General features: G+C 40.4%; 3 protein-coding genes, 2 long non-coding RNA genes and 1 other non-coding gene across 16 annotated transcripts; 2 read left to right on the top strand and 4 right to left on the bottom strand.

The window, feature by feature from the left end:
• Positions 1-203,935: 203,935 nt before the first annotated feature.
• On the bottom strand, positions 203,936-204,023 carry MIR1289 (microRNA mir-1289). The gene has a single exon (NR_032950.1). It is a non-coding gene; the product is annotated as a microRNA mir-1289 (primary transcript).
• Positions 204,024-231,351: 27,328 nt separating this feature from the next.
• On the top strand, positions 231,352-907,190 carry PTPRG (protein tyrosine phosphatase receptor type G). Of its 6 annotated transcripts, none has more exons than XM_023621201.2 (30): positions 231,371-232,302; positions 402,746-402,850; positions 620,339-620,518; positions 634,209-634,357; positions 697,171-697,266; positions 747,159-747,225; positions 768,116-768,273; positions 778,124-778,316; positions 799,564-799,748; positions 803,103-803,211; positions 808,905-808,954; positions 810,762-811,542; positions 826,867-826,996; positions 839,727-839,813; positions 852,464-852,555; positions 863,621-863,712; positions 871,199-871,295; positions 876,933-877,015; positions 877,204-877,338; positions 878,383-878,517; positions 880,506-880,678; positions 882,650-882,785; positions 883,385-883,531; positions 885,753-885,846; positions 886,741-886,817; positions 887,310-887,438; positions 890,882-891,028; positions 891,770-891,912; positions 902,002-902,137; positions 902,699-907,190. In XM_023621201.2, the coding sequence occupies exons 1-30, from the start codon at positions 232,218-232,220 to the stop codon at positions 902,843-902,845; spliced, it is 4,338 nt and encodes a 1,445-aa protein (XP_023476969.1). In that variant the 5' UTR covers positions 231,371-232,217; the 3' UTR covers positions 902,846-907,190. The 6 variants fall into 6 exon arrangements, with proteins under 6 accessions (XP_023476970.1, XP_023476969.1, XP_023476968.1 ...); XM_023621200.2 differs by having other exon boundaries at positions 826,864-826,996; XM_070238718.1 differs by lacking the exon at positions 231,371-232,302 and adding an exon at positions 297,348-297,620 and having other exon boundaries at positions 826,864-826,996.
• On the bottom strand, positions 900,067-901,884 carry LOC138918221 (uncharacterized). The gene is made up of 2 exons (XR_011427264.1): positions 901,829-901,884; positions 900,067-900,999 (listed from the first exon to the last, which is right to left on the bottom strand). It is a non-coding gene; the product is annotated as an uncharacterized lncRNA (long non-coding RNA).
• On the bottom strand, positions 906,773-933,361 carry LOC138918220 (uncharacterized). The gene is made up of 3 exons (XR_011427263.1): positions 933,335-933,361; positions 915,912-915,960; positions 906,773-907,618 (listed from the first exon to the last, which is right to left on the bottom strand). It is a non-coding gene; the product is annotated as an uncharacterized lncRNA (long non-coding RNA).
• CEP15 (centrosomal protein 15) lies at positions 932,375-948,439 on the top strand. Of its 5 annotated transcripts, none has more exons than XM_003363109.5 (6): positions 932,375-933,489; positions 934,136-934,246; positions 934,869-934,952; positions 936,361-936,484; positions 946,038-946,112; positions 948,031-948,439. In XM_003363109.5, exons 3-6 carry the CDS (start codon positions 934,900-934,902, stop codon positions 948,160-948,162), a joined length of 384 nt encoding a protein of 127 aa, XP_003363157.1. In that variant the 5' UTR covers positions 932,375-933,489; positions 934,136-934,246; positions 934,869-934,899; the 3' UTR covers positions 948,163-948,439. The 5 variants fall into 5 exon arrangements, with proteins under 5 accessions (XP_003363157.1, XP_014587048.1, XP_023475928.1 ...); XM_014731562.3 differs by having other exon boundaries at positions 933,363-933,489; positions 934,872-934,952; XM_023620160.2 differs by having other exon boundaries at positions 933,363-933,489; positions 934,872-934,952; positions 946,038-946,170.
• Positions 948,440-982,117: 33,678 nt separating this feature from the next.
• Positions 982,118-985,911, bottom strand: FEZF2 (FEZ family zinc finger 2). Of its 2 annotated transcripts, none has more exons than XM_070238716.1 (5): positions 985,721-985,911; positions 984,451-985,369; positions 983,969-984,103; positions 983,652-983,784; positions 982,118-982,769 (listed from the first exon to the last, which is right to left on the bottom strand). In XM_070238716.1, the coding sequence occupies exons 1-5, from the start codon at positions 985,768-985,770 to the stop codon at positions 982,510-982,512; spliced, it is 1,497 nt and encodes a 498-aa protein (XP_070094817.1). In that variant the 5' UTR covers positions 985,771-985,911; the 3' UTR covers positions 982,118-982,509. The 2 variants fall into 2 exon arrangements, with proteins under 2 accessions (XP_070094817.1, XP_023475926.1); XM_023620158.2 differs by having other exon boundaries at positions 985,732-985,872.
• Positions 985,912-1,005,471: the final 19,560 nt, after the last annotated feature.

Here is a 1,005,471-nt window from a genome sequence, read left to right as displayed (position 1 = left end):
GTTCTCTTTTTTCGTGGTGTCCTTGTCAGGTTTTGGTATCAGCGTGATGTTGGCCTCATAGAATGTGTTAGGAAGTGTTCCATCTTCCCTAATTTTTTGGAATAGCTTGAAAAGGATAGGTATTAAATCCTCTCTGAAAGTTTGGTAGAATTCCCCAGGAAAGCCATCTGGTCCTGGGGTTTTATTCTTTGGGATGTCTTTGATTGCTGTTTCAATCTCTTTCCTTGTGATTGGTCTGTTCAAATTGTCTGCCTCTTCTTGAGTGAGCTTTGGGAGATTGTAGGAGTCCAAGAATTTATCCATTTCCTCTAGGTTATCCATTCTATTGGCATATAGTTTTTTGTAGTATTCTCTTATAATCTGTTGTATTTCTGCAGAGTCTGTTGTTATTTCTCCTCACTCATTTCTGATTTTGTTTATTTGAGCTTTCTCCCTTTTTTTCTTTGTAAGTCTGGCTAGTGGTTTGTCAATTTTATTTATCTTCTCAAAAAACCAGCTCTTTGTCTCATTGATCCTTTCTACTGCCTTTTTCGTTTCAATAGTATTTATTTCTGCTCTGATTTTTATTATTTCTCTCCTTCTGCTGACTTTGGGCTTCATTTGTTCTTTTTTCTCTACTTCAGTTAGGTGTGCTTTAAGGTTGCTTATTTGGGATTTTTCTTGTTTGTTAAGATGTGCCTGTATTGCGATGAATTTTCCTCTTAATACAGCTTTTGCTGTATCCCATATGAGTTGGTATGGCATGCTATCATTTTCATTTGTTTCCAGGTATTTTTTTATTTCTTCTTTAATTTCTTCAATGATCCATTGCGTGTTCAGTAGTGTGTTGTTTAGTCTCCACATCTTTGTGCCTTTCTCAGCTTTTTTCTTGTAATTAATTTCTAACCTTATAGCACTATGATCTGAGAAGATGCTTGTTATTATTTCAATTTTTTTAAATTTGTAGAGGCTTGAAAGGCAAGTTTTATAGAAGTTCAGGGTGCCTTCAAGAAATGTTTGAGAAGACGGAATCAGGCAAACGGAGACTGAAAGATACACTTTGGTATTTATGAAGGATGGCATGCACACAACTGCAGCCAAGGAGAATCAATAAAATTTGTACAAAAGCTACTTTGATGAAATTATCATCAGAAGACACATCATGATGTAAAGGGTCTTAAGAGAGCAGAAGTGTAGTTGCCATGTGAAGGACTGGAACATGTCGCATGCGGACAATGACAGGAAGACCCAGCAGAGTGCTGATCACAGTAGCACTCCCATTTTCAGGAATGGAACACCCCATCCATCTCCTGCCTTCTCTCTAAGCAGACTTTGTGAGTGCTGCAACCAAGTGGGGAAAGGTATGCAAGACAAAGAGAACAGCACACCAAAAGGAAAAGAAGTGTAAACTATTCTACAATTGGTTAATGTTACTGCCAAGAATATGGAAGAGAGGTTAAAAATGAGACTGGAAATTTAGGCAAAAGCCATATTCTCAAAGGCCTGGTAAAACATTCTCTAGATCTAGGGCTTTACCTGTTAAGCAATGGGGAGCAAATGACTGGCTTTAGCAGGCAGGTGATATGATCAAGTTTGAATTTTAGAGAGAAATCTCTCTAGCAGCCCTCTAGAGACTTGACTGGAGCAGGATATGACTCCAGGAATATCAGTGAGGAGGTCACTGTTAACAATTAGACAAAATTTTTTGACCTGTCAAATTACTAAATTAAAACAATAATAATAGTAATAATAATAATAATACCCTGGTGGTATAATAAATGTGTAAATTTCCAGAAAGCTATTTGCAATATGTAAATCAAGTAAGAACTTTTTTAAAAGGGTAACACAAAACAAATTCATGATCTTTGACCCAATCATTCTATTTCTAGGAATCTACAGTAAAAGAATCGAGATGCAGACAAAAGTGTATGCTCAGTGATGTTCCTTCCACAGCCTTATTTCTGAAAAATTAGAAACCATTTTAATGTTCAATGAAAAAAGTAATGGTTAAATACATGAAATATGTCACTGCCATTTAAAACGTTTCTTAAAATGTTCAACGACTTGGAAAATTGCCCAAGGAACAACATTGAATGAAAAAGCAGAACACAAAATTAAGTATATGGTATGAGCCCAGTCTTCAGAAAGGTATACACATTTAAAAACTGGGAAATATATAAAAATGTAATTGCTGGTTATCCCCAGGTGGTGGAATTGTTGGTGATTTTTGTTTTCATCTTTCTGTTTCTTTGTGTTTTTGATTTACTGTCATGAACATATATTACTCTTATAAACAAGTGTTAGGTTGAACCATTTGAAATTGCCTGCTATGGACTGAATTATGTCCCATCAAAATTAATATGTTGGAGCCCTAACCCCCAACGTGATAGTATTTGGAGATGTGTGCACAAAGAAGAGGTCATGCCAGCACAGTGCGATGATGGCCATCTAAAACTAGAAATAGAGTCTCCCAAGAACCTGACCTTCTAGCACCCTGATCATGGATGTCCAGCCTGCAGAACTGTGAGAAAAAAAGTCTATTGTTTAAGCCACCTAGTCTGTGGTATTTTGTTATGGAAGCCCGAGCTGACTAATACGCAGCTGAAACTGACTCCAAAAATGAAAATTCCGTATGATTTAACATACTTAAAAGAGAAATAAAATAAAACAAGAGACAGTCATTGAAAATGCCTTTGCAAAGGATGCTAAGGGCCAGAACTAAAGCAGTAAATAAGATAAGAAGATCAAAGACGCAAAGGGTATTAAGATGATAGATTCTGAAGTTGGTGATTGACAGGACTGATAGGATAGTATTAGTGATTAAGAAAGAGCATCTAGAAAATGAATCCAAAGTTTTCACATTAAGAAACTGGGTGAATATTCAAGACAAGGAATATTCAGAAAAACCTTTTGGTAGCTAGCCTCTACCCTGGCCTCCAATAATCCCAACCCCCTGGTATTCACACCCTTGAGTACTTGCCTTCTTTGTGAACAAGTTGTCAGTATTCTACCTCATGTATAATATTGCAGAAGTGACAGTACACCACTTCAGAGATGAGCACTCACTCTAGAAGAAGGCAGCTGACACGTGAGGGCATTCAGACAGCCTATGGAGAAGTCTACATGTTGAGGAACTGAGGCATGCAGCCAATAGCCAACAGGGAGCTGAAGTCTGACAACCACACCAGAGATTGGGAACAGATCCTCCAGCCCCAGTCAAGCCTTCAGTTGACTGCAGCCTTGGTGACACCTTGACTGTGACCTTATGAGACACTCTGAACCAAACCACCCTGCTAAGCTGTGCCCAGATTCCTGACCCACAAAAGCTATGAGATAATAAATATTTGTCATTTTAAGCTGCTAAGTTTTGAGGTAATTTGTTACATAGCAACAGATAACTAATACAACAAGTTTTGGTTAATTTGCTGATCTAAAGAGCTGACTATGCCTTGAGGGCAGGAGTCATGTCTTAACATTTAACGCCTCTTGTTGCATGTAGCACATGGTAGATTTTCAGTAAATATATATCACAAGCTGGAGAGGTAGAAAGGAGACTGGAAAAGCTGGCAAAGTAGTTTGGACACCTCCTGTTTGGGACCCACTAAATGGTCATAAGATATAACCATCCAGGATAAAGATGTGTTTGAAAAGAAATGTGGTGAATGACTTCAATGCTTGATACTACTTTAAGGACTTGTATTGCTTGTAAGTGTACTTTAATAATCTTATGTGCTTTAGAAGCCCATAAATCCAAAATGACTCCAAATTGCAGAGTTTTAAACCTGTAACTTATTTTCTCTTATAGAAAAAACTTTGGGAAAATGTGGACCTAAAAATTTTTAACTGTAGAAATGTTTAGCAAGATATTTTTCTCCAAATTCATCTCAGTACCTTAGGTAATTTGTAGCTAGCAATTTTCTGCTGGATTTCCTTTTTACTTTGGACTACTGTTGACCTTGATTTAAAGTCTAGAGTTAGTGAAATTCAAATTTTTATAGTATATTTTACAAATTATATGATGCAATAGTCAATCCAAGAAAATTCTATCGTCTGTACTACATCCATAACCGTTCTTTATTTTTCTATAAACAACTGATTGGTCCCATTAATGCTTGGGCACCTGTTAGAACCAAAGAGAAACAGAATGCAATGGATGAATGTTTGTGTTCCCCCAAAATTCTTTGTTGAAATCTAACTCCCAAGGTGATCTTACTAAGAAGTGGGACCTTTGGGAGGTAATTAGATCATGAAGGTGGAGCCCTCATTAATATGATTAGCACTCTTATAAAAGGGCCTCTAGAGACCACTCTAGTCCTCTCTTTCCATCATGTGAGAGTACAAGGAGAAGTCAGTGGTCTGCAAACTGGAAGGAAGCCTCACCAGAACCCGATCATTTGGAACTTTCCAGAATTGAAGTTTTCCAGAACTGAAAGTTCTGGGACTTTCAGCCTCCAGAAATGTGCGAAATAAATTTCTGTTATTTATAGGCCACCCAGTTTATGGTACTTTGTTATAGCAGCCTGAACTAAGACACAGAAGATGTTATAAAGAGGATCAGTCCGTTAAACCTGAGTGTACAGACAATCATATCTGGTCTCTAACTAGTTTGTTAGTGAAATAATCCCATATATACACACGCACACACATCCAAGGTTTTACAAAGCCAACTCATACTCTTTTCATCCCAGGGCTCAATGACAAATAGAGGGAATTTGTGAGTGTCTGGAATACACTGTATGCCTGGTGAGAATGAAATCAGGAAAGTCTGGGGTCCTCTTCAGGGATCCCTTTATTAAACAGTAAGAGATGAAAATCTTCCATTCTAGCCAAATACAAGCAAAGGTTCATACGAAACTTTTATGTCTCTGCATAGAACCACAAAAGCTGAGAAAGAAGAGGCAGAAAGACCAACTAGTTAATCCACTGCTCATCTGAGAAGGGACTGAATCTTGCAACTCTCTCATTTACTAGGGAGTCTGGTTCCATTTGATCTGGCCTCAACCACCCAACTCTCATAGCTCTGCTTCAAAGACTACCTAATTAGGTACAGCAAATAAGAATTTCCCTTCCAGAGCATGACTGGTTTTTCTTTATTTTATGTCATTTCATTATTCACTTTGATATTCCTTGTACTACTTCCATATCATTTGCAACTTTCAAACACTGGAAAATAGTTAGTATTACGATGTAAATTTCATTTAACTAAATCATAGTCTGGCAGCTTTTACCCCCTTTAAAAAGAAATGGCAAGAACATCTTTGACCTTATATCTTAACTGTAATTAAGATATCATCTCCAATGTTTTCCTATAGCAAACCAATAAATAAAATATGAATTGATACAACAAATTCATTCATACTGAAAAACAAATAGAGTATTCCTCATCCTTCTGTTGCAGTCAAACAGAAAGATTCCTGGTTGTATGACCTTTAGAAAAACATTGAACCTTTCTATGCCTTTGCTTCCTAATCTGTAATAGAATAATGGTTCCTACCCTTAGGTTTGTTGTGAGGATTAACTGAGATTGTGTGACTCTCTCCCAAAAACATGGTAGTATTATTGTAAGATCTCCCAGGCAGGAATAGAATTCTTTGGACTTCCTTTTCAAAAGGAGCTCCTGTTATTTCATTTGTACCTCATCACCTACAACACGCGTTATAAAAGGGTTTTTGTTGAATAGTTTTTAGATTTTGAATTATAAGCTGCTACTGAGTTGCAGCATCCCAAGATGCAATGGGCAACACCATGAGAGGAGGTATGGAGAAATATACGTGTATGCACACATATATAATTTTATATATATAACATTTGCATATATGCAAAATACCAACAACAGCATGTGGTAGAGAAAGGCAGAGATATTTATATTGAGGCAGATTACTTGTGTATTTATATATTTTGTTGTTCTGGTGTGAAGAAGACATGGTTATTCATACATACAACCATGGCTAAGAAAAAAGTGGTGCATCTTAGCACCTCTGAGCTGCCCTTTCCGCTGCCAAAGCAGCTATTGCAGACAGTTTATTCCTTGCCTCTTCCCTTTACAGGCTTACTTCCCACTTCCCTGAAAGAAAGCTTGAGCTGAATTCATGTGAGGCAGAAGAGTGAACTAAAAGAGTTCAGACTCTGAAGCCCCTTTGATTTGCCTTCAAATCCAAACCCTGCTACTTCTAGCTGTGAAACCATGGCGAAATTACTTACCTTCTCTGAGCTCAGTTTACCCTTTGACAAAATGGGAATAATGAGACTACCTACCTCAATCCAGTTGTGATGAGGGTTAATGAGATAACACATGTACAGCATAGTGCCTAGCATACTGTAAGCACTTAACAAAATGGTTGTGGCGGTGGTTCTTGTTTGAGACAGGATATAGGCTCTACCTGCAAATATAACAAAGGCTTAAACAAGACAGAATTCTATTTCTCCTCTCTCAGAGCTGATCTGGCAGCTCTATGGTGTCAGGGACCCAGCCTCCACTTATCTTGTTACTTTGCCATAATCAAGTGGTAGCTTCCATCTCTGAGTCCAAGATGGCTGCTCCAACTTTTGCCATCTTATTCACACCCCAGCTAAAGGGAAGGTGGAAAGAGGTTGGGTAATTATTTGTTCGTTTATTTTTCTGGCTACATATTTTTGTGTAATAAATAGACCAAAAAGCTTAGTGACATAAAACAAAAATTTGATCATCTCTCATGGTTTCTGTGTCACAGGAATTCAGAAAGGGCACAGCCAGGATGGCTTATCTCTGTTCCACAATGGCATGGGCCTCATCTGGGAAGACTCAAAGGTTGGGTGTGACTCAATGGCTGAGGGCTGTAGCCATCTCTAAGGCTTCCTAACTCCCATATCTGGTGGTTGATGCTGGTTACCAGCTGGGACCTCAGCTGAGGTTGTTAACTAGAACACCTATATGTGGCTTCTCCACATGGCTGCTTGAGCTTCCTAACTATCATGGCTGAGTTTTAAGAGAGAGCAACCCAAAAAGAACCAGGTGGAAGCTTTGTCAACTCTTTATGACCTAACCTCAGACATCAAGTAGTGTCACTTCCACTGCAGTCACAAACCTGCCCAAATTCAAGATGGGGGTACATAAACCCCACTTCTCAATGGGAGGATTGTCAAAGTGTAAAAAGATCATATGAGAGGGAAAACTGTAGTGATCATTTTTGGAAAATACTGTCTGTGATAATTGGCCTATGATTGATATAACAACTTTATGGTAGTAATTATTTGTTCATTCATACTTTTAACAAATAGTTTTTAAGTGTGAGGCACCATTCCAGGTTCTAGGAATACAGTGGTGAGCAAAACTGAGTCCCTGCCCTCATGGAAATCATATTCTGGTGGGGGAGACAGACAATAAATAAATATATAATACATCATTGGGTGGTGATGAATGCTATGAAGAAATTAGAGCAGAGTAAGGTATAGAAAATGGCAGTTTGTAAATATTATTTAGATAGCATGGTAAAGAAAGGACTTTCTGAGGAGATGACATGTGAACACAGACTTCATGGTCAGATGAACCAGCCATGCAAGAGCTGAGAAAAGAGCATTCTGCACAGAGGGAATTGCCTGAGTAAAGATCTGAGGCAGAGTGCTCCTGGCTCATTCATAGTACAGCAATAATAAACATTGTGACTGGAGTATAAAGGTTCTGTAAGTGAGAGTCAGAGCCTACCAGAAAGAACTTTAGGCCAAGATAACGAGTCTAGATTTTATTCAAGTTGTTTTAAAGCAGTGAAAGTGATGAAACCAACATATTGGTTTTCCGTTTGTTTGTTTTTTGCTTTAAAGCTCATTCTGGCCACTGTGTAAGAGGGTAAGAGTGAAAGGAGAGCTTATTACAGTAGTCCAGGCAAAAGGTAGGAGAGTGTAAACCTGGAGATGCAGAGAAGTAACCAAAATTGAAATCTGTTCGGAAGGTAGGGGCAACAGGACCCACTGATGGATTGAATGTGGATGTGAAAGAAAAAGGGAAATAGAGGATGGCTGTTAGATTTAAGGCTCTGGTCTGCATCGGCAGTCTCCCCAGCACCCAAACCTAGAGGTAGTATGGCACAGTGGTTCGTCTGCCCCGACGGAGGCTCAGGTTCAAAGCATGAAGACTAAGACATCCCAGCAGTAACCTTGAGTTCCTCCCATTCCCACCAACCAAGGGCAGAACCAGCCCCACACACTGAAGTTTAGCTAGCAGGAGGAGATTAATCTTCCCAGATGAGGAGAGAAGAAGGAAGCAGGGGGGTGGACCAGGAGAAGGAAGATTATTTTTGCAGTAGCTGTGGCACAAAAGAATCAGGCACTCCCAGAGCAAAGCACAATGGACCCCTGAGGAAATCAGGCTTGGTAATTCTCTCAGAATCGTGGCCTTTGCTTCATTTATGCCAGCTACCCAGTGGGCACTCCCTAAACACCATTGACCACAAAAATGGTGTTGTTGACTGGGCTGCACTGCCCCTCATCTGACCAATTATTTATGATCGTTCAGCTGATTTCCCACTCTGGTAATAGTCTTCAGTTTTACTGCAAACACAATTAGGGCATGCCAACACAAATGCTCTATGACCACAAAAATAGATCTTACCTCCCACTGGATGCCTTTATGCACTAAATTTGTGGCTAAGAGACCCACTTTCAAAGTTCCAGGCAGGGTTCCCCTGCCTGCAGATGAAGACAGTTGTAGGAAAAGTCAATAGACTGAGGTCAGCCCTACCAGTGTAGGATGGAGTCTTACATTTTCCTTCTTAGCAATCTTAGTCCACCTGCTCCTCCCCATCGTTTTATTATAACCTCCTAATATATATATTTTTCATTTAAAAAACCAAATCTCAGTCTTAATTCTGGGATGGCAGTCATTACTATTTTTGCTCTCTCTCTCTCTGCCTCTCTCTCTTATGTTTCACACTCAAGTCAAATTGAGAAAAAAGTTGAACTTACATCCTTTTTCAAAGTCATACAATTGAACATTTTTTCTTTAGAATGTCTATTTTTCCCTTTCCACATCTTGCCCTGGTGTTCATTTCTTCAATATGCTTATGGAATGTTGTTCCTCGATGCCACAAAATTTTGCAACTGAGATCCTATACATATCACTACCCTTCTCCACAAACCCCAACTGATGGAAAACAGAATGAGACAAGTGCAAATCCAGAATAGTAAAGACAGGCTGGCTTCCCTTTGTGTCACATTGCACTCACCCACCCCCGCTCCAATCCCCTTCATTCACACATAACCAGGGAAAGCAATCTCCCAATAATAACTCCAGAACACATTTCAAACAAAAAAAGAACTGTGAATTCTCTAAATGATAATTTCCAGGGCCAAATGGAAAAACAAATTGGGGATAATGCAAACACCCTCAATTATCACAGCTAATCAATATTTGATTTATATTTCTCTGAGACATTCCAACTATAGATTTTCTTCCCTATCTTAGAGATCTCTCAAACACAACTTTGCAAAATTGCCCTATGTGTGACAGAAAATCTCAAGTCTTTCTCCTGGATGTGATGGTCTAAGCCTTTTTTTCCTATGGCTTCACTAGTCCTCATTTAACTATTTTTGGTTTTATTTTTAGGTCAATGATGAAGGAACACCTTGTCTCATTAAAATGGATTTATTAAATATTTACCAGTGAATAAATAATTTACTGATTCTTTAATCTTAGATACTGAAGTCTTACTTGTTTTAACAAATAGAGACTCTAGTCCCTACCCTCTTCTTACTTTCCTGCTACCTAAGAAGTAACTCTTATCAGCTGTACTGAACTATCTTTGCCCTTTAAACCCTGTTTCACTTTATTCATTTGTCCCATGTCAAAATAACACTAAACTAAAAGAGAAAACACGCAGCATCAAATTGCATTTTCCAGAGACTGTTGTAGTTTTAAAACATGTCCACATGTTTTGACATTCCTCCTCTGAGCGTGGGCTGGGCTTAGTGACTCACTTCCAACAATAAAATATGCAGATGTGTCCGTGTGACTTTCAAGATCAGGTCATGAAAGTTATTGGAGCTTCTACCTTGCTCTCTCTTGGATCACTTCCCCTGGGGGACCCCAGCTGCCATGTCATAAAGACACTCAAGTAGTCATTTGGAGGGGTCCAAATGACAAGGAACTGAGGCCTCCTGCCAACAACCACGTAAATAAACCATCTTAGAAGTGAGTCTTCCAGCCCCAGTCAAGCTTTCAAATGACTGCAGCCCAGGCCAATGTCTTTATTGCAACATCCTGAGAGGCCTGAAGCCAGAGCCACCCAGTGAAGCTGCTCCCTAACCTCTAACCCACAGAAACTAAGATAATAAATGTTTGTTGTTTTAAGCTGGTAAATTTGGGGATAATTTGTTAAGCAGCATAGATAACTAATCCACTGATTATTTCACGGATGTATTACCCTCTTCTCTACTTGATCTTACATTGGTAACTGTTATGTTACACTTGCATTTCTATAAGTCCTTCTAATCATGACAGTTGATTATTGTACAGAATGTCTGTGCACCATTTAATTGATTCAGAAGTATATGGTAATCTGTGTATCTTTTAAATAAGGAAAATATTTTTTAAAGTGTCATCTCTCTGATGGAAAATATTTATAGTAACTCTCATTTATTCGCTACCCATATGTGTGAGACAATTATATTGACATATTATATAATATATAATTATACATCATAAACTACATTATATTTATATAGTATGTAATATAAAATGATATTTATTATATTATAAAATTATTTTATTTCACACTTAGCCTTTGCAATTGACATCTATATCCCCATTTTATAGAGGATAAAGTCTTAGAAAAGTTGAGTAACTCAATAAACAGCAAAGTTAGAACTCAATGCCATAGCTTGTAAGACTGAATTTTAGCTCTTGCTATGTGAGCACAAAAGATTCATCTTTTAAAAATTTCCACCTGAAAGAATAATCCAATAAACATATGTGGAATTTGAACTTAAACATATATCTTATCATAGAAGGTATCCCACAATCCTCCAATAACATAGTAATCAAGAGCCTAAATTATTATATTGTCTTCATACATTTAGGTTATTTTTGCATCCTTGTTAACACATTAGAACATATCAAACTGATGTGGAAATTTTTCGTCTCCTCTGTGCCTCGAATTTTCCTCCTGCGGTGAAATTCTTTTACATTATAATGGCTTTACTGGTACCATTGCTTACCAATTTCATTCCCTATCACTCTCACATAAACTATAAAAATCTTAGCAAGTTTTTGGGAAAAATTAATTCAAACATCTATGTCATTAAAGGTAAAATAATGTTTCCATAAAAATCTCTCTCAATTTCTGAAATAAACTATGTGGAAATACCCTCAATCTCAGCCTCGATAGATGTCTTTCTCACCATCAAAATGATCTTTCAGATAATTTAAATCAAAATAATGCAACAAAAATTGAAATTATTATTAAAAAATGTGTTTTTAAACTGCTATTTTTTTCATATCAATACTGACAATTAGCAAAGGTTCCCTACATTCACAGGTGAAAAATTTTCCCTAATTTCTAAAAGAAGTGACCCACAAGAAATTATTTCTGGAGAGCTATGTTATTGTGTTTGTTTCCCTAACTTCACATTTTCTTAATTCAGTCAAAGGCTAAAGGGATTTTTCAATTTCTCCTCAATGGGTCTTGTTGTCTTATATTGTTATTGATATGATTCTTCATAGTAGCAGATTTTTTCCTTTCACATTTTCAATTTGACACACCAGACTGTTCAATTTGTTGAAAGACAGAAGGCTTAAGAAACACATTAATCTGTTTTTGTAAAACTGTGGAGCTCCTATAGTCTCCTCTTAAAATATGCATAATAAAAAGTACATCTGTAGTATTCCTGGGAAATAAAAATATTTTCCAATTTAGCTATTAGGCAATTTCTTCTACACCTTTTATTACAAAAGAACTTAATAACTGGAAGATCAAACCAAGAAAATTCAGTTATTACGCAGTAAATCTCTCTACGCTTTTACTTCCAGTTGGTCTTTGAAGGACACTTACCATCTTATATCTTCCTATAGAATTATTTGTATAAATGCCTTATTTTCTTCTCTAGTGCATTATAATCACTGTATAAGCAGGGCTGTTCTTTCAAATGTTTGGATCTTCTTTAGATCCTAACTCAGTCTCTCAAATCTCTCTCAAATTCAAAAGATCTTTTATGGGATTTTTAGCCCTATAGGATTTCAGACACAATGTTAACAAATGATTTTGGTCTCTATATGAAACTTTTGAAATTTGCCACTTACTCATCCATTCTTCAAAGGTATCTATGGTAGATTAAATTATTTGGTTCCAGTTCTTCACTCTCCTGTGATAGAGTTATACATGTAATTTTACATTTCTCTTTTATTATGAGTGAAACATATTTCTTTGCCTTGATGATATCAGACTTTGTCATTGACATACTTGCTTTAGTCAGTGCAATGTTAATAGAGGCCATAACTGTGCTTGCCTCTTACATTCTTGTTATCCATCAAGAGAGGAACATTCAACAGGTAGCTGCTGGTTGGAAAGGGGATGAGAGAAATGTGGAGTAATCTGGACCCAACATGTATAATGGAATGAAAGTCAGTTGATGCTAACTAAGCACAGCTGGTTAGCTACCAAATATAGATCCATAAGCAAAATAAAATTAAATGCTTACTGTTGTAAGGCACTGAAATTTGGGGTAGTTTGTTACACAGGGTTATTGTAACAATAACTATCTATTACAGTGTCCTCCCATTAGTTTTTCTGTATTTGTTGAAAAGATTAAATAAGTTAATACATTTCCAGCACTCAGTAAGTATCAGTTGTCATTATTCGGCCTAGCCTTACATATGGATATAAGCTACAAATTGAGAGATATAAAACTCCAAATGTGCAAAAATATGTTGCCCCCTGCTCTGCCATAGTAGTACTATCCACTCACACTCACATGTGGTGTAGTGCATGGCACAGTTGCTTTCAGAGACAAATGAATTTCATTACAGGAAAATTGGGATGTAGCACAGAAAAAATCTAAGTCCAACTCAGCTACTGAGAAGAAACTTTCTTGAAATCACAGGCAAGCACATTTTGTAGGGGAAATAAGAACGTTAAAAGGCAGGGCATTGATATGATTCCATCTAATTGTTAATTTAGCTTCAAAAATCTATCTGCAAAAAACAAAGAGTTAATTTCTATCCCAGCTGTGCACGAAGATTTATCTCTATAGTTATCTCAGCATTATTTTAGAAGCAAAAATATTGGAAACAACATAAATGTACAACAGGTAATTAATGAAATAAATTTTCATATAGTTATACAATAGGATAGTATGAAGCCATTTAACTTCCCTGTTGTAGAAAAATATTGTATAATATGGAAGTATGCCCGTTATATGTTACTTAAGTGAAAAAAAAAAGAGTTATAAAATGGTATTTGCAGTTTGATTGCATATTTTTTAAAATATATACTTAAAATGTGACAAAATACTCAAGGTCATGCATTTATGAGAAATATAAATTAAAACATCAAGAACCATTTTCATTTATCAGATTGCCAAAGACCCAAAGATCAATAACACATTGTATGATGAGGGGTTAAGGGAGAGGATATGCTTATCCATTGCTCATGAGAGCTGTAAATTAGTGCAACCTTTATGGAGGGTAACTTGGCAATATCTATAAAAGTTAAAAATGCACATAAACCTTTGAATCAGCTATTCAAATTCTAGAAATTTATCCCAAGATACACTTTATTAGGTGCAAAATTACATACTCAACAGGTCTTATAGGCTGAATTGTTTCTCCTAAAAATTCACATATTAAAGTCCTAGACCTCAGTACCCCAGAATGTGACCTTATTTGGAGACAGGGTCTTTAGGAGGTAATCAAGTCAAAATGAGATCATCAAGTTGGGCCCTAATTCAATACAATTAGTGTCCTTGTAAAAAGAGGAAATTTGAACACAAAGGGACAACATAGAGGGAAGATTATGTGAAGAGACATAGAGAAAAGATGGCCATCTACAAGCCAAGGGGAGAGGCCTGGAACTAGATCCTTCTCACAGCCCTCAGACGGAGCCAACACTGCTGACACTTCCATTTTAGATCTCCAGCCTCTGAACTGTGAGACAATGAATTTCTGTTAAGCCACACAGTCTGTGTTATTTTGTCACAACAGCCCTGCTAAACTAATGCACAAGATCACTCACTGTAGAATTGCAAAAACAGAAGATTAGAAACAACCTAAATAATCCTTAATAGTGAACTGGTTAAATAAATTAAAGGTAAATTGAATTTAATTATATATGTATATATATTTATTATATTTATACATATATATTGAACACTATACATCATTTTTAAAAGAGGATGTTTTTTGTACTAATATGGAAATATCTCCAAGATAGATTCTTAAATGAAAAAATAAGGCACAGAAAAGTTTGAATATTACGCTACCATTTGGGTGTAGGAAAAAAAGGAAAAAATATACATATAATTATTTGAATTTACCTAAAATATCTCCATAAAAATAGAGAACAGAGAACACTAGGGGCCTCTATGGGAAGGAACTGGACAGCTGAAATTCTGAAGGAGGAAGATTTTTCACTTTTATAACATTTTTATCTTTTGAACTTTGACCCATGAGACCATATTACTTATTCAAATAAAATTCATGTGTATGCGTGTGTATGTATATACATGTATTAGAGGAATTAATTGAAAGGATATAAACGTGTAATCTTAGAGCACTGGGATAAGAGTTTACTTTTTTGTTACCCTTGCGATTAAAAAAATTCACTTCGTCTTAAAAATATTATGTCATTTTCTAAAATAGAAACATAGAGACAATAAGGAGAGGACTATTTTGTTTTGCTTTGCTTTTTAATCAACATGGCAGCAGGAAGCACATTAATAGAAGGACTATAGAAAGAACCTGCCAGCCATATTTTGGCCTAGAACCGGAAACCAAAAGCAATATTAAATAATCTTCATGGTTATTTGAAGTTCCACTTATACTAAGTCAAGGAGAATTATTTTCTTTCAACAAATCCAATGCAACAACACAGTTTCATTCACTTGCTTGAAATATATAACCCATCATTCATTAGGATGCCATTAAAACAAAGCCTATACGTATCTACTCTGAGACTTAGTCTACTGAGAACTAGTAATAGATCTCTAATTGTGAAGAAGCAGGTGCCTTACCATCATATGGAGAACAGCATTAAAAAACTGTATTATATCTGAAAGACTGTCTCTCAGAGGAGAGAAATGAAATTGAGGCAGCTAGTTGAGGCCTTATCAGTTCGTTAATGAACTAGCGAACTCTTCTGTATAATAGATAACACCACAGGGCCAACCGAACTAAAGGCAGCAGTGATACTATTGTATGTGAGGCAAAACAGCTCCTATAGGCACGCTCTAAGATAAACCATGAAAAAGAAAGCCCTGAATAATGTGAATTTTAATGTTGACTTTGAAAAGATTTCATTTTCCTATAGAATAATCTAGGTCAGCAATAGACCTTTACAGATTTGCTAGTATTAAAGGTCTAGAGAAGGAAATGGCTTCTCAAAAAAAAAGGCTGCACGATTTGTATTCTCTTGATTTTACAAAGCAGACAACATATCATTCATGGCCTCATATTTATCTTTAATGTGTGCCTATTCAAAAACGAGGTAGTTCAAATGGGTTTTTCATTTGCTAGGTTAAAAATAAAACCTTGTCAAACTCAGTAGAGAATTTACAGAGTGCTGGGTAAGATTGGTTTTGCATTACAGATGGATTTAACATCCTAATTTCTCAAGTCAGATCCAAAAGCTTCTCAGTTGTTCTTCTCTCCCTACTGCTATTGGAATACAATTCTTGCCTCTGTTTCAGAAGAGAAACAATACATTGGTATTTGAGGCTGGGCCTCAGTGAGGAACACTGAGGCAAAATCAAGTCACCATAACTCCCAGTTTTATGAGGAATATTGAAGTATCTGGACAGTGGATACTCCTAGAAATTACCTTGGGTAAGAAGAGGAAGATATTTCCAAGCGCCCACTGAAGACCCCTTGTGATGGTTTTAAAACAAGTGTACAACTTTTTTGACACTTCTCCCTTGAGACATGAGGATCTCTATCTCCTCCCTTTGACTCTGAACTGGTCTTAGTGACTTCTTTGTATCCACGAAAGTGGAAGCAGTGCCGCATAATTCTGAGGCTAGATCAGAAAAGACGATGAAGCTTCTACTTTGTTCTCTTGGGATGCCCACTCCGGGGAAAGCCAAGTGCCATGTAAGAAATCTGACTGCCCTGAGACCACCATGCTGGAGATGCCATGTGTAGGCAGTCAGGTAGATGGAACTGCTGAGCTCCCAGCCAAGAGTCAGCGTCAAATGCAGCCGTGTGATTGAGCCATCCTGGATGTCCTGCCCAGTCAAACCTCCAGATAACTGCAGCCCCAGCCAACACCTGACTGTCACCACATGAAAGACCTCAAAGGAGAACTGCCCAATTAAGCTCTTTTTCTATTTCCCAAGCCACAAAATAGAGAGTGAAATAAAATGATTATTCCACACCACTCAGTTTGGGGGTGATTTGTTACATAACAATAATAATCAGAGCACTCCTTTACACAAATTATGAAAAAATAGACACATAATACTTCGGCCTTTTAATGTCTATATGGTCTAGGATCAGCAATCAACCTTTATTCCTTAAAAAACATTTGGTAGCTTTCCAACCTGCTCTGATGCTTCTGGGTTCTCAATATTCCACTGATACTCAAATCTAGAGTTTAGATTGGGCTAGAAAAGATGCAGCTGAGATGCCAATAACTTCAAGAACAATTGTTGGTCTCATTTACCAGCCAATACAATTGATTATTCATGAAAGCTGAAGAAATGCTGCTGCATTGTGAAATCAGCACAGAGGAAGCCATCGCTCAGGACATGCTCAAGGGTCTGAGAATATCGACCACATAGAAATACCTCACTTGAGCCTAGACATTATGCTCATGTCTTTTCTTGTCCGTAAACATTTTTCCTTCTTTCTCTATATTATTCAAGATTACAGGGGCCGGCTTCGTGGCTGAGTGTTTAAGTTTGTGCGCTCCGCTGCAGCGGCCCAAGGTTCGGATCCTGGCGCAGACATGGCACCACTCGTCAGGCCACGTTGAGGCGGTGTCCCACATCCCACAACTGGAAGGACATGCAACTAGGATATACAACTGTATACAGGGGGGGTTTGGGGAGATAAAGCAGGAAAAAAAACCAAAAAACAGAGGAGCTATCTGATTCAGCCATCAACCGAAAAGCAGGCTGACAAGTGCTACAGGAATTCAAACAGCCTTCATTGTGAGGATGCAATGAAAATTTCGGTAAAAAAAGAAAAAGATTACAATAAAGTTTTGGGGTTTTGGGGGGCTTTTTTTGAATATTGGCCCAACCAATGGTTGTGTAAAAGCACAACAATTTCTAAGGGTAATAACACAGGGTACATCTAGAGATGGCAAGGTTTGTGATAAAACTTAGTTAATGGTCCATGGTACATCATATAACTGATTGTTGCAGGACATTTAAATCCCCAAACCTAAATTTATCCTGAATAAATGTGGGATGGTTAGATAGATTCAATGAGCTTCAGTTCTCACTTGATTTGCCAATGAAGTTAAGAACTTCCCAGGATGGGTGAGCATTCTCAAATGATAAATGACAAAGCACCTTGACCACATCCATTTAGATAACCTCCACACGGCGTTAGGATGAACTCGGGCAAAACAGACTGACTGAATTTTACAGTTCTGGGTCCATGACACTTGTCTCATCATAATGATAAATTCTCAAGCAGATAAGCAGGGGAGCCGTACCTGTACTTCAGCTAAGGAATGATTTTAAGAATCTTTCCTGAGTTGTAATATTCAATATGAATAATTCACTGCTTCGAAGATGTTCTGTTGCAAAGAAAATTCCAATTTCATCCTTACAGACATTTTAACAATTTTCAATCAGCTAGCCTCTTCCTGGATCACTTTATCTATATATTAAGTGAAATTCAAGTTACTGGTTAAAGAGGTTATTCAAAATTATTCAAAAGAATAGGTTAATCAAAATTATAAATCAGTTTTGGTAGTTGGAGACTTTCAAATAGAGAGCCCTGTGTGATGTCTCTTACATGCTCATCACCCTTAATAAAATAAAGTCATTTATTGAGTGTCTATCATATGCCTCGGATAGTTGATGAAAGATGGACGTCTACTGTGTTTTCTTGACCAGCACCCAGTTTCCTTTATTCTGATAACAGAACCCTAATTTTCATTGGGAAAAATTCTCCTTTCTTCATTCATAGGCCCTGCATTTTGTGCAAGGTAAACCCCACCCCAGCCCCATTTCCAAGTGTGGGCACATGATCCAGGTCTTGCCAATCAGAACATTCTAGGAAGGGGGTAAGAGAATCACAAGTAGTTGGTAATAAATAAACAGTTCCTTTAAAGGGCTAGACACAGGTGAGCACAGAATGAATTCCATGGGGTGTGGAATTCAGGGGAGGAAGTGGGAAAAGGGAAGGATAGGGGCCTTGGATGCCTGCTGATGATTGGAATTTTTCCTGGGAGCTCTCTCAGGGCTTTAGGTAGGAAAGATAGGAGATCATGATTGTGTTTTCCTAAAGTAACTCAGTCTTCATTGTGGAGAATGAGTTTTAGGGACCCAAGATGGAATCAGGGAGACGGTTGGGTGATTGCTGTAGAATATCAGCATGTGATAATTATATTCTGAACCAACATTGTGGTAATGGGGAGGGAGAGAAGGAATGTTAAGGAGGTCAAAGCTGACTGCTGATTGGCTGAGGATAGAAGTAAGTAGGAGGAAGAGGGAGACACAGGCTGCGGATGTGCAAACCCTGTGTTACGTTGCAAACATTTTGGGTTAGGACCCATGTATGGTTCATTTCAGTATCTCTCACTCAGGGAGGCCTTGTTTGAATCCAGTGTAGTGTGATGGTTAAGAGCCCAGATTCCAAAGCCAAACAGCCCTGTTTGAGTCCCAGCTCTGCCACTTACTAGCTGTGTGACTTAAGCACTTTACCAGGACCCTGTTGCCTCAGTTTCCTCATCTGTAAAATGCAGGAAAGACCTGTACCTACCTCATAGAGTTGTGAGTGTTAAGTGAGCCATTCCATGTATAATACCTAGGATAGCTCTGGAACACAGAAGTACTATATAAGTGTTAGCTCCTATTGTTAATACAGTATACTCTCAATAAATATTATAATAATCCATTGGCACTCCCCCAAAATACGTATATTCCAGGGAAAAATGAAAAGATGTCTTTTGACATAATTTATCTTAGTTATCTGCTCCTCGGTGCTGAAATTAAGAAAAGTTACAAGCTACTTTCTGTTTAAAAAAATATTATATCAATATCTTAACAAGAATAAAAAAACCTGACAGAATAAAAAATAACTGTTAACAGGCCAGAGTCAAATTGGGAAAAACAAGGGTGCCAGAAGGCAAAAACTGGAGCACATACTATTTAATATCTTTATTAATGGTCTGAAGCACAAAGTAAATTGTGCATTATTCTTATTTGCAGAAAATCATAAACAGTGAAAAATAGATCAGCACTACAGAATAATCTAGAGACCTTGGGAAGGCACACAAGTTTAAGTGTGATGAGTTCAATTTACAAGAACATAAAACAATACACTTTGGGAAAAATACTATGAAGCACAGACATAAACTGAGAATCTTCTAAAGAGCAAAAAGGCTTAAGAGGATTTAGGGGTGATAGTCGCTAACAAATTCACAAGAGCTTACAATGTGCTGTGAGTAGCAAAAAAAGAGGCAGAGGAGGTAAGTGTTCTAGAAGAGGAGCAATACGAAATCACTAGTACCGAGAGAGCAGAATAATAGATGTGGTAATCTAAGTTATCTATACCTAGCAATATATCCCTCACTATGAAAATGTACATCTTCATCTCCACACTCCTGAAACAGCAAGGAAACATAAGAAATAAGCCTGAGCAAATGGAAATAAACAGGACTCTTTCACAGTGGAAGTAGGGCTCCCAAATAAAAATTGTCCTTTATTTTAAGGAACTTGGGTGAACAATAGTAGAGCACTATTAGAAGTTAGTTAGCTTTTAAAAAGATGGTAGCTATTACAGACATCAGGTTTTGCCATAGGGGACACCAAGGAAAAGTACCTCGCATTCATTCACTTACTCATTCAGTAAAATTTATTGAGAAATAATATAAATAGTAATGAATCCAAGCGTTGTGCAATGCCTAAAGATACAAAAGTGAATGAGATATAATTCTCCGGCAAGAAACAGATCCTTAAGCTGATCACTATAACCCCACGTGGTAAATCTAGTGATGGACATGCATACAAACAGGAACCCACAGGATGAGAACTCAAATGCCATGTGGCAGGGAGAGCAGTGCAGAGCTAAGGTGGGAGATGCTCTGAGCCATTTGTGAGGCTGGAGCATCAGGTCCAGGCTGAGAGAGGTGAGAAGTGACACTGAAAAATCACCAGGGCCTTAAGGAGTCACTGAACAGTGTTAGGCCAGTAAGGATAAGAGCCAGTTTGGGTTTTATGGGGATCACTCTGGCAGCCAATGTGGAGGCTGAATTTGGTAGAAACAAGTTTGGAGATAAATGACATCAAAGAGTCCAGATGTGGGGTGCTGTGAGTAACATCTGGTGTTTTTACCTGGGCTGCATCCATGGGTGGCCCCTTTACTTTAGAAAGAACACTTGTATTTCCCTTGGGGAAGACCCTTCCCCACTGGCTTCAGGCTTGGTGGGAAGATGTGGGCAGGAGACTCAAGCTAGTCTACTCATACTCATCCTTTCTCTCTCCCTGAAATTTGAATCTTGAGCCAAAGGACAAATGGACTGAAAACAAACAGAGCCTCTTTATTCCTACCTCAGTGTCCTCAGGTGATCACACTATTTTCTGTCCCCTACATCCCCTGAACCCTTTATTGCCCTTCTACACCGTTGCTTGTCCCTCCTGAGGCCTCAGCTTTCCCCCTGGATTCTGAGACCCTCTCCTCCTTTTTTTTCCCTTAAGTTAGCCAAATTCCCATTCTGTTACTTGGGGCTAAAGAAGTCAAAGGTCTGAGAAATAGTTGAGTTAAAATAAGCAAGGCACAGTTATATTTCAAACTATTTTTTGATTAAGAAGTATGGCTAGGAATATAATCATATTCATATATATACATGTAAACACATATACATAGTGTTTCTAAAAGAGTATGTACCAAATTGCAAATATTAAAAAGTCCTAAACACTGGCAAAAAGAAATTAACAAGCATTTGTAACTACTCCAGATAAATCATTCCAGAAAAAATTATTTGTGAAATTCCTATTTTTAAGGCACGAAGTAGTTTAACTTCCAAAGATATTGGGTTTCCCCAACCAGCATTTGAAGATGTTTAAAGCTCTTCTCCAAATCCCTTGAAAACATATGGAAAATACACATAAAATCCAGTCATGATATCAGGAGAACTATTGGTGGGCTCCCCATGCATTTTCCCTTAGGAAAAATGGGTAGAGTACTTAAAACGATTTTTTCCGTTAGGTATAGCAATGAATCAATTTGAAATTATCGAGTGGCCGACATTGTAGCAGAGAGGAATAATGTTCTGGAAGTCTTACTTAAATTACTGACATCAGATATTTGAAAATGAATGACTATGAAATCTGCCTACAGGTAAGACACCGTGTATGCAATTATTCTTTCAATTTCATCTAGAGAGACATGCTTTTAAAAGCTTAAAATGAAAGATTTTTTTAATTACATTACCCATTGTATGTATAATTGTACAATCATACACACAGGGCTCTTTTCTTTCTCCAATAATTGGAGATTGTAAAATGAGAGCCACCCCCACCCAGGAGTTAAGTAGAAGCAAGATGCATAACATCAGGCCATGCTCCTGCTCAAAAATCTTTAAGGATTCTCCATTTCTCTCTGAAAGAGTCCACGCTCTATATGCAGCTTTCAGGAACATCTGTCATCAGTTCACAAGGTCTTCTAAATTTTGAGCTGAGGCGCTGATCAAAATATGCTCAATCCTACTCTACTCTCTTGCCCTTGGATCCCTTCCTTGTGTACCCTCGCCTGGTACCTGCTACCGCCATTTTCATCTGTCTTTCTGTCCACATCCGGCCAGTACTGAAAGATTGCCTCAGAGCTTAGCTCCCCTATGAAGATCATTGCAGCCAACCAGACCACCATTGGTTTACTCCTCTTTCAGGCTCCTCCTCTCAGTCATTAGCATTGAGCAAACATCATTTTGTGTCATTACTCTTCTTGTTATATGTGCATCTACCATTTGCATGACTAGGGCATTCGTTCATTCATCAAATATTCCCTGAATTCCTATATGTACAGACGTGATCCTCCATACAGAGGATCCAACAGTGAGCAAATCAGACATAGATAGAATTCAGCTGGGAGGTGAGGATGGCTGATCTTTTTATTAATCAAATGATCACACAGTTGAGGATGAAATTGTGTCCATTAAGATAGCTCCAGCTTCAAGTAATAGAAAATCTTCACCTCAGATTGGCAAAAACAGTACGGACATTTGCTACCTGTCATGGGAAGTTGGGCAGGAAGGTGACTCCACTTGCTTGCAGTTGTCTCAGGGCTGCCCACCTCTTTCTGTGGTCTCCATCCACAGGCTGGCAGCAGGATGACTGAAGTGTTCCAGGTAGCTCATTCTGATGAGCAGAGGCAGAAAATGGACTGTTTCCTTCTGAATCTTCTTCTTAACAGCAAGAAATACTATCCCCACAGCCACCTGGCACACATCTTTTGTTTCATAGTCCCAAGCTTGGTTATACGCCCACCCCTTAACTAATCATTGGCAAGGAGATTTACTGTGAGATGGAAATAAGGCCATTCTCTCTTAAGTCACATGAGGAGGGGCAGATACCTGAACAAAATTCAGGTTTTGTTACTAAGGGAAAGGTGGAAATGAATGATAAGCAGGCAACTAGCTGTGCCTGATACAACTGCCTACCAACTATCGACTAGGTGTTATGAAAGGAAGAAACATGATGAGAGTAAGTAACAAAGGAACAGGACATAGACTGCAGTACAATGGAGACAAGTGGTCAGATTTGCAAGATATATAGGAGGTAAAATTGACAGGCCTTAATAACAAATTGGACAGCATAGTGAAAGGATGGCAGCATCAGCAGTGACCTCCAGTTTCTGGCTTGCATCTGCCTTGAATAAGTCAGATAGATGTTGGGGCCATTTCCCAAGCTAGAAAACATTAGAAGCAGACTAAATTTGGAAGGAAACTAAATCATAACCCCCCGTTTAGCGTACGCGCGTTTTTATCCTTTGAGATATCCAAGAAGCAATATCCATGAAGCAGCTGGGCATATGGGTCTGGAGCTAGAGGAGCAATCTGGGCTGAAAATGTAAATTTTATGAAACATCTGCTTATTAGAGGTCATTGGTTATTGAAGCCATGGACATGGATGAGATTTTCCAGATGGAAAAAGTAAAGACTGAGGAAAGGAAATGACTCAGGACTGAGTCTTGAGGAACTCCAACATTTAATGGCCAGAGATAAAAGATAGCTGAAAGGGAGACAGACAAGGAATTGCCATAAGGTAAGTAACAAGTGCCCTACACATGGCAAGCATATCATATCATATTTCATATTTCTTGAATGGCTACTATTACTCTTTCCATTTAAACTCCATTAATTAGTGATTATCACAATTAGCACCTTTTAAAAAATACCATTATTCTCAACTTATCTTCAGTATACAATTTAGCACTTTGTTTTACCCATATATATTGCAGCCATAGAGCACTGCACATCTACAATATACTTCTGTTTCCCTAGACAGACCGTAAGCTCCCCATTGGCAATCATCAGCTCTTATATTTCCTTTGTTCTCAAGATCACAGCACAATATTCTTCCCACAGTAGTCATTCAGCAGATAATTAAATTGAATCTGACACTTCCCATACATTTATAATGTCCTTAATTCTAGGCTATGGAATAGGCTTACTGTTTTTGTATTGAGTTTAGTGTCAGGCCTACCTCATGTTGCAGTAAAAAGAACTAAGATGAGGAACCAACCAGTCTATTTCTAATCCATACCATCACATTTCCAAGGTCAAAATTATCAAAAGGCGTTTTTTACTAACTATGCCTTTGTCATTTAATCTGCAGCTCCTCATTATTTTTCTAATAGAATGGTTAATAATTTACAAAGTACAAAAATGAAGATTGTGACTTCGAAGAAACAGGGTCCCCTCCCTTTTTTAACTAGATAAGAATTGCTAATAACATTAGACTGCTGTCAATCAAACTACACCATTCTAATTGTATGCTCCTAAAATGCATTAGAATTCTTTTATTCTCTGTCCCTTTAATGGCCAACATTTCAAATTAATTTTAGGAACTCAATGGATAATGACTGTAAGCTGTCCTACTTCTCAGAAGCTGGATCTTAAACACAACCTGTGGTCATCCAGTGGACATCTGTCCACTTTGGTATCTCCAGACAAGACATAACAAAAGCAGCTGTCTTTTGAGCCTGTAGAATTATTTTAAGCAGAGTAGCAAATAAATGCCTATCCAAATGGGCAGCATAAAAATGTCACTCCCTGAATATCAAGAGGGAAATGTTTTCACACCCATCATTGGGAAAACAAAGGCATGACATAGTCATAATGAGTAAGAGTTGGTGACCATCAATAGCAAGTCTTGCCATGAAAACAGCCAAACCAGAGGAGTTCTTGCCAAGTCTGCTGGAATTTCATGGCAACATCTTTGATGTTTTCAGTAGGAAAAAAACCTGGCTCATACTTATATCATTTGTGAAGACCCAAAACAAAAGAGCTGGGTATGTTATAAGGTGCTTTGTACCAACCGGTACAATTTACCGGCTGTGTATCCTAAAGCTCTGTGCCCAACAGACCATCAGTTCAGCTGTCAATCAATCCACAAACCCATATTGAGAGCCTTCTGCAAATCCATGTGGAGAGGAGGCGAGGCAGCGGAAGCAAGCTTTCCAATCTGGCACTTTCATTAAATTCCGGAGTCACTTGTCTTTGTCTCTGTATTAAAAGAAATGATTTCATGTCCAGTCCCTCTTTTAAAAAGTGACAGAACTCAACCATGCAATATTCATTAGTTCTTTTTGGCAACTCCATTTAACTAATGGAAAAATCAGGTACATTCTTGTATAATTATTAGGTATTGAAAAATTAGAAAATGTCCAACTTTTCTTTTTACAGCACACACAGAGTCCCAGGTTTTACTCCCCAGTTGTGAAATAAACACATGCAGCTGCAACATGTCAATAAACCTTTGTATAATTGGCAAGTTTTCAGTTTGCTGCATCTACATGGAGTGTGATAAGCAGCCGGTTAGAACTTCTTTATCATTTTAACTCTGCCATACTTTTTCCAGCCAAGTTATGCACGGACTAACCACAAATTTACCAAAAGCAGGAGAAAGTTTAGGAGGGTGACCAGAAGTGAGAAACTGTGCACCACTTCTACGCTTTCTTGACACAGCTACCAAAAGGGCAGTGATTGGGAGAGAGGTCTGCATTGGTGGTTGACAGCGCTCACTCTGGAGTCATCTGGGGTCACCTATGTGACTTGGAGCAATCTGCTTCAGGTTTCTGAGCCTCAGCTTCTTCATCTGGAAGATGGAGATAATATCAGTATCTAGGCTGGGAGTGGAGTATAGCAAGTGATGCACTAGCCTCAGGAGCAAAATTTAAGAAGGCACCAAAAACTCAGCAGTGAAGATACATCTTATTTTAATGCCATGTTTTAAGAAATTGAATTGGCAATTGACAGCCACTGTTTTTTGTAAATAAAGTTTTATTGGAACCAGGGCCAGCGTTAGGGTGAGGTGAGGGAAGCAGGGTCATGCAAGAGCAGGGTTGGATTCTGTCTTTATTTTAAATGCTGGCATTTTGTTTAGCATAATGTTTTTCATTAATTTCGAGTTTTTTAAGTATTGCATTAAAATATTATTTATCTTGATTACTGAGTTTTTTTGGCAATCACTCACCTTACCCTAGTCCCAACTCTCACTAGTACCTACCTCATGGCATTACTGGGAAGATTAAATGAGACAATGCATCTAGATATTGGCCGCTCTGTCTCCTCATGCTACTGCCCGTTGCTCCGCATCCTCTTGGTCCACCCCTGCTGCAGTGCCCAGTCTGCCCACATGCTGACATCTTCCCATCTTACCTGCCCAACCTCTCTCCTTCTCTGCCTGGGAGTTTTCTCCCACACCAGGGGAGCTTACATAGCCTTTCAGCAAGGCGTTCAGAAATGCCAGGAATTTAACACCTCCAGGGGGAACGTCTCATCCAACGAGGACAGTAGTTGGTGAATAAATACCCCCATTCATCAGATGGAACTTTCTTCTCAAAGGCTGTTGACAAGCAGAGACATAACAGGACTCGGGTGAGGCAAGCGAGGTGCTTGTCCCAGGTGCAAAATTTAAAGGGGTACCAAAAACTCAGTATCAGGATAAACAGTGTTTTAATGCAATATTTTTTAAAATAACAAACTGTAAATTTTAAGGATAGAAACTAAGATTGTTTGATTTGAGAAAGGTGCAAGTCTTAAGCACCACATATCATCTGAATCCTGAAAGTAGAACTAGAAATTTAGAGTTTCAGAATTTAACAGAAGAAAGTAGTGGGGAAAAATAATGAGAAAAAAAGTCCTATCTAATATGAAATGAACACAAAGTTTTGACTTACCAGGGACTCTCTTAATTTTCCATTCCCAACATCAAAACACTTTTCCCTAAGAACGGATTACTCATTACATATGAAAATTACAACTACAATGTTTTTGCAAAGCAGACGATGAGGTATAACCAAGCATATTTAGCCCAAAACACATTTTTTCCCCTTAGCCAAAAACTATTTTTTACTTCCTTGTTAAGAGAGGGGAAATAAATTCAAATATGTGAAGCAAATAAAAGATCTCTGTGAGTGTTTTAATTAATTAGTGCCTCCAGTTTGAACTAGTTTTTAAAGGGAAGCCAAGTAGCGTGTGTCAAGTTCAGTGTCTGTTGGAAGAGCGAACTCTTTTCTTGTTTATACTCAACACGTTACGACTTAGAAAACCTCAACATAAAATTTTTCTCTCCATAATCCTTCACAGCGGCACAAGATTTTAATATCTCTCTTGTCCTCGCCAGTTTTACCTCACTCCTTCACGGAGCCAAGTGCTAGGGAAAATCAGTGCTTTTACTGCCAAGGGGGATTGGCGAGGCTGTCTGGAACAGAGATGCATGGGAACTGTAGTTTGTTTTGTATTTAGCCTCAAGGCTTCCATAAAAGCATTTTACCCTAAAAAAATAATCCTGGAGGAATGGGAATGCAAAGTATATATCTTTGCTCTGTCAGAAGTGCAGCATTGTCTGTTGCTTCTTGATCTTAGTGCTATTTCCTAGGAGAACCTACGTGCCCTCGAGTAACACCTCTCTGAGCTGTTTCTGTTCAGCCTGGGACATCATCTTCCTCACTCCTCTACTGGCTTTCCACCACGGCCACCTTCGTAATTATAACACGCCCCAGCCAGCATTTCTTTCAACTCTACACATAGCCACCAGTCAAGCAGATAGTAGCTTCATCCCATTTGCATCTAAAATCTGAAGACACATTCCTAAGAGAGCCCATGCAGAAAGCGCTGATGAAAGTCAATAATAAGTAAGAGTAGTTGTGATGGGCCACTAAATTCAGCAATGCTCCAGCAACCTTCCTGAAAATAAATGCAGACTGCAAGAGAGTATTTTTTTCTCCAAGTAAATTTCAAAGTCTTTTACTGAAACTCCACGCACAGCTCAACAAGAAATTAAAAGATGGACAAGATTTCTCTTTTTTTCTCAGCAAATATCATATCCTATTAAGCTACATTAACTTAATGTCAAACGAGTCCTATTTTAATACGTTAGACGTCAAAAATACAGAATTTTTTTGGGTCGGCCCAGGGGCGCAGCAGTTAAGTTCGCACATTTGGCTTCGGCAGCCCGGGGTTCGCTGGTTCAGATCCCAGGTGCGGACACGGCACCACTTGGAAAGCCATCCTGTGGTAGGCATCCTACATATAAAGTAGAGGAGGATGGGCACAGATGTTAGCTCAGGGCCGGTCTTCCTCAGCAAAAAGGGGAGGATGGGCAGCAGATGTTAGCTCACGGGTAATAGTCCTCAAAAAAAGAAAACATAAATTTTTAAAGGACCTATGTTAGTCAAAGTGCTAACTACACTGTGTGAAACCCAAGGAGGTGCTTGTTGGATATTTAAAAGGCATAACATTTCAAGGAGCTTACCCAAGCTCAAATGTTGCCTCTGAAGGAAATATTAAACAATTACACACCTTGAAATGTAAGTCATTCCAGTGTAGTTTAAATCATTTCTGGAGAAAACCAGTTGGAAAATTAGTCTTAAAAGCAAGTGATAAATTAGTGCTATTAGAGTAAAATCTGAAATGGAAGAAATTGACCAGATTTGTAGAAGATTGAATAAATATGGTCATATTGAAAAACTTGCGTTTGTTGCTTAGCTTTTGTGCTTTCAAAATTAGAATTTCCTTTAAACATTCTTAAAGTCTCTTGTGAAATTTTTCAAAATACATTAAGGGATGGATTAACCAGATTGCTTCAGGAATGACACATTCTGGTTAATGTAATTAACCAGAAAAGCTTCTCGCTCCGACCTTTGTTGTTGAAATTCTTACTGGAATGCCTGTTTAAGGAAAGTGTGCTGAACTTCATCTTCCCTTGAGGATCTGTCATCTTGGATGATTGAGCATCACACACAGCTCTGAAAGCAAAGCAAAGATTCAGCTGCATGCGTGCGGGTATAACGCCCTATTGGGGCAGGGGGAATACAGGCACACTCTTGCTCCATCTTCTCCCTTGTCCTATCGAGATATAAAAAGCCTGCCTAACCTTGTTGGGATCTGACTGAAAAATAGGTAGAAGTGGAGGTAGTGGTGTATTAGTCAGGGTTCTCCAAAGGAACAGAACCAATGGAACGTATATGGAGAGAGATTTATTCTAAGAAATTGGCTCCTGCCATTTTGGGGGCTGGCAAGTCCAAAATCTGCAAGGTAGTCAAGACTAGTTGGAGATCCAGGGAAGCACTGATGTTGCAGCCTGAGTCAAAGGCAGTCTGGAGGCAGAATTCCCCCAGAGGAGATCAGTCTTTTGTTCTCTTAAGACCTTCAACTGATTGAGTAAGGCCCACCTGCATTGTGGAGGGTAGTTTGTTCTACTCAATGTTTACTGATTTGCATGTTAATTTCATTGAAAAAATACCTTCATGGCAACATCTGACCAAATATCTCAGTACTGTGGCCTAGCCAAGTTGACGCGTAAAATTAACCATCATAAGTAAGGTGGAACATTCTTGAAGAAGTCACAAAATACTCAACAGGATAGTGAAAAATACACGGAAGAGAGTTAGAGGACAAGCTCCTCTACTTTACCTGAATATATCACGGCAAGAGAAGAGAAGGGCAGAAAGGTTAATATTATGCATATTAGCTAAGTTCTTTTTTCTTTTAATCAGCTGGTTTAAATGTCCCCTTATGTGCCCTGACATCAGGTCCATGTTGAGTGTTCTAACACTCCATAACTTTGCTACGGGAACTTTGTGTAATGCCTGGGAGGTGGTAGAAAGATATTCTCATAGGTAATAATAACTAATAGTGATTGAATACTAGACACTTTCCATGCGTTATCTTGTTTCATCCTCCTGACAACCCTCTGAAGTAGAGAGTAAAATATCCCCAGGTCAGAGATGAGGAAACTGAGGACCAGATAGGTAAAGTGACCAGCCTAAGATGATCCCACAAGGAAGGGGCAGAATAGAGACTCCTAGTCAGGTCCATAGTGTCCCAAAGCCCATATTCCTGCAGTCTGTAGTAGACTGCATGTCTGTTTTCCTTCATTAATTCTCAAGCACATATCAATTGTGTGCTACAAATAAACCGTGTGTTATTTGGGCTACAAATAAATAGGAAATGACAAGCTGAGGATTGTCACTGGTCTGTTTCTTACCTCTCTTTCTTCTGCTTTCCCACTTAAGAAACACAGCCAAGCCATCTACTGCATGCCAATTGTGCGAACTTACTTCCTTATACATTTCCTTGAATGGTTACTGAAAAACAAAATGAAACTATCATTCAGGCGCAGAAAGGCAATTTAGGTATAAACAGCCAAAACAGGAAATATTGATCAAGGGAGGTAAATGTAACATACATGGCATGGGATACTATACATGGAAGGGTATAAAAAATGCAATCACCCAAAGTTTAACTCGCAAACAAATGTAAGTAGTTACACTCCTTAAGCGTTCACGTAAGAGTGACTCAAGGAAACAATGTGCTCTGTGCTCTCAAGAAGCTCGGACTCTCACTGGAGAAACAAAACTCTCCTGGATGAGCCAGTAAGGGCAAAAAAATCATTCAAACCTAATTAAGTACCATTAACAAGTGTTTCAGGGGTCTCTGAGTGAGAAAGAAAATGTTGGTTAATAATTGGCCTCAATCATCTAGCTCCTCTAAGAAAACGCTAAGAAAAACTGGACTCCTGCCAAGAGACAGTGAAAATCAGTCAGTGGCACCTTTCAAAATAAAGTCCTGATAACAACCTGTTGTGGCTTTCCAAATGGTTGTCTTCACAAGCTTTGCCTCCACAAGTGGCACCTAAGGAAATGATAGCGACCATCAGTTTCACCAACGTTAAGTAATAACATGGCCAAGTTGGCAGCGGCAGCTGGCTCTGGTCTCCAGCACCTGTGGGATTTGGACACAGTTCAAGGTGTCCTGCCGTTGGGCTTCTACGCGGTCCCTGATGGCAGGATTTGTGTCTGGTTCGCTCCTGTGTCCCTAGAGCCCAATGCGTTGCCGGCGGATGCTCAATAAATCAAGCAAATGAATGAAACTACCCAATGTGATGAAAAATTCTAGGATAATTCTGTAGGTTCTTCCTATATTTTTATGATTCTCATTTCAAACAGAAAGCTAGACTTTGAGCTTCCTTGTCTCTGGAGAGCTCTGAATTCAGCAGCAATTCCCACCTTGTATCCCAAAGTCACTGAAATGATTATTATGGATTTTCTGGAGCTAGTGGAGAGAAAGGAGTGCCTTTTAATGTCATGAGAGGGAAGAGGGAGGCATTTCTCAGGGAAGCTGGAAAAGAGGAGAAATGTTGGGAATGCTCTGAGTAACCAGGACCTAAGGCCCAATCGTGGTAGCACTCTGGGAGCACCAAGACCTGAGAGGGGACCACTCTCATGTGCTTGAGCAGGCTAGAAGCTAGCCATGCAGGTTGCACCTCTGCCCCGACCCAGTGCCCCAAGCCCGAGAAGGTCATGCAGTGAGGTGGAATGATACCCCAAAGTTTCTTTGGGGCCATGTGAAACCCAAGAGGGCTTTGCAGAGCACCCTTGGTGGAGGGCGGGGGCAGGGAATACAGAGAAGAAAAGTGTCCCCATCCCAGCCAAGGTTAAAATTGGACCCACTCTGGCAGGATGAGAAAACTTAAGCAAAGATTTAACAAAATAAAGAAACACAGTCTTTCTTCCACCTGTGGGATTATGGGTAGAGTCATGCCTGCTACAGCAGCTTGGTTCACAAATTGCAAACAGTCCTCAATTGGTGATGCATTTATCATCCAATAAAGCCTGGTGAGTTGGTAAATATCACTTAGCAGGAAGCTCATCCGTGCAGAGCTGGGCTAAGACATGGGGACGCCAACATGAACCTGCTGTGGGATGGAACTGACAGAGGGCCCTGACCTTGGTCACATGGGGTTCCAATTTGCAGCCTCAGGGCAGGCTACTCCACAGGGGCCACATCCAGCAGTTCCTTCAGCCGTTTCTTGTCTGACTACTCAAGTTATACTTCAGCTCCCCAGGATTTAGACATTCATTTCAATGCTGGGATTCATAGTTTAGATTTGTAGCCATCCCACTACCTAATGATCAGCACCCAATTCCTCCTCATAAGAGCAACAAAACCAACAATAACAACGATGAAAATAACAAAAACAATAGTGATAACATTACTGCCTTCTTACTCCCTGCCAGAGAACGTACTCATCTCTCTATGTGGATGAATGAGGTGAAAAACAAAACAAAACAAAAACCCCCTTATGTTACCATTTTACAGACGAGAGGATTAGTATTATCTCCATTTTACAGATGAGGAAGTGGAGATTTAGAACAGTTGTCAAGTTGCCCAAGGTCCCAAAACAAGTGGGTGGAAAAGGCAGGATTCTGCTCTAGGCAATCTGATGGCAGAGCCCACGCTTTTCCCTATTACAGAATATAGCCTTACTATCCAGATATCAACAAATAAATAGGTGCTGAGTGTTCAAAGATGGTCCCAGGTTCTGAGTAATGTTCTCTCCAAAACACAAAGATCCAGACAGGCCAAACCTTGCCATGCCCATGGTGTGCCAGTTTCCTGCCACTGGAGAAAAGGCAGCGACTGACTACCCACCTTATCGCCCTGCCTCCAGGGAAATTCGTTCGAGCTAAACACTCTTTCCTGTCCAGGCACGCACTGCAGCATACTGACCAAGGGGGCGCTGTTCTGCCCATGACTCAGCTATTCTGCTGCAGGGATGCCCAACAGGGGCTGGGGCTCCCCTGGGAAGACATGTCACGCCTGCAGGAAGAGGAAATTTGGTACATACAAATATATTTAAAACATTTATATTTATATATAAATATATATAATACTTTATTATAAAGGTAGCTTGAAATATAAATGTAACATTTTTATTTGGAAAAGTACAAATTACATGTTGATTTATAATATAACCTATGTGAAAGATAATGGAATCATCTTGGGTGGTATGAACGTGTGCAAGATGGGTGATTTTCAAAGAGGAGGAGAGTAAGTTTTGATAATGAAAGCTAACTTATTTGATCTTCAGAACACCTCTATGAGGTGAGCCCTTGTCATAGTTTGGGCTCCCAAACTAGAATTTGTGTGGAAGGGTTCCATGGCTGGTGGGGGTGTGGAGGGATGTGAGCAGCAGGACAGGGAAGGGAAGGAGAGGAAGTCAAACAAGGGTGCCATCCAAGCAAAGTCCTATTATATAGGGCACTGGTTCAATCCCTCTGGGGAACTCTGGAGATGGCGTAGGTCAGTGATTCTCAAAGTGTGGTCCCCAGACCAACAGCAGCAACATCATCTGGGAATTTGTTACAAGGATAAATTCTCAGACCCCACACCAGACCCGCTGAATGAGAAATTGGGGTGGAGCCCAGCATGTCATATTTTAACAAGCCCTCCTGGGATTCTGATGCACACTAAAGTATAGATGTAGCATACTCCTGAGGGCTGTCCGGATTGGGCAATGGAGCCAGAGTAGTTAGACACCACACCTGTCAATCACTGATTCAGAGCTGGGCAGTTGGGGTTGGGAGAATGTAGATTCAGAGACACAGGTGCTGTGTGGTGGGAGAGAAACCCACCGCTAGCTGGTGTTCATGACAATGTAAGAGATCCAAGAGGGCTTTGGGGGCACTGACTGTGTCTGCTAGAGACCAATTACCCCTTCTTTCCAAAGAGGTCAGTGAGGCCAGTGAGGGCATGAGTAAAAAAGATTGAGACGTGCACACTCCTACAGCATCTCAGGGCTGCTTTCTCTCTCTCCCTCCCCGGGTTCTTTTCCTCAAGTAAACATTCTCACTGAATGAACCAGTCACTTGAGTCAAAATATCAATTAAATAAGTTAGGGTACCGACCTGTCTATCAGCAATCAAGCTGCATCCCTCACTGGGAGAGTGCCATGGTCTCTAACCTAACAAATCAGTAAAGGCATAAGAACTTTTTTCTTAGAATTTTCTGTGAATAACACATTCTGAACAGGATATCAAAAATGGAAAGGCTTACCTTCTAGTCCTCTCTGTAGTGGTGTCTATTTATATACTGATGAAAGGAAGCATGTGAAATGAAGATTATATAAATTTGTTTTGAAAGTAATCCAATATAACTGCTGGGAAACAATCACAATCTATGGAAGGTTTTCTAAATAATAGTCTTTCTTTCACTAATGTACCAACAACCTGGGAAACTGGGAGAAGAGCTACTTCATAAATGTGGATTATTCAGTGCAACTGATTTACAAACTGCCGTGAAACACGCAGTGTACTGTCTCTCAGTTTGGGTTTCCTAAACATCCCAAGTGTACGTGGAGTTTATCTTGAAGTTCATGAGTTATACAAATATTTTATATTTTCATCTAAAATGTAATCTAAAAAATTTTTACCTGTTATAAAAATAAAACTGGACTTTTGTGTGATATCTCCTAATTGAAAGACAGTTTAATAGAATTAGAATCTACTTTATCATTGTGGTTTCTGCACGTGAGGTCCTCAAAGGTATTGCTGGGGGTCCACCACTTTTTCCTATACAAAGAGTCCATAAAATACTCAAGAATGGGAACCATTGTGTAGTGGATTAGACCCTTACTACTCAAAGTATGGTCCCTGGGCCAGTAGCATCAACACTCCCGGGGGATTATTAGAAATGTAGAACTCAGGCTCCACCCCACATCTCCTGAATCAGAATCTGCACTGGATTCCAACACAGCACTGGGATTGGATCATAACCCCAACACCTACCAAATATGTTATTTAACTTTCCTGAGCCTCAGGTTCCTCGTCTTTAAATGAAGATAGTATAAACTCTAACCTCATAGGTTTACTGTGGGGATTAAATGAAAGAATGCACACGAAAGATGTTACTCATACAGTGTAACCCAAAGCACTTAATAAATATTAGCTATTACGATATTTCCCTCAAGACAATAAGGATAAGAAAATCTTATCATAAAAGTAGTTTTCTATTTTAGCCAATAAAATGATGCATCTCCAAAAATGCTCATGGCTGGCACTGCCTTCAACACTCCGATTTCCTACTAATTTGTTAATGGATGATAGACCCATTATTGATTTGCTTAATGGCAATGTGTAATCTGATAGTTTATCAAATTCTCTGTGCAGTGAAAGTAGATTTCCAGAAACAACATTTAAGCTCCACTTCATAGAAAAGTACTTCTGTTTGATGGAGAAATGAGGAGAGTAAACTGGAAACTCTCCTACTGGCAGACTTGCACTCAGAAGAGAACTCGGCTCATACCATTCATATTTACACCTTTTCTTCAAAACCCCTAAAATACTGACTCACATTTTAAAACATGATGTCAACCCATTTCAATGTGACTGAAATTAAGGCACACGGACAGCCTCATCATGTTGTTATGGCAACTTCTCACACAACTGTCCTTTTAGTCATTGAACAATTGCTTATTTCCTTGCTTTGCAAGGAAGCCCCAAGTTGCTTTCTCAGAAGACTCATTCTGTTATCAAAGGAAACTGCATACAATGATGATAGAAATGTTCGCTACAAGAATAATATTTTATTATTAGTCACACTTTGCATTTCAATTTGTTTTCCTCCTCAGCATGCCATTCGTGGTGTCCATGATTTCCAACAGTTCAGCAGACTTTAGCAATAAAAAATGACTGGTTGGAACTTTGCTTTCCTTCTAAAACACAGACTGGCACAAAACACCAAAATCATCTATAACCTGAAAGTGACTTTACATCCATCTGTGGTTAGAAACTGAGCATCTTAAAGGCTGAAATGGAAGCTCTCTCTGCTCTGTGTCCTTCAGTCTAGCTAACGTGATTATTGGGTAAACAACAGAGAATCCTTGAAGTCCTAAGGTGTATTTTAAAGTTATTTTCATCTTTTCCAGAGTGCGTAAGAATTATTTTAATGTTTCACTTTTGCAGAGCTCAAAAGGAATAACCTATGAAACAAATTAGGTATTTGATGAGTAGTTGTACCTAGAACCAAGCTTGGAACTTGTTTAACTCTAGGTGAAGATGTTTAAAACAAAGACTTTTATTTATGGAACACTAAAAAGTCTGAAGATTTGCTCTAGATTAAAGGAAACGAGAAAACCACAGAAGTATAACTAAATACAATGTGGGATCTTCAATTGAATCCTAGGTTCGGGGTGGGGGGGGGGAGGAGTTATAAAGAACATGATCAGAACAATTGGAGAAATTTGAATATGGATAGAATATTAGATGATCTTAAATTAAGGTTAAATGCCCCAAATACACTCATTGTATGGTGGTTATGTAAAAGAATTTTCTTGTTCTCAAGAGATGATTGTTGAAATATTTGTTACGATGTCTGCAACTAATTCTCAAATGGTTCCGAAAAATTGTGTATATACATTATACACACATGTGCATACACTCATTTATATACATATACGTATATAGAGAAAGATAAAGAAAGCAAATGTGGCAAGATTTTATCAATTGAATTTAGGTGAGGAGTATAAAGTCGATTGTTGTGCTATTCTTGCAAATTTTCTGTTAGAAATAAAAAGCGGGGGTGGGAGTTCTTTATGATAAAAAACTTCAAATCTATAGGGAGAGAAATGGCAAAAAATAAAGACGTGGTAATTGGGTAACAGGAGAATATGATGCTCTGAAAGTATATGAGTTGTACAAAAATTCTTTTGAGATCAAAAGCATCCACATAAGATGACTCTCCATAGAGATAATGTTGGACCCTAAATATATAAATAGATTTTACTACACATAAGAAAATACCTTTAAAATAACAGAACTAAAGTGAAATGAGCCAGGACAGCTAGAGAAGTGCCAGAAATAGCCATTAAAGCAAACCAAGAGAGAGGAATGGATATCTTGGAGCTGTCTTCTTAAATGACAAGTCCATAGATAGATGACGGGCAGAGCTGGGAACCTCGGCTTTCAACCAGTCCTGGAAGGACTGGCACCAATTGCACAACCTCTTGCAAAAATGCCTAATACCATGCAATCATTGAATTCGCAACTCATAAGCTTTCTAAACAGCAGGAAAGATCCAATAAACCAATATTGTTTCTCAAATTCATCTTAATAATGGATGCAAATCTGACAAATACGTCTTCTACTCATGTCCATTGTTCTTGTAAATTGTTTACAGATTTTAAAAAATTGATCAGTCTATTTCTTCTTTTACTTATATTCTTCAAAAATCATTAAAACGCAGAATAATAGACTGTAAATGGTGTGCGCTCTGAAGTCAGACTACCAGAGTTTGAAAATTACAAGCTATTCGATTTTTTTTGTTAAAGATTGACACCTGTGCTAACATCTGTTGCCAATCTTTTCTTTCTTTCTTTCTTTTTTTCTTCCTCTTCTCCCCAAAGCCCTCCAGTACATAGTTGTATATTCTAGTTGTGAGTGCCTCTGGTTGTGCCATAAGGGATGCCGCCTCAGCACCGCCTGACAAGCGGTGCCATGGCCACACTCAGATCCTAACCAGCAAAACCCTGGGCCATCAAAGTGGAGCACGCAAACTTCACTACTCTGCCACGGAGTTGGCCCCATCCGACCTTTTAATGAATCTTAGCATCCTCATCTGTAAAATGAGAAAAAGAAAGATCTGAATCTCACAAACTTCCTGTGCTAATTTAAGGTGTTGCTTTGGGGTAAGACCAGGTTTACCAAACAAACATCAGCTAATATTATTTATAACTCATTTCAATGTATCTACATTCACTTACTTCCTAAAACAAGAGAAAGGAATATTTAAAACTGCACATAGCAGAGTACCATACCTATAGTAAAAAAGAGTAAGAAAACACTAACCCATGACCACCTAGGATACCTAATTTCTTCTCTTTAGCTATGCGCTTTTTGGCTACTACTTAAGATCTTTCTGGCTCTACGTCCTCATCTGGAAAATGAGAAAAGCATCACCATCCGTTTACTGAGATGACAAACTGTGAGCACAATGCCTGTCACATTGCAGGCGCTCAGGAAATGGTGGCCTTGATCATTCTCCTTCCACCAGCCTCTTGAGCAGGAAAGTGTGTCCAACAGCCAAACATATGTGGATATACACCAACTTTAAAAAAATCGTATTTCAGATCACCTCAGACATAGTCCATAGCTACCGCAGGTATTTATTACAGCTTTTAGCAACTGGCTTTGTAAACATGTTAATTGTTTTGTTTTGTTTTACTTTTTTATTAAGGTATAACACACACAGTAGAGAGTGCCAATTTTTCTAAGGGCACTAATCCCAAGTGTTCAGCATGATCAACTTTTACACATATCCATATGTACACATTCATGTGCCCACCACTCAGATCAGGATATGGAACAATTCTGGCATCCTCAGGCCCTTTCCAGAGGTAGCTACTATTCTGACATTTATCGCCACAGTTCAGTTTGCCTATTCTTTAAATTCACATAAACGTAATGGTACAGTGTGTACTTTTTTTTTATTGTGATAAACAATGCGTGCTCTTTTGAAAACACATTAAAATTTCCAATGTGTTTCTGATGAGGTATATTCCTGGACTCTTCCCCTTCATATTATTATGTTTTACTTGTAATTGGAAATCCCTTGTCTTGGTTTCATATTTACTTGCTGTTTGTTTCAGATCAATTTTCTGGACATGCTCTGAAATTAATGGACTGCGTCCAACCATCTTTCAGGAACTAAATGATTACTACTTGTGTTGTTCTATTGAGAAGAAAAACATGGGTGTGGGCATTCAAGTACATCCTCAAGAAAAAGAACACACAAGTGGCTGGTGGGCACTATTATAGAACTAACAAGCATATTCTGCTATATGAGGCTTAAAGCATAAATGTTTCCTTTTGGGGGAAGAAAAGCAAAAATCCAATTGTATAGAGTTTGGAGAAAAGAATACACAATATGAAGAAAATATAATTGCAGGAGATGGCTGAAAGGAGAGAATAAGAGAAGCGAAGGAGCAAGAAATTATGGCAAAGCCTTCTAAAAATACGATACAATGTTATGCCCAAGAAAACAAAGGCTACTTTTGCTAAACCAGGGACGAGAACATATTATGAAAGATGCAAAGAAGACCGAATTCAGAACCACTATTTCGTCTCTGCCTTTAACACAAAGAATGAAGGAAGCAGGAGCTCGGTAAGATAAATATTAATGAGTCTCTGGGAATATCAAGAAACAGAATTAATAAGAGGCAGGTAAAAGAATACTTATACAATTTAAATATTTATAAATCAGCAGAGCTGGATGAGATTCATTTGAACATACTCAACGAACCGGCTAAGGCAGAACATACCTCCAACACTAGTGTTTGTCGTGGAGACTTATGTACCAGGGAAATTTAAGCAGGCTGATTTAGTCTTGGAGATAAAGCAGCCAAAGCAGATCCGGGAAAAGGTAGGCTAGTTAGCGTATCCAAACTACCAGTCAAAACCTTAAATGAAATCATAAATCAGTCCATGAGCACCTTGAGGAAAATAACATGGTAAGTAATAGCCAAAGAGCTTCATAAAAAACAGAGCCTGTCAAAGCAACTTAATCCATTTTTGGATATGCTAAGAAATTTGGGGAAGGTAATGGATGTTATAGACATAGTTTAGGGAGGCCCTGCAGATACCACCAGACAATTCGTTTCATCCCATCTCGTTGATGCAATGGCCATTGTTCTCACTCGTTCCAAAAAAGAAGAGTGATTTCACTTGCACACTTAATATGTGGGGATGGGACTCTATTTATTCCCCATGACACCCCAGCATGGAATTTAGTTATCGGCTAAATGCAGTCAGTGCCCAGAAGTACAAATTAAATGTTACCCAAATGAGAGTGAGAGATATTGCTAACACTGCAGCAAATTGGACTGACATCTTTTGGAAAAACTGTGTGTGTGTGTGTGTGTGTGTGTGTATGTGTGCACGCACGTGCACACGCGTATCTGCAATTATCAGCATTATTCAGGCAAAAACAAATATTTTTGCTTGAATTGCTCATACAATCAAGGAAAATATAAAAGAATGTGAAAACAAATCCTCTTTTAAAAATGTGCAGATCTGATTACATCACCAGGTATTGCTGAAACTGTTCGATGACTTCCCATCATTTTTAGACCAGAATCTTTAGCCTGCTCAAGAGATCTGCCTCTTCTGATCTGTGCTCACCTCTCCAGCTTCACTCACATCACACTCCTCCTCCTTCAGGGTAAGCCAGCTCCCCTGGCCTTTTTCAGTTCTCCCACAGTATCCTGTTGTTCATGCCACTGGACCTTTGCACATACTGTCCTCCCTTTCACTTATTTATTCTTTCTTCAGCTTTCTACTCAAATCCCACTTTCAGGGGGAAACCTTCTTTAACCTTCCAGATTGTATGATCTCCACTGTATTTTGCTCTAATAAAATTACATTTCCTTCTCAGAAGTGTTTATTTCAGAATGTAATTTGATACTCATTTAAAATAATTAACATAGTCCTTTCCTACCAGACAATAAGCTCCACAAGGGGGTGAGCTTCTTCAAGATTGCATCCCCAACAGCCAGCGCAGTACCAAGCACGATACATATTTATGATCAGATCAAAAATAATCAGGAATATATACCCTCCATAAAGGGTTAACTGGAAAAAAACCTCTCTCCACCCTGAATATTATAATATTCTCTTCAGTTTTCTTTTCAAGTAAAATGATGGGAAAAAGTCTTTAATGAGGGTCTTGTTGACAGAGGTGTAAAAACATGAGGCAGGTAAAACTCGAATTGTTGAATTCTACATTTGCATGTTGTATTTACCTCTGATGTGTTCCAAAATTTCATTTCATGGTGATAATGAATCTGTGGGAAATTAGCATCCTATCGCTCTTCACTTGCGAGTGTTAGTGAAGGTTTTCCAAGCCATGTATCATGAAGAAAACGAAATGCTTCTCGGGTAACTACCTTTGTAACACGCTCTTACTGCTTCAACAGTGTTCGTCTTACACCTCGGAGTGATCCAAACCTAGAATTAGAGAGAGCCACGAAGTTAGAGAAAAATGTTTTATTCTGAGCTCAGTCACTGATGGAAATTTTCTCCTTGTACAGTAATGCTTTGATATTGAGATTTTTTTTAAAAAATACAAATTTGTAAGTTCCTAAGTAACCAGACCCCTATATGCAAGGTTTTGATTTAATCAAGGTCACACAGAAATTAGTGACCCAGTGGGGACTAGAACTCAGGTTTCTGGTTTCAGTTCATTGTTCTTTCGTTAGTTCCTTCTTCATTCAGCAAATGAGACCTGAAGGGCTCCCCCGAGTCTGGCACTGTGCTAGGCACTGGGGAAACAAGAAGAAGCTCCCGTGCTTGTCCATGCGAAATTCACTATTCCATGGGAGAAAGCAAGCAAGAAGGAATGAGTACAATACAACTGTGATGAATGTTCTTTGTAGCAGCCACTGTTGGGGCCCCAGGCTGAGTGCGCTCAGCCCTTCTCTGACTTCAGCCGCAGCTGTGGTGGACAGTTCCACGCCTGCTGACAGCTTCCTTCTGCAGTAGCTTGTTCAGCTCAGCCAAGGAAGGGGCCGCCCAGAAGGTGGGGGTGTGACGACCCCTAAGAGCAACCTTCCACCGGAGAAGGTTGGGAGTTGGTGGATAAATGTACCCCCCTGCCACCATCCTACAGAAGGACAGGTCTGAGGGACGTTCTACACGATTCCTTGGAGAGTCCCCTCGAGATTGGGCCCCAGGTGTCCACAGCAATCACCAGCTCAATAATGTACCTTTACCGGCTTTTTCTCCGTGCCAGGCTCACTGTTCTCACTCCGTCACTCCTGCTTCCTAAGGTCAACTCCCAAATACATTCCCTGCTCCCAAGCCCTTGTTTCCAGCTCTGCTTCTAGAGGAATGATCCCACTACACAATATCAGTGAATGAATGAATGATTGAGTGGATGCAGAGAAGACACTAGGGCCACGGTTGCAAACTGAAGCATCTTTTGTTGGCTATCCATAAGGTCACTGTCTGTGGTGCAAGGATTTTGAGTTTTGTTATCATTTTAACTTACTTGAAGATCATCTTGTTAAGTGTTGGGAGTGGGGATGCAAGACTGGAGCATGCAGGTCAGAGCTAAATTGCTTTCCTGAAGAAATAGAGATACATGCGTGAGAGGAAGGGAAAGATCCAGGAGCAGAGAAGACTGGACTAACACGCCTGTGGCCTAGGTAAGAAAAGACCGGAGAGGGAAAGTGGTGAGCAGAGGAGAGGGTCGAAAAGCTCTGGGTGTTGGGGATTGCTTTTGGAAGAAGGAGTGTCGTGGTGTGATATACAATCCCCTGAGCTGTTTCTAGGCATAGACTGAGCCCCAGTTGCCTCCAAAGCTGCTGGGACTCGGCACGCAGGACCATGGTTTCAGAGTCACTTCTGCAGCTCTAATCTGAGCGCCTACTCCTGGGAACTGCTGATGCTCACAAAGATCCCCGTCAAACAAAGGACAGTAAATGAGAAGTCGAACAGCACAGGTGAAATAAAATGTCCGGCAAGGGCTAACATTCCTTAAACTTTTCTATGAAAACCACTACTGATGTACAAGTTGTGCCTTACAAGGCAGGAATAAGTTTCAAAGGGAGAGAAATATTCCCAATCAACATAAATCAGACCCAGTCACTCCCTTATGATGCTTCCATTGTACTGAGAGGATGTCGGCATTGGAACCCCAGCACCCAGCATAGTGCCTGGCACACAACAGTCCTCAATATCTATTCATGAGAGAAAATCAAGAAAAAAAGGAAGAAGAGGCAGAATTAGATAGTTAGGTGACCCATCAAGGCACCATCAATCAAAATATTTTAACAGTGGATTAAACTCAGGATCAATGCCCAGAACCCAGTAAATTAAATCTTTATGAGGATGAAGACATTAACATAGTTCAAGATCTCCTTGGATCCTTTGGCTGAGGATGGAGAGGGGGTCTGGGGAGTGGGTGGAGAGAACATTATGTTCCCATTGAGGAAGTAGAAAAAGTTATTTTTTTCCTTCAGAAAACATGAGTGGGTAAGATGATGCTCTCTTACTGGTAATGAGATATGGGCTTCCTTCCAGAGAGTGACAGAGATCCTTCCAGCAAATCTTGTGCCCTTTCATGTGAGCACTGCTGAGAAAATACCTTCAGCTGAGCAAGGATGGAAGAGAAATTTGAAGAAGGCATTTCATGTTCTCTTCTGTTTCATCTTTGATGTACACAAAGGATTGAGTCCTAGAAGATGACACGTTATCCGTTTCCCTTCTCCCTGAGGAGAGCTTTGTTCCACATTTCCCTGTTAGGGCATGACTCTGGTGAGTGGGTGACAACTAACGATAGGATATTCTCATTATCCAAGTACTCAGTCCGCAAGTCCCCAGAGGCAACAGGTTGCTTAGAAAAGTAAAACAGTAAAAGTTATCACAACAAAAAATATTTACTAATGAACTCAACATTTATAATATTACCCTTCACTTAAATATTCCTTGCCAATTACAAACATCCATATTAAATTCTGAATTCAAAACAAGTCAACTGCTAAGACAAATTGCAAATCTTCTACAGGTTACATCATTTCATGAAGCCAATAAAAGTGATCTCAGAGAAGTGCTCCAAGTACAGGCAAAGCCTTTAACAAATGACAAATCTGCCAGTTAAACTAGTCAACAGACCCCACAAAAAAAGAAGCAAATGGGCAAAATGTGTGAAGGGGGTCAAAAGGTACAAATTTCCAGTTATAAAATAGAGGCATCACGGGGATGTAATGTACAACGTAGTGGCTACAGTTAACACTGCTGTATGATATATAAGAAAGTTGTTAAAAGAGTAGATCCTAAAACTTCTCAGCGTAAGAAAAATTCTGTAACTACGTATGGTGACAGATGTTAACTACACTTATTAAGGTGATCACTTTGCAATGTATACAAATATTGAATCATTATGCTGTACACCTGAAACTAATATGTCAATTATACCTCAATTTAAAAAAAACATAAGGGGGATGACATAATAGTACTTCAAAAAGAAAATGATCTGATTCTCAAAAGAAGATACCTTTGGGAAAATTGACAAAGACCAGTTATTTACCCCAAAATGATCTTTGCTATGAACTGGCTGCAGAACTTCAGCATGAAGTGAAAGGTGTCATTATCATACTACCATAAACTTCAGATTGAAAGTTATGCCTCCCAAACTCCTGATTTATCCTTCATCTCAAACATCAGTTCATAATTGTGATTATAACTTAAATAACTATTTATAATATTAAAACAGGGATTTAAAAACCAATTTCGGTTTAATTTTTCAAGTTAGAGTCTCTGTCAAGTTTTTTGCCCTCACTGTTTACGTGAAAAATTGGTCCCTGTGTTAAATGGCTTTACTTTCAGTGACCTCTCCCAGGTGTCACTTATCCTTGAATAGAAAAGACTTCCGCTATTCTTGAGTCTGTCTCCTTCTCCCACCCCTACTGTCGCTTCCTTAATCCAGACCACCATCATTTCTCACTTGGGTTATTACCACCATCTCCTATTGCCCCTGCCTCTTGGCTCGCCCCTCTCCAGTGCTTCCTCCCTATTGCAGGCAGATAGAGACTTCTAAAATACAAATATAGTGATGTCACTTCCCTACTTGCAATCCTTTCATGGATCCCATCTGCCCTCAGTGTGCATAAGCCATAGCACGTCTTGCAAAGCCTGCATGATACAACCCCTTCCAGCCTCATTTATCTCTCTCCAACATCCTAAGCCCTCACTCCTATATTTTAGGAGCACTTCTTATTCTAGCTTCTCATCATCCCCCAATTTGCTATCATCTCATAGCTCTGGTTGTTGCATCAGCCTAATGCCTACTCAGCTTTAGTCCTCAATGAAGAAATCACTTCCTCTCAGAAGGCTTCCCAGATTATTTGGGTTTGATGTCCTTCCGGTATGGTCCCACAGTATCCTGCCCTAACTGACTATAGTGAAACACTTATGACACAGTATTATAATTGTCTATTAAGGATGAGAGCACTGGACCTGGCGTTTTAAGAGTCTCCAGCACCTTGCTTAGTACCTGGCCCAGAGCAGGTACCTGGCGTGTGCTTAATGAAGGAATGAAGGAATGAACAGATGAATGAATGCAGCACCAAGGAAACTAAAGCAAAATTAATATTATCATGAAAAAAGTGAAGCCACTCAATTAAGCTGAAACATTTGCAAGTCTTGTGGGTAAAAAATGTGAAAGTTAAGACATCAAAACTGTTTCCAGTGGTTATTTCTGGGGAGTAGGATTGGGGAAGTGTGAAGAGGAAATTTCATTTTTTACTTTACACACCTAACAATTGTTTGACATTTCTTTAAGAATGCATTACCATTATAGCAAAATTTTTAAAAACAATAAATACCCAAAACCAAATATTTACTGTTAGTTTTAAAACAGTGTCTAATTACCTTCTTAATTTGAATATTTTTGTTTGTTTTTTAAGTTGTTTGAAAATAGGAAAACTTTATTTTAAAAAGCTGTCTTAATGAACAAAATCTTCCAGGCATTTTGAGCTTACCTGTTATGTGATGTTTATACAGGATCTCAAAGATTTTTACCTATCATGGATGCTTAGAATGTTCTTAATAATACTGTGTCCTGAAAATTTACTGTTGTTTCTTCAGGAGAGTGAAATTGATTGGGGGGAAGAACAGGGTACATTTAGAGGGAAGGGATTTCTAGTTTTCACTAAAACCCTTCCATACTGTTCAAAAATTTTACAAGAAGATCATACGACTTTTATAATAAAATAAAAATGGATTCAAAATTCAAAAGCAAATATGGGAAAGCATTTTATGAGGCTTTTTAAAAATATACTAAAACTCCTAGTAACTATGCAAGGTAGAAATTATTGTCATTTTAAAGATGAAGAAACTGAGACTCCAAGATGTTCTGTGACTTGTCTAAGGTCAAAAAGGTAATAAGTGGCAGGTTGAGGTCTCAAACACAAATCTGATCTTAAGGCCAAGGTATAGATCTTTAAAAATGTAATACACCGTGTTTTCTTGTTTCATTAAACAAGCAGCTAGTGGTTTGCTTGGAGGATAAGTGTGTTACCTAAGGGATGGAGAGAGATTTGTTTTCTTGGTTTAGGGCAGTAGTAAAGCTTAGGGATTCAAAATAAATGCTTTCCTGGACTAAGGTACCTAAAGGGGAATGATATTAGCTGCCAAATTGAAAACAAATTTCCTCCCAACATTATTATTAGCATCTTAAACATTATCATATTTCCTAAATATTGTCTCTCAGCTTTGGCAACAATAAAGCTTTAAACATAGAGGCTTGAATATAGGAAGCAATCAATATTAATTTTAAATTTGTTAAAGTATGAATGTGTATGAATATTTATATACATATAAATATGTATGTTTTCATATGAGTGTGCGTTGTATGTTGCAGAAATGTATACACGAAAAGTTAACTGTTGTACTTGAATGATGAAATTATAAATAAATTCTAATTTCTCTGGAATTTTCTATACTTTTTCAATTATCTAAAGTGGATATTTAAAAACTTTATAATAAGAAGAAAAAGAATGGAAATTGTTCCACAAGATAATGAGATTTATTAAAGTCATAGTAACCATGTTTATTGGTTCAGGAATAGACAAATTGACCAACAGAACGGGATAGGGAGCCCAGAAATACATATGGAAATTTGATATATGAGAGAGGTCATATGGCAACAGTAGGGAGGGTGGGGAAATAATTCAATAAATTGAGCTGTAATAAAACTGTTGCCCATAACAGAAAAATATGATTTTGGATCCCTAACTCAAATCATACTCAAAAGTCAATTACAGATAGAATAAGGATTTAAATGCCAGAAGGAAATAAAGAAGATTGATAGAAATTCTCAATCAAGATACAAAGAATACTAATCAATAAAGAAAAGATTGATAAATTCAACTCCATTCAAACTAAGAACTTATGCTAAGAACAGCCCAAAGAAAGTGCAAAGACAAGTCATAGCAGGGAGAAAATATTTGCAACGATACAACCACTGTGTTAGTCACAGTTCTCCAATAGGAAGGAGATATGTATATATGTGAAGAGCTTTATTATAGGAATGGGCTCATGTGATTATGGAGGCTAAGAAGTTTCACAATCTGCCCTCTGCAAGCTGGAGACTCAGGAAAGCTGGTGATGTAATTCAGTCCAAGCCTGAAAGCCTGAGAACCAGGAGCACAGATGTCTGAGGGCAGGAAAAGATAGACGTCCCAACTCGAGCAGAGAGCAAATTTGCCCTTCTCCCACCTTTTTGTTTTATTCAGGTCCTCAAAGGGTGGGATGATGCCCATCCACCCAATGAGGGTGAGCTTTACTCAGTCTTTGAATTCAAATGCTAATCTCTTCCAGAAACACCCTCAAAGACACACCCAGAAATAATATTTTACCAGCTATCTGAGCTTCATTTAGCCTAGTCAAGTTGGCACGTAAAATTAACTATTACAACCACCAACAGATTAGTATAAAAAAATTATCAAGGAATTCTACAAATCAATAAGAGAAAGCAAACAATTCAATAGAAAAACAGGCAAAGGACATGAACAGACATTTCACAGAAAAGGAGACATTTATGGTCAATTAATATAAAAAGAGATTATCAACCTCATTAGTAATCAGAGAAATAGAGATCAAGGCCAAAATAGCATTTTATACATAGTCGCTTAGGAAAAATAAGAATTCCAACATAGGAGAGCATGTGGCTCAACAGGAAGCTTACCCATTCTGGAGGGAGTAGAAACTATTCCAGTCGCTTTGGAAAATATTTTCCTATTACCTGGTAATGTTGAACGTTCACATTCTTACAACCCAAAAGTTCTGCTCCTGAGTGTGTGTTCCCAAGAGAAAATCCTGTTCATGGGCCCATGAAGACACGTTCAAGAAGGTCCATGGTAGCGCTCTTCATAACTGCAAAAAAACTGGAAATGACTGAAAGGCCCTTTGACAAGAAAGTACGTAGAAGTAGGTATCTTAGATATTGCCTTGCACATAGTAAACACTCAACAAATGGTAGTCATTATCATTAGCCCACAGTAGCAGTTTCTTCATGCTTAATATGGTAATAACACCTATTTTACAAGATTGTATAAAGAGTTACATGAGAGACATATGTGATACACATTACTGCCTCCTTACAGACCTCACTGAGGACTGGGAGTGAGCCATTGGGTTGGCAACGGAAGGGTGTGTATGCTGCCACTCAAGGCCTGCCCTCAGCAGGCTTCCAAAGCTAGCTGGTTTTGTTTTGATTAGATATTTTAATGCTTACTCTACTCCAGGAAAGCACCTTCTGTGGAGGTACTACCATTATCCCCATTTTATACATTTGGAAATTGGGCCTTGAGAGCTGAGATGACTTGCCTCATAGAAGTAGATCTGGATTTGAACTCAGGTTGTCTGATTCACTCTTAAAACCACCACACTACTGCTTTCCAAATGCTACTAGGGCTAAACATCAACTCTATCAGAAACTCAAACAAAATCTCCACTGGCAGAGATTCCAGGATACTCTTTCTATTTCCTATCCCCAACCAAGCGTGTGTGAGTGTGTGTGTGTGTGTGTTGTGTGTGTGTGTTGTGTGTTTTGGGAGAGAGGGGAGACCCATTCTTGACAACCATTGCGAGACCTTGGAGCAAATATCAGCTTGGACAAACAAAAGCCACAAATGGTTAACGGCATTATTCCCCGAAGGGCACCAGAAAGTCAAGTAAGCAATTCTTGACCTTTCAGAAGCTATTATGAGGAAAACATAAAGAAACAATTCTGCAGGCTTAATGAAGGAACACTGTGAAAGTGTAATGGGCTATTTGCGCACATCTCAAAAGCATCATATAATTTGGCACAATCGGCAGTCTATTCTCCAGCATGACCACACAGGGTGTTGCTACTTAGGTCCAAAGTGCCTTGGCAAAGCCTGGTCCCCACCTCCATCCCTTCTCTAAAACCCAGGGTGTCTATGATTTAATTTCCAAGGCTTAAATATCAGCTGCTGAAATAAAGTGTGGCATAGGCTCATTCATTTTCCCCAAATGCAAAAATGTGTTTTATGCTTCAAAATATGAGCCCAATTTTGGTTTTGTTTTTTTCCTGCTACACATACAGAGTTCTTTTTTTTAAATTACATTTTCAGGCAATTAGTTCATTGCATTGACTCAGCTCTTCATGATTTTGGCGGGGGCTAGTGGAAGAGTGAGGTGGTAGAGTACTTCATTATTTTCAAAAATGGTTATTGGCCACGTTCGGTTCCCATATTTCATTCCCAATTTCATAAGGGCATTTAATATGCAGAGTCTCTGCATAAGATCATCAGCTGCTACATTAGCACAATGGCTCTTTTGGAGCCATAACAGTCTACCATGGAAATGATCCGTGGATTATATAGGTTTATAAGGTCTGATGCACTTACAAACAAAGATTTTTTTCACCCTTTTCCATTATTTATTCCTCATTAAGCTTCCCTCTTCCTCTTTTCTGCTCTTTAATATAAATGCAAAAATAACACCCAAAGCCAGGAAGAAACACTCCCAAGTATGTTTAACTAAAGCTAAGAGAAGTCTCAGGAAACGACTCCACAAAAACAACGATTTTAAGTTAACCCTGGACTTGAGCCTACGTTGTGTTCCTACAGTTCCTTTTCACAGTTCATAGTGCCTTCCAAATAAAGGAATAAGTGTGTAACTTTGAGGGCCAGGGTTTTCTAGCTTTTTATGGTAGTTCCCACAGTCTGGAGGACTGCTGTGTGACTTCCATACAGTGTTGCTATGTTGGCCATGAATGATTTGAGTCTATTTCAGGTTCTTGATCATTCTAAAACTGAGTGGTAAAAGTAGGAAGCAAAACTGGTAACTGTGTATTTGGAAAATGTGGGCATTTAATCAACTTACTTAAAAGACAGAAAGCTTCGTCTTAGGCTGGCCGAGACCAGTAGGCAGAGAGCAGACTGAAATATCTTCAGGGACGTGAGCTATGCCAGGATTGGAGCCCATGTTTGCTAAAGCCATAAACAAAAGCAGCAGTGAAGTGAATTTAATGATAACAGAAACATGCCCTGGACAACTGTCACTGCTCATATTTGATTTAGATAATTCTTTACCAGGAGTACAGCCTTGCCCTTCACTTCTGACACCAGAGAATAGATTGTTTTCTTAGAAATGGAATATTCAAGTGAAAGGTATTGTTAGATATCTGTAGAAATGCATCCACTAGGAACACAGGGTGGACCACAAGCATTTATCATCTCTCCTTGCCAAGACCCAATAAATGATAGTAAAAGAATGAACCCATAACCAAGACAAGCACAGAAGGGAGGGCATCAGTGAATAAGGCAACTTGACAGATTTCTGATAGATGGGTAGAGGGTGGAAGCCTGTCGGTGGATGAAGGAGAGGGAGTAAGGAAGTAGCTGCACAGTAGGTAGGAGGAGACTCCGTAGGAGGAAGGAGACGATTGGCTGGGGGAGCCCTAGAGAACTGCAGTCAAGATAGGCAGAGTCAGGAGAGGCTAGGAATGAGAAAGAGGTTCATTAAAATCCCCTTTGGAAGGACTATCTCCATCAAGTTCCTCTCTCACCTTCCGCTTCCCAGTCCTGCTGCAAGCAGTGCAGTGCTTGGTTGATGGAGCAACTTTGGCTCCCACACTCTCATCCCAGTTCCCTCATCCCCAAGCAAGCAAAGCGGGGTCTCACCCTACTACAAGCACGTTCCAACTCCAGGCTGAAAAACCAGATGCCTCTTGTCTAAAGCAGCTGAGTAACTGCCGAGAGAGGAAGGAATGCTGGGGTGGATGCAGGCTCCCCCACAGTATAGACCTCCACCTTCTGGCATTTGAGAGTCTCCTGCTTAGAATCCAGCTTCCTGCTGCTGATTTCATTCCCCCTCTGAAGTGAAATCAGCTAAGCAGTAATCCTTTCCCTCTAACTCAGAGCTCCCAGGCAGCCTGCCCATTCACAGGCTAACAGTACAGAGACCTACCTGGCCAGAGGCAATAGTCATCCTTGGAGTTGTCATGATGTTGTTGTTACCACCACCACCACCATCATCATCATCATTAAACACTTATTGAGCACTATTTGGTATCACTTCTCAGATCTCTCATAGGCATTGCAAACTCTTGTCCCAAACTTGGCTGATCACATTCTCCCCCAACTTCCTCCCCAAACTCCTCCTCTTCCAATATTTCCTCTCTCGGAGAATGGACTTACCAACCATCATGATTAACACTTACAGAGCTCTTACTCTATGCCAGGCACTATTCCAAGCACATGATATATAATAACTCATTTAAACCTCACAAAAACCCTAGGTGAGAGGGGAAGCCAGGCTGAAATCAACAAAGACCCCCTACAAACATCTCAGATCAACTGGATAAAAATGTCTCAGAAGAAAGAGACCTGAATCTTCTAGACTCTGGTTATTTGCTGTGATTTTTTTCTCTTATTCTAAATAAATTTCATACCAAATTTTGCATGAGTTTGTGTGTGTCTAGTTTTGTGGTCTTTTTATGTATACATTTTTGATCCCCAAATCTTGGATTCATCCTTGGGCTACCTAATAAAACAAGAGTCAGACTTAAGTGGGAGTTCTGGGCAGCACTGATACCTGACAAGCATATAATAGAGACAACACATAGAGGCTGTATACTTACAATGGACAGGCTCTGACTAAAGTGGACCATGTATATTAACTCACTTAACCTAGTTCCCCCATTTTACATACAAGGAAACTGGAGTCCCAGGGTATTTCACTGAGCTGCCGAAGGTCCCAGGTAGCCAGGCTTGGTGGCTCAACTGTTAACCACTACAGGACAGTCTCTTGGGTGGTTGGAAAGTCTACGCCATTAAGGAATTATTGTCAATGCTTTAAGTGCACAATAGAACTGTGGTTGTGTTTTTTAAAAGTGTGTGCTCACCTCAAAAAATTAAACATAGAATTACCAAATGATCCAGTAATTCCACTTCTGGGTATATACCCAAAAGAACTGAAAGCAGGGGCTCAAACAGATACTCATATGCCCACGTTCATAACAGCATTAATAACAGTAGCCAAAAGGTAGAAGCAACCCAAGTCTTCATTGATGGATGAATGGCTAAATAAAATGTGGTACACACACACAACGGAATATTCTTCAGCCTTAAAAAGGAAGGAAATTCCGATGCATTCTTGGATGAACCTTGAAGACATTATGCTAAGTGAAATAAGCCACTCACAAAAAAACAAATATTGTATAATTCCCCTTACATGAGGTACCTAGAGTAGTCAAATGCATACAGACAAAAAGTAGAATGGTGTTTGCCAAGGCCTGGGGGGTTAGAGAGAATAGGAAGTTATTTTTTAATGGATCAGAGTTCCAGTTTGGGAAGATGAAAATATTCTGGAGATGAATCGTGGTGATGGTTGCACAACAACATGAATGTACTTAATACATTGAATTATACACTTAAAATGGTTAAAATGGTAAATTTTATGTTACATATATTTTACCACAATAAAAAAACAACCAACTAACAAGTCCACAGAAAAAAATAAATATAATAATTTTTTAAGTGCATGCTCATTGTTAGAAATAAGATCTGAAGTATTAATAGATTAAAGAAGATGCTGTTGGAGATTTGCTTTAATATAATCTGGGGGGGAGGGGTTGAAGAATGGAAGAGAAATGGGGGAGGGAGATTGGAGATGAAACAAGATTGTCTAAATGTAGGTCATTATTAAAGCTGGGTGATGATAAATATGGGGCATGATGTGAATCTCTTTACTTTGTGTATCCTTGAAGTTTTCCATCAAAGAAAAAAATGTTTTAAAACTCTTACTCCAGTAGATAAGGGGACAACAGCTGCCATCATATTTATTAACCCATGACAAGGTTATGACAGGGCCACAGAGAGAAGCAGCCCCTACAGCCCATTCCACAAAGCTCCTGAGAAGACCTGCCTCTTCCGCATACCCAACTGTCCACCAAAAAGGATTTCCACCTCATTGTCCCTTAGGGAACTCTCAGAGCCTTCGCTATCAGCAGCTGCTCCGCCACCATAATCTCCAGGACTGGGAGAATGAAAACTAGCTCTTTCTGGACTATTATGTGCAGAAAACTGTGCTTCCTCCTGTAATACAAAAAGAAAATGCCAGAGAAGGCCCACATTGTCAAGAACCTTACCTACAAGCAACATCTGCATCATGTCATGGGACTTGCGACCTCTCCAACAAAAGAAATATGCATTTTAAATTATAACATTAAGGAATCCATTTTCTCCAGAGCATTATGAACGCTTTTTCTGAGCTTTCACATAGATGACAATACACACGCACACACACACACACACACACACACACTTCTACCCGAGTCAGACAACCATAAGGGTTTATTGGTCACCCTGAGCAAACGGGGAGCACTCTACACATCACTTCACTTATTTATGTTTCAAGAAGTATCTACTGAGTACCTACTTTGTATAAGGCATAGTACTAGGTGCTTAGTGATCTGGAGACCCACTCAGACTCTCACAGTTGATATGAAGATTATTTTGAACTAAAAACATTTGAGATTCAACAGATCCAGAAAGAAGCCTTTTTGGAACTTCCTTTATCTGACTTAAGGCAGAAACTTCTGGGAATGAGGCTGCCATAAATCCCCTCTTTGGGGCAGTTTCACTCCCAGGAAGGAAACTGAGAGTAAAACTGCCATAAATCTCCTCTCTGGGCAGTACCGCCCAGAGAGAAGAGCAAGATGAGGACTTGCACCTGCATAAACAAACATTATCACAAACTTTCTTATCTCCCATTTCGTTCTCCTAAAAGCTCATTTGTCTTTCCTAAAGAAACTCATTTGTTCTTCCCATAAAAGCCATTTCTCCCTCCTCCTTTTCCCTTTATTAAGCAGATATATAAGCCCCTATCTTGGCTGTTTGGTGAGTCACATTTTTCTGTGAACTCCTGCATAGTAAGTGAATAAAAATCTCTTTTCTTTTGGTAATCTTTGTCAGCTTAATTCACAGGCCTTCAATTACTGAACCTAAGAGGGTAGAGAAAAAGTTATTCCTTCCCAACAGTGACAAAGACAGAAAAAATCTTTCTCTCATGGAAACTGCATCCTACTGGGGAATATATACCAAAAGAACAAATGCACAAAAACATAAATATTTACAGATTGTAATTATTGCTATGAATCAAATAATCAGGAGGGTCAGCAAGAGCTGGTGCTAACCTGATTAGTCTCAATATGAGGATAGCATTTGTTAATACCGGAGTCTGCTCTGATGACTTGGTACCTATGCCTAAGGATGGTTAAATACTTAGAACATCACTGTTGGTGGTCTAGGAAGGCCTCTCCAAGGAGATGACACTTAGGCTGAGTCCAAAAGCATGAAAAAGAACCAGCATTGGGAAAAACAGGGAAGAACATTCTAGGCAGAGGGAGGAGCCCATGCAAATTGTCCCTGCCCATTAGAGCTTAAAATGCTCAAGTGTGAGTAGAGCAGAAGGAGGGAGGGTGGAAGGGTAGGCAAGGCTACATCATACGAGATGCAGCAATGTCTTTGTTTGTTCAGGATTTCAAAATTTTCAAGGGTCTCCATGGGACTCATCATTCTCCATGATGGCGAGGGGAAGGAAGCGGCGCTTCCAGACAAGCAGAGAGATTTCAAGTTAAAAGAGACACAGGACTTCTAGGGTCAGAGATTAATTAAGCATTAAACAGTCAATTCAAGAGCAAAGACCAGGCAGTAGCTACAGACATCAATTAAAAAGTAGAAGCTATCTGACCCTTCAGAGACTAGAAGAGTGGGGAGTTGGGGCGGGGAAGAGTCCCAATAATAATTTTGGCCACTTCGTCTCAGGGCCTTACATAGTTGGCTTGAATACTGGAAAGGGGGCGGGTGAAGCTGAATCCAAAAGCAGAAGTATAGAGACCAATTGCATATATCAACCATATAATATGGTTCCCCAACATCCGACCCACTGTTGTGTTCTGTTTTGGTTTTTTACAGGAAGAGTATAGAAAGACAGGGTCACACATTAATTTCTGGACTCAAGAGAAATAACGTTAAAAAGGTCTCTCTAACCTTCATCAGGTAAACGATGTCCTGATTTCCCCCTAGAGACAGGCCCTAGCAGCCAGGGCCTCCTACAAGGCAGGCAGGGCGGCTTTCAGCAGTATTTCCATGCAGAAGGGAAGAACGTCCAAAACGACACGAGTCCAACATTCCTAGAATTCTGTCTGGAGTCATTTAATGAAGATTTGGATTTATCTTCTCTGAAGGAGAGTGAGTTTTATGTCATCCTCGAGGAAATACAATATTTAAAGTTAACCTTATTATAGGAGGGATTCCTGGAAAGATGTAATAAAATCCAACAGTTGGTGGATTCAAGCTGGAGGTCACTCTAATTAAGAAAGTAAAGAGTAAATGGAATGCAAACAATCCTATTTCACACTAAACAATTCAACGTGGGGAATCATTTTAACATAATGACTCAAGGGCGATTACATTCTCCCCTGCCCAGGCACAGCCCCCATGGACTACCACTGCAGAAGCTGATGCACAGCTACAAACAGTCGGGGCCTTGAGGCTGGTGAAATAAATTGTGCGAATCAATTTAAAATGCAGCCAGATGTTTTTGACTCAGAAAATACAAAGACACAGGATGGGAGAAAAATGCACAGATAGTCCACGTGACAGAAGACTGAGGTGCAGGCAGTTTTAAAAAGTCAGCCATAAATTGGCTAGCTTGACCTCTTTTCCTATCTCGCTATCATTTTATTCCGTTTAAGGAAGAATGCATACCAATACATTATTTCATTTGATAAGCATTTCAGAAGGCCTCCTCATTTTAAAGCACTCTAAGGAAAACAGAGATGGATTGACCCAAATGTTGATCTCAGGAAGCTCAAAGTTTGGTTAACAGGAAAAATGATTTGTGCGTGTCCAAGATGAAACAAGGGAGACATTCAGAAAATAATCACAGATGTGTGAAAAAAGTTACCTACAGGGATTTCATGGGAGCATTTTTGGAAAAAAATGTCCTAAATAGAGAGTAGTTAAGAATGATACTATTTTTAAGATGTACCTATTAATAATGATGGAATAGTTTGCAACCACTAAAAAGGATGCTGGAGAAAATATTTAAGAACTTGGAAAACCGCTGATGAAATATTAAGTAAAAGAGCAGCTAAGAAAATATTATGTACAATGTGAGTCCATTTTGAAAGAAAAAGAGTATTTTTAAATTGGTTTGTTGGTACAAGAGAGGAAAACAGTATTTACCAAAATATTAACAATGATCATCTTCTGGTGGTAGAATTATGGGTGGCTGTTTATTTTTACTTTTTTTTTTGATGGTCTATATTTTCTACAATAAACATACATTTTTTGATAGCTAAAAAAATATATTAAAGTGAGAGTTCAAAAAGAGGACAGAAATACAACATAGAGAAATTTAAAAGACAGAGAAAATGTCAGTTGAGATGGAAATAGAAATCAGGGGTGGAATTGGAGGAAGTGACATTGGAGCTAGTCAATGGAGGAGGAAAGGACTGAAGCTAAAATATCCAACAATGATTTCTGTCACCAAATTTCCAAACTTTCCCTTTTTGTGACCTTACTATAGAAGTACGGAGGGCCACTATGCCACACAAACCCTTAACGGGTACCTTTGGTATTGCAGTCCATGTAAATGATGCCCCTAGAGTGGCGCTACCTATAGCCCTGTAGACAAAATTCTCTTCTTTATAGGACTTGTGGTCCTTGCTCTTAAGAAAAGCAGGAGTGAGGGAGAAGCCAGGGGGAAAACTCAGCCCCTTTATTGGTCTAGATCAGTAGAGAATTCCCCAAGATGTCTCATGGGCATCTGCCAGAGATAGACTTACTAGGTGGGATCCTGGACTTTTCTAGACTCCTCCAGCTCCACTTCCAAGGCCAGCTACACAGTTTACAGGATTCAGTGCAAAATAAAAATGTGAGACCCCCCTGCTCAAAAAATAGGAAAAAAGTGCAAGTTATTTGAAAGGACCCAGAATATACTACTGTAGCATAAAAATAATTTTGAGCTGAAGACATTTGAGAATCTACAGATGCAGAGCTCTCTCGGGTACTTTTTGGGTTTTTTTTTTTCTTTGCTGAGGAAGGTTAGCCCTGAGCTAACATCTGTTGCTTGAGGAAGTTTCATCCTGAGCTAACATCTGTGCCAATCTTTCTCTATTGTGTATGTGGGTCTCTGCCACAGCATGGTTGCTGACAAGTAGTGTAGGTCTGTGTCCAGGAACCAAATCTGGCCTGCCAAAGTGGAGCATGCTGAACTTAACCACTAGGCCATGGGGCTGGCCCCTGTCTTTTCTCTTGCTAATCTGCTTTTTTGTCAGTTTAGTTTGCAGGCCTCCAAGTGCTGATAGGGTAGAGGAAAATTTTTCCTCCTCAGCAGTATTAAAATATAAAACTCTCCTCTTTCTGCTGTGGTTTCTCTTTTGACTTGTGGTAATGCTTTCTATTTACTTTTTAGTGCTGTTCTAGGTAAAGAAAAATTAAAGATTTAAATTATTAGCATGAACTGTACCATTTACCTCATGGGGCATCTTCTGTCAATGTATGCAAATGACACCAAGAAACTGAAAACTGTATATCCCACCTATCTCCTCTGCTCATGGGCATGCGCCATTGTCCCCTCAGACTTCACTTACAAAATGTAAGTTCAAAAACAAAATTAGTAAAAATTTTAGGATGGTGACTGCAGACCTTTAAACCATGGGGGCCTTCTGAATGTGGAAACTTGTACAACCTCACAGGTCACACACCCTTGAAGCTGGCCCTGCCCACTTCTGCTAGGACAGTTTCACACGGGGCTCCACTTAACATTTCATTTGAAACAGATTTTTATATAGTATTAAAAATATTAGTCTAGGATGCCAGCCCGGTGGCATAGTGGTTAAGTTCACAGGCTCCACTTTGGAAGCCTAGGGTTCCCAGGTTTGGATCCCAGGCATGGACCTAGCACCACTTGTTAAGCCATGCTGTGACAGCATCCCACATAAGGTAGAGGAAGATTGCCACAGACGTTAGCTCAGGGCCAATCTTCCTCAAGCAAAAAGAGGAAGATTGGCAACAGATGTTAGGTTAGGGCCAATCTTCCTCACAAAAAAATACATATATATATATATATAAGTCTAAATTAAGAGGCAAACTCAAATACCTATGGAACTAGGAAGGTAATGGAAAGGAATCAAGCAGACTTTCTCAGTCTCTCTTTTCCCCACTATTGAGAGACGTTGGGAGGCAAGGTTATTTCCATTTCCTCTTAACTCTACCATAAAAAAAGCAGCAATGCACGTGTCATGATAAATGGCAGCTGACCCTCAGCTTCAGTGTCAGGAGACACTGGGGATTGTTGGAGACCATAGGAAAATGATGGACCAGCACTCCTCAGGGCCAGCTGTTGGCTGCCCTGGGGGAAAACAAGCCCAGTGCTGTCAGGTCTTCCAATGTTTTAAGTGAAGCTGGAAATCCAAACTGTTACGTGAAACCTCCCAATTTTCAACATTGTCAACTAATTAAATTGAATTGTGTATAGGGGAACTTAACATACAGTAACATACAACTGTGGGGGACACCACAAATCAATGGGAAAAAGATGGACTGCTTAGCAGATGGTGTTGGGAAAACTGGTTCATCAAATGGCGAAAAATAAAACTGAATCCTGGTGTGACACCACATATAAAGGAAATGAAAGCTAACCCGATAAAAGTAATAGGAGAAAATGTAGGACTATGTCTTTGTGGCCAAGGCATGGAAGATTTGTTTAACAAAACTTCAAAAGCACCAACCATATGGCAAATCATTGATGAATGTGATTAAAAGAGAATTAGAAAAGAAATAGAAACAGATAAAATTAATTTTAATAATGTATTTTATTTATATCAATCTTTTCAACATGTAATTTTTGTACTAATTATTGCTGAAATGTTGTACTTTTTTATGCTAAGTCTATAAAACCCCATGTGTATTTTCCATTTACAGTGTATCTCAATTCAGACTGGCCATATTTCAAGTGCTCAAAAGGCACATGTGCTTTTCGGATGAGCACAGGTCTAAAATTCACAAAGAATTCCTTCAAGTCAATAATAACAACTCTTAATGTCAATTCCCTTAGAAAAATGGGCAAAGAATATGAAAAGGCAATTTGCAGTAGAGAAAATACTGCTCAGATACAAAGAGACGCTCAAAATCATTACTAATTAGGAAAAAAATCAAATTAAATCTCTGAGCCCAGAAAAATCATGAAGTTGGATAATGCTGAAAGTTGATGAAGATATAGGTGTAAGACATCCTCATTTACTGGCAGGAGAGTAGACAGGTGCAAATATTATGAAGAGTGATTTAGTCAAGTCAGATAGATGACAGCAATGAATTCTGCTGTGTGGTATTTATCTAAAAATTACCTAAAAAAATTCTGACACAGCATAGACATTTATTTTTCTGTTAATTATCTATCTTCCCTACTGGACTATAAGCTCCTTGAGAGCAGGGACTTTATTTTGGTCATCTCTGGAACTCCACTGTTGGAATCAGGGCTGGTATATAGTAGATGTTCAATAAATATTTGTAGAATGAATGAATGAATGCGATAGTCATCACAGAAACCCAATGAGGTATGTGTTTTATAGATGAGGAGAAAGAAACTCAAAGCGGCCATTCCTCTAACATCACATGTCCAGTCTCCAGCAGAGATGGCATTCGCATCAAGTGCAACAGCCCAGGCTGACTCCCAGGCATCATCCATTCACTATTTCAACATTTCTTATTGAGCATCTCATAGGGAAAGTCAGCCTAGAAGTAACCGGAGAGAGCAACCACATAGCCACACTTTCAGGGTTTAACTTAGAGCATGTCTACATACAGAAAGGCTCTGCTAGGCAAGGCTTCCTCTACCCGTCTTGGTGGGTTCTTGGGTCGTGCCTTTTCCAAGAGATGCTGCTTTTTAAAAAAGAAGAAAAAGGGAAGGAAGGGAAGGAAAAGAGACTGTCTGATAGATCTAAGGCTTTTGTTTTACTATACATGTTTAGCCATTCGGGAACAAAACAGGCTGTCTCAGAGAGAATCAATTCACAGTTTTATTTTACAGCTTTAATGTTAAAAAGGGTTAACATTTACCCACCAGCTTGCACGCTTTTTGGATTTTGCCTTTCCCTTTCTCACCGTAGCTTTGATGAGCTATCTTCAGAAGATAATTTGAGTGCTTGCTTCAGTTCCCTCGGTTCTTTTTGGCCATCCATTTCCTGGCAAGTCTCACCTTATTTGGGTATAAGTACTCCGTCTACATCTCTTCTCCACCCGCTATTTCATGAATCAAGTGTTAACTAACTTTGTAGCAAAACAAATCCATCTGGAAATTGGCATTTCTGCGATGTGTTCTTAAAACTGCTGTTCTTAATTCCCGGTGTGTGCACGTGTGTGAAAAACTCAGCATACATTTAAAGCAGGAAGCACTGGAAAGGCTGGGTGCACATTTAGAAGCTGAACACATGCCACGAGGGGAGGGCGTGCTCTGAGAGCTCTGAAGGCTGACGATCGCTGGTATCAGGCATGCTAAATATTTGACCATTTTGACTAAATGCTATTAGTCTGAACATGTTCCACCTTCTCTATTTACCCAAAGATTATTCCCAAGTTGCAGAAAGGATTACAGTTATACCAAGTCAAAATACATAGCCCTTTTTCTTCATTAGTTAATTTGTTTATACCCAGTCCTGCTTGTGGTAAAAGGATTTGAGGTAGCTCAAACACAATTTGACAGACTGGATTATCCGGGGAAGCATTCCTGTCCTATGCTGACTCCTACTTCCAAACGGATAATAGCAGTAAAATCAATAACAAAGTAGTGATTCAGAATCACCAGCACCATTCGAGTGCCTGCCACGTGCCAGACTCTTTGCCAAGTACTTTGCATACATTTTCTCATTTAACCTTCCCAACAACCCTATGAGTAGACACTGTTTTTGCCCCCATTTCATAGATAAGTAAAAAGAGGTTTAGCAAAATGGAGTGCACGTCAGCATTTACTTAGTAACAGGTGAAACTGGGATGAATGCAAGCCTGTTTCAAGAAATTCCCTCCCTACCAACCCTCATCCACTACTTTTCTGGTGGGAGGTGTCCTGGCTCGAGAGAAAGTTCCTAATCAGTTGCTTGAGTCCAGAGGATCCTTAATGACAAATGGGAGGAGATGGATGCCTAAGGCTGGAGGTCCAGAGATAAAACGTGTGACAATCTCAAATTGCTCAGATTCAGTGGGAGAATATAATGAATTCTCACATACTGTCGTGCCCAAAGTGTCTTCCTGGACTTGAGGGCAGTGACAATGTCTATTATACTGACCAGTCTATCTCCAGTTCCTAGCACACTGGTGTTCAGTGAACATTTTTTAAATAAATGAATATACCATTGGGTTCACCAACTCAGAAGAGAAACCTTCTTAGGAGGTGAGAATGTCTAAAGAGCAACTATCTTCAGAAAATAAATAATGGAGCAGGAAGATCAGTGAATTTCCCTGTAGTAGGCCACCTCTATGACGGCCCCCAATGATCCTGCCTCCTGACGATCACACTCTATGAAATCCCTCCCCTTCACTGTAAGACAGACTTGTTGGTTGGCTTATAACAAATAGAATATGACAGAAGTGATGGGATGCCATTTCCAAGATTAGATTATAAAAAGACTGTGTCTTCTGAATTCATCTCTTTCTGGCCCTCTCTCTTTCTCTCTCTCTGCTATTAGTCTGAACATGCTATTAGTCTCAATCTCTCTCTCTCTCTCCCTCCGAGATCACCACTGTCAGGCAGCCTATGGAGATGTCCACATGGAGAAAAACTGAGGCCTGCCTGCAATTGCAAAAGGGAGCTTAGAAGTAGGTCTTCAGAGGCCTGCCAACAGCCATGTAAGTGAGCTTGGAAATGGGTCTCCAGGCCCCCATATGAGCCTTGAAGTGACTGCAGCCCCAGCCAACAGGTTGACTGAAACCTCATGAGAAACCTGAGCCAGAAGCACCCAGCTAATCTGTGCCCATATTCCTGACCCACAGAAACTGTGAAATAATAAGCATTTATTATTTTAAGCTGCTAAGCTTTAGGGTAATTTGTTATGCAACAATAAGTAACTAATACATTTTCTGATAACTTCCAATGAAACAAGGACTATAAATAGGAATTACAGCTATGAAAATGGTATAAGACCACTTACAACTGTCTTGTTTGTTACTTCCTGGCTGATTTCCCCATAGCGATTATCTGTAAACATCTTTACAATAGAAAGGGACCATATGCTTATTTTCAAGAACAGCAAAGGACTTGGGAGGGCTAAGGACCCTTGGTCTCATTTCACAGCCAGTCCTAGGAAGAGAGGACCTTCAAGAAAACGAATGTGGGGGCTGACCCAGTGATGCAGCAGTTAACTTCGCACGTTCCACTTCTCAGCGGCCCGGGATTCGCCGGTTCAGATCTCAGGTGTGGACATGGCACCGCTTGGCACACCATGCTATGGTAGGCGTCCCACGTATAAAGTAGAGGAAGATGGGCACGGATGTTAGCTCAGGGCCAGGCTTCCTCAGCAAAGAAGAGGAGGATTGGCAGTAGTTAGCTCAGGGCTAATCTTCCTCAAAAAAGAAAAAAAGAAAAGAAAAGAAAACGAATGTGTAGTCACTTTGAAAAGGGAAGATAGCCAGGCATGGGGATGATGTCCATGAGTAACAGTTGACTCTCTGGAAAATTCGTCTTGGTTCCCCAGCACTCGTAAGACTGAAGTTGGGTGATGTGTCAATTAGGATTAGTTTCAGCTACAGAAAACAGGAAACCCCCAAGTAACACTGGCTTAAAGGAAAATGAGCGTATTTCTCTCTCATGTAGGCGAATTCTCACATAGGAGGAAATTATTTGAGGACTGGTCTAGCAGCTCTATTATGTGATCTGAGTCTAGGTTCCTCCTATCCATCCTCTAGGAGATGCCTAGAGAGCAACCTCACCCTCCCAGTCCAACACGGCTGTTTGATCTCTGCACGTGTGTTCTCATTTCAGCAGCAGGATGGAGGAAAGGGCAAGGAAGAACACGCCCATCCTTTTAAATAGACTTCCTAGAGTCCCACATGCCTCTTCTGTTTATTTCTCATTGACCAGAACTTATTCACACAGGCACGCCTAGCCGCAAAGGAGGCGGTAAAATGTGCCCAGCTAAACCTCAAGGTTCTGTTATTAAAAGGAAGGGGAGAACAGATAGTGGGGAGGCAACTAGTAAACTCTGCTACAGGGAACAAGACTGACAGAGCACCAGATGGTTTGTTATTCCAAGATTTCCACAATCTGACTCATCTCACATTTTCAGCTTTATTGTTCTTCCTTAATTCTATCAAACAGGACTAGATACTACTCTTTTTGCCTTTCCATCTTCATACCTTTGCCTATGCTGGTGCTGCTGCTGGAGCACCAACCCCACCATCCACACTCACACAGCCCCATCCCACTTCCTCTGTGATTGTTTTCTCAATCTTCTGCTTCCTCTGAAAACTCACAGCACTTATTCGTACCTTTGTCCAATTAAATTAGGGGAAAAACTAGTATCACATACTTTTTAACTATGTAGGAATACAAACGTGAATAAGATAAGGAACCAGCCCCAGAAAAATGTATAATAGTCAGTCGATAAATGTTTGTTAAATAATGCATGACCAATCTGCTTCGAAGTCTCATATCAAGCTTTGATTACATATGGTTTTCATAATCACATACATAACAAAGGCTAGAATGTGGATATCTATGTCAATAGGATCTCTTCAATACTTCCCATGTGCTTGGCATTGTGTTTCACACATGATCCTTCCATCTTTCATTCACACACTTAATATCTACTATGTGCCTCATATTGTGCAAGGCACTGGACATAAACAGAAAGCCTGGGGCCAGCCCAGTGGCATAGCAGTTAAGTTCACACACTCTGCTTCAAGGGCACGGGGTTCATGGGTTCGGATCCCGGGCATGGACCCACACAACACTCATGAAGCCAAGCTGCGCCGGCATCGCACATAAAATGAGGAAGACTGGCACAGCTGTTGGCTTAGGGCCAATCTTCCTCAAGCAAAAAGAGGTAGATTGGCAAAGGATATTATCTCAGGGCCAATCTTCCTCACTAAAAAAAAAAGAAAAGAAGAGAAAGACCTGATCCCTTCCCTCAGGGACTTGGGGAAGAGACAGACAAATAAATAGATTATTACAATACAGTATTGTAATACAATACAATACAATGCAATACAATAAGAACTAGGTTGGAGACAGCTAGAGAGTGATAAAAATACTAGCCTGGAAGGGTTAGAAAGCTTCCACAAGGAAGTGGCACTTGAGTCTGAAAGATAAATAGAAATCGGCCATGCTCAGAAGAGAAGGGATAGCATTGCAGAGTTGAGGGGGCATCATCTACAAAGTCCCAGTGGTGAAAAATACAACACGATGCTTTTACAGTGCAGGAAGTAGTTCAGTATGGTCAGAATTTAGGATACGAAGTTGGGAAGGGTAGGGGATGACATTGGAGATGCATGAGGTAGGGAGCTGGATCAAATCAGTCAGGAACTGTATTTGCCTGTGAGTAACAGATCCCCAAAAGAGTGCCTTAAACAGAGAAAAATTTCTATTTTTCCCTTCACTTATTTACTATTGTTTAAATTTATAGAAGTATAATTGGCAAGTAGAAATAGTTCATATTTAAGGTGTACAACATGATGTCTGGATATACATATATACTGGGAAATGTTTACCGCAATCAAAGTAAGTAGCATATTCATAACTCACATAGTTACCTTTTTTTTTTTTTTGGTGAGAACAATTAAGATCTACTCTCTTAGCAAATTTCAAGCATACAATACGGTATTGTTAACTACCCTGTTGTACATTAGCTCCGCAGAACCTATTTATCCTTCATATCTGAAATCTTGTACTCTTTGAACAGCATTTAAAAGCTGCTGTTTTTCTAATACAACAATTATTCCCAGGGTAGGCAGTTAGGGCTGGTACAGAAGCATGGCAGGGTCATGAGGGACTCAGGGCTCTTCTATCACTCAGCTTGGCACCCTTAGCATGTACTTGACGTTGTGGTCACAGGATGGCTACTCCACCTTCAGCATCTCATCTGCATACCAAGTGGGAAGAAAACAAAGGCAGAGGGCAAAAGTTATGTACCAGCCAAATCTGCCTACCTTTTCTAGAAGTCTCATCTTACTATTTATTCCGTATTGGCCAGAACTATGACCCATGTACCCTGCTGGGGACAACTGCTAGAGAGGCTGATAAACAGAGTTGGGCCCATTGCTGCCCCAAACCATCAGGGCTCTGTCCCTAAGGAAAACGGGTGAAGAGGGGTGGGTAGACGACCACCCATGTGGGCTCCAGCAGGTCATGGAGAGCCTGGTCTGCCCCCATAGCAGCTTAAAGACCATCCTTCTGGCGTTGGGAAGGGAGGGACCTGAAAGAGTTTAAACAGAGGAGCAAAGAACTGAAAAGATACCTATTTTAGAAAGTCCTGAAAATTAAGTAAAGGGTGTATTAGGGGTGAGGAGAAAACAAAACTGAAGATAGAAAGATTACTGTCAGGAGGCTATTGTAGCAAGGGCCAGAACTTAGAACATGATAATGGGATGAAAAGGTCCAAAGTGGGTGGAATAGTACCCCTCCTCATTGCACGGCCCCCTGGAACCTCAGAACATGATCTTATTTGGAAATAGGGCCTTTGCACATGAAATTAGCGTAGGGATCAAGAGGAGATCATACTGGATTAGAGAGAACCCTAAATCCAGAAAGAGTGTCCTTATGGAGAGACATAAAAGAATATACAGAAACCCAGAGAAGAAGGTGATATGAAGGTAGAAGCAGAGACAGGAGTGATGAGTCTAGAAGCCAAGAACATCAAGGATTGCCAGCAACCACTAGAAGTTAGGAGAAAAGCATGGAACAGTTCTCCCTCAGAGCTTCCAGAAGGAATTGAACCTTGCTGACACCTTGATTTTGAGTTTCTGGCCTCTTGAAATGTGACATAACAAATTTCTCTTGTTTAAGCCAGTTTGTGGTAATTCATTATGGAAGCTCTAGAAAACTAATTCAAGGTTTAAAGAAACATGAAGGAGACTGAATCAACAAGACCGAGTGGGCATCAAGGAAGATTCCCTGATTTCTGGTTTGGCCAACTGGGCAAATGATGGTGTTTTCACTGAGATGAGGAACACATGAGAAAGGACGGAATGGGGAGAGAAAAAAATAGGTTCTTCTGTAGACACGTTGCTTTGGAGGTTCCTAGGGCACATGGAGGTGACGGGTCTGGGATGTAGATGAGATGTAGCAGCACTTGAAACCGTTAGAAAGGGCCTGCCCCATGGCTGAGTGGTTAAGTTCACGTGCTCACCTTCAACAGTCCAGGGTTTCGCTGGTTCGGATCCCGGGCGCGGACATGGCACCGCTCATCAGGCCATGCTGAGGTGGCATCCCACGTAGCACAACCAGAGGCACTCACAACTAGAACATGCAACTATGTACTGGACGGCTTTGGGGAGAAGAAGAAAAAAATGAAAATTGGCGACAGATGTTAGCTCAGGTGTCAATCTTTAAAAATAAAAAATAAAAGAAACCATTAGAGAGGATCTTGTCCACAAGTTGACTGACATTTTGCCAGGGGGATGAGACTTTCCCGTGTGAGACGATTCAGGAACATTCCAAGAGAGTATGTGCTAAACTGCCAAAATGTGGATCTTTATTTCAGGAAGCTTGAATTAGAGGAAATCAATGTAAGGTGGGAAAAAAATAGCCCCCATTTCTATACTAATGAGCAGTTTTTTCATCTTTTTTCTTAATTGGCATAAACCTGCATTAGCCTCTGACCAAGCAGGCTGTACCAACTCAGAGACCGGTTTTCATCACACACGTGGATGCTCGCAGAATGTTAGAACCGGAGAGGATATAGCCTGTCCAACTTCCTCCCCTTACAGATGGAAAAGCAGAGGCTTTGAGAGAGAGTGACTTGCCCAAGTGAGTAAGAGGACCAAACAAGATCCCAGCACGAGCTTGGCCTCCACCACGAAACTCACCTAATAAAGTCAATCATGAAAAACCTCAGCTGAAGAAATATGAGGTGTGTTTTGACCTATAAAAGTCGAATGATGAGGAAAATGAGCAGATGAAAATATTGTCCATTTCCAGAGTCAGAAAGACCTGGTTTCAAATCCAAACACCAGCCAGGCATATCAATAAGGATGTTTTTTGTTTAAAAAAAAATCTCAACAATAAGAAAATTATTAGTTGGCATAATTGGAAAAGTCCAGCAACAGGGAGGGTTGTGAGAGTTGTTTGAGCAGGGCTCCAATTTTGTTTCCACTGCTTTCTAGGTTCTCCTCTGGCTCTTTGTAGCTTCACCCTCAGACTGGTTCCCCACAGCAGCCTTGTGTGCTCACCACCCAGAGCACACAGCATCTGTACAGTGGTGTACAAAGGGCAGGCAGCAGGAAGTGGTCCACTGTGGGTGCAGACAATAGGGGACACATTATCTGTGGAGAATTTTAAAACAATAAAACCAACAAAGTGCGTCTGTTATTATTATCACGACACAGTGGCAATTTGAAGGAAGATCAGTGATGAAATGCTTCTCCAAGCTAGGCCAACTGCAACCACACCCAATGCTTGGCATGTCAGTAGATGTGTACTCCAGAATTCTAACAAAGGTCCCAAGAGCCACACCGATTGGACTAAATTATGTCAAGCGCCCACACTTAAACTAATCCGGCCAGCAGGAGCATGGAGTGTGCTGATTGGCTGAGCTTAAGTCACTGGCTGGTTCCAGAGGTGAAATCACCTTTCCCAAACTCCTAGAAATTCCCACTTGAGACCTGGAATGGATGAATGGGGAAAGATGAATGGATGCTGGTGAAACAACCATCAGCTGTTCACCACACTTGTTACCTTAGGCAGGTTATTTGACCCAAGTCTCAGATATGTGCTAGAAACTGTCGTAGGAGCTCTACCATATATGTAAACTCTAACAGCAGGAGGTAACCTCTCTGATCACCCCCATGTATCAGTCAGGATCCTAATAGAAAACAGCACCCTCAAGTTAAAGCACTTTGAGGGGGTCTTATTCGCAAAGAGATTATTTACAAAGGTGTAGGTTAGGTGGAGAGAAGTACAAGGGAGAGTGCAGGGACCTGAGAGTAGAAGCAGCAGAGATGTCACCACCCCTAGGCCTACAGGGACAAGGAGACGGAAGAAGCAGAAAGAGAGAGTTGCACAGAGATGGTCTGTGCTAAGAGCACAGTTAACCCAAGGCGACATCACAGCATCAGAACCCAGGAAATAAATACCCTGCCCTCATTCTCCTTCCTCCCAGCTATGGCCAGAGCTCCCCACTGGCCAACCTGAACAGGAAGCTTGTGGTGCCATAGCCTGCTGAGGACATCCACACAGCTAGCCCCTTGGAGCAGAAATCACGGTAGAAAGGGGGAGAGATGTGGAGGGAGAAGGAGAAGATATCCAACACGCTCCATTTTACAGATGAGGAAACTAAGATTTGGAGAGGTTAACTCACTTTTCTGGTCCAGAGCATGTACTCTTTTGTTTCCCTTTTTCTTTTCTTTTCTTTTTTCTTTCCTTCTTTTTTTCTTGCAGCTTTATAGAGGTATAATTGCCAAATCAGAGCATATTCTTTTAATCACAATCCTATACAATCTCTCAGAGCACGGAAAGCACCAGGCAGAGCGCCGGATACACAATATGTGCTTCACAGATGTTATTTTTCCCTTCATTTTAGTCACCAACAGCAAAGAGAAACCACTGATAAAATCAGAATGTCCAGATCTTCCGCAGGCAGGCAGCTCCCTCTGGCCAATGAACCAAGGCTCGCTCCCAGGGAACCGGCCTACATCTCACAGTCCACGCAGTTCTGAAGCCCCCGGGAGACCACAATATAAATGTAAAAGACATGCAGCTTTTCCTCTCTGCATTTCTAAACTAACTTGAATCGCTGGCTACACCACAAAGATAAATCAAAATGTGAGAGTCTGTGAAGAGTTTCCATTCAAGGTGCAATTGATTTGTTACACAATGCACACGGCAACCAGAGCCACACAGACTAAGTAAACAGGGTGTCTGACAATACGCATGTACTCTAGCAGGCAGGGCCTCTCTCCAAGAAAATCAAAGTGTTCGACTAGCTTCTTCTTAATCCAATTCATGCTCGCCTCGCTCTTGTCAGAAAGGTGGGCGGCAGATATTATTTATCATTCCAGTGTCACCAGTGGGCTCAGAAGGGTGACATGATTTACCTATTGTCAAACGAGTTTTCATAACAGCCTAACTCCGTTTGACACATTCCTTTCAGCAAGCCAAATCTGCTGTCGGTCCATACCTTGAATGTGTCAAAATAATTTGCAAGTGACACCCACATCCCCATCCCATTTCATGGAGTTGGGTTAGTCACTTGGAAGAGTTGCTAGGGAGGTTATTCAGAAAGGAGAAGTGCCAGAAAATTAGAGCTTCAGGGCTTTGCCTCACATGGACGAGGCTGATGATTAATAATAATACCAACATGTGAGAAATGACTGTGGGCAGAGCAGGGCTGCAAAGCCCCGTGCTCGCGTGATCTCATTTAATGCTCACAAGCACCCAAGGAGGGGGCACTACTGTCTCTACAGTTTGACAGAGGAGGCATTTGAGTCTAGAGAGATTAAGTAACTCGCCTGGAGGCAGGGCCAGCTTCTTGGGAGTGCAACTTTAAAAGGGACCAGCAGTTGGTTCAATGCTGTGCTGTCGCCATCTTGAAATTCTTAATAACTTTTGAACAAATGACCTGCATCTTCATTTTGCAAAAGGCCCTGAAAATAATGTAGCAGGCCCTGCCTGGAGGCATCCAGCCTACACATACTTACTTAGTATGTACCAGGTTCTGTAGCAGGCAGAGGGGGGTCAACAAGATGTTCAAGGCCCTGCTCTCATGGAGCTACCATTCCACTAAGGGAGAAAGATGACAATGAAGGAAACAGCGAGATAACTACAGGTTATCATGAGTGCTACAAAAATAGTAAACGGGGTGGTGAGATAAAGTAAATGGGGTGGGTGAGGTGCTACCTTATAAAGGGTGGTCACTTCTGAATAGGTGACACTTAATGAGGCCTGAGGCTGAGGAGGAGGGCGTCATGCCAAGGAAGGGCAAACAGCAGCAAAGGACCAACGGAGGCAGGAGTCGGACATGCTGAAGGGCCAGAAAGAAACATCAGTTACCTCACCTGTGTGAAGGGAGCTGAAGCAGAGACAGGGAGAGGAGACGTGCAAGGTGAAGTTGAGAACTAGACAGAAACCAGAGCACACGGGGCCTTTTAGGCCAAGGTGAGGAGCTTGGATTTGATGCTCCTGCACTGGGAGGACAAGGAAGCATATTAAGTGAGGGAGCGAGAGGAGTTGATGCATATTTTAAGATCACTCAGGCTATTGGGTGAGGAGCAGACTAGAGGATGGCAAGAGACACGGGAGCAAATCGCAATGATAGCCCACTGTCACCCACCACAGCTTCCTACAGGACCAGTTAGAAAGAATGCGAACATTCCATGAAGGCCTCCGGGGAAACCACACATAACTGATTCACATCTCGTGTGCATGTGCGTGTGTGTATTAATATGTATATACATATGAACGTTTATAAGACATACAGAGAATACACATATAACTGATTGTCATTTCATTATGTGTGTATAAATATACATATACATATACTTTAAATAAAATGTTTAAAAAAGCCAATATGTACTCACAAATATATCATATTCCAAATTTACATCCAATATATTAACTTGTGCATCTGGATTAATTTTTGTATATAAACCTGAGATTTAAAATTCCTTTGCCATCTCCACTTATTTGAAGAGTCCCCTAAAATTGCATGATGAAGTGATTAACAACACCATCATTATTTAAAATCATTATTAGGTGCTTCCTAATACAGTGTAACCAAAACAAAATAAATAAGATGCTGGGACCAATAGAAAACTGTAACTATTAGCTAAAGTCCACAATTTCACATTTGGTGTTCCCCAGGTTGTCACTGACTATCTTTAAAGAAAGTAAAATGCTATAAATTTAAAGGCATACTTGTGTTTTGTACTCTTAAAGACTAATTTGTCTAATGTTGATTCAGCAATGCTGACACACAAGGCAGAACCTTGTTCTAAAGCCTCACATATATTCACTCTTGCAACCTGACAACAGCAGAAAGACTCTATTATTATCTACCTTTTCACAGGTAAAGAAACTGAGCTACAGAGAACTTAGTAACTCCTCATATTAATAACTTAATAACAAGGTCACACAGCTAATAAGTGGCAGTGCCAAGATAAACACCCAGGCAGTCCAGCTGTCAAGTCCATACTCTAAACTAGAGGTTGGCAGACTGGATCAGCAAACTACAGCCCACGGGCCAAATTCAGTCCTTTGCCTGTCTTTGTAAATAAAGCTTTATTGGAACAGCGATGCCCATTCGTTTATGTGTAGTCTATGCCTGCTTTTGCTACAACAGCAGAGTTGAGTAGTTGTGGCAGAGATCATACGGCCTGCAAACTCTAAAATACTTACCACGTGGTCCTTTACAGAAAAAGTTTGCTGATCCCTGCTCCAAACCACCATCCTGTACTGCACCTAATATGTGCCAGCCACTGTTCTAGGCACTAGATAGAGTACCAACAGAACCAATCAGAGTCCTGCTCTCATGGCGCTGGTACTTATATAATGGGTTTTGCAAGATTTTGTGGGGGCAATGTTCTGCAGCTGAAAGTTTTGATACTCAAATATAGATGATGTTCCCTTACATCTTATTCCTTTGTTTAAAAAAGTCTAGCAGTAGCAGAGCCTTGGGCATCTTAAAATTGCCTTGGAAGGGAAAGCAATTGATATGATGCTAGGGCCTTCTGTCAAAGGCAAGTTAAAAAGAGCATGGCTCTGACCCAGCAGGGTAATTCTCATATATAAAATACACCTGCCTATTACAATTGTACAGCTGGCTTGTTCTTGACAAGTATGCCAATAAAAGGATAATTAATAGAAACAAAGATTGCTAAAATTGATAAACATTTATAATAACCGAATCTGAGCAGGCAACTGAAAAGGAATGCTGGCTAATATGTCAGGAATTAAAATATTTCTGAATCAAAACTTTACCTGCAATATTTATTTTTCCTCACATCCTCAGTAGTGTCTATTAAGAATCTGTGATTGTCAGCATTACCATGGCAACATGTTTGAGAGGGGCTGCAGAAAGATGCACCTCAGGCATCCCTATAGCTAATACTCACCAATAATGTTCTTTGACTAAATGAGTGAAGCACAAACTCTTAATGTAACCAGCATCCTATATCAAAGCCCTTGATTTTTTTTTTTTGGCAGGTTATCAGATAATTAAGAAATTCATTGAATTCCTAATATGAGCTGAAGCCTGGTAAGATTTCACATTTGTAATCAAAACATGGTGAAAATCCATCAATAGAGAACAGTTTGCTGATCATATTATCATAATTGTTGATTGAGTGATAGATGACATTAACAGTCTAAACACAGATTTTCTTCTCTTTTTAAAATTTCACTCTTAATTCTAACTTGTGGCCTTACCTCATGAATTCTGAAGCCACTAATTTGGAATTTGTGATTCAAATTCAATCAAAATGTATTGAGTTCCTAGCAGGTGTTTCACACGCATCTTTCATTTAATTCTCTTAGTTACACGACCATTCTTGGAAGTAGATATTATCACACCTATTTTGTAGATGAGCAAACAGAAGCTCAGAGAGGTTAAATAACTTGCCCTATGTCACCCAGTGAGAAAAGGGCAGAGCCATAAGTCAAGCACTAGGCTGCTTATGATATTTCCAGGCCTAAGATAATGTCTTCCATTGCTTAGCAATATTTTCTTCATATGGGATGGGAGGAAGGGCAGATATTAACATAAGTGAGGCAATTATTTTCAAGGAGCTCAAGCTCTTTAAAATCTAACATCTCTATTCAAATCCTTACATGTCTGATGATTACAAATACCTCTCTTACTTATTAATGTAGAGATTATTCTAGAAAATATTTGGCTTATAGCTGAAGTTACTGGATAACCTTGAAAGAAACTGTGCTGAATACTCTCCATTTGTCCCTTCAAATTCACTCTCCATCATTCTCCATCCTATTCTACGCTCTGGAAGCCTTTATGGAGCAACAAGTCTTCCTTGTCCTCTTGCTTCCTTTTGGATTCAGTCAGTGGGCAGCACCATAGGAGATCAAGGACAGAAAGAGAGAGAATTCAGGGTATTTATTCCCGTGACTCCCTTCCCACAAGTTGGCAGTGGCTGCAGTCTTCTAACAAATGCTGGGCTCCCCCAAGACCACCTTATCCCAAAGCTGCAGTTCTCACCAGGTTTCAGCAGACACTCCTTCTTCTTGTGCATCAGGCTTAAAGGGTGGTAGTACTTTCTACTGCTGCTACACTTGGTGTTTCACCATCCCGTGTTAGTTTCCTTTAACCCTGCCCTGACCTTTATCAACAGTCCCTTCATTGAGCACTTTTCAGTGTAGGCTCTTGAAGTGAGAGCTTAGATTAATGATTTGAGACCTTTCCTTTTTTATAATATAAGCATTAATGCTATAAATTTTCCTCTTAGCACTGCTTTTGCTGCATTCCACAAATTTGATATGAAATATTTCGTTCAGCAAGCTCGGTTAGAGAGGCAGATTTTTCCTCATCCGATAGATCTGACAAAGGGAACAGCGCAGTACGTACTGTTCCCCAAGTTGTTAAGATATGTACATCCTTTAAAAGACCATGCTCAAAGCAAGACTTTAGTGCCTTGCCAGCCCTTTCCCACAACTCAATGTCCAAGGTGCCATCCTCAGGGAACCAGGGGCAATGTGAAGATATTGCCAGCAACAGCTTCTGTAACTCGGCGGGAGAAACCGAAACTGAAATCGCCTTCAGCAGCTGCTGAAGTGTCCTAAAGTATAATTTCTGCTGGGTCATCGATTGTTGGCCCATCGTTCTCATGGCGGACTGCCAAAAGGTGGTTGAAATTCCCCGATACCGTTACTCACCAATAATGCCACCGATCTTGGATCACATCGGGGTCACCATATGTCGGTGTCACGATCCAATGTACACACCAGGATAGATGCAGAGAGGGCTGATGGCCACTCTGAGTTTATTGTAACCAGCGTTTCAATATATACATAGCTTACATCTGTTAGACGTACACAGGTGTTCTGGATGAAATAATTAGCAAATGCCAAGAATTCTTAGTGATTTCTCAAGGAGCCCTCCCTCGGCGTCTATTTTGATATTATCATATTATTGCTGTGCTCGTATATTTTTGTCTCGGAGCATGCAAGGTGTCTTAGGCAACGGTCCCTCCTGCTCCCGATATCGATATCGTTCCTCCATCTGTGCCCCCGGGTGGCCGCTGCCTGTCTTAGGTTGCCCCCCCAGGGGGTCTTACCTGTCATTGGCTAACCGGCCTTCTCACCTCCGGGTCACAGTTTGTTGGCAAGCTTTTTCGAGTGATTATTAACCCTTCCTGTGTCAGGGGCGGCTACAGTTGTTTTTTTTTTCTCTTGAGACTTTCTTTTTTTGGCCCATGGATTATTTAGAAGTGTGTTGTTTATTTTCCAAGTGTTGGGAGATTTTCTGTTATCTTTCTGATGTTGGTTTCTAGTCTCACTCCATAGTGGTCAAAGAAAACACTCTCTATGGTTTCAGTCCTTTTAAGCTTGTTGAGGTTTGTTTTGTTTTGTTTTGTTTTTTGAGGACGTTTAGCCCTCAGCTAACATCTGCCGCCAATCCTCCTATTTTTGCTGAGAAAGACAGGCCCTGAGCTAACATCCATGCCCATCTTCCTCTGCTTTATATGTGGGATGCCTACCACAACATGGTTTGACAAGTGGTGCCATGTCCGCACCCAGGATCTGAACTGGTGAACCCTGGGCCACCGAAGCAGAACGTGCGCACTTAACCGCTGCACCAACGGGCCAGCCCACTGAGGTTTGTTTTATGGCCCACGCTATAGTTTATTTTGGTATTTGTACCATGGGCACTTGAAAAGAATGCGCATTCTGCTCTTGTTGGGTGGCATGTTCTTTAAATGTCCATTAGATTCTGTTGGTTGATGGTGTTGTTGAGTTCTTCTATATCCTGGCTGATTTTCTATCTAGTTGTTCTATCAAATAAGTTTTCAACTATGACGGTGAATTTGCCCATTTCATCTTTCAGCTCTATCATTTTTGTTTCTCTTATTTTGCATCTCTGTTGTTTGGCACCTTAGTTATAGCCCGGTGAGGATGGGGCTTGACTCCCACTCAGTCTTTGCAAGTGGGGATGAGGTTGGGCCAATAACTTTTTCTATGTAACAATTGTTTTCTAAAAGTTTTCTGTTGCTAGGCTGCCCTTTTCCTGCTTCTGTGGTTAGAGAAAGCAAGCTTTGACTGGGGCTTGTTTTATCTGCACCCCCTGGTGGTGTGGGGTTGCCAGTTTCTCCAGTATCCAGTCAGGGATGTATGAGACAAAAAGAAAACCCAAGGGACTCACTTCTATGTTATTATTTGGGTCCTGAGGTCCCTAACCAGTCTGCCTTTTCTCCACCATTTCACAGTCTTTTTATACTTATATATACACAGATACATTTATATATAATATAGAATATAGATACATTCATATATTACATATATATTACATGTTTATATATTATATATCCAGGGATTTTAGTTATACTTAACAGGAATAGGATAATGCGTATCTATTCCATCTTCCCAGAAGCAGAAGTCTTCATATCAGGTAGTTTGAAAAAAAACTAGATACAAAGTTTGGATGAAATGACAAGCCAAACAGGGAACAGTGAGGCCACCCAAAGATTCCCAATAGCAGAAAGTGGCTACTACCCTAGGACTGGCAGCACACAGATAGTAGGTGGTATTACCAGAGCCCAAAAGCTAGAGCTGCCTGATGGGAGATTAGACTAAAGAGGGAGGGACTGTCCTGTAGAGAGCATGGACCATGAAGGAGATGCAGCCAGTGATGGCCTCCCACCCCCACCCCAGGTAGAAAGAGAAAGAAAAGTACATTGGCCTCTTCCCTCTTCTCTCCCTCCAGTCCCTTTCCAGGGCCTCTTAATAGCCAAACCCAGCTGGAAGCCACTTGTCAAGGGAGCCAGGGAAACGTCATTTGCAGGGATCAGTAATCTGGACACTGAGCAGAGCAGAGGGAGGCAGGGAGCAAGTATGAAGGGAAACAGGCAAACGACTAGCACATTGATGAATGGTTATTTGAGAGCTGTTATGGATTTGGAGTCGAGACTCCCTAACTGAAGTATGAGATGATGGCAAGAACGCAGAAAACATGTCAGAGGCCACAGGAAAGTATTATTTTTGGGTGGCCCAGTGAGTGTTAAGAGTAGGAGGAACACCAGCCTGGCATACCCTAAAATATCCAGGTAATTTTCTGAAAATCCATCCACTTTCCTCTGGCTATAACCGCCTAGCTTTAAAGACAATAAACCCTAAATATTTATTCTTGTGGCTGTGCTTTCTTTAGACTCCAGTGTTCTGATAATTGGGGAAAAAATAACCCTAAAGTTATTAGATGTTCCTCCCTCACTGATTCTTCTTCATTGGGCTACATTCCATGTGATGTGTTTTCTTTTCATTCTTTAGTGAAAACGACTGCCTACATAGTAGTGTCCATGCACCTAGGTGATTCACGTAGAAGCTGGCTATGCTTCCACTTTCAGATGGATACATGAATTCAAAAAGAGTATTAAAAAATGTTCTGTTTGAACGGAAAAAGTCAACACTACTACAAGTAGGTGTTTCATGCCTGGAAGTCCCATGTGTAGATCAATCAACAGTCTTCAGATGGACAAATGCCACTGCATCAGAGGTGCTAATTTGGTGGCAACCCAAGTGAAATTTCTTGGAAAGGATCTGGGAGAAAGTTTAACTCAGCAGAATCTGTGAAGTTAACAACAAAGACTGATGAATGGAAGGACGTTAGCCAAGTACTTTAAAGAATGATTTCAAAGACTCCATTGTAATGAACAACTACTGTATTCATCAAAATTCTTAGCCTTTTACTATAGTTTGGAAACATATTTTGGAAATGTATTTCTAAACCTGAGAGACTAAATCAACATTTCTATGAAAATATTTTATAACTCAGATTTGTTAGCATACTTCTTTCAATGGTGTGGGGGGTTACTTTTAAACTATATGAAAGAATTTATGTGCAGGACAAATAAGCTATGTCTATTCTCACAAGTGAGTAACTGCTTTGATTGACAGTTTTTTCCTAATTAGCATAGCAAACTATAGCTGACTATACTAGTGTTGCAAGCCCAGTACGATAAATTATCCTTCAATTGTCATTCAAAACAAAGTTCAGGAAAGAATTAAACATCACGCAGGGGGCAAAAAGCACAGTATGCATGGTTTATTAATAATGTACAAAGATGGCCAGCATAGTACTCGAATGAGATGGAGGTGACAAAAGTCAATTAAAATCTTGAGACAGTTTTTGAGATTTGGAATATTAATTAGAGAAAGCAACTGCGGAATACTGGCATAGCCAGGCACACGTTTGAAATCTTGTTTATAGTTCAAGAAGCCATTTTTTAGAGAGCACTTGAGAGACTGAAAAGATACATCCAGAAAAGAAAGCAATTAAAATAATTCAGAGCTGGAAGACGTTAGGTCAACCTGGCATGTGTAGCACAAAAGAAATAGTGGTCAGCAGGGCACTCCAGGAAAACTACGAAGACAGCTACTTCACTGGGACTCCTTAGAGTTTTTATTTTTTTCTGGCAAAGGCCACTTTAAAAACACAAATGTGAGAAAGTTACAAATGTGTAGTGTTGCAAACTATTATGAATTGCTTCTTTCAATCATAAGTGAAAGTAAGGCCATTTCTGCTCTGGTTAAGCAAATCATATTTGTCTACAATAGGAGGAGAGATACCACAGACTGAGTAGCTTGGCTCTATTTCTGTGACAGGATGTCTACCCTGCAAAAATAAAAATAACTAACATATTTTGAGAGCCTCCTTGTGTACCAGGCCCTGCAGCAAGCTTCTAAATGCTTTAGTCGCTCCAGAATGTAAGCTACAGAAAGGCAGGAAAACTTGCGTGTTTTGAACATTATTGTTCCCCCATGCCTGGCACAGAGTAGGCACTCAGCAAATATTTTCTCAATGAGTGGTGTTTCTCAATAGTTGGATTTTATGTAGGTACTACTTTTGTAATCAGAAAAAATTAAATCGTGGTTTACCACCTCTTTGTAGTCATGGCCCTGTGTAAGTCCCTCTCCCGGAGGGTGGGCTGGATCTAGTGGCTCACTTCTTTTGAATAAGAATACAGCAAAAGTAAAGGGATGTCACTTCTGAGATAAGGCAAAATGACTCAGATCTCCGTCTTGCCTTCTATTGCTTCCTCACTTGCTTGTTCTGTTGGAAACCAGCTGCCATGTTGTGAGCTTCCCTATGAAGGGACCCACGTGGCAAGGAACTAAGGGAGTCCTCTGGCCAACAGCCAGTAAGGAACTAAGACCCTCAGTCCAGTGGCCCAGGGGGAATTGGATCCTGCCACTAAATGTGAGTGAGCTTGGAAGTAGATTCTTCACCTTAGTTGAGTCTATAGATGGCTGCAGTCTTGGCCATGCAATCTGGTGAGACCCTGAGCCAGAATCACCCACCCAATTCATACCTGGGTAATACCTGACACAGAAACTATGGGATAAAAAGTATTTTTTGTTGGGGCCGGCCGGGTGGTGCAGCGGTTAAGTTCACACATTCTGCTTCTCCGAAGTCCAGGGTTCGCTGGTTCAGACCCGGGGTGCGGACATGGCACCGCTTGGCAAAGCCATGCTGTAGCAGGCATCCCACATATAAAGTAGAGGAAGATGGGCACGGATGTGAGCTCAGGGCTAGTCTTCCTCAGCAAAAATAGGAGGACTGGCAGATGTTAGCTCAGGGCTAATCTTCCTCAAAAAAAAAGAGAAAAAAAAGTATTTGTTGTTTTGAACTAAATTTGTGTAATTTGTACACAGTTATAGATAGCTAATTCCTAAATATATGGAAAAGTGTTTTTTGGGTTTTTTTAAGTTGCTGTGTTTGGAGGCTTTTTTCTAATGGCATTATAATTTTCTACTTTCGGCTCTTAATAGAATGTACTAGTGTTTCTCAAAACTTGGTCCTGCTTTGGCAATGTGGTAACAGCTACTTCTATGACCAAAGGATAGAGGTAATATTACAATTGAAAATTTATTTTCCCATTCTAATATGCTACCCTAGCATATTGACAAAAGGAGATCGAAACAGTTCCCCTAAAATTGTAATTAAGTCAAAGTTTAAAAAAATACTTTAAAATCCATTAGGTTCATTCAACACAACATAGTACATATCATAATGATACTAAATGCTAAAACTGATCTTCAGACACTTCCTATTGAAGTGAGGAGGGATTCTCTCTATCTGGTTCCGTCTATGGTATAGTGACATCCACCTGTTTTCTTTTTAATAGCCAGACAACAGCCGTACAAATGAGTCCTAAGGATTCACACCAATTCACCATTCTATTCTAAATCTAATTAAAACCCTTTTGTCTGGCACCCAAATTCCAGTGATATCTACACATTATAGCTTACTCTTACACTACAAATACACAAACCCTTAAATTCTCTAAGATACATCTAATACTACAATGGAACCAAAATAATCTTTGAAATTGGAAGGATCTTATGAGTTACTGTTATGAATAGCAAATATTATTCTATTCAATTAATGTGGGCTGTTTATCACGTAGCTTTATCTTTATCTGTAGTCCTTTTACTTATCTACCCAGACTGTAGGCATTCTGTTTTATCACTAAGAAGTACCTGGCATATTGTAGAAACTGAGAAGTATATGCCTAATGAATCAGTACATGAACACCACCCTTATTTATTCATTCAAAGATACTTCAGCATGGTCCTAGCTCTGAAGCGTTGATGGGGAAGGGAAGGAAATACACAAACAATCATGATGTAAGACAGTAATAATAATTACTTTGACCAGTGTTCAAAATGATATTGGAGATTTATAAAAAATACGCAAGTCCCTGGGCCCCAACCCCCAGTTGAAAGTTTAATTTAGTATGTGAAGTGTGTTGTGGGCAAACTTTTTCTATAGAGGGTCAGATAGTAAATATTTTGGGCTTTGCTGGCCATATTATCTCTGTTGCAACTACTTAGGCCTGTGACTGTAGTGCGAGAGCAGCCATAGACAATACATAAATAAATGGACGCGGCCACATTCCAGTAAAACATCATGTGTGGACATTGAAATTTGAATTACGTACAATTTTCACATGTCATAAAATATTGTTCTTCCTTTGATTTTTTTCAACCATTTAACAATATAATAACCATTCTTAGCCCTTGGACTGTACAAAAACAGGCAGCTGGCCAGATGTGGCCTGTGGCCATGGTTTGCCAACCCTTGACAGAGAGGAAAGAACACAGACTCTGGAATCTTCTTGACCTAAGTTTGTATCCCATATATGCTCTTTACTAGCTGGTGACTTGGGCAAGCTGCTTACCCCAGGTGAATCTGTTTCTTCACCTGAGAGATGAGGGACTTCAGTAACAGCTACTTCATTCTCGAGGTGGCAAGCGGCTCAAAGATTAAAAAAAAAAAAAGAGGCTAAAAAGCTTGCACGCTAGAACAACGACTGTGCTACTTGAAGTATCATAGTAAACATGTTTTCTTTTTACATGCCAATCAGGAAACTAATTTGGACATGGGATTTAATTAAATGCAGTTGGCTGCTTCACTAATATACTCCTCTCTCTTCATCATGTTCTATTACACAGTAGTCACTTCTTTTTGGCATTTCTTATTGTAATGTGATGAGACCTCACCATAACGTGTCATGGAGTGCACCAGGCAGCATCTTTTATTTTTATATGACTAGGTTTTAATGGGATTTTACAATTTAGCTCTAGGATGTCTAGCCTGCCAAATCATTCAGCAAACGCTAAGGAAATTGTCTTAACTAGCACACTGCAAGTAAATGGTTCAATTTAATACATCATAAAAATAATAAAAAGAGGAAAATAAAATGGGTAGGAAAAAAATCATTTTGGAGAAAAGCCTAGCTTTCTCCTGAATTAAGATGTTAAGAAACAAAGTTTACCTTTTATTTTTTCCATTTAAAGAGGGACAGGCATTATAGCTACTGCGATCATGATACCCTGCTCCCCCGCCCCCCGCAAAAAGACACATTCTCAGTTTAATTACATGTATTTTACACTGTGCCTGACAAGCGGTCAGTCAGCCAGCCGCATTTCAACAATCTGTCCCCAATAAAGGGGGAATCTTAAAGGAATAATGCCTTAACCCAAGAGAATGAATATCTAAACAATAGAATATTAGCCATTAGACTAGAGGCGAGTGGGTAGTGGTGGGGGCGGTGAGGCAATAGAGCTGTGGATAGAAAACAAGCCCCCTTCTGTTATTTGTGGGACCCAGAGAAAGAGTATCAGTGGAGACCACATAGCATGTTGGAATATTTGGAAGTTACAAATCAACCTAGCCTCCAGCCAGCTCTCACCCAAAGCCCTACAGCCCAAAATCTGGGACTAGCCCTCCAGCCTGGATGCTCAAAGCCTGCCGGACTGCGTGGTAGCACATATAGGCTGGGCAGTGCGGGATGTGAGCTAGATCACTGCTCCAGCCCAGGACTTCTGGGTGGTAATTGGACTAAAAAACCATTAGAACTCATGATCAAGTTCAGCAAGGTTGCAGGAGGATACAAGATCAATATACAAAAATCAATTGGGTTTGAACAGTCCAAAACCAAAATTAAGAAAACAATTCTATTCACAGTAGCATCAAAAAGAGTAAAATACTGAGACATAATCTTATGAAGTGTAAAATGTATCCTCTGAAAACTATAAAACATTTTTGAAAGAAATTAAAGAAGACCTAAATAAAGAGAAAGGTATTCATGGATTGGAAGATTTAGTATTGTTAATGAAGCCAGTTACCTGAGGGTTACTGTAGATAATCAGTAACAACACGGTTGCCTTTCAACCTTGTTCCCAACACAGACATAGACCAATCTTGTCAATTTGCTATTTTCTTGTTTAACTTGAGGGGTGACTCAGGGGTCCTGAGGATTTGTGAGCTTGTTTTGCAGAAGAAAGAGAATGGCTTCAGGGAGGCCATGATCACAGGATGGTCCCCAGCAGCTGTTGAAGCCCAGAAGTCAGATTGTCCAGGGCCTTACCAGGAGTGAACCCTTTGTTTCTCTGAAGCTCCTCCTGCCAAGTAAGTCCCTTAGCTCTATAAAACCCCCTGTTTTCTGCTCTTGTGAAGGTGGATTTCAGTGAACCCATGCTCCCACTTTCTCGTTTTGACCAATTCAAATAAACCTTTCTCCATCTCCAAGCACTGATGTCTCAGTGTTTGGCTTACTGTGCAATGGGCACATGAACTCCAGATTAAGAGGTTCAGTGTTATTAAGATGCAATACTTCCTAAAATGATCAACAGATTCATTGTAATCCACATTAAAATCTCAGCTAACTTTTTTGCATAAATTGACAAGCTGATCCTATAATTCGCATGGAAATGCAAGGGACCCAGAATAGCCAAAACAACTTCAGAAAAAGAAGAACACAGTTGGAAGACTAATGCTTCCCAATTTCAAAGTTAACTACAAAGCCATAGTAATCAAGACAGTGTAGTATATGTCTATAAGGATAGATGTATAGATCAGTTAAATAGACTTACAAATCCAGAAATATAACCTCACATTTACAGTCAGTTGATTTTCCACCAGAGTGCCAAGACAATTTGATGGTGGAAATTGTAGTCTTTTCAGCAAATGCTATTAGGCTATCCACAAACAAAAGAATGAGGTTTGATCCCTACCACATAGAAAATTAGACTCAAAATGGATCATAGACCTAAATTTAAGAGGTAAAACTATAAAACTCTTAGAAGAAAACTTGGGAGTAAATCTTCATGACCTTGGGTTAGGCAAAAACTTCTTAGATACAATACCAAAAGCACAAATGAAAAAAGAAAAACAGATAAATTAGACTTCATCAAGAATTAAGACTTTTTGTGCTTCAAAGGACACAATCAAGAAAATGAAAACCCACAGAATGGGAGAAAATCTTTGCAAATCATATATTTGATAAGGGACTTGTATCTAGAATATATAAAGAACTCTTACAACTCAGTCACAGAAAGACAAATAACCCAATTTTAAAATGGGCAAAATGCGAATAGACATTTCTACACACACACACACACACAAAAAAGGTCAACATCATTACTCTTTAGGGAAATATAAATCAAAGCCACAATGCGATACCACTTTATACCCACTAGCGTGGCTATAACCAAAAAGATATATAATAAAAAGTGTTGGCAAGGATGTGGAGAAATTGGAATTCTCGTACATTTCTGGTGTGAATGTAAAATGGTGTAGCCACTTTGGAAAACAGTTTGGCACTTCCTCACGAAGTTAAACATAGAGCCATCACATGACCCAACCATTCCACTCCTAGGTAGCCACAAGAAGTGAAAAAACATGTCCACACAAAAACTTGTACATAAATGTTCATAGCAACATTATTCTTAACAGCCAAAAAGTGGAAACAACCCAAATGCCCATCAACTGATGAATGGACAATGGAATATTTGATGATAAAAAGGAGTAAAGTAGTAATATGTGCTACAACAGAGACGAGCCTTGAAAACATTACGCTAATTGAAAGAACTTAGTCACAAAATGTACATATTGTAGGATTCCATTTACATGAAATGTCTAGAATAGGCAAATCTCTAGGGACAGAAGTTAAAGCAGTAATTCCCTTAGAGCTGAGGGGGTTGGGAGGAAATAGGGAGTGACTGCTAAATGGTATGGGTTTCTTTTCGATGTGATGAAAATGTTCTAAAATTGATTTTGGTGATGGTTGCATAACTGTGAATATACTAAAAGCCATTGGATTGTATGCTTTAAATGGGTGAATTGTATGGGATGTGAATATATCTCAAAAAGCTATCCAAAAAAAATTATACCACCCAGTTATCAGAGGAACCCAGTCTGTCTAGACATCTGCTTAGGGTGACTCAGGGCAGCCAACTTGGAACAAAAGCACAGAGGCTGTGATTTTCTCTCCCCATCCCCCACCTCCACACTTGCAAACCCTTGGTCCTGCATCCAGGCTGTGGGGACCCAAGTAAGTTCAGTCAGTCTTCCTTAGCTGCTGTTCATTCAATTCCTCACTCAACTCTCTAACAAGAGTGAAAAGAAAAATGATCTTTGTGCTTGGATATTTGTAATACATGGGGTCCTTTAAAACTTGGGTTCTTCTCTTGCCTGTGTCTAGGGGTAGAGCCAGAAGAAACTTTTGGGAGGCTTACTACAACACAGAGAGGGCGGTCAGGAAGCTCCTGGACACTCAGTTACTTCCCTTTCCCACTCAGAAACGTGAAGACCTGTTACTGTCCTCCTCCAGTTTGAAGGCTGAGCATGGCTGGGAAGATTAGTTCCCTTGACCCCCACGCTACGCACTCAAGAGCATGGGTGAAGATTTCAATGTACTTTAACTTTAAAAACTTAAGGTTCTGCGAAGGTCTTCTCTACGGCAGTTAATCTAATGAACTTAGCTTTGCTTGATCAACAGGTTTCTCAGGTGGTCTTTTTGAGGAGTCTGCAGTCAACAATCCAGAATGGAAAATCAAAAAGTAGTAGGAAATGAATGTCATTTAGAGATACTACCCTAATCACCTGAAAACAGAATTAGTCTGGTGGTGGGGAGGGGTAGAACAGGGGACAATTGCATTTCATGGTGTCTTTCTGTACAAATAGCTTTTTAAACCATGTGTGCATATGGCTCTGATGAAAACATATTTAAGTGTTTTAAATATTAGTAACAGTAACACTGGCTGTCAGGCCATTTCTGCAACCTTTATGTATACCAGGAAAGCTGACATCCCTCTTTCTGGATTTAGCCCTGAAAACATAATATAAGACTGAGCTAACAAAGAACATTACAAGTTATGTCCATCTTTGTTGCACCGACATAAAAGACACAGCATAATAGGCATATTCTACAGGCATAGAGACGAGGCTGAGAGAATTGAAAATATTACCAGAGTCCACAAGGCACCCTTCACCTGCTGCTATAGGACTTCCTAGGTAATGGTTATGGCTATGAACTGATTTTAATGAGTTTAGGATTGGGACGCCCCTGTGTGGGTCCCCCTGTGTGGGCGCCCCGGGGCCCAACAGCTCTCACTACACACAGTCCCAGCCAACTCCTACTCTTAACTCACCTTCATTAAGAAAATATCACAAGGGAACAAGTCATTTTTCTTATAGGATAGACCTTTTTCCTGAGCCCCAATTATTTTTTAATCTTAAACCTTAGAGAGGAAATTACCTTTTCAGATTGGAAACCGCAGTTTCTGCCTAGCTCCAGCTTGAATTTACATATGAAGTACTTTGCTATGAGGGCACTGTGTTCTGAGTAAGCATTGGGAAGGCTGATGGGAGAACTTAGAGGGGGCTTATGGAAGTCATTTGAGATCTCAGCAGACCAAATGCAAACACACTTCAGTTCAAAGAATAAATATGTATGTGAAGAACTTCTTTGAAAGTATGTTTCTAGATACACACATATACACAAATATCACGTGCAAAGAGCCTCTTTTCTCTATCAAAGACCATAAAATAAGTTGAGTCTGGATCTCAGGATGTCCTCTTCCCCAGACCTTGGAACCGTAAGGAGCTACCCACCAACTCAAGCCCCCACACTTCAGAATCCAATCCCAGAATTGGCTGAGAGACATTCATGGCAGCATTATAGCTTATTTTTTAAAAACTTCCACTGCTGGTTGGGATGGGGACTAGTAGAAATACTAATAAGTGTTCACTCAATAATCATTCATCCAACAATATCTACTGGGCGTCTCCACATGCCAGGCACAGTTCTAGGCACTAAGGATGGAAGTGAGCAAGACCAAAGTCCCTGCCCAAAGAATGTCCCAATCTGGTACTTTGCACATAATAGGCACGTCACAAATATTTGATGATTAAATGAATGAATGAATCAACCAATAATTAAGTCAAAAGATACAAAAATCACACTTGAGTTAGACTTTTCTAATTCTCTTAAAATATATTTTAAAATGCCAATAAGAGGTAAATAGTTTGGGAAAATATTCAATGGTGGGAAATAGCTATGATACTACCTTAGGGATAAAAGACAATACAAACCCTATATGCAGCTTCATTTGTTAACAAGACAATAATATATACATATAGTTCCCTTGGAGGGAAAAAATCTGTATGCTACAATCTGAAATGTTAACTGTCATTTTCTTTAGGATTAGAAATTATTTGTTTTTATATTTTTACTTTTCTATTTTTTTCAATTTTTCTATACTAAACATACATTCTTTGTACAAGGAGGGAAAACTATTTTTAAAGGAGAAAAAAATGTTATGGTAATTCTGCACTTAGCAGTGGAACTAAGAGATCTTCAGAAAACACACTGATGGACCAGGTACCTAATTTATACCAACTTTGTCCTCGCTACCACAAGACAACTTTATTTTTGTTTTCCAAATCTTATCTCTGTGTGGTGAGGAAGTTGCTAATCCACAAAAAAGGGACCAGCAACTCTGTCTCCAGGAAGAAAGCAGAGAATCCAGGAAACAATGAGGAGCTTGTTTAAGGCAGGTACACCTGGCACAGAGGAGCATCTAAAGTCACACCTGGCTGGAAATGCCATCAAATGACCTCTTGTTATTTTTATTTCATCAGCGCCCTCACTCATGAAACTCGTAAGAGTATATTTCATATTTAGGTTCTATAGAAAGAAACTTTCCTTAAAACACAAATGGTAGTCATCATGGAACAAATAGACACTAACAATGACAGTAACAGTTCATATGCCAGTTGCTGTGCTATCCAAAGTACATGCGTTATTTCATTTAATTCTCACCCCCTTGAAATAGGTACCCTTATGTATCACACTTAGAGATGAGGAAACTGAGGAGAGAGATGGTAAGGAATTCACCCAGGATCACAGTGCTACTTGGGAGAGGTAGCCAGCCTCAAACCCAGCTCTGGCTGCATCTCTTACTCCTGATGACTAAGATTCTTTGCTCTTTATTATTCTTCTCTTCCTCTACCACCAAGAAATTTTCAGGACACGATATTAGATTTTTTTTCCCAAAAGCTGGAGTGGAAAATGCAAGGCTTAAGCTTCAGCAAGCTCAATTCACCCTTTTACCCATCTTCTCTTCACTTTTTCAAGAAAGTGAGGCTTTGAGGAAGGAAACATGCTGAAATAATTTCTTTAAGACTGAAAACTAGCTGTTACATATTATTTGATCATTTCCACATCACTTTTTGTCTTGTGTCTTATACTGGAAAAAGACATGCCATACCATTATTCGGTATTTCCACCAGTCTCAAGGGGTCCTATATAGAAAACCACGGAGGCAGAATATTATTCCTTCTGATTAACTTATTGCTTCAACTTAATATTTAGAATGTAGTAGAAAAAATCACTGGGCATATACTCTTCTTGGGAGTCATAAACATTTATTTAAACCAACTCAATGTTTCTTTTGTGTATATTCGACACATAAACAGCTTGAAATCGGTTGAAAAAGGATATATATCCCTTAAAATCTCAGATGAAATAATAATGAGTGGGAGAGGGATTGATTGAGAGAATAACAGCACGTACACACTCAAGGAGCATTATTCTCTCCTATCATTTGATATTTGGGTAAAGTTGGCAGGTTGGGTTTGGATAAAATGTCACACATCTATTTGTGGTCATTAGAGCAAAGAGTAGTGCTTCTCAACCTCAGGGTCCTTAAGAAAAATTGAGACACAGCCTCCAACTCAGAGATTCTGCCTGCTCTGGGCATCTGGGGATCTCTACTTGAAAAGTCTCCCCTGGGATTTGCATGCAGGTGGCACATGACTCATACTTCAAGAAATACTTCTGTGAATGACAGTGAATAAGAGCATGGGCTCAAAAGCCTGCCATACCCGTTTGTATCATGGCCCTTCCACTTATGAACAGTGTCCTTAGTAAGCAGTTAATCTCTCTAAGCCCCAGTACCTTCATCTGTGAAAAGGGAGGACAGCTAGAGTATCTTTCAGAGATGTGAAAATTTTTTTAAAAGATTTTATATATATATAGCATATATATATAATTATATATATGAGTGAGAGAAAAACTTACCATAGTGCCCAACACAAAACAAAGGCTCCAGAACTGTAGCTTGCTGCTTTTACATTATTATTTTAGAAGAAGCAGCCCCAAAGCTCTCCAAGCCCCGCAGGCATGCTCTCTTTACTTCTCAGCCTCCTCTCAGGGGTATTCATTCACATCCGCATTCTCCCTTCCTTGGATCCTCCATGAGTATTCATCTTAGCTTGCTTTGATCACAAAGTCTCCAAATTTGTGAAAGCATTCAAACAGTTCCCTCTACATTTCAAAATATTAGAACATCAGGAGAGTCTATTGCCTAATTTGGCCTTAGTTGGTACAATAATTGTAACTGGTCTCCCTGGATCCGTTCATGCGGCAAATGAAATAAATCCCAAATCACAGAAGACCAATTAATTAGTTATCAGAGTACTGTGTAGATGTTCTCTACTAAGAACATTTTATATATATATATATATATATATATATATATATATACACATATATGTTTGATTTTTAGGGGATACACACATGCATACAAGAATTGGCATTAAACTCTTTTTTTCCATTATCTTTGAATAATATCATAGTTGGGTTCTCTGTTCCTAAACTTTACAGGGTTTTTGTAAAAACATTATGCTATAGTTTGCATTATAAAACAGAATGAAAACATGTTTTAATATTGAAATTCAGATTTCCAGGGGATTTGTGCTTTTGACTTTTTACTGATAAATAATATTCACACAGTTAATTACGCAAATCTTAAGGGCATGCTCAATGAACTTTGACAAAGTAAACAAAAACTTCTGTAACCACTAATGAGATCGAGATTTAGAATACCACCAGCACCACAGAAGGCTCTTGCCCCTCTCAGTCATCACCTCCCCAACAGGTAACCACCATTCTGACCTCCACCTCCATTGATTAATTTCATCTACTTTTTTTTTTTTGAGGAAGATTAGCCCTGAGCTAACATCTACTGCCAATCTTCCTCTTTTTGCTGAGGAAGATTGGCCCTGAGCTAACATCTGTGCCCATCCTCCTCTACTTTATATGTGAGATGCCTGCCACAGCATGGCTTGCCAAGTGGTGTGTAGGTGTGTGCTCAGCATCTGAACTGGCGAACCCCGAGCTGCTGAAGCAGAGCACATGAATTTAACCATTATGCCACCCTGCCAGCCTCTTCATCTACTTTTGAACTTCAAATAAACGAAATCATAAAGTATGGATTTCCTCTTGAACATTGTGAGATTCATCCATATTTTTGTTTGAAACAGTAGTTCATATTTTTTTCATCAATATATAGTATTCTGTTGTATGCATGTGTCACAAATTATCTATCTATTTACCTATGGACGTTTCCATTTGAAGCTGTTATTATAAAGTGGATCTGAACACTCCTGTTCCTGTTTTTTAGCACACATGTGTACTTAGAGCAGAATTACTGGGTGGTAGGCGCATGTTTAGTTTTGGTTAACACTTCCCCCAAAAGTTCAATACAGTGATTTTATCAATTTACACTCCCACCAGCGCATATAAGAGTTCCAGTCACTCAATATCACCAATTGTGGCATTCTGTCTTTCGCTTTGGTAATGTTGGAGAATGTGTAGTGGTAAGGCATCGAAGTTTTAATTTGCCTTTTCTCATGATGATTAAGTTGGTGATCTTTTCTTGTCTGTATTGGATATTTGGATATCCTCTGAAGTTTTTGCTCATTTTTGTATTGAGTTAACCACCTTTTCTTTTCTTTTTATTTTTAATAAATTTGGGTGGGAATAATTTTGGATTTATGGAAAAGTTGTAGAGCTAGTACAAGGCCTTCCCATGTACCCCTCAGCCACTTGCACCAACTGTTAACATCTAACATCTTACACTATCATGGTACATTTGTTAAATCTTGGAAACCTACTTTGGTACATTATTATTAACTAAACTCCAGGTTTGATTTAGATTTCTCCAGTTTTTCCACTAAATATCTTTTTTTTTTCTCTTCTTTAATCCAAATCAGGATAGCACATTGCATTTAGTCATTATGTCTCTTTAGTCTCCTCTGGTCTGTAACAGTTTCTGAGTCTTTTCTTGTTTGTCATGACCTTGACAGTTTCGAGAAGTATCAGTCAGGTATTTTGTAGAATGTCCCTCAATCTGAATTTGTCTGATGTTTTCTTATGATTAGATAGGGATTATGGGTTTGAGAAAGAATAATTTAACATTTGTCAACACTTGCCTTATGACTCAGACGATGGTTTATTTTAATAAATGTTCCATGTGCACCTGAAAAAGAACATTTATATTTTGCATTTGTTGGGTACAATGCTATACAACACACACATACACACACAGGTAAGTCTGTTAATTGTATCGCTCAAATATTCTATTTCTCTACTAAATTTTCTGTCTGAGAGAAATGTGTCAAAATCTGTCACTATGATGATTATACATTTGTCTACTTCTGCCTTTATTTATATGTTTTTGTTTTTATATATATATTTGAATCTACGTAATTAGGTGCATACAAATTTAAGATTGTTATATCTTCCTGTTGAATTACCCCTTTAATCATTATGAAATGATCTTTTTTATCTCTAGTAACAGTTCTTGCAAAAGGCTTTATTTTATCTACTACTGGTATAGAGAAACCACCTTTCATTCAGTTAGTGTTTGCATGTCATGTCATTTTCCATCTTTTTCATTTCAGCTTTTCTACGTCCTTATGTTTAAAGCATCTCTCTCGTAAGCAGTATGTAGTTGGGTTGTTTTTTAAATCCAGTCTAACAATCTCCACTTTTAATTGAAATGTTTCACCCATTTACATTTAATATAACTATTAATATATATGCATTTAAATCTACCACCTTACTATTTGTTTTATATTTGTCCCATCTCTTTTGTGTTTCTTTTTTCTCCTTTCTTGCATTTTTTTTGATTAATCAAGTAATTACTTTGTCATTCCATTTTCTCCTTTTTGTTATAGTGGTAGTCATACATTCCTTTTTGTTCATTTAATATTTATTCTAGATACTGCAGCATACATCAGGACCTATTAACCTACCTTGAATTGGTAATTGTACGTCTCAGATAATGCAATAATCTCACAATACTTAAAGTCCAATTATCTTTCTCTTGACGTTTGTGATATTGTGGTCATGTATTTCAATTTAATTTCAGAATTCAATTTCAATTCAATTTCAGAAATTTCAATTTATGCATATAGTTTAAGCCCACTAGACCTTGTTTTAAAGAGTCCATATTTATTTAGACTTACTCATATATTTATCTTTTCTGTCGCTCTTCATTCCTTCCTGCATTTCAACGCTCCGTCTAAGGTCATTAACTTTCTGCTGAAGAACTCCCTTTACTGTTTATTTTAGTGTGGGCTTTCTAGCAACGATTTCCCTCCACTTTTATTTGAATGAAATGTCTTTGTTTCATCTTCATTTTTGAAGGATGTTTTCACTTGGCATAGAATTCTTCTTTGGCAGTTTTTTTTCTTCAGCAGTTTATATACATCATTCTATTATCTTCTGGCTTTTATCATTTCTTTTGAAAGGTCAACTGTCAGTTCATCATTGCTCTTTTAAAGGCAATTTGACTTTTGTTTCTCTGAATGTGATTCAGACTTTCTTGTTATGAGTGTGAGCACTTTTTGCTATGGTATTTTGTATTTATTCTGTTTGGGGTTTGTAGGGCTTTGTGAATCTGCGATTTGATATCTCTCATTAGTTTTGGACATTATTTGGCCAGTGTATCTTCAAATATTTCTTCTGTTCCATTTTCCCTCTCCTTTCCTTCTGAAACATCAGCTATACATATAGTAGACATTCTTACAAAGTCTCATCTGTACCTCTTGCCCCTGACTTTATTTTCCATTTATTTTTCCTCTCTGCTTTTCTAACTTAATATTTTCTACTTGCCTACTACTTTCAGCTCACTAATTCTCTATTATGCTATGTCTAATCTGCACTTAAACTCATCTTTTGACTTCTTAATTCTTTCTGCTCTAGAACTTCCATTTGATTATACTTTCATAGATTCTAATTTCTGGTGACATTCTCTATTTTTTATCTACTTTCTTTAACATATCAATTATATATTTATTTTTAAACTATATTTCTGTGAACTCCAATATTTGTATTACCTATTGGCCTATTTCTATTGTCAATTGTTTTTCTCTTAGCTTTTGTCATTTGGTCCTGTTTCCTCGCATACCTGGTAATTTTGGATTGAACGCTGACACTATGCACAAATTGTTGTACAGGCTATAGATGATATTATATTTTACCAGAGAATATTTTATTTTCCTCTGCCTGACAGGCAAGAAACCTTGATCCAATTAGAGACTGAAATAATTGGAGGCTATTTTTAAGACTTTGTGAGGGTTGATCTATTACTGACTTATCCCTATCATCAGCCATAAAACTTCAGAAGTCTATTTTAAAAGCCTGGGGAATTTACTGGGATTTCTTTGCCTCGGCAGGTTCTAAATTATAATTTGTGTCTCTCCTTAGTATTATGAGACTGCCAAAAGCTCTGATTAGCTTTTTAACTCCTTAGCAACTACTTTTTTCTGAGTTTCTTAGCCTCTCATTCCACTCATGCCCAGTTTAGGAGTTAGCTAATGCTTTGAGGGGAAATTGCATAGAGAATTCTGGATCATTTCTCTGAAGTTCCCATTTCTTAAAGATCTTGGCACCGTAAGTCTTGGCTACTTTAATAGCCCTGAAGTTAAATTTCGGGCTCCCCATTCTAGTGATATTGCTACAAGCTCTAAGATTTTCTCTTCAGTCTCTATGTCCCACAAGGCAAATTAGCAAATGTTCCAAAGGCAGAAGTATCAGTAGACATAGGATTCACCTTATGCTCTTCCCTTCTCTTTGAGATGCTGTCCCTTCAAGTTTGGGCAACTTGGTTATTGTCTGACGGCTTCAAACAGCTATTATTTTCTATTTTACTGAGATCTTATAGTCGTTCTCAGTGGGAAGATTAGTCTAATCCTAGGGAATTTGGTTTTAATTTACCTTACTACTTGCTCAATCACTAATGAAGTTGAAATCAACCTTTAAATAGGGTGATACCATACATCCCAGTTTCCTTGGGATGGTTCTGATTTATGGCTCTTATCCTGGAATAATTATTACTAGTGCTCCCTTTCACTCTCAAAAGTGTCCATTATGTGTAATAAATTATATAATTGCCTTACTTCTAAAGGTGATTTTATCCTTCTTCCTGCCTCTATTAAAATAACAATTAATTACTTAGTTTTTAAGAATAAAGATTGCCATATGATAAAAATGAACAGAGATTTCATATGTTATTTGTGTGTGTCTTAGAATTAGTATTTCTTCTATTAATTTGCACATCTGACACACCATTCTGAATTTTTTTAAAGTTTCTGTTTTTAAAGACCAAGGACATTTCCACATCTTAAGGTGGATGATGAATTCCAGTGTCTAAAACTCGTAATATCATGCATATAAATATAAATATATATATATAAGAATACCTTGTGCTCATTTACAAAATTTGACTGATTTTCCTACATGAACAACTTTTATAGTCTTTTAATATTAGAAGAAAACTTAAGATGATTGAACTCAGCCATATATTCCTTTTACAGATAGGGACATTGAGGTACCAAAATTTAGGGTGATCTAAATGATTTATCCAACATCACAGGTAGATTCTGAACCCTCCTGACTCCCAGTCCAACACAATTCCCTCTCTGCTTTATTCCTATTGGCAAACCTTCCTGCTTCTACAACAACAAACACCTTCTGCTCCTATATCCTGGTGCATAAGGATAAAAGGATTTGGGAATCCTTTCATATCGGCATATAAAGGGTGAGATTTAGACCTTTTATACTAGTATATAAAGGGCAAGACATCTCCTTCCTGTGAATCTCATAAAGTAACCATTTGTGTCTTTAGTCACTAAACATTTGCCAGAATACCTATTGGGTAGCCCCCAAGGATTTGAAGTTGCAGATGGTTCATTAGGATTCTTTGTTTATTTCAAATGGAAGAATTTACAGAGTACATGATTTATTAGGTAGCTGCAGCAGACACATCTGGTGCCCTGAGTCACATCCGCCTAGTTTTATGTCTGATTTTAGCCAGGCTGGAATAGATAATTCTATACAAGCTTAGATTTTCTTCATCTTATAGCATCCCACCTGTAGCCCACACTGAATATCTTTACTTTCTGCCCATGGCTGTCTTGGGTCTTACATACGTGCGGGGAAGGAGCAGGGGGTAATCTTGACCAACGGGCAGGAGCTAATGGATAAATACTCTTGCCTCCTAACCATTGTGTGGACAATTCTTGGAGGCATTCTGTGTGCTTCTTAGGAAGTTTCAGTAGAATTAAGCCCTGTTGCCCACAGTGGCAGTCTAGAAACATCACTCTTATGTTTCTCCTTTTTCTCCTTTGCAATCTCATTCTTCCTGCTCCCTCATTCCCACCCCCAAGATCACCTCTCAGGTAAACCTGCACACATGTCTTTGTCTTTAGGGTAAGCTTTTGTAAGAAGCCAAACCACATAATACTCAAACATTAAATTCTCCCACTTACAAAAGGTCCCTATTTCAAAGACCTCTCAACTTCAGTTTCACATGCGAGGCTACTCCTTAGATCCTGTTTCTATGGCATGTCTTCCTAGATAGTAAAGGATAATAACCATAATGAATGTGTTCTATTATAGTGCCATCTAGTGGCAAGGATGAATCAAAGCGCATGGCATCTAAGTGACCATGTTGTAAATATTAAACTCAAAACACTGGTAATTTTACATTACATGAGACAGATGGATGTATTCAAAGTGGGCAATCTTACCACGATTCCACTGAAGGTCAAAAAGATAAATGTTTGTGACAGGATATTAAAAGGTTGGGATAATTTTATGATACATAGGTAACACAAGCTAAGACAATGATAAAGATAATCAAATCTCAAGCATGAAAAGGCAAAAGCTAATCACTGACAAGGTCAGGTAGAGCCTCACCTTTGTGCTTTGATTCAGCTGAGTGTAAAGCCATACTAAACACACAGTACAGTAGACAAAGTTGGTTCGCACAGACGTACGCCCCAACAGCCAGCGCTAAAGAGATCTCAGGATAAAAACGAACAGTAACATGAAATAATAATAACAGCAGCCACCATTTAATGAGTACTTCTTATGTTCCAGGCCCCGTGGTAAGAATTTTATCCATGTGATCACATATAATTTTTACAACAGCCCTAGAAGGTAAGTACTACTGATAGCCTTATTTTTCAGGTAAAGAAAAGGAGGCTTAGAAAAATTACTAAATTTCCCAAGGTCATACATCCAGCAAAGAGCAGAGGGCGGTTTAAACCCAGGCCTGTCTGGCTACAAAGTCTGTTCTCTTACCCAGTTCACATTTGATGCTGCATCAGAAATCATGACTAATTTTATGCCAAGTCCATTGTTAGTGATCAACGTTATCCACGAAGACGCCTCATTTTACACTTGGAGTGCTGAAACAGTCATGGTTAAATATCTTGCCTCAGGTCAAGCTAGAAATCAGTGGCCTACTTGAATTAAGACTCTTTGGTCACTGGACTCTAGTCAAAACATATATTCTTTCTCTTGACTGACTTCCGCCAGCAATTAATTTATATCCCTAAGCAAAAGATCTGATGGCCTTATCTTAGATTGCATAACTGAAAATGCTATTATTAGGTAAGATATTCTACAGAACTATGAAAAAGTCTATCCTAGAGCATTTAACACTGTGCCATCTTCTGACAGTGAGTTTCACAGTTCAACCAAGTTTTGGATGAACCAGAACTCAATGGTGAGCATATGTGGTCCTAGTAGTTCATCCTAACGCAAGAATCAGAGATGAGATGGATTTACCATCAAAGGATGGTAAGGACATGGAGCTTGATCATGATAAAAAGATAGAATCTCCCAACTTATAAGCATGTCTCACTTAAGAAAGACGAAAAATCTTCTGGTTTCTGTTAAACAACTATTAGCATAACCTTGGCTGGGATATTTAACCTTTCTGGGCCTCAGCTTCTCATATTTAAATAAGAAACCAATTTCATAGTGGTGGCAAAGATTTATCTACATAAGTAACCAAGAATAATACATGATACATTGTAAAATCTTAAATGATTTTGCTTTTATTTAATTTTCTTTGTTTCATAAACAATGTTAAATTGCTTGTGAAAATAGTCTCTAAGAATGTCCTCCCTCTGGTCCAATAAAGAAAAATTCTTGTAGCAAGTTGAACACTGTACAGGACTTGAGGAACGAGTGCTTTTGAAATATCTGGGCTTGTCAATAGAGGAAAATTTAGCAAGATTTAACAACTTACAAATGTGAATACTGCTTAATCTAGCAATTCCAGCAGTGGGAATTTATCCTACAAATAAATGATTTATGTACAAGGCTATTCCTTGTAGCATTAATTTTAACAGCAAAATATTTTTAAAAATCTAAATGTCCATCAGTAGAAAATTGGTCACATAGATTATAGTACATGGTACATCTATACAATGGAATAATATGCAAGCTGGAAAAAATTCCAGGATATATTTTTTAAGGGAGAAAGTAAGTGTAGAACATTATGCATAATATACTTCTATTGTATAAAAAAGGAGAGAAAATAAATACATACTAATATTTGCTTGTATGTGCATACAGAAACTCTAGAGAGACACCAAAAAAATTGTGGTTGCTGGTAAGCAGGGTGGGGGAAAAGTGGATCCATAGGTGAAATGGGTGGAAAGGAAATTTACATCATATTTCACTTTTTCTTTAACCAATGGCAAAAATTTGATAAATTAATTAAATTTTAAAAATATTTTAACTGAGCTTGTACCCACTTCCAAAATACAACATCTTGAAGTTTCCCATTTTATCTCAAGTAACTTCTAACACACAAATGGATGAACCGAACCATAAACTACTAGATTTTTCCATGTAAAGATCAACATCACATCCTGGAGACACAGAACTACTCACATCTATGACTATTTCCACTATTTCTATTTTGGTCACTATTTTATTTTTCTGGTACTCTTCCAGTAACAGAACCATATGGTAGCCATTTGTAGGTGGAGCACAGTTTCACTACTGACTTTTGGAGTAACTGTCAACACACGCCACATACCCTTTACTTTCTCTTCAGGCAAACTTACGACACTTAATTGAACTGTGAATCACATTACTAATTTTTGAAATGTCAAAATCTTGCACATATAATCAAACAGAAGTCAGAGAACCACATGATGAACTCTCTTCCAATGGTGTTATATTTAGTGAGCACTTCCTTATTTGAACTCTAAGTTTTCCTTGTCATGTGTATACTCCAGCATAAAGAAAATTAGAATAATAATTGCCTTTTAAAATACTAGACGGAAGTCATTCCCTAACTTTCATGATACACACTCAACAACATGATTTAAATGCCAAAACTGACTTCTTTATTTCTCACGTTAAGTATGCTACTACCCAAGCATTCCCCCCTCACAGCACATCACACTACCATTCACCTAGGTGCTCAGGCCAAAACTCTTGGAGTCAACCTTGATTACCTCTTTCTCTCATACCCCACATCCAATCTATCAGCAAAACTTGCCAGCTCTACAATAAAATGTCAAGAAAGGAGCAAATATTTGTAAATTAAACACCATACTTCTAAATAACACATGTATCGAAGAGGAAATCTCAAGGGAAATTAGAAAATATTTCAAATTGAAACGTGAAAATTTGTGGCATGCAGATAAAGCAGTGCAGAGAGGGAAATTTATAGCTTTATAAGATGATATTAGTAAAGAAGAAAAGTCTAAAATCAAAGACAAATTTCTATCTTAAGAATGTAGAAAAAAGAGCAAATTAAGTTCAAAGTAAATAGAAGGAAGATGACATTAATGACAAGATAAGAAATTAATGACATAAAAAAACAGAAAAATAGAAAAAAATAACCAAAAGAAAAGTTGGTTTTTTGAGAAGATTGATCAAATTGATAAACCCCTGCCAAGACTAACCAAAAAAGAAAAAAGCCCAGAAATTATCAACATCAGGAATGGAAGAAAGGTTATCACAATGGATCCTATGGACATTAAGAAGATAATAAGGATTTATCACCAACTTTATGTCCATAAGATTGACAAGTTATGAAAAGAACAATTTTCTTTAAAAACACAACTTATAAAAATTGGTGGAGAAAATATATAAATATTGGAATAGCCCAATAAGTAAGTAAGCACAAAAGTAAAACTATTTATTCACAGATGACTTGATTGCCTATGGAGAAAATAAAAAACAATTTATTTTTTAAAAATTATTAGAATTAATAAGTGGATGCAGCAAGATTATAGGATATGAAGTCAAAATTCAAAAGCTAGTTGTATTTCTCTATACTAGTAACAAACAATCAGAAAATTAAATTTTAAAATACCATTTGTAATAGCATAAAAAAACAAAAATACTTAAGAGCAAATTTAAGGGGGAAAAAAATTATGACCTGTCCACTGAAAATGATACAACATTGCTGAGAGAAAGTAAAGAAGGCATAAATAAATTAAGAAGCATACCATCTTCATGGATTAGAAGATTCAATACTGTTGAAATTTCAGCTGTCTTCAAATAGATCTACAGATTCAACAGTCCCAATTAAAATCTCATCAGGATTTTTCTTGTAGAAATTTTTCTTGTAGAAAATAATTCTAAAATTTATTCACAATTTCAAAGGGTTTAGAACAACTAAAACAATCTTTAAGAAAAACACAACTAAATTAGAGGACTTATATCACCTGATTTCAAGACTTACTATAAAGCTACAGTAATTAAGGCAAAAATAACAAGATAATTCAATGGGGAAATAACAGTTTTTTCAACAGATTGTGCTGGATCAAAGTATATTATATGAAAAAAAATGAAACAACTTCTCTCCCGCACTGTACACAAAAGTTTACTTGAAATTAAACATAGACTTAAACATGAAACTAAATTATGACACTTCTAGAGAGAAATGTAGAATACCTTCACAAGGTTTTGAGGTAGGCAAAGCTTTCCTAGACAAGACAAAAAAAGGATTAATCATAAGGAAAAAATTAGTAAACTGGGCTACAACAAAATTTAAAACATAGCTCTTCAGAAGATTCTGAAGAGACATTGAAAAGGCAAGTGCCAGACTAAGTGGAAATATCTGATTAAGACCCTGAATCAAGAATATTTAAAGTATCACTGAACTATACACTTTAAAATGGTGAACTTGGGGCCGGCCCTGTGACCAAGAGGTTAAGTTCGCACACTCCGCTTCAGTGGCCCAGGGATTCACTGGTTTGGATCCTGGGCACGGACATGACACCACTCATCAGGCCACGTTGAGGCGGCGTCCCACATGCCACAACTAGAAGGACCCACAACTAAAATATACAACTATGTCCTGGGGGGATTTGGGGATAAAAAAGCAGGAAAAAAAAAAAGATTGGCAACATTGTTAGCTCAGGTGCGGATCTAAAAAAAAAAGGTGAATTTTATGTTAGGTATATTTTATTACAATAAAAAAGGCAAAAAAAAGGATATATAAAGAACTCTTAAATCTTAATAATAAAAAGATAAAATGGGCAAAAGATTTGAACAAACACTTCACAATAGAAGATATACAAATGGCCAATAAGTACATTAAAAGATGCTCAACTTTATTAGTCAATAAGGAAATGTACATTAAAATCACAACAAGATACTATTGCACTCCTTGTGGAACGGCTAAAACTGAAAAGACTGACAGTACCAAATGTTAACAAGGAATTGGAGCAACTGGCATTCTCATACATTGCTACTGGGAATAGAAAATTGCACAGTTCCATTGGAAAACAGTTTAGAAGTTTCCTTGAAAGTTAATCAAACATCTAACCCAAGTTTTCTCAACCTCAGCACTCTTGATATTTTTGGCCAGATGGTTCTTTGCTGTGGAGACTGTCCTGTGCATTGTAGGAGGTTTAGCAGAATTCCTGGCCTCTGCCTATTTGATCCCAGTAGTACCTCCCCAGTCATGACAAAAATGTCCTCAGACATAGCCAAATATCCCCTCAGGGGCAAAATTGCCCCCAGCTGAGAACCACTTATCTACTCTAGGACCCAGCTATTGTACAACCAGTTATTTATGCAAGAGAAATGGAAACATATGTCCAAAAAGAAACTTGCACACAAAAGTTTATATCATGTTTATTCCTTTTTTTTTTTTTGCAGGAAGATTAACCCTGAGCTAACATCAGCCCCCAATCCTCCTCTTTTTGCTGAGGAAGATTGCCCTGAGCTAACATCTGTGCCCATCTTCCTCTATTTTATATGTGGGATGCCTGCCACAGCATGGCTTGATAAGTGATGTGTAGATCCACACCCAGGATCTGAACTGGCAAACTCTGGGCCACCTAAGCAGGGCATGCAAACTTAACTGTTACACCATCGGGCCGGCCCCCATGTTTATTCTTAATAGCTAAAAAAATTGAAATAATGCAAATATCCCTTAACAGGTAAATGCATAAGCAAATTGTAATATATTCATTCAATGGACTAATTTGTGTATTTTCTTCTCTGTTCCCACCTCTCACCCTACCTACTCCCCTGCATAAATGAAATCTCCATGAGAAAAGAGGTGGCCAGTTTTGCTCATCACTATATGCCCAGTACTACAGCAGTGCTGTAACATAGTAGACGTAGTAACATAGCAGCACTGTAACATAGTAGATACTTACTAACTACTTAATTGAATAAATGAATATAAGTTGCAACCAATTTTATGGGTTTTGCTAATCTTTCTCCTTCAGGACTTTACATGTATTTCTCCCTCTCACAGAGCAGTAGCTCTGAAAATCTGCAGACCACTGGCAATCCATAAGGTAAAAAGAAATTTCGTCATAATACTAAGAAGTTATTTGCTTTCTTCACTGTATTGACATTTGCACTAATGGTGCAAAAGCAGTGGTAGGTAAAACCATTGGTGTCATACCATGAATCAAGGCAGTGGCACCAAGCTGTACTAGAAATTATTGTTTTCTTCACTGCCATACAATGAAAGTTTTTAAAAAAGCCACTTTCAGGGCTGGCCCAGTGGCCAAGTGGTTAAAGTTCTTCACACTCCGCTTCCGGGGCCTGGGTTCACAGGTTCGGATGCCAGGCAGGGACCTACTCCACTCATCAGGCATGCCGTGGAGGCATCACACATACAAAAAACAGGGGAAGATTGGCTCAGATGTTAGCTCAGGGCTAAGCTTCCTGAAGCAAAAAAAGAGGAAGATTGGCAATGGATATCAGCTCAGGGTGAATCTTCCTCACCAAAAAAAATGTGTTTCACTTAAGAATGAATTGGCTGAAAAAGTATGAATGATTAGTTTTATTAAATCTCGACTCTTGAATACAAGTCTTTTTAATACTCTCTGTGACAAAATGGGAAAATATGCATAAAGTACTTTTGCTGCACGATGGCCATGTCTGGGCTAGGAAACAGTGGTGTGATCGTTCGAGTTGCAAGCTGAACCAGCTGCTTTTTCCATGGAACAAATTATGGTTATTTAGACTTAGATGTTTGGCAGACACTTTGTCAAAACTTTTCTCAAGAATGAACAAAGAGAGCCTATCTCTTCAAAGCAACTGACAGTATTTGTTGTCAATGATAAAACTTGAGTTTTCAAGTAAAAAATTACAATTTTTGGAAAACTGTATCCACCATTGTGAGTTTAACAGCTTCCAGGACTTTTCTTATGAGATTGGTGGTGATAGTAAAATATGTGATTTTTGGCTTATACTATGCAATGAAACTTGTCAACATTTGGAAGATCTGCAAAAGTCAGTGAACCACTATTTCCCAAATACACAATCCACGATGTTACATAATTATGCATGAATGAAAAATCCTTAAAGTACAAGATAGATCAATGGACTGTAATGGAACAGCATACAAAAAGTTCATTGATAGAACATCCAGATTCTACATTGCTACTAACCCTTAACAAACTACTACTTGTCCAGTTTTGACATAATACCTCCAAAAAATACCCCAAACTATCTGAACAGGTTCTTAAAATATGCCTCTATTTCCTAAGTACATATCTCTACGAAGCTGGTTTTTCTTCTTCTATTTCAACAACAACAAAAAATCACAATAAGTTGAATACAGAAGCAGATATGAGACTCTGGTTGTTTTCTTTTAAGCATAGACATTAAAGATATTTGTAAAAGTGTAAAGTCATACCACTCGTCACTATTTTTTTTAATTTTGGAAACATAATTATTTTCACCAAAGATGTTTATGTTACTATGCAATGGGTCTATTATCTTAGTCAGCCCCGGTGGTCTAGTGGTTAAGATTCAGCACTTTCACCACCATGGCCCAGATTTGTTTCTGGGTCAGGGAACCACACCCCCCCGTCAGTTGTCAGGCTGTGGCGGTTGCATGCTGCTGTGATGCTGAAAGCTATGCCACCTGTACTTCAAATGCCAGCAGCGTCACCCATGGTGGACAGGTTTCAGTGAAGCTTCCAGACTAAGACAGACTAGGAAGAAGGACATGACCACCCACTTCCAAAAGAATTGGCCATGAAAACTCTATGAATAGCAGCAGAGCCCTGTCTGATACAGCACCGGAAGGTGAGAGGATGGTGCAAAAAGATGGGGCAGAGTTTCGTTCTGCTGTACACAGGGTCGCTAGGAGTCGGAATCAACTCAATGGCACTAACAACAACAACTATTATTTTATTTTTCAATGTATTAATAAATATTTTTAATTTCTCAATCAATTTTGAAATCGGTAAATATAGATAGATACAACTCACATCAACAAAAGCTCTGTGGAGGTCTCAACTTTTTTCCTAATTGTGGTAAGATATAAATAACATAAAATTTACCCTTTTAATCATTTTTAGGTGTACAATTCAGTGACACTAAGTACATTCACAATGTTGTGCAACCATCACCACTGTCCATTTCCAGAATGTTTTCGTCATCCCAAACTGAAACTCGGTACCCATTAAACAATAACTCCCCATTCTCCCTGCCCTCCAGCTCTTGGTAACCTCTATTCTACTTTCTTTCTCTATGATTTTGCCTATTCTAGGTACCCCAAATAAGTAGAATCATATAATGCTTGTCCTTTTATGTCTGGTTTATTTCATAGTTCCTCCAGGTTGTAGCATGTGTCAGAACTTTATTCCTTTTTAAGGCTGAATAATATGTCATCATATGTATGTACTGTATTTTGTTTATCCATTCATCTGTTGATGGACATTTTCATGAATAACGTTACTGTGAACATTGGTGTACAAGTATCTGTTTGAGACTGTACTCTCAATTCTTCTGGGGATATACCTGGAAGTGGAACTGCTGGATCATATAGTAATTCTGTTGCAATTTTTGAGGAATCCCCAATAAGTTTCAAGGCTATAAAAGGGTCTGAGACAAAAAAAAGTTGAGAATTGCTATTCTAGAACATCCCAGCTTTTCCTGGATAACTCCTGCTTGCTATTCAAGATAAAGGCAGGCATCATTTCTTAAGAAAAATGTCAAGTCCAACCCCACGTTGTGTTATGAGGTCCTCCTATGTGTGGCCTATGCGTGCCTCCATCTTGGCTCTTAGTACCCTGTATTTTAATCACCTCTTAACTTCACTTTCCCCTCTCTAAACTGTAAGCTCTTTGAGGGTGAGATTCAGATCCCTTCTATTTGTGTGTCTTCCCAATGCTTGGAATATAATAGTGCACACGAAATATTTGTGCCATATTCTTGAAGGAAATTAAAGATGATTATTTGAAATGCTCTACAGGAGGATTGATAAAGATCTCACTCATATGTCACCCCTAATCGCCTAGTCATGTACTGCGTAACGTTGTCTCAGTCAACAACAGACCACATATATGACAGTGGTCCCATGAGATTAGTACCATATGGCCTAGGTGTGTAAGAGGCTATCTAGGTTTGTGTAAGTACACTCTATCCTCTTTGCACAACAACAAAATCACCTAATGCATTTCTCAGAAATATCTCCACCATTAAGCCATGCATAACTATAATGGCTGCCTGGAGGTCTGTATTGAGAAGGATTCTGAGGTCATCTAGAAGCTTAGCAGGAAGGAACACAGGGACTAATTAGCAAAGCGGGATGTGGAAAGATCTATACCTAGACCAGATGCTAAGTCCCTTTCAGTTCTAACATTCCATGCAGCGAAAGGCAATTATTTTGTCTTCAAATCTCGTCCTTATTACTTTAGTCTAAAAATCTGATACCTCTTTTAATAGTAAGTGAAATGTGACTATGTTGCAAAATCCACTGGATAAAAAGCACAAATATTCCCTCTTCGGTCTGCGTCCCCACCCCTGGATCCTGCTAACATCAAAAGTTCCTTATAGCATTCTTCATGGATTTTTACAAATATATCAACGCAATTTTATGATAATATGAGACTGTTAGATTTGAAATGACTCACACTGCTTTCATCTGGGGACTCCTTCCTTACTTGAGTAGCATTCAGAGACAAATATACACAGCCTATTTTCATTTTATTTCTAGTTTCATGTCTTTGGTTTTATTTATAAAAAGCTACACACTGTTAGAAAATGAAAAACATTCAAAAATGTATTATTACATTATTTCTCCAATCTCTTCTATTACAAACGGACAGCTATTGGAGTTAAAGAAATTACTGGGTAGGCTAAGAAAAATTAATGATGCTTTAGCAGAAAGACTAACAGGATACATTTGAATGAGGAGACTGAAATCGTTCTGGCCTCCATTTTCAGAAAAAAAGGAGAGACCTCTATAAATTAAGTGCGGATATGTTAATATCCACGTGCGTGACATATTATGTTGGTATATCACAGTATTAACTTATCAGCAAATTGATCCATAGATGTTCAAATTGGACTGGAGATGTTACTCCCAGAGAGATCCTTTCATTTGTGCTGTTTAGATCTGCTCAAAGATTACTAGGCCTCAGAGAGTGAGCTATGTACTTATCTTACACTCACCCTGGATGGAACAATAAGTGAGGAATTGAGAATTTCATGAAAATCTAAGTGACATTACCTTCATAAAGGAACAGAAAAAAATTTTCTAATTTCTTGAAGATAGAGAAAGAGGAAGATAAATGCTTTTTTCATTTGCACATATGTGGAGAAGAGCTGATAAACAGTGAATGTGATAGAAAACAACTTTGCAACCAAGGCACAAAAAAATATTACCTTGAATTTTATAGCACTTTTTGCTTTTTAAAAACACGCTCACATCCATTATTTCATTTTATCCTCCCAAGAAAACTGTGAGGTAAGTAAGTCAAGTTTCATTATCTCCAAGATTTGTCTAACACTCTTGCCACTGCTATTTTATGATAGGGCTCATGGATCCAGAGACAAGTATTCCTTATATTATGGCCATACCTGGTAACTCACAAGAATTGCAAAACTGAATTAACGAGTATGTATTACGAGGAACAGGGACACTCTTTCCTAACTTGGGAGTAAATTTTCTCTTATAAATATTCCACCAGCAAAATTAGCAATAAACAACATTTGTTCGGCTGTATTGAAGTGGAGATTTCCAGACAAACTACTTCTGACTGACCAGCCCGGGGGGACAACTATAAAAGGGGACCCCAATGACTCTGTGCACAAAATCACTGGTTCATAATTTCTTACCCCCTTCTTCACTCTTTCTCTCATTTAACTCTTTTTCTGGCCTCTAAAAGATCAAAAATTGATAGGAGGAGAAAGAACATGTTAGGCGAGACAATGACTAGAAATGGCACTGTTTCTATTTAACAGAGCCCACATTTCTATTTAAGTTCAAGCTAATGTAAGTATTTTTTTTATTCTATGCCTTATTAGAAACATAAATGAATAACGTTTATTGAATGTTAGTAATATACCAGGCAGAGTAAAGAAATTTGCTTCTAAAACACCAGCTTAATCTCGAAGCACACTCTTCGATTACGGTGAATAGAAGCATTTCTTTAGGCGTAGGGGCCAAGCAGGGCTGCCTGTCAGCTGTGGTTATCACACTTGTCAATTGTTTATGGCTAACTTTCTTCTGGCTGTCTGATGACTGGTGCCTGTTAAACATTTTACATACTGTCCCTGACATAAGTGTTTGCTATTTTATTCTCTTTACTTTTGTGCATACTTAAAATTATTCACACAAACACCTGCATATGCATATGTGTGTATGTGTGTATATATATATATGTAAACAGACATATATATAATATGTATATCTTACGTATTTTTTAAAGAAAAACAAGTATCTATAAACCATTTCATCTGGCTTGTAAAGTGGAGGGGACTCCTGCATCAAGGGGTCCCTACTCCAAGGCCCGCTAGGTTCTGATCTCCACAACCCCTCTCACCAAGTTCATGTCTTAGACTAATAGGTAAGAGTCTGTCCTCTATGCCGGGTGTTAGAACCAACCTCTGTCCTTGCACTGATGGCTTACCTTTTTTGAAGGCAATGAGAATGTTGGATAGTATTATATAGTAAGACACAAACTGAAATTCAACAATATTTCAGGAAGCTTCTACTGACTGTTGTTTCACTGTAGTGGAACAAACTTGGCCATAAGCTTTTCTTGCTGCCGCATCGTATCCCTCTCAGTTCAGGCTGGTTGGACAACGCTGTGTGGAGAACACAATGCAGCTAGAATTGGTTCCAGTTATCAGCAATTCAATCTTAACAAGAGGGAAATGCCTCCTCTCCCCACCTCCACCCCACTCTGATTGATTGCCTGACAGTTAGAGCCTCAATTCTGGAGTCACATGAGCCCAAAATTTGTATTCCAGCATCTCTCCTTTCTGAGTGACACTAGAAAGAATAATTTATGTGGGCCGTAGTTTCCCGATTTGCAAAATGAGGATACTGAAAGGACTTACCTCAAAGGGTAGTTGTGAGAATTAAATGAGGTAATACTTTAGACACAGCGCCCTGAATAAGTACTTGATGTTAGGAGGGTATGTTTATATAGTTGTAAAACATGACTCTTGACCCTGACAGCAGGCAACTTTATGAGAGGTGAAATACACTTGTTTAAAATTCTTATTTTCTGACACCTTTTCACACAGAATCTAAGGCGGGTACATACCTATATTAGCTTCTAAAGCCATGCTAAAATATTGCCTTTTTATATGTTTTAAAATTATTTCCTGTCTCAGTTCTACCATTGTACCTCACACTCACATGCATGTCATCCTGCACGATTATTTGTCCTGTCTCAGAGAACAGGCATCCGGAGAATAGGAATCTTTTATTTAATACCTCCACTGAAATGTTCTTACATTGACTGCCTAAGACTTCCCTGGTGGTGACAACCAAAATATCTTGCAGTGCAGATTTTCTGGGTCTATTTCTCCATTGGACTCAGTTGACTACTTAAGTCTTCTGGAAACTTTCCCTTTCCAAGATGTTACTCTTGACTAATTCTGCTCCTACCTACCTCTGTTTCTTATTCTCAGCCCAACCGCCGAACACTGGAATTCACATCGGGTAGCAGCTTACAAGAAAGAGGTAGTTCTGTATGTGCTGATTCAGACAGATTTCCAAAATACCTAGTGAAATGAAAAAAAACAAGGTGTTTTTACTTATAATTTGCTATCTTTCCTTATTTTTAAATATTTAACTATGGAAACACGTATGAGTTTCTTAGGGCTGCTACAAAAAAGCACCACAAACTGGATGGCTTAAACAACAGTAATTTGGGGCCTGCCTGGTGGTGCAGCGGTTAAGTTCACACATTCTGCTTTGGCGGCCCGGGGTTCGCCGGTTCGGATCCCAGGTGCGGACATGGCACCACTTGGCAAGCCATGCTGTGGTAGGCGTCCCGCATATAAAGTAGAGGAAGATGGGCACAGATGTTAGCTCAGGGCCAGGCTTCCTCAGCAAAAAGAGGAGGATTAGCAGCAGATGTTAGCTCAGGGCTAATCTTCCTCACAAAAAAAAAAAAAAAACCAAACCCAGAAATTTGTGCTATCATCATTCCGGAGGCTGGAAGTCCGAGATCAAGGTGTCGGCAGAGTTGGTTCCTCTTTGGAGGCCCTGAGGGAGAATCTTTTCCTTGCTCTCTTCCTAGCTTCTGGTCCTTGCTGGCAATCCTTGGCATTCTTTGCCTTGTAGACTCATCGCTCCAATCTCGGTCTCTGTTGTCACGTGGCCTTCTCCCTGTGTCTCTGTCTTTGCACAGCATTCCCCTGTGTGTGTGTGTCCAGATTTTCCTTATTTTATGAAGACCCCAGTCATTGGATTAGGACTCACCCTCCCTAAGCCCTTAAAATCTTTTTAATATTTAAAAATAATTACAAGTAAAGCATAGTGTTATGTGTTGAATCGTATCCCTCAGAAAAATATTTTGAAGTCCTAGCCCCTAGAACCTGTGAATTTGACCTTATTGGGAAATAAGGTCTTTGCAGATGTAATCAAGTTAAGATGAGCTTACACACATGTACACACTATATTTTTACATATTATATAATGTTAGCACCCTGTAACTTTCTATCCTGACTTTTCCTTCTCTATTGCCATCCTGCCCAGACACACCCTAGCCGGAAACTGGGGAGTCCTCCCTCGAGGGCTCCTTCTCACCACCCTGCTGATTCTGTCTCATTAATATCTCTCAATCCAAGTCCTCCTCTCCAGCCTCCTGCCATTGCTTAAGTCCAAGCACTAATTATCTCTTACCGGACCATTGCAATAGCTTACTAATTGGTCCCTCGGCATCCAGTCTTGACCCCTTAAATCCATCACTTCCTGGGTAGCTAGAGTTATTTATGTAAAATGCAAATTAGATGATGTTGCTCTGATGCTTAAAATCAGTGCCTCACTTTCCCTTCCCTCAGGGTCCTCAACCTGCACACCACCCTCCATTACCTGTCCTACCCAACCCTTCAGCCTTAGCTCTCACTTCTCCTTACTTTCAACACTACACTGCTAACATCAGTGGCTTGCCGATCCTGGTTCACACTTCTCTTCCCCTGCTGTGCTAGTCCCTCTGCCAGGAATGTCCTTTCTTCCTCTAACTTTTATCAACCTTCAGGATGCATTCCAGGTGTATCATGTCCTCCATGAAGCCTGTCAGACTCCCAGGAGAGGCAAAGTCTTCTTAGTACATGTGACCAGGGCACCCTGAGTACACTGCTCTCTTAAACTTTCCCATGTATATCCAATACCACCTTCTGAGTCTGTCTCTCTGACTGTAAGCATTTGAATGATGAATATCATGTATTTTAAACCATGTATCTGTAGTGCCTAGCCCAGTCCCTGGCATGAAGTAGGTGCTAAGGAAATGCTGGTTGAGTGAACAAAGGAAGATACATTTTATTATTCAAGAATTTCCACAATCTGTTCATTAACAAAAGAACAAATGACCGTTTACTTTTATTTTAACAACATCTCAAAACACTTTATAATTTTTTATAGACCAGGGTTTCCCAACCTTGGCACTATTGACATTTGGGCTGTCCTGAGCATTATATGATGTCTAGCAGCATCACTGGCCTCCACCCAGTAGACATGAGTAACTCCCCAGTCCCCACTTGTGACAACTAAAAATGTCTACAAACATTACCAAATATCCCCTGGTGGAAAAGAGAGGACCACATCGTCCCCAGTTCAGGAGCACAGGTATAGAGCGATGATCGATATGGATTTTGAATTCCATAAGACCTGGGAAGGTAAGAATTCCCATAACACTTCATTTGGCCCCTCAGGATACCAGTTATTCCTTACAAGAGCAAATCTGCCATAGTTTATCCTATGTTTTCAAAAGCATTTAAATCAACTGTATGCAAAACTTTTACGAGTTTTTCTAATATAATTACCTTGTAAAAAGATGAGATCATGCCATTTATTATTCTATAAAAATGTAGGTTTTTTAAAAAAAAAATAATATGTATGTGCTGATTCTCATTTAGAAAGTAAGAGGTCTATCATTTAATTTGAAAGATGCTCTCCTCTGGCTGTGAGAGAAGGAGAGAAGGAGAAAGATAGGAAAGGAGAGGGGTGAGGAGGAGAGGATTGTGTTAATCCAGAATTTGAGGGGCTTTTCATGTTAACTCCCCATTTCTTTTGCTCTCTGCATGTCTCTAACCCACCGTTATTGACAAGCGTGGTCAACATTAAACAAAGAGCAGTGAACTCTATTACACAGCCTGGTCAGGCAAAGGTCAATCCAATATTCTGGTTGACAGAGCTTCCAATATTCAAAGTATTCTACTATTCACAAACACAGTGATCATGAAAACTATACTAAAATATTTTAGAAATTCTTTGAGTCAAAAGGAGCACCTCCTATGGGTCAGGAACTATGGATTTTTCTTAAATGAGCCAACAGTCATGATCTCTATTCTCAGAAAGATTACCGTCTAGTAGATGGATATTAAAATTAATGAAACAGTCACATTGATGGGGGTATAATTAGAAATTGAATAAATGCTATGAAGGAAAGTAATTAAAGAACATGACCTGAACTTGAGGGAGTGACATTTGAGTTGAGATCTGAAGAAGGAATCTAAGGAATTAAGTAAAAGAGACAGAAGAAGAGCAGCTTCTGGGGGAGGGGATGGCAAGACTAGATGCCCTTGGCTGGAGCGAGCATGTCAGGAAGCCGAAGGAAGAGAAGAGAGGAGCCTGATGGAGCTGGGGAGGGAGGCCAGGGCAGCCAGGCAGGGCCTAATCAGTGATGTTGAGAGCATATGGAAGGGCATCAACTGATGTAGGTGTAAAAAATCATTCTGGCTGTGGTCTGGAGAATGGATTGGTAAAGCAGGAGAGAAGGGATGCAGAGAGACTAGCATCTTACCTATAGCAAGATCCTCATGGTTCCTTGAAAACTCAGGCAAAGGATTTCCTGTTCTACAACATGAATGAACCTCGAAAACTCTACGCTAAGTGAAAGAAGCTAGTCGCAAAAGGCCACATATGATTCCATTTATATGAAATGTCCAGAATAGGCAAATTCATCGTGCTAGAAAGTAGGTTAGGGATTGCCAGGAGGTGAGGTGAGAGGAGAATGGGGAGTGACTGACTGTTCATGGGTACCAGGTTTCTTTATGGGGAGATAAGAATGTTTAGAATTAGTAGTAATGGTTGCACAACTTTGTCAACATACTGAAAACCAATGAATTGAACACTTCATAAGGGTGAATTTTATGGCATGTGAATTATATCTCAATAAAGATGTTACCCACCCCTGCCCCCCAAAAAACCTCATTGTATCTTGGGTAAAAACGACCTCTAACTTCCTAAGTAAAAACAAGGTTAAGAGCTGACTTTTTAAATTCTTAATTTTAAAGTCATGTTCTTTAAAATGCTCCTTGCATTCTATTAGCCAAAATTTAAGAATTATATTGAAATAGAAGCATTTAAACAAGAACACCTGATCAATGATTTAGAGAGAACCCCATAAATCCCAAATCATAGTCTTTGTTAAGAAAAATTGTAAAAGCACCAGCCACTGGGATTTAGATCAAATTGGAATTTTACTATTTTGTCAATTCAGTCAAACAGTAGATTTCAACTTTGAGCACAATTTTCATTTTCATTTCACAAAGTCACTTAGCAGATATGTGATATCAATCTTGATTTCCAACCTCAGCTTTCTGCATGAATTTAATGGGGGAAGTAATTGTGCAAGAACGTGTTTTAAAACACAAATCTCAACTACCCTATTATTACATTTACAGCTGATTACCATGGGAATGGCTTTTATGCTATGCTAGAATATCACTAACGCTGTTCTTTCAAGAGGTACAGTATAAAGTACAGGATATATGAAAAAGCCTCTCATAAAGATGACACTGGCTAATATTTATCTTTAACTTCAGATTTACATTAAAATTATTGTCTAGAAAAAAGGAATCAATGTGTGGGATCGTTTTCTACATCAGGACTCTTTTTGGTGTAAGTGACAGAAAATCTAACTCAAAACAACACAAATGAAAATAGAATTTATTGGCTTTCTCAACTGCAGAGTTCAGCGGTGGTGCTACCTTCAGGTACAGCTGGATTCCGGGCTCTACAGCCAGTTTTCTGTTAGATTGGTTGCATTTTCATACTCAAGGTTGTCTCTCCTAATGACAAGATGGGAGCAGGAGCTCCTCCTGTACCTCCCACATTCTTAGCAAAAAATTCAGTGTGTCTCTTGGGTTCTTATCAAGCCATGTGCCCAGTCTTGGATGAACCACCATAGCCAGCAGGACCAGGCATGGTGATTGACTCAGGTCTGGATCACAGGCTCACCCCTGCACAGGCTCCCACTCCAACCATATGGACTGACAGTAGGGGAGGGATAGAAGGTATTGCTGCTAGAAGAAAGGACAATGCAGGCTGACAAGGAAAATAACAAATGTCCACCAAAATGTCCAGTTAAAAGAAGGGCCAAGAGCTAGGACCAGCAAACTGACAAGGAGCCGCAAAGCAGATTGGACCCTGCTGAGGGTATCTTTTCAGCCAATTACCCTTCTCTGGGATTTCTCCATGTGTTTCACGGTTTGAGCCAGATACTTTCCGCTCATCCCTCTAAACCCACTCTGCACCCTTCCACTCTGTTGTCTGTTCCAATGGCTGACTTGAACAGACAAGAGTAATCGTCCTGTACCCTCTGACTTCTGCTTGTGTTTGATGAGTGGGGAACATCCACAGGAGATCTAAGGGAGGGAGGAAGGGGTCTTTTCAGTCTAGCTACATCCCTCAACCAACCATCAAAGCCCCCTTTCATTTCCCCAGCTTTACTGAGATATAATTGACATGTAATATTGTGTAAGTTTCCGATGTATAACATGATGACTTGACACACATATATAGAGAGAAATGGTTGCCACAATAAGGTTAGTTAACACATCCTTCACCTCACATAACTACCTTTGTGGTGGTGGTGGTGGTGGTGGTGGTGAGAACATTTAAGATCCATTCTCCTAGCAACTTTCAAGTATACAATACAGAATATTAATTACTATCACAATAGTATACACCCATCATAGCTCCTCTTTTATGACTGCTTTCTCTACTTGAACTTCCCTTCCTGGCTCTAGTAACCACTCCTCAACTTGTCCTTTTAGGTATAGAGATGTAAGGGCTCCTGGGATACTGTACTATTCTTTTGTGGGGTTCCCTAAACCCTGAAAATAGTCCCATAATTAAATCCTTTTTGAATTATCAAAGTTGAATGCACCATCTGTTTCCTGCTGGGACCCTGACAGATATATGTATTGAATATGGCAGATATGCATTTACTGTATGACTTTAAGTATTATCCGAATCTTCCCGTTTATTCTATGAGATAGATATCCTTCATCCCTATTTGATAGATGAGGGAACTGAGGCTCAGAGAGGTTATTAACTTGACCAATATCCCACAGCTAGTAAGGAACCCAGCTGACACTAGTCTAATTTCTCATTCTTTATGTCCAAGCTGCATCACCTCTCGCTTGGACCATGACTTCCACTCCTGCCTTCTTATAGTTTTTCTCCACACGGCAGCCAAACATCATCTGTTCTACGGATCTGCCAAGGTTGCTATGAGGAGTCAATGAAATAACAAGTAATAATACTTAGTAAAGTGCCTTACAAATGTAACACTGTATATGTAGATCCTCTGGTCACTTTCATAATTAGATTCCTTGAAGTTGGAGGATCTAGAGGAGATGTTGGAGGAATTGAATCTAGGGATTCAATCCCTCTGGACTCAGCTCACCCATCGTCTTCTCTAGGAAGTCTTTCTGATACTTCAGGATGGGTAAGGTGCCCACTCTGAGCTCCCACAGAACTTACCCCACCATAACACTTAGCCCATATAGTGTAATTATTATTTGCTTTCTTTTCTCTATCCCACATTCTACTGCATTATAATCATCCATTTACTTCTCTGTCTTATTCTAGACTACAAGTTTCTAGAAGGCAAGAGTCATATCTAGTGACTCTAATACTAGTGTCTGAAACACATCTTTAGATAGGTGCTAAATGTGTACCTGTTGAACATAGTTCTGAACAAAAGATCATGCCAAGAGATCCCCAAGATGGGCTGTCAGGGACGATATTGAGGAGATTCCCTCAAGAGGAGGAAGATGTACTGTGACTGCTGGGATACAGCCAAACTCTAAAAGTCCATGATTCTGAATAACAGAGCTGTGATCTAGTCAGGAAATGTGTTCCTCTCTAGAGTATGGGTTAATAACTTTAAAACCACCATACATAATTCCTACTAACATTGATTAAATAACTAAATATACTGTAAATAATAAGACCCAGGCTTTTCACTGTGGGAGAAAAGACTTTAGTGGGAGAACTGATGGAAATCAAATAAAGTCTTTAATGTAGTTAATGGTATCACACCAGTGTTAATTTCCTGGTTCCAATCATTGCATTATGGTTATGTAAAATATTAACATTAGAGAAGCTGGGTGAGGGATAATGAAATTTTGGGGACTATTTTTAAAACTTTTCTGTAAGTCTAAAATTAGTTCAAAATGCAACTGTCCTATAATACATTCTTTTAAAGCCATACTCTTAGAATCTAATATAGGTAATAAAATTTCACCAAGGAGTTCACAGGGGTGTAACACATTTTTGGCTTGTTGTGATATTCAGAATCACAGAATTTTACAATTTGGATGTAATCTTGGCAGTGGCGGTCCACTGTTCTATTCTTGAGGGCACTCCCTTAGTACTGTCCCCTACAGCCTAAAGCCTTTGCTGGGACATCTCCAGGGGCAGAAGTACATCATTGCCCAAAAATTAAATTGCTGGAAGAAGAGCTTGAATTGCTGGAAATGTCTTCCTCCTTCTACCCGCCAAGCTGAAATCGGCCTCTTGTTGATTCTCTGGACCCACATGGTGACCCTTCAGACACATGGAGAGAGTCAGAATCATCCCTCCTGTGTTTTTCCTTCCTGAAGCAAAACATTCTCAATCCATTTCCAGATAACCTGATGATGTTTTAGGAGGGGGCTCCGATGCTTCGATGCAGCCATTTCTGAACTTTTTCTTCAGCCAAAGAACACTTTGTTAAAGAAATTCTTACGTGGAAGTCAGTATGTGAAACAGATGTAAGTAAAACTTCTCTGCTGGAAGTGGCAGGTGAGGGACCCAAGGACTATTTGATCTCTTCACCCCTTCCCTTCTCAAATGGTCCTTGAAGTACAACCTTGGAACCTTTAAAACTTCCAGAATATACAACAAACACTTCCTTAAACCAAAGGTTTGAAAGGACATGGGAACCTCAGATCCCAAGGAGCATTGTAGGAGAGAAGTTTTGTTTTGTTTTTTAAGATTTTATTTTTTCCTGTTTCTCCCCAAAGCCCCCTGGTACATAGTTGTATATTCTTCATTGTGGGTCTTTCTAGTTGTGGTATGTGGGACGTTGCCTCAGTGTGGTTTAGTGAGCAGTGCCATGTCCACACCCAGGATTCGAACCAACGAAACACTGGGCTGCCTGCAGTGGAGTGCGCGAACTTAACCACTCGGCCACGGGGCCAGCCCCTGTAGGAGAGAAGTTTTTGAGCACATGCTTTCTACTGTCCCTAAATTATATGGATAATCCCTGACTTAGCCATCTGTAGGATCACACATAGTGGTGATCACAAGAACAACTAACACTTTACATGTACCAACTCAAGAACTGTAGGATGTAGATATTATGATCATCCCACTTTATAGATGAGAAAACAGAGACATGGAGGTAGACCAACTTATTCAAGGTCAACAGAAGTGGTAGAATTGGGCTTTTAACCCAGATTTCTGTGACTCTGAACCATGCCCTTAACCTCTGTACTCTCCTGCCTCTCTGGAACAGAAATCTAGAAGGATTATGGGACTCCAGCTCTCTTATCTGGCATCCTCACCTGTACAATAGTCGCTTTACAGCCTGGAAATTGTCCTGGAGTGGATTCAATAGGGAATCCACTGCAAACAGTCTGTCCCTGACATCCAGCCTCTACAAATACAACCTGCAACCCCTCCCCACAACCCTTCCCTCACATACACCTAAGTTCTCATTTAAGCAGCATCACCTGGGAATTTAGCTGCTCTGAGGTCCTGAGGATTAAGCATTCTTAGAATGGCATGTCCACGTGTGAGGAAGGGTCGTCTGCAGGTACGCTCAGGCTAATGCCCAGCAGAGCGGTGGTTTGCACTGAGCCTGTGCGCCACTTGTGGCTCTGACCTGTGGCTGTTCTATGCTTTCATGCAGGGCAGATGCTTGGTGAACCTCAGTCAGCAGCCTCTCCTCCCCAAGTGAAGGCTGGGGTGGTGGTCATCTGTTCTTGGTGCCTATCTGGCTCCCATCCTCCTTTTGCTGATGACAACACGTTTCCTTTTGGTGGAAACCCTCCCACCCCTACCCTTCAGTATCTGGGATTTGGGTGGGCAGACCTCACTTCCTCAGCTCTACCCTGGGGCAGACACCTGGCTGAGCCTGGATAATCAGCAGAATCCCAGTTCCACATGATCCAAGCTGGACCAGCGAGACTCAATATCAGTACAGTTGTTGGAACCACTGGAGAAGATATCTCTCTTTTCTCCCTAGAGGTTCTCAGTTGAGAGGTTGTAAATCCAGCGGCCATCTTGTTACCAGGAGACTCCCAGCTGGATGTTGAAGCCAAGGAGAAGAAAGCGAAGCCAGGAGATGAAAAGAAACAGATTCTAGAAATCTTCACTTCAGACACAGCACCCAGCTGTGCCTAGGGATGGACTCTTTACACTTCCGTGAACTAATAAATTCCCTTTGTAGTACAAACTGGCTCAAGTTGGAAATATGACCTTCGAATTCTCCTTAGGCCTCTCCTGCTCATCCTTGATAAAATTATAACCCTCACCACACCCCGGCACTCCCTAAGCCCCTTCCTTCATTTATTTTTTTCCCTAAATCCTCATCTAACACACTATATATTTTCCTTATTTGTCTTATTTATTTTCCATCTCCCCAACTAAAATGTAAACTTCATAAAGGCAGAGCTTCGCTCTATTTGGTCATAGCTGTACCTTGAATGGTACCTGGAATGACCCTGGAACACAAGAGGTACTCAACAAATATTTGTGGAATGAATGAATCAGAGAACTTGCAACTGAAATAGTCCTAAATGGTTTATTTGGAAATACTTTTTGACCCTTATAGAAAAGTCCCTGCTGGAGAGAGGAAGGATGGAAACTTTCCCTGTGCCTAACATAAGGCAATCTCTCTCCCAATTTCAAATATCTAGTCAATAAACATTTATTGAGCACCGACCTGTGGGAGTCACTGTGGTAAACACAAAGATAAGTAAAAACACAGTCCCTGCCCTCCAGTAGGTTTCACCCTAGTACTACAGTCTTTACAACAGCAAGTAGACATGGTGGGAAAACAGCCAGCTTTAAAGTAGGAAGATCCAACCACAGGAAGCCAGGGCGCGTGCTCGCTCATGCGCCCTCTCCCTCTCTCTCTCTCTCCATATTCCATATTTATAGGTTGACCTGCAAACTCAGAGTGAAGAGTCACAAATATCCCAGACTGGAAACTTGCTAGACAAGCTAGAAAGAGAAAGATACAACTTACTTACTTAGGAAGAGAGGGGGAGAAATAAAAATTAACTAAAAATAATGACAATAAAAACTAAACTCAAGTTTATGCGGCAGTGGCGAAGCTGACTAAGTATCTGGCATCCGCTCCCTTTAGGTTGCATGGAAGCTCTTTCTACTAACATGAGAAGATTGTAAGCATACATGCGGCAGTGAGGGCCACAGGAATCAAAAAGAACAGTAGATCTGATTGCTGGTCCTCATGGGACTGAACTATGCCTCCTTCAGGACCCAAGGCAGCTTAGCCATCTGCTTATCTGTGGCCTCCTCAATGCCCCCTAGAGCTCTGCTGTTGGCATGACTCAGTCATTCTTGGTCTCTACTTACCTTGGCTGGCTTGCTTTCTTCCTTCCTTCTTTCCTTTCTTCCCTTCTCTCTCTCCTTCTTTCCTTCCTTCCTTCTCTCACTCTCTCCCTCCCTCCCTCACTTCCTTCCTTCCTTTCTTCCTTCCACCTCCCCTCCCTTCCCTTCTACCCTTCCTTCCTTAGCTTCATTGAGTTATAACAGACATATTTAAAATTCACAGTTTGATAAGTTTTGACACATGTATACACCTGTGAATCCATCACCACTATCAAAAGAGTGAATATACCTGTCATCCCCAAAGTTTCCTAAACCTCCTCTTATTTTTTAAATTTTTTAGTCCATTCATTCACTCTTCCAGCAGTTTTTGCTGAGGGCCTACTCTGTGCCAAGCCCTGTTCTAGGCACTGGGGATACATCAGTGAACAGAACAGATGAAAATCTCTACCTCCTGGAGCTGATATTCGAGTGGAGGAAACAGACAGAAGAAAGAGAAGTAGAATGTGAATCGCATATAGGGCTATTTAATTTGAGACTGGGAGGTGGAGTAATTCAGAGGCTCTCAGCTTGCTTCTCTTCACTGCTCCTCCCTCGGTGCCCCCATGGCCCCTCCTCTTCCCCCTGTCAGCAGGGACTACCTGGGGCTCTGCTCGCTGGTGTCCCTATGTCTCCCACATCAGCGAATCACAGGAGGTACTCATTAAGGGACAGTTAAGTGAATGAAAGAAAGATCAGGTGAGTTTGGTTGTTTCCTGCAGAGGGACACTCCTGCCCTCAGCATGGCCAGCAGTGGCCATCTTGCTATTCCTGTCTCTCCAAGGCCATATCCCCTTTTTAAACCTCTCCTCTGCCCCTCTCTCCTCTCACTCCCCAGCCCCAGAAAATTGCTGATATCTTTCTGTGACATAGGTTGTATTTTCTAGAATTTTTTATAAAAAGAATCATATGGTATATGTTCCTTTTCTCTGGTTTCTTTTACTCAGCATACTTATTTTAAGATTCATCCATGATATTGCGTATATCAATAGTCTATCCCTTTTCACTGCTAAGCTGTATTCCACTGCAGGAATATACCACAGTTTGTTTATTCATTTACCTGTTGATGGCTATACTGATTGTTTTCAGTTTTTGACTATTATGAATAGAGCTGCTAGGAATATTTGCATACAAGTGTCTCTATAGACATATCCTTTCATTGCAATTGAGTAAATAGCTAAGAGTGAAATGGCTGGCATTCGTAGTAAGTACACATTTAAAATTTTAAGAAACTACTGAACTGTTTTCCAAAGTGGTTGTACCATTTTACATTCCCACCAGCAATGTAGGAGACTTCCAGTTGTTCCACATCCCCACCAACACTCGGTATGTCAATCTTTTTAACTTTGGCGATTCTAATACATGTGACGGTATTTACTCGTGGTTTTAATTTGCATTTCTCTAGTGAATAATTATATGGAGCATCTTTTCATGTGCTTATTTGCCATCCACATATCTTCGTTTGTGAAATATCTGTTCAAATCTTAGGCCCACTTTTTTATTGTTACTTGTTTTTCTTATTATGCTTTGAGAATTCTTTATACATTCTGGATACAAATTCTTTATCATATATGTGATTTGCTAATATTATCTCCCTGTGGTTTACCTTCTCACTATCTTAACTGTGTTTTTTAAATAGAACATTTTAATTTTTATGGAGTCCAACTTATTAATTTATTATGGTTGTGCTCTTGATATTATATCTAAAACATTTGCCTAACTCAAGGTCACAATGATGTCCTCCTGCTTTCTTATAGAAGTTTTATAGTTTTTGGTTTTCCATTTAGGTCTATGAATCATTTTGAGTCAATTTTTTTTATATACTGTGAGGTCTGGATTGAGGTTCATTTTGTTGCATGTGCATATACAATTGTTCCAGCACAATTTGTTGGAAAACTATTCTTTCTCCATTGAATTGCCTTTTGAATGGCCTATGTCAAAAAGACTATTGATTAGATATGTGAGGGTCAATTTCTGAACTTTATTCTGTTCCATTGATCTATTTGTCTGTCTTGGCACTAACACCATACTGTCTTGATTACTACAGCTTTACAGTAAGTCTTAAAATCAGGTAACATTAGTCATCTAACTCTCTTCCTTTTTTTCAAAGTTTTCTCTCTTTTTAATCTCTTAAACAAAACAATATGTTGGAATTTTGATTGGGATTGCATAAACTCTATAGTTTAATTTGATGAGAATCAGTCTTTAATCATGAGTCTTTCAATTCATGAATATCTCTTCATTTATTTATATCATCTTTAGTTTCTCTCAGCAATGTTTTGGAGTTTTCAGTGTACAAGTCTTAAACATCTTTTGTCAAATTTATCCCTAAGTATTTCATTTTTCTGACGTTGTTGTAAATAGCACTGTTTGTGTAATTTTAATTTCCAATTGTTTGTTGCTAGTGGAATTCCTTTTTGTTTCTTTGTTTCATTTCTATTTAGGGCAGACCTTACAAAGCCAGGCCATCTCTTAAGGTGCTGGCCTAAGTGGTTATTGTAGGTGAGGGATAAGCCCAGCTAATCAGCTGTAGCCAAGAGTCCAGACTCATACGGGAGAGTTCATGCCCCTTGCCCTCTCCAATATTAGCCTCAGGTCACTGACTCTCAGCAAGGATGGCCCTTGATTAACTCAATCCACACACAGGGTGAAATTATCACTGAGAAATCAGTAAAATGATTTGAACCAAACGTTAATTTTGTGCTTTTAAATTTTGCATAAGAAACTTCACTATGGCTGTGGCAGAGGACCAGCAAAAAAAGAATCTTACACTGGAAGTCAAGTACTTATTTCTGCTGGCATCTCTAAATACAACCATATGGTCCTCGAGGCCAGAGTGGTACAAATTCCACCTACCACAGGAAGATCTAAATTCCTAGGAGACCATATGTTTAATGATGTATCCCAGGCCTTTAGTTTACACTTTGGTCTGTCAACAACTCTGCTTTTAACTGGTCTACTAAGCATAAAAGGTAGTAAAGTCCAAGAGATGCTCAGAGTAAATTGGTATCTCTGGTGAACTCCTATCATTAAGGGGACTTAGAACTTTGTGACTAGGCCACTGCCCACCAAAAAAGGATGTTTAAAGTCCAAAGCAATTTTAAAAGAAGGCATTTTTAAGCTCGATTTTCTTGGTGAATTATGATGTTTTTCAGAACAACTCCTATGCCTTAGTTTTGTCTCTTATTTTCTTTCATTCACTTATTCATTCATTCATTCATCTTTTCATTCAGTAGGCATCCATGGGGAACTGCTTTGGGTCTCAGTGCTAAGGTGGTGGTAAAAATGGGAGGAAACACCAAGATTCACACTACAGGATTCCTGCTCATAGGTAGGGGAAACACACACCAATACAATAAGAATAAAGATATAGAGTGAAATATTTTGCACTTGATTTGTAAAATATAAGGCAGTATTCCAACATTTGTTATTTTACAGCTCAGGAGAGGAGACAGCACTGTGGAGAGTTGAGGAAGGCCCCACAGAGGATGCAGGGGGATTGGATTTAGTTTTATGGATGAAGGGGCATTCCTTCTTCTAGGTGAGAGGACAGAGAAGAAGTTTCTGTTTTGCCTATTCACTTCTCCAAAAAGCTTAGTGTATTATGTTGGAGGGAAACTGGAGAAGAAGATCTGGTAGGCGTCATCTAAAGATGACCACATTCCCCATTAAGAGATGGAGTCCAATGCCCTCCTCTTGAATGCAGGCTGGCTTTACTGACTGCTTCAACCAACAGCATATGGCAGATATACACCATTTGCAAGATTAGGTCACAAAATTTCATTTCTGCCCTTTTCACCAGAACACTCCTTCTAGAGCTCTGAGCTGCCATGTAAGCACTCCCACTGCCCTGAAGATGCCATGTTGTTAGGAAGCCCAACCTACCTGATGCAGAGACAGCAGAGAGAAGCTCTGAGCTACATAAGGAGAAAGAAATGCCTGGTTGGCCCCCAGCTGCTCCAGCTCCAGCCATCTTCTGCCTGCAAGTACATGAGACACTCCAAGTCAAAACCACCCAGGTGAACCCTTCCCAAATTACTGATCCAGAGAAACCACAACCGATAAGGAAATACTTATCATTACTTTAAGTCATCAAGCTTCGAGGTGATTGGTTCCATAGCAATAGATAACCAGAACAAGGAGCTAAGAAGTAACTTGGCTATTTTCTTTTTTCTCATTTCTCAAACCATGTTTGGGTTTGGTGTAACCAGCTAGACATGGGTTGACTTGGACCTGGAGATGAGCCTGACTCCACAGTGCAAAAGAGGTAGTCAAGGTATACTCAAGAGTAGGAGCAGAATCTAGACAATTGGTCAGTGAGATAGTAGAGGACCAGGCCCAAGAAAGCCTGGGGGACAAGACAGAACCACCATCAAAGCAGGGCTGCTAAAGTGAGAACCAAAGCAGGGACTCACAGGCAGGGGGCAAAGGCAGGGACCTCGCTACTCAAATTAGTGACAAGATCACAGGAAAATAAACAAGAAGTAAAGCTTGAAGATGAATAAGAAGTATGACTTGACACTGAATTGTGAAGCTTCGGCTATAGCGTTTCTCCCAACTAGGGAATCTAGAATGTTCTCAGAGCCTGGAGTGAGGTGGGACCTGTGATTGCACCTGTGTGGATAAGATGGAGGCAGGATCAGGGGCTGGGGGCCAGTCCAGTTATTTGTTCCCAGCCAGTCCTGATAACTGTGTATCCCACTCCACACACCCCCCCCCCCCTCCTTCCAGCAAAAGGGGAAAAAAAGAAGAGGCCACTAAAGAAATCTAAAAGAAAAGAAAGTCAAAGGAGAAAGATGAAGGGATTATGGATGGTCTTCTGGAATAGTGTGTGTCCACCGAAAAATCAAAGTTAGGTACCCACTCTTAATTTGGCAACATGTTTCAAAACATGCCTGAAGATATTTTTTGAAGACAGAACAGCATGCAAACACATAACCGAAGAATGATGGATTTGACCCAGTGTTTACAATAGCTACCTCGACACCTAAAAGGGAAACACCCAACAATCTAATTGTCCAACGGACTAGCTAAATTGTAGAATACTGTGGAGACAATTTATAAAAAAAGATGTTTGATAACATGAAGAAATATTCCAAAAATATTGTTTAAAAAGTTCCATAGCAGCAGGATCTGGGTCTCTGTACCTTTAAACCTGCCTGTAACAATTCCTTGTACCAGAGGTCTTCAAGAAACGTTGGTTCAATAAATGAATTCTATAGTTAATTTTCAGTGAAGACTTACCATATGCCAGGCATAGTTTTAAGTTCCTTCCACATGTAAATCTCTTTCACCTCCACATAACCCCAGGAGGTAGACACTAGGACCATCCCTGTTTTGAACAGGTGAAAACAGGGACAGAGAGGTTAAGAAATTTGCCCAGCAAGTGGTAGCACTGGGAAAGGTAGGGACAGGCAGCCTGGCTCCATCACACTGATCTAGTCATCTCTTGATCCAGACGACTCCTAAAACAAGCGATCTGGAAAAAACGTCAAAAAACTAAAATTTCATTTTGTCCTTACCAAGACTTTATCCTCAAATCATCAAGAAGAAATAGCACTTACTAGGTCTCATGATTATTGGTAACAAATCTTTCAGACTACAGACAAGAAGAACGGTAGCAAAGATTCCAGAATTAAGGAGGAAGGGGAGGGATCAAGGATATTTTTTATTTACATTTTTCTTTTTTTTTCCACTGGCCAAGGGAAATAGAGAAAGCAGAAGGGAAAAAAAAGAAAAACAAGTTTGGGGGCTGACCCCGTGGCCGAGTGATTAAGTTCATGTGCTCTGCTTCGGTGGCCCAGGGTTTCGCTGGTTCGGATCCTGGGCATGGACATGGCACTGCTCATCCAGCCATGCTGAGGCGGCATCCCACATGCCACAACTAGAAGGACCCACAACTAAAAATACACAACTATGTACCAGGGGGCTTTGGGGAGAAAAAGGAAAAACAAAATCTTTAAAAAAGAAAAAAGGAAAACACGTTCGTTATTAGGTAATTTGGTATCATCACATAGGAAAGAAAGATGTCAGTGAAAATACTTTAAATGCATTACTCTGGGGTCTTCTACTTCTGGATCCATTTTATCTTTCTACCTATCTGTATGCATTTGTTTCAGTTCCTATTACACAGGCATAATTTGTCATAAACTACTTTAAGTCTATTCAGGAAATTTTAAAAATTTTACCATCAAGAATTAAGATGAAATGAGACTAGACAAATAGCTGATAACCCCCTCCTCAAGAGTCTGCCTCATTCTGTTTCTCAGTTCTCGCCTCAGGTTTAGACCCCCAACTCTGAAACAGGATTAATGCTACAAACACATTTGCCACTTGAAATGGGGAGGGCACCAGCCAGTCGCTATTTCCTTCCCACACCTCCGCATTCCTCTGACAGCACTGGGAATTCGGACTGATCTGAAGTGTGGCTGGTGGAAGAGTGGGAGGTGTTAACCAAAATTCCCCCTCCCCCATCTTCTACACTGCGCTCTGCATATATTATAGCACCCTGCCGCTCTCCAAACCGTCCAAGGCAAGAGCATATGGAGGAGCTTCGACATCTGTTTTAATTCATCTCTCCCTTCATTCTCTCTCTCAGAAGGAAATGGGTAAGGTTAGACAAAACCGCTACTTCATAAGGGGTTACTGAGTGTGTAATTGCTCCCAGAGTATTTTTAGAGCCATAGGCTGCTGGTCCGAGCCAAGCTTGCTATGATGAAGCTCACTAAACTGCCCAAAGACTGTGATTCCATTCATTTGTGGTTGAGTAACACACCAAACATTAAGGAGCCTCATTTACTAAAAGCCTTTTCCTGCTACCTCATCTCAAACAGGTCAGCAAATTCAAGTTCAAGGTTGTGGAGTGAACAACAGGTCCTGAAGTGAGTGCTGAGGTGACTCCAGAACCTTCTTTCCTGCAGCAGAATTTATTAGCAAATAGATATGATCTTTGAAAGGGTTCTAGGCAAAATCACACCACCGAATAATTTTTTTTATTAAGATTATGATAGTTAACAACCCTGTGAAATTACAGTTGTACATCATTATTAGTCATGTTGTAGGTACACCACTTCACCCCTAGTGCCCTCCCCCCACCCCCCCTTTCCCCTGGTACCCACCAATCAGTTCTCTTTGTCCATATGTTAACTACCACCTATGAGTGGAGTCATACAGAGTTTGTCTTTCTCTGTCTGGCTTATTTCACTCAACATAATACCCTCAAGGTCTATCCATGTTGTTGTGAATGGGATGACTTTGTCCTTTTTTATGGCAGAGTAGTATTCCATTGTATATATATACCATATCTTCTTTATCCAATCATCAGTTGCTGGGCACTTAGGTTGGTTCCATGACTTGGCTATTGTGAATAATGCTGCGATGAACATTGTGGTGCATGGGACTTTTGGAATCAGCACCAAATAATTTTTTAAAGCTTACGAGATAGATCTTAATCATCATGATTGCGTTCACCTGCCCTATTTCACAAAGGAGGTCACCCAGCTGGGAGTGGAAGCTAGTTCTGCTGAATGCTAACCTGCTGCTCTTCTCATTTTCTCCTAGGACACAGGCTTGGCAAAACCAGAAAAAAGTGTGTGGTGGCCCAAGAGGGAAGGACACAGTCTGACTTCTGCCCAAGTTGACACAGTTCTCACTTGGTATTGTTTCTCTTGATGAAAACTATGCCAGTTTTCCATTGTCCCATAATTGGTGTGAGTTCCACCTCCCCTCCCCCCAACACATACAACCTGTAGCTTCTAAGGTTTTTCCTTCAAGTCTGTGGCCTTAGGGTGCCAGGGGGAGACTGGCCACGCCTCCTCATTTTCCCATGGACGCTGCTGCAGGTGGCACAGGGCTGCCGTTGGAACCCCTCAGCTGTGCGCTCCTCTCTGATGTGGTTAAATTACCTGAACGCACTTGGCCTATCCGTCCGAGGAGCCTGGCCCATCCCGGAAGTGGGTGTACTCAGACTTCCGGCATTTCCTCCCACCTGGTCGTGGGACTTTAACTTTCTTGGAGAGGCAACCAGCCAGTTTCATCCGTTTCGCCTGCTTTCCCAGTGCCATTTCCAAAGCACGTTAGTCAGGAGAGCAACAAAGGCAAGGAGACTTCTTGGTGCGCCTCCTGCTCTAGATTGGGGGGTTCGTGAGCAGTCTCAGATTCTGTAGACTTTCCAACCTGTGGGGAGTCGGACAGGATTAGGGCCTAGAACCCCCCCCTCTCCATCTTTCCAATCACTGTAAGATCTTAGAGCGGCTTTTTTTTTCTTTTTTTTGCTTTTGGGTTTTTTTTCTCCAGGGCCACCATTCTGAGGGTTTTATTACCTTCAGAGAAGTAAGCTTCTCCGGTTGTTCGGTTGCTATAGGTAAATTACTTTTGCTTAATTTTGCCGTAGTTTGTTCCGCAGGCCTTCGAGAAAGGGTTGGCTGTGGGTCAGGTCTCCAGCAGCCATCTTCACTGGGGCACTGTTCACAAGGGAAATAACACCATCAAGTGTTAATATCATCCCTTTTCTTGTATCCATTTTGTGAACTATCTACATACATTTTTAATCCTTCTATGTGACTCAGGGTGACTCTAGGCTCCCACCCATGGGAAAGCTCACTGAGGGCAGGCACCTCCTGTTCACCTCATCTTTCCAGTGCTGTGGACAGTGTCTGGAATAGGTAGGCAGTTAACAACTGTTTCTTGAGTTAATAATCGTGAAATATTGCAAGGATATGAATAATTATTTTTTAATCATTACAAAGTGAACTGTGAAATTTGAGAGAAGGCGGCAATCTGGGAGTTTGATTTACACATTTCATTTTTTACCTTTACTAATATTCATAAACATTATCTATGTGTCCCTAGTCAGAAGGAAAATATGATAAATAATGGTCAATTGAAAAGGCCTGCTTACAAGGACCTAAGAGTGAGAATGCTCACAAAATGATCATGAGTTAGCATTTTAGCTGTTTTCCTCAAAGCTCTTTTGATTATAAGCCACAGAAATCTACCCAAAGTAGTGAAAATGGGAGGTGGGAGTTATTTGTAATGCTGCAGGATCCTTACAGAATCCAAGAAGAGGAAGCGAAGTTTAGCTGGACATCGTGCAAACCAGAGAACGGAGAGCAGAGCAGCCAAGATTTCTCTACATGGACTTTCTCATTTCTGCATCTCAGAGTCAGCTCCTTCCTGCTTCTCTCACCAGGCTTCTTCTGCCTCTTCTCCTAGGCACAGTCCCGCAGCAATATCCTCAGACCCCAGATGACATGACTTGCCTACTGTAGTGCCCATCTTCTATGACAACCCCTCTGAGAGGGTATCTGAGCAGCCAAACTCATCTGACTTTTGACAGTGCTTTAGAAGTCATAGATAGGTGGCCAGTCAATGGAGTGGCCACCTTTGAGTCAGGTGTTCATCTCTAGTTCAACCTGCAGTGGCTAAGGGCAAGGAAGGAGGAGGATATATTACCCAGAAAGCTTCATGAGTAGGTCAGACAATGAAACATATCTAGCACCTTTGTACTTCTAGTAGTCTGTGAACTCCTTGGTTTTAGAGATGTTGTTTTATTGTTCTTTGTACACTTGATGCCTAGCACAGGGGCTGGTACATAGAAAATATTCAGTAATTATCTGATGAATGATTGAATGATGCCCGGATGGGAAGGAATGCCCACTAAACTATGAGAAACTGTGTTACACACACAAGAATACAGACGGTCCTTGACCTACAATGGTTTAACTTAACAATTTTTTTACTTTATGATAGTGCAAAAGTGATACACATTCAGTAGAAACCATACTCCGAGTTTGGAATTTTGACCTTTTCGCAGGCTGCTGGTATGTGGTACGACCTTCACTTGTGATGCTGGGCAGTGGCAGTGAGCCACAGCTCCCAGTCAGCCATGTGGTCACGAGTGTAAACAACTGATACACTTACAACCGTTCTGTCCCCACACAACCATTCTGTTTTTCACTTTCAGTACAGTGTTCAATAAATTACATGAGATAATAACGCTTTATTATAAAATAGGCTTTGTATTAGATGATTTTGCCCAACTGTGGGCTAATGTAAGTGTTCTGAGCACGTTTAAAGTAAGCTAGGCTAAGCTATGATGGTTGGTAGGTTAGGTGTATTAAATGCATTTTCGACTTACGATATTTTCAGCTTACAGTGGGTTTATCAGGACGTGACTCCATCGTAAGTCGAGGAAGATCTGTATCTATGATCTAAAAGACACACAATAACAGGTGTTGACAAGGATGTAGAGAAAATGGAACCCTCATACCTTGTTGGTGAGAAGATAAAATGATGCAGCCTCTTTGGAAAAGAGTTTGGAACTTTCTTAAAATATTAAATATAAATCTACCATGTGACACAGAAAATCGCCCCTAGGCATCTAACCAAGAGAACTGAAAACATATGTCCACATGATGGCTTGCACGCAAACGTTCATAACAGCATTATTCATGATAACCAAAAAGTAGAAACAACCCACACACGTCTGTCAACTGGCAAGTGGATAAGTAAATGTGGTATATTCATACAACAGAATACTATAAAAATGAACCAAGTATTGATTAATGCTACAATGTAGATGAACCCAAAAAATATTATGCTGGGTGAAAAAAACAAATACGAAAGACCACATATTGTATGATTCCATTTATGTGAAATGTTCAGAAAAGGTAAATCTATAGAAACAGAAAGTAGATTAATGGTTGCCTCAGGGTGGGAGTAGAAATAGGGAGTGACTGCAAATGGGCATTTCTTTTGGGAGTGATGAAAATGTTCGAAAATTAGATTGTTGTCATGGTCACACAACTGTAAATTTGCTAAAAATCATTGAATTATATGCTCAAAATGAGTGAATTTTATGGTTCATAAATTATACCTCAATAATACTGTTTTTAAAATTCTATGAAACTAGGCGCTGGCCTGGTGGTGCAGCAGTTAAATGCGCACATTCTGTTTCATCGGCCGGGGTTCGCCGGTTCGGATCCCAGGTGTGGACATGGCACCACTTGGCACGCCATGCTGTGGTAGGCGTCCCATGTATAAAGTAGAGGAGGATGGGCATGGATGTTAGCTCAGGGCCAGTCTTCCTCAGCAAAAAGAAGAGGATTGGCAGCAGTTAGCTCAGGGCTAATCTTCCTCAAAAAATAAATAAATAAATAAAATTCTGTGAAACTAAAAGTAGCCACGTAGGTTGTCTAAGATAACCAAAACCCTTTTGCTGACCTCTAATTTTCTTTCTCTGTTTTCTGAACAGATTTGCACCCAATCCACTGTTAGTTTCACATTCTCCTTGCAATCTAGCTCGTGCAAAAATGATCCTGGCAGAATCAGAGTCGTCAACCCATTCATTTTGAGCTATAAAGTGTAGCAGAACTGTGTCCAAAGAACATCACCAGCTAAAGCTAAGATAGCATTGATTGTGGGAGCCTCTTCTTCAACTTCATGGCCTGCATGACCGGGAAAACCATTCCTCGCAATATAGACAATTTACTCATCTGAGGAGGTATTACACACTGTTTTATTATGGGCTGTTTGCTTGCTCTACAAAATAGAGCCAGCTGGTCATTTTAGGTATCCACAAAAACTATAATGTAATTGCTCAATACAGAATGTAACATCACTGTATGGAGAGTGCTTAATGTTACATTCTTCGCCAATACATGTCGTGATGCTTCTAGAATCTCGTTAACATAAATAATCCTTCCATGTGGAAGGGTTCAGCCTGGAGATGACATAGAAGTATAAGAATAGTCCAAATATTTCTCACCCACCAGTATCCTGCTCTCTCCTGAGTGGTAAAGGGAAGATGATGTTGAGTAAATAACAACTTAAAAAATAACAGCATAGCTAGGTATTGTGTAGATACTTTTCTAATTCAACAACAAAAAGTTAATCTTATACATTAAAGTGATCGTATTTCCATCCTTGCCATTCACATGTTGCTTGAATGCATGATCTGAAGTAAGGAATCACCCAACTGGCCTAATCTTTCTACCCTTTTCCAAGTGGACTTGTGCTCTAAAATAAAATTTTTAAGCTTTTGCCCAATCTTCTGGATGGATTATAAATTATGCCAGGTATGATTTAAAGAAAACTGACTTTTTAAGTTTTTTTTAATACACAGTGGATTCTCTAGTCAAGCTGATTGGTTAGTTTAAAATTTTTTAATGCATATATAAATATGCATTGTGTATATATGTAAATGTTGTATTTTCTTTACACAACTGCTCCAAATGGTATGATATGGGTACCTCTGAGATTTTCTTCTCTAATGATCAAATTGAGCCAGTAAATGTTTGATTAATTCCTATAGTGAACCTTTACCACCATAAAGTACAGTCATAGACAGGAAGAAGAGTGGTAAGAGTTGCCTCTTGAGGAAATTGTTCAAGGCAGTAGAGTAGAGCTAGAGTCAAGCAGAAAAGAAAAGAATTAGCACCAAAAAGAGAGTGAAGACCCAAAAGTGCTGGCGTAGTCTCTAGAAATGCACAGCAAAAAAACGAGTCAAGGATTCTTAAATACAAAGCCAAATGATAGAATGTTTCCTAATCAACCAGAGCACCTTGTAGGTATTGATTATAGCTTAGGAAAATAATAAACTTGTGCATCATAAATCAGGCAGAACATATGCCTTAGGGCATGATGGATGCAAAAGAATGGATTGAATTTACTAAAAGTTCATTGCAAAAATAAAAGGATTTTGATGGTAAACTGTTTATACTTCCTGCTTATCATATGATCTTCCTAAATGAAATAGATCTTGAAACACATTTTTCAGAAGCTGAGGTACTAATCTTCCTGCATTAATAGGAAAAAAAAGAAAAAAACATCAATCAGGCCAAAACATTACATGACTCAATGTCTTAGGGACATAATGGGATTATAAACAATGAGAATTTGCTACCAATATTTTTTTAGCTGTAAACAGAATAAAGTCTGGAATTAAGGCATCTGTCTTTAAGGGTTTATATGCAAGATATTTATCTTTATCTTGGTCCATTTAAATATTCCTGAGCTTAAAATGGAAGAGCTGGGAATAATCACATTTTTGGAAAACTAAAGTAAGAAAATAGCTTTTGAATAGTGTGGAAACGTAATAATAAATATTCAAGAGTTTGTATACTGTAAAATAGCACTAATTTGGATTAATGAGGATAAGGCCAGTCTAAATTAGTAAAATGTGAACAGAAAATATTTGGAAATAAAATAAGTGCCGTTGTTTTTCTAGTACATGCCCTCAAAATGAAAAAAATGGTTAGCAAAGTGCTGGACCTGATGTTAGGGCTAGTTTTAATTGGTAAATGAGCCTCATTTGTAAATGCACATTAATTGCTTCTTTTCACCTATATTAATCAACAAGTATTTACTGAGCTCCTTGCTCCATGCCCACCCATGTGCAAAAGGCTAAGGAGGACACCAAAGAAATACAAGAGGACTACATAAATCTGGCTTTCTTAGGGGATCAATTAATTTATTGAGCAGCCTACCTAACTACAGGTCAAATATTTTGAAAATAGAGACCCCTCCAAGATTATAAAAGAACATATTTCATAAAGGGTCATGATTATGGGCATTCGTGTTGGCCTGTCCTATCATTCAGCGATACTTGCAGGAACTGTCAAGGAGCAGACAGTCCTTGAAGGCTTCGCTCACTCTCCTCAGCGTCTTCTCCCCCTGCTGCCGGTGGCCCTTCCAGAGCACCCTGCTCCCTCTCACTTACTGCTGATTCTCTCCATTGTAATGGGAAACCACATCATTTCCCATTTTATTTTCATTTTAATCATTTTCATTATCTTAAATCATGATTTCATTTTAATTTATTTTCATTTTAATCATTTTCAAAGTAATAATTATGATAACAACAAACATTCTTAGATGCCAGCCTCTGTGTTAACCTGCCCAGGTGGACACCTCATTCTTGTTTACTGGCATCCATTTCTCTTTCTTTTGGGAATAGGATCCAGATTTTATATTGAGGAACTCATTGCACTTCCCACACCTACACACACACACACACACACTTATAATCCATTTGGTTTAGATGAGTGGGCGTGTGATCCAGGCTGGACTTCTGAAAATATTCCTTCTCCCTAATTATGGTCATTGATCAAGGATGACCCAAATTGATCCAGTGAGAATTGGTTCCAGTTTTGCTGGAATTGTTGGGAGGGAGATGTCTCTTTCTGCTGTGGTGATTAGCTGTAAGGATAATAATGTAAAACTGGAGAGGGCTCTTGAGAACAAAGCCACCCCAGAAGAAAAGAAAACCTAGAGATGAAACAAGAGGCTGGATCTTGATGACATTAAGTCCCCTGGAATGGACTCCTAGGCTTTTCAGTTATATGACCCATTATAGCCTCTTTTTTGCTTTATGACATTTTGGATTCTGTTTCTGACCCTTGCACCTGGAGATATCTGCTTAATAGACATACTCTATCTCGTTTGATTTCTATAACAATTCTCTGGGGAAGAGTTTCTACATTTTATGTATCCGAAATCTGGGGCTCAGAGAGATTAAAAACTTTGCCCAGTGAATCAGCCGTTAAGTGATAGAGCCAGAACTCAAACCCATGTCCATCTGACACCAATGTCCATGCTTTAACCCCTGAAATCATCTCCCTCCATACCTCATTTCTCTGTCTCTCCAGCATTTCATACAGACTCTGACACACATTTGATGTTCTGTCAATGTTTTATGAATTGGTTGGCATTAGAGGAGAGAGGAACAGGCTTTCCTGCCTAATGGACTAAGACATATAATAAAACAGCATGGAAGAAAATTAATTGGGGAGTTGGGGATTGTAGGGGGTGGGGGAGAGGAATGAGACAAATTTGACCAGAATAAAAGTTTTACAAGTTCCTAGAAACTGGTCCAGTTAAATCCTATAAAAACAGTTGATTCTCAAGAGTGGGTTAAACATTTACCTGAACTATCTTATTTATCTCATTCATTTACTTTATAACCCCATACATCATAAGTAGTACAAAGGTAAACTTCAGAATGGTTAAATTTGCTCAAATTCCTAATGGGTAAAGGCAAATCAATGTATTCTTCTCCATATTTAAGATAAGCTTTTCCACTTTGCTACTATACCATGACAGAGCTTTTTTTTTTTTTTTTTTAACTTGCACAAGTTAATGATCCTGAAAGGGCCTACTTCCTGCTCATGTCCAAGGGCTGTGATGCTTAACCGAGGACAGACCTCTCACAGAGTTCAACGGGAACTCTGCCCTCAGATACGCTCTGTGGAATTGCATAGCAAAACAAGAAACAGCCTCTTAAATGGGCATGGAGACACATCTGTCCTAATTAAATAATACCCTGTGTAGCCCCTGGCTTAATCATATCACAAAGCATACCCCAAATATCATTAGCCCCAACGTATGCACAGACATATGAGAACCAGCGCTGCAGCGTGAGGCAAAAATGGACAGTATGAAAATGGCTGCTAAATTATATCCATGTCATGAATCTCTGCCAAGAATGGCTGACAAGCCTCACCTGTCTGGTTCACTCAGCCTTTGCAGGTCTGAGTCCATTAGGCAGATGATGGGGGAGTGAGGCTAAAGCAAACTGAAGATATTAAGACCCCATACATCCACAAAAATAGATGATTTCACAGAGATTCTATCCCAAGTGATCGCCCGGGAGGCAAAGAACTCATGGAAAAACTCCCATCAATTGTCCTTATTACTTAGCATATGTAAAATATGTGAAATCACACAGTAGCTTCAACTCACAGAAGGCTTGCTGTAGTCCAGACAGTTTGCTAAGCATCCTGCTTCCCTTATCTCAGCCTCATAACCACCCACGGGATTGTTGCTCTTTTTTTTTTTTTTTAAAGATTGGCACCTGAGCTAACATCTGTTGCCAATCTTCTTATTCTTCTTCTTCTTTTTGTTTTTTTTTTTTTTTTTGCCTTCTTTTCCCCAAAGCCCCCCAGTACACAGTTGTATATTCTAGTTGTGGTTGCCTCTGGTTGTGCTATGTGGGACGCCGCCTCAGCCTGATGAGCAGTGCCATGTCGGCGCCTGGATCTAAACCCACGACACCCCAGGTCGCCCAAGCGGAGCGCAGGAACTTAAACGCTGGGCCGCCGGGCCAGCCCCTGTTGCTGTTCTTAATCATGCTGATACCCAAGGTAGGGAAGGCGAGTCCCAGTGAATAAGTCACCTGCCCAAGGTCGCACAATTCGTCAGTGATGAGGCTGGAGTTCGATCTTACAGCTGGCTGGCTGTCTCTGGAATGAAGATCCATATCCACCATGTTACACCACTGCTACAATAGACCACACAGAACATTAAAGACGTCCTCTGGAATGCGATTTGGTTCAATAGCATTTATCTTAATGTTTTTTATTGTGGTAAAATATACATAACAGAAAATTTACCATTATAACCATTTTTAAGTGTTCAATTCAGTGGCATTAAGTTCATTTGCAGTGTCGGACGACCGTCGCCACTATCCATTTCCAGCACCTTTTCATCCTCCCAAACTGAAACTCTGTACCCATTTAGCAACAACTCCCCATTCCTCCTACCCCTGGGCCCTGATAACCTCATTCTACTTTCTGTCTCTATGAATTTGATTATCCTGTGTACCTCATATAAGTGGTAACACACAATAATTGTCTTTTTGTGTCTGGACTATTTATTCAGCATAACATCTTCAAGGTTCATTCATTTTGTAGCATGTATCAGAATTTCACTTCTTTTTAAGGCTGAATAACATCCAACTATATGTATATACTACATTTTGTTCATCCATTCATCTGTCAGTGGATGTTGTTTCTATCTTTTGGCTATTGTGAATGATTCTTCTGTGAACATCAGTGTACAAATATTTGTCCAAATCCCTGCTTTCAATTGTTTGGGATATATACCCAGAAGTGAAATTGCTAGATGCTGGATCATGTGGTAATTCTATGTTTAATTAATTTATTTTTTTGCTGAGGAAGATTTTCCCTGAGCTAACATCTGTCACCAATCTTCCTCTTTTTTTTCCTCTTGAGGAAGATTAGCCCTGAGATTACATCTGTGCCAATCTTCTTCTATTTTTTTGTATGTGAGTTGCCACCACAGCATAGCTAATAAATGGTATAGGTCCACATCTGGAATCCAAACCCCAGAACTCAGGCCACTGAAGTGGAACGTGCTGAACTTCACCACTATACCACAGGGCCAGCCCCTCTATGTTTAATTTTTTGAGAAACCACCATACTGTTTTCCACAGTGGCTGCATCATTTTACATTTTCTCCAGCAAGGCAAAGGGTTCCAATTTCTCCATATCCTCATTAACAATTGTTATTTTCTATATTTTTGGTTGTTTTCTTTTCTTTTCTTTTCTTTTCTTTTTTCTGAGGAAGATTAGCCCTGAGCTAATATCCCTGCCCATCTTCCTCTGCTTTATATGTGGGACGCCTGCCACAGCATGAATTGATGAGCAATGTGTATGTCTGTGCCTAGGATCCAAACTGGCTAACTCTGGACCACCAAAGCAGAATGTGTGAACTTAACTGTTATGCCACTGGGCAGGCCCCTTCTTTTTTTTTTTTTTTTTTTTAATAATAGCCAGATGGCTATTAAATGAGTGTGATTTGCATTCCCCCAATGATTAGTGATGTTGAGCATCTTTTCATGTTCTTATTCACCCTCAATATATCTTCTTTGGGGAAATGTCTGTTCAAGTCTCTTGTCCATTTTTGAATTGGGTTGTTTGTTTTGTTGTTGTTCTTGAGCTATAGGAGCTCTTTATGTATTCTGGATGTTAATCTCTTATCAGATAAATAATTTGCAAATATTCTCCCCCATTCTGTGGTTTGCCTTTTTACTGTGTTGATAGTGTCCTTTGATGCACAGAAGTTAAGTTCAACTGCATTTTAATGAAAAAATATTTATCACCCGGTTACACAGCATTATGGTCAGAAAGAAAGGCTAAGATGGGTGACGAAGATCCCCTGCATCAGAGACTGAAGCAAATAAGAGTCATGATATGATTAAAGACCTATGGGGACATAAAAATAAAAGTGCTGGGGGAAAGGGACAGAGAGAGTGACGGCTCATATCAATGATAGGAACCTGGAAAACCTTCTAAGAGTCATCTTAGGAGGAAATAATTACCCAAGAAGTGAGGCTGGAGAAGGTAGAGACCCTTGATGACCACCTGTATATTCCCTAAGGGAGAAGGAACAGGACCCAGCCAGGGAGATTGAGAAGAAATGAGAGGAAAAGAAGGAGATCTGTTGATTGCTGAAAGATGTCAGTATGTACATTGGGCAAAAAGTCTTGGTATCAAAAGACCAGCATTCCAGTCCTGTCTCTGCCAGATATCAAGGATCTGGAACGAGTACTTAATATTTCTGAATGTCGGTCTTACCTCTACAGTGGGGGCAACAGGACCTGTCCTTTCTATATTCACCTGTCCTTCCTATATTCACGTTTGCTATAAAGATTAGATGAGATCATGTAGCTGTCATAAAGTGCATATACAATTATGTTGTTGTCATAAACTGTCCTTATAGAATTATGAAAGCCAAGAAAAGAGACATCAAGCTGGAGGGCATGCTAAGCTATTTAAAATTTGGCACAGTATAGAAGAATTTAAGACAGAGGTGTGGCAGTCTGGAGGTCCTTAGTGTCCAAGAAAGCCTCTTTAGTGGCAGGGGAAGAATGGGGACCAGATTAGTATTTGTTGAAGAGTGACCAAGAGAGGAAGGAGTCAAGTCTGCAAAAATGGAGAACGCTTTCAAGCTTTTAGGCAGTGGTAATTTGAAAGGGAAAGGTCATGGGAATGTCATGTTGTTCTGATGGGGATGGTAAATTTATGGGATCCACTCTCCACAGCTGCCCCAGGAAAGCACGGCTACAAGACTTTGGGCTGGCTGGCTCATCAGAATATCCCACGCATTTATCCACAGTGGTTGACCCAGGATAAGCATAAAAGCCAAATCAATCTGGTTGGACAACATTATATTTGCAGGTATTGGAAGACAGAAGAGGCACTCTGTCCTGAGTGGTAAGGTAGGGTTCTTGTTGATCTCATTCGCCATCCCACCTCCACTCACCTGGTCATGTGGAGGAAGTCCATCTATAAGTGGAAAAGAATGAGATCAACACCAAAGGAGGAACAGAGCCACGTGAGAAAGAAACATACAGGCAGACACCAACACCTAATAATGCCTTCTGTGTCTAGAACATGAGTCATCAAACTAACATCTAAAGGTCAAATCCAGCCCTCCACCTGTTTTTATTTGGCCTGTGAGCTAAGTATGGCTTTTAAATTTTTATATGGTTGGGAAAAAATCAAAGGAAGAATATTTCGTGACACGTGAAAATTATATGGAAGTCATATATAGTGTCCACATGAATAAAGTTTTATTGGAAAATAGCCATGCTCACTCATTTATACCTTGTCTGTGACTGCTTTCATGCTTCAACAACAGAGTTGAGTCATTGTGACAGAGACCTTAAAGTGAACAAAGCCGAAAATATTTGCTGTCTGGCTATTTACAGAAAATGGTCACTTATTCCTGCTCTAGAGTAAGGCCAGTGCATCCCTGAATTGTTATGTGAGCCCCAAAAAATTTAAGCTAGTGGGAGTTAGATCTCTGTCACTTACAACAATGTGTTTCCCAAAAAATATCCTCTTGATTTTAAAAATAAGAAACATGAAGTTTAGAGGGAATAAGTGATTGGCTTGGTCATATAGTTGGTGACAGAATTAGACCAGTACCCTGATATCCTGTCTCTCAGCTCACTGCCATACAGGCCGGCTTCATCGGTGTGCAACCTGTGCAGTCACACAGGGCCCCCTGCTTAGGACTCTGCTCCTGGTTTATTGCTCTGTTATCACAATCTTGAGAGTCTTAATACATTTTGCACAAGGGGACCTGCATTTTCGTTTTGCACTGAGCCCCACAAATTATGTAGCCAGTCCTGGTGCCACCCACACAGCCTCCCCACCCTACAAACCTTACCCTTTTCTAAACACATTCCACATCTACAGTATAATTTTCTATCACTCTAACACATTAATATTAAAGTATTATTATAAAAGCCTCTATTTTTTAATTCCAATATAATTTACATATAGTTAAAAGCACACATTTTCTCATCTTTCTAACAAAATAAAGTTTCTCCATGTTTTGAGTTAAATAGCTGTAATTTTATTTTTCACTTGATTTAATCATTCTTATCACCATCATTGTTTTGTATTTCTTTTTGTATTTCACCTGTACTGTGGGTGTGGTGTGGCACAGGGAATGGATTCAGTAATTTTGCAAGTTCACAAATTCTGAACAAGATTTCAAATATGGTGCCTGTCATTGAAGCAGCTGGTTGCAGTGATAATTAAAATGAAAACGTTTATAAAGTGCTGAGATATCCCCATAGCAGAGCGTCGTAGGGGTCAGGAAATTTACAGCACAGGGCAAACCACAAAGTTTAGTTACCTCGTCAAAGCTGAATCTGTATCCAAAACAATTAGGTCTGCAAAAACGAACCTAGGATGTACAAGAGAGGAAAAGTTAAATCACGTGGTACAATATTGTTCTCCATTTTTTCAAACATTAACCTGTTTAGGCTCTGTTGGGTTTTTATGTTCCCTGTGGTCCTCATTTGCCTTAAAAGACTTTAACTAGTTCTTTCTTTCCTTCTTCCTTTCTTTCCTTTTCTATCTCTTTGTCTCTCATTCTCTGTCTCTGTGTGTGTGTCTCTCTCTCCTTTCCTTCTTTCCTTCTCTTTTTTGTAACTTTTACCGTTTTTGCAAATCACCCAAGTGATACATATTTATTGTAGGATATTTTTGAAGCAAAGGTAGGGAAAAATAAGAACATAAAACCATCATCATTTTGCTACCCAAGGTAGCCGTGGGTAACAATTTTTGTCATTGCTAACATTTAGAATATGTCTTTTCTAATCAATTTTCTATGCACACATGGAACTTTTAAAAATGGAATCTCACTGTATACACTGGTAGGAATTTGCTCGAGAGCATTTTTCCATGTCTTCATTATTCTTCCTCATTGCCATTTTAATGACTACATTCTGTATCATTGTGATGGTTAATTTTATGTGTCAACTTGACTGGGCTAAGGGATGCACAGATAGCGGTAAAACATTATTTCTGGGTATATCTGTGAGGATGTTTCTGGAAGAGATTAGCATTTGAATCAATAAACCGAGTAAAGAAGATCTGCACTCACCAGTGTGTGTGGGAGTTGTCCACCCTGCTGAGGGCCCAGAAAGAACAAAAAGGCAGAGGAAGGGCGAATTCTCTTTGTCTCTTCTTCTTTTTTTTTTTAAAGATTTTATTTTTTCCTTTTTCTCCCCAAAGCCCCCCGGTACATAGTTGTATATTCTTTGTTGTGGGTCCTTCTAGTTGTGGTATGTGGATGCCGCCTCAGCGTGGTTTGATGAGCAGTGCCATGTCCGCGCCCAGGATTCAACCCAACAAAAGACTGGGCTGCCTGCAGCGGAGCGCATGAACTTAACCACTCGGCCATGGGGCCGGCCCCCCCTTTTTTTTTTTTTTTTTAAAGATTTTATTTTTTCCTCTCTTTGTCTCTTCTTAAACAGAAATGTCTATCTTCTCCGGCCCTCAGACATCAGAGCTCTTGGTTCTTGGGCCTTTGACCTTGGATTAGGAGATAAACTGTCAGCTCCCTTGGTTCTCAGAACTTGTGCCTTGAACTAAATTATACCATCAGCTTTTGTGATTCTCCAGCTTGCAGACGGCATATTATGGGACTTAATTGCATGAGTCAATTCCCATAATAAATCTCCTTTTATCTCTTTCTCTCTCCCTCCGTCTCTCTCTCTCTCTCTCTCTCTCTCTCTCTCTCTCTATATATATATATGTCTCCTATTGGTTTTGTTTCTCTGGAGAATCCTGACTAATACAATAATTTATTTAACAAATTCCCTATTGTTGGACGTTTGAGTTGTTTCCAATTTTCGGCCATTCAAAACAAGACTGCAGTGAACATCCTTATAGCTATATTGATGAGTACACCCGTGTTTCTTTCCTTTTTTCATTTCACATAAAGGCTGAGAGAAATGATCCTTTAGCTCTATGATCATGCAGCTTTTCACTTCCATAACACTATTGACAAGGCACTTGGATGAAAGTGTATGTATGTATGTAATTTCAAACAGTTGCACAGCACAGTGGCCTATATACAGTATTTGCTCAACAAATGATGGCTATTAATAGCTCCAAGAGAGCATAGCCTCTGTGACATCAAATTCAAAGGGGAGTTGTCCTTCGCTGCCATTTATAAACTTTGACACAGCCTTTTTTAAGTGACTTAAACGTTTGTTATACCATCCCTCAGAAAATGGGTTCCATTAGGTTAGTACTCATGTAAAAAAATAGATATTATTTTGTTCCACTTATATTTCATCGAACTCTTCATCCGATTATTTCACGATTGGATAGATCCATTGTTAAAAACTCAAAATTCATATAGAACTTACAAACTCCTAGGGATGCATTGTTTGGAAAACAGAGTTCACTAGTGTTCTTTTAAAAAACGGATTATGATACTTTTAGAAACAAGGATCCAATCACATCAATAGAAATTAACAAATGGGACTAAAGATTTTCACTTTTCATGTTAAATACTTCTAAATAGATCTATTTTATTGTAACTGGAAGGTCATTTTAACTTTTAAAAATAGATTAAAAACTATTAATAATAGAGCAAAATTTCTTCCCTACTTGGTTCAATATCCTACAAGGGACTTGTGTCTTTTAGACTTTCAAATAACCAAGCTTCCAATGTGGCAAAGCTTCATTCAGATGTCAGCAGAGAATTCCTGTATATTGCAGGTTTTCAATGCGTGTCTAAAATAATCACCACTCTAGGCACATTAACAATTAACTTGAATAGTGTTACAGCTTAGCACTCAGCTTAGGGCCTGGTAAATAGGTAATGATTAAAACTTTATTAATAAATAAGTGAATGAATCAATGTCACCAGATATTGCCTTTGACCATTAACATTCAAGACAACTTTTATTTCTCCTCTTTATTTATAATCACTGTTGATTCATAACTTCTCTTGCTTCCTTTATCTGTAAAATGGGAATAGCAACAGTGCTTGGTACAATTGTCGTGACGGTTCAGTAATGTCGTGTGTGTAAAGCACCTAGCTTCCAGGATGGCACCTGATAAGCCTTCAACAAATATTAGCTGTTCCCGTTAACAGTAGCATAATGGTCACCATTATCCTCACCATCGTCATCATTATCATTCTGGAATGCAAATGCCATCTATCCTACTGTCTTTTTACGCAGGCATGAGCCTTATTTTCTCCTTAAGAAGGTCATTCTACTATCCTTGAGTTGCCAGTATATTCCCCACCTGAGGGTACGATGTGGAAGGGATCAGAGTGAGAGTTGGAGGAGAAAGGGAGGCTGTTAATTTGGGGAAAGCAACATGTTCCTGAAAACCTTGGTCTAGTGTATGAGAAAAACGGATTTAGCAATTGCAACTGTTATGAAACTTGTGTTTTATGAAGCCAGAGGCTGGAACTGTTCAATAAAACAACTTCGAAATATCAAAAGACCACTTTGGGTGGCCTGCCTGTGGATTATAGACATGACTTTTATATTGAGAGGGTTTGCCTGGCACTGAATCAGAAGAAATATATGGTTTGAACAGCAGGATATCAGTAGATAGTTTGGGCTTAAATAAAAAAGTCGAAAGTGGCAAATCAGTACAGCATAAGCAAAACCTAAGAGATTTGTCACGTACAGTGCAAAGGAAGAGGGAGTTCTGCAGACACCCAACTCTGGAGGAAAATGCTGGAGATTTTTCTTTAAACCATTTCTCCCAGCGTGCTGAAACCCTTCAATGACTTAATTGATTTTTAGAAAGATATTTAACATTGCAATCTGTATAGGAACATTCTTCGAGTTAATTTAAAAACAAATTTTTCGTAAAAGCTAATTTTTCTAATTATTGAGGAGAGAGTAAAAAAGATTTCAAGTTGGAGAGAGACATGGCAGAGTCCAGAAAAAAAATCTCTCCAATTTCCTACCACAAAAGGAGAAAGGAAGTGCAGAAATTGTCCTCTGTTGAAAACCACACCACAAAAGCTAATGAGAACATGGCATCACTATGTCTGTCAACCACTGATGGATGATAAGCAACTAGTCTTATGTGTTACAGTTCAAAGTGGAAACAAAAGCATGCACAATTTTTACCCATAGTTGGTCAGAAAATTACTAGTGCTTCCAGAACTTGGCAGCTTGCTGCTTCCTGTCTTCAAGACAGATTACTGATCCACATGCCATTCAAGTTCTAAATTCATATTTGCAGCCACCATGGCCATTCCTCATCCATTAGAATGCAACTTATACAAATGTGCAAGGTGGCAAATGGAGTTATGTCTCAGGATGCTTAGGAGCCAAGCCTTCTGTTAAAACAGGGAAATTACAAAATAAAAGAGGACACTAGTGCTAAAACTGAGCACAAACAATGTATCATTGCTCCCTGGAAACTTTCAAAATGATTTTGCCAATGAGTTACTCCATTCTAACAAAGAGGAGACTTCTGGGCTTGTAAGTGATGTTCCTATATCTGCAGAAAGCTGTCTTCAAGAAACGGATTTTTATAACATTAACACATTTGAAATGTTTGTGATTGGAGTCTGGTCCACCCAGGGGATTAAAAATAGAAGGCCTTCACATTACAATCTTGTTTGCTACGACATCCTATAACAAAACCCGGTTAACTGGAGATCCAGCCATTGGCCTCCCAGTCTTTCTAGAGAGTGTCTGAATGACTCCTTGATCGCAGCTAATTATATATACAAATCCAGCCCAGACTCTTCTATTGATGTTGGAAAAAATCAGAATTCTCCTTCTAAACTTTGACTAATCTTTCTGTCCCCAGCCTTACCTCCTTGGATCCGTCCTCCACAATGTCATCACAGATACCTTTTGGAAACATAAATCTGATACTGTCAGAACGCTGTTTTAAAAATCTTCAGTGGCAAACCACTTTCCTCCTGGATTAAGTCCAAAATGCTTATAATAACCATTAAGAAAACCTATATGCTGGGTATTTCATTTAATAGAATAACAATTTTGATATTTTATAAATTATTAAACAAAGATTTTTTAAAATTTCTCTTAAATGATGTGTCCTGTGGCTTTTACTCTAGTGAGTAAATGGTTTCAATTTTTCCTGAGTAGAGCAGATACACAATAGAGCAGTGTTTTTAACCAGGGACGCTTTGTCCCCCAGGGGACATTTGGCAATGTCTGGAGACATTTTTGAGTGTCACAACTGGGTGGAGGCCAGGGATGCTGCTCAGCATCCTACAGTGTACAGGACAGCCCTCCACAGCAAAGAATTCTCCAACCTAAAATGTGAATCATGCCGAAGTTGAGAAACCCTGGGCTAAAACAATAAAAAATATTGCTCAGCTATGACCATGAAATTCAGATTTGGGGTCTCATGCTACAGGAGCGGTTCTCAGAGGCTGTGGGTGGGTCCTTCTGGGAACTGACCTTTGTTTCGTTCAGGGTTACAGTGAACACCAAAGAAGGAGTTAGGACTGGATGCCACAAATGTATATGACACACCTGGTAGGTCAGAACCTCTAGATAAGGCAGGCAGGAAAAGAGGTCAGAGGATTAAAGAAAAATTAGAATGGCAAAGGAGCATCTCATAGCTGGCAGACCCTCAGCGCAGGTAATATCATTCATGGTTGTAGGTTCTTATGATGAAACTGAGGGAACTGAGAAGCCATCCCTCTGAGAGCATGCAGTGACAAATTCTGCTCTAGCTAACAGTCTGTTTCTATCTCCTTTGCCATTTAAGACTCTTCCATCTTCCAACTTCATCTGGTGATGTTTCCATTAATCACCATCTCTTTAGGACAATGACGCACCAGCAAAGCAATGATTTTAGAAGCTAGACTGAGTTGAGCCAAAAAAAAAAAAGCAATTCTAAAATCTCCCTTGAACATATCAAAAGTAAAGCTTTAAAATCTGAATGTAAATTTTTTGCCACAAGCCATGGGAACCTCGAAAGGGGAATATGACATAAAGAAATTTCCCGGCTGCCCTGACAGGAAGTGCAGGGTATTTGCATGGTATGGGAGTATGGGGGTAATGTGGAGGAAGAGGAAAGGAGGCCAGAGGTCCGGCACAAGGGTACTGACTTCCCTTCAGGGTCAAGAGCTTGGGTCGAGTTGAGTGAAAGGCATGAGAAGACAGCTGAAAGCTTCAGGAATTTGGAACCTACTTTCCATTTGTAATTCTGGGAAAAGACCACCTTCAGGGTTTCTCTGATAAATGTGAAACAGTGGCAGAAAAGGAAGCATGGCATGTTTTTGACAGAGATGGCATGGAAGGACTCCAGATGATTCCACATGTACCAGTGAGGAATACAAAAAGATAACTATTAGGTTGAGAGTCAGCAATCCAATGAGAGGTGACTTTGTAGTAGAGGCTAGGAGTGGACAATCAGAGCTTGGGCTCAGATGCAGGATGTAGTTAAGATTCAGGGGATCTGCAGCAAGAAGGGGCGCATCAGCATGGGAAGTGAGGAAAATACACCCAAGAAAACAAGACAAACGTCAGTGGTAATTATCAAGTGGGACAAAGGACATCGTTTTTTCATTTTTTATTTTTTTATTGAGATCAGAATAGTTTATAACATTGTGAAATTTCACTTGTCCATTATTATTTGTCAGGCACCATATATATGTGCCTCTTTACCACTTATGCACCCCGCCCAACCCCTTTCTCCTCTGATAACCACTAGGCTGATCTCTTTGTCCTTGTCTTTGTTTATCTTCCACATACGAGTGAAATCATATGGTATTTGTCTTTCTCTGTCTGGCTTATTTTGCTTAACATAATACCCTCAAGATCCATCTATGTTGTTGCAAATGGGACAATTTTGTCTTTTTTTAACTGTTGAGTAGCATTCCATTGTATGTAAATACCACATCTTCTTCATCCATTCATCAGTCAGGGGCACTTCAGTTGCTTCCACGTCTTGACTATTGTAAATAATGCTGCAATGAACATAGGGGTGAATAAATCTCTTTGAATTGTTGATTTCAACTTCCTTAGGATAAATACCCAGTAGTGGCATAGCTGGGTCATATGGTATTTCTATTTTTAATTTTTTGAGAAATCTCCATATTGTTTTCTATAGTGGCTGCACCAGTTTGCATTCTCACCAGCCGTGTATGAGGGTTCCCTTTTTTCCACATCCTCTCCAACATTTGTTATATCTTATCTTAGTGATTATAGCCATCTTAACGGGTATAAGGTGCTATCTCATTGTAGTTTTGATTTGCATTTCCCTGATGATTAGTGATATTGAACATCTTTTCATGTGCCTGTTGGCCATTTGTATGTCTTCTTTGGAAAAATGTTCACATCCTCTGCCCATTTTTTGGTCGATTGTTTGTTTTTTTTGTTGTTGAGTTGTATGAGTTTTTAAATATTTTGGAGATTAACCCCTTGGGACCAAGGATATCTTCAGGAGGCCAGCAAACATCTGGAGGGACCAGCTTTGTGGACCAGTGGTCCAGGCTTCAGTTCACGACAATATATGTAATATATATACACAGACACCTACTTAGGAAGAAGAGGAATAAAGGCAACCCTTGGAAAGCAGCAGAACTGAAGATCTATCCAAATGTCCAAGCAAGGTTAAGGGAACGGGCACTCAAGAAGTTCAGATAAATTGTGGGAAATAAAGAAGCTATAATTTTTGGCACTTCTAAATTATAGTATTTAAAACATTGATGCTCATTTCAGTAGAAAACTCCTGCTTATAGGGTATAATTATAAGGAAACTGAAACACAAAAAATTAACCTAACTGGCCCCAGTTCACAGAGCCAGTAGGTGAGGGAGCTCTGCCTCCAAAGACCACGATCCTTCCACTGTGCCTCTCCTCATCACAACATTCCAGTAGACCCTTGGCAATCTGGCCCACCCGAAATCACCATCCTCATTTACCACTATATTCCTCATATTCTCTTTGTTTCAGTCTCAGGATTATTCCCCAAACATGCCATGCATTTTGCTCCTTCCTGCTTTTGAACAAGGTTTTCCTGCTGCTTCCATGCACATCCAAACCACCATTTTCTCTTCCACCCAACTTAACACCTTTGGGTAGTCTGGAACTCTCTTTGTTGATAGCAAAAGGTGGGAAATACTGAGAAACAAGCTGACAAAACTTAGTGACCCAAGCCAATTCCCAGAGAAAGAGTGCTACTGTCTCACCCAATCTTGTCTCTTCTGAGCAGAGGCTGCCGGGTCAACGGCAAGGCAGCATGGGTTTACAACCGCCTACTTGATTTTCACTGGCTGCGGCCATGTCAACGGAGTCACACCAGGTCTGCAATACCTAGTAAAGTCTCAAGCTCAGAGACTTGGTTCAACCATTCTGTTTACAGCCCCACCATCCCCTTGACATTTCATCATTGTTTCTCTGGCACACAGCCCTCCCCAATTTCCCCCCAACTTTCCTCCCCTATGAAACTAGCCAGACCACCCACAATTCCTGTTTATCTCATTTCGCGTGGCTTTTCTCCTTATAATGTCATTAACATGAGGTGAAAATACTTCCAGCCAGGACAATCAGAAGTGCCTCTGCTTCACTTGGTCTATCTCCAACTAGATCTAAATACTCTGCAACCTCTCCCCTTACTGACCCTCACTGAGGTCTTCCCATAACTTTCTGATCAGTTCATGTTCTCCTCAGGCCAGTTAGGTTAGTACAGAACTTTCCAATAGAACTTTCTGTGATGAGGAAACATTCTACATCTGCGCTATCCAATATGGTACCACCTAGCCACATGTGGCTATTGAGCCCTTGAAATGTGGTTGGTGTTACTGAAGAAGTGATTTTTTAAATTTTATTTAATGTTAATTAATTTAAATGTAAATGTAAATAGCCATCTGTGACTGGTGATACAACAGTGGACAAACATAGGGTAAGAACATTCTATTTCGACCAATGTAACATACAGAATATTTCCCAGCATATATTCAAGGCATGCATGATATATTTATATACCCACTAACCAAATACATCTCATATACTTAATACTTAACCTAAAATATATTCCTTCCTCTAGTACATTAGATTTCCCTTCAGTAATAGCTATCAGCTATTATAACCAAGACCAGAATTACCCCCTCAGCAAAGCTTTCCCTGTCACCTCCATAGAAGCAGTCACCACTCCTTTTCCAAGACTCACCTAGTACTTCATACATATATCTGTCATAGAACCCATGCCAGCGTATTAGTTCATAGTTTACATTTTTATCTCCTCTTCTGTTAGAATGTGCTCTCTCTAAAGGAGGGAAGAGACTCTTTTATTCATCTTTGATTCACCAACACGTAGAGCAAAGGGGACATGGTAAGCATAGAACTGTTGGACAAGTGAATGAATGGAAAATAACTGAATGGAAGACTGGTAAAAAGGTGACGACTATTGTTTTTTTTAATGAACATGGGTAGGATAAAATCTAGCTGGGGCAGAGATAATGAAAGTATCATCTGTTTTATGTCTTTTTCTTTCACATTTCTTTTCATGAAATCACTGTGATCTATTTGAGAGATGATGTAGAATTCTAATTGCTAATGAGGCCTCTGTAGAGGCCAGCATTAAACAGTATTTGAGTTGTCAGCTATCAAATGTTGGTGATAGATGGGAGACAACATGCCTGCTGGAACAGTTCTCTGCACAGTTGTCACCTGCTACACACACCAACAACGACATATCTCTGCAGACTTCTGAGTCGCAACGAATACAAGGGAGTGTTGCCATCAATCCCTTCAATCCCTTTCCTAAACCACCACTTCAGTCGTCTTTTTAGATGCAAATGGGTTGGATCATATCCCTGATTAAAATCCATTGCTAACCAAATTCCTTAACATGACCTGCAAGACCCTACGTGATCCGACACCCAACCCAACTCTCCAGCCACATTTTAGACTGCACTTCCCACTTCCTTGCTCCAGCCACACTGGCCTTTCTTCTGCCTGTCCTTGGCCTCTCCGTCTCCACTGAGTTCCTTCTGGCCTCAGAGCATGTGCACATTCAGCTCACACTATCTAGAACTCTCTTCCCTCTCCTTTTTGCCTAGTTATTGTCAACCCATCCATCAGCTCTCAGCTCAGGCATCATTTAGTGGAGGAAGACTTTCCTGATGTCCAGACAAGGCCAGATTCACTTTTATAAACCACATATACCTCTCTTTAGTAACACTCATCACAGATGGTTTTACACATATCTATGAGTATTTGATAAATGTCCATCTTCACCTGCAAATGCTTAGCTCCATGTAGACCTGAGTGTGTTTACTTTTGTTCACTATGTGGCTCTCTGGCCCCTAGCATGGTCCCTGGCACAAAGTGAATGCTCAAAAACTATCTGTTAGATGAATGAATGATTGATACAAAAATCTCCCATAGGAGTATAAGCCCAACTAATGTGATCTTTAATTATTAAAGATCACAACTCAAGTACCCAAAGGTCACAAAGATTAGGCCCCCAATAAAGAATATATCACCCATGGCCTGAATTTCTTGTAGTAAAAACAATAATAGTGATGACTCTCAAACAAAGCGTAGGATGCTAAGATCACTTAACAGATTCTATCTCATTCTAGGAAGTGACCCACCTAGAGGTCACTAAATCACCATCTGCAGTGACCAGCAAGATGCGTCCAAGGATAATTAGAAGCATTGATGTTAAAATATCCACAGATTATCATTGTGGAATTTACTTCAGGTATCAAGGATATAGACTTTTTAACTCAAATGTTTCCTGGTCATTAAGACAAGCCAAGGGAAATGGTAAGTTTCACTTTTCACATTTTGTGTCTAGTTTTGGATATACTATGTACTTTATAACATACAGTAAAACACATTGATTACATACTAATATTCACTTGTTCGTTCATTCAACAACTATTTAGTGACTCATTAATATTATCCGGCAGTGGTGGACAAACACAGCATATCTGGCCTCATGGAGCCTATGCTCCAGTGGATGATAACTTCTAATATTTATTGAGCATCTACTCTTGTTCCAGGCACTGTGCTAAGAGCTTGACATGCAGGATCTCATTTTAATGCTCACAAAAATCATATAAGTTAGTACAATGGGGCTTTTTTGTCTGAAGACTGCCCAGAATCCACAATTCTTAACAGCCACTGTTTCCCATGAGCAATTATTCTTCCCAGGGATACTCTCTAGTTAGGACTGTTAGATGAGGCTCTGTGCTCCCCAGCCACGTGTCAAGGTGTAACCTAGGCTGCTAGGCCAAACAAGCACTCCCTCCCTAGAAGCTGAATATTAGGCAGAGAGAGTATGAGACTGAAAGGGGCTGCATTCAGACCAGACTCCTCTGCCAGGAGACATTTTGGGGCTTCCTTCTTCTTAATATCCCATACATGCTGCCTTCAAATCCATGAGTCCCTGATATCCTTCTAATAAACTATTTTAGCTTAAGTTAGAGTCAGTTTCTGTTGCTTACAACTCAAGAATATTAATTGTCATTGAAAAGATGACAAATGGGTTGAGAAATGTATCCAAGTTCATGCAGCCAGAAAATGGTAGAGTTAGGATTAGAAACCATGCAGTCTGATTCTAGAACTCTCCACTACTGAAAAAGAAGATGATGTGTCCATGGGTGCTTGGGTTCATCAGGTAAATTCCAGCAGGTTCTATGCTGTCCTACCTTGATCAAGGCTTTACTGATGTGCCGCCATAAGCCCCTTATGGGTCCATGGCTCACAGTCTTTATTTGAAGTGTTGGGTGGGCCTCCTAGAGCAGAAACATGGAGGTTGCCTACAAGAAATGAGTTGGTGGAAGTTTGTGAATAGAACCAGTCAGAGTCTCCAGAACACCTTCCATTATCACTTCAAGCTGGACACAGTGGCAGATGGGCTGGCTACTGAAAGTTAATGGTTTCCCCTAGACAGCACCTGAAATGATGTTGGAACTGAGTCAGCTTTCAGTTTGAATGGTGCCCCCTTCTTCTTTCCCCTCTTCCCTAGCCAGAGGCTTACTAAGTTCTGGGGAGCAGAAAAATTCGCCCAAAAACATGCATCTAAAATCTTTGGGCCAGAAGCCTCTTTCTCTGATTATTCAAGTCTTTGTTCCAGCTTCCAAAATGAATGACTCAAGCCTGGGGGAAGAAAAAGGCCCTCAGAAAACAAGTGAGAAAGCACGGGGGTAGGGACACCACCAACTTGGAGTTATAATTCTGCTCCATGACATGGCCCCAAAGGAGCACAGTGATAAACGATCCTTGTAAACTCACGCGAGAATGAAATGTGTATAAATATGTTGTTGGAGTCCAGTGGGGAGTCCAAGAGTATTTCTTTGACTGTGTTGGTTGTGGATTTCTCACACATGCAATAACAAGTTTCTGGCTTCCCCAGCACATATGCTTGAGCAATGTGTTGCTGTATCACTGACAGTTGGTGACATTTCCTTTGCAGTCAGCAAGATTCGTACAGAGGCTGTGTGTCCAATGAAAAAATTAACATCCTGAGTCCTTATATTTACTATTAGTCATCATTTGTGCCGTCGTCCAAAAAATAGTCACGGACCACCTATTGTGTGCTCAGTCCTAGGGAGCACAAGGATGAACCTGAAGCAGTTACTTCTCTCTAAAGGAGACAATGCATGTACTTGGATAACTGTATAACCCAGTGATATTATTAATTCGAACAATTGCAGTTAACATTTATTTGAGGATTACATCATGCCAGGAAATGTTCTAAAATATTTTGCATGTAATATCTCCTTTAATCCTCGCAGTAGCTCTGTTATTATACCCATTTTATAGATGAGAAGCAGGGACAAGTTATATAATTTCCCCAAGATCACAAGTACAATAAGAAGGTGGGCAAAATGCTTCCGGACTCTAGGAGAGAGATGTTAGTCATGCAGAGAAGTACCAGGAAGTGTTTGTAGTGGAGACAGCATGGGAGCTGGTCCAGTTAGTCTATAGTCCATTAAGCTGGTGTGAAAGAAATGTGATCCTATTTCTCTCGTGATTCTCGCTCTCAAGAATCATTGTTAACACACATCCCTCATCTGAGAGTTACTTGTGAATCTGCACGTACTGATAACAGACTTAACATGAAGACTTTAGGCTTATATCGATCTCTTTTCAAAGCTTGAAAAAGTACATTCTATCGGTCTGTTGTGTTCAAGATCTGAGAATTCAGTAAATCGATTAAAAAATTAACACAGAGTAGGAAGATCAATTAAAGAAACTGATACCTTGATAGATTTACCTATTGGCCCAAAGACCATTAAACGATCAGAATTTTTCACCTGGCTGAGATCTTAGACGTGAACTGATCTATCACTTTTCATTTAAAAATGAAAGAATGACAACACCTAGAAGTAAAAAAGACTTTGTCCCAGGGCATACACAGACTTTGTATAGGAGCCAGGACTGGCTCCCTTGCCTTTCAATTTATAATCCACTGTTCTTTTTCATTTCAAACAATTTTGTTGAGGTATAATTGAAATACACTAAATCACATATGTTTAAAGTATACAATTTGATGCATTTTGACATATATATTCACCTGTGAAACCATCACACAATAAACATAAATATTTCCATTGCCCTCAGAAGCTTCCTTATGTCTCTTTATCTCTCCCTGTATCTCCATTCCTAGGCAACCACTGATCTGCTTTCTATCACTGAAAGTTTTCATTTTCAACAACTTTATATATGGAATCATAGAATATGGACTCTTTTTGGCTGGCCTCTTTCATTCATGTAATTAATTGAGATTTATCCATGTTGTGTGTATCCAGAGTTCACTTCTTTTTCTTGCTGAATAGTATTCCATTGTATCGGTATAACACAATTTGTTTAGCCATTCATCTGTTAATGGACACTTGGGTAGTTTCCAGTTTTGCACTATTGTAAATAAATCCACAATAAACATTCCTATACAAGTATTTATGTGAACATACGCTTTTATTCTCCAGATTAGATATCTAGGAGTAGACTGACTGGATTGTATGGTAGGTGTATGTTTACCTTTTTAAGAAACTGCCAAACTGCTTTCCAAAATTGTTGTACCATTTTACATTCCCACCAGCGGTGTTTGTGAATTCTAGTTACTCCGCATCTGATCCAACGTGTAGTACAAATTTTCTTTTCACTATTATTTTTATTAGCTAGTGACAATTCCCATCACAATTGACAAGTAAATTATCATTATTATTATTATTATCATTTTCAGTGGAAGATTTGTCCTAAGCTAACATCTGTGCCAAGCTTCCTCCTTTTTTCTTCCTTCCCTCACCTCTCCCAAAGTCCCAGGATGTAGTTGTGTATAGTTGTAAATTGTTCTGGTTCTTCTACGTGAGCCGCCACCACAGCATGGCTGCTGACAGATGAATAGTGTAGTTCCACACCAAGGAACCAAACCTGGGCCACCAAAGCAGAGTACGTCAAACTTTAACCACTAGGCAACTGGGGCTGGCTCACTAGTAAATTCTTTAATGCTACCCTAGTAGAAGAATACCTTTCAGGTGCCTGAGGCCTGACATGATTTTCTTACTTTCTCATCATTTTCTTTTCTCCCCTAGTCAGTTTTGGAGGGATATAGTTTTTGGTCAGAGTAAAAAGAGTAGACATTTTTAAAGGATATGTCAATATGAAAAGTGGAAAGGTTTGACTTCTTGGAGGTGTGCCCTTTGGTGAACATGAAGAAAGAGAAAGCTCCCTCACTCAGAGCACAGGAAGAACATGGCATTACCACCAGGCTGGAGGGGAGCAGCACTCAGAAGTTCAAGGACCTGATGCCAGGACCCTGAGAGAGCCAATGAAGGAAAGAAAGAAGGAGACCACTGAGGAGGCCCTCCATCTCCCATTCTGGGTGGCTCTTTATGGACCACAAGCTGACCTTCTCTTTCCTTCCCTAGATTCTTTGAGAGTGGACACCTTCTCTTGGTCATCCGTGTAGAAAATCCATAAATATCTTGTATTAGTTATTTAATCATAATAGCTACTGTTAAATTAGCAGAGACCTCATGTCAGGAACTGTGTCAAGAATTTTACATGCGTTCTCATTTTAATTTTCAGAAAACAATGTGAGGTTGGTATTACTACTCTCATTATACACGTGAGGAAAGTGAAACATAGGGATGTTAAGGAACTTATCCATGATCACCAAACTAGTAACTGGCAGAGCAGAATTTGAACCCAGTTCTATCTGATTTCAAAACCCAAGCTCTTAACTACTCAACTCTGCTACCTTTTCAATGATTGAACATGGATGTTGAGAACGTAAGTGAAGAATAAATGAGTATGAAACTCCTTCCAAGCTTAACCCTCAATGAGTCTATTCTGTAATATCATGGATTGATTACTGGCATTGCATGCCAAAGATTCAAAGAACTTCTGCAGTCCTCAAATGTTCACGTAGAATAGGTCCTTCACGCTCCCTAGAAAATTGGAGGGACAGGGGCATCCAACTTTAGAAATCTGATCACTAACTGCACAGTCTTTTCTTTTCTTTACTGCCTGCCCATTCAAGCTGGTGTTTCAGCAACTGCTACAGTCTTCAGATGTGTGTATATGCACATACCCTCCCCCACAACTTCCAGTGGTTCTCCACCTTTGCTGTATGTAAGTCTCACCTGAGGAGTTTATTAAAAACAGAAAAAGTAGGGCTTACCATTCTGAGATCCTGATTAGATAAGATTGGTTTTGAACCCAGCATCCGTATTTTCAACAAGCACCCTAGGTAGAGAGACAATTGTTGCCTTGTAGCTGCCCATCATCCATTCCCTGACCTAAAATCAACCCAATTTTATTTGGGGAAATTGCCTCTCCCTTGCTGGGTTGGTCCTGATGGGAGGGCAATTTCCAGGCACTATCCTCCATGGAAACCAAACCCCCTTGCCCATCAATTGGTTTAGCCAAAGAATTGACATGTGAACTAAGCTTAGCCAATCATATGTCCTCTCCCAAGACTTTGAATTTTGAGTGAAGGAACAAGTGGAGATGATGCGGCTCAGCAATGATGTTCTATTCCAGTCGTGAGGCAATTGTGTGCTTATTGCTTCTTGGCAGCTTCTTGGTACCTAGCCTGTCCATCAGTTCTATGAACCCCCATCCTACTTGCCCAAATATCTTTTCAACAAATACCTTTTTGCTCAAGTTAGCTGGTCAGGTTCCCATGCTTGCAACCAAAGTGATATTCCATGATACCTCACGCAATTCTGATGCAAGAGATCCAAAGGCCAGCCTTGAAGATTTTGGGAAAGGGCATGTTACCTCTACTAGTTATCTCCAGCCATCATTCCCACATGAGTAAACTTGTCAAATCTTTTCAAAAGCATAAGGAGACCCTATTTACACAATATTTAATTCTTTCCCTTTTGCATACTGTGCTTTTAGTCTCTGCATATAATAAGGATCTTTATCCTCACTATTAAGTCAGAACTCCAGAATGCTGTTCTTAGGCTAGTAAACTCAGAATTACCCTCAATAGCTTTTCTTTATTTGTGCACCTCAGGAGCCTCTGTTAGCCTAAAAGTAGAGGAAGAGTTGATAGAACCAAGTGGACGTCTGACAAGCCACTAATTAGCTGCCTGGTAGTGTGTTGACGTGGGCCATGACCTCAGGGAACTGAATGCAATGTGAAGATCCATAGGAAAGCATGGAAAACCAAAAGATCACCATTATTAGAAACTCCTAATGAAATGATGACATTCCAATGATAACAATAGATGCTAATTGTCCCCTCAAAGGAATTTTCCATGGTAATAAGCCTTTGGTCACAGATTTATAGCTAAAGAGTTAGTCATTGCAGAACAAATTGAAGCAGAGCAGAATAATGGCTGTGACCCTCTTTAGCCAGCTAAGGCAATCTTATGTACTTTGGTGTTTTGTAGCGTTGTTAGCAAACTAGCTCCAGATGCTGCAGTTATCTTGATCTTCAAAAGAATGGACTTCCCATGGAGAACGGACCTCTGAGGCTTTTGATTGGCCAGCATCATTATTATTCCCCTTTTCTGAGGATGGCAGCCCAGCATGCCTCTGGAAGATCTTCATTTCCCCATCATAGTCTGTATAGTTTCAGTGGGGTTGACACCACCTCCTTAGCTCCGGGGATGGGGGAGGCACAGAAACCTAGGCCTGGCCAGTCAGGGCATTCAATCTTCCTGGCCACAGTGATGGATCCAAGATGCACATATGACACAAGCCAGAACAGTGAGACTCAGACCTAGCTTTTGCCAGAGCCATTGGGAAGAAGGTTTTTTCTGCTGAGTTTGTTAAGCTAGTTAGATCCAGGCCATTTTTGCCACCATTAAGGGAGAGCCAATTTAAGAATTGAACCAACTCAGAAGAAAACAAAGTCATAAGACTAAAGAAGACAGATTCCTGATATGCCTATGTGAACCCTTGAATCCAGCCGTGACTAAAGTAGCACTACCCACTGGGATTTTCAATTACATCAGCCAATAAAGTCCTTTTTGGTTTTGCTTAAGTTATTTTTGAATTAGGTTTCTGTCACTTGCAACAACAAAAATCTTGACTAATACACATGGGAAGCAATAGATTGACCCCCACAAAGATTATTTGATGAGGTTGTTAATCCATTCATCTGGAATTCTCTGAGCTACTCTTTCTGGTCTAGGAGGAAAAGCGATACAGGCAGGAGGGAAGGACAGGAAACTCTTATAATTGAATCCTTCTGCTACAAACACTTGCCTACACATTTCCTAAGCTATGAGGCAAAATCTCGTTTCCTTGCCTTCCTTCTGCACAATGTTTTCAAATTCAGAACATATGCTGAGACATTCCAAATGAACTTGACTTCTGCTGTTTCTCTTTCTTCAGGAAACGGTTTCATTTTGTGTGGTCTCCCCATCACCTTCATGCTTTTCTTCCAGTTGTGATTTCTTTAAGAAGCAAGAACACCTTCCTACCAGGCCAAGGTCATTAGTCCTAGCACCGCCACCCAATGCTTTGAGCAAGTTCTCCATCAGAATGAATCACAGAGAGAAGACTCAAAGAAGACACTTCAGGGTTGCCTCCTTGAACTCATCTCGGTGTGCACACTCTTCTTAATGTGTTCACAACCCAGTGAGGGACTCTAGTCCATTAATATTTAATGGCCTTTCTGATGTGATGGGATGGAACTAGTGAGTATCCCAACATGCCTCATTGGTGTGAAGTTATAAAGTCAATTTGCAGCTTACCTCCATCCTTGACTCTTCACAAGTAATTTATTGCCAGACCCTGTGATCTCTGTTTTCAAGGACCTTAAAAATGAAACTCAGATTGCTTTAAAAAGACACACGGGGGGGCTGGCCCCGTGGCCAAGCGGTTAAAGATCGCGCGCTCCGCTGCAGGCAGCCCAGTGTTTCGTTGGTTCAAATCCTGGAGGCGGACATGGCACCACTCATCAAACCATGCTGAGGCAGCGTCCCACATGCCACAACTAGAAGGACCCACAACGAAGAATATACAACTATGTACTGGGGGGCTTTGGGGAGAAAAAGGAAAAAAATAAAATCTTTAAAAAAAAAAAAAAAAAGACACACGGGGTTTTCAACACCACGGGACCGGGGTGTGGGTAACCCAAAGATCCTCTGCTTTAGATATGTGACAAAAATCATCTAAAACCTTGCAGAGATTGACTAGAGACAAAGGAAAAGATTGAGGAAATGTGAAGGAAAAAAATAATAAAATCTAGCAAAAACTGGATGTGTGCATACAAAGAAAAAGACAAATTGGAAACCATGTTGGAGTTTTCTTGCTTAGAAAGTTAGACATAAAGTAGAAAATAGTCATGGATTAGAGGTAGTAAATTAAAAACTATTACTTTTGGGGCTGGCCCTGTTGCCGAGTGGTTAAGTTCACATGCTCCACTTCAGTGGCCCAGGGTTCGGATCCTGGGCACAGACATGACACCACTCATTAGGCCATGTTGAGGCGGCGTCCCACAAGCCACAACTAGAAGGACTCACAACTAAAATATACAACTATATACTGGGGGGATTTGGGGAGAAAAAAGCAGGGGGAAAAAAATGAAAAAAAGATTGGCAACAGTTGTTAGCTCAGGTGCCAATCTTTAAAAAAAAACTATTACTTTTTTTTTTGCAAAAATAGTACTAGTTTATCATAGAAATGGAAGTCACCTGTAATCACACTGCCCAAAGATGAACACAATTAAAAATGTAATGTGTGGGGCCGGCCCGGTGGCGCAGCAGTTAAGTTGGCATGTTCCACTTCTAGGCGGCCCGGGGTTCGCCAGTTCAGATCCCGGGTGCAGATATGGCACCGCTCGGCAAAAGCCATGCTGCGGTAGGCATCCCATGTATAAAGTAGAGGAAGATGGGCATGGATGTTAACTCAGGGCCAGTCTTCTTCAGCAAAAAGAAGAAGATTGGCAGTAGTTAGCTCAGGGCTAATCCTCCTCACACACACACACACAAAATGTAATGTGTTTTTTTTATGCCTAGACATACATATGCATTTACAAAGTTGGGATCATATTAGTGTTATTTATTACAACCTGTTTGTTTAAATGCAATATTTTATGATTATTTTCCACATTATTAGAAATTCTAAACATGGTTTTTTAAATTTACTTTTTCAGTTAATTATTCAATATTTCAGACATATGAAGAGGTACAAGGAATAAGATCATGAAAATCCTATACCCACCACCCAGCTTAAGAAATAGATCATCATGAACACAGTTGAAGCTTTCTATACATGCCTCTGGAGTGACATTCTTCTCTTCTGCCCACTTACCCATTAAGTATAATTTTTTCCTGGCTGCATAATGTTTCTTCAGAGAAATGTATCATAATCTATTTAACCAATTCTTTATTGTTAGAAATCTAGATTACTGCCAATTTTTCATTATTATAAATAACATCATTACAGTCGTCCCTCAGCATCCATGGGGGATTGATTCCAGGACCCCCCATGGACACCAAAATCCACGAATGTTCAAGTCTCTTATATAAAATAGTGTAGTATTTTCATCTAGCCTACACACATTCTCCCTTATACTTTAAATTATCTCTAGATTACTTGTAATACCTAATGCGATGTAAATGCTACGTAAATAGTTGCTCTATTGTACCGTTTAGAGAATAATGATAAGAAAAAAAGTCTGTACATGTTCAGTGCAGATGCAACCATCATAGGCCTTTCCATCCATGTATGTGGAACTTGCAGACACAGAGGACCAACTATACATATACTTTTTTGTGTACATATCTATGATTATTTCCTGAAGACTAATTCCTAGAAGTAAAATTGGTTTTGCCCAATGGTAAGAACATTGTGCTACATATTGCTAAGTTGCCCTCCAGAAATGTGCTAACCGAGTACACCCCATCCCACCCCCAGCATTGTCTGAAGAGCTTATAAAATAGCTGCATGTGGAACACTGGGGAAGCATCATGAGATTTGTTTCTAGTCCGTCTTTTTTAACTGACTGACAGAGCGTCTGCTCCTAGGCACAGGCTCTGTGCTGGGCACTGAGGATACAGAGCCCAGTAAAGCCCTGTCCGTCCAGCAGAGGACTAGTGCAGCAATAGGAGGCGGAGGGTGTGTGTGCTGGAGAGGCAGCCTAGCGAAGCGGTCTGAGCTCCGCTTTGGGAGTCAGATCTCCTCCTTAGGCAGGTTATTTAACTTCTCTGGGCCCCAGTTTCCTTATCTATAAAACAAGGTAATCAAACCTGCCTGGCATAATCCATACATTTAAAGCTAAAAAGACGATGCATAGTGCCACTCTCTTGGAACGCAGTGTTAACTAACTCTCCTAGACGCACAGCATCTTACGAAAAAGCAGGGATGGAAAGGGAGGGGAGGGTAGCAAGTCAGAAAATAGAAACAAGAAGGAAGGATGAGCAGGGAGGACAGCAACGAGGTTGTGCTCGTGGCACAAAAATACAATTACCTTCTGAAGCAAGAGTGTCCAAGAAATGCTCCGCGCCAGTTTTTCTGTGTCCCTGCCTGCATGTCGCCCCCAAAACAGATTAACTAAATGGTTTATGACTGTGATCCACTCCGCCTGCCTGAGGCTACATCTAAGCCCGAGGGAGGCAGGTTACTACAAAGCCCTTTGCTGCTGTGAAGAGGGGTGTGTACTCTGTTGCCAAGAAAGAGGGAAAATACTCTCTCATCACACATCCCATATAATCTCCGTGTATTATGTACCCCATATATCATCATGTAGAAAAAAGCATACTGCAGACAGTATGTTGCATAAGATCCCATTTACATACATATAAAACTATAACTCGCTAAAAAGTATTTACTGAGGGTTTCCTCTGTGCCAGGCCTTGTGCTACATGCTGGGGGATGTAACGAGGATGCGGTCACTGCTCCAGGGGAGTTCGCATGCCAGCAGCAGAGACTGACATGGATATTTTATATACTTGTATACTTGCCTATTGTTTGATATTTTTTTAATAATGATTAGGTATTACTGGACTCATCTGACAAACTAACTTTTTTGCTTTTGGAATAATGAATGAGCTGCAACAGCTGGAAGACAGAGACAGATAAACAAATGAAAACACTAAATAAAGCAAATAAAAACTAAACCGGGTCAAAGAAAGCTGAGAAAAATCCACGATAGAAAGGAAAGCACAGACCCTTTAGGAAGGGCAGGGGACAAAAATGAATCTGCTGTTCTTAAGAATCTCGTTTAGAATACATTGGTAGTTACTAGGGGGAAGAGGGAAGTGGGGGGCAAAAAGGGTAAAGGGGCGCATATGTGTGGTGATAGGTGGAAACTAGATTTTGGTGGTGAACACCATGCAGTCTATGCAGAAGCTGAAATATAACGTTGTACACCTGAAATTTGCATCATATTATAAACCAAGGTAACCTCAATAAAATAAAGTAAGAATCTCGTTTAATGATCTACTGTAGAACAGGAGTCAGTAAACCTTTTCTGTAAAGGGCCTGATAGTAAATATTTTAGGCTTTTCAGGCCACACAGCCTCTACCGCAACTGCCCAAGGCCACCATCGCAGCATGAAAGCAGCTGGTGACAATACGTTGATGAATAGGTGTGGCTATGTTCCAAAAAAAGTTTATAGACACGGGAATTTGAATTTCATATGATATTCACATGTCATGAAATATTCTGTTTTAAAAAATTTTTTTTAACCATTTAAGCTATAAAAATCATTCTTAACTGGTGGGGCAAGTTTGGCCTATGGGCCAAAGATTGCCAACCCCTAATTTAAACAGCTACATGACAGTCCATACCCTGGATATTCCAAAATACTTTTAACAAATCCCCAATCGGTGACATTTAGATTGTTTCCAGTTTTTCCCTGTTACACACTGTGCTGTCATGAACACCCTTGTACGTGCATCTTTGCATCCTTGAGTGTGTAAATGACTATCTTCTACCTGTCTCTGAATTGACGTTCATGTCCCCAGCACGAGCATGAAAAAATTATATGGGAGGAGTCCTTGAGACAGTCCTGCTGAGCTCCAAATGCAGAGGATCATAATGGCTCTTTTATTCTATTTTTAAAGGGCTGTCAAATTGCCTAAAATGAGTTTTTCCATATGAAGCCTGCTGCTTGTTTTCAACGATCCGTCGTCCTCAGTGTTTGAAGAAGAATTCTCAAGATGGCCTTCAGGGTTTCCTCCAGGAGGCTGTCAGAAACTCCGCAGCCATTTGCCAGGCCACCCTGCCGGGCTAAGGGACCCCTCCTCCCAACATCTCTCACCAGGCTTCTCGCCCTGACTTTGTTTTAGACACTCAGTCAGTTTGACAGAAGATTTCCTTCCTACCTCCCCTGGAACTCAAATACTCGAATGGGTGTTTGGTACATTTGCAGACTTTTTTCCCAAAAATCCTCAACTTCTGTTTATACACAGTTATCTCCATCCTGTCCACAATTTCTATTTTTTCCCTTTGTTTGCATCACTTCAAGTTTTTAAAGAAAATGTTTATTTTAAAATTATTTTTTGCAAAAGGAATATAGGCTTGTTGTAAGAAAAACAAATATAAGCTCATTAAACTCGATAAAATAGGGTGTGAAAGACCTCCCTTCTGTGTCCACTAGCAACCCCTACCCCCAGAGGCAGCTATTATTCTCAGACAGATGGGCTCTAGCTGCAGAACTGCTTAGCTGTGTGATCTTGGACAAATCACTTAACTTCTCTGAGCCTTAGTGTCTTCATTTGTAAAACGAAAGTGACCATTCCTATTACCACAGCTGGAAAAGTTGCTTATAAAGCATTTAACACTTAGTGCAGTGCCTGACCATGGTAAATGCTCAAGAAACAATAGCTATGTTAGTATGATTGTTATCAACACCCTTACTTTATAGTTCCTCTGTGCAAACGTAGTTGTAATTTTTAACATAACATATAATTTTTAACATAAATGGTATCATCCTATGCATACGTTTTTAAAAAAAAATTTTAGTCACTTAATTTATCTGGGACACCTCTTATTCTTTTTAGTAACTTATAGAACACCAATGCATTGCTATTCCATTATTCGTTTAATCATTCCACTATTGATGGTTGTTTAGGTTTTCAATACTGAAAGGAATGTCCTTGAACATACAGGTTTGGGTTTTTGTGGGAGTATTTTTTAAGGATGAAATCTCAGAAATGGAATTGCTGTGTCAATAGGTATAGATATTTTTATTTTAATAGTTATGGCCTATGGTAGACATCTATTCAGCTCCCAGAATATTTCCAGCTCTCTGCCTTCCAGGGCCTCATAGGACCGACCTCCTGGTCGCTTTGCCAGTAGAACAGCCATGTGACTTGGCCAATAAGTTGTGAGTGCAAGGGACAGATGTCATCACCATCTTATTATCAGCTTGAAGCCTTCCAGAACCTTCTTCATCTTCTGCCACAGTGACCAGCAATATTTCAGATAGAGGCCACTCCACCACAGTGAGGACAATGTGGGACAGAGCCCCAGCTGACTCACCACGAACACGCAGCGTGAATGAGAAATAAACATTTGCTGTTTTAAGCCACTATCATTTGAGGGGTGTTGGTTACCGTGGTATAACCTGATTGATACACTGCTAAATTTCGCTCCAAAAAAGTTTTTACCAATTTATACTCCTACAAAAAGTAAGTGAAAGAGCCTGCTTTACCACACCTCTTTTGCAATTTTTCTTAATTTTATAGATTTTTTTCCGTTCCATTAGTCTTTTTAGAGATGAACAGAAAAAAAGGTGTGTAATGCCTTGGCCACTCAGCAAGGCTTTGTTAATTTCACACCCCTCCTTATTTATGAGCAAATCTCTTTTTTTCAAAAATACCCTCCCTGCTAAATATACAACTAAAAGCCCTTCTCATGCTCTTTAATTGCTTTTTTCTGCCACATTACCCAGTGCCCTTCTTGCCGGCCTCATCTTATGTTTACCACCCTCAACAAGTGTTCTATAATCTCGTCCATGTCTCTCCCCACTATCTTGATTTTCTTAAGAGATTTTTTCCCCTCATAGAGAAGTGAGCAGTCATTCTATTTCATATGTGACTATATTGAATGGTCCTTTTGAAAAAAGTCACGTTTACAACTCCATATCTATTACCTTTATTTGTAATTAGAGGGAACCAAAGTGTCTATCCCAATCCTAGCCACTCTTTAGGAACCAGCTCAAATACCACCTACTTCGTTAAGCCATTCCTCATCATCCTCAGCTCCAGATAATGACCCCCTCCTCTAAATACCCACGTACTTTTCTCTGTCTTTTTCAGTACACTCACTTTGTTGAATTGCAATTAGAGGGGTCTGCTTTGTGACCTGACCCTTCCTGTGTCCCTTTTACAGCATATCAATCATTTATATGCAACCTATTTTGTTATCACTGCATTACAAAGTTCTATCGCTGGGGAGCTGCTCTCATTGGGAGAGACGGAAGGCATGTGATCAGAACACCAGTGTGAAAGCAAGACCTTCCCAAGTGGTACTGTGGAAAAAGCCTAGAACCCTTAAAATCTGAAGGCTCAAACTCTCAAACCCCAAGTGCATTCTTGTATTTTTTTCTACAAGTTCAATGATTCTTCCACTGATAAAACCCAGAAAGAAGGGAAGCAGAGGATGTGTTTTATGATAACCATTGGCATCTGATGGGCTGTATTCTCTGCTGGGATGTGTCTATCTCTGACTTGGAAGGAAGTAGTAGGGCAGTGTGAACAAACTCAGGCCAGTTTGGTTAAGTGCAAACTACTAGATTTTTTTTAATAGAATGTAAGTTCCTAAAGGGCATATAGTAATTGTTCAGTAAGGAATTGTTTAATACATAGTTAGAGGTAAGTCAGTATAAACTGCCTCCCCCAATCCTTGCTACAATAAAAGTGAGTCTACTACTAAATTCTGTCACGCGACCACTTGTTAGACAAGCATTTATCAGCAAGCAGGCACGAAAACAGTCACATGCCTCCAAGCTCGATGACATCCCAGCTCTCTGTCCTTGTATGTGCTCCTACCATTCTTTGCGTGAGAAATTCTCTTGAGACAGACACAACAACATCCTTGAGGCAGGATTCCAGTTAGCCTGCTTGCCAGCGCCAGGTAAGCAGAATCGTCTAACTTAGTGGAGGGAGGGAGGACCATAGTAGAATGAAGCCATAGGCGCCCTTCTGAAAGTTGGAGAGTAAAAGACTCACTAGAGTTTTCTGTCCTGTTTGTGTAAGTTTGGGAAGGGTCTCTAAAATATTTTGGCCAGTCTACACACCTTGAACACTAGTCATTTTACCAATGAAAACCCACTTCTAACATCTAGCGTGCTAATTAATAAGACCTTTGGTACCAGTCCAGGATAAATGTAGTTGAAGCACTTGTGGTTAAATACATCTGGAGTGTGGTCTTATGAATAAATGCAAAGTGGCCATTTCTGGCGAACATTCCCCATCAGAAAGGCTGACTGCCCCTAGGGTGTAGCTTAAAACTAATCAACCACATATTTAGATCATACTGTCTCTGCTGGCATAATTTAAAATCAATTACATATTTCAAAACACAAGAGGTCACTCGTGTAAGATTCTAAAGTGCAAAAATTAGGGTATTTAACTCAGCTCTTGAAACCTGGGGTGGAGATGAACAGTAGGCTCAGTAGGCACTTCTCTGTGTATCTCCGGTCAGAGCAACTTTTGTGACAGTGTCATGAAAAGGAGAATTTGATTCAGCAGGAAGACATTTCTCCTGGTCCATTGCCTGTGTATACAGTCGGCCCTCTGTATCCCCGGGTTTCACATTGACTGATTCAACCAACACAGTCTGAAAGGCCAACAGTGGTTGCATCTGCACTGAACATGTACAGACTTTTTTTCTTGTCATTATTCCCTAAAAGAAATAGTATAACAACTATGTACAAAACATTTACATCGTATTAAGTACTATAAATAATCTAGAGATGATTCAAAGTAGTTAGGAGGATGTGCATAGGTTATGTGCAAATCCTACACCGTTTTATGTAAGGGACTTGAGCATCTGTGGATTTCGGTATCCGAGGGGGTCCTGGAACCAGTTCTCCATGGATACTGAGGGATGACTGTAGTGGGAACAGCTGAGAGGTAAGCCTCAGCTCTCCAAATTTGTCACGGAGACTTTACCCCATATACCTCTCCCCATTCGCCCTCCTGTCTCATCACAAGCATTGGAAGACTTCTAACACACGACTCTAAGATTGGGCACAAAAAGCAGTAGATGTTTTATTCCTTCCTTATTGTCTTTAAGAAGGATATGAAGGAGGCAAGACCTCTGCTGGCCTTCATTGAACTTCTCCTTCTTACCCGCCATCTGCATCTCACCTCCCCAGTGCAGACGTGAAGTTGATGCAGATGTAGAGTTGAAATCCTCTCCCTCCCCCTCATCACTTCCCTCACTGAAGGATACATTTTCGTGGCCTTGGTAGTTTGTGCAACTTCTTACTCCGTCCATGTAATTCCCCTACCAAGCCAAGGGTCAACATTTTAACTTAGAAATGATTGCACATGGCCTTCTATTATTCCTTCCATATTTACATAATGCTTTTTAAGTGTCTTTTTAAATGCATTTTAGGTCAGTGTTAATGGATAAAAAGTGTTAAATGGTAAGGCTCTGAGTATGCATCCAGATTTTTTTGCAATAATTTTTATTGAAATAATTTCCCATTATAAGTCTTTGCACTGTAAGTTGTATTTTTCCTGAGATGTGGACTTGACAAGTGATACGGCTCTCTATGTTCTCAGGCATGTCTTACCTCCCCATTAGCACTCCAAGTGCAGGATGTATGCCTCTTTCATTCTTGTATGTCCAGCATTTAGCTCAGTGCAGTGGAACACAGTAGCACCATGAGTCATTCATTGTAGATACAGCATATTTATTCTCTAGGCTGCAGAATTCATTCTTTCAATAACTATTTATTAAGCATCTCCTAGGTTCTCCACACTATATACATAGTATAATGATGGTTGACTTCCTCAGCAAAGAAGCTAAGAATAGGTAGCCTTAGAAGCCATTCATTCATTCATTCACTCTGCTAGGCTTTGAATAAGATTTCAAGAAGTTCACTAACAAAAGAGGAACGCAGATATGCAACTAAAGATTTGGGATAAACTATGATAAGCTCAACCATAGACGGGCTCAAAAGTTGCAGAGCCTCTGTTCCAGATTCTGAACTCTGGGTAGCTTTAGTTTAGTGAGCACCTTCAAAATATAAAATATAATGTTGTGTACTGGCAGAAGAGGATTCAGAAAAATACAAAGTAAGCTTCCTGACTTTCAGTAGTTGATAGCTGACATAAAGAAAAAGATCCTATGCACACAACATGTCCAGTATTTGTCCCTTAATTTGGTAGTTGACCCTTTTAAGAATTCTCATAACTTACAGCATCTCTCTGTCATGTAGTCATTTACTCACGCCTTCATTAGTTAAGAATGTATTGCATATCTACTATGTACCAGGCATTTTTGTAGATGTTGGAGAGGTAATCATGCATAAAATGGGCAGGGCCTCTGTTCTTATGAAGCCATATAAACAAAGAAACTAACTTTGCATAACAATGAACACCTAAAACAGGGAGATGTGACAGTGTGGTCAAGGAAGTCTTCTCCAAGGCATTGATATTTGAGCTACGACCCAAATAATGAGAAGGATCCATCAAATGATGGCGTAGAACAAGAACACAGAAAGCAACAAATGCAAACACCCTAAGGAAGAATGACCATGGCTGTGCTGGTAAGAGCAGGAAGGATGGTTCAAGACAAGGTAAGAGATATGCAAAAGGCCAACTCACAGGGTGCCTCATAGGCCTTGGTGAGAAGTCAAGATTTTAAACAAAACTTATCCATCTTATAATTATTTAAAATCTGCTTTCCAAACTAGAAAATAAGATCCATGAGAGCAGGTCTTTGTTCCTTTTGGTCTCCATGGTATTGTCAACACCCAGAATAACAAATGGTGTAGAATTGGTACTCAATGAGTATTTGAGGGATGATAAAGAATAAACAGAAGTAAGTCTTTTAGGAATTGTGTCATTCTGATTGGGATTTTTGATACGTATACTCTCTTAAAAGTTCATTTTGACATATTTATTTTTAATATCTTTTTCTCCCCCCGACTCTCAATTTTAATCATCTATCTGTGCTTCCATGGAAAAAAGTTATAAAAGGTAGATGGTGGTAGGATAAGGGGTTCCTGCTGAAAAGTGTAAGTTTTAGAATTTGACTTAAGTAAGGAAATGTATGGTCCTCTCCCAATCTGAGATTTTAAGAGTCTAATAAACATTCAATCCTTGGGTTAATGTAATAATAAAGCCCCAGCCCTGGGGAGTCAGGTAATTCTAGATGTGTATCCTGGCTCCACCACTTGGACAACCTACTTGACCTCTCTAAGCTGCAATTTCTTCACCTGAAAAATGAGATTAACATTATTCAGCTTCTAGAGCTGTTGTGCTGATTAAATCCAATAATGTATGCCATGGCAAACATGGAGATGGGCTACCCGTAGCCCCCTTAAAGGGAGGACTTACCGTCCAACTGCAAAAAGGGCAGGCAGCAGATAGTCCTGCTGTCAATTCTCTCTGAGTTGGCCTCAGCTGTAGAGAGCCCCTCACTCAAGGTCATGCCCTTCCTGGGGCAGTCTACACCTTGTGACTGAGTGAGGCATGAGTATAAAGGCTTGACCTTTATATTTCAACCTAATGCAGGATACCATGATGACCAATATTCACCTTAGAATTCCACACCAGCTTGGCTGAGAATTTTGGAGGCCCTTTTCTCTGCCTAGTCTTGCTTCCTCCTCCTTTCTTTCAATTGTTCCTCCCTAATAAACATCTTGCACCCCAAACTTCATCTTAGAATTGCTTCTGGAGAACCCAATCTGATGCATATGCCAAGTGCTCAGCACAGTTCCCAGCATATGGATCAAAAACATTATTATTATTAATACTATTATTATTAATGGCCGTAGTGAAGAGAAGAGTGAAACTGCTTGCTTATTCTCAACATGATGTTCTACAACAGTACTGAGATGAAAATTTTTCAATGGTGTTGCTGGGACTTTTGAATCGAATCCTCTCTCTCTCTCTTTCTCTCTTTTTTTCTCTCTCTCAGAGTGCATGTGGGTTTATTCATTTATTCTAAATAGTGGATGACTACCATTGGTCAGGCTCTGAGCTAAATGCTGAGAATAAGAATAATACAACCAGCCTTGCAAGAGCATTTTAACTGGCCTCAACTAAACTCAAAGGTGAGAGCAGGACTAGGCGCCCTCGGTAAGTGACCTCGTAAATGAAACAGGGGTCCCCATAAAGAATGGGAAAGAGGAGACAGTCCAGCTGTTCCACAGAGCATGACAACAGCAAATTATTCGACCTCTGTTGGCAGAAAAAGAAAAGTTATAGTCAGCCAAGATAGGTGCATCTTTCACAACTTCCATCAGTTTTCTCTCAAGCTTATTCACAGATGAAGGGAAACACATAACTCCCGGAGTGGATGGAAATTCTGGCTCCAACTATGGCCCAAACTGAGGAAGAGTAATATGGAAATAGTCAAAAATATACAAACAAGATGGTGAAAGAGAAACACTTCTAAGGCAATTGGTTATTTTATTTAATCATTTCCCGAGCAAGCCGGGTGCAAAGCCCATCTATGATGCCAGGGGTAAGAGACACAAATAAGGAAGACAGTCTCTAGACTCCAGAAACGAAAGTCCTCTGAGTAGAAGCTAAGACCCATACAGACCAATTCCACAGAGGGCAGAGTATTCTAATGAGTGTTTGTGCAAGAACACCACATATATATGAATATAAGGTAAGTTTTTATTTTCTCAAATATTTATCCACCAGAAAGAAGAGATTTGCCTTATGTTTGAGTCCTTACCAAGTCTCTCATTACAGGACATACACCCAAATATTTTAATTTGAAAAACAAATTACTGAACCACAACCAACTTCAATAATGCTGCTTTGGGATGATTACGGCAGTCATCTGACACTGTTTTAAAAAATAAATTAAAAGATGGAGAGATATAAGACAGATTTAGAAAGGATTTCTAAATGTATAACCTCACAAATCCAACAGTCATGTTATTTGTAAACGAACCTCTAAAAGACCATTTGAGAAAGCAATTCAGAGCTTTCACGTCAGCAGGGCAGACGTTAGATAAACAACACTGCTGAACGAAACAAGTAAAAAGCTGGATTAAAAATATAAAAACGTCTGTTTAAGTGCTTCACTGGGCTGGGATGGAAAGAAGGATTCTCCAGAGGCCAGGGACAGAAAAGCAGAGCTCCTAGGAGACATTCTTCTGAGATTAGAGACCTTGAACTTTGGCACTGACGGCTGCTCAGAGTGGATGCTTGAGGGGTGGGGTTGGGGTGCAGAAGGCTGCTAATTTGGTACTCCCACATAAAGTAGAGACCCAAACAGGCTGTACCCTCGGTGCAAGGAGCAAAGAGAAATAAACCGCGTGTACCGAAAGGAACCAGAAGAAAACAGCTCTGGGTAAGAGAGGGAAAAAAAATCTCCCCTGGGAATTTGTAGCTACAAGCCAGCTTTCACCCAGCTTTGCAGGCTGAATTCTACCTGTGTGATCCCACAACACTTCCAGAGCAAAATTTAATGTGAAGTAGGACAGGATAATTTAAAGACTGTGTCTCTTCATCCATAGCACTACAATTTTTAAAAAACATTCATTTCTTTTTACACAGGTACACTTAACTACCATATTTTTTAAAACAGAAAATACAGAAAAGAAAAAAAATATGAACACTTTTCAACAAACTCTTTGTATTCATCTGAATGAATAAGAAGTCGCAGAGAGTTTTAAGGATAGCCATCCAAGATAGCGATGGTAAGAGAAGTCTTACAAGTAGCATAGTGTGAAGAATGACTTGTTTTAACTATTTCCTTAACTCTTCTTTTTTGCTCTTTTTTTTTTCTTTTTTTTTTGGCCTTTCATGTGAAACAATTGAGAAAAAGCTCTTGGAGATATTTTGGAACAAAGTGATAGGAGGCTCCTTTGTTAATTTGCTAAAGTAATGACAGCTAGTAGTTTTCTTTAATTATATCAATATTCAAGCTCGCCAGGAATGATATTAGACTTCCCCTGGACTCCATGGGACTTAGCCAAGGATTTAATGTTGGGAAGATATTTATAAGACAATTGGGGAGGAGGAAAAGAAGGTAGATCCTGGTAAGTATTCAGCTCACCTGGGAAAAGTACTGTAAAGAGAAAAGTTATCTTGACATATCAATGTTTTCCTCTGGTAATCAACCTCACTCTTCTACATATTGAAATTTGCTTTATTTGTTCAATGGGAACCAAAGAAGGCCATAAAGCTCATCATTTAAAAAGTCAGGCTCCAAATTTCCTCCAAATTGATTTTTTTCCCTCTATTACATGATTTCTCACCCTTCAACATTACTTTTTGCAGACATCTGTACTATATATAATTTCAAGTAATTCAGGCATTGCCATAAACTTAGCTGTTGATAGACAATGAGATGAGGCTAACGCTCACCAATGCCTAAATAATTTGTAGCTCTGTTGTGGGAACAGGGCTTGGTAGTCAGGCTGGAACTATTTTAAATCCAAAATCAGGATGTCTCAGCATGATTCCCTTTGAACTATGAAAATAGGCCTGCTGCATAGCATTTCATTAAACATAAAGACACTGCTTTAATAAATCAAAACAAATCTCATCTTCCAGATGGACGTCTTCAATAGGAAAAGCTAGAGCCCACCCTCTTGTTTCTAAGGCAGTCTAGAATAAGTAGGTGGATGACTGTTCTCTAACCAAAGTCAGACATCCAGCCACCCTCACCAAAAACTAGCAAAAAGATTCTATGGCAGTGAAATCTAGAGAAGAACATAAGATAGTGAACCTCAAAAAGAAAGAAGCATCTTGGAGAGAACATTTGTTGATTGCCTCCCCTGCATACTTTCTAGCTTCCTCTCTTTTTAATAGAACCCCAAACTTCTCAGTCATGAGGTTTGGCTGGAATTGAACTCTCCTGAGAATCCAAGCAAGGGCTCTGACTGGCTTATGTCAACCAGTATTTCCTTCTTCCAGCCAGAGCGAATGGCTTTTTGGAGGAATTCTGAGAAAGAACCCTCTTTTCTTTTCTCTAGAATCTACCAGAAGAATTCATCCTCCTCTCTACTAGAACAGAAAAGTGTGGCTGTCAGCCTCTTGTGGCCATGAAAGATGCCAATGTTTAAATGAAACTGGCAATGGGGAAGACAGCATGGAGAAATAAAAAGAAACTGGGCTCCTAGGGATATGGTTGAGCCACTAGATTAATCTATACCTGAAGCCTGCTCTACCACTGGACTTTTCAATTAAATAAATTGATAAATTCCTCTTATTGCCTAAGCTAATCTAAATTGGGCTTTCTGTTACTTGCAACCAAATAATTACAAGTAACAGATACTTGCAACCTAGTTAATTAGCAATGAAGGCTGAAACCAGATTAGAAGACAGGCATCCTTTAAAAAAAAACAGATCTGGATACAGTTATCCCGATTCACAGCTTAGACAGTGTGCGGCATCTAACTTGACAAGCAAATGTAGCCTGGTGTTTAGTAACATTGAATGTATTACAATGAAAAGATCTTAACACTAGTATATAGAAAAGTCTATTTTTGCTGATAGAGTGGCAGATTTTGTTAAAATACTTCAGTTCACCGTGGAAAAAGAGCTGAGTCTAATACCTCAGTCCATTCCTGTGCATAGGCTGTGAAGAAAAAGAAGAACAAATGTATAATTTCCTCCATCATCTCCATGGCAGTTTGCAAAATCTCCATCATGTTTAATCCGAGAACGCCACTTTGTTTTTTGTTTTTAAGATGAAAGATGAGAAATCACACAGATAATCTTTGGACTACCAAGACAAGGCTGGTTGTTTGTTCATTTTCATTTTTCTCTTTTCCTATTGAACACCACCATGAAGTGGAACATTTAAAGATTTCCTTGGTGTATTGTATGCTTCTCAGTCTGTCTGGCCAGTGTCCACCACCTATGCCCCTTTCCTCTGTCCACGTGGTTACAACATAGGGCCCCTGGCAGCCATGATTAGTTAATAGGTCCCTGCCTACTGGATTCAATTTATTGGACCAGGGAGGGATGCTGTTTCTGCTAAGTCAAGCAATCTCTTCTAGAAATTTGGATTTGGAACCAAAAGAATGTCAAGTTAATTTGTTCTCTGTGGTTGGACCAGGAACATATAAAATCAGTAGGATTGAGTGGTCATTCTAACCATGTGGATTGGAAAGTTAAGAAATCAAGTCTGCAGTGACATATTGTATCAAGAAGAAGAATTCAAAGACCTAAAAGTTAGTGAGTGCTTAGTAAGTAACAGACACTGTCATGAGTTCTTTACGTGTATCACTGCTTTATGCTCAGAACCACCTGTGAGGAAGCCACTGTTATTAGGCTCATTTTACAGATGAGCACACTGAGTGATTAAGTAAATTGTCCAAGATCAGAGGGCTCATGGCAGAGCAAAGATTCAAACTCAGATGGCCTGTATTCGGAGCATTTGCTCTAAACCATCAAGTCCCATCCCTCGTGCCATTTTATGCCTAAGGTTCAGTTGCATCTCTCTCTCTATGAATCCTGCAAAATCCAGCATTTCTGTCATAAAGTTTCCCTTTTTCCTATTGGTTTCTGTTTCTTGCAACCAAAAATGTCTTAAGGAGCACATTAGTGACAGTCAGAGATCAACAATTATTGTTCCCAGGTACTCAATGAGCAGTGAGTAAACAAATAAATGAGCAAATTAATGTCTCATTACCACAAAGCCCCATCTCCAGTGGGCTACTGGGCATCTTAATTCTTGACAACTTCGGACTCAGATTCTCTTAGCAATGCCTTTTATTTGTGCCCTGCACACAGCAGATGCTCCATCCCTGGGCATTTTGTTAGTAGGTGGATAATTTCCTGGAAGTGGAGTGAGTTCTTCATGTTCTTAAGAGGTAGCACAGACAATACCCTTCTCTGCAATCTTGGCATTTTGAAGGACAGCTGTAGGACTCAGGCAGCAGTTAGATGCCAGGAGGAAATGCAATTAGGTTAAATTTTTGAAAAATAAAACCATATTGCTTATTGCAAGATTAACTCAAGGCTGAGACTTGAGCTCTAGAGTCAAACAAATCTGAATTGGAACCCCTATCAGCTCTACCCGTTGCTGCTTTGTGACATTGGACAACCTTGTTAATGTTTCTCTTTCCAAAGTTTATGAATTTTTAAAACATTAGTTTGGGAATTGAAAAAGCACCCCAAAGAAGTACAAAGAAAAAAATAACAATTAACCATATTTACCCCAGAATTAATTGCCATTATATCTTGGCTTATTTGCCTCCATTTCTTATGTTTGCTTGCTAGCTAGTTGGTTGACTTGTGAAAAATCATACAACGATATTTGTAAAAATGATATAAATTCAATATAAAAAATCCAAACAATGCAGAAAAATCAAAGGAAGCTTATTCTAATCACCCCAAATTCCACCATCTAGATATTAGTTATTCATATTAGGTGAAGATAATTATGAAAATATTTCTATATATGTACAAAGAGAAGGTTGGCTACATAAACAAATTGTTTGACAAATATATTAGATAGATGGATAGAAATACTTTACTAAAATAAGATACTTTAGGTGGCTTTTAAGTAAAATATTACATTTAATTTTATTTGACTTTAACAGAAAAAAATAAACTGAAAGGACACTAAAGGTATTATTCCTGAAATTTTTTTTTCTTGCAGGGGAAGATAAGCCTTTCATGAACATCTGTTGCCAATCCTTCTTTTTTCTCCCCCACAAAGCCCCAATACATAGCTGTGTATAGTTGTAAGTTCTTCTATGTCTTCCATGTGAGCCACTGCCACAGCATAGCTATTGACAGACAAGTGATGCTGTTCCTCACCTGGGAACCAAACTCAGCCTGCCAAAGCAGAGCTCACCAATCCCTAACCTCTAGGTCATCAGGGCTGGATCTAATCCTGAAATTTTTAACTTCTAATTTTCTTAGTTAAGACCCCAAGTTCCAGCTGATGCTGATGCAAATACCCATACTCCCTCACATCTGTGTATCCTAAATTTCAAAAGAAAGAAGACCTTTAGATCATCCCACAGTGGGATTTTTTTTTTATTGTGGTAAAATACACACACCATAAAATTCACCATTTGAAACTAACTATTAGAGGCATCTAGTACATTCACAGTGTTGTATAAGCACTGCCTCTATCTAGCTCCAAAACATTTTCCTCACCCCTAAAGGAAATCCTATACTCTTTAAGCTTTCAGTCCCCTTTCTTCCTCCCTCCACTCGGGGCAACCACTAATCTGCCTTCTGTCTCTATGAATTTGCCTCTTCTGGACCTTCATAAAATGGAATCATACAATATACGGCATTTTGTGTCTGGCTTTTTCATTCAGCATAATGTTTTCAAGCTCGGTCCATGTTGTGCACGTATCAGTACTTCATTTCTTTTTATTGCTGAATAATATCCACTGCATGGAGATGCCACATTTTTTATCCACTCATCAGTTGATGAGCATTTAGGTTGTTTCCACCTTTTGGCGATTGAGAATAATGCTGCTACGAATGTTCACATACAAATTTTTGTTGGGAGACCTGTTTTCAATTCTTTTGAGTACATACCTACGAGTGGGATTGCTGGGTTATATGGTAATTCTATGTTTAACTTATTAAGAAACCACCACACTTTTCCATATCAGCTGCAATATTTTACATCCCTGTGTTTATTGTCATCACTCACTGCACACCTTCAGAGGCTTCCTTTTGAAAGAGGTTAAAAAACAGTAAGGCCGGTTTTGATACCTTTTCAACCCTGTTCTGCCTATTGCTCTCTATCTTACTGGAATGATGCAGTCAAAGTCCTTTAGGCAATTCTTAAGCCAATGGATAACCCTTTGTCTATCTAATAGCCTGCCTGAGGCATGCATTGCCAATTGATCAGCCCTCTCTCTAACACAGAAAGAGCTTCAGAACTCCCAACCTGGTACCACTTCCAATCAGACAAAGAGGAAACATAAAAAGTAAGCATTTGCCCCCATTGCCTTAAGCCTCCTCGCATCCCCTTATTGCTTAGGCCATCTTGCTAACTTGGAAAACCCTACTCATTTCCTTGGAGTATCTGATAGCTACTTGTTTTTAAGACCAAGATCAGATTTTATTTTCCATGAGTACCCCAGACCCCCTCCTGTGAACTCCCAGAGCTGCCATATTGTCTGTGTCCCGTAGTTTGTGCCCATTTTGTATCACTTAGTATTGTAGTCTGTGTTTGTATACAAGGATATTCTCTCAACTCGTGTGCTCCTTGAGGATAGTGAGTGGGAAGTAGACAGGCAGAGTGAACAGAAACTGAGTCACATAAGGCAGACAGAGCAGACTCAGTTCACACTCCATTTAGCTGAGGACACAGGGCTGCCTCCACTTCTTCCCTATACAATGAGGGAAAATGCTGACACTGCAGGGTTGTTGTAATGATTAGACATAATGCCTATAAAGCACGTAGGAGGTGACTGGTAAATTGCCAAGACACAGAGCAACACAGTCTACGTTTTCATGTATATCTTGTATCTACTATGTGTCACTGACAAGCACTACACAGAGTAGGAGCTCAGAAAATATTAGTGGATTATTGTATTCATTCCACACTTACCCATCAGCCTTCAGTGAAGAGTGAGAACCAGGCAGAACCTCTTTCCTTCTTATATTTGTTAGTATTTTGTGCATATTTATTTTCTTATGTATTTATACTCACTTCTTTCCAAAAAATTGATGAGACATAAATATTCTCTAATCTAGATTAGCTCTTCCCAAAAAAATCTCCTCAAAATAGTCATGGACACAGAAAAGTGCCAGAAGGTCTGTTTTACAGTCATATTGGTTAATAGGTAATAATTCAATCGGACAAATGTTAGCTCCCATTTACTAAGTGGTCACTGTGTGCCAGGCACTGACTCTGCATTTCACATGGTTCTCCTTGAATCCTCACCACAACCCTATAATCCGAGAGGCACTATTATCATCACTTCCAGGTGAGGAAACTGAGGCTGAGGGCAGGCCCGCAGCTTCTCAACAAGTGGCAGGGGTGGAATTTGAACACACCATCTGTCCGACCGCCAAGTCCACGCTCTTAACTCATACACCACTGTCCTCTCCCTTCAGCCCATGACTGACCCTCCAGAAGGAGCAAGTTTTTTGTTTTGTTTTGTTTTTTTAACCAAGAACTTCAAAGTCTCAGGCATGTTTATTGCTGATAGATGTGTTAGTTGTTAACAGCAAAGAGAGGAGATTTTTCAGGCCTCAACAAGTCTTTTAGAATTCTTTAAATTACATGATAAACAAACAAACGAAAACGTGACAACTCCATACCCTCTAAAAAGAGAGGCAGGAGGATCCCCAGTTTAGTCAGCTACTGCTTCAATCTTCTTTTTTCACTAAAGTATAGTTGACATGCAATATTATATTAGTTTCATGTGTACAACTTAGCGATTCGACATTTTATATGCATTATGAAATGATCACTGTGATAAGTCTAGTTACCATCTGTCACCATACAAACTGATTACAATATTATTGACTACATTCCCTATGCTGTGCATTACATCCTCATAACTTTTTATTTTATGACTGGAAGTTTGCACCCCTTAATCCCCTTCACCTGTTTCACCCACACCCCTACCTCACTCACCTCTGGGAACCACCAGTGTGTTCTCTGAATTTATGAGTCTGTTTCTGTTTTGTTTTGTTTGTTCATTTGTTTTGTTTCCTTAGATTCCACGTATAAGTGAAATCATACAAAATTTGTTTTCCTCTCTTTGGTTTGTGTCACTTACCATAATACCCTCTAGGTCCATCCATGTTGTCGCAAACAGCAACATTTTTTATGGCTGGGTAATATTCCATTGTGTATTCCATACCACATCCAGAAGGAGCAAGTTTCGAAGCACGTGGGATTTCACTTTAACAAGCACAATACAAAAGTGAGTAAAGAGAAGAGGCCTCAGAGAAACCGGTTTGAGTGTGTTAACAAGGAAGAGGTAAAATGACATGCCGTCAACACTAATATACCCAACTCATGAGCTTCACCAGAAGTTAGGTGGTACAGGTCAAATCATATTATCTCCAAATAAATGATAAATGAAGTAAGAGCTTTCAGCCCCATCTCTTGCCGACATGTTCAACATTAATAAAACCTGATGTGACTACGCAGTCTTTTAATCATTTAACAGCATTCATGGAACAACACTCTGTGCCAGGCATTGTGCTGGTCATGTGATACTTTTGAATCTGTTGAAAGAGAATTTATTCCACATATTTAACTATCACATGTGCTGCATGTTTCAAGAAGACCATTGAAGGTGCTGTGAGCATTGCTTTGTTCTTCTGGATGGACCCGGGAATTAGCTACTAGGAATGAGGTTAAAGAGGAACTTGAGTTTGTATTTGAAACTCTATTGCTGTCTCCATCAGTATTATAATTTGATTAATCCTTATCGCTTTTCTAATGTGAAAATTAAATGTCAGCTAAGCCTAAGAATTTCACGTTCCAAAAAAAAAAATGAGTCAAGGTGGAACAATTCAAGCATGTTATCAGAATGTTATCACACATTCTGCACATTCTTATGCCTGTGCTGCGGGAGGCAGAATAATGGCCCTCGAAAAATGTCCACATCCTAATCTCCTGAATCTATGAACATGTTACCTTACATGGCAAAAAGGACTCTGCAGATGTGACTAAGAATTTTGAAATGGAGAAGTTGTCCTGGACTATTCCAGTGGGTCCAAAGTAATCACAAACGTCTTTATTAAGAGGGAGGCAGACAGATCAAAGAAAGAAGTAAATATGGTGAAAGAAACAGAGGTTGAAGTGATGCAAGGCCATGAGTCAAGGATTCAGGCAGCCTCTAGAAGCTGGAAAGACAAGGAAATGGATTCTCTCAGAGTCTCCAGAAGGAATGCAGCCCTGCCAACACCTTGATTTTAGCCCACTGAGACTGTGGATCTCCAGAAATGTAAGAAAATAAGTTTCTATTGTTCTAAGCCACTAAATTTATGGTAATTTTTTATAGCAGCAATAAGCAACTTGCAGACAGACCTTGCTGAATCATATAATGGTCAGACGTTAAATTACCTCTAAATGTAAGATATGGCATCATTTAAAAAGAGAAAAAGGAAGTGTCTTTTCATACTAGCCTTTTTTAAATCTTGAGAAAAATAAACAGTGTCCCTTTTGTGAAGGCAGAATGGTACAATGTGCAATCTGACCTTTCAGAGAGGTCAAAGCATTGTCTATAAAAATGGAGACAATGTGAATTCCAAAGACTGTTATGAGCATAACCCATATAAAAGCTACACAAACCCCTATCACGTGGTCCAATTTCAACACAGAGTCACTTTCAAAGAAACAGCAACCAGACAGAGAAGCACAATTCAGAGCAACTCAAATCTTGATTCAGACTTTCAAGAAAATTCTAAAGGGGAAAATTCACTCTTAGTAGATAACTTCTCAAAAATCTTTTTGAGGATTCTCTCATTCTCTGTAGCAGTGGCTCCAAGAAAATTCTCCTTTCTCTCCCTCTCTACTCCCCACAATTGTCCTCATCACCCAGCTCCATCACCTCTCTACTCTAGCTCCCTTCTCCCCTCCAAGCCTCAACGCTTAAACATGTATATCTGTGATTCTCGAGTAGGGGCCAGGGATGCTGCTAAACATCCTACAAGGCACGAGCCAGACCCCAAGGCCCCAAAACAAGTATTTGGAAGAAAACATCAAGGTGCTGAGGATGCACATGAACTGCATCTCTCCCTCTCTTAACTTTCTTTTCATTTTGGAACACCTGAGTCCTGCACAACAAAGACAGCTCCTCGGCTAAGGCACTAGCAAGACTCCTTCCTTTTTAGAAATGAGGGGAGAAAAACACTTGCAATCTCTCTCTCTCTTTTTTTTTAAGGAAGATTGGCCCTGAGCTAACATCTGCCGCCAATCCTCCTCTTTTTGCTGAGGAAGACTGGCCCTGAGCTAACATCCACATCTATCTTCCTCTATTTCATATGTGGGATGCCTGCCACAGCATGGCTTGATAAGTGGTGCCATGTCCGCACCCAGGATCTGAACCTGCCAACTCCGGGCCACCGAAGCGGAATGTGCGAACTTAACCACTGCGCCACCAAGCCGGCCCCTGAAGTCTCTTATAATCCAGTATGTTTTCTTTTAGCCCTGACCCATAAGAATTGCATGCAATAACATATACAAAGTCGGCAGCATGGTTGCTCAAATCATAGATGCTAATGCGTGCTCAAAAAATTTTTAGTTCCCATCCCTTTTTCCAGAAGAGAATGAATAATGTAATTTTCTCTTAATATGGTGGTCCCAAGATAATAGGATCTCTGCCTACTGTGTCCTACCTCCCCATAGCCAACTCAAATCTTTGAATATTTAGATGATAGCAATTGTTCACCCACTATAACATTCCCCAGGAGAATCAGGTTTTAGAAAGAAGAAGATCAGAAAAACAGCAGAGAAGAGCATTATTGAAAGCGTTCAACTGTTGAGTACTAATGGTTCCAATTAATATGTTTCAGTATCTAAAATAAACAAAGCTTTTATTAAGTAGCATTCATGATGTGTAAGAAGGGAAATGGCTTCTACTTGTTTTCAAAAATACCTCATTTTGGGGCTGGCCTGGTGGCGCAGTGGTTAAGTTCGCACATTCTGCTTCAGTGACCCAGGGTTCACAGGTTCAGGTCCTGGGTACAGACCTACACCGGCTCATCAAGCCATGCTGAGATGGCGTCCCACATATAAAATAGAGGAAGATTGGCACAGATGTGAAATCAGTGACAGTCTTCCTCAAGCAAAAAGAGGAAGATTGGCAATAGATCTTAGCTCAGGGCCAATCACCCTCACACACACACACACACAAAAACCTCATTTTTATTGTGATGACAGCGAAACTCTTTGCATCTGGTTGAATATATAGAATTTCAATTTATCTGTATATATGCTTTTTTTAAGTTGTGGGAAAATATGTGTCATAAAATGTACCATTTTAACCATTTTTAAGTGTACAATTCAGTGGCATTAAGTATATTCACATTGTTGTGTAACCATCACCATGATCCATCTCCACAACATTTTTCATCTTGCAAAACTGAAACTCTGGACCCAGGAAACGTAAGTCCCCATTCCTCCTTCCCTCCAGCCCGTGGCAACCACCGTTCTACTTTGTGTCTTTATGAATCTGAATACCCCAGGTACCTCAGATAAATTGAATCATGCAGTATTTATCCTTTTATGACTGGCTCATTTCACTTACCATAAAGCCCTCAAGGTTCATCCATGTTGTAGCTAGCAGGTGACAAGATTTTCTTCCTTTTTTTTTTTTTTTTTTTTTTGAGGAATATTAGCCCTGAGCTACCATCCACAGCCAATCCTCCTCTTTTTGCTGAGGAAGATTGGCCCTGAGCTAATATCTGTGTCCGTCTTCCTCTACTGTATATGTGGGACACCTGCCACAGCATGGCTTGATAAGTGCTGCATAGGTCTGCACCCAGGATCTGAACCTGTGAACCCCAGGCTGCTGAAGCGGAGCATGTGAACTTAACCACTATGCCACCGGGCCAGTCTCCAAGATTTCTTTCCTTTTTAATACTGAATAATATTCCATTGTATGTATATACCACATTTTGCTTATCCATTCATTCATCAACCGACACTTGGGTTACTTCCACCTTTTGGCTATTGTGAATAATGCTGCTATGAACGTGGGTATAGCATATATGTTTTTTAAATGCTCAAATCATGGTGATTGAAGGGCTCATCCACGTTTACTTTAGATTTATACATGTTTAACATGTAACTCCTATTTTACTTTTACTGACCTGTGAAAATATTGCAGCAAGTTAAGCTTTCTAAAGCAAAATTAGTTAAAACAACAACAAAAGATGACAATCATAGTAAGTCAAGACTGTCTATACAGTATTGCAAGTGTTGAAAGCATGGTGCTCTTTAGACAATCTGGCTCCATGCAAGTCTGGGCAAGTAACTTAATCTTTCCATAATAGGCTTTATCATTTATTGAGTACTTACTAAACACCAGATATTGAGGTAGGCACTTTACATGTGTAACTCATGAAATGATCATAATGACGCTATGCAAAGTATATCGTTATTTTCCCAGTTGTACTTTGCCTAGCAGTTAAGAGCATGTGCTGGACCACATTACTGAGGATCTAATCCTGGCTCCTCTACCTCCTAGCTATGGGACCTTGGGCAAGTTAATTAACTGTCCATTAATTTCCTCAAATGTAAAATAGAAATGATGCTATCTACTTCCGAGTGCTGTTATAAGGATTGAGATGACTTTGTGAACTCTTATCTCCAGACCTTGCATGTAGTTAGTACTCAATAAATATTGCATGTTAATATTTGCATCTACTTTTCACGCAATACAATCCAGGTACATTTCTTCCCCATCCTTAATGGTCACCTCTGAAGAGTAAGCACAGAATTTACAACCTGATGTTAACATCGGCTTAAGTCAAACATAATTAGAAATGCCTTGATTCTCAATGTTGATATTTGTGCAAAGCACTAATCATCAGAGCTATATCAACCCCATCTTTTGGAAAGTGCTTTACCTTTGGGTCCAACCTAACAAGACTCTGCTTAAATCAAGGCAGGATCGTGCCCTAATTCCCTCAACCCTGTTCAACAGAGAAGAAATGTATGCCCAGTAACATGCGCAAGGCAAAATCTTTTCTTTTTTTTTTTTGAGGAAGATTAGCCCTCAGCTAACATCCGTGTTCATCTTCTTCTACTTTATGCACATGGGACACCTGCCACAGCACAGTTTGATAAGCAGTGTGTAGGTTTGTGCCCAGGATCCAAACCAGCAATCCTTGGGCCACTGAAACGGAGGGCACAAACTTCACCACCACGCCACTGGGCTGCCCTGCAAGGCAAAATCTTTATGCAGGGACTGGATTCTATCGAGTGAGTAAGCTATTCTTTGAAAAAGAATATCTCCTCCCTCCAATAAGAAGTCTCTAGATGGCTTCTGTACAGAGGTGACTCTTGGTCAAACATATCAAGTGCTTCCTATGTCTTCACCATTATGAATGAAACCAATGGCACATTGAAGTTTTGCTGACAAGAAGACCCTGCACATAGGCCATGACAGATAGATTCGACTCCTTTCTGACTTTCTGACTTCCAGGCCTTTGCATGTGTTATTTCTAGGCCTTTGCTTTTGCCATTTCATCTACCTGGCATATCCTTCCTTCCTTTGCCATCCATCCTTCAAGGTCCAGATCAAATATCATGTTCCTACATGAAATGCTCTAGAGTCTAGACGATTGTAAGATTCTGTCCCTCTTGAGCTCCAATAGCATTAATTCATACATCTCTATTTATCTTTATCATATACTTCTTTGCTTTATTTGCATATGTATGTCTAGCAACCTTAACTGTTTCATCTCTGGAATCTTCGTAGCACTCAACGTGGCACCTTACAGATGCTCAACAAAGATTGACTAGTTGGATGCTACCTATAGACTATAGCATCTACCTGTAGATGCTACCTCTGAGATTGAATCTGATCATTTAATGCACATGTCTTGTTTGTGTCCCCTACAACCACCCTCAGAGTAGAAAATATTGGATTGATTTATCAGAAGAGATCATTTGTTTTGCATTACCTTGACACTTTTTAAATCTTCTTGATCAGAAAATGTAAGAATGAAAAACCCAGAAAATCAAATAGGAGCATCTTTGTTTATTACAGATGGAAAAAGCTTCTTCTTGTACTTGATTTGGTGCTGTCCTTAATGCCCTGCTGGAAGGAAAAACAGGTTTTGACCGGGATGACTTCAAGAGTGTGATGTGAAGCTTCCTGAAGATAAACAATCGAAACACACGATTTCAAAAGTCATTATGGATGATCTCAATGGACGCTAAACTGGACCAAATCTTATTGCAGATAAACAACTCTGGGAAGGAAGAATGGCTGGAAACACACAAACGTGGACCAACACCAATTTGTAGCTTCTGTGAAGACGAAGTGGATGGCCTTTTGGGTTTACCAAAGCTATTTATAAAAGTCCACAAGGCTTAAGAATTAAGAATTCTTAATTAAGAATAAAGTATTAGAGAATTGGCAAGACATAAAATTCATTGGCTGATGAAGCCCAGAACTAAGGAGTTCATCTTAAATATTGAAAGGGGTCCCTCTGTTTCATTCTGAAGAACTGAGTGATACATAACATTATAGAAAGAGAAGTCACACGCCATCAAAGATTCATCAGATTCAATATAAACAAAGATGTCAATTGGCAAGCTATATTTGCCATGATTAATTAAATCCAGGATTGGCTGAAGCCAGACTCCAAGTAATTCCTTGATGTAAAACCAAATGCACTGAATAACCTCCAGGGAAGTTCCCCATATGTTAAATGGAAATCAGAGTCCCAGGATTCTGGACCTTGCTCTTGGAAAGAGGAAAACCTGGCTACATTCCTGATGTTATCACCAGAGAGTCCCACTCAGTAATTTAGATGTCCAGTCTTTCTTTTTTTCTCAAATTAAAATCATATAAATACAAAATGGTCATTATTTTTAACCAGCTCAACACAGTTTACTGAAAACATTTGCGCTGTGTTAAGACAAGAGATGGTTAAGACATGGTCCCTGGCCTCAAGGAGCACACATTATGGTAACAATAATTCCAGGAAAACGTGATGAATACAATAATAGAAATAGTATAGAAGTCATCTTATCCAATGAAGCGTGAAGCCTCCAACCTTGTTCTATTTTATTGCTTGAGCAATTCTAGGTCGTCTGCATCTACATTTAATTTTAAAAACTGTTTTCTTGGCGCCAGACCTGTGGCCTAGTGGTTAAGTTCAGCACACTCCATTTCGGCGGCCTGGGTTCAGTTCCCTGGCACAACCTACACCACTCTCTGGCAGCCATGCTGTCATGGCAACTCATATACAAAATAGAGGAGGATTGGCATAGAAGTTAGCTCAAGGCGAATCTTCCTCAGGAAAAAAAAAAAAAAAAAAAAAACTGTTTTATTTCCATTAAAAAATGACAAATTTTGATTGTGTTTAATGACTAAATCAACTTGAGTGAATTGGCATCTTAACAATATTTAGTTTTACAATCCATGAACATGGTATATATATATATCTCCATTTATTTGGGTCTTCTTTAAAATCTCAGGAATATTTTCAGTGTATAAGTTTTAGAAATCATTCGTAGATTTTTAAGTATTTTGCATTTGGGGACACTACTATGCATGGGATTTAAACTTTATTTACTTATATGCAGCTAGTATATAAAAATACATTTTACATATATATATAAATATATTGTACATTGTAAATATATATCATGACTTTTCTCTTGTAGTTGTTGATATGGTAGATTACATTGAATGATTTTCAAACATTGAATCAGCCTTGCATACCTGGCATAAATTCACTAGTCATGGTGTATAATTTTTTTATATATTGTTGAACTTGGTTTGATATTTTGTATAGGATTTTTACATTTGAGTTCATAAGAGATATTGGTTTGTAGTATTCTTTTTTGTACTATCTTTATCTGATTTTGGCATCAGGGTAATATTGGCCTCATAAAATGAGTTGGGAAGTGTTTCCTCTTCTACTTTCTGGACTAGATTGTATAAAATTGGGGTTAATTCTTCTTCAAATGTTTCATAGAATTCTCCAGTGAAACCATCTGGGCCTGAAGATTTCTTTTTAGGAGCTTTTAAGTTAAGAAATCAATTTCTTTAATGCTTATGGGGCTATTCAAATTGTCTGTTTCGTATTAATTGAGTTTTGGTAGTTCGTGGCTTTTGAGAAATTGTCCATTTCTTCTAAGTTGTCAAAATAATGAGGATAAAGCCGTTCATAGTAGTCTCATATTATCTTTTTTAATGGCTGCAGCATCTGTACTGATAGCCCCTTTTTCATTCCTAATATAGGAGATTCCTTTCTTACACTTTTTATTGTTGTCAATCTTACCAAAGTTTTAATCCATTTTATTGATTGTTTTTAAAAGGATCAACTTTTTCTTTTTTCATTGATTTTCTCTTTTGTTTTACTACTTTCAAGTTCATTGATGTCTGTTCCTTTCCTTGTTATTTCTTTCATTCTGCTTGCTTTGAGTTTATTTTGATCTTCTTTTTCTAATTTCTTGAGGTAGGAATGTAGTTTATTGATCTTAGATCTTTCTTCATTTCTAATATGTGTTAGTGCTATAAATTTCCCTCTCAGCACTGCTTTTGCTGCATTCCATAAATTTTGCTATGTTGCTTTTATTTTCATTGAGTTCCAGGTATTTTTTTTTCTTTTGAGACTTTCTTTTTGAGTCATAGATTATTTAATAGTGTGTTGTTTAATTTCCACATGTTTAGAGATTCTCCTATTGTCTTTCTCTTATTGATTTCTGTTTGATTCAATTAAGGTCAGAGAACACACTCTGTGTGCTTTCAATTCTTTTAAATTTGTTGAGGTTTGTTTTAAGGCCAAGAGTATGGCCTATCTTGATGAATGTTCTATGGATTCTCTTTTTTTTTGTTTTCTGGGTGGAGTGTTCTATGAATGTCAATAAGATCCTGTTGGTTGATTGTGTGGTTGAAATAGTGTGTGTAGCACATGCTGAGAGGGGATATAATCATGGCTTTGTCTATTTCTCCTCTCAACTCTATCAGTTTTTATTTCGTGTGTTTTGAGTCTCTCTTGTTGGGTGCATACACATTTAGGATCATTACATTTTCCCAGTGGATTCATTCTTTTATCATTATGTAATGTCCCTCTTTATTTCTAGTAATTTTTTTCCGAAATCTTGTTGTTGTTAATGATGTAGAGTTGATTCCAACTGCTAGCAATCCTTTATACAGTAGACCAGAGCTCAGTCTTTTTGTAACATCCTCTCACCTTCCAGTGCTGTATCAGACAATGCTCTGCTGCTATTCATAGGGTTTTCATAACCAATTTTTTTGAAAGTGGGTGGCCAGGTCCTTCTTCTTAGTCTGCCTTAGTCTGGAAGCTCCACTGAAATCTATCCACCATGAGTGACCCTGCTGGTGTTTGAAATACCAGTGACATAGTTTTCAGCATCACAGCAACATACAGCCACCACAGTATGACAGGTCCTTGAAGAGCTTTTTATCTATTTTTTTCTTTTTTCTCTCTGTTGTTCAGATTGGATAAGTTCTATTGTTCACTGATTCTATTCCCTCTCATCTCCACTCCACTTTTGAGCCCATCCAGCAAGTTTTTAAAATTTCTGTCATTGTGTGCTTCCGTTCTATGAATCCCATTTTGTTCCTTTCTATAACTTCTATTTCTCTATTGAGATTCCCTACTTTTTTCATTTTCATTTTTTGCAAGAGAATTTGTAATTGTTGAAAGCTTTTTTATGATGGATGCTTTAAAATCTGATTTATCTCAGTTTTGGTGTCAGTTGATTGTCATTTCTCCTTCTAATTGTATGTTCTTGGTTCTTAGTATTTTAGGTGATTTTCAATTGTACTCTGCATGTTTTGTCTATTTTATCAGGAGACTATGAGTCCTACGTAAATCTGCTTTTAGCAGCCCGTCACCTTGTTTAGGTTTAGCGTGTAGATCTTGGACTGTGATTGCGGGCTGTGGTTTCAACAGTGGTTTAACTTTCAGAGACTTTGTGATGTCATTTTGGTCTGCTTGGTTTATCTGATGCCTCTGCTGCTGTCTGAAGGAACAGAAGAGGTTTTCCTAGGCCAAGCCACCAGATGTCTCTTGATGAGGGAGAGGCGTGGGAAGATCTCCCCACGGGTCACCTCCAGCTGCTTTGGTGTCTTTGGGTGAGGGAGGAGAGTTTTGAGCCCATGGAACGAAGAAGCTTCCTGAACCAGGCACCTGATGTAGTTGAGGCTCTCCTGCAGGCCTCCACCTGCCTGCTTTAGCATTTCTTGGCAGAAATGGAAAGTATCAGGCCTGGCGGGGAAAAAGAGACATCAACTGAGTTTTGGTTGTTTTGTTTTGTTTTGTTTCGTTTTTTAAAAGATTGGCACCTGAGCTATCATCTGTTGCCAATCTTTTTTGTTGTTGTTGTGGGGTTTTGGGGGTTTTTTTCCTTCTTCTTCTCTGCAAACCCACCTCCCCCCAGTACATTACATAGTTGTATATTCTAATTTTGGGTCCTACTGGTTGTGCTATGTTGGACACCACTTCAGCATGGCCTGACGAACGGTGCCATGTCCGTGCCCGGGATCTGAACTGGCGAAACCCAGAGCCACCTAAGCAGAGTGTGCAAACTTAACCATTCAGCCATGGGGCAGGCCCCTAGTTGAGTTTTTAATATTAAATCAATCCCACATTCCTGGAATAAACCCTACTTATCATGATATCTCATCTCTTTTTAGATAGTTACATTCAATTTGCTTGTTTTTTTGCTAAGGATTTTTGCTTCAATGTTCCTGAAGGATATTGATCTATAACTTTCTGTTTTTGTAATGTCTTTCTCGTGTTTGGGTGTCAGAGTCACACCGCCTCCTAAAATGAGTGAAGAAGTATTCTCTCCTCTCTTTGCTAATAAAGATTGTGTACGGGCCAGCCTGATGGCATAGCAGTTAAGTTTGCATGCTCAGCTTCCATGGCCCAGGGTGGGCCAGTTTGGATCCCGGGGGCAGACCTAGCACTGCTTATCAAGCCATGCCATGGCAGGTGTCCCACATATAAAGTAGAGGAAGATGGGCGTGGATGTTAGCTCAGGACCAATCTTCCTCAGCAGAAGGAGGAGGATTGGCAATGAATGTGAGTTCAGGGCTAATCTTCCTCAAAAAAAAAAAAAAAAGATTATGTAATAGTGGTTTTGTATCTTCCTTGAGTGTTTGATAGACTTCAGCAGTGAAACCATCTGGGCCTGGAGAGTGGTTTATTTCTGGGAAGGTTTTTGATAATGTATTGAATTTCTCTAATAGACATAGAGCTATTGAGATTTTCTGCTTCATCTTGTATCAGTTTATGTAAGCTGGGTTTTTCAAAAAATTTGCGGGTTCATCCAGCCTGTTGAATTTGTTAGCATAAAGTTATTTATATTATTATATTATCCTTTTGATGCCTGTAGGATCTATAACAAACACACCTATTTAATTCCTGATATTGGTGATTTGTGTTTTGTTTCCCCCTTGATTGTTCTAGCTAGAGATCTGTCAATTCTGTTGCTCATTTCCAAGAACCAACTTTTTGATTGGTTCATTTTCCTTATGGTTTATCTGTTTTTATTTTATTGATCAAAGATCTAAGAATCTTTATTATTTTTTTCCTTCTCATTTTGGTTTACTTTGTCCTTCTTATTCTAGCTGCTTCTTCTTTCATCATTTGATATAAGCTTTTAAAGTTTTATCTTTCCTTCTAAATGCTGTTTTAGTTTCAACCAACAAATTCTGACATGTTCTTTATCATATAATTCAAAATATTTTCTAATTTCCCCTGTGATTTCTTCTTTGATTCATGAATTATTTAGAAGTATGTTAATTTATAAATTATAAAGGTTTTCCTTGATACTATATTGCTATTAATTTTTAATTTAATTCCTCTATAGTCAGAAAACATATTTTGTATGATTTAATTCCCTTTAAATTTATTGAGACTTGTTTTATGGCCTGGCTTATGGTTTATTTTTATAAATGTATCATGAGCCCTTGAAAAGAATGTGTATTCTGTGGTTCCTAGTATAGTAGTCTATAAATATCAAACGGATCAAGGTGGTTGATAGAGTTGTTCAAATTTTCCAAGTCTTTACTCATTTTTTTAGTCTAGCTTTTCTATTAATTCTCATGATAGAGTATTAGAATCCAGCACTATAATTGTGGAATTATCTTTCTCCCTTTAATTCTGTCAATTTTTCCTCCTGTATGTTTAAGCTTAGAAGTAGGAAACTGGGGCAGGCCCGGTGGTGCAGTAGTTAAGTGCGCATGTTCTGCTTCTTGGCAGCCTGGGGTTCGCCAGTTCAGATCCCGGGTGCAGACATGGCACCACTTGGCAAAGCCATGCTGTGGCAGGCATCCCACACATAAAGTAGAGGAAGATGGGCATGGATGTTAGTTCAGGGCCAGTCTTCCTCAGCAAAAAGAGGAGGATTGGCAGCAGTTAGCTCAGGGCTAATCTTCCTCAAAAAAAAAAAAAAAGAAGTAGGAAACAGCAGGATATAGTCAGAAACCTGCATTCAAAGGTGGGTAAGGCTGGACATGGAGCAATGTTGGAGCTATTGCTTTTCGTCTTTATTAAATAACGATTGCATGGGTAGTATTAACAATATTGTTATGCTGTTCTCAGCTCATGCTATAAGACTTTATTACAATTAAAATAGTGTTATCAGGAGAATCTGCAGGCACTTCCAGAACAAAATATCCTTAGATGGAGTTTAAATGAGACTCTTTATAGAAAAGTATCTTAAAATGTATAAACACAAGTAGGAGTTATCATAATCATCATCATTATAAAATCATAGAGTTCTCATCTACCCAATTCCATGCTAGAGAAGGCTGTGTTCTGTCAAGACTTTAGTATTCCTTAAGTTTATTAGAGCTATTTTAAAAACTCTTTAAAGAGTCATTGTAGTGTTAGTCAACGGGAGCTCTTTTCTCTGAAAAAAAGGGGAGTGGGAGATAAAAATATTGTGAAAATTGCAAAAGACATCGTATGGAATATCGTGATTAAAAAATAAATCTATACATAAACGTATGGAAAATTGACTAGGATATATTGTTAAGTGAAAAAAAGTTGTAGTACAATATGTAATGTGTTTTTAAAAAACACACAAGTCCATAGGTGTATATGCATATTTGTATAGGCCTAGGTCAAGAATGAAATTGTAAACTGTGGACAACTCTGGGGAGGGGTATTTCAGGATAGGAATTGGCTGAGGGGTAGAGGATGTTGATGACAGAGGGGCACTTTTGCTTTTTGTTTTCTATAGTTTTATATCATCTGTACATATCTTCTTCTACAAGCAACACGCATTGTTAAACAATAATTACTTTTTTTAATTAATTTTTCTTTTTTGAGGACGATTAGCCCTGAGCTAACACCTGCTGCCAATCGTCCTCTTTTTGCTGAGGAAGACTGGCCCTGAGCTAACATCCATGCCCATCTTCCTCTACTTTTTTTTTTAAAGATTTTATTTTTTCCTTTTTCTCCCCAAAGCCTCCCAGTACATAGTTGTATATTTTTAGTTGTGGGTCCTTCTAGTTGTGGCATGTGGGACGCTGCCTCAGCGTGGTTTGATGAGCAGTGGCATGTCCCCGTCCAGGATTCCAACCGAGGAAACACTGGGCCGCTTGCAGCGGAGCGCGCGAACTTAACCACTTGGCCATGGGGCCAGCCCCACCATCTTCCTCTATTTTATATGTGGGACGCCTACCACAGCATGGCTTGCCAAGCAGTGCCATGTCCACACTTGTGATCCGAACCAGCGAACCCTGGGCCGCCGAAGCGGAACGTGCAAACTTAACCACTGCGCCACTGGGCCGGCCCAATATAATTACTTTTTTGTGTGTGTGAGGAAGGTTAGCCCTGAGCTAACTACCGCCAATCCTCCTAATGCTGAGGAATACTGGCCCTCAGCTAACATCCGTGCCCATCTTCCTCTACTTTATATGTGGGATGCCTGCCACAGCATGGCGTGCCAAGCGGTGCCATGTCCGCACCCGGGATCTCAACCAGCAAACCCTGGCCTCCGAGATTGGAATGTGCGAACTTAACCACTGCGCCACCGGGCCGGCCCCTAATAATTACTCTTTTTAATTGGAGCAAAAAGCAAGTGACCCAAAAAGTGGAAAATATGCAACAAAGTTAAATTTTCTAATATTGGGACAGAGCAGAACCTTAAAGTAAGACGAAGAGGCACTCAGTGAATTGACTTTTATAGTGCAAGGCTGGCTAAGATTACTGGGAGTATTTTTTTCCATAAGTGCATGAAAATAATCTGCTCTGAGATTAATGATAATTATACATTGTAACCTGTTTGTTTTATTGGGTTTTTAACCAAACTTAAAAAGAAAATAAGCAAATACAAAGCTACCTCCTGAGCTTTGTGGCAGAATAGCAGCCTTCTCTTGTGCTGTCCCTTATTAGATTAATTAAATTAAATTGGCTCTTAGGGGATCACAAATTCTACAGAAGCCTAAAGGAAGAAGATGCATAGGGCTCCCTAGCCATAGTAACAATGAATCAGGACTCAGTTTGATGGGGTGGTCAGTGAGAGACACAAGGACTTGCTTGCAGACTATAGTGTCTTTAAGCAAATTCATTTTCTCCCAATAAGATATGCCAACCTGCCTAAGTGTGGTTGTTTAGAACGTAAAGTGATCATATAATGGAAAGTGGTGTTACCACTGTGTCTAAAAGCAGACACGTTTAGTTGCCAACCTAACAGCCATTTTCCTACCCATCTTTCTTGCCAGCAGAGCCCTTCTCATGTTCCAAGGGGAGCTGAAAATCCAGATACTCAATTTCTGAGCCTCCTGGAAGTTAGGGTGTGGACATGTGACTCAGCCCTGTCCAATGAGACTTGAGAAGGAAATTTTCTAGGATAAAAAAAGAAATGAATGAGAAAAATCTCTTTCTCTCTCCCTTCCTGCTTTTGGGCATTGTTGCTTTGCTACTGCAGCAGCCATCTTGTAACCTTGAAGGAAGGTAAGTCGCTGACACACTGTGGATGGAAGAGCACAACGATGGAAAGAATCTGGGCCTATCAATCAGCTGGAAACCCCAACCTGGAATCGTTTACTACTGCACATCTATGTTCTTTGCCTCAGCACCTGGAGAGATTGAGCAGAAATTTGGGGCAAAGAAGTGGGGTCAAGTGTGATCCACATCTTCGGCATAGCTAAGAGGATGGACACAGTGTTACAGCAGAGCTATTAAGCTTGTGAACAAGGAAAGTTTGTGAGTCACCCACTGTGCTCTGGGAAGGTGCTGGAACCATGGCAGCTGGAAATGGAAAATGAAGTCTTCTCTGGGCGGCCTGTTGCCCCTCCCCTAGACAGAGCCACATTTACCAGGAAGAATTGCATCTGCCAGGCCAACCAGTGGTGAGATAGAACCTACCTACCTGCTTGTTTAAAGATGTCCAATCCATCCAATATACCTCCTGTGCAAGTCATTCTTTGTGCAGAATTTCTCAGTATCGGTATCAAGACCACACATCCTCCACGGTTCCTCCAAGAACCCTTCTTCAGAGACTTCCTCCTCCAGCGCCCCAAAAACTTCTGTATCTCACTGTTACTTCAGCTAAGAGCTCTCACTCCTGAGCAATAATAATAATAATATTATAAGGAAATAGCTAGCATTTAGGGAGCATTCACTGTATGCCAGGTGCTATTTAACTTACAATAATTCTATAAAGAGAATACTATCACTTACCCTATTTTACAAGTGAGGAAACTAACACGCCAAGTAACTTGCCCAGTGTCTAGTCTCTAGTAGGTAGCAGAACTGGGCTACAATCCCTGGCAGTTGGGTGCCAAAGCTTGTGGGCCCAATCCCTACACAAAACTGCCTCTTAGAAATAAGTTTCCGGGGCCAGCCCCGTGGCCGAGTGGTTGGTTTTGGGCACTCTGCTTCGGCGGCCCAGGGTTTCGCCAGTTCGGGTCCTGGGTGAGGACGTGGCACCACTCATCAGGCCATGCTGAGGCGGCGTCCAACATGCCACAACTAGAAGGACTCACAACTAAAAATATACAACTCTGCACCTGGGGAGAAAAAGGGAAAATAAAATCTTAAAAAAAAAAGAAAGAAAGAAGTTTCCTTCAGAGTCGAAGGGAAGAGGCCAAAGAGAGGAATTAACCTGGAGAATAGATATATAAGAAGAGCGAGAGAGGCCACAAGTATAAGAAGGAACACTGAAAAAATGATTAACAATGTGGGAGACTTTCCTTGTGTCACCAAATCATTCCAAGCCCAATGCCCCATATTTCCATCTTTTTTCTGCAAAAGCAGAAAAGGCATCATTGTAGTCAAAATATCTCCCTCACTAGCCTGCCAAGGTTACCAACCTCTTCTCCCAAAGCTCCTGCTTTTATTCTATCCATTCCTTCATTACTTCTAGTTTGCTTCTTTATTTAACAACATTTTTACCACTTAATAGACTTGAGCTTTAGGTTGCTGTTTTACTTGTCCTTGTTTTGGAGACAATGGACTGTTACCCTTTTGGTGGCATATGACAAGGACTCAGTTTCAGCTTCCTTAGACAGAAAGGAGCCACAGGAATGAGAAGAAATCCAAGAAAAAGATCTCTTTTTCCTAGTGTTCCTCTCCCCAAACAGTGCTCAAAGTCAACATAAGACTGGACTCCCAACATTACATCTCTGCACTGACACCCGCTCACAGCCTCGTTTCCCAGCAGGGATCCTAAAGCACCAATGAGACTAGATCAGAAGTGCTTTCACTAGAACTTCCCCTAAGACAGTGATTCTCAACTCGGGGTCCAGTTAGAATCACCTGGGGAGCTTTACAAGAAAACCCAGTGCCCCTGCTATGCCCAAGACCAATTACATCAGAATCTCTGGAGGTGGGACCCAAGAGATAGCATTGTGTAAAGTTCCCCAAGCGATTCCAGAGGGGTTGAGAACCACTTCCCTAAAATAACTTATAATCACATTGTTAAAATATAATTTTCAAAAAGGTGTAATCATGACTCACATGCAAATATAAAATGAATGTGTCAGATTTGTTCAACTCATCAATAAGGGAGCCAGTAATAATGGTAAAACCAGTTCAAAGAGCATTTGAGGAGCTAGATATTTATTGGCAATGTTAGTATAAGACTGTTGTGTTAGATACAAAACTAGCTAATGTCACCCCCAGCCAAAGCAATCTACAGATTCAGTGCAGCCCCTATCAAAACCTCAATGGCCTTTTACACAGAAATGAAAAAGCCAATCCTAAAACTCATATGTGAGGAACACTGAATAGGCAAAATAATTTTGAAAAAAAAAGAACAAAGTTGGAGGACTCATGCTTGCTGATTCTAAAACTTATTACAAAGCTATAATAATCAAAACAGTGTAGGACTGGCATAAGGAGAGAGAGAGATCTATAGAATCAAATAGAGTCCAGAAACAAACCCATACATCTACAGTCAAGTGATTTTTGACAAGGAGGCCAAGATCATTTAATGAAGAAAGAACAGTCTCTTCAACAAATTGTTCTAGGACAAATGGTTATCCACATGCCAAAGAATGAAGCTGGACCCTTAACTCATTCCAAATACAAAAATTAACTCAAAAGGGATCAAAGACCAAAAGAGCTAAAACTATAAAACTTGGAAGAAAACATAGGAGTAAATCTTCACAGCCTTGGATATGACAGTGGTTTCTTAGATATGACACCAAAAGCACAAGCAACAAAAGAAAAAAATTGATAAATTGGACTTCACCAAGAGAGGGAGAAAACAACTCACAGAGTGGGAGAAAATATTTGCAGATCATTAAAAAGGATTTATTTAATATCCAGAATATATAAAGAATTCATAGAATTCAACATCAAAAAGACAAACAACTCTATTTAAAAATGGGCAAGAACTTGAGTAGACAGTTCCCCAAAGAAGATATACAAACAGCCAACAAGCACGTGAAAACATGCTGAATGTCATTAGCCATTAAGGAAATGCAAATCAAAACCACAATGAGATCATACCCACCAGGTTGGCCATAACCAAAAAAAGGAAAATCAGTGTTGATGAGAATGTAGAGAAACAGAACCCTTATACATTTCACTTGAGAATGTAAAATGGTGTAGCCACTGTGGAAACCAGTTGGCACTTTCTCAAAAAGTTAAACATAAAATTACTATATGACCCAGCAATTCTGCTCTTAAGTATATACCCAAAGGAACTGAAAACAGGTATTCAAACAAATACCTATATGAGAATGGTCATGATATCATTGTTCACAATAACCAAACGGTGGAAACAAACAAAATATCCATCCACAGATGAATGGATAAACAAAATGTGGTATATCCATACTGAGGAATATAATTCAGCCATAAAATGGAATGAAGTACTGATACATGCTGCAACATGGATGAACCTTCAAAACATTATGCTAAATGAAAGAAGCCAGAACAAAAGGCCACACATTGTATGATTCCATTTACATGAAACATCCAGAATAAACAAATCCGTAAAGACAGAGGGTAGATTAGTGGTTGCCAGGAGCTAGGAGTATCATGCAATGGGGGGTAACTGCTTAATGGGTACAGGGTTTCCTTTCAAGGTGATGAAAATGTTTTAAAACTAGATAGAGGTGATGGTTGCACAACGTTCTGAATGTACTAAATGCCACTAAATTGTCACTTTAAAATAGTCAATGGTTAACTTTACAGTATGTGAATTTTACCTCAATTTTTTAAAAAAATTGATTAAGGGGGCTGGCCGGATGGCACAGCGGTTAAGTGCGCATGTTCCACTTCGTGGCCCGGGGTTCACAGATTCGGGTCCCAGATGCGGACACGGCACTGCTTGGCAAGCCATGCTGTGGTAGGCATCCCACATATAAAGTAAAGGAAGATGGGCATGGATGTTAGCTCAGGGCCAGTCTTCCTCAGCAAAAAGAGGAGGATTGGCAGCAGTTAGCTCAGGGCTAATCTTCCTCAAAAAATAAAAAAAAGTTGGTTCATTTCCAACAGGATCATAAATTGTAATCTTTATGGTTATCTGTTCCACCAGATATAATTTAATTTCATCTGACTAAACCCTATTAGACAAAAATCTACGAGTTAACCTCTGCCTCCTATGAGTTGTAAAAGGTCCCTGACAATATAAAGTCAACCCAGCACTTTACTGAAGAACATCTAGCAATTTCTCCTCTATTTCTAAGTTATAGATATTTTTTCTGACGTTATAGAGAGTCCCTGTTACCAATTCAGACTTCGCCCTTACTGAGAGTTACTTTCACCTGTGGAGAGGGCTGCCATTTTTTTTTTCAGTCAGGGGCCTCAACTTAGGGCCTCCCCAGTCCAGTAGAAACACTGTACTTAAACTGAAAAGGGAAGGTATTGGGATCTAGCTTTCTTTCCTCCCTGAAGACTTCCTAGCCCTTATGCAAATATGCCCACCTCTTGCCCGCAATCAACAAGCCATGTGTATGTGGGTCTGTCTACCTGCTTATCTATAGGGTTTATTTCTGTGTGTCACTAATGGCTAAAGGCATAAGAATAGAGGCCTCTGTGCTTACAGAGCTGCATTTTCAGCCCTTTGCAAGTCAAGAAAATAGAAATCTTTTGCCAAAAGATTAAAGAGAGACAGAAACAGAGAGAGACAGAGACAGCGAGTCAGAGAACTTTTCTGTAGCACTTCAATTTTTACTAAATATTTTGGGGGTGATAGAATCCTTTGAAAATTTAAAGAAAACTGAGGACTTTTCCCGCAGGAAACATGCATGGATACATAAACACAAAGTTTTGCAGACGATTTCTAAATTTCAGGTCATTTTGTACTTCCAGAAAGGTTTCCAGGTAAAGAATTCCTACTCTGGGCACCCCAAACCATCAGAAACGGCCAAAGTAAATAATTTTAAAATGCTCCCTGTGATCTGACTAACTCGTCTGAGGACCAAGCCTCCAGTCTGTAGCTTTCATCTTATTGCAAAGATCCGCAGAATCTATAAAATTACTCCCTTTATTTGTAGGTTCCTGAAATGAAGAAATAAAATTGTGAATAGGGAAAAAAATATCAAAGAGGAAAACTTCTTCATAGGCTTGCTTTTTGGAGTTGTTCCCTTATTTCAACTAATTAGCCAACTACTGTTAAAAAACATTTATTTTGCAAACTGTATTTATTTTGCTCCACCACATTGACTTGCTCAGTGTCACTCTTCTATACATAGATTACTGGTTAATGGAGTTTGGAACAGCCTTATGCAGTTTCAGTTTTAGGCTAAAAATGCAATGAGCTCTTTATATCAACTTCTAACTGAAATTAATCTTCTTCACTTTTCCTCAGCTTGAGTACTTTTTATAGGCCTTTCCTCCCCTCCCATTCACAAACCCATCATTTTCATCTGCTAATTTACTTTTTAATTATTTATTTCTACCATACTATACAATTGTATTCAGTGGTTCTTGATTTAGTCCACCCTGGGCTGTTTCGGAAAAAAATGTCAGAATGGTATATTTTCTTTTTGGGTCTAATTTAAAAATAAGATTGACTTTGCATGTACCATTAAAGGTGATAAATCTCCCAGCTTTAGTTAAGAACAGAACAGCATCAAATGTCATAGAAATTCCTTTTTTATGCCATTTGTTTCATTATGAAATTTAAAGGAGAATTTAAGGCCTTTTTTAAAATGTCATAGAGTTGATGAACAATGCTTCTGCAAAGAGCTACAAAACCAGCACTGGTATTCAGTTGCTGTGCACCAGCACCCAGTGTGGCTTTTTACGTCATGCATGCCTTCTCTTTGGGCCAGTGTCTATTCTAACTGGTCAGGCATCCTTGTTTGAATGGCACTTCCCCAGTTTTAGCACTGAAAGCTCAGCGTCCTGGAAACCCTTTCAGTTTTGGGGAGAGTGGGACAGCTGGTCAACACTAATGAACTCTTTCAGCAAAACCCAACATTATTAATTTAAAAACATCTCAAGTCCACATTTTGTAAACAATTGACCCTCTTCAGATTTGTAATACACTCAGAGGTTTTTTTTAAATACTCAACTTAAAACACATTTAAGACCAGAATGGAAATTACATGAGTATCATGTCAGAGAAACTTGGTAGCAGAGAGACTAATTTGCATTGGCATTTATAATGAAGAGAATTTACATATTACTTGTGGAATTAAAAATAAAGTGTTTTTTTCAAAAAGAGATAGATTTGGAAATATGCCTAAAAGATGTTACCCTGAGAAGAGTATAGAAAAGAATTTCTTCTGCAGCTGAGATTTGTTATTGTTTTATTGTTTTTAAATTTGAATTGTATTGATTGGAACAGGTATAAATTTACATAGGGCAAAGGTTCAAAAGGAAGAAAAAAGAGTATGTACAATGAAGCATCTTCTTCCCATCTCTGTCTCCCAGCCATTCAACTGCTCAAATGATTGTTATTAATTCCTAGTATATTATCCAGGCATGTTCTTTGCAAATATAAACAAAGAAATAGAACTTTTAGAGAGTGAAATGATAATTACTGAGGATGGGATCAGTGGCGGGCAGAGAGGCTGAGTTTGGAGTTGAAGAGTAGGAGTTAGCCAAGCCACAAAGGCAAGAGACAGCAAAGGAGCAGCGTGGATAAAGGCACAGAGTGTGGGGCAGCTTAGAGCATTCAGTGAACTGCAAGCCATTCAGGTCAGAGTTAAGGGTACAAAACCAGAGGGGACAGTCAGAGATTAATCTGGAGAGACAGGCAACACCAGCACAATTTTTTCAGTATGAAAGCGCAATTTTTGTTTTAAATGAGTGTGAGCCAAAGAAAAGCAGATTAAATCACCATTGGGGTAGGGATGGGGGGGCAGCGACAATCAAAGGTCTTGTTAGGCAGTTCTCTTAATGCCTAGCTCAGTTTGGACCAACCTGTGGATAACGTTTTAGATGACATAGTTTGGGAAGGAAAAGATATCTACATTCAAGACCAAACTGAGTTTCTTGCAAGACTGATGTCCATCTCTGTGAAGTGAACCATAGCGAGGCTTTGACAAAGGTAGACGTTAGGGGACATTATTTCAGCAAGGGCTCCTACTTCTACCGAGCCTGCGTTGACAAGCTGTGCGTCTTTAGATTGTTGGAAAGGGCTGCTTTAAACAGCTCTCATCAGTCCTGCCTCCTACAATCTTAGCTCAACAGATGTCAAAGCTGTGATCTTTAGAAGGCGTTCTCTGTGGCTGAAACTCTCTGTTGGAAAAACTTAAGAAAGGGTGTCCTCAATTGAGCATTCTCTCTGCACATCAATTGACTTCTGGCAACTGTAAACATGTTCCCAGTTGCTGAGCCAATAAATAGGGACTCCCCTTCTAGAGAGAATGACTTGCACCATTGCATAATAATTCCTAAGAAAGAGAAGAGAGAACTGACATATGCAAGGCAGGAGCTCTCTAACCTGGCTTTTAGGAATTAAAAAAAAAAAAATTCAGGGCACCAACCTTGACTTACTAAGTGAGAATGGGGGAGGAGTAATAAAAGAATCCACCTTTTTTTAAAAAATGGCCAGGGTTATAATGATCAACCAGACTGGGGAGACTCCATCTGCTAATCCAAAATGACAGAGTCCTCAAACAATCTTTTGTAATCACAAACTCATTTCAAATGAGCCTGATTATGCTGAGGGTGTTGAAAAGCTTCTAATCACTTAGGTTGGGAGACTCTTTAACTCCCTGGCAATTTGTTAGTCTTCACAGCAGAGGAAATGGCCAGTAGAGAAGAAAGTCCTTGCAGAAACGCATTGGTGATGGGTCATTTAACTGAATTGGTGTACCTTAATGCCATAGCTGTGGTCCAGAAAAAAAAGTAAATAAATCAAAATTTTATAAATGACATTTTTTAAAGTGTATTAGGAGACTTAGAGATTTAAAGGGATCTTGTGGGGCATTTTTCAAATCAGTATTTTATTTTAAATGTAATACATACTCATGGTTTAAAAAAAAAATTCACACAGAGTAGAAAGGAAAATAGTATGAGAGGCAAAAGTCACTTCCCTCCGTTCCTCCTCCCCCCAAATAAACAATTTTAACCCTTTCTTGTCTCCTAGTCATTTTTGCTACATATTCCAGCACGATTTTATAAAACGTTTGCTTTTTTTTTTCACTTATCAATACACGATGGACTCCACTCCACGTTAGGAGACAGAGAGCCCCAGGCATTCTTGAAATTGCAGATGGATGGATGGATGTACCGTATATCTATGATCTACGGAAGTATTTCCCTCCTTGTGGAAATGTAGGCGATTTCCTCTCTCTCTCTCTCTCTTTCACACACAACAATGCTCCAATGAATATCATTGCACATATATGCAAGTATATCTATAGGATAATTTCCAAGTGAAATTGCTGGATGAAAGAGTATGTGTATTTCAAATTTGGTAAATATTCTCAAAATGTATTCCCACAAGAAGTACACCAACTTTCACTCCCAACAGCAGCGAATGGCAGTCCCCACCTTCCCACTTCCTCACCTCCTCTCTGTACTGTCAAACTCCTTCGTCTAGGTCGATCTCATTGGTGAAAAATGGTTTCTCATTCTTACTTTAACTAGTATTTATTTTATTATAAGGGAGGTTGAGTATATCTTCCTGTGTTTACTGACCACTTAGATTTTTTTTTCCCAGTCTACTGAGAATTCTTTTGCAAAGCAGAGAATCACTTTTCAGTGTGATTCTTCAGCTGCCATGATTTATCCCTTTCTAAGTCTGGGTCATCACAAATCAGCCTGAAGAAGCCATTTCCAAGGGACAGCCACACAGAGGTCACCCTTATTTTGAAAAAGCCGTTACTTGATCCTGCTTGCATCCCATTTCTCTCCTTTGCTTTGCTTGCCAAGAGGTTGATTCTTATTTCCTCTCCAACCACACCTTCCTCAGTCCCCAATTCTGGCATCTGTCCCCACCACTAGAATGAATGTGCTCCCTGGAAGGTACCAAGGGCCTCCTTACTGCTAAACCCACAACCTCTGCTCTGTAATTATTCTCCTCCATTTGTGGGGGCACTTGGGTGCTCCTTGACTCTTTAACCTCTCAGGGCCTCAGCTTCCTCAGGAGATACTAATAAGAATAGCCTTTCTGTCTTGAGTTTCTTAGGAGGTTTAAATGAAAGCATACAAATGTGCTTTGTAAGCTATAAATACGATGACACAAATCGTTACTATTGTTCCCCTGGGCCTCTGCAATTCCCAGCACAGGCCCAGAGCTCAAGAGAAAATACTTCATTCTCATCCATCAGCTGATGCACTGCCTCCCTTAGCTCCCCCACAAACCCAATTCCAAGAGATTGACCTTCATTAAACTCCTACTATGTGCCAGGCAACATGTGGGGTGCTGGGGAAACAACGGTAACCACTTTGGGGAAACCTTCAATGAGTGCTGACAATGTGCCAGCACAGTGCTTAGAGGCCCACAGGGATAATGATGTTTAATCCTCCTATCAACTCTCAGAGGCAAGTATCATTTCTACCTCTGTTTTAAAGATAGGAATCTGAGACCCAAAAAGGTTAAGTAACTTACCCAAAGCTACACAGCTAGGAAGTGGGGAAGTCGGGATTTGAACATAGATCTCTACAGCTGCTTCATATAATCCTCATTCCACTACATCTTGTCTTATACGGCTATTGGGAGAGTTACATGAGATCCTGTAGATGGTTAATGAGATGACGTCGATGGGGATGAGACAAGTAGGTGCTTAATCAAGGTAGACTCTTTCTAACTGCAGGACCAAGGATGTCAACATAGTTAACTCCAGGGAGAGCAGATTTCAGACAGGCTTGACACGAGTCAGCACACAGGCCTGGGGGCACTCTGATTTTCCAGGTGTGCACAACAGTGGCACTGCGTGATGATCAGGCTGTGTCACAACCAATTACCTATCTCCTCCTCCGCCACAGGGGTCCACAACAACTCAGTCTTAGTCACTCATTTATCGACCCCTTGCTGGAGGGAACAACAACGAATCAGCTGTCACGCTACAGTTCTGAGCCCCAAGAAAGACTTTTGAATCAGGTCCCTGCGGGCAGCAAAAGCAGTCTGCTTTCTCGGGAGAGGAACTTAAGCACTTCCTTTAAGTGTGAGGATAGTATTCTCCCGAAGCAGCCCCCCAGAATTAGGGATTCTGAGTCATCTTTCAGATTTATCCATAGGTCAAAGAGAAACAAAGTTCATTGGCTAGCCGTCATTCCAAAAAATGAAAAAATTACCTACGCATTGCTAAATGGTTCCATCAGAGAATACACATGCTGCTGTGGTACAATAATCCAAGTACTATTATGACAATGACTGCTGTCATTTCTCATCCAACCTAAAATGACATCAATTGGAGAATATTCTACTTTTTAATGTGCCACCAAGAAAAAGTGCTGCCAATTAAACTGTGACATGCCACCAATTGTAAGACACATCCTCGTTCCTGAAGAGGTTAAAAATGTGAAAAACTATGGCCATCTAAGAATTGATAAAACCGCTAATATTAAGAACAGCTAAAATGTTAGTGTTTTCTATCGGCTCTGGGCAGTCTTCCAGGTCCTTTCGCCCCTTGTCTCATTCAATCTTCAGAGCCTGTGAAGGAAGCTTACTCTGCCTCTTTCGCAGGTGAGGACGCTGCGAGGCTTGGAAACATGCTCACCCCACACACACAATCACAGAAGTGCAGGTGGAATTCAGATCTGTCCACGCTCAAGTGCTCTTTCTGTCGCCACCCTCTGCCAGTTTGGAAAAGGTCAGCATGTCCTTCACAATGCCCAGCAGGTGACATGGAGTCTCTGAGACCAAGTTCAAGAATGAGTGGCGGTGGGAACAGTGCCCAGAGCTGCCACCTGCCAAATGAGCCTGGGACGTGCTGCAAAAGACATGTGTGACTCCCTGAATGGTTTCACCAAGGTCATCTAACATCAAAGAACACGAGAAAAGTTCGAGACAAGTTCTGGGATGTAGTTTACCAACAAGCCACTATTAATCTCAGGCAGTGAGCTGACATAGTGAGAGTGACAGCGAGCACAGTGGCTGGAAGGGACTCGCTCAGCCCATCCTAACTGCACTTCATGTAGCTGAATTCTGGCCTGCTAGGAGCATCCACAGACGACTGACTGGTCACAACAGAAATGGAAGGAAGTGCTCCTTTTTTTAATGAGGAACATTGTGGCTGAGCTAACATCTATGCCAGTCTTCCTCTATTTTGTCTGTGGGACATTGCCACAGCATGGCTTGAAGAGTGGTGCATAGGTCTGTCTCCAGGATCCAAACCAGTGAACCCCAGGCCACCAAAGCGGAGGGCATGAACTTAACCACTACACCACCAGGCCAGCCCCAGGAAGTGCTCCTTTTTAACATATTCTCTGAGAAACCTCCAAAGAATGCTCGAAAATCCCTTGTTATAATTGTATACATTTCCATTATTAAACACCTGCTCTTAGCTCAATCTTCTCACACCCTCACATGGAGCTCCCTTATCTTCATTTTCACAGCTGAGGAAGTGGACAAGGAGTTCATCTAAGTGGGGGTCACAGTGAAACAAAAGTCAGCCCTCTGGCTGCCCAACCCCATTCACACCAGTTTTTCTCAGGAGAAGAAAACAGCTGGATATTTTCACAATTGAAATCAGCTTTGTGCTTAATAAGGGACAGCGATGCCCTCAGGCAACATTCCCAACCTGACCTAATCTTAGGGCTCCCCTGGGGAATCTCATTTAAATTTCTGATGCCAGCACCCTCTCCTTTTAGACATACTAAATCAGATTATCTGAGAATAGATCTAAAATTTGTATTTTTTTTTAAAGTAGCCTAGGTGATTCTTCTGAGCCGGATAGTTTGGAAAACTCTGCCCTGAGGGCAGTTCTCATTTCAATGGTTGCAGCACCACTGAAATAGGCATTATCTGGGTAGGCATATTGCTGGGATGTACATTACCGCTTAAGACAAATGGATAATTGAAAGGTTGTTGGTTCTTACCTATTATTTTCTCTAAAAAAAAATCTTCCTTCAGGAGATTGCCTGGACATTGATAAGGATGAGTTGCACCTTTAGTGGCTACAACATAGGAAGGAAACTAAGAAGTGAGGATCAGGGACTGTATTTTAATGGATATTGCTAATCTTCCTGAAAACAGTAGTTGGTGTGCTCTGTTATTCCCATTTCACAGATGAGGATTCCAAAGCCCAAATAGGTTAGTAACTTGGTGAAGCGTCGAGAATGAATGAGGCAGATGAGAGCTGAAGAGATAGGAAGGAATCTAAGCGTGAAACTGGCATTGAAGGAAATCCAATCTCAATTTGGAAATGTCATCTCAGGCTTTTTAAAAATAATTAGGCTTTGAATTTAGAGGAGTAAACCCTACTCTAAAGGAAATTATGTTCCAACTTCTGCCATTTAAACTCGACCAAAAGGAGTTCTCACAGTCCAAATAGTCTAAATATTCTACAGGTGTTACTGATGAGGTTTTTAAAAAATTGGTCCACTGTCTTACCATCCTTATTAATAAGGATGGAAAATATATTCATTACACTTCAGCTACATCCATTTGTGGTTCTAAATGTGAACAGGTGAACTTATAAGAAAGGGCTTTGACTTCTATGCAAATCTACACAAGGCAACTCTGTCCTTGCAAGTGTTGTTAAAATAATTCCATAGTTCTGTTGATAAAACTTCAATGGGCAGAAGAACCTCTTATGTAGCTTGTTAAAAATGCAGATTCCTGGACTCCAGCCTCTGAGATTTTAGTTCAACAGATTAGATCTGGGGTAAGTCCAAGAAATGCACATTTTAATAAACTGCCCAGTTGAACCTCATAATGGGGACCCATTTATAAGATTCTGTATTAGTAAAACTTACTTGTAACTGCTTTCCACTCTTACTGTTCTCTTTCACTCCAAGGGAGCCTGTTTTTATGTTCAATTCAGAATTGTCAAAGGTGGCTGAAAGAGCTCCGAGTTTCAAGAAAAACAGGTGAATTACCAGCAGAGTGATTTATGAAGTGAAATAACTCACTCATTTAGGCAAATCGGCTCCCCCTTGTGGAATGTGTTCTATGGCAGGTACAGCCTCATAAATGAACCATAGGTCTTGGTGCTGAGCTGATCGACACAACTCAACCAAAAATATTCTGGTGGTTGTCGGGGCTGGGATTCTGGGAAAGCCGTTGGCTTCCTGCATGCTGCTTCACTTGATTTCTTGCATCTGATCCGATGCTCGGAGTTCCTGTTTCACTGATGGCATGAATAGAAATTAATTGAATTAGCCAGTCTCCAATTTTCATTTGCACAAACCCACTTAGAATTTAATTCTGCAATGTCTGCTTTCCTCAAAGCCCTCTCTTTTAGAGGTAAAATCCCTACATAAACAAAGCACCGAAAAAGCCCAGATTTTTCCCTTGGCTATTTCCAAAGATAGATAAGCTAAATGAATTTTATATGATAAGTTCCATCAGCATTTCTAAAACCAATATTTTTTTTGAAAACCTCTTAATTCTATGATAATCTCTTGTAATGTGTGTTTGCTGTATTATTTAAGATTATTCAATTCTGCGATGGAAAATGAGAGAAGCCAATAGGGAGAAGAGATGAAATTAAACATAGAAGCAAGTAGCTTATGAGACACATTAGACACAGATAAACTAAGTAGAGGAATCCATGTGCCAAACATAGGTAGGAAGGGATGGAAAAACCAAGAGGCACCAAATATCCCTGCTATACACAGAAAGGACAAGGTTTTCAAAAGCGATGTTGTGTAGGAAATTACATTAACACAACGGTTGCCCCCAAGTACATAAATCATGCAATATTCAATCTACAAGGTGTTAAATTGGTTCCTATTAGTGACAGTCATCTTGGTTCTGGGTTTTCTGCCCAAGAAACACCGCTGGCTGCTCATCTAGCCCTTCGGCAAGCTACAGATGTTGACCAGGGGTACTCGCAGATGTGTCTCCAATAGAACAAGTGTTATGGTCCAGGGACCTTTCGTATGTTGGGTGCCTTGCTCAAACCTCACTTCTGGTCCTCGTAAACACACCATCACTGGGAAGACTGATGTGGCAGAGAGAGAGAATACATAAATATCCCCAGAATTCAGATAGGGTGGGCCTCACCCTATATTAAGTGTGTTAACCTATGCCATCTCTTCCCCCTTGCTTTGCAATGTTTGTTTTAAAATGCTTCAATAAACCATATGATTTGAACATCTTAATTTGGTTTGTGAGCCTTTCAGTTAAGTAACCTCTGAGTTAGCTCGCCTGATCGCTTATTTGGAGGCTATCATTGTATCAAGGTAATTTCCCAAACAACATCTCTTTTTTTCATATTGTCTATAACTTGGTTCAAAATACGTCCATAGAGACATTAAGAGACATTAAGACATATGCGTTCTGTCTGTGCACCACCCTAGGTGTGGTGAATTACCACTCAAAGTGCCCCAATCAAGAATCCACACGCGGTCAGCATCTGAAGGATCGCAGTCAGGAATCGACACCCCAGAGAAGCCCCTTCCCCAAGAGCTTCAAATATCCCCATCTGAATCCGCACCAGAAGTTTTATTAATTAGCATAAGAGATGTTAAAAATAAGTTTTCATGTGTGAAATGATGTGGAGTTGGCAGGAAATTTTGTACAGGCATCTTCCTTCTAGCATGGATGAGGTATAATTATCTGGTGAGCCCAGAAGCCGAACGCCTTCTGAGTGACACCTAAAGTTTATAACTCAGTTCAGTTCTGTGTCGTCTCAACTTACTTACTGGAGGATTCTTTCATCTGATTGAACTAGAAGGTTAGCATATCCTGCCATTGCAACATGGTCACATTTGTCTCAGAACAAGTCTTTCACACAAAATGCTATCAAAGGGCCTAAATGGACAAAGAACTGGGACTTCACTGAGTTCACAGAGTGGACATGCGATTGTTTTGAGCCTGCTTCTTTGCGTGGCAGAATTAGGTCTGCGACTTGCCACTGTTTTTTCATTCAGTAATATTGTCAGGAAGAAGAACATGAGCCCTCACTTACCCTAATTATTGGAGGTTATCAATATCCATCAAAAAGAACACATGAATTGTGAAAAACTAAAGTTATTAGGCTAATTTGAGGCACATATTAGTTATCTATTGCTGCATAATGTTATCCCAAAACTTAATGGCTTAAGAAAACAAGTGTTGATTCTCTCACAGATCCCATGGGTCGGGAATTCAGGAGTGGCTTAGCTGGGTGCTTCTGGCTCAGGGTCTCTTATGAGTTTACTGTTAAGATGGAGTTGGAGCTACAGTCACTTGAAGGCTTGGCTAGGGCTGGTGGGTCCACCTCCAAGGTGACCCATGCACATGCCTAGCAGGATGATGCTGGCTGGTGACAGGAAACCTCAGTTCATTGCCATGTGTGTGACTCTCTCTATAAGACTGCTTGAGTGTCCTCAGGATATTGAGGCTGGCTGTCACCAGAGTGAGTGATCCAAAAGATAGCAAGGGGAAAGTGGCAATATATTTTAAGATACAAAGTCAAGAATCACACATACTGCCACTGCCACATTCTATTCACTAGAAGTGAGTGATTAACTCTGTCTCCCACTCAAGGGGAAGGGAATTAGTCTCCACTTTTTATAGGGAGAAGTACCAAATAATTTGTGGACATATTTTAAAACCTCCAAAAGGCACTTATTTAAGCCTTATCTTTGCAAGCCAAATGGAATTTGTTCTATCTTCTCCAAATTCTTGAAATAAATATTTATCAAGCACTTACTAGGTGCCAGGTTTTGCTATAGACATTAAGAATAACAGATGTGGTGGAGCAGGATGGAGGAGACAGTCAATGACAAACCCAAGTGCAACAGAAGAGAGTTGGTAGATGAGAGAAGAAGGAAGAGTGGGGACTGGTGAAATGTGGAGTACTTAACCTGTCTAAAGCAGACATTCACCGGGCCGGCCTGGTGGCATAGTGGTTACGTTTGCACATTCTGCTTTGGCAGCCTGGGGTTCGCAGGTTCAGAAACCAGGCATGGACCTAGCACCACTGGTCAAGCCACACTGTGTGGCATCCCACATAAAATAGAGGAAGATTGGCACAGATGTTAGCTCAGGGCCAATCGTCCTCACAAGAAAATAATAATAATAAAAAAAATTTTAAATAAAGCAGGCATTCACTACCAAGTTGTATGAGGGAATATGGCTCAGTATACCTAGACCTCCTGATTTTTCAAGAGAAGGGGGAAATATGTATATGTGTGTAAAACTTCCAGAATTTTAATGTTAGTCATTAATTCAAATGTTAACACAACACTGTGAGGGAAAAAAAAGTCAGGGTACCTAATTCAATCAAAATTAGCCATTTTATAATGTCTAAACTTTAAAAAAAAAAAATCTGCTGATTTTGGGAAGCAAAAGTAAGAAAGCAACAAGCAAGGTCTAAATGATAAAGTAACATTTAGCCAAGGGTTGAAAGATGAGACCTTCATATGTAAATATCAAATAGACAAAAGTATTCTACTACTCTCTAGTATCCTGTAGTATGCTAGTACTGTACGACTACCACAAAAAGCTCTACTGTTATCATAGGTAATAAGATACTGATGAGCTTCATGCTAATAGATACCTATATTTTAAAATGATATTAGTAATTTTTTTAAGGTTTAAAACAAAAATCTCTGAGAAATAGAGTAGGAGAAACAAAGTATAGTGGAGGAAATTAGAACTGTCTGTATTTAAATAAAATGAATTTACAATCAAGTATGCAATATCCTGGATAACTTCTAGCCCTTTCTTTTTACTGAAAATAAAGCAATCATGGTATTTAAAAAAATAAATAGATAGAAGTAGAAATGGATACAGATACTCCCTAAACCTAGCTTGTTGCTTTTGCTGATTTAAAAATGAGTTCTCAATACTCTTAATTGATCAATGCCTCTGTCATTCATTTTATCCCCAAATTATTTATTCTGTTCTAAGATGCAACTTACAACTGAGAAATAGAAATAATGATGTAGCATGTCTTGTTTTAATAATGTAAACTTTGAAGTCAGTAAGATTTAATCTGCTAGGCTTTCAAATTTAAATAAGAAATCATTATGACTGGTACATCCTGTAAATGAACCAGAGTGCATATAGATATTTGGTTTTAAGAAGGTGAATGACTTCAGCAGATATAATCACAGGGTTAACATCAAGAGGGTATTGGTTACAACTTGAGTTTTTAGCTTCACATTCTTGGTTCAAATTTTAGCCGTTGACCTTAGACAAGTTATTACATCTCTCTAAGGTTTTTATTTTTTAATTTGTGAAATAGAGATGATAAGATACGCACCTCAAAGTATTGGAGAGATAATAAGATCATGTAAGTAAAGTCTCCTGCACATTGTCAGTGCTCAGGAAATGTCAGCTATTGTTCTCACTGGGCCACTTGCCTTCCATATGGCTGCTTCGTGGGAGAGAAGTCACGCCACCTCATATAGATCTTCCTTACCTTTAAAATCCATGGGATTGCTTGTAGGCCTCAATGTGGGCCAACAGTTACTTTCTTCGAAGGTAGTTTAACATCCCCAGGTGGGTATTTGTTAAATCCCTGAAAAATTGCCTTAATGGTCTTTGTACAGATTCAAATCCTGAAATTCTGTCTGTGACCTCCTCTCTCAGAAAGAGTAAATCACTTAAACTCTCAGCTTGTTTGCCTGGAGAAAAGAATAAAAAGCCACTTTCCAAACTGTGATATTAATTAGTAGAAGGAAAGTGTTTTAGAAATTCAGAATATGGTTAATTTTTAAAGGGTAAAACATAAATATTAAGGGCAATGGAATTTTATCACACTGTGGAGGGAACGCAACTGTTTTTAACACTTTTTTGCAGGAAAACGTTAGATGGTGGTGATAACGCTTAGCTTTCAGAGGCTTGGGTTCAATTTGAGCCGAGCTAAGAAGAGCCTTGGGAGATGAAGCAAATTTTTCAAAATTAGAAGTGAAAGAAAAAAGCACTGGGAACTTTATAGGAGTGCTTTTTCTATGAGATAGATCCCTTTAGTAAAAAGGAATTTGTTTCCAGTAACCAAAGATTTCCACCACTGAATATCTCTAGCTTTAACACGGGCATAATAGCACTCAAATTTCCTCTTTGTCACGAAGGAGCTCTCTGTTGAGTATTAAATTGCTCATTTTACTTGTGGAAGTGAGGGTCCCTGAGTCACCAAATCAATGTAATGGATTTTATGAGCTGGTTTATGTCAGTGAGGTGTTCTAGACTAACGACTTGTTCAAAGAACTATTTAGCTTTTCAAAATGGAGGTGTTATCCATTTGACCAATAAAGGGCACTTAGAAATCCCAAATTGGGGAATAATTGTCATGGCCCACGTTGAAATAAATGTTGCCCATGAACTAGGAAACTGGCTTATTTTTATTTTTTAAGAGTGCTGATTTTTATTTGTTTTTTATCCCAGTCTTTAAAAATCCCCTGTGGGGAAGAAGACAAACATTGTCCCTACTAACTGGAGGAGCTTGGGGCAGTTGGGCTTGGTGATTTTTCCTGAGTTTGTGTGGAAGCAAATGAAAGAGCCAAAATTAGAGTTGCTAAGTTCCTGCATGCTCTCCTTGCTCCATTCCAGGCAAAAGTGCTTCACTTTACGGTTTCCTGTCTGGTCTCAAAGGATGTCAGCTCCTCCCTATTCTTTTTTCTTTTGTCTGACCTTCCAAAGACAGGAACATTTATCAAGGCCCTGTCTCCAAATGATCTGCCTGGCACCAGCCACTTTCAGATTTACCATAAAGAACAGGCTGGTGACACCTCAGCAGTTAATGAATTTGTTTGGGGGGACAGCGTGCCTCCGAAAAGGGGCTGACCATGAATGGGAAGGGCTGGGAGATGGGTCCTACCAGACAAGGATGGAATTAGCTGAGAAAAGGAAAACAAAATCTAAAGAAGGCCTAGAAGAGGAAATACTAAGGAAAAAGAAAAATAGTAACTGGCATTCTACAGCGATTGAGAACAGAGCCGGAAATCAAAAGATTCAAATTGCAGGAAAGAAGTTAAAAGTGGAGGAAATTTTCTGTTTCCTGGCTCTGCACAAAAAGGTGGATAGCTTGACCATGATGATGATGATGATGATGATGATGTACTTAGAGAATTTGAATGCAATGCTGCCTGAAGCAGGAGAATGGACTAAAGGGGTCTACTGAGGCTCTTTGAGCCACGGGGGCTCAGACGGTGCAAAAAGTAAAGGATGAGAGCCTGAGAGGCAGGCAGAGGCACAAGGACTTTGGTCAAATGCAGAGTCTAATCAGTACCACATTTCTAAAAAGCTCCCAGAGGATGCTGTTGCTTTGGTCAGTGGACCACATTTTGAGTAGCAAAGCCCTAGAGCTACGCTGTTAAATAGAAATATAATATGAGCCACATATGTAATTTATGAATTCTAGTAGACATCTTACAAAAAAGAAAGAAATTAATTTAAAGAGATTTTATCTAACCCAATATGTCTAAAGTATTATATTTTACCATGTAATCAATATAAAAATTATTGATGAGAGATTTTACTTATTTTTTCCTGTACTAAGTCTTTGAAATCTGGTGTATATTTTACAGTCTATAGAACATCTCAATTTGGACCAGCCACATGTGGCTGATGCTTTCTGTATTGGGCAGTGCAGGTCTAGACAATCCCAGAAAAAATTTAGCCCCTCCAAATGCTATTGGCAAGCTGAGAAGAATTATGCTTTCAGTACTGGAACCCACTTGAGTGGGAACTGAAGAAGCCCAGGAGCATAATGAATTCTGATATGGAGCAGAAGTCCTCAAGATTTAATTATTCACCAGGATCCCCTGAGGACAGGGTTAAAATGCAGATTCCTGGGCTTCACCCCCAAAGATTAAAAAATAAAACTTTTTGTTGTAAAAACAATGTGAACAACTTTAATGCCATTGACATGTTTATTAGAGAAACTGGATTGTCCCTCCTTCTTGATTTGGCTGATTGCTTCCCCATGGCATTATTTTGCTTGTTCTTCTATTCCCTGTATTTCCTGCAAACTGCCATTTGTTGCTGAAGAACGGATGAGATTCAGGTCCCAGAGAATCTAACTGGAGTGGGGGTTTTCAACTCTGGCTCCACGTGGGAAACACCTGGAGCTTTACAAATTCCAGATGCCAGGGTCCCTTGCCCAGAGCTCCTGATTTAATTTGTATGAGGTATGGTCTACACATCAGGATTTTTAAAAGCTGCTGGGTGGTTCCGGTAGAGCAAGGGTGGAGAGCCACTAAATTGAACTAACTGGCTTGAAAAAAGGCAAGTGCTCCATAAAGGCCTGAAAAGAGGCCTTCTCTACCTCCTAATCACTCTGCCCTAAACAGCCTTGTGAAGGAGCCTCAGACAGTGCCATGCTAAGAATTAGAGTCACCTGGGGAGCTGAAACTACTACCAACGTCCAGACTCCACCCCCAGAGAATCTGATATAATTGTTCTGGGGTGGGCTCTGGTATCTTCAGTTTTAAAGTCACTCCCAGTGATTCTAACGTATAGCAAGGATTGAGATCCGAGACCATATTTCCCAAATTTTAACAAGCCTATGAATCATCTGAGGATTGTGTTAAAATGCAGATTCTGATTTTGCATGTCTGGATTGAGGTTCTTCATTCCTATTGATCTCCCAGAAAATACTGATGCTGCTGGGACCACCATTTGAGCAGCAAGTGTGTAGATGGACTGACTATATGCGCTATGGAGCCAGAAAGAACTGCCTTTGAATTCTGCTTTTGCAACTTACTAGCTTGTGTGGCTTTCAGCAAGTCACTTCACCTCTCTGAGCCTTTTTCTTCACCCACAAAATAGAGATAATAATGCCTCCCTTTATTATTAGCAGATGGGAACAGCACAGGGAGCCTAGCTAGATGTTGCATCTCTCTAAGCTCTTTTCCCATTGATGCTAGATCATTTTGGGGGAAGTTTGTTTTGCCTTCTAGCTGATCTTTTGTTTAAAAGTGACAGTTCAGGGCATTTAAATAAGTATTCTGAGGCCAGCATCCCTATTCCTCTGCTTGGTGCCAGACTTTCTGCTTGGCAAAGCGGAATTTGATGTTATCCATGACCTGTCTCTTCACTTCTAGTCCTCATTACCTCTGATGGGTTTCCCTGCTCTGCTTTCCCCAGCACTCTGGATTAACTGTCTTTGTGTCATCGTCAGTCACAGCAAGCACCACGTGTTTCTATGACTATGTTGAAATAAAAACCCTCTTTTCTCACCATCTGCCTGGCTAGCCCGCACGTCTGAATCTCAGCGGGTTCTTCATGCCCTGACTTTCAGCGCTCAGAACACAAGCCAAGAGGAATGCATCCATCTTGAGGTTGAGAAAAGAAACTCTCCTGTTAACATAACTTGTGAACTACAAATTCAGATCCTCTATTTTTAGCCATATGGAACAATTTGGAAATGTATAAATCACACGACTATGTAAACTAAACCGAAACCACCGCTTTTTCGCATTTAAATAAAAGCTTTTATTTATTCTGTTTTCCGAAGCTGACAGACAAAAAGAAAAGTGTTTGTTGTGGCTTCCTGACTTCACAAATGTGCCTTCCAGGTACTTTCAGCATTGTTCTGCGTGTTAACAGTTCACAGTGGAAACTGATTAACACGGTTAATAGTTTTCCAGTTCAACAGTCCTCTTCTACTTGAATTACTTTTAATATTTGTCTGTTTCTTTCCATGTGCTCCCCATTCAGGCACCTGACTTCCTATCAATTTCAAGTTCCCATTATGTCTTTTGAGGGATCAAATAAATTAAAAAGCTTTTTTATTTGTTTCCCAGTAGAGATGCCCTTATGCTAAGTAAAGTGACGAAAAATGTGTTTTCTATTCAAATGAGAGGAGGAAAAAAAGATACTCTTCATATCAGTATTTTAAAAACAAACTATTTATTCACTGATTCCATAAGCAATTATTGGGTGTCTGCTGTGTTAAAAACCCCATGCTGAGTGCTGGGGAGGGAACCCTACAGAGACGAAAATAATGAAAATATAAAATCTCTATCCTGAAGCACCTGAAAATCTACAAGGGGACAGAAATCTACATATATGAGCACCTATAATAGAGCACAATGTGGAAGATGTTTCTCAAAGCCTTCCCAGGTCCACTGGGATTTTCCTTGTACACTCTATTCACAATACAAATATTAACCATCGTGTAATAATTAGCTGCCTACCGTATGTCTCCTTGGTAGGGCTGTAAGGACTCTGAGGTCAGAAACCTTATCTCAGTCTCTCTCCCCGTCTGAGCAGATTCTAAGGTGCTTGATGAATGAATGAAAGGGAAGGGGAGGAAGAGAGAGAGAGAAAGCGTGCGCTAACTTGGCAGTAAGTTAGGTAAGAAATGGCGTCTGTGCCATGACATTCAGTGCTCATGGAGGGAAGTGAAATTTAAGTTAGGTCTTCAAACCTGGTAAAAATAACATTGGGTAAAAATGAGGCAGAAGACATGCAGGCTTAAGAAGTGATATGAGGAGAAGAATGGAGGCAGGAAAGGCAGGGTCAATCTGAGGAATAATTCCTATATTTGCTGTTCCTACTAAGTCCAAAACAGAGACAATGAGGGAGATTAGGAAGTAGAAACCCTCAGGAGTGGAAATGCCAATGACTGAGCTGGTAAAAGCCCTGGTGGCAAAGCCGTCCCTCTTTTGTTCATTAACCCAACATATTTAATTGTATGTATTGATCTGTAATTGTGTGCATGTTCTGTTCCATGTTCCAGGGGCCCAGGGGTCAGCAGTGCACATATGAGAGCTTCCTGTCTGCATGAGGCTTCTACTCCAATGGAGTCAATAAACCAACAAAACTGCACCCATACACAATGTGATAATTTACTGTGAAGGGGAGAGGGTGCAATGATAGAAAGTGACCAGTTGGCTAGAGTGGTTAGGGGAAGTGTCTCTGAAGCTGAGCTCAGAGGGATAAAAGTGGAACAGCCACACCAAGAGTTAAAGGAAATAATTCCAGCAAGAGCAGTGATCTCAACTGAGGGTGATTTTGCCCCATGGGGGGCATTTGGAAATGTCTGGAGACATTTTTGGTGGTCACATCTAAGGGGTAGGGGGCGTACTAGTGGCATCTACTGCATAGAGGCCCAGGATGCTGCTAGACATCGTATAACACACAAGACAGTCCCCTCACAACAAAGAATCATCAAGCCAAAAATGTCAATAGTGCCCAGGTTAAGAACACTGAGCTAGAGGTTCAGGGTTTGTAGCTGCAAAGACCCTGAGGTGGGAAATACCTGTTAAGTCTGAGAAATAGGCAAAAGGCTACTGTGGATGGAGCTTGCTAAGACCTGGAGGAGTGGAAAATGGTAAGGGAGAGAGAGATGCAAGGGCCAAATCATGTGGGGCCTTGTTGGCAGTGGCAATGAGCGCACCTAAATGGTGGTACTTTAGAACAATTAATTTGGACCTCACACCTGCTACAAATATGATCTTAGGTGGATAAATTATTTCCTTTAATAACTTCCAAATAATTCATTGTTTTTGGTTGCTTTTCCTAGTTCTCTGCTATTCCAGTAATACAGCAAAAAATGATTTCAGTTCAATTTTCTTCTGAGAGCTTGAAGAAAAAGCTTCCAAACAATTGGCCCCTTCATTCTGTGGATCAACAAAATTCCTGCAGTGAAGAGGGACCCAGAAAATGGAATCTTGCTTTTTAATCCAATTCTCCAGTCTTCTGTCATACATCTTCATGGCTCTTATGCCCACCCAAATTGCTAATGTGGAAAGAAAGACACCTTCATTACTGAGAACTCAGACATGATGGATGATGATGTAATGATTGATTTGCCGTTGTTGGAAAACCAAGCTGTACATGTTAAAACCTCAGTAGAGAGGAGCAAGATTAAACAAGAATGTGGCTATTAATGTAGTTGCAGAGAAACATGAAATAAAGTGCCCTTAGAGGCTTTTGATGTATACACAAGTATATAGTTTCATAAACATACTCATAAATGCTTAGTTATCAGTCATTCTATCGTTCATGCATGCTACTAATACTATTGGGCACCTACCATGTAGAAGAAAACATGTATGGCGTTGGATGCTAAAAAGAAAAATAAGGCAGCATCCTTGGTTTCAAAGAATTTACAGTTTATGGGTAAGGTATCACATAGACAACAAAGTATATTATAATCCAGAATTAAAGAAATGCCAAGTGGAAGCCAGAGACATCTATAGTTTCTGTCTGTCTAGCATATATTGTCTTTATTCTAGTAACAGCAGCTTGATTTTTCTTTGGAGAACAATATCTCTCATATTCTCAGTCCATGTTTGACCCTCACTTAGGCTCATTCCACTAGAGGTGGGCACATGACCCAAGACCAGCCAATCAGCATATTCCATTCCTCTGGCCACAAGCTGGAACAGTCCATAATTCCAGGATGGACGTTAGACCCAAGTTGGTCCAATGACAGTCAGTCTCATCAAAGGGAAGGCCAGACTTAGAATAAATCCAGGCAGGAGTAAGAGAGACAAGAATTGGAGCAAGGCTAACTCTTGCTGACATTGTTTAAGTCCCTGGGTTTAACCATTCCTGAAGTCAGTATTCCCAGAACCACTAAAGTCTCATTTAAAAAAGTTATTTTTACAATTTACATACAGTAAAATTGACTTATTTTTGGTTCATAGTTCTATGAGTTTTAAATATGTATATAGTCAGGTAACTACCATTACAATCACGATATGAGGACAATTCCATCACCCCCAAAAATTCCCTCTCTCATGCTACCCCTTTATAGTCAAACCCTCTCTAGACCCCTTATCCCTGGCAACTACTGACCTGTTCTTTATTCCTATAGTTTTAATCTTTTCCAGAATGTTACATAAATGGAACCATACAAATGTAACTTTTTAAGACCTGTTTCTTACATTCAGGATAATGCCTTTGAAATTCATCCAAGTTGTAGCATGTACTAATAGTTCATACCTTCATATTACTGAGTAGTATTCTATTGTTTAGATGTACACCATTTGTTTATCCATTCTCCCATTTGAGTTGTTTCCAGTTTTTGGTGATTATTAACACAGCTGCTATAAAGATTCACATATAGAGTTTTGTGCAAACATAAATGTCATTTCACTTGGGTAAATACCTAAAGTGGAATTGCTAGGTCGTATGGTAAGTATAAATTTAACTTTATTATGTTTTCCACAGTGATTGTACCTTTTAACACTCCTTCCAGCGATGAATTAGAGTTCCATTTGCCATGCATACTACCCAGTACTTGGTATTGTCAGTCTTTTTTGTTGTTGTTTTTAAGCCATTCTAATATATGTATAGTGATATCTTATTGTGATTTAATTTGCATTTCCATAGTGGATTATGATGTTGAATAACTTTTCATGTGTTTATTTGTCCTTTATGTCCTCTTTGATGAAGCGTCTGTTCATATCTTTTGCCCATTTTTGCTTACTTCCTTATTGCTGAGTTTTAAAAGTTTTTAAAGAAAGTCTTTTGTTGGATATGTGATTTGCAAATATTTTCTAAGAATCTATAGCTTGTCTTTTCATTTTCTTAACAGTATCTTTGTAGAGTAAAAATTTTTTATTTTGATGAGGTCTTATTATCATTTTTTTCTTTTATGGATTGTGCTTTTGGTTTCTTATTAAAGAACTCTTTGTCTAACTCGAGATCACAAAGATTTTCTCCTATGAGTTCTTCTAAATTTTTTATTGTTTTATGTTTACTTAACATTTATGATCCATTTTGAGTTAATTTGTGGGTAAGGTGTGAGGTGTATGCTAAGGATTATTTTTTTTTTTTTTGGCATATGGATGTCCAATTGTTCCAATACCATTTGTTGAAAAAAACTGTCCTTACTATTATATTAAATCGCCTTTGCATTTTTGTAAAAATCAATTGGCCCGATTTGTGTGGGTCTGTTTCTGAGTTCTCTATTCTATTTTATTGTTCTATGTGTCTGTGCCACCACCAATACCATATTGACTTGATCAATGTAGCTTTGTACTATGTTTTACAATTGGGCAATGCATAACGCTTTCAACTTTCTTCTTTTCTGTAAATAATTGGCTATTCTATTTCCTTTTCCATAAATTTAGAATCAGCTTGTCTGTATCTACAAAAAGTCCTGCTTGGATTTTTATTGGTAATGCATTAAATCTATAGATTTATTCAAAATTGAGATCTTAACTATAGTGAGTATTCCAATCCATGAACATGGTCTATCTCTCATTTATTTAGGTCTACTTTGATTTCTTTCATAAGCATTTTGTAGTTTTCGGTATACTAATCCTACACATGTTTTGTTAGATTTATACCAAGGTATTTCAATTTTTTTGACATATTGTAAATGATTACTTTGAATTTCAGTTTTCAATTATTCACTGCTTATATGTAGACATACAAGTTATTTTTGTAGGTTGACCTTGTATCCTAGAACCTTGATAAACTAACTTATTAGTACTAGGAAATTTTTGTAGATTCCCTGGGATTCTCTATGCAGACAATCATGTCATCTGCAAATAGGGGCAATTTTATTTCTTGCTTTCTAATATGTATGTCTTTTTTGCTTGCCTTATTGCACTGGCTAGGACTTCCAGAATAATGTTGAATAAGAGTGATGAGCGTGGATATCCTTGCCTCATTGCCAGTCTTGGGAGCAAAGAATTCAGTCTTTCACAAGTAAGTATGAGTTTAACTGTTGGTTTTTTGCAGATGCCTTTTATTAGTTTAAGGAACTTCCCTTCTGTTCCTAGTTTGCTAAGAGTTTTTCTCATGAATAGGTGTTGAATTTTGTCAAGTGCTTTTTCTGCTTTAATTGATATGATTATGTAGTTTTCTTTAGTTTGTTAATATGATGGAGTATACTGACTGATTCTTTAAATATTGAGCCAGCCTTGTATTCCTGGGACAAACCATCCTTGGTCATGGTGTATTCTTCTTGTTATATATTGCTGGACTGAATTTGCCAATATTTTATTGAAGATTTTAAAGTCCAATTTTTTGTTTAAGCTAGTTTGCGTTGGATTTCTATCACTTAGAATTATGAGTCCTGACTAGTATTTATAGGTTCAAACAAGAACTGTGAAAATTCAGAAGAAAGTACAGCAATATCTGAATGTTATGAACAGAGGAGATTATACAAAAGAGGTATATAAGATCTCTCTTATTTCACAAGTAGTAAAAATAGAAATTATATAATAAAATTAAAAAATTACTGCATAGGTTCCTATACTTGTTTTAGTAAATATTTCTGGACTTATATCACAACAGTAAATTGTTTTTAAAATGGAAATAGCCTTACTTTGGGGGGATTGCACATGTAACATACACAAGTTGTAAGAAATTTAAATAACAACAGAGTGTGAAAAATGGAATATGTAAATTACCTATAATATGATTAGATATAATTATATACATTATCACACAATGACATTAATAAAATTTTGTATGTATCATCTATTACAGTATTTATCAAACTTTGCTGCAAATTAGAATCACCTAGGAAGCTTTGAAAATATTGATGTCTGTATTCTACCTGTAAAGATCATATTTAGTCAACATGGGTTGTGGCCTCTGACTCAGGATTTTTAAAAGATTTTCAGCGATTCTAGTATGCAGCCAAGTTTGACAAACAGTGATCAAGAACTTAGTTTACATGTACCCAATGACATACACATTTGCTTGTTATTTTCTAAAAATTGAATCAACTATTCTTTAACGTTCAACAACTTACTGTTTAATAATTAAACTTTTTATTTTGAGATAATTGTAGATTGATATGCAGTTGTAATAAATAATACAGAATTCCTCAAAATGCTATACATAGTGTTACAATATGATCCAGCAATTCCTCTCATCTGTATATACCCAAGAGAATTGAAAATGTGTCTACACGAAAATCTGTATAGAAACGCTCATGACAGCATTATTCAAAAAGTGGAAACAACCAAAATATTCATCAACTGATGAATAAATAAAATGTAGTGTATCCATACAATGGCATATTATTCAGCCATGAAAAGGAATGAAGTACTGATACAAGCTACAAGGCACATGAACCTCAAAAATATTATGTTAGGTGAAAGATATCAGACACAAAAGGTCATATATCGTGTGATTCTATTTATATGAACTATCCAGAGTAGGCAAATCCATAGGACAGAAAGCAAATTGGTGGTTGCAAGGGGCTGAGGTGATGGGGATGGGGAGTGAGTACTTAATAGGAACAGGATTTCTTTTCAGGGTGATAAAAGTCTTCTGGAATTAGGTAGTAGTGATGGTTGTATAACTTTGTGAATCTACTAAAAGCCACTGAAAGTCACTTGTACATTTTTTAATTTAAAAATTTATGATATGTGAATTATATCTCTATAAAGCTGTTGTTTAAAAAAAAGAAGAAAAGAAGTAACACAGAGTGATGCCAGCTACACTTTTACCCAGTTTCTCCCAATGGTAACATCTCATAAAACTACAATACAATATCTCAACCAGGATATTGATGGTGATATATTCAAGATACAGAAAAATTCCATTTGCCATCTGTATATCCTCTTGGGTAAAATAACTTTTCAATTCTTTTGCTCATTTTCTAATTGGTTTATTTGTTTTTAATCTTGAGTTTTGAGGAGTCCTTAAATATTTTAGATATTAGTCCTCTGTTAGACGTATGGTGTGCAAATATTTTCTCCCACTCTACCTTATCTTTTCAACCTCTTCATATGAGCTTTCACAGAGCAAAGGTTTTTAATTTTTGATGAGGTCAAATTTGATCAATTTTTCCTTTGTTGGATTTTGTTTTGGTGTCATTTCTAAGAACTTTTTGCTTGTCCCTAGATTCTGAAGATTTTTCTCATTTTTCTTCAAAAATTTTATACTTTTATACTTTACACAAGTCTATGATCCATTTTAGCTCATTTTTATATAAATTGTAAGGTTTAGGTCCAAGTTAATTGTTTTATTTTTATTACGTATATATTTTTTTACCAGTGGATGCCCAATTGCTCCAGCACTATTTCTTGAAAAGCTATCCTTCCTCCACTGAATTACTTTTGAACCTTTGTCAAATATACCTTGTTCCAGTCCAATAGAAATTTCTGCAATGATTCCACATATGCACTCTATAATATTATATAATATAATATTGTATATTCTGTATATGTCTGTTAAGTCCATTTGGTCTAAAACATGGGTCAAGTCCAATATTTCCGTGTTGATTTTCTGTGTGAATAATCTATCCATTTTTGAGAGTGGAGTATCGAAGTCCTCTACTATTACTGTGTTGTGTATTTCTCCCTTCAGATCTGTTGGCATTTACTTAAATATATTTAGGTGTGCTGATGTTGGTTGCATATATAGATTTATGATTGTTATATCTTCTTGATGAATTAACCCCTTTTCCGTTAAATAATGACCTTCTTTGTCTCTTGTTACCATTTTTGACTTAAAGTCTATTTCGTCTGATATGAGTATAGCTACCCCTGGCCTTTTTTGATTTCCACTTCCATGGAATATCTTTTTCCATCCCTTTACTCTGAGCCTATGTGTGACCTTAAAGCTGAAATGCGTCTCTTGTAGGCAGCATATAGTTGTCTTGTTTTTGTTTTGTTTTTGGTGAGGAAGATTGGCCCTGAGCTAACATCTGTTGCCAATCTTCCTCTTTTTGCTGAGGAAGATTGTCCCTGAGCTAACATCTGTGCCCATCTTCCTCTATTTTGTATGTGGGATGCCACCAGAGCATGGCTTGATGAGCAGCATGTAGGTCCGTGCCCAGGATCCAAACCCGTGAACCCTCGGCTGCCGATACAGAGCATACAAACTTAACGACTATGCCACCAGACTGACCCTTAGTCTTGTTTTTTTTTAAGCCAACCAGCACCCATGTCTTTGGTTGGAGAACTCAGTCCATTTATATTTAGAGCAATTATTAATAGGTAAGGACTTACTAGTGCCATCTCATTGTTTTCTGGCTGTTTTGTAATTCCCTTGTTCCTTTCTTCCTCTGTTGCTGCCTTCCTTTATGAATTGATGATTTTCTGTAGTCATATGCTTTGATTCTTTTCTCTTTATCTTTTGTGAATTTACTGGAGGTTTTTGCTTTGTGGTTACCATGAGGTTTACGTAAAACATCTTATAACCATAATAGTCTATTTTATGCTGATATCTACTTCAATCACATACAAAAACTCTACCCTTTTACTCCCTCTCTTTTTATGTTTTTGATGTCACAATTTACCTCTTTTTATAGTATGCATTCATTAACAAATTATGGCTATGGTTATTTTTAATACTCTTGTCCTTTAACCTAATATTAGAGTTAAGTGGTCAATCTCCACTAGATTACAGTATTAGAGTATCCTACCTTGACTGTGTTCTTACCTTTACCAGTGGACTGTATATTTTCATGTAACTAATTATCATCCTTTCATTTCAGCTTGAAGATCTCCCTGCAGCATTTCTTTTAAGGCAGGTCTAGTGGTGATAAATTCCCTCAGCTTTTGTTTATCAGTGAAAATATTTCTCTTTCCTTCACTTCTGAAGGACAAGTTTGCTGGGAAAAGTATTCCGGTTGGCATTTTTTTCTTTCGGCACTTTAAATATATCATCCCACTCTCTCTTGGCTTGTAAGATTTCTGCTGATAGCCTTATGAGAATTCCCTTGTAAGTTATAAGCTTTTTTTCTCTTGCTGTTTTTAAGATTCTCTTTTTGTCTTTGATTTTTGGCAGTTTTATTATAATGTGTCTCGGAGAAGATCTAATTAAATTGATTTTGTTTGGTAACCTGTGAACTTCGTGAACTTAGATATACACATCTCTCCCCACATTTGGAAGGTTCTCAGCCATTATTTCTTTAAATAAGCTTTCTTTCCCGTTTTCCCTCTCTTTTCCTTCTGGAACTCCAATACAGGCACACCTCAGATATATTGTGTGTTTGATTCCAGACTACCTCATTAAAGAGACTATTGCAATAAAGCCAGTCACATTAATTTTTTGGTTTTCTCAGTGCATATAAAAATTATGTTTACACTATACCATAGTCTATTAAATGTGTGATACCATTACATCTAAAAAAAACCCAATGTACATGCCTTTATTAAAAAACACCTTATTCCTAAATAATGCTAGCCATCATTTGAGTCTTCAGCGAGTCATAATCTTTTGCTGGTGGAGGGTCTTATAAAAAACGTAATCTCTGTGAAGTGCTATAAAGCAAAGCACAGGAAAACAAAGTACGCCTGTAATTTGCAGTTTGCTTCCCTTGGCAGTATCCCATAGATCATGTAGGCTTTCTTCAATCTTTTTCATTCTTTTTCCTTGTTTCCCTATGACTAGATAATGTCAAAGTTCCTATCTTCTATCACAGAGTCTTTCTTCTGCCTGATCCATTCTTATGCGGATGCTCTCTATTGTATTTTTCATTTCATTCATTGTATTCTTCAGCTCCAGAATTTTTGTTTGATTCTTTTTTATGATTTTTATCTTTTTCTTAAACTTCTCACTTTGTCATTGTTTTCCTGGTTTCATTAAATTGTCTTTCTGTGTTGTCTTGTAGCTCACTGAACATGATTCATCAGAACAGCTATTTTGAATCATTCATCGGTAAGTCACAGATCTCCATGTCTGTAGTTTTGGTTACTGGAAGATTATTGTGATCCTTTGGTGGTTTCATGTTTTCCTGATTTTTCAAGTTCCCTGAAGTTTTGTGTTGCTGAGTTTGCATTTCTAGTAGAAGTCACCTTCTCCAGTCTTTACTAATTGCCTGTTCCAATGTGTCCAAACTCATATGTTTTTTGCTCCAATAGGGTGCTGGTACTTCTCCTCTAGAAACCTGGACTTCTGCAAAGGCTCTGACATCCATGGGTGATTGTCTAAGACAGTGTTTTCCAGGGGCTCCCAAACTGTGGCCAAGAGGGGCTGGAGCCAATTCACAGGCCTCTGCAGTTTCCATAGCTGGGACTGAGGTCTGTCTGCTTACTACCTGATACATGGGTGGGTGAGACTTCCTGTGTCCCTGGGTATATGGTGGATCCCACGGTCCCCTCAAAGGCATTTTTTTGGATGAATGCCACATTCTTGTGGTTGGGGAGGGGACAAAAATGAGGGACATCTTATGCTGTGATGATGCTGACATAACCATAAATGTTTCTGTTTTTAAAAATAAGTTCACTGTAGAAAGGTTGAAATGTATAAGAAATTTAAAGAAGAAAACAAAAACTAGTGGTAATTTTACCATCCTAAGGTAATCATTTAAAATATTTTAGTGTATTTAATACTAACGTACTTTATACATATATATATTTTATAAATTTGAGCTAAGACTATGTATTTAAGTTTATGTTCTGATTCTTACCTTATAAAGCAGGTAAGCATTTTCCCCGTGTCTTCATAGACATCATTTAAATGGCTAAGCTGGGGCTGGCCCCGTGGCTGAGTGGTTAAGTTTGCACGCTCTGCTTCAGTGGCCCAGGGTTTCGCTGGTTTGGATCCCGGGAGTGGACATGGCACCACTCATCATGCCATGCTGAGGCAGCATCCCACATGCCACAACTAGAAGGACCCACAACTAAAATATATAACTATGTACTGGGGGGATTTGGGGAGAAAAAGCAGAAAAAAAAAAAAAAAGAAGATTGGCAACAGTTGTTAGCTCCAGTGCCAATCTTTAAAATAAAAATAAAAATAAAAATAAATGGCTATGCAGTAACCTACAATATCAATGGTAGGTGTTTTAACATGTTGTGTAAACATAATTTGGATTATAAATATTTTTGCAGGGAACAACTTCATAAATATTTTTGCGATATTTCCATTTCTGATCATCTCTGTTTAAGAGAGTACTGAAAGTTTAATTTCTGGGCCAAAAGATATGAACATTTTGAGGTGTATTTTTTTTAATTGTTTCTTTTTTTCTTCTTCTTCTCTCCAAAGCCTCCCAGTACATAGTTGTATATTCTAGTTGCAGGCCCTTGGGTTCTGCTATGTGGGACGCCACCTCAGCATGGCTTGATGAGTGGTGCTAGATCTGCACTGAGGCTCCAAACCAGTAAACCGCTGGGCCGCTGAAGCAGAATGCATGAACTTAATCACTAGGCCACGGGGCCAGCCCCTGAGGCTCTTGATACATACCGACCAGTTGTCTTCCAGAACATTTATAACAATTTGTATTCTACTGGCAGCATATGAGTACCTGTTTCGCTGTATGTTTACCAGTATTTAGTATTAGGAATATTTTGCACATGAATTTTCTTCTTTTTTTTTTTTGTTTGCTTTTTTAGGAGGTAGGGTTACAGAGATATTATGTAGGTGAAAATCAGTCATTACAGAAAAATTGGGGAGACTTTTTCACTAACAGAAAATTTCAGAAAAATCTAAATCCATGGCTTTCATGTATTTCATATTTACTTGAAGTGCTCTTATTTTCTGCAATCACGGAAAACATTACGGCCATATAAAGTCTATTTTAGGCTTTAACACATTCAATTTCAAAACCATCATTGTGAATAGCAACATAATATTCCACTAAATGTCTACGTACTTACTTAATTGAGCCCCATAGTTGAACATTTAATTTTTTCCCACTTTTTAGCTGGAAATATTGTGATGAAGATTCTTGTTCATGAATTATTGTTGCTATCTCTGATTACTCTTGACCTACAATGTTTGTCAGTCAAGTCGGACTTTTGGCTCCGACTTTAGAGTTTAGGGCTGGTAACTAGGATTCAGGACTTACTTGTGAGCCTAGGTTACTCCAGAAACTGAGCTCTGCCTTATTCCCCAGTCTTTGGTAGCTTCGCTTCAAGTTGCCTAACCTCTCAATACCTTAGGTTTCACTTCTTTAAAATAGGGATAATAACAATTCCCACCTCAGAAGACTGTTGTCAAGGATTAAATGAGTTATAGCTACTTTTTCTCTGCCTGTCCTTCTCCTATTACTTGTTCTTCCAATCTGGTGAAAATCAAGAGTGAGCTCTGCCTCCATCACCAGGTTGGTCAGGTCCAGTATCCTGGTCTGGGCAGAGGTATACGACCCAAGCAAGGGTGATCAACATACATTTTTAGGAATCAATATGAACACTGGAGCAGATATCCCTTTGAGAATAGGAGTCACCAGGAGCCAGACAAGGGAGTCAAAGGAAAAGAAAGCAGAGCCATGGAAGCTCAAGCGGGAATGTGGAGCCATCCCTGGAGCCCGTGGATCCAGTCTTAGCCGAAGCCTTGAACTTCCCAGCGGAGATGTGAATCAGTAACTCCCTTTCTGTACTCCAGTTGGCTTGTCTTGGGCTTCTGCTGCTCATAACCAAAAGAGTTTTACCAGTCATGTTTGCTATTAGTATTTTAATCCTACTTTTTAAATACAGTCATGCACCACTTAATGATGGGGCTAGCTCTGAGAAATGAGTCCTCAGGGAATTTCATTGTATGAACATCACAGAATGTACTGAAGGGGAACAAAATTTGCTACCCCAAAATATGTCTCTTTAACATAAGGATTACTTTAGGCTGATTATTTTTAGGAAACAAAAGACTCAGAAAGTTTTTCTTGTTACCTCTCCTTTAATTGCCTAAAAGAATTCAGATAAAAAAAAAACTTGTTTCAGGGAGCGCACTATCACCTGAGCAAAACATGAACTAGGTGGTCAACAGGCAGGAAGCTAGAAAAGCCTGTTAGTTGGGCTCCCCTCTGTGGTCTTTGTTTCTGTGTTGCCAAACACTTGTTTTCCAAAGTGTGCTCCTTTTCTTCTACCTGTGAACTGCTTTCCTCCCCTTTGAAGTCCCTGACTCTGCCAACCCCACCCCCCGACGTCTTCTTTCGTCTTTAGCTGAGGATGGTAGTTAAGGTGAGGGCTTCAGCCATTTTGGTGAGTTACTTGGTTGTCCTGGGTTTCTCCCATGCATACATGTTGCTAAACTTCTGTTTGTTTTTCTCCTGTTAATCTGTCTCATGTCAACTTAATATTTAGACCAGACAGAAGAACCTACAAGGGTAGAGGAAAATTTCTTCCTTCCCTACAAGACTTACACAAACCTGGATGGTATAGCCTACTACACACCTAAGCTATATGGTACTAATATTATGGGAGTATCATTGTATATGTGGTCCATTGTTGACTGAAACATTGACACGTGGTGCATGACTAGTGTATTAAACCAGCACCACTACTGGTGCATTCTCTTCAGGTCTCTAGATACAGGGTTTTATGTAATGACAAATATCGTTATTATTAGAGGACTTTGAGGTTTTTCTTTGCTATGTTTTTTTCAGAATAAACGTGTTTGTCTAAGTCTTAATTTCTTTTACCCTAAAATAAACATTGCCCCCAAATTTAAAGTCAGAATGACTAGAATAGGTTTTCTGCTGTTATTGTTTTGCAAGCATTCACTTGTGAAGTAGGAAACACAGTTGCAAGTGCGGTTTGTCTACACATGAAAACCATCTAGGGAAAAAGGTTAATGGGCTCTGTCTTTGTTTCCTAGAGCTGCTGTACCAAAGTACCACAAACTAGATGGCTTAAAACAATAGAAGTTTATTGTCTCACAGTCTGGAGGCTGGGAGTCCAAAATCAAACTGTTGGCAGGGCCATACTCCCTCTGAAACATGGAGGGGAAATGTTCCTTGCCTCTCCCTAGTTCCTGGTGTTTGCCAGACCTGCTTTGACCAATACAATAAAGTAAAACTGATGTTCTGCCACTGCTAAGTCAAGATCTCAAGATGCCTAGCAGTTTTCACTCTCACTTTCCTACTGCTCCAGGCTTCTTGGTGAATAAGTCTGAGATGGGCTGCTGGAGACATCAATGAATAAGAACTGAGGCATCCCAGCCAACAGCCAGCACCAATTGCCAGCCATGTGAGTAAGGCCATCTTCAACTGTGCAAACCAAGTTAAGCCTCTGGGACCTGGTGTTACAGCTACGTGAGTGACCTCAGACAAGACTAACAGAAGAACTACCTAGCTGAGCCCAGCCCAAATTGCTGCCCTAGAGAATCAAGAACAAATAGAAATGGTTGTTTTTTCAACCTACTAAGTTTTGGAGTGACTTTTTACACAACAAGAAATGCTGGATGCAGTAGATTTGATCTCAGAAGCTTGAGTCTACTGTTGTTTGCTATCTCAATCATCTCAGCTAAATCACTTAATTCTAAGAGCTCCTGCTTCTTTCTTTGTAAAATGTGGATATTTCATTTAATGTTACCCTATTTATTTTCTGCAAATTGATAGATAGATCCAGAAGCTTGATCAGACTAACGTTCCATATCTTTTTGTCAAGACTACTTCATAGGTAGTCTTATATGCATCTACGAGGAGGTACATCATGCCTAGGTGTCTCCCTTTTTGTAACGCTGGGGCCATCAATGATCATTGCCTAGATCTGTGAATTTATTCAGGGAGGCAAACTATATCACCACTGGTGCAATCTATCGGAAACTGCAATTATGATGATCTTGAAAACAAAACTGTGGCTTTATTAGCTGAAATATTTCTATGAAGAGAAAGACCCTTCATCAGTCATTTAGTTACCTGCCTGTACTTATATCATCAATGCTTCTCCAAGTTTTAAGGTTGTCTGAGGCTTATTCTCTATTAAATTCTTCAGGAAGAGCTCAGAGGAATAGCATTCCTATTTTCTGACACATTCACAATAATTTGTCTGCTCATTTATACTTGAACATCACTTTGTCTGGTTATAAATTTCATGGCTCACATTTTCTTTCCATGATTACGTTAAATGTGATCCTCCATTTCTTTTTTTTGGCATAAAGCAGTGCTGTCAAAAACAGTCCCATGAGAATCTAATTTTCTTTCTCATATAGTGATAAAGTTGTTTTGCCTGGATGCCCAAAGTTTTTTTTCCTTTCATAAAAGACCATACTTTACTATACTATGTCTCAGTGATGATTTGGGATGATGTTACAAGGAACAAAGTGGCCCTTTCAATACCTTCAAGGACTCTTATTTCAATAACATTTTCTTATAGCTTTTATTATATTTTTTCCATTTAACTTCAATTTCTTCTTATAGGACTCCTATTATACATATTTGGTTCTCTTTTAGATAGTGTCTACACAACTCTTCCAAACATATTTTTCATTGCTACATTTTTCTTCGATTATTAAAATGTTCCATCTCCTCTACTTTTCTTGAAGTATTAACAATTGCGTTTGCTTGCGCTTGCACTTTTTCTAGTTTACTCTTAATTTCTAAAATCATTGTTTTAGTTCTACTTTTTTCTTGAATTCTGCCATCTTTTTTTTCAAATCTTCATTTCAGAGTTTCTCTAATACTGATGCATAATGCTCTTTCATACCTCCTATCATGTTCTTAATATTTTTGTCTTGTTTTAACATGTCAGGTTATAGTTTTCAACTCTGGCTTTGAAGAGGTAAGGTGCCATGTTGTTAGGGGGCCACGTGGCTTGGATTTGAAAGTGGTCTTGAGCTGAGATCGACGTCTAGCCAAGAGCCAGCAAAAAATAGGGATCTTCATCCTACAACTACAAAGAAGTGAATTCTGTGAAGACTGAATGAGCTTTGGAAAAGATCCTGAGCTCCAGGTGAGAACACCTGGCTGACACCTTGATTTCAGCCTACGGAGAGACCTTGAGCAGAGGACCCAGTTATGCTGTGCCCCCAACTTCTGACCTGCAAAGCTGCGACATAGTAAAGATGTGCTGTTTTAAGCCACTAAGTTGGGGGGTAATGTATTACCCATACCAGTACCTTCTCTTTGTAGCTTTCTTATCTTCCCATGAGGGTAGCCACTCCCTCCTTTGGCACTCCAGGGCCCTTCACACCAACTTTCCTGGGGTGCTCACTGTATTGTGCAGCCGCCCCATTCCCTGGGGGTGTGGTAATCAGCAGGTAGGAACAACATCAGGTCCACTGCCCACAACACTTGATACAGGGTCTGGTGTGTATGAGCTGTTCTGTAATTGGTTGTAAATGAATGAAGAGGCATCCTGTGTGGTATGCCTATAAACTCCTATTGTATTGGGGGAACTTGTGGGGCCTGGGTTGTGGGAAGGTGCTTCCAAGAGCAGTTTGTGGTAAATTTCAGCATAGGACCTCAGGACAGTCAGGAGCCCAGAACTAATTTGATGTTAATTTTCAATGTGGGGCCTCCTATACCATAAGGATTATAGTAATTCACTCTCCAAACTCAGGTGAGGTTTCCCCCACTCCTAAGCCATTTCTCCCCATTTTGGTGCCTTCTCAAACCATCATTTCTTTGCCTTTCCATACCAGTGGAGGCAGACAGGCCTCAGAAACACAGCTCTGCTACTCACTAGCTGGGGATCCATTATTTCACTCCTCTGAACATGTTTCCTTGTCTATAAAGTGGGGGAAATAATTCTTACCGCGAGCAGAACTGTTGTAAGGACTGCATGAGAGAGAGACGTATTCTGTCCTTTGGAAGGTAAGCTCCACAAAGGTCACAGGCCTGTCCTTTTGGTTCAAGGCTGTGTTCCCAGTATGCCCGGCACACAGTAAATGCTCAGTAAATTTGCAGAATGAAGTTTATGGAAAGAATTCTGCACAGTGCTTGGAAGATAGTAAGCGTTCCACAAATGGCAGTTTTTATTATGGCCATTTTGCAAAGGAAGAAGCTCCATTCTGATTTAAATTCCACAGATTTCCCCAATTTATCACTTAATCTTTAATAAGGTAGCCAGACGCAAGGGTCATTCTAACCTCTTTCAAAGCTCCTACTGACAAATGGACCCAAGAAAACTGACCCTCGCAAGCATTTACGGGGGGGCCAGGATTCCAACAAAACCAGGAAGGACCAAATTCCTAAAGCAAACAAACTCGACTCATTCCCCATCCTGGGGGAGGGTGTTCACCCCGGTTCAACTAAAGATAGAGCGCGGGCCCTCCCCGGGAACTTCCTGGCTTTTATTAGTTTGTAATCCCAAACGTAGCTTTTCAAAGGTTTTTCTTTTGGAAGTGTGGGTGTGAAACTGCTTCCCTAATCACATCTTGCGGGAGGATCTCCGAACATCTGTGTATTATTTGAAAACCTAGCATCCGGTTGGGATGTTTGGGTGGGTGGGGGACCCTGTGTGGTAGGATGAAACAGCAGGGGCACGTTCAAAACACGTCAAGTTGTCTTTTAAACAGAGGCAGAAAAATTAGGCAAAAATTACAAATGGCTAATTACCTTGGCTCAATTACACGTTTAATCAAAGCCCGCCTCCCCCACTCTTAGCACCAGCGTACCAGTGGAAAATAGGGCGCTTAGAAGTCTAAGCGATAAAGATCTTCTCACCAAGAGCCAAGGGACAAAACTCATTACAGATAAGCCCAGTCCTCCCATTTCCCCCGGACGCCTCTCCCCGATTGCTAAAGAGGCCGCCGTTCCCCGGGTGGCTGCCAGGAAATCGCTCCTGCCCCGCGGCGCAGCTTTCACCCAGCCAGGGGTTAGAGGTGCACTTCCTGCGCCCTCCCCACCACCAGGCCCGAGTGCGGGAAGCTTCCCTCCTCCCGTGCAGCTGCGAGTTGGGAAAACTCCGCCACCAATTCATCGTGGCTCGGAGGAAGGGGGTGTGGGGCTCGGCAAGGCTGGATTTTGCAAGCCTAGGATCGATAATCCTCTCCTCGTCCCCTCTCCCCAGCCGTGGACTCGGCCACTGGAAGTCCGAAAAGAAAAAAAAAAATTAAATCCCGACGCAGCCCGAGTGCAAAGGCCGCTTGGCTTTGTTTCCAGGCGGGGGAATGCGCCTGGCCGGGGGCGCGAGCAGGGAGTGAGCAGGGCGCGCCCCGCCGCGGCGCTGCCCCGGCGATGAAGCCGAGTTGGAAACCCCATCGCCCTAAAAAGGCAGCCGGCCGTCCCCCTCCTCTTCTCCGACCCGACCCAGAGCTCCCCAACCCTCCCTAAGTCCCGGACCCGCGAGCAACGCGGACGGGGGAGACCTCGCCAAGCCCGCGAAAAGCGCGGAGTCTTTAACAGCTCGCAGAACGGGAATCTGGCAAAGACCTGCCGGCCCCCCAAGGCAGCCGCTCTCCTCCCTCTTTCCGAGACCGCGCCAGCGCAGCCCCCAGCCCCGCAACTGCACCAGCCGAGCCTGCAGTCCCCGGGGCCGCGCGTGGGGAGTATTGGGCTGTGGGACCCCTTGGCTGCGGGAGCTGAGCGCGGCTGCTTTAAGAGCGCGGAGCGCGGAGCGCGCGCGCCCGCCGCCGGCAGCCCGGCTGCGCGCCCTCGCCCTCGGCGCCGCGCGCTCCTGCTCGCGCGCCGCCGCCACCGCCGCCGCGCGCCCCCTGCTCGCTCGCCGGCTTTAAAGTCTCTGCCAGGATCCATGCTCACATGTTACTTCCTGTATGGAGGCATGGCCAGTTTCCAGACCCGCGCTCCCCGTTCCTCCCCTGCCTGCGCCGGAGCCACAACTTTCAGGAGCATGGACTGAAGGCGCCCTCGCCCCAGCGCCCCTCTGAGATCCTTTGTGTTTTCCTGCGTTTCCTCTGGCCGTTTCTATTTTGGGGGGCTCTTCGCTCCCCCCGCCTCTCCCCTCCCCTTCCCCGCTCGCAAACATGCCTCCTTCCTTCCCGGGGCCCTGGAAGGAGCTGCCTGCCTGAAGCTCCGAGACGCCGCGCCGCGCTCAGCCCCGCCGCCGCCCGCCGGCTCTCGGGCTGCGCTGCGCTGCCGACTCAAGTTGGGGATCCTCGGCTGCTCGCCGCCGCCGCCGGCGGTCCCTGCCTGCCCCGGGCCCCGGACATCGCCGTCGCCCGCCGACTCTTCGCCCTGGCCGCTCAGCTCGCTCCTTTTTGAAAGGAAAGCAGCCCTTCTACGCTGAGGATCGTCCCCAGTGTGGCTCTGTGTTCTCGGTCACTTTTTGAGATTTTTCCTGGGGGCGCTCGGCGGCTTCCCGGATTCCAGGGGGAATCGGGCCGCCGAGCGCGGGGGGCCCGTAGAACCGGCGAACAGGGGAAGAGCCCAGGCTTAGCGGAGCTTCACACGGAGGCAAGAACTTATTCAACAAGTTTACCCCCCCTGCCTTCCTCTTTCGATGTGCGTTTTCGGACATGCGGAGGTTACTGGAACCGTGTTGGTGGATTTTGTTCCTGAAAATCACCAGTTCCGTGCTCCATTATGTCGTGTGCTTCCCCGGTGAGTGCCGGCCGCCGGGGGGACGCGGCCCTGGCCGGCGCGCGCGGGGGATGCGGAGTTGTCGCCGGAGCACGGAGCTCGGGCGCCCGTCCCGGGGACCCTGGAGAAGGTGGAGGGGGGGCCGGGCGCCCGGGGAGGAGAGAGGGATTCGCTTTGCTGGTTCTGGCGGCATTTAAGGAGGCTGGTGGTTGGGGAGGGTGGAAACGGGCTGACCGGGAGGGGGGACAGGGGCCGCAGGAGTCTGCTCTTGCCCGGGCTTGGGGGTTCTGGGGGAGCCAGAGTCTGGAGCAAAGGGGACTCGCTCTGCTGATCTGCCGCCGTTCGGAAGAGCTAGATCTCTGGGGCGGTTGGGGACACTGGGGCCATGGGGAGGACACGTCTGTGGATTTAGGGGACCCACTGTGCGCGTCTCAGGCGGGGATCGAAGGAGATCAGAAGGGGCGACTTCCTTTGCTGCTCCCCGACCCTTTGGAGAAGCTAGTGTTAGGGGGATGAAAGCTGGAGGTTGGCCATAGAGGACTGGGGATGTTGGGATCAGCCTGTGTTCTAGTCTCGGGGGCCAGGTGCTAACCCCGGTCGCGGCTGGGGTGCAGGCTGCGCTTGGGTGCCCCCGGGAGGCAGCCTTCCTGGGCGCGGGGGCCTGGGCGCGGTGGGAGGGCAGGGAGCGGGCGGTTTAGGGAGATCCGTGGCTCCCCCAACCCCGGTCCTGCGGCCCCTTTACCCCTCAGCTGTGCTTGTTGGGGCTGCTTGGGTCGGTGCGCGGGGGAGGCGGGGAGGATGTAGTAGGGGGACGGGTCGGCGGCTGGGCTGCTGTTCACGCCGGGGGGGATATTTTCCTGTCTCGCGCGCCCTCCCTATCTTCATCTTCGCCTTTTTGCAGGCTGTTCGCGGCTGGCAGACCCAGACCCGCGCCTTTCTGGCAGGGTTAAGACGGGAACAGTATTGGCTATTGATGAAGATAGTAAATCACCGCACGTAGAGGTGTGCGGCTCGGCGACCCTCCACTTCCAGCTTTCGACCAACAGACCTCCCCCCCCCCCCTTCTCTCTCCCTTCGATGAGGGCAGGGGCCAGCCTCCTCCCTTTCCCCTCTTGCAGACCCCCCGGGCTGAGCCCCGAGCTCCCTTGAATCTGTCCAGCCTCCTCCCCGGGGTTGGAGGCCACGTCCTCTGCCTTAGCCGAGGAAGGGATGGGAAGAAGGAGGCGATGCGCTTTTCATCCCTTGTTCTCGTAAGGATAGCGAACCCCACGTTTTTCTGCTCTCTCATCCACCCGCTCCTGGATACCCGGAGGTGGGGGTAATCTGAACCAAGAAAAAAACGTGTCCCGATGTTTCTGCTTCCCCTGGTCACAGCCTCCTGTCCCCAGGTGGCCCAAGCGCACGGTTTTGGTGCAGTGGGTCCCCTAGCTCTGTCGTGCGCCCTGGAGCAGGACGCGGACGCTCTCGCTGCCCTCCGGGACCCGCTGGGGGACTGGCAGCCAGTGTCCCCTTTGCAGGCACGGAGGTGGCCTCGAGGGGAAGAGAGGCAAAGCACCGTTTTTTCCGGCACCCCGTTTTCCCTCTGCGCATCCTCCTCATCTCCTGTCCCTGGAACTGCACAGAGCTCCTGCCACAGCCCAGAAACCCAGCTCGGGTGCCGAGCTAGGACGTGCGTCCACACTCACCCTGAGGCCTGGGGTTTGCCCACCAGGATCCTGCCTCCACAGGGCTGGGGGCGATGTGGACATTTCCCCTTAAAAATGCCCCCACCTCCTTAAAAAGACCACTGCTTAGTATTTGTGTTAGTCATCTGCCCCTTCTAGACTTTCTTCTTTGCCGTTTACTTGCTGGCTGAGTGGGCTCAGGTGCACGCTGGGGTCGAGCTTTGTAAGGGTCACGCTTTAATGGGGGCAATGGGAGGCAGCAGGAGAGCAGCCTTGCGAAATAAGAGGAATTTCTAATTCCACTTCTGGCCTTATCCTTACGCTCGGGCAGTCAGTGGACCGGCCGTGATTTTCTTTTTCCTGGTGTCTGAGGAAGCTTGAAATCCAAAATGGGACCTCTAGTGATGCCGCCTTCGTGGGGCTTGGACAATTTTCGTCTTCCACGTTTTCTTTTCATGCCTACGTTGCGAGGTAAATAGCCCATTCCCTTGTCCGGGAGCCGAAGGGTGTCGGAAAGGGAAGGGACCATGGTGTGAGGCGCGGGAAACAGTGGTTGTGGTTTGGAAAAGTGCCGCTGGTGAGGGTGCAGCAGCCTTTGGAACCAGGCAAAGTTGAAATGTCAGAGTCGTGGGAGATGCCGGCTTTTCGTTTTCTGAAGGTGCCGTGACGCCGCTGGACCTCAGGGGGCGCCCCCGAGCCACTAGTTGGGCTCCTGCCACCTCCTCTTGTCCGGCTCGGCCACCTCCAGGCCGTGGGGCCGCGGTGGGAGAGGGGATGGGGCGCAGGCGGCCGGCTTCCGAGGCTGGGGGGCTGCGGCTGCTCCTTGGTTTCAGCTCCGCGCTGCTGCTGCTTCTCCTGGCCCGCTCTAAACCGGGTGTGGGCCCGAGTTCGGTTTGGGACCCCCGTTTTGCCTATCATAATCTCTTTTGGTTTTGGTTTATCTGGTTGACAAAAGGGATAAAAATGCTTCTGATATTGTATTAGGGTCCTGCCTGTGAGGTTTTAACTCAAATCCCTTGTTTGTTATTTTGTTTCCTCTCGGAATCGCACCAACTTTTCAGTTGCATTTGAGTTCTCAGCTGCTGTTCAGGATACAGGGTAGCTGTAATTTGGGAGGGTTTTGGAACCATAGCCCTGGCATGGGTCTTTTCCCAGCGGATCGGAAAACAGTGGCTTTTAGTCTCTCAGCGACAGTATGGCAGGTGTGGGACTCAAGAGAGACACGGTTAGTGTTTCCAGTGATGTTTCCACTTTCGGAGCAGAAGTGTTATCAAACGTGATACAGTGCATACTACGTTCTTTCCCTGCATCATTAAAAAATACTCTATTTTGGAAAAATTTATGAAAATAGAAAAATGTAATGGACCTGCCTGGACCCTTCACCCAGCTACCACCATTAATTCAGTCTTCTGTCTTCTATACTCCTTCCACCCTGCCCAACACCTCAGTATTTTAAAGCAAGTCTTACACATAGTTCATTTAAGTATTTGGTATATATTTCTAATCATAGAAAATTTAAGTGCCTCCAACAGGATATAAAATATGCTACTTAGGAGGGTTAACATTTTATGTATTTTACATTCATAAGCTATTCAGCAGAAACTTAAAATTTTTTTTATTGATTTCTTCTTTCTATCCGTTTTCAGAGTGAAACCCTTCTCTTTGATTCTGATATGTTTTGTACCGTGATTACATTACATCTAGGAAGCTGGCGTTGGAAACGCTTCAGATGGATAAGCTCTGCTGTGTCCTGCACGTCAGACTTGAAGCATCCGTGATTGATGGCTGCACCTCTCCCTCTAAGCCTCTCGGTGTATTTGCATGTACATGCTTTAGTGCTGATGGACATCCTTTATGGCCTTGTTAGAAAAATGAGAAAGCGATATTTGTAGTTCAGCTATCTTACTGTTTGGGATGGAATGCGAAATCGTGTAGTCCCCTCACCCCCTCCTAACTACCCCAAGTGTGTTGTTTAAAAACGAAGAATCTACCCTGTCTTGAAACTTGGTCCCTCTGACACAGTTATGGAATAAAATCTCTGATGTTGGCTTCTAAACAGTGTTCACATGGCAGAGTTGATGAAGTTAGAACATTAATACTACAAATAGGCATTATAGGACCTTTTGGAAATAAGGGAAGTTGCTGTCCCTGGAGGCAGAAAGGTTATAGGAAAGGTTGGCTGAAATGAGAAAAAGAACTAGCTGAGAGTGGAGCTCTGAGCATCTCCTTGATTGTGGACCTGTTGTCACTGAATAAAAGATTATATTGTTTTTTATGTGGGGCAGTACAGGGAATGCTGATGGTTTAACACAGCAGAACAAAAAAGAAAAACCCCTTTCAGATTCATCTTCCTATTCTTCTGAAGAATTTCTAACTTAATGTGATATAATCAGTTATAATTTGGTACACCAGTTCCAATGAAGTTTCCTGCCATTTATGTGAGATCATTTGAAATGCCCCAAAGTAATTGTTATTAGGGACCCCCTCCTACCTCCTTACTCCGTCCCCCATTTTCCTGGAAACTTCTTAACCAAAAGGACAGTCTAGACACTTCTGTCAGCCTTATCTTGGTCAGGAAAGCAAATTAAATGTTGCTAGTGCTTTGTTGCTTTAGCTCTTCCCTTTTATGGTAAAAATTTTTTTGTTTTGCTTTTTTAAAATCTGAATTTTCATTTAGCATTTTCCTTCTAGCATGCAGGACAGTGCAGTGCCCTTTCTGAGCAGGATAAAGATTATAATACGGTGTGCATTCTGAATGGCAAGATTAAAAAACTAGAATTAACCCTTTCATCCTGGGGTGCATCTTTCACGTGGTCACGTTTCGTAAATCAGTTTATGGGAGAAATTCAGCGCATCTGAAGTAATCTCAGAAGCGCTCCTGCCCCATCAAATAAGCCCTCGGCAGGCTTTGGTTACGGGTTGACCACTATCAGATGACAGGTAGTAGTCACCGAAGCTTTATCTGTGTAGAGAATAAAAGGCCTGTGTATCTTAGAAAATAAAGGAAGCCAAGACTGTGTCCTGCCCCCACTTTTAGTTCTTCATCTGAGCGTGATCTAGCCAAAGCCGGTAGCTACTGAGGGGCTCAGGAAAGTGAGAAATAGTCTTCTGAGAAGAGCCTGCCCCCAACAGGCAGTAAGAGCTTGTGGAATTCAGCAACAGTCACTCAGTCTGTCCCAGAATGAGGATGCCTGGGCACATATTGGCCCTCAATAATTATTTGCAAATGATTAAAAGATCAGAAAAAAAAAAAAAAAAAAAGATCAGATACCTTGATTTCCCTGTCTGAGAAATAGGAGTGACCATCCACTTTTCAAAGAACCACACCCAGAACGATGGCACCTCTGTGAAAAAGAGAGTTATCTGTTACTCACTTTGCTTTGACTTTTTTCTTTAGTATCATGTTCTGTGGAGTTGTAACCAAAAAATCACTCCAAAAAAGATGTTTTAAAAACCTTGTTTACTTCCCCCTGCTTTTTCCTACAATTCCTCTTTGTCTCAAATTTCCAAGGCCACAGAATTGTTAGTCTCTTTAAAAAAATAAATCTGGAAGTAATCCTCAGAAAAATCTGTGATGATTGAAATATATAACAGATAAATTTGTAGTTTGCTCCTTTTATGAAAAGGACTGTGAGGTTTATAAGGGATGGCTGTGCGAGATTGCTTCAGGTAGCTAGAGGGCTCCATGTGCTGTTGTCTCCTATAGGGACACCTAAAATTGGAGGGACCATTTCACCCAGTATCATTCGTAGCAAAATGTTTGGTATTATGACCGAAAAAACATATACTCTATGTAAGATGGCTTGCCCGGCCTGCACAGGCTCAGAGTTTTTGTGACTACGGAACTTGATAGGACTATTTTAAAAAACATTGTGGAAAGTGTTTTTGGGGGCCAGCCTGGTGGCGTAGTGGTTAAAATTGCCCGCCCCACTTCTGTGGCCCGGGTTCGAAGGTTTGGATCCCAGGTGTGGACTGAGCGCCGCTCATCAAGCTGCTCCTTGGCGGCATCCCACATAAAATACAGGAAGATGGGCACAGATATTAGCTCAGCACCAATCTTCCTCACACACACACACATACACACGCGTGCGCACAGATGGAATGACAGCTCACCAAGTTCCCAGTTTCTCTCTTTGAAGCCCCCCTAAATGAATTGGATGGTGATACTGTTGTACTTGGGGTAGAGGTGGGAGGCAACTTGTACATCAAAGAGAATTTGGTATCCATCAACCAGTTTATGAGCGACACTGTACTATTCTATCAGCATATAGCAAGCAGAAATCTTTTAGGAGCGTAGAACTTGTAATGCTTTTTATTTCCTTTCTAAACTAGGTAGCTGTAGAAAGTTGTACAGAATATAGTGAAGTACCATAAGACTCTGGAGCCACCCTGCCTTTGCTGTTACTGGCTCTGCTGCTTTAGGCAAATTACTTAACCTCTCTCTGCCTTTCTCGCTCTTTTTTTTTTCCTCTGTGAAGTAGTTTAGTGATAGTATCCCGACTCCTAAGGTCTTTGTGAGGCTTGAATGAGAATGCGTGCTAAAGGTAAATCTAAGTGTTCAAGAAACTAACCATTTTTATTTTATGTGTACTAAAGAGATTTGGATAGGAGTTTATGGGTAGAGGAAAATGGAACTGAAAAAGACAACTGTAGGTAAAAACAAAAGTGTTGTAAGTAAATTTATATACACTTGCATTTTCTTTTTTTGTATCTGGCTTTGCAGTTGAGGGTGACGAGGAATAAGGCCAGCCGTGAGGACATCCCATGGAAAATTACTAAAATAGTTATGTTTTGAGGTTTAAAGAAGTGAGAAAGCCTCAGTGAAGTCTGAGCTACCTCCTTGCTCACATTTCAAGGAGGTCTCCACTTTCCCAGTTTAAAATAGGAATAATATTTTCCACAGGCTTAAAATGTGCTGGGTGCATCTCCAAGATCACCGTGCCATGTTGTCCTTTGTGGAAGGACTTACTTGGTCCTGCACCCTGGAATGCGATTCCCCTTCTAAGGCCTTCTGTGCTGTGTGGTAACCACAGAGAATGGGTCTACCTGTCACTGTCATTTCTGAGTTTTAATTTTGTGCCACTGATGGGAAGCAAACAGTAGTATTTGGGTGTTGCCTTTATTCTGTACTTGGGTCACACTTGAACACACTCATGTCCCTGTCTCCATATCTTCCTGGATTCAGACCTACGGAGCATCGCACACCATGCATAGCTCCTGCCCTCTAATCAATTTTTTGCAAACTGAAATCAGCATGATGGTTTTCTGGCCAAACAACAAAATGCAATTTTAAAGTACTCAATTTAGCTATTTTTGGGCTGTAGCAAAGTGACACAGTTGGCTGCTGAAATCTAGCAACTAAAAAAGAAGAAATGAAAGCATAGTTCATGGAATATGTAACACTTCCATGTAAGAAAATAGGACAACTGGTCTTATTTTTGGGTCTGTGATACTATTTTTCCAGCGAGGAGAGTGAAGCGGGTTGCCAGTTGATATCACAGTGGGGATACTTTTGAGGAATTCGTACCGGTTATACGAATCCGAGAGATATTTGAATTCTCAGACCATCGCATCCTCATGAATTCCACAGTGCGCTTAAATCAGATAAATGCCATCAGTTTGGAATAATTTTGGATAGGAGACACAGCCATGAACAATTTACCAAATATAAAAGCAAAGACCAGATTAGGGAGGAAATGTCATTGACTTTTTGAGAGTCATGTTCGTCACGAATTGTCAGAAGGATTTATCTGCAAAGCAGTTGTTAATTATAAATGAGTTTTGTTCATTTAAAAAAAATCACTTTCCTGAAGTGTTTGGATTCTGTGAGTGTGGAGGCTAAGAGGCAGCTCTTGGTCTTGTCTATGTCACTGGGTATCTGGGCTGCCTGGGGTGAATTACCCAACATGTTGTGGAAAGTGGGGTTGGGTGCTGTTGGTGACCTGGGAGTCCCAAGTATACATACCTCTGATTCAGGAACCACATGAGCACCCCAGAGGCCCGGGTTGAAATTCTTCATCTGTTGCAGCGGTGTTACCTTGGGCAAATGGGCCTGGAGTTTTAATCTCTAAAATAGGAACAATGGTTTTACTAGCCCACGCTCACCAGGTGTTTGCCATTATCTAGGCGCTGTGCCTGAGTTGTTTATACGCCTTTAATCCTCCCTGGAAGTGGAAACTATGAATATCCCCACTTTAGGATGAGGAAACTAAAACTGAAGGAGGTTGTCAGTTGTCCAAGGTCACCCCCGTAGTAAGTGGGGGTGGCTCTCATATTTCCCATCATTTCTCAGGATAATTTTGAATTTCAGAGTGCTTGCTGTTTTGTGGAAAGCTGTTCTTCCTAATTGCACAGGAAGGCCAATTACAGGACTGACCCAGCCTTGCTTATTTTACCCTACTTTTCCCATATAGGCGAGTACCTAAATGCTGGGGGAAATAAAGGTGTCTTCCTGTATTTGCTATAATTAAATAAGGAAGTAATGCAATTAGTATAGGATTTTATTTGGTTACATTGAAGAGATGACCTTTCAGCAAATTAGTTTAGCTTCTGAATAAGCTGATAATAACTGTGGATAGAGTGAGTTTGTTGGTGGTGAGTTTTTTTAACTGCTCTTCAAAATGATCTAGATTGATTTAGTTTATAATTTGAGAACTTCGGGGGGTTGAATATGGTTACATCATAATAATGTGATATTATTATTATTATCCCGTATATCATTTAAGTGTGGGCTGCTGGCTCTGAATCACAGTTTCAGGAGTTGTACTTGGCAAGAGATGGTTTGGGTTCTGGACTTTTTCCTCTAGAGTTTGGAACTAGCCGTGGGAGGCAGCCAAGGCAGCTGTGGGATCTGGGCAAGACCCTCAGTTTCTTTGGGGTTGTTTTCCTCACCCTTCACTGAATGGCTTCTAAAATTCTTCTGGAATATTGGAGATTGTTGATTCCAGACTGGGCAGTTCGGAAGGGTTGGGACCTTTCTGCAGTATGCAAGTCAGATGCCCAGTGCGTATTACATTGTGACTTGTGAGGTGTCCTCGTTAACTTGCTCTGAGAGTTTGCTTCCTAAGGCACTGTCTAAGAAGCCTTTCGTTATCTTGCTAACCTTGCTACAGAATATCCCAAGGGAGCAGCAACAAGGTAGTGAGTGGATCTTGGTTAATGGAATGCCTACAAGCTACTTTTTGTTTTTAAACATTAAACTTTATTTCTTCTGGAGTCCAGGTAAAAAATGGAGGTTTGCTCATGCCAGCGAAGTTATGTATGGCTTTCAAAACTGTTTAATGTGATTTATGATTGGGATAGTGGTGGCAGGATTTTTTATCTAAAAAGAAAGCACAAAGCTAGTTCTGGAGCTTACTCTGGAAAAGAGAAATGGAGAAAGGACAGTTCTTCGGATTATCTGGAGCTCTGCAGGGGGCATCTGGCCAGCAGATGCTGTTTGGCCATACAGTGTTGAAAGAAAAAATTGAATTAAAAATGGTGGCATTTCACATTCGTGCCATCAATGAGTACACCCTGAGTCCCTCTGGCATGCCAGGCACTGTTCTAGGCACTTGGGAGACAGTGGTGACCAAAACAGATGGAAACTGTGCCCTTAGGGGTACTTCCCATAAAAGTCTGGGTTATTCCTGAAAAATGGGAAGGTGGAGCAACTTAGGGCCTGTGTTCTCGCTTGGCAACAACAGTGAGCTGGAATTAAATCGTGGCTGCCCCCTGAGATGGGGCACTCACCTGGCCCACAGCGGTTATTTACAATACTCAGCTGGTCCCTGGAGGTGTTTGGCCCCTGCCCCCCCCATAGGTGATTTCTAGATTTCCACCTGAGGGACAGATTTTTGTTGTTGTTGCTTGTGTGTGGTTTTATATTACCCGGATCGGTTGTGTGTAAATGTGTATGTGTGCTCATGCACTAGTGTGCGCTTGTGTCTCAGTGGCTGATGAAATGGATTCTTTCCTGTCAGTCTGAAGCTCAGCTGTCCTGTTTGTGTCCTTTTTTGGCTCTGCAAATGGCCTGCTGCTTGGATATTTCATAACAACGTGGTGACTTCTGTCGCTGACCTAAATTGCTGTTGCCTTGTTTGATTTTGAAAAGTTGTGTTTTGAAAATCTCTCATTTGATTAAGAATTAGCTCCCTTGGTCACTTTCTTGTTACCAAACTACCCAAGAAGGGGATGACAGTGGGGGGATAGGAGAGGGGAGGCCAGTGACCAGTATAGTCAGATCTGAGTAAATTAATATTGGAGATGTCACATTAGTGGGTTCCTTACCAAAGAGCTTAGTTTTCTCACAGAACATCCCTGACCCACTAATTTTTTGCACGTGACACCCATGCATGGATTTCTAATATATGATGGAAATAGCACTTATCTTAATTTTTCCAACAATAAGATATGAACACTTGAACTTTGAGTATAGTAGAGTGTCCAGCTTTTGGCATGGGCAGATGGAAGATTTGAGGAGGTACTTCCTTCACCCTAATTCCAGCGTGTGTTCTTGAAGTGGTCATTATAATATTTGGTTCGTTGACATGAATTCTTCACATAGGATTCAGAACCTAATTAGACTCTATGCTCTTTGAGGGCAGACCTCAGTCCTCCTTCCATCTGCTGTCTGTTCAGTATCTAGGAGGTGGTTAGTCCTATTTGAGGACTCATAGAATGAGCAGATTAATGCTCTCTGAAACAGGACATTTTACAACACATTGATATCATTATGTGGTTTCCATAAATCTCACATTGCGTCCTGTTAAGAGATATGATATCTCAGGTTAACATCTTCATCAAGAGAATTCAGAATGTATATATTGTTGTGGTATTTGAAGTTCATCTTTAGAAAGGGAGAAACTGAATTTCTACCTTTCTACCTTTCGTTGCTGACTACCAAGGTATCTATTGCTGAAAACAAGATATGTTCTAAACAGAGGTCAGGTATGTTATGGGGCAGCAGAATTATGTTTTTATGGTCACAAATAATTTTTTTTTTCCTCCTGTGGAATAATTGAGGCTAAATTCTGTGAATCTGGTATTCATTGCATCAGAAGTGCCCTTAGTATTAGGGTTGATACAAGAGAAGTAGGTGTTCTCATTTCTGCTTTGTTTGTTCTAGAAATAGAGAGATGAGGTATGTAGAGGGCAGCAAAGCTTGCTTGAGCTCACATAGAGCGGGAAGATGAATGCTGATCTGTTGCCTAGTAATGGCTTTGGGCAGGTAGGTCCAGGAGAAAGGCTTGCCTGAACTGACCATTTTTGCTTGCTTGGCAAGTACTGGTTGACCACCTTGGCTCATGCCCTTGATTAGACAGCTATTGGTTAGTGCATCATGGTGATTCCAAGTGTGTTTAAGCAGAAGCTTAGTTTTCTAAAATATGTTGCTAGCCAGTGCCTGCCCTATTTTATTCCTCTCCCAACCAGTTGTTTTCTCTTCTAAAACTAGTCATTTTCTCTGCTTACATGTGTGCAAAGGCCATGAGTGGAGGGTGCGGAAAATCACTGGACAGTTTTAGGCATCAGCCCCTCATTTTCTCAATTGGTCAATTTGTGCAAAAGCTGCTGAAATTATTTCATGTGATTAGAGGGTGGGTAACTCTGACATTAGAGTTCTTTCTGAACATTTTTTAGGATGTGCTTTTTAAAAGAAAAACTTCTCAGTTGGTATTGAAGCATCTTTTTTTTTCTTTTTTTAAAGATTTTATATTTTTCCTTTTCCTCCCCAAAGCCCCCTGGTACATAGTTGTATATTCTTAGTTGTGCGTCCTTCTAGTTGTGTCATGTGGGATGCCACCTCAGCATGGCTCGATGAGCAGTGCCACGTCCCCACCCAGGATTCAAACCAATGAAACACTGGGCCACCTGCAGCGGAGCGCGCTAACTTAACCACTCGGCCATGGGGCCGGCCCCTTGAAGCATCTTAACTGATGGGAGGGAGCTGCTGGTTCTTGAGGTTTTTGCCTTCCCTTGTGATGTCAAGTGGAGGGAAAATTGATATCTGGAGAATCTGGGGGAAATGCAAGCACTCTGACCAGTTAAACAAAGGAGTTTGTGGGAATAACTCTTATATGCCTTGGGACCCTTAACAGGGTTTTGAGGAAATGAGACTTGAGACAGGTGGGTTCTGATGAAAGAGGCCAGTGGCACATGCATGTGTTTTGAATTGCACAGATCTGTCAAGCAAGTTAAGTAACTGGCCTAAGCTAGTGAATCCTAGCTTTGTCCTTTACTAATTTGGGCCAGTTATTTACTTTATTGGGTTTTTCATCTGTAAAATGGGAATAATAAGAGTTTCAATCTCCTAGAATCCTTGGGAAGATTAAATGAGATCACGTTGTACAAAGCATCAGAAGAGCATGAGGCACACAGGACGTTGTAAATGGTACCTGTTTTAATAGCAGTTGCTCTAGATTTATGAAACAGGTGCTTGTGTAAATATGCCCTCAGTTAATGCCACGCAACCCTGTGAAGAGGTAGGAGAGCTGGAACTCGGGGAAAGTGGAGATCCCACAGGTAAAGAAGTGGCAGAATCAGAATTTGAACTTGGAGGCTGGTGCTGTGGCCTAGTGGTTAAATTCAGTGCACTCTGCTTTGGTGGCCTGGGTTTGATTCCTGGATGTGGACCTACACCACTCATTGCTGGCCAGGCTGTGGTGGCAACCCACGTACAAAATAGAGGAAGATTAGCACAGATGCTAGCTCAGGGTAAATCTTCCTTAAGCAAAAAGAGGAAGATTGGCAACAGATGTTAGCTCAGGACGAATCTTTCTCAGCAAAAAACAAATTAAAAAATTAAAAGGAATGGAAAAACTACCATGAAATACCTTTAAAAAAATTTTGAACTTGGCTTTCTGGATGCTGTCATGCTTCCTTCTCTGCTAGCGGAGCAGGTGGTGGATGAATGTAATGTGCATGTGGCTACTCAGGAACGTTTTCTATTGAAAGAGATTTACCAAAGATGGCTACTGGGTTTCAATTTGCCCTGTATGCCCCCAGCTTGCAGGTTTACAGCTCCTCTTGGTCTTCTCATTACTGAAATCATCTGTGTGAGTAGGATGTCCATGCCTTACTAACCAGCTCTGTGTTAACGTGGGACCTGTGATATCCCCTGGGTGCTTATTGATGGAGGCATTCAGTGAAAGTCTGCAGCACGTGTGTTTGGCTTCTTCTTGCCCCTGGGTGATTTTGCAGTTTTTCTACACAGGGGCTGGAGATGGACACTTGAGGTGAAGGTTCTCCTTCCCGGTGCCTTGGCAAACATTGCTAATCCATCACAGAGCTCTTCCTGCTGACGCCTGAACTGGGTCTTAGAATCCTTTGCCAGAGTTGACTTGGAGGGGACTTTTGTGCCATCTCTGTGCTATGGTGAGACATGTTAGCAAGCCTTCGAAAATATAAGGAAAAGCTATCCAAGGGGCTTTTATATCCTCGCAGATATGTTTGCTGCAGCACAGGTGATTTTAAGCCGTAGAGCTATTTTGAAATTGAGTTGAAAGAGCAGGTATCAATAGCAAGTACAATGTGCAAAGGTTCCCTAATCCATGAAATTGATTTGGGCTCATATTTGACTCACATTCATTTATGCAGGGGAAAAAAGCGCCAATCTCTTGATGATGGTTACATCATATTCTAATTGGTGAGCTCCACTGATGGAGGTTTTGGGATCTAAAATTAGTTGCTTATTTTTCCTTTGTTCAAAGCCCAGAGGTTTTGCGTCAGATTATGGCTCTTGTAGGACTGTTTGTATTCCAAAGTGACACCTTTCTGAATTCTTAGCTATTTAAGTAAGTGTTAAGTATGGGCTTGGTGACAGCAGTTTAAAAAACTGCAACTGACTAAATGGATCCTTTTCTCCTGTTGTTTATACCTGGTAAAGTTGTGTTTACTCTGAATAAATTCATTGTTACCTTTAGGGTAGCTTGTTTCTCAAAATTTGAGCGGTCCTCTGATCAATGTTATTTTTGTTGAGGAAATTGGAGAGTAGGAATAAAAGGCAAAAGGAATTCTTTTGTGAAGCAGACATCAGATAAGCTTGTGGTGTTCGGTTACGTACCAAGTACTTGGGTGACATCGAGTAATCCCATATTTGTTTCCTGGGTATGAATTTTTTCCCTTTAAGGTCCCTTCTGATATTGAGCCTTAGCTTATTTATTATGAAATAGCTGCAGAGCTGTGCTGTCCAGTGTGGTAGCCACTAGCCACATGTGGCTGTTGAGCAATGGAAATGTGGCTTGCCCAAATTGAGATGTGCTTTAGCTGTAAAATACACACTGCATTTCAAAGACATATGAGAAAAGTATGTAAAATATCATTAAAATTTTCTCTTGATTGACTTGATAATATTTTAGATATATTGGGTTAAGTGGAATATATTATTAAAATTAATATCACCTCTTTCTTTTCACTGTTTCATGTGACTACCTTAAATTTGAAATTGCACATGTGGCTCACACTCATGGCTTGCATTGTATTTTTATGCAATAGCACTGATCTGAGAGTGCTCTTTCCAACCTCATCTCACCTTCCAGAAGAATGTTTCATAGCCGTTGTCTCCTGTGTACAATGATCACCTCTTCTCCCTTCCCTACCCCTCCAAAACATAGGGCCAAGAGAGATTCCAGTCATTGATGGGGAGAGGGTGCCTTCTGGAAGGGATTGTCACTCAGAAGCACCGGAGTTGGGGTATTAGGATAGAGAGTTGGGGTCATTTAGCTTTGTGGGCTTGCTTGCCCATCTGTGAAAGTGGATAACAGTCCCTGCTCCATGAGGTTAAGAAGTCAGTGAGGTAAGCCATGCAAGGCATTTGGCACAGGCCTGGTAAATAGTAAGCACTTAAAAATAATAGCCATTACTGTTATTTTACCCGCTCATGAGTGGGCATTCAGCAGAATTCCTGGCTTTGATTGCTCCGTCTTTGGGTTCTAGTTGGTTAAGCATTGTGGGACTTGTGGAGGGTTGCAAACAGACCTGTATGCTTTTCAGACGCCAGCCTCTGCTGCCTGGGAAATCCAGGACACTGCAGAATATCTTCAGCATTCTGATTGAGCTCATGCGCAGCCATTTGAAAGGTGGGCGGGACCTTGGAGACCTTCAGAGATTGCAAAGGGCCCGCAGAAGCTCCTTGACAAGAGTGCTAATCCATCACAGTGCTCATTCCCTTCCGCCTTGTGGAGGCGGCTATAGAATCCTTCCGCACGATGCATCCTGGGCCCTTGCATTTGCTCTCCTGGGTATTTTGCCCAAGTTATTGAGGCCCAAGATCCATTTCCTAGTTAATAGCCAAGCTCATACCAGATCCAAGTGCTGGACTTCACGTTATTACCGGTGGTCCAAGCTTTCACACAGTTGTGGATTTGGTGAGATGGATCTGGTGGTCTCTGAGACATCCATAGAGTGTAGAGACATCCAAACTTCCCTCTTAGGATATTTGGTTACCTTCTCTAATAGATTGTTAAAATGGGTGGCTCTTCCAAGCGGAGGAAATATATCCATACTCGCCAACCAGCTGCTTCACTTGGAAATGGAAAATAGGTACAATGTGTGAGAGAGACAAAACACTTTTATTGGAAGCTCAGGTCCACCCAGAAGGGCTTCTCCACTGGGTCCTGTGTGTGAATGTGCGTCTGCAGGCCAAGAACTAGGGCACGGTGGCCGATGCTGGGGAGGGAGGCAGCAGGAGGGCTGGGAAAATCCATCCCTTTTAACTGTTTTTCAGGCCCTGGATGGGAATGCTTCCTTCCCAGGGAACGTTTGGCAGGGTGGACACATGCCCTTTGTTTAGCGCAGGTGATAAGAATCTGGGTTTGACTCGTAAGTTCTTTTACGAGGGATAAACAAGGATGTTGAAGTCTTCAAGTTAGGGTGTTGAAGGAGCCTTAGTGGGTCCTCAGGCCCCACCCTGAGCCTGCCTTGGAAACCCAGGGGAGGGGTGATGAGAGCAGCTGTGCATGCCCATGTGGGAGAGGGAAGAGAGGGAGTTCTCTGAGCAGAGCCAGATCACAGAGTGACTCTTAAAGGAAAAACGTCCTTCAAACCATTTTGTCCACACGGAGCTGTAGTGCTTTCCTTGCCAAGTTGTCAGGGCAGACCCCTTTGTAGGGATGATGTGATCCCTGATCACCTGTGTCTGCTGCTGGTGACAGCTGCCTCTCTCCCTGTCCTTTCAGTGGATCTGGGCGTTTTACCCTTGGATAGTGTTTTCCACTGTAAGCCCTGATTTCTAGGAAGAACTCCCCCCAACCCCCTCCACTCCCCCCCAGCCAATCTTGCAAAGGGTATGTGGAAATTCTGCTATTGCTCCTTCTACAGGTGTTTTTATGATGTGGTGTGGCTAGCATAAACCACCATTTATTGAGCACCTACTGTTAGTATGGTATGCCTCATACTTGGGGCTGGGTGTACTGTACCTGAAATTCATCCTTGTATTTCCCAGGTGTGCAAATAGAAGTTTTGCTGAGTGAAGAAACTTGCCCATGGATGCGAGGGCGGATCTTGCCATGACATCTGTCACCCCATTGATTGCCAGGGTTGATTCAGCTGATCTGGCTGGCTAGGAGGGTGTCCCCTTCCTCCCCCATGTGTGTCTCTCCCGAAGCTGCACGCTCGGTCCAAAAAGATGACCTTCCCCGATGGAGGAGGACTGTTCTTTGGTCAAGGGTATATGAGTAGCTGCTAAAACCTCCAAACAAGCTCTCAAGAAACTTCCCAGCTGGGATACCCTTGAAAGTGGTGGAACCAAGCTTCTGACTGCAAAGCCACTGGTCTTTTTCCTAATGACGTGGTGCTTCTATTCATACATAGAAGACCAGTTCTGCGGATCTTGTGAATTGCAGTTATAAGATTGAACTCTGGGCACTTTAAGACAGTCGGTAGCTGAGTTCTGAAAAGGGGAAAGGCCAGGTAAAGGAGGACCGAAGGCTAATTTGGACAGGTGTTTTAATTCTTTCACACTTGCTACTGTAGGGGTACATGGAATAGGGTCAAGTCTTTGTATTTTGACATAGGGTTGATGAAATGCTAGAATGCACTTTGAACCCAATAAATGATATGTGTGTTAATAAAGGCAAGAACAAAAAGCCTTACTGGGTAAGTGTGGTTTTATTCCTGTGGCCAAGAGTAAAGTAAGAAGACTTAAACATTATTATTTTCTTTTGGCCGCAAAAGCCTTTCAGGAGCTCTTCATAAGTTACCTTGGGAAACAGGATATAATTATACCTTTCATCTGCAGAGGGCATGTTTGTATGGTACTGTGTGATTTGTACTGGTTTCTGGAGGTTTCCTAATAGTTACAGAAAAGTAATGTCTTTGATGGAGGGAAAATATTTGTGTTTCCTTCATTGTCTTAGTCCCAGAGCATGGTGAACACATGTTCTTGCCCTCTGACTTTTCCAAGGCTTTGTGGCTTGGTCCAGTAGGGTGTTTTTGTTGATGATATTTTTGGCACCATCTATAGCCAAGGAAGCAACCATGGACTCGGGGGTGAATCTGTAACTTTTCTTTCTTGGTGGTGGTGGATACTTGTAAAGGCTGAAGAGGTGGGCACTCACCCACCTCACTGAGCTCTCGCTTAGTTCTATCCTAAGTAAACTATAAATGTTGTAAATCTAAAGTCATCAATTCCCTGAGAGATGGTTGCCAAGGTTTGTTTTCTTCTTTCTTTCTTGCCACACCTGTTAATTAGTTCCAGACACTAGCTAATCAGACGGTGAGCACAGAAGCTCGGGGGATGAGAAGGAAGGTCAAATCAGTTGTCTTTCTCCACACAACCAAAGCCCTTGTTTTAATAGAAAGGGTTTGCAGCATCCTTTTTCCTCTGTTCTCTAACTCTAGGTTTGAGTCATTTCTGAGTGCAGGCTGCACACAGCTCTGGGGCTTTTTGTCTCTTGTGGTGTTAGATTTGTGCTTACCCATTTGAGAACATGTGGCCATAAGAATGTGGGTGGGGAGACAGTGGCAAAGAAGGGCAAAGAGTAAATGAGAGGACCTAGGGTTGCTTCTTTATCTTGGCAGTGGCTGTATCCTTATTTTTTGGCTGGGAATGTTGACTATATGATATATTCATATATATTTAGTACATAAATGGTAAAGGTTACAAGGATAGTGACATGAGTGGCCAGAGTGGCAAGTGTTTTGCAATACATTATTTCTCATCATCCTGGCATGACTCTGAGATAGATACTACTTCTCTAGGAGGGAATGGAGACAGTGCAAGATTGAACAATTTGTCCAAGGTTGCAAACATAGCTAGAAGGTGGTGTAATTTGAATCCAGGGGCCTTTGCTTGTGTTTGACAAGAATGGGATCAGTGTTGAATTTAACCATGTTTTCTCGTGTCCGTTGGGATGCTGGGAAGGGCAGGATGACCAGGCTCACTCTTGAGTAAAGCTGTTGACTTCTGGACTTCACTGTTTCCAGGCTCTAGATGCAGAAATGAATGCCTGAGCTGTCCAGGGGGACGTTATGTTTTTTTAAGTATGAAAGAGTATCCTCTTACACATTATTCGATGAAAGTAAGGGGTTCAAGTCAAATATTAGTGGGAACTCCACATGTTTAGCTCTTTGCTGGGTGTTACAGGAGTTCTAAAAATATATGTAAATTGGGGAAATAAGATAAAAGACCCCTAAAACCCTAAAACAGTTTGCCTAGCTGTGTAAGGCTGAAGATATACTAAAATACTGAAATGCTGATTCAGACTCTAAGTGTTCGGGAGCAATAGAGTAATGAGAAAGATACCTTCCCACAAGTAGGTCCTCTATAAACCTTTGAAAGTCTGGCTGCTATTTTGAATGTGCACATGAAGTAGGAGGAGCTAGTCAGGAGTGGCAGTAATGAGCCTGTTAAGGTGGTGGACTGGTGGATAAACAGGCTTATTCCAAGGACAAAGTTATGCAGTTCTGGGACTTGGACCCATGTCTGCCTTGTTTCTTAGCTGCTTTCTCGTGGCATAAAGCCGTCAGTGACTGTCAGCTTGCAGATGGACACTGCAGAGATTTGAGAGACGTGGGAGCCAATGTTGGGTGCATTGACTGGCTCTTGCATGCCAAGCTGAGGCATTTGGACCTGATTTTGTTGTCTGTGGAGACTGAAATCGCGCAGGGACAGGCTGAATGACTCTCACAGTGGTCTTGTGAACTGAGACTGTAGTGTCTTCTTGCTTTGTCATGGACTAGCTTTGTGTCCTTAGCCCCCAATTTCCTCATCTGTGAGATGGGATAATGGTCGCCATCTCATGGAGTTGATGTGAAAATTAAATGAGGATATAAGTAAAGCACTGGTCCCTAGCAAGCCCCAGCTGTTGTCATTATTATTATGCTGCCCTTGTTTTTGCTTACCCAGCATCCCATTACTGTTTTTTGGAAACAGCATTTTTGCTACACTTGGAGTGTTGATCCCTCCTCCATGGTCTTGATGGGACCGTCTGCTAATCAAGGGGCTGTGTCCACCTCTATTTGAGGTACAAAACCCAGGCTAGGCTGGTCACGCATTTTCTCCCTGGAGTTGGAGGCTAGAGTTAAGTGACGTAAGGATGCTGACATGCCTCTCAATTCCTGCTGCCTGAATCCCCAGAGCTCCTCTGATCCTTGCTCTTTCAGAAGCTGGATTGTTGGGCTGTTGATTGGATTCTTTGAGATGTCCAAGACCCTTTCAGTACCTTCTTTTTCAGCCTATGTTACCCAAAGGTTGATTTCGGGCTCTTTCAATCAAAGGGCACCAGTGTCAGCTGAAAGTACATAAAAGGGTAGGTAACTGGGTCTATTGAGGAGGACAGGAACTGTCTCCTCGGCCTGCCAAAAATAGCCCTTTAATCATGGTTTCATTCCTCCCTTGGTTTTTTGAGTTCATTCGTTTTGAGCTTTTTATCTCCAGGAATTTGAAGACTTTTATTTTGGTGCTATGGACAGCCTCTCTTGAGGAGCCACGCTGATAACACTTAGCCTTCACTGCTTCTCTTGATTTTATTTGTAAATAAGAATCCTAAGGATCTGTAAGGAAATGAGTACAACTTAATTGCACATTTAGAGCTGGAATTTAAAAAAATAGTAAAAAGAGTCCATAATGGTAAGAGGCCCTAGAGGAGGAGATTAACGCAGAGCTGGGTGTCTGGGTATATATTTTGCCTGCACCTACTGCTGTCTATCATGTTTAACTACTGCCGAGACCGGAGGTCAGCAGAGTATCTGGTGGCTTCCAGAGTTTGTCTCTCTTATCATATCTTGTCCCCACTCACAGTTTCCTTTGCTGGTGTTATTGGACAGCGAGTGTTCCAACCTAAATTAAAATCAATAAGAAGCAATTTCATTTGTTTTTAACTATGAAGACAAGCGCTTCCAGCAGAGCACTGTACTTTCAAGTAAGGTTCATTTTTTTTTGTTTTGTTTTGTTTTCCTCTTTCTGGCCGGGGCCCAAAACACATTACTTTTTCAGTGTAAGACTGCTGGTGTTGCCTGGCTTTGATTTAAGGCCTTGTTACCGTCATCATCTCTTTAAAACTGGGATGGTTGGCATCTGAATTACTTTTGTGTTTTATAGATTCTTGGCAATCACAGAGCGATTGGGTTTGTCCAACTAATCACATGGGAGCCTGTTAGAAATGCAGGACATCAGCGCTGCCCCAGATGGAGGGAACCAGAATTTGCTTTTTAACAAGACCTCCAGGTGATGGGAGCACCTTGGAGTTTGAAGACTGCTGTCTGTGTTTGAATGGGAACATTATTCCAATATCCTTGTTTTTCTTAGTTTTTTTCTATTGAAGTGTAAGACATGCTCACTGTAGAAAACGGGGGGTTCCTAAAGGTACATAGAGGAAAGTAAAATCATCTGTAACTTCAACATGCAGTCATAACTAACGACTTACCACGTTGGTCTATAGCCTTTTGGTGGATTGTAGGAACATTAAAAAAAACAGTTATTAGGGGCCAGCCCAGTGGCGTAGTGTTTAAGTTTGCATTCTGAGCTTTGGAGTCCTGGGGTTTGCAGGTTTGGATCCCAGGCGTGAACCTAGCACCATTCGTCAAGACATGCTATGGTGGCATCCCACATAAAATAGAGGAAGATTGGCATAGATGTTAACTCAGGGCCAATCTTCCTCACAAAACAAACAAGTAAAAACCCAGTTATTAGAATGATATTGTGAAAGATATTAAACATCTTTTATTCAGCATAAAGCTTAGTTCTTAGGAGATGAAAGATGAATATCCAAATTCTCCTTTGGTCAATGGCAGAAGATTCTTGAAGAAGAGACCTTCTTTTCTCCCAAACTTGTATCATTTGTTAGGCACCTCCTATGCATCCGGTACTGTTCCCTGCCTGTGGGACCTTTAAGTCAACAATCACCGAGGAAGATGAAAATTTAGACACTGACCAGACTTTTGAATCCTAACATCCATTTTTTTTTTGAGGAAGATTAGCCCTGAGCTAATATCTGCCGCCAGTCTGCCTCTTTTTGCTGAGAAAGATGAGCCATGAGCTAACATCTATGCCCATCTTCCTCTGTTTTATATGTGGGACACCTGCCACAGCATGGCTTGATAAGCAGTGGCCGGGATCCGAACCGGCAAACCCTGGGCCGCCGAGGCTGAATGTGCGAACTTAACCACCATGCCACCGGGCCAGCCTCCTAACATGCATTTTTGGTGACGCCTCTGGACAGTTGAGACAAAAGAAATTATTAACATAGTTTGCTTTTTGCTCAGTTTTGCTCTGTTTTATCTTTTGCCTGGTATTGCTAGAATGGATTTTGAATTAATTGCTGCTTTAATTGCTTTCATTAAGTGATAGGTTCCTCTGATTGAGCAGACCTTTCCATCTCAAAATACCTAGGATTTGAAACTTAAGGTCAGGAAGGACACCTTCTTCAGCGGGGAAATAAAAAAAAGTGGTTGTCTTGGCAGTGGAAGCTTGCTAATTACACTGCCAGTTGTAGTATCTATTTAAGATGGAGGCACTGGGGACCCAATTAGCAGGTCATTTTCATGTAAGAGTTTTGGGATTGGACTCTGATGTGTGAAGATGATATGGCAACCAGCAAGCACCTTCTTAGTGCTCGGGAACTGGGGATGGTTTTAGATCTTGTCGCCTTGGATTGCCACAGGTCACAGATAGGAGACTAGAGCTCTGCTGTTACAGGAGCTCTGCTGTTCCTTTTGTTCATTTGAACTAACAGTTTCAAAGTTGTCTTGTCTGCAAGGCCAGTAGTATTAAAAAGTTGCCACTCTCAAGAGAAGCTGACTTCTTGGGAAGGAACTGGCCACTGAGATAAAGCCAGGAGAGTTGTGACAGTCAGTAAACTAGAAGCACGGGGATGGGAAAGGCAGTGGACCCTTCCTTTGATCTGGATGTCCTGTTTGTCTTGGAGGTGTTGCCCTTCCCTGGAGAGAGTCTACTCTATAAGAGTTTTTAGAACCTGTAGCTATCATTTATTCATAGTCCTTAATTTCTTTTTCTTTTTGTGAGGAAGATTGGCCCTGAGCTAACATCTGTTGCCAACCTTCCTCTTTTTGCTTGAGGAAGATTGTCCATAAGCTAACATCTGTGCCCATCTTCCTCTATTTTGTGTATGGGACACCGCCACAGTGTGGCTTGATCAGCAGTGTGTTGGTCCACACCCGGGTCCGAACCTGCGAACCCCGGGCCACCGAAGCGGAATGTGCAAACTTAACCACTACGCCACTGGGCTGGCCCCCTTGGACCTTAAATTTTTGGATTTTGAAATAATTTCAGATTTTCAGGAAAGTTGTAAAAGTAGTACAAAGAATTCCTGTATTCCTTTTTGCCCACATTCCCCAAATATTAAGTTTACCACATTTGCTTTCTGTTTATTCTCTCTCTCTCTCTTTTTCTGGACATTTGAGAGGAAGTTTCAGACATGATGCTCCTTTACCCTTAATCACTTCAAAGTGTATTTCCTCAAAACAAGGACATTCTCTTATGTAAGCATAATACAATCATCAATAGAAAATTAACATAGATACAATTCTGTTATCTGTAGACCTTATTCAAATTTAGTCCATTATCCTACTAATGTCCTTTATGGGAAAACAAAAAATTTTAAGTATTTAAAACAATTTTTTTTCCTATCCTAGGATCCAAACACATGATCGTGTTGCATGGGGCTTGTCCTGTCTCAGTCTTCTTAAATCTGGAATTTCCTTTATCTTTCATGAGCTTGCCCTTTGAAGAGTATAGGCCACTTATTTTGTAGAATCTCCCTCACTTTGGATTTGTGTGATGTTTCCTCCTGATTGGATTCAGGTTATCATTTGTTCTTTATTACAGTTATGTGTCTTGTTTCTGAGAGGGGGCTTGTAGAACTTGCCTCATGTCTGTTTTCCCCCAACTTTACGCCTCAACTCTTCTTTTTGTTTTTTTCCTAAGGAAGGTTAGCCCTTCTAACACCTGTTGCCAGTCTTCCCTCACTTTATATGTGGGTTGCCACCATAGCATGGCTGACAAGTAGTGTGGGTCTGCACCTGGGATCCAAACTGGTGAATCTGGGCCGCTGAAGCAGAGCAGGCCAAACTTAACTGCTACGCCATAGGGCTGGCCTGCCTCAACTATTTTGAGCTGATACTCTTACTAGGGGGCGAAGGTTTGAGCATATATCCCTAATATGCATATTTTTCTAAATTATAGATTATATCAGTCAATTTGGGCTGCTTTAGCAAAATACCTTAGACTGGGTATTTAAACAACAGAAATTTTACTTCTCACAGTTCTGGAGGCTGCAAAGTCCAAGGTGAAGATGATGCTGGCCAATTTGGTTCTTTTTTGTTTTTTTTGAGGAAGATTAGCCCTGAGCTAACTCCTGCCAATCCTCCTCTTTTTGCTGAGGAGGACTGGCCTTGAGCTAACATCCATGCCCATCTTCCTCTACTTTATATGTGGGACGCCTGCCACAGCGTGGCTTGTCAAGTGGTGCCATGTCCGCACCCGGGATCTGAACCAGGGACCCCCGGGACTCAAAGTGGAATGTGCCCCCAATTTGGTTCTTAATGAGAACTCTCTTCTTGGCTGGCAGCTGGCTGACTTCTTGCTGTGTCCTCACATGGCAGAGAGAGAGCGAGATCTCTCTCGTGTCTCTTCCTATAAGGGCACTAATCTCACCATGGGGACTCCATCTTCATGATTAATTACCTCTCAAAGGCCGCACCTCCAGGTGCCATCACACTGCGGGTTAGGCCTTCAACATAGGAATTTTGGGGGAACAGAATTCATTCTGTAGCATAGATGTACTATTATACTGATGTTATTATATACATCATTAAATATTCCAACATACAAATTAAGAGGGATAAATGAATATATGCATATTTATATATACATAGATACACACATATACATACATATATATGAATGCATGGTGTTCTGTTGTTTTTTTTCCAAGTAACCCAGTGCTGGAGACTCCTGTGACAAACAGTAGTTACGGTCAGCTCTCTACAGGGAGGAAGAATTAGTTGCATGATAGGTTGGGATTTCTTGGTCTTCTTAGGTTATAGGATTTCCTCTAATACAAGAATCAGCAACTTGTAGCCTGAGACCACATCTGACCTGCTGCCTGTTTTTGTAAAGCCAGCGAGCTAAGAATATTTTTTACATTTTTAAATTGTTAGAAAGATTTAAAAACTATTTTGAGATGTGAAAATCATATCATTCAAATTTAAGGTCTATAAATAAAGTTTTATTGGAACACAGCCACACCCATTTGTTTACAAGGAGCAGTGTACTGTATGACCTGCAGGCCTAAACTGTTTACTATGACCCATGACAGAAAAAGTTTGCCATCTACTGCTCTAACACCACCTTATTAATGAAACTCCCGCTTGCTGAATGATATGGTCCAGCTCCTGAACTTAGGGCTGGGCATGTATTAATTTAATCCTCACCACAACCCCGTGAGGTAAGGGTCCCCTAAAAGAATCTCCTTCAATGATATTGTCTCCATCCAAAAATGAGAAACTTTGAGGCTCACAGAGAAAAATTTGCCTCTGGTTACATAGCTGGTAAGTGAAGGGGCTGAGGTTTGAAAGCAGCTCTGTTGCATCTCGGCTTGGTGGTTCGGGGTCATTCTGGACTTGCAGAATTCACATGGTTGCTGGGTGGGTTGGGGGTCAGCGTAGGTAGCCCAGGCCACTAGGCTGGTCTGTGCATTCAGGATAGCCTTGCCCATTGCTATGTCTTTGGCACGCTGGGCTTCTGGTAGCTGCTTAGTACAGGGTTGAAGGATGGATAGATGGATGGATAGTTGATGCCTAAACTAGCATGGGCAACGAAAGTGGAATATGGGAGTGTGGTCAGTGACAGTTATTAGATTAGATTTACCAAAAACAGCCACTTTAAGTTGGGCTAGAGCAAGAGTCCCACGGCCTTAGGGAATCTGAGGCAAGAAGTTGAGAAGTTAGGAATAAGTGATGAGGCTGGAAGCCATGAGGATGTCAGACCTCAGGTTTCCCAGATATCCTGAGGAGTGGTGACTGAGGACAGGACAGTCCTTTGGGAATTCCTAGGCGTTGCCTCTGTGTCCCATGGGCGTGTGCTTTCTCAGGATGATATTATCTTCTGTTTCTGATAGAGATGATGGGTCAGAAGCAGGGAAGCATCCACTGTTGGGGTAGGCGTCCCTGGCATTTATTTTTGTCTTTAATGAAAAAAATGGCAGGGTTGGCCCCATGGCCAAGTGCTTAAAGTTCCGTGAACTCTGCTTTGGCGGCTCAGGTTCACGGGTTTGGATCCTGGGCACAGACCTAGTCCACTCATCAGCCATGCTGTGGTGGGGTCCCATATACAAAATAGAGGAAAATTGGCACAGATGTTAGCTCAGGGCTAATCTTCCTCACCGAAAAACATACTTTAAAAAAAAAAACCTGTGTTGCTAAAAGATGCTAACCATTATCTGAGCCTTCAGTGAGTCATAATCTTTTTGCTGGTGGAGGGTCTTGTAAAAAACAGTATGTGTAAAGCACAATAAAGTGAAGTGTGATAAAATGAGGTATGCCTGTACGGTACATTTAACACAGTCCTTTTCATTGCAGTGGAATATTCCATTGTTAAGAATATGCAGCAGAGGTAATTGGCTGATGGTCATTAAAGTCACTTCACAGAGAACAGTCTTCATATGTACCTCCTTGTGCACGTTTGCCAGTATTTGTTTAGGGTCAATACAGAGAAGTTGAACTGGTGGGTCACAGGATAATAGAAACGAGGGTCTTGGCCAGCCCACTTTCCTCCCTCTGGTTCTGGACACCCTACTGTCTGATTCAGTTTTCCCTACCTGGTCCTCTTGGCCTTGCTTCTTGTGTATATTGTTTCTTTTTCTTTCTTTTTGGAAGTTGAGAGGGCAGGAGGTTAAGCTTGCTATGATATTTGCACGCTGAGTGTACACGAATCTAAGGATGTCCCACTTAAACTCTGTCACTGGCCCTGTGATGAGTTTTCTTCTGTTGGTCTGCTGCAGAGTGACAGGAAAGATGTGTCAAATTTGTCATGGCACACTTGCCTCAATGCTAACCTGTATTTTAGCATGAGGGGCCAGTGGCATCCACCTCTAGGTCAGTGGTGTGGAAACAGGATGGAGAGGCAGGCAGTAGGAGGAGGGGAGGGCAGGGAGACCTGCAGAGGAACTTGAGAGAATCCTGCGGGCAAGGGGTTTGAACTTGGCAGTTAAAGCGTGATATGCTGCTCTTTAGAAATATTCACTGAGGCACCATGATATAGTTGTGGGGTGACATAGGCTTTGGAACTGGGTAGGCAGACTTGGTTCGAATCTTGTTTCTAGGCTTAACCAGCTAAATTAGTCAACCTTCTCTGAACATGGGTTTCCATGAGGTCTTTGAGAATCATTCCTCAAAGGTAAGATTCCAGAAGATAATGGTACCACACACAATGCCTGACACTTACTAGGTGCTAATTGTTAATTCTCTACTATGTTCCGGTTACTGAGTTTGGTGCTGAGACCAGAAAGGTTAACTAAGACGTGTTCTTACTTTCCAAGCACTCACGGACTAGGAAGTGGCATGTAAATAAATGAGCATAAACAAAATATTGGATGAGCCCAGAGAAGGCAGGAGAAAAACTGCTTGTAGGCTCTTGAGTAAGAGGCACTGGAGAAAGAAAAATCATGACTGAATCTTCCCTTTCTCTGGAAGTTAAACTGTGCTAGATTAAGTGGATACTGCAGCATACGAGTTTTTTTTGTTTGTTTGTTTTACTTGAGGAAGATTAGCCCTGAGCTAACAGCTATGCCAGTCTTCCTTTACTTTATATGTGGGTTGCCACCACAGTGGCTGACGAGTGGTGTAGGTCCTTGCCCGGGATCCCAGCTCACGAACCTGGGCTCCTGAAGCAGAACGTGCCAGACTTAACCACTACACCACAGGGCTGGCCCCAGTTTTGTTTTTATATAGAGTTAGACCTAACCAAAATGATTTCAGATAACTTTCTCAGTAGTGATTGTAAGAAATACTCATTTTTGGGAAAGGGGGTGGATCTGTCCATCTTGTGAACTTAATACTCACCCTGTGTTTAAAAATCACCCTCTCTTGTCAGTTATACTCCCAATAAAGCTGGAAAGCAAAAGAAAAGGAAAACAAGAAGAAAATCACCCTCCTTCCTCTCTCAAGTCTGGCTGCTTCTGTGCAGTCCCACAATGGTTGCTGGGCAGGGAAAAGCAACATAGGTTCTGAATGGGCCTACGGTATTCTAGGATGTTCTGTATCTTACTCTTGGAAGTGTCATGCTCTGACCAGCAGCATCAGCATCCCCTGAGAACTCGTTAGACATGCAGCATCTTAGAATCTCAGACCTCACTCTGGATGGGTAACAGATTCTGCAAGTGATTCCGCTGCACCTGGAAATTTGAGGTGACAGGCTGGGACAAGACAGGGAAGTTGGCCCACATCAGGACATCCCCTCTTTGCAGCTTTTTCCCGTATTCAGCCCAGACACCTCTGTCCCACATCAGGACAGACACCTTTGGAACCCTAAAGCAGACAGTCCCTGCTGTGGTGATTTGCTTTGAGAGAGCCTTCTGCCTGCCTTTCAGCCCAGGAATCAGCATTTCCTTTCTGAGTTAGGTAAAAATACTTAGATTTAAAAAAAAAAGAAGATGGTCCACATTTTCCTCACAGTCAAAACAGCTGTGGTTACATGGGTGGGAATTACTGCTTAAAGGCTTAAAGTCTGTTCCTTAAAAGTAAGCTGTGTATACACTTCTCCTTTTCTTAGTTAAACCAAATGAAGTGAGTTTTGAAAATTGCAGACAGATGAATGAGTTTTTTATAATAATCACTTGCATTTGCTCATCAGCTCTTGTTCTTGTCCTCTGCATTTCCTTTCAGATCGAGGCATTTTTAATGAGGAGAGGAAAAGGGGGTCAGGGAAACCAAAACAGAGAGAAAAATTCTGCTGAGCTCTGTAGCTGTTCTCAGTTCTTGAAAGTGCTTCAAAAGTAATATTTTGTTGCTACTAAATCTAATTAATAGCTAGCTGGTACTCATCAAGACCTCATTTCTTTGAACCTTGAAGGCAATTGGGAAGATACACAGATCTGTGTATTATCACAGCAAACTAATTCTCTCTTTTTCCTTAATCACTTAGAGCTTTATCAGCAGTATAGGTGCAGATGGACAGCTGGGTTTAAAAAATAAAATGCATCTCAGGGTGTTCATCCTGGCATGTAATGAATGCATATTGAATGATAGAATTACTTTTAAAAAAATATAATTTTGAAACCAGCGTCTAAATTCTGTACTAGCCCTGGTTCCGAAACTGAGTATCCAGCCTGTTCCTGAGTGTTTGGACCGAATCAACAAGTCTTTGCAAGCCTGGTCTCTGCCCAGGATGGGCTAATCAGAATGCTGTGGACCAAAATGGATTTAAACACAAAGAGAGGATGAAAGTGCTCCTCTGGGAGGGGGGCACGGGGGATTACAGCACAGAGCCCTGCATCTCTGCTCAGGGCACAGCTGTGGGCTGGTGGTTACATGGGCATTTCTTCCATTCTGAGCAGACCAAGTATGAATTGACTTGGTGGCTGACGGGCTGATAGGCTCGAGTAAAGTAGGTCAGGCCTTAATTGTGGCTATCAGACATTGGGAGTCCAAGCAGAAGAGAGGCAGTGATTGCAAATGCTGCTTATTTGGAGGACGAGAGGCGCTTCTGAGGGCTGCCTGAGCACCCCCTCTCCACATCCTCTTCTCCATTGCAAATCAGTTAGTTCTGCTGAAACACACACAGGACTGATGATGTTCTGTGTTTGCTAGGTAGAGTGTTACTCAGTTTGGCAAATATTTATTAAGTCTCTATTTTGTGCCAGGTACAGCAGTTTAAGCCTCAGATCTGCCGTTTGGTTGGTTGTGCCCGTGGAGCCAACATCCATCTGCTCTTTGTGTGTCTGTAATTTATACTATGCTAATAATCTGGCAGTCCCGCTTTCAAGCCTGACTCTTATCAATAAAGCATGACAGAGAAATCTGCACAGTGTGTTTGGGGAAATAGCTTTCAGGAAGAAACACGATGTTGGAACAAAATTGGCCTGATCTAAGCGTAGCTAAAGTCTGAAATCGACAGGGAATTGTTACAATTAGTGCATTTTTTTCCTTTTACCCATTCTTAATCTGTTCTGGGAAAACGAAGAAGTTTTTCTTAATCCGGATGAAAAGTGAGAAAGCCTGTCTGTTTACAGATGTTTGTCGTTTAGTCAAAACACACAGATGACAGGCTATATTTTCTGGTTTCCATCTGGACATGCTGCATGTGTCTGTATCCAGAGAGTGGTGCTCATCTCCCACCTCTCTGGACAGGACCCAGCAAGACGTGGGGTCTTTCCTTTGGCCCTGAATGTAGAGCTTCGCCGTCTGTTAGCTGATGAACCATTTGTTTCCACCATTGGTGGATGGTAGGATCAGCACAGTTGCTTTGACAGTTGAAGAAATTTGTTAATTGTACTTACATCTTTTGCAGATGGGGAGAAAAGTCTGATTATCTATTGTTACTTAGCTGCTTAAACAAGTTAACTGAAGTAGAACTGTAGAAACTCAAGCATCTTTTACAGGTGGGAGTGTGTCCTTCAAGTTTGGGTGTTCTCCAAGATGTGGCAACAATGTTGCGGTTCCAGGAAAGGGACTAAATGTCGCAACTTGGGTAAAGGAGTATCTCTTAGGGCTACTTGAGGGAGGATGCAAAAGAATTTCATTTATAACTTGGTAGTTTGGCCCTAGGCCTTGACCCTTCTACTAAATGAAATAATTAATGGCATATTCATGAGCTAGTAGGTGGAGGGCCATTTATATACACACAGCAGCTGTCGAGCTCTAGGTGGAACTGTGGTAAAGATTTCCATATACGACTGGACTTGGGTCTTAGTGTCTTTATCACTTTTATGGGTTTGGGCGGCTGGCTCATATGGACAAGAAGCCTAGCTAATGTTCACATCAGGATAAAAGATTACAAAATTTCTGTGCTGTATTTCTTTTTATACTTCTGTTTCTTTAAGTAAAGTTTGAGGCAGCTGCAGACTGAAGTGTTAGCACCATTGTAGTCTTTAGCAAAACTTGAAAAACTGAAAATATTTTTCAAAATTTCTTTTTCCCCATTTAATTTATATGTAGCCCACCTTCAAGGAGAAACCTATTTATGCAGAAGGACAATTAGTTTCAAAAACAAATTTGAACAGTCTCAATTTCTATTTGGTTTCAGCAGGTATGGAAAATGTATGCTTTTTAGATCAGTTTTCAGTAACTTTGGCCGAAAGATATCTTAAGACAGAAAGTATTCTTCAAAAGTTGCTTATTTTGAAATGCTTAGATTAGGGCAAAAATTTATCTGTGGTCACCTCCTTTTTCTTGAACTCCCTAAAATTAGTCTCAACTTCATTTTTCCCCTTTGTGTATGAAAACACTGGATATCCACATGTAGCTTAAAAATAAGTGGAATTTTACTTTACATTCATGTTCCTTTTCTTGTGTGAGTATGAGCAACATACATATTTATTTCTACAAGTAACAGGATTATTTTGAAAACAAAAGAAAAATAAGACCAGATTTCACCAGTGGTTTTCAAACTATTTTTTTTTTTTAAGGATTTTATTTTTCCTTTTTCTCCCCAAAGCCCCCCGGTACATAGTTGTATATTCTTCGTTGTGGGTCCTTCTAGTTGTGGTATGTGGGACGCTGCCTCAGCGTGGTTTGATGAGCAGTGCCACGTCCGCGCCCAGGATTCGAACCGACGAAGCACTGGGCCGCCTGCAGCGGAGCGCGCGAACTTAACCACTCAGCCACGGGGCCAGGCCCCAAACTGTTTTTTAAAGCTCAGAATCCCTTCTTCAGATCTCATTTTTCTTGTTGAAGCACAGTATGCGAAACACATTGAATGCTTTAGTTATTTGACAAATAATTGCGGGACAGCGCACGAGATCTTTGCTATCTTAGGCATTACAACAAGGTAGTACTTGTTTTTGATGTAGTCCAATCTTTCTCTCGTTTCTGATGAGAATACTCAGGTCTGGGGACGCTGAGACCCGTTCAAGGTCACAGTGAGTTAGTGGTAGAAGTGGATTTGAAACCTGCATCTCAGTTCCTGATTGTTTCCTCTCTGACAGATAGAAAGGATGATGAGCAAAAATGAGAATTGCATGCATATGAGCCTAGAGTCTCAACTGCTTTTCAGAATTGAATAATTTTCTCAAGGTTTTTATGCCATTTAACCTAACTCTTAGTAACTGTATATGTGATTGAAATAAATGGTATAGAACATTTAATGTCAAATTTCACTTTCCCTGGTCTGTTAGCTGTAGAATTCCGCCAGCTGCCCACATTGTCGAAGGCAGCCAAGTTCATTTGTTAAAGGTTCTGATTTAATCTTTTTACCATGTTGAGTTTGGTGTTAGGTCGTTGTCCTAAACTCAATAAATTTGTTTTAACGTCCTATGTGTTGCTTGTTTATGTCATGTTTAATCAATTAAAACGGATAAATTTGCAAGAACATTGAAGATCCTGTATTTCTTTGACAGATTTTGTGAGCCGTTTAATAATTTTATTTTTGCCACGTATTGATATTTATATGAAAATGGATAGACAGAGTGGGTTGTGTTAGTTGTAATTAGAGTCATTTTACTAATAGAAAATTTATCTCCTAAAAGCATTTTGGAACCATTATCTTGGAGTATAAAACAAAACAAAACATTATTCTAGCATGAAAAATCTACTTAAAGGGCACAGTTGTTGCCACAGTTTGTTTTTCTTTACCAACTAAGAAACCAAGGGGCATTGGCCATGGGAAGGAGCTGTTGGCATGGAATGAATAGAAACTTTGCACATGCTTGTTTTGAAACTCGGCTACTTCTGTTCAGGGTTGACTGGTCTCAGTGGTAACAAGCTTAAAATGAAATAATGCCTTTTTGCCAACACCATCTTGATTCTTCTTGTATGGACTGCTTGAGCCAATGTAACATAACGTAGAGCAAAACAAGGAATCGATAAAGCCATTAAGCAGCTCACTGTCTGGCTAGGAATATTGATGAATGGGTCTGCATTCCCCCTTGGGTGTTTTTATTCACCCTGGGAAGAAAAAGAATGGGCCAACAAAGTAGAGAAATTGAGAAGAACAGCTTTTCTCGCTTGAGTGAGGCCGTGCAGCTAGCGTCTCTGTCTTTTTGCCTTGTAGACTCCTTTTCTCATCTATGAACCAGGATGTGTGGTTGGTCATCCTGTTCTGCCCCCTTCCTGTGTCTTATTTGTGGGTTTGTTAATTGATGATAGAGTGAAGAGATATCAGACATACTTGTTAAACTCAGGAATCATGTAAGTTGTGACTCCCCTTAGAGTCTTGAGACCGATGCCCAGGAGCTTGGGAGCAATGGCCCATAGTGGGGCTATAGGAGAAAATGTGAGCTTGGATGGTATATCTGTTTGCTAGGGCTGCCATAACAAGATACCACAAGCTGGGTGGCTTAAGCAACAGAATTTTTTGTCTCGAAGTTTTGGAGGCTCGAAGTCCAAGATCAAGGTGTGGAATGGGGTTGGTTCCTTCTGAGGGCTGTGAGGGAGAATCTTTTCCATGCCTCTCTCCTAGCTTCTCATGGTTTGCTGGCAACCTATGGTGTTCCTTGGCTTGTAGCATTACCCTGATCTCTGCCTTCATGTTCACATGGCGTTCTCCCTGTGTCTGTGTGTCTGTGTGAAGACTTTCCCCCTTTTTATAAGGATACTTGTCGTATTGGATTAGGGTTCACCCTAATGACTTCATCTTAACTAATTACTTCTGCGATGACCCCATTTCCCAATAAAGTCACATTCTGAGGTACTTGGGGTTAGTATATATGAATTCTTGGGAACACAGTTCAACGCATAACAGGTGGATAGAAAGATGGCTGGTTTTCTGTTTCTAAAATCTCAAGTAAGAATGGTTTCAGTCAAGCAACCTACAGAGTCAAAGTTAGTAAACATCTATTGTGTTTTACATTTTTTCTAGGCACTTTCACATATCCTATGTTCCTTAACATAGCAAACAAATGTATTTGTGTTTATGAAGGTTATAGAGACTTTATAATAGAATAAAGGAGAGTAAACCCTGTAGATGAGCAGAAACACTTTAGAATCTTCTTCTCATCTTCTGGATATGGAAAAGGATAATAATTCTAATCCCCAGTCGCCTGCATGAGGATTTTGATTTACTTTAATCGAGCTCAGTGGGTGGCAGATGTTGGCATTACACAGCACGCGTACTGTATCATGGCATAAAACGTGGACTGTACTTTTTGGGTGACTCAAGGAATTTGTCAAGAGTACTTCTGACTCCTGCTAAAACCTTGTGCACTGACTTTTAAACTTAACCTCCTTTCTACCCCAGATGGGAATCTACTGTATTTAACTACAAGGTTGCTCATGATTTTTTTTTTTTTAAAAAAAAAAACAGTCTTAAAGTTGAGTGTTTTCAAGTCTGCCTTCAGCAGCAGAGGTTGTTTTGCAAATAAAATCTCACTTGAAATCTTATATATAAAATAGATTTTTAAAAAGATCTTCTAAGATTGAATCAGAATAGAGGCTTGTGCCCCCCCACTCCCATCCTTGGTTGAGCTCCCTCAACCAGAACTCAGCTGGAGAAGACATTGAGAAGCCACTGTAGGTGAGGCTGTTTGCCATGTGATGAGAGTTTTACTACGTAGAGGGACACTGGAACAAACAAGGATATCTTTTGGATAATCTCAGGTTATTTGTGGGCTCAAATCCTTGTTCATGGTGTATTCTTTTCATTTATTCAAGAAAAATTGAGAGCAGTAAGATGTTGGAGATTCACAGATCAATGAGATAGAGTCTTTTCCATAAGAGCTTTTAGTCTGCATCCATCTTTCACATTTATTGAGTGCATACTATGTGTTATGCCCCATTCTAGGTATTTGAAAAAGTGACAAAACTAACAGATAATACCTGCCTTTGTGGTGCTTGTGTTTTACTGGGGGGAAACAAACTAATGTATTTTAGAAGGTGATGAGTGTCAGGAAAAATGAAAGACAGTTAAGGGAAATTGGAAGTTGTTGGAGGTGGGGCATTGGGTAGGTGCCCCCTCTTTTAAATAGACCTCATTGGAAAAACTTGATATTGAGTAAAGATGTGGAGGAGGTAAAGTTAAGCTTGTGGTATCAGGAGACAGAGGGAACAAACAACTCACTCTCATTTGGACCCCACAGTAATCCTGTAAGAGCAGGTACTGTTACAGTCAACGTTAAGCCAGGGCTAGAGTTGTCCACGATGAAGTGACTAGGAAGTGGTGGTGGGATTCCAGCCTTCGGGTGGCTGTGTGAGATGCAGCTGGCTAACTGGACAATTGTCTCTGTGTGACTGCGTTCATGGGAATCTTCTTAGGCTTCGGTTTCAGGCCCTCCTAGCCTTTAGCCAGCCTTTGTGCCTGAAGGGTTCAAGGCTGTATCTGTCGTGCTCACTTGGGTCTCCAGAGCGCTTAGCTCATAGTTGTTTCTCATTATACATGTTGATTGAATAAGAAGGATAAAATATGGCCCCTGTCTCCTTGTAATTAAGAAGAGAGTCAAAGACCCACGCCCGTGGTGATTGATAACAGTTCAGAGGAGAGTAAGACCAGCTTCCTCATGGTGGTACCTGTCCACCATCCAGTTTGAGTTGGAATCGTGAAGCACGCTGCAGCTGTGGCTCCAGGTAGCTGCCTCACGGATACGGGCTTGTAATTTTCTCTGTGGGTCACATTAAATAGTCCATTGTTCATCAACGAGAGGGGAAATTGATTTCAAATTACTCCTGTATTGGTTAAAAACCGAAGTGCCATGAATGCTTTATGGGATCAGGGAGAAGATAGGCCCAGGGTTTTAGCTGCACTAAAACCTGCTTAATTAACCGAACACCGTCTATTACCATCTGACAGCAAGCCTGACCCCTCTTCTGCAGAGGAGCTTGGTTTTGAAGACCATACTCCCAGAGCCAGGCGTAGTTTAGACCTGTGAGAGAGGAGAATTTATGCTTTGTGCGCTTCTCTTCTGCTCTTTGCTTCTCCTCTGCTCTATGCGTCCTTCCCTGGGGTCAGTGGTGTGCTGGAGCTTTCTTGCACTGGCTCGTGAGAACTGATTGTTACATTTTTAGGAATTTTGTGAGCTGGTTATTAAACACAATCTTTAAAGCACAGAATTATGTAAACTTAAATTATATTTCAGAAGTAATAAATACCTCAAACTTATCACTTCCTAATGATTTTAAAAGATTTTACTATTGTCTAGGTTCTTGAGCTTATGTCTGTTGTACCTGTATGGCACAAACGCTCTGATGATGTGCTGCTGTGCATCTTTTTCCTGCTTCACATTTAGCGATGTCACATTGGTAGTTTGAAATTAGCTGTGGTGGGAATATTTACAAATGCTACAGATCAATGCCCCTCCCAGAGCTGGATGGTAAACATTTACAAATGTACCACTGACTGGGGCCGTCCTTTGTGTTGGCTTCCTGGAGCTGCCACGTTATGCCATAGTACCACAAACTCGATGGTGTAAAACAACAGAAATTTATTGCCTCCTAGTTTTGGAGGCTAGAAGTCCAAGATCAAGGTGTTGGCTGGATTGGTCCTTTTTTGGAAGCTCTGAGGGGGAATCCGTTCTTGCCACTTCCTAGCTTCTGGGCCTTGCTGTTAACCCTTGGCATTCCTTGGTTTGTGGGTTCATCTCTCCAGTCTCTGCCTTTGTCTTCACCTGGTGTTCTCCCTGTGTCCGTGTCATCACATGGCCATCCTCCTTCTGTGTCTCTTGCCCCATATTATAAGGATGTTAGTCATACTGGATTAAGGTTGCCCTCCATTCCAGTTTGACCTCCTCTTAACTAATTACTTCTGCAATGACTCTATTTCCAAATAAGGTCACATTCTGAGGTCCTAGGGGGTAGGACTTCAACATATCTTTTTGTGGGGGCACAATTCAACCCATCATGTCCTCCGCTGGCCTTAAGTTGCCTATTGGGACACCTTGTCTTTGCCCACTTAAGTAATAAAACATAAGAGCCCATATGTATAATAACTGCAGTGGCTTACTCGGTAGTAGGTTTTTTGTCACATGTGTTCTCATTTAACCCCCTCAAGCACCTGGTAATGTAAATACCATTATTTCCATTTAACAAATTAGGACTTGCGGTCTGGGCAAATTGGAGTAATTGTCCTAGCTAGCATATTAGGTATTTGAATTCAAATACCATTGCCTTTTGTCAACTTACTAGTCATGAGGTCCCCCCCCCCCCTGCCCCAGAACCCCATTAGCTGTGCCAAATCCACATGGAGGGTTAATTGTGGCAGAGGAGGAGAGAAGAAGGAAGATCTAATTTTTATAAAACTCATTGCAGAATCAGACGCCAAGCGTGGTGTCCTTATATATGAATTGCTGCATTTAATCCTAATGACAACTTTTTGAGTTGTTTCTACTATCCCTGCAGATGAGAAAGTGGAACTGTACAACAGTAAAGTGAACTTTGTTTTCTGGCCAGGATCCCAGAGCTGGTAAAGGGGACAGCTGAGAGAGGAGCCCAGGTCTAAAGACCCTTCTTGTTGGGCCCTCTCACACTCTTAGCACTTCCCATTCCAGAGCCTTCTTGTTGGCTGAGGTTTTAGTCATGTGCATATTTATTTTCTCATTCAGTTATTAAGTACTGAGAGAGCCCTGATGATATGCCAAGGACTGGGCTAATGTTGTGACCTGTAAATAGTGAGGGAATAGCAGCTCATGTCTCAGAAATAGACGGCTTTAGAGTCCTCCACAGCCACGCTTCCTTAAAAGGTTCACGAGGCCCCACCTCTGTCTCTGCCATTTTCCTTTTTGGTGATAACCCTTAGTCTATCTGGTGTATTGGTTTTCTTTTGCTGTGTAACAAATCCCCACAACCTCATCAACTTTAAATACCACAAATTTATTGTCTCACAGTTTCCGTGGGTCATGAGTCTGTGAATGAGTTGGGTCCTCTGCTCAGGCTGGAATCAAGGAGTGGGCCAGTGATGAGCTCTCATTTGAGGCTCAGGGTCCTCTTCCAAGCTTGCTGCTGGTTGGCGGAATTCTGTTCGTTGTGATTGTAGGACCAAGGCCTCAGCTTTGGAAGACTGCCAGCTTTTGCCTGGCATGTGGCCGTCTCCACAACATGGACATTTGCTTCTTCAAGGCCAACAGGAGAGTGGCTGCTGCTTCAAAACTTACCTGATTAGGTCAGGCTCACAGAGGGTAAATTCCCTGTTCATTAAATCAAAGCCAGCTGATTAGGGACATCAGTTACATCTATGAAATCTCTTCACCTTTGCCATTTTTATTGGCTTTAAGAAAACCCTAGGTTGCGTCCTGACTCGAGGGAAGGGCGTTATACAGGATGTAATCCAAGAGGTGGACGGTCATGGGGCCATCTTGCAATTCTTAGACCATATCTGGAATTTCCTTCAGACTTTTCTGCCCTTTTAGGTTTGGACTCATGTTATTCCCATTTGTTTCCTCCTTTACCTTAGCCAGGTATGTCCATGTGGTTCATCACAAGTCACAGTTTGAGGACACTGAGTGCCTAAACCATGGCTGGCTTTGTATGACTAGTCTCTGCTTTACCAATCATTGGAAGTAGTGTAAAGCTGTTTCTTCAGATTCTTTGCGTGGAGTCCAGTTTTCTGGCATCAGTCTCTGATGCCCCTGTTTCTATTATTTAAATATTCTTAATTTCAAAAAATTACAGGAATATTGCATTGAATTTTCAGCTGGGAGAGAGAGAAATCAACACAAAGTAGCTCAAGCAGATAGACGAACTTACTGATCCCTAATGCAAGGATGTAGTAGGTTCAGGCATGGCTAAATTCAGCCCCTTCAATCATGTATCAGGATTCTCTCTCTCTCTTTTTTTGTTTTTTGGGGTTTTTTTTGGTGAGGAAGATTGGCCCTGAGCTAACATCTGTTGCCAATCTTCCCCTATTTTGTATGTGGGATGCTGCCACAGCATGGCTTGATGAGCGGTGTGTAGGTCTGCACCCTGGATCTGAACCCGCAAACCCCAGGGCGCCAAAGCAGAGCTCATGAACTTAACCACTGTGCCACTGAGCTGACCCCACTTTTTGGTTTTTTTTTACTCCCCTTTTCTGGCACATCTTGTGAAGTTGGTAGATGGCCACCCTCAGTCCCCTATCACCTGCAGGCTTATGTGATACACATATCTCCTATTTCTAAGGAAAGAAACTCTTCCTGAGTCTAGATATCATGCTTATTCTTGCTTATCAAGACTTGGGTCACATTTGGCTGGACCAATATCTGGACAGGCTCAGATAATGTCCCCACCACTGTGACTGAGGTAGGACTAAACGCCCCCACCTCAGCCTCTTGGAATGGCTTTCTCTTAGAAAAGAGGGGTCCTCTCCAAGAGAAGAGAGAAGGAGCATTGGGCAGGTGAAAGTAACAGACACCCACTTTGGAACCTAGAGTGATAGACACATCCTAAATGGATCATCCTGGTATAATTTCTGGGGTCTAGAAATGGTATCCCTTATCCCTTCTCAACACCATAGCTGGTGAAACAGAAGTGATGTGGACAGCCACCTGTGATATAAAAGCTTTGGGTAAGGGGCAGTCCTTGGTAGGTTTTCATTTTAGTGTAGATCCTCTGACTTCTTGGATGGGTCTCCTTTAAAGACTTATGAATATTGTCCTGAGAAAATGCTACATGAATTCAGAAGCCGGATCAAACTATCTTCTTTGGGATTCATTAAAACTGGAATGCCTGGGGCCAGATGTTAGCCGGATGGATCAAATTCTGCACCCGACCTGAGACTGCACTGAGCTGGATCACTCTGATGCCCTCATTTTATAGGATTTTTCTTTACCACAAAAAGGCAGCTCCACAAACATTTTAAATCTTACATGACTTTTTTTTCAGGGGGTGGAGGCTGGGGTCCTGAGAATGTGGCTAGAAATTTTTGATTGTTAACCTGACTCTCCCTCCTGCTTCTCCTTGGAATTAAATTCTCTGTGAATAGGCCTAGAAGTGGACATTCCCCATGTTGGGTTTTATCAGTTTGAGGGCCCACTTTCTCCTGCTGGTTTCTGGGATGGCTGATATGGAGGTTGCAAACTCAAATGAATGCCATCTGGGCTCAGGAGGCTAAAGTAAAGGCGTAAGCTAGGAGAGCCACGGGGACTGGCCTGACTCTGGAGAACTGGACACAGCTTGCTGCTTCTTCAGGGCCCCCTCCATTCGGCTCAGGCTGATTGTGGCCCTGAGGGAATTTGAGCCAGTGTTAGATCATTCCAATATTTCAAAAGAAACTAGAGATCTTAAATTTCACCTAATTGCTCCTAATTTTAAATTTTGCTAATGACTTCAGTTTTTATTACACCATAGAGGGCTGAAGTAATTGTCTCTTGGCTGGGTTTGTCCTCTGGGTGGCCAATTTTGATCTCTCGTCTGCCTCTTGCCCAGGTCAGAAGGCCAACTGCAGATGCTATTTGATGCCGTTACAGCATCCATCTTCTTCCTAATCGAGCCTCAGTATTGCACAGGCGCCCACTCTCCTCTATGAAGCTGTGTAGCTGGGGGGAATCCAAACCCTAGCTCCAAAGGTTGAGTTTGTTTGATTTACGTCTCTTATTAGTGATTGGTTCAGACTTCCTGTGTGATCTGACTCTGTCCACTGGAATGAGAAGATGTGTCTGCTGGGTGGGCCCTCCTGTGGAAAGCTACGTCTTTCCTTGAAGCCAGAGAAACTGTGGCCTTTCTCCTTTCTTTGGGCATTGTCAGGATGTGTCACTCCCAACTACTGCAGCTGTCTTGCTGCTGGCCTGAGGATGAAGTCAAATTTGAGGAGGGCTGGTGTGGAAAGAAAGGGAAGAACCTGTCTTTTTGTTGCTATCCTTGAGCTGCCGAATCAACCAGCCCTGAAGCCTGCCCTTCTGCTGGACTTCTTTTGTGTGAGACAGTACATTCTTTACTGTTTAAGGCAGCATGAATCAGCCTGTGAAGCAGACTGAGAGAGACCCCAGTCCATTTCTAGACCCCATGAACTACTGGTGATAAAGTGCCTTCCCTGATGCTGGGCTGGGCTGTGAAGGATTTGGGATAGACAATGGAGGGATTTCATCTTTTGTCTTTACTCTGATCCCTTGCTGTTGGCCCACTAAAGTACCATCCATAGCCCATCCTTCTGTTGAGAAGCGTGGGCCCCATGGGGAAGAGGAACATCAGTACATCTGCCATGAGGGCTCAGAGTGAGGATTGGCGAACGTACCATGTGTTTGCCGTCAGTGGTTTGTGGTCAGATTCAGCCTGAACGTGATACCAAGGCCTTTGGTCTCTGTCGAAGGTTAGATAGGGATTAATAATAACTCAACTATGACCTTTTCCATTTATGAAAATTATTCTTCAGGTTGATAAGCCGTCATTATGGAAAGAGCCTCATCCTTTAAGGAAAGGCTGAGTTGTGTTTAGTATAATCCCCAAAATTTCAGGCTTTTAGAATAATACAAAACTGAAAGGTGTCCCTGCTTGACCTTTACGGTGAAGGCAAATCAGCTGAAAGCACCGCACCATCTCTAAACATCCTAGATGTTTCATCTTTTTTTTTTTTTCTTGTTGAGGAGGACTCACCCTGCGCTAACATCTGTGCCAGTCTTCCTTTATTTTGTATGTGGGTGGCCACCTCAGCATGGCAGGTGAGTGGTAAGTCCACGCCCAGGATCCGAACCCATGAACCTGGGCTACCAAAGCAGAGGGCGTTGAACTCGACTACTATGTCACGGGGCCAGCCCATCTTCTGTTTTTTAAATAAGAAATAACATTGCCTTTTAAGAACATGTTTTATTATTTCTGTTAGTTTATGCAGGTTATTATTTCCAACATTTCCCAATTGTTAAAAATTAAAGACTGCTCTTCTACTGTTTGTAACACAGATAAGCTTGGTCATGCACAATTGATTTTTTCTTTTAAACATTTTTATTTGGTTTAGTGTGAAGAGGCAGTGAGGTATGTGGTAAGGAGTGTGAACTCCAACGCCACACTGCCTAGGTTCAAGTCCCAGCTCTGCCACCTGCTGGCTGTGGGACTTTGGCAAATTGCTTAATTTCTCTGTGCCTCAGTTTCCTATTCTGTAAAATAAAGGTAATTGTAGTGCTGACCTTGTAGGGATGTGAGGATTAACAATTTAATACATGAGTCCATTTCAAGTGCTTGGAATGGTGCCTGGCACACTGTAAGTGCTGTGTATGTTCACTACTAGGCGTTGTCAAAATAATGGTAATAAAATCGGCAGTACCACTGCGGGCTGTATCATCAGGCTTTGTTAAGAGATTTTGGAAGACCTGAGTCATTTGGTAGATGTAGTGTCACTGTCTCCGAGATTACAAGTGATTTATTGCTGAATATAAAAAATTGCCCTGGGAGGTAAGTGTCGGGGAAGGAGTCTCCATGGGGCAAGGATGCTGGGCTGTAGCCAGCAGTCTTCACAGCAGATGGATAAAGAGATTAGAGAGTGTGTTTGCCTAGATGGGTTTGGCTGTACTCAGGGTGATAGTAAGTACAGGAACGATCGTTACTTAAGAGCTCAACACTGAAGCGTGCAGCATTTAATAAGACAAACATTTCTCTGTTAAATGGCCATTCCTTTCCGAGGTAGATAGTTCTCTCGTTTCATTCACTTAAATATTATTTATTCTCTTACTGTCGCATTCTCTTTTTCCAAATGGCAAAAGTGGTTTGAGCTTTTGAACAGGAATCCTAATCATCTTGTAATAGTTAAAAGCATGGGTTTAGAGCCAATGAAACCTAGACTTGTGCTCTGAAGTCACCACGTACTGCCGTGACCTCTCTTGGGCTCAGTCTCCTCATCTGTAAAATGGGGATAACCATTCCTCAGACCCTTGCTGTGCGCATCAAATAGAGTCATGGACGGAAAGGGACCAGCACAATGCCATTTTCATCATTTTCCTGCTTTGTTTCTAATCATTATCTTGTTACCAAGTTCGCAAATTTGAAAGCTTTTTTGGAGATTTTCTGTCCTTTGTGCCATTTCTGTGGCGTTTTCTGAGAAGGGAGCCTATTTAGAAAGTACCGAACAGTTTTTCTTTCATTAGTGGTTACATTTTTCTAGTGGGCCCTTAGTTTATTTGGAGTGGTTTTCCTGAAATCTGTGGGTGAATTAGGCAGAGGTTGGCAAACTTTCTCTGTAAAGAGCCAGGCAGTAGATTTGGCCTCGTGGGCTGTCCATCGCAGCTGTGCCTCATCACTGCGTTGATGCTTGAATGAAAGTCGCCGGAGACAACACGTCAACGGACGGGCAGGGCTGTGTTCCAATGAGGCTTTATTTAGGGACACTGAAATTTGAATTTCATATACTTTTCATATGTCACAAGATAGTCTTCGTTGGTTTTTTTTCTAACCATTTAAAAATACAAAAACCATTCTTAGCTTGAACCATACAAAAAGAGACAGCGGATTGGAGGTTGCCAAGCTTGGCGCTAAGGTTTGGATGAACCATCAAATAACAATCCAAGCAGCAGAGAAGGTTCTCGTTTCAGAGCTCGTCTGGGCAGCTGCTTGTACTCAGAAGCATCTTTCTGGACATTCGTAGCGACTCTGCAGCTTGATCAGGTTCAGACTCTGTTTTCTTGGATGCTCTTCGCCCGTGGTGACGTGCACATGTGCTGCTCCGGGTTCATGTGGCATGTGGCCTCTTTCCAGTTAGAAATGTTAACGCCAGGAGCCCAGGTAACTGCTGGGCATGAATTGCCTGATTGCCTCCCTGAAAAGCTGTTAACTTCTGCACTGCTTTTGAAAGGAACTTCAGGTTTATGCATTCTCCAACCTATTTTGTTCCTTGGGCTTTTTTTTGCCTCCCGTCTTTTGTGCATTAAAGGTGCATTAGTGTATTCTCAGTACAACACTTTAAAGTTCTTGGAATGGACGGAGAGCAGTTATATTCCATAATAGCAGGATAATCAATGGAAAGAGATAGATTGCCAGGTTGTAAATCATGCGAGAGAATTTGATGATATCAGCTTCAGGGGAATGGGATCCTATTACTCGTTCTGAATTCTCTGGTTCCTGGAATTAATTTGTTTTGTACTTGTAATCATTTGATGGAACGGCCTTTGCCGTGCAGGAGAGGATGACAAAATACAGGTCGGCTGTGTCCTGCACACTGCCTCCCTTCCTTGCTGGGTGTGCTCACCCCTTATAATTTCAGACCTGCGTTGTGAAACGCTATTTCGGTAGCTGTAGTCAGCACTGCAGAGTGGAATATACTTGGACTGTCAAAGAGTCTAAAGAACATTTATTCCTCCATATTCAAAAGTGAAGAAAATCACACTCTTTAGACTAGGACACTCAAAAACCTAGAGGCATTCTAGCGAATGCCATTACTGACAATAGAAAGCAACGGGTTTTTTTTTTTTTCATTTTTAAGAGAAATAAAGTGTGTTTTTTACTTTCTGACTTAATGTAGCGAGATGAAAATATACTAAAGACATGTTTTATTTTAAAGGCATAGACCAGAGACATTTTGGAACCTTTTCATCTAGAAAATCCAGCTTCCCTTGAAGCAGTGCATAAGGATTGCTTCAATATTTAGGTATTAAAATTCCCTTGTGGCTCAATCAGCTCTTTGAAAATGAATTTCTCGGCACTGCTGTCACAATTAAAGACATGCTGAGGTGAAAGGGAATTTATGTGTTTCTTAGATTGGAAGGATGTGTTGAGTCAAATGAACATCCTCTCAAGGTTAAATTACCTATTTAAAACTCTCCCAATTACAGTGCCAGGTACAATCTTTGATGAGAGTCAGGAGGAACAACTGACTTTATCGGTGGGGGAGAGATTCTCTTTGTAAAGAGGAAAGCTATGAAATCAGAATGAACTGGACATTATTTATTATTAGGGGAAAATGGTTACTTAAATGGAAGATGATGTAGTCTCAATAAAACATGAGCCGTTATTGGGGTACTGAAGGCTGCATAACAGAAGAGGGTTGGGGTGGGTTCATTGCACTTTGTGCTTTTTTTTTTAAAAAAGGATCATGAGGTGCCCAGAGCAGCAAACCACCAGCAGTGTACTGTGACCTCTCCGTATTCAGTCTGTCCAAGGAATTTGGATGGTGAATACAGTTTCACCTAAAAGGTGATTTCATGGCCTGGCTTTCTAGAACAATTACCCAGGTCCTGTTGGCTTCACCTTCAAAATAAATCTTGAGTCTCTCTGGCCAGGGCTTTCCATCTCTTCCACTACTGGCTTGGTCTAGGCCACTATCCTGTCTGTGTTAAAATATGGTGACGGCTTTCTAAGTAGTCTTCCTGCTTTCAGAAACGTCTTCCCATTACATGTGAAAAAGTCCAGACTCTCAGCTGTGGACCTATCTCCACTTCTCACATCTTTTCCTGCTATTCCCCACTCACTTATTCGCTCCAGTATTCGTGGCTCGGATGGCCTGACAGTCCTGGCTCCATTTCTACATTGGCATCCTGTACAGTTAGTTGCCTGGGGTTGCCTTGATGGCATAGTAGTTGAGTATAGACCTTGGAGCCAGACTGGCAGGTTCAGATCCTGGCTGTGCTACTAACCAAACTTGTGACCTGGGTGAATTACTGAAACCTTTCTGTGTCTCAGTTTTCTCGTCTTTAAATGGGGTGTAATAATAATTTTACTCGATATACTTAATAATATAAGATTGTTGTGAGGAATAAATGAGTTAAAATATGGAAATAACTTAGACCATCGCTTTGCACTCAGTGAGCATTGTATGAGTTGGGTGGCGGTACTGTTTTGTTATAAAATCAGCACCATAATTATCATCTCTACTCCTTGGATTTTTGCATGGTGGCTCCTTCTCTTGTACATCTCAGCTCAAGTGTCCTTTCTGAATGAGCTTCTCCATCCACCTTCTGAAAGGGCCCACTCCTTCCTTGGCCAGCTTGTACTCTACACATTATAGGTTAAAAAATTTCTTTTAAAAAGCAGAAAGAAATGTAACAACAAATAAAAGACACCTCGCGCCCCACCCCGGCAACCAGTTTGAATTCATTGCCAACCTGGTACCCTGTGCTCTTTGAGGACTTGTATGTGTATTTCCTACAAAGGACATTCTCTTATAATATCACAATATATCCATCAAAGCTTGGAAATTAACTTTGATATAACACTACTATCTAATCCTGAGACCCGATTCAAATTTGCCCTGATTGTCCCCCAAAAAATGGAGCTATTTGGGATCATGTGCTAGTTGTTAGTCTCCTTTGTTTTGGGAACAATTTATCAGGTTTTCCTGGACTTTTATGACCTTGAAAATTTTAAAGATAACAGACTGATTATTTTGTCGATCGTCCATCAATTTGGGTTTGTCTGAGGCTTCCTTACGATTAGATTCAGGTTATGCATCAGGGCAGAAGTATCACAGAAATGATCCTCTGTTCCTTTCATTGTATCCTGTCAGGTGGCACATGCTGTCCATGTGTCCCATTGCTAGTGATGTTAAGTTTGATCACTTGATAAAGGCAGCCTCCGCCAGGCTTCTCCACTGTTAACGTTACTCTTTTTTAACCCCCTTTGTAATATTTTGTGGATAGATACTTTAAGGCCATTTCCTTTAAACTTTCAACTTGTTCATTTATTCCATCAGTTTGAACTCATGGATTTCTGTTTGATTTAATGGGTTATAATCTGTCACTACCGTTATTTTGATACTCAAATTCCTCCCACATTTAGATAGTAGGAGTTCTTTCCAGCTGGTTCTTGTGTTCTTTTGACATGTGTCACCATCATTATTTGAGCACTTCCTTACTTTCTAGAAGAAGAAGTTGCAGGTTCATCTTGTGCTTTGCTGGTCCCCACCCTGGGTTTGGCCATGGAGCTCTGATTCCTTTTAGAGGAGAATGATATTTAGAAACCAAGATCTGTGCATCAAGTGTGTCATTGCTCATGAGATGTGACAGCTCTCACACACTTTCAGTGGACACAACTAGAGATTCTTTGTGTATATGTATCTATATACACACACTTTTACGTCTGTATTTTTATGATTTATGAGTGTACTACCTCTAATTCCATTTCAAGGCCGCATGGTTCAATTTAGTCTTCTCCTTTCTGTATATGTAACTCCCTTTTCTGACAGTGAGTAACCTGGTTTCCACTATCTTGAATATATTTACTTATTCAACCAATCCCTTCCATGTTGGGTCATTCTTCCATGTAGACACCCTCCTCAACTCTCTCAGATACCAACATTCCGTGCTAAGTCCTTCTCTCCCCAGGTAGAGAAGCCTTCCTCACCATACTTGGGCACTCCTTCTGGACAGATAGTGCTTTTGTGCAAAGAAAATGTTATTTCTTCCTCCTGGCAGAGAGCAGCCACATGCCAAGGTACTCAGCATGGCAAGCAGAGTATGTGAGCTGCATTTCATTTTTCTCAGTTGACCTTGGTGCTGTATGTCAAGAACCCAACTTAGGTGGCAGCCCTGAAGACTATCCCTGGCTCCGCTGGGTTGGTTGATGGTGGGCTCCTGACCCACCTTGGGACTGAGGCACTGCTGCTGCTCCTGCAGATATGTTGATGTGTTGAACCAAGGAGATTTGGGAAAGGAAGTTGCTCATAGTTGACTTCCTCCATTGGCCATGGAAGACAGAGAAAGCCTGGTTCAGTAAGAAGGAGTCAAGTAGACGGTCGGAGAGGGGATGGAAGAAGAGGACTGTTGGAGGCTTCGTAGAAGGATTGAGTGCCTGATCCTACTTTGTGTCTGAGGCTAGCTACATCCCTGCCCTTGGTATTTGAGTGACAATCCCATATTTTTACAATAAATTCACTCTTAAGCTAACAACCTAAGTCACACGGCCAAGCCTCAAGTCAAGGGACAGAGAAGTATACTGTGGGAGGAACTGCAGAGTTGACCGGCAAAGGACCTGGATACAGGGGTCAATTATCTAGCCTACTATGGAGAGGTCACATTATTTGCCAAAGGCTAACCCATTAATAAGTGGTAGAGCTAGGAATCAAGTGAGGTCTGTCCAATTAGGGCATCAGCATTTAATCATTCTTCTATTGTTTCTGCATAAAATAGTCAGGGGCTTGATCTGCATGTGGCTTTGTCAGGGTGCACAGGCAATTTAAAAGGGTATTCCTGTCTTCTTGCTTTCTCCTGTCCCCTTGTACGCAGGAAGTTTACTTTCAAGAAGATAGTGTTAATCAGATACAGAACTTCTTCCAAGAAGCAGATGGCCTTCATTTCTTTCTTCCTGATTAGCTATATAAAGCTGATTGTCCAACTGAGAGAGGCTTAATTTTACAGGCTTACATGGGAGGCACGCTTATTGTTTACAGCTTTCCACCCCCCTCTTGCCTTCCTTGCCAGAGGCTCTGCTCCAGCAGGGGAACCTGAATGTAACACTAATGAATTTTGGAAGGAGTTGGATTTTTACATGGTGGATAGATAGGAGAACCCTTCTCTTTAATCCTGTAGGTTAAAGGCGTGCCTCTGTTGTTCATAGGTCCTCCATTCTGTGTCTTCTTTGTATTTGTCTTCTTTTAAATGGCTTTGACCGACATCAGGAGTTTGTGTGGTGGTTTTCAGATAATGTCTGCATTAATGTTCTGTAGGCAAAAGGCTGATTGTGCTGGAGACCATATTAAGGAATTGTAATATAAAAATTACACTGAATTATAAACGTGCAGGGACACGTTATTATAACTAATTATTAAGCTTACAAAGAGGCCAAGTGGTACTTGGTAAATCTTGTTATTTAGTGTGGTGGAAAAACTATTTTGCATCAGTGGAAATATTACCCTGAAGCATTGTGCCCTTCATGCGGAGTAAAGATAATAGTGGCTGGAATACAGGATCAGCCATGTGCTGTGTGAAAAAGATGGTAGGCTTAGAAAATCCATTTGTCTTTCTGGCAAATTGTCTTGAGATAATCCACACGCTTTTCTAATTTAAAATATGAAAGTTAAGCAAAGTTTATACTGCAGTTACATCCATTAAGAAACTAGTAAAATAGTTAAGTGTCCCAAGTCTAGACTCTAGCATTAGATGTGTGTGTGCATGTGTCCTGCTCACATTTGAATTGTGAATTCACATTGCATTCCCTTGCAAGGATGTGCCATTTTTAATTAAGACTAAAACATGTTGGGGTATTCTAAATTAGGCCTGATTATAATTGCAGATGGCAATTGAGCTTTTGGAAGCTGGTTTCTTTAACTGTTAAATAAAAATTGTCTTTTTTTAGTATTGGTTTGCAGAAGTTCAGTGGTGGTTGTTTAGGAAAAACATCTTTTACCTCTTTATTTCCATTAAACTAAATATTACAGCATTTTCATCTTCTTTTAAGGGGGTTTGACTCTGAAGAAATTTTTCTTAATGCTTTCTTGACAATTGATTAAATGAAAAATTTTGGCCCATAAAACTAATCTTTCTGGAAGCTTTCTTTGATGAATATGGAAAACCCATGGCAGATATTTTCCAGGTGTTCTCCTCTGGATAGTTATTGAATCAATGCAATTATAAGCTGGCAGAATATAAATATTTTTTAATAAATAGTACCTTTGACTATTAGTAGGCTTTTTTTTTTTTTGAGGAAGATTAGCCCTGAGCTAACATCTGCTGCCAATCCTCCTCTTTTTGCTGAGGAAGACTGGCCCTGAGCTCACATCCATGCTCATCTTCCTCTACTTTATATGTGGGACGCCTCCCACAGCATGGCTTGCCAAGTGGTGCCATGTACACACCCGGGATCTGAACTGGCGAACCCCGGGCCACCGAAGCAGAACTCATGAACTTAACTGCTGTGCCACCAGCCGGCCCCCTGTTAATAGACTTTTAATGATCAACATTAGTACCTTAGCATAGTCGCCTTCTTTTTCATAGGCAAACTTGACTTTGTTCAGTGTCCCAGGAAGGTTTATGGGTGTAATAGCCTATTGCGTGGGTGTGCAATGGATTTGTGCATGTTGTTCCCTGCTCATACGAAGGATGTACATAAAATTTCTGCCTGATGATGGGTATGTAGACCCACAAGACCAGTGATTTGCAACCAGGAGTTCACAGTTTGCCTCCCCCTCCTCCAAGGGGACATTTGGCAGTGTCTGGAAACATTTTTGATTGCCAGGGCTGGGAAGTAGTGCTACTATCATTTGGTAGGTAGTGGCCAGGATTGCTGCTAAACATCCTACAGTGCACTGGACAGCCTCCTGCAGGAAAGAATTATCTGGTGCACAGTGTCAATAGTGAGGGTATTGATTGAGGAACCCAGCACTCAACAGTGAACTCATCGTGCCTCCCTTTGTCTCCCAAATGGGCATGGATTCATCATGGATCTATTGTATTTTATCTTCCCATCACAGTACCAGTGGGTAGTATATTAAATTAAACATGCATTGCTAAGAAATAGTGTTTTCTGGAAGAATTCATCAAGGAAGTCACAGGTGAGCGGTGAACCAGCAATGTGTTAGGCAGATGATATCTTAGAACCAGAAGTTTGCAATAGGCCTGGTAGTAGATTTGCTTATGGACTTTGGGGAAAACGGATTGCTCTGTGCCCCCCCATGAAGTCTACCTTTGTTGCAATAGATATCACCCTTAAATGTTAGTTCTTGTAAGTGATGGATTCATAAAACGAATTGGTTGGTTATGAAAACATCTTAATAAACAACGTCATGTGATTGTGCTCCCCCTTCACACTGACTTCTCCCTAATGAAGACTGGCTGTACCCAGCCACCACGGCTTAATTTTGTTGCATTTTGTGTACACAGCTCAGAAAATTCAGAGACCGTGGAACTGATAGAGTACAATAATAAAAGCACTTTCTTGAATGGCGGCACTTTTGATGTGTTTTTTTCCTGCCTTACGTGACTGGAGGAATAAGGGAGGAGGATGTCATGGGGCTTATAAACAGCTGATAACAACAGGCTTCATTTACATTTTGTAGCCTGTATAGCCCCCTCCTTCAAGCACATGTGTAGGGAATTGAAATTGCAGTTTGCCTATTATGTGTTGGCAGTAATCTTTCAAAAAAAATTTTATGTTTCAAAATCAGGCAGCCAACAGCAGTAGCCAGTGATATATGGGGCTATTGATGTGAATTGAATTTGCAGAGGGAAAATGGGATTTGGTTGCAGTATGAACTCGTAATGAGGTGGCCCCACAGATTTGTAATGGTCAGCCATTGTTTGTGCCCAGAATCAGCTAGAAATCAAATACCTTTCAAAGAGAGACCGAAATGAAACTTGAGTTGGTTTTTTTTTTCTCTAGCTAATGGAGTGGTTCCAAAGTGATGTCATTTAGTTTAGCTATTGAGGGTACTGGAAGTTAACATTTTATTCTTTTAACAGATTGGTGTGAATTGGTGGTCTTCATTGATCTCATTCATTTTCTCATCATTAAAAAAAGTTGGACCCATGCCCCCAATATATGTATATTTATTTTTATCAATTTTGTATATGTGATCTTATACTAAAATATTGTGTAGATTATAAAGCATAAAGAAATGTAAAGCATGAAGTAAAAACTATTATGATAGAAGGTTAAATATTTTTTCTCACCCCCAGGGAATTGTCTTATGTACCCCTGGGTGCTCAGTGCTGGAAATGACAGGCACTAGTGTTGCCTTGGTGACGTCAGGTCATGGGCAGTCCAGCTAATGGAGGATATTGGGCTGCCTTCCCTTCCATCTTGCAGGCATCTCATTAAAATAAGCGTCTTAATCTTGAACCTTTACTGTGATTGTGTGGTGTGAGCTGCAGAAGGCATTGGATTAATGCTAAACATTCAGAAGTGGTTCTCCTCCCCAGGTGTGAAATATAGCTAGAAATAGAGTAGGTCAACAAAAGCTGACATCTCATGTTTTATCTGGATGCTGAGTGTTAGAAGTTCACTTCCTGATTCGTCTCAGTAATTTTCTTTCTTTTTTTCCCCTCCCTGCCTTCCTTCCTTCTTTTTCTTCTTTTTTTTTTGGTACCAGGGGAAACTGGGACACTGTATTTTCTATATATATTTCTTCTCTGAGGTCTTCTCTGTATGGCTTTGAAGTTAGAATAATTATAGTATTTGAAAGAGTGAATGAAAAAATCAGTAGATTTATCTCTTAGTCCAAAGTATTACTGGTAGATGATCTTGGTGTGCAGGCTGGTAAATTCCTGATTCTCTGTTTTCTTATCTGTGAAATGGGGGTCATGGCTAACCAATGTAGTTCTCTAGGATTACATAGGCTACATGTGAAGGAGGCGGCACAGGGCCTGGCATTAGGTAAATGCCCATTTAATTATGGTGTAGGGGCCAGCCTGCTGGCTTAATGGTTAAGTTCGTGCGTTCTGCTTGGGCAGCCCAGGGTTTGCAGGTTTGGATCCTGGGTGCGGACCTATGCACTGCTTATCAAGCCATGCTGTGGCAGGCATCTCACATACAAAATAGAGGAAGATGGGCACAGGTGTTAGCTCAGGGCCAATCTTCCTCAGCAAAAAGAGGAGGATTGGCAGCGGATGTTAGCTCAGGGCTAATGTTCCTCACACACACAAATAAATAAATTATGGTGTAATTATTCTCTCTGCAGTCCCTGTGCTTGGAATTCTTGAGAGTATTTCTCAAAAGTCTTCACTTCTTTGGCCACCGCTGATTTCTCTGAGCTCAGAGCTTAGATACCAAAATGACAAGTGGTAAAGTATTTGCTGGGCACGGTTATGTGATCGACTTTAGGTGTTCTTTCACTTTCTTCTGCCCCAGTAAACTCAGTTTCTGGAGGGCGGAAAGCAAGTCTTAACTTTCTTTTGTGGTCAGTTGTCTTTTCTTGCCTCCCTGTCCAACACCGAGCTGAGTGAGTAATCAAAGAACTAATTCTTAGTTGTCAGGCTAAAAGGCGTTCTCTGCATTGAATCAGAAGACTTGCTTTGGAATTAGAGAAGGTGAATGAGGAAGCAGGAGCTGGAAGGGTTTCAGAAAGGAGATTTTGCTAATTGTCATTAGTGCCAAACAGAAGTTGGTACACTTCTGTAATTTTCCATTGTCAATCACTTTGGATGATAATTTTTTTTTTGCTATTATTTTTAAGTGACAGATTGCAGTACATATTTTGGGACCTGCCACCTCTTTTGATTTGAAAGATTATGTTGTCGGAATTTTAGACACTGCAGGTAAAGACCTAATTTTACTAAATAACAGGGACTTATGAATCTTGTAAATTACTTTCCTCTTGCAACTGAAAGTGGTTTTCTTTGATTTATTATGCAAATAATTGTAAATCCTATAACTGAGCGAAGTAAAACTTTTCATGTCTTTTAGAATCTGTTTTCTGGTTTTGCTCATTCTGTAACAGTCTTACCTTAATAGGCGAGAATAAATTGTGTGGATTACTGAGCAGAGATGAAGGGCAATATATTTTGGTTCTTTCCAGTTAGCAAGCTGCCTCTTAATGAATCAGATTAAGTGCCTCAGTCACTTCCTTTTTTACAAGTTGTCTTTAGGAAGGCACGTTTGCACCCTAAATGCAATGAAGGGAGATTATTATTTTGCAACTTACACTAAAAGTAATAATATCCTTATTCTCCTGTGTAGAATTTCTTGCCTGACCCCCTGAAGCTAAAGGAGAGACTAATTTTCCACTGTGTGTCTAATATCAGGGAAATATCTTACATGCATATTAAACTGATGCAGGAGGGTTTCCTTGATTGCTAGCAGTGGGATGGATGAGTGGATTCTGACTAAGTCAAAATTTGGCTTTGGAAGGGTACTATAGGTTTATTCTCAGGATGAAGGAAAAATGGGATGCGTGACTTGAAAGGGCAGGAACCAGGACAGTGGGAGCTAATGGCCAACTGGTGCTGGAATGAGTCGGCCACCATGTCTTCTTTTAAGAGATGGCGCTCCACTCAAGATCGAGATCCATCTCTGGGAGAGATTCTGGTTGGCTTGACTGAGGAGGACAGGACACCTCTATGGTAATGCAGAGGAACACTGGGGAATTATAACCTGGAGAAGTGGAGGGAAAGGACCATGAGGTTAACTGCAGCTGGAGATTTCTTTCTCTTAAAGTCATCCGTTCAGTCATAGAGTAGGTTAGATAGATTAGGAGCAGGAAGGGGCTCTGAATTCCTTGTGAAAACCCTGATGAGTGAGTGGCTTGTTCAGGGGGTGCTACAGCTGTGGATGCTCGGGCTAGTATTTTTGACCTTTGTTATCAGGGTAGAGAATTTGGTTCCTGAGTGATGCTATCCAACATTGAGAAAGAAAACCTCTTTCAATTAGCAGAGATAAAATATTGACAGTGAAGTAGAGCGGATGCCTATAAATACAGGCCTTCTAAAATTGGAAAGGAGCAATTAAAGACTCTTGAAGAAAACTTCCGGTTGCCATTTGTAGAAGCGAGGTAAAGGAGTACCTGAGAAAGGCTTCACCTGCTTGAGGATTGTAAATATCACTTAAACAAACAAACACCCAAGGGGATAGTAGCAGGCAGGGTATGTCTGTTTCTAAATTTTCTTGCCAAGCACCAAATGCAGCCTCATGTTTATTCAGAAAATGCTGCTTATTGGGGGCACATCAGAAGCTCTGTTGGCCTGACTGCTGCCTTTGAATGCTCAGAGGTTCTCAGTTTACCTTGAAAGCCAGAAGGAGAGGCCGCTGAGCTCTGGAGCAGCTCCTGGGAGGCCAACCCCTTTTTCACCTTGGACCACCCCTTCGTAGGGTTTTGGGTTTGCCGAGGGTACAGTATAGGGTGGTGGTTCCAAGTATGGGTTTGCAATTAAGATGAGACTTGAATTTAAATCCTGACTGTCCCACTTAATAGCTGTGAACTTGGGGGCAAGTTTTTAACCTCTCTGAGCTTTGGGTAGATTTGCTTAATCAAGATAATTTCCTCCTTCCTTCTAACTGAATTCTTGTATTATTGGGGATGGCAATGACCCTAACTAAGATACTACATTTTCCAACTTCCCGTGCAAAAAGGGGTGGTTGATGAGTTTCAAGTAGATGTTGTTTGGGGCTTCCAGGAAACGTGTTCTGAAGGCGTCCATTCGGGTGGGAAGTGTACTCTTTTTGATTTTCTACATTTTGCATTTCAGACGTAAAATACAGATGTGATAACTTGGAGCTACAGCAGCTGTTTTTGAGACCATGAGGGAAAGGCCAAGGCAACTGCAGAGACTTGGGCATCTTTTAGCTGCTGAGTGCCTACTTGTAGCCACCTGCCTTCCTCTTGTTGTACGAAAGAAATCAACCTTTGTGTGTTTAAGCCCCTGCCCTGGGTCTCTGATAGCGTCATAATGCAGTTCCTGTCTGGCAACTGCTACTTTTCATTTGACATTAATGTTACCATTATCACACATTACATATAGGTACATACACGTTCCCTAGGATTGCTGTAACAAAGTACCGCAAACTGGGTGGCCCAATCAGCAGAACGTTACTGTCTCCCAGTTCTGGAGGCGAGAAGTCTGAGATCAAGGTATTGGCAGAGTTGGTTCCTTCTGAGGGCTGTGAGGGAAGGATCTGTTCCAGACCTCTCTCCGTACTTATCGGTGGCCGTCTTCTCCTTGTGTCTTCACATTGTCATCCTTCTATGCATGCCTGTGTGTCCACATTTCTCCTTTTTATAAGAACATCAGTCATATTGGATTAGGGCCCACCCTAATGACCTCATGGTAACTCAGTTACCTCTGTAAAGACCCTGTCTGCAAATAAGGTCACATTCTGAGGTAATGGGAATTAGGACTCCAACATATCCTTTTTTTGGGGACACAGTTCAACCACTAACAGTGCATAGGTAACATATTATCAATGAAGTTTTAGTCTCTTTTCTGGTTACAAAAACTCTTTCTAAAAAAAAAATCAAATACTTCTTTATGAAAAATTGCCCTCCCCTACCCCCCAAAAATTCCTGTTTTGTAAATGACTTTTAACTTGCTTTTGAGATTCTAGAATCAATAAGGGCTTTTGAAGGGGCCATTTGTCCTCATTTTAGGGATGTGATTATCAGCTATGGCACTCCTGAATTTGGGTATTCACTGGGGTAGGCTGCAAGCCCATGACAGAGAAATACAAGAGTCTACTGTGTTATTCCACATTCTTTAGAATAAAGTATCAACATGGTCACAGTCACGTTTGTTGTGGGCCGTTTGGTGCTCTTCTTGAATTTACATGACAGCGATGCCCTAGAGTGTCATCCTAGAGTTTGCCCACGACAAGCTGCCTCAGGCTGTTTAAAGTTTCTGTCACATACTCCTCAATGTCTCAGCCTCCAACGGTAAGTTCAGAAGGATGGGGCTTGGTTAAGTCACATTCTGAGTATAAAAAATTTAAAGATGTTGAAGTTTCCACCATTGCAGAATTTCTTCAACTCTGTTTAAATCTGGAAAAAATGTTAAGCCAGTGTTCTTCCAGCTGCTTTCTTTTTCTTTGCAAATATTTCTCAGCATTGAGACCATTACCTCCGGAGTGAAGCAGAGTAGTTTATGCATTAAATGAATAACTTTCCAGTCCTGATGGGGCTTTGTTTTTGAAGATCACTTTTAGGTGACATTATGTGTTTGTAGGGGCTTGTCTTTAAATAAAAGGCATAATTGAAATATAGCTGAATAGGAATCAAGAGTGTGATTCAAGTGTAAGGTAAAATTGATGACATCCCTATTGCTTTATAGATGAATTGCTTCATCGTGGCCTATTTCCCGATAAAGCTTTTTTAAAAACTAAAAATGCATTTTTCTACACTGTAATCGTCCATCCTGACAGCAGCAAAAAAGAAAGGCTGTTTTTTCCCCCCTCCCTAAGCAGTGATAGTAGAAATTGCTTATTGCTTGAAAAATCTATATTTGCCTGCTGGTATGCCATTAAAAAGGGATTTTGTAGCCAGAATTCCATTTTTTATTTAATGTAAGACATAAGGGGTTACGTTTGCCATATTGACAGATTGTGGAATGGGGAGGTGACTTGAATGTGATCTTTCTCTTTTTTTTGAGGAAGATTAGCTCTGAGCCAACTACTGCCAATCCTCCTCTTTTTGCTGAGGAAGACTCGCCCTGAGCTAACATCCGTGTCCATCTTCCTCTACTTTATATGTGGGATGCCTACCACAGCATGGCTTTTACCAAGCGGTGCCATGTCTGGGGATCCAAACCGGGGAACCCGGGCTGCCGAGAAGCGGAATGTGCACACTTAACTGGGCCGGCCCCTTGAATGTGATCTTTCTTATTTAGAATGTTACTGTTCAAAACCTGTGTGTGCCAAGGAGTTGGGAATGTTTACATGTGAGATAGAAAGAAGGGAATTTTAGGGTTAGTTCTCTGTATCCACTAACCTTCTCAGAGTAAGGAGCTCAGTCAGGGAAGGAAGAGCGGCAGTCTTCAACTGGTGCTTCTTATTCTGCTGCTGGATGGCAACCTCCCTGCAATGTCAGGAATAAACGCTTGGCGGGGAGGAAGTCTGGTTGGCAAGTCATGAAATTGTCATCCAATTTAATTTACATGGCCCATCTTACCTCCTATGAGGTATTCTTGGGAAAAAGAATAATAATTTGAATCAGATCAAGCTTCTCCATCAAATGCTGGGGACAGAGCATAATGTAAAATGACGCATGTGGAATGCAGTCAGCAAAACCTAGAATGAGGGGAATTTTATACTTCAAATGACGCTGCTTATTCAACAGATACATTGAACAGTTTAAAAAGGCAGAGGAGAACCTTTGGATCAAAGGACATTGAAGAGTCATAGCAACCAAATGCAACATGTGGCCTTTGGATACTGATTTTATCAAATCAATGTTAAACTTTTTTTTTTTGAGATGGGGAAATTTGGACACTAGTTATTATCTCTGACTTACAGCATTATTGTTACTTTTTAGGTATAGACAAGACAGTAGTGTAGGAATTATTTTTTAAAAAGTCCTTATCTTTTAGTGATAGAGACTGTATTAATTATGGGGGAAATTATGATGCCTCGATTTGCATTAAGTTAATCCCGTTGGAGTAGGGAGTGCGTCGGCGTAAACAGAAATAAGATTTTCCATGTATGATAATTGTTGAAGGCAGGAAGTATGTGGGGGCTCTTCTCTCTGTTTTTGAATGTTTGAAATTTTTATAATAGGAAGTTAAAAAATAATAATAACCTATCCGTGTTCTATTCTTCATGATGACTGCTGACTTTACAAGAACTACTTTTTAACTATTCTTGGGGTAATAAATATTTTGATATATAACCTTTTAGCTCAAAGTAGTCTCAATATAAGTATGGTCACTAACTGTGGCAACCAAGCCTCAAAGAATGACAAGTTTTATTTAATGCCTCATTTTCCTTTATTTGAACTCAGCCCCATGGAATAAAGGGGATGTTTTATTCATCAGACTCTTCACTTTTTTTATTTTAGAATGTCTTTACAGGAACTAGCAGGTGTTTAATTATCAATGGGAGGATTCTTTATTTGGTGAATGCAGTAGAAAGTCATTAAAAGAAGTTTAAAATATGAAAGAATCCAATGGGAGGACTTGAGGGAAATGAATAACTGTGTTCTCTCGGGTCCTGGGTTTATTAAGGTCAAATGAGGTGCGGTTTAATGGTTTGCAGCTTCATTGTAAACTGAGCCAAAGGAAAATCTTTCTGCCCTTTGGTCAAACATTCCTGTGTGAAGAGAACAACAGTTATAATGGATTGTTGCCAAGGTTTTTTGGGGTCATACCTTAGACCTTAAGTTTAGATAGTTGAGATAAGCCAGGATTTATGGCACATTTATCCCCGGTCTCAGCGTGGAGCCATCACTTTCATTTTTGTGTTTTCTTTCATGCTACAAGTATTTTTTTGGAGTGCCCACTGTGTATTCAGTCAGCTCTGTGCTAGCCACTGAGGAACAAGGCAAACCAGAATTATATTTTTGTGCTCTTCTGTCTAACTTGAACATAAAGTATCTCCCGCTCCCTCTTATCCTCTCCCCACCCCCCATCCTTTCTCTTGTCTTTGGTACCTTTTTCTTTTTTCTAGCAACATTGCCCTATCAGCTTATAATGATGATGGTGGTGGTAAATTATTTGGATCTAGGAAGAAGGTGTGATTAAGTTGAAGCAGTTTGGAGGCGGGTGAGGGAAGGCGAGGTGAATAGTTACCATTTATCCAGCTCTGACCCTGTGCCAGGTGCTGCACGAAGAAACGTCTGATTTATTCCATCCAAATATCCTGCAAGGTGAGAATCACTCCCCTTTTACAAGGAAGGAAAGGAAGCTCAGAGAGCTTGAGGAACTTGATCGAGGTCTCATGACTCCTCGCGTCTTTGTTGGTAAACGCAGCCAGGTCTGTGCAAAGTCATGCTTGTAACCAACAAGCCATATATGTTCTCCAGGGTGTAGGTAAAGAGGGCAGTTTTTCAATGAAATATCAGCCATCTATTTTCACCATGATGTTGCTTCTTATTCATTCCATATGGGAAGTCGAGGGGCAGGGAGGGAGGGACATTTGGGAGATAGGCATCTGTGCTTTCCAACAGTTCACTTTGGGCACCTGCAAGATCTTTAAGATTGCCTAAATTTGATCTATATCTCAAATATTTTCTGGATAAAAGAGGGGCACAGAAAGGACGGACAGAGACTGGTAGTTTGGTTACTGTGAAATGGCTTTCCTGGCTCTTTGTCTGCCTTGCTGCTTTGTTTTAACCTCAGAGTTGGAAAGGTTTCCATAATGTAGTATAGAGAGATCTTTGTGAACAAAGCTGCTTCCACAGGAAAGCAGTATCTTCTTAAAGCTTGCAACTGGTATTACTTTTGTGGTCTCCGGTAAGAAGGAGATAAAAAGGGTAAAGGTTTACTGTGGATTCTTTTGGAGGCACGTGGAGTTTGTGAAGTAATAAATGGCAGATTCCACTTCATCTCCTAGAGGCTCTCCAAGTTAACCAGTGTTACAGTGTGCACATCTTCAGCTTTGAGCTCCTTTTCCCTTCTGGGCTCTTCTATCAGACTGGCAAGGAGCACTATGCCAGGAATGAAGTCCAGTGTTAGAGCAAAACATTTGGAAACAGAAGGTGGATGGAGAATAGCAATATCAAGTAATGGACAGTAAATCACAGAATCGGAGACGTCACTCAGGCTGCGGTAATGTGCCCAATGATGCTGAGCTTGGCCTGATCACTGAGACGTGCATTTAAGTGGTGTCTCTTGGCCATGGGGCGCAGGAATTGGTGAGCTGGATGTGTGCTTTAAGTGGATGATCTTACTGGGAGGAAATAAAATGATGCGGAGAGAACTGTAGTCTTGCTTCCTGGACCTTATTCCGGATCTTTTTTATGGAGTTTGGCCAGAGCATATTTTGAAATAAGTATTCATTTAGTTAAAGAGGTTGTCATTATCTTCATTTTGAAATAGTTGACTTGAGCTAATTCACTTAATATGAACAAATTGCGCTGTTCTGGCTTTCCAACTTCCTGTATGAGTATGAAAGCCACTTTGAAATTAAACATTTACGTTTTCTTAAGTGTCTTAGGTATTAAATTATAAAACACCTGGTTAATACTTTAGCATTCTATACTTTTATTAATAATGACTTTTTTCCAAGTCAGAGATGTTTTGTCCTGGTGTCCACTCCCAATTAGAAAAAAAGTTATTGTCTTTCTTTGGAGAGCTCGTTGGGGGATCTTTTTAAAGACTGGCTCAGCCGAAGGAATTTTCCAGTTCAGTTGACATTCTTTGCAGTGTGTTTGTGGTTTGGCCTGGTTCAAAATACTTATCATCTCAAGTTTCTTTGGCAACAAGGATAGAAAGACATATCAGTGTACTTTCCCCAAAGTACTATAGTAATTGTCAACTACTTAGAAAATGTATCTTTAATGAGAGGAGGACATCCTGCCATTTGTGACAACATGGATGGACCTTGAGCACATTATGCTAAGTGAGATAAGTCAGTCAGAGAAAGACAAGTACTGTATGATATCATTTATATGTGGAATCTGAAAAAAAAACAAATTCTTTATCTCAATTAATCACCCCAACAAGCAACAACCCTATGGTGTAGGTACTCTTATCTCTACTTACAGGTAAGAAAACGACATCATAGAAGTGAAGCAACTTGTCTATGGACACAAAAGTGTTAATTATACCCAAGTATTAAGAGCCAAGTACACAAAAATTAACATTTGCTCCAGCTCTTTATCTGGCTCAGACCTTTGACCAGTATATCATGATGTTCTCCTATGGATTCTGGCTTCCCTGGTTTGTTTTCTAGATTTTCCCCAGTGTATCTTTCAAACTGGAGAAGGACTTAACCATGAAGTTCTGAAAACCAGATCAAGAGCAAAGGATTCTTTTTCTAAAGATTTTATTTTTCCTTTTTCTCCCAAAGCCCCCCGGGACATAGTTGTGTATTTTTAGTGGTAGGTCCCTCCAGTTGTGGCACGTGGGACGCCACCTCAGCATGGCCTGATGAGCAGTGCCATGTCCGTGCCCAGGATTCGAATTGATGAAACCCCGGGCCGCCAAAGCAGAGTGCATGAACTTAACCACTTGGCCACGGGGCCAGCCCCCAAGAGCAAAGGATTCTATAGAAGATTTAAAACACCAACCACCACAAAATCTTTGCCTGATTATGGTCTAATTTAAATCTTCTGTTTCTAGTTCTCTCTATCTAGAATGCCCGTTTCATGTGGTTGTTTTGCAAACTCCTACTCTCTCAAGTTTTAATCAGGTGTAGCCCCCTCTGTGAAGCCTTTCCTGATATCCTGAGAAAAACAGGAGATGCCCTTGTATAACCTTTGTGTCTTGCCCATGGCTTCACTGAAACATACATGTTTTCACAATTATTTTCCTGAAAGTCTGTAAGTTCTATGAAGTGTGACTCCATTTTTTAATCTGCATAGCACAGCAGTTCTCAGGCTTCAGCATTCATCAGAATCATTAGAATCATCTGGGAGTCTTTAAAGCACAGATTGCTGAGCCCTGCCCCCCAGAGATTCTGATTCAGAATCTCTGAATGGCTAGGGTGGGGTCCACAAATTTGCGTTTCTAGCACGATCACTTTTGATGTTGATACTGCTGGTCTGGACCACAATTTGAGAACCACTCATCTATCGGCTGACACATAAAAAGATGTTAAAGGAACACCTTACTCTAGACTCCTTTTTATTCCTCCAGACAAGTTGCTAATATTTTCAGTATGTAGAGTGATGAACTAGTAACCATCAGGTATGAAACTGAGTCCCACACAGAGAGAACAGGATATCAGAAGACATTCCAGAAGATACTCCAGGGTTTGTCTTCCTCTCCAATCTTCCTAACCAGCTATTTCGAACTGAGAGTAGGAAGTAGAAAGGCAGACTTTTAACTTTGAAAGAAAAAAAGAACTTCAGATTTCTGTGTCTTCTGCTTTGAGTCTTTAGGTACTTTGATGTGTGTCTCAAAAGTACAAGAACTAATTTCAGTTTGCATTGTTTTGGTGGGGTAGATAGCACACAATAAGAATTAGACTTGGATTTTAAGCATTTTATGGAAACCATTAGATTTAAAATAGTTGTCTAGGCCCAAGTGAAATCAAATTAATCTGTGTTCTTGAATAAAATAATTTTACATTTTGTATCAATCAATAAATAAGTCAAACTCATGAAAATGGATTAAAATGGTGGTTGCCAGGGGATGGGGGTGGGGGAACAGGACAGATCTTATCTGAGGGTACAAATTTACGAGTAGTAAATAAGCCCTAGAAATCTAATGCACAGCATAGTGAATATAGACAATATTGTATTATAATCAACAAACTTGCTAAGAGCCTAGAACTATTAATGAGTCCAACCACTAAAAAAAAAGGATAATTAGGTAATATGGTAAAGGTGCTAATTATTGCTACAATGGCAACTGTATTATATACATAACAAATCAACATGTTGTACACCTTAAATTTACACAATATTATATGTCAAATATATTTTAACAAAAGAGAAGAAAATGTATCTTTAAGGTTAAAATTAAAATCTTGAGACTTTTTGGGGGGCAGGAACTGTGTTATTGAGATTGAGGAATCGAAGCTAACAGTTGTAGTTTTACTACCATGAAATTGTACAGTCATAAACGAACAGATGAATAAATGAATGGCTAGCAACTTTTTGCCAGATGTAAAGATCCTTCCAGGTTTGTTAAGTGAGTATTTTATTGTCTAAAACTTACATTTGTTATATACAAATACATGTTGTCAGTTTTTAAGCCCTTTGTTTTTGTAAATAGTTTGAATACTGTAAGTGTTTATTCTACTCACATGTTGAGAAGACTTTTTTGATCAGCAGAGAAAAGGGAAATTGCAAACACACCAGTATCTTCCCCTTGATTTTCCAGTGAGGTAGGCACTGGAGGCAAAGATATGAACAAGACATGGAACCTGCTTCTTAGGAATTTATAACCTAGTGACAAAGATGGACATGTAAATAATCAATTACAATAAAATGACATAGATGCTCTGATTGTTGTGTAGAGTTGGGGCCGTGGAAGCCAGTAATTGGAAGTGATCAGTTCTGCAGAGGTGAGATTTGAGTCAGCCATCTGAAGTCCAGAAGAAGTGATAAGATAAATAGATAATGCTTATAATACTGGATAGAAAGTGATAAGTGTTAAAGGAGGTAGAAAGATAAAGTGCTTTTTGTTTCTAGAGAAAGAAATTACTTCTGTTTTAGGAGATTAGGAAAGGCCTCAGTAAGGGCGATGATACTTTTGCTGTATACTCAGCAACAAATTTCAGTTTGCAAAGAGCTTTGAAGTGTGCATATCATCCACTAGTTCCACAGAAAATCTGGGAGGCAGTTATGATGTATAAATTGTTGGCTCAGAGAGATAGGGCCACATACCCAGGGGCACACAGCAGTAGCATTTCTGACCATTTATTCCACCAAGAACCAGAGTGATCACTCTACTTCATTCACCTCTCCCCTCCCTGCCCATGGCTTCCCATTATATATTAGGGTAAAGCTTTCACTCTGACCCATGGCCTGCCAGGCCCCATGTGATCTGGCTCCTGTCTTTCCCGTAGGACTAGCCTTGGACAAGCCCTCTTGCTTACCCTACACACTGGCTGTTTCAAGAACACACCAGGCTTGTTTCCACCCCGGGGTTCTTAGCCATGCTGTTCCAGTTGCATAGAAAGCCACCCCCCACCCCTCTTCTTGTTTTGGTTTATTGTTCTATCACTTCCTCCGGGAGGCTTCCCTGACCTCTGTGTCTGAAGCACACGCCATCCTCCCATGAGCCTCCATCTCTCTTCTCTGTGTTGTTTTTGTTATGACACTTAGCACTATTGGAGGTTATAATTTTTTGCTCATCTGTTTTTGTCTTGTCTTCCCAACTAGAATGTGAGTTTCATGATGGGGGGAGTGGCAAGGAGTTTTTCGGTCACTGCTGTTTTCCTTAATGCCTGGGTTACAGGAAGCACTTGATAAATATTTATTAAATAAACAAATGAATCTTTAATTGCTTAAGGTGCGATTGAGGTCGTTTTCCAAGAGCCACAAATAAAAATCATTGGAATGACTTTATAATTTCCAGTTTATAGCTTGGAAATTTGGAATTTCCTTGGGACAAGGCTGATGGAAACACACACGTTTAATTTCATTTTTGGATTGTTCGTTGCTAATGTATAGAAATATGATTGATTTTTGTATATTTATCTCGTATCCTGCAATCTTGTTGAACTTCAACCTTGTTGAACTTTTAGCTCTGATAGGATTTTTTGTGGATTCCTTAGAATTTTCTATATCCAAGATCATGACATCTGTAAATAGAGATAGTTTTATTTCTTCTTTCCAAATCTGGCTGTCTTTTAGTCCTTGTTCTTGCCTAATTGCCCTGACTAGCACCTCCAGTGTAGAAGTGAATAGAAGTGACCTCCAGAAGAGACGTGTTGAGAGCAGATGATACCTTTATCTTGTTCTTGACCTTAGTGGGACAGCACATAACCCTTTACCATTGAGTATGATGTTACCTGTGGGTTTTTCACTGATGCCCTTTATCAGGTTGAGGAAGTTCCTTTTATTCCTAGTTTGTTGAATGTTTTTATTATGAAAGGGTGTTAGATTTTGTCAAATGATTTTTCTGCAGAAAACTAAACTTTTAGACTAGACTTCTCCTTTTTATTTATTTATTTATGCTGAGGAAGATTCACTCTGAGCTAACATCTGTTGCCAATCTTCCTCTTTTTTTTTGCTTGAGGAAGATTAGCCCTGAGCTAACATCTGTACCAGTCTTCCTCTATTTTTTGCATGTGGGATGCTGCCACAGCACGGCTAACGAGTGGTGTAGGTCCATGCCCCGGATCCAAAAGCACGAACCCAGGCCCCCAAAGCAGAGTGCGCCAAACTTAACCAGTAGGCCATGGGGCTGGCCCCTAGAATTCTTTTTTTTTTTTTATTAATGTTATGATAGATTACAACCTTGTGAGATTTCAGTTGTACATTATTGTTAGTCATGTTGTGGGTACACCTCTTCCCCCTTTGTGCCCTCCCTCACCCCCCCTTTTCCCTGGTAACCACCCATCAGATCTCCTTGTCAATATGTTAACTTCCACCTATGAGTGGAGTCATATAGAGTTCGTCTTTCTCTGACTGGCTAGAATTCTTTTTAAAGCACAGATAGCAAGAGAAAACTTTCCTTCTTGACTCCCACTCAGCAGAGGTTTGGGGTTCTCCCCTTTTCTTTCATGAGCTTCCTAACTACCTGGGGCAGTGTTTGTCGCAGGGTTTACTGTCTGAGAAGGATGCCTATGCTTGTCCTCTGGGAATAAATCTAATGACAGGACATTTCCCAGAAGTCTCAGCAACAAACTTCTGGAACACGATGCCCTATCTGATGTGCACACCGTTGCCATGTTTGTTTAGTGGGTATAATACTGTCAAAGCACTGTTGAATGAACTGATTTCGAGCTGTTGATATAGTTCAGACCTTGGCAGTTCTCTAATCTCCTTGAAGCTTTAGTGTTTGATTGCATTCCTCTGCCCTGCAAATAGTCAGCGGTGTAAGCGATCTCAAAGTGAGAACATATCGAAAGGCTGTGTTTATAATAGACAAGGTTTGAAGGAGAGCTGAGACCTTGTAAAATACGCATATGCACTTCCTGAGTGTATATAAAGACTTGACTTCTCCTCGTTGGCGCCTCTCAAACAGCCATATAACAGGCGTGATTTGGTTGCATAGGGCTTCTGTTTTTGATGTTAAAATAACATCCAGTAAAGTGAGTTGGTGAAAAACAAGCTGTCAAGCATGACAATGAAGGAAAAAGGTAGGATATCCATAAAATTGTATTGTGTTAATTTAGTAAGTTACAAAATGTGAGGCATATTAGTTTTTTTGTTGGGAGGGTTCTGTCTACTATTACACCATGCCTTCCTTAAGGTACGAAAACAGCACTAATATTTCTTAGAGCTTTTGTGTATTTATTGGAAAACAACATATGTTGCAACCTCTGTTTAGGAGAGGGTCCTGCCCGTTTTGAATCAGTGAATGCTGTTGGATGGCATTTTAATTTTAGTTAGAAATTATTATAGTTCATGTAGTTTTACTAAAAATGCTGAGTTGCTATGGCTCGTAAGGCTAAAAATCCAATGAGATGCTATGAGAAGAGGCCTCATCATTATGTTGTTTAATTCTTACCAGTTAGCCTATAAAGTATTGATTTATGTTATTATTATTGACTCCAAGTTAGAAACAAAAAAATGAGTCTTGGGCTGATTGCTTCCCTAAGGCCATGCTATTAAATGGGGGCGTATGGGTTTGACTCCAGGAGACCTACCTCCACATTTTGTACTCTTAAACATATCCTAATCTAATGACTAATCCTTCAGTCACTTAAATGTCATCCATGACAAATATTAGAATTTTAGTATTTTAGAGATAGTTTCTTTGAGCTTTTAACCCACAATTGAAATAAATCCCTTTGGTTGTGTTCTTAACTGAAAAGTCAGGTAGTTTCTGCTTGAATGGTTCCAGCACTGAAGAGCTCACTATTGCATGTTGGCAGTCTTTTTCATTGTCGGATAAGTTTTTCCTTATTTTGAGCCAATCTGAAGTCAGGTTAGCTTTCCTAGCAATTACAGTATATTACCGTCTCTATTTAAACATATAGGCAACTAAATGCTCCAGATTTTTTTTTTCCTAACAGCTTTATTGAGATAGAATTCAAATATCATACAATTCACCCATCTAAAGTGTTTTCCTTATATTCACGGAGTTGTGCAACCATTGCAACCATCAACTTTAGAACATTTTCATCACCGTCAAAAGAAACCCCATACCCTTTAGCAGTCACCTCTCCATTTCCCCTGAACACCCCCTAGCTCGAGGCGTCTACTTATCTATTTTCTCCTTCTATAAATTTGCCTATTCTGGACACTTCATAGAAATGAAATCATACAATATGTGGCCTTTTCTGGACACTTCATAGAAATGAAATCATACAATATGTGGCCTTTTGTGACTGGCTTCTTTCACTTAGCATAATGCTTTCAAGGTTCATCCATCTTGTATGTATCAGAACATCATTCCTTTTTAGGGACAAATAACAGTCCTCTTATGAGTATACCACATTATGTTTATCCATTCATCACTTGATGGTAGTTTTCACTTTTTGGTTATTATGAATAATGCTGGTGTAAACATTTGTTCTGCTTTCTTGACTGAAGAGTCTGGTGTCCCCCTGCTCCTGTACTGTATTTACTTGTTGGTTAATCTGAAAATAATATTTTACATGGTGAAATCTCATATTGCTGGTTTTAGCTCCACCTTCCTGGATGGTTGAAATTTAGGTGCTTTGATCTATTGTGTGATCTGTTCATTCTAAACTTGTATACTGTGTCCGTTGGTAAAATCTCCAGTCTCTATCTTAATCCAAATCATAGATCAAAATACTGCACAGAATGGGGCGGCTTCTCTGCCACATGGCTTGTTACTGTGGAGGAGGCAGGGCCATCCCCTCCCAGCCACTGGTCTGTGGACAATTAAGGGACTAAATTTTTATGTTAATATGAAGGATTTCAGGTTATAAAAACATCCTTTTATTTGTGCCAGCACCAAGATGTTTTAGTATTACGGGATTATCTATGCCAATTTCTCATCTGTAGTTAGGTTATGAGTTGTTTCATGTTCCAGCTCAGACGAGAACTTGAATTCTGGTTCTTGTACCACTTATTATCAGAATGACCTTGGGCAAGTTAGTGGAAGCTTAACTTGTTTATTTTTCTCATTTGGAAAATGAAGATAATAGTAGCCCGCACTTCACAAGGTTATTGAGAGGACTGAATGAAGGAATCCATACAAAGTACTCATCCTGGGCAGGACATGTTGTTAAGGGTTGTATTTCAAGGAAGAAAACGGAGGCCAGAAAATTTTCTGTGACTGTCTTGGGGCCAGAGCTTTAGCTACACAGATCACGCAGAACGCTTCCTGTTCCTTTGGAGCTTTGTTCCCTTAAGGTTTCAGTTTCTGAAGGAAATGAAGTCGTTTGTGATACTGGATGGAACACACACCTGTGGAACTTTAAATTTCCTAGGAGTAGACCAGATTTGAGTTGTCCCTTCTTCAGTGGTGGTGTCCGGCGTTTTCACATGTGGCTTTATCATCGTTGGCCACACGCCACAAAGATGTCAGTCACATCCAGAACTCTCCTGGTCATTGTATAGAGAGAACTCCTGCCCATGAGCACAGCCCAGCCTTTGAGGATCTGTCTACCTAGTGATGACGATAGCCATCTTACCATTCCAGTCTGTGAATTATTATTTATTCAGACGGGAATAATCTCGTTAAGAGAACTGTGTGTAATCTCTGCATCATAATCGGATTTCAGTGATCACTTGGAGCTGTGACTCAATCTTGTGGAATTTTAAGGACATAATTTAAAGAAAACATTCCTGGTTGCCTGTTATAAGGGGCTTTGTCGACCTTAGATTTGTCAGACCTTCAGCCACTGTTTCCAAGTTGTGATACCAAGTTCTTATTTGCAGATATTTACAGTGCCCAGCCCTTTGAGGCCTTAGCGAAACCAAAAAGCTGAGGGAAGAGAGGCATCTTATTGCTAATTCTCTGCAGTGCTGTTGTGCAAACGATACCGACTCTTTTGTATTCAAGATTAAGGATATTTAAATTAAATTAATTTAAATTTGTATGTAGTTTTCTTTCTGTTAGGTTTAGCAAAATGTCAGGATCATACCATAGAACAGCGTTTCTCAAATTTATATACACATCTCTTATCAAAGAGGGAAACATCTTTTAAGAACCCTATGATTTATTCAGGCCCCACAAACATAAGATACTTGGGTTTTGTTCCATGAAATTGTCTTTGGACTGCAAGTTATCAGGGTTTTTGCCTGGTTTGATGTTCGTAAATGGACATATTTTGTTTTTAGATCATAGAAATAAAAAACCTGGAAGTTGTGGACTTTTGAGAACACCCTAATGGTCTTCTGACCCCATTTTGAGAAACTCTGCCCCAGAGATGAGCCCACTGGTGGGAAGTGAGGGCTCTAATTGTCTCCAGGAGGTTGCAGGTTGTACCTTCATGAAGCTCTAGAGCAGGCTACAAGACGTGATCTTTTCTTCCCAAGATTTGGTTTGGTTGCAAGTTTGCAGGTAATTAAAAAAAAAATTGCGTGTGTGTGTATGTGTGTATAATATAAATATATATTTGATTTATCAACTTCAAATATCAGGCAATCTTATTTACAGCAGACATCCACATTTCCCTTAAATACCTGATAACTGTGCTGTACTGTCATGTATACTGCATTCTGCCTTGCTCCAGCTGCCTTGAGCGGCACTGTTGCTTTGTCACTTTCTGGCACGGCTTCTTGGTACCTGGTACCTGCCTGGTTCTATTTGTGGCTCCTGGACCACTTAAGAAGGAGGAGATGATGACTCATCTGTTACCTGGGCGTGTACTTCCCTGTGAATGAGGAGAGTGCCACAGAAAAACTTAAAACTACAGAAATTTATTCTCTCACGGTTCTGGAAACCAGTAGAACATCAAGCAGGGCTATGCTCTCTCTGAAGGCTCTAAAGGAGAATCTCTTCTTTGCCTCTTCTAGCTTCTGGTGGCTGTTGGCGTACCTCAACTTGTGGCTCCATCTCTGTCTCTGGTCTCACTGCCGCTTCCTCTTTCCTGCCAAATCTCCCTCAGCTTCACTCTTAGAAGGATGTTTGTCATTGGATTTAGGGCTCACTTGGATAATCTAGGATAAACACCTCCTCTCAAATCCTCAACTTAATCACATCTTTTTCCGTATAAAGGTAATATTTACTCTTTGACCAGACAAGGTGATATTCACAGGTTCTGGGCATTAGGACATAGACTTCTCTTTTTTGGGGGGTGAGAGTGAAGCACTATTCAGCCCACCGCTGTAACCTTAAGCACTAGATTTAGGTTACAAAAGCATAATGCAGAATGCTGGGTGCTCAGCAGAAGAATATCGCTCATTCTCAAGAGCTGCCACTTTTCTTTCCAGGGAACTAGGGGATATATTGGTCTCCTGTTGCATCATTTTCTGTTTTTCTTTCAATAAAAGCTTAGCACACACTAGGCACAAGGTAGGCAGGGGTGACACCCTTTAAAGCATTACAGATGTTATGTCTGTCTTTAATTGGGTTTGTGTTCCACTGAAAACCCCTAATGCGTTGCTTCCTACTCTGAACTCTCGCTGCCAGCTAGCCTTCCAGACTTTTCCTTCACTCTGTCTGCCCTCTGAGCCCTGCCCACAGTCTATGACTGACAGCCTAGTTTCCTGGTTGAATGCCTTATGTGAGCATGAAAATTCATAGCAGCCTTTAGGGAGGAAATGAAGTTGGTGCGGTTGGTGGGCAAGGGACAGCCATCACCATCTTGTCTTTCCCCAAAATGAAAGCTACCCTCTGGAGAAATCAGAGTAGGACATGGGGTATGTAACCTGGCTATTTCCAACACTAAAACGGGCTTTCCTTCCGCTCTGTGATCAACATCATCGTCATCTTCATCTTTATCATTCTCTTCTTCCTCATGAACACAGCTTGTTGAGAGTCACACCACGTGCCAAGTACTTTTTGCATATTACTATATTTAATCCTCATACAATGCCCAAGGCGGGGGCTACTGTTACCATCCCATTTCACAGATGAGGCAGACAAGTCTCAGAGGAAAGAAATTGTCTGTTTAAATTCCTGCGGCTAGCACGTGTCTGAGCTGTCTGGTCCAGAACCTGAGTTTTACCCTTAAACAATCCTGCCCCTTTATTTATTCTGCAAAATGGGCTTTCAGGTTTTAAGGAAACGAAGTCTAATATAAACTGCAGTTATTTTGAAGGCAATGCAGTAATTTATTCAAGGTCCATTCGCTTTTTGGATAGTTCATTTCTCTTCTGTTTTCTTCTTGGTTCACTTTCAGAACATAACGGATCTGGAATAAATGGGGCCCCAGTCTTTGGAGTTTCTTTTCTCTTCCTTCAGTGCTTTAAGTGGATAGGTGTTTGCAGATCAGAGGAGAGGTTGATGGATTGCATCTTGCTCACAATAGTGCCCCTCGCTTTTAGGGGGTCTGTGAAGAACTTAAGTGGAGATGTGGGTGATCAGGGGAAAGCTCTGCCAACTTAAGCTGGAGGAGGTCCAGGCAGGTTATTTGTTGATTACATGAAATTAGAGGCATATTTACAGAGAAGAATCTGAAGCATAAGTGCTTGTTTATCTCCTTGGAGTGTCCTGTTAGCTCTGTGGTACCCTCAGGTTCTAATGATGTTCTAATGAAATAAATAAAATTCCTTCTCCTTTCTTCCTTTCACCCCTCCTTCTCTCCCTCCCTCGAATATACATAGAGCACCTACCATAAATCATTATTGTGGGCACTGGAGATCCAGTAGTGAACAGAAACAGATGAATACCCTTGTCCCTATGGGGCTCTTATATCAGTGGGACAAAATGGAGCCCTTAGGAGAGTAAGAAGCCTTAGCACGTGGTTATCCTGTGGACTACAGTTATATTGTGAGTAGTTTGTTAGGTGGTAATTATTTTTATTAATGTAGGGGAGAGAGATTTTGCAGATGTTTATTTCTCCTCGCTTTCTTTCTGTACCGCCCTTTTTATTAATGTAGTTTTAAAGGTAAATCTCTGTGTTAGTTCTGAATTTCACTTAGGTAAATGTTTCCAATTCATTTAAGGCTTATCAGTGTTTGTATTTTGTCCTGCCACAGATGGGTTTGTGGTTCTGTTTAAAAGATGGGCCATTCGTACTTATATAGAAACTTAATCCAGGTTTAGGAATGTCAACAGATGCCTCATGAAATCTAACAGCAATTAGGAAAAAAACCAATTTCTTTATTTAGTTTGGAAGGAGTGGGGCCCAAATGTAGAAGCATAGTCATGGGTTATAATTTCAATGCTTATGCCTTTTAGAAAAATTAAAAGCAGGAAGTAAACGTTGCCTGCTGCTGTAGAGATCTGAGATTTAGGATGGATGGGACTAATTTTGTTTTGCATTTATATTTAATGGCCTGGGTCTCTTTCCTGTGGGCTGGTGCACATTTAGCTAATGAAAGCCTTCTGAGGAGACTTTGCTGGCGCAAAGGAGGTCAGGCTCAGCCTCTCCATCTGGAAGCCCCGGAGAGAAATCTGGCCGGGCAGATGTAGGGCTTACCTGCGGTCCCCACTCGCCTGGACTGTTAGTTTATAAAAATCAAAGGACCAAGGCAGAAGCCCCAGTGCTGACCCTGAGTTATTAAATCGGCTCCTCCGGCCATTTTTCACAGCCACAGAGATGCCCAGCAGCCCCGGAGCCTGACCCGCGCCGTGCTGTGAGCCTTTCCCTGCCTCGGGCCTGTCCGCCTTCCAATTTGTAAAGCCGTCGTTAAATGGAGTTCAGACTGTTGATGCAATTTTTCTCGTGTACAGTTTGTCAGTTCTCTCTGCTTTGCTGCCCTCGTGCGAGGACTTTTCTTGGCCAGCCTCGGGGGCTCTACTGTTCGGTTCAAAGACGCCTGCTTTGGGTTTGGGGGGCAGCCCAGGGTCCCCTGACGGTTCTGCGAAAGCAGCTGAGGAGCCGGCTGGTTCTGAGAGCCAGTGGCTGGGCCGGTGCAGGGAGGTGGCCCGCCATCCCCCGAACAGGTCTGCACTGTGCCGCAGGGCGCCGCAGAGGAAGGGGGAGGCCGAGTTCTCTGTGGGCTGCCCCCTCGTCTCTTTGCCGCCCTTTGTACTGCGTGGACGGAAACTCAAGCGCATTTTCGGGGGAACTCCTTGAACTCCAGATCTGACTTGACGATAAGGAGGCTTTTGGTTGTTACTTCTGGTCATTCCGTGTGTAATGGAGTCTTAGATATGTAAGTATGTATGTAGGTATTTTTAAAAAATTAAAAATAGCTTTCAGTACTGAGTAACCAGGTAGTAGATGAGGGGAGAATTTTTTCCTCCTATGAAATCATTGTAGCTAAAAATGAAGACAGTGATGGAAATAGAGGATGTCATTTTACAGCCCACTAGTGAATTGAGGGATGTAGGCATGGGGCATCAACACTTAACTATCACCGAAAAGGACACATATTATGAGCCCCTGATGGTTGAACATTTTCCTCCTAGGAAGTAGTATTGTAACCCTCACCAGCCCCTGTATCCCAGAAGAAAACAAAAACAGAAAGACCTGAGTCTGTTCAAGTGTCTAGGTACCAGTTTACAGGAATTTCAGAGGAGTGAAAACCATGGTAAACAGCACCGTAGGAATACAATAGGCCAATTCCAGACTGGCCAAAGATCTGGATTTTTTAATGAATAAATTGCAAGGGGAAATAAAGAGAGATGAAGAGGAGAACCTGTAGATTAAAGATTTTAAAAGACATGCCAATCCGTCTTTGTCTGGGCCTTATTTAGATCATGATTCGAATGAATTAACTAGGAAAAACGAGGCATTTGGAAATTTGAACCCAGATTGGAAGTGGGACAGTATTAGGGAACTACTTTAAAATTTTTTTTTTTTTCCCACTATGACACCTTTATTTTTTTTTTATTTTTAAATTTTTTTGGCAGTTTTTTTTTTTTATTAAGAGTATGATAGATTACAACCTTGTGAGATTTCAGTTGTACATTATTGTTAGTCATGTTGTGGGTACACCGCTTCACCCTTTGTGCCCTCCCCCCACCCCCCCTTTTCCCTGGTAACCACCGATCGGTTCTCCATGTCTATATGTTAAGTTCCACCTGTAAGTGGGGTCATATAGAGTTCGTCTTTCTCTGTCTGGCTTATTTCACTTAACATAATACCCTCAAGGTCCATCCATGTTGATGCGAATGGAACAATTTGGTCCTTTTTTATGGCTGAGTAGTATTCCATTGTGTATATATGCCATATCCTCTTTATCCAGTCGTCAGGTTCTGGGCATTTAGGTTGGTTCCACGTCTTGGCTATTGTAAATAATGGTGCGATGAACATAGGGGTGCATGGGATTCTTGGGATTGCTGATTTCAGGTTCTTAGGGTAGATACCCAGTAGTGGGATGGCTGGGTCATAGGGTATTTCAATTTTTAACTTTTTAAGAAATCTCCATACTGTTTTCCATAGTGGCTGCACTAGTTTGCATTCCCACCAACAGTGTATGAGGGTTCCTTTTTCTCCACAACCTCTCCAACATTTATCACTTTTGGTTTTGGATGTTTTTGCCAATCTTAGAGGTGTAAGGTGATATCTTAGTGTAGTTTTGATTTGCATTTCCCTGATGATTAGGGATGATGAACATCTTTTCATGTGTCTCTTGGCCATACTTATATCTTCTTTGGAGAAATGTCTGTTCATGTCCTCTGCCCATTTTTTGATCGGGTTGTTTGTTTTTTTGTTGTTAAGCTGTGTGAGTTCTTTGTATATTATGGATATTAATCCTTTGTCAGATAAGTAGCTTGTAAATATTTTTTCCCAATTAGTGGGCTGTTTTTTTGTTTCAATCCTGTTTTCCTTTGTTTTGAAGAAACTCTTGAGTCTGATGAAGTCCCACTTGTTTATTCTTTCTATTGTTTTCCTCATCTGAGGAGTTATAGTGTCCGAAAAGATTCTTTTGAAACTGATGTCAAAGAGTGTACTGCCTATATTCTCTTTTAGAAGACTATTGTTTCAGGCCTAATCTTTAAGTCTTTCATCCATTTTGAGTTTATTTTTGTGAATGGTGAAAAAGAATGATCGATTTTCATTCTTTTACATGTGGCTGTCCAGTTTTCCCAACACCATTTGTTGAAGAGACTTTCTTTTCTCCATTGTAGGCCCTCAGCTCCTTTGTCGAAGATTAGCTGTCCATAGATGTGTGGTTTTATCTCTGGGCTTTCAATTCTATTCCATTGATCTGTGGACCTGTTTTTCTACCAGTACCATGCTGTTTTGATCACTGTAGCTTTGTAGTATGTTTTGAAATCGGGGATTGTGATGCCTCTGGCTTTGTTTTTCTTACTTAGGATTGTGTTAGCAATTCGCGGTCTTTTGCTGCCCCATATGAATTTTAGGATTCTTTGTTCAATTTCTGTAAAGAATGCCCTTGGGATTCTGATTGGGATAGCATTGAATCTGTAGATTGCTTTAGGTAGTATGGACATTTTAACTATGTTTATTCTTCCAATCCATGTGCATGGAATGTCTTTCCATCTCTTTATGTCATCGTCAATTTCTTTCAAGAAAGTCTTGTAGTTTTCATTGTATAAATCTTTCACTTCCTTGGTTAAATTTATCCCAAGGTATTTTATTCTTTTTGTTGCGACTGTGAATGGGATTGAGTTCTTGAGTTCTTTTTCTGTTGGTTCATTGTTTGTGTATAGAAATGCTACTGATTTATGTATGTTGATTTTATACCCTGCAACTTTGCTGTAGCTGTTGATTATTTCTAATAGTTTTCCTATGGATTCTTTGGGGCTTTCTATATATAAGATCATGTCGTCTGCAAACAGCGAGAGTTTTACTTCTTCATTGCCTATTTGGATTCCTTTTATTTCTTTTTCCTGCCGAATTGCTCTGGCTAACACCTCCAGTACTATGTCGAATAGGATTGGTGAAAGCGGGCACCCTTGTCTTGTTTCTGTCCTCAGAGGGATGGCTTTCAGTTTTTGTCCGTTGATTATGATGTTGGCTGTGGGTTTGTCATATATGGCCTTTATTATGTTGAGGTGCTTTCCTTCTATACCCATTTTATTGAGGGTTTTTATCATAAATGGGTGTTGGATCTTGTTGAATGCTTTCTCTGCATCTATTGAGATGATCATTTGGTTTTTGTTTCTCATTTTGCTAATGTAGTGTATCACGTTGATTGACTTGCGGATGTTGAACCATCCTTGTGTCCCTGGTATAAATCCCACTTGATCATGGTGTATAATCTTTTTGATGTATTGCTGTATTCGGTTTGCCAGAATTTTGTTGAGGATTTTTGCATCTATGTTCATCAGTGATATCGGCCTGTAGTTCTCCTTCTTTGTGTTGTCCTTGTCAGGTTTGGCGATCAGAGTGATGTTGGCTTCATAGAATGTGTTGGGGAGTACTCCATCTTCCTCAATTTTCTGGAATAGTTTGAGAAGGATAGGCATTAAATCTTCTTTGAATGTTTGGTAGAATTCTCCAGAGAAGCCGTCTGGTCCTGGACTCTTATTTTTGGGGAGGTTTTCGATTACTGTTTCTATTTCTTTACTTGTGATTGGCCTATTCAGATTCTCCATTTCTTCCTGGTTCAGTTTGGGGAGGTTGTAAGAGTCCAGGAACTTGTCCATTTCTTCTAGGTTGTTCAATTTGTTGGCATATAGTTTTTCATAGTATTCTCTTATGATCCCTTGTATTTCTTTGGTATCTGTTGTGATTTCTCCTCTCTCATTCCTGATTTTATTTATTTGCGATTTCTCTCTTCTTTTCTTGGTGAGTCTGGCCAAGGGTTTGTCGGTTTTGTTAATTTTTTCGAAGAACCAACTCTTTGTTTCATTGATCCTTTCTATTGTCTTTTTTGTTTCAATATCGTTTATTTCTGCTCTTATTTTTATTATTTCCCTCCTTCTACTGCCTCTGGGCTTTGTTTCTTCTTCTTTTTCTAATTCTGTTAGGTGTCGTTTGAGGTTGCTTATGTGAGCTTTTTCTTGTTTAGTGGGGTGAGCCTGTATTGCGATGAATTTCCCTCTTAGGACTGCTTTTGCTGCATCCCAAAAGATTTGGTATGACATGTTCTCATTTTCATTTGTCTCCAGATAATATTTGATTTCTTCTTTAATTTCTTCAATAATCCATTGTTTGTTCAGTAGCGTGTTTAGTCTCCACATTTTTGCACCTTTCTCTGCTTTATTCTTGTAGTTGATTTCTAGTTTCATAGCATTGTGATCAGAAAAGATGCTTGATATTATTTCAACTCTCTTGTATTTATTGATGCTTGCTTTGTTTCCCAGAATATGGTCTATTCTTGAGAATGTTCCATGCGCACTTGAGAAGAATGTGTAGCCTGCTGTTTTTGGATGAAGTGTTCTATATATATCTATTAAGTCCATCTGGTCTAATTTTTCATTTAATTCTGTAATTTCCTTGTTGATTTTCTGTCTGGATGTTCTATCCATTGGTGTTAATGGGGTGTTGAGGTCCCCTACTATTATTGTATTGTTGTTGATGTCTTCTTTTAGTTCTGTTAAGAGTTGCTTTACAAATTTTGGTGCTCCTGTGTTGGGTGCGTATATATTTACAAGTGTTATGTCTTCTTGGTGGAGAGTCCCTTTTATCATTATATACTGTCCCTCTTTGTCTCTCTTTACCTGTCTTACTTTGAAGTCTACTTTGTCTGATATCAGTATAGCGACACCTGCTTTCTTTTGTTCATTATTAGCTTGGAGTATTGTCTTCCATCCCTTCACTCTGAGTCTGTGTTTGTCTTTGGGGCTGAGGTGTGTTTCCTGGAGGCAGAATATTGTTGGGTCTTGTTCTTTGATCCATCCTGCCACTCTGTGTCTTTTGATTGGAGAGTTCCATCCATTTACATTTAGAGTGATTATTGAAATGTGGGGGCCTACCACTGCCATTTTATGTCTTGTTTTCTGGTTCTCTTCAATTTCCTTTGTTTCTTGTCCCATGGTTTAGTCTGTTCTGATGTAGAGCTGCTACTCTCTGTTGTTGTCCTTCTACTTATCTCCTTTTCTCTTGGTTTTGTAGTCCCTTTCCTTTTTTTGATTTTTCAGGAATGAGGGTTTTCCTGAGCATTTCTTGAAGAGGAGGTTTGGTGGCAATGAACTCCCTTAATTTTTGTTTATCTGGGAAAGTTTTTATTTCTCCATTGTAGTTGAAGGATATTTTCGCTGGGTAGAGAATTCTCGGCTGCAGGTTTTTGTCCTTCAGATTTTTGAATATATCATTCCACTCTCTTCTAGCCTGTAAAGTTTCTGATGAGAAGTCTGCTGAAAGCCAGATGGGGGTTCCTTTGTAGGTTAATTTCTTCTGCCTGGCTGTCCTTAGTATTCTCTCCTTGTCGTTGACTTTTGCTAGCTTCACTACTATATGTCTTGGTGTTGGTCTACTTGCATTGATAAAGTTTGGAGATCTATTGGCTTCTGTCACATGAAGTTTCATCTCCCTCCCCAGGTTTGGGAAGTTCTCAGCTATTATTTCTTTGAATAGGCTTTCTGCCCCCTTCTCCCTCTCTTCTCCCTCTGGTATACCTATAATCCTTAGGTTGCATCTCCTAAGTGCGTCAGATAATTCTCTGAGAGTTTCTTCATTTCTTTTTAGTCTTAGCTCTCTCTCCTCCTCTGCCTGCAGCATTTCTATATTTTTATCTTCCAAATTGCTAATTCTTTCCTCCATATTATTGGCCCTACTGTTCAGTGCGTCTAGATTTTTCGTAGTCTCCTCTGTTGTGTTCTTCATTTCCAGTATTTCTGTTTGGTTCTTCTTTATAGTATCGAACTCTTTTGTGACATAGCTCCTGAACTCGTTGAGTTGTCTGTCTGAATTCTCTTTTAACTCATTGAGTTTTTTAATGATGGCTGTTTTGAAGTCATCATCATTTAGGTTGTATATTTCATTGTCTTTGGGATTGTTTTCTGTGTGTTTGTCATTTTCCTTCTGTTCTGGAGATTTCATATATTTTTTCATATTGCTTGATGGTGTAGACTTGTGCCTCCGCATAGAGATAGAGTTTAGTTACTGCTTGCACTTGTTTCTACTGGTGTGGTGGGGGGACAGCTGTTTATACTGCTCCAACCAGGAACCCTATCAGCTGTTGCTAACTGGGCCTGGACCCCTCCACGCAGTCACAGCGATTCTATGGGTTCCCTCTTCAGCTGTGGAGGCCGTCACAGGGGGGGCTTCAGGCTGCTGGTGCCTACTGTAGCAGAACACCTAGATGTGGTCCCTCCTTAGGTTTTGCAGCAGTTTTATGGGCTTTCCCAGCGGCCAGGGGCAGGATCACTTATATTTGCAGCTCTGTCACTGTTGGCACCCACAAAATCTCGCTTATCCACTATGGGTCACAGCAGAGCTATGGGCATTTTCTACAGTCTGTGGTTAGCTCCCCTAGCTATGCTACTTTTGTGCCAAGGTCTTCCAGCCTTCCAGTTGCTAGCTGGGTGCTCTCTACTAGTGCTGTGCAGAGGCTATTGCTGAGGCTTCTGTGAGACTGTAGAGTTTCCCCCCTGGGTCACAGCGCCAGGTCGCTGGAACTCCACCCAGCCCCAGTCCTCTCGCCTAGTATCTCGGGGAGCCCATTGCCCTAATTGAGTTCAGTGGCAGCTGCTCGGCTGCTGCCCTGCCTGGCATTCTTCTCTTTGGGACCCTCCTGGCGTTGTGGATGCTGGGCGGGGCCTCTCTGCTAATGGCAGGCAAAGACCCTGCCTGCTGCCCAGACGGAACTTCAGAGTTTCTCCCCCAGGCTGCGCAGCCGGCCGCTGGAGCTCCACCCAGCCCTGGACCTCTCCCAGGGGATCTCCGGTAGTCTCGAGGCTCTCCTGGGCGAGAACCCGGTCAGGGGAACTTGCCGCGGCTGCTGTCGGGCTGGCGTGCCATTTGGGAGAGCCCCCAGGCGTTGTGGAGGCTGGGCAGGGCCTCTCCGATAATGGCAGGGAAAGACTCTGCCTGCGGCCAGGCCTGACCTCCAGAGTTTCTCCCCCGGGCCGCATAGCCAGCCGCTGGAGCTCCACTCAGCCCCGGACCTCTCCGAGGAGATCTCCGGTTATCTCGAGCCTCTCCCGGGCCAGAGCCCGGTCAGCGGAGCTTGCCGCGGCTGCTGTCGGGCTGGCGTGCCCTTTGGGAGAGCCCCCAGGAGTTGTGGAGGCTGGGCGGGGCCTCTCCGATAATGGCAGGCAAAGTCCCTGCCTGCCCCCACCGGGGCGGGACTTCAGAGTTTCTCCCCCAGGCCGTGTTGCCAGCCACTGGAGCTCCACCCAGCCCCAGACCTCTCCCAGGAGATCTTCGGTAGTCCAGATCCCCTCCTGGGCGAAAGCCTGGTCAGAGGAGCTGGCGGCGGCAGCTGGCGGGCTGGCGTGCTGCTTGGGTTTCTCTCCAGGGGCCCCCAGGCGTTGTTGATGCTGGGTGGCACCTCTCCGCTCATGGCGTGTGGGGGTTTTCACCACGGCCTCCAGTGTGTAACTCTGGAGCTTCCCTTTGGGCTCAGGTGTAATTGCGGGGGGCTTAGGTAGGGCTCTGTTCACCTGTTTCCTCCGTCGCTCCTCTGGTGTGCGCTCCCTCCTGCCCTTGGCGTGTGGTGATGTTCTGGGGGCGGCCACAGGGAGAAAGCCGCCCGCAGGCTCCAGGCTGTTCAGGGGTCGGGGTCGGAGAGTTTTCACCTATCTCCACCTCCTCCCGGAGGGAAGTCCCTCCGCCTTCCGATGTATAGCAGTGTGCGTCTCTCCGACGTCTTGAGATGCTATATAGATATCCTTTGTCAAGCCATGAATGTCCAATTAGTTGTAGATTCGAAGGGGGAGCGACAAAGAAGTCTGCTTACACCGCCATCTTGGATCTTCCCCTACTTTAAAATTTTTTAAGCAGTGATGATAATTTTATTGATTAAAAAAAAGAGCCCCTATTTTTAAAATACTGGTGGATGAGATGATATAATTGAGACTGATTTCAAATAATATGCAAGGACGGAATGTGGGTGAGTGTCGTGGAACAAGGTTGGTCCTGGGTTCATAACCCATGAGGCTAAGCAATGTGTCTCTATGGGGGTGGGGCTACTCTTTGTCTTAGCATTTGTTGGAAATTTTCCAGAATTAGAAATAAAAAAGGGAGATATGGTAAAGTATCTCCAAAAAAGCTTTTTCTGATGTAAAAGCCATATGTGTTCATTGTAATAAATACAGATAAAATAAATCTGTCTTTGAGTCAGTGACTTAGAATGCCTTGGTGTATTTGTGTGTGTATACATGTCTTAGATTTTTTTGTTTGGATGAAATGAATACTATTGTACTCTTGTGATCTACCCTTTTCATGAAATGGTTTATTTTGTGTGTTGTCCTTGGCCATTAAATTCCCGTCTAAAACCTTTAGGATCGACTGTTGAGAAATGTTTGATTTAATGCCTTTATGGTGGTTTTATTGAACTATTTCTTTATTGTTGTTAAATAAATGGTGCTTACAATTTTGGATATTATAATGAGTGCTGTGATGAAAATCCTTCTAACTAAAGCTCAACACATATCCTTTTTTCCTTAAATGAATTCCTTGGAAATGCTAAGGCAGTATTCAGCCCTGGTGTTTCAGATAGCTTTTGCTTATGTGCTTTGCTTATGAAATGTCAAAATTAATTTCTTTTTTCTTTCAGAATAGTAAGCTTCTTGAAGCCAGGCCCCATATTTTCAATATCCTTTGTGTTTCATAAACTTGTCTAGATGTCCACAGTTGTTCACACAACTGCCTGTGGTTCCTTGATCTTCAAAAGACAGTATTCTTATTGGAGCTTGGCAAGGAAGATGCCATCTTTATGACTTAGGTGTGGCTGTTTAGCGTCTGTAAGATAAAATGAATATTCAACATTTTCATCAAGCTAAAAGCAATGAGTCCCACCCTATGCTCTGATGGTTATTAGTCTGAAGGTAAAATTTCCTTTGTAAGCGTGGAGCTCAGTTGAAAATGAAATGCAAGGAGATGACTCTGCAGTCTCAAAAAGAACTTAATACTGCCGTCACCAGTAAAACGCTTTGGATTGAGTGGCTGGGGTGCGGCTCGCTGCTTAGGGTTGTTTAAAGACCTTGTAGAAATAGTTTGTGATCAAGGGGCGGATTATGCCCATCCCTTGACTGTATCCTGTTTTTCTCCTTTCCTCACCCTGGCGAAGAGAGATTGGACCATCCTTGAAGGGATGGACATGAAATTGGTTTCTGTTTCCAAATTCCACGTGAGAGCCCGTCCCTTTCTCATCTCTGGATAAGGGAACTTTAGTAACTACAGAGTGAGATGTTTGGCGTTGGAGGTGGATAGGTAGGGGGTGTCGGGAGAGGTCTTTTTGTGCCTGTAGGTAACAGAAATATGAGTCTCATTAAAAAAAATGTGGAACAGTATGATAATGAGATGAGGTAGCTCATAGAAATTCACAGTGTTGATGATGAAAACAAGACTCCCATCCAGGCCCTCTGTGATGGCAGCCAAGTGAACGTAAGTGCTCAGGACCCCTCCTTAGCCTTATGTAAATCCAGTGATGTGGAGTTTTGTGCAAGGTCTTCGAGGAAAGTGGTTAACTCTAGCTTAGTGGTTAAAAACAAAGGCTGTAGTGTAGACAGAACTGAGTTTGAGTCCTAGCTGTGCCACACGTAGTTTTATGGTCTCTGGCATATTACATGAACTTGTGCCTTAGTTTCCCCATTTGTAAAATGGTGGGTCATCATTGGACCTACCTCATAGGTGGCTGTGAGGAGTAAACAAAATAATAAATGAAGTTATATATATGTTTACAGTGACAAGAGCAGGGCCTGGCAGGTAATAATGGCTTTACAAATAATAATTATTGATACTCTAGCTTTCTTTAGAAGCGTTTTAAGCCATCTCATCTTGCACAGTGATTGCATATAGTAATCAGCAAATGCTTGTTACATAGTCAATTTGACTGTATATTGTTAATAGTTAAGTTTAACTCTTCCAGATCAACTGGGATACCCTTTTTTTCTGACTTGACTATTTACACTCTGAAGAAAGGAACAGATTAGGCCTCCAACTTTTTTCCGCTTCAGGCTCTGCAGAATCAAATCTGCTATGTATACAGCACCTACCCTAACAGAGACGATCACAATCACATTTAAATTACACTGTGCACCTACAGGGTTTCAGCAGATGTGTGAATTTTAAGTTATTAATAACTAATTGGGTGCTAATTACGTGCCCTGGAGTTCTTGGAGCTGATAAAGAGGTGTCACCTACTGTGTCAGGCCTCTCTTCAGCTCGGGAAAATCATCTTTGGCGGATGTGCTGAAGTTAACTTCTGAGCGTTAGGTTTCGAACATCGTCTCCCACAAGCCTTGGTTTTATTTTTTGTGCATGGTGAACGCTTCCTATGAAATTGATGTGACTTCCCTTAAGGGGAAATTCCCTGTACTGTTTGCAAAGGGGGGGTCGCCAATATGTGAGCATAATTTTCCATCACTGAGGAGAGAGAAGAACTAAGTGAACCAAGTGTAATCCTAGGGAAGAACCAAAAGCTGCTGATGGGAATTCAAGAGCAAATTCTAAAGCCCAGTGGGTTTTGGTGTATTTTGGAAGATGACTCTATTTTTGAAGAGCTTTGAACGTGGATATTGCAAGATTTACCTTCAATGCTAAGGATAGATGTCTCATGTTTGCTTCCTCATACCCTGCCGCTTGCCCCCAAATCAGTTATTCCACTTCCACTGCAATTGGTAATAGTTTGGATTTCATTAACTGGAAGAAATCTTTTGAGTTAGAAATCTTGGATGCAAGATAGCATGCCAGGAATATGGTCCATGATTTCTAAGATTTCTGGAACTGTATAAAATTTAAAAAGATGTTTTGAATGAGATAATCTTTGAAAATATCACCTTCTCCCTCTTTTATCTCTCGTTACTTGAAAGCTTTAGATTGCTAGAACTTTTTGCCTCCTCTGAACAGGCAAGATACTCATTTGTCTTAAAGTCAATCCAATGAGAGAAGGTGTAGCTTTATGGTTACAGAACCCGTTTGCTGCTAGGAAGTTGTTAGAATGTTAGGGCTGCCTGGTTTGCTTTGTCTTTTAAAATTGGCTTCATAAATGCACACAGTTAAAAAGGCTCCTGAGCTTGGATATTGTCTTTTCTTTCACCAAACTAAAGCATTTTAAAACATCAAAGCATTTCCAGACCAGGGATAAAAATATAGTACAGTCGTGAGCTACATAACAATGTTTCCGTCAACGATGGACCTCATACATGACGGTGGTCCCATAAGATGAGTACCAGATAGCCTACGAGTGTAGCAGGCTACACCGTCTAGGTTTGTGTAAGTCACTCTATGATGCTTGCACAACGACAAAATCACCTAATGATGCATTTCTCAGAACGTACCCCTGTTGTTAAGTTATGTCTGACTGTTTAAAAGATATAATGGAAAACTGAAAATGAAAGTAAACAGTAGAAGCCCAGGCTTAGCAAATCTTGACAACGATTAACACTGCGTATTGGTCAAGTTGGAAGAAAACCTAGTGTTTGGGTTGAACCACAGAAAATAAAAACTACCCAGTTGGGTTGTGGTTGATGGCTTTGTCCACACTCCAGATACCCCTTCCATACTGTGTTCTTGGCTGCCGGCTGTCTGAAACCCATTTCTGGGTTTGGGGCTTGCCTGCTTTATGAGTCCTGGTGGAGGCAGAGTCTGTCTGATCTTCTTGTTTCTAGCCTCCCTTGCCGCAAGTGTTGGAGAGTGTAACCTGGACTCCACCAGTCACATACATCTGCCCCAGACTTTGGATCTGTGGCTAGTTTTGTAAAGACACAGGGACAGAGGAAAAGCCATTTTGGCAGTGACCACAACACCTTGTTGATAAGGACAGCAGTGTCATTTTAGGGACCTCAGTTGCCTTAACTGGCCTGGTTCCTGAGCTTGGTTATCTAGCCCAGGGGCTGGTAAATTTTTTCTGTAAAGGGCCCGAGAGTAACTATTTCAGGCTTTGTGGGACACAGTCTTTGTTGAAACTACTCAACTCTGCTCTTGTAGTGTGCAAGCAGCCTTGGACAATATGTGGATTTGGCTGTAGTTTGCCGATCCATGATCTAGCCTACCCAGTGATCCTGGGAGCTGAGCTACCTACTTCTTCCAATAAATTCTTTTTCTTAGATCAGGCAGAGTATGTTTATTTTGCTTGCCTCCAGGTTACTCATTCCTACTTTCAGACTCCTTAGTCCTAATTTACTGTGTGTGGGGGCTGTAAAATGCCACCTGCTTTATAAAGACACAAATAGGGGCTTCTCCTATCTCCAAAGAGATGGCAGCTCTTTTGGTGTAAAATCTGGCTTATTCTTGATTGTCTGCAGTGGGTCATTTAATTCTTAATTGAATATATCCTCTTTGTTCACAACCTCGTCCGGAGTTACACATCCAGAAATACTTCCACTTTTCCACTTGACGCTGTTTTCCCCCCAGGGGTCCTGTGTACTCCATACTCAGATTCCTCCAGTGGTCCTGTTGACTTAAACAGATAGCCAGTTACTTCACCAGCAAAAATGCTTTTTTGGGGGATCAGCAAAGCATTGCAATTCAGGCTCTGCAACCATAGCCAGCCATGGAGCAAGGGGAAGAGAAACTCTTTATAGAGGGGAAGAGGAGGTTGGGAGGGCTATTGTGAACAGAGTTCAGGTGTGTAGCTTTTCATTGGCTGAGTTGTGACAGTCTCTCATTGGCTGAGCTTCTTGCCAGTCAAGAAGAGGAAGTTTTTCTTCTTCCTCTTGGGCTCAGCTATTCAGGTAGTGCGCGGGAGCTCCCTGTTTTGGCCTCCTAACTCCTTTTTAATGAGGTTTTTATTTATTAATTTCCATAGTACATTCTGTATAATTGTAGTATGATATCAAAACCTGGAAATTGACTTTGTCACATTCACAGACTTAATTCAGTTTTCACCAGTTTTACACGCACTCAGTTGTGTATGTGGTATGTATGCGCACGTGTGTGCGCATGTGTATAGTTCTGTGCATTTTTGTCATATGTATAGATTTATGTAACCATCACCACAGTTCAGATACAGGACTGTTCCATCACCACAAAGATCACATATGCTACCCCATTATAGCCACAGCGAGGCTATCCTTAACCCCTATTACTAATCCATTGTCATTTCAAGAAGGTCATATGAATGGAACCACACAGTATGTAACCTTTTGGGGTTGGCTTTCTTCACTCAGCCTCATTCCCCTGACCCATCCAGTTGTTGGTTCGATTTTTTGCTGAGTAGTAGTTGGTGGTATGGATGTAGCTTGGTTTGTTTAGCTTTTCATCTGTTGAAGGACATCTGGCTTTTCCAGTCTTGGGCTGTTACAAGTACACCTGCTACGAACGTTCGCATACAGGTTTTTTAGTGAACCTATGTTTTCATTTCAATAGCGTTATTTCTCTAGAGAGGGAACCTAAGTCACAGGGGGTGTAATTTAACTTGTTCAAGTTCATCCAGGTCATTAAGAGGCAGATCCAGCCATTCAAACTCTGTCTTTGGCGCTGGCGCTGTTAACTGCCTTGCTGGGCTGCCTTTCTTTAGAACACCCCTGGATGTTTGATGCACTCAGTGCCCTGAGATGTTGCCTTATAAAGTGTCCCGATTCTGATCATGGCCTTTTTGGAGGCTCGTTACAGCCTGCCCACCTGCTGACACTCCCTTGCACCCATCCATGAATCCTCCACTGCTTTGGATTTTATTTGCCTTCCTGCTTTTGACAAGCCCAAGACTTTCCACAACTGCATGATGAATGCAAGGGCTTAATGTTCAACTAAACCGATCGCGTTGCCTCGTCACCTGAGAATATTCTCACCGTGGAAGTGGTAAAGGAAACTGCTGTAGCTTGTAGTGCATTATCCTGGGGATGAAGCCTTTCTGAGATTAAAGTAATCCCAACACACTCTTGTGGCTGTAGGTCTGTTACCCCGGCAATCCTTGTTTTAGATTCAAGCTTCATAACTGAATCTTAGGTGGACTCAACGGTACCTAACCACTAAGGAGTCCCTGGCATCCCCGAGGAACCCATCCTTTCCTTCCTTGAGTGCCTTCCTGTGTTCCAGGCACAGTCGTAGGCTCCGAGGATCCAGATAGAAGACATTTAGCTTGCCCCTATCAGGGGACACGTGTTTACCACAGAAGGGAGAATGAAAACTGGGTGGCAAAAGAGAATATCCTGGGAGAGAATGAAATACTCCCAACTTCTTGTGATGTATGAGAAACTTTCTTCTGGAATACACGTTTTGAAATACCCAAATTCTTCTGTCCTGAGACAAGAAGCATTTCATTTTGTGCTAGCAGCTAAATGCAGGGTGTTTGATTGGGGTGACCCCAGGCTAGTGTACCAAGGGAATACGTGCGCCTCCTAGGCTTTCTGCTGCAGAACCCACATTCCTGACTCACTCATTTGGCCGCCATCTGGAATGCACTTCTTCCAAAGAGAGGGCTGGAAGATGTTCTATTAGGTCCTGCTCCCCTGTGTTGGAAGAATAATGGCGTACCGCTTGAATGTTTCCATGTGCTCCTTGTGCATTTTAAACTCCAAGAAGGAGAGTCATGGTGACTGAGGACCGTTGGGTAGTGAATCTCCACTTTCAAGATTCTGATCTTTGCTGAAACAGTTATTTATTTCCGTGAAAAATAAAGGATAGGCTTTTCCTTGAACTGCCTCACCAAGCCCACAAGCTAAGAAATGTATGCAGGTTTAATGTAGCGTAGGGATGTTAAGGAGCTCTCATATGTGAGGTTACTACCAGGGTTAAAAATCCTCGTGGTGGGCTGGCTGGTGGCGCAGTGGTTAAGTTCACACGTTCCGCTTCTCTGCAGCCCAGGGTTCGCCGGTTCGGGTCCCAGGTGCGGACGTGGTGCCGCTTGGCATGTGGTAGGTGTCCCACATATAAAGTAGAGGAAGATGGGCATGGATGTTAGCTCAGGGCCAGTATTCCTCAAAAAAAAAAAAAAAAAGAAAAGAAAATCCACGTGGCAATATTGGGCTGAATCAGAATAACAGCTAGGCTTTATTCTAAGTGTAGGACAAGGATCTTTATTTGTATCTACCTCTTAGAAGTAGATTGTCCTCTTTTATAGGTAAGCAAACTGACACTTAATTTTTTGCGGAAATTCGTATGGCTGGTGACAGGGCTTGTAATTGGTGGAGCCTGGGTTTGGGGTTTGGATGCTGCTTTGTTGTCCCTAAGTCTGTTCTTTCAGCCAGCATGCTGTGTCCTGGCTTGTCAAAAGCAGACTAGAAAGAACACCTGTTACAAATCTTAGCCTGAAGGTCCTAATAAAGATAGCACTGGTTTTTACTACTAAACTTAATAAGGGTGGTTTTTCTCCATTTCTCTTTGTCCTTAATTCTCCCCTCTTTTCTTCCCAAAAGGAAAAATAAAACCTGTAAGCACCAGGGGTTACAATTGGTTTTCCCTGGAGAAATGCAGTGCTGCATAGTGAAAGTGTGAAACGCACAGCTGTATGCTGCTGTTGAGAAATGATCTTTTGATGCAGACGAGTTTCAAAACTGAATCAAGGAAGCCAAGGGTGGGGGGCTCCATAGAGTGTAATCCTTAAAACGATGAATGCCAGCAGAGTATTACGGAATTGGCCATTGCCACGTCCCCCGGAACATCAGCGGGAATGTGTAATACAAGATTTTTGTGGGATGAGACTCATGTTTGAAGAGCAGAGTGGAGAATTCTGCACAAAACTGCTGAGAAGCAGCCAAAAAAGAGCTCATGAATGATTGAGCCGTGGCCAGGAGAAAAGAAATTTGGCGTGTGACTTTACAGGATGCAATAGTTATCCAGCTATCGGATGTGTCTGTGGTTTTCACGAGGAAGACCCTGGGACCCCAGGGTGATGACTGAGTGAGGAAGAAGTTTTCTGTTTCCAGCCCATGTGTTTCCAGTGTTCTTTTCTGTGGAATAAATATTTCCAAGTACTAGTGTGAACATTTAATCAAATTAAATAAACATTTCCTCCTCAAATGCACAGTCAAGTTTTACTTTAAAGTTTATTAATGTGATCGTTTTCAACGGCTTTGTGTTGTTTTAACTCTTGATTTGCAAATGAGCGTCTTTGTCAGATGTTTGCCTTTGAAAGGGCCATTCACCACTACTTGGCTTTATTGCTTGCTTTTCTTGTCTACTTTATGTTGTAAACTAATTTTAACTACCAATAAAAGTTTTAGGAATCCTATTTACATCTGAACAATGATTCAGCAACTTGAACCTATATTTTTTGCTCTGGAATTGTCTAGTAAAAAGTTTATAGATTCCGCTGACTCTAATGGCTCAGATAAATTATACATTTATCTGTGTGTGTGTGTTTATATTTCTTTCCTCACTGCCTACACTTTTAGAACCCTATTCATCAACCTCATTTACACGGGTGTATTTGGACACTCTTTTTTTTTTAAAGGAAAGACATAATTTCTATATGCTACCAGATGGGTGTATTGGCTATAAGATAAAAATCCCCAAATACTTAGCAGACCATCTGTTGTCTTGGTAGGGTTTAGTTGATTGAGTTCTTGCCTACTGATTTCTAATCTTAGCAGAAATAGCATTAGCCCGTTTGAATTTCTACTTAAAAAATAAGTTGTTTATATTTTGTCCCGTTGTTAATAATCTTGTTTTAGAACTTTCACAAAAACTATTGGTGATAGATGGTACGAGTCATTTATGCATGTGCTCGCGCAGGTGCCAGTTCACGGATGGTAGGATGTCCTGAGCAGGCCTGATGAGGCTGGAGGACTAAGGTAGTTCACAGGACACAGCTTTCTCCAGGAGGTGGTAACTGGTCCATTTGAGAGTTAACCTTCCCTGAATTCACTGGCGTTGAGCTTGAAGGTAAGCAGTTTTCGTGCACCAATGTGTTATAAGTTTTTGGGTGTGTGCATTGTACTTAGCGGGTCACCTCTTAATACTGCGGCTCTTGTGTATCTTGGACAATGTTAAAAGCTTCATTTACGTTGTTCCGTGTAAGTCATACAAGAATTAAATAAACAGCACCGTAATCCTCATTTTGCAGATGCAGAGTGTGTTAGCCATTGCCAGAGCTGATCTTCAAGTCTATGTCTGTTTGACTCTGCAGTTGGCATTTCCTCCACGGTACAGCTCCACGTTCCCTGATGGACAGGACACTCGCTCAGCCCCTGCTCTGTGCCATGGACAGTGTTAGGGTTAGGTATCCTTAAAGCAGCAAGTGATCCCCGTCTCTGTCCTTATGGAAACTTGCTCCTCTGGTAACAAAACATTTTAAATAATACTAAGTTTTCTTCTCTTATTTCTATTTAGGATATGACTTTGGGCTTTCTGCAGTATAGGATTTTCATCCTAATACTCTAAAATGAGGTTTCTCAACCCCAGCACTATTGGCGTTTGGGGGCCAGATAATTCTTTGCTGTGGGGGGCTGTCCTGTACATTGTAGGATGTTTAGCAGCATCTCTGGCCTCTACCCAGTAGATGCATCTAGCACCCCGCTCATTTGGGACAGTCAAAAGTATCTTGAGACATTGCCAAATGTCCCCTGGGGGACAAATTTCCCCAGTTTTGAGAACCTCACTTCTAAATTAACTGCCAGCTCTTTGTCACTGGGTAAAGGGTCAGAGCCTGTTTAGACAGCTGCGGAATTGCCCTGTCAAAGGATGGGAGATTTACAACGCAACCACCAGATGTCACAGAGGTAGAAATTATGTCAGCCAACAAATTTGTATTCATGGTAGAACAACTTTATAAGTACATGTAAGATAGAGGAAAGGCAATTTTTAAAAAGTACTTATAAGCCGAAAAAGGAAGAACATTTAAAAAATCATCTCACCATCTAGAGATAAGTATGACTTCACATTTTGCTCTATATCTTTGTTTTTTTTTTCTGTACATATTATATATAGGAAAGATGCGCTATACATACAGGGATAGGAAATACAAACTGTCCATGATGTTTTGCCTTCTACTTGTCACTTTATTTTGTGAACACTTTCCATTTTTTTTTAAGTCCCCTTTTCCAGCATGGTTCATAATGGGCAGTCATCTCCTCTGCTGCTGCTCATTGTTTTTAACAGCCATAATAGTAATCCTCAATTAATGGACCCATGTCTATTTTTCTATTATTTTGATGTTGGACATTTAATTTTTTTTCATTTTTTTCTGTTCCAATTAATGCTTTGATTTATTCCCCAAATCTTTATTCATCATGTACCATGTGCCAGGCACTCCTGTTTCAGGTACCCAGGATACAACAGTCAACAAAACAGATTCCTGCTCTCATGGACCTTGCAGTCTAGCTACATACTTGTAGCTAAGTCATTGTTTATATCTTTCCTTTTTTTTTTTATTGGGATTCGTTGTGCCCTGCTGTTTTCTTGTGGGTGTTGTCTCCCACTCCTCCAATTTTCTTTGCTCATCGGAGCAACCTCTTCCCAGTGTAAGGGCCCTGGCTCTATGAAAGGAAAGCTCTAGAATCTGTTGCCTGTGAAATTAGAATTAACCTTGGCTCAGAATGCTCCCAGTTTTCTAGTGAAATCAGCATGAGCCAGAATCTAGTAGAAACAGCATGTGTGTGCTTTATTAACTAGGGGAACTGTCAAGGAACACGTAAAGCTAATTAAGGAATTTAATCTTTTACACAGAGAGTTGACTGAATGGGTTCTTTCTTGTCCTGTTTTTCATGGATGGCCTCATGGGAAGCCCAGTGCAGCATGGGATAGGTATAAAGCAGGTATGAAATGGCATGCCTTTCCTGAGTCGTTGACCTTGGCAAATTACTTAATCTCTTTGGACGTCAGTTTACTTTTGTGCCTCAGAGTTGCTGTGAGAAGGGGACCAGATGTGTGAGCAGCATTTTTGGCACAGGGTCTGGGAAGTGGTGGTCACTCAAGAGAATGGAGGCTGTTCTCGTTCCCACTCCACCTTTAGACGGTCGTTTGAATCACTGTGTGACTGCCTAATGTATGGCAGATACTTGACGTGCATTCTCCAGTTTTCGGGGTATACCTAGGAGATAGATGTAGGAGGAGCTCTGTCAGGTTTTGCTTTATATACTTTGGGGCTCGGTTGTTAGATGACTATGCGGTTATAATCTTTCTGGTCTATTGACCATTCAATCCTGGGTTCTTGCACATGGCCCAGGGCTTGCATGGTTTGAACTTCCTACTGGTAACAAAGGAGATTCATCCATACTTTCTTATCAGTGTGCCGAGATGGGGGGTGGAAGGGACGTTGGTCACTTAGTGAGTCATCGTGCAGGTGGGATTGGTTAAGTCTCTCAATCCTGTGCCAGTTCCTTCCAGAGTTGCGTGTGCGTACAGTGCTGCCTCTTGATGGGAAATAGATATTATCTCTCCCTCCCCTATTTCTCCTTATTTCATCGCTGATTATTGTCTTCCTAGCATTCAACCACATGTGCAAGTTGCATTTTTCACTTATTTGTTGACCTGTTCATGATCTTACATTACCCTGTAGGTTAAGGTAATATTGACAGGAACTGGATCAGTTTTGTTCATTTGTATATAATATGGTCCTAGAACAGTGCTGGGTACATAGTAGATGCTTAAAAATGTGGACTGAACGAATGTTATCATGGAAACATCGTAGTCAAGAAGGAATGTCAGTTACACTTGGTTGTTTTTCTTGAAGGTGTATTCAGGGTGATATGTGCTAATGTATGGTTGTATAGCTTGGCTGTTTCATCTTAGGTGTTGATATCATTTATTTCATGAAAGGGTTTCCTTTCTTTTGAGTATGTGTTTCCTGAGCATCCCTCACGTGATGCAAAAGATGAGGTGACACACAGGTGGCCTTAGTCTCAGGGATTATGAAATACTTCTACAATCCCAATTTACATGTGAGTAGTTAAGAGCTGAGGGTTCCACAAAGTAGGAAATAAGTGAGAATGCATTCTAAGGGAAGTGGTGGGTGGGTTTCCAGAGGAAATCTTGATACTGATGCCAATCGTTCCCCTTTGACGACCTTATTTTAAAAATTCGCTTTTGGGGATTTCTTCTTCGAGTGGATTCTTGGTTCAGACTCTTAACAGTTCATTTCCCTGATTTCGTTTGATAGAGCTATTGGAATTTAGAATTTATAGGATTTTGGAACATTAATTTTACTTTCCAGGAGATAGGTTGGCTGGGTTGTGTCCAACATTCTTGCGTATTGAAGACATTTTCCTTAGTTTCTTGATCTTTGCTTTCTGGTTTCACAGCTTTTAATTTGTTTTCAATTCTTTGCTGTTGTAAAGAATGTTTTTATTTATTCGTCAGATATTATTTACAACCTGCTATATGCCAGGCACCCAGGCTAGCACAGTGGACGAAATAGACCTCTGCCCTCATAGAATGTACATTCTAGTACATGCTCACAGCTAAATCATTGTATATATCTTTGATTTGTTTTCTTGGGATTCACTGTGCCCTAGTGTTTCTTGCATGTGCTGTCCCTAACCCTTCCAACTTTCTTAGCTCAAAATGAAATCAGTTGATTAAAATTGAAATGAATACAGGAGGCTTTAAAGCAGTTACTCACAACGAGCATTCGGATTTTCCTTCTCCGAGTGCCCTTACCTGCCTGTGGAGGGTGCGGTGCAGTCCTCTTTGTCCCTGAGTTGATCGATAGTAGGCATCCGTGGGGAAGATGCTTATGCTTTGCTTGTTGAAAAGTGGGCTGCTGAGAAGCTGGGGTCCCCTTGGCCTGGCCTTGCTGCTGCTGGTGACGTGGGTGTGCGCTTACACAGTGGTTACTGTGCCTTCCTGGGCACACACTGGGTACTCACTCTGTGGACGGACAGCTCCACGAAGAAGATGTTTGGGAAATAAAAGAGCTCCAGGCCCTGGGATGGGATGGAAAGAAGACCTAACTCGGGCTGCAGAGGCTGCCAGGATAGGAATGTTCTAGCCTGGACCAAGCAGGTACTAATGCCTTTGTATTTGGGGCTGGTCACATTGCAGCTGGACATCATGAATCCAGATGTCCCTAACAAGAGGGTATCCCAGGAGAGTGACCAGGTGAGCTCTCAGGAGCAGGCACAGGGTTAGAAGAGGTGGCATGCCATCCTGATCAAGAGCTTGGATTGGCCCAGGGGGCTATGGGTTCAAATACTAGCTCTTCCATTAACTATTTCGTATGACTTTGGCAAAGTTGTCTGACAGTTTGAGTTCATTTCTTCATCTCTAAAATAGGGTCAAATACTTAGCCACCTGTTCTCCCTATTGCACCAGCATCACACATGTGCTTTCAAATTTTGTTTTCTTTCTGTCACTTATACCTGAGATAAGTGTTTGTCTTGTTTATTTCCCGAGCTAGGATACTAATTCTTTGAGAGTCAGGGATTTGATTCTTTTTTTTTTTTTTGCTGCTCTGTCCTAGCACCCAGCACCTAATAGATAAAATATTTGCAGAAGGGAAGAATGAGTTTGCTAGAGGCTTGTGGTCATTATCTTGTGCTTCCTGGCCCATGTTTCTTTGCTGCGGCCAGGAAAAGATCATCTCCAAGTAAGAACTCAGGATATGCCTGTGTTTTAGACACCATGGATTGTGTCCACCATGCCCTTGGCACTTGACTCCTGAGTCTGTTTTCAGACCAAGAATGTAACACTTGTTCCCGTGGCTTGCTTTGGAGCATGTCTTTGGGAATTTTTGCTGACAGCAGCCTTCCCAGGAGCATGAGCTCCACTGTGTTTCTCCCCTGCCCCTGCCCTGTTCTCTGTTCCCTGTTCTTTGACAGTGCCCGAGGCCTGGCAGGGGCACCAGGGGCTCCTGCAGCCTGAGAGACTTGCTGATCTCTGCATTTAAGGGTCATCAGCCGTGGCCTGATGAACATCAAAGACAGGATGCTGGTTGTTTTATTTTTTTTTAGCTCCACAGCTGTCAGTTTGATTAGATGTTCTCAGGACTTCATATAGGCATATAAAATGTATGTTTTCTTTCATCGACAAAGGCTATGATTGTGCAAGTCCAAACAGTATCCTCTCAGCTGAGTATTTTCTAGTTCAATTTTCGGTAGCTTTTGACCAACTGCATTCTGCTTCATTGGAGAGGAAGATGATTTGATGGCACTGTGTATGCTTCTTAAAGTGAAAAAGCCTTTGCAGATAGTTTCTCCAGGCAGTAGAAGGTAGCAGGAAAGAGAGTCAGAAAATAGGGGGTCTGAGTTCTGACTTTGAGCATTCACTACCCAAAATTGCTTGGGCAGGTATACATTTTCTTTTTTTTAGATCTCTAGTGTGTTAAGTTTCTACTCTGTCCAAAGAGTAGATTAGATTGAATGTGGTGTTGTCAGTAGATTTAATTTTGAGTGTCATTGGTAATTAATAGGTAGAGACTGCTTAGATCGCTAAGTTGAGAAGGATTCTGAAGTCATGTCTGGGCCTGGTGGGAAGGTATTGTGATTGACTTGCTGTTATTTTTGATAACCTATTTATCTAAACCAAATGATACTAGTTTTTTATTCCTGGTTGTAATGTAGAGTTTCCTTTAAACATAATTTTATTTAATTGAAAGAACTGGGTTGATGGTAAAAATAAGACTAGGTTAGTGTACAGAGGTCATGTGGAGATGGCAGAAGCCATGACCATAGTATGAAAGAGAATGAAATTCTGGAAACATTAAGTCGATGAACATTAACCTGCCTAACAGGACTGTTTTGAGGATTTTAATGCAGTTGGAAGCACGTCATGATTTCTAAAGGCAGTGCAGAGGAATTACGTTGTTGTTAAGTTTCTTTTTTGACCAGGAGGTAGATCTGAGAGAGGCCTTAGCATTGGATGTGAGCAGTGGTGTAGAATAGTGATCAGAGCGTGGACCCTGAAGCTGGGTTGCCTAATGTTTACATAACTGGTGAGAGGTGAAGTTATTTAACTTCCCTGAGCCTCAGTTTCCTCTTCGTTAAAATAGGGGTCATCGTCATACCTACCTCATGGTGTTGATATGGGGATTAAAGGGGTCGATGTAGAGGATGCTTCTAGAGCAGCGACTGTCTCAGTACAATGCAGTATCCACGTGATGACAGTAATGATGATTATCAGACATAGGAAACCTTAAACAATTCAATAAGCAGGTTGAGACATTTTTCTCCTCGTTTTAGAAAAGAGGTGACTGGCCTTACAGATTGCTGAGACTACTCTGAAGTCTGACGTCTTATTATTTTTATGAAAATTTGCCTTTTTTTTTTTAAAAGGAGAAGTTATTTTTGGGTGGAGGAGTAGCAGATCTTGACGCTGGTGACTATGTTATTTCTCCCTTAGTTTCTCTATGCTCTTTCTTGTGCTTGTGTATATTTTATTTCTCTGGCTGCCCAAGGCAGTTTGGAATATGTAAGCATTTATGCAAGCGAATATTCCTTAGAATTATGGCATCTTTGGTGAATGATTCTTTCTAGGCTGAGACGTTTTATTGTGCTGTAAATATCAGAAACACTAGAAATTAAAGAATAAGTTTATTTCATTTTGTTTATAAATCCTACCCTCTTTATTTTGCAGTAGATAAAGGACTTTATTTGTAAATCATCTAACTTTTTCCCTCTTTCTATAGAGTGAGTAAAGTGTAGATATCCATTTGTGCATAGATGTTAACACTTGTATAAAGAATGCAGCCCCTAGACACATAAAAAGCCAACACCTATGAGATAGTTTTGAAATGTGGTTGTGGAAAAGAAAGTAATGATTTTGGTTTAGGAACATTGGTCTGTCAAAAAAATCAATTTCTTAACAGTTTCTTTTCGAATATTGATAATTTAAATTTTAATAAGTACTAGGTCTAATGCCTCATCAAGTATGATTTTCTTTCCTTACGATCATACACGCTTTGGTATAGGTGACCTATTAACTAGATCTGGTGAGCAGACCAACCAATAGAAACCAACTCTAAACATGCCTTCTAGGTCTAGATTTATGGTTAATAAACCTGAGTTCTTTTGAAGATCCAATTTCATCTTCTCATCTTAGAGGGGTTTGTAAGGTCATCTTCTCATCTTAGAGGGGGTTGTAAGGTAACAGTCATCTCAAAATATGTCCACAGATTCTTTGATACTCCTTCTTTTCTGGAGCTGAAGATTCTTCTCCCATAGTGTGGGCTGGACTTAGTGACTTACTTCTACTGAAAAGAATAAGGTAGAAGTGATAATGACTTTTAGAGACTAGGTCTCTGAACAGACTCGCTCTCCTGGATCATTTGCTCTGGGAAACCACCTGCCATGTTGTGAGGACACTCAAGCAGCCCTGTGGAGAGGCCCACATGGTGAGTAACTGAGGACTTCAACTGCAAGCCATGTGAGTGGGCTTGGAGGTGCCTCCTCCATCCCGAGTCAGATACTCTACAGCCCAGCTGACACCTTGACTGGAACCTCATGAGATCCTGAGCTAGAACCACTCAACTAAACTGCTCTGGGATCTCTGACCCATAGAAACTGTAAGATAGTACATGTTCGATATTAGAAGCCACTATTTCGTGGGATAGTTTGTTACACAGTAATAGATAACTAATACAAATTAATGGTGATGGCCAGATAGATAGGAGTAGTAAGTCATCACTGAATCCATAAGCAGATTCCTCTCCTTGACATACATCCTTTGAATGGGAACCAACAATGGTGGGGACCCTGGGAAAGGTCTTTCTAGGAGAAGAGAGGGGAAGGTTTTGGGGTCAGATCTGGTGGTCCTTTGAATGCACAAAGAAGATCTGTTCCAATAGCAATTTTTAAAGACCTCCCAACTGAGGATTATTGATAGTGACTTGACACATTTGACTGTCAGTCTGCAGGAGTGCAGGTGAACAAAGGAGGGCAGCGCAGGTGGGTAGATGTAGAATACAGAAACTGGCTTCTGATTCATCTCCAAGTCAAGTAGCTTCTGATATAACTCATTTACTTAGTTTTCAAAACCACTGGAAAGAGCAGAGACATTGGCATTCCACTCAGGTTTAAGTATGAAATCTGGCTTTGCCTCTTAGAAAACTGTAATGTCTACAAAGGCCAAGACGTGTCTGTGTCATTCACTTCTGAATGCCAGGTATCACAGAACATGGAAGGTTCTCAATAGGTATTTGTTGAATGAGTGAATGAATGAACATCATTATGCGATTTTGGGTAGATGACATAATCTATTTGAGCTGCAATATCCTGCTCTGTATGCTGGGGATCAGTAACCCCTGTCTTACAAGGTTATTGTAAGGCCTGGAGAGAATGTGTTTGAAGCACATCCTAGAATGTCTGGCCTGCAGGAGGTGGGTATGTATTTCCAAAATCCTTAGAATTAATTCTAATTGTGTTGGTCAGAGGATAAAAGATGAAGTTTTGGTCATGTCGCACTTTCTGATTTGGCAGAATTAGTCTGGATAATTCATTTCCTTAAATTGTTAGTGGTGAATTCAGAAAATGAACTGTTGGATTTGGCTTCATGTCTGTATTATATTAATTCGAGTGTCCCCAAATTCCCACTCTAGAGGCTCTTTGTAGTCAAGTTGATGCCACACCCCTCTCATTTCCAAGAAGATAAAGTTGCTGTTATCTAGCAGGAAGCCACATTCCTGGGACTCACTCACGGGGTGACCGGGTGACCGGGAGCAGAGCTCTTGATACTGATGACCATCCCTCCTCATCTTGTAATCTTCAGTTCAAGAGTGTGTCCCAGTTATGTCTTTCTTTCACTGAGATTATTTCAATAAAGTGACCTAGTATAAACCTGGATATTCAGTAAAAACAATTCTACCTTTTCTGCTGTAAATAATATTTGTAAATGATAGTTTTGAGGTTAAAAAAGGCATTATGGTAACTACTGAGTGGGATTTTTCTGTCTGAAGGGTTATATGAATTTTAACCAATTGGACATCCCCTGTTTTTGCGTTAGATTTGTGTGTGGTGTGTGCGCGCGTGCGCATGCATGTGTGTGCTTCTGGCAAATAGTTTTCTGATAAATTTTAGTGCTGCTGACAGTATCACTCCTGTTGGAATGGGGACTCTCATGAGGGGGTTCATATTTAATGTCAGATTTTGTTCTGTTTTATTTTGTATTGCTGCACTGTGGTTGGGGGCGAAATTCTGAGGAAAGGAAATCTTGTGTAGTAAGTAGCGGTAACCTTGACCATGCGAGCTCCTATCTTTCCACCATTCAGACCTTGCGACCTTGAAGAGGTAAGAAATGGGGATCCAAGAAATACATCATCTGGCCTTCTGCAGTACTTGCCTATCTATATAAACGAAAGATTTTATTTTTCTAAAAATGAAATGTACAAATGAAGCTCTTTTAGTGGGAATTTTGTATGTGAATTTGAGAAGTCCAAAAAATGAAATAAAATAAGATTATATGGGAAAAGACTACAAGTCTGGCTCTTAAAGCCTTACATGTTTTTGCCAAACAAAATGGCTAATTACCCTGGGAACCCTGGACAGGTGGCTGTGTATCTTACTTGGTAGATAAAGAATGATGTTAACCTCTCCAGAATGCTGATGGCTATTGAGTTTGGGCAGAAAATCCTATAAAGGAGAAAGAGCTGCAGAGTGTAGTAAACTCCCAGGTGCTCCATAAAATTCCTGTTCCTCTTATGCTGGCTGGTCAAGATCAAGGGCGCTGCTGCCAGCCGCGGGAGGCTCCTTACTGGTGCAGGGGTGATGAGATTTCTCCTCTCCTGCTATCTGTCTGAATTACTTCTGGGCCTGATGGAGATGGGCACTCTCTTTTGAAAGCAGCTCAGAGACTTTGGACATCTTAGTTCCTTTAAGTCAAACCTACCCGTCTTCATTTGCCAAATAATTTCCACTTCTGGGAGGGGTGTATGGTTAAACCCGACAAGCTTGTGTTCAGTTCTCTGCTGTTACTTGGAGGCCGTGGGACCTGGCGCAGGCAGCCAAACCTCTCTGTGCCATCTTTTCTGGCATCTGCCAGTGGACAAAAGGAAAACCAGTTTTGTGGAGTTGTTATGAAGGTGAAATGAAATGATAAACACAAGGTACCTGGGCAGGTGGTTCAGCTGTTACTGTTCTTTAAGTCTAAGGCTAAGTTTCTCGACCTAAGCACTCTTGACATTTTGGGCCCGATAATTCTTTGTTGTGGGGGACCATCCTGTGCGTTGTAAGACTTTTAGCAACATCACTGACCTCTATCTACTGGAAGCCGGTAGCACCCCCCATCCCCCTTCTTGTGATACCAGAGATGTCTCCAGACAAATTTGCCCCTGACCACTGATAGAAAGCTATTTAACAAGGCCTGATGCCAGATTTTTTCTTTGTTCAAAAATGGTGTAGAATAGTACTTGGAATGAGTGACTTCAATTTAATATTATCTCTTACATTTAATAAAGAAATTAGATAATGGTAGTGCCACCTCCTCCAATGCCATCTCTCACTCATTCTTTGAAATAGTGATTAAAAGGGTGCTCTTAAAACTTAGATCCAGCCATCTTTTCCTTCCTGTTGCCTTAACCAGCATTGATCACTTTAGGACAGACTGAAAACAATAGCAGAAATGGTGTCCTGTGACCCCAAATCTTAGTAGAAGAACTCAGATCCTAAGAGAATCACAGAAAAGCTTATGAATAAGCTCAAAACTTAATGTGTCCCCAGCAAGCTAAATTTGGATTGCACCCATTATTTATTTGATTTGACAGTTTAATCTCCATAAATCTCTTTAAAAATTTGTTTCTAGGGTTCATAGACATTGATATAGGGATGGAGAGAAAATTTCTAACTTTTCCTAGGAAGTCTGGCATCTTTGACTTTAAGCATACTAGAAATAAAAAAATATATATTTGGTACTGGTTCTGGGATAATGTTATTTGTCATATTAGAAATATTGCTAGTAGCTTGTGGTCCTTAATATGTGCCAGCTACTCTTCTAAGGACTTTCCCTGTATTAATTCACTTTCTTCTCAGAACACGCCTATGAGGTAGGTTCTGTCATGCCTGCCTGTCTCTCTGCATTTTATAAACAAGGAAACTGAAACAAAGAAGTTAAATAACTTGCCCAGAATTACTCAGCTAATAAGTGGCAGCCTTGCTATACTAGTCTTTAACTTCGTTTCTGCTGATTCTAAGACTTGATCCACAAGACCAGAGGTTGGCAAACCACAGCCCATGAGCAAACATCTGGCCTGCTGCCTATTGTTGTAAATAAAGTTTTATTGGAATATAGACATTCCTTTTTATTGATTTATCGTCTATGACCTTTTTTTGCTACAATGGCAGAGTTGAGTGGTGGCAGCAGGGAACAAATGGCTGGCTAAGCCTAAAATATTTACTGTATGGCTCTTTGTAGAGAAAGTCTGCCTACTCCCGCTCAAGACTGTCCTCATCCATGTGTGTGGTCCAGAAAGGTAGGAAAATCAAAAGAATCATAATTCCATAAACTTTCAAATATGATTTACTTAACATTCATCTCATACATTGAGGGTCCAAGTATTTGGTGTTATTCTTTGTGTTGTGGTGGATGCCGAAACATTTACAGGACGCCCTTCTTCCTTAGGGCTTTCTCAGCAGTTTTTTTGGGGAGAGGAGGAAGGAACAGATAAACACCTGAAAAATGGGAGAGAGCATGGCAAGACGGATTGCGGGACTGTTGTCAATGAGTGTGCAGTTAAGGTACCACAGAGATGGAAATGGGTGTGGACAGTATTACTCTACAAAACCGGCTTTAACTTCTTGCAGAATTTGAAAATAGCATTCTTAAAGTTTCCACTCCTCTTCCTGCTTTCTGCTTTTCAGGATAGAAACTGACAAGCCCATTTTTGTAGAAAGCAAATGGCAACACGTGGGGTGGCTCCTTCTAACACAGTGGCTCAAGGTTGGAGGTGGGGGAAGACAAGAAATGAGTTTCTTTTGTCAAATCAGAAATTATGCACATTTTACAGAAAGTATTAGAGGAAATGTGTTTAAGTCTTTAATTGGTTTTATGGTTTTATCACTCTCTTTAAAAGGTTACTTTGTGAACATTACCCTCCACTGAACATGGTAGACACTTCCTGAAGTTTAATGAGATCTTGGAGTAGAATCACAACAAATGTGACTCTCCAGTATTTTCAAGAGATGGTATTATTTTGGGCTAAAAGTATGTTACACTAGGCTGTAACTTATTAGGAGGATTCACTTCACCACACAAGCGCTTCTTTATCTGAAATTACTATGAGCGGCAACAGAAAGCTTTTTGCTCACACCTAATTCACAGAATACTTATTTAGTATATATTAAATCAATGGTGGCCTAGTTTTTTAGGCTCATTTATTATGCTGAACTTTAGTTAATATAGAAATACTTTATAATTATAGTTTTGTCCCCTGGTAAAACTCACACTGTGCATTGTACTTTTATTATTGACGTCTCCTTCTAGGTCCTCGTGAGTGAAGGATACCAGCAGCTCTCTAGGACTGGTTATTTGGAATTTTTGATTTTTGGTTGAGGCTGGACCAAGCTCGTGTAGGTCAAAATAAAAAGTATGAGCAGGAGTGTTTGTTTCAGGCTGAGATTTTTCAGTGCCTCATTTCCTGTGGGGTGGATGGATGATTTTTGTGGCTTAGAGCTTGAGATGTCATGAGTTGCTATTGAGACGCAGAACTGGGTCAGAAGGACTGATTCCAGATACTGTGGCACACTCAGATACTGGTCTCCGTATTAAGAGGCTGGAAGGGACAGTGAGCATGCTCATAGTGTGGACAGCACAGCCACACCTGCTGCCTGCCCATGGCTCACAGGATCTGTAGGAACATCCACTCCTGTCCCTCCTTCCTGCTCCTCACAGACTCACCACCACGGTTAATTCCAGTTCTGTTTCTCTTTCAGGTAGTAAGTCTGTTCAAGTTTACTATAGGACACCAGTGCCTACGGTGCGTTGTTGAATGAATGAATGTTTTGCTTTCTTCTTCTCCTTTCAAGCAAGGAATTTGCTGCTTGGAACCATATCACACAGGTTTAACATTCTGTAGGACACATTGCTTTTTGAGTTATGTGTCCTCCATTGCTGTAAAAATCAGTTGTACTTGAGACAAACTGGCACAGACGAAGAAGGGATTGTGGCATATCTTTTTTCCTTTTGAGGAAGATTAGCCCTAAGGTAACATCCATTGCCAATCCTCCTCTTTTTTCCTGAAGAATATTGGCCCTGAGCTAACATCTGTGTCCATCTTCCTCTATTTTATATGTGGGACGCCTGCCACAGCATGGCTTGATGAGCGGTGCTAGGTCTGTGCCCGGGATCTGAACTTGTGAACCCCGGGCCACAGAAGCAGAGCAGGCGAACTTAACCACTATGCCACCAGGCTGGCCCCTGGAGTCTCTTTTTTAAGGGCGCTAATCCCAATTATGAGGGCTCTACCCTCATGACCTAATCACTGCCCGGTGACCCTACCTCCTAATACCATCACGTTGGGGGTTAGGATTTCAACATAAGAATTTTGCAGGACATGTACATTGAGACTACAGCAGTCTCCTTGTCTCTTTGATGGGGATAAATACCTGCTCATACACAGGCTATCAGGAAAGTGTTAAAAAGCTTGACACTGGACCTGGTATGCAGTAAGCGCTCTCTAAGCGTTAGGGTTTTTTTAGTCTACTTTTAACAGATTGAGTTGTACTGAGACTCAGTCTCTAAGTTAGTGGCTAATGTTCAAAAACTTGGGAAGACCCACGAGGGGGCTAACTTATCCTGAAATCATGTTCTTTTTGAAAATTTGCTAATTCTTTCAGGCCAGCAAAGTGGCACTAGAATAACTAGTTCCCAGGGGTCTCAAAATGTCACTCTGGCTTTCAGACATATCTAAGTTATTCTTAAAAGCACCTTACCTGGTAGGAGTCCATTTTATAATATTTGTTTAAATTATGTCACAGAGCATGGCGGATTTGTATTCTGTGTTCCACATGGCATTATCTGCCCCTCTATTGATCAGCGTCACATCTTTTACTTGCTTATCTCTGCTTCCCATATGGTCAAACTCCAAAGCTAGACCTTGAAGAGACTCACTAACTCATTAACCTCTCTGACACGAAATATAAACCTTCCAGAAGGAGAGTAGCTATGGGAGGCACAGTGTTTAAAATCTCTTTCAGCCCCACTGCAGTTTGCCTTAGTGCAAGTTTTCATAACATGCCAGAATTTGTCGTGGTTGAGTTTATGCTGTTGTTTGAAAATTATTGCTTCATTCTTTGAGAAATCAGTAGAACTACAGGAAAGACTCCCTCATTGGCATTTTTTGTTCTTGTTGTGGTCCTTGAAATCCCAGCCCTCTGTAGGCTTGCCCTGACTTGGGGGAAGTGTGAAGTTAGAAACCTCGTAAAAGCCGAAGAATCAGGCCAGGTAAGGCATTGCTGAAGTTGGCATCCGTTGAGAACATGATGGTCTCTAGGCTGAAATGGAGTCCAGGAGAGACGGATGAAAAAAAATCTTAGGTGTCTATGGGAAAAGATTTTTCTGAGTGGCTTAATTATTGTTTGAGGTTTCAGGACTTCCCCTGACATGGTGTGAATACTGTGCAGAGAAAACGGTTTCTTAGAGTCCCTCTTGTTTTGGAGTCTAGAAGTGATAAGTTATTCCTGCATGTAAAACAAAGGTTGTGCTTGCATGTAAAGCCAGTTCTTTGTGCTTCCTGAAACTAATTGAAATTTCTGTGGATTAACAGCTTGGCCAAGGTTCCTTCTAAAACTCTGGCTTAGACTTTTTGGTAAATAACCAAGAACCTGAATGGTCCCAGAGGATAAAAATAGCAGACTGAGACTTTACAAAGTTGGGCTCTCGTTGTGATATTTCAGTCTACAAAGGGAGGATAATACATTATGGAAGTTTCTGTAATTCAGCACTATTAGTGAGTGCAAACCAAGGCATCAGACTGAGTATAAAATAGATCCCTACATGATCTTCTTTTGAAATATGGAACTCTGAACAGCGCTTGATTGGATGGGAGGGTTGGAGTAGGGAGAATGTAAATTCCTTATGTAAGATGCAGTAGGAAAAAGAAACATGGTCGTGCATGAAAAAAACCCACTGAGCATCTCTGAGAGAGACACGCAAATGTTGAGTAGGAAGATCTGGATACTGATCACCATCTCCCCTTCTCTCCGTTTTGGGTTTTACTATTACCTGATGTATTTAAAGCCACAATGGAACTCCACAAACACTCTGTTTTTTAAAAAAATGGTGGGGGAAGGTAGGAGAAAAAGATTCCTCAGTTCTCCGAAAAGTTAAACTGATGTGCTGCTGGATTCTGTTTATTTAAACAAATGTTATTGAGCACTTGTGTGTTGAATTGAATTTAAAATAATTTTGTCTTGACCTTTCCTTTTTGCAGTTTTCATATCACCTTATGAGGTAGCTGGAGAAGTCCTGGAATGTCTTTCAGACTCTGGATGGGAATTATTGTTTAGAAGTTGCCGGCTAATGTCACTAGGTGATAATTCCCCTCTGTGTGAATGTCATGGTTACAGTCAGCTTTTTTTGCCTCTAAAAGAACAATTATATTCAAGAAATTTCCTAGTGCATTTAAAAACAGCTGGGTGAAAGTCATTTTCAATCCCCAAATCCAACACATTAGTTCTTTTATGCATTTAATTAAGCGGAAGTTAAAATAAATTAGAACAGAAGACGTTCAGTGCTGATTGTTGAATCAACAAAGCAAGAAACAGCCTCGCATTACCCTCCACAGATGTCTGTCACTCAGCACTGTTGCCCTATAAATTTGCATCGACTCTTAACATTTTTTGAATAATGATTTCTTTTCTAGTAAAAACTGGCACGTGATGTATAGCAAGGAGTGTTCTTATATAAACTTCACTTCTGCATGTGCGTGTGTGTATGATTTTTTTTGCAGTCATGACACCTTTACATTGCTGGCTTGGATTATTTTTGGGGGGGAGGGAGATTAATGTAGAATGGTAAAGTTTAGGAAGATATAGTTAATAGAAAAATCAGATTCAGCAGTAAATTTGGATATTATCAGTGGAAATGCGTGCTGAGACTGTTTCAGTTTTAGTACTGAAATATTCTTAAGGACCGGGTGAGTCTGAGTTTAATTTATCTTTCTAATGCAAGAAATGTGTGTTTAGTTCATTGGAGAAATAGTTGATTAAAAACACGTCAGCTGGAAACTGAGCCCTGTATTGTCACCACCCACAGGTTTTGCTGTTACCATTTGGGTGTATAGACTCTTTCCTCATATGTATGTACTTTTGGCTTTTTTTTTTAAACCAGGGTTATGCTTTATAGGCAGTCCAATAGGTATTATCTTTTTTCCTATTTAGTAGAATATTGTGATTGCCATGGTGTCTCATATTGGCTTTCAAATAATTGAGGGGAAAGGCAAGAGTATGGCTAGTCTTTCAGGAGAAACAAGATTTCGCCTTAAATTTTGGATAATTTTTGGAGCTGAGTAATGGGTACATAAGGGTTCACTGTATTCTTGCTTTTGCATGCATTTTGAATTTTTCTTAATAAAAAAATTTTGCGTGTCAGTCATAAACATTTTTCCAGGTATACAGATTAACATTGCTGTCATCATTCTTAGGAGTCGCATGTCATACTCTTATAGCATAGACTATAATTTGTCGCATAGTCATAATTTAACCATTACCCTATTGTTAGATCTCAGTTTTTTTTTTTTAAAGATTGGCACCTGGGCTAACAACTGTTGCCAATCTTTTTTTTTAAGGATTGGCACCTGGGCTAACATCTGTTGCCAATCTTTTTTTCTTTTTCTTTTTTTTTCTGCTTTATCTCCCCAACCCCCCCATACACAGTTGTATATCTTAGTTGCAGGTCCTTCTAGTTGTGGGCTGTGGGACGCCACCTCAACATGGCCTGACGAGCGGTGCCATGTCCACGCCCAGGATCTGAACCCTGGGCTGCCGCAGCAGAGTGCGCGAACTTAACCACTCGGCCACGGAGCCGGCCCCAGATCTCAGTTTTTTAGACCATTCTTGCAAATGGATGCAAACTTGCGTAGTCATTTTCTTAAGAATTTGTTGGTAAAATTTTTATTTTCTTTTCATGACTCAACAAGGAATCCTGAATTATGATAGCTGAAGAGATGAGAACCAGAAATCTTTATTTAGAAAAGTTATTTGTCGGTGAAATCAGCGCATTCTCTGAATACTTACTTGTCATTCAGTTGGTTCTTACAGCTTCAAACACACACACTTTAGTCCACTAAATAATTTTTATTGCTGGGTGTCTTAGTACCTTGATATATTTTAACATGGGACACATTGCATTTGACTCTTTTGGAAACATCTGCTTAGTACATGGAGATTGGATAGTTCATGTGTGGATGGTCATCTTTGTGTTGTTCATTCATCACAAGCTACTCATTCCCATTTCTCAGTGGATGGCTGTTCTCGGCCTTCCCCTGGTCAGGGGGCAGTGGAGCCAGACAGAATAGAGACAGGGTGACTGTGAACATGGACCAGCAGTTTCTTTCTTATCTGCTTCCACAGTTAGTTAGATTGAGAATCCTGAGTGAGGAGGATCATGTGTTCTGTGAGCCTCAAGTTAATTTGGGTAAGTTAATTTTGGTTTAGTTTAATATTAATCACTACCTCTTATGTGAGCTGAAGTAGGGGACAGGTTCTGTATTATACCTGGTACCCACTTTATCCAATTGAATCTTTACAACAGCCTTCAGAAGCCATTTCTATTATTCTTCCCATTTTACAAGTGAGGAAATGACGCCTAGAGAGAGAAAGTAAGTTGCTCAGCAAAGGCCACACTGCTAGATACAGGTTTTTGGACACCACAGTCAACCCATTTAGTAGCTCGGATCAAGATCCAAATGGATCGGTGGTGAATTTTTGGTAGATATGTATTTACTTATTAATTATAATGTATGCAAATGGAAAGCCCTAGATATAGGCCTGTGATTCAAATCTGCCCACTAATTGTATCTAAAAATTTCTCTCCTATCCATGCCTCAGTAGCTAAATTTTACAACTTTCTGTTTTCAGTCCCTCTTAATTTGATTTGGATTAAACCAAATTTGTTATGTGCGGGGTCCCAGAGTGGTAGAGTGGCTTGCTTATTTCATATGATTTTTAAGTTAGCAATTTCTGAAAATTGGCAGCCCCCTTTGATGTGGAACACCTGGAGTGTGAGTCACTTATAAAGAGCACTTATGATTACTGGGCCGTGAGATGGGAGGGAAGGGAAGTGACCGGTCGAATTTCGAAAGGTAGTTTTTGTGCAGCTCTCCCTCATGAATTAAAATTTATGAAACTGTTTTGGAAATTCGATACTCAGAGGTACAAACACCTCGTTTAGAAACACAACGTGCTGTGCGCAGAGCATGAGCAGAGAGTCTTGATGTTGAGTAGATGAGGATGCTTTATCGTCATTAAACACATGGTGCAGGCCAACCAGTACATAAGGGGCTGTGGCTGGGGGTGTGGGCTCAGCTTCCAGTTGCAGTCTCCTGAACAAGCCACAGGCATGCGTGCCAATGCCCTCCCCCAAGCCAAAGGATCATGGATGATGAGTGTAAAATGATTTCGAAGGATCCTTGAACACCAGCTGCTGAGGAAACCATTCGGATCACTGAAGGGGTAGCCTGATGAGTTTTAAAAAATGAAGGGAGAGATAGATATTCATTCCCTATTCCAGGGAAAAAATAGTCAATATGTGTTTTAAAACGTTTGCTTAGTGGTCTAGTCTTTACAAATAAAGTTGTCTGAAAACACAAAGGGGGAGTCAAGAACAAGAGGAGCCAGGTGGGATTGGAATTGTCAGGTACGTCCTGATGGTATTTCCCTTCATCCCCTTCTTATTTTGAAAGAAGTGCAGTCCATTGTAACTTCTCCCTCTGTCTTTGCATCTTTGATCCCTCTAGCTTGGAGCATCACCAGACAAGATGGCCACCTCTGTGATAGAAAGTTCACTGGCTGAGAGCCCAAAGTGGATTTCTCATCCTGGCCTCCAGGTTTCTCAGCTTGCCATCTTATGTTTCTAGAAAAGAATTACCTGCATTATTCCACAATCTTGTCATAACTATGTCCCAGTCTGATAACTTAAAAATAACTCGAAACTTGTCCACTTTCTATTGGTTAGTTGATGGAAACTTTCTTTGTGTTCTCCAAAAGTAAATGCCCATTGTAATGCCCGATATGCTCTTTCAGATTGCATCCCCATCCCTAAATTTTGGGATGCCTTTGAATGCCCATTCCTCACTAAGGATCTCTGTATTAGATAAATTTTTCTCCTTTTTCTTATGTCTTCCTTGTAAACTTTTCTGGAGTAGTTGAGTTTTTTGGTTTGGCTGGTGTCTGATGTGATTGGAGAGACTGATAAAGACACTGCAAGATCGTGCCATACTCAAATTGCATAGCTTGAAAAGCTTGCTGCCTCAGGGATAGTGTATACAAAGTCCCCAATGGTACAGTAATTGATTTTGATTATATGACTCCAAAGCTTGAACATTTCTAACTGTTTTCAGACTAATGGCTGCCACATTTGGCAAGGAGCCCAACTGCGAGTTGGGTTCATTATAAAAGGAGATCTTGACAGCTCATCAGGAGGACAGAATCCATGCTAGGTTTTTGAGTAGTTGCTCAGTTTCAGAGTTTGTATTCTTTTTCCTTAAAAGGTACCAGAAATGTAGTACCTCACCACCAGCCAGACCATAGTGACTCTGGTAAGCACTTGCAGAACCTTAACAGTATGGTTTCTAGGTCTCCTCCTTAGATTGCAGCTAACAAAAGCTTTGATGATCAGAGGTTCGCAAGGCTTTAATAGCGTTTGATGGGAAGTCAGGGATGATCCCCAGGAGAAGTAAATCCGTGACACCTTGCCCCCTTCATCTTGTCCCACTTTTCCTCAACTCCTCTGCTACTGGAACATTTTCCTTTTCTCAATTTTGATTGTCCCCTTAAGCAATGGACTAATTAGACATTAAAATTTCCCAGCCTCTCAGTCCCAGAGCAAAACTGACGAACACAGTGTACCAAAGCATTTGGACTAGGAAAGAATGAAGACATACCTGCTGCAGAGATTTGAAGCTGGAGCCAACACTGGTTACCCCAGTAGGGTGACCATATGTCTCGTTAATGCCAGCTTGTCCTACTGTAATTATTAACAGTGCCTCCCTTCACTCTCAGAAGCACCCCATTTTAGACAGTTAGTTGTGAGGTCATTGTAGGATTGAGTGTTATTGAGTGAAGCAGAGGGTGCTGGGGGATGTAGTGAATGGCTGGGCCTTCATCTCAGGGGGCTGCTGGCACTCTGATCCACCAGCATTGCCTTGGTGTATCTGCTATTGCCCCAGTCGAGTCTCAAGAGAAGCCAGAAATCTGGATTTTTAGGGAAATGTCCTAATTTTAAAATGTTGGCAATTATTCAACTTTATAATAAACACTGTGGGAACAGGCAAAATATGTGGGTGATCCATTGGCAGCTTTTGAAGAAAGTTCTCCATTTTTTCCTTAAAAAAACAAAAGCAAAAATACATAAGTGATAAAAGGGGGAGGAAAGGAAGACATGGAGATAGCAGCCCCTGATATGGGGTATGGGCATACACTGATGAGCAGACTTTTCCTGTGTCTCTTTCTGATCACAAGGTTACGGTAAGGGTGCTGGGTGGGGATGACTGGGGATGCGGGATGCAATGGGATAATCATTGGCGCTCGGTTGGTTGGCGTCTGGTGTCCACAGTATAACTTACTAGGTGATGGAAATCTGAAGATGGCACATGTGAAGTGCACCATGGGATGTGTTTAATGAGAAACAAGAGTGATATGGAAATCATTATTTTCAAATGTGGTCATGGCTTTTAGGTAGTGCATTTGTGTTCTTTCCACAACCAGTTTAGATGAACAGCTTTTGTTTTGAGTCAGGTTGAGTTAATCTTTTGTCTTTATGTTCTCCTAAAAAAATATAATAATGTTCAAGCTTCCCTGGAGCCATTTCTTTCTCTGTGAAACAGGCGATTTAAAGTCCATCCCATCCTAAAAGCCTTTAGCTTGCAAAAAGCTTCTTATCTTGCTTTTAAAACCTTCACTCTGTGTTTAGAATAAATGGCATTCCTGGATCTGTTAAATAGGCAGTTAATAATGCCATAGAAGCTGCCCACTGCATAACCAACCGTAAAACTTGCTCAGAGGGCCAGACGTATTGGAATATTCTGTAATGGTCAAACGCTGAAACATTACAATCAGCTGTGACCTGCAATCTGCATACTTAATTGCAGTCTTCATTTACAGTGGAGTATTGATCTGCTTCTAGTTTGTCTGGAAGGTTGACTGGATCTCAGTAATCTATTCACGTCAGACTGCCTGCTAGGACCAGCTTGAATTCAGCTCTTTAGAGGAAGCACTGTCCTAGGGAGAAGTCTTGGCGGTTTGTTTCACCTTGATGTATTTTCCAATATATGCTTCATTCTCCGGGGATGGTTTTTCATTCCTCTTTTATCAAATGTGGATTATAAGGACTCACACCCCATGGAGTTTTTATGAGGTTTAAATGAGACAATTCATGCAAAATGCTTGAAATGGGAACATAGTAAACGCCAAATAAATGGTAGCCCTTATGATTTTTCTCACTCCAGATTTAAATTTTTTTTAAATCCTGAATTTTGGGTTAGTAATCTTGTTGACCATTGAAGAGAGTTGAAAAAAGATGTAGCCTTCATTTTCTTGATTATTGAAAAGTGAGTCAGTAATGAAAACTAATGACATAAAAGAAATTTGTGGGATATTGGTGAAATTCAAACATGGACTGTGAATTAGATCATATTACTATACTGCAATGTTGAATTTCTTGAATTTGATAATTGTACTATAGTTATGTGAGAGAACGTTCTCGGTCTTAAGAAATTCGCTGATGTATTTGGGGTTGAAGGGGCATGATACCTACAACTTACTCTCAGATGGTGGAGGAAAAAGTACACACACGGAAAGTTATAAAGCCGATGCGGCTAAATGTTGACAATGGTGGGTGTGGGTGAAGGATATATTGGAGTTCTTTGTACTATTTAACATAATTTTTTTCTTTAAGTGGGCAGGTGAGGAAAAATGGAGCCAGGAAATATTCTGTATTTGTTTACCATGTAACACTACTGGTAGATTTTCTTAGAGCTTCCGTCAAAAGGTGGATCTCTCCCTGTTAGAGTCGCCCCGCCCTGCTCTCCTTTCCTACCCCCAGTTCTTGATTCCAGGGTATGGTATTTGAAAAGAGGACCTTCTTTGCCCAGCAGTTAGTGCTCCTGCTGTTTCGTTTCCAGCTCCAAGTCATAATCCTTTGTTCATGACATTATAATCATCACCACAAGTGGCTAATTGTGATGTCACAAACGGAGGATTATGACTCAAATGAGGAATAAACAGCAGGGGTGGATTAATTCCTAAGCAACGAAGAAGATTCTGTTTGGTGCCAATGCCCCAGGGTAATAAAATTTAAAGCCAGAAAAAGGCTAGAGGAAGACAAAACTGAACATATGTGATCTATTAGCTAAATTGTCTTTAGGTGGAAAGCTTTTTTTTCTTCCCTTCCTTACTTAATTTTCCATGTGGTATGAATAGCTCCTCTATGGCAGATAAATGGATTGTTTGTCAGTCTAACAAAGCTCATGGTGTCTTGCCTGACTAATTACAGGGATGTCACACCTGGGCTGAAAAGTAAGACATTACAGAGCCATCGAGGTGTTTTTATTTTCTGTAAATTTGAATTGCTCTTTGCAGTCATCATTGCAAAAGGCAGGCTAGAAAGATCAGCACAATGGCTGCAGACAGCTGGGTTGATAATTGACAGCAGCCCCAAAGTGGAAACCCTGGGTAAGGCCACGGCAGAATGAGAATGGCATCAGTCGCTCTGGCTCAGGACAGTTTTCTGAATGGATTACATGTCAATGAAGCAGTAGTAACAGCTGTTGCTATGGACTGGCCTAGAATTAGTAGTCAATTCTCCGTGGAACTGTAATTTTCAATTCCAAGTCAAGGATATTTTTCTTTCCCTTTTAGGAAATGTGTGGTTCCTATACTATTTGGTTAACCAAATATCTAAATTCTCCTCTGCAAAATGACACTTAACAGCTCCTTTATCCTGGGGGTTATTTGGCTGTCTCAGGAGTACTTTTGAATTTGTGGCCTTTTCTAAAACCGTGATTTCAGTAGCCAAACTAAACTGGAAATCCCTTTGAATTGTTTTCCTCTTCATAGGACATAGTGTTCCCTTTGCTCGTCTGTTAAATTTAGTTCTCTCGAGTCATGCTGTTTGAGTCCTCTCTGGACTTGTGACTTAACCCTCACTTGGATTTTGGAAGCCTTTTTGAAAAACATCTATGAGCAAATAAACCCACATTTGAAAAACTGAATAAATTTAGTTATAAAGGAGACTTCCCATTTGAGACGAGGCATTTAATAACAGCCTTTATGCGCAAAGTAGAAATTACCTGATTATTATCTTGGGGCTGTGATTAGAATGCAGTGTTATATTGGTAACATCTAGACATGTGTACCTTCATCCGTGGTTTAGATGAAGCAGCTCCGTGGTACCAGGAAGCATGACAGAGTGTGGTCTTGCAGTGGCACACAACTTTGAGGTTCCCTGGAGACAAAACAGCTATGAGAATGTCATGGCTCCATTGGACACTATTTTCTCCTTTGTTTCTGGAAGCAACCAGATGTGTTTTCTGTATTTTTAAAAGTAGCTCAAATAGAAGTTTTGCCCTCTGGGTTGTGAGGCAATCACAGCCTCTCCTGTTTCACATATGGGGGGGTGTGTGTGTGTGTTTGTGTGTGTGTGGTGGTGTTTTCCCTGCTGTTTCCACATTAGTACACTGTGGCTAGTTCTTCTCCAGGACGCGCTGTCTGGATGCAGGTATGTGCCTGTGTGTGTCCTTTCCGGAGTGGTTGGCTGTTCTTTCAAGGTGAGAGTACATTTAGTTTTTCCTTTCATATCTTGTTTGGAGCATTTACGGCCCTTCAAAAATGCAGTCATTGTTGTGTGGGTTTTCTCTGAGCCAGTATTTTCCACACTCCAGTGACACTGGGAGAAACAAAGGGAACACGTCCAAGCCCAGAGGGGCTCTCTCAACGTGTGACAGGAGCTCCCAGACCTGGCGTGGTTGTTATTGTGGGAAGTCTCGCACCAAGTGCTGTGGGAAACGCAAAAGTCATTAAAGTGGTGGCCTCTGATCCTGGGGCATTTACAGCTTCGTTTGGGAGCCAAAACTGGACCATGTGAAATCAATTGGAACAGTTTCAAAACTAAGAATCAACAAATGTGGATTAATATAGATAAAAACTTGCCTGTGAGATTCCAAGGGACTTGCAGATTTAAGTTTTATAGTTTACTGGAGGAGGCTTCCTGGAGTAGTTGAGTTTGGGAACCAGGTTTTAAAGAACCAAGGTAGGGCAGTAAAAATGACCATGATCTATGTCACCAGAGACACCTGGGTATGAGTCCCTTCCCTGCCATTGACTGACCTTGGGACTAATTATTTAACCCAAGTCTGTTCTCCTAGAGATGAAGCTTCTCTCTCTCTTATACATAAGAGTACCTACCTACGCCATAAGCTAATAGTTACGAGGATTAATTGGGACAGTGCCTGTGAAGAGTTGGGCAAAGAGCCTGTACTTTTTGAAAATTGGGAATTATCAGTGGAGGCAGAAAGTATGCAAGATAGGGAAGCTGGCATGTGCAAACAGGAGCATTGATGGAGAAGGGTTAGACTAAGAGTCTTATTATGGAGGGCAGGTTAGCTTGGTTAGAAAGAAAGAGCTGATAAAGCAGGTGAAGAGGGTTTGGTTAAGATTAAGAGTGCCCTTGGTGATCCCAACAGGGTACCCTATCCATATCAGTTGAGGGATGCAGATGCTGAGTTAGCGGTGCAAGGAGTTATTGGGGGTTAATGCCTGTAACAGATAAAGCGGGCAGAGGCAGGATTAGACAGGGAGAACCTCAGAACACACTGCAGATCTGACACAGTCTCAGCCAACCCCTCGGGAAGCTCTGGAGCAAAGGTTGTCGATTGTATGAGTCCAGCTTTGAGCAGAAATGGCCAGGCCGCAGTACCCCCCAACCCTTTGTAGCCCTTGGCTGGAGGCTGCTTGGGAAGAGCATCATCTTGGCCCAAAAGCTGCTTGGATCCTGAAGGTTCCTTGCAGCTGAACAGCAAGCTGTTTCTTGCAAGGAGATCTGAGTGCCCCGCTTCCCCACAAGGCTCCTCTACCATATCAACTGGGGTCCCTGTCCTATCTTATTTTCCATTTTGTTTATTTCCCTCACAGCATTTTGTCATCAGCTGTAATAAAAAATGTGTACACTTTATCTCTCCCACCAGGATGTGGCTCTTGCCTGTCTAATTGGCTGCCAGCACACCAACAGGCACAGAGGAGAGCATTTCCTGGCAGCCTGGCATACAACAGTGTCATGTCTCTTATTGCCATGATCGCTCATTTGGCCTTGGAAAGATTTTTCACCTCTTGTTGGTTTCTGAGTGGGAATGCAGTCATTGTGAACATTTGCTAAATATTCAAGGGGCCATGCATTGTGGTTATCTCATTTAATCCTTCCTTCATTCTAGCATGGGGAGGGGCTAGCTTATATTTGTTTAGTAGAAAGATGCATGCATGCATGTCCACTTCACAGATGAGGAAAGTGAGCTTTAGAGAATGTAAATATTCAGACAGGGTCGCTCAACTCAGGAGTGGCAGAGATGGGAACTTCAGTTCTTTGTGCCCACCAAGACTATGACGTTAATTGCTCTGCTGCCATGGGGCAGATAGAGTTGGGGGCTAGAGGAATGAATGGAAGGAGGATTTGGCCCATGCCAGCCCTTTGATTCCTCTCATTGTTCTCAGTGTCAGGGTTAATGGCCTTTTAGAGTTGGCTTGTGCCGTAAATAGTTGGTGAGGCTGTGGGGAATTGGGTAATCTTGGATATAACTAGTGAGGACTTGAAATTGGTATGGCTTCTATGAAAGTATTAGGCTATGTCCATCACAATTATACGCGCACCTACTCTTTGACCCCACAACTCTGCCCCCACATGTCTATACTACAGATGAACTTTTACAAGTGCAGAATGACTTATGTCAGGTTATTCTCCGCAGCAGTGTTTGAATTTGGAAAGAATTAGGAACAACTTGATGGCCCATTAATAGGGGCTGTTTTAATAAATTATGCTATGCTAAATAATGGCATATGTGCAGCTGTTACATACATTGGGTTAATGAAGCAACTCTGTGAACTGATACATATGTTTATCTGTATTTCCCTGGATGTCTTGTTAACTAGGAGGAAAAAAAGCAAGGTGCACAACACATTCCAGATTAGGCTGCTTTTTTTCTGGGATGCCTACAAGAGTATTACTAGCATCGAAGTAACAGGTGTTGCCTTGGGAGTTACCAGGAAGAGCTGAGGGAAGATGCTGTAGTTTTCACTGTCTATCCTTTTGTACTTTTGACTTGCATAATATATGCACGTATTGCCAATTCAGAAAGTTCAATAAAGAAATCTCCCAAAACCAACTAACCAAAAATGAATTGAGCATTGGTGTTTAGGACCGGGAAGAAGAGATCATGGAAAGTTTACCCATTACACAGTACCTACACTGAAATAAAATGAAAGCATCTGTTTATTTCCTGTTGAGAGGAAAACACCAAGGAGATTTTCACCAAATTTGGAGGAAATATTGGGAATAGTTTGACATGAAAATTTTATTATCTGGCTTATCTGGAATTTGCTTTAGGGGGTCTTCAATTGCACCTCAAATTAGTACTTGGCCATTTGCCAGGGCACCCATAGTCCCAGTTTTTCAGTGGAGGGCACATGTGCTGCCTATGTTAGCTCTGTTCAGGGTGACAGCCCACATTTATTCATGGAGCCACGATTAATGATTCTTCTGTGTAGTGCGGAGGCATCCACCATCCAGATGTATTTGTCAAGGCTGTAAATGGACTCTGGGGCTGGACATTAGGGGACCTGGCCTGACCTGACTAAATGTGGCTTTGGGACCCTTTTGGAAGTTAACGGTTGATGTTCCTTTTTTTTTTCCTCCCAAACAAAAACATTACAATGAAAAGAAAATGAAACCGTTAAGTTTCATATTTTTACAACAGTATGAAAAAGAACAAGAAGTTAGGAAAGCGTGAATTATTTCTTAAGTAGGACTTTGTAGCTTCATTGGTCATAGAAATCTTTATATTAACACATTAGACAAATTCTTTAGAGGCCAATTTGCATTCACTTAGGAGCATTTGTGGGGGTGGTGTATAATGTGCAGCAATACCTGTTCTTTTTCGGGAAATCAATTTGTTAAATAGCCCTCAAAATATGACAGCTTTATGGTAGGATTATGACTTTTTTTGTTTCCATGTATGCTAAAGGGCTAACAGAATAAGACAGTTTAATCACATGCCATTATGTTGATAGGGGTGTGGGAAGCTCAGACAAGCTTCCAGAAGTGGAATTGGGTACCCTGCTTTTGTAAGCTTTTCTCTTAGCAGAAGTCATTTAAGTACAGCTCCTTGATACTTACATGATTTGGAGACGTGCCCACTCAGCCCCTTCTAGGAGTGTCTGACCTTCCTGAGCTGTGGCAGGCTTCACCTTGTCTACCCCAGCCCGTTGAAGTGGTTGTCAGGGAAGGCGTGTTGCCAGGTAGGCATGTTGTCTCCAGAGACAGAGAGAGAGGCCTCCCTGGGGTAATCCATGTTTCCAGCCAGAGTTATCTTATTTACAGGGGATTAGGCAGGGACCAAGATTTAGGCTGGTGTTGCCCTGGAAAATTGTTTTCCGACTTCACGCCAAAAGAGGGCTGTGTCCTGACCAATCTAGGAAGCAGGTCGGTCCCCACGTGGCAGCCTAGCCCCTGTATCCAGGCATCTGTCATCCCAGCTGGGGATCTTTGAGGAATTGGAGCTAGATAAAGCATGAGCTCATCAGAGGCCCCTTTTCCTTGGCCGCGTTCATCCTTCCAGAGACTCCGAAGCCTCCAGCTGTGGAAGCGGGTCTTGAGCTCTGTCGGTGATTAGCTGCACAGCGGGGAAGGCTCTTTGCATTTCCCTTGGTCCTGGAGCTCTTTGGTGGGTTGGAGCAGTCTAATCTGGCTCCTCACTGAGCGGGATGCCTGCAACTCCAGTAGAAGAAAGGAGCCAGCATCCCTTCTTCCCTGCCTTGTGTTTTCCATACCAAAGGACTTAATGCTTATGTCTGCAAAATTCAATTGTCAGTGCCCTTGTCAGCTGCTACTTGAAATTCTGTGTCCTTTTCCTGTTTCTGGGTCATTGCCTAATAAATGGTAAACACGGCCATATCCCAGCTTTCTTTTTCTGGGTGATCTTGTGTGAGGCTTGTCAGTAGCAGAATCTTAGATGGGGCGGGTTGACCTTGACTTGCCTACCATATTTGTGGGCTGTCCCATCTCTCTTCTCAGTGCATCAGAGAACATATCCTGACGTGTCTCATGTAACCTTTCACCTTACACAGAAGGCAGAGGTTGAGGAGGTTTGGCAATGGACCTGCAATTGGTTAAGGAACCCGTGTTATCGAATCAGACCTTCTTAGCCCATGCATTTGGACTTCTGTTTGAGGTCTCCTTTTATTGTAATAATTCATCATCCTGGTTTTTATGTTCTAGGAATGAAAATTATATTTACCACTAGCTTAAGGAAAATATTTTGCCATTCATATATGTGACAGCTGTAACAAAGATCCTTAATGGCAGCCAGAAGTGATTTGGCGATTGGAAATTACCTATTTGAGGGAATGATTCATATAACTGCTCCCCTATCATCATCCATAATAAAGAGTTGAAACTACATGTATATCTTTATGCATATGTTATACACACACACGATACTAGATCTTACAAAGACTCTAGAAGGATTTTCAATAAGATTAGATGCATATTTATGGTGGTCTGACTTAAAATGTAGACTGTGGCATATATGAAATTCACTTTGAAGCGAAAGAATTGAAACTATATGTATATCTTTACACATGTGTACACACACATACACACACACACGATAGTTTACTGGATCTTACAAAATCTTGAGAAAGATTTTCAACAAGACTAGATGCGTATTTATGATAATCTGACTTAAAATGTAGATTATGTGGCATATATGAAATTCGCTTTGGAGGGAGCCTTGGGAGAACACCTCAAATAAATAAGTAGGTAATCATTGTCTTCTAGGGCACCTGGAATACTCATGAGTGAGACACAGTGAGAGGCTGATGTGACTGTCCAGCCGGGAAGACCCTAATCTCTGTTATGGGATGCCAAACACCATAGTGTCCTTAGAAATTTAGGTGCTAAAGCTGAAATGGCTAGGGCACATGTGAATTGAAGACATTGAATTGCATCAGATCTGCTTCTCTCAGGGGCATTTCTGTGTAGTGCAGTTGAAAGTAGCATCAGAAATTCTAGTCTTTCTACTTATTGATGATGAATAATTTTCTCAAGAAATAGAGGAGAAAAAACTAGCATGATAATCATAGTGATGACAAAAGAGAAATCTCTCTCCTTCTGGAATGTGCTTATCCCATTGTTGAAATTAGTTGATCAGAGAAATGGAGGATTTAACCAGCTTCCATTTATTTTATATTGGAAGTGTTCTGGGAATTTCAGTTTGTGTTCTGAAAATTCTCCAGCTACTACACTTCAGTAGAGTTAGAAATAGTGTTCCTCTCAAGGACTTTGGAATAAAAGCAAATAGGTGAAAAGGACCATCAAGTCAGGCAAAGGGGCACTTCTAGCAAGTCTCATTGTGCTTTCCATATAATTATTCTGCCTCCTTTTTTTTCCTCCCCTTCCTCTGGGCACTGTCCAAGCCCTCCTCTGGATGAGGTGGTGGAGGAGAGCTTTGCTAAACTGTGTACTGGCGTTAGCCCCAACCAGGCAGTGGACCCGACTTGTTGTGACAACTTCACCAGCACTTATTGTTGGTAGCAGATGGCTTGGAATGCAAATGCAGTGATTCTGGGTGGTTGCTCTCACTTTTTGGAAGTGCAGGGACTTCCTGGTTCTTCAAGGCCACTGAACCCAAGAAGGGAGAGAGTGTGTGATGGCAGAGACCCATTAAGGGGCAGAGTCAGATCCCTTCCTGAGTGTTTGTTTCAGACTAACCCATTAACTGATTCTATGACGAAACGTAAATGGTTAATTATCCTTGTGCTTGACGGGGACATGTGTTACATGCGACAGCTGTTTCAGGACCCTGTCTGCCTTGTTTTTCATCTCTTGGATATCTGATACATGCAAAGTGGAGGAAGTGTGCAAAAGAGTGGAAGACAGATTAAACAACATGCACAAAACCAGGGAAAGCCTGGGATTCTAAAGCACTCAGTATATTTTGACTCTGAAGGTCCACAAAGGGATGAATTCATCCTCCCTCCCCATCATCACACATTAGGGCCTGCGCTGTGCCATTTATAGATTCCACATCCTAAGAGAAAACCATTCACTCAAATGGTTTCTAGTAGTTGACTCCTGTTTTCTTTGACATGCCCCTCTAAGTATTTGACCAGAAACAAAGCTCTTTGAATAACAGCAACCCTCTGTTGACTTTTGAGCTTATGTCAGGCTTTTGCTAGAGAGTGGTTTTTTTCAAGGAGACTAATAGATGATACGCTCAATGCCAGGCAGTTTTAGATCTCTGTGCTGTCTTCCTCGAAAGGCACATTAGTGTTTGGGTTTTTTTTTTCATCTCTCAGATGAAACTGCTTAGAGAATGATTGATTTTTGGAGAGAATTGCTGTGTTTTTACATAGACAAAGTAAAATCACATCACGTGTCAAAAGAGGAATGGTTAAATAAAATGTGGCACACCAAAAATGTGGAGTATTAGGCACTTTCAAGTGACATAAGTCTGTGTACTGATGTAGAAAAATGTTTCATATATTGTTGGGTGACAAAAGCAAGTTGCAGAACAATATGGAGTGTGATCCTATTTGTGGTTTTTAAAGGAGTATAAGGACCAGCTTATATATGTATGTGTATTTCTGTGTATGTACTGGTAATCACTTAGAAAAATAAAGAGCTATAAAAACCATGGTCCCTCAGGGGGATGGAGCAGCATTTGGTGGAAGGGAACAGAGGGTGGCCAGTGTGCTTTGTTTGGACCTCTGTGTTGTTCTTATGTCATACAATGAGGATATATTTATATACTATGGACATATAAATTCTGGAAAATATCCCAACAAGATTAATGCAGACAGTACTTTGCCTGTGGTCACCATTTGGGGTCTCACCAAGAACACATATAGCATCAAATATTTCAGTAAAATTTTAATACTGTGAAGGACAGATGGGGCTTTGCTAAGGGCTGGTAGGTACAGTGGAGTCACACTAAGTAAAGAGGACATACATTTGAACCCCAACTCATAAAGAACTTACTGATGGGGGAATGAAAAGGGAATGTTACATGATCATATACAGGTTGAAGAGAAGCACGTTTTAGGTTATGAAGAGTACATAAGGTAAGTAGGATGAAGAATGAGCATTCTATGCTGTATTTACTTCGGTTCTTGTTTTTGTACGTTCCAGTGCTAAACTGTGAATGATATATGATAAATAAGGAATTTTCTTCTACTACCATGTACTGTCCCCTCTTTAAGAATTCACTGCCCTTCAGTATGTGTGGTGCCAGTTATAGTTTGATGAAGAGTTTTGTGTTGCACATAAGTTGCAAATAACATTTTTTAAAATTTAAAACACAGACATTGGCAATTTATAAGGCACATGGAGTAGAGATTTAGAAAGTGATAAAGAGCATGCCTCACTGAATTGGAAAAACAAGTGTGCAAGTCTCCATTGCACAATTTGGTAGTAATGTAAATTACAAAATAATAACTCCATGTAGTTGGTGTGAGTATTAAGTGAAATAGTGCACAAAAATGACCTCACTACAGTGTGTGGCACATGTTGTTGGATAGATATTAGCTGCTATTACTATGTATTATACTGTGGAAATGATCAGAAGTGAAAAATTCATGGCAAAAGTTAGCTACTTCTGTGTAAGCACGTACAAAACTTTTTAGTATGTTGTACATTTTATTCAATAAATTTCCAGCCCTTTTATTAGCAGTTGTTTTTATAGCAATTGGATATGATGTGAAACTAAGAATTTTTATTAATTGGTTACTATTCCTTGGAATAAAAATGAAAAAAAGATTAACAATGGAAGAATATTAAAAACACAATTTACCCATTTATTACAGCTGACAATTCAGTTTTATGGAGATGTAGACATCATATTAACATCCAACTATTTAGCAAGATGTATAACTCATTAATATAGGGAGGAATTCTGAATTTAATACCTGTCCAAAACTTGTTAGATAAATGATTTTTATGTTTCCATTAGGTTTTGTGATGGGAAATAATACATTTTATGTAAGGAAATATTCAAATACTTCTACTTATTACCCATGAGATGTCCTTAAATTTGGCAGTGTGTTCCTTTTTTGCTAATATATTCTGAACTCTTACGGTTAAACGCCTCGGTAACGTGTTATAATTCAATATACGTTCATATCAGTTTTGTGTGTCAGCCAGGATCTAGTAGATTCAGCAGACATTTTCTGCCCATTAGGAGGCTGGACTTAGTCCCAAAGAGCACTGAAAGCAGGTTGAGTCCTAGCCCTAGAAAGGTTTGCTAAAATACTCCAAGAAAAGAGACAAAGGTATAAGCTGCTACAGAACAAAGATATTAAAAGGTGAGTGTGTTGGGGGTAGGAAGGAAGAAAAGGAAGACATAATGAAATCTGACTCTATGTGAGCTCCTGTGTGGAGAGGAGGAAAGAGAGGCAAGACTTTGAAAAGTAAGTGATGTTTCAGTTGAGTAGGGAATGACCTAGTTGGACTTGAAGAGCAACCATGGGCATTTCAGAGAGAGAAGGAACAGCATTTTAGGTAGAGGGAAGAGCATGCATTAAGACATGTGGGCATAAAAATGCCAATTGATTCTTTAGGGAGTGGCTGAGGCTGTAACCGATGATGCTGGAATAAGGTAGTCAAGAGGCCAATTCGTGAAGGGCCTTGTGACTCTTCTAAAGGCATTAAGATTATAGCTAGTAAATAGAGGTAGGTTGGTAAAAGGATACAAACTTTCAGCTCTAAGATGAATAAAGTCTGAGGATCTAATGTAAAAATGGTGACTAGAGTTGATAACACGGTATTGTATAATTGAAATTCGCTACAAGACTAGAACTTACACGTTCTCACCAAGAAAGAAAAACAATAATCAGATAAGTATGTGAGGTGATGGATGTGTCAATTAACCACATGGGGGTAGTCCTTTCACAATGTATACATATATCAAATCACCACAGTATACACTTTAAATATCTTACAATTTTGTATGGCAGTCAATAAAACTGAAATAAAAAATTAAAAGAAGAACTGCATCGTAGATATAATTTTCCACATTCTTTGCTCCAACATTTCCCGATATGGTAGACTGTTTTCCTGTAGTCTCTCCTTCCCCAAACTAGATATTTAAAGGAAGGAGAGATTTTTTTTTTTTGCTTTCTACTAAAGTTGAATCCTACCATACTGTTTAACCATATTATTGTAACTTTTAATTCAGTCCAATCTCATCAATTTTGCTTTCAATAATTAATAGGAACATGTTTTAGAATGTGTTAAAAGCTGGAGAAGGGAAAAAAAGGAAGCAGTAAGAAGGTAGGGTATACCTTATGTCAAACTAACAATCAATTCAATGACCTCTTTTACACACATACACTACACATGCATCTACCTATATCTTTCTTTCTTTCTTTCTTTTTTTTTTTAAGATTGGCGCCTAAGCTAACAACTGTTGCCAATCTTTTTTTTTTTTTTGTTCTTCTGCCCAAAGCCCCTAGGACGTAGTTGTATAGCCTAGTTGCAGGTCCTTCTAGTTGTGGCATGTGGGACGCTGCTTCAGCATGGCCTGATGACTGGTGCCATGTCCTGGCCCAGGATCTGAACCGGCAAAACCCTGGACCACCAAAGAAGAGCGCTCGAACTTAACCACTCGGCCACAGGGCTGGCCCCTACCTACATCTTTCTGATGTCTGGTTCCACTCATTCACTTCAACTCCACTCCCTCTGATTACACCTTTTCTCATTTTTTCTGATCCAAAATAGACCAGATGGGTTAAGAAACCTTAGATATCAAATGCACCCAGGATTTATTTATAATTCAGTAAATATTCCACATGTTTTGGTTAATAAAAAGGGCCAAAGCTGCTGAACATGATCTTTTTTGCTGCCTTAGTCTTTGTTATTAAAAAAAAAAAAAGGATTCCAGCTAGAAAGAGGCCATTATTGGAATAGGTTTTATAAAGTTCCTTAGATATGAAAACCATAGTGAGATAACATTTATCTTATATTGATTGGCAGAGATCAACATGTTTGATAAAACATCAAGTTAGTAAGGGTATGGATAAAAGTAGTCTACTATCTACTTACTGTTAGCCTATGACTGTGTCAGTGGGAATATATGTTTGGTTCCGAAATCTTTGGAAGGCGATCTGTAGGTTTCCATAGAAAGTAAAAATTCTCGTACCTTTTGAGTCCACGTATGGGAAGTTATCCTGTGGAGGCATGTCCCTACCAGGGTTTATGTACACGAATAGTAAATGCAGGAAGTATTGCGATTGCCTGAAACTTGAAACAACCTACATATCCACAGTTAGAATTCTTACTTGTGACATATTTGTATAATGGTGCACTAAGTAGCCATTTACAAGAAAAGAGGTGACTATGTGTGTATTGATTTAGAATGATTTCCGATCTAGATACTGAGTGAACAAAGGCCACAGGGAGAATTTGTATGCTGTTGTATTTGTCGAAGATTTTTCCCCCAGTGAGGGATGGGAGAGAGGAACAATCTTGTCCTCTTTCTTTCCCTCTGTGTCTTACTCAGCCGCACATGCACGTGCACGCCGTCTTTGAAAGGTCGTGGAAGAACTGTTGCCAAAGGTAACTTCTGGGGAGTAAGGAGGGACCCCTACTTTTCACTGTATATTCTTTTGAACTGTTTGGATTTTTTGTTATGGAGCACTCCACTTTTTCAAAATTTAAAAATAAAAATTCCTGCATCGGCATGAGGCTCCCTAATGTCTTAAGAGCACTGAACTGGGTGGACCTGGTTATGGCAAAAGGCTCTGCTACGAAATTTAGTTTCTAGGTCTCACTTTTCTTCGAGAATGGTTCCTCTGAGGAAAGGATCTTTGTTCCTCTGTCATCTCTGAAATCCAGTGCTTTTTAGGGCCCACTTTACACCTCCTGCATTCTAAGCATTAATTTGAGATTTTACATTTTGGTTTGATTTGATTTCATTTTGATTTTTGACTGTTTAAGAGACTTTTTAGGGGCCGGCCCAGTGGGGCAGTAGTTAAGTTCGCACGTTCTGCTTCTTGGTGGCCCAGGGTTCGCCAGTTCTGATCCTGGGTGCGGACATGGCACCGCTTGGCAAGCCATGCTGTGTAGGGGTCCCATGTATAAAGTAGAGGGAGATGGGTATGGATGTTAGCTCAGGGCCAGTCTTCCTCAGCAAGAAGATGAGGATTGGCAGCAGTTAGCTCAGGGCTAATCTTCCTAAAAAAAAAAAAGATTTTTAAAAAGCTAGACATTTTTATTAAAGATATGATGAGTTCTATGTCCAGTATAACTTGTTCCAGGTTGCGGTGGTATAGTTTGGAAGGTACTTTTCTATTTGTTTTGATTTTATTGTTTTGCCAAGTGAGTAATAGTTCTAATCAAAGATGCTATTGATTATATATATGATATACAGGGTCTATCAACTTTGAGATTAAAAAACACTACTACTATATTAAATATACATTAATTTTAATAAATACATCCATAGTTCCAAAATGTTAGAATGAGTGAATGAGTGTGTATGTTGGCAAGGAGGATGCAGTGAGACGGGAATTTAAGGAAATGTTTTGACAGTATTCTACAACACTGTTACTATGGGGTTGGGCTGATTGGAATATAACTATACAGGTTCTTAAAACTAAAACTTCCAGGGTGTTGCCATGAGAACAAACCTCATCACGTGGTTCTTCTCAGGGTGTAGAGTACCCATAAATTCTCCCTAATGCTTCTGTGGTCATGCTAAGTAGTTTTTGTTGTTATTGTAAAGGGCCACAAATTGATATCTTAAGTGCATAGCCATTTAAAAACTTCTAACGACATGCTCATTTCGTTTTTCGTTTTCTTAGCAGTGGATGGAAATTTTATTAACCTGATAAATAGTGCCTACCAGAAGTCTACAGCAAACATCATACTCAATGGCCAATGGTAAAGCTTTCTCTGTGATCAGGAAGGATAAAAGGATTCCCATTATCATGACTTCATCATCTTTTTTTTCAACTGTATTGACGTGTAATCCATATAACAAAAAAACCCACGCTCATTTCTAATGTGAGTCCGTCTTCGTTTTTATAAGACTTTCTCGCTGATGGGTTGCATGAAGACACTTCCTTGTGTTTCTGCACTAGCAGGCACCTGGTGGGTAGGTGCACAGATGAGCAGGGAACTAACCCGAGAGCTAGTCCCTGGTGGAAATGACTGGAGTGCTGTGCTCTCTTCAATGGAGAAATACCTTTTCTGGCTTTTGCTTTTGTAGGGCAGCGTGCAAGGAGGTTTCTGTCTTTTTTTCCTGGAAGCTCTTTTGAAAAGTTAGCATGTTTATTTTTCATATTTCAGTCGGGTAGTGGTGGATCCTGGAATCAGACATGGATTTGAATACCGCCTGCTCCACTGATACAGCCTTGTGACCTGAAAGCCCTTTAGCCTTTTGTTACTGAGCGCTAAGGACCCAGTGACCCACAAGTGGATCCTTTTGCCTGGAGTCGCTCTTCCCAGTGGAACGAAACCAGGTTCGGAATAGAAGAGCAGGGACTTTATTCATTGATCAAGGAATGGCGAAGGGAAAGCTCATGCTCTAAAGACACCTTCTCCCCCAGGATGCGGAAAAGGGGAACATTTAAAGGGCGAGGGATCCTGACGTCATCCTTGTTCTGGGCAAAGGGGCGGGGACGGCTAGGAACATAGTTGGTGCATGCTCAGTCCTCTGAACTCCTTTGCTCACGGCCCCAAACCCGGCTGGCAAGGTATGCGGGAGGGGAGATTTTCGTATGGTAACGAAGCGGACTCAACTAAAGGTCACCTCCAAGTCCCTCTGCACAGGCGCCGCTCACGTGGTCGGGTTAGAGCTGGTTTCGAGCCGTTTGCAGTTGCGTTTTCTCTGAGGCGGAAGTCCAGCCCAGCTGAAAAACATCCCAAAGGAAGATGTTAGGTGTGGGCCACTAAGTTTTTCTGTTAGGAATACGTGTCGGTGGGCCAGGGATAGTATGGGTGACACTTTGGGCTTTAAATGTTTCCTTTCTGTAGTGGGGATGGTGACAGGGTTGCCCTCATGGAGTTACTGGGACGATTGATTTGATCCATGTGAAGTGTTCCCGGCACGGTGTCTGGTGCATGGCAGACAGTTAAGATTGATCATCATCATCATCATCTTTTTCTCTAAAGAGCAAGATAGCGAATATTTTAGGCTTTGCAGTTCGTACCCTCTCTGTTACAACTACTCAATTCTGCCCTTGCAGCAGGAAAGCAGCCACAGATGATACAGAAACGAATGGGTGTGGCTGTGTCCCAGTAAAATTTTATTTATAAAAAACATTTATGAAAACAGGTTGGATTTGGCCGGTATGCAATATGTTAACAGATGTTGCTATGTTCCAATAAAACCTCACTCACAAAAACTAGGCAGGTTGCATTTGGCTCGTGGGATGTAGTCTGCTGATCTCTTTTCTCTAGGAGTGGTTCTCAAACCTTTCCATCTCAGGTCTCCTTTACACTCTTAAAAATTACGGAGTACCCCCAAGAGCTTTTCTTTATGTGAGTTATATCTATTGATATTTACCATATTAAAAATTAAAACATATTTAGAAAGTATTAATTCATTTAAAATAATAATAAAACCATAGCATATTAACATAAATAACATTTTAATGAAAGTAACGATTTTCCAAAAGAAGAAATGTTACTGGGAAGAGTGGCATTGCTTTACATTTTTGTACATCTCTTTGATGTCTGGCTCAACAGAAAAAGCTGGATTTTCATATCTGCTTTTGTATTCAATCTGTTGTGATGTTCTGAGTCGTGTAGTCTCTGGGAAGTGCCCACTCTACCTCCTGAAGGTGTCTTGGGGACCCCCAGGGGTCCCTGGACCACACTTTGAGGATCGCTGTTCTGTAGACATCATGAAGGGAAATTAGGTTAGGTAGTACCTTGTAAATGCCAGCTGCTTTTACCTCCCATTTCCAATTCCTTTGTCCTCTTATTCTGAGCTAAAAGTGCAGATTGTAGTGTTTTTCCCTTCCCCCTGCTGCAGAAGGCATATTTAGTCATGTGGTAGGAGTTTATGAAAGCAGGTTTGCTTTATTTTCTGAAATGATTGTCACCTTAGCTTAAATTGTCTGCTGCTGCATCACAATAGAGTTTTACTACTGTAGAGAAACAAAAGCCAGGAGATAGTCTGAATTCTTTGGAGTAAAGGGGAACAAAAGAAGTGGGCTTTAGAGCAGGAAAATGCCACTGATGACAAAGAATCCTAAAAGAATGATTTGCATAAACTGAAACACTTAAAAAGCTCCAAGAAAATAAGATTAAATACAAAAGGAGACTCAGCCTTAGCGTGGCTGCTTTGGAAATAAGTTTTCAGCATTTTCAAGAACAAATGTTTCATACTTTAGAATTGAGAGCTCTTGAACTCTAGGGCAGAGATACCTGTAACTCTGGATTCTTTTGGGAGAGAATGTGTCTTCTTGGTCCTTTTGGAATTGATCCTTGTTTAGTGAACAGGAGGCTCAGAAAACCTTGAGAGTTTTCATAACCAATGTGTCTTTATTCCTCTGTACACTCTCTGCCCCCCCAAGGATTTCCATATGTTGCTAAGACTTGACTCTTCAACCAAGAAATCAGTTGCCTCATGGTTTGCTAAAATCATACTGTGAGATCCTAATATAAACCCATGTATGTGAAATTTTTCTCCTAAAGAAAGGCAAAATTGTTTTATCCAGATCTGTTTTGTTCGTAGCTACGTGCCAGTAAATAGAGTGAGGGCTAAGACTGCAAATAAGCTGAGAATGTTCAACAGCAAGATTTCTTGTAGCCCTGACTAGATAGAAGTGAATATTAAAGTAATTCAGCACAGTGCTAAAAGCTTGTACCTAATTGCCTTTTCTTTATATTTAGCTTAACTTTAAGGGAAATTTATAACTAAATTGGGCTCAATGAATTCCCCGGTTGCTGACTTTTATTACCCATTATAACATATTTCTGTTTAATTTACCTCTTATGGCGGTGATACTTCGGTGAGGATGTGACTATGTATTTGAAAGATGGGGAAGTGAACTTGACTGCCTTTGAAGCTTGAACTCTAGGGCTCCTCAAAAAAAAAAATGGCAGCGAAACCATCCTACCTTATTCCAGAACATTCGCATTTTGGGTTTTGTCTTCTGAATTGTAGAGGATTCATGTCCCCGTTTTCTCAGCCTCATGTCTGGCTGTGTCGCTTTCTTTCTTTGAATGGTCCCCTTCCCCATTTATTACATCTGTTACTTGTATTGCCTTTGCCTCTGTGAATCTTAAATTGCATGCTTTTATACTCCACAGGAAATACATGTAAAACATCCTCACAACTCTGATTTCTAGAAACAAATGTGCACCCCTATCATTAAAGCTACAGCTGTAAGCTGTGCCTCCATCCGGGTCAAAAGGCCCTGCCGGATGAGGAACCCCAGCAATTAGCAATGACGTGAAAACAGTCTAGGAGGGTTTTCTGGAAACATTGTGGTGGGAGATTTCGTAGTTGCTATTCCCCCCCCCCCCCCCCCCCACACATTGCTTGCCCCTTTGTTTTCTCCTAGCTGCGTGTTTCCTCCTGTGTCTTCACAGAGCATTCCACCATCACACCATATGGGCTTTTGCCTCTGGTGATTAATCAGGCTGCTTGCTGGGATCTCTGATTCTTTGGGGACTGTGTTTCCTCCTGGTTTTGTCAGAACATGCAGAATAGCAGTGTGATGCTTCTCACATTTGCACCCACTGCTAACAAGGTATCTGACAAGTCCTCGGTAGTACCTTGGATGCAGGACGTAAGATGCAACTGGGCGAGCGCTGTTTAATTTTCAGATCTCTGGTAGGTCTGAGTTGGAGGAGGCCCAGGTCACACTTTCTTATTTGTGTTGCATCTCTAGTTGCATGTTATTACCATAGTAATATATTTATTCTATTTTTGTGGACCCAAAGGTGGAGGTTAAAAAAAAACCAAACTAAAGCCCATATTCAGTGGGTAGTTTTTTTCCTCTACAATATATTAATGAAGAAAAATACGTGCAGAAACACCTTAAGAATTATCATCACATTAATGATGACAGAAATAATAGCAGCCTATATGTTTTGAGGCTTCATGCTAAGATTTCACTCATCCTTACCTTGGTTACTGTTTTACCACAACTTGATGAGAATGGGGGCTATTACTGTCTTCATTTTGGAGAAGAGGAATCTGGGGCCCAGGAAATTAAGGATCTGGCCTTCAGTACTTCAGCTAATAAACGGCAGAGTTGGATTTTTTTCTTTTTACTTTTCTTTAAAGAATTAAACATTTTTTTGGTAATTGAGTTAGAACATATGTAAATTAACATATAAATTAGTTTACGTATTAACATGTAATTCAAGTTAATATTAATCCTAATATTTAAATATTAAAATATATAGATCTATGGTGTTCTATATATTTATAAATATAACAAAATATATAATATGTAAATAATAAGTATATTATAATATTTAATATATATATGTGCACAAATCTTAAGGGTGTGGCTGGGTATGTTTATACAGCTGTTACTGTTTTCATCTGAGTGATCGCCTTCCAGATCAAGATAAAGACCATTTTCAGCATCTTAGCCATACGAGTCATTCCTCTCCACCCTCAGCAAGGTAACCACTGTTGTGATTTCACTCACCGTAGATACTTTTGCCTGTTGTAGAACTTCAAATAAATGGAATCATACATTATGTACTCTTTTGTGTCTGACTTCTTTTGTTCAACATAATGTCTGTGAGATTCATTTGTGTTGTTGTGTGGGGTCTTATTCTTTAGTTTTCATTGGTTATATGAATATACAGTTACTGAGTGAAGGCTTACTGCCCTATCTTCATAGAAGCCAATACTACAGAACTGGCTTTTGAGAGAAAGAAAAGGCTTTATTGTATGCCTGAGCAGCAAGGGTACAGGAGGCAAGGCTCAAATCTGTCTCCCTGAGCTGAAGGGGGAACAGACTTTTTTTGTTGTTTTGAGGAAGATTAGCTCTGAGCTAACTGCTGCCAATCCTCCTCTTTTTGCTGAGGAAGACTGGCCCTGAGCTAACATCCATGCCCATCTTCCTCTTATATGTGGAATGCCTACCACAGCATGGCTTTTGCCAAGTGGTGCCATGTCCGCATCCAGGATCCAAACTGGCAAACCCCGGGCTGCCAAGAAGAGGAACATGCGAACTTAACCACTGCGCCACTGGGCCAGCCCTAGAACAGACTTAATGAATTGGGAGTGGGAGTGGTTATACAAAATGCTAACTTGGTGAAATCTGATTGGAGGATGAGAGTGTAAGTCTTATAAGTCTGATGAGCTACAGATCAAGGGACCCCTGGCTTCTTATTAGGTTCCCCATTGGGCTTTCTTTTTACATTGAGTTCTGTAGTTTGGGAACTTTTGGTTCCTAGGCAGCTCGAGGTCATCTGAGGACAAGGTTTCCATCTTTTGAGCATGTTCCAGCTACATGACTTAGTTTTTGCTCTTTACCTCTGCAAAATAACTTTTGATACAACATTGTTAGTGATACAATAGTATACAATAGGGCCAGTACTAATCGGCCTATGATGGATACAGTATTACAGTTGACTCCCTTTCCTATTGGTAGACTTCTGGGTTCTTTCCAGTTTTAGGTTTTTAGGAATAAACTGTAAAGAACATTCTCATGTATCCTTGTTGGTGCACATTTGTAGGCAATTCCTTTGGGGCTCCACCATGAGGGAGTCATGAAGTTAGTGCAGAGCTTGAATTTGAAGCTTGGTGCTTTATCCTCAGAGCCCTTGCTGCTGCATATTGTTAAAAAATCTCTCTAGGGCCGGCCTGGTGGTGTAGTGGTTTAGTTTGCCTGCTCCGCCTTGGCGGCCCAGGCTTCGTGGATTTGGATCCTGGGCGCAGACTTACACGCTGCTCGTCAAGCCATGCTGTGGTGGTACCCCATGTACAAAAAAAAAATGGAGGAAGATTGGCACAGGTGTCCCCAGTTGATGAAGTTGCAGATTTTCTGAAAGTTCAGTGGACTGGTACTTCGTCCACTGGTAAAAGGTAAAAACTGTACTACCGCACTTTCAATGTTACCAAGCAAGGGCTCTTCTAAATGGGTAACTTTTACTAGGTTTTCAGAGCTTTCCCTGTGTCTGCTGTTACTTAAAAATAATAGGCCTAAAATAATTCTTATGCCAAACAGGCATGCTTTGGGCTGACAAAGTCTTTTCCTGATCCTGTGGCCACATCCCTCACAACACTCTGATGCCAGATGTGTGGATTTTTCCACCGCAAGCAGTTCTCCGGTTCTCTGCAGACGCTACCTGGGTGTCCTACAACTTAACCTAGTCTACTTGGTTAAGGGCTGAGTCCCGCAAGACTGCGTGCCCCACCCCCCAACTTTAGATGACAGTTGCATGGTGAGTCCCCAGGTTACCCAGAACTTCTGTCCAACTTGGCTACAAGTCTGAGGTACCCACAACCCCTTCCTCAGGTTCACTCATTTGCTAGAATGGCTCACTGAACCTGGGAAAATAGATTAATTATTACATTACTGGTTTATTACAGAGGATACATTAAAGACTATAAATGAACAGCCAGATGAAGAGATATATAGGGCGAGATCTAGAAGGATCCTGGGCACAGGAGCTTCTGTCCCTGTGGAGCTTTGCGGTATGTCACCCTCCTGCTCTTGGATGTGTTCTGGTTCACCAAGTGACAGCTCTGGCTCCATACTTTTGGGATTTTTACTGAGGCTTTTTAAAAGTTACCTTATTAGCGTAAACTTTGGTGTGGTTGGAAGGGGCTCGTTATGAATAAGAAGAGACACTCCTTTCATCTTTATAGCTCTTATCACTTAGGAAATTCCGAGAGTTTTAGGAGCTCAGTGTCACGAACTAGGACCAAGACCAAACATATATTTTTATTGCAGGTCACAATATCTCAAGATGTTTCTTAGCAACTTGTGTTTGCCCCACCTATACAGGTGCCAGATCTTTGAACTGCCCATCATTTTCAGTTTGTTTTCAGACTGATCGCCTTTTCATAAAATAGATTGAGGACTCTAGAAGAATGCCTCTTAGCAGTATTGCTTGCTTAAAAGGTTGTGAAGAAGTTTCAGTTACAATAATGTCAGATTCCACAAGATTGGGATTGAGAGTAACTATGTTTAACTAGGCTGACTCTTTTTCTGTTTTGGCTTTATTTTATTTAATGTTAAGCATTGGTACTAAAGGTCAAGTGATCCAAATTCAGAAACCAGAAATAGCATTTCTAAGACGTTCCACAGGTTGGGTAAGTTGACATCATGTTTCCTATGCTCTTTGTGCTGATTGGTTCTGTGGCCTTGAGAAAGCCACTTTCTCATACATTAATTGACTTGATTTTAAAATGGGATAGATAGGAATGCATCAAGGGTCCTCAACCTTTTCTTGCTTTTTCCATCTCCTTTGGTAATCTACAGGATGACTCTCTTCTTTGAAAACCAAATACAGATCTGTGTCACGTTTCATATGGGTTAGTTCATGCATGTTTGCTCAGGATCCCTTGATTATAAAGGGTATTTCCAATTCTAATATTAGATGAAAGTGTACCTCTCTGTGTTTTGGAGGAGAAATCATGTTTATTGCATCAGGTTTATTGTCTGGATGCTGGTATATGCCGTCATAGCCAAAATGAAAAGGATACTCCATGGTCACCCTGTAACAAAGGTGAGCTGGACGCACGATTGGTCATACGTGAAGTCACGTCTTTGTGGACCGGCCCTCTGAGGCTGCCTTGTGCTGTGAGGATGAAGTGAATAAGCCAGGCTCCAGCCCTGCCCTCATAGGATTTACAATGAGGGGACAGGATCTGACTTGGTGAATAGCTGCTGGAGAGGAGAGGCAAAAATTGGTTGTCAGGTAAGCCAGGTGGCGTGATGGTGAAGAGTGCAGGTTGTGGAGGTCGGTGGAGGCAGAGCAGATTGGAATCTCAGATCTACATGGGCCAGTTATTTAACTGTCTGTGTGCCTCAGTTTGTCCATCTGTAGAAAGAGTTTAGTAACTGTACCCACCACTGAGGATTATTGGAGCTTTAAATGAGTCAATGCAGGGTTACTTGGCCTTGGCACTAATTCACTGTTTGGACCACATCATTGTTTGTGGTCAGCTGTCCTGTGTATTGCAGGAGGTTTAGCAGCATCTTTGGCCTCTACCCGCCAGATTCCTCTAGTTATAGCAACCAAAAACATCTCGAAGCATTGGCAAATGTCCCGTGGAGGAGTCAAAATCCCCTGTGGGTCGTGTCCCCTCCCCACCCCCCGTCCCGCAACCACTCATCTTATATTAAATTCGATTTTCTAAAGCTACGGAAAAAATCTTGGTGACTGTTGCCCTAGAGAAAAACTCTTTTGAATTAGCCATAATTCCCTACCTGATGCCCCAGTGGTGGAAACAAAACCAAAAAAAGCTAACAAAGCCCAGGTAACGAAAGTCTGCCCCCTACTTACTGAATTATTGATGCACTCCCTGAGATGAACGGCATTCATTCAGGTGAGATTAATACCCACCTGCTTCTACCGCCTGGCCCTGCCCCTGGTGGCTGCGATGTGACGGTTCCTGGAACCTGTCTATTTGCAGCGCAGCTTCCCCGACATCCTGCAAACAGGCTCTGTTCACGAGGTCCTTGCTCACAGCAGACCTGTTAAATCGTGATGAAGCCAGGCAGCTCTGCTGAGAGTGCCAGCCTGCTGGGATTGTGGGCACAGGGGCCAGGCAGTGGGTGGGATTGGGATCAGCTGACGAGATAAAAGACACAAGCAAGAAGGGCTTTGGGGGGCTGAGACACAAGCCACAGTATTATAACCTTACCTGTTAATGACCACACACCCCAGAGGTATTGACTCAGAAGTGTTCAGGGCACCTGAGGCTTGGAGTCGCGTTGGTGAGGATGCCTGAGATGGGTGTGAAGAATAGGTGGAAATAACACTGCTGAAAAAGCACAGGCAAACTAGGGAGTGAAATAGCAGTGTCTGATTTGGTTGTTGGGGGAAGGAATGGGAGTTTGGAAAAGAGGGTGGCTAGATCTGGTTCTTTCTTTATTCTCCCTTTCTTTGTTCAACATTGTTATTTGGTTTCCTGCTTTGGATTTTGTGGACCAGTTTAAAATAAAATTGGAGGGCTGATATAAAGTAGGTAACCTTTAAGTTTGTTCAGTAGTATTTAAACAAACAAAAAAACGATACCATTCACTGTCACTATCATTGCATAAAAGAGAAGATGTTTTGTCACCAAAGAAGCAGGACATAGCCGTAGAATAAAGAGAAGTTGTTTATGTTGAATAGACTTGGGGTTATGGAAGGCCGCCAGTGGTCCTTATTTTTACTTCTTTCACCGAGGCCAGGTAAGGATGCCATCAGAGGCTGCTCTGTTTGTCTTGCTGTGTATAGGAGGGACTCGATGCATATTGTCGAATAGTGACTAAATTAACAAGTTGTGGTGTCCTGCATTTGCCAGTCTTGGTGAGGACTGGTCGTTGAGCAGATACTATGTGGTCCCCCTTATATTCGAGGTGCCCTTGTCAGGGCATTCTTTTCTCATTTGTCCTGCCCTTCTTTCTCCATCCTCTGCTTTTGACCTTTCCCTAAGTGTCTGGCAAGATTGTAGCAGTACACAAGCATATTCCCACTTGCCAAGATGTCGCACCTCTCACTCTGCTTTTTGTTTCTTATTGTTTGTATATGCCCTAAGGGACAGTTATGTTGTAAAGGAGTGAGTCCCCCAGTGTCCTCTCCACCCCAGTTCTGGAGAGGGATGGCTGATTGAAAGTGCAGAATATGATCCCTTTAATGCAGACAAGATTAAATGCTTGTAATCTAGTGACATTTTGAAATGCTTTGGGCACTAAGGCTTAGGGAGAGCTTTTAGAATTGGGAGCTACCTGTCATAAAAAACAAAAAACAAAAAACAACTCTTAAAAAAACAAACAAACGTGGGAGAATGCACAGGTTGCAACTAGGAGCTGTCCCATTGAATGAGTGCTCAATATGGGCTACAGTCTGCATCAGGGCCCTGGCCTGTTGCTTTGACTAATAATTGTAGTGACATAGTATCTGTAAAGCTGTCAGCAAACGGAGACTCTAATTTCTTGCTTTGGAGAATGAGTGTAGAAACTATACTAACTCTATGTCTTTTTTTGATTTTTATCTTATTCTGCCAGTGTATTAATATTTTTGTTTTATTTTTTAAGCCATGAATACATTGCAGTTTTTGAATTTATGATAATGCAGAAACACTTGACAAATCCCTCCTCATTCCAGACACTCCGAAACATAAATGTGGTGAATTTTGTGCATTTACTTTGCTTTTACTTATGGAAAACACCTAATTTTCATATTACATAAATGATACATGTGTATTGTTAAACAAGAAACGTTTTTTCCACATTAATATCTTGGAGATCTGTACATGTCAGTCTATAAATAATGTCCTCCTCCTTGTTAACTGCTGCATAGTATTCCATAGTATAGATAGTCCATAGTTTATAGAGCTGCTCCTAGTTGCATGCTGTTACAAATGGTGCTGCAGTGAACAAATAAAACTTAGTACATGCATCTTCTTGCACATGTGCATTTTTATTTATGATTAAAAACAGATTAGTTAGTATTTAAGGATATTTTTGATTTTAATGTATAGTTTGCCTCCCCAAAATGCTATGTCACTTTGTGTTACTCCCATCAACAATGAAGGAAAGGACTTCCCTTCTTTCTGCATATCCCAGCCAACTGGTGATCTAAGTCCATTAAAAAATACTGACTCACTGTGATGGGGCCACCCGTCAGTCTTGTGTACGAGTGAGGGGAGCGTCGCAGTTTAAAGTCCTCACTTCAGCAGTGACCTGCCTCCAGGAGCAGCTACAGAAGCTGAAGGATGCTTTTACGCAACAACAGGTAGATCATTAGCTCACCAAGACCTTGGCTTGTTAGATCTTTCCTAATGAGCTGGCTCTTAATTAAGTTGAGCAGTGTGTAAAAATTTAATTCTGAATGGAGTCTGGGTTTCTTAAAGATGTTTTGGAAATGTGTTCTTTTTCACATGGCTGCTTCCAAACCACCTTTGAGGGGACTTGCCCTAAGAACACAAACCAAACAGGATAATTTTAGAAATTGCCACGAGGTCTGGCAAGTTTGGGTTCTCAGTCTCTCAGAAGGACATGAACACTAGGAGTAAGACCATAGTGAAAACAAAGCAGCTGGCAGCAAGTAGCTGACCTCTGCACTGTGCGTGTCGAGGCCTGGGATTTTGTGCTTTAAGGCCACTCAGTGTTTCCCCCCTTCCCACAGCCCACAGAGTCAGAACTATCCTTATCACCATTTTACAGATGAGCCCACGGAGGTAGAGGGGAAGAGCCTGCATGCTGGGGATACGGCTCGAAGGTGGCGAGCCAGAAAATGCATGTGATGAAAGTCTGTCTGATTCCAAACTCTCGACTGGGGGTCAGCAAATGTGGCCCGCCGCCTGCTTTTGGAAAGCCCACTAGCTAAGAATGGTTTATATATTTTTAAATGGTTGCATTTTAGGAGATTCCGTAAATACCTATATAACCTTGATTTTGCCTCTTGGCCTGGAAACCCTAAGATATTTACTACTTAGCCCTTCATGGAAAAATTTTGCAATACTGGCTCTTGATTATTACTCCTTAATTGCCTAAGACTGAAAAGAAATGTTTCTACTCAAATGGGAAGGCCAGCTAGGCCCGTGGTTCTCAAATGCTAGCGTAGGTCAGAATCACGTGGAGGGCTTCTTCCAACACACGTTGCCGGGCCCTGTCCCCAAGGTCTGGAGTGGGACCAGAGAAGTGGCATTTCTAACAGTTTCCCAGCGGGTCTGATGCTGCTGTTCCTGGGGCCACTCTAGGAGAAGCCCTGAGCAAGGGGAATGAAGTAGGAATTAGGGATGATGGCCAAGGACCTGCGAGAGTGTCTCACTCCAGTTATTGGCAGTAGCAGCCCATCCAAGTTTGACCCATAGGTTTGTAGAAGGAAAAACTGTGCATTAAGAAGGCTGCTGTGCTGACAACAAAGAAATTTAAAGTATGATGGCAGCAGCTGTATGAAAATGGAGATAGCTAGTATTTAAGAAATTCAGCTTTTTCCACTTACATGTTTTAATCATTAATGTGGTTGAATAGATGTTTAAACCTCTTTCTTATTTAAATAATAATTGGTATCAATTATTGGTAACTTACTATGTGCCGAACTCTGTGCTAAACTCTAACAATATGTAATCCTATGAGATTACACAGTGGTATCTCCATTTTAAAAGTAAATGGACCCATAAGAAGATGTAAGAGATGTCAGAAGGAACTTGCTGTCAAAGTCACTTGGCTAGAAAGTGGCCCCAGATCATTTAGACCCTTGTTTATGACAGAATTTTCACATTACCCTCTGAACATCCTGCTTTCACCCTCCTGCATGGCTACCACATGTGAATCCTGTCTGTCTCTTCAAACTTAGAAAAATGTTACCCTGGGAAAAAATGGCCCATTAGGTAAAATATTGTTGATGTTTTAATTATTTATTAATTATTTTAATATCAATAATAATTTTAATATTAACAATAATTACTTTAATAATAATTTTAATTTTAGTTATTTTCTTAGGAAAAGCTTTTGCTTCTATTTTAACTGTCATAATTATTTTTAGAAATTTGAATTACGGAAAATTGTTGTCGTTGCTTAGTGCTGTCAAGTCAATTCTGACTCCTAGCAACCCTGTGTGTACAGCAGAGCGGAGCCCTGCCCGGTCTTTTCTTGCCACCCTCTCACCTTCCAGCACTGTATCAGATGATGCTCTGCTGCTCTTCATAGGGTTTTCACGGCCAATCTTCTCAGAAGTGGGTGGCCGGGCCCTTCTTCCTAGTCTGTCTAGTCTGCAAGCTCCGCTGAAACCTGTCCACCATGGGTGACCCTGCAGGTATTTGAAATACCGGTGGCATAGCTTTCAGCATCACAGCAACATGCAGCCACCACGGTATGACAGCCAACAGCTGGGTGGTGTGGTTCCCTAACTGGGAAATAAACGCTGGCTGCTGCAGTGAGAGCACCCAATCTTAACCACTAGGCAACCAGGGAAAATTTTTACACAGATAATATACACCAGACACGCACATTTAACAGATACTAATATTTTGTCATAGTTGCTTAAGAGATGTTTTTTTTAAAGAGGAAAACACTAGAGAATTGGTAAGTCTCTAACTATCTATACTACTCCTTTTCAAAAGTAATACCTTGTTTTGTTTCTGCATACGTACATATGTAGCAAAACTGCAAAAACATGCAGAGGAAATCATATATAGCAGCTTCAGCATATGGCCTTGTAATCAAGAGTGTGTTGACAGTTTATTGAGTACGTACTCTGTGGGAATTTATTTGAGAGTGATGTTCCTGGGGGTTTTGTAGGCAGTGTATTAATAACATTTACCCACTTTAGGAATTCCTATTTGGCACCCCAAGTCTCTGCTTTCATCATCTGGGTATTTTGTTGTTGTTTTTTTTTTTCGTTTTGATTTTCAGGTGTCTGGCAAACTCCTAGAATGCGTGTTTTGGGGTTTGAATCTTTAAGTTCCTATCAGAGTTTTGACAGAGTCTTTGAAGCAACAAGTATTTTTTAAGGCCCTGTAGGTACCAGGCATTTTGCTAGGTAAGGGAGATAACGGTGCAGAACGGGACAGATAAATCACCCTTCCTCTTTGAGCTTACATTCGGGCTATTCCAATTCTCACTCCCCCTCCCCCAATTTAGTATAATGTGATTTTCTAAAAGTTAATAATACCTATAGCTAATACAGTCATGAGTCGCTTAATGACGGGGACATGTTCTGAGAAATGCATCGTTAGGCAATTTTGTCATTGTGCAAACATCATGGAGTGTACTTACACATACCTGGGTGGTATAGCCTGCTATGCACCTATGCTATATGGTACTCATCTTATGGGGCCACCGTCGTATATATGGTCCATCATCGACTGAAATGTTGTATGCGGCTCATGACTGTAGAGTCCCAGATTTTGCATGCTGGCCTCAGCCTTCAGCAGTGGTTACCATTATCCCTATGTGTAGCAGGCAGCGTCGCAATTTTTGGTTCATAGAAGGTGGTCACCTTATCTATTATGTGGCAATGAGGCATCCACACTCTTAGTAAATGGCCTGCAAAAGTTATGTGCCCATTTCCATTTGTTATTAGACATTGTGCTAATTGCACGGGTGATTTAAATGTTAAAAAGGCATTAAAGCATTTGTTGTAATAATTAACAAAGGATTGGTAGGTTACAAATGAATGATAATGCCATATTTTTAAAATACAGCATTATATATCTGTTCAAAGTGATATATGTTATGAAACATTAATATTCAAATGAGAAATTTGAACTGAATGATCTCTAAAATCCTTTCTAGTAAGTTCTTTCTAGTTTTCTAAAGTATGAGCTCTACAACTATTAATGTATTTTGTGAGACATCAACTGTGTCACACTTCTGGAAACCTCAAGGAGAAGCCACAGCCTACTTTTGGTCATAAGCCAGTGTATTAACTGAACCTTGGATAGTGGACGAGAGGGTGCTTATTTTCTTCTCTTCTTTCTCAATGAACAAAGCTCTGTTTTTCTAGGTGGACACAAAGCTTAATGGAATAAAGACCAGCCTTCAGCCTCTGTAGTTAGGTGTGATTTAAATTTTGGCTGATGGGATATAAGTGGAAATGGCATGTAATTTCCAGGAAATTTCCTTAAAGGGAGAGAGTCATGTGCTTACTCTCTTCTTCCTTCCTGTTGGCTGAAATGTGGATGTGATAGCTGGATCTTGAGCAGTTACCTAGGACCATGAGGTTGGGATTATGTGCAAAAGATGGTAGAGCCACAAGATAGAAACAGTCTGGGCAGCACTATACATATAGTTGTGCAGATTATTTCTTGCAGAAAGGCCTCCGGCAGAGAGGTTGATTAAGGCGCTGAAGTTCAATCCAGGCTCTGCTTCCCAAGATATGTACCTGGAGAAAGTGTGGGCCTTTTACTTTCTGCAAAAGGATCATGTGCTTATTAAGCTATTACCTACAGGGCTGCTTTCACCTGGAGGGTGCCCATAATTTATTCAAAGTTGCCCCATGAGTCCTGTTACCAGGACGCCTCACCATCCCCAGACCTCCTTACCTCTGAACTTCATTAATGGGAGAGAGAAATAACCCTTTATCTTGTATTAGCCTCTGTTGTTGTGGCATTTTCTATTTCTGGTGCCTGGGCCTAAACCTGATAAATATATTGCTCTCTTTTTCATTGCAAAGGTTACTTTGGATTTTTTGTTTGTTTGCAAACAACAGAAGCCAAATCTGGGCAACTTAAGTCAGTTGAAGTTTTGGGGAAGGTTATCAGGAGCTCACAGAAGAGAGAGGCGACTCAAGAATCAGTGTTGGTCATGGGCAAGGAACAAAGAAGTTCCAGGAGGCTAGGAAGTGGGTGCTAGAGGACAGGACGCTCAGAGCTGGGAGAGTGTGGTCAGAGGTCCAGCTCCTGCTACTGGGGACAGTAATCTCCAGCCTTGTCTTTTCTCGTTAAGGAGCTCATTCATGATGCACTGGTTGTCATGAGGGCAGGGTGTCCACGTGGGGAGGTATGGGTGAGGTGTCCTGGCCCCTCGGCCTCGAGCTCCTGTAGTGGGAGCCTTGTTCATCTGGGTCAGCTGTTTAACTGCCTGCAGCGAAGGGAACGTACTTTTCCAAAAATGATTTGAAGCTGCTGGTAGTAGGGGAGATGGATGCCGAGCACCAAAAGAGAAGTAGAAAAGAAAGAAAGAAAGGAAGACGACAATGATGACACGTGATCGTCATAATAAAAAGTGGAATACAGTACATACTAGTTTCGCACCACAGTCTTCTTTTCCTTTTGGTAGTTTCCCACCATCAAGAAGTAAGTACTAACTCTGTATTTATTGGGTCGCAGATCCTTACTGACTGTATACAGGGTGCTTTGCTAGATATAGAAGAGGGACATAATGACATAATAGATGGAGAGGTGACGTAGCCCCAGACACCGTACTGCTTTTTGGCATCCAGAGTCACATGGAAGCTACAGACAGAGCTTTGCAGCTGCACTGCCACCCGCCACTCCCCTTTCTTTCTAACTTTTTAGGGAATGGTTTATTTGCTTTTTTCCTAGAATTGGGGCTTATGCCTCAACTCTGTGGGTCTAACATCATCTTGAACACTGAAGAAGTATGTTTCTGTCTCTGAAGTGCTATTTTGTGGTAATTTTATGGTTCTTTATGAATAATTTATCTGTAGAGTCCCACTATCTTTGTAAGACAGTGAATCTTGGTGTTTATCCCGGATGTGTCTGAACTAGAGGAGAGAAATCAATTTCTTATTGCAAAGCAAAGCAGAACATGAGGTTATCTACCTTATGGGAAAGCAGTATATTTTATAAGCATTTTGGATTATTATTATTTAAGTCAAGAACCCATGGATTTATAAACAAATTGTTGTCCCTGCTCGTAAAGAAAATGATATATTTATTTGTCTCTTTATATATGTCCTCACCATCTATCTGTTCTTCTTCTTGGGTTATGAGGTATCCTATAGTCACAGTACTTTAGGATTAAAAGATGAATCTGTGCTTAAACCATCTTGTAAAAATATTTGCCTGATCTTTTTATAAAAATTTCTGGGGACACTGGCTCTGTAACCTTTTTTGGTGACTTATTTCTTTAAAAAAAAATTTTTTTTTATATCATTTTTTTTTGGTGAGGAAGATTGGCCCTGAACTAACATCTATTGCCAATCTTCCTCTTTTTATTTTCTCCCCACAGCCTCCCCAATACGTAGTTGCATATCCTAGTTGTAGGTTCTTCTAGTTCTTCTATGAGGGAAGCTGCTTCAGCATGGCTTGATGAGTGGTGCTAGGTCTGCGCTCAGGATCTGAACCGGTGAAACCATGGGCCGCCAAAGTGGAGCACGTGAGCTTAACCACTTGGCCACGAGGCCGGCCCCTTGGTGACTTATTTCTTTGTCTTAAGCTCTTCTAGCCCTATTGCAAGATATATATTGATGCTCTTGTCCAATTTTCATAAATGTTTCTTGGAATTGCAGGTGGTAAAAAGTTTTTGTGCCTCTTGAGTTGAATAGTCCATGCTAGGTATATTCTGTGCTTCTTGTGAATCTCTGAATCCCCAAAGAAAAGAAGAATAGTAGTAATATTAGTAATGGTTACAGTTTATCAGATGTTTCCTAAATGCAATGCATAATCTGGACCACAACTCTATGAGGTACATAGTGTTATTATCCCCATTTTACAGAAAGGAAACTATGGCCCTTACTCTCAGGGCCAAAGGCAACAGACCCAGAACTTGAGAGATGATTGCCTTGAAACTAGTTCTATGGGAAATCAAAATCACTCTTCTGTTTTCCCACAAACAGTAAATTGCTATATACTTTACTTTCATGCTCGAAGGAGAAACAGTAGGTGTTACTGCAAGGGGTGATTTGTGTTTTATTATAGGTATTAGAATATTTTAAGCTCCTGTTTGGCCCAAATACAGCTTATAAAAAACAAGACTCAGAGAACCATAACAGAGTTAGAAACTCCAGCTTCCTTCTCTTCCTGTTGACTTGTTACATTCAGGGAAGAGTTTTTTAGATTAATGACATTACTTATTTTATTAAAAGATTCCTTCCATATCCTTAGCGTCTTCTCACTTGAGCCTGCTAAAGTGAATTGAGAAATGCTGGGTAGATTTCTAAAGCATGCTGGAGATGGCAGGAACCCCGGGCCGTATCTACTTTAATGCATTTTTAGCTTTAGCAAGTTAAAACGGTATAATGCTTTGCTACTGTCCTTTAGTTTAAAAATCCTGGACTGTTTCATATTTATTCTTGAGGTTGAAGCGAAAGCAGGGAAGATGGAAATTTTGCTAGTATGTATCTCTGTTGCTTTGAGACAAATCAGGGAAATTCGGTGTGTCGCGAACAGCAGCTTGGGTACCAAGTTTAGTGCTCTGGTGACTTAGTAGCTTTTCCTTAGCAATTAGAAACTAGGGCCTTTGGAAAGCAGAGGGTGCTGAAGTGGCCCAGAGGCCCATGGACATGTGGGTGAGCTCATGGAGACGAGGCAAACTTGGCAGTAAGATTTTGGTAACCTTTTGGCCTGATGCCTTGTCTCCCTCTTGTCCCTCCGCATTTGTAATCCAAGCATGGAATTCAATGCTATTGACTTCAAGCACTTATTGAATTGTGATGTGCGTGGTGAATTTGAAGTTTGGGTCTTCAGTTGAAAGGGAATAAAAATCAACATTAAATTCTTACCTGTCATAGCTCTGTTGGCTTCATAAATTGTCCCCGATGATCCCTCGTGAATGGTACAGATACCAGCCATCACCTGGCTTACGAAAAGCCATAGAAATCCTAAAACCTCATTTTAGGCAAGGATTTCCACTTCTACTCTTGCAAAAGCCTTTACAAACAGCAAAGATTCCATGTGTGAAACATTGTGTTGCTTTGCCTGCTACGGAACCATAAGTCTTATCACGGAGGGAGAAAAGGGGCAATTGAGTATGAATCATACAAGTTTTGGGGAAAGACTTTGCTTGTTGACTCGTGTTGTACATGAAGATGTGCTGGAGAAAAGGCCCTGGGGTCAGTTTCTTTAATTAAAAGAAAAGACTCCAAACATTCTTAAGCATTCATCAAGGGGCCTTGACCTTGGAGTTAGGGGAATGGCAAGGTGTGGAGGCCTTTTCTACAAAAGCGTCTGGGGAGTGGCATGCTCAGAGCTCATGGCCCTCCGCTCTGTCCTTGGTCGTTTCTGTGGGGCCTCCTGGGTCTCATGGCTCCAGTCTTCCTCCGTGGTGCACCCTGGGGGAGAGTCTTTGGTGGCAGGTTGAGTAGTGGCAAAGAAAGGGAACCAGAGGGAGGAAGAATAAATCCGCTTGGTGGCCTGCCCTTCTCCATTTCCATTCCTTACCATTTTTATCCTCTTCTCAGCCCCTCATCCCATTTCCTCCTTGTGACAGTTATGTGTTCATCCCCTCACATCTAAAATCTTATCTCTGAATTGAGCCAGTGTGTGTGTAAGGCTTGGGAAAAGTGGGGCTAACCACTGGGTTGAGTTTCATCATCACTTTCACAGTTCTCTATTGAATGACACAAAGATGTCACGGGTCAGGAGGAGCAGCAAGTTCTCTCCTTTCTTCTATTCTCCCTACTATTCCTTCAAAAACTCCAAAAGGCCTGTGGTTTCCGCGCTATTTAGTGTTTCTCAATTGGGGGATGATTTTGCTACTCAGGGGACATTTGGCAATGCCTGGAGACATTTTGGGTTGTCACATCTCTGAGGGAGGGGCTTGCTTGTGGCGCCTAGTGGGTGGAGGCCAGCAATGTTGCTAAGCATCCTCCAGTACGTAGAACAGCCCCCACTCCAAATTATCCTGCCCCAAATGTCAATAGTGCCGAGAACAAGAAACCCTGCTCTACTGAAACGTTTCAGCAGCCAACATATGAGCCTGTCTTGCCTGGTACCTATGTCACTTGCTGATTTATCTTTCTGAGGTGTATCAAATTGGTTTCCTAAACCAGTTAACTATTTTCCTTTGAATTTGTATTGCAAACTCTTTTTCTACACAAGGCCAAACTAATTGTGCCCAAAAGGACTACAAGTTCTACATTAGTGGAATCAGAATTAGAGATTTTATTCCTTGGGAATCATGCCACTTATCAGTCTTATTTAGAGAAAGATGCTTGAATAATCCACAGTGTTCTTCACCAGCTGGTGAGTAAGAATACGGATTTTGAAGTTACACAGTAGTCCAGCTAGTAGCTGTGATCACTTATTTTGTGTGAAGCCATGTGCCACGTTATTTTTCTGGTCTCCCTTGTACCACACCATTTGTCCTCTGGGCCTCAACTTGGCTACCACTTCCTCCAGGACGCCTTCCTTCGTGCCTCAAGCTCAGAGTCACGTGCCCCTCCCCTGTACCTGCCCCTCTGGTTACAGAAATTCCTTGAATCAACGTGTCTTGTTGTTGACTTTGGGGGCCAGCCCCTCCCACCTGTCTAATTCACTTCTGCCCAACACGTAGCAGGACCTCCATAAATACTTGTGGAATGAATAAATCAAGGAACACTTCAATTACAAAAGGAATTATAGTATAAAGAATAGAAACTCAGAATCAGAAAACATGTGTTTTGGTGTTGGTTCTTGGATTCTCGTTTATCAAATAAGTGGCCTGAATAAAATAATTCTAAATGGGGAGCTTCTGTGTTTCTTGTAGGCACTCTCGTGTGTACAGAGCTGTCACTGTGAAAGTTGATCTGCATTATTATAAACAAAAGGGTTCTGTGTATCTGCAGTCAGTAGCCAGCAGAGTATTGTTAAAACCTTAGCTCAGACCTTGCCGTTCCCCTGAGTGGCATCCCTTTTCTCAAGTGAGAGTTTTTACCGGAGCATCAAGCACCTATGACATCCGGTCTGTCCTCTCTTTGACCTCTTCTACTTCTCTACTCCTCGCTCACTCTGTTCCAGCCACACCGGCCGTCTCGCTGTTCCTCACACTTCCTAGGCACCCTCCTGCCTCAGAGTTTTGTAAATGCTTTTCCCTGTATCTGGGATGTTCTTTCCCAGCGACCTGCATGGCTTCTTAACTGCCTGTGGAGCATTTGAACAAAGGCTCAAATGTCACTTTTATTTTTTATTGGCACCTGAGCTAACATGTGTTGCCAATCTTAGTTTTTTTTTTTCTTCTTCTCTCAGAGCCCGGCAGTACGTAGTTGTATATTCTAGTTGTAGGTCCTTCTGGTTGTGCTATGTGGGACGCCGCCTCAGCCTGGCCTAATGAGCCGTGCCATGTCCACGCCCAGGATCCTAACAGGCAAGACCCTGGGCTGCCAAATCGGAGCTCATGAACTTAACCACTCGGCCCTGGGGCCTGCCGCCTCAACTGTCACGTTTTTGTAAGGCCTCCTCTGGCCAGTCTACCTCAACTTACAGCTTACTCTTGGCTTGTCTTATCTCCTCTGTCTGCTTTGCTTTTTTCTCCTGATCACCATTTGGCATTCTATATATATATATATATATATATATATTACTTTAATTTATCTTGTTTATTGTCCCCCCACGCCCATGTAAGCACCATGATGTCAGATGGGTTTTTTGGTTCATTTTTATGGAATGGTAACATGCATATGCAGAAGTGCACACATTATCGTGAACAACTCAATGAATGATCACAATCTGAACATACCCACATAACCAGCCCCCAGATCAAGAAATGGAATGTCACCAGCACCTCTGAAGGCCCTTCGCGTCCCCTTCTAGTCACTTCTCTCCGCTTCGCGGGCTACGACCATCCTGACATCAGAGATGAGGTTTGGATGGTAGGGACTTAGTTTCTTCCGCTGTTGTATGCACAGTACACGGTAGGCTCGGAGTGAACACCGGTTGAGTGAATTGAAACAGTACTGGGAGAGAAAACTGTACATCTGATGTAGCTAGATTTCTAAAGTTGATCTCTACTGGTGGATTAATCCCAGTCATTGGAAAATGCAATTAGAGGCTTTTGAAGTGTTCAGCTATAGCACACTGGCTGCTGTAACTCAGCCTATTAGATTTGTCACTTGTTTCTGCTGTATTGGCCTTGATTATTTAAGTATTTTACCTGCGATCTCTTTAAGTCCACTCTTCTTGCTTGCAATTTTAATTTATTGTCTATTCTATTTGCTAGGAACTTAATCACACGTCTCTCCGGTGATTGTCTTACAGGATTATTTAACTTCTTGCCTTTCAACTACATTGTAAATTCAGCCAAGCATAATGAGTTTGCACCAAATTTTACCCTTCAGTCTCGATTCTTTCCTAGATGGAATTATTGTACATTTCTGTTCCTGGTCACTGGCCACTATCTGGGACTACTGGAGTGTTGGTTACTATTCCAGTTGGATGCCTACAGTAGAATTGCAACTTGAATTGTTTTAGTGCTTCAAGTAATAGAGTGCCATCAGATTTGATTGTACTGCTAACCATTTGAGATTTGATAATGAGTTTAAGGGTGCAGTGGCTTCTCAGAAGTTTGGGTTAGAGTTGTCTCTGGCTATAGAGATGCCTACAAACTCAAAGTTGTGCCAGGCACTACAGAGTCACTATGTAATTGATATGTGAAGTTATTGGGTCTTTATCCTGGCAGATGGCAGAGAAGTGTCCAGAGGAAGAGGTCCTTTTTCTTACTCACACAGAGTAACCATATCAGCTGACAGTGGGGCTTGACTCTATGATGGAATATTATGCAATCATTAAAAATCAAGAAAGAGGAGTATTATATTTTAGGGCCAATTTTATCTTCTACTTTTCATATTTAACACCGTGACCTGTATATTTTCCTAAGTCAGGAAATGCCTGGAGGATTTGATTCTCTTAAAACCCGCAGAGATCACCCACTAGGTAGGGCTGCCACGTAAACAAGACCCATATATTACTTAGAATGCCCTCAGCTACAAGTGAGGAGAGACTCAACTCTGAGCAATGAGAAAATAAAGAAATGTTATTGCCCTCACTAGCAATCTGGAGGTAGCAGATTTCCAGGTAATCAGTGGCTAGCCAACTCATTGGGAACCCAGTTTGTTTCCATCTTTCTGCTCTGTCATCTGTGTATCAGATTTGTCCTTAGAGTGGATCTCCTCAAGGTGCCAAAATGCAGCCACACAAAGTGTTCGATCCAGACCAGCAGGAGGGGTGTTAGGTCAATTCAGACCACCCTCGTTGAAGGTCACAGCTGAGTGGTAGAGGGGAATTGGGGCACTGATTGTGAGTTCTCCTCTGGAGGAGGAAGCAGGGTGGCTAAGGGTGGGAACAGGCAGAGCATGGGCATCCAGCCTACTTGCTGGAATTAGAGTTGGGCTTTTGGAGCCATGTTTATCTAGAAGTCTCCCCCGCAAGTTTCATGTTCTAAGCAGCCATGTCAAATAGGAAAGTCAGTGTCAAATTTATAGTCCTGTTTTCCCTTAATTTCATTATTACAACTTCAAAGTGAAACTATTAGTATGATAGTATGATTGGGGAATTAATAATGGTAAATTTAACTTCGTCTTTATTTTGGTTAAATTTTAAAACTTAAAAATGTTGCTTTCCCCCCCCACCGAAGATTTAGTATGACTGTCTGGTACACAGATGCTTGTGTATTCATAGTTATTTAATCATGAATATATGAATAAATGTTTTATTTTCTGTTCTTATGATCTATATAAAGGTGCCAGCCCACATTTTGGACTTATGATAGTAACGTTATTTTAAGTGAATGATTTGAAAGATAGAAAAAAAAAAAATGAAAGATAGAAAAGGATTGTTTGGAGAGTGGGTTTGTGGGGATGGGTAGATGTGGATGATTAATTCAAAAAGTTGGTTTTGTAGCTTGTCCCTGGGTGAGAACTATTCAGTATTCAACCTGGGCCAAGTATTTAGGACTGTACTTATTTCTTCTCTCTTTTCTTTTGAGGAAATGTCTGTGTTGTAGAAATTATATAATCCATCCCTTAATTGGCACATTGTTCAAAGGCTGGTAATGTGTGTTAACATACGCTTACTTTATTTCCTGGTATTTATTAGATGATCATCAGGAAATTTTCTACCTTTTTTCCTATCACATCGTCATTAATTTTCATGATCAGATTATCTCTGGGGGTATATTTCCAAGAAGTTGCTAAATTTCATCTTCTTTCCTCTCCCCCTTTACTCGCCCCAATATTATTAGGATTGTAACTAGGATATGTATGTAGATTTGGGGGAGAACAAGAAGAAGGAAAGCTCTTCTGGTCTTATTGTCTGTAAACATATATTTCTCCTGTATGATTTCCTTATTTCCATGTGGAGTTATCAAAATGGGTTGGCTAAAAAGCAAAAATTGTGGCTGTTGTTGACTATTTGTCAAAGGTATTCTGTTTTGTTAATTTTTAATTTTGAAATAATTGTAGATTCACAGAAAGGTACAAAAATAGTACAAAGAGGTTCCACGTACCTGTTACCCAGTTTCCTCCATTGGTTTCATCTTACATAATTATAGTACAGTGTCAAAACCAGGAGTTTGACATTGGTACGATGTGTGTGTGTAGTTCTGTGCCATTTTACGTGTGTGGGTTGGTGTAACCACCATTGAAATCAAAGTACAGAATAATTCCATCACCACAGAGATTTCCCCCATTCTCCTCCTTTATGATCAAACACTCCTCCTCCTCCATCACCCCCAATTCTTGGCATCTGCTAATGTTTTACATTTGTATAGTTTTGTCATTTCGAGAATGTTAGATGCTTGGACTCATACAGTATGTGACTTTTTGAGATTGGCTTTTTTCAGTCAGCATAATGTCCCTGATCACCATCCAAGTTGTTGTGTGTGCCAATAGTTCACTCAACCTCATTGTAGAGTAGTATTCCACAGCATGGATGTACCACAGTTTGTTTAACCGTCCACTTTTTGAGAGAGGTTTTGGTTTTTTCCACTTCCTGGTTGCTTCGAAAGAAACTTAATTATTAATAGTCATGTATAAGTTTTTGTGCAGACATGAGTTTTTTCTGGGATAAATGCCTACAAGTAAAATTGCTGGGTCATATGGTATATATATATTTCTTTTTTTTTTTTAAGAAACTGCCAAACTATTTGCTAGAATATCTGTACCATTCCACATTCCCATGTGCGGTGCATGAGATGCAGCTTTTCTGCAGCCCCACCAGCTTTCGGTATTGTCACTGTTTTGTGTTTTAGCCATTCTGATAGATGTGCAGTGATACCTCATTGGGGTCACAGTTTGCGTTTCCCTGATCGCTAAGGATGAGGAATGTCCTTTCATGTGCTCATTTGCCGTCCTCTCTGGTGAAATGTCTCTTGCTCATTGTCTAATTGGATTGTTTGCTTTTTTTACTGTTGAGTTTTGAGGGTTCTTGGTACGGTCTAGATAGTAGCCCCCATTGGATATGTGGTTTGCAAATATTATTTTCTTTATCTGTGGCCTGTGCACTCATCCTCTCAACAAAGGCCCTTTACAGAACAAAAGTTCTTAATTTTGATGAAGTCTAATCTATTCGTTTCTTCTTCTCTGGATCATGTTTTTGGTGTCATATCCAATAACTTCATCAAGCCCCAGGTCCAGAAGATTTTCTCCTATTCTATCCCCTAAAAGTTTCATATTTTAATTAAAATTTATGTTCCATTTCGAGTTAATATTTATATAAGGCATGAGGTTTAGGTCAAGATTCTTCTTTTCCTTTTTTTTTTGCCTATGATGTCCATTTGCTCTGTAGAGCACCATTTTTTGAAAAGACTATCCTTCCTCCATTGAATTACTTTTGCACCTTTGTCAAAACTCAGTTGGCTGTACTGTGCAGGTCTCTTTCTGGGGTCTCTATTCTGTTCATTGCTCTATGTGTCTATATGTCTGCTAATACCACACGCTCTTGATGACTGTAGCTATATAACAAGTCCTGGAATTGGGTAGAGTGATTCCTTACACTCTATTCTTCCCTTTTGATGGCGTTTTCTTTTGAAAGCTTGATTCTCTGCCCCTGCCCTTCCCCCGCTTTTTTGTTGTTTGGAAAGATCACTATGTTCAGTGCAAATGACCTCCGTGCCCCTGGAGAAGTCTTCACTTTAATGTGGCACATTTTATCCTGAGGGTCAATTCCAGTTGATTGATGATGTCTGCTTACATTCTGTTTTATTTTATTCTCTTTCTGGAATCCAATTTTGAGCAGGATTGAGAGGACAAGGCCTGGCTCAGCAGGAGAGTGAAATTTGAGTGATAGCTGCCTTGGGTTTAGGATAGGAACATGGTGGCAACAACACTGGGTGTTTTTGCCGTACTGGTATTAAATAAGGCACTGTTGAATTTTAGTTGGAGAAGAGCCAGAAGTTGATGACTGTGGCTGGAATGAGTGGTGGAGGACAGGCCTTCCCCACACATTTAATCTAACCTCTTGAGTTTAAATATTTCCAATGAATCATCATGCTCTATGACCTTGTAACATAAATCCAAGAGAGCTGCAGTTCTTATCTGCAGACTTCAGCCAAGTCTCATTACTGTGGTCTGTGTGTAGCGGCTTTGTCTTTAGGCTTCCGGTTAGTCTGCTGTTTACCATCCCTTTCATGTGGAAGGATCTCTTGATTTATGACTTGGTGGGATTTTTGGACCATGGATAGAGATGTGCATGGATTAATGGTTGGAAACATATAGGACTCGGTTGTTAGAATGTATCTGGAAAAATAGTGTGAATAATTTTGGGAGAATATATTATCAAATCTAACTTGTATTAGGGATTTTTATAATGGAAATATTCTACCATTGAATGTAAAACAACAAAATATTGCTAAACATAATTGTAAGTGGATACTTTCCTACCTTGGACATATAAGATCATTATAATCCATTAATGACTAGTGGTTGAATTAGATCTCCAATGCCTGCCCTCTAAATTACCTGTTTTGATGCCTGCAGTTTCACCATTAAGGATTATTATTATTGTATATTTGCATCCCCAGAAATCTTCTGTATTAGATTGTCCGTTCCCCTGAGTTTGTGATATGTTAAGCTGTTCCCACTTACTAAGATTGAGCTAAAGAATTTAATTTTGATTTTCTGTGGCACGTTTCTGAGTTGAGTAGTTTAGAAATGGAAGAGAGGAGAGGGATAGGCCTGGGGCCCACGTTGTTTGGGAGAGTGGTTTAAATCATTGCAATGTCAAATCGTAATTTTCAAAAAGTTAAGAACATGACTCTTACATAAACAGAATTAATACATATCAAATTTAAATCGTTAATGAGGCAAACAATAATATGGTAAAGCTAGTTGGAAGGGCGTTTGGAGGAACTGAGTATTTTTAGCTAATAAGGAATGCCAGAATATGATTGCTAGGTTAGAACAACCATTGGTTAATATCCTACAGAGTTATAAAACTGTAACCTCTTTTTCTTTTTTGAAGCTGGATATAAACCCATAGGTTAATGTGTGACTTCTCCAATTCTGATCTTTAATCATAGTGAATAGCAAGTCAAACAATGGTACACTCCCCTAGGTAATTAAATAATTTGGGGGGTGAGTTTGTGAAATTCGGCCCCAGTATATCATTGAAAGGACATGCTACATTCTCTTTAGCTTATTTCCATGTTTTTGATAATTTTTCTCATCAGCAGTTTGTGAAGCTTCATGGAGACTGACAATGCCTGAGTTTTATCTACTTTACGGTTTCGCTTTTGGCTAGTGTTGATGGCAGGTCTACCTGTCTGCAAGGTGAAGTGCTTTACAAGCCTGCAGTTGAACTATATGTAGTGTTTTCATTGCTTTCTCCTTCTCTGTTGACATTTGACACTTTCAGTCCCATCTCCGTCCTCACTTCTTTCCTTCATGCTGTTAGAGTGCGTTTATGTCTCTCATAGTTATGTAGCATGCTGGCAAAGAAGAATGGGTGCTTGGAGAACACTGAATTACAGAGTCCTGAACAGCTTACTTTGCCGTCCTGAGCTTGGACATGACTCTGCCACGTTCCACCTGTGTGACCTTGAGCAAATCAATTAACCTCTAAACCTCCATTTTGGTCACCTAAAATGGGTTGAACATTGGTGCTGACTTTGTAGGGATATCGTGAAGATTAAAGAGTTAAAGGATTAAAATGGTGTCAAGCACCTAGTAAATTCTCAGTTAAGGTTATCACTAAGATGGGGCCGGCTCTGTGGCCGAGTGGTTAAGATCGCGCACCCAGCTTCAGTGGCCCAGGGTTTCACCGGTTTGGATCCTGGGTGCGGACCTAGCACTGCTCATCAAGCCATGCTGAGGCCGCATCCCACGTAGAAGAACTAGAAGGACCTACAACTATAATATACAGCTATGTACTCAGGGACTTTGGGGAGAAGAACGAAAAAAGAAAAAGAAGATTGGCAACAGATGTTAGCTCAGGTGCCAGTAAAAAAAAGATTATCATTAAGAGCTTATATGTATGTGTTGTATCTTGTTATTTTACATAATAGATGTTTTCTAAAGGATTTGTGAATCCACTTGCTTAAAAGGACCAAGGAGGCACACCATTAATAACTGAAAGTTCTTACAAAATTAAGCATAGGAGCATGAACAACTGGTGGCTAATATCACAGGTGGGGAAAGGCTGGTGACTGGTGGGGAGAGTGGTGAAGTTCACACTAAGCGAAGGTGGCCCGTGACTCCATATCTCAAGCCAGTTCTTGCCTTATGGATCAGTTAAGGCTTCATATTCAAAATTTTTTAAGAGAATACTGAAGGCTGCATTGTCATCTGTTCTTTCCCATTTGTACATGTTGGCAACTGACTGCAATAACGTGCTGTGCTTATGGGCTCCATATGAGTGGGCCACCAGTTTGCCATATGTGTCCTAGGTTGATTCCGATTATTCAACGAGAAAGGTAATGTTGTTCACGTTAGACCATGTCAGAACTTGAAGTGACCCTAGCAGTCGTTTCTCAACCCCTTGCTTTTACAGATAAGGCAGTTGGGTTTGGGCAAAGTCACAGGGCCTGTTAGTGGTGGTACTTTTAATTTTTATGGAAATGAGCTTTACTTTTACAAATTCTTTTACTTTGAGTGTTATAAAGTTTAACCCAGACTCATTTCTGAAAGATTTACCATGCATTAAAAAATGACCCTATTGATTATTGGAACACAGGAGGGAAATAGACCAAAATTTTAACAGTGGTTATGGTTATTTTTATTTTCTTGTTTATGCTTTTTATGTACTCTCTTGTCTTTTTAATGTACTCTGCTCATTAATGTAGTTCACCTAATGTGCTTCTACAACGATTATTTATTGCTTTTATAATCAGAAAAAGCAATAAATGCTATTAAAAAAAGAATTTATCGTGGAAATGCCTAGATGTGTGATAATATGATTATTGATTAGTTTCATGACCTCCAGATTGTTGCCAGCAAAGTAATGGTTCATTTTTTCGTTTGCTCTAGGAAAATGATGGTGCATCTTCTTGTGCTATTTAGATATGTTTAGATGGGTCTTCCTCAGGTTTGCAGTGATTTCTTTGATGGAATGGGTTTGCGACCACCCCGGGACATGTAAATTGCTGGTTCCATTCCTGGGCAGCTTGCTTGCAAGGGATACTGTTTGTTTTGGCAGAGCTGGGGCTTGCCCTGCTGGGCTGGAGCCTACCAACTGTTGGAGCCACAGTGCCTCAGCTGTTGTGCTTTTACGTTAACTCTTATTAACCATGCAGACCTTTACGGTTCAAACCAGGCCACATCTGTTGTGAGTCCCATGACCTTCAAAACCCAGAGCAGAAAGAAATGCAAAACACAGTTTTTATCTCCGGGCTTTCTGCAGGCACGTCAGTTTAGAGGACTTAATTAAAAATATTTTTCTAAACTTATTTTGTAAAAGATGTTCATTTTCCTTGTCCTCCATTAGCAGTGGATTTATATTGTTGATGATTTGAGCAAATTAGTGTTGCTCAGAATGTGGTCTCTTGGCCACCTGCATCTGATCCCAGAAGGAGTTTGTTAAAAAATTTATTCTGGAGCCTCACTGTAGACCAACAGAATCATGATCTTAGGGATGTGATCCTGCACCAACATTTTAAACCAGTGATTTGGACATTTAGGGCTGTGTGGCCAAAGGGACATCCTATTGTCTTTTACAGTGGTAGGCGTGGAGTTACAGAGCTGACACTAAGGTGAGTAGTTATGTGGTGAATAGGGCACCCCAGGAATGCCTCGGCCTGTTAGAAAGTTTGCTTTTGGGTGTAAAAAGTTTGGGAAAGGGCCTAACTCATGTTACCAGGAAAACATTCCTGGTCGTTGCAAGAAGGGGAACTATCTTTCCAGGTTGAACACAGTGATTCATTTGGTTATGTTCTCCAGAAGTGGTAGTGTCTAAAATGAAATTGTCCTCTTCTCTGTATATGTCCCCTCAGCTTAGTTCCTTCTGAAAAATAGAATGGCCCCCATGCCAAACATTATGATGTGGTTCCTGTATTCTTCAGTGCCAAGCCATTAGGCCTCCTGATGCAGTTAGGAGCTGTATGTTTGCATTGCTAAAGCGGTGAAGAGACAGTGGACCCTATGCCTCTATAAAAATGCTCCTCCCCCGACTGAGTTAGCACTAAGTCTCTTGAGTAGAAGAGGGAAAAAAGAAGTTGAGTTCCCATAATTTGTGGGAATGGGGTGGGTAGAGAGAAGGAAGAGGGAGGATTTCACTGAAGTATTCTAGGTCACATTTTGTGCTTGAGGCAGACCAAAAGGGACAAAAAAGCTGACTTTCATGGTGCTGTGTAAGTCCTTAAAGCAACACATTTAAAACATTTTAGATGGAGATTTATTTCATCCAGTGTATCCAAAGTAATTTAACATGCAATCAAAAGAAAAAATATTAATGAGATATTTTACAATCGTTTTTTTCTTACGGAGTATTTGGAATTCTGTGTGTATTTTTCTCTCACAACACATCTCAGTTCGGGGTAGCCCACATGGCTGGAGGCTACTGTATTGGACAGTACAGTGCTAAAGGCTTCTTCTAATCCCCAGTTCTTAGTTAAATGTTAACATATGCCTGCGTGGAACATTCTTTTTTTCTGTTTTAGAGAAAGTGAATTGTTTTCTCAGCAGTTTGTCAGTGTGAGCGTAATGCCTTCCTATGTAGGCTGTGGTGTTAGAATTCTCTTTGCAAGCCTTGCAATAATTTTCAGGAATTATCACATTTATTATAGTATTTTTAGTTGCAACTAGAGAGTTTTTACAGTGGGAGGGATTCTTTCAGTGTCAAATCTTTAAAAGGACAATCGAAAACACACTGTGTTTTCTTCTAGGACACAATGTTGGGGCACCTAAGTAACCTAGCAGGGTCCTTAAGACAGAATATGTAAAATTAAAATTGTCCAGGAGAGTTCTGGTTCAAAGGTCACGTTGTATCAATCCAAACATGTTCTGCGTTAATATTTTATGTTTGGGTCTTTATATACATATTTAAAAAGAATCTAAACATGCACCATCCATTTCCATGTTGTAGGCCCCTCCGGCTTTAGAGGGAAGCCTCAGGGGAGCTTGTGTCCCTTCCTCTCCCTGTTCAGAGTATCTGGGTTTGCATTCCTTTCCCTGTCCTGTGCAATGTAATGCAGTTTTGACAAGATACTTTACCATTCTGTACCTCGGGAAATGGGAAAGCTGAGAAGATTTGCTCCTCCAAGTTCTGGTGAGGATTAAATGAGATAATCCATCTGGAGAGCTCGGCACTGTGCCTCCCGGTACAAAGTTAGTGATAAAGAAACAGTAGCTATCCTCAGCATCTTACTAATTCTCTTTGTTAATTTTAGAAACTAAAGCAGTACAGGAGGAATTTTAGGAATGAATTTGTTTCTTTGACTTTGAGATAAGGTTAAAAAAATCCTTACTTCTTCCTGAAACATGTATCTTGTTTCTGCCATGATATCTTTAGCCCCTGTTCCCCATTCCATCCACTGCTTTGTTTTGGGATTGACCATCACTTCACTTTGGGTAGTATTATTTCAATAAGAACTCTGTGGTCAGAGCGTCTCTATTAAAGACCTCCCTCCCCCAAAGTGTGAAGGGAAACGTCCTAAATGCATTTCACAAAGTGCCTCGTCTCTTTTGGAACTGTTGGTTCCTGAATAAACCGTAGATATCATGGATGATTTCTGAAACACGTAAAATCTGCGGGCTTTTTTGTTCCGTTGTGTTAAATATCAAAGAATGGATTAGTCTGAACATGGACGGGTACAAAAGAAAACCTGAGGTTTCCACCAGCTTCTAATACCATCCATTCTTCTCACTTTTTCACATAATACACTCGCTGATTATGCAGAGGTGATATTTATGAGCGTGTTTATAAAATGTGTTTAAGAAACCTTTGTAAGTAATATTTAGAGGCGCATTAATTTTTCAGAATTTGCTCAGGATTTCTGTCATCTGCAGCCCTGTGGTTTTGGTACATGTGTTGTACCACTTTGTTCCAGAGTATTTCACTGCGTATGCTACATTGTTCTCATCTGCTGTCTCAAAATCAGAGGAACAATTTGTTTCATTCAATTTTGCCTGATAAGGAAGGCTCCAAAGATACAAAATTTCCTTTCAGCATCATTATATTTATGTATATTAAAAAAGGAGCTGTCCTTTTATTCTCCCTCCTACCCTGAGTTTGATTGACTGTATTGCAGAATCATAAAGGGATTTAAATTCAGAGTTGAAAAGTCTCTTTACAATTGATTTCATTCAGCTCCTTGTATACAAATACATATTGAGAGGAAAAAAAAGAAATATTGAACTGAAACTTTCAATTTTGGGTTTGAGCTTTTTAAAGTCATAAAACAGCTTTTCCATTTGACTCTTCAAATAGGTCTTGCAGTATAATTGGTCAGAGTCAGAGAAGGTTTTAGAAAAAGCACATCCAAAGAAGAAAACGGATATAAACTCTGCTTATTTAATAGCTGCCATTTCTTCGTCAGAAAGGGACTTTTGGTTAAACAGCTCTTTCTCCCAAGAAGGAAAAAAAAAATTTCCCGTATAATTAGTTTAAGAAACTGCTTTTAGAGCTCATTAAAGCAGACTTAGAGATAAATGCCTTAGCCATATTGATGTGATCTGGTGAGAAATTTTTATATGGTTAGAATGTTTTAATTAAATCATTTTATTTAAGATTGTAATAGCCCTTTTAAATTGTTTTCGTTGAGACTTGCATTGTGTTATTTCAAGTTAATAACTCCTCTTCAAGCAAAGCAGAATGGAAGATATTTTTTCTGATGATTTCTTTCTGCAACTGAAGAGAACAAAGCAAACCTCATTCTTTTTGCTGGAAAGAAAGCGAAACTAACACCTAATAAAAATGGAGATAACAAAAATGAACTTGTAGCCCTGGGATATTCTGACTACCTACATTAAAGTGGTTGCCTGGGCAATACTGCCTAATTTCTTGGGTTTTTTTCTTTTAAATTCTGGGGACAGATTGACTCAAACAAAGCGGATGAAGGTCTTGTTTTTCCGTGTTTCTGGAAGGAGAAATGGTCCTATGGATTTTGAATAGCGGAGAGGGAGGTATATTTGGTAATTTGTCTCCCTGCCAGCCACAAAGAATATTTGTCCCTGAATACATGTTCACGATTATGGACAATCCTGAGCAGTTGCTAAAGACAAAGTCTTTGTCATCGTGCAGAGGTGAATTACTACAGATTGATTAATTATCCTTTCCTTACGTCGCTCACTGTTCCATTGCTCACATCCACTTGTGGAAGGGAGAGTTTTTTTAAGAATTGTTTGGGGAGGCGGAGAGAAGCCAAGTTGGGTTAAAGCCACACGCATGTCCGTGTTTAAGCAAGGATAAAACTGTTTTTTAAAAAACTTGCCCACCATTGGGGCCGGCCTGCTGGGGCAGTGATTAAGTTCGCGTGCTCGGTTCTAGCAGCCTGGGGTTTGCCCCTCTGGATCCCGGGTGGGACCTGTGCTGTGGCAGGAGTCCCACATATAAAATACAGGAAGATGGGCACAGATGTAGCTCCAGGCCAGTCTTCCTCAGCAAAAAGAGGACGACTGGCGGCAGATGTTAGCTCAGGGCTAATCTTCCTCCAAAAAAAAAAAAAAAAACCACCCACCTAAACTTCTTCTGAAATCCATGGTAGGGAGCTCTTCCTCTACAAGTTATCACATAGGCAGCTATTTTTTTTTTTCCTGTATGATAGTTTAGGATATGGTTTTGTGCACTATGTAGCTCTAAGAGAAAATATAGTTACAGTGAGTATTCTTGCCTTCTTTCTTTTCCTCATTTTCTTTTTAAATGGTTGTATCTGGTTTGCCTCTCCTTAACTGTTATATTTTTTATTGACGTGTGTAAGCAATTAATTGCTTGATCAAACTAGTGCAAAACCTAATTCAGGTGAAAAAGGGCAAATGGGAATTTGTAGAGAATAATAAAATAAAACTGAAAACGAGTTGAGTAGGCTTTTGGTGAAGTGAATGTAAATATTAGGCTACTGTTTGCTCTCCCAAATTTTGCCTCCAGGAGCTCTGCCCCACTGTGCACAGGTGCAAGCACACATTTAGTGAATGATTTGTCTTGACTCACCCTGGGGACCTGGCAGATGAGCCACTGTTTCTGCTCTTGCCTGCCTCCCTCCAGTCTGTTCCCTGCACAGCACAGTCACCCTTTCAAAGCATTGATAAAAATGTTCTAAAATTAGATTATGGTAATGGTTGCACAATTCTGTAAGTATACTAAAACCCATTATATCTAAATAAAGCTCTTTTAAGGAAAGCATGTATCAGATGTATTGCCTCCCCTCTTGGAACCCTTCTTTGCCTTCCTAAGCTCATTTCAAAGCCCTTTGAGGCCCTGCAGGATCATGCCCTGGTTCATCCTCAACCTCCTCCTTCTCCCCCAGTCAGCTCACTACACCAAGCTGCAGCTAGGCTGGACTCCTTATCCGGCACTCCTTCTTGCCTTGACATCCTCATACCCACTTTTCCCCCGATTGTGAACTTCTCCTGTCATGCCAGTGCCTTCAACTAAAATGGTATCTCCTCTTCTGACTACTCTAAGTACATTCCTTCCCTGTTTGTATTTTCTATGGCTGTGTCATGTTACATTTACTTAATTTTCATATTTGTTTTACCACGTATACAAATATAATCAATGTATTTGTTGATTGGCACCCCACCCCCCACCGCCATGGACTGGAAACTCTAAGAGGGCAGGAGCAGTGTAGGGTATGCGTTGTTGAATGCCTTGGTGTAGCAGCAGCCTACCTACCTTGGAGAGACCATGAATACTTGCCTGAATGTTACCAAACTCCCTAGAAATTCTCTTTTCGGACAGAGGAGTTGGGAACTGTTGAGGGGAGGAAGAGCTCTTCCTCTTCCTTCTAGGTCCCTCTGGCTGGTCTAAGAATTACATTGACATGAGACAGAATAACAGGAGAAAATCAAACAAAGTTTAATAACATGTATACATGGGAGAAACCCAGGAAAACTGAGTAACTCACCAAAATGGTGGAAGCCACCACCTTAAATACCATCTTAGCTAAAGACAAAGGAGGAACATGTTGGGGGTAGTGGTTTGGGACTTCAAAGGGAAGGAAGGCAATTCACATGGAGATGGAAAAGCAAATGTTTGGTAAGCAAATGTTTGACAAGCAATTGTTTGCTGGGCCTTCTATAAACAATGTGACCCAAGAGAGAGAAATTTGATAAAAGTGGGCTTATCAAGGATCCTCCCAGTCTACCCTACCCAGCGTGATAGCTCCTTCCTGGACAGACTTCTATCTTAAACTCTTTAAGGCAGTTAGGGGAAAGGTCAAAGTTTTTCTCAGTCTTTTGTTCTTAAAAATAATCAAGCTGAAGAGACACATTTTGGGGTGGCAAATTCTCATCCCGCATACTACTTCAATGGATAGTAAGGTTGGAAGTGAGTAGATGCCTTGCTGCCCAGAAGCACAGAGCTCTAGAAAATAGACAGCTACAGGCCACTGAGTGGCTGGCCAGCCAGGATTTAAGTGGTGTCTCTACCTGGTCCTAGAGGTCACAGGTTTCTAGGTTTCCTAAGCCAGTCAGGTCTATCCCCAACTCTGTATTTGATCCCCAAATCCAGGGCTTAGGGCTTGTGCCTATAATGTGTTTTCTACCATCTACCTTACTATCTTGGTGGGTATTTTTGGATACCACCAAAATTTTGGATACCTTGGCTATCTCCAAGTTCTGGAAATGTGAATCATGTGCTTAGTGCTGGCATATTTTGCTTGGGTTGGTAGTTGTGCAGTGGCTTTGAAATGGGTACCCAACAACATTTAAGTAGGGTTTCTTTGTCCATTTCTATTTGTTCTGTAAGAAAGACCCATTTCATTTAATATCTTTCATTAAATATTTCATAAGGAATGTGTGTGTGTCAAAGACTCAACTATATAAAAGGCCCACGTTTTAAAGTTTATCCTTTATTTCTCAGAGATAAAAATTTATTAGGCAGTCATGATTACAAATTTTAAACAAAACATGAATGAAGAGAATTTATTTATCAATGTATCATTTTATTTCCCTAAATAATATTTATTTCTGCTTGAATAGAAGTGACTTTCTTTTTTGTAGACAATAAATTGGATAATCTTCACAATATGTTAGAAAAATCACTCTATATTTTTCTGTTATACTATTGGAACATGATTTTATCTTAAACAATTGCCAGTAGTGGTGGGAAGAGTAGTCTGGACAACTTCTTTCCTTTGAAATTGTTACATTTTTAGTTCTCCAAGGTCCATGTAGAAGCTGTTTTTCACTTGGGATGTTTATTTACTTTTGAGCAGGTGGCGTATTTTTATGATTCCTAAAATTCAGTTTTGTGAAGAATAGTTGTAGTATGGTGTCAGTTGTACAGATGTGAGAGTAATATCTGGTTCAGGGCAATGTGTTCTTAGATGAGTTACATACCTTTTCTGAATAATCATACCAAAGCCACAGGATTATCAGAAGAATTACGTGAGCCATTGTATTGATGGTACTTTTAATAGTGCCTGAACTTATAGGCAATAATTGAGTTAGTAAATAACTTATTATTGGGCCAGGCAATGGTGGCAAACTCAGATGGCCATAGGGATTCAATAGGAAATATAAATGATCAAATGGGACTGGGTAGAGTCATGATTCTTCTCTAAAGAGCTAGTTGATGTTCACATAGCAGCACATTGCTGCTCTTTGGGAACAAAGTCCAGATCTCTCATTAAAAAAATACAGATATTGGGGTTCTCTCCTGGGTTTTCCCATGTTGGCAGCGAATTAAACACACATTCACATGCATACATATACAGTGGGTGAAACAAAACATCTGGAGCGATGGCCGAATTCAGCGTGGTGGCCACTAGTATGCAATCATGCAATCTCCGATCTACATTTGCCAGTTCCATTGATCATTAAGGACTCAAAGAGGTGGCACAATTGTAAAATCGGAAGTACAGATTTGTGGCAATTGACCTTACCACAATGCTATTCATGACTAATCCTCATTTTCCCACTACTCTTATAGGATCAAGAGGCATGATTCTTTAGGAACCAAACAGTATTAATATGGATTGGGAGGGTTGGTTGATTTATTTCTATCTGGTGCTATAAAATATTTGAAGCCAGAAGTCTAATTCTTTTTTAGGAGGAGTGAACCATGGTGTTTTTCAGGTTTTCAACACAAATGTATAACGAGCCCCCAAAGAAATCAGTTTTCTAACTGTAACTTTTGACCTGTTGGGAAGTGTGTTTTTATTTCTCAAGTTTTTAAACTATGATATAGTTAATAGCAGAGGGATTGCTCTAATTTTTTTGTCCTTTTTAGTCCTGTCTGATTAAAAAAAAATAGATTCTACCTTTTGGAATCAGTGTTATTGTAGAGTAACGAAGAGAAGTTCAAGTGTTTTGCTTCTCTTCTGAATCCAGTCATGTTTACAAGTCTGTTTGATGTTTTGTTCCCCTAGGATACTGCATTGCTCTGTGATTCCTCTTTCCCTTGGATTGCCTATGAGCTATAGTAATCTATTTTACTTAAAAAAAAGTCGTGGTTCTACATTAGGTCTCTATCACTTTAGACGATGAAAAAATATATTTTTTTGTAGTCTGGACAATAAGTGCATTTGAATATGATCAAACAGGTAATCTACTGTAATAGAATCTATTGTATTTGAGGTTAGTTCAGTGTCACAAACAACCTGAGGGAGGATTCGTGATGCAGTAGTTACAAAGGAACGCACTTCTTGATTCTCCTTTTTGGGACATTCCCGAAGTACGTTTTACTACACTTAATTGAAATACGGGCACAAAGGAGATGAGAGGCTGGTGGGAAGCTTTAATTACTTTAACTATAATTTGATACTTTTGCCCATTGTAGACACAAAAAAGATAAAGATTTATTCATTTTAGACTATTGTGTGGGATTTAATGTTCTTAAATGCTCTTTAAAATTTAGAGAAAATTATGCTTGATAGAGATTTTGCCATCCTTGAGGGATCTTTAATTTGTTTGTTGTATGAGCGGTTATTATAGATATAAAGAGCCTGCTTAACTGTTTGTCTGCCATTCTGGAAATATGCATTCTGGATTTGAAAATCTGAGTGCCTGTTACTTATTTTTAGTGGGCTTATTTTTGGCAGTAACTCTGGCAGAGGACTAGGACTGTTTATATGAGAACCATTCATCCATCATCCTCAGGAATTTTCATTCTGGCACTTGGGAACCAGAATTTCTTTGTTCTGATGTTTCAATTTTGGATGGAAGCTGATCAATTCTCCTAGGCTTCTAAGTCCTTTGGAAAGACCTTGAATTGGACATACAGTTAAGTGGAAATACTCTCAAGCACCACTAAACTATTTTGCTTTGGGTAAGATCTGTGACCATGTTGTAGACGGAACTTTGGGGTGTTCTCATCATAAACTTACTCTGGTTTCACCTCTACATAACCTCTGCCACATAATGACTTTCCCTTGTAGGAGATCATGACATAGCTGGAATCAATTGGACGTTGTTGGTTCAATGTGGTAAGATGAAACAGCAATGTGGAGGAATGCTGTGATTATTTTGAAATGCTTGGTGACCACATGTCTTCCTTTCTTGGTGAGCACTTCAGACTTCCGTTCATTTTCAGATTACCCATGCATATGTAAATGAACCACCTTTATCAAAAACAATAAGACGTTAGTTGTACTCTGTAATTTCAGTTCATGCATTTGCAATTTTGGAAGAAATATGTTCTCCATCAATATGTAACTAAGTTTATTTTTATCCCACGTCGATTCAGTGACCTCTCTGACAGTAAAACCTAAGAAAAGACATCTATGTCAAGAACATTATTTGATGTAGTGTATAGAGGAGCTAGTCTCTTTGTATGGAAAACGTTCAGCCTTTGAATTAATACAGAAGAGTTAACATAGCTTGAAAGTCTTTTTTTTCCCCCCCAAGTCAAATTTCTGGGAAATACTGAGAGGAAGGTTTGCTAAGAATCCTCCTGAAGATACAGTTAAGGCAGATGGGATGCACACCTGCTTTTATATCCCCAGAATAAAAGCATTCATTGTTATAAACTATGGCCACTGGCTCTGGGAAATTAAGTCATGCACATAGGAAACAATGTTGTTGATATTTTCAGTGGTAGGTAACTCTTAGGATATTTTTTTGTGAAAGGATTGGGCCTTTGAGTCTGGAAACGTTTTTATCTTTTCTGCTTCAGGCTGGAAATGAGGTAGGCTCGGTAGAAGTTCTGAGAGGTGATACAGTTTATGAAAACTCACTGATGAAAATATCTGTCACTCATTTAGCTCTCTGCATAGCAACCAGCTTGACTTAAGATTCCTCCTGCTGAGTGAGATGTAAGCATCATTGGCTAGTTAACGGTATTGGATTTGAAATCTCCACTTTCATCCTGTCAAAATTGAGAGTTTCAAATTATCTTGGATGTTGGGAGTAGCTGGGTTTTCCTTTCTAAACTCATTTCGTTGTTATACTCTCCAGACACTTGAAGGCTGCCCAAGTTTGTTATTCCTCATGCCCAGATTTGTTGGTCCGGCATGTCTGTGTGTGTGTGTGTGTCTGTTGGTTAAACTCACGCTAGAGACGACCTCTTTGAGGAGAATTCTACAGCAGTGTGCACTGTTGGGTGTTCTTTATGTCTTCCACACTTATTACATTGAAGCCGCGTACCTGAGGGTTACTGTAGATATTCAATAAGAACATGGTTGCCTTTTGACCTTGTTCCCAACACAGATATAAATGAATCTTGTTAATTTGCTGTTTTCTGGTTTAACTTGAGGGGTGACTCTGATCTCGAGGATTTGTGAGTTTGTTTTGCAGAAGAAAGAGAACGCCTTCAGGGAGGTTATGATCACCAGATGGCCAGCCCCCAGCAGCCTTGCAAATTTCCCAGGGGCTTACGGGAGTGACCTCTTTGTTTCTGCGAAGCTCCTGCTGCCAAGCCCCTTGTCTCTATAAAAACCCGCTGCTTTTTGCTCTGGTACAGGCAAATTTGAGTGAACCCATGCTCCCACCTTCTCCTCTTGGCCGATTTGAATAAACCTTTCTCCATCTCCAAGCACTGATGTCACAGCGTTTATCTTTCTGCTCATCAGGTGCACCAACTTGAAATTAAGAGGTTCGATATCCGGATTACTGCCATCCCAACTCCTTGAAGCATTATGATACCACAAAAAGCCTGCCTGAGCTTTTTGCTGACAGACGACTTCAGCTCCATAAACCATAGTGGGCTTGGTGCTGTAGAACTTGGGAGAATATATGTTTGCATAGCATCAGCTCCTCCCTCTTGTCAGTCACATGATAACCAAGGGCAGATTTATACTTATTGTCTATTCTGAAGAGTGAAACTACATATTTTCATAAGCATACTCCATTTTTAATTGTGTAATTAAGTTGCTGACATAAGCAAGTCTGCAATTTCACATTAAGGTAAGGATCTGTAAAGGCATGCATTTGCATAATTTAATTTTCTGCACAGAAGATACTGAAAATCAATAGCATGATTCATAGCCTTACCATATCATTGCCATGCCACCATTGGTTGGCTGTTTGAGTTTAGCAGAGTGCAAAGAGTATTAAAATTGATTGAATTTGGTTGCTGAGGCTGTATCTTTACATAGGAACTACAGATTATTTCTTTGTACCAATCTCTGCTCCTTGTCATTAAAATATTAAGTTTCTTAATATACTCAATATACATTGTTTGACTCCTGTTGAAATAATTCTTTAAAAAATCACCTTGTCATGTGATTAAAATACATTTGAGGAGGGGACTTAAAATTTTGGTTGGTTTTTAATTATGCAAATGCCAGTAGTATATTATTATGTTCTTATATAGGGAAAAAAAATCATGCGTTCCTGACATAGAATAAAAAGGGAAATTAAATATAGTCATCTTTAATGGATAGTTAATGTGTTAAAATGAAATCTGGTGCCACAGTGATAAAGTCCTTTGCTGCCCTGTTCGTTTGAGTTTCCTCCCTAAAGAACTCAGGATCATTCCTTCCAGTTTTAGATGTTTCCTATTTCTTTTAGGTGGGCAATGACTACAAAGCGAGGCAGTAGGGGAGAAGGTAGTGCTTTTGCTTGTGGCCTATCTAAAGACACACATATATATGCACACATGCAGACACTCTTGCCCCCCAACACAGACACCATCAGTCTTGCTATTGTTCTTCGATTTATTCATTCATTCATTCACTCACTAATTATTGAACACATACCCTATGCCGAACTCCATTGTGGGTGATAGGTTGAGATCCCTTTAATCTCCAGGGAGCTTAGAGCCCTTCATAGCCATACAGCATGTCCTTCAGAAGCAGGTTTTCCTGCCCATTATTACCTTGCTGTGTACAACCCACGTTGTACTTCAGTACTTTGGGGGCAGAGTTAAACCACCTTCTTTGAGATGGCCCTGCCTCCCTGTTACCTCTTGTCAGTTCGCCTATACAGCAGAACCACACCTCTTACTTTCACCCCAGGTGAACTCCCTTTAGACAGGCAGTTCTGCTGCTCAGCTCAGATCCCTTCCACCACAGTGTGCTGGATATAGATGGCTAGGAAGGTAACTCTTCTTTGGGTATGGATTCCATTACTTTGCAATGTCAGTGGAGGAGCTTCTGATGTTTCCCTCCCTTGTTTCTTGAATTGGGTATATCTTTGTAGATTTGCATTTTCACTAATAGTTTATTGGGCTTGGGGAGCTAACAGGTGTGGAACCCCAAAACCTGCGGCCTCTATCCGGTCTAGTTAAAGACTGATGGAATTATGGTTTACTTCTAAGTACTTGGAGGTTTTCACATTAACCTGATGAAGTTCTGGACTCTTGCTTTGCTTTCCTGGCAGCATGGGTAACACAGCTACCAGCATGGAAGCCACTCCAGTGAGAGATGCTGCTGGCAGCCTTTGTCCTCCTTTGCTTCATCCTGATGTTCTTGAAGGTTCTGGGAAATGAAAAGCACCTCTATTTCAGGAAGAAAAAAGGGGGACTGGTAGTGGAGATGATGATTCTAGACGACATCTTCTGGAAAGGGTATAAATTAATATACTTGAGGATCACCCCATCCCTCTCTACTTTTATACTGGGTTCATTTGTTTGTAAGCTTTCTGGCTAGAAATCTGGTTCAGTTCGGATTTGTTTGTCTAATTCTGAAGTTGACACCAGCCTGGTGTGATTTCTGCAGCAGGCTGTTCATTTCTGCCTGGTCAGCTCTCCAGTATTTAGACTTAGCCTGCCGAGTTGCAGGCTGTGAGGGCAAGAGTTGAGAATGTTAGAGGTGAAGGGGACCTCGGGTCTAGCTCAGCAGGGAGGTTTGTGGTTCTTATCTCTGACTTCCAAATGCAATCACCTGGAGAACTTTTTTTTAAAAGTACTGATATCTTGGTTTCACTCCAGACCAATTAAATCTGAATCTCTGGAGGCAGGGTCCAAGGCATAGGTTTTGTTTTTTGTTTGTTTGTTTTGTTTTGCTTTTTGCAGCAGCCAGGGTTGAGAGTCAGAGCTTTGGTCCAATGCATGGAGAAATTGATGAGCAAGTGTTGAAGTGACTCATTTGAAGGTCACCAAGGTCACCTTTAGTGTCATTTGGGGATCTTTTGCATATAGGAGACAGAAAAGTGAGGTTTGGCAGGTAATTGGTTCATGTAAAGATAAAGCCTTCCATGGGGCTGGTTTCAATTTGGCTTTGTCCTGGGCTTAAATTTTGTCAACAGAATTGATGCATAGATTTTTGCTTCCTCTGGCTTGGTTTTATTTTTGAGTTCCTCTGCTGATCCCCTACTTGACCCTCAACCACGTCCTTGAGGCTTCTAGCTCATGTCATAATACCTTCAGGAGGAGAGAAGAATCTCTCTGACTGGCCGATGTCCCTGTTCCCAAACATATCACTGGGGCCCAGGGGCACGGTTTACAGCGATTGACTGGCCTAAGCCAAACAAGGCCCACCCTGGAGCTGACAGGGACGGGGGCAACAGAGGCTGGCCGTACAGTCTATGACTCATGATTAGGTGGAGTGTGGTATGATGATCACAAAAACAGAGTCTCTGCAACAAATTTCCATAATGTTATCAGGCATTTAAAAAGCACTGTGTGCCCAGTGCTGAGTTAGGTGCTCTGTTGACAATAACTTGTGTTGTCTTCATAACAATCCTATGAAGTTGGTATTTTTAGCTCCATTTTATAGACAAGGAAACTGAGACGCAACCACCTACCCTACTGGAAGCCACATGTATTATTCCCAAAGTCAAGACACTCTTTTACTCATTGTCCTGGTACTAAGAAGAAAGATTATTTATGTAATAGTTATATAGAGTAAGCTGGCTCTAGGAAGTATAGTAGAGAGACACATAAAAAAAATTTCCATATTCATAGAAAACAAGTAAACCAAATAATTATTTATTTAGCCTGCTTTAGTTGAGGCAAAATAGATTAGGAGACTAGGAGATGGAAAATTTTATTTTTGGTTCCTGGAAGCTTAGAATAGTTAACCTCCTGGGGCTCTGAATGGCTCGTCTGCAAAACTGTAGGATGGATTGGATGGTAGGTACCTAAACCTTCATCAGACTCCAAAAATGGGTAGTAACTTAGATTTTGACTTTCTCATTGAAGACCAATAAGCAGACATAAATGACACCAGATTTACTTTTTAGATGTATGTTTAGACTTGATGAGATTCCCATTTCCCTCTAAAGGGCTCATCTCTATGGAATATCTTTGTTCTTTGTTCAAGCATTACTTCTCTTAAAGCCAGTCTTTGCAATTGACGTATAAACATAAAGTGCTTTACATGTTTCCTAATTTTCCTTCATGACTGTTACATTGTCAGCATAGCTAATGCCAACCTGGTGAGATGATTATTATTACTTTGGCTAATTTGGACTAGCGAATGTGTTGTGCTTTCCTGGTGCCGTCTTAATCTTAAATTGAATATACAGTTTCGCTAACTATTTTCTTTGCTTTTTAAAAGCACACTTGATTTTGTTTGGGTGAATTTAAATATTAACATGGACAGCTGGGATGTATTGTTGGTGGCATAATTCCATTTCATTTGGGATTCTGGGCACATGTGATATTTGTCATCGTACACGTCAGTGCATTCAGGTGTGCTCTCACAACAAGAGAAATTTGCATCCATGAAGTGGCGGGGAGGGGAGGACTTTGAACACTTTATCAGGCAGATGGAAGCTCTCCATAATGAGTAGAAGATTGGATTCATTTGGAGTTTTCAAAAAATATTACCATTAAGCAGTGTTTCTTTTTTGAACATTGTTGGCTTGGAAAGTTTCAAGTTTCATCTCCTCAGGTACAAAAGGTAACTATTTGGGGCCCAAAGGATGTGGAGGACTGGTACTAAGCACAGAGAGTCTCCGAGGCTTCAGAGTGTTCTGTGTGTGGATGGCAGAGGCCCAGTTTTGATGCTGGCATGCTTATGTTCGGTTCCCTGATCCACAGTGTGCTTACCTGGGACCTGGGACCAGTTACTTAGTATCTCTGAGCCTTAATTCCTCCATCTCTAAAAGAGAGGGAATGACCCCTTGCTCTGTGAAGATCAAGTAAGGCTAGAGGCCCCTTACACCTAGGACACAGGCTTATATATGTAGTTGGAACCAAAACCACAGGTTCTGGGCCTGCTGGTTAGATGACCTTGGGCGAGTTAAAGTTACTTAATTTCTCAAAGCTTCAGTTTGCTTGTCTATTGAATGGTGCCATTATTGTGACCCTGGTATCTACTGCCTGCTGGTGTTTTGCAGATGAAATAAGATAATGTATATAAAGTGCTTAGTGCACCTCGCTTCTTGGAACGAAGTAAAGGCTCATTGTAAACTATTATTAACAGTAATAGTAATCATGGTTGTCTCTCTAGCTTCTCCTAGAGTTGTTTTCCTGCAAAATCAGCAAGTTCTTTTCAGTTATTCCCAAGGTTTGTGCTTCTAGGAAGTCACCCAGCTGTGTGCATTTGCCACCCTTCCTGTGTCCAGTGGGGTGATGACTTTGTCTCACTGTGGCTCTCCCTCTCTTCCAGCGTTGACAGAAGGCTACGTCGGGGCCCTGCATGAAAACAGACACGGCAGCTCAGCGCAGATCCGCAGGCGCAAGGCTTCAGGCGACCCGTACTGGGCCTACTCAGGTACGTGGGCTTGTCCTGACCAGGATCACACAGGCCCGTTAACATCCCAGTAAACTCACCCAAAGCCACGTTTAATCACTTTCACGCCTGACTTGTGTCTGTTCAAGCCTTTTGGAGTTCACTAAAAGTTGAAATATTCAAGCCTGTTTTTCCTCAAGGTTATAAGTACCTTAATTTATCTCTCCCACCTGTTTTCTCAACCTGTTTTTTCCCCTCAATTTGCATTTATTTCTGAACTTTACTTCTTAATGAGTTATTGTACCGAACTTATAATTTTCCAAAAGACACAGCCTTTTCTTTTCTGTGTTTTCAGTGGCTGTGATTTCAGAGAGCAGAAAATATAAGGCTAGTCTTGAGCTGCTAAATGTCTGCGAAGTATTATAAAGCTTCGCATATCAAAATGATCTGTGATGCTTTAATCCAAGAAATGCAACTTTTTTTCAAGTCACATCTTCTTAGTTGAATGTATTTAAGCTCTCTACAGTATTTTGCAGTTCTTTTCACTTTTATTATTTTATTTATTTGTTTGTTTGTTTGCTGAGGAGTATTAGCCCTGAGCTAATATCTCTGCCAGTCTTCCTTCACTTTCTTATATGTGGGTTGCCACAAAGGGATGGCTGACAAATGGTGTAGGTCTGTGCCTGGGCTATGAATCCTCGAACCCAAGCAGCCAAAGCATAATGTGCCAAACTTAACCATTATGCCATGGGGCTGGCCCTCCCCACCCTTTTTTTTTTTGAGGAGGATTAGCCCTGAGCTAACATCTGCTGCCAACCCTCCTCTTTTTGCTGAGGAAGACTGGCCCTGAGCTAACATCCCTGCCCTTCTTTCTCTACTTTATTTCTGGGATGCTGGCTACAGCGTGGCTTGGCAAGTGGTGTATAGATTTGCACCAGGGATCTGAACCCCAGGCCACCAAAGTGGAACAAGTGAACTTAACCGCTGTGCCACCAGGCGGCCCCCCCATTTTTTTTTTTTAGTTATAGCCTTGGAGCCAGAAAAGAGAGAGAACATTGTCATGACTATGTTAAATATTCCATTGGAAATGATTTTCATACATTTTAAGGGAAAACAAAATGAAGACCTATAGGAACATACAGACCTTTCTGGTTTGTGCTTCTAACAATTACTAAAAATATCATAGGTGGATTGTTATTTCTAAAAGAGATTTTGATGCTCAAAAATATATGGAAAATGCAGGTAATTAAGGAGGAACGGTTAAGGAAGATAGGCCAGCTTGGAGATTACTCTGGTGCTGAATAATTCAAATTCTTTGTATGAAAGGGCTTGGAGGCATGCAGTATTAGTCTTAATAATAAATCTGTGTATTATGCAATGTTTTTGCATATAGAACTGAAAGGTTTTCATAATGATACTCTGGTTTTAAATCCTGAATTTCCACCTGCAAGTCCTGTTAAATTTATATCAGTGTAGAATTTATAGGCCTGATCTTTAATTACACATTATCTATTGGCTTTTTGCATTCCTTTGTCTATTGATAAATCTCCTGCCCCTACAGGGAGAACAGCCTATCTGTTTTGTTTTGCAAGGAACAGATAGTGATTCTGAAGTCTTCCATCACACCCAGTTCCTTGTGATTAGAATTATCTAATTAGAGCCTTTTTGTCACCATTTCTGATAAATGAAGGAAATTGGGAGATGAAGGCCAAAATTACATATATATAGCTTCTTTTCAAGAAACCCAAAGAAAATTTATCATTTTGTACTCTCTGGCTTCGAAATTGGTTAGGAAGGGGATAAAGTGGCCTGCTATTTACAGTTCATCAATTTAGAATAATAATGCCGTTAGTCAGGAAATTGGAAGTTATGTCCCCTCAGCGTCTCCAATTGCAAATGGCTGTGAAGGAATGAACAGCCTGAAACTTCTCCCATTTCTTAGTTAAGAATGGACATAAGTGGTGCCTTCTTTGGGATGGAGCAATTGTTGACATCCTCAACTCTGGTGGATCTAATGAGTCTCTGTTTTGTGTCTCTGGAATGCATTGTCTCTGGATTTGGGACCTGCCTCTATGGGTAGAAGGGCTAATAGTTCAACTTCAGGAGTTTGTTAGGCTTTTCTGTCAAGATCCGGAGAGTAAATATCTTAGGCTTTGCGGGGCTTATGGTCTCTGTTGCAGCTACGCAACTCTGCCATCGTCCTGCAAAAGCAGCCAGAGATAATACTGGACAGGCTGGCTGTGTTCCAATAAAAATTTATTGATGAACACCGAAATTTGAATTTTATGTAATTTTCATGTGTCAGGAAATATTATACCTCTTTTTTATTTTTTTCCCTCAACCATTTAGAAATACAGAAACCATTCTTACTTTGAAGGCTGTACTAAAATAGGTGGCCAGTTGGATTGGGTCCACAGGCTATAGTTTGTCAACTCTTGTTCTAGTTGATTGTTTTCTAGAATCTGGATAGGGCAGTTACAGGACGAGTGGACTGGTTTGAAAGAATCAGTGAAGTCACTTGCTGGGCGTAATGGAGAAAATAAAAGTAAAAAAAGAAGAAAACAAGTGGAGAGGTACCAACTAATCGTATATAGTCTTCATATTTTAAACAGTTCTTCCTGAAAATTCCACGGTGTCAGTGGTTGCTTCACACCGCAGGGGTGGAATATCGGTTCTCATGTCAAGAAGACTTGGGTCCTTCAGAGACATTCCTTAGCATTTGGCAAATAGACAAAGAAAGGGCAGGAAAGAGGAAGAGTCATTGCCTCATACTTTAGGCACTTCAGACCAGGACCTTAAAACAAGTTTTGGACTATTAGCTGTAGGTATATACGTCCAGGTATAAAGGTTGCTTGAAAAGTGGGACTGCCAAAAAAAAGCCTCATCCTTTCCTGAGGGACATGTTTTGTAAATGTAGCAAAGGTGAAGCGGCCATTTCTGAAACACTGGTTTAACGGTCCAGATTTTAATCTCATGCCTCGAAGTCACAGATCTCTCTTTGTTCCTCCTAAGATAATGCCATTGGTGCTTTGTTGATGTGGTGTGTAAGAATGTTCAAGTTATACACGTAGATTATGGTTCAAATGTAAGTTTTATCTCTTAACATCTTTGTGATGTTGGGAGGGCATTTAATTGCTTGGAGCCTCAGTTTCCCCACCTTTGAAACAGGAAACTTCCCTCATAGAGTTGTTATGGGGATGAAATGAGATGATATGTGTGAAAAATTTAACAAATCCCTGGCATAAAGTACCTGATATTACTTCTTGTAATTGTTTTCACACTTGTTTTTGACACTATTATTACTTTTGCTGCTATCGATATGTTGTTATTGGAATTCCCAGTGGGTAGCTATGACTGATTACTAGCTAATACTGAGAGCTGAGCAAGCTAAATTCTATCAGCTATAATTCTCAAGAATTGACCATTTGGGATTTGGGAATAAGGGTTAAGCAAACTATCCTCAAGTTCAGGGGTTGGCAAAGCAACCACTGCCTGTTTTAGTGAGTAAAGTTTTATTGGAACACAACCATGCCCATTCCTTTGGGTATTGTTGATGGCCCCTTTCATGCGACAACTGCAGAGTTGAGTAGTTGCTATATAGCCCTTTGACCAAAGAGCCTAGAGTATTATTCTCTGGCCCTTGACAGAAAAGATTTGCCAACTCCTGCTCACAGTGATACAGCCTGTTTTTGAGCAGATGTTAGCCTGACTTATAAACAGAACCGTTCAGAGGTTTGGAACATGTCTTTTTTTTTTTTTTTGGCTTTGCGTTTCTTTTGAGCTAGAATATCCTCAGCAAGTGTTCTAGTTAGCATTCATAGTGATTCTGGTGGTCCTGCTTTTGGAAAGGACCTGAGAGGAACAAAGATGAGGGAGTGGCAAGCGCTGCAGGAGCTGGATTGGGGAGATGAGTGGGTGTTGGCGGTTCTGGGGCCCCCTGGGGTACTGTGTCCTGCTCATTAGGTTGCCTTCGTGTGGGTGGGGTTTGGTGAATGGTGCTGATCCCATTATTCCTGAAGCCTCCCACCCCAGTCACTTGAGGAGAGTTGCATAAGCATTTGAGCTGTGGATAGCTTGTTTTCAGGATATTGTCATGATAATTATTCATTAATATTAGTGTAACGTTTCACTTTAGGACTAGCCAAGTTATTTCAGTTTCACTGCATGACCTTGGATAATACATACATCCTATTTATATTTGAAATGTTAAAAAACTTTACTTCTGTAGGCTTATCAAGTAATGCCTTTGTGAACACCTGCAGCTTTAGCATAGAGGATTGTTTATTGAGGAGCCTGGGGATACATGTTTTAGTCTCATTGTGATCATTTGAAGATTGGTTATCTCTCGGGTTCTTAATTATGTCCACTGTAAAAAGAGGAGTTCAGTGTGAAAATGTCATGCATAAGACATATGAAGTGAAACACAAAGGTAGCTTTTTCTTTCTTTCTTTCTTTTTTTGTGGTGAGGAAGATTGGCCCTGAGCTAACATCTGTTGCCAAGCTTCCTCTTTTTTTTTTCCCCTCTCCAAAGCCCCAGTACATTGTAAGTCATTCTATTTCTTCTATGTGGGATGTCATTCTGTTTCTTCTATGTGGGATGCTACCACAGCAGGGCTTAATGAGTGCTGTGTAGGTCTGCGCCCAGGATCCGAACTGGGGAACCCTGGACCTCTGAAGCAGAGTGTGCGAATTTAATGATTCAGCCATGGGGCTGGCCCTTAGATAATTATATTCTTAACTGTTCATAATAGCAAAGTAAATTGCTTTATGTCTTTGGATTTATTTTCTTTATACTAAGATAGGGAAAAAAGGGGGAAGACCTCTTTATGTATTTCATGCAGAACTACATTGAAAAAAACCACAATAGTTTAAATAGGAGAATCTCATTGGAAATATTAAAACAATCTCCTTTCTGTTCGTTTTACTCAGCTAAGATACAGATAGTTTTCTGTGTTACTTGAGGTGATGACAGCTCATGAATTTTGGAGTTTTCCCAGAACTTCTGTAATTATTACACAAAAAGTAATACATGCTAGGTAGGTCATTGTTGCTGGAAAGGGAAATGACTAACAAATCTGGAGCAAGTTCAAGTGTAGATTTGGGGCATTTTTATAAAGCTATCTGTTTGCTCTTCTCCCCAACAAAGACTTGGAGAAAACCAGGCTGTGGTTTCTCCTTCACCTCTTTTTTACTTATCCTGTTTGGTTTTCTGCATTTTTTAATAATCTATATCTCATGTTCCTTCTGTGTAGAAAGATTCTGTGAGTCAATACAAGGGGGACATTCTCATCATTAGAGGAATGCAAAATTGAGACATGCAGTGACCAAAATTCCATGCAAGAAGTGTCTGGTGTTGCTCTGGGTGAAGGTCAAGCAGCATTATGCTGATAGTCATTCCTGCCAGGGCCCGGAAATTGTGGGAGGAGATAGATAGCCAAGGTCCTTTCTGATTGTCCTGGGGTTTGATGACTTGTTCAGCTGTAAAATGGAGAAAAAAGGACACACTTTGCAAGATGGTTTTGAGGATTAGAGGTAATATATGTAATCACCAAGTGTAATTCTTGGCCTCTACTCTGGAGTGGAATAGGTATTACCCATTTAACTCTTAATTACATGCCATCCCACTCCACTATTCATCCAAACATCTTGTTTTATAAGACGTGTGTGTGTAGGCGTATGTGTCATTTCTCCAGCTTGATAAATGTATCATGCTTGAGGACGAGGATTACAGCTCACAATTCCTTGTTTTTCCTGCTGTGTGCCAGAGTATCTCATTTTGTGCATATTTGCTGCATATTTTTCAAGTAGGTGGATGGATGGATGGGTAAATGAACTCGTGCCAGAGTCTGTGCTTGGGAACTCACTAACAGGATCCTGCCCTGAAATTCAGATAGATTAGTGAGTGATTTACAAAAGCTTTCACCGTTGGATCCTTTTAAGTAATGAGCTCCCCTGGTGAACTTAAGATATAATTAAATTCCTAAAATAACATTTCCATGCCTGTTTTAAACAATGTTTATACAGGGCAGGGCAAAATATACATGCCTGCAGAAGTCTGCTTTTGTCATTAGAAGAATGGAAGGCTCTGTAGACCCTCAAAGTTTGATGTTAATATTGTTGTGTTATTTGCCCCTCTCCTACTGCCTCCTGTGAAGTCTCTTGAGGGAATTATTTCCCCAGAGACATTCCCTTGGCATAGAGACCTTCTGATCTGATGGAACCACACTGTTGAGGGGGAAACCCCCTTGAGAACCATTCTCCCAAGTCCCAGCTCAAAGGCACCTCCCCCTTGGTGCTTAGACTGACCCCTCTCTTCCTTAACTCATCAGTCTCCCCTTTATTATTTTTACAGTTAATTTCTATGTTATCTATAGCTCTCTATTAATCTGCTTACAGTTTGTAAGCAGAAATTATCTATTCTTTCAGCACACTTACTAATTGCTTACTGTATGTCAGGTGTTGTGCTATAATGGGAGGGGCCTGAGAGGCCCCTCAGAACTGCTGCTGCCAGATCCCAGCCATTAAAGATGGGCAGGTGTTTGCCAGGACATGCGAAGGTCTTGAGGCATGAAATGATCTGGCAGTGACTGGGGAACTGGTAGCAGCTCAGTAGGTCGAGAGCATATGGTAGGGTGGAGAAAATTAAGGGAATAATACAGAGCTTCGAGTTGGACCGTGAAGAGTCTTAACAGATTTCTCCTAGAACATCTTTCTGAAGATGACAGGGCATCACTAGAGGGTTTCATGGTGGAAATGGACTAGGTTGGTTTCATGTTTGAGTAAGACCACTGGTTGTAGGAGTAAGGATAGATCAGTGGGAGAAGAGGGCAGGGTGAAAATGATGAGATTCTATCATCAGGGATTGGAGGTATATGAGGAAAGAGCCATGGGAATTCATTACCATTAGGACATGGAAGAGAAAGCAAAACGAATTGTGTAGGATGATCCCCAGAATGATTGAAGACGGCATTGCATTTAATTAAGAGGAGTAAATGAGGAGTGGTGGGTTGGTTGTAAAAATGAAAAATTTGGACTTGAACCTGTTAAGAGGTGGTGTAGTGTTTTGTTGATATTTCTTACACCCTTTAAAGTTTATGCTCTTCGAGCAGACACCTTTGTCTGTAATTAATCTTTGTGTCTCCTTGTTCCTACTTAAAGGTTTTGGAATAGGAGGGCCTCAAGGTTGGGAACACATTGTGGAACAAACTGTTTCTTCTTATAGGTACTCTTTTTTCTTTTACACTTGATCTGTGATTACAAGGATAGGTAGGGTGAGAAAAAACACATATGGTCACACACTAATCAGGAATTTATGTATGAAAGAGAAAAACGTGTTGCCGTATGCTTAAGATACCTTGAGCATTTTTCAATACTTGGCCAAGTTTGGCTTTTTCCCCCTCCACTGTTTGAAAGAAATTGTTCTCACATCTTAGAGATGTCTTCGTTTTCTTTTTTCTTTTTTTTTTAACTTTTCAAATTCTTGCCGCCTCAGTTCTAGTTTCTTGGCAACTGCTCTCTGCAGATGGTTTTACAAGGGTTTATAAAGTTAATGGATGCTACTGTATGTTATAAGAGGACATCAATAAATTTCTCAGGGTTCTTGTGACCCTTGGAAAAGCATGTTAGGAGAATGCAAGATTGTTCAGTGCTGGGCTGGTATCAAGTGATATATATCATTGATAACAATTTCAATGGTTGCTGTGGTGGGACGTTTAAAATGTGGGTAAATGGAAGGCTGAGAGTTTGGGTTTTAAATTGGCTCTGAAGGTAGTGGGGTGATGGAGCCTTTTTGAAGGGCTCTTTGGCAATATCTGTGAAAATGTTAAATATTGATAGTCTGTGATCCAGCACTTATACTTCTAGGAATTTGTCTTTCAGAAATACTTGTCGACATCCCCGAAGTGGCATTGTGTTTAGTAGCTTAAGTAACCATCAATAGGGACTTGAGTAATTATAGGACATTCTTATGATGAAATGCTTACTAAACATCTACCAAAATGAAATAGGTTGAGCTACAAGATATGTCAAAATAATATGGTAATAAGGTCCCATTAATGAATAGAGCTGAGAAGTCTGGAGACTATAGACGACAGTTAATTGTTGTTATCATTGAGAAATGGGAGACATTGTCTTCTTTATGTTTATATTTCTACATTTAATATCCTATAGAATTATATCTAGAATATTTCAATTTCTTATACCAGTAAATTCATAGTATTTCCTAAAGTAATCCTTTTATTTTAGAATGGATGGCTGAATTGTATTGAATTTAGGCAGTCTTCTTTGTAGCAATTTTGAGGGGAGAGAAAGAAAAGAAAGACTAAAAGTAAGTCAGAGGAAAGCAAAAGCCTTGTTGTCTCTTTAATTGGCTATATCTAAATTTTTTAGGTGAAACACTTTCACTGGCATTTCAAATTTTATAAAATGCTGATATGAACCATGCAGAAATTAATGAACTAATATTGACTCAGTTTGAAAATGAACATCAAGATTTATTGAGTCAAGCGGTAAATATTGACCCAGGCAGAGAAAAGGTCAATATTTGCTTTGATATAACATAAATCCTAATATTCAGTAATCTATAAATTTAGTGGGTCTACAGAAGGCATACAGAGAGTTATCTATAAGTATATATTTTTCATATCTGTGATGGATCAAAGTCAGACATCTTTTTTCCTGGTCATCAAGTTGAAAGGATGATATTGTCTCCTTTGAAACTAGCTTCTTGGGGGCAGGGGTGGGGAGAGTGTAGGTCTGTGGAGGGACATGATTAATTTAAAGTTTCAAAGGAAAAATACACCTAGCTCATACGTGCTTAATAATTGGAGAGCAATGATTTGCATATGCTGTGTGATTTACTTAAAGCCTTCTTGTCTTCCTTTCTAACATAACAAAATGTACTCTTTATGTCTGATTTGGTTCGTAAAACCCACTCTCTGACTATATAAAACAGGGGCACATTCTCTCTTTCCAGTTGGATATTGTTATGCTATATTATGTGGAATTTTTTTTGGCAAATAAAATATCATTGATATATATCATGCTAAACAACACTGTATTGGCCTTTCCCTTGTTGCAATTATTAAGTTGAACTACACTCTTACTCCTTATCTCATTTTCTTTTCTCTTGGTGAGGTGGGTCTGGTAGCAATATAAAAGTAGGGGAGAGCTGTTTCACTGGATTGTGAACTTTTAGTATTGCCAACACGTAGCTGGAGTAAGTGTCTAATATGTGCTTAAAGATTGAATTTTCTCTGTTTAAATGCAGAACGGAACTCAGTTCACAAGGTTAAGTGTAATCTTGTATCTGAGCAAAAGTCTCCTGTCCTGTATCGTCCTGTTGTGGTCAGTGCACCGTGAGTGTTCTTCCGCTCTGATGACAGTGGGAAGTGGAGATGTTAGTCTTCAGTGGTTTGTTAAGGGATCCTGAAATGATCCTCACCTCCATCTCTCAGCTGGTAGTCTCCCATGACCCTATTTAAGATCAATAACATTAAGGGTAGTATATCTTCTTGGTTGTCTTTGTTGCTCTTAAAATTTAACCTGTCCTCTGTTTCGTTTATATTAAACTCCATTTTCTATCATGTAACTAAGACCTTGTTTGGGTTAAAAGCAAAGCAGTGGTATGTATATAACATAGAACCTTTCCTGCTTGAGAAGTGCTTTCTAGTAACTTTAGGACTTTTCCTTAATAATACTGTAGTGTATAATAAATAATGTTTTCTCTGAGTGTAGTCACTTTTCTTGAGTTGTTTTATCAAGTAGAAACTCACAGTTTGCTGCTAATAGGTCTTTAACACTTCCGTCACTTGCAAGTATCTCTTTTTAACAGAGACAGGTCTTGCCCAGAGCCTTCAGCTGGGAAAGTATTTTAGAATTTGATCTTGTGGCTTTCATTATTTCCTGGTACCCTTCATATCTGGCGGGCCATGTTAGTTTTCCATTTTGGTGTGTTAAGTTTCCCATTAATTATATATGTATTTATAAAAAGTTTAAAGAAAAACAAGTTTAAACAAAAATTTTAACTCGGTAGTTGTCCAGTTGGCATCCTAATATGGCAAAATGAGTCTTCTTTTCGAGGAGATATTATCATCATCTTGGAAGGATTAAAGCCTTTTCTATGCCACACGATCAACGTATATCTGTGATGTGAAAATATAAAGGGTATAGAATTTTCTTGAATTGGCTTAAAAATTATGGAAAATACTTAGTGTCTTAATTTTAAAAAGTGTGGCTCATTTTATGTCCTGATTCTGGTACAGCCATATAGATTATTAAAAATCTTTAAATGCACATTGGCCCAAGCCCCCTGGGTTTCTCCTCTGTCATTTCTTTGGCTACTCCTTCTCCTGTATTGGGACCTTTTCAGGATCCTCCACCACCCATTGTTAGCCGTTAATTCCGTCTGATTTGTTAAATGTTTTAAATATCCTTCCCTCCTTATCATGACGGAGGGAATTTCAGAGTTGAGAGGGTGGACTATGACAGTATTTTAGGGTATGTATTCTGCTTTGCAGCCCACTTACTGAGTTTAGTTGACCTTGAGATCTTCCCTGGGCTTGAGAAGCCACTTGATCCAGATTTCCTGTTTATGTTGATGCACAGTCTCTCAGTTTGAAGGCCATTCACTGGAAGGAAAACAAGCTCCTTCTTGAAGCTACATGAAAATTTGCTGTTCCCAAAGGTACCATTTATTGCTCTGCCCCAATTATTGTTGGCCTCTCTCCCTCCTGGAACCCGTCTTTCTCTGTCCCACCCTTCCCCTAGTTCCAAGTGTCAGGACAGTGTTCTTCCTTTTAGCAGGGTGTGCATGCCATTAGTACATTTGGTATTGATTGGTCGTTGAGAAATTTTAGCAGGAAAATGACATATGAGCCTCTGCTAGGCTGTTTGACTAATATCAGTGAAGATGAGAAAAACCATTTACAGCAGTGTGTTTCTGCTTCTGGGGCTCACTGTGATAATGGGAGGTATTTTCTTCTTACTGTTGTGAAGTCCACAGTCCACGCTCTTCTCTTGGGGAGTGATTTTGACACTTTTTGAAGGTCCTGTGGCTTTTACATTCTCACACCACTTCCTAATGAGCCATCTTATAACATCCTTTTTGAGTAAAGATTGCCCTTTCTCTCACCATCCACTAGGGTGTGAAAAGGAAGTTTCAACACCTACGGCCAATTGGATCGCATACCTGCTGTGCCAGAAAGAACTAGTCAAGGTTTGCTTCCCTTTGTCATATGAGTACTACTGGCTGGCAATATTACCAGGATTTTTCTCCCAAATTCAAACATTGTCTTAAGTGGAAAGCATTAGATGCTTTCTTTTCTTCCTGAAAAACTTGCATGTGCTCCAAGTGTACCAGCTTCTCGAATCCAGGAAGGCCCCATGTTGAACCCCCTTCCCTTTGGTGGTCTTGGGAAGCTGTGCTCTTGTAGTGCCTAAGCATTATTTTTGCCGAAGTTCTGTATCTTTGGCTAAATAAATCAGGGACTAACAATGAGTGAGGGGCGTGTGTGTGTGTCTTCCTCTCGCTAGTCTTCAATTCAGTTGGTCATTCACTGAGAAGGTAATTATCAAACACTGACCGTGTGGCATGCTCAGTTCTAGGTATTAGGGCTACAACAGAGAACAAAACAAGCAAAATTCCATTCCTACCTGGTGCAGACTGACAGTGAAGCATACAAAAAATAATATGAAATCTCATCAAATAATTCTATGGGGAAGAAGTAAAGTATGGAGAGTGATGAGGAGGGAGGGGAGTGAGGGGCTATTTTAGAAGGGAAAGCCAGAGAAGGCCTCTCTGATGAGGTCATACTTGATGAGAGACCTGAATATATTGAGGGACTGAGCCCTGTGGATATGTGGGGCAAGCATTTCTGGCAGAGGAAAGAGAGGAGACGATGGAACTCTGGTTAAATGATGTACCTACAAATCACTCTGCGCTTTTAGTGGGTCTCGTTCTAGAACCTTGATTGGCCCAGGATGCTGTTCAGTGTTTTACCATGCACAGAACAGCCTTCATAGCAAAGAATTGTCTGGCCCAAACATCAATAGTGTCAAGCTTGAGAGACCCTATGCTAGAGGCTCACCAGAGTTCATTGTTTTTGTGCAATCTGTCGCCATGATGCTGTGAGAATTCCACCCTTCTAGCCAGTCGTTGATCCAGATCCTTTCCTGCACAGGTATTCTATGGCAAGAACACAGTAGACTGTGTTGTGCAGGGTCGCTGAGATATTACAGAACCAAGTCGGTGTCATGATGTTCAGGCCTCTTTGGGGATTGGAGAGTAGAAATGGAAAGCTTTGCAAGTTGACCATTCCAGGAGTCTGTGCATGAAATCATAAAGGAATGAATCACACTCTGGTCATGGTGAAAAGTCCACCTCTCATGTCATGGGGAGGCGATGAGTGATAGTCAAGCCACAGTAAAGAGGTGGTGAGATTGCTTTTATTGTTATTGTTTTATTTTTGAGGTCCCTGGTGACTACTTCTTGTGTCAACCCTTTCATCTAAGAGGCCGTTAGGAAATAATATCGGTCTTAGTATTGCTAACTGTGAAGGACCCTCCAGAATAGCTGATCATGTCACTGCAGCACCATGAGAAAATTTACACTTACCTAGTAGGGACCTCGATGAGTTACTTCAAAGCTGGGCAGGGCACAGCACACTTAAGTGATTACTTTTAACAAAGCAAGTGGAAAGGAAAATAGAGCTATGAATGGCGACTGACGGGTCATCATGACCCAGCTTTTTGTCACATGTCAGCAGCTTAATATTTGATACGAATGATGTAAATGTTGTAATAATGTCCACAGATTCCTCCCAGAATGGATTCCTCGCTTTCTGTGTATGGATTAAACAAAAATTACATTGTGGGGGTATAAATACGTGTATATTTATCTACACATGTTGCTGTGCCCTTAACTCTCCACAGAGCAGATGGTTATTATGTGCTTGCTCTGTCCACAGCCCTCTTGTACATGTTTAGATAAAAAGACAGATTCATGTGGTTCCTGCCTCCAGGCCCAGGGAGCTCAAAGTCTCTTTTCCTCTTTCTCTTTTTAAAATGAAATTTCACGATCGGTGATAGTCAGTGAATTTGAAGGTTAAATATACCAAGATCTAATATATTTATCCTGATACTCTTATTGTAGGTCTACTGAGAGTTTGAAAAAGTATAAGATCGTGTGTATGCCAGGCTGGCCCAGAAATATTCTTTCTTTAAATTGGAATGATAACATCTTACCAAAGTATTGACATATCCATTTAAATTGTGTTCAGACGTGTGTTATTCAAGCATCCTCAGTCCCTACAGTTTGGAGCTAAACTTCAGATGCCTGTTGATGGTGAAGGTCATGTGGGAAGCACTTTTCTCCCCAAAGAAATGTTGGAATTATCGTACCATCGTTTTCCTCCCCTGGATTTTTTTCTCACATCCCAGACTAATTCCAAAGGACTTTCTTCCATCATTGCTGTTGACAAGAGACTTTATTTTTGGACTATTTTTTTCTTTTAAGTTTTTTCTCTTCGATTATGAGTCTGACATTTCTGATTGATGCCACGTTTTCCGGGTTCCCATCTATATATAAAAGGAGTAGATTTAAGATTTCAAATCTCTGTAGTGGAAATTCAGGCTGCATTAGAAAAAGGAAAGTATGTTCCTATCACAAATGTATTAATGCTATTGTTATATTAAAATGTTTTCCTAATTAAAAATGCTTGTTATAAAACAGCTATTCATTACTAAAATATATTATTTACAATAGGATTGCCACATTCCAGTGTTTTTAATAAGTATTTTTTTTCGTACTAAGAAAGGTACACCATACTCTTTTACTTTATTTTCTTTTGGTTTATTCAAATATATAATTTCACTGTAGTAAATAATTTTTCCTAATTTTCCTCATGAAGACAAGCCCAAAATGCGTAGATGCTCATTTAAGTAATTTGTCTGCAGGTAGCTCCAGCTGAGTGCTGCCCTTTGTAGAATATCTTTTACAGGATATTAAGAGCATTCTTTCCTATTAATTGCTCGACATTTAGATGTTTTAAGTTATTTTAATAAATTACGTACAGCTGTAGTATACAAGGTGGGAGATACGCTTTCAGGGTTCAAGGACACTTCAGCAGGTTGTAGAATTCTTAAAATACAAGTTCAGATAAAGATTTGACACTTGATTTTGAGCTCTCATTACAGAACAGAATAGATTTATGCATTGGGAGGACAGGAGATATAATAATTAGAAATATATTAATTGATTTCAGATTTTTGTCAGTAAAATACTTGTCATAAATACAGCTATTAGGATCCATGTTTATGGTCTTGGAATTTGATTGAGAGAGAGAGTTATTCATCAAAAAAGCCACTAGTGCCACCATTCATCACAACGAATAGTGAATTTATATCTCTGTAACTCATAGGTGTGATGTATGTCTTTTTTTGGTAGGAACATTTACTACAGGAATTAATTTTAGACACTGGGAAACTTTTACAGCCATTTTAACTGTTAGTTACCTAAAGGTTTAAATAATTTTACTGATTTCGTGGCATCAGCCTCTGGGAGTAGAGTTTCTAAGAGTGAACTAAGAGAATGTGATCAGCACAGAATTGGTCAAGTGTCTCTGTGTTTACTTCTACCTGAGTCTCAGTGTAAGAAGACCTTGGCAAAGGGCTAAGTAAAACTGGTTGCTCAGCTTTGGAGCATTGTCCAAAAGGCTGTGCCTGGAACACTCCTTCCTTAGCTGTTGATAGGCTTTGTATGGCAGGAGTGGCCAAGAAAGATTGAAAAGTGTTTAGGTAAACAGAGTAATACAGGTTTCTTTACTGCAGGACTTCTCAGAGCCTTTAGTATTCCACTCTTAATAAAGAGTTGGATACTTCACCTTCACTGTGCACTCATACACTGCATTGGGGAGGGAGGGGTAAAGAAGAGAGATGTGTGTGGGAGAGTGTGGATAGGAGATTGGTTCTCATGAGCTAGATCAGTGTCTCTGTCGTCGTCATTTCCAGACAGCCTTAAGAGGGCTATCTTGGTGTTATGGGGTTGGTTACAGGGAAATTTCAGTCCGAAAGGATGAATTTCACATGATTCACACATCGACTATGAAGTTAGATGCAGAGATATGCTAGATTAAAAGGAAAAACCGTGCCAGTGTATATCAGACATATTTTCCTCTTTCTTCCTTACTTGTTGGAAATGAAGCATTTATGTATGAAAGAATTCCTTGGGGGATGAAATGCCATTTAGTTTAATGTGATGAAAATACCATAGTATTCAAGTCACCATAAATGAAAATATTTACTAGAAATCACTGCATTCAAATTTATGGACATGTGTTTTGTATAATACCTTCCTTAAGACGGTGGTGATGTGTGGGAGTGTGGGACGGTTTTATTTCATGTTGAATTTGGGAATAATAGAATTGTCACCAACAAATGGTTAGATGAAAGGAATAAACCCCTTAAGAACTGAATTTGCGATAAAGAGGAATTAAAGATTTTCCTCAAGCCAGACTACATGTGATGGGCCTTAGAAGTGAAAGTACTGGGGAAGATTAAGTTTGGAAATTAAATTTTTAGAGGGAAGAGGGATAGAACTGGGATTTGGGGAGTCTGGAGAGAGAAAGAAAAATGGTGACGTGATTTCCTCATTGTCCTTTTGATCTTCTCAACTGTGAAGAGTAACACATGCCCTAATTGGGACAATCAAACATATTTCTAGACATTGCCACATGTCCACTTGTGGGGGACTCTTGGTTCAGAATCACTGCTGTAGAGCATGTAAGACATAATGATGGGCAGCAAGGTATATAATAGCGTAGAATTATTCCGTGGTCAAGTTGGCCATGATGTTTGACCTGACAAATTTATTTAGGTAATTGTCAAAGCTTCCTTAGTGCAAGTGGGCGATTTTAAGTGTTTATTTGTTTGTTTGTTTTTTAACCATTTGTTATAACAAAGGTGATGGCATGGATTTTATTTGCCTTTGATTTGTGCCGTGTCAGCCTGGAAAGCATGGATGAAAGACTGTAGCTCAGACTGAAGTTGAAGAACAGTGAGGCGTTGCCTAGTTAGTGGGATATATGTTTGCCCCTGATCTGCACAATTCACTGTTTAAGGTTAATATTTGGTGATGAATGATTGGCTGTTTTTAGACATTGTCTCCCTTAGAAGGATTATAGCCATAGGCTTCATCTCACATTTGCTTATGGGAGGCATTAAAGATGTTGCCCGAATTAACTCAAAGCAGTAGACAAGGTCATAATGTTAATTATCTAAATAGTGTTAGCCTGCAGAATACACATGCATACATACATACGTTTTTTTATGTATGAGGCGTAGGACTGATTCTTTGAAAGATTTTCTTAACTTTGCATACTTTTTTTTCTCCCTGCAGTTAATCTTGTTTCATTCAGATCATCTCTAATTTGCGTGGAAGTAGTTTCATAAAGAGTTTAGAATGAGCTGTGATTTGAGATCTTTTAAAAAATGGAAATTGTTAGAATATTATCTAGAATTAGAATTTAATAACTTGATATTATTTTCAAATTCATATTTTAATGCAATTAAAAATTGGCTTTTTGGGTTTTGGAGCAGAAAGCAAGGTTTTTTTCACTCTTCTTGTCCCTGCTAAGGATGTTTTTTACCTTGGCATGTGCCGTTTGTCACACCTCTTTTTCCCTTCTACTCTTGTGTCCTGGGCTTTTCGATTCTATTTGGCAGGATTTTCTCCCTTCCCCCTCTCCCTCTCCCTGGACCTAGAGAAGTTCTCTCTTCCTCTGGCTCTTGTTTCTCTCCTGGGAGCACTGCATCTCACCATTTGCCCTGGCCTCCTTTATTTCTCCTTCCCTTCGTCTTCCATATTTGGGGAGATGGGCGAGGAAGTGGGGGGAGTTGAGTTCAATGAAAAGAAAGTGGACTCTTACCTCTTTTACAGTGTACAGTGCCTTTTTTAAAAATCAGAACAAAGAGAAAATAAGATGCATTATAATGAAACTTTGACACTTGACCATAATGAAGCTTATTTAGTTCTCATAATGTTGAATGGAGGCCGGAAAACCTGCCAAACCTCTTCCTCTGTGTTCAGCTGAGTTTGCTCTGGCACTTGAGGGGGAGAAAAAAGGGGTTGCAGAAACCTGAAGGTTTTATCTTTTTGCCTTTTTTTTTTAAACTTTCTACGTAAGTTGAAAGACATATTAATTTCATATTCTGGTCGTTCTTTGAGTTTCATTTAGACTGTACAAGCTGACCTTTACATGTGACTTCTGTCTACGTGTTAACTCACATTTAAAGGTCATTTAAGATGCTCAGGGTTACTACTTGAATCCTTTAGCTTCCCTCCTAACTTATTTTGTTTTGCAGTTTAATTACCGAGGAGATGAGATATAAATCTGATACCAAAAGTAATTATTGTGCCTACACAGCTTGTATTTCCTACCTTGGCTTAATGCATTCCTATTCCAGTGAACTGTCTTTGGAACAATATTAAAATGATGTCCCCTCTCCACTTCCTCCTCCTTTTTTTCTTTCCTGAAGCGTAGTAGGGTGGGGGTAGCTTGAGCAGATATGGAAACTGTGATAACTGCTGTAACCTTTATTCACACACACACACAACACACACACACACACACACGTGTATGTAGTTTTCTTTTTTTAACCATTTGATTTTTGGTAACATCATTCTCTTAACAATGTAGAGTATTCATCTGAGTCAGTACATAAAGATCCATGTTTTTTTTAATAACTGCATGTCATTCTGTAGTATAGATACCCCATGAGTTATTCAAACATTTCCTTATGGATGGGCGTTGGCTTTGTATCCAGCTTTTTGACACTACCAAAGTGCTCTAGTGTTCATCCTTTTGTGTTTGTGCTTTAATTTTTGTGGTCGAGATTATCAAAAATGGGGCTGCTAGATCAGAGACTATGCCGTTACTTTTTCCCATGCCCTTTAGTACAGGGCTTTTCAGATTTGATTATTTCTCCATCACAGAGAATGGGAGAAATGAATGGAACAACTCTAGAATATATAGACTAAAAATAAACAAATTGATCAACCGTGACGGAATTGCTTCTGTAGGCAAGGACAACATTTAAAACATCAGATGTTGGTTTACTGAGCTTGAAATCAAAACACGCAGGTGCCTGTCTAAACAAGCGTGTGTGTTGAGGGCTGGTGTAGGGTAGAGTGTGGTAGGTTTGTGTTACGGGGAATTGACTATCCTATAAAATCTTTGGAAGGGTTTCTGGACAAATGTTGTCAGGTGGAAATTATTCAGGAAAGAAGTGATAAAGACCATACAATAATAGTTACTTATCAATTAGAGACATAGGGGATGGAATTTTACCAGATAGAATATTCAGGAAATGGAAGTGATCCAGTGGCTTGCTTGTTTTTTTATATAGTGTTCTTAGGTTTGATAACTGTTTTTTGCTTGAGCTAAAGAAGAGGATGGAGAAAGAGGAAAGATTAATACCTAACTACTAATCAGTGATAGCAAGTAATAAAGGACTCCAGTTTGGTAGAAAGCTCCAGGGATGTTGTAGATTTGGAAATTTGATACATGTGGCCCCAAAAAGGGACTTTTGGGACTGAAGGTATTTATTGGATAAATAATAATTTATTGAGCACGTCCTTTGTGTGAAAGTGTTTTAGGTGAGTCATATCTTTTAATTTCTCCCGTCAACCTTAAGGGGAGGGTATGGTTTTTATTGTCATTTAGGAATGTGAAAGTCAGGGGCCAGCCCCATGGCTGAGTGGTTAAGTTCACGTACTCCACTTTGGCAGCCCAGGGTTTCACTGCTTCAGATCCTGGGCGTAGACCTAGCACCGCTCATCAAGCCATGTTGAGGTGGCATCTCACATAGCACAACCAGCAGGACTTACAACTAGAATATACAACTATGTACTTGGGGCCTTTGGGGAGAAGAAAGAAAAAGAAGTGTGAAAGTCGGTGAGCATAAAATTAAGAACATAGAGTTAAGAAAGCTAAGGAACCTAATGCTCACTGTGATATCCTGAGATTCTAAAAAAGGGCCTAGTACACGGTATGAGCTTCATAAAAATTTGTTGCCTGCAATAAAAAGCTATAAAGCTTCTACCTGTCTATTTATCCCTCCATCCCAGTCTCAGAGAGTATCTAAGAGATTGCAGTCCTTCCCCAAAGTTGACCACACAGAACACAGCAAAACATGATACTGAAGAAAGATTTTTTTCCCAAAACCTAGTGGTTAATTCACAAGGGCAAAGTCAAAATGAATTTGGTGACTGAGGGGTCTCCACAGTCAGGCATTCATGCTAATCTGGCCCGTACACTGGGAAACTGTGCCTGGAACTAGGCTGCTAATTATTCATTCACATGCTTCAGCGAATCATTTTTGCAGAAGACATTATGGATATAAATACCCCAGTTGGAGTTTGTTTCCCAGCGCTTGAAAATTTGGCTTTTTGTATAGGTATTGTGAGAGTTGATACTGAGCTGTTGTATAAGAGTCCTAGCCAGACCAGCACCAGAAGACATCCAGGGCACGAGGATTCAGGCAGCTTCATTCAGTTTGATGCAAATCTCAAGCCTGTTCCAGTTTGTTTTCTGTTTGTAAGGCTGCCTATGTCTTGAACACTCTCTTAGCAGATTTCAAAGTCAAAATTTTTGTTTTATAATTAGCATCAAAATAATCAACACAAGAGGAATGTTACATGGATTTGTGCACGCAGGCAGTGGAGAGTGAAAGATGCTTGCCTGTTAGTGTCTCTGCCACACTCCCCAAGCACGTGTGGCTACTGAGCAGCTTGTCAGATTATTATGTAAACACAACCCTAAAAAGGTAAAGGTTATTGGTTAAAACAAGATGGAAATGGATGCCTCTGTGACTCGGGGATTGCACTGTGTCTGACTGTCCCCCAAACAGAGAATTGATTCTTTTATAACACCTACTGCATCCAGTTCTGAGTTGGGTCCCTTTCCTGTGCCTCTGCAGTTCTCAGTTCCTAGCAGCTGTCCTGTCCCCTCATCCCCACTTAATAGTTTTTAACCAGCTTGTGATTGTTTGTGACATTTTGTCCCTTACAGAAAATTCTTTCAGCGTTTTAAACTTGGAAGACTATAGGAAAACTTAGGAAAAACTACATGCCCTGCCTTATTTCCTGAATATGAGTGTATCTTTTTAGCAGTATTAAAATAATGTTGCAAGGGAACTGTTTATCTCATAAAGGAAATCTTCCTTTTGATAATTTAGTTGATATAAAAAGAAAAACTTAGTCTTATCAAATGCTCAACAGTCTTAAAAATTGCTTCATCTAAATAGCTCATTTCTATGTAAGACAAACACTAAAGACCTTGGATGAGAGTTGAAGGTTCTGATATTGGTGGATCAGGTTGGTCTGACAACTCCAATTTCTAGATTTTTATCTTTGTCATGGGGGGTGATGTGGAGGCCAAAGGATACTATTTGCTGAGGGACTGGAACTGCCGCTCAATCCAAAAGTGTTTTGCCAGCATTTTGTTTAGATGAACGAGAGCTGTGAGTCTGATTTACTTCCTTCAGAGGTTAGGTGATTTTTTTTTTACCCCAAGTTCCCATCGTTATTGGAATTTTAAATTTAGTTTTATTGAACAAAGTGATATCACCACAGGTACTTTCCGCTTTGCCAAACGTGAGTAGAAATCCCAGGTATCACTCGATAGTTATGGAAAGAACCAGTTTGTGTCTGTTGATTATTTTCTCTTGATCAGAGAAATTCCTCAGCTTCAGAAAACTTAGGAGAAGCTACCATCAATGTTGAGCCGGGAAGGTGCCTTCTACCCTTGGGCCTTACTAGGGTGGCCCATGTTTCCTACACAAGAAATTCTGTCCCTTTGACTGGAGGCTCCAGGTTCTTGTGCTCTCTGGTTACAATGATCTCTAGCCTTATATTTTGCCACTCTCTCTTTCGTACTTCATACTTCGGCACCAAGAACATTTGTCATTCCTGAACATTCTCTAATTTTTCCTGCAGCTGAATCCTAATTTACACAGATTTTAAATCTGGGATGGCCTCTTGTTGTCTGTTAAAATCCTCTCTGTCTTCAAGATGTATCTCAAAACCCACTTCTTTGCCTAAATGTTGCCAGATTTTAAATTTTGCTCCAACTCCCAGTTTGAATTAATAATTGCCTGTCTATACAATTTTGCTTATTTATTATTTTTGCATTGAATTTTAGCTAACTATTGGTGAGCTTTGCTTTGCAGACTGGTTTGTGAAATACTTGAGGGGTGAGGTTTAAGTTTCATTCCTCTTTGAATCTCTGCTGGGCCTAGCGGGTGCCACACATAGAGAAGTTCCTGAATAAATATTTGAAGTATTTTATTGAATTATGTGTCTCTGTGGAACACAGAAATAACATTTCTTCTAACCAATAAATAATAAAATGTTTACTTGGTAGCTTTATTTTGTAAAGATCCATACTAGTGCTGTCCAATGGAATTCTCAATTATGGTGGAAATGTTCCATTCTGTGCTATCTAATGCAGTAGCCACTAGCCAGCTGTCTGTGGCCATTAAGCACTTGAAATATGGCTAGTTTGGCTGAGGAACTGAATTGTAAATTTTATGTAATTTTAATTAGTTTAAATTTAAATAGCCACACGTGGCTAGTGGCTAGTGTGTTAGATTGTATTGTACAGTGCGAGCAGAGAAATAAGCTGTTTTAATCAAGATCTTTTCCTCTTTCATTTCAGTAACCTTTATTAAGTACCTATTAGGTGACAATACATTTTCTAGGCTCTGGGGATACCAAGAAGCATCCGTTAATTCCAGGACTCAGGAAGCTCTCACAGGACTGCAGAGAGACTAAGAGGCCATCAACTCATTAATACAGGACACATAGGAGAGGGTGCTATAAAGCCAAGGACTGTAGCTGATGAAACTGTGGAATTGGGGGAAAGACTGGAGAGGTCAAGAAGGGTATCACAGAGGAGGGTCACTTGAACTGAACCTATTTTATGGGACCTGGGAAGAAGGCATTAGCAGTAGATCTGTTTCTAGATACGTGAAACATGGTAGATGGTAATCAACTAACCTGTTAACTGTATCTGAAGAAAGTCTCCTGTAAAAGACAGCACTCTGAAGTCCTGTTAACTTGGTCCATTTCTTTGACTGTAAGCCCTGACACTTAAATTTCCGGAGTTTCAGGTACTGGCTATGTTTACCTTATAGTTGAATCTCCAGTATCTGGCACAATACCTGTCGTGTGGAAGGTGCACAGAAAACTTTCATTCATTCATTCATTCTTACAGCAAATACTTGGTAGCCTGCTCCATGCCAGGCACTATGGCTCTACTGAAAATCGTGACCCTTTTGGTTCCTATTCCTGTGACATTTGTCTTAGTGGGGCAGTCAGGCAAGAGACTAGTGAATATCAGTAGATAATTGATCTGTTGTAACCATGAAGGAAATGAATGGGCCTGTGATAGATTGCAGCAGTAGGGATCTATTTTAATTGGTTGGTGAGTGAAGGTCTCCCAGTCATGTGATACATCAGGGAGAAAGAATTCCAGGCTGAAAGAGCAGCAAGTGCAACAAAGAACATGTGATGGGGAAAGTGTGTGGCTTGCTATAGCATCTGGCTGAAGACCACTGAGCTCCGAGTAAAGTAAGAGAGACGGGAGTCATGTGAGATGAGGTCCCAGAGGGAGGAAAGGAGAGAGGTGGGGGCCGGCTTCTACAGAATCTTGTAGGATGTATTAAAGAGAATAACATCCTAAGGATCATGAGAGATTGTTCAAAGTGAGCAGTACATACATTTATTTCAAGATTATTGAACTTAGACACAGCCACATGCACACAATCTGAGGGAGGGAAGTTTGTAGAGTGTTAGTCCATCTTACAAGTTTGTGAACACTTATGGTCAGCCATGCTGCTATTTTGAGATACCCTCCTTTCGGCCATAGATTAAAATCCATTAAGAAACTGCACAGAGTTCTACATTCTCATGGGAGCGCTTGAAGCTAAGTAAACTGGGGGAACGTCTGATGAATCCTTGGAGAGACGAAAGTGGAGGACATAATGCTGCACGAGTAGGTTTTGACTCCAGGTCAAATTTTGAGAGTGAGCCCCACTGAGAGAGGCAGTAATTGGCCAGAAGAGTGTGATTGCTCCTAATTGCCTTCCTAATTACACATGCTGGTGTTGGGGGCTGAGGGCGTGGTGCGTAGCACTGTACATCACAGATGACTTGTCCCTGGGGAGACAAGACTAAAATTTCTCCCAAGGATGAGCCTTTTTTTGGTAGCCCTCCAGCCAGTGGAGATGCACATAGGAGAGGGTGAGGTATGTAGATTATGTGAAGGGTCTTTTGTAGGTAGGTAGGCATGAGCCAGCTGAGAGAGTACACATCCCTCCAAACCTTCTAGCTTTAGGAAGATTGATTTCTTAACTTTTCTTGATTAAGCCCTTGCTCATTATCAGTAGGGTATGCCAAGAAGCTGAGAAGCAAAGATGCTGTTGATACTCTGCCCATATTTCCTCTGCTTGTTTCTAATCACTTTCTTTTTGCACACTGGCCTGCTGTCCACCTTTGGACACCTGCCAGTCTTTGCTTGAAGGTTTTCTAGGGCCACAGGAATCTGTACAGGGCAAGGACAGTCTGGAAGGGCTGGGGAAATTCATGCCCCTTCCCCAGCAGCTTTCGGCCACTGATTGATTAGAGTTGAATAAGACTTCCCTGTCTTGTTCCCCCTCCCTTGTTGTTTCCTGGGTCACCTCCCAAATAAAGTACTAGTACTTGAATCTTTGCCTTTGGATCTGTTTCTGGGGAACTCCAAACTAAGACACTCTACCTTAAGAAAAGCTCACCCAACAAAGCTTTATTACCAGGCATGGAAGTCACATATGAAACCTAGGTAGGTTTGAATAAGACAAAGTCAGGGTTATTACATAAACTATAATCAAGTGATGACAAGTTGCTTGAAATTAGTCATTAAATCAGCAGCTCCGGGTAATGACAATCAAACTTTGTTTTGTTGTTTTGCAAGAAGGACCATTTTATGCTGGAATGTATCAGAATCTTGAGTGGGAGACAGGCAGACACATAGGCCCTCAGTAAAAATTTTGCGAGTGCTTAGTGAAGCCATTGTGAGTTTCCTGCATGAGACGAAATCGGAGGCAAAGTAGATTTGCCTCTGATTTTGGCTGTATTTGGTCTACAAATATTTTGTTGGTGTACACAGTATTTGTAACATCTTTGAATTAGTTTCCAACATTTAAAAACTAAAGATTTTAATTTAAAGACCAATGTTAATATCTTCCTTAAATTAAAATCACAGTGCACACATTCTAAATGAATCTGTAAAATCAGGCAATCTGGCAACACTGGGCCTGCATTCCCGCATGACAACAGGGCTTCCTTCTAGCCAGTCCCTGCTGCTCAGTAATTTCTTGCATTCTGCCGTTTATATTATCTGCCTGGCCTCATGCGACAGTTGAATCATTGCATCTATCATCTAAGAATTTGTTTTCAGTTCATTAACTATTGGAAAACTTAATTCTTAGGTACCCCTGCCAATTAGTTTTAAATATGAAGATAAAAAATGTATGAAATTAAAATGTGTGCCTGTGTCCATCTCTTTGTTCTAGAGGGTGATCTGCTTGATGGTGTGATATTATAAGTTAATGGGATTTTGTTAACAAAAACATCGATTAGCTCAGAGGTCTCCCAGAACATGCCTCCAGAGGGAATGGGAGGAATTTTTGTAATTATGTAGCTCTTAGAATATCTGACTTGGGTCTCTTTAGTTATGTTAGCTAATTTCAGGTGACTTGAGAGTATCTGCCAAAAAGTTGAGGGAACACATGGATGTTGAAAGGATTTGGGTGGGAAAGGCTCAGTGATGACCTCCGTAGGAGGAAGGATGCCCTGTGGCTGTATCTGTTGGGAAATTCATTATTGATTCCTTCCTTCCACCTATATTTAAAAAGTTCATAAACTTTTAGGAGTAAAAGAGCCAGTGAAGTGGAATTTGCAAAGTGTTTCATATAAAATAGGTTTGCTTATATGTGCTTTTCAGATAAAACACTGACAGATGACTGGGTATATGAGCATTTAGAGTCTGTTTTTCTAGCAATAAATGCTAGAAAAAACTATAACTTCAATTTGATGACTGTCCTTTGAATGATCATTACTTTTAATCTATTCCGGTTTTTTTGAAGTGAGTGAGAAATACCCAGTGAGATGTCATCTCTTCCCACAGCCTGACCCCTCCACTGAAAAAGATTTTGTCCATGACTCTGGTAGACTTTTTATCAGCATGATTATACCATCCAGGTCTAAATATAAACAAACAGTTGATTTTGAATTGAATTATTATGAGGATGTCAATTACTTAAATTAACTGAATTTATTAAATAATTACTCTTCCCATTTTTCTTAATAAATGTGATTTAAATCTTTTAGAGCTTCTGCTTAGCATGAGGTGAGCAGTGCTATGTTATTGAATGGATATAATGCCCAAGTGAAGCAAAGATGCTCGGTGGGTAGTTATATTGTGTGGGCTCTCTGTAATATTGGGAAATACCAGTTCCGTTATGTCTTTAAGGCTTCTTAAGGCCAAGGAGCAAGGTACTTCATGTTTCTGTCTTCCTTTGACTTTCATCAAAACTTGTTTTAAGTGAAACAAATGTACCTGTCTCACTTACCATCTCCTCAATGTCACATGTTGTTTATTTTCTAAAGAATCACTAGGCTAATTTGACAAACCAATCAGTGCTAATTTAATAATAGATGAAGACAGTGCTCTATTCATCAATTGAGTCCTGTGTTAAATTAGTCAATAAATGGAGTGTGAACCGTCAGCCAGGCTGATGGACCCTGCCTTCATACTTAGTTGGTATGAAAGACAGACATGAGACAAATAATTTCACCAGTCATTGATTTAAAGGTGTGATGTGTGCAAAGAAGCAGCTTCATGTGCAGCTAAACAAGAGAGTTGGGTGAGCCAGAAACTGTCAAGTTTTACCGAGGGGAGTAATTTATAGTGTTAATTGAGGCACAGTGGCCTAAAGAGACAAGGGCCAAAGAGAATATTTAAGAGGAAGGTGTAACCTAGTTGACTTGGGGTATCATAGAGCAATTCCTTGCCAATGTGCTGTTCAAGCCGAGGGTTATGTTTGGGATCTGCTCTTTCTTCCACAGTGATAATTACATGAGTGTGGTGGTTTATTTCATTTTGTAATTTACTAAAGTATATTTATCGATAATCCACTTTGTGCTAAGCACTGTCCTGGGTACTAAAGCGCTATTAAAGGGTGTTCGTTGTAGTTACGGTGGGAGAGACACAGATGACAATTCACAGAATACCATCATGTGATAACTGCAATGATAAGGAACTGTGTATGCAGTTGTGGAACCTAGCTATGATCTATCCTAAGGTGTGGTTTTGTGGACAGGGAAGATTTTGAGGGGGGGGAGGTGTGGTACTTGTGCTGAATCCTGAAGAATAAGTAGAGGCCATGTGGGTGAGGAAGGGTAGATGGTGTGTGTTGAGGGTAGAGATTGAGGTTGTTTGGGGTGAGGTGGGGCTGGTGGCAGCATGTTTGATGCGGTGGACAAAGCGTGAGTAAGGCATAGAGACCAGAACTGGCCCAGGTCATGCTGGGGAGCCACCAGGTAGATCCTGAGCCCCGGAAGGAATTTGAGGAGCAGGCAGATAGATAGATAGGCTTGGCTTGCCAAGCAGGGGCCTCATCGTTGAGAGCCTCTGTGCCATGTTTTGGACTTTGAAATGGAGAGCCATGAAAGAAATCTGTGCAGGGCGTTGACTGAGTTCAGTTGAGGTGCTAGCAGGATGTGCTGTTGGAAAAGTCCAGTGGGTCATTAGTTATTTGAACCTGAGGATTGAGGTGGGAAGAAGATTTGAGATTAGCTGAGATGACTGAAGGACAATTTATAGAGCAAGCTCCCCCTGAGAAATACCGAGTTTTAAGGGGCTGATAAGGGAAAAGGAACCCAAAAAGGAAAGGCTGGGGATGGTGAAAAGTACACAGTGAAGCTAGAGTGTTGGGTGAGTCAGAAACTGCTTCACAAGTTTTAAGGAGGAGAATAATTGATGATGTCAATGGAGCCTCACTCACGGGAGCCTGTCATCCTATTCTCAGCAGCCAATCTGAAGAGCAAAGCTACGTGCTGGTGGGTGGGGGTGGGGAGTTGATTGGGCAAAAAGTGGCTATCTTTTAACTAGTGGTTTTCTTCATGTGTACCATAATCTGTAAATATTTTTCATTCTGCAAAGATGTATTTTTAACCTCAGGGGTGTGTGTGTGTGTGTGTGTGAGTGAGTGTATGTGCATGCATGTAGGAGTATAAGAAGAATCATAGAGTTTATTCCAGGAGAGGGTACTGTGGATGGGGGATTGAGGCTGAGTTAGAAGCTGTTTTACTCTCGGCTTCTGTGAGGCTCAAGCTAGGTCTAGTGATCTTCTAAGTGGCTAATCTTTTCCAAGTTGCTTGTGATTGGTACAGGGAAATTAGGAGCTTGATAATTTTATTCAGTGATCATGATGTGTTCCTTCTGCCTTTCCAGTTTTACATGTAGAAGCAATATCATTAACAACCGAAATGACCCCCACACTCTCATTATGAGATACGATTCTTTTAAGGAATTTAGTATGCATATCCTTGACCTTTTTTGTAATTAAAAATTATCTTGAAAATTTACCTCTACATCTGTAATTTCTGTGGTGTGCTCAAGAACAGCTTAATAGTCTGAAAACGGATGAATTTAAAATTAGAGAGTTGAAGGTCGTAACCCAGCAGTGATAACTCAGCTAATGAAATATTCATTTCCAGCTATGAAGTGGCACTGTATATCAATATGTTGTCATTGTCTGTCATCGTTACGTAGAGCGCAGGTATATTTATGCATTTATAAATAGCTGAGGGAAAAAATGAGGCTAATTACATGCAGAAATGCGACAGAAATCTTCCTGGCTCTGCTTCTAACAGGCAACTGCTAACCATTTTTCCAAGTCACGTTTGTGAATTAAGTATAGGCTCTGCACATTAACCTCTGCTGTATTTGGTTTTTAAAATGATGTAATTAGAGGGAAGACAATTTAGGATATATACATGCTTTTTTAGGTCATGTCCACACAAGGGGTTTGTTATACCAATGTAAAAATGAAGTACAGAATTTAGCAGTTACCTAGAAAAACTATAAGGAATAACCCTTTGGATGGAATAATATAAAATATTGTAGAAGAGGTATCTATTTATATAATTGGCTTTACCAATTAAGAATGAATTTACTTTCTCAAGAATCAATGCAATTATCCACATAATTCAAGCTCATTAAAGTCCTTCCCAAATCCTTAGACCTTCATTAGCTGCATGTTTCCAGTAAAAGCAGATTTTTTTGGTGTTAAATTAGCTTTATAATCTGTGTTGGTCTTTCTTTATTTTGCTGGGGTAGACCTGGCTTCAGTTGATAGTGTCCATTTGATAAACAGATGTCCTTCAGGGAGAATATAAAATGGGAAATATGAAACATTACACATCAAACTGAAAGTCTTTTGGCACTCATATTCCCACGTCTTCTTGGAATATAGTATCTTTATATCCAGATATACATAGACAACAGTAGAGAGTTCATTAGAGATCATGTAAACAGAGTTGAACATACACATGTAGCGCCATGATAATATCCTATTGAACAGCCTGTTTTACACACACGCACACACACATTGGAAGCAGGGCCAGTTCCATCCCACCTCCTCCCTTCCTTTGATTTCCGTACTTCCTCTGACCTATAAAGAACCACTCCTTCTCCCTATTCCGGCTATCCATTGCCCTTTTTCTCTAGCCCCTCTCTAAACTGTAAGTGAGAACCACTAATTAGATTTATAAATAAATGCCACCTTAAATGCACGTCATATATACGTTCCCCGAATCATATGTGCCTCTGGTTTTTTTCCTCATTCACTGTGGAACTTAAAATAACACATTTTCCCCCTCTTATCTCAGCGGGGTGGAGTAGGTGGTGTCAGATGTGCCCGTCATAGTGGTTGCTCAGAAATTAAAGGAGGAAGATTTGCCTTGGGCAATTGGTACTTTATTTTAGCTTCTGAAAAATTCATTTTGTTCTTTTTCTTGTTCGTTGATTGTTCCTGGCTTTAACTGTGAGAAAAGAATACAGAGTATAGCCTGGGCTCACCTCTTGACCAAGAAAGCACATGATAAACCGAATTTAGTTTAGTACAGTATTTGGCTGTGGGTTGACTTGATAGCTGAGCCTGTGAGGCATTTCATAATTAATTGATCACTAGTTATGGCCCTTTATCTTTGGAGAGCTTTGAGGAAAATTTTAAAAAGACTAGGCTCATTGTCATAATTGTTGTAGGAATTCAAGGGTGGTTGGAGAGTCAAGGTAGAGAAGATCTGAAAAGGAGGAAAGAAATCCACCCCAAAGATGGGCACGTATCATTAGTTGTGGCAGGAATAGGCAGGAGTATTATTTTTGGGAGGAAAGTCTACTTTAAACTTTTTAATCCTTCTATTTTTATATTTATTTCTAAAGATTTTTTTTTAAAACTCAAAGATAACATATGCCTATCAAATTTTAGAACTAATATATTTTAAAATGGTTATTCTCTGTCTGATTAGATCATGTGGATTTAGAATATACTAAATCTGAGGAAAATTAGCATGATGTCTTTGAAATATCCCAGTGGGAATAGAAGCTGTACACACTGTAATTGTGTTTAAAGGACCGGGGGAAAGTAGATGTGTTCTGAATTACCACCATGGTCATCTGTGTCTTACCGCTGGTTTTTCTAAGCCAAGTGCAGTTTCAGTTTTTAACATATGTCCCAAGAGGGAAAATAGTTGGTGATCTAATGTACTTCTTCAAAAGGACTTTTTACCATAGGCTAAAAGAACCTCCAGTCTTTTCCCAAAAGCTGGATCATTTGTGTGGAAAATTAAAAAAATAAAAATAGTTTTTTTACCCTAAGAAACAAGTATCTTGTTGATACTTTACGTGTGTACATCCCCCACCCTTTCACTTCCAATGAGATGATTATTAAAGAGAAAATCATAGTGATGAATAATTCATAGTGGCTTTTCAATCCTCTTGATGGTTAAACTTAAGGAAAATTAATTTGGAAATAATCTAGAAACAGGACAAACTCCCTGAGAGGAATAATTTAATTTATGCGTTACTCCCTTTTCTGCCGTGTTCCTGAATGGACCCAAGGCAGGTCTGATAGAATCACATTGTCTCAGTTTGAAAAACTTCCCTGTGTTTCATTTCAGTTGAACGCATTATCTCATAAGCGTTTAAAACTGTAAGAATTCTAAGTGGTATCATTTCTGTTTTGATTTTCAGTGACCTGTGAAGTAAGAGGTCCCTACGTAAGGCAGGACGGTACAGTCTGTAGCCGAATCACCGTGGTCTGCTTTATTAGGCCCTTCTTGGGAGCTCGTAAATGCTTGATCACTGACCCCATGGAGCATAAATGTCTTCCTTTGCCTCTTCTGGACCTTAATGTTCATTCCTTATTAGAAGCCTTTAATTTTGATATGATGGACACAATTATATCACAACGGTTCCTGTGGAGTTGTTAAAGTCAATTTGTTCTTAGAAACTTCTTAAAAGGCCAATTTATTGACGTGATGGGCTGTAAAGCTATTTCTGTCTATTACGAGAATTACCTTTCTAGGTAGGCATTCGTGCCCGCAATGGCTGTAGTAATACCCCTCGTTACCCAGTGGAGTCTTGTTAAAAGTCTGGAAATTAGGCCATTTATTCCCAAGGACAGTGTCTCCACTGTTGTACTTTTTTCTTGAAGATGGTGTCTGATGTGGGGGAGACTACTAACATGTGAGTTTGAGAAAAATAAAGGCTCTGTAGCAACAGCCAAAATCCAAGGAGAGCAGCTCCCAGTTTCAGAGCCTCCTACTGCTTACTTCTTCCTCGTCCTCAAAATTGGCATGTTGGCCAACTTCTTTCCCTTCCCCAGTTTAATAGCAATTTATTCACCTGGGTCAGACTATTTTCAGCATTGGTGCATACTGCATGGGCCATCTAAGTATCAAGGCAGAGATTCACATTTCACTGCTGGATATTAGAAAGAAGTTCAGGTGCCTAAGACCACTATATTTATAATCAATATTTTCAATGCATAAATCAGTACATAGGATTACGGAGGGAGCTAATTGTATTGAGATAGGTGTGAAAATATTAAAATTTGTGATTTGGTAATACGTGAACGTTTGATTAGCACATTACATAACAAGATCTAGAAATAAGTCTGAGAACTATAGTAATGTTAAAGTTGTCATGAATGCATATGACATTTTTGAGATACCTGCAGTAACTGTAACGTGAGTGATTTCTGATGATAAATTCTTAAGTATTGCTGATTTTGCTTACGTTCATAAGTTGAAGAAAATGCTAAATTCAATAACCAGTTTGAGGTTATTGAGAATAAAAATTAATTTGTTTTTCATTTCAAGTTCACAGATCACTGGAATTCTAGGTACAGGTTGTTCTAGACCAGGGGTCACAAACTTTTTCTCTAAAGAGCCACGTAATAAATACATTTGGCTTTGTAGGATATATAGTCTCTGTTGCAACCACTCAACCCTGCTACATGAAAGCAGCCGTAGACAATACCTAAACAAATGGTCAAGGCTGTGTTCCAATAAAACTTTATTTAGAAAAAGAGAAAACTGGATTTGGCCCATGGGCCGTAGTTTGCTGACCTCTTTTCTAGATGAAGCTGCCAAGACTCATTTTCTACCCTGACTGATAAAATTCTCATTTTGAGACTTAATCATTGATACGTTCTGTCTTCTTTCACATGTGTCTTTCTCATCTCTTGTGTTTGGGTGCTGTGTCTTACACTACTTTTGTGTTCAATTCAATTTAACAAGCATATGTCTTGAGTACTGGTATGTCTGGTTTCTTACAATACAAAGATGATTAAGACACACTATCTGCCCTTATAGAACCTCATACTAGTTGGGGAGACCAACACATCAATGGGTAACTATAAATACAGTTAGGCACTGCATAACGATGTTTTGGTTAACGCTGGACCACATATACGACAGTGGTCCCATAAGATTAGTACCATGTAGCGTAGGTGTGTAGTAGGCTATACCATCTAGATTTGGGTAAGTACACTCTAGGATGTTCACACAATGACAAAATCACCTAATGATGCGGTTCCCAGAAAGTATCCTTATGATCGCTGCAATAATTATGAATGAAATGTGACTGGAACCATGAGGAGGACAAAAATAATACTGTATTCTTCCTTCAGGAGACCTTTCAGTACTTTGCACTTAATCCTTTATATAGGTGTTTTTTTTTTTTCTTTTCATGACCTGATGTATCTTAAAATCACCGTTTCTGTATTTAAATAAGTATTTTATTTGAAAAGGGCAGAGAGTTCAGAAATCACAAGTGTTTAGATTATGGTAGTGGAAGTTTATTCACAGATAATGATAACATATTAGTTTAGACGTACTTTGTCTCAAATGAGTCAGTTGTTATTTTAGACTTAGATAATACTAAAAACCTAGTCCTCTAATCTGGGAAGAGTGAATTTTTTGCAGGGAGTGAGTTTCCAAGACTGGCATATGCTGTCCTAGTTGAGATCCTGTATGTCAGGTTATTTAGGGCTTCATTTTCAGCAGCTCTTTCCTGCTACCATCAGGGTCAGTGTGGTCAATGGATGTTCATTTGCTGTGTCTTCCTGAGTTTGAAGAGTTCACAGGCTGCACGTGTGTGTGCAGTGACTGATGTGATCACTTAGCTGCGTCTGTCATGGCTAGTAGAGGACTGAGGTGGCTGCCCCCTCCCCATCTCACACCTGTACTAGTGGAACCCTGAGGAGCAATTGTTTTTCTGCTAATTTAGAAAGTCTTTATCTCCTAAAGTTGCTGGATTTGCTGCTGGATGGTGGACCATTTGGGTTGTTGCTTTCTTCCCTGCACCCTTTTTGTTTCCTCCTCAGGCACAGGGTACATGTGAGAGCCATCTTGTCTTCATAGCTATCCTAAGAGCCTATTTATTATGAATTTGTAGTTGAGGGGAAGGTGTTACATTCCACTGGTTTGGATTAAAATGAAACTTTATGACAAAATTCAGACCAGATGCTATTTTATTGAAAACATCAATATTGAGTTTATTTGAGCTTTTCGAGTTAGAACAAGAACTATCACGGGGAACAGAATTGCTCCTGATGTTACTGAACTTCACGGATCAAATATCTTTTGTAAGGTATACTTTCCCTGTGTATACGCGTGAGGAAACACTTGAGTAGAACCTTTATAGGTATTTACTTTGCCGTTGGTTTCACCGTTAACTTCACTGAGGCAACTTCTCAGTCTCAGAATCCCTTCCATCTTTAAAATTTTTGACTTCTTTGATTTTTCTGAAATTCAGTTATTCACATTGTAATTTGATTATTTTATCGAGGAAAGTGTGTCTGAATAGGTCATTCGTCTCTGCCATAAGTAGGTACAGTGATTGATCTGTTGATAAGTTTTTGTATATCAATAAGATAAAGTATATGTAAAATCTGATCTTTTGATCTGTTGTATATTACCAAAGGAATTCTTGGTTGAAACGAATTATAAATCACCCCTTTTTTCTTCTTACTATGTTAAGATGAGACGTGGGTCATCAGTTTGAAAAACAACAATCCAATCATTTGTTGCCATGTTGCTAATTATTCATGGAACAGGGGAAGAAGTATGATGTAATTTTTATTATTTGACTTTACTTCTCTACATATATTTATATACAATTAATCCTGAGCTTTTAGATTTCAAGCGTCGAGGATAGTTTTGCAGAAGCCAGAAACCATCATTTCTCAGTGGGCAGGAAAAGCAAAGTCATTATCTATCTAGGGTACTTAGAATGTCTTGTTTCTTAGATTTGTAGTTCAGGCTTGCTCCCACAGAGGCTGGGAAATTATTTCCCATTGTAAAGATGAGTTCCTTGAGACGTGTTGTTCCAGCCTTTGATTCAACATTGTGAAATAACCTGAGGAACTAAAATGATCCTATTAAGGTAGATAATGTACTTGAGGCAGAGATTGGGCAGGTATTTCTAACAGTTTCAGGTGCCTGGGACTGCTATATTTATCATAAATTTATTTGTAATACTTATTCAATGACTATTCTACAAACGGCAAATCTCTGTGCTAGTTGGGAAGTTGAGGTGCTCTCTTACCTTCATCGGTATTATTTATTAATGAATTTATTTTAATCTCATCTCACTTTCAGATTTTGTTAATAATTTGCAGAGCTTTAAGAGAAGAGGGAAGGCAGAAAAGTGCATGTTTAATGCATCTTGAGGAATAATGAGCAGGATCCTGAGTTCTAGAGGCTGGAATGCCTGTTATTAGAGCTGATATTTCTGCCTGGGTTGCTGTGACCTCAGAGTACAGAGTTTTTTGGGGGAATGGGAGGGTGAGTGGGTCTGTAGTCTTACAGTTGGTGCTGTGTCACCAAAGGGGGCTCTGGCAAACACATGGATGCTGAGTGCTGCCGTTTCCTCAGCACATAAAACTTTATGTCTTGATTTTGCCCTTCAGCTTACCCTTAGTGGCCTCATGGAGCATGCCACATTTCTCTCAGTTCTTGGCCCCTTCTCACCAACAAATTCAGGAATTTGGGTTCAAATTTCAGGTGTGCTTTTCGCATTTTCCTTAATTCTTTTTTCCATGGAACATTTTTTCCTGTCTTTTCTTCTTCCAGCCCACAGCTTACCATTCATTCATTAAATAGAACACTGAAAGAGTGGCTTTGAGGGTGGCACAAGAAATATAACCAAGTGGAGGATAGCTCTCCATGGTTGAGTGGTTGTGAGTATTGGAGGTATCTCAGGATTTGTTTCTCTTGGTCCAGCTCATCCCTTTCCAAGGTCCGCTGCCCATCCCCACACTACATAGTTCTAGTAGGGCTGACCATTGCAATGACCACATCAGGCATGGACCACGTACCTAGCCTGTTCTCTTCATGTGGATGGATGTGTCACAAGGGTTGGCAGAGTACCTAGTTTCAGTGGTGGTTTGTGTCCCAAGCTCGGCTAATGAGTGTTTCCTTCAGTTTGCTAGATGAGCTCCTCACAGAGACTTTCTCTTCTTTTGGATGTGTTTCTCATCCAAAGGAGAGTGTGTTGCCGTTTTGGCTTTGTGAAAGCAACTTGTTGGCCTGAAAATTAGAAAAAGAATCACAGCCATGCTCATACAGCTCCAGCCCCTGGAATCAGCTGTACCTGAAGCCTCCTACCTTAAACTTTCTAATTATTTTAAGTCAGTCATTTCCTTTTTTCTCTTCTTTATCCACTTGACTTAGATTTATATCCCCTTCGATCAGAAGATACCCAAGTTATACGCTGGGAAGAGGGGCACAAAAAACCACTGATTTAAATACAATAAGCTACTATTACCAGTACAAGACCTTACCCTGCAAATTGACAGGAGTTCAGGTACGGCTTTTTGGATGCTGTGTTCTCTGTAGTCACCACGACCACCTTTTGCCAGTTTCCTTTTAGCTGAAAGGATCAAAATTATTTCCAAGTTTGGCTAGGTTGTAAAAAAGAAACTGTGAATCCTCTGCTCTGTGTTTCTCCCCGCCATACAGAAATAAACATCTTTTTGATTATTCAGTCATAGCAAAACTGCTGTTTTTCATGGTATGTTGGAGTTGTTTGAACCAACTATCTTGTTGGAGTAAACTGATTTTGCCATCGAGGAGGTGACGTCACTGAAAGGGAATGATGATGCAGTTTGGTGAATCAGGTTAGTGCTGGAGGTCGCTTTTGTGTTTAGTTTCCTCCAGTGCTTCATGGCTACATGAGTACAGAAGATTATTTTGAATCTAAATCCTAATCGTTTCTACTGTTTCTACCTCTACCCCCATTTTACTTTTTAAAACTCAGAAGAAAATTTATTATGATTAATCATTATGGACATGTTTGTATCCTTTTTTTGTTTTTTAAGGATGTGTTAGATTTACTATTATTTTAAAAATTCTCCTTGTCTTTATTTTCCTCTTGCCATCTGTTCATTTAAGTTTTCTCAGATTGTTTATGGTTTCAGTTTTCTCTCCATACATTTTCTGGCATTTGGCTCTCCATTTTCCACACAATAGGTCAGGCTTTCAAAAATCTGGCACCTGTGTAATTTGACTTTTTCCATAGACAACACACCGCCTATGCCTCCCGGAGCCTTTCATCTCTTAGGTCTTTGAGCAGATGTTAACTGTTTAAATATTTTGTTGTTTGAGTGTAAAGAAACTTGAAATGTAAGACGTCAGTGATAGCATGCTTTGCTTATACCAGAGCAGATTGCCGCCTGCAAGTTGAATATGCAAACATCTTTAAAACATGGAGTGTTCCCCTTATGCATTTTAACCATAATCTACAGGTTGTGTACTCTGAAAAATGAGTTAAATTCATCAGGTTATAATGAAGATCTTTGTTGCATCTGGAGCATGTCTAAAAGCTGGTGTTTTTATTCTTTGAATTGGTTTATAACAATGGGACCTTACCTGCTGATAGGCTCAGGCTTCATTCTACCTGGGAATGAGAAAGGAATTGGGTGTGTTTTGTACTCTACAATTTCTGATTCATGTTGTATTAATGATGGTATTTGGACTCAATTTGGTCATAATATGAATGGCTAAAGTAAGTGAATAATAAGTTATTGATGTTTTAAAGTCAACTAGGAATGTGGTGTCACTCTTAGTAGTGGTAGTGGCAGGAGTGGTATTAGTGCCCAGCATTCATTGTACATGTAGGGGAGGAAGAGCTATTCCTCTGCCCTCTAGGTCCCTCTGGCTGGTCTAAGAATTAAGCTGACATGAGACAGAATAACAGGAGAAAATCAAATAAGTTTAATAACATGTATACATGGGAGAAACCCAGGAAAACTGAGTAACTCGCCAAAATGGCCAAAGCCACCACCTTAAATATCGTCTTAGCTAAAGACAAAGGAGGATGTTGAGGGTAGTGGTTTGGAACTTCAAGGAGGAGGAAAGCAATTCACATGGAGATGGAAAAGCAAATGTTTGGTAAACAAATGTTTGCTGGGCTATAACTTTGATAAAAAAGGGCCTCGCTAGTTGCCTTCCTCTCTGTCATACCTACAGTTATCTGTGGTAATAGCTTCTTCCTGAAACAGGCCTTCTGTCTTATAGTCTTTTAGGCATTTAGGGGGAAGGTCAAAGTTTCTTCCTGAGTCTTTGGTTCTTAAAAAGTAATCAAGCCAAAGAGACACATTTTGGGGTGGCAAATTCTGATCCCCCCATGTGTCTCATATATTCCTAACACTGTGCCATGTGCCTCATTTAATCCTTCAGCCAACTCTATATGTTGATCCCTGTGATGGTCCCATTTTACGGATGAGGGAACTGAGGCTGAGAATGGGTAACTAGCTTTCCTAAGTCAGCACTAAAAAACTAAAAAAGCTAAAAAGCACTGGAGCTGGGATTTCAGCCTTGATGGTCTGAGTCCATTGCTCATGAACTTAACCTCTGAATTGCATTTCTTTGTGGTTTAGGCCTGAAGCACACAGGCTGTGAAGGTCAAGAGCACTTAACATCGCTGAATCTTTGTTTTTTCATCTGTGTAAAGTAGATGAGAACCCTGTCCACCTTCAAAGTGTTGAGAGGTTACATGACAAAGTACAAATGCTTGGCTGGTAGAGTGCTCAGTAAATACCAGCTATTATCATTATTATTAAGACTATTGATTAGTGTTATACTATAGAACCTTATATATACTGTGCCTCCCACCCCCCATGATGAAAAGCCCTCTGGATAGTAAAAGTTCATTATGGCTTTGAGTGTAATCATCTCTTTGGGTAGATAATGCATCACTACCTCTGTCTTACATGATATATTAAATAATTGAACAGCAGCATATTTCCCCTTAACTTTATTCAGATTTTGTCCTTGGCCTGTTCGCCACCAGCCAAAATGAGGAGAAATTTGTAGCTCAGGCCCTCAAGTTGAAAGTGGGCATTAATATTAGCAAATTCCCTTTAATAATCATCACATTAAATTTGATGACCAGAGGGGACATCCTCATAGCTTATAACTGAAAATAATGTCTCTGGGAGACATGGGAGCGTTTCCCAAATGTTAGCCATTGAGTAAGATTAAAGGGACTGATGACCCAGGAGGCTGGTGATCGGTGTTATTAATCCGATAGGCCACACTCAGGTAACTTGTGTTAGGTTTCCTGAGCATCTGTGGCCCTTTAATCTTAGCTGCAGAAATAGGAAAGACGATTGTAGAAACCTGTCCTGGAGCAAAGATTATTGATACTTTTTCCTCTTAACATGACTCAAAACAGAAGAAGAGTGTAATAAATAATGGCTCTAATCCTTGGGGTATTGAAGAGGAGTCATTAAATCCAGCAGCCAGGAGAGCCAGTACAAGAGCTTAAATGGCAGACTTGGTTTCTTGAGGCAAGTGAAGCTGTGTAGTTACTTAGAAAGGACAACTGGTGGCCTCTGTGTGCGAAAAGAATGTTTTCACAGGAGTCCCAGGTAGCAGGAGAGTTGCTCCTTCAAGCTTCTTGACCACACCCATGGACCCTTGTGTGCATGGTTCCCTCTGCTTTCTCCTTTGCATGGCTGAATCTTCTCTCTCCAGATCGCAGGTTTAATGTTGATTCTTAAGAGCACTCTTACCCTACTCTATAACCTTATTTGTATTGCCTTAATTGGTTTATTGTTTTTGTCTCCCTTACCAGACAAGAAGGCGAGGATTTTGTTTCTCCATCATCTACTCCGACTTAAGACAGGGCCTGCTGGCACAGACTAAGCACTCAAACGTCTTTAGGGAATGACTGTCAATTATTGGTTGACTCTATGTATTTTTATGAAATCATTGTTTTCACTTGTTTCCTCCTGGGTGAAAAGTTAGTTTTTGGACCCACCTTTATGTGCTTGGAAGTAAGAAATCAGGCGAAGGACTGTAGGAAAAGGTAGTAATGTACATCACTGTTCTATCAGGTTGTTAAAGGCCGGGGATCAGGTGAATGTTCACATTACTCCCAGGGGCTGAGATGTCTATCATCAGCTCTTTGAGCCGAGTTTCCATTTCATCTGTGAAATGCAGAAATGATGCTTACCGTGTTGTAGGTTTCTCCTGAGGATTACCTGATGTAGTAGATTTCATTGATGCTGAGATTTTTTTTTCTTCACATTTTAACATCTCTGAAATCAGGATGTAATTTTCATTTAGTAGTGTTTGAAAATTGTTGTCGGGTGTTTTTTTTTTTCATGTTTGAACATCACTGAAATTGGGATGAGTCTTATAATCAATAGTGTCTTTGACTTCATGAAATAAGGTAATTACAGGAGGCGTTTCAGTGTTAGGTGTATACTAAATGTTATTTTCCTTATGTTTTTCCTCAATGACAAAGGAGAAGAGAATGTTGGTATAAACATCAGTATGAGAAAGAAAGGCACCTTCCTGTGAAAGGAGACGCACAGGCCTGGGGACTGGGAGCTGGGTTCTTCTAGTTCTAGTGTTGGCATTAAATAGTAGTCATTTTACCTCTCTCTGTCCTCCTTTGTAAATCAGGGTTTTTGGTCTTTCGGGTTGGCAAATAGGTTTTCTCTCTAGTTCCATTGATTGCCAGTGGCTCCTTGGGTTCTGTGTTTAGAGCTCTGAAGCCAAGCCCTGGGTCTGTAGGCAGGTGTCACAATCATTCAGTGCTGACTGCTATGAGCATGGTATGGAGAAGGGGTCTTAAGAGTGCTCTGTATTTCCACTCCTGGGTTCTCGGATCTTCAGTTCTACTATTCAATGTGCAAAAGAAAGAAAGAGAGAGTTTGATTGGGAGCAAGAAGTATGGAGGGAAGGAAGAAAGGAGAAGAGAAGGCAAGATAAGACAGACTGGCTCAAAAATAGCCTGTCTGATAAATCAAGAGTGGAATGCAAGGACTTGACTAGTGAACTAAATAATCTGCTTTTCTGGATGAGCAGCAACTGGAGAATGAAGCAGTCAGTGGAACAAACGAGAAGCATGATCAGTCTTTGGGCGCCTGTTGACGAGGCAGAGCTTTATGGTCGAGAGTTCTGAGCACAGTTCTCATCATTGCTAGAACTGGAAACTTGGAGGGTTTCTTGATCTTTTACACCTTCCCTGCAACTATTAGGGACATAAACCTTCTTTCAAATAAACATTTTATTTTAAAATAGTTTTAGATTTACAGCAAAATTGGGATAGTACAGAGAATTCCCATACACCCCATATCCAATTTTCACTATGATTGACCTCTTACATTAGTTTGGTACATTTCTCACAACTGATAAACCAAAATTGATAGATTGTTAGTAAAGTCCATACTTAACTCAGATTTCCTTAGTTTTGCCTAATGTGCTTTCCGTTTCAGGATCCCAACCAGGACACCACCTTACATTTGGTTGTCACGTCTCCTTAGGTTCCTCTAGACTGTGACAGTTTCCTAGACTTTGCTTGTTTTTGATGGTCTTGACAGTTTTGAGGAGGAGCGTTCATCAGGTGTCTTGGAGAATGTCCTTCACTTTGGGTTTGTCTGATGTTTTTCTCATGATTACACTGGAGTTGTAGCTTTTCGGGTAGAAGACAACAGAAGTAAAGTGCCATCTTTATCCCATCATATCAAAGGTAGGTACTCTCAACACGATTTATGACTGCTGATGTTGACCTTGATTACCTCGTTTAAGGTACTGTGTTAGGTTTCTCCACTGTAAATTTACCCGCACCCCCTCCTTCTGCACTGATACTCTTTGGAGGGAATTTACTACGAGCAGCCCACACCTAAGGAGTAGGGAATTATGCTCCACTTCTTGAAAACATGACATAACATTTCCTCCTTAGGACAGAAAGTGTATTTATTAACAAGGAATTGGATTCCTAATGTGAGATGGTATATACTATCATGGCTAAGACCTGTGGATACTGAAACCAGACTAGCCTGGGTGTGAATTCCACTGCTGCTACTTCCTAGCTGTGTACCCTAAAGAAGTTACTTAAACCCTCTGTGCCTCAGTTTGCTCATCTGTAATATGAGGCTAACAATGGGAGTATGGCCAACACTAAATGACATAATCTGTGATTCCATGCTTAGCCCAGTGCCTGGCAAATTCTATTCATTTAATAAATATTGTGATGATTATGAAAGCAAACTAGTTTGTGTGTGTGTGTGTTGCAGAGAGGTAGGTGTTCTTGTTTTTAAATTTATTTGATGTTTTTTTTCATAGAGCCAGTTTTATAGAAGGTGGTAGGGTTTCCAGGTGAGTTGAAGACAGATGACATGCTGCTGTGGCACCAATTTCAGCAATAAGAACAATCAAACAAGAAGCACATGGTTTAAAAATATCCTGATGCCTGGCAGAGGGTGAAGGTTCTAGAAGAAGGGTGGTAGGTGGGGAGACTTGTGGAGATTCTCAGGGGTGCATCTCGGTGTCTGCTGCTCTAGAGGTTGGTGCTGGTTCTTGATGGTGTCCATGTCGCCTCTGAAACCTAAGAGTTCCCTGTGGCATTGTCACAGTTCTTCCTGTCTCTCAGGATGGGTGTTTTAAGCTGGATGAAGAAAGTAAAGTTTTCCTGAGGTGATAGGAGCGCAGAAAGAAGAGTGGCTTGTGGTGTGGGCATAACTGCACAGTTCCTTTAAGAAGGAGAAAGGTGGAAGGAACCAGAAATTTGTTAAAAGCTTTTGTTCGCAGTGTTCCTCGGGTGGAGCCCCTGACCCAGCACTGCCAGTTTCAGCGTCCCTCTGGGAGGTGACTTCCTGGTGAGGTAGAAAGTGTCTAAACAGCTGCTTCTATAAAACAGATGCACTGGCAGCGCAGGGGAGTGCTTGTGAGGTGGGAAATGGCTTCTGACTGCTTAATTTAGCTTCAAAAGCACACATACTTTCATTACTCCGCAGTGGTCTGTACCTGAAGGGTATATGGGTATGTGTGAGTGCTGTGTGCATGTGTGTGTTTACACACCCATATACCCCTCGGATACAGACCACTGTGGGGAAGGGAGTAATATATATGTATGTGTGTATGTACTTTTTGTTTTTACACAGAAAGAGAAGAGAAGTGGAGGAGGGAAGGAGGGGGAGGGCGAGGTGAGTGAGAATGGGGAAGGCGATGGTTATAGGAATAACCCTTGCCAGGTGCAAGCAACAGAAACTCAACTCAAGTTGGTTTCAATAGTAAAGGAAAAGAATGAAGTCTGTGATGTCTTCAATTCTGGCCTAAGGCTGTGGTGAGAGATGCCATTCTGTCACTGGGTTCTGCCACCCACACTGTCGGCATTATCCTAATGCTGGCTCCCTATCATAATGGCGATGTCGCTGTCCACAGCAAGGGAGGCAGGAAGGGTTGTTTGTGAGGAAGAACTTTCTCAGAATGCCCGGCAGCTCAGTGTTTCAGGCTGTGTCGGGTCCCAACTCCATTATTTGTGTAGCTGTTTATCTGAAGCTGACAGATCCATACGGCAACCCTCAAGTCTGAGTGGAACCTTAAAAACATGTTCTTTAAACTATGGATATTATCAGTAATACACAAAAGTGGAGCAAGCCCCCACGTACTCATTACCCAGCTTGGGCGGTACTTTTTAAATCATTTGCCCATGGTTTGCATAGGGAGGGCATGGATTGTTACCCTGAGATACTGAAATAGAGCTTGGGAAACTGACCAAAGAGAAGATGAAGCCCACCACAGTGTTCATTCCACAGATGTTACGGCAGGTTAGCCCTGTTAGAGACGTTAGACAGGGTTTGTTTAATAGTAATACAATGTTCTATTGAGAAAATGGCACAAACTCTTCCCTTTTTTTTTTTTTTTGAGGAAGATTAGCCCTGAGCTAATTACAGCCAATCGTCCTCTTTTTGCTGAGGAAGACTGGCCCTGAGCTAACATCCGTGCCCATCTTCCTCTACTTTATATGTGGAACGCTTACCACACCATGGCTTTTGCCAACCGGCGCCGTGTCCGTACCCGGGAAACGAACTGGTGAACCCCAGCCACCGAGAAGCGGAACATGCACTCTTAACCGCTGTGCCACTGGGCCGGCCCTCCCTTCCTTGTTTATGTCTGCATTTTGGAGAATTTTTATTTTCTTACTGTATTTTTATTGTAGGCCCAGCTTCCTTTATCAGTAGGATAACTGTATACATTGTGGTGGAAGCCTGTTATCCAGATATAATTATTAATTATGCCTCCTTTCATTCTCAGAATCGATTTGGTTTGGATGATAAATTATATGGTCAACTAACTTAGCTCCTGATAGAAACTCTCATTATCTGATTCCATGACTGCCTGGCCCTTTGCAGTGCCTCTTTGTATGACACCAGTTTTATAGCAGGAATGCTAAATGCGCCTGGCCGTTGTGCGAAGAAGGCCAGTTAGACTTAGGGAGTGAGGGCGGAGCCTGTGGGAGCTGGAACAGCCATGCCTAGCGTAAAGGCATTCAGCTTCCCATTTGCTCAAAGCCCAGGATGGATACAAAAACATCTGCAGACTGAATTCATATCACGGGCCCCTGGTGTATGCATCCTCCACTTTATAGGGAACTGTTAGTAATCTAGACTCTGAGAAGGCAAGCTAGGGCTCATGGGCCAAATTCATCTGCCTGTTGTGTAAATAAAATGTTACTGGAACACAGCCACACCCGTTTGTTTACACATCGTCCATGGCTGCTGTAGCACCACAGACAGAGCCTAAAATATTTACCATCAGGCCCTTACAGAAAGTTTGCCGATTCCTGTTCTAGAATAATGCTGTTCATTAGAAATATCATGTGAGCCATAAATGTGAGTCCCATATGTAATTTAAATTTTCCTACGACCACATTAAAGAAGTAAAAAGGAAACAGGTGAAATTAATAGAATATTTTATTAAACCCACTATCTCTAAAATATTATCATTTCCACATGTAATCAATAAAAAAATTATTAGCGAGATATTTCACATTCTCTTTTTCCTGCTAAATCTTTGAAATCCAGTGAAATGTATTGTAAGCACATCTCAGTTCTGACTAAGCCACATTTCAAGTGCCTAACTGTCCACATGTGGCTAGTAGCCACTGTATTGAACCATGCGGTTCTAGAAGATAGGCCTGAGGTATTTCTCTGAGCATACTGTAACTCACAGTGCCTTTTCAACTTATGTTCGTGTTTTATTGCACACCTGATGAGATTTTTTTTTGGCAGAAAGGATTTTTTTGTTGCTTCTTGAATGCTGCTCTTTAGGAGTGCTCAGCGTTGGGATGTGATGCTCGGCTAGGCTGTCTCACGGGGTGACATGCTGCCACACACTAGCTTCCTGATGCTCTCAAGTCGTTTCTTCCTAAAGAGATTTAAAAATATCTGTTTGTCCTGGATCTTCTGGGTCTGTTAGAATAATTGCCAAGCATTTGGAAAGTTAAAAGTTGCAACTCCGGGGTCTTTTGTACTTCCTCCGGGACATAGCTGTCAGGTATGAAAAATCTACTGTGGCCAGGTCCATTTGTTGTATTAATCACTACCTTTCCCTTGGAGTTGATTTACGGTTCAGCAGGAAATTCTGGAAAATGCCTAGTGCAAACAAGACCACATTCATTCATGGAGAAAGATTGGAATGCAGGTTTGAAATAAAGAAAGATAACAGTTTCCAAGGCCCCTGGGAAAAAGCATTTGGTCACTTAAATTCCCACGAGCTTTCTCTTAGTAAGATCAACCTGCTGTTCTGTGTATTGGTCTTCTAGCGTCTTACATACAAGAGCAGGGCAGGGGAGGAGTGTTAATTACCCTGGGCCAACTCAGTATTAAAAGAATTTTGGGGGGCCAGCCCGGTGGCATAGTGGTTAAGTTCGCATGTTCTGCTTTGGCGTCCTGGGGTTCACCGGTTCGGATCCTGGGTGTGGACCTATGCACCACTTGTCAAGCCATGCTGTGGCAGGCATCCCACATATAAAGTAGAGGGAGATGGACATGGATATTAGCTCAGGGCCAGTCTTCCTCAGCAAAAAAAAAAAAAAAAAAAAAAAAAAAAGGAAGGAGGAGGATTGGTGGTAGATGGTAGCTCAGGGCTAATCTTCTTCAAAAAGAAAAAAAGTATTTTTGGGGTAGTCCCAGGTTTCCATTGTGTTTGAGGTTTGATACATAAAGACTTATTTTCTTCTCTTGTTAGAAAGGTGCTAACTTTGTGGGGTAATCTGGAGTTAATGGTTAGAACTAAGTTAGTACCTTCTTCACTGGGGTGTGAATAACCCAATTTCATGGGCAAGATCTTAGCTTTCAAGCTGCCAGACTTGGTTTGCTTTTATAACCCCCAAAGGGTACTGGAACCACCTTCTTTTTTTTTTTTGAGGAATAGTAGCCCTGAGCTAACTACTGCCAATCCTCCTCTTTTTGCTGAGGAAGACTGGCCCTGAGCTAACATCCATGTTCATCTTCCTCTACTTTATATGTGGGACGCCTACCACAGCATGGCTTGTCAAGTGGTGCCATGCCCGCACCCGGGAGCCGAACTGGCAAACTGGGCCGCCAAAGCAGAACGTGTGCACTTAACCACTGCGCCACCGGGCCAGCCCTGGAACCTTCTTTATCCCAATGGTACCTTGTGATAGACTGTATTCACACACTCTTCTGCCAAGGGGTTAAAATAACTCTGTTTCGTCAGTGTCCTTTTGTTTAAGGATAGCTTAAAAGTGCTGATGGTTAGCTTTATTTCCTCTTCTGCTTGTTCTTTATTTTTACTGCAGGAGTTACTGACTTTTTTTTTTCTGTTCCTCTCAAAAAAAAAAACTTCATTGATATGTCAAAAAGATGAAAAGATGTTATAAACACACGTTGACTTTTCTGTTTCCTTGCTTCCCCGCCACCACCCACCCTGCCCCAAACTTTTAAAAATAGGTCTTATAGCATCAGCATTTGCCAAAGCAGCAGTTTTGATGCAAAAGATTTTTCTCTTTTCTGATGTATAAATGCTAACTCTCCTCCCCCCTTTGCAGACACAGGCATTTTCCCCTTTTGGGTTTTAGTTTCATGCCAGCACATTGTGAAGATCTCTTAAGATAAAGGTCTGTTTCTATATCTGCTGGTGATCTTGGCTCGCAGCTTCATTGGTGGTGGCACACAGGTGCTGCACATCCACAGAGCCTGGACAGATGTGCAACTCCCTCACCAACAATGTCAGGAGTGACCTCAGCAGCTTTGAAGGGGCTATCTGTTTTGCTGTAAAGCAATGGTTTTCAACTGGGGGCAGTTTTATCTCCAAGAGGACACTTGGCAATGTCTGGAGACAGTTTTGGTTGTTACAAAAGGGCTGGACCTACCAACATCTAATGGGTAGACGCCAGGGATGCTGCTAAACATCCTACAATGCATAGGACAGCCTCCCACAACAATGAATTATCTGGCTCAAATTGGCAATGATGTTGAGGTTGAGAAACCCTGCTAAAAGGGAGGCTTTTTAGGATCGAGCCGTGTCTTGTGTATTTCTTTCTCCCTGATTTTTTTTTTTCTTTAAAAAAATATGCCAACATATGAAAAGCCACCAACTCTATTCAGAATAAATTACCTCTTAAAGAAAATCCCAGGTCTACACTTCTTGCAAAAAGGAAAGAAAAGAAAATCAAAGTGGCCCCATGGTATGAGTTATCTACTGATGATATTTCCCTCTGAGGACTGTTTTCTGGGTTAGGGTAATTAACAGAGCACAGAAGGTCGTGAAGTCTAAGTTAAAAGGTGTCACAGATTCAGTCCCCAGATGGGCCACCCCACTGGGATGTATGGTGGTATAAATTGCAATTAAATCTCATGGTGTATTTACTTTGTAATTGGAAGAAAATAAAGGAATGCTCTTCAGTTATTCTTACCAGAGGAAAACTCATATTTTTCATTTTAATACGACTTCTTGTGAAGGGTAGATGCTGGATAGTGAAAAGGGAGGAAGTGAATTTACAAATCTTGTGCTTTGCAAAGTATGACGTGACCTTTTGTTTTCATATTATAGATTGTGTTTTCTATTAAACTGTCGATTATATTCTCTGTTTGCCATTTAAGAAGAGGAAAACACAGACCTTTTTGTGGATTTGGGTATACAGTGACAAAATTTGGTAGGATGATTGCTAAAGTTCTGGGACAGGCCTTTGGAGCTAGTTCCTTTTTAACTGACAGCTATTAAATGTACTCATCACAGTTTTGTGTGCCTAGGTCTCTACTGGAGCTTGCAGACCATCTCCAGCCCAGGCTCATGAGACAGGGATGACTCAGTGACGCTCAGCATTATCTTTTTGGCAATGATTAGAGGGAGTAGAGAGAGAGAGAAAGAGAGATTGCAATTGTCGTAAGCCTACTTGATTGAATAATCTTAGAATGGACTTTGTGGACAATAATTGTGTTGGCAAAAAACACAGTTGGGTTTCTAAAGTTAGTGAGCCTGTAGCTCTGTCAGCACACGTGCATCTAGGCAGTGTCTCCCAGGAATAATTCAAAGGGTATTTGCACTGGATGGGTTAAAGACTTTGTTTCACCATCCTCCTTATCCAAGTTCTAAATACATATGCCCTGTCTGCTCTGTGACTCATTTTAGACGCAACGAGTGGAAAATTGAATTTAATGATTAAGTCCTTTGATTTGAGTCATGGAAATTCTTGTGATTTTTGTGCTGCTGGATTTACAGTGCATCTTAATGAATATCATTTTTTTCTTCTTAAGTTGTTTTAAAAATGTGAGAGTGTAGTTAGCGGGTTGTGCTGGTTATGTCTGGGCAAACAAAGGGAAAGGAGGTGACAGAATTGGTTCCGATAGGCCCCGGCTGAATCACAGAGTGGTAATTAGTCTTTAAATACTAGAATAGAGTTTTCCCTATTAGAAGCCCCATAAAACCATCACCCGCCATCTATCTGATTTTTGCTGTTGATGTAATTTTAAGAAATCAAATGAACCGAGATGGGAATTAGGTTTCGTATTCGGTGACTTGTGTACCCCTCTAAGTTCTATTAAATTTAATAGGAGTTTTGCAGGTGGAAACACAGCAGGACTATAGCTTTTATCGCTTCAGAGAGTGGGCCATTCATAAACAGAATACAAAATCATGCCTTTTATCTTGCTATTTAAAAATTCTTCATTTTCTGCATCCAAGTTATTTATCACATGCATGGAGAGGATAATTCAGGATATTGTATTTCGAAAAAGGGAAAGAGAAGCTATTCAAATTCCTATTAAAATGAATTGCGTGAGCTGTACATCACTTTCTAATTTCTGAAACTACTTGTAAATCATGGGGAGTGAGGGCATTCTACCATTAGTCAGGGGAAAAATGGGAAATTTAATAGTTTGTCAAAGATTAATAAGAAAGGATTACTGCTTAGAGAGACCCTGACTTGGTGAGCAAGTACGTTTGGAAGTTCATCAGGCTTATAAGCAGATGGCGAGTTTAATTAAAGTTACTTGCTGTTGCTCAAGTTTGCTCTACTCTCCCTGGGACATAAGAGTATGTCACACCAGTGACATTGTCAAAACTTGGGTTCCAACCTCAAGAGCTGTGCGTTTTTCTTTCACTTTCTCCCCATTCCTCTTTCCTCATTTAGGAGCTGATGAATATCTTTTAATTGTAGTCAGTTCTGTGTCACAAATCTTGATCAGTATAAATCCCAGTGGTTAACTTTATTTTATCATTTTATGTTTTAATTTGTTAACTAATGACCGATTGGAGTTTAAACAGTATGTGACTGCCAAGAAATAGCTAGTGTATATGTGTGTGTGTGTAAACATGTACATATATACACATGTGTAAATACTGTATTGATAACAGAATCAAATATGTGTGTACTTATCTATGTGAGTGTGTATGTGCATATATTGTATGTGTGTGTGTGTGTGTATTTTTTCCTGTTACTGGGTTACTATTTACCCTATCAGACTCTGAACTGCATATTAGGACTATTTATACCATTCTTACAAGCAAAGCCCTTTCTTTCCCTCTTGTTCCAGCAAGAAGCTCAGAGGACAGCTTATCTGGGAGGCCACATTTTTGATCTTGTGTAGAGCTGGGCGCACTCTGACATATGGTTCAACAAAGGCACGCAGGCTCAGGCCTCCAGCACTTGTGGCGCTTCTGTTAACGCCTGTTTATCAGATTACTGAAGGCAAGCTGCTTTCCTCAGAACGTGCTTCTTACTCCCTGAGTTTATGTAATCCTACCCGGGCACCGTCCTGATACCGTTACACAAACAACTCTGCCCGGGCACTGCTGAAACTCACAGAATGGCTTCTTTAGCGTCAGGCCCTTTATGTGAATGTAACCAAATATGTAGGAGACTTAATAATCACAGTCTGGAGCTTTTCACAATTGTAGTCATTGGAGACTAAAGTCAAAAACAATGAGAAACTCCACCGATTCTTTTTTGCATGGTTATTTTGACAATGGTAAGTTACAGAGGCATTAGCAGTTGAGGTGTGGAATGGACTGGAATTCAAGGGTTCTCAGATCTTGCAGCTCACCAGAAACCTTTGGGCACTCTTATAAGTGGCACCCATCCCTATTCCATAACTGTGAAATATATATTCTTTTTCATGCACCCCAGATAATTCTCATGCAGGTGGACCCTTGGTTCAGTTTGGGAACCCCTGAAATAGGTCATCAACCTCATCGCAACCTTCCTAGGTAGGAATCGATTTCTTTGAATGAAAGTCATTTAAATTCCATAATGTGATACTGGATCTTAAAGAAGATTTAATTATGTAAGACAGACCATCCTTTCTACAAAATGCACAAGGCTTTCAACTTAAGCCTAACGTCTTTGAAACATCTAGTATATTGGGCACAGATCTGCTGGCCTAGGTGAAACTGAATTAAACTCCTCTTTCCTGCCTTCCCACCTAGAAATTGGCCAGGGTGCCCCAGAGAAGCTTACTCTCAAAACAAAGCCTGTTGTTCAACTCTGGCACTGAAAAAGCCTTTTAAACTTGGGTCCACTCCTAATGGAGCCTTTCAATTCAAGTGCTTTAGGCTAAGTTAGATCTTTTGTATCTTAGTTGATGAAAACTGAGGGGTAATATAACGTTTAAAAATTCATTATGTCTGACAAGACCTCTTGGATTTGAATCTGGTTTTTGTTGTTGTTTGTTTGTTTGGTGAGGAAGATTGTCCCTGAGCTAACATCTGTGCCCATCTTCCTCTATTTTGTATATGGGACCCTGCTACAGCATGGCTTGATGAGCGGTGTATAGGTCCATGCCCAGGATCTGAACCTGCAAACTCTGGGCTGCTGAAGCAGAGCGTGTGAACTTAACTACTATGCCACTGGGCTGGCCCCCGAATCTGTTTTTGCTGCCTATTAGGAGTGTGACCTTAGGGAGGTGATGACTCAGTCTTGCCACACTTTGTTTCCCAACCTGTAAAATGAGGGTAACAGAATTCATAAAATTATTGCAGGAATAAATAAAAGAAAGTGTAAAATGTTAGCTCACTGTTTTCCATGTAGTAAAGACTCAATGACTGTTGTCTCTTATTATCACACCAGTCAGGAAAGTTAGAAAATGAATGAGTGGCAGATCTTACCTTGGTCAAGAGCTTGTAGCCTCAAGTTTGGCCTAAGGTGTAATTAATGAGTGTAGTAATGTAGGAAGGACTAAAGGCTGTGAGGGAAGAAGAGAAAAATGGTCTCATTTTTTTCAGAGGAGAATGTGATTGCTTATAGCTTTTTGCTGCATCTTGAGAGGAAACATCCCTCATGAAGTGGCTGTTTTTTCTTTTTTAAAGATTTTATTTTTCCTTTTTCTCCCCAAAGCCCCCCAGTACATAGTTGTATATTTTTAGTTGTGGGTCCCTCTAGTTGTGGCATGTGGGACACCGCCCCAGCATGGCCTGATGAGCAGTGCCATGTCCACGCCCAGGATCCGAACCAGCGAAACCCCAGGGTGCTGAAGCAGAGCATGTGAACCTAACCACTCGGCCACGGGGCAAGCCCCATGAAGTGGCTTTTTGAGCTGAGCCTAGAGGGAGTGGCCTAAAGGAGTGAGATTGATAGAAGAACAAACCGGAAGAGGAAATGATATGGTGTAAAATAGTGTCTGGCACACAGAAGGTACCCAAGAAATAGTAGTTGAAAAGCACAGGGCTTTATGGAGAGACATCTGCATGTGAGTTCTGATGGTAAAATGGATGTGGTAGCACTGACCTCATTGGGTTGCATGGAGTAAGTGAATACTCTACATCACATGCTTATTAGCCGGACATTTGGCATATTGGAAGCTCCCAATACCAGTGGCTAGTAGTATAATTATTCTGTATAGGTATGAAGGGGAGTAGAAAGACATCGACTGGCAATATAAATGTGCACTAGATAATGAAAGCATTTTAATACTGAGCTAAGGAGTTCAGGTTTTATTCACTTGACAGCTGGGAACCATGGAAGCTTTTTGATCAGGTGCACAGACATTGAAGCTCTGTCCTCTCATGATTTCAGTACAATGCCTGGAGGAATAGCAGAAAAAGAGTAGTTTCTCTCCACACCCCTCTTTCCGTCAGAGAGTCTTCCATGAGCCCCGGTGCACACTTAACCTTGGGACAAGAACCAAATTACAAGCCTAACGGAATGATCTCTTTTTAGGGGGCCTGCCATAGGTAGTGGCAGTGCCAGTGGGATTCCTTATTTAACACTTTTTAAAATGTTCCCCTTCAGTATTCTCCATTAGCCCCTTTCTCCTCTAAGGCATTTGACCTGAGTAAAAACAGTGATGCGCGACGTGCTCGTTATACAATCCCACCGACAAGTTCACAGGTCTGGCTGCCCATCCCCCTCTCACTTCTTCTGGACAGATTTCTCCTCTCGCTCCATCTGTATCAGTTGTCTCCACTGTGGCCACTCGACTGGCAAGTGACAGAGACCCAGTTAAACTAATCAGAACAAACAGGCAGTTATTACAATTTATTATAAGGAATTCAAGAACAAATTGAGAAATCTAGTCCCCGAGACGGGCTGTAAACAGGGCAGTTGAAGTCACTTTTGTGGGCTTTTACTTTAGGGCTCTATCATTGGGGGAGGCCACAGAGAGATCATGAGCATCAGGTCACCTGCCAGCCACTGAATGATCTGCTGCATCCAAAGTCCTCCGCTGGCCCATTTCCACCTGCCGGAGGTGGGGGATGAGAGGCTGTTGGTAGGAGGGCAGGTTAGGGTGAATTTGGCAGCACAAGTGTGATAGACTTGGTTATTGGGCAGATTTGACACTTTCTCCCTGTAATTGCCCTGCAGCCCCTTGACTGTATGACTCTGCTGTGCTGCCAGCTGGGTGGACACTGGGCTGCCCCGTTGACTTTGGAGTGGGCTCTGGGATTCTCTTTGGTCAGCGGAATGTAGTAGAAGCACATGCGTGGAGGGCTTGAATTCGCTTGCATGGTTTTACTTGTCTTCTCTGCTCTGCCACCTGCCATGAGAATAGCAGTCCCAGGTTCCCAGGTAGCGGCTGGGCTCACAATGAGAGATGTGTGGAGTGTCCTGGTCCCAACCTGCAGCTTCTTATGTCATCCAGGGTACCTGAACACAAGCAAGAAGTGAGCCCTTATCCTTATCCACCATCAAAATTCTTTTCTTTTTTCTTTTTTTGTTTTTTGGTCACACAATATTGTTGTAACTGAAATCTAAGCTATACAATAGCCAAGTTGCCTAATGGATCTACTCTTCATCCAGAAAACTGAGCGGAGCCGGAGTGGTCAGCTTTGGAAATGAGTTGGTCACTCCGGGGTAATGTGACCTGCCCTGAGTTCCACTGGAGTGCCCTGTTTAATCACGCCTGCGTTCAGCATTGTAAAATGATCTGCTTTTTCACAAAACACAACTCTAGCTTTCATATTCTGATTAACAAAGGCAATATACATTATTAGACTTAATTTAAAGGTGTAATCAGCTGTGTCAGTCAGATAAGGAAAAAATAGTACTGTGGATCTTTTCCAAATTCCCATAGGCTTGAAATATAAAAAGTCCCTCAAGAGTGCTGACAGCACACCTTGCCCGTTATTACAGCTCAGGGTTTGTTTTGTTCCTCTACCAGTACCGGAATATCATTAGGTTACAAATCAGATCTAACGGTTTAGATTATTGTTCATCTTGAGCTCTGCGCTTTCTCTCCATTAGTTGTGGCAAAACAGAAATAATTTAATTTATTAGTACGCACGTCTTCAAAAGAAGCTTTTATTTCAAAATGTGCTTGAGGACATAGTGGGGAAAACCACGAGTCCATCCTCAGTGTCTCAGGAGGTAAAATTGTGAGGATATAACAGGTTTTGAAATACGTGTGGTTTTGCAGGTTGAAGAAGTACTGGTACCCTGATAAAGTTCATCCTTGCTGCGAAGAACAGATTTTCTGGCAACTTCTTTCTGGTAGCTTTAGTTGATTTTTCAGTGTGTCATAACCATGATTTTAGACTGTCTCGGAGGTAGTTGAGGAATGATACTGACATTCATTCATTCATTCATTCACTTTGTCAATCTATCCATGAGCCATTCAACAAATACTTATTCTCCACCTTTTCAGGGCATGATCAGTTTTCCTTTTGTACATAATAATCTTTCATACAAGGTTGAAGATTATTCAAAATGGATGTGCACGTTTTACAGTACAATGAAAACTCACTGATTTAAACTCAGATTTATTATTAAAATTTTCTAATTTTCCACGTAATGCCTCAATTAGCTGCTTTCCACAAAAGAGGTTGAGGATTATTCTAAATAGACGTTTACCTGTTTGCTCACCAATTTAAACTCAGATTCATTATTGAATTTCCTAGATTTCCAGGTAGCTCCTCAATTAGGGGCTTTCCATGGCAAAATGGCTCTGGGTCTGTAAAGAAGGCCTGTGCCCTTAGGACTCCTCTGATACACAACCTCGGGAGTCCTGCCTTGTTGGTCCAGCCCTGAGTTAAATCGGATGATGCAGATAGGAGTGCGGGAAGTGTTTGAGGGCGTTAAGGCAGATAAAAATGCTGTGAAAGACTCTTGATGATTATTTAATGTGCACCTACTGGTTCAGGATGCTGGATTCATTTAAATATACATACCGGTCTTAGGGTCTTAAATGCCCCCATGCTTTATGGAGACATGTAAATTTTAAATCCTATAAGCGTTATTACAATCAAGGAATAATTGCTTAGGTTACCTTAAATAGGTTCCCATCCATTATTGTTTAGCAAAAACCAGAGGGTGGAGAGTCTAAGACAGATTAGTGAGACAGAACATAGCAAAAATCTCTAGCATGAAGTATTGCTTGGGGCTGAACTTAATGGCAAAGGATGGGGTCCAAGGTTTTAGAGAGAGTGAGGAACATAGAACTAAAATCTGCTTGTGTATGTGTGTTTGTGTGTGTGTATAGTTAGTTGTACTGGTTTGTTTTTCAGCCATAATGGCTTACAGAGCTCTGGAGATACATGTATCCATATATATACACATATCTTTAATATAATAGTAGCAGTTGTAGTTGTAGTATTAATAGTCATTTATTGAATGCATACCGTATTCCTGGTCCAGTGCTATACTCTTTACGTGGAATATCCTGTTGGATTTATACCAGCAACCTTATGATGAGGGCGGCTGTTAATATTCTCGCATGACGAAAGAAGCAAAGTGGTTTCTTTATGTCCCAAACATTTATACAGTGTTTAAAATGTGCCAAGCATTCTTCTAAGTGCCTTTCAGCTATTCCATTAATCCTTCCAGAAATCTTATGAGATATTATTTTTATAGACAAGGAAATTGAAGTGGAGAAAGTTAAGGCACCTGTCCAAAGTCACAATTAGTAAGTGGTGGATCAGGATTTGAACTTGGGCCTCTGGCTGTAGAGAGGCTCCTTGACTGTTCCCATTGTTAACCAGCCTGGCCTGGTGGTGGCCCTGGGATGCGCTTTTGGATCTTCCCACTTAGGAGCTGGTGTTCAGTAGCTGTTACATTATTCCATTTCTTGTATAAAAGAAGAGATTCAAGGACAGGCTTTGTTTGTTTTTAACAAAGAGCAAATCTGAAATCCACCAGGAGATTGATGTCTGGTGGTAACTTGCTTTTGTTGAAATTTGACTTGCAGGAGTTCAGGCTCTAGTAACCCCGTATGTTTTCTAGTTGTTTCTTTGTTTGTTTGTTTATAATTTAAGATCTGCTCTTAAAGTCTTCTCATACATCAGGGAACTGTTGAGTTACATGGAAGGCTGCTTAAAATTCTATAGTTAGGATTAGCTACTGGGAGTCTGGTCTTTATTCTGTGTTAAGGAAAAGAAGAAAGAACCTGTGTACCACACTGGGGTGCCCTTATAAGGTATCTCTTGTTTTCTACCTCCATCTCTCTTTTTTCTTTCGTTTTCTTTTTTTAAGTTTGTTTAAGATGACTGGGAGGGGGCTCTGGGAGGTAAATTTCCTTGCATGACCGCTTTGCCAAGTATGTTGCTGAGGGCTTTGCATACCTGATCTTATTTACTCTAGGAGCAGCAGCTCCATCAGGAACTACAGTTTTTATCCCTATTTTATAAATATGCTAAAGTTTGGGATGGCCAGTAGTGGAGACAGGATTCAAACTCACATTTGTCTAGCTCCAAATCTAGGACATTTTCCCCTCTGCAGGGCTGCCTCAGACTCAGGTTCTATGTGACCTGCCTGCTAGTTTGGTTGTTAACGGCTTCTGCTTTCTCAGATTTAGTTTTGTTTATTATTAAAAGAAATCCCATTGTTTCATTTTACCGGCTGTAATCCTGTTTCCAATACAGCCTAGAGATGGAATACGTTACAATGGGGATAACCGTTTCCCAGTGTCATCTCTCATTTGAGTTAATAGAAGAATACGGGCTTATATATTGGCAAGATTGGAGGGACCCAGATGATGGGGCTTCATTGTTTTACTGAGCAAAGTAGTTTATCCATTTTTTATTGCCAGTGCTTATTGAGAAACATATTGCTCTGTGATCTCAGTCATTACCAAGCAAGATGAAAGATACAGTGGCTTTTTATTAGGTTAACGGAGGCCCACACATCCATCCAACAAATATTTGTAGAGGTCCTGTTCCACGCTGGGCACTGTTATAGGCACTGGAGATACAGCAGTGAACAGATCGAGTTCCTGATTTGCCCCAGAAATATGACTAGTGTTTGAAAATTCTAGAATGGACCTCTCATTATTTTCCTTTTTATTTAGTCATAGGCTCTTTTATTTTATAAAATCGCTGGTTACTGGCTGCGTTTAACCCCTGAAAATATTCTTGCAAATGAAGATTTTTCGGTAGCAGAACTGATGCCTTTATTTTGCTGGGTGTTCCTTGCCTGCTGTCAAATCACTCTTTTAAGTTTCTTAGGAAATCCATGTGGTGACTTCAAGATCATCTCGTCAAGCTCTTCCATTGGTTAGATGGGGAAATTGAGGTGCAGGGAGGCGAAGTTTGAATAGAAAGGTATCTTAGTTCAGAGTAGGACTTTTGGCTTGCTGCTGTTACGTGTCTTGGCATTCTTGAACAGAATTCAGAAACCCAGAAAAAGCGATGGTATCCCATCTAGCTCCTAGAAAGTTAGAGCTGGTTCTGCAGATTTTGGGGGCCAAGGCCTCCTTGGACATCTTCTCCCCAGAAAAACACCCATGGCCATATATATTCAAATTGTTTATGCATTGTTTGAAAATGGATTGAAAAGGGACCTGGATGGCTGTTTTTGCACTGGCCTTGGTGAGAGATGGTGAAAGTTTGGTTAAGGATGATAATGGGGGAGATATAGAGAAGTGACCAGATTTGAAGGCTTTGATGAGATAGAGTTGACATCTCACTGTGCTAATGAGAATAGTTTCACTTGTAAATCTATATGGATATGGAGCTTTTGGGAGGAGATAATTTACTGATAAAATTAACTTAAATTTAATGCTATGAAGCTTGTTGGCAGGTACATGAGAGTTTCATTAATTGATTCTCTTTTTGTGTGTATATATTTTATGATGGGTTTACAGAGAGCTAATGATAATCTAAGAAAAAAGTAATGTTAAGCCTTTTTAATTTAAATTACTAAAATTCTTTAATTAAAAAAAAAATAGGGGCTGGCCCGGTGGCATAGAGGTTAATAAGTTCATACACTCTGCCTCGGTGGGCCAGGTTTGCAGGTTCAGATCCTGGGTGGAGACCCATACACCACTTATCAAGCCATGCTATGGTAGCATCCGACATACAAAATAGAACAAGATTGGCACAGATGTTAGCTCAAGGCCAATCTTCCTCACCAAAAAAAAAGTGGTTGAAAAATCTTATAGAGAACATCAATAGGTGGGAGTATTTGATTTAGGAGAACGTTGAAGTATTTTTATATATTTATTAATTTTTATAAGAATATAAAAAGTTTGATTATTTGGCTTTAAAATCATAATTTGAGTTTGCATCAAATTTTGGGAAGAGAACATTAGTGGTGATAGTTTTTAAACCTCAAATTACTCCATGAAAAAAACAGGGCAACCAGGAAAGCTAAAGTACAAAACCCCAAACAATATCTGCAATAAAACTAAGTCACTAGGCATCCTCATCAGTCTCAGCATACGTGTGGACGGGACAAACCACTGACAGCTACAAGACCTGTGTGGAACTGGCCCAAGGGGGAAGCCAGGGAAGATCTGAACCCTCTAGATCAGCCACAGATACCCACAGGAAAGCATGGTGGGCCCGTATGGAATGTGCATCCCAAACTGAGAGCCGTTCCACAGGATAGCCAGGTCCTGAGTGAGGACAAGGAGGCTGCAGTGTCGCAAGGTCTGGTGAGGTCTGGGCTCCATCATTTTCCAGACTAACAAACTGACTGTTCCTTCCGAGGTGAAACTCGGCATCCAGGAGGAAGTTCTGGGGGTAGAACCCAGGTTAAGCAAGATGAGGCAGTGAGGGTCAAGGAAAGAGAAGGTTCAGATAAATGGTGGGAGTTGAAAAGACAGATCTGTGCAAGCGGAAGGTCATAGTTTTTGGAATCACTTTGTGAGACAATAAAAGCAACGGGTCCTGGCCTTTGAACAAGAAAACCTCAACTACAAACCCCCTTCCTCCCCATAAATGTTTGGGAATATTTATTTTACATGGAAAATGAGCAATAGGATTATAATAGAACTCTGTACAAAGTTACTATATTTGAGGAAAAATTAAGAAAGAGTATTCACGAGAGTTGAAAACTATATACCTGACATTTTAAAACGAGACAAAAATGTTAAGAACGTGATAGGAGGTATGAAAGAACATTATGCATCAGTATTAGAGAAACTCAGAAATGAAGATTTGAAAACAAAGATGGCAGAATTCTGGAAAAAAGTAGAAGTAAAACAATTAAGAGTAAACTTGCAAGAGCAAGTACACATGATTGTTAATACTTCAAGAGAAGTACAGGAAGAGATGGAACATTTTAATAACTGAAGAAAAATGTAGCAATTAAAAAGGTGTGAGGAAGAGTTGTGTAGAGACTACCTAAAAGAGAACCAAATATGTATAGTAGTCCTGTAAGAAGAAATTGAAATTAAACAGAAAAACTATATTAAAAAGTTTAAGAAAACTTTATTGAAATAAGAGTCCTTGAAGTTACATATTGAAGGGGCCACTTTGTTCCTCATAAAATCATCTCAAATCATCACTGAAACATAGTATAGTAAAATTATGGTCTTTAATGAAAGGAAACAAAAGCTTTGGGCATCCAGGCAAAATGACTTTATCCCTATATGAGAAAGAAAATTAGATTCTCATGGGACTTCTTTTGACAGCAGTGCTTTATGCCAAAAAAGAAACAAAAAAAAAAAAACAATGGAGGATCGTATTTAAGATAATCATGGAAAGAAAATGTGAGCCATGAAATTTATAACCAAAGTGATGTTCAAGTATAAACGAGCAGACACATTATTGTGAATGTGTCAGAAAAGAGGAATACTATTCCTCTGAGCTCTTCCTGAAGAATTTAATAGAGAATAAGCCTCAGACAACCTTAAAACTTGAAGAAGCATTGATGATATAAGTACAGGCAGGTGACTAAATGATTGATGGAGGATCTTTCTCTTCATAGAAATATTTCAGCTAATAAAGCCACAGTTTTGTTTTTGAGATCATCATAATTGTCATTTCCAGTAGATTCGGGAAGATTGCACCAGTGGTGATATAGTTTGCCTCCCTGAATAAATGCACGGAACTAGGCAATGATCATTGATGGCCCCCAGCATTACAAAAAGGGCGACACCTAGACATGGTATACTTCCTCGTAGATGCATACAACACTACATACGAAGTAGTCTTGACAACAAGATATGGAACTTTAGTCTGATCAAGCTTCTAGATATATCTATCAATTTACAGAAAATAAATAGGATCCCATGTTAAATGACACTGTGGAGGTGTGATCAGCAAAGCTGGCAAAATACAGACCATGGAAAACTTTACAAAACAAAAGACTTAGTTTTAAAACAAAGTGAGTAAAGGAGATGAAAGGAGAACCTGTAGTTTAAAAGAGATTTGTGTGCATGGATTTATCTCAATATATGGACCTTTTTTGGATCCTGAATCAAGAAAACAAATTGTAAAACAGAAAAAATTATAATGTAATTAGGAAAATGTGAATATTGGATTTTTAGGAGTTGGTAGTTCATATTTTTAACGTGTTTTATGATATTGTGTCTTTTTTTAGTAATAATGAAGAAGAATCAAGGAAAAATAGGTTTGAGTGACCAATTAGAGAATATGGGAGGCTGAATACACTTGAGATTTTAGTAGATGTGTTAGAGTTTTCCAGAGAAATAGAACCACTAGGATATATATAAATCAAAATAAAACAACCAAGCAAATCAAAATAAAGAGATTTGTTATATGGAATTCGTTCAGGTGATTATGGAAACTTCCACAAGATCAGGAGAGTGGTGGTATAAGTCCATTTGCATTTGAAAGCCTAAAAGACCCATGTCCTGGCTCAATGGTCAGGCAGAGCTTGACGTTTTATTCCTTGGCCTTTTTGTTCTATTCAGACCCTCAACAGATTGGAGGATGCTCACCCACTTTGGGGAGGGCTGTCTGCCTTACTCAATCTAACCAATTTAAATGCTAATCTCATCTAGAAACACAGATGCACCCCAAAATAATATCTCATCAAATATCTGGGCAGTCAGGGTGACACGTAAAATTACCATCACCATTGAAAGTGCTTTTTTAAATTTCTCATTCCTGTATTCCCTTTGTCCTCTTGGCTGCAGGTGATCAAACAGTAATACATTGGTGTTGAATCACTGTGGTCATCAAAATGGAAAATGCCGGTTTTGCTGTGCGGTAGGTGAGGCTCCTGCTGGCTGAGGATTGTTGAAGTAACAGCTACACTATTCATCTTCAGGGGTGCCTTTTTTGCACTTCCTCTGTTAGGGTGGTGGGAGATTGTGGGAGAGTGAGATTTCCTGGGGTTCCCGGGCCCCTTGGAGAACTTCATTACTTGCTACCTCTAACACCTTCACAAGACATGGAGTTGTTTGATTCACTGTGAACTTTTATGAGCTTATTCCTTTTTGTACACCAAGCATTTCAAATATTGCATTGCTTAGTCAGAATTTTTAAATGCCATGTTTCTTATGCACTTTGTCTACATTTTACAGTTTTCCTCTCAATGTAGATTTACTATGGCTGTTGACAGCTATGTCTTAGCCTTCAGAGTCCTGACTTGTTCAATAATATTAACAATAATAATAACAAAAACATACTTGTTTTGTTCTCAGTCAGTACTCATTTTATGTTCTTCTGAGGTTGACAGAAAACCTGAGGAGTTTTATATTTTTCACACGATTGAATTTTTTATGGTAGGTCACATTTCTTTCATTTTGACTGCCAGAAAACTGAGGCTTAAATGATAAGTGACTTGCTATGAGGTGAAAGCTGAAGAAGGAAAGTTAGGATGACTCTAAGGATAAAAGAAAGACCTGAGAAGACGGGAGACACGGGAAGGTTAAAGAGGCATGAACAGTGGGGAGTGATGAGTTGTGAGTTAAGTATATGAATAATGGTGTGAGTGATGACAGTACTCATGATCATAAAGACTGAACATTCTCCCAGGAAGTATGCTGAGAGCTTTGTAGTATTCTACCACTGGGTTTCATGGCACCTTCATGGGTTAGCCACCATTATTTCCTCCATTTTACAGATGAGTAAACAGAGCTGCTAGGTAGGATATTATGTAACCTGTACTGAACTGGCTTAGCCAAGTCCATGTGGGACCATGACTCAGTAATTTAACTGCCTCTCACACACTGTAGTAATGTGTCTTACTCCTTCTCTCAGGGGTTAGGTAACTGTACCCCAGACAGGTTAAGTAACTTCCCTAAGCACTTAGTTTCAATCAATGGCAGAGCCAAGAAAAGAATCTGTTTTCTGACTGGAAAGCACGATGAGTTTGTCCGGTGGGTTTGTTTTTGGAATAGCTCCTCTAAGGCAACAATCTTGTCTTCTCAGTACTGTTTCTTTGACTTCCTTGCCTTTTTCTTATTGTTCACTTCTTCATTTTCTATCCACATTCTCAAGTATGAAGTAAAGTAAAGGTTGGGTTTTACATTATAATTGGAAACGATAAAAGGCAGCCTGAAAATAATCCTTGTCTGTTGGGAATGTTGGCTTGAGTTTTAGAGAATTTCTATCTTGTCCCTGACTTTAGACTTAACTTTTCTGTTAATGAGGAGTAAGACGTTAATGCTGTCCCTGAGCTTTATTCCTAATAATTCACCAGTCGAAGCACTCACAGCCAGCTCTGGTAATGAATGTAGAACAGCGACCTTCTGTAGGAAAGGAAAGAAAAACTCTTTTCTGTTCTCACAGGGATCCTTCCTGTTTGGAAAAACCAAATAGACAAGAAAAATAAATCAGGCACTTGAAGGAAAGAAGCTACATCCTTGAGAGTGTTATATTTGTAAAAATTCTGGTAGCCCAGAGATTTTCTTTCCAATTTAAGCAATGAGGAATTTTCCAATGTGAAATTATTTTTCACATAGCCACTAGTAGGGTATTTTTGGTGCTAAAATAGTTGCTGGTCCTTGGTGTAGCAATCTTTACTCTTCTAGCCATGTGCAGTAGGAGACTTTCCTCTGTAACTGTGTCCTCAGACCGTCTCCCAAAAAAGGAGACACAGGAAAGGCAATGTTAGTTTTAGACAGATCTTTTACATGGCCAAGGGTGTTTCCTTTCAAGGGAAAGAGAAGAATAGGGAGTGTCCTTTCTCTATGGCTGTTGAGGGTCAACATCCCTGTGATATTCTTTGTGCTGTGTTTCCTGGTCAGTTCTTGAGGCATTTGATAACCCCGGGTTGAATATTTTCTACATCCACGTCATCCCATTTTGTGCCCTTTGCACCTGAAATTTTGGTTACGTTGGGAGATTGATGGAGCTGGAGTTAATGAACCAGTTGCATAAGGGTTCTTAATTAGGGAAATCATATTACTCGAGGCAAAGGAGCAAGTAGGGCTTCACTGTGGTATGCAGTTTTGGTGTAAGAAATCTATGAAATTAAAATGGAATCAATTTTCACTTAGCAGAAGTGATGGGAAAAAAGATTATTCTGGTTATTTATATTATTTTTATTTTGTAGACTAGATTTTAAGGTACAACAAAATAAAACAACCCCTCCTACCACCAAAAAAAAAGCAAATGTGTTCTTCATGGAGATAAAATTCACATGGATTCACAGTACAGGTAGAAACTCGTAAAGTAGGGGAATGGAGAAATGTCTTTATTTCTTGGATTTGTCTGTGCAGCAAATTTACTGATGATATGTATCAGTGGGTATTTAAAATTTTAAAATTTTTATTTTATATTTTTAATTCAGGCTTTATCCAGGTATGACTGACAAATAAAATTGTAAGATATTTAAAGTGTACATCGTGGTGATTTGATATATGTATAATGTATCTGTTTTTTAATGATTCGGTATAATTAGTTGACACTTGTGAGATTTCGGTCAGAGGACCTTAATGGTTTCACAAACCAGGCTAAAGGATTCATGTTGAGTTACTTTAAAATATTTCTGGGGACCGGCCCCGTGGCCGAGTGGGTAAGTTCGCGTGCTCTGCTTCGGTGGCCCAGAGTTTCACCAGTTCTGATCCTGGGCACGGACCTAGCAGTGCTCATCAGGCAATGCTGAGGTGGTGTCCCACATCGCACAACCAAAGGCACTCATAACTAGAATATACAACTATGTACTGGGGGCTTTGGGGAGGAGAAGAAGAAGAAGAAAAAAAAAAGACTGGCAACAGATGTTAGCTTAGGCACTAATCTTTAAAAAAAAAAATTTCTGGACTTTTCTGTAGAAAATACTTGTCATAGGTATAGATGAACAGGTTCATTCTGTCTGGGAAGCCAGGTTGAGTTTTCATTTGTTTGCTTCCTTGACTGGCAGGATTGTACTTCATAAGACAGTCAGCAGCTTTCAGCTACAAACCCCATAGAGCCTTCTACCACCAGGCAGCTCAGGTAGGATAGCTATGTCAAAGCAACCCAAAATTTACATTGAAGATGTCTCCCCTTGCAGCAGGGAAAACATAACTGCAAGTTCATTTCACTGTGAGGATTTTCAGTCTCAATGAGATGCTTAAGAAACATTGTGATTTCTCCACAATCGAGAGAATTTTACAGGAGTTGAAAACCCCTTAGCTAGCTGCTTCTCATGTTGATAAGCCATACAAAGTCTAACGGGCTTCCTTAGGTTTCATGACCCACTGAAGACAGATTCTGGAACAATGGAGGAAGTGTGCTCCTTCACATCTAGTTGATTTCATCAGTTATGGCCCAGATATGAGAGGTAGACAGTAACAGAATGGCAAGCTAATGGAGACATTCCAGAGTAGCAGTAAGGGATTGTCTTCTAATCCTGGCTCCTGTGTCTGCTCTGAGGGTGATTTGTGAGAAGCATCAGAACGCTGAAGATGCACCAGAAAGCTTACCACTGATGTTTACGTGGTCTGGAGAGACTTTCTGGGTTATTTGTCAGAACTCAATAACATTACACATCCATGTCTCAGCACTTTTAGAGATCACCAATTAAAAGAAACCCAACGGGGTTACCATCCTTCCAGGTTTTATTTAAAAGCCCCATAAGTTAAATGCTTCAAGTAGAAGACTGGTCATATTGAACACAGAGTAAATAGGACAACTACAGAAAAATGCAAATGGTACTTCTGGTCAACTAAGCGAGGAGTTTGCTTCTAGTCATGATCCATATAAATAAGAAGGACCAGAATTTGCAAAGGGGAAAGGTGGACATTTGAATATTTCATACCTATTGATTTGGTGATTTTACAATGTATATTAGAGTCAAAATTTTTATAAAGTAGGAGATAATATTGTGTGGTAGCTAAATTTCACAAAATTGGACTAAGACCAAGATTTTATCCCAGTTCTACTATTGCAAATTCCATAATCTTGTTAATAAAATGAAGGTAATAGTAACAATTTCCTAAGATTCATAGTATAAATCATGTGAATTACTTAGCAGTGTGCATGGCACATTGAGAATGCTCAAAATTTTTCGGCCACCATTATCATTAACAACTGTGTATAGTTTTGAGAAGATAAAATAGATTTCTGAAAATTATATATAAAATTTTTTTTATTATTGGTGAGTGTAGTTTTTGGATGGCACGACCTGGAGAAGCCTCTTCATTTGTTTCTCTCCTGGAGATTCAGAGTCTGTATCTGCTAAAAACGTTCATGCCTTTTTTTGTCACAGTGACCCCCTCCCTGTGGTGTGTTGCATATGGTGAATATCAATGCAAATGCATTCGAATCATGGAGGCACCAGGAGACCAACCTGCAGTGATGCTAAGTGGATCCGACATGATAATGACATAGAGGTTATTGGTGATTAATGCAGGTCACTGGGGATCACTGGGAAATGCATTTGTCCTTTTACCTGACCCGCCCACCTCCACAAAACTTTAGACAGTAATCTTGGGGTCATCCAGTCCATTTCTTCACATCTTTCAGAACTTAAAATTCTAATATCTGTACTGTTTTCACCCTAGCCACTTTTGGTGGCTGTTAATTTGTTAAAAATGTAAGAATGGCTAGATGTTTAATGTTGGTGTGAGTGGAAGCCTGGAGATAAATATTATTTTTTTATGGTAATAAAAATACTTGCTTCTTATCCTACCACTTGTTTATTCCACCATACTGTATAATTTTTCTAAGCACAGATGAGTGATTCCTCTGTTCTTTATCTGTTTACTGCTTTGGTCTAAAGTCCCTTAGACACAATGTTCAAATATAAAATTTTCTGAAAATGGGAAGGTTTTTTCTTTTAAATTCGTCATATAGTCGCAAAATCTAATCTGTCCTGAAATCATTTGATGACTGAAGTGTAATGACACAGCTTCAAGAAATATGTTTAGCTCTATACTTCTAGGCAGATGGTAGCATTGCACTCCTCTGCCCTCTTTTCAGTGGGGTATGGCTCTGAGACGTGGAGCAGGAACTGGAATGTGAGTGGGTGTGAGTAGTGTTACCTTTAGGTGGAAGCTTTACGAGTGAGTGCACGCTCTACTATTTACCCCTTTTCAATCCACTGCCATCGGGGGAGAGTGAAGGTGGAGCTTAAAGCCCTCTGCCTGAGTTACCTGAGTGAGGAAGATGTCGAGCCAAGTCTCCGAGATGGTACATTTGAAGCATGAGCAAGAAAACATCTTGTTTTAAGTTTCTATTTTGGAGGACTATTTCTGTAGCATAACCTAATTCACCCTGAGAAATTCCTGGTTCCCAATGTGCTCTTTCTGCACTTCGTTCCATCTTTTCCCTCCCCCCACCACCAGCTACAGCCCCCATCAGATGGGAGGAGAGATGGGAGGAGGACAGAATCTAGGGATGTCAGTCTCACTCATGGACTCAAGGGCAGACATCTTCTAGGTCCTATCTAACAATTGAAGATTCTTCGTGTGGCCTCCTGACGTCCTGTGACATCCCTGATCTGTTCTTTAGGCTGTGGAAATGTCCCTGGCTGTAGCGATAGTTTCTTGACATATATATGTGAATATGTATTCATGTTTGTATATATACATCTAAAAGGATCTATCTGCCTGTCTATCCATCTATATCATGTCATCTCCTTCCCAGTATAGATTATCCAATTATAAAACAGGATACAAATATTAGTATCAAGGAGAAAAAATACAAAGATTTTCTATTCTAAAATATAGGTTTCACTGGTAGTCCTTTCTTCATATAGCTAGTTTAGAGATCCAAGGACATCTTACCTACTTTGTAGAATTATTTCAAGAATAGAATACGTGTTGTGCTTGCTATGTAATACCGTAAAAATGTCTATATTAGATGTTAAAATAGCACATTACCTCGTGTGTACTACTTGAAGACAGATACTTAGTCTTACTATATTTATTTGGAAATATTAGGTACTGTTCTTACCATGGAAATATATTTTTCCTTAAATCAACTCATGATCCTTAGATCAAGTGAATTATGCGTTATTGGCTTATGTTCCATGGAGAACACTTAGCTTTTGTTTTGCTGTTAGTTGTCATTGCTATATTTTTGTGGTAAGTACATGATTTTACTATTCTATATGTCCTTTCTTCTCAGTGTATCAAGTTAGGTTACATGGATTTTATATTTCAAGCATTCCTGTGAAATAAAATAATTGTCATTCACATTTTAAAGGTTTAAAATCCTAGGCTTGCAAAGGGTTAAGTCACTTTCCCATATGCAATAAGCAAACTTGGGTGACACAATAGAGAAGATATTTAATATCTGCCTACGTAGCTGTCCGTTCTTTCATATAGCAACACATGTGTTGTGCAACTGCAATGTACCAGGTGTAGTCAGTAGCATCTGGGAAAGTACAAATGAAGAAGTCATAAGTCCTTGCTACTCCATGGAGAGAATGCCACTAGACCGGAACAAGGTAGACAAGGTCCGATTTGTGCACGGCCTGACTTCTTCATTTGCACAGTGCCTGGCATGTGGTTAACTCCAGATAGAAAGTGAATGCATGGACCCGTAACCGACAATTGCCATGTGCCCCAACAGGTGCTTTACCTAGCCTCTCAAGGAGCTACTGTGTGAACCCAAGGGAGGGGTGACAAAATGTGCATGGTTGGGACGGGATGTGTTGGAAAGACTTCAAATAGGATGGTATTGAGCTTAAGCCAGTGGGAATTGTCTTGGTGAAGACTTCCGGAGGAGAGAGTGACAAGTCTGCCTGCAGTGATAGCAGTCTGTGTGAAGGCACAGTGGCAAGGATTATGTGAAGAAAGGTGAGCTGTGGTTTTCATTTCCCTGAGGAATCTCTTTATTTGGACCATCATCTTTTATATTTCCTTTTTTGCCTTGGTCATGGGTATAATTTACTTACCTATGTGACTCATCCTCTATTCAAAAGAGGCCAAACCCCAAAACGGACCATTTCTCCATTATTTTTGGTGTTATGTTTTGTTAGTGTCTGCTGGCATTGGTACAGATATACGTCCTTAGCATATGCAATGGGTGTGTGTGTGCACGCATGTGTGTGTACATGGGAGAGAGGAGGAACAGACTTGGCATGCAATATGAGAAAAGAAGATATTTGGTGTTTGTTCAGACCCATGCATCCCAACAAAGGAGAAGTAAACATCTCTGTGGTATCCCACATAAAACATGAAGCACTAAATAATATTGAGAGAGACTCGCTGAGCCCTCCCTGAATAGTACATTAATGTCAAGGAAGTGTTGAGGAATTCCCAGAGAGCATTGTAGTTCAATAATGACCGTTATTTATCACAAACGTGCACTCTGTTTGTTCACACTGGGTAATGAATGACCTTTCTGTTTCCGCGGCCAGGGCCAAACGGGCCTGTGTCGCCGCTGGTGCAGGCTGGGGGCCATTCATCACGCCTCACTTAGCCGATCACTACCTTAAACGACACCACCAGGGAAATACCCCGGCTTGAAGGATCAGTCCAAAAGAAAGCCTTCGTGGGTTAACTACTTCGAAAACAAATATTTGATGACCCTTGCTGCTGCCTCCCTCTCTCTCTCTTTCAGATTTGACTCTACTAGAGTTTGAATCAAATCACTTGACAGTGTTGGCAGGGGAGAGTGTATTAATCCATAAGAAAAGCATATTTCCAACATTGATGACTCTTGGTGATTTTGTTGTTCTGTTTTTGTATGGCATAGCTTCCTTTCTGGTTTTTTCTCTATTGAAAATTTCTGTCAGCCTTCAAGTGAAAGGCCTGCAGTCCAGAAAATTGCTTAGTAATTTTAATTAGCTGTTTTATCATGGTCCTGAACTTAGGGTAAAACGTTGTCTTGTGTGTGATCCGTTTGGCTCTGTTGGCTTAGCATGCAACTACAGAAGACCATTTCATTCATTTTAGTTTGGTAATGCTGTGAGGTTCTTGCATCCTCCAGATGGTGCATATCTTACAGAAAAGAAGACAAAAGCCCTTGCATGGGCTGATTATGATACTGCAGTGTGAAGACAGCACCTTTGTTACACACGTAGTTGTCCCTAAAAGTTAGATTTACATCAAAGCCTGGTTAAATTTATTCACTTAAAAATTTATTTAACAGCCAGCTCTGAGAAATGCTGTGATGTCATCTGGCATAACCCTGGGAATACTGCCAGTTCTAAAAACCTGTGTAGCAAATCAGAATTGCCGTATTTTTGGAAACTTCACTGTGTGAATTTTGAGACTGCTGTGCTTTGGAATTATACGGTATGAGCTGTCTTACTCTCTTATGATGAAGGATGCTATTGTCTTCTAGGTTGATAATGTTTAATTTAGTTGTGTGATTGTATTTCAATCGTAAAACAGAAAAGACAACGTATATGTTAAATATATATGTGTGTGTGTATTATATATATGTGTGTGATATGTAATGTGTGTTTTACTATACATACATACGTACATATATGTAGTATTTTAAGATGGAAAGCGGTCTTTAGGGCTTTTTCGAGGTTTACTGATCCTTGACAGATTTGTTGACAATTTTCTCTCCATCTTTGACTACATCGTTTAAAACTAGTGATGATTCTCTTTCTCAGGAGGTAACAGCACATTGTGATTTGTGGGGCCAAAGTGAAATTTGTGCTTTGTTTTTTGCATAGTGGCTTGCTTTCGTTTTTAAGACCTCATGAGAATGTTTAAATAAGAAACACTCTGGTTCAACATTTGGAGCCTTAACTCGCACAGTCTGGTATTTTCAAGTTTTGAGGCATATCAGGAGAGTGATGGACATTTAACTGCAAAGTATATCCCTATTCCTTTACTGATTTGTGTGCTTAAAGATGTAGTGATGTCATATGTGTATCTATCATATTTTTATAGAGGGATCAAATTTAGGCAAAGCTCAGAATACTCTTAGCTGATGTTGCAGACTTTTTCACTGAAATATATTAATAATGTGTGTAAATGTGTCTCACAAGCTTTGGGAAAGAACACAGTATCCATTTATGGTGAAGAGAAGGAAGAAGCTGGTAAAATATAAAGCAGTTAAGTGAACAATTTGAACTCATATAACGCATAAAATCATTGAGATAATTTTTACCTATTATAAATATATCACACACAGAATGAACTTTTTATTCCGTTGTTTAAATTTCGGGTGACTCCTGTTTTTTAACTTATATATTGTTTCCTTTGCTTGATGTTCAACCCAGGTGAAAGTAAAATTCACTCTTCTTTCGTGGATCTTCATTCCTCTCTCATGGGTTCCATCCATCATTGTCCTTTGACTATATTAATCCACTTTTCCATCTACAAGTGCCTCTCACATTAATGACGTGGGAATTTCAGGAATAGACGAGTTGGAGTCATGCCATTGACCATTGATACAGAGGTGTTACCAAATTTGGGGTGTTTTTTGATTTCTCTCTCTTAAGGGAGATGATACTTTTGAGACTTTTTCCTCATTGAAAAAGGTGATAGATTTTTAGTAGGAATTCTTGGTTCTAACAGTGTGTGTATATACATATAGCTATATATATATATATATACACATACATATATATTACATCTATATGATAGATATTGATGGTGTTAAAATTTTTCTAATTGTTTCTAACGAGAAGACTAAAAAAATTCCTGAAAGAGAAAAGAGAGGATAAACTCATGTCTTAATTGTTTATAACTATTCTAGGTAGAATGTTTTTCAAAAAAAATGATTTAATATTTTAAAAAATATTTCCAGATGAAGTTTCATTTATACATTGATTTTATACATTTGTATCTTATAAAGTATCCCAGAAAGAGTCAATCAAGAAATTATATCTGCCAAAATAAGTGTAATCATGTTGTTCAGCCTAACAAGAAGAAGGAGGTGCTTTGCATGCACAATTCCATGCAAATGAATTCACATTTCCATCGAGCTGTAACGGGCATATTCTCTCCACAGCTGTGCTTTTAGTTTTGACATGGTGATAGAAGCCCCACTTTGAAAATTATTGGATTTGGAAATAGGGTTTGGAATATTGAATTTGCTGCCTAAAATAATGACTCTCTTTTTCTTTTTCTTTTTTTAATGTTTTTACATGCCAGGCATTGCTCAAAACCCTTTGCGTGTACTAACTCATTTAATTCTTATAACAACCCTATGAGGCAGGTACTGTTACAGTCTCCTTTTTGGTGAAAAGCTGGAGGCATAGAGAAGTTAAGCATTTGGCCCAGGGTCACACAGCTGGTAAGAGACTGACTTCAACTTGAACCCAGGCTTTCTTGCTTTGGACCTAGCACTGTTACCACTGAAGTATGCTGCCTTTGGAATATCGGGCCCGTATCTCATATCATCTCACCTATTTCCCTCAGTGCTCCTACAGAGCAGGTATTGTTACCTTCATTTTACACCTAAGAAAACTGGGACTCAGAGTAATTCCACTGGGACAAGAGAGCTGACACTCGAATCTTCTCTATTTGCCTGCTTTTTTTTTTTTAAAGATTTTATTTTTTTCCTTTTTTTCCCCAAAGTTGTATATTCTTAGTTGTGGGTCCTTCTAGTTGTGGCATGTGGGACCCCACCTCAGCATGGCTTGATGAGGGGTGCCATGTCTGTGCCCAGGATTCCAACTGGCAAAACCCTGGGCCGCCGAAGCGGAGCCCGCGAACTTGACCACACGGCCACGGGACCGGCCCTATTTGCCTGGTTTTTATTGGACAAATGGAATAGAATTGGCCTGAGGTGTAGGTGGAGTCTCCTGATTGAAAGTTTTTAAATGAACTCCACACAAGACCCTAAATACTCCATAGGGCATACATTTTAATACACACAATTTTGCTGGGCAATTTGCTACATCTATCAAAATTAACATGCAAACTTTTTTTAACTTTTTATTGAAATTATGATAGTTTACAACCTTGTGAAATTTCAGTTGTACGTTATTGTTTGTCAGTCGTGTTGTAGGTGCACCACTTCACGCTTCGTGCCCACCCCCTCCCCCCCTTTCCCCTGGTAACCACTAATCTGTTCTCTTTGTCTCCATAACATGCATACTTTTGATATAGCATATCTAATTCAAAACTCGAAGAAGAAATCACGAGAGCTTTTACCATCTTTTACTGGTTTAATGTAGTTTATTTCAGAAATTTAGATTTTATGCTTGGGGTAGTGTGTGTGGTTACTCTACACCTAATAGAAAGAGAGACCCTGCAAGTTTGTACCGAACATTTGGACTCTTATCCAGGTGTGTCCTTTATCCCTTGACCCTTCTCCTGCCTTCCTCTGTACGTCCTTCATTCCTTCAGCACTGAAGTGTATTGCATGCAAGCTCATCTGTCAAAGCAGAGCTCAGGTATTGTTGCCCACAGGGTTATGAGTTTTCTTTATTTCTTATCTATGTTACTGTTTCAATTAGTCACTGCGTAGTAACTTAATAGGATTAATGAAGTAAAGGTCAGCTTTAGGACTTCAGAAGGTGTTCTTCTTGGGCAAGTAAGCATTACAGGCAGCTTATTCTTACATTCTCTCTTTTAGCTTATTTGTCAAAAAAAGACATTTGCCTTGAAAGGAAGATTATTTGTTATAGCGTCTTCTTTTGACGTGTTGCCTCCCTGAAGTCATTTCTCCACAAAAAAAGTCTCCTGCGGTTACGGTTGTTGGAATGAACTCTGATAAAAATTGGTCTTCGAATCATCTGCAGTATTTTTATTGTCAAGTTTGTTCGTAAAGATTTCTCTTTTGGCCTTAAGATTATTTCTCTGTCAAAAATATTCTCCCTGGCAGGGGGGCAATTTACAGAACTTTCTTCACTGTTGAGCTTAATTTATTTACAAATCTGCTTTTGGTGTGTTGTACTGATTTTGATTCCTCATCCTAAAAATTTTTAAAAAATGTATATATCAGGAATCCAGGACTCAGGGCTTAGACAGTTTCATTTTACTTCATCCAGATTGTTGTTCCAAGTCAATGAAGGCTTAATTTGGAGGGTTATTTATATTTGGGGCTTTATTTCATATTTACGTTCCCTTTGACTGGCTTTCCATCTTTAATTCAGCTGAATACAGATATACACCTAAATCCAGCATCATAAATGTCAGGCCCATTGCAAGATTATTTACATTTATATTCAGAATTATGCCATCAGTTTGGTAGTTTCCAGGTATCTCTCACATTGGGTATCTTACCTTTGGTCATCATGTTATTGTGACTCTTATCTCAGGGTTTTATTGGAAGAAAAGGGCTTAGGTCTCTTCTCTTCTTTCCAAACCCTTGTTCTTTGTGTATGACTCTGTTATGGTATGTACCTCTTGTCCATCTCATCCACTAGCCTCTGACCTCTCTGGTACAGACACCCCTCACCTTCTATCTTGTTTTCTAAGTGTGTAGCACATAGTAAGAGCTTGGAAATAAATGGATGAAGTGAATACAATTTGAGATTGTAACATTCTGGGGTCTGGTGTTAGTGTACACGGGTGGTCGGCTTAATTCCAGAACATACCACTGGGTTTTCATCTCTCCTGCCTGCCAACTTTATTTAGGGATAGCGATACTAAGTATAGCAGCTACTATTTACTATGCTTTTACTATCTTCCAGATACTTTGCTTAATGCCCTTTTAGTTCTCAACCACCAGATGCTTGCAGTATTCAGTTTTGAGGGATCATCAAAAATAGGTGGAAAAACTGAAGCCAGGTGTATTTGTCTGCTAGGGCTGCCATACCAAAATACCACAGACTGGGTGGCTTAAACAACAGATTTTATTTTCTTACATTTCGGGAGGCTGCCAGTCCAAGATCAAGGTGTGGGCAGGTTTGGTTTCTTCTGAGGCCGCTCTTCTTGGCTTGCGATCTGCTGCTGCCTTCTTACTGTGTCCTCATGTGGCCTGTCCTCTGTGTCTCTTCCTCTTCTTAGTGGGATACTAGTCCACTTCGATTAGGGCTTCCCCCTTATGACCTAGTTTCACCTTGATTACTTCTTTAAAGATTCTATCTCCTAATAATAATTGGGGGTTAGGGCTTCAACATGGGGATTTGGTGGGGGGCGGGGGAGACCGTTCAGTCCATAATACCGGAGAGGTTAAATGACTGGTCCTACATTCTAGATGTGGTGAGTGGGAAGGAACTGGACCAAGAAGTGAGTGAATGATGAATGATGAATGGTGAAGATGAATGATGAATGATGAAGGCACTGGAATCATTGTCTTGAACTTAGTATGTGAGGAGCAATTCACATGGGAAGGTTGTGCTGTTGGCTGGCCTACCTGAGATCAATTGAAGAGTTGTCTTTTTGTATTAGATGATTAATTCTAGAGGTTGGTCCTGACTGTAAATTAAGGCCACCAACACTACATAGGTATATATGCTGGGTTTTTTTTCCCGTTGAAAGATCCCTTTTAGGTTTAATTGCAAAATAAAATTGCCAAAGTTAACCTCCTAGTGAGTTGTAGCATGCCCTTGAGTTTTTGATGTTCTTGACTGAGTCAGTTTAACTGCTCCGTAAGCCTGGTCTCAAATGAACACAAGAGCGTGCCTCCAATGTGATATTCTGGCCTGCATGGTGGTTAACATCAGGCTTTTCCGTTAAAACTCTACATAGCAGTTGATGGCTGTGAATCCTTTAAGTGAGGATGATCCCTTAAGTAAGAGATGACTTAAATTTGCTTGTGTGGACTGAACCTTTTGAAGCCAATATCAAGTTAGAAGAACTTTTAAAAAATAGTTGACTAAATTTTATTTCAATAGTAATATAATATTCCATATCAAATCACTGGTCAAAAAGTGAGAATTGAGTGTTCTTCCCATCCTCCTTGAGCTTCGTCTCTTCCTTTGCTTTCTCCTGCTAAAACTGTCATGTGGAATTAGTTCTTGTCTTATGTTTCTGTAAATAAAATTGATAGCATGTTACTACTGTCTTTGTTTCCACAATTCTGAGAGATTTGTGTTTAACAAGGAGCTATATAAAAATGTAAGCTTTTCATGCTTTATGGGGGCTGGTCTTTAAGTGAACAATGGTATGAAGTTAGCACGTTAATTAAAATGTCTGAAAAATGAGTGCTTTATGAATTCAATGAGGATTGAGGGAAGTATGCAGGGTTCGGATTTATGTGTTCTACCGGAGAATTTTTAATGTAAGCAAATCTAAAACCAACAAGGTATATCTTTTGTAAGATAATAAATAACTTTCATTTATGGGTTTTAAAAAGCTGAACTGTGGTAAGAAGCATCGCTGAGAAAAGAAATAAAGATTCTTGTTTCATGGGAAATTATCATTTTTATTGGTGGCAGGAAAAGTTTATTTGATGTGTTAACTATATTAAATAGTTCTTGAGTTGACTGCACCTGAAAAATATTTACTGTCAGATAGACCTAGAGTTTGGCCTCTGTAGAATGAAGAAAGACCATTAGTTCAGGTGCACAGAAAGCAGTGGACACAAGAGAATGTTCCATGAAAATGTTCTGTATCTTTAAAAATGTGTCCAGCTGCTCCTAGAAGCTCCAGATCAGCAAGGAAGATAAATGCAAAAACAAACTAAAGTAAAACAGTAAATATTCTCCAGCTGCCAGAAGAGTGGAATTTCTAGGATGGACCAGCTCCAAGAGCTTTGGCCTTCTGAAGTGTTTAAACTGAGCTTGACACAGTTGGGGCTGGAATTGAAAAGATAGGAATTTGCCTAATAAAACTTTATACAGCAACATTACTTTCTCATTTGAAAAAATACTTCCAAAATGTTTTTTGATGAAGTTTAAGATTATAGAGGCAATGCATGTTCAATATAGAGAAGCCAGAAAATAAAGAAAAATGTAGAGAAATAAAAATAACAGTTACATTATGGAAAAAGAATTGCTTTTGACATTCTGTGAATTTTAATCTAGTACTGTTCTCCCGCTGGGTACTCTGTCAGTTCTCGCCTTTGTCCCCCTACCTACACAGCATTTTTTTCATTATAAAAACTCACCCGCCTTGCATGTTTGGTTTATTTTGTAATCCTAATGCATCTTAGAGTTGTGTGTATTTTATGTGGTGCTATTTCTTTTTCCTCCAAAAAAGCTGCTATTAAAATGACTGTGTATTCCAGAATTCATGGAGTCTTTGACTTTAGGGAATGCAGCACACATATATTTATGTATATACTTACAATTTATATGCACATATATATTTAGATGTGCGCTTGCATTTTCCCCTTGATATTTTATCATAAGCATTTGCGAGTGGGATTAAGCTCTTAGTGCTTACAATGGCTAAATCATATTAGTTTGTATGATTGTGCCTTAATTGATACAATTTTGCTTTAGTCATTTAGGTTCCTTTTAATTTTTTGACTGAATATAATTAACTTTCTTAAGAACATTTGTTGTTAACTCTCTGTCTAAATATCCAGGATCCATTTTGATCTATATTCTTCCAGTTAATAAATCTTTAAAATTTAAAATATTGTGGGTTGTAAACCATATAATCTTAAGAAGTGAATGTCTTACATATTGAATTTTGATTTGGGCAAATGTGTCTTTTTGTTTTAAGGCAACAAAAAATTAGACTTTCATCTCTTAAACTAAGTGATTTAATAAGCTATTAGTAAGTGTGGAATGAGGATGATTTCGGTTTTATTATAAATGATGCCACAGTGTGAATCGTGTAACTATTTTTTGCTTTGTTCATGCTGATTTGAACATAAGCTAAATAGTCTTTTATTCATCAAAGCATCATTGAGTCCCTACTCTTGGCTGGGCACTTTCTGGGTGTGGGTGAATGAGACAGAAAACGTGTTTTATATTTTGGAGTTTACATTGGAGGAGAGAGGGATGGTGTTGAGACAGACAGTATGTAAGTAAACAAATATACAAGATTTAGTTAATTTCAGATAGATATCTGTTTTTTTCATCATACCTTTTATCCATCCATTGATTATTTTATCAAGTACAACAAATAGAAAAAATAAAAAAGCATCACCTCATACGTTGTAACTCTTATAGAAGTTAAAACAACAAATGTTAAAGAAGTATTTTATATATTTTTAAGATAGTCCTATTGTAGTTGGGGGAAAAACCTTCCGTTTGGTTTTCCATGTCAGATGCGTGTTGAAAAGGCATGAGTTGAAGTGAGGACTTCCAGTGTGTGCCCTAGGTGGAGAAATTAAGAGCCTGTTGCTATCTTTGTAGTAATTTTAGTTTTGTAAAGTTTCTTTCTTTTAAAAGGAAGAGAAAAAAAATCTTTGTCCTGTAGGTATAAAGTCATTACTTGTACTAATGGAGCATTGAACTAACCGGAGGTACAAGGTGGACTCTTTTTATTACTGAATCCTTTGGACTGTCAGGTCAGAGGAGGTGTGATTAAACTTAGCCTAGCCCTCTTTCCCACACCCTCCTGCCCGCAGGAAATGTTTTCATGCTTAGAAAATGGCGCCAAAAAAGAACAATTATGTGGTTCCATCCACTGGCAATTTATTAAGTGAAATTAACTGAAAGTAAAAGACAAAGGGAACACTATGGAATGGTAATGTTGCTTGAGTACAGGTAATTGTGTAACCAAAGGACCATAAATTGATGTACCAGGTGGGGAAGGGAGCTTAGTGTGGTACGAATGTGCAGTCTTCCTCACTGCCTCAGTGTGAGATTGACTTAGGAGGCGTGATCTGCCTGAGAAGCTACTCCAAGATGCTGGAGGCAGAGGAAGCCAGAGACCAAGGGAGCTTCCTGAGGCACAGTTGGCATGAATCAGATATTTTTTGTGGAACCATGGAGGGAGTGTGGGCTGCCAAAGACTGTGTAGCTGCAGAGGTGCAGGAGTCCTGTGGAAGGCCAGGACCGACAGTGGGAACAGGAAGAGAAGGGTGCAGGCTTCTGGATGCTCAGTGCTACCCTTACTACATGCCAGTTGCTGGTTTAGGAACTATGTCTAAATGCACAGTGTCAGGGTGGACAGAGGCATGAGAAGGAGAACAAGTTAGACTGGAAACCCACATATTGGAATCTCTTAAATTTAGAGCTAGAAATTGATGTATAGATTCTAGGCAAACCCAATGAAAATACCACCATGCTTTTTAATAGAAATTGGCAAACTGACTCTAAAATTTATTGGAAATACATAGGACCTAGAATAGGCAAACAAATTTGAAAAAGAGGACAAGTTAGGGGACTGAAATTATGGGATTTTAAGACTTACTGTAAAGCTATGGGAATCAAAACGAGATCCACAAAAAACTTGTACATGAGTGTTCATAATTGGCAAAAACTCGAAACAACCCAAATGTCCATTAACTGGTGAGTAGACAAGCAATTTATCTTACCTCCTTCTAGGGAAATTCAACTCAGCAGTAGAAAGGAATGTACCAGAAACACATGCAGCAACATGGATGAATCTCAAAAACGTGTTGAGTGAAAGAAGCCAGACATAAAAGACAATATAATGTAAGATTCCACTTTTACAGAATTCTGGAAAAGTTAAAACTATAATGATGAAAGTCAGATGAGTAGTCTGCAGGAACCAGGGAGGAAATTGATTACAAGGGACATGAGGGAACATGTTGGGGTTATGGAAATGTTCTTCTCTAACTTGATTGTGGCGCTGGTTATACAATTGTATTATTTTATGTAATCAGATTGTACACTTAAATGAGTGGATTTTATTTTATGTAAATTTTTCCTTAATTAAATTGATTTTTTGAAGAAGAAGAAGATTGGCCCTGAGCTAACATCTGTTGCCAAGCTTCCTCTATTTTATGTGGGATGCCGCCACACTGTGGCTTGACTAGTGGGACTAGGTCTGTGCCAGGGATCCGAACCTGCGAACCCTGGGCTGTGGAAGCAGAGTGCTTGATCTTAACTACTACGCCACTGAGCTGGCCCCAATTAAATTGATTTAAAATGAAAATGAGAGGTAGTTAGACATGCTACCTTTCTCTTTGAACTTATGCCTGAAAGGAGGGTGTGGAAATGTATCACTTTTAGTAGCAGTAAAATATGAATTTCCTAAGCTCTCCATGACCTGAACTTTAACTACAATGCTGTTTTACTTTACCCAAGTTTTGCAGCATTTTAAGTGTGTGGAATTGATAACTTGGAGAACTTTATTTTTTTTTTTAAGAAATGTCCAATTTTTAAGAGATTTTCTGCCTAAGTGCCTCGTGTATCAGGTGTTGGCATCCACAAATAATGTATTTCCGTTTAGCTGTGTTGGGGAAGGATTTGAGCTAAGATTTCAGAGTTGTAAAGGAAAAATCTTTTCCAGTCAATAGAATCCCACCAATAAAATAAATACTTTTGGTGTGGTAATAAAAAAGAGACGAAAACTGCCTCAGGGGTATACCTCTTGGATTTGTGAAGGACTGAGGAATTTGAGAACTGCCAAAGTTATTAAAATATCTTACATACAAGCCCAATCAACATTTTAGCTTCTTTGCCAAAACATGTCAATTAACTTTTCCGACTGTGAGTTGTCTCAGAATACTCTCTGAAGGTAGTTACTGTCTTATAGTCATTTATCTCTCTCTTAGTTTCCATTTGTACATGGGTCAGTTTCCAGGCCCTGTGTATATATTTTATTTATCTGAGCTATTGTTGTGGCAGTACCACAGTGCTTTATATATTAACTTTACAGTGTGCTTTGTCTGTAATGCAAACCCTTTATTTATTTTTCTTCCTTCAAATTCTTTCTGGTGGTTCTTGTTCCAGATGAACTGTAGGTTTAACCATCTCCAGATATTGGTGGTAATGTGTCTTATGAAAGATCAAATTGACATATGCAACAAAACTGGATTTTCTTTGCAGAGGAGTCAACATGAAACTGAGATAAGAGAGATTTTCTTGTATTGCAAAGGCTTGGGCATATATCAGTAACACTGGGAAGTGTAACAGGCTCTCAAATCTCATTGGTTTAACAGAATAAAAGGTTTTTTTAACTCATGCAAAGTTACTAATGTATACAGGTCCAGGTTGTCATTCAAGGTCCCAGGCTCCTTCTATCTTGTAGCTCTGTATATGATCTATTTTGGGAACATTGTATGGGTCAGGCCTAAAGTGGTACCCATCACTTCTGCCACATTCCATTGACCTACTTGCCCTCTTTTTCCAAGCCTGCGCTGCAATGAGGGAGTTTGGGAAATTTACTATATTTGTGTCATCAGGAAGAAAAGGAAACAAATTCCGAGGGAGACAAAGACACAAGTTTCATTGTAGCAGTAGAAGTCTGTGCTACAGCATATAAGTAAGTGCCCTGCACATCCTAAATATAAACTGGGTTGCATTATTGAGGGCCCTCAGAATATTGTCTCTCCTGCCATGGAATACAAGTGACATGTAATGAAGGTAGATTTGGACCATCCTCCCTTGAGGACATTTCTGGTACTGACTAGGGTCAAGATTGAAGACTTGAGCCAAGGAATACTGCTTACCAAGCTGGTGAGAGAATGTGCGAGTGTGTTTGCATCTAGGTATGTATGTGTGTTGCAGTGAATCCACTGCCTTTCAAGCATGTGGCATTCTGTCTAGAAACAATAAGAAATTTTACTGCTGCTGAGTGATGGATGCACATAGAACTGATAGATGTTTGGAGGAGCAGGTTGTTAACCTTGACTTTTTTGGATTAAATGTGGTATAGGTTGTGATAGCATACTCAAAGACAGGCTTATTTATCTCTCGCCCTGTTCAACACTGCATTGTTTCCTGTAACTATATTTATCAAGTAAAACTAGAAACTGCAATCCCATCAACAAAAGTTTAGTTAAACCTTCCATTTTTTCTTCACCCAGGGGGTACCATTCACAACTGTCATGGAGTTGCATGGTGACCCAGGGTCTCGTTTCACCCTTCCACACTTTAAATATGAGAATTGTTAGGTGGTAATTTGCCTGAAGTTTTGAACTCTTTGAGCTCTGGTACAAAACTCTGCATTTCATATTTGTTTTGCAACTTAATATTACTGGCCAAATGATATTTTAGGTTTGCCAGATAAAATATAGGTCATACTTCTGTTAAAAAATTATTTGTTGTTTATCAGAAGTTCAAATTTAACTGGTATCTGTATTTTATTTGCTAAATCTGGCAATCCTAGTTTCTGGAACTGTATTATCATATAACTTAAAAAGGATATTAAATGATTTGATAGTTTGGGGATAACTGAATTAAATATTGCAATGTTGAAAGGTTTTAAAGTCTATATAAATTAGAGTAAGACTCTCTCTGGCTTATTTGTTGCCCTATGCCTAATCTTTTTGCAGTACTTGTCACATAGTGGGTGCTCAATATCCATTTCTTACATGATTGTTTATGAATAAAGGGAAAATGGATCCATTCATGTTGTTACTCTGTTTCTTTTAGGTTTGCCACCCGTTTCCCCAGCAGCCCATTTTAAGCATCTTGTGGGTGGAGATTGTTTCATGTTCTTTTGTGTTTTCAAAGTATTAGTGCTTTGAAAGGCACCTTGTAGGTAGGGGCTCCATGAAGGAGCAGTTACCAATCAAAGGTTTTTAGTGGGTGCAAAACACCGAGGGAGGGCGATTATTTGGGAGAGCAGCTTGTGGTTACCGTGTTGAAATTTAACAGAAAGAATTTTAGACTATAGATGAGGACAAAAACCCTAACCATGGGGACGATTAAACTGTGGGGTGGCCTCTCGAGGCAAACTGCAGAGGCTGTTGCTTTAGTCAGTCAAAGGGAAATGCCTCCACTGGGAAGTTGTCTATTGATCTTATTATCTGGGGACTTGAAATAACGTTTCAATTTTCCCCTGGAAAAGCCATGATGTCGTTTCTTAAAACGCATACTTCATCCTTAAACTCTCAAGCAAAGCCATTACGTGAGCTAAAGCTTTCTCACCAGAAATATCTTCAAGGAACACACTCGGTGTAAGCGTGTATATTGTGGAAGATTAGAAAAGAATGTTTTGGTTCTCTGTGTTACATGGAGGAGCTCTTTGCAAGGTGAATCTCTTTGAAGGCTATGAAAAGCTTCATAACCTATGATGTAGTATTTTCCATTACTTTTACTGGTACATAAGCATATGTATTAGTAAGTTTTATGAAATCATATCGCAGAGGTTCAGGGGGAGTTTTGCAGTCTTGGCAGATGTGAGTTAGGGACCGCTCATTTGGTCTGTAACCTGAAGCAAATTGCTTACCCTTTGAAAGCCTCAGTTTCCTCATCTATTAAATAGGGATTATAATAGTACTTAATGTTACATTGAAAGTATCTGTATAAAGCTCTCGCTTCAGTGTTTAATATCTGATAAATGCTGTAAAAATTTGAATTGCTGTATTTTATTATTTATACATGTACTATTTTAGAGATAATTATTGTCACATTGTTAAGACTCAAAGCTACAATAGTAAGTAATTAATCCGTATAATAGCAATTAATATCTGAGTGATGAATTGTCTTCCCATAAGAGGCAGCTAGAAATGTAGTCATCCATGTGACTGTTGCATGTCCCGAGACAGTTTCAGAGGTTAATTTGTAATGGAAGCAGCTGCCGGATCAGCTCAAGGCATAGGCTTTGGCGGAAGAAACCTCCCCATCCTGATTCACGTCCTGATTTACAGGTTCTTTGACCTTGACCAAGTACGAGTACCCTCTGTGAACTTAGGCTTCCTCCTTGGGTAACTGGTGGTAACAGAACCTGCTGTGCATAGAGCTTCAGACAATGTCTGGAACACAGTAAGCCTTTGGTGAGAGAATACAGTGAAATACAGAAAATGTTTGGGGGCTATGCTATTCAGTACTGGAGCCGCTAGCCACATGTGGCCAATTAAATTCAAATTAATTGGAGTGAAATAAAATGAAAAATAAGTTCCTCAGTCTTTTGATTTGAATTGTCTTCCCTCCGAATTCATATGCTGAAGTCCTAACCCCCAGGACCTGAGAATGTAATCTTATTTGGCCATTGCAGATGTAATTAGTTAAGATGAGATCATACTGGAGCAGATTGAGCCCCTAATCCAGTATGAGTAGTGTCCTTATAAAAAGGGGAAATTTGCATACAGATACACAGGGAGAATGCTTTGTGAACACGAAGGCAAAGATCAGAGTGAAGCTTCTACAAGCCAAGGAATGCCAACGATTCCGTACAAAGCATCTAGGAGAGAGTCATGGAACAGATCCTCTTCACAGCCCTCAGAAGGAACTGGTCCTGTCCACAAGTTGATCTGGGACTTCTAGCTTCCAGAATTGTGAGTCAATAAATTTCCACTTTTTAAGCTGCCTAGTATGCAGCCTCAGCAAACTGATACACAGTCTCCTTAGCCAGGTTTCAAAGCATTAAGGAGCCACATGTGGCTGGTAGCTACCGTACTGGATGGTGAGATAGCAGAACCTTGCTTTCCTTGCAGAAAGTTCTTTTGGACAATACTCTTTGGGGGATTCCAGGCTGTTCATAGCCCCTAAAGCTTAAATCTAAAAGAAATTACGAAAGGTTGAATGAGTTTTATGCAATATGTTCTTTGTCCTGAAATCCAGGGCAAAACACATAAATGATTTAAAGAAACAAAAAGCTCTGCCTTAAAACTGGGCTAGTCAGACAGCCAGATATTCAGGGGGACTTCCTGTTCTGGAGGAGATGGAGAGAGTGGCCAAGATAGCCTTGTCTCCTGTGCAGGGTGAATTTCTGATTCGGCTTCCACGATTAAACTCTTACATAATTTCATTCTATATATAGGGCTTCCCTGTGTATCTAGCTCTGCTTTTCCCCCTTGTTTTCCTCTTCAGACTACATGAAAGTGGTCCGAAGACTCCTTGTCCCCGACCCTGAGCTGCAAAGAGACAGGCAGATGAGGGTTCCACTGCTTCACAATGTGGAAGGATTGTGGAGCCTCTCCCAGTGCCCAGCCGTGGCTGAGGACATACTGGGAATCTCTCGTGCATGCTTTCCTTTGACTGGAGAGCAGATGCCAGAGAACCTGTGCCTGAAGTGGCTCAGGACACCGGACTGGCAGTGAAAAGTCTCTGGGACCTGGAGTAGAGATTGAAACCTCCCGGCAGGGGCTGCCCCTCCTCCTGGATGGGGATTTGCATTTGCTGGCAGTGGTTGTGACCTCTGATGGGGGGAAGCCACCTTCCTTTCTGCATTCTTTGCCCTCTTTTCAAGAGATTGTATCTTGGATGCTAGGTGGACTCTATGGTCCTTGGTCAAATGAAAACAGTTTGTGCACCTGACCTCCTCTCGGCTCCTCTCTGCTCTGAAATGCCTCTGCTGGCAAACTTAGCCTTCAGTGAGTCAGAATGAAAGGGAAAAGGCTGGAGGAATATTTGCATTTTTTACCTTTTCAAGTTAAGGATGTTCTTTTAAAAGTAGGGTTATACTTTAGAGTATCTTTAATATACCTTTTATAGCAACTAATATGATCTTCAAAAATTATTTTATCTTTTCCTATTCGAATTGTTATTTTAGACTATTTTTATTCGTTAACGTTTTGTTAAGCTGAAGTCATTGCTATAATGAATATGGAACATAAAGAACTGTTCTTCCCTAAATAGCTCAGTATACTGTTTCTTGAGTTGTTTTATACTGTCTAAAACTCTATTTATGAAAAAAAAAATGTGTGTTATATGTAAAACCATTGTTGTGCCCTACCGTGTGCCAGGCGTTCTTCTAAGTACAGTGCATTCATTTTAATTCTTAGAAGACAGAGGCAGGTGTAATGCCCATTTTGTAACAAAGTTGAGGAAACCGAGGTTTAAGGAAGTTTCAGAACGGATGGACTGGCTGGAGGCCGGCATGGAGCTTCTCTGACCTCACAGCACAGGCCCCCTCCCAGAGAGCTTGTGAAAGAGTGATTTCATTAAACATTGTTAAAACCAAAATTGTGTTTGTTCTTGCAGTCTCTGGAGCGCATGGGGCCTTTTGCAGTCAGGACAAGCCCATTTCCTTTCTCAGTGGGAAACCCTCCAAGTATTCCTCTTGAAACAAAACGCCAAGGATTATTTTTGCAGACTTCTGTGGAGTCATTTTTGGACAACACCCTGGAACAGGAAACCACAGTTTCTCCTAAATTTGTACAGGATGGAAATAGATAACATTCTTTATAAAACCACTGCCACAATTAGTGCTTTCAAATCAGCTCAGTGGTGGATGGTTTGATGTACGCATTTCTTACCTGAATAAATTACTGGAACTTGCCACATGGGAAATTCATGAACGATTTTACAGGGCTTTATTTTATAAACTGGAACTGCAGCGAAAGGATCCATGTAGTTAAGGAAAAAGAGAACTATATGATTTAAACTATTTGAAAGCTTTCCCTGGAAGATGGACTTGAAATAGAACAGAGTCCTATGCCATACGTGATGAGAATGTGGTTTACTGTGGCTCCCTGAAGCCCAGATACTGCTAATTGGTATTGGAGAGAATGTGATGAACTTTGTGAAATAGGGGATGGTGATTTGTGAGGGAAGTGTACACAGTAATCAAAACCTGACTGCGCTCAGGCATTGAATTTTTTTTGGTTACAGTAGAATAGCCAAAAACTAGTCATATGGCTAATCCTAGGTATACCCATGGCAGATCAAAAGGATTGGGATGCTTAATAGTTAACCCCAGACTTTGTGGCTGGAGTCATCTTTCCATAACAGTTGAAACTCCTGTTGTATTGTGAGTCTCTTTCTACAAAGGTCTGATAGCTAAATTGCCTTAAGCTGCATTGACTTTTTCAGGCTACTATATTTTTGTGATTAATTTTTAATTATTGTAAGCAATACATGGTTATAGTCTCCTGGTAAAAAAATTGAAGTGTTTTGTACAAACCTCATTCCCAACTTGTTCCCTAATCCCAGGCCTTTCCCCCTCTTTCTCAAATAAAAGCTATCAGTGGTTTTGTGAGTATACTAATAGTTTGCTTTTAATGTGTCTATGAGTTTCTTCATATCTCCTTGGGAAATATTTAATATCCTGCTCTTTTATTTTTACAGAGAGAAAGTATAATATATATGTTTTCATGTGTGTGCACAAGTATATGTATAAGTATTACATTTTAAAAAATGGACGATTTGCTCTATTTATGCCTTGCACATGTGGTCCACATTAGTTCATTTATATTGGCTTCATGTTTTAAATTATTGCAAAGTATTTTCTTATTGTAGCTATTCCGTGATTGTTTATTTGCTTCTCCATTACTAGATGTTTAGATCGTTTATATTTTATTGACGTTAAGAATGATACTTGACTGAACATCTGTCTACATGCCTACTTGTACACATGTGCTATTGTTTATGGTAGGCACATTAAAAATTTTAATAGATCCTGCAGAAATGAGAGTACCATCTTCAAGCAAATCTTATGGACCACTTTTTTGCAAAGCAAAACATGCCTTTTGTATGAAATGGGATATTTTTAAAGGTAGATCTCAGTTTTGCTTCCTGTAATATGTTTGATAAAAGGAAGCTCACACAGGTGCCTGCTACTGGATTTCTCAGACGTTGTACCACCCATGAACTAGGTGCCATGTTAGGTGGGCTGCGCAGAATGCTGACGATAACTGTCTCTCTTTCTGCCTGCACACTGATAGCAGAGTGTCCTGGCTGTTGAACAACTATATAGTACTACCACTGAGTCCACAAATAATACAAACTTAACTTATGCTGTGTCAGTCAGTGTCGCAAATAATAGACAGCTTAAGCAAAGATGGACTTTGTTGCAAAAAGATAGAGGAGCTGGTGAAATCTGTGGGAAAGCTAAAAATCCCAGCTCAAAAAGGGTTAGATTCAGGGTTGAATCTTTCCGAATTTACTTTCACTCTGTGTTTAAAACTCTGTTAGTTATATGATGGGCCTAGTCTAGGGAAAGATGAATACCTTGTTTGAACGGTCCATCAAGAAAAGAGCCAGGTGGGAAAGCACAGTAACGCACAAGGAGATCCAGCTGCTTTTAGCTGAAAGCAGAATACAGATGCTGGGTGGCTAGAAAACACACAATATCTGCTGCCACTCAATAACTTTGCCAATGTATCACATAGCTCCTTTTATCAGCACCTACCATTATCACAATTTGGTTTTCACGTCTAATACTTGTTTCCTTGCATGATGGGAGAACTGGTTGTTTGAATTAAGTATCTATTTTCAAAGAATTAGATGAAGGTGAAGTATACATAAAACACATTTGAATTTTAAAATACCTGAGAATTGGAAAGCTCAGGAAGCTTGAAATTGTTAGACTATTCTTGATGGGTCTGTGGTTAACTTATTTATAATGATAGAAAAGTATCCTGATTGGGGTTCTGCAGTGGCTAGCACAATCAGTTTGTTCTTTTCGCTTTTGTCTTTGATAGATAGCATAATTTTGAAAGTAAAAAATGAGAAGGTGGGGTTAAGAAATAGTCATTTTAAATTGGAGCCACATAATTTTCTAATGTTTTATGATTGTGATTATCTGGATTGGCTGGCTATCAGAAACTGATGTAATAAAGATGAGTGGTTTCAAGCCACTTACTTTTGAGGTAATTTGTTAGGTAATAATTGATAACAAATACAGTGTCGATACAATTGGGGCTCTACTTTTGGTTGATGGGAAAATATTTTTGATGATTTTGGGACTAGATTTTAGAGAGTTTAAAAAAACCATCTGTGTTAACAGCCTTCTTTCTGAGATATTTAAAGACAACACTAGATACTATTTTTCTCTCTCTGCCTTCACCCTTCCTAAACGTAATCTTTGAAAAGGAGGCATTTTGTTTGTTGTTCATTATGCCTTTCCAAGAGATCTGACTTCCTCATTTTATGGTCAGTTCTAAAGTTGTAATGAGGATTCTGTTGACTTTTCTCGAGAATCTGTCGTGGTGGATTATATTTCAAGCATGTTTAATTTAAAACCTGAATCTGACATTAAGATGCAGGTCTATGTTTAGACACATCCGCTTATACAGTTCTGATTTTCTTACCTGAGCGGTTTTTTAGAAACATAGTCATATTCTGTGAGCCTCTAGCTTTGGTGATAATTGGGAGGAGTTCTTGGCTGTAAAAATGTTGCTCCTATGAGCACTGAAGCTGAGTCCAGAGAGGTGAGGTGATGAAGCTTCAGTTCATCTGCTCAGAAGTCGCACACTGTCATCTCTGCCGTGTTCTACAGATCACACACACCAGCTCTGTTCACTGTGGGAAAAGTCTAGTAAAGGATGGGAATACCAGGAAGTGAGGATCGTTGGGGACCATTTTCAGGCTGTCACACACTTTATTAAAATTTCAATTTTCTCATGATTCTGCTTTAACTTTTTCTCCTTAGAACTTATCACTATTTAAATTATTTTATTCATTCATCTTACCCATTGTCTGTTTCCCACAATAGAATGTGAGCTCTATAAGGACAGGACTTTTTGTATGTCTTGTTCACTGTTCTATCCCTTCTAAGCCTGGGCCACAACTGCACTGGGGCTTCTGCCTTGGTCTCACTGATCGTTTCCTTTGGAACAAGCTGACCACCATATCACCAGATACTGAGGAAGAAGTGAAGCTCCCGACAACAACCAGCGCCGTTTTGCCAGCCATGTGAATGAAGCACATGGAAATGAATCCTCTAGGTTAAACCTCAGGTGACTGCAGGCCCAGCTGACGTCTGGACTGCAGCCCCTTTAGAAACCCCGAGACAGAACCAGCCAACTTAAGCCGTTGCTGAATACTGACCTGTAGAGCTTGGATAATAAAAGTTTATTAATGTTTTATGCTGCTGAGGTTTGGGGGGTTTTGTTACACAGTAGTTGGTAATTCGCGTAGGGTGCTAGGAAAGCTCTGACATCAAAAAGCTTTGGGGAGGGCTGACATGGTAGCAGAGTGGTTAAGTTCATGTGCTCCACTTCAGCAGCCTGAGGTTCTCCGGTTTGGATCCTGGTCATGGACCTAGCACTGTGGCTCATCAAGCCACACTGTGGCAGCATCCCACATAAAATAGAGGAAGACTGGCACAGCTGTTAGCTCAGCAACAATCTTCCTCAGGCAAAAAGAGGAAGATTGGCAATAGATGTTAGTTCAGGGCCAATCTTCCTCACCAGAAAAAAAACGAGGCTTTGGGGAGATAACTATGACCTCCTTCCTTTTCTCTTCCAAGTTGGTGCATTCTGGGGTAGGCTCTTATCGTTTTCTGGGCTCTAGGAATGGGTGTGTGACTCAGGCCTGGGCATCCAGGGTCTTATGATTGCTTTGACATATAGCAGTACTATATACACATACACAAGGTGAACCCATGAACGTTTCATTTATGTCAGCCAATAAACCCCTTTGCTTCATAGTTTAGTTTTCTTTAAGCCACTTTGAAGTGGATTTGTTTCATTAGAGATGGCTGTGATTTCGTTTTTTCTTAGTTTTATTGCATTGGAAGGAGAGCATAGTTATTGTCTGATTCTCATGATTCACAAGAAGCATTTCCTTGCCTCTTTTGTGTACGGACCCATGTTTGGGCCCCAGAAAGATTGCTAAGCTCTCTGGCACTGCAGCTGCTGACCTTAAGACCTGAGCACCTAGGGATGACGGTAGTAGGAAATAAAGCTTGCACAGCTGGACAGTTGGACTTTTCTCATAGATCGTCTCTGACCTTTTTTTCCTGTAGGAATTTTTTCCCAAGTGGTTCTCTGAGAACCACGGGTTTTGTGATCATCTCATTGCAACTTACACGTTGAGTCTTCTGTGATTACTTCCCTGTATGCTTTCATGGTGTAGACAGAGATGCTCTTATACCCCTTCTAAAACAACAGGATTCTTCTCCAGGTCTGGTGGTTTTCAAAGTGTATTCTAGAATTCTCTGGCTCCTTGGAGTCTTGCACTATTTTACTTTCTCTATTTTGGTCTTCCATGTAGTACTTCAAAACTCAGTTTGAAGAAAGACTTGAAATACCTTGAAAAAGTTCATTTTAACATAGACTTTATAAGTTCTGTAGTATGTTACTTAGCTATATGAAATAATATGATAGGGTAGGCCTTTTTAAAGTAGAACACATAATTATAATAATTTCTTCTATTTCTCATGTCCTTGGTTTGAGTAATGCTTTAGGCCTCACAGTAGGGAGCTTGCTGAGGTTGAAAGCCTCAGGTTGTTTCAGCACTGTCTTTCTGGGGGTCCTGGAGGACCTTAGGAATCGACAGGCGTTAAACAAAGGAAGCTTAGGGAGAGACCCCTGCTGGACACTAGGATGTGGTGGAACCCGGGATTGAGTTTCCCTTGAGTCAGAAGCAAATATCTCTGTACCCCTCTGGTCATATCTCAGTTTCACCTGAGTTCCTTTCCTTTCCTCCCATCACTGTTTCCTTTATTGCTCCAAATCTACTGGTGGAGGTGCTAGTAAGCGTGGTCAAATGTGGTGATCTCAGTCTCTTCTATTTCTATAGAACATTAAGACCAAGAATTATTTTAACTGTAAAATACATATAACATAGAATTTACCATTTTGACCATTTTAAATTGTACACTTCGGTGACACTTAGTACAATCGCAACAGGATGTATGCAACCAGCACCACTGTTTACTTCCAGAACTTTTTTATCACCCCAAATGGAAACTCCGTACCCATTACACAGTCATTCTCTGTTTCCTACTCCTCCTGGCTCTGGGCAACCTCCAGTCTACTTTCTAGGACCAGGAATTTTTGAAGATATTTTAAAAATAAGATTTATTTGTTAAAGCTGTCACATAAAAACAAGTCAAAAGGATGCGTCCACAGAGAAACCCACAATTTTATTCTTCTTTTTACCTCTCCTGCTTTACCGCTCCAGCCTCAGTGCTAAACATTTTGGGGTGTATCCTTCCACACTTTTTTCTCAGTGCAGGCACACATATGGATTCACATATCTTTGATTCATTGTCCTATTGCGTATAAATATGGGATTGTAGTATACCCATCCTTCTGCAGCTAGCTTGTTTTGAACATATTTTATGAATATCTCTCCAGATTGGTACAAACAGCTTTAACTCACTCTGCAGCTGTGTAATATTTCGTAGTGTGGATAGTCCATAAATTACTCAATCGTACTGCTCTTGGGGGCCCTTTGAAGATTTAGTAATTAATCTAGATATAGTCCTGCAAGGAGGGCTGGACAGGTAGAATTACCCCCTTTTGTATATTAGGACACTGAACCTCAGAGAGAGGTTAAATCACGTGACTTAAGTCACAGACACAGACACTGCTCTGTGATGTTATTACTCAAATTGAGAATCTAATTCCAGTGTGTTTTCTTTACTATTGCATGCTGTCTTTTATTTTTAAGGTTAAAATGCTCTTTTTTGTTGGCCATTTCCTTTTCTGGTCAATTCCCATCCTACTCTCATATTCCTGTGAATGTCTTGTTTTCCTTCGTCACCCCCTCCACATAGCCTCATGCATTTAAGTATTTATTTGGCAGTTGTGCAGTTGAAGTACAAATACCTCATTACTCCAGAAATCTCATATTGCAACGTCTTGTTTGGATTTAGAATTAAAGACCCTTTTAAGATCCCTTAATATGTGTTATATAGCTGAAGGAAATAGACCCAGAGAGGTTAAGTGACTTGCTCAAGTTCATACAGCCCTCCAGTGGCCAAGGCAAGACTTGAACCCACCCCTCCTGGAATCATATCCCATCATGGATGCCAGATAGACAGCATCTCCCATGCTAACTCCATGGACTGGAGCACCATGTGAGAAAGATTCTGAGACTTTTATTGACTAATGATGTCTGCCATGAATGGGATGGGCCATGGGAGGGGAGAGGGGAAGACGACCGCTTGAGGGTACATGTGCCATGCATTGTCTGTGCCCCAGCATACCATACTGACAGTGACTGTTCTCGAGTATGACTAGAGAATTATTATACTTCAAGGGTTGCAAAAGTCAGCCTGGGGACCAGTTACAAAGTCAGGTTGAGATCTCCTGTGTTACAAGGCTCTGAGGCTAGTTGGCCAACATTTGCTTTAATTTTTTTTTAAGTGGTTGAATTCTAAGTTGCTAATTGGTGCTATTACTGGGTTTAGTAATCTTGGGAAGACTGATGGAGTTCCTAATGTTTTTATCTACTTTTAATTAGTATATTGCCGTTGAATGTTGGGTTTGTGAAATTGGCTTCTTTATTTTTTGTGTGTGTGATTAAAAGTGGCTTTCTTTTTCCTTTGGAACAAATGACGCTGATTTTAGTTAAATCTGGCTGCCTCAACCTCAGCACTATGGACTTGGGGGCTGGATAATTCTTCATTGTGAAGGCCTGTCCTGTGCGTTGCAGGATGGTTAGCAGTATCCCTGACCTCTGCCCACTAGAAGCCGATACCCCCACTCCTCAATCTTGACAACTGTGATTTTCTCCAGAGATTGCCAAATGCCTCAGGGGCAAAATCACCTCTATATGGTTAAACTGATGTATGCTTTAAATGGGTTGTAATAAATTTTTTAAAAGGTTATTTTCTGTGTGATCCATTTGTATTTCAGGTGTTGAAAGTGACGGGAAAGCACGAAGGAAAATAAACACGCATTATCTTTAGAAAGACCGTAGGACACTTAGTGCTGAATAGGAAAACCACCGATATAGAAGCTCGTTTTGCAACAATAGGTGGCACACTACTACCAGCAGCTGCTTCAGAACATGAATGGAGGAGATAGTTTTATGAGTGAATGTATTTCAATCCACTTTTTGTTAACAATATTACCAGTTCCTTTTATCTTATTTCTTTTAAAAGGATATTCTACTTTAACAGTGCTTCTACAGCGAATTTTATGCTTAAAAATGAGTGCAAATATGCCACTTAGTATAAAAAACAAACTTATAATCAACATAGTGTTTATAATAGAAAGATCATATCATTATGGGAATAAACCAAATTGCCTTTGATGTGTCAATTGTTTTCTCGGAGCAGTACGCAAAAAGACATTTTTTATCCTTCCTAGGATATTACATGTTCCGTGCATATTTTTTTGAACAGGTAAATGAATTTTTACTCTCTGTTAGTACTTTAGTTAAGCAGCTCACTGTTATTATATATGGCTTCTGCTGAAAACAGGTGATGAGATGCCAATTGTGGGGGAGCTGAAAGTGTGACAGCCTAATGCCTACTTTTCTAGTAAAATATCCTAAACTTTTAATTACAATGCCTTCAAGACTAATTGGAGAAGACTATAAATTGAATTTTAAAGATTGTAACCACGGTGCTTATATCTAGCGTGATAGACTAGCTCATTACAAACTCCTTTTAATAAGTTGCGCACTAATAAATTTAAAAATGAACATTGTCCTTTCCTCTGCCTGTTTCACTAAACATCAGTTCCAATGTTTTACGTATGGAGGTTGTAATGAAAAAATTGGAAGATGATGACAAAAAATTTCCTGAATGAACATTTATATTTTGATAGTTGTATCTCTGTAAATAGTTTAGGGATTGGTTTTGAAAAACTTAAGTGGAATAAAGTTTCCACTTAATAAGTGGAATAATATAGTGGAGACTCTCAAAAAGAGTGATACTCTTCTTTTCCAAAGTGATTCTATTTTAAATACATTTTAATATTAGTGTTTTAAAATATTTAGAGATGCTTGAGTTCTTTATCATCAGAATACTATTGATCATTTGTTACCTACCTACTATGTACCAGGCATTGTTTAAGACCTTAGGGACACATTCTCACTGCAATTCATTTAGTAATTTTGTAGGAATGAGGAAGTTGAGTCCCAGGGAGGATGATTAAGTAGCTGCTGTCACAGTGTTACTAAAGCACAGAGCTGAGATTCAAACCCAGGTCTGATTTTAAAATTACCTTTTATCTAAAATGATAGAATGTCACAGTAAGGAAAAATCAGAGCTATCATGAAATACAGTCTCACTTCTTTGTATACCCCGTCCTCCTTTTCCTCCTTCTGTTAGGTATGGAAAACTTTGTTCAAGCAAGATCCTTTGGGAGCCCCCTGTACAAGTGACAGGAGAGCTTCTTGCTTGAAGCCGTGGTAGGCAGTCCATAGTTCTAGCTGCTAGGCGCTAAGGAGTTTTGTTTACCATCCAGTGAATTGGTCTAGACTCTTTTTTTTTTTTTCAGGAAAGCAAGAAAATTTAAGAATAGAAAGTCTTGTGAATGACAAGCATATTGAGTAGTTATAGAACTAATGACCTGAACCCAACAATTGCTCTTGTCTTGTGTCCTCAATTTTGATCAATAGAACACATCGTTCGTTAACTAGCATTTCCTTTTGAAGTTTAATAAACTTTGTAAAAACATGGAAGGATTCCAGTTTGTACTTAAACTCATAAAATCATGCATGATTGCTTTGTCACGTTACTAAAGATGTTGAGATACAGAGGAGGAAACAGTGTGTGTATGTTTCAGAGTGAAAAGTTCTGCCTCAAGGTAGGATGTGAAATTGAAACTGTTGATAAGAATGTTGGACTGAGAAGGAAATCCTTTCCCTAAATTTTAATGTGTCCCCCAAACATTATATTCCATCTTGTTGACAATTGGGCCTGTCTTTTCAGCTGTCACAGACTCTTAGATGATTCCTTCTCTGCCACTAGGGGGATAAAATAGCTTTTTCCCCTAGGGCATAGAATTATGGCTGACTTTTTTTTTTAATTAAAATTTTTGAGATAACTGATGCATCACATGTAGTTGTATGCTTTTCCTAGTTAACTGGGTAACATTTTATAGAACAACCAGGTTATTGACATTGATACAATCACCTGTCTTAATTCAGATTTCCCCAGTTTTCTTGTACTCATTTGTGTTTGTGTGCACACGTGCATATTAAATTCTATACAATAGTATCACCTGTGTAGGCTCATGTATCCACGACCACAGTGAAGATACCAAACAGTTCCAACACCACAAGGATCCCTTTATTGCCCTTTTGTAGCCACACCCACCTGCCTCCTAGCCTCCCACCTCTGTCCTTAAGCCCTGTCCCTGGCAGCTACTAATCTATCCTCTATTTCTAAGACATTGTCATTGCAAAATGTTCTATGAATGGAATTAGACAATAAGTAACCTTTTGGGATGGTCTTTTTTTACTCAGTCTGATTTTCTAAGGAATCATCCAGATTGTCAAATATATCAATAAAGTGCCTTTTTATTGCCAACTTAAAAAAAATATGAACTTTTAAGATGATCCTTTAGGAAGCAAGCTTTTATTCTGGTATTTTCAGTGACAGAAGGTGTCAAAGCCAGGTTGTTTACTATAATTGTTGTTCTCCAGTGTCTCCACTGAGTAGCTTTTTTTTTAAGTCAAAAAAACTGGCACAGACATCACTCCTTGAAGCTTTTGTCAAACTGAGGGCCGAAAACAAAATCCCGCAAAGACATCGATCAGAGATATCATTGTAGGAGGAAGTCCTCAAGGGCAGAAAAGGCTGTCTCTTTGTCTCTCTTCTTTGACTGTCTTGCCATAGTTGGCTGTTAGTGGAGTCTTGTCCTTTGTCTTCAAAGCTTTGGAGAAATGCTCGACATAAAAGAAAATGATGCAGGGGCCACCAAAGAGGCTTGTCTTTGTTGTTGGTTGTGCAGGAAGTATTGTTCTCTGCTATCGGCAAAGTAATTTTCAGCTCCAGGTGAGCCCAAATCAGGCACAGCAGTTTTCACAAGCCTTATAGGAAGGGCTAGCGTGGTGCTAATTAGTCAGAGATGAGAGAGGGAGGCCGCGTGTTGGGGTACTCAATCGGTTCTGAGTTCCATCAGTTGGCTGGGGCAGTCCTCCGCAGTCGCTGCCACAATAGGGCAGTTCGTGCATGCTGATGGTCGTGTGTTTGATTGTGCTATTTAAATTTTCTGCCACGTATGGTAGGGGTGCGCTGTTGTTTTAGACATGCATTATGAGTTCTGAAATTAGATTGAAAAAAATCTTATGGGGGCAGAATTAAGATAGAACACAAACGGAAGCTGAAGGGATAAATGATGTCCTTCGAAGTTGTCTCATCATGTAATAAATGTATTGAAACTTTTTTATATTGTCACCTAGAATCGTGGTCTCCCTTGAACTTTGGTCAAGGAACCAGAATTAGTATTAAAGAGTTACTGGTAATGTGGGTTTTTCCCAGACTTACCGAGTGGCAGAATACACTTGCCTTTTACTTATCTGGACTTTGTTTTCTAGACCTGCTTGTAAAAATCCATTTCAAGGGATTTCTCTCCTGTTTTCTTAGCTTCTGTCTGCCATCAGGCCAATGAGTATTTCTGCAAAGACTCGGGTGGTTTATTGGAAAGTTCTAAGTACCTTCCTATTATGTGACCCTGGGCATGACATTTAACCTCTCCAGGTCTTACTTGCCTCAAGTGTAAAATAAAAAATTAGATTTCACTAGATAACCCCCAAACTCTGGTCCAGTTTTAACAGCCAATAAAATGTGTGAGCACAAAGTCTAAGACCTGGTGCCTTTCTCTGAAGTGAGATTGATGACCAGTGTGGTTGCCTGGACTTTACTGTGCAGACTCAGGAGCTGGCTGTCAATGAAAGGAGCCAGACTCATTGGGTTGCCAGTGCTTAGGACCAGGCACAGGTGGGGGGCTTCCTGCCCTCTCAGGAATAAGTTGACAGTAGACAGTGGACAGTGGAAGGTGGCATCACCTTCCTTCACCGGTCTCCTTTAGCGAGGACCAGTTTCACCTGCCTCACCTGTAGGCCTGTCTTGGTGATGGCCATGAAAGCATTGAGGTGTTGGGCATTATAGGAGTTCACTGTAAAATTCTTTTAACTTTGTTGTATGTTTGAACATTTTCATTATGATCTATAGGAAAAAAATCTAGTGGGAATTTTATTGCTTAAACCTTGGGTGCAAATCAGTGTTTGTTTAGCTGCAGGTCCCAGTAGCGTAGACTTAATTTCTGGTCTTCTCAGGCTCTTCATCAGGGCATTCCTCTGGAGTGACAAGTGTCTGCAGGACAAGAGTTTGTAATGGGTGAAGGATGCCTCCATGTTCGCTTGACCTTCTCTGCTTATTTTCCGTGCAAGGCAGTTTACCTTAGCTTTTCATTGTGGGGCTGGGGTCCCCATGTTACTTTGGGCAACATAACTCCGGGTTCCTAAGACGGGTCTCCACTCTCTCCTCTTTGCAAACCTTGGATGAACTCTCCCTCCCGGCCCCCCAGGTCATCATTAGATTCTGAACATGTCATTGAAATTGGTAAAAGGAAGGGCCAGTGTTGAAAGTGAGTGAATGTGCAGTTCAAATTTTCCCCCTTTCACTAGAAGAGAGGCAGTCCAGCAGATTAAGAGAATTAGCTGGAATGAACCCTGGAGTTGTCGTATGTATTTAGCAGAACTCATTTATCAGTACCAACTCTGAACAAGTTGCCTGAGGTTAGGTTCATGCTGGTTCAAGAAAACAGCAGTGGAGCCAGAAAGCTCTGGGTCTGAATCCTAGATCTTACCCGCTCCTAAGTCATGGAACTTTCGGCAAGTGTCTTAACTTCTTTGAATCCCCAGTTCTTCTCATTTGTAAAATGGAGATAGTAAAATGACCTACCATGTGGGGTTGTTATGAGAACAAAATCAATACCTATAATATGCCTTTAAGCCTGTCACTGATAATGCTCGATAAATGTTGCCTGAGGTGGCGGAATTCTTCCTGCTAGCTAATTAAGACCTATTCTGTTAGTTTACTCCTTTATATATTTATTCAATACCCCAGGAGACAAAGGTGTTCTAATAGCTCACAGAAACATAGGGACTTTGTCTTGTGACATTGATCTCTAAACTTGTCCGCCTTTGTCTGATGGATAGGTAAATGGATAGTGCTTCCCCTGATCCCTGGCTGTGGAGGTCTCCAGCCTTCTAATGCTGCCTGATTGTAAGCAAAGCAGCAAAGCTGAGCATCTGAAGGATTCTGGGAGAATTAAGGCAAATCCCAGGGGGATTAGGAAACTAGAGTCATTTGCTCGTCACTTGATCTTCCTCTAATAAACTATCAAGTTCAGTTTTGCATGATGGGCTGAATTTGTTTCAGCTCTTAACTTTTCACCTCGTTGCTGTAATCCTCTGGCAGCCATTGCCATCTTGAAAGCTGGTTCACCAGCCACCCGGAGCATTCAATAACCCAAGTATTTTAAGGTTTCACTTCAACATCTGTGCTTTGGAAATTGAGAGGAGACCACAGTTTAAGAATACACTGGCAAGGAGACAGAGGAGACCATGGGATCCAGCTCCTTGTAACGTGTAGCATGTGTTTTCTCCTTCTTCCCAGATTATTCCACAGTGTTCCTCTCTACACTGCTATTTAAATGGGTCTGTGAAAGTTCTGTGGTAATATTTCAGTGTCTTAGAAGGGCCCTCCATGTCAGCCTGCCACTCTCACACGGGCACATTCACTCATTCCCTGGCTCTGAGACGATTTTCTGGTTTTCTCCCTCCAGTCTTGCATGCTCAAGCATTTGGCTATGTTTGAGCATCTAGAGACCCGGGCTTGCTTTTGCTGATCAGTGGGGATGATGGTGCTTTTGCCCAGAGGCAAACTGGAGAGTTGCTTTGTGTATACAGCCAAGGTATTTGTGGGGTCAAATAGGATGCAAATTAGAATGCTCTTATTCAATATGTGTTCTCAACTTTATCCATGTCAAACCTCTGTAACAATAGTAGCAGTAATAATAATAGCAGCTACCAGTTAGAGAGCTGCATTGTTTGATCGTTCATTTAATTCTCTAAAAATCCCATGAGGGAAGTGTATTATTTTCCCCATTTTCTCACTTCAGAAAACTGAGTGCTCAAGGTCTCAGTCCAAAGCACATGTCTAGTAAGTGGTGAAGCCAAGATTCAAACTCAGGCAATCTCTCCCCGTTACTCGAGTTTGTACTGACTGTGCGTCGTTCCCTGGCTATTAGCTTCAGCTGAAGAGTAGGTGGGGGTAGGCGCACCGTCCTCATGCAGATGGCCTCATACCCGATCATAATAAAATCATCCTATTTTGGATGTGGGCACCCCCCCATGCTGACAGGGCAGGTGGCAGCAAGCTGCTTCCACTACGTGAGCACGGCAGAGCCGTTGGCCTTCTCATTGACTGAGTTCTCCTTCCCTTCTGTGTGTGCATCTTCTGCCACTGTAGCCAGATTTCCGAGCCCACCGCCTCAGGGATAAAAGAGAGTTCCTCTGATGGCCAGAGCTTGGAGCAGCCGCAGAAGGCCTGGGGTGTTGTGTTGGGTTATTTTCTGCCAGCTTTATCTTGCTTTTCTAGGAAATGCCGACATTCAGCAGTTATTGAAAAGGCATTGACAACTAATTGTCATCCTGTAGGCTGTTGCCTAACAAGTCTGCAAAGTTAAGTCAGTGCAGAAATAGGCTTCCTTCGCCAGTCAGAGGGGCTCTGGTTTGTTTATCCTTGATGGGCCAACATAAGGATACTGGGAAGGCTCCAGTGGGACAGTTTTATAAGTGAACCAGGGAACTCCTCTGTGCCTGCTTCTACATAGTATGGGTAATCCATGCAAATACCATTCCTACCGCGTCCAGGAACAGGCTGACTTTGCTCTGTCTATTCTTTAGGGACACTGCCTCCAGTTACTTTCACTGGATATCACTTTTATTTTACTTTATTTTTTTTTTTGAGGAAGGTTAGCCCTGAGCTAACATCTGCTGCTAGTCCTCCTCCTTTTGCTGAGGAAGACTGGCCCTGAGCTAACATCCGTGCCCATCTTCCTCTACTTTATATGTGGGATGCCTACCACAGCATGGCTTGCCAAGCGGTGCCACGTCCGCACACAGGATCTGAACTGGCGAACTCCGGGCTGCTGAAGCGGAACGTGCGAACTTAATCACAGCACCACTGGGCTGGCCCTGGATATCATTTTATTATTCTACACTACTTATTAAACACCTGTACTTCCCTTTGTTGGTCTTGATACACATGAAGAAGTGTTCTTCATTTTGTCTGCAGTAACACACACTTCTGTTTGTATTTGACCATAAGCATTTTCTGTAACTATAGCATCATACAGGAGCAGAAGGTGATGTTGGTCGGGACCTGGAAAGCTTCTGACTCCCTCACCCAGGCTGGTGTGGGATTGGGGCCATGGCTGAGGACCAGAAGGAAAAAGGAGAAGAATGTCCCTATGTTAGAACACCTGGCTGGGAGTTGGGGGAGAGAAGTGAGCATAGCTCCTTTCTGTAAAAATTATGTTGATCAGAGTTTCCCCGTCTTTGGAACCGACTGCTCTTTTATCCCCATGGAGACTTGTGTTTGTATGGAAGAGAGACCGCGGAGTGCTAGGGCCCAAGTGCAGAGAAGGGTTTGACAGGAGATTGAAGGCTTCCTGTTGGCTGGTAGAGCCAGGAGTAGTTCTTCATCAGATTGCCCAGGATTGGGAAGGGAGCCTTACCAGATGGCCTCCTGGCCCCAGAAGTTCCTTCTGGAGCTGAGCAGGGTTTTCTTGTCACTGTGATTCAGCAACAGCAGGCATTGATGGTGCCCCCACCAGGTGCCTGGCATGGCCTTGTACTCCCTGCCTCCCACAGCCTGCAGCCCTCCTCCATGGCCAAGGAGTGACTGCATATGGAGACATACCACAGCCCCCATTGAGCTGACTTGATTGCTTGAAGTGAGAATGATTAAATGGGTAACTGATGGAAGCAAAAAGCCAAGGGAAGCGCGTCCCTGCTGGATAACTGGTTAGTTAAGAGGCTGTGCATATATAGTGGGGGTGAAGTTGGTGACCTTTCCAGAATGTGTCTTTCTTCTTCTCTTCTTCCTCCTCTTTTTATTTTATAATAACTTAAACAGCTCATTGGTTTTTTTTCTTTGTTTTTTCTTTTGGTGAGGAAGATTGGCCATGAGCGAACATCTGTTGCCAATCTTCCTCTTTCCGCTTGAGGAAGATTGTCACTGAGCTAACACCTGTGCCAATTTTCCTCTATTTTGTATGTGGGATGCTGCCACAGCATGGCTTGATGAGCAGTATGTAGGCACCCAGGATCGGAACCTGTGAACCCCAGGCCACCAAGGCGGAGTGCACGAACTTAACCACTATGCCACCAGGCTGGCCCCAACAACTCGTTGCTTTTTATGAGCCATGCACTAACCTCTTTCCATCCATTATTCATTTGATCCTTTCTTGAGTTGTCTTCATATTAAAAATAGGGGAATCAAGGTCCAGTGAGTAAAATGAAGTGTTCAAGCTCAGACAGTTTGGGAAGTGGCAGAAGTCTGGTCTGGGGACAGATCTCTCTAATGCTCTAGCAATCCAAGCTCTCCACCCTGTACTTCTCCATCTCTCTGCAGCTCTCTCTCCCTTCCTTATCTAGGGATTCCTTGAGCACCCATCTTATGCCAGGTTGGGGATGGAGTTCCAGAGATAGAGGGCATAGGCCTATCCTTAAGGAACTCATAAGTGAGTTGCTGAGGACAAATAAATGCTTCTGATCCTTCATAAGGTGAAGGAAGCCCAGAGCTACATGGAGTCCGTTGGCGAGTTCCCACCTGAGCCTGGGGCCTGGAGATGGGTTATAAAGTTTGAGTGCTGTAATCTTTCTTCCGCAGGGCATCTGAGTCCTTGGGGCCATGCTAGGCTGACCACCTTTCTCCAGGCAAGACGTGCTTTGGACTGAGAAGCTGAGACGTTCCCTGCTGCTGTGGCTGTCCTGCAGATGTTGTTGAACATGGGGGATTGGTTGCATACACCCCGGTGCTTAAGGTGTCTTGCTAAGTAAACTTAAGCCTCCTCCCGCTGCCCCGCAAATTCTCCCTTAACGAAGTGAAGAAGTAGAAAAGGGAAGAGATGGGACGTGTCTTGAGACCCAGCTTTGTGCCAGGCTCTGGACTGGGCATTTCAAAGATTAGTTATCTCATGTCACCCTCACAAAAACTCTGTGCAGTGGATCGTGTTCTGTTGTGTGTCTGGTGACAGAACCTCAAGATCAGAGAGTATAGGTATCTTTTATGTCACTTCTCTGCTCACAGCCCTCTTCTAATTGCTTGCCTCTCTCAGAATTGGTTCCCAAATCCCTAAATTCTAGAAGAAAGGCTTTCTATAATCTTGCCCCCGGTTGTCTCATTGGCTTAATTTCCCACCACTCTGCCCAGCACCTGGCCTCTCTGCTGTGGACATCCTACCTGGGCCCTTGGTTCTTGTTGCCCTCTCTCACCTCCTCTCCCTCTCCTCATTCATCTCCCTCTTGTAGGCTCTCCTTCCTTCTGTTAAATTTTTCTTGTGTGAGTTTGATTTTGAAGGGTTTGCTGGGCAAAGTGAACACATTTGGCTTACAGTATTACCCTGAGGCTAATTTGCAACAGAAAATTGTTTGTAAAGGGATGGGGTTTTTTTTGAGTAAGCACAAGTAAGACAGACAACCCAAGGTCAAGGTCAAATACTGTTTCTTAGAGTTTTTGAGTTTTCCAGGGCCAGGCTCTCTAGGTCTTGCATTATTTTGAATTCTTTTGGGCATTGGTCTTTGTACCTGAAATAGCCTCATATTTAATTCAATGTGCACGTTTATAACAAGATCTTGTTTGATGACTTGCTCAGAAATTTTTTTAGATTTTAGCAGAATTATGGGATCTCTGGCTTTGGGGTTGGTCACCACTAAGAACTTTTTTGGTAAAAGTCTGGTCTCCTCTGTGGCCGCCCCTGCTCTGCAGACCATGAGGAGGATGGAATTTCACTTGCTAGTTACTATGGCCTTTCCTGCTGCTAATTTTATTTTTGCTTGGAAGTATCTGTTATCAGTCCATTTGTCATAGCTTTACTGTCGCTTGCATCTCAAATGATGACGCTGTCTGTGAGGGACTGGGATCACGTGATGAGTTGCACCCAGATGTGTCTGCATAGAGATTTTCCACTTCTTTGAAGCATCTCCATGTAATTCAGAATTTATTTTCTATTTTGGCTTAGGGGTGTCCTTGCACAAATCCCTAGGTGGGGTCCTCTTTTGCCAGGAAGCACAGAACAAAAAGGACATCTTGTGGTTAGCCTGTGGGCAGATCTTTGTGATAAATAAAATCATATTTCTGTGTTTTTGCTGCATGACTTAAAAAATGTGAAAACCTAGAATGCGTATCTGCTTTTCAGTTAGGTGATTGCACACTTTTCCGATTATGCCAATAGGTTCTTTAATGTATTTCCCTGGGAACATCCCAAAGTTGTCTGTGGTGTGATCGGAAGCCCTGGATGCCGTTCCTGACTGTGTCACTCAAATGTTCTTTGCAACTGTCCTCTCCTCCTCCACCCTTAGTACCCCGGCCACCCCTGCCCTCCTCTTCCCCTGCCACTCCTCCTTGTCATCACCAGTGCTCATCAAGCTTTCACCAGGCACAGGTGTTCTGCTTAAACACCTTTCCAACACCTCCTGACATAGGCTCCGGGAGGTGTGGTGCAGGGATTGGTAAACTTCCTCTGGAAAGGGCGCAGTGGTAAGTGTTTTAGGCTTCGTGGCCTCCTGGTTTCAGTTGCAGCTGCTCAACTCTGCTGCTGTAGCGGGAAAGTCGCCCCGAGATATGTGAATGAATGTGTGCCTCTGTTCCAGTAAAACTTTACTTACAAAAGATGCAGTGCTGTGTTTGACTCGCGGACTATAGTTTGCTGACCCCTGCTTGGAGGGGTGAAGTAACTTTTCCAAGGAAGCGTAGGTAGTAAGTGCCGGGGTAAGATCTGAACGCCCGCTTTCCAATCCTAAAGTCTCTGTGTTGAACCTCTGTGCCCTTCACGAGAGACCTGTTGGACTGTTAGTTAACTTATTTGAGCCTTACTCTTTCCTCCGAGGAAAATGTGCTTAATAGTATTTGTTTAGGGTTATTGTAAGAATCAAATAACATAGTTTAGGAAAGCCTCTGTTAGTTGAATAAATAATGATATTACATCGAAATGAAAACAGGTTTCTAACAGATGGATAATTATTAAATAAAACTTTTAATCTACCTTTTCTTTCGACTTCTCATTATTGAAATGCTAATTAGTGGATTGAATATCACTTATTTATGTTATTGAATAAAAACACGGATGTACCTATTTATTAGCCTTTGTATAACCAAGGAGTGCATTGATCAAAGAGATGTTTTAACTATTTACAGAGATCTTTCCAGCTGTTCAGAGTGTATTCCTTCACTGAGCACAGACCCATGACCCTGTCCCTTGTCCGAGGGAGCAGTTAGGTAATGCAATAATAATGATACGTCACTTACTGTCTGCTAGTGCAAAGTAGCGTTGTTTCTTTTTTTATGAAATGCTAACGTATGTGTGCATGGAGTGCACTCAGCTTCACTCTTCGGTTCAATGATACGTGTGCCCATATCCAGAATCCACGTAACCACCACCCACGTGGACACAGAGGGTGTGTTTAGCACCTCATAAAGATTCCTTTGCACATCTTCCTTATCTGTAAACTTCTCTCTCTTGGAGGCAACCACTGTTCCCATTTCTGTGACTACTGATAAGTTTTATTGTCCATCTTCCTATAAATGGAATCATACAATACATACTTTTGTGTGCCTGATTTTTCTCTCGGCACATCTGTGAGATTTGTCTGTGTAGCTGCATGTACCAATAGTTTGTTCTCTCTGTGCTGTGTCGTATTCATTGTGTGTCTGTACTACAAGTTATTTATCTGTTCTGTTGATAGGCATTTGGGTTGTTTCTGGTTTAAGGCTGTAATAAACAAAGTTGCTGTGAACTTAAGTATAAAAGTTATTTTTGTGGATATAGGTATTTTTATTTCTTTATATAAATTAGTACTATTTTTATTAGAAGAGATTGGAATGGTTGTATTTGAGAGGTGTTTAAGAGCCATTATGAAAGAGTTAGTTTTATTCTAGATGTGTATGTATTAGGGCTTTAAAGATTGAAAACACTTAATATGTAATTCTGAAACCTTTTCAAGTATCTTTTTAAGTGAAGGAGTAAACAATGATGATGCTTATTGTCTTAGTTAATTAAAATATAATATCATGGTTGAGTAGTAATTTAATACACCCAAGCAGTAATAATACATGTGCAGTATGAAATACCAGCATTATGGTCTCCATCACTTTAGGAAAAAAGTGTATATATACACTATTGTATAAATATCATTCTGTTTTCTTGCCTTTTCTTGGGAATACGTGTAAATGATTTTTATAGATAATATACTTTGCTGATGCTAAATTTTCCATTGTAAAATGGAAAGAAGGATTCTTAGCTCCCAGTTTGGAGCATCAGATGATTATATAAAATCTGTGAAAGTACTATATAAACCATAAAGTTATATTGAAATGTTGGTTAAAATAGAGACAATCATAATAGTAACTGGATTGAATTAGGCTTCTGTTTATTACCTAATTTATTAGGTCATTTACTGAAAGCTCAATTAATGAATATGACTAGGAAATTTTTTTTTTAAATCACTGTTTAGAAATCAGCAGTGGAATAGAGTTACTTAGAGATGAGGACTGAATCAGGGGTTTTAGGAAAAACTGAGAATAGTTGTTTTTAGATTGTCAGTCTCTCCGTGCTTCAGTTTCCTTGTTTCTAGGATGAAGGAGCAGTGAGTGCCTTGAAAGCCGCTTCCTGTACTCTACTTTCTCCACATTCCCTTTTATTGTTGGAAAGCATGCCAGTGTTGACTCTCCATTGGGTATTTGATTCTAATAGAGAAAATTTTATCCTCTGGGCCCAACTGGATCATGAGCTGGATTGTCTGACAGAATCTGTTGATGTGTTAAAAAGACGATTATTTTGCCTCTTCTGCCAGGACCTCACTGTTCTGTTAGGACCTATTGGGTTCCGTGTTCGTTACCTTAGAAGTGACACGTTTGCACAGGGGAAAAGAAGAAAGACTTGTTTCTCTCTAGCCTTGTATTTTAGAATTCATCTTGTGTCCCACTTCCCATTGACTGTGGGGGTTGTAGCTTTCGTAGTCAGGGCAGCGGGTTCTGGAAATCACCGAGCCTTTCAGAATTGCAGCTCCCAAGCAACATTGCCTGCTTGCCTTCCGTTTTGAAGGAGATAAATGGCTCTCTCTTTTTCTTCTCTGTCTTTCGGCAAGGCTGTTTAACTTTAAAGGCCATAGGCATTAAGGATCCAGGGATCTGTATTTTAGAGCGGAGTGTTCTTGCCCAACATCTCAGAAGCCAAGCTTAAAGCTCTCAACAGCCGAGAATACCATCTTGCTCTATTCAACCAACGCGGGAGCAGCTGATTCTCAAATAACGGAGCTTTTCTCATAGACTCCATTTACTGTTGAAACCTCCGTAAGGGAAACACTTTTCAAAACATCTCATTATGAATAGGATCGGGACAAATAAATATATTTCCTACGGAAGATAATGTGCATTTGTATAAAGGGCATTCTCTGTAGTGCAGCTGGTCTTTGAAACTCAATAAGTTAGAGTGAGTTGCTTTTCAACTGTTTGGCTGTGCGGCTCACTAGCTTTGTGATCTTAGGCAAGTTGCTTATTCTCTCTGAGCCCCAATTTCCCCATCTGTAAAATGGGGATCACACTTACTTCTGAGGATGGCTTGATGATGTAGGCAGTGCCTGTATTGCCTGGTCTTAAGAAGTGCTCATTTAGCATTAGCCACTATTTTTTTTTCATGACCGTCTGTGAGGTGGATCATCATATATATGTAGGGAGAGAGAAAGGATCACAGTAATTTCTCTTGGGGAGCTTTTCACGCCATCTGCCTCAGTGAGCTGCACTAGTGTCCCCTTTTCAAGAGGTGAGTAGTCTCTGGGCTGGTTTATGTGTGCGACCTCTGCATGTCCAGTCCATGTGTTCCCAGAAGAATCCAGAAGTTGTGGCAGAAGTAAAGTTCCCAGCCTGATAAAACCACTACGTTTGGAAAGGAAGATGCTTTCCTTGAATCATGTTACTCATTTTAGATCCCTCTTTAGAAAATCTGAGGAGCTGGTTTTAGATCAGACCCATCTATCACTGGAATGATGAAGAATCAAAAAATAAAATAATTGAGTTGCAAAATGTAAGTTTTTTTCTTTTATCAGAGCCATTGGGTGAGAGTAAATTGATATAACCATTTGGGGGAGCTGTTTAGTAATTCAGTACAGTTGAAGATCTCTATGCTTTTGATAGGTAATTCTGTTTGTCCCTTAGAGAAACTCTTGATACCTGTAGCCTGGTGACACATGCAAGAATCTTCGTAACAGCACAGTTTGTGATGGGGAAACTGGTTACAACCTGAATGACTTTCACCAGGCAATAGGTAGATATATGTGGTATATTCATCCTTGGGGGACCATGCAGCTGCTAAAATGAATAAACAGGCCAAAAGATAAACATGACTACATTTTTAGTTTTATCTGTAACATTTCATATCTTTAATGTTAAAACAGATCTAAAGCAAATATAGCAAATTATTAAATCTTGTTAAATAAGGATGGTGGCCACATGGCTGTCGGTTGTATTTTTTCTGGGCATTTGAAACATTTATTAATTTTTGATAGCTGGTAGAAAAAGAAAAAATACTATAGTATGGGTTATAGGTTGCATTTGGCATTTATTTTTATGTTACAAAAGATTATTTCCTTGAGGAAAATAAATTGGTAATGTATGGCATCATGAAGTGTTTTGTGTCAATCTGGGTATTTTTTTGTTGGAGGGATGGGTTAGTTTTTTCCACTCCATTCTCTACTTACCAGAAAGACATTTTTACCCATTTGCTTCCTAATGTAAGAAAAAAATGAGTGTCAGTTCAAAAGGTGGTACAAATGAGTAACTAAGTGATCAGGAAACTGAGTCTGCCTTCCTGGGTTTATGTCTTGGCTCTCACTCTTAATGGCTGTGGGATATGAGGCAAGAGATTCAACCTTCTTCTGCCCTCTTAACCTCTCTTTCAAATAGTGTCCCGTAGAGTAGTAGGTAGCGAATGGCATTATTTCTGTTGATTCAAGTACTAGACAGTGTTTGACACACAATAAGTGTTAGCTGTTCATATTATAGTTTGCTCTGGGAAAGGAACTCTAAAATGCAGTAACAGGACACCAGCAACAGAAGCTCTGAATCAGACTCTCACAGCCACAAGAATCTAGAGCCCACAGCACTGAGCCTATGCCATTTCCTCCATACTCGACTCATCTTTGCAGCTCAAGCTCTCCCTGGGCAATATAGTAAATAGGTGCTGCCCCTGTTTCCTTCCTATCCACGCCTTGAGTTAGCATTCTTTCATGGAGTCCCTCAACCAACTTTGGGAAGCTCATGCTCTCAAGTTGGACTATGTCTCATCCAATGTGTTTCTCTCCAGGATTTTATCTAGCCTGTGCAAATATGTTTTCAGTTTTGCTGACGGATTCAGTATTTAAAGGCACCAGGATAATTTCAAATTTGTGGGCGCTTCTGGGATGGGGTGCATTTTGAGTCAGAGAGGTAGATCCCTCCCTTTTCATTTAAATGCCCACAGTACGTTTTTTCCTTCTTCCTTCTCTTTTTATACCCACACACACGCACGCACACGCACATACTCACTCACTTTAAATTTGTAGGACTTGGTCTAGGACAGTGATGGGTTCTCAACCAGGGGGTGGTTCTGCCCACTTAGGAGACGTTTGGCAATGTCTGAAGACAATTTTGATTGTTATGAATCGGGACAGAGGAGTGCGCTACTGGCGTCTAGTGGGTAGACGCCACAGATGCTGTTGCTGAGCACCTGCAGTGCACAGGTCAACCCCCTACAACAAAGAATTATGCAGCCCAAGATGTCAGTGGTGCTGAGGTTGAGAAACCCTGTCATTGGCCTAATGAGAGAATTGTACACTGAGCCGCATAACTGGAGTTCCAAGGCCTCATCACATTAGTGTTGTTCCAGCGTGGAATAGCACTGCCATCAAAGACTTCGCACTCTTATGTAGGGCTGAAAGACAAAGCAGGTCAGGAGAGGAGCAAACCTGGTAAGTCCTGCATATCCTAGGACTCCAAAAGGTATACAGGATAAGCAGGAGTAGGAAATTGTTACCTTTGGAAATGCTCTGTCCTCTTTTTCTTCTGCTCTGTGCACTTATCTAAAGAAAGGAGATTCAGTGGATAAAGATCTCATGAAGTCTGTCGCTCTGGCTTTTGATCCCTCTTCTCTTTTCAGTGTGTAGAAATCATATGTCAAAGCACGGACCTGCTTAGAATATCAAGAGTGTTAATAGAGGCTGGAGCCTTCTTTCTGCCACATTCTGGTTCAGCAACTGACGCTTGAAGAGTATTTCCTATTGATAGCATTCAGGGAGCTGTTCCAGAAGGGCCCTGGGACTGCCTGGGCCTGGTGCTGGAGCACTTGAATTCCACCTGCAAGGCAAAGGCTTTGAGATAGGGGAACTTCTTTTAAAGGAATCATAAAGTTATTAATGTTAATTATACAGGCTACTTGATTAATCAGTAAACTTCCATCTTTATATATGAGGGGAACTGGGAAGTGTTTCAAAATGAAGGTTACCTAGTGGCTTGAAAGAGCTGTTTGCTCTGTGTTTATATTTTAGGACTTAGATAGCGACTCAGACATCTATCAGATGGAGGGCTGTCTGCTTGGAATTGTGCTCTCTCTCTGTCTCTCTCTCTCATACACACACACACATTTTATAGACTGGTTCAGGCTTTCGCTGAGGTCTTTCTATTCTTACTTTTCAGAGTGCCATCATCCTCATAGGGATGCGGTTGGCGAACAGAGCTTGCAGAGATGATTGAATTTGTTTTTCAGTCCTCCCCTCTGCCTAGAATCAAAACGAGGTGTAGACCAGATTCCATTCCATTCTTGGTCCACTTTGATAAGAACTCAAGGTGAGAAACACAACTGGCAGTGGGGAAACTTTATAACTGAAATCCAATCCCTACTTTTTAAAGTCTTAATCATGAATGACTAAAAGCAGTTTTTCTTAAAAAAAAAAAAAAGCAGCAGCAGCATTACAAATAATGCTTAAACATTTGAGTGTTTGATAGCGCAATGTCAATGAAAGAGATTTTTACAATTAAAAACATTAATTTGGAAGGACACAACATCAGTTCTATGATATTCTTGCCAAAAATGTGTAACCTGTCTCCCATCCTGGGATGACATCACATCCCCCAAATTGAGGGACATTCTACTTCCAGTAACTGATCAGGACTCTTTTGTCAAGATCATGAAAGACCAGGAAAGACTGAAAAACTGTTACAGACTAGACTGGAGGAGACTAAGGAGAAATAACTAAATGCAATATGGGATTCTGGATGGGATCCCAGAACTGCAAAAGGACAGGAAAACCTGGTATAATTCAAATAAAGTTTATCTTTCACTAAGAGTGTCGTGCCGGTGTTAATTTCCTGATTTTGATCGTTGTTCTATGATAATGTAAGAAGTTAACATTTGGGGAAGCTGGGTGAGAAGAGTATATGGAAATTGTATTATTTTTGCAACTTCTCTGTAATTTAAAAATTTGTTCAATACAGATTAATTTTTTTTTAAAAGCAGTCATTAGTAAATATAACCAAACTAAGTTGAGCAGTGTCTGTTGTTTTCTCGTCCAGATAGCAATTTATTTATTTATTTATTTTTGGACTTGGATAAAGAGTTTTTTATTTTACCTTTGTTGTTTAGCCTGCTTGTCATAATTTCAAATAAAAAAATTAAATAGCATTTCACATAAATAGTTCAAAAATATCTTTTATGAATTATAAAGCCGTGAAAGTGTTGGTTCCAAATATTAAATAGCAAATTGATTTCTTTTCATTGAGAGGATACATTAGTAAACGTTTTGAGGTTAGTACTTGGCATTTTAAAAAATGATTATTAAAGTAATAAGCTTACTGTGAAAAATTAAATATTAAAAAATAGAAACGAGTATTCATCTACTCAATTCCTATCTCTACTCCCCCTCACATGATCATTGTACCACCCCCTCATTGTTAGAAGTTAGGTACAAACATTTCCAGAGTTTCTAACTCACAAACGTGGGTGTATAATATCTGTTAAACAGAAGTGATCATACTGTGTAAGCCCTTTTGTAATTTTCACTGCCCCTCCACCACCTAAGGGTAGTTGGGTAGTTCATGGCTTTCTTCAGTACATGTATTTCTTTTTTTTTTCTCTTTTTGCTGTGGAAAAGTCTCCCTGAGCTAACATCCATTGCCAACCTTCCTCTTTTTTTGCTTGAGGAAGATTAGTTCTGAGCTAACATCTGTGCCAGTCTTCCTCTGTGTTTTCTTTTGTATGTGGGACACCACCACAGCATGGCTGGTGAGTGGAGTAGGTCTGTGCCCGGGATCTGAAGCTGTGAACCTGGACTGCAGAAGTGGAGTAGGTGGAAGGAACTTTAACTGCTCAGCCACGGAGCTGGGCCCATGTACGTGTATTTCTACCATATGTCATTTATCTACTGTAAAATATTACATTGTTTACATCTGTCATAAGGTATTTAACTAGTTTTTATGGAAATTTCAATTGTGTCCCACATTTCATTCGTAAAGTGTTGAACATCTCTCTCCTTAAATTCCCTTTATTGTTTTTTGCTGGGGAAGAATATTAGCCCTGAGCTAATGTCTGTGCCAGTCTTCTTCCACTTTTTATGTGGGTTGCTGCCACGGCATGGCTGATGAGTGGCATAGATCTACACCCAGGATCCAAACCCATGAGCCCAGGCTGCTGAAGCAGAACATGCCAAACTTAACCACTATGCCATGGAGCCAGACCCTCCTTTTTTTCTTAATGTTAAGAAATGTAGCTTTTAATTCAAGTCTACATTTTTGTATCAGAGAGAATATGGGGTCTTTGCTTTGTGCAATCTTTGCATTCCTCTTTAATTATTTTCTCTCTGAAGTATAACTTCCTAGACATCAAATGTGTGGGTCCAAATATAAGAACATTTTACGTTTAATCTGCAAAGAAGAAAAGTCGTGTTGAAATTCTGCAGTTTCTGGCTTTTACTTAGTTTTTAGACCAGTGTGGACATGCAGGGAGCGCAGAAGTGTGACCTAGTGTTTCGACGTTTCCTCCCTAAGTATCAAGCACATGGATGTTCTGCAGCAGGAAGGAGGAGCCTGAAAGTGCTGACCTGGCCCTCAGGAGTTAATTTTTGTTTTTCAACTTTTGTACACATGCTTAGGCTTCTGGCAGGGGCTTATAGTAAGTAAACCACAGAGAAGCTGCAAAGGTACGTGGATTTGGTTGATTTGTAGTTTATCATTAGACCAGAAAGAGGGGGAAATGGCTGACCAAACAGTTCACAGAAATACATCGTATATGAATAGTTAATAAAAATATGTGGAACAGAATAAACTTTGGTAGTTGTGTGTAGGCCTTGGTAAAAGCAGCAATAGCTGTTTAATTGCACATGAGAAACACGCTGACAGTGTTTACATATAGGAACTTCAGATGCAATGGAACTGAAATAATGGAAATGATGGCCATAAGAAGGAGAAAATGTAAAATGAACGCTAGTTGGTGAAAGAAAATATCTCTTTGGTTCCCAAATATTTAAACTCCGAACAAGCTATGTGTGTTGTGGAATTTATTGGGTGAGCGGTGACACCTTTCAAAATTAGAGAGAACAAGTTGTGTTTTTGAATATAGAAGGCGGGCACAATTACTGAAAGTCCCTATCGTTCTTTGGGTTTAATCTTAACATAATTAGCTCCTTGCACAATAGAGTATTTAATTTGAAATGCTGCCAACGCTTATTAAGTGAGAGAAGTACTTCCTGAAATCTCTGTTGTTAAATTTGGGACTTTTCTGTATGAGATCATTTTTGCTAGAAGTGTCAGGGTATCGGAATTGTTGCTCATATTCTGGCAATTACCACCAAAACTCACTGAAACACTTAACATTTTCAGTTTTATTGATGGATCCTTTTATGAATCTTGGGGAATTTGCTGCATCACATGGAAAGAAATTAATTTCAGGAGACCTGACAAGCCTTCTGAGTGACAGATGCAGTTGCCCTGTGTAACCTTCCTCATCCAGTGACTTGAGTAGTCGTGAGCCTGTAGGATTAAATTCTTTTATCCCTTGTTTTGAGGTTTTTTGTTTTTGTGTTTTTTTAAGATTGGCACCTAAGCTAACAACCGTTGCCAATCTTTTTTTTTTTTGCTTTTTCTCCCCAAATCCCCCCAGTATATACTTTTAGTTGTGGGTCCTTCTAGTTGTGGCACATGGGACACCGCCTCAACATGGCCTATGAGTGGTGCCATGTCTGTGCCCAGGATCCAAACTGGTGAAACCGTGGGCCGCCAAAGTGGAGTGCATGAACTTAAGCACTTGGCCGTGGGCCGGCCCTTGAGTTTTCTTTAATTGTTTTTTTGTTTGTTTTTTTGAGGAAGATTAGCCGTGAGCTTACATCTGCTGCCAATCCTCCTCTTTTTGTGAGGAAGACTGGCCCTGAGCTAGCATCCGTGCCCATCTTCCTCTACTTTATGCGTGGGACGCCTACCATAGCATGGTGTGCCAAGTGGTGCCATGTCTGCACCCGGGATCCGAACCTGCGAACCCCAGGCCACCGAAGCGGAACGTGCACACTTAACCACTGTGCCACTGGGCCGGCCCCCTCTTTAATTGTTGATTGCTGAGTCAGGGTAGGAAATATAAAATGTGAACAATGTGAACACCAGTTTTCTTTGGTTTGCGTTATTGTCTGGTTGTGACATGACATTTCCCTGGCTTTGTAAAACAAAATGGAATCCTCTTAAACTTTGGAGGTGGAGTGCAGGATATTTTAAGATGCTTTGACAGTTTGTTGATGTCTCAAGTGACATGGTGTAAGCAGTACTGCATGTTATTCTATAGGATCCCTAACCACTAATCTGTATACTAGAATTCTTTGTTTTTTTCAACTATTTCCATATAGTAATAGAAAGAAAATCTAATCAGGAATTTAAGAAACTGAAAAGTGGCCATTCTTAAGAACGAACATAGGGTTCATCAGGAATAAATCCTGTGGAATTGACCTCATTTCCTTTTTTGATAAGAAATACACCAAAGTTCTGAAAACTTCCTTAAAAAAAAGAGTGGGAAGTGTGAGCTTGAGGGTGATAAGGCAATTTACTCTACATGGTCATCAAGCAGCTTGGAGGTTGACCAAGGCAGTGACAACCCAGAGGGACAAATTTCTCTGGAGGCTTCTGGGCTGTTTTTTCTGTGTTCTCAGTATCAGTTCAGACAATTTTAAGTCTTTTGATACGAGAGCATAGGATGTCTTTCCATTTACTTAGGTATTTACTTTCTTTCCATGATACTTTGTAGTTTTCAGTGTATCAAGTCTTATACTTCTTTGCTAAAATTTATTCCTATCTATTGTCATCTTTTTGATATTCTTTTAAATTGAATTGTTTTCTTAATTTCATTTCTGGATTGTTCACTGCTAACGTATAGAAAACCACTGATGGGGCCAGCCTGGTGGCACAGGGGTTAAGTTCACATGTTCTGCTTCAGTGGCCCAGGTTCGCCAGTTCAGATGCCAGGTATAGACCTACGGACCACTTGTCAAGCCATGCTGTGTCAGGCGTCCCATATATAAAGTAGAGGAACATGGGCATGGATGTTAGCTCAGGGCCAGTCTTCCTCAGCAAAAAGAGGAGGATTGGCAGCAGATGTTAGCTCATGGCTAATCTTCCTCAAAAAAGAAAAAAGAAAAACCACAGAGTTTTGTATATTGGCCTCAGATCCTACAGACTTGCTGAATTTGTTTATTGGCTCTAATCAGTTTTTGTTGGCTTTCTTTAGGATTTTCTATATATAAACTAATGTTATCTGCAAGTGGAGATAGTTTTACTTCTTCGTTTCCAATCTGGATGTCTTTTATTTCTTTTTCTTGCCTAATTGCCCTGGGTAGAACCTCCAGTACGGTGTTGATTAGAAATGGTGATACTGGACATCCTTGGCTTCTTAGTGTATTTTAGGGTATGTTTTCTTCTTTTTGGACTGTATGCAGTCAAGCATCCCTTGACAACAGGGACATGTTCTGAAAAATGCATCATTAGGTGATTTGTCATTGTGCAACATCATAGAGTGTACTTACACAAATCTAGATGGTATAGCCCAGTACACACCTAGGCTACATGGTACTAGTCTGTGGGACCACTGCCTTAGATGTGGTCTCTCATTGACTGAAACGTTGTTATGCGGTACATGACCGTATACAATCTTATGTGCTGCTTTTATATATTTTTACGTTATAATGAAACAAACCAACATTTATTTTATAGTTGAGGATGTGGAAGACTGAACTGGAGGTTGTTTGCACTGCACACTGCCCTTTTTCTGGACTTGGCTTGTTATGTGTTCACATGAAAACTGACCTGATGATTGTTCCATGACGGTTCCTTTTATGTGCATCTTCACTGCATTGTAGTATAAAAAAGAGCTTCACACTCTCTGGCTCCATTAGTAGAATGGTCACATTAGGCAAACTAATAAGGATATTTTAATTCATTTATTCACCAAATATTTATTGAGTGCTTACCTAATTTCAGGCATAATTGATGTTCTAGAAAAATAGTAGTTCATGAGAAACTTAGAGTCTTGTTGCTTAGAGGCAGACAAATTAACAATTAAATTGATAAATATAAAATTTATTTACACTATTTATCTTCTCCTCAGCACCTTTTCTACAATTCCTATTTTAAAATGCATTCAGAATCGGACGTATGGCATGGTGAGAAGGTCTGAAACCATGTGATATGAAGAAGAGGTAGAAGAATCAGGGAGTGATTGCATGATGTTTAGCCAAGAACCTTGGGATATGGATGAGGAAGGAAAGAGGTTACATGATAGTGATGGCAGATACAGTTGGCCCTCCGTAGCTGTGGGTTCCACGTCTGCAGGTTCCATGTCAACCAACCATGGATCAAAAGGCCTGTGATGGTTGTGTCTGTACTGAACATGTACAGACTTTTTTTCTTGTTATTATTCCCCAAACAATACAATATAATGGCTATTTACATTGTATTAGATATTGTAAGTAATCTAGAGATGATGTAAAGTATATGAGAGGTTGTGCATAGATTATACGCAAATACTACACCATTTTATATAAGGGACTTAAGCATCTGTGGATTTTAGTATCCATGGGGGTCCTGGAAGCAATCCCCCTCAAATACTGAGGGATGACTATATTTGTCCTTTGGACACAGTAATGTGTTTATTAGCATTCTAACTAGTTGCCAACAGGTGGAAGTTGGAGTGAAAGAAATTTTACTCTCTTTATACCAGGAACTTTCTACTGGGTCAATGTTTCTTTCATTGGAACTGCTTAGATTGGGTAGCCACTGACCTCTTTAGACGTGCTGTCTCTTTTTACCACAGTCCCTACCATTCCGTATTGTCTCCATTTGGCTTGTTTTACTCATTTGTTACCTTCTTGGCATCCTTATCATATCATTTGTGTCCCTCTAATATCATTTTACAGGGGGATTTTTCTAGCTATTTGAGTTCTTCATGAGTAGAATAGGGAGAAAGTTAATGATAGCAAAAGTATAGCTCCTTCCTTCCTTCCTTCCTTCCTTCCTTCCTTCCTTCTCTCTCTTCCTCTCTCTCTCTTCTTCTTTCTCTCTCTCTTCCTCTCTCTCTCCGTCTCTCTCTTCTTCTCTCTGTCTCTCTCTCCTCTCTCCTTTCTCTCTCTCTCTCTCTTTCTGATGGGCGCCTGAGCTAACCAATTGTTGCCAATCTTCTTTTTTTTCCTGCTTGTTTTTCCTTCCCAAATCCCCCCAGTACACAGTTGTACATTTTAATTGTGAGTTCTTCTAGTTGTAGCATGTGGGACACCTCCTCAGCGTGACCTGATGAGTCTGCGCCCAGGATCTGAACCAGTGAAACCCTGTGCCGCCAAAGCAGAGTGTGTGAACTTAACCACTTGGCCATTGGGCCGGCCCCTCTTTCTTTCTTTCTTTTTTTGCTAAGGACGAGTCACCCTGAGATAACACCTGTTGCCAATCTTCCTCTTTTAGTATGTGAACCACTGCCACAGTGTGGCCACTGACAAACAAGTGGTGTGGGTTTGAGCCCAGGAAGGGAACCCAGGCTGCCAAAACGGAGCATACCGAACTTAATCACTAGGCAACTGGGGCAGGCCAAGCTCCTTTCTTTAAAGAAATGGTCTACTTAGCATTTTTCTTGGAAGTATAGAGTTGATCAGATTTACTTTTAGGTTCAGAATGGTTTACTCAAATACTCTTAAACAACACTCCTATTTCCCCCTTGGTCCCCAAGATATAGATGTGAAGAGAGAATCTTAGCCCAGATCCGTATCTTCTTGGCTTCCTTTTCATTGTCTTAGGTTGCTCCTGATGGGCCCCTTAAGGACCATGGCACACAGTTGGAAAGTCACTGGCTCTGATAATATTTGGAGATCTGCGTTCTTCTATAATAGTTTCTCAACTTTGGCATTGTTGACATCTTAGGCCATATAGTTCATTGATGTGTGGGCCTGTCCTTTATACTGAAGGATGTTTAGCAGCTTTGCTGGCCTCTACCCACTAGATGCCAGTATCACTTTCATTCCCAATTGGGGACAATCAAAAATATTTCCAGACATTTCAAATGTCTATGGGGGGAGGGGGTTGTCACAATTTGCCTTGGTTGAGAACTGCTAGGTCTGTATTGGTTTGGTTATGTCCTTTCAGTCTTAGGTACACATCTAAGAATATTTATCAGTTCTTAGTGATGAAGCTTCAACTTTAGAGACTGATGTATTTGACTCCTCCATGACTTATTTGTAAAATGGATTTTAGTAATACCTTTCTCATGGGACTCATGAAAGTAAATATAGACAGAGCATGTAGCAGTGTCGAACTTAGACAGAAAGTATAAACACTATAACAGATCATTTAGGTTGTTTGTTATTGTTTATTTCTGAACTTTTTTTTATATAAGCTGTTTCTAAACATTCCAGTAATGCCTTTGAAAGAAATGTTTATTTCAGGGTTTTAATAGTACCCACACCTATGAAGTATATTCTTACAACCCCCACCTCCATTTCCAGTCACCACACACATGACAACACTCACATGTAACAGAACTGCTGCTTTCCCCCTGAAGTCTCCTGCTGGGGTAAGAGCTTTGTGGGGTGGGATTTTCACTTTGTTTAACCCCCAGTACATGGCATTACTACTGACAATGTCCTTCCTTCTCAATAAAGGACATGCCAAATCTTTCATTTCCTAAGAACATAAGCTGGGGACAATTTTCCGAATGGAAAAATCATTTGGCATTTTGAAACATAATTAAAGAGCATCTGGGTAACTCATAAATTGTGGGTCAGTCAACTGCATGTACTGTTTACCTAATGCCAGTGACTAGTTGGAAAGCTGTTTCCCCTGAACCCCATGGCTTACTCAGGTGGATTTGCTTTCTGAAAGACTAGGCTTGTTAAAATAGGCTTATGCCCTTTGGGAAGCCAAAATGTCCTGGAAGCTGTACTGTTCTCATGTGACATACTTCAAAATCACATTAATGCACTTACTATCGAGTTATTCGTAATTGCATTAGATAGATGAGTCATTGATGCTGGAGAGGAGGATTTGACATGGTCCACTCTTGGTGACATGGTTAGTATGAGGTACTAAGGGCTTTCAAGCTGCGTGCCATTTCACTGCGTTTTTCCAGAAAAGATTAAAAGAAGTCTCATGCACTCCCATGAATGTCAAAATTCATGTGTCATAGAATTATCTAAATACCTTATACCTCATGCTAGTTGACATCCTTTTCTTTTTCTCAAATGCTAGTCGACATCTTACTTTCTAGATTCCTCTCTGGATTCAGGGTACCCTCGGTTTACCTGTGTCAGAATACCTGTAACACTGTTGCAGTTACCTATTTACTTGTTTGTCTTTCCCACTAGATTGTGTAGTCTGCAACACTTGTTTTTGTCTATTTCCGTATCTTGCATGTCCATAAAGAGATATCTGCTGATTGCATCATTGGGGCAGTTTCCTCTGGTTCTTCCTCCAAAACCTCTCTCAGTCCTCAGCCTCCATTTTGCATTTTCTCTGCTGCCGTCTCAGGTCTCCGCCATCTTGGCTGGGCAATTCAGTAGATGCTTGATGGTCACCCTACAGCCAGTCTTCCTCTTAGTAGACAGAGCTCATTTTATAATCTTCAACTCCAATGTTCTGAACTTCTCATTGAGGCTTCCAAGGTCCAGAGGCGGTCAGCAGCAGTTGAATGCCTTGGCAATTCATATGGACAGGATTTTTGAGGCTAGGCCACCAGGTTGTATATCCTTCTTGGGGATTTAAAAAAAAAAATTAATTACTACTCTAAAGGTAATATAACCTTTGGGACAAAAAGAAAAATGATATAAAACTTTTATGCTGAACTATATTCCTGTCTTCTAACCAAACCACCCCTCAACTTCTTTCTGTTCGTATTAATAGATTAGGCCCTTTGTCACTTGTATACTGGCAAGGGTCCTTAGGTTCCCCATTCCTGTGTGCCCTTCCCTGTGGTTCTCCACCTGGGGAGTTCCAGCTCATTCTACAAGGCCTACGAAGTACAAAAGGCTATCACCTCTTTTCCTGTTTTTTGCAGACAGAATAATCTCTCCTGCTAGAATGTCCTTTTAAAATAACCTTCTTCCTCACTTAGTAATTCAAAACTTGCCTTGTTCCAGAAAAGGAATTAAGGTAGCTTACAGGGATATGTAAGAGTCAATAAGAATTCCATGGGGACAAAAACTAGTATCTTTGAGAGTTAGAATATAATACATGGCCAGAAATGAGGTTAGTCTCAAAAAAAAAAACCATGTTATAAAGTTTGAAATACCTTCTGTGGGTTAAAGGACTTATCTCTTTGTATTCTTAGTTGTGTTCTTGTTGTCTTCACTTACAAGCTGTTGGTGGTTCAAGTGGTGGAAGGCAATAAAAATGTATGACATCTTCGGGACATGTGTAGCCCCTTCTCTCCTCTTGTCTCTATTAAGTTGTTTTGGGAGTTTCCCATTTATTCTCCTGCCTTCCCCCCTAGCCCCGCATTGAAACTTACCTGTATGGTTGCTATGATATTTATGTCACAGCAATCAAGTGCTGTAGGGACAGAATATTGATTTTGTAATTGAGTTAAAGTTGGTGTCATTCACTTAGTATGAAAGCACATGGAGCGCCAGAGAGGTGTAATGAGCATTAGGGTTATTGAGATGGTGGATCTGCCCTCAGGGAGCTTAGAGTTGAGTTTAGAGGGGGAGAGTGAAAAAGGTCAGAAGCAAATGCGTTCAATGGTTAGACGTCGTGGTAAGTCCTCTGGAGGCAAGAAAGGTCTGAGACGGTTGATCTGCCTTGAACAGAGGGTTCAGAAGGTCTTTTCAGGATTTCGTGTAGGCTGAACCATGAATAGTGAGAAGATGAGTGCTTTTTTTACTTGGTTGATGATGTGGGCTGTTGTCTGGCAGAGAGCTTACCCAAAGGCCTCGGGACCGGCGATACGTTGATATTTGAAGGAGCGAGGAATGTCCATGAAATTGGAAGAATAATTTAAAATTTTTTTCCTTGGAAAAAGTGAAATTCTCTTGAAAGGCATGAATTGTTTGTGTTTGAAGTCCTCATCCTTTTTTTTTGATTTGAAAAAGCAGGTGTTTCTACAAGGCTGCGTGGTGCTTCAAGGTTTCCACATGCCGCCTCTACTAAACTTTGAGGGAGTGATCCTCACATTTGATTCCTGACAGATTTAAAATGCCCCTAGCAAGAGAAAACCCCAGAGGAAAAACATGGTTAAAGCTTGGGAAAGTGGGATGCTTCCGGTTTAATCGGAGTACCTGCTCTTATGCCCAGAACCGCTTATAGATCTAGTCAGTAAATAATCTTGACGTGTGGTATTTGCTTTCATTGTCGGCTGGAGCAAATTGTCATTTATTTCACTCTGCCAATTTGAAAACCATGCTCTTTTATGAAAATACAAGTAGATGAGGTGTAGAGGTGGGATTTTTGCTGTCTTTTCAACCAATTTATAAATTTCATAGATCATATAACAGGGTAAACTGTGACAGTTTTGTTTAAAACCAGACACTGGGCAAAAATTTGTTCTGAGTTTTGCCTGTAAATCTCCATTCTTCTGTTCTGTTTCACAAAACACCTATGTGGGTTTTTTTTTTTAAGATTTTATTTTTTCCTTTTTCTCCCCAAAGCCCCCCAGTACATAGTTGTATATTCTTCGTTGTGGGTCCTTCTAGTTGTGGCATGTGGGACGCTGCCTCAGCGTGGCTTGATGAGCAGTGCCATGTCCGCGCCCAGGATTCGAACCAACGAAACACTGGGCCGCCTGCAGTGGAGCGCGCGAACTTAACCACTCGGCCACGGGGCCAGCCCCATGTGTGGGTTTCTTTTTAATACTGTAGAATATTTGGGACATACACTAATGCCTAAAGAATTAAAAATGATTACCCATTCTCCCACTAAGAGCTAGCCGTTATTGGCGTGTTTCTTTTTTTTTCTAGTTTCTTTTTCTGTATGTGTATATTCAGATTAATTTATGCAGGAATTCATGTGTGTGCAGTCTCTTTATCTTACTTTCTTGTTGTCTTCTCTCCCTGCTTCCCCCAGTAAATCTCTACCAATTGAGATAAAGACCAGGTATCAGATTAAACTATCCATTTTATCAATGGTAGTGCTGAATTGAACAGCACTGCTTGGGTCTACAATCATAATGGAGCATCTTTATACCTTTTCCTTGAGTCTGAATCTTGGGACCTCTCCATACAGTGATGGGGCATCCAGGGCAGATCTAGAGCAAGGAGACAGCTAGAATACCACCCTCCAGGAACATGTCACATACCACGTAGAGAAAGAGAGGAGAACTTATCACAGACAAGGTATCCCTAAGAGAACCTGTGAAATACTTCACTCTACCTATGAGGTCCCTCCTTTCAGTTACAAATCAGAAAAGCCATCTCCTTCCTCAGGAGAGAATTGGGTGAGGGGATTGAGATGGAGAAATTATTACTCTCGTCTTATAGGGGATGGTGTAGAAAACCATTTCCTCCAATGGCCATTTGAGAATATATAGAAAAGTTAGCATTTCTTCTTTGAATTTTCAAATATTAATGGCATGTTTAATCACTATCTAATAGTTCATTTACTTATCTATATTTTATATGCTTTTTTATGGGGAGTGGTATTTTTGTTTGTTTTGTTGACTGTTTACATGGTTTGAGATCATAAGGAAACCATTGCATAGATAGATGACCTGGAATAAATAGGATAGCGCTCGAGGATGTGGAAATCTGATGTTGGTTGTTCCACAGCTTGTCTTATGTGCCTACTAGAGACCACCCATAGCTGTTAGGATCCATGGGAAGTCAAGGAGAGAAAGGTAGGCTGCTTGACTCAGGTAATCAGAAAGCTGATGTTGTGTTATTTGACACAAAATGTGTTGCTGGAAACACTTCCTGGTTAGTCAGGACCCAAGACCATTTGGAGCTACATTAACGAGCCCTTCTATTCCTCTTTCTTTTCAGATTTGTGTTTTATAGATCATCTTCTTCCAAATAGAAGGGTTTTATTTTCTGCTTAATTGAGTGTAAACAATTGATTGCATGTTTGCTTCGCAGACTGTGAGTGTTGTGGCATTTTTCTGCTGTTGGAGAATGGATCAGCAAGAGGACTGGACTTCTCTTTTTTTTAAGGGAAGTTTTGATTAGGGATGAAGTCAAACAGTGCGCAGTGTTCATGGACGATCAAGCAAACCAATGAAGCATCTCGTGTGTTCTGCTAATGAGAGGAAAGAACTCTCCAGGTTCAATTTTCTGATTGTCTTCCACTTAAACATTATGTGTAAATACTATTTTTAAAGTATAAATAACCATAGCTTCTTATTTTTAAGTGCCATCATTAAATGCTCATTTCAGCCTGGTAAAACAAATTCAGCCCTTTCTGAGGTGAGGATGGTGAGTTGAAAATAAATCTACAGGACGAGACTGCTGTGATTTCTAAGCCCCTGGCAGTCATTTCTTTGCCCTAAACCCATTTTAATAGGACCTCTAGACACAGTAAAAAACACATGCTAAGAATAAAGAGTCCAGCAAAACTAAAGATTTTCTCAGTTCAGAGACTTCCCGTTGCACTATTAACAAACATGTCCCCAGTCGTGGAGTTTATTCAGATTTCTTAAAGCTATGGGGAGGGGGAAAAAACCCATATACACACCAAAAGGGAAATTTACCAATTAATAAAATGCTGGGGACTTTGGATGTGAGCGGCTATTTAACCTTTTCTTTACTGTGTGAAGGCTGTGAGCAGTGACCTCATTATATGTTTGGACTACTGTTTTGCAAATTCTAAGACATGTATTACCGAGCTTTAATTACAGATGATAGCTTTCAGTAAGCTTAAAAAAAAAAAGAGCTGACAGTTAAATCATCCATATTTATTTAGAGCAAAAAAGAGAGCCTCAGAGTATCTTTGCATATATTCTTTACTCTCACACAAAAATTAATACACCACTTTTCCAAATATTGCTGAGGTCACATTCCTGGAAATGCAAAGATATTAGAGGAACATTACTCAAAATCTAATTTTTCATAGGAACAACGTTATAGATTCAATCAGAGGGTTCTGGAGGGTACCAAAACGGATTAAGATAATAGCAAGTAAGGGAGATATGTCTAAAAAAAGAGAAGAAGAAGAACCAAACAGAGCCAGAGATACAGAAGGTACTCAAATACGTGTTTTGTGACTGAGTGAATTATTCATGTCTTTCTCTACACCCTGGAGAGTTTTTTGGTACCTTTGTATTTTTATATAATTTCAAACTTCAAAAAAGTTGCAAGAATAGCACAAAACCATCTGTGTACCTTTGATCCAAATTGACCAATTATTTAATCATTTTTCCCTCTGTATGTATTTATTTTATAAAGTTTCAAGTATTATGCCACATTACTTATAAATATTTCACTATCTATATCCTAGGGAAAAAAGGACATTTTCTTATATAACAACCGTAAATTATCTATATTAAGAAATTCACTGTTGGTGTGATACTATTATCTAAATCCATATTCCATATTCAAATTCCACCATTTGTCTCTATCATGTCCTTTATAGTGATTTTTCTCTTCAATCCAGGATCACACATTGCATTTATTTGTCATGTCTGTTTAGTTTCCTTTAATCTGGAACAGTTTCTCCGTCTGATGGCTTATGAAATTGACATCTTGAGGAGCAGAGGCTACTTGTTTTGCAGAATGCCCCTGAAATGAAGTTTCCCTGATATTTCCTTATGATTAGATTTAGAGATGCGTCTCTGGAACGAATAATCATAAGTGATGTTGTGTTTTTCTCAGTGCGTGATATCAGGAGACATTGGATGGGAGGTTATGTTGATTTTCAAAACTTAAGGTTAAATCTGGTGTCCACCAGATTTCTTAACTGTGAAGCTGTTACTTTCCTGAGTATGATTAGTAAGTCGTTTTCCGGGTGATGCTTTTCATCTGTGTAAGGATACTACTTTTCATCAGACTTTTACCCACTAGTTTTAGCATCCGTTGATAATGCTGATGTTATTCTGACGGTTGGCAAATGTCAGATGGTGGTTTTCTAACTCTACGATCCCTTTACATTTTTTTCTCTACATTAGTAGGCATTTTACTGGAAGGAAGTACTGTCTGTTCTCTTCTAATTGTTTATTTATTCACTCATTGACGTTTAGCATTAGGACTCATGTATGGCTTTATTCAGTGGGTTGTAATCTATTACTATCATTATTTTGGTGTTGAAATGGATTGTCCAAGATTTGGCTAGTGGGATCCCTTCAAGCTGATTCCTTTTATTTGTACATGTCCCTGTTACGGCTAACTTGACTAGGAAAGTTAAATTTTAACACAATGGTGGACTATTTATGTAGTCTACGATGTCAAACCACTATAATGTTGCTCTGTTCAAAAGGCTGTTGTTATTATTTCTGGTTTGTATATTTGAGTTGTCAGCTGGTTTAGACATTATAGTCTACTTAAAGTTAATTAATAATGTCTTAAAATGGAATTTTCCAATAAGTGGATGATTCTTAGGGGGATGGCATCATGCTCTGCCCCAGAAATCAGTCCTGCCCTGCTAAACTATTTTCATAATGAACTACAGATGTGATTTAGTATATATTTCCCTCGTATTATTTTAATATTTAGCTTATTTCCCTTGTCACTTCTGCAGCGGGCCCATAGTCATAAGCTAGATTTAATTAAAAACAGAGACTTATAATACAGAGCCATACCTGCAAACAAGTAAAGGATCAATGTCAGAGGAACTCAAGATGGGGGAGGATTCTCTGTGAAACACATGGAATCATTTTAGCAAGTGTTCTGTTAAGGTGCCGCCAAATCATGAGATTTTGCACATAACTATTCTCATACTTTTTGAAGAAAGATATTTTAAGTTTTTCCCACTTAAGTTTTTCTGCAGGGTATATGGGGACAGCTGTGCATTCTTTTTAGTAGCAGAGTCTGATTCATTTTGCAATCTAAAGGTCAGACTTGAAACTCAGTTATTATTTTTAAGGTGTTTGTTTGATGGAAAATAATCCATAGCTTGATATTTAAGGTTAACTGGATTGCCAAATTTAACTACAGGAACAGTTTACAAAGGATGTAGCCATTTCTATTCTTTCTTTCTCCTTGTCTCCCTTTTCTGGGGATACCTGTCTTCGTCTGTTGGATTAACCAAGCCCAGCCTTTTCCCACACAAGGCGATGGGTGATGGAGGTATTCGTGGGTTTGTTATTTTGTCTTTGTTCTTTGTCTTTTGGCCTTTTCATAATTAGGTTTTGTCAGTTTTCTTTTCAGGCCCTAACTCAGTAGCTCTGTAGTCTTTGAGCTAAGACACCTGGAAGCTTTAGCAACAAAGAAATTACAGGCATTCCTTGAAATAGCTATGTTACTGTGTCCATCGCTTTTTGTTCTAAATGTCCAGAGGGTTGAGATCAAGTCTCCTTCTCCACCTCTCGAATTTGAGAAGGGATATTTGGTATAAAAATTGGCTTTTTAAATGTAAACCCAACCTGAGCCTTATTTCGGCCATTGCATTTCCCAACAAAAGACATTGCTTATGTAAAAGTGTGAGAGACAATGAGCGGTGTTCTGCAAATAGTGTTTAAACTGTTACTTTACATCAGTATGAAAAGATAGCTCTTTGTTTTATAATTGCTAATGTACTTTCACAAACTTTGACCAGTTTAATAGCATTATGTTTGTTCTTGAGATTTCAATGTTTTGTTCTGTTTTGTTGGTGAGGAAGATTGGCCCTGAGCTAATATCTGTTGCCATTCTTCCTCTTTTTGCTTGAGTCGTCCCCTATTTTGTGTGTGGGACGCCACCACAGCATGGCTTGATGAGCTGTTGTAGGTCCATGCCTAGGATCCAAACCCCTGAACCCTAGGCCACTGAAGCACAGCGCATGAACTTAACCACTCTACCACTGGGCCAGCCTGAAAATTCAGTGTTTTTATGCATAGGAACTGTTGGTTTCAAGTGTCTGTTTTATCTGTTTAAAATTGTTTAAATTTAATATCACAGTGACCTTTCTTATCCTCTATCCCACCCTGCATTTGATCTCGGCTGGCTCAGATCTACCCCCAGAGAGAGCTTTTTCTGAATCCTCTGAATCACACGAGTCTGCATGGAGGTTTTCTATGTGCACAACGTTTAATTTATGTCTTACAGTGGAAACACAGCTCTGCAGACTTAAAAGAATTCTTTCAGTCTTAGCCATTTTTTGGTGAGTCAACCTGGCAATCGCCTAATGATGATGAACAGATCATGATTCAGAGAATGAAGTTCTAGGTCAAGAAATGTGCTTATGTAAAGGCTGACATTCTGGAAAGCACGTGGATAGCTGAGAGCAGTGGAGATAACTGGAGGTTGGTTTTAATGTGGAAAAGGCATCCTCACATAGTTTCTAAGTGAGATGGTTCTAGTACAGACCAATGTGCTTTGTAAGCCATTTCACATCAAGTACTTACTGAAACTTTTTTTGACCCTTTTACTTATTGTGGAAGGACATTTAGATTTTCACTTTAAGGAAGATAGTCAGTGTAAGATGTTTGCCTACACAAGTGTCACTCCTTCTGGAAGTTGGCACTTTTCAAAGAACAGTTGTGTGATCTCACTAAATTGTTAACACAAACTGATAATTCTTTTCCAGTATAAATGAATTTAGCTGATTTTTAAAAATAATTTCATAGCTGTCACTATGAAAATAATAATAGCTTCATTTTACTGAGTGCTGATAATGTGCTAGGCACTGTGCTAATTTTTTTTTGCTGAGGAAGTTTCGCCCTGAGCTAACATCTGTTGCCAGTCTTCCTCTATTTTGTATGTGGGTCATTGCCACAGCATGGCCACCGACGAGTGGTGTAGGTCCATGCCTGGAAACCGAACCCAGGCTGCCAAAGTGGAGCATGCCAAACTTAACCACTAGGCCGTGGGGCTGACCTGGCACTGTGCTGTTTTTAAGAAAGATTTTCATTCAATCTTCTCAATAGCTTTGTGAAGTAGTTAGTATTGTTATCCTCCTTATATTGATGAGAAAGTATATCTCAGCTTAAAGAACATTCTCCAATCTGTACAGCTAAAGTTAAAGTAGCAGAAACTAGGTTTCCAACCCACACTGTATGATTGTAAGCCTGAGATTAGTACCTGGACCCCTCTAATTGATTATCAATATCTGTATATATTAATTAATGAGATAATAAATTAGGCACATTTTGTTCAGTGTTTAATAAGATGGTCTAAAGGGATTAGGCTGGCTAATAACTAAGGAGAAGGTATAATGTAGACTAAGAATCAAACTTGATGTGTTCACAGCCTCCGTTCCCAGTTTCCAGCACAGAAATGTAACAGATGTTATTGCATTGAGACTGTTACCCTGATAGGTGACACATCATTATCGGCAACTGCTGATAAAGCGCAGATGAATGCTGCTGGGAGCCGTGTGCGATAGGGGAGGAGGTCCTAATTGGAGTGTTGTGAGTGTGGAAAATTTAAGAACTTATCAAGGTTTTAGGAGGTAGCATATTTTGGGAAAGCGAGCTGCTGAAAGGTGTTCTGAAAGAATCAAGAACTACAAGATGCAAGGTGGTAAAATTCAAATTCCTTTGCTAATAAGGATAATAATAACACTATTAATTGAGCACCAGATACTGTTCAACAACTTTATGTATAATAACTAATTTAAACCTCATAAGAACTCCATGAGGTAGGTTATATTATCTCTTATTATTCTGAGCAAATAAGACCTAGAACAGTTAGATTACATGGATTGGAGGCGGAAGAGCTATAATCTGGCTTCTGTGTTTGAGTTCTTAACCACTATGGTTCAGCTGCCTCTGTGGTTTGATGCCTCATGCAAAGATCCACTTGGAGTTTGAGTAATATTGCCTTTCAAAGAAAGGTTTTCCTTCATTTAATTAGTGAGCCCGGTGCATTTTGGAGTTTTTCAGTTCAAACATTTCTTTCAAAATCCTGGAGGAGCCATGCTTGTAGGTTCACCATTTCATCCTTAATGCCCCACCCACCCAAACCCTCAATGGTGTGCGGTAAATATTTGTTGGCCAGACTTAGATTTCTGAGCTGAGGCATCTAGTTTGTGTGGTTAGGGACCAAAAGAAATGTTTTGTTTATAGGAACAGCTCTTGAGGACTTTATCTGCCAAACATTTCATTGGTGTCAGTCTTGTGAACTATTGCTTAGATAATAGGAATGGTGGTTTCCTCGTAATGAAGGCTATCCCCTAGTATGAGAGTGTTAGTGAAGTGAGTTAAGTGGCTGATAAAGATGCTGGTGGGGTTATCCACAGAGAGAGAAACTGGCACTAAGTTTACTGACGAATTAGAAATGGCTGGCTCCTATCTAGTTCTGGAGGAGAGGAAACTAGCTATGAGAGTAACCAGATTTAACCTGAAAAAGATGGAGAATCAGAGTTGTTTGCTTCATTGGCAGCTGAGAAATAAAAAGATGAGGATGAGAAAGAGAGGGTTCATTAACAAAACAAAACAAAACAAAAAACAAAACATGGGGCCGGCCCGATGGTGCAGCGGTTAAGTTCACACATTCCGCTTCTGGGCGGCCCGGGGTTTGCTGGTTCGGATCCTGGGTGCGGACATGGCACCGCTTGGCAAAAGCCATGCTGTGGTAGGTATCCCACGTACAAAATAGAAGAAGATGGGCCGGGATGTTAGCTCAGGGCCTGTCTTCTTCAGCAAAAAGAGGAGGATTGGCAGTAGTTAGCTCAGGGCTAATCTTCCTCAAAACAAACAAACAAACAAAAAAACCCACACTTATTGTCTGAGATCTATGCTGAATCTCTGAGACAGCCATATATTATTTATTTTCACTTTCCTAACAGCTCTCAGAGGGAAGAGCAGTTATGGATCACCCTTTGATAATAAACTGAGACTCACCAAAAGTAATTACCTAATTTAATGTCACCCCGGTATTAAGTGGGATTCTGACTTGGCCTTTGTGGCTGCAGAATTGATGCTCTTCAACCACACTGGTCACAAAGAAAATCTTCCTCCTTGGAATGCAGTAGACTTAAGATAACGAAGGGAGTAAGATGCCCTTGGAAGTCATCTCCACTTCATAGCTCTAAGTTATTAAGTTTGTTCCCCTATGTTTTATGATGTGTGTTCATCCCTCTTGTTAAATGCAGTGCAAGCGTCCTCTATGTTAGGGCATTTCAACCTCAGCTCGACTGACATTTTGGGCCCAATAATTCTTTGTTGTGGCGGCTGTCCTTTGTATTGTAGAATATTCAGCAGCATCCATGGTCTCTACCCACTAGAGACCAGGAGCATACCCACCCCCTCTCTCCTCCCGAGTTGTGACAACCAGTGTGTCTCCAGTATGTCTGTAAGATGAAGATAACAATAAACTGTAAGCAAGGAATTATTTTAACAGGAGTGCTGAAACTTCCGTGTGGATACAGTCGTTGATATCTTTGTCACAGTGATTCTTTTTGAGCATTACTCTGACTTGGTAGGTCTGGGCAGGAGGTCAGGAATCTGCACAGTGATTGATGTGGCTTAGTGCTTGGACCATGCTTTCGGAGGAAGTGGCCACAAGGAGGTGAAGCTCACATCCTTTCCTATACACCAGGTATGCTTCCTGCTTATCAACAGAGTGTGGTACCTTTGTGGGTATTTAAATATTTCCTCCCTGTCCTTTTAATCTTCCTTTGATCTGCAGGCCTATCTAGCCAGTGATTAGGTTTACAGTTCAGCTAATGATTTGCTCCAGGTTTCCCAGCTTGTAAAATCTCACGGTCTGCATATCAATGTGTAGGATTTTGACCTTATAAACTAAGGAACAATTACCTGCATATCTTAAGATGGAGGAGGCTACTTTTTGACTTTGAAAATATCTCCAGGATGGCATTTTATTTTAGGAACTGAAGTTTTGTGTGCCTAAATATCTGTTTATTGGGGCTTCTTGATAGCAATTTAAGGCAAAGTTTTATTGTGAATGGGAGCTGAAACATTTGGTAAAAATGAAAGTTTGGATGTAGTGATGTGATTTAGTTTCCATGTGGTACTTCTCTCCTCTTGCTGCAGATAAGCAAGACTTGGTTTTCTGAGTGAGTTCTCCTAGTATGCAGCATTCAATGTGTTCTATGTAAATCTCAGCTGAGAGGCATTGCGTTGATCAAAACACTACTTTGAGCATGCCTTTGATAAATTGAAAAGTGATACCATTTACATTTCAGCATCCCCACCATTCAACAATATGTCTGTCCTGGTCAGCAGCCTACATCTTTTTTCTTTTTTTTAATTCACATTTTTCTTGAGATTTTAGGCTTACATGCTGTTGTACCAAATAATACAGCGAGATCTCTTATCTACTTCGCCCATTTTCCCCATGGTAACATTTTACAAAACTATAGTATATTGCACGTTGTTGACACTGATATAATCCACTGATTTTATTCAGATTTCCCCAGGTTAATTTATACTTATTTGTGTGTGTGTGTACTTAATTCTATACAATTTTATCACCTATGTAGGTTCATCTTTCCACCAACACAGTCAGGATACTGAACTGTTCCAAGACCATGAGGGCCTCCTGATTCCCTTTTATAACCACTCCCACCGCTTTCTTAACCTCTATCTCCACTTCCTGGAAATGCCTAATCTATCCTCCATTTCTAAAAATTTTACCTCAAAGATGTTATATAGATGGAATCATACAGTATGTAATCTTGCCTTTTTTCACTCAGAGTAATTTTGGGAGTTTCATCCAAGTTGTTATGTCTGTCAGTAATTTGTCTCTTTTTATTGCTGAGTAATATTCCAAGGTATGAATGTGCCACAGTTTAACTTTTTACTTGTTGAAGGACATCTGGGCTGATTCTGGTTTTCGGCTGTTACAAATAAAGCTGCTGTGAACATTCCTGGACAGGTTTTTGTGTGAACCTAGGTTTTCATTTCTCTGGGATAAATGTCCGAGAGTGCCATTGCTGGGTTGTATGGTAGTTGCATGTGTAGTTTTATAAGAAACTGGCAATGGGTTTTCCAGGGTGGTTTTACCATTTTTCATTTTCACAGCATTGTATGAGTGATCCAGTTTCTCTGCATCTTTGCTAATTTTTGTATCATCCTTGGGGTTTTTTTTGCCCATTCTGATAGGTGTGTAGTAATCATTGCATTGTGGTTTTAATTTGCATTTCCCTGATGGTTAATGATGTTGATCATCTTTTCATGTGCTTATTTTCCATCTGTATATTCTCTTCAGTCTTTTTTCTGAAGATAAAAATATCAGTATTATCTTTTCATGTCTTCCGCCCATAATCTCTTCTAACTGGATTTTTTTCTTTTTGCTTCTGAATTTTGAGTTCTTTATATATCCTAAATACTAGTCCTTTTGGATTTTTGGTTTGCAAATGTTTGTCCCAGTCTGTAACTTATCCTTTTATCCTCTTCATATGGGTTTTCACAGAGCAAAAGTTTTTGATTTTGATTAGCTCCAATTTATCAGCTTTTCTTTCGGATCATGCTTTTGGTTTCAAGTCCACGAACTCTTTGCTTAGTCCTAGATCCCAAGGATTTTCTTCTATGTTTTTTCTTAAAAGTTTTACATTTTACGTTTAAGTCCGTGATCTGTTTTGAGTTAATTTTTGTATAAGTTGTGAGGTTTAGGTCGATGCTCATTTTTTTTTTTGCTTATGGATGTCTAGTTACTCCAGCACCATCTGTTGAAAAGGCTATCCTTCTTTTGTTAATTTTAAATCTTCACTAAAAAGAGTTGAGCGTATTGGTGCGGATCTATTTCTGGGCTGTCTCTTTCATTCCCTTGATTTATGTGTCTGTCCCTCCACCAATACCACAGTGTCTTGATTCCTGTGGCTGTATAGTAAGTCTTAATATCAGGCAGGGTGATTCTTCCCTCTTTATTCTTTTTTGGCAAGATTTTTTCAGCTATTCTATGGCTTGTGCCTTTACTTATAAATTTTATAATAAGGTTGTTTATGTCTACAAAAACTTTGCTCGAATTTTTATAGGAATTTCATTAACACTTTAGATCACTCTGGGAGAATTGACATGTTTACTATGTTGTCTCATACAGTCCATGAACACAGTGTGTGTCTATTTATTTAGATTTTCTTTGATTTCTTTGAACACCATTGGAATTTTCAACATACAGATCCTGAACATGTTTTGCTTAGTGTATACCTATTTCATTTTCTTTAGAGTAATTGTAACTGGCATCATCTCTGTTTCTGTTTGTTCATTGTCAGTATATAGAAATGTGATTTATTTTTGTGTGTTGACTTTTATTTTGTGACCTTGCTGAATCACTTATTAGGTTTTGGAGGTTTTCTTTTGTAGATTCCTTGGGATTTTCTATGTAGACAATCACGTCATCTGCAAATAGAAATAGTTTTATCTCTTCTTTTTCTTTCTATGTGGGTTTACTTCATTTTCATGCCTTATTTTAGTAGCCGGAACTTCCAGTACTATGTTGAATAAGAGTGTTGAGCGCAGACATCCTTGTCTTGTTCCCAGTCTTGGGGCAAAGCATTCAGTCCTTCATCATTGAGTGTGATGTTCGCAGTAGGTTTTTCATAGATACTCTTTATCATGTTGGGCTAATTCCTTAAAGTTTCTAAGTTCCTGACCATTTTTATCATGAATGAATATTGGATTTAGTCAAATACTTTTTCTATGGCAATTGATATGATCATATTATTTTTCTTATTGTGATGTTGATATAGAGGATTGCATAACCTACCTCGTTTTTTTTTTGTAATCCTCAATTTCACATTTTATTTTCATGTCATTGGGTTTGGGGAAGGAAAGGAGTCATGATGCCTGCATCTTTTTAATGTTGCACAGAGGTGTACTTGCTTCATGGTTTGCCCTCATGCCCCTTCTATTTCTCTGTCTCCATCTTCTTCTGACTTTATTTGTATTTCTCTTCTTGTATCTCTACAAATTATGCTTCAGATAATCCAGACCAGAAGACTTGGAACAGATAGTGTTGATTGATACAGCTGAATAATCTGAGTTCATATTTAAACCTAGCTTTTCTGGTTTGGCAGTGGAAATAGGTACCACCTGTCACATTGCGTTGTTGTTCTCAGGCCTTGCCCCCTACATTGTATGACTTTTCAGTGGATTCTCTTTTGTCATTGGCCAAAGGACTTTAAATGGAAAGAGGGTCATTTCTTGATGGTTCACTTGCTGTTGAGATTAAATTCAGGGAAATAAAGAGCCAAAAGAAGAATTTTTTAAAAAAGAAAAAGAAAAGTAGAAAATGATTATGTTCATTCTGGTGTTAGTTTAATTTAACTTGAACCGGGGTTCTGGGAATTAGTAATAGTGTGTCCCTGGACAACTTGCTCAATCCCTTATAAGTTAATGTGAAATGGGGACATCTCTCTCAGAGTGGATTAAAAGAAATAATATAAGTCACCTACTCTGCCTAGTGCCTAGGAACCTTGTATGTACTCCATAAATGGTGGTTAGTTTTGGTCACAGTGTCACTGCCCATGGAATGGGTGAGTAATTCTATCAGAGAAGAAGAATGAAAAGTAGAAAAGTTTGTGAAGTGAATGTTGAAATGGAATTGCTACTATTATTAGGTAAAAGGAACCTAAGGGAAATTTTTTTTCAGGAAAAAGACCAAAATGCCTGAAACAGTTGTTTTTGAGAGTGAACCTGGTAAAAACCTGGGAAGTGAAAGTGATTTCTAATGATTTGTTAAAGGCTGCTTCTTGAGAGAGAGCTCCCACTTTCTGCTTTGGTGTGGTCTCAGCTCACAATGCTGTGTGTTCTAGTGCAGGAGAGTGAGGCAAACCTCCCAGAAGACCCACCAAGACGCAGGTCCCAAACTAGACTGCTTTGCAGACTCATGTGGGGAAACCTGTTAAATGAGTAGATTTTCAGGACTTATTTCCTGGATTCCAGTTCAGTAGGCTTGGAGGAGGGTCCAGGAATCTGTATATTCTTTGACACAAAGATCCCAGGAAATTCTGAAATGGATCTGAAAGGGGAATGAGAGCTGTTGGAATGAAGACACCATTTGAGGTTTAGCAGCTGTAGTAGCGTTTAAGATCTGCTACCAATTTTGTGTTCAACCCCAGGAAAATCACTTAACCTTTTTGTACCTTCCTTGACTCAGCCTTTTGAAAGAAGAAGCATAAGGGCTAAAAACTCTGACCTACTTTACATGGTTGTTGTTAAAAATTACTTAAAAAAACATAACTGGAAAGCTCTTTTCAAATAGAAATTGCTCTATAAATGCCTTTTTAAAGAAACGTAATTTTCTAACAGTTTTAAACACAATAGTCTTTTGGAGTGCATCAGCTCAAATTACAAGTATCAGATGACATGGTATCATGGTGGCCAGAACCCAAAGTTGAAGGCAATAAGGAAGCAACACAAGGTTGTAATGTCTTCTTTTATCTGTATCATTGTTAAAAAATAATGCTGATGCTAACCTCTAAAATTCACATTTTCCCATTTAGTTTGTTTTGTATTTTTATTAGGCTACTCCCACCAATTTGAGAATTTAATTAGAAAAATAAATGGCTTCTGCCATTGCTGCTGTGTTGTTCATCCTCCTTTTCCCAGTCTCTCAATTAAAGGCTTGCTCCTCCTGTCACAGATGCATCTGTGGATCTGTTGAAAGTCTGTAAATTGATGCACACCTGCAGAGTTGGTGAAGACACTGTTAGTCCCATCCCCTGATGCAAGATGTGTTCTGTCAATCATCCATCCCCAGAGGAGTACCTGAAAGTGCTCCCCTTCGAATATGCCACAGGGTAGCCCCCAAACCGTCTTTTCTCCAAGGCTAAGACAAATGGAGGCCCATGAATGCTGAAGTACATGAGTTAGGTTTGGGATTTACAGATTGTAAACTCATTTCCCACTTTAAAAATTGGTGGCAGGGTTGTTGAGGCAGTAACAAATATCAGACAGGTTAGAAGGAAGGGTCCATGAGAATTCAAAACACATTATTTCGGGCACTTGTCGCTATGTTCATGGCCAATAGTTTAAAAAATATATAGGTGGTAGTATAGAATAATTGTGGCTGGGTCCAAGTCCTGGACCCACTGTGGCCTTAGGCAAGAGATCTAACCTCATCAAGCTTCTGTTACCTCCTCTTTAATGTAGGGATGCTAACAGTAATTATCTCTTAGAGGTGCTATAAAGGTCAGTGGAAATAAGCCTAGAAAATTCTTCGTCGGGGGCCTGGCATATATTAAGTGCTCCATATAGCTGAGCCGTCTTATCTGCTGATGAAGGCAGTGGTGTCTTGTAGAAATAGAAGACATGCTGGGGGAATGAACGTGGATCTCAGAGGTAGGAGTAGTCCACATTGAAATATTATTAAACCCAGAAACCAATAAATTTATCTATATGTACTGTTTAGATTTTGTGGGATTTTCTCTTAAATTATCTTTTTCTACCATACCAGTGTACGTTTGAAGTTTTTGGTACCGATAAAACCACACAGAGTGATGATGCTATGTGGTTGTTTACAGTGTGTTTTTATAGGACAATACATGTGAAGGTTGGATTGGTAAGCAAAGAGCTGCCTCCATTTTTCAGTTTTGTTGTGCATAAAGTTATTGGATAGCTTTCTAGTCTTAGTCAACGGATGTCTCTATTGACTGCTGATGATAGGAAAGTGTTATCAATTGCTCACTCTGTGTGATTACATTGAGATCAGGTAGGGTTGGAAATAAGATAAGAAAAACTTTGAATATAATGCTTCAGCTCCCTTGGAAGCCATAAATCAGAAGGTAGATCTGCACGATATGTGCACAATTTGTATGCTTCCCAATTTCAGCTGGACATCCCTCAACCCACAGAGAAGCGGTCTCCTTTTGCATTGTCCATTGAGACTGGAATAAGTGTTAATAACATGCCAGAATCTTCAGTCCAGGAAGCTTAGAGCCTTTTCACACTGCCTCTGAGATAAGCCAATTTGCCAACTGCTCTCCTAGGGTCACCACCTGCTCCTGGGGTCCGAACCATCCTATTTTAGACAAATTCAGGATCCGCTTTTTGTTGAATGTCTTTTCTTTCTTTCTTTCTTTTTTTTAAACGCTGATATCATAGCCAGATATTTGCACTATTAAAAAGCAAAAGGAATCTATTTAATAGAAGTGACATATTAGAATAATATTACCTCATTATTATGATTGTCTGTTTTTATGTCTTTTTTTCCCTCAATGAAGATTTTTATCTTGTAATGAAACATGGCAATGAAGAGCAGATTGGATGACAAGGTACTGTGTTCTCCTAGCAGCGTGGTATGGAGAGATTGAAAACGTTAAATATATGTGGATTGGTTGGTTATCCTGCAGTATGGACTGTCGCTGTCTCTCCCACCATGGGGTGTACCACATGCAGGCCAGTTAGCCTGCTCTGGAGACCTGGAGAGAACCCCGCTCTTCTCCGTCTCCAGGCTGATTGGGATTAAAGTGAGATGGCATGGATTTCAGGGTGCCCTCAGAGAGCTTTCTCCCTGCTTGTGAGGAAAGGATCAAGTGGGAGAACATACAGAGAGCAACTTTCTATGGTGTGGTTGTTAATACTACGGACGTGAGTAGTATCAGACATAGGCGCGTCGGGCTTGGAGACAGGTGCATCTAGGCCCAACGGAAGAAACTTAAACTCATCCAGCTTTAGTTTCTATTACCTGTTTATTGCGATTACTAATACTTTTATTTCATCAAATTGATGACTAATTATACTTTTATTCCACCATTGTAAAACTTACCACTCTTTTTATGTACCACTAAGAAAAAATCTCACTATTAATTTAACTATGACATATTGCTAAAGATACCATCAATTATAGGATCTGTCCTGATTTCAGAGAGAAAGATATGAGTTGTAAAATATGGGAGCAATCACAGCATAAATTTGTAAGGACTACAATAGTTAATACCTGTAAAATGTGAGTAGTGTCTTAACACATAGTGAGTTCTCAGTATCATTAACTTTCTTCCCTCTCCCCTGTCTCCCAGTGCTGTTTTCTTCCTAATCAATTGGTAAATCTTTATGAACAAGATATGTATCTGGCATTGTTCTTTGTATCTGGGACATAGCTGTGGACAAAGCGGACATAAATCCCAGTTCTGGTGGAGCTTGCATTCTACCCTGTGGACATAATAAGGGATCTACCACCTCCGTACCAGCAGAATTGCCCCTGAGCTCAGAATTGCTTCTCTTTGCCATTATTGGGGTTGAATAAGTGTGTTAGTAGCAAATACCCATACAAAATCTGTCGGAGTCCTTGCAGTTTCATTATCCTCCGGCATTTTCTGTGTACTTTGTACTCTGGCTAAGCCAATGGCTTAGCTTGGATCCCTCAAACAAACCATGCCATGGCCCCCTCCCCTCTCCTCCCCATGTTAGTTGTGCTCTCCATCTGGTATTTCTTGCCCTCAGCCATGAACATGCAGCTTCTCCAGCAATCCCAGGAGCTACCTCTTTCCTGATGCCTTTCCTAGTCCTTCCATGTGAATATCATTTAACTCCTTAGGCCTTCCCCACAGTACTCCTTGGCATTTTCCTCTGCGATGGTACTCTCTGAATGCAATACTGTAGTCACGTGGACATAGGCTCGTGAAGGAAGCCCAGTGAACAATAGTTGCAGGCCAAAGACACATGTTTTTATGAAGGCATATCAGCGAGTCACACTGAATTATACAAATGCATATTCTCTATTTTAAACAAACTAAACCCAGGGTCTTCCAGTTGGTCCATGTGGCAGCCCTGCACTTACTCAATTATTTTTATATTTTATTAACAGGAAGCATGTCATTAAAATCCGAAGGCTCTCCCCACCCCTTTCCTCTTCATATGTTTCTGTTCTAGCTTCTCACATTTCTGGACTGACTTAAACTTGTCAGCCAGAAAGATGGATGTCACTCAGGTATTGGCAGGAAGAGATGCTTCTGTAAATAGTCTTTTTCACATCTGGGTGTTCAGTTTCTCCTTCTGGGACTGAGAGAATCTGATGAGCTTTGGATATTTTTTTTCCATCCCCGGGACCGATCCAGCCTGTGCTTCTCTCTGCCTCCGCTCTGGCGCAAACTCACTCTGTTCTTCCTCGTTTTTCAACACCCAAGTGCAGCTGTGGGGCTCTTCATCCGCTTCAGACGTGCCAGTACCCACCACTTGAAACTGGGCCCTGCTGTGATTCTAAGTCTCCGTCCAGAAGGAGCTGGGTTTTTTTCTCAGGACTCAAGAGACTGTGAAAGTCTCATGAAAAGGAAAAATTTTGTGCCAAGAGAAAGAAGTGCAAACACCCTCTGTTTTCTGCCTCTAAAGCTGGGCCAGTGGTTTCCGCTGCTGTGTTTTTTTATGTCATTTGACTAACCATCTCCCCACAGGCCCAAGCAAATGTGGACAGTGCTGATCCAGCCTCCCAGGATCCTTTGAGAGTTACTGTGATACAGTATTTTACTGTCTGCAGCATGACTATAGACTGCCGCTTTTAGAGGATTTAGAACCTTCTGTCTGATGCCCACAGGCCTCCGGCTCCTATCTACCTAGTTTTGTGGTCAGCTTTCTAACTCTTACATAATCCCCAAGCATACAGCTGGATTTTTCACTGCGTTTAAATTGTTATTCAGAATTTCACGTAGCCTTTTAAAAAAGCCATCCCCTAGGTGGTTTAAAAAAGGTGTAAATCCAGTCTGTAAAAGCCATGAAAGGCAGATATATATGAGTACAGTTGGCATTTAAATATATATATATTGGCGTTTCACATATATATATTTTTCCAGTTGACAAAAATCAACCTAGTAATTTTACACTGAGTTTTCATACAAGGAAAGTAAATTGTTAAATATTACCAAAGTATAAAGTGATCTTTGATTTTAATCAGAAAGACTTTCTTTTTGATGCTCAAGAGCAAAGTTGTAAATGGGTAGAAAATTGTACATTTGGTTCCTGCTGTTTGCCTTTTCCTGCACTTTGATGAAAGAAGGGCTTTTATCAGCGTACGGAAGACCTCAGAGGAGCTGCTTTTTTAAGGAATGGGCTCCTCCCTGCTCAGAAGATCGCCACACTGAAGATAATGGCAAATCCAGTGAGATAATTAGAAGGTTATTCCGTTAACGTGACTGCATTGACTCATGTAGTTTATATTACACTCACATGTATGTTATTCCATGAGAGCCAGGCAGGGCACATGTACTTCAGTGGGGGAAACTGAGGTTAGAGAGCTTAAAGGAGGCTTTCCTGTAATCATAGAGCCAGTAAGTGGTGAACCTACGACTCCAAGATTCGTTTCCCCTCCTTTAAATGGTCTTGCCATGCACTTTCTAGGAGTCACATTAGAATCTGCTGTCTAATATCATATCTAGTGGCTGGATAATTATTTCAGGATCACTTCCCCTTCCGTCTTTTGACACTGTTGATCCAATCCTCAGGATTCTTTATCTGCCTTCTGAGCTTCATTTCCTGGATTGAACTTTCATCTTCTCAGGGTGTAGATGATCTTTCGGCAGTTGCTTGGCACAGTTTACTAGTGTGTGCATTTCTTTGTTATGCACTTATCACAAATTCCTAGGACTCAAAAAATGAAGACTCGGAATCTCTTAAATCAGAGTTTTTGCTTGATCTGGATGAAAGATCTACACGTTCAAGAGAGACCTTCTGAAATCAAACCAAGCAGGTTCCGATATTTGCCCCCCTTTGTTGCTTTTTAATCTTGCTATGGTGGAATAAGCAGAGGGAATATTAGAAAACTTGAAGCTGAGTCAATGAAAATGAAAGCAAGAGCCAAAATTTCTTCAGTCTTTCTCTGTGTCCATTTGACTTTCCAAATACTTCTCTGCAAGAAATGGAGCGTGTTTAATATTTTAACACTCACTTCACATTGATTCACTCTCAGGAAGAAGGGTTTTTGTGTTTTGAAGAAAATATGCTCTTCAGAAAGAATCATATAAATATTAATTTTTTTCATGTGTTTAATTTTAGAGAGTCATGAATGTATTCAGCCTTATTTTTCAGGTTTTCATTTAGCTCCAGAGTGGCATGTGTCATCATTACAATTGGAGAAATTCTTTTTTGCCATGGAGAAAGTGAAGTCATTTTTGAAGAAAACATTTTAAGACCTGAGATTTAAAAACTATGGGATTGTGTTCACATTGTAGAACTGTAACATATTTGAGTTAAATTTTTAAAGCTTTGTCTGACTGCTGTTGCTCCCGGCTCAAACATTAAGTGTTCAGCTTTCTCTTTGGGAAAGAGCTCTGTTTTTCTTCCTTAATAGAAAACAGAATTAATTGAACCAATAAATGAAGCCATTGCACTTTTGATTTGGACAACTTGAAACATACAAACTTCGAAATTATCAAGCATTTTCTTGAGTGGTTATCTTTTGGGGTAACATTTCCTGTCAGTGTGCTACAGTCCTTCCTCCCTCCCTCTTTCCCTCTCTGCTTTTTTACATTAATGATGTTTCATAATAAATATTAGTTATGGAATATGCCTGGTCTGTACTATTAGTAAGAAAAAGTTAAGGATGACTCTCAAGTCTAAGACTAATGTAAAACCCAACAATTGGAAAGCCTTACTGCTGGATCTACAGGCACTTCATCTTTCTTGTGCTCATGGAAGCCATCACTATTTGATCAGTCTTTCTAGGAGAGCCCAGATGTACCCTCCTGATTCTTTTCAGTGCTGCTCTGCAAGCTGTCTCCATCAGTCATGTCAAGTTTCATGTCAGGGTGAAATCTGTATGTCATCTTTGAATGAGAGTATCTTTATTGAAGGTCCTTTGATGGGCAAAACGCTGTGCTGAGGGAGGTACAGAAAAGTTCTTTATTCTAGGAATTTATATTTCCGGTTTGGAAGAAGGGTTACTGCAACACTAGATGAGCCATAAGCAAAGTACAGATAAAAGCTCCTGTACTTAAGTGGACACAGATGATCGCTATCCACCCAGGAAAATCCTGAGTTGCTCTGATTTTATCTGAAAGCATACTGTCAGTGGAATTTCTGTCTCAATTGCGGTAAAGCTAAAGAACTTGTTTCCTTTGTAAGTTTTGAACAAGGAACAAGGTATATGTTTAAGTCAACCTTTTAAATTAGTATTTGAGAAATAGAAATCCAGTTATGGTATGTATGTTGGGAGGTCACTGGCTGCATTTGGTTCCAGTTCTGCACGTAGACTTTGGAGGACGTTGTTAGCGTTTGGGGTAATTTAGGATCAATAGTTCAATGCTGTATAATTTAGTGACTCAGCACAGTCATAAACCCTGGAGCCTTCTGCTTCTGTGTTTCTTCTCTGCAGGAATTAAGGGCAGATAGGAAGAAAGCAAACATGAATTAATTTGATTTTATGTGCTTAAGCAGACATAATGAGAATCTGTTGGTGTGGCAGAAGTTACCACCAATCTACATAAAAATGAATAATACTGACATTAAAAGAAAGGGCATTAATTTTGTTGCTGTGATTGCAGACTTACATCATTTCAGGGGCTTATGCTTACACATAAGGGTCTCGAGTCTCTGAATTTGTTGGACATTAGGTGGAAGCTGATGTGACAGAGGGGTCTGAATCGTTGCCCTGCCCATCTCAAGTGAAAGTTCCTGGTGTTCCTGGTATTGATGTGCTGTTTCACTAAATAACGCCATCTTTTTCCACAAAGATGAAAAAGTCTTTTGTGTTTTCAAAGAGTAGAAATAAAATCAGTTTCCCCACCCTTTTTGATCACCAGGTACATGGATAGTCCGGTAATAGCAAGGCTCTTCTTGGCTTCATTCCTTGGCCAATTTTGTGATAATATTTTGAGCATGTTGGAGCCCACATGCTCACTGGCAGCTCTTCAGTGGGAACTTCGAAGATCAGTTACCAAGGATTCCACATTTCCTGTCCTAAGAGGTCAAGCAAATGCTACAAGTTCCATAAGTATTTCTTGATGATAAAGGAGCTGCTCTCTCAGGCTAAGTGTACCCTTTCGAGCTAGCTAATATGAATCTCTGTCAGCTCGCATTTTTAAATCTTTAGGGCTGTGTAGTTTAAGTGTGAAAGATAGCACAATCATTAAAAAAAAAACAGCATTGAGATTTTTTAGAAAAATAGAATTGCTAGCATTGCTGTTCTGATATTCATATATGATAAAATATCAACTGAGGCTTTTATCATTCATAAAGATTAAAGTTTGTTTCAAAATCATTTACAAATTTTATTTTAAAAATGTGGGCATTAGATTCAGAGGATATTATATACTTCACGGTATATTATCATCCTTGGTGTGTGAAGAGGCCCCTCATGGTTTGTTTTATCTTACTTCGTTATTTTTCTCCTTCACTCTGATTCCATGCTTTTTTCCCCAGAGATCCTCACTAGTAATGTTTTTAATTCACCTGAATGTTTTGTGCTACAGAACTCATTCTGTTATTGCATATTTTAAATTGCATCTTTGGAAATCTATCCACATTGTTTTATTTACATCTTGTTCATTGCTTTTTATTGCTGTGTAGTGTTCCACGCACACATCATCTTACCCGTTCCCACATGGAAGGACACCTTGATTGTCCATAACCTGTTGCTTTCATACACAGTGCTGCCATGAGCATCTTCATACCTGTTGCCTTATGGATCTTTATATATAAAGATGTGTATATATGTGTGTGTGTATAATGTGTATAGATGTACATGTGTGTGAATGTGTGTGCATTTGTGTATGTATCTGTCCACCCACGTCCACCCATCCATCCAAAAATGGATTTCTTGAATTTTACAAATTTAGTGAATTTGGATATTAATGAATTCCACCAAAGTCTGCTCTGTCATCTGCTGAATGACTGTACCATTCCACACCACCATCGTTTGTATATGGGGTTCATGTGACCTTACCAATAATTCTCATTGCTTGATATTCTTATCTTTGCCAACCAAGTGAGTAGAAAATGGTAACTCACTCTTTTAATTTTGCCTTTCTTTTCTTGCTAGTGAGGTTGAACATCATTTTATATCTTTAACAGTTAGACTTTTTCCTCCTGGAAACTGCCCATTCAAATCTATTTCTGTTTTAAAAATTGCATTCCCCTTTCTTTCCTTGTGATAGTTACTGTATTTTCTTAACTGTGTTTAAGAAGTTCAGCTAGAGCAGACTTTGTGACTGTGAGCTGCCACCCTTCCTAGCATTCCCTTTTGCCTTTTAACAACCTAAAGTCTTGCTTAGCCCTCTGCGGTTGTTTCCCACCTACTTGCCCCACATAAGCTCCTGCCTCTGTGCAATGCAGCCAGCCAAACTGAGCAAACCCCTCACTGCTCTGCTTGAAACCTTCAGTAGCTTTTAGGAGCAAGGTCTGAATCTTTGCTGGGAAGGCGTGTTCCCCCTGCCCCCCCAACTGCCATGATTTAAACCTTGACTCTAGTCATCTCCTTTGTTCTATGTTCTGGCCAGAGAAGACTTCTTTCTTACCTTTCCAGTGCCTTTCTCGGGACCGGCACATACTGTCCCCTCTGCTCCTAATGCTATCCTCTCTCTACCTGGACAATGGCTACTCTTCAAGTCTCTCATAGCATCTTCAGGAAAGCTTTCCATGATCTTCATACTGGGTTAGGTCTCTCTTTATCTACCATGGCAACCTCTGCTTCCTTCTTTGAAACTCTTTTTATACTTAACAATATTTATTTATTTTTTCCGAGGAAGATTAGCCCTGAGCTCACATCTGCCAATCCTCCGATTTTTGCTGAGGAAGACTGGCCCTGAGCTAACATCCATGCTCATCTTCCTCTACTTTATATGTGGGATGCCTACCGCAGCATGGCTTGCCACAAGGTACTGTGTCTGCACCCAGGATCCAAACCGGCGAACCCCGGGCTGCTGAATCCGAATGTGCACACTTAACCGCTGGGCCATCGGGCTGGCCCCTACTTAAAGATATTTAATAAATCTCTTGTTTAAAGACAAAAGGGTAGGGGCAGAGGCATTTCCATTGGGAAATCCACGAGGTCAGTACCTGCGTCTTTGTTTCCACCTACTGTAACCCAAACATCTAGCTTAGCTCTTAAGACCTGGAAGCACAATTAATATTTGTTGACAGAGGGATAAAAGTGTATGCACATTAAATGCTAATTCTATCACTTTGGCTTTGTGTTTCATTTTTATTAAATAATTGGATCAGTTAGTCCTTTTAGACCTACCTTTGATTCTGCTCTTTACATTTACTATATAAATATATTTAATTGCATTTTTCTTGTTTATTGAATATATATACTTAAATACATTTTTCTCTGTTAACATTGTCAACAGGTTTATTTTTAATAGGGATATGTGTGCATATTATTAGCCTAAATATCATTATAAACTGTGCTGCTGTGTCATGGTTTGTATAATTGTTCCTTTATTTTGAAACATTGGGTTGTTTTCAATTTCATTACTTTATAATGAAATATAATATTTCTTTGTATAAATTAATTTCTTTTTTCCTCGAGATGTTTCTTTGGAATGACTACTTTTGAAGAGCTCTTATTAAAGGCTGCTGGATGATTTAGAAAGATAGATTGATGTCTGTTTCATTGTTAGGCAGGGTGTACCTGTTTGTCTAGAGCTCCACCAAAATTGAGTTTTCGAATTTCATTGTATTTTAATAGCTCTGAAGTGTAACTTTAAAGTTGTTTCAATTTGCATTTCTTTCTCTGCTGGTAAATCTGGGCATTTTTCAACAAGATGATTTACGCCTTCAATTTGCTCTATTTAAATTGTCAGTGTGCATCCTTTGATGTCTTCTTAATGTAATCAAATCTTTTCCTTTTGTGAGTGGCATAAGGAACAGGTACTGAGGATCTTATCTTCCTGCTTACTATTTTATGGAGTATTTTTGGAGCCCCTCAGGATTTGCTTCTAAGAATATTCTTTGATGCCCTAAGAAAATGTGCAACAATTTAAGTCAGCTTTAGAATTACACCTTCTTTATAAATAATTCCCCTTTAAATGTAGTTATGGCCCCTTAGCACTGCTAAAACCAAACCAAAGCAGTAACACTTCTCTTCATTTGGGGGAGAAGTATTTCACTGAAAAGATAGGAATTCATGTAATAAGCAGTGTGTTTTCCTGGCTCCCTTTTAAATTTAAAAGTTATTTATGGATTTGCATTCCACAGTGTCTCAGCATCATTTAGAATTAGTCTTTGCTTACTGAACTCAAGCTGCAAAACTTCACTTAAGCGTGACTCAATTACCCTTTAATGTACAACAGCAAGGAAGAAAATCCATCGGAATTTGTCATTATGATTGATTCTTGTGCACAGAAGTCTGGCGATCTTTTCCAAAACTTTCATGGCTGTTTTTTGATCTTTGCCTTTTTGTGTGATATGGTTGAATAATCTGCATAGTTTTGATATTTAATTCCCCTTATTCTTGTCAATTGGGAGCTAGGTGTGGGAGGTTGGCATTTCTTTATTCTCCATCCAGTTCGGAGTTTCTTCTAAAGCCTTTAAATTATGCAGAGCCTAGAATTATTTCAAGAGTGGTTTGATAAAGGTATTTTGGTTTACTAGAAGGAAATGGGCTGCATGGATTTCAAGCAAGTCATAACTTGATGTTTAGGTTTTAAATTTTGTTTACCATTTAAAAATATTTCTTTTTCTTGCAGTTTCTTTTCTCTTTACTGGTTTTTCTCATACTGAAAATAATGTGAACTTTTACGCGTGAAGGGCTGCAGTGAACAGCTGAGCAGGATGTTCACTGCGCGAGAGCACTGGCCAAGGGCAAATGGCTGCATTCCAGAACAAGGGTCACCTTTTTCCAAGTCATACCAATACACTATATGAGGTGGTAGCCATCCTTATGGATCTGTGACTTTAGTAGTTGCTAAGAGTTTTCCAGGTTTTGTATTTCTACATGAGTTTCTTTTCATTTGCCTTTTTATAATCTTGCTTTTGTGATCCGCAAGAAGGGATAGCCAGTGGTCTGGGCCTTCTTCTATTTATAGCATATTCCTCAATGAGTCGGCAGCCTTGGCTGGATCCACGTTACCCTGTTCATTTAACCTCAAGTGAGTGTACTCCATTATGTTACTAACCTCAGGGAATAGTCCCAGCTTTTAGTTCTTTCTGCTACTTTCTTCTCACCAGTGGGAATGTCTGTTTTTTCAGAGCCCTGTAAGCTGAGAGGCATGGTTTTAGAGAAGAGCTCAGCTCTCAGAGATTAGTACAAGTTTGTTGAAGAGCTTTCTTTTGTGTCTGTGCTCTAAGGAAGGGAAAACTTTCAGCCTAATTGAGTGTATTTCACAGTGGGATCACTGGGAATAAAGCTCTGGTTTATTTCTCGTCGGAATCGAAAAGTTGGGTCACAGACTTGCCTTTCTTCTCATCTGCAGCTCTTCAGTTCCTATCTTGAGTGAAACAGGACTTCAGGTGGATGGTCCTGTAATTGACATCAGGATCAGAAATCAGATGAAGGTCAAGATAAAGATTGCACTGGTATCTTGCTTTTTGAATTCCTTGAGCCACTTTTGCTGTGTTGGAAAGGGTTCATTTTACTTGACATAGTTCTTTGTGATTCCATGTTGGCATAAGGTATAAAATCCATTGATGTTCTCTGAGATCGATCTTTTACTTTAAGACCCAGTTTAAATCAGTGTCCTCTGGAGACTTTAGATTTCTGCTCCCTGCTCAATTCTAGAGAAGTATGCTGGGGACCTGCACCCATATTTGGCAGCTCCCTGCCATCTGGTAGTCATCATCATCTGTGTGTCTTTCATGCTATGAAGACAGCAGTGTAGGAGGGGGATATTTGCCCATCCCCTTGTTTTCCTGTTCCAAGTTTAAGCATCTGAAAGTTCCTCCTAAGTCGGAACAGTCTTTATGAATAAAGATGTTGTTCTGAAATGACATTAGTTTTTCCTTTTTACAGTGAAATATCTGCCTGGTTTCACTAAGCTCACTTTTCTTCCTAACTTATCATCAAGGAAGTGAAAGTTTGACTCTAAAGAGAAGGTGTGATTACCTTGGTATATAAGTAAGTATAGAAAGAGAACTGGAAGCATATACATGAACCTGATAAATTGTTACCTCTCATTGAAGAGGAGGGCCTGGGCAGGGAAGAAAAGGGATGTAGTTTGCTTCACCAAACATTACTGTACTGTTTAACTCTTTTAAAATGAGAATATGTTACTTCTAAAGTAATTTTTAAGGGGCAAAATTTTAAAAATCGTTCAAAGATAAATGGCTCCCTCCATAATCCTGCATGCCCTTTCCTTGGTTCTGAAGCGGGGCGGTCTTTCTCAGCCTCGTTTTCTATTTCAGGACATCTCTCCCTTCTCTCCTATTGGCTTGAGTATGGCAGTGGCGGGGGAGTTGAGCTGAAATTCTGATTAATGTGGAAGTATTCGTGTTTCTTTACCATTTTTAGCGAGAGATGGCTTCAAGTTGGAAGAAAGCGTTGTTGTTCTGTAAATAGAGCTGTGGAATATATCTTATTTGTCATCAGCTTATTACTCCTTGGCCTGTTTCTAGAGATCAGTGCAGTAAAGTTTGTGAATTCTTCTTCAGAAGCTCTAGTTTGAGCCTTTGCTGAGTGAGGCCTTATAGGAATGTTATTCTTTTTTCAAGAAGTTCAGGAAGTGGTGTTTGTGCCTGATTATTTTTTCTGATAGTCCACGTAAATGGAAATTAACTTTTCAACAAGAGCACTAAATCTTAGGGGGTATTATTAGAGTTTACAAAGCATCGTATTATCACTTAATGTAAAGTCAAATACCTGAACCTGAATAATATAGAAAATCCCAAATAGTGACACAGAATTTAAGACAGCTTGGATTGCATTTATAACTCCTGGCTGAGCAGCACGAATAATTGCAGCCCGTTCTTGAATTAATGTGTCTGGGTCTGTGTGACTTAGCACATGTGAGGGAAAAATCGTCAAGTAAACTACTCAACTGTTGTTAATTCTTACGAATAGAAAATATACAAAGCACTGTTAAGTCAGACATGAATATCATGGCGCTTTAATCCGTCTGCTCAAATGGAGTCAGTTGCATTTGCCATGGGAGAAATTTTAATTTACCCTTTAGTCGGGAAACTGAAGAAACATTCTCCTCTTGAGCCATTAAAAGTTGACTCTATATTTTTCTCTGTTGGCATTTGTAAATTGAGTCATTTGCAGCCTTCTAGACTTATTTTTGGCTGTGTATATAGAGCCATAATATTTAATGAAAATATAGTTTGATTTAGAAATAGGGCAGTGTTGAAAATTATTTCAGTAATAAGATTATCATAGTTATAAATTAATTTTGAGAATTCTAATTTTAGTGCTAGACGGCACCCACGAGACCGTCTATTTTGACCCCCACTGTGTTTTTTACAAATTATGTCTAGGATTGAGGCCCTGACAACTGTGCTGCGAAGAAAATCTCACTTTCAAATCAGCACCTTTCTGTGTGTGCTCGAATATGAGAGAGTGATGACTTAGCTTACAGATGGAGTTCCGTAGATGCCTGTTTAGTTATTTCTCTTTAAATCTGTTCTGGAAGAAAACTTATAAGTATACATTATTGCTATTATGTTTCTCTATGCATTTTAATCATTATATAATCACTTGGGCTCCATACTTGTGCATAATCCCTATATGTATTTAATCCTCATCACCCAGTCATGTGACATCTAGGCACTGTTATCATGCCCATTTTAAAAAAGAAGAAACTGAGATATAGGAACATTACATAACTTGCAATGGGATCAGTTAACTAGTATGTGGTAGATCCATTTCCACTCCAGGTCTTTTAATCAGTATTTATAAAACTCTAGCCAGTGCCTTTATAAGTTTAAACATTATAACATTCCGAAAATGTCAAAACAATGGAACCAAAACAGTAGTGGATGATGTCCATTCTTGTGGATAATTCTTCATGTGTTCTGAGCTCTTCTCCTATTAAGCCTTTGACCTGTCTTCATCCCAGTGATGTGGGGGCTGGAATACTACAGAATCAGCTGTACTGGCTGATGGCAGATGCATTTTGGGTCAAGGTGGCAGCCAATGCTTTTTGGGTCCCCTGCAGCTGTTGAGACAATATGAATCTGTGTGGTGGATGTCTGCCAAGTTAGGCTCATAGCTCCTCATTATGCTTTGGGAACTCAGACTTTCCACAAACCTCCTGCCCTGCAGCGGCTCACATCACTGCATTGCTATGTCAGGCTGAATAATTCGCAGCATTTAGCACTTAAATTGGCTCATTGCAGACAATCCAATTAGAATAAAGTCTATTATCGTTTTGGTACCTTGGAATGAAATGGAGTGTTTAAGCGATGAACATGCCACGTTGCCTGGCAGTTGCTCCGCGTCTGACTTGTCTTCGTCTTGCAGGTTCTCTGCATCTTGCTAAAATGACGCCCTGCCTTGGTGCGAGCCATGTGTGAAGTTTGGGACATACCGTTCTTATGCAAACTTTCTTTTGATGTTTCAATATTTGGAGGCTCCTGAGAACTCAACAAACACCTCTTAAAATCTCAGTTACGTGTCCTGCTAACAAAGGACATTTAATTAAGGTTGCGTTTTAGACTGAAGAACCCAAACAGGCATTCAGAAAGCTGCACCCTGCAAAAAAGACATCATGCAACTTAGAGATCACTAAATAGAAGTTCGAAGTGGGAAGCAGTTTACAGAACTCTTGTATGTTCCCCCCTACAACTTGGCCCGTAATACAGGAGAAGAGAGGAAGAAATGTGGTCAAGCTAGTGTGGTGGGGAAATGACCCAAAAAAGATGCTAAACAAAAAGTCCTTGCGACCTAAAAAAGATGCTAAACAAAAAGTCCTTGCATTGCTTCCAGGATAGAATGATGGTTTCTAGATGTGGTGCTAGGTTTTTGAGCAGAAACTTTAATGTCAATATGAAAGTGAAGCATTTTGGGGACACTAGAAATGCACGCTAACTGGTGTCATGAGGACACAGGTACATTTGGACTCATCAGGTTATAAACGAGAAAAAAAAAATCAATTATTGGCTAGAGATAGATATTTTTATTTGTTTATTTTTAATTACCCTGAGATACCTTATGATACTCTGGAAAAACCATTGAATTCCAGACCTAGATTTGACATTCAGGTCCATCATTTTCTGCTGTGACACACCAACTGGAGGCACGCCAATTAATCTTTCTGAGCTTCATCTAAAAATGGGTATTATATCACTCTTGTACAAAAAGTAGTGAGGACGGGAAATAATATGCAAATGCCACTTGCATTTAGTAAAGTCCGTAAATGTTGTCTGTTTATTTCAGCAGTAAGGTCAGAAATTGCATGGACAAGGAAGGTGCCTGGAATAGCTTCCTCTACCCCTTTAAGGTTTTGAAAGGGCTGTATTTGAATTAGACACCATGAATGGAGTGGCGGGTGGGGGCGGGAAATGCCCTTGCCATCCCCTGAATATGGCAGTGATTTAAACCATCTCTCTGTACGTCTCCTTCCTTTTTGTCTAACATACGTTTTATATCGCTGGCCAAGTGATCCTCATTGATTTCTTTTACACTACAAGTCAAAAAGGCTACCTCATTTCCTGGGGAAAGCCAGGTTCTGTAAATATCCTTTTATCCCTCTGTAAATGCTGTTAATGGCTTCTTGAGGAGAATTCAGTGCTTGTGAGAATGGGACTGGGAAATCTATGCAGTCTGCTCCCACGCTGAAGTAGGTGAGTTGGCTTTTAACTCGGTTCCCAGTGGCGGAAATGCTCCCAAAAGGTCAGGGCAGTGATGCTTGTAATTCTTGTGATCCCCTGCATTTGAAGTCAGAGACCTGCGCTCCACTGATGCTGTCCTTGCTAAGCACACTTTGGTGCTGCAAAGGGAGTGTTGCTTTTACGTGGAGTCTAGCCATCAGATAATCTCCTACCTTCATTCCCGGTGCCATGTGGGAGGGTTGGAGATGCACATGTAGTTGGTGGTGCATGGTTGAATAAGGGACTGTTTTGGGTCTCTCCAAAATAAGGATGCAATGGAAATAGCGGGACACTTAGAGAATGGTCAAGTGATTATTCTCCATTTATGCTGCAATGGATAGAAAGCAAACAAAAAGCCAGACAATATCAAGATTCATTTTTTGACAGACCTACTTGTGCACTAATCTACTGTTAAATTAATTAAATCAGGAGGCCATTAGACTGAGGGGGTTCTAATGCCCTAGTGACCTACATAACAAACCAAAATCTAAGCCTGTAAATGCCTCAAGGTTATGAAATCGAAACCTGAGGACAACCAATCACAAACAGCCAACTAGGCCTTGAGCTACAGCCAATCAGTAATTTCCTTACTTTGCTGCTTTTCTCTATAAAAGTCTCTCCTTGCGCTCCTGTCAGTGGATCCCTCCTCAGCGCTTCCGATTTGGCGCTGCCCCATTCTAGTGGACTTTTGCACAAACAAACTCTTAACATTTTTAAGATGCCTCAGTTTCCCTTTGAACATTACCTATCCACCTAGTGTGAGAAAGCATTTTTTAAACAAAAATGCTTCAGAAATTGGATGAAAAGTTGTTACCCATGCTTCCTGACACCCCTCCCTCTTCAGCTCCACAGCCTGTCCTTAAAACGAGGTCGCCATCATCTTCACAGGGCCTGCCTTAAGAGCAGTCACCAGTAGTTGCTGTCTGTTAATCCTATTAGTTACTCAGGAGATGGAGAAGAAAAGAATCATCCCATGGCAGTACCGGGATCCCAGGCACCAGTTAGGAAATTCTCTTGATTCTCACCCAAAGCAGGAGGTGTTATAAGTGTGAAACCCCACTATGTTCCAGCTGCAGAGGTAGTCTCCGAAGGTGTGAGGAGCTCTGTTTCAGGAGAGGGAGCTGTTCCCCAGATGAGGAGAGGTTCTCCTTGATAAGGAGATCGTGCATGCCTGCACTTGTCCCCACATCTCAGTTCTAGAACAAAGCCCTCCTCACTTGTCAAATGTACTTTCCAGAGTATTTTCGACACTGTGCCTCTGGGAAGCCATGTCCAGAAATGTTCTGCACCCTTCATCATTTGCAAGCTCCTCCCAAATGTTTGAATTCTGTAGTTTCTGCATGGGTGAGGTTCCGCTGAGTAGTTTAAAAAAATTTTTTAATGATTGTATTCTTTTTAGAGCAGCTTTGGGTTCACAGCAAAATTGAGAGGAAGGTACAGGTATTTCCCACATACCTCCTGTCCCCGTGTATTCATAGCCTCCCTCATTGTCAACATCTCTCACCAGAGTGCTCCTGTCCATGCAAAGTAGCCAATAACTGTTCCATAGATGAGAGAGAGAGAGGGTGAGTTTTGCTTGAGCCAACCTGAGGATTATAACCTGGGAAGGCATTTTCCACAAGGGAAGAAAGCATTCCAGAGAAGCATGGTTTTCAATACAGTTTTATACCTTTTTAGACCAAAGAACATACATTAAACATGTGCAGGATACATATTCATCAAAGTTTCCAAGAGGTATTCAGTTACAAATTAGCAGGTCAACATGACCCTGGTGTTCAGGAAAGGGAACCTCAAGAGAACTGATTTCGGCCTTATGGATACTGGCATCTCCTTATCTTAAGAGAGTGCCATTTTGGACTTTGAGATAATGTTAGTGCACTCTTTACTTTAATGGTAAAAGCAGATGTACAATGTATCTTTGATAGGCCAGAAGTCAGACTTCTTTAGTTCATGCCGAATTAGTTTTAAACTGGAATAGCTATTCTGTATACCTCAATATGTGAAAATTTCTTGTCAGTACATTTGCTACAAATGATGAACCAACATTGACATACTATATTCATCCAAAGTGCATAGTTTTACACCAGGATTCACTCCTGGTATTGTACATTCTATGGATTTCGACCAATTTATAATGACACATGTCCACCACTGTAGTGTCATACAGAGTAGTGTCACTGCCCTAAAATCCTCTGTGCTCCCTCCCCCATAACCCCTGGCAACCGCTGATCCTTTTACTGTTTCCACACATTTGCCTTTTCCAGAGTGTCATCTACTTGGAATAGTACAGCATGTAGCCTTTTCACGTTGGCTTCTTTCACTTAGTAATATACATTTAAGGTTCCTTCATGTCTTTTCTTGGCTTGATAATTCATTTCCTTTTAATCCTGAATGATATTCCATTGTCTGAATGTTCCACAGTTTATTTATCCATCCACCTACTGAAGGACATCTTGGTTGCTTCCAAGTTTGGGCAATTACAAATAAAGTTGCTATAAACATTCGTGTGCAAGTTTTTGTGTGGACATAAGTTTCCAGCTCCTTTGGGTATACTCCAAGGAGCGCGGTTGCTGGATTGTATGTTAAGAGTATGTTTCGTTTTGTAAGAAACTGCCAAACTGTCTTCCAAAGTGACTGTACCATTTTGCATTCCCATTTTGCGTTTGCAGTAAATGGCTGTTCCTGTTGCGCTACATCTTTGCTAGGATTTGGTGTTATTACAGTTGTGATTTTGGCCATTTTAATAGGTGTGTTTGCTGAGTGTTTTGATAGTTGTAAACTCCATTTTAAGATAGACATATTAAGACAATTATAAGACATTTTAAGATAGAAATAGGGAGTGTTTTGTAAAGAGTACAAACTTTAAGCTAGCAGATGAATAATATCTGAGGATCTGATGTAAAACATGGTGACTCTAGTTGATAACGGTAAAAACATAAGATGAACGTTTTCCTATTTTTGAAATAAGTGCATTTTTTAAACATTGGTGTGCTATTCATTAAAGAATGGTAATATTTAAAAAAATTTAATGATGTAGTTAATAAAGGTGAATTTGAGTCAATGATGTCTTAGAGTTGGTGAAATAGGATGTTATTCTTTGGTCTCGGTTGTTCAATTATAAGCTCTTCTGTCCCCCGTCACATCCCCCCAAAACCAAAAACTACAACTTTTTCTTCTTTCATTGGGCACCGCAAATCTTGGCTTACACTGGGCAACCTTATGTTGCAGCCAACTGAGAGTCTTGTTATAATAAAATTCTTGAGGGTTGCTTTCTTCCTTTTCTCTATCTCTTCCTCCCTCCCTGCCTCTCTTCCTTCATACCTTATTGACAACAGCTTGGGGAAAAAGGATTGGACAGTTTACTCATTTGGCTTCAAGAAAGATTCTGTGCTTTTAATTTAATCATTAGGATACTGGTAAAGATAAACTTTGATGAAAAATCTGATGAAAATAAAATGACAAAGGAAAGAGAAGGTACATAAGGCATCACTGAGGAGGGTAGAAGCCGATCTGAAATGGAAAATAGCTCATTGGAATGTAATACCCCTTGCTGAGGGGTGTTAATGGAGTTCGTATTTACAGGTCAGAAAATTGGTTTCCTTCCATAAAGTCTTCATATAAAGCAAAAAATACACAATCGATGCATATTGAGGTTAATTAAACCACACCTTGAGATTCCACAGCATCTGTGTGTTTAACATGATACATTAAGCATCCTGATCTGTTTTTAAGTGTATCAAGCATGAACCTGAATTTAGTGTAAAGGAAGCTTTTTCTAAAATGTAAATTTTACTTAATTAGTCAACGTATTTCAATTTGTTGAACTTCTCAGGCGTGGACTGCTGTGGAGCCACATACTTCCAAACGCATGGCATCTGCCGTTAGGATTCTTTGCCCCAGCAGCATGCTCCTTCTGTAATCACCTTAATGGATTTGATTCCTGGGTAAAATTTAACTTACAAATAATTCTTGAAAACATTCCTCTTCTGGATCACTTTCCTGCATATTCACCTAGAAAATTTGCTCAATCATTTACCAAACATTTCATGAATGTTTGTGCTAAAATGCTGGGCAAACAGGCTTCGTGCCTGAAGGGTTATATGGTTTCGGGGGGAGATGGATCAGAAAGCTGGCAACAGTAGAGGGATGCACAGGGAGGGAACTGTAGGGGCATCGAGGCATGCTCGTGGTGTGAGAGAGAGAGTGTGTGTTGTTGTTGCGAGACCCTAGGAGAGCCCTCCTTTGGAACAGGCTCAGGGGCTTGCACTTACTATTTCTTGTCTGGAACATGCTTCCCTCTCTGCCCCCTACCCCTGCCCCCACCCCAGGCATATAACTTGCTCCTTTGCTCAATTCTGGTCTCTGTTCAAACTTCACCTTCCCAGAGAGACCTACCAACAGGCATCCCCCAAAACAGTACTTCGTCATGCTCTCTTCCTTTCTCTCCCTTCGCTTTAATTTTCTTCAGGAAAATTCTCCCATCAGCCACTGTTGTCATAATTGCTATTAGAATGAACCCTTTGAACTCTGTTCTTTTCCCAGTGCTTAGATCTTAGTAGGAAGTTAGCTAATGCTTTTTCATAAAAGACTTTAACTATTTGTGTCTCTTTCTCCCAAACATCACAAAACTAAGCTCCATTTTGTAGATCTGAGGTGGAGGCCGTGAGCCTTCAGCAAAGTGCTAAGAGTGGACTTAAGGATACATGACATTTGCTCTTCCTGCGTCTTTCTTTACTCGTTGAGTGAAGTCATCCGGGTTTTCCCAAAAGAAGAGGTCTCATATTGAAACTGTCTTGTTTCTTATTCATGTTTCCTTGAGAAGGATATCCAGACACCGCCTGCAATAGATGGTTAATGATCAGCTGATACATTACTTGTAACATCTTTTTCAGGCACAGGTAAATAATGTGAGATGGGGGAGAGGGATTCTAGTATAGAAAACAAAGGGTTTGGTGTCAAAATAGCATATGGGGAAAGGCATTTAAATTTTAAAAAGGGTTGTTAGGTAATGTATGTGAACGATTTTCTTCTTTTTCTCTTTAAAAATGAAATAGCACCAATATCCTGTTACCATCCAATAAGTATTCATCTCACAAATGTATAAGAGAGGTATTTGTATTATGCCCATTTTACGGATTAGTAAACTGAGTCTCAGAAAGGTAAAATGATTAACTCAGGTCCCCATCAGGAGCTCCAGCCAGGGTCTGATGCCACAGACCAAGTGTTTTGTTTCATCATTGTGCTATTATGCTATAAAATATAGTAGAGGGAATGTATCAACTGCTAATTTTATCAAGGAAACTGTTCATCTTTGAAAATAACTAGTAAGCCTCCATTTCCTTCAGACTATTTTGCTATAAGACAATCTTATAAAATTTCAGAGGTCTCTTTAAGATATCCTGTAGTAACTCCCCACTATAGGAAGTTTGGGCTTTTATCATCCTCGGATCTCCTACTTCTTTTTCCCTCTCTTCCTTTAGTCGGAATTTATGTTTCCTCTTTGGCTCACAAAAGGCTGCCTGCTATTGTATGTTCTCTCTTCTGTGGACTCAAGTTGGCTGCAACATGAGCTGTCCATTCTGCTGTTTGCCAGTGGTCTGGTGGTCATGCAAATTCTGACCTGGACTTCCAGGTCTCAGAGCCTACTGCTTCTGGATCTGTCAAGTCCAGATTTGGCAGCTTTATTCTGTCCTGTCTGTAAGCAGTCTTGGAGGAAGGAAATGGAGTTTGTGGAGGATGAAAAGCAGGTTATTGTTATTAATAGGAGGTTATATTAGGAACTGTCATTTTTAGCATATTCTAAACGCTTTCTACTGAAGAGCCAGAGAAGGGAATGGAAACTTTGAAACATCTTGATTAAAAAGGATGGACTGACTTAGAATTTGCACAACTTATTGAGCATCTCCTGTGTGCCTGGTACTGTACAAAGGACTGGCATATAGTAGTAAATAAAATAGCTGAGGAGTTCACTGCCCAACAGGAAAGACCGCTGCTGAAGAAGTAATCCTCATGCTGGGAATGCTACAGAGGTGATATGGAGGATGGAATAAAGCATTTGGATAGGAGATTTAATGATCTAGGATGAGGGTCAGCAAAGTTCTTCTGAAAAGAGCTAGCTAGTAAATATTTTAGGCTTCAAGAGCCAGATGGTCTCTGCTGTGACTGTTCCTCTTTGCCGCTGTAGCACAGGAGTGACCGGAAACAGTCAGTAAGCTAACGGCCATGGCTCTGCTCCAGTAAAACTTTCTCTACAAGAACAGATGGCAATCTGGATTTGACCTATGGTTCTAGCTTGCAGCCCGCTAATCCTAACTCTTTTTCTACTTTCACTCTGTTGTCCTCTGTGTGTGACCTTTCACCCTCATCCTTGTCACTTTGTGCTTTCAAGATGGCTCCCACAGCCTCCTGTCGCCCAACCTCGCGTGGCAGAGGGCACAGCAGGAGCTAAGGGAGGAGGGAAAACATTTTTCATCACAGGAGGTCCAGCTGACTTCCTCTTACAAATCATTGGCCAAGTTGGCGCATCTGCCCACCCCATGCCAGTGTCTAGTAGAGAGGACTCCGATTCCCAGGGCTGGTTTGGCTCAAGCATGACTCATCCTTAGGGTGAGTGCATTGCAGTTCCAATGAAACTGAGGTTCTTTGAGCGAGAAGAAAGGAGAGGCTATTGGTGAGGTAGCCCACAGTGGGTTTCCATAGGAACCGAACTCCTGGCTACTCTCAGCTTGATCCTCTGACCAGGGGCATCACATTTCCTGGAAGCTTGTTAGAACTGCAGAGCCCCACATCCAACTCAGAACAACTGAATCAGAATCGGATCTGCGTTTTAACAAGATCCTCAGGTGATTTTCAGACATTAAAGTTTGAGAGGTGCTGAGAAGGCCGTCTTAAGGATAAACTGAGACTTGGAGAAAGAATGGATTGAGTGGTTGGTAGCCCCAGCTTGACTCCCATTCCTATAATGCCATTATAATTCCAGTTTGTAATAATATTTCACATTTAAAATCTTAGCTGTACATTTTATGGTGTTCAGTGTTCAAAGTGGACCACAATTATTTAGAGGACTCATCTCATCCCTGTTTTTCTTCCAGCAGGTCCTAGCAGTGTTCATGGTGTTATGAGGTTGAAAATGAAAAATAAAATCTGGGGGAATAAAATAAAGTCTGTAAACATTGTTCTCTTTTAGCCATATTATAGTGTGTATAGGTGATGTGGCATATCTTGTCTTTATTTTGAAAATAATTCACCATCATACATTATGGGCAACTGTGTGAGTGCATATGACTGTCAAGTGTCTGGGTTCTATTTTTGACTACAGGAAACTCCTCAGTTAAGCAACCAAATTCCATTTCAGAATTCTGTTTCTATTTTTTGTTCTGTTCATTTGATCTTTTCCTTTGGTAGGCACATTAGCTTCCAAAGCATGAAGATTTTTTTTTTTCCTGGCTGTATTCTCCTCAGAATGCTGAGAGGTTCCCCAGGAACTAAAAGCCTGGCTAACTGGAAATGTGGTTGGTCTCATGGTACAGCCTTAGGTCCCATACAACAGGTCTGTGCCTGTAGCCATCTTTGCAAGACTTGCCACACTTTCTAAGGCAGAGCTCTCAACTGTCCCTTGGAATTTCATTAACGGGTCTACTGTTGTGAGCTAAATATGGGGAGAGGCCTATTGAAGACTGTCCTTGCCAGCTGGGCAGGTCTCCCACTTGGCAGTTTTGAGAATGGTTATATCCTGTACTGTTGAAACAGGATGAACTTGGCCAGGAGTGTGGGCCAGAAGCCCTCTATCCCATTTATGCGGCTGTGCTGGCTGGGTTCTGAGAAGTGCATGATTTCATTTGGGAACTCGCTGTGGTTTGCTGCTAACCATCTGAGTCTGCAAAATGATGCCTTTTAAGCATGACTGGGACGAAATAACCCTGGGGCTATATTTGGTGTGGTTTGTCTGTAAGGTTTAAGAGCTCGCTATAGGATTTTCTTGCTTTATAAAATTGAAGGCTCTTTTAAAGTTGTGTCATTTCTATGGTTTATAAATCGGATTATCTTTCTCCTGTAATGGCAGTAGTTTAATAGAAACCGGAGATAAGATTCTCTTGTAAAGATTTCATAATTGTTTGTTTGGTAAAGTTGGACGTTTCCCCCTCTTAAAGTGAAATATACTTAGACTCAAAGAGAGTGGGGCTTTGGGGAGCCTGGGGTGGGAAGGGGGTCATGAGGAAGCCATGTGTAACTTGGATGTTTTTTCTGTCTTGGCCACCATCTAAATCTGAAGCAGAGTTTTCCATGAAGTTGTGGAAGAAGATAAATTAGCCAGATGATGGATTACTCGCACCATCCTTCTTCTGCTGTAAGGAGTCTGAAGCGAGAGGTTAAGTGACTGACACACAAAACTTCATTTGCCGGGGGGGAGGACAAAGCAGGCTTGTGTGGCCCTTGGAGCTCCCTCTGATGGCCCAGGCGCAGCTGCTTACGTTGCCCCTCATGATTCTCTTTCCCCCTTCTTTGAGCCTGGGAACATGCCTGAGAAACCTTTGAGGTAAGATAACACAGTATGCATAGCCGCCCTTCCTGAATAAGGCAGCCCCACCACAAGAGCTCATAACATTATGGTAACTCGACTGTGACAATTTTCCCTCTCAAGTGAATGTGGAATGAAACCGAATCACATCAAACTTGTTATTTTGCCTCCCTATCCATTTTTTTATCCTCTACTTTCTATTGGGAAGATTAAATTACATGAATTTACTGAAAGAAAAATCATAGCAATTGTCAGACTGCATGAGGAGAGGATTTAGTTATCTCTCATGGATGGGACTAATATTTCCTAGGACAAGTTGCTGAAGTTTATGAGCTTTTAAATTATAGGATGTTGTTTGGGAGTTTCCATAAAACTAAAGCTTTTATATTCCTGTGATGATATGACTCTGAGAAGACTGAGACACTGGTGGTTGAATCTTTTTTTTCATTTTAGTTTTTACTTCTGTTTTTAAAGTTTTAGATTTATTTTCGAAATTATGAAGATGTTAAAGATAAGGAGGTTGAAAATGTCTTATCTCTTTTCAGGCTTGATATGTTTATATAAAGATATCAACTATATTATGACAGTCTCTACCTGTAATAAAATGTCATTTCACTATAAAATAGTAGGATTGGAGTAGTGCAGTGGTTCTCACATAAAGGTGATCTTTGTTCCTTCCTTCCTCCCCAGGGACGTTTGGCAATATCTAGAGACGTCTGTGACTGTTACAACAGGGGGGGTGTTGCTGCTGGCGTGTAATGGGTAGAGGCCAGGATGCTGCTAAACACCATACAATGCACAAGATAGTCCCCCACATCAATGAATTACATGGCCCAGAATGTCAACAGGGCTACTGTTGAGAAACCTTGGAACGACATAACCAAAACCAAATGTTCTGCCTCTGAACGTTTTTTTAATTTAACGTGACATTTAAGACATTACCAGAAACATGTCAAAATGTATGAACCATTTATCATATGCAAAAAGTGTTGTTTTTTTAAAATAACAGTGGTGAGCCTTCTGAGCCAAATTGTTTCCTAGAGCTTGTTCTGTCTTTGGGAATGAAGACTGAGGCACTATTACACATTATCAAGTTCTAGTTTATTGAAGAATTATGTTTAAATTTTAAAATATTACGTTCCTTTACAAGACTGAATATTTCCTTAGCAATCTTGTCTTTTAATTCAGTGATTTTCAAATGATCCCATATTTAGTCCTAAGGTTCCTTTCTTAGACTGGAACTCAACATTTAAGTGTAAAATGAATAGCCCATTCTGGTTCCATATGCTTTTCATTGTGAGCTTCCTTTGGGAAAAGTCCTTTAAATTGAGCCAGATTGTCCTTTGGATGTGAGTTTTTCATTGTGGATCATTGCCCAAAAGGTGATGAATTAAATTGTTAAACTCATTTTAGTTGTGACCTGAGATTAACATAAATGCATTTGAAAAATGAAGCACAGGTTGTTTACCAGACACCCAGTGAGCATCACACTTCAGACTCAGTGCAGACGTCCGCGGCGTGCTCTGTCCCTATGGCCTGCCGTGATTGAGTAGAAAGAGCTGAGCTATCAGTGGGTTCTTTGCAAAGTGACATCCTTTTGGCCTTGACTGTAGTAAAGTTTTCATGTGTACAGTTTCAGCATCTTGATTTTTATTTTCTTTCAGTACATATCATATGAATACAGTTTCATGTATACCAGTTTCTACTTAATAAAAGGCATTGAATTGTCAGCAATGAAATATTAAATTTTAATTGAAGTTGCTAATAATGTCCTTTCTTGCCCTGGGTACTTGGATGTTGACATACTTAATGACAGAATAACAGAGAATGTGATATGTTTTTACTCCTACAAATTGCTTTTGATCTCCATCATCAGGTTGGTAATTGCCAGTATAAGTATTTATAGAGAAAGATAAAGATGGAACTACCTACACTGTATCTATAAATACAGTCGTACATACAAAAGGTGATGGCAGCAGCCATCTTGAGTGTATCAGATGTGAAGGGAGATTTGAATGTAGAAGATTCATATTTATGTAATTTGGCTTTTGTATTTTGTGTGGCATTTTACTTTCAAGGGTGACTTCGAAAGAAATCTCGACCCAGGGATACCAGAGAATTAGTCCCAACAAATTTCATCCAGAAGAATGTTGGTGATTTTCTGAAGGTCAGAGTTATGGTCCTTTCTCTCTTTCTCTGTCTCTCTCTGTCTCTTTCCCACCCTTAGGAGTGTGATAGGACTTCACAGCCCAAGGACGATCGCATCAGTTCGCTTTGGGATGTAGCACTGTATTTTATTTGTTAATCCTTACTTTTTACTTACTATTAACGACTTTCCTCATCAGTCAGAGATAAATTACAAGCAGAGATAGAGGGAAACTACTGAGTACTGTTTGAAAAACAAAAGGCCTCAAAACTCTGAATGTGCCTGTGTTTCTTCTTTGTGGAGCCAGGCATCTTCCTGGGCATCATCTTTGAGTGTTTCAGAATTAAAATAATACTGGCAGTAGTGCTGTTGAAGTGCTGTACAGGAGACTGGTAAAAGAAGACAGTGCCGTGTTCATTCGTTGCTTGGGACCAAGCAATACAATTCCACTCGCATACCCAGTGGAATCTTGAGATCTGGCTCCTGCTGGCTTCCTGACTTGGTCTTCCACTGCTCTGTCTCTTCCTCATGAAGCTTCAGCTACTCTTCCTGCTCTTCACATTGCAGTATTCTCGTCTGCCTTTTTGTTCTCTGCTCCCTGTGCCTGGAAGGCTCTGCTCCTCGTTCTTGCCATGTTGAACTCATTCTCACTGTCAGCGTCTCTGTGTAAAGGTTCTTTCCTTGTTGTGACTAACTCCCAAGTTATCCTGTTGACTTTTTAGTTGCTTTAGAATTATATAAATTCTTTGAGGAAGAGAACTTGTCTCCACCTACTTCCCCATGCTGTACCACCATGTGATCTCAAGGAGGAGCTCTCAGTCAATATTTGTTGAATGCATGGATAAATTTTTACCCCAAATTATTTAAATCCTTGGATTTTAGCGTTTAAAGGAGTAGACATCCATTTTTCTGGAATTCTGCTTGATAGTATTTGATAAATAGAATATTGTTCAGCCAGCCAAATTGCTTTTCTGTTCCCTTTTATACTGGGAGATGATGCCATGTCCAAAGTCATTTTCGATTCCTTCCTAACTAAGTTGTGACCACTTTGCCCTCCACGCTACTTCCAGAGTTAAGCTGCGCTCACTGGATCTTCTGGGAAGGTACTGTGTATACCTGGCCCCAACTGGGTTATTGCTCAAAGCACAAGCTCGCCCTCTCCTTGCAGCTGCCTTCCCAGCCACCCCGACCGTCCTGCATTCTCATTTTCCTCAGCCCATGGAGCACGGTATTTAAGTTGACCGTCTTGATTATACTTCTTGAGGAAAGCCAAACTAGCAATGGAGTTAAGGCTGTATGCTACATGGTAGCTTAAAAAAAAGAACACCTCCCAACCAGAAAACAAAATCAAAAACAATGCCAGTACATTGTTCATGAGTGATGATCATGTTAACATTTTTCTATGTTTCGTCTGTGTGAGTTGTTGGATGATGATGTAACAAACTCTCATCTTTATTAACAAGATACTGTTCCTTTCTTAGCAACAAAATGAGACTTTGGGACCTAAAGTTTTAAAGATTATGCCTGAAACATTGCTCTTCTATCTTGCCTTCCTTTCTTCTCAACTGGCAACATTTATTTTATCCTAAATGTGGAAATTATTCTTCATTTGTATTTTCTTTTTTTTTTTTGCTATTTGAAAACATATTTTCTGTGGAAAGTATTTTCCCCACCAAAATCTGTTTGCTTTTTTTTAAATGAATAAGATTAGATTTACTCCTCAGGTCAATTAACTGGCTGCTGCTAAGTACAGGTAAGATGAGGTCTGTAGATGTGGGGCTGGCTGCCTCCTTTCTTAAGCTGATGGTTTGGTAAAGCTTTGCTGGCCTGGGAGCTGCTTCTTTGGGTTGGATATTGCATAAATTCTTGTTACACAGCACTGCATGGAATTATCCCAGTGTGGGCATCAGTGTTGAACACAGCAGACCATAAAATTCCATTTCGTTTCTGTTGCATAAACATAGGATCACAAATATTGTGATTATTTCTGGCAGCCTCCGGCATCTTAGCTAGGAGGAAGATGTAGGAAAATATGAATACTTAAATGTATTATGAGCTTCCCAGCATGAGCTGACCAAGTGCCTTTGGCTCTAGCCTTTAAAAGGGTCAAATATAAAAACATCTAATACTATCGTTTGCTGAGTTCTTTCCAAGTGCAAGGCACTGTTTTCAAGGTTTCATTTGCCCTATCACAGCTGGTCTTCAGCATTGTAGTGTGTTATATTCTTATTTTACGACTGAGGGAATGGAGGCCTTGAGGGGTCGTGAGACGTGACAACATTGCACAGGAAGAGAAAGAGGTGGATTTTGAACCCACATCCTTTGACCCCAAAATGTGTAACCATCTCCACCACAGAATCTTGGTCACATGGTCAGAACAATTTACTTGCATCCCTGTTCCTTTGATGTTTGCTGGCTTTCCCTTGCAGATTTTCCAGCGGTAACATGCTGTGTTGTGTTCTCTTCTTTAGCTCAGTATCTCTTTAGAGGCTGATGGTCCTTCACAGCAAGGAGGAAGGCCAATCTTGATCAAGATTAGAGCTAGAAGAAACCAGTGAAACCCCCCACTTGCTACTTTACTTTATAGCTAAAGTCGCTACAGTCCAGAATGCTTGTGTTGGCCGTCTGGAGACGGGACTGCCAATTAGAAAACCCATATGGCTGAGAATTTGTGGTCAGACAAGCAAAACTGCTTGAGCAGAGCCTCTGTTGCAGTTCTGTGATTGGGGTCCCCAAAGCAAAAATCTACAGTCAGGGATTATAAATATGTAAAAAAGGGGAGGTAGAAGACAGTGGGAAATGATGGAGCCTGAGCCTACCTGGAAGTGTGCCTGCTCTCTTCAACTTCAAGTTAAACAAGTAACAATAATAAAATCTTAAAAACTTGGGGGCCAGTCAGAGTGTTGCTGGGATATGAATGTGTGCCCTCTGCACTTAGAACGCAGGTCTATGGAGGCAGATACCTTGTCTGTTTTGCTTTGTTTTTGATTAGTAGTTGTACATGGTACCCCATAGGCACTCATTAAATATGTGGTGAATAAATTGTAAGCTTTAGTTTCTTCATCTGTAAAATGGCATGATAACAGTTCACAGCTCAGGGTTGTTGAGGGGATAAAATGAGATTCTACACTAAGTACACTTTGCTTATAGTATCTGGTGAGTATACGTGATAACTGAAATGTTGGCTGTTGATAACTGAAATGTTGGCTGTTGTTAATAATAGTTTCCATTAATTGGTTAATTGATTCCTACCATGTCACTCCTTGCTTTACTTGGTAGCAATAAACTTTTGGAAAAGATCATCTAAGACCATCAACGTATGATTCACGTTGACAATGGAGACGTCACCCATCTTCTGATGCTCTTTTAGTCCCGTTGTTTCTCAAGAATTTCTCGAGTGTTTTTCAGACTCTGTATCTCACCAGCAGCAATAGGCAATGATGAGATAATCTAATAGATTTCCTCCTTGTCTCCTCAATGATACCAGTCTTTTCTTTCTTTGGCATTTATATCAAACATGTAATCAGTAGATCAGCTAGTTTGAAAATAGTCTCCACTGTAGAAATTTACCCCATTAGATATCTGTGCCATCAAGCCAGGGAAAGCAAATTTCCTCTCTGCAAGTGAGCCACATGTGGATTGGGCTGGGGCCCGTCTTTCACTCTGCACCTGTGTTTTTGTGCCTGAATATTTTATGGACTCAAAGATGCAGTTATAATTACCTAGCTTTGTGAGAACATGTAGCTTGTTCTACTGGGTGTTTTGATTCTCAGTGGTAGGAGGGAAGTGTATCCAAGTTATACAACCTAGTTAGAGTGAAAAGGTGTCAGTCTTAAACATAGTTCTCATCACATTAAGTTCTATATATGTATATACATACGTATATATACATATGTATTATGCGAATTAGAATTAGAATCTTGATGTTGCATATGCTGATGAATGTCAGAATGCCCCTGGAGATGGCTGCTTAAAAGTTCTACAGACTAGATTATATTCTTACATTTGCTCTGAAACTTGGCTTTTTTAATCTTGATATGCCATTCACAAAACCAGAGTATCTTTTCTAGGCATTTGTACATGGAATCCTGTTCATCTGCAATATGGTGATTTCATTCTCATGTAATAGTCTGCACCCAAGAAATTTAGTGCTGATATGGTGACAGTTTCAGAGCCCCAAGCCCCTTCTGTCTTGTTACTCTGCCATCCATAGCATGTCTGATGATGTTAGGTGGGTGCCCCAGCTCCTGCCATTATATCTGCCCTCCAGCCAGCTGGAAGGCATGAAGGGGAAGTGGAGGCTTTGTCTCATTCCCTTTAAAAGCAAGTACTTAGGGTTGTACAGGCTACTCCCCCTCTTCTTCTGTCGATCAAAATTTACTCACATGTGCATACCTAGCTGCAAGGGAAGCTGGGGAAATGTAGTGTTGAGCTTAGGTGGCCATTTGCCCACATAAACTTAGGGGTTCTGTTACTTGTTTCTTTCAATTGAGTTGACATAGTCTGTAATCTTCTCACTATGAGGAGCTTGTTTGTCTTATTGTGTGCCATGTCTCTGGTGCTCATGTCAATGGCTGGCACATCATCAATGCATGACGTGTATTGCTTCAATGACTGAATGAAATGGAGTCCATCTCATCTTTGTAACTTGCTGGGTGTGGAGTTCCACACAAATCCCTTTGGCCTCCCTTTCATTGCTCTTCTTTCTGTTCCAGAGGTTTACAGATGACCCATTCCCCATCCCATGTGTGTGCCTTTACTTGGTTTGAAGACAGCTGCCAAGCGCAGCTCTCCCTACCTCCCCCACCACAAGGCCCAGCACCCACATTTCTTTTAACAAATGTTGCACGTTTTCATAAGCTGAAGTCCTTCCCTCATACTTGTCTCTCACCTCCCAGCACATTCCAGTTGTGCTCATTGCTCATTTAAGACTGATCTACAGAGTGGAGCGCAGCTTCTCAGTTTTGCAAGTAACAGATGGACAGATAGCAGTCGGCTTCATGTGCTTTTGATGGGCACCCTGTCTTCTCCAACCTCTTTCTGTGTGCAGCTTCTTTCTGTGTGTCACAGAGTGGCAAAGATATGCACGTGCATACATAAGCACCCACACATGCTGCCCCACCAAAAGTACACATTAAATAAACTTCATAGCAAGTTTAGAAGGAGTGAACTTTCCTGACCATTCTCTAGAAGCTAGAAGAAGCGCTGCCTAAGCAGTGCGGAGAGTCTGGGCATATCGAGTAGTGGGGTCGGTGGTGCATTTGATGCCACTCTTGGTGTGGTCGCACCACACCAAGCATTCATTTTGACTGCTGGCTTTGCCGCTCATTTCATCTCTTTTTTTCTACCTTCATTCTCAGATGCCTTCACCTTTTTATTTTTTTAATGTTACATTTTCTACATGTTTACAGGTTGTGTCAAATCCAAGGAGACACTGTTTATGTTAAGTAGGTATATGCTAAGGTTATATCAATATTTGCCACTCACACCTAACCCTTGGTCTGACCGAGGCATTGTTCCAAGCACTTCATTTAGAATGTTTAATAACTCTTAGGAGTCGGTACCATTTTTGTCCTCTTTAAGAAAACCGAGTCTGAAAGAAGCAAGTAACTTGCCCAATTTTCCTTTTCTGAGATGAGATTCGATACCAGAGGGTCTGAATACAGACCTCATACTTTTGAGTGATCATTAAGCTCTGCTGTATTTAATAGAACTTTGAAGCTCGGCTTTTCCCAGGGCAGCCCATCCTCATAGTTTAATGTGCTTAAGTAAATGATGAGTGATGGCCAGAAAATAGAGACAGCACGCCCCTCTCCGCCGTGTGCCCATGTGCACGTTCCAGGCCAAACGAACTGTGCCCAGTCTGCTGGAGATACAGTGAGGGCCAGGGTGGGAGCTGTGTGTTCAGAAGGCCCGATTTCTGTTGCAGCTACATTGCTCAAATCGTGCCGTTTTGCTTTTCCTTCACATGTCTGCTGTGAGCTGGGGATAGTTGCATTCAGGTTCTTCCTAACACTGTGAGAGCTCTGGGTTATATTTCCGAGCCTTAAGCCCTGGGATGTGGAAATGGTGTGTTATTTATAGCTGACATGTGAAGAGAATTACCAGAAGTGATAATGGGGAAGGAATACCTTCTGTGGTTTTACTTTTTAAAAACAACTGCAGAAACGTTGCCTTAAAAAAGCCATATGAGGGAAAAGGATGTTTGGCTTAAAAGCAAAACTTATTTCGTGAAGAAGTGCAGAAAAGTGAGGTACGCTTAAAAAATTCTTGCTCATGAGCCTCACAGGTATCTTGCAGATCAAGTCACCAGGCTGACCAAGGCTTTCGTTTTACACATCCCTGAGGATGTTCTGAACTAGAAATAGGAAACTTTTTCTCTAATGACAGTGCATCATTGCCCCGTCACCTAGATGAGATATAGGATCAAAAGAAAGCACTCCGGATATTTCAGTTGCAAGTGCGTTTCCTTGAAAGATGTAGGTCTTGGAGGAGCCCTAACCTGTGAGACGGACTGCAGCTTTGCAGTCAGCAAGTAGAGGGATTGAATATGCCCACTAGGTTTGGGTTCCCTGCCAGTTTCTTCTCCTTCTTCTTTTTTTTGATGAGGAAGATTGGCCCTGAGCTAACATCTGTTGCCAATCTTCCTCTTTTTGCTTGAGGAAGATTGTTGCTGAGCTAACGTCTGTGCCAGTCTTTCTCTATTTTGTATGTGGGACACCACCACAGCATGACTTGATGAGTAGTATGGAGGTCGGCGTCTGGGATCCAAACCCGTGAAGCCCAGGCCGAGGACTTGGAGTGAGTGAACTTAACTACTGTGCCACTGGGCTGGCCGTCTAGTTTCTTTTAATGAAGAATTACTGGCCGTTTCATTTTGATCCTGGTCTCACACTGTTGCAAACTGTTCTTTTGAATCTCGAGGGAGCACGTGCAAGGCTGGCTACATTCTCACATCATGGACATTATGAGCTGCAGCCCCTGTGAACTAAACCCAGACTCTGGTTCAGACCCTCCTTAGATATTGATTATCAGATCCAGAGTCTTAGAAGCCGTTCGAAATACCCTTATCCTCAGTGAGGATTGAAAGCTGACCATATTTCCGTTATTCTGAACCAACACTGAAAAATGTAAAACCAACTTGTCTGTGATGAAGGCAGCTAAAGAAATCTCCCTTTATGAGTTCTCTGTTCTCTTCTTGGAGGCCTGGAAACTTGGACACATTTTCACAGCTTCTTGCTTATTTTAGAGGCAAGAAACATGCAGTCAGAGGGATCACATTTTTAGATTTATAACAGGTGACGGCAAAAGAACATTGTGCTCATCGAACTGCTGGTCCCACGTCCAACTCCAGCTCCCGTATATTTATTAACATCTTTTGAATAAAGTCTTAAAATTATCTATTAAGCACAATTTTTCACCCCTTCTGACAGATTACTGGAGCTGCCAAGAAGCTTTTAAGCTGTAAATGTAAAGGAAAAACAATCCTGCATTTGATCTTGAGTTTTTTTCCTTCTATGAATTATCTTAGAATTTTGCCGTGAGTGCTTTCATTGGAATTTAAAACTATAATTCCACCTTTTTCTTTTCTGTCTGGACTTAAGGTTTCCCACTGTTCTAAGACTGTGTTTGAAGTTATCTATCTTATCTTAGTAAAGGTTTTAAAAATATTCTTCCTTTTAATCTAAATTTCTTTTCTCTATAGTTAACCAAATCTGAATGGCTCAGTTTAACAAAGCTTTAATATGATTTTTTTGTCTTCCAAGACAGCTTTTCCCTTTTCTTGGCTTTTTCTCTTATTTTTTACTTGTAAATTTTTTTCCAGATTTGCTTGGATAACCACATGGTATGGGTGTATAAACTTTTTTGGATGGCCATAAACTTTGAAAATGGGTTTTAAGAAAGTATTTGCACCATCATATCCTACAAATTAGAGACTTTCTGATCTGGAAAAGGACTTTTGGTATGCCTCATATATTTCCCTGGAGTTTTATGTAAATAGAAATTTATTATGAATCAAGTGCTGTTTTAGGTGTTCTTGAGAAATCTGTAAATGCTGGTAGAGAAGGGAAATTGATTTAGCATTCGGCAGTCCGTGATGGATATCATCATGTTTGACAGGTGTAAGCGCTCCACTTCTATTAGTTACAGTTTCCTAATTGCCTTTCAGAAGAGCCTGCTAATGAAAGCTGTTACCAGTTTTACCGTTAGGGTGTGGTCAGCTGAAATATTTGCTATTGCTCTATCTTTTTACAAAATGGAGGTTAAAATGGAAAATGACAATTGTTATTATCATGATCTATTTTTCTAGAAGAAATGAACATGTAAATCTTCTGAAAAGAGAAGAGGTGTTAGCACTGGTTAACATTTTCATCATTCAAAATCCAGGTGGTGTCGGTGTCCAGATTTTTGCTTTGGGAGTGAAAACTGTTATAAGTAGCTTTTAATTCTCATTATATTTCTATGAATGGGAAGCAAATTCAGACATCAATAATAATTACTAGAAATGGCCTGCTGAAGTTCAGTGTAATGTGTCATTTCTTTGGTTTTTTTTGAGGAAGGTTAGCCCTGAGCTAACATCTGCCACCAATCCTCTTTTTGCTGAGGAAGACTAGCCCTGAGCTAACATCCATGCCCATCTTCCTCTACTTTATATGTGGGATGCCTACCACAGCATGGCTTGCCAAGCGGTGCCATGTCTGCACCTAGGATCCCACCCAGCAAACCCTGGGCCACTGAAGCGGAATGTGCGAACTTAACCGCTGCGCCAACGGCGCCGGCCCCTGTCATTTCATTTATTTTTTATTTTTTTATTTTTCCTTTTTCTCCCCAAAGCCCCTCAGTACACAATTGTATATTCTTAGTTGTGGGTCCTTCCAGTTGTGGCATTTGGGATGCCGCCTCAGCATGGCTTGATGAGTGGTGCTATGTCCGTGCCCAGGATCTGAACCTGCGAAACCCTGGGCTGCTGCAGCAGAGCATGCGAACTTAACCATTTGGCCACGGGGCTGGGCCCATCATTTCATTTTTAATGTTTAGAAATTACTAAAGCCACTGAGAAAACCAGAAGTTGGTACAGCTGTAATGTCCACACTTGCCACAGGTTAGACCAAACTGGTAGTCACACGTGCAGTGCATTTGGGAACATTTTTTGCACAAATTAAGGAAAATTTAAAAAATAAAATGTTGTTTTCTCATGCAAAGCAGCTTTATATTTACTCACACTAGGATTGCAAAGCTCAGTGGAATAACTTGATGTCAGGTGCTTTCAGCAGAGCTTGAGCAAGCTCCTTACCTCTGGTAAGTTTATAAAGAGGGTACTTACATAGCAAAATCGAGTAAATATGTGCAGAGCTCATAAAAAGTCATAAGTGATTGAACCTAAAGAAAAAGCCAATGCTTAATGAAATCGCAATGTGAAGATATACTGCTAAATCTATGGTCATAGCATAATGCCAGGCAAATACAGAAAAATTGCCTAAGATTTTATGACTTTTTTGAGGCGTGGGCATGTAAAAGAAGCAGGGCAACACATTTTGCAGAAAGTGATCCATACTCTATTTCTGAAATCATGGTCTTCTAGTTTTTATGAATAGTACATGGAATGACTTGAGAGATATGTTTAACTTTATTCTCCTGCCTTGATCCAGGGGTCCAAATAACTCTGACTTTCATTATTTAGGAAATAATAGTTATCTATTTTGGAAAGCTAAGTAGAACACTCTAGCTTGCCCTTTCAAGAAGAGGTGGCGTTTCTGCGCCTCAACCTGCCTGTGCAGCAACATGCGCTGCCTTCTGACCATCGTGCCTCTGGTGGGTGTCCTCCCGTCACACAGTGAGAGATGGCGCAAAAGAAAATGCTGGAGACATTATGAACTGAATGAAAAGAAGTCTTGTCTGGGTCCAAGGCTTGGCTTCATCACTAACGTGTTTTTGATGTGGTTGCGTTAATTAATTCCTCTATACCTCTTTCAATTTTAAAAGAACAAAAGTCGTTTTATAGGAAACTACTGAGGAAATAATCATTCCGTTGATAAGTTGTTAGGCGCCAATTGAATTGATGAAATTTGAGTAACACTGGACTTTAGAACTTGTAATCTCAAAACTTTGAGAATACTCTGAAAGCGATTCTAAGATTTTTTTTTTTTTTCCAGCTTCACCAATTGTTGGTTTCTGTCCTGGTTGTTTCTGTATCTGGTTTGGCAGACACTCACAGGTGTCTTGTGATTACTTCCAGTTTTGTTATATCAGTAGGATTATACAGTTTTGTCAGGGAGAGACCACGTTTTATTCTGGTTTTTCCTGAGTCCTGTGGATGCAATAGATGCCTGTCATGTGGTGGTCAAACAGATGTGGTCCAGTGGAAGCCATTCTGTGCTTGAGGTTGGACAGATTGGCATTCTGATCCCAATGCCAGCCATTGGTTCTTCTTGGGCAAATTAATAGACGGCACTGTATATTCTTTGTCTATTAAGTGAGAAAGGATAGTTCTATCTCACAAACTTGTTGTGCATGTTAACGATGACAGTCCATTATGACTCTAGGAACCGTTGCCTCTTCTCTTCTAACATGCTTCATTTGTGTGAAGGGCGTAGGCCAGTTCCAGAAACAGATGACTCTCATCATTATGATTCTCTACAAAGGATTTTCTTGTAGGGCCAGTCAGTCAAGAGGGTGGTGACGTTTGGGTGCCATAAAATAGGACTTTGTGCTGAACTGACTACTTAAATTTAGCAAATAGTTACCCTCCCTTCTTTTTTGGCCTTTTAGAGAAGCTTTTTTTTGTTTGGGGGATTTTTTTTTTTTTGCTGAGGAAGATGTGCCCTGAGCTAACATCCCTTCCCAACCTTCCTGGTTTTTTTTTCTTGAGGAAGATTAGCCCTGAGCTAATCTGTGCCATTCTTCTTCTATTTTGTATGTGGGTCACTGCCTCAGCAGGGCTGACAAATGATAGATCCACAACCAGGATCCAAACCTGTGAACCTGGGCCGCTGCAGTGGAACGTGTAGAGCTTAACCACTATGCTGTGGGGCAGGCCCCTAGAGCATTTTTTTAATTGTCCATCTTGACTGTATATGGTTCTTAAACAGTTTGGCTCTGTTGGTTTATACTTTGTTTTTAAAGAAATGTTTGATGTGCTGTCCAACATGTAAAAACATAGATTTTTTTTCTGAAAAAATCAGAATACTTTGCATTATTACAAAAATTGGCCAGTGCCAAGTTGATACTGTTCCCTTGACCTGGATGTGTACATTTGCATTAGCCATGGTCCCCACGTCTCCCTACTGCCCTCTCAGAGGCCAATTGTTGCTCTTTGTCACCATACATTTGCTATTGTTTTCCAGACAGCAGAACTAAGAGGTGAAATACCTGTTTTCTCATGTGCCTGTTAAATAAAGGAAAACAAGAATTAGGCCAAGATCACCCAGTATTTCCCTTCACCATATTCTCTCATATAAGTTTACTACATGGCTACTTGGGTCATTTTGAGTTTGCAGACTTTATTAGTGAATAGAAATCAGGCCCAACAAATATTTATTGCCCACTTTATGCTAAATACTGTGCTAGGTACGGTCACATATCTCATTTAATTCTCCCAGCCAGTCTTTGTGATAGATAATGATTATGATTCTAATTTTTTGAAGAAATGAAAAAAATTGAGGCTCAGAGAAGTTTGTGAACCATCCTCAACTTACACAGCTATTGACTAGAAGAGCTGGGCATTACACCCAGATCTAGGCAGTTCTTGGTTATTTTTATCTCTGCTACACAACAGAAACTGTGTCCCAAATCTTGAAACAAAGATATGGTCAGTTTTTATTTAAATGTTGAAAATAATCAAGAAAGCATTACTTCTCCATTAGATATCCTGTTTTTAATTGTCCCAGGGTGTAGCAAATGTGACTTTTTTATAAGGCTTAGAGCAAGCTTTCTTCCCAAACATAAATTATGATAGAAAGTAAAAAGTGGAATGTCCTTCAAATATACGTTTCAGACTTCCAGAATATTGTTTGCCAGTGGGAAGAGGGGCAGTATTCGTAATTGGAATGTGGCGGCCAGTGTATGCAGATTTTTATCATGTGATTGGGAGCAGATCTGCTCTCAAGATGCAGAATGTTGACTTTGCTTTGCAACACTGAATATTCCAGCTATGCTGACAGGCCGTTTCGAAGTTCAAGTGATTTGTGTATAAGTCATTGTGTTTCATTACAAGTTCTTTTTCCTGATGTTTAGATATCAAATGCAGAAATATCTCCATGTGAAAAACAGATACATTAAAAATGATTACTTTCAGTATGAAGAGAAGTGAATTAGGATATGGAGTTTAGGGGATTTGGGCCTAACAATATCCTAGTCTAGAACTTTGAGCATATAATTTATTGTTCTGAGCCTGCTTTTAAAAAATGCTGATATATAAATACTAATAAAATACATATAATAGTCCTTACCTCGTAGGGTTGCAATGCCTATGCAATACTGAAGAAGACAGAGCAATTAATAAATTCTTAATAAAGAGTAGCTTTCATCATGCCATTGATTTTCCACCACCATCATCATCATGCCCTAATGTATTTCATTCTCTTGATGGGATCCTTGGAAATTTTTCAGACCAGTCACTTAGTGTGGGTCCCTTTAAACGAAGCATGAATGAAATGAGAGGACTGATGCTCTCAGAGGATTGGACAGCTGATGTTTAACTGATGAGGTGGAGCTCATCACCACTCCCAAGTCTGGGGAGTAGAGAAAACCGAGAAGCAAGAGTTTCGGTGGCAGTCTCAAATCTGGGGTTCTCTCTTTACACTTCCTTTAGTTCTCATACACTAAAAGGAATTTCATTTAATATATATTGAGCAACTGCTTTATGCCAGGGATACAGCAGCAAACAAAATAGCATATTTCATGAGTAATATCCGAGATTCTCAACTTCAGCATTATTGACATTTTATGAGTGCTGTCCTGTGCACTGTAGAATGTTTAACAGCATCCTTGGCCTCTACCCACTAGATACCAGGAGGATCACCTCCTAGTTGTGACCATCACATATCTCCAGACATTGTCCAAATGTTCCCTCGGGAGCGAAAACACCCCAGGGTGAGAGCTAGTGAGTTTCATGATGCACTCTTTTCATGTATTAGTGTCCCTATAATTGGGATGCATCTTACAACTGATGACCTCCTGCAATTAGGATTGGCAGGGGTGATTCTCCCTGGTGTGTGGGTGGCATCATAGGGTAGATGAACACATGCTTCGGTCATCATCGTTTCCTTTCGCCTGTTCTTCGAGCTCACAATCGCCTGGCTGCAGTGAAAGTCTGCACACCAGATTAAGATGAATTTAAGTCCTTCTTGGTCTGAAGACCTCTATGACTTTATGATAGGCTGAATCTCCCCTTTCCGAAGGTCCAGACAACCTCATACTCCATGATTATCAAACTGTCTATGATCTCAAGCCCTTTGAATTCATCATGGAATGGCTGGGATAGTTGTCAGGCTGTGCTTTGCTAAAGTATAATCTTGAAAAATTTGTTTTCAATTTTAATCTATACTCTTTTCCTCTGCAATGTCCTATTACCAGCGATAGACTGGCTCTGGTTTAAAAAAGAATTACTTGCATGGTCTAGCATTTGTCTGTATAATTTTAGCTACTGAAGCAAAACCTTTTGGAACCCAGACAAGATGGTGTCATTGGCCAGTTGGCTTCCTCCCATCCCTAGCCCCACCCCACCCCCACCCATTACTGAAATTCCCTGTGGTGTTGAGGGTATCTTCTAAAGTGCTCCCTGAGATTTGTCCTACAGGCAGCAGTAGTTCTGCTGAGGAAGAAAGAAACTGTATTTAAGTTGCAGTGTTGTCATGAAGACCTCCATAGAATGGGTATGTTTCTCTTTATCTTTACCTGGCTGCTCTGTGAATGTGCCTGCAATGCATAGCAAAGGGGCAGAGCTGAGTTTGTGGCCATTAAACAGAACATCAGTACATGCTTTAGGGTAGACAGTCTTGGCCAGCAAAGTGTAAGCAAAGTCCCAGAAATTTCCTAATTTAGTAGGAAATTTTGTATACTTTTGACAAACGTCTGGTAAAAGATCTGAGCCAGCTAACATTGAAGGTCCTTGGAAGGAAAACTTTAAATCGAGGCACATCTGGGGGTATTCCATGGACTCATCTGAACCAGAAAGGATTTATCTACAGATTTCTCTGGGAAACTGACCACATGCTGTAAACATAAGTTTGTTTTCTCTATTCAAGTAATTTTGCTAAATTAATAAAATTAACAAGGGCTGCCATTTATAGAGCACTTAACGTGTACCCAGGCACTGTGCTGAGAATCTGAATATAGAATTAAAACTGGCAGTGACCATGAGGGTAGGCACAGCAGTAGACATGATTGCTATTCCTATCCCATAGGTGAGAGAAATGAAGCATGGAGAAGTGAAGTGGCTTGCCCAAACTCTCTGGTTATTAATCACTGTTGAAATGGGCTTCATCTGCCTAGCCAAGTTTATTGATTGATTGATTCATGCATTCATTGTATTTTTACTATTGTCTCTATCCTTGTTACTTACAATGCTGGACTTGTGATTCAGTTACTAACTATTCAGGCAGGGCAAATTTAAAAACTCATTTTGCTGGAAGGTTCTTAAGGTGCAACTGGGGCTTATTAGTATTTTGTGTCTTCCTCATGCAATCCCAAAGTCAGCTCCACCCTTACTAGCGGTAAATAAAATCGCACTGGATAATAAGTTTCAGAATTTCTGTCTATCAGATGTATCGTCAAGGCTGTGCTCTGAGAGTAGCTCCACAATCGGCAGAAGCTGAGAAACACGATGCATGTTTTTAATGTGATAAATAAAAATGTTAATTCCTGCTTTGCCTGAGAGGTTTGGAACGGGTAACAGAGAAGGATTTAATTTAGGGAGCAGAGAAAGATTTAATTTAGAATGATTTCATAAAGACTTAGGTTGTAATTAAGAAGAACGAAGGGAAAGCGTCAGGCCCACAATCCCACACTTTTCCGAGGGACTGCTAGGTAGTGATCTGCGACTGCCTTCAGAAGTCTTCTCTGTACCACGAGAATTGCAGCGTGCATATTTTAACCCAGATAGGATGCTCACCCACAGGTAAGCCGAGTACAGGTATATTCCATTGCCGTGGATTTGGCTCTGTCTTGATTTTGTAAATGAGAGGCCAAAAATACCTGTGCTCAGCAATTAGTACCGCTTATTGCTTCGGTGTGCTATTTTGGCACTGCTCTCTTCTGTTGCAGAAATTTGAAGACGTCTGTTTACTTTCAACTCTGAAAGACCTTTTCAGGCACACTAATTATGTAGGACATGAGCTTGTTCTTACATTAGAGTTCCTTTCGGTATCTTATCTCTTCTAGAACATTTTTACCAAATTATGGAAAATTACTGAAAACATTTGAGCAAATTTAGACATGGTATGATGAGAAATGACAGCTCCTAATAAAGGAAAGAGTGTTCTGCTAAAAAATCCCTTCTTGGGGGCTGTGTGCTCTGGTTAAGTCAGAGTGAGTTTCAGAGGTTGCCTGTAGAGATGTGTTCCTTTCTAGAAAAGGCCCAGGTTTCTTTTAAACCACCAAGTGGAGTGACCAGGATGACAGTGCTTTTATTAGTGGTGATAATTAGTCCAGCTTAATCATGTCGGCGTTTGAGCTTTTGATCTCATGCTAATTTGTAGATCTGTAGAAGGAGATACTTTTGTGGACTAAATGTCAGTTTTGTGGTTGCCCTGTGTAATAAGCATCTTTTCCAAGTATAGAGAATGATCGTTTAAAAATTCACAATAATTTGTGAAACTACCTTACAATGGAATGGACAGTACTTGATTCATGTGTGATGAATTGTATATATGACATATACATGATGCAGGGGTAGATTAATTTCAGCAGTGACAGTTCTGACCAATGCCTGGGCAATATGGGAAGGACAGATTGAGATAAAGTGCAGAGAGGTACGCAGTGAAGAAATGCCAGTGATACTTAAGAAATCTTTAGATTAAGGGGTGTCCAGATGAAGGTGAGGAGGCCCAAGTCTTTTAGGACTTATTCAGGAGTGTGTAAGAGAAAATTCAGAACAAACTGGACTGAAGCAAAAATTAGAATTTATAGACTGAAGTAATGGCAAGGTCTGGGGCTGGTTCTGGGTCTCAGCTTGACTGGGTCTGTGTGCCTCTGCCTGGGTTGGCTTCCCTTCCAGGTGAGTCCTTTACTTGTGGTGGTCTCCAACATCCACAGACTTAAATCATCCTTAAGGCTTGCAATACCAATGGAACAAGAGCTCCTTTCCCTAACATTTCCTGTAAAAGTCTTATCCTTGGACAAGTCACTCTCTGCATCCAGAGGGATAAATGTGTCTAATTGCTAGTTCTGGATTTCTGCCTGCCTCCCATTTCAGAGGAGGTCCTGTCGCCTTGCTTTCCTGTTTCAGAAAGACTGAGTTTGGGTCAAGGGGATGGTTTCACAAAAGGAAATCTGAGTGTCATCCGAAGGAGGGAATCGATGCTGGCTAGGCAACAATACCACCTACTCTACAGGGAATCAGGAAGGCAACCATGGTCTCTTCATTCATTCATTCACTCATCCTTTCAACGAGGAATTATTGGACACCTACTATGGTCAGGCATCATTCCAGGTGGTGGGAGTTCAACAGTGCACAAAACACCCCCACATCCTTTCTTCATGGAGCCTATTACATTTTTGTGCCATGGTTGGAGGGATCAAGAACGGGGTATGTTCTCCAAATATGGAGTGATGGTTGCTGTAGATACAATAAAGAGCAGTGGGATTGCCTTGTTCTGGCAAAAGAAATCAAGGCAACAGGAGATGGGGTATATTACAGAAAGGGAGAGAAAGGATGGAGAGAGGTTTGAATACTCCTGAAGAGGAGGCTGACAGTGGATCCCTGGAGTATTTTATAAAGCATAGAGGGGTTTAGCGTATGTGTGTAAAGAGCCTTTTTGTTAACTGAGAGTGAGAGTTAATGTATTTACCTTTGAGAACGCAGTCATGATACTGTGTTATTTTAGATGCTTTGCCCGCCCTGGAAGAAGCACGGAGATGATGATCTAATAGCTTGTTACCACTGTTAATGTCTGTGATTATCTTTGTCACAGTGGGAATATAGCTGTCAGGGAAAGAGAAAGGCACTTCTACTTCACTTTCAGTAACAGAGCTCTACTTGCTAACACTCCAACCAAGAGGCAAAGGCACTTAACAAAAAATATAAGCAAAATAATGCCACGGGACCTTAACCTGTGGTGATTTTTAATGGGAATGCTCAAAGGGTCTTAACCACAGGCCTGATTTTTTTCCTAAAAGTTTTTGTTGTTTAGAGTGTGACCCCATGACTTTAGAAAGAACAACAACAACAAAAATGAGGGTGATGGGGCTTTTTGTAGCTGAGAATCAAATAGGATTTAATTGAGCAGGAGGAAACAAAATAATACAGCTCTTTCTTGTTGATGGTAACAGAGTGAGGATTCTTTGGCCGTTTATTTTTTGAGGGGTGCAAATGTGAATGAGAGGATCTGATACAGGCTGTCTGATTAAGGAAAGAAGCCTTAGAAATTACGTGTGTGGAGGAGAATCAGGATCTGGGCATTGCTGGGGGAAAAGCATAATTCAGGAGAGCCTTTGAGTAGCGTTTACCGCGTGTCGCTGGCTTTGCAAGGGCCGAGTGTATCCTAGCTTAAGCACAGCTCATCCTGCCTGGGAACCAATATTGTCCTAATTTTACATATGAGAAATTTGTGACAGAGAACGGTTAAGGAGCTAGGTTTCCACAGCTGGCAAATGTCAGCTCAGGCTGTGAAACCCAGGACATTTCCTCTTCCTAAGCCTTTGGTTTTAACCACTGCCCAGAATATCTCAAATCATCTGGGAAACCTTGCCAAGGTGGTCTGGACCCTGCCCCCAGGAATTTCCTGAGTAGCTTTACATGGCCAATAAGATAAAGTCTCAAATCACTTTACGTGGACTGCAAAGTTCTTTCGGAACCTGCTTCTGCAGACAGTCTCCACATTTGCACTGAATTGTTCTGTTCTTCCTGACATTCATTTTGCTCCCACGTCTTCCATCTTCAAACTGCTGCCATCTTATTTTCTGTGGCTCCCATGCAATTTTGCTTATACGTCTGTTATGAAAATTATGCCTCCACTTGTATTTTTCTGTCTGCTTGACTGTGGGAGCTTTTGGGAGTTCCAATCTTGCAGAAGTTGTATCTTGTTATTTTTTTCAGATAGTAGATATTCAGTGAAGTGAAAGGTGAAAGAAAAGGTGTATATGGTAGGTTTGAGAGGGTTAGTAATTCTTGGTATTTCTTTTCAGGTTGAAGCCCCAAGAAGGACTTTAGGAGCAGCGATCATGTCTTAAACAGTTTTTATTAATATTTTTTTACATCATTGACTACAGCGTTTTCTGTTTGGTTGCTTTCTTGCGCCTCTAGTAATTGGATGAAAAAATCTTCATTCACCTGGGAAATCTTGATTTGTACCTGAATTGGCTGGTTCCACCCTCGTAATTATTTCACCATATCTATGCCTGCCACAGGAAATGTGAAACTGGGTATTTTTAGATCCTAACGTTTAAATTATTAATATAAGGAGTCAAAACTGGAAAGAGAGCTCAGGTGCTATATGGCATGCTATATTCATAAACATTCTCATATTGAAGAATTGAAGGCCCTGGGATAAATCATGGAGGCTTTGCAATAATCTTTTGTCCTGTCGTGTGGACAAGTATTTCCTGTGTAGATGAACCCAGGAGTCTCGGAGCCAATGCCATCTTTCCCTTCCAGCTCACTGTCTTTGCAGAACTTGCATCGCAGGAACTTGGAACTGGTTAAAACATCATTTTCCTAAGTTGTGCAGGAGGCTGCTGATCGTCCCATAGTGCTTAAAGACAGTAATTATTGTCAGATATGATAATGCATACTCACGCAGAATTTAGGAATGCTTCAGTCTTTTTCGGCCTCCTCTGATCTTATCTTTTTTAGTGGAAAAGAGTCTTTCCCGTCCCAATGGAACTCTTTCTCCCAGTTAGTGGGATTGAAAGTGACAGTCGCTTCTGATCTGGTCTGTCCAGTGTTTTCTGCGAGGCTCTTCTCTAACTGTTTAGGAAGTGTGATGTCCTTTCTTACTGGACCAGGGTAGCTCCTCAAACTTGAGCGTTTAATGTTCTTGGTTTCATAATACTAGCTTTTCAAAGTGTGCTTGGAATTTGTGTTTCTTTAAACTCTGTAGACTCTATCTTTGTGCTGTTTTGGAAATATATTCTTTCCCTTAGTATTGTAGATTTCACATCAAGGCTGCATATTTTTTTCAGGCAGCTTTTGGGGAAGCATTCTTCACCTTTGTGTGGTGGTAGGAATTCTTCACATGTTAAGATCTGGATCGTTTAGCAGCAGGATGCGTCCCAGTCTGCCCTCCTCGGTCTTCCTGAGGGCAGAGGACTCACTGCATTTGCCTGTGTATCCAGTGGCTGTATCAGTGCCTCACTCTGAGGCAGTACAGAAAGTGTTCACGGGGGAACATGCAAGGATTTCTTCTTAGCAACAGTTCACTAACTACAGATTTTTATGAAGTACAGAAAGTGTATGCTCTGTTGCTGATGGCGTTGTTTGTGTCCTCTTTGTCTAACTGGTATTAACGCGTAACTCAAACCAAAATAAAAAATGGCAAAATCAGAATCCCACCGTTCCTCAGACCTCAGAAGTGGTGGCACATCATGCTTAGCAGCCTTGGGAAGGACTGCAACCCTCGGGCCCCGACAAGCCACCACTGACCTCATAGTACCACCTCGGCACCTGGCCTATCAGCCAGAATTTTAAAAAGTTCTTTTGGGCAGTTTTGCTTTGAGCAGTGAAGAGGAATCCTTTGCAGTTTTTTGATCTGGGAGCGACAAGCTATCATTTTAACCATATCAAGGCTCTGAATGAAAAAGAGTCTATTCATTGTCGTTCATTAAATTCGTTTATCTGTTGGAATTCCTCTAAGGATCCATCTGGAGGCCCCTTTTCTTCTCACTCTGTACACTGTCTCCCCAGGCAACCTCATAATGGCTTAAATTACCATCTTTTCCAAGAGCACTTTCCAACTGATTTTTCTGGCTGAGATCTCCCTTTTGATCTTAAGGCCTGTGTAGCCTACTTCCTCGTTGACAAGGGGGCAGGAGGAGGTCCTCAGGGCACCTTAAAACTGAGCGCAGTATTTGCATCCCCTCTTCTGCTTCTTTACCGCCAACCTGTTCCCCTTCCACTTCTTCCTCTCCCAACAAATGGCAGAACCGTAAGTCCATTTGCATCAGTCCCAAACCTGAGATTTCTTTTTTCCTTCATTTACTTTAACCATTAGCTAGCTTATGTCAGTTTTACCTCCGAGTGTCTTTGGATCCATTTTTGTTCCCCATACTCACTGCCACCACTCTATGATAATCCTTTGCCCAGGTGACTGTAGAAGCCTCTGAACATCTCTCCAGGCTTACTTTCTTGTGACCCCACTCTTTTTTGCATGGAAATCTGGAGCATCTTTTAAAAATGGAAATATAAAAAAAAAAATGAAAAAAATGGGAATATGATTGTGTCATTTCTGTGTTGACAGCCTTTCAGTGGCTTTCAATCAGTCTGAGGATACATTCCAGGATCCAGCCATGGCTTTGCTTTGTGATCTCACCCTGCCTACCTCCCTTGCCCCTCTCAGAGCCCACAGTTTCCCCTGAAAGCTGTGTGTCTACAGGTGCATCTACTGGAAAATTTTTCGCTCCTCGCAGAGTTGCCTTTTCACCTTCACCTGGTTAGATTCTAACTCACGCATCAGCACTCAGCTTAAATCACTTCCTTTAGGAGGCTTCTCTCATCCCAGTTAAGTCAGAGCCTTATTCGTTCTCCGAAGACCCTGCACCACTTTTCTTCTGCTACTGCTTGTTAAGGATTACTTTAGAGGGGCAAAAATAGAAAAGAGGTACTGGCATAGGCATTCAGGCAAAAGGAATGGTTACAAAGGAATTGAGGTAAGCCTAGCTCTTGTTGACTTTGTCCTTGGTGTTTAAAAACCTGGGCATAATCTGAGAGGGCTACCTACTGTATCATTCCAACTAGATGACATTCTGGAAGAGGCAAAACTATAGAGACACTAAAAAAGATTCATCAGCGGTTGCCAGGGGTTGGAGAGTAGGGAAGGGATGAATATGCTGAGCCCGGAGGATGTTTAGGGCAGTAAAAATACTCTGTTATGCTACTATAATGATGGATACGTGTTATTGTACATTTGTCCAAACCCATAAACTGTACGGCATCAAGAATGAACCCTAATGTAAACTATAGACTTTGGGTGATTATGATATGTCAATATAGGCTCATGAGTTGTAACAAATGCATTATTTGTGGTGGAGGTTGACAGGGGGAGAGGCTATGCAAGTGTGGGGTCATGGTGTGTATGGGAAATCTCTATACCTTCCTCTCAGTTTTGCTGTGAACCTAAAAGTGCTGTAAAAAACTCCCCCAAAACCCTGGGCAGAATCTCTGGTATCAATGCCTCTGTCGGAATGTGAGCACTTCTGGATAGCAAGCAGCACTTCTAAAAGTTTACCTAAGGGCTCCCTCATAAATTAATGTTGGGTATTGCGATGGCAATTAAGCAGTGTAATAAACGTGATTGTTGTGGTTCTTCTGTGGGGGAGGGAAGATTCTTCCCACAGGCTGGGCGCATTCCCTGCTGCTCTTCTAATTAACATAATTTCTAGCCCCGGGGCTCACTGCTGTACTTTCTCCTCCAATGTGGAAGGACTGTGGAGATGCACCTCACACTCCTTTAACTCATCATGTTCAACTACACTCAGAGTGATGGGAAAGCGAACAAAGACCCTTCCATGTAAACAGTGCTTGTGGTTCCACCAGCCATTCCACTGTAAAGCACTTAGACTCCAGAGAAAATATGAGGGGTGATGTATGTATCTGCTGCTCTCTCAGATGTTACAACCTGTTCATATAGTGACTTTCTCACATGATTCTGAATTTAAAGCTATCTCTATGTCCTACCCAAGGCCAACTTGTAAGCCAACTACTGTATTTAATGCTCCCTGGGCAAAGTGATGGACTGGAACAGTTGGGGAAAGGATGGGCTTGTTGGCTTGTCAGTTTGTCTCCCTAAAGGAATCTGGAGGGTGATTTTGATGATACTCTGCTTGGTTTCACATTTTGTGCTGACGGTGAGCACCTAAATGCCATCCATGCCCAACTTCCCACCCTCCACCAAATACATTGGTCCGAAGCTGAGGTGTGAATGTGTGTTTAATTCCTTGCTAAACTTCTCTTGTTTGATGGTCATTTTATATAACCAGTAGTGATAATGTGCTGGGAAATGTGTCAGTGGTAAATTTGCACATATTTATTTACAGATGAATGCAGCATTGTGAGAGTCTGGATAGGCGAGAGTGTTGAATCAAGGGATCCCTGACTCTTAGGGCTGTGAGAAGCTGTAAATCCCACCTGCTCCATCACCATGATGGTCTGTAGAGGATAAAATGATAGATAAAGGCAGGGTTGGCTTGTAGAGCTTTTCTCTTTAATGAAGTAAGCAAGAGTGACTTGCAGAGATTCATGGGGGACTCGTTTCCTACAGCCCTGAAAAATGGCTTTTTGGGCAGGTGAGGTTGGAGAGGGGAGGCTGGATTTAAGAGAAGCAAGAGGGAGAATTTAGGATGAAGATTTTTGAGATATTGACACTCAGAAGATACTTCCCTTTATCCCTTATGAAATCCCGAACTACGTCCATTATTCTTTCTTCAGCTGAGTTACAGCAGAGGTCCCTTGGAAATATTTTGTGGTGAAATTATGGGAATTCTGCTGCATAAAGTAGAAAGATCAGGAGATGTACAAGAGAGAACATCTCAATGAGATGTGGAACAAAAGGCTAACAAATCAGGTGGGATAGGAGACTCTTGAAGAGAAATCAATTCAGGTAAAAGAAGGATGCATCCGAGTTTGATTGAATACCACCAACATATCCTGGAAAGCTTCCCTCATAATGGTTTGATCAAGTCAACTCTGATACACTTTTATAATCAGTGTATTGTTTCAATTTAATGACCATACATAATGGCATCTCCCAGCAATTAATCTAACATTAACCCCCACCTTAATTCTTGGATAATATGATGCATGAGAATTACTGACTGCTCTGGAGCTTTGTACTATTTGTCATTTTCTTGAATTTTATTTTTTTTCTGCTTCAGTTTTTTTCAGATCTTCATCTATGAGACGAAGTCTTTATTACTTGTGACTCGATAGGATGTTAGATGTTTTTAACTGGAAAATGTTAATTACCATTTTTTTTATGAGAAGTAAATGTTAAATAAATTGAATTTTAATGCTTTTATTGTCCCAGAGGAAAATAAAAACCATTAGCTAATGACCATGGTAATGTTCAAGTTGTTTTGAATTTTAAAATAATATTTAGAACCTGCAGCACTGTGCTGTCTCATTTTGGACTTAGGAAAGATTTATGAACATCTACATAAGTGTACATGAATTAGGCACCAGGAATGAAACGGCTTAAAAGTACAGCTATGGCTTAAATCTGTTTGTTTATATGTATGTTTGGAATCTGAGCGGTATAGGTATCTAGCTAGAAATCTGCCTCCTCAATTGTAACTAAATGTCAAATTCTCCTACAGTTAACTATTATTAAAAATATCCTTCTCTTAAATTTACTTTGGCAGGGGAATGTGCTTGGTGATTATCATATTGTTACTCTGGGGAATTAAGGATTTATATTATGTTTCACTTCCACTGAAATAATAGCATTCACAGGCACGCATATCTCTATATGCATGTACCAAGGTACTTGAGAAAGTTCTCCTTCAACAATAGCTGATTTTAATATTGTCTGAAATAAAATAAAAATGCTTTCTTTCCTATCACTGTAGAGTGTCACAGAATTCTTGTTTTTTTCTTCACTCCTAAAATAGGTAACAGCGTAATATGTTATGCTCATTAAAGAACAGAATTTCAGTTTCAGAGAGAGAGTTGCCAAGTTCATTATTTCTGGGGAAATGAACAAATGCCAACCCTTTAGTTCTACTGGAAAATGAAGGAGCATATGAACTAATGAAATGTATTTATTAAAAAATGGCATTTTCTGTCTGAGAGTTGTCTTGTATGTCTTTATGTCCAACAGACATGAATTCCTATGCTCCAAACAGTGCCATGAGGAATTATTTTTAATTTTTGTTCCATTAATTATTTACATGGCATATATCACCATAACACCCTGCCCTCACACACATAGACACATACACACATGCCCACTGCATTCTCACACATTTGTTCTACAGGGAAAGAAAGTAATAGAAGAAGAGACAATTATTGACATTAATATTCCAGCTCTGTGCAGAATCAACTCAGAACCTTCTTACTGTAGCTTTTGGTTGCCCCTCAGTGTCGCTATTCATTGAAAAAATGTTTAATGAGGATCTAATAGGCGCAGTCTGGTTAGTTTAGAGAGATCTAGAAAGACTGATCATTTACCCATCACTGTTCTGAAAATCAGTTCAACATTCAACCCACTGGAGACACCAGGAATGAAATCTAGAGGTTGAATGTAGGGAAATTGAAAACAAATAACCTAAGGAAGAGCAAAAAGAATTGTTATTGATATGTTACAATGGAAGAATAGACAGAGACTTTGTTATCCATATGAGAGACTATTGTTTGTCAGCAATGGAAGAGTACAAATGCTACCTTTATTTTTGGTCATCTCACGATGTAGTGACTTTCCTGATTGGACTGGTTATTTGACACCCAGGAATGGCTTTTAATTATTGACTGTTTAGCTATCTTCCTTTGTCCTGGAATAGTGCCTCAGTGTGTGTCTTACTCTTTCTAAACATTCATTAATGACATTGCTTTGTCTTACCCATCTCTATGATTTGCTTCTTTTATTCTGTTGACTTGTTTAAGGTACATAGGAAGTTGGGTTGAAAACTTGTTAGTATTCCACATTAATAGTAATTCGAAGTCTCTCCCTCCTATCACTAAATCACTACAAATAAAAACTGTTATTGTGATGCATGTTGCTTGTCTATAAATATCACCTGAAACAGAGAGCAAATAAAGCCATGTGTGTTTAACTGGGAAGAGTCGAGAATTAATGCTAAATTAAAATATTGTCACACAGATTAGTAGAGGCTTTCTCACAGTCAGTCTTTGCTGCCTTTCTCTTTACTGTGAACGTGGAATAATAATTATTTTATGAAGGTAGTGCATTGTAAATATTTATAAACAGAAATGTAAAACAGTGAGACCACAGTGAATAAATTATTTTGAAATATTTTAAAATCCAGTTTTTATATACTTTTTAGTGAAAATTATTCATGATGATCAATATTTCTTTCTCACTTGCCATCTGCTCTGCTTCTTTGGCTGTGCAGTTCTAGGTGAATGATGCACTGTGCTGTCTAATGCATTCCACAAATTTATTGGCCTGGATGCAGCATTTTTACGGAGAGCATGCAAACATGTAATCGCTAAACATTAAGGCTTCTGATGTAGGTAATTGCCAATTCTTTCCCATCCCGGGGAACAATTAGGTAAATCATTAGGTTTGCAACATGGCGCCTGTCCCCTCTCTTAGTGCAGGTGTCAGTCTGTAGCTTCTCTGTCAGATGATGGAGGAAATTCATTCCACATATTCTTGGAGTGACTGGTCAAAAGAATTTCATCTTGGGCCTTGCTGGTAATTTTAATATTTTTCTGTTGCATCTGTTTGTGAAGAGGCCCTTTTTTCATGCAAGTCCATCTTAATTGACTTTCAGTAGCCAGTTTTGCACTATTGAATCAGCCCACCTGAAATGCTCAGAGAGGGTCTTTGGTCTGAAACAATAGCACTTAGGTGATTTGGCCACCCCTTTCTTAATCTGAACGCAGGTGTCTGTAGCCAGTTAATAATCTGTGACTCTTGTACTTTCCTTTCATTATCTGGCTTGGAGGATTTGCCTTAATGAGGTTTATGTGTTTTGCTTGTTTGTTGGATACACTTTCCATTCCCCCAAGCAAACCATTGTAGACCTTATTATTGTTATTTTTTATTTCTGCGCGTCATTGGGCTGGCTACAAATATTCAAGGAATTTTCCTGACTCAGGTAAAATAATAGCAACATAGTGATGTTGCCTATATTTGAGGACAGATGAGAGTCAAGAGTTTTTAATGCTGCCTCTCCTTTTAAGCCATCCTTGATTCTCTGAGTTTAAATTAATCACCCTCTTTTGTAGGCTTCCATAGCTGTGGATTTTTCCTTTGTTGTTGTCTTTTATAAGTTGCCTTTATGATCGTCTCCCTATTGTAGGATGGCAAAGTCTTCAGAGACAGGAACTGAGTCTTATTTATCTTTGTTTCTCTCTGCAGAAACAAAATATATACTTGATAATTACTTGTTAAATGGGAGGTAGTCAAATTTTTAGATTAAATAGCCTTGGAACCGTCATTGTGTCAGTCCAGGATCATTGGGTGGCAAGAATGGAAGTCCACATAAACTTTCTTTAGGCAAAGGTGAGGGAGTATTATTTGGAGAATACAGATGGTGACTCTCAGACCCAAGGCTGGGAAGTACATTCAGCCAGGACTCAGTGTGGGAAAGGGGCCATTTATGGGAAAGTCCTGGGAATCCTGCTCCGCAGCCTCACTGTCTGTCTGTCTGTCTGTCTCTTGGACTGATGGGGCTGCTGTGCCATGGTCTCAGCATCTGTTGGTTGGTCTCTGTCTATAGATCTTTTTCTCTTCCTGGACCACTGGAGCCCAGGGGGCTCTTGCTCTTCTTTACACTTTTAGAGAATTACTATACATCCCGTTCCTTTCACATCTGTTTGGGCTGAGCCCTGCTTTGCTCCCCAGATTTCCAAGCTATTCGTATGTTTGTCTTCTACATTGCAGCTTTTGTTCATGCTGTTCCCTGTGCCTGGAGTGCCCCTCCCTCATCTTGGTGTATCCACCAGGGCTCAGCTTAAATGTCACCTCCTTAAGAGGCCCTTGATTGTGTAGAGTCTCCCTAATGGTTTTCCTTCACATTCAGTTATTTAATTTTCTTTTCCATAAGAAGGAGGTGCATATGTTTGTGCTCGTTTCCTTGTTGAATGCCTTTCTCCTCCAGTAGCGCACAAGCTCTGGAAGGTTTAGGCCATCTCTGCCTTGTTCATTTTGGATCCCAGTGCTTGGTATACAGTGGGAGCCCTGTAAATGCCTCTTTAGCATGCAGTTATCTGGCTGTCATACATCTCCTGGAGGTGTGACACAGCCTCTTATTGAACAACTGAAGCTGATCCCTGCATTAGACCATCTGTATCAGGGTGATAAATTCCCTGTTTGTGTAGTCAGCTGCCCTGGCATAAACATAGCACTCTATAATGTGCATAATATAATCATTTAGCTTTTGGGGTGGTTTTTCTGCATCATTTGATCAAGTCATAAACTTAAGTTATGAAGTCAACTCTAGAGACTGATTCTAAGTAAAACAGATCAATGGGATGTGTCTCAGGAACAAGAAGTTTAATGTACTCTGCTTGACAGCCAACTAGAGTCATTGTTTTTGCTTCCCAAATGCAGAACTAATCATCCAGATATGACAAAGGGTGGGTTTTTTGATGAGTAGAGTAGGCAGTTTTGTCTCTTTGCTTCTGGATCAGAGGACAAGATTGTTTTTGGCCTGTTACTTTTGGTAGTAAGACTGTTACTTTATAGTGGGACTTGGGCGGTATCACACATCCCTATGTTCTGACTAGTGTCTCCTATATTCAGATAATCCAGATACTACTAAAATTCCTACAGTTAACACCAGCTACTGGCATGGCTAAAAGTTTGCACACTAGAGACTGGGTTCAAATCACAGCGTCTTCACTGATCAGCTCTGTTATCTTGGGCAAGTTACTTAATCTGTTAACCTCCATGTTTAATTTGTAACATAGAGATGATAATACTGTTGTCTGAGGAGGGATCTAGTAAGGATTCATTGAGATGTTATGTGTTCTCAACACAAAGCCAAATAGACTGCTAAGTGTTGCGTAAGTTGTGGCGTCACCATCATCATAGTCAACTTCATCTTTCCAGAAGAGTCTTAAAAGGCGGCACAGATGTTACCTGGAAGGAGGCCAGGAAGGAGCAGAAATGATGGTACTTATACATATGAACAGTATCTTGTGCAAGGTAAACATCCATACACATGGATTCATTTATTATTCATTACTCTGAATTTAGCTTTCCTTATTGTTTCTGAATGATATCTTTAGGGGTTGAGTGTGGGATCAGGCGTGTGTGCAATTTTCCATCAGCAGTGAGGATTCTTTCTGGCTAAGGTATGTACGGACATCTTAAAATTCTAGAATTTGCTTGACTAAGAAAAGCAAAATTAAACCATTTGACTTGACTTTATTGCCCATGTCAGACTGGGTTTCATTTTCTTGGGGAAAGTGTGGCTTAATGCTTCGTTTCAGCCCCTAGAAAAGTTTAGGCACATTATTCTTCAAGGTTTGGAACTCTTGAAGTCTTGTTAAGTTTGATCTACATACTGTTTTAGAAATAAAAGAAGAATAGGAAAAATCCAGCCTTGCTTGAAAAATCTTATGGTTTCTTTGGGTCTACATTTCAAGGGTTGGACACTCTTTTCTTGAAGTCTTATTCTATTTGATCCGCACACTGTTTTAAAAATAAAAAAGAATGCGAAAATCCAGTCTTTCTTGAACAATCTTAAGGTTTCTTTGAGTCTGCTTTTCTCAGTTTCAACAATGGGCTGGAATTGAGTGGAAGTTGCTCCCTTTAGACCAGTTGTTCTCTAAGTGTGGGCCCTGGACCAGCAGCCTCAGCATCACCCGGGAGCTTATAAGAAATGCAGATTTCCAGATCCCACACCAAGGCTTCTAAATTAGAAACTCTGAGATGGGTGCAGTGACCTTCACGAAGCCTGCCTGGTGATGCCCACATGGAGTGTTTGAGAAGCATTGTTTGGAACACAGTCCCTGCCCTTCCCTGTTATCATACACCCAGCTCTATTCACTGAGTTAAATTACCTCCCTGGTGCCTGGAGGCATTTTTGTCTGGGAACTGGTATGGATTTTAGGGTTGGGCTGTGTATGTTGATTTATGTTCTGCTTCAAACAGATCTGACACCTTAAGCTTTTAAGTTCCCTAAGCTTCTCTAAGCTTTAGTATTTCTTACTCAGTAAGAAATGCCTGTTGAGAGGGATGTGTCTCTAAGAATATGTTTAACATTGTGGAAGACTGTTGACAGCTGTGTTGACTGTCAAGACAAGATCAGGATAATAGACTGTCTAAAAGAAATGTATTAATTTTATTACTTAAGAAATATAAGGGAATCAACTCTTCCTAAGTACACTAGAAAACTGGGGTTTTAAAATCAGATGTACCTGGTTGCAAAATCTCAGCTTTGCTCCTGAAAATTTGTGGCTTGAATGAACATCTTTAACCTCTCTGAACACACCTTTCTTCATCTGTGAAATGGCTATGAAATACCTGTCTCAAAAAAGATCTGGTGAGAGTTAAGTGGTGTCTGTATAGGAAACTTCTCGTTAGCTTCAAGATTCATTTTTCATATTTGCAATCAATTTTATCAAGCCTTTCTGAATAACGAGCACACACTCTAGGTATTATAATAAAAATTGATGAATTATTTATTGATTAATCAATAGCTATATATTTAATCATACATTAATTATGTGTATATAAAACAATATATATTTCTTAAGTTTTTAGTTAGTGCTTTTTGAGTGCTTGATGTGTATCAGCCACTGTTCTAGATGCTGGGACAATACAGAACTGTTCAGACAAGGTCCATGCTTTTATGGTGTTCATCTTCCAATTTGGAGACAATAAACAAGCAAATAAATAAATGAATGGTGTGATTTCACTGTTCTTTCAGACAACATTCTATACAGTACTTTAGCAGCAGTAGCTCAGTTAATGCATCCAGAGAACATTTAACTAGCTGGAAAACAAACTCTATTAGTATAAATAGCGTTGCAAATATCATGTGGAATCTGCTTCAGCCGCAGTGGTTAATGTGTTATCTTTTCAGGAATGTAAAGCTAAGTTGATGGGCAGAGAGAACAATTTTCTTCTACAATCACTGAAGTGGTTTGGAGACCTTCCCAAAGATATTGGCAAGATGGCTTTATAACATAAACCATGACTTAGAGGGGATAAAATTAATAGTAATCTTCACTGAGGTGTAAAGTGGTGAATGAGGTGGGAAATGTGGGGAAGATCCTTTCTCGTACATTTGGGGAATTTCTTGGGTGGTTCCCCCCATGGTGTCCACTCCTAAGCAGCATTGTCACTTGTGTTTGTTTATTGCAGGGTTATGAGTTAATCACCCACCCCCACCGCCTCTGCCATAGAAAAATGTTAGTTGGAGATCAAAACCCCATGTCCAACATTGTTAAATTCCAAATTGCTAAACTGCCCTTCACTGCAAGGGAAAGTGCTATGACCTGTTCTCCGTTTCTCCAGATGCCTATAAAGCCAATAATTCTCCATTCATGTGAATCTCTTCTTGTCTTTATTGCCTCAGCCCCTTTTTTCCACTCTTTAGTACAGTTCCTTTGTCCGTCCTTGTTGTGTCACAGCTTTACATGCGTGGCTCAGCCAGAGCCTGAGGTTTTGTTCTCTCTGCTTTTTTAAAGCCTTTTTGATCAGTCGCTGGGTCGTTCCAACCCACACTATTGTCATTTGATCCCATATCGTCTCATTGACCTAGAATTTTAGAAGAAAATGCAGTCAGGATTAGTGTCTCTCTCAATTATTCAGCCTTTTTTTTTTTTTTTTTAAAGAAATTCAACTAAAAGGAAATAATTGTGTATTTAGTAAAGAATCCGGGATAACTGCAGTGTTACATTAAAACTTTTAGGAAGGACCCATATCGATGAGTAGAGTATGTATGAGTTGTTTTTATGTGGGTTCCTTCTACAGTATCTGTGGAAATAAAGTTTTGGTTGTTCTCGGTGAGTTATCTCATGGTCCTACTGTGTGTTCAGTATTGGGTGATGATAATGCTCAGAGTACTAATAGCTAATGCTTCGTATGTAGTGTGCTTACTGTTGCATGGCACCATTTTAAGTACTGCTCTTCATTATAGTGCTATGAGTTAGGCACTATTATTACCCCCATTTCACCAACAAGGAAACCAAACTGCGGAGATTTTAGGTAAGTTGCCTGGACTCACTCACCTTACCTACCAAGTGGCAAAGGTGAGATTCAGCGGTCTGGCTCTAGAATTCATGGTCTTTCTCACTAGGCTGTGCATGGCTTCTTTCCTTATTGAACTTGACATCTAGTGGAACCTGATCCATGCAGTTTTATTTCCAGGACTCTCTAAGCAAAGCTTTCTTCCACAGCAAAAATAAGTCTTTATTCTGGCTCTGTCTGCATTGCCACAGGATCCGAATTAATGGAGTTCAAAGGAATGAGATTTAGCCATAGTTACCCTGCCTCTGCAGATGACATGTCACTTGCATGTCAACAAGGTCTTCCATGTTGACTGACACCTACATGTGATATTTGGTTATTGAATTTAACTTGGGAAGCGGCTTGCATGCTTAACTACCTGCTGGTGAATTTTCCAATGCCATGGAATATGTCAGAGCCAGTGGAGCATTGCAAGTTAATTACTTGTGTGCACAGCAGGCAGTGTTCAAACAGGCAGCCACCAACAATACTAGGATGAGACATTATCTGAGGTTGGGCTATTAATGAGTCATCTTGTTGAGTAGGGAATGAGGAAAGTCAAGAAGGCCAGGTATCGCTTTGTTCTGATGCGGTGTTTAGCCTGTGAACCAAACCATTGTTGTAACTTGGTGTGCTGACATGAGGTTGACTTCTGGTCGCACTGGTGGAGTTATATGACAGGGAGTCAGTGTTTATAATGCCATATCAATTCCATATGAAAAATGTATTAAGACGACTAGAGCCTCTGACTTAGTTCCCATTCATTTATTAGTTTGTTTCTCACTTTATTCATTAAAAAAATACTTACTGGGTGCCTATTTTGTGCCACATACTTTCACTACACTCTGTAGGAACAATAGAGAGCAAAATGGATGGGTGGCTCTAGAATTTCTAAATAAGATTCAGCGACTATAGTCTGGATGGGAGCTGGAGCTAGTGGGATTTATCTTACAGCAAATGTGGTAGAGCAAACACTTAGGTTACATGTTTCTTTAGGCGACTCTGGGAAGGTCCATGGCCAAAGTTCTCTCCCAGCTATTTCTTTGGGCTGCCATGAAACTTATATTTGGATTGGTGTGAGGTAGGAGTTGTCACAAACAACGTAGGCTTGAATTCTTTCAAGGGAATGAATGAAACTAAGATTAGTGGCCCCAAAGGTAAGTACACATACTTTTCTGAAGCTTATGACAAAGTAAACTGACCTAGAATGGGGGACAAAAGAAAAATCTTTTAAAGAAGTAACTCTTATGCAATTTGAACACGTGACACAGAGCCTAGGCCTGACCTGGGTCAGTATATGAGACCAGACACAAGGTCTGCTACAGGTATCACAGGGCTGACCTGCATCCATGTTCTGGGTAGGGAAATGGGCCTGTCAGTGGGGGCTTCTGATCGTCTGTGATTTGATTTCTCACAATGAACTCTAAAGCCTTTTTAACTAAGTAGGCAGAATGGAGCATTAAAATCTTCCATTACAAAATTTTATTATTACTCATTTTATCAGCAAGACCTTCAATTCATCTCAGCTTTTTCAACTCCTTAATCTCTGCTCTACTTGTCAAAAGTAGTAAGAAATATTACCCCTACCATAGGAATGGTCTCAAGCCTCATTTCAAATGTTGGTAATACATCAAAACCCTAAGTCTTGTATTAGCACATTTTAGATGTCTAAATTCATTCCCTTATTGGGAAGAAAAAGTATATAGTTAAAAGGAGAAAATGGCTAATGACATAATAATTGATAATCATGTCCTTCTGATCAGAAATGAGTGACGTCCTCCCAGATTTAGTGCATGTGACTGCCATTGAATACTGATTATAAATTAAGCTAATTTAAACAGATGCTTTCCATCTTGGTTAAGATAGCTATGTCTATCTCTATTGTTGTAGGAAAACATTCTTGGAAGTGGATTTCTTGAGTCAAAGTGAATGAACGTTTTTAAAGATGTATATATAAGGAAAAGGTTGTATGTGTTTTGTGAATATATATGTATTTATATGTATACAAATGGCTTTTAGATTTTCTCTAGTGAGCATGTAAAAACAAGTATTAGTATTTTAAGGAATAATAAAAATGGTATATGATTGACTTTAGATATAAGATCTTGGTCTTCCATGGGCAGTAGGAGTGGGGAATATATATGTTAAAACATGTCAAGTATGCCTTATTGGGAGTTGAGTCTGAATAAAGAGAAATTGCTGACAATGACATCTTATTCTTCCATGAAATAATTGCTTCTGATATCAAGACATCAAATGATTGATGCCATTTTGATCATGAGCAAGTACTTCACTTGGCTAATAAATTGATCTGAACCCTTATATGTAAAGAATTTTATTCTGTTAAACCTTTGTGGTTGTGGTAGATGTTGTAATCATGGTGGATATTTAACTTCGTATTGTGCCTTTTCTACTTTTCATAATCATTTCCCTTGTTGAATGGTCTTCACAACTATGTTTCAGAGCTAGGTTATATTCCACCAAGCGAGTAGACTCTCTCATTGTTGGGACAGGCAGTTTGTGCTTCTTTTCCGGCAATAAGCATAAGAATATGTAGCCTACCTGTGCTTAACTTTCTTTACTAAATAGGATTTTCTTAGGTTCTTAGATTCCAACATATAGATTCACTGGGTTTAAATGTGAAAATTCTGAAAGCATTAATACATATTGTGAAAAATCTCCCTAAAATATTTCTGCTAATTGTAGTGCCTCTGGCATTGTCTGAGAGTACTTCTGCGCTTGTGCTCTATCACTGGGAGTTTCTTGTGTGGGAAGATCTGTTTGATACAGATTCTGAACATGGTAAAATCAAGGTGCTACCATTTTTGAGTTGTCTTTGGGCTATTCATTTAAGTCCTTTCAACTTTACTTTCCTTACCTGTTAAAGGGATAGTGAGAGAGGGCATGGTGAAGAATGATGATCATGGTGGTACTTCCTGGGATTGATGATGCTGTTTCACGGTATTAGACAAAGAAAATATATGCTAACACAGCTGGTCCACCTTAAAGAACATTGGTAATTATTCTCATAGCTCACCTTCATTTAAACTCTTAAGTTCTTTTGAGACATGGTGTCTGTACTCTGCACATTTTACTGAGAAGTTGACTTATATATGATGAAGACTAATAGCACAAATGAGTCTCAGATTCATCAGAATTAGTATTCCCATTTCATGTGACTTAATTCCTGTGTGCATCAGTTTCCACATCTATATAATGGGAATGTAATGTTGTATTTGACACAAGATAGGATGAGGAATGAAATGAAATATTATAGGCCAATTGCCTGCTTCAGTGAGTGGCTCCTTAATAATAGGTAGCGACAGCCACAGCAAGAGTGGCAGTAGTTATATTCACAAGTGTGTGTTCTCCATTGAGGCAGAGAACCGTGTCCCTCAATAGTGTTCCAATGTAGCGTAGATCCAGAACTCAGTAAAAATGAGCCTGAAAAAACTTTGAACAATGATTTGCATCAATGAATGCATAATAGGAATGCTAAAGGATTATCAATATGTTGTGAATGAATGAATTATTCTTCTTGGGCAGTTTTAATTAAATACATGAAATAAAAAATAATAGTTGGGCACACAGTAGGCCATTACTGAATTGTGTGATGCGAGTTATCTTTCTCAGAAAAAGTATTGACTACGATGGGAAGGCTTCACTGAGAGAGAAAGGATGTGGGCAAGTTGGTTAATGGAGGCTGATCAGGAATAAAGTGAGGAGGTGAGGTGGATCTGGGCTTTGCAAGCTACCCTTTGTAGCATGGTTTTTCTACAAATAAACTGCAGACTCAGTGCCCTTCATTCCCTCCGTCTTCCACATGCTTTGTGGACCCTAGTGAGCACATCTGGCCCTTAAGGACGAAAACATGTGGCATCTGCCAGCTGCAGTGGCTAACCTGGGGAGCAAACCACCTGGCCCAGCGTGTTTTAGGACTGTGATGGGGAAAGAGAGATACAGGGATAATGTTTTTCCCCTTGGGAAACTGCAATGGGGAGATGGAACATGCCCATGTGCCTTCTCAGTTGTATCTATAGGATAGATTTATTTACATGGGTCTGCAAATTATTATGAAGTCAGTGAGCTTGTTTTTAAAATTACATTTCAAAATAACTTTGAGATAATTTTGAGGTAACTCTATCTCTAGCCATAGATAGATTGCTATCATTTCTTTTTAGCATGGATAATTGTTCCTTTGACTTCAGTCATAAATATTCTTAAGCAATTTAATGAAATGCCACTTTTTTGAACCATGTGAGTTATATCTTCTGGTTGTTTGTGTTTATAATGTCAATTCAGGTTAGTGTGATTTACCGGCGTAGGGTATCTCGGTGACTTTTGGGATGGTGTCGAAAAACTCCATCTCTCATGAAGAAAAGGAAAGAACGATTTTAACTCCTTTGTTACCTCTCCTGACTTCTGTCTGTGTTGCACTGTTAGGAAGAAAACCATTCTTAAGTTTTCCTTTCTTCCTTGTTTTTAAAAATTACTGTCAAAGTGATGCAGAAAACAGAGAGAAACATCTAATGAGACCTGAAGAAAACACAGTCTCAATTTCAGATTTGGTGTTAATCTTTGCTATTTTTGGAAACATTTTTAATAGCTTTGTCTGCAAATCCTAAGTAATACTTCAAAGGACAGATACGCAGTGTGTTTTGCTTTGAGATTCTAGTTGTTAATATGTAACAAATTATCTATAAATATGCAGAGGAAAAGCACCTTTGAGATTAGAAGGAGTTGTGTGACATAATTAATAGTAAAAGTAGATTAGTTGTGGTGTCTTAATTGTGATTTTTAAAGTGGATGTTCAGAATTTATTTGGAACTCTCCATGAAAATTCTAGGATCTGGATCTCCATCTTAAAGTCATATTTAATTTTTGGCTTTGAATCTTGGTACATAGCAGGTTAGGATAGAAACACCCAATAAAGGAATTTGAACCAAGGTAGCTATATATGGGAAGTTATACCTGCCACTTATGCTAAATTTCCTGAAACCTATTAAAACTCTAAGGTTAACAGTGTGATGTTGGTTAACTTTTTATTTATTCTCTGCCCTGCTGTTAGTTCATTAATGTCCCGTGGTGGCTTGAATATTAGTGAATGGTAGTTTCAAGGAGCATGTGGTTTCCAAAAGTGAAGATTGCTAATTGTAGGTTCACTATCATGGAAGGACATACCTGGGTGTATCCAAGCGAGAGAAGTTCAGGAACCTGGTCCCATTGGGATTAAATGGAGCCATTCAGTGGAGAAAATTTTTCCCCATTTGGTAGAGGTGATGCTAGGAAATCAATATTTGTATGTTGATTTCCTGTTTATGTTGAAAGAAAAGAACAGGATTCAGATTCTACTCATGGTGTTATTTGCGTTGCTCTCATGGTGCTGAGCACTGTGTAAGAACTAAAAAATGTTTGTGTCTTGAAACAAAAGGAAATCATGGATTGGTAAGTAACAGTGGTCTTGGAGCAAATTATTTCCAAAACCCTGTGCTGAAAAATTTGACTGCATTGTATAACAAGGGAGGAGATGGAACATGAGTACATTTTCAGTTAAAAATTCCTCTCCAGATCATTTGGTGTAATGGAAGTATTCTGAAACTGGATTGTGTTGATGGTTGTACAGCTCTATAAATTTACTAAAAATCATTGAATTGTACACTTGAAATGGTTGAATTTAAGCATGTGTGTTATACCTCAGGAAAGTTGTTTAAAACCCTCTCTACTTTAAACTGAAACTATCTCGTTGTTTATGTTTGTTAGAATATTTATTGGCCCGTGTATATACGGCTATGCACACAACAGGTGCCTCCCTGTGCTTATAGAGTTTGCATCTCAGTGGCTGTGGTGAGTAGACAACAGACAATGTACAAAACAAGTAAGTATGTGAAATGTTAGAAAGTGAGTGCTATGGAGGAAAAAAGAAAAGAAGAAAGCACATTGGGATGGGGATGTTATTTGAGTGGCAGAGCAGGTCTCACTGAAAAAGCGACGGGTGAGTAATGATCTCAAGGAGGTTAGGGGTTACTTGTTACCCTAGATAGGACAAGAGGAAAATTCTTGACATGTTCAAGGGACAGCAAGGTGGCCCATTTGGCTTATATAGGGGGATCAACGGGAAGAGAAGTAGAACCTGTGAACAGGGAGGTAATTGGGGCCAGGGAGCAGATATGTTCAGTCTTGTAGACTACTTTTCAGGTCCTTGGCTTTTATTTTGAATGGCAAAGGATGCTGCTGGAAGGTTGTAAGCAGGTGAGTGACATGATCTGACTTATGTTTTAACAAGATCCCTGTGTGCGGTGTTGATAATAGACTGAAGGAGGGGAAGATAGGTCAAGGAGTCAGAATAGTAGACTTGCAGTAATCCATAGGAGGGATGAGGGCGACTTGGGCCAGAGTTGTAGCAGATGGAAGAAGTCGGCTTCTGGAGCTGTTGTGAATATACCTAGGATCTGCTGCTGAATCAGGGAATGAGATAAAGAAGGAGTGAGGGATGACACCAAGTTTTTTGCCCTGAGCACTTGAAGGATGCCAATAAGATAGTGAAGACCACATTGCACTAAGTTCAGGATAGAAGAAAGATTTGGAACTTCAGGTTTGCACATGTGAAATCTGAGATGCTTAGTCATCATAGTGGAGATGTAGAGGAGGTGGAGAGATTCAAGAAGAGGGTTTCGTGATCAGGTGTCCGCAAGGGCCTGGAGCTTCTGCCTGAGCACGTCATGAGAGGTTGGAATCTACACTCCTTTCAGAACTGCAGCCTTCCGGCTTTCAGGGAAGTGCTAGTGATTCCTTTATCTATCCCAGTCTCTGAAGGAGCATGCATGCCCATCGGGGCTGAAGAGTTTTGGGACAAAAGAGGACTTCAGGCCAAGAGTAATATGGGTGTTCAGTTTTACTCACATTGATTTTGATAGAGTATGAACAGCCAGTGGAGTTGTTTGATTGATTTCTCTTGGTGTGCTGCAATTTACTTCTCTTTGGGATCTTACCCAAAGAGAGGGGCACAGACCAGTTTGACCTACTGTAAAGTAATAGGTCAGAATGAAATGTTGAGTACAGGACTTTAAGTGATGCTTAGAACCATAATGGTTTAGAGATCCCTTCATGTGACTCAGTAAGCATGGTTAAGAGCCTAATGCTTCAAGAAATCTCTGTTCCTTATCAAGTGGTTTGTTTGTTTTTATCCTTTTTGTTTTTCTTAGTTAGGTGTTCTTGGAAGGAGTTGGGGAGAAATTTAATGCTAATAAATGAAAACAACCTCTCCTACCCAGACACTTGAAAGGTCTAAATTCCCCCTTAAAGTGTAGTCCCATCGGTGGGTACAAAGGCTGCTAAGAGAATGAAAGCTGATTACAGCATGTTTATCCCTCTTTGTCCAACATCTTCTAAAAATGAGTATTTTATGTGGAGGCTTTGTCTGCATTAGCAGTTTTATCTGTAAGGAAGGGACTTCTAATTTGCTCATTAGAGAGCTTGTTTTTCACAACCAGGATCCTACTGTTTTGGAAATCATGAAACATTTTCTCTGGCATGTGAGCTCCTGAACTAAAAAAAATTGCAACTAATTTCATCAGTGTGGTGGACAGGAATTGACATATGCTTGCATTGTTCAGTGTTGTAGTTCTAGAATCCAGAAGGAAAAATGTGTGTTCCATCTCCTGCTTTGTCACAAGCTGTAGATCCTAATTTCAATTTCTTATTAATCTTATTTTTTATGTATCCTGCCAAATAGGATTCTTTGTTGTATTGTCTGAAAAAATGATTAGTTTCTTCTCTCTCTCTGTTTTTTTTAAAGAGTTCCAGACATATAGCAGTGCCCCATATAGTTGTCAGATTATGCCCTGTTTTCTTCTTTTTTTTTTTGAGCAAGATTAGGTCTGAGCTAACATCCACTGCCATCCTCCTCTTTTTGCTGAGGAAGATTAGCCCTGAGCTGACCATCTTCCTCTACTTTACATGTGGTATGCCTGCCACAGCATGGCTTGATAAGCCCTGTGAAGGTCTGTGCCTGGGATCCTAACCCACCCCCGGTCCGCCAAAGCAGAGTGCGTGAACTTAACCGCTACGCCACTGGGCGCTCCCCATTTTCTTAATGATGTACCTCGGATGTGGTCAGGAATATTCTTTTGTCATGGTATTAGTGATACTTAATCTCCTAGTTGAAGAATTACAGAACCAACACCACACAGCCATGCCTTCAGGCAAGTTTTTTCCTCTAAGTGTTTACTGTAGTTACTCTGATGCCTCACCACTGTTTTTTTTTTTTTTAAAGTGAGTTATTGTTTTAAATATTTTTAAATCTTTTGTTGCCTTAAATAGGGAAGACCCTCTTAGTACAAATAGGTGTGTGATTTTAATTAGGTGTACCTGTGATTTTTCTGTCAGTTTTTTCTTCCATATTGGTGTTACGGTGTTTATGGCATTGGTCTTCTCAAAGTTAGTATGGTAATTTCAGAATCTTCTGTCTTTCTGTGAATGGCTGTCTTTAGACAGCAAAAGCAGTTGCTCACTCACTTCATTTTCCTTTATCTGCCTACTAAGCTTTGTGCCCCAACTATAGCACATGGTTTTATTGAAAATGTTAGTACTTTGATAATAATAAATGTTTTCTTTACTGATTATGAGGAGCCAAGGTCAAAGCTACCAGTAGGCCGTTCTCCCCAACATATGGCCTCCTCTGAGAGATTCAGTCCTTTGTGGAGCAGGTTTTTGGACCTAGAGGTGCAATCCAAGTTTGAAATTGACTTCCAGATTTGGCTAACGTCAGAACTACCCAGAAGTCTCCACCCATTTAAATATTACTATAGCAGGATATTTAAACGGGGGTGTCTGGAGCCAACAGTCTTGAGTTCGAATCCTGGCTCTGCTACTTGCTTAATGGTGTGATCCAAATACCAAATAAATTAACCTTTCTAGGTGTAATATCTTCATCCATAAAAAGGGGATAGTATTGTCAGGATATTATTGTCAAGATAATCCATGGACCTTGGTCCATTGTCAGAGGTCTGTAATTGTTAGCTGTATATAAAGAATGGGTGTGACATGCGAGGTTGAAAGCTGCCGGCTAGGGGAGTGGTCTTGGACGGCTTACCCTCTGACCTTCACACATCTCATCTGTATAACAGAGATAATAGTTAGTGAAGTTTACAGCTATGGTTGATTTGAGAATTATGTGAAATGATTCTTATACAGCACTTAGCATAATGTCTGATAACAGTACTCAGTGCCATCTCTTAGTATAGTTCATGGCTATTTCCATTGTTCTCAGTTTTTTTGACCCTACTCTTAGGCATGCTGATATGGGGGCTCAGGAATGTGGATTTAATTTAATTTATTTACTTATGCACTTTTGCTGAGGAAGATTAGTCCTGAGCTAACACTGTGCCAGTCTTCCTCCACTTTATATTGGGTTGCTGCCGCAGTGTGGGTGATGAGTGGTGTAGTTCCATGCCCAGGATCTGAACCGACAAACCCAGGCCACTGAAGTGGAGCACACTGAACTTAACCATGACGCCACAGGGCTGGCCCCCTGGATTTTATTTTCAATGCACTTCTCCAGTGCATAAAGCCTAGCACTTGTCTTTGGTTCAGCATTTGGGAACCAGTGTTTCCGTCATCCATGGCCATCAGTGGGCTGCCACATCTTGCCACTTAAATCCTGAGATGGAATTGTAGTTCACTTACAAATAAAGTTGCTGGTATTTTTATAGAGGGTTCTTTTTTTAATGGTGACCACTTTCTTTGCTGTTAATGTAAATAGATCTAATCTACAACTCTTGCAATTGCATTTGTTTCTTCTTCATCAATGATCAATTTAATCCCTAAAAATATAATAGTGATTCTTAAGATTTATGAAGTTTTTATCAAACATTTTCTTTTGATCACAAGTTTTTGATGGGATGAAAAATAAGAAAGCGGGCCATTTTTGTGTTTTTACTAATTTGTTCTTTTTTATCTTTCCCTTGTATGCCCCATTTATTTCATGCAATCCTTATTTACCCAAGGCATTGCCAGATGTGGGTAACAACAGTGAGAACGTTAAAGTGTGTCCTGCCCTCAGGTGTTCCGATATTCTGTAGGGAGGTTCCTTGTTCTCCCCCGTTTTAAACTCTGCCATGTGTTGAAAATGTTACTAGATTTTCAAGTGCAACAGCACGGGCCTCTGGATTTCAGAGAGACCCATGACAGAATATCTCTTGATATTCTCACAGTTGAGATGGAGAAATGAGGATTCATAGTAGATTGAAAAATGCGTCCTAGGGAATTCCGGATAATGCACCATTATCATGATGGAGAGTTCTATCTTTTGCCCTGGCCTTTTGAGCCTTTTTATCAACAGCTTGACAAAAGAGATGGATTTATTAAATTTGTGAATGGCATGTTGCTGGGAGGCATAGGTCTGAAATGAGATGACAAAATCAGGACATCCTGAGTTCCTAAGAGGCAGGAGTGATGGGTGAAAATTAAATATGATGTAGAAGCAGCAGGTAGTGCAGCCAACTGGAGTTGTTGTACAGACTTGGGTTCACATCACAGCTTCGGTGCTTACACAGCTGTAAGCGAGTCTCAGTTTTCCATTTGTAATAATGGGTATGTTAGTAACTGACAGGGTTTTCATATGGGGTTAAAATGTAAAATAACAGTGCGGAACATAATGACTTCTCACTGATATTGGCTCTTTTTATAGTTGTCTCATTTTAAGGTGAGAATAAAATATCTGCTTTAATGTGGATCTGGCGTAACAGTCACATGAAAAAAGACCTGAGGATCTCTTTTGCCCACGTAATTCCATCACGCTTTTTTTCTCAACCTTGTTTTCTATTATTGCCCCCTTTCCCAGGGAGCCTTTTTAGACTTTTTTTCCCTAATCGTCCCCTAGCCCATGAAATTTTAATGCCGTTGGTAGACTATATATCAGATTATGTACTGTATGTTTTAAAGATAGAAAGAGTAATGTATTTTGCCCCCAAGAAGAAACTGTCACCCTATGGGGCGATGTTACCTGTGTTGAGAGTGCCTCCCATAATGTGTTAAGACGTTGGGAGTTCGAGTCCATCGAGAATCTCCTTGGGTCACGGTCTCAGAAGTGTATGTGTCCACATTTTTTTAGTAAGTTTTTCTGTTGTTAATGACAGAAGTACTACATGTATTCTCAAAATAAATCTCTTCCTAGATCATACTATCATCTTGTTTTTTAATTGACGTAGAGTTGACACACAATATTGTATTAGTTTTAGGTATACAACATAGTAATTTGACATTTTATTTACATTACAAAATGATCACCCTGATGAGGTTATTTACCATCTGTCATCTTACAAAGTTATTACAATATTGTTGACTATATTGACTGTGCTTTACATGACATCCCCATGACTTACTTATTTTGTGACTGTTAATTTGTTCCTCTTATTCCCTTCCCTCCATCTCCCTCCCGTCTAGCAACCACCAGTTTGTTCTCTGTATCTGTGAGTTGTTTTGTTTGTTCATTTGTTTTGTTTTGTTTTAGATTCCACATATAAGTGAAATCATACAGTATTCTTCCTTCTCTGTCTGGCTTATTTCGCTTACATAATACACTCTAGATCCATCCATGTGGTTGCAAATGGGAGGATTTCATTCTTTTTTATGGCTGAGTAATATTCCATCATGTATATACCACATCTTATTTATCCATTCATCTACCAATGGACACTTAGGTTGCTTCCATTTGTTGTAATGAACATAGGGTACGTATATCTTTTCAAATTAGTGTTTTTGTTTTCTTCAGATAAATACCCAGGAGTGGTATTGCTGGATCATACAGTAGTTCTATTTTTGACTTTTTGTGGAACTTCCATACTGTTTTCCATGCGAGCATCTTTTGATTCTCATCACAGAGGTGACCACCACGAACAGTTTAGCAAGCTTCCTTTTAATCTTTGTGTGTCTTTCATCACTAGTTTTAATTTGTATTTACTTTTTTCCTTTATTTGATGTGACATAATTCTGTAATAGTTGCTCTGCAACTAGCTTTTTCCCCACTGAATGGTGTCAGATATTCCTTCCTCCGTTTTAAATTTCTATGAATTTTTTTTTTAAAGATTGGCACCTGAGCTAACATCTGTTGCCAATCTTGTTTTTCTTCTTCTTCTTCTTCTCCCCAAAGCCCCCCAGTACAGAGTTGTATATTATAGTCGTAGGTCCTTCTGGTTGTGCTGTATTGGACGCTGCCTCAGCACGGCTTGATGAGCGGTGCCATGTCTGTGCCCAGGATCCAAACCCATGAAACCCTGGGCCGCTGAAGTGGAGTGCGTGAACTTAACCTCTTGGCCACGGGGCCAGCCCTTAGGAATTTTATTAATTTAACTTTTAAATATGTAATATATTAATATGGTTCAAAGTTCAAAGAGTATAAAGAAGTCACTGGTGAAAAATCTCTCATCCCTATTTGCTCTTCATCTACTCTTGTTATGGTTTCTTAAATATGCTTCCATAAGCAATTTATGTACATACAATAAATATATATTTGCACACTTATTTTCTCATTTTAAAAACACAAGTAGTAGCATATTATAATGTAGATCTGGTTTTTCACTCAAAAAATGTAACTTGGAAGTTTTACCATTTTAGTTTAAAGAGGTTTCTCCTCTTCCTCCCCCCACCCCCCTTCCCATTCCTCGACCCAGTTCCGTCCTATTCCATTGCATTGATTTGCCATAGGTCAGTTAACTAGCCCTTTGGTCATGGATGTTTATCTTGTTTCCAGTCTTGGATAGTACCAGTGATGTTGCCATAACTGACCTTAACCTTGTATGAATATAAGTGTATCTTAGGATTAATGCCAGGGTCAAAGGAGTACACATTTGTAATTTTAGTAGTTATTGCCAAATTTTCTTCCAATAAAGATTGTATTGCAGTAGCCATAAATGAAAGTGCTTATTTGAATACATCCTTGCCAAGTGATGATTGATTACACCATCAAACATCTTGATGTTTACAAATTTAGTAGGTGAAAGAATGCATCTATATAATTTTAATTTGTATTTCTTGTTATCAGTGAGGCACAGAAAGTTTTCCTATGTTAAAGAGCTACTTGTATTTCCTTTCTTTGAACTGTTGGTTCATATCCTTTATCCATATTCGTATGGGGTTTTGGGTTTATCAATTTCTGGAATCTCTTGATATATACTAAAGAACTTTCTCTTTTGTGGTACAAATTGCAAATGTTTATGCTGATCGTTTGTCTTTTGATGTTTCTTATGGTGCTTTCTGCACTCAGAAAATTAAATATTTCTTTAATATATTTGATTTTATTAATCTTTTCTACCTTTTGGGTTTTACATTATATGTAGAAAACCTTTCTCTACTCCAAATTTTCCCAGAACTGCTTCTTGTGCTTTATTTATTTATTTCAAATATTTAAATCTTGGACCCATTTGGAATTTATCCTAGAGTAGGATTATCTGCTTTTGAACCATTGTACAGTATTAGGTAATGGATGTAGTTTGCTTAGAAATCCCTAGTGATGGATATTTACGTTATTGCCAGTTCTTTCGTATTATAAACAAAAGGCCAGATGGTAATTATCTTGGGTTTTGTTGTCTCTTTCACAACTATTTCACTTTAGTGTTATAGCATGGAAGCAACCAAAGATAATATGTAAATGAATGGATGTGCCTGTGTTCCAATAAAACTTTATTTACATAAACAAGTGGTGGGCGAGATTTCGCCCACATACCATAGTTTGCAAACTCCTGTTTTAGAGCATGGATTAGTCTCAGATCTGGAATTGATTCCTTATCTGTCACTTTCTTTGTGAGGACAAGTTTTCTAGCTTCTGAGCCTCAATTTCTTTATCTGTGAAATGGGGAAACTAGTACATACTTGACACAAGTTGTTGACAGGATCAAGGAAGATGAAATGTAGAAAGTTTCCATCACAATGTCTGGCACATAGTGATTATTTTCCAAACAGATGATGCCTTGTTGATTTTATTTTATTGATGTGTAGCATTAAATGTCACTCAGTCATTTAATAGTAGGGCTGGGACTAGAGTGTCAAAAAACTCAGTAATCAAGAGAAATTATACTTTAATGCAATATTTTGATTACTAGTTTTTTTGCTTTTGCCTCAGATTCCAATATGACTTTGCATAGCATTGTTACTGATAATATCCTTATTTAAATTTTTTATATTTTGTTTATCATGGATTTTTTGCAATCATTTTCAACTTTAAAATTACATTAAAATATTATTTCTCTGGATAACTGAGTTTTTGGTGAATGCCTCGCCCTAATCCTAGCCCTTTTGAACAGATATTCATTTATGTGAGTCCCTCTGTGCGCTGTGTGAACAAAATAGACAAGTAGCTGACATCATGGAGCTTATTTTCTCGTGGATCGTATACTAGGAAGAGAAATGAACAAGGTTAAGGAAACAGAGTGTGGATGGGGTGCTATTTCAAATGGCTAGGTTAACAAAGACTCCCCTGATTAGGTGAAATGAAGGGAGTTGTTGTTGTTTTTTGTCACTCTTACTTCTGCTAAATCCCTCCAATTTTCTTTCTAGATCTCCTTTATTGGGAGTTACTTACACTATAAATTTACTGAAATAGAGAAAAGTATAAGTTAAAGTGAACTATTCCGTGTGTAACAGAGAGACACAGAATCCATCATGTTGTTTTGGCTTTACCTCATAAATATGGTGCTTTATGTCTAGACATTTCCCAAGATAGAGTTTAATAGTTAATACACTTTGGAGCATGCATGCCTCCTTTTATACTTGTCTCAGGCAGGGTGTTAATCATCCTGTCTGCACCCTCTGAAGCGCTTCCCAGTCCCACACTCTCCCTCCACACCAGGCCCCTCAGCTGTTGAGTGAGTGCCTCATAAAACTGTTTTTAATTTCTTGTTCTTTTCCTCTCAGCCCTTATGTCAGTGGGTTGGCATATAGACTATTAGCCCTCCCAGACACCAAACTCCCAAATTCTGTGTCTGGGAATTTTTCCCTTGTCCTACTTGTGATTAGGATTTCTCGTGAGCTGGAGCAGATTTTAGTCACCAACACATTGTGGGGGCAGAGAGAGCAGAGGTGTGAAAAAGACCTTCCATCCAAAGACAGGAAGTCCCCGCCTTGTCTGAACCAGACCTCAACTGTCAGCTTTGTTCCCCTCCCTGGGATGCAGCTCTGACGTTTGGGAATGATGCAGAGTTACCTCAGCGAGTCATCCCTACATAATGACTTGTGCTGTGGCTTCTCTCTGAGGCAGATGACTTTAGTGAGAGGCAACTGTTCAAATTAAGACTTTCAGGGAGTCTTACCCCATGACCCCAGTGTTACCAAGAGTGAGAATTTACAGCAACGGACTTCCGAGCTTGGTCCCTCTCCTTTTGTCTAAATGAGGTCTTTAAATCCTAAGTTTATCCCTCTCCTATAAGGAAAGAGGATAGGAAGAAAAAGACAGAGGAGGGAAGGGGAATCGGGAGATGTTATCCTTATAGAGTCCATCCAGCATGCCTACCTGATTTTTATCTTTATAATTTGACATTTTCGTCTCAGTGATGAATCTAGAAAGCATTGAATAGTTTAACTGTTGGTGTTTTTAAACCAGCATTGTGATTATAGCCTATACTTTTTATTCACAAGTAGCAGAATGCCCACTCAAGCTGTTTTTAAATACCGAGACACTTAAAATTGAGAAGTCTAGACATAAAATTTAAATTTCAGGAATGGTTTGTTCAGATCTGACCTCTCCTCTTTTCTTTTGCTCCTGCACTTGGCTTGTCAGCTTTCGTGTCCAGCTGATTCCCCTGTGGTTGCGCGTGAGTCCACTCCCTTACTCTTTTTCATTCACATTCCAGGAGGAGGGTAGGTTCTTCCTTCAGGCTCTGAGTAAAAGTCTGGAGCCTTGTTTTAAATAGTACCAAGGTAAAACATTCCCTTGGACCAGCGAAATCCCATGTACTAATTGGCTTAGTCCTGTTTTAATACCCCTTCCTGAGTCAATCTCTTCTCAAGGAGGATGGGAGTAAACTAATTGCTAAATACCAATCAGGCATTATTTCTGGAGCCAGGAGCAGGGTCAGGGCATTCAGAAGTTAGGGTTTGGATGTGGTTCTCAGAAGAAAGTACAGATAATCATGTTTATTGAGCGCTTAGAATGTGCGAAGTACTGTTGGACATGCTCTGTATGTAATAATTTATTTAATCCTCATCATATCCCTGTGTTACTTTTAGGAATTTTGGCTAGGCTATTGACAAATATTTAAATGCCTATTTGAGTCTTTCAGGTGTTACAAGAAATGTTCTTATAGAATTTAGAACTCTTACAAGTTTTAGAGATTATCTGATATAATTTTGTAATTTGTGTATAAGGAAGTTGACTCATTATAAGACTTAACCACTACCACATTCAACTCCACTTTTGAGAGTTGAAACTGGAATGAAAAGAGCAAATTTGTAGCATGGCTGTCACCACTTGCCCCTCTGGTACAGAGATTGGTACTTGATCTTGTCTTTATTGATAACTAATGATACAGTCATTGCGAGCTAACTTGTGAGTTAAATCTTATTTGGCATCCTTGAACTAGAACTCAAGTGGCTAGTCTCCTTAGCTGGTGCTCTTTCCACTGTGCCATGTGACCTTTTTAGTCTTTGGATGGTTGTTCATGTTAAGTTTTGTGGGCATAGTCAGAATTCTGAAAGAACAGATCTTTGCCATATGAAGAGTACTGATTGCTTGAAGACATACTTGACTTGAAGGTTGACACTTTAGGTCTGGAACCAACTTGCCTACAGTTTATAAACACTTGAGATGTTTGCCATTGGACGGTAAGAATTGCGACTTTTTTTGTGAATACCTCAGATGCTTTTTGTAAACAATTCCACATGAAGCAAAAATAAAGTTGGCCCAACTTTAAACAATATTCATTAGATTTTTGAGTGAATAAACCATCCCGGTTAGTAGTAAAAATTTTGATTGCATGTTTGGGTGTGAGTAGATTCAACTTGAATGATATAACTTTTTAATCCCAAGTATATATAAACATGCATGGGTATAGACTTTATCTTTGAAGGAACTCAGAATCTTCCAGTCTGTAAATTGTGTTCATGCTCACAGTGCATGCATGCTTTACTACTGTCATCTCACATACTGACACAGACATCACTAATCAATCAATCCGTTTCAGCCTCTACTCAGCCTGGAGATCTGTGGCTCAGAACTCCCAGGTACTCATTATTGGCATCTTCACTTTTCGTAATACCCTTGTTTTCTAGAACAGTAAAATAGGCTCCAGAGAGATCTTCAGCATTAAGATTAGAATCTGGAACCCCCCAATTTAGAAATTTGTGCTATTTCATATTTTACCTGAAATTAGTTTTAGCATCTGGTCCTAAAATAGAGAACCTGGGAAATTAAACAAATTATAGTTGGTATTAAAAACTGAACAAAGTAGTTCCCATTTCTGGCGTTACTGTCGGGTATTATTTCTGGTATTATGGTTAGTTATTGATAGTTACCTTAAAAGACACCATTGATGTGAAATGGAGGAATGAAGTTTTTATACCTGAAATTTAAAAACAGAAAATTTTCTAATTGGATTGTTGGTTTTTCTGTTGTTGAGCTGTATGAGTTCTTTGGATATTTTGGATATTAACCCCTTATCTGATACGTGGTTTGCAAAAGATCTGAACAGAGATTTCTCCAAAGAAGATATACAGATGGCCAACAGGCATATGAAAAGATGATCAACATCATTAGCTATCAGGGAAATGCAAATCAAAACTACAATGAGGTGTCACCTCACTCCGGTCAGAATGGCTATAATTAACAAGACAGGAAACAACAAATGTTGGAGAGGGTGTGGAGAGAAGGGAACCCTTGTTCACTGCTGGTGGCAGTGCAAACTGGTGCAGCCACTATGGAAAGCAGTTTGGAGTATCCTCAGAAAATTAAGGATAGATCTACCATATGATCCAGCTATTCCACTGCTGGGTATTTATCCAAAGAACTTCAAAACACAAAGGCATAAAGATACTTGCACCCCTATGTTCATTGCGGCATTATACACAATAGCCAAGACTTGGAAGCAACCTAGGTGCCCATTAAGGGACGAATGGATAAAGAAGATGTGGTATTTATACACGATGGACTACTACTCAGCCATAAGAAATGACGAAATCTGGCCATTTGTGACAACATGGATGGACCTTGAGGGTATTATGCTGAGTGAAATAAGTCAGAGGGAGAAAGTCAAATACCATATGATCTCACTCATAAGTAGAAGATAAAAACGACAAAAAAAAAGAAAACACATAGCATTGGAGATTGGACTGGTGGTTACCATTGGGGAAGGGGGGAGAGGGGAGAGCAAAAGGGGTGATTAGGGTCACATGTGAGGGGATGCACTATAATTAGTGTTCGAGTGGTGAACATGATGTATACAGAATTCGAAATATGATGTACATCCGAAAAAAATAAAAATTAAAAAAAATAAACCATTAAGCCTAAATAAAATAAAATAAAAAACAGAAAATTTGCCAATCTATTTTATTATCTGGAAGGTAAATTTACATTTTCTTAACTGGCTTGAAAGTTAGAATATTCCTGTCAACAATATTGAACAACTTGATAACTATACAGCAATAAAATGAAAACATTGGAGATCAGCAATATGAATGCTTTTTTATCTCTTTTTCCATTTTTCATGTATACAACAATAAATGCGCAAAAGTTAATTAAGCTACCAATAGTGGAGAATGCAAAAGAATCCTAAGCTAAATCCCATAAAGCTTGTTAATTAAAAAACGGAATAGTTTAAAGATGTGTTTTAGATTTGGGAGAAAAAGCATTAATTATAATATCAGATAAAAAACTGTGTACACATATTTTTTTATTGTAGCTGTTGGTTAAAAGTAGACAACAAGATTCAACGTAATAACCCTGGATCCAGGTAATACTTTTAATGTAAGTTCCCTGAGGGAGGCATTAATAATCATTTTTGACTAGAAACAGCACATAACATGTATATTAGTTTTGTTTTTAATTAGATTTAGACAGAATTCATTATTTTTAATGGCTTTTCATTAGTGAATAGAAACCATTATTTGGATATATTATGGTAAAATAAATTCAAGGTGGATGCTTATTTTCTGCAAAGACCCTCTTATGTGTTTAAAGAACCATTGTTTGGAACACAAATCTTAGATCAATATTTGAAATTCCTTTCTTTAAGTCAAAAGTATGATTTATAAATGATCTAAAAATAGCACTTTTTCTCGGGTCAGGTATTAAGAGTGAACTGCATAGAAGTGAGGCAGTTACTTAAATTCTGGCAAAGTCTTGTTGCTAGCCAGTTAGATTTATTCGTATTCAGTCTTTTTGAGTAATATTGCTGGAGGTGGGGTGCAAAATTGAGGTGTTTCTCTCAGATTTTTGTTTAACTTTTCTTTGAATAAAATAACTAGGTTTGGTTGAAAATTTATGCACATTGACCAAGTTCTTTGGGTTAAATTTTCCTTGAAGAAACACTGAACATCACGTGGGATGGCACACGTGAGCCCAGATTTATGGTATTTGCCATTATTTGCATGTGGGGATTTCTGTCTGCCTTAAACAGGCCAACTGGAATTAGTCTCCAGTGGTGTGATTTATTCACCCTACTGTAGAACTCTGTCTTCCTGATGCTGGCCCACAGAACTGTTGCATCTCAAAAGGAGAAAAATGCAGTGACTTGTTAACGGTACACCAAGGGGGTAGAAGTGGGTTCATTCAATGCAAAAATGAGCCATAAATTAAGCTCATAATGTTTTTCCTTAACTGTAATTTTTAAAGGTGAATTTCTTCAACTTTATAAGGTTTTTATATATCCTCAAATAATGAAATATCACCACGAGCTTGCTGTGTTTTCTTTAGGCCTGCTTCTTTTTTCCTTTGGCTTTGCTCTGTGCAAATTCCTTTTATGCAAAAAGGATATGACAGCAATCCCAGCCTCACCTATAAATCAATTCCCATCTCCTTCATCTGTTAGGCCACAGACTTGCCCCCAAATGCAGAACAGTAAATTCAGTAAAATCTGGATATTAAAATATAACCCATTTAATAAAGCTTAGACTTTATTTGGCTTCTGTACTGTTTGTATATATGTCTTCATTTTGTTGTCAGAGTAACCACGAAAGAATGACCCTTCTGATAGTTTCAACTAGAAAACAAACATGAGTGTGTGACCATTAGCTGAACTCCAGACTTTATTCAGGGCTCTTGAGTTTTCATTCTAGTTTCCATGTTTGGCTCCACCAGTCAGTCTAGAATACCGCAGTGCATTTTTTGTCGTGACTTCTTAGTCTTCTTTGGTCTATGACACTTTTTTAGTCTTTTCTTGTTTTTTTGACCTTGACATTTTTGAGGAGTACTGGCCAAGTATTTGGTAGAATGTTCCTCAGTTTGGATTTGCCTGATTTTTTTCCTCATGATTAGACTAAGGTTATGGATTTTTAGAAAGAATCCCATGGAGGTGATGGCCCCTCTTATCACATCCTATCAGGATGTGCCTGATAATCCATGATATCGTAGGTGATGGTAACCTTTGCCACCTGGTTAGGGTGGTATTATATTTACCAGCCTTCTCCACTGGGAAGTTTCTATTTTTCCCTTTCCCCACTTTATTCTTTGGAAGCTGGTGCTGGGATTAAGCTTCACCTTCTGGAGGGGTCAACTGTACGTTTGACTCTTATCCTCTGCCCAAGTTAGAAGCATCTAGTAAACTTCACTGCACATCAGGGAGTAGCTCCACTCAAGTGTCATCTCCTCTGTAAGTCCTGTGATCGCCTAGCTGAACCCTTGGTTGCGCTTCAGGCGCCATTGTTTCCTCCATTATATAGTCAGGTTCTGGAGGGCTTGCTGCCTGTTTTATAACACAAGAACAATAGCAATAATCATGGCAGCCACCTCTTAATGAGTCTTATTGTTTGACATTATTCTAAGTACTTTACATGGATTCTCTTCTCTAACCCTCACAACCGCCCTTTGACGTGGATACTAGTAATTTCCCCGTTGTACAGATGAGAGAAGGCTGGGCCACAGGCAGCTTAAGCTTCCCAAAGAAACCCCAAGGGAACTGGGGCAGCTCTGCCCACTAGCACCCATTTCTCAGCACTGTGCCTGGTACTGAGAAAGTGCTGAGTCAATATTTAAATGACTACAGTGATGGATTGATTACAAAAACTTCTTTTCCATCTTGACTGACCTTTGATTAGAGAACTTTGTTAAAGCATAAAAAGAATAAGAGAGCCTTAAAATTAATAGTGCTTCACAAAAGGCGTCCAAAGCAAGGTTCTATCACACCAAAAAAAAAAGGATTCTTTTAAAAGCCATGGTCGCTTTTGGTAGGCTTATTCGGTTGGCACACAGATTCCCTCATGCACATCACATATTTGCAGCTTATCTTACCTTATCACCATTTGGACTAATTTAACGTATAAATGAAGGAAGGAAGGAGTATTTACTGTGAAGTTGACATCCTGACTCTTGAGACGTAGTGAGCAAGGAAGACGTGGTAAGAAGTCAGCAGATAAAAGTGAAAAATTAAAACCAAAATAATGCACAGCGAACATGCTATGGTGTCCTTAGAAGATAGAACTATGCAACTCTTTAATCTCATCTTCCAATTCATTTACTTGTGCCAAAAAATATGTGTTCGAGACTCACTGTTTGTAGAGCCCTGAGCTAGGCGTTGAAATAAACTTGAGCAAGACAGAGAAGGAAGCTCTTGTCAAAAAGTAACTACCCAGGCCGGCCACGGGACCGAGTGGTTAAGTTCGTGTGCTCTGCTTTGGTGGCCCAGGGTTTCACCGGTTTAGATCCTGGGTGCGGACCTAACCCCGCTCATCAGGCCATGCTGAGGTGGTGTCACAAATGCCACAACTGAAAAATAAAAAACTATGTACTGGGGGGATTTGGGGAGAAACAGAAAAAAAAAAAAAAGATTGGCCACAGTTGTTAGCTCAGGTGCCAATCTTAAAAAAAATCTAATTTCCAAGTGGGGAAGATAGACATTAAGGAAGAAGCTATAAATTACAATAGTGATAAGATGTTGGAAGGATACCAAGAACCCATTGTCAAGATAGTACAGAACGCCTGTGCATTCCTCACAGAAGCCTCCCTGATAAGGGGATATTTACACTGAGGTCAAACCTTTAGCCAGGGGTTTCAGATGCATTGGTTGAATTCATTAAAAAGAAATATTTTTTTCATCCTAGGTTGAGTGAGAAACTCAATCTAAACCGTTAGATTCGCTCGGTACTGATATGTTGGCAGTCTGTCTCCATCAAGATCTCATTCCTACAAGCCTGTCAACAAGTGAACAGGAAATTGCTTTTGAGAGCCCAAATTACCCTGTGCCTTGCACCCCCGCACCGCACCTCTCCTCTTTGGAGAGCACAGCCTTGTGTGTGAAGTTGCCATGTCAGAGTTGGTGTGCTGTTCAAAATGGGTGCTGCCAAAATGCAAATATCCTGCTCATTCTAAGAAAGAGTCAAGAAGAGGAAACTAAAGTGTGAATGACTTTTCCTTCTTCTTTTACATGGATAATGTCACACCAAGAGAGGAAAGCTTCTTACTGATTTGGGTTCCTCTCCCCCCTCCAAACTAGGTTTAAGTTAAACCACAGTTTTTATTTAGTGTCATGTTTTTTACTTAAAAGCATTTATTCAAAGTTCTGAAAAACAAAGCATTCAATACTGTGAGACTTGTGCAACTGCAAATGATTAATGATAGAATTCTGAGTCCCTTATAAAGTGTCTTAACACCGAAGAGATTTATACAGTGTGGAATGGCGATGGTGCTTCCATGTGAGAATAGGTGATCAATACCTGCAAGCTTGGAAAAAGTGTTCTATTTCCTCCACTAATGACATAGGGGTTTTGGCAAGGCAGTGGAGTCTGGAGCATGAAGCACTCCAAAGAAGAATTAATTTAAAATCTGAAGTGGAAGATCAGTTTCAATTAAAATTGCACTTGAATGTATATGGGGTGGGAGTGTGAAAGCAAGCAGGTAGTCGGCTTCAATCTTTAGATTGTTACCAGTGAATAAATGAATCCCACTGGTACGAACCCTGATTATATTTTTATAGGTGCTAAATTATATTTCACCCATGTCTGGAAGGTTAGAGAAATAATGTGAATGGCAAGTACTTTTCAAAGGTTAGACAGGTTTTTCTTTTGTTAGTAGGATAATTATCAGGTGTCTGTGTTTTTTTTTTATTTTACGGATGATGGCTTGCATTCTTATTTCTTTGGAGTCATGCATATTTGGATTTATTTTACCATGCATTTTTTTCCCATTGAGTGTAACTTTATTATACTGGTGAGTTTCTAAAAGGCAACATTATATTTGTTGCATATGGAAACACTGGTTTCCATAAGTCGAACATACAGGCCCAATTGTAGCTAACCATAATTTACATTTTTGTCAGCTATCAAATATATCAACAATTACTTCATTAAGTTTTTCAGTGGGTACTTTTAGCAACTAGAAGAAAATTTAAAGAGGGGACAGGATAATTGGAATTACTCCTTATGTCCCCTTTCCCTCTTGCTTTTTCTTCAAATATATTGATGCAAGATAAAAGGAAAATTTGGCTAAATATATGCAGATGCACACTCTGTTCCTTTATGACTTGTTACAGTTTTAGGACATTTGACCAAGAGGTGCAACAACCTGAATGAAAAGCCCTTGACGTCTCCTACTTTAGTTGGAGTCCTAAAATAAAGAAAATGGTGACGTTAACTTTTTCTAGAAAGTACAATGGCACTTGTAAATGATTTTGAAAAGTCCCCTGAGGTTGCTAAATTTTTGCCAATCAGTGAACGTGTTCCTTCTGATGGTCTCTTTTATCTTACCGTTTGGGATGAGGATTAGGGAGAATGACCCAGAGAGGTAAGACAGCAAGAATATGAGTCACTTTTAGGGAACTGCATCAATTGCTCTTGCTGCCGTGAAGTTTCCATTACCATGCCTGAAAAGACTGTCTGCGTCTGTGCCTTTTTTCGTGGTACCATTGTTTATATCAGCTGTGAGCTGCATCAGACTTATCAGGAATGGGGAGATCCACGGCAAAGGAGTGTGTGGTGGTGGGCTGGGCACTGGTGTGGGCTCTTATTCAGTGCTGGGGAGACTTCCCTTAAGGTTTCCTTGTTTCCTCCATTAGACAAGGTTAGGTATGGGGTGAGGCACAAATATACTGGTTGATGGGTAGGTTGGTCTCCTAAAATCACTTGGGTTATTCATCCTCTTCTATCTGATATATGTAGAAATTTAAACCGAAAAAACCTAGGCGTGCATGTAGATGTATATGCATGTATATACACACACTACAATTTATATTGATTGGGAAGTCTAAGTTTTATCTTTCAAAAATTAGAAAGTTTAGACTTATTCTATATCTAATTCTCAAAAAGAGATTTAATTTAATCTTTCCAGCAAAGGATGCTTCTTTTCAAAAGGCTACTCCTGTTTTGTTATATCAAGAAAGTTAAAGGTAGGGTGGAAAATAATCTCAGAGTTTGTTATCAACTTAATAGACATCACTCCTGGAAGAGTTCATTTCCGAATAGGGCAGAAAAGGATGTGCAGTGTGTCTCCTCTACCTGTGCCTCATTGGCGCCCCTTGGGATTATGCATTATAGTTGCATTCTTTTCCTTTATTCTGTGGCGTATTAAAAGCATCTTTATTTGTATGAGAGCTGGGTCCAATCTGAAGGTATCTTTGTACTCATCTCCTATAAGAGAGAGGGTTTGAGGAGGAGAAGTGAGCGCCTTAACACACAAGCATACAAACTCTGGCCAAATTAAAAAATCTTTCACAATTAGCCAGAGGAAAACCCTGCCTCATTGCCTACGTTATTGGTAACGACTCTCAGCCATTATTGTGTTGCTTTTAATTTTTAATTTTTTTCTTTTCCTGTTCACAAACTGGTAGGAGCTAAGAAGAACGTCGTGTCTAGTATACTGTCTGCAATAGCAAAGCATACTAAATTGATTAATATGTTTTCTTGTGACTAAATGCTCAGCTTATTTTAGGAAACATTTAAAAATTTTTACAAATGTGAACAACTCTGACAGCCCTTCTGCTTGAGTCCTTTAATTTGATTACAGATAAAGTTAACAAATGTTTAATTACAAAACAAGAAGCAAGACTATCTCAGTAACCTATCTTTTCTTAAATCCTCTTGCCCTGTCAGGCAAATGGCTTGTGCCTGTAGTTTTCAATACACTGGCCTCTTCGTCAGGGTGATGCGTAGGGCAGTGTGCCTTGGGAGATGCTGTGCCTGGCTCTCTGCGTCTGATTCCTTCCATTCCTGCCCCTTGAGCCATGAGGATTGAAGTATTGTTCTCTTTTAATAGGTGCCTATGGTCCTGAGCACTGGGTCACATCGAGTGTCAGCTGCGGAGGCCGTCACCAGTCTCCAGTCGACATTTTAGACCAGCATGCCCGTGTCGGTGAGGAATATCAGGAGCTGCAACTGGATGGCTTCGACAGTGAATCTTCTAACAAAACCTGGATGAAAAACACAGGGAAAACAGGTAGACTATGTCTTCTTTACCTGCCTACAAATCAACATGTAATATTTCTGGTAGTCTCTGGTATTTACCTTAACCATAACTTGCTTCCTGAGTAGTACACATTGCCATAGAGAACGTAAAGCTGAGTGAGAGGTTTGGAATCAGCCCTTGGTTTGAGAACCACTTGCTTAACTGGCTGTGTGATTTTGCGCAAATTACTTAACCACCCTGTGCCTCAGATTTTAAAAATATGACAAATGTGTATAATAAAAATTTATCAACCTCATAGGATTGTAAGGATTAAATGAGTCCATATATCTAAAGTGTATAGAATGAACTCTCAGAGATCTGTTTTGTCCAATACGGTGGCCACTAGCCACATGTGGCTCTTTAATTTAAATGTGAATTAACTAAAATTAAGTAGGATTAAGATTCAGTCCCTCAGTTCTACTAGCCCTGTATCTGGGTTTTTTTCCACTTTATTATGTTCCCTATTTGCAATGTTTGAAAGGAGAGGAGACACACATTCAGATTTTTGTGGGGGTTTTCTTGAGGCGGGGAGGGGTCACTTGACTTTTATTTATTTATTTCCAGCTTTATTGAGATATAATGCCTGTACAATGTTATATAAATCTAAGCTTTGCAGTGTGATGATTTGATACACATACGTACAGTCCTTTGCCCCATAACAACCTTTCTGTCAATGACGGACTGAATATACGACAATGGTCCCATAAGATTGGTACCAGATAGCCAAGGTGCGTAGTAGGCTATACCTTCTAGATTTGTGTAAGTACACGCTATGATATTCACACAACCACAGAATCACCTAACGATGCATTTCTCAGAACATATCCCTGTCATTAAGTGACGTATGACTGTCATCACTTAAGTGATTACCACAACACATCCATCTGCTTACATAGTGATTTTTGTGTATGTGTGTGATGAGAACATTTAAGACATAATTTCTTAGCAGCTTTGAAGTATACAATACAGTATTGTTAAACTTATTCATTTTACAACTGGAAATTTGTACCATTTGACCAAAATCTCCTCATTTACCTACCCTTTACCCTACCCTCCCGCCCCTGATAAGCACCATTCTACTCTCTGTTTCTGTAAGTTAAGCTTTTTTAGATTCCATTTATAAGTGAGAATATACGCTTTCTCTCTCTGACTTATCTCACTTAGCATAATGCCTCAAGATCTATCCATGTTGTTGCAAATGGCAGGATTTCCTTCCTTTTTCTGTCTGAATAGTATTTGTCTGTGTGTGTGTGTGCATAACATTTTCTTCAACCGTTCATCCATTGACAGACACTTAGGTTGTTTCCGTGTCTTGGCTATTGTGAATAATGCTGCAATGAAAGTGGGAGTACAGATATCTCCTCGAGATAGTGGTTTCATTTCCTTTGGATATATACTCAGAAGTGGGATTGCTGGATCATATGGTAGTTCTAGTTTTAGTTAGTTTGTTTTTAGAAACTGCATTACTTTGTTATGAAGGAATCCACTTCCATGACTCTCGTGAAGCCCAGGCTGGGTAACAGTGACGAGTTCTGGAGGTGACTGTACCCCACTCTGGGCTTTCCGGTTATAGCCACTGTCCTTTCTCTGCCTCACCTGAAAACCCAAACCTATGAGGCTTCAATCCCTGCCCTCCTATTCCTGGAAGATGCCAAAGCCAACTATGTGGGAGGATTTTGCAGAGAAGATGACTTTGTTTTCCCAGAAGGCAAGACATCTGCTTTGCCTTATGAGGCAGAGAGCAACCTCAAACCATGGACAGGTTGGGACCTGTGCAGTCCTCAATTTTTAGTTTTTTAAGGAACCTCCATACTGTTTTCCATGGTGGCTGTGCCAATTTACATACCCACCAACAGTGCACAAGGGTTCCCTTTCTCTACATTCTCGCCGATACTTTTTATCTCGTCTTTTTGATGATAGTCATTCTAACAGGTGTGAGATGATATCTCACTGTGATTTTGCTATGCATCTTCCTGATGATTAGTGATGCTGAGCTCCTTCCATGTACCTGGTAGCCATTTGTATTTCTTCTTTGGGAAAATATCTGTGGTTCTTTGCTCAATTTTCTTTCAGATCATGTGGGTGTTTTTGCTATTGAGTTGTATGAGTTCTTTGTATATTTTGGATGTTAAACCTTTATCAGATATATGGTTTGCAAATATTTTCTCCATTCAATAGGTTGCCTTTTCATTTGGTTGGTTGTTTCTTTTGCTAGACAGAAAGAAGCTTTTTAATTTGATGTGATCCCACTATTTATTTTTGCTTTTGTTGCTTGTGATTTTGATATCAAAAAAGTAATTGCTAAGACCAATGTCAACAAGCCTTTCCCCTATGTTTTCTTCTAGGAGTTTTATGGTTTCAGATCTTACATTTAAGTCTTTAATCCATTTCAAGTTAACTGTTGTAAGTGGTGTAAGGTAGGGATCCAGTTTCATTCTTTTGCATGTGAATATCCAGTTTTCTCAGCACTGTTTATTGTTATACTTTCTGTTGCGTGTTATTGGCTCCCTTGTTGAATACTAGTTGATTATATATGTGTGAGTTTACATCTGGGTTCTAGATTCTGTTCCATTGGTCTATGTGTCTGTTTTTATGCAATTGTCATACTGTTTTGATTATTATAGCTTGGTAGTATAGTTTGAAATCAGGAAATAAAATGCCTCCAGCTTTGTTCCTCTTTCTCAGGACTGCTTTGGCTATTCGGGGTCTTCTGTGGTTCCATAGGAATTTTAGGATTGTTTTTACTATTTCTGTGGAAGATGCCATTGGAATTTTGATAGGGATTGCATTGAACCTATAGATTGCTTCAGGTAGTATTGTACTAGCTACATTTCAAGTGCTCAGTAACCACATATGGCTAGTGGCTACCATATTGGGCAGCACAGATGGAGAACACTCTGTCATAGCATAGGTTTCATTGGACAGTGCTATGCCAAATGCACAAATGGAAATAAAATTCTTATATTCCTTGAGATTTTGCTTTGTTCATATTTCTTATTATATTAGGAGGCAGATGAACACTGTCTCATCCCTTTGTCTATCAGGCCAGCGTTCCATCTTCCTGCTTCCTTTTACTCACTTCACTTGTCATTTGAGATTTGTGAATATGAAGCATCATATTTTCACTATTTCTAATGTAAAGAGCTGCCTCCCTCTTAATCACTATTGTGCAACTATCAGTTTAGATTGTTCATGCAAGTAGAAAATGCCTTGCTGTGCCCCACTGTCTGATCTGAAACTAAACACTGGGTGTTATATTACATCTCTTCCTAATGCTACTTGAGATTCTATTGATGCTAAAGATAATTTTCATATCTTACTTTTGAACTGTTATAATCCTAACCCATTAAAAACAAGTGCTGTCTGTCTTTTTCTCTCTTTTTTGAAATAATCCCTTTGTATCTAAGAATGTCACTGCAAACCATTCTTAGCCATCCCTTCCAGGAACCTTGGCTGCCTGAAGGCCTCACGCTGGGCTGAAATGACTTCACTATTAGCCCTTTGGTCCCATTCATGTTGTAGGTCACAGACTTGTCTTTTCTGTTAACCTAACTGGCTGCATGTGCAACACTAGGGATCCATTTTCTTTCTCCAAACCAGTATTTGTCTGAGATTATTCACAGCTGATGGCTTTAAGTTGGTTTGATTTGTTCATAGAATTGCTTCCCACTCACTTAGCACGGTGATTCCTGGCTTTGGCCTCTTTTTCCTATTGTCCCCATAACAGTTCTCCATCCTGCCTTACAGCAGGCTGCCCTCTCTTATACCTTGACTCGTCTATTTGCATAGTTGCTCAGGAAAAATGTGTGTATCAGCAATATTATTTGTACACATCTTTTCACCTTCATCTTTCCACTCTTCCAATGTAGCGTGTGTGCTTACTATTACAATTCAGATTCTCTCTACCAGTGGTCCTGCTTTGTATTTCAAATGTGAGTGTCCTTTGGAGAACCGCGAAGGGGATATTACTCCTCAGAAGATCTGAATGTGGCAGACAGGAGCTTTGCCACACTGGGGGTAATCAGATCTTGGAGCTGAGTGCCACCTCAGGGCCACATTCCGGAAACCTGCCAAAGGCAATTTGTTGGGCTCTCTGATATGGTTTTCTACTTGACTTGCAATGCTTGACAGCCTTCTGCAAAGATAACACGTTTCAGTGACAGCATTCAGCTTGGTATCTCCAATAACAGGTTTTAGATGAGTATAGGGTTCACTCAATGCAAGTTGATTCATGACCTTGGTCTTCCAGAAGCTTATTATCAATCTCTGTCACTCTGCTGACTTCCTACAGTGATCCACAACTTGTTGCATATCTGTGAGTGTGTGCTCCTGATTTTAGAGCACAGCCATCCAAACACATTTGTCTTCAGAAATTTCAGAAGCAGCACAGCTTTCTGAGAAGAAGAAATAAATTGTTGTTACTTCCTAAACTGTACTTATTACTATAAAATTCATGACGTCATACTAGATAGGCCAATATTTAATAAATAATCTAAGATGTTTCTATACGAGTCATTTTTAAAATTAAGTGACTACCATTTGTACGCAATTTTAAATAAGAACAGGAATTGTTTTCTCTCTTCTCTGAAGAGTCTCAATGTATGGTTGTTTAGAAACTTGGGTGCAGAAGTCAACCTATGTTGTTCTTTTTATTGATAAGCACAAACCTAGAAACTTCTTTCATTCTGTAGTTCTTAAAATGCCAATGAGTTCATAAATTTGCCAATATTTTTGAGAAATGGCGATTTAGTTGCTTTGTCTATTATGCATGGATCAAATCCATTTGAACAATAGTACAGATATAGTGCAGGGCACTGTGTGTCTAAATTAAAGGTATAGGTTGATAATATCTACAGTGAATATTATTGATAGACAACCTGGATAATACCAGTTTAAAAAAACATACATATTGTATTATATTGCAAAGTGTTACCTTTTGGGGAAACTGGATAACGGGGACTTAGAACTTGCATGTTGTTTCTTACAACTGCACGAGAGTCTACAATTAGCAGAAAAATTAAAAGTTTAGTTACAAAAGTTCAATATGTCATAAGCCATATGGTCTGTCTTCGTTGCAATTGTTCATTTTATATCTCACTTGTGTGCCTAGATGAAGAAAAAACTTCTTTTCCTTTAATCATTAATTTTTAAGCAACGCATATTTTTTTCTGCAAGTCTTTTCTTAAATCTTGTACTTCTAGAAAGTAAATTCAGGAAGTATTTATTTTTCTGCTGGAAATTTACAGGTCACTTATCTATAAAATAGACTGTCTTTTGGATATTAAAATATGAATATAGAAAGTTAATATTTAAAACGGCCTATTACCCACAGACAGTAACTTTCCCATAAAACAGCTTTAATGTTCACATCTGTCTTAACCCCCTGAGTGTGCTATATATCCAATCCAGCATAATCAATAGAGCGACTTGGTTGTACCTAGCCCACTTCTCGAAAGTTGTCTAAAATAGCTTTACAAGACAGATAGCATCTCTCTATTTCTTCCCAAGGAGCCATAACTGTCTATTGTGCCAGTTCTCGCTTGATTCCATCTAAAGTTATTTCCCTTTCTTTCATTTTTGTAGAATGAAAAGATAATGCATTCATCAAGAACATTTCAAGATAATCTTGCTGTTCCTAGCATTAACTTCTAGCTAAATGATCAGAATTTAAGACTTAGATGGTGCTTCTGATGTATGTTAATCAGCCACGGTCTCCTATGAATTTTAACTATTTGGAGGGCTTTTTGGTTTTTTCACTACTTGTTCTTTCATCCCACACCAAAGACAAATAGTAAATGCGTTTGCCATAATGCATGTGACTTCCATTTTCCCACTTTATATTGGTTACTATATTTTTTCTTTGCCTACACTCATTCCTATTTTTCTGCATATCCCATATTGCCTGGCTTAGATGGATTCATGAAATCGTTGTTAGATTTTAAAAAGTAGATCAATGGTAGGGAAACTAGGTGTAGAGAAGTAGGCCAGGAACCATGTCCTAGTATGTTGCTGAGCCCATAAAATTTAGACAAGGATTAGGAGCCTGTTGCATTCCCTTTATTTTACCTGGCTCTTGGAACTTTCATAGGCGAGTCGCACCATCAGAACACACAGACTTAAACCAAGGAAAAGAACAACCTCATTGCAGTTTGGCATAAAGAGAAAAATAAAATCTTAACAACCTCAGTCATTTCCACATGCTCCTCCCTTAACTGAGCATGTGACCCCAACTCAGTCTAAGAGGAGGATGTGGCCATGCTGCTCTGCTAGTCCACCGGGAAAGGCTCCCCCAGGGCCAAGCAAGACTCTGACATTGAAAGATACTCTTTATTCTGTTGGTCACTGCAGTTCACAGCTCAAGCCAACCTCTGCCTCCGTGCTGCCCTGAAGAATCAGTGTTCTCTCCCACGGTTAGTGGAGAAACTGACGTGAGTCTTCCTGAGGGTCAGCGCTGGACTGCCGTTACAGGGGCCCTATAGGGTTTTCGGTGGCGATCTTCATCATGCTGGATTTCCTCCCAGATTCATCGACTTGAATGCTCAGCCCCCACTCAAGATGTGATCCTAGTACTAGCCTGGTTGCCCAAGGGTAACATGCCTGGAAAAGCCTTTAGCAATCTTGAGATTGGTAAAGAAGGTTCTAAGAAAATCTGTGTGTGTGTGTGTTTTTCTTCTCATCTTTCTGACTTTGGGCTTTTTCTTCTTTCTGTTTCTATTCTGTTGATGATCTTGATGTATGTTTCTCCTTGTATGTCTGCATGAACTTTCACTCTTTTGCTGTTTCCTTCTCTCCCACCTTTCCTGTTAGGTCTGCTTGAATTTCCCCTCCCCTGTGGCATGGCTCTGGCTCCACCTGTTCATCTGTTTTCACTGCTTGCTCCTAGCTTTGGCCTCCTTCCTGCCTTCCTTCCTTATAGCTGGCCACAGATGAGAACCAAAGTTTAAAAAGTGTTTCTACTTACTGTATTTATGGAGTAGAGATTTTGGTGTTGATGTTGAAGCCCGAGTATTTTCTCATTTCGAGAAAGCCTCTCTTTCCCTGGTATATTATGGTGTGGGCCTGGACAAATGAAATACACCGGATTCCCCAAGTGTATGTTCTTGAAGTTCCCAATTTTGCTTGATACCAAACCATTAAATTATTTTTATCCCATCATCCCCAACCTCCACCTCAATTCTTAATGGTCCTTAATAAGTCTAAATGTGGTCACTGAAGACAGACCAGCGTTGGGTCCTCATTCCTAGGTCATGGTATCTTTTTATCTCCGACTTTTGTTTGTGTCACTAATGAATGGGTCATTTTGCTCACAAAGAGGCTACCAAGCTTTCTGATTAAAAGCGTGCTATCAGCCAGGTAGACAGATGTTTGGAAACATCTGAGTGCTCAGCACTGTTGACATTGGGCATGTCCAACCCTGGCCTTGTAATACCCTGGAGCATCTCTGATTACCTCAAGGTTACCCGAAAAAGAAAATTTAGGTTTAATTTGAGAAAGATTCATTCTTCTTTTGGGGCATACTGAGTGTTCTTTGTCTCTTCAATTTGTAAATTTTCCTATTTTAAAGGTCCAAATTCTTGGGTTCTTTCATCCTATTACGATTCAGTCTTAACCTGAACCCTGGAATTTAAGTTGGAGCAAATTCAATGGCGCTACAAGCTCTCTTTCACACCTGCTAAGTTCCATTTCCTTTCTCTTATCCTCACACCCCAGCCACTGCGTTCAGGTGATAGAAACTAGTTTCTGGGTAGACAGAAGCTTTATTTACCAATTATGTATAGGAAAACTAGTGCTATATCACATGGACAGACTTGTAAATTTTGAATTCTGAGGGTCATTTCTGAAGCTCATCTTTCTTTTTTAGGGCATAGAACCCTCTGCTAGACTCTCATCTGTCATATCTTATCTGGTTAAAGGGGCAACTAATCTACTTTGCTCATCTCGCACAGTGTAGCAGTGAGTTCACTGAAACCCAGGATGATCCCATAATTTGACATCTCTTGGGGATCTAAGGTTCCTCCAGTTCCACATGTCCACTATCTCTTTTCTAGATGACTTCAGTAACATCCTAACTTTTGTTTGTTTCTTTTTTTCTTTCTTTTCTTTTTTTGAGGAAGATTAGCCCTGAGCTAACTGCTGTCAACCGTCGTCTATTTTTCTGAGGAAGACTGGCCCTAAGCTAACATCCGTGCCCATCTTCCTCTACTTTATATGTGGAATGCCTACCGTGGCATGGCTTTCCAAGCAGAGCCATGTCTGCACCCGGGATCCGAACTGGCAAACCCTAGGCCACCAAAGTGGAACATGCGCACTTAACCGCTGTGCCACTGGGCTGGCCGCTATTTCTTTTTTTTTATTAAATATTGGCACCTGAGCTAACATCTGTTGCCAATCTCCTCTTTTTTTTAATCTAATTTAATCTTTTCTTCTTTTCCCCAAAGCCCCCCAGTACATAGCTGTATATTCTACTTGTAGGTCCTTCTGGTTGTGCTATGTGGGACACCGCCTCAGCGTGGCCTGATGAGTGGTGCCATGTCCGCTCCCGGGATCCAAAGCTGCGAAACCCGGGGCAGCTGAGGCAGAATGTGTGAACTTAACCACTCAGCCACAGGGTCATTCAGCCCCTGGCTTTTGTTTCTACCAAGCAGTGTTGCTTTCTTCCCAGGCCTTCTCCACTTATTAGCCAGAATGATCTTCTTTTTCCCTAATCTGATCATATCTGTCTGTCTTGCCCTCTTTCTTTCCTCTTTTCTCTATCTCAACCATATTGAGTTGTTTTTTCTTTCCTCAACCATTTCTCTTGGGGATAAAGACAGACTGCTCCCTGTCCCTGCCTTGTTCTCTAGCCTCTATGTTACACCCTGCTCTCTGGGTGCCAGTCACCCTGGCTTCCTCCCACTTATTCCCGTTACCTCAGGGCCTTTGCACAGCTTCTTTTCCCTTGATGTTCTCCCCTCCTGTCAGCACTTTCCCAAGGTAGCTCCTTTAACTCTCATCTCAGGTGATCCCCTTCAGTCCTTGATCCCCTCTCCCCTTCTTTTCTTTGGGGTTAGATGCTTGCTTGTTACCCTTTGTCCCACTTGTAAGGGTCTTCTCTTGTCATTTTAGTTTCTGTGGACTGTCTCTCCCACTTACCATATGCTCCATGAGGGCAGGAGCTGTGTCTGTCTTACTTACCTTTACTTCTTTTGCTATTACTTGGTGAATATTTGAAAAAAGAAATGCCAGTGCCTTCGTGGAAGTAAGTAGAAAGCTGGAATTAGAGTTCACATGTCTTGACTTTCAGACCAGAGTATTTTCCTTTTCACCAGGGGCCCCAAAGCATCCCCTGGTGGATGGTCTAGGGTCCCATCATTAAGATCCAATGCTGGTAGTCTTTTCCATCTTATAGTGTTGAAAATGGCCAGGGCAGGGGCAGAGGATGAGGGGTTGGACGTAAGAGAGTAAGTAGCTAGTTTTCTCTCCCATCCGTTTTTATTTTACTTTTGGCACCTTCTTCTGTTTACTCAGATTTTGATATGAACATTTGTTTAGCCCAGCATTCTATAGACATGTTGAGTTTAATTTATAAACAGTTGGTGGATGTCCTGCAAAGAATACGGTGAATGCCAGGTGCTTGGTCTGTTCTTCAAGCTCAGGAAAAATCTAATTTCTTATTTGTCGTGTGACTTGTACCTCTCCCTGCCCATTTTTATATTATGGGGAGCCCCGGACATGGGAGGGATCTGAGAGCTGTGGCTCCTCTCCCTGGGATGATAAGCTTTATAAATAACACTTGTATAATGCCATCTTTATGCTATAATGTCCTGTATGGATTGCTATTCTGAGCAGTCTTCATATGTGAACCCTTGTGATCTCATGACAAACCTGTGAAGTTGTTGTTTTATTCCAGTTTTACAGGATAAGAACTGAGGCACCTAGGAGTGCAATAGCTTTCTCATAACTGGACAGGGCAGACTAGGATTCAAATTCATTCTCACTGGCTTTAGAATCTGGCTCCATATGTATGCCCATGCTCAAAGTTTTACTTCCTATATCAGGAGGGCGTAGACCCCAAAGTCCATGGGTGGCTACTGCTATGGACTTTGGTCTCCAGGTTAAGAAACCCTGAATTTGAAGTCCCCAGCTCCTTCCAGTCCCTCCGGCATTCTGCTTTGATTTCATCACAATCCATGTTAGCAGTTTAACAACCAGAGGGCCTAGTTCTAGCAAGTCCACTCCCATTGGTTCTAGAAAGCCCACTGCCACGCACCTTTCCTGCCTCCCCCTCATCTCCCATCATTCTCCAGTCTTTAGCTGTTGCTTGCTGTTTTCCCAACTGTCACCTTATCCAGATTCAGCTCTTACGGCTATTGTTTTAAAAGTTAAATTAAAGTTTATTTATTTATTATTATTATTATATTATTTACTTACTATTTTCCTTTCTATTGACTCACATTATCTTAAATAAATGAATTCATTTTAAAAGAAAACTTTTTATCAACACCATAGTGGGAAAACCAGTGCTATTTGACATCGATAGATTTATGTAAAAAAAAAAAAATGTCTTTACTCTATGAAAATAAGTCAAAGTTACTAAAGCTATTACATTCTAGCCTAATACTTCCTTTTGGATGAAAGGGGGAAATGAATGAGTCATCAGGGTACTCAGGAAGGCATATTAACACAAATTGAGATTTTATTTTCCTTGATCTGACCAAAGGATAGAAATAATCAAGAAAAGGAAATAATGTTTTTCTCTGTGTTTAGTGAACTCAGAGCATCTACTTAACACTTAAGATCTCCTCCCAAGTGTGTGAGCCACACCTACCTTTGCTGTTGTCCCTGCCCAGTATACTTTTTATTTTGTGGGAAAGACAGTATTACTCTAAAATGGAACTCTCTCTAAAAACGGAGTGTTACACCTGTGTGGTTGCCCTTCTGTGCTGCGCATGAGCTCTGTCCATGCCCCTAGAAATGAATTGACAGTAACTGCCATTGAATGTGTGCATGCTGGATTTCTGACACTGTTAAGTGCCTTTAGTATGTGATTTCCTTCAGTCGTCAAATCCACCTTGCCAGGTGGGCACTGCCATTTGAACGGTGGTAGAAACTGAGGCACACAGAAGTCAGGTAACTTGCCCAAGGTCACACTACTGTTAAGTGGCAGCCTGGGATTCCAACCCAGGTCTGTCCATCTCCTGAGATATGGCTCTTAATACATTCTGTGCTCTGCAGTAAGTACCTTTGGTACATTTTATTTTGAAACAGAGCCATGCTATCAGTGGTCATCAGAAAATTGTTACTTGATAGCTGGGGAGTTCTCTCTTCCCAGTCTTATATGTAAACAAAAATATAAGCCACTTTTGGAAGTGGGTTATGTGCATGTGGCATGCTGTGTGCTCTAGTGAGAAATACTGTAACATGAAAAATGAGATTAATGTTTCGGATTGTACAGTTCCCTAATTATGCTTTTAATTATTCATATAAAACAAGTAAAATGACCCCTGACAGAGACATAAATGATTTAGGTAAAATCAAATATTTATAGGATGCTGCTGAATCTCTGGGTATCTTGTAACAGATGCATTCAAACTGCTTTGAGTTTGTCCTTTGGATGCAAAATGTTATGTATAGAATTTATAATAGGCTGAGAGTAATCAACAGTATTTAAGACACTACTGAGCTGATTCGTAAGTATTTTGGCTTTGGAACTGAAGGTATATGATTGGTTTAATACAGTAGTTTATCTTCTAAAATATCGTGTTGTGTTTTAGGCATCACCAAATGACCTCACCCCTCTGCTTGTTTCTACATTTTTTTTTTAAAAGATTTTATTTTTTCCTTTTTCTCCCCAAAGCACCCCGGTACATAGTTGCACATTCTTTGTTGTGGGTCCCTCTAGTTGTGGCATGTGGGACGCTGCCTCAGCATGGCTTGATGAGCAGTGCCATGTCACGCCCAGGATCCGAACCAACGAAACACTGGGCCGCCTGCAGCGGAGCGCACAAACCCAACCACTCGGCCACGGGGCCAGCCCCTTGTTTCTACATTTTTTAATGGTTGCAAAAAAATCAAAAGGAGAATAGTATTCTATGACATGTGAAAATTATGTCTAAATTGCAGTGTGGATAAACAAAGTTTTATCAGAACCTAGCCTCATCCATTCATTTTCATATTGTATTTAGCTGCTTTTGTGCTGCAAAGACTAGGTTGAGTAGTTACAACAGGGACCATAGGCCCACAAAGCCTTAAATATTTACTGTCTTGCCTTTTATAGAAAAAGTTCGCCAATCCTCGTTCTAAAACACATAGTAAAGGGGGAACAATGCTGTAGCATGTTTAATCAGCATAAGAAATACTTGCTTTTACTTCATTTTATCCCTTAATTCACTGTCCCACTAATTGAACGTTTACTGTATATTTTTCAGAAGTTGGAGAAAAACTGCCTTTTGAATGCAATAAAAAGGGATTTATATGAGCCGGGTTCCTTCACTTGCTTTTAATGCTTCCTTTATATACAGAAATGCTGAAACTAATTGCATTGTTTTAGAAATGGGTCATTTGTCTAGTCCCTATCTTTTATGGAGACCTAATTTTCATGCAGGATTTCTCTCTAAAGCTCGAACTGAGATTTCTCTAGGAAGAGGAGACAATGAGGATAAAAGAGGTTTTCCTTGGCTTAAACAAGCTTGGCTGTACATCACAAACCATTCAGTATATTCGTTGGCATCTTATACATATTTAGCAGCCAATAGGTATTTTTCGAATGAATGAATGAAAATTCACTTTAGAAAACAAAGAAAAGAGGGCGGAAGAAATATCCCTTATAAAATAAAATCTGTTTTTTACATTCCTTTTGGAAAAATAGTTTTTCTTCTAGAATAGGTCCAAGCTGTTAGTTCTCAATTTCTCTTTTTCATGTTTCAAGGAGGAGGGATGTGTTTTTGAAAATTAGGGTTTGTATTGATTGAGGTTCCCTCTGTTGTAGACATTCATATGTGTTTTTTCACATGGGCTAAGTGGAATTTTCTTATACTTGGAATTAAAAGAAGTAAAGTAAATCTAGTTATCTGTGCTTGTTTGAGTGACTTAATGAGTAGAATTTCACTGCACTTTCCTGGACACTGTTATCAAATATGGTGACTACAATACCCAATCCTGGCTGGCTTCCCAGTGTTGTTGCCTTAATATTGGAAGAACCTGAAAATTTTATTTCCTAGTGTCTTGCCTAAGTTTTCTGATCAAAGAGACATGCCTCCCACATCTGGCTTATCATATATATATTTCCCATCTCATTCCAGACTTTGGATCTTGGGACAGCCCCAGGAATCAGTGCTTCAGAAAGAAAAATCTCAGTCTCTAAATAATTTTGGTCATCAGACAGATTTAGGAGACCCTGATTCAGAATGATTTGCTCTGTCGTTGTCTCCGTTTTTTTTTTTTCATCTGTGAAATGGATAAGAAATTCTGAGACCATTCCTTGGGAATTTTCGTGATTCAGAGTCAACTGGTACTTGAGAGCATTCTACAGCTAGAATGTGCTAATTTATTCAGGCCAGTGTTTTTGACTTGTTTTTTTAACAGGTACATGAGGAAATAATTCACATGATGTAATCATGAACTTTCTTAAAAGCAACAGAAGAAATCCTTCAAGTTTTGTTTTGAAACTCACTATGTTTCCCTTCCCTTCCATTTTATACAGTTGCCATCCTTCTAAAAGATGACTATTTTGTCAGCGGTGCTGGCCTGCCTGGCAGATTCAAAGCCGAGAAGGTGGAATTTCACTGGGGCCATAGCAATGGCTCTGCGGGCTCTGAACACAGCATCAACGGCAGGCGGTTTCCTGTTGAGGTGAGAGAAACTCGAGATGTCAAAGTGTAGCTGTGCTTTGGGTCTTTCCATTAAATGAGATGTTTTGTTTTTTCCCCTAGTTGTTTTCCAAATCAAACTTGTACCTTACCTATCGCTGTCTCTGGAAATTTTTCATAGATAGCATGACAGGTGGATATCCATCCTCAAGTTTCTCATCTTTGTTTAACTTGAGAAGTCACAGACATGGGGGTTTGAGTAGAGTTATCCCTGGTCAATGATTTTCAACCATTTGTTTCGTCTGACAGTTTCTTGTCACTGTCTGTTTCTGAAACTCTGCTTTCTAAAGGTGAAAGCTATGAAGTTTGGATGACTTTGTTTTCACCCTTTAGAAAGGAGAAAAGTTAATTGATAAATGAAGAGGAGTCTCAGAACCTTCTCTCAGAGGGAAGCTGAAGGTTGGTTTGCTCCTGCCTGCTGTTGAGAACGAGGCTGTGGCCGTTGGTGGTATGACTTGCTGTTAACTTTACTGAGATCAATGGGGACATTTTCCATCCCCTGTGTCACTTTTCTCAAAGATCTGTGCTGCTGGACAGAAGAAAGGTATGGGTACAGTAGGCCATGTGTATCTTTTGGTCAAGGAGGGAAGGAGAGAGCAAGTCTCTAAACTCCTTTATTCATGTTGGATGTGGACAGCATATTTCTTCCATTGCTAACCTTATTTTTCCCTTTAAGCATGATCAGGATGTGAATATACTTTTATTAGGACAAACATGTTTGATGGTTGATTGGTTGCCCACGTGGTAAGCCTTACAAGTTTGTGGAAGAACTGAGTGGGTGTGCGTTCAAGCCTGTGGCTGGACTCAAACATGGAATGACTTTGGATAATTGTCTCATTGTTAGCCTGTTTGAATCAAAAGAGTCAAATGGCTAAGGAAAGTTTTCAGCTTATAGTGTTTTATAACTTCTGTTAAGTTATGATGTGCTTTGATAATATGGTGAATACTCCAGTCTCTGGTGAGACTCCCTCCATAGAGAAAATACGCATATGTGTCTACACACAGATTTATATATAATATATAGGGTTTCATCGCTCACCCTAGCTCCTCAAGCCCATTCATGGACCCGACCCTCTAGGCATGCTTGAAGCTTAGGTGAAGAATCCCTACAAGATGAGAAAATCCAGTCATATTTCTTTGTTTGTAGATGCTTATATTCTCATATAGATTTGTATCTCATCCATGATTTCTAGAGAAACCAGGGATAACTACTCTGAGAAATTGCTTCGTATTTTTCTTGTTTAGCTGACAAATTCTCAGTACCCAAATTCTTCCTGAATTAGGATTCTCCTATCTGTGGGACTTCCTGTCTTAGTCACGCTAATTGTATATCTCATGAATAGGGGTTCTACGTAATGGGCTCTCGTCCTCCCTTTAAATTGAATGAATCATTCTTAGAAGTCTTAACTTTATTTGTACTTTTATTTGTCCTTTGTAAAAGCAAAATTACATCATATTTTTAACTTTGGGGCTTCCTTTCTGTTCTTGCTGCTCTGGTCCCTTTGGCGGTGTGAATTGAAGGGATAGTTTGTGTCCAGGTAACTTTGCTCTGAAGCCTCTCTATCTTAGAATTGGGTTGCCATTTGTTCAGTTAATGTTGTTCCAGACACATGACCTGTGCTTGAAAGTTTGAAAACTTAATTTGGCGGCTGCCTTGGAAAAGAAGATCTCTGGAGGTAGGAACTGTAAACTTCTCTCTCTTTCTCAATCACATCCTCTGATACCAAGATGGACCTGTCTCATCCTCCTATTTGACTTGGGAAAAATGCATTGACTAGATGCATATGCTTTTGAAAACGTATCACTTTAAATGAATATTTCAGTTTTCTTTTACTCAAAGAATGCCATTAAATTCAGAAGGTAATAAGAAACGCCAGCTACAATGCACAGACTTATTGTTTGACCAAGTTGTTTGAATTTATTCCTTTTAAGTAGTGTCAGATGGTAAGGCTGCCTCTATTAATTGGGTTCTTCATGTAAGCCCATCTGGTTCATAGCTTGTTTCTTTTAAAATGTGATAAGCATGTTAAATTACTTAGTAGATCTATATGGAGGAACTTGAATATCAGAGATCAAAAGTAATGAGATCAAATTTAACTTTAAAATATGCACAAAATTTGCTCACTTTTGCCCAAAACGTGTCTGTAATGTTTTATGTAGTACTTTATGTTGAATTGCCTTATTTGAGCTCTTTATCAACACCAGCTCTCCCTGAGATTTTTATACTGTCTGAACCTCTCAGACTTACTTTATTTCTTTCCACATAACTACATTGTTTTCTGAGAAATTAATTTATCATATAGTAATTTATCAGCATTAGGGCCATTATTTTTTGTCTTGTGTACACTGTGTATGAGAGTCAGAGAAGAGTCATTGTTGAAGATTGCACTGGGATTGGTAGAGGATTGTATTGGTTCTCACCTAGAGACAACGTCCCCCCAACAGGGGACATTAGGCATTGTCTGGGGAAATTTTGGGTTGTCATTATTGTTGGCCGTGGTATGCTACTAGAATCTTGTGGGTAGAGGCCAGAGATGCTGCTAAACATCCCAATTCATAGGAAATCCCCCATGACAAAGAATTATTATCCGTCCCAAAATGTCACTGTTCTGAGAATCCGGAGTCATGAAAGCAATGTATTTAGTGGACTTGAGTCTTGCTTTACTGGTGTGGTATCATTTTAAGTATATTTGAATAATGAGGACTCTTTGCTCGTGAAGCTGTTCCATCCTCTTGTGGTTTTTAGAGAGAAAACGTACCTTGCCTTATGGGCAAGAGCACAGCCCGTCCTGGTTCCTTTAGATTCCATTTGAGACAGAGTCATGACCTTGGGTATCTCAACAGCTGCCTCACTGCTCCAGCTCTGCAGGTTGAATTTTAAGCATATGTCCCACAAGAATCTGGATCTGCTCCCTGAGGGTAAATTGCAACAAACCCAACTTTGTAGGTTTTGCTGCTTCCCAGGAATTCTTTGAGGTCATCTACGACAACTTTGTACACATCCAGAAATTAGACCTGTCCGCATTTTCCAGGCTGGAATCCTGAGCTCAGTCTTGTAGTTCCTACATTTAAAAACATGCAGTCTAATAGAAAATAAATGTCCTTGGAAAAGCAAAACAAAAGCCCTTCAGTAGCTAGCATTCTTTACAGCTCAGTTAAAGTTAGAAAAGAAAGTTAGAGTCAGATTACCATGCCATGCCTAGGAGACCAGACTCAATTTGGATCCTCAGATGCCCTCACCTCCTATTATTCAGCTTTATTCCTTGCCTAGCAGCAGATTTTTCTTGAGTGCCTTCTTTTGTGTAGGCGTTGGGTTACAACTATGAACCAAAAAGACACTGTCTCTACTCTCAAGATATTTACATTCTAATGGTGACCCAGAAATTGAACAAGCAGTCACATAAATAGCTGCGTAATATCAGTTGTGATATAGTTTCTGAAGAAGAGGGACATTTTTGTTGTTCTTGTTGATTTTTCTTTTTTTTTTGAGGTAGATTAGCCCTGAGCTAACATCTGCTGCCATTCCTCCTCTTTTTGCTGAGGAAGACACGCCCTGAGCTAACATCCATGCCCATCTTCCTCTACTTTATACATGGGACACCTGCTACAGCATGGCTTGATATGTGGTGTGTAGGTCCATACCCAGGATCTGAACCCCTGGACCCCGGGCCGCCAAAGTGGAATGTGCAAACTTAACTACTGCGCCACCGGCCTGGCCCTGAAGAGGGACATCTTGTCATGACATGGAAGACCTCTGTGGAGACAGATATTTATCAAGATATAAGATATTTATTAAGGTGGAAGAGTTGAATTGAAGCCTGCCTGTAGAAGAGGGATATGCAAAGGCCCTGAGGCAGATGATACTTAATAAGTTTAAGGAATAAAGAGAGATCTGTGGTAGTTTTGGTAGGCAGGATAATGGCCCTCCCCAAAATGTTCACTCACTAATCCCTGAAACCTGTAAATATATATATTACTTTATGTGGCAAAAGGGACTTTGCAGATTTGATTAAGTATCTTTAAAGTCAAAAGGTTCAGAATATTCCAGTGATTAAAACAGTGTTGTCAGAGTATCATGTTCCAGTACTTCCATGGCTACTGTATTTTGTGTTATCTGTCCCACCACATTTGTCTCTGGCAACTTCTACCTTATCCTAAATTTCCTCCCCATCCCACACTCATTCCCTCTTCTATGATTGGTAATTTGAATAAAGGTTCATGTAACACTAATAGGAATTGAATCATGCAGTGTTTCCACTAATAACTGAAGTTGGAGTTAATGCAAAGAGAAATCTCTAGATGAAACCTCTGAGAACTCCATTAAAGTGGAGGTTCATTGCATGCATGTTGTCTGAGATAATTAAAACCTTGTTTATTACAAGAGATCACAGGAGTTGTTGATTCAGACTTATTGGTGCTTTATGAGTTGAAGTCTTCAATAAGCTTAAATGATCCAAACTGACTGTGTGTACCCTTTCCAGTGAAACTCACAGCTGGTTCATTTCAGCTCTGTTTAGAACATCTTAGCAAGTGAATAGAAGCAAAGACGTTTTTCCTAAGACATACCATGTACATATTACCATATGGTACAGGTCTCCAGTCCCTTAGCTGAAACCCTTGAGGCCAGATGTTTTAAAATTCAGAATCTCTTTTAGAAAGGTATTATGGTGCATATGCCATATATATTACAGAGGGCACGCCGTAGGGTCTGAGACTGTATGCCTTGAGTGCATTAATATTTGCAGCATACAGATGAATATTCACATTAATTGGGAAATACCAGTATCCTAAATAGCTTCACATCTCTTTGCATCAGGTTTTACCACTGAATTAGATTTTGCACCAAAATCATAAATAACAACAATAACAAAACACCTTTGGTCTTGGAAGCCTTTGAGCTTTCATAATCACTGATAAAAGATTTATGGACCTGTGTTTTAAAAACTGGGTTCATAGCGTGGCACCGCTGCTTTATGTTCCAGAGAGCATGGATTAGTTCCAGCCATGATATAAGCACATTGAAACATTTGTCTGCCTGGTGGGCTGGATGTGTCCAGGTACCTCTCTCATCCTCTTCTCTGCCGTGGTATTGTGCAACATTCTAAGTCAAAGTTAAGGTTTGTACAAGGGGTAAGAGTTGCTGGTTTTTGGCTGACCTTGTTCTGTGATTCATTCCCATTTTAGCGTTCCTTTTGGGTCTGCGGTTGTCTTCAGTATCCATGTCTTTGGATAGGTTACCTTGACCTGCCCTTGCATTTCCTCCTGTCAGCCTGGCTCCTACCTTCCTGCCTAGAGTCAGACTAATGATTTGCCTTTCATTTTGTGACATGGATCTTGGTTCTTCCAATGCTTCTGTTACATTATGGTTGAATGGTTATTTTGCATTGGACCCCTAGGTTATGTCCCAGGTAACCTGCATCCACCTTCCTTCTCTCAGATGAGCTCATGCACTTGTGACACACAGAGGCCTCACACAGTGTCACCTCTATGCTCCTGCAAGCAGGGCAGGCTACTAAACAACTCACATGTGGACCAGTCCTTCCAGAGATTGAGCTCCCACATCCATCCCTGGCTTCAGCAGCATAATATTCTAGAGCATGGACTAAGTGTTTGGTTCAGCTAGCACTTCTTTGTGTATCCCTTCTTTTCTGCAAAAATAAATTTAGACCTATGAAATGTCTTCTTGAAGATTTCTTTTATACATCCAAAGGCTTTGAGGAGTCGTCCATTGAAGAAATTGTTTATCCTTGTTTAACTCAGCATTTTCCCAAACTTATATGACCACTGTCCCGCTCCTTTTTCAGTGTTAGTTAACAATATCACTCTTTTGGAAATGGGGTTTATAACTTTCTACTCTCCTCCTTTGGTCCATATTCCTCTCCAAGAAATGGAGTCCTGTTCAAATAAATGTTTTCAGAGGACGCCAATGATGATTTGGATTTTAATTATTTTGAAAATTATAAAACCAACTTGGCTTGTTCACAAAACAATTGTTTAGTATCTTTGTGAACTTGATACTATCTTGCTTTGTCATTAGAGAGAACTGTGATTAAAGGGAGATTGAGACATTTTCCGTTAAAAATAGATTTCTTTGCAACATCACGCTCTTTCTTTCACCCTGCCTTGTACTTGACTTAAATTCCTGCAATTGTTACAGGTTCTCTGAAAAGTTGCTTTGTTCACAGAGTCCTTTGTCCGTGGAGCTCCAGACACTGCCTGTTTTCCTGGTCCTGCCCCCTCATGGGACACTAGAAGTGTTGAGGGGATTGTTTCCTGGTTATCTGCTGTGTTCTATTATGTGGTGTAGCCAATCGAGTTTTCCTCTGTAGTAAGTTTCGTCAAATGGCAAGGGAATTGGTTGAAACTTAATTAATGACTTTATTGAAATAAAGATTTCATTTTAGAGCAGCATGTGTCTTCCGTTAGTAGTGAAATACTTAATTTCCATCTGGCTGATCTTTTCTGGGTATGTCCTGTGTTAATTAAGAAGAACATTTGAGGAGGCCCCAGTACTTAGAGTATGCTCAGTGGAGAAGTTAATGCCTGGTTGTACAAAGCCAGAGAACAGGTTTTGTGAGGTAAAAGCAACCTCGGTCCCTGGCCTGGCAAATCTCCATGGTGCCTGACAGTCCTCATCATACACAGTCATCCTTGGATATGAACTTGGCTCAGGGCTCTTTGATGGTGTGTCACCAACATGTAGTGAGCTGATGACTGATTGAATCATACTGACAATCACAGCCAAGCAGACGACACTCTGTGAAGAGAAAACCTGGTTCAATTGGAGATATTCTCAGTATAGAAACTTGATGACCCTAGGGTTGGGGGAAGGGAGGGCCCTCAGACAACCAACGAGAAGGTTTAGGGTGGTGGTGATGGTGGTGGAAGGGGTGCTGGTGGTTGTGATTGTAATGAGGGTACTGTAGACACCACATAATAAGCACTACCTGTGTCAGGAATGTTCCAGATGTTACCTCATTTGATTTTCACACCAGCCATAGAGAGATGCTTTTACCATAGCCATCTTAAAGATGGGACAGCTGAGCTTCTGGGAAGGTAAGTGGCTTGGCTGAGGTCAACTGTTAGTACTCTGGAATCCGGGCTCCAGCATCTCCAAAATCTTAGCCAGCATTCTTTTTATTTGATAAGTCATGTTGTTGTTTTTCTTGACATCCCTTTAGTGTTTTTAGAATTACCAATGCTGTAGGAATAATTTTGTTGGAATCTTAACTTCTATTTATTGTCTAATAGGAAAGAAAAATATCAAAGGGCTTCCACTGTTCAGACATGGCTGAACCAGTAGTAAAACATACAGACAGGAGAGGTGAAGGGAAGAGAAAATGCTGCCAGCTCTTTGCCTAGAGATGTCTGTAGAAAACAGGACACATTTTATCTGGATTGATCATTCTTTATTTTTAATCACGTAGAGCAACACCATTGGATAGAAGGTATAATGTAAGCCAAACATTGTGATTGTAAATTTTCAGTAGCTACTTTAAAAGAGATAAAAAGAAACAAGTGATTTGATTTGATTTAATAATTTATTTTATGTTATACAATTTATATTATACAACTGTTAGATTGTTAAAGATTAAATTTTTAATTGATTTTAGTAATCTATTATTTTTACCCTAATATATTAAAATATTACTATTTCAACATGTAGTTAATATAAAAAGTTATTACTGAGGTGTTTTACATTCCTTTTTGTACTATTTTGAAAATTCCTTGCGTGTTTTACACTTGTAGCATGTCTCCATTTGGACGGGCTGCTTTTCAAATGCTCACAAGCCTCCTGCAGCTAGTGGCCACCGTTCTGAAATGTGCAGACCGCAGTAATGGAATTTAGGTAATAAACTATCCAAGAGACTAACAGAAATTCTTTAGGAGGAAGTTTCATGCTGAATTTGTGGAAATTTTCCCATTTTTTCTCTTCCGATGAAAAGTTATCTGCAGTAGCCCGGTTTTCTGTTGGGATCTGACTTGGCTGTTGAAAAGCCTTCACCTAGATGTGGTACAGGTTTTTTTCATTATAAGCTTTAAGTTTTTCTCCCTTATTTATTTATTTTTACAACGTTTGTTCCTGGAGCTTTGAACACTATTCTTCTCAGAACCCATTTCCGAGCTGAGGGACTCAAAGCCGGCTGGGGAGACCTTTGTGCACTGAAGGGAGAGACCTCAGGTGGCCAGATCAGATGTATTGTAAGTTCAGGTCAAGAGGATTTATGGGCATATGGCTCAGAAACAACCCCCCTTCAACTTTTTTTTGTCCTGTCAAAATTTGAGCAGGAAGGTTTCAAGCCATCTTAAATCTAAAGCTTTTAGCAAGTTCTTTAGTGCCACCGTCACTCAGAAAGGACAGTCAAAAAGATTTATAAGGAATAGAAAGAAGTCAGGATTGAAAGAAAGTCTATTTCATCTCTCCCTTTTAAATCCGCAGCATAGAATTTCATAGTACCCCCCTTTAAAGGAATGGGGAGGGAATTCCTAAAGCTTCCCCATCTGGATTGCATGGCCTGGCACTGTGTTGAGCACAGATATTGCTCTCCGTACATTTATGGATTATGTACGGAGACCAGCTAGGCAAATTCACCAAAACCCTATTTTATTTAAAAATATAAATTTCATCTCTTGAATGTTTGAAGATGTCTTAGAAGACAGGGCTTTAAAACTCAGGTTAATACATGAAAGATATTTGGGTTAATATTAAAATAACTTCTAAATCCCAGCTCTTACTATACAGATAGAGCTTTGATTTCTGAATCTCTCGATTAAAACCTTTACTGCATTATCTTATAAAGTTCAGTATTTCAGAGAATCTTCTGAGTTTATGCCTCAGTGTTGACCATTCTCTGATCAAGGAAGATTGGGGTGCAAGAAAACGCATCCCATGATTTCCTGCCATTTTTCAGCCTGCTTCTGCCTTTGAATTTGCTTCTCTCTCTCTTTCTGTGTTTTCATCACTTTATTTATTTATATTTATTTATTGACAGGGTAAGTATGGGCTGAAATATCATAACCATACGTAGACAGCACCCTTAGAAAACTATGCCCCCACTATATATGCCCCCAGATTCTCGTTATTTGGTCTAAGTGCTCTGCATAAAAAGTGATCTATGCTCAGGTATATTTAGGAAATGCTGCGTAACATGTCTGCTTCATCTTTAGCTTGATGGTGGGCTAACGTAGTAAAATTCTTGTGAGGTATTCCGCTAGATAGACCTGCTTAATTTTGATTTAACCAGGAATCACCCAAACTCCATTGACCACGGAAGAAATTTTCTTCTCCTCTTCTAGGTTCTTCTGTCTGGTCTAAGAATTAAATTGACGTGAGACAGATTAACAGGAGAAAAACAAACGGAAGGTTAATAACATGTATACATGGGAGAAGCCCAGGAAAATTGAGTAACTTGCCAAAATGGCCGAAGCCCTCACCTTAAGTACCATCCTTGGCTAAAGACAAAAGAAGACCTTGGGGGTGGGCAGAGTCAGGGACTTCAAAGGGAAGGAAGGCAATTCCTAGGTAGGTGAAAAGGAGCACACTTTGGAAAACAAGTGTTTGGCCACACAGAAACAGAAAAACACAGAGGGGAGCCTGACAAACAGGCTTTCTAGGTTCCTCCCTGTCTACCACCTAGTTCATGTTGTGTTCAGGTGATGGCTCACTTCCTAAGATGGGTTTTGTGTGTGTGTGTGAGGAAGATGGGCCCTGAGCTAACATCTGTTGCCAATTTCCCTCTTTTTGCTTGAGAAAGATTGTTGCTGAGCTATCATCTGTGCTAGCCTTCCTCTGTTTTAGGTGGGATGCTGCCACAGCGTGGCTTGATGAGCAGTGCTAGGTCTGTGCCCAGGATCCAAACCTGTGAAGCCCGGGCCACTGAAGCAGAACACATGAACTTAACCAGTGGGCTACCAGACCGGCCCCCCAAGACAGGTTTTTTTAATCTGAGTTCTTTTAGACAGTTAAGGGGGAGGTAACAAGACAGACTTTCTGAATCTTTTGTTTCTTAAAAGTAATCAGCCTAAAATAATCCTCATGTTAAAGAGACGCATTTTGGGGTGGCAAGTTTGTTCCCATCAGTATGTTTGTGACCTTCACACAACCAGGAAATCACCTAACGATGCATTTCTCAGAACTTATCCTCATTGTAAGTGACACACGACTGTATTTGTATATCCTCTGAGACTAATGATGAGGAGAACATATAGGGGAAATGCTGCCCAGGTAGTTCAGGAGAGAGCTCTTTTCCAATCCTTGATGCTGTATGAAATGTTTAAATTACTTCCTTACACTTTTGTCTAGTTTCTATATTATCAATAGTGTTTGTTCATTCAATTGATTAATAGAAACTTCTCTAAAACAGAGTGCCCTGCCTCAAGAGTCTTATATTTCAGCAGGTGCTAAGGCCCTGAGGCAGAAGCCTGCCTGGCCTGTTTGAGCGAGCAAGGGGGAGTGTGTCAGGAAAGCAGTCAGCCAAATAGTAAAGGTCCTGATAATATGAGGCCTGTGGACCATGGGAAGCACTGTGGCTTTTACTTCAGGTGAGATGGGAAGCCCTTGGTATGTTCTCAGCGGAGGTGTGACATTATCTGACATGTATTTTAGAAGGATCCTTCTGGCTGTGCTTGAGCATAGGGAACACCTGTGGATACTGAAGTCAGAAGATGATTGTAACGTTTCCAAGGAGATGATGGTGGCTGGGGCCACAGATGGATGCAATGGGGAGAAGTTGATTTCTGATTGTTTTGAGGGAAGAACATGCTAACCAAGAGAGATCAGATAGTAATATTATCTCAGGTGCTAAAATTTGTGTTTTATAAAAGAAAACAATTTGAGGAGAGAAAATCATGGATAACTAATCTGTAATATTTTATAGCATTTCATTTAGTTTTAAAAATTTCTTTTAAATGTTTGATTATGTAATATCCAAATTTTATTTGTGTAATATGTATTACATACTAGTTTTGATTACATAGTATATGTTATACACTAAAGAAGAATGTAACATAGTGAAGTGATTAAACGTAGTAATAATGAAACAGCTGCCCTTCTTGAAGGCTTAATTTGAGTTGATAGATGTCGAGTGCTTGAGGCAGGGCCTGCTAAGAGCTTTTTCCCTATTAGCCATTATTATGATGTCCACATCCTCTTATTAACATTAGGCAGTAGATCCTCACTCCATCCGTTTCTTTTCTTTTCCACTGTTTCTACCCCATTTCAAGCCATCACCCCCTCTAACTTTGACTGTTGCTATAGATTCCTGAAAGATCTCTTTTGCCCCCCACAATCCACTCCTTATCCAGTAACCAAAGTTTTCTTTTAAACACTTAAATTGCATTACGTTTGTCCTCTGCTTAAGATCTTCCAGTAGTTTCTGATCACTTGTTGAGTAAATCCAAAGATCCTACAAGGCCCTACTTGATCTAGTTCCTACTTTCCCCTACGCCCCATTCTCCCCACCTCGTTTTCACAGGCTGTTTCCTCAGTCCAGAATGTTCTCTCCCTGATTATCCCTTCTTGTGGTCCATTCCTTTCCTAATCTACCCATTGTTACATTACACACTCTCTTCCCTGCCAACTCAGTCTCTTTCTTTCTTATTCCATAGTTTCATTTTCATCATAGTACTCATCACTTTTTGGAATTACTTATTGATTTGTTTACTTGTTTATTAACTTGCCTCCCCCTCTCTCACCCCCATACATTGCAAGCAAGCTTTCTGCAGGAGGGGTCTGTCTCATCTGATGCTGAATCTCGGCCGCTGATGGATACGGTCCCATAAAACAATAAGCAGTAATAGGTAGTAAGAAACCAACATTCTCATGTTGTATCTTTATCTCGTTATCTCAGTGGTTTAAAGGGTAAGGAACTATAAATCCTGAGAATGAAATCTTGTAATTCATTCATAAAAAGGACATTTAAAGAAGCAACTCCGCCTCCCAAACTACCTCTTGAATTAAGGGTGTGAAAGACCCAAGTAAATTAGTTACTCCCAAATACACACTTTCATCCTCTTGCCTCATGCTGTGAGGATGAGGGTTAGTCGTGCAGCTCGCAAAATGATCTTTTTAAGGTCTGTTCTTCCAGAGTGTAGCTCTTATATTAACAACCATTACATCTACATATCAAGACAGATTGTTCCAATTAGTCAATGAGGTCCAGGTTTTTGAGGGCTGTTAATATGTACATGAGCAATTACTGTAGCAGAGTTAAAAGGCGTGCCTTTGGGAATTTTAGATTGAGATTATCAGTTTTATTCATGAGCTAACGTAGGAGCCTTGAGAATTGTGTGCTGCATTTCTCTGCAGGGTCATTCACTAGAAGGTTCTCCAGTGCCCATACACAAAGGCTTATGAAGTTGCCAGGTTGCTCTCCTCCACCCCACCCTCACCCCATCCCAGACCAATGCCTTCCTCTGTATTCACTGAGAACTAGGCATTGTGGTAAGCATTTGGGAATTTCATAATGAACAAGACACATTGGCCTTTTGACTTCGTGGCACCTGAGACCAGCAGAGTGAATCTTAACCAGAATTTATGTCAAAATCAAGTGGGCATTTCAAAATTTTCCAACACCAAATTCAAGTAATTTTCACCCATTCCTTGTTACTGGTATATGAAACAAAGAAACCAAAAAACACTCAATTGACAGTCTGTTTTTCCACTGTCAGATAAAATGTTGCATATCCTTAAGATGGACACCACGCCCCTCCATTGTGCTCTGTCTTGCTATTTCCTTTCCAAAGTTTACTAGAATCCTATGATGTAAGCAGGAACTGGATTTGGAGTCAAATAAAAGATGATTTGTAGACTCTGGGGGTGATGCCCTTTCTTTCTAGTGGGCCAGTTTCTTTAAATGATTGAGGGTCACCATGTCAATGGTGGAATTCCAGTACTTGAGTTGAGGTATTGCTGCCTCTTCAAATGCTAATATAAAGGAAAGAACAAAATAGGAGTTTTATCTCTATTGAGCACATTAACAAAATTCATAGATGCTGCTCTGGCAAAGAGCAAGGCATTGCTTGGAATAAGATGCATAGGAGGTCAACTCTGGAAGGACACATTGTGGGTGTGGCTGGATGAGATGCTCCCTAGGAAAGGAGGAGGGTGTGAATGAGGTGTAAATGAGGACATGGATTGAGGAGAGGAAGCATTAGATCTCGAAGGCACACTGGTTTTGTCACTGGCCGTTAGTGAGCCGGCCTCCTCTGGAGACCAGGTGATTGGAAGGAAGAGTGATGCACAGATAGAGTGTGGTAGTGGGTCTTGATGGTTTTGAAGGGATTCTCATGGACGAAGGAATCACCCTAGTCTTTGGGGGCCCAGAATGGAACCAGGACCTATAAAAGCTGACTCTACTCACTGGTTACAGCTCGGGCACAGCACCCTGGCCAGTAGCAGATGCTTCCCAGGGGCTCGTCTCTTTCACAAAATTTAGGGGAGATTTTTCAAAATCAAATTCCCTCGGCCCTTCTGAGGACCTCCTGAATCAGGTGTCGAGAAGTAAAAGACACTCCTCCATGGTTCTATCAAAAACAACTCTCGGGATAATGATAGTTAACTTTTCAAAAAGTCCTGACTGTCTACACTCAGAACACTTCACACGCATGTGTCATTTAGTCATGACTTATTAAAAACATGTTTCCATAAAAACAGCAGTTAATAACCAGTATCTCTATTTTTCAGATAAGAAAACTGAAGTCGGAGAGTAGAGCATCCGGATAGAAATCTCCGTAGAGCTTAGAGTTGTCTTGGTAGCAGTCAGTTAAGGAGCCTGGTAGTCTGAGTTCTGCTGATCACAGAGTGATCCCTGTTGACATTTTCATCCATTTCCTGCCAATATTTGGCAGTGAGTAAGGGGAGTTAAAATTATACTCCATATCAAAGTGAATATGATCACAGCCTGCTTTATCACTTCACATGTTATGAATATTTTCCATATTTTGAAATATTCTTCACTCCTTCAAAAATGAAATCTGATTTTCTTACTTGTACCTTGCTGCATTCTACAAATTTTTCACAATTAATGCATTTTACTTTAATATCAAGAAGGAAAATACCAGAACAATGAGTCTAATTTAATGTCATTTCTGAGACCTTATTTTTTTCTAACCACAAACAAGTACAAAGGCAGCATATGAAAGCATAAAAGACACTTTTTTCTCAAAATGCGAATAGTTTCATAGTCTTTTGATTATCAAAGTAATATATGTTTATTATAAAACAATTCAAACAATGTATGAGTTGAGAAGAAAGTATGTGTTTTTCTTGCAACCATATAACACTCATTAGAAATGCGAAATGCCGTGCATAGTTTTATAGGCTCATTTCCACTTACAACATGATGGAAGTCTTCCATTGTCAATAAATAGCTGTCTGCATCATGATGTTTAAATGCTGCAGAGCTTAGGCTCAGAGCCAGATTGCTGGGGTTCAAATCTCTTCACTGCCACTTATTAGCTACGTGACATTGGGCATATATTTGACCTGTTCCTTTATCTGTAAACTGAAATTTGATACTAATGTCTACCTGATGAGAGCTTTTGGAGGAATTAAAAGTATATTTATAAGGCACCTAGTTTAGTGTCATATAGTAGGTGATTACTAAATATTTTCTCCTTTTCATGGTATGGATGTGACATAATTTGTTTTAGCATTGCCTTGTTGATAGACATTTTAGCTCTTTCCATTTTTCCCTGTTACAAACATCACAGCTATGTAGAGAGCATATATTTGGAACAAACTCAGGTTCTCTACGGATCAGCCATATGACATGAAGGTGAAAGAAAGGAATTGTCTAAAATGCTGTTTTACTGGCTGACATTTGGGAACATGTGCCAATATTAGTCAGAATTCTGGCTTTTTGTAATAAATTAATAAATTTTTTTTTGAATAAGATTGTCTCTGAGCTAACATCTGCCACCAATCCTCCTCTTTTTGCTGAGGAAGATTGGCCCTGAACTAACATCTGTGCCCATCTTCCTCTATTTTATGTTTAGGATGCCAACTACAGCATGGCTTGATAAGTGGTGCATAGGTCCATGCCCAGGATCTGAACCTGGGAACTCTGGGCCACTGGGCCACCAAAGCGGAGCATGGCAACTTAACCGCTACACTGCTGTGCTGGCCCCTAGAACTCTGGCTTTTTCAAAAGAAACTGGAAATCTGTTTGAAAAAGCCAAAATCTCTGTATTTATATGTATGCTACACCCTTTATGTAAAATATACTGTCTTGGCCTTCACAACATACTGGTGGGCTAGAATTGGTGATCAAGTACGGTTTCAGATCCAGGGTGTTTAATCTCAAAGTTAAAGTTCTTTGTGTTACACCTTACTGTGTCTGCCTTACCTTCATGAATTAAGAATGTTCAGGATGCTATGCAAAGTTAATTAATTTGGTATTATATTGTAATACAATTTAGTTTTTCTATATGTAAATATATAAATTCTGAAACTGTATTAATAATGATTAATTTCCCCCACCAAGATGCAAGTTCCTCCTGAAATTGCATGTGAAATTTTGTACATTTAGATGTCTTTTCTTTTTTTTCTGGATTTATTGCTTCATTCAGACTCTGGTGTTGTTTTCCGATCTTTCTACCTCACCTCCCCCTCCACAAAAAAATCTTGAGGAAAAAAGGAATAGATTTTTTTCTATAGGACTATTTTGTCTTTTACTTTCTAATGTACAGAATATATAAAATTTACATAAAATTTTACATATAACCTCATTACTAGTCTCATGAATTTTCTAAAGTTCTGAAAGCTCACACTGAAGGCTGCTGTGACTATTCTGCTAGCGTCAATGAGCAGGGACCATTGCTGGCTGTCTCGTTAATTTCTATAACCTTAGTGCCAAGCACAGAACCTTGTATGTTGTAGGTGACCTGTTTAAATTTTTTGTAAAATAAAAGAATGAATTTGCTGCTTTTCGTCTTAGTTTAGTCATATAAGGATTCTTTCAGCTCAGGTTCACAAGAACTAGCTCCCAAAATGTCTCTATCTTTTAGTCAAATCTAGTTCTGGTGCCGGCACTTGGCACACCGGCATCGGTATTGATGGGCATTTTGTTTTGACGTACTGACTGGCAGGCACAATGCTTGTCACCTTCCGTTGGCTCAGGAGAGGGTGGAAAGTTCAGCAGGTCTTACCCAACAGGCTTTGTTCAATTTAAGTAGATTATGGTGTGAACGATGGAAGTGCAGATCAGAACTGGCAGGGAGCTAGGATTTGAATACGGCCTTCAATTTATTTGACATGCCTAATGTTCTTATGAATGGGGATGGAACCCCGGTTTTTGGTGATAGGTAGAAAGATTGGCTCTAAGATTGATAGAGTCTTGGGTGGATTAGTAAATCGATCTGCTAAGAGCTAGAATAATACAGCTTTTGGGTCTGAAATTCACCTAGCAACAGTTTAAGATAAACAAACCTAGTGGCACTATCATTTGAGAGTTATTTTGCACATCAGCTATTAGTGGCTTTTCTGTACAACTATTATTTCTACAGAAATAAAAGCTATTATTTTAGTTAATAAAAAGTGAGTAATTGATTGCTTGGTGATATATTGTTTATCGGAAGCCTTTTATTTTTCTTGGTGGTTCTTCTTTTAAAATTTTTCTTCAACCTTCTTATTGCATGTGTATTAAAACAATATGATGAATAAATTCAAAACAAAACAAACTCATTCCTTAGGAAGATACTTCACTAATTAATTAAATTTAACCTCAAAGCCTACAGTTTATCTTTACTGCTGCATATGTTCTTGTTAAGTTACCTGATCTAAATAGTTTAATAAAACAGAAAAAACCGGTAACAATGCCTATTATCTGTTCAGTAATTACACTTCTATGTTATATTGACATACAACTCTGAATCAACCTCAGATATAAATATATTAATAAGCAGATGTTGAGGTTTTTGCCCTCATACTCCTGATGAAAACATCAGGAAATCAGAACTTTTCCTTGGCTAAAGATGGAATTGATCGAAAATAGAGTTATGATGACATTTGCCTCAACTGTCCATTAGCACTACTAAAACAAATGTGTGTTTTCCCGGTGTGCAAGCCATTTGGGAATTTCAGCCAAAGACCCTCATCTCTTCCAGTTTTCTGTATATCTTCTTGCTGGGATTTCTCCAACCATTTTCCTTTTAAGGTCATTAGTACATGTTCCATCTGGCTTGGAATATTTCTTATTGTTATGTATTTCCCCAGGTATTATTTTCGAATATGTGTTACTTTCCTCTCTCTTCATCATCTTCGATTACTTCTATATATAAGAAAACAAGCAAAATTATTTCCAGGCATGGTTACCAAAAATCACTAAACCTTCTGAAATTTGGATGTATCCAAAATCTCCCCCTTTTTACTGATATTGAAACCCAGAGAGACTGATCATTCTGAGAGCTCAGGGCCAACATTGGCAGTTTAACATTGGCAGGTTTAAACTTGAATATCAAGAGGTTAAAATCTGTTTTTTCTAGTCTATGGTAAACATAAAAGAAGGTACTGGTTGTCATAGTGTTTTAGAACATAGTAAACCCTGGATAAATTTAGGGTTTATCAAAAATACTAACAAGATTACAAGATACTGTGCAACAGTCCTTCAGTAACAGTATTATTAACCACATTCCTCTTGGGGAAAACTTGAATTTTCAATGAAAAGCTCATCTTAGGACATATTATAGTTGTTTTCTCAGACATCAAGAGGTCCAAAGAAATCTAACTTTGGTCATTATTGGAAAGACAAATAAAGTAAGGCGGTTTTGAGAATGTCTGTTTAGTGGTTACCAATTCGCTTTCATTCCTTTTGAAGTCTTTTTGTCTTAATTCAGTACTTTGCTTTAACTCAACCTGGTGGTTAGTAACGAATGAATTTCTTTTTCTATCAAGATGCTGTTGCTGATCCCCCACCTCTCCACTTTTCCATGATGTCATTTATTCTGGCAATAGCTATAATGAGAGTCCACTACTTTATTTTTGTGGTGTTTTTCCTAGAAAAAAAGTATAGAACATATGCTTTTTTAATGTCAGGCAATTTAAAAAGAACATTTGGTGTGTTACTATCATTAACTGTTTTTGGTTTTCCATTCCATCAAACTTAGGTCTCCTGCATGACGTGCATTTAAGCAGAGATGGAATGGAAAGTGGATTCAAATCAGAGTTGATGTAAATCAGAGTTGATCTGAGTTCCCTGAGCTGTGTGTGGAGTTCCAGTTTATTCGCTTTTCTGTGGAATCTTTTTGACCATTTTACCACTTGTTACCCTTTATATCAAGTGGATATTTGAAAAAAAGAAAGTAAAAATTTTTGGATGCAAGTTTTCCTTCTCTAATTCGTAACAAGTTATGTGGTAAAGGTTGATCAGTTAATGAATGAATTTAAACAGATCTGATAAATGCTTTAGACTTGAATTCATATTACTGGGTTTAGGATCATAAATAGGGCTTCATTTTGTGTTTTTCAACATGAGAATTTCCAATTTGCCCGTATTAGATAATGGGAAGTTTTTTCTTTTTTACCACATTTTCAGTAATAATCTGTCTTTAAAAGCAATTTGCTACCTCTGTTGTTTTGACCTAACTGTAGCAATTTCTTGTTCTTTATTAGTATGAGAGTTATCTTCTTGGGGTGTAAGTCATGCTTGTGACCCCAGTTAGAAGGGAGATGTTTATGTAATAGGCTGGGAGTTAGACCAGAAGGTTTTCATATGTGTGCAGTGAAGTCAGAGTTAGACACTGTGACAGTGGTGTCTTAGCTGTCACTACCCACCTCTGCACTTAAGAGAAGAACTTGTAAAAAAAAAAAAATTATAGGTCTAAATGCATATATTTAGCAACATACATATTCTTGATGCAGATGTGCTAATGTTACTATGGGCAAGTTTGCTTTATGTTTTGTTTTGGCATTTGATTTGAGAATTTAGTTTTGCAACCTTGCTGGAAGGACTGGGAAGGACTCAGAGTGTTTTGTATTTGTGTGCCTCAATTTACAACTATTGATTGATTGATTGATTGATTTTCCCGAGGAAGATTTGCCCTGAACTAACATCTGCTGCCAGTCTTCGTCCTTTTTTGCTTGAGGAAGATTTGCCCTGAGCTAACATCTGTGTCAGTCTTCTTCTATTTTGTATGTGGGACACTGACACAGCATGGCTGACAAGTGATATAGATCCACGCCTGGGATCTGAACCCACAAACCCGGGCCGCCAAAGCAGAGCTCACAAACTTAACCACTATCCCTCAGGCCCAGACCCCTAGAATTATTTTTTAGGAATTCTCTTTTCAGTATGATGGAAAACCATTTTTCCAGTTCTTTTGATGACTATTTTTCCTTTATTACAGTAACCAAATTTTCTTCTATTGTTTTTGAATTCAAATGACATGGTTTTAAGTTATTAGTACTTCTAAAGGGATCCAAGATTTTGTTTTGTTGAGAAATGTAAAATGTAACCATTCTTGAGTAAGTTTTTTCCCTTTGAATTATTTTATATGACCTCAGTAATTCTAATGGTTTTTCCCTTGAGTATCTGCCTATCCTTAAAAATCACCAAGTTTCAAAACAACTCTCTTTTGAACCCATGTAAAACTTATCAATGTTTTAACAGAAGGACACAATAAAAACTAATCTTACTAGAAAAAATTGTTGAGCCAGGCCATGTATAGTCTTCAGTGATGACCTAACTAATTTTTATCAGAGTTACAAGAGAAAACCTCAAACAATGTCTTCCTCGAGTATTGGCTTTTAGAAGGCTAAACCATTTTTGTATTCTTTCTCATAATTTACTGAAACTTTTAATCAGAAGTTTCTCAAAAGGTTAATAGAAATTGCAATGCTTTATTGTCATGATGCTTAAATGATTTCTTTTTCAATAAAGGGTATGTTATTAAAGAGAAAAATGATTTTGCAACCCATGCATTAAAGTATGCAATGCCATCTGTCTTGAAGTTTGGTAATCAATGGTGTAAGTGAGCCCTGTTTATTTCTCATAGATTTACTAGCGTCACTGCATAAATAGCCAAAATGGAATTGATCTCTTAGGCTGAAGCAGCTTTTATCACATACGAAGGTTTGATGATGACTGTATTCCACGTTGGCCTCTGATTAGTCCTAGTTTTTCTTGGATACAGAGGTTTCTGAAACTTCATGCTTAAAGATTGAAATGCAACATTTTTGACATTAAACATTTTTTTACATTAACTACTTCTCCATGTTTTTTACTTCCTAGACAAGTCTTTCTGTTCCATGTAGCTTGACTTTTCTGTATCTCAGTCAAGTACTATGGGTACCATGGGCCTTCTTTTGTGCTCACCTCAGACGCACCAAGAATAATGTGGTGAGTAAGTGCCTAAGATTGGAACTCAAACATGTGAGCCTGCATTTGAATGGCAGTCCCTTCACCCCCAACTGCATGACCTGGGCATGTAACTTTACTTTGGCAAGCCTCAGTTATCTTATCTTAAATAGGAGGATAAAAATCCTAATTAGAAGATTGTTGTATAAAGTAAAACAAATATGTGTTGGCACAGTGCCTGACATATGAGCAAATAAATGGTAACAATTATTATTATCTACTCATTATTGTGACCACTACTGAGTCGAAAACAAGAATCATTTACCATAATCATTTAGAGTCAGCATAGGTATTGTATTCTCTTGAGGAAAAGGGCCCCTTACTGTTTAAATTGTTTTGTTTTTTTACCCCCTTTTATCATAATGTTTTTCCCTCCAGTGGCTCTTTAATAAGGTAAATTGGAGATAAAGCTCATTATGTTCATCCGGAGTGGTTTTTCTGCAGAAGATTAAAAAATCACTAATTAATAGGTCAGAGAAGACCTATCTTCTGGGCAGATCTAGCTCCAAAGAACATTGCGAGCATGAGGAAGTCTGTGCTCCCTCCACCCTCACAGCCCCCAGCACAGACTCGTTTAACTGGCCTCCACCACCTATACTTTATTCTGATTTTGGTCATAGAAGGTGACTGGCAGCTTCATGTCTACTGCAGAGCCCCGGCATTCCTACTGCCGCCTCCCCTGGAAGAGGCAGTTTCCACCCAATGGGGTCGTGTCAGAGTAAGTCAGCACCTCAGACACCCATTCGCAGCCAGAGTCTTGGATATCCAGGATCCTGGCTGAAAGCAAGTGTCTGTTTAAAAATAATTTGTCCCTTACCTGGAAAAGCCTCTATGCATGCTAAACCTAATTTTTCCAAATATTTTTGAGTGCCGACTCATATTTTAAGCCAAGCAGCTGACAAAAATTTACCTGTAGGCTAGCCTAATCAGATTTTAAGCTAGGCAGAGCCTTGCCAAAGAAATAAACTTACTTCGTGAGCACAGGTTTCCAAATCCATCAAGAAACGTGTCCCAGAGCCAATGTAATTTTTTTTTAAAAGGATTTGCTAAATGATCACCGGGAAATTTGTGTGTTTGTCTGTAGGACAAGGCCAGGGGTTAGAAGAGAGGCACATTTTTGTGTTTCAGTAAGTAATTTTGCTTGTTATAATAAAAAATCACTTCCCTTGTTGGAAATCTGGTTGGTGCCCAAATGCTCCGGGCAAGTGTTTGCAACTCGTGATTATTTATTCCCCAGATCTTTTTAGATGTGCTATGTGTGAATCAGCCCAGCCTGCATTTAAGGCTTGAAGAATGTTCTTTAGGATTCCTTGGTATCAAAGCATCCATTAATTACTGAAGGGATAAGACAGTGGTTTACTGGGAGTCAGAATGTGCATGGTTCTTTGTTCTAAAGGGGAGAAAAAGAGTCCTCCATAGAAAGGATAACCACTTTTACAGATACCCTTTTAATATCCTGTTGAAAGATATGCATTTCTTTTATTATAAAGAGTTCTTTCAAAGTGATCTTTCTCTGGTGACATTCGCATTATATTGGAAAATATTCTTGTTTTCTGGCAACGATACAATAATTACTGCCTATACATTTTTAATAGTTTAATCTGTCACATTCTAGGAGAGCAGTGGTTCTGATTCCAAACAAAACTGAAATGCATGACCAAACACGTTATGAAATATGTGGTTTCATTAAATCCTGTTGTTAATTCAGTCAGAAGAATATTGTTCAGTTCAACCAGAGGAACAGGAGTGCTGAGGTATCATGATTGCATTTCCAAATATGCACATACCTTACTATTCCCAGTCAAGCCTTGCCACCATACTGTATTATGTTGCCTGGTAGCCATCAAAAAAGGAAGTTATGTCTGAAAGCAGAGCCTTGCTATATGTTGTTGCTTTGTTAGCACTCATGGGTTGCACGGAGCAGAAACCAACTCGAGTCAGCTGAAACATAAAAGGATACTTAATTATAAAGATATAAGAGTGTCCCTTGGAACTCAAGGGCACAAGTGTGGCTAGAAAGGGGATGAAAAGTTGATAGAAGTCTTTTTTTACATCTTCAGTTTGTGTTTGTGTCTTCGTAGTTTCTTCTTTGGTATCTTCTGCTGTAAACAGGTTCTCAGTCTGTGTGATGCCTTCTGGTTCCTGAAACTCCTTGAGTTGGTTGATTATGGGTTGACATTCACCAACAGTCCTTTGGGCCTAATGCCAAAGACCCAGGAAAAAGACAACCTGATTGGTCCCCTTGGGTCAGGTGGTCCATACCTGGTCCACTTGGCTATGGCCATGCAGTACAGAACAAATATGGCAGACCTGGGTCTAGTCTTTTTGGGTGTTTCCAGAGAAAAGGGGATTGGCACAGTCTCTAACATGTTCCTTCTCTCATACATTAAGAACTTTGTCTTTTTTACCTCCAAAAGACTATGTTCATCTGGGTAAGCATCAAATCTTGAGTGGTGCTCTTGCAAGAACTTTCTGTGTATCATCTGGATGTGGTTAAGCAAGCATGACTGACAGGTCTGAGTGAGAGTCCATTCGGAGACACTGCTTATTCCTTCATTCTCACAAATCCATCTTCCATCTTCAGAAGCTTCAAATTTGCCTCCTAGAACAGAAGAGAAAGGTGTCTATTATTTAAAGACGGGCTCATTATCAAAAGGTGACTAGAGCTGTCCTCGCTACAATTTGTATTCCTGGCACGCCCTTAAACCTGCTAAAACACTAGATATTATTTATGAATGAGTCAAAACAGCAGCATGTCCTCTGAAGGGATGCTTGAGTTATTTATTTATTAATTTATCCATCTCCATTGGAAAACTTACCATCTGGATGCTGTCCACATTTTAAAAACACATAAATTAAAATCCAAGGCAGACTGACTGCAACGTGGGTGACCTTCAAACCCTCCGTTATCCCAGCCAACCATTTTCTATTGTGATTGCGCTGAAAGGAGGGAGGAACAAGGGAAAATGCATACAAACAGATATATCTGCTCCTGTTTATTTGGTGAGATCAGGTCTTCCTTCATAAGACCTTGCATTTACTTTAAACTTTATATTATGGGCGATGATAAAATGTGAATTATGAATACCGTGAAAGAGTGATGTTCCTAAAATAACATAGTGCATTTCCTCTTGCCTGGCCACCTTCCACCTGTCACGAGGCATTGTCCAATCTGATTTTCTAACTTGCATTTTCTGGCTTTGGTTGAATGACTTCATAAATTGCTTTCATGCTTATCCTTATGTTCGGCTAAAGGATATGGGTGTGATGAGTAAATATATTGTTTACAATTTGCCTCTAACATTTGTGTATTCTGAGTTACTCAAGTTTTAAATTGCATGAGGCTCTCAGTGAAATCATGTATATCCAAATACAGGCTTAACTTTAAGCAGATATGCGTTCTATATATATATACACAGTTGTAAAACGATGGAAATTTTTTCCTATGCTCTTTTAACTTGTCCCTTTCTGCATTTGTTTTATCTAAGTCCATTTTGACACATTACCAAAAAAAGTTTACTTTATTAAAAAAGTTATTTTGTTCTTATTTATGTCTATATGCTAACCTAATGTCAGCCTGTCAGAATCCTCATAAATCAGTTGCTTGTAAAACCAGTCTAATTGAAATATTGCTTTAAGGAGTTATTAGAGGTAGGTAGAAGGACAAAATATATATAAGACTAATTAGTACTTTTTAATAGATGGTTCAACATTTCTATAAATTAAAACTTTCAGCCTAGGGATTTATTGTAGAATTGTGGTTAAATGGGTATTAGTCAGCTTAAGCATGTTTCATAATTACGGGTAAAGGGAATCAGGCTTTTACTGGAAATGCCATCATTGATCAATCAGTTGACTTTCAAGTGAGTGTTGAGGAGGCGTAGGTCTTGGAGTGGTGGGGGATTCATAAATCTTAAAATCCAGTTTGGGATGCGAGATGCACTCAAGAACAGTTAATGAACAGCAAACTGTATGAAATGAAGAATGTTGAATTGCAGACAAATGCAAGAGTATGACGTGAGTGTCTATAATGGGATTAGTTGTGCAAAAATCTGCACAAGACAAGAAATTGTCATTGACTTCATTTTGGATGAAGGCTGATTCACTTCTGGGATGAGATAGGAATTTAGACTGATCCTCACTTCACTGCCTTTGTGACACTCAGCAAAGGGGTGTTGAGCACTGACTATATGCCAGCCTCTGTGCTAGGTGAACAAGGTGGAACTAGCATTCTAACTGCAGTTCTAAGACAACAGGTGACCTGCAGACTACAGGGGAAGAAAATGAGATGAGTAATTTACCTAGCCTAGAAGCTCAAGGACTACTTCCTGGGATGAGTTACATATTCCCTGAAACCTAAAGAATGTAGAAGAGTTGGATGGGGAACCTGGGGAAAAGCATGTTCCAGGCAAAGGGAACAGCGTGTAAAGGCCCAGAGTTTAGGGAGAGAATGGCATATTTCAGGAAAAAATCCGGGACAGCTAATGGACAGAGGGAAAGCATGGTAAGAGGGAATAGAGATGTTGACAGAGGATATGACAGTCGTGAGTCTGGATTTTATCCTAAGGGAAAAGAGAATCTTTTAAAGTGTTCTGAAGAAGGAGAGTCATGTGATCAGAGTTATCTATTAGGTAGTGACTGGGACTGTGGTGTGGATAGTGGAATGGATTGAGGAGGCCTGGAGTCTGAGGTCACCTTGGGAGGCTCCTAAAGTAAAACAGGTAAGTGGTGATGGTTACTTATCTAGATCTGACTGGAGACACGGGCCAGGGAAAAAACAGGACTGATTTGAGAGATATTTCTGAAATGAAGTTGACAAGTCTTGGTATTGAATGTGGAGATAAGACAGAGAGATGATGTCAAGGTTTTTGGTTTGCACGACTGGGTCCAGTGTGGTGTTCCATTGAGTCAGGGAGCCCTGTGGAAGGGGCGGGGTGCATTCTGTTTAAGAAGTACAAGGCTGCGTCCAGTTGGAGATGTCTAAGCAACCAATTGATTATAGATGGATCTGCCACTCAGGAGACAAGTCAGAACCAGAAATAAAGATTTGAGAGGTATTAGCATGCCTTCAGAAATTAGTGCTTTAGTTTTGGTGAGAGTGACTGGGGACAGCTGGGTTGAATGAGAACTGAATTACACCAGCCTTTAGGAGACACCTCGGAAAAGAGAAGCCTGTGGAGAAGACTGAGATGGAATAGCCAGCGAAGTGGAAGGGAAATCTGTGCTCACCCAAGTCAAGGGACACATTTGTTTTGAGCAATGCAGGAGCAGTCAACGGTGTCCGTTGTTCCCTCAAAGTCACGTAGGGACTGTGATGGAATTCAGCTACAAGCAAGCTTTATTGGTGACCTTTCTTAAGTGGTTGCTTTAGATTTCGTCAATATGGATTTAAAATAGAAATAGTCAACACACCATTTGCTGAACGAACCTGAATACTGACTAAAGTATTACAAGAAATTCTGAAGTTTCCCGTGGCCAGACTGGAAACACCGATAGACCCTTTGTGGCCAGGGAGGAATGAAACGACTGGATTTTATTGAAAAGCATTCCAATTTTACAAAAGTATTGAAGGAAGGAGGGAAGCAACAAATCTGATTTAGTGAAGACATTTTCCTTGACAGCAAAATTTACTCCTGGGTTATAAATTTGCTGTGATCGAGACTAAAATGCAGTGAAAGTTAAATTTCACCTATATCTCATTCAACGCCTAACGTGATTTAAATGACAAGATTTTAGAAGTGACACCTAGCCTTGGATCTAAATATATTTTTTATGGCTGGAAATTTTAATTTCAGATCAGTGAAAAATCATGACGCCTCTTCACGTGAAAGAGAGTTAAAGAGGGGAGTGTTAGACCCGTGCAGATGGTTTTGTCAGGCAGAACTATTAATGCTAAGGGGAATCAGATGGCAGAATTTGCACAGGCTTATCTATAAATTCGCTCCTGCAAGATAATATTGAAATGGTTGAATGACCGACCTAGTTCTAAGATAGAGACACGATGAGTTCATCTTGTTTTAATCTCACATCGGTTGTTCAATTTGCCTGTGACATGCTGGCATAGACATCCTATGAAAGTATTATATGTGCATGACCCCACTCCTGCCTCCCACCCCAGCCACCACTGGAAACAAATACTCTTTTGCTTGCTCTCTCCACTAAGTTTCAATGATCTGTTTCCTTCAGAATGACTTGCCTCTTCCTGCCTCGGGACCTTTGGACCTACTCTCTTGGCTTGTCCTACCTCTGAGCAGACATCACCTCACTTTTGGAGGAAGCCTTTTCTCTCACTTCTTTGCTGACATCCAGTGTTCTTCTTACCCACTCTCATTGTCCCCTGTACTTGTTTGAGTGAGTGCAAATTAGGGAGGGAGGGAAGAAGGGAGAGTAGCCTTGACTACTTGAGGTTGACTACTCTTGAGGTTGCCAGTGTCCCTTCTTGTTAACTGATGATTCTCATAGAGAACATAATAATATAAGCTAATGTTTATCAAGTGCTCATTATGCACTGAGCGTATGCATTTTTAATTCTCACTGGAACCGTCTAATGCCGGTGTTATCTTCATGCACATTATATGAGGAAATTGAGGTACAAAGAGGTTAAGTCACCAGCCCCGGGTCGCCCAACTAGGAAGGGCACTGAGTGGTGTGGATGCAGTTCAGACCCTGGAGTGCTTCCTCTCTGGGGTCTTTTAGAAAGATAGCTGCTCAGAGCCCTGTGCTGAGTCTCTTGCCAGGCATGTCTTTCACGCCCCTCTGTTTCCTAGTCTTCCTGGTTCATCAGTTACACTTACTTAGCAGTAGATATCCATTCAAATTCTTAACAGCTCGTGTAGATTTTTCTGTTCTGATGGTGACTGATCTAATCAAATGATTGAGAGAAACGAATTCCAGCAGCACCACGTCGGCATCTCCTTCCCACAAAGAAAGTTAAAAGATATCCACTCCAGCAGAAGAAAACGATGAATGATTTAAAGATAAATAAAATCAATGCCATGGCTTTGCTGGGTGTTTAGATGATGTCTGCAGTGGACGTGGCCTCCACGGCTGCTCTGGAGGTGCCGGCTCCATAAATGTAATGGGAGCAGCCTCACTCTGTTACTTTTAAATTAACTTAGTCTGTGTGGCTGTCCTCATCCACGGCTCCTTCTTGGGGAGCAGGACTTCACCGTATTGATTCAGGCGATGGATGAGAATATTAAGAATTGTGAGACAGGACAGGAGCCCCACATCGTGGGCTCCACCAAGGCAGGCCCCTAGCCTCTGAGTAAGTTAGTGCCACTAGATCAGAAGAGTAAAACCCTGGGGTAGATTTACAGTTGAAATCTGAACATCAAGCCTCTGCTGGAGCTTGAAAATAGCAGTGTTTTCAGACTTTGCATTTGGAGACTGTTTTTTCTTTTCCAAGTACAAGTCAAAGGTAGAAGAGAGCGACATGAATTCCTGGTCATTGGGCAAGGATACTTCAAAAACCTTAGCAGCACCTGGAAATGGGGAGGCAGCTCCTACAAACATAAAAGCCCATCAGAAAAGTTGCAGTTCAGCTTGCATGCCCTGAAAAATGGATGGGGTGGGGTGGGGTGAGAAGGTGTCAAGATTCTTCCAGGACATTTCAGAGTAATTGTAACAATAATGCATTAAAGTGTCAGTAGGGGAAGTGATTAATTGAATTTGCCTTCATTTTTCTCATTTATTTGCTTTTGGTCCTGTCTTCACTATCCTCTATTTAAAAAAAAAAATACAAGTAGTCCTGCTCTGCCCAGTCCCTGGCACTCTTTCTGGAGTCCTTTATTATTGCAAAGTGACATATGTGAAACCTTGCCACTGACATTCATGGACTTATAATCCTACTCCTTCAATTGCTTTATTAATGCTTTGGCTTTCAGCATAGAAGCCAGCACATTGAAAACCACGGAAAATTTCTGATTATGACAATGACATTTATCATTCTCTAATGGAGGAGCTGTAGCATCTAGGTGGAAAGTTGGAGGGTGCATCCAGTGTGAAATTCCTCATTGTAAATGCAGTCCTTGCCGAGAGTAGCTGTTCTCTCGGGCACTGGATAATATTTACACCTCACATAGTTGTAGGTGCATGTCCGGCAATTGGTGGGGGGCACCATTAATAAGTTTTACTGTATTAAATTACTGTTAATAGTTTTTGAAGAATTGATGTCATGTTAGTTCAGTGATGTAGTCAACATATTATTAAGTGCCTTCTATGTGCCAGACATTGTTCTAAGCACTTGGGATATATCAATGAATAGACAAAAATCCATGTCATCATGGAACCCTACATTCTAGCAAGGGGTAGGCAGACCAAAAAGCATTATAAATCATCGTATGTTAGAAGGTGAAAGGTACGTGGGAAAAAAATAGAGCTGGGGATTTGTTGAAGGTTGGGAGTTACAGCTTAATCGGCCTCATTAAGAAAGTGACATTTAAGCAAAGGCTCGAAGGAGGATATCTCAGAATTCTTAGTGGGAATTCCAGGTTAGGTGGGCAAAAGATCCATATTGGAGAGTAATAAATCCTGGGTTATTGGAAACTAAAAGTGCTTTCCCTTATTTCTTCCCAACTTCTGAGTCTTCTTGCCTTCTGTCCATGCCGTAGCATTATTTGGGGACAGTGGCCAAATCCTCCTCTTACTCCTCTCTCTAAGGGGAATTGGATGGAATCAGGAGAATTAAGAATGTGACACTTGTGTGTGATGTTTACAGTTTGTCATGAAATCCATTCAAGAGTTAAACAAATGGAGGGTGTTGACTTTGGACATGCTTTCACCTCACTTTTATTGGCATTCAATATGATTCACAGACCTGATTCAGTTCTAATGGTTCACTTATATATGAAACTTCTTGGGAAGGAAAAAGATAAAAATGTCCCCAGAGCAATTTTACTGAGATTTTGGTCCAAAAAGAAACAGTGTAAATAAACAGCAAGAAAAGCAGTAGTTAAGGCAATGTGCTATGGAACAAGCCAGAAGACAAATGCTGGGTAATTTGTCCCATCTTCTGATTAAATGGCCATGAGCAAATCATCGGGGCCTCCAGGGCACACTCCATTCCTCTTTGCTGTGGCTGTGGGATGACACATGCATGTACATAGCTCTGCACTCAGATAACTCAGGCTTAATTGCCACTACTTCCCACCACCCTCAGTACCGCACACAGTGTTCCCTAATGTACAGAAGCCAGTTATGATAATTATTTAGTGATAATAATCTTTGAGTGCATAATCTAATCTCACAATAACTTTATTAGAGGAGTGCTTTGTTTTATCTTCAGTTTACAGATGTGGAAATTGAGGCCTCCAGTGGTTAGATTAGTGATGCCTAGCGCACACAGCTAGTTAAGTGATGGGGTCCAGGTGGGAACCCAGGCTGTCTAGCTGCAGAGGGCATGCAAGAATATGTATTATATCCAGTTATGTGCAGATAAGTCCCTTTTACTGGCCTGATGCCATTATAGAGTTGATGGAATTTGTCTCTTGATAGTCTAAGTTGGCATCTCCAATCCTGACCTCTTACCTTTAATCTACCTCTTCTGGCCAGTGTGCCCTCTCTACTTGGATGTCTTCTTTCTCTGAAAACCTGGAGAGTTTATACCTCTTTATAGAATAGGTCCCCTTGTCTGCCACAATTTTCTCATAGTGTTTCTTGGAAATTTATTTCCTTTTACTGAATAGGAACACACTTTGAGAAGAACCACTACTTGTACTTTCTTTGTAGCTACTGGCAGTGCCGGGCAGAGTAGGTACTCATCAGTATCTGTGGAATTCATCCAGATACTGTTGAATACAGTATTTACTGAGGACCTGTTATATGCCAGGCAATGCTACAGAGCAGGACTTCTCAAACTCAACACTTGACATTTTGGGACAGAGAATTCTGTGTTGTGAGCAGTGTCCTGTGATTTGTAGGAAATTTAGTAGTGTCCCTGGCTCTACTCACTAGATGCCAGTAACACTTCCTTCTAAGTTTTGACAATCAAAAATGTCTCCCGACATTACTAAATGTTCTTTAGGGAGCAAAGTTGCCCCTGTTTGAGAACCTCTGGTCTAGACGCTCAGGGTTACACAGACCTGCTCTCATGTGTCGAAATCAAACTCTTCCTCTCTAGTCAAACTTCTAACCATCTAGGAACAGTTCAGCCATGCTAAGTGTATAAGTCAGCTTGGGCTGCCGTAACAAAATACCAGAAACCGGATGGCTCAAACAACAGAAATTTATTTCTCGCGGTTCTGGAGGCTAGAAGTCCAAGATCAAGGTGCCTGCAAGGTAGGTTTCATTCTGAGACTTCTTCTCTTGTCTTGCAGGCAGCAGCCATCTCACTGTGTGCTCACATGGCCTCTTCTTTGTGAGCTGACAGAGAGCAAACTCTCTGGTGATTTCTTATAAGGGCACTAATCCCACCATGAGGGCCCACCCTCATGACATCATCTAACCCTAATTACCTCCTAAATGCCCCATCTCCAAATACCATCACATTGAGGGGTTAGAGGTGCAACATGGAATTTTGGAGGGACACAAATGTTCAATCTATAACACTGAGCCTTGGTATGTTGGAAGCATAAAGAAAGAGCATGAAGTCAAATAGACGAGAGTTCACTCTCATTCCAGCTTATTATTTGAACAAGTTATTTAGCCTTTATTAACCTATTTCCTGACCTGCTAAATAGATAAAAAGCTATTTGCCTCATGGATTTGTTTTGGAGATTCAAAGAAATAATCTATCACAATATGTGTAATTTTTAATAGTAAAGAGATTTTTGCTCTTCCTTCCTTTCACACATACCCTAGGTGGGTGTTGCAGGACTACCTTCAAAGTTAGAAAAACACAATAAAATAAAAGTTTGTAGCACTTGGTGTAGTCTTTGCACAGCCTTTGATTAAATGTGTTATAATTTATGAAATGAATAATTACGTTTTATTTCTTAGTCACCACAATTGCCACAACCAAGGTGAGGCAAAAGTACATGTAGGGCTACATATATAGAGAGAGAGAGAGAGAGACAGAGAGAGAGAGGTTGTTTTTAGAAAGGGTATAAGTGTTTATATGGACAACTTAAAAGAATTTTCTTTTGAGCTAGTAAGAAACTTCTGGAAACTTCCTTACCATATCTGGTAAGAATCAGTGTTATCATGCAATAGGGGGAAAAAAATCTCTTTTCCTCTAATAAAGTTGTGGAAACATGATGAGTAACAGCAATGTGAAAGCATGGAATGTGTCCCAAATACTTTGGTGTTTGTCCCACATTTTCCTTCACTTAGGGCAAATCATGGTCTTGTACACAAATTTGAACTTCAGATCCATTTTTTTTGTAGATCTGGAGAGAGTATATACAGAACTGTTATTTGCCATCCTAAGGAATTATTTTCATAGATGATAGTTAAACAAATGTGGCTGTGTGTTAAATTGATTTCGGAATGTGTTTGAGGCGATCAGCCACGTAGGGACTCCTACAACTGGTGAACCGTAAATATGCTTTATAAAGATTCTGCTGTGCTGCCAGCACAGCTGTAAACACTTGGAGCCTTTGCTTTGTAATACTTGCAACACTTGCCCTTTTCTCCCAGCATTAGAACAGTGCTAATCATTAAGTAAGTTTAATAAAAAATATCTTCTCAGCCTCCAAGTGACTTTATGTGTTAAATATTTAAAAAAGTTATTCCATTCAGTGAGACACTCTTGACATTAAATAGATTTAATAAGAAATTGTTGGTTTCTGATGGTTTTCAGTGTTAAGTATTTTTTATAGATAGTTACTTTTCCAGCTGACAACCGGCTCCAAGTCTTTAATATTTAAAAAGTTGCTTTTATAGCTGCGTGGTGCATCTGTGTATAAAACATAACATGAGGATTGCCTTTAAATTTTGTAAGACTTCTAATGAACATAAGAAGAAAGCGTTTTCATTTTATAAACATATTTATATTTCATACTCCAAAGTAGATTTCAAGTTTCACAAATTGGAGACAATTTTCCCCCAAATATGCGTTTTAATGTCTTGTAAGATGCCAGACACAAAGGCGCACTTGAAGAAATATATTTATCTAGCATCGAGCACCTATGGGGAATGTGCTGTGTGGATAGTGATTAAGACATAATTTTGTTTCCCATGGAAGCTCCCTAAGACATTACAGATAAGTCAATCTGTCTTCACAGAGTTTATTCAAAGTTGCACATGGTTCTCATGAGTAGAGTTTTAAAATGGAACATAGGGCAGTGAAGGACAGGAATTCAGAGCTTGATCAGTGATGTCAGATAGAGCTGGGTCCACAGCTTGATTTCTGTTTTGAGAGAGCGCCATTCAAGGCCTCTGCAGCGTATAGCTCTTAAAGCTTGGAAGTGCTATCTACGTATATAGTAGTTTGAATAATTTTGCTGACTTTGATTGGATGGCTTACTTACAGGCTGAGTGCTGGGGTTTGGGTGGCTTACTTACAGGCTAAGTGCTGGGGTTGACATGCTGCAGGAGGCAAATGTAGAGATTAGACAAAAGTGATGAGGTTAGACGGTCCAACCTTTGAGGCCTGACTCTGCCACTTTGCTGAGCGAGTCTGGATCAAGACACTTAAGCTCTCAGTATGTCAGTCTCTTCCTCTGTAAAACGTTTTTAATAATATCTGATTCTTATGGTTGTTGTGAGAATTAAATGAGCTGATGCATTTTAACGTTTTCTGCTCAGCACCCACAATATGTTGTGTTCATTAAATATTTACTGTTTTTATATTATTGTTTTGTGCAATTGAATACCAGAGTTTGTTTTTTGCGGCAATGCTTCAGAGAAGGAGTGACTTCCAGGTCAGTCCTTCCAAGACGTAGAAGCCTCTTTGGATGCCAAATTTGATAAATCCAGAACACAGAATGTTGTTTCTTCCCTTGTAGCACCTGAAGAACACCAGCGTGTTCTCCCATGTATGAGTGGATTGGTGTCAAAAGGGTTGGGATGATACCAGCCATGAATTCAAGAAACATGGGACTCTCAGTCCAAAATTAACAAAGGATTGAGGACGCCCTTGGATTTCTTCCCCTTTGTAATGCAAGGAACTTCTCCAAAATCTCTACCTTCAGATAAAACCTGTATTCCCTTACTCTGAATATTCAGATTTATCCCACTGCACTTAGAAATCACCTTTTGGCCATTCCCCACATCTAACATTCTGGGAGATTCCCTGGGATTAATGTCATGAGCTAAAAGGAACTTCTCATTTCGGCCTGCAAAATATTCTTTAGACCTTTATGCCCGGATACCATGGTTGTGTTGGTGATGGTGGTGAGTATGGTGATGGAGATAATGGTGATGGTGGTGGTGGTGATAACGGTGACAGTGATGATGATGGTGGTGATGATAAGGATTTTGATGGTGATGGTGGTGGGGATGATGATGGTGGTGATGATAAGGATTTTGATGATGATGGTGGTGGGGATAATGTTGGTTGTGGTGAAGGTGGTAAATACGGTGGTGGTAGCTCGCTTCTGTTGACTATTACCATGTGATTGGCACAGTGTTAAGTAATTTGCTTGCGTTATCTCATTTAACCCTCATAGCCTCTCAATTCTTCTTCATCATCATCCCTCTTGAATGAACAGGCTTTAGTTTACCCAGAGCTTTAACCCAGGAAATGGTGAGCTGATATCAGAACCCATACCTGCCTCAGCGCCTGACTACTTTGTGTACCGCCTCTCAGAGGGTCACTGAAAATCTGGCACAGCTGGCATGCCGGTTACTTTTGGAGCTCCTAGGATTTAGGGTAAGCTCAAAGCTGGGCAAATTCGGCCTGGAGCTTCCCCTGAAGTTATGGAGGCAGAGATGTGAACAGTGTTTTGGCACTAACCTGGCGTCTCCTAAAGTGATGCCCAGGGACCGGTGTGGAATAAACCTGGGCTGTGATGGTGGGATCCAAGTGACCATGTGCCTTCAGAACAAATCCCAGGTTGGCTCACTCTCCATGTTTTAAAAAGCTGCTATTTGTACAGTTTGTCCTTCTGCTGAATGAAGCTCTTTCTTTATTTAGCCTTTTGGATCATCTGACGGTTATTTAAGTTTCGCTTGCTCTTTCTGTATTATTGATCCTTAAGCATGATGTTCCTTTGCCTGAAGCTTTCTCCTTGCTGCTCCAGATGGGCAGCCTGTGTGTTAATTATCCACTGGGTCTCACTTTAATTTTTAGACCTCCAGCTTCCTACTCTGGTGCCTCTAACTAGGTGTTCTTCTGGCAACTTAACTTTTCCATTCATAGCCTTTCTCACTTGTGCTGGAAATGCTTGTTTCTTCCTTGTCTTCCTTGTGCTACCACAAGCTTCCTGGAGATGCTGACTCTGGTGGCCCTGTCCATCCCTGTATGCTCAGCATCTAGCATATCCTTGGCACAAGATAGGTGCTCAGTAAATTTGAGTTGCATGCTTGAATGAATTCATGTCATGTTTCCACCTCAGAACCACATCCATCAAGGAGCACAGGATAGGAATAAGGGTTGTGAGCTTTTGTTTTTTGACCTCCATCTTAAAAGGGTCAAATCCTTTATTTACATACAATTAACTACACTGTAATAGAAATAAGTTTCCAGTTGTATGATACTCTTCGGGTTACACTTTTTTTTTGTTTTTGAGCGACATCTGTCAAGGAGTTTATTAGCATAGGTGAGGGTAGTAAGTTCATCAGTTTGAAATTTTCATTTTTAACAGACAGAAGGCATAAAGAAAGACCAAACTCATTTTCCTATTTTGTTTAATTTGATCATATAAAAATTATCTCAACAAATGCATGGAAGCCCGAAATGTTTTTCCATTAGGCTTCTATATTTATTTTGTAGAGTTGACTCTATAGATAAACCTCGAGTGTTTTGTCTTCCAAAATGCAGTATTGTTTATTCTCATATCCTGTTTTCTCTCTCCAGCGGCACACATCAAGACTTTTTAAATCAACATTCAATTATCACCAAATGACTTTTCTGCCTATTTCAGAATGATTTTAATGTGGAAGTGTTTATTTTATTAAAGAGTTTTCATATCTGCCTTGGAATAATGCAATTAGAATTTTTCCCCTTGTGCAATCACCATAGAATTCTTTGCAACACAGAATAAAGAAAGACAACAGAGAAGGAAAGTGGTTTTATTTTATTTTTAAAGGGCAGATAAGATATTGTCCTCTGTTTGAAAAGGTCTTTTTGGCCCTCTGTATAAAATTCAGCAAATCAAGGAACTATATCATGTGCTTAGAATTTAGGGCATCTCAATTTAGGTATAGAAAAGCAAGTTTTAGTCATGGCTCAAGTTTTTTTCTAAAGTTCTGCCAGTTTTATTATTGGGCTTATAATGGCCTCTTGTGGGTTACAAAAAAATTAAAGACCCAACTCCTGTCCAAAGGGTAGTTAGTCTAGTTAGGAAGAAAATACATGGAAGAGAAAACAGAATTGTCATTGAAATGAAATTTTGAAATCTCAGTCAGAGGCTGTTAGAAAATAGAGCAACTTTTCAAAATTGTAGTGGCCCAGGGCAGATGGTTAATACGTACAGCAAGCCAGAAGCAACATGGAAGATGAAGATGGAAATTTTCAGTTTTCTTGGTAAGGCATTTAGAGGATAATTGCTCCCAATGTTAGTGGAGCCAACAGCCTCTACACGGCTGTGGGCTCCTCTTACTTCTCTCTCTCTGGAATCTTTCTACTTTACGGCCACATTTCAAATGCTTGCTGTTTTTAGAGGCAGGATTGCCAGAATCTGATTATGAATACAGATTCTCAGCTTTGGTCCTTACTAGCTGTGCAGTATTGAATAAGTCATGTAACCTCTCTGTGCTCATTTTCCCCATCTTTAAATTGAGTTAATAGCCAGGCTTACCTCATGAGATTATTGCAGGATTAAATGAGCTATTGCATTTAAAGCAGTTAGTTCAGAGCCTGCCACACACTAAATACTCCTGGAATCTTAGCTGTGGCTATTAATAAAAAATAAAAATAATCAATAACATATACTATGCAGCCATGTTGTCGCTGTTGTTAATATCTTTCTAATCTCGGATATGTCATTGCTCAGCCCAAATGCCAGCTCTTCCATTAAGCTTTCCTTCTTCACCCATTGGAATTAATTCCTCCTCTTGTATTCTTATTTGCTTTTTCCGGTATGTTTATTGTAACCCTTAATACTTAATGGATTTTATTATGTATATCCTGGAAACTTGGGACCATTTTTTACCCATCCTTTTAATCAAGCCTGGGGCATAGTAATTATTTTCAATTAAACAGCATTGTGATAGAGGAAACAATGAAAGATTGTGACCTGAATGAATGTCTTAATTTGCTTTCATTGCAAGAATGGGGAGGGGGTGGTGGTGTGGGGTAAGGGCACCCATTTCATGAAACTCGCACAAGTTGTCCCTGAATGCTACCTTAACCCTTAGCTCTTTGTTTGATGTAGTCTAGATGTCAGTTGTTGCTTTTCAAATGATGCAAACTCTGTCTTAGGTCGAATATTCGTTATCCAATTCAGGAAGAAGTTTCCCCAGATGGAAAGGCTTGAATTATTTATGCAGTGTTTATCTCTGAGTTTACTTCCCATCACAACCAATTAAGGCTATTTGGTTTCATTAAAAATAGCATTTTCTCATTTGAGAAAACATTTATCTAAAGGAAATTTAAATTTACCCACTTGGAGGCTCCAAAGCTGGTATAGAGTTAGCTGTACCACCCTTAGCCAAGAAATAGAAAAGGAAACTGATGCATATTTCTCCTCACTGGACTTTTTTTTTTCTTTTTAATTCTTCAAAAGGCATGAATTATATAGAGCCCAACCTCATTTTGTCCAGCTTTTAAATTTAAATCTCTAAGTCACAAAGCATATAAATGGCATATGTGCAAGTAGATTGCGTTGCCTTTAAAGCTGCTGTGTTTTCTATACCGTGTCAAGTACCCATAGTAATGAATTACAATCCCTTGATACATGTAGAGTGGTAACAATCACTCAGTGCTTACCATCATTCTCCAGTCATTACCTTCAATAAAATATGTTAGGTCTTCTCTTAGGAGGTCATGACCTGTATAACTCAAAGTTCTGGGCTCCTCCCTTTCCCTAGGCCTAGAGGTATTCAATTGAAAATAGTAGTCAAGCTTTATCTTTTATAATGCAAGCTTTGCTTTAATCCTTAGACATTATTTTTTAAAATGAGACTGGGTCATATTTTGGAGGGCAAGGTGAGACAAAGGGATAGAGCCAAAGACTGAGTAACTGTTCAGCCCGAGTGTCTCAAGGACAGTGCTCCACGGAGCCACTGCAGTCTTGGAGTCTTCTTTAGGAGGTGATTGACTCTCTATGACATGCTGTGCTCCCTTACCTTCCCTACATAAGATGTTTGCATAAAGCAGCATTGGCCTCTCTCAATTGTTATCGAATTGTAACTGTCAACTGTGGGATGCTCCAGATATCTCACCAGGGCACCCTCTCCCCACTATAAACCTTCTGCAGAAGGCCAGTTCTAACCTGTCAGGTAAGAATGGAATTGGAGCAAGACTTAAATTGCATGATGTTGATGGTTGGTGATGCAAGGTTGTCTCCTGCAAAAGGTATCTTTGTGCCGTCTCCTCCATTCTGCCCTATCCATGCTTTGAAGGGATGAACTTTGCAGGATTTCTTTTCTGGTTTTTTTCCTTCCATGTGATTCTCTACCTTCCATTGACATTTTCTTTCTTTAGGGAAAATAAAAGCAATATGTAACGGAGAAATAACAAATACTTGATGTGTGTACCTGCTGAGCCCATGCTAGACTTCACTAATTGATCTAGAACCCTCTCCCCTGAGCCTTACAGGATTTCCTAATCCTTCTTGAAGATCGCAGCCAAGCAGCCACCACCAATTAGTCAGCATTGCATGCTAGATTAAACCTCTTTGCTACCTATGATTTTTAAGCTCAGGTCTTTCCACTCTACATTCAGCCTGGGGGATCTTTCTGTCTCCTATTATGTGCTGATTTTTAAAAAAATCAAATTTTCAGAATTCATGTGTCACCTACAATCTGAACTAGTCACATTTTCCCTTGCAAAAATCTTTGTGTGACTTCATTCATAGGAAGAATATTGAAAAAACCTTTTGGGAAGATCATCCTTATGTTCAGCTTTAGTAAACGTTTGTTGTTTATCTGGATTGTTTTGACCCTTCAGTAAAGGATGTTTTAGACCTGCTGTATGCATTGAAAAAGTATGCTAATAGTAACCACTACTCTTTATTGGGTACTTAATCGGTCCAAGGTTGTGTGCTGAGCTAATTATGAACATAATGTCATTTAATTCTCACAAATGTGCTAAGTAGGTAATATTACCATCCCATGTTACAGATGATATAAATGGGGCCAGCAGAGGGTAATTTGCCCACGTGAACCACAAGTAGAGCCCAGAATTAGAACCCATATCTGCTGGATTTGCAAGCTTCATCTCAAATTTAAATCATAGTCTTTCTGTTTAAAATACGCTGTCTAAAACGACCCCATTTGCTTCTGTGTAATTGCCCTATGCTGAATTTGAAAGTAGCTTCTAGAATGCAGGAATTATTTGGATTCTTGGTTCACATGCCCACTTTCCTGTTATTTAAATAGTATCCCTGGATGCCTTGCTCACAGTTCCAGACTTGCATGAAGTTCAAGTTTATATAAGACTTTTCTACCCCATTCAGCTGTCACCTTATGTAATATGCATCTCCCCCCTCTCTCTAGTGCTGGATGTCAGTGCTGAGCTCCTCAGAGATAGTAAATGCCTCAGGAAGATAGGACCCCTTCGTCCTAGATATAAATCATCCCAGCAGAGGCCTTTGAGTTCATAAAGGCAGTTAAGCTTTTCTCCTTTCCTCTCCTTACCACTCCCTCCCCTGCGTTTTCAAAATGGATTTCAGGTTTAGGTTTACACGAATGCAGAAAAGCCAGCACAATTATTCAGCTCCAGTCTGCAGTTAAAACAGTGGGATGCATAGCTAATTTCACTCATATTTTTTAAATGTGCATTAGTAACCTGACACTCCATTAATTACTATATTTCATATTGGGGAGCTAAACTTGGCTTTTCTTAGAAGGCTGCTGAAAGTAAGACAATTACCTCTGCAAGCCACTTCCAAGTGTTTCATATTTAATATAACATGTTAACATAATAATGCTGTTTTATGGAGAAAGGGGGAATTATATACTGATGATTAAAAGCCTGCTTTAAATAAAAAAAATTTTTTTTAAAGAAAGAAAAGAAGGAGGCAATGAATGTTGTTCTTTCCCAGGGTTAGAGAAGATACACAAGCCCAGAAAAACTAATGAGGTTCAGGTGGGTAATAGGTGTTTTAACCTGCTTCTCTAGCAGTTTATAACTTTTCTGCCACCTGCCTTTGACTGTTCGGGAGTGGGGGGTGGGGGGAGCAAACAGTCTAGGGTGTATCCTTAATTCTCCCAAGATATGTATTTTGTGATCACCAAGTGTAGACAAGAAAGGAAGAAAGGAAATCTTTCCTTCTGTGCCGTGGAAAACTACAATAGCTATTAATCATGTCTTGTAAAGTTGAGATGTAGGAGAACGCGGTAATGATGTCAACAGGAAGGACAACCTTTCATATAAACTTAGGTCTTTTTACCACCTTTTTAATTTACCACCCAATCTCTTGTAATGCCTGGAAGCCCCTGGAACACTTGTAGACTCAAATGGAAGGCAAACGTGTGGTCCTTTATTCTCCATCTAGAATCACACAAGTTGCCTGCATTACATAATTGCTGTGTCATCACATTTTATTTGCTCTGTAAAGGTGAACATGTTCTTTTTCCCCTCCTGCTAGGAACAAAGCCAGAGAATATGTATAATTCAAAAATTGGTTCAGTGAAGGCACATAACTTTCATTTAATTAAAGGCTCTGAGTAAGGGAAGTTTGAGATAAGCTGAACAAGTGGCCAGCTGCCTGTTTCTTTCTCTGGCCTTTTCACAGGGGATACAATGAAGAACTGACTATTTCGTGAACTGAATGAGGAAATATAAAAATGGAGAAATGACTTTGACGTGAATTTGAAGTTGATAACCTTGAAACAGAGTGAGAAGGTGAAGATCCTAAAAAGTATTTTTTTAAAAAACAGATCTGGGGAAAGAAAAATCTTATCGTACTTCTTTTGTTTCTTTCAACTAACTCAGTCCTCAAGCTGTTTCCCGTCCATTTGAGATGTATGCAAAGGGAGCAACATGTTTGCTGTTTTAAGTTTATACCCCAGATTGTGCATGCCTCTTTTTGCTTTGAAAATGAGTTTTAGATTATGGAATTTCTCTATTTCCAGATAAATTAATGAGATGTTTAGGCATTTGGTATACTGGGTAGAGAAGGGTTTGTTCAGAAGTTATTTTGAAAGTCCCAGTCTGGTAAAAATGCCTTTCCCATTTGAAATGTTTACATGGCAGTGCACATTTCATCGAAGTTTACTTTGAAGGTGCTCGTTGTTTCATGTCATCAAACGCATGTTTACTCAGTAACTGTCCAAGTGATGTGTAGGATTTTCATTGTCTTGTGCCTATTAAAATCATCAGCTGGCGTGGAACGGCTAGATAAGTTTCAGAAGATGCTGAGAGGTAATTTATTCTTGAACTTGCATAGGTTTGGGATTCCCATAACATGTTGATGGGAAAACTTCTGGAAAAACTTTGATGTAGTGCATTTTATGAGTTCTACAGTGCTCAGCCTGCGTGGTAAGTCAAAGGGAATTCAAAGCAGGGAAGAAAAATATTCCTGAGCTGTTCAGAAGAAATCTGAGGAAAGCTAAAATTTGTTGGTTGAAGTAAAATGGTGTTAGAAAGCAATTTTCATGTGCTTTCTGTAGAATTTCTCTTACTTGTTTCTCTTGGACCTTGAAAAACATCAAAAAATGGTGTTAAACTGAGGAAATATCAGAAGTGATTGAATGTGTGATTAAAATGACATCAAGCAGGTTTTTAAAGCTGCCAATCAATTGAAAAATTAAGCTTGTTGAGTGGTTTAGTGGATGTCAACAGTATCAGAGAAAGGATAATATCTAATTAGAGGAATTGTTAAAAGAGGTGCAATAGATAAAACAATAAATCTATTGTATGAAAAAAAGGGGTACAGAGACTCTTGTGTAGAAAATAATAGAAATATAGACTTCATAGTGGCTTGAGGGACAGCCCAGTGGCCTTGTTTTGTACAGAAGAAGTTTGAGGAACAGAGATAGGAAGTGGCTTGCACAGTTGTGTTAGTCTTGTTTTGACTGGGAACTGCAGAATCCGTCCCAGTCTAGTTTAAGAGAAGTGTGGGAATTTAGTGGTTCATGTATCTGAAAGGTCCAGGGATAGGATTGCTTTATGATGATAAGGACGGGTTATCAGGAATCTCCCTCCATAGCCCAGCTCCTCTTCTCAAGCAGGTTATCTTCTGGGGCTTGCCTCCTGCAGCTCCAGCTTACATCCTCGTAGGTTCAAATCCAATGGAAAAGAGAATACTTCTCTGAATATTTTCTGGAAAATTCCCACTTAATTTCTGCTGTGTCTGAATGCATCACATTTCCATCTCTATAGCCCACGGCTCTAGAGGAAGCTTTTCTTCTAAGGTTGGGGAAGGAACTGTTATCCAAAGAAAAACAAAACTTGGTTACCAGAGGTGGGGGTGAAACCTACAGGTGTCCTGTAGGCAGCACATAGCTCTGCTTAGGGGCCGAACTGAAGCCCTCCTCCAGGCTTCTTGACTCTACAACATCAGGCTTCCGTTCTTTCCATTGGGATCATCAATCCAACAAATACTTACTGAATGTCCTCCATGAGCAAGATATAGAAAGTAGCAAGTCTCACTATCAAATTGATTCCAGTTTGGGTTGGAGAGGCACTCAGGTACTAGTTTCAAAGCCGGCTGCCATGGGATTTCTTGGCACGGCCACTCTGGACCTACTACATCAGAATTCTTTGCTTTGGAGTCCAGAAATGAGCTCTTTCAACTATCCTCCTGATGACACTGATGTGCCGCCAGGTTAAGGAACTACTGTGCTAGAAAAGAGTGTTATAAATGTGAATAAATGTCTTTCTGATAGTCATTTGCAGATTATCTCTATCTTACCTGCAAACCAAGTTGGAGTTTCTCAAAGCTAGGGGCACAGAGTACCTGATTTGGAATTATCATGTTAAACTGTTCAGAGTCCACCTTTCTCTAGACCTATTGGAGTTTCCCGTCTTGGGCTTAGGAATCTGTATTTTCTTTATGCTATCCAGAGGAATTCTGATACAGTTACATCTGATAAAATTATTCTCCAGGGGCCAGCCTGGTGGCATAGTGGTTAAGTTTGTGCTCCACTTTGGCAGCCTGGGTTTGGATCCCAGGCATGGACCTACACACTGTTCAGCAAGCCATGCTGTAGTGGCATCTCGCATACAAAATAGAGGAAGATTGGCACAGTGTTAGCTCAGGGACAGTCTTCTTCTAGCCAAAAGAGGAAGATTGGCAACAGATGTTAGCTCAGGGCCAATCTTCCTCACCAAAAATAATAAAAAGAAAAAATCTCCAAACTGAGTTGCGTAACATTGAACCATTGAGACTCAGGGAAGAGTGTTTGTTAGAATGTTATTTTTATGTTTTATCAATTAAAAGAAAGCTGTATTAATATTTGATGTACTCATGGCAGCTGGCATACTCATGTGGTCTGTGTGCCAGGTGATCACATGTCTTATGTGGCAGGTATCCAGTAAAAAGACTGGGAGTGCCAAAATGCGTAAGCACTCAAGTGCTTTCAGCATATTGCAATCAGTTGCCTTTTGTGTTTGCCTATATAAGTGAATCTATATGTTAATATTATGTTTATAACTAAACCACCACTCCAAAAATAGACAAATGGCTTAATTAACATTCTCTCTGTCAGCTGTCTTTTGGGTAAAAATTAAGGAGGATCTAATCAGATCTGACATGAAGCTGAGCATGAAAATTATAAATTATCAAGATAATTTGATACATGCTTTTATGTCCCTTATCATTATCCAGCAACCTCACCTGAAATGTATTTTGTGAATTATTACCAAATGGTAATATAAAAATTAGCATAATATTTTGAAATAATGTTTGTTTCATCCTTACTGCATTCATTTTTTATTTCTACTTTTGTGTGTTTTAGAATGAACATATTGTGTTATTTAGTACAGTAATAGAGTATATAATAAATCAGTAAGCAAAAATAGTAGTAATGCGTGCACAGAGAAAATGTGTACCAGTAAGGTTGGCGCATGAACTAAAAAATAGAGACCGCTGCTCTGTACAAAAAGAAATGGCCAGTTCTTGGACCTCTGGCTCCCATATGGTACATTTGATTAGCCTTTCATTTCCCTATTGCTTGACTTTTAAGAAGACAAAAGAGAAGAAGAAAAAATAAACTGCCATTTAGTGCTAGATTTAAAGCATCAGGAAAATCCATACCTCATCTGTATTTACATGTTCATAAATTGCCTTCACTCTGCTTCTCACATTCATTTGCATATTGCTTTGTTGATAGAATTGAGGGAGATACCCAGAGTAGCCAGGAAGCTCAGCTCACGCCACACATTAATTTTTAAACTATTCTTTAGATCAGAGTCTCTTAAATGCATTTGCATTTCCAGTTTCAATACCGTTTGACAAAAGGATGCTTTAGTTTGCGTTCTCTGGCTTTGAAAAATGTTTTCTTCTAAAGGTACATCAAACTCTTGACAGATATTTGAGTGTCATTTTTCTTGGTTTAATATAGACCGTATTCATATTTATAAATGTAATTGCTCTCCAAAGGAAATCAGTAATTTGTAAGCGATTATCTGTATTTTGAACTTGACTGCCTTACTTTTAATGTATTTGAAACTTCTCTAGCTGGTGCTTAATATTCTGAAGGCATGATTTGTTTGCTGTGAGAAAGATATGCATGACATCTGGTTCACACCTGTGGTGTTGGGGATAAAAAGTATGCAGTGAGTTCTATCCAGGCCCCTTCACCAGGTCTTCAGGGAATGGTCTCCGTCTGCGATTTCTTCTCATCTAAGTGTAAACTAAAAGTGAGACTCCTTTCACCCCATATTCTCCCTCACTCTCAAGGCTTTTAAAGGGTCAGAAGGCTCAAACTGGTGGTTAGATAATCTGGCTTCCTGGCTCTGCCAAACCAGCTGTTCATACAGTGCTCAATTTTTAAAACTTTTTATTGAGGTATAATGTACCTATAGTAAAGTTGTCAAGTAGTAAATGTACAGCTTGATGGATTTTACGTATCTGTACACACATGGGACCACTATCTAGAACAAGATATGGAGCATTTTCATCACTCTTGATGTCGCCCCCTTCCCAGTCAGTAACCTCACCTTCACCCCAAAGCTGTTACTATTCTTACTTTGTTCCTTTTCTGTCCCCTTTTGTGTGTTCATGACCAAAATTAATTGCTGCTGACAACCTAGTTCTTATTATATGAGGATATTATTCTTGAGGTGCTAAGACTTCTGTAGCCTCTAAAGCTCTGAGCCGGGAAAAAGTCCTGTCTGCCTCCAGAATATTCTAGAAGGCCTTATATAGTATTCAAGGTGACCATTATTGGTTAGTTACTATTTGGATTATGGTTTTAGCCCTCCATTTGGTCTTCTCTCTCCGCTTGGTCTTTAAGGTACAGGTCACCTGTTTGGAGTAGTTTGTTAGATATTCGTGTCCTCAAACCCATTTGTGAGCATCTGTTGATCTGATTAGTTTGCTGTTTCCTGATGGCAGGTTGGCCCTCCAGGGAGAGAGACATGAGCCAGGGAGTTTGATGAAGAGAAAAGAATCAGGAAAGTCACTGGTTCTTCTGGATGTCTCTTGACTTCACCTGTTTGCCAGGGAAGACTCCGTAAGGAGAAAGAGGCAAGGCTAACAGTGGAGGTCAAGACAGCTGCCTAAGACGCTTGAATTCTTTCAGATTTATGGAAATGCAAACAACAACGGGAATCCCTATTATGTTTGCACCTTTTAAAAATCACATTTTACAATCTTAAAAAACTGCATTATTCCTTCATTTATTGAACATGCGGCAGCATGTGACAGGGCATTCAAAGATGAAGAAGATGTGGTTCTGACTATATGGTGCTTAGACAGGAGGGGCATGTAATGTTGCCAAATCTCCTTATAGACGAGTTTTAAAGGCTGAATTACAGCCTATATTGGGAGCAGAAAGTAGTCCCTGCCTCTGGGGTTCTGTGGGGAGGCAGGTCAGGCTCATTGGTCAGCAAATACTTCGCATAGTGGGTAACACTTAATTTGAATCTTGAAAGATGATGAGTAGGAGTATTCCAGGTAGAAATATATCTTCAGCTTTCCTGCTTCTGGTTGTTCTGAATTGATAACACTCACATCATAAATTGCTATCGTGGTTAATATTGTAATTAAGGCCCAATTATGTTTCAAGTATTAGTGGAATTGAGTCCACGCTTTTACTGCATTGCAAAATTTAAAGCAGTAATTAACATAGGACCATTATTATAGCATTACACTCATTTTAAAGACGACACTCCACTTATTTTTTTACATTTTAGATTAGAATTGCAATATGCGTTAGAAAAAAAGGTGAAGGTGCAGCAGAAGTAGAGCTAACATGGCTCAAATCACTGAGGCCAGGCATGCTAGTGACGGAACAGCTTCTGCTTGTTGAGCATCTAACATGGCCCGTCACTCTGCTTCACTTTATAGCGTTAGCTTTTCACAGCAACCTCAAGAACTAGACACTATTATGTATAATTTCACTTAACAGATATTAGAAAACTGACACATGTCAAGTTCCCCCTATTAGTTTTCTAGGGCTGCCCTAACAAAGTACCATACACAGGAGAGCTTAAAACAAAAGAAATTTACTGTTTCTCAGTTCTGGAGTCTAAATGTTTGAGATCCAGATGTCAACAGGGTTGGTCCTTCTGAGGGCTTTGAAAAAGAATCTGTTCCGTGCTTCTGTCTTAGCTTCTGACAGTCTCTGGCATTCCTTGGCTTGTAGAAGCATCGCCTGCCTTCATCTTCACGTGGCGTTCTCCCTGTGTGTGTCTTTGTATCCAGATCTCTCCTTCTGGTTAGGACGCAGTCATATTGGATTAGAACCCATTCTAATGACCTCATCTTAACGTGATCATCTGCCAAGACCCTATTTCCAAATAAAGTCACATTCACAGGTAGTGGTGTTTATCACCACAACGTCTTTTTTAGAGAAAACAATTCAAACCATAACATTGCCTAAACTCCCTCAGCTAGAAAGCAGTAGAGACAGGATTCAAACTCCAGTTCATGTGACTCCATACCCAAGGCTCTAACAACTATGCCATCATGCCTTAGCCCCAGTGTTCACATCCAAGGATAATGTACACTTTGGAACTCAGTGATCAGTAGGCAAACATCATGATAAGAACATCTTTTCCAGACAGGACTGATTTGGGGATATCCCCTTGTAAGAAATTTTAGTCCACTTGTCGTGGAATTAGAGGTTTTTGATCTCCATTGAGATACAAATTAAGTGTCTCAATTATGTGTGCCAGGAACATATGAGTCGTTATCTATTTAGTCTGAATAGAACAGGGTAGTTCAACATTGGCATTAACATATTGGTCTGGATAATTCTTTATTTTGTCATAGGACTTGTAGGATGTTTACTAGCACCCTTAGCTTCTACCTACTATATGCCAGTAGCACCCCTGCCACAGGTGTCATAACTGAAAATGTCTCCAGACATTGCCAAATGTCTCCTTGGGGGCAACATGACCTTCATTTGAGAACCACTGGCTTCGAAGGGGAGAAATGGCATTGTGGGTAAATGGTGCTGGCCTGGCCCGTGCTGTGCTTTGCCTCGACTTCATCTTTACTTAGGGTGGTTGCAGGTAGAGAGTGGGAGGCAGGCGGGCCATCCTTTTTGAACTTATTCGAGGCTCTCTGGTGTCCATGGACATGAGAAGGAGGATGGCAGATAAAATAGAGAGTTAAAGACCCAAAGCATATTATGCATGCTCTCTGAACAATTTGATTTTTTTTAAAAGCAAGATAGTGGCTTTGGAATAAATTTGAGATAAAAGTAAAGCTCTTTCATCTGAACAACAAAAGGTTATCTGTGTTTCTGGAAAAAAGCAAATGACTCTGATGGCGGACCAGAAGTTAAAGTTTTCACTTACTATTTTGGGAGATATTTGCAATTGAGATCGGAGTTTTAGTGGGCCTTCTGTCTCAGGGAAGGAGACGGTAGACCCTGGTAATACCTGTAGGAAAGCCTGTGAGGTTTTTTTACTCTGATCTTTCTGATGAGAAGCCATAGCCATTCTCAGCTGAACATGGGAGCATTGTTGGGCAATTCTGGTTTAAGGGTCACCCACATCCTTCATCCTTCATTTTATGCTGTTTTCTACTGCTTAAGAAGATGGAGAAGTATCGCTCACTTCTTTGTGGGTTGTTTTGCCAGGGCACACACAGGACTCTGTTTCCTGAGATGTGTCGGGGCACCTATACCCCCAGGGTGTTAGCATACCCCCACCTCAGTCAGTGCATTTTCTCTTGTCCTCAACCATTAATGCGGTTGTGTACACTGGTAACAGCACAATAACCTGTGAAATGAACTCAGAGCTTTGCTGAAAGGAATGCCAACTAACAAAGATCACTCTGCCAAAGGAGTGTCAGGAAAGGCTCACAGCTCCAAGAGCCACAGTGCGGATGACCGGAAGCCCGGTAGAATGCTTTTGAAAAGGGAAAATATCCATCTGCTGTGTGGTTGACGTTCTCAAAAGGTAATTCCCAAGAACTCCAGGTGGGTCCTAATGTACTGTTTAAGACTCAGAAAACTCAGCTACATATTCTGCACCGCCTTGTGCTCCCAGACTGAGCACAAAGAACAGGGTATCTCCGTGAAGCGCAGTAGACGATCCTGTGGAGGAATCTGTGGGTAGGAATTATTGAGCCAATATGTTAAAAATACTTGACGTGTAGGCGTTTGAAGAAATAATAAAACCCAGCACTCCACCCTTTAGACCAGGACGTAGGGCTATATTAAGATAGAATGCAATGCTCTGAATAAAAATATAACCCCTACGCACGACCCCTTTGAAAACACAATGCATGTACCATGTGTTTCCCCTAGCATGCAAATCCCCATGGATCCAGCCTTTCTCTGTGCAGTTCAGAAAGCAGGATGGAAAATTGTTTACCTAGCCATAGTTCTTCACATAAGCTGTCTGTCTTTACTGTATGGTGTCTGATGCAACTCCACTCTTAACCTCTACTTAGTAACTTTGGAAGTAAGCCTGCGTTGCCTTATGGGGGGAAGGAGATTGACAGCTTCCTGACATTTGGGTCAGTTTAAACGTGTCTGTTCTTTATTCTAAAGCCTGCCCCACTCCCCTCTTTTGTTAGTGTGCAGGCAACATCTCTTATGGATTCTGCTGGCCCTTGTTCTTGCCCTGTGTTTATGGCCCTGGGGAGTGTGTGCACCAAGTATGTGGGTGGTGGCTCAGTGCTGGCCTGCAGTACATGCCTCTGTGCTGATGGGTACATGACCCTAGGGGCTAGGGACTGGTTTGAATTCAGAGTCACTAACAGCATCCAGCAGATGGGATGGAGCTTGAAGTGTGACCAAAGCAGTTGTTGTGACAAAACCAGGTCCAACCTCCCTGAAGAAAGAAAGCAGAGCCTCAGTGATCAGGACTCACTGAAGTTGAGCTCTGATCCCCAGGCAAGGGCTCTTTGCTGTTCTGAACTGCATTATGGTGTCTGCTGAGTATGTCCTGCTCTTTGCCCATGAGTGATCATCACACCAGAAAGAGGTGGGGACTCCACAGCAGAATGCCACTGTTAATGGGTAGAAGTGAATCCTCCAGCACCTGACTGGCACCATGGGGCCCTTCCCTTGATGTGCTGGGGAGGAGCATGTCTAGGCCCCTGACTCCTCCACAGCTGTTCCAAAGCAGTTCCTTCACTTTTCTAAACCTCCCTTTCCAGTCTTTAAAATGGGGGTAACAACAGCACCTCCCTCATGGAGTTGTCGTGAAGAGAAAATTCCCTATCTTTGTTCAGCACATGGCCCGGTGGCTCTTTGGAAAGTGAAGCTCACAAAAGGATAGAGTAGGATTTTTAGACTTGGAGTCTCTTAAATTCTGGCTCCTCAGAATCTCATTCTGTATACTTACTAGCAGTCACCTTGAAAATAGCCCTCAAGGTTACCTCTGGAGACTGATAGCACTCCTTCAAACCCCCATCATCCATAAAACAAACCAGGGAGCGAGAACTCACTGATGTCATGGCTGTCAGCCTTGTAAGAATGTGGACCGAGGCCTGGTATGAAAGGGAGGATTTGCTTTAAAGCATCATAGAATCTCATGTTTAGAGTGAGCTTAAAAGCCATCTGGTCAGAACAAATCTCTGCTCTTCGAAGCCAGGAGATGGTTAATCTTGGTTGAGGATAGTAAACAGACAGGGGCGTGTGGGGCTTCTGGGCGCCAAAGGTGTGACATCGGTGTGCTCACTGTGAAATTTTGTCAAGGTTACTTAAAAGTGCACTTAGCATGTGCTCTATTCTCTGTGTATGTGAATACTTCATAAAGTTAGATAGCAAATCTTGTCATCCATGTGCTGTTTAGTTCTTCTTTTAGTCATTCTTTGTGGTTGCTATCTTTTACTTATTATTTTAAATATTTACAAAAGTAGTTCTTTTCACTGAAAAATCTTTAAACAGTATTGAACATCTCAAGTAAAACTTGAAGCCATTGTTTCATCCCTGTCTCTGCATTTTCAGTTCTCAGAGGTAACCACAGTTAAATTTCTTGTAGATTGTTCCAGGTTTTTTTTCCCCTGTGTATTTCTGTATTTTTTCCTTTACTTGAAAAATGGGATGATCATGTACATCGTGTTCCATAACTTGCCTCTTTAACTCAGTAATATATTGTGGGCAACCTTGCATATCAGATATAGAATTGACGTCCTTCTTTTTAAGAGCTGCATAATATTCCACCATGTGGATGCACTCAATTTATTTAGTCATTCTCCTATTGATTGACAGTGAACTTGTCTACAGCATTTTGCTATTATAAATAATGGTTCTTGAACTCCATGTATTTCCCTAGTAACATCTGTGATACTGCTCGAATCCCAACTAAAGCAGCCAAATGTAAGCTCCTTTTAATTTAAAATACCTTCTTCGTTAAGATTTTGGGCTGGAGTTTCATGGGGGTAATTCTCTATGGCGGCTAAATCTCAAATTTGGAGATGATGAACCAGGCTTCCTGGGTAGACTTCTGGGTGTATGCACTGTTACATTATTGTAAGTTCAAGACAAGTAAAACAAACAAGTGTTGGAGCACAATTATATTTAATATATAGTCCCTCTCAATGTGTTCTATTATTAGCTAATCAGAATGGGGCATGAATAGAGCCAATCAATAACATGATTATTGGCTGATGCTCTCCCTTGTAGACTCTTAGCTTCATAAAGCCATGGCTTTGATATTTTGCTATTTTTGTCCCCTCCCTTAAACTCTGTCTTTATTCCAAATTATTAACAGTTTCCTGCCGAGATGTAGCTGTCAGAATCTCAAGGTGTTCTCGTTAATAGAGTTATTAACCCTCTTGTAAACCAGCAAGGCATTCTCTGGCTTGGACCCAAAGCCTGGAAGACATTGCTTGGCTTTCTCTTAATGCTGAGGTTACTAGTTTGACAATGGTGGGCTGTCGGAGAGTGGTGATGGGTGTTTTCTTTCTACCTCAGTGCCTGACTTGATGGATGGTTAGAGGAATGAACTTGTATTTGATAAAGCAAGTATACTAAAATGTTAATGGTAGACTCTAGGCAGTAATATGTAGATGTTCACAGTAATATTCTTTCAGCTTTCCTCTTAATATTTAAATTTTTTTCATAATAAAATGTTGGAGGAAAGGGAATATGGAATAGAAAGGGAAATGGGAAATCTGATCAACAAAGGACTTGATCTAAAGTCATACAATCAATCAGTTTAGTACCAAGGAACGAATTGAACAGAGACATCTATTTTTTGAAAAGAAGTTTTATATAATCATAATTATAGTAGTTAAGATAATAATGAGGGAGAAGATGATATTGATACCTTCCCATATGTCTTGTGGCATTCTTATTTTCCCTGTGGTGTTTAATCCTAACACCAAACCTGTAAGGTCGTATTCGATCACCAAACCTCTTTTTAAGTCATCATCATCCAATTAATCTAATAATGTCTCAATTTTCTGTGTTTGGAAACAGGGGCCCAGAAAAATTAAGCGACTTGCCCATGATCTTAATACTAGATGACACAGAGGCTGAACTTGAACTTACATTTCCTAATCATATCTTTGCTACTCCATCATGTGTTTGCTCTGATTATAAGACTCTGAAATCCAAAATCGTTCTCTGGGGAATTCATGGAAAGGAGGATCATTCAGCCAAGAATACTTTGAACTATGATCAAAGCGATGACGGTGGCAGAGCTCTGTCCTCCTCACCACTAAGGCCTTCAACCACTTCCTAAAAGCCGCTCCCTAAATCATCCCTTCCAGGTTGTACCCAGTGCATCAGCAAGGCTGGTGCCTTTCCCAACTTTGGGCAGCCTTGTTTTGCTCCCTAATTTGCTGGTGTTTTTCTGACCAAAGATATGGTCTGGGAGAATTAGTACTTTATGTTTACTAAGTGTGCACACTGTAATTTTATGGCTAGGTAGGTGGGAAACTATTAGTTTAAATAAATATACTTTTCAAAAGAGTAGCTGTGTTAAATGAATTGAATAGTCTGTGTGGATCAGAAACAGTAGCTCAATCTTTTCTTTTCTTTTTCTCTCTCCTTTGGAGTGTTAGTGAGCTTGAGTGGTTGTGTGTTTCACTGCAGGTGAAAATAAAAGAGTGAACGGTGTCAAAGTGAGATGAGGAATAAAGCAGGATCATAGCCTCTGTGATGTTCCGCTGTCTGTCGCTATGGGCTGATGGATTCATTCCTTTGAAGCACTTTGCTGATGAAACTGATCTTCAAATGGGTCCCCAGATGGATCCATTAGCTTCACCTTCTCCCTCTGCAGCGGTGGTGGGGATTTTGCTTTTGTTCCTTTTTTCTCATTTTAAAGGAGATTTTTTCCCCCCAGATGTGCTATTATTTAGATCCAGCAAGTATTTTAAACAGTTGCAATAAAACAAACCACTTTTCTTGGCCCAAAACCAATCCAATTCTCCTCCCTAGAGAAAAACCACTGTTATTAGTTTGTGTTATTTTCCAGGGCCTTTTCTCTCGTTCCCTTAGTTCTGTATATTTGTGCAACTACATACACAACACATACTGTATTTTGTTGTATGGGTATTTTTTTTAATATCAAACCTGTATTTATTTCTCATCTTGACTTTCTCCATTAACAGTATATCTTCAAGAACTTTCAATGTTAGTGCCTATTTGTCAATTTCTTTTCTCCCCTCCAAAGGTTATTTTACCAATTCTCCTATTTATTATGCATGTCGATTTTTTTTTTTTTGCTGATAGCAATGATGGGGCGAATGTACTTGTATATTTGTCTTTGTATTTGCAACACCTGTGGCAAAGCCTTAATTTTCTGAATAAAAAGACTTCTTATATTATAAAAAGGAAAATCAATAGAAAAAATAAAGATCCTCATTCTTATTGGTTATTAGGAAAATTAAAAATGAGAACACACATGTCCATCCGTTGGGTAAAAAATAAGAAGGATCCATAAATCCACTGGTAGCGATGGTGTAGGAGGTTTGGTATTCTCATACATTGTTGACTAGAGTATAAAAGGTGTGCCCTTTTTGGGGGCAATTTGAACTGCTTCTAGGTATCTGTCTTAGAGAAAAATTTTGTGCTCCTAGAGGCAGGTTCACATATTTTTTTTGCGGCAGTGGTTCTTAAGCTTTCTGGCTTGCGGAGCCCTTGAAGGTTTTGATGAAAGCTGTAGACCATGTGAGATCAGGGCTGAAAATGTGTCTTGAAGAGATCTCAGCATGTGGTAATAGAGGGAACCATAAGAGTTCATCTGATGAAAAGTGATGGACACTGTCCACTGCACACATGTACAGACTTTGGCAGTATTTCAGGAGATGTGCAGTCTTTCTGGAAGCCAAATCCGTAGCTCCATAAGTTTGTTTTTCTCCCTCTATCAGTTATCTATGCAAAGCTGTTGGCTGTAAGGGGAACTTAGAAATGAGAGAGGTTCTGAATAGACAGATGCATTTCCACTCGTGGGAGAAAGAGCTCCCATCCAATTATTTCACAGTCTGTTAATGAGTGCCTACTGTGTGCTTGGCCTTGGGGCCAGCACCACCTAGTAGGAGAGGTCCCAGCATACTGTATCTAGAAGAATCCTTTGTGAGGGATCGTCTACCGAATTAAACAGATGACCTGCGGAACAGAGAGCTGTTTTAAAGAACAGATGTTCTAGTCCAGTTGACCCAGCTAATCTGAGAAATGCTTTATTGTGGAGATTGTCCTGAGGACACTAGAGTGGTCTGATTTTGATTTATAGAACTTTTAAGTATTTGGGAAGTATCCAGGTTGTCTTGCATGTGTGTTCTCAGAAATGTTTCACATAAACATTTTTCTTATGGAAACTAATTTGGCAACGATTGGCTGTGTAGGGCAAAATGCAGTTTTCTGGATAAAACCGTGTGGCCTGTCTTTGTGCACAAGCTTTTTTTGTAGGCTTCTGGCTGGGAGAAGGAATACACCAACTCTATACCTGTGTTAATTTTATTTAGCTTAATTGCAAATTCTTAGCACCATCATTTCCCCAAAACCTATTATGGAGTAGAAAATACAATATTAGAAGTGAGGAAAGAACTATAATGGGAACTTTGGGTGAGTAAGTAACAAATAAACGATATTTCGGGTTTCTTGTATTTCAAAACTGGAGACATATTGCTGATTCCTAGTTGGGTCTGAATGATTTATAACCTTTTATTTGTGGTTGAGTGTTGCAGTCTATGTTGTCATGGAAATTCTATTGAATTTATAGGTCCATTTATCCAAAATGATTTTCCAGACTTCATTTCATGGTGAATCATGTGGCTGTTACTCCCAAGTGCAAAGCAATTTCTAAAAAGTTTCATATTACAAAGAGCACAAACACTGTGGTGGTTATTTTTGTGTTTTTGAAATACAAATGAGTTTCAGATGCACCTAGGGACTCCCTCCCCCTCCACTGTGTCCAAGGTGTTAAGCTTCATTGCATTTCGGAACCAACTTTCTATCTAAAATAGCTATGCGAGCAAGGAAAGATAGTTTTAATAGAAAAGAAGGTGACTGATTACAGTAGCTCCAAGAATAGGGGAAGTGGTCTTGAAAGTACTGCTTTCCGGGTGGGTGGCAAGTCTGCTCTCCCAGACTTGGAGCCCCCTTATAGCAGATTTGCCATTCCCCTTCTTAAAGTTCAGTTGTAGTGGGAAAGGGAAAGAAAAACAAAGTGTTTTATCATATTTATTGACTAGGCTTCATGTGACCTTGGTTGGAGACATGTTTCGACACCTTGGCACTATTGACACTTTGGGCAGGATAAGTCTGTGCTGTCGGGCTGTCCTGTGCGTTGTAGGGTGGTTAGCAGCCTCCCTGGCCTCTACTCACTAGATGCCAGTGGAATCTCCTCCCCAGTGATGACAATCAAAAAGGTCTCTAGGTCCCAAATCACCCCTGGTGAGAACCTCTGCTCTGGGAGCTTTGTGCTAGATCCTAAAGATAACTAATAAGTAGTTCTTACTGCTCATGGGAATTCTGGTCAGGATGTCATATGGAGAGATTTTAAATGTGCAGCTCTGCACTCAAATGCCTCGATTTGAATCCCAGCTTTGTTACTTCTTAGACAAGACCTAGTATCTGAGCCTTAATTTCTTTTTGTGTAAAATGGGGCAAAGATTGGTACCTATCCCAAAAAGCGATGGTAAGGATTAAAGGAATTAATTCAGGCAAAGCGTTTTAAGATTGGGATACCTGTCAGCAGCCCTCATGGAATGTTCTATGGAGGAGGCTGACTCTTGGCCTCATTTGCAGTGTCGGCCTCAAGGGAAAGGGCAGAAAGAAGCAGTGCTTGGTCCAGGGAATTGTTATTTGGTCCTAGGCTGCCATGATTCTACACACCCAGGGACAGTCAGCTTAATTTGCTCTGTCAAGCAGACGCCTTCTCTGTGGCCTTACCCTCCTGTTTAGAGTGGCCTCTGTCGAGTCGAATGGGTGCCGGCAGGGAAGCATCCTGGGCCCTGCTCTGTTATTATATGACACTTCACTTTTGTTTATCCCAGTTTCAAAAGCACAGTTATTTCACCAATTTTACGTATTTATTATTGAAATATCACATACAAAAAGGAAAACTCACGAATATTAAGTATACAGCTGAATGAATTTTCATACTCTTGTAACCAGGCCCCAGATCAAGAAAGAGCGCTTTCCAGCACCCCCAGAATCCCTCTTTCGATTACTGACCCCCAGGGGTAACCGCTGTATTGGCCTGTAACTGCATGAGTTTTTCCTGGTTTTGTACTTCATTTCAACAAAATCACACGGTACATCTTTTTTTCTTTCCTTTTTTTTTTTGGTATCTGGCTTGTTTGGCTCAGCATTGTTTGTGAGAGTGGTCTGTATTGTTACCTGTAGCTGTGCTGCATTCCATGAGCTCTTCCATTGTGTGACTATGTCACAATTCGTTCATCCAGTCCATTATTGATTAGCATTGGGTAGGTTCCAATTTGGGGCTATTGCAAATAGCCCTTTCACTGATTTATTTGTATTTTTTTCTTTCTTCCCCCCCTTTAACTAATTTTTAAAAATATATGAATCAGTTCACAGCCCACAGTATGCCAGATATTGTGGGAGGTGCTTTACTTGAGTTGTTTTATTTAATCCTCCCTGTACCCACTGATGTATTTCTTATCTTCAGTTGACTCATGAGGATATTATGACTCAGAGAGGGCGACTAACTTCAGCCAGGTCACACAGCTATTAAATGGCAGAGCTATAGCTTACTGAGTACATGATAAGGGTATCTGGTCAACATATGGCCAGATGCTGAACCTACCTCATTTTTGTCTAAACTTATGCTGAACTGTAAGAAATAACTCATGAATCATGCATAGTAAATCCCTGAAAATCTCAGCTTACTATTGTAAGCAAGAGCCTGACCTCTTCCCTACCAAGAGAAAAGTGCAAGGATTAAATATTTATTTGAATAATCATATGCATCACCGAACCAGAAATTGCAGAAACCAACTAATAAATGGAGTTATAACGGCATAAACAAGTTACACACAGAGACTTTTGAAAGGGTTCCCAAAAACATCTCGACACCTGATTGTATGTGAGTCGTGGCCCTAGTGTGCACTTGCATTCTTCTGCTCCAAAAATTTAGATTCCTGCTGTAAAGTAGTTGAAGATAATTGTTACAGGGCAAGTGAAAAAAGGAAATAATTAAGGATTAGTGAGCTCCGTGATTAATGATATTGTATAAAGCAAATGTTTCAGAATGTTTATTTAAATGCTACCTTGCCTGCAAAGATGCTGAATACCTGCTATCCTTTGGAGCAGGGTTCTTCTAAAAATATCCTTCCAGTGAAGGCTGTGGGAAGCCCACACACAGGTGTCTTTGCTACACCTTGTGGCATGACTCATTGGGATGTTGGCTGCCCATGGAAACAATTTATTTTCACCTTAATTTACATATCCCTCCTGGTCACAGAGAAAGTAATAATGATACATAATAATAAAAAGTGAGAGCTATTTCATTTGTTTTTACTTTTCCAAAGCATGTGAGTAGTGAATCTTTATTACAAGGATCCCAAGAGGTAAGTATTACCTCCATTTGACAGAAGGGGACATGAGCCTTAGAGATCTCAAGTGTCTTCAGTATACAAATCAGGTCTGATACTGTGGCCCATGGTCTTTGATCTCCATTTAGTATTACCCAGTTGTGTTATCTGCCAACTCCACGGACATTTTTGTGTAAGTCACAAGAGTGTGAACTGGGTTATAACATTCTCCAGAGGAGAAGCCTGTTAGAAAGAGGTGAATGAATAAGAGAGAGCTCAAAGAAGCTCAGAAAGTAACTGGGTTGCAAAACACTTATTATTTATAATGTGATACATATATCTGAGTATGTTTGCTTAAAATCAGTAGTGACCTTTGAGGGTGTGTTAGTCAGGGTTCTCCAGAGAAATTAAACCAATAGAGGATAGATAGAAAGATAGATAGACAGACAGACAGACATATATATACATGGAGAGAGAGAGAGATGTGTGTGTGTGTGTATACACACATATACACACAGATTGAAATTTTAAGGAATTGGCTCCCTCAATTGTAGAGGCCGGCAAGTCTGAAATGTTCAGAGCAGGCTGAAAATTCCAGCAAGTGTTGATGTTGCAATCTTAAGTCTGCAGGCTGGAAGCTCAGGCAGAATTTCTGTGTTGCAGTCCCAAGGCTGAATTCCTTCTTAAGAAGACCTTGGGCCTTCAGCTGATTGGCTGAGGCCCCCACATTATGGAGCGTAATCTGCTTCACTCAGAGCCTACTGATGTAAATATTAATCACATTTAAAAAATACCTTCACAGCAACGTCTAGAATAATGTTTGACCAGACAACTGGGCACCATAGCCTAGCTAAGTTGCCACATAAAACTAACCATCACGTGGGTAAAAAATACAATAATGATAATTTAAAGAAGTAACTGGGAGTAAAAACTGTTCATTGATACAAAACAAAATACCCATATCATAGTTCTGAATTCAGAGTGTTTGTGTTATATATTTTTATATAAAATATATAGTGTATATCATTTTTCTCCACAATTGAAATGAATAGATTTTCTTTTGTTGGAGCATTAAAATTTCAGGCTAGAGTTGCTTAGATAGAAGATGGTGTGAATTTCATGTAGATTAAAGAGAAATCAGTATAATCTGTGTTTAGCAAAACCATACCTGAGGCCGCTTGGGCATTTCACTGTGATTTTGACATATTTTTGCATCTTCCTGAGTGTTTTCTTCAACGGTTTAAATTCATTCATTCTCTTAAGTATCCTCATCTCTCCTTGCCACTCATTTTGCAAAAACCTTGGGATAGTGTTTGTGTCTTTATCATTTGGCTGTCCTTGCTTTCAGTACTCAGCGCCCCCGCTCATTTCATTCCTTCGATAAATAAATTACTGACAATAAACAACACTGTTCAAGACACAGCCTTCAATCAGGCAGACAAACTTCCTGCCTGCATTGATCTTCTTGTCTGATGGCACTGGCAGAATTAAAGAATTAGAATGTCTGTGTTGAGTGTGTGTGATCTGGCTTAATAGTAGTTAAGGTACAGCATCATCCCAAAATCAAGTTAGATTAAGAATCCAATATACAAAAACCTCTATTCTGATATCAACTTATGCAAATCCTCCAACAGGTGAGACCAGGGGATCATTAACTGTTTTTGGATTTTTACTTTGCCTTCACTGCACATTTTTATTCTTAGGCAACTGTTTCTTGTCCACCACCATGTTCTCAACTGGCTTACCACAGTTTAGCGCCAAGCAGAAAAACATATTTCACCTCTTCAGTTCTGTTGTCTACTGCCTCCTATGTGATTTTTAATTCTGCTGTTCCTTTTTAATTCACCATCTTTATCTCATTCTGTTTATATCTCATCTGTTCTTATTCTATAGCTTTTCCTGTGTGTTCTTCTACTCTATTAAAGATGCCCAAGAGTATCCTGGAAATGTCTGGTGGATCTCTCAGTACGTTGCCTTTCCTCTGAGCTTTTTTCATGCTGTTTCCTTACTTAACTCATCATGAATTTTTCTTGGGCCGTGTATGTGTGTGTGTGTGGTGCATGTTGAAGACATTTAAATTTTTTGAAAGGAAACTACAAGGTAGAGCTTTCTAAATCACCAGAGAAGGTACTGTTGGATTTTCCATTCTTAGGTTGGCATCATTTCCTTTGGCCATCGTTATCACAGAGATGTGAGAGCTGACTTTTGCACACAACTGTAAGAGCCTGGAAGCCTACCTTCAAGAAAATGTCCCCTCTCACCCATTGCCAGTATTATTTTAATATTCCTTTAATATATGCCTAACTTGACCATGAGCCATTTATTGCCTTATGGTTTTTTTGTGATACTTTTACCTACAACTCAACTTTGGCATTCAAAAAATTACCTTGTCTCATTATTGATATTTTTGTCTTCCCAAGCACAAACTGTATCTTCCTCTGTCACAGTGCCTTGTACATAATAGGCATTAAGCAAACATTTTTGCCTTTTGGAGGGAAGCACAGTGATTAAAACCTTGGCTAGGATTGGAAAGATCAGATTTCTATCCCAACCTTGCCCTCCTTCCTCAAGAGCTTTGTAAATTTAGAAATCCTTGGTTTCTTTGGCTGTAAATAAGGATCATGGTGGTAACTTCCGCAATGAGGGTTTAATGAATAGTAGTACAGTTCCTGGCATGCAGTAGTCACTCACTAAATATTTGAAAAATAACATTAATAAAAATATAGAAGGCTTGGGGCTGGCCCCGTGGCCGAGCGGTTAAGTTCGCACGCTCCGCTGCAGGCGGCCCAGTGTTTCGTTGGTTCGAATCCTGGGTGCGGACATGACACTGCTCATCAAACCACGCTGAGGCAGCGTCCTACATGCCACAACTAGAAGGACCCACAACAAAGAATATACAACTATGTACCGGGGGGCTTTGGGGAGAAAAAGGAAAAAATAAAATCTTAAAAAAAAAAAATATATAGAAGGCTCTAGTTTTTAGACTTGTTGCTTTGTATTAATTCAGCTAAACACAGATAGTGATACAAATTGGAAACCAGGCATATACATAGTTTTTTTAAATCAGATTGCAGGAGAAAAGGGAAGCTCAGGGGCATTTTGTTGTGACCCTGTGCACATCGTGCTGGTACCCTACAACAGTAGAGCGCTGCCCACTGTAACCTTATGCTCACAGTCCGCATTTCATCTCCCTCACGTTACTTGATAGTATTACCATTCATTCAAGCATTTTCCATATCTCTATTTTAGCACATGCCTCCTGGTCACTGAAGGGGCTTTTTCCCCCTGTAAAATTTCTTCAACTTATATGCGCTGTGTTTCTTCAGGAGGAGAATTCCTACACAGTTAGTGTCATTTAGATTCACATTATTAGAAAGAACGGGCTTTGAGGAATGCTGAAGGGGATGCCCTGAGTATGGCCCTTGAGAGCAGATGCAGAAAGTAGATGGGCTGCTCAAGATGTTTCGTAGCCATCCCAACACCTTCAAAGATGTTTTTGGAAAATAGGTTTCCAGCCTCTGCCCAAATTTGTCTCATCGACAATAACAACAAAATCATTTAAAGTGTAATTCACTCGCAAAATTCCATGTACTTACTCTCATCTTTAAGTTAGCTTCAAAAGTTAACATAATTTAGTAGACTACCACTTGAGAGAAATAGCACAGAAAATCGATATTTCAGACCTATGCTGCTGTTCTCTTTATGAGACATTTTATTATTCTGATGGGTGGAGCCCTGACTCAAAGACATTTTCTAAAAATGAATTTCCTCACGCAGTTGTAAATGAAAATGCCCTTGAAAAGGTCTGAAACTATTTTGTATCACACACTATTCAGGTGATGCATTAAACAATGCTGCCCCTGCTCATGGGCTGAAGAATAAGAAAACCTTCTGTGAACTTACTTAATTTGCAGGCCTGAGTTTTAAAAGGAAAGTGAAGTGTAATTTTCTGAATATACTTGTGTAGAGTTTTTATCTTGGGTTAGTAGCATTGTACCGAAAGCAATTCACCCAGTATTCAACTGTTTTAATCTGCACCTCATTGAATGGATTTTTCTCAGTTTAAATTCATGATGTCTGAAGCTGTCCAAACCTAAAGGCAACACATTTGTAAGGAACTGCCAGAATCAGTGGTAATTCACAGTCTAAGAAAAATAATTCACCGTAGGAAAGAAAATCCTCCAAAAGAATCTACCCTTCCTTCTCCCATCCACTTGGGTACCTGTCTTTTCCTGGAAAGTGTCCTGATTTGGGCTACCTGATTTCACCCTTCAGAAAAGAAATGTCACCTTGTTCTTAACATCTTGGTGATGCAGTCAGCGGGACTCTGCCTTTGACCCATACCTTCAGCTAGTCTCTCTGACTTAGGTTTCCCCACTGGGAATTTGTTATTTACTATCAAATCTCTAAACCCCATCTGGGGTGTGGTTGTTCACGCTATTACAGAAAGTAGCATCATGTCATTTGGAAAAGTGGGGAAATAGAGGTCGTGGAATAGAGCTAATGATACAGGAAATTTGATTTTCTGTAAGGAATAGGGTCATTCTAGAAGATTCAGTGGAATCACATTCTTACAAATTTTAAGATGTCTGCCAAATGTTAACTTTAAAATATGATGATGGTGGTAGTGGTGGTGATTTGTTGAGTACAAATGAGATCTGGGCATGGTGCTATATATACTGTACACTACACTGATTTGTCTGATCCTCACTCTCACCCTACCAAGGATAAATACTTGATTCTATACGTGAAGAAGCTGATGCCTAGAAATTATCTTGCTTGCCTGAGGTCTCACAGGCAGGTAAATGAGGAAGCTGGAATAATATTCTCTCAAGAACATATTTTGTGGTCCATTTTTGTCCTCTGAATTGTATGAAATATCAAGGAGTGTTCAAGCATTAAAATTGGATAATAATTTTAAGTTGATTTATCTGTGTTCTGCTTTTGAATAAGAAACCCTAGCCAAATGTAGGAGAAGGTATTTAAGGTTGAAATGAGAGCACCTGGATTTTACACCCTTCCTCTGACGTTTCGTCTTAGCCAAGTTAACATCAACTTTCTGAAGCACTAAATCCTCATCTATAACTGAGTGGAATAATTTCTGCCCAGTCGTCACAGAGGTGTTGGATGGGTTAAGTGAAATAACGTATGGGATGCCTTTTTGCAATCTGTAAAATGTAAAGCATTGTTATTAGGATTACCATTATATTTCTTTGTGATTTCACTGAAATATTCCATGTGGGCTATTTTTCAAAGCTGCTGAGAAACACCTTCCAATTCTCATCCTTAGACTGGGCATTGTCTATAAAGATGTTCCCATTTAAGCATTTACAATTTAAACAACTGGACTGAATCTCACAGGCTTAGTTTTCAAATTCATGGTATTTAACTCCATTAAAATTTTGCTGCTTAACAGGGAACTATCAGCAAGACATGAGTATTAGGTAATACGAAGGTGTCTGTGTTATTTATTTTGGGCAGCATGAAGGCATTGTATTAGGAGAGAAGATGTGTGTTTTCGTGATGCCTACAGAAGTATGTCATGGTAAAATGAGATGATGTCCAGGATTTGCTCTCAAATACTTCAGCAAAGGAAAAATACAGATAGATGAATACATTTGGCAAAATCTTACTAAGTGGGGAATCTGGGTCCGTTGTACTATTTTCCTCTATGTTTGAAAATTTTTCTAATACATTTTTCAATTGTTCTTTCACAGATGCAGATTTTCTTTTACAATCCAGACGACTTTGACAGCTTTCAAACCGCAATTTCTGAAAACAGAATAATTGGAGCCATGGCCGTATTTTTTCAAGTAAGTTAATGGTGGCTCAAGTACTTCAACCAGAGAGTTTTCTAAGTATTTTTTTTGTAATTCACTGAATTGTTCCATGTTTAATGAATGCATCTGTTTCCTAGTTCACACCTGTCTAAATGAAAGATATTTCATATTGTCTAATGTGTGATTTAAAATGTAAATAAGTATGTTTAGAAACATAATGAAAATTTTTGCATGAATTATTCTGATTTTATTGCTACTTGACTGGTGCACAGATTGAAGAACACATTTATCATCTAAGTTACTTTGCTGCTGAAGCGTTTTGAACAGGTTCCTTCAGCATATTAAGAGGCTCCTGTTAAAAAAAAAGATGGTTTTCTTTGGAGCAACTTTAAAATTTGACGTTACTTGCAAGTAGATTAATAAATAGCATCAGTCACTTCTCTAAAGAGACTTCTTTCCCTCCCTCTCCCCATCCCCAGAAATGGAATTGAGACCATTTCCAAATTTGTACTTTTATGATCTCCCATCCTTTCTCTGTTTTATTGTATTTGTATTAATGAGTGTACCTGGTTCATGTGTTGATTCTGTGCCTACAAGCCAAACCTTGCGTCCCTCAATAGGTAATGCTGTCCAGGCTTTTTAGTAAGTCAAGTCAAATTAAAGCAGTGTTGATCACTGAGTACCTTGACCAAGTAGCCCAGAGGAGACCTGGTGCTATTTTGTGTGGAAGGTACCTGAGTAGTAGGCATGTGACTTGTCTTTGTCTTAAAATTTGCCTAACAACATACAGGTGTTCCTTTTACCATTGAGTCTTTGTTGGAAAATGTGATGTCTTTCTGATAACTCAAAGGAACATTGAAGGCATTGAAACTTTCTCCAGCATAAGTCTTTAGCCTCTGCTTCTTGGGGCAAGCTTCTTTGTCACTGAGATCAAGCCATTCTTGTTTGGAGTATGTTAATTTCACTATCCTGTTTAGTGGTGATGTATGATGGACAATACTCTCCACTGCTTCCCTCTCCCTCTTAACTACCCTCTCTCCCTTTTCTTTTCTTGGATAGAGGCTCAAATGGATGGTTATATGTAAAAAATTGAAAAGCCTAATATTCTACCCAAACTTCAGAAACAATAAGAGCAGTGGTCATCAGCATTGGTTATTGCATTGGTTTTCAAGCTGTGGGTTCTGACCTACTAGCAGGCCATGACAACATTTCAGTGAGTCCTGACCAGCACTTTTAAAAGAAAGAAATAGAATAATATGGAATAGAAAATAATCAGAAAGTATCCGAGTATATCATACATTGTAAGAACTTTTTTTTGTTCTTTGTGGAACCTTTTTTTTTAGTTATTTATGCATGGTGATGCATACTGTGTCATGATATGAAATGTCTGTCTTTTTTTTTTTTTTTTTTTGAGGAAGATTAGCCCTGAGCTAACATCTGCTGCCAATCCTCCTCTTTTTGCTGAGGAAGACTGGCCCTGAGCTAACATCTGTGCTCCTCTTCCTCCACTTTATATGTGGGATGCCTACCACAGCATGGCTTGAGAAACGGTGCCATGTCCGCACCCAGGATCCAAACTGGCAAACCCTGGGCTGCTGAAGCAGAACGTGCAAACTTAACCGCTGCGCCACTGGGCCGGCTCCTGAAATGTATTTCTTATTGTGGGTCATGGTCATTTAGAAGTCATCTGTTTATGCTGTGTGTTTGCACTGATCTTCCCATTGTTCTCGCACACATCTTTCTCTCATTATTTTCATCAACCACAGTAAAGTGTAGTGTTTTAAGAGCTTATTCACTGGAGTCAAAATATTTGCTTTTGAAACCCATCTCTTCTACTTAACAGCTGCATAATAGTGATGTAGTTATTTAAACTTTCCAACGTCAGTATCCTTATCTGTGAAGTGGGGATAGCAACATCTACATCATCAAGATTGTGGCAGTCATTCAATGAAGTCTCTAGTGTGGACCCTGGCACATAGTAGACATTTAGTAAATGCCAAGTAAAGTATATGTCCGTATCCATCCATCTCTGTTTCTATGGGATGGAGACCCCATGCTGTATGTGTCTTTGCATGAACACAAGTCTGTTCTGGGCACTGCCCTGTTGGCAGGTCACTTGGGTTCTGTCTGGACCCCTTTCACATCTAAACTGTGATCGGTTTACCTTAGGCAATACTGAGGTCACTTGAACCATTCTGAAACAATTCCCACTTATATAGTTAATCATTGTTTTCTGTAAGTGTCCTCTTGGCATGCTGCTTTTCATGTAGCTGGACCGCTACTCGTGTCCTGCCATCAAATCAGCCCCCTCCCCCTTCTCTGTCATGCCCACCCATGCCGAGCCCAACCAGGCCTACTTTATAGTCACCTTTCTTAGAGGAAAGTACATTTTAAAAATGTTTTTATGAGTACTGGAAGGACTAGTTCACAGCGTGCTCTACCCAAAAGCTTTCTATTTTGCCAGCTCTGTAAATTCTTGTTAAATATGAGAGCAATTAGAGTCTTCGGCAGGCAAGGCACATTGGCATACAAAGCAGCAAAATACCTCAGTGTGAAGTCTAGGTTTTGAATTTTTAAAGTATTTCCAGGACACGACTACTAGTTCACATACAAAGAAATTTAATGTGTATTGCGTCCGGTAAGTTCTCTAAATTTTGGCTTGCTGTCCTCTAGACACTAAATAGAGGACAGATAATATAAAATAGAACAGAATTTTTTTTAGAAAGCAGCTATGTTGAGCTACTTTGTTTTCCTTGTAAGTCCACATACACGTTTATACGTCTGAGTTCACACTATATCATGCAATGGAAAGGAACACGTCTTTATTGTTGTTTTGATTTGGCAGTTTAGTTAGATCCCATATTTTGAGATGTTTGTAATTTGAATCTTTCTATAACACTGTTAAATTTGGGAGTTTGGTATTTCTCCCTCAAGTAGTAAATTAAATCTTGATATATATTTCCAAATTCAAACCTGGCATCTTACATTTTGGTACTGAGGAAGCATTTATCACCCTTTCAGCACTGATTCAATGCCAGGAATGGTACCGGTTGCTACATTAGTATAATAAATGTAATCAGCTCCTGCCCACTAGAACTTCACTGTCCTAGTTCCGTGTGATAACAGCTAGAAAGAGGTGAGTGGAGAAACTCCTCCACTTGCAAAAAGGCTGTGCTCTGGCTTGGTGCTACTAAACCCACGTATTCGTCATCCAGAGTGACATGATGTGAATGACTCACTACTGCACATCTAGCAAGGCCAAGTGCCATGTAGATGTTGCAGCCTTGATGCTGACTTACTCCATACACTAGAGTAATTTTCTTACACTTTCCATCTTTCGTTATCTTTGTTTCTTTTTCCTTCCTAATCGTGTGCCTGGGTAACTTCGGGTCTATCACTGCCTTTGCTGTGATTAGGTATGATGAAGTTCATGTTTCCAAAACACCAAAAACATGTGCAAACCTAGCAGGCATGTGGTTGACCATGGAACCACATGTTGGCCTAGACTAGAGGTTGCCTGCAGGTGGTTTTATTGTGGTTCTCAGGCATGATTGTTGAGTCTACATAGTGTTTACAATTCTTTTCTTCAGTTAAATATGGAAGGTTTTACATAGGATATCCTGATAATGTAGCAGTAATCAAGATCCAAGTAGCGGCTGTCTGTCTACTTTGGAGGGGGTGTGAATTCCCATTGCAACACAGTCTCCAGGCAATCTTCTTCATGCCTTCGTGTCAACACGATCTTAAGATCATGACCCCAACTTGGACCCCAGTAACCCTAAAAGGTGGATGACGTATTTTGGTTACAGACAGAGTTGAAGGTCAGTCTCAGAGCTGAAAGATGGTGAGCCAGGTTTCCCACAAGTGCTTTGTGTGAACATCAGTGAAGGAAGGAAGGACCACCTCCATGTATGGAAGATAGTGAATGATGGCAGCCACATATGGTTGTGCGCATTTGGCCCACACAACTCTAGAAGCTGCATTTACTTCATAGCCACTGCTATGAAGTGGAATATTCATTACAGTTTTCCAACACGTGTTAGTAATGTGCCTGGAACCTTTTTTCTAGTTCACACATCTTTGGACTAGCAGCCCTCTGGAAGCTAAAGGGGAAAGGAAGGGTGAAGTTGATTTTAAAGGACTTTTTAAATAAATTAATTAAAATAAGAAATTGGCAAGGGATGGAGATATTTGTTGTTAAACAACTAAAGAGAATATATAAATGCTTGTTTAGCTAATTTATATAAATAAAAATTAAAATAATTATTTTCTGTTTAAGTAGAACGTCCGCTATTCTTTACTTTTAGCCTGGTTTGAATTCCTATAAAAATGTAAAATTCCAAAAGTCATTAAAATGCTCTTTTAAAATATTCTGTTATTCTGATAACACTACATGGGTTATCTGTTTAAAGAAATATGAAATATGAAAACCTATGTTTAGAGGAAGGTTGAAATGACTGTGTAATGATTAGGCAAATTGTGGAAGAATATTTTGCTTTGAAAATATCTCAAAAAATATTTAATTAGCTCCGATTTAAGTTTATAGAGCAGAGTACCCAATACTCAGAATGACCTTACCTTTAACTAGGCCTGTATTTTTTTATACCAAGAATCTTCTATCAGCACCCTCTGAATTGGGTACTGATTTGGTTTTTCTTTCTTCAAATCTGTGTCTTCACCATTCTTCATTGAACGCTTCCTTTCCCACCAGAGTCGAAATGCCTTCCAACCGCTCAACCTTCTTAATGGCTTTCAGTCTGATCCTCATAGAAGTTTCGTATCCCTCTTTTTATAGTTTTGATTATTGTGGTTTTATAGGTTTGATTACTGTGGTTTTTCAGGAAGCACATGATTATCATTGAATTTATGATGAGAGGGGGCATCTCATCCATTTTATTACCCAGTTGTCATTGTTATTTGAATGCCAGAAATTTCATTTTTATTTCCTGATTCCATTGAATTTTAGAATTATAAAAGGGTAATTCCTTAAGAGCATCTACATTTAGAAAATTTTCTCATGTAACATTCTTTCCAGCTTTCTTTTTAGACTTTTCTGGGTGTAGCCATTTCTGAATCTTTGCATCAGACACAAAGATATGAAATCTTTACCATGTCTGCATCCAGAGTCCCAGTCAATGGCATATTTCTTGTACATTTAAGAGATAAACAAATTGCATCCTGATTTATTCATAGGTGTCTTAAAGTTTTCTTTTTGACAACTTGTCTTCAACAACTCTGTTGAGACTTCTTCATTTAATGTTAGCAGTTCAGCTTCTACTGGGAGAATTGATCCCCTTTGCACCAGTATTTTTCTTTGTTTCTGTTTAAATTTCTACCCAGGATATGACTGCGGTCATCTGGTTTTCCCTAAGGTCTGTACTGCAGTCATTTGCCCCTCTTCTCTTCCACCCTTACTTCACAGTTGAAAGCAAACTTCAAAACTCAAATGTTTCAAAAGTTGATAACCCATTCTTTATATCATGTTGGTAGTACAGACTGCTTAATTATTTTTCTCCATCTGGAGAGGCTTAGTAATTAAATGAAATGGCAGCACCTGGGATTATTTATAGACCCTGAGAAGGCAGGAGGAGTTCTTGATGACTCATCCATCCAGGCTGGCAAGGAAGCCTTTTTCTCCACTTCCCTGCATTTCACCTTCCCTCTCCCCACCAAAGGTGGATAGGATTTGTCCTTCCTTCAACCCCCTCGTTTCTCTTAGCATTCCGTCTTGCATTAATGCTGTTATTTTACTTGCTTTCCCCTGCCTCGGTACTGTGAGATCACTGAGGACTGGGAGTTTTCACTTACTCATTTCTGCATCTCTTGCAAGTGGCACACACTAAGACTTGGTTGTGCCAATACTTAACTGAATTCAGTGGAAACACATTTAGGTTCTATAGTCTGATTGGAAAGAAATAACCTGATAGCCTATTTGCTAAGGAGTATTAGAAGCAGGCACTAGGAGGTGTAAGACCTGAGAATACTAGAATGTGAAGTCTTGGAGGTGGAAGTCCATGTCTTGTTCCTCTTCTCTTTGTATCCCACCACCCACCTTTCTCTAGCCCTCACATCAGTGTCTGACCTTTGTTACTGCTAAGGAAGTACGTACTAAGCATATTTAATCAATTAGCTGTTAAAATAGTTTAATTGGAACATATGTATTTTAATTTGAGTTATAGGAACCTCTCAGGGTCCTTCCACAACATTAATGATTTGGGTTTTGGAAAAGTATCTGTCTAGATGGCTGTTTAAGCTTCACCTAAAAAAAGATGGTTGTTATAGAGAAGTGTAAGACTCTTGAGGTGGTCAAGAATACTGGACATAAAGGTTCTGAGACTCCTGATTCATAGAGGATGGTAACTCTCTGACCTGGGGCTCCATTGGGTCTAACGTGCTGTTGAGGGCATATATCTCCATTTATGCCTGTAGTTGTGAAAAAGCAACAGGGCTTTAAAAATCTTAAAGTTAGTAATGTATTCAGAGGCCTTACAGGAATGTTTTAGTGCCAGGAATATCTGAATATGTCTGTGCCTGAGTATGTTTTTATAGTTTCCCACCAAAATGGTTTAATCTCAGTAGATGGTAGGTGGAGAGGCTTTTTTGGATTATTTTGCTGTTTTTCATTATAGCTTTCCTCTGTCTTTTTCTTGTGCATTTCCTTTCTTTTGCATAGGGTCTCTCTGTGATAGTTGATGGGTTAGTTTCTGTTTCAGCTCATCCACGTGTATGTTTTTTCGCTTTTCCTTGCTTTTGCTACTTTTTATGTGTGTTTGTTTTTCCTCCTCTTCCTTTTTTTCTCCTTCAGATTTTCTAAGTGAACAAAATGTAATATTTTCTCATTTATTTATTGCTGCACTCATTTGCTCTTTCTGCAATATTTATTAAGCACTTTCTCAGTGCCATTCTCCATGGACTTGGCAAATGTACCGTCAGAATGGGAGCCTGACCTCAAAGTAGTTGGGGAACCGTTTGTAAGTTTTGAAAAGGGTTGGTCTTTGAATCCTTTCTTCAACAGTAGCATCATTTTGTCATTGGGAGATAGGGGAGGACAGATCAGGTCAGGTAGATGAAATATCGAGAAAATAATACAAAAATTATATCTTGTGTATAATTTCAAAATGATAAATATTTTATTTTGAAAGTGTGAAGTTCCTATTGGTGAATTTTTGAACTCTCCTTTCTCCATTTTTCTTCTTTCTTTCATTCTTCTACAAAGCAAAACACCACTACTAAGTGAAAATTATCCCTTTTATTATGATGGCCTAAATTGATGTTTTTATTTATTTTTATTTATTTATTTATTTTTCAGGAAGATTAGCTCTCAGCTAACATCTGCTGCCAATCCTCCTCTTTTTGCTGAGGAAGATTGGCCCTGAGCTAACACTTGTGCTCATCTTCCTCTATTTTATATGTGGGACACCTGCCACAGCGTGGCTTGATTAGCGGTGCGTAGTTCCCTGCCAGAGATCTGAACCGGCAATCCCCAGGCCAGCGAAGTGGACTGTGTGAACTTAACTGCTGTGCCATTTGGGTCAGCCCCTGATGTTTTTGTTTTTTTAACCATCCCAAGAAGTCTTTTTCTTTCTTTCTTTTGTGTTTTTTTTTTTTTTGCTGAGGAAGGTTCACCCTGAGCTCAATCTGTTGCAAATATTTCTCCTTGTGCTAAGGAAGATTCTCCCTGAGCTAACATCTGTGCCAATCTTCCTCTTATTTTGTAAGTGGGATGCCACTACAACATAGCCACCGATGAGTACTGTAGGTCTGTGCCTGGGAACCGAACCCACGCTGCGAAAGCAGAGTGCAGCAAACTTAACCACTAGGCCACAGGGCTGGCCTTGTCTTTTTCTTTTTTTAATGAAGAATACGTTTTCTCTCATTGCTATAGATAGTTCTAAATTTCTTTTACTCCTGTTGGCAATGCGAAACAAGGGTCTTATTCTATCAAAAAAAAGAAAGGAAGGAAGGAATGAGGCAGGATAAAAAGATGGGGAAGAAGGGAGGAAAGAAAAGAAAAGAGAAATAGTAATTATTTTTATATGTAATTATTTTAAATTACATTTATATAGAAATCCATCAAAAAAACCCAGTAATTATTTTTAAGTTGGAGAACTTGTGAGTTTGTGTTGGGGAGTGGTGGTGGGTTGTTAAAACTAACTTCTTAGACTGCTTTTCAGGAAAATTGCAGTAAACTAATATGATTCTTAATTTATTCCTTTCCAGTTACCGCTGTTTGAATATCATCCTTCTCACATTTTCCACGTCCTTGGTTTTATCCAGTTATAAGTTCAATTCTTTCACTACATTACCTAGAAGTGTAATTTCAGAATGTTTTGGGTTGATTAAGAAGACTTTTTTTTATACACACACACAAATTAAAATACATATGTTCCAATTAAACTATTTTAACAGCTAATTGATTTCATAGGACTTACCATTAAGTGAAGGCCAGAGTCATTTTTAACGTTTGAATGCAATTTTGGAATAGATTTGTGGTTGTACAACATTGAATTTATAGCTTATCAGGTGTTTTCAATACATCTCCAATCAGCAAATGGCCTGTAATTCAAATTTCCTCTTAGTGGACATTACAGAAGACTATTTAATAATTGGCGAAGCATTACATAATTAAGAGACTTTGGAAAAGACCATGTGAAAATCTTCTTTAATTAAATCTTTGCACTTCAAGGACAGTTACCGAGTACTTTGCCTTTGTACATCACTAAATGATGGTTTAGAATATCGTTTAGTTTAGAACTTAGTTGTTTTGGCCATTAGTTCTAATATAAGTCATAGAATCTGATTGTCATAGTCTCAGAGAAAATATCAGGATCTCCATAGTGATCTTCCTAAAATGACAGATGAGACTTGGCTCTCTGAATGATAGGCGCTTGACTATGGTCCTACAGCTCTTTGGAATCTACCAAGCCAAGAATTCTAGTTTCATGACTCCCAATCCAGTTGTCTCACTTTTCTTAGCTTTGGTCTCCCTGGAGTGGGATCAAGTAGATGCCTAAGCTGATTAGACCTCTTGGGAGAACTGCACACATAAAGAACTTTGCATCCCAAGTTTAGAAGCAAGTGGCGACTCTCCCCTCCCACCTTCCTTCCCTTAGATAAACCAGTTGAAAAGGTGCTTCTGAATAGAAGACAAACAACAAGAATAAAAGTTAACGTTTTTTGTGGACTTAATTCATTCAAAAAGCTAAAATAAAGTGCCCATGTTAAATATTATCTTATTTAATCTTCACTGGGCCCCCCTCAAGGTGTTATTATGTCCATTTTACAGATGCGTACTCTGAGGCATGGAGCCTTTTTCAAAATAAATTACCCAGGATCACATAGGCCAATAAATGTTGGAGCCGATATTTCAATAGCAACGGTGTATCTCCAGGGGGTATACACCCTTAGGGGAAAATTGAATCAGAAAAGTTGAGTACTGTGTTGAAGAGGTAGAGAAAGATGTATGTATCATTGGTTCCAGTAATGATCGCGTATGTAAGTGCTGTAGGACCTCTCTTAATTTTGCTGGTACCTCAAGAGTTATTTTCTTGTAACTTAAAATCATATCCTTATTCTTTTTGCCCATAGTTAAAACCTTTGATTCTATTCTAAATTCTCTTAGACTCTGTGCCTGTAATTATGTTTTAGATTTAATGACAGCTTTTCTTTCCTTTTGCTTCCCCCCTTTTTTAAAAAGGCTATAAAGAGTATTGAATGAATGGTGTAGTTTGACAAGGATAGCGTGAGTGAATCGGGTAAAGATTTAAACATTCATTAACTTGTTTAATGGCAGTGGTTCTTATGGGAGGAGGGGGTTGTGCAGGGTATTTTCCCCCCCAGGGGACATGTGGCCATGTCTGGAGACATTTTTGGTTGTCACACTGGGGTGGCAGTGCGACTGGCCTCTAGCGGATAGAAACTAGGAATGCTGATCAGCATCTACAATGCAGAGAACAGCCCCACAACAGCATAATATCTGGCCCAAAATGTCAGGGCTGAGGTTGAAAAACCCTGCTTTGTGGTTATCAACTGTATGGGGACACCGGAATGTTTTAATCTCAGGAGATGGTGGGTTGGGGGGCAGTCAGGGCTACTTGGGTTATTCTTGCTGGCTGATGGCTGTAGGAATAGCTAATAAGCCCATGCCTTGGATCCCCTAGTCCCTGGCCAACCGAGGTTTAGTCAACTGGATTCTAAGATAAGGCATAAAGATTTACATGCCAAAATGTTGAAATATTCTAGGTATTCCAGCTTCACCTTGCCCCTTTAAGTTGAAGAGCCCATGTGGGTATTTGTTCCCATACACTGCAAGGAAATGTGAAACAAGCACCAATTTAATAGAACTTTCACTTAGACATAGAAAAGTAAATAAAGGTAAGAATATGTGCAAGTGCCTTTGAACACAAAATCAGTGGGAGCTGATTTGAAAAACTCAAAGATAATGAAACTCCCTTGTGGAGCTTCTAGGAGAATCTGCCTCTGCAAATCACAATACTCCACTGTTTTCATGGCGTTGTGGAAGTAATTTCCCAGGGCAGGATTTTAAAGCTATTAATGCTGGTTCTATCTTAGAGGTTTGTTATTATCTCTTGAAATCTTTGTACTGTCTGGCCATGATTGTCCCAAAGGAGTGATTAACCATCTTTCACCGTGTGCATCCGGATGCTTCTCCCTTGGAGTGCTGCTAAATGGAGTTGCCCATTCGAGAAGAAGCTTGCAATTCTCCTTTGTATTTAGGGTTTACATTAAAACGACTGTTTGTCTTCTCCATCTAGAGCATCTTAATATAGGTGGTCTGTCTGTACCATCTGGTACAGATGTCTGCCCAGTTTGTTCTGGATGAGGCCTGCCTATCTCTTTGAGGGTGCTTCTGACTCATACTCCCAAAGCACATGTCACGTACACCACGTGCATTAAATTTCAAGACCACCAGTTTCCAAATAGGAATAGATCTTTCCTATTTGCTGGAAGTCCATTCAACCATTTTTACATGATGTGATAGCAAACTAGGAAGAAACTTTATTTATTTGTTTGAGGCTTTTTCTGATTTCCCCAGTACCCCACTTTTTCTCCAACACCTTGATCTTGGTAACGCTGTTGGGCCAACTGTGGTATTTTTCAGGAATGCAGCTCCTATGGTTTATGAGAGAGCATGAGACAGAAACTATTGGGAGAACTTCCGTAATAGAAATATTTTATCCTTCCTGCCTTTTAACCTGCAACAAGTAAGTGTCCAAATGTGATATAGCAAAAGGCACAGTGTTTGTGCTCCCATCATTTCTTTATTATGACTGCCCAGATGTCTTTTGAGAAAATTATTACCATCACATCCTCATTTTGGGTTTTGTGAAAGTTGTGAAACAGACCTATGCATTGACTCACCTGGAATTACAGCAGATTCTGTGTTTCTTATCCCTTTGTGTTCTCTGAATATGTATTCAATTATGTGATTTTGGTGTGTGTGTGCAAATTCCGAGGTAGCTGTACATACAATGATACAATAGAGCTAATTAATTTAGATCTTGCTTATTTAGAATTTGGGTTTGTCTAAAGTTGAGGTAAGCCAGGACTGACTTTACTTAAGAGTGCATTAATTAGGCACACCAGTGCTACAGGTGGCATGGCAATGGGAGGGATTGCTTAATCTGTGTGTGTCACTTGGGTATTATTAACCAATTTTATGTGGTCTTCATTTGATAGCAATCCTTTGATTATGACAGAGAACTCTTATCATATAAATGAGTTTGGGGAGGAGTACTCCTAAAATCACACTACCAGTAATTGGTTTGCACCACATATAAGGAAATAGTATGATATATCTCTGAAATGATACCCAGCTCTGACTTTGACAGTTCAGTTCCTGGGACTTCTCCATCCATATTACTGAGGTTTTTACTCAACTTTCTGCAGTGTTTTCCCAGGGATGCAGCTTGACATCCTTCAGCACCATTGTAATGAGGTTTCAGTGAATTATTTCTATTTTTAGGCAGTCTCCAAAGGTGGCTGCCAGGCACTAGTTCTGTTTTTTTAAAAACTGAACCGATTATAGGGTTTAGCGCCAGATGTCTCAGAAATGCAAGCAGCTAACTAACACAAAGCCAATTCCTAAATCTTTCAGGAAAGGAAATGAATTAGGGCCACATCTGAACTTGGGAACCAGCTGCTCTCTCTCTCCTTCTTTTTTTTTTAATGGAAACCAGGCTAAAGCTTTGGTTCCTCTATATTTCCTATTGTCCAGGTGAAAGATGTCCTCATCCCACTGAAACAGTTCAGACAGATAAAATCCCAAGTCTTCTAAAAAGAGACTTCCAGTTTCTGATCTCTTTGAATATAAATGATAATTAAAAAAAAAAATAGGTGATAGTTACGGACCCTGGTCGTGTGTCAGCCCTCTCCCAATTCTGCCAAGTACTTTACATGTATTATCCCATCTAATGCTCGTAACAGCCCCATATGTAGGAGAGTCTGATTCCAGAACCTTCTGCAGATGCTTAGGTTCCATTTGATTATGAAATCAATGACTAAGAAAGCCATTGGGAAATGTTGGAGTTTTGGAGTGAAAAGTTCTCTGCTAAAATTCTGACTTGCCACTTACTGGCTTGTTTCTGTGGACAAATCTTCATATTCCCTCTCTGCCTCAATTCCTTTGTCCATAAAATGGAAGTATTGATATCTGATTGATTTGTTGTGAACTTCAAATGAGACCATGTATATGAAAGCACTGTGGAGAGGACTTCCTTTGAAGCACTCTATAAAATTTGTTAAAATGTGATAGTTTTGATGGTGTTGATAATTTGTAACAACTAGAGTTGGAATGCTAAAATAAAAGGAAATACTTTGAGCAATTACCTTTCCATATCCCAAAGCCTGGCCCAGAATAGACACCTTAAAATAAACGTATTGTTTTTGGTCCATCACATATGCATCCTTCCAGTCTGCTTGGCTTCTGGTGGAGGGTGCTTCAGCTCTCTGATTGCCTTGGCGGTGAGACAGCGTCTGAAGTCTAAGTGGTTGTTATTGGTGCTGTAACTCAGTAATTCAGGAGGAGGTAACCAAATTCAAATTTCCTCAAGGAGCATCTACATGTCTCTCCTGCTACTTTAAAGAGGAGCTAAAGTAATTAGTTGTAACACCTTGGATGGTGAAATAGTTATTTAATTGGAGCAGCCAGTCAGTGGGGAGAGAGACAAGGGAAACATCGATATGGACCCAGATGCCTGCAGATGGTGGGGAGGCTGTTTGGAAGTGAAAGGGCCCCATCAGCTTTTCTCCTGGCCCCCAAGTGACTGCTTAATTTCTAGTCAAGAGTTCCTCTCCGGTGTCAGAGTTGTAAACCAGGCGGCATTTATGTGGCCTTACATGTGCTGGAAATGTATCCTCTTTAATGAGATTCCTTATTACTGTCTGCTTGGTTAGAGGCACTGCCAGCAATAGTGATGTGCGTGTTAGAAATTTTTAAATACTATGGCATGTGAAAGATTGACTGTTCTGGCGATTTGTCCCCGTGTTTTATGTGGTTGTGGTTGTGAGTAGGAGATGCTTCCCTTCTGCATTTTGGTAGTTGTAACTCTGTGTTCCCCTTTGTCAAAAAGGATCATGTCACCTCATACACACATCCCTCCCTCCTTCCCTCTTGTGGCCCTTCCCTTGCCTTTTTTGTTAATTCCCTTTGTGAAGTTGTGGAGTTGCTATGGTGTCCCATATACAGTGTCCAGAGAATTGAATAAAGCATGGTGCCTGTCATCAAGGAGGTTGCTCCATGCTCACTCACCCTCTGTTGCGTGCGTGCTCTCTCTCTCCCTCTCTCTCTCTCTGTCGTGCGCGCGCACACACACACACACACCTGTAAGCTCCTTAAGACAGGAGCTTTGCTCATTTGGTGTTAATATCTCAATGCCTATACCACAGTGATATTGAATGAAAGCAAGAGAGATTACTTGAGAGTTGGCTTGATGAAGAAAATAGACTCTAGATCTGGGTTGTTTAATTAAATCCCAGTTCTGCCCATTAGTAGCAGTAAACTTCAGTTGAGTTCGTTTAACCTTTCTGTCCCTCTGTTTCCTCATCTGGAAAATGGAGCCAGTAATAAGAGACCTACCTTGGATGGTGGTTGTAAGGTTTGTGTTAATTAATACAGGTGAAATGAACATGTGACTGATACATAGTTAGTCCACAGTAAATGTTAGCTCCCATAATTTAAACAATAGCATGTATAGTCATGTATGCAGTGATAAAAATTAGTTACCAGGTGCAACAGTTATGCAGAAGGAAGAATGACTAACCTGCTTTGTGGGAGAGGAATCGTATTCACACCTAAACAGGGGTTGTGACACGTTACCTGTGATTTTTCTTTTTCTCTTCCTCTCCAAACTCAGTGGACTGAGAGAGAACCACACAGTTTTCCTCAACTGTGACTTCACATTAGAATCGCTGAGCAAGCTTTAAATAATACTGACACTTGGGTCCCACTCTGGAGATTTAGATGTCCTTGGCCTGGAAGGTGGCCTGAGCGTCAGTGGTGTTAACAGCTCCTCGCGTAATTCTTAAGTGCATCACAGGTTGAGATCTGCTAGCATGCTAGTGAGGGCTCATCGGGGCTCCCTGCCAGCTGTCTGCTTAGGTGGTTGATACTTCATGTAGGCCTTACTCTGCGTTGGTCTAGTTTTCTTGAGAGAGCATATTCTCAATTGCTGAGACCCTGACAACCCTCCCTCCCTCCACTTCTCAGAGTAACGCCAGTCCACTTGGATTCTGTTCTCATTTTGTATTGAACAGTTTCAGGAAGTGCTGTCGTCTTTTGGTGACTCCACCTTTTTGTATTGCCCCAAACAGTAATATTCTCCTAGGTGTAGGGGAGCCTAATCATTTGTCCCACCTCCTAGTTTCAGCCAGAAGAAAGTCAATTGTGAGATTTGTTAGTGATAAGGAAGATTGAAGAAAGTGCCTGGGACCAGAGGCTCACATGAGTCTATGTGCTTCTTGCCCTGGAGAGGATGAGCAGGCAGTGTAAGGCCAACCTGGCTCATTAACCCTGGTACCAGGTCTTAGGACAGGGGTAATGGCTTGCCCAGCTGGGTCTGCTTAATGCTGGAGGCTGGAAGCAAGGGCATCCCCCTGGCTGAGGTGTGGCTCAGGAATTGGGGAGGCGGCTCCAGAGGAGAGGGCTGAGCTTGCTTTTCCTTTGAGGGGGCCCAGTATTAAGGGGGACCACCCTGCTTGGGGAGGTGTCTGTGGAGGGGGACTGGGAGCAGGGAGCAGAGAGAGCACTTCTTCCCTGGCACTTCTGAATAAGTTGGTATTGGCTCAGATTCCCACTTCTGGGGAGCCCAGGAGGGATTGTGGGAGGGTGAGAGCAAGTCTGTACCTCCTGTCTCTGTCCTCCTGCTCCTTCTATTACCGGTAATATTAGGGGGGAGAATTTTATGTGTCTGTGTGCCGGAACATACCCATTATCTCCTTTGATGCCTCAGACTTGTTCAGTAGGGACTTCTATCCCTAAGAGACAAGTGAGGAAACCAAGGAACAGACATATTTGATGACTTGCCCAAAGTCACAGGACTAGAAAATGGTAGGATTTGAACCCATGTCTTTCTTACTTGGAGGCTCTTCCTCTCTTTTCAACCTCAATATTATACTGCTCCATCCATCCTACATGTAAGATCCAGTCTCCCCTTTTTCTTCCCAGGAGTATGGACCTGGGGTGAGCCCAGCACTCTCAAAGAGTTTCTACCCATCCCTTGGGGTGGGGGCCCCGGGGATGACACGAGACCTAAGGCAATGAGGACTTTGAGGAAAAGTCTTCATTGAGGAAAGCTGTAATTTTGAAGCACTTCTGCCAGCAGCTCTGTTAAAATTTGGATGATGATGCTAAGATTGTGAGAGCGTTGTGTTTTCCACTAGCCTGCCCCTGAAGCATGTGATTTTAATTGGCTACCTATGGAACCTAGCTTTAAGCTCATCAAAATTGGGTTTTTATCGTTGTTGTCATGCAGCTCCTCCAGTCCCATTGCCTCAAAGATTTTAGATGTTCTCTGCTAGGATGTTCCAGGCACTGGAAGCACGTGCTAGAGATCTCAGTAGTAGAACCAGGCCTCCGCCAGCCAGAGCTGATGCTGAGAGCTCACTATTGCACAGGGCCAAGAGAGGTGTCTGCCTTGTGAGACTGGGGAGGCTCAGGGGGTTCTCTGTTGGCTGACAGACCCCTCGGCTGCTGCTGAAACTTTTTGGAAGCCCAGAAGCATTTCTGCTCACTCCTGGCTGTGTTCTGCCAAGAGGACTTTGGTGACATTCCCAGATCAGGAAGGCTGCGACCTGCCTCAAAGGAGCACTTCCATCCGTGGGCTGACTTTGCTAAGCAGGGTGATAATCTACCTTCTGTGCCTTTATCTGCCGGAGCCCCAACGTAATAATCTTCTCCTCTGCGGCTTCAGGAATGATGAAATGTTGCACAGCGTTTTTCTGTTGGGCAAATGTGTAAAATCAGCCCGGATACGGGCAAAGTCCCATGCCTTCAATTACATCCTTGTTATAAAAGCTTCATTTAAAAATTCCTGGGCCATAAAGCAAAGTGAGAGCAGTGTTTACCATCACAAGTTGTTAAGCAGACGGTCTTGGTGTCAGAGAGGCCTCTGTTAGGCAGTGATGCTATCAATTACCGAGAATGTCAAAGCTGCCTCCCCTGTATGGCCTTCACTGAGGCAAAGGGGGGATGTGTAAAAGGAGATTTTTGCAAGTTGGTTTGGATGCAACCTAACTGGGGACTTCCAAGGCTCTTCTAGATACAAATGACAGTAGTGGGACATTAAACCAGTACCGTGGATCATGTACTGTCCCGCATTCTCGGTGAAAGAAGAGCATTACTCTCCAGGCCTTTCCAGCTTATGTCTAGAGAGTAAGCTGGCCTCTTTCAGTATTCATTCACCAAATATTCCTTGTAGCCAAGTATGTGCCAAGCACTCTGCCACGTACCAGGGCCGCCCTGGTAAGGATGTAGCCATGTGGTCTTTGTCCTTGTGGACATCACAGTTTGATAGAGGAATGGATATTAACCATATAAATGTGCCAGTGGATGCATGATTAAACTTGCCCAGTGAAGGAAAGAGGCATTCAGTGTTCTGAGAGCTTGTGATGGGGATCAGGCCCAGTTTGGGGGTCAGGAAAGGCTACTGGAAGAAGACACAATTGAACAGGGATTAGCTAGGTCAAGAAGTTCTCAGCTCCAAGGGAAGGCATGTGTAATGGCCCCAAAGCAGGAAAACAGAGCATCCGTGTACCTGAAAAGAGGCGCTAGGGCTGGAGCTGACCCCACAGAGCCTTGAAGGCCATCAACTCTGGACTTTTATCCGGGAGCCATTAAAAAACTGGCCGGCCAAGGGTACTAGCTTGGTTCGCATTTTGGAGCAGGTCAGGAAGGCTGTGGTGAGAGGGCCAAGCTGGAGGGAAGCCAGGGAGGATGCACTATCATCCGTTTGTCATAAAGAAAAGAGATGGTGGTAGCTGGGACCTGGGGAAAAATGATCTCTTTCTATTACCAAGATTGCAGGAATTTTATGTTCTTATGTAGGAGGGAGAAAATTAGTTTCAGGCTCTGGGAGCATACATTTGAAGCAACTTGGTGACTAATGAAAATAACACTGCTAGGGTAAGAAAGCAGGTCAGAAGGGGTTTTATAAATGCTGCTCACGGCTGAGTTTATAGAAACATCCTCATCGTTGTTTTGATCCTGGCAATTTTTCTGCGTTCACTTTCGCATTTGATGTTTTTTCCTGTTGTGTTTATTTCTTGACTTGTTTTATGTGCGTTGTGCAAGTATATTGAATGGGCCTCTGTCTTCTTCTGGTTTCATTTTAATTTTCGAGAGATGGACAGGGCTGTGATCAGGATGATCAGTTCATGTGTGCATTTTGCCGTGTGTTGTCTCTGCCAATACAACTGACTGCTTTCCATTATGAAAGTTAATTTTGTAGCCATATTGTAAAACCTGTCAACCCATACACGGAACTTCTTGGGGATTTCATTAGTGTGTTTCTGCAAATAGTCCTCAGATGTCTAATACATGAAAATGACAGTCGTCACTCATGGTATCATCTTCTCTCTCCACCCTCTGTGTTTCACAACAGATTGATGACCAGGCTGAAGCCTGATGATAATGATCAGAATAAAAGAACAGCTAGGTGGATGCTCCCTAGCTACAGTGGCCTTTACTGCCCGTCACATTTTATACTCTGTTACAATTTACAATTCCAGAGACCTTCCATTTAGGTTCATTTATAGCACTGAAGGATTTTTCAGCATACACAGTTCACCAGCTCATCTTAAAAACACAAAGCAAAAAGCCATCCATCTTAAAAGTGAAATTACGGGGCCAAGCTGGCTTAAGATGATACCATTAGGAACCCACTGTCAGAAACACAAAGAAGACCCCAGCCAGCCATTACGATTATCATGCATTTAAGCAGAGGGAGAACTCAGATTCTCTTTGTAACTGATTGCCTTGTTCCACTTAGTACCATAAAGGAGATATTGGTTGTAAACCTAATGGTATAAAATGGACCTGGTAAAGGATGGCCTCCCAGTTCCTTCAGATCTTGCTCATGTCATCTTCCAGCTGAGAAGTGAGAATATGACTCCTGTTAAATGGAGTTCAGGATGTTCTGCCAAAGGTGATATTACTCCAGACCTGTGACTGTTCCAGCAAATGAAAACCTAAATAAATCCCACAACAGCACCAAGTGTTCTTTAAAGGACTCCTGTTCTGAGCATTTCCACGTAAATAAATTAACACTCATGAGTAATGGTGAATTTTTGACATACTCATGTTACTGGTATATGAATTGAATTAAGGGATGGGGCACACCTTTTAAGAGGACTCCTGAAAGCCCTCCTGCAAATGAGAAAATGCCCTAGCGTAGTAGGGATCTATGAAAAAAACAAATTTCTAGATGGTATCCATTGTATGAAATAAACTCCACTCAGTCTTTTGTACCATCTGTGTCTAGAATGCTCACAGAATAGAATTTCAAAGAACCTCAGTAGTCCAGTAGTTAAATTTACTGCATTACATGTATTAAATAATAATGAAAATAATATTAAATTATGTATTTAATAAATAATAAATATGGAATAATATGGTCAGAAAATACCTAAAACTAGAAATTCATTTTCCCAAAGGTTCTCTTCTCTGGAATTTCCATTCTACTATAGTCTCCCTATTTTGAATCTTGGGTTAAATTAAATTATGCATTTTTAATACAGAGAAATGGTGTTGATTTTCCTCTTCAGTCCTCTTTCAACTTTCTGTTATTTTATAAGGTACATAAAGTATATTATTTATGTTTTTTGAAATATTTTAGTGGGATGACAAGCACAGCCAAACATTATTATCTCACGAAGCACTCTCTAGACAAGGAGACACTTGGGATTCTCAAAAGTACTTTCAGTAAAAATTTTTTAAATGCACCATATAATGCTGAGAAATTAACTTCAATCATTAAAGTAAGCAATAAATATCTCAGAATAATAATTACCACCATCATACTTTCCCAGGTCTGAATGGTTGCTATCTTGGAGATTTACTAATCCTAATTAGAGATTATCTTCATTATGGATACTAAGCTTTTGAGAAATTATGAGACTCATTGATAAAAGAACTAAATGAATATTTTAATAGCAATTTTTCTTTCTACAAGACTTGGCAATTTATCATGTGCCTTTACTTACATTATCCAATCCCTAAGACAAATAGTCAAATAAGGCATTGTCAGTTTCATCTCACCCTCCACCCTGGTCCCAGATTTTTTTCTGGTCATTTTTCTTAACAGACTTGGGGAAAAGAAAGCTCAGAGATTGAGTGACTTGCCCAAGGTCACAAGACTGGAACTAGCACCCAGACCTTTAGCTTTTATGCCTGTATCCTTTGCAGCCTTCTAGGAATGCTGATGTATCTGTAGCTGTTGGCCTTCTCTTAGGTTTCATGGGTGGAAAGGTTCAGCGAATACTCTGGAAAGCATGCCAAGTACTTTTATATTTCCTCTCAGGAAGACAGTGAAGTTTGGTAGCTCCTCAACTTCCATGCTAATAACTCATTATTAACAGATGGTAGAAATGAACTGGATCTGTGAACTTGAAGGTGTGAAGCCACAGAATATATTCTGACTCTAAAGCTGGAAGAGTTAAAATGCAGGATGTCTTAGAACCAAAAGTGCACTGTATCTGAGTGTCACTGGAGAAACAAATGCTGAGATGATAATTTTTTATCTGAATTCAGAATTTTCTCTGAATTCAGAGTTGTTTGAGACATAAAGTACCTCTGATGGCCATGACCCTATACATATAGCTGTGTTTTCTGATTTACTCTTAAAATTCTCACGTTTAGGAATTCTCATAATTGGTGCTAGAATTGGGGCCCTTATCTGGGATCTGACTGTATAAGGAGGATTTGCTTGCACTTGTGACTGGAATCCAAAGGTGGATTAGTTTAAGATTTTCATAAGCATCTTCTGCTTTCACCACAAATTCTAGTTTAAACAAACCCTTTGTGTGGAATCTTATTTTTTGACTCCTTACCACCCATCACTACTTAGACTAGTCTCAGAATGGCATTTTAGGCCTGAAAATGAATTGTAAAAAAATACTTCAAGTATTGGAAAAGTTTGGGGCACAAAAGTATTGATTACACTATTATTTATGATAGTGAAAATTGGTGGAACAAACCCAAATGCCCAACATTTTGGAAATGAGTACATAAATTAGGCCTATCCTGAAGTTGGGATATTATATACTCATTAAAAATTATGCTTTATGGAGACTTTTAATGACATAAGTCACATGATTAATTAATACTATTGTTGATAAAATATCAATACCAGAAGTGAACAAAGCAGTTAACAATAGCACACCAGAATATGGTACCTATTACCAGGCACCTCATCTAAGTACTTTACATATATCGAGTCACCTTGAGGTAAGTACTCGTAGTACTTATTAGAGAAATACTTTTGGTAACTTCATTTTTAGATGAGGAAACTGGAGTCCAGATGTTAGGTCACACACCTAATGAGTGAAGTGAGGATTCGAACCCCTGAATTCAGCCACTACTGCTGTTTTGCCCAATGCAATATTCATAACAAATGATCACATCCATGCTGCAAAATGTGTTCCTGAGTGTATGGAAAATTTACAAGGTCATATGACCCAATTTCCAGCACTGGCGACCTGTGTGGTAGGAACCGGGATGGCTTAATCTATTCTAGTCTTTTCTGTGTCTTGTCAAGAGCATGTGATATTTTTATTATTAGAACATAATGCAATTTTAAATCAATGAACAGATGGGAGCCTTCTTTATACCTCCCAGAATTTCCTTGTTGCTGAGTGAAAACCCACTGTACTCTGTCATTTTCGTGTCATCGAGTTGCTGGACAGTCAAAGCACAGTGGCCAGGCTTCCTCTGCCACTGATTTGGCATCACTTTAGTGAGAGAGTTAACATTGCCTGGACATTTTTCTGCTTTCCAATCATAAGCTAAAATCCCAGAGGCACATGGGAATGTATGATCTGAATTCTGGATCCCTCAGTTCCCATCTCATAATTTTTTAGCTGATTTGGCTAAATGCATGGGCATTTTAGCCAGGGAATAAATACTAGTAAAGACTTTATGGAATAAATAACGGGAAGCATTTTCAAATGGTACACTGTTTCCACTGAGCTCTGGACAGATGGGTTGTTTCAAATACAGCGTTTTATTTTTTCTTGTTTTGGAGCTTTGCTAGTGAAAAGTAGAACCAGTGTTCTTTTCTTTTTTCCGTACCTCTCTGCTAAACCATATTTAAATGCGCCTCTAGAAATATTTAAAGGAGTCCCTTTCTTTTAAAAATACATTTGAAAATATTTATCAATAAAATATGATTGAGGGGCTGGCCCCATGGCCGAGTGGTTAAGTTTGCGCTCTCCCCTGCAGGCGGCCCAGTGTTTCGTTGGTTCGAATCCTGGGCGCGGACATGGCACTGCTCATCAAACCATGCTGAGGCAGCGTCCCACATGCCACAACTAGAAGGACCCACAACGAAGAATATACAACTGTATACCGGGGGGCTTTGGGGAGAAAAAGGAAAAAATAAAATCTTAAAAAAATAAAATAAAATAAAATATGATTGAGGAGTTACTTCAATATAATTGGAGGAGTGTGAGGATGTGGATGAAAAAGATTGGTCATGAAGCCAAGTGATGAGTACATAGGAGTTCATTAGACTACTCTTTCTACTTTTGTGTATGCTGAAGAATTATCATCATAAAAAAATGAAGCAGACACTTAACTGCTGTCTCAGCAATTCTATTGTATCATGAGACAACACATTTAGTTTGAAAGGGAAATTTTCACAAAGTCACAAAGAACTTTAGTCTGTAACATGCCAAAACAAGCAACTGAAATGTGAGAAATTCTGACAGTCTATTGCATTGCTTGCATACAGGGCTTAACCATGCCAAAGAATAATTTGACCAGTTTTTTCAACTCCGCTAATCTTATAACAATAATATTGATAGGTTTCGATATGTTTAAGTTTGGCTTTTGAGCATAAGCGTTTCATAAACTCTTTCCCTTGGATTTCTGTAAAAGTATCTGAAATGTTCACTTTGATTTCAGACTCTCAGACTTGGGGGCCATCCTACATGCTCCCTCCATCCTAGTAGCACTTTTTCTTCATCATTCTCCTTGTCTAGAACTTGGGATTAGATCTTTAGTTACCTGTGAGTAAAATAAAGATGTTTTAGTCTGGTCCAAACCCATCCATGCAGAGTGATTTCTTCTGCTGCAAACCATTTCCCAGAGATGGAACCACGTAGTCAAAAGAGAATGAGCTATTTAAAAACTCTTGGTCTTCTGAAACAGTTGTACCAATTTGTACTCCCACCAAATGTCTAAAAGTGCCCATTTCACCATACACAAATAAACGGTGGGCATTATTATCTTTCAAAATCTTTCCTGATAAGATAGGCAAAAAAAAAAAAATTCTTCTTGTTTTAAAAATCATCACTGAGAATGGACATTTTTCAAATTTTCATTGACATTCCTTTTTTTCCATTTAAAATGTATTTGCTCATATCTTCCCCTACTATATTATTATCATGTTCTATAGTAATATTTTTACAGCAGCATAGAGGTTCATCCGTTCTCAAATGGAAACTTCCTCAAGGGGTCCTGTTATCTGATCCATTTTTGTATCCTCAGTACCTGGTCTAATGCCTAGTATAGGGTAGGTACTTGAATATCTGTTATCGTGTTTTAACACCTTTCTTTTAAAAATGAAAAGAATACAATGGTGTACATTTTGAGTAGGAATTTCTATAATACTCATTGATGAGAAATCTATTGTTTTTCATCACTCCTTCCGAGTGGTGACCCCTAGCAAAGTCTGAGAGGACAGTGGCTGTAACTCAGGAATAATCGCCCTTCTGATTTATAAGCCTCACTCCCCGTACCAGGAGCATTATGTAGGAAAAGGAGCTGCACTGTGCTGAAATTTGAAAGTTGGTTGTATTATGCAACTCTCATCAGTAATTTCTCTTGCTCTCATGCCATCCCCCAAATTGAAGACTTAGCATGATTAACAAGTTTGGAGGAGACTTTTTTAGCTTGTTGCTCGAGATTATTTCAGTGGCATTTTTTTTTTTCCATTTCTCAATCTTGATAGTAAAAGTCAGGAGTTAAATTGAAAGCCTTTTTATTGTGTCCTACTGGTGCATCTTTTGTAGTCGCCTACTCTGCTTCTTTCCTCCGTGATTTTTGGTCCTACAAAATTACTTTTTAAAGTAGACATTTTCTCATAAATATTGTTTCTCAGCAAATTTCCTTAATTTTGTATTTCCGGCTTTTGAACATTTAACCTAAAGGCTGGTGTTTCTGTGGCATGCTTGGTCTCTCTCGGAACACGAGGAAGCCAGTCTTTTGTGTTCGGACTATTTTGGGTGGATGTCTATTAAATCAAACTCTTCCTGAGATTTTGTATCACTCATCTCTCACCAGGTCACCACCAGCTACAGTGCTAAGCAGAGTTTTGCCTTCTCTTTCCATACATGTCTAATTTAATTCTTCTAAAGGAGTAAAATAAGAGTGATACACTTCAAATGCTTGAGATTCTAATCTCATTAAAAAAAAATTTCCTGTTTTCATAGTCTGAGCTGTACCTAGAAAGGAATATTTAATTACCCTTCAACTTGTTCTGTCTTCTCAGTTCCCATGAAGAAATTCAAGCCTATGATGCTTTCTGCCTCTTTTCATTTTGATGTCATTTTGTGACAGATGGTGAATAAAAGCACTGAGCCCAGGCCAGGTGGCAGAGTATCTGTGTCTGCATTTTGATGACACCTGTCACTAGAGAATCTAGGCTTGCAGATTGAGAGAGTGTCCAGGGACAAGGCAGAGGAAGTGGGAAGCCTGGAAACCCCACCAGATGAAGAGTTGTATTGGGGTCTCAATGGCTTATGTAATTTTGATGTGATTTTGCAGTTAGACCCAAATTTTTAAGCAACCTGCATTTTACAAGAGTTGCTCATAATTTGAATCATGTTTTCTTTCACTTGACTTTCTCACATCAGGTGCAAAATCTTGTCGCTATAAAATCGTCAATGAAATAAAAGTGTACTTAGCATTATGCCATCCCTCTAATTAACCAATGTTGTTAGCCCAGGTTCTGGAATATTAGGTATATTTTTGATTTTCCAGCATCGCTGTTCAGAACTATGCTTTAGTAGAGAATAAGTTGGGATTTTCCCCCTAGATATATCTGTCATCATGTTTACATGTCATTTTCAAGTCAGTTGGAATATCCAACCTAAAATAATCCACCAGCAAAATTCTGTCCCTAACTTCTTGCCAACCTGACACTCTGGAGGGGAGTGCAAAAACAAAAGAGTCCGTAATTTTAACCTCCTGACATTATCAACTTTTCTGACACAAAGCAAAGAAAGTAAGAGTATGCTTAAATTTTCTCTGTAATCAACTGTGTCTTCCTGTCAGCTGCCTAGTACTCCAATATTCCCTGTTTTTTTCTCTCTCATTTATATGTATATATAATTTTGACTATTTAAAGTCTCTTGAATGTCACCAACAGTCCATTCTAAGATTCTCATATTATAACAAAGCTCTTCTAACTCTAGCTGGTAAAACCAATTCAGCATAACTATTATCCTCTGACAATATGGGCAGAGAGTAAGGCTTGCCTGGTTTTGAAGATGAAGCTGTGTAGCATATTTGTCTCACTCAAGTTATCATTTGTATGGTGTCCTCTGCTTCAGGGCACTGACCGTGCCACAGCCTACACTTTCTGCTATGTGGAAAGCAGCCTACTTGCTTTACTTCCTGCCGAAACACAAAATGCGCTGTATGGCAACACTAATTTGGAATCTTTCAGGGATTTTTAAATTATTATTACAAATGGCAGAAGGACATTGTTAGTGGTGCTGTTTCACCCAGCTCATGGACTCAGGCACAGTGTCATGGTGAAATTACCGTGTATGAGCGTTATTCTCCTTTCATCCTGTTCTGCTTCCGTGATGTGCAGTTATTGTCTTCTTTTGTTCTGTGAGCCAAATATGAGGTTTGAGCATGAAATGCTACAGCTTGGGAAATTCCAGAATCCCTCTCTAATAGCCAAAATTAAATTGCAACTCTACGTGCTACTGAGAAGTCGGACCTTAAGGGCTTTCAGTCCTTTGCCTTGTTATTAGGAAATTATCTTTCTCTTAGTAATTATCATGGCTTTATTCATTTGTTGATTCAGTCGTTCACTTAATAAATTATGATGAAATACCTGGTATGCACTAGGCATTGTTAGAATATTTCATAGCAATTTCGATGTCCGGTGGAGAAATGTAGAATGGTGTTTGTGTTTATGGCATCAAGGACCATTTGAAACAGTGGACTTGAGCATAATTCTCTGTTACTTCATTAGACTTGCTGTTGGTGAAGAACAGAATTTATTTAGACACTTGATTGGGAAAAGACCGTCCATTCACTGCTTTTGGGAGTGAAATCTTGAACTGATTGTCATACCATGAGTCGAAAATTGTAGAACTTTACAGACTGTTTTTAACCTGGCAAATCTACTTTTAGAAGTAGGAAATTAACATGGATATGCACATAGCTGTAAATATGTCCATTCAAACTTTTAAAAAAATAATGGTGAAAAATTGAGAATAACCTATAATAGTGGGATGGATTACATACATTACGGTCTGTCTCTGCAATGGAATCATAAGCAGCCACTAAAAGTGACATTGAAGGATATATGTTAGCCTGGAAAAATGAAACTGTTCTCGTACATGTACTTTACCTACACTTGTAGGTAAAGATAATGTAGGGGGCACCTAGGAATCTGACTTCTCTGTTGCTGGTTCTGTGACCCTTGGCAAACTACTGAATGTCTATAAGCCAGAATTTCCTTATCTATAAAATGGCAATACTTTATTAATTGCATAGGGTCATTGTGAAAATTAATGAGCTAATTCATGTAAAGTGCTTAGCATGGTACTTGGCACATAATAAAAGTAAACTGTAAGAGCCAGCACCATGGCCTAGTGGTTAAGTTTACACACTCTGTTTCGGCAGCCCAGGGTTCACAGGTTTGGATCCTGGGTGTGGACCTACACACTTCTCATCAATTCATGCTGTGGCAGTATCCCACATACAAAATAGAGGGAGATTCGCACAGATGTTAGCTCAGGGACAATCTTCCTCATCAAAAAAAAAAAAAAGTAAACTATAATAATGTCAATTACAACAATGATTGGATGTTGCATTAAATAAAGACTAAAAGTCTATATACCAAAGTATTAATGTTGTTTACATCTGATGACAGGATAAACTTTGATTTTGAGTTTTTTTAAGTTTGTCTATAAGTATTTTCTAAATTTTCTGTAGTTAATGTCTTAATTAATGATGATTAAAATAATGAAATAATTATTTTAACTCTAGTTTTTGGGAAAAACATTGGTTAAAGAAGTATGGTCATTTTAGAGTTATGAGTACCTATATTTTTTGTTAATAGATGTAGAACTTCATTGTTATAGTGAAATTGGGAAGATGAAACAATTGTCCTCAGATATTTATGGCTGGAGTTTCACTAAGACAAATAACATGCTTTAGTCATTGTCAGGGGGAAAATTCATTGTGTTTCTACGGCATCTGTATTAGCAGCAGTGGCCGAATAGCTATATTAATGTTCCGGTGTGTGATTTGGGTTAATTACTGTCATAGTTTTATTAGACTTTGACATGACTTTTTTTCCAGCAAATAAAACTTGAGGAAATTCAAAATTGGTATTAATGTGTTGCTGCAAATGAATTTCTAATATGGACAAGTAAAATCAACAACTATAAAACCACACTGTCAATAGGAGAGTGAAGATTTCCTAATATAGATACAGCATAGAAAGCCTCGTTTTGATTTTCACATCACTTCAGATGCGTGTTAGTTTACTTGCCTAGAGAGGGATTTAAGACCACAAGGTTCTGGGAATACTTTCTGGAGAAGGGTATGGTGGAGTTGCCTCTGAGTGGATATGAAACTAGCAAAGGGAGCACATAGTGGAGCTTTAATGTGAGTGGATTCAGCATTTCCAGTTTGGGCAGTTGAGGGTCTACAAATCACAGATCCTACAATTCTAGGCATGACATGGAGCCCTTGACGTGTAATTTGAGTAATCAGGAGCTGATCACTTATCTAGTAACAAGTTGTCCATCATTCACACATCAACTTGGGTCTTGGTCTCTTCTCGAGTTTGTTAATTTGTTCATTTAACGAACGTTCAATGAACACTGCACTATGTGCTTAGGATACACCAATGAGCATGACAGATCCCATTCCTGCTTCAATATGCAGATTTTTGGTACAATTATTTTCTGTGGTAGTATTCACAAATTTGGGGATTATTACTATTTTTCACATCAGTGTCAAGGTTGTATCATGACTGATGTTTCTCGTTGTATATCTAAAATAGAATTTCCAAATTTTATTCTCATGATAATCCTATTGAATCTAATTATTATACTATATATATATTTATATTCATATATATTTTACCCAGGTAAAATTACATTCTCTATACCAAAACTGTAAAGAAGGTGATATTTCTATCACTTACGTGGTTTTGCTTATGGACACAGAGATGGAATCTAGAGAGGGGCAGGGACAGTATCACTGGCTCATGGTGGGTGATTTTTTTTTTTAATCTTAGATGGACTCTAGCATCAGAGTTAGGTAGCATGTTTATGAACCATCTTGGCAGACACCACACACTAAAGGAAAGCACTGAAAGCCTGCCTCAGGCAGGAAAGTGAGATCAGAGAGGGAGAGCTCCATTTGGAATCCAGTGACTGAATGTTATCTTTCCTGTGGTGTCGATATGTGATTCTCTTTCAGTCCTAGTCCTGAAATTATTTGGTCCCCTGCAACCTCCTCAAGACCTCACGATGTCTTTAGTAAAGCTGTGCTTTCCACTAGAAACAGATACTGATCTGTTTCATGTAGTGTGGCTCTTTGTGATGTAGCAGTTTCATGTAGAAAAAGATCTTTTTAATTTTACCTGTTTTTGTAGAACTGAATAACTGTGGGTGTACAACTTATGCCTAGTGTCCTTTCTAAGGGATTATATGTCTTATGGGAAGAAAATAATAATTGCTATTAGTGTAAGAACCTTATTGAGAAGAAAAATGATAGCTGTCTCTTTTCTTGATTATCTTCACTGGAAATATCAGTGTCAGGCTACTCTCAGCATTAAGAACTTGATTTCCTATATTGAACCATGATCTCTCTCACCTATAAATTCGAGGTGTTCAAGATGTTCCAATTAATTTTGAGAACAAGAGAAATGTGAAGCAGCTAGTTGTAGAAATAGAAACTACAGACATATGGTTGGTTATATCTTACTTTTCACAGTGGGCATGCCTGAGATGGATTATGTCAATAAAAATTTTGTCCATAGAATTAGATTCTTAGATGCATCATAAGAGCCTGCTGTTCCAAAGATGTGTATGGTGAATCTCTTACACAATGAAGGCTACTTCTATAAAATGATTAATCATCTCCAAATTTCAGTTGAGATTTTTGTATCCCCCTTGTTTTCATAAAATGGAGGTTTCTGGGCCACTAAGGGGATACTGATAGGCCTACAGTGTAAAGAAATGGTTATGAAATGTTGTTACAATATGTACCTTGATGATGAAACAGTTTTTTGTAATTCAACCAAAATGTTTCTAAGTCCTGGGCAATAACCTGTTAACTTGAAGAAATGTTTATTTCTGATATAAATAACATTATATAAAATAGATTAAGACTTCTCTCCAGATTTGTTCCATGTAATTGAGTTTTGAGTAATATATGTTACATATCATAGTGAGTTTTCTTAACTTATCTTGTAACAAAGAAGATGTGCAAAACACATCTGATTAGTACTATTCCCTCCAGAAACTGGCAAACTAACCAGAACCCTTTAACTAGACCACTTTAACGTGGTCAAAGATAAAACACTACAAACATTTTTTTTGTTTGTTCGTTACATATTTATTGAGCACCTACTTGTGTCAGGCATTGTACTGATTGCTTCTTATTTCCTAATTCTGTTACAGAGAGAAAAAGCCTTTAATCATAATTATTAATTATAGAATTTGTGGCATCTGTTGATGATGAATCATTGGAAATCTCTACCTTCTCACTCAGACTCTCTAATGGAAAGTGTACCAGTTAGCCATTTATTGCCTCAGTTACAAATCCCCCTTTCTTTGCCTATTGTTGTGAAGTTTGAGCTGAATGAACCCTGGAAACATTTCTTCTTTAGTGGGTGGTACAATGGTAGGCTTTGTCAATAGAGGGCCCTGGGGAACACTGCAAAGAGTGAGGCTCCCCTCCTGCTTCTGTGAGCTACGTGGGCTTGCTAGGCAGCTGACCACGAAGAGGCAGGCCTAGTGGCAGTCATCTTAGCAGCTCTCAAAGCAGCTCTAGCCCACACCCGCCAGCAAGTTTCTTCACCATTAGGTGGGCTGCTGCTTTAGCCCAACTCCAGCCCACCTGTATCCTTAGCAGCTCTTCTGTACTATGCCTATGCTTTCTTTTAAATTTCTCCACCATCCAATGAACCACTCTTCTGGATATGCTCTGGCTAGCTCTCACTCTCCAGCAAGTTTCTCTGCTACCTGGTGGGCCAGTCCTATGGACCTTCGCCACCTCACACCCTCTGGCAAGTTCCTTCCTATGGGTTGTATGTTTTTGTGTCATCCACACCCACTCCAAAGAGGTCTGAATATCAGCCTTGTGGGGAGGGCCTTCTTCTGAGTTCTTAATTTCTTCCTTGCTCACTCTCTCTCTGTTCTGGATGTAGTAGATACTTTCTGCATGTGCTTCTCCTGTTCCTCTTAGAGCCCCTCCCCCCAACATTTTTGTTGGCTAGCCACCTTTTAGTCATTAGCAATTCTTTATATTAAGTTTTCCCCATTTAAATTACTGATGTGATTTCTGTCTCCTGATTGGACCCTGACTGAAAGAGAAAGGATAAGAGAAAAGACATCTGCAAAAAGAATTCATTGCCATTGAACTGCCAACTCATGACCCAACACTCTTATTTTCTTCAACATGCTAATAACTGATTTTATTTTAGAATGGATTACATCAGACATTCTATATTCAGGTGCTGATTCTTCCCAACAGCATTACTGCATTGAGTACAAAATAAGTAAATACCCTTTTATGCCTCCGTAATATGAAGGCATTTATCCACTCAGCAGAGATTTATTCGGCAATGTCAGCATGCTTGGCACTGGAGTAGGTGCTAAAAAAGGGAATGATACTCAACCCCGCCTTGCAAGTTTGTCAGGGAGACAGGACCTGCATGTGTGAAAAGTTAACCAGCAGTGCAATACAGTTTGGAAGGCAGCATACGATCCCATTAGCATTTGTATTGCTTCATATTTCTTGACTAAGTAATGTTGCAGAACACCAGTATTCTGTACAATCCGTTCACATTTCTAAGCACATGGGTATTCATTTGTCTTTTCAATTGTTTCCCTTTTTCTCTACATCCACAGTACATGCTGGTAGGAATTTCAAGGGCTACAAATTGGTAGATGCTCTGCAATCAATGAAAATAGTTTATGACACTAGATCCTTGAAATGGTGTCTGAATATGCACACTTTGGGACTTTAGGAGGCATCTCTTTTACCATATAAATTACTGGAAGCCAGCTGTCCAGGATGAAGCAGGAGTGCTTTGTGGGACGTCATTGGTTTGGAGATTGTAGGGCTGCATGTGAAGAGGATCTAGTTCTGGAATCTTCATGCAGGCAAGATTCACAGAGCCAGATTGAGAGCCTGGTGTCCCTTCATATATGTACACTATATAGAATAATATGTAAATGTTGTCTTCCCAGAATTGTTCTGGTGAGTCCCGCGAGTAGAATTGTGTGCCCTCTCGTGCAGTTCTTCGTGGAGGAGTTAAATCACATTGACAGGCACTGCCTTTGCCTTCTGGAGCTCTGAACCGTTGGTGAAGATGATGCTCTGGAATTCGCTAGACCAGCCTTTCCCAACATATACTTTGAGGAGCACTAGACCTGGAAGATGCTCAACCTTGACTGAGTCCTGGGAAATGCTATCTAGTCGAGAATAACCTCCTCCTCTTAGAGACTGACAGTGCAGTTTAGCATAACAAAGGTTCTGGAAGTTGTGAAATAACTGGAACTTGTTATTTTCTCACATGGTCTTCCTGAAATATTGTTCACCCTGGGTCTTTTTCCCTTAAATATCTATTTTCCCACCAAAATATTGTTTTTCCCACACAAGTTAGGGAATCTGACTGTTCTTTTTGCATGTCTAACTTTAAAGCCTTTACCCACTTGCGTGTGTGAAACTGTATGGCTTTTTAAAAAGATTTTTGGTGACTTCTACCATCCTTAAGAATTAAAAGGATTGGATAAATGGTTATGGGGCCATACATGAAGAGAAACCATGCATATGGGGTATAGGAATTACGATGATATTGTCAACAGCATTGGCTGTACCAGAAAGACATGGCCTCAGATTTGAGCCCTACACCACCACCACTTTCTGGCTGTGACTTTTGGCAAACCACTTGAATGATTACTTGTTCTTACTTTATAGGGTTGTTGTGGGCAAAGTGAAACAATGAACATAGAACACTTGGTGTAATGTGCGGCACTTTATAACCTCCCAATAGATAACTAACTGTGATGATTTTGAAGAGTAGATTGTGGCCAGCATGTGGGATGGTCCTCTGCAGAACCTATCTGGGCATTCTAGAGGCAGTGACTGCAATCATTGGAACTAGTTTTGCAGGTGAAATGAAAGAGATTGTAATGGTTACCAGGTCAAGCCAAAAACATTACCATGTCCCTAAGATGTGTGGATGTGGTCATGTCTGCAGGGGGGGGCGGTCCTTGAGGAATGGGAAAGAAAAACAGCAACTCACCCTCAGGGTTGCTCTTCCAGTTTGGCATCTTGTGTGTCTATGCTCCAGCGCTCTGCCGTGTCTGTTCTTCCAGCAGCGTACTCTGGGGTCATTTCTTCACGTCTTATCCACCTTTCGGTACAGACCATGTCAACAGAAACCCTATTCCAGTATAAAGAATTGCATGCATCACAATTCATGGGATAAGAAAATGATTCCTGTCGGAGAGCTGATTTCACTCTGAGCGTGTTTGGGAAAACAGCTTCTTATACTTAGCAAAACACTTCCTTGTTTTCCTCACACAGGTCAGGGTGAGGCCAGGCTCTCAAAGGCCACTGAGAGATTCAACATTTGCATTTTCTGCCCTCATGCAGGTTCACAGGGGAGGAGAAGGGGAGTAAAGATTAGTGGTATGAGAATGTGGTGTGTTACCAGCCATCAAGAAGTCAAGCTCTGGTTTTACAACCTATGACAGTATGTCAGAAAGATAGCAACCCCTTGGAAACTGAGGCAGCACTATTCCCACCACTTGCCCTTGGTTGTATTTGCCAAAACATGCTATAATATAGGCATATATGAATTAATTCATTTACCATTTGTATATTTAATGCAAATATACCAAATTGGTTATATATATAAATCAACATCACAAAATATGCATGTCAAATTTGATATGCATACAAATTTATCAAAATTGAGATATACAAATATGTGAACATTTGAATACAATGTTTTTTCAAAATACAAATAACTTTTTTCCTAGTTCTAAAAATAATCACGTTGTCCAAATGTCAAGCAATGTAAGGGTCCATTAAGGAGAAGGGAAAAATGGGATGCCCTTGATCCCATCCTCTGGAGGGAACTGCTGATGTTTGCTCTATCTGCTGTTGGAAGTTTTAAAAGCATTTAAAAATATGTGTCACCTAAATAGGATGGAATTCTGCTATAAAGTAGTTTTGACCCTAGTAATGTGTCATAGTCAGGTCTTGATGTTGATAGATAAAGATTTTTCTTATCCTTTTTATTTATTTTTTTGCTGGGAAAGATTCACTCTGAGCTAATATCTGTTGCCAATCTTCCTCTTTTTTTTCCCCCTCCCCAAAGCCCCAGAAGATAGTTGTATATTCTACTTCTAAGTCCTTCTGGTACTGCTATATGAGCCACCACCACAGCATGCCTACTGAGAGATGAGTGGTGTGGTTCTGCACCCAGGAACTGAACCCAGGCCGCTGAAGAGGAGCATGCCAAACTCTAACCACTAGGCCATGAGAGCTAGCTCCCCTATCCTTTGTAACACTTCATTGTGTTACACTGCATGGTGATACCATAATTCAATTAGTTAACTATTAATGGACTTTTTTAGTTGTTTCCAGTTTTTTCCTATAATGAGCAACACTGCAATTTTATATTCACATTTTTGCCCTTATCCACTTATTCAAGTTTTTTTTAACATAAATTCTTAGAAGTAGATTTCCTGGGTCAATGAGTATGCCCAGTATCAATTTTGAAAGGCTCTAATAAGCAACTATGCCAGTACCCACTTGACAAGTTTCTCATCAGCATGGGGCATTTTTGGTTTGGAAGTCATCATTTTAACTCTCAAAGTTCTTGTGCTATTGCTAAATCTCATTCTTCTTCCTTTATATCTGTTGTAGCCTGATTGCTTCAAGCACTACAACTGTTTAAGTTACATAAGAAATTCAATAGGAAACAGAAAAAGAAATGTTGACCTCTAAACATACTAAGTTAATTTTAAAAGTGTTTTTTCCCTACTTCTCCCCAAAGCCCCCCAGTACATAGTTGTATATTTTTTAGTTGTGGGTCCTTCTATCTGTGGCATGTGGGATGCTACCCCAGCATGGCTTGATGAGCAGTGCTAGGTCTGCGCCCAGGATCCAAACTGGCGAAACCCTGGGCCGCTGAAGCAGAGTGCACAAACTTAACCACTCAGCCATAGGCCTGGCCCCATAAAAAGTAATTCTTTTAAACCCAAAATAAACATGGCAATTTATACTCTTGGGCTGGTATTAGTGGACATAACCTTGCTAAAATGAGATTTAGCTGAATGCATCACTTGTACAGGGGCAGTCAAAACTTATAAGGATTTTCAGGCCGTCATCACGTTTGTCTCTTCTTTTATCGTCCTGCCTCATGATTATTCTATACCCCAGTGGCCCAACTTCCAACCAGACAGAATTTTAATCTCCTGCAGCTTTCCTGAGAGGTAGTATACAGAGTATCTAAAATTCATGGATGACCCTCATATTGGTTTATCTTCTCAACACTAATGCAAATGACTGAAAATCACAAACGAAAAATGTACTTGCCCTCAGGAGATTAAAAAGAATGTTTATCTTTGGCACAGAGTCCCAACTAAAATTTTATTCTGTAGGTTTAAGTCATATCAACAGAATTTCAAGGGGTTGGGAATATAAGCAGGTGGGTTACTGCTCTGTGAAAGGTGATTGATAATGGAGGAAAGACCGAAACTCGTGTTTATGCTTCACTGACAGCTAAGCCAAAAGAAGAGAATTAATGTGTCACTTATCTATGTGCTTGAAGTCAGTATTATTAATTTCTCTTTATTACCTAAGAATTTAAACTTAGATTATGGAGTGTAACTGTATCAGGCACAGTATTGATTGATCCAAGACACATTCTAATAGTGGGAGAGAATGTAAGTAGGAGGGCTATTCAAAAAATAAGCTTACTCTCATGTTTTGAACTGACCAATCAAGGTTTGCATATATTGACAGTAATATACTTTCCATGTATATTGTATTGTATGTGTTGTGTTACTATAATATAATAATATAGTATCTGAGAGCGCTTACTCAATAAATGGATTATCGTATCAATTCTCATGATAGTTATAAGACGTTATTGAGATTTTGTCTTAATTTCAAAGTTAGGGGAATTAAGTCTCAAGAGGTTAAATGACTAGCCCAAAGTCAGCCAGGTAGCCAGAACGCAAACCTTAAGGTCTGCCAACTCTTATTAAAGTTCTGTCACTTGACCATGATGCTCGGCTGACTCCCATGGTCATGGGATAGATTGAGAATCTATCATAGTATTGGTCATGCCTTTTGGTACCATTTGAATACGGTTCAAATTCGATATCATTTCTGTGCTGCATGCTTTCTTGAAAGGTTTCCCCCCATTCTCGGGTACTTTATTGGCTGAAAAGCTTTCCATAAACTGCATCAAATTGGTGATGGTTTATATGACAGAAAGAGAAAGAACTTTCCACTAAAACAGCAAATTGTTGGCTAAATAATATTCTCTACAACAATAAAAAGCAAACTACTGCTACATGGAACATTGATGAATCTCACAGATCTGAGGATAAGTGAAAGCAGGTGAACCAAGAAAACTGGTATATGATTCCATTAATAGATATATAAGTAATATGGAGGTATGAATTGGGGGGGGGGTGTGGTCAGAAAGGAGCCTTCTGGGGTACTAGAAATGTTTGTCTTCATCCAGACTGAGGTTACATGGGTATATACATCTATGAAAATTCACACAAGATTTGTATGCTTTGCTGTTTTATATTCCACTTCAATTTAAAATTAAGATAAAAGGTAAATCACAACACTCATTTCGTCTTGGACCTCAGTGACTATGGGAGGGCCATTTTAACCGAAGGACCTCTGCATGTTAGAGTCGATGCTTAAAGAGACCTCATATTGGCACCCAACTTATATATGGGTCAGTCACCTGACAATCTTGAAAAGCTAATACACAGACAGTAATTTTTAAATAATTTTGAAGATTCAGAGAAATCAGTTTATGTGTTACTGCATCTGTACACTGAAGTGTACGCACTACGTTTATGAGAGAACTCCCCAGGGCTCTAGCTTCTTCTAGGGATGCTTAGCATGGGGTATACACCTGGAGACTTTGGCTCTATTAGAACCTAGTAACCCAGTTATTATTAGAAGGGACCAACCTTAATCGTTTACTGAGGCTCAGGTTATGTTTAAGAAGGAGATAAAGCATGCAATATCTTTTACAAATGTTTCATCTGAAATTATAAGAAAGCTTGAAAACTTAAAGGGGACCTCTCCAGGTTAGCTGACAAACTGCCAGAGGTGGCTCCTTCTCTGTACTGTTCTACCAACAAAACTATTGCGCGACGCCTTATATAACAGTGTTGAACTTTGCAGATTTAACATTCTAAAACAGCTCTCACATTTTCTCGGTGCTCTCGTAGCCTTTCTGAATTACTTTTGCAGTGATACCAAGGTCTGAATAACACAATACCTACAAAAACCTGTTTCTAGATTTTGGGCAATTTTCATGTGATGCTTACAGATAGACACAGCTCACTTACTACGCTATAAAACTTGGCCAGTTTCTGCATCATCATTGGAAACCTGCCTGCTTGGTAGCTGGACCCTTTGTAACAACCATGAGTCAATCCATCATTCTCCAAAGATTTTTTTTTTTTTTTAAAGATTTTATTTTTTCCTTTTTCTCCCCAAAGCCCCCCGGTACATAGTTGTGTATTCTTCGTTGTGGGTTCTTCTAGTTGTGGCATGTGGGACGCTGCCTCAGCGTGGTCTGATGAGCAGTGCCATGTCCGTGCCCAGGATTCGAACTAACGAAACACTGGGCCGCCTGCTGCGGAGCGCGCGAACTTAACCACTCGGCCACGGGGCCAGCCCCTCTCCAAAGATTTTTTGACAGCTTATCGTGGAGAGGCACTGGGCTCCCTATTGCAGTGCCTCTTCAGACTAAACAAAACTCAAAGTCTGGTTGACGTAGTACTAATACTCATATCACTATTACATAACTCATGGGCTTTGAGCACATAACAGACAGAAAAATTCCATTGTTTGTTTTTCTTTTTGTTTGTTCATCTAATAGATATATCTGCAGTAAAATATATCCTTGTTCAATCATTGGCATTGATTAGTTGCTTAGTAAAGATTTGTTGAATGTATGAGTTAGTGAGTGAATTAATGAATACGTGAGTGGTTGGATGATTGGATGGAGTTTAGCACTGATAATTTAACAAAAATATTTACTATTCAAAATTTATGTTTTTCATATATGCCTGGCACTGTGCTAAGTATTTTATGTGGATTAAGTCATTTGACTTTCTCAACAACCCTGTGTGGGAAATACTGTTAGTATCTCCATTTCATAGATTGAGGAAACTGAGGCTTAGAGAAGTTAAGTAATTTATTTTCCTAAAGCTGGGATTGGCAGACTTTTTCTATAAAGGGCCAGATAATAAGTGTCTTTGGCTTTGCAGGCCATGACGTATCTTTGCAGGCCTCAACTGCTTGACTCTTGTTGTAGTGCAAATGCAGCCACAGACAATAGGTAAACCAAGGGCATGGCTGTGTTCCAATAAAACTTTATCTACCAAAACAGTCAGTTGGTGGGATTTTCCCAATGGCCACAGTGTGCTGACCACTGCCACACCTCAGTGATGAAACTTTGATTTGAACCAACGTAATGTGACTTTGAAGACTATGTGTTTAAGCAATTAGGAACAAATTATGATCTGTAAAAAAAAAGGTAGGAAACTTGCTTTAGCAATCTTTGTTAATACTTACTATTTTATTTACTTATTTATTTTGGTTTTGTCTTTCCCTCTAAAGTCTTCCTTTATCAAATGTACCACTTTTCAGTTGTGAATTGAAAGAAATAAAACCAAAGCCCACCTCAGAATAATAACCCTGGTCTGCACACTGTGGAGCGTAATGCCTGCTGTCACACACATCCTTTCATTTTACCCCCACGGGTCCACCCTGGCAGGTGTACATCATTGTCCACTTGCCCAGAATGATTGTCAGGTCCTACAGCCAATACACAGCCAGGACTTGAATCAAATTCTTTGAACATAAATCCCAGAGTTCTTTCAACTCGCTAGATCCCCTGGATGAAGTTTTCTTTTATCTTTTTCCTCCCTTTTTTCTTTCTGCTTCTTCACCTCATTAATAGCTACCTGTTGTTCTTTCCAGAAAACAAACATTTGTTAGTGTCTGCTCTCTGCTGACACTGAGTGGAGCTGGGAATATAAAATCAAATTAAACGAAGTGTGAACCCTGCCTTCAGGGAGCTCTCAGCCCAGGACGGGAGGCAGCTGTTTAAACAGGTCGTTAAAGTGAAATGTAGTAAGTGCTATGAGAGAAGATGTGCTATAGGTGGTACTTTGGTGTCGCTAGAGGAGGTGAGGACTTCTGACCCACTTAAACTTTGAGGCCCCTCCAGCCTGGCTTTCCTCAGATGCATGGATCACCAGGGCCACATCCTGAGTTCCAAGTACGGACAGGCTGCGATTGGTGCTAGGAGAGAACTAAACAGAGTGATGAGTTAGCAAATATTTGGGATGGGCCAGCTTGAGATCTGAAGAGGGAGAACCTGCCCTACAAAGAGTTGAGCGAGAAGTGTTCTAGGCAGAGGGGACAGCTGGGCAAAGGCTAAAGGCAGTGATATCCTCAGAGTTTCTGAAGAGAAGGAGGGAGGCCAGGGGGCCCAGACTATAGTGAACCATGGGAATCATGGCAATACGAATTCACTGGTAGGTTGGGCCAAGATCCTGGAGAACTTTTAAGCAGGCATGTGTTGTGATTAGATTTGCTCTTTTTTGCAGAGGAAGATTCACCCTGAGCTAACATCTGCCAATCTTCCTCTTTTTTTTTTTTTTTGGCATGTGAGCTGTGGTATTGTTTTTTGTATGTGACCCACAGCATGGCCACTGAAATGAGTGGTATAGGTCCATGCCCAGGAACCAAACCTGAACCGCTGAAGCAGAGCACGCCAAACTAAACGACTAGGCCACCGGGGCTGGCCCTGGATTTACTTTTCAAAAGATCATTCTAGCTCAGTGGTTCTCGCTCTCAGAATCACCTACGGAGCTTTTAAATATCCAGGTGCTCAGGGCCACCTCAAGTCAATCAGACAAGGTATCATTATATTGTCATTTGTTTTGTTTTTCTTTTAAAACAAAAGACTGTTAGAGCTTATTTAGATTCCAGTGGTAGTGGGCTAGGCTAGAGTTAGAATGGAGGAGCTGGAGAGAGGTGGTGTACAGATTCGAGGTACATAGGAGGTAGAATATTCTGGACTTTCTGATACATCATATGTAGGTGTGGCAAAAAAGAGAGGAACCAAAATAATTCTTCTGTTTTGGGTTTGATCTACTGGATTTAAGGATGGTACTATTTTATTGAAATGAAAGACAGGGGTAGGCATAGGAGGGGCTTGTGATTGACTGAATTTAGCTTTGAACCCCAAAACTATTGGTCTGTCTGTAACCAGAAATAGAATTATGTTTCTAACTTGTATGTATTTATGTGTACCTTGTTGGGTACTGGCAGGACATGCCTGCCTCTTTGGGGACAGAGTGGCTGTAGCTACATTTTTAAAGAATCTTGGATGTGTTAGGCACTGTGCTAAATATTCGTTGAATCCTCTTAATAAGCCTATGAGGTTGAGGGGGGTAATCTCCATTTTACAGATGAGGAAATTGAGGCATAATGAGATTGTAATTAACTTTCCTATGATTACACAGCTGTCAAGTGGATGAGTAGGATTTTGAACCTGGGTCTGCCAACATGGTTTCAAAAACTTTGCACTTACCCACTACACTAGTCTTATATACCCAAGTTGCTGTTTAAGATGAGCTCATCACGTTCAACTACAGGAGATCTATCTGCATTTTTTTTTTCCTAGAGATTGGCACCTGAGCCAACATCTGTTGCCAATCTTCTTTTTTTTCCCTTCTTCTTCTTCTCCCCAAGCCCTCAGTAAGTGGTTGTATATTCTAGTTGTAGATTCTTCTGATTGTGCAGTGGCGGACGCTGCCTCAGCATGGCCTGATGAGTGGTGACATGTTGGCGCCCGGGATCTGAACCTGTGAAACCCTGGGCCGCAGAAGTGGAGCATGGGAACTTAACAACTCGGCCATGGGGCTGGCCCCTGTATTGTTTTCTAAGGAGTGATTTATTCTGGTTATTGTCAACAGCAGTTTTTATAAGATAAGCTTCTTCTTGGTTAAATGTTACCTACACCTCCTGCACTGGGGCCATTTTTTCCAGCTGATCTGCTGGAGGAATTGAAAGATCCTGAGTACTGTTGCTTAAATAAATGGACTACGTGCTCTATGAAGAAATCATATTATTTTCTCAAAGGAGAGAAAGTTGGCCCAATGAGGCAATGATTGCTGGGAACAAACTTTCTGGTTTTCCATTTTGTTCTGCTACAAGTGGCACGTTCTATCAATCAAGACCTGCTGGGAAAAATTTTGTCTTTCCTCGTTGCAATTCAATTTTATCCTCTGTTGAACTCAGGTGCATTTTAAATACAAAGCCAAACTGTTCAGTTAGCATTATTCTGTATCTTCCTTGAGTTGGAGCTGGCCTTTGGAACTTAGTCACTTGCTTAAAAGCGATTTCCCTAATTTGTGGATATGAAGACATTTGTCCACTTAAATAGTCTTTTTGTATCCCCCAAAACGTTACTTACCAAAAGCTCTGAAATCAGATGCTCCAACAGCTTTAACAAGGTCTAGTGAAAACAACTTTCACTGGTTTGCTGGTGGATAAAGTGGGATGTTTAGATGAGTTGATGGGTTGATTTCAGAGGACAGTGACTGGGAGTTAAGTCCGCCTGATGGTGTCAGGCACCAAAGCGCTCACGTGAGTGCATGGCTTGGAATAGGGAATGCCCTGTGAGGTATTGCTTACGAGAGTGAATTGATACTTAATCTTCAGAGACTGCACTATAGGAGCAGTCATCCAATGCTCCAAAGGAAGCACAGGAGAGAAATACCCCCTCCAAAAAGAAGCGTTGGAGTGTGTAATTAGTTTGCTCTTAGCTTGGTTGCTCTGAATCAGAAACAACAGCTGCTCACACCAGTGCATTTTGCTGTGCATCTTGCTTAGGGACATCTTGCATAAGAAGGGCTTGGGTTTGATGCTGCAATTTATTGGTTTCCTATGTTTGTTTAAACATGAAAGCTACTGCAAACTCTTTGTCGCAGAATTAATTATCAATATTTATTTGCTCCATTTGGGGTTTGCTCCTTATTTTTTCCATGTTTTCCTTATTGGCACTTGGATTTTAAACATATTGCTTCACCTCAAACTCTAGAAGCTCTGATGTAACATAACAGCTCGGGTCTGTGAGAGGCAAGAGTTTATTCAGAAGGATAGGAACTGCGTTTTAATAGCTGATGCACCAGTGTAGGGAAGACGGTGATGTGGGGATTCTTTATGGAAGCCAGGGCTCTCATCCCGTCTGTGGGAGCTACAGCTGGACTGTCAGCTCTGTAAGGAGGAGCACTGTGATTTGTTCAGTGTCATAACCCAGGACTCAGTTCTTGGCATGTGGTTATCTATTGCTGTGCAATAAATTACTACAATCTTAAAACATCACACGATTACCATCTCACAGTTTCTGTGGGTCCTCTGCTTCATAGTTTTTCACAAGGTTGCAGTCACATGTCAGCTGAAGTCTCATCTGAAAGTTCAGCTGGGGAAAGATCCACTTCCATGCCCACTCAGGTTGTTGGCAGAATTCAGTTCCTCAAGGGCTGTTTTCTGAGGACCTCTGTTCCCCTTCAGTTCCTCGCTGCACGGTCTTCTTTAGCATGGCTATTTACTTCGCCAAAGTGTGCAAGCTAAGCAGTCAGTTGTGAGAGTCTGCTAGCAAATGGAAAGTTAGAATCTATTGTAACCTAATCATAGAAGTGATTTTTCTTTGACTTTGCCACATTCTGTGGTTACACATAAGCCATTAGATCAGCCCACCCTCAAAGGGAGGAGATTACATCTGGGTCTTTGAATACCTGGAGTCAAGGATGGCTGGGAGACATCTTAGAGTCAGGCTACCACAGCATGTAGTAGGCACTCAGTGCTTATATGTTAAGTGAATGAGCATAAGAGCTGGGTTCTTGTGATTTGGGCTAAGGACACTGTACCATTTTTCTCTCCTGTCACCTCTTTATACAACTATGAGATGAGCAAGGTCCTTTTAATATTTTATATATGATACCTACATGATATTTACATAGTCTCTGCCGATCCCTTAGAATGCCATCTGATGCTTGGTTACTGAACTTCAGTTATATCCAAAGTGATGACCTTACCTACTCCTAAGGAGGAGTTTTTTCAGGAGAAGGATCAATCTGGAGACCCCTTTGATCCAATGTGCTTTGTCTCTTATATTTTTCTTGCTGCATACATGGTGGGGATTTAACGTACTCCCAACACAGTGCTTTCTGGATTCTGAATCTTTTGTAAATGGAGTGCCCTGAGCAGCTTTTTGCTTCAAGGGAATGAAAAAGCAAGGGTGAGAGTTCACATCTAATGTGTTTTGGTAGAAGTCACTTGCTGTATGAGGAAATTGTCACTCTGCTTTCTCCCCCAAGCCTTTGATATTGTTGAGGCTTTTCAGTGCATGGCAGGATTATTAACAAGAGAAAGTCAAAGTTGTCCAGCATTGTCACACTGAATCCAGAGAAACTTGCAGGCGAGTCACTGAACCTGAAATAAGCTTCTCTTGCCCCAGACTTCCCCACATCGCATACTTTTTTTTTATTCGAAGGTCATGACAATATGTGTGTGAAATGTTTGCACTGTAGCTTAAGACTCTAGGTCATACTTTGCTAGGTTGGAATTTCTTTCTTGCTTCTTTCCGGTTCAAGAGCAACGTTTACTTTGAGAAGACAGACAGAGGTGGGACAGGCAGGCTCTGGGACCCTGTCTTGAACTGCTGTAAAGGCTTCCCCACCACCTTGTTGACTCTGAAACACAATGCATGAAAAAGACAAAGAAGGACAAAAAATCACCATGTGGGCCCCTATGGAAGTTCCATTTGCCAGGTGCCCCAGCCTGCCCACTCCCTCCCTCTCTTCTGCTTTGGCTTTGAACCTGAATGTTGAGTGCATCCAGAGCCAGAGGAAATGGCATTGTACACCCAGCCCCAGACAGTTTGATCCTCATGAAAATGAGAAATTGCCTGTATTGACAGCAGGCCAGCCTGCTGCTGGCAAGATCTGCAGTTGTGCAGATTTGCTCCTGGGCCTCGCTGTCCCCCTGCTGGGTTGGTTTTTCCAGTAATAGACTCCTGCGAGCCAAGTCTGACAATTAAATGGTAAATACACTGGTGGGCTGGAGAGGTTGGGGCCAGAAGAATAGAGAATGGTCAGCTTAAGTAGACCAAGAGTGTTAAATTTATTTTCTCTGTGGCCTTCACTGGTCACGAATCTTAATTCTCTGGAGATGAATAACTTGTGAATTGACTAGTTTCCACTAATATTATGAATTAGCAGTAAGTAAGCCGTGTCAGTGCTCAAGCTCCATTTGAAGGGGGGAGGATGTATCCTATTAGCATTTATAATTGTGTTGCCTTTTCATATTAATCCCTTCCCATGGCTGAGGAATTAAGAGTTTTCTCATCTGCTGATGAAAACCAGTCCCAGGAGTGTGTCCTGTCAAGTGCTGGAAAATAGATGATGATTTGGGGCCATACCCTTCTCCTCTGACAGGAGCTCTTCCTTCTCTTGTGAGATGCCTCTGTGATATTTTGCATATCTATGAGATTAGGCTTAAAGTATGATTCTGGAAATTTATTATTAGAAGTTAATCCAAACCTCCTGGCCAGGAGTCCACACTTGGTTACTTGCCTAAATTGAGCCGATTGGGAGATTAAAATCCTTCATTTCCTGAAAAGTCCTACAGCTTTGTAGAGCTCCTTTTTCCTTTGCAATGCCTCGTTCTGGATTGTGTCTCTGTTTTTCTCTCTGACTTTATTCCATAGCAGTTTGGGATGCTAAATGCACCAAGAACTCTGATTCTGCTTTTTGTAATCCATTGCAGCAGCGATGGTCAGGAGAGAATAGAAAATATTGTTGCAATGTCCAAAGGGGAAAAAAAAAATTTCCACATTAGAAACTGAGTCTATAGGCTGTACGAGAAGAAAAGTCACATTTGTGAGCATTGAAAAGAAAAGTCAGGAAAAGAGTGATGTTTCCAATATAGATCAGTGGTTAGTGGTTTGATGCTATTATTGTCTTCTTGAACATATTGACAAGTGTTTAATTGATTAATAAAGGAATCTCGTCTGTGCTCTATCTCCAGGTAAGGCCTAACTGAAATGTAGTTGTGTGAATATAGCGAAATCGTAAATTGTTTTATGCCAGGAAATTCTTGATAGCTGCTTGAACCAAAATCTGGTGAATAGTAACCAAGGTGTTGAAGTCAGAATGAAAGAAGCTACAGCATTCTTGCTACATGGCTCTTTAGGTGAGAGCCATGGAAGGAGAGCACAATCAGATCTGAAGTTAGATCTCATGAGAAGTGCTTGCCCTTGTCCTGATAAGACACTTTAGGTTCTCAATACACAGTTACCTGCTAACCATCGGGGTGGATGGATCATCATCTCTGTGATTCAAAAAGGCCGTGTGGAGTATCTAGTCCTGCTGTTTCTTTCCTCCACAGCCATGGTTAATGGTGTAGCCATTCATCCTCAGCAGGCATAAATCCTTTCCTCCCACAAGAGGATTTTGTCTGGATGTGACGTTTGTAGGACTAAAGGAGCATCTGGCAATGTCGAATTTAAGGCAAGTAGGTTGTCTTGGCCATCCTACTTAGCAGATGGCCAGGACTTGATAGATTAAAGATTATTAGGACCCAAGTCAAGGGCCAAATGACATGGTGGGCAGGAAAAGCAAATGGCAGCACATATCCGAACGCGGGCATATGCAGTCTGATGAGGCCTCTCTGCCTCCATTTCATTTGCTTCAAGTGGGAATAAATGCAGACCCTTCTGTAGAGCCTGGATTATAGACACATGGCTGGAGGTTATTGATAACTTGGCGACTAATTTATAGTTGGTCGAATCTTGATGTTGACTATTATTTGGAAAGAAAATTTCATGAAGTTTAGATTTCATCAGCATTTGTATGAACTTGGCCTTTGGCCCAAACCTACATGTCATTGCTTCCTGAATTGTTAATGTCTCTGTGTATTTTGGTTATATCTAAAGACAAGTTAAAAGCTTAATTCAGAGCCCTCTGTCGCGTTTGTATGCCATCCTTTTGAAGATGACTAATGCCAAGAAAGCTGCTCTGAAATGGAAGTGCCAGTAGCTAAGTATTGCAATGAGAGCATGAACTCTGCAGGGAAAAGGGGGTGTCCGTTTCTTCTAGTCCATTTTAAGCTCATTTGTGCAATTGCTGCCTTCTCAGCATTACTGCATAACTCCTTTGATCTTAAAGTGGAAGGAAGCACATTTCAAGAGCCACGAAAACTCCTCATGTGGCTTTAAAAGGAGTCGCATATTGTGAAATTGAGTGGATGTCAAATAAAACATAAATTTGGATCTTTTGAAATTTGAACTCAAGTAAGTACTGCTTTTAGAGCCAAGCACGTTGAGAAGCTCAGGGTTAAAATCGCTGTTGTTTGACATTCATTTAAGTTTGAGTATTTGGGTCAAGTTTTTACCCAATCGTATCCGTCCATTATTGACTATTGCATTTGTACTCAGCATTATACTCCAAGCTTTACACATTTAATCCTCATAACGACATTATGAGGCTGTGTTCCCGTTTTACAGATGAGGACACTGAACTCTAAGGGCTCATCTCTGATTCAGAATTCCATTTTTTCCCCACCCCTTCGCCTCCTCTACCTGGATGGAGACCAGAATGTAAACACACCTTACTAAAACAGCCTTCTTCACTGTAGGCATATTTCAAAGCTGCCCACATTAATTAGCTTATATCCATGAATTTTTTTTTTCTTTTTTTTTTTTACTGGCAGATTGATTGAAACAGTGAGTGGAAGAAATTATTTCACTTAGGGTTGTGCCTTCCTGGAACAAACCCACTTATTAGCATGCTGTTTGGGTTCACACCCTGAGTTTTGGGACCAAGACATAGATTGGAGAGTAAGCTCAACATTATTAGTAAGTTACTTTGACCAACCAATATTCTCCATTTTTCTCTCCCTTTCTCGTCATACATCTTCGCAGCCCCAGCCATATAAACCAACAATGGAGGCTGTGGAGGTGAATGGGAATTGTGGAAGGCTTTTCATTTATGAAGTTGCTTAGAATCTGGAGTCAGGCCCTTCATCTGGAAGGAGACCAGGCTGGAGTAATCAGACACAGAAATGCTATAGTCAGAAGTGACCAGAACTTGAACCTGCATGGGCTACAGATGCTATTGGTGGGTGTAAGTCATGGAGGATTAGGAACACTTTCTTTGAGCTTTCACATCATCAAAAAGACTAAATGCATTAAAGGGTCCCCCTGACTACAAAACATCTATAAAACAAAGGCAGTTGGAATAAAAAATCAGAGTATCTGTGCAATGTTGCCGTGGTAGAGGAGGGGTAACACGGTTTTGGAGAAGCATCTGAGTCGATCAGATTGACAGTGAATGTTGTGTCTTCTGATGTGGAATATCATTGAGAAACCTTTAAGACAAACCATAAGCAAAGTGTTTTGGTTAAGAAAATTATTGAAAACATAGCCTGTTCCCCATCTTCTGCCTCTATGCACTCACAGAAACTCAACAGCTAAATTTTACTCTATAACAAATGATCCCAATTAGTTAAAACCACGGTTGTTTTATTCTTTATGATTCTGTAGGTTAGCTGGTCGCTTCTTCCGGTCGAGGCCTGCTCGGCTGGTCTCTGCAGACTGCAGGTGGTTCATCTGAGGCTGGAGGGTTTCAAATAGACTCACTCTTCTGTCTAGTAGTTGGTAGCCTGGTGAGTCTAGAACGACCTCAGCTGGGACTGCTTGTGTCAGTTCCATGTGCTCTCTCATCCTCCAGTAGGCTAGCCCGGGATTCCTCACCTGGTGGTCTCAGGATTTCAGAGCAACAAGAGGCTATAAACCCAAATACACATCCAGGTCCTATTTAAACCTCTCCCTGCATCATATTTGCTGATATTCCATTGGCCAAAACAAGTCGTGTGGTCAATCCCAGTTTCAAAGAATGGAGAAGCTGATATACACTCTTGATGGGAGGAGTGGCAAAGTTAAATTACAAAGATGCATGTGACAGGGATGGCAGGAGTTTGTGGCCATTTTGCTGTTTCCCACAGATATTAGAATAACTACAGGTAGTTAAACTGGCATTAGCATCTCTATCAGACTGAATCTGGAGGAAGGGGAAGGGAGACCATGTTTTTGTCTATAACTTCAATTTGATATGGGATATTTCTTTGAGCTCTTATTTTATTCTATCACTTTTGAAATTTGGCCACGTTTCCTGGTGGACTCTCTTATCTTGCATTCTTGAGTGGTCACTCCATTTGTGACCATGTTTTTAAGATTTTGATCAGTATTTGCTATGGTGCAAATATGTTTTTCTCCTTTTGGTGTATTCAGTGGATGTTTTCCTTTCGAGAACGTTCCGTGTTTCAACCGGTGCGTTAAATCCCTGGCTAGAGCTTCCTGTCAGGAAATTTGCAGGTTCACTCATGCCAACTCCCAGAATTCCCCCTTTGTGATCTGATACACTGGGTTCCTATGCACTGATGGTTTTTTCATACCTGTAGTGTTTATGATGTAGTCCCAAATTCCACATTATTTTATTAGTCTATAAACATAACACCATACATAAGGACACCTGTGTTTGAATTTAGTCGTAACTCAGCACTCCAGACATTAACGTGTAATCACTGTTAACTCACAGAGCCTCTAACCCGGGTTTCTCAGTCTCAAACTGCACCACTGACACCTTGGGCCAGGTCATTCTTTGCCGTGGGGGGCTGTTCTGAGTATTATGGAATGTTTAGCAGCAGCCCTGCCTCTACTCACCTGAGGCTGGTAGTGCTCTCCCCCCCTCAACTTGTGACAAATGTCTGAGGACATGGCCAATGTCCCCTGGGTGGGGGTAGGGGTGGGAGATAGGAAAATCACTTGCAGTTGAGAACCACTGCTCTAATCTGGAGATGCTGAGGCAGAAAAAGAGAAAGAAACACATGAAGTGTGGGTTACTATCAAAGCACAAACTAGGAACAGCAACTCAACAGGGAGAATGCTTAAGGGGGAAGGAGTACGGGAAATTTTAAGTTACCTTAAAATTTAACTTAAGATGGCCCGGGATTCCTCTGAAATAACTAGGAAACATCAAGTTAGGTCTTGCTACACATTGAAAGGTTCATCAATATCATTATCATCATCAACTTAATTATATTAGAAGTGGATTAAATGTAAAATACCATCCCTGAAAAAAATTCAGGAGCTATGCTGACCATAGATAATCGATTTGGAAAAACTCTTTCTCTGGGAAAAGTTAAACATACACAAAAGTAGAGAAAATTGTATCATGATCCATCTGATACTCATCACCCGAGGTCATAAATGATTGATTAATGACCAGTCTTGTTGCATAGACCTCCTGCTCATTTCCCCTACTATCTGCTCCTGGATTATTTTAAAGCAAATTCCAGACATCATTTCATTTCATTTGTAACTATTTCAATATGTGTCTAAAAGAAAGAATCTACAAACCAACGTTATATATGCTGGTGGAAGTTTAATCTTCTAGAAAGTCTAAGAATGAAAATTTATGCTGAGTAGTATCAGAAAGTTAAGGGAAAGAATGGGTGAGAATCAAGATAAAAGAGGCTTGACTTTAAGGGGGATTAAAAACTCCAGAGGGGAGCCCGGCCCCGTGGCCAAGTGGTGAAAGTTCCACACACTCCACTTCGGCAGCCTGGGTTCCTGGGTTCGGATCCCTGGCGTGGACCTATTCTGTTCCCCAGCCATGCTGTAGAGGTGTCCCACATACAAAAAAATAGAGGAGGATTGGCACAGATGTTAGCTCAGGGCTAGTCTTCCTCAAACAAAAGAAGAGGAGGACTGGCAGCAGATGTTAGCTCAGGGTGAATCTTCCTCAGCAAAAACCCCAAACAAACATGCAAAACTCCAAAGGGAAGTGAAAGTGGGAGACACTGTCTCATTGAGCTCCTCTCCTCTGCTGCTTTGAGTGAGTCTTAGAAATGCCTTTTAGAGTATGTGGTAAGGCACAGGGGACTAGGATCTTAGAAAGGAGGGTAGGCTGGTAGGGAACAGATCCATTTTCTAAAAATAAGAGAAAAAAACACAATCACAAGAAGGTATTGAAATAGTTAGTCAGTGATGGATTGCTTTCTGATGATTTTCAATGACATTTTAGCCATCAGGGTCTATTTTTAATAAAACAAAGCGAGAGGAAAGTCTTGTTGTTGCTTTTTAAGATTTTGCTAGGACTATGGTATTTCTCTCCTGTTCTAATGTATTCTGAGAAGTTTCTTTCTTTTGATTTAGACTTCCTCACTTGATTTTATTATGTCATAAATCTCCTATGTTTGGTGAGAGCCATGGAATATGTGAGACCTAAGCAGCTTGCTAGATAACATCTCTTTTTCCCCCCTTCCCTTTAGAAGATTAAACTGAGACTGTTGTGTCTGATGCCAGAATAGATTTAACCAATCATGTTTCCTTTACATGTAGGTCAGTCCAAGGGACAATTCTGCACTGGATCCTATTATCCATGGGTTGAAGGGTGTCGTCCATCATGGTAAGTAAGCCATGTATACTTTGTTTTCCTGGGATGTGAAGGGCTAAGGTCTCCACCTAAAGGAATGGGGTTATCTTGTAGAAGACAGAAGGTGACACCCATTCGTCATCCACTGATGTTGAAGGGCATTAGAGCCATTATTTGATGGGTAAAGAGCATGCCCATTTATTCCCTGCAAATGGATCTGGGTTAACAGTAAGCAATTTATTTCTCTTCAGGTACCACTTTGAATGCATATGTTATAAATCAGAAAGCCCTAAGATGTACCATTCATATGCGTTGAACCTGTCACTCGTCTCATCTCTCTCCTAAAAATATTCTTCTTTCAAGTATCTTTTCATTTATAAATTTCTTGATTTGCCTCTCAGATTTAGGGAAAAAAAATTAAGTAGCAGTGACAAGTCATTAAACTTTGCCGCCTGGGAGCAAGCATCATCACCTACTGGAAAGAGCTAGGCCGTGTTCTGTGTAGCACACATCTTATCTTCAGGCATAAAACTGGGAGAGAAAGTAAGATAAATGGGTTCTGTCTTTGCCAACTGGTTTTTATTGGAGGAATTTCCCTGCAACTTTATTATCGGCAATGCATCATTACCTATGACATCAGGATCCTCAAATTTCAAAAGTACCCTTGTCACAGGGAGGTGTGGAGTCTAGAGGTAATGTAATGATTTGCAAAGTTTTAATAATCTAATTAGAATTCCAAAGACATTGACAGAAACAGCCTTAGTAGCCCTAATAAATCTCCCCTTCATCACAGCTGTGATGAAACATCTTCACACCTTTCTGGGAGGATTGTCTTTCGACATTAACCAACTCTGCAGAGCTTAACAAACAGCTTTCCCCTTTTCTCTCAGGGAAACTAAAACCAGCTGTCAGTGTTCAGTTGAAGCAAGTAGGATTTTGGATTAATTGTTCTCCTCTTGTAACTGTTCAATCATGAAGCAGGTAACAGTAATAAAGCCAGTGAAATTAGAAAAATCGGGTGACTGAAAATACCCCATAGAGGTTTCCATTGTTGGAAGTTTCCGTTGCTTCTTCTCAATTTCAGTTTGTGTCGCTGAGGTAAACTTCTCACACAGAGCTGGGAAGTAGGTTGTATGACAGTTCCCCTAGGGAACAGAACACTTTTACTGAAACTGATCTGTCTGCACATTTTTTGTTTTGCTGTTGGTAGCAATAGTGGTGGTTTGGGGCAGTAGGGAAATTTGCATTGTACTCTGGGCAGCTTTGAAAGTGCAAAGCAAGCTGGGGTGGTAGGCAACAGACTGTATGTTGTGAGCTCCTTTCCCAGAAGATCCCCTAGAACACTCAGTTGATTGAACACCTTGAAATTACAGTCCATAGTGTAGATTATGAGTTGGGGGTTTTGAAGCATAATAAATGATGCATAGATCTTCCTTCTCCAGACTCTTCTTCCTGTTTTAAAACAAACAAAATAAAGAGTTCTAGAATCTTCAAAACTGGTATGTATTCTTCAGCTGGAGAGGAAGTACTCCGCCAGCTCTGGCATTTGAGTAGATCTGTGTTCTTATTTTCCCAATGAAAATTGAAGGGGGTTCCATATGTTAAAGATAAGCAGTAGGCTTCCTTTAGCTCTCGGCTTCCCAAATCTCAGTGAACTCGCTGCACAGTGATCGTGTGGTTCATGAGCTGTGTGCTGGCATAATCATGTTATCCTTCCTCATTATCCACAATTACCCTCTAAGAGGCTGTTATGTGTAGGATACTTTACCTGGCACTGGGATGGTGGCAAAGATGCCTGGCATGTGGTTTCAACTGTGCCTTCTAATTGAGAAGTCAGAGGAAAACTGCAAAAAATAATTACCTGCAAAGGAAGTTCCCTTATTTACTCAGCAGAAGCATTGCGTGCTTACTCTGTGCGGTCACGGAGTTGGCGCACTGATGAAGACAGACACGGGCCAGCCGTCGTGGCCCCGGAAGGGAGGTGACGTGCCGCCTCCCTCTTCCTCCAGCCTGCCCAGTGTGTTACCCCTTCCTGCCTTTGCACTTGCTGTTTCTGTTTCCTCTGTCTGGAAAGTTCCTCTCTCAGCTCACAGCAAGGGTGTCTTCCTCTTATTATTCCAGGTCTCAGTTCAGATCTTGTCTCCTCAGAAAGCTCTTTCTTAATTATCCTATCAAATTACCCACCCTCACCCCACGCCCATCCCTCCCTGTCCATCATCCTAGGTGTCTTTCTTTGAAGCACTTAAAAGTATCTGAAATAACCTTGTTTATTTATTTACTCGATGTGGGCAAGAACCTGTGTGTGTGGCAAATAGTAGATGCTCAACAAATATTAGCTAAATGAATGAATCAAGTAAACATACAAATAAGTGAAAATATCACAGTATAAAATTGGAAGAAAAGAAGGAGAAACTAAAAGCCGCTTGGGTTTTGCTTTGATTGGGAAGAGGAAGAATAACGTCTTAGAAATTTGATTTTGCCCTCAGTTCTCGGGCTATTGCTGACTTCCATTTTGATAATCCTCGTCACTCCTCATTCTTCCAAAAGAAAATGAACATTTGAAATAGCTAAAAAAAAAAACCTTTTGTTGGAGCCAGAAGCATTTTCAGTTGAAGGTCCTGTGAGGGATTTGAATGATCTGTTAATTTGATGGGACATAAATAATCGTGCCCTTCACAGAATCTCTGACTTTGGAAATGACAAGATAGAGATGTGTAAAGAGAAAAAAGTCAATATGGATTTCTGTTACAGTGCGGAATTGGCTTTTATTTCTTCAGCCATGGGAGCCATATCTTAGAATATTAATTTCTTATTAAGTGAATGTCTTTTTAATAGGAAGAATCATATATTCCTTCAACTGAAATGGAAGTGAGTAATCTGGTCACACCAGCCAACCGTACTTGGCATTTGGTCTTTAGGGTCCTCTGTGAAGCAGACACCAAGATGGAATTTTAAGTGCAGGAGAGTTTTTTGGCAGGGAGGGACTGTGTGGGAAGGATAAAGAGGAGAGGAGGCAGGACTAGGTGGGGAGAGTGTTGAAGCCACAGCGCAGGTCTGACACCTCTGAAGGGATAGAGAAGCTGGGAGGACTGACTGAACGCAGCTCTAAGAAAGTCTTCGCTAGGCCATTGGAGAATCCCAGAGCCAAGACTGCCCGTGAGAGGAGTCCACTAGAGCAGGAGAGGCTCAACTCCAGTTCCCCCACCGTGTTTAGTCATTGACTGGAACATCCCAGCGAGAGTGGCTTCAGCGTGAGCACCGTGGTGGATCCTGAAGGCGCAGCAGCTGCAGGCTCTCAGCTAATAACGCTCTTCACAGCAATTCATCTCTGGAAGGAAGATCTTAGGGATACACTCCCGTGGCTGACACAGAGGGTCACATCTTCCTTCCAAAGACACCTTCCTATTCACATTTCTGAAAAGTTGTTCTACGTGGTCCTCTCACTTGTAAAATGCTCAGAGGTTCTTATAGGCAGTGCTATTCCTTTTGTGTGTTGTTATAAAGTGCCTGATGTAAGTACACCTCGAAGCTAGGCATAGAGAGCATAGCAGTCGTGGACTGGCCCTCAGCGAGTTTGCACACTCTTGGGAGAGAGATGGCTCAGTATGTAATTACATTAAAGAGTGGCGAGCAGCAGATTTAACTCACACTTAGGGGTTTAAAGAAGACATCTCCAACAAAGGGACGATTATGACTTAAAGAGTGCATAGAGATTGTCCAGGCAGAGAAGAGTTTCAAGCACGAGCAGTGTTGATGAAGGTGTCTGCTGGTGAGAAGGTGTGGCATGCATGAGGCTTTGAGCTTGGTGACATCGCTTCTCTAATGCCGGGGAGACAGACCCTAGAAATCCCCTGGTGACATAAAATGCTGTTTCTCATGTGTTCATTTTTCTATGTAAATTGTGATTTTTTTACAAACTTGAGAGCCATGAAGACATACAAATAGAATGGAGAGAGGTGATTTGCCATTGATTGTGGTCCTGTCTATCCATTGAGCAATAGACGGAAGCACTAAAATATATCTAGTTAGATATTTTATTTGCACTACCACCAACATCCACTGGAGAGGAAAGATTTAGGGAGAAATTGTGAATCCTATTCTCTGCATTGACTCCGTCTTAACACTACTTTTTATGTGCAAGAACCAGAACTTGCAAGTAGCCACATCTGATAGAATTGTTGGTTCCAAACAACATAGTCTAGTCCTAATTTTTTTAAACCTATTAAAAAAACTAAACTTGTATGTGAATGTGTATAAAAATGTAGGCTTCTCTTGTAAGTAGTTATACCCAATTGATAAATGCTAAGAAGTGTACATTATGTTCTATGTCAATTGAAATGTATTTATTTTTTTCTTTCAAGTTTTTGGATTGCCTACTTTCTATTCTTTTTCATGGCATCCACCCAAAGAAAATCAGGAGGCTGTTTGTGTACCTATTCTAGAATACTGTCAAAGAGGCATTGACTCACTAACCACTCTCTCATGTCAATCATCTAAAACCAATTTTTTATTTTTGGGAGGAAACTCACTAGTAGCAATTGTTTGGTTGTTGAGCTCTGACTATCTGTCCCTTTTTATCCATCCCCCTCCTCGGCATCACCTCCCTCTGCTGCTGAAGGTATCACCTGAGTGAGCGGGAAGGTATCTTTCTCCTTCAGAGGAAACGTGAGGGAAACAGTTAGAAATTGCCTCAGACACCACTCAGAGCAAGACGGCTCTTCTCCCTGTCCTCCCTCCGCAGGGTGTTCCGAGCAAGCTTTCAGTAGAAGAACAAATAAATTGTCACCTGAGAACACCCTTCTATTAATGACACAAAATGAAGCTCTTACATGCTTTTCTTGTTAAAATTCAGCAGTGGAAGTTGTGGCTATGACAAGATCAAAACTTACTTTGCAGAATAGCTTCCCCGACTGACTGGTTTATTCTCTGGGCTCACTTTTGGGGTGTTTTCCAACCGTTTTCTCCCCTGCCCTGGGATACTGATCATCAGCTCACCAGATCTATAGTCAAAGTCAGAATAGCTAGAATCAATCCAGGCATCTAGCAGAAAGGGAAGAAATCAAGTAAATTCACAAATATGAGTGACTCCCTGGCCAAGTGTTTTCATGTGGTGGTAAGAGCTGGCGCGTCCGCATCTGCTCTTTTTTCCATATCCCACCTGCTGGGATTGAGGTTTCTACAATAAAAAATAACCCGAGACACCAGACCTGGAGCAGTCTGAATTCCCTCTAGAGCAGTGAGTAGGCTTTATAACTGCCGTTGTGTCACCAGCCACGGATACACTAGTGCAAAAGAAACCAGCCCAGGGCACGGCGTTACTGGCAGTAGGCGACAACTGCTGTGGGGATGCAGATGGTGCAGCCTTCCCAAAAGCTGTGTGGCCATTTCTGCCAAAGTTACACATATACCTTACCCTATGAACGGGCAATTCCACATGTGGTATATACCCAACAGAAATGCCCCCAAAAGACGTATACAAGAGAGCTTTGCTCATAATAGCCCTAAAGTGGAAACAGCCCACATGTTCACCAATGAGAGCCTAGATACACAAGTTGTGATATATGCATACAGTGGAATATTATGCAGCAATTAAAAATAATAAACTCTTTGATTTACACAAAGACGAAAGAGCACATACTGCGTGGATCCATTTATATAAGGTTTAAGAATAGGCAAAACTGACCCGTGGTGATAAAAGTCAGAATAGTGGGGTGGAGGGGAGTATTGAATGAGAAGGGACATGAGGGAATTTTCTTGGTGAATAAAATATTACATATCTTGATCTAGAGGATGATTACATGGGTATAATATAAAAATTTTGCCACATTGTCCCTTAGATTTGTGCATTTGACTATTTGTAAATGAGTTAATGAATAACCCCTGTATGTTATACATTAATTTTTCAAAGATATTACGTTCACAAAGCTCAAAAATAATCTAGCAGCATGCACCAGATAGGCAAATATTAAAAATCCCGACAGGGTCAAGTATTGGCAAGCATGTGAACGCCAGGAACTCTCATAGTTTACTGGTGAGAGGAGAGGTTAGTACATTACCCTTTGGAAAACAGTTTGGCAGTATCTAGTCAAGTAGATTCAGTAGTCCTACTCCTGTGTGTGTCCCCTCGATAAACTCAGATGTAAGCGTACCATGAGGTGTGTACAAGAATGTTTGTGGCATTGTTTTTCCTAATTTCCCAAATCTAGGAATTCCTCAACTGCCTGTCCTTAGCAGGCTGGATAAATACAATGTGGTGCAGACATACAGTAGAACATTTCACCCCGATGAAAAGGAGTGGAATCTGTGCCTCACAACAACATGGGCACATCTGAGAGCCACAAAGTTGAGTAAGTGAGGCAAGAGTCTGAAGAATGCATAGAGTGTTCCTCAACATAAAGTTCAGAAAATGAGAAAACCTAACCTATAGTCTTTAGGAGTGCATATGCAGGTGGTGAAATAAAAGAAAAGCAAAAGTAATGATTATTTCAAGAAAGAGGATGGTGGTTACTTGTTGAGGGTAGGATGGGATAGTGATGAGGGACTGGCCTGAGGGGAGGTTGCAAGGACCTCTCCTGTTCTGAGTGGTGGTCACCCTGGGGTTCACTTTAGGATTATTTGCAATGGTACATTTGTGTTTTGTGCACTTTTCTGCATGTGCTAAATTTCACAATCAAAGAAGATAGTGATTAGCATGAGAAAGTAAGAGATTCAGACATGCTTTCCTCTGGGACACATCAATACCAAGTGGTCTCACAACAAGCAAAGAGGGGAGTGACAGCACTTTTCGAAAAAACTTTTTACCATAAGTACCCCTGACAGGCTGTTTGTTCTCTCTACAAATTGATTGCAGACCAAGGAAAGAACTGAGGCTGCCTTGGGATTATGTCATTAAGAGATGACTTTGGAAGCCAATACCTCCTTCTGGAATTTACAAAAAGGAAATCAGAAACAAAGGGGACGGGGTGTCAGGTGCCAGGTCTAAACCAAAGGCGCCTCCCTGCTATTGTCCTGGTGCCCGCTGGCTCTGCACCAGGTAAGCGTCTGATTAGACCAACAGGCATCACTGAATCTTCTAGAAACCCCCTGAGCCAGAACTCCCATGACCCCCATTCTACAGAAGGGCAAGTAGAGCAGGCAGTGGCTGGGTGACTTGAACCAAGGTCTCCATGACTTCAGACTGGCTCTCGTTACTCCAGACCGTCTCGCCCTCTGTTGTCTGCCAGAGTCACCACCTGCATCTTTCAGTCTTGAGTGAGGCTCATCATGTAGACTCAGTTGAAGGGGCAAGTGAGGAAATATTTAACAGGCCCATACTCTGTCATTGTTGCTCTGGCACCATTGTGATTATCCCCAGGGTCTAAGATCTTGACATAAACTTTCTGGCTGAGGCTAAAGGGCTGAAGTTCCTGAAAAATATCTTACTTGGACTTTGGAAAAAGAGGACAAAGCCTAGACCTTTGAAAGAGACTTTTGGAAAAAATTAAACTGTTAGACTGAAAAGGTAGCTTGTATCGTTACAAGCCAGCAGCGAGATCCAGCAGAGAGTAGTTGATGTGGTTTAAGAGGTTGCGGCTTGTGGTGTATGTGTAACTTTAAGCTTCTTGAATCACAGAATCTGTCCATCCTTCCATTTACCAAATGCCTCACAACTGCTACTCAAGGTGTGGAGGGTAAAATGATGACCAAGATTTCCCCTGCCTTTGAGAAAATTTTAGTCTCATGAGGAATCTTTTTTGTCCTTGCCATTCTTGGTGCTGAAGGTCAAAGAGGCTGATGTTATTTGCCTGCAAAGTAATCTCGTGTGTTCACATGAATAAGCAGTTGGAACTTTGGAATGAATTTTCTTACAAAGTCTGCATTATGGAATTCTTTTACAGAAGTGGAATTTTGTTAGTTGTCACTTGAAATTTGATTCTTAGGAACACTACTGAATAAGGATTCTGGAACAATGCTTCAGAAGTCAGGCTGTCTCGCGTTTGAATTCTGGGTCTCCACTGTGGGAGCTGTGTGACCCTGTACAAGTTGCTGCATCTCTCTGTGCCTGAAGTTCCATCTTGTAAAATGGAGACACTGAAAGTGTCTGCCTCGTGGGTATTAATGCCAAATGCTTTAGACAGGGAAAGTGCTGAGAAGGAAGGGTGCCTGGCATGTGGCCACTGTGCTCTAAATCGTGGGTCAGCAAGTACAATCCGTGGGCCGGATCTGGCCTTCTGCCTGTTTTTGTAAATAAAGCTTTATTGGAATCCTGCCACAGGCATTTATTTGTGTATCGTCTATGACTGCTTTCGCACTACTGTGGCAGAATTGTGTAGTTGTAGTAGAGAGACTGTCTGCCCTGCAGAGCCTTAAATATTTACTCTCTGGCCCTTTACGGAAAAAGCTTGTCAACCCTACCTTGTCTAAACAGTAGATACTGTAGTCGCTCTACCAAGGGAGTTGCTGCCATCACCCAGTGGTTTGTTCACGTCGGGACAATTACTTACCGTGCGATCGACTTTACAGAGGTGACCTTCAGTTTTGAACTTGCCCGAATCACCATGTCATACAGATGTATTTCAACTGAATTAATGAGGTTCTTATTTAATGTTTACCTTAAAGAAAGAAATCATTCAAATTATTTTCTCCCTTTTGAATGGCCAAGCCGATGCTGTATTATCTACAACTCCCTGAGAGTTTTGAACATCTTAACACGCGACAGAATTTCCCTTTTGAAGTTTATGTTTCCAGCGTTTAATTACGTGGAACTTTCCTGAAGTGTGCTATAAATATGCACCACCCTGGTCTTGACTAATTGGCTTACGTCTGTTGTGGATCCAGGAAGGACAGATGTTTATCTGAACACTTTTGATCTCAAAATCTTCTAGAAACAGGCACACTTAAGCCATTTCCACAGTTTCCTGGATTTCAGTGTGTCAAAATCACCACCATCGATGTTAACTATTTCCATTTCTTTTCTTAGCCAAAGCCAGGAAATATGGAATGCTGTGCAACTTCTATTTTATCACCAATCGTGTTGTTAACAATGATGTGAAGACGGAAAAGACTTCAAAAGTGATTCCTTTTAGGTTAGATTTGAATTTGAGGCTGGTTCTCGTTTGGCCAGCCTTCTTTGTCAATGTTTTGTCATTTAGAGGATTTCAGGAGCCCAGGGAAATGCCCTTTTCCCAGTTGTTTCAGTGGGTTGTGGAGAGCAAAGAGAGAGTTTAAAAATATGTCTCTAATTGTCTTCTGCAAAAGTGCTCGCCAAAGTCCTTGGGGCTGCCTGGTGTGATTTTCTGAGCCTGCTACACGTATGTCACCTTGGTATAGGAGAGGCACTCTTGTGTAGTGGCCAAGAGTACAGGCTCTGGGTTTGAATACCAATTCTGCTTTTCACTAGTTGGACAACCTACACAAATCACTTAACCTCTTTGTGGCTCAGTTTTCTCAAATGTATAATGAGGTCATTCATAATGATACTGACTTTATCGGTTTGTCTTGAGGAGTCAGTGACTTACTGTACATACTTGTGCCTGGCACAGGGTCAACACCCAGTGCTAGCTGTTCTCACTGCCGCCTCTACCACTATCATCATTGTTATTTTTGTTACTTGTTGACTTGAGTACAGAGGCCATTTGGTGACAGGGAATGATTGTGGAGCTCTAAGTTCTGCCTCCATCGCTACCTAGCTGTTGAAATAGAATGTATGTTGCTTGACTTAGTTGGGTCATACAAAAATAAAATGAAGTGATGCCAGACAGTGGTCATAAAGATGATTTGGGGGTACCAGTCCCTTTGAGATCAGTGGAAAGGGTTGTGGAGAAGGAACCACAAAGTAGGTGAAAGGAAGAGACAGCAGCCTCTCATCTGTTGACCCCTGGCTGTGCACCTAGCCTTGCCTGGATGTTCTGTACATGCAGTCTTATTAAATCCCACAGTGGCACAGTGAGATAAGAATTCTTAATCCTGTGTTACATTTGGGTAAACTGAGGTTCAGAGAGATTGGCTAATTTGTTCCAGCTCACGTAGTAGAGCAGTAATTTAAATGCAGTTGTATTGGACTCTGAAGTGCATTCTCTTTCCAGCTCTGCTGGGCCAGTTTCTATTTCCAACATCAACTAAATTCCTGATTATTGTCAAAATCACTTAATTCTGTGTTCCTTGGTTTCTCCTCTGTGAATTAGGTCATTGACTGAGCATCAAAAGGAAGCTGAAAGAGTGCACACACCATGTCAAATATGGCCACCAGGACCATGTAGGGGAGAGAGGCAAGCAATGGAACAACTCAGTGATAATACTGAGGTTTTGTTGCTGTATAACTCTGTATAATTTAAATGTCATGTTCATTTCCTTGATTCTTGACAAGACTGTGCTCTTCATGTAGTTTCTCTTCGGGAATATTAATGTCAACATACGTTTCATTTAAACATCAACCCTTAAATCAAAATGTCACAATTGGCCAGCTGAAACCACCAATAAACTCAAGGAGGCTAGATGTTCTTGATCCATAGTGGAGTGGCTATTTCATGACCTTGGAGCGCCCCTCTGGGTACTTGAATAGAGGAATCTGACTAGTCAGGTGGGCTCTCTTCCTCTCAAGCTGCCCTTGCTTAAACGCTGCAATAACACTAGTTATTCATGCCTTAATGGAGGCCTCTTGGAGCTCCTCTGGGCTATGCCCATAGAGAAGGCCACTGGGTACACATTTCATCTTCTGCCCGCTAGTGGAGAGTGTTTCAGAGGCAGCAGTAATCTCCCCCCCTCTACATTCCCCATGTTGTTTGCCCCATTCATGCTCAAATGTTATTGCTTATTGCATCCCTTTCAAATATCCTACCCTTCATATAGGAGCAGGATCAGCAAACTTTCTCTGTAGAGAGAGCAAATATTTTAGGCATTGCCAGCCATACACATTCGCTATTGCAACTACTCAGCTGTGCAGTTGTAGCCCCAAAGCAGCCATAGACAATATGTAAACAAATGGCATGGCTGTGTACCAATAAAACTTCATTTACAAAAACAAGCGCTAGGCTGGATCTGGCCCCTGGGCCAGTTTGCCCACTTTTGGCTTAGAATTACTTAGTGACTTAGTTTCGTCAATTTTTTTCAATCACGTGTAAAGGAGCTACTTTCTACGGTACTGTCTTGGGTGCTAGGGGATATGGTCTGGAGCCACCGTCTTACTTTAAGGGAGCCTCCAGCCTGTTAAAGAGACCACTATTAACCAATTACACAGGCCATGAGTGAGACTCGGGTCTGTACAGCCATGACCTCGGGTGAGTTACCAGCTGTCTTCAGGATGTTGGTCCCTACCTCACAGGGTTGTGAAGCCTCATATAGAGAAAGACCACAGCCGTGCTTGGCACCGAGTTCACACACCATGCATGTGAATTGGTGAAAAGAGGTGCACTACAGAACGTTCCACAGCATGGAATGGAGTCTTGGGGTTAAGTGAGTGAAGAGTAAAGTGAGGCTGGAGAACCCAGTTAGTATAAACAGATGGGAGTCAGTGCTGCTACTTGGCCCTGTGAGCATTCTGCACTGTGGTCACATGAAACAGGCTCTGCCCAGCGTCTAGTAGACTTATAAAGCGAATGGGGCCCTTTGATGTGAACCTCGTTGAATCATATCGATATTCTGTTTCATCAGTTCTGCAACTCTCATTTCTTCTTATTTTTTATTGAGGGATAATTGACATATAACGTTATATTAGTTTCAGGTGTACAACATAATGATTCCATATATGAGTATATTGTGGAATGATCACAATAAGTCTAGTTAACATCTGTCACCACATAGCTACAAATTTTCTTTTTCATTTCTTCATAGCTAAGAACTCGAAAATCTGGACACATCTTATGGTTGATATCATGTCATTGTTTAATTAGCAACATCTTGCCTTTATTGGTGGTATTTGAAAAAATGATGCATCTTATGATTGATGGTGACTTAGCTATGAAGAATTACGGTGTCTAGGGTTTATTCGTTATTTAAAATATACCAACTGCTGTGCTTGTTTGTTCCTTCATTCGCTTTTCACCTAATTATTAGGCATCTACTTATGTTCTGGGCAGTGTTTTGGTTGCTGGATATATGGGGTGGACAAGAAAGACAAGGTCTTTACCCTAGTGGAACAGTCAGGCTCTTGGGGGAGATGGACAGTAAACAAGTAAAGCTGGGAAGGAGATGCATGAGGTATGAGACATAGACAGTTAATAACAGGGGGAACATTCTGAGATGCGGTGCTCAGGGTGGCCTCTCAGGAGATGCCATTTGAGCTGAGACCTGAAAAAGAATCACCCTTATGGAGTGGGAGTCGGGGGAGCATTCCAGGCAGAGGGGACTGCAAGGTGAGGAGGTGGGTGTGTGGTCAAGAAGGGAGAGGGCTGGAGAGATGGGCTGCAGAGGTAGACAGATTGTGTAGGGCCTCGTGGCCATGGTGAGGAGTTTGGGTTTTATTCTAAATGAAGTCAAAAGCCGCTGAAAGGTTTTGAGCTGGGCAGTGTCAGGATTAGATTTATTTTTTAAAAAGTAAAAGAGTTCTTTAGTCTTCAGTGAGATTTCCTCACCTGATCGTGTTTGGATCTGCTGCGAGTGAGAAACACAGAGCCCAGGGATCCAGAATGAGGTAGTAGAAAGGGCCCAATGCTGGGCTTTGGAGGCCCGGAGTTGCCCCTACCTCACTGTGTGATCTCAGTTCAGTCTCTTTCCCTCTCTGGACCTCATTTTCCTCATTTGTAAAATGAAATGGAACTAGTGTCCTTTGAAACTCTCTTCACCTTCTCAATTCTCTGTGTTTCTTGGGTGACTCCAGGATCACCTTGTCATAACTTCAGTCTAGTGCTTGTTCCTTAAAATCATCCATCATGAAGCCTTGTAAATAGCTACATCTTGAAAACGGTCCAGCCTCATTTCCATTGCCCTGTCTTTCCCATTTCATCTTCCTTATTGATGACAGAGAGATGACATGCCTGGTAGTCAACATCCAGTCATATAGAGCAAGTATCATTGCTTGTATTTAGATCATAAAATTAATTCCTCAGCTCCTTCTGGGAGGCCTCTGCCACCCTCTTAATTAGAATAATGCTTTCTGACCTTCCTAATGGCTTCTAGATGCCATGCTCCTACAGTCCCACATTCTAGCGGTCAGACTCTTCCTTTCCATCATGACCTTTGTTGAGTCCCATGGCAGGCTGCCCCAAAACATGCCACAATGCCAAATTGATTATTATGAATTAAAGTTACTCGAGAAGCAGCTGATGCAAAAAGGGCATTTTGACCCTCTCCTCTCTCTGTTCCCCCTGAAAGCCGGAAATAACTCTCCCATGTGGAAGGTACCTTTCTGCCCCAGGAGATGGACTGACATCCTTATCACCAGGGCTGGGGAGTTCAGGGCCGAGAAGCCTGTAGAAACAAACTTTGGTACTTCTTTACTAATTTACTACCCCAAACCTGCTCTGCTTAAATTCCTTACTAATTATGCACCGAAACCTAAGTTTCTTTGTCCTGTCAAGTCTTCACGAATTTATTGTTTCTTTGCGTAAAAAGATACATAAATTGCCTGCTTTGTTCACGCTGTAAACATCATTTTTATGATCTCCCATGTGTACAGATTAAATTGGTTTCTCTCCTGTTATTTGTCTTGAGTTTTTCTTTTTCGATTAGTCCAATGAGAGGAACTCAAGACAGGTAAAGGTAAAATTCCCTCCTCCCTGATGCCTCCCATTTCCTGTTCCTGTTAGGCAGGCCCTTCTGTCACCAGCCTGTCAGATTCATCTCTCCTGGCAGATCAATAGCCCATTCACGGCTGGTCCAGGCTTAACCGAGAGCTGCTAACCCTGTGCCTAGAGTTTTGGCCTCTTCACAGTTTTTAGCCAGATTCCAGACTGTACCTAACCAGCCGCTGATTTTCCCCCTCTAGAGCCTGTCGAATTTGGGGCGCTTGAACTTTTCCTTCTACTTTCCCTCTTCCTCACTTCACTCCAGCCACACAGGCAGAATCCCTTTGCACCAGCTTTTCTCTCTGCCTGGAATATTCTCCCCAGGTAGCTACATGGCATACTTCCACCTTCAGGTTTTTAATCAAATGCTTCCTTCTCAGTGAGCCTGCCCTTAAAATTGTCATTTTGAAAACAGTAGTCAGGGAAGACCTCATTGAGAAATATGTCATTCAAATATGATTCAGTTTTTAGTAGCTTAAAGGTATTTGGTCTAAAACTAGCCATGAAGAGAGCAGTGAAGAAATGTACTAAGCAGCGTGAAGAGCCAGTGCAAAGGCCCTGGGGTAGTGTGAACATGAGACAGCAGAGGCCACTGTGGCTATAGCTAAGAGCCAGAAAGTAGCAGTGGATGAGGTCATAGAGGGTGTAGGGGCCCTTTGATATAGTCCTCATGGAAACTGGCTACTCAAGTGTGGTCAACGTTATTAAAAATGCAGAATCCCAGGCCCAACCCAAGGCCTACTGGATCAGCATTTACGTTTTAACAAGCTCCTCAGGTGAGTTGAATACACATTGAATTGGAGCAGCATTGTCATAAATCTTTCCCCATTTGGAGTGACCTAATACCCAGTATTTTCCACCATCACTCCTCTCTACCCTCCCCAACATGAAACAGAAGGGCAGTCCTACCCCAGAGATTTTAAGCATTTAAGGAAAAGGTAACAGCTCTTCCTTATAAAACGTTTTGGAAAGCCCTTAAGCATCTAAAGAACACTGGGCTAAAATCAGAAGTGTGGGCTTTCTGTTGTTAGTTTATCTCATGCATGTCCCTGACATCGGTGGATTCCTTCTTTTCGGCTGGCACGGGTTTTCTTCCCCTAGCTGTCCGTACACCTTCCAGGACCATACTTGGTTCCATGGTGTATGTGTGCTTGTGTGTGTTTTCAGTATCATTCCATAGTTCTTGGTTACTGCAAAGCTCTCATCTGTATGATGATTGTTTATCATATTTTATACAGGCTTTCTTTTTTCCTGTATAACTGAAACATTGAAAATATTAGGTTATTAACACTGAAAAATGCAATCAATCAGATGATTATCATCTAATGTTTTAATGATCACATTTTTAATCCAATTATGCATGTTTGAATCTTTGAAATTTCCTTTAATTAAAGATTGCCTCCTGGCACTGCTATCAGAAATAAGAAATTGAGCAGAATCGAGCCAGAGATAATTGAATGTTGGAAGGAAACTGCAAGGATAACTGGGCTGCGCTGGGTTTAGTGGTTGACCATGACTTTAAAGCCCTCATACGAAATTTTCTAATTGATAAGAAAAATTTAATCATCTCCAGATATACTCCGTTGGCATTCAAATAAGGTATTGCTCTTTCTAAATAAACCTCCCTAACTGATTATTCATATTGTCGTTCAAAATGCCTAAAAATGAAAGACAGAGTTGGCTGAAATGTAGACTACTTAATACAGTGTGTATTTAATATAAAAGTCATGCATTATTCATTTCTGCAATTTGAATAACTTTGAATTTAGCATCCCTGTTCCTCATCTTTTTCTTTGATGAACAATTAATTATTAAAATATAATATTGTCTGCACACAGCACTGGGATCCTTGAAAGTGGAATTTGAGATTCATTCCTTTTCAATTCTTTTATCTAGTAGTGCACAGTACCTGCTTATTAGGGTATAATGGAATGAATGGTGGTATAAGTAGTGTTTCAAACATTTTTCTCACTAGTTAAGTGGCTGGGATAGGAATGTTTTGAATTCAAATTACTAATTAGGATAAAAGTTGGAGGCAGAATGATGGGTTTGAAGTCAAACTGCCCTTTTATAGCAAGATTTCTTTAACAAGCACTTAAATGCTTATTCTGTGCCAGACATTCTCTTAAGCCCTTAACTAGTGTTAATTCGTTTAATACGCAGAACCTCCTTATGCAGGTGATACTATTCTAATCCCCTCTTACAGGTGAAGAAACAGTTACAGAGAAGCTGAATAGCTTGTCTTAGGTCAGACCTTTGAGTAGAGGAGTTAGGATGCGAATCTAGGGGGCCTGGCTCTAGCAGTTTCCTCCACTTTGTAACGTCTCCATTTATTAAGATTTGCTTAGTGGAAGTGTTTAAGTTGTCAACTGAAAAATGCTTTTTTCCTTCTTCCCAGTAGCTGTAGTCAGGCACTCCTGGCCTTGGGTCCAGCCACTGGAGCACTTATGCAGGCTTTGTGGGCAGTGCTGGAAATACAGAGCTATCATTTCCAAAACTATTTCTAACTTACAATTAAGCATGCTGAGCACCCCATTTGTCAGTGGAGCACTGCCTACGGGACTGAGCAGGAAATGGAATTTTCAGAAAGATCAGTAAACACTGATGTTCAGTTTGAACTTAGAAACTCAAAGGGGAAAGAAAGCAACTCAAGAGTTAATTCTGTAACGTGTTTGCAAAAGAAATGATCAGTCGTGATGGAGACGCCTGAACGTTTAGCATGCCACCCCCCCCATTCTAGCTATGGCTATCAAGGTGACTTTCTAATGCTTGTTCCCCACCCCCAACATTTGGCTTAAAATGAGGGTGGAGGCAAAATGTGGCCCAAGGGTTGAATCCATTCCACTATTTTTGTATGGCCCCTGAGCCGAGAACAGTTTTTACATTCGAACCCTGATTAAGTGAAATGTGATTCCCCCCAAAAGAATTACATTCTTATTAGTAGATATATATTTTAAAAATTGTCCTTGGTTATTATTAGCATTTCAAGCATCGTTAATAAGGTTGCAGAAATGTGTTTGTTATATAAGTACCTATATAACATCTTCAATTTTGCCTCCTGGCTTGCAAAGCCTAAAATATTTACTTTCAGCGACTTTACAGAAAACATTTGCTAATCCCTGGCTTAAAACACAAAATGAGTGGGCCAGCTCTCAGCCAAGTGCTTGCTTTGATAAATGAAAGTTGACAAGGCACTGTGCTAAGCCCCTTCCATTTATTCGCCTGCTTAATTGTCACAGCAACCCTGAGGGGTAAATATTCACAGTAAATATCCCATTTTACAGATAAGAGAAGTAGCTCAGAGAGGTTAAGACCTTTCCCTAATGTCACACAGCTGTTAAATGTCAGTTGGTTTCAAAGCCCACACTAGAGCTTAGGGAAAGAAAATTCTAACCTATACTGCTGAGGTTGATGGAGGATTTTTTAGACATGATGTACCTTTAAGGCACTAATAATCCAGTTAAAAAAAAAATAAGAGACACACATACTTAAACATTGAGGGAAGTATGTGGGCAGGCCTTGGTCGTTTTGAGGAATAATAATAACAATAATAATACAAGTAAAATGAATAAGAATAATACCTGTCATTTATGAGATGCTTACTATGTTCCAGGCTCTCTCTGAATCCCTTTCTTATATTGACTTATTTAATCTTCACAACAGCCTGGAAAGGTTTAAAACTTGCCTAAGATCACACACGTGGAGGAATTGGGATTTGAACCCGGCGGGCTAAGAATCTGCTCTCTTTACAAACCTCTGTAGGGATGGAGAAATGAGGTGCTGCTGCGGGCGGTGGCTCGGTTTAGGGAGTCAGCACCAGGAGGTGTTTGCTGCTCCCAGGCTCAACTGTTCCAGATCCTAGGCGGTTTCTTTGAAGAAAGAATTCCATCTAAATCTTTGTATGCCCCTCAAGTTTTTGACCTTGGGTCCAGTATTTCAGCCCATTCTCCCATTTCTCCATCTGTAAAATTAAAAATGGAACTAAATTGATGGTTTTCAAAAGTGTCTCTGGGTTCCCAGCTCAGCTTCAACCACAGCGGCTGCACTTTGAGCTGTTTGAGTTGCCGGGCTCCCGTGTAAGATTTTGTTTGAAGAAAGGCTTCTTTGGCTCCTGAAGCCACTGAACTAGCGTGGTCTAAGGCCCTTCCAGGTCTCAGAATCGTAGGATCCACTGGCAGGACGGTGGTGGGATCAACAAACAGTGAGTCCTCCTTCCCTGTCCCCAGCCCCCAGGTCTGCCTTCCCCGCCACCCATCTGATTGCACCTGCAAATCAGTCAAAGCCACAGCCTGCCTCTGAAGCCCTTGGGTTGGTCAAGGAGGGAGAAGCCCTTCTGCATTTGTAGCAGTGGTCATGCCTGCAGTTTCCGTCGGTCCTACCAAATTCACGAGCCCAAGTGGTGTTCCCTTTTGAAATCTAGCCACCTCAGACTGCAGGGTGGGGGAGGGGGGCGGTGGTGGCAGGTGTTTCTGCTTTATCTTTTTTATGTTCTTTAAAGCCACAGCCCCTTCCTCCAGTGGGTGCTTTAGATGGGGGCTTTGCCACCTCCAGCTTGCAGGAATGGTCTTGTCACCGCCTGTCTGCATACAGCATGCTTAAGTGCAACTCTAATACAGGATCAGACCCCTAGGAGAACACGCTGAAGACTTGCTGGGCATTCAGTCTGGAGCCCTTGATCCTAAGGCAGGTTGGTGTGCCGCGGTGTGACACCAAGTTCACCTACAACGTGAGGGAGGTATGAAGATGGTGATTTTTGGGTTCGTGATGCCAAGCCCTACGCAGCTTCTATTGCTGAGGGCCTTGCGTTGACTATTTACACAGCCCAGGAGGCGCAGAGGCAATGAGCAAAGGCCAAAATATTTCCTCCTCCCAGCCAAGCCAGACCCAGCCAAGCACGCCTGCAGAGATTTCCCCCATCATTAGGCTGCTGGTAACCAGGTTTAAATTAAAGCCCAGACTTGCCAGTAGGCAGAGGGGCAGTTCCCTTATTTCTGGCCTTTTGTCCAACAGAAACCGCTATTGTCATTTTGATTATAGAACCCTATGATTTGAAGACGTTTGCATTTGTTAGTTAATATTTAATTTTTCCTTTTTAAAAATGAAGTGAAAACCTGTATGAGAAATCAGCCAAGGTTTCTGAGCCTCATGAATAACTGCCGCTACTTCACAGTTTACTAGTGACCTTGGGCTTCATCATTTAACCTCTCTGGGCCTTGATTCCCGTATCTGTAAAACTGGAGTATTAAAAGTACATACTCCAGGGGCCGGCCCGGTGGCACAGTAGTTAAGTTCGCATGTTCCACCCCAGTGGCCCGGGGTTTGCCAGTTCGGATCTTGGGTGCAGACATGGCACCACTTGGCAAGCCATGCTGTGGCAGGCGTCCCACATATAAAGCAGAGGAAGATGGGCACGGATGTTAGCTCAAGGCCAGTCTTCCTCAGCAAAAAGAAGAGGATTGGCGGCAGATGTTAGCTCAGGGCTAATCTTCCTCAAAAAAACCCAAAAACAAACAAACACGTAAGCAAAAAGTACATACTCTAGAGGGTTGTAAAGTGCAAGAGTAGAGTGATGGTTTGAGAATGATGAAAGCCTAGATTCTGAACTCAACTACCTGGTCATGTGTTTCAGCCCGATAAATTGGGGCTATTAATAGGACTACTTCATGGGGCTATTTTAAGTATTAAGTAAATTAATCTTTATAAAGCTCTTAGAACAGGGCCTGGCACATACAGTACGTGCTGTTTAAATGTTTGCAACATGTAAATACTCAGAATAGTGCCTGGCATATAGTAAAAGCTAAATAAATGTTCAGTTTGGTCAACTAATCTCTACCAAATGGAAATTGCCATTTTAATTATTCTAATATAGTTGATTTCTCTTGGGGTTTTTCCATTATCCCTCAGTTACATAGACCTCTTGAGTCTAAAGATACACATTTACCCAAATACTTGCACTGGTTGTTCTGCATGAAAGAAGAGGATGAAGGAGGTATGAGGCTTGGGAAGAATATTCCTGTAGGCATAGATGTGTCCATGAAGTAACCTGGAGCCCTTAGGCCCCCCAGGAATGTCCTGGGGCCCGTGGTGTAGAGCATCCAGAAGCTAAGGCAAGCCATTAGCAGGACTGTAATATCCTTGTTACATCCCTAAAAGGGATGAGAAGGGAATCCCGGACTTAAATTCAGGGCTAGACCTTTGGAGACTCAGGTAGAGACTAGAACCATCTCTGATTCGTGAAAGATGCTGGATGATCTACTGAGCCTGATTGGGAGAATTAGAATACAGCCCTAATCTCTGTTGTACTATTCTTTCCTGCCTCAGGACCCTTGCACATGTGTCCCCAAGCCCTAAAATGCTCTTCTTCTCCTCTTTTGCCCTCGCCCTTCAGTTCACCCAGTTAACTTCACCTCCTTCTTCAGCTGAGTCTGAACCACACAAGCTCTGGTGTCAAGGTGTCTGGGTTCATATCCCACCTTTGCAACTTAGGAGCTGTGTGACCTCGGGCAGGCAAACCACCTCTTCCGTACCTTGTTTTCCTCATGCAGTTACTGTGAGGTATCATTGTTGGGTCTCAGCTTAAATGTCATTTCTTCTACTTAAGGAGAGACTCCTCCACTTTTATAAAAGGAAGCCTGTTTTCAGGGCCATCATTTTATAAGTTCAGGGTTTTGCCTTGGTTAGGTTTCACTTTGATTTGGATAGGCCTTGGGTGAAACCATCATGAGATGTAACCAACTTTGGAATTGCACTCTGCCATTGGCTTATAGTTGTCTTTACACACAGATTCCCAAAGTTTGTTCCACTGATTATTAGTTTATATGTAGTAGATGGAGAAGAGTTCTATGGTGAAACAAGATTGGGTAGGGGTGGCTTAAACAAAATCAAGCCCGTTTCTTTTCTGCAGGTCTTCTCAGAGACTTTCCTGTGCTAGTGTTTTGTCTGTTTCACGGGGGACGAGGGGGAGACTGCAGTGTTGTCCAATGTTGTTCATCACGGAACCCGTTTTTCATGAAATACAGTGCAGTACGCTGCCTCCCAACACACCTTGGGAAACACTGCTGTGTTTTCTGTGGCTCTCCCACTGCCAAATGCTAGTGCTTCTCAGGATGTAAACAAACATAAGGCTTGTGATATGGCACCAGCATGCCTGGGATTTGGACTGTGTGTCTGCAGGGTGGTACGACTTATCACTGTGCTTCTGTTTTCCCTCTTCTCCCAAACAGAGAAGGAGACCTTTCTGGATCCTTTCGTCCTCCGGGATCTCCTGCCTTCATCCCTGGGCAGCTATTACCGGTACACAGGTTCTTTGACCACCCCACCATGTAGCGAAATTGTGGAGTGGATAGTCTTCCGGAAGCCTGTCCCCATCTCTTACCATCAGGTAGATATCCAGCCCCCAAATGGGGCTTCTGTGTTTACTTGTTTTGTGTTGGCTTAACTATTTAACATTGCTAGCATACATCAGTAAGGATTTTTTTTTGATCGTCTGCTCCTCCTTGATTCCTTCATTCTTCCTAACAAACATGTTTTTGAACCTGAGAATTGTAAAATATAAAACATGTTTTCTCAGCCGCAAATTAACAAGCTGAGGAGGGTTGCAAGCATGAGATCAAGTATTACGTAAGTATTCAGTCTTGAGCAGATAATAACTATCCTTGATGATGATGATGTCTTGTGCCAGAAACTCTTCTTAGCTGTTTATATGTGTTAACCCATTTAATCCTCATGAACAACAGTCTTATGAGATAGGTACTATCTGTACCCCCATTTTAATAGGAGAGAGACACAGAAGTGAAGTGACTTGCCCAACCTCGTACAACTGGTTACCAAGCCATAGTGTCTGATCCAAAAGATCATGCTCTGAACCACTAAACCTGCCCAAAGGTCAGAAAAGAGAGAGATTTGTACACACGAAGAAAAGAAGGAAAAAATACCATTGATTGAGCTCTTTTTGTATGCTAAGCACTTTACATTTGGTCAGCTTACTCAGTTGCAAAACAACCTTGAGAGATGGGTGTTGCATTAAGATGGTACACATCAAGACATTGTGGTATTGAGAGATTGCATAACACACCCGAGGATTCATGGTTCATGAATATGGAAGCCAGAAACCAAGCTGCGTTTTCCTGATTCCAAAGCCCATGTTGCTGCCCACTACACTGGACTGCTTCTCTCTGAGTGTGGCCTGGGCAGAGTTCATAGGAAGGTGGATTTGGGCTGAGCGCTTAAGTGTGGGTAGGAATTGGTGAAATGGAGATGGGGTTGGTGGCATTGTCAGAGGAAGAGGAGCCACCATGGGTGTGAGGGGCCTGAAATCACTCATGAGGATTAATAGATGGAAGGGAAAATTCTTAGAGGGGATGTGTTGGTCGTCCAAAATGCAGCATGTACTGGGGTAGAAGAAGAGTAGATTTTTTTCTTCATTATTCCAGAAAATAGAGCCAGGAAGAATGGGTGGGATTTGTAGGAAAGTGGATTTGAAACATTAACCAGGACTGTCTAAAAATGGAAGTTTCTTATCAGGGCTATTCAATAGAAATGCCTCTCCAGAGCTTGACAGCTAGGGGTATTGATGTTGTAGAGGGAAGGGGGAAATTTCGGAATTATGTGATAATCAGTAATATATCCAAAGACACAGGCAAGAAGATTATGAACTATGAAGCTGGCTGGCATGGGGAATGGGCCAAAGATTTTCCTAATAAGGGCAGAGAATACAGAGTAGGGATTGCAGGAAATAGGGTTGCATGGTGTCCTGGTCAGGTCTGTGTCAGATGTAAGAAACTGAAACCTACTTAGAGTAGCTCAAGTAGTAGGAGTGTTTTAAAGAAACAATAGTTGAGGCATTCTGAGACGAAGCCGTCATGACCAGAACTGTAATCAGGAAGTGAGACACATGCTTTACTCTGTCTCTCAGGGGCCATGGGGCCTCTTAAATCTTGGAGTTTCTGCCACATCTTTGTGATTCTGTATTTCTGCAAAATTCTGGTCTCTTCTCTCTTCTAGTTTGTTTTCTTCTGGTTGCATGGCCCGGTATGGTTATTCTTGTACCAGTTGACCTTTCAACTCAAGGGCCAGCTACCAGCTGACAATAGTCTAGGTCCTGTGTCAAGTATTTGAGAAGATAGATCTGAATGGAAGTTGGCCAACCAGTGAATTGACTGGCCATGGGTCATGTGTCCATCCTCAAATACATCAGCGGAGATGCCAGGTAGTATTCTAAGCCATCCAGTGCTGCCCCTGTGGGGCTAAAGGGAGCAGGTTGTTTAGAAGGAGCCACACGCAGGAGAGAAACTTTGTCTCACTCACAAAGTTAGGTGGTGTGGGGCCAGGCTAAAGAGACTTACTTAGCCTCACTGCTATTGGCAGACATTTTGCTTTGAGACATTTTTTTTTTTCCTTTTAATTCTGCTCTGATGAAGAAAGGAGGACAAGCAATTTGGGTGCTGAACAGAATCTGCCAGCCTTAAGGAGATAATGAAATATGAAACGAGTTTTTTTCCTATTGGTGAAGCCAGCATTGTTTTATTAAAATAAAATAAAATTAGAGTCCAAATATTTATATCCTCAGGGTTGGGGAAAGGGGGTTTTGAAAAGGGATGCTTTCTGTCAATTAAGATAAAAGCTTTTGTTTTCAAAGATATAATGGCTTGAGATAATGAGGTTAAGAAATACAAATTTGGCCCCTTTTTTTGTAGGATGCCCTGTGAAGGGGAGAGGCCGAGAGTGGTAATTGTTTAGTAGGAGAGAAATAAGGACCATCAACACCTACTGGGTTTTATTGCAGTTTCAGATTTAGTCCATCCAAATAAAAGGCAGAGTTTTAGGCTAGGATGTCTTATCAAATGTTTGCCAATTAGAAGCATTTTGACATATGGTAACTGAGCCTCTTAGAAAGTGCTTCTGTTAACATGTATTTACTCTTCCACTTGCTGCTACCCATACACTCAGAGAGAAGAAATCAGGGAAGAGTTTTTCTCTGAGACTTCCAATATATGACTTCTCTGTAGGTATTATGATTTCAAGGAAATAGTGAAGAAATAAATTAATCATGTTGGCTTCCCAGTTTCTTTACTATAAATCAGCTTTAGATAATACTTTGCTTTTATCAGACATGGCTTCGTGTATCTCTGTCCCTCTCCCAGGGGAGGAAAACAGCTCATTTTCATGTGGCCAAACTGGATCCTTGCCTGCGAGCTGTGTCGAGGTCACAGCTGTGTCAGCCCTTGGGAAAGGAAGGCAGTTGCCATCCAAGTATTATCGCTTCAAACCTTCCCACTCTGACCCTGCCAACATTCTTTCTGAAGTTAGCACAGAATGTTCGTCTCAGAAAGCCAAACAGCCAATTCTGAAAAGCCAAGTAGACAGAATTCCATGTCTGCTTCTATCAGAAAGAAAACATTCTCAGTCCTTCATCTTTCTCTTTCTCCAAAGGCTCTGTCTCCTGTCTCTTCTCTCTTACCCAGGCCAGGTGCCTGGAAGCAGTGAAAATGAGAGCATGTTCACCAGAAAATATAGTGGTTAGCAAAAGCTGGTGACTTATGTGATGTGGATTTCTTTGAAGCCTTCCAGAGTAAATATGAGCAACTACTTATTTTTTCTCTTTTGTTCTCTTTGGTGAGTCTACTTGGACATTCCAACCAGCCCGTGAACTCTGACTCTGGCTTGTGTGATAATCTGCCTCTAAATACGGTGTTCCTAATGGAATCACACATTGCGTTGGTTGGCCAGCAGTCAGCATGGCTTATATGGCTCCACAAAATAATCTGTTGTAAACATCAGGCAGAAATCATGCCATGACTTTGTCACCCAAACAAAATGACGGCACTCTTAGTGCTGGTGTTAGGAGGTTAAAGGAGCAGGACTAACACATTAAGATGGGTGCCTGCGTTGTGTTCATGATCAGTCGAACAACATGATCATTTTGAGTCTAGTACACTAGGGTGTGTTTTATTCCAGAACAATGGCACTCAAATGATGGTGCTTTGGCCATTGGAGACTATCCCAACCTTCCCTTTCCAGGACTATTTGCCTCCTGTAGTTTAAAATATGACACTGCCCATAATTTTCCCTAGCATGAATTTTATTTAAGTGCTTCTTGGGGTTCTATCAAAAAGGCAATAAATAAGTCTGAACATGTCTAGTTTGTTTGCTTTTGGATGTTTGATTTTTTTTTTTTTTTTTCTAACAGTGAGCTGGAGTGGATAGGAAAGGATTATTTGCATGACTTTTTTTTTAACCAACGTTATCTCTGTCATAAAGAATGGAGCAGCTCTTTTGAATTAAGGCTATGTTCCATTTGGAGCCAAACTGCCTGGGTTCCATTCCTGGCTCCATTCTTCAGCCAAATTACTCAACTACTCTGCTACTCAGTACCTTGGTTTTCATCTTTAAAATAGACATGATAATAATACCCACCTCATGGAGCCATTACAAAGATTAAATGATGGAATGTGTGTAGAATGCCTAGACCAGTGCCTGGCACTGCAGGAAGTGCTCAGGAGATATTAGGTGAGTTTTTTGTTGCTATTATTAAATGATCACCAAGCCTCTAGGGCAGCACCCTCCAGTAGAAATAAAACACAAGCCACATACATCATTTTAAATTTTCTAGGAGCCACATTTAAAATTGTAAAGAGAAACAAGTGAAATTAATTTTAATAAAATATTTTATTTGACCCATTATACCCACAATATTATCATTTCTGTGTGTACGACTAGCCACATTTCTAGTGGAATAGCCACATATGGCTACTGGCTATTGCTGCTCTCATGTTTATGTCCTTGCCACAAGAATTAATGAATCACATAATTCAGAAAGTTTCCATTTCAACACTACATAATGTGCAGTGCATGTGAATAAAGAAGTTTTTTAAATGGTGGGGTGAAGGTGTTGTTATTACCACAACTGATAGCTTTCTTTGTTAATTATAGTTAAATCCTTTTGATTCTGTAGAAGGCCTTTCTATAATCGCCTTCATGCATAACTGTCTGTAGCAACAGAGGGACATGGCCCCGTAGTTGCTAGCTATTCACGGGTTCTATTTTTGCAGCCATAGTTCCATAAGTAAAATTTCTGATGCTCCAGGCTAGTGGGAATTTAATATCCCATCATTATTTTCTTTTTAGTAATGAGGCAACAACACAGGGCCTGCTCTGTCACCCTTGCATGTATGGTAAAGCTGAAGAGTTTCTGTGACCTTCAGCGTGACATTTCAGTTCCTAATGCTTACCCTGGAGTTTATTATTTTGCTTATAATGGACTCTGGCTTTGTTTAATTGCCGTTATATACCCATCCTATAAAATATTGTGCACATCAGCCTTTTAATGGTTCATAATTATGTTACTTTTGACTTTCTCTCATTTCCCCCTTTCAGCCATGACAGTCCCCCCCACGTCTTGTGGACGACAGTTCTTGCCGCACATGAACGGCGTGAATAGATTTCAACTTTCCTTTGATTCAAACCGACAGATTAAAAACTAATTAGTCTCTGTAATATTTTTATAATAAAAACCAAGTTGAAATGATTTATATATACTTCCAGCCAACACATTTGCAATTCAAGGTTAAAATTGTTCTTGAAACAGCACCAGTTAAAATGCAATTACAACTCCCCAAGCAGGGATAAAAGAAAGAAAGGTTTTACATGTTCACTTCAAAAGTTAAAAAGTCAATTTAATATTATGGAAATAAAAGCTTTCATTTATTTTTACTAAATGATAAAGACTTCATTAGTTATATTAAAGTAAAGATAAATCCAAGTTGTTTATTACCTGCCTCTGGAAAAGACTAAGTTGAATAAAAGGGCAGGCTTTGTGAGGCGGAAGCATTTTCTCCTTGCACCTGCCACCTTGTTAACAGTTCCCGATTCTTTCTGTGTTTCTTTGCAGAGTGCTGATAGTTTTATGTTGCCAATGGTGGGTGTCCTGCATGGAAGGGCCTTTTGGGTTCAGCTAAAAGGAATTTTAGGGACTTTTACCATTGTCACATTCAATTTTTCCACTGCAGTGTTACTCTTTCGGTGAATAATGCTGAAGCCCTGTTTATGTGTGTGGCATGAGGTGGCTGAGAGCATGAAAAACAGAATCACACAGACCTAGCTTTCTAATCCTCACTTCACCCCTTGGTTCCCGTGTGATCTTGAGCAAGTTACTTAATGTCTATATGGCCAGTTTCCTCCTCATTAATAATAATAATAATAATATGATAATCCCATCTTTTGTTTTGGGATTTTTGTGAATATTAAGTGAGAGAAAGCACATGACACTCTTAGCACAATGCCTTGCATGTAATAAACACTCAGTAAATATTAGCTGCTAGTGTTAATGATATAATAATAGTGTTATTAATCATGTTAGTTTAAAGTCATTATTTTAGACTAAAAATGTTGGAAACCAAAGTAATGTTTGTAAAGTGCATAACAAAGTACCTGTCACATAATGGGTTTGATAAATATACGTTATAAGGAGGGAGAAGCTGATAGAGCATCTTACACTGGTTAGAAGATTACAGCACAATCATAGTTACCACATTCCTCATAAAATAATAATAATAGTAGTAATAGAGGTGATAATAATACTTATTGAGCGCCTACTGTGTACCAGGAATTATTCCAAATGCTTTATCTCATTTCGTAGTACTTCATTTAATAGGAACAAAAACCACACGAGGTAGGTAACACTGTTATCTCCCTTGTACAAGTAAGGAAACTGAAGCTTAGAAACATTGCTTTGACCAAGGTCACACATTGATCAAGTAGGGTTTAAAAACAAGATTTTGAACCCAGGTAGTGAGAGTAAGAGCTTTGAGGTTGGAGAACAAGGCACAGGCCAGTTCATTAGGGCCCCACACTGAGAATGGGAGGCTGCTGAAAGCTACTGAACAGAGGTGTGACATGATTTCATGTACATTTTAAAGGGATCACTGTGTGGCAGATCTAGAAGAGTCGGACACTAAGCACCAAACATGTGGACTGGTCAGGGGCCCAGAGAGATACAACCTTACACTTAAGCTTTGTAAAGTTTGTCCTATGGGTCCAGCATTATGCAGAGCTGCCATGTTGCACAACTCTAGGAGGCAACTTCTCATTGTAGTCACTGTAAATGGCAGCCGTTGGAACCAAACAAAGTGGAGATCCATCTAGTGGTCAGCTTCACGTTTAGTGATTTTGGTTACAAGGCAAAGGTAAAGATCAAGGGACAACCTGAAGCAGCTGTGCAGTGATGGATCAGATTTCTAGCCCAGATGCTCGCTGCTCACCTGGCAAAGTGAAATACATAGACTCCCTTTGCCAATCCAGGGATTGTGGAAGTTTCCATTCAGTGGTCAAGCATACCAGTTACCAACGAGAGAGGTCACTGGCAATTTTCATTCATAGAGGAAGGACAGGGTTTTAGCGACCGCTGCCAACCTACTGAAGGATATTTGATGAGTCTGCTAAAAGCTTGTCCTCCTTTTCCTCTTTTGTGTGGCTATCAAGCAAAGCTATGATCCAGTTGACAATATAATATCATTCAGGTCATCAGTTCACTCTCAGAACCATCACATCCTTCCTTGGAAATCTTTGGGCAAGTTGAGTTAATGACAAGGAAGTGGCCCAGCTTTTAAGCTGAAGCATGTCATTAAGCTGTAAGAGCAATTTAAGCAAAAGCATTTTTGTGTTAAATTCAGAACCTGCCTCTTTTTACGGTTATATGACTAATTCTTTCCTCAGGCATCAGAGATAAACTTTTTAGGAGACCTAAACGCTAGCTGTGAAAGAATCAGGTATTCTAGAGAATAAACAAACCTTAGAGTCATATCGCTGAGACAGTCTCTTAGGCCATCCTTTTCTGGCATCTCAGAGATTAAACTATTTCAGGACAGGGCTGTCTCTTCCAGAAAATTTCCAGTCTAACTTGCTATGTATGGCAGCGCAGTCCATTATTTTAAAAAATCACCCTGCAAGTTAAGGAATTCCTCCCTCTAGTCAACTCACGTCTCTCAGGCTTCAATTTAAGCCAATTTCCTCTTATTTGACCTTCTCTAGATGTGGAGAAGAGCTGGTCAGCATCTTCCACATATAGGGACTTTTAATCAAATTACTCCTTACTTGCCTTTTCTTCAGGCTAAACAATTCCACTTCCGTTAACCTTTCCACACAGGAATTATTCTCCATCACTTTAATCATTTTGGTTGGTGTTTCCTCAGACCGTCTCCAGAGGGTCTTTGTTAATTCCAATCATGTAATTTTAAGAAGTTATTTTCTCTAAGAAAATCTGAAACCTTTCATTTTTGGATGATTTCAGTTCTGATTTTGGTACTCCTATCAAGTGAGTAGACATTGCTAGGTTGTGGTGATTTTTTCTTCAATACTTCCAATTATCTTCAACCAAGTGGGTCACATCTGACCAGCAGTCCCATTTTCTTTCTTTCTTTTTTTTTTTTGCTTTTATTTCCTTTCTCCCTTCCCTGTAAATAAAGAAGGAACATCAGAGGGAAGAATGGGAAAAAGGCAAATTCTAAATAGAGACCATATGAGTTGTTAGGAGAAAGGAAGTTACATGACTAGTAGGGAATTGGAATAACCCAGGAATCATGGGCTGCTTTTTCTTTTAGGCTGTTTGAGAGACCATCCTGGTTCTATTACTTTTATGAAAAAGCAGGAAAGTTTTCATGGTTTATTATCACTTTAAGTTTGCAGAAGACTTGGAGGGGAGGTGGAATGATAAGTGAATCCGTATACTTAAATGATTTTTCTTAGCTAAAATCACCATGTCAATTCATTGCTTTCTCATGCAAAGAGATCGAGTTTCCTACTGGAAGCAGGTGATTTTTTGCATCATTCTCTGAGGCTGTGTGAGAAGCACTGGGGTTAGTTTCAGACTTCAAGATGACCATCCAGAAATCCAGGTAACAGTTCTCTAATGTATTTTATACATTGCTGTAAGCCGGCTTCTGGTCCCCCAAAGCCTAAGGCAGCCACTCAATGCCTGCTTGGGAAGCATCTTTCTAACACCATTCACCTTGTTACTCTTTCCTGCAGAAAGCATTCTGGTTTGGCATTCCAGTAGCCGATGGGCCAGAAAGAGTTTATTCAATTTTTCCCTTCTTCATTCTATTTTCTTCCCCCACCTCAAGGAGTTAGTATTTTTGGTGGCTGGGCATTTAGATTATGGTCGATTTCTTTGGTGACAGGAGTAAGTTTGTGGTCCCCTGAGAACAGATCTCTACCATCCAGTCCCTGCTTCATTCCTCTTGTATAGTAGAATGACATTTTTAATGAGCAGAAGGTTGAGGGCCCCAAAAACATCCTTTGTGATAATAGAAATATGATCCTGGAATTTTTTTCTATTCTTTTCCATAAGAGTTTGATCAGCTGTCATGTGGGAAATGTTTTTTCATAATATTGATAACCACTAATCTTGAGGGCTTATAGGGGTAAGTGATTTACATAGATTTTAATCTTTCAACAACCTTCAAAGATAGGTACTAGTGTTATATCTGTTGTACAGATGAGGAACCTTGAGTTACAGAAAGCTTGAATAGTGTGACCATGATTATCCATCTGGTGTATGTTGAACTTGGGCAGTTTAACTTGCGAGTCGTGCAGTTAGCAACTTCGTGACTTCGCAGCTTTGGATGGCGAGTATTTAAGAAGATGCTTAGTAAGCACTGAATCACTAATGTTTAGTGAGCTCTTATGTGCCAGGAACTGTTTTAAGCATTGTACATGGATTATCTCACTTAATGCTGACGCCAACCCTATCAGGTAGATGCTGCTACAATTATCACCATTTTATTGAGGAAGAATTGAGGCTCAGAAAAGTTAAGCAACTTTCTCAGGGTCACAGAGTGGTTAAACCATAGAGCTACAATTCCCACCTAAGCAGTCTGACTCCAGAACCTACCAGTTTCACCGAAGTCTATGTTCCTTCCCATAATACGAAAGATCTTGGGGGGGGGCGGAACATGGGACACTGCAGAAAGACTGCGACTCTTGTCTGAGACACAAACTAAAAGAGTTCTGTACATCTTCAAATGAAGTGTTTCCTGGTTATTGGGACAGAAACCACAGCCAGATAAGTCTGTTGGCAGTGATTCCAGCAGGCAGCCTGTGTCCTGCTGGGCTTGTCAGACTTGGCATCAGGCACTTCCTACCATTTTGTGTTCTTGTCACCCTCACCCACTTTGGATCACATAGCTTTTCTAATCGATGTTCTTTTTTTCTCCCTCCTCTGGTTCTCTGTTCAGCTTGAGGCTTTTTATTCCATCTTCACTACGGAGCAGCAAGACCACGTCAAGTCGGTGGAGTATCTGAGAAATAACTTTCGACCACAGCAGGCTCTGTATGACAGGGTGGTGTCCAAGTCTGCCGTCCATGACGCCTGGAACCACGATATGACAGACTTCTTAGAAAACCCACTGGGGACAGAAGCCTCTAAAGGTATATTTGGATTAAGTTAAGTACCCTTGCCTGGAGGAAGATTCCTTATCATAAATTACTTTAAATTAAAAGGAGTTCAAAGCCAGCCAAGAATTGGAGCTTGGTGTTAAGAGCATATGTTTCTCTGCTAAAAGAGACTTGTCTGGGTGACAAATAGAAGCGGTTGTGGGAATAACTCCGTTAAATAGATATGTTCAGAATTGCCCTTTTGGCTAGTAATATATCAGTCATTCTCTCTGTATCTTTGCCTGGTAACGTCAACACTAGTTAATGTCTAAAGAAAGCTTTTGGGTGTCTTACTTGTTAACTGTTTTCCTGATGAGATCAGGAGTTTGGACCTGCCCCCAACAGCCTTCTTACTACCCACCTCACCAGGCAGGACTCCATCTCCAGCTCTCCACTCCAACTAGACATCGTGTGGCCTTTTTAAACTAATATTTAACAGTTTAATTCTCATATCTGATAAACAGAGGTTTATAAATTTCAGGCATCTTGATCTTTTCTATTTCTGCTTTCTCATGTGAAGTGAACATGAATGACTCTCCCAGGAAACTAGAAAGTCTGATTCGACCCTCGCAGCCCTCCCTTCAAGCCCTGTGGTCTGTCGTAATTGTGGTTTAGAACTCCTCAGGAAACACTGAGAGGAATAAGGCTGATCAAAGTGCTAGTACTTAGAAGGGAGGAAGTAATGAGAAGGAATTTTCTCTGGGTGTGAAGAGATGGATCTTTCTCAAGCCCATGGTCTCCTTCTTTGAAATTGTGACCTTGAGTAATATGGGAAGAGCTTGTGTCCTTTATCAACACTGGACGTAGACTGTGGTATTTTTGGTGTGGTAAGTCATATGGGGAGGTTTTGTTTCAAGAGATTCCCCACCCCAATAAAGGGACCAGTTTACTGGCCTATGTCCTTTGTAGGAACTAGGGGAGTGAGATTCTGTTCTACAAATAACTGCGTTGACGTGCACTTTGATGATAAGAATGGGCCCATTTTCCAGGCTCATATATCTGAAAAGAAGCAAAAAGAAGAGGAAAGGGAGTTTAAGAATGTGATCATTTCCTTTCTATCTTTATGGTTTTGTTTGAGGATGGTGAGGAAAAGCTAGTCTGGCCAGATTCCGGCAGCCAAGAAACGCTTGAGATTCGAGTAATTTGGGGCGGACACTTTGTCAAGGGCATCATTTAGATGTCAGCTAGAACAATGGGAAGGTTAAGAAGCACACAGACCTGTAAAATATCTTAGGTTGGGCTGGTGTAGAAAACCTCACTTGGGCTAATTTTGTTGTTTAAACCAAGCTAAAAATAGAGAAACAAGCGAACTCAAATGCTTTCTCCCAAGAGAACTTGCTTGGGAAAGAATGGGTCTCTTAGGATTGGCTGTTTTGTGAGAGGTGAATGTAGAGGACATGTGGGGGATGAGGAATTTATACCACAAGTGAGCACGCGATCTTGGAGCTCAGAATTGCTGAGGTTATGGCAGTTTCAGAGTTCTTTCCTGAAAAACGGGCTGAGCTGACAATATTTCAGCTGTGCAGAGAGAATGCATGGCCCTCATCACCTAAGAAAGTTAGAGAAGATCATAGTTTCTGTCACATTAAATTGTCAAAGTGGGCAAGATCTTCCACGGAGTGGCCTTTCTCTGAGTTTGAGCAGAGCCGTGAACCCCATCCTTAAATATAGGTAACCAGTTCTTCATTCTACAAGGTTTTGTTGCAATTATCTTAGTGTCCATTGCTGACTCCTAAGGTGTGTGAATATTAAAATGTCTTGTGATCTTTCTAGAGTCAGAGAGAGTTGTAGGTGCAGTCTTATTTCTTTTTGAAACACATTATTGGAATGTAACATATGGAAAAGTGCACATATAATATGTGTGCAACTTTATGAATTTTCACAACCTGAATACACTTGAGTAACAAACCCACAGATCAAGAAACTAACATCACTGGCTTCCCAGGAGCACCGCCGTCCCCCCTTCCTAGTCACTGTCCGTTGCCAAGATGGAGCCACTACCATGAATTAGCTTTGCCTGTTGGTCAGTTTCATATAAATAGAATCATCTAGTATGTCCTCTTTTATGTCTTACTTCTTTTGCTCTACACTGGTTTTGGGGATCATCTATGCTGTTGCATGTAGTAGTTGTTTGTTCTTTCTTATTGCTGAATTTCATCATGTGACTGTACCTGAATTTCTTCATCTGTTTCAATATACATGAATATATATATTAGTTCCATGTTTTTGGTGATTATGAAAATTCTTGAACATACCTTTTAATGAGCATGTGGACACATCTCTATTGGGTGTGCACCCAGGAGTAAAAGGACTGCGGCCGAGAGTACACATATCGGTTCGGATTTGGTTTAGATACTGCTCAATAGTTTCCTAAAGTGATTGCATGTACCTCTTTACACTGCTGCCAGCAGTGTGTAAGAGTTTCCTGTTTTTTTGCAGCCTTTTTTTAAGGCATAATTTACATACTATAAAATTCAGCTGTTGTAATGTACAATTCAATAACTTTTAATAAATTTATCATGTGCAACCATCACCACAATCCAGTTTTATAACATTTTCATCACCCCAGAACGTTCCTTCATGCCCATTTGCAGTCAGTTCTTTCTTTGGTCCTCATCTCCAGGCAACCTCTGATCTGTTTTCCCTTTTACTTGGTGTTCAGGATTTTGAGATGTGTCCATGTTATAGCATGTATTAAGCAGCATTGTTTTTTATTGCTGAATTGTGTCTCCATTCGCTTTTTTTTTTAACAACAACTTTATTGAGATTTAGTTCACATACCATAAAGTTTATTCTTTTAAAGTATACACTTCAGTGGTTTTTTAGTGTATTCACAGAGTTGTGCAATCATCCCTGCTATCTACTTCCAGAACATTTCTATCACCCCCAGAAAGAAACTCCATACCCATTAGCAGTCTGTCACTCCTTGTTCTCCTTGCCTTTCTTCCTCCTGTCCCCCTGCCGCCCCAGCCCGAGACAGTCTCTAATGTACTCTCTGTCTCTATGGATATGCCTATTCTGGATAGTTCATACAAATGGAATCTTACAATATATAGCTTTTTGTCTCTGGCTTCTTTCACTTAGCATCATATTTTCAGGGTTCATCCATATTCAAGCATGTATCAGAATTTCATTCCATTTTGTGGCCAAATAGTATATCATTGTATGGATATACCACATTTTGGTTATCCAGTTATCAACTGATAGACATTTCAGTTTTTTCCACTTTTTGACTGTTATGAGTAACGCTCCTGTGAACTTTCACGTTCAAGTTTTTGTGTGGACATATGCTTTCAGTTCTCTTGGATGTCAACCTAGGAGTAGAATTGCTGAGTCGTATGGTAACTCTACATTTACAGTTTTGAAGAACTGCCAAACTGTTTTCGAAAGCAGCTGCGCCAGTTTACCTTCCCGTCTGCAGTGTATGAGGATTCTGCTTTCTCCACATCCTCACCAACACTTGTTAGACATTTTTTCTGTTTTAGCCATCCTAGTGGATGTGAAGTAGTATCTCTTTGTAGTTTTGATTTGCATTTCCCTAATGACTAATGATGTCCCTATTTGTTTTTAAATGCGCATTTCGTGGAACCATGGTCCACATGACGAAATGTTCCTCCCTTTCTTCCCCAAGAAAACTCAGGTAATTCCAGAGCACCATAAGCCAAAAACCAACGACAGATACTAGCAATCATCAGGCAGCCTGGATGGCTTAGATTATTGATCTTAGAGATCTAAGCAGTAGAGGGCCAATACAAAGGAAGAGCCCCTTTCTCTTCAGTCTTCCGCAAAAAGGATTTCAAAAAGAGAAGGTGGTGCTCTGTAATCTTGCAGTAATTCAAAAAGAACAAATCCTGTCTGGTTGGCATTTTCTACCTGATCATTATTGGAAGCTTTCAGTACCTAGGAGAGCTGTGATGTTGAGCGTGGAACCATGCATTTATTGGGCTACTGTCACAGAAGAAAGAAATAAGCTAATTACGTAGGACAGGAGTCAGTAAACTTCTTAGTTTAAGGACTAGGTAGTGGGCCATATGGTCTCTGTTGCTACTCAGTGCTACTGCTGTAGCTGAAGACGGCCATAGACCATGTATAAATGAATGGGTATAGAAAATGTCTTCCAATAAATCTTAATTTATAAAAATAGGTAGCAGGCCAGATTTGACTTGGGAACCATAGTTTACCGACCCCTGCTCTAGGGGATGGCTCAGACTAAGATAGAACCTAATCATTAGCTTGTTTTAAGGTAAATATTTTCTGTCTTAAAGATGGTAGTGGCCATGACTATGAAAGTGTCCATTGGTTGGTTCTACTTTTCCATTCCACTGCAAAGACCCAAGGACCAATTAGAGGTTTGTTAACTTGGTAACCAACCACTTACCAGTTCACTTTAACACCTGGTCATCTCTCACACCAGAAGTGCAAGCAAAGCCTTAATGGACTGAATATAAGCACCCCACTTCCCTCATTCTCCTGGCTGTGATCATTAACTCGTGGTCATTGAGCAGCACTGTGGGGGATGGCTGAATTAATGGGCCCCTACTCTGTCGCTCTGTCGGGATGATTGGATGTACTGGAATAGAGAAAACAGAATCAAGCCTTCTCGTGCCAAGCACAAGATGCATGGCCATGTGAGACACCAAAGGAAAGGGGGGAAAAGTCATCTTAATATTGTATTGTTGCTGAAGAAAGACTTATAATGGATGTCGTCCATAAAAAATATAAAGCTTTAGTTCCAGTAAATGGAAACAATATTTAGGCTTGGTGGATTGTTCAAGGGACATCCAATTCGCCACTCTGCCCTTTGTCGGTAAATAACTTGGACAGACTTTAGGATTTAATGGGTTGTCATTTCAGTTATTCCACAACACGTCCCGGGCACATGGAAGAGCATTCGGTGATTAAGTGCTGAATACTGTCTATTGTGAAGACTTGGAACAGTGAGCGGAGAAAAACAACTTTCTTTCCAGCAAAGTGAAACATATGGTTTATTAATTTAACGAAACCTGTTCAAACCACAGTGGAATCAAAACCACTTGATCTGATAATTTGATTTGATGTCTCAATTAAAGTGACACTATAATGTAATAAAAGCAAAGGAAATGGGGAGGACACTGGGCTGCCTGCGTACCCTCCAGTCTCCTAAGCCAATGCCTCGTTTTTTGGAGGATTCTCTTTGCTTCTGCTGATCGAGGGATCCCTTTTTTAGCTACATTTTCAGTGCTAAAGATTGCTTCCTGTTTTGGTTAAAAGCAGTTTTTAAGGACATATACCACTGTGAGAATGCCTAAGTAACTAGCCTATTTTAATCAGAATACATTGAGAAAGAACATCACATTTTCCACCCAAATTAGCAAACAAAGAAGTAAATCCATGATTGCTTTTAAAAAGAATTTGACATTGAAATCATGGTTTTCTGCTATTTTTGGAGAAAATATTAATGTTGTTCTATTTTCGGTTTAATCATTTGCACTCCAGATTAATAAGCTTGAGTTACTTTATCTTATTAAAAGAAGCTCTGATATAAGCACTTAATTCCTTTGTAGGCAGCTGGCCTCCCAGAATCTCTTCCCAAAAGTTATCTTGTTACTTCCGGAAACTTTCAGCACAGAAAAGTACTAAGAAAAACACATTTTTAACATAGCCCCTGTGGAGTGTTTTTAACCCCCTTCTTTTGAAAATAACTATCATTGACCATTACTACTTTCTAACCTTGAGGGTGATTAAAAAACAAGGCAAAAAGTAGACTGTTTCTGAGACTCTCCAACATCCTGAGTTTTCATAATATTGAAGGTCGTGCCGTATTATAGCGAACATTTTTACATGCTCAGACCTCCCATGATTACTGGAATTTTATGTAAATATTTAAAGAGTTAGTGTAAGTTGCCTTTGATTAGTTGGTATAAAGTTGATGCTTCGTAGACATTTCATGTAGCATTAACTACTTCTCCTTCATGTCTCGTAGCCAGTGAATTTCTTTTCTTGTGTCAGACATCGTCATCTACCGTTACTGACTCTAGAAGCTGTGCCTGAAGCATCTATGGTTAAAAAGGCCATTTAAGGGTTTTTGTGTACCAGATGCTATGCTAGCCTTTTTCATTCATACATGATTTATTTAATCCTCAAAACAACCTCTGCCAGAATTCACTTTTCATTTATCAAATATTTGTTGAGCATCTACTATGAACAAGTTGTAGGCATTAGAAATAAAGATGAACAAGAGAGAAGAATCCCTCATCGTGGAGCTTACGTTTTAGTGTGGAGAAAGAATTAAAGTCAACCAGTGATAAGCTTCAGTGTTGCTCTGAAGAAGATCAAATTAGGGAGTGTGCTGAGTGGTCCAGTGTGGTGAGGCGGTGGGGAAGAGATCTTCCCTGGGTAGGGCAGGTGGTGATAAGGAGCCAGCCCTGCAAATTCTTAGAGGGAAAGGTCATTTGCAAAGGCCTTGAGGCCTAGGAACCAGCGTGAAGAGGAAGGCGAGGGTGAGGTCTGGAACAGACTTTTCTGGGTAAGGAATGAAGATTGTATTCTTACAACATGGATGAGCTGAACATGGTTTTGAACCCATCACTCTGACTGTTGTGTGAAGAATGTTTGCAGAGGACCTGGGTGGAATCTCTACACCAGAATGAGGCTGATAGAAATATCTCTCATCCAAGCAGATGACAGTGGTCGGATGAGAGTGATTCTGCTGGAGGTAGACATCGTCCATTAGGGATGGATTTTGGAATAGAGCCTCTGGGATTTACTAACAGTTCAGATGGAGGATGGGTCGAGGTGAGCAAAGAGAGAAATGCAGTATTATTGTTTCTCTTTGATTCTTGAAGGGTCTGAGACTCAGAGAGAGCAAAATGATGACCCAGACCCACTCAGCCAGGAAGTGGTTGAGCTGAGACATCAACCAAGATCCTCTTATGTCCAAACACAGTGTTCTTTCCGTTTTCCAAGGCGCTGCCAACTTCCAAATGAATCCATGAGCGGTGGCCTCTTTGTTTTAGATGTCTTCAGGTGGCTTGAACAACACAGTTTATTACTTCTTCCCTAAAAGAAGGAGCTTTAAAACTAAATGTTGCTTGTCGGGATCGGGTGCTCTTCCCAAACATTGGGTTTATCTTCCTAAAAGTCAGGTTTATCTTCCTAAAAGGAATCACTGGGGTCAGTCTTTATCTTCTTGGCCTGCTTTTGGTGGGTTTTCTTGGGTGCTAGGGCACAGGCTACTGAGGCCTTCGTCACAGGGTCAGTGCATGGGAGGGCCAGTGCACCCACTGGATCTGGACAGTGGGGCTTCTAGGCTGAAGATCTTGTGCATCCTTGAATCAACAGAGCCTAACACAGTACCTAGGACATAGTAGGTTTACAGTCATTGCTTATTGAATGAAGGAATGAATGATGAGACAATATAAGGCAGTGGGTAAGAATATAGATTTTGGAGTCAAGCAAACCTGGACTCAAATTCTAGGGCAACCATTTACTTCTCTGTGACCTTGCTCAAATTAATATCTAAGTTTTGGTTTCCGTTTCTGTAAAAGAGAGATAATAGTCACACCCCCCTCCTTGGCTTGTGGCCTTTTAAATGAGACATTGTAGGGAACAAATAGTACAGAGCCTGGGACATGGGAACTACTCTGTACGTATTGTACTTTCTTGTCTGTGGGTCAGCAGTGGCTTCTTTCTATGCTCAGGACAACTTGTGACATGCAGCGTGAGATGGAGAACACATTTGAGAATAAGGGGACTGTGCTCTCTTACTGGTAGAAGTGAGAAGCCAGGCTGTTTGAACTTGTTTAAACCTTTCCAGTGAAATCCACAATCCTTAACCTGATCCACACGTGCCGTCCCCCTCCCCAGCCCCATCTTGCATTTCACTTCCCTTGGCATCCTGCACTTCGGTCTGCTAGCCACCCTCCAGGCCCAGCAGGCTGTCCCTCTGCCTGGAAGGCCCTTGCCCCACCTCTGTGCCCCGTCGACCCCTCCTCAGCCTTCACAGCTCAGCTCTAGGGTCCCTTCCCCAGGGAGGTTTCCTGGCTGCCTCAGCCCAGCCATTTGTGTCAGGGCACCAGTTCCTTTCTCTTACAGCACTTACCACAGTTGGAATATTACATTTATTTCTGTGATTTTCTTTTTCGAATATCTACTCTCCCACTACCACGTGGGCTCCTTGAGGGGTGAAACTGTCTTTTCTTTTTTCTTTTTTGTTGGGGAGAGAGTGCAGTGCTCACTGTTAGCTCCTCAGTAAATATTGGATTGGATGGATGGATGGCACAGTTGGGGCATTTATCCTCTAGGACAGGCTGGGTGCTCTCATGGGAGGAGCTCAGCCAGGATTCCCTGTCGCCAATACCTGAATCAGAGAGGCTCCTGGGATTTGGGAAGCCATCTTCCATTTTGACCATAAGCTACCTGGATAAAAGCATTCACCTTAAAAAACCACAGAGAGAGGGCTTTCCTCTCTGTCCCAAGGAATAGCCGCTCTACCACACCTAAAAGCAGAGATTGAGGTACTTAAAGTGGCCAGTGCTGGTGTCAGGATGCTCCCAGGCAGAACTGCCTTATGGCGGCTGGGAGCTGTTGAGCAGATATTGTAACAGACGCCAGGGGCCATCTATCATTTTCACACTTTATAAATATTACCTAATTACTTCATCATCTATATCTAGGCAGGTAGACAGAGTTTGATCTTCAAGGCCGACTTAGCAACCCCCCTACGGCTTCAGCTTTTCTTTGCTGTCTAGAAAAATCTTCTGTGATGTTGGGTTTATTTGTGTGGGTGCTGTGGTCTTTTGAACAGCAATCTGGAAATTAATAAAAGCCAACAGCATCCTTCCTCCCAGAGCAACACACTTCCTCTTTCTCTCGCTAACTAGCATTCACAACCCATGAGCACGAGGCTCCGAGGTGTCTGTGTGCATCTCCTTAAAGTCATGGGAGGAATATATAGCTGGGAGACAGACTCTTTATCTTCCCCATTTTTCCCACTGATTATTCCGTAAGCAAACATGGGTTCATTGAGGTTGTTTTTCCTCAGATACAAGGAACATGGATAGAACCCTTGGCTTTCTCATGGCATAAAAAACGGTCTCAGCTCCCCAGCCCCTGAGGCCTGAGAAGCAAAGACCATCCCTAAAGACACAACAGTGGGAGCCCATGTTGAGTCCTCTCGAGTCGTCTTTTTCTCTTTCCTTCTCAGCACAGCTAGCAGTCGTCATGGTTGCTGGCTTCACTCCTGTGCCCTCCCTGGATTGGTTTTGTGATTCCAAAGCACTGGCTTGGACCAAAATGAGTGCCTTGGCTGTCCCATTTCAAATCTCTGCCTGTGTTGAGAACGCACTGTCTGTATGTCTGACACTAAATGCTGACAGGTATCATATATCAAATGCACAGAACCCTGCATTTTCTCTTCTTCTGGGCTGGCACCAGGAGATGCTTCCCAGAAGAGAGGAACCTTCTCATTGAGGAGTGTACTAACCATTTAAAACTGTTGGTTTCCACCAGCCAACTAGAAGCCCAATCTCCTCAGAGGATATGGACCCATATGCTGGAGGCAGCCAAGAGGCCAGGCCATGGTGGCTCAGTCCCTCCCATTGGCTGCACAGGTGATTTCCAACTGGGTCCCGCTAGGGACACTGCCTGTTCACAGGCTGTTCTCTCCATGTAAGTGGCAGGCTCTCTGTTCTTCTCTTAACCAAGCCCAGGAGGGGCTGCTTGAAGCCTGTCCCCAGTGTCAGAGACCCTGGAACCATAACAGATAGGGCCATCCTTACCAAATAACCAGTTGGTGCAGATGTCTTATCTGGGAGTTGAAATGAGGTTGGAATCCAAATTATGGGGCTCATCCTGTGCCCTCCCTGAACCAGAACTAAGAATAAATAAAAGAGATAGGTACCAAGGAAGAGTCAGAGATTCAGAGCTAATGAGGTGAATATTGGACAAGAGCCAGGACACTCCTTTTAAAATATAATAAGGTTCCAAGCTTCAGTGATACCAAATTCTAAGAGAAAGTTATTTGAAGTAAAAATTATTTTAAATTGAAACATGTGAGGACACCCTGACCTACTGGATCATAACTATCTAGACTCTATAATTTAGATAAAAGCCTGGCCAAACCCATCAGTGTGAGTCACTAGTGGATCACTTGACATGGCCATTGGGCTCACTTCATAAAGACAGCTCATGGGATCTTAGATCTTGGATGGCGTTTAGATAACAGCCATGCATTACTGAGGGCAACTGTTAGACTCTACTTTAAGTGACCAGGTGTTTCTTCATAATAAAGGGGGCCATACCATCATCTCAAGCAGTGGGAAATAGGAGACTCAACAGGAGAAAACCCAGCTCCAGGACCAGGGCACTGGGCATTTGCCCACGCTAGACGTGCAACCTGGTCCCTGGTACAGACCTTCAGTGGGAGCCCATGACTAAAGCAAGGCAGTGGGAGAAGGTGGAAGTTAGGAGATAACCATGTGGAAAGGATGCTGTGCTTAATTAAAGTGGGATAGGTCCATTTTGCCCTTTTGGCAGGAAATCACAGCATCTTAAAGTTGTAAGGGAGGGAGGGTCCCTAGGGTACATGGAGTCCAGCCTTCCACCCAGTGTCTGAGAAGCAGCTATTGTCAAGTGAGGCTGGTAAGATGCATCATTCTGAACTTCGTCACCTCCCTTAGCGCCGATCTGAACAATGCTTTTTCCTGCACAGGACATGAACACCTCCCATGGCCTTTAGCCCTCAGTGGAAGAGGGATATCATGTAGAAAAAAGCCTCCAAGGAGGGAGGAGAGGTCAGGAGAGAGTAATGTGGGAAATTCAGAACGGCATGCTTGGAGGACTGGAGCATTGAATTTCTGCCTCTGCCTTCCGAGACACTGGCTGCTGCTGCTGTTTTCTGAGCATGTGGCCCTGTTATATGTGCAGCAGAGACAGCTGACAGGATCACAAAGAGTTTTCAAATTTGCTGTCTTCCATGGTAATTGTCACACAGAGCATCTAATGCTCAGTTGTTGGCTGAGAAACTGAATTGCACACCAGGGCTTATTGGTGGGAATGGAGGGGAAGCCATTGGGTGTAGAAAACAACTCCACAGGCGGGGAAGAAAAACTTAGAGTTCTCCCTCTTGCATAGGGAAGAGCCCAGTTCTCTGCTTCCTGTGTCTCTCCTTTCCTTTCACACAGAGCACTTCCCTTCTGTCGCTTCTAGCATCAGATGTGTGGAGGGTTTTCCCCACAACAGACGATTTTCTCTAACACCAGCTGGGTGTCCTGTGATTTAACGTTTCTGACACTGTCTGCCTACAGATAGCATCAGATCTCACTGGTGATGGGCTCAGTCCCACAAGACTGCTCCCACCCCACTTCAGATGCCAATCGTAAGTCATAGGTCCCTGGGTTACCCACAACTCCTGTCTGACTTGGCTACAAATCAGAGGTTCCCACCATCCTCTCCTTGGGTTTGATTAATTTGCTAAAATGGCCCACAGAACTTAGGGAAACGCCTACTTACACTTACTGGTTTACTAAAGGATATGATAAAGAATACAAATGAAGAGACCAGCTCTGGGGGTCTGGTGGTGAAGATTCTATGCTCTCACCTCTGAGGCCTGGTTTCATTTCCTGGTCAGGGAACCACACCACCCGTCTGTCAGTTGTCATACTATGGTGGCTGTGCACTGCTGTGATGCTGAAAGCTATGCCACCAGTATTTCAAATACCAGCAGGGTCACCCATGGTGGACTGGTTTCAGCAGAGCTTCCAGACTAGGGAAAAGGACCTGGCCACCAACTTCCAAAACACTTGGCCATGAAAACCCTACGAGTAGCAGCGAAGCATTGTCTGGTACAGCTCCAGAAGGTGAAAGGATGGTGGAAAAAGACTGGGCAGAGTTCTGCTCTGCTGTACACAGGTCACTAGGGGTTGGAATTGACTCATTGGCACTAACAGCCAGATGAAGAGATCCATAGGGCGAGGTCTGGGAGGGTCCCACATGCAGGAGCTTCTGTCCCTATGGAGTTGGGGTGTGCCACCCTCCTGGTACCTGGATGTACTCAACAACTGGAAGGCTCCCTGAACCCCATACTTTGGGGATTTTTATGGAGGCTTCATCACATAGGCACGCTTGGTTATTAATTCCACTGCCAGCCCCTCTCTGCTGTGTGGAGAATGGGGGCATCTAACTGTGGCTTGGTCTTTCTGGTGATCAGCCTCCATCTAGGAGCCCAGCCAGAGTCACCTCATTAGAACAAAGGATGCTCCTAATGCTCTTGTCACTTAGGAATTTACAAGGGTCTTTGGAACTTTGTGCTGGGGCAGAGACCAATATATGTATTTTCTCTTATAACAGGTTACAGTTTGCATGAGTTAAAACACACAGATTTAAAACTTGAAGGCAGTTGTCCTAGTGTTTGGTGGAGCTTGGGTGCAACTGTGCTCCAGGGTCTCCCACATCATGAGAAAGTGGCCATTCGGCAAAGTCTGGCCTCGAGTCAGACCCAGCCAGGAACAAAGTCAGCTCCAACACTTACTAACTTTGACCTGGTCTCAGACCATCCTCCTCCTCTTTCTCCCCTTATAGTCATGCTACTTTTCTTTCCAGTGTTTCCACGACAGGGCCTTTGCACAAGCTTCTTTTTTGGTCTGACATACCTAAGCTTCCTTCCTTCCTGCTCACTTTATAAATACCTACTCATTGTGCAGACTTCAGTTTAAACATCAAACTCTGCTCAGTAAAACCTTCCTAACCAACCCCCCAAATCTAGGTCAAGGTCCTTTATTAAACCTTTTTACAGAATTACTGTAATATTTTCCTTAAAAGCGTGTAATTATATAATCCTTATTGCTGGGAGTATTTAACCTTTTGGTGTCATGGACCCCTGTAGCTGACTGCTGGATCCCTTAGACCTCTTCTCATATTGATGTTTTGTCTGTTTTATGATTTTTGGGTTTTTTTGGTGAGGAAGATTGGCCCAGAGCTAACAGCTATGGCCAGTCTTCCTCTTTTTGCTTGAGGAAGACTGTTGCTGAGCTGTCTGTGCCAGTCTTCCTCTATTTTGCATGTGGGACGCCACCACAGCATGGCTTGATGAGCGGTATGTAGGTCTGTGCCTAGGATCTGAACCTGCAAACCCTGAGCCACTGAAGCGGAGCACACAAACTTAACCACTATGCCATCAGGCCAGCCCTTCATATTGATGGGGTTTGCTGCATCAAATAAAAATATAATAGATTACAAAGGAAGCCAATTATCCTCAGATATTATAAAAAAAAATTAAGTTGTAATATAGTAATTTATCTGCTTCTTGATGAAGGCATTAAATTATAAAATCTAGCAACAGGTCTAATAATCGTTGTAATTTTGAAATAATAATCATGAAGGAAAATTTGAGATCTTGGCAGCAATGGCATCTAATAGAAATATATCTATTTCTATTGGTGATGTCATACAGGTCCTGCTAACACTACTGTGGTCTATTGCCAACACTTTGAAATATAAGGAAATGCTAAATTTAGTTAGAGTAATGAAAATAAAAATGTGTTTTTTCCTATGCAAATTCACGAATTTCTGGGGATTCTATCCAGAACCCCTAAAGAGCCCCAAGTTAAAACTCTGTTATTGGGGATTGTGTGGTTGATGTCTGTTTCCCCTCTGGGCCATAATCTATAGGAGGTCAAGGACCATGTCACCTTGAGTTCACCTTTACCCCTAGTTCCTGGTCAGGGTCCTGGCATGCAGCAGGTGTTCAATAAATATTAAACAATAGCTACTCCTTATAGCACACTTCCTATTCTACAGCCAGCACGTGCTTGTACATTTCATGCATTTATCCCAGAAGGCTTTACCCAAGCTTTGTCCAAGACCACACAGCTGGTATGTCCAGAACCAGAACAGTCTGACTCCGGAATGAGTGAGTGAGTGAATGAATGACTCTTTTGAATCTCGGTCTCTAAAACAGAGGTAATGAGGGAGCCAGCAGCCCCACACAGTTACAGTGAGAATTTGATGAAATGATTTGTGAAACATGCTAACTCAGCCCAGAGCCAGGCTCATCAGATAGGACTCGTTACTATTGCAATGTCAGCATGGAATGGCACAGGATAAAGGTCTTGCGGGTGGGCGCCCTGGCACCCCTGCATATATTTCTAGCATCCACTGCATTTCTAATGAGGGAGAATGGTGACTGGGCTGCATCCACTTTTAGATGGCGTCCAAGGAGCTGGAGGCTACTCTGGAAATTGTCAAGAGTCCCCACACTCTCAGCTGTCGTTGAGAACAGAGAAGACACAGAAGGCAGAGGGAGAAGGAAGAAAGCTTTTTGTGCAAAGGGTGGTCTGCCCAAGAAGCCACAGCCCTGAGGCTGTATAGATGCATAGCGCCTGTGTGGGATGGTTTTCACCTTTTGAGCTCTTTGAGTAACCCTCTTGACATCTTTATTACCATCTTGCAGAGAGGAAAACAGATGTGGGAGGTGTATGTGGCTAGAACATACGTGACTGTCTCCTTGCATCCCCCACCCTCTCCAGTGTGGAATATAACAGACTGGGTTCCACTTCTGAACCTCCCTCCTTCTCTGTGTCCTTGGCTCAGTCCAGTGACCTGGTATCTCTGGATCCAAGTGTCCTCATTCATATTTAGTGGAGAGAACAATTAAGCCCACCTCTTAGATTCAGTATGCCTGAGTGCATCATCTGACGTGAATGCATAGAGACTGGCCTTTGGCATGTGCTTGGCAGCTGCCAGCCCCGATTAGATGTGACTCGGATGTTGTAAAGCCCCCAGATGCTGGAGCTGGGGTCCTGCTTTGATGTCATCCTTCCTGGTTCTGGCACCTTCTCCCGTGCAGTTTCCCTTTCATGAGCTCTCAGGTGGGGTGAGGGAGGTTACTCCCAGGAGCACCGAGATTCCAGGTTTGAAGTCGGATATGGTCTGCTTGGGGGGATTTCGTGTCTACCTAGACCTCTTTGATATAGCCCTGCAAAAAGAGAAATCCTTCCCTGAGGCCATTTCTTTGGAAATTTCCCCTAAAAGACTCCATATTCAAGGGTTCTTAAGCTGAGCTGGGGCGATAAAGAAATGACAGGCATTTAAGCTGTCGAAGGCAAGGCTCATGGCTCTATTCCACCTGAATCGTTCCCTTCTGCTTTCAGAGAAGAGAGACTCCTGCTCTCTCTCCCTGCCAGGCAAGTCCCTGGGAGGAGGCATCCCCTCGGGGTCCTCAGCTGGCTTAGGCCACGCCCCTCTGACACCACCCTATGTGGTATATAAGGTCGCAACACTCCCTCCCGCCACCCCCCAGGAGGCAGAAGTTCCATTTCTGTTGACAAGCATTGTGAAAGAGTGAATTGGCACCAGATTGCTTTGTTTGAGCAGTGCTGTCTCTCCGACTCCTGATCAATAAGTGGCCTGTTGCCACCAGTGTGAAACTCCGAGGGGGCCAGTGCTGGGAGGAGGCGCCCGGGGAGGGCCTTCGATGGTTTAAGGCACTTGGAAGTTACATTGACTTTTACACAGAATGTATCGCATTAGTTTATCTAACATCCAAAATGAAGAGGATTAGGGGTGAGGGTGGGGCAACCTGCATTTCTTTGTGGAACCACTGAGAAAATGTCCTTGACATTGATTTAGAATCAGAGGACCATAGGTGCTCTGCTAGAAGCCTCTTCATTATTTAACGAAGTCTGGGATCATAATTAAAGGTGGTTCAGAATGAAGGCAGAAATTCTCGGAGCTGGCACCCAGCATCATCCGAGATGCCTGTGGAAAGCAATCAGACACTGGTGGGAATGTAATCAGGCCCCTGAGAAGGGGAAGGCTGATGGCAGGAGCACCTTGCAGGGGATATTTGTTTAGAGAGCGAAGTGTGGCACCTCCTGCCTTGTTAAAAGGCTTCAGTTTTGTGCAGAAGGGTATGTCAAGGTGACTGGCTGACTTACGTCAGGTGCAGTTGCGATGGCCTTGTCAAGGGTGTTGGGTACCTGCTCTGTGCCTACGACAGTGCTCCTGGTGCCGTTTTAGACTAGAGGAAAACTCATCTGGCTTTTGGGGCCAGGCAGCTGTGGGTAAAGCTGTTTGAGTAAAGGCAATAGGGAATGGTGTAGACTGAGGCAAATGTGAACACACACCCCCAGTCCAAAGGAGAGGCTTCTCTGCTGCCCTGGGTAACCATTGCCATGTGTGCATGCAGGCCCACTTTAAAAATCCAGCTTTATATGTAAAGTATACCAATTTATAAAACACTGTGTGGGCCCAGCAGCTTGTCCCTGTATGTACCTCTGGGCTGGCCAGAGGTGAGTAAGTGAGGAGGAAAATGGAAAGCGATGAGGTTGGAGATATGGAAGAGAATCATATCACACAGGGCCTCTAGACCCATGGAAAGACTAAGGATTTTATGTCATCCACCCAACAGGCCCTTTATTCAGCCAGTATTTATTGAGAGCCCATTCTGTGCCAGGCTCTGTTTTAGCACCAAGGATAATATAGCAAACAAGACAAAAAAGTTGCCAGCCTAGTGGGGGGAAGAAGATTGGTTATTACAGGTAGTCAGTTAAGCCACCCATCGAATTCCATGTGACACTAAGTGCTGGGAAGAATCTCCGCTCCGCGGGGCAGTGGGCCTCTGAAGCTGTGCTGAAGGGCAGAATTGGGTGCTGAGAATACAAATGCAGTTGGTAAACATCTTTCAAATAAGGTGTGGCCTCCCTTTATCTTCTAGGTCTGGGATCAGCCACCCGCTGACCCATGGGCCAAAACTCACTCGCCACCTTTTGTACAGCCATAAGCTAGGAATGCTTTTTATATTTTAAACAGTCGTGAAACATTAGAAGAAGACCTCATGACACGTGAAAATCGTATGAAATTGGAATGTAGTATCCATAAATAAAGTTTTATTGGAGCACGGTCATTCGTTTACATATCGCCAAGACTGCTTTTGTGTGTCAAAGTATAGTTGTGACAGAGACCATATGGCCCGCAAAGCTGAAAATATTTACTTTCTGGCCCTTTACAGCAGAAGTTTGCCAACCCCTCTTCTAGGTCCTCCTGGTACTCTACAAATAAATGCCTCCTCCAGATCTGGCCCAGAAAACCTCTCCTTCTCAGGGAGGTGGTGGAGGGAGCTGGGGAGCCAAAGAGAAACTTCTGTTCCACCTGCTCTTCCGTTAGGCCAGGAGAAGGCTCCTCAGCCTGCAGACCCCTGGCCTGGTGCTCTGGTGTGTAGTCTGGGACAAGCGTGGATCTCTGGAGGCCCCTCAGTTACTGAATTCCCATTTGGGAGCTTAACTCAATATTTTTTAGTACATTGAGATGGTGGGATTCAGTGATACCAAGGTCTGTTATTGACAAGGAAGTATTTCCAGGTCTTATTGAGTAAAACACAACAGCAACAACAACAAAATCAGTTATATTGTCAGAATACATCATATCCTTCTGCATCAAATTGTACGTATGTGCTTTTATGTGTGTATGATGAGATAACTGGATTTTGAATCCCCAGAAAGTTATCACTGGTTATCTCTGGGTCCTGGTATTTTGGGTGATTTTTTTTTTTTTTAGCTTTCTTCTTACTTTTTTGTACCACTTGGGTTTCTTTTTAAAAACATTAACATGAATCATCTTAATCAGCAAAGAAAAACCCAGCTATTTTAATTTCAAAGAATAAATAAGAAGAATGATTGCACCCGCATGTGGGTGATAGAATGATTTATGTGGTTACCAAGTAGCTGGTAGAGATGTGCATCCCCATACAGCCCACCACTAATTGGAGCTGGGGAGTGGTGGCTTCAGGAGGAGGGAGATAAATAAGAACATGGTAGGAGGTGAGAAAAGAAGTGGCAGTCAGGAAATCTGACATGGTCATCATTGTGAGGGATTGAAGCTTCCCAGTATATAAATTTTGTTGGTTCATTATTGGCATTTGGAAAGATGGGGGTGTAGATCTTTTCCTGATTTCAACCCCCTATGCCGTCTTGAGAAACTACAAGCCACTTAAAGTAGTAAGTTGGTATATTTTAAAACGGTATGTTAGCGCCACCTAGTGTCCGCACTCTGTCATTTCGCCCCCGTGTCTCGGTGGAAGGCTGCTTTCAGTTTCTTTGTTTGATGTCCCTGCTCTGGCAGCATTTGCGCGGCAGGCAGCGCGATGCCTCCCAGGGTTCTTCGGGGCAGTGGGAATGCCTCATTAATTTATCCCTTCCTTCCTGTCTCAGTCACACAAAGCGAGTCTCTCCGACTGAAGCGTGGTTTGGCAGTTGAAGAGCAAAAGGATGCCTCCCTGTCAAAACCAATCTCCTCTATTCTCTAGCAGCCGGCTCCTTAAAGCCGGGTCCATGCTTCCGTGGCAGGAAAACTATCTTGCTCCCCAGGGCTGCTTTGACCTTGGGGCTCTTGGGGAGGCTGGCTCGTTTTGGGCTCCGAGGAGATGCCAGAAGCAAGCCATGGTCCCCTGGCCTATCTCTTCCAGTATTGCTTGCCTCCTTCTCACTCGGCTCCTACACTCAAAACCTGAGCATCCTCACCACCTCCCACTCCCTCACGCCCCTCCTTGTCCAGCACATCACCAGCCTCTCAGTTTTACCTCCAACTATACACTCTAGTACCTGCCGTTGTGCCCTCTCTTCCTGATCTGCAAGCAACTGACCATCAACAGCACCTCCTAACAGGCCTGCCTCCTCCACTCTTGGCTCCTCTAGGTTCTTCTGCGCTCAGCTAAAGCTCAAGGGATCTTTGTAAAGCACAAACCTGATTGCGTCATTCTCTGGTTCAGATCTTTCCCGTGGCTTCCGAGGGCTGGTCGGATAAAGACCAGAATTTTTATCTGGGCTTGTGAGGCCTCCCACTCTAGTTGCACCCAGCACTGCTTGCCTCCACCTTGTTCTCTATGCCTTGATCCAGCCTCAATGGCTTCCTTGTGGCCCCTCAGGCCTTCTCCCTCCTGTGGTCCCTTGGCCTGCCCTCCCCTCTTCCCCTGACTCCCACTCAGCTCTCAGCTGTAGTTTCCTCAGGGACTTTTTCCTGGGCCCCATAGCTTGATTCAAATCCTTCCATAATATGCTTGGAAAATACCACATACCTCTCCTCCTCTCCATCCCTCCCATCCTTGTGTGTAATATAACCTGCACATGTAGGATTCTTTTGTGAATCTCCGTCTCTCCTTTTAGACCAGTGGTTCTTGACCAGGGGCAATTGGCCTGCCAGGGGACATTTGGCATTATCTGGGGGATACTATCAGTTGTTACAATTTATGGGGGGAGTGCTACTGGCATCTAGGGGGTAGAGGCCAGGGATGTTGCTCAACATCCTACTGTGAACAGAACAGCCCCCAAGAGCAAAGAATAGTCTGTCCTAAGAAGTCCATAGAGCTGCGGTTGAGAAACCCTAATCTAGACTTTAAGGCTCATGGAGGCAGGAACCACAGCCCCCGGGAAAGAGTATGTTTGGAGGCCTAAAATGTCACTGTTAAAAGCTGGTTTGATATTCTCACCTCTATAGTATGTTTGTCCATAGATAAATGTAGAACCACTGTGTCCTTTCACATCTGCCAGCCACAAGGAATCAAAGGCGCATTCACTTTTCCTTCCGCCCCCTTCAGGATAGTTACACGAGGTACCGCTGGTCCACAGAAAGTCATCCTTGCCTTTCTTGTACCTTTGCTTTAAGATTATTTAGACTATCCTTTTAAATTGTATTTGTTTGCACTCTGATCTGTTTATAATAAAATTTCATCTACAATTTTAGTTAGTTGGGACACTCCACAGGTCAAATGGCCTGGCTTCTTCAAAAAATTTATCGTGAAAGAAAGGCCAGATGACTATGCTCAATTGAAAGAGGCTAAAGCATTATAACAACTAAAAGCACCATGCGATCGAGGGAAATGGCTCTGTGTGGTCTTTCGGAGATGACTGGGAAAATCTGAATGTGGACTATGTAGCAGATAATATTATTGAATTAATGTTTATTTTCTTATGTATGATAATGCTATCTTGGTTATTGTTTTAGTCAGCTCAGGCTGTTATAACAAATTACCATATACTAACTGGCTTATAAACAATAGAAATTTATTTCTCAGGGGCTGGCCCTGTGGCCAAGTGATTAAGTTTGCACGCTCTACTTCAGCAGCCCAGGGTTTCACTTGTTCGGATATCCTGGGTGCAGACCTAGCACCACTCATCAGGCCATGCTGAGGCGGGTCCCACATAGCAGAACTAGAAGGACCTACAACTAGAATATACAATCACGTACTGGGGGGTTTGGGCAGAAGAAGAAAAAAATAAATAAAAGATTGACAACAGATGTTAGATCAGGAGCCAATCTTTTTTTTTTTAAAAAAAAAAAAGAAATTTATTTCTCACAGTCCTTGGTGCTGGGAAGTCCGAGGTCAAGGTGCCAGCAGGGTCACTGTCTGGTGAGAACCCGATTGCTGGTTCCTGGACGGTCATCTCCTCACCGTGACTTCATGTGGCAGAAAGGGGGAGGGAGCTCTCTGGGGTCTCTTTTATAAGAGATTCACCCTCGTGACCTAATTGCCTCCCAAAGGCTCCATGTCCAGATACCATGATATTGGGGATTAGGTTTTTTTGTTTTTCTTAAGGATTGGCACCTGGGCTAACAAGTGTTGCCAATCTTTTTTTATTTTTCTGTTTTATCTCCCCAAACCCCCCCCCCCCCCCCACCCCGTACACAGTTGTATATCTTAGTTGCAGGTCCTTCTAGTTGTGGGATGTGGGACACCGCCTCAACGTGGCCTGACGAGCGATGCCATGTCCGTGCCCAGGATCCAAACCCTGGGCCGCCGCAGCAGAGCACACGAACTTAACCACTTGGCCACGGAGCCGGCCCCGGGGATTAGGTTTCAACATGCGAATCTGGGGGAGACACAAACATTCAGTCTCTTGGAATTATACAGGACGATGTCCTTATTCTCAGGAGATGCAGGCCAGGGTATTTAAGGGTGAAGTGTCAGGATGTCTGCAATTTGCTTTTGGTGACTTAGCAGAAAAAAATTGTGTGTGTGTGTGCATGAGTGTGTGTATGTGTGTCTGTAGAAAGAGAGAATGGGAGGGAGAACAGATGTGGCAAAATGTTAACCGTAGGTGGATCTAGGGAAGGGAGTGTGGGTGAAGGGAAGTTGACATAATAGTCTATTATAGACATAATAGACTATTATGTCAACTTTTGGAGGTCGGAATCTTGAAGCACACAAGGCTGGCAACTGAATGGTGTGTTGTGCTGGGAGCCCCCTGAGTTTGGCCAAATGTGTCTTCAGTTTGCAGCTCTCCGCCCATCCACATGAAGGTGCAGCCTCTGAACCAGACGGCGCTGCAGGTGTCCTGGAGCCAGCCAGAGACCATCTACCACCCGCCCATCATGAACTACATGATCTCCTACAGCTGGACCAAGAATGAGGATGAAAAGGAGAAGACGTTTACAAAGGACAGCGACAAAGACTTGGTAACACCTCTCTGTCCCAAGTCGGGGTGTCTGCTGCCCTGGCAGTTATGAGAGGGCCCTCGGCTGTGTCTCTTTGCCAGGCCCTGCCTGGTGTGATTTGCGTGTGTCATCCCAGTCTCATGCTGCCTACTGAGGGCTGTGTATGGTGCAGCGGCTACCAGTATGGCAGTGTGAGCTGTGGCTGGAGCCTGTCTGGGTTGCATCCTGCCATTACCTCACCAGCTACACCTCCTCACAAAGCTAGTTGATTTCTTTTTAGTTGGGCCCTTCAAAACGAAGGCTTTTTCTTCCACTTTTAAAAAACCAGAAAGCTGGGGCCGGCCTGGTGGTGTAGTGGTTAAGTTCACACGCTTCGCTTCAGCAACCCTGTGCGTCAGGGTTCATGGGTTTGGATCCTGGGCACAGACCTACACACTGCTCATTAGCCATGCTGAGGCAGCATCCCACATACAAAATAGAGGAAGACTGACACAGGTATTAGCTCAGGGACAGTCTACCTCAAGCAGAAAGAGGAAGATTGGCACAGATGTTAGCTCAGGGACAATCTACCTCAAGCAGAAAGAGGAAGATTGGCAACAGATGTTAGCTCATGGCCAATCTTCCTCACAAAACAAACAAGCAAACAAAAACAAACAGAAAACCCCGGAAAGATTTCATGAAGCCCTTTTCATCTGATACTGTAAATATTAACTAAGTTATACAAATGTACAACAGTCCTGGCACACAGTAAGCACTGTCTAGGTCCTAACTGTTATTATTACAATTATTCCTCCTCCTTGACTGCTACTACTGTCACCACCACCAAGCAGCTGTCCGCAGTCTGCATCACTCCCTTTTGTCCCATTGATCTACTGCTCACATTCCCGTCACCTGCTGGACCCCTGTAATTTTTAACCACTGTTCTTAGACTGGTAGACACTATAATATATCATCTCACTATGAGCTATACATGCCCAGTTCAGCATCTCATCTTAAAATGTACCCACATGTCTAGTGGCTGACACCCAACAAGGCCTTCAGAACAGATGCTTGCAGAAGCCTTCTCTTCCCCTGTAAAAGCAAACCCTCCAACAAGCACTGGTCTTTAAGTCTTTGCCTAGAAACTCAAAGTGACACATTTGGGTTTGAAAGCCTTGCATTTATTGTTAATCAAAAGAAGGCTTTGGAATAATGAAACCCATAATTGTATATGCACATGAAAAATGCACTAGCACCGAGTGGGATCCTTAATGACTGTTATCACTTTTTTTCTCCCAATACAGTGTCCCCAGGGCCCATGCAATCAGTTACAGAATAATACTTTTCGTATTCCTTTAGATGAAGATTCTTTTACTTCATTTCCATTTATATTTTCAATTTCCCCACTAGACATTGTTATCTGGGTCACATTAGGGAATGAGGAGCTCCGTGAAATCGGAGAGGAATCTGTTGAAAGGCACCCAAGGTTACGATGTGTTCTAAGCTTTCTCTTGTCACTGTGCGAAGTCCAGAAGGAATTTTCTCTTTCTGAAGTAAAGATGGCTTGCCTTGATCAGCAGAAACTATCTAGGCGCTTATGTGGTTTCTCGTTCTAAGTGGAAAATAATTAAACATGCAAAGATGAATAGATAGTGGCTTGGAGTGAATTCTAATAAATCCTTGCCTAGATGGAACGAAGATTTTGCTCTGCACAGAAGACGGGGTCAGAGTTTTAGAGAATGAGGCATAAATTAGTTTCAGAGAAAGAAAGAGTTGTAGAGAAAAACAGGCTTTGACAGCAAGTTCTTTTTTATAAGAATTTCTAGGGGTGATTCTTTTCTTTTGGGACACACAAAATTAATTTTCTTAATTCCCCAGGAAGTCAAGAGCGCTGACTCATGGCAACACAGCTGCTCTCTAACTTGTGGTTATTGTGGCCCCGAAACCTAAAAGTAATAGTTAAAACATGGGTGTAGCATTTTGCGGTTCACATCCCTCTTCCACACCCTCACTACAAACCTGTGGGGAATGTGTTATTACCTACCTTTTCCAAAAGAGAGAAATGAGGCTTAAAGGAAAGTAACATGACCCCAACCTATTGCTCTCACCAGGAATCCTTTTGCCAGACAATAGCAGCAGGTGTAGCCACGGTAACATTTTAATAGCCAGTCAGAGGTTTGCAATAGCTACACTGGGAAAACCCACTCAGTGGTTAAGCTCCCAGGGCTGCTTTCTGCGCTTGGCCCAGAATACACATTTCCATGACGAGACGTTGCAGCCATTAGGAAGTCTTTGAAAATCAGTTGCTTTTGTTGGTTTCTTCAGGAAGCAAGTGCTGCCTGCTTTTTAGGTATTTTTCCATTTTCTCAATTTTAAAGGCTCTTGGAATAAAGCTTTGAGGACTGGGGATCTGAAAATGGCTGGTGACGTTTGACCAAGGATTGGCAAACTTTTTCTAGAAAAGAACAGATAATAAATATTTTAGCCTTACAGGCCATAGGGTCTCTGTGGCAACTACTCAATCCTGCCATTGTAGGGTGAGAGGTGCCACAGACAGCATGTAAATGAATGGGTGTGGCTGTGTGCCAGTAAAACTTTATTTACAAAAACAGACAGTGGGCCGGATTTGGCCTGTGGGCTGTAGCTTGCCGGCTTCTGGGTTAGAGCAGTGGCATTCTTTCTGTTGTGTGATATGGACTACCTATGAACAAGGTTTGCCTCGCCTGTGTAATATAACTCTCACAAGAACCTGTGGGGTAGCTATTACTCTCCCCATTTAATAGTTGAAGGTAGCAGAGGCCAAAAGACATTGAGTAACTGGTTCAGAATCACACAGCTAGTGAGTGGGATGACAAAGCTAGATCTTGTGTCATCTGACCCCTTCTCAGCTGTTCTTCCTAGCATCATGCCCCATGTTACAGCAAGGCCTTTAAACTGCAAAGAAACAGACACACAGAGGTTTTGTTGTTGATGTTCTACACTCTGCATGGCTCTGGAAATCCAGTACACCTGATAATTCTAGAGGCTGTCTAGGGTTTATAGTTATTGTTTATAGGATATACTAGTTAGGAAAGAAGGCCAAGCCTTTTGAGTCTAAAGAGGGCTCAAGACATGTTCCAAGCCACGGGCAAGAACGTGGGTCAAAACTAATTTTGTTATTTCTGTTATTCTACACATTTCAGTGTTGAAAGCAGATTCCCAGGCATGGTTATTTCTGAACGCTCTTTCCTTTCAAAGTGAGCCTTTGCTCAGCAAGGAAGCATCATGTCTGCCAGGCTTTGCCGTTGCGCCCAGAAACCTAAAAGTAACACTCATGGTACTTGAGGTTTGCCTTTAGAAGGTACGTGTCCACTGGCCTTCAGACCAACTCACTGCCTTTTCTTTCTCCACCTGCAGAAAGCCACCATTAGCCATGTCTCACCTGATAGCCTTTACCTGTTCCGTGTCCAGGCCGTGTGTCGGAACGACATGCGCAGTGACTTCAGCCAGACGATGCTCTTTCAAGGTAAGGCCAGCTTCCCTTCTTGTCTCTCCTAGAGGGTCCCGCCTTCTTTATGCTTTATCTTTTTTCCTGTTAAGGTGCTTGGACAAAAGAAAGCGAGCCTAGCCTGAGAATCAGTGAGGGTTTTAGATCACACCTGAAAAGCCTCAGGAATTTAGGCCTGTCTCTCAGGTTGGGGTTCATAGGCCAGAAGTGGGGAAGAAGAACAAAGTGTTGATTATTTTTTTTATTGTTGTTATTTTTCGACTCTGGGGAGCCAAGTGTTTGTCTAACACTGTGTCAGATCACAAAATCACCTCCTAGTCGTGTTGTGGAATATCGTCTCTGGATGTCTGGCGTGATTCAGTCAGCTGTTCTCTTGAGAGCTAGAGCCCAAACAGATAAGCACACCTTTCCAACTTGCAAGCCACACAAACAAGCCCCTTACAGGATCCTTGAGCTTCTTGAGAAATAGATGTCCATTCCTGCTGATTTAGTGTCTAGTAGAAAGTTCCAGAGCCAGGACTAGAGTGAGGCAAGAGAGGCATTCTCCTTAGTGCAAAATTTAAGAAGCACCAAAAAACTCAGTAATCAAGATACATTATATTTTAATGGAATATTTTTTCAAAGCAAAATCAATATAAAAGGTTCATGAACAAAATATCAAAGTTTTAAATAATGACAGAATCCACTGTCTTACTTGCCCCAATCTAATCTTGGTCCTGGTTCCAAAAAAACTTTATTAACAAAAATAGGCAGCTGGCCCATGGGCCATAGTTTGCTGACTTGGTTATGTGATACACACTAGGACCGTAGAGGCACGGAGGGAGGGACTAGGGCCTTGGGGTCTGCCAGTCTGAGGTCCTCCCTGACAGGGTTCTTCACTTCTTGGATCCTTAGTTCCAGAGAAACCTAGACACCAGCCAATGGTACTTACCCGTTTTGAATCACATATCTGATGGTGGCTTTGGACCTTTTCCCTCGAAAGTGCTGGAATTTTTTGTACAATTTCAGAGGCCCTATAAAGCCTGTAGGCCATGCACTGGTGGCAGCAGCATTGTCTGGAAACCTGTGAGAAATGCACATTCACGGGCTCCTCCCAGACCAGTTGCCTCAGAATCTCAGAGGGTGGGGCCAGGAATCTGAGTTTAACCAGATAGTGCAGGTGACTGGCATGTACGTTGAAGCCTGAGAAGTACTGGTTTAGAGCTGGGGCCCTGGAATGAGGGCTCCAAATTTGAGTCCTGCTGCCATTTAGTGTTTCTGCAACTCTGAGAATATTTATTAACTTCTCTAAGCTGCAATTTCACAGTCCAAAAAGTGGTAGTATTGGTAATACCAGCCTCACGGGGTCCTGAATGACATGGGGTGATGCATGTGAAGTAATTAGCATAATGCCTGATACCAGCTATAAATATCCCCTTAGTATTAGGTTTGATATAAAAAATAAGAAATGATGAACCCAGGGTAAAAAGCCCTCCAGCCTAGACTCCCTCCGAGGCCCCCTCTAGCTTTACGATTTTGTATTTAGCATTTAACTACTCTTTGCTGATGTTCACATTATCTCATTCTTTCATTTAAACTAATAAAAATTAGCATGATTGTATTTTTTTCACAAATAAATCACACTCTCCGTGTCCACCTGTGCCCTGAATGTATTGGCCCCTTTGCCTGTGTTGAGGAGGGTGTGCAAGCCGAGGCCGGGCCTGTGCCAGCCCAGGGGAGAGAGAACGGGACGCCAGAATGCGAACTTGCTGAGGCCGGGGCCCTGGGACTTTGGATACGTAAGTCACGATCAGGCCTGCCGTGTGCTCCGACCAAGAGCCTGGAATCTGCAGAACTGCCTTTCCTGATTAATAGGCCCCTGAGCTTGCTGGCTTCTGCACAGACTTTGAAAAATTAAATGTTTGTAATGTAATGTAATTCAAAAAGGCCTTGTCAGCTATAAATTCCAAGCACGGAATATTTTAAATGTCTGATCACAGGAACTTGTTGAAAATGGCCAGTGTCTCCTTTGTCTGCAGACTTTCTTTGTTCAGAGGTGGACATGAGTTTACTCATTTTATATGTTGGTATTTGTCCCTGTATCTTGAAAAAGGGGCATGGATCCTTCCCTGCTCCCGCAAGGACTTTAGCATCTTCCCTACGGCATCCAGTGGGCGGTGTAAAAACAAAATCTTCGGGTAAGCTAGCACACCTTTTCCGGTGAGCCAAGTATGACTTTAGGAGCAGTAGAGCTCAGTGTATAAAACTGATCAACTCTTAGGACTTAAGTTTTAAAAGGGAAAGACAAAAGGCTTAGAGAATTTCACAGACACTTTGGTCAGAATAATTAGGTTCCCCAGCAGTAAGTTTACGTCTGGTTTGGGAGCATGAGGGAGCCACGTGGAATGTTACATTATTATAGTAAATATGATAATATTTGTGTTCTATCTAACATAAATGTTATATTTACCTTCCTGTGGTGAATATAATAACAATAATAATGCTAAGCAGTGTCTGTAGAATGGCTCAGAGCATTTGCCCCGAAGTTATTTCATCTGACCTCCTGGCAGCTCGTCGTGTCAGTGTTATTTTACAGGTGGAGAAGTGATGTTCAGGGTGCTCCATTAAGTTGCAAAAAATATCAATTGGCTACTGAGCAGAGTCCGAGTTTCTTATTCTAAAGCCCAGTCATTTGTACACAGCAACAGATCGCCCCTAGAGAGTAAATATGACCTTGTACCCCCAGTCTTCCATAAACAGATAAAAAGATTGATTACTAGGGCGATTCTCAATAGTCATGGAGAAATAAGGGTTCTTGAGCTTTTTCTTTGAGCCACAGACCCATTAGGCAGCCTGGCGAAGCCAATGGATTCTCTGTCAGAATGGTTTAAAATAAATCAGTAAAATACATAGGGGAAGAAACCAATTATGTTCACATACAGTTGTCAAAATATTTGAAACAAAACAAATTTGAAATGGAGTAATATAGGCGCTTTTGTATTAAGATATTAAATGACAAGTGGTGGATCTGTTAGTACTGTGATTTCTGAGGAGTGATGAACACAGATGATGTCCTGAAATAGCTACAATGACTCTAAGGCAGTTTGAAAATACCTGATTTCAGAGACAAAGTCACAGGTCCTGGTGATGCAGCTGAGGTTTGTGGCCTGCTTCCTAGTGGAAGGAAGGGCGACCTCTCAGTGAGTGCTTAGTGAGGACACAGATGTCACTTTTTCCCTGTGCCTGAATTCCACGAGGTGTGTGGACCGCAGGTGGAGCACTCCTGATCTGAAAGGTCCTGTAGAAACTTCCTAGTCCCCACAGCTAGAACTGAGCCCAGTGGGAGTTGTTCAAGATTAATGGAAAGCAGGTATGCTGATGGAGTGGCTCTTTAGTTTGTTGGCCTTAATTAGAGCCCCTGTGTAAAGGGCACTGAAGTGGGTCTCCTGGAAACCTTTCTTTCTGTCTTAACAAAGGGAGGTGTGTATACCTGTCTGAGGCAGTGCTGGATCGATCCTGGAGTGACTAAATGATGGTGGGAGGTTATACTTAGTCCCTGGCAGGAGCCATTTGCTTCCCTGGCTGCTTTGTTTGACCTGGTTATGTTGGCTTCTAGATTGTCTGTTCTCCACATTTGGTTCTTCACGCGTTTTACTTTCCAACTATGCAAAATAAACACATCGTTAGGTCAGGGGTTGCAAACTCAGGTGCCCCTGGGGCCAGGCAGGGAAGATGTACAAATGAACACTGGGAAATGATGTGCCCACCAAAAGTGGGTGATGGACACTCCACCCTGGCCAAATGTCGCCCTACAGGAGAGTGACCTCAGTTTTGCCAAATATTGTGATGTTTCAGGATAAGCAGGAAATTGGGATTTTTTTAGGTGAAAGGTACTGTTTACCATGTTTGCAGCAAATTCAGGTTTATTTTTTTTGCTGAGGAAGATTCACCCTGGGCTAACATCTGTTGCCAATCTTCATCTTTTTCTTGCTGAGAAAGATTCACCCTGAGTTAACATCTGCTGCCAATCTCCCTCTTTTGGTATGTGGGCCGCCACCACAGCATGGCCACTGACAGATGAGTGGTGTAGGTCCGTGCCTGGGAACCAAACCTGGGCTGCTGAAACAGAGCACCCTAAACTTAACCACTAGGCCACTGGGGCTGGCCCTAAATTCAGTTTTCTAAAAAACCTTGCAGGCCAAACAAAAAAGTATGTCCGTCACTTGCCACTTCTGGTTTAGATAGAAACTATATCAGGTCCAATAATGTTAGTTACTTTGGCATTTAGCACTTTTTGCTAATTTTTCAGTGCCATGTATATATAGAAAGCAAACTTTTAGTTTATATAGCACTATTGTTTTTTTGAGATAACCACAAAGAAGCAATTTGATATGTTTTTTCCTTGTTATTAGCATTATTCACAATAGCAAAAAGGTGGAAGCAACCCAGGTGTCCATTGACAATGAAGGGGTGAACGAAATGTGGTCTATCCATACAATGGAAGATTGATTATTCAGCCTTAAAAAGGCAGGAAATTCTGACACATGGGTACAGCATGGATGAATACTTCATTATGCTAAGTGAAATAAGCCAGTTACAAAAAGACAAATATGTGTGATTCCACTTTCATGAATTATGTAGAGTAGTCAAACTTACAGAAACGGAAAGTAGAAGGGTGGTTGCCAGGGGCTCAGGGGGACGGGAAATGGGGGGTTCCTGTTTAATGGGTCCAGAGTTTCAGTTTTGCGAGATAAAAACATTCTGGAGATCTGTTAACACGACAATGTGAATTTAGTTAACACTATTAAACTGTATGCTTAAAAGTGGTTAAGATGTTAAGTTTTACGTCGTGTGTATTTTACCACAATTAAACATGTTTTTAAAGATATTTTGTTTAATAATGATAACACATGGGGGAACAGAACTGCAGAAAGTAGCGAACGCCAGAAAGAGTAACGTAGGGTTAATATAAAAGAATTGACCATTTAAAGCAATAATGGCAATGCATAATAGAGTTTTAAAACTTAAGTATAAATAAAATATATGATAGTACCCAAAAGGTGAGATGGGCAAATAGAGTTAAATTATTGTACCAGTGTTACATTTTTAGGAGGTGGTAAAAGTACTAATTTAAGGTAAACTAGAATAAGTTTAGGATGCATATTATAATCACTGAAAGCATCATGTAAGAAATTATAACTAAAAAGATAATAGAGAGGAACAATGGAATAATGTGATCCTAGTTAGATGGAGTTCAAACATAGACAGAACCCTGACAGAGGTCAGGTGGTGGTTTCCTTTGGGAAGGGGGCTGGGTATTGACTGGATGAGGTCACAGGCAAGCCACTGGGTGCAGTATGGGTGGCAGTCACACAGGTGCTTAGAGGTAAAAATTAATTGGACTATATACCTAAGGTTTACTGTATGTAAGTTTGACCTCAATAAAACAGAAAACGATAAGAATTTTTAAAAATATTAAGTTTAATAGCTTAGGACAAAAGTCAGCAAACTATGGCCCACAGGCCGAGTCTAGCCCTCTGCATGTTTTTTAATGACTCACGAGCTAAGGAGGTTTTACATTTTTAGATGATTGGGGGAAAAAATCTAAAGAGGAATAATATGTCCTGACGTGAAAATTCTATGTAATTCAAACTTGTCCGTAAGTAAAGTCTCGTCAGAACAACAACAATAAAACGTTATATTGTTTACAGTGTCATTTCTTTGTTTTTCAGCTAATACCACTCGAATATTCCAAGGGACCAGAATTGTTAAAACAGGAGTGGTAAGTAGAGAATGGTAATTGCTTTGTCGTGGCAAATTGTTAATTTGCATGCAGTTAAAACTGTCACCACGAGGTGGCAGTATGATGTTGTTAAACTGCTCAATGTGAAGAGGTTAATGTACAGAAAAATTACCTTATTCACTCTTTATAACTCAGTGCATTATCAAACAAGCTATGCAACACAGTTAAAGCAGTAGTGTTATACTGTATACTTTTCATCAAGATAAGAATTCCCCAGATCTTTAATTATTATCTGTGGGATCGTATGATGTAGGAGTGCAAAGGAGTACAAAAGGTCGGCTCCAAGCCCTTTATTGGACATATGCTAAAATTCAGAGGTTGTCGTTTACCCAAAGTCACAGCAATTTGCAAATTTCTGGAGCCTCAATTAATATCTAAGTTTTCCCATTTCTAGTGCAACTAATAATAATCACAGTGTTGGTGATAACGGTAATAGCCAAAAATTTACTAAGCATTTCCTGGGTTTCAGGCACCGACTACTTTATTACGTAATTCATTCCTGGCAGCAATCCACAAAATTGCCGTTACTATTATTCCCATTTTATGGATGAGGAAACCAAGGGGCAGTATTTTAAGTTAATGTGCCCAGCATCACCCAGAGAACAAGTGAGGGCGCCTTGACTTAGGACCAGGCCTCCTGACGCCCCGTCTCGAGTGCCTTATCTTACGTGGCATCTGGCATTTCATTAACTAACTTCAGAACTCAACATTTGCTAACTGGATCACCCTGGATCTACAAAGTTTTCAAACTAGAACTTGATGATAAAGTTGTGAAATCTATTGTTTTGAACTGTTTAAATGATGGGATGGAATTCTGGATTCTGTCCGTCAAGTTGTAAGAACTAAAATTAAACTAATAACTCAGAGCATCACTTCTTGTTTCCCTGAGATCCTGTTGTGAATACAGTCCCACAATTGAGCCCAGGTTTAAGAGGGTGAGCTTGGACACAGGCGTCCCTGCCTCTGCCCCAAACATCTCTGTGCCTCAGTTTCCTCACCTTCAAAATGGGGGATGATCACGCGTGCCTCCAGGGTAGTGTGGAGAGCCTTGGCACGTAGTTGGCAGTTGTTAAAGGGACTCTGGTTGTCATCCTCTACATGGGCAGAGATTTTGCCGTGATGAGCCCAGAGACTCTGAAAGGTACAGCAGCTGTGCAGGGCCCAACGTGCAGATGCAGGGCTGTCAGCCACTTCCCAGAGCTTACAGTGCAGAGTGTGCCACTTGCCTCTGACCAGGCGCCTGCAGACATGGCAGGCTACTTCCCGCCTCTGTCCATCCACTTCCTCACTTTCAGATGGTGGAGCCAGATCCTGGAGGGCTTTTCTAGACCTAAGTGCTGTGTATCCTCCACCAGTGCCAGTGATACCTAACAAAGCCAGGGCCCCTGCCTCCTTTGGCGTCACCCCCAGAAAAGTTGACCATCTGATATTGCCAATTTATTACCTATTTGGTATTTGTCTTTCAGCCAACTTTAATGCTACTACGTTTTTTTGCCATTTAGCCCCCTCCTGAGCATTATCAGTGAAAAGTTGGGTTTGATACTCTAGTTAAAAATTTTAATGCACTCAAAGTAATTGTAAACGCTTAAGTCTAGCCATGCTTATCCATGGATCACCTGATGTCAGCTTTGGCCCCATGCTTTGGGAAACCCCATGAGTTAAATAAAAGACATAGAAACCTTTGAGGGTCATAACCAGGGCCTCGTTCCCAATCCTAATGACCGACTCTTCTCTGCTTTCTCTTCCTCTATCCCTTCCCCCAACCTTCCCGGGTGACCCTTTCAAGCCCACAGCGTCTCCTGCCTCTTCAGCTGATATGGCCCCCATCAGCTCGGGGTCTTCTACCTGGACATCCTCTGGCATCCCTTTCTCATTTGTTTCCATGGCAACTGGGATGGGCCCCTCCTCCAGTGGCAGTCAGGCGACAGTGGCCTCAGTGGTCACCAGCACGCTCCTTGCTGGCCTGGGCTTCAGTGGCGGCGGCATCTCCTCCTTCCCCAGCACAGTGTGGCCCACGCGCCTCCCCACAGCTGCCTCTACCAGCAAACAGGCCGTCAGGCCGGTCTTGGCCACAACAGAGGCCTTGGCTTCTCCAGGATCCGATGGCGATTCAGCACCGACCAAGGATGGTGAGGGTGCCGAGGAAGGGGAGAAGGATGAGAAAAGCGAGAGTGAGGACGGGGAGCGGGAGCATGAGGAGGAGGGGGAGAAGGACTCCGAGAAGAAGGAGAAGAGCGGGGTGACCCACGCCACCCAGGAGCGCAACCAGACGGAGCCCACCCCCACTCCCTCGTCGCCCAGTAGAACTGCCGAGGAGGGTGGGCATCAGACTATACCTGGGCATGAGCCAGACCACACTGCCCTCCCCACGGACCAGCCCGATGGCGAGAGGGGTGCCCACCCTGGCCTGGACTCTGACTCGGTCACCTCCACCCAAGTGCCCCCCACAGTCCCAGAGGAACGTTATGAAGGGAGTGATCCCAAGTGGCCGGAAATGCCATCCAAAAAGCCTATGTCCCGAGGGGACCGGTTTTCCGAGGATAGCAAATTTATCACTGTTAATCCAGGTAAGTGGCCCGCTCCTCATTGGAGGCTCCATGCTGCTGTGAATAGTCTGAGAAAATTGGGGTACGGGGTGAAGATCCAGAAAGTGCTTAATATTCCCGGAATTGTCTGTGCCCCTGGTATAAAAGATGTGTGTGTGTGTGTCTCTCTCTCTCTATTCTGTTCCAATAAGGATAATCCACTCTCTTATTGTTGCTGGACCAAGTCTTTTTTTTTTTTTTAGAGATTGGCACCTGAGCTATCAACTGTTGCCAATCTTCTTTTTTTTCTTTCTGCTTTTTCTCCCCAAGTCCCCCCAGTACATAGTTGTACTATTTTTTAGTTGCCGGTCCTTCTAGTTGTAGCATGTGGGGTGCTGCCTCAGCATGGCTTGATGAGCGGTGCTATGTCCGTGCCCAGGATCTGAACCAGGGAAACCCTGGGGCCCTGAAGCGGAGCACGCGAACCCAACCACTCAGCCACAGGACTGGGCCCTGGACCAAGTCTTGCTTTGATATTTGTTTCCTGGCAAAATCTGCTTGCCTCAGAATAATTCCAAGGACTTCAGCCATACAGTCAAATAAATAAACCAAAAAGACTTGATCTTAAGAAGTTTATTCATTAAGTTTCATACCTTATTCACATATTCAGTGCCTATATTTATGGCCTGCCTGTTTGGTGCCAGGCACTGGGCTGGGTGCTAACCCAGGTAAGTTTGGTCCCTGCCTCTTGGAGCTCCCAGGATGAAGGAGAAGACAGAGATGATGGCAGCTGGGTGGAGCGCATGCCAGGAAGTTAGGAAGCAGGAACTTTAGAAAGCAAGCAAGTTAGCTGGCAAGCCAGAAAAGTCGCTGACTAAAGTTGGAGCTTTTGAAATGGCAATAGAGGAAATAAACAGGCTGCTGACAGAGAGAACAGTGAGGAGAGCAGGGACCTACCTTAACTAAGAAAGGCCACTCTTGGGAAGTGACCTTTACGTTAAAACCATGAGGATGAGAGACTCCATGGGAAGAACTGGTGTTAGTCCTTGGTCCTAGCCCGAGAAATAGGGCTTGCATCCTAGAGCCCCATTTGCTGTGTGAACTACCCAGTTTATAGATGGTGAGACTGGAGCATGGCTGGTGTGGCCTCTGCTGTGAGGACATGATCCCCGTCACCGTGACCAGTGGCAATGTTGTTGCTCTCTCGTATGCTCCAATCTTAATGAACCGTCCTGATAGTTTCTGCAAGGGAGCCTTGAGCGTGAGGGGTATGTTACTATTGTGAGGGGTTTTCTTAATAAGAAATTCTTCCTTTTGCCAGACTACAAGATGTTTAGCAACAATTTTTTTTGCATCTAAGCTGTTGTGGAGTTATAAGAGTGCAAAAAAAAAAAAGCAACTGGTAAATATTTATTTGCTTTTGCACTTGTAAACATTAAAATTCATCTAAAGCTGAGATCTCGTATGTTAAGATACAACTTAGAATAAATTTTCATGTTTTGAATTCCATTCTCCTAAAGCTGGTATGGACGCAGTTTTGAAGTATGGGTTTCCTGTGGGTGTCGCTCAGCTTGTCCTGTTTCAGGAAAAGGTGCAGAGTATCCGTCTGTGGAATTGAGTGAAGGAAATATCGGGCCGCTCGTGAGCTCTTTGAAGCTGCTCCTGCATAAACAGGGACATTCCCTCTAGGAATTGCGATGAAAAAGTTGAATGTCTTGCATTTGAAGATTTTAAAGAAATATTTATGGAGTACCCACTTTGTACCAGCCACTGGACCAGGCCTTGGGAATAGAACATAGATCAGACAGGCTTCTGCTCTCCTAGGGTTTGCTTTCTAGTGGAGGATCTTGAGAATATTCCAGTAAACAAATACATAACTTCAAATAGTGGTAAGTGCTAGAGTTGGGGTTGGGGATGGTGTAGCAGTGAGTGTCAAAGTCTGAAATCTGAGCAGAGACCCAAGTGGTAGGAAGGAGCTAGCCATGCAAAGATCCATGGAAGAGCATTCTAGGCTACAGGAACAGCAGGTCCAGAGACCCTGAAGTGGGGATTAATTTGGATGAGTCAAGGAGCCATGACAAGGCCAGTGTGTCTGGACCATAGAGTCAGGAGGAGAGAGAAGGGATGAGTTCAGACACAGGCAGGGCTCAGATCAAGGGCTGGTCAGCCGTGCTGAGGATTTGATTCTAATTGAAAAGGAAAACCAGTGGTAGATTTCAGCAGGAGACTTACTCATCTGATTAGCTTCTTTGAAAAATGACTCGGGCCTCTGTGTGGAGATTATACAGGGGAGGCAAGAGCGGACACAGGAAGCCCAGTTGGGAGGTGATAGCAATGGTGGCGTGGTCCAGTGTGGTTTTTCCAAAGACAGGTGGTGGACTTGGAATTGATTTTCGAGCTTGAGTGGTTCAGCCTCTGGACTAAGGGCTCTGGAGAAGTAGTATTCACAGCCTGCTCCTCTGAAACATTTCTTTGCCTACACTCCTGAAAAATATGACTAAGAGCTTAGGTTGGGAGTGTTTACAGCTTGAGAGACTGGAGGAGTGAGGACCTGGGGCATGTTCCAGCTAAGAAGAAATGAGTCACTGGGATTGGAATCAAATTCCAGATTCCAGGGAAAAGGAGAAGAAACAGATGATAAACCTTGGGGATCTGAAACTCCAGGTATGGGTGTGCAGGTCTCCAGCTTCAACGTCAGGCAGTGTGTGTCTGCGATCTTGGCAGAGTAGCTTTTGGAGTCGGATCACCCCAGTAGACTCTGCCCCTTATTCACTCAGGGTCCTCAGGCCAGGCTTTGCTCAGCGTCCGTGTCTGTAAAGTGGGGATAACTGTGGCACTTAGTGCAGAAGGAGGTGCAGAAAAATGAAGTCATCCTTGTCAGTGACAAGGGATGAGGAACCGTTTGTAGCCCAAAGACCACATAATCATAACAGCGAGGAGGGCCCCAGCAGGTCTTTCTTTTGCAGTCATCCGTAGACATGAAAAAGCACGCGAAGACTATGGTTCCCAGTGAGCTGGCATTAAAAATGACCTCTAGGAACTCCGGTCCGTCCCCAGCACTGGTAAATCGGAGCATCTCCCTCACCACCTTCATCTCAGTGGGAAGGCTCACTTCTTCCCGAAGCAAAGAGGGATCTTCCTTTAAAATTTCAGGCAATTCGGATTCACAGTGATTGGCACTTTTTCTGCGAAGGGCCAGATAGTAAGTGTTTTCAGCTTTGTGGGTCGTAGGTCTTTGTTGCGATTACTGAGCTCTGCCACGTAGCACAAAGGCAGCCAGAGACAGGACATAAATGAGCAGATGTGATTGAGTTCCTGTAAAACTCTGTTTACAAAAACAGGCAATGGGCCTGATTTGATCTGCATGCTGTCATTTGCCAACCCCTTGTTTAGGCAAACGTATGTGTGTGCCTATTAGTTCATAAAGGATGTGAGTAACTTGAGGGTAAACCCACAAACTCATCAGTCCTTGATCCCCAAGGTCTCGCTTCTCTTCCATTCATCCCATCCTTTCTGCTGGCTGCCTCTGCAGCTTGGTGTTTATTTTTTAAATGAAATCACCATCATTTTAATGTAAGTGGTGACTTAACTAAAAGACTTTGGATGTACATTTGTTTAAATCTGTTCCACATTTATTTTTTCTTCACATTAAGTAAAAACAAAGGGCTGGCCCAGTGGTGCAGTGGTTAAGTTTGCACATTCCGTTCCAGTGGCCCAGGGTTCATGGGTTCAGATCCCGGGTGTGGACCTACGCACCACTTGGAAAGCCATGCTGTGGCAGGCATCCTTCGTAAAATAGAGGAAGATGGGCACAGATGTTAGCTCAGGGCCAGTCTTCCTCAGCAAAAAGAGAAGGATTGGCGGCAGACGTTAGCTCAGGGCTAAACATCCTCAAAAAAAAAAAGAAAGAAAATTAAATAAAAACAATATTTTAATGGATAATCTCTTTGAAAAAAAGCAATAGTGTCTTTTTGGGATTTTTTGTTTTGTTTTGTTTTGTTTGCTGAGGAAGATTCACCCAAAGCTAGCATCCATGCCAGTCTTCCTCTATTTTTTTTTTTTAGTACATGGGCCACCAGCACAGCATGACCACCAACTGAGCAGTGTAGGTCTGCGCCCAGGAACCAAACTCAGGCTGCTGAAGTGGAGCATGCTGAACTTAACCACTAGGCCACTGGGGCTGACCCCAAAAAGCAATAATGGTTAAAATTACGAACTATGTTATATTTTGCCAGCATCTGCAAAAGGCTTGTCTAAATTCCTTTGATAACATCTCTTCAAGTCTTATGAGTAGTAGCTTTAGCATTAACTTGCAGAGGAGAAGAGGGGTATCCTTCTATAGGAGAAGTGGCAAACTCAGACACATACAAAAATCAGGTAATATCAATGAGAGAAAGGATCAGGTGTTAGACAGTAGGGAGCAGTGAGGACTGCAGCAAACTCGAGAACATGTGTTCTTTCTAAAGAAGGCCACTTCACTCAGTTCCAACTGATTGTTGCCAGTGAGAGTGCCTAATAAGCCAGAAAGCTAGGTCTTTGTGCAGATTCCCCCAATTTTTAAGTGAGTTCAAATTTTAAATAGCTTTTATGTTGTTTTGTTTTATTTTTGCACATGTGCCAAACTAAACTCACCCCTTTTCCGGGTAGGCAGGAGCCGCTGGTGCTTGGCCTCCACTCTAGAGTTGATTGCTGTAGTTGCAGCTGCCCTGGAAGCTTATTTAGAAGGATTAGAGGCTTCTGTGTGGTCGCTCTTTCTCTCACCAAGCCTTTTGCTCACGTCTGTGTAGTGTGAAGCCCTCAGCTGGATATGTGCTGCCCGGAGACCTGACACGGTCCCTCGCTTGGGTGCCACAGCCTGAACGTGGTGTTACCAACTGATGCAGTAAGATGCTTTTGGAGTGCTGTGCAGCACAGCATGTCCTAGCAGAAGCACTTCAGGGTGGGCATAGTCTACAAACTCATCAGTTAGTGCTGGGGTTTTCTGTTTCCTTAAATCAGGGAAACTCCTTTTTCAGATTGAATCTTGCTCAGAACTCCAGTATATAAACACTCATTTACTGAAAGCTGACCGGCTGCCTCGTCTGGGTCAGGTGCAAAAGGGACCATTCAGGAGTCAGCACACTACACCCTCCACGCCGAACCCAGCCCATGGCCTGCTTTTGCCCAGCCCCCGAGCTAAGAGTGGACAGAGCTGGTCAGAGACCTGGGGCTGCTGTTCTGCTCTCAGCCAGCATGGAGAGCGCTCAGCTCCAGCCACCCCAGTCATCTGGGAAAACCCGGAGATACCTCTTTGGAACCCTCAAACCCAGAGGAACCCAGCTTGAAAACCTTTGATTATAGAAACAATAACATCACTGGTTAACATTTGTTCCCTGCTGGTGCTGCCTGTGCTAAAGGCCAGACTGTGATGTCACTGTCCCACAGCAGCCCTGTGAGGGCTGTGCTGACATTGCTGCCATCAGGCCAGGAAGGAAACTGAGGCTCAGAAGGTTAAGGAACATGTTCTGGCAACAAGCACGTGGGAATATGGGACTTAAACACCGGCCCTGACTCTGCCATCCAGGGAAGTCCATCCCACACGGTGCTGCCTCCCTCCTGGCTTTGGGGCTTATTCCCTGAGTGGGCAACACGAGATGATTTCAGATGAAATATAATTAAGTGAATATGTCAGTCAATGTGTGCTTTTAAAAAGATGCCAGGGGCTGGCCCAGTGGTGTAGCAGTTAAGTGTGCACATTCTGCTTTGGCGGCCTGGGGTTCACTGGTTCAGATCCCGGGTACAGACATGGCACTGCTTGTCAAGCCATGCTGTGGTAGGCGTCCCACATATAAAGTAGAGGAAGATGGGCACAGATGTTAACTCAGGGCCAGTCTTCCTCAGAAAGAAGAGGAGGATTGGCAGCAGTTAGCTCAGGGCTAATCTTCCTCACAAAAAAAAAAAAAAAGATGCCAGTTTTCCATTTATGGCAGAAGTTCTCAGCTGGAGATGATTTCCCCTTCTTCCCACAGGGACTTTTGGCAATATCTGGAAATATTTTTTTGGGGAAGATGGTGGGCAGGGGTGATGAAGATTGGCCCTGAGATAACATCTGTTACCAATCTTCCTCTTTTTTTTCTTTTCCTCAAAGCCCCAGTACATAGTTGTATATCCTAGTTGCAAGTCATTCTAGTTCCTCTATGTGGGATGCCACCACAGCATGGCCTAATGAGTGGTACATAGGTCTGCACCCAGGATCTGAACCAGCGAACCCTGGGCCACTGAAGCAGAGAGTGTGAAGCTAACCACTCGGCCACAGGGCCGGCCCCTGGAAACATTTTTGATTGTCATGACTGGGGAGGGGGCTGCTGCTGGCATCTAGTGGGTAGAGACCAAGGATGCTGCTAAACCTCCTACAGTGCACTGGCTAGCTCCCACAACAGAGCTACCCGGTCCAAAATGTCCATAATGTCAAGGTTGAGAAACTCTGATTTATGGTATTAATATAAAGTTTCCTTTTCAAAGACATTTACTTGAGGAAAAAACTAGTAGTTAATTTAAGGACGAAAATAAGCAGTAGTACGGGTTCAGGAAGACAGAGTAGAGGTCATGACTGCGATACCCAGCTGGAGTGTATGCTGGTGGGGAACAATGTAGCAGGCTTTATTTAAAACAAATTACCCCAGGTGCCTGTAGGGATGACCAGAAGCAGTTTTCAGCCAAGACTAGTTTAGCTGGTTGGGTTTCTTTTTTGGGAGAGTTTTCTATCTAATTCTGCCACCCTGTGTTTGGCTGTCATCTTCCTGGGTGTCAGTAGCAACTAGCTTGGGGTGGCTAGAAAGGGTTATTCAGCACCAGTGTGCTTTCGTTTCCTCCCAGAAGGTATCTGGGTCCTTGGAAGTTTCTGTCCCCCACTGAGTGATCTTCAAAGTATGACAGATTGAATATCTCTGCTTGTGGGAAACCAGACCCCAGTGAGAAGAGCTGGTTGCCAGAGGCTGGAGTCAGGAATTCAGGTTGTAAGGGGTGGCGTATTTGATGTAAGGCAGTATACAGCTTATGTCCCAACTGATGGGAGAGCCATGTGATGTTGCAATGAAGTGTCTATGGTGGTGGTTTGGTAGGTCAGGACTGGCTATGTTTATGGGGCTTGGAATTAAATTGGGCTTTATCAAGCGCCCTCCATTTTCCAGCGCCTAATTGGAATAGACATGATGGACTGTTGTTTGGTTGTTTGAGTCTGAGGAAGTGGGCTCTGTGTGAAGTGGTGCTTAGTCACAAGAACTCCAGGTGGTGATACAGATGGAAACACATACAGATGGATGGATGTTCCGATCCAGCTCAGACGTGGTAATAGGAACATGAGACCAGTGTCCCACTGCAGGAGAATATATGCATTTGTAACTATCACTCCTGTCTCTGCAACAGGGGTTTAGATAATGTCAGTGCTCCAGAAACTAAAGGCAAATTTTGTGGCTCTGTAAAAAAGCAGCTGCCTTTTCACTTCACACCCACTGGGGGGCTACCATCAAAAACTGAAAAACGAAACAAAACAGAAAATAACAAGTGTTGGTGAGGATGTGGAGAAATTGGAACCCTTGTGCACTGTTGGTGGGAATGTAAAATGGCACAGCCGCCATGGAAAACAGTACGGTGGTTCCTCAAAAAGTTAAAAATAGCACCACCGTGTGATCCAGCAATCCCACTCCTGGGTATGTACCCAAAAGAATTGAAAGCAGAGTCTTGAAGAGAGATTTGTACAGTCATGTTCATAGCAGCAGCATTCACAATAGCCAAGGGGTGGAAACAACCCTAATGTCCATTGACAGATGAATAGATAAACAGAATGTGGTATAAACACACAATGGAATATTATTTGGCCTTAAAAAGGAAGGGCATTCTGACACATGGTACAGCATGAGTGAACACTGAGGACGTTATGCTAAGTGAAATAAGCCAGCCACAAAAAGACAAATATGATTCCACTTCTATGAGCTGCCTAGGGTAGTCAACGTCATAGAGACAGGAAGTGGAATGGCAGTTGCCAGGGGCAGGGAGGAGGGGGATGGGGAGTTGCTTAATGGGTATTGAATTTCATTTTGCAGATGAAAAACAGATTTTGGAGACTGGTCGCACAACTGTGTGAATACACTTGACACTACTGAACTGTACTCTTAGAAATGGTTAAGATGGTAAATTGTATGTGTTTTTTTACCACCATTCTTTTAAAAGCAGCCGCCTTAATTCACGGATGTGAGTGGTTTTGAATGAGTGGCGTTACTCGGAACAAATTCAGTCAGGTTGCCAGAGATGGAACCAGGCTGTAGATTTACGAGGGTACAGATTGTCCTTCTCTTGATCTTTCTTGAAAAGTGGAGATACTCCTCGTAGTGGCCTCTCGGATCCAAGCTCAGTTTAATCTTGACAGCATCGGGCTTCTTGTCCGGCATCAGGAGCGGAGCCCTTCCTGTGGAGTAGGAAGCGTTTCAGATGGGTCCATCTCATGTATCCCTGCCTGTAGCATTTACAGTACATTGTACTCCGTTTTTATTTGCTTCTACTGGGATGAGAGCCAAGCCAGTAAAAGGCAAACAGCATTAATTCAGTGATGACATATGCCACTGAAAACTGTTTTTCTTTTCTGTTTTTTTATTTTTTTAATTTTTTTTAAAGAGCAGAATGGAGGCACTTTACTCAGATTCTGCTGGATGCTGAACTACAAGCTGGGTGAGGAAAGCGGTGGGGAGGTCGTTCAACCTCACCTCCCTCCTGCAAATGCTCAGAGACGGTAGTTAGCCTCCTGCTCCAGGTTTCGTCTGGAAGACATTCTGACGCAGGCTCGTTCTCTGAGTCCCGGCCCTGGCTGGCCTCGCATCTTCTGATCCTCTTCGCAGCCTTCATGCACACATCACATCCATGGGGGGAGAGGGGCAGGCATGTAAGTTGATATCCTCTTCCCATTTCCATCCTGTTACATACAGATTATCAAGATGCAGCTCCGGAAAGAGTATGAAAAAGGTCCAGGTTCACTGAGGGGAATGGCCCACATTGTATAGATGGAGCAAACAGCCTGGTTAATTTCTAATTGGTTGGAAAATATAAAATCTCTTCAAAAATAAATGTTGAATTGGGAAAAGCTGCCTTGTACAAAAAAAGCCTCTTCTCTTGAGCCAGTTTGTGATTTCAGAATCCTCCTCAGGAGTAATTAAGTCATGATTTTTGCTTTTGATTATGAGGCCTTTTTAAAAGACCTAAATTAGTATTGTTCTGCTAATTTTGTGGGTCAGAGTGCCATCCTTCAGACTGAAATTAGGCTGGCTAGAGTGAGCTGGCAGCAGGAGTCAGGGGTGAGGAAAGCAGGTCTAGTGTATGACATTAGGGAGCAGTGAGGACTGTGGCAATGTAATAAGGCATGCCCTGTCTGAAGAGTATTCCTTGTGGGAATTCAGGCCTGCAGTGCCAACCTTGAACATTTCCAATAGAAGATTCCATTCCTGATTTTTATGTGAACTCCATTGCTTATTCAATGTTGGCAGCTAACTCACGATTTAATAATAATTATGAGGGGAGGGCTACCAAGCCAGACACATCTGTGGGCTGCCAGTTCACGTAACCCATGGTAGGCAGGAATCGAAGGGCTGGTCCTGCTGGGAAAACCAGGCTATCCGGGCAAATCAGAGATGGCCGTGAGGAGGAGCTGCATTGACCCAGAGGTCCTGTACTTGGCCTGGCATCAGGATTTGGGCATCATGGAGGGAAGCAAACCTTCCAGTGACTGTGCGGCCATGTTCTGCTTGTCCTTTCAGGAGGCAGCTGGCTTTACAAGTGAGGCCCTGAATACAAGTGAGCTGCTCCTAACAGTTGGTAGCGTCTAATTTTATCACACTGTCAGCACTGTCGCTTGGTTCCATTGAAAGGAGGAGTAGGATGAACACTCCCTGGACGCTGCCTCTGTGTCAGGCCCTGTGCTGAATGCTTGCCTGGCCAGGGCCAGCTTCGTGAGCATGTGACCCATGCGGTCACACAGGGTGCTGGGCTTCGAAGGCCCTGTGCTGCCTTCATGCTCTGCTGCCACCATCTTGAAACTCTTTACTAATTTTTGAATGAGGAGCTGCATGATTTCATTTTGCATCCGGCCTGGTAGATTATGTAGCCATAATTTACACAATCTGCTTCACACAGATTATCTCATTTAATTCTCATCACTCCACTGAGAAGTGAGTGTCCTCATCCATCTCCCTTTAATAGAGGAGGGACCGGAGGCTCAGAGACAGGCAGGCATTTACCCGAAGTCACACAGCTAGAAAAGCCCGAGCCAGAATTTGTAGTCACATGTGTCTGCTCCGAAGTGCAGGATTGTAGCCTTGTGACCCACTGCCTTGGCTGCTCTGAAAAGTTTATAATGTGTCCCAGTCTCTGAAAGGTGGTCGGGGGACTGAAGGCACAGGAGGAGGACAGTGTCTGCTCAGCCCCGGTGGCGTGTTATGTGTTCCTACTTGTTTGCTGTTTTATTGCACTTCCTCCTTTGAGGGCCTGCTGCGTCTCAGACTGAGTCGGACAGCAGGACAAGTGTTTCTTCTGAAGGACGGCAAGAAATGTGTTGTGGTCTTGTCTTGGGGTAAACTTTGAGGTTCTGGCTCTTCAGTGGCCATGTCATCACAGGCAGCCTCCAGTGCTAATGCCCAGCACGCCTGTGGTTCTGTGTGATGGCCACTTACGCACTCAGATATTACCGGGGGACTGAGATTCAGCAGCAGCCACTGAGCACTCACCATCCGCCTGGTGCTTTGCTAGGGTGTTGATGAGGAAGAGGGTGGTGGTGACAGTGGTGATGATGTTAGGGATGAGGGGGATGGGGATGGTGATGATGGTAATCACAATTGATAACATTAACCAGGTGCTTATGGGTGCCAGGCAACACTCTAAGTGTTTTAGATGTACTAACTCATTTAATCCTCACACCCCTACAGTGCAGTAGGCAATATTATTATCTCCATGTACAGATGAGGAAACCGAGGCACAGAAAGTTTAGGTAGAGGCTGGCCCCAGGCCGAGTGGTGAAGTTCATGTGCTCCACTTCGGTGGCCCATGGTTTCTCCAGTTTGGATCGTAGGCACAGACATGGCACCACTCATCAGGCCATGCTGAGGTGGCGTCCCATATAGCAGAGCCAGAAGCACTCACAGCTAGGATATACAACTGTGTACTGGGGGGCTTTGGGGAGGAGGAGGAGAAGAAGAAGTAGATTGGCAACAGATGTTAGCTCAGGTGCCAATCTTTAAATATGTATATACACACACATACACATACACACATATACAATTGAAAAAACAAAGAAGAAAGGTTAAGTAACTTGCCCAGAGTTGCACAGCTAGTAGGAGGCAGAGCTTTATTACTGTTCTTCCATGGACCAACAGAAACCAGCCCTACCTTTGGGGACCTTACCATAATAAAAGAGCTGTTATCATTGAGTGTGAGGTGTGCAATAAGAGCAATGAGATGACAGCAACAACAATGATGGTGATGATCGTATTTACTCAGGATTTGCTTAATGCTAGGCACACTTCTTAGCATTCTACGTGCATCTTGTCATTAAATTTTCCCTCGGCTCCTATGAAGTAAGTTCTTTTATCCCACTTTATAGATGAAGAACTCCAGGCCCAGCTGGTTTAAGTTATTGGTTAAAGGTCATGCAGAAAGTGGCAGAGCCAGGATGTCAACCTGTGATCTTAATTCTCCTCTGCCCTCCAGAGATAGCACAGACTCAGGGCTTGGGGAGGCCTCACAGAGAAGGTAGCACCTGAACCAGGGTGGAGGGATCAATAAGATCTTCTGGAGGCAGGCTGGGAAAGGCATGCCTGGTGATGGGATCAGCAGGGATGAAGGGAGAGAGGTGGGACTGTGGCCCAGCGTGCTCACTGGTTGGCTGGGTGTGGCTGGAAGACAAGGAGGGGAGCGGCGGGAGATGATGGGGTGGGAGGAAGGCCCATCATGGAGGGCCCTGCTCTTCCTGAGGGCAGTGAGGAATTCCTCAGGACCGTGACAGGAGCAGTGTTCATGTGGTCGTGTGGAGATGGAATTAAATTCCAGGCTCCTGGTACCATGAAGACAAAGCAATACTGTGAATTTGAAGTCAACTTTTATCATGCCCCACATGGAAATCCAGGAACACTGATATTTTTTCCTGATTTTTATGTAAAAGACCCGGGCAAATCCTACTGTTTGCCATTAGTCAAGGTCGAAGTCAAACTGCTGTCGGAACAATTTCCTTAGGTCTCTCATTCACACTGCAGGTTGTTGCCAACCTGGGACCTCCTCCACAGAAAGTGCCACTTGGGGACTGTCCACTGTGGGATTTCAGATGGGGTTGACTCCCCTTCCCCCGCCCCACCCCCCAAAAAAAATTCTCAGCAATCACCGTGAAACCTTAGAGAAAGAGCTCAGTCCTGGAACAGCCTCGCCCAGCCCCAGGCTGGCTGTGACTTTGAGCCCCTCACCCTCTGCAGAACTTCATTCTCTCCTCGACCATAAGGAGTGCCTATTGGCGCTTCACAGTCTTTTCTGAGTCCTGGAGCTCTCTGAGAATCTGATGAAAACTTCGAACCCTCACCTTGTGGGAGAGGAGGGAGAGTCAGACATAATCATCACCAACATGTGGGATTTCAGGGACAATGTAATATGCCATTGACCCTCACAACTAGACCGTCACTCTTAAGGCCCAGAGATTCTGGAGTGGCCACTGCTTCCTGGTTTTTGGATGGCAGAAATGCCGCAGAGCAGGTATTTCCAACGACTGTGTAGAGACACCTGCGTGAGGGACTGTTTTGGCCAAGGCTCGTTTTCAGAGGTTTCGGGTGAGTAGGACCTGGAGTTTGCATTCTGCCTCCTCCCCCACCTGCCTACCACGTAGTAGCTCAGGCAGGAATCCTTTTCTGTGAGGCAGCAGGGAGAGAAAGAGGACAAGACATTGGGAGTTCCTCCAGTACGCAGCGCCTCCCAGGGGGATACCGAGTTCACTGGACGCGTCGTCTATATGTCAACCCTCCTCCTGAATTTCCATAAACAGGACCTTCCGGTCTTTGTGATGCTCCCACTATCAGCCAGATAATTGCCTAGCTGGGCTGCCTCCTGCTGGAGCCCTGCAAAATCATTCTCATTTGCAACTCTGGTTCCTCTGGCCAGTCGCCAGAGCTTTGCCATTAAGGCATTATGTCGGGGGAGAGATTGCACATCTGATCCTCGTCTGCTTTGGCTTACAGCCTTGCAGTAGTTTCCACTGCCCTTGGGACTAAAACCAGTTCCCTTAATTCAGCCTACAAAGCCCGGGCTGGTGTGGGCTCTGACTCTCCAGCTTGGTCCCCGCCGCCTCATTTCACACCCCCACCACTTTAGTGCTCTGTGTCCGGAACACACTTCTTCCCCTGCGCTTGGCCTGGCTAACTCCCCTTGATCCTTCAGGTCTCACGCTAATGTCTCCCTCCAGAAGCCCTGGGCTAGGGCAGCTGTTCCCCTGCACCCCTGCGCTTCCCCTGGCCTCACGTTCATTTTGTTGTAATTACTTGTTCGTAGGTCTGCCTCTCCCTCTCTAAATGACTCCTACCCCACGGGCATAGGGTTGTTCCTGTCTGATGTTCTGCTGCGTCCCCATCCCCTGGCACTATGCCTGGCACACAGTAGGGCCTTGGCAGATAGCTCTCTAATGAAAAGTTGTGGAGCAAAGGATGGAGAGAAATGGGCTGGCACCGTTAGGGAGGCACTTTATAAACCAGGAAGGGCTCAGTTGTGTTTTTTAATCAGTATATTCCTCACCTGTTTGCTTCTGCCTTCTTACCTGTGAGATGAGCATCAACCTGGCCTTGCCTGTTTCACAGGCCTATGCGTGAAACAAAGGAAGGGGGATCAAGGTCAACTACATGAGAGAAACCCGGTGAAAAGCACGGTCACACACTTCTTCATGACTCAGGAGCCTTGCCTCTTTAAAAATCTGCTCCCAAGGCCAGTTAATTCTTTGCTGCTCAGCCCACTTTCTCTCCCTTGGAAACCCAGCCTGATTAGCCCTGCGTTTAGTCCGTCCTGCAGAGGGGCACTCGGGCTCGCTGAAGGCTGGCCTTGTTTTTGCAGAGCAGGAGGAATCCTTGCTGAGCACAAGGCAGCCTGCAGCCAGCTGTGGATTTTTCAAGGGGGTTCTCCCTGCAGTCACAGTTAACCTTTGCTTCCTCGCCACCTGCCTCCCATGATTGCCTCTGTGCACTTGTGCTCTTCCCAGCCCCACAGCGCGCCTGAGCTTCATTTGGGCCATCTAGAGATTTCCCGGCATCTACCCCACTGTACAAGGGGGAATAAGTTCTCCTCTGAGGCTCCAGGAGACCTGTGACGATCCTCGGGGCCTGAGAGAGACAGAGGAAGGAGCTGCTCGGGTAAGAGGTCTTGGTTGAGCAGAGAGAAGCCGGATCCGGTTCACAGACTTTCCCTGTTAACCCCTTGACTGGCTGCTGTGTAGAGGCCGACGTGTGCTGGGAGCAGAGTGAGGCATGGCTGCCTGTCTTTGGTTGTCTGAGAGCTTTTGGAAGGATGGGCAGGTGGGGACATAATGGGATCAAAGGAAAAGCTGTAGAACCAAATTTGAGGGAAAACAGGATTTCCGGGAATCTAGGTGGTGGGAGCTGATGGGCAGAAGTATCTGGTTGCTCCTGCTGGGATGCGGTGATGTTCCATCTAGGGGCTGGTTGAGATTCCAGGGCCTGAGCACCATTGCCCCAGCTTGAGTCCCCCCCTTACCCTTAGCCAGGAGACTGGAGAGCCCCACATTTGGACAATTGTCCCACCGTGACTGTCTGTTGGGGAGAAGTGGTTTCCCACGGCAGAATTGGAGTGCACTTACGAGAGGAAGGAGTAATGGATGCTACCCTTGTGGTCACAGCCAGTTATCTTAGTAAAATCCATCGTGCCATCCTCTCGCCCTGGCACTAGCGAACCCTAGAGGCCCCCCTACCTCCTGCAGAGGCGAGTGTGGTGCTCCTGTAGACTTAAGCACATTTCTTCAGTGTGTCCAGAGGCCGCTCTGGGTCTATAATGTTCCTAGAACGAGGCTGGATGTTTGTCTTTTGCACAGCTCTCTTTAAAAACCTCTTGAACTCTACCTGCAAATCCATCCCACTGGTGATTATAGAATGCAGCCTGAAGAAAAGTCCCCGTTTGGGTTGGGACTCGGTAGGAGATGGTGCAGGCTGAAGATTGCCCTTCCTGTCACAGGGTGTCCCAGAGCGGGCAGCCCAGTTCTCCGGAAAGTACCTAAAAGCAGAGCAGAACTCTGCATCACACTCTGGCTCCCTGGCTCCCCCTCGCCACTAACCTCTGTCCTCTAACTGGCGTGGTTTCTCTTTGCAGCAGAAAAGAACACCTCTGGAATGATAAGCCGCCCTTCTCCAGGGAGGATGGAGTGGATCATCCCTCTGATTGTGGTATCAGCCTTGACCTTCGTGTGCCTCATCCTTCTCATTGCTGTGCTAGTTTACTGGAGGTGAGTAAGCTGGACGGAGGGCTCCTACAGAGGGGTGTGGGGGCGGGTTCTGCTGTCAGCTCGCTGCCTTGGGAGGGGGCCAGCCCATAGGGAGGGGAAGCCCATGGCCTCTTCATTCAGAAAGTTAAGGCAGCTGAGTGTTTCTAGTGTCACTACCTGGGACACCCACTTGTACCCAGAAGAAGCCAGTGGGCTGAGCCGCTGCTGAGCTCAAGGCACTTATGAGGAGCTGCAGGGGTTTAACAGCAAAGAGACTTCTGCTTGGGAACCAGGGAAATCCAGGTTCAAACCCCAGCCCTGCTGCTTGCTAGATTCAAGTCTCATTTCCACTTGGAGCTTTAGTTTCTAAACCTGCAGAATGAGTTAAGAAGTTTCATAGCATTTCCAGTTTCTCTGAGATGGTGCTTCAGTTTGTTGTACCCACATAATACCTCCTCTTTACCTTAAGGTTTTTTTCATAGCCCTTTGCTGAAAATGGGGTGATAGGAAAACATTTAGCGTATTGTGTGGCATTTAAAACAAGTAAGATGAAAATGGCTGCCTGTAAGCCATCCCTATATTATCATTGTCCTTGAACTGGTTCTCCCTGCCTCCCGTGGGAAGTCTGCCTGCAGCTTCTGCTTGCAAGTCCTGGGTTTTCTCAGCAGTTGAACTGAGAGGGGCAGGCTGGCCCCCTCAGTTGGCCTGGCTGCTTTCACCTCTCAGACTAACGTAGGGGGCTTCTGCCTTTTATCTGGCAAGCTTCGTCAGTGATGAACGGGTGTCCTATTTCCATCCCTGCCTCCCTTCTTTCCATTCATTCAGTTAATTTTGAGCCCCTGTTGGGTGCCAGACACTCTTCTAGGTGCTGGTGATGCAAAAGTGAGCAAATTAGACCAAAATTCTTGCTCTCGTGGAGCTTAGATTTTGGTGGGGGAGACAGGCAATACACAAGGCACGTAAGTAAAATATATAATGCCTAAGATGGTGTTAAGTGTGTCATGGAGAAAACTAAATCTGGAAAGGGAGGGGCATGCTAGGGCTTAGGTGTGAGTGTTGAGAGTGGCTAAGGAAGGCCTAACTGACAAATGATATTTGAACAAAGACCTAAAGGAGGAGGGAGTCAAATTGGCTCCATCTAGGGCAAGTTCCAAGCAGAGGTAACAGCACATGCAAAGGCCCTGAGGCAGGAACATGCCTGGCATGTTCTAGGAACAGCTATGAGGTCAGTGTGGCTAGAGCAGGTATATGAGCCAGAGTGATAGGAGAGAGTGTCAGGAAGAAACAGGGTAGAGGGGAGTCAGGTCATGTACAGCCTTGTGGGCCATTGTAAACACATTGCCTTTTACTCTAAGTAGGGTTTGGTACAGAAGAGTGTTGTGAGGTGACTTTAGGATTACTTGGCTGCTGTGTTACAAAGAGACTGAAGAGGAACAGGGGCAGAGGCAGAGAGACCAGCGGGAGACTACAGAACTAGCCCAAGAAGGACGTGATGGTGGCTCAGATGAGGGTTGCAGAGCAGGTGGTGGGAATCAATTGGATATACATACAGTTTGAAGGTGGGATCACCAGAATCTGCTGACAGATAGGTGGGCGTCCTTGGATCTCTTCTCAATTGAATGGAACAAGGGAGTAAGGAAGGGGTCATCTCCGCTTCCCCAGGCGTCTAACGGTAACTATAGCACTAGTGCTACAGACCAGATAGATTATGAATTACATTGTGTTTTGGGGTGAGCCTAGGAACACTAGACTCACCTCCATGTCATCCCTTCTCCAGAACAAAGTGGTTTGTGAACACATAGTTGTCTGAAGCTCATAGTAAACTGGAGGCTGCCTAATGTGGGTTTAATTGAGCCCCTAGTAGTGACAAAAGGTCTGCATAGCCGTGTCTTGGCTCTGCTCAGGGCTGCGTGGTTTTAGTTGCAGACTCCCCACGCAGGAGCAGAGAGGGCCCACAGCTGCTCCAGGCCGCAGGATCCTAGCTTGGCAGCCCCCGTGTGAAAAAGTTCCTGTTCCAAGCAGTTCTAGCAAAAACCTCAGGATTGTTTCTGATTGACCCATCTCAGTCCTCTGCCCACCCAAGAATGGATTACTGTGACCAAGGAAGATTGTGGACCATGTGGCCAAGCAGACATGGGTACCAGCCAGGGCAGAGGGTGCGTGTTGACTGCAGGCTGCTTGTAGGAAGGGGCTGTGTCATGTAGTAAAGAGAGCTTTAAGATCCTCCCATTCAAAATGTATTTTCCCATTAGAAAATGACAACTGTTTATACTTTTGAAAAACTCAGTGAGTGCAAATGAAAAATATGTATTGAATATATTAATATTTCATGTTTAAAATATATAATGTTATATATGTATATATGTACAGTATGTATATATGTTGAGAGTTTGATTTAAAGGAACCAGAGCTTTAAACTTCATCCAGTAAACTCTGCCTGTGAACTTCTACAAAACTTCTAATGCCAGTACACAAAAGTGAGTGTGAAGGAGAAAATTCTTACAGAGCAAGGAAAGTAAAATTGAATTAGTGTGAGGACGGATGAGTTGGCTAAGCATGAGAACAGCCTAGAGGGGACAAGGACCTTGTTTCTATCCCAACTTTTTTTTTTATTATTCATATGAAAAGAGGAGGCACTGGGGAGCTCACACAGAAAATTGGTAAATTCAGAAGAGATGCGTATTTCCCAAGGCGATGCAGTTTCGAGGCTGGGACAACAGTGCTTCTCTTCCGCCTTTTGAGGCACAATGAGAGCAGATGATTGGCAAACAGACTTGACATAAGTGGAGCATTGAGGCAGATCAAAACCTTCTGGATTGTTTCCTCGGGTGGCAGGCCTGGCAACCGGGCTTCAAACCAGCTCGCTGTGGTGCCAGTTTCTATAGCCAGGGACTGACCCTTTGCAGCTATTGTTCTGGTTTCGGAGTGTGTTCACTTAGAGTTGCTTTCACTGCAATTTAATGGGTTTGTGAAATAGTAGAAAATGAAACCCGAGGTCTCTGAATTCGCTGTCTCCCCTGGCATCCCATTGTACGGGGATGTTAGTGCTTGCTGATGTCCTTTCTTAGTACCAGGCACTTTGCCAAGCACTTGGGTGACACATCTCACATGATTCTTGCAATAGATCTGTATGGTAGGTACTATTACTGTCCCCATGTTATTTTATTATTATTTTTTTTTGAGGAAGATTAGCCCTAAGCTAACTATTGCCAGTCCTCCTCCTTTTGCTGAGGAAGCCTGGCCCTGAGCTAACATCCGTGCCCATCTTCCTCTACTTTATATGTGGGACGCCTACCACAGCATGGCGTGCCAAGTGGTGCCATGTCCACACCTGGGATCCGAACCGGCGAACCCCGGACGACCGAGAAGCGGAACGTGCAAACTTAACCGCTGCGCCACCAGGCCGGTCCCACTATCCCCATCTTAAAAGCAAGCTACAGAAGCTTATGGAGGTCAAGTGACTTGTCCAGAGCCCTGCAGTAAATGGTGGACCCTGGCTTTGAACACAGGACATTTTCACTCTAGAATTCATAATGTTATTTTACCACCAAGATGTATGTCTCACACCTACGTACTGTGAAGGATGAGCATGACTGATGTCCAGCTAAGTCAAATGGAGTAGGGATCAGTGGGCTTATTGTGCCAATGCCTTGCAGTTTGACCAGAGAAGGAAAAGAGAAGCAATATTTGTTGAATGCCTACTGAGGGCTGAGCACTGTGCAATATTCTCATCCACTATGTTGGTCAGAACCATTTCTGTCGTAGCTGACAAAAATCTACTTTAAACTTCCTTAAGCACAAGCAGGAAAAAAAAAGTTTGATTCATGGAACTGAAAAGCTCAGGAGCATTAGGCCCAGCTGGATTCGGAAGATGGAACCAGGACAACAGGACTCAGCTTGTTTTGTGTGTCTCTGTGTTCTCACTCAGGCTCTGGGATCTGCTCTCTCTGTAAGGTCTTTTCTCTTAGGCAGGCCCTCTGGCTGTTTCCACATGGTGCCCTCTGGCCCATGTTACATTTACTTACCCTTGTAAGTAAGGGAAAGGGAATTTCTCTTCTCTAACAGTTCCAGTTAAGTCCCAAGATGGTGTCTCGTAGGACTGACTCAGGTCATTTGTCCATCCCCAGAGACTTCTGGTGGGCAGAGAGATTGAAGACTCTTGTCAGGTCTGAGTCTTAATATTTAACCCTGGGGCACATAAGAGAGGTCACTGCCATCAAAAATATATGCACTGAAGCTAGACAAGGGGTGGTTTCCCAAAGGCCCAGAAAGGTGACTGGATGCAGGTATGAGGCAGACAGAAGTGGCCAGTGTCACCTCCGAAAGAAGCTAGGAAATTAGAATCAGGAGGGGATTTCCACTAAGAAAAGGGAATTCAGGCATGGATAGCAGGGGAAATGCACATGTGAACAGTGGGAAAGAAACGAGGCAGGCATGTGAGCTCAGCGTGGCCAGCCTCAGGTTCTCAGTGAGGACTCTGGCGTCATGCATGCATGTGCCATGGACTGGAAAAATGGGGGCCACTTTCAATCCCATCCCGTCTGCAGGATTATTAGAGAGTGCATACAGCAGTTTAGCAGTGTTCTGTTATTTAAGAAATTATAAAGCTATTTCTACTAGTGCATGGGCAGTGGACCCACCTGCAGCTTCCTATTAGTCATGCAGTGAGTATGGAGTGCCTGCCACACATGGGCTGGGCCTGATGATTCAGGGGTGATGCCTTTCCCTCAAAGTCCTTGTGGTCCAACTGGAGAGGCATACGAGTAAATATAATAGAGTTTGGAGGAGTAAGTCTGAGTTGCTATGGCAGCACATAGACAGGGCTTCAACCAGGCCTGGGAAGGGGGCTGGGGTGGGGTCAGGGAAAGTTCCCTAGAGGAGCTGACGCCCAAGCTGGGTCTTGAAGCACAAACAACCATAAGCCAGTGAAGAGGGTGTGGAGGCATGGAGCTGGAGAGAGAGAACTGGGCCTGTTATAAAGCAGGTACCTGTGGTTCAGTGTTGCTGGAACAAAGGATGAGGGCAGCAGGAGCCAGATGATGAAGGCCATGGATGCCACATGAAGGGATGTGTGCCTTAGCCTGAGCATGATGGAAAGGCATGAAGGAGCCGTGGCTGCAGGAGGGCAAGATGAGAATGAGGCAGGACTGTGCGGTGGTGAAGTAGGAGTGTGGGCCGAGAGTCAGACAGCCTGGATCTGGAGCCAGGCTCCACCACTCACACACCACCTGTGTCACCTTAGAGCGTGTGTTCTTAACGGGCACAATCATTCCCAAAGGGGGGTATCGGTTCTTGGGAGGTGAAACAACTTACTCTTTTTGTGTATAAAGCACAGGTATGCATATAGTACATACACAGATATGCAATTTGTTTTAAAATTTCATTGGGAGGGGGCAATTAAGGAAAAAAATGTCTATAAAGGCCCCTTAGGGGAGGTGCCATTGAAAAAAAGGTAGAGAAACACTGCATTACACAAGACTCCGCCACTACCTTCGCTTTCCTCGTCTGCAAAATAGAGTTAAGAAACGTGCCATTGGGTTCACGTGAGATTAAGTGTGAGCTACGGGAACTTCTTAGCCCAGTGCCTGGGACACGTGACTATGCGGTGGGCGTTGTCATATTATCCCTGACTGTGGGGAAAAATGCAAATTTAATTCTGAACCCTATGTGCCTAAAAGGCATTGTTCTTTAACAAAGAAAATCAGATCTGCAGATCTAAATGAAGGTTATACCTTAAATGTAATCACAGGACAACCAGAAGGACCTACAACGAGAATATACAACTATATACTGAGGGCTTTGAGGAGCAGAAGGAAACAAAAAAAAGAAGATTGGCAACAGATGTTAACTCAGGTGCCAGTCTTTAAGAAAAAAAGAAATGTACTCACATTGTGTAGCTGTACACAATTTCCAATTATGTGTCCATTGCTTAAAACATTGCTTGAAAATAACTTGTGGAATTTCCTTCTAGAGTTCATTCTTTTGAACAATCTCAGTTGTGCAAAGTATTTATCCTAGAAATAGCTAAAAGTCATCTGTTTGGAGCTAAATATAGTATAAATGTAGGTGAACCAACTGAAGCAGAACCACTTTGGGCCAAAAAAGGAAAGGGTGACTATGAAGTTAATGAAATTGGTTTGGGTGGTGCTCCTAATGGGCTTAAAGGCAATTCCAGAGGAGCACATCCCTAAGTAACTAGGTTAAAGACGTGGCCCACCCAACCTGCCCCCACCTGCCCCCACCTCCCTCCCAAACAACATTGAAGCCCAGTGGTCAGCTTCATTAGCTCGGATTGGCTGTATCACAGTCAGCTTCACTAGCGGCTGCAGCTGACACCCCTCAGCACCCCAGTGGCCTCACAACACAAAGTTTATTTCGGTGAAGTCTGACAGGGTTGGGCACCCCTCTCCGTGCACGGCTCCTCTTTCTGGAACATTGTCTCTCCCAAGTTGCTGCAGCAGTGATGGAAAAATGGAGGAGGCACCCAGCTCTCCACCGCATGGCTAGGAAGTGTAACCCTTCACTCCCATTCACTCCGCATTGACCAGCAATGGTCACACCGCCGCAAGGATACAAGATAAGTTGGGGAGCCCATGAGTACTCGCTGAGCACTGCCAGAAGTGTCCTTAAATATTTAGAGCCATTGGCGTCATTGGGTTGAGAAAGTGTTTCCTGAAAGGGACAACTTTGGAAGCCAATCATTAATCTCATTACTTCACCTTTGGCCAAAACTAAAAAATACAGATAGAGACCTCATATTTTTTGTCAACTGAAAGATACAGAGAGGCCCACTGGGGACTATTTAAGCAGGATTTTTTCAGGCAGCAACATGGATTTGTGAAGAGAAATTTATTTAAAAATACTTTTAGCTGAGACGTTATAGGTAGGATGCTACATTTCTCTCTCAAATGCTCCTTGCAAAGGTCAGCCTTGAAGAGAATTAGGAACAAAATCCATAACAATGCAGAAGTTGCTGGGAAGCTAGGAAGAATTCCATGCAAAGTAGTTTTGGACAAGGTTCAGGGTTGTGGGGCAGCTAATAAAGATAAAATCAACGAAAATCAACTAATAGTTAGAGCTTGCCTCCTTGTGCAAATGGCGCCCTGTGTGTGCCTTGGAAATATTGCCATCCGTATCAACCATGCGATGGTTCAGAGCTGTAATCGTTTCTATTGAAATGAAGGAGAAGAAATCAATTCCCTAGTATCTGAAGTGTGCCATTTTGGCCTGACTACTCAAAATGGTAACAAAATGCACCTTTTGAATAACTACAGTCAGTGCATTCCGAGAGCTCCATATCCCCTGCCTTACCCAGACAAGCTGTTTATATGGCACTAATGTGCTGACATTCCTCAAAAGAACTGGAGCATTGGAAGAGCACAGCTGCTGCCACTCAGAGAGGAGAGGAAATTTTTTGGAAGGTTTCTTTTTGATTTGCATAATTTGGGGTAGATGCTGGGAGAAGAGCTATGTGCAGGGTGTCCAGTTGGTGTGCTAGGGCATGCAACTTGTTTATTTATTAACTTGCTCCGTAGAATAGCTTAGCTACTGTGAGCCAGACATTAGCATCCACTTAGAATTGTGAGTATAGGAAAGATATTTTTAATTTGTCTTTTTCTGTAATCTTGAGGAAAATTGCTTTAAAGGTAGCTATTCTCTCTCTGATGAACAGTCTCACCCCTGAAATGGCTTCATGTATGTTAAGGCCCATGTCGCCAAGAATCTCTTCTTGAATATTCATCATACCAGACATGTGCTAAACGGATTATATCCCCTCCTAGTCAGCTTATAAATCCTAGGAATTATTATATCCATTTTGCAGATCAGAAAACTGAGGCTTGGTAAGATCAGGTGACATGCCCAAGTCACACTGTTAATCTTTCCTGGATCCTGGATTTGAACCCGGACAATTTGACTTTATAACTCACCGTCTTAACCATTACATTATTTTGCCTAGGTGAGGAGTCACATGCCTGGAAGCACTTCCTTCCTTCCTTCCATAGCTTCTCTTTATAGTGCATGTTCTTATGTGTGGAAAAGATCCTATGGTTTGGATTTGCCAAAATCATGTGGAAGAAAACTTTAGAGGACCAGCTAGATTTTCAGGTGTTCTAGAAGCTGAATAGATTTTGATGTTGAATAATAAAACCTATTTGTTCTTAGTTCCAGCTAATCAGTGCCATATTACCTTTATGACAAACTGAGCATCTTATTGACCATAATTCTAGCTTAGAAGGGAAGTTTCTGGAAGCACAGAGCAGCATTACTTCTCAGGTGCAGATAGGGCTGAGCTAACTAAACTAACTACATGGACTTGGGAAGAGAAAACTGGAAACTCTAATGTGAACTGTAACATCTGACCCAGGTTTGTTAAAGTTTGATATGAGAAGGATTTCATGCTCTGATGTGAGAGATTCATGTCCCTCTTCAGCACATGACCAAACCATGTTTAAATTCTGTGGTAAATTACTTACCACTAATTTAACCTCATAGGCAGACAGAAGAAAGGTCTCTCTTTTACTGCCAACTTTAGACTTTCAGAAATTTTGCCATGTGCAGGTGCCTTCTCATTAAGAATGCTGTTCATGAAAACAAGTGAGTTTTGTTGACATTGCAATGGTTTTTCTTCCTGGATGTTCATTGGGAGGTAGTGTAACAGATATGAAGGGATGCATGCCACAAATGTGTGGGGGCTTGTGTTAGCATAACGGAGGCTCCGGCAAACAGCAGGTGCATGTGAAAGTCAAGTGTGGGCATGTGGTAACACCGCTCTGTTGCTCGTGGAATGACTGGCCACATGTGCCCCAGTGGAACGCGATCCCTCCTGTATTCCCACCGTAGCAACAATGACACTCAGAGCTGCTGCAAGCACCAAACCCTGGTGCGCACGCTCCGCCCATCTGCTCTAGCAGCTGACACTTCCAAGTTCACTCGCTGATAACTGGATTTGGTTTAGCTGTTTGCCCCTCTCCAGCAGAGCCACAAAGGACGGGTGCAATAGAAATGATTTCTCCCATGTGTGTGACTGGGAACAGATAACAAAGGAGAAACACCACTAATAACAACAACCCATAATGGTTGGATTAATACAAGGCAAACATTACAGCATATATTCCTCATAGCAGCCACGTGGTTAGCCAAAGTGTCAGGCACTACTTTTCTTCTTCTCTAGGGAGGAGACAGCCCAGGATCACATAGTTAGTATGTTTTTGGAGGTACTCACACTTAGGGTTTGGTTTTGTTGACCTAAGACCCTTTATAGCTGGCCCATCTATTCCTGCCTTTGTTGGTTCAAAGACATTTCTTTTTCTCTTTTTTTCTTTCTTTCTTTTTCTTTGCTGAGGAAGATTTGCTCTGAGCTAACATCTACTGCCTATCTTCCTCTCTTTTTTTTCTTTTTTTTTTTTTTGTATGTGAGCCACCACCACAGCATGGCCACTAACAGTGAGTAGTGTAGGTCCACGCTGGGAACCAAACCCAAGCCGACTAAGCACAGCGCACTGAACTTAATCACTGGGCCACTGGAGCTGACCCCAAAGACATTTCTTAAGCATCTAGTTTGTGCCAGGCATTGGGGATTCAGCAAGGAGACATAGCTTTTAGGTTAATGGAGGAGATGAGCAGGTAAACAAAGGTTATCCTAAATAGAGGTCAGATCTGGTGACCTCCAGATCTGTTTTATATAGCTGACATACTATTTTTAAAAATCAGAATTATTTTGAGACTAGGAAGATTTTATTTAAAATCTAGCTGTCTGGGTTCTCATGATAAATAGGGAGATCTGGCAGCATTGTTCTCGGATTCTCTCATTCCCTTGTGGCATTGGTGGGCTGGACAGAGCTACCCTCCCCCAGCCCTCTAGTCTGCCAGTCCCTGCTTCCCCGAGGTTCCTTGACTGGCCCCTGCGGAGGCTAAAGGTGCATCACCACTGTAGTGGTGATGAAGGGAGACTGTGCTCTGGGAGGGACTTGACCTTCACCAGAGTGGGATGGGAGGGACACAGAGTCAGGGAAGGCTTCCTGGAGGAGGAGATGTTTGGCTGTGATTTTCACAGAAAAGAGACAAAGGACAAATGCCTGGGGCAGAGATCACTGTGTCAGAGCTGACCGAGAAGCACTCGGTCATTGCATGGTCTGTACCACCAGAGGGAAAACGCCCTCAAACTGCCCTTCCTCTATGCAAAATCAAGTCCGCTTTTATGAGTAGGATCAGATTCTTTTCCAGGAGATCCGGCGTGTATAAAGGCTCTGGGTCTGTCAAGCTGCTCTTGTGTGGCTCGCGTGTGGGAGGGAATGAAAATCAAAAGATAGGTTTGTATACAACTTTTCTCAAGTCTAGGAAAATCCAAGCTTCCAAATCACAATTTTTGGATGTATGTGTGATCACCTTTATCTTTTCTGCAAACAGACCACTCCTGGGACGACAAGTATTCCAGGCATCATTTTTTCTTTTAAAACTGATGACTGCCCATGTCACTCATTTCTTTCTGGAACCTGTATCTGTGGCCATATTTCAAGAATTTCTCTTTTTAATCATTAGGAATAAGTTTTACAATTCAGCTCTTCAAAGCCTGACAATGTGTCAAGCCAGAGGAGAAAGCTAAAGCAGAGTTCATGATGCCAAGACATGGCTTGCCTCAGAGGGTTTGAGTTTCTGATGACACTGCGGTGTTAAACTGTCTTGCTCTGAGATGCTAAAAGGCATGGGGGTGGGGAGCCTTTGGAGGTCCCCAGCTGTTCCTGGAGGTGGGCGCCTTTTTTTCCTCTCTCCCTGTAGCTGTGTGCAGCAAGATCTGGGTCACGTGGTGGCTAATGCTGCCGATCCCAGGCAACTTTTTGCTCAATAACTGTTTCCCAAATGGCTACTCGGGGGCCTTTCAGAATTCATGAGAACTGTCAGTTGTTATAGTAACCGGCCCCCTGCTGTCGAGTTGGCCCTGAGATGCCAGTCGAAGCTCTTGGAACAGACTAACACGTAGTCATTAGACAAAAGCAGGGAGAGATTGACTGCTAAAGGTTGCCATTTAAACATCCTCCATGATACTTGAAAGACCGGACTGATTCTGTTAAGGAAGGAGTGAACAGATACATTTTTAAACCAAGCTCACTTTTCAGGAAAGGGAAACTCCTTCTATGTCTAGTCTATTCTACATAACCGACACCGTTTCTTGGATTACTTGAATTAAAGGTCCTCTCTCCCAGGGTTGATTGTGTCGGTTCTGCGGTTTGCTCAGGTGACTCCCTTGATTATTCGAGATATTAGTTATTGGTTTTGTGGCATTTGCTTCTCAGCGAAGTGTTGTCAGTTTACGGGTGGTAGTTTTAAGCGCCTGTGATTGTGTGTGAGGCAAAACTGCGGAGATAGCCGGCTCCGCTCCAAAATTCCCGAAAGAGTGAATCTGGCAGAATTCAGAGTAGGGCTAAGGGTTGAGAAGAAGTCTAAATATTTTAGGAAGCTGCAAATTTCAAGTTTTTATGAAAATTTACAAAAACACTCCAACACACTCGTGATTTCTTCAGATTAATGTTCATAGCCACACTGAGTACGTTTGTGATGTTTTGAGGACAGTGGTTGTAGTTCCAGAATGTACTCAATAGAGGGAGACAAGAAGTTCTGAATTACAGCACACTCCCTGCCGCCCACCCCCCTCCACCCCCTTTTGAGTCATATTCTCAAGTTTTGACTTCTCCAAGTTTTGGTTCCCGTGCCAAGCACTTTTACCCGATATGGAATCTAATAATTATCAAAATAAGTGAAAGCTTGTATTAAGGGAGAAGAAAAGCCAAACACTCAAGAATCAGGATGTTCATTCCTAGAAGTAAAAAGCCAGCAAGTGAATCAGAAATTAACAAACGTTCTTTGGAATTACATCCCTGAGTTCAGAGTTCTGGGTGGCATTCAACAGAGCTTCTATAAGAGAACTTTCGTATATACAAGTTTGTCTTTGCTGTTTTATCAACAGGGTTTGGAAAGAATAGGAGTCATTTCACTGTGAAATCCTATAGTCCAGGTGGTTTGGGGATTAAATATAATTAAACACTTTCAAGTGTTCTTGTGTGACAGAAGTGCGTCTTTCAAATGCTAGAGCCACATCTCAAATGCTATGGGTATTTAAGTTTTAAATGGAAACTAAATATTAAACTTAGTTTGTAGTAATAACTTGCCACCTGCTACCCTCACCTTCTCTGAGGTGCTGCTCCTGTGTATTCCACAATTGTTTTGTGAATCAAGGAAATGTCTAGAGATGAGAGGAATGCATGGGGAAAAGAGAAAATCCCAGATCTAACAGCACCAAATTCAGAGAAATTTGTGGCAGAAGGGGGTTCAAATGGCATCTGGTAGATTCCTGCCTAGTTCTGTTTATTCCAATAAAGCAATCCTGTTTGTCCAGACATTGTGTCAAAGGTGGAAGGATAGGTGTATAGATGAGAAGGGTCATTATGGGGTTTGTGGTATCCTTACCTGCTGTCATTAGCAGAAGTAACACAGGGTTCTAGTATGTTCTAATATGTAAAGACAACTTTTTAAGAGTAAAGTTCCCATTTCATTATTTCTTACCTCAGTATAAAAAAGCTTAATAAACCCAGCCACCTTTGTGTGTAAGCTTTCTCTTTTGAAAATGTCCAAATGAGGCCTAATGCTGGGGAATGCCTGTGTTAGATGGGAGGGAGGGCATTTGTGTGGAACTCTTGGTGGCCAATTGAAAATACTGTCTTCTACACCTGTTCTCTTTTGTTTTTTGTCCATTTAGAGGGTGTAACAAAATAAAGTCCAAGGGCTTTCCCAGACGTTTCCGTGAAGTGCCTTCTTCTGGGGAGAGAGGAGAGAAGGGGAGCAGGTGAGGGGCGGTCAAGCTTGAGGGGGGTGTCTCTTTGGCCGGGACTGGCTTGCCAGATTTTCTTTTGTTGCCATGGGGATTGAAGTCCTCTAGACAGCACGATTCTGAAACTCACCTGTTCTACCCCAACTCCCAAAAGTAAGACTTGCAAATACCAGTGCAGCTTGCGGGTAGCTGGTAGCAATTAAAGTATTTCCTGTGTGTGCTTGCTTTGCTTTATTTTGCAATTTTGGGTGGGGTGTGTCTTTGTTTCTAGGATGGTCCTGGGGGTGTTGTGTGTTTGTATGTCAGTTGCATCCATTTTCTTTCCGAAATTTCAGATGTTTGCATGTTTTAGAGCTTTTTAAAAATAAACACACACATTATGCATGCATTTAGCCTTACAAGTGAAAAAGTATCTTTTAGAAACCTAAATTTATAGATAAGTTAGGGATAAAGAGTAGGAGGGAAGAGAGAAGTGAGCAAATGGGGATACATCAGATATTTTTCTATGAGAAGAGTGAAATTTAAAAAGTAATAAAAATGTATGAGTTCTAGGTAACTTGAATACTTAGAAAAATTACTGTCCTGGAAAAATTTATAATAATCCTTTAGAAGTCAAGATTGTGCAATCTTTATCGCCACACATGAGGCTCTTGATAATGTTTCTGTAAGGCTTATCCTAAGCAAACTCCACTTAATGTTAATATGGTAAGTAATATTTTAATACTGAATTGCTAATTAGGTTAATTCTCTAATCAATATTATGTTGTGAGTAGTTCCCTACTACTTAAAATGAACGAATTTATAGAATTTTTCTTAGAATTTTTATGTGGAATGATTTGTCTTCATTGGTTGTGGGCAAATCAGATGATTGAGAAGAAATTTTACAGATCCATCCACTACAGTCAGGCATACCTGCGAGATCTGAGGAGGTACAGTCCAAGAATTATGAAAGATTAATGAGAAAGTCCATGGTCTCTTTCTTATAAGCTGTACTGTGCGATTTTGGCGTTGCGGGGAAAGGCAATAACTGCTGACACTGGTAATGTAATTATTCTTTCTATGATCTCTTTGTACTTATTGAAGTCTTCAATTTCTAATCCATTTTCAAAACTCCAAGAGTGAAAACTGAATTAGGAACCTCTCTGTATAGCTTTAGATTCAAAGATCTAATCTTGAGAGAGAGAGAACCTTGGACATCACATAAATGCCTAACTTTTATGCCCAGTCCATTATAAATATAATGTGATTTTGACTGTAACACTTTAAAAAGCCAGCATCACCTCACGGACAGCACAAAGATAAATGCACATCTAGTTTCTAAGTCCTCTCCAGAAACCGTGCCGTAGCCAGGTGGACTATATTAACTCAAATCTACATACTTGGCCCCAAATGTGGCAGTGGGCTCCTTATAGATGTATTTTTGATCCTAAGAGGCATTTTTTTACAGGGTGCTCAGGCCCTCTGGTTTCTTCTCTGCTTCTGATTTCCTGAAGCTTGGGAGAAGCACAGTCAGTTTCATTTAGGTCTAGAAGTTGAGAACCATCTTGGGAAACGGCACATATTTATAGAATTCACCTAATTATGAATCATATATTTTACTTTACTTTTTTTATAGTGTAGTAGCTAAGAAAGACCATCTTTGGCTCAGGGAGGTGTGGGTTCTAACTGTGGCTCTACCTCTTCCTGGCTTTGTGATCTTGAGTAACTTCCTGAAGCCCTCTGAGCCTCAATTTCCTCATCTAGAAAATGGGTCTAATGATAGTTCCCTTTCATGGGGTTGTTGTGAAGATTAAATGAGGTAGATATGTAAAATGCTTAGTGTGTGAAATGTATCTCCCCGTTATGAAGATAACGAATTGGAGGCTCTGAGAAGTCCCTTGGCTAGCCCACCCTCCTTAGGTGCTCAGGTGAGACTCCCACGCTGGTGTCTGACACCTGCGCAGCGCCCATTCTCCTCACTGTTCCACGTGCTGTGCTAACTATGTATTCCATGGTGAAGAGATGCTCCGGGTATACATCTTGTCCTCAAGGGGCTCAGAGTCTCTGCCTTTCTTTATGCTGGCCACCCTGCCATACTTTCCTCCAGATCCTGCAGTTCCTCATTCCTCCTGAGGGTTCTGTGTACTGAAGACCACCAGCCCAGATCCCCCCCTCCTCCCTCCATTCTGTCCCTGGGAGCTTTTGCGGCAGCCTCCTGACCCAGTTCTAGCCTTGCTGCTCTATAAAAAGCATTCCGGACGACAGGGGCCCCTCCCTCCTCTGCCAGGCTGCTCCGAGAGCTGGACCACATCAGGGAACGCTTCCATCAGCCTTTCGTCTCTCACCTTTGCCTCTTTCTGACCACTCTCATTTCCTCTCCTGGCCTGTTTCCCATCCAAAATGTGGTGGGGAATCAGGAGAAAAGCCAAAAAAGCTGCCTAAGTGGCAGCTCTGAACAAAAGTCGCTGCTCATCCACCTCGGGGCAGTACCATTTGGCCCTTCATCTCACCTCACTTGTTAAACGCTCCTCCTCCACAGCAGAGGAAGGGGCTATGCGGTCCTAGAGTGGACGGGATCGCTAAAGGTAGGACGAAGGCTCATGGAAGAAGTGATAGCCGATTGTCCCCCCAGAAAGAAGAAAAAAAAACAATAAAAATCAGACCCAAGCATTTAATTTTTTAAAAAGTTGTTGATTTAAATTTTGAATAGGTAATACTTGACATGGTTGAAAACTCAAAAAATTTAAAATTATTTATACCCCTCGATCTCTATCCTGTCACCTACCTACCCTGCTTCCTACCCCTCGAAAATAGGTAACCTCTACTAGTTTGTCTGTTCTTCCAGAGGTGGTTGTGGGTGTGTGTGTATGTATGTGTGTGTGTGTGTGTGTGTGTAAGCAACTATGAATCTGTATCCCCTATCTCCTCTTACACAGTAGAATACTGCATACACTGTCAAAGACCTTGCTTTTTTTCACCGAATGCTGTTTTTCTGTATGCATACATAGTTTCCTCGTTCTTTTTTACAGAAGCATGATGCTTCTTAGCATAGATGTGTCATGATTTGTTGAGCCACTCCCCTGTGGCTGTCGTTTTGGTTGTTCCCAGTCTTTTGTTATTAGAAACGATAGGGCGGGGAATAACTTTATGTGTCATTTTGTGAGTGAAGCCTCTCTGTAGGATAAATTCAAGAAATTGGCTGTATTACAAGCTGTGTGCGTTGGTAATTTCAGTGGGTGGTGCCACATTGCCCTCCCTGTTGAGACACTAAGGTGGGCTTCCATCAGCAACACACAAGGGGCCTATTTCTCCACAGCTTTCCCAGCACAGTGTGTTCTCAAACTTCAGCATTTTTTAACTTCATAGGTGAAGAAAAATGGTGTCTTAATGTAGTTTTAATGTATTTTCTCTTATTATTAGTGAATTTGAATTTGAATTTCTGCTGCTGGAAACTGTTTATATCTTTTGTTCAGTCTTCCTTTATGTAATTGGCTTTTTTCTAATCGAGAGGGCACCCTTGTCAGCAACACGAGTTGCAAATATTTTTCTCCTAATCTGTGGTTTGTCTTTTAACCACGTTTATGCTGCTTCTTTGACTGTTCTATGGTCACCTCTGTCCATAAGTTTCTCTTTTGGTTGCTGGATTTTCAGTCACCATTAGAAAGTCTGTCTCCATTCTGAGGTTACTTTTTTTTAAGTACTTCTAGGGTGTCAAATTTTAATATTCTTAAGTCATTTGGAATTTAATCTAGTAGATAGAGTGATGTTTGAATCAACTTTTTTTCCCAGCTGGTCCCAAGTATTTAAAGAGTACTAGAATCTGGGGCCATTTAGTGAAGAGGCACGTAATACCCCTGTAGATCCTTAAAATAAGTGCTTACAGCAAAAGTTAGACTTCTTTCAGTCAGTATGTTAATGAAATAAGTAATTGCCAAAAAGTTTTTACCAGCTTATTTTACGATATACTGAATCATACACGCAGTAAGTAAAATGTGAATTTCCGTTTCCTACCTCCTGCCCAAGTTGAGATGGATCACGTCCCCATTCACCTCCCCAATCAGTGGGGGGTTGTGTCAGTGCTTGAAACACTGGAAAGATGAGAGGGAGAGTCCCTCAAGCCTCAGTCCAGAAGTTGAGAACATTCCAGGCCAGAGTTCTAACTAAGTGTAACACTGCTACCTCAAAGCCCCCGCCTTCCAGCCTTCTTTTCTAGGTGAGAGCGCGGAGCTCTGGGAAGCACTGTCCACAGCTCACTTCCTTCCAGCCAGCGGTAACATAAAACCCCCCCTGTTCAGGTTCTTTTTCTGGTCAACATGTGGTTTATGAAATGATCTTTGCTCTCTTTATCTCCTGGAAAGTATTACCAGTACTTCAGTCATTCCTGGGTGTCTGCAAGGATTTCTTGGCAAACTGAATGTTTAGCAAGAAAGTATATTGCCTTGAGACCACTTATGTGTATATGATTTGTTAATATTCTTCCACCATCCTAAGATGTTAATTGCAGGCAATTTGTATCTTCCAATAAAATTCTTACTGCAGAAATCAGATTTTTGACATTTCCAGCTATAACAAGACTTGATGGGACATCTCTCCAACCATGTGAAATCCAAAATATTTTGAAAAATTTTCTCCTCATTTAATATCCGTATCCTCTCTCACACCCTATCCATCTTCAATACGATTTTGTTTGCTTTTCTTTCCCCTTCTTCCTTTCCTTTCCTCCTCACATGTGACAAGCCCCGCTTATCCAAGGTATGACAACCATATGCCCCAGGATTTCCAGGATGGCCCCAATATGAAATATGCCATTTCATTATCCCCAAAAGTACATTCATATTTGTCAGATCCCATGTCCCTTTAATGGTTTGGAGAGTATGCAAATAAGCACAATTCTGAATTTTTCCTTCTAGAAGATCCCTTCCTGAAAAGATACTACCAGTAAAAGCTGAGTTTTACAAACAGAATCATTTACCATACTGTAAAGGAGGCATAACGGCAAATGAGTGGTTGCATATGCAAAATCCCAACTCAGAACTTCCATTGGGCTCTTTTCCAAGTGGGACCCCAGAGTTAATTTCAAGCAGACTCTCTTCTGAGGAAAAGCCCAACAACGCCCACAGCCTTTCCCTTCTATTGTTGTCCTTGTTTCTTCAATTTCTTGAACATTTTGCACTAATAAATCAATGCATGTCTTTTTAACACATCTCTCAATCATCTTCCTTGAAGGCATGTAAACGTTTTCAGCTTTCTATTTATAAGTGGCTCTTACTCATACACAGTTTACTACAACAGATTCATGACAAAAGTAAATATTAATGTGATTTCTGTACTCGACAGCATGAGAATAAATGGGATTATTAGCGGGTGTGCCACTGTAAATTTAAATGAGGGCAGTCTATAAATCAGTTAAGATTGCTTAATTAATATTCAACAGCAGCTCAGCCAACCGCCCATTCTAGTCTGCAATTAACATTTTGAGTTGCACACTGCAGACAAACTCCTTGTCACCCTGATGTGATTATAAAACCGTTGAACTTAATTTGAAGACAGTGACTTGGTTTCTAATCCCTATATATAATATTTGGTTATTTTGTAATCCCAGATTTTCACAGGAGTCTAGAAATTGTGTGGTGATTCTCTCTAACCTGTGCGCCAGCGGTCACAGTGATGTTGAGGGTGGTGTAGCTGTGAGCCAAGGACCCTGGGTGAGATCAGTGTGATATCTCAAGGTCATTGAAGGGATGCACATTTTGACCTCGATGTCTCTAGACCTCAGAAACCCTCTCCTGTAAGCAGGGGGATGGGGTGCTGCCTTTTGAGGAGCCTTTTTGATATATAGCAGTGCTGAGTGGAATTCCAGACATTTCTAATACTACTTCTGGACTCAAAATCAGTATCAGTCACCTAAAGTATTCCCAGATCCTTGTCAGAGGGGCAGAAAGAGATTTAAGAAAATTGGACATATCAAAGGTTATCTAAGTGGGCCCCTGGAAAAACAGGAGCATCAGAAAGGAAAGCCTGACTGTAGAACTTTGGTCATTCTGGGTGTCCTGATCTAAGAATGTGCCAGATTCCTGATAGAAATGGGGAGGAGGATGGAGGGTCTAGAGATTTCCTGCTTATCCTTATAATTTGCTGCATTTTGTTTGAATAGTGAGCCTCTGTAACTTGACTATTTGCTGATACTTATAAAGCACTGTCAGAGCAGCTGTGGTCGGTTTTGTGTGTGTATGTGTTTCATTAGTCAAGAGGGCCAATTAAACACACCAGGTCTGTCATATGCTGGCAGTGTGTGTGTTTCCATGGGAGCTCAGGGAATTGACATTGATGACTTACTGATATTGGTCGATATTTGCTGCATCCTGACTAGATGTCCTCTGACATGTGCTGTGCTCTCTCAAGCGTAGAATTTTTTTTAATTTTTTTTTTTGAGGAAGACTAGCCCTGAGCTAACTACTGCCAGTCCTCCTCTTTTTGCTGAGGAAGCCTGGCCCTGAGCTAACATCTGTGCCCATCTTCCTCTACTTTATACGTGGGACGCCTACCACAGCATGGCGTGCCAAGCGGTGCCATGTCCACACCCAGAATCCGAACCTGGGAACCCTGGGCCACCGAGAAGCGGAATGTGCGAACTTAACCGCTGCGCCACCGGGCCAGCCCCGAATTTTTTATTTTTGAAAAAATCTCTCTCTTCAAAATATCTCCTTATCTAAAAGAATGAAAGGTTATTTTTAGAAATTTCAGTCCAAGACCAAATGTTCATGACTGTAAGCTTAAACTGTTCATGGGTTGATCCATTCATGCGCAAGGCTTTCAGGCATCATATGGGTCTGGACCACAGATCATGGAGTGTGGGCTTGAGACCAAGGGAGCTGCTAGCCAGAATCCACATTGATTTGTTCAGCTCCTGGAGAGGATATTGCACATTATCCTCCTGTCTTCCAGTCAAGCCTTTCTTAGAAATCTTAAAATATATGAGTTCATGTTGGTTTTCTAAAAAGGGATGAATGAATGGAGAGTAATACAGAAAGCTTGTTTCTATTTTGCTACTTAGAACCTTCTGTGAGATGTGCATAGATCTAATATGTTGGCCATCTTTGGTCAAGCACCAGAAGCTTTTGGCTTGTATTTAGGGGCTGTGGTGTATGAAAAATGCATCCCTTTAAACAGTTGACTCTCATTCAGCATGGCGAGATGCTTACTCTGTGAGAGGCATATGAGAAGTGCGGCCAAGTCAGGGACCAAAAGATTCACATCTCCCATTTCATTTTCATTCACATCCATTGAGTTTGAATTGAGGAAAAATTGCCTCATGCAAACTGGGATGTCTCTTTCTTGCTCCCATCTAGAAGTATTTAGTGAATGTTTGATGTAACTCTGTCTCTGTACTTTCTTCATGGGGCGGGGGGTGGGGGGCGTTTAGAAAGCCATCTAATTCAGTGGTTTTCAGATGTGTGCAAGTGGTAGGACACCTGGAATTCCGGACATCAGAACATCGTGAACTACTGAATGAGTAAATATTGACAAATTCAAGTCCTTCATAAAAAATAAAATTTATTTTGCCAGGAGACAAGTAGAGCAGTCCAAAAGGTGGTTTAAAAGGTAGCTTTAGGAGGAAAAACTTTCATTTGAGAAATATGTTTTTTCTGTGATCTGAGAAAAGACTTTTATTCAATATGAGAGGCTGAACTGTTTGCTCCAGCTTAGAGAATTCCATTCTATTTCTGAGCCCTCAGGTTATAACAGAAATGGAGAAGACCTTTCAAATTCTTATTCAAGTGTGTGCAATACAGTTTTTCTTTCTGTTCTTGAGATGATTATATTAATATCCTTGAATTCCTAACTACTGTTTTCTATCCCATATGGGACCATATGAATTCTAGAGTCTTAGTTTATGGGTACTTTTATGGTACCTGCCATTCAAGGTTGTTTTCTTCTTTAGTGGCTTTCCTAGTGACAGTACAGCAGACTCTCAGGACTGTTTTCCCTTGATCACGGTGGTCCTTAACCGGGGACAGTGCACACAAGAACCCTCAGGGGAGATTTTTCAGAATACACAAGCCTGTGCCCCACCCTGGACCTGCTCAGCTAGGATCACCAGAGTGGGGATCATCCACATGAGCATTTTAAAAGCTCCCAAACCAAAGAGATATGCACTGCTGGTTGATAGCCACTGCTTAGTTGAAATTTTACTGATTGTGTATGTGTGTGTATGTGTGAGTGAGAGTGAGAAAGAGAAAGATTGACTGACATTGGGACCCTCCAAAAACTAAGGTGCACTTAAATTGGGAAACTCAGAGTGTCAGGAAAACATATGCTGCAAAGGTAGATTACGGGAAGCCAAAGAGGACTAATTTGGCTCCTTCCTAGGCCAGTCAGGCTCAATGAAAAAACATTATCATCTGTTCTCAGTTCCTTAAAGGGGACACATAGAGGGGAAGGTGCAGGCAGAGAAGGGAAGAAAAAAAAAGAGGAGAGGTGAAAATATACAATTTATAGTGAGGATCCACTGGACTATAATTTATAGTTAAAGTTACAAATGTATTTTTTATTTCAAACATGATCTACTTTATTATTTTCCCTTTTTAAGGTACTCGCATAAAATAAACAGATGTTCATTGTGAAGAAATTATAATTTTAGAAAATGACTCTTTATGATCCTAGAATCTGTTTCATTCAAGGGGAGATTTTTAGAGTAAGTTAGTTGGAAGAGAATTGGACCTAGATAGAAAATTGAAAATGCATACCCAGTGACACACTTGAGCATTATCGGGAATTCTGTCTCCATTCCCCTGAGTTCAAAATTAGAGATAACATGGCCTCTTTGAATACATCATAATTGAGATGTTTAGAGGCATTAAAATGTGTGTTTTCTTTTTCTCTTCTCCAAAATCCTTGCCTTTATGTTTTTATTTCTAGACACCACTGAAGGTCAAAAACCAAAATCTCTCGTGGGACCTCTCTGAAATGAGCGAGTTAAAATACAATGTTATGCATTATTGGCCGCTGAATCAGCTGCTTTTCTTAGGTATTAAACCCACAATGTAGAATTTGTACATGCAAAGTGTTCGTCTAGGTGTGGTCAATGATGTGAAAAGTTGACGACAACTTAGCACCTTGATCAGTCCCTCGCCCAAAGTAGACCCATAAGAAATAGTTATTAAAGGAATAAATTAAATATCTAACAATGTAGTACATCCATGAAATGGAAAATTGAGCAAACGTTAATGAGGATGTTAGTTCATATTTGTTATCAAGGAGACATGTATAGTATAAACTTGTTTTTGTTAAAAACGAAATAGAAAACAGCCCGTCTGTATTTAGGTGAGGTTACAACCACAGCCCCTGATGCATCTCCTTGCCCTACTCTCGCTGCCCTCTACTCCATTTACCACATAGCAACCACAATGAGTATTTTGAAGTGTGCCACTCCATGGATTGTAGCCCTCCGTTGGCTTGCCATTGCTCTTGGATGCCAGTGAGGACTGTGGCCTTGCATCTGGCATGATCTGGCTCTTACCTCCTGCAGCCATTCCCTGCTCTTACCTCTGGCTTCCTTTCACTTCCTACAGTGTGCGAGCTCTCTCAGCTTTAAGGCTCTTTAACTAGCTGCTTGATCTGCCTAGAATGGTCTTTCTCCTCAACCTCCCGTGACTGGTCCTCTTCAATCAGGTCTCAGCTCCAATGCCACCTCATCAGTGAGGTCCCCTCCTTCACCTCCTCCATCAGTTATCACCACCTCATCCTGTTTTATTTTCTTCATAGCTCTTGACTATGTGTAATTATTTGTTTACTTGTTTGTTGTTACTTTTCCCTATGAGAACGTAAGTGCCATGAGGGCAGGGACGTTGTCTGTGTTGTTTATCATTCAGCTCCCAGCCCCTCATCGTAGATGATAAGGAACAGTCAATAATGAGGGAAAGTGTGGAAGGATACCCCAGAATGCTAATAGTGATGATTACTGGGGGAAGGATTTGGGGTAATTTTGGTTGTTTTTCTTTTTGTTCATTTGTATTTCCTAATTTTTCTGCAGAGATTATGTATTATGTATATAATTCTTTCTAAATTACTTGAATGCTTACCCAGCCTTCAGGAAGTAGTTTTAAGGCTTCTAGGCAATTACAGAGAATGTGTTAGCTGCACACTCCACGCTGTGCAGCAGGTGCTAAATAAATGTTTGCCAAGTCCATTGAAACTTTATTGTAGGGGAAAACATTTCCCCCAAAGTTCTGTAGTCAGTTGCCCACACAACTCCTTGTGTGGGAGGAAAGGCATGTGTGACCTGCATCAAGGTGCAGATGTGGAGAGCGGTCTCTCCCAGGGCTCTGACCTTCATCCCCAGTGGTGTGCTGTTCTCTGGCAATCAGAGTTATGGTGCTCCAGGGAAAATCCATTATAAACAGCAGCACATGGAGCACTAGAGAGTGATGTGCTTCAGTACACACTGCTTTTTTCAGAGTATATGGAACCTTTAGCTCCACATCTAGCTGAGAGACTGGGTGAACTGCCTGCTTATCCTTCCAGAAAAAGAATCCACAATACAATTTATCCTTTCCAGTCACTTGACTTTAACAGTTTCTTGGCCAATAATGATTTTTTTTACTAAAAATAGCTTTATATATAAAAATTTAATAGGCATAATAATTCTGGTCTTAAGAGTTATTTCATTGTTTTGTTGTGCATTTTTCTTTTCCAGCTAAAGTCTGACCTGTAAATTGCATGTCATTCATTTCAGTGTCATAGACCACTTCTTTGGCTACTACATGCTTGAATGGTCCAACATCTCGACAAAAGCAGGTGTTCCTTAGCTATGACACTGAGTGGTTAAGGTTCTAGCTCATTTGCTAGGGCCATAACCTAAGTTTTAACTCAAATGTTACATGCTGGATATCTGTGCAAATTGGGGTGGGGGAAGGAGGAAGGAATCCAAGAATGGAAAACTTGACGACAAATTTAGAAACGGAAGCTATTTCGAACATCAAACATCAAAATGATGTTTTTTACACATGGATTTCCATGACTGCACATTTAGTAGAAGATCCACTTACCAACAGAGCCCTCGAATATTTTGTGCATTGCATATCCATGTAGATTGAGTCAGACTGACTGATATTCTTTCCAAATTTAGATAAAGGCAGCTAGACAATGAATGATGAAAACTTGTTTTATTATTGATATTACAAATGACAGGCAATTCATAGAAAAAAAAATCATTGTTCAGTGCTCTGCAAGAGCAGGCCTGTGCGACACATGCTGAGAGTGGGAGTGATTTATGTCCTGATGGTACGGAGCAGTAATCCAGAATTGCTCCTAAAGCAGCGCCCACGCGTACAATTGGTCAGAGCTTCTTTCCGACTGAAAGTAGGCGCTGCTTAAAGAGAGACGTTTTGTCCTGTGACATACAATCACTTCTGATTGTGTGTGGTTATAATAGCTCCGTGGAAAACTGAGGTAGAATAATCTGTGTGACTTGGAGGCCTCCTCGCTCCCACCAAGATCTCCTTTGCTAATAGAAGAGTTTGATTTTTCCAACCCATCCCCCCAACTCCCTTCTTTGGCTTCATAGAAACATAGTATGTCCAACAGAATCATCCCAGGATACTTGCAATTAGATGAGCAAAGACAACTCTGAAGAAAAGTTTACTTCCTCAAATGGTTGGAATATGGCCCCCAGAAAAAGCAAAGCTATAGTGAGGATAAAGGGGCTTGGTGTGAGATGCCAGTGGAGTGGGATGGATCCCAGGGACACCAAGCACCAGAAGGATGCCGCCTGCTTGGCTAAAAGACCCAGCAGTAGGGCCAGCTATTGTGAAGCCCCTCCGCCAGATGAACAGGGACCCTTCTCTGGTCACAATAGCCATTCACGCTGAGCAGCCTCATTAAATATTCAGCCTGTGCTTCCGGCAGCTCATTAGGGCCGCAATGAGCAGTGACGTGGATGCTGGAAAGCTGAGGGCCAGCCAGCATCAGTAGGCAGAGGCTGAGTGAGCTGCTGATGGCTTTTCTGTTCTCTGCCTATCCTATGATGACCAGTGTTTGCTCCCTGCTCTGCCTGAAGTACAGGTAAAAACGAACAGAACAAAAGACAAGCAGATGACACCTGAGGGCTTCAGGTCCTTTCTCCCATGTTGTCTGGCATGGGCCTCTGATTTTGAGTGCTTGCCCCCTTGGACCCTCTGACCCCCTTCCAGAGCTGTCTGCGGCTTCGGGGGCCTTCGCTCAGCACTGACAATGTGGTGCTATTGTGTACTTGGGCTGTTTGATGACTGCATTTGGGAGGGTTCGAGGTGTGATTTTGAACTTGGTGCTGGGGGTTTAGAACAGCAAATTATTCCTCTGTAACAAGGCAAATTTAGAAATACTGTGGGGTAATGCTAGCGGTTTGTACAGCAAGTTTTCTCTGTCTGTGCCAAGTTTCCCTGTGTTCGAGTGGTTCATTACTGCGCCCTTCCTTCTGGCTCTCAGGATAGATCTGGTGTAATAAAAAATGGATATTCTTCACCTATTTGGGGTTCTTTGAATAGATGAATGTTGTCCTTGTATCTTGTTACTTTTCCATGGGTTTGCACTCAGTGCTGTGTGATATTTAAAGCTGGGAAAATCTGTGAAAGAATTGAAAAATGATGAACTCAGACAAAGTGTATTTCTCTGGGCTCACTGTTTGCATGTTTTTCTTTCCTGCACAGAAAATGTTTTCAGACAGCTCATTTCTATGTGGAAGATAGCAGTTCACCTCGGGTGGTCCCCAATGAAAGTATTCCTATTATTCCTATTCCGGGTAAGTGAGATACTCTGATTTGTAATGGGCTAATTGTTTTTCTCTTTTGTTCTCAGATTTATGGGATAGCTATGACAAAACATTATTTTTATAGCCTTTTAAAGCTTGCCCAGTCTAGGAGATCCTTAACTAAGAGTAATTTAAGGAAATCTTTGCTCCTTTGCATATCTGCAAAGTAAGGAAAGGCTCTTTAAAAGAGACAGATAACTCTGAGTTAATATAGCATAGATTCACATGCAGGGAAGGGAAGTAACAGTAGGAAAAAGAGAAAAACATATTTGTAAATCTACTTGGACTAAATTTCATTTTGATAGTCAATTTGTGCTTTAAATCACAATTTGCAGTATGTTGTGTGTTTGGGTTTTTTTTACTTTTCTCTTAAGATTCCTTACTCTGAAAATCATTTATCTTCGTCCTGGAAGTTTTGCTGCTTAGGGTGTTCTTGTGGAAGTCTAGGGATACGTTCTTAGTCCGGTCCCGGAAAGAGATAACACCCTCGGTTAGTGTTAGGGGTAGGGACTGGCGGGGGACACTATAGTAAACCCTAGCAAATGTCACCGACATTTACAAGTTCAGCAGTGGGTTAGTTGTGACAGTCAGGATGTGGGATTTGAAGATGGCTCCCACTATTTTTATTTTGCATCCTTTCCTTTTTGCCAGATTTGAACTTTCTTCATCTGGGTTTTCATTATGTACTTGTAAATACCTATCTTCAGATGTCTTATCCATCCATCCTCTTGACATTAATTATTCTTTTGTGAACAGAAACACTACTTTTACTGTATGTCACCTCCCACACACCCACAGCTCCGCTATCCCCTTGTCAGCCTCATTCTCCAGAACAGTTTTCACTGTTGAATATACCATATATTTTACTTGTTTGTTTGTGGTCTCCCCCGACTAGAATGAGAGCTTCATAAAGGCAAGTGGATGTCTCTTTAGTGCTAGAATAATACCTGGCACATAGTAGGCATTCTCTAACTCTCTGAATGAGTGAATGAATGTCAGCAAACCTTCCTAGAGGTCTTAAAAGGCCAGAGCTGTGAAGCTCAGAGGTACAGTACAGTCATTCTCTGAGTACCAAGAAGGAATGCTTCTATTGTTTGCACATCTTCACTACGTGCAATTATGGTTGAGAACTTAATTGGCCCTTTATGTGTCTGTGTATGTTCAGTCATTAGATATTGCTGGAATTGGCCATGTTCTCCTCATTCTGGTCAGCTACTCTTACTAAAGCTGGTCACACAGAACAAGAGAGGTAGCAGAAAAGTCTCTGAGTAAGTTCCTACTGGATCATTTTGTGGCTGCTAAACGATTCCCATACAGACGGGATAGGTTTTGCGTTACTCTACATTCTTCTCTACTAACCCTCACCCCTTATTCTTGGTCAAGGAGACTGCACTCCTGCCTTTGAGAGGAGAGGAAACAGGCAGGAATGATCAGTCTTCCATCCCCATAGAATAAGTACTTCTGTTGAATCTACCAGATTTGTGCAATAGCGTGTGTATCAGCATTTTCCTCCTGCATCACCTAGAACGTGTGTTGACCTCTGGAAAATGCCTGGGAGCGTCTCTCTCCTTTGAACTGATTCATCTGACAACCACAGCTGTTGGGTAGCCATGCAGTTGAAATCCATTTTAAAAGGTTAAATGGTGAGGTACTTCTTGGGCTGTCTTTTAAGTTTTGTTTTCTTTTCCCACTGGATTAGGAGTCAGAAAACCTAGGATCTTGCCCTGCCTCCACCATGAAACCTTTGGTCAATTCCTTGACCTCTCTGAGCCTTAGTTTCCAGAATCTGTAAAGTGAGCAGGATGTCTGCCCTGCTTGCCATTGAGGTAGCATTAAAGATCACGTGAGCTGGTATGTGTAAAAGCACTTCGGAAACCATAAAGTAAGCCAGAAGTGTCAGCTGGTGAAGCTTTCCTTCCCAAATCATGGTATCGCTCATGCCAGCAGCCATGGAGAACAAGCGTTTGCGTGGTTCTGAAGTTAAGATTGTCCCTCACACTGGACCGCATCCACTGGGTGCACCCCGCTTCGCTGTGCTCTTTGGCTTGGACTTTAGGACTTTCAATTCCCTGGAATCTTCAGAAACTGCCATCAATCATGCCTGCCTTGCCACACATCTGAGTAGGTGTCTTAGACCAGAAATGCTTTTGAATGTTTTCTGCTTCATTTCCCAGCTACCTATTTAATTGCCACGTAAAATACTCACAACCCAAAGGCATTTCTTTAAATGTGAGTTTCTCTGAATTCTTACTCACTGGTGGTATAAGTATACGGAAAGAAAATTTCTTCACATTCTCCACTGAGAAATCCATAGTATTCAGTTGTACCTCAGTTGGCAGAGTAGATGCATCCTTGACAAGTTGTAACACGTTTGTAAAAATAAGTTACTCTAAATGCTGTAAGGCAGTGTGATGTAAAGGACTTACCTAGTGAAACCAAGAGTGAGCCTACTCTTTCTCTGTTTTCTCAGGTTTTCATAGATAGCATAGCCTTAACTGGGGGCATGCCCAGACAAGTAACCTTATTTCACCCATAACTGAGAAGGACTTACCTTACATGACCTTATTTTAAAGAGTTTTCAACTTGATCACAATCTCTTATTTTTCTTAAATAAAGCCCCATGGTCCTATTTAATAATTACATTTGTAAAATATTTTATAATTTATGAAGCACTTTAACAATCCATTAATATATTTATTCTTATGGTTTCTTCCAGTTTTTACCATACAACTGTGTCTTGCATACAGAATTCATTATAAGAAAAAACATAATTTTTAATAAATTTGTGAGATATTTTCACTGTTGAAGCTTTCAACACCACTTTTCTTTAATGGAGACCTCCTTGGGATCATTTAAATGCTTTACCTTAGGAATTATCTAATTGTTCTTATTTCTAAAAATATTAGGATATTTATAGAGCTCATATGGAATACGTATTCTGCTCATTGGATGTCCGTTTAATTTTATCCTTGTTCAAAACCTAAAAACAACACTACTGGGCCCCAGGTTTATCAATTTATTTTATCACTTGAACTTCTCATTTTCTATAATTGTGTTTTTAAAAAAGATATTTCCAGACAACTACCAATAAACTGAACCATTATACTGGTTAAAAATGTGTACAACAGGGTGAGAGAGAAAATTCAGGTATCAAACTTGTAAAATAGAGCTGCTGGGTCATCTCTGTAAAATATGTAAAAGACTCTGTTGCTAGAACTTATTTTACATTTGACCTTTCTTAGAAAACATCGTCATTATCATCTAAGATTTATCGAGCATTGACAAACCACGTGCTCTATGTTGATTTTCACTACAATCCTGTAGACACAAGTGGGTATCCCCTTTTTACAGATGAAGAAATTTAGGCTCAGAGACATTATTTATTTTGCCCAAGGTTATATAGATAAATGGAGCTAGCATTGGGATTCTCTGTGTGACTTCAAAGCACAGATGCTAAGAAATGGCTCTGGCACCTTTTGGCATGTTACTCTGACAGTTCTGATATCTCAAGATTTCAGGCTCCTCATTTGGATATTGCTTCATTAAATGAAGGCATTTTCAAATACATGTGAATATTCTCTTGAGTTTTTTCTGAGTTGTTTTCTTTACCATTATCTTCTTTCACTGGTGCTGACCATTTTCTTCTCCATTAGGTTCTCTTTCATCCTCCTGGAGAGAGTTTCATTCTTCTTCTGTTGAAGTTTCCTCCTCTTCAAAAGATCTCTTCTTACCTGTGTTCTCTAGTCATCTTTATTCTTTTCCTTCCTAAGAAAAAGACTCTCAACCCACCAATACTTCAATTCCTTGTGCAAAAATAGGCCTTTTTAAAAATTTAAATGACTTAGGGAGCAATTTATAAATATGTTGAATGTTGAACACATTTAGACACTAAATCAGCAACTTTTGGATGATTCTGCTGTGGTTAAAATTCATAAATAAACAGCTCTGGTCTTGAAATCCCAAAACATAAGTGGAATCAGTGTTTCGCTGACTTTAAAAAATTAATGTAAAATAGGCAAATGGTTGAGGAAAGCTTTGCTAATCTTTTGATACGCATCCCTTGGAGACAGCAGTTTATAGGAATTTTTGAGGAATTTTGAGTTAATCAGTTCTACTAATTTTAAGAAATTTAGGAATTTAGAATCTTCAGTGTGTTCTTCTGGTTTAATATAGCAAGGACAGTCTTGTAAGAATGAAGACGTTTTTTCCTGGTCTCACCTATGTTTATGTAAAATGTGGAAATGCTAGAGACTATGAATATGGTGGCTAAGGTTAGTTCGCCGCATTAGAAAGAACTCATAATGAAAGAGTATTTATTCAACATGAAAGAAGTGCTTTTGAGGTTAGGTTCCAGTCACTATAGAAGTGACATAAATTCTTTTATCTTGAAAATTTCAATAGCAGTGCCTGTTCCATGTTTGATGTATGGGCAAAGTGCCGTGTCCCGCGCCCCCCTGCCCCGGCCCACAGATGTTAAACTGTGACTCCTGCAGGAGAATGAAAGGGGCTTTAACTCTTCATATTTTTCATTAATGGTTTTTCAAAATCAACCGTTCCACAGTTACTGGTTTCCCATTGTTAGTCTGTGAGGATAAAGCATAATTGAATGTAATAACCTAGCTGTCAGTCCCTTCATAAACTGACATCTTCTGAGATACTGAAGTGGTCACAATTTCCGTCCTTTAAGATCCATGTTATTCTGAAACCTACAAGTACTTTTAAAAGTCTAGGGTTTCCAACCTGGGGATATTCTTTTGAAACAACAAACTTGAATAATATTTTCGCTGCAGTTATTATTAGTGAGGCATTACATATGTAACATCATCTACAAATTCTGCTCACACTGTTATAGTTCTTATCTTTTAGACTTTCATTATATATAGCTTTTTAAAATCAGAACTTAGCTCATGAAATTAACCCGTTTATAGAGCATATTGAAAGGGCTCTTCCAAATGTGCATATTGTCAAATACAAATGTCCCTATAAATGCTTTTTTCTGGAAATTAGAAAATCTAACTTTCAAATAAAGAACACTGCAAAACGAATGTTGCTGCTAACCAGTAGCTTAGAAATCCAGAAATGATTCATGCCTTTCCAGCAGTTAAAATACATCTTAATAATTTGAAGGTCACCGGCTTCAGCAGGGTGCCAGCATATAAAGGGGTTTTAAACATGCAGTTTAAAACCCTTGGGATTAAACCAACCTTGTTGGCATATTTTATTTATACAGAGATTATCTCCAAAGGAGATTCATTGGCCTTTTGACTATAATGAAGCCCTTTTTTTATTGACTTCATTGTGTCATAAATGAAAAGAGATTTCTTTTTATGGCAGGAAATAAAATGTTCCAATCTCCACGACACTCCTTGCATCCTAAGAGTCTGATTTAGACAAAAATCTATTTGTTGTGTCCTAACTAAGGAACTAAAATTTCAGTCATGTTCTTTTATTTCATATTTGCTTTATCTTCCTAAGTTAACACAGAGGTATTAGCAAACACAGAGAGAGGCCTGTGCTTGGCCTCTGGGAGCCTGAGAGGACAGACAAGAACGGGGCTGAGTTCCTGAAATCAAGGTCTGTGAACTAGACGGGTGGTTGACAGTACCTGACAACAGCCCAGTCGTGGGACTTGGGGTGGGAAGGGGGAAAGGTCTGCGCAGGACTGACTTCAGCCAAGTACTGTGCTGGGATTTTATAGGTTCTTCCTGCTCATGGACAGATTTGGTTGAAATCTGGAATAGAGTTGAGAGAACTGCTACAGGTTAAATGAACTTCACAGAGATTGGTCACAGAGTGAGCGGCTTAAGGCCCTCTGGAATCCTAATACTAATTATATATGTACCCACACACTGCCAGAGTAAGCAAGGATATTTTCTTCAACAGATTACTTAAGCCAATCAGTTCCAGCAGCTCAGCATCTTGGCAGGAAGGTAAATACTATAACACTTATATACCTGGCATCATGAAGATGACCAGAATACCAGTGTGAATTTTCCAGGTAACTGAGCCTGTCCTTAAAGCCAAAGCAATTTGTTTCAACCCTTTTTTGTTGGAAAGTTTCTTCAAAATGTAATATATGGTTCTCTGCTGTCTCTAACCATGTATGTTCATTTTAAGGTCTAGAGAGGTCATATATGGTAGAAGAAGCCAGCTTTGGAGTGAGCCTGGCCCCACCATTTGATAATGACAGTAGACCTTGGCCAAGCTCCTTGTTCTCTCTTAGCCACAGTTTCCCCAACTGTTAATGAGGAATGACATTAAGGGGGTAATGACAGCCCTGGATCATAGAGTCATGCATGTAAAGTGATTAGCACCTAACAGTGATTCAAACTCATTACACATTTACTAAATGCCAAGCACCCTTATAAGGACTTAATGTTATCTAGTTTACTTTTCATAGCATTCTATAAATTAGGTAGTTATTATTCTTGTTTTACAGTTGAGCGAAGGAAATCACAGGAAGATGAAGTCACACCACCAGGCAGTCTGGCTCTGGCTTTCCCCTCATACCACTGCTTCTGGGTGCCTGATACACAGTAAACACTCTATCAGCACTGGCTGATAAGAACACAGCTACACAATTTTACAGAGTTACAGGCTTAAGACTGGTGTGGGCCCCTTCAGTGCCTCCCAGTGGTGGACATTCAGGGACAGCCTCAGCTGCTGACTTTTCCTTTCAAATATCAACCCAAAAATTGCAGACGAGAAAGCTAAGTTTTTCCCTTTTTGTTTATATATGTTATTCCTTAAGATTTTAAGCGGGAGCCAGTTTAGCCTATGTGAGGAGGTTAGAGGCATAGACCAAAGTATGGGTGATTTCCCTCTCCTGGCTCTAAAGATGCAAGTACATTAGAGACTGGAAACAACTTTTCTTCATGTTCAAATACATTTTTCTTTATTTCCTGCAGTGTTGCATTTGAGGTCATTATTCAGCTCTAGTTTTCCTCCTTGGAATCTCTCGCCTTTGGTATTTTCTTCTCAGTAGACATTCACTCTCCTCTTATTTTTTTGTTTTTGGTGAGGAAGACTGGCCCTGAGCTAACACATCTGTGCCAATCTTCCTCTATTTTGTATGTGGGATGCTGCAACAGCATGGCCTGATGAGCAATGTGTAGGTCCGCACCCAGGATCTGAACCCGTGAACCCTGGGCTGCTGAAGCTGAGCATGTGAACTTAATACCTATGCCACCGGGCCAGCCCCACATTCACCCTTTTCTAATGCTCTGTTTTTGGTACCTAGAAACCAGAGACTAACTTCAAGCTTCATCAGAAGTGGTACATGCAGACATTTTGTTGTGGATTCACCAAAAATAAAAGGCATCTTACATACAGAATTTAATTCCAACCACAAAAGAATTAAATAATATTATTTAATAACAATAAGCCCACTTCTCAGGTGCTGATTCTCAACTGACTATATGAAACATTTTAAAATGGAGTGATTTAGTGATAATAGTAGTCCCATATTTGCCTAATTTAAACCTTTGCTATCTGAAAATTCTGTAAGTAAAAATATTCGCACAACATTATAAAGTAACATTTTCTCAGATTCAGATAGTCTGTTTAATTCCTTGCCGTTCCTTGAAACTGTGGTGCTCTGAGAATGAAGACAAACAGCGCATCACAGTGCACAGCCTAGGCTTTGGGTTCAGTACACCAGGTTTCAAATCTCAGCTCTGCCACATGGTAATTGTGTCACTTTGAACTAGTCGCCTCAGTTTCCTTATGTTTAATGTGAGGATAACAATGTCCCCTTTACCTAGTTGTTGTAAAGATAGATGTATGAAAACCATGTAGCATAGTCCCTGACAACCACTCAGGGCTTAATAAATGGTGATTCTTCTGGTTATACCGACTCTATCATTAGACCATTTTCATTATTCCATAACAACCTCCCATCGAACTGTAGTTAGTGAAAACATCTTCACTTTGATTCCAGCTTATCTTTTTTCCTCTGTGTTCCTCCCCCCACCATTACATCAGTGGCATTTATTCTCACCTAAGTCATCAGATCCATCCCTTTTATGGCACTGGACATCTGTACCATGTAATTACACACTGTTCTTCCTCTCACTTTCTTGTATTCATCATTTCTCCAAAGCAAAGGTTGCCCTTGAACAAAGACCATCTCCCTAATATCTGGCTGAGTCCTAGGTGCTCAGTAAATGCCTCATCCAGTGGTTTCCCTTTCCCTCTGGCCCGATGACAGCCATTCTTTCCAAGTCAGAGCACTCTTTACCTTGATCCTGCGGCCAGCTTCTGCTGCCGTGCTCTAGCCTTCAGTTAACCTTTCTGAGCTTGTTTTCTCAACTGTAAGATGAGTATGAACATAGTACCCATCTCTTAGGGTTGTTGGGAAGATTGAGTACATGTTAATACATGTAAAGGGCATAGAAACTGCCTGGTCCATACTTAGTGCTGCTAATATTCTCTGCATTCGTTTATGAAACTCAGATGTTTAGGTGGAAATAACATTGTACAGATGGATATCTTCTTATATTACAGGGTCTTTCCAGATAAAAATTGAACAGATCAGGTCTGTCATGCTGTCCTAATTGCTTGGCCTTCTGCCGGTCACAGTAGTTTTATAATTATCTGGCTCATGTTGAGAGAAATTTAATAGAAAAACTATATAAGAGGAAAACTATTAGGACTTCTAATTAGCCATAGCCTTATATTTATCTTCATATTGAGAAAAAAGATTTATGACCCCTCAGTTTCATTTATCTTGATTGAAAGACAAATAATGTGTTATCTGGGTAGCTGATGGTGGTCAGTATGGCATGCATGTGTGTATCTGTGTGTGTGTGTCTGCTTGTCTGGCAGTTTTGTGATGTTACTGGTGGTGTCTGGAAACTCAGAGGGGTGTGGTTAGACTTCCTTGGACAAAGAGGCAAATTGGAGAGACTAGTCAGTCATGTATTTCCATGATTATCGTAGTGAGCTCTGCTGGATTTTTGCTGCGTCTAGCCATGGGGGTAGCAGGCAGACTGATTTCTAGGCATGTATGGCAGTAGCTTGGATATTAGAGTTGAGCACTTTGCAGAAAAAAATAATAAATTGTTAACCTGAAGCATTTTTTTAATGACTAGAGTTGTGCTGTGACCTTTGAAACTCTGTGGTTTGCAAAGTAAAGTAGCTCTAAAGCTGACAAGTTCTTTTCTTATTTTGAACTAGTATCCGTGTGCTTAATCATGGCACCATAAGTTTATTGGGACTCTACATTTCTGAACTATCATTATGGAATAAATGTTGCCCTTAACCTATTACACTATTAAGCATGTCACTCTGCCCTTGGAAACAGTGTTCTGTCTTTCATTTCAAAATAAATAGGAGAGAAATGCTGCAGGCTGAATGCTGAAGTATTTGTGGGGCTAGGTTGTGTCCCGTCTCACTTATTTAGCCTCTTGTGCAAAGATGAGTTTATTCTTGGGTTAATCTTTTAGAGACTCTCCAATTTTGTACATATTAACCCTTTTCTCAACTATCATTTCTTTGCCACGTGATCATTATTGTGGTATTTGCTTACTTCTAAACATTTTAAGTGAAGTGATCGGATAATTTTGGAAATTTTTCTTGAACTGTGCATTCTGCTAAATATTCTGGGGAAACATTTTGGCTCTGCTTACTTTGTTAATGCTGGTTACATCATTATGGGAGCTATAGATTTCTTGGGCGTGCAAAATGATTGCATATTCATGAACATCTTCAATCCTGAAATATTTGTAAATAACTTGGCAATTTTTTTCATAAGGTGGCCTATTAAAATGATTAGGTCTTTAATTGTTCACACAGAAAGACTTTATGCTTACAGAGCATCACCTTTTTGATAAGTAGCATTTGTATGCTAAGCAATTTGGAGTATGAACATATAAGTCACCTTCCTTAAACAAAGTATAAGAGATGCTATTTTCCGCTTTAGAATGATTCAAGTTTGAAAATGTCAATAGATGCAAAAAGCCACCCTAGAGCTTTGCTCTCTCGAAAGAAAGTAGAGAAGGAATGACATAGTCAATGTTAACTGTCACCAGATGAAGAGAAATCAGATTGTCAGGCCTGGATCTATAACATTCTTGCCAAAGTAGGACCTCATTTACACATACAGATCTTCATACCCTTTGCTAAGAAAAGCATCTGTGGCAGTTTAGATGTTTGTGCTTTTGCCAAAGATCTTTCACTCTGAATAAAGTAAATGTCATGTCTGTTGTTTATCTCAAATTCAGCAGAGTATTTTTAAAAGGAAATATTTGCGGGGGAGGGTCGAGGGAAGAAGGGAGGAGGGAGGTTGGGGAGCTCCAGTTAGTGGGGTGTGGCAGTTTTACAGCAGTACTCAAGTATCAGAATGGATCTGGATAAATCAGCTTAAAACACACTTTGGACTCATGAACTGACAATGTCCTTTTGAAATGACACTACAGTAAATTAGAATGTGGAGTCTTCCTGAATCTATACCTAGTCTGTCAACACCAAAAAAATCCAGTTAATTCAGTCAGACTGATTATTTGGCATCATGTAGACACAGCTGTCTTGAACTAAAATTTTGAACACTTAAACATAGATGGCATTGTACCCAAAGCCAGCTGGTACAATGGCATCTATCTGTAATAGTGTATAAAGATTGCTTAGTCTTCAAAGATTGGAAATAGAGCTTAATTGCTCCAACTTCAAGCTGGACCTCATTGAATAGCAATTTAAAAAAAAAAATCTAGGTTGTGATAAGATTTCTTGACAAATAAGTACCGTTGGTAAGTTCAGACTTTTTGTTAAGTGTATGATGTGGTGATTTAACCATGCAAATTGCCTTGAATATGAAAAATGTAATTCTTTACATACCTTTTTTAAAAACCATATTTAACCTAGCTTATAGGCATTCAAAATCATAATGAGATCCTAATGTAAAATAAATCCTGCGACTTTTCTTGAAGACATCTATTTCAAGTGAGACAATTATATCACTTTGCAAAAGTCAAATATTTATCTTCAGTAATCCCTTATCAGTGTTATTTGTTTTATGAAAGTATTCTTTATGACTCTGAATATAATTTTATTCCCACAGATGACATGGAAGCCATTCCTGTCAAACAGTTTGTTAAACACATTGGTGAGCTCTATTCTAATAACCAGCATGGGTTCTCCGAGGATTTTGAGGTATGTTTCAAAACTAGAAATTAATTTCCAGAAACCTAACTCTTAATTTACAGGGATTTTTATAAACTTGAAATGAATTTACTCCAAGCATAAGAAAACAGTAATGAGAAAAGTGGAAACTGTTTTCTTTTCCTTACATTTATAATTTTAACAGGCATTCTTTCCCCAGTAAAAATGAAGTGAAAGGGAGTTGGTTGCACACTTCCTAAACATGCACTTCCATGAAAGAACAGACTTAGTGGTAGAAAAGAAAAGACTAACTCTGGTTCTTTATTCATCTTAATTGTAACTGGCACAACAGGTACAATGTAAAGCAGAGGGCTCCTAATTCCAAGTCGTTTCTGGGATGCACAAGGTGTAGTGGAGACAGATTTGAAGTCTGAGGAACTGGTTGCTGGCTCCACAGTAGTGTGCTTCGTTGTCCCTGGGCCAGTCACTTCATCTCTGATCCCCAGTTTCCTCGTTTCAAAAATGGCACTAATGTCACCTACATCCTAAAGTTGTTGGAAAAAGTGAATGATTAACATCTTTGAAAGTGCTGGGTTAACTGTGGAGCCCATGCAAAGGTTGATTGTTGTTGTTTTCCTGATTATTAATCCTTGGAGAGAAGACGTGGGTTAACACAGCCTTCTGATTTTAAGAACTGGTGTGTCGGAAACAAGGTAGAGAGCAGCACGCACCACCCTGCCAACTCTGGGTTCCCTGCCAGTTCAGCAGTGACAGGGTGTCAATGAGGAGCTATTAAACAGACTGCCCTTTTCTTCACTGAGGCGCTTAACTAAGGCACATCTCTGGCAGCAAGAGTTGTGCCGAGGAGGCCAAGTTTTCATGGCAGCTCAGCTGTCTTCTAGCTTTGTGGGTAAGTCAGTTCCTTTCTCTGCACTTCCTTTCTGTCTCCTTTCTGCTTTAAAATGGAAATAATGATGATGATGCTAACTTGCCCACCTCTCTTCACAAAATTGGTTAAGGGGTCAAATGGAGTGAGGGAAGGCAAGCACTTTGAGACCGTCCAGGAGCCATTCAGCTGGGAGGTGCAGTTATTTTGCACGGACAATGAGGAATAAAAATAGGACCAAAAGCCCCTGTCTCTATGCAAATTTGGAGTCCCCAAAGGCCATCATAAAAGCAATTATATTGACAAGTCATTTTACATTAAGTCTTTGTCTTTCTCTTAGTTTTTTGTTTGTTTTTGTTTTTTGAGCAGAATGAAAGCAAAGGTGGTAGAGAAGGGACCCTCTGATTTATTCTGCAAAGTCGTATGTTTCATGGAACAAACAAAAACATGTCAAGTATTTAATGTGGCTATTAGATGCTTACCAAAAAAGGTGCCTATTCAACTACAAAGAACATGGTTTAAAGTCAAACATTTTATATTCATGAGGACAGCAAATGCGTGTGGTGTTAAAGTGATTTAGTTCAATTGACTGTTGGCTGGATGACTGAGCAAGAATATTGAGGCATTTAACAATGTTGATGGTATTCAGGACAAACATTTATCCTCTAGAGAACAGAACTTGATCAGGATGATCAAATGCAACTCCAGTTTCTCAATTATTTATGATTTGAGACCCCAGTGCTATTCATCACAGCTGGTTTTGACACCATTTAATTATTCAAAATAATCAGCTATACCTCTGTAAACTTGATCTGACTTAAAATGGGCTTGGCGGCATCAAAGTCAAGCCTGTTAACAAATCCTGGGCATCTGCACCCTATTTCTAGCCTTAAAATAATTACTGTGGCTAGGAGCTTTCATTGCCTGTATTGAACTTTATAGCTTAAGGATTATTAGGTGGTATTTATGGGAGGGGAACAGGGAGGAGGAAGGCATTGTTCTACTGTTGTCCTTTTGCAATCTCTTCTGCTTTGAAAGGTTTAAAATCAGAGCTATTCAGAATAGGACGAATATCCTTTCCTCTGAAAAGCACAGGAAGGCAGCAACATAGAGGAGGAATGAGACAGCAGGAAAATTCACTAATATACTGTCGTCTTCTAAATTAGGGAAAATTTGAAGTATTTTAAAACAGTGGTATCATTCCTTTTTTGGTAGCTCTACTGAAAAGGAAAACTGGTAACAGGGTATATAAGAAATTATTAAGGCTGTTTTAGAAACAAGAGATAGTAATAGGCTGTAAAAGGAAGGTCAGGAAAAGAGATTTTGTGTGATTTAAAAAAACAACATAACAAAATCCTCATTATGGTAAGAGAGTAGTAACCTCAACCCCAGATTTCCAGATCTTTTTATGTGGAGTAATGATGGCTGGCATTTACTTCACGTGGATTATTACCATGTGGATTATTTCACTCATTCCTCAGAATTACCCCATCAATCAGTGGGTGCTGTCTTATTGTCCCCATTTTACAGACGAGGAAACTTTACCCATGAGAAAGCTGAGGCTTTGGGCAGCTCAGTTTTGAAATGGCGGAAGTAGGTTTTAAGAGCAGGGCTATCTGACCCGAGCCCCTGTGTATAACTTTGATGCCCTTCAGACTCTCATTAAAGTAGTCGTGTCCTGTACTGAGCGGAAGTCAGAGAAGAAACCAAAATTGCCACTGATTGTCTAAAACTGACCATGAAGCTGATGGAGCAACAATGGCCTTGGCAAAAATGGTTGGAGGGAGCAGCCAAAATAAGGATCCCCCCTACTAAGAGTACCAGGAGCCCATTGCATGATCTTTGTGGTCTAGAACCTTCCCAGATAGCTGAGAATCTGACTTATGAAATCTTCTACAATATCTGAATAGAGGCCTAAAGTTAGTCAAAGAACTAATCTTAAGGTTATAGAGTAATACCACTTAACAGTTTATATTTCGCCATTAAGAGGAGATAAAACAACTCATCTAATAGTTTCTGAGTACCTTCTAATTCTCTGGACATAATATAAGATGGAAAGATGAATTAGACAGAGACCTTGCCCTTCGGGACTTCAGTCTGGTGGGGGTGGAGACCAGAGTGTACACAACTAAAGCAGAAAGAGGGCAAAGCAAAATAAGTGCCACCACAGATATAAAGTTCTGGAGGAGTGCAGAGGAGAAAGGCACCTATGAATTTTGATTGAGTATTTCACCAAAAGTTCTAGATGCCCCATCTCATTTAAAAATGTTGGATAGAAGTGAAAAAAAATTGGTGAACAGCTATCATATTTTCAGAACTTTGTTGCTTGGTGGAGAATGAGAAGAACGATTCGCTGGTAATTTTGAATCTTTGTCTCGACGTGATGCTGAAAGCAAGCTTTTTGTCTTTGTCAGATAAATTTTGGAGACTGTTAAAAGCTAGCGACATTATAGCTCTAGCAGATTTTGCAGTCACTGGAAATAACATCAATCCTTGTCTCGGGATAGTGTTCAGTGACTCTGTTCGCTTGGCTACCTGAGCTGACTTCAACCTCACTCTTCCCTGGCCTCCACGGCGATGATACAGGAGGCTTCCAAAGGTGCAATGCTAGCATAACCTTTCAAAAGGAGGGAGCTCTAAGGCCCTGTGGGTCGACAGAATTAATAGGCAGGGGTCAGGAGCATCACAAGCATAAAGGCTGAGTGCCGAGATGAGGCCAAAGGTCCAGTTCCCCTGGACGAGATCCTCTAGGGGATAGCCTCTGTTACAATTAACTCCAGCTGAGCTAAATTGGGACTGGTTGCTCATCTTAAATCACGAGAACAAAGCTTTGTCCACCTGAGCCCATGTGCTGAGGGACCAGTAGCCACAATCACTTTATGTAAGATGCAGACTTCTGATGTTGCTGATGACACATAATAGGGAGTCCCTAGACCTAGGCATAATGCTGCATAAAGACTGCTGCCTGCGAGATGGCAGAAAATGACCTCATAGAGTTTCCAGAGCATCTGTGACAAAATGCCAGTTTGGGCCTTAAATGTCTTAAAGAAAAACATTTTTAAACCCTTATTATGAAGAAAATCATAGTTGGTTGAGGTTTTATGAAGAGTGAGGGGAAAAGTGAGTTCATTCATAAATTGTATATGAAAAATAATTTTATTTTATAGACCTGCTGCAGGATGATAGGTACTGTAATGTACTCTCCAAAGATCGGTTGGTTTTCTGGAGGGGTAAGGCAGTAATTTTAGATAAAGACATATGGATTCAGATAGGGGGAGAGGAGGACAGGCATTCTTGGCAAGGTAAACGGCAGTAAAGCAAAGAGCAGGAAATCATATGGTCTTTTCAAAGGGTAGGGAATTAAAACTGTCTGGCATTGGGAAGGGAGTTTGTGGAAGATAGGATGGAACCTTGCAAGCCTCACTGAGGAATTTAGAATCTATCCAGAGGTTTCTGAGTAAGAGAATAACAAAGTCAAAGCAGCATTTGGAGAAAGTCTGGCAGCAGTTTGTAGCCTGAGCAGAGAGTAGAGGCAGGAAGATGCAGTGTAACCAGGACCTGGTGAGGGCCAGCTCTGTGTCTGTCACTGTGCAACCACCAGGCTGTAGCCATGACCTAAACGCATCAGTCTTCTGTAGAATAGTCCCCTAAACACAATTGTGGGCTGCCTGAACTCAGATACTAAGAATGTGATACGTACTCAATGTAACACTTGGTCACTAGGTTCAAAATATCTTCTTTTCAGCTTGTTTTGTGAAGCTGAGTAATGTGAAAGATTTCTACGTGTATCTTTGTTGAATTATTTTTTCTAATTGAGCCACAGAATGGCAGGACAGTAAGTCTCCACATGCCCTTTTGACAGCCTCTCACATTAATGACTCCAGGCAGGAGGTGGTTTAGCCTATTTCATCTCCCAAGAATTCTGAGTATATCAACTTTTAATGTTTTTGTTCGCTTTTTTATTTTGACTTTATTTTAAACCTCTTGTTTTCAGTTGGCTATCTTCTGTAGTTCTGTGTCTGTTAATACTCAGAATATTCATTTTGAGAATTCCAGCTTTGTTATATAGACAGTAAAATCCAAACAAGCTTAAATTTTAAACTGTTTATCAGATTGCTGAAGAGGTAACTTTACTCTACACACTCCATTGGCCAGTGTCACTTGAAAGGGTTTTAACACCTATTAAAATCACATTAACTTTGAAATGCCAGTTCTGATGGAGAAAAGCCACTCCAGGATCAGATGATATTATCAGCATGTAAATGAGCCAAGCAGTACTGCAAAGAATTACAGATGACATTATTATCCACAAGACAAAATCAGAAGGCCTTAGGCAAAGCCCTTGGGTTCTAATAAGATCAGATTTAACATTATTTATGACTATTCTTTGTTTTCTGTCATTCACATAATTGGAAAAGTGAAATAGAGGCAACGGATCAGACCAAGGATTTTAGATAACAAAGAGTTTGATTGGTTATATTGAATGACTGCTTTAAACAGCACAGACAGCTGCTCCCAAGCAGTCTTGGTCAGTTGCATTATAATAGAGGCCCAGGGGCTGGCCCAGTGGCGCATCGGTTAAGTGCGCATGTTCCACTTCAGCGGCCCAGGGTTCGCCGGTTCGGACATGGCACTGTGTGGCAAGCCATGCTGTGGTAGGCGTCCCACATATAAAGTAGAGGAAGATGGGCACGGATGTTAGCTCAGGGCCAGTCTTCCTCAGGAAAAAAAGAGGAGGATTGGCAGATGTTAGCTCAGGGCTAATCTTCCTCAGGAAAAAAAAAAAAGAGAGGCCCAACCTCAGTCCACAGCTAGGGTGGTCAGATCCACAAAGTGGGGAAAAATAGCAATAAACAAAGTGAATCTCACACTAAAGTACTAAAAGCTAAGATTGCTCAGCACGAGGTACCTCAGCAACTCAGCCCTGAACAATACATGCCAAAGGTATGACCTTCAAAACCCAGAAACACAAGGATGTCAGCTTATTTCAGGGATTTGTGTAGAGATTAAATTAATGTCTTTCAGAATACAAACTCATTTTCAAAGTTTTCTGCCCCTGAAACTATTCAAAAGGGTATGCCTTAGTCTTTCAAGGCAATTCTAAAAGATCAGTCCTCCAAATACTCTTGAGTATGGCTAGTATTGCTTATGTTCTTGTAGATGTCAAGATATCAGATTCATTATTTTGTTATCGGCCCACACTTTGTTATCTTATTTTAGAGAAAAGAGCCAAAGGCAGCCTTAAGACCCTTTAAAACCCGCATTTGCCAAACCATAGGTTATAAACCATTTTAGAATAAAATAGAAAATATCAGAGTTTATTGCATTTAGTAAGAGTGAAAAAGGGTAAGGATTGTCATGAAACACACAATTTCCCCAGAGAGGTGTCTTGAATTAATGCCTGTGGGGCTTTATTTTATTTATTTATTTATTTATTTTGGACAACTGGGAAGGCCTACAATTACAGAAAATTCAATATACAGCTTCTAAGAATCAAGAGTCCATGAATAGTTTCTTTGTACAGATAGTGACCCTTTGTTTTTATACCTTAGTTAAATTCTTTGATTACAGTGAGTTCCTCCTTGGAGAGAAGAGAGAGACTCCTCTCCCAGAAGTATTTTGTGAATATAAAAGACAACCAGTTACTTGTTTTCATTATGCCTAATGTAAATGCTGTGGAAAACATCCATAATTGCTATGCAACTCCTTTGTGAAAAAAAGTCTGCATGCTCCTAAACTCTATTACATCTGTTATGTGTAAAACATTTCTCCTGATAATTTTGTGCCACTTTGCTCCTGCTCTTTGTAGCAGCTGTGCGCTACTAATGACTTCCCTTAGTTAGCTCCAGTACTTTCTTTGGTTTGAGGCATACAGCGTAGAAAAATTTGACTTTTCAGCAACCTTGTGTTATGCTAATACATGATGTTTATATCCATGGCAAAGGTAGCTGAAGAGAGTTGCATCTTCCACTGCTGTTTTTCTAAAGGATAATTTAAACAAAATTAGAGTTAACAAATAATTCATCAGAACCATGTATGTTTGAGCCAGATATGACCCTTGATTGGGCTATATATTAGTGTCATTTCAGGACTGAGTCTTTATAGTCAATTTGCAGTCTGGTTATAAACCAAGGCAAGAGGCCTGTAAGCATATTGCGATTCATGGTGGAGATTATATTTCTGCCTGTAATATTCCTCTTCATCTTTTAAGACACAGGTGAACAATCTCCTGTCTAAAGCCTTCCTCTATGCTCCCATGATGGTTTCTTCAGGCCACTTTTCTATTAATCGCATTTGGCTGTTGTTATCTTTTTGCATGTTCTTCTCACCCATCAGACTGTGACATATTCAAAAAGAGATACTGTTTTGTAATCCCCTTGCCTAGGTCAAAATCTGGAATAAAGAACGTGATTGATGAATTAGTAAGGAATGAAATCCTTTTATCTTGTTCACATCCTTCATACGTTTGTTATGAGTATGTCAGTAACTATTTCTGAAGTTGAGTTTGGGGAGGTAATGGTGCCAGTGGCTAGGGAGTGAGTAAATACTTTATGCTTTTGGGTGTAAATATTTCCTTTCTTTGTACAACCTTGTTGAACATCTAAGTTGTGTCTAAAATCTTTGAAATCTTCTGTTTGTTTTCTTCACTAGGAAGTCCAACGCTGTACGGCTGATATGAACATCACTGCAGAACATTCCAATCATCCAGATAACAAGCACAAAAACAGATACATCAACATTTTAGCATGTGAGTAATAAACTAGAAACTATCTTCAACTGCGAGGAAATTAAATCTTCATGCTGGGTATAAGCTGAAAGCCAAGCAATCAGAATCAGGATGCCAAGAAAGAATTACACTTGCAAGTTAACCTCTCATTAGCTCATCTTCAATTGTGTATAAGAAGAAGTGGGGACATTTTCTGCCCTCTTAGTCTTTTATTAAGCTGTCAGATCTCAGCTTAGTATTAAGGCGATTGAAAGAAAATATTCTGAGCTTGACTGTTTTCACATGAAGTGATTTCATATCCAATGCTGGGAACCAAAATTTTAATGTCATGTGGCTATCTTGACATTGTTTTTAACCAGTGAGAGCCAAGGCTTTTAATAGAAATAGAAATACTGAGAATTGAATCAAGTAAACTGAATTTCAAAGCAGTCAGGTAGTTGATCCATACCTAAAGTGGTGAGCCTCTAGTCCTTGTGGCCCATGTGCTTAGTCCTATCCAACATATTTCCAAGGTTAAAAGTATCCTGGAGGTTCAGGACTCAAACAAATAAGCTGCCTTCTTATGGAGCCTCAAGAAATAGCATAGGAGCTCAGGCTACTTCTGTGGCAGAATGCCAATTTTCGTAGACATTGGGGCTTAGGTCACTGGCAGCAATATCTGCTTTGATATTAAGGGCAAGGGCACAGATGTTTATGGTTAACATACACTATGGTAAGGAAGACATTACATAAAATTAGTGTGTTTAAATTGTGCACTTAAATGCATTTAAATAAAAAATTGTGCATTTAAATTGGACCACTTAAATTTGAACACTACTGTAGGTAAACTTTTTAAAAAATACTTTAGTGAGATACAATTGACACACCATATAAAATTCACCCATTTAAGTTAATTTAAATTTGCATTTGAATTTAAAGTGAATTTCGGTGGTTTTTAGTATAATCACAGAGTTATACCACCATCACCACTATCTAATTTTAAAACATTTTCAGCTCCCCAACAAGAAACCCCTTTACCCATTAGTAGTCATTGCTAATTCCTCCCTTTCCCCAGTCCCTAGAAACCACTTATCTACTTGCTATCTTTATGTATTTGCCTATTCTGAACATTTAAGTGGAATCATACAATATGTGGCCTTTTGTGTCTGGTTTCTTCTACTTACCATAATGTTTTCAAGACTTATCCATATTGTACCTTGTATTAGTACTTCATTCCTTTTTATGGCTGAATAATACTCCATGGTATGGATATACCACATTTTGTTTGTTTATTCATTTATTATTTGATGTACATTTGAGTTGTTTCTACTTTTTGACTATTATGAATAATGCTACTATGAACATTTGTGTACAAAGTATTGTGCAGACATATACTTTTAATTCTCTTGGGTATATACGAAGGAATGGAATAGCTAGGTCATACTTTAACATTTTGAAGGACCGCCAAAATGTTTTCCAAAGTGGTTGCATCATTTTACATTCCCTTCAGCAATATGTGAGGGTTCTAATGTCTCCACATCCTCTCCAACACTTGCTACTTTGTTTTTTTTAATAATAGCCATCCTGATGGATATGAATGCATTGTGGTTTTGATTTGCATTTCCCTAATGATTAATGATGTTGAGCCTCCTTTCATGCATTTATTGGCCATTTGTATATCTTCTCTGAAGAAATGTCTATTCAGATCCTTTGCCCATTTTTTAATTGGATTACTTGTCTTTTTACTGTTGAGTTGTAAAAGTTCTTTTTACATTCTTGATACAAACCCCTTATCAGATATATAGTTTGCCAATATTTTCTCCCATTCTGTGCATTTCCTTTTCACTTTCCTAATGGTGTCCTTTGAAGCACATTTTCTTCTTAATTTTGGTGAAATCCAGTTTATTTTTGTTATTGTTGCTTATGCTTTTGGTGTCAAGTCTAAGAAACCACTGCCTAATCCAAGATTATGAATATTTACACCTATGTTTTTGTCAAAGAATTTTATGGTTTTAGCTCTTACGTTTAGGTCTTTGACCCATTGAGTTAATTTTTGTATATGGTATGAGGTAGGGGTCCAACTTCATTCTTTTGCATGTTGATATCCAGTTGTCCCAGCACCATTTGTTGAAAAGACTCTTCTTTTCCCCATTGAATTGTCTTAGCAGCCTTACTGAAAATCAACTGACCATAGTGTAAGGGTTTATTTCTGGACTCTCAATTCTGTTCCATTAATCTGTCTATATATCTATCAATATATCTACCCTTATGTCAGTATCACATTGTCTTGATTACTGACTGTAGCTTTGTAATAAGTTTTGAAATTGGAAACCGTGAGTCCTCCAACTTTGTTCTTTTAGATTGTTTCAGCTATCCTTGGTCCCTTTTCTTTTCATATTAATTTTAGGATCAACTTGTCTATTACTGCAAAAAATGTAGCTGGGATTTTGCTATAGATTGCATTGAATCTGTAGATTAATTTGGGGAGCATTGCCATCTTCACAATGTTAAGTTTTCCAATTCATAAAGATGAGATGTTTTCCATTTATTTAGGCCATCTTTTATTTCTTTCAACAATGTTTTATAGTCTGCATTTTACAAGTGTTCAGCTCTTACTAAATTTATTTCTAAGTATTTTATTCGTTTTGATGCTATTGTAAGTAGAAGTGTTTACTTAATTTTATTTTCAGATTGTTCATTGCTAGTGTATAGAAATATAATTGATTTTCATATATGGATCTTGTCTCTTAAACCTCAGCTGAACTTATTAGTTCTCATAGTTGTTAGACACTTGTTATTTCTAGTCTTTTTGATAAAGCCATTCTAACAGGTGTGAGGTGATATCTTGTGGTTTTGATTTGCATTTCCCTAGTGATTAATGATATAGAGCATCTTTTCATGTACCTGCTAGCCATCCGTATGTCTTCTTTGGAAAAATGTCTATTCAGATCTTCTGTCCATTTTTTCATCAGATTTTTTTTTTTTTTTGCTATTGAGTTGTATGAGTTCTTTATATATTTTGGATATTAGCCCCTTATCAGATATGATTTGTAACTATTTTCTCCAGTTCAGTGGGTTGCCTTTTCATGTTGTTGATGATTTCCTTTGCTGTGCAGAAGGTTTTTAGTTTAAGGTAATCCCACTTGTTTACTTTTGCTTTTGTTGTTTTTGCTTTTGGTGTCAGATTCAAAAAGTCATTGCCAAGACCTGCGTCAAGGAGCTTACCACCTATATTTTCTTCTAGGAGTTTTATGGCTTCAGGTCTTACATTCAAGACTTTTATCTAATTTGAGTTAATTTTTGTGTATGGTGTAAGATAGTGGTCTATTTCATTCTTCTGCATGTGGCTATCCAATTTTCCCAACAGTATTTATTGAAGAAACTGCCCTTTTCCCACTGTATATTCTTGGCTCCTTGGTTGTAAATTTATTGACCATGTATATGTGAGTTTATTTCTGGACTCTCTATTGTGTTCCATTGATCTGTGTCTGTTTTTATGCCCAATACCATTACTATTTTGATTACTATAGCTTTGTAATATAGTTTGACATCAGGGAGCATGATGCTTCCAGCTTTGTTCTTCTTTCTCAAGATTGCTTTGGCTATTCAGGGTCTTTCATTTCAGGGAATGAGGAGGAGGTAAAAAAGAGAACAAGGAAGAAGAGTCAAACTTCTTTTCTCTCCAGTCTTTGAATAAATTGACTCTGGCAGTATTTGTTGCCCAACACAGTTGAGGCTCAGCTTCCTGAGACTGTAAGGATTTGTCCACCTATATCCCTCATTTCTAACCATATAAGTCAGGCAGGGATATATACACATATATGCTTTGCATATGTCCACACAAACCATTCTCTCTGCCGTAGCAACCTTTTCTTGTAGTGACTTTGTAGTAGCTGAAAGTATGCGGCAAAGAAGGGGGAGGAAATCAAGGCAGCTTCTGTATGATATGCCCAAGCATCATGATGTTTTGCTAGAAAATCGCTATCTTTGGTTAGATGTGGTTATACTTTCACAAGTCCATTTGAGATTTTACTTTCACAAATTCAAATGAGATGTGGTTTTATTTTCGTAAGTTCAGAGAGTTGGATTTTGGTGTTCTCTTGGCCACTTGATCAGATTCTGGGCACATCACTTGTTACCTTGGTCTACCCCTATATTAATGCCTTTGTATAGCAAAGAGAAGCACAGAAATGTATTGGAACAAGTAAAATTAGTCTGTGAATTTGCCAGAAACACAATGTAGGAAAAGCCTTCTCTCACAGAATGAGCACAACTTGCAAGGTATATGTGGATGCCACCATGCCACCTCCTATATTGATCTGTTTAGCCAGTCTATTACCTTTTTGGTTAAATATGAATTTTGCAACCTGATGAGTATGTGTTCTTATTTGTCATTCTGAGAAATAACAATATACAATAAAAGCCTCCTAAGGCATACCAGTTTATATCCAGATGCCTTGGGAGAAATTTTTCATTTTGGGCCTATTCATATCAGGCAGCCCCTGTTCATATCAACTGTAGTCTGAGAGTTTTTCAGAGCAACAAAAGCAATTCACAGTTCCAAGAATGTAGAGGAGTTTCAAAAAGTGCTTGATATAGTCTGAGGTCAGTAATGTCTAAGCTAATCCACTCATTGGACTTTTTTTTTTTTTAAAGATTGGCACCTGAGCTAACAACTGTTGCCAATCTTCCTTTTTTTTGTTTAACAATTGGCACCTGGGCTAATAACTGTTGCCAATGTTTTTTTCCTGCTTGATCTCCACAAACCCCCCCTGTACACAGTTGTATATTTTAGTTTCTGGTCCTTCTAGTTGTGGGATGTGGGACGCCACCTCAACGTGGCCCGACGAGTGGTGCCATGTCCGCGCCCAGCATCCGAACCCTGGGCCGCCACAGCGGAGCGTACAAACTTAACCACTCGGCCATGGAGCCGGCCCCTGGACTTCTTTTTGAATAGCCATTTATGATCATGACAATAAACAGAAATGTAAAGTGGCTTTTGCCCATTCTGTTTGTAGCTAGAGAAAAAATTATGACCTCAGCTTCCTTTTCTTTGTTATCCTAAAAATACAGGCTCACTCTGTTGGGAAACTGGAGGTACATATACCACCTGCCTTTTGTTCATAAACTAAGGTTAAGTAAATCCTAAAATCTGATCATTGACTTCAGATTCCTGTGATGAGATGACTCTTAGAAGCAGCTCTGGTTCCCTCAATTACATAGGTTATGTTGGGGTGGCAGGGAGTCCGACTGAATTTAGCAGTGCAATCTCCTGAAAATAGACGTTCTGGACTCAATATAACAATCACCTTTTTATATTTGTATTAACAGGGAGTGGGGGCATAGGTAATCAAAAGCCTTTGAAATTGGTTTTAAAATATAGAACAAGGAAATTTTGGAGGGTTGCAACTGGCAGTTGTTTCACATGAACTAATAAGGATCTCAGTTTGCATTTCTTGGGCATGCACTGGTCAGAGCACAAGACAGCAGTGTCCCTGTGTTTTGAGATGGGTTTGAATGCTGTGTCTTTGAGTTTTCAGTTGCTCTTCTGCCAGAAGCTTTCTGGGGGCACTCTGGGAGATGCCACATTGCATTTGCCTTGTTTTGTGCTTTAGAATGCTGCTAGTTTTTGAATTATACATTTTGTTTTTTGCTTTTTTTTTTTCTTATTCTCTATAGATGATCACAGTAGGGTGAAGTTAAGACCTTTACCAGGAAAAGACTCTAAGCACAGCGACTACATTAATGCAAACTATGTCGATGTAAGTCAGAAATGTTTTTATAAACCTGTTTCTGATCATTGAAGAGTGCCACAGAGACTGTGTGAATGTGTTTTGATACCGCACAGAGCTTTCACTAAAAACAGCCTATTCAGTATGGAAGGCACTTGAATTATTAAGTGGTCTGTGATACTGCTTTCATCTTACTTTGTGCTGTGTCATCTTTGAAGGGTTACAACAAAGCGAAAGCCTACATCGCCACCCAGGGACCTTTAAAGTCTACATTTGAAGATTTCTGGAGGATGATTTGGGAACAAAACACTGGAATCATTGTCATGATTACGAATCTTGTGGAAAAAGGAAGAGTAAGAGCCTCTTGGCTTAACATCTTAATCATGTACCTTCATTCAAAAAAATATTTGTGGAGTACCTGCTTTAGGGTAGGAACTTGGCCAGATATAAAGAGTTAGGGAAATGAAAAGTGTTCTCTCTGCCCTCACCTTACTTGTGATCTGATGAGAAAGAGAGCTAAGCACTTACCAGAGTAGATTAAATGTGATGATAGAGATGAATAGGATATTAGGGGAATGCTGCAAAATGGATGAATGCATCCTGCACTACAGAGATTTTGTAAAGGAGCTAATATTTGAGATGAGATTTGAACGATGAGGGGGAGGAGGTGTTACACAGGATGAAAAGATAAGGAAGGACATTCCAAGTATAGCGGATAGAAAGAACAAAAGCAGGGAAGTTGGAAGAGACACAGAATAGTCCAGGAACTACAAATAGTTCAGATTGGGGGAAGTAAAGACTGCTTAAACACTTGACCATCGTTAATAGGACCTTTTTTTAAGATGATGATTAATATTTTGGAATGTATTGGATTATGAGCTTACATTAGATGATGCTAATTTAGGCTGGAATAAGGGATCCGCCTCAGGTTCGTTGCTCAGAATCACTGTCACTTCACTTTGACTGTAGAATCCGTTTTGCCTTGATGACCCAGGTTGTAACACGAAGATTTTCACAGTTGCAAAAGACTTTCTTGTAACTGTGAATGCAGCCTAACCTCCAAATGATACTTAAACTCCCTTTATAACATATCCTACCCACATTTCTTACAGGTCAAACAAACATCTTTCTTAGGCCCTCTTTCAAGTACATCATGTGTTGAAAGATGATCTAATACGAGGCCCATTACTCAAATGATCTTACCCCAAATTATCCCAAGATTAACTTCATCAGAGGTCATGTCTGCCTGTAAGCAATTCATCCTCTGTGTTCCTTTTTCAGTCAACTACATGGCAATATTACCTGTGTTTTGACTCTGTCGTTTGAAATCACGTTATCAACAGTAGAATTGGGGCATAAATTGCAGATATAATTTATAACTTTTTAACTTTTTGCAGCGGAAATGTGATCAGTATTGGCCAACAGAGAATAGTGAGGAGTATGGAAACATCATTGTCACACTGAAGAGCACAAAAGTACATGCCTGCTATACTGTTCGTCGTTTTTCAGTCAGAAATACAAAAGTGAAAAAGGTATTGAAGGAATTGGGTGGGCTGCCAGGGCATCTCTTTTTAAACTTGTATGAAAATTACTGTACAGCCAAGGCCAATTCTCATAACCAACTTGGTTTAAAATGTATTTTTAAAACATTTTTTCACAAGTCTTTTGATTGACATCAATATATGGTGTGAAAGATATTGGCAAAGCACATAATAGAATTTAACTGGCCTGATTGCGTTCTTTAATCTCTTCCTAAAGAAGGCTTCTTTTAAAAAAAAAAAAAGGTCCTCTTGGGTTTTGGTAACCAGCAAATATGGCAGCATCTGTTTGTTGGTTTAACTTTTTAATTCCAATTTTCTGACAGCTTTAAAGCATTGTTTCCCAAAGTGTGTTCCAAGGAATACTAGTCATGCAAGATGCTTGCAAAAATCAGATTCTGCTATTCAGTAACTATGGGAAATGAATGCTATATAATATGTCTCCCCTTTTAGAAATTACAAGGAACACAAGTGGCCAAAGTGCTGAAGTGACGACACCTCTAAAACTTTGTTCTGCCTAGTGTTTCCTAACGTGACTTAACAACAAGACCCTTTGCTGTAGAACTGTTAACATCCTGAGAGCCACACCTGGTGGAAATGCTGCTTTCACATTCTGTTTCTCTTTTTTCAAATTCCACTGTCCCATCAAGACTCTTAGATCATTACAGCAGTACTATGAACTCTAGAGAGATGCTCATTAAGAAAAACATAAAGTGTTACTCTGCAGAGGCTGAGGTATGTCAGTGGTTTGTAGCAAAAGTTCTTTTATTTTTGAGTCTTGGACATCTTTGAGAATGTGATAAAACTGTAGCCCCCTTGCCCCAGAAGAATTCATATTTACTCACGTTTTTATCTACAGTTTCAGTGGCTCTGAAGCCCACTTGTGATCCCAGGTTAACAGTCCTTTCTATGTATAGTTTTTTCGAAGATTGGCAGAAGTATATAAAAGTCAGTGCCACTGTATTTATCTGTATTCTCTATAAGAGAGCTGTTAGTTGGCTCAAGCCAACCAATAACCGGTTTATACTTACAAAGCCCATTGCTCATGGAAACCCTTCAGGTACTTGACCATGGCCCACTTACTCTTGTTTTAGAAGCAGCTTAAGTCAGAGGAGGAGGTCAAATAGGAGCTTCATGTGTTTTGTACACTGACCAGAGGAAAAAGTAGTAACTGAAAATGAGAAAGAAATAGTAAAAAGAGAGTTAACAGAAGAATTAAGAAATCAAAGCCATCCAGGGCCTTTGTACCAAGGGCCAAACAGCTGAGAAGCTTCTGTATTGATTGATTAATGACCCTGAGTCATCAAAAAAAAGTTTAAAATTTTAGAGGTATTGATAATAAGAAAAAACACATCACAGCAAATGATCTACTTGGGGAAATTTTTCATCCAAAGTAGTTAAAATGTAAGAAGTTCAGCCCCTTAAAGGAAAACTGCTCTAACAAATTCATTTATGAAAGTGACAGGTAAATGTATTGTTGCCTTTGACTCTAGAGACTGAGAATCATTTGTTACGTAGGATTTTCCCCACAATTCCTGGAGAGTGTACAGCAGCAGCCAGCACTGGGCTTCTGAAGGTCCAACCTGGACAGTGGAGAAAGAATGGGAGTCAGGGCAAAGGTCAGATGAAAACAAAGCACTGAGGCCTTCTGGAGTTGGGGCAAGAAGTCAGGAAATGGAGGCCCTGTGGGCAATTTACAAAATGCTTTGGATGGTTCCAAATTCAAAACACTGATATTAAACATTCATTCTTGGTACAATCTTAAAACATTTTCTCTTCTAAGAGATGTCTGATGCTTCCCATGCAGCTGGTAACGTCTCCATTTACTGCATGAGACGGCCACAAAGAGGAAATAACCTAGCACAGGAACAGTAATTAGGGCGTATGAGGTGAAGAGGTTGTGTTTCCTGACATCTTTACATTATTGTTAGCCAGAATGCCCACTTTCCGCCCAAAGACATCTTTTTTCACTTTTCTCATAGGGTCAGAAGGGAAATCCCAAGGGTCGTCAGAATGAAAGGGTAGTGATCCAGTACCACTACACGCAGTGGCCTGACATGGGAGTTCCCGAGTACGCCCTCCCGGTCTTGACCTTTGTGAGGAGATCCTCAGCAGCCCGGACGCCAGAAATGGGCCCTGTGTTGGTGCACTGCAGGTAGGGCTGGTGTCTTTCTCTTTCTTCTGCCTGGGATTCGACATTTGAAGTGGGCAGAGCATGGGGTTTGGGCTTTCTGAACTTGGACCACTGTGGCTCTGCTACTGCTTCGTTTGATTTAGAAACTGAGTCTTCCACTGAAAAGTGGGACAAATACGACCTGTTAGGGTTATGTAAAGTAACTATATTCCCATAATATTAAGAAATCATCTGCTTCTGGGCCGGCCCGGTGGTGCAGCAGTTAAGTGCGCACGTTCGCTTCTTGGCGGCCCGGGGTTCACTGGTTTGGATCCCGGGTGCGGACGTGGCACCGCTTGGCACGCCATGCTGTGGTGGGCGTCCCACATACAAAGTAGAAGAAGATGGGCACGGATGTTAGCTCAGGGGAAGTCTTCCTCAGCAAAAAGAGGAGGACTGGCAGTAGTTAGCTCAGGGCTAATCTTCCTCAAAAGAAAAACAAAACAGCATCTGTCTCTAAGGGTAAAATAAAATCTTTTAGAGGATTAATCTCTAGGGTTGTTTGGGTTTTTTTTTTGCCTGAGAGATTCACCCTGAGCTAACATCTGTGCCGATCTTCCTCTGTTTTTTAGTATGTGGACCACCAGCACAGCATGGCTGCTAATAGAGTGGTGTAGGTCTGTGCCCAGGAACTGAACTCAGGCCACTGAAGCGGAGTGTGCTGAACTTAACCACTAGGCCACCATGGCTGGCCCTAATCTCTGGTTTATACATCATCTTGTTATTAATAAAATCCCCATTGTTTATAGGGAAATTGTAGGCTGCTCTTAACATATAAAAATCTGACTTTAAACAGAACTTTAGAGCTTTCTGCACTAGAGATTTCAAGTTTTTGTATATGGTTTTTCTGTAGGGTTCCTCTAAATAATATTTATAGTATGTATAAATTTTATTTTCAGAATTTTAGTGTATACACGCTATATAAAATACCTTTTAAAAAGCACTGGGAAAGCCTTCTGTAAAGCCTATTTTCTCTCCTTAACTACCTTAAACAACCTTAGTTGGTTGTTTAAAAATGCTTTTTGTTTTGTTTCATTTGTAATTGCATTTTTGGCTTTTTTTTTTTTCACTTTGGTATTCAAATGGATGTTGCTCATTCTATGATTTATGTTGCATGGCTGCACAGCATTTTCTAAGCGCATCTTTTGGGATGTTGCAGAAATTGGAACCCATCTTCTGTTTAAAATCCCATGAGAACTCTACAGTTTTGCTAACCCATTTAGGAATCATTAAAAAAACAGATGGAAGTCTATCAAAGAGCTTAGGTGTCAGTGGAGTTGTGTGAGATGGGGAACCTGCTGGGGGATTCTGCCAAAAGAAGCTTGTTATTCAGTACTACAGAACTTAGATCTTCCTGAGTATTTTAGTTTAATACAATTTAAAAATGTGAATCAGAGAACAAATTTTCCAGATGTAGCATTCTTATTCTATACCTGGATTACTAAAAGAAAGCATCCCTTTAAATGGGAACTTTCTCATACTGGGCAGACTGGGGGGAGTTGTGCAGAATGAAGTTTATTGAAAGGATAATGGGTACTCCCAGAGTCACTGGCAGAGTTGGAGAACCAGGCACATGGCTAAACAGCAAGGAAAACGACACAATGACTCTGTCAGTGTGGTTCTGGGTGGAGACAGCTGCTGCCAGGAGAGACACCTCTCAGTCTCTTGCATCACTGACCTTGAGCAGCAAGGGAGGCCGAGAAAGCAAATATATAACATCTGTCTCCAGCTCCTCTGGGATAAAGGCAGTCTTTGCTCTCCATCAAGACTCCTGAGGGGGAAAAGTCCTGATAAAGTTTTTGGATACTATCCATAATGAATAACCTATGTCAACTACACTAGGTTATCTACACAACAGGGTTATTTCTAAGCTCATTAGATATTTAGATCGTAATTTTTCCAGTCCACAGTTAAAAGCAAAAGGTACTAGTTGAGTGTCTGCATTTCTTCCAGTGCTGGTGTGGGCAGGACAGGCACCTACATTGTAATAGACAGCATGCTGCAACAGATAAAAGACAAAAGCACAGTTAACGTCCTGGGATTCCTGAAGCATATCAGGACACAGCGTAACTACCTCGTCCAGACTGAGGTAAGGAGTAGCTGCCAGCGCTTTCATGAGGTTCTAGCACATGCTTTAACTGAAAGCTGAATGATACTGAGGAGCCAGATTCATTCTCTTAGGGCATGAAAGCATGTACAGGTTTGTATGAGAAGATCTCCTAACCTTGATACTATTCTTTGACTCATAGTTTACCATTTCTGTGTGGATCTTAAATTTAGATTTCTCAGTAACTACACAGGCACTTTTGAAGCAGATACTGTTGTAGCTAGGCTGTGTTTGATGCTATGAGGAGTTAACATGTTGTCTGGCCTGAGAAATACATATGAGAGAATGGTTCTAGAGCCCTTCATTGAACACACATTTCTCCATGGCTTGCTGCATTGAACCCACTATTTTGGGCATGGTATGGAATACAGAGCTAAAATCAGCACAGACCGTACCCTAGAATAAGTTATGATGAATAAGTGAGTCTTAGAGTAAACCACCTAGCTATAAATGCTCGAAGAAATTCACTGGAGGTCCCTGTTAGAGGCAGAGTTAATCTAAGGTAGATTTCATGAACCAGGATAGAGGTGGCTACCCTCTAACAGCTCTCCTCAGTGACTACCATCTAATGTGCCTTTTAGGAGCAGTACATTTTCATCCATGATGCCTTGCTGGAAGCCATTCTTGGAAAGGAGACTGAAGTATCTTCAAATCAGCTGCATAGCTATGTTAACAGCATCCTCATACCAGGAGTAGGAGGAAAGACACGACTGGAAAAACAATTCAAGGTAGTGCTTTGAATACGTTTCTTTGGTTAAAAAAAAATGGAAACAAGGAAGTAAAGAAATGTGTTGAGTTTGTATAGACTGAAATGGATTACTATTTATACTCCTCTATCATAATGTGAAGGAAATAAAGTTTTGACGTATGTATGAATTGTTGGTATCCAAGTAGATGGCATAGTGCTTTGTATTTGCTTCTGAGCAATTCATGACTTTTTCTGAACATAAATATCAGCCCCTGGACACAATGACAATGCTTTGAGTCAGTTGTTCCAGTTTAAAAAATATTCTCTGTATTTTTTCTGAACTAATCTACCTTATCCTTATTAAGAATGGTTATTTGTTGGCATATTGTCCTAAAAATAAAGCTATTTGAAAGACTATCCTAACAGATAATCTAGAAACTAAAAAAGAGTTACTAAAGAATATTAGACAAAAGTTAACTTTTCCTACATGGTTGTTCTTTTTCTTTGATAGGAAGATGAAGTTTATAGGCAGCTAAGGTTTATATGGAATTGACTGAAATAAAGGTGAAAAAAGACTGTAAGGACTATTAAAGTAATTAAGATGAGAAAAACTCAGTTATTTCAGAGGATTTATTATAACTTTCAAATGTTATCTCTCTCTCCAATTACTAAGTGCTTTCTAATTTATTAGTCTCTCATTAGTCTTTTAAATTCTATTTTTTTGCACATTGTTCTATATGTAGTGTCAAGATGGAAAGAATAAGATGAATCTGTGCAGTTTTAGTTTTCATGGTAAAATTTTCTGTAGACTCTGAAGCCTTCATTTGAATCTCAGCTAAAGAAATGAGACTGCCAAGCAAATTATAACAAGTAATACGAAGTGAAAAGTAGATTAATTTCACTGAGTTCAGTCAAAACAATTTTAAATTCCTAGCTCTCCTTCTATAACATCCAAACTACTCTAAAAACCATCTGACGTAATTCATAGTGAGGACATAGTGTCTCATTTTATGTTTAAAATGAATTCTTAAAAAATATTAAGTACCAACATTTCTTAAATTCTGCCTTTCTTTTCTATTTCTGCAATATTTGTTTACACATACTTTAAAAAAAATTCACCGAAGAAATCAGTTCATTCCATTGGAAACCAAATAATTGGTTCTTTTACAAGCACTAGCCACTTTAGAACTGAAGTAGAAGAAAGAAGCAGGCATCCCAAACTTGAAAGCTACATCCAGGGCCATTGATAGTAGTACTAAAGCATTTGGGGGAGACCATTCCCATACACTCTACTAAGATGGATGCGCCCCCCAAAAGTATAGGATTGACAAAATGGTTCAACCAAGCAATAGAAACAGAAAGAATAACAAAACTAAACTACTGGGCTAATTATTTATAGTGGCCTTAGAACAGTATCAGTTCATGTCAACAGAAATTTACTGAGAACCCAGTTAGTGCTTTGTGTTCAAGAAACATGATTAGCTCTTTTACCACAAAGCAGTCTTGTCTAGTGTAGACCCACTTGAGTCTCATGTGCCTGTGAGGAATTACAGAAAAAAATTCACAAAGGCAGTGACATCAACAGAAAAATCCACATTAATTCAATAAATATCTATTGCTGACATAGTACCTGTCATCAAGAAGCCTATGGCCTGATGGTAGAAATAAGAAAAGCATAAAGATAACCAAGGTAATTGAGAGAAGCACCACTCCTGAAACACAAACAAGTGTTCTTTGGGATACAGAAATTTTATTTATTTATTTATTTATTTTTTGGTGAGGAAGATTTGCCCTGAACTAACATCCATTGCCAATCCTCCTCTTTTTTCGCTTGAGGAAGATTAGCCCTGAGCTAACATCTGTGCCAACCTTCCTCTACTTTTTCTATGTGGGATGCCTCCAGAGCATGGCTGATGAGTCAAGTAGGTCTGCACCCGGGATCTGAACCCACGAACCAGGGCTGCTGAAGCAGAGCACGGAACTTTGACCACTCGGCTATGGGGCCGGCCCCAGAAATGTTTTTGTTCATCAGTAATCTGATTATTGATATTTTTGACAGATGATCAAGCAAATTTTATCAATTATACCTTTGGTTTTTTTGTTGTTTCTTCTGGTTTATATCTAACATTGTTTACGTTTGTGGTGTACAAAGTAATGATTTGATATATGGAGATATTGTGAAATGATTATCACAATAAGGTTAGTTAACACATCCACAATTATACCTTTGAATGAAAACTAAAATGTTGCTTTTCTTTCAGCTGGTCACACAATGTAATGCAAAATATGTGGAATGCTTTAGTGCTCAGAAAGAGTGTAACAAAGAAAAGAACAGAAACTCTTCAGTTGTGCCATGTAAGATCTTAAAATCAGTTTGATTTGGTTGAGTATGTTAGCATTTTTTTCATTGAACTTTATGTATTATGTAAAGAGGGAGCTACTACCGAATGGAAAAGTTATGCTCAGTACAACTAAGGCAGTTTGATCAAACTGGGAGGGTGGCTGTCAGTGCCAGCAAGTTGCTGCATCTATGTGACATGAAATTTAGCTTCAGTTCACCTCAAAATTCAAGAATTAGGTTACTTCTACATATCTTAACTTAAAAAAACGTAAAGCCCTTATCACTGTGGCACTAACACTTCTTTAAAACTTAGAGTCCCAGATTAATCTGAACAACTAGACCTACATTGTCAAAGTACTCTGGCTGTTGAGATCAAAGTACTGTTGACAGGTGGTGACCTTTGTATAAATAACTTGGGACACAGCAGGGGCTACTATGTGTGCGCTGTAGACACAGGCATGAGTGATCATTGGAGAGATTATCTCTACTGAAAAAGGTCACTGTTTTCTAAGCCCTTTACGGGGAGAAAGATATGGATAAGGGGATGGCAAAAGAGCAAAGTACAGTATGTTGGTATAATTGTAGGAATATCAAACCAGGGTCAAAAATTGTCTGAAACCCTCTGTCCTCTCTGCTCAGAGTGTTCTCTTAGTGATCTGCTGTGAAAACCTCTCCCACAGTAAAATTTTATTCCTCTAATGCCTGTGTCCTTCTGGGATGTGCAGCAAATTTCATTTTACATTCTGCCTTAGCTGATAACACTTTAGCTTTACTAAAAATATAGGTAAGTCTTAAAAAGAAAGGGGTGCCGGGGGATAGATTACTCACCAAGTAAATCTCAGGAAGCGCTGTCGGTTGTGTGTGTATAATAAGGCATATGTGGTGTTTTTGTTTCTTCCATATGATAGCTGAGCGTGCTCGAGTGGGTCTTGCACCGTTGCCTGGAATGAAAGGAACAGATTACATTAATGCTTCTTATATCATGGTGAGAGTCAACAGTTAATTATAAATAAAGTCAATTAAGCTGAAAGGTGCTAAACAGCAGATACCACCTATGCGACTGATTTCATTTTTCAAATAAGTTCTCCATGTGTAATAGCAAAATTATAGAGATTTCCATATCTGGAAACCTCTAACAAAAGACCCCTAATCAGTTGCGTACAAAAACTTACATTAAGCAGAATGCTTGTTAAGGAATTAATTTTATTGTTAATTTCACCCATCTAGTCTTTGAATAAATGTTGAAATTACTATTAAGTACAAACAGCAGGGGTAACCAGAAGTGAATTGCACATGGAGAGAAAATTGTCTACACATGTTAGCAGAAGTACATCTAAAAATTAGCCAAACGTACTAAATGCTTTTTCAATTATTTTAGTGTCGTCAAAACAATGTTGTCTTATTTCATGAATGTTTTACTACACAAAGTTAGAATAAAACGTTCATAATCGCTGATTGTTTGTCTTCCTAACTGAAGGGCTATTATAGGAGCAATGAATTTATTATAACACAGCATCCTCTGCCACATACTACGAAAGATTTCTGGCGAATGATTTGGGATCATAATGCACAGATCATTGTCATGCTGCCAGACAACCAGAGCTTGGTAAGTAAAGCACATCTGCTATATATTAATGAGCCTGTGAGGCCATAAGCATAAATTACTTTGATACCTCGCCACAGGGCTACAGTGTCTGTATATGCTGGGGAGGGAATTTAGACTTCTCATCTTTACGTCTGTGCAGATTCCTTTCGTAGTCTCACAGTTACCGTCCTTATCAGTTCCATTGTTTGAGTCTCTGATTCTGGTGATAGCACGCCTCAGTTGTATTCTACATGACAGTGTGGAAGAACGTTTTGAAAAAGAACCTTTTAGAAACCTCATTAATGTATGACCTTAACGTGACCTTTTAGTTGCTATATGTCACTTTTGAAAAATAAATAAATAATAATAGCAGCTAACATTTGAGTATGTAACTGTGTTTACTCTATGTATTAATTCATTTAATCCTCTCTACAATTTTATAACATAGTACTGTTATCATCTTATTTAATAGCTGAGAAAACTGAAGGAAGTGACTTGCCCAAGGGTATACACAAATAATTGGAGCCCAAAAAACTGTATCAGAAGTACTAATAATGTATCATTATTTTTCACCATTCCATAGGCAAGACAGATCTATTACAGGGAAGGAGATAAGGAAAGGCTGTTTTGTTCCAACTTAAAGCTGCTTTTTCAGACCTTGACTAAGCTACTACCTCTTTCTCTTCCCTTTCGTACTTCCTATTGAGGTCTCTAGACTATAGAGGAGAAGGGCGAGCAAGTTTATAAAAATAAACTTAAATGTTTGTGCTTAGATCTCACTGCATTTTTAAGTTTCAGAATTAGCTGGGTCTTCAAAAGCTACTATGAGGACACATTAGCCCACAGAGTAAAAACAAAAACAAAAAACAATGAGGATCTGCCTCCATGTGTGTCAGATTAGTGAGTTTTTTACTCGAGAAAGAACAGCATGTGATTGAACCCCTAGTCTTGATGACATGCATTTGACTGTGTGCCCAGTCAGTAGGAACTTCTTCACTTTGTCGCATTTTGCTCCAGCTTCAGAGTACCAAGATTGCTTCTGTATGATAGAATGGCAACACAGTTGAGAATCTTAAGCTAAAAACTGGAGTGTAAATTTTCAAATTAGCTGGCAATAAGGGTCTATTCTGTTTGGCATGTGGAAATTGGAGCATTTAGGGTTGTTAAAACGTTCATTTGTTGGATGAGTCAGTATTTTATTATTGTCACTTAACAGAGGACAGTCACCAAAAGCATCTACCCACAAGCTCATTTGTATGAGGAGGCTGGGGGGGGATACTGGACCAAATAAGTTGATACATGTTCTGCAGACTGTGAGGATACAGAAACTGCCCTGGAACATGTCATCTCAGTGTTGCTGAGGCCCAGGGAGGCTAGGCTGGTATCATACATGTCTGTACTTTCAGCTCCGGGGTCAAAAGTCAGATTCTTTAGTACAGTTTTTCCAAAGATAATGTCTCTGTATTCTTTTGTTTGTTTTATTACTTACTACTACTATAACTTTACAAGACCACAATTCTGTGAATAGCCCAAAAGTCACTGGTTCCTAACTCAGAAAGCACTGTTATAGAGGCCTAGGCATCTTTGACCTATAAATATATTTGGAAGTAAAATAACCATGAGACTGGAGTGCCTACTGAATTAAGAAGTAGCATTTATTTTTCTTAGTCTTTCAAGATGATCAGTTATTCCCTAGTTTACTATCTGTATTCAAGTTTTTTCTCCCTTTCTTGTAAAATACTTTTGGCAGTCATTAGACCAATTTGATAATTTACTGTTCATGTTAATTTCTTTGAGGTACGTAATTTTATTAGTCCCACTTTTCAGATATGGAAATTAAGGCTCAGAAAGATTAATTTATTCAGGATCACATCCAACCCTAAATCCTATGCTTAATCTGTGCATATTGGTTACATTTAGAGGCCTTGTCCATCATTAAGCTTGTCTTTAGTATCTGTTACAAGGGTCCCACTTCCATTTCCTTGGACAAAATGTATTAAAACCCATGACAGTTACAGACTTCTTTTGTATAGACTAAACCCAATTGCTAATCTGTTTCCCCTTATGCTGAGCTTTAAAAATAAAAATGTACTTGGCAATAAGCTATATTGAAACTTGAAAGGGTGATAAGTCTTATTGGACTGTTGGCTCATTTCTAATGCAACAATGTAAGATTAAACAAAACCTTCTTTGTTTTGAACATTATTCAGAATTATTTCTGACTTCACTAGTAGTATCTAAGCATTTTCAGGAAAATGCCCATAGAAATCTATATTTTACAGGCAAACTGTAGTTTGCCATTTGAGCTGATCAGAAAAAGAGGTGGGGGGAGTGCTTATTGTCATAATCATTGTATTACTCACAAAATCTCCAGCCTACGCAATGATTAACTTTTTCTTAGGCCTCCACAGTTTTCAGGGATAGAATTCAAGTACCAAGCCTGAATATTTATGCTTAATCTTAAAATAGATGAACATTTAAAGCTTGCCTGATTCAAGGCTGAAAGACTTTCTGTTAGCCCCTTTTGAAACCTCACATTGACAGATTAACTTTTCTTTTAAAGGGTACTTTGTAGTTATGTGCATATTTACGTACTTCTTTCCCAAAAGGTTCTATCCCAGGCCAGGCTAATGACATAGCGGTTAAGTTCAGGCACTCCACTTCCACTTCAGTGGCCTGGGGCTCACAGGTTCGGATCCCAGGCGTGGACCTAGCACCACTCGTCAAGCCACACTGTGGCAGCATCCCACATAAAATAGGGGAAGATTGGCACAGATGTTGGCTCAGCAACAATCTTCCTCAAGCAAAAAGAGGAAGACTGGCAACAGATGTTAGCTCAGGGTCACTCTTCCTAAAAAAAAAAAAAAAAAAAAAGGTTCTATCCCTTACCATTTATTAGCAGTGTGATTTTAGGCAATTTTTGGACCTCTCTGAGCCTTGGTGTCCTCATCTGTAAAGACAGATGATAAAAATCCCTAGCCTCACTAGCGTATTGTAAAAATAAAATAAGATAATGCTTATGAAAGTCCTTTGCAAAATGCTAAACAACTGTGGAACTGTTAACATAATCCATAGGAAATAACAATTAGCGTGGCTTAGTTGCTTAAGCAATTGTGAAATAATAAATTAAAATTATTTGATCTAGATCCTGTCTCCTTTTTTACTATGACAATTCTATTACAGAGCACTTCTCAGCTGGGGGTAATACATCCCCTCTAGAGGGAGGGTTTTTTGGTTGTTATGGTGACATAGATGAGAGGTGCTAGGAAATGGTTATGAAGTATATTTTACAATAGAATACAATAGTCAAACTTGGCATGATTAGATGGGGCTATAATTCTGTGAACTCATTTTAAAAGATGATTTGAGAGGTATGGGAAATGGCAAACATAAATCATTTTGCAAGAAAATTCAAAATCAAATGTTTGACAGCACTGCAGAGGAATTTGTTGTGGTTCCCATAGGCAGAAGATGAGTTTGTGTACTGGCCAAGTCGAGAAGAATCCATGAACTGTGAGGCCTTTACCGTCACCCTTATCAGCAAGGACAGACTGTGCCTCTCTAATGAAGAACAAATTATCATCCATGACTTCATCCTTGAAGCTACACAGGTAACCTAAACCTCAGTTCCTCAGTAATAAGCAAACCTGGGCCCTGGACCATCCTTCTAAGTAATAATGAAGTAATTCACCACCCTCGAGACAGGCCCAGGCATTTGAGTGTGACTTAATTTTAAATACATACACTTCCCTTCTTTCTTCCTTCAAATATTTGCTCTTTCCAACTGCGTAGATGAAATGTAACCATTCCTCCGATTGAGCGTGCATACAAATAGGTCTGTTGACCTAATTATAAAAACAATATAGTAGGGCTCAATATTTTCTTTGCCATCAGAAATGTAAACCTTGCAATGTGTTGCAGAGATGATACTATTGACTTTTTTTCTAGTAAACAACATTTTGATGTGTCATAACTGCCTTCCTGTGGAGTGGGTCAGAGACGGCCCATCTTATATTAGTAATTTAAATGATGAGCTAACCCCTTTCCTTTTTTTTCCTTTAATTTTATAGATAAGAAGGTAAAGTAGGGTATAAAGTCTCTTATAATTTATTGTCACTTGAAATTTTTGCCTGAACAAAATAGGATTCTACTATTTCACAGTCATGACCTGGTCATTTTTGAATGGCAAGCAGACCTCCCTAGTATGTTTCTTCTGACTCGCCGCAGTTTGGTTAATCTGGTACTCTTTAGTTACCTGTAATATATACTTTCTCCGGAGCAAGTTCTAGTCATTAGATTATAGATACAATGAAACAAAGGATGGGATGTGACTCATGTTGTACTGCTTGTAGGATGACTACGTCCTAGAAGTTCGGCATTTTCAGTGTCCCAAATGGCCTAACCCAGATGCCCCCATAAGCAGTACCTTTGAACTTATTAACGTCATCAAGGAAGAGGCCTTAACAAGAGACGGCCCCACCATTGTTCATGATGAGTATGTATCTGTTTCTTAATTTTTAAACTGAGACATTTTTCTTGTTTCATTGCTATGGTAGTGGAAAGCGAAGGCAGATTTTAAAAAACCTACTCCCTCTCTCAGCTTGTGACAATTGCATGTTTTTTCTAATGTGTACATGTGTAAGATGTTGTGGTTCTGTTTGCCTTTTAATGTGTCAAACCCTTCCAAGGCTTCAGGTTCTCCTAGAGTGTTTGTTCCAGAAAGGTGAAAGTACCATGTGACCCTACAAAAGTAGATTTGCATGCTTTCTGTGGTTTTATGTTTCAATAACACAAATTAATTAAAGTTAATTAAATTATCAATTAACTATTTACATTAATTAAATAGTTACATTTATTTAAAAATCCTTACATTGAATTTCAGCAAACACTTAATAGGGGATAAACCTTTTTAAATATGGTTTAGTTAATCAGTAGTGAAAATTTTACTTTATTAATGATAATATTTAGAGTTTACAATGTGTTTTGAAGATTACAGTACTGTCTTTGGGATTTAAAGGTGAAAAATATGAATCTCAAAGAGAACAAATAACTTGCTCCTGGCTCAGAGCTTCCAAGGGTCCAAATGATGTTCAAACCCAGACCCTTTCCACTTTAGTAGGAGGGAAAAGGGTCGCTGATATACCTTATGGTATGTAAATATTTGGAGTCAAGCTTCATAGCTGCAATCCAGTCTCACAAACCTTTAGCCAATGTGGCACCAATTGTACATCCTCATTTCTATTTTGGTTCCAAGGTAGCTAGTTCCCTTGGTCAGCAACTTCTCAATGCACCCATTATATTCATTAAATTACCAACTACTCCAGTCACATGTATCTTAATAAATTTGAAAGTAAAGCTCATTGTTAAGGGTTTTATTTTCCTTGAATTAACGCTGTAACAGGAAGTGCACAAAGACTTTCAGCTGAGGTCAGCACCTTCACCTCCAATCAGTAGTACTCTCGTATTTGAAGTAAGCCATATTACTGGCTGCTTTCTTGGCAAATAGTAACTATTTTAAATATTGACCTGGCTCTTAATTAGATTAAGAATTAAGATTAGAAGAGCATTATAGTCGAAGCTTTAGTTAAATAGCACACTAAGTAAGGTCCCTGGAAATGTGACAACCACCAGCAGTGTTTAAATAGCACAGACAGCCTCAAAATAACTGGGTAGTTGCTACTGGTTTGTGAAACTTTAGGGTAGGCAGTTATAGCATAAAGTTAGGGCTGCTTCTAGAGTTTTTATCCACTAATCTGGATCAGCTTTTAAAATAACTTCCGGGTTTTACCATCGCTTAATAATTCAGGCGAAATCCTAACATTGCTGCCCGAGTTCTGTGACTGATTTGGCTGTTACGATGGTGCTCCAAGGAATTTTGTCCTAAAGTCAGTAATGCAGCTAATCATGTATTTCATGGTAAGGGAAGAGGGAAACTGATTTATTTATCTATACTCAGCTTTGGGGTATATTTGTCTCATTCAGTGGTTTTTATTTTATACCACGTGCTAAATATCTCACCTCTGGAATTAATCAAAGATAGCTGTTCTTAGGCCTAAATAAGAGAAAAGAAAAGTAGTCCTAAACTAGTGGATCTCCAAATATCATGTAGGTGAGCTGGATTAAAAGCCACCTAAAGAAATGTGTTCATTCATTTACCCACCATGTCACTTAGGACATAAGTGATTCCTTAAAAATAATAGAAATTACTTGTCAACATTACTCAAGAACAACTTCAATATTTTTAAACTGTTGCTAGCTCTAATGCAATACTCTGAATGCCTGTTACCATTCACTTTCCTCTTACCTAATTTTGGTACCTTTAACTATCCCTTCCTGATGGCATACAAACACCTCAAATTTAGCTTGCCCAAAACCAAACTCATGGGGCCTGGTGACATGGTGGTTAAGTATGCACGCTGTACTTCAGCAGCCCAGGGTTTGCAGGTTTGGATCCTGGGCGTGGACCTAGCACCACTCGTCAAGCCACACTGTGGTAGCATCCCACATAAAATAGAGGAAAATTGGCACAGATGCTAGCTCAGTGACAATCTTCCTCCATCAAAAAGAGGAAGATTGGCAACAGATGTTGGCTCAGGGCCACTCTTTCTCTCACACACACACAAAACCAAACTCATCATCTTCTAGTCTGCACCCATCTACTTAGTTGTACAAACCAGAAACACATGAGAGTTCCTTGTGTGTGCCCCCTCACCCCCACATCTAACTGGCCACCAAGTCTTGTTGATGCTACCCATTCTTTCAGTACATTTTTCAAATTCTTTTACAGTCTGGCCTATGTTTACTTTTCTGGCTATCATCCAGTCTTTCATTGGAATACTTCCTACAAGCCACCTTGCCCCTGAAAGTGCCCTTCTGTTCAACATACACTGTAAAAGTCACTCTGTTTGAAACTGTCTCTGACTCATCCCAGAGATGATCATCAAAATCGTCAACAAACATTACATCCTTACCTATGCCATTCCTGTTTATCATATCACATTGTACCTACTTGTTTATGTGACCGTCACTCCCACATTGGTGAGACCAGCAGTGGTAACTTATTCATCCCAGTCTCCATGGGGTGAAGGCCAGTGTCTGGCACATAATAGGTGCTGGATAAATATTGGCATGAATGTGTGCTGTGCTTCAAATGGTAATGACCTACAAATTGTTAAGGCTATATAGCGCTATATAAAGAGTCTTGTGCCGTGCTTTTTATTTTCTTTATTGTCACTTTGCCTGCTTAAACTCTCCTGTGAACTATAAAACCAGTTTACAAAGTCTTTTAAGCTCTGTCAAAAGTGAAAATGAACAGGCTTGGAGAGAAGGCCTCAGTACTTCGCTGTAGGTCAACGAGTTGAACTTTTAGTGCACAAACTTCATGATATCTGTGTGGTCTTCATAGAGATCTTTTTAACACCTACTTTTAGGGTTCTCAGCTGTGTGCCAGGTGGACAAAGTTTCTGGATAAATGACGTAAGGATAAAATTCCTCACCAAAAAGTAAACTGATTCTATGTGAGGACAGGCACAGCTTAAAAGCAAACTGCTTTATTCTCAGCATCCTACATTCATCTCTTCAAGACGATTCTGTTCAGAGACTGACCTCGTATCTTCCTACAGAAGCAGAGTGGAGCATAGGCATGGTTCTTATACAGCCTTATGAGACAATAGTAGATCAGACCTTACTCACAGCAGGAAGAATAGTTTCCTGTGCCAATACCTCATGTTAATTATTCACTCTGGAGATACCTCTCTCTACCCTATTGGATATCACAGTAGGCTAATTTCATTTAACAGTTTTCAGAGTGTGATCTGAAGACCCCTGGTTGGTAGGAAGGTCTCCAAGGCCCTTCCAGGAGAACCAAGAGGGCAAAACTACTTTCATAATAATATAAAGCTACTACTTGCCTTGTTCACTTTCATTCTATCCTGAGTGTACAGTAGTTTTCCAGAGCTACATGACATGGGATGACATCCTCACTCTGATGGCTAATAGAATGTACGTTTGCATGGTTTTTTGTTTTAACATTTTCTCAGTTTTAATTTCTGATACAGTAAATATTGATAGATATAGCCCAAATAAGCAAAAGCTCTTTGGGGGTCCTCAATATTTTTTTATTTGGTCCTGAGATCAAAGAGTCTGAAGACTGTGGAGATGCTCTATAGGAGACACAGAAATATTTAGACTATACCACCTGCTGCAGAGATACTCACAAATCATCACTAATTCAGTTTTTCATTTAATCTTCAGAATTACCCCACTAGGAAGGTAATTTCAGGATCTCTACTTCAAATATGAGAAAATACGCAGAGTGAAGCTAAGTAATAGAACTTGTATACACACACAGTTAGTAAGGGGCAGGGACAGGAACAGCTACATAATTTTTAGAGTCCAGTGTAAAATTCAAAAATTATTAAGAATTTCCAGATGCAACAGCAGAGCATGAAACTAAGTGCAGCACCCTTCTGAGTAGGGAACCCATCAAAGCATGAGGCCTGCCCTACAAAACTGCACAGGTGGCAAGCCAGGAGGCTGGCCCTGGCCATGGTCAGATCCAGATCTGTCTAATCCTCCTGGTTAACACTGCCTCCCACTGGTTTTCACAGTAAATACTCGTGCACTCATTGCCCTCGTTTCTTCAGACTGTGGGGTTTTTTTTCCTAAAGTCCCATGGAAGGCTTTTGTGTTGCCATCATTCCCCAGAACTGACGCATATTCAAGCTTTAACTCTGTTTTCCTTCCTGCCCTAATGACTTCAAAGGGAAGCTTCACTGTGTTCAGAGTGACAGGGTTATAATTCTGGATTGCATTTTTGGTTTGAGTTTTAAAATAACATCTTAAATGCAAAGCTACAATAATTGTAATTATAGGAAATAGTAAAAAATATAATTAAATGAGCATAGATATTACTCACACTGCTGATACAAGAAACCCCAATGTGGTTTAAAATAAATATAGACAGAGCACTTAAAAACATTACTGTACATTGGTAACTTAAAGTACTTTCCTTTCTTTTATAATATCTTTGAGGTACAGGCAAAGAAAGATGAAAATACTTCTGTTTTTTTCTTAACAGCACGAGTTAAATAAGCATTGCTCTCAATGGGGCCCTTTGAGGAAGCAGCAAACTAACTACCAAAGCCAGTGAATTTATATACGATTCTTGTTTTTATCAAGGCTACAAATTACTTTTATCGCTTTTTCACCAAGTCCCTGGAGTTTTAAGTGCAAATCTATGAAAGTCGACAAACATCCTTTAATCCTACTTAATTCCTAAATTTTTGAAAGAGAATGGCCTTTATTTTCTCCATCTTTAATCTTTCATTGTAATGCTTGGTATGTAGAAGTTACTTAAAAGTAGCTGTGCATTTGATTGATTGGACTTCGTTTCTAGTCGTGTTTAAAGTCTTGTTGTGTAGGTACTTTTTAATTTAGGTACTTATTTAAGAGAGCCTAAGTACAGTCATGCGTCGCTTAACGACAGGGATACGTTCTGAGAAATGTCTCACTAGGCAATTTCATCATTGTGTGAACATCACAGAATGTACTTGCACAAACCTAAATGGTATAGCCTACCACACACCTAGGCCATATGGTACTCAGATTATGGGACCACCGTGGTATATGCAGGCCATTGTTGAATGAAATGTCATTTTGCAGTGCATGACTGTATAGGAAAAGCCAGAGTTAATCTCAAATGGAGTACACACTACATAATAAAATACTTATCATGTGACTTTACTGTCTGAATAGTTACAGACAACTTTAAGAGAGAGAGAGATCTTAAGTCTTAACAGTTTCACTAGAACACATTAAGCAAGGGTTAAGTTCTTCCCATCCTGAAAAAAATTGATACAAATTATTAAAAAAAAAAAACAAAAAAACCTAGCCATGCTAAAATGAGATGGTAAGCCCAGTGCTATTCAGAATCTGAGGAAAGACAATGTGACAAGAACAAAAACATACTGTGAATCAGTTAATAGAGCAATCATAATAGGATTTTAAAATAATATGCTCAGATCTAAAAGAAGACTGTGTGAAATGAAATAAACATATATTATGAAACAGAAACAAATTACAGCCTAAGAAATGGAAGAAATACGAGATGGGCAGGTAGTAGAATAGACAAAGCTGAAATCAAACTAGGATATGGAAGCTAGATACAGAAGTTCTAACATATGTCTACGAGGGATCAATGGAGAGAGAAAAGATTAAAGAAGAAGAAATAATGGCTGAGATTTTCTAAGAACTGAGTAAAGAGATGAGTTCTTAAACTGAATATCAGGATACATTTGAACAATAACTTTTAGAGAGAAGATTTAGATACCACAATTAACCAGGCTGATCTCATAGTGATATATAAAAGTATGCACCCAAGAGAGATTGTATGGAGAGACTATATAGTCTCTTCAAACACAAATGGTTTATTTACTTAAACTGATCATAAATGGAATTTCAATACATTCTCAAAAAACTGATACCATACAAGGTCACATTCACTGATTACGGTGCATTAATACTAGAAACCAACAGTAAAATGAAACCCCAAATCATTATACCTAGACGCTGAAATCCTTACATCTAGAATTACTTATGGATAATTCATGGGTTAAAGAGGTAATGACAATAGAAATTCTGAAATACTTAAAACTAAATGATGATGAAGGCACTGCATTTCAAAAACCTGGTAGGATGTAGCCAAACTAGGCTCAGAGAAAAAAGTTTATAGCCTATGCTGCATATTTTGGAGAAGAGATTAAAAATAAGCTAAGCTGTCAACTCAAGAAGCCAGAATAAGAATCAGATAAATCCACAAAAAGTGTAAGGAATTAAAAGATAAAAGCAAACAGTAATGAAATAGGAGCAGGGAAGAAATAGTAACATTTAAGCAATAAAGTCTAATAAAAAACCCAACTTTGGAAAATGACAAAGAAACAAATTAGAGAAAGCACAAATTAACATTTAAGTCCTTATCCTTTTAGAGTTTTATACTGAAATATTAATAAGATACCTGCAATTTGCTTCAAAATATGTGGGGTAGGAAGTAAAGATTAAACGGCTACGTGTGGCTTACTGTCCTATTGTACTTTTGTGTATGTTTGATATTTTCTATAATAAAAGCTTAAAATAATAAAAATATTTCAAAAGGCATAAAATAAACATTTGAAACTATAACTCTGTACTAATAAATTTTTAAACCTAGATAATAACCATAATAAATGATATTTTTTGAACACGTGATATGTGTTTGTCTCTGTTCTGAGCCATTTACATGTATCAGCTCAAATACAAGCTCTGCTCTCAAGAGCTATGAGAACTTGGCCAGTTACTTCACCGTGTTTCTTCACCCTCACAATGGGGATAATAATGGTACCGGTACCATAGGATTGTTGTGAGGATTAAGTTGGCACTTCACCTATAAGAGAGCCTGGCACATAGTAAGAGCACAACATACGTTAGTGATTATTAAGAATTTATAAAAGGATGAGTTCTCAACCTAAGGCCTACCAAGTCCTCACCAGGCTGCATTTGAGCAATAATATACACACACACACACACACAATATTTTATGTAACCTTAATTTTAAAAATCAAACAAGGCTAGCATCAGAATGGAAAAGTATAGGCCAATCCTATTTATTTGAATATGGATGCAAAAAAATCTGAAATACTGTCAGTCAAATAAAATCCAATGTGCTATATTTTAAGAATTATACATCGTGAAAAAGTCAGATTTATCCTGGGACTATAGAGCTGGTTAAACGTTACCAGAAATCTCTCAGCACATTCAGGACATTATTAAAGGGATTTCTAAAAAAATGAGGAGATGTTGGAAAGCATACAATAAAATAACATTCATTCATGATCCCCTTCCCCAAAAGAAAACAATCTTATCAAACTAAAAGTAGAAAGCATCCTCCTTAACATAATCAATGTTATTTATCAGAAGCCTATAGCAAACATTTTTATTTAACTTTTAAAACTTGGAGCTTTACCATTAAAGAACACAACATGATACATCCTTGCAGTACTAGAATGCAAAACTATCGAGGTCCTAGCCGATGCAGTAAAAGCAGATGTAAGAAGTATAAAAGCTGAAAAGAGGCAAAACTGACATTGGCTGATAAAGATGGAGCCAACTTCTTAGAGAATCCACAAATTATTATAACTCAAAAGAGTTCTGCGTGACTGGATACAAGTTTACCATGTGAAAAATCAATAACTTTCCTATATGTCAACTGAAACCAAACAGAAAATATTATAAAAAGAGGCCATTCTCAAAAGTAACAGAAACTCTAAAAGTACCTACGAATTACCCTAAAATGAAATTGGCAAAGGCTATGAAGAAAACTATAAAATCTAATTGAAAACCATTAAAGACCTGAATAAATGGAGAAAAGACATCATGTTTATGAACAGAAAAACTCAAAAAGATGTTAATGTCCTCAGATTCATCTATATATCCAATGCAACCTAACAAAACTTTTTGTGTTCCTTGACAATACAGTTTCAAAATTAATATGAAACAGGATGGGGTAGAAGGGTAGAGGTATTCGGAAATGAGCGTGCAAGTGAAAAATGAAAATATATGTTTGAAGCACTAAAAAAAACTAATATGAAATAATAAATGTAGAGACGGCCAAGACTATTGTGGAAACATGGCTTATTCCCAGATATCAAGACTTATTTAAAACCTACAAGAATTAAGACAAATGTGGAGAAATGCAAAAAAATAAACAGATTAAATGACCAAAATACAGGGTTCAGAAACCGGCCTGCATATATGAGAATTTAGTATATGATAAAAAGGCACTTCAAGTCAATGAGAAAAGATGAAACTATTCATTAAAAAATGCTGGGGCAATTAGTCATCTATTAGAAAAAAATAGCTAAAATCAGATCCTTACATCAAAACAAGAATAAGATTCAGATAAATTAAAGAATTAAATGTAAAAAAAATTAGAAAAATGTAGGAGAATATCTTTAAAATACTGGGCTAAAGAAAGCATTCTCAAACAAGACTCCTAAAAAAGCTAAAAGTAAAAGAACAATAAATTTAAATTGATTACATCTAGACTATAGTTCAATATAACAAAAATGACCATAAATAATGTTAAGAGAAATTAAAGATTGGAAACAATAGTTGAAACATATACTATAGATAATATAAAATAACTCCTATATAAATAAATTTAAAAGAGACCAACTTAATAGAAAAATGGCCAAGTATATTAACAGGCAATTTCAGAAAAGGAAATAAAATGATGGTCAATAAACAAAAAGATATTTAACTTTTCTGGTAAACAAGGAAATGCAATTAAAACAACAGTAAAATAGAATTTTTCACCCATCGGATTGGTAGAAGTGTTTACAGTTTAAAATGGTGAGGAGAAACAAGTATTCTTATGCTGGGAGAAGTATAAACAGGGAGCAACCACTTGGGAGAGAAATATGGCAGTATCTTTAAAATTAAAAATGGGCATGCCTGTGACCTAGCTCTTCTACTCCTGGTGTCTCTGCTCATGTGCACAAGATACAACGTTTGTCCATCCATAGGGAAATGAGTAAGTCCGGTGTGCCTGCAGCAGAGGAAATAATGAGCTGGATTGATATGTACTGATATACCTAAGTCTGGAAGGCTGCACCTAAATGTATAACAATATTTTACCCCTAGATAGTTTACCTCTAAAGTTGGGGTGGTGGTTAGGGGGACTTTGGTCTTACTTATATTAAAGAAGTAAAACATCTGTAATGTTTTAATTTCATCTAAGAATAAATTCAGAAACTACATATTTAATAGTTTCTTAACAGAACAGTGGGCACAGGGCATCTAAATTCTAGTCTCCTTTCTACCACCAATCAGTAACCCACCTTGAACAGGTCATTTAATCCATCTGTTTTCTCAGCACTAATATGAAAACTATGTGGGGAAAATGAAGTTGGCAACTTGGCCTGATGAAAAAGGCTACTACCGTTCTAATCTTCGTGTGTGTGTGTGAAGCACAGAGAACTATATTTTTCCAAGAATTTTATAGAAGGTGCTGTCATTTGGAAAGTTCTGCTTCAGTGCCAAAAATAATTTCTTAATATGAAGCTCATTTTGAAAATTCTCTGACTGCATTTGAGCCATATATTTCCATTTCTATTCATATTTTGTAAGTTCAATGTAGCTGTTTGGGATTGTTCAAAAGAATTTTTTCAGAGCCTTTCCCCACTTTCTACTTGTCCAATGGCCTCTTGTTAAGGGTCTCACACTCTTTTTCCTGTTATGCCAGCCTGCTTGTCCTCAACATCAGGTCTTCCGTAGCCATCCCAAGTCTAATTCTGAACCTCTCATTTCATGTGAGATGTCAAGCTAAGCATCTGATAAACCAGTTTGGGAGATTTACATTCATAAACAAATGTTACCTTTATGCTAGCCTCCAAATCTCTCCCCTGTCCAGCATTTCACTCATCTTTGTGTTCTAGAATAGATATCAATACAGTTTACTTAGCTTCCATGAAAATATGTGATGGTAATTTCATTCCAAAATATTCAGTCCCTTAGTAAATCTGAAATAGCATTTTTTTTCCTTCCCAAGGTATGGAGCAGTTTCAGCAGGAATGTTGTGTGCCCTTACCACCCTGTCCCAGCAACTGGAGAACGAGAACGCTGTGGATGTTTTTCAGGTGGCAAAAATGATCAATCTTATGAGGCCTGGAGTATTCACAGACATTGTAAGTACTTTGCTTATTTGTGAAACATACCAGTTATGACTCAGGCTCACACTTTAGAGCAGTGCTTCTCAACTAGGGCTGATTTTGCCTCCCAGGGGATATTTGGGAATGTCTAGAGAGTTTTTTGGGGATAGAAAGAGGTGTTCTCACATCTAGTGAGTAGAGCCCACAGATGGTGCTAAACATCCTGTAATGCACAAGACAGCCCTCCACAACAAAGAATTATCTAGCCCAAAATGTCAGTAGTGCTGAAACTGAGGAACTCTGCTTTCTAGAGTATACTATTCTCTGTTTTAAGATATGGATATTCTGTTATCTTAATGCACTGTCAATAGTGACAATTAGTTCCAAGCTAACAGAGATCAAAAGGATATGAAGAAGGTGTAGATCTTGATTATAAAGGATTCAAGTTATTTTTTAAAAAGTATCTTAGAAAGCATAAATGGATATTCCTGCGTCTCTAGTATGTTTTTCACCATTACATTTTTAATTGCTATTTCCACCTCAGGTGAAATGCCAGTGCTGTTCTTTGGCTCAAACTGTCTTCCTCTTGTTTTTCAGGAACAATACCAGTTTGTCTATAAAGCAATGCTCAGCTTGGTCAGCACTAAAGAAAATGGAAATGGTCCCATGACAGTGGACAAAAATGGTGCTGTTCTAATCGCAGATGAATCAGACCCTGCCGAGAGTATGGAATCTCTAGTGTGATTGGAATCCTGAAAGGGCACTTAATTTGTAAAACTTCTGAAGACTGAGAACTTTTTTGAGGCCTTTTTTGCCAGACTCTAGGTTATACAATAACCCAGTTACTTTTTTACACTGATAAAAGTTTTGATATTTATTTTTTGCCATTTTATGTCTTAATGGTATCCTACTGAGCATTTGCACCTCTGTTCATTTTACACAGTGAAACGCAATTTTACCTAGTTTGCACTATATGATCAGTGTTACTGCCTATAATCTAATACTAAAGCAAACCCCGATGTGACATTCCATGACAACATACATGCTACTTTTTAGTTCAGTACAGTGAAGGTCTTTGTTATGACAGTGAATCTTGATTTTTTAATTATTATTATTGCTAAAGCAGTTGCATTCTACTAGCAGGCAATGCTATACTTTTCCTCAGTCCTCCTATTTTTTTTAGGCACTGTTCAATACTGTATGCCTTCTATATTTTAATGGAGTGGATGAGCATTGTTTTCTTTTAAAGAATAGCAGATTATTGGGAGCTATTAAGAAGGTCTATCAACTTCATGGCCTTGAAACAGTTCGATTTATGATGGTGAAGATATCCACTACGAAATTAGAAGGCTTAAGAGTTGCTTCATGTGAACATCACTTATTAGTTACAAAGTTATATTCATAGCTTAAAAAAATGCCCAATTGTGTCAAAATAAAGGATATCTCTGTATTACAGTTTTCACAGTAGCTATGTGGATGGTGTGTGTTATTTCCATTTTGACTCTCGAAAATAGCTACACCCTAAAATCAGGGCTATCTTTTACAATAGAGAGATGGCAATATTTTACACAACTCAGTTATGAAACCCTTTAGTGACTCTCCATTAGTGCTTCTTGGTTTATAATGCCATACCTCACGGCAGGTGGAATAATGAAAATTTTTGCAGGTGTGTAATTTTGAAGCTAGTCCTCTAAAATATCCCTATTACTCGTATAGCAGTCTAATAAAAACTACCTATATAGTTAACATTCTTTTCTTTCCTTTTTTGCCAAATGTTTCATGATAAATCTCATAATTACATACATTCTTCTACTTAGGATTAAATTGAAAATACTGTATTAGCAAAAGTCTTGGGCCCATCTAGACTCCCACACATGGATAAATCTGATTTGGAGAGAGAAAATTAGAATCTTGAATAAAAGACAATATTGACATTTTCAAATAGTTTTAAAAGAGAGAGATGGCTTTGTATGCTTTTGTGTAGTTTAGCCTCAAGAACCAGATACACTTCAGTAAAAGAGGCTGATAATCATTACTCAGAGCCCAAGGAAGTTATTTGGTCTAGCCTCCAGAGCCATATTCACCCTACAGTACATAATGGGAAAATTAGAATCATTAATAAGAAATTTCAGTTAGTTAGAAAAATAGGCTACTTACTGAGCTCTGCTTTGTCTATTGCGTATTTGCTTTTGAGCGACAACTTCTGTCCGAAGTGAAATCATCACCAGAACTGGGCCTGTTAGGAAGAAAAGGGTTTTGGTTACTTTTTATGCCAATAAATGTCAACAAAGAGCCCACACTGGCTACTATCATACTATCTGGGCAGGCGTTAAAACATTAATGACAATCAGCACTGAGATTGAGGTGGCTTTCTCTGAAGTTTGTCAGAGTGGTGCTGAAGGACTAAAGCTGATAAAGAGAGGCTACAGGCCAAATCCAGGAGTTCCAATGCACGGGCCAGGTCAATGGAGTTTTAATGAACTGCATAACTTGCCAGGGTTCACCTCATCTTTTCATCACATAGATTCAGCAACACAACAGTTTGCTGTTCACGAATTATGTAGGCTAGCCTTGAGAAAAGGTGTGCAAGTGAACAAAGTTTGCTAAATTTTATGTGCTAGATGATATAGACACCTTCACAGCCCTCTGCTCCCATCAGAGGTGACACAAAAAAAGCTCTACCTAACACTTAAGAAAAAAATCTTGAATGTAGGAACACTACAACTGCCAGAAGGCTGAGGAAAATCAGGAAGGGAAAGGTTTCAGATCGTGGCAAAAGCGAGATCATTTTAGTCAATTAAGTAGGTGTCTTTAGTCGTATAGAGTATTGATATGAGCTAACTCTTTGCAGTAGTTGACACAGTGGACTTGACTTTCAGAAGTAATGTTCCACTTGGGGTTCATGGTCCCTCAGTAATTTTTTCTTAATGAAAGTAAACATTGGTTAGAAGACACATAGCGAGTATTCTCTTCTATGCTGTTTACAGAGGGCTCAATTCATCAAAATGTATACCCTCCAACATAATTCTGTCACCATCTCTTACATGGGTATCAGAATCATAAAAGAGATAGCTAGTAAATAGAATAGAAACATTATAAGGATGATTTAGAAGTTCTCTGTGAGCAACTGTGTGTCTATAGGGGGCTTGAACCAAAGTTTACAAATCCTGACCCACTGAACTATGAGCAATTGCTGCTTGCCCATCTTGCCAAAGTGGTCCAAACACACTTCACTGAGGATAGGCATATCCAGCAGTTCCTCACCTTCACCAGAGAGTGTATCTTCACTATTCTTCATTTGTTATTGGCAAAAATATGCTTGCATCTTTCCAGAGGCAGAGAATTTCAAAGATGGTGTTTTCTTTGAGATGTAAGCACATTGCTTAACTACATAACAAGGTTATTATCGCTTGCACTCAGGGGGAAAGGAACTAGCTATTGCAAATTTATGTGTGCTATTTTATAAAAATAAAGTTTTCGGGTATATGGATTTAGCTCTAGGCAAACAGAATGCACACATCATACAAAACTGAATTGCAATGATCAGACCAAGTGGCCGTGCTGGACATTAGAGAAAAGATAACCTTATTGCCATCAGGAGAACTCTTTCTTACATCCCAAAGCCGCAATATCTTCTTTGTATAAAAAAGTTAACTTCTGAATTTCAAGAAGAATGAGGTTCACTGAATTGGTGTTCCTACTTTGTATGCCTTGCAGCTTTTAGAGTCTAGTTCAAGTTGAAGAGTCCAGCAAGGTCAGAAAAGGTTATGGTGTTCCAGGTCTGGCTGTTGGAGTTTTTAGCCCAGAGTGACATATTAAAATCAACAAATAACCTTAATTATTTTATAATGACACAGCACAACTGCCTTGTTATGAATTTTTTCTTAAATGCATATATACTGTATTTAAAAATTAAAATATAGATACCAATTTACCAAAGATACATATTACTAATTCTAAGCAAAAAAATAAGAAAAGGAAACCCAAACTCATCATAATTTAAGACATAATAATCAAAATATAGTTTAAGAATATAGCAGTATACTGGAAAATGCATTTTCGACTCCTATGTTCTAAAGTTTATGTTCAAATGGCGCCAGTGAATTTTTATATGAAGGGAAAATGCCTGCTTTTTTCCTTTTTTTTTAAACAGCTGTAATTTCACTTACCCCTTTGCGCTTTCCCTTAGTTGCTATTTAACATACAATATTGGCTTTACTTATCTCTAGGAAGAAGGCATGCTACCAATAGAAGGAATTGTAATAATGATATTTGGCCTCTACTTTGTCTTAGCTATTAAACTGTTTTTAGTATTTTTGTTAAATATTTGCAAAGGGAAGCATTTTCTACAGAGGATAATTAATTTCAAGAAAACTATCTTGAGTTTTAAGAAATAAACATCTCCAGAAAAGGAGACGGCCGATTTTATAAAATGTCGCAACTCTCCAACATTTGGGGTAGTGACTCCTTTTTTGTTAGGACATTTGAAACTAGCAAGCAGCCATTGTTTCTAAAACACTCAGCCTTCATGTTGATTCATGTTTCTTTCACTTCATTTTGAAATAGCTAAAATCATTAAAACTGTAAATATTTTGTTGCTTGGATAAGCATCTTCTGGGAACTTTGTATCTATGGTATATAATCATAGAATTTTATATTTTCATATAAAGCTAATTTTTTTCTAGTTTCAACTCCGTCATAGCTTTTTTTTCTTTTTTTTTGTGTGTGGTGGATATGTGAATTCAACTTTCTGTGTATTGAAGTAGCAAGAACCATCTTTGCATTCCAAAAGAATCCAACGTGTTATTTCTTTGAGGCAGTGATTGTGAAAGTTGGGTTTTCTTTTTTAATTCCATTGACCATTTGTGCAATAGGAATTAGACATAATTAGTCACTGAACACATTCGTTGCATTGACCCATTTGGAAAAAGTGGGTGTTTTTTTAATTTGTTCGGGGGGAGGGGTTTTGTAACCTGAAATTTTTCCCTTTTTTCTTCTGTTTAAAACTATATCAAATCATTCTATTATAGTGTTATTTAATATGTAAATTGTATTGCTATACATAAAATAAAGTATGGTTTTTGATGTATTCTTTAGTGCTGAGCATTTCTATGAAAATATCTATATACGATAAAATCAAGTTATTAGTCTCCCTTAACAGATCGCATTTATCCCCACTAACCCTTCATCTTAGTTTTCATGGTAGTAAAATGAATGTTAGGAGTCTCTTTACACAAGCAGAAAATGAAAAAGAAGTGTCTTTTCTTTTTTTTTTTTTTTTTAAAGATTTTTTTTTTATTTTTTCCTTTTTCTCCCCAAAGCCCCCCGGTACATAGTTGTGTATTCTTCTAGTTGTGGCATGTGGGACGCCGCCTCAGCGTGGTCCGATGAGCAGTGCCATGTCCGTGCCCAGGATTCGAACCAACGAAACACTGGGCCGCCTGCTGCGGAGTGCGCGAACTTAACCACTCGGCCACGGGGCCAGCCCCAAGAAGTGTCTTTTCTTAATTCTTCCTCCTTTAAAGAATAAATAATGACAAAGTTTTACCTACATGTTGAATCAAACTTTATTTGCTTTATGAATCTGCTACCAAATTATAAGCAGAATTACTGTTTTATGCAGTATATTAACTAGATTTGTAGCAACTTCTCCCCCTTAATATTTACTGTGTAGGATGAAGGATATATCCTGGCAAGACTTTTGGAGAATCTATGAAATATACATACAATCACCACAATTGTTTCTACTTAGAAGAAACTACTTCTTCTTCTTCTTCTTCTTCTTTTTTTTTTGCTGAGGAAGATTAGCCCTGAGCTAACATCTCATCTGTTGCCAATCTTCCTCTGTTTTTGCTTGAGGAAGATTAGCCCTCAGCTAACATCTGTGCCAATTGCCCTCTATTTTATATGTGGGTTGCTGTCACAGCATGGCTGATGAGTGGTGTAGGTCCACACCTAGGATCCGAACCCACAAACCCAGGCCTGCCGAAGCAGAGCGCACCAAGTTTAACCACTAGGCAACAGGGTCGGCCCCTAAAAGAAATTTTGACATTTCCAAATGGGTACACAGGTCCCAAACTTGGCAGCTTTGGTCCACCATTCTCTCTGAACTTTTAGTGACCTCATATCAGGTGCTCAACTCTTACTAACAGGGCCTCAATTTTGTCTTTTCATAGAGAGAAAGAGCTGATATTTCATTTTCCCTAACAGGGAATTTAAGAAATAATATACTAATCTTTTCCAGTGGTATCTGGAAGACAGACCAATTCCAGCACAAAAGAATGAATCTCTCTGATGATATAACCATAGTCTTCAAATTACACCCATGGGGACTCAATACTCTGTATAGTGGAGTACATCAGATGTCACAGATTTACGGCCTGCAGATTGTATCAGTCCACAGATATATTTTAGTTGGCCCACAATTTAAAAAATTTGTGTTAGTTACCAAAATCTTAAAAGTGAAAACTTTTACATTAAGATTCAGATCTCAAGCTCCTTTTTTGAAGAAGAAGATTAGCCCTGAGCTAACTGCTGCCAATCCTCCTCTTTTTGCTGAAGAAGACTGGCCCTGAGCTAACATCCATGCCTATCTTCCTTTACTCTATGTGTGGGATGCCTACCACAGTGTGGCGTGCCAAGTGGTGCCATGTCCGCACCTGGGAGCCGAATTGGCAAACCCCGGGCCGCCAAAGCGGAACGTGCACACTTAACTGCCGTACCAGTGGGCCGGCCCCCTCAAGCTCCTTTCAAATATGTGGGCAGTGTTACACCAGCCTCACATTCTCACATGGCAAGAACAAGCTGGGGAGGAGCAGCCATTGCCCCTTGTAGGTGACATATACTCTCCAGTTCACCAGTCTACAACTTTCCCATCACCTTATGTCTGCCCATCGTCAATCATTTAAATAACCTCCCTGGATCCTATGAACACTTGCATAAGAATTTTGAGACAATTTTCCATCTCAGGCTGGTAAACCAACAACCAAGAGCAGCAGAAGTATTTATACCAGTCTTCCATCGTTAAAATCCTAGGAAGCCAGCATGGGGCAAAGGGGGTCCCACATTCATAATTACTTCTAAGTTCACCCAAGATGGTTCCATGAAGCAGCAGTTACGACCGTTCAAAATAATTAACAAATCAATTCTCTACTCCATGGCTTTTACTGTCCAGGATATAACTCTAGACAAGGGAGCTTCATTTCTGCTGCCAAGAAGGGGGGCAAAGAAACAAAAGTACAAAATCTCTATTTTCCAAAACTCCATTTTCTTACAATTAATTTAGATTGTTAAGAACTTTAAGATTTAGAAACAAGTCACTGCTAACCGTGCCTGGATTCAGAGACAGGATTAAAGATATTGGCTTTATACTTCTGCCTGTGTTGGTGGAACAGCATAAAGGCACTAGAAGATAGGAACTTGAAGTTGAGAACTGATAAGATAAAATTGGTTTTTGTGATTACGAAGTTTGGCTGGGAAAATAATTAGACCAGCAGTTTATCTGAATCTAACAATTTTATATTATGTTGCTCAAAAATTGAAAAGGAGGAAATTAACTTTATCTGATTTGTGGTAATTTGAAATCATTCAACTTTTATAGTTACTGGCCTATAAACTAATTATCTTCCCTTCCCCACACTCTTCGGCAAAGTGTAAAGTCAGGCTTTGTGGCAATAGCCAATGGACCTTGCAAAGCTTAGGAGAACATTCTAAATTGTAGATATCTTTATCATTGTGTTAAAAGTCCTTTCATAAGGATTTGCTAAATGACTACCACAGGTCACATGTTAGTTTTATTCTGTACAGAATGTAAAGTTGTTGGCAGAAGCATTTCAAGTCAGAAGAGGCAAAGATTATAATTTAATATTAAAAATTAGTTCTTCAGTTTATTAAAAAAATATTTACTTGGCACTGTAGTAGAGGTGATTTAGGAAAGAGTTAAGACAATTGTGCACCAGCGTGAGCAAACAAGTAAAACCTGTAACCACTGACATTCCCTAGAGTACAGACTGTGCTCACAAAATTCTGTTTATTCTATATTAAATTTGTTACTGAAACTTAGAAAGCATTTTCCCATAAGAGAAAAAATGTTAAAGAATGACAACTATGGAGTCAAACAGCCAAGGTTTCCAGTCAATTCTGTCACTTCACTGGGCAAAATTGCCCAGTAACTTATTGGGTGATTTGGGGCAAGTTACCTCACTTCTCTAAGCGCCACTGTCCTCATCTGTAAATTTTGAGAAACGAATGTTTACCTCCTAGGACTGCTGTGAGGAGTGAATGAGATGATGCATACAAAGTTCTTGGGATAGTCAATTAATATTAGCTATTATAAGTATCCTATAATCTTGCTTAATTTTTTTAAATTGCTTAAGTAGACCTTTTGCCAATCATGAAACAAAAAGTTAACTACATTAGCTTGCCCAACTAAATAGTAATACTGAGAAATTTCTTTCACTGATGAGGAAGCTCACTATGTCAAATTAGATCCAAGGATGGTGGACGGGGATAAAGGTGGACAGTGATAGCAACCCATATATCCTACTGTCCAGAAACAAGAGTGGCAGAAGCAGGGAATGGACAAATATTTACAATGTCCCAAAGCTTGAATATTTCTCTCTAATGGTTTAAATTTCAGTGTATTCCAAGAAAGTTCATTTAAAAGAAAAAGTTGCCATAATTTCAGGAAAGTGAAACATAAGACTTCATAGTATTGGTGAATGTCAAACAAGTGCCTAACATTGCATAGTACTATGAAAAAGATGAATGTTGCTTCTATCACTAGCTATAGTGCCCTCTCAACTCCCAAACACTATAAACTAATATAAACAGTGATAATTCCCTTTTCCTCAGCTGATTTTTATCTTCTCTATCTCTCACTCCTTTCAATATATACCTGTCGTTATCAACCATCATCTTCCCTCACCCTAGACCTACCTGGCCTTTTTAGCTACTCACTATGGTACTGTAAAGAAGTGGCCACAAATTAGAGACATTTCCTGTGTCTGTAACAGATTCTTAAATTCTATAAAGGACATTATTTCAGAGTATACAACTATATAAATAAGATCATCTGTTTCTTCTGCTAAAGCTTTATTGATGTTGCAGGAAGAAATAATTCAAATAAATAAATTATGGTTATTATCTTAGAGCTCTTGGTGTTTTAACAATAAATTAAAATATATATTCCAATATTTAACATTTTCATGACTCATGAATCCTGTAAATGTTTCAAAATTGATCATTTAAAAAAATAATATGGGATGGGCTATAATAGGATACTAGGTATGAAAAAGATCATTTTTTATGGAAAGATGTACAATAATCATGTGAACTTAAACCGAACTTATTAATATTTGTCATTTATTAAGATGTCTTTTGTTAGGGCAAAATTCTCACATTGCTTAAGAATATATGAACTGGGCTTTGCATCAGAATATCCCAACAGGATTTTTTATATATAAGTTTTCACCATACCAATAAACAAATATTCTCTACTAGACAAAGCATTTCCTATTTGCCTCCTTGGTTGTATTTCTTAAATGCCTCATGTAGGTGCATGCATGTGAGCAGCCAGGCTGTATAGTTCCAAAACCATCCCTTGGCTTCTAAAAATTATCCAAGGCTGGGCCAGCCCAGTGGCATGGTGGTTAAGTTTGTGCACTCCGCTTTGGCAGCCCGGGGTTCTCAGGTTCATATCCCGGCATGGACCTACACACCACTCATCAAGCCATGTTGTGACAGTGTCCCATATACAAACTAGAGGAGGACTGGCACACATGTCAGTTCAGTGGCAATCTTCCTCAAGCAAAAAAAGGAAGACTGGCAACAGATGTTAGCTCAGGGCCAATCTTCTTCACCATAAAAAAAAAAATTATCCAAGGTTTTTAAAAAATGATAAAGGAGTTCCTTGCTATTCTCAAAAGGATTTGGGACTAAATATCCCCTCACATTCTGAACAGTACTGAGGAAAACATAAAATGGTGCAGCAGCTGACCCCACCCCCATCTCCCTCAAGAGTTCCCCTTTTGTTCAGAGTTCTAAAATTCTTCTGAGTTAGATTCATAGGTAAGCCATGTCTCTAGTGTACACCAGAGCAAGTGGACTATGGCCACTCAGTTGGCAGTAGCTGTAGCCTGTTGTTAGCAGCCCTATCATATTCTCTTCCTATTTATAAAACTCAAACGCAGTGAAAGGCATGGCTTTGTTTACTGCAAAAACAGTCCCAATAGAAATACAGACAGTCTCCAGAACTTCATGGTATACTAGACACCTTCACTGACAACTGGGTAAGGTGTTTACATAGGAACACTTAAATAAAGCACTTAGGGCTGCCCTATCCTAATAAGTCAGGCAAAAGTCAACTAAAATCTTACCAACTTCTCTGCATATGTAATTCAAAATCTTTACCTTCTCTTTGATATAACAGAAGTACCCTTGCTCCTAGGTAAGGCCAACCTTCCATCTTCCATGACTTGCAAGTGGCCCATGCCTTCTCGTCCTCTCAAGGATTTCATTTGTGCAATTAGCCCTCCTCTCACTTGAAATAGATACTTTCTCTATTGAATCTTTCATTTTGGTATACAAATATGCTCTATTATCACCAGCTTGGAAAAACCTTCTCTTGATGCCAAGACTCCTTTGACTACTATCTCATTTTGGTGTTTCCCTCTGACTATAAAATTTCTTAAGAGAATTGTCTACAGTCACAAAATCCAATCCTTTCTTCCAGTCCCCCAGCCTATGTAAGTTGGGGTTCCATCATCATCATCCCACAGCCCTTATCAAGTTCTCCAAATACTTTGTTCTCTACCTTCAACTCCGCTAATTTGTCAGGAATTGACCACGCCTCTTTCTTCATTTAAACTCAATAAATATTTACACAGCAACTACTATGTACCAGGAGGTGTTCTAAGTGCTATAGACAAATAAACTACTTAACAAAATAAAGTCCTTGACTTCATGGAACTTATGTTAGACAACAAATACATAAATAATAGTTAATATTACATTAGGTAAAAGGGCAAAAAAGGAAAATAAATCACAGAGGGAGATAGTAATGAGGGATGATTGATAAAATGGTCAGGCCTAGCTACTTAGCAAAAACACAAATAAAGTTTAGAAGTTGAAACATCTCTTTGTTTCTGTGACTCTCTTGTGATGTTTCTCTTACCTCATTGGTAAAGAAAGTTCTGAGAATGATCTGGGGTCTGAGAAATGTGGTTCTCTTAATTACTTCTGGAGAGTAAAATTACTCAGGGTTTGAAAGTAGGATTTTTCTCCTACCTCAATATCTGCTATTTCTCAAGTCTCCGTTGTTGGATTCACTTCACATCTTCAACCTCTAAATGTTGTTTATGCACCAGGCTTCTGTTAAAGTAGACCCCTTTTTCTCCATTTATAGCCTCTGTCCCCAGGTATTTCCACCCAGTCCCATGGAATTAAATACAGTCATGTACCGCATAACAATGTTTCGTCAATGAAGGACTGCACATACGACAGTGGTCCCATAAGATTAGTACCATATAGCCCAGGTGTGTAGCAGGCTATACCGTCTAGGTTTGTATAAGTACACTCTAGGATGTTCACACAACGACGAAATCGCCTAATGACACATTTCTCAACATATCCCCATCATTAAGCAGTGCATAACTGTATTTGTTATATGCCAGTAACTACCAATGTACGTCTCTAGTCCCAACCCATACCCTGAACTCCAGATTAATATCCAACTGATATTTAACATCTCCATTTGTACATTTAATAAGGATCCTAAACTTAACATGACAAAAGCACAATGCTGATTTTTCCCCTCACCTTCTCCAGTATTCTGCTATCTAAGTAAATAGCAGTAGCATCTACTCAGATAGTCAAGCTAAAAATCTAGTTATCTTGATTTCTCTTTATTTCCTGCCACTTAATAATAAGAAACAATCCAATGTTAAATATAGGCAAAATAGGTGAACAGATACTTCATCAAAGAAGATACAAAGATGGCAAGTGAACACATAAAAATATGTTTGATATTATTAGCCAATAAGTAAATGCAAAATACAACCACAATGTAATATACTTATTAGAATCAGCGAACTTGAAGATAGCCTAATAGATGTGACCTAAAATAAAATGCAAAGAGAAAAAGAGCAAATAAAAACACTACATAGAGATCTCGTCAAGATGGCATCATAAGGAGACTCTGAACTCATCTCCTCCCATGAACACAACCAGGTTACAACTATTTTTGGAAAAATTACCCCTGGTTGAAAACTGAAAAGTGGATAAAAAGAACCCCCACAACAAGGGTCAGTCCTGACTAAGGCAGAAGAGGCAGAAATTCCTGGTGGGGAGGAAAACAGCCACCTTTGAGAGAAGCGGAGCTTCTCAGCTGGCCAGCCAGGAGCCACCCTAAGGTACGCAGCCCTCCCTGGAGGAGTGAGGTCCAGAGTGGGGGCTGACACTGCTATAAGCATCCTTCAGACTCAGCCCAAGTGGGATGGGGGTCTTACCGTCTGGCTTTCCTGGCTATTAACTGCAGCAAGGATACCCCCAGAGAAGCTATCAGCCGAAAGCCGAAAAGACTCGGGTCTTAAAGAGCCCACGAACAAACTCACTCATTGCAGCAACGTAAAATCACCAGAGAGAAGGCTGACAATCCTTTGGTGAAACGAGACTCACCTGGTGGGCTCTGGGGGCATCTTGGTGAGAGGAGAGACCTCTCCGGAGACTGAGACTTTGGTGGGGGCCATTGTTCTGACCTGGTCCAGGCGTGCTGACACAGACCCCAGTGGGCGCCACTGAGGTTCATCCTTTGGCCTGTTAGCCCAGGGGTCTGCCACGCCCACTAGAGCACAGATTTAATCCAGTTAAGCCAGGGCAGGCAATCCGCCCTAGGGACTGGCCCCACCTAACAGCAAGCCCTCAGGCTACTTTTCAGCCTGCACTGACTGGGTGCCTTGATCCCCTACAGGCAGGCAAGGGTGTCTGCCTCTGTGGGGCAGGGCCTGTGTGAGGACCAGGTGAACTGTAGGGGGCAGTGGTGGAGAGGTGGGGGCATCTGCAGTGTGGCGTCGGGGTATGCTCCAGGGGGTTGAGAAGTGTGCACAGACCAGGACTGTGTTGATGGTGTGTGTGGTCCTATGAGGGGTGAGGCTTTTCAGCGGCAGAAGACCTGTGCTTCACAAATAGGCACAAAAAGGATCAGGCCCACCTTCCAAAGCCTGAATCAATTGAGTGCTCCTGTGCCTAGGGCCAGCCCCACTCAGCTGCATTCCTAACAGAACTGACAACAGCCTTGTAGGCCTGAGGCCTATAGCAACTGTAAGCCCCTGAGCCTAGCAACCAGCTACACTGGGTATCAACCCAATTAAGAGGAAAACTGCAATAAGAGCGTGCTGATAGACTGTGTAGCCAATGGTGCTGAGGTTCCCCAAAACGGATTTACAAACAGCTGGCCAGGGAAGGAAAGACTAGACTCCCTGGGTACCTGCAGTGGGATCAACCCTGCCACAGCAGAAGGACACAAGTAGCCCACAAAGGGGTCACTCCTGGATCTTCTGGACTGGTGACAAGTGGGAAGCACACTGCTGGGCCTCATAAGGCATCTCATACATAAGGCCACTTCTCCAAGATCAGGAGACATAGCCAACTCACCTAACACATAGAAATGATAACAGAGAAAGAGGCATAATGAGGAGACAAAGGAATACTTTCCAAGCAAGGGAACAGGACAAAACCTCAAAAAAGGACTAAATGAAACAGAAACAAGCAACCTATTCAACAAAGAGTTCAAACACAATATGAGGATACTCACAGATATTGGGAGAAGAATGGATGAACACAGTGAGCTCATCAGCAAAGAACTGGAAGATATAAAAAAAAAAAGAACAATCAGAAATGAAGAATACAATACTGGAAATGAAAACTTCACTAGAGGGACTCAATAGCAGAGTAGAGGATGCAGAAGAACGGATCAGCGAGCTAGATGAAAGACTAGAGGAAATCACCCAAGCAGAACAGAAAAATAAAAAAGAATTAGACAGAATGAGAACAGTCTAAGGGAACTCTGGGACAATATCAAGCATGCTAACATTCAGATTATAGATGTCCCAGAAGGAGAAGAGAGAGACAAAGGGGCAGAAAATTTATTCGAGGAAATACTAGATGAAAATTTTCCTAATCTGAGGAAGGAAACAGACATCCCAGTTCAAGAAGCACAGAGAGCTCCAAACAAGATAAGCCCAAAGAGGCCCACACCAAGGCATATTATAACTAAAATGTCCAAAATTAAAGATAAAGAGAGAATGCTAAAAGCAGCAAGAGAAAGGCCACAAATGACATACAAAGGGAAGCCCATCAGGCTATCAGCAGACTTCTCAACCTAGACCCTACAGGTGAGAAGAGAACGGCACAATGTATTTAAAGTGCTAAAAGGAAAAAACCTACAGCCAAGAATACTCTATCCATCAAGGCTGTCATTCAGAATGGAAGGAGAGATAAAGAGCTTCCCAGACAAGCAAAAATTAAAGGAGTTTATCACCAAGAAACCAGTTCTACAAGAAATGCTGAAGGGACTTATGTAAGTGGGAAAGCAATGACCACAATAGAGATTTAAAAAAAAATTATCAAAAAAACAACAAAAAAACAGGCAATAAAATCACTTGTAAGGTAAAAATATAGTAAAGGTAGCAGATCAACTACCTGTGAAGATAATATGAAGGTTAAAAGACAAATGTACTAAAATTACCTCTTTCAATGATAAGAGGGTAATGGATAGACACACACTAAACAAGAGACTATATATGATTTGAAAAACGTAAAATGTGGGAGGAGGGGAGTGAAAAAGTAGAACTTTTAGAAAGAGATCAAGCTAAAGAGTCTATCAACTCAATATAGACTGTTGTATACATAGAATATTAAATAGGATCCTTATGGTAATCACAAATCAGAAACCTATAATAAGTAAGCAAAAAAGTAAGACAAAAGAAATCAAACATATTACTAAAGGTAGCCATCAAACCAGAAGGGAAGACAGCAAGAGAAAAAGAAAGGAACAGAGAAGAACTACTAAAACACCCAGAAAAAAAAAGTAACGAAATGGAAATAAATACATATTTATTAATAGCTACTTTAAACATCAATGGACTAAATGCTCCAATCCAATGCCATAGGGTGGCCAACTGGATAAAAAAACAAGACCCATGTATATGCTGCATACAAGAGACACACTTCAGACCTAAAGACACCCACAAACTGAAAGTGAAAGGATAGAAAAAGATATTCCATGTAAATGGCAAAGAAAAGAAAGCAGGGGTAGCAATACTTATATCAGACAAGACAGACTTTAAAACAACAACTGTAACAAGAGACAAAGATGAGCACCACATAATGATAAAGGGAAGAATCCAACAAGAATATATAACACTTGTAAATATCTATGCACACAACATAGGAGCACTTACATATATACAGCAATTATTAACAGACATAAAAGGAGAAATAGACAGTTAACACGATAATAGTAGGGGACTTGAACACTCCACTTACACCAATAGATAGATCATCCAAACAGAAGATCAATAAGGAAACACTGGCCTTAAAGGACACATTAGACCAGATGGACTTAGTAGATATATACAGAACATTCCATCCAAAAACCAAAGAATACACATTCTTTTCAAATGCACATGGAACATTCTCCAGGATTGATCATATATTAGGCCACAAAACAAGTCTCAATAAATTTAAGAAGATCGAAACAATACCACGTGTCTTTTCTGACCACAAGGTATGAAACTAGAAATCAACTACAGGAAGAAGACCAGAAAAGCCACAAAAATGTGGGGCTGGCCTGGTGGCGCAGTGGTTAAGTGCACGTTTTGCTTCTTGGTGGCCCGGGGTTCACCGGTTCGGATCCCGGGTGCGGGCATGGCACCGCTTGGCATGCCATGCTGTGGGAGGCGTCCCTCATATAAAGTAGAGGAAGATGGGCACAGATGTTAGCTCAGGGCCATGCTTCCTCAGCAAAAAGAGGAGGACTGGCAGTAGTTAGCTCGGGGCTAATGTTCCTCAAAAAAGAAAAATGTGGAGATAAAACAAAATGCTACTGAACAGCGATTGGGTCAATGAAGAAATCAAAGGAGAAATCAAAAAATTCCTAGAGACAAACGAAAATGAAAATACAACATGCCAAAATCTGTGGGATACAGCCAAAGCAGTTCTAAGAGGGAAGTTTATAGTAATTCAGGCCTACCTCAACAAAGAAGAAAAATCCCAAATAGACAATCTAAAAGCACATCTAAAGGTACTGGAAAAAGAACAACAAACAAAGCCCAAAATCAACAGAAGGAAGGAAATAATAAAAATCAGAGCAGAGGGGCTGGCCCCGTGGCCGAGTGGTTAAGTTCGCGCGCTCCGCTGCAGGCGGCCCAGTGTTTCGTTGGTTCGAATCCTGGGCGCGGACATGGCACTGCTCATCAAACCACGATGAGGCAGCGTCCCACATGCCACAACTAGAAGGACCCACAACGAAGAATATACAACTATGTACCAGGGGGCTTTGGGGAGAAAAAGGAAAAAATAAAAAATCTTTAAAAAAAAAAAAAAATCAGAGCAGAAATAAATGAAATAGAGACTAAAAAAACAATAGAAAAAATTAATGAAACCAAGAGCTGGTTCTTTGAAAGATAAACAAAACTGACAAACCCTTAGCTAGACTCACCAAGGGAAAAAGAGAGAAGACTCAAATAAATAAAATCAGAAATGAAAGAGGATAGATTACAATGGACACCTCAGAAATACAAAAGATAATAAGAGAATACTATGAAAAGCTATACGGCAACAAATTGGATAATCTGGAAGAAATGGATAAATTCTTAGAGACATACAACCTTCCAAAACTGGACCAAGAAGAAGTAGAAAATTTGAATAGACCAATCACCAGTAAGGAGATCGAAACAGCAATGAAAAACCTCCCAAAAAATAAAAGTCCAGGACCAGATGGCTTCCCTGGTGAATTCTACCAAACACTGAAAGAAGACTTAATACCTATCCTTCTCAAACTCTTCCAAAAAATTGAAGAGGAGGGGAGGCTTCCTAACTCCTTCTACAAAGTCAACATTATCCTGATACTGAAACCAGACAAGGACAACAACAAAAAAGAAAATTACAGGCCAATATCACTGATGAACATCAATGCAAAAATCCTCAACAAAATACTAGCAAATTGAACACAACAATACGTTAAAAAGATCATACATCATGATCAAGTGGTTTCATTCCAGGGATGCAGGGATGGTTCAACATCTGAAAATCTATCAATGTGATATACCACATTAACAAAATGAAGAATAAAAATCACATGATCATCTCAATAGATACAGAGAAAACATTAAGATACCACATCCGTTTATGATAAAAACTCTAAATAAAATGGGTATAGAAGGAAAATACCTCAGCATAATAATGGCCATATATGACAAACCCACAGCAAATATCATTCTCAATGGAGAAAAACTGAAAGCTATCCCTCTAAGAACAGGAACCAGACAAGGATGCCCACTGTCACCACTTTTATTTAACATAGTATTGAAAGTCCCAGCCAGAGCAATCAGGCAAGAAAAGGAAATAAAAGGGATCCACATTGGAAAAGAAGAAGTGAAACTGTCACTCTTTGCAGATGACATGATTTTATATCTAGAAAACCCTAAAGATTCCACTAAAAAACTTTTAGAAACAATAAAGGAATACAGTCAAGTCACAGGATACAAAATCAATGTACAAAAATCAGTTATGTTTCTATACACTAACAACAAAGTAGCAGAAAGAGAAATTAAGAATACAATCCAATTTACAATTGCAACAAAAAGAATAAAATACCTAGGAAGAAACTTAACTAAAGAGGTGAAAGGTCTGTACACCAAAAACTATAAAACATTGTTGAAAGAAATCAAAGACGACACAAAGAAATGGAAAGATATTCCATGCTCTTGGAATGGAAGAATTAACATTGTTAAAATGTCCATACTTCCTAAAGCAATCTATAGATTCAACGCAATCCCTATCAAAGTTCCAACAACATTTTTTACAGAAATAGAACAAAGAATCCTAAAATTTATATGGAACAACAAAAGACCCCGAATAGCCAAAGGATTCCTGAGAAAAAACAACAAAGCTGGAGGTATCACACTCCCTGATTTCAAATATACTACAAAGCCATAGTAACCAAAACAGCACGGTACTGGCACAAAAACAGACACAGATCAATGGAACAGAATCACGAGCCCAGAAGTAAACCCACACATTTATGGACAGCTAATATTCAACAAGAGAGCCAAGAGTATACAATGGAGAAAGGAGAGTTTCTTCAATAAATGGTGTTGGGAAAACTGGACAGCCACATCCAAAAGGATGAAAGTAGACCATTCCCTTACACCATGCACAAAAATCAACTCAAAATGGATTAAAGACTTGAAGACCCGAAACCATGAAACTTCTAGAAGAAAACATAGCAGTACACTCTTTGACATCGGTCTTAGCAGCATATTTTCAAGTACCATGTCTGACCGGGTGAGGAAAATAAAAGAAAAAATGAACAAATGGGACTACATCAAACTAAAAAGCTTCTGCACAGCAAAGGAAACCATCAACAAAACGAAAGGACAACCTAACAATTGGGAGAAGATATTTGCAAACCATATATCAGATAAGGGGTTAAAATCCAAAATATACAAAGAACTCATACAGCTCAACAACAAAAAACCAACAATCCAATTAAAAAATGGGCAAAGGATCTGAACAGAAATTTCTCCAAAGAAGACACACAGATGGCCAACAGGCATATGAAAAGATGTTCAACATCATTAGCTATCAGGGAAATGCAAATCAAAACTACAATGAGGTATCACCTCACTTTGGTCAGAACGGCTATAATTAACAAGACAGGAAACAACAAATGTTGGAGATGTGGAGAGAAGGGAACCCTTGTACACTGCTGGTGGGAGTGCAAACTGGTGCAACCACAATGGAAAGCAGTATGGATTATCCTCAGAAAATTAAGAATCAATCTACCATATGATCCAGCTATCCCACTGCTGGGTATTTATCCAAAGAACTTGAGAATGCAAAGGCATAAAGATACTTGCACCCCTATGTTCCTTGCAGCATTATACACAACAGTCAAGACTTGGAAGCAACCTAGGTGCCCATGAAGGGATGAATGGATAAAGAAGATGTCGTATATATACACAATGGACTACTACTCAGCCATAAGAAATGATGAAATCTGGCCATTTGTGACAACATGGATGGACCTTGAGAGTATTATGCTGAGTGAAATAAGTCAGAGGGAGAAAGTCAAATACCATATGATCTCACTCATAAGTATACGATAAAAACAACAACAAACAAACACATAGCATTGGAGACTGGATTGGTGGTTACCATAGGGGAAGGGGGGAGGACAAAAGGGGTGCTTAGGCTCACATGTGAGGGGATGGACCTTAATTAGTTTTTGGATGATGAACATGATGTAATCTACACAGAATTCAAAATATATTATGATGTATATCTGAAAGCTATATAATGTTATAATCCAATGTTACCGCAATTAAAAAAAGAAAGAAAAAAAAACACTACAGAGAATCCAAGTGCTGTGGGCAATATCAAACAATTTAACACATATATAATTGGAATTCCAGAAGGAATTAAAAGATGGAGGCAGAAAAAATATTTGAGGAAACAATGGCCTAGATTTTCCAATATCAGTGATGCCAAACCACAGATCTAAATGGCTTAGAAAACACCAAGCAAGATGAATAATAGAAAAAAAAAAACCAGCGAGGGGTGGTTAAGTTTGCATGCTCTACTTCAGCGGCCCAGGGTTCACAGGTTTGGGTCCCAGGTGTGGACCTAGCACAGCTCGTCAAGCCACACTGTGGCAGCATCCCACAAAAAATAGAGGAAGATTGGCACAGATGTTAACTCAGTGACAATCTTCCTCAAGCAAAAAGAGGAAGATTGGCAAAAGATGTTAGCTCAGGGCCAATCTTCCTCACACACACACACAAAAAGTCACACCTAGGCATATAATATTCTAACTGCTGAAAACCAAAGTTAAAAAAGAAGATAGAGTGACATACCTAAAGTGTTGAAAGAAAAAACCTGTTGACCCAGAATTCTATATCCAGTAAATAGGTTATCTTCCAAAATGATCTATGAAAATGGGTAAAACATATTTTCTATTTAGAGCCATACTCTTACAAGCTATTTTTTTTAAAGGCATGCTTTTCTGCTTCTTTTTTTTTTTTTGGTGAGGGGGTGAGGAAGATTGGCCCTGAGCTAACAGCTGTTGCCAATCTTCCTTTTTTTTTTCTCCCCAAAACCCTAGCATGTTGCTGTATACGCTAGTCGTAGGTGCTTCTAGTTCTATGTGGGACTCCACCTCAGCATGGCTTGACAAGTGGTGCTAGGTCCGTGCCCAGGATTCAAACTGGCGAACCCTGGGCTGCCAAAGCGGAGTGTGTGAACTTAACTACTACACCACCAGGCCAGCCCCTTACAAGCTATTTTTGTTTTCAAAATGGAAGTCAACACTTAGTGAAGGTATGTTTTCCTGGTGATGTTCCACAGATATGACTGAATGACAGCCAAATTAGTGGTTGTTAATGTATTTGTTTAGGGAAAAGCTTAGGAGACTAGGACAATCCCTATGTAAAATTACTGAGTAAAAACTGAGCTAAAACTAGCAGAGGGAATGCTATCATATTACCATACTTATCTTTTGCCATTAAGATAAGATTATATTGCTTTGTGAAAGAGCCCAATAGACCATAGACAACTACACTCAGACTCACGTCCACATCATGTGGCAAGAGAAATAGAAATCAAAAAGGCAAGATTAAATCTGTTATTAGAGAATAACCAGTGTATCTTCCAAAAAAACACTTTGGCAGAGTCCAAAGAAATCAAAGTACACTGTTGAATTTGCATCATGTAAACTATGTATAAGCCACATGAGCTATGGAGCAAAGGGACAAAAGAGATTTTGCGTGTGTGTGTCAGGAAGATTGGCCCTGAACTAAGATCTGTTGCCAACCTTCCTCTTTTTGATTGAGGAGGACTGTCGCTGAGCTAACATCTTCCACTATTTTGACAATCTTCCACTATTTTGTATGTGGGATGCTGCCACAGCATGGCTTGATGAGCAGTGTGTAGGTCCATGCCCAGGATCTGAACCCACAAACCCTGGGCTGCCCAAGTGGAGCGCGTGAACTTAACCACTACGCCACTGGGCCAGCCCCTAAAAACATTTTTTAACTAACTTTAGATTATTTACTTATCATTGACTTTTAATACTTAATTTTTGTAAGTTTCAAAATGAAAAATGAATACTCAGTTCTTTTGAGTCTAAAAAGCATGGGAAAATGAGTTCACAAAGCCTAATAAAAAATGTAAAGCTAAGGATACTATTATAAGACTTATTGTCAAAAATTTACCTTTATTTGCATGTTAAATAAATGTATATATCTTTATTCACATGCTAAATAAGCATAGAATTTATCAGTCTTTTCAGCTCATGTTATTTCAGAGATGAGAGAAAATATGATCTTTGGAATGATATAAACTGGACATTCATAGAACAAACCAGAACTAAAATACACCAGAGTCTTGCTATCAAGGAAACTGAGTCCATGAGACAGAACCATGTTCTAAGTTAAACAATTTATAATAAGATTTTGGGGGGGGGGCGGTTTGTGAGGAAGATTGGCCCTGAGCTAACATCTAGGTCAATCTTTCTCTATTGTGTATGGGGGACGCTGCCACAGCATGGCTTGATGAGTGGTGTGTAGGTCTGCGCCCAGGATCCAAAACTGCAAACCCCAGGCTGCAAAGCAGGGCGCACAAACTTAACCACTATGCCACTGGGTCAGCCCTATAATAAGGTTTTTACCACACATAACAAGACTATGTGTGATACAGTCCAATAAAATAGATCTACTTTACCATTAATGCTGCTCAAAAATGAAAATCTTACATTTCACAGTGTCTATCAATTCTGAAACACTTTCATATGCATCATTTCATTTGGCCCTCACAAGTATCCTGTGAAGTAGAGAAAGAAGGTAATATTTTCCCTTTCTTGCCAATGATGAAACTGAGCTCTTAAGTAGGAAATTCAGAGCTAGAATCCATGTGTTCTAATTCATTGCCATTTCATCACAGTGCCTCCCTAGCAAACATGAGTACAAGGTTCCAGTGCGTTTCAGTTGTAAAGCACAAACTTCTTAGGTTTATTCACAGCATTAACTGGGTTAAAGTTTTTATCATGTCTCGGATAGGAAGAGAAGTTTACTACTTTTATATTTCTTTTTCTACACAAGCTATGTGTAAAGATGGTCTACTCTTAGTCAAGGTGGAAATTTTATATGGATATATTTATGTATATCAAAGTTGGCAAAGAAACAAATTTATATAAAATAAACTTTTTTCCACAGAGCTTCCCACCAAGTCACATAAGTACTCTCAACAGACTATATTCAAACTATCAATGAAAACAAAATGGTGATGTTAAGAGGAATTTGAAAGCATTCACAGCTGTCAGAAATTCATTTGAACCATAAAATTATATAGCTTTGGGAAATAAATATTATTTTGCATATGTGAAATAAATGAATGCTCCATTGTCGTACTCCTAAATCATCTTTTTCAGAAAACTTGATAAACAGATAAAAAGTTTAAGGAAAAAACAAAATTATAACAAAAACTACTCAAGAAAATCTTGATTTCAACAATGCTGACTTTATAATTTAACATATTTTCTATATTGTGTCTACCGTGAATTAGTTCTCTACTAAGAACTCATAAACACCAAGGATATACAAAACAAAGAAAATACTACATAACTAATTATTTAATCTTATTTCTCTGACTCCTAAGTTATATGACAGCAACTCACAGTATTATTATGAAACATCCTCAGGATTTTATTGTGACCTATAAATGCTAACATTACAGTGTAGATTCAGAAAGGATAACTTTCCAGCAGATTTTATATTATGATGGTAGTCCACACGCAAAACCACACCGTGAATGTTGTAAGTTATTTGTGTGAATGTAGTTCTGCAAAGCATGTTTAACATACCATTTTTTAATTTTATCATACAATCTGGAAAGTCAAATTTAAAAAACTGAAAAAAAGCTATTGGGGTCATGGGCTACGATGGGCAAATAAATCAAATGTACAGCACTGAAACACCTGAGTCACAACTTGGAGCATCTTCCTAACTTTGCCTCTGCAGCCCTTTCTACACTTGAGTTCTCTCTTCTCCACTCAGTACCACAGAGGCTACCTAGATCTTACTTATTTACTTATTTCAAATTCTGTTCTGCAGAATAGGACCAGGTGTTGCTCTAGGTATTAAGGAGAGAGCAGTCAGCAAGACAGACAAGGTTCCTGCCTCATGAAATTTATATTCTAGTGGGAGAGAAAGACAACAAGTAAGCAAATACATCAGATATATACATATATATATGTATATATATATGTATATGTATATACACATATGCAAATATATATCAGGTAGAGGTTCAGTACTATAAGAAATTAAAGTAAGGTAAGAGGACAGAAAATGATGGTGAAGGATTATTTTTGAGAAAGTGGGCAAGAAAGGACTCTCTCAGGGAGTGACATGTGAAGAACATATAAAGCTCTGTGGAAGACATTCCGGGCAGGGAGAACGCCAGTTGCAAAAGTTCTTGAGATGGGCCTGAGCTTGGTGTGGGGCAGCAAGATCAGAGCCAACAAGAGGGAACCCCGGGAAGAGATGAGTTCAGGGGGAAGAAGTGCCTGATCAAGCAGGGCTTGTAGACCATGTGAAGGAGCGTAGATTGTACTCTAAGGGCAAGAGAAATCCACCGCATGGTTTGAGAAGGGAAGTTACAAGTTCTGATTTATGTTTTGGAAACAATCACTCTGTAGAGAAGAAAAAAAATCTAATGAAGAGGCTATCATACATTTCTGTAGTAGTACTTGCATTTTGGAACCCAAAGTAGGTGGCACATGGTACCTATAAGCAAAGTACTCTAAAAATTTAACTTAAGGTTATTCTTTGAGAATGAAATTAGGAAAGATCAAAATGCAAAGGATGGGAGCAGATATCCGTAGATATTACTCAAGAGACTGATAGTGGATACGAAATTGAAGACTTTTAGAAAGACCTCGGAATCTAATTTAAGATAACCAAAGTGTAACTTCAAAGCAGTATGACTGGACTGAAACCATAACTAAAAGATCAAAATCAATCAATTTTATAATATAGGTTATAAACAAATAATGAGCTAAAAAAATGAGAGTGGTATACATTGAAGGTTGCACACCACCAGTCTGCTGGTATATTTTATTTTTGTGCTTTTATTTTTTTATTTGAATTGGTTGCTAATGCTGAAAAATCAGATTTCATGTGAAAATCCAAATTTCTGTCTTCACCTGAAAAATCAGAAGCTCTGTCAACTTATACGTGTTCACACAAGGCAATAATCTGTTAGAGATGAGCAGCAAGTACATTAATCATTATAAAATTCTAGCGGAAACTTTTTTAAAATAAATGGATAAGTTCTTTTACTTTAGTTTTTTAGTAACATGGGACTGTTTTTATATTGCTTAAAAAAAACAAGAAACAAAGCATTTACCCTGTTTCCAACTTAAATATATTCAACAAGCATTTATCAAGAACCAATCATGAACCAACACTTGTTACTAGGAATTTGGAGTCTAACGAAATAACTCCAAGGGCACAGGCACTCTCAAGAAATGTGATCATATTTCTTGAGAGTCTATTGAACATTTATTCTACCAACTCAAAAGGCAAATGCTAATTCCAGAATCTGAGGTATTCAAGGTCTAGCTTCCAGTGGGCTGCCCTGAAGCCCCACACTTGGCGGCTGAGTGGCACAACAACTTCACCCGTGCCTCCCTCAGTGCAAGGCCCCAAGGTTTTAGATCTCTATGGCCTGGGTGCTCAGATGCAGGCCCTGTGTCCTGGGCACCTGCTGCTGCTGCCTATGCCATAATCCACTGTTTGGAAATAGACTCAGGGCATAAATTGCTAAATACAAGAAATGAAAGTCAATCAAATAAGTCCTCTCAAAAGGATTTAGTTATTTCATAGAAAATTTGTAATAAAAAATTTTTTTAAAGCTATCACATCATTTCCTTTTCTAAGCCACCTGACAAATCAGATAAGACTAATTAGGTCTACTTTTCCTTCTATTTGCTAGATTCCATATCAACATACAGTAATCATAAACCAGAGATAACTGCACTCTACAAGTCTACAGAAAGATAATCTACTCAAAGAGCTGAGACCACGAGATTAGAAGAAATTATGATCTAACAAGCTTCTCCCTTCCCTTATAAACAATGTCAGAAACATAATTTTAGTACCACTAAAAGCAACAAGCTGACATTGTGAATTAAATACTTACATGTAAAAATATATTTTCAAATGCACAGAAAAATAAAGTAAAAGCGATTTCCAATGTACATGCATGGATACCTATGCCAGATTTTGGAGTGGACTTTTATGGAAAACATTTCTTCATGAAAATAGGCTTTGCTTATATCTAAAAATGTCAAGACATTAAATATGTAATGGAGTTCTCAATGGCATATGCTTAGAATTGATATTGGCAAATAATTGTATATAAAAAGAAAATACACTGAATTAAATGTTAGTAAAAATGACAAAATAAAATATAGGCAATATAAACCATTGCACAGGTATATGCCACACTACCAGCTGAAAAAAATCTTGCAATTACAGGCCTACACTATTTATTTCACTTGTGTGTAATTACATTTTATACATGTTTGTTTAGTAATATCAATCCAAGACATCATTTTGAGAATATAATTAACTGGCTGGTAGAACAGAATTTGTGTGTTTTTACTATTTTTGTATTTCTGTATTTCAGACAAGTTGGTTTTTGTTAGTTGTGTTTAACTGCCATCTAGAGTTAAAATGAATCCATTTCTTTTCTCCTCCACTACTCTTGTTCAAAATTTTAGGCATATAAGCCAACATGTTCTTCAGACAACAAAATTGTAAAAGGATAACTTTATCCGTTTTTTCAAAGTATTACTAACATTCCCACCTGCTGAAAATATTTGAAGTTGACTAAAAAGTGAGACTCACATTTAATCTAATTAAAACACAATTCTTGAATGTACAAACAAGCCAGTGAGCAACATAATACACATTTGGACTTGGGGAAATACATTAAAAACTTAAAGCAAACTAATCTGCAGTCTATCTCTATAGCCTCCTATTAGTATTTTTTTCAGAACCCAAGAAAAGCAGACCCAAATATAAATCTATTCAGGAATTATTTCTTTCTTTACCTCTGAAAAATATGATTATGAAAACTACCCAAATCCCAAGTGTATCTTTAATCAAAGTTTTGTTGTTGCTGGTGGTTTTTTTTTTTTTTTTTTTTTGGTGAGGAAGATTCACCCTGAGCTAACAGCTGTGCCAGTCTTCCACTATTTTGTATGTAGCTCACCACCACAGCATGGCTTGACAAGGAGTGTAGGTCGGTGACCAAGATGCAAACCCATGAACCCAGACTGCCAAAGCGGAGTGTGCTGGACTTAACCACTATGCCACGGGGCCAACTCCTAATCAAAGTGTTTAATATTCTTATATTAAAAGTGTTATTCATATCCAAATTAGAGGGGAAGGTTTATAAGACTAAATCCTCAGTACAATCACTCAGCTTTCAATTTAACAAAGTCATTACTGAAAAGCAATACCAACGGCATATTTAAGAGAAAAATACAATGTTTACCAAGTGCTCAAGTATGCATTTAAGAAGGTTCTTAATTGTTTGCTCAGTAACGAACTAATGATAAAGTTGTTTCAGGATTATAAAAGCAAAAAGGAAAACAAACATGGAGAAACTAAAGAAACAGGCAGGAAGGCTATGAAAGAGAAAATTCCTAATTTAAGAAAAGAAAAGCCTGAGGTAAAGAGTTACAGTGAGTCTAGCGAGTGAGCTGAAATCTACTGGGAAATCAAGGAGACAGGATTGCCAAAAAAAAAAAGCCTTTAATAATTATACACAGCTGGAAGAGTGTCAGCTTAAGACAAAAGGATGTGTGAGCTTTAGGTTACTGAAATTTGGGAAGTAAAAAGTATATATATTTACTGTGTATACAACATACAAATGATTTGCTAAGAATTATTGTGTGTGCCTTCAAATTTGATTGAATTGAAATTCAATGTTTTCTCAAGTGAATTTTAGAACTAGTGAAGTTTTTAATTTGCTCATCCAAGAAGGAAAAGGCATACGCAAATTCTCACTGGAAATCTCTAGGATGGAACATAGTTTTATCAGCATGACCTTGTTCTCTCAGCCAAGAAAGTCTACAATGGAGGCACCAGCTGTGATAACGATTTCTCTATTGCAGAGTTTTATCTGATTGGACATAGACTTATAGCTGATTCATTGACAAAAGATCCTAAAGAGGTATCTGGTTATAAATTCTCTCTAGTCAAAATCCATCAAGAGCAATTTAAAGCATTTCAGATATATTTTGAGTATAGAATGTTTTTTCCATAGTAAAATGAACAGTCTACAACGATGGAAAAAGGTAAAACTCTAATATTTTATTTCAAAGTGAAGAAAAGTAAAAATATAGGCATTTGGACCCACTTTGCCAAATTTCACCTGAGATTTCCTGAAACAGGAAGAGAAACTAACTCTATTTCAAGCATGAGTTCTTTATTTTCTTAGTATTTGTCTACCAAGAATAAACCCAAAGGAAGTCTAAAAAGATTGCTTCTATATAAACTAAAACAGAACTTACTGTTAGTAACGTGGAGTCTTTGAAAAAGTCAAGGATTCTCCAGTTCCTTTAATTATTTCTTACTCTTTTAAGCTTGTTCTTCCTTTTTCATCCTTAAGCCTTCCTTTTCTGTCCTCAATTCTATTCTGTACTTACCAGTCTCACCTTCTCTCATACCTCCTTCTCTTTTTGTAAGGAAGACTGGCCCTGAGCTAACATCCGTTGTCAATCTTCCTCTTTTTCTTGAAGAAGATTGTCTCTAAGCTAATATCTGTGCCAATCTTTCTCTATTTTGTATGTGGGACGCTGCCACAGCATGGCTTGATGAGCGGTGTGTAGGTCTATGCCCAGGATCCGAACCTGTGAACCCCGGGACGGTGAAGCAGAGTGCCTGAACTTAAGCACTACATCACCAGGCCAGCCCCTGTACTCTTTATTACTATCAAGACTCTATTTGCAAACTCTCTGCCACCAGAAATGAAATCTTCAAAATTGGGGAAAATAAGGAGAACACCTTCATTTCAATGCTTCCTTTCTACTGGCCCTCACCCCAGATGTATTCTCTTGCACACACTTCTGTGCTTGCTGCCTTTTCCACTTAGAAACTTCACCCCCACTGTCCTACCACCTGATACACCCAATGACAAAAACAGACCTCCAAATCCCAATGAGTTTTCAAATTTCACCTCCATCTTCCAAAATGCCATCTAGACCATTCCAGCTCACAATGCTCTTGCCTTTCTTCTCTAGAACCCTCATAATCTGCATGATACTTTTTATTACACATTCTCAATATAACATACAAAATTACTTGGACTACTAAAATCAAACAAGCTGGAGTTCATTTATCAGCAGTGTGCTCTTAAGCAAGTCATTTCTCTAAGCCTCAGTTTTTTCAATCATAAAAATGGGGATAGTAAGAGTTTAGCACCCTTGCTCATAGGGTTGTTATAATGATTAGACGAAATAATTCATGCAAAGCGCCTAGTACAGAATGAGCACTCGATAAATACTAATTATTTTTATGTTGTCAGCTGTCATTGTGCTGCTTTTTATATATCTTAAGAGACCAGCCAGATTCTAGGCCCTTGAGGGCAGAGATTACATCTTAGAGATGTTTAATAAACACACCTTTAGAGAATTTACGACTAAACGACACAATGCTTCCTAAATAATGAGGCAGAGGGAACTTTTATTTTTGGTGAGGAAGATTGGCCCTGAGCTAACATCTGTTGCCGATCTCCCTCCTTTTGCTTAAGGAAGATTCTCTCTGAGCTAATGTCTGTGCCAATCTTCCTCTGTTTTGTATGTGGGATGCTGCCACAGCATGGCTTGATGAGCCGTGTGTAGTTCCCCACCCGGGATCCAAACTGTGAACCCTGAGCCACTGAAGCGGAGTGCGCAAATTTAACCGCTATACCACTGGGCCAGCCTAAGGGGACAATTTTAGCATGCTACTGCACAGAATAAGGCCAGGTTTAGGAAATATTAATTTCACTACACATTTATAGAATGCCCCATTATAGGCCAGGTGTTACTCAGTAGGTTGCAATAATTTGCATGGTATACCATGAATACTCACTCCAGAAATTGCCCAAACTTATCTAATAAATATGGAAGTTGTATACTAATAGATAGACTGTGCAATTACCAGAGATTCTTCCTCCACAGCCAGGTGTGTCAACAGAAAGGATCGACTGTGGGCTGTGTCGGGAGGAGAGGAGCTATCATGCAGATCTTTAAGTAAAGAGCAAGTACTTTTACGGGATGCTATAAAATAAATTTAGATGACCTCTAAGTGTCTGTGGGGTATTCCTGATTACTGTTCTCCTAAAAATTGCAAGAAAATTTCCAAGGTATTTCTTGGTTCACTGCTAAGGTGGACAACGACCTAAAAAAGCCAGGTTCAAAGTTAACAGAGCTGGGTTTGTCCCACCTGTGTCACCAGGCAAACTTACACAAAGCAGGGAGGAGAGAAAAGTTTGTTTTAAGCAACATACAAATACTTTAATGTGCAGCCTCTCAGTTCTCTATTTCACGCAACCCATTACCAACTTAAGAAAAGTCCTTATTTGTAAACTCACATAAAAGATAAACAAGAATGCCTTGTAACATAGAGCAAAAGCTCTATTTCAGTCCAAGAACACAGGACCATTCAAGGGTCTATTTTTCATCTTTACTAAGTAAGACTGTGGAATTGCTAAATCAAAGGTCCTATCAACTGAAGACAGACCTCCCTTACATTATGATGGAATCTCAATCGGAGAATTATTGCACCCATTTATTCAAAAATATTTACTGAGCACCTATACATCAGGCAGTTCTAGAGGCTGAAGATACAGCAGCAAATAAGAGACAATATGCTTGTTCTTAGAATGTTCAGATTCTAGTACGGGATGCGCTGATACATAAATGAACGAATGATGATATGTGGAATGGTGCCGCATGGTGGAGAAGAATAAAGCAGCAGGAGGACAGAGAGAGAAGAGGCGGAGTTGCGATCTTACACTGGAGGTTCAAGCAATGCTGCTTTGAGGAAGTAGCGTTGAAAGATGAGGAACTGAGTCCATGGAAGTATCTGGGGAAAGCGCTTTCCAAGCAAAAGAAACACGAAGTGCCATAGTCCCGAAGCAGGAGCTAAATTTTATGTAGAGATTCTGGGAGGAAAAAAATAAAACACCTGGATTGCGTCCTGGCTTTCTGCCCTTGACCACCTCAGTAACCTTTAGGAAGAAAACCGCTTGAGCTCTCCTGAACCTCAGTTCTTCCTCTGTAATTAAGGATAGAACCACGGACTTCACAAAGTGATTTGGCGGGGGAGGATGTTTAAGAAAGCACTACCCAGCACTAAGAGATTACTCCCAAGTGTGTGTCCCGAGGGCTGCGGGAAATTTCATAAAGGCTCTGCTGGCTTCAAGCTAAGACCTAAAGAAACCACCAAGCTCGTTTCCTCGTCTGTCAAATGAGGATAACGGTACCTACGTCCTCTGGCATCGAGGGGGAGTCCACGAATGAGGCCATCCCCGGAAATACAGCGACTGACACATAGACTCCTCAAGGCGTCAACGATCAACATTATGATCCCCCTGGGGGTGGGAGAGACAAGCGGGCAGGGGGTTCGCTCCCCTGCTCAGCACCGGACGCCCAGGGCGAAACTCTGTCAGGTCCAGTGCAACACTTTGGACTACTTGGAAGAGTTTTCCCCCACGCTCCCAGTCTACTGTGACATTCTAGCTTCTAAGAAACCAGCTTCACTCCCTGAAGCCTTCTGAACACATTCAGGTCCCATTTTAAAAGGCCTTGAAATCGTGCGACCATCAAACGTGAACTTCCCCAAAGCTGCTAACCACCATTTTAAAGCACTCTCCGCAGAGCAGCGCTACCTCACTAACCTTTCGCGCCAGAGGCCCGCCTTTTAGAACGTGATGACGTCATCTCGCGTTGCGCGTGCGCAAAAACAATGGCGTGACCACGCCCAGGCCTGCGCGGAGACCCGGCGTCCGCACAGTGGCCTGCGCCTTTCCGGAAGAGGTCAGAGTGCGGCTTGGTGAGTGAACTTCCCACCCGGTGATGGGCCGCCGGCGGGAGGGTGCCCCGGCTGTCGGAGGGCGGCGCACATACCCGGAGGGCCGGTGGGGAGGATGTTGTTAGAGGAAGAGCTGGGGTGATCAGGGAAGTTCATGCGTCCTTTGGGTGTAAGCGGGAGTTGGGGTGGCTGGAGAACTGGTGAGTCTTGAGACGGTGCGGATCTTCGGTTCAGAAGGCAGAATTTGTCTTGAAGTTTGTCTGAAGTGCTGATGGCGGGCATAACAGAAAAGAAGTTACCATGGACTAACTTTCCGGGACGCTGCATTTGAAACTGGGAAGAAGGCAGCGAGGATTGGCCTGCCGTGATCTTAGCGGGAAACATCTGTAACTATACCCTTGCGGGCGAGCCTGCGAGCGACTGCTGTCCGTGGTGCTGAAGACGAGCTTGCGGTGCCTTGAGGAGGAAACCCGATGAGGGCAGGACGGTCTTCCTGTTTCCCTTGGCTCGGCTCAGCGCCCTACGCTCAGACGTGTGTGCTGAAGGAAGAGCTCAGTCTTTCTATCGGCGCTGGACACTCAGCAGACAGTGTTTAATTTCATAAAATTTAGGAAAGCCAATGCTACATTCCGGGAAGGAATTTCATTCCTGTTTTTTTCTCCCTTAGGGCAGGCATCTTCCGCTTTTGCACCCAACCATATGATTTGCCTTCAGGCTCTGAGCCTTCAGAGCACATCACTAGATCTCAGTCTGTATTGGTCCAGGCTCTTCAGCCAAGGTGAGCTTGCTCATGTACCACGAAAATGGGTTTTCCTTAACTCCCTAAATGAGAGTCTTGAGCAGCCAGGGTAAGGTGAAGGGACCAATTGTGCTTTTTGCCACAGTTATACATGAAAAATACTTTCCTATTTGGAAAAAAGATGCTAGAACTGGGCAGTCTTCCAATAAAGGAAAGACCACAAGTTTCCAGTTGATTCTCATACTTGTTTGCCTTTCTGTGTGTGTGTGCACATGCATGAGGGATGGTGTTCCTGCGATGAATTTTACAGAGTGGATTTTTTTTTTCTTTCTGTTGATTCAATAAAAAGTTTACTAGTCTTAGTACCAGCTGCTTGTTTGTTTTGAGTTCTGATTAAGGTTAGAGTGTGGGAAAAAAGAGGGGGAAATGTGAAATATGTCGCGTTTACCTGATTCATGGTGTTCTTGGATGCATCTAGCATATGAAAAACTATGCATCATAAATAAAAATGGTTTTTAAGTGCGTTCTTTTATACATTATTATATCTCAAGTTTTATTTTTCTCTTCTGTGAGAACTAAGGGGTTGAAGTACTAAAACGATCAAATGTTGCAAAACTGAGGATATGTGGTAGAAGTAACTTTAAATGTTTTCATTATTTAGCAGAAAGCTTGTAAGGCAGTTTTGACTAAAAATGAATTCCTTGTTTGCTCAAGAAATTCGCCTTTCTAAAAGACATGAAGAAATGTAAGTTTTTTTTTAAGTTAATCTAAATGTATAAATTGTACTGGCTTTACTAGTGAAATGTGTGCACAGCAAAACTTAAAAATCTGAAAGTGTCATTTTAATTTTCTGACACTTGAGAGATTTGGTGTTAGGGAATGTCACTGTCTCTTAAGAATAACAATTAAAGGGTGTAATTATGTTCTATATATTTTTACTTTTTATTGCTAATATCTAGATAAATTCATCCTTACCCTCAGCCTTTCTGGGCACCACACTGATATTTAATGGACTTTTCTAAGCCTCTTACTCAGGGCTGGCTTCACGAGTATGGATCTGTGCAGTGACAGGCCCTGCACTTGGTTTAATGCTCTAATGTTGCTGTTTGAAATTACTAATACTTTTTTAACAAGGAGCCCCATTTTCATTTTGCACTGGGCCTTGCAAATAATATAGCCAGTCCTGCACATATTTAGTATTAACCCTTCTCCACCTCTATCTGTGGGCTCTCATGTTTTGCTTTTCTTTAATTAATTACCAGGCCCTCTTCCTTGGCCTTCTAAGATATTTTCCTTATAAAAATGACTGTCCAAATACCTCAGTTTGAGTTCTGCCCTCAAGAACAGCCCTATGAAACATGGTTTCTGGAGAATCTTCACAACTATTTGGGAAATGGTTAGACTGTTATATATACCGCTTATGTATTTTCTATCATCTGACATATTTTCTTATTAATCATTTAAGAGGACCAAAAATGTGTAAAGTGAGCATTTGACCAGTGAGAACCTTTTAAAGTATATTATGTATAACAAAGTAGTTTGATAATTTACTTACAACTTTTTACATCTTTCTTCAATTACTGTTTTACCTTGTTGTGAGTATGCATACATACACACAGCCTCTCACTCATATATGGAACCATCGTTTTTCCCTTGGGAAAAGAAGAAAAAAATATTTTTATTGCTTCTTCAAACATATGGAAGTTTAGCACAATTCTAAATGTGTAACATGAGATTCAGGGGTATTGAAGTGTTAAGCAGAAGGTTTCGTATAGCAAGTTATATGAATATATGTGTTGGGGAGGTATATATAAGTATGTGTACAAAGGGATATGTATTACAGTTTGCATTTTCACCAAAAATTAACACATCTTTTCCACACTCTAAAATAATTTTAAAAGATCAGAGAGGCTAACAAAGCAAAAGCATGTACTTATGGTGTTTATCTTAATGAAAATAAAAATAATTTTACCCAGATTTAAGACTGATTGAACTACCTAAGGTTTTCATTGTCTTATCAGTTACATAATAATGGGCTTTCAAAATAGGTTGAACTTGACATGAGGTGCAATTAAGAAATGAATTTTTATATTGGTCAAGCAATAAAATGTTTCCTTTTAAAAAAAACTTTATACAATCTTCATTTTGTCTAGAGTATCACAAAGGTTAATGTTACTTCAACAAATGGAGAATAAATTTGGAGACCAAAACAAGGAAAAGGCATCTCAGATGCAAGCAGCTGAGACTGCTTTTAAAAGGAACCTTAGTCTTTTAAAGGTAAGTTTCCATGACCTGAGTATAAATATTTTTCCCACCTTTGCAGAAAGGTTTTAAGGGAATTTCATAGTTTTGATTTATATAATTTCTTTGTTATGAGTAACAAATGGAATTAATGAAGCACCATCTATTTTTTTTAAACCTATGTTAGTTGGATAAGTAGCACATGGATTCTCATTTTTCAAAATGAAAAAAATCAGTTTGCTTAAGCTAAATGTTTTTAATCAACCATAAAATCAAAGACTACAGAAGGAATTTTAAGGTCACCTTTGTTCAAGAAGTAATAAATGCAAGATGTAGCTTTCCACTTTCCAGCTTCTTTTATTTGTAGGGACATTCTGAAACACCATAGAGTACTACAATGTATTTAGATCCAATTCAAAACTATTCAACATCATAAAAACAAGAAAAATTTGATTTTGCCCTACTGGAGCCACAGTCAACACACGGAATTCTTATCTAAGATAACAGATTTTCCAGATCCCTTTCGATGGTGATGGAGGAGGTGGTCAAAGTGTGCGATTGCGCAGGGCCTCACCATTTGGCCAATGTGCCCATTTGGAGTAAAATCATATGTGTAACATTTTTGGCTGCTTGCTATACTTTGCTTCCAGAATTGTATGGCTTCATCCATAATTAAAACCCTAAAGTTTGCTTCCATTCAAGCTTCCAAGAGATCCTATGACTAAAACATTTGGTAGTAAGGCTATATTATTTAAGTTATAAAGCAGTGTTTTCGTTTTTTATTGTTAAATATTTTCATCGATAGGCATAATATAGTTATCTTCTATCCTCACTAGAGGATGAAGGAAGAGGAAAATTCAGTTATCTTCTCAGCTTCTGGCAGTTTGATCCACAGTAATTTAAGTCACAGCCATAGTGCTACCAAAGCATTCTATATTGCCATATGTCTTACTTGCCCAATGGTGTTTGCAATATTTATTTTTAAATGGAAATATATAGGATAATCTAGAATTTGCTATGAAAAGTCAGAAAAACTAAATTAGAAGGCTTGAAGGCTTGATTGCTACTCACCTGCAGCAAATGCAGGTAATATTTGGTTTTCAAGCATCTTCCTTTTAATGAGCAAGTATTTGATGAGTGCCCAGAGGGCCTTACTGTTGAGCTAGTTCTAGGCAGAAAGTGGGGACAGCAAGATAAGTATGAATCAGAGTTCTTTACATCAAGTAGCTAATGGGCTTAGTTGATGACATAAGGTTGTCACACACAAAATATGAGACCTTATATGACCAAACATTAAATTATATTGAATACTCAGCACTGTAGGAGTAAGTGTAAAAAATCTTTGAGAGCTAGAATATTCAAAGAGGTCTGAAAGAGGAAGCTAAATTGGAGCTTTGTTTGAATAGGCAGAAGGCAAGACATTTCATTGGATTCTTAAAAAACAGCCGAGACCAGAAGAATGGTTGGCCCTATTAATGCTCGTGGGACCTTGAGCTTACTAGCTTGGAAAGTCACGAGAAACGAAGTTGGGTATGAATGGTGAAACAAAATGAAGAAATTGAGGGGCCAGCCTGGTGGCACAGCGGTTACGTGTACACGTTCCGCTTCGGCAGCCCGGGGTTCGCTGGTTCCGATCCTGGGTGTGGACATGGTACTGCTTGGCAAGCCATGCTGTGGTAGGCGTCCCACATATAAAAGTAGAGGAAGATGGGCACGGATGTGAGTTCAGGGCCAGTCTTCCTCAGCAAAAAGATGGGGATCGGCAGCAGTTAGCTCAGGGCTAATCTTCCTCAAAAAAAAAAAGAAAGAAATTGAGACTTGATATGTAGCGATAATATAGTACTGAAAGTGTTTGAGCAAAAGAAAAATAGAGACATATAAGAAACATATGAGTGTGTATTTAAGAAAGATTTATTTGCTATTTAGATGCAAAAAGATTTCAAAAATGGAGAGATTGGATTTAAGGAGAATAGCTAAGAAATCATTGTCACATCTAGAAGGAAGATGATGAACCTAATTTCATAGTCATGAGAAACCAGTTTGATGTGGTGGTTTTTTCCCTTGATTATCAAAGTAATATATTCTCACTGTAAAAAACTTGGAAGAGCAAAGATGAAATAGTGTACCTTCCATATCTTCCTGCCCATCTGTATTTTTGTGTATTTCCTTTCAGCCTTTTAATAAACGTTTATTGAGCACCTATTACATCCCAGATAGAGTGCTTGCTGTTAGAGATACAGTCTCTTCTGTTTTCTTTAACATACTTTGAATAATTATGTATGCAATATTTTTTATCCTTCTTTCCCTCATATTATTTTTTTAAACTTTGGAAATAATTTTAATGGTTCTACCATAGAAGTTATTGTGAAATTAAAATAAATAGGACGTGATTACAGAATTTTGAGTTGTAAGAGATTTCAAAAAGCATATAGGTTACATTAGATTCTCATCTAAAGGTTTTCAATTTTTTTTTTAGCATAAAAACTTTTTTCAAAGCTATAAAATAGATAAAAGTGGACCTGCTTTGGCCCAAAGCCCCTCTCGTTCAGCCCTTCCTTGCCTGCCCTGCTGTGGCAGAACTATCAAAACCACTGATCTGGCTAATCTCATAATTTAGAGATGAGGAAACCATAAGATAACTACTCCTAATACCCCTTGTCAAGAACAGGTTAAGTTACATCAGGATATATACTTAAGGACAAAGCGCACTTTAAAAATGGGTCCATTAAGAGCCAGCCCTGATGGCCTAGTGGTTAAAGTTTGGTGTGCTCCGCTTCAGTGGCCCAGGATCTGTTCCCAGGCACGGAACCACACCACTCATCTGTCAGTAGCCATGCTGTGGTGGTGGCTCAGAGAGAAGAAGTGGAAAGACTTACAACTAGACTATACAACTATGTACTGGGGCTTTGGGGAGGAAAAAAACAGAGAGGAAGATTGGCAACGGATGTTAGCTCAGGGCGAATCTTTCCCAGCAAAAAGAAAAATGGTTCCCTTAAAACCTAGAAGCATTCCTATAAAGACAGTGACAAAATAAGGATCACCCCATCACCATTGTTACTTGACCTTATTTAGATGTTCTGACCAATATAATAAACACTAAAGGGAATGAGCTTTAACCTTTGGAAAGGAAGATATAAGAATAGTGTTTTTAAATGATATGGTTATATTCTGTGTATGACTCCACTCATATGAGGAATTTAAAAATGTGGACTAAGAGAACAGATTAGTGGATACCAGGGGAAAGGTGGGGTGGGGGGTGGGCACAACGGGTGAAGTGGTGCACCTACAACATGAATGACAAACATTAATGTACAACTGAAATTTCACAAGATTGTAACCTGTCATTAACTCAATAAAAAAATGATATGGTTATATACTTAGAAAAGCCAAAATTGTTTTAAAACTAGTATATTATGAGTTGATTAAAATTAATGGATAAAAGATAAACAGACAAAAATCAATAGCAATCCTATATATACAGCTGGAAGGTACAAGACATCACATTTGCATTAACAATGAAATTATAAAATACTTGGGAACGCTCTTAACAAGGGATATGCATGATTGGTATAAGGACAATTCTTACACTATGATAGGAGATTTAAGAGAAAACTTAAATGGAGACATACATATGCCTTCATCCTGACTCAGGAGACTATTATTTTTCTAAAATAACTTGTCTCAAAGTTATTTTTAGAATTAATGAAATTACATCAAAATTTGCATGAAACCCAACAAAATTTCTCTAAATGCATTTGGAAAAATAAATTAGCAAGAATATCAAAGAATGTTTTTAAAACAGGAGCAATAAGGAAAAGACTAATTGCTTGAAGATCCAAACATACTAGTAGAAGAATGGATATAAGTAGTGAAGAAAACTCACCGTGAGGCTTTAGTCTGTAAATATCAGAAAAGATAGTGGACTTTGAAAATACAGGCTGAGTAATTTTTCCTGTTGATATTAATAAAATGAAAATTTATCTGCCTTTTAAAAACAAACATAATTGGCATGGATTTGGAAGAGAAAGAGGATTTTGTTTCTATAAATACTTCCATTATATAAACTGTCATCTCCCCCACCTTTCCCCCCACAAAATTTAGTTTAACCTGAAAAGGTGATTTTGTCATAAAAAGCATCATCTCATGAGGAAGATGGGTGAATGCTCCAGAGTGAGAAAGACTGGGATGCTGCTACAGCAGATTAGAGATGCAGTGAGTGCTTCCATTGTGGCAGGTCCTGGAAGCCTTCTTGGCCAGTTGGTAGTTAGACAGGACCATCCACAAACTGCTACCCAGCATGGCCAGTGGCTTACAGGACCACGCCTCACCTCTTTCCTCCTCACTTTTCTCACTTCTCCAATTCCCTGAAGAATAAGTTTAATGAATGCCTAAGTGTGCCTTGTACCAGGGACTCTATATCTCATGCTTTAGTGTCTTATTTTTTTCTATCCCAGAAATTGCCCCTCCAGCAAATTAAAAGATTAAATGCAGCCAGCTGTAGCTAGGTTCACTATATATGTTTATAGGGAACATAGATTGCTGGGTTGGGAGGGAGGGGCATGTGTAGGGAAGGGGAAAGAAAGAGATCTCAGTACATGATTTTTTGTGCTCATGTTTTACCTTTCCTAATCATGCATCAACTCATCTATAGAGGCTGCTGAATCCTACCACAGAGTAACACTTACACCATCATCCACAGTGGAAACTTGTTTTTTAATTGTAAAGAAAAATTTCAAACCCATGTAGAAGAGGGAATAGAAGAATGCACTTCCACGTGCTTATCACCCAGATTCAGTAGTTATCAAAACACAGCCAATCTTGTTTCATCTGTACTCCTCACCCCCACCTCCAGCCCCTCAGATTATTTTGAAGCTAATCTTCAGACATTGCATTGTTTTATATCTCTCTATATTTCAGTGTTTATCACTAAAAGATAAGGACTATTTTAAGCAAAATCACAATACCATTATCAGCCTAAGAAATTAATAATTCCTCAAATATCCAATCAAGATGAAAATTTCCCTGATTAACTTATAAACATGTTTTTACATTTGTTTGAATCAAGATCCAAATAAATTCCGCCTTGTAATTGATGAATATGTCTCCTAAATCTCTAAAGGTCCTCCGTGCCCTTTATGTTTTCCCTTTTATTTGTTGAAGGAATTGGGTCATTTGTCTTACAGAGTTTCCTACAGTCTGGATATTGCTAATTACGTTGCTGAGGTATCATTTAGTGTGTTTCCTGTTCCCTGTAATTCTATAAATGGATAGATCTAAGTGATGCTGTGCAACAGAAATATAATGTGAGCCACATATGTAATTTTGTGTGTGTGAGGAAGATTGGCCCTGAGCTAAGAGCTGTTGCCAATCTCCCTCTTTTTGCTTGAGGAAGATTGTCACCGAGCTAACATCTGTGCCAGTCTTCCTCTATTTTGTAAATGGGATGCTGCTACAGCATGGCCTGACAAGCGGTCCTGGGTCTGTGCCTGGGATCCGAACCTGCGAACCCTGGGCGACCAAAGCAGAGTGCGCAAACTTAACCGCTACACCACTAGGCTGGCCCCTCACATATGTAATTTTAAATTTTCTAGTAACCACTTTTAATAAACCCAAAAGAAACAGATTAAATAAAATGTTATTAGAATTGATTTCAAACATATAAAATATTATTTAAAATGTAATTGCTATAAAAAGTTGGTAAACATATTCTTTTTTCTTACTAAGCCTTCAAAATTCAGTGTGTATTTTACACTTACAGCACATCTTAATTCGGACTGGTCACATCTCAAGCTCTCAGCAGCCACATGAGGCTGATGGATACTGCATAAGAGTGCAGGTCTAGAGGCCTGATCAGATTCAGGTTCAATGTTTTGGGGATGAACACTTTCATAATGGCTGATTGTCTCTTTTTGGTATGTTAGCAGTCATTGATGATCACTGCTTAGGTATATTCATTACGGGTTGCAAAAAGTGATACTTAAATTCTTTTATTCCTTCGCATTCAATTGCTGGTTATTTATATAAAGAGAAGCTTCCTCTCGTCACTTATTTGGTTACAGTGAAGTACATTTCATATAGGAAAAAGTATGATGAGTGCTTGATTCTTTCTCTGTATTTAATTTTCAAAACAATAAAAGTAGGTTCTGTCGTATCCTCCAAAATTAGATGTTGATGGTGGTTTTTTTTTTTTAAATGTATCTGGGATTTGAAATATTTCAATCCATTTCCATTTTTATTCCTATTGATGCCCAAATTGTCACTTTTTACCAAGTGGGAGCCTCTTCAAGTTAGCTCCCGAATGTCTCTGCCTGATCTTAACAGCCTTTGATAGTTTCCTTTCTTTCTGGTATGATGAAATCTTCCAGGCTCATCATGTGCATTTGCTGCCCAGACCTGGAATTGCCCATTGCCCTAAGGAGCCTTGGATCCTGTTGGCAGGAAATATGTTTAGAGGCCTCAATCGGGACACTCGGGTGTTTATTGCAACTTTCTTTTGTAAAGATAAAATGCACCAAGAGTTCATATCAGTAATTCCAGTTCAATTACAAAATTGTAAGACTTTTAGAATCATCGATCTTTTACCTCTAACTTCTTTTTCTCAAACTAAAATCTCAGTTCCCAAAAAATTTTCCAATAGCAAGATAACTTCTTATTTCCTTATCTGGTAATACAGATGGCACTACCACCAACAATATGGTTACTGAGAATGGTTTTCAGTAAGATACGTTTTACAGTTCTTTGTGTCCTTAGTGTATATCCCACTAGGGATAATGCCAGTCAAAATACTGTGTTCTAAGACACTTGATGTACTTCTTCTCCATGTGGTTATGCCACCAACTAGATAGCAGTTAGATTTGTTTCGTTTTGTTTTCAATTTTTAGGGTTGCTTGTTCATTTGTTCTCTAACCACAAGAAATCTTAAATGGTTTAGTGGCAAATCTGTAAAAAAAGATAACAAGGTATAGTCAGGCACTTCTAGCCTCTCTTCCTTTCCTCTTTTGCTTTTTTCTCTCCCTACCTCTTTGAGTCCTTTTTCTTTTTAAGTTTTTGGTTTATACTCAGGAAACTTTGACATCTATTTAAAGAATTTACTCATTTAATGAATATTTAAGTATTTAGTACATACCCTGTACTTTGTTAGATTCTTGGATGCTTAAAGGTTGTCTGGGACATAGTCTTTACCTTCTGGAAGCATGTAGTCAAAGAGAAGGTTTTTATATGGAAGTATTAGGATATAGCTTGCTGTAGAAGGCTGGGGTCAAATTACAGAGATTTTTTCAGTCAGCCTAAGGAATTCATACTTCATCCTCTGTGTAGTAGGTGTCAATTATTTTTTTAAATCTAGGTAAGGACATATTTAAAGTAGTCTTTGTAAGCAAAATGAATCAATTCCATGTCAGATATGGATTGAAGTAAAATGAGATATAGTTTAGGCAGGAGCCCCAGTAAGTATTCAGTAAGTATTTGTTGAATGAATAAGTGTAATAATAAGCCCACAGCATTGGGAATGACATGGAAAGGCTAGAGACATCCTGAAGTAACAATCTATGGAGATTTGAATTTTTAAATGGCAGGGAATAAGAAGAATTGAAGATAGAGGATACAGCTTAAGTATGTGGGTGAGCAGAATTCCCACTGTTATACATTCAGAAGGAAGAAGATGAGTTTAGTTTTATTAGACTGAGAAATAAAGGCTAGGAAGAAAAGTTATCCATCCCTCTACATTAATAGTTGGAGCTAGATAAGAGACAATCTTGGAGGGAGAAGAAGTAAAAAGATGAGGACAGATGTCACCAATCTTAAGAAAGCCCACACTTAGGATTAAGGAGAGAAAAAGGAGCCAGTGAAGGAGAAAGAGAAGTAGGAGTCAGAGAGGTAAGCAAAACATCTAAGAAAGTGAAATCTCACTTAAGGAAGAAGTTCTCTGGTGGGGTGATAATCCCTTGGTGAAATGCTGCAGAGATGACAGTCAAGTTACTAACCATAAGCCTGCCTTACCAGGCCACAGATCCCTACTCATATCTGCTCATTTGTTTGCACATCTGTTCTTCTACAAGAGAGATTCAGTATCTTTATTTTCTGGTCTTGAAGAAAATGTTTATAATTTTGTCTACAGATGCTAGTGGCACCTAGATCTACCATTAATGATAACTTTAAAACTGTTCTTAGAATAATGGTATAATTGGGGTTGTGATTTTATTCTGTTTTCTTGATTTATAAAAATGAAAAATAATTTTTCCAGGACCTTGTAAAATCTCAGTGTCATCACAGGAAAGTTAGTCTTCTCTATGCGTTGTAGCATCGGCATCAAAAGCTCTTTAGCATGCTTTTTAGCCGTATGCTTCTCATATGGGATAGACGTGCTAAGAGATGGACTTTTTATCCCTAAATTGATGTTTTTCCCCTTCAAATCACCTTCCTCTAGACAGCAGGTGCTTTAATGGTTGTGCAACTTTGGGGAGTCCCTTTAGGGAATTTCCTGTTTTTCCCTTTTACATTTCACACCCATTCCTTGCTCCCGCCGCTACCATCTGCTATCTCTTTTCTCCTGTTCAGCATTGGCTTCTTCACACCCCACTCCCACGCCCTTTTCCATCTCTCTCCGTCTGTCCAACAGCCCTGTGCTTAAGATTGCTCCAATGCTTGTACATGGCTCAGAGAACTTTCTCTTTTCTATCAACTCACTAAGCTCAAAGGAAAGGCAAAATTTACATGGCCTTCATCCAAGGCCTTTGTGAACTTGCCAAACATAAGCAAGCACAAGACAACATAGGTGCTGATTTGGGGAGCTTTTATTAAAGAGGGCTCAAATGTTCCAGTAACAACTTGGCAAGTCCTACATTTCCGTGCATGTACCTTATGCATGTATCAAGGTAAAATCTTTACCAGGGTATGAATTAAGTTTAATTACCCTTGTGTTTCTACAATCATAAGGGAGAATACACAGATCTACAAGTTAAACTACAAATTAAAGCACAGTGCTTGCATGCCATCAGCTGAATGATATACTACCTAACAATAAAACTTACATCAAGATTACCTTAGAAATCTAGTACTAAAAATCTACACGGTATAGTGAAAAGGTTCTTGTTGCAAAGTACTGAGGTACCTCATTGACCTTCTTTTAAATATGTGGAGTATTTGCATATGTATAGAATTTAAAATGGAATATTGAACAAATGAAATGTATGTGACTTGAACTCTTTTAAGGTTAGCACAGTGTGGTCTGAGTATCTGACTGTTTTTAGTATGTGATTATTTGACTATTTTATCCATCTGGCTGTTTTTAATGATTATAGAGCTAAGTCAGTGCTCTGAGCAGTTTTAGAAGAAGTTCTTTTTGCAAGCATTGGCATTTACTAACTATTTAAAATGACAAGGCAGAATTTAGAAATACCCCATCTTATTTTAAAATAAGAAACCCTGCATTCTCTATTTGAAACTGGTTAATTGAACAATGATCAGTTCAAACTGTGTACCCAGAGAAGAGTTGATGTGAGAGATTTGGGATATAGCTGCTGCTATTACAGATGCCATTTGTGTGGTATGTAAATGAATTTTGTTTTCAAAATGCTGATATCTGCTACAGGATATAGAAGCAGCAGAAAAGTCTCTGCAGACCCGGATTCACCCAGCTCCACCACCTGAGGTAGTTTCTCTTGAGGTGAGACTCTTGAGGAACAAATCTAAAAGAAGAGACCCTATTCTACTAGTAATGCCTTGTAAGTTAGTGGTTGTATGTGTGTATTTCCCAGATTTATTTAACCATTAAAATAAACAAGGTGTGTCTGATTGATCTTTATATGTCCACAGCACCATGCTTTGTAAGTGGTAGGTATTTGATAAATTTTTTTAAAATCAAGATACTTATCAAATGAAAATTTTATAAGGATACTGTGTCTTTCACCTCGTCACTTAGAAACAACTATCCTGTTAAAGCAAAACAGACAATATGCACTAAATCTTAAGATGACAGCATGCCTGACCAAAGTGCTTTTCCTGTTGGCTGATGTTAGAAGTAGCAGTTAACTCCCTTCACCAAAAATTCACCCAACGCTATTTAAATGCACATTATCATGCAGTCTAGTGTGGCTTTTGTCTGTTTTATTTTGCTCAGCTCAAGAACAGATTGGGAAGATGGTTGGCAAAAATAAACCATATTTGGCATATGAATGTATTTGTGATGAAAGGGAATTTACTACATATAGAATAGTTGGATTTATATTTTTAATGACCTTTTTCAAATACAGTTTTGCTTGCTGCCTAACCAGAGATGTGAATAGACTCAAAGGCTGAGAATTTGCCCCTCAATTTTCTGTGTCATCTTGAGTAATAAGTAAAAGGCAGTGATCAAGGGGAGAAAAAACTCTGGTACAAAGTTGTGCCTTGGGCATGTGTTTTTCTTTGTTGAATTCTCCAATACCTTACTCTGGCCTGTACTGGTCCCACACAATAGGGGTTAATCCAGCCGTGAATGGCGGAGAAACTCCCAACCACAGGCCTCGGTTGGTATTTTTCTTAGCTAGTCTTGCACAGCAGGATGACCTTTATTTTAAGTATGTCAGGCTATTTCTCAGACCACATGCATAGATGTGTAGATATACAGAATTCCTCACCATTTTCAACTTCTGGAACCCCAGCACCTTTTTAATGCTCAGAGTGAATAATTATGTGTTTTTAATGCTATGTAACTCTTTGGCTGAATTTCCCAAAATGAGATTGAATAGTGATGATCTATATAAGATGTCCTCCTATGGCAGAGAGCTTTTGGCAGTTACTCTTCTTTGGCCTCCTTAGGGCAGTCACCCCAGAAACCATCAAAGCTCGTAGACACGATATGGTGATGTTGCTTGCGCTTCTGTAGCTTAGAGACTGATACAGCCAGGCCAGTAATACAGCATCTCAACTTCCAAGCTATTTGAATTAAAAATGGGTAGATGATATTGATATTATTTTCTCATTATACAAAAACATTAGGGAAGAAATTACAATTTGCCATATCAAGTGCTCTTCTAACAGATATAGTGGGTGTGCATTTTTAATGATTTCCCCCATACACTTAAGGGGTCAATTCATCTGAATCCTATTATAACCACTAGTTAGTTATATTTCAGTTCCTGATCCCATCCGAGGTCAAATCTTTTTATGTTAATTCTAAAGCAGTTGTTCCTGTTTAATCATTTCTTTGTAATAATTTTAGTGTTGGTAACTATTTGGTATGGGATTTGGAATAATAAACAAAAACATTTAATGATTGTGTGGCCATAAATGATACCACTGGTAATAATCACCAGGTTGGCCACAAGAGGGCGTGTAAAATCACAATAAAATTCCAAAACCTGTAATTCTGCCAGGCTCTGGTTTTACTGAGAAATTTGAAAATTAACACTAGTAAGTAGCCAGATTTTTTTTCTAAAATTAACATAAAATATTCTGTAGAGGAAGTACATTCTACATATATGTGTGTGTGTGTGTGTGTACATGCACACACACTTAAGTGCATAAACATTTAGACTATTATGAAGAGCCAAGTTCAATTGCTTGATATGCTTTTTTACTTTTGGATGTTGTTTTTTTTCCAGACTCTTTACTGGGCATCAGTAGAAGAATATATTCCCAAATGGGAACAGTTTCTTTTAGGAAGAGAACCATATCCTATTGGTGTTGAAAATCAAAATGAAGCAGAAACTAACATTCAAAATGAGGCGCAGTGATAACTTCTTTACATACTATTTCAAAAAACATGTTGAGTAAAGCTGAATATTAAAGAATATGCAGGTTATTGCAGGAACTTCTGGAGTCGAATATGTTCATGACATGTGAACCTCCTCAGTGACAATGAAGATGTGAGAATCTACTGGCAGATCTCAGCTTATCCCTTGGAGACCTACTACTATTTCAACATCATGAATTTGCTTTCTACCAATCCCATGGAAGGGTTAAAAACTAATATCGAAAGGTGGACTGTTTATTAAATAAGTTGCTAAATGAGTGTTGTCTCTATTGTTTTGAAAAAATCATTTACAGTCATTCTCATCTAAACAGTGAATACTGGTTGTTAGTTCTGATTTCACATTTTCTAGACTCTTTGCTTTTCCCTTATTTTATTATGGGGACAAGGCACAGGATCAAAGTGGTTGTTTGCTCACTATTGTAGTTTCTTTTAACAAATGAAAAGACAGTCACACTTAACTACTTTAGTATAATAATATTTATCAGAATATAGATTCTTAGGATTTTTTCATTAATAGATAATCAAACTTCTAAAAGTTCTGGAGGAAAGAACTGAACTAGAAAGCATTTGGTAAGTTGCCAGTTTCAGGAGGGCTCAGACTTGGTTCTGAAAAAGGACCCCTATGAGAGCTGGAAATGGTTATTGGATTTTGACTTGGTTGTTTAAAGATGGCCAAGCCTGTGAATGCAAATAACTCCTCTCTAATCTTTTCATCTTTCAACATGTCCTCCCCTCTCCCTTATATTTTCATTATTTCTGAAACAGTTGTCAGTCAGAAAGCTTTAGGTCCCAACCCTACACAGTTTTGAGATTCCTCAGTCCCCCACTGCTTGAGCACTCAAAAAAAGATTATAATTTTTCTAATTATAGAGGCACCTTCTACTAGTAAAGGGAGTCTATGCCACATTACAATGAAAGATTTTAAATCTCAAAGTGGTTTGTGTTTTTAAAAGAAGACAATAGGACAAGCTAAAAACCACAACAAAAACAAAAAACCTGTATTAAAACGTCCATTGTGCTGGTAAGTTCCCTTAAACTACCATCTTGGAAATATGCTGTTGAGTGGGTGTTGGTGTGGGTAACAATAACGTTGTTTTCATAATATGCGCTGGCAGATTAGCACACTTCTCTACAGTGTTAACAGTTGTAATTAAGGAATAAACAGCACAGAGTGTCAGTCCGATGACAATTTCATCTATAGTGTCACAATACAAAATGTCACAAAATATTAGAACTGTTATATAACTATAAAAAGGATCGACTTAAAAGCAGAAAGCCCTTTAAAAAGGAAGACAGAGGAAGAAAAAAGAAAACTGGCATAGAGACCAGAACAATTTTATACCTTCTCAAGAATGTTCTGTCACGAAAATAAATTGATAATTTTTTTCCTGTTACATTGCAGTTTGGTTTCTAGCCATCCAGTTGATTTAGCAGGAGAATGCAGGGCTTTTTAGCAGCTTTGAATTGGTAAACAGATTTAGATGTAGTAGAAAGGAACATGAGGAAGTTTTTTTTTTTTTTAACATCCAATCTTTCCCAGCATATGCACATAAGAAGGTGAATGAAGCAATGTGAAACTTATTTCTCTTTAGTCAAGTGAAAAAAAGGCTAAACATTTGTTGAGATGGTAAAATATTGTGTCAAGCAAGTAGGCACATTCCAAAATTAAACAGTGGTTGATAGTTAACGTCCTCAAATATTTGAGCGTGCGCTTCCTTTGAGTTCTGTAAATTAAATCACCAGTAGGTTAGATTAAAATACAAAATGAATAGCAGTTTAACCATCTCAGAAAAGGTTCAGGTTTTTTCTCCCCTAAATTGACTAACTTGCTAAATTGTTTTTAAAAAAAAGAGCCTAAGTTTAATAGACCCTGGGTTATGTTTTAGGGCAGAAGGGGAGGTATTTCTAGGCTCCGGCTATATCAATTCCCCCATTTCTTGTTAAAACCTCAAAAACTTCCAGAAATGACTTTATTCCTGGCCCCCACAGAACTTCCCCCCTCCCCTCCTTGTAGACTGTAACAGATTGCACCACATGGTGTATGTTTAAAAAAAAATTCCCATAGGGACCTGGATACCCCATTAAAGGGCTTTATATTCCTCATGGCAAATTAGCTTTACATGGGAATTTCCAAATATTGTTTTCTGTAAGGAGGGGAGAAATACCGTATCTAACGTATATTTTATTCACAATTAGTAGGAATCAGACAAGGAGAAAGAAATGTCATCTACTCATACCTTTTCCTCCCTAATTCAGTGCCCTTATCATACCTACATTGTGCCTACTATTCTTCATGATAACTATAAATTTCTATTTTTCTTTTTTAGAATAATGGGATTTTCAAAATAAAGATCAGTTCAAGAATTTGTTTTCACAGCCTTTCTGGGATTGTGGCAAATACATAAATAGTTAAAGCTCATTTTCTGCTGAAACACTTCTAGATATGAAATTATTAAACTATAAAATGCTAAAGATCAGAAGTAGCTGCAGGTTTTCTCCAAACTTCAAAAAAACAAATTTTACTAAGTACTAAGGAAAAAGCCTAATACTCTGGAAACCAGACATCTGGTCTATCTTATGTGTGGGGAGCAGTGTGAATGGAAGTGAAGTCAAACGGCCACAGCGTTTCCTCTGCATTACATACAAGGTGTTTAACTTGTCTGCTTAAGACTTCAATGAGAACAGTAGTCTTTCACTTTCTTCACAATTTTGTCTTCTCTGCCTCATCCTCCCTTTCCAGCAAAAAAAAAAAAAAAAAGAAAGTAATAAGGTGGATATGTGAGTATATTTATTTTTGAATCAATATTAAACTTATTTGGAGGTTATTTTGACACTTCTGAGATACTTGGAGACAGGCCAGGGGTGAGGTAGGGAGGGAGTATGTGAAAAACCAGGATTTGCAGTCACCAATTTTCGACAAGATACTGAGCTTCAAACCCACTGTCAGGTGGGTTTTAGTGTGTAAAATTTAATGCACAAGGCCATGAATTTGGCTTACCTACAAAACACGTTTTTTTTTTCTTTTCCTTCCTTGGGCTATTAATTTGTCTTTTTACTCTAACCCAATTCACACCCTTCTATTTTATTATTTTTGTAAAATAAATTTTTAAATACCCCTAAAGAGTCCCCCCCCTTTTCAAGAATTGCCCAAACATCGTAGCTACATGGCTTAAAACACTCTTCATTTCAATAGTCTATTTTGACCTCTTCCACTTTAATTAAGATACTAATTTTTTTTTAAGAGTTGCAGACCAAAATCTCTTCAGAGAAGGTAATAACTAGATGGTGAGTTCAAATAGGAAAAAAAGTCTGTGGAAAATATTGGAGAAGGTGAAGAGGAGAGAAATTACTTTGAGAAAGCCTCAAGTTGGCACAAGGGAGGGTGGTCTCTCTCTCTCTTTCTCTCTCTCTCTCTCTCTTTCTCTCTCATGGTGTTTTTGTTTGTTTCTCTTATAATTTAGAAGTTAATTTGTATACATAGGAAATTTAATTCCCTATTGCTAATAAAAGAACGTTTAGAGTTTTCTGGGACAAACATGGGACCTGTCAAACTTGAGCAATTAAGGAGAGGATTGATTTGCGGATTTGACACCTGGCATTGTGATCTCCCTTTCTAAGTGGAACTGAGATTATACCCTTACTAAAATCCAAGAAAAGGAAAATGACTTAACAAAGACAGAGGCTAAAAAAATGCTTCCGGACATCGTCTTACCTCTCAGAATCAAGTTTCCTGGCTTACAAAAAAGGGACCTGGTCTCCTACATTGTTATAATGTTTTAAAGTTCTTGCTATTTTAAAAACTCTAATTTGTGTCTTAGACAAAGACAGAGACTGCGACTGCTGAAGTAGTATCTGGATTGACCACAGTACAAATCAACAAATAGTTGCACAGAGGAAACAATGAAGAGTTCTTATTTTAGAAAGCGATGATGTGTTTCTGTGTTTTTGATGAAAACTGGGTCATTTAACCTTCACTGTTAAGGTCAAAGGACTTTTTATTATTTCTTCCTAAGTCTAGGTTATCAACATAGAAATTTTTCTGATGTTTTACATAATACCACTTTGGGGACAATACAGTCAAATTAAAAGGAGACAAAATTGCGTTTATATATTTTGTCTACTCCATCTCTATCTTCTTTCATCTCCCAATACAATACAATTATTTTTCATACCTTGTCTCCAACCACTTATAAGGTCTATAACACTTATATCCTTGTGCTAGAATGCTCTATCTCCGGAAAACAAATCCTGAGATATTCAAAAGAAGCCAAACCTAGAGCCTTTTAAAATGATATCCAGTAAGCATGGAGGTGGATAACATTTGAATACCATTCATTCACTCATTCAACAGATCTATTGACTGTCTCCTGTGTAGCAAATAGAGTTCTAAGCACCAAGAATACCACGATAAACAAAACAGCCAAAAAAATCCATGTCCTCATGGAATTTCCATTCTGGAGGGGGTGGTAAGTGGAGGGCGTTGAAGGTAGTGATAAATAAACAAACAAAAGTAAAAATATATTAAATGGTGATGAGGTCTAATATAGTATGGACATGTAAAATGTCTTCTCAATGGAAGAAAATGAAGCAGATTTCATAGTTTCTCAGAAAATATGATTAGAACAGACAGACTTTTCTTCCTATTCAAAGATCTTGCGTTAGGGTTTTTCAGTGAAGCAACATTTCCACTGCTACTAATTTGGAAATTGTGTAAGCTTAATGGATAGGTTTATGATAAAGAATGCAAAAAAAAAAAAAAATCCTCAATACTCCAGTAGGTATTGGTACAGCAGTGTTCATAGCAGCATTATTAACAATAGCCAAAAAGTGGAAACAATCCAAATGTCCACAGCAGGTTAAATTAATAAACAAAACGTGGTATACAAAAAAAAAAGCAAGGATAGCTGTACTTATGTCAGGCAAAATAGACTTTAAGCCAAAAACAGTAACAAATGACAAAGAAAGTCATTATATAATGATAAAGGGGTGCATTCATCAAGAAGATATAATAATCATAAATATATATACACCCAACACCAGAGCACCTAAGTATGTTAAGCAAATACTAATACATCTGAAAGGAGAAATAGCCAACCACACAGTAATAATAAGGGACTTCAATACCCCACTTTCAGCAATGAATAGATCATCCAGACATAAAATTAACAAGGAAACATTGGACTTGAACTATACATTAGACCAAATGGACCTAATAGACATTTATAGAACATTTCATCCAACAGCAGAATACACATTCTTCTGAAGTGCACATGGAACATTCTCCAGGATAGCTCATATGAAATCAATGGGGACATGAAAAATTATCTCAAAACAAATGAAAACGAAAACACCACACCCAAATTTATGGGATGCTGCAAAAGCAGTTCTTAGAGGGATGTTTATAGCAATAAATACATACATTAAGAAAATAGAAAGATCTCAAATAAACAACCTAATTTTACACCTCAAAGAACTAGAAAAAGATGAACAAAGTGAGCACAAAGTTAGCAGAAGGAAGGAAATAACGAAGATCAGACCAGAAATAAATAAAATAGAGACCAGAAAAACAATAGAAAAGATCAACAAAACTAAACTGGCTTTTTGAAAAGACAAACAAAATTGACAAGCTGTTAGCTAGACTAAGAAAAAAAAGAAAGAAGATTCAAATAAAATCAGACATGAGAGAGGAGACATTACAACTGATAATACACAAATACATAGGATTATAAAAGACTACTATGAAGAATTATATGCCAATAAATTGGATAACCTAGAAGGAATAGATAAATTCATAAAAACTATAATCTATCAGCTTGAATCATGAAGAAACAGAAAAATCTGAACAGACCCATAATGAGTAAGGAAATTGAATCAGTAATCAAAATCCTTCCAACACAGAAAATCCCAGGACCAGATGACCTCACTGGTGAATCACACCACACACTTAAAGAAGAATTAATGTCCATCTTTCCCAAACTCTTCCAAAAAATCTAAGAGGAGGGAACACTTCCAAACTCATTTTATGAGCCAGCATTACCCTGATACCAAAGCCAGATAAGATAGTACAGGAAAAGAAGACTATAGACCAATATCCGTCATGAATATAGATGTAAAACTTCCCTACCAAATATTATCAAACCAAATTCAACAAAACGTTAAAAGGCTCTTCCTCACAAAAACTGATAAATGTGATACACTACATTAATAGAAGAAAAGATAAAAATCATGATCATGACACTAGATACACTAGATGAAAAAGCACTTTACAAAATACATACTTTCATAATAAAAATGTTCAACAAATTGGGTATAGAAGGAATCAACATAATAAAGGTCATATACAGTAAACCCACAGCTAACATGATACTCCATGGTGAAAGCTTGAAAGCTTTTCCTCGATGATCAGGAATAAGACAAGGATGCTCACTCTTACCAACCACTCTTATTCAAGTCCCAGCTAGAGCAATTAGGCAAGACAAAAAAAAAAAAAAAAAAAAAAGGCATCCAAATGGGAAAGGAAGAAATAAAATTGTCCTCATTTGTAGATTATATGATCTTATATATAGAAAATCCTGAACATTCAATGAAAAAACTGTTGGAACTAATCAGTGAATCCAGTAAAGTGGCAGGATATAAAATCGGCATACAGAAATCAGTTGCATTTCTATACACTAACAGTGAAATATCTGAGAAAGAAATGAAGAAAGTTATCCCATTCACAATAACATAAAAAAAAAAAATAAAATACTTAGGAAAAAATTTAACTCAGAAAGTGAAGGATCTGAACAATAAAATCTACAAGACTTTGATGAAAGAAATTGAAGAAGACACAAACAAATGGAAAGATACCCCATGTTCACATATCAGAAGAATTAATAGTGTTAAAATGTCTATACTACCCAAAGCCATCTATAGACTCAAAGTAATCCCTATTAAAATTCCAATGGCATTTTTCACAGAAACAGAACAAACAACCCTAAAATTTGTATGGTACCACAAAAGACCCCAAATAGCCAAAGTGATTCTGAGAAAGAAAAACAAAGCCAGAGGCATCAAATTTCCTGATTTCAAACTATACTACAAAGCTATAGTGATCAAAACAGTGTGTTACTGGCATAAAAACAGACACATAAATTAATGGAACAGGAATGAGAGCCCAGAAGTAAACCTCTGCATATTAATTATTATTTGACAAGGGAGCCAAGAATACTCAATTGGGAAAGGATAGTGTCTTCAACAAATGGTGCTGGGAAAACTGGATAACCACATGCAGAAAAATAAAATTGGACCCCAGGTCTTATACCACTCACAAAAATTAACTCAAAACGGATTAAAGACTTAAACTTAAGGCTTGATATGGTAAAACTCCCAGAAGAAAATAAGCTCCTTGACATTGGTCTTGGCAATGATTTTTTGGATATGACACCAAAAGCACGAGCAACACAAGCAAAAGTCAACAAGTAGGATTACACCAAACTGAGAAGCTTCTGCGCAGCAAAAGAAATGATCAACAAAATGAAAATGCAACCTACAGGATGGGAGAAGATATTTGCAAACCATATGGGGATATGGCATTAATATCAAAAGTACATTAAAAATTCATACAACTCAATAACAAAAAAGCAAGCAATCTGTTTTTAAAATGGGCAAGTTGAATAGACATTTTTCCAAAGAAGACATCCAAATGCCCAACAAGTACATGAAAAGGTGCTCAACACCACTAATCATCAAGAAAATGCAAATCAAAACCACAATGAGATACCACCTCACTCATGTTAGAAGGGCTATCATTGAGAAGACAAGAGGTAACAAGTATTGGGAAGGATGTGGAGAAAAGGGGACCCTTGTGCACTGCTGGAGAGAATGTAAGTTGGTTCAGCCACTATGGAAAAGAATATGTGAGTTCCTTAAAAAATTAAAAATACGACTACCATAGGATCCAGAAATTCCACTTCTGGGTATACAGTCAAAGGAAATGAAAACAGGGTATTGAAGAGATATGTGCACCCCCACGTTCATTGCAGCATTCTTCACAATAGCCAAGGCATGGAAACAACTTAACTGTCTGCCAACAAATGAATAAAGATGTGTTGTATATATACAACGGAATATTATTCAGCCATAAGAAAGCAGGAAATCTTGCCATTTGTGACACCATGAATGACTTTGAGGGCCTTATATGACGTGAAATAAGCCAGACAGAGATAGACAAATACTGTGTGATATCACTTATATGTGGAATCTAAAAAAGCCGAACTCATAGAAACAGAGAGTAGAATATGGTGGTTACCAGGGCTAGGATAGCGGAACTGGGGAGATGTTATTAAAGGGTGCAAACTTGCAACTGGAAGATGAATACGTTCTGGAGATCTAACGCACAGCATAGTGATTATAGTTAACAATACTGTGTTATATACCTCAAAATTGCTAAGAGACTAGATCTTAAATGTTCTTACCACCAAAAGGAAATGACAATTACGTGACGTGATAGAGGTGTTAGCTAAAGCTATGGTGGCAATCATAAGGCAATATATAAATGTATCAAATCAACATGTTGTACACCTTAAACTTACAAAATGTTATGTCAATTATATCTCAATGTTTTAAAATGTGGTATATATGTTCAATGACATATTATTCAGTCTTAAAAAGACAGGAAATTCTGACACACGCTACAACACGGGTGAACCTTGAAGACACTATGCTAAGTAAAATAAGCCAGATAGAAAAGGACAAATATTTTATGATTCCACTTATATGAGGTACCTAGAATAGGCAAATTCATTGAGTCATAAAGTATAATGGTGGTTGGCAAGGACTGGCAGGGGAATGGGGAGTTATTGTCTAAAGGGGGCAGAATTTCAGTATGGGAAGATAAAAAAGTTCTGGAGATGAATGGTGATGATGGTTTCACAAAAATGTGAACGTGCTTAATGCCATTGAAATGTACACTTAAAAAGGTTAAAACAGTACATTTTATGTTATGTATGTGTTGTCACAATAAAAAGAATCCTCATTAAACATAACCTGAATACTTCCATAGTGTAAACTATTTGATTTAAATCTTGCTATTTGTGACAATCAAGCATATGTAAGCAGATGAATCCCTCCTAGGAAACTTCTCTACCAATAGCTAAGCAATGTGTGTTCAAATTCTTTTGACCGCCTGGATTTGAAAGTTTGGTGCACTGGATGGCTTTTTATGTCTATGAAACTCCTTACAAACAAGGTTCTAGTCCCAGGTCTGCCACTAACCTACACTCAGTTTCCTCAGTGATTTGAATTAGACCTGCATTGTATACCAGAACTGTCTGCGAATGGGAATGTTCTCTATCTGCACTGTCCAACATGGCAGCCACGAGCCACTTTGACTATTGAGTGCTCAAAGTGGAGATAGTGCAGGGGCCGGCCCGGTGGCGCAGCGGTTAAGTTCGCACGTTCCGCTTCTTGGCGGCCTGGGGTTCCCTGGTTCGGCTCCCGGGTGCGGACATGGCCCTGCTTGGCAGCCATGCTGTGGTAGGCGTACCACGTATAAACTAGAGGAAGATGGGCACGGATGTTAGCTCAGAGCCAGGCTTCCTCAGCAGAAAGAGGAGGACTGGCAGTAGTTAGCAGAGGGCTAATCTTCCTCCAAAAAAAAAAAAAAAAAAAAGTGGAGTTAGTGCAACTAAGAAACTTACGTTTTTATTTAATTTCAATTATTGGAAAAAAATGTTTAGAACCACTTGAGTATGTGTCTAAACAGAGATCAAATATTTCCAATGAAAATTTAGCATCCAAATGGAGATATGCTATAAGTGTAAAATACACATTGGATTTCAAAGATAGTATGAACAACAGAACCTAGCATATTAATAATTTTTGTGTTGATCACATACTGAAATGACATTTCCAAAATATTGGGTTTAAATATATTATTAAAATTAATTTCACTTGTTTCGTTTTACTTTTTCTAAAGTAGCTACTAAAAAATTCAAAATTACATATAGGACTTGAATTATATTTTACCAAACAGCATTAAACTAGACAATTCCTAAGAGCCCTTGAAATTCCCTGAATCAGTAACATTATAAGCATTTTTTAAAATCCACTCTAATATTTAACAATGAAGACTATAGTTACTGAATTTGGGGGAAACATTTACTGTTAAATAGTTAATTGACGTTTTCATACTTCACTTCCAACAGGACACTTCATAAAATAAATGAAAATTTCTAAGAGCGGAGTAGAATATTATTTTGCCTTCAGAATTGTGTTTAGATGTGTGTTCATTTTGCGAATCCCAGTTCAAGCACAATGCCTAGGAGATAATAGATGCTCAATAAATATTTTTAAATTAATAGTAAAGCTAGGACTTGCATTTTGACCAGACTCTTAATTAAAGCACATTTGATGAGAACATTTATTAAAGATGAAACAGCATGAGGCCACAGGCCAGATAAACAAATTTGGCATTGGGTTTCTTATGGTACAAGATAAAAAGAGGCTGGATATTGAAATCAAAGCTTTGTTTTTCCTCAGAGAAAATCATTGAAAATCATTGAAAGCAATGTTAATACTTGGTGACAACAAAGTATCTTTTATAGGAAAAGTACTTTACAGACAAACACTATTAATCATCACATTACAGATGGTGAAATGGAAGCAGTGTGACATTAACTGACTGTCGAAGTCACACCAAAGGCTCCCTTCTTACACCTGGGGACTCAGCATTCTTAGTTTCTCCTTCTCCCCTATTTTCACTACCACACCAACAGGTTCTCCAGAGGAACCATAGAACAGCAATTACCAGTTAAAACTAGGTTGAAAGGAAACACTGCATTCACAAAGCACCTATTTTAACTACATAAACTTAATAGGCTGAGTCCAAAATGGAATTAACATCATTGTCACTCACTAGTGAAAGTCTGTGAGCAAAGACCTTTGTGTAACCTTCAGTCAAAACTGACTTTTTTTTCCCCTACGGTTACACCAGGCCCTTGAAGAGCCCTGCCCTGCTGTTATTGGCAATACCAATGCCAGGAGAAATAGCGCTGTTTTTGCATAAATTAGGTAGTTGCTTGCTCATCCAACAAATTTATTTTCTTTATTTACTTCCCTACATGGTCAACAAATTCAGAAACTCCTCTAATTAGAACAAAGCTTCCTTTTACCTCATCCTAACTTTTTAAACTGAATTGGAAGCAAAGTTCAATTCAACAAATATTTAATACTGAGATCAAGAAGGGACTAGGAATGATGAGTGGAGATAAACGATGTGGCTGCCTCACAGCTTTTCATCTGTGGGGCAGTCAACTGTATATATAGAGAAAGTAGAGTGTTATAGAAAGACCAAGGTATGACTCCTAACACAGTCTGGGAAATGGGGGGTGACAGGTGTGTGGTGGTAAGGAAGCTGGGAGAGAGAAAAGGAAACCAGTGCTACATTTTAAGAAGCTCTGAGTAGAAGAGTAGAAATTAGCTAAGGGATTTTCCACTTCAAGATGGCAGAGAAGCAATACTGACAGCTCTTTCACTGTACCCAACCCTTATAAATGAGAGGCATCTCCACTTCCTCACCTTTGATTTTTCTCCCCTACTCTCTCCACTGAGACTGCTCGAGTGGAGATCACCAAGGCTTTTTGTCTTACTAAGTCCAATGTTTGTCCTAAGTATGCATCTATCGCAATCTTTTGGCAGCATCTGACACAATTAATCACTCCTTCATTCTTGAAATGCTTCCTCATTTGGTTTCCAAATGCTGACAACTCCTGTCTACTGGCTCCTCTTCCTAGCTCCTAACTCCTGCAGGAGTGGCCCCCAGCTTAGTCATTGATCCTATGCTCCCCTTCAGCTACTCCCTCAGTAATATCATCTAGTCTATGATGTTAAATAAGACCCCCTGAAGGGACAACAACTCCTAGACATATATTCTCAGTTCTGATTTTTCCCTTGATCTGAATGCCCCCTCAACTAATAGCTAATATCTAATAAGTATCTGAAATTCAACATGTCCAAAACAGAGCTCCAGACTTCTCCCCTCACACCTACTCCTCCCACAGTCTTCTCCGTCTTTGTAAGGGCCATCACTACCCCTCCAGTAGCTCAGATCAAAACCTTCGAGTCACTCCCAATTCTTGTTTTTCCTCCTCCCACAATACATACAATTCATCAGCAAGTCATGCTGGCTCTACCTTCACAATATGTCTCACATCTGACTACTACTCACCACTTTGATCACCATGATCCTGGACACCCTTGCCTGGACTACTGCAGTACCCACTTGACTGTTCTCCATACTTCTACACTTGTCCCTCTTTTCACTACAGAGCAACAAGAGGCATCTAAATGATACTCTCCTGCCCACAAACCTCCAAGGCTTCCCATTACCCTCAAAATAAAATAAAGAATCTTTATCACGGCCTTCAAAGTCCTTCATGATCTGGATCTTGGTTACATTTCCAACATCATTTGCTACACTCTGCCTCTGGACCTCTGGGCTCCAGCTACACCAACTTTCTTCCCATTCCTCACTTTTACCTCAATGCTTTTGCACTTGCTAATGCATCTTGTTTGGAAGGCTTTTCTTTCCCTCACTTTCAGATCTCTGCTTAAATCTCACCTCTTAGTAGTCACCTTGACCACCCTCTCTAAAATAAGACACTCTCTCCCTTATGCCCCATAACCTCTATCATCTTACCTGCTTTATCTTCATAGTACATGACATTATACTGTGTACCATTTATTAACATGTTGTCTGTTTCTCCCACTGAAATACAAGCTCCATGATGGCAGAGACTCTGTCTTGTCACCACCATATCTTCAGGCTCTATTAAGGTGCCTGGCACGTAGCAGGCACTCAATGAATATATTTTGAATAAACTAAAAGAAAGAATTTCATACCTATATAGCCCCACTCAAAAACAAGAGGAGGAACCAGCAAAGAGCCAGAAACAGTGAGAGCAGAGAAGCCAAGAAGCCACAGCAGTGAATCAGGGCCAGAACAAGAAGCAGCCAGAGAGGGCAGCCAGAACCAAAAGATTCACCGAAAAGGAAATAACAACAGCCACCCAAGGTGAGAAATTACACCTCAACAATAATCAGGGGAATGTGAATTAGACCAAGATACCATTTCTCACCCATTGGATTGGAAAAATGAACAAAGTCTGATATCATTAAGTGTTGGCAAAGATATGGGGAAAACGTCCTCTCATATGCTGCTGGTAGGAGTATAAATAGGTGCAGCTACTTTGCAGGGCAACTTTGCAGTATCTATAAAACCCAAATCTTCACACACCCTATGACCCAACATTTCCACTTATATTCTGGGGAAATAGTCACACAGTTGGACAATGAGGCATACACAAGAATGCTTACTGAAGCCTGGTTGGTAGTATTAAAAAAATTAGGAACAACTTGGATATCCTCAGTAGAGAAACAGATAAAAACCCCATTATCTATTCATACAACAGAATAATATACAATAGCTAAAATACATGAGATAGATCTACATGTAATAATACGGACACCTCTCCAAGACTTTAAGTGAAAAACGCAATATGCAGAATTATTCAATATATCATTTCTATCAAAAATGTGTACACACAGTATCACTATATGTCTTACAAGGAGATGATACTTATTTGTATGTTGGTGGGCACAGATCAAGTGAATTGTTAAAGGTGATCTCATCTTTACATATAACACTTTAAACTTTCACAGGTAATTTATGAAAATATATATATTTTGAAGTATAAGGAAATCAGTTGAAAGAGTTGGGATAGGGTTGGTGTTCACAACAGAGCTAACAGCAAGAAAGCGTGAAATAGTTTGGCATGTTTGAAGAACAAATGAGTCTATATTGTTGGAGCATTAAGATTGAAGCAAGAAGCAGCAGAAATTGAGATGAGAGGCTGCCTGGGGCAGATTGTGAACAGCCTTGCATTCCAGGCTAAGTCTGATAGACTTTATCCAATGATTCCACAGCATTCATGTCTCCAACATAAGTTGTAGCTTTGAGAACTATGGGAAACTTCTTGATAACTAGGATCGATCTCACGCATTTTTCAGTGCATCGTAAATCATTAAGTTCTCTCGTAGCCTTGCATAACAGTAATTATCTATAAGCCCCTTTCACAATTGATAAGATTTGCCCTGCTAAAATCGTTTTATTATTTTAGACATCATAAAAAACAACAAAGACTGACTATGGCACCTAACAAAATACTACTTCTTCTTTGAAATTCCAAAAATAATTAAGTTGAAAGAGGAGGATGCTTAATTATAAAGATGTTTTAGTCTGCATATTTAACTGCTTTATGATGACAGCATTCAATCCATCAGTCAGCATGTCATTCATTCATCAAAATTTTTTGAGTTCAACTGTTAGGTGCTGAGGCTACAATGATGAGCAAAGACAGTCCCCACTCTCATGGAGCTTACAGACTAGGCAGGGAAAGAGAAATTAAATGAATTATCACAACAGAGAAATAAAAGGTACAACACTAATAAGTTTATAAAGCAGTGGCCCATAGTAGTTTATGCACATAATGGGGGAATATGACTTAGGAAGGTCAAGGAAGGCTTTGCTGGGGAAGAGGAGATTGAGATTTAAAGGAAGAGAAGAAAGAAACAGAAGAAGCAGCAGTGGGTAAGGAAATTCTTGACAGACAGAACAGCATATGAAGGGCCCTGTGGCTAGAAAGGTAGAATGTCGATATTTCAATAGACTTTTGAGAACACAGTTGTTTTAAAAACTTTTTCCTGTTTGCTGCTGCTCCCTAATATGTCAGCTTGGAGAAAAACAGAGAGAGTATAAATATATCCCGTACCTAAACACTTGATCTTGCTATCTTGTCCATAGCAGCAGAGAAGGCCCTAAATCTGTTATTTGTTGAGATTCTAAAACCTGAGGCTGTGTCTCCTCTAGTCTGAGTTACCTAGTCAAGTACCACAAATATTTAAATCAATAGCCTTGGAGAATGAATGGCTTCTGTATTCATAAAATAAGAAAATTCTGATAATTCAGCTGGAAAAAAAGAGTCAAAGATTTCTGTAGCCACACATAGAAGAAACAAGCAGTTGATTGCCAGTTTTTTTTACATTATGGTATCTCTTGGCATCTATAGAAACTGCCTGTGTACAAGAAGAAAAGTTTGCTACTGACTCAACAAAAATTTGTCAATGCCCTCAGCAATGACTTTCCAAAATGTTTTTGATTGCGACCCACATTAAGAAATCTATTTCACATTGTGATTTACCACAGATATATAGACACATAAACAAAAGTTTTATGTTTCAAATAAACCAACTATAAAATGATTTGTTTTTAAAAAGAGTCCACTGGGGAAATTGGAATATTTGGACATTTTGGAGATTGGATAGTACTTGATATTAAATAATTGTTCATTTTATTAGGATTGATAAAAATTATATTGTAGTTATGAAAGAAAATGTCTATGCTTTTAAAAAACACATCCTGAAACAAATGGGGTGAAATGAAGCAAGGTCTGGGATTTTCTATAAAATATATCAGCAAAACAATTTAAAAAGAGATGAAGCTGGTGTGACAAAAATCTTGATAACTGTTGGGTCTGGGTGATGCGTCTATGGTGGTTTCATTATATTATTCTCTCCACTTTTGTATATGCTTGAAAATCTTCATAATAAAAAAAATTAAGTTCAAATGAAATGACCCTACTCTTACCTTCACTATGTATATTGCTTTTTGATATTTTCTGTTCTTTTTTTTTTTTTTTACCTAAATAACAGAATGAAAAAACAATGCTGGTGATGACCCCCTATTTGATTTCATGATGCACTAAAGACTTGTGATGCGTGGTTTGAGATTGCTGGCTACCTCGGTCTTCGCCCTGCCCATATGGAGTCATTCTAACCCAAAAGACAGCTTTTGGTCACTTGAATGCAAATTAAAAACAAAAAGCCTAATTCTCAATGTTTCCAACCTCCAAAAACATAATTCTCCTTGACATTTCCATCATTGTCTATTTAAGTTCAATGTAAATAGCTGCTGCCACTTTGGGAGTGCCTGATAATGTCTATCACAGAACAAGGATGTATGTCTCTCTGGTGACATCTAAATGTTGATCTTGTAAATTCTACAGCAACACATAATGTAGTACAAAGATATGCCAAGTAGCATCAAAAACATTTTTTTTTTCAAAATCTGGGTTTAATATAAATGTCAAATCAAATTTAGAGGAAAACACATTACAAAGTGTATTCAGATGACTTCAGCTAATTAATTCTCTCCATTGATAATATTTTGAACTTTGGACACAGAAGTTATTAAAGGCTTTATTTTTGTTGTTACTTATAGTTGCTAATTTACAAAGCAAGTTAACTGTATAAGCTGCTAAATTTTTTTAAAAGACAAATTCTATTTTTATACTAAGTGGGAATTTCCAACATTAAATAAATCCATGTACACCCAGTGTTTTTATTGTGCTGAGATTTTAAGAACCCCTATGATCCAAAAGACAAACATATTACACTCTACCTTCCTTTTGCTAACCTGGGGGAAAGCGTCCATCAGTTCTAAAATGCCACTCTGACTTTGTGAATACCTTTCTTGCCTTCTTTCCCAAAATCATATGTAACAGACAATATTGGCTGGCTATCTAGCATTCATATTGCTCCTTCTTCTACCACCTTCTTTTTTCTTTTTTTTTTAAGGAAGATTAGCCCTGAGCTAACTAGTGCCAGTCCTCCTCTTCTTTGCTGAGGAAACCTGGCCCTGAGCTAACATCTGTGCCCATCTTCCTCTACTTTATATGTGAGACCTATCACAGCATGGTGTGCCAAGCGGTGCCATGTCCACACCCAGGACACAAACCGGTGAACCCCGGGCTGCCGAGAAGCGGAACATGTGAACTTAACCGCTGCGCCACAGGGCCGGCCCCTTCTACCACCTTCTTAACTGTAACTTACTTTTATTCAGATATCACCTTTCTGCACACCTTGAGTGCTTCAAGGAAGCTGCCCCACCCCAACTGGTAGTTCCAGGGGATATCATCCAATTTATCTAAGCCAGTCATGCTAATCCCCTTCTCCTTGCTATTGATTGGTTTGGGAATTAACAAGTGATAAAATTCTGACCAATGAGACAAGAGAGAAAGTCACCCAGGAGAATTCTGGGAATGTTTTCCTGCTCCCAAGAGACAGGAGACTGTTCATTTGGACATTGTCAGAGCTGCACAGGAGGCTGGAACTCCCGCAGCATCTTTCCACTACTCTCAAGGGAATTCATGCAGAGCAGGGCCAATCTAAGAGATTCACACGGAAACAGACCTGAGGCCCCTACTTCTGAGTTTCTTATAACATGAAATGATCAATTTCCTTATCATTTAAGCCACTTGCATATTCCCTGAAGCTAAGAGCTCTAAATGATACACTATTTGTTAGAATTTCAGGCAAAACTTCAAATCCATTATTTGTTAAGCAATTTGTAAGCTTAAAATAAGAGTGGATCTGTGTGATTCTAAAGCAGCTGGTCATCTCAGTTCAAAACAAAAAATAAGTGTATGATTGGATATGGTATCAAGGAAATACCCTAACGGTGCAGGTCTCTCGGAAGTTTAGGGGTACTCTGGCAAATGGGGTGAAGCTGAATACAGAGAGCAAAAAGAGATAGACAATAAAAGTGATGCCTAGGTTAACCCTGTTAGAACAAGAGGAAAAAAACACCCCTCACACATCTGAATTTGACACATCATTATCCCCAATACATTTGGAGGCATGACTTTAAGGTGTCAGCTGCTACTGAGAAAGATCTTAGCATTCCGGCTAATCACTAGACAAGCCGTACCCTAAAAAGGATGTCCAAATGGCTCAAGTTCTGACACAGATACAAGATGGACTGACCTATTTCATTACCTGGTACTGCGCAGTGTACATAAGCAGGTGATTTCTGAGGTTAAGTATCAGCAGAGGCAGAGATGCTGATTTAATCTAATGCTTGGAGAGAGAGAGAGGGAGAGGAAAAAAGAGAGAAAAGATTGACTGGATTTTGACAACAGATCTTTTTTAGGGGGATGGGGAGGCTAGGCCACCCTCATTCTGCAACTGATGAGAGATTACTAGGCAAGGAACTGGCAGAAGTACTGTATCACTCTGTCTGTCTTCACCCAGGAGGGTATCATCACTCCTTTCATTTGTAATTTTTACAAAGGCATGTCTGGTGCAAAAAAATGTAGGTAGGCCTTGGTTTCCGTTAAGTTCATGAGGGTAATGTGAAGATAATTGTTTTGACTCTAAAAACATCTTGAGCTCCTTGAAAGAAAGCAGCTATGCAATTTTAATGAGAATAATTATGTATTTTATGTAAAGGAACTATATGCTTAGCTTATATTTAAAGCAAAATGATCATAGCATGTGTTTATTTTATGTTATCTGAGAAGTGAGTTTTGATTTTAGAACATTGCCTAGCACATAGTAGGCACATAGAAACTGGTTGAAGGAATATTTGTTGACTACTTGCTAGAAAAAAGTTTAAAAGGATGAGGGTATATTGTTTATTCATCTGAATGGGGGGTGAAACCCTTTTATAACTTCTAAAGCTTCTAAATAAGTTTAAAGTCTTTTTTGCATGATACACTTTTAGAATAAATTATTTCTATTATTACCTTTGGGTTTTTTTTAAAGCTGACAATTTTTTTAACTAGGAAATATATTTTTAAACCGTTTCTAAAACTAAATAAAGCTTGATAATTAGGTGTAAATTGAGATGTGAGTGGCAATTCTGTTTAAACTCTTTAAAATCCATTCTATACTTGTTAGTATTCTTAATACAACGTTTGATTTTTAGAAGAATTTAAATGGAAATAATGTGTGGGCGTATCTGCCTCCTACAAGGCGTCTATGGATTTATTTCAACTGTTTTGTTTCATTTTTTAAAATCTCATAAAATAAGTCTAATAATTCAACAGAGTTTTCATTAATAGAGGCAGAACATTATAAAACACATTTGAAAACTGTACAAAGTACATTTAATTCTAATCTGACCCACACATGTACTATTTCTTAGAAGCTTATCAAATCCAAGCCTTTGAAAATGCATACACTGTAACAGATTTTTCAAAAACATGATGGAAAATATATACCACCCAGCTAAACACTCTCTTGATTTAGAATCGAGGCCTATATGTTTCTATTTCCATAGTGACTATTGCTGTGGAATCGACAAGTTTTAATTTAGATATGAGATTATAAACATCATTTGCAGACAGAATTTATTTTCATCTCCTACAACTTCTGAAAATTGATCAGTCTAAGTGCCACAGAACAGAAGCAAATTCTGGAGCAGGATTTAGAAATTATTTGGCTTAAGGGGCATTTGTGACTAACAAGAGGTGAGTTTTACAAAAGCTTATGGTTTTTTAATCCATAAAAATCTGTGAATTTTTATACTTTATAAAATAAGGTAAAAAAAGAATTTCTAATGAGGCCTCTCTCAGGATCATTTAAATTGTGCTAACATGTAATTGTTGTTTTTTTAAAAATCAGGGCAATTAGATAAGTACAGATTTTGAAAATATTTTGCCTAAATTTCCTAAAAAGCCAAAAGAAGACATTTTATTGTCATCAATTTTCTAAAAAGAACAGTTTTAGCGTGTGACTCACATTTAGGTCAAATGAAAGTTAGCAAATCAAACCACTAAAGAAAGGGAAAGAGGAGATTGATTATATTCATTTGCTGTTTTCAATGGACTTTTTGGGAACCCTGACTATCCCTGTGGCTCAAGAAGCTCACAAGTGAAAGTGGGCAGGGACGAGGACACGGGCAGGTGAAGCAGAGGCTGGTCAGTGCTATGGCGGAGAGCAGCTCCAGCGCTGGCAGGGCAGAAAGGAAGAACCCAGGGGTGGCAGGAAAGCATCCCAAGACCTCTGCAAAAGGAAAACGTTCTCTGCACTAAAAAGAAAGGCTGCCTCTTAAAACAAACAAGAACAAAGAACTCAGACAACTCTATTGAATGTGGTGGACACACACAGCCCCGCCAGTACAGAAGCAGGCCAACCTGCACACCTTGTGTCCCCCACCTTGTGACCTGCAGTGATTAACAAGCCAGACCAATTAAGGTAACTCTTGAACTGCAGCTTTCAGCTTTGGCTGAGTGAGGTCGAAAAGCTCTTCATAAATCCAACCTCTTCAACTTTTTTTGACTGCTTTTTGTTTTCTCTCTTAGGAGTAGAGCTAAAGCAAAAGTTTACGCACCCAAGGATTGCTGGAACTGCCCCACTTTAGAAGCCAGCTCCTTAGCCCAGAGACAGTCTACAAGGAGGAGACTGTGAGTGTGCAGAGGGGAAGCCAGGAGAGATGTCAGCAGTGAGAGGGAAAAAAGATAGCAAGAAAATACATTATTTTGTTCAATTAATGATCAGCCAGACTCACTGATAACAGCAGAAAGCAAAAAGCTAAGGCTTTGCAGTATTGTTTCAGTATTATTTCTCTGCAAAGTCTTTGCTCAAGATCTGCAGTTTATTCAAATGTGTCTGGTCTACTCTTTGAAGGGACCGTATTTAGTGTCTAGTGACAGATTCATTCATTCTTTGAAGTGTTATGCAATGAAGGCTTGCTGGGACTCTGGGGGCCATGAAGAGTGATGGGGCAAATCAGAAGGGGCAAGATAGCTGTTCATGCCATATGTACTGAACACCTACTATGTGTTAGGTGCTATTCTGGGATCCAAGGAACGCAGCAGTGAAGAAAACATAGAAAGATTCCTGCCCTAATGGAGCTTACATACTCACAGGGGGAGATAAACAATAAATGAAGCAGGAAAGGAGAACAAGGAATGTGTGGGAGTGTGAGTGTGTGGTGTGTGCATGTGGTGTGTGTATGTGTGTGTGCAAGGCAAAGTTTCACATTTCAAATAGATTGGAAGGGGGAGGCCTCTCTGAGAGAGCAAAATCAGAACAAAGACCTGAAGGAAGAGAGGGATAATCCATGGAGGAAAGGGTTCCAGATGAGGGCACAGCAAGTGCAAGGGTCCTGAGGCAGAAGCTTGCTGGGCATGTGTAAGGAACATCCAGGAGGCCAGTGTAGCTGGAGTGGAGCGAGTGAGGAGAAGGTAGATGAGCTCAGAGATGTCAATTGAAGGGGATGAGGACAGGGGAATCTAAGTCACAGTAAGGCTCTCACTTCAAGTGGTAATGGTAAAGCATGAGAGAGTTTTGAGCAGAGGAGTGACATGATCCAATGTTTCTCAACAAATATCTGCTGAGCACCTACTGTGGGACAAGCACTGTGCTGGCCCATATACTTGGGTGCTGGGGGTATACTAATGAACACGACAGACACAGTCCTTGCCCTCATGGAACTTATATCCAAGTGGGAAAGAAAGAAAAGCAAGTAAACCGGCCCACGATAATAATTGCTAGTTGTGATAATGCTGAAAACCAAATCAAGGACCTTGTATAACGATAGATGGGGTGAGGGCAATGCACAGGGAAACTCACTGTGGGTCTGCGCATCAATGAAGACCCCTCCAAGGAGGCGATATTAGAGGCGAGTCTTGACAGAGACAGAGGAGCTAGCTAAGTATAACGTTGGGGAAAAGAATACACCAGGCAGAGAGAACTGCATGTTCAAGGGCCCAAGAAATGAAAGGATGTGGCAGAAAGGGCACAGACGGGGAGTCGGATCTGGCTTCAAAAGCCTACTCAGCCAGTAACAACTGGGCTCAACTGGATCCTTGGGGAGGCTTCTTTTTCCCCAAATGAAACGACATGTGCCTTGAAGGTTTGAGAGAATTAAAAATAGTGTTCATAAAATTCCCTGTGCACAATAAATGCCAAATAAATGCTAGTTCTCGTGACAAAATATAGATTCTGTTGATTTGAGTTTCTGCTCCCCAGTTGGAGTGAGAGCATGGAACCAGCGAGAGTTACAATCTGAACCTTGCATATCATTTTCAACACGATTTTTCAAGGAGGAGGGACACAACTTCTCTCATACCTAGATTTGATGAGTGCCTACTGTGTGCCAGGCCTGGGGCTAGGCACTGGACATACACTGGTGACAACATGACCCCACACTGTGGCACTTCCAGTGTACTTGGGGAGCAAACAAGAAAGGAACAAAAGGCTATGTCTAAAGATAAATCTCTTTGTTGGCCAAACTTACCCCAAAGGTCACTATGTTGTCTTGTATTATTATTTCTGAAGTAAGCTATACTCCGGGGATGAGGAGGAACCAGCCACAAGAAGAGGGAGGTAGAGAAGGGGGCCACTTCATGGGCTGAGTAAAGGGAAGAGCATGTGCAAAATACCAGAAGTGAGAAAGCTCAAACTGAGGAGGAAATCAGCCACCATTAAAGAACTCATAAGGAAATTTAAATCTTCCAAATCTCTTCTCTCCAGCAGACGCCTTGGCATTTATTTTCCCAGAGGATGGAATGTATAACACTGACTTCCAAAGCTATTGATTTCCCATGATCTAACCAGAAGAGATGTGATGAGCACTTTAAGCTTAGAGCAGCCACTTGTGAGTTCTACAAAGCACCCCTCGAGGGACGCAACTGCAAACATCAGTACATTCTTTTTCCAACATAATATTCCTTTGCAGTAAATAGTCAGTGGTCTTATGTCAAGTTTATAGATTTGAGAGAAAACCGTAGAGACTGTGTGCATCTTCTTCAAATTAATCCTAGACCTACAGTTTAAATCCCACGTTTACTCTGGCTCACTCAAGACATCCAACTCTGCTCTACCCTCATCCCCAGGGAAAACCTGCAAATTTTATTATAGATGTGTAACATATGAGAAATTTATATGAGAGAAAATTCTAGCCAAGAGGACAATTTTACTAAAAGCCATGCATTTTCATGAATCAGCCACAATAATCAAAGGGCTTTGGCTTCCTGCATTTCTTTTTCTATGAACTCCGTGCCATGACTGAGGTTGGCTGGCACCTTCTAGTTGTTACTACACAACCCAACTGGTGCTAACCTATAAGAACTTAATCAACATGAGGGCTTATGAGCACATACATCACAATATTCAAGATTGAAGAGGTAATTTGAAAGGAAAGCTACAAGAAAATCTGATCAAGGAAGCTGTTCTGTTTGTTTTCTGGTGTCGCTTGAAGAATAACAGTATAATATAACCCACGGTCCTTCCCTTTTTGCCTTAGCTACCAGGAGACTCAGTGTCCGTCAAAGCCAATTCTTTCTCTCAGTAACCTTTGTAGCTAGCATATTTTTCTCCAATTTGTTACCTTGATTTTCAGTTTGTATTGGCCTCTTTATTGAATAGATGGGGGTTTGGGTGAAATTATATTGATTCATTTTTGGAAAAGGACAAACGATAAACAAATAATTCTTCTCGCCCTAAATGTGTACCAGGTTTTAGGATTTGTGTTCTTCAATAAACAAAGCACAGACTTCTAGGCTCAGACCTCCAGGAATGAAAGCCAGCTTTCTTCCCATCTCACTGCTTGACCTCAGGCTTCTATGTTCCTAAAGTCTACGTTGAGACATTCTCTTTTTCAGTAGACTACACTTAAGTTGTTCCTGCATCATGGGAGTGATGGAAAAAACATAACCAGATTATATCCTGAGAGGTCTTTCATCTATTTTGGAGGGTGGGGGGAGAAGGGGAGTTACTTTATTTTTGTTTAATTTTTTTCCCCAACTTGATTGAGAGAGAATCAATATGTAACATTGTGTAAGTTTAAAGTGTAAAACATGTTGATTTGATACATTTAAAGATTATGAAATGATCACCACTGTAGCATTGGCTAACACCTCCATCACGTCACATAATTAGCATTTCTTTTTTGTGGTGAGAACATAAGATCTACTCTCTGAGCAATTTTCAATTATACAATACAGTATTGTTAACTATAGTCACAATGTTCTGTATGGGATACCCAGAGCTTATTCACATTCTTATTCATCATTTAAAGGAAGTTTGTACCCTTTGACCAACATCTCCCCATTTTCCCTGAGAGCTCTTTCTAAGCAAAACAACCCTAAATCTCATCATTGCAGTGCCCTATTTTAAATTTCTCTTTTCCCTGCATTGCTTGACTCAGCGTCAACCCCACCTCACCCTGAAGACATTTTTATTCTGAATATAAATGTAGGGTGTGGATAGTGTTATAGGGTTTTTTTCTTCCTCCAAAATATTTTCATGAAGCAAAGTAGGCCATGTCTACTTGCAAGATTCTCAGAACTGAAAGAAGGGATTCAGGTAGACAATAAAAATGCTGGGCAGGACAATCCAATCTTGAACTTCAGATGTTTGGTTTCTAAGGAGTCTCAGGAGAAGGTGGGTCACAGGCGGGAAGATTACTGTACTAGTCAGCATCTTTGGTTGTAAGCCACAGAAAACAACTGTGGCCAAGTCATTTGGAAAATTAATTGACTGGAATGTTGTGGGAAGCTAACAGAACAAAGGCAAGGTTGTAACACCGGGTCTAGAAGGGCAGGGTTTAGGGCAACTCAGGATGTTTAAGTAACAGACTGATCCACGGTCTCCTTGGAAGGAATGAACACCAGTTATTTGTAGTCTTATCCCTCTGCTCAAAAGTTGAATTGCAGAGAAAACATCTGTATGACCTAGCTTAGGCCTGATGTCTGTCCCTTGGTCAGTAGGCATGGCATGGGGCGGCCTTCACAGTTCCAATAGTCTGTGCTCAGTGGAGAAGGGCTGCTCCCCCAAAGCAAAATCAGGATGCAGATAACCAGAAGAAGGGAAAGTAGAGGACGGTCACACAAAAACAAATACCAGAACCATCCTTATGCTTACAAATTGTTCATTAGTGGCAGTCATTGGCACTAAGACTTCCTACAAACCTCACCATTCTATGAGCTGTGTGACAGTTCACTCTATCGTTCCCCCTCCTGACACTACAGTTAGGTCTCTGACTTCTGTGACTTCAGGAAGTGTGAGAGAGTGGTATCCTGGAAAGCTCTCACCCAAAAGTCTGTTAAGAGTCTCAAGCAACCACCTCCTTGTGGAAAAATATGGCCTACCCAATATAACTGTTAAACAGTCACATTTAAGTCAAGGATGTGTTGCTTCGGTGATTCCATCTGGAGACTTGGCTGGGAAACACACGCTTTAAAAACATGGCAGCAATATCTCTTTCTATAAATTTTTTTACTTTGATCAATTACCATGCCATTCAGTGGGAAAAATGGTATGTGGGTCAGTGGCCTATAGCACCCACTGTCCAGGGGTGCTCTTTGTTTTCTGCAGCATATCTTGGAAAACTCTTTTCTGAGTCGCAAGCAGATTTGAGCTGGACCAACCAATGGGCAATTTGGAGCTGTGGGGGAGGAGAGGCTTTTTGATTAAGTCCAAGTGGATTAATTCCAGGGGCTGACTTGAGTTGTGTCAATGCTTCTGGCAGTTCCTGGGTACAACAGGCTTTAGCTGCACCAACAGTGGTACTGACCACCTATTTCAAGTAGCCTTCTCCCATATATGTCCTATCAGGTCACTCTTTCATTCCTTCCTTCCACCATAATCTGAAATTGTTTCCTGTTTCTTGTCTTGTTCATCACCTGCCTCCCATTATGAGGATGGAAGATCCACAAGTCAACGTCTGTCTTGTTCACAGTTGTATCCCCACCACGATGCCTGGCACATAGCCGACCTTCAATAAATATTCATTTTATGACTGAACTGCTACATGAGGGGAGTGCAAGTGGCTTCCAAGAAGACTGAGCAGGGTCACCTTCCTGCCCATGGGGAGGAGTGGAAGCTGATATGCAACTCTTCATTTTACTGTACCTACTGTATGCCAACCATTGGGCACACAGCAGTGAACAAAGCAGACAGTCCCTGCCCTTGTAGTGCTCATGGCACTTTATTTGCTAAGGAACGCTACAGTCCTACTTGCTCTGCTGACCAAGGACCTCAAAATTATCTGAATGGCAATAATTGTAGTAGTAATTAGTAGCTAAATAGCTATATTAATTGAACATTTACTATGTGCCAGACACTTTAAGCATATTATCTCATTTAAATCCTTCTAACAACTCTGTTAATGTTAAAGGTTTTAAAGATGATGCAACCGGGTAAATGTTAAGAGGAAGCACCCATGGCCACACAGCTGGTAAGTGTTGCAATTAGCTGGTCTATGTGACTCGGAAGCCTATAATATTTCATCTACATCCCACTACTTCACACTTCACTCAGAAACAGGCAGGCTTCAGCAGCCAGGCAAATGCCAATAGGGTACTAATCTCTGCATTAAGATACTTCCAGCTCCCACAGACCACTCCACTGGACCATACCGGAAACTTAAAATGCTGACCAGTCATTTCCTCTTAAGAAGCCTCACCTTCCAGTGATAATAATTGCAATCGCTCACCTGAATGCCTGCAATGGGTCAGGTATTTGACTTGCCCCATTGCAATGAATCATAATAACCCTGGAGGGCAGATGTTATTATTGTGCCCATTTTGCAGAGGAGGAACCTGAGGCTTAGAGAAGACAGGCCTCCAGCCCAGAGTCCCATAGCTGTTCAGCAGCAGAACTACGTTCCAAAATCACACCTACTGATACTGATACCCAGCCATACCAAACTCATCTAGTTGCATCAACTCACCATAGTTCTTCACTTCTGGGCTTTTCTTTAGGCTGCTTGAGATATCTTTTCCTCTTTTTCTCCATAGCTAACACCTTCTGCTCTCTGAAGAATCAACTCAGGCATGACTTCCTCTAGAGAGGCTTCCCAGATGTTTCTTTCTTCTGCCCAGTACCAGTCAGGAGTCTTAGGGTTAGAACAGAGAGAGTCTGTTAGAGCAAATAGCGATGAAGTCTATGTGTGCATTGGGCTCCAATCACACTAGGATCCACTGAGGTCTTTAGGGCCAGCTCTCAATTCCTCTTCCTCTCCGCCTCTAATATTCTCAGTGCAGGAAGGTCTTCCCTAACACTGTAGCAAATATGCCTAGACCAAATCCCCAGACAAACATGCAACCCTTATAAAGCCCAAAGGAAAGGCTTCTGCTCTGGCAAAAGTCCTGAGTAGGACTGTCATTGGCCCTCAAGGGGTCAGGCGCCTCCTGAGCCATTCACTGTTGCCAAGAAGATGCTGTGCTCTGATTGGCCATGCCTAGGTCACATGCCCACAGTGGAGGGATGGAATAGCCCCCATCTTAACCATATGGACTGAGAGTGGGGGAGGGGTGATGTCTCCAAAGGAAATGTTGGATGTTGTTACCAGACGGGAGAATGATGATCAGCAGGCAAAAATAACAGATGTCCACTACACACCCCAACCCAGACTGGATTGAATGCCCAATTTCATCTTCCTAACCAAGTATGATATGGGGGTTTTTGTTGTATGTGATTTTCTTCCATACTAAACTATAAACTCTGGGACAGAGGCTGTGCCCTTCTCTTCCTTGTAACTCCAGCCCTCAGCATAGGGTCTGACACATTAGAGGTGTTCATGTCATATTTGTTGGGTGAATGATCAAATGTATTAATTAATTTATGAAGAGCTGATGGTGTTATTTCATCTTTCAAAGGCAGCATCATGGTGAGGTGGAAAGAACACAGATGCTAAATCCGTCTTTCTTAAAGCATGGTCTGGGGAAGCAACTGCTTCGGGTTAAAATGCAGTTTCCTGGGACACAGAGCAGATCTATTGATTCAGTATCTCAGTCAATGGGGTTCAGGCACCTTTTTAGCAAAAACTTTATGTGATTCTTATGCGCATTTCTGTTAGATCCCTGGCGCCACAGTGAGACAGAATCATCTGAGTGAGTTCCCACTTCGTGTTTCAGTTGTGTGAACTAAAGGGAGTCATACCCTCTCAGCAACTTAGTTTGCTCCTCTTTAAAATGGGGCTAAAAAAACCCTACCTAGTAAATATGTACTGAGGAGTCAACAAGATAACACAGATAAAATTTCTTTATAAAGTGCTGTATTAAAGTTTACTGCTTGAGTTTTTCTAGTAATGATCACTAAGTTCTGGGATATGTACTACGTATGTCTCAGGTGCTGTTATAAGTTCTAATTCTATGTGTTAACTCATTTAAGCCTCACAACAATCCTGTGACATAGGTACTCTGTATTTTTCATCGAGGTATTATTGACATACAGCATTATATTAGTTTCCAGTGTGATAGGTACTCTTACTATTCCTATTTTGTAAACGAGGAAATAGAGACAAAGTCATTTTCTCTGAGATTCGAACTCAGCTGCTCCGATGCCAGACCCCAGGCTCCTGAACACTCACTTGCCTTTCTCCTTACAGAAAATATGTTACCCTTCCCTAGGGAATTCACCATCATCCACTTTGGGGGGCAAAATGAGGACGTTGAAACCCTTTGAGGAAAAAGAGTTCCAAATATGACCTAGGACTGAAAAACACTGAAGAAAGGAAAGAAACAATGACAATCGTGTGTCAGGTCATGTGGCCTTGACAAGATGCTTGATGAAGAATTAATTACATCAGACTCAACTCTGGTTTACCAGCAATAGAAAAGTCTCATTTTCTCCCCTCTTTCCTGAAATGCACCTTTCTAGATTTTGTAACTTCTCTGTGCTTTGAAAACCAGAACCAGTCCTTAATCTCAGATGACCGTTTTCATTTTGAATTGGTATACTTCTTCTTCCCCATCCTTTACGTCTAGACACCAATATATTTTTCCACAGAGCATGAGCAAAGCCTGAAGCGCAAACCGAGCCCTCAGGAACGTGATAGCTGTTACCAAGGATTTGAGCGTAAGAACACAAAACCTAGAATCAAGATTGAAATGCTGCACTCTAGGATCTGAGATGGCACGGTCCCACGTCAAAGGTGGGATAAAGAAGGCATTCAGAAACCAGCGAATTTGTTCTGGATTCCTGAGCTGGTGGACTAAGCTGAAAACCTCATCACACTACCAAATTCTGTGTATCTGGCTCTCCTGGACACTGAGTGTAAAAGAACCTCCAAACGCGTCTGCTGTTGGGATGGCTGGACGTTTATGTTTAATTAGATGTAATATATGTCTCACATGGACATATACTGCTGACCTACTTTATTCAAAAAAGGAAACATTAAAATGAGGTGGTTTCTTAAAGCCAGAACAACTATGAGAAATAATTTAAATACTTCATGACCTGTTCCACAAAGCCATGTGCGATCAGTGTCTTCATTTCCCTGCCACCTCTGCTCCACGCAGAATTAGGAGCGCAATCGCCAGGGGGCAAGAGTTTTGAATGGTCACTAGGAGGGAGAGTAGAACAACCGAGTGTGAACTGGTGACATATGGTGCCCCGGGGGCTTACGGCTCTAGAAGAGAGAGGAGTAGTTTAGTGAATGCCCAGGACTAATGATCAGATTACCAGAACTTTTAGGGAACCCTCAAAGGCTAACCTGATACATTTTTCACTTATGAAAGAAACATCTAGAGGGTAGGGGTGGTCACCAAGAGCTTCAGACCAGCACCTCCAAAGACCTAGGGTCCTTGGCTGGAGTTGGCTATGTGATGGAGAGCCCACCTTTCTGCCTATTTCCTAGCTCTTGGCCTGTTGAGTTCTGTCTCTGTTCAGTGTCCACCAAGGGGCCTGGCCGTGGCTCCCTTTTCTTGGGCTATGTACTTTCAACCAGTTTTGAGCAGCCCCATTTCAGATTGGCCTTTTTATGTTTGATATAAAGAATAGTTGTTGGCCAATTTCATCTTTTCATCGCTGTTCTCTAGGCCTGAATCCAAGCAGTTTGTCAGATGCTCATTAACTCCCCCTTTGGCTCTTTCTAGTGTGTCTCCTAAGCTCATTGTGCCAAGAACTAACGCTTTCTTTTACACGATTCTCTTTCTCTGCTCCATCAGGGAGACAAATTACTTTCCAAAAGGGATCGCCAGGGATGGTTTAATGAGAATTTCTTTGGGGCTAGGCATGGAACGCAATGTAGTTAACATTCGGTGGACTTAATTGGACTTTTCTTTTCTGCTTCTTTTTAAAAAAATCTGAAGCTATCCTGTTAATCTCTCATTTGTAATCAATTGTGTTGACTAAACAAAAGTCTAGGTCGTCTTTTCTTCCTGTCCCAGACAATCCTTTGTTGCCTCTAAATGCCTCATTCTTGAGTGATCCTGGTCGCGTAGATGGGCCCGATTGTTGACAGTTCATTATTGCGCTTTTGTCCATTTAATCTTTCTTGCTGTGTTTTGCATGTGCAGGCCTTAATGAGCTCCGTTGGCAATTAACATGTTTCTAGGAGCAAACTGGTTGCTCAGACGTTTGAGAGGGAAGTGCAGGGAAAAGGGCAACGCAGCTGCCTTGAGGTTGTTTATTTCCCAGCGTTTTCTCAAGACTCCTGTCCTGTCTTTGGCAGCAGCCCCCCCGCCTTATTCTCCCCTTTCCTCCCCCAGCCCATCCACCACCAGCACACCTGGATGCCTTGTTGCTGTAACTCTTGGGCCTGACTCAGGCAGCCCCCTATCCTCTTGAGCCAAACAGCAAATTGGGGACTGTATAGACCCACTTCTACAGCCAAGGCAAGAACGAGCACAGAGCCCCCCAAAATGTGTCTGGATGCTGGCAACTTCTCTGTGTCGCTCTTTGCAGAGAGGAACCTCTAACCCGCCTAAGGCAATAGGACTGTACAATCTGTTATGTACAAGGCTGTGGCTTTGGAAGAAGGAGGGTTTTTTTTTTTTTTTTTTGAGTCTTGCTGGCAAGATTGCTGAAGTGTGAGCAGTCATGGACAGAACAAACATCTTGTAGGGGAAAAGATAATTGGAGTCTTTTTTGTGTCTGTGACAGGATTCCCCTCCCCCGCAATTTGATTTTTTTAAAAATATTTTTTAAGGGCGGTCTCTTCAATTTAATCAAGGTTAGAATATTAATATGCAGCTGATGACTACCTTGTTGAAGTCATTTATTAATATGGCAAACTACAAGTCATGCAAACAGTTTAATATTAAGAGGGGGAAAATCAGAAAACAGAGCCTTTCACCCATCCATTCCGATGCATGGTGAATAACTAAGGATCCTTGTTAAGATGGTTACTGAGAGGGCTGAGCGTTGGCTTCAGAACCTGCACTGGCTGCGAAAGGTGCTTAGTACTCCAAGCAGAAGGTTCCTTTTCTCTTCGCACTATTTCTCAGGTGATGGAATTCTTTCTTGAATCCCACACCTTAAGGAAGCAGACATCTTAAACTTGGGAGGAGTGACTGCAAACCTGTGGAAAGCAGAGCTAAGCCCTATGGATACAGAAGAACTCTGTTTATCTGCAATTACTACCAGATGTGAAATAACACCTCCTCAGGTGAGAGCGATTGACAGGAGCTGGTGTGAAGGTTAAGTAACAATCAAGTTATGAGGAAACAACCTCAAGAAGGTTGGAGTATGTAAGAAACTCCCCTCAGGTTTACGCCAGAGCCACAGTGACTCGCCTCTCCCTGACTGCAGAGATGAGCAATCTGAGAGAGAAATGTCTCCTGCTCCACCCATTCGTTTTATTTCATTTGCTGTCTAGTTTGCAAGCATGCGATCTTCATGCCTCTTCAGAACTGTCACCTGGAAACAAATTTCTCCCGTTGTATGAGATGGGCGACCCTTTTAGTCTTTCTCCTGTGAAAACCTAGAAGAATTTCTCAAAGAAAGTTCTTTCGCTGGGTGAGGGTGCCCCATCTATTTTTTATTTATCTTTTCTTCTTAAAGGGAAAGAGGAGAATTTGATCAAGATTTCCACATGCAGACCAACTTTTTAACCCAATTCTCTAAGAGGATGCTTTTATACTAAATTTTGTGGTGTCTGCCCCTGGCCCAAAGTTCTGGGAACTATTTAGGAAGAAGGTGGGCTTGCCCTGACCATTGTGTGGTCTCCAAGAAGCGCATCGGCAAAGGATCCTTTCAGGAATGCAGGAAGTAAGGGATTTTGGTTGAGACGACTGTCATAGGGCACCCAAGAGCTCCCAGAAATGGGGGAGGGGTCTGTATACAAGGCGGGGCTAATAAAACCTAGTATGAGAACAGGGAAAGGAGCTGACTCCTCAAACCAGCCTGCAATCCCCCTGGGGATAGATGTCTGGGAAAAGCAAGGCGACATTTCCATATCCTTAGCCGCCAAGTCCTCGCCCATCCTGGGGTTTCCTGTGGTTTGTGGCATCCACCGAGATTTCGGAGTTAAATCTGCATATCCCTCTGGGTCCCAATCTCCCCTCAGCGAAGTGCAGCCAGAAAGAGCTAACATTTAAATTCCTCCTCGCTTCCTAGTCCCCCCCACCCCCACCCCCTGGCTGCGTCTTCCCAGACTGGGGTGGGGGGCGGGGGGAGGAATACAAAAAAACGAGGACGCTCTCCTTTCAGGAAATGGAATTCTAATGTACACGTTCCTATTTCTGAATCGGAGGTACTAAAAATACCCCCGCGACAGCCTGAGGAAGCTGTCGCCGTCCTCCGTGCAAACAAAATCGACAATTCTTTTTCCCCGCGCAATGGGTCTGCGAATTAGGCGGGGGCCGGGGACCCAACCTTTGGCTGTGACAAGGACAGAGCTTCCACCCGGCAGCCAAACATATTTTTTCGGGTCCCAACCTGGAAATTCCTTCTCCACCGACGAGGACTGAAGGCATTTTCGGTTTCCATAAAGCCCAGAGTTCGAATCCCAACCCCTACTAGTCCTGTGACCGACTCTAGGCATGTCATTTAGCTTCTCTCTGCCTCAGTTTCTTCGTCCCCCGGTAAAATGGAAATAGTCGTCTCCAGATTGTGTGTTGTTGTGAACATTCGAAAGAATGTGTGTCGAGTGCCTGGCGTGGAGCAGCGCTCGGGAAATGCCAGCTTTTTGGATTGTGGAAGTCTCTAGCGCGAGCAGCACTGAGCGCCTACTGTATGCTGGGCGTTGGGATATCCTCACTCAAGTCACTGTCAGAATTACTTGGGGGTTTCCTTTCGCATTAACCATCTTTCCCTCCAAATAGCGTCCGCCTGCCGTGGAAATCCGCGGGCATCAGCGCCCAGCCGCCGCCGCCCTAGCCTTTGCAATGGCGAGGCTGCGTGGAAGCGGACTGCCCTGCCCCGCGCCGCATTTCCTCCCCGCGCTGGGGAACATTGTTCCAGAAGACGTGGGCTGAATCGCGGCGCAAATATTAAGAGTGGGGAGGAGGGGGAGGCCGGGCGCGCCGAGCCAGTAATCCGAGCTCTTGATTATCCAGATTCGGATCAAACGGGGCGGCGGCGGCCGGCCCCCTCCTGGGAATGATTAGATGATTAATGTAATGCTGTTTGAAGGGTCTCTGTTTTCTCTCTTAATTTGGGTCATTACTTAGAAAGCAAGCGTGAGATCATTTCATCAGCGTGCTCGGCGGCGGAGATAGCTATTCAGGAAATGGGCTAACTGCGCGGTAATCAGGACGCGGGAGGCGACGGCTGCGAGCTCCGGGAGCCCGGGTGCGCCCTCCTGCGGCAGGGCGCACAGCACCCGGAGGCCGGTCCCAGATCAGCAGCGCGGGCCGGGGAGCCCCAGAGCTCCAGCTAGACTGGGGATCCCTTGGCCTCCAGCTTTCGCTTCCAGGAAAGACTGGGAGAAAGAGTTGCCCCCCTTAGGTCACCCAGAGAAGGGAATGTGCCCCGGCCGTTAACCCCCACGCGGCGCGGCGCTTTGCTCGAGGACGCACCCAAAACCTGCTCTCCTACAGTCAGCCACTTTTAACCCCTCCTTTTTTTTTTTTTTTTTAATTTTCTCAACCAAATAAGGCAACACCCAGAATCCCAAGCGTCGGAAGTCACCAGATAGAAACTTGGCACCACGTGGAGGCCAATGTAGGCCTTTGCGCCCTCTCTTCAGGGGATCTTAACACAGAAGCGCTGCAGGAACACCGGTTTGGCCTCATCCCGGTCCCAGCGCCCGAAAGGAAGTCGCATTTGGGGAGGGAAATGCTATACACGCCTATTTCCTTCTCATTCTTTGGGGCTGCTGAGCTGACCTCGCGGCGAGGGGAGGGGTGGGGTAAAGAAAACGCGCACTAATGATTCTGTTTATTGAGTTATATATGTATATATTCCGTGTTCGCTCGTACAGGAGGATTTACATGGCTGTATAAAGATGGCTGGGGGCGCCGCGCTCTTCCGGGGCGTTCACGTGACAGGCTGGGGTTAAAACCCGCCGCCCGAGGAGAAGCTGAGGCCTGAAATTAAATACGTTTCGGCGCACTGGGTTTAAATAAGTTTCCCGAATATACAAAGGTGGGAGCCACGCGTTTGCTGCCAGTCACCGAGGAAACGTTTAGCTTTCCAAAAATATGCTGGTTTCGATAAATAGATTTTAGCCTTTCTGCTATAGTTTTTTTTCTTTTAATTTTAGAAATAAGTTTATACGTGTGATCTGTTTGGGGCTGGATGGGGCTGGAAGGGAGGGCGAGGCAAGCTCTCAGCTCTGCACTGTCCGAGACAGGTCCTTTGTGGAGGGAGCTGCGGGGCCCACGCTGTCGTGGAGTTTGCGCACGTGTTTCTTTAAGTCAAAGTTTCTGCAAAACCCTTTGCCGCAAGTGGCGCACGTGAAAGGCTTCTTGTCGTTGTGGGTGTGCATGTGGAAGGTCAGGTTGTAGACCTGGTGGAAGGCCTTGTTGCAGATGGTGCATTTGTACTGCTTCTCGCCGCTGTGGGTCAGCTTGTGGTTCTTGTAGTTCCCTACAGGAGACCAAAAACAAAAAAGTGGGGGGGAATGAAGTGCAATGGGGGGGCCCGGGCGCCCCGGGGTTGGCTCAGGTGCCCGCGCAAAGAAGGCGACGCTTGGCTAGGCGGGCGCGACCTCTCCGAGTGAAGAAGTTGTCAAACTTCGTCCGCGTCAAGCCCGGGGCTCTCACCACAGGACGGAGGACCGAGTCCCGCGTAGCCGCCCCGCGCCCCTGCCCCGCCCGGTCCTGAGGCCCGCGCAGCCTCCCTCCCGCTGTGCTTCGCCGGCCTGGAAACTTTTGCGCAGCCCAGAGACGCATCGGGTCCTTCTCTCGGCTGCTGCCTCGCTCGAAGAAATTCGCACGAACCCGGGCTTCGTCCCTCATTCTTTTTTCTTCTCATTTTTAAAGTCACTCCCTCTGGTCCCCCAACTACCACCAGGAGATCCGAAACTGCCTTGGAAAATCCAAGCGGGGCGCCTGGCCTGGGAGTTCTGGGGACTGTAGCGATTTCCCCCAATCTTAAGTTGTTCCCAGGAGGTGGATTTGCCTCGAATTTTTTTCATTTGAAAGGGGAGTCCGGGCTACAATGGGAAGCTTTTTCTATAGGGCAATACCCTCTCTTTCTCCTAGTTCCTTTCCCTCTGCCCCTTCCTTCCTTTCTTCCCACCTCTCAAATTCAGTCTCCCTGTGCAACCAGCCTGAATCCAGCGAGGTCTACTAACCCGGCCCGGAGAGCTTCCACCCAAACCCGGCACAACCCGATTCCAAAGAAATGCTGCGCCCGAGCCTGCGGCTCTCGCGCTTCCTCTCTCCGGATCCTTCTCTGCCTTCCCGCTAGCGGTGACCCGCCGTGTCCCGAGGTGAGGTGAGGAGAGGGCCTCGTCCCGAGCGTTACCTTTTTGGTGAAAGCCTTTGCCGCAAAATTCGCAGACGAAGGGCTTGTAGCCCGCGTGGATGCGGATGTGCGTGTTGAGCGTGGAGCTGCGGTTGAAGGCTTTGCCGCACTGGTTGCATTTATGCGGCTTTTCCTGCGGAGAAGGACGCGCGCACAGTGAGGCCGAGGCCCCGCCGGGAGAGGCCAGCTCGGGGGTACCTTGAAGGGACATGGGCCCCTGGGAGGGGTAAGGGGAACCCTTGACCATCTTCTCCCCAACGCCGTCGCTCTGGCGCGGGGTGCTGCGCGCGGGCCGGGCCGGACCCGGGGCCACGTACCTGGGTGTGGATAATTTTGTGTCTGCAGAGCGTGCTGGCCTGGCGGAAGCCTTTGCCGCAGACTTTGCACACGAACGGTCTGGCTCCGGTGTGGACCGGCATGTGGCGGGTGAGGTTATAGTGAGCGTTAAACACCTATGGAAGGACACGAGGGGGCCTTGTGGTGTGTCCGTATGTGAGTCTAGAATCATCAGCCCGGGGAGGCCACAGCCTACCTCCCCCAACCAACACCTCCCTTCAGAAACCAGAGCCCTTTTCATTTTGCAAAGCGCTTCCCAACCCACTCCTCACGCCAGTCCTGTGTGGCTGCTGACCACGGCATCCCCATTGTACAGAATAGGAAACTGAGGCCCAAGGAGGCCCCCCCCAATTTAGGTAGACAGTGGAGAGCTCCTGACCTGGAAAAGGGGGCGGTTCAGGCTGCCCCAGGGAGGCAGCCGCTGCTGCTCCCCCCTCCCGGCCCTGCGGACCCCGGGCCTCACCTTGCCGCACACCTCGCAGGTGAAGTTTTTGGGCTTGCCGTCCGCGGAGCCCCCGGGCAGCTTGCCGTGGCCCTTGACGCCGCCCCGCTCGGCGGTCAGGGCCGAGTTCTCCTTTAGCACCTGCTCCAGCGGCGCGGGCAAGCGCTCCTTATGGGTGTAGGGGGCCGGATGGGGGAACTTGTCCGCGGCCAGGCCGGCCAACTTGGCGTTCTCCAGCAGAAAGAGCTTGGGGTGCGCAGCCAGGGCGGCGGGGGCCTGTGCGTTGAGGAGGCCTGACGGGAAGAGGTGGCCGCCGAGAAGCTCAGACGGCGGATACGCGGCAGAGTCCAGGTAGTTGAAGTAGTAGAGGGAGCCACTGGCCGGCAGCCCCACCGCCTGGTTGATGACCTGCGGCTTGATGACCCTGCCCGCGGGCAGCGCAGACGGCGCCAGGCCCAGCTCGGCCTTGCAGCACACGCCACAGTTGGTTTTACACAAGCCGCTGGCGCCGCACACCGGGGCCCCCCCGCCGCCGCCGCCGCCGCCGCCGCCGCCTCCTCCTCCTCCTCCACCGCCGCCCGCCCGGAGGCTGCTTTTCCAGAGCTCGGAGTAACTGAGCAGCGTCTTGGACGGCACCTCGTAGCCTAGGGGCTGGAGGGGGATCATACAGGGCAGCGGCGAGCAGAGGTTGAGCAATTTCTTGCCCTGGCCGCCGTCCGCCTCCAGTGCCCCGGGCCGGGGCTCAAAGGGCGCACGGGGCTCCGACGTCTTAGCCATGATGCGCTCGATGGAGAAGGCCAGCGTCTTGGAAGTGGCCGGCGACGCTCCGGCGCGCGGACAGGCCGGGGGCACCATGGTCTCCAGGGAAGCCGAGCTTGCCATGGCGCGCCGAGCCGAGCCGTGCTGGACTGGGCCAGGGCGCAGCTTCTCTCCTCTAAGTCTGCATTCCGGAAAAGGCAGGGAGGGAAACCGCAACTTAATAAGCACCTTGTCGGGTCCAGGTCACCCATTTGCATTCAAATGAACAGGGGCAGAACAAAGTGCACCCAAGGGTACCAAATTACCGCCCATTAACCCAGCGCGGAAAGGAACCCACCAGCCCCTGCCCCGGGACTTTGAAAGGGGGAAAAAGGGGAGGGTTTACAAAGGAAAAGAAGAGAGAGAGAAAAAGAAAGAAAGAAAAGAGCCTCAAATTAACCCCCCTGAGCCGTTCCCGGGACCCCGGCCTCCGCCACGCGTGCTGCGAGCTGGACAGTGAAGGGGCAAAGTTAAAGAGGACCAGCAGAGCTACCTTGCATTTACCTCTTTCCCCCACCGCCAAGGAGATGCGTTCCGAGCCATGCAGCGTGTCTCCTCTGTCACATTTTGATGGCAAACATCTTCCCCTCCGCGTGAGATCACTGTCTTTTACATTCAGCTGACATCACATGAAGTCACTTGAAGTGGAATGACATGGGCGGCGGCGCGGCTCCCGTAGCGGCCCCTGTGTTCCCCCGCGCCTGCCGGCCGCCGCCACCGCCCCTCAAACTTTAAAAGGAGGCTACTGGCGCCCGCGCTCCCCTCGGGAAAGTGCGAGCGGTTCGCGAATCGGGAAGGAGGGAAGAGACGGGAGGGGGAGGGGGAAGAATCGTGATGGTTTTGCCGGTGGAAAGAAGGGCGGGGGGGAGCCTAAACCCAGGCAGAGTTCCGTGCGTGATTCACAACTTTGCGGGCCTACAGATTTGGGGGACGCGGAGAGGGCAGGGCGTCCTGGACGCGCCGCCCCAAAGGGCCCCGGTTGTCCGTCTAGTCGCCGAAGTATCCCTTAGCCCTCTGCAGCCGAGCTGGGCATCGTGCTAATAAACTGCCATTTACCCACGGAGCCGGCGCCAGCCCCGAACACGCGCAAATGATAATTACCTCATTAGGATGTGGCGCATGGACGCGAGCGCCGCGTTTGGAGGGGGGAACTTGTTAATGGGGAAATATTAATTTATGCAAAAGCAACGAGCTCGCCTTGGCTGGCGTCTGAGGTCGAGAGAGAGCTCCCGCCACCTAATGACGACCCCGAAGCGTCCGGAAGAGCAAGGCCGCGCGCCCAGACCCCGGGGGCCTCGGCACCGGGCGAGTGCGCCTCCCCCTCTTTGGCCGACTCGCCGCCTTCGGCTGGAGGAGACTGCACTGCGAGCTGGAGGACTGTTTGAGATCCTAATCGATCAGAATCGCTGATTTGTGATCGGGTTTCTGAGGCAAAGCCCGGCTCTGCTGCTGGTTTAGGGCTGCGTGCGGGGAGGATTCGGAGGGCGGCTCTCCCTGCTGATGGGTACTTACTGTCTGTATAATTGAGAAGGTCCAATCTCCACCTGTTTAAGGAGCAGATTGAAACAGCAGAACCTCCCCTGGATCCTATTAAAACGTTTTTCCTCCTAAGGCCATTCAGTCGAACCAATTTTCCGAAGTGATTCGTAGAGCTGAATTCTGCCAAGGCAGTTCTTTCACTTTTAGCCACTAAAGCACCGCGTGGAACCGGGTTTTGTGTTTTTCTAAAATAAAGAGAAGGATTATCAGAGGGGAGAGGGAGGGGGCCTGAGGGGGGCGGGCAGAGACTTAGTGTGGCCAGAGGTACAAGCAGAGGGAAGAAAAGGCCCTTTTCTAGACAAGCCCCAAGTAAGTTCGGAGGAATTCAGCGTTTTGTGCCTGGCGCACAAAAGCAGCGCGCTCCGCGCTCGGTTTGGAGGGGCTGAATTCATCTGTTTGCAGACCATTCCACCTGCGTATCACAACAAACTGCTCAAAGACGCTCCAGCACTTTCAACAGGCCGGGTGCTCTTGGCGACAACAAAAGTGGTCGAGGCTGAGTGTTCTTATGGGAGGGGGGGCTAGCAAGAGAGCGAGCGAGAGAATTAGGTTTAGGAAAGGAGAAGGAGGGGGTGCAGGGTTTTTTAAAAAACTTTTGGACAGTTTTGTTTGCGGGACAATTATATCTTGCCAGCCGGCTTTTGCAAGACCACGAGCTTTGTAGCCGCAACCACAGTTTAAGAGGATTACCGTGGGTATAATATGAGCAAACAGGGTTGAGGGTTTGATAGTGAATTCCATCTCCAAAGACACACGATCTTGTCGAGCCCAAGAAAGTGCTGATGGACGCAAACCCTCTCTTTTTCCCCTCAGGAACAGGTCTTGAGGGACTGGCCATCCTGTCCCAGGCCTCTCAGGGGCAAAACATCCCCAGGAAACCGTCAGGGAAAGGGACCAGGAAAAGGCTAGTTTTGTCTTCAGGCAAATCGTTCCTTTTCCCCTTCAGAAGTTCTCTCTCCTACCCACTCCCCCTCCGAGGTGTAATTTCAGACAGGATATTGACACTGCAGGTAAGGGAAAGGCAAAGTGTACTTGGAAAGCAAAGAGATGGAGCCAAGTGCGGTCTCTGAGGGAAAGTGGCCTGTAGGGCAGCTGCGGTGGGTTTATTTTCTCACCCTGCCAAGCTGGGAAACTGCCTCCAAATTCAGCAGACAGGAGTCTATCCCCTCCCTCTCTCCCCGTCCCCCAACTTCCAGATTTCAAAGCTAGAAAGAACCTTGCTCTTGTGGAGAACATTTCCATACAGCCCATTTAATTTAGATGTTCAGAGATGCAGACTTCCAGACCCAATGTACCCCCATCCCTATATTAATGTGAATACAAGAACACAGATGAACTCCCCACCACCACCACCAACCAGGAAACAAACCAACAACTCACCCTGACATTGAAACAGTATCAAAACACCCGCAGGGTCTCAAAACCCGAATTTGTGTCCCGACTTTCCTGTGGATCCCGTTCAGCCACCAGCACTGCACCCCAACCCCCTTTCCAAATTGGGTAATTGTTGATCTCGGCAGCAGCTCGAAAGATCTGCTGGTTTGAAAGCTCCATCAGGCTGAAATGCTTCCAAAGGCTTTCCGTGAACCTGCCTTGCCATCCCCAGAGCTTTTTGTAGCTGCATAAACCATCTCTCTCTCCCCGGCATCACAAAGGAGTACTACCTCCACAGAAAGAAAACGTTTGGTTAAAAACAAGTTGCCCCTAATGTGCCTCTCTTTCCAAATGTTGGGTGAATACACTGGCTTTTATGAAAGTATTTAATTAGCTTCCACAAACTTCTCCTTTCCTCGCCCGCAGATTATATTGAAGTGGAGAGTTGGAAACTATTTTACACCTTGCCACTCACATGTTAATTAATCTCTATCTAACCCTAATTGCAGTTTATTCAAGCACCGCTCAACAGCTCACCCACACAATAAACACTGATCCTACTTTTATACATATTACTTCACGTTAACACATTGAGTAATTAACTCCAGTACCAACTAATAGTGCAAACAAATATTTTCTGTAAACGAGATGATTTCAGGCAGAATAATAGAGGACTAGGGAAACGTGGCACTTGGTGGAGGGAGTCTGAGATTTCTATGCGCTGCCCCCCCAACCCTCCAAATTCATTCTCAGTGAGCATCTTTTTTTTTTTTTAAGGCTGAACTGTTTAAAAAAAAAAAAAACAGGGACAACCGTAGGAATTGAAATTTGACAATTTTAAGGAGTTGATGGAGAGGTTGTGTGAGATTGGGGGTAACTTTTTTCTACCTACACATTTTCAATAGGGGAAAAATCCACATAATGCCACAGGAAGGGCAATGGGCGGCTCCAGGGATAAGCAGACCTCTCGCTCCAAAGTCTTGTCCTTTAAGGCGGTAGTTTTCCGAGAGAAGTGAGCCGAGACCGTGGTGATGGATGGGTCCCAGTCTCTCCCAGTCCAGACTGGTCTACAAACTCCACTTTGGAGGTGGCAGTGCCTTGGGGTCTGTCGCCGGATCAACACCTGACCTGGAGGAAAGGGGTCACGGCCCAAGTGAGGCCCGCTAGGCCGTAGCGCGCTCCGCCCCAGGCGCTGGATCCCCAGGCTGCGCTCCTGCCAGCCCGGGCCACCCAGGCCTGCAGCTGCACCCACCGTGGGGTCCTCCTCCGCCCTGAGGCCTCAGCTCCGGGCCCATCTCATTCCGGGCGCCTCAGCCAAAAGCCAGACGCTTTCGCCTCGGCCCATCTGGCCCACGCTCAGGCCTCCACACCTCGGCCGCGGTGGGGAAACACTGCCAGAGTTAAGCCTGACGCCCCTCGGCGGCCTGGGCTCTTCCCACGCTGCAGAGCGGGGTGCCAAAGCCGGGCGCTTCTGCGGCTCCGCTGGGCCTGACCTGGACCGCGACCTCGGGGCTCTGCGGCTGTGGGACGCTGCACCCGGGCCAAGCCACTCGCACACCCCTGATTGGGGATCCAGGCTCAAGCCCGAGGACTGGAGCGCAATGTTTTAATTGAAATCGCAGGTTTAAGCACAGCTGGCGGCTGTCTATTGATTTTACAGGGGCTTCTCTTGTGGGAAGCATATTAAATATGACTGGCGCGCCTAGAGCCTCTCCTCTCCCCTTGCCCCCTCCCTCGGGCCTTTTTATGGTCACTAACCCGAACACTGTAATGATGACTTCTGTTTAAATTTTTTTTTTAATGCCAGAAATCACCCTCACTTTAGGACAAATTACTTGGCAGACGCCTTCCCGGGGTACAGACAACCGCAGAGGAAAATCCCTTTTCTGAGCGAAAGCTCACACATTTGCACCACTTCTGGGATCACAGAGGGAAAAGGCAAGCATTTCTACTCCAAAAAGGTGTTGCAATTCCAGCCCTGGTGGCTCGTATCTCTTGGTTCTAGATGACAAGAGGCACCCTTATTTTAAATACTATTATTATTTTCTCACCTGCTTATTAGGTTGCACTACGTAATACATCTCCTGTGCCATGTCCCCAGGGAGCTGAGCAGCTTGGGGGCATACAGGATGCTTAAGGCTGCTGAGTTTGGGGAAACTCCCACTGGGCAGATTTGATGTTCTTTCTCCCAGCTCCTCCGTGACTTGTTTGGAAAAAAACAAAACCAAAAAACCCCCAAACCAAACAAACTTTATGGTTTAAGGAGTCTCCCTCTCTCCCTCCCTTCCTTCTTTCTAAAGGGACATTTAGGATCTGATTTACATGGTGCCACGCTTAAACGCTGAAAATAGATTAACTTCTGAAGAGAAATTCTTCTGCGATCCTCTTTTTTTTTCCCTCCAGGAAGCATTTTATTGAAAACATTCGAACCGGCTTGCCAGTGGCGGGCTTGTCCAAGGCGCAGGGGCCTCTGCCTTCGGTGCGCGCGGTTTGCAGGATTAGTGCGGCCGGCAGACAAAGAGCCCCAGACACCCGGGCCAGGCGAGGCCGGGCGCGCCCAGAGAGGTCCCGGGTTCCCGCACGGAGCGCGCGGGCACAGTCTCGGGCCCCGGCCTCCGGGGACAGATGGGCCAGAGGCGTCTGCATCTGCCTGCGTCCTCAGGGAGGCTGCGGCGCCCACAGCCAGGGTGGCGGAGCGCCCGTCCCACTGCATCCGGCGGCTGTCTTGCAGCGCCGGTGGCATTCGGCGACTGGTTTGCAAATCTCAATGCACCCACAGACTGGTCTTCACCCACGAATAGGAGAGGTGCCTAAAAGCCAAGGGCAGCCGGCTTTGCAGCCAACGGGGGAGGAGGGCGGTGGTGCAAACCTATCATGATTTCCAGAATCCTCCCAACCCCCTACGCGATCACATCAGAGGACACTCGCCATGTCTTCAGAAATCTGGGCAGTGTGCGCGCTCTTAGGCCAGAGGAGTCTCTCAAAAGAGCAGATCTGCAGTCTCCACCCGCCCAAGTTTGGTGTGCTCTCCTCTCTGCCTTGGATGCATATATAATCACACACGATAGATATATATATATATATATATATCATATATATGCATATGTATGCATATTGTGTATATATGTATGTGTATATATGTATATGTATACGTATATATATTCACTGCTATTGACAACCCTTCACTTAGAAATGCCATTTAATTAGGAATCTGATCCAATACCCTCGCGCAGCAATTTGACAGCGGACGTGTCATTTTGCAAGTCGCTGTGGGCGAAGGCAGTCGTCTCGTGCAAACGCGTTCTCCTCTGGCCACGCAATTTTGGTGTGCAACCCAAAGGAGACAGTCGTTTATAAAGAACAATTATATGTATGTATATAATGCACACATATGCATATAAATGACTTATATTATATATATATATTTGAAATATATGTATCTATACATACATGAAATAAAAACGCGTTTTGGTGAGTGACCGGCCCTACGTAGTTCGGGTGATGTCGATTTCTGGCTCCCTGGGAAGACAGCTTAGGATCCTCCGTGTTATTTAACTTGGCAGCTAGTTAAACTACGCGGTGGAGCCTGCCCAAAGGTATTAACGTTAAGTGCTGAGAGCAGGAGTTAAGCTGGCAGGGGAAAGCAGGGACTGGAGGGGCAAAGGGGTGAGAAGAACCGATTTCAGTTTCGCCCAAACTCCTGGAAGTTTGCCGGGCAGGGTAGGTCTGAGTTGAATGTTCCATTGGATCAGAACCCGAAACGCTGTGATCGCTTTGCAAGCGAATCTCTCGGTTCTGTTTTGTTTAGTTTGGTTGGTTGGTTTTGTTTGATTTGGTTTGGTTTTGAGAGGAACTTGGCGGGTGTGCGTGCGAACGGAAAAGTTCTTTCCTGCTCGGGTTTCTTGAGCTCTCACCTGTTCAGCCGAATCTCATCTTCTCACCTGGGTTAAGATCTCTGTCTGCCTGCTCCACCACGGGAATTTGTAGTTTGACTTAAAGACAAAATGACAACTGCAAAAATGCTAAATTGAGCTCCACCGAGAACGAATCAATCTCTTTCTGCCTCCATTGCTGTCTCCCTCACTCACACACAAACCCTCTCTCATTGGAGATTGAGCTAGGGTAGCAATCAGTAGATGATGACATCCCTGAGGGCCTTTTTCATGCCAGATGCAGAACTAAGCTAAACACCAACTCTAGTTGGTTCTCACTTCTTCCTATGAAGTCAGTGTACATAATCAATATCCCCATTATACAGATCTGAAAATTGAAGCTCTTGGAGGCTAGATAACACGTCCAAGATCACATAACTGGTAAGGGGTTGTTTTCAGAACGTGTACTCCTAAGCATCATGCTGAAAACCTAGAGCTACACAACTAGCCTGAACTGCTGATGGAGTGTAAACTGGGACAAACACTTTGGAAAATGGGTTGGCAGCATCTACTAAAGTTGAATATTTGCATTCCTTTTGACCCAGCAATTCCACTCCTAAGTATATACCCATTAGAAATGTGCACCTTTGTTCACCAAAAGACATGTACGAGAATGTTCATAGCAGCACTATTTGTAACAGTCCTATATTGGAAATTTATCTGAATAACCATCAAGAGTGGAACCTATAAACAAATAGTGGTATATTCACAAAATGAAATACTATACATCAATAAGAATCAACAAACTACTGCTACACTAAACTGCATCGGTGAGCCTCACAAATGTAATGTTGAGCAAAAGCAGCCAGATCCAAAAGACTACATACTGCATGATTCCATTTCAGTTCAAAAATAGGCAAAACTTGGGGGTACAAGGGGAGCTTCTGGGGTGCTAGTAAGGGTCTGTTTCCTGGTCTAGGTTCTGGTTTGTGTATAGTCCTCAACCTGCATACATTTACTATTTGAATATTTTATATATATATTGGTTATAATTCTACATATCTATTAAATATACTTATTCACATTTCTATATATCTATTATAATATCTATATATCTAAGTGAATAATCAGCATGAATTTGTCTGACTTGCCTCCATCCCCCAATTCACCAAAGACACCCTACTCTTGAGTGATACCCCTTGAATTTCTTCCTCTGGACCAGACAACCACATCAATTAATTGGCCTCTCATATAGACTTTTAAAAACAAGCTGCATCCAAACTTCTAACACAATTGCCTTTGCAGCCTGGACAGTTGATCCTACTTCCCAGGGAACCTGCAGTGGACTCAAGAATGCTTAACCAGGGCAGCTCATTTGAAGCATTCTTCTCACCCACGACCTCAGCAGAGGGGTGACAGCTTTGAACTTGGACCTGTACTCTTTGCCCAGGGTTCCAGGTGAAGAACATCCAATCAGGAACTGCCTTAAGCTGTCCAGAGATACAAGCTGGCAGGTTGCGTTGGAAGGTGGAGGAGCTGGTTGAAGGCGGGAGGATGGGGTGTGACATGTTTGTAGGAACTGGCATTAATAGAAAGCCTTGGCAAGTCCTTAGAGCACAGCTCAATGGGTCTTGGCCCTAGACAAGACCAGAAGAAAAAAGACAGAATCTTGGCTTTCTGCTAAGTGACCCAGTTAGCAGAACTAGCAGTTTTGCTCTGGGAGAGGGTGGGGAAGTTTGTTTTAGAAGGAAAAAGCCTTGGGACACAGAAATCAAACCAAATACTTGACAATCCCTTTGTGCAAATCCATGGTGAATTCTGCCAGTGGCACTGATTGCAAATCTGACCTCAGCACTTGAAGAAAGACACTGAGAGCCTACAACTAAAACAATTAAGATAGGAGTCAGGAGGTAAGTGCTGGTGCTCTAATTTTGATAGACTAAAGAGATAAGAATTCTCTTGTCCTGAAAGAGTGTGAAGACATAAGACTCAAGGTGGTATAATTAATTCATTAGTTAGACAGTACCTCTATCTTGCTTGAGACTTTCTATAGTGGGCACCATCTAGATGCCAGGGATACAGTGCTTACTGAGATAGACTCAATCCCTGTCCTCATGCAGCTTACATTCCTTCATTAAACCAATAGGCATGCATAAATATCTTCTGTAAACCAGGCTGTGCACCCAGAAATGGAGAATGGATAATGGGCGTGGCCATGCTGGTCCAAGACTCTCAAACTAGGCAGAGTAAGAGGGAAAAAGTAACAAACAAACAAAAACATATCCAAAGAACTCTCTGAGGGTGAAGTTAACAAATTGAAGAAACTTCTCACTCCAACAGAGGCCACAGACTGAACTAATACATAATGGGTTCTGCAGGCATTTCTGTGATGGATGGGTGGACTCCTCCTTTGGCAGCTCATTGCTGGTGCCTTTTCTAGCGACAGAATTCTGGTCTGAGTGGCCTTGGGTCTCTCCGGAGCGTGGAGTTTCTTAAGATATTGTGACATAACATGACATTTCTCTCTGGGCTCTGTAGAGCTGAGTGTCTTTGAGGCAGGGTGGGTTATGGAATTATATCAACTTAGAAGCCTGGATGGTCAGTTAGCTGGGTGTCCACAGCCAAGTTCCTGAAGCTCTCTGCAAGCCTGGGTTGCCCATCTTTGACAGGAGATGAACATCTACTTCGTCCCAGGGTGGTGAGCACTAAATGAGAAAATGCACAGAAAGAGCTCCCCACCAGTGACGGGCCAAAGGAAAGCCCTCCTTGAATGTTTGCTATTGTTATTACAGTAACTACTGTTATTCATAACTACAGTCCTTCAGTCTGACTGGAGCAAGAGAGGGGAGAAAAGTGCAAAAGAGTTTCTTTCTTAGTCTGTTCTTTACTTGCTTTTGCAAATAATCTGAAGTTTTTTTTTTTTTCTGATTTAAAAAAGCAACCAATGGAGAAATTTTGGGAAAAGCAGAGAATTACAAGAATATTAAAATTGTGTTTAATCCTACTACCCAGAAATCACAGGAAATGCTTTGGCATTTATTTTTTCTATGCATTTACAAGGTTAACATCATATGATATGTACTGTTTCATAATCTGCTTCTCTGTTTAATATAGTATGAATATTTTCCCATGTTTTAAATATGCTGCTAAGGCATGATTTTAATGTCTCTGTAGTACTCCACTATATGGCTTTAACATGAGTTAAATAGTCCTTTGTTGCTGGATATTTAGGTTGTTCACAATTTTTTGCAACAGTTCCATCAGGAGCATTCTCACACACAAATTTTGTGCATAGCTAATTCCCTTAGGACAAATTCCCAGAAGTATGATTACTATGGCAAAAGATATGCACATTTTTAAAGTTTAAGATACCAACTGACAAATTGCCCTTCAGAAAAGGGGTACAATGCCTCTTTCCCAGTAACCTTCACTAACACTGGGCATTGACATTTTAAAATCCTTACCAATTTGATAGGTCCCAAATGGTATCTCAGTGCTATTTCCGCACATATGTTCGTGCCCTGGGCAGACTGAGGTGCCAAATTATGAAGAACTTGGAATGTAGAAACGATGGTACAGACCTGGGTGACAGAATAGAGGAAGAAATATGGGAAAGGCTGTGCCAGAGAGAGAAGTGTCCAGAAAAAGAGGAGGCCAGTGTCACATATTTTTGGGCATCCAAATGGTTCCAGCTTGCTTTGGGTTTTGAACATTTCCTTGAGAAGCCTCCTCACTACTCTGCTCTCCAGAAGCCCCCAGTCAGAAAGTGAGCTGCTGCCCCCTCATCGTCTTCTAGACCTTCTGTCCCTTCCCAGACCAGCTTGCCCCTTGGTCCTGCACGTGGATGCTAACCTGCAGCGGGAGGTCTAGCCCCACGAGCTAGAGCCTCAGGCTAATGAGGCCAAGGTGGTCTGTGCCTCTCCCAAAGGACTCCCAAAGGATCATGCTCTGGTCTTGGCCAGATATTTTGCCAACGCAAGCTGGCTGGCCAGGAGAGGAGCACTCCTGAGAAGAGCTGGACCAGTTCAAATCTCTTACTATGCCTAGAAAAAGAATCAGAGGCTCAAGGCGAAGGAAATACTAGCACTGAGAAGAGGGATTCTGCCCATACCGCACAAATAGGAGAGAAGTTGCAAAGAGGAGGATTATTTACCCACAAGAGAGAGATTTTCGTGCTGGAATTTGAGCTTCTCTCGCCCGAGAACTGTATGCTTTTCATTACCTCTCTGATTTCTACTGATCTCCCCTGGAGATTAAAAAACAACCAAGCCTTATTATGAGGAGTTTTGAACGTATACAAATGAAGTACAGAATAATGATCTATATGTCATCACCTCGCCCCAACAAGATCAATCCATGGCCAATCCTGACTCATCTACATCCACACCTGCTCCCCCTTCATACCATTCTACAGCAAGTCTCAGACACAATATTTTGCCACCCATAAATAAAGTACCGTCTCCTAAAATATTAACAATAATTCCTTAAAATCATCAAATACCCAGTGTTCAAATTTCCAATTTTCTTAAAATGTCAAAATTTTAAGTAATCCTTTGTTTAAATTATGACCCAAATAAAGTCCATACATTATGATTGGTTGCTATGCCTTTTAAGTCTCTTAATTTATAGATTTCTCTCCATCTCTCTCTTTCTTTTCCCTTGCAATTTACTTCTTGAAAAAAATCAGGGTTTTTGTCCTTTAGGGTTTTCATCGTCTGCATTTTGCTGACAGCATCCCCGTGATGTTGGCAATTTTAAAAACTTGCTTCTTAAGATGCTGCCCTTCTTCTGCCACTCCTTGAACATTCCTTTGAGAGGCGGTCTTTGCTGTTTAAGCCCCCGGGCCTGTGAACTCCTGGAGGACAGGGGCCTCTCTTGCTCAGTTTTGGTCCCTGCCTGGACAGCAAGCACACTTGGTTTGCTGGATGAATCAAATGACTGAAAGAATTATGCTCTCTTGTCTTTATATTTCTGCCATGTATATATACCTTTGCACTCAGTTTGCAGCACTGTATTTTGCACTCGTATTTTTTTTTCCCCACGTATGGCTGTTGTCTGAGGACAATGGTAGGCCTCATGTTAGTTTAAAAATACAGACCTTTCCCCTGCTGTCCTGTAATGATGCTCAGCACAGATCAAGATTCTTAGTTACAGACTGTAGTTAACAGGCAGACTGACTTTTCATTCTCGATGGTTCTGGAATGTATGCTGATACTTTCATTCTCCTTACTAATATTTAAAAAGATATCTAGTTTTTAACTGAAGAGAAGGAAGCCTTCCCAGACTTTCCCTTGGGTATTGAGAAGATGTTTATTTTAATTCCAGAGTAAAGATTTCCTTTAGAGTGCCTTCTCTCTCCCACCCACACCTCCATAGGTTCCTTGGGAGTGGAAGTGGAGGTGGTACAAAGTAATGTACAGGAGAAACTTAACATTCTATAAATAAGAGCTTGTTTGCAGAATGAAAGAAGAGCCATAGCAAGTAAGTCTCTATCCCTATTGCTACATTAAATTTGTGCATATGCTTATTTAACAAACATCAGTGTGGTATTCTCTTTTATGTTTGTAGATTAGATTGTTTCACTTATCATAAAGGAGTAAATAAATTAATATGTATCATCTAGGAGATGATCTCTTAGTAGATCAGAATTTTGTGCCTCCCGACTCAATGACTTTTTGGATGCAGTAATAATAATTGCTAACACATTGAGTCCAAACAACATAATATAGTAGGTGGTAAAAATCAAGACTCCCTTCCACCCTAAATCTCAAGTCCCTTTCCCCAGAGGCAGCCACTGTTACTGGTTTCTTACTGTGTGCCTGACCCTGAGAGCTTAGTAGTTATTGACAATTAGTGTTATTATTGCAGTGACAACGTGACCCGATAGAGCAGGTGGACCAGTTATCCCCTCTTCAGACGGCGTAAGATCTAAAGACAGGTCTAATCACTAAGGTAATTTAGAAGCAGTGATGAGTATAAGCGATATTTTGAGATACTGTGACAACTGTAACATGACATGAAAATATCTGTGATTTCGCTTGGTGAAAAAGTCATGGATAGTGCAAATGCTACTGTGATTTGCTGCCTTCTTCTTTTTTTTCTATTCAGGTTCATGGACCTCCTGAGTTCTAGCCAAACACTCCAGGTGAAGAATCTCTCCCTGGCAAGAGGACTTGAGTAGAGGGGAGAGGACGATACTTACCCTCCCATCCTGCGCCTGCTGCTAGAACTATACTTTAATCCACATGTTTCTTGTCTAGATGCTGTTCTATTGGGAGGCTTTAAAAAGTAAATTTATTTAAACTACACTCCCTTAAAATATTTTTAACTTGAAAAATTAATAAATGCACATGGTTAAAATAATGGAAGAACATAAAACAAAATACATCTCCTTTCCATCCAAAGTCTGCTCTCCCGTTTCCCGCAGGTAACCCCTGTTACCAGTTTCTTCTGAATCCCTCCTATCCAGTCCATGCTCCTGGTTGCCACCAACAGAAACTGACAGCAGAAAAGGATGGAGTAGCTTATAGAATCTACTGGGGGCGGGGGAAACAGGCTTGCTCAGGAACCAAGGGACAAGTGAGGTGAGGCGCAGCCCAAAACAGCCAGGACAGCTCTCTTTGGGATGCTGCTGCTGCTGCTCAGCCTGCTGCCCTGTCACTGGGTGCCCTTGGACTGTGCTGGAGCCACAGTGAATGTCCTCTAACGCTGCCATATCCTTAGATCCTTCTCTTAAGAGTCAAAGTTCAGAGCTAGAGCGTCTATTCATTAGCCTCACGCTAGCAGTCAGGGGCCCCTTCAATTTCCATGGATTTTGGATTTGGATTCTGAGAAACCCAAATGACAAATGTCCATTTAATCTCTTGAAAATGTGTATATAAATACAAACACACACATACTTATATATTTGCTTATTAATTTTTCATTCTTTTTTTTTCTGCTTTATCTCCCCAACCGCCCCCCCCCCCCCCCAATACACAGTTGTATATCTTAGTTACTAGTCCTTCTAGTTGTGGGATGTGGGATGTGGGATGCCGCCTCAATGTGGCCTGATGAGCGGTGCCATGTCCACTCCCAGGATCCAAACCCTGGGCCGCTGCAGCGGCGCGCGTGAACTTAACCACTCGGCCACGGAGCCGGCCCCAATTTTTCATTCTTTTAAATGCTGGTCTGCCCTTAAGTTTTTTTTGACTCAACAATGTATCTTGGACACTTTTTCAGTACTAGCATATATAAATCTACTTTGTTCCTTTTCCTGGCTCCATTGTACTCCATTGTAGTGGAGGCTTGAATTTATTTCAGTACTCTTGGGAGGCTTCCAAGTTTAGCCTTCAGAGGCAATGTTCCTGGTGTAAGAAATGCTGATTCTGTCTTTCTGTCCTTAGGCCAACATTGACCACAGCCTCTGACCTTGGTTGCAGAAGGGTGATTGTAGCAGATGATGTTGGTGCCCTGCCCACTCCCCCTGGTCCTTACCACTTTATTGCAACCAGGTCTGCCTTCCCACTGCTGTTCTTGCATTTGTTTGCCTGAGGGTTTTCTGTGATGACCAGAGTTTTCTTTGTCCACCTGCCCTGCAGGCCTGAAGTGCTGGAGAACTAACCTTCCCTACCCTTACCTCTCAGCTGCCCTCAACCAACAATGAACAAGATTTGGGGTATAAATACCCCAGCTCTCTCACCCCTCTGGAGGGATAACTCCAAAATGTATGTTCTGCCCTGGCTCCCAGATTTCTCTGGGATGAAAACTCCAGCCACCCATAGTGGCTGCATTTCTCTTCCCCATCTCTCTTCTCCATTCTTATGTTAGTATTTCCTGGGATCACCTCCCAAGTAAACAATTTGCACAAGAATCCTCATCTCAGGGTCTGTTTCTAGGGAAACCCATATTAAGGCAGTGATGATGAAGAAGGGGGAGACATGGAGAGAAATTCATTTATTCATTCCTCCAATAATTATTTGCTGAGAACCACAGTCAAATGAAAGTATAGTGCGAATAAATGTAGACAAGGGGGACAAATTCTTCTTTTCTAAGGCACAAAAGCAAATGTTAAAAAAAGAACTAGGTGGCAAGAATACCTTGCTCAACAGATTGCTGCCCAGTCCACAGCTGATCATGAGTTGTTCTTTTGGGAAGAGGTGGAACAGGAACAGTGAGGAGTGGAACCCAGCTTCTAAAGGGTAGTGACTTAGCCATACCTATGATCTGTTCAGAGCCTGAAACATGTGTCAGGCTCTTAAGAGTTTAAGAAATTAACAGTAAAATATTAGCTAACATTTACTGAGCACTTAGCATGTGTGCATTTTTTTTTTAAGCTTATATGTGTATTAACACGTTTAATCTTGATGCTAACCCAATAAGCTTACCATAGTGAGTAATGCTTAGGCTGTTATTCTGGTTATTTCTCTTTTACAGATGAGAAAACTGAGGCCTATGGAAATTAAGTAATTTGCCCAAGGTCACTTGGCTAGTAATTGCCATGAATCATCTGAAATCTGGACCAAGGTCAGCCCAACTCCAGAACCTGTGCTTTCAATCTCTACTTTCTAGGCCCTCCTACTCTACCTGTTACCCAAAGGAATACAAATCCTGCAGCCTCTGCTTTCATCTTTGTTTCAACATTTAGTTGGAGTGGTTTGAGCCCCCGTCCTTTGATAAAACAGGATCTAGGTCCCTCCCCCTCTCAAGGATCATCTTTCTCTAATATATTGGGGGGAAATGGGTACTTCTTTCACTGCCACTCCCGAGTCAGTCCCTAGTTCTGCCTCTGCCCTCAGTTCATGGTGTGGAAGCCTCTTCCCTGGGACAGGTGCCTCCTTTTCCTTGCATTCTCCAAAGGAATATTAGCCCAAGACTGTGTGCATCGCAGCCTTGTTACTGAGATATGGTGACGGCAGAGGGTAAGTGTAATGTGAGTTTGTTTCCTCACAGTGGGAGAAGGAATCCCAATTTCAGAAATGTTAAAACTGAAAAAAGTTTTGTCTTAGACTCAATGAAATATGACGTAGAATTAATTTGACTAAAAGTTGGAGAAGAAATGGATCAGAGATGGTTTTACTTCCTGTCAATGCAGAAAGAAACCCATTTCCTTGATTTGGAGATCATTAGTCTCTGTTAATCTCTTCAGAATTATTTTATCAGAACTGTTCTCTGAGTTTTGTAGAGAAAGACATCTTCTCATCCTGTCAAAAACACTTCATAGGAGTTCAACTTTCAATATCACAAAACTAGAGATAGTCGTTTAATTAAAGCGTCCTCTGAAGAGTTCAAACTTCCCAAATACATTGTGATGTCAATACTCTCCATATGCTCTGGAATTTTTAGTCTATAATCTTGATGTTTGGTTTTTTGAAGGGTATTTTTTAATTCAAAATGAAAGTAATTGCACCAAAGAATATTGTGGAGGAATTTATTGTGCTCAAAGCCGTGTTCCAGGAGGTGTTTGAGGAGACTGAGCAAGATGCATAGTTCAGCGGTCCTGTTTACAATGATATAGTTACATTCGAATTTGAGACCTAGTCATAGCTTCCACACAAACTGTACTTTCTTTGTACAAATACCACCGGTATTTCTTTTCTCATATTGCCTTTGATTTTCTTTCTTTCTTCTTTTTTTGGTGAGGAAGATTGGCCCTGAGCTAACATCTGTGCCAATCTTTCTCCATTTTGTATGTGGGATGCCACCACAGCATGGCTTGATGAGTGTCATGTAGGTCCATGCCTGGGATCTGAACCTGTGAACCCTGGGCCGCCAAAGCAGAGTGTGGAACTTAACCATTATACCACTGGGCTGGCCCCACCTTTGATTTTCTTTTAAATACATTCCAAAATTTCCAACACTTTCTCTGACATTTGTACTATCTTCAATCACATGTGTCCTGCTTGGAGATTTAAGCTAAGCCTTGTTTATTCTTTGCAATTGTATTCACCACCCAGGAAACAAGCCAAGTTGTTTCTGATGGACAGAGGGAAATATGCCAACTTAACCATGTTTACAACTGCTTTTTGCCATCACACCATCAAATCTTAGGAAATAAAAAATTTTACTTGTGTACTCCTGGATTATTGTTGCCTTTGCATTCCTCTTATTTTGTACTTGTGTATATTAATTGTGATCATTTTATCCCTCTCTTAGTTGGTGGCTGTGATTAATTTGTTGTGCAGTGTTTTTCTTTGACCTTCAACGTATTGTCATCAGGGCAGAGAACTCTGCTGGCAGATTGCACCATCGCCGGCCCTGTTCTCATGTTTTGCTTGGTTACAACAAATGCAGATTTACGACTTTAGATGAAATGCATGTTTCATAAGAAGGAAAACAAATGATAATTTTAGTATTTAGAAGGAGAAGCAAAACAACTCGAATAAAAGATGGATATTGATTTTTAAAAATTTGTTTACCAAGAATTGCAAAACTGTGCATAATTTGATTTCAGTTTTGTTAATCATGTGCTGATGGAAATTGTTTTGGAATTTTGCAAGTTATTTTGGATTTTAAAATTTAAATAAAATGGACTTAATAAAATTTATGCTAAAACAATAATGGTACAACCCTTGTTGGTTGGTTACCTAAAATTTTTACAGAAACCTAAATTTATGACAGCAGGATTGTTCAGGCCTGTACTGGAAATTCAGGTCATAGTAGTGGTGGGTGGGTGGATGGTTTTCCTAAAGCTGTTGAGATTCTTTAATTTATTTAGTATTCTTTCTTTACAGACAGGGTACTTGCGATAAATTTAGTTTATGCTTTCTTGGTGATAATCGTACCTCATCATGATAATGTGCCTCTTTGGTGTTTACCCATTCAATTCAAGCAGCATTTATTGAGTGCCTACTATATCCCCGGCACAAGACTGGCATACACAAATGGATCCACAGGCCCTGACCTCAAGAAGTAGTCAATCTAGTGGAGAGGCCGACACTTAAACAGATAATTATAATACAGTGCAGTTAGACTGGATTGGATTTGGGGTGTTTAAGAAATTCTTTAGTCACACATTTCAAACAGTCTCTTGGGTCACTTCTACAGATGGCTCATTTCCTCCACTATGTTTTGATCCATCCTAATTTCATCCTGGATTTTCAGTTCACCTTACTTTGACCTTTTTTCTTCTTTGACCAGAAAATCTTAAATACAGCACAAGCATTTAAAGTAATATGGAAAAATCTACATATGCAGACATGGAAATGATCTTACACTGATAGATGAAAAATGTGACTCGCCTTAGTAGGCTTAAGATGAATCCCATTTGTGAAAATATATTAAAAATATATAAATATATCCAATTGGATATTGGATATATATAACACACATATATATATATCCAATTGGAAATTGGATATATATATATATATATATATAACATATATATCCAATATACTTGTATATGACTTGAACATATTTGGAAGAATATATGCCCATCTGTTAGCAATGGCTACTTTGGGGAAATGGGTTGGGGAAGGGAGAGACTTAAACATTTTGTTCAATATATTTCTGCTCTATTTTATTTTTTTAACTTAAAAAATTTCTTCAAATATTTTGAAAAAATAAAAATACTGGTTAAGCATTCAGTTATGCAGACCAACAAACCCAAACTAAACTAAACTAAATGTCCTCCTTTGAAACCTTAATCCACTCTTCCCATCTTAATCTCTCCCAACCCCCTGCATAAGTTGTTCCATGAAGCCAGGCTCCCCTAACACTCTGAGCATATTCATTGATGTCTTAAGTCAACAAGTGTTTGTTGAGTGCTTACTATGTGCACTGGGAATCCATCAGAGAAGAAAGCAGCTTCAGTCAAGTGGCATACCCCCTCAACTCCCTCTGCTTGGTCCATGTCCTTTCCTGTCCTCTCTCTGTGCTTTTCAAGGCCTGCCTCCTCCAGGAAGCCTTCCTTTCCTTCTCCTTCCTCTGAATCTTATAGTATTTAGTCTATATGAGTCATTTGAAGATTCATACCACTTAGACTAAAGGTTCGAAGAGAACAGCAATCAGATCATCTACATTTTTGCACTGGCAGCCTTCATTTGTTAGTCATGTATTTAGTGAATACAATCAGGATAGAGCAGGGAAGCTGGCACAGACTGTACCCTCCCGAAGTGGAGGAAAGCTACAGGAAACATGGAAAGATGCCAGTAACCTGTTCACAAAGAGTGTGATGAACACGATGAAAGAGAAGTAGAGAGTGCTATGAGCATACAGACCAGGGAAATGGATGCTGAACTGAAGGCGGGGTTTGGAAAGGCTTCCCTTGGCAAGTCAAATTTACCTGGGATTTGAAGGATGAGAGAAAGGCCCCACTGGCTGATGAGAGAGAATGGATTAGAGAGAGCCTGGGTGTGTCCAGCAGTGCCCAACCAGTATATACTTAACTATTTTGGGCTGATTGTTAATAGTGAATGCTTTTCCATCAGGTTAACATTTCCCTCCACATCTCTGTGTCTCATCGTCCATCTGGCACTTTTTCCTATGACCTCTTCCTTACTGGTATTCAAATAGCCCTAGAATTTTCCTCTTTTAATAAAAGGGAAAAAGACTTAAACATGCACTTCACAAGAGAGGCTACCCAAATTGCCAATACACATTTTAAAAGGCAATCAACTCCATTTTTGTAATCAGTGAACTATAATTATAAGCCACTTCAGCACTTACCAGAAGGATAAAAATTAAAGAGAGTGGCAATACCTAGTGTTGTCAGGGATTTTTGATACTCTGCTGGTGAGAGTATAACTTTGTTTACTCTGTCTGGAAAACTGGCAGTATCTCCTAAAAATGAACATACCTTTATCCTATGACCCACCATTTGCACCCAAAGACAGGTACGTGAAAATTCATGGTGGCATTTTTCATAATAGCCCCAAATTAAAAACAACATTTTAACATGGATAGATAAATTTTGGTATGTTTATACATTGGAATACTTAGAGTAGTGAACAGAAACGAACCACAGCTACAGCGACAATATTATGTAGAGCAAAAAGAAGCCAGACATGAAAGAACATATACTGTGATTCTAATCACATAAAGCTTTAAAAGGGGCAAATTCAATTGATGACATTAGACATCAGGATGGTGGTTACTTTTGGCAAGTAAGGAGCAGGTAGAGATTGGGGGGGGCACCATGGGCATGGGTATGTCTGGGGTATTCATTATGTTTTCTTTCTTGACCTGGTGGTTGCTCCAGGAGTGTGTTCACTTTGTAATCAATCATTGAGCACTTATGATCTATGCCCTTTTCTGTATGTATATTGTATTTTAATTAAAAAATAAATAGGAAAAAAAAGAGAAAACTTACGTTTCTATCCCAAAGAAATCAAAAAGAAAGCTCAAGATACTAAAACTCTCTCTTTCTCAGCTCTGAGTTTGTGGTAAAGATAACCTGAGATTTCAACTTATCAGTTCTTTCTCTCTGATCTACTCTGATGTCATTTCCTTCTCCACAGCACTCCTTCCAAGCTCACCA

The sequence above is a fragment of the Equus caballus genome, chromosome 16 (genome assembly GCF_041296265.1).
Source record: "Equus caballus isolate H_3958 breed thoroughbred chromosome 16, TB-T2T, whole genome shotgun sequence".
Taxonomy (NCBI): Eukaryota; Metazoa; Chordata; class Mammalia; order Perissodactyla; family Equidae; genus Equus; species Equus caballus.
The sequence above is the reverse complement of the archived record's forward strand: the minus strand, read 5'-3'. Positions and strand labels throughout refer to the sequence as shown.

What these genes read in the sequence shown, in the direction of transcription:
- PTPRG (XM_023621200.2), top strand. Translation starts at nt 232,218, where the DNA reads ATGCGGAGGTTACTGGAACCGTGTTGGTGGATTTTGTTCCTGAAAATC. An exon ending in TTATGTCGTGTGCTTCCCCG is followed by an intron (nt 232,303 to 402,745) that starts GTGAGTGCCGGC and finishes CCTCTCTTCCAG; the next exon opens with CGTTGACAGAAGGCTACGTC. An exon ending in TTAATGCAAACTATGTCGAT is followed by an intron (nt 877,016 to 877,203) that starts GTAAGTCAGAAA and finishes TCATCTTTGAAG; the next exon opens with GGTTACAACAAAGCGAAAGC.
- CEP15 (XM_023620160.2), top strand. Translation starts at nt 934,900, where the DNA reads ATGAATTCCTTGTTTGCTCAAGAAATTCGCCTTTCTAAAAGACATGAA. An exon ending in GGAACCTTAGTCTTTTAAAG is followed by an intron (nt 936,485 to 946,037) that starts GTAAGTTTCCAT and finishes TATCTGCTACAG; the next exon opens with GATATAGAAGCAGCAGAAAA. An exon ending in TATTCTACTAGTAATGCCTT is followed by an intron (nt 946,171 to 948,030) that starts GTAAGTTAGTGG and finishes TTTTTTTTCCAG; the next exon opens with ACTCTTTACTGGGCATCAGT.
- FEZF2 (XM_070238716.1), bottom strand. Translation starts at nt 985,770, where the DNA reads ATGGCTCGGAACGCATCTCCTTGGCGGTGGGGGAAAGAGGTAAATGCA. An exon ending in ACAAAATTATCCACACCCAG is followed by an intron (nt 983,785 to 983,968) that starts GTACGTGGCCCC and finishes CCTTCTCCGCAG; the next exon opens with GAAAAGCCGCATAAATGCAA. An exon ending in CAAAGGCTTTCACCAAAAAG is followed by an intron (nt 982,770 to 983,651) that starts GTAACGCTCGGG and finishes GGTCTCCTGTAG; the next exon opens with GGAACTACAAGAACCACAAG.